This window comes from Typopeltis vanoorti, chromosome 5 (genome assembly GCF_054136105.1).
Source record: "Typopeltis vanoorti isolate ZY-2024b chromosome 5, IOZ_Tvanoo_1.0, whole genome shotgun sequence".
Classification (NCBI taxonomy): Eukaryota; Metazoa; Arthropoda; class Arachnida; order Uropygi; family Thelyphonidae; genus Typopeltis; species Typopeltis vanoorti.
In genome coordinates, this window is record NC_143553.1 from 25,429,955 (window position 1) to 26,497,346 (window position 1,067,392).

At 35.9% G+C, this 1,067,392-nt stretch overlaps 2 protein-coding genes across 8 annotated transcripts; one reads left to right on the forward strand and one right to left on the reverse strand.

Annotated features, from left to right (window-relative positions):
* Positions 1–107,486: 107,486 nt before the first annotated feature.
* On the forward strand, positions 107,487–773,320 carry LOC150106269 (cytotoxic granule associated RNA binding protein TIA1-like). Of its 4 annotated transcripts, none has more exons than XM_090392287.1 (11): positions 107,487–107,786; positions 261,945–262,058; positions 334,691–334,748; positions 575,136–575,223; positions 659,061–659,136; positions 678,689–678,797; positions 699,646–699,741; positions 714,689–714,773; positions 719,964–720,090; positions 755,703–755,836; positions 770,876–773,320. In XM_090392287.1, exons 1-11 carry the CDS (start codon positions 107,754–107,756, stop codon positions 771,033–771,035), a joined length of 1,080 nt encoding a protein of 359 aa, XP_090248413.1. In that variant the 5' UTR covers positions 107,487–107,753; the 3' UTR covers positions 771,036–773,320. The 4 variants fall into 4 exon arrangements, with proteins under 4 accessions (XP_090248413.1, XP_090248414.1, XP_090248415.1 ...); XM_090392288.1 differs by having other exon boundaries at positions 714,692–714,773; XM_090392289.1 differs by having other exon boundaries at positions 261,949–262,058.
* Positions 773,321–827,972: 54,652 nt separating this feature from the next.
* On the reverse strand, positions 827,973–1,047,394 carry LOC150106270 (mini-chromosome maintenance complex-binding protein). Of its 4 annotated transcripts, none has more exons than XM_090392291.1 (12): positions 1,047,337–1,047,394; positions 1,026,958–1,027,023; positions 1,001,476–1,001,558; positions 965,585–965,767; positions 946,110–946,215; positions 935,548–935,736; positions 928,029–928,212; positions 905,900–906,075; positions 901,574–901,815; positions 890,199–890,657; positions 844,951–845,036; positions 827,973–828,288 (listed from the first exon to the last, which is right to left on the reverse strand). In XM_090392291.1, exons 1-12 carry the CDS (start codon positions 1,047,362–1,047,364, stop codon positions 828,195–828,197), a joined length of 1,896 nt encoding a protein of 631 aa, XP_090248417.1. In that variant the 5' UTR covers positions 1,047,365–1,047,394; the 3' UTR covers positions 827,973–828,194. The 4 variants fall into 4 exon arrangements, with proteins under 4 accessions (XP_090248417.1, XP_090248418.1, XP_090248419.1 ...); XM_090392292.1 differs by lacking the exon at positions 1,047,337–1,047,394 and adding an exon at positions 1,046,750–1,046,890; XM_090392293.1 differs by lacking the exon at positions 1,047,337–1,047,394 and adding an exon at positions 1,043,910–1,043,928.
* Positions 1,047,395–1,067,392: the final 19,998 nt, after the last annotated feature.

Here is a 1,067,392-nt window from a genome sequence, read left to right on the forward strand (position 1 = left end):
TTTTCACGGGATCCTTCGAGATTAAAATTACTGCAAGCGATTATAATCTCAAACCAACGGTGAGAACACGTATGCAATTTTGTAAACACGTTCTCTCTAGACACTTGCTATCCACTGTTATCCATTTTACTCTGTTTCTATAATAACACCATAGCTAAGTGACACACCCAGTGAAATTTACCCGTGGGTAAGATTAAATGTTAAACTTGTCCGATGGCGACTCTCCCATGTAACGAAATACTTTCCATTGATATTTGAAATTTGAAGACACGGATATGTTGTCCATCTTTTACAACCATCAACGGATAGTATTTCCACTGATGGCTGTAAAGTGTCGCGGTGATTGTGTGTTTTGTTTCCGTCTTTCCATGTCAAAAGATAAGATTGTTATGGAAACACGTGCACTTGGACACGTGATGGAGTGTTATGTCGTCAATAACGAAATATGTGACCCATACTCCTATATATTCTGCAATTCCAGTCAAATTTCCAGATAGAGATTTTAAGAAAGAATGAGACAAAATTATCTCGCTACACTTCTCAAATAGACGCGCTCGATGAAGAATAGATATAAAGTTTACTTTATTCTCATAATAATGTTGCGTTTCCCGGACAGTTTGCAGTGTCCTTCAAATGGAGTGCACCGCTCTTTGAAGTGAATTCCACTCACGAAAGATTGCAATCCTACAATACATTACTACTGCTGCCGTTTGAATGTGCTAAAGATTAAGATAATGTAGTTGTCCTGCTGCGGAGAGACCAAATATAGACCATTTTTAAGCCACTTAATTTCCTTCAGATGTTGGTGGTATGGTGATGTAAACAGTGTACCACCTAAGGACTTTCCGAAACAGCTATGCCTGCAGGGGGGTTCGAACTCACGATCCACTGGTTGTAGCTGGGATGCTATCGACATCGGTAACTAGACCGGAACCGAATACCTGTTAAAATAGAATGTTTGAAACAGAAGCAATTAAATAAGTCATTTTAAAATAATATACTGAAACTACTTTAATGTGCGTTTTCAACACTGGCGATTTAAAATAAAAAAAAATTCTGAATATTTAGAAGAGTAAGGAATATGCATTTCTTAGGGAAAGTGAAATGTGTAATAGTTTACTAGTAAGTCTGCAGTAATATTCTTGTCTTTCTGGTCATAGTGTTGCAAACATCCGATATCTTATACTGCTACCCCAAGTCCGAAATATTCACAACTTCTAGAATTCTGTGGTAACTTAAACATTACTTGATTAATAGTTCATAAACGTGACAGAAGTTTTTGTTTAGAAAAGGAAATCTTCATAAATTAATCAATTCTAAAATTAATTTATAGGATTATCTCAGTAGTAATTCAAAACATTGCTGAAAGAAAAACAGAAAAATAATTTGGTGACTTCTGCAACTACCATAGTTAGATTTCTGGAGTTATAATACAAAGAACTCTCTCCTTCGATCTCATCCAATTCGCCGGTAAAAGAGATACAGCCGTTAGCAGTGCATTGAATTAAAAATTTATCCTAATATCTATCCAGGCTCATCTATCTGATAATAAAGTCTAGAAATCCATGGATTATTAAAGTAAATACCTATCACGTACACAACAAGCACAGAGTCTAAAAACATAGCTTGGGAATAGTTATACTAATCTTTTATTCGACTCGTCCTTTGTGTGTGTGTGTGTGTGTGTGTGTGCGCGCGCGCGCCAAATGATCAGACAAGAACAACGTTCAGAATACTTTTTAGTAAGCCAAGATCTAATGTACTAATGAACAGGGGGAAAAAACAAGAAAAAACCCTCTTTACAAGAAAATCCTTGAAATATTTCTTATCTGAAGCTTGCGTGTCATGAAAGTTGCCCATTACCGCTTAAGCGTTGCCTAATTAGGAGATAGTGGGCTCAAATGAAAGTTATCTGATGACAGACTCATGCTTCCTCTTCTGCATTTGGAATGTTTCGCAGAAGCAGAATAAATGACGAGACCACATTATCAGTAGCGCAATTATCATCAATGATCACCAGAAAGAAATACAAGACTGGGATTTCTTGTGTTCTAAATTTGCAGAATGTTCGTAGCATATGGCTGAAATTCTTTTTTCTTCTCTTCTTTTTTATGAGAACTTATTGGTAGAACATTAGCGTCTTTGGCTTTTTAGGATATTACATAAGCCAGTAACCTTACTCCTGAGACTAGACGTGATGCAAAAAAGAACAAGACATTTCAGATCTCCAATAAGCAGGTGTTGGTATAATGCTGAAAAAAAAGGATTAACCAACTTTTTCACAAGATCTCTTCGCAATCCTTGGCAGTAATACTTTTTTTAGTAAATCATTCTAGTTTAATTTTGAATGTCCAAATTCTGCTGATTATTAGGAAGTAGTTTTTGTTTTGTTTCTTTCAGATAATGAACTTAATTAGTAAGTAAATGTAAGATTTATTTCTATTTATATTTCAATCTCTCAAACTGTATTGATGAATAGTGTTTAAAATAAAGTATATGATTAAATATCGTAGCAGTAGCTTTCTGTACGTACAGTGTATGAAATGGTATTGCCTCATCGGAATAAATGAGAGCTATTGGTTGAAGTGTGAGATAACACAATTGATGTTGACTTTTCTCTCTGAAACTTTTGCGTTCACTAACTTTATGATTTTCAGTGGTGGTTAGTTACAAGAGAAAATAAAGTTTACCTTAAGTATTCCGTAATTTAGGGACTGTATCGTAATTCATTCATACGTTGTGTCACAATATCCTTTGTGAATAACTATATCTTATTTATCTTATGTTTTAGTTTTCAAACATATTTGCATAAAATGAATATGTAAAAATATATATATAAAAAAACTATATGGCCGACTTTCAACGTCAAATAAGCCGAATTTGAATTATGAATCTCAAGTATACGAAGAAAAAATTCCTTTCTACTGCTAAAGCTTTCTCCGGTAATATCCGGTGTCATTTTTCAGTTTCAGTAACACTGCAATCATTTTAATGGAATCATTTCTACTCACCTCACTTATAAAGACAAATAAGGAATGCCATTAGCGCTATCAAAAAACGCCTGACTTTTCAGATATACATCTGGAAAGTCAGATGTTTTTTTGATATCGACCATATTCCTAATATGATATTAAGACAGAGTTAAATTTATGAGTTTTATCACGCTTCTTTGCTTTCCAATCTAGAATATTTATAATCTTCAATCTCGAAATATATTTGTTGCTTAAAGTACATTCAAGTGTACATAAAAATTTTCTTTCCTGTTTAGTAATTTCCGCACCAGATGTCTCTTCATGGTATATATATTTTAGTAAAAAAGCGTAAATTCACAAAACGCTTTCTCTTGTAGAAATTCTTAGGCTTTATAAAGGCTTACAAATGGAGAGCAGAAGGTGTTGTTGGATGGATAAGGTGGATGGAAGACAAAGAGTTGCGAGCAGCCAGAAACGCCGCTATAAAGAAATTCCTAAGAAATCCTTTCTATTAATTTGTGAGCTTGCTCAACAGCGCATATTTAGCTAAAAGATTCCGCCTGATTTCCCCGAGAGCAACCAAATGAAGCATGAGTTCAATGCTAGTGTGAGTTCAATGCTTGTGTTCGGTTCTGTGCAAAGGAGAATGCTGTCCCGCTTTCTCTTTATTGGTCGGCGACCGGAGTATAAAAGAAATGGTACGCAGTGGGAATACATTATGCTTCTTTATCCTTTCAAATGAATCGTTGGAATTCAGTACCGAGTCCCGAGTTTTCATAGACACTCTCCCCATCTTCATTCATCGGCGCATGTCATGTTATTTTAACGTCTGCCAGCTCATTATTAGGACACTCATTCTTACCTCGGATCGTCGAACATCCATATGGGTTGTGAGGGATGTTTAGAGTCGTTGATATGCTGGTCGACTGTTGACTGTATTTTTCTCCCAATTCACCGGAGACTTGCCGCCGTTCTTGTACACCATCAGCGTCTAACTGCTAAGGGAAAATAGAATCGAATAGAATGGTCGACTCTGCTATGAGTAATTTCTTGGTAGGCAAAGCATTCGGTATTCAGCTGATGGAGGCCAAGTCTCGCTCTCCTAAGGTAGGACCATTTTAAATTTGCCCGTATGCGGGTGCATGAGTGCCGCTAATAGCGCAGCTACCCTTGTCCGTCCGATGCACGATCTCTAGCATTGGCCGTTGTCAAAGACTGAGTAAATGGAATGGAAAGAAATCGCTCCGATTTGGTATGTTTGCTTCGTTCTTCTGCACAGAGACGTAGACGCAATGCGACGGTGGAATTTCTATTATTGCAGGGAACACCAGCGAAGAGAGCAAGCGGCTGCGGTAATAGAGCAATGTTAAACACCATTCACTGGTTGCCAGAATGGTCACAGGTTGTGGGGAAGTTGACGGAGTGTGAAAACGAAAGCCGAATCCTTTGCGCCACGTCGAGCGGCGTGATTTTATAAATGCGGACATGTGGCCAATTGCGAGTAAATATTTTGTCAGCCAGTGCGACGTGAACTGTTCACGTAGTCACTAGACTAGCCACTATCCCTGGTAACTCACAGGGAACTATGGAGATAAACTACATCCGACACGGATGTAAAGGAGAGGTCGCATACGAGTTTTCCAGTTGGTATTCTGATGTCACTGTTAAATGCCTAAGCACACGAAAAGAAGAAACGACTCAGGATGAAATCGACGTTGAAATATGCTTACTCTTGAGAAGCAAACGGTTATACTCGATCTCCAGAAAAGCAGTCGTGGCGGGTGTTACTGCTTGAAGAAATATTTGAATTTCGTCTCTAAATATGGGGAAAGTTCTTTTACTATATGAAAAATGGCTTAAATGCTTATTAACAATTAAAAAAACATCCTCAATCAAAAATAAATAAATAAGAACAAGCAAACATTGCAATATACGGAGAATATTAAGAATGCTGATGGTTTTATATTTTATTAATAATTTAATCCAGCTGCAGATCTTTCATAGCTCGGTTGGTAAAGATGATCCTTTTGGATGGAAAGACCCGGATTCGAATCCCCTCTGTGATATGAAGAATGTTTATCAGATCTTTTCAGTCAAACGGTGAGTTAGCTAATCTCATACGTGGGGTGGGGTGGGGGGATATCCGGAAACTAGGTTTTTTCGTCCTTGAAAACAGAAAAATCGTCCCGTAACCACGCAGATCTACAGGTATAAATGGGAGATACCCTTAAAGGATGCAGTAGAGGAGTAGCATGCCGGCTGCATTAATCCGCCGTAATCCTTAACACCTGTGGCACGTGAAAATTAACACAGGCGAAATTATTTTCAGAGATTAATGTTATAGATTAACTTCTGACTTTCGTCTTTTATCAGAATAATTTTGGATTTTTCATTATGCTGAAAACAGGCAATAAACTTTGAAATCACTGATTTTGGGATAAACTGAGCTCTTTTTATACGTCATCTGAACTTGAACAAAAAGGTGAAACTAAAACACAAATCTGTGGAGAATGTTCTTTGAGCAACATAAAGATCCTTTAGAGCCAATAAATGAAATTATGAATCTTTTTAAGAATCTCAAAATGGAGGTTAAAGAATTCAGATCACGAAATCATTCCTGATGAGTGCCATATTGGCGGGACGATTTCAGATGACCTTTGCTACATGTGGCACTCTGGTTCGAAAAACGTACAGAACTTTTTACTTAATTTTCTTTTCTTTAAGCAACGTCATAACGCTGGAAAAGTCCTGGATTGCTGTTCACATCCTAAATGAAATGTGTGTTAATTCCAGGAAAATACTAAAATTCTTTAGTATTAGAAGATTTTGTACAGAGTTATCTAATATATACGAAACCTTGAGGATATCAGAAAAGGTGTCGTAATATTGCAGCGCACATGTAAGTTTCGGCACTATTTAACCTTCCCCCCCACACCCTATTATTTTATTTATTTATTTTATTTATTTATTTATTTTTATTTTATTTTTTTGTTAATCAGAGAAAAATGTGTTTTGTCCTTTTTCAACAAACAGTCTGGCAACTCAGAAATATTTTTGCATTTGGACAATACGCTCCCCCCCCCCAGGTTTTATAGAGAATTGTAGTTTTTGACTATGAATGTGACGCAACTTCTTTATACGTTATCTCAAGTGAGTTCCTGTGCTGAAATATTCGCTGCGGAATTCCGTTTTCCAAACTTATTTGCATTAGAAAAATGCTCTTTTTCAGTGACATCAGCACTCCTTTCTCCGTTACCAGCGTCATCAAAGACTCAACCCTCTCTGAGAGAGAGCCTATATGGAAAGCAGAAGGCGACCAAATAAAAATGACCCTTGTTCTTTTTCGAGCAGAACCGAAAAGGGCATTGACATTTTGATATGCACTAGGTAAAATCAATTGGTGACTGATTAGTAACAACCCACTGCTTACTAGGTAATCGCTAATCCTGTTCATGATATCACTGATTTTTTGAAATATATTTTAGCCTACCTGGTCACCTACTTTCACTTTCTCAAGTACATAATTCTGCAATCTAAGAGAAACTGATTTACAGTTGGTGATTTATAGAGGTATTGTTGATGTTTGCGTTTACATAGATTGATAAAGTAGGCTAGCAGACTCATTTACCGATAATTCTTCCAACAATAGACCATTCCGAATCGCTAAAATCACACTCACAGCAATAGCAGTAGAATCCTTACACTTTTACGCTTTATATGCTGTTTGCTCTACAAAGCGATATCACAGGCACGCTACTAGTTATAAATAAAGAAAAATAAGTTGTTAAACGCCATTTATTCTCAAAGGGAGTAGGAAGCGCTCCCACAGTCCTAACTTTTTTATTTGAAAATCAATGAGCAGTCGGTCTTCACCCTTCCGCCATCACCAAGAGTGAGCTCGAGCTATCAATGAATCAAGACTTTTAGGGAAGAGAGGAGGAAACTATTATGGAAGACAGGTGCCGCATCTGGTTGCCCTGAACCCTAACAGGCATATGTCTAGATATTGTAATCTCTATAGTCGATTCTTGTCTACCACGGGATTAAAAATCCGTGTTTCCGGGAGAGAAAGCCTTATTTGCCTGTGCCAAAGATTGTAATCATTTTGAGATCTGGTCGAAGACCTAGAAAAACTGACAAACTTCCTTCTAGTCTCTAATCGAATCTTTCTTGGTGGTCTAGCGTGTGGTAGCAAACATCATTTCCACAGGGCAACGCAGTCAGTACGCTGTTAATTTGGTATTAATATTAGCATAGAGTATTAAACACACGAAATACTTAAATAAGAATTCCATCCCAACTGTACAACGTTTTTTTGTTCAATTAAAAAAATTTTGCGCAACGCTTAATTTTCATATTCCATATTGAAATATTGTACAATTACATAGAATTGGGAGGCATAGTTGACTTTTTGTTGCTAAGAACAGAACTTTTTTGTTAATGCATAGGTTTGCGTTTGTACGCCTTCCAAATGTATATGCCTCATAATAACTGCTGATAGCAATCTGCACTGTTACTTCCATTAAAAACCGGCATGACTGAACGATTAATATTCAAAATAATAAACACAGAAAAAGTGAATGTGAACAGCCTCCCCTTTTCCCTACTAAACCTGACAGCGGATGATGAATGTTGTTCCCTCTCCACCAAGATAAAATACAAATAGAGTGTACGGGAGATGAGAAATAAAATGATTTATTTTTCAGACCAGTTTCCCTTAAATTCGCATTTTACTCTCGCATCAATCTCTGATGCCCGAGATTGCTTAAGTAGAAAAAAAAATTCAAAAAAAAAATAGGGGAAAAAAATCTTTCGCCTGTCTCGTTTATAATCGGCTGCCACTTACCGGACCTATTTGTAAGAGCCTGGAGTCTGGTCACTTTTAATTCTTTTGCTATTGGAAAGGTGGGATTGCGCCGCACTACGAATGAGAAAAGAATAGGTATTGTGGAAGAAAGAAGTATTTCTTAGGCTATAAATAAACAATCAATGATTGTAAAGAGAGCAAATATTTGATTTATAGAATCGACTTTAAAAAGTTTGTAATTTCTGTGATTACTGGGATATCGCCTTTCTCTTCTGTCTAATCTTAGCCTTCAATGGCATTATTTATTGAATAACTGGTTCGGTTTTATATCTATAATAAAAATTGATAGCAACGTTTTGTCAGCGCCCACTATCACGAAATCATTCTGCTCTCCTGTTGCAACTGTTGAAAAGATGAACACGAGTTAATAAAGAATTGATTTATGTCGCTGCAAAATACTGCCTGAAATGAACCAAACGCTACACAGTTGTAGTTCCGTAATATATGAACGCACTGTGTTCAGTATCTACAATTTCTTTTCATAATATTTGTTTCCGTTAAAATAAAATGTTATTATTGTTTTGTACAGAATAATCACACAGAATTATTTCTTATAAACTGGCTTATCTTAATGGTATTTTTATAACATGAACAAGTTCATTGTCCGCTTCACAGTTTTCGTGATATTAAGGAATCGTTTATTTAAACCCATTCATTTCCCACACTTAGATTTTTATGACATTCTAACTCGATTAAAATTATATCCAGTGTTAGTGTAAAGTCCTAACTCAATTTTTCTAGGAAAGGTACAAAACTACCTTATTTCCTTCATGGGATTTGAACCTTTATCTTACTATCGACATTACTAAGAGCGCCCCACTTATACCCGAGTGGTCAGTAGAGTGGACAGTGGTCAGCCTGTGAATAATACATATCGTACAACTTACAATATGTATTATTCACAGGTCATTTTCTTACTTCTTTTAAAAAAGATTGATGTGACAGAAGTATTTTGGAATCTGAATAAAATTACTTTCAAAAATTTAAATATTATTCTAATGTGGCAGTTGCTTCTGTCCAACTCTTTCGACCTTCCACCCTAAGAGAAATATGGAAACCTCGGTGTTTACAAAATTTATGATCGACATTTTAACATACAGATGTTCAAAAGTGACTTCCAAGATTAAGAGAATTATATGCACTTCATTCATGTATTTGGTACATAATCACAAATAGCTTGATACAAAATTTGATTGGTACGCTGTTTCTCGTACTGGCTTCACTCTAACATTAGAAGCAAGCATCTTCTAACGCTGTTAGAAGGAACTTGCATGTATAATCTTTTCTTTTACTCTTGGTTTACGTTTTTAATACTACTAGAAAAATGATCTGTGATGTATCTGCCAACGTATAGTCGAACTGGTTGAAGTTAGGAAATCGAGGAACTCTAGTGAATCGACATTGGTCATCCAATTTACCACATTGTGGAATATCCGTCCTATATGTAAACATAGAGCTTGGGAAGCTGGTCATTCAACCATTTTGAACGCCTATTAGAAGGAACAGCGTACCACCACAAATCTACGTTTGTGGTGGTACGATTTGTTCCTGTAATGACATTTCCTTTAGAAGTGTCAACTAGGAGGTGAGGCAGTCAAAGTTATCAACTATGCCCAAATACAAAACACTGGATTAATGTTATGAATCGGAATAGTTTTTCATGAAAAATACCTACATACAAACGAATTTGCATATGCAACCAAATTATTTCTTTTTCAACCGAATCAATGATTTTATAGCATTTTATCTGATGTGAATATTTTGCTTATTTACACTTGCTTATAATACTGATTTGTGGTATCTTAGATTCACAACATAGACTGTTGAATTTTGCTGACCCAGAACTTCACACGTACGCACGCTCACACGCACGCACACGCACGCACACACACACACAATTATCGTTTTTGTTGAAGCGGATTATAACAACATCCCATCTGAGCAAAGTTTTAGTCAATCTTATTTAGAATGCCCGCTAGAGTACCCAATCAAGTCACCTACAAAAAATCTTTTGCTGAATGCAGTTTAGAAATTTAAGTGGTATGTTTGCTCAAGAAAACTAACTTTTTCTGTGATCTTCATCTTGTGTGGAGATTTATACGAATCATCCGGTTTAACCGTTTTTTTTAACTGTATACTTTGAAAAAGCTGAAAATGTGTGCCTTTGAATAACGTTTTTTATCATACCATAATGTGATTTATTATGAAATAATCCATACTTACGTAATTTTGCAGAGGAGGAATTCTCTCCGAACAGTTTACGACTAATAGTTCTTAAAATATTGTAAAACGCTGTATCTAGTTTCAACCTTCGGTTTACCTCGATAGTGACCTAAAAGCTGAGTGTTGTGTGCGCGGGTGCGCTGACGTTTGATTGTGTTTATGTGTAAACCATTACAGTGTTTGTCCATCTTCAGTCTTAGTCAGAGCTGTTTCTATGCTGCTTATGTTTGGCTTTTAATTTACCTATTTTGTAAGATTTTTTCAGTGAACCCTTCAATATGATTTCTAATAAACCATCAAAGCAAGGAAAAATTATTACCTTAGAAGAAACGTTTGCTGTTATGAGAAGATGTAAGAAAGGAATTTAACAACGATGGATACAAAATTAGTGCCTGATCTAAGTAAATCCGCGCTTCTATTATCAGAAACATTATGCAGCAAAACGAAAGAATCGTGCAAAAATACTATGCATATTTTCGAACGCAGCTCGAGTTTATGTTATTCAACCGGAGAAAATTGAAAGATTTTTAGCTTCACGGATTGAGCATTAAAATAAAGAAGGCATTATCAAGTGATTCAAGAAAAACTCCGAATCGTTTGAGTCTTTAGAAAAGTGATGCTCTCGAGGATAAAGCATTTAACGCTAGTGCCAGATGTTTTGCAAACATCCAAAGGCCGCCATGGTTTCCACAGTTTTAAACTGAGTGGTGAAGCTCTTCAAATTTCACAAGCATATTGGAGGCTGTAATTAATGACCAAAATTATCAACTGAAGCAAGTGTTTAACGTTTAACTTAGATGAAACTAATTTATTTGGAAACGAATGTCAAGCCAATATTTGTTTCTACTGAAGAAAAAAAAGTGGTAAGATTTCATGGTTGGTAATGAACGCAAACACATGTTATGAAAAAGTTTATAGGGAGAAGGTTAGACGCCATCACTACTAAGTGTGCTCTGAAGCGTTCGTGTCAAACCTGTAGGGAAGATGAATCAATGAATGTCAGTTACTTTACTGTTTCTTTCTTGTTTGCTATATTATGTTTGTATTTAGTTCTGTTCTTTTTTTATATATAACAGGACAGGGCTGAGTTCTGCGTATGTATGTCGAAGAAAGTCAAATAAATATCTATACAACTGAACTACAACCAACATATAGGAGCTTATACCACCTTTGCTACGAGTTGCTTTGTATGCACTGCTATTTATAGAGGGGAACTCGAAGAAAAGGTGGTACAAGAGTCGTATAAGTAACACTGTTCGATAAAAAACGTCATTACAAATGTCAAGTTACTTTGCTAATCAGAATACTGTTATACAGAGCATAAAAAAGGTATAATAGATATAACGGTTCCTAAGTTATGCGAAACGACTAATTTGTAAATCGCTTTATGATAATCTCACTTAAAGAGACTGAAGGAAATGCTCTATGTGTTGCATACCACGAATAAGAAAGATATTAACGAATTTTGTAATAACTTTGAATGATTTAATCTTCTTTGCTATGCATGATTTAAAAATAGAAATCAGCAGGCAGTTAAATTACTGTTTTCTCTTTACATCAAATTTGAGCACCGGAACTAAGTAGGTCAGTGAAACACAGATCAGGTGATTGCATGAAACGAGAATTCTCCAGAAGGATGGATAATGCAATAATATTTTTCTGCAGTTATTTTTTGTACTGTAAGTAATCATTGAAACCATTTCCAAGCAATTGCGCATATTTTGGTATTTCATATCAGTTGGAATTGGCTGACGTGATTGGGTGTTCAAGGGGCATTTCTATATCTTACAAATGACAAAAATATTGTCTTTGATCCTAAAGTGGGCTGGCAACAAAAAAGGCTTACTTTTAGGCATATTATTCAAGAAAACGCTCTATGAACCAAATGGTGATTTACGAGCGTCCCTTTTAATTTACCCACCCAACTACTAAATGTCGGTGACACATTTGGATTATATATTTTAGTCTCGAACGCACACATCGTATCTGTATGAGCGATAAGATTGAAATTATCCCCTTGTAAATGAAATTGAATTCCAAATGATGGCCAAATATTTGAAATTTATCACTCGTGGATTTGGATTTTTATATTTTATAAGGAATGAAAACTAATATCTTTAGCCTATCGATTTCTTACTTCTTTATAAAGATGCATTCTGATTCAGTTAAAACTTGACAATGACGCAATATTTATAATAAATAATAAAAAAAAATTGGCAATATTTTAGCATTTATTAGCATTTTAGCATTTAGTCAAAATAATAATAATAATAATAATTTACATTTAATTTAATTTCAGATCCAAGTGGAAATTTTTAATAGTTGCACCTTCTACAGTGTTCATAGATTCCATCGAACGTTGTAGTCTTAGCAATCTTTAACTTGAAAAAAATTAAATCACTTAAATACATTTCTATTTTATGAGAAATTTTTAGATACATGAAAATTGTATGTAGATTGAAAGTAGAAAAAAATTTAAAAAACTACAACGCATTAAGCAGGCTGTCTGATATAAATACTGAAATGCTATTACTATTCTATTGGTAATTCTAAATAACAAATTAGAAGAAATATTCTGCTAAAGACGTTTTTTGCGAAATAAAAAATGAGTCAAGGCAGGTCACTATACATGATCAAAAGCTTTCAGAGCATTTATTGTGCATGCTGTTCATTATGTAGTCATTCAGACTTTCCATCGACTTTTCTATCGTTTTTGGCCAATTAAATGTTATGGTGACAAGATTAAACTTTTGATATATTCCATTGGTCTAGAGATTCTGGAGCCAGACAGCAACCAAACAGGATTTTTTTCTTTTCTGTTGACCTCTCTCTCTCTCTCTCTCTTTCTGCATTCCAAAACTTATTAAGATGCATGGAAGAGCATGCGCCTCCTGTGATTATAGTTGCTTTGTTATGCTGGCACGAGCTTTCTCTACTGCTGACAACTCAAATTATTACAACTAATAGAATTTACTGGCGAACATCACCAACAAGAAGAGCACACTACTAGGTGACGCAGTTAAATGAGGGCAGAGTAAGAAAAGAGATGTTCCTTACGCTTCCTTACACGCGTCTTCCAAAGATGCCATCACATTGTTTTAATGTTTTTTGTTTTTTTCTTAATTCTGTGAAGATGCAAATGATTGCTGGTTTTCTGTCTTTCTATTGAAGCCAAGTAATCTTTGCATGTCACGATTTTTAAGTGGTTCTGTAATCTGGCAAGAGCTCACTGTGTGTAATTAAAATCAGCCTCGCTTTACGAGTTCTGCTATTTCAGATAACGCATCGGTTAATCTCCAAAGAATCAAGTAAACGTCTTCTTCTTTGAAATTACAATATAAGCAAATAATAAAATTCACCGCACACTGATTTACATTGAAATTTCGCATTCGATTACTATTGATGAACAGTAATTCTTTTCTTTATTTTAAAAGCAACCCCACTGAAAAAGTTCAGTAGTGCTGCATGTCAATCCGGGTTTACATAAGCAAGTAATGAAATCATTGCAGAAAATCATAAGAAAGTACTTTAGCAAGAACATTCTTGCATAGTGAGACTATTCAGTATTATGATGATTGGACTTAGCTCTCTTTGGAGGGGGGGGGGAAATAGTTGGCAATTTAAAATTGCGTAATTTTGTCCTGAAAATGGTCTGGTTAACTCGACAGATTTTAATAGCGAAAATAAATACCAAATTTATAAATTCAACAAGGCTAGGAAGATTATTTACCCAAAGTTTCCGTAATATCAGTAATTACTATTATGGTTCTACATATTTTTGAGTTCAACCCCTGGTAAGGGTAAATGAGAGGGAGATTTAGATGCCAATTTCAAACCAAAACTGCTGAGAGTTATCCAAAGAAGAACTTCTATGGGGGAACAAATACCAGAAAAAGGAATAAATTAGTCAGAGAGAGAGAGAGAGGTTATTAAACAGCCTGCTTGTTTCCGACTAAAAAGAATCTAGAATTTTTAGGAAATTTTAGAAGAGACTCCGTGTATATGGACGATTGGAGCAGTATTCTTTGCAGAAGGTATTTGAAATTTAGAGAGCAAACAGTTCTGATGGAAAATAATGTCTGGAGAGGAGTAGAAACCTCAACTTTCTGGCTCCTGACCAGACACAGATGTAACTCGCTTCTGCAAGTTGGAGTGGTTATTCTAAAACAAAATAAAATAGAGAAATTTGCTATTCACTAGCATTTTGTTTGATGGTCAGAAGATTGGATCGTGTGTATGCGTGCGTGCGCGCGAAATGAAAAGGGATTAGGCTTTCAGGAAGGGATTTGACAAGGTCACTTGCATTCAATTCGATAAACGGTATGAAGATACGCACTTACGGAATTAGATATTTTGCTGTGGATGAATTTTACTTGTAACACCAAGGATTCATCTTTTGATCATCAATTGCATTTATAGAAGGCGCATGTGTAGCCATTAATTCCTTAGGTTGCAATTATTTTCCTTGCATCGCTAAAAGAAATCCATCGTTAAGCAGAATTCCGAAAGTGGCACGGAAGCGATTGATTAAATCACAGTTCTTTTGCTTTAGCCAAATCAAATTAAGATTCCTGCATTCAAGGAATCTGCTTGTCCTCTGATAAGTTGATAATAACAATGACACCCATAGCAAGCGTTTTGCTTTTTTTGCAGAAAAGGAAATTTTATTATATTTATTTTATTTTTATAACATATTAGAACTATTGGCCGTCGTGAAGCTAATAGTATGGAAACTATTAGCACATGAATATATATATATATATATATATATATATATATATATATATATATATATATATATATATATATATATATATATATATATATATATATATATATACATTCCAGTATTCTATCAAAAACTCTTCTGCAAATAACTAGAGAATCTGAGAGAATTAGTAGATATGCTTACAATATATAAAATGAATGTTTTACCTTCATCAATAATGCGTCTATTGCATATGCACCGTTGGAAATATTCTTATTCTTGTTCGAAATCAACACATATAAGTTGCTGAGATTTGATTGAATAGCATCGTACTCAAATCGAACTGAAACTCATCGCTTCCATATGTGAAGCCGAGAATTTGGTTGCAAGCGTCAACTGTAAATTTAAATGCTTTTATTTTGCATTTATCTGAATTACTTTGGATGAAAAAAAAGACAGAAATTCATAAACGCTGGAAAAGGTATCTGAGAAAATCGTATTTTAAATTAAAACTTTTTTTGTGAAAAAAAAATGAAATGTCAGCAGGTGGCACGGATGCAAGTTATTTTACAAGAACACGCTGTTTGTAAAGCTATGGTTTGCTCAAGATTGGTGGGAATCTTGCATTGTAATAAATGAACACATGCTGCATGTGACACACCAGTGATAGGAAAGTCTGTGGGAATATCGACGTGAAGGAATAGAGGCGTTGAAACAATTGGATTAAATTTTGTAACTAGAAAGGTCCAAAGGAGTTTGCCGAAACTTTATCAGATTCTTCTATAATTCAAAGTATGTGGGTAAGAAAGGAACAAGATGATCATTGAAGTAAATTAGCCTTAGGACATTTTAACACACACACACACACACACACACACACACACACACACACACACACACACACACACACACACACACACACACACACACACAGAGAGAGAGAGAGAGAGAGAGAGAGAGATTCGTAATGTATTTAAATGTTAATCGTAGTACAAGTTGAGTTAGTTTTTTTATTTGCACTGTTTAAGACTGTGTGTGTGTGTGTGTGTGTGTGTGTGTGTGTGTGTGTGTGTGTGTGTGTGTGTGTGTGTGTGTGTGTGTGTGTGTGTGTGTGTGTGTGTGTGTGTGTGTGTGTTGTTTAAAAAAAAACAGAGATCATCTTAACAAGCTAAACTAAACATATTAAAACACTTAATCTTCAAGTATATTTTTAATAGCTCTAAAAAAAGCATGTTAACACCGAACTATAGTTAGGTTTCAGAAGATGCAGTCACTCTTTACGATTTGTCAACCTAAATGAACGCACAGATTAAATAATGCAATAAAAGTTCATTTCGTTAAATATTTTGTTTCATATTTTTAAAGAATAGGAAATTTACAAACAAATAATATATTAGCACCACAAATAATACATGAACCAATTATATACTATGAAAATATTGTATATCAGGTGGAATGCTTGCAACATTAAATTATTTCTGTATGCATTGATTATTGGCTACGCAGCAGTTAGGTTCGTGGGAGTTGTAATATGCTGTAGCTGGAGGCGGCTTATTTCCAAAAGGAGCCTAATAAGAATTCGATGCTAACTATTTTAACTATTTTAAGTGAAACATGGATACTTTGTCGGTTGGGTAATAATGAACCTACATTAATATATTTTTAACAACTGGAATTTTATGTGATTTCCACCCACGAACGGTTGTAAACATTAGTATTGGTTCTGTGGGTAGGATAAGGGCTACGTAATTGAGAAGCCCTGCTCCAAAGGTTTTTGTGTGTGTGTGTGTGAAATTATGAAACTTTACGAATCACTTCAGGCCTCCAATAAATGGGATCGTATTCTCACAAAGGACGATGAAATTCATCTAACATCTAAATACATTAATCTTTGGAAATGTCAAAAACTTGGTCCACTAGATAGCTAGACAATATGGAGCGGATTTTATTATAAGGGTCAGTTAATGTGAGGCTCTTGGATTTGCTGGTACCCTCTGTTGTAATATTTGAGTATGCGAGACATGTTTCCGTCTGTCACTCGCTTCATTGAGGATGCACATACACCGACTATTTGCTTATTCTTGTGTCAGCATTATTACTAAATTGTTTCTACAATAATATTTTACTGTAGTTTCTTTCCAGCAAAAAATAAAACAAAGTTAAAAAGTGTATGAAGTCATGAGCATTTCGGTGTGCAACTAGTTTTGTAATGAATTTCAGCTACGCTCTCCCTTAAGGGAAATATACTGTATTTGTTTGCTATGTGATGTTGTACTTAAAACTCAGTTTAGTGTCCAAACAATGCTTGAAGTATTGTTATAAAAGTTGGACAATCCCGGTTTTAATGCCACGTAATGTATGAGCGATTTTTGTTGTTTAACTACAGCTGCTGTTAATCCTTCGAAATGTATATTTTTTACGAGACGGTTTTCCAGAACTGAAGTAACTTCTTGAGTAGTCCAGCTACTGGACAAAGTTTGTGAATATTTTAAGATTGTGGATAATTTTTGTTGTCTGGTTGGAGCAGATTATGAAGCGGAAGCACTCTGTAGGTCTTTTAGGCCTTTTCGAAAAAAATTGCAATGCGTTCATTAGTCTGTCCATCTTTAAACATACGGTAAACTTAGATATGGCTGGACAGTTATGAATGAATTTGGTGTTTGAGATCGACGTAGATATTTGCTCTTCCCTTCAAATTTGGTCTCTATTAAAAGATTTGCAGTCCATCCACGATACAATGCATGATGAAGGGTTAATACGCTTCAAGGGCTGGATGCAGATAAAATGAAATAAAAATTACATTAAGTGACAGTGTAATTTTTCTTATATAAAAACTTTTTTCTGATTGTTTGTATTATTTATTACTCGTGTTTTAGATTATGTTGCTATTATCACTATTTTATTTTTATCTCTGTGTTTTATTTAAGGAGCAATCTTGGGTTGAATATGTTTTGGTGCTACATGTTTGCACTATCTAAAATCAAGTTGATCCAAAGAAAAAAAATATAGTTAGAATTTCTTCTTCTTATTATTATTATTATTTAAGGGAGAGCGGACTGAAAGATTTTTACTGCTAAGATTTACATTTTTTTCCTACCTAAGATTTACTTTTTTTCGGAAAAAATCAACAAATATTTCTCTATGAACACAAAGCCCGAAGAAGGGGGAAAGGGTATGTTCAGCTAAGTATCACTTGTGAGTTAACTCGAAAAAGAAACCGATGAATCTTTAATATTCTGTCGTTTCTTCGAAGTATAAATGTTCTGAGAGAAGATTTGCAACATCCCAAGAGATTCATTACAGAAGATCTCCTCGAAATGTTATCCGTTTGCTACAAATGTCCATCAAATAAAATGGGAAGAACGCAAACAAATTGCAAGGAGAAAATATGACTGCATTCGTACATAGAACTACAAAAAAGAGAAGCGTGAATAGCTTGAATTGATACCACACACTAGACTAACAATTCTCGGGGCAGTAGTCATTGTCAGCGGACAAATCTCGGGGAATTGATAATGACAACTTTAGCTCATTCAAAAGAAATCGCCTTCAAGGAAGATTTTTTTTCTTTTTTGGACATAGTCGGAATTTGACTTCATCCTTGAGAAGTTGGAAAAATGACAAGAGAATCGTGTTTTATGTTTCTCTTTCGTGTGGTGCGTTATTATTAGGCTTCTCTAAGACCAATTCAGACTAGCATTACAAGAATTGGATATTTGCTTCCTGAGTGTATCGATTTGCCACGAGCCATTTGTAAGTATAAAGACATGAAAGTTCCCTAGACAATTAACTATTATTTCTTTGAGAAAGGAAATATCTTATAGGATAATAAATTTATTCCGAAATATATGTAACAAGAACAGAACTGAGTGAATGTGAACCGAAGGAAATTCCGAGGCGTAAGAATCACCACCACCAGCAGGAAGGTTCATTAGTTGGAAACTTGAATGCATTCAAGTTTTCCATATTTCTCTTAAGGATTGAAACGAAGCAAATTAGTGAATATCTATTGATACAAAGGTCAGTATTAAAATAGTCATTCAAAAATTTCGAATTAATTTTTTTACAAATTCAAATAATAAAAAAAGTGTTTTAAGATTTGAATTACGTTTATAGATTGATCCAAAATGCACACGAAAGATATTTTCCTGCCTGTTTTGGTTGAAAATGAGTTTTCTACCTGACTCTTTTCCACCATTTAAGTCTGTTTCTTCTGGTATTAACGTTATGATTCTATAAAGTCACAAGAAAATATCCACTCTGTTATCTTTATGCTTCCTTTAGGTTAAATAGTGAAGTTCTTGTATTCACCACGACACGTTCTGTGTTTACATATTTAAAAGATAAAATCTGTTATCTTATCTGGAGAGTGCCAATGAGCTCTTCAACCTATCTACAGATGTTTGCGGCATTACTCTGCCCTGTGGGCTAACGAAAAAAAAATTCCACATTCTACATCTTCTTATCGCATTTCGTTTCAACTAGTTTCAACTTTTATCTTTATTTTACCTTAAACAATATTTTTTCCTGTAGAGCGCGTTACTGATTTATAAACTATATGATCCAGTTATTACCTATCCTACATTAAACGAATGCAATTGGACTATTTCTACAAATACTCGTTGTTTGTTATAGTATTGTGTAAAACATAATTGAATACTGAATACATTTTTTGCCCTAAGTATTTCTGGTATTATTCTCCCTTTATACATGTTTATAAATTATAATTACTTTGTTTGGGTCTTCAGATGGACTCAGCAGATTTCAAATACAGTAATAATAAATAAATAAATAATGGTAACGACTGTAAAAAGACAGAAACTAAATTCTATGGGGAAGCATTTTACAATATGCAGTGGATTGCATCATATAAAAAATAAAATAAAATGAAAACCATCGGAATTATTTCGTTAAGTGATGCCAACACTTTTCAAGTGAATAAGCTTTTATCATATGGAGTTGATGTGCTGGTTCCTACACAAACTTCCGGTTTATTTTTCTAAACCACCGGAAAGAAAGAGAGAGCATAAGCGAGTAACAGAATAATTACCCTCGCCTCGTGGCGTTAGCTGTCCCTGAATAACACTGAGTAGCAAATCTTACAGCTAGTTGGCCCTTGAATGTAACTGATAGAACTTCATATTTTATATGGATGCCGTCTTTAACACAGTTAGTCACTTCTCTCTTTTTTTTTTATTTCTTTACCACTTTTACAGGAGAATTGGTGTTGATACAATTCTTGCAAAAATTAGTAGAAGCAAATGCAGTGAACATTTCTTATAATGTCATTTTACGACTGATCACACTGTTTTTATAACGAATTTTCGGCATACATAATTTTTCATTCTCCGATAAATGAGGACTGAAAATCAATGAACTGCAAAGAACTACCAAATATTTATTCGGTGACGTAGATGAACGAATACAAAGAAATCAACCTAACGAACATCGCAAAATATACACAACGTAATTTAGTGAACGCAGTTGGTCACAAACGGGATTGAAAGACGATTTCAGAGCGATCCAGTTATACGTTATTTTGTGTTAACTTCAACTGTAAATCAATATATTAACAATTAATCCATGATGCAGTTTTCACCAAACAAATCATCTGATAGATAAATTAATTGCTATATTATCCTTGTTATCCTTCGTAGAATTGTACCAACATCGTAATTCTCTTGTAGACAAATTGCCTCGTTTCGCTCTTGCATGACTAGTTTTATCACGAGATTGTGTAAATAAATTTAAATTTACCCTCCTTTACCGTGCTGTTCCTTCATATTGTAAACGAATGAAACGTGATTCCGGCAGTGGTCACAATTGTGATCATCTGCGATATCACTGTGATGCCGGTGGAATTAGACTTGATCAGTATTCTGAATGAGTCGCAGGAGCGGATAAGCCATGTTTCCATAACCAGTTTTACGTGATTAACGAAAGAATCAAACTTGTTTCACGAAAATATTTCTATAGCAACTACACGAAAAAACAGACATACTATATTATGCAATTGTGCAAAAACGAATGAAGGGTCACTCTTATTACGGAGGAAAAATATTCCCGTGTTTATTGCATTGCAATTGGATATAATAAAATAAAAATAAAAAAAAACTTCCCGCGAAAGTTGATTGTCATTAAACGAATCCTCTCAGCACACCAAATTACACGTTAGAAAGTTCAGTTTCTATGAATATTGCTAGCAAATTGCGTCATTTAAACTGTTCGTTATTTTTATTTACCCCCCTCCTCAGCATTCATTCGCTCTTTTATATATGAACATCTCATCATTGCTGAGATGCTCATACATCTTTGTATTATATACTGAGTCGTATATTCATCAGTTTGTCTAGATATCCCTTATTTTCCTCCCACTTACAGAGAGAGCGAAGGAGAGAGAGAGTATAATATTATTACCTACTTCGGTAATATTTTTTGCAATATGAATGATTGTGCTGCGTTTTAAATATACTGCTAAAAAGATGGAAAAATTAGACGGGGACAGAAGAAATCTGTCTAAGATGCACTGCTACACCGATATTGTTATTCATCTAAGATTCACAAGAAACCACGTATACGTTAGTAATGAAGTTGTCAAGATATGCGCTCCCTAATTTATTGTTATCATCGTTTCCGAAAAAAAAAAAGAGTATTTTTTTCTGTTATTTCATTTTTCTGTATATTGCATTCATAATTGCATATTTTCTGTTTCATTGTTATTTTCGCATCTGATCTATGACGCAATAAATACAATAAAACGTTTGATAAGAATAGAAATGAAACGTTTTATTTCTATTCTTATTGTTTTGTTTATATATCCACCTTATTATGCACACCAAGCGAATGCTTAATTATAATAGAATGTTATTTCCTGGAAATCAATTTAGAAGGCTTTATTGCTGCTGTTGCGTGGCCAAGGGAAACTGCTAAAAGGGCGAGATTGTATTTCTGTTTTTCTCCAGAAATCTTGCGTGACCCCTTCAGCAGCGGCCATTAATTTGTGTCCCGTAGACTGGGTGCGAGATTTCGAAATGCATTCTGGCGGGGTGAAAAATGACGTATGCCTAATGATTAATGCCGACATAGGAAGCGGCAGAGAACGTGAAAAATTGTGGCCCTAGTGTTTCGTGTGTCCTATTTCTGCAAAACTTCACTCGTCCTCTTAGGATGGACATTTGGTCGATCGAAACCAACCTCGCAACTGGCTCTCTTGATTAAGCTGTTTGCTCTGTGGTAGCATTATTTTCTGAAGGACTTTTCTTTTCCCCTTTTAGATTGTTTTTAGTGGATTATACTTGCGCGGCGTTTTTTTATTTCAGAATTCGCTGCGATTTTGAAAGCAAAAAACATCAGTAAAATGATATTTCCTGGCGCCATCCCCAGAATTTTCCAAGGCAGAATTGTACATTTAGGAAATAATTTGTTGTTTATTTTTTTTTTTTCTTTCCTTTTGGATGATGCATCACAAGACTTTTGCATTTAATTTTGTATCCTCATACGCAGTAGAATAATGGACGTTGCAAGCATCTGCAATGCTTTTGGTCTTGATAATTTATTTGTATGAGATTAATCTTACGCAAGAACAGAAACAACGTACGTTTACAATGTTTATTACTTTCTGGAATTTTTGTATGAATGCAATGCAAAGTATAAGTTTGAATTACAATAGAAGATGGAACATTGATTGATTCAAATATTTCGCATCATAAGTTGATGCGAAATGAGCTTGTTCATCATAGCAAAGAATATTGGAGGGAAGACTTCAGAAATGTATTACAAAGTAAAACATCCCTTTGAATATTGAATGCAATACCTACAAACATAACAGAAAATAACTTATTTTTGTTCTTAATAGAATTTCTTACACTAAAAAATAAAAAGAGGAATAATGTTAGAAAACATTTTGAAATTACATTAAAATATTAATTATTATAAATATAATAATTAATATGCTGAGAAAAGCGACGAATTCGGTTGATTATTCCTGGATTAACTTTATAAAAACAAAGCATCGAACTACAACTTGTTTTTGTAATGAGATACTTCTCATTAATTGTTTGAAATATGTTGCTGAATTAAAACCGATTTAAATCCTTGCCAGAAATTTAGAAATTTACTCCTCTGTTTGTACAATATTGCACTGAATTTCTACAGCAGTTCATGCACAAGATTAATCAAAAACTAAGATCGTGGTGGGATAGATTGCGATAACATTCAGGTTGATCGGTACAAAGAATTTAAGAGAATGTGTAAAGAGAACACAAATGGTTAATACTAATATTGTTTAGTATTAACCATTTGACGTAGTAATAATAACTAGCAATAATGACTAGTGACGTAGTAATAATATCACGAGTTTAATTGACTGGGACTTATTCTAGTCCAGTGTATATTTGGAGAAAAAGGGAGGGAGGAGTCTAATTTAAGATCGAGAACGAGATGCAATAAAATAAATGCATCACAAACAGAGTTGAATCGGAAAACTCAATTACACTAAACTTTTTTACTTCGGATAAGCTACAACAGCAATTATTTTTTATATGTCCTTATCAATATCCTTATCAATAGATAATATCAATATCCTTATCAAGAGAAATATCCTTATCAATAGATAAGGATATTTCTAATCGATAAATCATTAATGCCTGTCATAGATTTCGCGATGTCAAATCTGTTAAATATTTACTCTGAATTAAAAATTGGTTTCGCTGACAATGAGCAGCTTATGTTAAAATCTATGCTATCTTTCAATGTTTAAAATTTTTAAAAAACGGTATGTTCCAAGAGTAATTGCCTAAAGTATGATTTATTAGGATCATCGGTATTTGGTTCTCTGTCGAGCGATTTTAATTTAACCGAATTTAGGGCTGAGAACTGGATGATCATTCTTGAAAGTTCCACAAACTAGCTTATCAAAATCGTTGTGTGTCCGATTCACACACGCTGTCTTTGACGAAAAATTTCTGAGCTGTTCTCTACTAAGCATATGCTTTCCACGATTGTCATTTTAGACAGTTTTGTATAAAAATAGATTAGGACACATTCCGAGTGGGTTGAATTACCATTACTATTAGGAAGAACATTCAATCCAGCTCTGATTGCCTTTGGGATTTCTCCCATCTCTAAAAAAGATGAGAAATGTATTTCTTTGCTGTAACTATTTCACATTTTGAAGTAAAAGAGGTAGTGTAAAGCATTCCTGAGATTTAAAAATATATATATATTTATCCCCAGAACTGTCTAAGATTATACATTTTCTATTAAATCTGCTTTTCAGATGGTTAAAAGGAAGACTGATTAAACTGATTCTTGTTCAGATTTTGTTTGCCACGACACTAATGAGCCATATGTGAATGAACGAAACCAAGAAGAGGGGTGGAAAAAATTCATAATCAGGCCGCGGATCTTTCACAAAGGGCTGGTTGTCTTCTTTTGAATACATATTATTGCAGAGTAAATGCAGTCGCGGACTCCGCAGAAGCCACTGGTTCTTACTACAATGGCTATCTGGGGAAGTATCCCGAAAATGATTGCGTCCTTATTTGTGTTTCATCCGGACCAGCGTTATCACTAGAAACGGATACTTCAACGGGGCGTTCCTTACGTGCCGGAACATCATTCTCCAGAGACAAGCCACTAAACCACACCGCTATCGGAACTACTGAACTTATTCAAATTACCTTGTTACCGAAGAGCTGAAGACTCAAAACGAACTCTGGCAAATGTTCTGTTTGGATATTTTTTTTCCCTCCTTCGGCTTTCTCTAGGTAGGGGTATTATAAAATACCATTACATCGTTCTTGTGTAGGTGTTTTTGTCGGCAATCCGCTCCACTGTCGACAATGATGGATGAGTGTCTGGGCTTGTTGCCATGCGTACAACCCAAGGAGGCCACTACTCCATCCCGCTACGGGGATGCGGTGGCCGTTCATCGTACCATTCCGCGGTCCGGAGCTTTATGTAATATTCATCCTTTTCCATGAATACCGAATGGTTCTCATAATAAAAAAGCACCCTATCCTCTGTATCCGCATCTTCGGAAACATCGGCTTAATGTTCGATGTGTGCGTCATTCATCCTGACATGGACACCTCGAGCATGGCTTAGGCGCGCTCGCCGGATGACAGCCATTGTTGCCAGGGGCGCGCGACACCCGCTCGTGCTTTAGGCTTAGACGATACAGCAAAGAGACGGTTCAAGCTGCTCGCAGTTGTAAATCGTGGGCCTAAGTCTGGGTTCCCCGAGTTGGTCCAACGGCAGCAAAGATAGAAACAGCAGCATCTCGCTGTGGCTCGGGTTGTTTTGCATTCGATTTTCATATTTTATCAAGTACTCTTCGTCGCTGCCATCTTGCAGTGAATTGTTGCCTCGAGCGAAAACAGCACTCTCTGCCGACAGGGTCTTGTTTGCCGTAAATATTTCTTCAAGTGGGACGCGGACGACCTGATAGTGCGGAATGATGACAGAATCGTCAGCTTGCACCGAGCCCTTTACTCTTCAGAAACGTACGACGTGAGGGGATGCGGCTAGCAACGTAACGTCCTTTAAAAATACACATATGACACTGGAGACATTTACTTTTTCTTCTGCGCTGCAGTCGTACAGATATCGCGAAGTTTCCTGCTTCTTTGGAAAAAATATGGTTGGCTAGTAAGCCTCCGTTCTTCGAGAAAAGGATTTTTGGAAATCGCGAGTTCTTAGAATTCGGTTTAGTCATAAGCGAAAAGGAATAAGGAAAAATCTGTCTCCACAACTTCGTCTGATTTACAAAAGGCCGCTGGAAATCCCAATGTTGCTATAAATGGCCGAAGAGACTGCTGCATTTCAAGAATAAATAAAGACAAATGTATTATTAAAATGTATTCTTAAGCTTTAGTATGAAAAAAAAAAGAAAAAGAAAAGGACTTTCTTTTAAACAGAAAATAACGGAGCAGACATCTCATGATAATTTTTCGAAGATATATCGGCACTCCTTTATTTTGCTTATCAGAGTTTTCGAGTCGAGTTTAATCAGATGCGGCGCTAAAAGCTCATTAAATATAATCAGAATTCCAGCTCTTGATATCTGTAACGCTGCAAGACAGTACTTCTAGCTCTTTTTATTTCTAATCTTAACTTTTTATCAGTTTTTTTTTTCTGTGGCATTTTTAATTTAATTTTTTTCTACTTACCGTATCCTCAAGGGAAGCGCACTAGAACCCTATACAATTCCATTCGCATTACTCATATACTTTATCAAAATGAACAAGTCTCATTAGAATTGATAATACTCATTCCTCTTTCATCTGTGGGATGAATACCACAACAACGATGAATGATTTCACATCAGCAATGAATGAAACTATTTAAAACCACGGCTTAAGTTGTTATAATTTCAGAGAAGTACACGAAATTCAATTATTCTCATGATACTCGAGGATTGGTTTAGTTTCATCATCATACTGCGTACAAGACTAAGCCCGGAAATTCGAACTCAATACGTGTTTATTATTATGCTTTTTGTTTGTTTATTTATTTTATTTATTTAGTGTATGGCATAATAAAGACACATGTCATCAGATTATATAAATACATATTTGTGCAGACAATAAAAATGAAACAAGTAATGCACATATACAAATATCAGGTAAAAAAACAAAAAAAGGCTAAAATTTGAAGTCAAGTTCAGATAGCAAATCAAGAGCTGAAGGATCTGCCTCAAAAAAGTCTCTCAGGTCACCAGGGTAGGCTCTTATGCTGCATTTCTCCACAATGTGCCGGATGGTTTGATTTATGGCCCCACAGTCACATTGGGGTGTAGGTGATCTTCCCCACTTGTATAAGCTGTCTGCACAGATACCATGTCCTGTGCGTATCCTATTTAGGCTTTTCTATAGGCGACGTGGAAACTCAATCCCTTTCGGATTTTGGTTGGGAAGAATATACTTGTTTAAATCTGGTGACGATTTTCTTTCCAAGTTTCTACCATTTTGAATTAACATTGAAATTGCTATTGACTAGTTCTTCAGCCAGTATTAGTGGAGACCGTCGGGATTTAAGGGATTCATGTTTATATATGGGAGGTCTTCATGTATCGGCAACAGGGGATTGCTTTGCTGTTTATTTTTTTGTATTCTTTTACTAGAGCATTTTGTCTGCTTAAGTTCGGTGGTGCAATATTGCTCAAAGTTGGAAGCCAGTAGAGGGGGGGGGGTGGATTTGACACAACCTGTTATTGTCCTCATTGCTGCATTTGTTTGTGTGTCGATTTTCTTGACATGAAGACTGTTTAGCCATACTGGTGAACAATATTCTGCCGCAGAGTAGACTAAGGCCAACGTGGAGTATCACAGTGTAATAGCAGAAGAACCCCATGTAGGACCACACAGTTTTTGTATGATGTTATTACGGGTTCTGATCTTTAAAGAGAGATTCTCCAGATGTCTTTTGAAAGATAGTGTTTTGTACAGGGTAACACCCAGATATTTAGAGAAATCTTGGTGCTGCAGCATTGTGTTGTTAAAGCTGACCTGAAGTTTCCTATTTGCCAATTTGGTGTTTAGGTGAAAAGAGCTAACCTCGGTCTTATTGAGGTTTGGTGTTAGTCTCTGTTTATGAACGTATTCCCCAATGGTTCTAAGGTCATTTGTGAGAATATCTTCTGTTACTTCAATGCTCTTGTGTTGGATGGCGAGGGCTATGCCATCAGCATAAGCAATTTTTTTTGACCTGGTTGTCAGTAGATCAGATGTATATAAGTTGAATAAAATTGGTGCTAATACTGAGCGCTGTGAGAGTCCATTGTTCAGCTTTCTCGGTTTGCTCATTTTGTTTCCCAGTACCACATGGCAGAATCTGTCAGAAAGCATGTTACCAATAAGTCTTATGATGGATTGACATGGTATGACTTGTATCAGCTTGTATAGCATCCCCTCTTTCCATACCGTGTCGTATGCAGCAGTAAGGTCAACAAACACAACAGAGGTTTTCAAACATCTCTGGAACCCTGCTTCGATATGGGTAGTAAGGCTTGGTCCGTACAACTACGTTGAGTCCTAAAGCCTGCTTGCTCAACAGGGATAACTTCAGATATTTTTGGCCCAATTCTGTTAAGGAGGAGTCTCTCGAGGAGCTTATAACAGCAACTGAGGAACGCAATTGGGCGATATCTCTCTACTTGATTTTGAGGCTTGTTTATTTGCTTGAGAATTTAAAAAGAAAAACAAAACATTTATGAGTTGAAAGGACTTGGAGTTACACGAGTTGATAACATAATGTTTGGATAGGTGAAGGACTCTCAAAAATAATCTTAACAATGCGTATATTTCCCGAAGCACTTATGATAATTGATGCTTGAGTTCAGCAGTCTTTAATTTTTAATTTTATTTTTTATTTAATAACAGTAATTTTTTCGGTTTTTAATTTGCTGCTTATTTTTGCGCACTTTTGGATCTTAATATTTTCTTTTGTTGCTTCTTTTTACTGTCAGGATTTATTTCTAAAATTTATGCCGCTTCACTTCTAGGTCTAAGTGTATGTTGTGGCTGTAGTGTGTTCAATCACTTTCGTTTCCTTTGATTTCAATACGAAGGTTGACCTTTTACAAATTCAAAGCCTATCAGAATGTAAAAAATTCTATGTCTTGGTCTCTTTGAACTAAAACAATATCAGACTTTTAAACAATATTTTAGAAGAAAATCTGATAAACGTGGTTTTTGAGTAGAGCATTTAAAGTAACATATTCCACTGCATGTCTTTAATATGTTTGTACAGAATGATGAAATTGCGGATCAGAATAATCTTCCTTTAAATGCATTTTTAGCGACTTCCGTCATTCTTGTTGCTTTATTTTGCTTGTGCTTTTGTTTTAGCCAAGAGTCAAAACAGAACAGTGTTGCTTGATAAGCATACTGCATAAACCGCATGCTCATCTTTCGTTTGCATATTTCTATATTATTTATTTATAAAGTTTCATACAAATATAGAGTGGCATAGCCTCATTATTAATACATGTAGCACCACTTGATGCACACGCACACATTGTTATTTTCTGCTGCTATTATATTTTATTCTATTGTTTAGAAAATCATTTTATAAATAAAGAATATCGGCGTCCTTTATTTTAGAATAAAGATTTCTTCGAAGAGTAAATCAGGTCCCAAGTCATTATTTTATTATGATAATCCTTCCCCCGCAAGATTAGAATAGCGTGCTTAGTACCTTCGGTAGGCTCAGGATTAAGATAATCTAGGAACCATGTTTTGGAGATTAAACTTTTTTTCTTTTCAAGCCACCTGCGCCCACTATATAAAATGGCGGTCGCATACCAGGCAAGAAAAATCATCTACGACCTAAAGTTTGTATCTTGTAAACGAAATCGTGTATAAAACAAATATTTCCTTTTATTAGCACATTGTGAAGAAAGACGAGATCTTTCATTGGAAAGAGCTGGTTTTGTACCCCATCCAGGAAGCAAGGGATATCTGAAGGTAAATTAGGGATCCATTCTTCTTGGATATATTTACTCTCCCAAATGACTTTTTCCTCCTGCAAAATCAGACAAACCAGCCAGAGAACACAGAACAGATATAATACACCTGTATCGTGTCATCAAACAATCCAGAAAGCTGTTTTACGATCACATGCTTAGAAATGAAACCCACATGAAACGTAGATTATCTGAAGAATTCCTTTACAGAGAAATTTCCATTTTGAAGCAATCGCTATGCGTAATGGTCCTTTTACAATTAAAAGCCTTTAATTTAGTCAGTATTTTAGTTGAAGAATTTTGACGGAAACCAAAACATTCGGGGAGAGGGTTAATAAAAAAAATTTAATTAATTCTCATTTGGAAACTTTCTAAGTTGAAAAGAAACATTTAAAATATTAGCAGTGGTATGAATAATTTGAATTATACTTCATATTACGTGAAAAAAATTAAATGTTTGATTTATTGTTTTTCCTATAAGCTCGACGTTTGAAGGAACATCATGTGAGGAAACAATTCTAAATGTGTGGAATAAATAATTAAAGAAAAACGTTATCATTAAATAAAGTTTCACTTAATTGGTAAACTCAAAAATAACAATACATTTTTGCGAGACAGTTGGTTCTAAAATATCTGCAATAGTAAATAACCCCTACTTAAATACTTACTCTTTCATATCGTTACTAATATTACCACCTTCCTTCTCTCTTTATCTTGTTAGGCTCAATCACTTGTTATGGTCATTATCTTAATTCTGTAGTTAATAGGCATTTGATGCTGTTTACTTATGTTTATTAAGCATATTTTCTGTCTGGTTCGCCTGCTTTGCATATTAAAAAACTCAGGGTTTTGGATAAAACCTTGCAGCCTTTTCAGACGGGCTAACTCACTTCAGCTGTGTGGTTTCTCGAGTTCTGGATGGAATTTAGATCCAGGCCGTTCCAGACCTGGATCTAAATCCTAGGTATAATTTCGAAATAAATAAAGTTAAAACAGAAAACTTAATGAATTCCTGTTGGATAAACTTAATGCATTCTTTTTTTTCGGAATGAACTAAAGTTAGGAAGTCAATTTTTATAATTATAAATGATAAAACTTAATGTACCATACGAATAAGCAAGCGAGTGTTAATAAATTAAGCTTAGCTACAATACTTAGTTATTTAATAATTGTTAATGAACGGCACATTATTTATCAGCCAACTTGTGGTTCACTTCAATGTTAACTAATTAAAATAGAGATTCCCTCTGGCTAAGATTTATCGGAAGTACCATTTCATTTTCACTTACCAACAGGTGTTTCCTTAGTGTGAGAAGCCCTATCATATAATGACATCATCTTGAAGCCACATAGTATCAACCTTAATGTGTATCCGTCTTTCCTTCCCTGATGTCATTTTTACTTTCTTTTTTTTAGATGGGAACTCTAATTTCCCAAGTGTATGTTTTGGGAAAACGGGTCTTTACTCGGGTTAAAAAGCGGAATGTGACCAACATTTTTAACAAAAAAAGTCATGAACGGATACCACATCGTGGGAGAATCATGGAGAAAGAGAGCGAGAGAGAGACAACACACACACACACACACACACACACACACACACACACACATACACACGCCAAGAGAGAAAGAGAAACATAATCACTAATAGCTCGCAGAAAACAAATGGTTTTCTACCGTTACATTAAAGATGTGATGTCTGCAGAATTGATGACTGTGAAGTCAGGCTTCCAGAACTCTTCTGCATAACGTTTTGTTTCCCCCCCCCCGCCATCTTTCCCTCAATGTTGCCGTTGCGTGCGTGCCTTTCATATTAGCAAAGTATTAGAATTCAAGGAGATATATGCCGTTTTGTGCTTCAGATGACGTCTTCCGCTTGGATTAGTGATGAGGATTGTTGATCGGATGCTACCCCTAATGGACGAACAGAGAGGCTTGGTAATTTTCAGACACAACTGTAAAAACGCTCGGTGCGGGAATTTATTGTTATTCGGATTGGAACATAAAAATTCGAGTGGGGCGGGTCTACAACCGTCTCGCGAGGGCACTTTTAATCTACGCTCGAGTTCCTCGAAAAACAGATGACAGCTCCCTCTGTTGTGTACAACTTCGGTTTGTAAGTATTGAAAACAGCGTTTTTGTTTCTGTTTTCTTTTCCAACCTTTGGAAACTTGTTTCGAAATACAAACATCGCGTCCGTAAACGGAATGAGATATGAATTATTTATTACAAATATAACAGCATCACAAAGTGTTATATAGAATAACTTTCTACTTGGCGCAACAAACACATCTTGGAAAGACTCTTTGCACGTATACACGTATGGAATACATAGAACACATAAAGGAAAAGCATGTGTAGTTTTCTTCAATAGTTTTCGGAATTGTTTTAATTATCTCAATGATGAATTACGCATGATGACGTCGGGAAGTAGTTGTGAAAGTTGAAAATTATTATGCACACGCAACGCTTCTGATGCCTGTGAGAGCTGAAAATGCAACATATTCATGATTCGAGTTGCGCTGCACCTTTATTAGAATAATTTATTAGAATGAATTTTCTGAATAGCACCGAAATCATAATCCGTTCTGCGTAATTCTGCATACTATGGAAATGCGACCAGAACAATCACAGCTATTTAGCATAGGCAATCTTAGAAGCTTTATTAGGCAGATGTAATGTATTCCTTTCGTTTCCAAAGGGAAAATAATTTTCAGGTATTCTAAATACCAGTTGCGCTTAGCGAAGTCATGCGAATTACTGTCGCCCTGTTAATGCAACTGGCTAATTTGGCCAGGTGAATAAATTTGCTGACTTTATTAGTCTGTACAGAATCCTGGGTTCCAAATTTAGCCTTCATTATACCGTAAGCGTATTACTTTTATTATTGGAATTTTGCATTCCCAAGCGCGCTACTGATGCATTATATTCATCACTGAGGAATTGCAGTTAATGACATAAAGCCTTTTTTTTTTTAATGGTGATGTAATATTTCAATATGCCGTTAGAGTTATACGTAGATACAGTAGCATTTGAAAACGTATATAACTAACTGCGACATATAAAGGTTAGAACGACAACCGCCGTTTTGTTGGTGAGATCAACAGTCTTTTATCCCCAAAGAGTACTTTGAAATAAAGGGGGGGGGGGGAAGAAATCTAATTTGATATCCGAGGCCAAGTCTAGAAGTTAACTTATTGACGTATATAATAGACTGTTGATGCTTAACATGTCCAGTAAAACCTGAATGATGAGATGTGGAATTTCATAAAACAATGGGCGTTACTGCTTCTATAATTTAGGGCATTTGTTATTGTATAATATCGGTTGGGATTGCGCCAGCTTTGGCGTAGTAAAATTTAGAGAAATGTTAAGACAAAAAAAAAAAAGAAAGAAAAATCTGTTTTCCAATTAAAGTATAAAGAATGCTGATTCATTAATGGAAATGTTTCCAGTGCATTTTGATATTAAATTGCCGAATTACAAATTAGAAATCACTGTAGCATGATTCAGGAAAATACTTAACCATTTCCAGACTTCAAAATCGCATGACAAGCATAATTAACATTACAGATGGAAATGACAAAGCCTTCGATTGTCACTCCAAAACACCATTTTGTAAACGTATTCTTATATTAATTATCTGAGCTATTTTTTTTAAGCCTGATAAGTAATTTTTTCTATTCCGTGGCTTTTACAGTGAAAATGCAAAGTTTAATTATACCTGCCAGATAGTTTCAAATTGACAAAGTTGGGTTTATTTTCTCGTTGCCGATTTAAACTGCATCCGAGTAGAATACGCATAATCTTATTTATTTAAAAATTATAACTTTCGCAAACTTATATATATATATATATATATATATAGAACTCGAAGTATCTTGATGAGAACAGCTGAGTTGTCAGACACATACATGAGTATTCTGACCTCCGTGTGTGGTGAAAGAGAATTTTATTTTGGTAATGGGCAATTTATTCCAGAGGTATCATCCCGCAAAACAGACAAACCGGCCAGGATAATCCACTCAATTTGTAGACATAATATGCTGGCTTAATAGCTTTAGTTGCTTCAGCAATATTTCAAAATATTCAACCTGCTCTAACACTTCACTCCATACTCTACTTTTGGAATGCTTTCCACAGTCAGAAAATTAATTTCTACAGGATGTGTTTTCCCCGTTTTCATTGGGTTTTTTTTTTTTTTTTTCATATTGTGTCGTTTTTACTACTATAATTCAGAAACTGAGTTTTTGAATTATTCAAATTTGAATTCTGAGTCTAAAATGGGAAACTCCACACGGGAAGTCCTGAGAGCGGTTTAGTTAACATTGCTGTGATGGCTGGTTTTCGTTTAAAAAACGAATCTCACTGTGTCATGGATGATTGCGATGCGAAAATCTTCAAGTAATAGATGATCTTCATTGCCCGATGTGAGAACACGACTTAATTGTTTATTGATAAGTCGTTGCTTGAATAGGAATTCAGAATTATTTAGTCCGTTATGTTATTCATGGTATAATAAGCTATAAGTTCGTCCTAATCTTGCTTGATGTCATTTAATAAAATTACCCTTTCACACTCTCATAGAATAAGAAGTATCTATAACGGAGTAAAATAACATATGAGTGAATATGTTGAAACATATGGTTAATTATCTTTGCTTTATTATATGTCCCCCTCTCTCTGTGTGTAATGTGTGTCCGTGCACTGTTGCATTCTTTTTTCCAGTTTCCTTTTAGCTCATTATCTTCTTCTCCCGAAGATGTCCTTTTCTAACCGCATGCATTGTCAACTCTGAAGCTTTGTACACTTAACTCGCTTTATTGTCATTCCAAATAGTGTTCCTTCTTGCGACCTGTCATAGATGTACACTTTTTCCGTCCGACTTTCTCGGCAAATTAGTGGTGATGAGTCTATTTCCTCCCATTTTTACTTATAACAGCTCGAAAGCAATGTTATCATCTTCTTCATTAAACATGTAGGTGTAATATTACCTGGTGTTCAATAGTAGGGGCTAACATCATGCAGTCAACACGTCATCGTGTACGAAACCGATATAAATGAGGGGGGGGGGATGCAAACGATGATACTGACTAATGCGCAAGTTGTCATGCGGTAATGTGAACTGGTGAAATGCCATGCGCGCATCGGACCACATTCCCTGTTTGTTGTATGTGGCACTATAAAAATGCAGACTAATTTGTATTGTTTAAAGCGAGAGCGTCAATGTTTGTTTCATTCTCCGCGAAAAACAATGTCGAAATCCATCCTCAAAGGAATTAAGTGACATTTGCAGAAGAATGCATACTTCAACTTAAACGAGAATCTGTTTATTAGACAGACGTTGAGAAGCAAAAATAAGTAATAATAAAATTGAATAATTTTACGCACTAGCTTACTCAGGATTATGTTAAGATGCAAAAATGAACAATCTACTTCATTGGATAAAAGCCTGTCTTGTGTGAGAATTGACAGCTTGTATCATAACACAATTTAACCTTAAACACCTATAAACGTTAAAATATTTTAACTTCTTTGTTTCTGTAGTAATTTTTAATTTTCGGAAAACTTTTAATTTTCGTGAAATTTTTAAAACGGTGTAATTGGTATGAGCATAATTAGAAAGCGCGTGCCTCGAGTTTGGCATCGAAGCAAATTATAATTCCATTTCAGTATCTTTTTAATAACGTCGCTGGAGCAAACATGTAAACAAGTTAGTGATGGGAAGGGGAGAAAACCTGACTTTAAAAATTTGCCTTCGTATTATGCTGTTTACTAGCGGAAGCCAAGGGATTCGCATTCATCAGAGGAGTGGTGGCGAAATTTTTGAAAGGTAGCAAACGTGGAAATGTTAAAAATATAGTCTGAAATGCTTCAATGTTACAACACACGACACTGCTTATAGTGCTCAAATTATAAAACTAGACTAAGAGAGAGAGAGAGAGAGAGAGAGATCCGTATCACTTGGGACGGAGCGATTTCTTTTTGATTTTATTTGAAATTACAGCCAAAGCAACTAAACCTATGAAACAAGTACAATATGTTACACCTGCTTTATGGGCGGTATTTAAAATGGGAAGTAAAACCCGAGGTTTCGGGAAGAAAAACTTTACTTCTGTATGAAACCTACTAGCTTACCTTCAGATGAAGCGCCCTTATAAATGTTTTTCACATCTTAGATAGTCGAATCCTGATATTTCTTACCAAATGAAAGTGCCGATATGGGAAGAAAAGAAGGAGAAATAGCATCCCTGGATATTTTAAATATATTACATGGATATTTGAAATATATTAGGAAATCAACCGACTTTTGTATAACTAAGTTACTCAACCTTGCTATAACATTTATTGAGCTAGCTTTTCTTTTTTTTTTTTTATGACTCCCGGTTGTAGACTTATAGTACGATAGTACTCGTGGATGGGCAACGATTTTTGTTTTTACTATTTTTGTTAATTTTTATATATTCATTGTATTGTCTATTTTTATTTTTTACATAATCTGGGATCAGTGCCTTAGAGACCAATAACGGAACTTTTCCAAGCCACTTTAGACTTTCTGTAACAAGGGGTGGTGGTCTCACAACGAATGATAAAATTCATCTCCCACCTAAAGCTAATCACAAACATCCATACCCACAACCTATCTGTAATTAAAAATATGCACATTAATTTTGCAATTTTAATGCTTCTACAATTTCTAATTGTTTAGATCAGAAAAATACCGAATTTATTTGGATTAGGAAAAAAAAACTTGCACAGTTGATTAGTCCTTAATTATGATTGTATGATTTATTGAATAAATAAAACCAAATGGCAAATTCAAAACAAATAAAATAAATATTGGTCAGTTGACTATTATTTAGCCAGCTATAATCTAAATAATAATATTAAAATTATTGGTGTAATTCTTGTTGCGAATATTAAAACGATGTCTTGAATGATACCTTCAGAAAACTCTTTGTAGTGTGAAGAGATGGTGAGCTCTTATTAAAGGTGCTTCCGAACTATTGAGAATATGTCTAGTAACTTTGCGATATATAAAGAATAATAGCTAACGAGTCAAAACAAGTAAAGAAATTAGTGCAGATAATCCCCCCCCCCCAAAAAAAGTGCTTCGCAATAGACACTTCTCGTCTATAATTACATCATTCCCTCACTCAAAACTTGAACTTTGAGCTGTTTTTAGCAAATGTACTGGAAGCATAATTTTCTTGTGACTAATTTTGCCATTAAAATGGTCCACTTGAAGCAACTTGATAAATAGGAATCTTAATTTAGCAGTAATCCTAAATAACGATTTTGTTTTAATTCCATAAAGCCAAGGAGGAATTCGTGTTATATTATTATCAATTTGATTCTTTTTTACCAATAAACGATCCAGTTACAGTGGGGAGGAAGGGGAAGGAAAAAGAAAATATTATTACCATTCCAAATTTTTTACCAATGCAGTGCAAAAAGAAGTTATAATAAAAAAGCTAAAAAACTTTGTCACGTGATCTTGAATCTATGACTGCTAGTTTAACAATGAAAATTATTACGTTAATTGTTCACACACTGTACATTTCTCGTTTAAGTTTTGGATATTCAGTTTCCGATTAGCGATATTTCCACTCTATTTGCGATAACCATTATGATGATCTTTGGGACAAATCAGCGTTATCGAAAGAACTTTGAGTGCTGATACTTTTATGTCAAATTTCACACATATTGTATCAAGTCTGACACAACACTGTGTCAAATTTGCTAAAATGCGTTTAATATCCGCAACGGGACATGGTCTGGAGTACATCCGAATTCGATCTCAAATGTTATTAAATTCCTTCCAGTCAGCGCTCAGTTAGAGCAATTCAGTCGCATTCGCCCCTTTGCACCTGCAGGTGTTCAAACTGAAGTGAAAACTGAATGGCTCGACAAATTTTTTGTGTAGATCCGAAATATCAAATTCCAGTAAAACCTAATCCATCCAGAGTGCCTGGATAACTTCTGTAAGTGCAGAATTATGGACAAAAGATCTAAAATTATGCTCGTGTGCATTTGGTGAAACCAACCTTCAAACGGGAAATGTCAATCAAGTTCAGGTTTGGGAATCTGCATGAAAATATTTAAAAAAAAATGTTCTTCAACTATCAGATCTTACAAAACAGACATATACTTTCATTTCATCCACTCGTAACGAAAACAAAAATAAAATTATGAATACCCAACTAAGTTTTTCTTTCTTTCTAAATCTCAAACTCTAACTGAAAATAATACACTGCTCGACAAAATTATCAGAACAAAATACTTATTATGAACATTTTAATTTTAACAGTGTCTCCTAAGGCGAATATTTGATATAATACACCTTCTAGCCATATTTCCAGTCCCTTCGGGATGGAAAGTCATTATTGTTCACTTAATATATCACAAAGTGTCGTTTCGGCACTTACGAGAAAAGTTTGGCTAGGTCAGCCAGAACAAGCCGCTATCCGGTTCGAACAGCAAGCTTAACATCTACGATGTCCTGAGTTCACAGGTGAAAACATTTCCAACCAGACTGAATTAAGAAAGCTTAGTTCAAGTGGATTCTAAGCAATGAAACCAGGGTTTGTGTCCCCAATAACCACTGCCGAGCTCATCGAAACTAGCATCATAAACATGTAACTTGGAGGCATGGAAAATGGGATACAGTTCTATTCTCTGATCCTACTAACGAATTATCGCATCGTTTGATCTGGAAAGAACGAGGAATGCAGTGCCATTCCTTCGTCATCAGAGAAAGGAATACTTACAGTGGAGGCAATATTTTCATATGGGGGGAGGGAATAATGATGAATGGCAGCACCTCTCTTTATATTATGAATACCCAACTAAGTTTTTCTTTCTTTCTAAATCTCAAACTCTAACTGAATTATGATAGGAATATCGTAACTGCTCAAAGATACAGAGAATAGATCCCCCAAACCGTAACATGTTAATTTCTACGGGTGCAGTTTGCCCACATTTTATTTTCATGCATAACAGTGCCGCTGTCCACAGAGCTCGGGTGGTGGAGTATTATCTCGAAACTGAAGATATCCAACGACTGCTGCAACTAACACGATTACCAGATTTAAATCCGTTCGAACATGTGTGGGACGCCTTGGGCGTTGTTGCATTGCACCCCACCTTAGTCATTTGGTGAGCTGAAGGGTACTTTGCTGGAAGAATGGGATTTATTGGCACAAAATGTTATAGGTACCCTTATATCGGTCATGGCCCACCACTGTCAGTCCTTTTTAGCCAGTAGAGGGAGGGGGGGGGGAATCACTTTTGAGCATATTCTGCTGACTTCTGTAATGTGATATTTTTTGGTTATTCTTATATGCCGTATGTAATTCCATTGTACACAACATACTCAATTTTGTCGAGCATTGTAGATAAAGGTGTTTGCACAAATAAGCTTTTCCATCAAAATGCATTCTTTTATTAACAGCTATAATAATAATCTCGAGGTTTCGGGAGCCATTGCGACCATTCTCATGAGAAGATAAATATACATTAAGAAACGAAAATGTAACATTAAATGATGGACGTAAATTGTCCATTATAGTTGTGAAATGTTTGGCTGATGTTATTCTCTAATGGTCAATAGTCCATTGACTATTTATATGAAGTACAAAACCGTATCTTAGATGTTCACTCAGACTTAAAGGAGACAATTAATGATATTTACGTTAAGTCTTTCTTATGGTGCAACGTTCTAGGGGTATTTTAAAAACAGAACAAATTCGCATGATGGCTGAATCCCAGAAAATGTGCAAATTCCTAATGGCACGTACTGCCGCTTTTTTTTTTTTTTCAAGTGATCGTTTTTTATGTCTCCTTGATGTTTTCTCTTCCTTACTTCAAAATGTATGCATAGATGACCGATGAGGAATAAATTATCGCCATTCTATTCATTTCGTATACTCGTCTGGGTGCATTTCCCAATAGTATAAGGATTCTAAGAAAAGTCATGAAAACCAAATATTTGCATTTAATGGCTACCCGAAACTATTGGGTAAGCATATTGTGCTGGATGCGTTACGTTATATTAACTATCGTAACATTGACAAAACTGAAAACATGCTGAGAATATAATTTCGGAACAGACTGAATGTCGCTAAGAACGGGGTGTACAATGGATTGTCTTCGCTGCAATTCCTGGAATGCAGAAAATATAACATTCCTGCCACATCCGTCCACTATAATTCGACGCTGTTTCATCTAGAGAAAACGAGGCCTACATTACTGTGGGCCAAAATTACCAAGGGTCTTTGCCAACCCCCTAACTGCATATCCAAGTATGTCACAGGAAACTTTTAAAACTTTTTAATATTTATTCTATACGAAGCATTTTTTCTTCGGAATTTCAGAAATTTTATTTTATTTGTGTTTTTTTTAGGGGGGGGAAGTAACTAAGAACATTTTTAAAAATTTTAAATCCGAACTGCAATCAAATTGGAATTTCTCTGTTGCACTAACAGTAGCTATGTATAACTGTTTACTTTTGAACTTATTATTATGCATGATATTTATAGAATTTGTTCTTTATAAATCGCATGAATAATAATAGTATAATTATTAACATATATACACATGAAATTTATAACGATATGCAGGAATATTATTTGCAATTTTTTGTAACATTTTATTGACTTTTTAATGTGATTATTCATATGGGACTGCTCTTGTTGTTGCTTGTTTATTTACAAAAGAAAAAAAAAAGAAAGAAAGAAAGAAAAAGAAAAAAACTCTTTCAAAGAGAATTCTGAATTTCAAATATTTCTAGAAATCTTGTTCTTATGTACGTTTCTTATGCAGAATCTTTATTACAGAAAAAAAATTGATTCTGTACATCACATTTCAGCTTATAATGACATGCATACATAACCATGGAATTGTTTACTGCCTACAATTTTAGCAATCAGCGAGGAAGAAGGGTACATCCAAGTGATTATTTAATGCAAAGTGTTGCCAAGAGTTTTGTTTCCCGCTATCCTTTCATTTCTACATATTGGAATTAGTGCCATTATTTGCAGTAGGCGAACGTAACACTCTAATTTACGATTCGGTAAACATTTTGAATGAGTATCCACTCGTAAAGAAAAACAAGGTTATCAGTCGATCTCTTGAAGAGGTTTTTATTGTTCCCATTCCCCGTTAAAAGCAGAAATAAGTGCCAGAATGGCCGACAGAGACAGAGAGAACTTTAAAGAAAATTGTAAAATGGAGACATTAATCAAAATGTATTCATTGCTTCCCTTCTACTGTCTCAGTCTACCGCCCCCCCTCTTCCTTCAGTTTCTCTTTTAAAACTTTCAAATTGTACTACTCTCTTAATTTCGTCTCCTTTTCCATTCCTCATCTCTTAAGAAAACATCCCGAATCTTAAAGCTGATTAGCGAAGCCGCTATAAGAAGTGTAATGTTCCATGCAGTTTCTTGCAGAGGGGAGTTAAAGCAACTTTTATCGTCGTGACGTCACACTTCATTACCGCAGTCCTGCTGAAATGGCCTTCTGTCATATTACTGTGTCACAGGAAGAAAAGAAAGAGAAAGGGACTGAAAAAAATCACTACTGTCGTCCTTAGTTTTTATTAATAGTCGCAGAGCCCCTCTATCTATCAAAGATGGATTTGTTTGTTGAAAAACACGCTGGGATCTGGAGATTAGTGAGCTTAGCACGCAGAACATCTTAAAGTGCCTTATAATTATTTAAGGTTTGCGACGCCGATTTGGGAAGCAAATGCGAAGTGTGCAGGGTGGAAGGGAAGTGATCCAAGTATCAGTAATGACCGTTTATTTTAAAACATTCCTTTCTCTTTGGATGTCTCCCACTTTTATATATAAATACACACACCTCTTTTTATAAACACGTCATCCCTCCTCTATGGACCATCTAATGTATCACTAGTTATTTGCAAATGTTTTTTAGATGGAGTATCCATCCTTCAATATTCTTATATTCCTTCAATATAAGACCGATTTTTCTTTGCTTTTCATTTCTTTTATGAAAATATTCAGAAGTAATAAGGCTATTTAATTTCAATTCATACAGTAGATGGGAGTGTAAGGGAACGAAATATTACATTTGCAACGTCTATTACAAGAATATTAAGTTCACGATCACCAGAGAGTAACATTATCTTTGAAAGGAACTGAATTCGTTCATACTTCGAGCTCTGTAGCTGATTTCCACTTTTTTTTTTTATTCTCTGTGCACGATACTTCATTAATAAATGATATCTCAGTTGGGAATGTTATTTTTCAACAACATGCTGCATATGTGCATGCTGTCTTTCCTTAAGAAAACGCTCCATTAAAAAAACGATGATATTACTCTGAGCATAGTAAGAGCTTATTGAATGAGATACAAGTTTGATCCACACACGTCTGCTCAATACATCCTAAGTTTTTTTTTTTTTTTTTTTTTTTTTTTTTTTTGCCAGGATAGGAAAATATGCATTATAAAGTAACTCAATAATGTGTCTGACCAGCTGTAGTGTAAGGGATCGATGTGAATATTCCCTGTACTAAGTTCATGCCTTACAGATTATTGACCGTGTAATTTAATAATTAATAGTCTGTATACGATGACATTATTATTGTCAGCGTTAACTCTTTTTCAGTGTATACATCTTTATAAATATTTAATCTCCCCTGTACAAAAAAAAATCCTTAGATATCAAAATATAATTCGATATGTATCTGTTTCTATCATTTCTAGCAGTAATTGAAGAAAAAAACTCTTTTGTTTGTTTTCTTTAAAGAAAGAGGGGAAAAAACTTGTCTGATTAATACAATCGGTTTCTGCGACGAATTTCAAAGAGAGTTTCGGACACAACTGGGAATAAGTTTACTTCGTACATTCATTTGACTGAGAAGAGTACCTCATTCTGTGCGTAATATTTTTAAGCTATTTTCGTTGCACGGATAGCCCAGTCGTGCGACACGTGTAAATCTCTTCCCGTGATCGGAGTCCTACAGAACGACAAAGATAGTTCTTCCCTGCCCTCACCAAGGTGATGATTAAAGTGCGCGGCAGAAAATTCCCTGTTGACCCAGTGGTTTTATGCATCAGGACGCTGCAAAAATAATTGGTTTCACCGTAGCTAGAAGCCGTAACGACAAACATCCCACGCGGGGTGCAAGGGAAGTTTATTGCCACGTGCAGCTATGTTATTTATAATGGATACGTTCTTTCTCTAAGTAGGTTTTCCCTTCGACGTAATTAACATCGTTATTCTGTAGACCACTCTGCTCATGTCTGTCCTTGTCTCGTTCCCCCTCAAAAACTATCTCTCTCTCTCTCTCCATTTTTACATATTTATTAAGTGGTGCAGGATACGTTATTAAGATTAAAACCGGCATGTGTTTAAGAAATAAGCTGCTAATTCTGATTAATATTAAAAGCCCAATAATGCGTCTTAACAGATCGAGCTTAAATTTGCAGTATTCAGAAAGTTGCAATGAATGATCCGCAGTATGCGTATTTCTCTTCTACTTGCTGCTACCGCCCTCAGAGGATCTTCCGGGATGTAAGGAATATTTTTCTCACATCGAGTGCAATAATTGGAACGGATGCGGAATAATACTGTAGCTAAATGTATCTGTCATCGCGATATCTGTGCTTATTTTTTTATTCAATAGGAGGGAAAAAATTAAAGTTCTCCTCCGAAATTAATTTAGCATTTCATTTTTTTTTAAATTTCGATTCCATTATGCGCGCGCGGTGTGTGCACCTCTCATTACCGCTTCTACTTGCTGTTCGTACACTCTCTTCTTACGTTAGAAAGGGTCAATGTATTTTTTTTTTTTTTTAAGAAATCAAATCAGTCACAAATAGAGTTAGTATTTTAGGTAAATAAATGTGTCAGCTAATTTCCATGAATATTACCCTTTCTACAGAGGAAACAGCATGCAATCCTCCCAAAAGTTCTGGATTTCGATGATAATATGCATTTCAAACCTTACAAATGAATTTGGAACAAATAGGAAGAAATACTGTTGACGTGAATCAGTTTAGACTGCCATACTGAATGTGCATTTGATCTAGTGTACGTTTTTGAGATTATGTTTGCAGAGAATGAAGAAATAGATGACGATAATGATATTCCGTTTATGTTACTTGCCCTGCTGAGGAAGGCCTCTCCCCCACCCAAAGGGTGAAGGCTTAGGTCTATTTCTCCCACGGGGACCCACTCCATATCGGGGGAGTGTATATTATATGTATGAATGGGCGAAAGACATCGCAAGCAATAATACCCAAGACGGGATTAGAACCGCAGCCGTTTGGCTGGAGAGCAGATACTCTAACCACTCAGCCAACCAGGCTGTGAAGAAATAGATGAAATCCGTTGTTTAATACGATTTGATATCAGTTAATTGATGCACATTTGGAAGTTCATTTATTAAGAGTATTCGCTTATTTTTAGACCTTGTTAAACCGAAGCTATATTCCCGCATCTGTATTATCAACGTTTATTTGCAGCTGTATTATTATCGTTAAAAATACTCGTAGAATCAACTTTATTGTCGAATATTTTTATTAATCTTTAGAGTTTATTTAACATTATAACTCGCCGCAAAAATAATAATAAGAATTTTAAAAACGTTTCTCACCTGTGCACAGAATTGTTTACTCTGTCATATTTATTTATGTAACAAATAATAGCAAGCTAAAACACTTTTGAAGAATTATTCGACGCAAGTCCTTCAGCGAGGTGGTTAAGTGCAAGAAAATCCCGCTTGAACTTTGTGAAAAGGTAAAAGGCTGGCTCACTCTTGGGTGAAAAACTGCCTTGTGTTATTGTGCCTAAACACACAAAAGGAAACCAGAGTATTAGGTGTGTGTGTAAAATCTTCAAGATATCGACGCTCATTCTCTTGTTGGCATATCAACCGATGTGAAACAAAGGTCTCGCGGCAGACAGATCTGTGGCAAGCTGATATTGACACAGGCCGCTCGACCGAGGCCTGCTCAATTTCACCCCTAGCGACTAGACGCGGATCAAGGTTCCTGAAGGTTGTAAGGAGCTTCACTTCTTTGACGTAATAAAGCTGAATACGCAGTGACATTTCAGTAACCAAGTGCGTCGTACGCTAGACCATGTGCTCGTGAGAGGCGAATTCTTGTAGTGGATTTCTTGCAACATAACGGAGGTGGAAAAAAAAAAAAAAGAAAGAAACGAAAGATTTCGTATTTTTCTGATCTTCCAAGAATTATACGCTAAGTTTTTAAGATGGAGAATTAGTTTAAATGTTTCATATTTGAACGATAAATTTAAATATTGTGACAAAAAGTTGACCTCATCAAGAAGAAATTGTATTAAATGTGTTAAATGACATATACAAGGAAGAAATAATTACTTAGATTACTTTAACTTTTTAATAACTTATTTAAGAAAGTTTTTATATGTATTTGCAAAATATTCTGGAGAAACATGTTTTAGTTGTTGAGTATATGTAAAAAAATTACATGCCTGCTTTTATTTTCATTTCATATGATACTCAAGCATATGCAATTATACTATAGTGTACTAGAGATAACTCATGTCCGCAGCTTGGAGTTTGATGGAATCAGGTGCTTAATATTATTCATTGAGGCAAGAGTAGTAACCGGGAAGGTTTTTATTGGAATTAGAAACGAATAAGTCGTGCAGCAATGATATGAACTTGGAGAGAAAAGTTGTATGGTGTCCACGTGGTAGCTCCTGGTTTTGTACGATGAACTCCGTTGACTTTATTATAAGTTGTCCTAAGAATCCGCTGAGATATCACATTGCTGTCCAGTTAACTGATGGTATCTTTCTGAGGTTATCTATTTACTGATAGATATTCAAGTGGCATCTCTCTCTCTCTCTCTCTCTCTCTCTCGCTCGCTCGCTCGCTCTCTGATTATGCTGCTGTGATATACGCTTCCCAGAAATCGCATCATTTGTTGTATATAGATACTTAAGCCAAATCAAGATAGCGAATAATCGCCTTTTAGTTATCCAAACATGGCTATAAAAAAGAGAGCAGTAAAAATGTTGCATAAAATATCAATTCTTAGCCTTTGACAAAAAGGCTTAAATGTTTAATTGGTGAAGTGATACTCTTTAAAAGATACTAAATATACATTTTTGAGCCGAATATATTTTTCATCGAAGGCTGATAGAAGGGTTTCTATCTGGAATCATAGAATATTATTCGAAATAGTTATCAGATAATTGAAACTTTAGTCAAACAAACTAATAAATGATGAATACACGGGCATGTAGGTGGGAAGAGCCCATATTCCATATTCCGAAGTTGCATTACAAGGCAACTTCGATGCCGAAGGTTACTCTCGTAAGCTCTCCATTACTTTTGACTCATATTTCAATAAAGTTGTCTAAAGAAACTTGCACCTTCGTTCGTGGCGTATACTGGATATATATATATATATAACTGTTTTTTTTAATAATTACGAATTCTTAATTAATTCAGTGATTCGAATCCAAGCATTCCTGGAAAATATTTCATTTGATAAAATAATGCTAACTAAGAAAGCAACTGAAATATTTAATTGCAGATAATTTTCAATGGTTTCTCTCAGCAAACTTATAAAAATTATTGAGTGAATGCCCGCGTTTGTGGCCAATACCATGAAATATGAAGTGTGATCAAAAATGTTTCTGACTAATCTCTAGATGTTGCTCAGTATAAAACTCCACATAACGCCTAGGAAGAAGAGAGCAGAGGAGAATATTCTTTACTCTCCAAAGACCTCCGGTATTCGCCATTTATTTCAGTGCTTTATTCAGAAGTAATACCTTGTACAGTTGTCATAGTGTGCTATATACTTTTGTGATTTCCGCTCAGTCAAAGAATAAGTAGATAGGGAACACAGCTAACGTGCTATTCATCAAGTACTGAGTAAAACAATTAAAAAAAATTAATACAAAAATGTCACCGAAACTTCTAAGATGTCAAAACTTGATTTCGAAAGGAAAGGCGAACGCCTTTATATTTAGCATTCCTCTTTTGAGCCTTGGAAAACTGATCCACAAATATATTTAATTTGCATTGCGAATCCGTTCCAAAAAGTGAATTCGTGAGCTTCTTGTCTATTGGAAGATGTGCTATGAAAGCAATCAAAGTAATGGCGCATTCAGCATTTGATTCTCCACCCACAGTACGTCCACCAGGATAATTTCTCTGGCAAAACATTGCATAACCTCTGCACCCTTCTTTGTTATCAGATAGTCTCGCTTTCTGAGACTTTTTTTTTTCATTTCTTATAAACTGAAGTTTTACTTAATGGAAGATTTGAAGAAGAAAAGCTGCAGGTTACAACTTGATGAGTTCAAAGCACGTCTTCTCGTAGTCCTTTCAACAAGACCGGAAAGCCAAACTCACTGTATGAACCTCGTAAGGGAACTACTTCCGGTGGAAGTGACTTTAATGCATATTCTATAATCAAATGACGTGAAAATAATTCAAATTTATATTTCACTATCAAGTCAATCAATTCAGTATCAGTATCAATTCAGTTTTATCTTAGAATAAATAGGATTCTGAAGTTTTTTAATATTGTCTTGTATATCGTAAGGTTGGAGCGGTAAATTATTTACATGTGATTCAAACTATCCCAAGCGTCTGGACTGAAGTATATGTGATTCAGGTGACGCTCTGTGTAATACCTTAGAAAAAATGTAAGAGAAATATAACAACTAGAATTTTTCAGTCTTCCAAATGCACCTGAAATATATTAAGTTTTTTTTATCTAAATAATTGCACATTTTATTCCAAATTCTGTAAAGAAAAAAGTCCATCCATTCAAGCCTTTCTTCTGTTATATAAATAATTCATAACTAAATTTTTATTTTTATTTTCATAATTTCACATATGCACTAAATTTCAATCGTATACAAGATGACGATTGCTAATGCTGAAATTTAGCATATTGCAAGCATTCGGAACAGCGCATATGGAATAAATAATGCTTTTTCAGAATAAAAATAATGTAAAATCGCAATAATATTTCAGGCAAGAAATGTGGTTATCTCCAAACTTAGTTTGATGCTCCCCTCTTAAGAGAATGGCAGTAGAATATTTCCCACATCTCTGGGTATTATCAACAGAAAGGCGTGTTGAAAAGGAATATTTAAATTTGGTCAAATTTTTATCATATCAGCCTATCATTATCAAAGTAGGGAAGCTGCACTGTGATGCACAATTAACAAGACAGCTCCATGACCGGAATGCTTTGTTCACCGTATTACACGAGATTCACCTCCTACTTTATTTTTAATTTTCATTTGCAGCGCGTAGTTAATTTTAATGCATATTTTATGAGCAAATTCCGTGTGAGTAATTCACATTTATATTTCAGTATCAATATTTGTGTCCTAATCATACGCTTTTAATATGGTCCAATTTTCTCTGAGAACAGACTGGTCTCATTATTCGTGCAGCTCGATTCAAGAATACCGATTTCCTATTCTTCATAGAATTATAATTCATTTTGTAATCAAAGCGCATTCAGAAAATTCCTTAGAGACTGCATAGTATCAAGTATTTTTGTCTGTTTATAATTTATTACTAATCTGAAAAGCAAGTGATTTCTGTTTATTTGCGTGTTTTTCCCCTCATGCGGAAATAAATATGTATGATATTTAAAGAATCTTCCAACGAAGCTGAAAATTCTTAACAATGGAGATATTTGGAAATATAATTTGTGACAAGTTTCTGGTTTCTACTTATTACTAACAGCAAAGGCGGAGACGAGAAGGTAAATAGAAAAGAAAACTTTGTATATCTTACAGAACTATTAATTGGGAGTCAATATTGCGTAGATTTTATGAAATAATTATCCTCTCAAGCTTGTTAGAATGTAACCATTGAAATGATGGCATTGCTACACAATCTGTAAGGAGCCGGAAGGCAGATAATTAATATTCATTTTTACAGAGGAAATGAAAGTAGACATAAGCCTGCTCACACCTACATCCATACATGAACAGAAGAAGAGAGAGCGAGAGAGAAAGCTTTGCGGTTTTCCTAGAGCGATAACGAAGGTGACACTTATTAATATTAATATTAATAATGCCATTTTCCAAGAAACCAGAGTAAATTTACCACGTGGCGGGATGCTAGTAATAATAACACCATTTGCAGCACGAGCTTAAGGTACATACTGCTGTCTTTCATTATTTATGTTATGAGAGCTCCTGACAACAGACACTGTTAAAATTGGAATCCTGGGAAACTGCAAAGAAACATGGAAAGTATCAAATCTCGGGGCAGTAATTTTTGATATTGATTAATTGTGCGTGCAGACCAGTCGAGGAGCTTTAATAGTTATTGTACATGAATTTCTGCTTTTATAGTTTGTTTTCGGTGCTCTCGATTTTAGTAGAAATTCTTTAATTCGGAGCATTTTATCATAAACAAAGACTGGGACCGACATGCATGGAAACTTACGTTTGATAAATTAAGACAAAGAACGAAGAAGATTTTTCATAAAAATTCGTTATACTAGAAGCTAAAATTGAGAATAATGACCGATACATAAGTATTTTCTTTATTGAAGATGAAAGCTTATAAATAAATAACCGAAAAAAATCATTCCTTTTATTTCCAGTTTTCAAAGACTAAAACAAATGCACGGTCTAGTTTCCTAATACGATGGCCGTTGCGTCGAGGTAGCTAAGGTCATGAAATGAACGTAATTATGTCAGCCACTTACAAATGTGTTGTCTGGACGGGACGGCTGGTTTGTTTTGAATGAGAGGGAAAACCCTCCTACTTCCGCATGAGACTGATTAACCCTTCTTAAATTATAAAGCAGTTTTAAATGTTCTTGGCATCCTAGAGTGGATTCGAACCATTTTCTTTCTAACTAAATAGCACCTATCATTCTCCTGAATGTGCAACTGAGGCGCTGATGCAAAGATAGTAAACTGGAAGAGAGACAGTCCCCCAGCATCTATTTCTTTGTTTTACTCCATCAGGAACTGATTTACAAAACTGAAATTGCAAATAAAAAGATATCAATATCTTCTCCCCATGAAATATAAAATTTCCTTTCCTTTGTTGTACCGAGAACACTGTCGGGTTATTATCTCTTTCTACATTCGCTCAAATATATACAATGGAGCGGTCGTTATTTAATTTCCAAAGAAATCAGGCTAACTTTCCACAAGAGCTTTTGAGTTGTGAGTTCTACTGGCGACAGAGTAGTGATCACAACTCTGATTATCCGACAATTTGTGCTTCATGCTTTATCTGATATGACTAAAATTGCTGTTCAATGAATGTGAATTCAAACGTTTCTGGTGGTAGCTGTGTAGAAGTGTAGGGGGTGAGTAGCAAATCGTCTACAAAGAATCGGAATATTTATTCACTTCTATTGTGACTAGCTATGCAGAGTGAAGCATGGGATTAAGGAGCTTTGGTTTTCGTCCCTCAGCGTCAGTACCACTTTCCGAAATAAAAGAGATCTTCTAAGCGTACAAGTGAGTCCCGTTTTCGCGTTAAACAGGCCTAACTTTTCTACCGTTTGAACTGTTTAGGTGGAAGCGAATGGCAAAATAGATTGCTAATTAGTAATCAGTGTTAGCACAGACGTGCGTGTGCTCTTTCGCTTCACAGCCATTCCTTAATCGCATTCTCGAGTACTCACTTTTATAGAATTAGGGATTGCTTTTTTTAGTTTTACTCTTGGTATTTGTTCATCCTGAGCGACCGAAATAATATTCGGTAATTATTCTTCACAACAGATTGATTTTCCTTTTTTCTAAGCGGAGCTAATAATTAATGATAAAGAATATTCATTATAAAACTTTTTGACCGTTGTGATCTCTTCTTCTAATGACCTTCTTCTGTAGTTCCTCTTATCAAAGCAACGTAGGCCTTCTTTAATTCACGTCATTTTAAACTACATCCCTTTTGCTGATATTTCGCATTAATCTTAAACTACATCCCTTTTGCTGATATTTCGCATTAATCTTAAACTACATCCCTTTTGCTGATATTTCGCATTAATCTTAAACTAATCATTAGTGTAATAACTTTGCATCCGGTTATGCGATCAGTGTAATATAACCACCTTCCAATAAAATACAATAAAGGTATATGTTGTGTTCGTAATCGGACAGTTAACTATAGGTCTTAAATTTTCTGTAATTTCATTAATATTTGAGAAAGTACCATCATCATTGATAAAATACATTGTTAAAAATACAAATGATAGTAGACACTATTTCTGTTATTCAAGGAAAAATTATTACTAATATTTTAATGATTTTAACGGAAGTATTACTGTAATTTCCGAACTTTTGGTTTGGAAAATGCGTCATCTAAACTGTTAATTCTTCTTCTTCTTCTTTTTTTTTCCCCCCAACATTTGAGTGCACTGAAAGTGTGGCAAGAGTTCTTTCGCTATAGGAAGAAAGTGTTATTCGTTTAACCCATGGCATATACGACACTATATTACAATCACGTTTCATAACATAATTTTAAAATAAAATAATTGCTTGATCATAGTTATTTGATCATTTCCATTTAATCCCTCATTACAATGAATTAAAGAAAATATTCTTATTAAAACTTCTGAAAATTTTAAATGCCTTCTTTCTTTGGTTAGTTAATAATAAACTACGAAATGTTTAGTGGGCTCAAAAAAAATAATTCCTTTTCAAAAGCCAGTCTGCAGTGCTCATTATGATTGAAGCGATCCAAGCATACACTATGGAGGCTTCTGTTATGGGTCGGTTGTTTCTTCCAAATTACATCACGTTTTGTCTGTTACTAAATTAGAAATTATCTAAATTACCCAAAATGATAGTAATAAGGGCTCAGTAGTCTGTATTATGGGGTAATTCTACACCTTTGGTCTGTCCCTCCCACCCTCAACTCACATTACAAGGGCTTTCTATAATTTGCATTGCCACTCTACTTCCCCCAGTCTTCGTTCCCCGTAATAAGCGTCATATTTAACTAGTAGAATCAGTTTAAATACGGAAAGGGAACGGTGTATCAGATGAAAGCAGTGGCAGTGATGTTTTAAGTATAAATTCTCCTCGCGTGCTGGACTCCAACCTAAGTTCAGCTAATGTCCACAGCATTACGTGGTGGAGGAACAGTTGACAGTAATGGATTGGACACCAGGATAGGCCATCGCCATTCCCCGAGTATGTTGGACGATTTGACGTCAGTGTGACATGGATCATGGCATCTGCTCGCCAATTCTCGTGCATTCGTACGTGAGAGAGAGAGAGAGAGAGAGAGAGAGACAGAGAGAGAGAGAGAGAGAGAGAGAGAGGGAGGAATAGAGAGAGAGAGAGAGAGAGAGAGAGAGAGAGAGAGATATTAATTGCTGGTCCGTGTCACCGAGACTTAACAAGCCTACCCCCGTGTCTCGTCGGCCAACGAATTAATCATTTCACGCGGCTGTGACTGCACTGTCCCTCATTTATACCAATGGAGAAATTTAATTATGTGTCGTAATTTTTTAATGAACGTGGATCTCTCTCGAGGCTACCACTCTGCCTACAGATGGTGTACAAGTAGACATAATAGAAAAAAGACTGCTATTGACATAAAATTCTGCACAGAGATGTAGCGCCATCTGCTTCGTTTCAGTTGGAGGTTTTTTTGTTACTTGTTCAACGCATATGTGAAGAGTGATGCTGATGTTGACACGATCAGTTTCAGACGAAACACGTCCTTGCTCGAAGCACACAGTGTAACCCACCTTACGTTGAATACGCGTTTCCTTCTTATTCAGATTTTCTCGATTTATCCAGAGACTGCTCAGGGGTCTGTTGTTAAAGCTATGATTATCATGTGAGATCTACGAATTTCTGCCCCCTGTATTTACCACCGTATATTTGTTCTCTGGACTACATGTCACATGTATACGTGACTTTTTTTTTTACTTGACAGTAATAGGAAGAATAATCCAGCCACCTTCTTTTAAGCCAATTATGAAAGTAACAGAAGTGGTTTAATACATATCTATAAACCAAAAAATTACGTTTAATCACAGTAGAAATAAATAAATAAACAAGTAAATGCACAATTAAAAAAAATAATCTTGGTCGGTCTATGGTACTAATGTAGTATGGGTTTACAACCTTTCGTTAGTGGGATAAAAAAGATATTTACTTTCTTCAATCGCTAATCATCGTGACAAGTGCAGAGCTAATTTTCTGTGAAATGTGTAAAGCTTTGCAACAAATAAGACAGATGGAAAGTATAGTAATTACCGCTGGCTGCGGAAATAGCCGAAGTAAATTAAACCGCTTATGAATATTTTAATTTTACGAATCGTCCATCTTATTTGTAAGGGTGAAAGATTTTCCCAGTTCACATGAGGGAAGTTCATTCTATAAGTGAACAATTATTAACCAGTTAATCTTCTAAGTGTTTCCGACAAAGCGAAGGAAAAGTTAATTAAGATTCGTACCCAGAATATCTTAATAGGAATAATGAAATAATTTGTTGAGTAGGACAGAGTACGGGTTCGATAAGGAAGGACCTATTCTTATATTGGACCTATTCTTAGATTTTGGATACGGCACCGATGCGATTTATCTAGATTTTAACAGACAGTACACCTGATTTGAATATTCTGGTGAAACTTTGAATAAATTTTAGCCAGAATATCTATCTGGTTAAAATTTACCAGAAAGATATTCCCAGTGATTTAATGGGACAGTCAAGAAACTGGTCGGCAGAAGGCAAGAAATAGCGTATAGGGAGAGTTTACCAATAACTTTTCGTGGGTGGGAACCACATAAAAAAAAGAGCCATAATTAAAAAGCTGCTTGCACGATTGTATAGCGTACTGAGTACCATGAGCGGGATACATGCTGTGGATTCGAATTTCGAAATCATGTTTGGCCTGAAGAGTACGATTTACTCCCCTCATGGAACTGAATTGATGTACTGTAGGTTCACAACTTTCGAGGTTGCGATTCATATAAAAAATTAAATACGTAAGTTGGTTCAGAAGTTATGTAATTTAGTTGTGGGGTTATTCTACATCTAGCGTTTTAAGTCCAAATCATTACCGAAGGACATAACAAAAAATTAGGGAAAAGAAAAAGAAGAAACGCAACGAGTTCATTTTTTTTTTGTAAAGAATAAGTGGAAATATACACACATATAGAAAAATCATTTTGCAGTAATGACATGTAAAATTAACATAATTAGCAATATAATTTATAAAAAATTTCAAACAAGTTTTGGACCTGTTTTTCAGATTATGCTAAACTTTTGTTATTGCTTCTTTGTTTCAAATTTTCGTAGCTAATTTAGACAAATAAACCGAATTCCCAACCCATTGATGCTCTCAGAACATTTCTTCAACGAAATTCGAATATTCACGGGAATATTATGAAAATCGCTACCAGCCACGTGTCGCCTTCAGTGCTTCCACGTGCTCCGTAATATGAAAATAAACGTAGAAAAGTTCGTAACACTGAGAAACACCATTCAATCTCAAAGAAGTCTGTGTAAAGAAAAAAGTGGTCTTACGCAAACTTTGAGTAAGACTGCTTGGTTGATTTGAGTTCATTCATTTGCATTCCACATCTGAGGTTAATTTGCACGTGGAAGTGCGCACTTAAAGCAATTAAAATACTCGAACAGATTTTCGGCGCTTGATACGTTATCGCTAATGTTATCGTAAATGTCATCAGTCGCTGCGATATGAAACGGAAATAACTCTTAAAGTCTCAACTAGAACCAGGAAACGAGACACACCTACGAAAGCGTCCGTCAAGTGGTAGGGCTCGATACCGATGCTCATCCGTTGACCTATTACGGTAATTTACGGTTGACCATGTTCTCCAAGGGTGTGGCGATGGCACGCTCTCTATCGTCGGATAGATTGTATCGGCCGTAAGGAAACAGATGCTCTTGTCTTTGTATCGATCTTTTGTTCAGAAGTTCCCCTTTGACAAAAAGATACGCCTGAAGAGGATATTCGGACACGCACACGCACGCACACACACACACACACACACACACACACACACACACACACACACACACACACATTGAGAAGAGCTCGACTCCCACACAGTAAAATAAATAAAACTGCCGTAGTGCAGATTCAAAGAAAGAGCAAACTGCCTTTGCATAATCAAGTCTTTCTTAGCTGCTTTGTGTGTGCGAAATGGTCAGCAGCCACTGCGACTTGCGAAACAAATGCTCTCTGATTTCACTGTGAGAGAGATGATACAAAGCAGCTGCTGAAGCCAAACTAATAACAGTTAAGGTAGCATATGGTTGATGATTAGACCGGCGCGTGGTTTAAATCATCTTCCGGGTGTATCCATAAATCTTTTTCTTACGCAGGTAATCCATATGCAAGTTATTTTTGAAGAACACTGCTCAAAAGAATGTACCGTATATTGATTATTTCAAGATTCTCCGCCAGGGTTTTCCGTTAATCTTATAACAGAATATATTAGGCGTAGATTTCTAACCGGTATCGCAAATGCAAAATGCCTAAATCGAAAGAATTAAGTTGCTTTTTCCTCCCTTAAGAATTTCTGATATTTACCGATTTACTGATTATGCAACCTTTCCAATGAAACGAAACGCTATATATTTGGTATTCTATAGAACACTATAGAATAGTTAGTTGTATGGTTTATATCCTAAGTTTAACATACCACTATCTATTTATTAAGCATGATTCTGTATCTGAAAAAAAAAATCTTTATTTTGGCATAAAAACCAACTACTGGATATGTTGTGAATGCTACGATTGAATGCAAAGTTATGGCATCAGAAGAAACGAACCATTTTGTCGACCTGGAAATTTATTCTTTGAGCATTAATTTGTACGTTTGATAAGAAGAGATTTCCGTGGTCCACTAATTGGATCTTTCTTCTGTATCACAGAACTAAAATAACGGAATTGCATCTGGCGATAACTTGCTACTCAAGATGCGAGTCCGACATTTCTTCACTACTTTGCATATAGAAATAGGTTTTATTCTAGGTATAATAGCCCTTGAACTTCACAGAATATTTTTTAAGTTAATTTGGCCGTCTTCTTTAACAGTAAGAGCTACAAATATAACTTGATATACATTTTACAAAAATTGATGTTCTATGATTCATAGTGTGGCATTTTTCATTAAGTCATTCGTTTTATTCACCAATTCAAAAGTGTATTTCGTCTCTGACTGACAAACTTACTGCACGATACTCGCTTGGCAATGAAAGATTTCAGTGTCGTCTTAGTTAAAACATCTCGCAATCGCCGTATGATTTTGGCAAAAGGTAAACTATGCTCATTTATTTCCATGATCTATTTTGAGACTGGATAATAAATCTCACATGATGAGAATCGCTTGCATAACGTGTGTACGCTTTGGCAACGAGCTAATTCACGGTCTCCTTTTGTTGTCCGATAGATGGATGTTTGGTTCCGTCACTTCTACGCTCCACTTTACTGACAAGATGCCCACGCTGAGAACTGACAAGGTCGAGCGCTTCGGAAATTAAAGTTCTGTTCTCTTCTCGTGTCAAGAGAAGGGCGAGAACTCTCGTGGGAATGTGCCAGCGTTTCAATTTCCTTAGATGCTAAAGCACACTGAAGAAAGTCATCGAACAAGTGCATGAATAAGTGGCTGCTGGACACAAAAAAGTTCAGCAAACTTGTGGAGCCTTATTTCGGGCATGTTAATTACTTACTTTCTCAAATTATGAGACTTTTATTTTAGTAATTCTTAGCATTTATGGAAATAGTGTAATATGTAACATGTCGGTTAATCGATCTTTCGGAGCTGACTTTATAGAAACACGAACAAGTGTACAAAATGCTTATTTTAGAGTTTTATTTGAAAATTATGCAACATATTTCACTACAAATTCTTAGAAGAATGAGTAATATGTATAATGATAATGAGACTATATTTTAAAAAATATACTTCTTTTATAGACACAAAAGTTCTCAAACTAGCACTATGATTCTGAAGCGTTTTGAGAGAAGATTATGTAATGAAGGCATTATTGTATTGCTCGTATAAAACCATCCTCTTATTGCTATCCGAAAGCAATGCATTTAGCATTTCGATATCCTTTTATTTACTTCGGATTAGGAGGCTCTGTGTGTTTGCGTGTGCGTGTGTGTATGTGTGTGCAGAGTTTAGGCAAATTGGCTTTGAGACTTTATGAGCACATGATTATAACCAGGAACCAAACATTCTTCACAATGGACATCATCAAAAGGATTGTCGATACAACAATAAAAGTCCACTCGAAGGACAAGTTCATATATTTTTTTCCGTGTCAACAAGGTATCGCTCGCATGGATGCATGCCAACTAGATAAGCAGTGAAATTTATCTCCATTGTGGGTAGGGGAGGGGACTGTTTAGCAGCAGCTATTTCTAAGGTATAGTAATTGCTTATTGTGTGAAATAAATAGTAAATAATATGGATTAGTATTAAATTCACGTTTTTAAAAATGCATTATAAAGTATATGTTAAATATTGTTTACGTTTCGAATTCCAATTCAAGTCACGAGTTTCCTGTAACCAACAATAAGGCTGTTACGCGGTACTGATCAGCCTATCTCATTTTGATCCGCAAATTTTAAGATTACTTTTTTGTAATCACCATTAAATGCATTTTAAATAATATTCATATAAATTAGGAGAACAACAACTAAAACAGAATAACATAAAAATAAAATAAATGGAGTGAATATTTCGAATGAAAAATTCAGTTCCTTCTGTGAACACGGTAACACCAGCTCCAACAGGTGCTATCTTTCCATTTCCTCGGTGCAGAACAATGCTCTACGTTAGAAAGGAAACATTTCCTATTGTAGCTCGTTTCTTCAAAGGACCGGTTGTTGCTAAGGCACTACGGATTGTTGCGCATAACGGTATCCGTAGCAACAATGCTCAATATATTTTCAATTGAAGGTATCTCCGAAAATAACTGAAGAAACGCTTGCCTGAATAGCTCTCAATTCAATTCTGCGATTCCCACAAGTTTTTTTTTTCTTTTTGGAACACTGTATTGACCTACCTTATATATATTTTTCGTTTTGAGTTAAATTGCAACTTTTTAAACTGTTCGTAGAAAAGGTGTTTAGAATGTAAACATCAGTAAATTCTATAAAGTACAGAATAACTGGGTAACTTAGTTTCGATTAGTAGAACTACATTTGATACATTTTTTGCAAAGGGATAATTATATATACATATATAATCAATAAATCTCGTAAATTATATCTCATTCAACTCAACGAATACGTAGGAAAAACATCAGCTATTGATGGGTGTTCCGAAATGAATGGGTGAGGGTTTGAAAATTATAAAATTGAACTTCGAGTTTGATGCTGATCAGTAAGAATGCAAGCACCAAACAGATAACTTGAAAACCTTTTGCATATACGTTAAAAGGATATCTTGGAAGACTTTGTTAGAAGGACACTCTTCTAGTGATGACGAATAATGAGGACACTCATTATTCATCATCACTAATACTTTTAATAATTAACTTTAAAATACCAACGTTAGCAAAGTGGACATACATTTTGAAACAATCCGGTTTTTACATTGCTTCCTTTACCCTTTTAACTGAGTAAGCGATCTTTGGATATTCCTTGAAAGAAAAATGAAATATTAACCTGCAGATTCAACACGATAGATTCAATATCACATAAACCAACAATACGTTTTCCAGAAATGCTCACCAGCCTTATACTATCATGTACATCAGTTTTCGACGGCAGAGACTCCGAAGCCGTAGTCATAATTGCCTCTATGACGGGAGAGTAATCCCGTCGTCTCCAAATGGAAATTTAACCAGTGACCGACCATTCATGCTTTTCGGACTGGAGCACATAAACGTATCAAATATGCTCATTCTGTTAATAAGACAAAGCTGAAAATCAGACTGCAGTATAATCTGCTGAATGCAAAGGAAATCAGCCCAACATCATTAATGCCGTGAAAATCTTTCACTAATAAATTAGTGATTCACGGATGTGGGAATTTGAATCGTTGCCACCACATGTACTTCTCCATTGACGGTGTGTTATTAAACTAGCAAACGAGAATTGACATGCGCAATGAGAGTGTTTTATAAAAACCTAATTATGATGTTTCTGTAATATTTCCTTCAGACTATTAACAACTGTTTTCGAACCATCTTAAACTTTACACTCGGAATCATGCTCATTCGATGAGCATAAGTCTCCTGAACTTCAAATACCGCATTAATTCTGTTTTGCATTTTATCTTTCCATGAAGATAAAATTAAACACTATTTTTCAAAGAATCAGTTTCTCCTATTTTTTATACTGATTCTCCGTAGCTTAGTCAGCATCGACAATACCCTTTGGTTGGAAAGACTTCGAGTCGAATCCCGTTTATGACACAAATAATCTTTATAAGAGCTTTTCAAATGAAGGTTAGTTAGTCTGTCTCATTTGGAGGTAGTAGAATTTCTCTTTCTACGAAACAGACAAACCGGCCAGCAAAAACACGCATAATTAAACAGACAAAATACATAATTTCTTTCTTCACCAAAATCCCTTGCGAAATGTCCAAAATTATTCTTCAGACTTGCTCATCACAACCGAAAGCATAGTGTGCATAATTATTTATATAAATTAGGAGAAGAGTGTGGAATGTTATTTTCATAGCTGCATAGAAGGGTCGTGGTTTGATTACCAAACAGTCTCTTAAATGAGAAAATACCCTGCAAAATGGTTTAACTGTTGGTGACAATAAACTACAGTTTGAGTTTTATTAAAAGTTATATTTTAATTTAAAATGTTCGTTTTAAAATAATAGAAAGTTGGAATTCAAATTACTTCTTGCAGAAATAAGCAGTTTAGCACTAAACAACTTTTTTTTTATCGAAGTTCGAATTCCGATGCCTATCGGAGTTGCTTTTCTCCTGGAGATTTGTTAAAAAGAGTAAAAAAATTTTCCAAGATGACGTTTCTAGAGTCTAGAGATGCTTTAGATAAATGAAACAAATTTGTTCTTCATTTCCAAAGTGTCATCTGCTGCATCTTGTAGTTTGTTTACCGCTCACACTCCTCCTTTTCTCATAAAACTATACAATTTTTCATTGAGACAGCACAAGGGATGCGGCAACATTTGCTTTCGCTGTGATCTATGGGAACGGTCGGTATTTTGGATATTCATGAAGCACCGAAGGATCAAACCTTCACAAGTGCTACCATCACCACGAAATCATTTCTAGCCCGGAGGGGCAGAAGGAGCAGTTGTCGTCCGGAGTTTCGTGCACGAACTACTTGAATATAAGAAAAGCTTACTCTCTACCCTGCAGCCATCTTTCTCTGCCTGGAGGTGACGGCACTACCGAAAGTATGGAGCATTTTTGCACGTGATGCACGCACGACGCGTGTCAGAAAGCAGTGACGCGTTGGTAGCAAGCTGACAAACGGAGTGGCTCTTTCGTTCTACAAAGAAACCCTGCAGCGTTGCTAGTGCGGAAGGATCTGAACCTTCATCCATAGGTACGTGTCAAAAGTGCACAGAGCGAGGTTGTGGATGCTGATAAAGATGGATTTTAAAGGCTGCAGAAGTTGTCGTTAGGATCTGTTAGGAGTTCTGTAGTGTGTCACTTACCCTTCTCTCTCTCTCTCTCTCTCTCTCTCTCTCTCTCTCTCTCATTCTCACACACACATACACACGCACACACTTTGTTGAGTTATTAAAAAAAAGAAAAGTACAGTTCAAGTGGTATACAAATATTTGATTTTTAATAAAGGCATCTTTCAACACTTTGCAATCAGTTTCTCGCAATCAGTTTTTCTAAAATTCGTCATTATACAAAATACCTAATTTATCTCCTTCTTTTGAGAATGTGATACTGTATATTCAACAAGAATCTTATAATTGACATACACTTTTTCAATTGAGCTCTTAATTTTTGTGACTTTCCAGTTAAACCAGAAAATTATATAATATATCAGTATGGAAATGATCTAAGACATTTTCATTAAAGTAAAGCAATTCATTATAATAGGAAAAACTGTCAACAGTACATAAGCCAAAAAAAAAAAAAATCTATTTGAATCTTTTTTGCTCGTGTGCGCTGTTGACAGGTTTTCTTTATCATTTGTAACACATACTTTTGGATCATCTCGAATGATTTTTACCTTAGATTTACAACTTTTAGGTGATTTGATTTAAACCAAAAGTGCAAGGATCAGAGTAAATCTTAAAAGATATCCCAAATATCCCAAATTCTTGACTGGTTATCCTACCTGCTCTCCAGTTACCAAGCTGTGGGTTCGAATCCCTCCATGGATATGATTGTTTGTGACTGTCCTTAGTCAGGAGTTGAATTTCATACTTCATTGGGTTGAGCAAATTTTACTTGAGTTGGTTGGTTGTCCTTATGGTCATGTTTTGCTGAAATAGCTAATGGATTATGATTTTCCTAAGAGAAATGCCATTTATTTCAAATTAATTCTTTCTTACGATTAACAGATACGATGTTACGTAGTACTAAACAATTTTCGATAGTAAATCAAGTAACTATAACTTATATCAATATGCAGGCATATAACTGATATACCTGGTTTGGCCGAGTGGTTAGCGTTAGTCAAAAGGGTGCGGGTCCGAATTCCGCCATGGCATGGATGTTTGTAAATGTTTGTGGAAATACTAGTGGTGGTCGGCAGTAGATGGCGTTGGTGTAGTTGCGGTTAGTTGATTGAGTGGTGGAGAGGGAGAGCTGTGGAGTGGGTGCCCTCCCTTGATGAGTCTTTGGACTCCCTGGAGGTGTCATAATAATAATAATATCAAGAAATTCGGTTCAGTATATCATCATTGTCATCTTCAAATTTATGATATATATCCTCTGGGGAGACAGGATGTACATGATATGACAGTATTACATGAAATGCTTACATCAATACCAATTTCTCATTGAGAATATCATCCAGTTATTTTTTTATCTGTCAGGACTTCAATATTATCAGATCTTATATTTTAGTCTTCTAAGGCACTTCATACTGTATCAATCCACCTAAATCTTGGTTTTCCTTTTGCCATCTTGGCAAAAAAACATCTTTTGGTAACCTTTACTCTCCCATTCTGTTTAAATAATCATACCACCTCTGCTCATACGTCATCAACAGTGCATAATCAACAGCATCAATACAAATCAACATCGTCATCATCGGTATCATGTCAGTCAGCAGCGCATCAATCAGTAGCATATCAATGGCAAATGATTTGATAACAAAATCAAAATTTCATTTGTTAGCATAAAAGCATAAAAATGCCGATAATACAGATTATATATAAATAATTTGAAGGCCAATAACTTAGAGCCGTGAAAATATACATATTTCGAATCTTACACGAAATTTAAGTATAATTTAAATAACGAATTGATTTAAGAACTTATATAGATCATGTTTATTATTAAGATCATGTTCATTATTCAAGATTATATGGATTATATGGTCTACTGTTTAATATTAATACTGACTTAAATCGATAAGAAAAAAAAACACAGAGTTACCGTCTAAGCGTTGTTTCTGCCTGTTCTTGAAATGAAACTATGTTTATTGAAATCTCCCCATTAGGTGGGCAGCCACGAGGTCCAAATTACATGTGTGTAATTGCCGCTCGTATGTTTCAGGTATCTTTTCTCGTGCATCATTTTGTTAGCACACGGCTGCTGAACAAATATTGCGTCTCATAAAGACTTATCTTTCCCAAACTTAATATCTCTAATAATTAAAAACTGCAGCAGACGATGCTTAGTTAGGATCTATAAATTTATCCGTCCCCTCACATTTATCTTCTTTTATTCGTGCGGTTGTTTGTCCTAGCATGCATTACAGCGATGATGCATGCTCTCTTTCCATCCGAGTCATACAAGTTTTTATGTAAAGCATTAAGTAGAAAACTTTGTTAAGAATCAACAAAGTTTTCTTTCAAGCGAGCGAGTAGAAGTTTGCTTTCGTCTGCTAAATTTACTGCATTACTAAATCAGAGCGTCTCTTTCTCCCTTTCCTCTTCCTTCCCCATTTCCCAACGTTTGTTTCTAAGTGAGGTGGAAATCTAGGCAGATTTTCTGTAGAAGCTACCGGAAACGAGTAAATATTAGTGTCGTAATATATATGTTTGTTTGTCATAAGCTCCTTTCTGTGGCGTCGAGCTTAATTAACTCCCCCTCCCCGCACATGCGGAGAACAGCAAGATCACTGATGATCTAAGACCAAACGCTGTAATTGTTACAGACCACACACTGCCACACGACATCAATCTTTTATTGCGTTGCACTGGAAGCCTTGCTGCTTGCAAGAAGTATTGGGGAACAGGATGAGACGAATAAGATAAGTTGTCGGACTACAGATGTCATGCTGAGCGCAATGTGACTTCCTTGGGGGTATGAAATAGAAGGGAGGAGGAGGGTTGAAGTTGGGTTGTTAAGTTTTTGTCTTGCTGATAAGTGTTAATTAAATCTTGTTAGGTTTTGTGTAGTTGCATCAGAGAAGAGCAGAACGGAAGTGAATATGAGGGATGAAGATGTTGGTTAGCTTGTTAAGCTCTGCGTTATTGTTGCGGTCTCTTTTCTTTTAAACTTGTAATTATCTTATTTCGCGAAATAAGGAAAGACAAGTAGTTACCTTACTTGCTGATTAAAAGTTACAAGTGTTGAATTTTAAATAATTGCATTGAAGACTGTTTGTGTTGGTGGTTCGGAAATAATTTTTATGAGAATATTTCCTCAGAATTTACTCAGCCATTGATTCGCATAATCCTTCACATTCATTTTTAAAAGAGTCGACAAAAGATGTTTGCATGCAAATGAAAACGAATATTTGAAACAAAAAAATGCTCGCATTCTCATTCACATACTATTGTGTCAGAAAGCAAATATTAGAACACAGACTTGGTATATGATATATCATTTTGGCATCGGTTACATAATTACCAAACTTTTCCTAAAAATTGAAAGAATTCCAAACTTGCTTTCAAAATTGTAGTCGGATTCACTGTAAAGGCTGCCTTCGGCAATCACTTTAAGTAACAAACATCATATTTCAGCGAGAAAATAATAAATACATTAAGAGATAAATAATTATACTGTGTTATTTGGGGTTGTTCACAATTATGTGTGTTCAGCTGAAACCTTTCTGCTTCTAGGTGGTAGTTTTAATTTGTGCTCTCCGTGTCTTGTGATAATTCTTATGGAGTTTCTGAAGGAAGTCGTCTCAAGTTCTCCTGTAGTCGACATCATTCTTAAAAAAAAAAAACACCTTCAAGAAAACTGCAATCAAGCTGAGTGCAACGGATTAAGACCTTTCTAGTTAAAAGAGTATCCATTAATCCGAAAGAGGACTGCACGTCAATCAGAAACGCTAAGTACCTTAATCGATAGGCACAAGAAATCTGTTGGCCTCTACAGATTCCACGCCAGATCACTGATAATAATAGTCCTTTTCTTAAATGAACGGATATTTAGATAATAGAGATAAGCGGCGGCAGTCTCTCAGGCTTCATTATAAAGTTCATAAACATAGTGCCGAACATTGCTGCTGCAGGCAATTTATCTGGTCGGAAACCTGAACAAATCTGTCAGAATAGCACACACTAACTGAAGGAAACAATATAGGATAATAATGTGAATTACTGGTAGCTGAGGAAGCTTTGGAATTGTGACTGTTTACCTTCGCTCTATAAATTCCGAGAATTTACAGTCGTGCGCTTTGGAGACCTCTATCGAAGATGTTAACCATTGTCTATGATCAATAGGCTCTTCGAGTCCGCAACATCAGAACTATGTGCATTAGAGCCAGCCTATAACAGCTATTACATTGTCCAAAGCTGCCTGTTACAAAGCAAATAATAGCCGTCCCCTGTCCCTTTCCTCCACAGTTCGACACTGCTCAGGTCTCAGTCGGACGCTGGCATCTGTCAATGTAATGGACTGCCGTAATTAGGTGGCCTGGGCTCGGGGGATGTGTTTGTAGGCCATATGGGCGACAGACAGACAACGATGGCTCTCAGGTGTCTGCTTTCGTCACCATTCTCTCTATCTCTCCGTATCTGGCTTTCAGGGAAGAACATGTCTTGTTGACATGTGTGTATGAGCGCGAGATATCTCTTCGCCAATCATACCACTAAGGATATCTCTTCGCCAAGATATTCCGTCTCAAGCATTGAGTCCGGTGAAAGAGGCGTTCTAACAATACCGGGTAGGACCATCGAGGGATATTAAAGTGTATTAAACGGTATAGCTACTTTCATGAAGGCACGTGTTCAAAAATATACTACTACCGCTGCTCTCTCTGCTCGCTCTTAAGGATGAGGCATTTCAACTATTAAACTAGATACTGAGCGTGGATGCGAACAGTAACATCCCTTTTCAACTTAGACATATTCTTGTGATTCAACTTAAGCATAACTTTGTAATAATTTAAAAGCAGTTTCAGAATGAATTTTAATCATTTATTTATTTTGTTAATATGAAAATATTTTTCATATTAATTTGACATTTCATAATCGATATTAAATTTTATAAAATTCAGTTCTTTTTACCTGTCGCTATTGAAGAAGTCATACAGCTGTTGTAAAGGAAGCCGTGCAAATACTGTTTTTAATCCCAATCTTGCTTTAATGTAGTAGATTCAGTGGCTTATTATGTATAAGTAAACAGCTTGCTTTCGTCTGCTAAATTTACATAAACCTAATATTTGCTAGGTTGATCCCATCTCCATAGCAATAGAATATTCTTCTATCACATGCCTAATGCTACCCAGAAGATGGACATTCTATTAATTAGTGACTCCTCTTGCAAACTCACTAAAGCCATTGTCTCGCCTATTGTTTTCACTTTGTTTCTTTTACAAGTATTTTCATTAGCATTGACACCATTTCTCGACTCTCCCCTGAAACCCATAAGAACATGAAACTACTAGTCAATATGCATTTACTTGTCCAACTCCAAATATACTGAATCAACTTCTCGTCCTCCTCTTTTAAACCTTCTACCTCTGTGCTTCGGAATTTGTTCCCCACGCAGTGTTCCCCAAGGATTACAACTTTCATTTGTTCGAACAACATATCAAGATGTTCTTTCTTTCTTCTTGACCACATACACACTGCACTGATGTGCTGTATGTTCCCAACTTTCTGTGTGTGGGGTTGATATATATATATATATATATATATATATATATCAACCCCACACACAGAAAGTTGGCAGCATATGGGAATGGACATAGGGTTGGTGAGATGGATAGGAGGGTGGTTGACGGAGAGATATCAGAGAGTGGTTTACTCGGGAGTAGAGTCCACAAGACGGCCTGTGACTGGTGGTGTGCCACAAGGATCTGTTCTTGGACCACTGCTGTTTAATTTGTTCATAAATGATATAGGAAATGATCTGAGAGGAACAGTTCATTTGTTTGCGGATGATGCGAAGTTGGGTAGGGAAATAGTGAATGCAGATGACGTCAAAATTTTGCAGGATGATTTGGATAGATTGGAGGTCTGGGCTAAGGAGAATGGATGTCAGTTTAATGTGGCAAAATGTAAGGTTATGCATTTTGGAGTGAAAAGATTGGCGGCAGTTTACTGCATTGGTGGAACCGTGCTCCAGGAAATTGATGAGGCACGAGATTTAGGAGTGTTGGTAGATAAGGAATTGAAATTTAGGGGACACATTGCAAAAGTGACCAAAACAGCTCATCAAATCACTTGGTTGCTGAAGAATACGATGACAAGCAGAGACAAGCAGGTTATTGTTCCTCTGTATCGAGCCTTGATAAGACCCCATCTAGACTACTGTGCTCAGATTTGGTCACCTAGGTTTCTTCTTGATGGGGAGGAGGTGGAGAGGATCCAGAGGCGAGTGACCAAGATGATAGCAGGTCTGTGGAATGAACCGTATGAGAACAGGTTGAGGATTTGTGGGTTGCAAAAATTGATTGATAGGCGGAGGAGGGGAGATATGATTGAGACATTCAAATTACTGAAGGGTTTCTATAAAATTAATTCAGAAGATATTTTTGAGAACAGGGCTGGTTGTAGGAGGACTAGGGGACATCCATGGAAACTGGGCAAAAGTGTGGTCAGTAAAGGTGTTAGAGCTGGGTTCTTTACTTTTAGAGTAGTGAATGAGTGGAATGCGCTCCCTGAGTCTGTGGTGGATGCTGTGACAGTGAATGAGTTTAAGGCGAGGTATGATAGATACTGTATGAATGTCAAATAGTTGTGATGAATATGATTTGGGGCCTCCCTCGATGAGTCCAATGACTCCCTGGAGTTGCCCGTAATAATAGTAATAATAATAATAATAATAATATATATATTAACTATGGCTATGTACAAATATATACTGATTTTCTGTGTGTATGTGTAATCTCATTGAAGTTTGTCAGTTTGACAGAGGTTAAAACCTTGTTATCTCCGTATAAGCAACCACCACATATTTTCAGGTGAAAAATCCTTATAAATGCCCTTCTTGACGTCTTAAATGGCATTTAAATGTCCTACTCTACAACCAAAAGGCGCATTTGTATTAAGACTGTGCCACAAAGGAGCTCATTTATTTATTTTTATTTTTATTTTTTGGTTGACCAAACCAGTTATCTGCAACTCGATTACGGTGAAATGCCAAAAAAAGCAAATAGAAATGTAAAAAAGAAAGAAAGCTTATATTTAACGAATCACACACGAGGTCCAGTATGATAATTATGACGTAATTAAAATTTTAAAGAACGCATTTGATTTTCAGACATCTCTCTTTCCCTAATTTTCATTAGGGAGAGATATTTGAATCAGAATATCAACTCTGAGCCTCTTATTTGGAAATCTAGCCTCAGGGCAATATATTTATGAACTGCTTCCACCAACCAAAGGTTATAAATCTATAGCACATTAGTATCATGAGTGCATTAATGATTTTTATTATAATTATTTTAATTTAATTTATTTTTATGCTTTATTTTTTATATGGTTTGAATATGGAAATTTTTCAAGCCACTTCGGACCTCCAATAGCTTGTGATCTCACAGCAGGAAATGAATTCATGGATTCCAACCCTTCATAGGCTGTTAATTGGAGAGCGAGTACGTCAAAGACTCGGCCAACAGGATTTCAGCCAGTTAAGGATTTCAGCCGTTGAGGCTGATAATTGTTTCAAGAGTGTCATTCATATCATAAATCACCCTAGAATATTCTATAAGTATCAGTTTTAAATCAAACAGGCTTTTTAAATGGTTGAACTGAAGCGGATAGTGCAGTTTCATTTACAAATAATGAAAAATGAACTGCCTGTTTGTTTACATTTATTCTGAAAACTATGCAAAGGTAAATCTAGATTATCCAGCGGCATAAGTTTCGGGCAACACATCAGAGTGACGTTAAATTTGTTAACATTTGACCTTGTTTTAATTTGCTTTTTTTATGTCTATGAAAGTAATCTTACATAATATTTTAGCCCGATAAAGTGTACAAGAAAGAAAAAAAGTAAAAGAATAATAATAATTTTAATTGTAATGGATTTTTTATACGCAAGTGGGAATGTCACTGTTCTACAGACACAATATACTTACCCCTAGAGGGATCTAACAAAGGAATGGAAAGCCGGATGTATTAAGTTGCATAAAACCCCAAATTAGATCAGGGGACACAACTCGACTTGGACTGATGAGAAATGGATGGATGAACGTGTGAATGTTGCAATCCATCAAAAATATATTTCATCTTATAAGGGTGAGCAAAATAAATACGACTAATCTAATCAAAAATATATCGATGCCTATCGCTCATATGAGCAGTTGTATACCCGATAAAAATCTGAGTTACAAAAGATGCGGAAATTTTTTATGTTAATTTTCTTTAGAAGTTTAGAGTATTTTAATTTGATCGAAAGTATGATGTGTGGAATCGTTCATACAAATATATTAAACATTTATTATTGTTAATCTATAGCTTGATGAATGTTTTTTTTTAAATATGTAACTGCAATTTTTAAATAGAACTGGGTGTACAGATAAAACTAGTTTGAGGCAAAACTCTATTTGCAACTACCCAATATTTTCTTTAGTACATGGTTGTGTTTTCTGGCAGTCGATTGAGATTTATAAATTCAAAACAGCGACTAACGCTATGTAATTTCTTAGGATTTTCCTTATGGCTAATTTCTCTTCTTTAAAATATTGTAAACATTAATGGAGATGCTATCATTTCAGAATGGTTTTTTATATTAAGAAAATTACAAGTAATTCATTAATCATATCTTGCACTTTGATAAAAAATTTTTGATAATCCTAAACCTTCGTTTTCCATTTATCTAAATAAAAAATAAATAATTATATACTGTAAAATTATAATCGTTGGTTTCCGTTCGTTCTATTTACATATTTCATTTAGATAACCTTTATATAATATTAGTCACATTAGGCATATTTGCTTATTCCCCACGATTTATAACTCCAGCATTTTGTTATTCAATTTTGCTATGATTGTGCTTTATATTTCTACATGTTTCAGGAATGGATTATTTGGTGTCTGTTTCTCCTTCGATATATCTCACTGTGAGATATATTCTCTTTATTAAATGCGTTTGCTTGATTTGAAATTGCCAAATATTTACAAATTAAATCGTGGCCAGAAATAATTATATTGGTCTAATGGATGCGTAGCTGATGAGATGTTTCTGCTTCTAAATAAGCAAGGTAATCTTAATAATCATTGATAAATATATTCGAAAGTGATATTAAATACGGAGAAGAAATGAAAAAAAAAATAAATAAACCAGATAAGCTTAATTTTTTCTGAATATTATTCAATATATTCAGATAAAAGTATTCAATTATAGCAGCAAAATTTTCCAAGTAGAATTTTTCTAGAAAAATTTAACGCAATTAAAGAGCAAATTGCTTTTTTATATAAATAAGTGGGATTTAAATGAATTTTGTTCATTTTTATAGGTATTTGTAATAAAATATACTTCCCCGCATCACTTGCTTCTTTGTAGAATGATTACAATGGAAAGAAGAACCAAATGTTTTTATTAAATTTCCTCTACTTCTGGGAAACCTGTTGCTTGGAGAAGGAAGGAATACTAACCATTCCGGCAACCATACCAGCAAAATTAGATGTAGTACAATATCAGAATATAAGCTTTACTAATTAAAAATAAAAAAAGAAATTAAAGGATTAATTGTTGCACCAAGCACCTATCGCACACGCGCACAAACACACACACAAAAAAAATACTGACCGCAAGGGCAGTATTTTTTTTTTGTGTGTGTGTGTGGGGGGGTCAGTATTTCTGAAATTAATGAGGCAGAAACACATCCAACGGTTCTGTTTTAGTGTTAGATGCATCAGAATGGTTAAAAGCCATGACTTAAGTGACTTTGAGCATGATATAATTGTTGGTGCCAGACGTGCTAGTATCTCACAAACGTCTACTCTTCTAGGCTTTTCACACACGACATTATTAAGGGGTACCAGAAGTGGTGCAATAAGCAGACAACTTCAATCCAACGGCAGTCCTGTGGAAGATAAGAGCTCATTGATTCACGGTGCCAGAGAGGAATGTGACAGGAGAAACACAACCAGTAAAATCACAGCTCAGTACAACAGTGGTGGTCAGAACATAATCTCAGAGTGCACAATTCGTCTCACTCTGTTAAGGATGGGATACAGGAACAGGCGACCATCCCGCGTTCCAGCGTTGTCAATAACAACAGGAAGATGCGACAAGTGAGAACGTGATCGCCAACATTTGACAACCGAAATGGAAAAAATGTCGTCTAACCTGATGAATCCTGATTTATACTGTATAATGCTGATGGCTATGGACCCTTCCTGCCAAATAGCAACAGCTCAGACTACTGGTGGGGGTAATGAATTGGGAAATGTTTTCTATGCACATGTTAGGTCTCCTGCTGTCAATTGAACACCGCCTAGATTGAACACAGTCTATCTTAACATCGTCTCTGATCATGCTCGCCCATTTAGGGCTGCCGGTTGCACATCATTAAATGAGTACTTCCAACAAGACAATATGCCATGCCAAAGCGAGTAGCGTGTTGAAGTGTTCGAGGAATATGTCAGCGAGTTTTCTTTACTTCAGTGACCACCTCAGTCTCCAGACTTCAACCCAGTAAAGCATATCTGGGATGAGGTGGAAATAGCAGTTCGCAGCAACGCCCACCGTTCAATCTGCAACAAATAGGTGATGCCATTATGAGAGCGTGGGCAAACATCCTAGACGAACATTTTGGACACAATGCAATCAATGCCACTGAGAAAATAGCTTTTCTTGAGGAAACCGTGGGTCCCACTCGTTACTAAACGCTGTTCCTGATAAAGCGGCCACGCAGTGTATATGCACTCATGAATTTCTCGCTTTATCTTGAAATTTTAATGTGTTACTGATTCTTTGATGTCGAATATTTCCATCTTTTCCCATAGTTATTAAGTTCAGCATATACATTTAATAGATGTAAACAAGCAGTCTTTCCCAGGCCACACACGGAGTCAGCATGGTTGCCCAACTTTTAATTAACAACGCCTTTCTTTAAGTAATCCAGTTGAACGAATGCCCCTGTCGATACATGCAATAACCGATACACCTTAAGAGACTTCAACTTTGGAAAGTGATCGGAGCAAAATATTCCCATTTCAACCGTCGTTTCCCTGCGGTGACGTCATGGCCTCTCATTCAATGGTTTTATATGAGTTTTTCTCCATTTCCCCAAGTACCCAAGTTTATAGTGGTAGTTCCTTCGTTTCTCTTGGCGGCCTTATTTTATCAAACCACTATAGTTTCAACTGCACAGATCCCTCCGGTATTCTAAACTGTTAGATTAGATGAATTGTAGATTCCTCGCACGTCAGAGGAACTTGGTGCCGAAAGGAGTAATATGTTTTTACATGCGCAGCACTTGCCAGTCAAACCATGCGGATACACCTGGAGCCAACTCCCGCTGCGATGAGCGCTCTTTGTCATTACATTAAGGTACGGCGTGTGGTTAATATTGATGGCAGTCACTTCTCCTAATTAAGGAGTACGACTAACCTGTCAGCGGCGTACTGAGAGAACCTCTGCACTGCACTACAAGTGACGCAACCCTAACCCTCAATCGGAATTCAAGGAGGATTCTCTGATTCTCGGTCATACGTGAAATCTCTTGCGGCGAACTGCACAGAAGAGACGAGCAGTAGATGGGTAGGCAGCATTTTAAATATAGATGTGACGAGCGTAATAATTAGGAAACAGAATCGCACATGGAGATAAGTGGTTGATAGAAAAGTTTGTGACTATTAGTGGAACGAAACAGTTTCTTGTAATATGGTCCGCTTTTTTCATCTTTTCTCCATGCAACAGATCTTTGTGTTTCTTCCTAATGCTGTTCTGATCTTGGATGTCGCTTTTTAAGCGTAGTACTGATAGTGCTTCTGCTCACTATGGCCGAATAGATTAATCTGTTAGGCCACTATGCATTTGTAATGTCCCCATACCATGATTCGCAGGAGGAAATATGGGAAGCAAAAAACAAATGGAATTAATCTAAAGAAAGAGCCATTATCCATCTTTATACAAATCCCAGCCAGGAAAGATTGCAAAGCTAATACTTTGCATAACTACTTTTTCAACAGGCGATGAAATTCATTTACCACCAAAGACATTCACCAACTTCCACACCAACAGTGTGGGTGGAAGTTTGCAGGTTATGCCCGCAATTAACAACGTTTAACAATTAATAGAAATTAAATGTATTCGACATATAAAACATAAGAAACCAGTTAAAGTTTGATTACGTGCAGCATAACTAAAAAGTTCCAGTGATCGGAGAAATTATACTACAATATGGAGAATATTTAATTAAAATTGATAATTAGAAAAACGTAAAAGTACTGTAGGAAACGAGTTTGGCAATTTCTATTGTAATAAATTTGCAGTTTACTTCGATAACTATTAGAGAGGACTTGCAATAAGAACCGCAAGGTCAGACAGAGAATGGTGTAAAGGAAGACAATATGATGTGCCCCCACCACTTCCTCACCCACACACATACACACAAAAAAAAAAAAAATCAAACTGCAATCAAAGAGTATTTCCCATCACTTCCCTGAATGGGAATGCGCCATTTTGTGATAAACTTCACTGTTCAGATTTATGAAATAAATTTTGGTTATTAGTACAAATTGTATAAATATTAATTTAATTAAATGTCGGATGATTTGCTTTTATTTTAGTAGAAACTTATCAGAAACTGAACATATCGAATTGTGGGAAAGTCAATGGTTATGTAATGCAACAGGAATTAATTTGCTGGCTCTGTTGGCCGAGTTGTTAGCGTACCCGTTCTTCAAATTGCGGCTCCGAATCTCGGTCGTCATATTTGTGATTGTTCTCAAGTAGAAGATCATCGCCCAGTGTGAGACCGTCCCGCATTATCTAATGCACTATAGGTTTACAGAAAAAAAAAACTTTCGTGAATGCTAGTCAAATAAAAATAATTTGTAAATGAGATATTTAACTAAAATACCGTGTTGCACGAAGCTCATATAATTTTTTGCCGAGTCCGACATTAGAGCTTTGGAAAGTTTTATTGTTCAAAGAATTACGTAATTTTATTTTATGCTTTTGTGATGGAATTACGTAACTTCATCTATGCTTGTGATTAAATTTAGTAGACCTGCATTCTCATCTTTTAGAATGCGCTCTATTGCATTATAAACAAATCCGTTACGTATGCAGCGAAATGGATTAATTTTCTTTCGGAACTTTGGTCATGTAAACATATAAAAAACATCATTAAATTGCTTTTAATGAAGTTTTTTGTGTGTTTACATGATCTCGTCCATGAATGTCGGAAAACTTATAACACTAATGCTGTAGGTAGAATAAGAATGAGATAATTGGAAACCTCGGAGCCAGAGACTAAACCGAAAACTGTTTCAAGCTATTTTCAGCCTCCAATTAGCAGTGAAGTGTCTTGCACCGACCGAATATATTTTAAACAAATTATCATTTACCTATTCCCTTCGGTTGCAAATTTCGTAACACTAACTAAAATGTATGTGATTTCTGAAAACGAATGAGTCTTTACTAGAATTAAAAAAAAATAAAGCAGCTTAGTCTTTTTCTCTCTCTCTCTCTCTCTCTGTACCGTATCAGTGAAAATAAAGTGAGAAATATATAAACATTAATCTATCATAGAAATATGTTTTATAATTGTAACAGATTTTCTATTAAAATGCTAATCCTGGATCTTTATCTCTTCTTTGGGCATCGAATCAGATTTTCTCTCTTGTTCAGCAGTCATTTAGGGACCGAATGAAAACCGCAGCGCTAGAAGTCCATTCAGATATTTACTGTCTCCGAAATTTGCAGGCAGGATTCCAACACTTCCTTAATACCTAAAAAATTCCAGAAAAGAAACAAAACAAAGAAACTTTACATTGTTTATAGCTCTGGGGACTTTAAAGCGGACGTAAAATAAAAATAAAATCAGAAAAAAACCTGTGGTAAAACTCTTACGAAGAAACTGAAGAAAATTTGATTTGGTTGATGTTGGAGAGAAGATTTAGTTTTCGACTGTTTACCAAAATTTATCGATGAAGCGGTGATTTTTCCGTTTGCCTGTGTTCTTCCAGCGGCTTTAAACTACGTTATTTGTCCTCAACACTCAGTAATTCTTACATACCGGAAGTAGTTTTCAACGAGCTTCTCGTTTTTCGTTGGTCACATTCTTCTATCTCTACCTATCCACTTCGTTCCCTCCCAGTTTTATCCTCCCCTTAACTGTACGTGATTCATATTTATTCTACCAAAGTACCTGACTTGATATATAGACTTTGGGAAGGTTCTTCCATTCGCCACGACGTCCAAACACATCAGCTGATTTATAGGCTGTGGAATGTTCGAGACGAAAAATACCAAATTTCTCCTTCTTCTACAAGAACTTTGAACATAACGCCAAATTTTATTGTCACTATGAATAAATGTGCCACATGCTACGAAACAGAACATCAGAGAGATAAAAAGCCTCATATCTTTGGCTTTTCTGCAATACCTGCAAAGTTGGATTTTTTTTATATTCTGATTTTATTATATACTTTTTAAAGATGATTAAATTGCTTTGGGTTAAAATTTATGCATGCTTTTTTTTAAACAACACACTAATAAATCAATGAAGATCCATAAACCGCATTAAAAGCTAAGAGGTAAGTCCGTGCATTATAAAACCATTCGATAAAAAGAAGGTGAAATTGAGTATGCACGCTTATAAGCACGAGAGTGTCCTCGGGGTTAGCCTAGTAGCTTAGCGCTTCACAACCATATGCCTGGGAAAAGAGTGTCCTGGGTTCGATTCCCGTCGCCGACGTGAGGAGCTGAAGGATCTTTCTCAGACATAGCCAAGTTAGCCGGTCTTGAGCGTGGACAGCAGGGTTTTTCTCCCCAGTTTATCTGGGGTTTTTCATCCCGCAAGCAGGCAAACCGGCCCGGTGAACACACACGGATTACAGTCAGGAATACTTAAGCCCAGCTACTGGCCTGATTCGTCAGCTATACCGGTCCCGAGATCGGATAAAATTTGGGGGGGGGGGGAAATTGAGATGGTACTGTACTTCCCCTTAAAAAAAAGGGGTCTCACGGCCGTTACATCATCATACGAATAAATAAATAAGTACAAGAGTAAACACGGTGTTATTAGGAATCTCTTAGTTTATTCATTCAGGCTTATAATTATAACTTGTCTTGACAATCAGAAGACATTTCTTGGTAATACCAACATCACCAGACTACGTTTCAGAGTTCACAATGTACTTTAATTATATTTTAATTGGTGTTCCCACCCTTCATACATTAAATAAATCATTTTCTAAAGTTATTTCTAAGAGGGGAATTTTACTTCTCTTGGAAATGTTATTTACAAGATACATCGCATATCGACTGCTCAACGCCAAACGTTTTCAACAAACAGCATTAGAACGTTCAGGGCCACCAGTGTTTGCTGACACTCCAGCATTGCATGAGTTTTACTCCAACTTGGGCGTCGAACGTTCTGAGTTTTGTTTGGCTCAAATATCTTAAAATATGCAGTTAATTTAATGAATAATATTATGTAATGATGCTGATGTTTTCACTACTCAGAATCTGATGGGTATATCAATGTAATTAAAGTGGAATTCACTTTTTGGTATATTTTCGGGAGTCACTGAAATAAATAATTTTGCCTTCTGAGGTATCTTTAAGGCTATCAGAACTATTATTTCCATTATTAAAAGATTCTGCGTATCTAGATCCTAACTTGTGCATAAAATTACATGTTTTATTGCCCTTTATCTGAAGTTTGTATGCAATTAGTATATTTCTCTCCAAATTGATATTTCTCCAAATATCAATTTGGAGAGAAATATACTAACGTGGTCAGAAAAGCATAAGGATTTCTTGTCTTTTGACATAAGAATCCTTATGATTAACACAAGTTATTTCACTCTCAGACATAACACTATTTGTAACGTTTTTTTTTTTTCACGCTAAAATATATTGCCTCAAACATGCATTTAACATATCTAAACATTAATTTGGAAACACTGATCAATGATTTCAGATTAACTGAATAGCCTGGTCGCTAAGGCTGGGGGGGGGGATCATAGTCTCATACTTAGCCTTTTGAGAAATATCCATGACACGGCAGAATTCTTTATCCAAAAAAAGTTTGAATAAGGATATTTCTTACTTTCCTGTTTTCTTTTCGGTCAGCCAAGTAAAAATACTTAAATGAAATACGTTGCTCCGTCATCATCTCTTTTCCTAGGTCATCTTTTGATACCCTTATATTAAATATATTAAATATATAGGAAATCCGTGCATAAAGTTATGCCATCCACCTTATTATCTTTGGAAACGTAAACTTACTTTAATCGATTATGCGTTTCTAACGTTACCGATAATTCGAATACCTCAACATCAGGGAGTTCTTAGGCTTATGCCTACGAAACTCTATCTAAAAACTAAACTACTCTTCTCGATTCAAACTCTGCTTTCTTACGCATAAAACTAAGCACCATTCTCTTACCCTGTGTAAGACACTTGGTTTTCTCACGAATAGGACTATTTCAATTTACTGTCATTCAATCTTGGATTAAATTATGGAATATTTTTCTAACGGTTCGAATATCTGCAACCGCGAAACTGTAACTGATTCCATGAACTTTACTTCTGTGTTGCTTTCGTTATCTTCTTTATGACGTGCTCTAAGTTTTTTAGAATACTTCAACTGATCGTAATGTTTCAAGGTTAATGCTTTTTATCTACTCTCTAGTGAAACATAAAACTACTGCTGGTCTGGATTTAATCCTCAGAACTGAGTTTTTATAGCTGGATCATTTGGACACAGCACTCGTTTGTAGAAGAGAGTTCACCTCACAAAACACATTACCAAAGAATCAACTCAGCGAATATGCAAGAATTTTTCAAGAGAAAGCAAATCGTTGACTTCTTATTTTTTATTATGCTAATTATTAATAATAGTTTAAAGGCGTTTGTTGTTGAATTACTGACTGATTTAAAGTATGTTTTCTGTTATTTTAATGGATTCTGTTATTTTTTATAAACTACTGTATAATTCGAATCTATCATTTCTAATTAAGGCCACGTGTTATTTTTTCGGCTACACGCACACAGTAGTTGCCACATATCTTATTAACAACTGTTTGCGATTAGAATTAAAGAGCGTTATAAGTAATACCAGAAATGAAGTGTGTTTTATCGTAGTAACATTCAGTGTCATGAAAGTATTCGCAAACGCCGAAGTTCCAATTTCTTTGAATAAGTTCCATCTCTTGGTAGGATCCCACAGTTTTCAGTTTAATGCGTGCAGCAATTCAAATTTCAATAAAAAAATTATATTTTACTGAAAGAAAGAACTGTGCATACAGAGAACAGAAACGCTTTAAAACAGAATAGGGAAGTTCGGAAATACTGGAGTTATTTACTTAATTCAGAAGTATGATGTAGCAAATTTCAGCGAGCTCGTGTGAACAAGTGTGGCTGGTGAAGAGCTCTTTATGTTTCGACAGAAGAATGCCCGCATTTAAAACAAATAGGCTGCGGCGGTAACAAACATCATGAATATCATCAGGAAGTTAACTTTTTCGTTTAAAAATATTATTATTATCATCATCATCGTCATTTGAAGTAAAGAATTGTAATTTGAGCTTAATATACAGTTGGGTGTGTTTCCGATATGAAACCAAACTTTGTCATGTGACCTCCGACTATTCTAGATTAAATATATCTGCAGTTTTATTATTTATTTATTTATTTTGAATTTAACTCCTGTAGCGAAGTTGTTTGATCTTGTTAGTTGGAATTACGCCCGAACTAACTAATCTCAAAAGGGACAGTTGTTATCTACCTTGTTATAAACAGCTCTGGTTTCCATCTGGAAAATAATATTACGATGGACATCCTTGAAGATGCGGATTACGGTAATTTTCTTAGATATCAAAAAACTAGCGGATTACCTGACAGAAACTCCTAAATTCTTGCGGATTGCATTTGAGTCAGTGATTTTCGCGAATCAAGCTCAAATTTTGTATATAATAAAACAAACTGAACTTTTCGGTGAACTGTTTCCACATTGAACCCTACCGATTAGAATAAGATTAGCATTAATCCTATTCTAATCACCTAATACATACATGTATTCTAATCTTATATTCTAATCTACGCTAATACATAACAACCGTCTTCTGTTAGGATCTAGTATGTTCAGTGAAAATATTTTCATTTAACATACTAGCATCCTCTTGTTAAAATCCTGTGCACTGTATACGCGCATCTCCATAAGAAAGCGAGCTAAAAAAGGCTCCTCGATTACCTTTATTCTGTAAATATATTTTATTTCAACTCAGTATGCGGTACCATTCAGCTTTTATTATTTCAATCTGATATCTTTAAATCATTTGAATTGCTCTAAAGTGTATTTAAAAAAAAGAAAGAGAAAAAAAATTAGAATAACATTCGAAACTAATCGTCAAGCCTTTGGGCTGGTGACGATGATTGAATTGGGATATGTTTCAAGTAGTTTCACTAAAAAAAGCATGCCTTGCAATCTAAAACAAATTTCACCACAGAAATTGGTGTGTACACTCACTTCATTATATTCATTCCAAAATACAGCGGAAACGATTCAAATCGCATTCGGAAAACTCATCACTCCAACCCATGGTTTCTTGTCCGTTGTTCTTCGACCTACGAAAACAACAGTGTTCATAGTTTGGTGGGATCGCTTGACTAAACCGAGCATATAAATCACCAATATATAGTGAACGCTATAAAGCAGTAACACGTGATAGTATTAAATATAACCAACACGATTCGTTTTCCCTACGCCATTTTTCTCTCTCGTAATATAACAGGTGATAAAACGCACGCTGTATGAGGAGCTCGTGTTGATCGTCAGAACGCTACTCGATGTTTCTCGGAATTGCTATGCTCCCGAAGCTATAGGGAATTCCAGTTGGGTGCAACCATTGCGGGTGAACTATGATGTTCTCTTACTGCTGCTAGCTTTATTAGTAGTCCAGTAAGGGAGGCAATTATGTTAACATCATCTCTCTATATTCCTGTAATTTGCCCCTCCAATGGTGCTCCTCCCATCAGCTGAACGCCATGTTCAGGCTTTATGTGTTGAATACGTTTGTCAGGCTTGGGTGGGAAAGGTTCCTTTGTGATGCACACTCATCTAATGGAGATGAATTTTAAGTATAGAGGAGTAAGCCTGGCAGGCACACTTTTGTAACTCCCCTTCTATCTGCTATCTAAGTACGACCATAAATTTCTCTAATGGGCTCTGGAAACTGCACACATTCAGAGGAATGGCGAAAATGGGGGGGCAGGAAACACCGTGATGCTACGATTGACGGTCGCTTCACGATAAAGACTGATAAATTTTATTAGCGGTGGAAAATTTTAAGGCGGCATCTCCCTCTCTTCTTTCATTCTGTTACAAACGGTAGCGTAATACTAAGGTCTTATCACTAGTTACCGCACCAAAGTAAAAAAAGTTACAGACACTAGTTAGCACATAATGGCAGAAGCAGGGTATCATTGTTAGGTGCGATGTAAGCTGACCCGAAACCATTACCCTCAATCTGTGTGTGATATTTAACCGAGTCATCGAAACGATTACTTATTGTTCCCCAACATTTTGCTGTCTTCAAACCTCCCATCATCGTGTGAATTGCTTGCCACCTTTCCACCGTTCTATAGCCAGTAGCACATATTTTTCTAGTGGCATGTTTTCGTCATTATTTCTGTAACACGGTAGAATTTTTATTAGCTTATCTATATTTCTAAAAATACTTTATTTTCTATAGTTCTCTTTGGAACTGTTTATTCTTCTTTGGATTAGCTGAAATCGTGTCATTGATTCCATCACAATGCAACACTCATAGGAAATTCGTCTAATAATTTAATTACAGTTACGCTAAAAACAATAAAAATACAGTGACCTTCCCTTCATTTTAATTTCATTTTATGACACGTTTCGATATGTGTGGCCAAAGCTGTTGAATGTTGTTACTTTTATACGCAGAAAACAATGTTCACTTTTGTCATTAGATTCAGCTTACATCACATCGAATTCAAGACAAATTTCGCTTCCTGGTAGGTAATGCTACTTAACTTGATTGAAATTTAATCGATATTCTTTATGCAATGTTTGATGATTCATGGCAGGTTTCATTTCTTTGATCTTCATGGGAAAAAATCGCATGGAATCAGTGTTACAATTTGTAATTTTTTAAGATTACTCATTAAAACGCCTTTCTTCTCTCAAGATCCACTAAACACTAATTTTACAAAACATTAGTTGCTCTTTCTGGTTAAGCACTATCGAAAGCGTGGCTTCCTCGCTTGGAAATATGTTCGATGGATTTTTCGTAGCACGATAGGAAGGTTTATAAATGCTTTAAAATGAAAACGAATTAGTCGAGCAGCCCAGAAAGCAAACGTGGTTGTGCACTCATTTCATGGCCATAGATGATCCAGATTTGGCTTAGCGTGGAAACTACAACAAAGTTTTCTTGTAACCTTTTTTTTATGTGAATTCCAACAACGAAAGAATGTGTAACCTATCCTACACGTGTATCAGAACCAGAGGTAGGCTGAAGATTAGATAATAAGTGAAGCTTGCTCTACAGACCAAATCTTGAAAAATCTTTTCCAAGCGTCTAATAAGTATATTTGTTGATTTTGGTGGTGAATGAAATTCATCTACCGTCTATAACGACATTCACAAAACATCAATCACCATAGTGGGATTCGAACTCGCGCCCTTTTGGTTGGAAAACAGATACGCTTACAGGCTCGAAGATCCCGTTTTTCTCCAAAGTAGTCCCATAGATCTTGTAAAACTCCTTCAGTATAAAAACACTTGTCTGAACGATACTTTGGTCTTTCAATATTAGAATGATGCATTTTGTTAGCAGATATTGAATTTGTTAATAAAAGTTTCCATCCAGCTCTTTTGGACTACCCACAATTTTCTTATTTTTGCACACCACATCAGTAATTAACTTCAATTAGTGAATGTAGTAATCCACTTCCTCAGAGGGTGGATGACCAGAGATTAAAATGGGAAAGAAAAAAAAAAAACTGAATGACATTTCACTTGTAAAAGAATAAATCTTACGTTGGTATTCCAGTTTGGGGGGAACGCTTTTGAAAAAAATAAAGTCTCGAACTTAATTAGGAGCACCTTGAACAACTCATCAAAGCGTGTTCGCAATCTGTCAATCGTTTTTAAAATATAGTAACGCGATCTTCAAGCTTTCAATATAGCGGGAATAGTATCGTCGTATTTCTACCAACAGGCTGAGGATTAAATCGGATTATGGCAGTTCTGTTTGTGAGTCTTAGGTTGTAGATGATTTTCATCACTATTCCAGAAAATAAAATATAAAAAAAAAAAATTGAATAGATGAGTGGTATTAAAAGTTCCCTGTCTCTGTCTCGACCATAGTTGGCAACACTATCGGCGCGATTTTTTTTTTAAGTTGGTACATCTGTCATAAGCATCCACGTGAAATTGCAAGTCATTCTATCAAGTATTGTTTTATACAGCTCTCTGAAGCAAAAGTATTGTCTGTATTATCCCTTGAAATGGATAAAATTGAGTATCGTGCGGTTATAAAATTCTTTTAAAAGAAGGTTTAACGCCAAAAGAAATTCGTTCGAAGTTAATAAAAGTTTATGGGCACTCTTCTCCTTCGTTTCCGACAATTAAGAAATGGGGTGCCGAGTTTAAACGTGGCCGTACCAGCCTTGAAGATGATCCACGTGAAGGACGAAAACCAAAAAGTGTAACACCACCAGAAATCATTGATCGAGGGCACGATATGGTATTGGATGACCAGCGAGTCAAAAGTGCGTGAAATTGTTGAGACTATAGGCATTTCAAAATAATGTGTAGGATATATTTTGCATGAAGAATTGCAAATAAAAAAGCTTTTCGCAAGATGGATGCCGCGCTTGCTCACAGAAGATCAAACACGCACGCGCATAAAAATCTCTGAACAGTGCTTGCAGCGTTTTAACAAGAATAAAACAGATTTTGTGCGTCGATTTATTACTATGGATGAGACATCGATTCACCATTACACAACAGAATCCAAACAGCAGTCAAAATAGTGGACAGAAGCCAGTGTTGTTCAGCGCCAAAGAAGACAAAGTCGGTTCCATCAGCAGGAAATGTCATGGCATCGGTGTTTTGGAATGCTAAAGGCATTTTGTTTATTAATTATGTTGAAAAGGGTAAAACAATAACCGGGAAATATTATTCCGATCTTTTAATCAGAGTAGACTAAAAGATTTGTGAGAAAAGATCCGATTTGCGGAAATAAAAAATCATCTTTCATCAGGACAATTGCACAGCCCACAAAGGTGTTTGGGGAATGGGAAAATTTTATATATATATATATATATATATATATATATGTGTGTGTGTGTGTGTGTGTGTGTGTGTGAAAATTTTTTTTACCTTGGGGGTAATATATATTAAGGATACCAAGTAATTTTATAAACTTGGTTTTTTTTACTCCTTCTCCCAAGTAAGCAAAACAGTTACGTTTGCGCCTGAACATAGTTCAAGTCTAAAAGGTAGTGCAATTTTATATATATATATATATATATATATATATATATAAGCGGGTTAACTTTTACATTGACTTTTTTCCGAACACATACAAATTTTATGTATTAGGAAAAGCTTCCTCATCTACCTAAAACTCGATATGCTATTTCTCTCCCAGTTATTCCATGTTTAGAATAGAGCTCCCGAGAAATTCTTCCATAAAAATCTTTATCCTCTTCGGAACAAGTTAGTCGCTAATTGATAATCCATCTCTAAATCCCAGGTGGATTACCAATTAGCGCACTTCACTCTTTTTCCTCTGAGACCTTGTTGGTTTTTTTGAACTTTTCAATTACTTCGATGAATTTTAGTTCAGCATAAAACTGCCATCCATAATTCTCCCATTTTCTCCGGTACAATAAAACACAAGGAGCAACCGAACAACATCTGTGCAAGTTCAACGCGAAAACTATCTCTCAAATAACTCCTATTTATTCAGAATAGCCACCTTCTAATTTTTCTTGAAGACCGTGGTTCTTCAGTACTTAATTCCTACTTCCCATCCGTGACCATATTTGGAATATCTAAGAATAATTCATAAATGGCGACTAGGATAATTTCATTAACGAAATTAACTTGGCTTTGCAACTTTTGTATTCAATTTTGTTTCTTGTTCTGTGACCGACATAATAATTGCAGAAGCTGAAAGTGTAAAGATGTATTAAAATTGTGAATTTTGAGATTAGAAAGTGAGAAGTTAAATTAATGATATCGTTTCATTTGTCATATTGAACTAACTGACGGAGATTGCTGGTTAGTGGAAAAAGGGGAAAATTAATTTCTTAAATTAATTAAAGTAATTAATTTTTTTTAAATTAATTAATAAAAATTAATTAAATTAATCGCTTTGCACTAATAGCTCTTTTCTAAATCCACTGTTGATGTTGGTGAAAGCTTTTACGGTTGCGGGGAAACCCTTGTTCTAGATCTAGAACAAAAGTTGCTACATTATTTCTAACGTACCGCGTAACTAATCCTTAGCCCATCTACACAATAACGTGCAATAGGTTTAAACCCTTTGTGACTGAGATTGTCATAAAAAAGCTTCCGGTTTTTCTTGCATCTGAATTGTCATCACAAAGATTAAAAAGAGAAAAGATAAATCTGACCTTAACTTAAATAGTGTTCACCTTAAAGGTTCTTAGTTTATTTATTTTTTCTCTTTTATAAAGAGAAGTAGTTGAGATTACGATGCTGCTCAAATATTATTATTCCACACAATTCTCATAATTCGTAACATATCCCCCTCCCGTCTCACACAAATAAAAAGATCTTTTTTTTTTTAGAATTCTTTATAACAGTTGCGTTCCTGTTTTGCCAAATTGACTGGGGGGGGGGTGTAAAAGAGTCGGCAGTAAAGTGATTTTACATTCATTAAATTTACATCATTCTCTATTTGTGATATTCGTACCAGACGAAGAAGATGTTTTTGTTATATTTTGGGTTCTTCCCCGCTTACTGGAGGCCTCAAGTGGCTTGACACAAGTCCATGTTTGGTCTTCTGAGCAGGGTTTAACCCACTAATGTACTGTAACTTTGTAACCTTTCTTGAGTGTTAATCACATAAATATATAAAATATAAAACAGAACCCTTCACTAAACATTGTCATATGTTTTCTGCATAAATTGTTTATTATTCGGAAAATATTTGTTTTAATTCCATTATGCAGATGCTGCTTTCACCGAGCTGACTTCGCTTCTCTTTCAGTGAATATGAGTTTTCTTTTATGCCCAACAAATATATTTAGTGTCATGCGATTTGTTTGTTTGGTTATTTTCTGCATATACATAAAAAATATATTTCCTTACTGAATTCACCATTATCACAATGGACAGATGTTTTGTCCCACATTTCGTTTGTTTGAGTGTTTAACATTCTACGAGCTATTTTTCAAACAGTGAAAAGATGAATCTCTTCGTAAGTCAAGTATGTTAGACTTGCTTTCATCTTTCCACATAATGGCAGTGGCAAACTTTTCTTAAGCGCTAATACAAGATGAGCATACAAATATCATCATTTTCTATGGTTAAGGAAGTTGCTTTTTATTTTATTTTTAGAATCCGCTGTATTTTTGCCACATGCATTACAGTCTTTTTTGGTAAGACTAACTCCACATATGGCACCATTATATTTTCTATATTCCGTTATCTGCAAAGGTTTCTTCGTTGTTGAACAAAGTGCAACATTGGCAGTTCCCACTTCCTTATAGAGATGGTCGTTTTTTATGATGAAGGCGAATATTTTTATTACATACTTTTGCTGAGTATTTCCAGTTGTTTTTTACTATTCGATTAAAACAGTTATTCCCAGAATCCGTGAGTATAAACATTGCATAACAGATTGATAAGTTATCTCTATTTATGTAGTTATTCTAATAATAATCTTATAAATTTTATCACGTAACGTATGTGTAAAATACGGTCACTTTATTTTTATTTTTTTATTTTATTTTTTTTTTTGAAATAGAGTGAAGAATCCATTAATTTTTCCTGAATTACTGCAGGTTTCATAAATAATTTACTCTTGATTAAAGAGCAGCAGTAGAAAATTGCAATAATAACGAAATGAGTACTTTAGTCAAATTTTTTAGCTGCTTCAGCTCATGTTGTTGCTTTAGTCATTAAACATTTCTTTAAAAAAAATCATCTTATCAAGAACATGAACTAACTCCGTCTAGTTGTACGGCCCCGCTTTTGGTAAGGACATCAATGTATTAATATGGGTGCAATACATATAGATAGAAAGAGAATGTAACACCTGAAACGTCGCAGCGGAAATAAGACTAATAACCTATAAATGAGAATGTGAATATGTTTGCGAATACCATTCAAAGGAATTCTTGAACGTGACAATCTATTCAGTCTAACTGGTTAAGGAAATATGCTTTCACCGTTTTGGGAAAACAAGAAACGGCTACATTTATCTTAATTTACTTAATCTCGTATACTTACTTGCGATTAATATTTTATTTGTTACGAGCGTCATTGAAGACACACTTAATTAGAAAAATATACTTTCTATTGCTCCTTCAGAATTATCGGTATTCTAAAGAAACAGCACTGAGTCAACTTCTGACTAGAAAATTCCCTGAAATTTATACTTATTTTTTCCTTTTTTTTTTTTTTTGTAATGTCAACGTTTATTCGGATTGTATCACGTATACGCCGTATTTTACCACATCCTTGCATATGAACTGGTAGCTACAAAATTTTGTGCAAGATGAAATATGTTATACCTGGCTGCCTAATTCTACTGATCTTTAAAATCTGTAAACTAGCGACAACTGTATTATTATATTTCACATGATATTTGAGGAACATCATAAACCCATGGAAAAGCTTCCGCCAGGTGGTGCTGGTGGTTCATATATTTGTAAGACACATAGCGATCGTAAAATCGCAGGATATCTGGTTACAGATTTAATGTCGCTGTAGATTTCAGGAAAACATAAGCGGTACCCTTGGTTGAAATAGTAGCCGAAGTCGTTCGTACAGTGTGTGACGCTTAGAAGGGTAAAATCTGGTAGACATTCACGACAAAGACGGAACTTCACCAGGTGTGCCTATGCGAAAGGTTTAACTGAATAAATCGATATTTGTGTAGAAATTCTTCAAATTTCCAATTGCAAGACCCGAGCTTTCCATCCCCTACCGTGTTATCGTTTTTTTTTTTTTTTTTTGTTGTTGTTCATGTTGTTGCTGTTTTTATGTGGGAATGATCAATCCCTTCATCAGCATACGTTCGCAAACGCATTGGACTTTTGATCCTCTGCTTATCATTTTAATTTTCATTTTTAGATAGATTGATCTTGCAGCATCATATAATAATAATAATAATAATAATAATAATAATAATAATGGGATTGATCTGAATGCGACTCATTATCGTGCTATATTTGATTAAAAATGGAAAGGATTTTTGACACCCTTATAAAACCGATCCAACGGATTCCTACGACTTTCAATTACAATGAAGATCTATAAAATTGCATACCTACAATATTTGCATGACTTTAACTTGGTTTTTACGTTTCTTTAAAACAAGACTGAAAGCATTTAAGTATATTTCTGAAAAAAAAATAATAAACTTGGCAAATTTCTTCTGGTTATGGTTTGTTGTATAGGATAGATACTTGAAAATAAATATATGAAAAGATCTCTTTTTGATCAAGTCTCTCAACTTCAAACGAGGGAGAGGGATAATAAGTTCTGATAAACACCTAGGACAAAAATGATAATACAGCAACTGATATAACCACAAGATAGAACATACCAGTAGCAGAATTATGAAGGTAACTTATGTTCTTATATTGTTATATCCTTGTATGTTCTTTCTTGTAGTTATATCAGTTGCTTTAATATCTTTTTTATTCTAGGTGCTTATCAGAACGTTTCAAACCCCCCCCCCCCCCATAACAGACGATCAAGAGAAGGGTTTTTTTTTCTGTCACCCGTCTTGCGATTAATGTCATGTAAAAGTCAAGAGAAACTGAAGCGACTGCTCATAATATGTCGATGGCAGTTAATCGGATTTACCACAAAGAACTTTTCAGTAAGCACCCGTCTTATGAACTATCGGCTCACCTCTGCAAGAGAGTCGCCATACTATTTCTTTGTATGTTCACGTAATTAAAATGAGAGTTGGTTGATTTTAATCTTGCATCTTCGTCACTAATTGTAGTGAACCTCAGGGTTTTTACTTTTCTTATTTTTCTATATTATTAGTGATGTTTTTCTAGTTCACTGCTGATCCAGTCCTCAGTTTTTTTGTGGTATTATTAGATTGTATTCCTTTTTCTCATTTGCAGTCATTAAGATCGAAAGAATAACTAGTTCTACAAACATATATTTTAATCTCCAAATCATTATTTGGTGAGATTTCGGTGTGAACGTCAATGAAGAATTCAAAGCTTCGGAGAGAAATTCCATGAGTCTTATTTCTCGCACAAAAGAACCCAAACATTTCTTTTCCATTTACTTTTAATAACATCCAAATTGTAGTATAGTTTGAGTGTTATAAAAAGGGTTCCAAAGTGACTATCTAGGACGTTAAGGTTCTTTGAAAAAGCTTTTCAAATGAAGGGGAGATATTCGGTCTTCTCTTCAGTTGAGGGGAAGATGGAAGGGTTTGCCTCAACGAAATTTCGAATATGATTCAGATGAATTTTTCATTTCGCTAAACAGGCAACTCCGCTAAAGGAACGCGTGAAATTAATAGGCATCGTACAAAAACCAGTTTGAGCTCCTTCGACCCATATTCCAAACAAATCAATCAAAACTTCAGGATAAGATGAGATTTTCTTTTTTGTGATAACTAACCTGCTAAACAATCTTATTTTTATCGGTATGAACATATTACAAGTATCACGTCATGAGCATCTCAGCAATTAGTTTTATTCTGTCGCTGAGTTACTGACGTCTGATAAACTGTTAACTCTGTACAAATTACAAATTCGACTTATCGTTAAATGCTGTCCTCAAATTTAGACGGGTGTCCTTAAGAGCTTATCAGAGCACAATTTAATGACCGTCTCTCATTGAGCCTCCGTAGCTCAGTCGTTATAGACGAAGCCCTTTGGTCGGAAAGACATGGGTTCGATTCCTGTCCATAACGTGAGAACCCTTTATCTGGTCTCTTTCGACTAAAGGTGAGTTAACCGGTCACATACGGTGATAGGCCGCTCCTATGAACACCCACACACACACACACGGATCTACAGTCATAAAATACATACCTAATCCCTCATTAGGAGGGATCAACCTCCTAAGGGACGAGGAACGAAAGGGAGTACCTCATACGAAATAAATAAATAAAGTCATTACACTCTTTTTACAGAGACCTTTGGATTGCTGTTTCATGAGTTTATTTAGTTGTTTACCAATTTTTTTCTTATTCGTTTATTCCACATCTTTAAAGTTGAGCTCCAAACTAACAAGTAGTTCTTCTTCGTTTTTGTTTTAGAATGAAAATCTCGAGTTTTTGAGTGCCATTGCGTTATTTGCTGAACAACTTGTTTGTAGTCCACAAAAAAAAAAAAAAAACTTACAAAATTATTCCAAAGCCCACAAAGAGTGAATATACTGGACTATTCACACTAGACTATCCAGTAGGCCTCCAAAAAACCATTCAGCTCATATATTTTTGGACTTTCCTAATTGGATAATTGTGACCCAGCACTGATAGTCGGTATTTTAATAATTTAATTGTAATGTGTAGATGCTATTAGGCGGATATAAATAAATGTTATTTAACATATGTACTTAATCAGTAGATCGTTGGCGAAAAACTAAATGGAGGTAATTAGACTGAGTGAAAGAAATGTTTTGAAAACGTAGAATTTTCATAGTAAATAAAAGATTGCAACTGAAATTCAAAGATGAGAAAACAAATAAACCTATCTTGAGTCAAGTCGAACTGAAATCTTATAAAATAAACAATATGCTCTATCTATTCGGCAAGTATTCTTATAAAAATATATACCCGCTTAAAATTAGAAATGGCTCTGAAGGTACTTTCATTTGTTAGGATAGCGAAAACCACTGATGAGGTTTATACTTATGAATTGAACATTTCTAAGCACAGATACTCTTGAATAATGAGTGAGATGGATTTTTTCCTTTCTTTGTGCACACATACCCACCTGTTCTGTACATATACGCAGCCCTTGTCAACAAAGCGTGCTTCTCCTCCACCAAAAGATATCAGGTAAAGCGCAGGAGAAGTTTAATCCCCTTCTTAAAAAAAGAAAAAAGCACCAACGAAATTAGGTAAACAAAGAGGCTCGGAAGAAAAAAACCTTTTCTTCTTGTATTTCCATGAAAGCGCACATTTCTACATCCAATTAAACGATTCGCATCGTAGAACAGCACTTTTTTTTTACATGTAGATGGGCCATTCACGAAAGAAGAAAACAAAAACGTGAAAAACATACGAGCAACAAGAAGAATGGTTGCTTTGCAGTTAATTGAGATCACTGTATCTGTCCAGCGTTCAGAGTTTGTCACGTGGACCACTTTTCACACTCTTTAGAACAAAGCTGTCGTCACTCTAAGGAAAGAAAAAATACGGAAGCTCAGTGACGAGAACATTCAACAAGGACAATCCAAGGTGGGCTTCTTCTTAATTACTTTTTATTGGATTGTGAGCAGTTTAAGGACACAAAGAAAGCGTGATAACAACGCTCCTTTATTAAAGTAGACGGGACACAACAACGATGGCGAAGATATGGAATTATTTACAAATACTTCCTGTAGCATTGGAAATAAGATTATGAAACATTTCTGCTCTCTAGGACCACTCAACATTGCCACCTCAATCTTTATAGATATCAATGAAGTCTGCATCCTCTAACAGTAATTGACGATGACCATTGTCTTTGTTGTCCTTGGCGAAGACTGTTCATTTGAATTTAGTCTCAGAATTAAAACAAAATCCTGCTTAATTACAGCACAATATAAATAAAGCAGTCAGTCGGTGCAAAATTGCAAAATTTTAAATAATTTTCATTTGTAGCTGTTACGACTCCTAAGGTATGCAGCGCAGTATTAAAACGAACGGAAGCCTTGTGCGAACTCGTTTGTATACACGGTACACCTAAACCTGTCTTACAACAAAGAACACTTTCACACAGACTCAGTTCTGTTAGAGTTCTCACTTGCACTAACATTTCTTTGAATCTCATTTGTAATTCATTGTCTTAAGCACATACTGATTTTTTTATATTTCGTTTCAAGCAGTAACACAACGTTATTAGCAAGTAAATTTGTCTCAACGGATTCAGAGTTAAGATCAGTCCATCAATATGCAGGACAATGATTTGGAGCGAAACTAAATTATCATGTTATTAAATATTGTTACTTCTGTTCAATTAATGTTTTGTATTTTCTATGAAAACCGGACATTTATTATCGTACCCAAACTTAGAATTTACCCTAAGATGATGTTTCACTCTTTAGATCTCAAAGCACTTATCCGCTATCCTAAAATATTAAGGAACTCATGAGTGATAAACCATCTGCTTCCAGTGTGGACAGAAAGTAATCATTATCTTTATGAAAGCAGCAGTCAATGTGACTTGATTGAACTAAAGCAACCGTTAAAGATCTGAATTTATCTAAATGAGTCTAAACTGCTTTCACCTTGTTTTCAAGAACATTATTTTCAGGAAAGAAAACTTCTGTTTTGAGAAATTGTAAAGAAAATCCTATCATCATATTTTCAAAGAATGGATTTTATTACTACTAAAAAAAATAGTGCTACCCCTGTACGACACCGACTAACTCATTTTGAGTTTAAAAACCCAAATCGATAAGTTTATTTCCTTGGCCAAAATGAAATCCAGGTCTTCAAACTGAAAAGAAAATGTCTTTTCTTCCTAATTTAATTTAATTTATTACAACAATTCTCTTAATAATTTGCGTTTTTTCTAGAGCTCCCAAATAATATTGTAATATTGCGTCCATCAAACTCTTCAAAATAACAGTGTATAAGATTGGTGTACGTAGGAGACTCCATTGGTTTAACTATCACTTAAGAGGCTTGTGTGTGTGTGTGTGTCTGTGTAAACATACACATACAGTCTCTCTCTCTCTCTCTCTCTTTCTCTCTCTATTATATATATATATATATATATATATTAGCAAATCTAGAAATAGAGCTTGTACTTAATTCAATTTATTTTGTTTAGTATAAAATCTCTTCCCTATTGGCAGAGATTTTGTCCTTATCAAAATAAATCGTTTTTAAATAAATTGAAAGTAAACAAAATCTCTTTCCACTTTAATTTAAATTAAACAAAACTTCTTTTCATAGATAAAAGGCTTAGTTCTAACGTAATTTCCAGAAAGCGGAAAAAACGACGCAGCCTCATTTTGTTAAAATAAAAAAATAATAATAAGAAGAAAAAAAAGTAAAACCTGTAGAATTCCACGATAAAAGCCTACGTACACTCCCGATGTGTAATGTTTATATTTCTTTGCTAACATTAATTATTAATTATTAATCGTGCTTCCTAAAGTCAAATTGTGTCGTGTGCATTATTTCTAAATGAAAAGCATCTCGTGTTTACAATAGGTCTTTGAACTTGTACAAGAATTTCGAATCGATGGAAAGTGACATCGCGAACAAATGTAGAGATTCCAGACTTTACGAAACACGAATACTTCTTGTTCCAGTCGTTCAAAATTATGGGTTAAGTGAGAACTGTTGATGATAACATTTATATTTAGTCCATCTGCACCTAGTAAATCATATGCAAATCAATATTACAACTGATGAATCACAGCAATAACAAAACCAAATATAACGATCTGATGGGAATTAGAATTGCAATCTCAATGGGAGTCGCTAAAGTACGTTTTTGAAGTGAACTTCTATAACATGGATTTAAAAAAATTCTGCATACAATGCAAAATAATGCACTTCATTATAAATATAACAGAATACATAATTATTTAGAATATTTTACGTAATAACGGTTTAATTTAAGGAGAAAGTAAATTGGTTTAAAATTACATGATAACGGTTAATAAAAAGACAGTAAATTGCCTTTCAATGTGCTAACTAGTTTCAAAATAATTAGATGTCGATAATTAGATGATAGAGGATTGGTTTAGAGACGTCTATACAAGTTAAATTATCGTTAAAGTAGCTTGCTCAGTTCGGCGATAGATGGCAGTGAAGTAGATATCTCTTTTAGGGGAAGAGGGAGGGGGTTTCCAACCCCGACTAAAAGCATTATTCATTTCAACATTAACTATACCTGAACCATATAATCACATAATTAATCTGTCGCTTGCAGGCAGGGGATGTATAGGACTTGGCTAGCCTTCACTGAATGTTGTAAATGATAGAACGCGTGATCTACGACAACAGTAGCGTCACCATTGCCTTTACACGGTCGACTTGCTCGTTAATGGGCGGAGATCGATACACTCTGAAGGATGCTACTAAAACCTCCCTTCCTCTCTAAGATATCAGTAGATGGATTACAAAGTTATTACAGGTGACCTGGAATTTCAAGGTAAAGTGTCAGATTCCGCATTCTCTATGAAACTGTCAGGCTTTTTTCCACTGTACATCAACTGCCTTTTGTAGGGATAAAGCGTGAATCTACGTGCTTAACTCTTTTGGAGGGAGAACAGATTAGGAGCATCATCACAAATGTTGCAGATTCCAGTCGACAAAAGATCACGAAGCGTTTAGAACAGCAAAAATATTATAAATTGTTAGCATATTAGTTTTCAAACACTCTGTCACTGTTGCTTTTGTGGTTCAAATAACTTATGTATAAATTATCACATCGTTTAATATCCCCGACGCAAATGAAAAGTTAAAACATGCCTCATCTATAAATTAAATATTTTTATAGAATAATATTTTATTTCTTACATACTTTTTTAATTTTATTTACATGGAGAAATTTACCTCCCAAATTTTAGAACTACTAAATTTCATTACTGGAAAATGTTCCAAAATTCTTCTTATTTTTATTGGTATTCCACCAGGAGATTTGTCCGTAGAAACTGCATGATCTCTACGAAATACCCAAATTCATATTTATGTCAGGATGTCACACGCAAATAAAACCAAAACGTGTTTAATTAATGAGTTCGTCTGAGATTGACTAAATCAATAAAAACAGAAAAAAAGAAATAAGAAAAACAAAACAGAAGTTGAAGAATCACATAATCACCACTGTGGCCAAATCAATTCGCACATCATTAATTTTACCACAGACGTATAGTGCAAATTCGTTGTGTTTATTTTCTCAATCATTCTCAAGCTTTTTAAAATTAATTTGCCATTTTTGCACAGATATTAATACACAGCTGTAGCAATACAAATTTAGATAATCATCATACTGAAATTGTAATTAACACCTCCCCAGTCATGATAACTATCCAATTCAGTTTTAAAGTTATATAAATTTCGATTTTAAACATCTATTGATGTAGACCTTTACTGGGATTTTCTAGTCAAACAGTAAAAAAGGAACTTTGCATATTTGTTCTAGCTATTTTTATTACGTCGTCTAGTAGTATCTGGTTCGGCTAAATGAAGAAACTCCAGCAGTCCATCGTATATGTGTTCTGAATTAACTTATAAACTTCAATTAATTCTGCTGAGGATCTCCTGTTGGATAAACTCATCAGATTTCAACAAACCAACCGATTCTCATAATTATCATGATACGGTCCCTGTACACATTTAGTCAATCTTCTCTAGATGTTTTCTTCACTTTAAAACACATTCCTGTGTAAAATATTACGTTCGATCCTGACTGACGAATTGAATGATTGCGTTTACTAAATATTACGAATTGAATTAATAAAAGAACAATTGTACTTAGTTATTTTGTTTATACGTGGACCTAATTTATACAGAAAAATTGAAATGCACAATGAAAACAATAAATATTGCAAACCAAATAATAAACATAAAATAAAATAAATGACTAAGATAATTCTCTTTCCTCACTCCTTTAAATGTTGACACCCACATGCACGGTCAAAATTTCATGAAGTATATCTCTTTCTTCGTCCTCAATGACCTTTCTCCGCTTTCATATAAACATGTCACTTATATTTTTGTTAAATATTTTTCTCTCCCAGCAATAAAATGGGTTAAACACTTCTGAGTTTTAAAATTTCCAACGTCAGTTCCATCATTCAAACCGTAGAGAGGTCGAAAGAACGCCGCTCTCAATTTCCCTAGAAATATCTTGATTCAACCACTCTTTCATCCGAATGATTCTCCCGTTATTCTGCCAGTCTCTCTCTCTCTCTCTCTCTCTCTCTCTCTCTCTCAAGATATTATTCGTACGCTGAAGTCTGGTGTGTTTTTTGGATTTACGGCCGAAGCAACTCAGGCTATGATGCCACTGTACTGTGCCTGTTAACAGCGTGTGTTCTTATGGCCTATTTGTCTGTTTTTCGGGATTAAAAACCCGAGTTTCCTGGAAGGAAAACCGCGAAACCTCCATATGACAACGACTAACTCGCCTTAAGTCGAATAGTCTGAAATCTGACCTGATCTGACAACGTTTGGTGAATGCTGATTGCTTTTTTCTCTCCCAAACCTCGTCATCGTCGAACTGAACAAGTCTAAAGAACGCACTTCACCAAATAAACTGACGTCAATGTTTGGAACACAACTGTTGACATTTCCTCGCATGCAGAACTTCATTACCAACATACGTGCATGTCAAGTGTTTTGTGGGTGTAGGAAAGCTATTTCGGTTCTTTAATTTATAAAGAATTATATGATTATCGCGTTTGTGTGGCGCCTCTGTATCTTTATTCGTATGTTTATTTATTTTGTACGTTTATAATAAAAGGAATAATTTATTTATTTATTCATATGGAGTTTCCTCCCTATTTTCTCCCCCGTCCCAATTGGGGCGAGTTGAGCTCCCTCATGGGGGATTAAGTATTTATGATTGCTTTTTTCTCTCCCAAACCTCGTCATCATCCGCTTTGCGGGATGAAAAACCCCAGATAAACTGGTGAAAAAAAACCCTGCTGTCCACGCCCAAGACCGGCTAACTTGGCTATGGCTGAGGAAAATCCTTGAGCTCCTCACCTTGAGGGCAGGAATCTAACTTAGGACACTCCTTCTCCAGGCATATGGTTGCGAAGCGCAAAGCCACTAGGCTAACTGCGCGGACGAAGGAATAATATTAACTAGTTAAACCACATACACAATAAGGTTTTGTATCCATGATAAATTTATTCTGGATATATTATCGGATTGGCGTTACAAGTCGTTCACCGGATGTGTACTGAAACGAAATGACACAAATATTCTTAATTCATTACTAAATCGGAAAGATGTAGCAGTATTGCGTCCAGCTGATCAGAACAAACGGCTTTTGCCCTAGGTCTTGGATTCGAATCCCACTGCGGGCACGGATGTTTGTACATGTTTGGAGGGGTGTAGATGAATTTTATTCTACACCCTTCCAAACATGTACACAATCCCATATTACGCCACCGATTCGCATGTATACTAACTCATATGAAAAACCCCACCGACCTGCTTATTGGGAGATTGCATTAGTGCAAGGTACCAGGATAATCTCTCGTCACTCAGCTCATAGCACACAAAAATGTACGTTTGGTTTGGTGAACTTGATTCACATTCAAATATAAAATAAAAAGAAATATGATTGCATATGCATATATATATATATATATATATATATATATATATATATATATATATATATATATATATATATATATATATATAGAGAGAGAGAGAGAGAGAGAGAGAGAGAGAGAGAGAGAGAGAGAGAGAGAGAGAGAGAATTTTACAAAGTTTTTTTAAATTTTCTCATATTGAAGCGGATGTGTATCTTGGCTTATTTGGAAATTTCGGATCATGTGAATGCATTCAAAATTGCTTTACTGAGGCACACTTATCGTATGGACTGTAGGTCTTCCATAAACTTCGACTCTCGCTTCGCATTTAGCCAGCAAAATCAGATTTTTTTTAAAACAAAAGTAAAGAAAAATTATTCATCTTTTCTTTCTGTTTTGTTAAATTTGGAATTACATTTGTAAACAGCCACAAAATTCAAACATATAAATCCCATAAATTGGAGGTAATTTTCACAGAATTTCTCTTAATTTTTATTTCATATAATCGATTTCCCCCCCCCAGTGCATTATATCCAGCGTGTAATATAAAATCACAGCCAAAATCCAGCTGAATACGTGATCACGGTTATGCTAAGAATTTTAAACACCAATTCCCAACACACACACACACACACCATCTCTGCTACCAATTGCAATGAAGAAACGCTTCATGTACTGAAGGCACAACACAGAATAACTTATGCTCTACTTAAATATCTGTTCTATCGCGTTTTCAGTGAGCACTTTCGGTAAGCTTTGTCCCGTACTTCTCTCCAGGGTTATCAGCGCTGGTAATGAGTGTGCTTGTTTTTAAAAGTATCGTCATGTTTGACCTAAAATCCATATCACGTGGAGTCTAAGTAATTAAAACCTTCAGTCTGTACAAGGTTCGTCTCTCGTTATCAGCGGGAAGGTAAAAATTGGGCAAGGAAACACCCTCTGAACGCTAGTAGAATTTCAAATTATGGTGTTTATTACAGGAACGTATTGATTTTTACTACAGAAAAGTTTTGAACTTTAATGGTTTCGGGCATTCGTCCTCCCTCTTTTGAATGCACCCTTTTTAATTTTGGCATAAGCGTTCTTGTTGAATTATCCCTTAAATAGCACTCAAATACTGGTTTAGTGTTGGATATGCATTCAGTGAATAAATTATTTTGATTGAATTTAGTCTAATTTTTTTTTTCATGTGACACCCACCAAAGAAACTTTGTAAGCCTATAGTACATTAGTAACCTGAGTAGGCTGAGACTTTTTTAAAATTAATTTTGTATTAGTTATTTATTATTTTATTTTATTTTGCATAATCGGGAAACATACTTAGCAAACATCGAACTGTTTTTTCAAGCTACTTCAGGTCTTGTGCATGCGGAAGGATAATCTTACATTAAGGATAAAATTCTTCTCCCACCTAAAGACAATCAGAATCATTTATGCCTACGGCGGGATTCGGACCCGTAGCCTGTTGCCTAGAAACCGTAAACGCTAATCATTCTATCAACTAAGCCGGCTAGATATTCCATTATTGATAATTATAGCATTTATAAATACTGTTATAAATAATCCATTTAATATTTACTTGAAACGATGGACAATATTATCGCAATATCATCCAATGGTATATCGAATCACTGAAGATAGCAATAACATAAGACATTACGTAAAAAATTGCATTCCTTATCATTGTTGAGGCATTAATAAATAATTCTATTTACATATGATGTACTACCAATATGCTAAAATAACAGTAAATTAAAGAATAATCCTTTGGCTTGAGGATCAATCCTTTGACTTGAGGTGGAATAGTCCTCCTAATCATAGAGTCTCCGGTACGGAGACTCTATGATTAGGAAGTCTATTCTACACATTTAGAAACATCCATGTTGGCTGTCAGATTTTAATATCCATGGCCTGTTGACTTAAGAGTGGAATCTTTACCATTCGAGCAACCAAGGCAGCAAATAAATAAATAAAAATAATATTTTAAAAAAAAACTGCAATTCTTCTGGCACGGATCCACATTCCCCAGTTTAGGTAACTGACTCACTTGTTCATTAGGCTTATCCATTTAACCTTGAGAAGGTATATCCATAATTCTGAACTTTTGAACTCAGAAGAGAAAACAGTATATTACATAAAAAGTAATTAATGAGTAATGAATAAATTGGATCAGGAGAAGTTTTACCGATCTCCGTATCGATTCAACATAAGAAACGTTTGAAAAATAACAACTAATCTACCAATTTACAAAGAATACTATAGTGCGGGATGTCTGAAGAGCAATGAATACAGGATCTAAAACAGTGAGCTCCAATCTTTAATCCCTCTCATTAATTGCCGAAAGCTACTGGAGGATTGCAGTAATTCATAAGTAAAACATTATCATAATATAATATTACACAATGTTCTTAACCAAAAGTAGCGCTTCGGTCGCGTAGCGTAATACAACTAACGAAAGAACAGCTTTAAATACAACCACAACGATTTAGTGTCAATTATGTATAGAGACTTTGTATGCTGTTAATCGTTTATTTAAGCTTTAGGGTTTTTTCTTTTTTCTTTCTTTCATAATGTCACCTGATGAAGGCTGTTACAAGCCGAAACTAGTCGTGTTTTTATATTAAAACCTTTTTACTTAAATCTCAGTTCTAGTCATTCAATTCTTTATAAAAATATGTATCTTAACCGAGTTAATGATCATTCTTTCATATATATATATATATATATATATATATATATATATATATATATGAACGGCTTCATGCAATTATTTTTATAATTTTAGTAGTATCTCCATGTGTCCTGGAGCAAAATTTCTCTGGAACCACAACAATACCGATATCATCATTATCCAAATTAACTTCTGTTTGTAAAAATAAATAAATAATAAGAATTGCGTAATATAACGATAAAAGTGAAACTTAAAATAAATTTACTATATTCCAAGCCCCCCCCCCCCCAATTTACTTTTATTTTTCTTCTTTGCTATATATATAGTCAATTACTTTGTCAGGAAACAACATACCTAATTCAAATATCAGTTTATATAATTTCAGTATCTAGTCTTGAATACAACTTTTAAAAATGTCTTTATAGCAATACACTTATTCACGTGCTTGAATAATTTGATGGGGAAATTTTCTGGGGATGAAACCATCCAAGGGAAAAAGTACATATACAGATGAATAGCTACTAAATAGCGTAACCCTGCAATGCGATGGTGTTGAAATAATAGTTGCGGTAGAAGGAATCCAAAATTATTGTATGCCATTATAGTTGTACGTGTTAGAAATTGCACTATTCCAAATATATATATATACAGGGTGTTCGGGATAAATTTGACAGTTTCGTAAGGAAAAAGAAAATCTTCTTTGTATCTATTAAATTTAATGAATTGACAAAAAAACATTACAGGCAGAGTTAATTACAATACTATCAACAAGATTTACTCAAAATAACCACCATTAGCATCGATCACAGCTTCAATTCTGCTTCGGAACCTCGAACAAGCTGATGGTACAGTCTCCCTGGGAAGGGCCGCAAAAACTGTTTTAATTTTATCCATTAACTGGGCTTTTGTATTACTGGAAGTGCGATTGGTGTCTTTTTCAACTGCGCCCCATACAAAATAATCCATGGGGTTAAGGTCTGGGGAGTTTGGAGGCCAAACATTTGGACTGGTGAAGTCGTAGAAATTTTCAGACAACCATTTTTGACTTTTCCCAGAGGTGTGGCAAGGGGCCGAATCCTGCTGCCATACATACGGCCTACCATTGGCTACCCTTGTTATCCAGGGCTTGACTACAGTTAGCAACTCCACGAACAAAGCCCGAATTCCAATGCCAGGGTTCTTCAACACCTGTTCCTGCAGATTTGCGAGGAATTCTGCTGTACGAACGCAATCAGATCGTCTGCTAGGGATCTTTCTTCTTGCTACATCCTCGTAGTCACCATTGCAAGTCTCTAGTTCATGCCTGATTGTTTTTACTGTATTCAGGGAGCATTGGGCAGCAGTCGTAATATCCTTATTTTGATGGCGGGCACGAATCATCATGATACAAGTTATTCTCTTCCATGATTCAGGTGGGTTCCAGCTATCCATCCTTTCTGACATCTTGTATATGAATGAAGAAGGGTCAAACTTTTAAATGAAGAGAAGTGTGTGTTAATACATGTAACTTACGGAAAAATATAATTAATTATAAATATGTCAAATTTATCCCGAACACCCTGTATATATATATATATATATATATATATATAGTATTTTCTAAGAGAATTCTACTCACTGTTGTCTGAAAATCACAAGCAAAGTTTCAAGGACATCCATTAATAGGGAAAAGAATTAGAAGAAATATTTAAACTGAAAATTGTAATAGTTCCAGAAAGATAGCATCTATTTCGAAAAATACGCGCCCAATATTTGTCCCTGTTTAATTTTGCACAGGACAAATTCGCTTTAAGTCTCTCCACGAGATGGCGCTGCAAAGTCGTGTTTTTGCTGTGCGCAGACGATACTTTGCAAATTGTTGGAAATTATATATTTTGTGATTTTTAGATCATTTTATTGGATTTTTTTTTTTTTTTTTTTTTTTCACCTTTCACTTGTGATACTAGTTTAGAAGCACAAACTAAGTAATCTGGTTTGTGCAAAACTTCGGTTACCGTGGTTACAGGGTGGCGCTAAACATCCGACTGGCTATTTCCTTGGCTACTTCATCGCAGTTCAGTGCGGGATCTTCTGAGCGAACGGGTCCAAAACGGGGAATGTATGTTGACAACCGCAAGGTAAAACACACAACACACTATGTAATTTTCCCTATGCCAACTCAATTGCCGTCAGACGAGACATGTAGCAGAATTATGGACCACACACGCACACACCTCGTGTTGCGTGGGATTGGGAGAGTTGTTTGTGTTTCTGCGGAGATATGCTCGTGATGTCTCCTGTTTGCGTATACAGGGTAAACGGAGGTATTGATTGGAGCCTGTGATTAGGCCTAGGTCTCTTGCCTACGTATCTATCGATCTCGACGATGACTAGTCGGTGGGTTTGAGCGTGGCGGTGAGCGCGCGTGCGTGGAGAAAGGAAATGAAGGAGAAATAGAGAGTTGATCGGGGTGGCAATATCTCATGCGTGTTTGTAAATCATAAACAAAAGTTGGGACCAGAAGGAGAAAATAAAGTGTCAGCTTGGATTTGTACATATGATGGGCTGCTTGAGTGGCAATTTTTAATGGTATTAACATCAGCTGGTCGTACTGCCGAATTTGAATGCGTAATTTGAATATTGACATTCTGTGTAATGAACTGAAGCATGTAGTTAAAATGTGTGTCTGGAATCGGAATCAAAAATTATATAAATTGTATTAAGAATTTATTAAACTTTAAGAATCTTATAAGAATCACACATACGAAATCAAATAAAACTATAATCACAGTAAACAGAATTTAATCACAATTCACTTTAGTTACAAATGAAATGAGAGAAATATCGCTGTCAACCAAAGGCATTATTGTATTATATTATATTATGGTTTGATTAAACGAATCACAAGTATAAAATCATAAAACTCTTCTCTGCATTTGATCTTGCACATTACCGCCATCTATGCGTAATCATGATAGTCATACATGTGTGAAAGCAACGTGTCCGATACTCACTTTTCATATTTTCGTTTTCAAGATATTCTAACGTACAGCTTTGATGTATTTTTCTTGTCATAAGCAGATTAAGATATGTAACGATGTTACAAAGAAGAGTTTGAAAAACACACAAACACAAAAATGGCTTTTTTGTTGGAGATATTTTGGTGGGGAACGAAAAAAAATCTTTGCATTGATATCTAGTAATCATAGTTGTCTTCATTTAAGGTATTCATATTTTAGGTTCTTTAAAAGACTGCGTGGTATTCCCCCCCCCCCTTCATTTTTTCTCTTTCGGTTCTTTGCCAAATTTGGTATTCCAGTTATTTATCTTACCAGATTTAGGAGGAATGCAGTGACAATAAAGCAGATCATTCCTATAAACTGCTTGTTTCTGCGCGACTTATTTTAATGTACTGATAAGACGTATTTTTATTGCATTAAGTAGAGAATTCAGAAGTTGTCGTGACAGTTTCCCTGAAGTTACAACAAAAATAGAGTTAAAAATTATATTCAGGTCTGGATATTGCACGATTGGATACCTTCTCCGACTTCCACTGTGGCATGAATGGCATGCCACAATCTTCTCAGCCCATCTTCACTACTAAAATGAACTACAGGTTTCCAAACTTTTGAAAGCGACAAAAAAAAAAAAAAAAAAAAAAAAAAAGAATATGAATCTTTATTTTTGGAGCCATAGTGCAAAATAAGAATTTCAAATTAACATTATAAATTCAAAATTAAAGTGCATTATATTAATAAAAAAAAGTTTAAGGTCTATTAAATTTATCTCCACATCTCTTTCTACCCCCCCCTAGCCATCGCACTGTTTGTATATCGTCGTCAATGTGAATTCAAATTTAACTAAAAACAGGCTTAAACTCCTCGATGCGAATTAAATGTCAGCGTATTTATAAAGTTACGAACAATATTTCTAATAATAAATTCCAGCGCTTTTTTGTAGTAGAATATACTAACTAGAGAAAATAATAATAAGAAACTTTGCGTATAAAATACAAAACTCACAATCACTGAGCTTAAAGCAAGCAGCTAGTAGTGCTTACCTTGGAATTCGGAAATGAACAAGAGAGTAACTGTTTCTTCCCTCCCAGATAAAGAAAGGAAAATTATTCGTCCTCTCAGAATTGTCTCCTTCCATCACGACATGTTTCGGTGGTCACTGTCTTCTCTTCAGTAAGGAGAACTCCACTATCTGAAATGTGAAAAATCAGCAAGCACTAACAAATGCAGTTATCCTCAATCATTCCAGCGAAGCGCTGCTGGGTGTCTTAAATTGATTGCAATTTTGCATTTTTTTTATATGCAAAATTTGTTTTCCCCTTTTGCTAGAATTTGTAACCAGTGAAAAAGTTAACTTTTGATTTAAAAAAAAAATAGATTATAAGTGTAATATAAGTATCATTTATATTGTTGTTAGATAGCAGGAAGATCAGAAGCAATATAACTGTCTTATTGTTTTTCTTTTCTTTTCCTTGGATTCTGTAAGATTTATTTGAAGGTATTTCGATTCTTCAGACAATGAACTGTCTTCTTCCTGAACATCTCTCTCTCTCTAGCAGAACCTGTTAGGACGATAGAGAAGCAATGCAATTAGTCTAGACGAAATGACAAATGGAACTATCAACACCTTGCTACTTTTCGACAACAAGGCAAGGTCTGCATCGCAATGCATGCAGCTCTAATTAACATATAATAGAGAGCAGCACATCGTAAAACCGGTATTGGAACAAACTAGCTAATATTAAGTTGCAGGAAGTACATTATCGGCACGTCATAATCGCCACCCAAAATACCAACAAAAAAAACAAACAAACAACTAACGGCCGATACCATTAACCTACCGAATTATTTTTTTTTTCCCACACTTGTTTATGACCATCATTAAATCGAGGTAGCGGTTTTAGTGGTGTATCAGCCAATGCTTAAAACTGCTACACTAGATGATGCTAATACGGAATCTTTTTGTTTTGTAAACTTCTCTACCCCCCCCCATCTCCCCTTAATGTTTATGTTCTTGAAACGGATATATAATTATTTGGTAGAAAAGAAAGATGCTAAATTAAAACATTGCCACATCACCGTAGTGTTTCAAAATTGATTAACGTTTGAAAGTTAATTTAATTTCCATTAAGGTACTTCCCTTTAATCCTTCCTACATTTATGTTTAATTATCGTGGTTGTACTAGGTGGCGTTCCTTCATTTACATTTCGTTGTTGCATAACAGTATTCCTGATGGAAATTTTTTACAACAAATGAAAAGTCTAATGAGTGTGTTTTTTCTTTCTTTTTTTTTTTCCATCAGGAGTGAAGTGCTACAAAACGGGGATGTTCGTAATTAGTCAGGGTGGGAATAAGGGGTCGCGTGCAGATTATTGTACACTATCAAAATAAAACACAGAAGGCAAATTGGGGGAAAACGGATATTCGTTTTCTTTTTCATAGAGAGATTTCTGAAACAACAAATTGCTATCTTTTAGTTAAGTATGGTAATTTTCGCATTTTTATTTTATTTACTTATTTATGGTGAAGGCGATGTTGTCTCAGTCATTTCAGAATTTAAAAATAAAATAAAATACCAGCAACAACTAAGTCAATAAAGAACTGAGACTCGATGGCAAATTTAAACGATATTTTGTATAAGAAGGACGAATTTTCAATTTGGTTATCTTAGCACTTAACGTGTCTGATTCACATCCTACAGGCCAAGGGTTCGAATCCCACGATGGCATGAATGTTTGCAAAAGTCTTCAGATTATCTTCATCGCTTGCGTAAGATCACACCCTGCTTACTGGAGGCGGAAGTGGAATCGCGTGCAGAGTGTCGTGTTGGTCTCTACAGCAAAGTCCCCGTATAATCAACCTTGACTCCCTTGTGGTACAGACGTGAAAGTGGTTGGCAACTTTTCTCAGTGAGATCCATATAAGAAAGAAATAACCTTGTCATTGGTAGAACGGCCATATTCTGAAATTTTTATAAACGGCACATTGAAAGAAATATGGAAAATATGTCGGAACGACACCATATCTAAGATGTCTGATGCAGATCCTACGTAGCTCAGTCGGTCACAACGACACTCTTTTGTGGAAAGATCCTAGTTTCTAACCCTTTTAGGACGTGAAGAATCCTTGTCAGGACTTTTCAAATGAAGGTCCTGAAACTTGGGTTTTTCCTCACGCAGAACAGGAAAATTGGCAGGAGAACACGCGCAGTTATCTCACACAATAAAGTGGTCTCGTGACTTTGCTTGTTTCTGCAGTAATCCACACTAAATCAAAAGTAAATTTTAAAAATAGATGTAAAAATGTTACGCATGAAAAGTACAATCCACTCTCATTACAACAAACACGATTATAGTGAACTCACACTATCTAGCAAACTAAAGAGTTATCTCGATCAAAATTAAAAAAAAAAAAAAAACACGTAAATCACCGCAGAAAATTTTACGCTAAAATAAACCTCTTCTGATCATACAAGTTCGTTATATTGAAGATACTGTTACTTATATTTCCTCAATGAAATAAAATTTTCTCTAAAATTTGCCATGTAAAGTTTGCACGGTAAAAAATATTCACTGTATTTCCGACAATATATGCGCGAGCACGCAAAATCTTCTCATTGGAAAGCTTTTTTAAATATAACAATACAAAGCTTTAAAAACAAGCGCTGGAATAAATCTGTTTCTTAAAAATTTCTTAACTATTGTTTAAATATATCAAGGACATAAATATCCCCTAAACAAATGAATTAGATTCTAATTCATATGAAGAAAATACACACACACGTAACAAAGAGAGAGGGAAAGAGAGAGATTAAATTTATGAAATCCTCAAGCAGAAAAGAAAACGCTTATTACAATCCGCAGTTTGCCCTACCAGTTAACATAATTAATCCGCCAGTTTCCCGAACAGTTTTCTTCCTCTTACCTGTTACTTGTTCAGCAGCTGGCAATGATGAAAGTGATGTCAAAAAGCAGAGGAACCCAAATCACTCAGGTGAAGGTGATTAGTGGGCTGACACGTGCAAATAATTAGTCAAGAGGCTGCCCGCAAGAATTCCTCAACATCTGAACTTCAGAAAGAAAACAGAAGTTACTTCATTATGACGAAGACATTCATATGCACACTGGATGATCACAAATAACCCTCCGTAGGTACTTTTCAATGTGCGACTCGAACGTAATCATATGGAACTCCGTTAAACACAAACAGTGAATACGAATTCACTTCCAACTAGGCAATTAAAATTTTGTTATTCACTCTCCGATTTATACGCATCGCAGTTTTGAAGAAGCGTCTGTTTTCTTCCTGGATCAGAAACAAAATAATATTTTTTTACTTTTTTTTTTTTTTGGTATTATCTCTCGTACTGGTCGGAATACAATCCCTGACAGTGTTTCATGTTAGATGCGCCTTCAAAACGATTTCCATTAGGCAATCATGTTTCTTAATTCTTAATCCATTGGATGCTAACATCTGTGGCGTTTTGAGACTTTTGCCTTGTCTGTAAATTAAAAGAAAAAAAAATGAAACTTCGAAATAAATATTAAAACCTCAAATAATTCCTTGTAATTCTCATTAAATTGCATTACGTTTCTCGCATTCCTTCACTTTTGACTTCCTTCGATATAATTTCACAGTTTAGAAACTAAATTAAAAGAATATCAAGGCTGATTCCAGAGATTAAAAATCACATCTTCATAAAACAAAAATGCGCTGAGCTGTATTTGTTAAAGCGGATCTGATGCCAGTGTTTGAGCATGCAGCCTTAGTGTTCTGAATTTCAATTTTTTTTTTTTTTTTTTTTTTTTTTTTTGTGTTCCTAGTGATCTATCTCGGCCGCTGTGCTCTGTTCAGAAGCCGTCAGTGAGCGATGAAATATCTTTATACCCATGTATGATGCAAGAGCCCCCTTGAGAAATCTTTCTTTGGGATATATTGTTGTTCAGCAATATCACACGTTTCTACATTCTCGGTTTTTATGGCCATTTTTATCTCAGATTTAAAACATTTCAATTATCTCAACTGGTTTTTTTTCTTAATTTTTTTTACTTGATTTTCAAAGGAAAACTGCATGCCGAAGGCGGAACAAACATGTTGTTCTTTGTTTTTCCAAGGTAGCAGCTCTAGTTCGCTTTCTAATAAATCAGAAAAATTGAAATTGTATTAAGAACTTTTAGAATGAGCCGTTTGGGTGATGTATATAAATAATCTTGGAAATAATGCGATCTTCTTACCTTATACGTGGATGTGGTTGGGTAGCTGATTGAGTTGATGATGATAAACGGTTGAAACATACTCGCTGTTATCCGGAAGACAGGGATCATATACATCTCTGCTCTTTAATCAATCAATGGACTTTATCAATTAGCATACGAGAATGAAGCGAAATGATCCATTTTCAATCTCAGCATTCTCTTTATCTCCTAATTGTTTTAAAGAAGTTGCGACGTAATTCTTTTCAGGGACTGTTTTGCATAAAACTTCGTTATGTTTGGCTGTCCCCTTGTCAAATCCTTTTTTTGTCCTGTCAGGTGTCGACCAATTAATAAAGTGGAGGGGGAGGAGGAGTAAGTCTCGAAAAAAGAAGAAAAATAAATCAAACGTATGCCGAATGAAGTTTTCCGTTGCGTTCCCTTACAGCTGCCACTCATTGACCGCCACTTTCATAACGAATGAAACGTGCCAAAGAACCGCAGTAAGCTAATTACCTCTCAACTGCGGCAGATATCCGACTCCCCCGTTCTAAGCGAAAGCAGATAGGACCCGATAACGGAACAGGTTAACTTATAACATTAGCCCGCTGACAATGCGGTCATTGGTAGTATTCGTAACTCACTGACGGCTTTTAGTTTGGATACAGAGATGGACAGACAGACAGACAGATAGATAGATAGATAGTGTACGTGTGTGCGTGTGTTTTCTCCCGACAAATATCATAGCTCTAAACCCGAGGGCTGCATTCTATCATACCGCTCGTGCAATAAATAATTGATCCCCTACTTGCCGTCCGTGCATTTAGCAACCAGCCAACCACCCAGCAAACAGCTAGCGCCGGGCGTAGCGCGTGCGTGTACACTGTACAGTTCACGCGAGCTCATTGTTGCTTTGCGTTCCTAGGTGGGGGAGCCACTGCGCGAGGTAAGAGCCAGGTTCGGCAGCACCTCATCAACTTGCCGCCCGAAGAGCCACGTTTCTCGGCTGCTACTCGTACAGTCGGCCGCTCCATTTCCGCTTCCTGCAAGGTCGCCGCGTGCCGTGGGCGATGTCAGCCGTCTGACTGTGCCAAACGTCGTGGCTGTTGCTGGTGCTGCTGTTGTTGTTGTTGTTGTTATTGTTGTTGTTACTCCGGGCTGGGGAAGCCCCAGCGACCACCTGTTAGATTGTCTTTTTTGGGTCTCGAGAAGAAATCCTTTACCCTGGCTGCCCCTGGGCCTGAAGTTTGTTCCTGGCCACGTCAGGACTGCATCGACCGCCCGTCCAACGTGCGCGCGCCCCTGATCTACCCGTGGCTCCTCATGAAAATGGAGATGGCAACACAAACGCCTATCGTAAGTACAGTATGTTGCTCTTTTCTCTAGTGTAGTAGGAAGGACTTTTTTAGTTGTTGTTGGGAGGGGAGGAAGTTGTAATAGACTGCGGCGTACATGTGTATATGCTGTATGTTGTATGACGTCTACTATATACATAAATTACACTAACGGTACTGTCGTCCGCGAGTAGGGTCGATATTGTTCGCCGTGAATAAGTAATCTACCTCATTTAATTATCTCCAGTCTCTTTTAACTGCTCCGGAGCAATTTTCAAGTGGGTTAAGTCCTAGGAAAGAAGGAGGTGGGTAATACGCTGTGGCCTTACTTTGCTTGCAGGGAAAATAAGCGTCCTGAAGAGGCTAATTGGTTATCCAAATTCTTGTACCCGGAAATATCGTAAAGATATAAGGGACGTGGGATTCGGATAATCAAATCACACAGCGAAGACAAAGAAGAGTGGAAGTTTGGGGAACCTAAGAATGTCGCTTCGTTGTGATCCATGTGGTATAGTTTAATGATCTGATGGTATAACGGTCGTGTTAATTATTAAGGGGCCATCACTAATAATAGCAAATTAATGTGAGTAGATTTGAAAAGTATTTGCTGTGGAAAGTTATATGAATAATCACGCAGACTCGAGATTGTCGGAATGTATTATTATAATAAACATCGAAGTGATAACAATCAAAGCGTGCTAGTTAATTACTAATTTATATACATCTTTCGACCAAATAATCGGTCACCGGTTTTTTTCTGGCTTGTCGGTTTAACGAAAAGAATGCAAAGTAAACGCAACACTTATTGGTAATGGATGCACGGCGAACTTTTACAACGTTTTCTTTCAAATATTACAACTATATATTTCCCCGACGTCAATACGGATATCATATGAGGACATTCTGGTCAATCGTTATTACTTCTGATAGAAGCACGGCATGATGACTTGATAAAGGGTGCTTTTCAACAAAGAACTGCATCGTAAAACTGCTTATAACTCGCATTAAAAATAAAAGTTAAAGTAATAAAGGGGGAAACTGCTTATGCGAGAATATGTGGGTATTTTTTTTTCCCATATCACTTCCTGTTTGCCTTTATAGTTGCAAGATCTGTTTGCTGTCAGAAATTCTCGGAGCCACAATTTCACAAAGAGCCATGAAAAGAGAGACACAACAGTACTTAAATTCAGTTCTCAGAACTAAGTATGTATAATGACAGTATCATGAAAGTTAAAAGTTAAAATATAAATATATCTGTAATAATGGCACATATATTATGATATATTTATCTATGACATCAAAATTTAATATAATTTATTCGACACGCTTCATATTAATATCGTAAACTTGTTGAATGAGCTCTTAAGAGAACTGTTAAACCTTTTTAACTTTCACTGACTGTTCTTAAGTAGTTCGTTGTTGTTCGTACAGCGATAAATAGTTTTTCTTAATCAGAACTTAAAACTCTCATAACTTTCATATGCTGAGCCGATTTTTTTGGGAAGAGAAAAGCTATTTCGTTGTGATCTTCTTATTACAAGCCCGGCTCTAACACACTCTGTTCCTTCTATTTGTCTGAAAGTTCTACACCTGCACTTTCTTTTTTGAAAATTCGTTCAAGAAAGAAAGTAAGCACTGCACACAAAGAAAAGTGGTGTGCTTATAACACCGGATACCCAAAAAAATATCTCAGTGGGCGAAGTTTTGCTCCAATCTTCTCTTTTATATCCTGATCCAGATGAGTGCGCATAACGATATTGATTGTTTACTCGTCTCCAAGTAGTTAACTTGTTTTTATAAGTTTTTCCTTTCTTACTTTTTTATTTGTTGCAAGAGCAATTTTCTGTTCGCTTCTTTCTAGAGCATAGAAAGAATGATAATAATAATAATCATACACCCTTTGAAACGAGGTGCCAAATATTCTGTTAGCAGTCACTGGAACAGAATTGTTTGGTTAAGTTCATTAAATCGTTTTGCATAACACACACGCACACATGTATTTCTTTTCATTATTTGATAAAAAATAAATCGTGTAGCAAATTTCAAAAATATATCCATTGTCAGGACCAGCGATCAGAGACATATTAAGATTTTTTTTTTCGGTTAAACTCGGACCAATTATCCTTCCATCTATAAATTGCCATTTACAGATGGAAGGATAATTAGCCTTTGCATACGAATAAAGCAGAGTGCAGTAGTACCCAATCTGCGAAAGCTATAAGTAGCGAAAAACAATCCACATAACTGAGAATTTCATTTTTTTTTTTTCAAGATTCCCCAAAAACAACAGAATTTGTTTCTAGTCCAGTTCGTAAAGGTTTAGTATCGCTGCTTTCGTTTATCCCTGCGCGCGTAAAGTATTCACCGACAGTCATTATTGTCTCTTCTAAAGAAATGCTGGTAAAACATCCTTTGATGTTTATTTTGTGAATGGAAAAGTAATGGTGCAGCTATTCGAATTTCAAACACGTACGAAACTTCACGCATTTGGCAGAGTATAACATATAAACCTTCTTCATTTCGGGTTATGCAGTTTATATTGCGACATTAAAGCTGTCTGTTCGTGTTCGCATCGGTTTGGACTTTCGTTGAACTTTTCTTATGGGTTAAAGTTTTATTGAGTTGAAACAAGAACGTTGTTGACCCGTGGAAAAACAAAATTCAGAAATGTTTGCTCATTTACTTCGACTTCAGTATCGGTCATGTTTGCCTCCACAGATGTACGTTTTACAATGAGTTTTTCTAAACAGTGTTTTCTCGTAAAGGAATTATTGATATCTAGGGGGGAGAAATGTTTGTGGCAAGAATGAGATATTAAAATATTATCATATGTACGATATCATGCACTGTAATACTCTATCAAATATGCAAGTATAACTTATTAGAAATATCTAATAGGTTAAGTTTCAGAATGTGACTTAGATTCATCTATAAGTGACTCCAGCTAATCTGTTTGTTACCATTGGCAATGATTTTACTTGGTGAGCACTAAGATAGACTACATTGTGTTATATTGCAAAGTGCAGGGACTATATGATGCTTATCGCAGATATATATACAGTGTGGGATTGTTTGCTTCTAGCCTCTCAGTCAGTAATATTGGAGTCTTTGCAATCTGAAGAATAAATCGCATAATTAGACTCTTCCGGGAGAGAATGGGAGGTCAGAAAAGTCAGAGAAGACTTGGAATTCGGAACCATCCTCGAATTACGTCTTGAGATATAACTATCAGGAAATTAATGATTGATGGTATGAATTATACTTGGCTAAGAAGAAGGGGGTATTAGCAATGAACAGTGAAGGTATGTCACTTGCTTATTAAGTGTAATGGAATCTGTTTCAAGAGGAAACATATGCGTTTACATTTCACCTACTATAATTGGAATGTGGTAATAATTGCCTTTCCTACGTAATTAGTACCTCGCAGTACCAGCTTCTAATTACGTACGAATGATACTGGAGAGAGGCTTTGCAGACTATTGCAATCTCTCTCACACACACTCTTGTTCATAATTGCAATAAATATACCGTACAACAACAGAATATTTCTGATTAGTTCGCCTTTCTCTTATTTTGGTATACATTAACGATCATCGCAAGTGTAGTACGAATAAGGTTTGATATACTTACTTTGCTTTCTAGGTATCGTTTACGTGTCTGAGTTATTGGATGTTATGCTTTATCCTGTCCGATCAGGTTCCACATTAAATATAATAATACAAATATCCTCCTTATCACATATATTGTAGTAAATCAGTACTGACGCCTTAGACATCAAACAGCTGGGAAATGCTCCGTTTGAAATAATGGAAGGCATTGAAATTAACAAAATTACGGGAAACAGTAGTCGATTTTCTTCTGATCTACTCATCTTGTCTGTGTTTCACTTAGAGTTTTTAGCTGTACGACACTTCCCTTGAATTTCTTCTCATAGATTTTCGTTTGTATAATAAAAAGATAATTGAATTTTGTCGTGGCGCTAAACTTTATCACAAACTTTGAGACACGACACATAAATAATATTATTAAATATCCGATTCGTTTTTAGCAAAGCAAGAAAATTCCATTTTTCTGATAAGCGAAATCTGTTCTGATTAAAATAATCTTTCTTGTTACTGCGAAGTTCAGAACGTGGTATTTTCCAACTTCTCACGCTCATTCTTCAACATCCCCTCTCACCATCCACAGTACTCTCAAAACATCTGCAATTCTCTTTACATCTCCATTTATAACCATATTATATTTCATAATGTCACATAGCATTCAGGATGTTTATATTTCTACATTTCTTTTAAATATTTCCTGTTTAGAAAACTATTTTTCTTGCATGAAAATGCTCATCTAGTTTCAAATCGAGCTTTTCAACATACGCTTCTACTTCAGTCATCAAACGTAAGTTTTGGTACTGAACACAACAAGCGAGTTTTAATTCTGTCGTAGGGTTGTAGTCTATTCGTAGCATTAATATTAAGACGACTAAATCGTTTATGTTACGAATGCTTATGAATTCTTCCAAGGAAAAGCCATTAATCACGCATTTATCAGTTTACAAAAATAAAACTTTGTAAACTGATAAAACTTCGATGAGAGATTAGTTATGGATCATTGCAACTCACAGTCATCCTTCAGCAAATTACTTACAAATATAGATCGTGCATAAAAGCTGTATCTACATATTCAGGAAAAGTACCATTCCAGTGTAATCATCTGTGTCATTAGCAAGTTATGCACCGTCTATGGATATGATCTTAGAATATTTAGAGAAGATGAGTTTGCTATGTTGTTGATTTTAAGTTTTTTAACCTTAAAATACAGCCTCCGTAGTTCATTTGGTTTCGACAGGGTCCCTTTGGTTGGGAAGACCTGGGTTCAAATCCTGGCTGTGACGCGAAGAACCTCTTCTTGGGCTTTTCAATCAAAGGTGAATTAGCTAGTCTCATGCGGAGTAGAGACTCTTGGAAACTCGAGTGTTCCATCCTGCCCTCGCGAGCCCATATATCTACAGGTATAAATACTTACTAGGGCAGCTACCTTTCCTTATGGAAACAACAGGAAAGCATCTTGTTCTATAATTATAGAACAAGATGTTCTATAATTATTTTGTTTATTGACGTTACATAATCTGTCTCTTTTTCTATTTCTCGCCCTTATATAATCTAAAATATAATCTAAAAAAATTCAACTACTAAAATTCAGTTTTATGTTTTGATCTGTAATGTCTAACTTTTACACAGATAAGTAATCTAGCAGCTGGTTATATCTACACATAAATCATCTTGAACAAAACCCAACCGATATGCCAATCCTAAACAGAAAAGTCAGAAAACACCAAGTGAGAATCCTGTTTTAGCCACTTTGTCACTAATTTAATTTCTCTCTGCCAAACTTCCTCATTAATCTTCATCTAGCAGTCCTCGCATTGCATATGAAAATTTCTATTCTTGCGTGCGAGAATTGTTTTGCGAATCCTGTTATAATCCTGCTTGAACCCTTCATTCTCCAAGGTCCTCTTGTTTGCTCGTATACTTTGATTTCTTCTCCTTATTAAAATTTCAAGTAATCTTATTGTATATTTCGCAATATTCTGAAGAGGATCCAATTTATATTGTTACAAGCATATTTACTTTAGTTTCTACCGACAATTTCGTAGTTGCTTAAGAAGTACAATCCTATTGACATGCTTTTCACTTTTGCAGTGGATTCAAATTCTTTTGACATGTTAAATTTTATTTCTTTGAAGTTGATAAAATATTACTTTCAAATAACTTACTGGAATCGGGATATTAAATACTTTTAATTTAGAAAATAGTAGATCCGTTGACTCAATTGATACAAATGACTTGTTCTATTAATCTCTCTCTTTCTCTCTCTCCCTCAAAATTCGTTTTCATGCTACGTTTGTACTATACTGCTATATGGTTGAGGACAAAACTAAATATGAGGTTATTTTTATTTAAATATTTTGAGACAACAATATTTATATAAATCTGTATCATTGAGTTATGAAAAAAATAATTAATTAAAATTTAAAGAAAAAAAAGTAAAATAAAAGACAGTGTATTAGGAAAGCAAATATTCTAAACTTTTCTCTATCGAATATTCTGAAATACTTTTCTATTTATCGAGATTTTAAATTCTTAATTTGTCATCATTCGGTATAATGACAGATGTAGCACACATTGTCTTAGTATTTGTTTAGCACAGTTATCAAAAAAAAAAAAGTTTGGAAAAATAACCGAGTATATAGGAAACTCGTGGAACTTTCTGTAACAGTTTATTTGATGTCGCATCATTTAACAAGATAAGCATTTTATCAGAGCTTTGATTAAAATGATCAGAACCATTTTGAAATTTTAGTTCTACTCTGAAGAGACGTTTTGTTCTCTGAAAAGGACCACTGATTTGGTCCTTTTCGCAATTTCATTTTTATACGTATATTTTCCAGTATACAGTATTTTCTTAAACGAACCGAGAATATGAAGAAAGAAATGACTAATAAAACGACTCATCCTTACTAGTAAAAAACCAATGAAGTGACTTCATTGGTTTTTTACTAGTAAGGATGAGTAATCAAAAAAGTAAGCGCGCTCGCCTGCATATTTTCCCATAAACCATCCAGCTAACCTTTCTTCGTATGACTTTGATATTTCTATTTCATTCCATTATCACGTGATTATATTTGAAATCTGTGCTATACAACTATTTCATATTCCAGCAGATGTTACAGAAAAGTCGAGTCCACAAATCTTCATTCTTACGAAGTCGCTCTGTTTTAGTGTTTATGCCTTCTTGGAGAGAAGTAGATCAGTGGAAGTGGCATAAGAAGCCTTCGGAGAATGCACTTCATAAGGTTTAAAATTGTAGAAAGAATTCGAGCTGCCGATATCGCTTAGTGTAGAGTCCAAGTCGTCATTACAGCTGTGTTATCGGTACAATCCTGACACAGAGAGGCTCCGCACAACTAGAAATTTTGATAAGATGTCAGGTAAACTGATAAAGAAAGACACGTGTTCCGCTTTCCCGTGTCACTCTTACTGCGATTTATAGAGGTTTACCGAACTAACACCCTGCAAGACGGCTGAACGGGTGTGATAACTTGATGCACTGAGAAAGCGAGTAGTGACGAGCACAAAGAGAAAGAAAGTAGAAAGGACCGAAAAACGAGATGGAGAATCGAGAAGGGAAGGAAGAAAGAATACAGGAGATAAGATGAAAGTGAGAGGAAAGTGGTGACAGCAGCGAGAGAGAGAGAGAGAGAGAGAAATATGGATATGGATTCAGAAATCCACTGAGTGACGGATAGAAATAGCGATCAGTTGTGTTTTGAGAAGAGAATCTGAGAAAAAAATGCCATACAGGAAACAAAGAATGCAGCAAATACAAGAGCGAACGATAACTGGAATATCTGAAATTGAATAATGTGGATTGATAAAAGATTAAAATGACATTCCGATTTTTGCCGGCCATGTGAGAAACTGCTCCACCGGTGTGTTATCTGTTTGCATTACTTAACATTCTAAACTTATCACAATGGAAGCAATAACGTAATCGGTGACGGCCAGAAGACCTAACTGCCATCGCATGTTTATCTGTATATGTTTAAAGTCATAAAAGCATAACACGAAATTAAACCGGTAATTGTGAAAGCCGTGGGATTAAATAATGCACGTATTTAACACTAGAAGCATAGTTTAATGTACCGACATCTTGAAGTAATAAGCTTAACAGGGAATTATGCCTGTAGATATTCAGTGCATTAATAGCCGATTTATTGTCATGTTTGAAAAAAATAAGGTCGGAACAAAATATTAGGAAATGGTTCGGTTTCAGTTAATAATAAATAATACGCTTTCCTGTTGTTTCACATCTTGCTGTGTACCATTGGTTAATCAATACCTCGTAGCACAGCACAGTAGCAGGCGCTGACCTAGTGACCCACTCTTACCTGTTAAACCTTTAGGCTTCTGTGTTATTTAAACATAAGCAAATAAAGGAATGCCACCTATAAGTCCACACGTATTATAATTTCGCTTTCAATATTTATGGGTTTCGTACTTTTTTAAATAAGGATTACATTAGGTGTATCTTTTTTCTACAGTGTGCTCAGAATTTTTGTTTAATTTGCTGTTCGGTTAAAGTTAGGTATAAAATTATTCATTAAAGGTAAGCTATTAAGGACATCAGAGAGAGAATTATTTATCTTTATTACGAAAATGTCCTCCGCTATTCATTTAAGTAACAGTTCACTGCATGCAGAAGACGATTTTGAAATTCTGCATTATATGGTAACGTCTCCTCGAATGCTCTGCGTTTGTTTGGTAATTTACACAGGAAACCACAAAGTAGATTAACGGATTCCAACATGTTGTGCTACGGCGATTTGTACGTAGTATGGGAAATATTCTTCCACACACACACACACACACAAAAAAAAACATCTTATTTCAGTTTTCGTAACTACAGACACTCTCCCGAGAGCCTAGGGGGATGTGAAAACTCCGAGATTGTGTCTAGACAGTGTACTGTCCAACTAGCTTTCGTCACCTAATATGCAACGCAATACAATGTACGTTACTCGTAGTTGCATCTGATATTTATTCTTGAATTTATTTAAAAATTAAAATTGGTCAAATGGAAATCATTTAATTCAGTAATTGCAGATGGCTCACGAACCAGCAAGATTAAATTAACAGGGAATGAACAAGACTTGCGCTACCTTAAGTTCTGGGTTTACGTTAAGCCCAAATTCTTCCGATTTTTAATTCATCTGCGTTGTACGCGTTGAAGCGACCATCTGATGGTAGTTTCAGCATAATATTCGTGCACCTCACTCTGTATTGATATGTTTAAGCTAATATTCTCATTTCGGTTGAACAAAAATTCACATTCGCTAAATCATTCACACCTTCATAAGCAGAGTTTCCAAATTTCATAGTGTAGAACCATGAGCGTTAGCTCGCTCATGGTTCTATACTATGCACTATAGGTTACGAGTCTTTCATAGGTAGGAATAAAAATTAAAAATCAGTCAATAAATAAACAGTGATCTGAAAGTGAAAACTATTGCAAATGATTACGGCACTTTCGGTAGTAAGAACATTTCAAACTGAGTATGGCACACATTTCATCCGATCTCTTATGATACGCAAGCATCACCATCGCCGTTTATACGTTGTTTTTAATGCACTGCCTGCCGTGTATTCTTCCGTGAACGCTGTTTAACTGGATCTTAAATGCAACTCCATTATCGCAACAAGTTCTCGAATCTTTGTTTCGTTACCCTGCTACGTGATTATTCTGCGAAGATCGCGCATCGCATGACTAAGAATTTTGCAGTACTTGGGTTTAGCGTATACACACACACACACACAAGGATTCACAATGTTCCTCGTCTTATGTAATTTCCAGAAGTATCTCAAGAGAAGAAACGTTTTAAACATCCACTACAGCATCATGCAGAGACTTGTTTAAAGCAAGTTGCGCACCTCTTTTAGTGGCAGCTTATCTCCAAGTGTGTGCTCAGTTAGCTGTTTATTGGGGACTACAACCGTCTTATACTCGGTATCTCCCTCCACTTCTCGACTCCAAAGAGGACAACAATCTTGAAATAGGTTGAATTTATTGATGCATCCATAAATGGGCAGAACTCTTGTTGCATACGGAAGTGCGGACAAACGTTTGGCCCTAGCACATTTTGGTACAAATCCCATTTTCTGGCCGACGAATCTCAGATCGTAGCTTGATTCGTGAGCCATGAAAGACCGCTCTCCGTTGCCAGTTAGCCCTTGAATTATGAGTCGTTGTGGCCTCCTTGTGCGGGCACGTGGAGCATCTCCCTCGCTACCGAAGCCGTTTTCACGGCTTGCTACACCTGTTGTTTGCTGAAGATAAGTGGGATTTTACGTCCGCTCTTTAACGACACGCGGACAAAGGCATGTGCATCTGTGTTGGCGCATTTTGTCCTATAAGAAGAGTAAACCAAATGACATTAAGAGCTCGATGAGCAAATTCTGAAATATTTCATTACTGGAAGTTCATCCCAAGCAGCTACGTATGTTTACACAAGATAAATAAAACATACTCCGATGCATTGAGAAAGGAAAAGGTTGATGAAATGGAAGTCATTGTAACTGATATTATAGCGTCGAAATTTGTCTGGAACATGAATCACGTGTTTCTTCCCCTGGATACGTAATGAGTGACGTCACGACGAGGAAACTAATATTGCATTAATCTTCAGCAATTACACGGTTTTGTAGCGGAGAGGAAAGGACATCTGCACGTAATAGCGGATGTCCTAAATTCTCCGTTTGTATTTAAACAAACCATGTGTGTATGTGCAGTGAAAGCAGCTTAGTTAAACTGTACTGTCCAGATAACTGATCGTGATTCACAACCGTCTGGTTTATACTTGATTGTTTAGAGGCTCATTTAATTTGTTATAGCTTAAGTGGTCACGCGTGCCCCTCCGCTGCAAACACATAAAATTCGTTAACTACCCCTCTGCTAAGTCAGGTGCAAATTGAAGATAATGATAAAAGCTTAATTGAGAAAAGGTTTGTGTATAGGAAATTATGCAGGATGTTAGTGTCTTTTGTACACATGGTTACGGACTGTGAAACATCGCATCACTTACCAGGAATGAGGGAATAGCATTCACGGAGATAAATATCCTTAACTTAACTAATGAAAGGAAACACAATATTTCATATTTTCCAGTTTCTTTGGTTTTCGTCACTTTTGAATTGGTAGTCCTCCGTTTCCAACCTTCAAGAAATAGTTATTCGAATGTACACTATTTTAATCATTGTACATAAGAAGTATATAATGATTAAAATACTTCGGTGTATTTGGTACATCCTACAGTAACGTTCTAAAAAGTAGACGGAATAATTCCAAGTTTTTGAGAAAGACAGGTACATTAGGAAGCAAAGAAAAATTCAGACTGTAAGAAATCTGAGTATAGCAGTGAAAGAAAGTCTACTTCAGATTTTTTCCAGTAGACGATTCCAGAAAGAAAGAATCAGGGAAGTGGGAGGAAATAATCACTGTGGAAGATTTAACTCCTCTATAGAAGAAACTCAAAGAAAATCGTCTCACCTTACATAAATAATGTGCATAACCACAGAGATGGGGAGAGCGAGAGAGAAAAAAATCTCTCTCTCTTTCCGAAAACGAGATGCTTGTGTATGAATTGCAGTAGGAAAAGTTAGTATATATATCCCCTTTGAGACTATACGTTTTTCTAAAGAAGGAAACCCGCTATAACTCAAGAATAAAATAGCTGTTGTTGCCTTTCCTTTACAGTGAAAGCTCTTGCTTAATCGAAGAATAAGGATTTGATAAAAAAAAATAAATGAAACACTTAGGAAGAGAATAGTTTATTCTTTAGCAGAGACTTAATTACGTAGAATGATTCATACATTATATTACTCAGTGAATATTGCACAAAAAGATTCGGAACGAAATAATTTGCATTCATTGGATACAATAAGATTAAAAGTAATTAATTGGTATTCCATGAAGCACACACATGAAAAGTGAAGCTATTTTAATGCTAGAAAATATTTGCACAATCTCTTACGTGTTTGGGTTCAATCAGCTTGCATATGACAAAAGCATGAATAGCCCATGTGTCCGTGATCTGGTCCAATTTCCTGAAAATAACATTACATAATAACCCAAGATTTTGAAAGAGTACTTATTCCCAAACCAACGTCTGTTTGAATATGCTTTGCTCGCACGAATTTTTACTGTATTTGCGGGCTAGGGGTAACTTGCACATATCACTGATGGAGGCGCCGCAGTTAAAGGGCAATCCTATAGTTTAAAAAAATCTTCTCGTCCAATCTTAATTTTTCTTCCGCACCCCAAATCATATTGCAGCAGATCTGCTGGATGAAAAGTGGGGGGTAAACTACTCGACCTCCTTTATGGTCCACTCTGCGTGCATCTTTTTCGCTTAGTATTTGCTATCTCATTCGATGTGTCCTTCTGCGCATCTATGTCTTGATTCACTTTGGTGATCCACTTAGGCCTTCTACCCTCCCCACCACTTTTTTTTTTTCATCACTATGCGTGCGTTTCTTAGACCAGACTTTGGCAACTTTCCAACGTTTTAAACCAAAATGTTTATGGATTTGAAATTGTTAGGGTACTCTTTTTCTTTATCCCCATTACCCCCTTCTCCTACCCCACTTGTACAAGTGCTTTGTGTGTATGTGTGTAGGAGAGACTTAACTTTGATATTGTTAAAAAAGAAAAAGCCATTTTTGTTGTAAAGCACAAAGCTTTATATTCGTAAGAAAAACATGTGGCATAAGAAATCAAAACTTTCTTACTACAGAAACTAAAGGGGAAAAAAATATAAAATTAAATCAACTCTTAGTTTTTATCGTAAAATCGGATGTTTCTTGTAAATCCTGAGAAGCAAAAATAAGAAATATAGATTCATGCCCTGGGGCCCGTTTGGCTTGCTATAATTTATACACCTACGACAGCTGCCGATCCGTCAAAATATCACAAACAGCCGCGAGATTTTCAATCTGACAGTCTTATTCTAATTCACTTTCCAAACTTAGCTAAATTGTGAATGTAAAAATTTATGGTAACGTCTTTGTACATAATAATAAAGCATTTCACGCATCTCCTGTAAAATATTAATCTTAGGGTTCTCGAACACACAAGTTTCCATAATCATTTCGCTAATTTACTATCAAGATTTCTTTCCGTTTTCAAACACCTTCACTATTTATGCTACCCAGAAATTATTTCTTTAAATCACATAACAACATGTTATTCTGGTAATACATTTACATTTTATATTTCGGGTCTTTGTGACCTTTATGAGAGGTCATTATTGCAGCATGGATTTCATCAGTCTCCCTGATTTGTGGTTTATATTACAGCAGATGAAGACAGTGATAAATTATACGATTTTAAAGTGTGCTTTGTTGTAGGACGGTGAATAATTCGATTTAGCCAGCTTTGACAACTTAACCGCAAATGACTTAACAAGGAATTAACTGGGCTTCTAATACGCATATGTTTGTGTCATGTTTGTGTATCTACAAATTACCACACGTATTCATCCAGATTACTGAAGTATTATTTCTTCTTACGATTTACTACTGTGTGGATTTACACTAGAAGGAAACATTAGGCAATAAACTACAACTTGCGTCATTTGCTGATCTATCAAGTTATCACATGATCCACTGGAAATTGTGGGCGTGATGTTCATTGACTATGCATGCACGTATATAAAGGTATTTAATGATTTAGCTTATTAAACAGTTGCTGCGATGAAGCAATTCTTTATTTTCTGCACCATTCTGATCAGATTATATCATCAGTATCTTACGCTGTTGGTTATAAAACTATTATTTAAGTAAAACTCACAATGATCTTATATCCTTTCTGCGCAAAAAGAATTGATATAATTGTCGAAATGGATTAAACAAGACAGTTTTATCATCGTTTTCCGGAATCTTTGCTTTCCTTCCTTAGCAGAGTTGAGTTCATCTGACATTTAATGAGGGCAGCTACCATTCTGTTTCTATACCCTAATGAAAACTGTATCATGCCTTTAAACTCTGTGTGTTCCTAGGCTGGTGTACCTGTTCTGTGAGATAAAAATAACGAAGGTACCGAGCAGAAAATCCCTTCCGTCATCGTATGAGATCGGATAAATAACTCATCTTCATTAAAAAGTTCTTACCGGAGTTCTTTTTGTCGCGTGCTAGATGGAATTCGAAGCCAGATCTTTAAAACTTTCAAAGACTTCCCAATATTTTAGAAAGTTAGGTGCATGAGAGGGTGGGGAGAAAGATGCCTATCGAAACATCGTATTATCTATAATACGTACAGTAAGTGGTAACAACCACAAATCGAATGATAGTCCCAGTAATTCAGTTCCATTTCTGAATTCCTTTGCAAAGTGCAAGCAGTAGAAATGACGCGACCTGCTTGCAAGATAATTAGGCAGACAGATTAATATTGCTGTTCCAATAGCAGGTGATGTCTGCGTAGTGATGGTTCTCCATATAATAATCAAACGAGTGTATACAAAATGAGTCTGTGTAAATCTTGACGGTTGAAATCATATTGAGCAGAATCATTATATGGTTACTTTTGATTTTTAAATTTGTTGCTTAGTGATAAATGCTACACATAAAACCATATATTTGCATAGAGGTTTGTGGGGAATAATATCTAACACTGGACAGTAGAATCTCAGAGACTATAAAAACACAATTTAAAAGGATCTCAAAACTGTTTCTGTTTCTAGGTTACGAGCAACCATTTAGAGATTCTTATTTTGTCGAACGCTCCATCCGTAAAAGATTGCATATAAACCTATAGTACATAAGTATCTTGAGTAGGATACGTTTTTTTTTTTATTTTGTTTTTATATAAAACAGAAAATATAAATAGTTAAGCGTAGAAAAAACAAAAGTTTGATTTATAAAAATAAAATACATTTTTTCGGCTGAAGTGAGTCATTCTCTTAGGAGATAGTCGGATGTTTCATTTCAGAAACTAGGGTTCCCTTCCTTCAGCAAAGTAGACAAACTTGGCGGAGAATGAGCGCGAATAATAGCTATAATGGACACAATTTATTCACCAGAAGACCTTAAACGCCTTAGTCCAAACAACATCCCTATAAATTAATATTTCTAGTGCTTTAAGTTATAGGTTTTAATATTAATAGTTGCCTCATACAGAACAGAAATTGAAGTCGAAGGAAGAGGCAAACTAACCTCTTCCTTCCGGACTAACCAAAGGCATTACGATTTGATTCAGTAACAGAAAAATATTAAGAATTTTTTATTTGATTTGCTGAATGGCATATAAGGCCACAGTTTGATTTTATAACTTGGTTTCTGTATGTAACCATTCTTTTTTCAAACCAGTCGCATTATATTCATTTCATCACCGCACATCGATATTGGATCGCATAGTATGCGCGATATCCCATTTATTTATTTTTATCCTAGTTATCCTTTCATTCTAATTATCCTAACCATTTGAGCACTTCTGTCTGTGTATTGTAATTGAACACCGAGCTCTTTAATTGGAGCTGTTTTCCGCGTATCATGTATAAGTTTTGAATAACATTTGCGAAGATGAAGAATAATTAATTATCTTTAATAATTAACAAAGAATTGCTGTTCAACCTTTGGCAAGCACAGCTTCTGTGTTATCCAGTGCTCCTAAGAATGAATTGTACAGCCATCCAAGCATTAATTCTTACACCTGCTGCAAAATGTGCATAAGGCATTGACAAAATGCCCTTTACAATATTCTCATTATTGAATTTTTAGCTACTATGAATACCTGTGATTCTTCTAGGCGAGGTGAATAATTTATGGTCATCTACTACACCATCCACCTGGTGTTCCCTTCTTCTTCTTCTGATAATTAGCAGTAGCTTGCTAATGAAACTTCATTACGACCGAAATATTTATTCTTTCCACGTCTGTAGACAAAAGGTAAAACTCTTATTTAAACGGATGCTACAAATTAATAATAACTGTGCAGTGTGAGTCCTGCTGGGCTATTAATTTTTACTACACAAAGCAGTACAACTTAATTTTCTTGGTGGTGTGTATTTAAATTTAAGAGGCGAAATAAAATGCATGATAAGTGGCAAACAAATACCACCTGGAGCGATTTTCTCCTTTATCTATTTTTACTCCAATAACTTCCCTAATCTTACGTGTTACGAAAGAACAATGGACTAAAGGGTAATTGCTTCAAGCACTTTTCTACTCATGTATTGTCAGCTCCGTAACACTTAACAGCGTCCAAAATTGAGGGGAACACAATAGTTTATACGCGCGTGGGTGTGCATAATTTTTTAATTAGCTTCAAGACAAAAAACTTGATGTAAACTATCCTGAAGAGTCAATGTTTCAAATATGTTATTGCGCACAACTCTTCTAAAATGCAATCACTTAATTTTTTTCTTCATTTTCTTCTCTTTTTTTGTGGTCTGTAATTCAGTATAATGTGCAGTTAGTGTTGATAAAAGTGTTTCTGAAATAGGAATGCAATATTCACATTAAAGATCAAATATTTGCCACACTCACCGATCAAATAGCGCTGCATCTAAACAACGTACTGTTTTGGATGCACATGCAGAAAACTTCTATAGCTAGCAATAAGATACACGACTGATATTTATTTATTTTATCATTTTTCTCTGAGAATGAAAGGGAATGTAAATGATTTATAGGGATTTTTATTTCTCAAAATTCAAATAAATAAGTCAGAGTCTCGGGCTACGTAACAGAATCTGGAAAAATATTTACTATTTTTCAGAAGCAAGATAGCTTGGGATAGAAAAATATCTAAAGACAATATGCCACATATCAGGTGTGTGTGTGTGTTGTTTTAGGAATAATTTTACCTACGATGGTGGTTCTCAGGGATTTGAACGTCCTACTAAATGCACTTAATGCATTAGGCCTACCATTCGTAATCATTATGCATCTAAACTTACTGCCTAATTAGTCAGTGGTCCTAATGTGGGCTTGCACAACAGTAAATTATACGAGGAGTGACAGGCCACTGGGCCAGACCCCTGTTTACTATCACATCTTTGTGGGACGCGAATCCCCGAGGCTTCTGGATAGTTTTAATTATGTGCCTGTTCGGGAACGCTACACGGCAACTGAGGTAGTAATTCCTTGTAGCACAGGCACGAACGCCGTCAAGGGGTGTATAAACAAAACATGATAACGCCATTTATAACGGTAGATAACGAACTATTTGCGGAATATAGAGATGCGATCCAGCGGCTGAAATTCGGAGTCGCATCCCAGGAGGAATGTTCGCGTGGAACTGCTACACTCGAGAAGAGACATCTTCCTTATCTTGGCTGTATTTCTCCTTCATCAGTTGTTAAGGTTACCGTTTTCCTTCTTCCACTTTAAGATCTAACTATCTCCCTAAGACGGTTGATTAGAAAGTTGTTTAATCACGCACCTTTATTATCATAAATATTTTAAGCTGAAGGCTTCTGTGCCTCTTTCCTTACCTCAAGGACAAAATTTTGTCATTGGTAAATGAGTATCAACTGTTAATTGTCTAATCAACTATCGCATTATCACGTCCTGTCTGCGTACCCCAGGATTTCACAATAAACGCGAAGATTTGTTTCCTTAGTAATGTGTGTTTGGGACTAATTTTGTGTCTGCTGTTGCTAGAGAAGCTCTTGGCATTCATTAAGATGTATCGACAATTTCAACGAAATTCAGCTCAAGAAGAGTTGGGTCAAGTGGTAAATAGAAAGTGCATCGCGGACAGTTTAATAATAAAATGTGAATTCTTATTTTTAATTGAGATCAGATGATAAAGAACGCTAATTTACACTTGAATTTTGAAACTTAGAACATGTTCTAAGTAAATACTACTGTTTCGAACAAAATAGTTCTATTCTCCTGTCGTATTAATTATTTTCAATTTAAACTAAACTATTATTATTATTATTTTGAAGCACTTTAACGCAACTCTTACTGCTTATAATAGAAATATGCAAATCATCCGTAATCATTAAAACATACTCGAGTATTTATTACTTTCGTTTTGTTAAAAGTATTTATATGAGTGTTTTTGTATAACCTATCCGAGGTCGCAATTTCTTCAATTACCATTTATTTAATGAATAAGAAATGGACGAAACTGACATCTGATTAATTCAGACTACCCTTTTGATGTTCTGGCATCTTTGGGACTTGAAATGCGCTATTTTCCTTATTTTTTTTTATTAACTCGGCTAATTTTTTAATAGATCAAACAAAAAACTACATGATTTAGGATCTTTTAACTCGATTAAGTTATGTTTGCAGAATTCTTCGGTTCCTCTTTCATTTATTTCAAATTCAGTTATTATTTTTCATTCAATTACTTCTTTCTCATCAAAACAGAAAACATCCACTGCATCAGGTAACCGATGCAGCGGCGTTGTTTATTTTATAATGAACAGAATGCAAACACGGAATTACCCCCAAATAATATTGATAAATTATTAATGAATTAATTACGTTGTTTTACTTTTCAGCATTAAGTTTCTCCAGAATGCTAATTTTCATTACAGTTACTTAGAAAAGCAAAAATTATTTTCTACGATATTTGATTGCTTTCTCTTTCGATTTCTCTTTCGATTGCTATTTCATTTTTTCTCTAATCAATTCTAATTAAGTCCTCTTTAAATAATTTACAATTTGCAAACTAATATTAGAAAAAAATGTAATTATCTATGAGAAGCGTATTACTTACGAAGAACTGAGAGCATTCGAAAAAATTTTATTTATTTTGTAAATATGCTGTAACCAGGAACAACAAAATTGCATGCAGGAATTGACCCTTAAAAGTGATTTTCGTTTTGGCATTTATGCCAAATATAGTGCAGAATTGGATTAATAAAAACCCTTTAGAGTGGTAACTTTGTAGAGCTTCAAAATAAAATAATACAAAAGAATTGGAACTCATGAGGGGAAGGCTTAATATTAAATGCTATTAATAATTATTAAATAATAGCATTTAATAATTACACTGAGTGTTGGTATATTAATTAATATCAAAATATGATTAATTATTCTGTCAATCCATGAACATCGATGCAACACACAGGGTCACTACTCACAGAAAGCGGTAATAGTAAATTTTGGTTCTCTCCGACATAATTTCTTCCAACCTTTCAGTTTAGATTCGAAGGCTTGTGTTTTGCTAAAGTGTCTGATTTCATAAGATAATTCAACTCTGCTCGAGTTACTGGATCCAGTTCACAAGAACACGATGCTTCACTTTCAGGTTCGGATGACCAGTCTCGGATGGTTTAGGAACTTGTAGAGTGTTATCATAGGGTAGTGATCTCATGGCTGATGGCAAGTTTGAGTATGTGGTTACGTTTTGGACTTTGAAAAAAGGCCAGATATGTGTCTTAAGAGCACTTGACGTGGTCTCCCCTTTCATTCGGATAGCAAATGCACTGGTGAATGAATTTTAATCATCCTCGTAAACATCAAGAACAGTTTGCAAAATATATCGGAATACCCGTTTCGGTTACGATTTCCCTCTTCACATCCGAATTACACCTCAAACACTCTCGTTGTTTGAAATGGGACGAGGCAACTAAGGCATGTATTGTGTCTGTTGCTTGCGTATGTTCTTCTCGACGGTTTGCCTGTATTCTCTTAGTGAAAAACCAGAGTTCAGTGTTCAGGAGGGGAATATTCTACCATCCCGGTATGAGATAGCCAACTCATCCTCAGTTCTTTTTATACTTCGTGTTATACCGCCATTTAAAGACAAAGCAGTAGTATCGATTATCTGTAGTTAAGTCAATATCGACGAGGTCCTGAGTTTGAACAGAAATGGATTCGAATCCCGTCTAGCACGCGAATTTTTATCAGTTATATGGTTTTTCAAGTGAGGGTGTGTTAGCTGGTCTGATAAGGAAGTGGCACGGTTTGTTATTCCCGAAAAAACTTTGGGCCGGTTTTTCATTCCGCAAACCTACCTGAAGACATAGCAGACAGTGCAGATTGGATTAACTGCCTACTATAATCCCTTATCAGGTTTATAAGAAGCTAAACTACCTATCCGAGAAATTACACTGTGCCTGAAATTGAAAGATAAGATGGGTAGTATTGTCATCTGCAAGTTAAGGTCGCAAGGTTTAGTAAAGAAGGTAAATTTTTAAGCGGACATGTCTGTACTTAAAATAATTTTTGTACAACATATTATGATGATCATTTTTTTTTTCTTTGGAAATATCTGATTTCGAATTCGATCAAAAGAAACATTTATAAGAGCTACAGCCGAAGTTGAATCACATTCGGAGGTGTCGGCACCGTATGGTTCAAAAGACCTAGGTCCAATTCCGTACGAGAGCAAAACTTTTCAACTAATGGCAAGTGAGTGGGTTTCAGTCCGGATGGGGGGGGGGGGTTATTCAGCAGGCACGAAAACCAGTCAGAAAACCTACACAACGTACCGATATTTTACACTCACGCAGTTCCTTTGTCATATTTAAAATTGGTAACTCCGCTAACTCGCTTAGCTGGATTATTTATTATATCCATCTGAAAGCGAGTTAGCGGATGTTTTATCAATATGACAGGATTTTCTTCCCAGAATAGACAAAGACCAGAGGAACACACGCAGTCAACTGACGCAATGTGTTTTCCTGGGATATCCACTTCAATGTAATTCTGAATAATCAAAATTGAATCTTTAGAGAAGTTAATAAAAGTATTAAAATCGCGCTATGGAAGTGTTTCTCAACTAGACGAATATATGACAATCAACAAAGCGAACGGAGAGAGAGAGAGTCATGTACTGCCTTTTCTGGATAATTTAATGGCGGGATGGATCCATCATCTTCATGTGCCTGCGTCCTCTTGAAAAAAGTAATTCAAACTGTATTTTAGAAGAAAAAATAACTAACCGCCCAGTGGTGATCGCTTAAACATGCAGTGGAAAAAACTTCCAGCTAATTGTTGCATTCAAATGCCGACGGTAACAAAACATGAGATTTAACAGAAAGTAACGATAAGAAATCTATAAGCTGATCCTTACAACGTCCTTCTTTACAGGTTTACAGCGACGTGAGAACGTTGCACGTTCTGTTTCAGGCATACAGGGACGTTTTATACGCTCTTCTGGTGAATTTGTCTTTTGGAGAACACGTGAAGTCACGCACAACTGACGGAAGCACTTGTCCCTGATCCCTGTTGTGTGTTACTGTCTTTACCTTTTACTCTTTGTCTGATCTATGAAAGGGAGTGGAAAGGACACTAAAGGCTAACGGCAGATAACTGGATGTGAGAGGCAGAAGGAAGATAACAAGAGACAGAGGAAAAATCGGGGAGATTTAGAAAACGAAAGAAGTAAAGGAGATTGAAAGATAGCGAAGAAATATGAGCGGGAACGTTTGGAGGCTGAAATGATTCGTCCTCTGCTGTACTCTGGATGAGGTGGCTGCAATATTATTGAATTTGAAATTTTTGTTCCTTCTCGAATAAATTTTATTACTCATGAATGGATTATTTTTTCTTTCTTTCTTTTTTTCTTCTTTTTTTATCAGACTATAAAGATACAAAAAGCTATAAAAATTAAAAGTGTTCTTTATTAAATAATGCTGTTAATTTCTAGAATATATTATGACGTTATGTTACGCTCCTAACAATCGATTTTAGCATCTATTAATTTTAATTAATTTTCGCATTATTTACATTGGCATTATTAGATGCTTTATACTAATTATTAGCAAAGGAAAATATTAACTGATAACACTTTTCTATTAAACATATTAATAAAATAATCAACAACAATCTATTTTATTTTTTTTTAATCATAATACAATATGAATTGAAGGAAATTTCATATTTTTTCCAGGGTTATGAACAAAATATGAAATGTCTTTCAATTCATGCTGCATTGCATTACGATTAAAAAAAGTAAAATAGGTTATTGTTGATTTTTTAATATATTTAATAAAAAAATCCATACTCCTAAAAACTAAAATATAACTTTAAAAAATAGCACTTGGAATATCCACTTGTTTACTGCGCACTCGGAATTAAAATGAAGTCTCCAGATTAATGGTGAAGTTCTATTTTCATCTAGAACCTGATCTTAAATTCAAAAACCCCCCCAAGCTATATCTCATATTTTATGTATATAGGTTAGTAGTGTACTGAGACAAGGCAAGTTGGGAGGTTAAACTAAAGCAAATCGTTGTGAGAACATTACAATAATTAGCGATCTTATCTTACAGAACTATTGTTATGCGACAAGCATAAAACTCTCAATGCCGAACCGTTTAACTATAAATATATATCTTCTTTTTTTAATACTTCTTGTTTAGTTGAATTTATAGATAATTAAAAACCGGTTAATGTGATACTACTCCTGTGAAATCCTACTCAATAAAATTACTTAATATACTAAAATATATATTAATTGCGCTTGCTAAAATTAGGAAACGAATACATTGTGTTTAGCTGCATTCGCTGGCTAGTTTGTTTGTTTTGAAAGGGGAAATCCATGTTTTCAGGGAGGAAACCATCCAATCCGTACAAACAACCCCTAAGTAAATTCCTTTACTTGAAAAGTACTTATAAGATTTCATCATAACTTGTCAAAATCTTAATCCAGATTTTTCGACAAGTGAAAACTTGCAGTTTCTTCTTTCTCACTTTCTGATATATATTTCAATCCTTTTGCCACCTGGACAGAAAGCGTGGGGGAAAGTGATGGGAACTATGAATTACACTTTCAAATTTAGTATTCATTTAACTGAATATTTTATTTGTTACAGAACTGCGTTGGTCTGATGTTATTTCTTCACTACTTTGTTGTTTAAATAACGAACGTTTGCTGGGGATATTAATGCAACCTGTTTTCATAACAATTATTATAAATACAACAATCGCATTTACTTTTCTTTATTCGTAACCAAGACTAATAGGGGGAATCTAGTTTGAGAGTACAAATAACCTACGCAATGTAGGGTCGTCGGATAATGAGCAAAAACACATAATATCCGAACACCGTCATACTGAAGATATCGAACATGCTTAATAGTTTCCATAGTATTATTTGAGATGAGAAGATATTTATGCTTGCTTTGCCAGTGGCTTTCCCAAATGATAGATCTGACAGGGATTTGCAGTGATATTTCTATGACAGGCAAGTTGCCAAATGTGGCCTGCAGATAAAAATAGACACAGTTACGTTGAAAGTGACCCTCTTAGTAAAGGCAGTTTGTCCCCTTAGCACACCACTATCTACATATTAAAGCAGCATATCAACCTACATAACAGTGACACCCACATTTTGATGGTTGGCGTTAATGCCAACAATCTTAAGATGTTCGTGGCTGAATAAGATTGACCGTCTTACTATCATTTAAGTTTGTAAAATTGCCTGTTTTGAAAGATACAAAGCAAAACCACATCGCGAGATAGAAGACAAACACGCGCTGATGCTGTTTGGCTGCTAATTCCTCTTAGAGTTCGTTTGCCGTTAATTCCCTATACTTTCAATTATGAAATCCTATCTATGTGTTCTTATACTGAACTTGAGAATTCTTCGCACTCCTTGTGCGAAAGCAGTTTCTTTCTTTCTTTCTTTCTTGACTCATTAGAGAAAAGAATCTTTCCTGCTCTTCTAATTGCTTTCATTATTTACTCGAGTTAATTATTATAAGGGTTCTTGTTAGAGAACTGTTGCTACACTTTTATGAAGCGTGTTTTGAAAACTGTTAGGATTTTACCGCTATGTCGCGGACTGTTTCGTTATAGTTTTTTTTTTTTTAATCTAACTTGTGATATGAGTTTTCAGTTTTATGTAAAAAGTCATATTCAAATATGTAATTTAACACCTTACAAATATCTGAGTTCGAAAAATGTGCCGGTTGGTGAAGTTCCATTTTTGGTTCAAGTTCTAAATTTCAACCAGAGTTGAAATTTAAAACCTCAGAATTGATTCAAAATTGAAAAACTTAAATAATAATAATAATAATAATAATAATAATAATAATAATTCTGGAATTCTGACTGGTTCATCATAATCGGATGAAAGCTGAGAGGATTTCTATAAGTGTTTTTGTGAGTTAAGCTTGTTATAACTTGGGTAGTAATGTTGTAATTGGAGTATTAATATTTGTCGCGTTTGGAAAACATAATAAACTTCGATCTATTAAAACGATTGAAGAAAATAGCGGAAGGTTTCTCGATCACCCATCGAGATTATAGAACGTGAACACACATAATCTGAAATTAACTCATGCGACTCGTGAAATAGACACATCAGATGAAACTTAAAATATCGCTGGTTTTGGAAGAAACCAGAAATGTTTTCCTAGTTCGTGCAATTCTCTTCCTCAGAAAACAGCAAATTGATCTTTAATATCATGGGAAGGCAAATTAATTGTGAAATATTCAGATATTATTCATTCCTTGAACTTCTTTAAGACGACACGTACAATCGTTCTAATCTCTGTTCGCTCAAATGCCAAATTTAGAAATTGAACTACAAACACCTCATAAAAACATTTTTTCCAGACTTTGTTTCTGTTATTATCCGTCCCCACCCTTCATCCTTCCGATCCTTTAAACGAGTAGATAGTAAAATATCCGTTTCACAGTTTGGAAAATGCACATCTCTTAGTTGGGGAAAGGAAGATTCGAGTTCTCCTTTGGCAAATATTTTTTCAGAAGATACTTTTATTTGAAATGCAAACTTAGCTTACTTGTCTTTCTAACGTTCGCACTTTTTTCTTTCTCCTTCATTTTTTCTTTTTTTTGCGGGATATATTTTATATCTTTTATTCTTTCTGTAAATGACTGCGCTACGATATTTTTTGTTTCTTCTTATTTAACATTAGAAGCCATGTGACATATTTCTAAAAGAAAGAAAAGTGTGTCGACTTAAAATGAATGTTCAGATAGTTGCTTGGTAAATATATAAATATTTAAATATACATTCTTTTAATAAGAATTTGACGATCAGTGTGTTTCCTTTCCAAACTATATTTCATAACACTGCCAGTACATAAACTTATACAGAAGTTCAATAAGTCCCGTAGATGTATTTTGGATTCTCGCTTAAATGTTGGTTATTTGAAAATAAAGCACCGCCGTCTTTTTATTATTATTATCATTATTTTATAATTGTTAAACGAATAAAATAGATAAAATAGTTTGTGCCATTACCTTTACTTGACCAATCTTTTGGAAGCAGCGAAAAAAAATTGATAGGGAGTGCAAGTATAGGAGCGTGTGCGGCGCACTCAGCAAACAAACACATGAAAACCATATTTTCAAATCGTTTCACTTTCTAGCTGCCAATGGGCCGGTGATGTTCGCAATATCCCAGTAGCGTTTCAGGCAACAGGAGGAGTAAGAGAAGGGAACGGTAGCTTCGACGCTACGGGGGACTATATTTTGAGTGGAGTGTACTTTATTTCCCAAGCTAGCGGCCTATAACAGATAGTCTATTTGTTATCTTTATTCACAGTGGGGCTCGTTTGCTGGCCGCCAGCCGCTGCTGTTTTTGACGGCGGCCTGTTACGGCTTCTGCTGCAACGTTTTCCCCCAATTCCCCCGTGTGACGGACCGAGCATGGCCGAGGTTTTACGGCCTCTCCATACGGTCCTCAGGTTACTGCAGTTCTTAGCGCGTGTATCGGTGATTTAGCTTTTGGCACTGTCTGATATCGAGTTCCCAGCTTCCTTCACCCGAGCGCGTACACACACACACACACACACACACACACACACACACACACACACACACACACACACACACACACATCAAGCATGCATGCGTGCATACGTATATGGGCAGACGAACATACACACGTACGTCGACCACACAGGCCGTTGGGCGTCATATTCTGCTTGACGTAAAAAAACGGGGGGCGGGAAGTCAAACAAAACGGATGGAACGCTACTTTGCTTTGTAGGGTCCTCGGGGCAGCGGAGGGTATAGGGTAGTGAACGTAAAGGCGATAACAGTTCGGCACGGCATCAAGCGTTTAGTTGCAAGAACGTGGAAACTGCCACCATTTTCTCCGCTTTCGTGGCTCGAGAGTGTAAGGCTCGGCCTCTGCGTGTTCAAACTCGTGTCCAAATATTCGAACCTTATCACAATGCAAAGATACAAAACCGCAGCGGCATCACCTCTATAGAATGCCGCATTTAATATAGAAAATGTCCTATACGGGTTTTCACACACCGGGATAACAGATGGAGTGTGTTCCATAACTGAAGTATAAATTCTGGACGCAACGTCGGTCGGCTATGAATCTGCACACAATATGGTGGGCTATTTTATACACTTCCTGAACGGACGAGGACATAACTGAACCCCAGGCGAGATAGTATATTTTTAGTGGGTGTGACGGTGGCTGCTACTGTGAAGAGGTTGGACACTCGTTACTCAACCCGTAAAACCAATCATTGTTCTACTTGAAGAGGAGCCGTACGATAGCGAAAGTGCAGATCAATAGAAATCTTACAAAGTTTACTCTTGATAGCTTTAGTGCTAAATAATATTTCCCATTCTGATGATAATCCTTTGCGATGTGATTGATATAAGCATTATTTATCAGTTTGGTATTTCTTAGGGTTTCCTGTATTCATGGCAGTCGCCTAATAAGAAAAGGATTTAGACAGTAGCGCCAATATATTATCGTGGTTAAGGTATAAATGAAGCTTATTACTAAACTGAATTCGATATACTCTGATTTTATTTTCGACGAGAGAAATGGAGACTTGAATTATTTAATTCTTAATTGAACAGCGAATCCATATTCAGCAGATTCAGAAAGAAGAAATGGTAAATACAAATGATAACGATAATTTAAAATGTCCTTAGAATTACCTGTACAAAATGCATCAAACAAAATGGATCTCACTTGGCATATAAATACATCAATTTATATTTCTTTTTATTATGCAAACACCGTTAAAGGTCACTCAGTGTTATGGTTTTTCCCCTCATTAAAAAAAAGGAAAAAAAAACTCCTTAAGTCTTTATGTGCACGGCCATTCTCTTGGGTTCGAATCCCGTCTTAGGAAATGAGACATTATAAGGGCTATTCAACTGAACGTGAACTAGCCACTTTCATACTGAGTTGAAGGACATTTCTTCTGAAACTCAAGTTTTTAATCTGCAGAAACTTGTCGGAAGAACACACGATTGACACACACAGTACATTAGCCCCAAAGCTTTCGTCCATAATTACAACTTAAGCCTAAGTTTCGGATAAATTGCATTAATTCCATTTCAACACACTGTCCATCTGCGGATCTGGAAAAAAAAAAAAAAAAAATCCTGAAAACTTGATGAGCGAAACAGCTATTGTGTTCATCCAGTAAAAATGGTGACGATTTATTTACGTGGCGTAAGTAGTGTGAAAGTGTTGTAAAAGCTTCATTGTTGATTCAAATCTGTTTTACCTGGAGAAAGAGAGAGGGAGAAAGATATGGCGATACTGAAGGTTAAAACTATTTGGAAGTGGGAATACTTCAGTGTGACGAATGGTATTCCGGATTTACTTAGCTTAATAGCACCACCATTTTATTACATACATTTAGTAATAATGCATCACACTATTTAGTGTCAAATTATCTTTCGCTTCCGCATATAACAGAGTGCTTTGGGCGGACCGATCTTTATTTAATTCAGTGTTTCTGATAGTTGCCAGAATTTCTCCGACTCTTATTTTTTTTTCTATTGGACATGGTTCAATTGTCCATTTAATTATTGATAATTCATAATTAGTCAAAATAATTAAGATTTATACGTGCAAGTTTAATGAAAGTTAGGGTTCGTTTGATACAGTATGTATTAGATGAATCCTGAAACGTTAAACAATACCTGAAAGTTCTGTTGCTATGGTGAGCCATAACTTCGCTGCTATGATGCAGTGACATCACTAGAAAAACATATTAATCCGATGTTTAATGACAGTTAGAACAGATAACCAATGAGTTCATAATTATAGTCAATTGCAAATTATGTTAGCCATTCATGTGACAAACGTTTTTTACGTGTATGCATAGTTTTTTTTTTTTTTAGTATGAATATACGCTTACATACTTTTAGTATGTAAGCGTATATATTCACCAGCAAGCCCGTCTGTTCTCATATGCGTTGCATAGAATAGCGCTTCTAGTTGACAAGCGCTATTCTATGCAACTGCTCCCTTTCCCTCCCAATCTGGTTGGCAGGACAGATTTTAATGAAATTTGTTATTGAAGATTTTTCCAACCACTTCCCTGTCATTCTAAATTCGAACGATTTTGTTGAGAGAGGAATAAATAATGTTTACCTTCATAATTTTTCTCTCCATGTCTGTCAAGGACAGGGATTTAGTTAGCCTTAAGGCTTAATTGAGGCCTAAATTTTTAACCTTCCTTTCAGAACGATGTCATACTTGTTCATATTGTTGTGATGCTTAATTTCTACAGCTTTCCTTTATGGAGGAAGAATATCGATAAAGAAAACTTATACAGGGTTGAAATAAGTCATTATTCTAGTAATATAACGAATCTCTCAATGAGGGAAGGGGAGGGGGGTGATACTGCAACACCGAAAGGAAATGTGGAAATTTCCTGACGATGGAAGTACAATGTTCCTTGTGAGGAAACGAAAGTTATTTTCTTCTTAATTTTGGGTTTGTGCACTTTTGTTATTCTCTTTAAGTTGTTTTCACAGTTTTTATCGTTGAAAAACGTGAGCTTTCCTGCTTAATTTTACTGTTTTATTGAACTCATTCTACTTTAGAGTCATTTTATTCTCAAATAAGATTCATTTGAAATGGTTATTTTATTTTGGAGAGCTATGATAAAATGAAATCATTATATATATATAATCTTTTGTTCTGCTTTTACTTCTTATCGAGGGAAAATAAGAAGCAAAAACAACAACAAAAGAAAGATTATAAACAAATGACAGGAGAAAAAAAATATAAGAAAATGATATCTTACTTCCGTGATTCAGAAATATTTCTTATCCCATCATAGAAAAACCGTCACTTAAACAAGGGGATTATAATGATAGGCCATTTTTTTGATACTTCTAATCTTATTCCGATAAGAAGTTGTTAAATTATTTGCCACTCCAAATTCCGGATTGTGTAAATTGCTATTGAAACAAAATCACTAAAGCTGCCGGAATATATAAGAACATGCAGCGTCAGTAAACAGAAGTGCATAACTATTCATTTAAATAATGCAAATTTATGGAACGGGTAAAACTTTTCCTAATAGAATGCTTGATAGGGAACCAGTGCTAGCGAGAAGTTGGGATGTAATGTAGGTAAACACTAACAGTTACATTTCAGAAATTGACTCCGGAAATGTGTTGTAAGTAGACGTGTGTGTGTGTGTGTGTGTGTGTGTGTGTGTGTGTGTGTGTGTGTGTGTGTGTGTGTGTGTGTGTGTGTGTGTGTGTGTGTGTGAAATAAGAAAGTAGTTTTGGTGCGTCCTTCTTGTAATATCTCCCGCTCGTGGTTTATGTCGGTGTCATCAGTTTCCGGATCCCGCTGGTAGTACAAGGTACACCCACTGAAAGCTCCAAACAATGGAAATAAATGCACACATTGTATCCAAATTATGTTTCTGCAAATGTCACACAAACCTGACATATGTTTGTTGGAAGAACACCATCGCCCTTTTGTTACACGGTTTACATGTATATCGCTGTGATAGACAGAGAGAAGATATCAGATAAATATTTAATCCTCTGATATATATAGGAAATTGTCGGCTATCTTGAGTTTCCTAATGACATTCAAATTTTAGAAGGCGAAAATCAAGAACAGAAAGACAACAAACATTTACGTGTGAAGTCAAGTGAAAATATGTGCAAATGTAATCCTTGTTATTACTCCCATCAGTGGTTTAATGATAATGTAATATGTAAAAATATTTTCTCCCCTCAGTTACCTTTGCTGTAGGAAAGATAGATTGGAAAATAAAACAATTAAATTATTTTCTTTGTATATAAATCAGCTGAAGTCAAAGCACTTCATGAAATGCCTTTCTCTGTGGGATCATGGACACAACGCGTTCTTTTCTTGACCCAAATATGTTTCCTTGGTTTCATGATTACTGAAAATTTTCATCGAAAATAACTTTATTCATGAAAACATTCATGAAAATTCATAACTAACAAAATCATTCTATGAAAATGCTAAACGAGACATCGTAACAAATGTCTGAATGATTGTAATCTGATCAGAAAGATGAAAGTGCAACACCATTTTAGCAGTGTAGGATTTATGATTTCGAAATTATGATATAAGCCTTGGGCCTCATTAAACTGGTACACTGAAGACGGCAAACCGTACCATAACATTTACCCCTCCCCCACCAAAAAAGTCAGTTGATAACTTAAAATTCTTTTTGATTCAACTGCTTATTAAATTATTTAGTTTTACTGTTCACCTTTTCTGTTTATTATTTAACACGTTCATTGCCAAGCTGAAAATTTGAATTTTGTGTGGTGGGCAAATTTTTTTAATTTTTTTATTTAGTTAGCGACGTCCACGCGATATCGCGTGATCGACAATGAACGTGCTAAATAAATATCCATTCAATGGCACCGAACAGATTAAGTCGAGGTATAATTAAATGTTCTGTTATTATTAGTATTAATAGTAGTAGTAGTAGTAATCGTAACAAGACTGTTGTAATTCAAACATCTTACCGTGTAAAGACGAAGAAAGCATCGTAAGTAACATCGAAAATGCCAGTTTTCTCATAAATGAGGATTTCAGTTTAAATTAAGACAATGACAGCTGTTTTCTTATTTTGGATGCTTACAGTCGACATTTGCCGAAGAGCTGATGACAAACTCTCTGGACAAAATTGGTTCTGACATCTTTTGATGCGGGCTTTTGGTAATATGTCTTTAATCTCAACATCAAAATGTAATTAATCTTTATTGTTTAAATGGAAGGCACATCTTCTGGCCAACACTAACAAGTGTTGGTTCATAGCAAAAAGCTGACTGCCTGTCTTCTGAGGGCAAGCAAACTGTCACTTACCAACGACACACTTATAGAGCGACCATTTAAGAATGATCGCGGCGACATCTATATTAAAATTATTCTCTCATCCATTAAACGTTATTGTCAGTTCCCAGATGGTGTGTCTTTATCGCAAGGATCTAAAAACATATGACATCAGAAACTTGCTGAAGGAGGGGCGAAACATTAGCGTTCTGCAATTTTGTTGTCCCTCATGTGAGAGACCAGATGTATTCGTTACCAAGGTAACATGTTTTACAATTTGTACATCACATAAAGTTACTGCATTAATCCGTTATTCTGTTAGATGGAGGTTCGTCTCATTAGCTGAATGCTTAAAACTCGCAAGCCACACAAGCTGTCTCCCCAAGCAACTTTTAAAATAAGGTAGACGTGGGACTTTTTTTCTTTCTTTCTCCTCTTTTTTTCCAACCATCATGACGGACATGCACCACCACCCTATTTACATGTTAATGTAATTTCCTGTACGTAAGAAGGAAGAAAGAAAGATTAGGTTTTTCCCCATCACTATGATTAGCTCCTTTTCCAAACATCTCCACCCGCTGTTCCATTTCCCGGTCTATGTAAATTGATTACCTAACCCATCCGTAGTGACTTAGCTTGTCTTCCCCTTTTTCTTAAAACACACTGATCTTCGTCGCCACTTACAAATCAAAGTTAATAAAGGTCCTAAAATGCCTCTTTCATCTTAAAGATTGCTATTTGAAACCAGATGTCCTTTTGCTTTGCTGAGTGCTTAGTTTTATCACTCTTTTCCAGAGCGAAACTCATGGTTTGGAAATTAATTTCAGAATACCATCACTTCAGAAATTGTCACGACTGCAATTACCGATTACTGATTATTCAGATATCCGCAACTCAATTTCAGCTGTCATTTCTCTCGTACGTTATTAGTTTATTCTTTACTTGTTTCAGTAGTAGTCAGTGATTGTGCTCTTATCGTCCATAATTAATTTCTGCCTACTTCAGGATTAGAATTTTTGGTCAAAAGTACTTCCTTCCGTTGCTAATTTCAAGAAAAGTTCTTAACTTTCATGCATATGTCTGTTTTTAGATTAGCCATATTGCGATGCCATTTATAAAAAGCGAACATGAGGAACAGTCTCTTTATTAATTAATATGTTGAGGTTTTAATTAAGAAAAATGCAACTTCATTACATAAGAGCAAGTTTTGCTATAAAAATTATTAACGTTTGGGGGAAAAACATCATATTCTACATTTTCGTTACTATTTCCACATATGTCTGCTTACATTAGGATTTGCTGGATGGTTGGATATACATGATTCGTTGGTTTTATGCTCATACACGACAGGGCTTAATAAAATTTCAAGTTCTGACGTGCTAAATTCAGAATTTCTGACCAGAGGATGGCAGCCATTTAGAATTTATTGCTACATATTAAGTGGGTCACACATTTAATGCGAACAGACAAACTGCGCAGCCTCTTTAGCATCCACTAGCTAAAAGTGCAGCCAAGTTTGTTTGTTTTTTTCTTAATATAGCTAGTTTCAAACTCTGCGATACATACTACAACTTTGTGTTACAAACCACTGCACTACCGAACCATTCTTCACTATTGTACATAAAAGTGCGCCATTCTTCTTTTAACGAAACACAATGTGCCCTAAAGTTGCGTAGTCGAAGAAGGTGGTCAGCAAGACGCCATTCGCATTTAGTCTAGAACGCAGTTCTTTAACCGAGTTCTACACCTTAACATGAGTTAACTAGTCTCATAAAAAGATGACAAAATTCCTCCCTAACTTTCACAAAGCAAATCAAATTTAATAGATAATACATGTAATCCTCTTAATAAGTTTGCATTGACAAAATCATGGACTATAACATGGCAATATTCATTTACGATTATCTTTCTCTTTTCATTCCTACTAATAGTGCATTTTATTGACAGTAAATATTTTTTGAATGGAAAATATTTTTTCCAGTATGAGAGATCAATTTAACCCAAATCAAGAAGAATATTCACCCATCCATCCATCTCATCTTCTTTCACGTATTTCTTCCAGAGGCCTTTGGCGTCTACGTAATCCTATTTGGTAATCCTATCTGCATAGCTCACTATATTCGTCAATGTATGCTTTATGATTGGTTCGTCGGTTTTGCAAAGGGCAAACCTTACAATCTACGTATCCATCTCGCTAACCCTTCAGTTGAATTTTTCTTCCTCCTGTCCTATACCTAATTCGAACCCAAGTCTTTTTAACAAAGGGCGTAGCCGCTACCGACTGTGCTAAATAGAGAGACCTTCAAAAGGTTGTAAATCATTGACAATATCGATACACACCGGAAAGTATATCACAAGTTCGTGAGTTGGACCGGAGGGCGTGAAAGACGTGGGTGTGATCGAATCTTAGTAGTTTGCGTGCAGAAAGCAAAACTACGCGGCATTTGGATGAATTGGGTTTGCATTAACTACGATAGCAGAGAGAGAGAGAGAGAGACTTTCGTATGCTTGAAGGATGACGAGTAAGATGAAAATTAAAAACTTAAGTCGTTTGCTGCAGAACCAATAGCTGTTTCATCATTCCATTACGGAATAGAGAGAGAGAGAGAGAGAGAGAGAGGGAGAGCGTTCACATTAAGAAATCTTGTCCAACTAGATTGTATCTAGTGGCGAACTGATGCACAAGTGGCTAATTAATTTCTGATGAGCTAGTCGGCAAGAAAAAAGGGGACAGAGTCGAGCGGGGAGTATATTGAATTCTGGAGGTGTGTGGTAACTAGATGAAAATGTCTCCTAATAAAGAGCAGCCTGTTATCTGCGTTCAAGGAGGACATGGCGGCGGATTAAAATGCCGAGCAATTTATCTTTATGCGGTGTTAATCGATACTCTTGTCACTTGTTCCCCAACAAAAATTGCCTATTATTTCCTGCGGTTAAAGTAGCGCCACCAAACGGTCATTTCTGTTACCCTTGCACACGGCTATTGAGAACAGCTCCGCCCAAAGTTTCAGCCGCCCATCTGCTCCTGGCGTACTTGTTGTTAATACCTCCGCCTGAAATATATTTTTTACTCTACTCCTTCTGCACTCAAGACGCCCCTTGTTAGATAGTGACAAGAAAATTAAAGCGTCCACTTGATTTTGTCACTGTGGCTGTCCATGCTTAGAATACTCGCCGTAGTTGATAGCCTCTCTTCTCTCACTCATACTATCGCTCACTTATAAATCTTGTCTCTTTTCAGAAGCCTCGGTGATAAAGATTACGTAACAGGTACACTGAAAGCGTTTCTAATCACATTAGAGATCTTATTATTTAGTGACTTATACGAATAGGCGAGACTTAGGTATTAAAAGCTTAAAGAAATGCCAGAAGAGGTGCTCCGTTGAGTGTAAGAGAGAAACCTATTGCGAGCCTAGGAATTGGACTTATGCATATTAAATACTGAAAGTACAGGGTGTTTTGCTGTTTACTTATTATATTAGGTTAGCCTCGTGTTTTAATGTACAACATAATCCTCAGTTCACCAATAACCACAGCGAATTTTTATGTGTTTGCTTAGTACGTACATTTCTAATTAGTTTCAACCAGAAAAGCGTTAACTCCAATGCTAACACAATAGTGGTCATTTTGGTTGTTCGGTTATTACATAAAAAATCCACAAGGTAATTTCATGATACCAATAATAATCGAAATCTCAATGTAATTATACTCTTATAGAAGGACTAGCATTTCATCGTTTGATTTGAGACCACAAACCTACTCAGTGGATGGCTGAAGTGGAATAAAAGTATTCCATGTTTAGTTCCAGAATAAAATGTCCGGATTTTTGATATATAACTTATGTCCTGAACTTATGCGATAGGTTTCGTGGATGGAGTTGCACATAAAAATAAAATTAACGTGAGAGGATGATTTAGTCAAATTTTTCTTTCTAATAGTAGACTTACTCGAAATTTTAATTGGAGGAAATAACTTTAGTTGCTGAAAATCTATTTTTATATTTTAAGAAAATTATAAAACTAATCAAATTATTGTATTTTGGAATGAAAATTTGTTAGTTACGTATTAATTAATGAAAAGAATTACAACGGATGAATTATGATAAAAAATATTATAGACGTTCGGGCTACGTATCCAAGACAATATCCATTTTTTAATATTCTTCGGCCAATATTAATATTGGCCGAAGAATTTTAATAATAGAAATAAAGTAAAAATACCGACAAGTTTCGCCAACCTGGCTTTTTGGCTTCGTCAGGGCATATAAAAGTAATACAAAACAACTTAAACTGTTTATGAAGGAATAAACCAAATACAAATGTATTTTTTTACAAATTCAGAAGAATGCGTACATCAAACGCATGGAGCGTGTATGATATCAACTATTGTTATGCAGGTACGTTTTGTAATTAGCAGTGAAATTAAACTCTGGCGTACTTAGTGGTGATCTTATGAGGGTCTTCCAAATATCAGTTAGAATTAATCCTTCGTTCCTATTGAGGCTGTGTTTAGAACGGATGATAGCTTCTTTGATGATTAGGAAGAGGAAGTTTTCCTCTAGATAGGGCATGGAGCTTTTGTCCCGTTCGATGGTATGGTTCGTACTCGAGAAATGAAGGGCTAATCCAGAGCTGTCTTCTCTGTTGTTTACATCTCCGACGTGTTCTCTTTTCCTTATTTCCAAACTTCTTGAGGTCTGACCAATGTAGTTTAATCCACATGAACAGCGGATGTTATAGACACCGGTGTATTTGAAGAAGGCATTACTCTCTTTCGGAGATCTTAAAAAGTAGCAGATAGTCTTTATAGGTTTGAAAGTTGTGTTGGTTGGTTTGCGATAAACTGCAAGGCTGATATATCCATATATTTTTTAATATCCTTTTTTAATTAAGGTATCTATAAATGACTATTGTTTATCCTTCTTATCGCAAACCAACCAACACAGGTCGATATTTGCACTTCACATCTTCGCACCACATTTCTCAAAAACTGAGCATCGTACACATGCTCAAAAATATGGCTACTCGCATCACAACAGAAGAAAAAGATCTCAAAGATGAATTATCTTATATATCAAAAACCCTGATAGACAATGGTTATCCGAAAAATCTGATCCATAAGATACTTTTCTGCGACAGAACAACAGTCTGAAGAAACACATTACAAATCCTCCATTGCCATTCCTTATTCTGAGACAGTTTCAAAAAGATTGCTACACTCCTCAAACCATATGAAATACGAGTGACTTTCAAACCTATAAATTTATAGAAACCTTTAATGGGTTTCTATAAAGACTATCCGCCACTTTTTAAGATCTCCGAAAGACAGTAATGCCTTCTTCAAATACGCCGGTGTCTATAACATCCCCTGTTCATGTGGATTAAACTACATTGGTCAGACCTCAAGAAGTTTGGAAATAAGGAAAAGAGGACACGCCGGAGATTTAAACAGCAACAGAGAAGACAGCTCTGGGTTAGCCCTTCATTTCTCGAGTACGAACCATACCATCGAATGGGACAAACGATCCATGCTCTATCTAGAGGAAGACTTCCGCTCCCGAAACATCAAAGAAGCTATAGTAGTCATCCGTTCTAAACACATCTCAATAGAAATGAGGGATTAATTCTAACTGATATTTATTTGGAAGACCCTCATAAGATCACCACTAAGCACGCCAGAGTTTAATTTCGCTGCTAATTACAGAACGTACCTGCATAACAATAGTTGATATCATACATGTTCCATGCGTTTCATGTACTCGTTCTTCTGATTTGTAAAAAAAATACGTTTGTATTTGGTTTATTCCTTCACAAATAGTTTAAGTTGTTTTGTATCACTTTTATATGCCCTGACGAAGCCAAACAGCCAAGTTGGCGAAACTTAACGGTGTTTTTTTACTTTATTTCTCTTATTAAAATTCTTCGGCCAATATACAACCCAGTTTATGTTCATTTCTTGCATTCAGTTGATGGTCGAAAATAATATAGAATCACTATGGTGTAACTGTTTTTGACATGTGATATATGACATGTGATTTTAAAATGTAATTCTTCCTCTTACTCAGGAAGAATTACATTCTTATCTAAAGTTTGTGATTGTCTTTACTTCTAAAACAATGCTGATAATGGGTTTCTTAAAATCTATCGATAAGAGGTCTCCATAACATTTAATATTTGAAGACACAGATGCTCTATACCCCCCCCCCCCTCTAAAATGTCTTATTTGGAAAAAAATTCGTCACCACAAAAGAAGCCAGTAAGAAGAAAGCAGTGGTGCTCCAAGATATAAAGAATGTTGTAGGAAGTTTACCTTGTTGATCCATAACTACTCCACGTACTCTCCACTTTGCTACGATCTTGTGCTATCAGTAAACAAAAAACATAGCTATGGGAAGTCCTCTTTCTCTTGCACTGGCTACTTACTTTACTGGAAATTGCGAACAACTTCTTCTCCAAAACATTAAGCTTCCAAAGAATCTTTAGTAATCTAGCTACATGGAGGACACTTTTGTTATTTGGAAAGTTCTGTATCCGACCTCCAAGGCCGCCTTGCCAAGATCAATGCCATTCAACATCGAATACAGTTAACACAGAGGATAATAATCGTATTTTTTTTAATCTCTTCCTTCTTCGTTAGCCGGATGAGAACTTTCACTTTTCAGAAAGAAAACACACAACACACTCGATATTTATACTCATCCTCACCAATATTTTTGTCAAACGTCTGCCACCGTAAAGTACTCTGAATCTTCTAACTCACTCCCTTTTCTCCACCGATGCTCTGTTGAAATGAAAAATGCTGTACACCAAACTCATTTTTTATCTGATAAGATGACTATTTTATCAATAAAGTCAAAAATATGTCATTTCTCTTATCACTGGTTTCATACTTATTTGCAAAGATTGACGAATCGGCAGACATTTTTCTCTCCGACGTCAACAATCCTTCTGTCCTCAGTTCCTCCAACTCAATGAGTTCCTGAACCAGTAGAAAGCGTGCTGACACTGATAATGTCCATTCTGTCTGCCTCTCTGCAAAGCTTCACCTACTTTCCTGATTGAAACTAGAATTTTAATCTCCCCAAGCGCTACTCGTCTCGGCTTTCTCAATTACACATTCTTTGACAATTTTTCGTCTCAAAGGAGTAGCCTTTGTACATATGCTCTCTCTTATATACCATACCAACGGGTATCCAGTTTAGAATCTCTGATTTTGAACTTATTTGGCTAAAGAAATCTCTCTGCTGCACTAAGTCAGATTTATTGGTTGTGTTGATTGCTCTCCTAATGCCACCAACCATTCCGAACTTTTCAACTTCCTCTCCTCAAATGTTGATTTCCTTCAGTCCAACCATCCTTACAGTGAAGTCATCTCCTTGGAGATTTTAACGTTCATAACACCAACTGATTTTCCTCCTCCAACTGCCCATGGTAATTCAAACCACAGCTTAATGCGGACCTCTTTTCCCACGAAACAAACTCACACAACCGCTTTTAATCAAAAGTTGTCTGACATTATAAGACTGCCAAGGGATAAGATTCGTAAATTTAATTCCTCATTGTTTTCGTCCTTCTGACCTAAACATATTCACCGAAGGTGTTCTTACTAGCATGGAAACGAATATTTCTCATCCCACTCTAAATTTCAGTCCCCTTTATAAGCCTTGATTTTCTAAAGGGTATTCCAACGTTGTAAAAGAGAACTACGATATCGTAAATGCTGCATTGCAATCTCCATCTTTATTTTCTGCTTATATCAAATTCCAAAAGAGATAGCCGGAGGAAAAACTATACTATCAGCTCCTCCTCTGGTATGGAGCTCCATAATGACTTTCTATTTTATATTCTGCAGCTGAATTTCTAACCACTGCTGACATATCGCTTCCACATGCGTGTTTAAATGGCTTCAAGAATAAATCAAACTGTTGCCATCTCCACAACAATATTGTTGTAAACCATTTTTTATCGAATCAGATAGGAATGAAAATGATTATGCCTTCAAATTTAGAATAATTTCCCTTTCTCTTTAAATAATAAGAGACAGAACTGTTTCTTTATTTTTCATTTGACTCGTATTGTACCGCCAGGTCAGCGAGGTTTTACTCACCTCTCCGTTATCAGTGTTTCTCTTCCTTTCCTTAACTTGTTGTCGCTTCCCGTTATAAATTCTTCTTATGCAGCGGCACCGCCAGAACTTTGTTGCCTCCGTTAACGGAACCGTGCTATACATACGCATGTGGCAAGTGATTTATTTACACTTCGTTTTATTCTTTCTCTCTTTATTTTAACGTTTTGGGTCTTCCCACGTGGCTTTTCTCACTTATCTTTGTCTGTATTTCTAACACGCTGTATAGGTCGATTCTGGTGACTATTTCTCCCCTTCCCTCCATCCGCCTCTCTATTGAGCATGACAAAATTGCTTCTACAAGTTAGCTTACGGACATTCAGAAGCAATCGACATTAACATGTTATATCAGAAGGTTGTTTCGGAGATGCGGACACCTCAGCGAATGCTTCCTTTTGTGTAAAGCGAGCAATCATATGCCTGACTGCCCCACCGGAGAAAGAACTTTAATAGACGGGACATAAACTATGTAGCACACTACTTCGATGTCCATTAACTTTGGTGGTAGCGTTTTATCTCTATTCAGATTACACTCTCCTTTCGAATTCACCACTGTGACACTTTCCTCACCGAAGTCTTTTATATATTTTTAACATTTGTTTCCGAAAGAGTTCATTAAGCGGTTCTCTCCTCGCACAGACTCCAATTGTGTATCCTGCACAGATGGAGTCACGAGACTTGCAATATCAGGCGGTTTTTATGAAGTGTGACTGTTTATTGACTGTGAAGCTCATTTTAACTGCGATGCGCTTGATGATAACAGAGTTCAATCAATTTTCTCTTGTCGAAACAATCTGATATTATTTCAGACACGCGCCACTCTTTTAAGCCTCCATTCTTCTGATATTTCGTGCTCTGTTGAGGATACCACAATGGACGTTTATTTTATTTTTGATAGCAGAAAACAGCAATGACGAGTACGATTCCACTTGTTTACTTCCTATAACCTCCGTATCCACTAGAGGGGGAACAATATTTTATTTCAAGATAGTATAGCTTTGAACAGATGAGACATCTTTAATTATGCAGTAGAAAGAAAATCTTTAAAAAATATACATTGGATATTTCGAGAATTGACGAATCCTGCACTTTCTTGGGTTTCTGGCAATGAGGAAAATATAACTTTTTTTTTCGACTTCCGCTCATGAAAGGTTATAGCCGGAAACCTTGACCAAACATGGAATTTTTCCAAACCCCTTCATGCCTCCAATAATCAGGGCGGTTATCTCACACCGGGCGACGAAATTCATCTACCATTTAAAAACAACCATGTGCATTCAGGCCCACGGCTGGATTCGAACTTACAGCTTGTTGGTTGGAGAGTAGATACGTTAATCACTCTGCCCAACCATGCCTTCGAATTTGCTTGTATGACCTAAAATTAATATACAGGCAACACCTATAACGTTTTATTGGAAATTCAGTCCCACGAATTGTGGGAAAATCAGTTATAGTACCTTGTGGAGTCGTTTGAAATTAAAACATGTGGTTCTTGCTTTTCATTACTCCGAAATTGCAATTAATTTTAATGACAGCTTAGAGAAAGTTGAGCCCACATAATGATATGGAGAGCTGGTGACAAGACCAGAGACACTGTCAAATTTTGATATTTCACTTCGTACTCAAACGAGCTTCTAAAATTTCCCAATTGAGAAAATGTGTGTCATTGCACTACTTGAATACGGAATTCTGACTAGAAAAAGTTGCTGAATATGTCTAACCAGAATGGCTGTAGCGCTTGACTGTTTTATATTCCCAGATTACTTTACAGCATATTTGGTTATTTAGCAGCACATCGTTGCAATTCCTGGCAGCCTGATTGGCCGAATGGTTAAAGTGTCAGCTGTCCAACCATCAGACTGCGGGTTCGAATCCATCAGTAATCGTGGATATTTGTGAATGTCTTCAGGCGAAAGATTGTTTTCATCGTCCAGTGTTAGACCACCACCCTGCTTATTGGAGGTCTGCTGTGGCTTGAAAAAGTTCCATGTTTGATCTCCAGAGCAGAACTTCCTCACTATATCAGTAAAAAATAAATAAATGATTATAAAAACGTAATAAGAAATAGAAAAATCCTTGACCCACCCAGGGTACGAATGTATGCACTACAAGTTCACAAATAAACCTTGGTGGGAGCTACAAAAAAAATTAAAACCGTAAGTCAAGTTGTTTTGAGAAAGGAGTGCAATTTCTGAGAGAAAGCACCTCGGTAAGACCTTCGATGAATGTCCTCATATTTTTTATGGATGTCTAGATGGGATATGATGCTAATTTTTAACCAAAGAATACCTTTGTTTTTCCAACTGTGCCTCGTTCCATAAGGACACCAGTCTCATATGCAAATATTTCAAAATGTAGCATACATGATGACAGCTCATATTCCATAATCGAAAAACTCTGTATCAGGCATCTTTAATAAGCCACTGATGATGTTAGTAATGATAGAGCATTATAGGATATTTTTATTTTATTTAATTTTCAAGTAATAATTCAATGAAGTAGTCTTGCGTTTATTTTATTGTTTGTTTGAAACTAAAGAAAAGTATCTGTCAGAACATTTTATTGTGGGGGGGGGGAGTAGTAACGACAAACGGTATCGAAATGGAAACCACGTAGAATGTTTGGCTAAATTTCCTAATACAACCTATCCGAAAAGGTGGCAGCTTGATTCAGTGGCGAACGAGATATCTAAAGTGCAAACATATTTTCACTTCGTCGCAATTTGAAGTGGACGAAATGAAGAAGGAACATTCCTGCTGCAACTTGGTAAGACATCCACAGAAGCGTATGGAATGTTACGACAGGCATTTGAAGAAACATTGAGTCGACTGAAGGAATTTGAGTGGTGTTCCCCCTTTAAAAAAATTCGCTTCCGTCGACAGCATTCTACACAATACACATACGCACATGCTGGCCATTAAGGAGACACAAACCAAAGAAACTATTGACCGTGTAAGAATCGACGGTTGAAGATCAGAGAGAATGCTGTTGAACTCAACATTTTATTCGCCACATGCCTAGCAATGCTAGGAGCTTCGAATGATATGCGTGTCAATAAGAATTGTTTCTTAGTTTCTCCCACGCTTGCGACAAGATCCTAAGAATGACACTGCATTCTTGCCAAACATTACTATAAGGAAAGAGTCATGGGGTCTGTAGCTAATTACCCTGAGACAAAACGAATGCTGCGGAAGTGGAAGACGTGTCGTCGAGGCAAGGCCGGTCAAATGTTAAGATAATGTTGAACGCGTTCGTTAAAGGAACTGACGCATCAATAGTATTTTTTTCTTCTCTCTCTCACTTTCTCCCCCCCCCCCAAGAAGCTCGACCATGAATCAACATCAACAAAATATTATCCATCGCCTTCGAGATATATTTCGCAGAAACGACCTCGTAAATGGTGTTTCAACATTTGGCTAATGCATCGCAACAGTAGACTCCGCAACATGGTCCTGAATGACCAGGATTTTTATCCAAACACAACACATATCTCTAGTCAGCCCAATTTGATCATCAGATTTCTCCCCTTGGAACTACTTCCCTAGGCTGAAAAAACACCCTGAAAGGAAAACTATTTCAATTCTAAGAGGATATGCACTTGAATACAATCCTATAGCTTCAGACCATTGCTGACTTGGCCAAATAGAAAAGCGTTGAACGATTCGCCAGACTTATTGGATACAGTCAGGAGGATAATACTTTGAGAAATAACTCAAAGAGAGTGTTTTTAATTCTCTACAAAACTGATCTCGTATATTTTTGATCTGCTTTCCCTCGATATTGGAGATATCATATTGCCGCTTAAGAACATCTTGAGAATAGGGTTTCTAGTTTATTTAAGCCCTTGATAAATCCACGGGATATTCAGTTCTTTCTGTACACTTGGGCGTGTTTCTACAGGTGCTAGTATCAGATTTCAGTAGTTAGAAAGTAAGCAGATACTTTCTACTTAACAGGCACATAATACAACTGCTAATACGTGTTTTGTTTTATTTTGTTACTTAAAAAATCGTGAAATCTAATTTGCAACCAGTTGTTAGTTATTTATAAATGATTGAATGTCAGATTTGATATAAATTCTTACCTCGTTGTGTATGCAAGCGAAAGTTTTGTTTCCGTTTATTTTTATATACTACCTTTTATAAATCATTTAGAATTTTCTGTTGTTTTCGATAAAGTCAGGTTGGTACATTAAAATTGTCCACTCGAATCAAAAATGAATTTGCTATGGCATTCAGAGACGAGTTCTTTTCAGGTATATGATCTAGAAGGATGGAGAAATCTTATCATCACTGGTGAAATGGATACATTTTGATGTGAAAACAAAGTCTGTTTTATAGAACAAAATAGGAATGCAAAATAATCGTATTTATCTTAGAAATAGCTTCTTGCGCTAACTGTTTTTATGAATCCCATTCAAGAAAAGTTGCAAATAAATCTTGTAATATATATTGTGATAATATCTTGGGTGGACAAAGGTTTAGATAACCGAAAGACAGAACTCTGCTCTATAAGTCAAACATGGAACATTTTTAAATCCCTACAAGCCTCCAATAAGCAAGGAAAATGTACCTAAAGACTTTGATAAACATCCATGCCATAGTGAGATTCAAACTATTATTGTAGACGTGACCTGCTCGGCCAAGTAGTCCAGACAATTTGAATTCATGTACCTAAACGATCATTCACATATATTCTGCCTTAGTATCATCCGATACTGAGTCAGGATAGTTATTAAGGGCTTCAGGCCCAAGAAGTGGTTTGGCTTGAATTTGGGTTGCAGACAACTCCATGTTCCTTTTTTCTTTCCTTCAGCGACAGACCATGACCTTCATGTGGGCTTATTGCCTAGAATTACAGTGGGAAAGAAGAAGACAGCACTCACCAATTCTGGCCCACCTGTTAACGATAACCCAAGGCACAGATGTCTAATCGAGGGCCACTTTCCTTTCATCGAAATAGTTGGGGATCAGATACAAGATTACAAGATTTCCAAATAGAAGAGCAGGATTGATTTTAATGATTATGTGGGTTGGAGCAGTGAAAGTCGCGAATGTTTTAAATATATTGATAAATCTTTTCTTTTTTTTCGTGTGGTAAACTGTTTGTTGCTCAAAATTGTATTTTTATTTTATTTTATTTTTTCTTGTTCAGTAATTTTTGAATACGGTGATTATACGAAATATGTTGATTTTCTCTCAGGATGTATAAGAAAGATGGCATTGCGGCCATATTAGTCTGCAGAGTATCATTTGGTGAAAGCCGACAAAAGTAAACGAATAAGAAAAGAAAAGAATGTTTTTAACGATCTATCTGAGATACCCCTTAAACTGCTATTACTTCCACTCTTTCAAAATAAGTGTGTATTGACCTTAATCTGTTTAAGCAAACTTCAATACTCGAACGTCTCTGAAAGATGACTGCTTCAAATTAACCCCTTCGATGTATTAATATGAGGAATGTGGTTTTGACCAAATGTCGATAGATGGCGGTGGGATCTCAATTACGTGTCAAACTGCCATCTATTGTGTGCGAGTTTGTTTCAAGCGTGTGCTTTCGGAACTTATTCCAATTATTCGTATACGCGCCAAAGATTATGATTTTCAGGTTGGCTGATTTTATTTATTTCGTTAGTTATTTTTTGCTTGTATTATTAATACAGAATAGAGTGTTCGATTCATCAGATAATCCTGTTTTACTTTATTTACTGTGTATCAGACTTCCTTGTAATGGACATTAAAATCAAACATTCTTGCGTTAGTTGAGATTTAAACATTTCAGTATTTCTGGTGAGTCTGTGCCTGAAATGTATCGCGTATCAGCACGCACACAGCCTCTTATGATAATTGCCTGAACCACAACTTTTTTTTTCTTCTTTCTTCCGTCAATTCGAATAATTTTTGAATGGGATCCTCCTCCCTTCGGCGCTACACTCTCGTGTTAACTCATCCCATCCATCGTATCTTAACCATTTTCGGAATCTAATGGACGAAAATCAGAACTGCCACGAAATCATCTCCTTCAGAAAAGTGTTGGCGTGAAGAATCTGTGCTCGAATCGCGTCGTTTATGATCGAACCTTTACGGTGTCTTTTAGTAGTTCACATGCGAAACAGAAGCAATGCATGCCCGCGAAGGTGTAATCACGCCTGGTCACAGTACTCATCACGTGTCCCCAAACTGCCTCCCCCACCCTCTTACCCAATATTACAACGCGGATAGATGCCTCGTGTCGCCAGAGAACAGTAAAGCGCGTGGGGAAGGAAAAAAAAAGGATGTTCACAAGTTCTACTCTACTCTGCCTTTAAAAATCTCTGTCGGTCATGCAAACCCGCCATAAACTGGCTGTTCTGACCAGGTGAACGTGATCACTGCAGCTGCCGGCAAATCGCTTTTCCCACGCGATCTTCCTCACACCATTTCCGTATTCGCATGACGAGGGTTTTTACTGGGCCTTCAGAAGCACAGGAATCTGACGGGAAGTTTCGATTTTTCAACCTTCACGCTGCAGGGTAGTTCTCCGAGTCTTAGGCTGATATTAATGCATGCGGGGTTCCCGTGTGCTCCGAATTTTTCTAATTCCCGAAATCTCGGTGTGTCGGTTGGGCTACGTTTTCATGCCCCCCCCCTCTCCGTGTCTGTTCGATAATTCATCATCTAAACGAAACTTGCAACGTTTGATTCTGAAAATATGAGTTTGAAATAGTTGAAGCATTTGAAATCGTAAATGATGGGATGGTTGTCATTTTTGCCTTATTAGGTACACCATTTGTGTGTCATCAGAGTATCTTCCAGAAATGTAAACTTGTGGAAAATGTCAGATAGATAAAAATGAGAATGATCCAAATTTCGTCATGATTTGAAATTACGATCGAAGCATTTAGGTCTATAAGACAATCACAGCATATCCGTTAAATGCGTGTAATTTCACATGTCAGATCGCTTGTTCTGCAGGATGGAAACGTCGGCGTTCGTCGATGCCGACTGAACCACGGAAGAGATTAGCTGGTAATAGAGCTTATTATTATTATTGGAAATGAAAGCTTTGATTTCCAATAATAAGCTTTGCTTATGTTCTTTGCAGCGCCCTCTAGTGCCTGCACTAGGGGGCACTGTAATCCTGGAACTTCTAGAGAAAACTTTACGTTAAAAGAAATACAAACAAATTATCCTATCTACACTACTAATGTACTGTAGGTTTACAATTTTTCATGGATGAGAGTTGCGTAAAGATCTGTGCTAAAACACCTTGTATGTAAAGATTAATTAAGTAACCTTACCAGTCTTGATTTCATTTATATTAAGTGCACACATTAGAAGTCAAATAACTTTATAAACAGTCGCCTTTACATCATTAACTGCTACATAATCCAAAGTAAAACTGCATAACAACCTAATCCAACAGTCAATATCCGAAGGAAAGAACTGCAGATATTAGAATAAGTAGATTTTTTCCCTCAAACATTTAAAGGTTGAATTCAGACATTTATCATACAATGAAAGATCCCTCTTTCGTTATATGAGGGTCACTGTGGTTATTATGATGCTTTGACTTGGTCACTGCTTCCAGTAATGAATAAATGTCTACATGAATAGGGAACAAGTACGATCTTCTCAGATTCAGAGAGTGCATTTTTAAAAGGCTAACCATCATATAGTCATAAATGAAGCAATCACTGGAGGAAGTTCAAGATTTCACGCAGCTGAATGCATTGATTTATTTCAAATTTTCACTTTTCTTAAATAATAACTTCCATTGATAGAAGGCACTCCCCCCCCCCTCTTGACTCGGTTTGAAAGTGCTGCAGAGAATAATCAACAGACACCAACTAAAGCATCTATCAAAAAAAAAAAAAAAAAGAAAAGAAAGAAAAGAATGAATGAAAAACTTACGGTACTGCTGAGCAGTTGGCTGGAAAAAGTTGATAGTTTTTTATTTTTTTCTGCTTGGTTCTCAGAATATGTCCGCGATCTGCATCTAAAACAGAATGGAAAATGCTGAGAAAACCTCTTTCCTTCAATGTATCATAGTATGTTACGTTAGAAAAGATTGTGGGATGATGGATCTTCTTGGTGCAGATGAAATTCGATTTAATAAGGAAGAGTAAGTATCGAAAGAAAACCTGTTAATGATGGTGCTGAAAGAAGACCACTGCGTAAAAATCATTTTCCTTCTCCCACTTCTATACCGACAGATGACCTCAGTCGTTGTAAATGAAAAGTAAATGCAGTGAAGCAATTATAAAATGTTTTGAATTTTTTTGTTTGAGTGATTTGTTTAATTTCTGTATGCCGCTAGGTTTGATTTTTAAATATGTTGAGAGCGCTCATTATCCTCTCGGGTTCATGCTGTATTATCTTTTTTTTTAAAAAAAAGCATTCCCACATAGGAATTGTAATTATAAATTTGTTCGAGAAGATCATCTCACATGGATTGACAATATTGAAACGAGAGAAGTTTCTCATTTGTTAAAAGACTCTGCGCTGCTTTTATTTTACTTGATAAATATTATTCGTGCCTATTAAATAACATAAATTGTGCAAAAAGTAATCATATGCTATAATAGCAGATGAAAAAATATTTTTTTTTAAAATTTCGAAGGTATTGTTCGATAGTAGCTAATATTCTTTTCTGCGTTTCTGGGCTGAAAAATAACACAACAACATACTACGAGGGTTGATAAATGAAGTGTTTTTTTTTTCTTTCTTTTTACTCCATCGAAAATCGCTGCTTTCAACATCTTCCACTACTTAATTCCACGGTCATGCCTAATATGTCATTTGTTTTACTTTTTTTTATTGTCTTTTCAGAAGCGCAAGTTTGCATATAATCATGAGGGGGGGAAAACCCTAACCAGTTCCTGGAAAGAAGATTATTTTTGTGCATGCTATGTTTTGAAGTGCATTACTAATCTCGCTTCTCCAATACCAATATCCTTTCATGCATAGAGCTGGACGTCTAATTATAGTGTAGACCTAATGCAACCTTTTTTACAGCAGTGTGAATTTTGCAGCCATTTTTATGCGAATGGCTCTCTCTCGTAGTAGAAACTTTCAAACATTCATGTCGAATTAGAATTTTGACGTGGAGTGACAACTTGGTGCATGAATTGTAAGAATTAAAATAGCCCATCGTCGTCAGCGCTGGCTGCAAGCCAGTCGTTTTTACGACAGAAAGTACAGCAGTCTACTGTACTAAATCTGTTGGTAGCGCTGAGGGAAAAGGCCTTCTAATTGTTCAGTGCCGATGATTTGTGGATATAGCACAACTTTGTTCGGTGTATCATTAAGTTATGTTAGTTACTGCTAAAAGGGGGGGGGGGGGTTGTGTGTGTGTGTGATAGGGGAAGCTATACAGTAACGGTCGTAACTAGTAACAGGACACAGACAGATGGCAGTAGCGTTTCACCAACCACTCTAAGTAATTGTTATGCAGTAGGCGAAGCGGTTGCCGCCCCTAGCTGCGTGCACCACTTTTGATGGCAGGTGGGCAGGGCTGTCAGTGCATGGAAACCATCTCGTCGTGCACTCATTTGAAACAGCCATTTCCACTCCAGTACCCATTAAACGTGACTCCATACTGTGATGGAAGCGTGGTGTGAGAACTGGCTACACACACACACAACCCGCCCGCCGTTTGATCCGCAACATTGTAGTCAACTGGAGACATAATAATTTGGTCTGTAGGGGCCATTTGCTTATGTGTACAAAGAAGACACTCCATGGCTACGTCCCTATTACACATTCCATATATCATCTACGTTAAATTTCCGTTTGCCGTATTCTTCAGAACTGTGAGAAGCAGCTCCGTATTATTATTATTATTATACTCTTTGCATAATGAAGAGATTACAAGTGCACACAGCGATGATTTGTTTCCCTATTTATGTAGGTCATCTGTTTCTTGAACTGGAAAACATGACGCCAATTATATAGTTACATATGTAATCAATCTTTTTGATTGGAAGTAATTTCCAGACTCAGCGGGATATTCTAATGAAAGACATTTTCTGGCTTTGGAGAATTCTGCAGATTTTATTTAATGTAAAGTAGTACAACAATTCCAAAGCAGTGCTCCGCGAAATAAATTATACTACTCGTCATTTAAGAGCTGCAAACAAAAACATCCCCATAATTTTATTTGGGAAAGTGTCCAAGCCAGTTCAACGTCACCAATGGGTTTCTAACTTTATTTTTAGAAATGTTTTTTATCTGAAGATGCGGTAGGATTAAAACTAAAGCTGTTTATTTCAGATATAGTCCTCTACGTTTTAATATTAGTTGTGATTTATATCCGCAAAATCAAACTGTGAGTGAACACGAAATAGGAATATCAGTAGCCTTGCATACTATTACCGCTAAAAATAATCCAACTCGAGAACTTGTGGGTCTTTTTAAGTGAGGCGGAATTAATCGTCCTCAGACAAAGATGGCATAGATTTTTTTAAAATTCTAAAGATTGGGTTTTTCTTTCCTCAGAACAGAATTGCCTCATAGCCTAACCCAGCTACGTTGACCTAATTCGAAACAACTCGATCTAGCCATTGGATAAGACTTTAGTTTATACGATATTTGTGTGTCATAGCATCATGATAAACTGCGTCACCACCCTTCCTTATTAAAACGTTAAAGCAAAGAGCGTGTAATTTTTATGACAGAATTCTCACATTGACGATTTTCACTAACCTCTCTGATTAACCGCAAGTAAGATTACGGATGAGTCATGGCGAACATTTTTGATTGGATTGCACTACACGATACTTTCCACGTGTCATATGGATTGAGAAATCTTGATTGCCTGAGTTTAGGTGGAAGGAGTAGCTATTTGGAAACGATACACACCAATCCAAATTTACTCCAGGAAAAAAACTCCTGTTTTCTTAATTGTTTAAATTATTATTAATCTGATCCCAGTTTGGTTTCTTAATATCTTTGCAGCGTTCTCTTCTCAGTGTTCTTACGAACTGATTAGCTTGTCTAGAAACAGCCATTTTGGAAGATCTTATTATTTTTGTTTTCACTTGATTAATCTCTTCGTTGATTTGTCCAATCAAATTGAACAATTCGCATTTATGTATTTTTTTCCCTTTTTTTATTGACCATCTTTTAACGTTAAAAGAATTCTTTAAATATTTCTCCTTCTTGTCTTTGGACAAACTGCTGAAAGGAAATTAATTCTGTGATTTAATTGATGCAAACCCATTTCATGCTTTTATAATTGCAAATGTTACACATCTGTTAACATTTAGCGACTGAAAGATATGCATATGTTCTTTGTTTCTTTCAGGTTAAAAGACAAACATTACATTGCTTTAATCAATGCTGTTAGGAAATCTGTAGCTTGATTTGAATGTCTGTCCGATTTTCTATTGGGGATAAATACAGTCGGATAAAGATATTAATTTAATAATTTCATCTAGGTATAATCCATCTCAACCTTTTTTGTTGTTGTTCTTTCGGACTCCTTCTTTCATTGTAGTACATTATCAGTTTCCGTTTTCCTTACTGAATGATTTCCTATGTTAGTAATGAGATGGTGTGTTCATTAGCTTCATATAAAATGCTGAACATCATCCTTAAGCAGCATGGTCAGTAATCTCAGGTCACCAAAGAGCAGGTGTCACTTTCATCACGGCTTGTCCATCCCTACTGCCAAATGCCGCCACGAAAGGGTGAGCCAGAGTCACGTACCAAAACCATTAATCATCAGAAAGAGGTCAAGGTGAAAGGGACCCCACATACAACCATCTTGACATTAAGAGGTTTTTTTCCTTTTTTTCCCCCATTAGGTGGTGCGATAGTTTTTACTTCGTAAAGAGTTAGTGCTGGCTGGATTTTTTTTTTGCTTCCTACCTCTGGGACGTTAGGTGATTAACCTGATTGAAAGAATCCGGGTTTGGCCATCACTTGTGATAAATGACAGCTGGTTAAAAGAAAAATGCGATTTCATGGTTTGCCCTGGATTAAAGAATATCCATTTTTATTGCGGCTGCTTCCAGGATACGAATGAATATTGTAAATAGCGCCAAAAGTGACACTTTATGTCTTTGGCGCAGAGTTTTGCAGTATTTAATTTTAAACATTTAATATCGAAGTATTTACTGTTAAAAGTATCCGCCTCCTATAAACCGAAAAGTATTACATCGTAATAAATGTGTCCTGTGCTTTTTTCTGCTGTTATTTTTTCTCAGTAGGTGCTTTACAAGCAAATGGTCTCATATCGAATGCTGAATTCATAATAAACGTGTTGTCATTATGCTATTTTTTCTACTGCAACGACATATCCCTTATTACTTCTTTGCCGGCTCTTTCTTTCAGAGTCATCCATTTTTACCGAAATCATCATCTCTGGTGAAGAGAGAGCGTTGTTTGTTTTATTCTTCTCTCTCTTTAATTCCAGCTTCTATCTCGAATCATCGTGTGGAAGAATAGCAGTCATACAATTAAACTGTGCTGACGTACGGAGAAGCACCATTCTTTCTGATAGCCATGGTATGGACCCCATACATTCACTTAGTATTTGATTACCTCTTCCGTTTGATGAGCCCGTAACCTAATTTGTCCCGATCTTTGTCCATTTAGGGAGCGGTTGCCTTTCCCTAAGTGGATTGGAAGGGAGGCACGCGCTCCGGGCCTTACCCCTCCTCGGCTAGTGTCTCTTGTGTGGGAGTGTAATGTGGGTATTGCCGCATTGTTTACCTTGCTGTGAAAGCAACTGTTTCTTTTCCAAAACATTCATGTTCTGAAGAAGTTAGATTCTCCTTGCGGGAGAGGGGAAGGAAGCTATATCTTGCGGAAAACTGGTTGCCAGCGTCCTCAAGAGTTGCAAACAAATGACTGAAGCAGGCTAATTAGTGAAGAGGATAATATTTCAATCTCATTATACGATATGAGTAAACCTTTTGAGTATATTTATTCTCCCCCCTCATCCGTTATTTATAAATGAATATATGTACAATGTATGATATACATACTTTTTTTAATGGGATAACTTATATTTTTGTCATAGATGAATTGCTATCCTTCTTAAACCCTTCGGTTTCTATATGAATGTATCTCATCTCATCTTCCTCTTTAACTTGTGGTGTCGAGGGTTTATTAATCATCGGACCTCAAACCGTTCACAGGATTAGGTGGTCAGCCCTACGCCCTGGTATATCCTATGTCTACAGTGATGTTGAGTTCTCAAGGCCGGTTTGCCTGCTTTGCGGGATGAAAAATCCCAGAATAAACTGGGGGAAAAAATCCTACTGTCCACGCTTAAGACCAGCTAACTTGGCTATGGCTGAGGAAAATCCTTCAGCTTCTCACGTCACCGACGGGATCGAACCTAGGACACTCCTTCCCCAGGCATATGGTTGCGAAGCTCACAGCCACTAGGCTAAACCGCGCGGACATATGCAATGTAGTTAATCTAAATTAAAATTTAGCGTGCTTGAGTCACTATTCTTATGCCATCTATGGAGTACCGAATGAACTATACAAATATTTTTCTATCGATATTGCGACAATGGATTTTCTGACCATAGCTGTTCAGTGCACACACCAAAAAGTAGTGATTAAAAGTACTAGCTGATAGTATATTTTTCCAGGTATAAAAATGTGTCAATTAATTGGCATTGCAGTGAAATGCTATATTGAAAATCCTACATCAGAAACCTCTCCTTCTTAATAGATTAGCTATAAGCCAATAATAAGCTGTTTTTCTAACCTAAGGAAAACAGTTGAAAGACATGTTAGAAACGTATTTCGACAAAGGGTAGTTGAGTTTGAGTCGGTTGAGCATCAGCTTTATCTTGGTGCGTACTATAACGAAAAAAAATAGGCATAGTGCACTGATCAAAAGACCTCAAGGGTTCGATGTATGTTTCTGTTTCATTGGGAAAGAAATTGAAATACATGTAGTTGATGTGTCACTTGAGCGAGACGTCAACTGCAGAAATGAGAGAGATGACCTTGAAAGTAAATTCGGCTGCTGCAATATGACTGTGTTAATAATGATGAGTTCGATTATCTGTCTAAGTAGTGAGCCTCTACGACAAATATTTGGATGCAAGATTATTTAGCTTCTCCTCGATTTAGAACTTGTTCAGCGGAACTTAACTCCGATAATCACCGCGCTAGGTGGTGATTAATCAAGTCTAATCTATACAAGGCCAAGGACTGATGGACGTCGAAATGATAACTCGTTTTAATTGGTTCAGGACACAGGGTTATTTTTATATTTTATAAAACTTATATATATATGATTAATTTATAATCCTTCGTAAATTTTATAATTGCAAGAAAGTAATTTTGACGATTAAATGGTATATATGTATAATTTAAATGTTGTATCACAACTTGGAGGCATATGCAGTACATCCACGAGGATGTACTGCATATTTCTTTTATACATTCATTCCATTGCAATCAAGACAGCTTAAATTCTCGGGAATTTCAAGATCTGAACGACATTCATTTTTTTTTTAATTCAAAAATCAGAAAACTGTAAATCTCTTCCACTATTTTTAATAAAACATTTCTCAATTTTGAAGCTCCATTTCGATATTTTCCCCGTAGATTAGACAATATAAGAATGCCAATTTATATATATATATATACACACACGTATATGTCCGGAGCATTCTAAGAACTTCGTTGCTATGACATACATACATTGTGGATGAAATATTTATGCTAGATGGTATACTTTCAGTTATACCTGAAAGTTTAGTGAAGCCGCAAATGATGATACTTTAAATGTATATTAAATTCTGTTGTACGATGTGACGATTTACTTTCAGGAACTCTAATCGCATCGCAATGTTACTACTTCAAAAAATGCAATTATTGTGCAGGTGCTAAAATTGTTAAGCAACAGAACAACTTTAAGCAATCAAGTTAAACTAAATTGTGTACTGCAGCATTGCAACAACCATTTTAAAATATTTGTGTATACAGCTGAAGCTCGTCGCCTTCATTCTTAAATTCCCTCCTATAGAACGGCATGGATTTAGCATAAGGATTTTTGAACGGATAGCTTCCGCACTAATACTTCAATGCTGATGTCATAAAACAGCGATGGGCAGCTGCATCATACTCGGAAGAGCGCCACGTGGGCTTTGGGGCCAGAAAAGATCCTGGGTCGAATCCCATGCGAGGTTCGTCTATAAACACTTTTTGAGTTAGTCTCAGTAACGAAGTGTTTTCTTCCATCAAACATAAACAGTCGGATAACAAGCACTGTTAGCGTCCCCCCGTCGTCAAACAACGACTCATTAATTTGACTATTTATTGATTCCTTGGGACTAATGGAATTAAAGAGGTCATAAGAAATAAAGATTTACTTAATGGAAGATGATCTCAAGAGACATGAAAAAGTTATCAGCGAAGCATTCAATTTAAAATCATGTCTTGATTTTTGTACCACGAAGACGAAAGAATTGAAAAGAGCGAACTGGACGACGACTGTGTTTCTAGTTACTTGAAGAAATAAGTTCACAGCAACAGTTTTCTGATCACAGCTGGCCGAGGGGATTTTACCAAGTTTCGTCAGTAGGGAGTTTCATTTTTATTTTTGACTGGAAAGCAAAATATAACTGAAATTTGTTATCGCCAAACGTTTACCACAATTTCCTCAAAGCAGATTAAATATCTCTTTTTATATATGTACTGAAATTATCCAGTTCTTTATCATGCACATGTAAGGGAGGTGGGGGGGGAATTGTTGTCATCCAAATTGTTGTACATATTTTTCCTGAGCTCATTGTACAGTGCAACGCATTTAATTCTATAACTGGCTACTCATCGCATTCAATTATCGCGTGAGCAGCGCTTAGTTAATGCGAAAAAGGCCTATTGGATGAATAGGTTTAAATGTTGAATTCAAAGCTTTTTACGAAAACCCACAAACCGATCTTTTTAAAGTGCACGGAATCAGCGATGATTCCGTGCACTTTAAGTAGAGATGAAATAATTATTAGCGTTTCATCAAGGCGATGATGCTAATGTGTTTGTAAATTATGTGTGTTTTTCTGGACGGTTTGCTTATTTTGGGAGAAGAAAAACCCGAGTTTCCAGGAGGGAAAAACCATTACCAGATTTCTGTTTAATCCATGAGCATGTCCGCAACTAACAACGATAAAAGGATGTACTGTATATTTCTTTTATACATCAATTCCATTGCAATCAGGACAGCTTAAATTCTCTCTGGAAATTCAAGGTCTGAACCACATTCACATTTTGATATCCTTTCTTTGATCAATGCGGATTCAAAGAAAGACATCGGAATCAACGACATTGCGTTCAACTTTATTATGCTGCTATTCAGCGACATGTGTTATCTCACATGCAGATAACATGTGAGAGTTCAGCAATGCCAGAATGTACTGCTTGAACATATGAGTTATTTTCTTGCAAAAATGAGTTGTTTTCAGTAATTTTTGGATTTCTCTGAATCTCTTGTTCTGTTATATTACAACCTGACAGATTTCTGTGATAGGAGGACAAAACTAGTAGTCATAGATTACATTAATGGTAACAGCTAATTCATTCAATTTATATATCCATATACTGCTGAATATTATAACTATATCCAGCGAATAAGTTTTGCTGGATATGAATGATGGTTCAATGACATGCAAGACATGACAATTATGGACATGCATGTAAGAGTGGATGTGAATGACAATGTGCAATTAAGCTGCTTTTCTGAAGCTCTTAAAGGAGCTTCAGACTTTGATTCAGTACAAGACGTGTAATCATGATGAGCTGTTCATTACAGTGACAATAGATTTAGGGCAGCTATTTTCCTTCCGCAACATTTATCATCATACGACTTATTTTATCTGCTGTGCGTCGAAAACAAAAGAAAGATTAGCACGGACATTGCTCGTAAAGTTTTATTTCTGCTTCCTGAGACGGATATTCAACACCACTTCTATTTATTCCAAGCTCTCTAATAGCGCAAGCCTCGTCTGTAATTAAAAACTAACGCTGAATGAGCGCTAACAGACGAGCTGTCTCGAGTAATTTTCGACCAGACTACAACCACGGTGAAGGACGGAGGCTTCGAGAAGAAAGACACATTTAAACGTCAGTCAAATCGCCTCTAATTGTCGTAAGAGGCTGACTGTATCGAAGGTGACATCAGCGTGTCCGTGGTTCTGCATCTACACGTGGCTGGTGGGGGTTGTGGTTAATTATCTCGTCATTAGATTATTGTAAGTGTGTTACGGTTGTTGATTTGATTTGCATTATACCATTGCCGGCAGCCATAATGCGGCTTATCCGCGCGCACACACACACATGCATTCTCCTTCACCATAGCTCCATTTATTCACTTTACTGAATGTTATGATTCACAGAAGCGGTTCCACGACTGCCTTGCAATTTCGTTAAACTCACAGAAACAAGAAAACTGCAAGCGGTCGTTAATCATGGTCTATTATCGTTTAAATGGCTCTGCGTCCAATATACAATAAGTAAAGTCGTCTCCGAGCCATTTTGAATTCATGAACGTGTATGACTTATCACGTAAAGAAAACTTGCATAGCTTAGAATGTCAAAGTGAATGAAATGTAGATTAAGATGGCAATTTGAAATCCAAATTGCGATATTATACTAGCTACAGCTTCCGTTTGATAGATCCGAATCCCCTTTTTAGCTAATAAGACGGCCGGGAAGGAGTTAGTAGTTTAGTTTTGCTAAATACATTACAAAAACTGTCGCAATAAATTCTCGCTAATCCGAAGTAAACACAGTTCCATTTTTGTACTGAGTAAGGACTAATAGGAAACAAGCTTATGCAAGTTTCAAAATAATTTGTAACAACTCAATGCTTTCTACTTAAACTAAGCACTCGTCTCATTCACACTGCTAATTCTGAATGATGCTAATTTAAATATAAAATCATCCTGAGTTTTAGAATAGAATATGGTTCTTGTTTGGTTTTTAGTTCGACATGCAGCGATCTTAGTTGATTTCACAGGTCAAAAGAATTATTGACATTCGTTAACGGACGAACCGTATACTAGCTATTAGACCAAAGGTCGCATGTTTCCTAGTAATTAATCTCATTCAGTGAATATCATTCTATATAAAACTTTAACGGATTTTAGTAGCTTTATTATATTAACTAAAGGGAAGGAACATAACAACATGCTTTCCCTTCGTCGTCTACGACGTCCTGGTTTATCAATTTACTCATTGCCTGCATGGCACAGTCAGTAGTGACGAAGCCCTTCGGCTAGAAATATCCGATTCCACTCCTGTCTTGACAATTTTTTAATGACTTTACAACCTGAAGGTGAGATAGTCGATCGAATGCGGAATAGCAGTGTTATCTACCTGCAAATCACTACTAAATCGATTGAAAAGTTAAAGTAATTATTCAGACTTGTGTTGGCGTAATCCTAATAACAAATATTACTAGCCTATTAGGAAAATTCGATTCGAGCTCAAACCATTGGCGCTAGTAATTAAGAACTACCGCCATAGCCATGTCCCTTACAGTACAAATGAAATTCCTGAATAGTTCTGCGCAGCCTTGGGTATGCAATTACATTCGACCAAAAGCATTTAAAAAAAAAAATCTTTCCCTACGATTACCTTTCATCTTAAAAATACATTTCCGAAAACTTATTTTTTATTATAAATCAAACATATTTGCCATCTCTCTCTCTCACATACATTCTATAGAAGTACTGAAATATCATATTTAATTATCCATCAAAATGGCAAGACTCACTTCGCAAAGAGAAATGCATCGAGGTATGTTATTGATTATTCGTAAATCCTTACAGTAGTTGGAAGGACAACATAATAGACACCCTACAGGGGAAAAGTGTGGGTTCCATTATCTTCGTGAAGCTGAGGGAATGTTACTAGGTCTTAATGAGTATAACTTGCTGCTCCAATACCGAGATAACAATTTTTCTCCAGCGAAACAATCAGATCGGCCGGAGAACACACGCAGGTAACGGACTGAAATATTTAATGATATTGATAAGTGGCCTCTAGTGATGATTCCTAGTATTTATGGAGTTGACAAGTATAATATTAATAAGATTAATTAATAGTAATAAACATTGTTTAAACAAAGTTCTGCTTGCGTATATCAGGCAGCAGGATGGTAGGTGTATGTGTTCCTACAGTCAGTACACAATATCACCAATAAGCCATGAAGCATGCTAGGCGTACCGAAGCTTTAGTTTCATTAACACTCTCCATTTTTGATTTGCTAGTTTTAGTAACTAATTAGTAACTATCATTAGTAACTAATTAAAAGCCGCCATTTTATGACGCATGGATGAGAAACTTTCACAGTCTGTAGATATTCTCATTTTATAATTTTCGCTTTTACTCTGAAGTCCGACCAAAATGCGCATCAGATCATTTTTATTCAATTGAAATGAAGAGTGAAATTGTCATTCGGTGTGAAGAGGGCTGCCAACTTTTCTCTTATTTTGCACAAAAATCATAAAACCTGTTTTATTCACAAAGACTATCATCTCGGTTTCCCCTAATCTTCTCATCTTTTTTCTTTTCTTTTTTTTTTTTTTTGTAATGATGGTGATCCGTCTGCCTGTTCCCATGAGTAATTTCATGAAGGTAATACTTTCTAATTTAAATTTCACAAGCTCCCGAATGTCAGAACCTACTTTAATCTTTCGGCAACTCTCTGACACTCGCTGTCTTAGGAAACTTTGCTCAGAACTGCCGCGTAATTCTTCTTGGCTCGCTATAAATGGTATCCCAGTGCCTCGAATGAATCAAGAGAGTTTTAATAATTGAAAAAAATTCACTTCTTCTAAGAGACGAAGAGAAAACCACGTAGAATCCGCGTGCGGTTTGTCATGTCATTCTCTCAAGGCTGGCTAAGTACAGAACAAAGGGGAAGGAGTACTTTAGAAGTAATCTCTTGCTGCTCAGCCTGTTGCAATCCATCACCATCCCCGTATAATGTTGGCCACGGTTTTCTGTAGCTACAGGGGCATATTCATTTACCTGGAGGAAGCTGATCTGATGCCGCTCCTCACTCCACGGTGCACATCTGTCATCATTTGCAAGCGCGGCTCCTGTCGGACACTTTGGGGAACTGCTTATCGCTCATATGCCTCGTGCACTGCGCACGCCGGAATCCTGGGAAATTAAGGATGCATATTACCTGAGTATGTGTGTGGCGATGAATCGACCCGAACTGGTGCCTAGCTTTTGACCAGTCCAAGACGACAATTTGTCAATGACTCATTACGGCTTTCTGGTTGCGAGATTAAGCATCGCTGCACAGTGTTTGGGAGGCAAGCTAATAAGATAACCATCTAGTAATTCTCTATCTCCTACTTCGTAATCCTCCCTGTCCACTAGTCTAGTGCGTGGTACCTAATGTGGCTTAAAATCTATCTGCACAGCATTCTCTAAAGTAGCTGTCTACTCGTTGTGGCGTTATTCACGGCTTTGTCACGTAGTCTCTCAGCGAGGGGTAACCGGACTAGGCGTTGGAAATCACGGCTAATTTAAATCTTCAGCGTTTCATGAAACTTGTGTCCAGCAGAGTGACATAAGTGTTTCAACATCCTTTGTGGTGATTTAGCTTTATTCGCTTTTGTAGATTTAAGTGAATTAAGGGACCTGCAATAGGGGTGGGAAGAAAGGGAAAAAAGCATCCTGTTGCTTTCAGATGGATCATTTCATAAGTAAACAGAAATTTACATAATGATACGAAGTCATTTGTAAAATATCCACATCATTTAATTAATATAATTTACATGATAATCTTCGTCTTCAAGGGAGCGACCAGGGGCTATTTCAATGCCAATACTGTGTTTACTTCCGAAGTCATTTTAAACTTTCATTGAGCAGTCTGAGATTTGAAAATAATAGACAATATTTATATTTTTCTAGCCGAAAAGCTCATCAAATCAGCTTCCCAAATTTATTAAAATTACATTTCAGACAGAATGACAATTGTAAAGATATAATTTCGGTAAAATTTCTATTGTATTGAATGCATTTGTGTAACTTTATAAACGTGTTCAAGTAATATAATTTTTATTGTAGGCATTTCATTTGCTCGTTCACCTAATTCCTATATTGTTTCTAATCGCAATAATTAAAACGCATTATAATATACTGCTAATCTTTAAGACACAACAAAAAATTAAATGTTCGTAAACATTACCGTAATTTATATAAATCAAGATATTATTCAATCTACTCAATAAAAAACTTCGATAGTTATTTTATTAACATCGTATGTGAGATTACTTAATTCCGACGACGAATGATTTATCTCAACGTATAATGGGGTTTATATGCTGTAAACATTTTGGCATTCAAATGAACATGAAAATCTTAGAATTACTTTTATCGATATTAAATTAATATCGATAAAAGTAATACTTAGAGTAAATCTATGACTTTTTTTTTCAGTCAGTGTTCACTGTTTGGAATTAAGTCGAAGCAGCTAAGGGTGCAACAATAGCGTATTATGTCTGTTAAATTACGTATATTCTAGCTCGTTCTTCTTCTTAGGATAGAGAAATCTCAAAAATCCTACCAACCCCCATGAAACTGGCTAACTCGCCTTCGTTTGAAGAGTCCTTAGAAAACTTCTTGGCAGGCGGTTGCTGATTTTCAGTTAAGAAAGATCACATTCCATTCCAGAAATTCGTGAAACTACGTATTTCGTTGAAGCATCGCTCCAAACAGTCAACTTCACTTAATTCAAGTTAAGCCAACTTAAACTCCGTAGAGTAGTAGAAAAGGCCCAATTGTAGATTTGAAAAGAAGCGGATTCAAAAATTCTACCATGGACCCCTAGAAGAAGTGTCTTCCTACAGGAAATGTCCGTTTGCACTCCGCCAGAAAAAATAAAAAATAATTAAATTAAAACGTCCGAGAATATACGCTTGTGCGACAACTTTGCGTTACTTTGACTATGCATCCCTCATATTTTGTTTCTGATTATCGGATAACTGAAATCAGAGGGTTTTTTTTCTGTCTTTACGGTAGATTAAGTGAAACTGATTTAGAAAGTATGACACTGTCAAAGTTGTATAAAGGATAACTTTCTCTCTCTGTAGGATAACTTTTTATTTTTAACTTATTTTTAATGTCAAATTTTTAATTTAAAATATTTATTTTAAAATGTGTTCTTTAAATTTAATTACATTATAACGCGAAGAAATCAATGGACTGCTGCTTCCAACTTGTAAAGTCGCCATTCTGATCTAAAAGAGGGAAGATCTCGCGTTGTGATATTAGTGGGCCTTTCTATATTCTTTTTTCTTTCTTTGCATACAGAACTGAAGTGGGGAGAGACATTTTTGCGTGTTTTCTTCTCTACTGTTTACCCATCTTCTCGAAATTGCAGACTGAAATAAAAAAATATTGTCAAGCATTACATTTATTCTTCGTTTAAATTCTTGAGAGGTTCTCGAGTGAAAAGAATTTCTTCATACTTTTTCCTTGCTCATCAAAACCAATGGCATCATTTTTAACTAGTGACGTCAAATGCTGTTTCTTCGAATAAAGACACCGGCAATGAATCTACTTAATATAAATTACTGTCATCTATATTGCAGGAAAGCATGCCTTCAGGGGCATTCTCGTGTGCTTTCAGTTTTCCTTTCGGCCACACCAATCCATCAAAGCTTGTAAAAATACACTTAAGAATTATTCTAATTGGTTCGTGTAGTGAGCCGTTTCAACCGAAATGGAAATATCAGATGAATGTGCTTGGATGTGGTGCACTTTTGTTTTCACTAATGAAATCTTAAAGAAAGCGTTCACCGAGAAGTATTTGCTAGCAATGATAATGCCATTTTGGATTGTTGGAAGGCATAAATTCGAATTAAAATGGAAGCTAACGTGTATTCGCATAACAATGCTTTTCATGTTGACTACAAATAATGCATTAAAAAGGAATCTTGCTTGGACTTTTATTATTATTTTTCCCCTTTTGTGTACGCTAATGTATACATTAAATAAACAATTAATAAATAAACCAACTCTCAGATGGCATTTAAATGTGGTATATCCACAACGTATTTTTTTTTCTAAAATACTTATTAAATTGAAATGCGTGTATTGGATATTCTCTGTTATATTTTATGTTAAAATGATCTCTCCCTCCTTAGTAATGCTAAAATCCAGAGATACCATTAATTTAACGCACTAAAACAAATTCTGTTACAATGTTCCGTTCATTTAGCTATTAATCAAACAGATAAACCCAATTTATTCGATAACTCCGAAAGCCAACGGAACACATTTCCACCGAATTACTTATTGAGAAAAGAAAACGGCTAAAGGGAATCAGTGGGAGCAACACTTTTTAACCCTTTATGACGTTTATCGTAACTCGTTACTGAAAGATTGGTAAAAGACAAGAAAAATCTGAACACTTGAAGGAATAGTGAGTCGTCTGTGGAGTGGAATCACAAGTCAGTATTCACGCACCTCTTTATGTTCACACGTCCAAATGAAGTGCTTGTTAGTGGGTTGCTTCGAAACCAAACATGGTTTTTGTTTGGACTGTTGAGAAGACTTGAAATGAAACTTGAACAAGTGCATCGTATTGAAGAGAGGTGGGTCATATAAAGTACGTTGAGTGATTCGGCATCCTGCATAGTCAATTGCAATGCTTTTGTTTTTTTTATTAAGACACGTTTATCTTCAAGATGATCGACCCTTTTCCATCACACCGAGTGAATTATTTTTTACGTTTTATCTGTAATTAAATAAAGTATTAATATCGAAGGATAAATTATCTTTCCCTGCATTCTACGATTGTACAGTTACTACTCTTAGTTTGTGGATTTCAATAATATTTGCAAATTCATTCAACATTTGTTACCTAAAAATTAAAAGATTAGTTGTAATATTTAACGAAAGAGAAAGGTTAGAGTAAGCCTGCATGAGACAGCAGCTGTCACTCGATTAACAAGGCGCAAATAAGAATTAATGACCGCGGAAAGCAATTGTAACGAATCCGTTATAGCGGAGAATATGGTGCCGGGTGTTCAGGTAGCTGATGGACAGTCACTCATCGAAATTCCAAGTTTATTCAGAATTTAAACCTCGTGTAGGAAGCTGGACACTGTTTCTTAGAGTTCCACATTTTCCATTGAATTTTACTGAAGTTTCTATTAGCGCACTCTTAAACTGTATATTTTTTTAATAGGCTTTTCATCACATTTTTCATCTGATTCATATAAGATGAATGTTAAAGCCTTGTTTTCTTTGTTAAGCTCTTTGACTACTTTTTTATTTATAATCTACAGAATTAAGTGCTTATTTTAAATGTACTTTTTTTCTTCAGAATTGGGTTATTAGCATATTAATAATGACCGTTGGATAATCCCCTCTTTTATTAATCGTCTTCTCGTAAATATTGAAATAGGACTAATTAATAACCAATACATTTTTGGGAAAGATCCTTTTCTAATAAGATAATGTTTTATAACTGAGAAATATCTATTATAAATATGATCATACGGGAGAGGATAAAGGATAAGGACAGGCTCTCGAGGAAAGAAATTGCCGTCTCATGCTTAATCGATGCTTCTGTGGCCTGTTATTAATATTTTTTAATAATAACTGTGTTTACCCTTTTGAAATACTTTTATAAAGCCAATTATTTGAGTTACGAATTGTCTCTGGAAGATGAATTTCATCATCTCTAATAAGGGGGTGTGAGACAACTCCCTTATTAGAGATCTGGAGTGGCTTGAAAAGTTTCATGTTTGGTTTGTAAAGCAGGCTTCCGAATTATGTGCATAATATATAAACTTATCCTACCCATGGTACTAATGTATGTACATGCATGAATCCCACCCACGAAAAGTTGTAACCATTTCTTGAATAGTGGTAAAACTTATTTAAAAACAAAATGATTTTTTTTAGTATATATATATATAAATAGGTTATTCTGCTATTATGAAATCTGGTTTTTCCCTTAACCTAATTATTCAATAAGTATACTTGGATTCAAGAATCCTTACATCGTCAGTTCCGGTGCCTTTCTTATCTAACATATAATTATATCTTCAAGATGATCGAAAAGTAATCCTACATCTGCAGTCTACTTCTCTCTTAATTCCAGTCCTTCCACGGAAGAGTGTAAACCTATAGAAAGTATTAGTACTGAGGCTAAAAGTTAAAGGTTAAATAATCGGAAACTGTTATAGAAGCCAAATAAAATGCACATTTCCAAGTCACTCTGGCCTCCAGAAAAATTTGATGACAGTTTCTCACACTGTGCGAAGGAAATCGGATGCCGCTTAAAATGTGCCTGTGGCAAGCGTACGAAGATGAAACCATGAGTAAAACGAATTAAGGAATGGTACATTTTTACTATCTTGACAAGCAGTGCAGATTCGGAAAATTCTACTGGCCGTTCACCAATTTTCCTTTCCTCCGAACATAGCCTTCAATAGGGATCTGATTGAATTGAGTAGAGGGATTGAGTATCTTCATTTGGTCAACCGAATGAACCTTTCCTATGGCAGCTGCAGTTCACCCCGCTGTGTGTCACTTTCTTCAAAATAAAATTAAAATAATAACTCTCGTTGTCACTTACAATAGACTTTTTCTTCGCTTGGTCTTTTTTTTATTTTATGAAAAGCGAATTTGAATTTTTATTTTTTTATTGTATAGAAAATCAATGGGAATCTCTGGCTATAGTGAATGATTTTTCTATGTCAATCCTACTCACGATGGATTAAAACATGTTGTGCATTAATACAGTCACCAAACATGGTACATTTTTTGAGGCTTCCAATTAGCAAGTTGTTGGTCTCACACAAGGCGATTAACTCCGTCTGCCACATAAAGATATTCACAAACCAGCAATGTCCACAACGGGATTTGAATCGAGCTTGATGGTCGTAGAGCAAGAAAGATAACCACTCGGCCAAACTGGACCAGCATTCAATTATATTCTGATTGCTATTTTCAGTAACAGATTGATTGTTGGACTCGCTTAATCAAAAGTGGAGGCAAATCTTTCGAGAAGGGGGGGGTCATAAGTATTCCCTGTTAAGCGAGTCGAGATATTTATAAATAAATTCTCGAAACTTTTGAATTGCATTTTGCAAACGTATTTTTTCTATCAATTATGACAGCATAAGGCATATCACAAAGCAAATCCCAAGTCTTTTAATATTCTGTGACATTTAAAAAAAAAGTAACAAACTTAATGAAGTTTACGAAAAGAATTCTTGTTTTAGAATACTTTTTTGTGTGCATTTGCCTCATCATCAACATATTCTAGAAAATAAATTATATGTATACATGCAGGAAAAGCAGTGAGCTAGAAAGTGTTGTACGCGAAACTGCATCAAACAGAATTTTAAATTTTTTTGTTTAAGCAGTTGAAGAAAGCGAAAAATAAACTTAATTTTTTGCTGTGGACACAAATATGGAGAGTCGTCATACATTTTTAATGCAGCGAAGAAGAACCAGAAACTTCTTTCTCTGCAATTTGTTAATAAAATTTTCTTGGAACGAACCTTTCTTCCTCTACCAAAGACTCGGCTGTTTGTCTGAAAGCCAACTTCGTTTTAACTCGATTGCAGCTAACGATATTTCTGAGATTAATGTCTAGAGGGTGAAATATCGTTTGCATACCATATAGTGATATTTATCATTGCTACTTCGTTCTGTATGATAAAGTTTATTTCTTTGTAGATGGAATTAGTAGATTTCCATTAGCTCACTGATGTGATTAGGTGTGCATGATTTATGCCGACATTCATATCGAGTATTGCTTTGTCATTCTCATTTGTATTCACGACAGCTTATCAAAATATGGATGAGATGTGACACTTTATCAACGAATGAAGTGATAATTATTTTTGCTTCCTCAATAATATCTGTGAATTATTCATATATTCTCCTACATATATACACTACATTGTCACATACTTGAACTGCCTGTGTAGCGCATTAGGGGAAAGACCTGTAAAATTATAAAAAAGACTTTTTAATTCAGCTTCGTATGGAGATGACAGGATTTTTTTTCTTGCAATAAATAAATTGGTCATAGTGCAAATGGCATTTGCCACCAGAAATATCGGAGTATAGAACGGTCCTACTGTCCCTGTAAGTGCACTCATCGCTCACACAAGTAGGCGTTTGCCTACTGCGAGAGATTTGAATCCTAAATTCTGAAAGTAAAATCTGGATTTAGGATTCATATTCAAAGGAAGCGACGAAAGCCAGAAAACAGATTCATGGCTCCCACACTTCTCTAAGACGGAAATCAAATCAAATCTAGAACAAAGGGTGTAGCTGCACCCTCCCCTCCTCCGTTACAACAGCAGACGATCTGTTTAAATATTTTAAATTTGGTAGTTATACGCAATACAGTGATGAGGGTATGAAGCGCCTGTGGCAACTTGCGCCCCGCTAACGCAAAAATGACAAAAAAATTGAAACTTTAAATGTAATAAATTAAATTTTACTAAATGCAATATGTTAAATACTTACTGTTAACCCCATCAAAATGAGTTGCAGTGTGTTGCAGAATTTGTGTGTCTAAAGCGGTGTATTGCCAAAATTTAAAAATACAATATAAAATAGCGGACTTTTATATCTATTTATTTATTTTTATTTTTTACGTTTTGCGCCCCAAACCTAGTTGCGCCCGTGGCGAGCGCCTCTTTCGCTACGCCCTCGTTACGTCACTGGTTATACGCACGTGCACTACGAGCTCTCAGGTCTGCGTACGCTAAACTACTAGTCCCGGTGCCTGCACAAGCGCGTTCATATTCAGGTTTCTGATACTTTCTTGTTCTTAGAAAACAGCACACAATCTTATCTAATACAGACAAACTGCCCTTGAAGAAATCCCGGAACTGCGGTTACTCCTTGAAGCTGAAACGTTAAACCACAATAAATAAAAGTAGATTAAATATTAATTTCAGAATAAGTTAAGAGAACTTTATTGCTTTTAGTTCTGGTATTATTGAAAGACTTAAACGGATGTAATGCTTCAGATTATATCCGTATCTTGAAGTTCTGAGGCTTTGGATTAAAGCAAAGATTTGTTCATTCAATTTATTTTCTTTTTTTTTTTTTTCTTTTTTTTTTTTTTAATCATATAATGATTCTTTCGGGGAGGGTCACCTGTGCAAAACAGATGAGCACTACTTTTTTTGTAGGATTGCAGGATGTGAATGCTACTGCACTACTGCATTGTCTTTCTTTTTAATTTTGGTATTCTTAAACGAGTCTGTCTGTTTTAGGTTGTCCCGAATTCTCCAAAGCCTGCTTCTCCTCCTAAACAAAAGCTTCACCTCCACGAAGGCGTCTCCATTAAAATTAAGAATTGTGAGAAATTAGTCAAAACTTATTCGACTGAAATGTTAGCAACCATAATTGAAACGATGCATTTAGTAAATTCACCATATTGAGCTGCATACTAATGAAAACAAATATTTGTTCACTGAGGTCGTCTAAACATTGGTCACTTCGAAGAATAGGTCAAGTCTAGTTAGCCTTGTGCCGATTCGTGTCAGCACGTCGCTCATTAATCGTTATTCTGTTTCTATAAATAAAACAATTCCCATTAACGCAGTCATTGCTAATATTCTGTTCGGCAGTACGTGTTAAAGCCTTTCTGTAAATTGTAACGAGCAGCTCCCGCTAATAGAAATCGAAATAAATATTATCTCAATAAATATTATTCGCTTCCCGAGAAGGTCAGTGACAGATCAGTCCTTCGATTCCACAGCATTAAGACTCTTGCTTGAATGGGGATGGAACATGTCAGGAGATATGCGTCTAGTCGTCACTTTTCCTTTACCGAAGGGTGCAACCGTCCCTTTTACCCCCCCCCCCCTCACTCCGTGATAGAAAATTAATTGGTCAATAACGGGATGTGATGGCATCGAAAGCACGGCTCTTTGAGCGACAGCCAACGCAATGTGACCCCGAGGCACGAGTTCTTTGATGGCACATCTTTCTCTACCACGTGAACCGCTATCTCCTCGCCTGGAGACACTAGCGGTACCGTTTACACGGGTTCGTAACCTGTAAGGAGTGCGGGGTAACTCAGTGCCCAGGAGGGGGCATCGATGACAAAGTCGGAATGGGGGGAAACAGATGAACGATGTCACTTCTATGAGAAATATCTTTTCTTGCAGACGTTACTGTAGGAACGGAAGAAAATACTTTCGTTTTACCCTTGTACACATATCACTCCTTGGAGCATGGTGTGAGCACAACGATGTCATTAGTTACGGTCTAAACAATTGTTAAGAGCGTGCTGGCCTCTTCTTTCATTTTATTTTATTTTTTTCTCCTTCCTTCATCATTGGGCTTTTCTTGTCAGAATATTATTGCTGAATTGATTCCCACATTCTATAAAAACAAGTTTATCTAAATATGAAATAAAAACAGAGAAGACATCATTAAATATAATTAAAAATATTAAAGTTGGTTAAAATGTTTTCTAAAATTTAAAATATCAAAATCATATCATGACATTGGCTGTCTATCAAACATCAACTGCACTGGTGATTTCCCAAATAACTGACGAAATGTGCACAACAGAAAATTTTCATTTCTGACTTGGTCAGCGACATGATAAAAACGCATGAAAATCTTAAGAACTTCGAACTGCGCAGAAATTTGCTGCGAACTTCGTAATTGTAATCTCAATAACCGTATCCAATTGCAATTATTCATGATGCATTTTATGGATGCAATGAGTGAATTTTCATTTGGTATTGATTTGTGTGCAATGCACTAAGTAGGATATTCATTATTCAAGAAATTAAAGGAAATTGTACAAAATAATTTCCATTTTTTTGATGAAATTACAAAATTTTATTAAATGCAACGAGATTAATAAAAAGTAGTTTACTTTGTAATCGTTAGCCAAGAAGTAAGAATAAGCAGAATGTGTGGATGCTTGCAAAACTGTTTATTGACCTCCAGGTTTTTTCATTACTTTTTCCCCAATAAAGTCTGCGAACCGATATTTACCCATATCGCTTACGATGTGCAAAAACTTCAGTGCGTTAAGCTTTTTAAGCTTATTTCCGATAATTAGTGCCTTAAGGCCATCACCGTATAGGGATCTTTAATTGCAATATCTGTAAGGCAAATCTTACTCTTTTTAAATTTCAGACAACATAATTTGCAGAAGCAAATTGCGTTGTCTAAAAAGAAATAAGCATTATTGAAACGAAAACATTTAGCGAGCTACCCAAGATCAACCACTACAGGACAACCAGCACTACAGCTCGTAATTGCACCGGCTTGATGCTATTGGAGGGCATAATTACCTTCACTTTGTGGATTCATATTTTTATTGTGTCTCAACAGAAATAAAGACGAAGATGGGTTACACATTTACGCTTAAGTGGCATCTAGGGATGAGTTCGTTAAGGGAGTGTTAATGTGGACCCACGCACTCCAGGAGAGGAGATGTGATCAGCTTCCTCGGCTCGATTTTCCTTCTACGCACAACAACAACAACACTCCCTTTTATTTTTAATGATTGGATATGTCATTAGGACCGCTCTCTGAGCGACATGCGGCCCTGGATAGAAAATATAAAGATTCTGTGTTAAAATATGTCTTAACTAAAGTATTATGCTCATTCTATCTTAAGAAAAATACTGGCGCTTGTTATTCGTATGAGAATCCTAAATTGTTCAAGGCTATTTCATACTAGAAGCGTAAGAATCCATCTTTCAGTCTGTTTTAGCACAGCACAAACATATCATGAATAATTTTATAAGGGATCCAAGTAGATATAAAATAATGTCAAATGTCCAATAGCTTTTCCTTCCGAAGGCTTGTGTATCCTGAAGTTTTAGGATCGCATCGCAAAAATTGCAAGTACAACTCAGAGGATGATTGCGATGCTGAAACGAACATTGACATGTTAGGATATGATTCGAACGACATCCATTTTTGCCAACTTTTGAAAAAACCAAAAAACTAAGTTGATTTGTTGCCAATTTTTCATGGTTGAACCACTTCAATAATCTTTACATCTTTACCACACCTTAAATATATTTACAATCCATCACTGAAAATCTATGGTATTGTTCAAATTTAACCAGCGGATTAATTTATGGACTTTTTTCGAAAACAAAATGGTCGTGTTCCCTTTCTGTAGTTAGAAATTAAAATACGTTAGAATAATTGAAGGCGAAGAATGATTACCTAACCGTGACCATAAAGTATACACAAACCTTAATGCATTTTAATTTTTAATTAGTGTGCCTCGTTTCTAAATCGGCGATTTTTATAAATGCATTTTCTCTGTACGCTTTGTAATATGATTCTAATGCAATGAAGTTTATGAGTACAAAGATGAAAAGATGAAATTATTCTCATCAGCTGAGTTTTCGAAATTTTCTTTGCATATTTTAAGTCCTGTTTGTTTCAACAGAATATTTCCTTAAGCAAGGACTCACGCTTGACAGTTCTTTACCTATAAAATGTGAGTTGTTTCCTATCCCTTCCACCTTCTAGGATGTATTTAATAGAGTTGTTTTCATGAATAATTTATAGAAGAGTAGCTTGTCACTAAGGCAATCGAAGTACCCTTGTGTATGAACCTTAAAACTCTATTTGAAGGGAAAAAATATCATTTCGCTTTAAAGTTTTATCACTAACATTGCAGCTTGTTCAATATGCAATTATGGAGTAATTTGCTATTAATATTAATCGAATTCTTCCATTCCGAGGATTCTTATATATCATAAGAAGTGTATTTTTAACACTTGTTACTGATCTTTTTTTTTTCTTCTCTTTGATTACTTTCTCTAACAGGACTTGCGTAAACATCGTCTCCTGCCCACCTAGTGCTCGCTAGTCTAGCTTATTATTTATGAGTCTCGTGCATGCTACTGAAGCATTCATGCAAAACAAAATCTCCAGGTGAACACCATCCGAAAAATTTCAATAATTAATAGAAATTAAAGAAAACTTGTTGCATCAAAATAAGATGCACGTCTTCCGTTGCCCTTCATACAAATCGAAAATTATTCTGAGACCTGAGGGGAGGGGAAAAAATCCCTAAACAAACAGGCTTTAAACATGATTCATTTCGTGAACATTTCCACTTCCCTGAACATGCATGGTCGTATCGGTGAATTTGTTATGCGTACATTTGCATCTCATATCGCATTCATGACATTATGAATTGTATAATAAAGTGCAGAAGAGAAAAACCTTCATTCTGTTAACAGGGTAAACAGATTACAACTCTGAAAGATATCTGCCAATAAGGTATTAACGTTTCAAAGGCACTAACTGCTGATTTTTATTATGCTGTAATTGATGTATGTATCATTAATGAGAGAGGAAGGAAGGGGGTATTATGCTGCCAAATATAAAGGAAGAAATTCAATAAATGGGAAGTAATGTATGTCCGCAATTGGTTGATCAAACAGTCGAAAAATGACTTGGCCAATGAAGGTGATGTTCGTTGTTCTACGGGCTTACCTCGTTATAATTAGGCAAAGCCGTCCTATTGGATTAATTTTTGAATAAAATATTTCTCTATATCAAATTGTTTTTGAGTTACCCACAGGCAGAATAATATACAAAGGGTTGTCACAGAAATCAAAGCGAATGTACCGACGCAGTTCCGATGTTGGTTTCAGTTCAAACTTGAGTGAAATTAAAACACGAAAAAATCATCATTTAAATAAAATCTCCAGTTGTGTTCGATTAAAATGACTTATTAAAAAAGAGAGCAAATATCTTCTCCCATGCAGTCTACGAAAAATTCAGTTTGGGTTAAATCATTCAAAAATGTAGTCAAAAATTCGAAATATTTAATTGCGACATACAAATGGGCTTTGATTTAGTAACGGAATAAGCTTAGAACATTTACTTAGAAATGTATCCTTAAACAAAGAATAATTTAGTCATTTACATTGTGGAAATGTTTAACCCTCTATTGTGCAGTTACGAACTTATTATTTTTATACAAAACTTGGCTTGCTTTTATCTCCAAAATCACGCACAATTAAACCGAGTTTCAATCCTTTGTCTTACTTTTGTGCTAAAATTACTTGTTGCACTTTTTTTTCTCACTCCATATTTTTCATTTTATCTGTTGATTTTTTATCCCTGGAAGAGCATAATCATTTCCTTTTTTTTGTTCTTTAATTTACTATTTGCAAAACTATCAAGCTACGTGGACAATTTCTCGTTTTACCTTTTTTATATGAGCAACAGGACGAAGTATTTTTTTTTGTTGTTGTTGTTGTTGTTAAGGATCCTTCTTTTATTTCGATAATTGAATTTGTTTCTTGTTTCAGGTAATGCACTTCAAGATTGCAGGGACACGTTTCCTTCCAAAAAAAAAAAAAAAAAAAACCACTGAAATTCTATCCGAACTAGTCGGCATATAATTTGTTTTTCATTCATTATTCTCTGAGTTTTGAAATTAGGAAACCGACGCGTGAATCCAATTCACGTTGTCTGACTGGAACATCGATTTGCAAAACTTGTTGCTTTTATTGGTCAAATAATGATGGATGTAATTCTCGCTGCTAAATAGGTGGTGACAAGGGATGGTCGCGTTACACTGTTAATGGATAGTATAATCGAATATCGTCATGACCTTGCGGATGATTAACATACAGCACAGTTATGGCACGTGTAATGAATAACCTGAGAGTTGCATCAGTTTCGTTCTTTTTCGTTAGTTTACCAAACGCTGACCGAATAATCCATATTGGGAGATAAAATCTGACTGCTGGTAATAACTGGGTTATGTTATTAACAGCAGGTCAATAATAAGCGAAATGATGTATTCTGCTTCCTTATTAATTTATTATTGTCTTGTATATTATTTCTGGGAAGCTCCCATGTTACTCCTCTTAATAAACTATTATAATTACAGCTATTTTGCCTGCTTCAGTTTAGGAGTGCCCCTGCAGGGGCACTCCTAAACTGAAGCAGGCAAAATAGCTGTAATTATAATAATATTATTGTCTTGACTCTGAAATCATCGAAAGCTGTAAAAGTTCGAAAGGTTCGAAACATCCTTCGTAGTATGGATGTCCGTGAGAGTCTTTAAATGGCAGACGATTCTCATTGCCCAGTACGAGCCTACAACTGTGAAAGCACTGCGTTTGGTTTCCATAGAGAGATTCTCAGAATTATCTGTCCCTTAACCTCACCCACAGTAATAAATCTATTAAACAACCTTTCACGGTAATTTCAGAAAAAATCTATGAGCATAAATCAGTCCGGAGTGAATCAGTCATCGCTATTAGAATTAGAAAAGGCAAAACCTACAATTCCACAGAGCGCTCTTTAAAGAAAGAGTCGGAATTTGGGCCATACATAGTTTAACTTGGAATGGTTGCTAATCATTACAAGAAATACAATAATTTACTATCTGTTACCTTAATTGAGTAATTTAATTCCATTTATTTCTCTCTCTCTCTCTCTCTCTCACACACAAACAAACATGCAACAGCACGTACAAAACGCAGAAGGTACAAAAAACAGTATTAAAAAGAGTGGCACAGCGTTGACTTCCAGCATTTCTCAACATTAGGTTCTTGCATTTATAATGGCATCTCTATCCATAGTTCCCTTATTGTAAACCAGTAACTGATGAGTTAATCCAAGAATTATAAGAATGTGCACATAAACAAAAATGCCTCTTTTCAATTAATGTAATGGTTTCCCTGCAAGTTCACCATTATTTCGGTCTTCATTGTCCACTTAAACTAATGTTGAAGTAGTAGGATTTCCACTGGAATAATACTACCATCTAGGGTTTGATTGGAAAATAAAATTCCTGTAGAGCTGCATTTATGATTAATGATATGAAGCTTTAATGCGTTGTATTTATCATAAGTTCGATGTGCACTGCTCGCCTAATATCTACTTTCTTAAGCCTCAATTAAAAGGCTTTTCTATGCCGTTAAGTGAAAACTCGATGGAATTGTGCAATTCCTTTTCTCGTTATGCATTTTATTCCAAAGACACAGTTGTAAATGCATTAAAATTTAAAGTGTATGAAGCCGTGCCCCATTCCTTCATTTCCTCATCGGCTACAAAATGGAATATTGAAATTCGTCATAAGACACAACACTCAAGTTGATATAACGAGAATAGACTTCCATGGAAAGTAGAGCGCGAAATGCCTTCGTCCAAACAGTACCTCTAAGAATAAAGAAAGTTATATACTGTCTGTTTGCACATTATTGAAGGTGGAAATACTGTGTTCCGCATTTTGTATTTTCTGAGTGTTCGTTTTTGCCGCCAAGAATTAAGGATATTCAGTTTTAGCAATGTGTCCCTCCTTGATCTTGTCTGCTACGTAGAGCTTCTTTAATCATTTTATGCTAAGTATAAAAAAAATCATTTTGTATCACTGACACTTTACCAAAGGTATTAATTTTCGTACTATTGTGCGATAGATCTAGTTGCTGTTACCAAGTTTATCTGCAACAGCTGCAGTCAAATTTTGTTCGGATGCTGTAAACTCAACTTCGCACGTGCGTGTATTATTGCATGATGGGAAATACACAGTTGCTAGCTATAATACAATCGAAAGTTTTGGGTCAGAAATCTCCTTTTAAACATGATCTGAAACAGGCAGAAGTAACTGACGATCTTGTTTGTTTTGATTCGCTTAGCATCCGTTGTCCTGGTCTTAGTAGACTAAGACCATCTATTACAAGAGAATGTTCACAAGCAGATTGCTTCCCACTAATCCCTAAGAACTTCCTACGACTTCTAACCTACATACAAATTCCCAATATTTGCGTCGTATCGACGTGCCGGTTGGGCTGCAGTTCTGCTCTCAACCTTTCCCCCCATGCTAATTATGGCACGACACAATATCGAAGCATATGCACCCCTCCTCATCTTTCCTTCCCACCCGTCCCCCTCTCGCAAAATCCTCAGTACTCTGATTGCCCACAGTCGATGCAGATATTACCACGACACCGTGAGTACGGGCCTCGCCCACGCTACAACGACAACCCTTTCTTCCTTATCTCTTACCGCACCAGCGATTCCGTAGCGGGCCATGCACGGCTGCCTGCACCCGATCGATCGTTTCCCATTAGGGGCGGCAGCAGCGTACCGCTGTAGTTGTCGATCTCTCGGAGGACACTGCTACCATTCTGCTATTACGAGCCATTTTTCGCCTCTTTAAATACATGTCGATACCTTTGTACCGTTGTTATTTCTCTCTCTGGTCCCCAGGAAATCGGTAGTCTAGGGGACTCGGTTTCCCGCTGTTAAATAATACGGACAAACAGCATTCAAAAGTACGTTGGGAAAGTCGTTGTTCATTAAGCATTTCTAACAGAATCCCCCCCCCCCCAAGATTGGAACGCAGTGCTTCCATAGTCCTATTGTTCAGTGCCTCTGTACAAATTACAGCACCAGGACTGTACAATGTTCGCGTGGCTTTTTTTCCTCCTCCTTTGGTGATTCTTTCAGCTTCCGAAGATGGCAGCGTGTATAAAAAAAAGAAGGGGGCGCGCGATTATTGTTCAGTATCATCCCACGCTATAATTCCCTCTGGGTATTAGCAGTGTTCTGCTCGCAAATACACAAGGGTAAGCGTAACATGGTGTTTTAAAAGGGTGAATTCTCTAACAAGGGGCTTGTCGTCGTTTTCAAACAAGTTAGAACCGAATGAGAAGTGACATAATAGTCTTTGATCGCGCGCGGTGAGTCACGTAAAACTAATTAAAACGCTACACCCTCCTGGAAGGGCCCTTTGTTGCAGCTTAATCGATAACGGTTGAACAAAAAGCTAAACTTTGCCACTCTTTCCCATTAAGAGAAATAGAAATAGGTTCCACTACGCTGAATCAATAGTTTACTCTCCACTGGACTCTCTCGCTATAAAAATCCGACATTTTAATGCTCCTGTGGTGGCTAATAGTTATAAAAATGCTTTAATGTAACTGTGGAAGAACAGGAACACACAGTTCACGCTTAGCCAAGCTTTTATTATTCTTACAGGTACTAATTACGTCTCTGTCTTTGTTCAGATGTCATTGATCAAAGGAAGTGACAATGCGGTACGCGGTCGTAAAGAACTCCCACATACTGGAGGTTTTTTTAAAAAAAGTTCTTTCGTTCTTACGAGAATATTACTGAACTGCTTCTTCCGCGTTCATATGGGTGTAGAGAGGTCCAGTAATATTCACTTCGCTTGCTTTCTTCCTCTATCCAGACCAAGTGTCTTCTTTTTTAGAGGAGGGAAAAAAAAACGAAAATTTGGCAACTTAATCCCACTTGAGGAATAAACAATGATCATAAAGACATGATTTTTTAAAATAGTCTTTAAAACATCACGAGGTTCCACCATAAATTATTCCTTCCTCATTTTATATCACGAACACGCATCGATGAATCTGAATTAACTCAGGATTAGACTGAAACTCATGACAAACCACGCTCTACCGACAGTTATCAAAAGTTAAATTCTCACAAAACTGTGCAAATAAAATTTCTAAACCACTCGATATTGAAGCAAGTTAATCACGAGATGTTAAACTTGCCATTATTTCCCATTGCTTGTGGTATCCAGCATTGCCTTGGCCTGCTGGGAATGCTCGTCACCGAGATTTCTGCAGTTAAATAATATGTACGGATGTATATAGATGCGAGTTGGCAATGCTTATGCACAGATAAAATGATAATAGGCCTTTTTTATGGTAAGCTTTAATTAATAAGTGCGGAGGATGATTCCCGTAAAAAAAAATCAACCTATCTAAAGATCATTTGCATGAATTTAAGCTCTAACTGCACTGAAGGCTTTCAAATACTTCCGCGTTTCGAATTTTCAGATACGAATTGACAGAATATTTGCAGATACCGAAATGGGAATGTTACGGTCAAGTCTTATTAGTTTAAAAATTTGCACAGTGCTGAGATTTGTTTGAAATTCTATCCGGAGTTGGAGCATAAATTCGTACAGGCATGTTAGGTATTTTAAATTTTACATATTTTTTCCCCATCGTTAATAACGTTGGAATTTTATGGTACTATTAATGTTTTGTTTCGACAAGACATGTTGGTAATTATCAGATACTTTTTAGTGGTGTAATTGTTAGTGTAATTCTCTTTTTAGTTTATTTCCCCCACGTCCTCTAACGAGTCTTTGCAATATTTTCCATGATATAAGATCATCAACTTGGAGTAAATACATTTCAACTCATTGCGGATTATTTGAGTGTGATCGGGGAACCCATTCGCAGAATGGATTCGTGAATACGGTTCAGTAGCCGAAATTCTTCTTTATGGCAGAACATTCAGTAAATTCAGTAATATAATACCCATTATTGATGGATCTGCTAGAAATGAAGTATAACTCGTGAAAAAAAAATTGAGATATGGTCTTCCTGAGACGTCAACTAATTCAGTCTTTAAAAATTAAGTTGGATATATTTCCGGTTGTAGTGGCAACAGAAACGGTCCCGAGTCCTGCGCGGCCCACACTCACCTTTCTACAGCGGCGGTAAGGCACCAAGTGTGGGCAGGGGTGCTAAGAATCTCACAGATGAAAACAGGCCGCCTTATAAATCTATGAAAATGGCAATCGGTACCCTCAATACTCGAACTTTGGCAAAAGACTACAGAATAGATTTATTAATCAAAGAACTAACTAATATCAACTTGGATATCCTGCTAGTGAATGAAACAAAGAGATTGAAAGAACTGACAGCAAGATGGTACAATGGCTCACAGAGACTCCTCGGAGCATCCTCAAACAATGGCAAACAAGGCGGAGTGGGTTTCATTGTTAAATCTAAGCTCAACAAGTCGATCCTTTCTTGTAACATCATATCTGAAAGAATAGGTGTACTCGTAATTGGAATAGAGAACAATATAACAATAAAATTAATATCCTGCTATGCTCCAACATCTGTAGCTGATAATCAAGAAATGGAAAATTTTTACATGAATCGTGAACAGGCATTAAATTATAAGTCAACATACGCATTCGTTGGTGGTGACTTTAATGCCAAAATAGGATGTGGAAAAGAAGAAAAGTTTATAGGACCACATGGCCTAGGAGAAAGAAATAGAAGAGGAGAGAGATTAGCTGAATTTGCTGCAGCTGAACAACTCTTTATCATGAACACTTTTTTCAACAAACGCCTAGGAAGAAGATGGACTTGGCAATCACCGAATGGAGACACAAAAAATGAAATTGACTACATTTTAACAGACTGTAAAAGACTGGTACAAAATGTTGGTACAACAGGCGAAACATACTTCAACATAGATTGACTTCACCACAGACTCCTCAGAGCCATTATAAGAATAGACCACAAAAAAGAACAACATATCAGGGCAACATCAAACCATAAAAGACAACCCAAATAAATAGACCCAAAAGTTCAGGAAGTACATAGAAGAGACCGAATGGACTATTAAAAACTGTTACATAAATGATGACTACATTGACTTTATTAATAAATTCAACGAGTGGAAGAAAAAATCGGAAATTCCTGTGAAACAAAAAAAAAAAGAGAATGACTCTCACCTCAAACTCTAGAACTACTGAAAAAGAGAAACGAACTGAAGAAATCTGAAGAAAATTTTCTAGAATACAAAATTATCTGTAAATTACTAAGGAAAAGAATTCCAGAAGACTACAAAGCTTTCAGGATACAAAAATTAAGAGAAGCAGTGCAGGCAAAAACCAGCCTGAAAAAAATATACAAAACTTAAATTTTAAACAGTCAATTCCATCTGCTTTACAGGATCAAAATGGAGAAAAACATACTAATAGAAAAAGGATAGAAGAAATTGTGCAGAATTTTTATAATGATCTCTATGCAACGAAGTGCCAAGTTTCAGAACCTATCATTCCAAAACCCAGCAATATACCAGATGTACTTCCAGAAGAAATAGAACATGCCCTTAGGAAAATGAGTCAAGGAAAAGCCTCAGGACTTGATCATGTTAAGGCTAAAGAAATCCAACAAGGTGAACCAATTATTTTCAAAGCCTTGGCTGCCAGAGTACTTCAAAGAAAGAAAGATTCCAGAGGAATGGAAAGCCTCAAAAAACCATACTTCTATTCAAAAAAGGGAACAAGGAAGACATAAAAAACTATCGTCTAATCTGCCTACTTTCTCACATATATAAGATCGTCAACAGAGTAATACTGAACAGAATCCAAAACACTCTAGAAGACAACTCCGGCAGAGAGCAGGCAGGATTCAAAAGAGGCTTCTCCACAATAGATCATATCCAGGTCATTTCACAACTAACAGAAAAATGCAGAGAATACCGAATCCCTCTATGTTTTCTCTTTATTGATTTTAAAAAAGCATTTGATACCATAGAACACAATGCAGTCATCAGTGCCTTACTGGAAATAAATGTGGATCCTACTTATATCCACATGCTAAAAGAAATTAACAAAAATCAGACCACACAAATAACCCTATTTGATCAACCTATAAATATAGATATAAAGAGAGGGGTCCGCCAAGGCGATGTGATCTCCCCAAATCTATTTACCAGCACTTTAGAATACATTCTGAAAAAAATAGACCTAAACGGAGGAATAAGCATGGATGGTGAAAAGCTACAAATTCTTATGTTTGCCGATGATCTATGAAAAGATCATCGGCAAACATAAGAATTTATATGTGTATACTATTTCAATGAAACTTCATTGAAAAAGTATACACAAACAGCAGTAAGATTGGCTTAGAAATGAATCTAGAAGAAACAAAATGAATCAAAAACGTCTACACAAGTGACAGTCACCTATGTATTGATAACATCTCTATAGGACAAGTTGACTCATACAAGTTCTTAGGACAAACAATAAAAATGAATAACGATTTATCTGAAGAACTAGCAAAAAGAAAGAAAGCTGTATGGCTATCATTTAACAGACTAAAAGAAACACTTACTGATCCAAATCTTGACATCTCTCCGAAGGGAAAACTATTTAATAGTGATATTCTACCATCACTCACATGGATCAGAAACATGGAACACGACAAGAAAAGAAGAGACTCTCAGAATAACTCAGCGTGCAATAGAACGCAGGATTTGTAACATCAGCAGAATGGAACATGTTAGAAACACGGAACTAAGAAAGAGATCAGGCATAAAAGATGTGGTAACTGCAGTATATGAAAGCAAGATGAGATGAGCAGGTCACATAGCCAGACTCAGGGATAACAGATGGACATATAAAATACTCAACTGGCAACCAAGAATAAAGAGAAAACCAGGAAGACCACCTACAAGATGGGAAGATCCACTAGTGAAATCTATGGGTATAACATGGAAGAGAGAGGCTCAAAATCGAGATCATTGGAGGCATCTTTGTGACCTGCACTCATGGAGAAATCCTGAGTGAAACACGGGTCCATCAAGGTAATCAAGGTAATATTTCCGGTTTGTCTTCCACTTAAAGAAGCCTAAAAATAATTCTTTTAAATCAAAACCATTCGCAAACATTAAGTTACTCAAAGAAGTCTTTTCTGTTTGCCTGATTTGATTCTAATCAGCCGCTTTCTAGAGCAAATTTCCTTCAATCTGGTTTTCATGTGCATCATATGCTCTGATGGATTGCTTAAAGAAACAAAAAATAAATAAAAATAAAATAAAATAAAACCCGTAACTAAATAATGTTTGAATGTCTTGTTTTGCTGCAACCATTCAAGTGAATCAAGGTCAAGAACAATGCCGGCATCGTGCTGGTCTCAAAACGTAACTAAATATTAACTATCATGAGCAGGACAAGTAGCCTCGTTCTACATATTCGTTTGTATTGTTTTTATCATTGATTATTATTTGCAGTATTTTTCTCGCGTGGAACATTTCCAATTTATCCTCCGCAGGTACTAAAATATTTTTGGCTTTAAACACAAGTGTACAGGTGCATTTGTGCACGCGCGTCAGCCCACTTTTTGTGTACCCAACCGAACAGCGCCCTTTCGTTATTGATTTCACAGGGTGTCTGTTTGATGTGCTGTTGAGCTTCAATGATAACATTTAACAAGTATGAAGGGAGACGAGAGGAAAAGTCCATTTTGGAAATGCTGAAACAACTAATCTCGCCTCTTTGACAGAAGTATCTATCAGCGAACGGAGAATATTTCGTAAGTCCAACCAAGGCGCGCGGACTAAAGTTAGTAATATTGCGGTCTGTTTTCACGATACAAGGTTTCGGATTCATTCTGCCGTTAGTTTGTTCGTTCGTTTATGTTTCATATCGTGTAAGGTTGAAAATAAAGGTTAAGTGAACATTACATGAGTTGGCCGTAAGACACGGTTCTTTCCTAAGACTTAATCCCTTATCTCGTAACAATGTCCTTTTTCCTGATAGAGAAACTTGTTCTTGATAATCCTGCGCAGATAAAAGTTTTATCGCGAACAACACGAAAAATACCGTAAGCTACGCTCCGATATCTCTTCGCACAGTTTTCTGACGTAATATATGCCTCCAAATGCATTTCAATCGATAGCATATTCATGTGCTCCCTCTTAACGATTCATAGAAAATTTATTATAACAAATGGACAAGACGAAAGTGTTTCAAATGAGACAATACAAATGAGGAAACCTAACGAAGATGTTACGAGTGCTTCCATATAAGATTAATTAGAATTCTGAACCAGACCGTCGAATGAAATTATTCCATAAATAAAAGAAAACACGAATTAAGCGATAAACAGTCATTAGGTAAGAATCTGCAGTCACTTTTTAACGGTGTCAAAGTTTGATGCAAAAGTTACAGGTTGCAAAGTGCAGCGAGGGGGGAGGAGGAAGTGAAGCTGACTTCACTTCCCTGGAATATATATACAGTATGTGTATATATATGAGCGAAAACAGTATATGGCAGTGTATCTATTTGAAATTAAATGCATTCATCAATTCAAATAGATAAACGTAAATATTTATCTACTTAAAATATTTATCAAGTTTGTTAAAAAAAAAAGAAAAAAAAAAGCAAGAATTTTAACAAGTAAATTGCGTTTTATGGATTTAAATGGCAAGGTATTGCCACTCGTAAACGACATGCATCTGAGTCACGTGATTTTGTTTTATTGTGCCAAATAACAATTACATACAATTTGGATTTTGTGGATGATGAAAGGAAAGTAGTAAAATTCTAACAAATATGGAAAATAAAAAGAACGCAAATAGAATAAGGAAAATAATCTTAGTTTACAAGAACAGCAGGAATTAAAAGAAGCAACAAACTGAAGCGAATCGACTCGCAATGAAAAATATATAAAAAATTAGTTTTGAATGTGGAAAATTTAAATCCAGTACGCATTGTAAATAGAATGAAAGTGAAGGAAAGAAGTAAAACTATTTGCGTTGAGAGGTAAGGAAAATAGCGGTGAAAGAAAAAAAAAAATTCTGTGACAGGGAGAGCATCTTGGAAGGAAAAAAAAGAAGAGAAAAGAGAGTGGGATGGGGGAAGATCTCCGCCAACAGAGTCAGTGAAATCAAATACAAAACAGATATTGATCTACGTGTGCCAACTGTGTTTCGCCTTTCGCTCAACCTCAGGTTCGAAGTGTAGGTTCCTGAGGAAACCGTTATCGTACTGAGTACGTCGTCGGCAGGGAATGTCCGCCTGCTCGTGACAGCCCGAGTTTATCCATGACACTTATCAGTCGTCACACAGATGGCAAGGTTATGGTGAAGGACAACGGAAGGACGGAGATCAAGTTCAGAATGTAAGACTTCTCGACATGATGGTATTGACAATGAGTTTTGTTAAAATAGAATGAAAATGGGGGGGGGGACGGCGAGTGCTCTTTTAAGTGTGCTTATTTTGTGGCGATTGTGCATATGCCCAAGTGCAAAAAAGTGCAGGCACGGTCTGTCTCTGTTTGGAAAGCAGGTCAAAGATAGCTGTTTGAAGTGATTTATATGGTTAAATACCTTTCAATTGAATGATGTTTGATTAAATAAAAATGCTGAAGAATTTTGGTACATCTTACAAAAATATCTCTTTTTCTGGAACTAATAAGGGATAGCTGTGGCTCTGTTTCTGTCTATGCGTGCGTAAATAGTGCTCGAAGAATACTCTCACGTGGAGAGTAGATTTTGCCAGCTGGAAAGTAGCAACAGACTGGACAAAATATTTTTTCATTTAATAAATTTTTTTGATAAAAGTAAAATATTTTAAAGAAAACACAGATGCAACACCACTAATCACTTAATAGAACGTCTATCAATTTATGGGACATATCTTTGAAAAAAATTGGGTGGCTCTCTGAGAGTATATCTTACGTGGCAAACAGACTTTACCTATAACTGATAATTTATCAGTGCAAATAGAGAAAATATTAAATTCCAGTTTTTCAAGATATATCACTGAAGTGGAGCACTTGGCAATTTTATGATGCATTCTCAATGAAGCAATCCTGAATAAGGAAACAGCGCAGTCAACTTTTCGTCTTTCATGCGTAGAGTACGAAAGACTCGCAGAATGAAGACAGAATTCTTGGTGTCGACTCAAAACGCATTATTGCTCTTGTGTTCAAATTTTTGGATCGATCTTTTGACTTTCACTCGTGGCTGTGCTTTCTTAGTGACACGCGAAAACACAGTTCAAGTTTCGGATTCAAGTCCGCATCAAGTCACAAATATGATTTTCGCTGTAAAGACAGCAGGCTATTTGTTGACAAGACCGCGGAAAATGACCTCTGAGCGCTGTTATTTAGAACCTCAAATACGATATTCTTCTTCTTCGCTTGTTATTGTCTCAGAGACATGGGCTGCGTATTATTCGGTTGAGTTGAAGATTTCAAATAATTTAAAAACCAGAATTTCCAAAAAAAAAAAAAAATTATCATCCAAAACATCCTAAGCCATTCGCTAATAGAATGGCATCCTAAGATGTCATTCAGTTTGCTAATGTATTCATTAATCTGTATTTCTGATCCAGAATATATATATATATATATATATATATATATATATATATATATATATATATATATATATATATATATATTCTGGATCAGAAATACATATATATATATATATATATATATATATTTAATGTTTCTATATTCACTAGAGATCCTGTTCTTAAATTATTACATTGTGTTATCTGCAAGCCACTTAACTATTCCTTTCTGATAGCCAACCTTTTAGTATTTCAATGAATACTAATGACTTTCAACTCCAATAAGTTGGATTCGCTTTTCTGTTTGCGTTAGTTATATAAAGAGAAGTACACATGGAAGAAGTAAAAATTGATGAATATCGAAGTCTATATTATATAATATATAAATTGCAACTTAGAAATATTTTTCTTAGAATATAGGGTTTAAACTATTTTAGAATAAAAAAATATTATCCATCTCTTTATATGCTCTCTCTCTCTCTCTCTCTCTCTCTTTTCTTTCTTTCTACGTGTCTGTGTATGCGCGCGCATAGATATTTTGCGCGCGCAAACACAGACTTAAAATTAACTTTCTGAAATGTATCCTTTCAACCATTCTCCTCTCGTTATAGACGGTACACAACCTTTCTTCAATAAACAGTCGTAAAAGAATAAGGTTAATTAGCGTCATTACACAGGATCATTAAGTAGGAACAGTAATCTGAAGATTAAAAAATGCATTTTTTTTTTAATTTTAAGAAAATGGATGTTAGCGTTCATTAAACACGGACAAGAAAATAGGAGCTGCTAAACAAGCCTAATATACACGTCGAATGAATATAAACAAAAATAAAAAAGCAGAGGGAAGGAAAAGCGTTTTTACTAATTTAAAATATTTAAGGATAAATTAAAAAATTAAAAAAGATTTTAAGGATTTTTTTTTGCCTTTAATTAATTATATTTTGGGTGATATGCTTGGGTTATGCAGTATATTATTGCCTTTATCCAGACCGCATTGTTATTCCACAGTATTCAAATACGTACTAAGCATAATGCAATTCTTGTGCATTGGTAATATTCGTTCCTTTCTTTTCATGTTTCTGTCTCTGCTTTATTTTCTCTTTCTTTCTGCATTTGAGTGTCAAGCAAAGTGTAAAAATATTAAAAATTATTCATAGCAGACGTCTGTGATCAATTTTATTCCTGTTACCTGAGTTTCCTATTTCTTCCTAATGCTCTTCCGAAGATTGCGCGCCAGCCACTTTGCAGTGAACATTGTCCTTTCGTGTTACGTCATCCGCATCGATTGTTTGTTCGCGTATCCTGTGGTAGGATCTTCAATGGGTTAAAGAAATGAGGCAGCTTGGTAAAACTCCTGCAAGCCAAATTGAGGTAATTCATATGCGTTGCCAGTACTCAGGTAGCCCTGTATCGATCTCTCCGCCGGAGTTATCGGACCAACTACTTAACGTACTTGTTGGCGTGAGAAGAATTAACCGAGTAACGAAATAGGACTGGCTCCTTCCCGCCCGCTCTTGTAGATACCTTAGCTGTATTTAATTCAAGCGGAGATGACGAGTAATCCGAACGTAAATTGTCCCCTTTTGTTCGTTTTCTGCTCCTTCTTCCCGTTATTATGCGAACTCCACTGAGGGAAAACTTTTGATTTTTATGCAGAACAAAATTATCTTCCAGCTATATCTGTTACTTTTATTTCTGCTCAGAAATTTATTCTTTTAAAGTATTCTGCATTCATATTTTGAAACTTTTATAACATGCATCTGTCGATTTTAATGTATTATTGCACTTCAGGTTATTCCTTATATCCGTTCAGTATTACCCGAAGTAGATCAAAAGGTATATACTCACAAAACAAGTCAGTTTGAAGATGATAGATGAGAAAATTAATCACTAACTGTATTCGGGTATAATTAGGGTTTTTCTTGAGTTCATTATTCGAAAGTTTTTAACTGATGCACCGAAAGAGCATAAGCCTGTGGGAATTCCAAGAAGTGAAGCTTAAATTATATAACACTTTTTTTCAAGAATTTGAATTTTGGATATTTTTTCTGTTGTCTAGAAACGTCTTAAAACATTTTAAAATAAACATGCGCGTGTTCTCTCTATTCCTAAGAAACGTCACCGGAGACTTCAGACTTCTCTTCGCCACCCGTCACCTCTGTTAGGAACAGAATTCGCAGGTTTATTTTAAATATGAAGATACAAAAATTGATTTTTATAAATTTTTGTAACCATAATGAACATAATAATGATCACTCCGTTTTTAAAATTAGACATAAATGATTATTTTTGTTTGTTTATTTGCGCATGCATTCAGAATCACCGAAGGAATCTGAATGCGGGTGTGTAAACGTAGCCCTGTACTCACACAGACAATACACCCGATACATGATAGACTTATCTCCCACTCCCGATCCCCCTGTGCACATGAATTTTTCTCGTTTCCATTCGATAAGATGGGCAATGTCCAGATACCAGTAGCACGAGCTCGCTATTCTGGAAATAGTTCCATCGGATTGAACACATTATTACCGTGGTAACCCCCTCCTCGTGAAAGAATCCATTCCGCTGTGGTTAGGTGATGTACAAGAGCTCCAACCACCTGACCACGCCTGCCACATATGTTACAGTCGTATGTGCAGTTTTTATTTTACTATTGACAGCTGTCATTCTTCAATTTGACAAAGTTAACATGTCGGTATGCGACATCGGTTCATTGATTTTCAGATCAATGTCTCCTGACTTAGGGCGATATCTCTTTTTGCATAAGCTAGAATAAAACATTCCTATTTTATATCAAGCGTTTATAAAATTCATTATTTTTTTCTTAGTACCATTTTTCTACAGAAACTCCTTTCTTTAGAATATATTTAATTCACATGCAGTTTTCTTCTTTAAATCTTGGTTCTTTATGATAATGAAATGTTCCATTCAAAAATTCTCTCTCAGTGTGTGTGTGTGTCTTTTCGGAATTCCATTAATTTCCATTGAACCTCACTGTCAATTTCCATTTCTCTTTACTATGCAAGTCATTGTAGACCTTCTGTCATGCGCTTAATAAGAAACTTAATTAAGGAAATGTTCTGAAAGACGCCCAGATTGGAGTCTTCCTATTTTTTTTTTCCTGTAGAGGTCTCTCCCCTTTTTACATTCAGTATTAATATTTATTTTCCTAACTTCTTTTAAAGTCAGCGTAACTGCGAAGCTTAATCTTTTCGACGTAAAAATATAGATAATACCATCGACGATAATAAAATTTGCAGATTTTTGAGTGAATTAAACATCAAAAATTCATGTTTCTCATCAAGCAACGTTCAACTCCTATTGTGAAATTGTCTACTTGAAAAAAAATTGAAGTTAGGAAGAAATACTTGATTTTTTTACCCATTCCGTAAGTAATTTGAGAGTGCTTGCTCCTCATAAGTTCAATAATTTCTATTTTAACTCGCGTAATAGTACTTCGTTACGATGTTCCGTTTGTAAATGATATTGTGGAAATGTGAAAATAAAAATGTCTGTAAAATAGGATTGAGTTCTGATTCTAGATGTAGATTAAAAATATAATTCAGTTTTTGATCAAAGTCTGTTATAATTCTATTGTTTGAATCAGGAGAATTACTGAACGAATATCCATTGCAACTGTGATTTGTGTACGAAGTTATGGAACGTGTAAAAATATTAAATATATTTTTCCATCTCCAGAATTACACTAATTGATCAACTATTTGTAATAACTGTAAAATCAAAATTATTTCGCTTCCTCCGTTATCCATTGCCCGAGAACTTACATCATAGAAAGGTCAGCATTCAAACATTATCACTAACTTTCTTAGAATTCATAAAAACAACACCTGGAACCTATAAACCTAAGATAAGTCTAATAAGTAGAAGTTCCAAGATATCTTTACCGTAAGTCCCTGAAGAATTTGCCTTAAATAAAAAAAAAAAAAACTGACCACTCCCTTCTCTTGACAGGCTTCTAATCCAAGCTGAATATTGCCTATTCCTTCTAATTCTCTGATCCTTGGCCACCGCACCACATCTCACTCACTCATCGGATATTCCTCAAGAATGTTAAATCAATATTGAAACAAAATGTTCAAAATGTTAAAATCAATATTAAAGCTTAACTAGCACAGGATGATCCATAACATTACCCACGTTGACAAGCAAGCAAGCTCTACTGCCTGCACACAGTATGCGGATGGATGCTAGTCAAATGATTGAGACTCCTCAGGGTATCCTCCCTTTCATACCTATGACCATTACCACAGAATGCTAGCAAGACACTCATACGGTCAAAATACGTAAATTCAAAGTGATATAACTTTTTGAACAAAGCATGAAAAAATTTCTCATTTGAAACAATGCAGAAGTGTAAACTTTCTTTGTCGTAATCTAAAACTCAGTTGTAATATTTCATATAAAAATATCTCGAAAGCAGTAGATACGATGAAATACCATTAGGGAGATAATGATCCCGTCCGGTTTTTATGCAAGACAAAAGAAAAAAAAAATACGCTAAATGCAATCTGCAGCCAATTTCTCTTTGTACTGCGAAATGTATACGGACAGACAAAATGAATCTAATTTGTGCAAAATTTGAACCTTCATAAGCATAAGTGCAAAAAGTGATTACAACTTATATTCAAATTGTGGTCGTTTTTATTTATTTATTGGCCATACTAGCAGTTCTGAACGAATTCAGTTGCCTATGCTGACATCTGTTGTTAATGGATTACGATTCAAATAATAGACTTGCTTCCTAATTACCTGGAGATCTGGAAATTCCCAGCCACCAGCTGTCATAGAAACAACAGCATTCTAAATGTGGATCATATGCTGTGATTTCAACTGCGATTAGTGTTAACGTTTAGTTCTGTAAGATATCAATAGCTGTCTTAGAGATAAATGATTCTCTCTCTCTATATGCAGATGTTACATGAATCAGTGACTGTCCAGTTGAGCGTGAGACAAGCTTAAATTAATTAGCATCTTACCGTAGAATTCAAGTACTCTAGCAGAGGTACATAAGTTGCCATTTTGTTCTCTGAAACACTGTAAAATATTAAGTAAACTTTCTCCACTTCTTACCTTTTTCAAGTAAAGGCGTGCCTCGCTAAGTTCTGAGATGGCAATTATATCGGTGAAGCTGTGGTGCAAGGGACAGCAAGTTGATTCCTGTCACTTAAGTTTAATTAAATAGCCGGCCTACTGCCACATGACAGGATGCCAATTGCTTATGTCAGTGACTGATTACAGTCCCTTACTACTTGGATTGATAAGATTTTCAGAGGCATTAACTCCACATACCAATTAGGGTGGAGTTGTACCTTGAACGTGAATGACATCTCTAACAACAGATGTTTTTTTCCATTTTTTTCACCTTTATTTGGAAGTGTGTCGTTGGTTATAGTTTATCGGATATTAGTGAGAAATGGTAATGCAATTATATTCTTTCTCTCGTTGAAAGCGTTGCCATGTAGACGTAATAACTTGGCTACACACACAATGCTGGGAGGGACAATTTACTGCTCGAAAAACTTAATTTCATTCAATTATAACGGAACCTGATGGGAACACTCGTGACTTTTTTTTCAAATTGACGGACTGCAAAGAAAGGAAACTTGCATTCACTTCGTCTCTGTCTCTCTTACTCAGTGTACCTTGCATGCTCTGCCGTACTCTATCATGAAACAATTGTTAGAGGCACGCAACAAATACAAAGACCAGCTTGCGTGCAATTAGATTAGGGCTATCAATATATTCCCCGATGGTTAATATGAATATACGGTATAATAAATCAGGGGAGTTTTATTGGCATAAGAAAGCGGGTGGGTGAAGATAATAGCAAATCCAAAGTTCTTTCTGTTAAATACCAAGCATTTATAATACGCTCGGTGTGAGCTATGGAGACGGAGCTATTTCTTGATTGTGACACATGCGGTGTTTGGACTGATTGCTTGTGCCGGATATCTACTAAAAGTAATAAGTTCCATGTTGCTTGAATGTTTTATGTTATTCTACTTTGGTTCTATATTAATATATCTTTAGGCCGTCCCCATCACGCATACAGCACGAGTTTGACGTCCATTCATCATATTCTTCTAGACTGTTGGAATTTTATTAAGATATTGCTTTGTTGTATTGTTCCCTTTTCTACTTCTTTTTTTTATTTCCAGTTATAAGAATATCTCAATTGCAAATCGCACATTTGAGCATATCTATAAGCAATTATGATTTAGCCAGACAAAAAAGGAGGGTGGAGATATACACGTGCCTTTTCGGTATATATCTATGACCCAAATAGGCTATCAGATAACATTGTCGAACCTTCACCCTAAACAAGCGCTAATGGGCCATCAAAACTTGATTCGTTATTTGTAATACTCTTTAAAACACTTACCCTTCACTTTTGCCCTCCCCTTTAGTAAGACGCAGTGATTGGGTGACGTAACAGTCATGAACGCAGCGACTAATTACTGAACTTGTTCAACGCTCGCTAACAAACACTTGACAGTTAGCTCGTAGCTGAAAAGCTGATGCTTCATCCCGATATGAGTGCCGTAACCGAGGATGTTAAGAAGACTTAAAGGACACACATTTGATTTATAGTTTCTGTGATTAATGATACTTTCAAGAGACAAATTATTTCAGTTACTAGTCCGAATGTGTCCAGTGTCAGCGAAAATATAAAGTCACTTCGGCAAAGAGATATGACTTAACAAAACTTCTTTTAAATAAAATACCTCTCCTCCCCCCACCCCTTTCATAGAGGGATCCAGCAACCCTCTGATTATTCAGCTTCCCTGTTAGAGTGACGAATAATTAGAGCTTAGGCGGAGGAATTGTTACTTCAGAATGATTTATGCGCATATAGTGTCGCATCTACGTGTATTTCCTGATCTATAATTAACCCTCTAGCAAGCCATCTTGGAGGGAGTTCGGGACGACACTAGACTTCGATCTCGATGATTATTTCATACCACTGACTCTGGTTATTGTGAATGACAGCCACTAATAAATAGCAATTTTGCTTTTGTTTACTGTTTTTACCTACTTGACAGAATGTTTAACCACTTGTGTGCGCTGAAGCCACTGAACTTAGGTTTTCAGAGAATAAAATCTTAATTGTTGTGAATATGATTTGCGCCAGCTTTGGTAATATTACATTGTCCTCTCGCCATAAGTGATACACAATAATTGAAACCTATTGTTTGAAATGGAATCCAGTCAAATTAGAATATTAGGATGATTTAAATTGCCGAGTTATACAGTAGCACATGAAACATGTCGATACACAATACTGCACGAGAGACTTAAATAATGGTATCTTTGGGGTACACGCTTGATTAACCAGCAGTCCATGTAATCCATGTTAACTGTGAAAAAGATAAAAATGAATACATGCAAAGAACTCTTGATTATAAAGAGAAAATGCACACAATCAAATGAAAAAGAAGGAACGTCTATTTTCCTGCGACAAATACTTCGAGTATGAACACTGTCGTTCCTTACATTGAAAACCCGTATCGTTAAAGTTTCCTTGAACAAACCTTGGAGGTCGTTGTTTCCCTTTGGGATTCATTAAGAAAATTTCCTCAGAGAACTAAATTTCTAATTTTAACTGAATTATATTCCATCCATTTGTCGACCTCTGTATCCTCCCTCTAGCGTCACGACCAAACTAAACTATTAACCTCCTGGAACTCTCCTAGGAACAGGAGTTTCTGCAGTTCCCTAGTATTGTGGTTTAGACTTGTCTTGTAGGCGAAAGCTGCTTTCTGAAAGCGTATCACATCTGCTACTAAATCCCTCGTGTCCTCGGGCACTACTGCTACTCATTAGGTCCGCATCTTAAGAGCAGGTCGGAAGACTGCTGAGGCAAGACGCGAGAAACTCGGGCAATTGCTAGAGGTGCTTTAGGAGTCTTGGTAGTTGGTCACGATTTACCCCAGGATAAAGGTCACGGCACACTCTAAAAAGAGAGTCCACTAAAATAAGATTAAACATTTAAGTTTAATGAGGAGTAGTGAATAATCTAGAGTTGCAGTGTCTTAACTGCATTGTGCGCTCCATTTGGTGATTAGAAGACTTTATTTATGACAGTAGTCATAATTAATCTTAATAATGTGATAAACAAAATATAGAATCACTGACGAAGAACTGGTTTCCTAATAGTATTTATTATCGCTGTATAATAATGAAAATAAATACAATAATAATAATAATAACAGAACTTGAATATATGCATGGTCCAATTTAACCCTTCAGAACTTACTGAATTTTACAATGAAGAGCACCACGCTGGAGATCGTTACGCAAAAGATTCCTTTCAGCGCATAAGTGCGATAGAGGATGATGCGGAGAGTACGTGGATAGTCCAGTACTAGCATTCCTATTATTTTGTTTATCAAAATGAAGAGTAATAATTCTCTTCAATTATTTTAGGTGGACGATTTTAATCCCTGGTGTGAAACTGCCTTACTGTTTTCTGTGCTCCTGAGGTGGCCTTGAAGAAGTATGTTTGGCACTTCATTTCCAGATTATCTCAACTCTAGTCGACCCACGTTACTAATGCAGATACAATTTAAATTAGCGATCTTGAAATGCTACTATATTCAGCAGGATGACACAACCTTACTAGAAAAACGTGCGCACACACTTGCAAAAAGTAGTAGCACTTCACGTGCTCTGCTCCTAACCTATAGAACTCTGTTCAGCTGAACTCACAATTCAATGTTCAGTGGGTGGGGGGAGGAGGCGGGGAATATCTTTTCATCTGATGATTCTAATGCAACCTCCATAAACTTACATAAACTACGGGATCACTTTCAGGTTTTGTATCCATGTTCATGTTTTCTGGTATTCACGTCCCATCTCCAATGACTGTCTTTATTGGATGTTGGGACTTTCTGGGATCAATAATGAATGATTTGCAACTCTTTACTTAAGGTCTCAGAAATGGGATTAAAAAATAAGTATTGCACTGCAGTTTCTTAGAAAACAACATTCCAAACTCTCAATACCTGCATTAGCTAAATAGATATGTTTCGCTCCTAGCAATTTATTACATAAGATTGAAATAATGTGATAAGTATTATTGTGTTTACTCTGAACGATTAATATGCTTTGTGGAAGAAAACAACTGTTTCCAGGACGAGAGAGAAAAAAAAAAGGGGGGGGGCAGCTTCAGTTTCATATGAGAATTGCCAACGCACTTTCAATTAGTAAAGTCTCTAAATTTTCTTCGTTCCATATTTCATAGACTGGGATTCAACCTTTCTTTCGCAGCCAAAATGCATGCGCTATTTTTATCTCAACAATAACTAATTTATATTGCTGAACAACCCGCATTTTTTCCGTTTCTTTTCGTTTGTAACAAATGACTTCTCATCTATCCAGATATAATTGGCTCTAGTTCACCCTATTCATTGAGTTTTAAATACTTAAAATAGAACATTGAGAATTAAAATCGTGCTATTTATGGAATAGCACATCATGATGTCACTTTTGCTGATCAAAATTAAAAATCACGTAAAAAAAGACGACTCTGTTGAATCTTTGTTAGTATATATATTACGCAATAAGAGCCTCCGTAGCTCAGTCAGTATAGAGGCGAAGCCCTTTGGTCGGAAAGACCTGAATTCGATTCCATTCCCGTCAGTGACGTGAGAATCTTTATCTGGTCTCTTTCGACTAAAGGCGAGTTACCCGGTGTCAAACAGAGGTAGAGAGGTCCCCCCCCCCCGGAACCTCGGGTTTTTCGTCCCTCAGAACATGCAGACCGGTCCCTGAACACATGGATTATAGTCAAAAATATATACACTTAATCCCTCATCAGGAGGGCTCAACCAGCCCCCTCCCAAGGGACGGGGGCGAAAGCTAGGAACCCCATAAGAATATTATATTATTACATAACACAAAAGAACAGAATAAATTAGCCGTATTTATTTTCTATTCTCTATATTATATACTCGTGCACTTCGTTATTCTGTGTAGCTATATTTCGTCACATGCAAAAATTCTCTCTGCACGCCAAGTAGCAAGCCACAGAAAGATAATGCTTTAACAATATGCATTTAATAAATTGCCACCGAATAAAGATAATCCAGCTCGGTCTCCTGTTCAGTAAACCATAAATAATGGAAAACCATTACCAGAAAGTGCAAAACCGATAAGTTCTGAAACAAGAGACGGGAATAACGAAAAGTCTCTGCTTTTAATGTTTGTTAAGGAAATCGCCGATCTCGGAACAATTCAGCAGAAAGGCAGGGCAGGATTAATGAGCCCTTCCCAACGATGGATTTAAGCATCTTTTGCTAAGCCCCAGGTAACCTTACCAACTCCGCTAACCCACTCTTTGATGCAATTACATCTAAGTCTTTTCCTCTCTCTCCTCCTCCGGCTCGAAAATGCTCCAAACTCCCTTCAGTAAAAGAGGAAATAGCGGAGAGTACAACATCAGCTCAGTAATTACAGCCGACGGCTATCTTCATGAATACAAATGGTTTTCTGGGAGTCACCAAAAGAGGACTAAGCATAGATCTCTCAGCTGGACGCCGGAGCCCCTGGTGTTCCATCATTCATAGAAGCATGCGGGCCTCTCTGCGCTCTTAAATACTATAGGCTTGTAAGTATCTTTGACGCGGGCAAGAGCCCATAAACTCACGTGTCCAAAGAACAGACAATTTGTTTACTTCACATTGCTATCTTAAGCTGAACGTTTGTCTCTTGTCTCCATTTAGCAACTTAAATACTTCTGAAATCTGTTTACTAAGTTTCACTAAGATTAGGAGTCTTTTATTCGCTGTGATTCCAGTCATCCGTTATCTCTATTCTTTTGTGTCCCTGAATTCACTTAAAATTAATTTGCCCAAAGATTCATCGCAATGTAAGGAAATCTCACACTGGAAGACATTCAGATGAGTTCCTGTGGAAACAAAAGAAGATCATGGGTTGAACGATAAATTACTGTGTATGAGTTAATTCGTGTTTTAACTACGAACATTTTTATTGTCGTTCTTATACTATTTAAAATACACACAATCCTGTTATGTGACAGAACAGTAGTTCAGTTCTGATCAACAATGGAGTAATTTATTGGAGTTAAGTGTCTTAGAATATACAGCATGAAGCGTGCTAAAAATCTGTGTATGCAGTGCTTTAATTGATGAATATAATTAATTAAATTACCTTAGTGCTTCATTAATTAAAGCATTACATATTGGTAATATTAAAAAATAGGCAGTCAGAAACATCAGAAAATACTTGATTAGAGTTATTAAAAGGTAATTGCGTCTTCTATAAGAAAGTGAATATCAAAGTATTCACTCTGTTTTTGAAGTTAGAGTTCTAGAATTTCCAAATTTTGAAATTATACAAAATTGTATTTGTCGCATTGCAATATAGTTTTATGTTATATTGCTCTAATTGAAAGCTAATTCTTTTAATAGTGCAGTGAAAAATGATGATCAATTAACTCATGAGATCGTGTATTTGCACGATGATCTTTAAAGATCATCACTTTGCTTATTGGACACGCGAAATGGGTTGAAAATATACCGTGTGAATTCTTTAGAAGAGAGTTCTCAGATTACCTAATCCTTATCCCAAACATCGTATTAAATCTGCAATAACTTTCCAACCATTCGCGGGAGAAACGGCTATTTAAAATAAAAAAAAAAATAGTAACTATCGTTCTAAGAGATAAATAGGATGCGTACAAATGCTTCGGAACTGCAGACAATATCAGATTCACAATTACCCGATCTTATAACTTCAAAAACAAGCATGATTGGCACGTGATACATGTTGTTTTATTTTTTTTTTTTATGTGATTCTTGCGGATTGTTTCTAAATTAATGAGAGTAAGGTTATATCCCTACTGGCAACACAACCGAGCGTGCCTTTTATATGATATAATTTTAGGACCTAGTCACATGACTGTTCTTCGTTATCCGTAATAACTCTGGTCTGCATGTGTCACCAATACTTATTGAGTTGGGCAGACATAAAGCAATCCTGCGTCATGAGCAGACGCATAAAGTAACCTTACCCACAAGGCAAATACCCATTAACCCATTCAGCCCGGAAAGCCTATTAGCGGCAGGTGTTTATCGCTAGGAGATTAATGGCGTCAAAGTAGTCATTGTTCTGCTCTTGGCTGTCCCGGCCCCATCTGTTCCTAATGTCGTATTAAGTAAAATTTAGTTAGAACTCAAGTAATTTTGAGGCCTGCGGAAACACAGATATCCTTCATTACACCAACATGAAGTATATATAAGATTTCTAGGAGAAATGATAGGGATTTCTACCGTCAAATTGGTTTTAATATGCAAGGATCCTACTGCTAAGCACTCGGCTTCCAGGAAGTAAGCATCGCCAACCAAGCCATAAACAGAAGCATTAAATCATGCAGGTAAGTTGAAAACTGCGTCCTTCTCATGATTTATTCCAGTTTCAGGCTAAGACTGGGATGAGAATCAATTCATTTAGAAATCTGATTGGTATTCGTTTGTCTTTATTGTTATTTACTTCTCCGGCCTCGATTTCTGTTTTCCCAATTTACTTTGACATATCGTGTTTTGATATCTTTGTCTCGTATTATTTCATCATCCCGTTAATAGTTTTTTTTTTCATATCCCCCTCCCGTGTCTCTTTGCATCCTTTCTCCAATTATCGTTTCCGTGGCCGAAGAATACTCAATTGACAAACTGGTTTTGCCTTAGCTGCTCGAAATATTCTTCTAACAAATCCTAATCGGGCAATTATTCATGCCCTTTTTTTTTTTTTCATTTTTCCTTAGCTGGATTTTTTATTATTATTATTCTTCCTTAGCTGGATATTATTCTTAAATTATTAATTATTATATTAAAGCGAGTTTAAAATGATCTTGTTGTTTTTTTCATACTTTTGAAGCTTCAAATTCCTTATTATTATCCATTGAAACTTCTTGATTTACGAGTAGAATCTACAAAAAAAAAAAAAAAAGCAGTAATATGACTCGTTACTTGTTTTAAGGAGAAGGATGTAAGTTAGCATGCAGCGTGCATATTTAACGAAGGAAAAACCAATCTTTAACATATCACAATTCTATTTAATTGTGATATGTTAAAGATTGGTTTTTTTATATATTTAAAAATAAAAGTTTTTAATTCGTCTGTCAATCCGTATTATAACCCTATATTAGCAAGATGTCTTTGAGTATAGTCTCTTCTGAAGAGGCACTTATATATGAGGTAAGTAATTGTAAAAAAAATATAGTCAGGAATTATCTACAAAGGGAACTGCATGCAAAATTTTAGCAGCCGGAATTGATTTCGATCGAAAAAGGGAAAAAAAAAAAAAAACATTTTGCTTGTTCGCCACGCGCACCATTGCTATACTGCATGTACAAATTTGTCCTTCAGCAAAAGTACCGTGACCTCGAAGTCTTGGAATTTAGGTAAAATATCAAAGAAAAAGAAAGCGGATCCCGCGCTTCTGGTAAACGTGACTGCAGCTCTCAAATACCCTTACAGGTAACACAGTAAGGAAGGTTTGGAGTCCGAACACCAAAAGGATAGAAGATCGCTAACTTTGACGTATTACAGTCCCCCTTCCTCTCCCTCGACTTAAATCTGTCACCAGAATGCGCTCTTTGAGCAAGCGACAGGCGGCTAATTGTGCCTGTTGGCCAGCAGCCCCCTGGACCCGACGGTGGCAGATCAATTTCTCCACCGCTCGTCTAGTTCTTACGGTTTATCTGCTTAGCCGGGCACTTATTATCGTCGACCGTGATGGGCCTTTAGTAACAAGGACTAGCCTGTAGTTGCCGTCAAACCAACGCTCGGATGACGGGGGTAATGGCGGCGACACAGGGATGACAAGGACATCATCTTGTTACAGAGCCATGTGATAAATCACAGAGATAACGAGGACGGGTCCGGCTGTCTTGGAATGGCTACCCTCAACTGATTGAAAGAGTATTGAGGTAGCTCGTTCTCTCCCTAACACACACACACACAGACACACACACGAATTTTGTTGTGTAATGCCTCGATGTCAAATAGCCAAGTAGTTGCAAGTAAAAAAAAAGAGCTTCTTTCGTCTCAAATCTCGTTTAAAGCGAGTAAAACAAGCAAGGATCAAGTTGGGGCACGAGAGAGCAAGACTTTACCCTGGTTATTCGGTGTAAGGAGAAAGAAAAGAAGAAAGTTGTTCGTGTAGGGCAAAGTAAGATTTCTGGAAGAAACCGAATGAAAAGGTTCTGCAGATTTAGTTTTTGTATCCGAAAAGGCTTTTAAGGAACGCTGAGTTTGCTAACAGTCACAGGTGTATTTCTTGCCACTTTGCATCTTTAAAATTGCGAATGTTTTAAAATATCTTCAAGCGTATGCTTGTAAAGAATAATCGTGATTTATCTAGCTTACTTATATTTAGTCATTAAAATTAATTATAGCCATTAAAATATTTATAAACAATTACTGACACTAAATACTTTTAGATAAGCGAATCCAACTTATATCGGATCTGAAATAATACCGAGTCGAGTGCAATGTGATATACACTAGCATAAAAGAAAATCTCATACAATCGCTTGCGAGGCATCACAAGGCGTGTGTTAGCATGTACAAAAGGGACTTAAATATCCTAGTATGCTAGACTGGTTGCTCCGTTCTGTAAATGACTTAGCCTCAAGTGGGTGTGAGAAATTTCGAGTTCCTTCAGTTAATCTGTTTGCTAAAATCGACGAGCAATAACTAATACCCGCCATCTGTAAAGACTTTTTCTTTTTCTTCTTCTTATAAGCAGTGCATTATATTGCGCTGTCTAATATAAGACCATATTTTAAGTTGCGTGGCATATAGTTGATTATATGTATACGGTGTTGTTCTTTCTATCTTTCCCACTGTAAGCATTGCATTTCAGTTCAACTTTGAGGGTCAAGAGCAAAGCTATTTTTTTTTCTCGAATGGCTGTAGTTGAGAAGTTTCTAAAGGGAGTAGAAATCAGAGAGGTGAAGAGCCACAGGTGTTCTGTAATCGACCAAACAAAACCGAGAAAACATTCTTGAAATTCAGTGTTTGGTTTCTCAATTTCAGTGATTGACGAACGAGTGCAGCCTGCAATGTGCTTCTCGCGTCTGACAGGAGGAGATTTAAAAAAAAAACTAAGACGTCATTTTCCTATCAAACATTTTGATATCTGAAAACAAACCCAGTGGATTTTTCCATAGAGAGAAAATTCAAAGGAAGTCGTGCTTAGCAAGATTCTTAAAGTCTATAATTTCGTAATAAATGCTTCAAACATCGTATAATATCGTAGCCTGTCAAATTTTTATAAATTTCATTTTAGAATGAAATTTTATATTAAGCATTAAATGTACTTATAAATTTAAATACAAAATTCATTTGTATATATTTAAATACATTTAAAAAACTAACATTTTAAATATATTTACTTGTTAATTTTATTCTTTAACGATACTTGTGATATAATGATTATAAAATATATACACGTTTACATAAGAATAATATTTAATTTGCCAAATATTTCGGCCTGAATATTACAGACCATCTTCAGTGGCTACATAGGAATAGTTTTAAAAAAAACAAGGCGGAATACGAACAATTGATCATTCACATATAGAACGAGCCGCGTGATGTCATATCGCTAAGTATTAGAAAAGTAAACATTTTAAAGTCATAATTAAAGATATTAATTCAGAAATTCATGTAATAATCTTAAATAACATTAGACTAATATAGGAAATTTACATTAAAAAAATTAATGTGTTATCCTGATTAAACTTTCCCAAATTTTTGATATAGATATACAGTCATTACGATTCAAGTTAGGACGTTGAAGTAAGGCCTCCACACTTTCTTTAAATAAACGTTCGAATTTGTAGCGACATCTGTGTAGGAGGAGAGTCTTGGACCAAGGGATGTTGTGGTTTGTCTCTATCCCGTACTGAGCCAATCCAGACTTATCGGATTTCTTGTGCTGAATGTATGGTTGATGCTCTTGAATTCTTTTTTCTATAGAACGTAAAGTTTGTCCAAAGTAGGAAAGATTACAATTGCAAAACACTTGATGCATACCAGGTAGAGACAAGGTTGAGCGTTTAGATGAAGGAAAATGGGTGGATAATTTGTTAATAGGTGTATAATTGGTTGTTAGATCATATTTCTTTAGAATTCTCGAAATTGGTTTTCTGAAATCCCGGAAATGTAAGGAATTGGAACTCGACGTATTGAATCTTTGCTGTTTTGTGTTGGATTGTAAGAATCGAAAAGATGTTGCGTACTCTTTTCGGAGAAGCCATTTAGTTTCATGTGATGTTTGATAATCGAAAGTTCTTTCTGTAATAAATGAGAGGTTGAAGAAGAATCTGCTCATCATCCTTGTCAAAAAACGGGAATCAATTTTAATCCGACGAGCCAAAACTAATTGTTCAACTTCTCATTTATTACAGAAAGAACTTTCGACTATCAAACATCACATGAAACTAAATGGCTTCTCCGAAAAGAGTACGCAACATCTTTTCGATTCTTACAATCCAACACAAAACAGCAAAGATTCAATACGTCGAGTTCCAATTCCTTACATTTCCGGGATTTCAGAAAACCAATTTCGAGAATTCTAAAAAAATATGATCTAACAACCAATTATACACCTATTAACAAATTATCCACCCATTTTCCTTCATCTAAACGCTCAACCTTGTCTCTACCTGGTATGCATCAAGTGTTTTGCAATTGTAATCTTTCCTACTTTGGACAAACTTTACGTTCTATAGAAAAAAGAATTCAAGAGCATCAACCATACATTCAGCACAAGAAATCCGATAAGTCTGGATTGGCTCAGTACGGGATAGAGACAAACCACAACATCCCTTGGTCCAAGACTCTCCTCCTACACAGATGTCGCTACAAATTCGAACGTTTATTTAAAGAAAGTGTGGAGGCCTTACTTCAACGTCCTAACTTGAATCGTAATGACTGTATATCTATATCAAAAATTTGGGGAAAGTTTAATCCGGATAACACATTAATTTTTTTTAATGTAAATTTCCTATATTAGTCTAATGTTACTTAAGATTATTACATGAATTTCTGAATTAATATCTTTAATTATGACTTTAAAATGTTTACTCTTCTAATACTTAGCGATATGACATCACGTGGCTCGTTCTATATGTGAATGATCAATTGTTCGTATTACACCTTGTTTTTTTTTTTTGTTTGTTTTTTTTAACTATTCCTATGTAGTCACTGAAGATGGTCTGTAATATTCAGACCAAAATATTTGGCAAATTAAATATTATTCTTGTATAAACGTGTATATATTTAATAATGGTTTTTAATAATAAATAGTTTTTATAATTATGGAATACACACGACTAAAATATTACACAGATTTTTCTGGTGAGGGAAGATACTCAAGTTACAAAACTTTGGGAACTTCTGAAATAACCCAATTCCCCCCCCCTCCTTTTCTAATAAAACGCGGAAAAAAATTCAAACCAACACTCACCGCACACAGCTCTCATAGATTCTTTATTTCTTTACGTTTAACTTATCAGATTTTTTTTTTGGGGTGACTTTCGAATAAGGAATTCGATGCTCTTTCTATTATAATATTGCTTCCATAAGACTGGCTTTTTTTTTTTACGGCGTACTATCTGCAACCTAACAGAAATAATAAACGTTACTATATATTACAATCGACAGACAGCTTTAGCAGTCATTCTTTTATTCAACTACAATTGAAAATATCCATTTATTTCCTTATTCATCGTGATGACTCGTTTATCTTAACAATAAAAAAAAAAGTTTTATTTTCATATATCAAGTTTGGGAATATGTAGTTAGCATTCAGGCCGTGGATGTATTTATTTTTCCTCACTAATTTTCAGTTGAAGCCTAGCCGCTTATTTTATTTGTTAATAAATGTAAATTTGCAACACAGTGTTTGCCACACGAAATGGGTAACAAAGTTCAAATAAGGAACTGTTCCGTAGTCAAGATTATTTTCCGAACCCTTCTTAACACCAAACACTCGGTGGTCGAGATCTGAGGCACTAATGATAAGTCACCAACTCTTCCTCGCTGACATTCTATACTAGTGATAAATATTTTTTTTGGGGGGGGGGGGGGATTGTACACCCAAAGGACAGTTTCACTGTCCTTTGGGCGTACTGAAATCAACTGAAAAGCACATCTGGTATGCGAGTTTATCACAAGCGGAGGCGAATGGCGCATGCATCATTTTCGACTGTCTTGCACCATTAAAATAGGGAATTGCGTCCCATTTCTGCTGACGCTAGTGACTGATACGAATGGACCATTTCGACCGGAAAACAAGGGTAAACATTGTGAAGGGAACGGTTTCTACTTCGGCCGGCTAACAGTTTGGGAAACAAGCATAACTAATGGCTGTGTAAAATCATTGTGGTGTCTTAGCAGTTTTCCTTCTTTGTTTGCCTAGACATTTGATTCACCACATAACCTAAAATACTGGTCATTAAAACAACATTATCTTAGCACACGCTACTCCACCAATGTTAAGCCTAATGAACTATGAACTAATCCATGGGACGTAAACATCTATTCACGGAAGACAGTTTCTGAACGGTTGTCTCTCTCTCTCTTTGTGTGTGTGTTAATGTATAAGCGAATTATCAACAGGGCCACAAATGACTACAGAATGAGCTCTGCGAATATAAGGCAAAGTATTCATACTTAAGTTTGCGTCATTTGAAATCTTTCTTCCCTAAACGGAAGTGTGATAAATATTCAGTTAACTAAAAGTTAACCGAATATTTTTTTGCACTTCCTTTTATAGAATGCCCAAACGAATAAAGTTAAGATATCTAATTAGGCATAAGATGTTTATATGTTAAAAAAAGTGTCCTGGGGAATAGGTAGGCAGTCTAATTATTGGGAAAAAAAAGTTAGTTTAACTGAATCTTTAAGAATATTTATAAGACACATTGCGATATATTACTGCATCGATGGAAGTCCTGGCACTGATAGCCTTATGGTAATACTCTGCTAATAGTACATTATTACTCTCACGACTACTGATAGAACTATTTTTGTTTAAGAAACGAAATGAGAAAATTTAACAAAATCTGCATCTATCTCAGTCTGTAATAAAAAAAAGTGGTATTGTAGCTGCGTGTTTTCCTCTGTAGCAACGCGCCATTGCCAGCGAACGATATTTTGGAGTATTATGCTCCAGCTGTCTCTTAACCAAACAATTACAAAATAAAAACAGATTACTTTACATTTTTACCCCTTGGGTTCGTTCTGATTTCTGTGGGAATAGAAAAAAGCAATCTGAGTCCATAATCAAATAAAACATTCAAATGGTAATCGTATTAGTGAATGAGACGTAGCCTAAAGGAAGAAAATAAAATAAGGAGAGTTCCATACTGTCTGCTCATTAATTCCCACGTTCTTTTTTTTTTTTTTTTACTTCTCATCTCTTCTCACGATATGGAATTTAAGAATACAAAAGAAAACACGTCCTAAATCCTACATGAAAATTATCCTTTTCGGACACACACTATATTTTATGTTTTATGTTAATGTTAATTAATGTTTTATATTCAAAACTATATTAATCTTTATTATTATTATTACTTCTTCTTCTTCTCCCATAGTCCTAAATGAACCGTTAGGTCATTCATGGCTGGTAGGTGATACTCTTTGCTAGCCTCCTCCAGTCGTCCCGGTCTCTTGTTCTTGATGTCAGTTGAGAAAGGGAGGAATTTGTCCATTTTTTGATGTTATCAGTCCATTTTAATCGAGGTCGGCCCCTAACCATTGATCCCGGAACGATTCCTTCTAGGGTTTGCTTTGGAATGCCATTAGCCCTCTCTCCACATGCCCGAACCATTTCATCTGTCTTCTTCTGATGACTGTCAGAATATTTTCCCTTTTTCTCCCATCTATTGAGTCAATCAGTTTTTTGGACATTTTCATTGGTTTCGTGAGCGGTATAGGGAATTCTCAAAAGTCTTCTGTAAGTTTTCATTTCGAAAGACAGGAGTCTCCTCTCCCTTCAATAAAGTCCAGGCCTCACAATCATACAAAAGGACAGAATTCACCAAGGTGTCAATTAGTCTTAGTCTGGTTGTGATTGCTATTCTGTTATCTCCCCACAATGGTTTTAACTACTGTAGGGCCACGGTTGCCTCAGCAATTCGGTATTTAATGTCGGTTTTTGAACGACATCTTGACTCAACGTGCTTCCTAGATAAGTGAACTTCTTTACATTCTCAATTTGCTTATTGCCAATTTGTATCTTTAAGAATTCAATGTCTGATTTTGAGGTTATAATTGTTTTTGTTTTTTGTAGGTTTATGTATAATCTATATTTTTTTAATGTTCCGAAAACACGGCTGATTATCTCTTGTATTTCTTCTTCACTTTCTGCCAGAAGATCGATATCGTCAGCGAAACGTAAGTTATTTATTCTTAGTCCGCCAAACTACTATTCCAATGTCATATTCATAAAGAGCTTCATCTATGACATATTCCAGAAAACAATTAAAAAGAAGAGGGGACAAGATGCATCCCTTTCTTACCCCCCGTTCTGCCCGGAACGGTTCACTGCTGTAATTTTTAGTTTCAATTCTCATATCAGATGAGGAATAAAGAGATTTAATAATCCTAATAATTTTGTTGTCAATACCATAATGTTCTAAAATTTTCCATAATGCCTCGTGCCATATTGAGTCAAAAGCTTTTTGAAGGTCTAAGAAGTTGTGACAGATTATTTTGTTATGTTCTATGTATTTTTCGCCTAGTATGTGTTTTGTAAAAATATGGTCGATTGTACTTCTGGACTTCCGGAAACCTGTTTGTTCATCTGATAGTCTGCTTTCTATTTTCTTTTCGATTCTTGACAATAGTATTTTTAACAGGATTTTGCTTGGATGACTAATAAAGCTTATTGTTCTATAGTTGTTACATTAATTGCTGTTTCCCTTTTTAGGGAAATAGCAATTAATGTAGGACAATTAATACAAGGACAGAAGTCTGCCAATCAGAAGGCCAAGTCTTTGTGTTCCATACGTCCTGGAATAAATTTAGCAAGTTGTCTATGATGATGTCACCTCCTTCGCGTATTAGTTCCACTGTGACACCATCACTTCCCGGTGATTTTCCAATTTTTGAGGAGCTAACTGCTGCAATGACTTCTTCTTTTAATATCGGGTAATCTCCTTCCTCCTAACCTCCTGGCAAAATTCCGTCCAAAATATCATCGGTCAGTTGAGGGTCCTTTTGAAAAAGCTTGGTTGCGTAACATTTCCATCTATCAATTATTTTCTGGTTATCCGTGATAGGAGTTCCGTCTTCGTCTTCTGTGCTCCAATTAATTGCGGTAAAAGATTTGGTTAGCTTATTGATAATTTGAAAAGCACTTTTAGAAGTATTTTTATTTAAGTCCTCTTCTATATTCTTGCATTCATCCAATATCCATAAGTTTCTAGCATGTTTGATTTCGTTTTTAATAATCTTAGTAATATTTTTATACTGTTCTCTATTATCACCACTATTAATATGAGATTTCAAATATCTTCTTTCGTCGCATAGGTCCAAAATATTGTTGGTTATCCATGGTTTATTTATTTTCCTTTTGTATCCAACGATTTCTTCAGCTGTCTCAGTTATCTTTTATGAGAAGTATTTGGTTTTAGATTCGATACTATTATGTTTCTTGAAGCTTGTGTCAAAAATTTGTTTTAATTTGTATTTATATGGTGTATTTATTTGGGGATCTTTTAAATTTTCTATATTATATCTTTTACGAGTTGATTTTGTAGGTAATATTTCCCTCATTTTCATATTCACAGTTGCGATGATCATATTGTGGTCGCTGCCAATGTCGGCTCCAGGAAATGATGTGGTTCTTGTGAGGTTGATGGAGTTTTTAAATCTTGTGCTTACAAGGATAAAGTCAATTTGGTTGTGTGTTTTACCATCAGGGGAAGTCCATGTCCATCTTCTGGAAGATCTATGGGGAAATAGAGTGTTAGTAATGGTAAATTCATTTTGTGAGGCAAAATTGATCAATTCAAAACCTCTTTCGTTTGTCTCCCCATAGCCATGTGGTCCGACAAATGGGAGATACTCCTTGCCGATGTCTGTTCCAATTTTGGCATCCCAATCGCCCTGTACAATCAAAAGGTCTTTTCTATACACTCTGGTGATTGTTGCATTAAGTTGACTATAAAACTCCTCTACTTCAGAGTCCTCGTGATCTGTGGTTGGGGCATAGACCTGTATGATGGTGATATTGAGTGGTTTTCCTTTCAGGCGTACTAGAGCAATTCTGCTATTGATAGGGTTGAATTCCATGACAGAATTTCGTGATGATTTGTGTATCAATAACCCGACACCTTCCTTTCCGCTGCAGTCACATCCAGAGTAAAAAAGCAAATGTCCTTCATCTGTTGTTAGCTCTCCTGTTTTGGGCCATCGAATTTCACAAAGTCCCATAACAGTCCATTTATATATTTTTAGTTCGTGTTGTAGTAATTTGAGTTGATCTGATTGTAGTAGAGTCCTAATATTCCAAGTTCCAGTCATTAAATGGTTGCGGAGTCTGAATCTGGATCCAGTTTTTCCATTATTTTTGTCAGTGATAGTGGTAGCGCCAGTCGCTAACTTCGCATTGCCATCCCTGGAGCTGCTACCAAATGGCAACGCGGACCTTGTTGAACCGGGCAACGTCCGAGCAGGCATGGTGTGCTGTGTTAAATCCTTTGCCATGAATGTCTAATGGGCAGTAAATTAAGACAGATGGTGCCAATCTCCTCTTCTGTCTTCGCCTGCTAGCATTTAGCTGAGCATAGTGGGATGGCCTTCGCGCCTTGGGAGGCCCTACCAGGAGTAATGATACTCCCGATGTGCTTTGCCCATCCCGCCCAGGCCCTCCGCCACGGTGAGGCAGCATAGCAGAACTTGGGAGGGATTATTATTACTAACTACACAAAATAGAGTCGATTATAACATTGAGTTCAGAGCCATAGCCATACCAACTGTAGATCCTCTCAAGTGACGAACATTTTGCAGTCAACGTAGATAAAATACGCAATTTTCTTCTGAAATGGTGCTGTCAGTTAACTAAATCTGATCAAAAATTTACATGATCAGCAATGACATCACAAACTGAAAGTGTTCTGTCTGATCCTGTTCATGTTCTGATGAAAAGCTTATATGATCAGCAGTGATATCACAAACTGAACCTTTCTGTCTGATCCTGAAATGAGGACAAGGTCACCATAGGCACTAACTCTGTTTGAAGGAGGAAATATTTGGAATACAAAGAACTTTTACTCCTTATATAACCCGACACCAGTAATTAATAACCTTTGATTTAGAGACTGTTATAAAAATGGCATTTTGAAATATCGCATGAAAAATCATTTCACAGAATCCTACTCTAGAAGGCAGAACTTTCTTTTGCTATTTCAGGCCCTCATTCAGCGACTTGAATGAATCTCATAGACGATAAAAACGCCCAATGTCTAAAAATTTTCATAAACATCCATATTATAGAAGAATTCGAAGAATCTATAGCTCATTAGTCCGACAGCGGAGATTGTATCTGGTTTGCAACCGGAAAGCAGTTTGCAATTGCTTTTATGGTATTGGTCGAATATCGGATGGAGGGAATTTACATTCTTAACAATTAAACCCTACTTTAATATCAGAAGTGGTAACTTCTACTTAGGTTTCAGCCACAGCATCTCGCTTCCTCAGTACTTGTCTCACTTTCTTACATATACGGTATCATTTTTTAAGATTCAAGTAGGAAAAACAATTATTACATGACATCTCCAAGGAGTCCAAAGAATCGAAGAATAATTGGTCGAAATTATCGATGCGACCTGTTCTGTTTCGGTTACTAGGAGAATCGGCCAGAAGGATATGTGCAATAACAGACATTGGCCTCTACTTCGAGCGTAACTCCAAGCAACCCATCCCAGCTGCTCTGCCTGTATTAGACGATGAACCTTTCCACCTCTGTAAGAAACCGAGTAACCTATTTTCACTTGACCTGTAGCAATATCTGTCGCACTGTATTTTTTTCCTCTTGTATGTTGTTTCTAAATGAACCTTTTTTGATCCACTTGTGTCGATATTTGCGGACAACTTTGGATGATACTAGGAACACTCGTTTGGTCGAAATAACAGGTGAACGATGTGACGTGTAGAGGTGTCTGAAAAGGATGAAAAATAAAGAAAAAAGTTACTACTATAATGGTGGAGTACAGAGATAGTATTGTTACATTTTCTTTTTTTATGTGAAAGTTTTTTGGAACTATTGTTACATTTTCTTTTTTCCCAAGCATAATGTAATTAACACACTTCTTTATCTCCATTACGTGTGTATATAAGAAACGTTTAATGATGCGAAGTTTCGTATTCAACTTCGTAAATTGTTTACGTTCACAAGTTTTTGTTTCGGTTTAAAGCAAATTCACTTCCGGGAGCTATTCAATCATAACTATTCATTGCAGATCTTCACCAATTCAAAAAATTACGCTGAATCACAACAGCTCACTTTTAAGAATACAAAAGAATTAAAGTGCTACGAAATCTCAAAACGTGCGCGACATTTGGCCATATAACGTTTTATTCCCTTCTCACAAATCATTTCTGCGACACATCTGGCTCTTTTTCACGTCTCTTTGCAAACCACTTCAGCAGTTTATTATCAAGGAGCAGTAAAATGTCTTCCCTTAGCTTAACCACTTTTGTGGAGCTTTCTCTAATGACAGTGTTTCGCATCTGCCCATGACACACACGCGTGTTTGTAGTCTGAGTGACCTCAAACTACAAATTTGTCCGAGTCTCTGGTTCGGACAAATCCCTAAGTAATACATAAATACCAGAAAACAGCTCAAAATTTGGGAGGGTGGAGGGAAATACCGTGACTAGAGTTTAAAAAAATCTGGTCATAAGTATTACGTTAAGCTGATTCCCACTGTACATGCAGCCAGGAAACTGCACTTTTGCCTAAGACCAGTTGACTGAGCTTTAGTTTTGAAAGCACTAGAAAACGTCCCTCGTGACCTTTGACAAAATTCGAATGTGTCTCTTTCCAACCAGATTACACATGCAGTTTTCCAGGCTGCTCCATGGAGTGTTCCTTGGAGGGACTGGCAGATGGAATAACGTAATTTTTCTCACCATCTATTGGAAACAGATGACCGATTTGCCATTCTATCTTTATTTATTAAGATGTTTTTTATCTTCTAGTCAGTCTTTCGTGTGGTGCATGAAACGCAAACAATGTTTATCAGAGCTTTTTCCGAGTTCAATATTCCTTTATAAATTCAAACATTCATTATCCCAAGCTTTCAAACCTTCGTGTTATTTAGCCATGCAATTGTGTAATGTTGCAATTTATTAAGCTGCTATATAGTCATGATTTATAGATATATACAGTGCATTGTGTACGTTTGCCAAATCGTGTCCGTCATGTAGTTATCCACAGTACATTTTCTAACTAAAATTAAAAAAAAATGGGGAAATTTGTTTCTTTGGATGTGTACAAGCAATTTCTTCGGATTGTAATTGAATAGGAAGTGTTTCTTTTCTTGCCGATCACTGATTGAGAAGGTTCGATAACTTCCATACTAGACTTTTCTTCAATATCAGAAAAAATCTGGAAGTAGTTCTCTTCTTTCGTCTGCTCTCTTCTTTCTACACGTGAATGATTTTTGTCACTGCATTTAAATCTGATCCATATTTTTGCAGATGGCACTGGTACACTCTTCATTGTCGTTTCCATAGCCGTGAGCTGTACAAACCATCATGAATTGTACATATCACGGATGTACAAATTCAGATATTCACAATCAATGTTAGACCCTTCTTCCTTGGAAGAAAGATAATGTGCTTAGTTTGTCATTTGAAACTGTCTTATCATCATCGATCTTCCATTTAAAGTGGTAACGGAATAACCTCACGAACCATCCAAATTAATATTTACATCTGGAAATATCTTAATACTGGATGAGGAAGTAAAAGATAATGGGGGGACGGTGAAGGTGAGCATACCAACTAATCAGTAATATGACCAAACCTATACTCATAGCTTATCTTTTCGCTACACTTTACAGTCATTTTTTTTTTAAATACGCCAAACAAATTGCAATGTTAAAATTTCGGCATTGATAAATTAGACAATCAGTATTCAAATCTTCATTAGCCTGGTTCAACCAAGTGCATCAAAATTTTTGAATTAACTAATAAATTTCAATTATATCCGTTTCCTGTTAAATTCATCTGATTGCAAGTGACTGATTCTCATAACTTTCGTGATACTAACTTTTTCTCTCTCTCTCTCTCTCTCTCTCTCTCTCTCTACTTAATCATAATTCTCTGAATACTCTCAATTTTACTGACTCATTAAAAATTCGGTGAACAAAGTTAGGATCCTTAAACCAGTATTGACAAGAATAGAGACTTGTATAACAGTATCAAAACTTCCTTTCTCCTACAAGTAGGCTTCATTAAGAGAAGCTCCACAATCAGGCTGAACCTAATTGCCTTACTCATATGATTCTTGAACTTAAACTCCCTGTCAACCAAAATATAGAAATTTTATTATTTATTAACTTTTTCTAAAGTCTGTCCATTTAACTTCCATCTTTTTCAATATCAGTCCGAAATGCGAGAGGATTCGAAACCTATCGTGTCGCATGTCGTCAAGAAGGAATCTATTGATATACTTTTTTGAATAACTGAAGGTTGGGGTCGTCACGGAAAGCTGTGTATGGGGGAGATTATTCCGCAGTACAGAAGTATAAGATATGAAAGAAGAGACGGATGAGAAGTTAATTCGACGTGTTTGAAGCTGGGCAGCGAATGTTGCCCAGCAGCTGACAATGTGCTCTGAGGCTGAGAGAAAAATCCAGCCACTGTTTCACAGGCAGGAGTGAGTCTATGAGAGAGGAGTCATCGGCTAACCGAATAGAAATACTTTCATTTTTTAACATTTCCTTGTCCATTCTTTCATTCTTTTAAGATCTCCTCACATAAACCATTTATGAATAAATTAAACAAGGCATCTGAACCGTATACCCATGGGTACAGTATAGATCTCATATTATTTAATATATTCATAAGTATATTCACTTTGCTCTCTGAAGACTTCTTTCTTAATACTGCTTCTCCCTGTCAACTGATCTACTACTCGGCTCGCTAGATGATAACTGGGACTTATTTGACACATTTTAATCGGTAGGTTTTTACCGATATATTCAATATAATCAACAAGGTGGACTGTTAACCCTGGCATACGTTTCTTTACCACCAAATGGAATTTATCATTCCAACTGCTAATCTTATGAAGTACCTAATGATTTAAGATATCATCGAACAATTGAATTATTTTTCTTATAAAAATCTTTACTGATACACTAAAAGATTTCTCTTCTTGTAGCAAGACCTTTTAACTCTCTCCTGGCATTAATATATCACATCTGCAACTGCATGGGATGGATTGAAGAAGAAAATAATCTTCGGTGCCAAATGCATGTAATCTCATATTTCTGGAAAGGTCCTCAAATTCATATGGGTTCATGTTATGCTCCGACTTGAGTCGCCTGAGAAGCTTTTCACTCAATGCCCATTACAATGTAAAGGTCGTTATAATATAAATATAGAAAAAGCTCCGATTTGTGCAAAACAGTATAAATTATTTAATTTTGCATTGTAACAACTCTCATTCACTCAAGGGACTAGTTGAAAAATAATTATAAATTAATATCAAATACGTATTACAATCATTTTTAAATAACTTTATTTGCAATATGCACCTTTTATAGTTTTATTTCATTATTTTTCTTGATATTTAGTCATGCAATGTCTCCTTTGTCATAAACCATTATCCCCTTTATTACAAGAGTTTCTCCCATTGTTAGATCCATCCTGTCTACCTTGCATTATAAAAAATTATAAAGCTAAGTATCAAAACGTTATTATGGCTAACGTTACTCACATAATATCAGTACCCACTGGAGGCTAGTAATGCTTCGAAATAATACATTAGTTTTTTTTTTCTCGCTTGTTTTTAATTAGCTTTTCTACGAAGGGTAATAGAATAAAATCACCTTTTTTGTGACGAATAGTTTTCTTTTTTTCTCTCTTCCGTTTACTTGGAGCTCCACGCCCTGAATAAAGTCTCCACACTTTTTATGACCTCATTACACGGCATCAGAGTTATTTTTATGATGCATACAATATTCTTCCGGTAGGTCTAAAAGTGAAGTCTGAAGAACAACCCCATTCCACTACCCTCGACATGCAAAAACGACACGATTAAAAATGACATAGATGGCGCCCTATTCTGCCCTTCTTTGTATCCAAATACTTAATAGTATCATCAGCATATTTCATCGCTCGTTTCTCTGCTTTCCAGACCTCCCTTGTCCTCTTACTGCCTGTCGGTTGGGAGGCTACAATCATAGATCACTTGACCTCCAGGGAACCGTTCACTCGGTTTTGTGGGCACAAGCGGGGATGATGAACAGTGTCCTTGTAACTGTCACTACCATCCGTACTTGTCGCTGACCGCAAGGGACGCTTGATAAATATTAGACAAACAGCTGTCGCCATTTTATCACATAGCCACCCACAGGAGGGAGGGGGCATAAATATAATGGGTGCACGCACTCCAGGATCTTTATGAGAGAATAAGAAGAATAGGATAAGGAAGGCTATGTAGGGATTCCCACGCCATATGTGTATGGATTTTGGCTAGGTTAAAGTGCACGACACCATGAGACACTTGATAAACGGTATATGGAAATTTTGTCTTGAACGTCTCCCAGGAACTGGAAAAGATTTTCTTCAGTTTATCACTGCGTTCAGTGATAAACTGAGAAAAATCCAGCTTTCTACAGCAGTTCACAGAAATAAAGACAAGGCAGGAGTTGAAGGCGTTCACAATAAATTTTGTGAACTTATTAACGTGTTCTGTTTTGTTTTGATGTCCACTAAATCTTTAAAACTTCTTTCCAAAAAACACGGAACTTAACTTTAAGATATTTAACATGCTTATTTTTAAGTCATCATTGCTCAAACTTTAAAAGTATTTTATAAAAATGTTATTTTTTTTAAAGTTTACATAAACTTAAATCACTTAAATTAATTATAAAATTAATATTTTATATATACAATATATTCAATAACAAAATGTCCGATAGATAATAATCGACATCCTGCAAGCTATTTTTTTTACATGCTAGAATTCGGTACGATATTTTTCGGAAATCGAAACTGTGACCTAATGTAAGAGAAGTCCATGACGTTTGACCAGTCCTTTCAAAGCTTACATTCTCCTATTTTCAGAAAGCCTAAAGTTCAAAACGATCTTAAAATTTTCATTAAACCAGTTTCCGATATTGAAATTTTGAACTAAGAAAAGTGAACACCACTCGTCCTGGAGATTGCGTCCCTTGATGCTGAAAAATAATAAAGACGTCCTGTGAAATGCACCGTGATTTGTACACAAAAATCATAATAAATACTACAGGTCAACGGGTGATCCATTGGACGTATATGAAACTGACTAGTTATTTATTACTCATATTTGGTGACATGAGTATTAAGTCATGGTAAGTTTATAATGACCTCATGGGACATCATGTAACTGTGCCGAAGTATAGAGCAGCGTGACTGTTTATCCAAAACGTGCTTCTGCGTGTACTCTAAGAAGAGAATCGCACAAAGAGGACGACATTGTAAATAACCTCTAGAGCTTAATAATCAGCTGATAAGACTGGTACTGCTTTCCCAAATGAGGAATCTACGATTGAATAAGTGGCGTGATTGCTAACGTTTTCATTTCAGAGCAACCCACATTGCAGTTCTCTTTGTCACAATGGTTTGGCTTACTTATCTCAGCTATGAATTAGCAATAAGTTTATGAAGAGCTTAAAGTTAAACTGAAAAAAAAACTGCGCTAGGATCACTTTGAAAACTATGAAGGATTTTATGCCAAAACATACTATAACGATGACATTTTATGAGAAATCATTTATAAAGTAGCAGGTTTTGCTGGCAAACGACTCTTGTCCTTGGTATAAAATCTGGAACTAAATCATAAAACTAGCTAAAATATTGCATCCCATCAATGTTGAAATTTTATATAACTGTTCTCTTTCTAGTATCTTAAAAAGTAAAACTTTTTTTCAGACAACGATAAAAAAATATCGGACTTCAAAATCAAGTGCTGTTGCATTGTGTAAAACCATCAGGAATGTTATTACGCTTTCCTGAAATAAGTTTCTTGTCTTCGTTAAACAAAAATAATTTTCTCAATAGAAAACAAAATTTTTGAGATGCCAAAATCAATTCACTAAAGATATATTCAAAGTGTTTTTTCATTAGAATATTGAAATGCTTAAAAACACTCGTAATTTCATTCCATTTGTAAATGACTAATCTCTAACTTGCGACCATTGAATACAACAGTGTAAGATTATGATAATGCTCACGTATTTTCTGCTAGATTCTTATCTTAAATATTCGAAAATTGTTCGACCTTCTGTTGTAGTGAACATGCTGTGAAAGTTAAGTCGGTAGGAGAATATGAAAGCTTTATACATGTTGAGTCTTAGCTTGCTAGCTTTCTCTTCAGCCATTTATGTGGCGATATAATCCATTTTTCCAACATTCTCAGCTCTCAAGCCTGTGAACAAAATATTTACACATGGTAAACAGTAGGAAGGTTACACCTCTCCCCTCTCTTAAGTTTACGACCGTTCGACATCCAGGTCGTATTTCTGAGTCGTTCAGTACGGATACAGACGGCTTAAGAAGAGATGTTGTCAGTAGGGACAGATGCTCGACATTTCATGTTGACAAGGAAGATAGATGATGGATGTCATTTCTTGTATATATCGATTCTCTACCTTCTCTGGATGAATAAAGCTTTCGATTCCCCAGTTTGGCATCATCACAAAGTTTATCGATAACAGTCTCTTCTTGTTTTTCGATCCGACTGTGACAAACTGTTTTTGTTTTATTATTTCTCTCTCTTTTTTTTTTCTTTAAACGACCTCAGCGTACTACTACTGTAGAACTATCTTTAACATTCTATGCCCGGATGAAGGTTTTTGCTGCATCCACGGTGTGTAACAGAATAAAATAGAGAACGATCAAAGCCTGGCTGTTCTTGACATGTGACACTGAGGCATCCTGCTTTGTTTAAAGATCCTGAAAAATTGTTTAACATGCCATTGAAGAAGATATTATTGAAAATGGACCATTTCCATTTCGAAATCAAGGCAAGCACACAAATAAAAAAACACTCCTCCGTGGATTTTTTTTCTTAATTCTAAAGCAAGGGTATATATTAATAATTTAGTTTTAACATACTCGTAAAATCAAAAACTGTATCAGATAAAGGTTCAATAATTGTAATGAATTATTAACTCATGAAAATATACACTTACATGTCCTGATTAGCGAATATACTCATTAATAGGGAATTTTTATTCCTGTATGTATTTATTCGCTGATTGTTGCATGTCGTGGAGGGGGGAAGGGGTATCTTCGTTTAGTTTTAACTTTTAAAAGGAAACGATTGGTGTTCTACATGAAGGATTCTAATCCATTTGGCGAGTGAATTCTTACATCAAACACCAAATTAAATCAAAATAATTTATCACTAACTTCAAAACAGATTTGACCAAAAATGTTACTGACTCAACGTAAAAACTAACTAATTATAGAATCAAACGAATAAGATTAAGCAAATAGATTAAATGTAAACAGTTACAATTTATGCAGTGAGTGAGTACTTTTCTCAGTCATCACAATGATAACTATGCAAAAGGCAAAAGTCGTTGTACATAATTTTATATTTTCTTAAACATAAATACACGTTAAGGATTCTGCTTCTATTTTCTTTTTACGTTTTGTCCTCCAGAACTGTTCACGTATGAAATTATTCACTTTTCTTGCAAGGTCTTTTGCATTTTTCTCAACTATAGGACCTCTGTAGGGCAATCTGAAGAGTGACACGTAATTAGAGTGACTTGGGTTCGAATCCCTTCTTTCTTTGGAGCGACAACACACATAATTTCATATCCTCATATCCTTACTTTGCCACGATTATGAACAAGAAACCATCTCCTGAAAGCACATCTTATCGAAAAGACAAACTAGCCTGAGAACTCATGAGGTTAACAGCCATTATACACATTCATGATGCTAGTTGCTTTGCATACTTAATTATACTACTCACAATGAACATCCCATGCAAGATACACTCGAGCGTCCACTTGCACAGAGTATTTATTCTATATTAAGAAAAATTTAGTTTGCTTTTATGAAATGCGCATAATCAGCTAGGAGTAGAACGTCTTCATTTATAAGTTAAAAGTTCATACTCATTAAGTATGGAATTATTGTCACGATGAAAGCACTTCGCCCTATCTGTTTAATAACTTCCTTTCAAATATTGGGTTGTTATTATACTGCTTAACTTTGAATGCATAGCATTTATGTTTCATTCTGTATCTTTGCACTAAAATCTTAATGATTATTGTATATCGTATTTAATTACGACATATGGAAGTTTTATTTACAAAGGCTTTGAAAAAAAAGCATCTGATGACTTCGCTATTTCACTCAAAACGAATAAATTTAACCCGCGACGTAACATTTTTTGTCACAAAGAGCGATGATAGCTTCTACGCTTCCGACGATGGGATTCTGTTTCTTTCTTTTCTGTTTCTGTGTCAACCTTTTGTTACAAGTACGTTTGTAATCAAATGGAACCTTATAATTTTTCAGTATTTATTATATCATGAAGTGATATTAAGGAAGAAATTTGTGTTGTAAACAATTATATGAACTTGGGATTTTTCATCGTTATAGGCCGATTTTATGTGTAGCAATATCAAGTTGTTCTTCGAAATATCTTTCCCAACCTCAGTTTCAAATAGCCCTTAAATATAAAAATCTAGAGATAATATTAAGATTAATCAAAATGGTAACTGGATTCAAAGTCTCATCACAAGTTTCACGCTTGCCAATTTTTCAGAAAAAAAAAATCTGCATCGTTAGGAATGTACATACCAAAGAAGAGTATCCAACATCCTAAAATAAACGGAGACTTGAACACCTGACGCGTTGCACACAGTCGATTCAAGGGCTGTGAAGCATGCCACGTGTAATCCTTGTGCATCTTAACTGATTATGAAATCGTATTAATGACTGTAACTTGATACATCGGAATGCGGATACCAAAACAGCTGTTAAGCCATCGCTGCAAAGCCAACCATCCGCCTGCAGGATATTCCCAAAGTAACACGATCGTTCGGATACATTCCAGTCAATAAATGCCAGTGTGAGAGTTCACTAGTTACTGACGATTCGAGACTGCCTGAAAATGATCGAGAAACAAATTACTCTACAAATGGGTTTACACGTTGCTATATAAACATGGCGGTCTCATATGAATGCATCGCTGTGTTCCTACAGAGCAGGAACCCTCGTTTGGATGCATTTTGAATCTTTAACTTCATCATAATTAAAGTAACTTTGAAGCATCTACACGAAAAAATATAAACTTGCTAATTTATAATAAGCACCCTGTTGTTTACTTTACTGTTTACAATAATGTAAAGTTTTGGCGAATTTGTGCCATTCATCGAATGACACAATTGTCAATAGATGAATGGTCACCTAAAAACATACTAGATTAGTGTGAACCTTCAATAAACCGGAATTTCTCCCTTGTTATCCTCTACCAGGTGGACCAGGTGATGAATTCCTGCATTTTCAATAGATTTGGCAATGATATCATCTCATTCAACCACGTCTCAAAGATGTTCCCATTGGGATTGAGATTCGGTAATTGAAGTAGGGTGGAATGAAGGATAATCCAGTGTGATAAATTCACTATCATGCTCATTCAGTCAGAAAAAAGCGAAGTGCTCCTTACATGTGAGGTAAATAGTGAACATCGATAAGTGTACTTTTCTGTTGCCGTGTTTTTCAAACCGGTCCGCTGATTCTACGGATTCTTGAATGTATTGAATCAAGCCCATCACCTACCAATAGAAAACCTTCATATTTTAACGTCATGTGTTTCAGAAGTGTAAACAATGTCATGAAGAACTGTTGACAGCATACAGTGAAGCAGACTTGTAATGTTAGTTACGTTGCAAGTTATTGATCTTCTTTATATTTTGATTGCAATGAGGAAAAAAAGTTTGCTTCGCTTATTTATTCATCTTGTCAATCTTCTATATTCATCTGGAACCTATCCCATGTCCTGGAAGTAAGAACATATCCAACCCATTCCATAAAGGTGGAGAAATGCCTACATCCCAACTACCATCCAATTGCCATCACCTCAATCCTCTCTCCAAAATAATTGAAAACGTTATCGATAGTCACTACCTAGATGCTCTTCAAATAATCGGTCACCACCTGGATTCCTGAAATCGAGATCCACGGATGATCTTAGCCTACATCACCGACCACTGGACGTGCCATGAAAAGGTTAGGAGAAACATGTACCGTTGCCCTTAACATTTCCAGAGCTTTCGATCGTGTTTGGCATCAAGGCCTTCTTTGCAAACTGTCTTCCTTCGGTCTACTTGCCACCCGCTGTAACTGGATAGCTCTCTTTCTGGCCGTTCTCTACTTGTGATGATGGACGGCACCGTCTCTTTTGGGCTTTGACACCAATGCATGAACGCCTCAGTACTCCATGCTGTCACTCACCTACCATCTTATACATAAACAATCTACTCTCAGTCAATACAAATCCTATCCATAGTTTTGTCGACGATAGCACTCTCCATTTATCCTACGCCTTTGAAAAAAGCATGTAATTTCCAGACATCCCTTAAATCAAGATCATCTGCAACCAGTGCCTTTAACGCTGATCTCCATACTATCCTTCAGTAGGGTAAGGATAACCTAAGCACCTTCACTGCCCCCAAAGCGCAGTCCTGCCTTTTCTCTCGCGAAAGGGATCTCCGCTTACCTTTCCTTATCCTCCGTAGAACACATATCACCTAATAGGATGAGATCTTTCTCTCCTTGGACTGACATTTACTTCCAGCCTCGCCTGGCAACCACATCAATAGCTTCCTCAGCCTCTAAAAATTAAATATTTTTTCCGCTCAAAAAACTATTCTACATCCACCCAGCTACTAATCCTATATAAATCCTAAATCCACCCATGCTTAGAATACTGTTCACATATTTGAAGTAGTGCGCCTAAAATTTCCTTAAAAATTCTTGATGCTGTCCAGAGGAGAGCATTTCAGCTCACGGATGACCCTTCCCTCACATGCTCACTTCAACATCTCTCTCTCTTTCACACACACATACGCACGCATATGCTGGTGACTACTCCAGTAAATTGGCAGACATCATTCCTCCACATGCTGCTATGACTATCCCCACTGGGAAAGTCAGTTATTTTTCGAGGCTGCGTAATAAAATAAAAATAAAATGCCGTAGAATGCCCACGAGTAACATGTACTTGGTTCGTGGCTTTACTTAAATACAAGCCAAACTCATAAGCGTCTTCAGTGATTTAAAAAAAAAAAAAACGGCTTCTTGAACCAGTGCTAATTATATTAATACTAGTTCATGAAGCATTTTCAATACTTAATGAAGTTCTTTTTTCCACTGTGTGCAATTCTCCTCTCACCTTAGCAATAGCAAATATTATCCTAAAAGTAGTTTCGGCCATCACTCAGCGAATAATTGGAACGTCTTAAGTTCTGCTTCCAGCTTTAATGTGTGCCTTCTGGAATGTCTGAAATTCTCTGAGTGCTAGAGTGGCTCTCAATAATCGATTTAATTTAAAAGTAATCGAAGGTAATACAGTAAAAAGCAAGTGTTTTTATCTCTCTATAACATTACAGTTGCTTCGTACACCTGAATCATTCTAGCAAGGAGAGAAAGGGGGGGGGGGAAGATCGATCGCATTGTTATTCAGCAACACAGACAACAGAGCCAATTAAGTCAGGCGATTAGATGTACTAAGAGGTCTGCAATGTCAGATGAGGTACGACCGTATGCAAAATTGGCTAATGTATAGGCAATACACGTACCAACATTTAAGACGTAAATATTCTTCTTGTAAACTTTCTTTGTATTGTTTTCTGAATTTCGCAAATGGCCCCAGAGTTATCCAAGACCGTTCTGTTTGCGTTGTCTTCTCTGATACATCTTGTGTGTTTCTTAGGTTGCAAAACAGCAAGTTTTCAGAGCGTGTTTCTTTTTTTATATATAATTATTATTATTCAAAGGAAAGAAGGAGCGATAGTTTTAGATTAAGGTTACTTATTGTTCGTTACATCCACCATGATGATTTAAGTACTTTTCTTTCTCTTGAACTTTAATTTTATCCTCCCTTTTCTTGTAAGGGGTATTACGCAGGTTTGTGTTTTATTTTGTAATTTTACTGAACAATTTAAAGCACTCTGTGGTACAAACTTTGTATCTTCAGTATATTTCGTTTGATATTTTATATTTCATAATTATTAAACTAACAGTACTGTTATTTGCATTGTAATGGTAATCGAAATATAAGGAATATCCATTTTGAGTCATATTAATGAATAAATTTAGGCATAAATGTAAACGAAATTAATTACTCATTTATTTCTCGACCCTGTTTGAAAATATTTTCATCAAATTTCTTATTTTTCAGGATATCCCAATTAGCACATGCGTTTTTAAGAATACTCTATGCACCCAAAGCTATTAATCATATCTGTACATCGTATTTAATGGATGCCTGTACAAGAATCATTTTTCACACTTCATATTACCTCGGCACCAGTGATAAGGCAAAGGTGGTTGACTGATGTTACACTGTGCTCTGCTAATGTAGCGTTTATTCTGAAATATTTCGAACTTATATGTAATGAATAAATTTTCAACGGCTAGAAGTCACATGACACAGTAAATTCACGCTGTCATTCCGCGAAAGAATGCAATCTAGGTGACTCCGAACCACACGTCCACCATGAGGTTTAACAATGTCTCCGCAAGATGGGGAAGACGGACTTCAAGAAAGATCTTGCTCACAGAAAAAAATTGTGGCACAAGCAGTTTATATGAAGAAGTACATAAAAAAATTGCATTTTGCAGTTCGTGTTTTTGCGATTCCCGCTAAACAGGGAAGGCCGTCAGTGCGACACGCAATAAAGAAAATACACTGACCATGGCCTTGATAATTTGACATCGAACAGAGAAGACTGATATATTCACGTGTTTCAAAAAGTAAGGTAGCAGCCATTCAATGCGAAGCTGACTAGAGCTCTTGCATCACGTTTTCTCGTACAACTTTGAGCACCTCACAGCCACATCAGTTACAAGATGGCAGGGCGATTGGAAATAGAGACTTAGGACAATGGTGCTAGTACCAGTTTTTTATCACACCAGACCGAAATAACGAATTTCTCCTTGTTTTTACTAGGGAATGTTGACTGAACTGATCTCTTGAAAATGCGAAATCATAATAAAATAATGGGCCTGTTCAGTTACACGAAAATGATCAATAAAATTATGGACAGAAGTGGGGATAATTATACTCATCGCTTTCAAGACGAGCACATTTTCTTCCTAATAAGACTGCATAAAGAGCGGAAACATGTTCGAGATGATCCAAATAGCTCAATGCTTTATATTTTGAAGAGGTGGTTTGTTGCCGCCTATTTTGGCGATTGAAGTTCGATGCGCGATAGCTTATTTCTGACGCAGTACATTTAACTGATTAAAACATCTAAGACTTCTTGTGCAACTTTAATGCCTCGTTTCTTATTTGAAAATGCGCCTGCCTATCTGGACTGGGAACTCTTTTTCTTATACAACGCGATAAAGACGTAGTCGTCAGCCTACTTTATATGTCTGGTCGAAAATCATAGATTCTGTGAACTCCGAGCAAAGTTTTCTTTGACCATTCACAAAACGAATCCCGAATATCGCTCTCTGGCACTGCCAAAATATTTCTGTCACTGTTTCCTCGTGCAATTTATCATGTCTATTCAGATTACAGTGGTTCGCTTCATTTTCATATCTGTACCTCGTGTCAACTCACGAACCCTGCAGTTCTAGAATCTATCTGGCTTTTATCTTCTCTGCTATCACATTTTACCACCGAGTCCGCTTGTTGATGTTCTAATAGGAATAATAATGTTGCTTTTCCGAATATCGCCCCTGGCTTTGAGCATGGGTCATCACATCCGATTTACAAGAAGAACCTATCAAACAGCGTGCATTACCCTCTCTTTCCTGTATCATTTATCACGGCTGCCTAAAAAATTTAAAAAAAAAACAAGGGGAGCCTACACATGCTTTAATAGTTATGCAGAAAAGACGATAAAGCTTTAATGTCTTGCTTCGCCACAGAGAAAGCAGTAAGAAGGAGGAGGAGGGGAACATGGGTGGGGGTGGAGAGGAAGGATCCTAGGCACACACAAGAACTTTGCCATTCCAACCCTGGCACTGTGACAAATGCCTGACTTGAAAGACGTTTCATATTTTGCATATGGCTCGGATGAGTGGAATTGCTCCGCGACTGTAATGGGCTAACAGTGGACAAAGTATCTTAAACGTCGAAAGAATGCGTAATTACATTTGTAGCGATAATTCGAAGAGCACGTCGCCGTCGTTGCCCCAAGGCTAAACAATTAACGGAGTTAATAGGAAGTTGGAGTCGAGTGTATTTCATTTTCGTCTCGCGGCGACGGAGGACACATTCGAAATTTCCCAGGTCATAGCCATAACGGGCAAACATGAATTTGGTTTCTTAGACAAGGATACATAACTGCGCCTGATATGAGCACCTCCCCTGACAGCCTTACATACTCGTACATTTCAGCACGTTTTTCTCTCTTGTCACGTGCGTGCAATAACAATGGAGTAATATCACACGTGAAAGCTCTGGTGACATCATTAGGCGGAAGTGGAAAAAAAATTCCATTGTTTAGAGTGAGAGAGAAGATGCGAAAATGTACGAATAATTTCAGAAGTTTTAATTTACTTTTCTCATTTTACACAGCCATTATTTACGGTTATGATGCGACGTATAAAACTACTGCATTTTTATGTATTCTTTTTTTGTTGTTGTTCGAGGCAGTCAAAAAAAAGAGGGGGAGAGAATATTTTTGAATTTATTTTTTAACATTTCCAATTTTTTAGCATTATGTGGCTGAAAAAGATTAAAGTTTGAATAGCCGTCGACTTTCTGAAATATTATGTTATGAGAAAACGACAGCTATTCCTGTTTGAATTCCCTAGAAAATGTAAATTCATAGAATGTAGTTACTATTTAGTCGCATATTTGTTAACAAAAAAAAAAAAAAAAAGCTTAATCAAAGTTTACCTGTTTTAAGTTTGAACCTGACTTTAATAACCAAAATTTATTTTAATTCGGATGGATACAAATTACCCACGTGTAATTCACAACCGAAATTACAATTGTTCGAATGTAATTAATTCCATCTACGAAGAAGTAGATGTTCCTCCTCATTTGTCACCGAAACAGTCTTTTAGTATTCGTTTCAATTTCAATTGATTTAAGCCATCTTCTTCCATGAAACACTTCAAAATATTATATTTGGAGCTGAAAATTTTCACAAATTACCTCTCCGTATATTCAATGCGAAATGTGTCAACTGCTTATTTGGATCTCTTTTTTTTCTCAACATTATTGTTAATTTATTACGAAGTTTGGAATCCAACCAGCATAAAAATTACACACTACTCAGTGCACGCTGAAACAATGTTTGACAAGTTCTTCCACTTTAGTTTTGAAGTTTCCCACCAAGTAACAGTGAAATGTAGTTCTGCCTCTCTCTCTCTCCCTCTCTCTCTCTCTCTCTCTCTCTCTCTCTATATATATATATATATATATATATATATATATATATATATATATATATATATATATATATATATATATAATCTACAGTTTTTTTTTTTGTGTGTGTGTGAAACTGCTATATACTTGACATTCTATCTCTCCCCTCCAGCTATTTCTCTAGCAATTATTTTATTCTCTGGTCATTCTCCTTCTTCGTTTTCGTTTGCGGCTTTCTATTCCAGGACTGCAAACTCGATCGGTCTGGAAAAGATCACATATTGCACAAACTTAACGGAAACAATCCCATCCGAATGGATGACTAGTACCTTGCAGGCATCAATAAAAATGACAACATTGTTCAATATTTACCAAGTAGAAATAGGCACATAATGCGCCAGAAATGTTCTTTGATCGGAACTAGCAGCGAAACCTTTTCTTTCATGTCACTCGTGCCATTGTTCCGTGCATTAGGAAACACTCACCCCATCGAGATAAAAATACAAGCACATGGTTACAGTAACGGAGCGCATATATTCAGCGGGATATACTCATTTGTAACCAGTGTGGTAAACGGAACGTTTTCGTTTGATCCTCTTTCAAGCAAAATTGAAAATCCTCTTCAGTTATTTGATTTTTTATGAGCAGGAAGGAAAACGAAGCAAAAACCTTTTGTGGAAAAGAAATAAATAGGTTTCGAAATGCGCCTGGAAAAACCTCGGCAAGTTTCTAACTGTGAGTCATGTGGCTGGTCTTTACATACGGATCGATTTTTTCCCCTCAGAAATAAAGAAATATCTTAGTTTTGCCTAAGACACATAACGATCTTCCATCTTTAGGTGGTTCACAAAACATATAAATCATGAAATAGCACCACACAAGAAATTATCGTTCTGTTCATCATTTAAGAAAGTATCATAACAGACAACGCTGTGCACTGTCCAAAGAGAGTTGCAATATTATTTTCAGAAAGGTTAACTTATTCGCATTTAGAGCGCAAATTATATAAAAAAAAAAAAAAAACATGCAGCCGATAGCCAATGAAAAAAATTCACAAGAGATATTTTTGATTTTCCTGGATTTATAAAACAGATAAACTTTCCTGTACTAACAAAATAATGGCAAAATTACATTGATAGTAACAATAGTCATTGTTCACATTATATAATGCCACTCGCTCAGCAAGTGGTTTCATAGCAAAACATGTGCTCTATAACAAATAAGTTAATCATGATATTACATCATAATTGCATAATACAGACATCCACTGGACTGGATCTATTGTTACAACAGAATGCAGTATTCTAATTAGTATAGAATATTAACTTCATTGAGTAACGCTTCGAACTTGCCACTCATAGAGAAGAATTCAATGCGGACCTAGAGTGATGGTTACCGAATTGTTGGTTGATGACGTCATTTTATATCGCATGTGTCATAAACTATCAACCAAGCAACACATGTTATGTATTTAATATAGTAATATAAAGGGAAATTTGAGCATTTATACATAATTCAATTTGTTAAAATAAAAAAAAAATAAAAAATAAAAAATTTTAGCGATGTATTGAGACAATACATCGCTAAAAGTTTTTTTGTGTGTGTGCGTCGCATATAACAAATGAACTCAGGCTGAAAATATTTTAATGAAACATTATACGGGATATGTACTGAAATGTGTCAACTCAACAAATTAAAATTGATTTAAATCTGATAGTTTTTTAAAAAAGTAAAACTATTCGAAATCATATGCTGTAGTGTTAACGCAACCATGGTAATTAGGTTCAATAGTTTGCGGTATTCCTGTTCTGTTAGTTATTATATTGAATATATGTGGATAGTGGCCATGAGGAATTTGTATATTCGTCTATCCATCTATCCATTTGATATATAATAATTTATATAAATGTTCCGTTAATGGCGTTTGTCCTATTACATCATGTTGCAAGTTTTATAGTTTGAGTAGGTCCTCTCTAATTAGTATCTGCAGTTGAATGTTAACAAAATTACACTTCCAGGGAGTGTTTCTGGTTATCAAGAAATAAAAATATTTCTATTTCATTTGTTTAAAAAATGAGAAAACTTAGAACAAAGCACAATAAACCGTTGCGACTTCATTCCTGTAGGGTTCAGACTGCCCTGTCATTTCATTGCATGGGATTATGTCAAGTGAAATCGGTTTTTGCCCCATTCAAATGATGGTGACAGAACTATCTCAATTAAACACAGATCCCTTGCACTTTTTTCCAGAGTAGTATATAACGCTATTTACATAATTTCAACACGTCAGTTGTGTCAAAGGTAATGGTTGTCCGATACTTTGTCAGACTGGTCTCGATGACAAACAGCAGAGTAGCCACAGCGTTATTTCAGTCGAGCATCAGACGTATTACTGCTGTCGCTTATGATTTCGATGTTTGAACTGAATGGAACGACTAATCAAATAGGAGGAAAAACAGGATTTCTAGTTCTTTCGTCGTGTACAGAATTGATTATTATATTTCTTTGTCAAGGATGGGGGGGGTCACAGAATTGAAGTGTGAGCTATTTAATTGTGTATCTCGACATTTTAATGGATAATGTATTTATATACTATAACTATTCTGTTAAATTATCACTATTACTTTTTATAGAAACGAAATGAATACAGCAAATTAAAATGTTGCAATTTAAATTCCACTTTATTTTTCTAAACATTTTTTTATTTTTATTTTAGTTTAAGATAATACAAGCATGCGTTATTATGCCAAGAAATATTTCATAACTCACCAAATACCATAATTTACAAGCTCAGATTCCCAAGTGAAACGTACAAGATAGTTTTATTACAATACGTAATCTCCGAAATAAAAATCTGTATTTTTTTATTTTTTTTAATAATAATAATAAATCTCTTAAATATCTGGTGTTATTCAAATATTGAAATTCTCCAAAGGCACAAAAGCCCTTTCTTTATATTACTTACAGGATGCAGTCATCTGTTTTTATCATCTTTGTCCGTATAATTACTGCTCTCGCCAAACTCAATAAGCCTGTGTTCAGGTCCTTTGACTACTTCAACCTGATTAAGATCTATTTTGCATAGAGACAAAGAGAAGAATGCTCGCGCGTTGAAAAACTCACACAACATCACCATAGTGTTTGTTAATCTTATACTTCTCTAGTTAATAATTTTCCACGGATGCTTAACTGAATACAGAAACATGTACTTATCGAAATACGTCAACTCGGCCCTAATTATGTTTGCATTTTCTTCTTACAATAATCTCACGGCTGAGATCTATTAATATTTATACATTTACCATAAACCCGAACCGCACTTTTACTGTATAATGCCGGGCATTGTAAACCTCCAAAAATAAAGAATGCTTTTTCTAACAAGAACTGTGGCATTGTTGATCTCGCGCATGTGTGCACGAGTCTATTATTGTTTGTGCCATTGTACAGAGTATTTAAAATAGTGTCACTGCACGAGCGTAGACTAACAGTATAATCAAGAGACCTTCATCCATTTCTCGTACCCCAGTGAACGAAAAAAGGGTATGGGATGGGATGGCGGAGGAGGGAGGGAGGGATGGGGGGGTAGTGGTAAGAACCTCGTCGTTGAGAAAGCCCAAGTATTGATAATGCATCACCCGTGTCAAATGGGATCGTTTCATAAATATGTAGATCGATCTAGTCGGAGGGCCGACTACAAAACCTGAAGATATATGACCTGCGGGAGAAGACGCTGGAACGATTTAGATCGTGCGCTGTTGCCAGTCGCCATCCATACATTTATTAGACTGTATTAGTGTCGAGTAGGACCCACTCTGGAAGACGTATAAAAAGGTTGCGAATCTGAAAAGATGATGGCTATTTGGATCTGTATTTGTCCCGCTTTACGATATCGCAAAAAATATGCTTTTCTCTTTCTTGCTGACGTCGTGAGTCACGTGGCTCCCGCAGAGCATTTTTGCTTTAAAGTAGGTTGCGGGCTTTAAAGAAATATAGGATTTTAGCCTTTTTATTTTAAATTGGCAGATGCGGGTTCGTTGCTATATTGCATTAAGTTTGGCATTGAATTGCAGCCTTTTGTACTCCTCGTGAAAGTCCTGCCTGCAGACGACTGGAAGATATTTTCATTATACATGATGCATTTTTAATATAAGATTATTATAAAGAAAAATACATTAAGAAGATTATTTTTCTCGGAATGTCACGGTTATGCTGTTTCCGATGGACCTTCTTTAAGTATTCTGAGCACTCTTGGCTGCTTTCACAAAGAAAGATTTGTGTAAGCAATAAGAGGCGTTGAGTTCTTTTACATCGTGATGCTGCTTGCAGCAATGGAGTTGATGCTCTGCAGCAATGCATGCATACATACGATACTAAAAATAATGCTGATATTCGTTTATTATTTTGATAGATGCACAATGCTCATCATGCTTTGCGTGAGACTAATGTATCGCAGTCATCGGTAAATTGATTTTACAGAACGGATACTACATTTTAATATTAGCTTCTGAAATTAACACTTCACTTTTACGAATAAGATATTTCTGTTCTGTTTCTTTGTGAGGTTTTTGGCACCTTCTCAAAGCATGACCAGGGCCCGTGTCAATATTATACGCACGATTAGAAGAATTGCAATGTCCATCTCATATATTAAAATTACATATTTTATACGGAATCTTAAATTTTTATACATTAAATATAAATCTTAGATGTTTTATTACCAAAATAGGATAGATAATGTAATTTCGCAATACACTTATATTTTAATTTGATATTGATTTTATCATACGATAAACAACGAGTACTACTCTCGATTGAACAAGGATGCTGAACTACAATTTTTTTGTGTATGTATTAGATAGCTTTTTTTTTTTTTTTTTTTTGAAGAGCCCCTTCAGGGAATTCCTTATTTGAGTTGAGATATTTGCGCTGTATTCATTTAAATATATTAATAGCCTGTCAGGAGGAATGACTGAAAGAACTTCTGTCTCTTTTCTTCTCTTTAACTTCTATGAAGTGTGATATCGCAAAATAATTTTTTATTAGCAGTTATAGAAATTGAAATATTCCACAGTTTGAATGTATCCCTGTAGGATGTAATCATTTTAAGTTATTTTTTAACCTTCAGTTTCATCATAGTCACATCATGCCTATCTCTGAGTGTAACTTTGTGGCATGATAGCAATTTGTTTCGTTTTATTTCGTGCTCTATGGATATTTATGAATTTTGCATTTTAATCAGTCTATTTCTCCTTATCATCTGCTTCGTTGTAATTCATGTGTGCTTTATGAAATCAAGATCCGCTTTATGAAAATAAGATCCACCATCTCAAAACTAACATGCAGAAATCGACTGATCTTCTACTGCATTAACTCAGTATGCGACCTTATTTTCTTTTGCTGAAACAGATTCCAAAGAAATTTTTATTCATAACTGCCTCAACATTCATCTAATGACGGAGACCGATTTCAAGTTTCTTAGTATCTGCCGGCACCTAATGTTTTCTTGTTTGGAATTTGCAAGGTCAGAAAGATAAAGCTTTTCCGTCATTTGACGTTTGATCTGCCTCGTAGAAGCAAAGATACTTGTCCCACTGAAGCACGGCATCCTCTCACACTTGGCTAAGCGTCTATAAATAAATTTAACATCTGGTGACATAAGCATCCATTAGGGAGTATAAACTCTCGACATGTTATTTGAGGGGGGGGGGATACTTTAAAATTCTTACGTTAGAGCAAAGTTGGAATTAACATTGTTATATTAATATATTTTAATTAAAAATTAAAATAAAAAAACTTGTGATTACTTTGGGGGATATCTCTGGAAATAATTATGTTGATAAATATCGTAAATGCAATGGAAACAGGCAAATATAATTTTTAAAACACATAATCAATTTCCAAGTGTTAAATAAACTTTATACTGTCGGAAATTTGCACTTTATGAAAAAATTGCCTTCACTCTGAAATTATCAGCGACAACGCTAATCCCTAGTCTGACTCGTCCGAAATATATTATTTCAATATGATAGCATATCGTATCGATAAATTCGCCCATAGTTTTAGTACGATAGACCTCCAGAATATTGTAAAGTAGTTTAGAATGCCTCGTTCGCTTTTGTTTTTAAAGCAAGCTAAACACGCTTTACGTTGAAGATTTAACAACCAATCTCATTATTTAATGTCCTTTTTTATTTTAAATCCTGCCATTTATAGATTATAAACCTGCTTATGTATTTATTGAATGATAAAAATTATTTAATTTTTAATTAGGACAATGATCTTAAAATTATGTATCGGTAAAAAGCCAGTTTAGATTATTCGTTATTTTATTTTATTTATTGCTTATATAATTTCTCTTGACTCCCAAAAATAGTTTTCGCAATTTAACCTGTGAGTGATTGTACAAAGGGACAGATAATCCCAGCATTCTGCTCTAGAGACTTGACATGGTGGTTTTTTAAGCCACTTCAGAAATCTAATGAACAAAATGGTGGTGTCACACTGACCGGTGAAAATCATCTAATGATTTTCCAGAAATATATATGTCCATCTTAGGATTATCTTTATTTAGGAATCCAGAGTGGCAACTCCGAGGAAGAAATGGTTGCCATTATAAGATTGAGTCTTAATGGATAAGACGACCTAAGCAATCTCCATAGGCTTATTAAGCACAATCGCTTTCTAAACATTAACTGAATCAGAGATTATGCTAACAAATTATGAAAAATATTTATTTAAAAATAATAAATGACCTCTGGAACTAATATATACCCCTAGTTTACATTCATAGAGAAATCTCGACTATCTCATAGCATCATATGAACGGAGTTATATAACTGGTAATTACCATTGCATTGGTACTGGGAACGTATATTAATGATAGAAATTCAAAAAGATATTTCAAGAAAATTTTACTCAACAAAGGAAACATTTTCAAAAATACCATCAGAAATGAAACTCATAAATACGAAGCAATTTGATGGAATCGAAGCAGACAGAACTGTTTAATAGGCTTATAATTTTACCTCGAACACAGAAGGGAACTATCAGATTATTTTGGGAAAGGCAACAAAACAGATAACGTGATTATTGTCATTATTGGAACATTAGCTAGCACGCGTACGCACGCGCACACACCTTACAGCATCATCAGGGAAAATCGCTATTTTAAACCCAAGAGAAAGTTTCGTATAGCAGATACAACAGCGCTGACATGGGGTAGACAGATAATAACTGCCATCTTTTGTAGTCATTAAAAGGGCAGCGCGCAAAGTAAGGAGTTGTATCATCACCATTACCGAATGTTTCTCTGTGTCGCTCCCGAAAGTCATTCAATTTCGAAAATCGACTGCACCACTTCCGGAAGTGGTCAGATGAGCGCCAATTTTATCTCCGTCGATAACGGCGTTCCTTCTCCATAATAACCGACATTGTGACCGATGTTGTAATTATGGGGAGGAACCACTAAACCGCGCCATCAGGATAAACAAATGATGCTGTCGCAGACACCTGTGGATGGGATCAGAAATGTTCACTGCTGAATAAAACCCATTTGAGAGACAATGCTTACCTCGGGCGAAGTTAAATCGAGGATATTGTAACAATCATCTTATAAAATAGTGGAACGAAACGACATCCATTTTTGGATTAAAATCAACTCAAAGTACCCGAAATGAGGGAGTTGTCAGAGAATTTTGAAGACGCACCCATTTCATGAACAGAGCTAAAGTTAGAAAGGAAAACTAATCACCCCCACTGGAACTCACAAAGGCACGCTTTAAAATTGGACAACCAATCAGTTCAGAAATAATCTCGTACCTCATGAAATTTCCCTTATGAGTTTAATTCATTTAAGAAATAGGACTAAAAATAAGTTCAATAGGGATGATGATTTTTTGCTTATTTTCTGTTCACTTAACTAGAAAAAATGACCGCTTTTACAATCTCCCAGAAGATCACACTTAATTAACACAGGAGACTTAATCTTATTTGTTTCGGCTAATTTAAGAAAAAAAAAAAAACCGTTTTGAAATAGAATAGTTCACCATTGGGAAAGCTTAAAGTGAATATCGTACTTCGTATAATGGAAGCTCGTAGCTTTCCATAAAACTTTAAAAAAATATATAATAATATTTATTAATAAAAAATTTATGTTTTTAATCTATTATAGAATCTTATTTTATTTACTTATTTTTCTTATGTCTGCCCATTTCAGAATGTGTGACATATATTTTGTGGCTTTTAATCCAACAATCTGAATCCATTGACTACAGCAACTCCAGAACTGACTTGTTATTAAATAGAGGAATTCCCTCTTCTTTCTAGATCTGTATGTTTTCTTACTTTCGGAATGCTGGTGTAAATTCAGAAAATTATAATCGTGAACGTGATGTTGGAAAAATTAAGGTTACCTTGTATTGCCTCCTCCTTATATATAGCTGACAGTAATTTCGTTATAGAAAACTGGCAGTGAGCTTTCTCTAACAATTTCCAGTTGCAGAACTGACAGCGATTGTCTGTAATAATATCTTTAATTCATATTTTAGAGATTTCTAAATTTACGAGTGTGCGATACTTAGCCTCACCCTGATGAAAGCCTACTGTTTTCAAATGACCTTAACTTTGCATTTTCAAGACGTTTTGTTGGAAAGTCACATATCATACAGTTCTTGTGAGGCATTCGGAACCAACCTTGCAAATACATTTCTTTTTCTCTCGAGTGTCCTTTATATTGCAGATCTTTCACATTAATTTGCGTGTTTCTAAATTACACTCTACTGACACTTTACTGCAGCAAATCTTCCATTCTAAAATGTAGTCGTTCTATGTAGGTTCACTTTGACTGAATTTGATTTGATACTTTAAACTTCACACTGCCTTTCGTTATATTACTGCGCAATACAACATACTAGCATACGAAGTAACTGAACGTACACACAAATATTTATACAATATAGCAGACGGCGGAGTTTAAAGAATAATAGCGTCCATTTGCAGAAGAAGAGAAGATGCAAGGAAAATTGTTAAAGAAAAAAGCTCATTCAGACTAAACAAGCAGACTACATTTTAAATTTAAGAGAAATGTTTCCACAATCATGAGAATTGAAGAACAGCATCTTAATTGAGTTCTGATGATCTTAAAAAGGAATGCGATGAAATCACCACAGTAATATAATGTTTAAAACACTAAAATGTATGTTTTAAATGTTGTTTTATTTGCAGTGAGATAGAATAAAAGGATATAAAGATATATTCTAGAAGATGGTTTCAGGTTTAATCATGTTAGAGGCAAATGCGGGTCTATTTCAACTATTAGAATCAACACGAATCTTCGTCATTTTGTAAAGTAACGTTAGATTTGACGGCAAAATATAAGATACTGAATTATTTTCTTTGCGCAGTTAACATCACATTCTTTTAAATAAATTCACTGCAAGTAATTAACACTCTTTAATCAAATGGATATATACACCAATAATAAACATATACCAATCTCTAGAACGAATCATATGTTGTGATACTTTGGAATATTTTGTCTTAGGAACAACTTCGAGCGAAAGGGAAAATTAAATATGGATATAAATAATAACTTTATACGGAACAAGAGTGATATCAGCTAAATTTCCAGTCTAGCGCGATATAAGTTAGTGATTTGACATAGTGATCGGAAAACCACATGTGAGAGTTAAGCGGAAAATTGGGGAAAGAAAAGGACCACATCAATGGCAATGATATGTTTAAAATATAAGGAATGGCAGTCTGATCTTATTCATATTCAGCTATGTGTAAGTAAGAGTAACAACTACAATGCATGGTAATCTTATCCCGAGCAAACCTCAAGCACTCTGCCCTGAGTTGCCAGTTGGCTGAGGAATAGATTCTTCGCTTTCCAATCTACAAGCTGTGAATTTGAATCACACGAAGATTTCATCATCCTGCGAGAGATAATCACTCTGCTTATTGATCTGCCACGTTTCTCAAGAGTAGTGTTCTGGGATTATCTGACACCATTATCCCAAACACGGTACTAAATGCTATAGGTTGACAACCTTTCACGAGCGAGATGTCATAAGATAGATGGTGAATGGTCAAAGGGAGCAAAATAGGAGGACGAAAGAATAGTAGAACAGATTTGAATAAAACGAAAAAAAATTACATCCTGGAAGACCTGGATCTAGACGGGATTTAGTCAATTAACATTGATTAAATCTGAAAGTCAACCAAATGACGAACTGGTTGACTTTCATGTGAATTTCAAATTAAATTCAAATTCGCAAACGTAACAGGTGTGACCAATTTGAAAAAAGAGAACTGCTGATAGATAATCAATAATAAAATCTTAATATTGAACATGGCTGTCATAGTTTATCGTACACCCCTTGAGGATATATGCGACATAATGATGACGGATCTGTTTATTTTTATTAAAAATGTACTTCCATTTGTGTGAATATTATCGACAAAAATAAAATCACGGAAAACATCTGAAATCCTACCGGACGTTTATTTTGAGTGGGCGAAGAGAGCAGAGCGAGCTGAGAATTTCCAAGAGGAATCTTCCTTAAATTATTAATATTAATTGTTTTATACTAGCTTTGCTAAATAAACCTTTACCCAGCAGCAAAATGGAAACAATAAAAAAACTCGTTAGTGGTTTTCAGTTTCTTAATGTTTTTCTTCTCCTGCATCAATTACATCCGGAGAAAAGTGTCTCGTGGCAGCTCTGGTGAAAAGGATGTAGCAAAGAAAAAAAAAAGGCTCACATGACAATGATCTACACATGTGAAGACTTCCACGTGTACATATGACAGACACCGAAAGGGCGGAAAACCATTATAACATGACATAGACAGATGACATCTTTGATAACCCGATCAGCAACAGTATGGCTGGAGAAACTATGTTTTTTTTTCCCTCTCCCTAAGGGATATACTTTGTTTACCTTTGTCGAGTTTGTAAACATCACTCCAAAGTATCCAGCAGCTCTTGAATCGAGAGACTGAGAACTATTCAACAACTTCTCTAGTAAAAGATTCTAAAAGAAGGGAGTAAAATATTATTTCCTTGATCATACAACCCAGTAACAACGCATTTTTATTTCTTATCATGTTAAATTACACGTGCACGGTTGATACGAAACCTACCTGAAATACCATTACAATAGTAGGCTTAAACGATGTGATACAAAAAAAAACTTTAATAATATGGAGAATTGTTATTTTATTGAAAATGGAGAGAAATTCTGGAGTAACAAAATCGCTTTAGTAGCTGTGAAGTATCGTTACTATGACAATAGAACGATGAGTGTGCGGGAGTTTTATTGTTGTGAAAATCTTCGTTGCTTTCGTGAAATCCTTTTTGCTGTGCGTCTTCTTTTACTTTTCTTCTTTTGAAATTATATTAGATGGGAGTCCATCGCTTATTTTTAATTTTTGTTTCCCTTCTCATGTATAAAAAATGCTACACACGTGTGAGTTTTTCGTTCGGCACAAAGGCTTCATAGATCTTATGGAAATAGCGATAAAAAAACATGAGTACAACTTAATTGACTTCATTTTTTTTCTTTTTTTTACCCCGTGGGCTTGATAGAAAATTTGAAGAAACGCTATTCTTGCCATTTCTTATTCATCACTAGTGGCTAAAGTGAACCTGGAGGGATGCTTCCATTTTTTTCTCTTACCTGAATATAACAATGCCCTCTTCCAAAGGCAAAGAACTCAATGTTTCGTATGCCGCGTCTTATGCCATGTTCTTGGAATTACTGGAAAACACTTGTTTCATAGCCGAAGGGGTTTTTGAGACAAATTTTGTGAAAGGAATCGAAAGTGCAAAATCTGCATGCGTTTGTGGATCGTATTAACAAGATATATTAACGCTATGGGGAGCTAATAGTTTCCAATGAGATGGATTCATTAGCTGCTTCCGGTTAGATGCCGTTTATTACTCTGAAACGACTTCATACCTTTTTAGATGAGTTGTCGTTCTGATGAGAAAAGCAGCTATGAAATGATTGAGAAAACTTACATCAGATACTGATGGGATGGCAGCGAAAACATGCAAGTGGCAGCTAGAAATGGAGACAACCTCTTCGACGTGTAAGACTGCACTGTAGAAACAATCAGATCATGAAATCTATGCAGGGGAGAGTTGAATTTACAGAACTTGCCTAACATAATTTCACAAGAAGACTAAATTTTAGGCCAAGAGAATGAGAGAACACACACACACACACACACACACTTCATTCTCATCTACTTTCCAGCTGTTAGCCAGTAAACAGCGTCTTCGATTGAATAGATGGAGAGCGAAGAGTTCTGTGAAACTGTAAGAATCCACTAGAGTATACATATATTTATAACTTGCATTAGATGTAGTTTCCAGAACGGTTGTGTCACTTTATTATTCGTAATACCAGGTTTTCGTGGTCAACATATTTTCACGTAACCTTTTGATTGTCATAATTCCTTTCCGATTTTTTATGAAAAATTTTCATAAGGGTTCCACCATGAAAAAGAAATATTTTTAAGTAGGTTTCCACAGTCTTACACAGTATAAGAACCACTGCTCTATGCCACACGGCCATACTTTATTAACCTCGACACTTGGTCACGGACGGGATAGGAGGAATATCTGTCAAGGAGAGTGCATTTTTGTACAACCAAAGATATTCAGTTTATGGAAAAGGTTTCTTATATAATGTGAAACCTTGAATGAAAAAGAATTGTCAGTTCAAAAGGATTGTTTTGTTCCTTTGACTCGCGGGCAATACCGCTGACATCAGAAGTGATGATTCATAAGTCGATGACATCATAACTGACACGCATTTGAGGTGATTGCTGTTGTCTAGCACATGATCACTGGTGCAAATCATGAAGGACAGAATAATGAACAATAGAAATGATCAGACCGAACAATTAAAAAATAAAACACGTTTTTTTCTATTTACCACTGGAAAAAACGTACTAATCGCTCAGCTGGTTTTAAACAATAACAAAGAATACAGAAAAGGAATTATTATTTTTTTTTCAGTCAAAGTTAAATTTCGGATGACAGTCGTACTAACAAAAGTTTCCTCCCGAATTTCATTTGTTATATTGTGCTTTGTCAAAAAAATTTTTTTTTTTTAAATAATAATAAATAAACCTTGCTAGCTGGGTGACTGAGTAGATTGAAGCCTTAAAGCCAGGGAATGAATTTCATCATCCAGTGTAAGACCACCTCCATATTTATTGCAGGTAGCTCGAAAAAGCTTCATGTTGAATCCCTGGAACAGGGTTTCCTAGCAAATGTGGAAAGAAACTTCGAAATTCGATAAGAATAACTATATAAAAATAAGTTTCATTACCATTTCTTGTCCGAATAAGCCAGTAAAGATACGGCTCCGGTCTCCTTGCGATCACGTGCAAATTATGCAAGTGCTCGACGCTGATCTGCGTTCGTTCAGGGTGACTTTAGTGTTGTTGATGTCGGGTTTAACCCTAAAAAGCATTATGTGAAAGGGTTTGGCATTTCCTGTTTCCATGGAAGTACTTGATTGTTAAAAAATGTTGTATTCGTAGTGAATTTCATGTATTAAAATAATTTTTCTTTCTTCCTATCCAGAATTGTAGTGATATGAAGGCTATGGGCAACGTAAATTTCCATTCCGTTTATTTATGAGGTTTATTTAAAATAAAAATTGACTGCTTTCACTCTTTAACAACGGGACCCCTTCAATGGGCCCGATTTTTTTCTGCCATCTGTCAGTTGCGTGTATTTACGGATTGTTATGCCTGTATTTCAGGAGGGAAAAAATGTCTACCATCTGCATCTCAGACATGCGGACTTAAAACAGGTGCAATTTGAACTTTGGTGGTTCACTTTCTCACGCAAATGACTCGTGGGAAAGTGAACCACCAATGCTCTTCGTGGCGAATCATTCAGCCACGAAGAGCATCGATGTAATTCAAAGGAAAACGGTTGTTAGTAGCTGAAATCTGAATTATTAAGCAGCTAACTGCGGTAATGGGGGATCAGAGTGATTTAAGTTAGATGCGTATTGTATTAACCACTGTTCTAATATGATTCGTTAAAAATTAGCTTTCCTGAGTTGATGAATAATCTATTTTCAAATGGGATATTCTAATACGATCCATTATTTCCTTTATAAACACAGAATTTCGTTATAGAAAATTTGGGCCATTCTTAGCATTCTGGGAATACATCGAAGCAATATCAACGGTTACATTAAAATTCATCGAAAGACAATTCATCGAACGACAATTGGTCGAAAATACAATTCACCGAAAATTTTAAGTTTATCGATAATGTTATGATAAAAGTAATCAATTTAGAACAAAAACTGAGCCATGCAGACTGCTTCTTGTACTGGCAACTTCTACTAATTCCGCTAAGTCAGAGAGTTATTGTAATACATAATTTGGACACGTTATTTCTTTGTCGTCCCGAATATAGTTGAACTGAAAACTGGAACGGTTCGACATTTTCTTGTAAAAGTTTCAAATAGCGAATTTGAGTAAAATTCATCCCATAATAATTGCTGTATTTAAGTCGCATATTACTACTAGCAACAATAATAATAACGGAGACTGCGCGGTTCAGTCGGTATAAACGAAGCCGTTCCGTTTAGTTAGAAAGACCTGGGTAGTTGGAATCCTATTTACGACGCGCATAATTTTTATCAGTCCTGTTCAGCTAAAGGTAAGTTAGCAGGCATAATACACGGAGATGGCTGGGCGTTTCCTCCCGGAAACGGGAAAATCAGTCCCATGAACAGACATGAAACAGTTATCGGACAAGAAAGACTATAAGAAACCATATTGTTGTATAATTTTCCCCTATTAAAGTAGCATTGCTATCTCACTCTGCAGGGTTCAGTTTTTGTGCTAAATGGATCAATTTTCTCATAACATTTTCGAAAATTTTAATTTTTCGATGAATTACATTTTAGACGAATTGTCGTTCGATGAATTGCCTTTTCGATGAACTCTCCGGATACCATATCAACTACTCTTTCAATAGCACCAAAACAGTGAACGTGGACGTCTGCAATGAGTTCGCAAAAAGAGTTATTATTATTATTATTATTATTCGTGACACCTCCAAGGAATCCGAAGACTTATCGCGGGAGGACACCTACTATACAATTCTCCACCACTACACCGAACCTCTACTACCAATCATCTACATCAACACCATCTACTGCCCACCACCACAACCAGTATTTTTTGTCTGTAAATTGCGTGTGTTCTGAAGGGCCGATTTGTTGTCTGTATGTGGGATGAAAAACCCTGGTATCTGTATTATCTGTAGGGATCAGTTATCAGCTAAGGTTTATCATAACTGATAAACCATAGCTATACTAGGCAGAATAACCTAATATAAACAGAATGCTTTGCAGAATAACCAGCTGCAAGTGACTGCAATGCAAATAGTAATCTCACTCTTTGTGAAAGAAGAATTCTTCGGGAGGTCAACCATACGAACGATGGAACGATGGTATACTTCATGTTGCTCTTCCGTAGCAATGAAGCATGCTCAGTGAAGATACATAAATGAAACGCAAAGCATATCAGACTAGTAGAGCAAGATTTCTGCATGATGAAAAACTCAATCTTGAAAATTTTTCATATCATCCTAATTTACTACATATATTATCAAAGTTACTCAAATTATACCGTGATGAATATGTACACTTAACAATTTGTGAACACAACTGTACAGTTAGGTGTATAAATTTGCTAAAAAAAAAAGCGTTAATTTAGCATTATGAATATCCGTTAGTAGTCATCAAAATATGCATAATTAGCATTGGGTAAGCATTCGTGCTTTTCAAAACGCGAATATTGTCTCACATTATTCATTGCACCGCACACATCACAGAAAAGTGACAGCGCTATGAAGAACAACGTCATTATAAATAAAATTGGCAACATTTCAAATTATTTTTCTCAAGGAGCAAAAACACTTTCGATTTATCTGTTTACATGCAAAAATATTGTAGAGGAGCAAGGGAAAAAAAAGCGATATTTACAGTGTGTGTCTGTATTTTCGTTTTAAAACACTTCGGCTGTTAGCAAATTAGGTTTTATACATCGGTAATGATTCACTCTCAGCAATTAATTGGATTAAAAGTTAATTAACTAATGAGGATACCGCTGCTCTGGGGCAAATCTGTGCAGAAAAATTATGAAATATTAACGCACGCCAGTGAGGAGCTATTTTTCCTTTTATAAATCAATTATAACTCCATTTTACAAGAAAATCGCATTATAAAGGCTTGCGCCGAGCGTGTTTTACTGTCGGGCAACGCAAAGAAAGGTGACTACGCGATCTTAGAGCCCCCAACTACCGTCTTGGAACTAATTGCCACTATTAGGTTTTGCCCAGTTCACAAGTACACAGTGAATTATGGAAAGTTAGCGAAATTTTTCTTAGTTTTTTTCCAGGAAGTACTCATTAATTATAAAGGATGGTTAGGCGCGTTGTTGGAAGTGTTGTAGCACTGTGTCATACAACAACCCTTTTTCTGCCTCCTGGACCTCGTGTAATTTGTCTTAATGTATCGCGGAGGGCTATTAAAGACAAAAAGTGTAGGCCTATCGTACTTGCCAAGAATGATGAATCTTTCTCCTTTCGCAGACGCTGTGTCCAGAATGCACTGTGCCGTTCTTAATGGACAACAAGTCAAGCGCTCGAATAGCATCAAAATCCCCTTTCAGAAAGCTGAACAGAAAGCATATGATCTCCCAAACGTAGTCGGATAAGCTTTAAATGCGACTTAAGCTCATTTCAATACATGCAAGTAGCACAATGAAAGCTTCCGAGGAGTCATATGTCTCTAGTTACATCGGAATAAATCAGTTTCCTCTATAAAATATTTTAAAGTCGTTTCCTCTGTCTTCTACAACATTCGACTATTCATTCTTTACATCAGTTCAGCTGTTCGGCGTAGTCAAGAACCATTACTATCGTTGTTTCTTTCAGTTCCCATCGCGTGCAAGCTGATTGTTTATGTTGGAAAAATACATCTGATATTGTAAGCAAACCATAGTACAACCACTGTGAAAGCGTGCGGTGCTCTCCCTCGCGTGTTCCTTCACGTGCAATAAGGAAATGTGACAAGCCTTTCTTTGGGCTGTTCTACAGGGGAAATATATTTATTGTAGCTGCAGCGTGCCGTCCGGCCACAATAGCGCTGGAGAATACGAGATTTTCTTATCGGATGATAAGTAAGCTGTAATTTTAGACATTTATAAGGCGCGTGTCATCTGTATGTGTGCCTTCCAGCGATTTTCTTGTTATTTCCTGGGTTTTCCTTTCACTGTTTCTGTTTTCTTACTCCCATTTATCGATCCGCTGAGAATCAAATCAACCGTATTATTTCCCACGTAACAGATGTTTGCGCATTAGAATTAAACACTCTCACATTGCTTCAATCTGTGATTGAGCTGCTTATTACGAAAACATTCTGTGTGCATCAAGTATCAGAAAACTCCTTTTTTTTAACCTGGTAATAGTTTGCCACTTTTTTAATGTGTAAATCTCATCGGGCAATGTTTACATATGAAACAGGGAGCGGCCTGTAAATACCATTCTGTTGGTGAGATTCAGATGAAAGCGAAACTGAAATCCTAATGACTGCTTTTGCAATAGAACAGATGTTCAAAACACTTCCTCAAAATAAAACTTGAGATGATAAATCCAACATGAGATTAAACTTATAAAACTATAAGAAGTTATAGTTTTACTTGTTTTGTTTCATTCTATGTTTAACCAATGTTTTTATCGTGTATTGATGCTGGAATTCCCATTTTAGTGCGATTCATAAACATGAACCAAAAGGATATTTCAATCCCAATTTAAGCCTTTGAGTAAGTTAAGTGAGGAGCGATTTGCCACTGTAAATGAAACTGCGTTTTCTGAAAATTCAGATGAAACAAATTAATTGTGTGTCGTGTAAGTTAAACACTCAACCAGCTAAGCGTTCATGAACTTGCTGTCTTTTCTTTAAGAAAGCAACAAGTTATGTGGACAGTAGTTGCCTCCAATAAAGAAGTACCAGAATACATTCTTATTACAACTTCGTGCCGGTACTCATTTTTTATTTCATTTGATATCAGTTTTTATTTCTGATATCAAATGAAAAAGGAATAAAAGATTTATTTTATGACGAATTCTGCAGTTATCTGCAATTGTTATGTTTTAAACATCAGAACTAATCACGTGAGGAATTCAGAGTACTGCATTTCTTTAGATGATGGGAAAAAATGTTTCAATTTTCACTCCTGATTTCATATAATCTTTCTAAACATTAAGGAAAGTTCGAAATGAAACAGGTATTATTTTTATTATGAGTTATCTTGTTAACTTCAACAAACAGAAAAAGAGCTTTTCCGTGTAGTTTCTTTGAGGCCTTTGTATAATGTGGATATCAGTCAGAACAATTGAATGAATGCTCTTTAGGTGTTTTCACATGCTGGTTAGTTTAATTCCCAATCATTATCTCCGAATGAAAAAGAAATCTGATTCAGCATACAAATTCCGACTAATTGTTCATATCCGAATTTCATTAAGTAATTTAATTTTAAAACATTGCCTGATTAAAGTATAAAAGAGTGCAATTGGAAAGTGAACATGAAGGACTTAAGAAAACCGAAAACTTTAAGAGAAGAGAAAGAAAATAATTTGAAAAAAAACAAAAACAAAGACTGAATGAGAACGAGGTAATGCCGATCTAAAACCTTCTGTTTATCATTAATTGCCCTCTCAATTATCGCAAATTGCCAACTGAGATTCACATGCAAAGCCGATGGATTATTTTCATTCCAGACAGCCACAGAAGCATCGCTGAATTCCGAGTCGAGAAGAGAAATTTCCTTAAAGAAATTTCTTAATTACTCTCCTAAAAGAATAAACCTTCACAAGTTTACTACTGTGGAAGCGGAAACCTTTTTTTAATCCCATTTCAAGAATTTTATGAATTAACTCCAACTTCACTGATTACCCTTCAGGGTATAATTTCCTTAAGTGTTCGACTGTAATACGATATTATATTGGAAGTTGGAACCATAGAAACAGCACGGCTGTTTGGAGCGTGGCCAACCAAGTGTATAGAAATATAAGCGTATCCAGTCCTTGCTTGTGAGCGGGAAATAACCGAGTTTTATGACTAAACCTCAAGACTATTTACTTTACAAAGTTTGAACATTCGAATTTGGAAGTTTTAGTTTGTTCTCGCTCGAAACTATCCTCCGTGCATCAATACCAATAGTTTAGTTCCCTGCAGAATTAAGAAAAACAATTTTCTTCTGGAGATTCTTCCACTGTTTGAGATAGCAAATGCATTCTTCTGCTCCGAATGCATTTAGTAACTAATGAAATTAAATTTAACGTAACTGCTGATGTGCCAATCAAAACTGATATCAATCAAACAGGAGTACTGCATCGCCGCTTTCTGGTTTTTCAGATTTTACTTTAGTTTTGATTTTGCAGATAACTTACGGTCAGTGACTTCAGCAAAAAAAAAAATTAACCTTATCATTCAAGTGCGAAAGTGTTGATTTATTCAGGTGACGAGCACCTAAGGTGATTCTGCCGATCCTTTGAATGGACAGTGAAGACATCTTCAGTAAACGCGGCCGTTCTGTAAATCAGCCCTTTCGCGTTCATGTGACAAACTTTTTTTTCCCTTATAATTCAGTGAAGGGTGATTTTTCTTTTGAAGTGTTGTCGAAATAAAAATCTCATAACAAAATAAAAACCATCCTGCAGTTTCTTCTGCATGTTAAGAGTGGATTCGCATATCAGCGTTTAATTGACAGAGAAATAGTACAGTTGGTTGCTGGTCCGCTGATGGAAAGGATTACTGTGTCGCCGTTAAATTAATGTCACGGGAAACTAATTATTTTTGCATGTTGACACTTTGAGGTGATAGAATTTTTTTCCTTGTTCTTGATAGGTCGTAGTAGTAGTATCTGAAAATTTAAATGTCGCAGTTTCTGCATATTTCACAAAGCATCAGAAAGTGCATTGCTAGAAAGATGTCAGAGAGATATCCCATCAGTTATAATAAACCGAGAAAAAAATTTGCATTTTAGAATCCGAATATTCTTTTTTTAATGAGTTGCTTTAACACACTCCTCCTCCTCTTCATAACTTCGAGGAAGGATCATGTCTTGGTGATCTGCCATCAAACAGGCACTTCCCTTACAACTGCGATACTGCGATCACAAACTCTTGATTTTTTTAAAATATTGGACACCCTTCAAATGCAGACAAAAATCAAAATACTTCCTTTTCAATAAGGTGTAGACTATCTTCATCCTGTATCACGGCAAGTTGGTTTTTGCGGTTTGTTTCTAATTACCTCAAAAACAAGTAAGAGTCTGGAGCAATTTGTTTTGTGTTTAATTACACGCTACATTGTAAACTATCTGCATATTTCTAAGGTGTTTTGCGAAATTAATCTCCATTTACGAAGTAAGACTGTCTTCGTTCTGCCAGGAATTTCCTATCTATAGGCGATTCCTCGCACGATTTTCAAATTATCTCACAGATATTCAATCTGATTTAGTTCGAACTCTGAAATGGCTATTAAAGGCACATTATTATTCTCAGTCCTCTACTGTAGATTTTCGAACATGGAAGTAGCCCTCTCTTTTCACGGTTGTATTGACGGCAGTGCCACCAACTCCAGGCTCTCTTCTTCCATCCTCTGAAAACAGAACTGCGAGAAGTTCATTATTCCAAAGTCCTTGTTTATCCCAGAATCTATATTTTTCCCTTCAGTTTTATTATTATTGTACCCTTCCCTGAATATGACCTCCCTTATCAGACGTTCGTGGGTGGTAGTTAGAAGATTCTGTGGATGAAACTCTGAGCGCCATTTACATACTGGTACTCGCTCCTGAATAATTTCACTGTAGCTTTTTCTGCAAGACTTCTTACGTGTTACAGTCTTAGACTATCTTTTTTGTGAAAACTTTTCTGGGTTAAGTTCCAATGGATTTCCATTTTTGTAAGAAATGATAAACAGCACAACAGTATGGAATACTGTTGTGCTGTTTATTTCAAAAATCCATCTTATGTTCTGTTCTACAATGTGATATCCGACACCTTCCTGGCTATAAGTTAATTCCACTTCACATATCATTTCAAATTGAATTAAATAATATGTTTACTGACTTCCGTTATATTTTTATCTTCCTGGAATCCCGGGTCCTCCCCCTGGCACATCATTCGCGATCTCTATTTGCTCATGTGTACTTCTTTTGCAGATATTCCAGTAATTTTGGAGGCATAGTATGTATGTTGAATACAGTTCATCATCGTGTTGAGTAATGCTTATAAAATATTCCCAAGACGAAAATCGAAAAGGCGTGTAATCAGAGTCATCTCTGCTATAAATCTAATTTATATTCATATTACGCAAACAGTAATTACAAGTAATAGGGAAGGAGAAATAATTATCATTTCTTTTCGCAAAGTTCTAAGAAGCAACTTTATAGTAAATGAGAATTTCCTTCAATAAATTAAATTAAAATTTTTATTACTTGGATCTTTCAGAGGTACAAGACTGTAAAATTCAATAAATATTATATATTTAGTACAAAATTGAAAAATAGTACGATGCAGGTTTAGTATCCGAATATTTGATTTCCTTGGTTTTCTATTAGAATTTCTGACTTCCCAGAACACAGTGACACGAATTTGCATATCAACAGCCTCACACTTCGTATTCACATTTTAAAAAATGTAAATCTCACCTGTAAGAAGCTGTTAGCTAATTGCACATTAGCATTAGTACCATGAAGGGGGAAGTAAGGGTTAATTAATGCAGAAACCCGGTTTCAGTGACTAAACATGAAACTATTTCTGAAGCCAGTTCAGGCCTCCACTGACCGGTCTCAAATCTGGAGATGAAATTTATCGACCGCCTAAAGACCTTTTCAAGGTACAATTCGAACTTCGAGCCTGCTGATTGGAGTACGGATATTCAGCTGAAATAAATTGTTTATAGCAGCTAAAGAAGAGAATGATTTGAGATGTCACATTTCGTTTAAAAAATAAAGGCATGCTGCTAATCCCCACAAGCATAATCTTAAGCTGGCTGCAGGATAAACAATAAAATACATCTGAGAACATTTTTCAGATGTCTTTTAAGAGATCTAAGAGATCTCTTAAAACCAATCTCATACTGAAGTGTAAGATATTTTTAAAACCGTTTGCATCAGATGCTGGAAATTCGTTTTTTCATTCGTGAAAGAGGCAGACCTCCCAGTAAACATACGCGATTTGGTTAATACTATCATATCAGTGCCTTGGTCATTTGTGCATGATCCAAAACCACCCAATGTAATTTTCGTCATTTTAGGGACTTTAATGACATTAAGTTGTCATTTTCATGGGTGAGGGCATGCGATCCTGCTGTTGGACAAAATAAATATAAATTGCAGGAGTATTACGCCTCATCTATATTTTGATTCGAGTATGATAAACACCCGTTCTGAATAGCAGGAATTCACTTCCTTTAATCAAAAAAATAAATTTTAAACAATTTAATTAATTTGCTCTTGAAATGAGAAATGATGTGTGATAGCAGTGAGGACAGAAGCTCGACTTCATTGCCCATTACTCATCTTAAGGTAAAGTCACTGTTAGTGTTCAACGTGCTCCACCTTCAATTACGAATTGCGCAAAAGATATCTTTGCATAAGTATTATCATTAATAATACTTGCTCAGATACTTTGAAGTAAATCTATTAGTTATATTCTTAAAACCAAACGTATATAACTTGCCTCAGAAATAGATATTATTAATCTTTAATACAACTTTGAAAATACATTTAAAATATATCTTGATCGCATATGCATAATTCTCTAATAGCTCTATAAATAAAATACTAGTTAATTCAAAGTCTGTTTTTTTGCTTGCGATGCTGATGGAAGCAAAGTGTTGTTTAGACGATGAATGGTTTAGTACTCGGAATGAGTCTTGTATAAAACTCGCAGATAAAAAAAAAAATTTTTTTTCACAAACTTTAAAGGAACGTTAAGAGAACGCTTTTGATTTTCAGTGAAAAATGCTACTCTAAATTCAAAGCGCAACTTTCATTAAACATTAAGCGCTGCATCTGTATTTCTTCCAAAATCTCTTTGTAAAAAAAAACAAAAAAAGATGAAAACTACATAAAATAATGCTACGTATAATGAACATGGGGATATTTAATTTGCATACGTGTCCGGTATACGGTTAAGAAAACGAATACAACTTGGCAAACTATTAGACACCAGCCACTCTCACGTAACAGATCTTGAAGTCATTATACAACACCAACATACCATTCTTCTTCATTAGGTAGGTAGCAGCGCTTTTAGAACCCCAACTTCCTGGAAAGTGTATGCTTGTTTCTTGTTTGTTTTTCTTGTTTTATGAACTTTCTGCCTCTAGAGTACATGGCGGGAAATTGATCAGATCCAATGTTGACTCTCATTGCTGCAGCATCTAGAGATTTTTACTAGAAGATAACCCAGTTTTATAGTCCCCGGTTTATGGTAGAGACAGAACAGAGGAAAAACTCGAGAAGCTTGTAAATGCGGAGTAGTGAGCGCTATGGCTTCATCCTCCATGAAGTCCCCGGCCGCATTACCGCTTCGTCCCGTGAGTATTGCAAAACAGTCTGTTAAAACAAACGTCACGTGCGCTCGTTCCGGATGCTCTCTCTGTTGTTTGGTATACTACCCGGAAATAGCTTAAATAATTTTGGCTAAAGTGCGTCGTATGCTGCAATTTGTTAGGACACAAGGAACTTTTGGCTGTCAGATGGTCTCGGCTATCTCTACTGGAGAACTTTACTTCCATGTTGCATTCGCGGTGGTAACTCCTTAGCCTTTCAGTCCGCGTCTCTTCTATCTCCTTAATACTAACCTTCAAGACCAGGTCACCAAAATGTTGCCACTTTAAACTCCCCTTATGATGTTTTGATCTCTTTCTTTCTTCTCTCCCTCTCTCTCTCTCTCTCTCTGTCATGCGCGCATACCCAGGAAAGGAAACAAAGTTTCTTTATTATTATTTTTTCTTTCTTTCATCATTTGACTCGTGTATTTTTTAACTGCTCAAAGTTAGGGTCCAGGAAGGTCAAAAACAAATTCGTTGTAATAGATTAAATTTTCAAGAGTTGAATATCGAATACTGTAATAGTTTATTTCATATTAGCCTTTATATAACAACAATTAATTAAGGTAAAGAAGGTATTTATTTTATTGACAAATTACAATCGCTTCAAAAAGAATTTTGGGAAATACATGCACTTTAAACATTTTATTGCAAATATTAGAACAAATGTGGCAGGCAGAAACAAAGGATAAAAGTGAAGAATAATAGTTACTATACATATATATCCCGGTCGCTTTACCTCTACTCCATTCAATAGATAGTTATTATTATTATTATTAGTAGTAGTAGTATATGTAGGCATCTCCATAAAATCAGGGACTCAATTTTCTAGAATGACTTCATCTGGTAGCGCAGGATGAACAAAGGAAAGAATAAATAAAGACACTGTACTTTATTAAATGTGCTTGCATGCGAGTGGTTCCAGGGCTATGTAATACGTTTCGTCCACGTGAATCAGCCAACAGTTCGTGGGGGGAAAGTATTTCATAGTTTTGAACCATTTAATAAATTATTCCCATGATGTTAATTATAGTGATAATGTTACTTTAACCAATGCATACAAAACCCCTCATAATGATAATGCACTCTTTGTTATATACAGCGCTGTTTATATCGATTGCGCGATAATTTTGTGTTTAAATCTGCACGTATAATTTATCATATTCAATAATTATATTTCACAAATATTTTTCTTGTGCTTCTAATGAACGCCTATATCACTCCGGTTCATTTGTTTTATTCCTTCTCCAGTACTGGTGGATTCCATCTCGCCCGCAGCCATCCGATTAAAGGATGGTAAACTTAATATGAATAACTAACAAATACCTTTTTGCTGTTGAGCGTTTCAAGTGAAGGAAAGCTTCTTCAGAGTCATTTAACAAAGTTTATTTAGTCGGTCTTGGAGAGTTTTAGTTTTCAAAACAGACAAACAGGCTGGCGAACACTTGGCAATACCTAGACATAACGAACTTTTCTCTCACTGTCATCTTTAGTTTCTTTGAATTTATCTAAATTTGCCCTGATTTTAGAAAGAATTGTACAAAATAGTCCAAAACATTTTTAGAGTCAGTGTTCATCATGCAGGTTCCAAAAAATGGAGTCGTCTACCTAAACGCGCATCGTACATATATTTCTGTATTAGGTTACAAAACAGACGTCTGACTTTTCTAGTCTCATATATCAGTTGATGTAGAAGGTCTTCTTGATTGCTTGCCGCGTGTCTGTGTTCTTCCTCCCATAATAATAATAGTTTTTTTTTTTTTCCTTAATGTCTTATAAGAAAGGCTTTGGCTTCATCTTTGGTGCATTCGAAGATCTGTTCCTATTCGTCCAGAACGCAAGAACTTATTACGGTTCAGGCGTGGCTTTTCTGTTTATGATTTATTTGTCTGTGTGCATGAGAGATGATATGCTGAATAGGAAACAGTCATCGAATTCCACACGTTCATTTGAAACTATGTCCAAAAGGGAAATATAGTAACGATAAGTTTCTCTTTTCAATCTGCTTATCCTGCTCAGTGCAATTCCGTTGCAATGCCATGCGAAGAGTAATCCTGTGAATATGAAAAATGTGATTAGCTGGGAAAAGAACAATTAGAACAATAAATGTGTATGCTACTTTTATCTCTTTTCAAATTCTTTTCGCAATGCTCAAGGGCGTGAGAATATTTTTCCTGCAATCCTTCTCGAAATATATTTTTGCAGTTTCTGTAACACCTGTGCAGTTATCTCTTTCAAAATGACTGAAATGTAAGACGATTTATTTATCTTATTCTATAAACCAACCTTTCGCATAAACAATGAAATACATTTCATTTGTCTCTGAAACAAATTTTCCAAGTTGCTGATTTTGGAGGGATTATATGAGGTACTAAACTTCCGTAGTAATGTCATATTTTACGATTTATTTAATTTACATGGATGTAATGGTGCTATGAAGATCCTTTTCTTTGTCTAGTTGATAATATAGTAATTTAATGTTCCCATTAAAAAAGAAAATGAACACCGGAAGAACGATATAGCTCTTTCGATTTGAGTATGCAGACTGTTCTACCAAAGTTGTGTTCAAAAATATTAGAAAAATGGTGCAGTATAATGTTGTAGGCTACTTTTAGGAAACATCCATCGTTTTAGATTTAATTCCAGTTTTTACAGTTCTTCCAGTAGTAAATGAAGTTTGGTATCACTATCAAGTCCACCGCCCCCCTCTACTTCAAGCGGCATCCTTAACAAATACGTTCGGATATTTTTGGTGCACTTTGTGTAGGACGAAGCTGTACTTGCTAATGGACAATAAAATGCTCTAGGAATACAATGTTTGCCTTCATATGAAAAACTCAGTATCAAAAGACAATCATGTGGGCATGTGTGTGCGCGCGCGCGAGTAGGCCATTTACTTTTTTGTAGATCGTTTGCTATTTCTCAGCATTATTTTCATCTTATTTCTCCATAAGACGTCTTCCATAACAATGTCTCCTAAATCTGTACAGAAATGGTTGAAGGAGAAAATAAATGGCAGCCTCCTTTGACAAGATGGCAGCTATTGCCAGCAATACCACATCCGTGTTTGGGAAATTTTTATGTAGCTCCAGTTCTCGGGCACAAGGCACGCAACATTTAATCCAGTCTGGCGTTTTTTATTGGTAAATAGCGTGACTGGTTTTCTTTCCTCTCTTAGAACATTAAGGTCAGTAAAATGAAAGCCATGGCGAGTGAGGAACGATGGCCTAACAATTTGGAAACAGCCATATTTGAGTATATATATATACCGAAATTAAGATTGCTTTTCCTTAATTATTGGCAGACATATCTTGGTAGTTGGTTGTTTACTGAACCACGTAATGCTTTGTGATTCTCGAGATCGATATGTTCCAAGAGTTGGTTTCATTCGTAATGAGATAAAAAAAAAAAAAAGGCATCAGTAGTCTATGCTAACGCATGTGCTCTTTCTCTCGTTTGTTTCTTTGCTATACGCAGATTATAAGAGAGCATATAATTAAAACATTTCTTCAGCAAGGCGTGCATTTGCCGACAGCCTTTCACTACTTTTACGGATACTCCACCATTACAACTACATCGCTGCAGACTTGAACATTTTCCTATTAATGAAGACATTCAAACTGTTAATTTTAGGAATTTTATTTAATAATAAAAATGTTAAAGCAAACAGACATCAAAATCCACATAATACTTTCATCCGTTTCAATTTGCAGACGTTGAGAGAGAAGGGGGAAAAAAGAGAAAGAAAAACACCCTCCACCACCTTTACGTTGTTACTAGGATGTGCGAAATGTATATAGTATTAGGTAAATCGAATATATATATATATATAAATGGCTATCTACAGAAAGTCATCTTTTAGTGTTTTGAACTTTTGAATCCATTTCAATATATTTAAATATTCTTCATTTCACATTTGGGATATGCAGATATTAATCGATTACTCTTTCCCGACCAGAGTACGCTTTTCAGAAGTCAACTTTCATTACGCAGTCCGAAAAATTCGCAAGGCTATCCAAATATCTAGAATTATTCGTTCAATTTGTGTCCATTTTGTTTCGAAAATCATGTCTCATCGCGATTCTTCATTTTTTAGAATGTGGCCAGATGTTAAAGTAATAGACTAGTGCTGTGTACCACTGTATGCAGCTTACTCATAACTTTGAGAGACAACTTTTTTAGAAAACTTTAAGGTTTACAAGTCCGGCTATTCATGAATACATTTCCTAGATAACATGTTGGCATGCAGATTATCAGTTTCTTAGGGATATTTTGTTTATTCTACAACAGGTTATTTTCAAACTACTGTATTTACTTTTTCTACTTCGCTGCGTTGAGCCAATGTGTGTGTGTGTGTGTGTGTGTTTGCGGTCGTTTCTGTGAAGCAGGAACTCTAGAGCATATCGATGTAGCCCATACGGCAAGCAGCATGGAATATTTGTGATATGCAATTTTTAGAAAAAAAGAACTGAATATTAATATCATATAGCCTTCTTCACCAAAAAAAAAAAAAAAGAGGATAGAAGAAAACTAATAATATTGAAATTTGGAAATCATATGTTACTATAATATACGTTTCCTACTCACAAGATAATAGACTGTGTTTGCCTTTCGTCACATTTAACCCCCTCCCCCTTTATATCTACTTCGAGAGACATAATTGTTCACCCCATACACCTAAAACTACTGGCATAATATAGTGTTGTCCCATTTGACAATATTGTGAGCATGGAAATATATGGAATGCAGATGCAGTATGATGTTCTGTGCATTGAACCAATGACTACACAACAAAAACTGATAACGACTTCAAGTACATTGCTTGTAGCATAGCCATGCGGGTTTTCAGAAAGGAGTACGATACACTTTTGTCAGTATTTGCACTGCTCGGATGCCACCATAAATATCCTTACTGATGTCATCCAAACTGGTTCTGCAGCAGCAGTACCAGTGTAGATAGATGCTCTGATATCGATAGTCAATATCTCGGTTAATTCTAGAGTTCCGATGTGAGATATCTTACACGAAAGAGATGATACTCCAATCATCAGTGTATGTGAGTTCACACATTTACAGTTATACATAAAAAGATGCCTCATAAATGAAACACGTGCAACCAACACTCCCACTTTTGACAATTCGATATTAATAACCTTTCAGGTAATTACTATTAGATATTAGCGATATATGGCCGATGAATATTAGAAAATATTCAGCCGCATATATATATATATATATATATATATATATATATATATACTCTTTGATAAAAAAAAAAAACATTGCCCTGCATATTTCAGAATATTTCTCTTTTAAACTAGTTTCTAACTGCATAGTGTACTATAAATAGTCTCTCTTCAATAATTCATTTCATTAAATAAATTCGCTTTCACGTATTGCTTTGTTTTGGTAAAGGAATCGTTTTTTTTTTTATTTGATATGTCTTCAACTCATGCCTCAGACTTACTCAGCATGGCTTTATGCTTCCAACTTTAATGGCCAAGGTTTCGAATTCACTGGAGGGGGGGGGGGGGCAGCAAGGTGCCACTATTAAAACTTGTTTTTACTTTACATTTCTGACTTTCTGAATGCCACCTTGTGGTGATCCAGTGAAGGAGGGAATGAGAAAGATAAATAAGAGAGGAACATCTGGGAATCGTTGAACCTCTTTATTGGATCCATCACCTTACCCACATTAACATATTCCTATATAAGGTTAATTAATATGGAAATAAACGGGTAACACATCATAGCATGTCATTTCTAATAATCAGTATTTCATTTCTTCACTATCTGTTTCTACTTGTTGACGTTCTCCATCTGTAATGAATTTCATGTAACCAGGAAACTCTGTGGGATCAAACATTTTTAATTTTTATGACTTTTTACTCCTTCAGTGCCAGCTTATTAGATAGATTAAGGAGATAGTGTAAACAGAAGAAGCTTAGATCTCAAAAATGTATCATCTCATGCAGATCGACTTGCTAATATCAGATGAAGTTTTCATACTAGGTTATTTTTGGTAACTGCAGAAAGGGTTGTCCCACATGTCCATAGATATGTTCATCATCTGTCAATTATCCTGGTGCATTATAAGTGATTAATAAGAAGTAGCATCGTGAATAGGTTTCTGTACGACTTTGAAATGTGTAAATTATGAATTGCTCCTTCCTAAAATAAAAGAGTCGCATAATAAAAGTTTAAAACTTGCCTAAACTGATCATGTGGAAGATGAGGATGCTATAGAACCACGAAGGCTCTTCAGGCGAAAGAGAGTTAGAAAAATAACATTTTTCAGCATCAGTCCTGTTACACGATTTACTAAGGGACAAATTAACACGATTTTCAAGGGATCTCTTATAGGAAAAATTTAAATAAAACTGTTTTGGGAGTGAACATTTCTGAACTTCAGCTTCTAAATTCAAATTGAAAATACAATGGAGAATTTTCCACGTCTTGTGTTTAGAAAATTGTTACCTGACTACTCTTCATCATTAAGAGAGCAGCTATATATCATCGTAATCAACCAAGGAAGAGAAAATAAATTACTCCAATGAAAATAAAAGAATATTTAATAAACTCTTCGAAAAATATTCCAAGAAGAAATTCCCTACTTAGTTCCAAATTAAGCATTTTCAAAATACATTAATTTTACTTTTAGCATTGCCGAAAGTAAATTGGCAGTTTTTGTCACTTTAATCTTTCATTTTAAGTTCATAGCGAAGTGAAAAAACAGAAAGACAAGTGTTTGGAATGCGACTGTGATGTTTATTAGTTGTTTTTCCATCGTGATGATGGTCCCAACAATGTTAACACTTGAAAACAATGCTGTTTGTCTCCCACTTTTCTCTAATCCTTTCTCATTCCTTGCATCTCTGGATTTTTTCAGAATTAATTGCATTTCTCATCTTTTTGCTAGCAGTTAATGATTCAGTTTTATGTAAATAAAAAAAAAAAAAACGCATTTATTCTTAATTGCTTTGCGCATGAATAATTTAACTATAGTGAAATTTATAGATCCTAAACTTGGAATTAATGTTAACAGTATGCTTTTCGTAACTTACATGGAGCACATTGCACAAGTGTCAGATTTTTTTCATTCCTTTCAAGGAAGAAATGGAGAAATGTAGGGTAGGGGACTTGAATCTTGGAACCTTGGCTCCACGCGCCATGATCTTGCCAACTGAACTACCGGGAAGACAAGTTTATCTAGACGGGTTCCAGGTAAGTTACGAAAAATTTAGGGTTGCTCTTTAACCCAGTTAAAGATCTATAAATTTCACTTGCATTTTGGAATTAATTATATAAAATTTGACAATTGTATTTGCATTTTGTATAAATAATTACAACAATACATATATCTCACCATGAAAAGAATAATAGACAAAGTCTGATCCCAAAAGTTCTCAAACCAGAGTTGCAACTCTTGACATTTTTGATCTGCAGTTGAATTTCGTAAACCCATCGAAAGTATTCGTGTAGAAGCCATCCACTTAATTACCAAACTAAATATTTTCAGAAGTACATTTACATGTTTGCTATGGAAGAGTGGTGTCAATGGCTTTTTTGTTTATTTATTTATTTTTATTTATTTATCTGTGGAACTCAGTATCAAGCGAATATTTGGCAACATATTGCAACCAAATATATATATATTTGGCAACAGATTTCCCCACCCCCCCGATTTCAAGATTTCATAGCTGATTAGATGATGCGTGATCTGGTCGGTCGTCCACTCACATCGCATCTGGAGGACACAGTGTTAAAATTTTGAGAAAATTCGACCATTACTACATTTCAAGGAGGTGAAACAAGACCTCAACGGTGGCTCTGATATTGTCAAAGGATTTTAGACGATTCTGATGATGTTGCGGATCAGTAAAATTTGTTCCAAGGATTTCCACGGATGATGCGAAAGAACATATTTTATGCCAACTTCCGGAACGCTTTTCAGAGAGCTAACGATGATCCGCACTTTTTCATGCTCCCCAAGTTGAAGATCTTACGAAAGGAACGAGATTTGAAATCATTGATTCACTTAAAACACGAGGTGACGTCTGAACTTAAATGGCATCTCAAAATAAGGGTTCACCGCTTGCGGGTGAAGAGTTTCTAAGCTATAGCAAACATTAAGAGGTAAGTTAACTATGTTGCGTGTTAACTTCAGCATGAGAACTTTGGGATCAACCATTGTCTACTAAAAACAAAGAAAAAGTCAAACACGAATTTCAGTTAACGCAAAATTCCACATGCTGTTCATATTACTAGGCAGATGGAAGAAATATTAAAAAACAGAAAATAATATCATGTCTGATAGACCTAAAAGGACACCTAGACAGTGCTTACAATTGTTATTTGTTGGTCAATAAGAAAGGTTGTCATGTATAAGAATACTGATTGAAATAATTAACGGTTGGACATCAAGGTTGATGTGAAACTTGAGGTACATTGCGAGCTCTTTTTATTCATTATTACGTCATGACATGCGATTATTTTCTCGTATCGTGAGAAAATAACATAAGCAACATCTTAAATTGCTGTTTACCAGCGATCTGATATACATTTAAAAATTAAGAATTAGGAAAACTGTCATAAGAAATGAAACATCAGGGAAAGTAGAACAAAGTTACACGCTTCGGAAACACATTGCAGAAGAGATGCAGAAAAAACTCAGTTGTGTGTGTTAGGGACATCCAAGATGTTTATTATAATCAAATCATCATCACGCCACACAACCATGAACAGCAATTTGTGAAAGATGAACGAAAAACACAAACAGCAATTGGGGATCATTCTTCAATGATGATGTCGCACTCTTGGTTGTTTAGGGTGGGGGGTGCAAGGATCCGATACTTCAAAGAAACAGTATGCAATCTCTAGAATGATATCGCCTGTTGAGAGCCATGAATTAAGCCAATAATGAAATAATAAAAATAAAAAAAGAAAGAAAAACACGGAGATACAATGCGAACGTGCAGAGATTTTCCGCTGACCAAAAACATTTTTAAGGAATTCTTCTACATACCTAAGAAAATCTATTCAGATTTTTGACTTCTTTAAATATTCCTTCTCATGTTTAAGTTAAGGTGCAGAAAATAAATCAGATGGCTGGGGTATCTGAGGTTAAGTTACTTTGGGAGAAAACTGCTTACAAACAATACAAATTAAGATTTGGAAGTAAACTGCGGAGAACATTAGGAGTTAAGTTCGGTTACATCTCCATAATAAATGCAGTACAGTTGCGATGATGAAGAGAAGAAAACCTAATGAGAGGTGGTTGGATAACGGGAAATGTAGGAGGCATTTTTTTTTTTTTTTGTTACAAAATCTATTAAAGGCAGAATACCTGCATGTCGAATACAATTGTTATAAACTAAACTTAGTTTTAAACTTAAAATGTAAAAAAAAAAAAAAAAAAAAAAAATGAGAAATATCTCTTTATCAGTATATAATCCTTCAATTTTTTTTTTACTGAATAGTTTTGCCTTCAGGAAAACTTAAAAATTAAAAGAAAAAATTAAAGGGAAAAATACCATTTTCCAAAACGACATAAATTCAACATTAAGTGCCTCTGATGTTTAAAACACGCTGAAAACAAAGAAATGGCTCTTTTTTTTTTTTCGTGAGGAAAACCAGCTTATAGGACATTTGCACACAAATAATCTTCCTCTTGACAGCTTTTGGTCCTTTGAACGGCTTCTGACGCTTTCATTGGATACGTTTGATCGTTTCTTCCTCCCCAAGGAAACGATTACAAAAATCCCGAACTACCAATCGTTTGGGCGAATAATCCAACATCCAGGGAGGGGAGGTTTAGCAACATGGAAATAATTCATCTGCCAAGGTTGAAAAGGGAAAAAAAAGTTTTATTACATCTCTCCTATTTTCTTTCTCTTCTTTACTCTGCTGTATTTTGTTTGTGCTTTATTAATTTTTCGATGCTGTTTTCTCTGTGAGTAAGCAAGCCACGATGTCTTCTCTGCGAGTAACTTCAAGAAAATAAAAAAAAAAAAGAAAGAAAGAAGAGGAGCAGCTGTGACAATTGCAACTCCTCCATGATGAAAGAACTTTTCCCCGAGTCTATAATATACCTGTGAATGCCGCTACAGGTAGAATGGAGAAGAAAGCGCTATTTCCACTTTACCTGTACTCTCGTAACCATCGACCGGCAGAGTTTCCAAGAGCACTGTTAACCACCACACTCTCGGTAAGCCGCGTCCTTGGCTCCTGGCAGACATTCAGCCTCGCCCACCTAGTAACAGCAGCAGCGTGTTAGTCATAACTCATTAGCATTGACTGCTGCAAACAATTACGCTCCTATGAGAACAGTAATGGCAGAAATAATTGATTACACACACAATTATCATTCTGTACATTACCCGACTGTCTGCCCTTCATTAGGAACCGTACTGTGGCCTAGCAGTTGTCATAAAGTGGGAGAAATGGATATGAGAAATTTCATTTCTTCTCGTCTTACATTTGCACCATTTATGTTTATCATTGGCACGCTTCGCTTACATCTGTTAGTAGGCTCGCGGTAAACTAGTTAAAGACTTACAGTTAAATAAATAAATGAAAAAAACACTGCACTTAGTTATGGTCAATCAAAACTTCATCCTATATTTATACAATTCCTAGCAGGTAACAATGGAATAAAGAAACAATGGCTTGGCTTTGGTTACTAACAGGGCTACAACAACACCAGACGGCATAGTCTGTTCGAGCTGGTGACAGCTTGATTGTTGGTGATATATGTTGTGGATACCCAGCTCGATAAAATGCATGGCGTGCTGCATTGATGTGCGCGTAAATAAATTCAACAAGGCACAAAGTCCTTTTTTTAACTGTAGGATGAATTGTTTTAAAACTTTAGTTGACGTTGTTCGCGTATGCGCGCGCATCAATTTTGTCCCTCCAGGAAATGTAATGATTTGTATCGTTAAACTGTTTTGATGAATATACATACTTTGATACTCAGCTTTAACAATGATTAACCATTTCGATTTCAATCCATTTTTTTTTTCTTTTAATGAAACATTTGACGAGGGAGTGATTCATTCTAACCTATATGGCTGTGGGCCATATGAGGTAATCATACCTTAACAGATTCGAAACTTTTTTTTGTTGTTGTTCATCAGGATACACAGTGTATATTTCTATTCATTGACAAATTTGGTCTCTCCCCTTCCAAATAGCAATTGATTTTCTATCATTATCATTGTCTATTGAATGATTCAATTGCCTCTATTACTGGATTTCTTGCGTACCCATCGAATGATTTCTTTCAAGTTATCGTTTATACCTCCACTAATAGGTGCTTTGGGCTAAAAAAAAAAGCGTCAGGCTGCCCGTGATAGCTGAAGGCCATTCATAAAAAGTTCTAAAGACTGAATGCAGTTAATGTCTGTCATCATCATTAAATAAGCCACCACTTTTATGATACAAAAAATTAAATTATTACTTCTGAAGAAAATAATGAATCTTAAACTTTAATATAAGCAGAAAACCAGGCAACAGCTATCTTTTGTAGTCTTTTTCAGCATTCTCTGTTACCGGCCCATTAGTAAACAGATGCGAAATTTCGTGTGTTCACCTCCGGCTTTCATGAACTGATGCTTTGATATGGGCAGTTAATCCTATTTGGCATATTCTGCTTGGCCTGCCACCTGCATTTATTTTATCATTATTTGTATTCGTGAATCCACAAAAGGTTATAAACCTATAGTACTCACTATAGCTAAATTTATTATTATTATTATTATTATTGTTTTCTTATTCCATAGTCAAGTAACTCTGCTCTAGATATCAAATATGTAACGTCTCCACCTAAAGAAAATCCCTCGGCGGAATTCGAGCCCACACACAGCTTGCTGGTTGGAGAGTGGAAAAGTTGACCGCTAGACCAACCAGGCCAGCAAATGTGAAGCCGTATGACAGGGGTGTTCAACCGGTCGATCACGGAGCGATTTTTGGTCGTTCTCTTGTGTATTCCTCCTTACTTCAAATTTAATTAAAACTGAAAACATAATATTTTATTTATCATTATTTTGTATTATTTTTAATTCGCAATAAACAATATTGTTATTGTTTATTTATTTTTCGTTAAAATTGTCAAATCAGTAATTTTCTTATAAATCCAGGTAAATGAATTAATTTGGATCAGTGGAAGTCAAACAGCGAGCCGAGTGAATACGATTATAAGCAAAGTGTGAAAACTCGATTGTAGCTTAAATATTAAATATTCCAAAACACATTTACATCGATTTTTTACTTAGGTTAAGTCCCATGTGAATATTGTAAAAAAATAAACTTTGTTTGTCTTGGTACAGTTTGTATTAGATGTTTTTGTAAATAACTCTTTTGAAGCTAACTGTATATACTGCTTTAATAAGAATATGTTAGGGTGTTTAAAAGAAAGGCAATGTTTTTGTCTCCGAAGCTGTACATTGCGGCATTAGAAAGATTGTTATTGAAACGTGTATGTATGAGAAAGGCTTGCAGGCTCTAAGTGTAAACATCTCCGAAGTCAGTCAGAAAGAGTTCAAACAACTTTCCGATGGCCGGCAACTTACAATCAAAAGAAAGCGGAGGAGAACAAAAGGCGTGCCGAACTTGAAACTTAAGATGAAAGACTCATACCGATTCTTTGGGGGTTGCCAAACTTCATGCAAGGCAAGCAGAAGGGGTCCCGGTTCCAGAATTGCTGTCAGAGAGGAGGCTGTCCGGTCCAGAGTCGCCATCAGAGAGACTTCCCGGATCCACGTTGCTTGAGAGAGGAGTTTCCCGCTTCCAGAAAGGAGCTTCTCGGTTCGAAATGTCGCTAGAGAGAGACTACTTCTAGGCCACAGACAAGGTTTCAAATTGCCGAAAGGAAGAGTTGCAATTGTCGGAGAAAAGTTTCCAGGCCAGGTTAATGTCAGACATTCACCAGTGTGTTGCGTTTTCATTACAATTTGATGAATCTAACGACTTCACTGATATTGCTCAGTTAATGGTATTTCAAGATTATTCAAGTAAAGAAGAACGTTTGATAATTATACCATTATTGGGAAGGACTAGGGGAGAAGACATTTTAATCGACATTGGATGAATTTGTGAAACAGCACAAACTTCCGCTTTTTAAACTTGTGTCTATTACTACTGATGGTGCTCCTGTAATGATAGGTAACAAATTAGGCTTCATTTCATTATGTAAAAACGATGACAAATATCCAGATTTTTTAATGTACCACTGTATTATTCACCAATACTGTGTAGTAAAAGATTAAACACAAAAGATGTTTTGGATATTACATTTAAAATTGTAAATTCTGTTCGAGGAAAAGCCCTGCAACGGCGGTTATTTAAATTACAGGCAAATGATGATAGGAAGCGTCTGTTGTACAATAATGTTCGCTGGCTCAGCAGAAGTCAATTTTTAGAAAGATTTCTTGTATTATTAATGATATAAAATTTTTCTTGATGAAAAAGGAGATATTTATCAACATTGAGTGATAAAAGATGGTTGTTACACTTATCATTTTTAGTAGATTTCTGTAAAATTAAGCGATTTAAATTTAGAGTTACAAGGTAAAGATAAAAATTTAATTGACATGTTTAGTTCAATAAAAACTTTCCAACAATACTTACTTTTATTAAAGAAAAATATAAATGACCGCGAATTTAGACATCTCCCATATTTATTAAGATTTTTTGAACAAAATCAAGAAATTCTTCGCTATGATTTAAAAGAATTTATTCGTGAAATAGAATTAGTCGAGGAAGAAATAAATTCAAGATTTAAAGATTTTAATAAAACTTAAATGATTGTATCTTTTATTAATAATCCACTTCAAGAAAACTTGAACATCACAGAAATTTCAAATAAAATTAGTGGGCTGTTTGATATTAACCAAGCTGAAGTAGAACTTGAGATAATAAACATTCAGAATAGTTGACATTTAAAATCAATAAACAACGAAGTCATTTGGAAGTATGCACATGAAAAATTCCCAATATTGTTGGGAATTAACTGATATTGCGCGAAAAATTCTGTCGTGTTTCGGATCGACATCCTTGTCAGAATCCGCTTTTTCAAATATGACCGTCATAAAAAATCAATTAAGAAACCAAATTACAAATGATCATTTGGATGATTGTCTGCGATTGGCCACTTCTTCATATCAACTTGACTATGAAAATATTGCGAGGTCCAAACAATGCCAAATTTCACATTAACTTTAATTTTTTTAATCAACCAGCATTTCCTGTAACTTGTGAGTTTGTAATCAATCTGATGTTTTTTCGAACTTTGGTTTTCCAAAATAGAGAAATAAATATTTTATTCCAATATATTTGTTTGTTTGTTTTTGTTGTATTAAAATATTTGTTGTATTAAAATAATTAAAAGTGATAAATAAATTTTTAAATACACAAAGTTTTTAGTTGTGTATTTTTTTTAGTTGTTTATTTGTGCGTAATCAGCTATCAGGTTGGGGGAACGTGATCTATATAAGGGAGTATAAGTAAGTAGATCGCCGAATAGGTTTTAATGGAAAAGTAGCTCGCGTAGTAAAAAAAAGGTTGAACACCACTGCCGTATGAGATCGGCTTAACCCACATTCACTTGAAAAAAAAAAATAATAATTAAATTAATTAAAACAAATAATTACGATTACCATCTGAGCTACTGGTGTGTACAACTAATGTACTTTTATCTTTTTAATTCTCTCTCTCTCTCTCGTGCGTGTGTGTGTGTGGGTTTCCTAAAATTGGTTTAGCTACTAGGTGCTGTAATTTCACACGTGATAAATATGAAATTCTGGCCATGGTTTAGTCTAATAATACTGCATCTGTATATCCAATATAAAATCACATTTATGGTGTAGTATCGTTTATTTTGTGAGATAAACTTAGATAGAATAAGCTTATATAATCCAAGATAAGCTTATAATTGTAGTTTTACTTATTGCGAAGAAATTCTTCTCTCGAAACATTTCTGCAAATTTATTGAGTGGAGGGATTACCAGGAGTTTGACGACTTTCTCGAATATCGGGCGTCGAGGTATCGCTAACAAATATAAGCCTCCAGGTAATAAGGGATCCTCACATCTGATAGAATTGTTATCGCGAATGGAATGCTACAGGGGAAAAGACAAATAACTCCTTAGCAAACACTGATATACCAAACTTTTGTGCATCATTCATTGCGATATTGATTGCCTCGATGTATCTGAAAGGTGAGCACTGAGTCAATAATTGCCGCATAGACATGAATGCGTAACGACACACTTATTCACGAAAATACATTTGGGAATTGATGCGAAGACAGCATTTGTTTCCAGCAGATCCATGTCATTTCTGCTTAAATTCTCTGGCTGGAAATAGAAAGTCACCCGGTGAGAGTTGGTCTCTCTCTCTCTCTCTCTCTCTCTCTTTCTCGCCAGTTTTCCTGGATTGCAAAAGCTTATTCCGGATGTCATTCATTTAAAAATGATTTCTTCTCGAGTTACATCCAGTTAGACTGCAATCGCTCTCAACGTTGGCATACTACTGATTGTTTTGTTTTTTATGTTTATAAAAAGACCAAAATCAAGTTTCATTTCTAGATTAAAGCACGTGCTCAGAATATGACAATCCATCCCGGACTGCAATTCCCCCCCCCCCTACACACACACAAAAAAAAAAGGTGAAGTTCGATGCGTCCTTTGTCGATGACTTGGAATAAGTTCTTTTCATCAAATTTCGTTTATTTTTAAACTTTAAAAATGAAAAGTCGAACCATGTAAACCAGCTAGAAAAGACCTTTCGAAAACTTCCGAAGGCGTTTCTAAAATGCACGTGATCGTAATTTGAACAAGAGCCTATTTCCATTTACGATCTAAACCTTACTTAGACATTTCAACCGAATCCGTTTCTAGTGTTGTCGCTCCTCTCGCTTGTCCTAATTACTTACTGTGTGATTACTTCCGCTTTATCTCTGAAGCATTCACGTATGTATTCGCTCTTATATTGCGCGCTTTTGAATTTTCTCGACGGTTTTGACCTTCTTGGGCTTAAAATCTGGTTATTCCATTGAGTAAATTTTATACTTTTTATTTCTTTAGTTTTAGTTCTTTATATAATTCTTCGTGTCTGAATTTACTTTCTTCTATTTTATTAATTTCATATTTTTTATATGTTTGTATTTATTTTTTATGTAATAAACGGAAACTCTGCTCTAGAGACTGAATAGGAGATTTTTCAAGCCACTGAAGGCTTCTAGTAAGCGGTCTTCATGTTTGGGTGATTTCACACTGTAAGATGAATTCATCTAAGCTTCCATCTAAGCTTTAAAATATCGCACAGCGTAAAGTGATTTTAAATGCTTTACTTCCTTTCTTGGCAGATCAATTATTCTGCTTGTTAAAATTTCTATTCCTATCATCAGTGGGCTATTTTTTTTTTCTTTTTTATAGTATCAAGTGAGTTAAATCACTTTAGTTGAACATCTGTGGTCTGAAATGACGCCTCAGCATATCCAATATTTGTATGCAGTGCTTCATCGCAAATTGGCTGTTAACCAATAAATAAATCTGAAGGTCATTCCTTGTCGATTGTAAACGAGGAATATATAATTTAAGACCAATATTAAATAATGTAACTTTATAATATGTCAGAGCATGCTGAACTCAGTCGTAATCAATGACTGACTTTATCAGTTGTGATGGCAAATACGACATTTTGTTCTTTGGTTAAAAAGACCTGGACTCGTACCCGTCTAGAATGACATTGGGACCTTCATAGGATCTTCTCATGCTGAAGGTGTCAGCTGCTGTTTTTCGGAGATAGAGCAAAGTTTCCTACCAGAAAATGCACACAGTTAACAGATATACTGTAGCCTTAACTGTTTTGGCAGTAATTTTAATCAACCAGTGTCTAGATTAAACACTATCTTAAGACCATTCTCGCCTAATTTATGTATTCTGAAGTTCCTTAGAAAATTTTCATATGAGAAATCACATGGATGGAATATGCCTAAGAAACTGAAGCAACCGAGGTGCTAAGAAGCCAGACTGCTCGGTAGTTTGTTAAGGTATTGATTTCATCGAGTTCAGCCTAAAGCTCCAAGTAAATCTGATCACGGGAAGAGCTTCCAAGGCTCAGTCCGTATCGACGATACCCTTATTGTTGGAAAGACTTAAGTTCGAATTTTGTTTAAGATATATTTCATCATATTTTGTTTAGTAATCACTTCCTTATTGTCTTTAAAAAACAAAACAAAAAATCCGCTTACTCCCCCTGTGTATTGAGGGCTGCAAGAAAGAGAAACAAGTTTGTTTTACTTTACATCTCGCTGTCTTTTTAGAACTCGCCAGAAATGCACACCTTACACTTTACTTGACTTTATAAATCAGTAAACTATTAGATGTAAATGTTCACAAGGAAAAAAGTCCATTACTTTACTAAAAAAGATGTGCGATGGTCTGCAGTATAAACAAAGTTTCGTCTGTACTTAAATCACTTCAGCAAATGCAGACGATGTGCGAGTCTGCTAATTTCCTCGGCCAACATAGTCTCTACAGTCATTTGGTACTTGTCGTAGGGGACACCAAAACAAGTCATCTAATACACAATAACGATCGTGCAATGCTGCTGCTGTTATGAAGTCTGCAAGTGAACAGGAAATCACTCTTCTTCGCGGCTACTTAATCACGTTAATTCTTGGCGCCGCTTGCATTGTAAACGCTAATACTGAGATATTAGTTCTTTAAGAGGTGAATGCGAAGTTCCCGTGCAGTATTTAACACATTTTACAACTGAATTCGGCTCACTGGAAGTGACATCAACGCTTCACTAAGAATCGCAAGCAACGTAAAAATACACCCCAGGAATAACTTCAGAGTTAATGGACCTTCAAATGAACTCATGGATATTTGGTGTTAAAACTGATGCGCACAATGAATATTTTATGTAAGTGATGATCCTTACTCACAAACCTCAAATTGTTTATCAACACTGAATCTTCTCTGGCACTATTCTGAATATTTTCCCCATGCTCCCTTTTTTCATAGCGATATTTCAATATCTTCAAGCTACTCCGGATATGGTGAATTTTATGAGTTTATATATACATGATTAGACAGTCAATTGACTGACACGTTGTTAAATAGACAGAAAGTAAGTAAATGAGAAAATCCTCAAAACACTGAACGAACAAGGCATAGTCAGATTCAGTTAAAAGAATTTTTGGTTGTGCGTTATTTTATGGCATGTTGTCTGTTAATGACTTGTTTTTACGTGTAATCATAGTGGGAAGTTTTTACTCGTGTTAGGCGAAAGTTTTGATTGGTTCTCATTCAGTTTACTTCTCTAATTCTTTGTGCTGTCATTTCTAATTTTCATTTTATTTATTTATTTATTTATTTATTTTGAATTATCGTGTTTATTAAACCATGTATTCTCTTATGCCGAGCACTATTAAGTTAATCAAAGAGAGAGACAAGGAAAGAGGAAACACAAATAGTCCAATATACCAAAATATTTAAACATTCATTCATGAATTCCTTTTAGAAATATCAGGTGACCTTGCTTGTGAACATATGAAAAATGGTAGTATATGGAGACATTGTTAACTCTCTCCTCTCTCTCTCTCTCTCTCTCTCTCTCTCTCTCTGTGTGTTTCTGAACCTCTTTCAACAATTCAGTGTGCAGTCTAGCTGACTTCGATGCATGTTTAATGCTGCATTCTCCTATTGGATTAGACCCCAGTGAAATCAATCAACTCTCCATTAGCTGAAGGTCACGTGGTCCCATAAAGGAAGCTGAAGTTGCCGTCTTCAGACGCAGATTATTCAGACACCCCCCCCCCGTTCTACAGCTCTAATCACGCGCTAATTACGGTTTAATGCTTCTAAATCACAATGGTGCACTCACAGCAACTGCTACATCTAGAAGTCTGTAAGTTAACTGCAGACGAAGCAGACTAAGTGAGTGAGAGAGGGAGAGAAAGAAAGAAAAACAAATAGTCCAATATACCCATCCTTCCTACATTTACTCAAAGTCTATGTGCTAGAAATATTCCAACTAATAATAAGGAAAGTTTCCTCGTTGAAATTCTCACTTTAATTACGTAGGATTTCGTGCTGGTTCTGATTATATATGGAATCTTCCATTATTCATCACAATGCTAAAATTTACTTCTGTATAGATAAAAGTCTGATATTTAATTCATTTCTCTGAATGCCCTAATGTGGCACTCCAACAAATTTCTCAATGCATAAGCATCTTTTAAATTCAATGTATAACGAGATTTCCTAATAGATCTGACATCTCGCTATGTGAGCATAACAAAATTACACGTGATAATTCACCAATCACAACGCAATTTTTCTTCCTTGTGCTCTCTTCCGGCGTATATGAATAGATTTTCTATGCAAATCATTTGAAATGAAATTTTCTTGCATAAATGTCAAATAAATGAGAAGATGAATACGGCAAGTGCAGAATAGAGAAAACAGTCGCGTTTACTAAGAAGGTCTGAATAAAATCGAGCAAATATTACGCGTGAATTACAATTAGATGATCTGAGCCATCCATAAAGCACAGCCCTGATTATGTGTGTCTTGCACTCTTTTACTATTCAGAGCAGTCCATTTTTGCTTCGGTTCTAAGAGGGATTGCTAACTCTTTTATGTGGATTATTGTTACTAATCTCCTATTTGAAAAGCGCTTGCTGTTCGTATTCTGGTCAGCGACTCCAAATCAAGCTCGGTAATAACTTACTTTTGTAACCCATGAATAGCTGTTTATCTTCTCCTATTAAGCAAGATTTCGACTTTGTCAAGCAGTTCAATCTTTATCATCTGTTTCTCTTTTCGTTTGTTAACTATATTTGAAAATTAAATGCATTTCGTTCTTATAAGCAGTTTGTTAATGTTGACCGAACTGAAGAGTTGGGTCAAGATAAGTCTTCTCTGAAGGCTGGTAATTTCGATTCTGCAGCACAGATATAATTCATTGCAACCTCAAATAAATTAATTTGCATATTTTAAAAACATAAAAGTTTATCATCTCGGAATTAGGCCTAAGTTCGCGCAAAGCAGTCGCAAGAACGACGGTGCGCCTTGATTGCATAGACCTGGATTCGAATTGTTCGACTACAGGAATCTTTATGAAGACTGTTCATGTAAGAAGGTCGTATATATTTTGAACCCCCCCCCACCCCAGAAAAAAATGCTAAAAGCATAACTAGTCACATTAATACTTGCAATTAAGGGATGTAACACACTCGACTCAAAACATTACTTGCGCTGCGTAATTCATATCAATCCCCAAATCCCAAACCTGTGTGCTCGTGTAGATATCTACATTTAAAATTTTATTTATTCAAGTAGATGCGTTCTCGATATGGTTTGTCCTCTCATCCCCCAAGTAAAATCAAAATATAGTTCGCCACTGCTGGGGTCGTTCATACCGTAATTTCTAGGCTCATTAGCCTAGCGTCAGTTATTTAGAACAGTAGGGGAAACGTTTCATTTAGCTTTTAAAAAAGGGCGTAGCGAAATGTCGTTGATTGCGAGCAATTATCATTTTCTAGATTGTTTAACAACATTCCTTCAAATGAGGCCCATATTGTTATCAGTTTTATAAATGTTAGTAAATGAAATTTCAAAAATTACTTTGCGCCTCATTTCGAGAATTTCTTCATCAAGGAACGAAGATGAGAAGTACTAAGCGAATACAAAAGGATCCGTCAACACCAGTTTTAAAAAAAAAAAAAAAATGCGCGCGCAACACATAAAAAGTCACGCGATAGTTATTCAAGTATAGTGTTTGTACGTGTTCCTCGTCTTTCATTATAGTGATTATTAGTTTAGTGCCTGTAGGCGATAATGAGGAAGTGAAATTTATTTAGATGGCCATTGTTCTTTTAGTACTTAAGGATAGTATTTTTTTTTTTTTTTTTTTTTAATGTTTTCATGACAGAGGCCGTTTTTGTCGTGCTGTAATGCTTTGCGACTTCCTACGTGTCGTTTGCGTATAAGTTTACTTAATGACCTCCCCATTTTTATCAGTGTGTAATGGTTTAACGGCATCAGGCAACATTGTAACCCCGACAGTTCATTCAGTAAATGCATATAGGTCTATGCGTTTTCATGGTTCCGCCGTTCGTGTTCGTTAACGAGGGTCGTAACACAACTGCGCATAATAAGAATAATAATAACAGTAAAAGTCGTTTTTAGGAAAGAGAAAGGAAGGGGAAAAAAAACTTGGTTCGTCCTTGCGTTGCTATCTCAGGATGGACACTAAAGCTCCATAGTGACGCGCAAAGTAGACAAATTTCCATTTCGAATCGCAAACATTTTGAAGTTCATTGCAGGAAGACAAGGATGCTTATGGGTTGTTGTATAAATTCGCCTCCGGCGGGTCGTAACCGTTTTAGTTGGCACATAAGTGAACAACGAACATTATCCTCTATACGACCCGTTTCCAGATTGGATTTCTTAAATTCGAGGAGGAATATTATTTTCAAGAGGCGCTGTTACTCCGCGTGTTTCATGCCGTTCCGACGCATAAACTGAAATTACCCAAATGCATATTCTTAATTACGTGCTACTTATAAAAGAAAAATATTCCTTCAGTCACAGCAACGTGTCGGTTTTAGCATACGTGGGTTTAACACGAAACATTCTATTCAAAGCTGTACATGGGAAAGGTTCACGAAGTATTCACGGTTTTGACATTCTGCCTATTATCAAATGATTTCGCTTCTAATCTTGCATTTATTTTTATTTTAATTCCACTATATCATTACTATTTCCCTGCTGTTTGTTTATGGAACCTCGAGATAAATTCATTCACAGAATGCGGCTTATTTTTTCAAAATCTATTCTTCACGAAGGCGATTTTATGATTTGCAGAATCACACAACAAACAACGAAACGAACTTAATCACTCTTTTTATCTTCTTGATTTTCAGAGACCTGAATTGTCTTTACTTTTCTCCATCTACTCATGTTCGTGGATATGATTTTTCATAGATTATAACACGATTTTAGTTAAAATAACTAAAATTAAAGCATTATATTTCTGACATTAAATTAAAATATCAGTTAAACGTTATTACTAGAATTAGATGAATCTCTTAGCAGAAGCTAACGGATACCTCACTACACTTAATGGAACACCAAGCTAATTGATAGCATCACTATTAGCAACGAACTTTGAGAATGTGTTCAATCTTACACCATGCAATTATTTTTTCATGCTTTTTTGCTAAATTCTTATTATTATCCCCAATATGAAAACATTTCTTTGATGAGATATACTTTGAAGCTGACAGAGGATTGAAGCTAACCTTCTTAGAAGCTACACTTGAAAAAATACACAAAGAATACAGTTCCTTTAATTATTTCTGATTGTTATTCATCGCGCTTTTGTGTTTCATATTTTGTTTATTGAATAAAACTGATTGTCTCCTTCCTGCAAGATATTTGACAAATGCGATCATATAATGAGCAACCTTGTTATGATGAAGCATTTGCAATAACCATAATATTCGATTCTTTTTTACACATATTATCAAAGAACACTTTCCGAGATGCACTTTTCCTACCTCTCTTAAGAGCAACTCGAATATTGAAGTATTGAGTGTGTATGGAGTGGCCTATTGATACCATATAATGTCCTGATCGATTTTATGTCAGTATATAAATGCTAATCTAACAAAGTCTGTAATCAATCTTCAGAGTTAAAATAATGACCGTACTACCAATTCCCAACAAGACTGCAGCTTGTAAGTAATGACCTTTAATGACCGGGATAGAAGATTAGACTGTCTTCTTTCTGATGTATTAATCAGCATATCGTAAACACAATCTCAGTGTCACGGAAAGGGTTTTCATCTTAAAGTTTGAAACCTCATAGAAACGCACATCATTTCATGCTTAATATTTAATAAGCATAACTGATCTACTTATGTCAGCGTAATATGCAGTAGCAACGACTCTTCGAGCTTCCACCCACGAGCAGTGAAGGTTACAAGCTATATATGCATATATGTGTGTGTGTGTGTGTGTGTGTGTGTGTGTGTGTGTGTGTGTGTGTGTGTGTGTGTGTGTGTGTGTGTGTAATTAATTTTTTAACTTGGGGATACTGTATATTAGGGTTACCAAGTAATTTTATAAGCTTGGCTATTTTACTCCTAATCCCAAGTAAGCAAACAGTTAAGTTTGTGCCTGAAACATACTTCAAGTCTAAAGATGGTACAACACCAGGGCAACTCATTGTAAAGGTGGGTAAAGATCTGATCACTATTCTTAGTATTTCCCATAATGTAAAGCACATCTCACTAAAAGATGTATACCGCAATACATTATGGGTGGGGTCACTACCGAGACCGGTTTCAACCTTTTTTGAGGTCTCCTCAGTGAGTAGCTAGACCCTAAATACCAAGGTTTTAGTAATACAGAGCCTTATCAACTTTACCTATACAAGTTGCTACAAGGTGTTTTTATTAAAAATAAGAATCTCTGGAGGAGATATAGATCATATAGATATATACGTGTGTATATATATATATATATATATATATATATATATATTTTTATTAAAAATAAAAACACCTTGTAGCAACTTGTATAGGTAAAGTTGATAAGGCTCTGTATTACTAAAACCTTGGTATTTAGGGTCTAGCTACTCACTGAGGAGACCTCAAAAAAGGTTGAAACCGGTCTCGGTAGTGACCCCACCCATAATGTATTGCGGTATACATCTTTTAGTGAGATGTGCTTTACATTATGGGAAATACTAAGAATAGTGATCAGAGCTTTACCCACCTTTACAATGAGTTGCCTTGGTGTTGTACCATCTTTAGACTTGAACTCTGTTTCAGGCGCAAACTTAACTGTTTGCTTATTTGGGATTAGGATTTAAATAACCAAGCTTATAAAATTACTTGGTAACCCTAATATATATATATATATATATATATATATATATATATATATATATATATATATATATATATATATATATATATATATATATATATATATACTGTATATATGACTTATTACATCACTAACTGTTGCTGTAATCCAGTAATTACTTTAGGCGCCTGCTTATGAAATGAAAAGTTTGCCTGAAACAATACTGTTATTTTAAATTAATTCTCTTTTAGCTGATGATATCAATTTAAATTAAACTCAAGCACAACGAAGAATACTGGAAATGGAACGTCATAAAAATAAAATGAAAATAAAACTTCCATTGTTAACTAGTGTTGTGTTTTAGTCTTCTGCTCTGTTTCATCACTATGGAAACAACTTTCCAGTGCTTCATGCATTGATTTATAAAGATCTATCACCTTGCATTGAAAAACTCCCGTAAAAGGTTCTCCTCCTCTAGACAGGACTCGAACCCATGTTCATTGTGAAGGGCTTCGTCGATACCGAATAAGCTATAGAACACGTGTTCAGGGTTTTATCGTTTTTACAGGTTGCTAGGTAGGCGTGCATAAAACTAGCATTGCTATAATTACAGTAGAAACTTTAAAGTAAGATTTCAAATAACTGTTCTTATAGAGTAGATTCAATATTAGGAAGTTAAGATCTCGCTGTTCAAAGTCAAGCAGTAAATGTCACAAAACAACCTTATAACGACTTTTATATTTACCAGCCTACAGCATTTATTGGGCCAGAGGCATTCAAACGATATTTTGAATACGATTCCCGAAACTAATCTATCACCGAACTGATTTCTTAGAAGGAACGCATTCACGTCGTGCTGTATCGAACAAAATTTCCACTAACCTGAACAGCAACCGAATAACAGGCTCTTGTTACCCTCTATCATCAATAAATGAACTATATGACGACGGAGTTGCCATTCCTCATAGTGTGTGGCAAAGAAAAATGCGTTTATAGTGACGTTGGTCTCTACAGATGTGAGCTAATCTCACTGGACGTCAAAGTAGCCTCAGGCAAGCAGTTTCATCTTGGAGGAGCCGGCTGCAGTAATAAAAGGAAACAAAATATGACATTTATAGCCCCGTGCTACCTTTGTTCTCTCTAGTTAACCGGAAGCACCGAGTTTATGGTAGGTAAAGGAACGGTGAATCCCCAAAGGAGAAAACAGAGGGATATAGTGAGATTCTTATTTCGTCTACGAAACCAAATAATTAACATTTTCCCACAAAAGCTATCAAGTAATCATGACGTTTATTGAATGCGTCAGCAGACCATTAATGGGATCATGACAGTATAGTGGCTGCGTCAAGGGAAAAGGTATATTATATTGTCTTTATTAGTCTTTTTCTTTCCCAGTAGCCACACCAACATTCATAAATGCCGTGATTGAGGTTTTTCAGTTCTTGAATACAGCATCGCTTTCGTTGTTAAAATATTTTTAAAAAATGCATACAATTCTTCTCATAAGATAGAACTGTATGCATATTTTGCTGCTCCATACAAGGATGAAAAAAGTCTGCTCTTATGCTGCCCGCAGTGTGCTAACGATAGAGGGATACAGCAAGACTCTTATATTAAAGAATATTCATTAGCGAATATTCAAGTACATCAAACTCAGTACTTGCGAAGCATGAGTGAAATATTAGCGTCACTGCACTGCACTACAGCTTTCACTACGAAAGGACATTGCCAATCATTTTCAAATATCTGGATCCTAATTCTGTCTAGGACGCAAGTGACCTTTAGATGTGGAGGAGTTTCTCATCTAGCAAAATAGATAAACGGTTCAGAGATACAAAAATGAACAGACGTAATGTATACTGACCTCGTAGTCGTAGTTGGATTTTCGGACTAATTATTTCCATTTCCAACTAACAGCTGAATTGGGCATCCCCTGTTTTAGAGTGAAATACGAGTATACTAGTACGTACATTCCGTCGTCACATGTAGTAAACCAGATATTTTTCTCTATTTGACCATATGTAAAGTTTCAGTGACATATTAAGAAAGACTTAGAAAAGGTGAGAGTGTTATCGGAGGATGCCATATCAGTAGCCAATTCGTTTGTGACATCACTTTGCTATCACACTGTATCAGCTAGCGGTCATCATGAAGGAAGAGTGGCCAAAAATCGTGGCTCAAGTCATCACATATTGGTAGAGATCTCTACCAATATGCGCACAAGAGTGAAAGGATGTGATTAAAGTAGCTGGCGGTCTCCCAAAGGGCATTCAATTTTTTTTTTTTTTTAAATACAGCTCAATACGTGTTTCAAATGTGTACTATGGAATTTCAAAAGGATAGGACTTAAGCAATGCAGCAAGCTATTTTATCCATTTAAACATATTTGTTTTTAAAATTGTTTGTACGTATCAACACTTACTGAAGTATTTTCTTATTGTACTGATACCACTAATGCATTGACTATAAGAAGGCAAAAGATTTTTATGACTGATATGCTGGACTTTTGCGTCATCGATTTATGTACTATGATAGTTAATTAGAATGGTACGAATTGAGTGAGCATCTTTTGTAGCTGCTGTAGTATTTCGCTACTCTCGGGGACAAAATATTAGAGACATTCCCAAGGAATTGCCATTGACTCATGACATGGGGAGCTTTAGGTTTATATAATTATAAGTGGATTTGCTACTGAAAGAAGCGCATGTTTATTGATCTCTTGCCTGCTTTTCGCATCAGTCAACTCTTTCCGGCGAAATGCCCAAGTTTGCTTTTATTTTCTCTACTACTGTCGATAGCAGTCAAGCAAGGGCTTGAATGGTGTTGCCTAACCAGCCATCCTTACCAACCAGGTATATTCATTCAAGAGTTGCCATTTACTCTTCATGTGTTGGATGCGTTGAGTATCTTCATTATGTGGTGGAATGAGATGTTCGGGGCAAGAATCCAGCAAATCTGATTCGAAGTCGACGTGATTCTTCATGTCCACTTCGAATAAGATCCTGAAGCCAAAGAAACACCGCTAACGAATAAATGACCAGCCTTGGAGAAGCTGCCACAGCCTTAACAACGGAAGCTTACTTGCAAACAAAAGCAGTTTATTTCTGTATTTGGATGTAATCATGACTACAACGGTAATGTTTTCCACTGGTAGGTGTGCTAAATAAATTCTGCCCTTGTTCAGTTGTAAAAATGTAACACTTTTTTGTATTTCCTTTCATAAATATGTAGGTTTTTCGTGTAAGGATGATCGCCATTCTTCGGTTTCATTGCAGTCCACAAAGTTGATTTCTAGAAAAGATTATTTTAACCCTGTTACTGGACAGCAGCAGGAAACTCGCTATTCTTAAGAAGAAAAATAATTGATAGTTTTCTCCTCGATGTTATATTTCCTGACGAAAGAGTGGTACTGCCATAAGTGACAAGGATTTCTTCCGATGCCTTTCGTAAAGAAATTTCTTTTCAGATCTGCGTAATGACAAATAAGTTCGCATATAGTAGAATACTCACGAGCATTAAAAAAAAAGAGAGAGATTAAAAGGAACTATTCCGATGCCCGATATTTAAGAAAAACGAAGCCGAGTCACAAATTAGAAAGATAATTGTGTGTCAAGGAAAACATGAACGTCGAAGATAATAATGTAGTCGATAACGAAGGCCGTTTAAGGAAGCAAAGAACGGGAGAATCGTTAGAAATTTTCTGAACAGAGAGAAAGGCATAAAGTTAATTGAGGTGAAAAATAAAACCAGAACATTGAAATTCCAGAAGGGATAAAATTACGGAGAAAACCTAAAACAATAAAAGTAGCAAAGACATGATGAGGAGTGTCATTAAAATATAAAGAATAAGACATTTTTGTCTTGTAACAGAATGCCGATTTCCGAACCGCTTGAAGTCGCCGTCTGCATTGGGATGAGGGGAAAAGAAACGTTCGGCTTCTGAACGATTAAGACGAACATAACGTGCTTATAGAATGAATCAGAAATCAATTCCGATAAGACTCCTGGTGAGTTTTTCATGAACCTGCAAACATCTCGGAAGGTTTTATGCGCTATTTTTATTCGATACACCAAGTTTCGGTAAAGATTTCCCGTAACTTTTGCACTTTAATCTTCTTGAAAGGATTCCTTTCTACTGCCCAAGGATTTGCTTTCGCTTGTTACCACATTTCTTTCTCTCGCTTTTTCTGCTGGTAAACAACGTGTTCCTCCAGAACCACGAGGACGGAGACCTCCCTGTGTATTATTTCTCTGAATGTTGAATTATTAATGCAGCCCAGAGGTGATGGCAGGGTTCTGCCTGGTGACTTCTTATTTTCACGAGCCATTCATTTCTCGAAAGAAGCAAATAAAGTGGAGGGGAGGGGAGGGGAGGGGAGGGAAAGCAAACCCCTAACGCATCTCGCTTCAGAAGCACTAGATTTCCGGAGAGTCTCCGGAAACGCTGTACAGATGCGGAACAAATATAGCAGACCAGAATAAACTAGGGGACGCCGTCCACTGTGGTCGTCGGGAATGTTTAAACTCCGATACCGTAGGGACCGAGAATACGAAGACGGTATCTTCCGGAAATACAATGACTTTAATCTTGATTTGTCCGATGGAAGTAGTAGTGGCCCTTCACGCGCTCTGTTGTGGTGTTTCCCATCACTCTTCGCTGCATCGCTTCCATTGTCGCCCCTCCCTCGCAATCGTGAACCCCCACTTCTTGTCCCTGTCGTCCATAGGACATCAATCAAATGGCCAGCGTTCCTTCCGGCCTTCTACGCCGGACAATCTCATTGCTCTTTCCCTTCACACAGCGGTGCCTCGACTACTCTCTGCTCGTAAATTCCGGTTAACCGCCGCTTGAGAGGCGCACGCTTGAACTAGCGGCACCGCTAGCGGGCCCCTCGCCGCCTAGATAAGCCCTTTCCCGGAGGAACGCGCTTTAAAAACAGCGGCTACCCGTAAAAAGGCCGCCCGTCAATCACTTGATACACACATTCTCGGAATGGGCAGAGATGAAGAATGAAAAGCTTCGACGCGTCTTTCTGCCGTTCATGAGGTATCCAAGGAGGATGGTGAGAGGTTAGGGCTAACACGCTTATGGTGATCCGATGACTTTGGCTGCCAAGGTTACTTGTACATGGAAAGGACGACGGACATGAATCAAAGACCCGACTACCAATCCTGATCGCCGCCAGTCTAGATTTAGTACCGATAAAGCCCTTTCGATACACTTGCATGGCACATTCCCCAACAAAATCATCACGGTTCGGACTTGCTCAGATGCATACTGGTCGATAGAGTTTTGGTCACACCGACCAACTTCTTTTCAGTTGTTGGATGGAATATTTTGTTAACCATATCCTCCTCCCCACCCCGTATCCAATGGTTTCTTTTCAAAGTGCCGAGCAAACTTTTTTTTTTTTCAGAGTTTTCACCATAAGCTTTGCTCACATAAATGTTCGTGATAAACACATTTCAGACAAACATAGCAACGTCTGCGAATGTAATTCATTGCAACCGATTCACCAAAATAGAAACGAGTCCGTGCCAACGTGGAGTTCATAGAAGTGTCCACGTTTTGGTTTAATTAAAATTGAACTCGACTTAGGGGCACAAACATCCACTGATTGCGAAGTGCTTACTTTTCTGTTGTTTCTTAATACAGAATGCTTCTCGAACTTCCTGTTACTTATTAGGATTCGGCATATGCTTCCCTCCTTAGTGCTGTTCTGTCGAGATAATGAACAGAAAAATTTTAGTGCGATTTTGAAATTCCACAGAGTAATGAAATGGCAGGTGTAGCAATCACACAAGTTGTTTTTGCTCCTTGAGTAGCAATTCCCTTAAATGGGAGTGTTTATCTTACCTATGGAAAGTATTGAATCTTCCGTCAATTTGTAAAAATATTGTCTTTTTTTTCCCCTATTTAATCGACGGAAACCGAAAGAAATCTTGGCTTTACACTAATGGGAATTGTCAGAATCCGGTGAAGCTATTTTAACAGGCGAACTAAAAAAAAAAATGCACTTTGTAGCAATCGCAGCCTCATCTGCATTGCAGAAACCAGCACATATGGGATCCCCTTCGCCATTAGACAGTCGTGGTAAAAGTCACACGATTCCTAACAAGTAGAGTTGTTTAGAACTGGTGATGCGTCATCATCTCTGTATTATAAGGAGAGTTATCGTGTTTCCCATAATGAGTGGTACGGTTACGATTATAACACTCAGTATGAGAAATACCAAGACTAGCATCAATTTCCCAAAGATTTCTAGCATTACTAACTTGAGGTATTACATTACCCTGCACTGCATGAAGATACCCTGCAAAGTAAATAAGCTTTTTTTTTAATGATCAAAACAAATGCGACTCTTTTACTACTTATCAAAATATATCCGAAAATGTTTTATGTTGTACTCTCTTTGGAATTAATTTCTCATTGTTCCACTATTTACACCCTTCTAGTTGCTTTAATTCATTGATGTATATTTCAAACAAAAAGCATTCTTGTACGTTAACAATATAATTAGACAACGTGCACTTTTCTTCATTATTCCACTGGCAATTATTGTAGCTCACGTGACCACACGTATTAAAGTTGCTATGTGATGTCATTTGTATTTCCAGGATGCTGGAACAAATCGCTGCAGTTACTACTAGATTACAAGTTCAGCTGCTCGCGGAGCACATGCTGTGCGTTTACAATAACACTGAAGAGGCTGAGTGAAGTGCAACAATAAACAGCGTGACCGAGTCGCGAAACGGGTTCCTCGCGCCTGTCTTGTAAAACTGCAGCCATTCAACCTGGAAACCAGCAAAATTGAAAGCGCGCGATTTCCTTTTATGCTGTTCTCAATTTCTTGTCTTCTTAATATGTTGATTACCTCATTGCTCATATTTCGAAAAATATAAAACTATGGCCGATTTATTTGTGAAAATTCATAATTATTAACCTCTCCTTATAATGGTTGCAATTATCAACTGCTGTGGCCGCACCCTCTAACTATTTTCATTTCTTTATTAGCAGAATTTGGTTCGGTGGACATCAATTTCGTATCTTAACAATTTCGAATGGCAACTGCTCTTTCACAATCTAATTTTCTTTTATGGCAAATCTCATCAAGTCAAGGAGTATTTGCCCATTCGTTAGTCATCTCTTGATTACCCGAGGTTTGCTTTAGAAAAGATAATTACCAAAGCGTTAAAATAACATTTAAATTAAATTAAGTTGCACTTACCCTCAACATCGACCATATTTCCTTTGGTGTCTTGTATACTGATTATAAGAGTAGCATCTGCTATTTAAGAGTATTAAACAAATTTGGGCTTTTTCTCCAATCGTATGTAATTAACATTCTTGTTACAGGATTAATCAAATGTAACGTAAGACACAACCATAAATAAAAAGTTAGAGATGTAAATTAGGGCTCGCAAGTTTTCTGTGGCTAAAAAAAGATGCCGTAAATCAGTTTAGTGAATGTTTTCTTGGAATAGAAACAACGGGATAAGCTTAGTAAATAATCACTACACTCCTGAGGATTTAGATGTTGGATTATGAAAGCAGAGACATCGCGCTGATATATATCTTAACGGCTTCGCTTTGATATTATAGAGTAGGGGAAGGGCATAGAAGGGTGTTGTCAAAATACGAATCCTTTGGTGTGATACTTCAAGTGAAACCATTACGCCGAGGCTATTATGAATTGAGTTCATTACTTATCAGTGCAAGATACGTTTTTTTTTTTTAATTCTCAAGACATCCTAAAAAAAAGCAAGCACATTCGGTTATACTTAATTAAATACGTTTTCCTGGATTATTACACTAACATTTTAATTATTATAATTACAATAAAGACCTGGAAGTACAACCTATAAAACCTATGCTATTTGCATTAATTTACTTAAACTGCACAAGTTGGATAATTATTTGTTACTTGGGCCGAATTATAAAACTTACAGAAATTCTTCTAAACTTATTATCCTAAAGTTTTATTTTAAAAAAAAACCCTCTGAGCTTCCTTAGGGAACGTGCGACTAATACGTGACGTCATGAAAATAATGCGCTGAATATTAATGATTTTTGTGGATATTGGATTAGTCCTAACAGATGAAAAAAAAAAATTGGTGGCGGGAAATGAGCATAAAGACTCTTCTAAATAAATATTCCGTGCGTAATCATTTTTCATTTCGCTTCCGATAAAAACAAGGAAATGCAAATAAAACACACAAAAAGAGCAAATAAGATAGTTAAAAGTTCGAGTAAAATAAGTATTCATTTTTTGCGAATTTAAATTGAAATTATATTTACATTGCCTCTAGTGTGATGCAGTTCGTACGATAATAAAGTCAACTTCATAATCAGCAAACATCTCGATAAAATAGCTTAAAAGACATTCGTTAAAAAATCGAAAGTTGTCAAACTGATATCGCGTGTACGACACATACGTCCCGAATATTGGACTATTTCATCGAAGCTTGTTATGATTATTATTTATGAATATTGTGCATACATGTACACACACACAAAAAAAAGCTGTTAATTAAGACAAAGTTAAGTTATTTGGTCTTAACTTAACGGAACTTAAAATACATTGTTGTCTCCCTCGGAAAGTCAGGATTTTATTCCGCTAACCAGGATAACAAACCATAGAACACACACAATTGACATGTATGATATATATTCTTCTCTCAGATGTAATTATGCCAAAAAAAAAAAAAAAATCCAACTATCTCTCTCTCTCTCGTAATGGCTACGGACACGCGAATATTTTTCTCTCGTTTCAGTAATATTTTATGTACGTAAATGTATGTGCGCATTTTAGAAATTATACACAACAGGAATTAAACGAAGGCGCAACTTCCGGTTTAAATCACGTCTGGAAAAGGCAGTAAACAATCGAAGTTAGAAATGTCATAAGTGAGTGAAACAGACTCGTTTTTGATGCACACAAATCAACTGTGCTTAATGAATGTGAAAATGAGCCTAATTAGATATGCTAATGATAGTTGAATGGTTATTGATTATTTAGAGGTAACGGTAGGACAGCCGAGACCACAATATAAATGCATTAGGTTATGTCAACTGTGTTGGCCAATTGTCATCAGTCGGTTTGCATATTTTACAGTGGGTGGGACCCCTTCACCTCCTCCTGAAGCAGGAAACTCAACTTCTGTAGAAAAGATCTAAACAGAATCTTGCATTTTTCAGAGAATCCAAACCAGGCTATTACCAACTAGTAATGTTCTTACCAACAGTTTTGTTCAAGTAGCCTATCGAGGCATCGATGCAATAAAATAAGTCTAAAACAGAGTTAAAAATCTCTTTTGGTATTTGAAAAGAAAGCGATCTCTTAGTTTCATTCTAATCACTATTAGAACTCCTATTTTCCGACCCCCTCCCCGACTAAAATTGTCACTGTGACGTTTTTATACTATGCATTCACAAAATTCCCATGCAAATGTTAGAAAATAAATTGCTTGAAATGTAGCCATTTCTACGAGTGAGTTTTACGACTTATTAATAGAACGAGGTAGTCAAAATTAATCCACAATAAAGGAGGAAATAATATATACTTATTTAATGTACCGAGAAGTTTGCTATTCAGTGAGAGTTTATCCTGCAACCTCTCAAAAGCACTTCAACACCTGTGCCCATTGTTTTTGTTCAAATATTTCAACCCTTTCCAGTTTATAAATAAAAAAAAAATTAACACAAATGATTTAAAAACGATAAGAAGATTTCTTGAAGTATGACAATATTTTTCAATGACTATCAAGATAGATAATGTTTAACTAACACAGGAAGTTTAGTAGAATGGACAAATACTTAAAGCTGTATCATCCATTTATGCGAGAAAGAAGGATCTATTTTTCCTTAAATTGATCGCTTTATTTTGATGACATATGATGCCTTTATTTAATCCCGATACGACTGAAAGCTATGCATGATATAAAATTGCATCATCTTGGAACAAACTTTGTCGACAATAAAGAGGAGAATATAACGTGCCACAGTAGCGGCATCGTCTAAACTGCAGACCAGATAAACAGGTCACACTTTGACGGCAGAGCCTGTCTTTCCCAGCAAGCTACTTAGCTAGCCAGGGAGAGCAAACAATACAGCCCAGCTTTGGCATTACTTTACATAAATGATATACATGTATATAGGACCGTCAAAAAACTGGACTCGTTTATGGCATAAGAAATCAATCACTCGTTCTGTGAATGTCATGTTAGCCATTTATAGGACAGAATAAAAAAAAAAAAAAAAAAAAAAAAAACGACGGCTGAAGTACGCGGCTAAAATAAAATAATGATGAAAGAGCGAGGTCTAAACTTCTGCGAAGAAAACTGGGTACGTATAAATGGGGGGATTGGAGGGGGGGATGACATGATGACGAAAGACGGGAGTCCGCAGACATTTAAGGGGGAAGGATTTCTGAGCTTAAGTCGGCAACTAACTTTGTCCTCAACTTAGGAAAATGTCGAATGGATTACGGCGCTGAGTTCTCTCTCTCGGAGCTAGCGAACGAGCGAAAGTGTTCGTGTGTCTCGTTTTTATTCGTCCTTCCAAACTTGTTCTGTTTGCCCCCTTTGTTTTATTTTGACGATATCCATAAAAGACGACATCCTGCATTTCACAGTTTCCCATTTGGATAGGCAGTGTTTTCACCATTAGAGAAAAGAAAAGAATGAAGCGAACAAACAAAAGATACGGAACGAGCAAAACAAGCAGAATTTTCTTACGTTTCTTAAATAGTTTTCTTATGCATGACAAGAGCCGTGCCTTGAGGCGATTTGTTTGCATTTATCGTTTTTCTGCAGTCCGTTAGTTCGGATTTCCCATTTGCACATCGATTTAATGTTTCATAGAATTAATACAGTTTTCACACCATAATCATTTATGCAGTGTGTGAGTATGGCCCGAACTATAAATCACACCGGGGTGTTAGTAGGCCCTCCCTAAACGTCCGTTTTCATCAGGGGGACCGTGCAACATGCAGCGAAGAAAAGAGACAAAGTGCAACCGTAAGGACGAAATGATTGATCAACACAATCGCATTACATCGCTTACAATGTCTTCAATAAACACAGTCGTAAATAAAGGTCTCAGGGAGAGTGCATCTGTCTCAGAAAGATCTACGGCGTTTTTAGAACATTACAAAACTGTTATATCGAATCGCGATGTATTTGATGTTGCTTTATTAAATATGTGCACTTGAATGCTCGCGATCTGACAGAGCGGCAGTATACAACCATTTCTAAAATTAAAGGCGGTGGCTCTGCGATTTTTTCTCTAGAATTATTATTATTTTTTCAGGTGACAGTTTCTGTTTAATGTAAAGAAATACAGTAATATTTTTTTTTCATAGTTTTCTTGGCTCTTCACAGAGGTAACAGATTCGATACATTGTCCATCAGAAATTAGCTGGGCGATTAATAAAAGTTCTGCGATTTTCGATAGTCAAATACGCTTCACTCCATAACTAGTAAGCTGTTTCACAGATGGCAGGCGCGACTATCCTACCTCTGTTCGGTAGTTCTAAAAATTGAATTCAGAATTTAATTATTTGTTTTATTATTTTGTATTCATTTTGGTACATATAGTGTTTGATTTCGTGAGTCGTCAACACTCTTATACATTCCACATGTCATTCACATTCATCATCCTCACTGCTTGAATGCTATTAATTCTTAGATCTGCAAAGTTAATGTTTTCTTAAGATTTTCATAATTTAGGATTCGCTAATATAAGTGATTTTTTTTTAAATAATATCAATAATCATGGGACACTTAACATTAATTGGATAGTAACGTCATTTCCGACTGGATAAGTTCTCCTTCCCTCAACTAAATCAATCTTTAAATCTCTTTTTCACTGCTGTATGCTAATATTCACTGCTAATAAAGGCTTCGTCTTGCATTTTAGTGTTCATTAGAATTAGTTGAGGGAATGTCTAGATATAATATATCCATTATTTTATATTCTTTAACTGCGGGAAATAACAATGTCCGAAGATAAACTACAATAATAAAAATTCAATATTTGCATAATTCATTTAATTTCATTCAATGCGTTTGTTTACTGCTGTTGTTGAAAAAGCCAGGAACCAGATTGTCCTTTAACCTTCTTGTGGTAGCAGTGCTACTTGACTAGAGAATGATAATAGAACCACGTGGCTTCCCGTTGTGTTGTCCATATATATACAGTATATATTCTTGTCTGTAGATACGTGTGTGTTCACGAGGTCTCATTTGTTTGTTTTGAGGGACGAAAATCCCTCAAAACAGACAAATTTTCAGTTTCTAGAAGAAGAAAAAAAAATCTCCACCTTCTTACGAGGCTAGCTAATTCACCTTTGCTTGAAAAGCCCTGATAAAGGTTCTTCGCTTCATAAATGGGACTTGAATCCCAATCTTTCTAATGAAAGATCTTCTCCGAAACGGAGATAAGCCGAATCAAATGAAATATTCGGAACAAACTAAATGCTGTTTGTGCACTCTGCAGGCTTCTTAGTTCTTTCAGTACCATTCCTTCATTTTTTTTTTAATAACTGTCCATGGCATTTCTGATCCTGTATTGATCAAAACTAAATTCCAGGATTGAACGAATGATTAGATAATCCGAGAAAACATGGAATCTTTTTCAGTGACCGGGTCATTGCCGATGATAATTGTGTTGCCACGTATAGGCATTTAACATGCATCCTCGTCGCCTTCTGATTCGAATCCATAGCTTGTTGGTTGAAGAACTAAAAGACTGTCCGCTTGTTCAATCGGGTTGGAAATTATCCTTAAAAGCCATTTCCAGTTATTTAAATCACATGAAATTTTCGAAACCAAATTATTGCTATTGAAATTTTTGAGTTGGAATTAACTAATTTCGACATGAGAACGCACGAGTTTGATGCAAGTTAAAAACAGCACGTGGTACAAATATCGAAGAATTGTTATGTCTACCGTTATCGAGTGGAATCGATCTACCAATATGATAAGCTTGTAACATTTTTGTTGATGTTACAGTTATATATTGAGAATCGTAAAAAAGAAAAAATAATAACAATAATACACAAAATATGAATCAAATCATTTTTTTTTCGATACGTTTTCATGTCTTTTTTCCGCCACAATATGTTTACTTTGCATTACATACTCCAGAATCCGTTATCTTCATGTTTTCGTGATTTTTTTTTCAGCTTATAAGAGACTAAATTTCCACCTTGCTTGCTAAGAATTGCTACGTGAACAACAGCGGCATTAAACCGAGGTATTCTTAGCTAATTGCATTTAATTAGGTCAGTGATCCTCGTATCCTAACACTACTTTTCATTTAGCACTTTAGTGAAGCATCTAAAAGAAAAGCACGCATTTCTTTATTTTTTTTATTCTTTATTTTTATTTATTTTTTCTTAAATATAAGTAAACTTTTTGATCCTTCATTCCACTTTTATAAGGACCATCAGCGTGTACTATTTTTCAACCGTCGTGTTGTTTGCGTTCTTTTTTTTTTTTTTTTTGCTTCCTTTGTGGTTGCTTACCGATTTCTTATCCCTCCTTCTAAAATCACTTTCCCCTTCATCAGATGCCTTGTAGACATCTGACATGTATATTTTCTCTTTTCTGTTGCTACTCGGCTGAAGAGCAACAAGGTTCAGTGCCGCTACGACGCTCGCACAACATCTTGTGAGCACTTTATAACGGCCAGGTAATCAATCTTGCAAACGGACACCCTGTGTATGGGTCTACTTCAGAAGTGTACCATCTTCTATGAAGTGGAGGATTCTTCTCCCTGATCACTTTCATCTAACACATACCAGGTAGCCGCGTGTCTCATGCTGCACCTAATGGTAGCTGTGTCACCACTCGTTAGCTTGTAGGCAGGATGATTGGCTCCATATGGCTAGGTAGGACGATAGAAGATGGCACGCGCCACGGATAGCTACTCACTTTGCCTTAAAGTAATGGAAAATAAGTCATAGGCGACGTCTCAGACAGGACATGTTTCGTAAAGAAAAAAAAAAGTGTGTGTAAAATACGTGTGCACAGCCTGAAACAAGTTCAGGGCTCTTTCCGTTATTGCTGCTTAAAATGCTATTGTGCCTCCCAATAAACGAGGAAGCGATCTCTACTCTTCGTCCCATCATAAATATATGAATAATCTTAATCTGTTTTTTATATACAAGCATTGCAATGTTTTAACGCAAGATTTTTTCCAAATAATTTCAAAGAACAATTTAATAAAAAAAATTCCTAGATTTCAAATTTTATCACATAAATGGGAAGGTTGTATTAGGTTTTAATTTTCGGTCCTTTAAAGCTTGCAAACGGACCAAGTCAGTACGTTTCTTTATGATAACTGGAGCTTTACTTGAAGAAAAAAAAAAGGCGTTGATATACTCCGAAGGAATTAGATTATTAAGAGAACTCACAGATGACAATATTTTCTAGTCGAATTGGACTTTGATTATCGCTACTACACTTAGTCTAATCGCAACATTAACCAGCCAGATAAATATAATTTGAATCCTCTTTCCCCATCTGGATAATTCTCGTAAGTTTATTAAATATGCAGATCGAAGCTTTACGCAATTAGAAACAAAAGGAAATGTACCGATGTATTATAGAGGTTATCATGTTTGACGGGTGAATATTACGAACATTACTTCACTTCAGATATGCACTAATGTTATTATGGGGGGGGGGGGAGATTAGACGGCATCTTTGGTCATCGTAATGCATATGTTTCTTAGAATGATAGTGGAAGATGGTTTCATCACTTTTACTGCTATTAAAGGAAATCCTCTATCAAACAGCTCTAACGAGGTCGATAATTTTCTTCAAATATGCGCAAATTCAGCTTAGGAAATTGAATTTCCAATACAGTGTAGCTGTGGATAGTAAGTGTATCCATTTTGCCTTTCAGAATGACACTTTTCACCAGGTAGCGTTGAAATAGAAATCAACTTCTGCTCTAGATAGGGATATCTCTTTATTGATAAACTTCTCGACAAACGTTCAAAAACATGAAGATTTAATGACCACGTAGCGCTCTCGAAATAACGTCATCTGCCCTTATGCCTGGATTCAAATCGCGTCTGGCACGCAAGAACTATTTATAAGAATGTTTCAGTTGAAGGTGAGTTAGTTGGTCTCATGTAATAGAAGAAAAGCTTTTCTTCCTTGAATATTGGATTCTTCATTCCGCATCCCACGGAAGTAGGCCCGAGAACAAACACAATCGACAGGTTGTGATATCTTTTGCTCATAGCATCAGTTTCCGTGATGAGTGCATGTTCGTATTTTTGTTTTCAATGTTGAATGCAAACCTACTAAGGTTTCTTTCCATCATCATAATAATTAATTAGCAAAATTGTTTGTCAGCTGAACTACCTTTCAGCATTTCATGAAATGTTACGAATTTTCACGGGAATTCAGAACTCTGTAAAAAAAGTATGATGTGCAGGACATCTTCTAAAAACTTAAACTACCGTTTGGAATATTTCTTTGAATGGAAATTAAACATTGTGTTTATTTCTCCAGAAAATTATCGCACCCAAAATGGTCACCACGAATACGCATTCTCTTATGTTGTACCACGTGTTAAGCGAAGCGCGTATGGAAAATTAACATTCTTCATTTTGAACTACTCAGCTGATGCTGGTTCAACAGTGCAAGTTAGGAATGGAAGGAGTGGCTTAACCTCTACCGACATACGCTTTTTTATTTTAATTTCTATTATTTAACATCTGGTCAGCTAACAGCTATTTGTAATCGAAACCTCATTCGTTAGCAACCTAATGTACAGGCTATCCTAGGAAAATGTTGCCATTCTTCCACACGCTTCAGGAAGAACACATTACTGCCATAAAAAATTGGAAAAAAAATACACATCAACATAAACAAATAAAATAAAATCCTTAAGAATTGCTTACAAGCATAAGGTATGTAAATTTATTTATGCTTATAATAAAATGAACTAAAAACTAACTTTTAAGAACTCTTTTTCTTGAGCGTCCAGACATGCATGGCCAAGAGTTGGTATGTGAGTTTCATAAATTGAAACGGTTCGCTGCAATTAAGAATGCAAGCACTTGGCCTTAAGGTCAGGATAGAAAGTGCAGGAAATCAGAGGATTAGATACTAACTTGGCGGTTGCTTGGGGAATTACAGGCGTAGAACAGCGAAATTAGGTTAGTTGACGTCAGTGAGTTGAAGATAACAAAGTCCTGCCTAACTGGATGATACCTCATGCTGGAGCATAGAAGTAGATTAAACAATTCAGTTAATTAAGAAAGTGCTACCTGAAGTTAATTAGCTTGTGTAGTAATTTCGGTGGGCTATTTATTTTACACACGTTTTGTTCAGCTATTGCGCCATTGGTATGAAATATTTCAGGGACTACGCTCCGATAGCCTCGAAGAGCAAATGGTCATTGGCAGTGACCATATTTCCATTACACATTCCTCCTTCGTTCCTTCCACATTTCAGTTCGACAGCTAAAAGAGAGAAGCAGTTCTACCGTCAGTACATTTGCTGCTTCGGAGCCCTAAAGATGTTCAATAAAATTACATTTCGTTGTCAAATGTATTCGTTTCAAACGCATTCACTATGAGTGCCAGCAAAGCCAATCAGTGGAGTCATATAATTGAATGCCCCTCCCATTTACATTTTGAAACGTATTCGTTTCAAACTAAGTACTGATAATTGAACAACGCGGATTTCAAAGGAAGATTAAAACATTGGAGATACAAATTTCAGAATTAGGTAGCCAAAGCAAATCTTTGCTAATTTATACAGAGAAATGCAAATGCCATAAGCAAATAATGTACGAGGTGTTTGGGTATCCATATTGGATTCATATTTCGGTGTCAATCGCACGTTCATTTTATCACGGCGTAGAATGTCTGTGCCAGGTGTGGGCAAGTTAAAAGCCATTTTCGTTAAACCTCTGCGTGCCGCACCAATGATTTTCTGAAAATGGTCTATGGACTGCTGTGGGATACACCTTTTTTAGCACTCGCTGTTAATCACGCCCCAGAGCTTGAACCATTATTTAGGCGTGTCGTCTCCTCCCAAAGGTGTTTTATCTACAGTCCAGCAAATGTTTAAATCATCCGGCAAAGAGGTAAACCAGCCGAAGAACTCATGCAGTTTACAGATCTAATATGCTGTCCTCATAGCCTTAATTGTTGCTGCTATAATTCTAATCAAATCGCAAAGTAGATGTTTTGAGTAGATGATCTTTAGATGGGTGGCATTGAAAAAAGTTCTGAAAGCTTGAAAGGGGCATGGCTCTTTTTCATGCCCCTTTCAAGCTTTCAGAACTTTTACCGCATGAGTTTCGGGTCATCTAATCTGTGCCTACCCTTAGTAACAGTATCTTTGTGAATTAGGTAGAACTGACATAAAAAAGTACTCGGAATTTAATAAGTTATATACATACATAGACACAACACACAAATATTTACGGTTAAACCGGTATATACTATGAGTGCCAGCAAAGCCAATCAGTGGAACCATATAATTGAATGCCCCGCCCATTTACATTTTTAAAAATGCTGTAATGTTGTTGTTTTTTTATTATTTCGATTTACAAGAAATCCTGTCACAAAATAAACAATTATTGTTTTTTTTTTTATATAGGTGTTCCATTTTTTTTATCAAATTGAGTAATATATGTTATATCTATTGAAATTCAAATACCGCTGGCTATAGGTATTATGCACGTCTGTGGACATTTGAAACCACTTGAAACAACACTAGTAATATCTATCGGCGAATTCAAATATTTCATCACAAAAGCCAAAAATTAAATAGGCAGATAATGAAGTGGTAATTATCCTCTCCAACATTTTGTCTGTCGAAAGAGTTCTGCGCTCCTGACGATCATCAGCTCCAGTTTAGATCGAATTGATCAACGAAAGTGAAACAAGAGTTGAGATATCCGTAGACTCATGAGAATCGGTTTTAACCGAAGACGAAACGTGTTTCAGCAAAGTTGGGGAGGGGATGCTGTATTTTTGGACCAAAGACAGAACAGGAGATTATAAGAATAGCAACCTCCATATTCACCGGATTTATCCCCGTACGACATTTTTGTTTATTTGTTTGTTAAAGATTCTTAAAATAAGTTGGTAAATATTCCAACAGTAGTAGAAAAGGTAGACAGCAAATGTTGCGATAGAAAGGCGTCTTCATCTAAAGGAAACCGAACTCAAAACTTTCAACCTCATTTTTTGTAGGCAGATGTTTGGGCAGTTTTGAGTAGTCCTTAATGTATGTCCTGATGTTTGAATGATTTAACTATAAGGATAACCAGTTGGGTTGGTACTATGAAATCGTTACCGCACTATACTTGCTGCCTCTAAACTTGTTTATTCGTTGAGATGTGGAAGAGATCAAGTGTAGGAAACGTATTCAATTAAAGTTTATCTACCCTAAGCAGTCAGCTGCTTACTACCAATCGTTTTTCTTCTTTCTCACTGCTGTTGATGAATAGTAAAGAGAACGCAGCCGCTACAAGTGAACGTCGGGAATGGCAAGGAAAGATAATGGTTGCACTGGCGGGCAGCAAGAGAAAATCTAAAGTATTTAACTGGCGTGACGAGCTTTCTAGCAAGTGGGAGATTAGTCCGCTGGCTGTACTGATAGGCTTGGACATCAGAGGGCTGTGATGGACATGCTTGGTAGTAATGTGATTTCTGTCCAAGGACAATGGGAAAGATAACTGGTACAGACACGGGCCTTGTGCTTTAGCCTGGGGTGACCGTTATTGCTATAATCGCTCACGTGTCAGCAGTCAAACGTCAGACGCGCTCCTACTTCCGGCCGCAAGGATGAGCACGTAGCGAGTTCCATTATCCTTATCGTCAATGAAGGGTTGTTCTGCGGCGGCTTAGAAGTATGATTGAGTTACTGCTGGTTGTCAGACGGTCACCGGTGAATATAGCTCGGCTCGGATAAAAAAGGTATTTCATATCTCTGGCATTTCACGTTGTCGGGCAAAATGGAAGACAGTGGCAGGTGGAATGTGGAAATTATGGTAACGTAGACCACTGGGATACCGAGGCACTTTTCTAAAGAAAGAAATTCAATTATCGACTGGGAACCATTATTAGAATGTAGTCAGTTTGATCTGTTTTAGAAAGCTTCATCCTGAGGAATATCGGACACTTGACAATGTAAATAAGTTGAACAGAAATCTCAGGTGTAATCACAATACTTCACAAACATGCACGGTTTGAAAGCACCACTGAAAATTGCGTGTGATAAGAGTGTTTGTGTGTTCTGGCAGTATATTAATTAGCAAAACGTATTTAGTCAAGTCTCTTCCTCCCCACTGAGGCCATTCTTCGTACATATTCGATAAAATGTGCACTTTCCTACTCTCCATATCGAATATTCCAAGGACTCTATGTTGTATCCATTTATGTTTGCTTTTTTTTTTCTTTTATCTGTTCTTTAATGCAATGACAAAAAAAAAAGAAAAGTTGGAAATAAAATATTGTCTGAAATATTCACCCTCTGTTCTTCCCTTATATTGTACTTCGTTTTCTTTCTTATTCAGATCTGAAGTGTAATTTAAATCAAGCTCATCTTTCATATTTTCTTTTGAAGTTAGTTTCACCATCAAAACAAAGACGAGATGCTTTGTTCAAGATCAAGGGAATCGTTGGAGCTGTTCTATGCTAAGTGGAATAGCTCATTAATTCTTAAATGATGAATATTCACAGAGACAGAGCAAGAAAGATACAGAATGCTTAGAATAACTGAGAAGAAGAAAACCAGTTAACCACACTTGGAAACAGTACAAAGACGATGATGGGAAGCAAATGACCAAGAGAGAATGGAATATGTAGAAAGAGAGAGAAAGAGGGAAAAAATAGAATTTGGTTAAGTAAACAAAGAATTGATCAAACATGTTATATATATATATATATATAATGAGAGAGAGAGAGAGAGAGAGAGAGAGAGAGAGAGAGAAAGACAGAGAGAATAATGGAGAAAAGAGGATGATTTTAAAATTCGTACTTCTTCTTCGGTTGAGATATTGTTTCTTCAGAGCTCGTTTACCTCTGCGTGCAGGAGAACAGGCCTCGTGCATGAAGCAGGGGTTGGCCTGAACCAAGACTTTAGTACTTTGTATTATGAAAGCGGTGTGTCACGTAATCGGTTATAATGGTAAGACTGGGAGTTCAACCCAGTTCTCCTGGGGTCAATTAGTTGGTACGTAAAATGGTGCCATGATGTGCAGCACTGCAAAGTTTCCGTACGGCCCCAGAAAGGGGAAATAAGTCTTTTGTTGTGTTCCCCTTTGATTATCTTCCTGCGGTAGTTATCTCCGCTATTTGGGTGGATTCTAATTTTAATGAAGCCATCAAAACTTTATGGTTATACTTAAAACAAGGCTTTCAATGTAAAATATTGGACTTTCTCAGCAACTTTATATACAGAGGGTAATTTTAGTTTCTGTGAATCACTAACTTTTATTAAAGTGGAGGGAAAATTATATTCTTTATATGACATTTGCGTGTTTTTTCCTTCATTCGGTTTTTTGCATAAGTGAACAGAGTTCCAAAACTTTCACTTTTTTCTTTAATTCGCTCACGACTCTCTCTCTCCCTCTCCCTCTCTCTCTCTCTCTCTCTCACTCACTCACTCACACGAACACACACACACAATATGCTGCTATTCGTTAATCTAGTTTGAGTGGATTCTGATCAGACTGGATATTGAGAGCTTTTTTGTTGTTGTTGTTTAGGATTTAATTTTTTCCCTATTTTATACAAACATCCATGCTCACACCCTTCTGCGAATTGCTAATTCTGTATTTTACAACTTTTACTAATCAATTAAGTTCCTTTTTGCTTTGTCACCTAAACACATCATAGGAATTATCATCAAATTATTATTCCGGTGTCTGCTTGCATTTACCGAACAAGATCTGAAATAAATTACTCGAATTTGGAAAGGTTTGCATTCCAGTCCCATCATTTATAAAACTGGAAACCAAAAATCTTTATAAGAGCTTTTTAAGAAAATGTGAATTAGTGGGCTTTACTATATATATATATATATATATATATATATATATATATATATATATATATATATACAGGGTGTTCGGGATAAATTTGACAGTTTCGTAAGGAAAAAGAAAATCTTCTTTGTATCTATTAAATTTAATGAATTGACAAAACAACATTACAGGCAGAGTTAATTACAATACTATCAACAAGATTTACTCAAAATAACCACCATTAGCATCGATCACAGCTTCAATTCTGCTTCGAAACCTCGAACAAGCTGATGCTACAGTCTCCCTAGGAAGGGCCGCAAAAACTGTTTGGAAAAAGAAAATCTTCTTTGTATCTATTAAATTTAATGAATTGACAAAACAACATTACAGGCAGAGTTAATTACAATACTATCAACAAGATTTACTCAAAATAACCACCATTAGCATCGATCACAGCTTCAATTCTGCTTCGAAACCTCGAACAAGCTGATGCTACAGTCTCCCTGGGAAGGGCCGCAAAAACTGTTTTAATTTTATCCATTAACTGGGCTTTTGTATTACTGGAAGTGCGATTGGTGTCTTTTTCAACTGCGCCCCATACAAAATAATCCATGGGGTTAAGGTCTGGGGAGTTTGGAGGCCAAACATTTGGACTGGTGAAGTCGTAGAAATTTTCAGACAACCATTTTTGACTTTTCCCAGAGGTGTGGCAAGGGGCCGAATCCTGCTGCCATACATACGGCCTACCATTGGCTACCCTTGTTATCCAGAGCTTGACTACAGTTAGCAACTCCACGAACAAAGCCCGAATTCCAATGCCAGGGTTCTTCAACACCTGTTCCTGCAGATTTGCGAGGAATTCTGCTGTACGAACGCAATCAGATCGTCTGCTAGGGATCTTTCTTCTTGCTACATCCTCGTAGTCACCATTGCAAGTCTCTAGTTCATGCCTGATTGTTTTTACTGTATTCAGGGAGCATTGGGCAGCAGTCGTAATATCCTTATTTTGATGGCGGGCACGAATCATCATGATACAAGTTATTCTCTTCCATGATTCAGGTGGGTTCCAGCTATCCATCCTTTCTGACATCTTGTATATGAATGAAGAAGGGTCCAAACTTTTAAATGAAGAGAAGTGTGTGTTAATACATGTAACTTACGGAAAAATATAATTAATTATAAATATGTCAAATTTATCCCGAACACCCTGTATATATATATATATATAAACCAGCTAAGCCAGCCAGAGAACACACGCAGATAATAAACAAAATAACCTCATAATAGAGTTTTTTTTTTTATGCTGCTCCCACCCATAAAAGATATAGAGCAATCTTACCTTAGGGGAGGCTAAGGTTTTTTCCCTATTTTTATCGATTTTTATACTTTTTGTTATTTTTTACATAGACCAGAAATCCCCTTCTAGAACCGAATATGGATTTGTTTTTAAAAGCCACTCCAGGCCTGCAATATACGCGGTGGTGGTTTCACACCGGGCGATGGAATTCATCTCCCACCTAAAGACAACGACAAACATCCATGCCCACAGCGAGATTCAAACCCAAGGCTTGTTGGTTGAAGAGCGAATGCGTTAACCACTTTTCCAACCAGGCCGCAGCAGTTGCTTGTAATTCCATTCAACCCAACAGACGACTGTTCGGCCAAAGTGTGTTTATCTAACCAGACCGTATTGTTCCCGAATAACTGATGTTTTCTAGATCTGCTCATAAATCTCATTTCAAATCGCTTCCTAATAATATACGTGTACTTGGCAAAAAAAAAAAAAAAAAAATTGTGAATTCAAGTATCTTTTAATTATTGAATTGAGGAGCCTTCGATATCTTTTGTTTCTCAACCTCACTTTTATGGCTCACTCGACTGGGGGCATCAGCTGACTTCAAGTCATCCTAATCAGATTTAGTAGATTAATTTTTTCGCGAAATCTTAACCATAGAAATATTATATTAGAATAGCGAATATCTGTAGGATGCTGTTAAAATGGAGAAGCGAAATTTCTGGGTGAGCCCGAGCTACCACGGGTGTACATTATTAATGCGAGAGGTGCTAAATCTTTCAAACTGCAGCCAATTAGACAGATCGGACTAAACGTAAAACTCCAGTTGGAAGCGATTCAATTCTTCTGCATTATTTCCTTCCATCCACGTCCCACCCCACCCATTCTTACTCTCCATTATTGACCGGAATCAGAAAACAGCGGCAAAGCAAGAAGTGCTCTAAATATTTCATATCTCCACGGTAATGAGGGCTTCGCATATTCCTTTCCACGTGTGTCTGCCCCCCCCCCCTTCTTCATAGTTCCTTCCACATAACTAGAAACAGTACTTCCAAAAAAATTTAACATGCCGATAGCGTGCTCTCCCGACCGAACAAGTCCTTGTGTAGTAGTTATAAAACGGGTCTAAACTTCGCCGTACACGGCCCTTATTCAAATCACGGCCTTGGTAGCGTTTGGACAACGACAGAATAGTGTATGAGGCGGAAGTTATGAATACCTAATCAGCACAGTTTAACTTTCTCTCTCTCTTTCTCTCTGTATATAATTATTGTAAATCTGAACTAAGAGAAAGTACATTGCATTCTCCTTACTATGAAATCAGATACACTAAAGATCTCTCTCTCTCTCTCTCTCTCTCACTCACGCACGCGTAGCACTTGTTCGTTGTGCAAACGCACCAAAGGATAAAAATCAAAGTGCAATATTCATTTTCATTAAGTGAACTTCCTCAAGACATTGAGATTTAATTTACGAGCCACGCTTTTAAATCTCGACGTTAATATTGCCGAGAGCTATCTCGTGGATTGGTTTGTTATTTTCAAGGCTTTACTGGTATGTGGTGGAGGGGGGGGGGTATCAAGGCAACTTTAAAGTTTCTTCATGTTTGTTTAGACTAAAGAAGTGAAAACATCGAGTAATGAATTCATTTGCTTGTATTTTATTCAAATGTTTCTTTAATAAACCATTCCGATAAACCACAGAAATATTAAACACAAGAACTTGCATCACTTGTTCTAAATGAAAAGCCCGAAAACTGTATACGAAATAATATGAATAATTTATTTCATTTTTCTGACAAACGGAGTCTTCAGCACCAAGAATATGAACAAATTAAAACTCACTAATATCCAACCTTCGATATTTTAACAGTAAAATTCAGTTGTTTTCAGTTCTGGTTTTCTCCACTGTCTACATTATTCCATATTAATGCACTCTACTTTTACATGTAGTCACAAATGTATTACAGTTGTGTACTGAGAAATAAGTCTTCACCTGTTATAAATCTTCAACTGGAATCTTCGCGAATGCAGCGTGAAGTGTCTTCAATATTTTAAGTATTCAAACTTGAAAATGAGAAGTGCACTGTTTCAGGTAATTATCTAAAAGCAACAGGTATGAGTTTTTTCTTGAAAAATCCAATTCTAATAAATTATTTCTTTTTGTCCGGTATGTTCATTCCTTTCAGCATCAGTTTCTATCTATATGTAATCATGAATAAACTTAAACTCAAAGTTTTATTATTTGCTTATGCTGAAGTAAAACACGAATAAAAGTATATAATTTCTTGTCAAATATAATATATTATCTAACTTATGGAAAAAGCTTGCTGAATTTCTGATTTTTCAAAAGTTTAATATAATGTTTTAATACCCCATATTATGAATTGAATATGAGAAATATGATTGTATCATCGAAGATGCTTGTCGGGTGTGGATGTTGAAAGATCGATCGTGCGATGCGGCGATTAATGCCTTTGGAGGGTAATGGATGGCAATGCGGTACCAATGAAGTTTAACTGAGGTTCGGCTGTTGCTCTTATCCCCTTGGGCGATGAGTTTTTGAGTTTGCTCTCTTAAGGTTTTTGCCTTAAGGGAGCACTTTGAGTCTCCGGGGAGGGTATTCTCCGGCACAGCCCGCTGAGGGGCTTTGTCGGTGAATTATTTTCCTCGGAATTTGAGCGGTTCTGCTCAGTGGTCGGGGAGCCCGTCACTGAGTGGTACCAACGCTGAGATTAGGACGGTCTTTCGCCCACTATGGAGTGGCCTAGAGATCGTCCGTATTTTTGAGATTTCACCTTTACTTACATAGTCGGCGATTAATGCCTTTGGAGGGTAATGGATGGCAATGCGGTACCAATGAAGTTTAACTGAGGTTCGGCTGTTGCTGTTACCCTCCAGGGGCGCTGAGATTCGAGAGTTTTGAGTACGCTCTCTTAAGGTTTTTGCCTTAAGGGAGCAATTTGAGTCTCCGGAGAAGGTGCTCTCCGGCATGGCCCGCTGAGGAACTTTGTCGGTGAGTGCTTTTCTTCGGAATATGAGCGGTTCTGCTCGGTGGTGGAGTGTGGGTGGAAGGCCATCACTGAGTGGAGCCAACGCTGAATTTTTAGAGACGGCTTTACCTTTAAATATGGCGATTAATGCCCTTGGAGGGTAATGGATGGCAATGCTGTACCAATGAGATTTGGCTGTTGCTGGTTTCCCCCAGGGGAGCAGAGATTCGAGAGTTTTGAGTTCGCTCTCTTAAGGTTTTTGCCTTAAGGGGGCAATTTGAGTCTCCGGGGAAAGTGTTCTCCGGCACGGCCCGCTGAGGGGCTTTGTCGGTGAATGCTTTTCCTCGGAATCGGAATATGAGCGGTTCTGCTCGGTGGTGGGGGAGCCCGTCACTGAGTGGAACCAACGCCGAGATATGGACGGTCTTTCGGCCACTATGGAGTGGTCTAGAGATCGTCCGAATTTTTAGAGTTAGCCTTTACTTAAACATCGGTGATTAAAATTAATACCCTTGGAGGGTAATGGATGGCAATGCTGTAGCCAATGAAGTTCTAACTGAGGCTTGGCTATTGCTGTTACTTACCCTCTTGCCATGATCAGAGCTTTAATAGCTCAATAACACCTTATCCCTATATTGTCCTCTACAGATAACGGGGAAGATGAAAAGCATTCTTTCTTTGCCCCTTTAAGTCAGTCCTTATAAGGATAAGGACTTGTCAAGTATGTGTTTCATGATTTGAGTTCAAGATCTTAACGAATTAGAAGCGACTCACGGTAATGTGGAAAACAACTTATTAAGAAGTGTGCTGTTGGATATTGAGCTGCTTTCATTAAATTAGTCATTGTTGTTTGCTAAAAACTATGTTAATGTGTTAGTGGAACGGTTTTTTGAGGCTGTTAATATTATACAAATCGTAATATTTTGAACACAACTATAGACTCACTCGCGCACACATCGAAACAAGAACATGCTTCTGCTTTCCATGCAAATTATTTTTTTAAATTTTCAGATACCAGTGGACTACAATGATCACTATGTTCTTTGTTATTTCCATGGGGGGGTTAGAGCAAGAGCTTATTTTATTAAAATTGGGGAAATTCCTCCATCCGCGATGCAAGCACCGATATTACGAAAATATCATTTTTTCTCCTAAGAACTGAGAATATAATTTGCATTTTCTGATACTGGATATCTAAGAAGGAGTAGCTCTGAATAATTCTTTTCTAAAATAAAAAAAAAAAACACTTTCGTCAGTTATATAAGTGCGTCTCAGATGAATGCGAACTGCTTTTGCCAGAGTCTCGAAGCGAATCCATTAAAATAATGCCCTTGTAAAATCTTTCCTCTTTATAAGCAAAAGCTTCTCCATTCGTCTCTGTTGACAGAGGAGACGGGAACAAGTAATAATTCATCTCCTCATCTGGCTAATAAACCTTACCATTCCGTCCGTCGTAGCGTTCGACAAAAAAATAACTCCCCAGACGAGTAGGAAATGTGAAGCCCTATCTATGTCTAATTAATTATAAAAAACAGTCTAGAACCCCGTAGCCTCAGGCTCAGACCCTCTACTGCAAGACGAAGAAGAGGTCGATCTACATCGCTATAAAGCAAACGCATCCCATCTGACAATAGCATCACTCATGATTTATTCAAATAACATCAGTGAAGTTCCCGTCCTATGACAGAACATTACATTAGTCAGCCATATCTCTTACACAAAAACAACACAAGATTCAGGCAATGACTTCACACAGCGTGCTAGAGATGAAGGCGATCACGGCATCCTTATAATATCCTCAGAGTAGGTAATACAATTTTCTTTTATCTTCTTGTTCGTGTCTCTGATTGTATGTACATCAGTGGAAAAGTTTAAAAGATGGCGCTGAGAAGAATTGGTGATTGAGGATAGTCGTTTAGTTGTAGTTTTCTGCCAAAAACTATTTTCAATTCAATGCAGCATTACATGCGCGTATCAAATTACTTTCAGCCTTTTCGAAAATGGCACTTAAATATAATGACACTTGTAGATGGCAAAACGAAGGGAGCCATGATATTAACAGAATCTTTCTTCCATTATTTTTGTGTTAAAGCAACGCGTGTTGTACCCAGTTGCTTACTGCTAGAGACGGTGTTTGTTTGGGAATGGGTATTTGGTTGGAATGACAGCAGAACATTTCTGTTAACCCGACCAGAGCAGCAGCAATGGGTTCTTTGACTTAGGACAACTAAATATCTACTTTAGAGCGATGAAATACTGATTCATTTCTACATTTCGACTTACGCTTTACACTTGCTAATCAGACGAGAATATGTGTTGCTTCGAAGGATAATACTTGACCTTAGATAGCTTTATATTAGTCAGTTACTTAATACAGTGCATGCATCAGTGCAAAATTCATTGTCGATCCAAATATATCCTAGCAGCATACCGGAACAGTTCAAAAACTAGCACTTAACAAACATTTAACTGTTTGTTAAATGCCCTGCTATTTAAAACGCACAACAAATACTTAACACTCGGATGTAAAAGAAAGCTGATTTTGGAGAGTGAGGCCGATATGGATGTTTATTCATTCGGGGAAATGCTGGAATTAATGCAAGAAGATGTGTCTATTCTTATCTGAAAATATTAGTATCATAAGAAGTAAGGATAAGTGGCGTGTGGTTTATTTTGCGAGAAACAAGAAATTTCTGCTCGTTAGTTCTTATTTAAACTGATCAGATCATCAACAAAAGAGGGAGGGGTGGAAATCAATATTTAAGGTATTGGTGCCAAATGTTCTTCGATTTTTGATTACTTGCGAACTACAAGCGTTGTCAAATGTTAAAGAAGAATGGACTGTAACATATCAGCGAATATAAGAAAAGAATTTACTTACAAATAGAGAAAATATTGATGTTTAGAGGAGGGAAAGAATATCAAAACTTCTGCAATAGTACACAAGTTTAAAAAAAAAAAGGCATTTGCAACAGAGGTTACCCGAGTTTAAAAGCCTGAAGAAAGGCCACAGAAGAAATTTACAAATATTTCTCTTCAGAGTGTCCATAAATGGGTAACCTAAGCGAGGAGATCCTACTGTCAATCCAAGAGGGTTGTAATCTATAATCATTATCTCTGATTAGTCAGAACACCTTTGGGTAATAAAGACTTTGCCACTCTCGCGTTTGGAAAATATGCGATATAGACTGGCCTCTAAGCTGCATGCTAGAAGCCACGTCGAGGACGAGAAGTACCTTTATAACGGTTTTCCATCCGGAGGTGAGTTAGAATATATGATACCCTGGTTCGGCAACAACTCCCAATAGCTGAACATAATTGAGACGGAGAAGAACGTAAATTCTTGAGTACGAATTTTGACTACAACTACAGCGTGATGCACACAGGTTTTTGGTTTCCATGGTGGGCAAGATTTTTCTGAGCTGTTTCTAGCGAAAGACAAGTATTATTTTAGGTGCAATATAGGATAATTTATTTAGCACATCAATACCTTTGGAAATTAGTTTTATCATTAGTCCATAATGCATGTTGATAAAAAAAAAAAGTTTTTTGAGAAAACTCCCCGTCCTCTTTCTATGAAACTGGCTAATTCATATTCAGATGAACATCCCTATAAAGCTGTTTCGCATTCTGGATGGATTCAAACGTGTCTTTCTACCCAAGGCCATTGTCGTCACCAAGCGAAATGCAGAAGCTCCGAGGGGGACTATAAAACATGACAGCTGTTTTTGCATGACACATTTTTTTTACGAAAAGTTCCAAAATTTGATATTGAAAACGCCTGTTGTAGGTTATAATAATGACATCTAAGACACCTAGAAAATTATTTCTGGTAAGTACCAAGGTCTCAATTTTGAGACCTTGGTACTTACTAGAGAATTAGGAATTTGAGCTGGAGAATTGGGACGAAATCAAGATTTGGAGAGAAAGAACAAAAAATACGCAATATCAATGTCTTCATTCCGGACAGGATCATTTTGGTGATTCAGTCAGAGTAAGCGTTTGGATCAGGATGGGACAGTAAAATCACCAGGGTGGATGGGAGACTGATGAATAAAGGAGAGAGGATCACATATCTGACAAGGTTTTAGTATCTAAAGAAAGTAAGAGCATCAAATTTTATGCTTGATCTCATAAGTTTCATTTGCAAAAGATAAATGAAGTGCATTCTTACAGTTCATTTGTGAAATCATTTTTGCACTCGATTAACAAAATACTGACAGACCTGTTCAGCGCAGATGAATGGATCTTGTTGCCTTGCTCTGAGAACGAACTCGTAGGTGGAGTTTTAATCCAATATTTGTGTGCTTTGGAATGAAACGACATTAATGTGACCATTATTATTGAAAACAACGTGGAAGGAGTTTAATTTCAGAGATTTTCTTTTTATAATATCCGACTTACTTATTACCGCGATGTGTTTCCGCCAATGCCACCAAATCTGGATACACCATAGACCCGAATTATCTAAATTTCTTGGATATCCTCACTTGAGGTAAACACACTTTATTTACCTCCGAGTTCCTGGTGCTGCTTATCTTCGTGTGCTGTCTATCTTATGATTTACCGCGCCTTTTTATTGCAGGCAGTAGTCTTGCACATAATTTCCACGCGAAGAAGCTATACAGACTTCCATGTTACTACTTGGCAGCTTTACGGTGAAATGTCGTATAAGAGATAACAATGTTCCACCAGCTAATACGATTATGGCTTTTCGTGCTCCGTACATTGTAATAGCAATATCGAAGCGTAAACCCTTCACGTCGTTAGTCTCGATATCGGCACCGTAACCGTATTCTAGCTGACAATAAATGTTTACCGGTTCGCGCCCTATATTGGTAATCATCAAAGGTAATGTTTAAAGATAAGTCTTCTCCCCCCCCCTCAACCCGCTAACGATAAGTTTTATTGCTTTTGTTTTCTTCCGCTGCCATTTTCCAAATGCCTGTTTCATTCCGGTTACTGTTCGTAACAGATGACGTCATCAGTTTAAACTGTAGGCAAACCTTGATGAACCACTTTTGGTCGATATATTGAAATTTTTTTTATCGTTTCTCATTTTTCTTCCAGATTTTGACTGACGTTTATGGCTTCTTTGTAAGTATAAAGGAACACTTAAATGAATGACTGTTTAGTTTTAAAGTGTCGTATCTGTGTAAACAATTGCTGCTTACTTGCTATAATTGCATATACTGCTTTTAAAGTATCAAACACACGCCAAAGGCTCTAATGTGCGTGTTGCGACTCGCACCATTTCATACTCGTATACGTCTGGGCTCGTTATTTGAACACATTACTGCACCCACTCTGCAGACATTTCGGTTCTCTATAAAATTGCATACCTACGACCTGTCGTATTGGATTGTGAACTTAAGGATTATGTTAAGGATATTATGTTAACTTAAGGATATTTGATATGATAACCCGAATCGAAGTTATATTTAAATAAAATGTGTTAACCGTAAATCGTAAGAGCAAAAACGACAGACTGGATTATGCATGATACGATTCGAGGCCATCAAGGGTCGTGTTCCACACAAACATTCAACATAAGCAGAAACGTAAAAGGGAACGTTAACTAAAATTTGACGTAGAAAAATTATTTGTTTTTAAATAATTTCTTAAATAATTTGTTTTTAAATAATGCTCAATCCAATGCTAAAAGTTATTGGACTGAGCATTTGCGAATGCTTTGCAAATGTGTAGAAGACTCAGAAGGATCGTAAGTATTTCCATAATCAAATATTTTTAAACTTGATCAAATGTGTGCTCAAGCAGAACATGAGATTATACTGCGCTTTCTTCAAAAATGATATTTACTCTTTGAATTAGCTGGTTTATTGTATGCCGGTGTTTCAACGACAAATCTTACCTTTTAGCCATGGCGAGGAAATTTCAGTGCATACCATGAAATACGTCATCGAAATCAGCCATCATGAATCAGATGTCATTTTTATTTTACCCACTTCCAACCGAAGGGGGAGGGGAGGAACAATTCCGTCACATGTTTCAATTTCTGTAGAATTTTTTTCTCTTGCAAAAAAGAACTCGGCATTGAAAAGGAAGGATAATGTCCATTATTATTTTATTGCCAGTTAGTCTCCCCCCCCCGCCAAAAAAAGTTTCTGAAGTGATTGGGAATATCCCGTCCAAGGGACCGTATATCAAGGGCTCGTAGACAAGAATCTGCATCTTTAAAGTAGTGTAATGTAAACCTCCTAAGCTCCAATCACGTTCTAGCCTTCAAAATTTCCAAAGGCAACCTTTTTGGTCTGCTTGTCAATAACTAATAACGATGGATATTTATTATCCTCCATTTTCATAACTTTCAGGCATTTTCCCCCTAATCTGCATAAATTGTAGATTTCCATAAGTAAATTTAATTAGCTTTTACACTTTCTGTCATGGTAGGTGAAAATTATTATAAATGTGAATCAAACTTTGTAACCTAAAAGAAATCCAGTATCTTCCTGTGTTTTTCTTTCACGTACTGTAGATTAAACAATTGCTTTCAACATGCGTTGTTAATAATAATTAAGGGGATACAAATCCCTTGTTGTTCAACTTCCAGTAAGCAAAACTCTAAGATCGAGAACTACGAATTTCATATATACCGAAAAACTATCGGCAAATCCAAGTGTAAATGACCACTTAGTAGTACAACACCAAGCAAAGGTGGAGCAAGATCCCTCACTATCCTTGATATTTTCTCATAATGTAAAAACACAGTTCCTAGGGGATGTAATACTGTAATTACATTATGAAGAGAGGTCACTACCCAGACCGGTTTCAACCTTTTTTGAGGTCTCATCAGTGAGTAGGTAGACCTGGAATAACAAGGATTAAGTGAAAAGAACTTACATACCTTTACTATACGAATGCCATAAAGGTGTGTTTGTATATTAAACATAAATATATTTATGTTTAATAAATATATAACTCATAGATTCGTAGTTCCCGATCTTAGAGTTTTGCTTACTGTTAGTTGAACAACAAGGGATTTGTATCCCCTTAATTATTATTAAGGATGCCAGAAAAATAGCCGTTTGGCTTTCAATTTATTGTGTTGTTAATATTTACCACAAATCGAATATTCGATTGTATCTTCCGAGCAGTCAGTTGTGTGTAGTTCTTGCTGAACAGAGAAACCTTTCTTATGTTTTCCATAAGAAAACATCTAGTATTGGCTTTTTTCAGTAAATTAGCAGCATACTAAACCGGGTTACACGAAGAAAGAAGTGAGTTTTCCATCAGAAAACTGGATTTGCATCTTCCGGAGAAACAAGTGTAGAGCATAAGCAATTTACAAGTAATAGTAGAGGGGAGGGGGTGGAACTGTATGCAATTGCTAAATTATGCGATTGTATTATCTATTACATAAAGATCAGCTTTAATACAGAAAAACCTCGCCTTGAAAGTTCAAGCTCCTCAAGTGATAGGAAGGTGCTCGGTCATCCCTCCTTTGAGTTGATTTTTCACTGCCCATGTTCAATTGTTTGCACTTGTCTCGTCATACGAAGAAATCATTATTTGTTTCTCAAAAATTAAAGTACATATACTTTAATTTTGCGAGATATTCTACTGTTCCTTACATTTAAAAAAAAGCACAGTTCTAATTTATATCCGTTTACATGTGTTATTTGTGTCATTTCAAGCTAGGACATGTTTGCTATAATTTAACGTCATTCTGCTAAAACAGTTGCAAAGCCAGTGAGCACTGATACCAATAGGTTGTGGGGTTCCAATTCGAATGTTTCTAAAATCTTTTATAAAACTCTTTGCAGCTTTGAATTAAAAAAAAAAAAATTTGAGAATTAAATTTTTTTAATCATTGACCGGATATAATCACTGTAATTTTGTTTAATGAAAATTATATCTCATTGCTTATAACTTTGAAATAGCTAATAACTGATCATTATGAAAGACAGATTATATTTGCCAGTTCGTGAATTTTAGATAGACTGGAATTTTAGATAGACTTTGGAAGGTTAAATATATAAGAATTTTTTGAACACTGACATCCACAGTTGGCCAATGAACCACCATTCCGTATCTGACTTGGTCAAGCATCGTTCGGCTTGGCATTTGGATTGCAAATGAACGAATTTCATTGTATAATTTTATTTAAGCAAATGCACGGCTGGAACTCTCTGCATCATTGCATATGGTGTTCTTATGTTCAACTTTCCACTGTCTCAATCTCCAAATCGGAGCAACAATATTTCGGAAGCAGAGTGTGGCTTGAACTAACGTTTTATATTGCTAGGTGGATTTAAGTCACAAAATAAAATTCACGCAATTTTTAATTCAGTTGGCTTTATTTAATTTCCCTTTAGTCTAAAATTCAAGGTGATTTGTTTTTGAGCAGAACTTTTTTATGGTTCAATAGAAATGCACATTTAATGTGTGTTTGGACTTTTCCTTGAAGTGAGTGAAATTAAGACAAAAAATCTCATATACTCCTAGACTCTGACGTATACCTTGTGAGACTACCTATCACACAAGTCTCTAAAACTAGAGAGCTTTGGTAAGTGTAAGATGATTTATCATATCTTGATTAATCAACCGCTTCCTCCTGAGTATTATATCTACGTCACGATTCCTTGGAGGAATTAACTAGATTTATGACACCTTTGTTTTGTGTTAAAGAAGGTGATTTTTTCCTTACTAATATTAATGAGTCCTCAACCACTTTAATCATACATCATACCGCTCTTGAGGTCAATTTTGCTGTATCGAATTATATACTTAATTTTACTTGGTTATTACTGTTTTCTTTATTATAAGACCACGTAGCTTAGAATTCCTACAAATAAACAAAATGTAATTTAATGTTTCAAAAATGAATAATAGAGTAATTGAATAAAATAAATGGCATAAAATTGGATGAGTTTTTTTTTTTTTTTTTTTTTTGTTCTCCTATTGTAATTCTTTCCAATGCAATTGGAAAAAAATTCAATCCAATTCTCGTCCTGAGTTGTTCCTAATTAAAGTTTTTTTAGGCAATCTGCTGCATCCCATAAGGGGAAAGTATTTATGGCCACAGATCTCTGTGTTCACGGTGCCGATTTGAGGGACGAAAATTCCCAGTTTCCACGAGGAATACCCTCGACTTTCGTATTAGACCAGCTAATGCATCATTTGATTGAAAACACCTAATAAAGGTTTCTCACGTTGCAAATGGGATTCGAACCCAGATCTTTCTAACCAAGCTCGTCAATACCAGCTCAACTACGGATGCTCAATCAGGCGAGTTCACAGGAAGTGCTCTTTCAAGAAGTAATTTTTTCTGAGAACCACAAAAAATGTCTTATATTGTTGTTTCGAGTTTCTTTACTTTAAAAGAGTTTATTTTTATCTTACGTGGTACATTTTTCTCAGTTGTTTCCCTTTAACAGTTGCCTTGTTTGGTCACATAATCAGACCAACTGTCTCTGACATATTTCTTCGATATACTATCCTGAAAGCGTATAGACCAGAGCCGAAGGTTTCTGGTCTATCTTTCTTGCACATCCATTGACGTCTTCCAGTGACGTCAGTGGATGTGCAAGAATCAGGTTATAGATGGCTTTTGTCATTAAGGCAGCTTCAGAGAACGGACAAATATCTCTTTGAAACAGCAGTGCACCATGTGACATTGTGAGATGATTTGAATAAAATTATATGGAAAAACATGGCTGGCCTAGATTTGAACCATCCACGGTTGAAGAAGCTAGCCGCTCGGCCAACTAAACAAACAATTAGCCATAAGAGATCTGTCGGCTTAATATCTACTGTAGGCATGGATATGTGTGAATGTCTTTAGGCAGGAATGAGGTTTATCTCCCAGTGCATTGCAGTTGTGTGGTCTCTAGAACATGGTTTTTCGGATTATGCAAAAATATATAAAATATTTAGGAAAAATAAAAGAAGAGGAAAATCATTATGATACCTAAAGTACTAATGCGCTGTTCGTTTTATAGGCGTTGTTTAGTGATAGTCACATAAAAATATGGAGCGTTCAATGCATTGTAAAGTTTTAGAAAATATTTTAAATTGTTTAACATGTTGAACTGTAGAAACACGAAAAATAATTTGCATTGATAAAAAATTCAAAAGTAGTATGCAACAATCCATTTCTTCCTAAAATGCTGATCTGGTTGACCAAGTAAAGAGACACATCACGTGGCTTGAAAAAATATCGCGTTTAGTCTCTAGTGCACGGATTATCTGTAACTTTATATATATATAATCCTTTTTTCTAATGAGCATTGAACATTTTATAAAGACGAATACGTTGTTTGCTTTTTTTTTATTTATCGATCAATTTAATTAGGCACTATGCGTAAATGAAGTCTCACTTCTGAAATTGTGAGTGAATCCCATTATCACAGTTTTAAGTAAAAAAAAAAAGTGTCAAAGTACACTCAGTTTTGCTCTTAAAATTTTGAACTCTTAAAATAAACCAATAACAATGCTAAGGAATTTTTAAATTTGTTTTTTTTTTACTAAAATTAAATTTCAAAAATTGATTGTGAGCCCTTTTTTGCTAGTGTTTCGTCGTGTTACTTCGGGATATTTCTGAGGTAATTTCAAGGATTAATCGCATTTCGACATTATATTACTTATTCTTCCATTTCTTTCTTGTATGCAATTCATGCAGAGTGTCCAAATGTCTGTTGTAATATCATAAGAAGCAAATTGAAGTGTCGTGTATTTTCTCATGTATTATTCGAGAACATGGACTACTCAGTGAAACCTGATGTATCCTGTAATAAGACAGTAATCAGCTACTGACGTTTCATAAGCCAATACTGACTTTTTCAAATACGTTATAACCTTTTATTACACACTACTTTAAATAAGGTTTTAAGGAACTTCGCGTCTATTCTGAAGTTACTGATTGCTCGTTCTCTTCAGCGATCCTACTTCATCTATCCATTCCTCTTCTGTCCAAATATTCTCAGAGGTTGGAGATTAATCTTAGTTACCAGTGAACTGGGGCAGCAGAAAAAGATGAATGTTGATGAGGAAATGAATTTGAGAGTGTTAGGCTAACCCCTGAACGTCAGTCATCCACGATTAAAAATATAGGTTTATAGTTGGTAAATTAACTTTCATACTTTGAAAGGTGATTTGCATTTTGATTACCGACTTTGTTAGCAACATCAAAATGCCAATGAAAAATGTATTCAGGTGTTGCGATAGACAACTTAATTAACTTTGCTTTGCTGTTCTACACAATTAAGAGTATCGTATCTAGACAGATGACGTTCACTTCTGTTCTTAACTAACCTATCAGGTTTGTTGGTTTTTTTTTTTTTTTGGAAACGTTTCTATAATGATACACTCATATCATGTACGTGAGTAATGATCTTGCCTTACCACGTGTTGATCTTGGATGGACTCTTCCAGTAAGAGTACCTTCACTATAAAATAAAGCATTTCAATAAATATTAATGCTTTTGCGATCTCAAATACTCGAGGGATTCTGTAGATTGTATCTCTCATTTATGCTGATGAATATCTTAATTACAAAATCGCTATCTGAAACTTTTCACCATAATTTAGCTCGGTTGCTAAAGATAGCAAGTGGCTGCAATGAAGATTTGTGAATTTGTGTGCATTTAGAGAAATGCAACGCATCTGACTGCTAGATTCGAATAGTGTATGGTAGGGAATCATAGTGTAGGTTGTAATTGAAACAAAAGTAACCGATTCCTTAGAATATGCACACCCACAGAAAATCTCTGTACTAGTATAAAATAAAAAATGAAGTAAATGACAATTTGGCTTGCACTATTTGCCTACTGAAAATATGTTAGCGAGAAAAAAGAATGAAACCGATTGAGAAGGGTGCTTATAATGACACCAAACGAAACGTTTTAAACCTATAGCGGTGGATGCGATCAGGGTTGGATGCTATAACAACGAAATGCAGTACTAACAATTCGGATCTCTAATGAACAGGATCTCACAATAGGTGGTGAAAATCATCTGCTATCTAAATACTGTCTAAGGCATCCACAGTGTGATTGGAGTGCAATTTTCCAGCTGCACTTTAAGGTATCAATATGGAAAATATACTTAGAAACCTGTTTGTTAACACTTGAAATTTCACATATATGAAATTGATAGATCAGTTTAGACAATATTATTATTATATTATTATGTGTCGCATACGTAAGAAATCTCAGCGTACGATATGGAAACAAGATGTTTGTGGACTTCACGATTTCAGATTATTAGTAAGACAGTACGTAAAATTTTGTACAGTGTCGGTTTCTGCTGAAGGGCTGTGCACGTAAGCCGACCATCAACTATATGCCAATTAAAGGCGCAGACTACGATGGCGTAATTAACATTGTAAGTAGTTAGTAAAGTGTTTCAAGTCCAGATTAAGGCATTAACCATGACGTGGCCACTGCTTGGGCACAAGTCATGACCACTGATAATAGATAAAACCCGAGTGCCTTATCCCAAATTGTGAAGCTTGGTAGCCATATCACACCGAGCTGGAGATAGTTCTTCTGATACAGACTCAGACCTTAAATTTGGTGATTTAGAATGATGACGTCAACGGATGTGCAAGAATCAGGTAAAAGATGACTTTCCTCATTAAGGCAGCTTCAGAGAACGGACAGATATCTCATTGAAACAGCAGTGCATCATGTGATATTGTGAGATGATTTGAATAAAATTATATGGAAAAACATGGTTGGCCTAGACAATCCCGATCTCACTCAATGAAATACCGTTGGGAAAAGTGAAAAGTCGGGTAAGGGCCAGAACAATATATCCAACAGCAGTGCATGGACTAGTTAGCCCAGCTGAAAGAAGAGATGGCCAAAATACTTGACTTATTATCATAAACCCTAGTGGAGTGTATGCACGGATGGAAAGTTCACGTGGGAGCCAAAGGAGCACCTGACGTTATTGAAATGTGAATGTGCAACTTAAGATTCTCCGAAATTTATTCAATCTTTTTTCTAGAGGGGTAAAGTGTTAAAATTTGAGGTTATGGAGATGTTTCAATTCCTGTTTGCCATTTAAATTATACGCGAGTTACTTAAAAGTTAATGGGAAGTTTTAAAGATTCGGCAAAATGGATTTCCTGACTAAAATAAACTTTTTTTTTAATTTATTAAGAAAAATTATTAGACTTCACGCAGGTAGTGAATAATGCTTATATTTTCTGGGTTCTTATTTTCTTCGTTACTGTTCCTTATTAATTTCATTTAAATAGATTTATATTCGCTTCCTATGATAATTGAAAAACTCTACTTATTTATTTGAAAATTTCTTTAAACAATATTTCTCTGTTGTTCTGAGCATAAAAATCAGCTCAAGTGAAGCCTTACTGTTAACTGTACGTCGGTTTGTGCCTTCACTGTCACTACGTGTCTCCGACATCTAGCGTAAATCGTAAACCTCTCTCTCTCTCTCTCTTTCATTCACATTTCTGAAAAGAAAACCGTTTGGTATTTCCGTAGCTACAGTTCGTCACGTTAAATACGGGTAATGAGATACGATGCTGAAATCCGTTCCGCCCATTCTATTTACGCATGTACACCAAAAATCTGTGCTGACCTTTCAATAGAAAGCTAGCGCACTTTACGGAGGTGCCACTTTTCTCTCTTGACAGCCACCCATAGCAAAACTTCCGACTTTCAGAATCAGCCAACTTTCCACGTTCTTACTGTGCTACATGCAGCGTCGTTGTGTCGTGATTCGAGACTCGCCTTTTTCTTTTATTATTTTCTTTCCAACAACCTACTTCACGTCGATGTCGTGAAGCGGAAAGAAACTGAACAACGCTACCGGAAACTCGCTTACTCGTCCCCCTCATCGTAGCTTCTCAATAGTGCTATTTTTGTCTCGTAGCATTCCGGAAGCTGTGGATGCCTCAGCCGGAAGTGGGAAAAATGACGTGTGTTTTGGGACTAACCTGACTGCGAAGCTATGCCTCGCAAGATACACTGCTAGTTTACACGTTTATTTGCTAACAAGGGAAGCGAATGGGAGGAATCAACTGAGTTGTTCTTTCCTCTGGTAATCTGCAAATTAAGTGTTTGCATTAAACCATTGTGGGAAGAACACACAAAAGAGAATGGCTGACACATAACAGAGAAACTAGCGTTGAATGCTGCAGGAGCACACTGGACGTCGGGCACGTCAGGGTTATCTCTTTATTGGATCATTTTAAGAATACGGAAATCAGAAAATTCCTCATTCCTCTCTCTCTCTCTCTCTATATATATATATATATAGAGAGAGAGAGATCTCTATATATATATATATATATATATAGAGAGAGAGAGAGAGAAAGGTGAGAGAACAGAATATTCATTGAAATATTTCCACGACTTGTAAGACTTTCTCTCTCTTTCTAGATTATATGAAATGAAGGTATCCTCCCCTTTGGCATGTCCAGCCTTAAACCCAAAAAGTAATAAATTAAAGGTGATGTTTGTAATATACCTAACACAATGATATATAGCCCATGGGCACGCACAATCTCTTTACGTTGCCTAGAAGCGTAGTAGTTTCTAGGAAGCAACTGCAAACGGTACATACTCTAGAAGTGGAGACCTGTGATTGAGTTGTAAGGTGTATGCAGAACACGTGCCCCGGTTAATTAGCAATTATTCTGTGTTTATAAATGTTGGGGATCCAAAGACTCGATCTACAGTTAAGTTAAAATGAGTTCAGTATAATTACATCCAGTCTTCTCAGGAACCTGTTAATGAATCAGCACCAGCAGTCTATAAAACATGCCAGGGTTAAGTAAGGTGTAATTATGTGGCACTCTGGGTTCCTGCTTAGCTGTTGGTACATACTGGACAGGAAATGAACTCTGTACAGCTTGACGAGGGAAGGGGTAGGGAGGGAGAATGCCTTTATATCCCTTCCCCCTAGTCTCTCTCTCTCGCTTTCTCTTTCGTTCATTCACTGGTTCTCTTTCTCTCACTGAGACTTTCCCAACGCACATACGCAAACGTGTGAGCACGGTTTTAAATGCACACTAGAAATGAAAAAGAAATACAATATTTCTGAATTCACGCCTTTGAGTCAACTAAACTTCCCAACTAAAATAAGGGCCCACTGCTTTAGCTTCAGGCTGAAGTTATGGGCACTTATTTAGCGAAATGCTTACATGAAACAATCTGCACAAAAACAAAAGTTTATTAGAACAACTTTATAATACAGTTTTTATAAGGAATGCACTAAATGCCTTCGGACCTTGTTTTGTACGAAACTAATTCGATGAAATATAGTTTGCTTCTCCTTTGGTTGGACAGACTGGGTTTGAACCCTTCTAGAACCTTCATCAGAGCTTTTCAACTGAAGGCGAGATAGCCAGTCTCATACGGATGTGAAGGGTTTTTCGTCCTGCGACCAGGCAAACAATAAGGAGAATATTACACACACACACATACACACGCTTTTAGACATAAGACAAACCACATTATCCTAAATTTACTGTTTTTTTTTTTTTTTTTTGTAATTTAGTGGGGAAACCCACTCCGGATTGATTGTAGGTGTTGAAGGCCTGCAAACACTACGGATAATAATAATAATAATAATAATAATAATAATAATAATTATTATTATTATTATTATTATTATTATTATTATTATTATTATTATTCGCGTTCATTTTAGTTACTAATGGAAGAATTAAACACTTTTATAATGCTTTCATAGTTACTCAACGTTACTACAATCTTAACCCGGTAGTTATCATTTTATTTATTTTATTTTTTATAACCAATGTTCAAACCTCATGGGTTTTGAAACATGAAGCTTTGTCATTTTATTTGTTTCGGTTCAAACATGGTCTACGGGCTTTTTCACAGTCTTAAAAGCAAGCTATACAGAATATCGGATCCACCGATACAAACTCTTATAGCAAAGAATCCAATAAACTGTCCTTCGTCTTTATACACAAGAAGAATAGCGACACAGCGTCTGTTTTGCTTGAAGAACACCAAAACTTCAAAAACTAATTAATTTTGTGAAACATATAAAAGTAATTTCAAAAATTAATAACGAAAATAAAATAGTAAAAAATCTATAGCAGCCCATGTCTTGTTTCTGTTTGCGTAATTAACATCTGTCGTTTGTTGATGTGCCATTCTTTTAATGTCTGAAAGATTTCAATATATATAAGTCGATACATTATTACTTCTAATTATAAACTGCGCTAAACCGTTTCTAATAAGCTATTTAGTTTAACTTAACATCGTTGTTGCCATGCTAACGAAACATCATCTTTTCAAAAGTGGACTTCTGATTGCTCATTCACCTGAAACAATCGTTGTAAAAATCACGTCTTTCGCCCCTAATTAGCAATTATTATTCTGTTTATAAATGTTGTGAATCCAAAGACTCCATCTACAGTTAAATTAAAATGATTTCGGTAGAATTTTTTTCTTGGTCATATATTCTAATATGTGCAATTATTTAACACTGTACAGATTACGTTAACTACCACCTAATTATTCTCCATCTCATCTCATCTTGTAATTAATGGATTTTACAATTTATTTGAAGGCGAAGAACGAGATATTGTAGAATGCAAACTCTTGTAGCCGAAGTTCAAAGGTGTCCAAGTTCAAACATCGAGTAATTTTTTTGTATAGATTTCGACGTCAAATGTTTCATTTCCATATTGTACTAATATTTGGAAAAATCAGTCGATGATGTCTCTTTCTTACTTCTTCATTCCTTCATATTTAACTGATATACAGATAAGACTGCAGAAAGTCTTATTCTCGTGATAAAAGAAAAAAAAGTTAGTAGGAACTAAATTAAAAAAAAACACGAATTTATGTTTGTGAATATATGGCAATTCATACAATGAATCAATGCATTGAAATAATTAAATTATTATTATATTTGAATATTACAATACGTATTACAATGATTTACATGAATTCATCTATATTTTAAATAAGGATTTTATTTTAAATAATTTCATTTACAAAGTCTGCCCCATTAACCAGCATTATCCCAACATCATAATAAAGCATTTTCCCCGTGTTTTCCAAGGACATTTTATTGATTCATAGCGAAACTGTTGAGTAGTTAATCAGCATTCATCGAGACGCTTTCGAAGAAATAATTCCATCTTTACAACTGTACATATCGGACTCACTTCCTCCTTCCCTGACTTTCTCGCTAGGGAAGTGCGCGTGTTCACTAACAATACATACACTGCGGAAGTGCGTGCCGTTTTATTAATTGCCTTTGTTAACTGGTTGCTACCGCTGGAACTCGAACCTCACTCACTACAGGCTTTTATTTTATTTTATTTTATTTTTTCACTGAAAACTGCGAGCAGTCAGAGTGGGGATAAAAGACAATAACTCTGTTGTCAACACCATTCCTTATGAAATGCAATGACATTTGCATAATTATCGTCACATTGCCTTATTATTTTTAAATAACCAAATTCAGTAAGCATGCTTCCTAATTGTCATACGGGTTCCCAACTCAAACAAGAAGCTCGAGTAAGATGCTCCTAAACATGAACAAATTTTGGGTTTTTAGAGATCTTTATTTATTGTAATACCTGGTTTTTAAAACATATATCTAATACCTGAAATTTACTGACAGTTCTTGCTGTTTTCATTATCAATTACACAAGAAATATTTCGCCTTATGGGCAATTAGGGAGTGTAATAATGAACAGTATCAGATTGCATCCCTACAAGTAGACCAACGAATACCAAATATGTCATCAAGTAAAATGGGAGCCTCTTTTTACTCGAAGGGTGACAATAATACTATAGATAATAATAATATTATAATATTGTAGCTATACTAAATGATTCACATGAAGAAAAACAACAACACAAACAAACGCTGTTACAATAATTAAAACTACGTAAAAATGCTATTCATTTAAAGCGTCCACCAACTGGAAGCAAATTGGATCCATCATAACATGTTTAGCTACTTTCGACCTCTGCTACCTCAGCCTGTTATCTTTAAACTTTTCCACTCCCCGCTTGCACCCTTCGCGACTGCCTCGTATCAAGAAATAAGAAATAGTTTCCATTAGTTCGTATAACGCCCACTCTGCCAACACATACAGCAAACCACAAACGGGTCTCAAAAACGGACAGCAGTTTCAGTTTGCGTGGTCATTTGATGACGAATTTCCTGTTTCGTGTAAAGTCGACAGTGTATCCTATTTTTGCGGCTTTCTCTTTGTTCTAACAATCTCGTTCCCAGAAAATTGATTACGCCCAAACTAATGAACTGGGAAGTACGAAAGGTTTTCTTTATCGAAAGGATTTTTTTTTTTTCCGGGAGCTGCCCAAGAGTTCTTCTTAATGACCCAGTGGCCCTAAAAAGAAACGAAACCCTAAGAGTAGAAACATTCATTAACTGTTCACCTTACACTGCAGCAAGTACAGAAAATAAACATCGAACCAATGAACTCCGGAAGCAACATGAGATCCCGCCGCCAACTTGTATCGGCTTTAAATGTTATCAAGAGGAGTAAAATTATTGACTCTTTGGGTGAGTTAAAAGCTATGTCATTCAGAAACCCGCTTGCCCCTTAACGGTTACTTGATCCCTCACTCATTACGTATTTCTCCCACTGTGGCCAAGTGCATGTTTTCTTGAACCATCGGGCCCTGTATGAGAGCATCGGAATGTTTGACTGAGAATGCCTCATACCCATTTGCTGTATGTACATGCAAAGCTCTTTGATGCTATTTAATTCAGGAAAAGTAATTATTGTAATTTTTTATTTTTAAATAGTCTTTAGAAGAGTATTGGCTCGAAGTTTGTAGTTATGAGAATACATTCCATACTTATCCAATTCAGAGGCCAAGGGAATACCCCCCCCCCCACTGATTTGCAACTACAAGACTATGTTGGCTGCAATCTCACCAAGAATGAATGGTTTGGGAGCCTTGAGGCGGTAAATGAGTTCATTTCCAGATGTAATATTGTCCTGAATAATGGATACTTGAAGTGACTTAAAAAGTATCGAGTTCGATCTCTAGAACAAAGTTCTTGAATTATATTAAAGACACAAAAAGCAAGGTTTCTGAATTATAGTCTACCCATTAAGGTACCATAAGGTTCCCATAACAGAGAATGTCACATCACATTTTCATGTGTGTGTGTGTGTGTGTGTGTGTGTGTGTGTGTGTGTAATCTGTTCTCTTATCTTTATTGTCGTGCATGGAAGCCAAACGCTTATTTTTCTTAACGAAATACTACAATGTTTCTGACAATCAATTTATTTCTTAGGCTTTAGTAATAAGCCGTTTGACAAGTAGGGTTAATTTGTTCTGTTGATGCTTAGATTTTAGAAGTGATCCCCTCCAAATCCCAACCACTGTACGCATTTTTCATAATATTTGTCTTCCACCACCTAGATTAGCGGTGTAGACATCTCTCTCCGTCATTTTCGGATGACCAGGATGACTCATATTATTACATATACACTAGAGCGTTGTTCTTTATGAGAATGTCTTAGCCAAAAGCCCTCTAAATAATACTCGTGTAATATAAGTCTATATAATACCATAGAATTAGACAGAAATATGATGTTTTGAAGTGCACGTGTCTGCTTTATTGTTGTTGTTTGATATTTTTGGGGTGCTAATCTTTAGTGTTCAAACATGGATAAACGTTTTATTGTTTCAGTTTGAGTCTCGTTATTAATTGTGAAGTAACTTAGTTTTGCTGATCTGTCTCTTACAATACCTTTATTCCCTTCTTTATTTATTATTTTATTGTAATCTGATAATACCACAAATTATCGCAGAAATGATCAAACATTAAATAACTGACTTTCTTTACTATGTATATTATACAAAAGTACTAAATTAAGTCTTGTCACTTAATTTACTACTATTTTATTGGCTAATATCTTTTAAAAAGTTAAAAATTTAACTTAAATATCAGTAACACAGTCGGAAAACAGACTTTGTAGGCTGAAGATTTGTGTATTTATAAAAACTTTCAAACAGAAAGTGAGTTAGCAGGTCTCATGCTAATTGGGGAATTATTTTTTTATCTGATGGTTTTTCCTCTTGCAGTACAGACAAATGGACCGGACAATACACCTCATGATACGTGCTTCGGTATATTCTTACGTAGACACTAACTCAAGCGAACATATTAAATATAAGTAATTTCATAATAAGTTATGAAGAGACATGCCATCTTATTCAAGGTGATCCAATAAATTTTGGACATTTTCGTTTTAAATATTTTATAATTTTTAAAATGTTGAATGGCGTTTCTTCTCAGTATTTACTAATTTTATGTTCTTAGAGGAAAATTAAATAACATTCATTCATTCATTCTTTGAAGGGCCGTCTCGGATCTGCAGGTTTGCCGCCATGGCCCTCCACTTATTCCTATCTTATGCATCTCTAAAGACCTGAATAGTACTTTTACTTTTCCAGTGTTCTTCATATAGTGATGCCTTAATCTGCCTTCTTCCCTGTAGTTTTCCTGTGATGATCATATTAGTCAATCTTCTTCTCTTAGCACATATCCTAAGAAATTCATTTTGCTCTCTTCCTGATCTCATTCAGTCATCTTCATATATATATACATTTATATATATTTGGTTTGCGCTTTTAAGTACTTGGTGGTTGTTTTTAACTTTTTCTATCTAGCTTATCTGCATCATTCTTCTTAGTAACCACATCCTTTAAAGTCATCAATCTTTTTCCTCATTTCTTTTCCGATAGTCCATGTTTCTGAGATGTACAGTCATGAAGAATATACACAAGTCAACAGTCTTATTCTTGAATTGATGACTTTTCTGTTTCCTTAAGTGTTTTATGTTAAGAAAAGCTGTTTAGGCTATTTATATTCTTTTAATTTGTTCACATTTTCGTCATCAGTAATTAGACCTCCAGATATATAAATTTATCTTCTTGTTCTAAGGGGGGGGGGGAAGCCTTTTAAGGTCATGTTTAGGTTTGTATCCATTTCCTTACGTCGTGCAGGTTTTACTTTTCTGTGTGTGTTTTTGTTAATTAAAATTAATCACACCTCTGTTAGTTTATTAACTATATTCTGCAGATCATCTTCACTCTCAGTAATTAATATTATGTCGTCTGCATATCGTAGGTTATTTATGCTTCTTCTCAAGTGTGTGTGTGTTTCGATTTTTTGCCCATGACCCTTTCCGAGAATATTCCAATGGTGATAATACACAACCCTGTAGAACTTCTCTTTTTATATTTATCCATTATGAAAGGGAATTGTTTATCGTTACTGCGAATTGCTGCGTCCATGTTTAACATTACCTTGAAATTCTTTGAGTCCTATATCATGGGAGATGGTGTGAAATGCTTTTCGAAATGTACGAAGCGAGAATAGACCTGTGTGCAATTCAACTATTGTATTATGCATTCCATATTGTACAATGTACATGTGTGTCCGTGATTTAAAAAATATTTTCGACTTCAGGTACATAAAGATATCTTAATTTGTCATAAATTGTCTTATATAGGTTGTTATTCTCTACTAGAAATTCACAGTTTAATCTTCCATTCATTTTGATGGCAAAATTTCAAGATCAAGGTTTTTGTACGCTAATTCTGTTCACTTCAGCTAATTAAGCGTAATTAATTCTTTAGACTGCTATTTTAATCTCATAATTTCATCTAATTTGTTTCCCTCTTTAATAGCGTCAATTGTTCACAATCACTTAAGCGAACTCACTGCGCACGGTAAGATGCACTGTAAAAGATAAGTGATGTATGCGTAACTAAGCTGAAGAGATCGCATTCTTTCTATAGAGTCTTTCATCGGATTATGTTCGGTGGACCATCCGATATATCTCCAGTCTTTAAGGGAAATTTCAGTAGACAAAATATTAGCAGTTTTCATGATCGTCTTGATAGGATAAGAAGCATTTTGAAAAGAGAGTTATTGTATTATATCGCATTGCCGAATGTGATACTACCAAGTATTTACATAACAAAAGATTCCTAGTTCTTATCAATGATAAGTTTGAATATTTTATTATTTTTAGCACCGAAGTTCAGGTTATGACATCACATCATTCAGAATATAGGGTGTTATATATGCTAAGAGTGTGTGTATCCTTTTGTCTCGTTTATTTATAACGAAAAATCAATTTTTCGGTGTATTGTGTATTGTGTGGGGGGAAAGAGGGGAGATCACGGAATACCCTCAAAATATAATGCACTGAACTAGAAAACGACTTGCACACATAAAAATAAAATCACTGTAAATTAGAACTAGCAAGAGCATCTACATTAAAACGCAATCAGGAGAATGCGTAGTTCACATTGTTTCTCAGTCGCACTATGTTGCCACAGCAAATGGAATGCCTCCTGAAAATTATGTTTTTAACTCTCGAAAATTGAGTTAATTTCTCTCACGAAAAAGTGTGCATCGAAAAGTTCTTGATTTGTGACTAATTACAACTAACAAAACGTTTTCCTAGAGATGTCCCTTAATTAGCCTCACGTGCCAGGGGCTTCTGATGATTAGCGCATTATCAGTATTTCAGGTAAGGGGACTGTAAGATACTGTACTTAAGATGAATTGTTAATCACTTTCCCTGGCGTGACCGCTGCCAGAGGGCCATTTTGTTCTTTCATTAGTACGAGATAATTCATATAAATTTCTTTGACCGTGCTAGCTTACACACTTTGTGCACGTTCTAAAAAAAAAAAAGAAGAGTTCTTAATGATTGCACAGTCTCCATTTTTATCCCCTGTGTTGATCCCTTGTGTCATGCCACCGTGATTCCCTTAACGTCTGGAATAAATTACTAACACTCTTCTAGGAGATTGGGCAGTGGACACCGTAATTTCTCCTACTTGTCTTTCTTTTTTGTATGTGGGATTTCCATTCTCCCAGTTTTTCCCTAGGAATCCTGATTAGGTGCCATAATTAGACTACATTAGGTGTGTCCAACTTTGTATTCAGAATGACGATTTCATATCGATTGAGGAAGTTTTTGAACACGAAAACAAAATTGCTGTTTAGCATACCACCAACTGCAGTGGATAGCCAGTCGAAATTACTTTGAGACAACTAACATCCAGGAGGATGAGTTGCACATATATATTAGCTACGCCGTTCCTTTGGTGAGCTTGTTGGTTTTTCGGGGAGAAATCGGGATTTTATAGAGGATAGAATTCTTTTGTCAACAGATCAGTAAGCTAATTCAGATTCCCCTCTTCGAAAACAAACCAGCCAAAGAACACATTATCAGAAAGGATACGCTCTTGTTATTTTAGTTTTCTGACAGAGATCCTAAACAACAATAACATAATTTTAGTACGAAATGGAGAAATAACCTTTATTTCTAAATGCATTGATGTTTTAACATAAACTCCTGTAGGAGATGTTACATACGAAAGTTACTAATTCGTTTGAAAGTAATGGGAAAGACAGTCAGAGAAATGCACTTAGTGAATATCCTTCTAGAATGTGAAAAGAAGTAATTGTAATTTCTCAGCTTCATCTGAGAAATTGTGATATGCGCAGTAATCTTTCACCACCAGTTGTTCCATTTCACCCTGAACTTCTTCATGAAAATGAAATGGAAACTGAATATTCAGAACTCCCTCTGCATAACTGGCTTCAAAATCTCATAAAGGCTTGCCGAAGATCAAAGTGAACTCTGTCCTCTACTATCGTTTTGACGAAATCTTTCTAATGTTATCATTGGGATTCAATATGACACTAACAGCCATCCCTGTTATCACAGGGAAATCACAGATCTACAGAAATATGCTCTTAATGTATTTCGTCCTGTGTTATTTCGTAGTATAGGTCACCCGGCGATTTTGGTTAAAGCGTGAAGATAGAGAACATTTTCAAATAATGGCTTCGTTGATGACTTCCACTTTAGAGAGGTGTGTGTTGTCAGTGACTACCAAGAGTAAAGCACCCAAATATATGAAGTTGCGTTCACCAGAAAGAGTCCATACTGGTCATCATTTTGAAATTGCCTGTCTGTAGCACGAATTTCATGTATATCAAAACCAAAGCTCAAGTCCCTAACTGATTGCTGAGTCAGAGTATATGGGTTTATGCAGTAAAACAAAATTAATTACATTTCTAAGAACCGAAAACTGAATTAAAGTAATTACTTCCTCTATCTAACACCCACATACATTTCTGAAGAGTCTTTTTTTCTTTCGGATTATTTTTAATCTTTATAAAACTGGTCAGATGCCTATTTTCGAAGGCCCGAGCTCCTATAACGAAGGTGTGTTTTCCATTAAACTTCTTCCAAATTGTGCATGAGAACACGAAAAGCAATCTTGGATGGGACAATGGCGTAATGAATACGTGTATATTGAAGGCAGGTCGCTCTCTTACTCCACAATAAGGCTGGACCCGATGCATCCACTTTCATAAATTGAGTTAGTTTTTCTCCAAGCAGTCCTATTAAAGGTAATTGAAGGTGGCTACTGCTGTAATTAAGTTTCAGAGGAACTCATAAAACATGCTCCATTACGTCAGTGGTTCTCCGGACAGACGCTGATGGTCAGATCGGGGAGAAGGCTAAAATCACCTAACGGCTTCACTCTCGTGCTACGGGCATCTTTATTGGGGGCAGGAGGAGGCATTTATCTGTAGAAGAATGTGGTCAAATGCTCTAGCATCGTTCTCCTGCAGTGGAATGATCTTGGAGAAGATCACCATTTCCTTCATCCCATATAGTCCTGAAGAAGAAGTGTAGCTGCTCTTTTCAATGCTTTGACCCAGTTTATACCGCAGCAACACTTTATTACTTTTAGTCAACTGAATATCCAACGCAAATAACTTCGTAGACCTCAGTGAAGACAACTACTTAGGTAAAGTTCTTACTTTTATGAACGCTTTTTTATGCATATGAAGAACATCGTGGAATATCACTAGATCTTTAACTGAAGGATTTAATTAAATGCGAAAAAAATAATTGGGAAAAATCTGGGGAAGCACAATATTTTGCATGGAATTTTAAAATTTGCGGATTAGTATTATTGAAGTATGATGCAGAATATACAAGTTCTCATCGTGCTTATTTTATATGAATATTGATAAAGAGAACGAAATAGAATAATAATAAGAAAAAAATTCTCATCTTATATGCGACAGACAAAATATGCTTGAAATTAGATGGATTGTTGCAAGTCTGCTAAAGTAAACGACAGACATGTTGCGAGTAGAATAAACTGCGCTCTCGACAAAAATATTACTGGCATCTGTTTGTATTAAATAGCAATGACCTCAGAGGTAGTGTGCATTGACCAATAATGCATCATCCCAGTTACGGTGCTATCCTGTACCATTCGCGGACTAGAGCACTGAATAAGTAGTTTGAACTGCGTTATACCAATCATTGATCGCTGTGATATTCCCTTTTTTATGCTTTGAATCACTGTACACAAAGGCATTTTGTTTTTGCTTCTCGTTGACTATTCTGTCAAAGCAACCGCTTATGATGGATAATAGGAGTAGCCGCTCCAGCTTTCTAGGTGCGGTTCATTTCAGAAGTTGCAATGAAAATAAATACAAACAAAATAAATATTTAAAAACGAGTAATGATGATATACGGGTCATTTTACAGACAAAATTACACGATAACTCAACCGGATTATACATCCTTGACTTGAAGGTATAGCTGTTATTGAACATGCCTACTTAACTAGGTATAAATACGTAGTGGGCGAAAAATAATAAATGAGCAATACTGCCCGGCAACTTCTCGGACCTAAAAAATATAAGAGTACCAGGCATGGCAACAAATTCACAAAATTATGAAATTTAAAGTATTCCCGTTATAATTGTTATATTCCTATTAAATGTTTAGTCATTAAAGCATCGATAAGTTAAATATCAAAGAAATCCTTGGATGCAGTCTATTTATAAACAGAATTGAAGGATTGTTGTATAAGTATTAGATACAAAAAAGAAATAATTTCTTTAGGGCGAATTATTATTACAAGCCTTCTTAAATACAAGAAATGGAGACGAATTAATATCATAAACAGATCGGCTTCTTTTAATATTATGAAAGGCAAGTTAGGATCTCACTGACTTCAAGTTTGAATCGGAATAGTGTCAAATTATCTCTCTCTGTTTTATTCAAGTACGAAATGCGCACCACAATGGCTCCTAATTTGGTTAAAGTCTTCCGTGAATAATTGGATTGCTATCAGCTGGTTGAAATATTTTTATAAACAGTGACATTGCACATGACCGAAGACATAATCTACAGCAAGATATGTTTAAATGCCTGTGATGAATTTTCCCTATTTGCCGATGGCAGAAATAGCAATTAACTTGAAATATACCTGTTGGAACGAGGGCAGCACTCCGCCCTTTCCTTCCTTCTTGCAGCCTGTAGTGTGTTCATAACTATGTTGGTAACAAGTCATCTGTGGTTAGACGCAAATTTCTGATGAACTCCTGGGAGTGATAGGGCCTACAACTGATGCCTGGTCTAATCGTAGATACAAGTTTGGGGGACGAGGGGAAAGAGCTGATAACGTTGTGGTCTTCACACGACGAAAAGCCATTAGTAGATTAGCCAACATTAAAATAGAGCAATAAAGAGCTCGTCCTCGAGACATTATTTGTGCCATCTGCTTCATTCTAATGATAATTATAGCAGGAAAGCAACAAATTAGCAAACCTCATTGGTCTCTGCTTTAAGATGGTTCTATGGAAACCAGCCAATTGGAGTGATTAAAACTCTACTTTAAATAACGCTTTAATCTCTCTCTCTCTCTCTCTCACACACACACACACACACACACACAAAATTATATAAAATTTATGCACGGAATATTATGATTGTTCACAGTTGGTTATTTATGTGAAAAATGTTAATTTATTTTTCGTTTTTAGTTATTTATTTTGTTGCAATTTCCAGCTGAATTCATTTATTACAGAAGATGAATAATGTATACTGCTCTTGGTTCTGTTGACAGAACCAATAAAGCTATTAAAATTTGTAGCATAATGCAATTAGAAAAATTTAGCAGAAATAAAACTAGCATCTTGCTTCTGATAACAGTTCATTCCTGATATATTTTTACATTTTCCTACCTTGTTTAATTTAAGTAGTGTAACATTTGTAGGATTACATCATTTAATGGAAGGATTTCAGTTGGTTTTCCTTTTTATTCATATTAAATGAAATAAGAGTGTTACATAAAAGGCAACACAAAATTAGAACCTAGGAAAGGAATTAAGCCCGTGCTGAAGCAGAATGCGATAATGTAGCTCACAGTTGTTTGTGTATACCACTGAGATTAATGTGCAGTATGATAGGTACAAACATTGTATGCACCATCTGTTATGTGTAATACCTTGTGGTAATTGTATAGTTGCGATTGATATTGATTATTCTCAGAGAGGAACTTATTTGGTTTTTAGTTTCGCATCCATGATGCCAGAATAATAAGAAGTGAAGCAAAACTTATTTGTAGTTATAATACTCAAGATATTAGAGGCAGGCTGTACATTATAAACACTACATATCAATGGATAATGAGCAGTATGGGAGGGAGAAGAAAAAGCAACAAAGCTAATGAGAAAATTGAGTGAAAGAATCAAATTGGGAGAGCCAAGAAAGGGGAAAAAAAACTTCATCAGCTTCTACTTGTCTTATATCGAATTGATAGCAAATTTGCACTGATCGATTCAACTATACAACGAACCTGTTATTCCTGGTGTGTAATTATTATGCAAAGTAATTTCAACATTTTGTTAAAGCAAACAATCATTGAATACTGTAATCGTTTTATTAGTAACAGATACTCACTTTTTTATAGTGTGTTTCATAATGTTTAAATATTATTTATTTTTCGTATTATAAGTCATACAACATGCGATTGACCGAGGAATAAATGGATTGGTGTTTTCTTGAATAGCACAGATGTGGCGTTTCGGTGAGGGAGGAAGGGAGGGGTCCGCTGCAGCGCACTACAAACGAAGTGTTCCCACATGGCGATCACAGACCATGTGTTGAATGTCCACTGCCTTCTAAGGCGAGCAAGCTGCTGTATTAAAGATACAAGAAGTTATTACGGATAGGGTGTTCTGTAGTCGACATTTAATTACCGCTGAACTACATAAATTTTGTACATGCGGGGCTTTTAAGGAAGCTCACATTCCTTCTACATGCTTGACACATAGCGCAATGACGCACACGTTAAATATTTATGATTAACCCACTCGCTACCGCAAATTTTGCTACGAGTCATTACCCCTGTGCCTGCATTTCTAATGAGGTAAGCTTAATTTCTCTAAAAATTTATAAATCACGTGGCATAGGTAATAAATTCTCTATAACGTATACAGAACAATGTGTCGCTACTATTATTTCAGAGTAGTATTAACAAGCTTGTTAATGAATTTCTTTATATTTTCTTCTAGAAGTTTAGCGTATTTTTAATTATGCATATTCTTATTTGTTAAGACGCTTCTAGTATATGTATTTCTCCCTCTTTCTCTAATATTAGCAACATTAGTGAAAGTACTGAATAAGAAATATGTCCATTATGTTGTTTTTTTTTTTAATTAAACCGCGTTGTCTCTAGCAAAGAAAGAATTCATTCTCTTCCCCCAGCACTAAATTCAACGTAATCTAATATTTTATTAAAACATTTGAAACTATGAACATTAATTATGCTTTTATTAATAATTCATTTCAAGTCAGAGAATCTTCTTCGCCCTCTTACTTAAGGAAGTCAAACAAAGTTGGTCTTGCGACACGTTACGAAATCCATATTGCATTCAAAACACACACCTGATGAATACGCGTGTACGGTGAATCAATAAATTTGCAGACTCATTTCGTTATTTTAGTGAGTCGAGAACAATTAAATAATGGCCTGAACACAGCAGTGCATAATTACAAAAAGCAATTATGACTAAAACTTGTAAAGAGTAATACGGGTGTGTTGCATGGAGTTACATACTGTACTGTGGTTAAATTTAAGAACAAAGTCGGCATCTAAATCCCGTTGGAATTAATGCAAACTCTTTTATTTACCAACCTTTTCTGTCAGATATGTATCGTACGTTTGCCTTTCTGTGTGACATGTCAAACTTATGCATACACTTACAGATTTAATTATAAATCTAACTGCGTTGGCTTTGTATTGTGAGCAGCAAAAACGTAGCACTGAATAACTATGGTCTATAATTATATTCCCAACAGATGACGCAAGCATCATAGCAATGCTATCACCAATATTCTTGTGTGTGTATGTGTCTCATCCTCTAAACACACAATTCATGAAATTTGTTATAAGGTCCATTGTAGATTTATTTCTAGATATTTTATGCGACTGTCGAGAATAAACAGCATGGATAATCACTTCAAACATTCAGTATATATTGTTCCCAGATGTAGTTTCTCCGAATAACCTATTAGAATAAAAGGGTTTACAATGCATTGAAATTTGAATAGATTTATATTCTTTTGTTTATACAAAAGAGAGAAACTGCTTTAGAGTGAAGTGATATATCCCAAATACAGACTACAAACGATTTCCTAGGTTACTTGTTTTTCATAATGTCGGCATCATCGAAATAATTCCGAGCCCAAACTCTTCATGCTCTTCTGTTGAAATGATAACAGCTGTTAAACTCAATTTAACGTTGGATTTACCAGCGTTTATCTTCCCCATATGTCTATACCTGGCGTTCTATCGAGCTGAATCATCTTTTAAAAAACTAATAGTTCGAAATGAAATCTGAAACTGACCACATTCATGAAAGACGACTTCGACACAGAATTATAAATTATACTATAGGTTTAAATTCTCCAGGGATTCTTTAGAAAATATCTTAGGATTTGTTCAGACAGTAAATCGACTGTGTGATTTGCGTTTTGTTATTTTCGTTGAATTTTGACTAAGGAGAGTGAGTCGTATTAATTCAGCTTTGAATACTCAGCGAAGTTCAATAGAGATGACATTCTTAGCTCATCTATAATGCAAAGAATATTTTTAAGAGCTTCTGAACTGGAGATGAGCCAGTAGCATACGAAGATGGAACGATTTCCCTTTCGGAGCTCGTGTTTTTTCTCCTATGATACAACAAACTAACTTGTGAACACACCTGTATAGGCGTAATGTCTGTAAAGGCTCTTTGCTCGCATATTTCCAGTTATTTTGTCGTACTCTATATATTAACGAAAAAAAAAACTAATCAATGTTTCTTTCTCACTCAACAGCATGATATTACACTAATACTTCCTAATGTTAAAACTTATCTAGATGGAGTCTGTTAGATTTCGTTAAAGTTTTCTCCTTTGACATTTTAAACTCATTCTGGAACGTTCCCGGATTTAATGTCGCAAAAGTAACAGTTAATATTTTCGGTCTTATTTGTTCCAAGATGAATATTTTCCGAAAAAAATCGCTGGATCGTTCCAGAAATGATAGACGAGTTATTCAAGACTTTTTTGTTTTATTTCCTTTTCTTTTATGAAGCTTTACAAAACAGTGCACTTCTTAAAATATTTAGAAGTGGAATATTTATAGAATAAACTAAAATATCTGTAGTAATATTTTGAAGAAAAACTATGTATAAGAGCATGCGTTCGCTAACCTTTCTGTTTGTTTTCCTAGATTTCTATATTTAAATATGCTTTCTCTAGCTTATATATATAACATTCATAAATAATGGTTTTTCTCTATTCTGCAGGAAATGAAGGTGAACTGGGCCACATCCCCAGGCAACACCCCCAAGCAGGACACAAGCAGTGAGTTATGATTTTCGTTTCCGTTTCTAGCTTTAAACATCCCCTAGCATCAAAACTTGTGTTATCTCTTGCTTGTTTTCGCGAGTTCATACGCTGTAGCAGAACTAGCTGTAGATAGATGAAACAAAGCACAGACGTTTCACCAGAGATCTGTCGCTTCGTATGGCTTTATTTAACTACACCGCCGAGGGACTGCAAAAGTTCATTCTGCAATGCATAGAATCGCAGATACTCCATCCATCAACCTTCTTTTTACATCTCTGCTTACATAATCTCCGCTTGATTTCTGCAGCAAGTGTAACAGTCGCGTGTTTCGACTGCGAGCTGACATGCACTCATCAAAGTAGACTTAAACAGCTTACAGCGAGCGTTCCATCCTCACCCAAAAATAATAACTTCTCTCTGGGAAACCAGTGAACAAAGTAATTTCGTAAACCTAATTTGAACGCATTTCTCCATTTTGTTTTCTTTCGCACGGCAAAACTTCAATTTCTCCGACAGGGGGCACCACGCACACTCACGCGCCTCAGTAGCAAGTTGCGGCAATGAGCAAAATAATACGAAGTTCATAGAAGACTATTTTGAAATGGAATCTTAACCAGGACTTATCTGTTTCGAAAGATTTGTCTTTTTTTCCAATGCCTTTTTTTTTTTCCTCCGTTTTCCTCGTTTATAATTTATATTGTCACAATATTGTGTGTTGATGAAATGCATGAAAATTGACAAAATAGAGGACTTTGTGTAAAGAATTAGTCAAATACTTTTCCTGGTTTATTCGGCATCATATTTGCACAGTCTTTAAATAAAACGCTTGAACAATTTTGTAATGGAACCAATAATGGAAACTACTATATTTGATCAGGTAAGTTTATTATAGGAATAAGATAAGTGTCTAACTGCATTTACTGATTTTAAGAGATAAGCGAAATGGATATTCGTCACAAGCGCCAAGAAGGAAACTGTCTTCGGAAAAGTTCTGCATGCGCGCTGCTTCACCAGTGATGGACACTTATTAGTAAACACGAATCATTTGGATGTGGAAAAAGATATCAAAGCTGCAGCATGAATCTAAAAATCTAATTTTATCTTAAGAAGATTAAAATGGATTTCGAAAATGTTACTGCGAACTATGGTGGATAAATGCAGAGACCTATAAGAAGCAAAAAATTACTTCTGAATCGGCTTATGATGCAATGCTTATTACCGATTCCGATAATATGCATCATAAGCTTATTATGATGCATATTATCGATTCCGAATATTTTCTCAGCTGTAATAATATGAACAGCTTTCTGAAGAATGAGAAAAAATGTAACATATTACTTATATAAGAAAATAAGAGAGAATTAGATAATACTCCAAGATTTCAGGCATCCAGACGCGACAGATCTCCTTGTTGGTGAAACAAGATTTAACACACACACACACACACACACACACACAGGACTCAGGTTGTGAAAATACTAAGGATAATACTTCTCCTTCTTACCTCTGTCTGAAATATCAATAATGAGATATGGACCCTTGTTACGAAAAATGTGCACCTCTGTTTTATTCAGTAAAAAAAAAAGGCTTCTGATGCCTCTCCTAATTGATGCTACCACAAGTATTTGTGGTAGCATCAAAGGCATCAGAACTTTTTTTCAATCCACTTCAGACCTCCAATAAGCAGGGTGGCGGTTTCATGGTGACAAAAGTAATCTCCCACCTAAAGGCATTTACAAATGATCCAAGCCACGATAATACACGATAGTATACGTAACTTTAGACCACCGAAGGATGTACGAAGTTAAAACGGATATAATGGAGTGATGCTGAATGAGTTATGTAGTATTTACTAAAAGGGAGGGGGTAGAAAGCATGAATTCTTTCCATTTTTCAATGTAATGTATGTGATAATTCCACAAGAGATGTGTAGACTCACTTTGAATGTCAAATTACTTTAGAGGGAATATCTAGCATATTCTGTCCTTTACTATACAGATTTAATTAATCAAAAATTAATAATTATTTAGATCAGTGTTTCCCAACGTGGGACAATTTGAATATTTTGGGAGTCAATTAGAAAACGATGTTGCATTCGTCACCTCATGACTGATATACTCAAAACACTCACCATTGTCGGCGAGGGGGAGGGGACATCAAAATCTTTGAGGCGTTGAGGCGGGGAATGATCCAAAAAACGTTGGGAAATAATGATTTAGATAAATCATAAGCAGATTATTAACATAAGATAAATAGATTTTAAAGTAGTCATGAATGTGTTCTGTTGATTTTATCAAATTAGTGTGTATCCCTCTCCCCCTTTCCCAAATCAGGTTACTTGAAGTACCATCGAGCTGTTAATTATGTCTTATTTTGCTTATATTATCATTTATAAGAAACAAATTATATGAAACACCACAATTTTATATTTAGTGAATCCCTCCCTTTTTTTTTTACTCTACATATTAAACACTTTTACACATTAAACTGTTCACTGCGATTAAATTTTCCGCTTATTTCTATATTTCGCTATTCCACTCTCCCCTAATTAACCATTAATCGCACACAACCGCTGTATTGCCACGTCAACATTCACAACCCAGAACGAATTCTTGAAGAAATAATTTATTTCCGTTTTGATTCATGACTAAGATTTGATTCATGACTACTCCTCACTTAATACATTGCTTAGCTTAGCTTTCGCGATCGGCGTTCCTGGCATTAAAATATCGATTAACAGGGTGTGTGGTGCCGATAAAGGCTTTGCTGGAACAATAAAAATTCCACCAATTCCTGAAGAGTCGGTCATCAGGTGCGTGCAATTAGAACGATTTAACCATTACGTATTAACAAAATCCTATTCAAACCAGCGGCTCTTCGGAGTTATTTAAAATTGGATTAGAACTGAATTATCTTTCTAGAAGTGTTTATTTGGTTTCTCTGCACATATGAGCGGAGAAACTATGTAGAAGGAATACTTTACTGGTCACAATAGTTTCCCACATCTCGTTTGCTGCGTTACTTGTGCCGAACCATTTCTGGGCCGTTGCTGTATTACGTTTAGATTAATATTCTTTCCTTTGTGTTCATATAGTCTTACACTGATATCAATGCAATCTAATAATCACAGCACTTAAAATTGGCATTGTTCTCTAAAGATGTACCAAAAGTTTTGAAATTTCGTCATTAAAACACTTTTGGGTAATTTCAAAACCTTAAAATACATTTTCCAAAAATTGAACAGTGCATATAGTACATTAATGTTAATGTTACGCTTGGGGAGGGTTGGATAATCCATAACCCCCTGCTCTTGAAACCAAACAGAACTTTTTTTTTTCAATCCACTTCAGACCTCCAATAAGCAGGGTGGCGGTTTCATGGTGACAAAAGTAATCTCCCACCTAAAGGCATTTACAAATGATCCAAGCCACGATAATATTTAAATTAACATCCTATTATTTGAAGAGTAGAAAAGCTAACCACTCTGCCATCAAGGATTACAAGGAAGTCCCAAGTAACTTGATAAATTTTAGAGGGAGCAAAAACTGTGGGTCTAGTATTACATTTATGCAATTAAGAATGATATATATTTTTTTTTTGATCCATGTGAATGTGCTAGCTAAATGATTGAGATTCCTAACTCCTAAGACAGGTTCCAGCATCTAAAAATGTTATTGTAAAAAGGTATCACATTGCTTAATGCAATAAATGTGCATTCTTTTGATATTATCTTTCGTCGGATACAATGTTGATAGCCTTAAAGTGGTCTTCGATGCTTTATAATTAAAAAAAAAAGATTTTAATAATCGAGTAATTTTTTCGAAGATGAGTTGTTAGCATGTATGGATAAACGTAGACATCCACAATCTATTCCACCCATAAAACAGCCCTGAAAGAAAAGTTTTTTTCCCTTTACTTTAAGCAGTTGCAGGTGAAAAAATATTCGTAAATGTTTTTCACTGAACAGGAGATGTTAATTAATTTGAATAATATGAAGCCTCAGGTAACCGAGACTTCTTGCTTAACTTAAGATAATGAGTATCTTTTTGTACAGTTTTGGTGGCCTACTGAATAAAGGTATGGCGATTGATTTTTTTCCTCTCACTACATAAAAGAGTTGGTACATAATTCTGGAAATATTTTTTACAAGGAAAGATAAAATTATCCATACGTTAGAGACAAATAGGCAAACAAAGGTTTGATGCTAGTGATAACTTGAAAAGAAATTTCGAAGCACTGTAATGTGCGGATTATTTTGTCCTTCCTTGAATAAATTTTGTTGCTAAATGAAGACAGGATAATTTTCTATGATAACTTTCATTTCTTAAACAGCAAGCTTAGTTCTGATAAATCCTAGAATCTGTTCAATTTTTAGAAAGCGTATTGCCCATATTTCTGTTTCGAAAATTTTCTCGTGGTCTATTTCCAAACAGTCACTTTCTCAAAATATGGGGAGCGAGATATTTAGCTGTAATGGCAATAATAATTAGTTATGTTTTCAGAATTACTTCTTATGAAGTAGCAACTAAGAAAATATGTTTAGATAGTAAATGTTAAAAACAACTCTCAACGCTGCAGCAACCAAGTCGAAATAGTCACGTGCATTTTCCAAACTAGAGAGCACAGACCAAGGAAAAGCAGTACAGCGTTTACACAAATAGATTCTTTTATATGTGACGCAAAAAATGAAAGGCAGACTTGTGTAAACACGTTGAAATAAGGAGATCGAGTTCGCTTATCAAGCCACGAGATCCAAACTTTTAATAATAGCATGTTTACTCAAAAAATTAGCAAACAAACCATAACCTTACCATTAATCCAGTGTTGTCATGCGTAAAGATCTTTTTACGCGTTCTCAGGTCATTCATTTTATCCTACCAGCACTGTTACGTTCATTAATCCTACGGACGCAGCTTTGCAAGATTGATTAGTGACAGTAAAGGATATGGGCCGTGTAAAAAGGCCCCGCCCACAGAGTACGGCGTTAAACTTGTTGACAGAGTGTTTTTTACCGAGTCAAAACATCTTGTATGACAGTAAGAGACGAGAAGAGAGGGTGGGGACACAACAGGGCAAGGTGTGCTGGCTCTAATAAAAGTTTAAGGGATAAACGTCACTCCTCTTCATTAAAGACGGTGGGAGAGCGTCGATGCAGTACCGTGTTGGTTTGCCACACACGACGTCAGTCATCTGGAGGGCAATATTCTTGCTAATCCTTCTCTGCGATAAATAATAAACCACGGGACTTACACACTTGTATAATATATTTCGGCATTTCTGTTAAGCAAGTTACTTCCTTGCTGGTTCTTATGCTGCTGGTTTATTTGAAGCTTATTTGAAAAACTATATGCTGCTGGATGGCCGAAGGTGTTTTGAGATTTTCCTCCAACGTGTAATGAACCGATTTATGTAATATTAAATAATGTGGAACTCTCTATGCCCAACTTATTAGTTCCGATGTAATAACCTAATGAAACGCTTGCAAAAATAATATTTTTTCAAACTTTTTATCCCTCTAAGTTTAGTAAAAATCCGATTTAAAAAAAAATTAGAAAAATTCAAGGTTTTAAAATGTTACCCTATTTTCATGCAAAAATCAGCAAATGATCTATTTTGACGTTAAATTAATGATTTTAAAATGCAACAGCAAGCATATGCATAACAACATAAAATAATATTTCAATGAATTATATTGAACATTAAACCAAGTCCTTATTTAATGTTTTGAAAGCCCATACTAGTATTTTTTTTTCATATTGATTTTTTTAAAGTACTATTGATATATAAAAGCAGTTTTTCAAAGGGTAAGCATTAAATGATTTTATACAAAAACTATATGCTGCTAGATCGGTAAGACCAGTCGGCCTCGTGATGAACATATGCTTGCAGCATATTGGTAAATGGTATATTGAAATTCAGCTCATTGTTAACATCACGCAGGTTAATGACACGCACAGTACTGTTCAAATTAAAATATTGAAATTTATTTATTAATATTTAATTTATTCATCAATTACTATTTATTTATTAATTAATCTACCTTCACGATAGAATATCCTATCTCTCACTCACACACACAAGCACACAAACAAAAACTTAGTGATCGTTACCAGTAGCATCTTGTAAGGCAAACATATCTTAACAATACTGTTATACACGCCATCTGATGTGAAATGTTATGATCACCAGTTATCTTTGTGTGCTTTCTTACATCATACGTAAGATAACTAGAAAGATAGATTACTAATCGCAGTAAATATTTCTGCTAGTATGCATAACAAGATTCAAATGATCCTGTGTAGCTCCAGAATTAATAAAAGTAAAAAGTAAATAATTATCATCACGTTTTCAGAAGATATGTTTTGAATGTACGAGTTTCATTCTCTAATTCTTATAGTATTAACAAATGGGCGATTTCCTCCTACTTCAAGCTTCGTGTAATTCTGAATATCCTAGATATCATTAGCAGCTTCTGTCGGTGAAATATGATTCATGAACAACGGTTGTGTTTAACAATAACTAAATTTATAGTCTACTCATTATTAGTTGCTCGTGAGTGACCTAGAACCGAAATCTAACCTCGCTGCCTGAACGAAATAAGTGTTACAAATGTTGCTGCCAAACTCATGCAAAAAATAGGAATTTATGCTATTCTAGTTTAGAAAATTCCATTCATTCTAACGCGAAGGCCACTCTACAGTCGAATGCAGGTTTTACCGTAACCTTTTCTTAAGAAAGACCACCTTACGTCATGAGTGTGGATCAAACTGTGTTAGCCAGAAAACACATCAATCGCCGAGGGACTCAAGACGAACCTTTTGAAGTGGTAATCTTGAAGAAAGGAAATCATTCTCTGCCTTCTGTTCACTGATCTTCGCGATCTTAGCTTAAAACATTCGATCACAGAAACTGTGAAAACAGTGATGTTTAAAGGTTGCTTTAGACGTAAGTAAGTTCATTTCCTTCCTGCTGAAGTGCTTGTTGAACGGTTAGTATTACGTTACCCCCAAAGCTTTGTCGGAATAGGAAACGGGATATTTGAATTAATAAGGTCCTCCATTGTTTGTAACGAATACGGTGTCTGTTTTCACACAAATATATTTTCTTCTTCCAGTTGTAACAGCGTTTCTTTATGCAGTCCAATTGGCATACTCTCTCCCCCTCTCTCTACAATGTAAGAAACATTACTTGATTATTTATTTGTTGTTTGTTCATTTTTCTGCCTCTTTGATTTGTAGATCTATTCTTGAGTTCTTTTGTTCACTGTTGTAACGAAACACCAGGATTTTTTTTTTATTTTAATAATAACGTGATTCCCGCCTATGTTGCATTTAACTAGATCGGTGTAGTACGGCACTGTCAAATCTCGTGTACAATTTCACACTTCTGCGTTTTGGACCATGGACTTGCTCTGACTCTTTTTCTGTAGACCCTCTAAGTCAGCGTTTTCAAAATTACTTTTCTGACCATAACCCACAATAAAAAAATAGATTTTACATCTCTAACCAGCACACAGTAATATATATATATATATATATATATATATATATATATATATATATATATATATATATATATATATATATATATATATATACACACAGTCATCCCTCGACTTACGTCCGTTAGAAGATACGTCCGTGATCCCATAAGGAATAAATAACTATACTTTCGACTATACTTTCGAACAAGACGCAAGCGAGCGTAAATTAAAAAGGTTTTCATTTAGCAAACAATGCTAAATTCAGCGCATTCAGCGGCAACCTCCCTCCCTTGGCTTCAACAGTTCCTCTGTTGATTTTGTGCTTGAAAAATATGTTATTTGTGTATTTAACGTTCAATATTTTGTGATATTTTGTGCAACATGGCTCCTACACGCCCAATTAAAAAACCTAGCGAAAATTCACAGAAAAAGAAACGAGCAATTGATCTTGAAACGAAGTTGCAAGTTCATCGACAGTGACGAAACAACGACAAGGTTCTATCAGTGATTGGAAAAGCTACTTCCATCATGCATAGAGGACCTGAACCAAAATCGCATACCCCTTTGCACAATGACCATAACCGCTAAGGCACTAAGTCTCTTCAACATGTTGAAGGAAAAAGCAGGACCCGACTACGAATTCACCGTTTCTTCCGGTTGGTTCATAAGTTTCAAGCAGCGTTTTGCACTGCATAATGTGAAAATATATCTGCAAGTTCCGATGAGAAGGCTGCCAAGGAGTTTGTGGAGAAATTGGATAAAATTATTACGGAGGAAGGATATTTATTTGCCACATCAAATAATGATTATGGGTGAGACCTGATTGTTTCCGAAAAATATTGCCCTACAATTCATCCACAAAAAAAAAGCTAAAATTTTATGCCTGGTTTCAAAGCTCTTAAAGATAATGTTACGATTCGGTTAGGGGTTATGTGGCTAGATATCAACTGAAACCATTTGTGATATGGCACGGTGAGCATCCACGAGCCTTCAAATACATTAGGAAACATACTCTTCCAGTTCATTATAGGAGAAATAAGAAGCCGTGGATGACTCAAAATATGTTTGTGGATGCCTTAATCGACTGTTATGCGATGAAATGGAAAGCTATTGTGTAAAAGAAAATGTAGAGTTTATTTATTTATTTTTTAATTCTAGATAATGCTCCAGATCATCCGTCTTATATCGGTGATCTTCACCAAGTTCAAGGTCATGTTTCTCCCTCCAAACACTACTTCATTGATCCAACCGATTGATCAGGGAGTTGTAGAAGTGTTTGAGGTTTATTATCTACAGAGAACTTTTCCACAAATCATTTCTGCTAATGAAGGAAACGACCTGACTCGCATCCAATTATGGAAATCATTCAATATTTATCATGCTATTCAATATATTGCTGTAGTTTGGGACAAAGTGATCTCTCAATGTATGAGTGGCATGTGGAAAAAGACATTAAAAAGGTTTATGCACGATTTATAAGTTTTGAAAAAAAAAATGAAGACCTTTGTAAATTGCGTGAAGAAATAGTGGGCCTAGCAAACAACGTGAATCTCGAATTGAATGATAACGACATAGTTCAACTCATAGGAAGTTCCCCTGAAGAGTTGACTAACGAAGAATTGGTCGAACTGGAGGAACAACGTGTTGCAGAAGAGGAAGAACGTAAAATGGAAGAGGCAGTTAAACAATTCACTGTGAAGGGTCTTGCAGAAATGTTCTCTGCAGTTAGCGATGTTCTCAAAATGGTTAAAGACATGGACCCCAATGTTGAACGCTACTTATTAGTAGCAAGGAAAGTAGATGATTCGTTTGCTTGCTATAAACAAATTTATGATGAAAAGAAGAGGAGGAATAAGCAAAGCACATTGGACATTTTCATCAAAAAACAAAGGTTACACCAGAAGAGCCACAGGCTGATCATTCACACAGGGAAGGTAATGAAGATGTGATTGTGGAGGAAGATTTGGGTGATTATTCTCCTGTTTTATAGTGAAAGTAACACACAGTGCAGTTTTATAATAAGGTTTAAAAATTAAAATGACAGTATACCCCTATAACTCTGATGATTTAATGTATCAACTTACGTCCTATCAGATGGAACGGAACCCAGACTTAAGTCGAGGGATGACTATATATATATACACACACACACACAGCAATACATGTCCTTATTACATATAATAAAATAAACACGTAACAACGTTAATATCAAACATGAATGATCTTAACATTTATATGCAACATAGAAAAAAAAACAAATTAAAAACAAAAACAGAAATTAGGAAATAATTTATTTGATGCGAAAAGTGTTTCCCATAAACACAGAAGGTTCATTTTTATTCATATGAATAAAGAAAGTTTTTCTCATTACGCCTATTGTTCATAAAATAAATATCCACTCCCAACACGCCTGTCATACTGAAAGAAAGAAAAAAGTATCTGTATTGTATCACTAAATACAGTATAGCGATTTAGATTCTATTTATAGAAGCAATTAGTATAATTAGAGACAACTGGAATGAAAACGACCCGACTCGGCACAATAATAAAGGATTCCCCTCGTACGGGTACTATACATTAATAATTAAAATCATTAAAACAATACTCATTTTACAATTGCAACTTAATCAAAATATTCCAACTAGCATGCCGTATAGGTTTACAACTTTGAAAGACTGCGCCCGCTCAACGCGAAAGGGACATCAAGTGAGTTCCCTCATGAAGGGCGACGCAGGATCTGACACCACCCGGCGAAAACGTATTAAAACTACGAAATCTAGTGTATAATTTCGATTATATTTAAAAAAAAAAAGTTATCAACCCAATAAACTGATTCACAGCTCAGTAACGCGTCGCGACCCGCAATTTGAAAAACTGTTTAATTGAGTGGTTTAACTGAGACACTTACTTTTATTTACGATTGCTAAACCGCTGTCATTTTTGTAGATTTGCTAACAGCATATACACTCACTGACCAACAGGATGCTAGTTCGAATCCTACCGTGGATATGAATATTCGTAATTGTGTTCATGCGGGAGATAAATTTTATCGCCGCTGTGAGACCACCAACCCGTTTATTTGGAGGTCTTGAAGTGCCTTGAAAAAGTTCCATCTTTCATCTCTAGATCATGGTTTCTGGACCCAGTAAAATAATGAAAATAGAAAAAAAACAAAAACCATTAACTCACCCACAATACTCAATACTCTAGGTTTGCAACCTTTAGTGGGTAACGGTCACATAGAAAATGGGTAAAAAAAAAGTTTGGTGACCGCACAGATCGGCAAGAGCAGTTTGTCAGGAATACAAATCTCTACTTCCTGTTTTTATATTATCCAACCCATTAAATGAAATGTTTGCACCGTCAAGTAATTATAGCATTATAATCTATGAAAGTTGGCTAATTAATGGCTTTTGTGCAATGATTTCTTACTTTCAGATATAGATGGAACATTGCATTCCCACCTTATCGCAGTCATCTTTTTTCAGTAGATTTATAAAAACGCGTTATATTATGATGCTTTGTAGCTTTTCATGTGATTGTTTCCGAAATACACCTTAGCCCTAACAAACAAAGAAAGTCAACGCAAAAAAAAATAACCAGCCATTTGGAGCGGTGGGGAGGGACTGCAACTTCAATGCTCCTAAGGCTGCTAAGATGTCACCGTGGCAGATGTCCTTTATCACATGCTAAGTGTAAATTAGCTGTGGCACTGATAAGACCGGATATTTACTGCCATTCAACGCCACCAATGAATTGTGGGATACACACTATCGTTTGCTCTCCCAGTGGACGGAAACTGCAGTCAGAAATCCCCCAGCTCTGGCATCACATTACGGTAACAAAGAAAGGCTGCTAAAGGAAGCGAATAATGTGGAAAACGATGGGTACCTACATCTGGTTAGCTTTCATTAGGCTTGAATAAGAATTACGGTTAACTGCCTTACACTCGTGAGGCAGAGAAAAAAAAAGAAAGATGCGAACTGTTTTATTTGCCTTGTTCCGTCTACATCACAGCTCAGCAAAGCTTTCTTCGAGACACTGACAGAAGTGTCTCGAAGAAGTTCTTGGAAGTAAGCAGAGAAATATGAATGGAGCGAAGAGAATTAGACTGGAAGATGTAGAGAGCAGCATGCACTAGTAATAATTAGCCCAAATCAGCGTGGACGTTGATGGCATTATTAGTATTGCACTGCACCGTCCCGGCCTCCGTACTTGACACTAATGTGTACTGAATAATACGCCACCCTTCTTACATCTAATTGTTCTTAGAGGGTTTTACGAGAAGGATCAGAATACTTAGCATATCGTGACTTCAGAGGCGATTCGTAGATGCCATTAGCGTTTACATAAAAGAATATTACGTCACAAACGTCTTCTGTGCTACTTAACTGTATGCTGTCACGTTTCTGCATGATATTTAAAATAGTGTACGCCACTTAATCTTCACGTAGAGCTCCTTTAAAACTCCTCCACTAGAGATAATTAATCTAACTTATTGCCTAATGCGCACATCGGTTTCTAACCCGTTGCGGATGATGCTCTGCGATCTCGTGTGTGGCTGTTTCCTTTTCGTTTCGGTCTGGGAATAATGTCAAAGCTTCTGACGAAGACTTGATGTTTGCACCGTGATAACTTGATTAATTTACAAAAGACTTAAGATGTTAGACGAAGCATATTGTTGATTTTACATAATCAATGAGCTTTTTAAATAGTTTTTTCCATCGAATTCAAAGCAAGAGTCACCTTCTCTTGAGAGATGTATTCAACGTCGCTCTTCTTTCCTCTCCAAATACCCCAACACGAAATTTCTATTCAATATCGCTCTGAAAGAATTAAAATCTGTAAACAGAAAAATTAAAGTATTGTGCCGAACTGTTCGATCCTTAATTTTTATTTAACTTTTAAAGCAACAAATACTTTTATAAATAACAGAGTAACTATTTATACAGTTGTATTACTACATGAAGATGTCTGTCAGCTTGACATAACTCTAATATATAAAAAATAATTCAGTATTCCTTATCTAGTCATCTGTCGAAAATCTTTATAAATTCTAGTAAACAGAACTAAGGTTCTGTTTACACTCAGCAAGGAATTCATTCTGGTACTAAATGCCAATTTATTTTTTTAAGAAAGAAATACCACAAAATAACGTTCTTTTATAAAATATTAAAAATTCAGATTATTTGCATGCTCAAATAAATTCAATCTTCTAATAAATGAGAAATTATTGTACTTGAGTGTATTTTGAAAACTTTTACCAGTAGGATAGCGAACCCCACTTCTTCGAAGTACTTTTCCTTAAATGATAATGGTGTTTCTTGACTGTGAAAGATTGAATTTATATTCATTTTCATTTCATAAATTCCTGGGTTCAAATCCCGTTTGCGACCTGTAAACCACTGTTGACGTTTTAAGTGGTTATGAGTTAGGTGGTCTCATGTGAAGATGGCTTGGGGATTCTGGTTTTTGACCACCGCCCCCCCCCCTCAAAAAATAGGCAAAGAATAAAATAGGAGACAGAGCTTTGTAAATAGGATTAGCTATCGTATCGTAGATTAATTAGGTTTCAAAGAAGCTAGGTTACTTGGCCATTGAGCTTAACATGTTAAAATGAAACTTTTAGACTCTTGTATTCAATAGTTGTAATTTAAGATAAACTAAAGCTAACACTAAAATTTCACATAAACATAAGCGAAGCATAAATTAAACATAAGATAAACGGAGCTTAAGTTGAACACCACATTATTAAATACGAGAGTTAAAACAGCAGGTATCGCAAAATCTACAAGATAACAACGCAGATAGGAATTAATGAACATAAACTATTATAATTTGCATTGATTTAACTACACGATGGCAATCAGTGATCACATATGCTTGTCGGCACAGAGTTTCACCTGTAAAAGAGGGAATGAATTAGCACTCGCCATGGAAAAGACGACATCACAATAGCTTACCTAACCTACACCCAGGTGAAGAGTAAAGAGAACGCCAGGGAGTGAAACTGGTGTAATATATTCTAGGAATTAATTGAGTCAACGTTAAACCTTCGAAGTGTGCCAGAGGGCAGGACTGTCAGGGATGAAGGATAGAGTGGAGGAAAGACGAGATGGGAAGAGCACAGCTAGGAGTTTTTGAAAACTCCAGACATGTTTCCTTTAGCCCTCTAAAAACATTAGCTTCAATGGCCGTCCTCATTACATAGTAACGCTCCACTAACTAAACACGATTTCCTTTCCATGTCGCGGTTCACATCAGCGTGATGGTTGAGATAAATCTCTCTCATCCCTGGCTCAAAGCAAAAACACAAAATGAAATTCCTCTCCAAGAATAAAATTCAACTGCTCTTAACGCAAATGGTACGCTTCATCTGAGTGAAAAATCACTTGTTCTTGATAAGAGTCGATCCAATTTTTGCATTAGGATACTGATAACCAGGATGGTGATTAGTGCGGTTATTCACTAAATCCTTCGTTTCATCCGTATTACCTAATGACCATTCGATCTTCACATTCGAAACAACCGAAGAAGTTTGAAGATCGCGGTATTTCTTAAATAGTAGTGTTATTTCTTCACTTGCGCATCGGTTTTATGGCCGCCTGATATAAATTCCATTAAATTCGCTATTCAATATTCACTTCATGCCATATTTGCCCTCACGTAGTGGTTACTTAGATTTTCTTGTGATATTCTCCTTATGATAACATTCAAGAGTGAAAAAAAAGCATTCGGAGTGTGGGACAATAAAAACGCAACCGTCTGTGTATCGTCGATAAAGAGAAAGATACACGACGAGTACACAAATGCAGTATTCGGAGCTTTTACCTAATAAACTATTCTCTGTGCAATGACTATTTAAAAAAAAGTTCTATCCGGTGCGGTTCTCTCAAGAGACCCATAGATTCTCGCATTTATTAAATTAAGTGACATCTGCCATTAGGCTTTAATAAAATTACTACAGCTTACAAAATGACCCTCAGCATGCACTTGTCTTATTAAAAACGAAGCCAAACCACCTTCACCAGGCTAACATAATTTACCCGAATATAAGCCTTAATTTCATCCTCTTTCTCTTACCCACTGGTTATTTGTACCTTTGCCGTATGAAAAGTGGATGTAGTATTCTTTATTTACAATCTCGGTAATCTTGGCCATAATTTTAGAAAGGAAGAAGCAGGTAGTACATGGGCGGGAGGGTGGAAAGGGGACATAAAGATAGTTATCAACTGGCTATGTATTCTGCTGGCAAGTTTATGCTTTGTAGCCGGATTTGATTATAGCTCCCTCGCTCTCCCCCTTTGCTTCCCTACCCAATGTAATCATGAGCAAGTTGCTTGACTCTAGGTCTGCTGTATAAACTAGGTGCATTAAGCTAATAGGCTTCACCTGTATACTACGGCCTTAAGACGCATAAAGATCTTTTATATCTAGCAGGAACAAAAGTTACTGGTGAGACTAAGACGCCGTTAGGCCCGTTGCTGATGCAAAGTTGACAATAAACAGGCCACATTGCATCGTTTGTATAGTAATTTGCCATTCAACTTCGATAATTTAATTTGAAAGCGTGTTTAACATAGTATGGAAATGAGATTCTAAATTTAACGCAACAATGCTGAGCCCCGGTAACCTCCGCACTGCACGTTTACAATAGGAAGAATACTAGTAATACTTCTCGACATCTCTCTATCGCTATCTCTGCCTATCTATCTATCTATTTCAGTGTGGCCTCTTTCTGGTTCAGAATGCACTTTCATGCCATCTTGTGTTCACTTTGAGGCTTTCGGTCACATGAGGCATGCAAGTTGAATTGTTGGTTTGATAGCGAGTGCTGTCACCAAAGCAACAATATGGCTATTCACATCAGCCAGCATTCGCATCAGCTGACGGGGATACTTGAATGAGGCAAGGAAAGTTCGGAAAAAAATGTTCACTTTTTTTTTTACTTTTCAAGTTTTACAACTTTTTATAGCTCTTTGGGGGGGGAGTTTAATTAGCCAAATGCAGATCATTATATTATTACTGTTATGTTGATATAATAATAATAAATATATATTCGGAAATTAAGTATTGATTTAAGTATTACCATTTGGAAGCGCATTATATCATTAAGATAACCCACAAGCCACGTTCATCAAATTACACATTAATTTCTTCATTGTCTGCATTTCGCTAATTCGATCTCTGTATTAAACTGATTTATTTCAAGTGTCATTTACTTTAATTATTGAGAATACAAAGCGATTTGTAAAAACGTCAACTAATTGTTTATGATCACTTTCTCCTTCTCTTAACGCAGATTAGGTCTAAAAATGATAAGGGAGTCGCTGCTCTTTGCTTGAAAGATACGAGAATTGCTGCACAATGAGCTAATTTAGTTGTATAATGAAGTTACATCGCGCAACCATTGACAGTATGAAAGATTAAAGAAACCATGATGTTTGGTGTTAGCATACTTTTTAATTCTTAATTAGGTTTTCTCTTGAAGTCGTATGAAAAGCAGAAAGCGAATAAGATAAGAGGTATTCCGGTGGCTCTTCCATCCATTCATCATAGAAATTAATTTCGCTAATATTAATTAAATGTCCGTGGCTAATCTTATCTCTGGCATATCACTTAAGTTGACAAATTTGCCTTCAGAACTCCCGACACTTTAAATTAACCTATAATCAGCTTATTCCATGAAACTGTTTAAAATTAATGGATAATCAATCTATGTAACCTATAGTATATTCGGGCCACAACTTCTTGATCTTGATAATCCACACAGTTACCTTCCACGAGTGCTTTTTTATTCTTGGTTTCATTTCTAGTGAAGTGAAGTTTCATTAAAGATAGGAATAGACCACAGAAGATTGTTAAAACCACAAATGCATCATCTCGTAAGCAGGACATTAGCCGAGCTCTTTGGTGTTCGCTAAAATATTCTTAGTGCGTTCCCATCTGTCCATCGATCCAATAGCTCATTATTTAACACTGCGAGCCAATATTAATTTCCAGATATACACATACATCTTCGATCAGTGCTAGAGGATTGTTCGTACCAATCCACTTACATTAAAAAAATATGGATAGTGTAGTTTATTTATGAAACTGCATCGTGAAATAGTTCTTCACTTTCTTACTGCATTAGAATTGTATACATACCACTGAAGCGATATTTACATGTCCTTTAGAAGGAATTTGTATTTTATATATATTATTTCAGTGGTGTGTATACAATTCTAATGTATAATGAATAATCCGTCACTCCTCGCACTAATCACAGTAAAATCCCAATGTAACAAGAAGTTTTATTTTAAGATTTTTCACGTACAGTCAATATTAAACTTAGAGATCTTTTTTTTTTGGCACAGAAAGTGTAATATTTCATTATTTTCAGTAACACTAACACTGTTTCATTAATTTCGCTACAAAAATCACTTTGATATCATACTGTCAGGCTGACGGCTCCCTCCCATCCCCCCCCCTTTTTTTTTTAATAGATCGAGTTTGATCGTTTTTCCAGATAAAATGACGTCTAAATTAGACAAGTCCAGCTGTCTCTATTTGAAGAGAGATTGTCACTTTCGTTATAATCAGATTTATGTTTTACGCGACTTCTGAAATGACTGAAGAATATGCGTGATCACAAGGTCTACACTCTTATGTGACTTAGTTCACACCAGTCACAATAAGAGTCGGAGAGGAGGATATAAAGCGTCATAGTCGCGCATTACAAAACAATGAAACACGTGCTGCCCTAACTGAAAGATCTGGTTCGAATCTTGTCACGAGGATTTATTCATAAGGGCTCATCAAATGAAAGCGACTTTAGCAGGTCTCATTTGCAAGTGGCGTGATTTTCCTCGCAAAGACAGAACAAAGTGTCTGATTTACAAACGAAATTAGAGATCCCAAAACTTTGGCCTCAAGGGCTTAGTTTCTTCCTATAATCTGAAAATCGACTTGTTTGGAAACTTCTTCGGCTTGACTGTTTCCATTTGTTCATTCTGCGCTACGGGATTGTTCACAATGGATCTATTTTTCAATCCTGTATTGAAATGGGGAATTGTCTGAACGAATATTGTTATAATAACGTTTTTAATAGGGCTCTTGTTTAACGTCATGGGCTCTTGTTTAATACAGATATGAAAGCGAGAGGAGATAGCTGACAAACAATCAGCATTCGAATTGATTTGGATTTTTAATTACTAACTATTTGTGGATATACCGTTAGTTCCACGAATGAATTGAGAATTTAGAAGGAAGAGAAACCCAGTGACATAATTTTGATTTCAGGAAGAGAGAAATTTTCTCCAAAAATGCTTCGGCGTGTTTGCAGTCCAATTCGAACTGTGTGTGTGCGTGAGAGAGAGAGATCATATTAATTCACAGCAACAACAGATTGGATTGACTGGAGATAATCGATAGCAACACGGCCCCCCATCGTCCCTTCCTCGCTTTCACCAATGTAATTAGAAGCAGCCCCGAAAAAGATGAACGATCTTCTTTTGCTCTTTTCTTGTTATGCTTAAACCACTGACGTAAATAAATAAACAAATAAATAAATAAAAGTGTCGCATTTCCTAGGTCTGGAGAAAGGGACATGCATCCGCGGTACTCGCTCGCCTCTTTTCCTCCTCCTCCTCCGCTAGCTTTCTTGCGAAATGCTAGCGACGGTCTTCTACGAGTCCCTTGTGATCCGTATTTCCTTTGTCTACAAACGAAGAGTAGGAATAAGGAGCACCAATACGAGCATCACAACAAAATAAAAGTGTAATAAATAATAAATTAAGATCAGTGTGTTTCTTCTTGTAAAAGGTAAGGCTGAAACTTTCGTACTTTGTTTTTTCTTCCTTCTTTCTTTTCAATATCAGCTAGGTTACGTACCTTCGAGGAATTATTGTCAGACCTTCTAATGAAAAAAATAAAAATAAAGAAAGAAAGAAAGAAATGTTGAATGAAGCGACTTAACTGCACTCTCACGAATAAACACTAATAAAGATGGCCTCAGAAAAGAGACTTTCAGCGGAATTCCTCACTTATAAATCATGACAATTAAAGATAAAAGCGTAAAGCAACTCGATGTTCAACACGAGTTTCAAAAATTCTTTTTTAGCTTTTTCTGCGTTTTAATATGAAGTAGAAAAAGAAAACACTGAAATACACTCAGATTGCATTCAAGACAGCCTTACCCTTATTCAATACAATTATAATTTTTCCTTTATCCCCCCCCCCCGATTCAACTTTTTTTTCTTCTTAGAACGTAGTCTTTAGGTCATTACTGTTTTAACTGCACTTCGTAATTCTGAAATTCAACTATTTCACTTTCAAGGAATTGATTTTGACGAATCCGATGACAATTAATTCTTCATTTATGAATTCTTTATGAATTTTGACAATTCACTGCTGTGAAAATAAAATGCAAATATTCTGTCGACTGCATTTCACCTCCCCTCTTTTAAGAGCTGATCGTTTGATGAAACAAATGAAAAATTGGCCTCAGCTTCCCTAATCCACCGAATGAGTCCAAATAGCTCTACCTGTTCGTGACCGAGTTCTCTTCAGTAGCTATAGAACGGTTACAATAATTAATTTCTGCTCTTTGGAACGTGTCTTTCCCCTGTCCCATCTCCCTCCCTATTTCAAACATATTCCCGAGGCACGCAGGTTATCATTCTTTCCGGGGAAGGCACCTGGCTGTCGGGGTTCATTTTATTAGTACGGTTCGCTACTCATTTGCATACGTCCATTAGGAATAGCGTTGCTAACTACACGTAATGCTCACGGTATCTCCCTTGCCGAGACTAATGGATCAAATTCAATGACCTCGTGCCTAAAATAGCGCGTGAAGGTGTGGTGACACGGAGGTAAAAAATATATTACCTGCAGCTGTGAAGAATACAGGCGAACTTGCGAAAGGGGTGAATTGATACTCCTTAATCTTACGTGTTGATCATTTGTCCCATCTCTCGCTCTCTCCTTCCTTTTTGTTGTTGTTTATCTCACTAAGAACTGCACGCTTCTGACAGGTAAAATATTTCAACTATCTCCACGTTATGAATTTTGATTTCCCACGAAAGTTCTTCCTATTTCAAGCTCAAGAAGGTGATTAATTCAATCTGTATTTTGATAATTCACATTTATGAATAAAAGTATTGTGGATAGAATAATAAAAATACTTGCTGAGAGAATTGATACGTGTCTAATAGGAATTGCAATGGATTAAAATGTCTACTTCAAGCTGTGTTAGATTTATCTCAGAAAAATAATTCTGAACCAATCACTCCACGTGAGATTGCTTGAACCCAGGGTTAAAGTCTCGAACACGAGGAATAGTGTTGTGTAAATTAAAGGTTTATTTATTTGAACTTAGATTATTCCAGAATGTATGCTATATAAAACCTGCGTGTCGCTTATATGTAAGAGGACCTCTATTTACGCCGCTGTTCACAGTTTTAAATAAAACTAACATCGTAGTTTCCTTGAGGTGAAGAAATCATTTGAGAACAAGTCCCCGTGAAACGTGTTGCAGGCCGTAGATTAGCTGGGATAGAGATAGGAAGATCCGTCAACTTTGGGCCTCTTAATCAATAGCATTAGTTCAGGAGATGCTTCCCGTGTAATCTCCCAGAGGTACGCCTGGGGCAATTTAAGTTCCAAGTCTCTCGAGGATTCTTATTGTGTGGCTATTTTATTTCGCCGTAACAACATTCTTTTATTCAAGTACTATATACATCACCAGAGGGCATTGCATGCTGAATGACGTTACTTTCATCTTGCTGGACGATAAAAATACTAAGTATACATTTTACAGTCTTTCACCAGACAACTTTAGTGCCTTGCCCATCTTTTAGCAGTCCTTGTTGATCGACTAGAGAAAATAAAAGGAAGACACTCCATAAATCTTAGCACAATTCGGAGTTATCGGTTGATTGTAAGTAAGATAATGGAATCCACTAATACTATTAAGAAAATTGCAAATTAAAAAAGTCGATTTTCTGATTAAATATTCGGAGCAAATTGCAGATTTCTTACCCTTTATCTTGCTTCCAAGCCCTAACCCCCTGCTCTTCTCTTAAAAAAAAAAAAAAGTTTTGATGAGTCGGCAACACAGCTCTCCGCATACCGCTCTTAACGATATTACATGCATCTCTCTCTCTCTCTCTCTCTCTCTCTCTCTCAAGAGCAGGGAATGTGACATTGCAGATTCTCTCTGTGTATCCTTCCCCTCCCCTCCGGTTCGTTCCGTTCCATTACAATTCTTTATGGTTCACTACTGGCAGCCCGAAAAGTTTTAAAAGCCTGCGCAACATTTCAGAATATGCAGTGACATTTATTGCTATTCCGAAGTGGCGTCCGTAGCATCGAAATGACACGCCAGGCCCAAAAGAAATTTCAGCACGTCAGCGGATTGCACTCCCTCTCCCTGGCCCATTAAAATGAGCTAAAACCTTTGATTAATTCAGTGGCTCCAGTTGGCGATCTAATTCACGCTTCGTCATCCACAAAAAGCTTTCCCTCCTCCTTTCCTTTGATAACAGTGTCTCTGTAAAATGGGAACCGCTTTAAACTCGCCAAAATGCATTAGTTGAATGCTAACCAACCACCGACTTTGTTATGTGCTGCTGGATTTGTTTCTGCAGTGGTAATTTTGTGAGGACTAATCTGTACTCCATTAGCTTCTTCCGTCATAATTACACATCGAATCCATAACCTCCCGATCATCAACGGGAAGGGTCGAACGCATAACGTTACTCACTCGGCTAGCCATCTAACGTAAGAAGAAAATAAAATAGGTTACAAGAAAGAGAACTAGTTTGGCAATATGACCTTTGCTAAGTGCCTTTTACGCTGTCTTGTGATATACATCAAGGAAGAAATGAAGCACGTATTGATTCGCTAGCATCGCAGGCTGACATGAAATTCAATAATCAGCTCTGATAAAGTCATTAAATTTTCATCGGGACGGTAACTGTAGACTCTGTCACCCAGTGGAACAACAGATTTGCTATTCATTCCACTCGATGTCATAATTAATAATATTCTAGTTTTTATTCTGTTTTTTATTGCAGTACTGTAATTGTGTTTTCATGTCAAAAGTGGACATTGCACTGCATGTTTTTACGTGAAGCGATACTAAAAGAAAGACAAATTCTACTGTACTCTCCTTTATCCTACAATACCGATACATTTATTAATATCAGAAAATCATTTTGTAATGTGTGTGTTTCTGTGTGCCGCGCGCTATGTTTATCAATTCTACATGTTTTTGAAAAATGTTCTGTTTAAATATGTTTGAGATTAATGCAGTTTTCCGAAATCAAATACAACCAGAAGTTTCATCAAAGTATATCCTTTAATTAAATAAAATACGAATAATTTTATTTCTTTTTTATATAAATACTGCCCACAAAATAATCCTGGAACTTTTTTCCAAACATGGAACTTCTTCAAGCCTTGCCTATTAATACGAATTGCACCTAGCAAACGTTTTTTATCCGTAATCGAAATGAATACATGGTGTCTTATCATTAAATAACATCTTTTTAAAAGTTGTAGGGCAATAGGATAATCCAAGTTCATGCAGTGTTGTCCTTTTTAATACCCGGAAAGCTAAATATAAATTTAGTAGCATTTTAACGAAACCCTCTTATAGAGGTTGCTTCCAGCGTAGTGAGTTTACAAGAAAAAATATTGCAGAAATGTATTAATGCACATTTAATGCTATCATCAGAAGAAAGTAGTCACGTTTCCCATATGTCCTCTTTATATATATATATATATATATATAATCCTCTAAAGTTATTTAAAAATCATCTTTATTTGTCAGTATATTCTGCATTATATTGTATTGTACAGTTTATTAAAAGTACTAATATTGAAATCGAGAGATCTTTATTTGCCAGAAAATACTAATGAAGTACTAACAGTATTGTTTTAAATAAAAACGGCGAAGTCGAGAAATCATATTTAGCTTTTAAAGACATTTTGTAGTAATTTACGAGCATAGCGAAGTCTGTGAGTTTATTTATCCAACACGCAAACCGTATCCTTTATGCAGTATCCTGAGGTGCCAGATTTAGATTCAACAGGCTCACATTTCAGTTATGTTTGAGAGAAACCTTGGGAAAATGGCAGCAAAGTAGTATTTTATATTTCTGTTGCGAGTTTGCAATAGATTAAAACTCGCCTTTCAATTTAGTGCAATTTGCTCATGTCTTTGATAGATTGGAATATTATACTTAAGACTTTCTTTCAGTATTTTTCACTTAAAGTATAGGTTTTTTGTAAATTAAATATATAAATCTTATCAAATTTGTCTTTATCTTTTGATATAACCTTCCATGTGTGTTAATCGATTTAAATGAGGAAATATTTGAAAATACTTACTACAAATATGCAAACTCTTTTTCTAAATACAAAAACGATGAAACAGTTCCTATAGTTTTCAATAAACTGTTAGCATTTTTACTTATCCGACAAACGTATTCAGTTTGGGACTAAAATAATATATGGATGTTGGTCAGATGATATCTTTATTTAGCGATTTGTGAAACAAACACTACTGAACTGCTTTTTCATTATTATGTGAGGTATGCTGGAGCATTAATATTGTAAACCAAACATTCATAAAATTATTAGTGTTTCGCGGAAATTCTTATTTACTCAATGGACATAAGAAGGCTGATATTGATTCAAATTTCCCAAATATCAGCGTTAATATTTAATGATTTCCTTGCACGTTTTTGGAGATTAAATAAATCCAACAATTGACTTCAAGACCCTCTACCACTTTAGTTATATTTGCAGTAGAAAAATAGGGCAATATTATAGTTTTGTGCTTTTCATAAAATTCAAAATGGCGAATTTAATTTTATATATCCGATTATGCGTTTTTCGACTTTCATTGGATTTGAGCAAACAATACTCAGCTAGTATAGTCAAAACGTTCAACGCGCTTGCGTGCAAGAGCACGTGGCTCGTAGAAAAGGACAAAAAAAATATAATAATAACGTAACGCATATGAGAACGTTTGACTCTGTTAAACTGGCGACCGAGTGTCTCAGTATTGGCATCGAGCCAGTTCAACAATAATGTTGACAGATGGCGTTATATGCTGGCATTGTCTACGCATTTTAAAAACACAACAGATTTTTCTCCCTCTCTGTTTTTTTTCTTTCTTTCTTTCTTTTTTTTTTTGTTTTTTGCTCTAGAATGTAATTCTCGCTGCTCTACTTGTCTGATGTTCGGTAGTGTGATAAATGAATTATTTTTGCCAAGACGTTTTCCTTGTTTTAAATTGGAAAATTTTCTTATTTCCGGCTTGATTTTATTGCTTCTATCTGTCGTTGTGAATTTTCAGAGATGGAGCTATACCCGATCAAAGCTGGCATTCCATAGAGTCGTACATCCACACTGAATACAGAAGGGGGGGGGGGAGATAAGATGACTCCCATTTAGAAGGATGGACTTTTTCGAATATTAATGCCAGCATTATCGAATGCTATTGTGATTGTTATACGTTCTTCTCTGTGCCACATTAACTATATAAAAATGTGGCTTTAAACAATAGACTATTGACGTCAATCGAATAAATGCCCTCATTCGAAATTCATAAATAACAAATGGTACGATTTCGATTGCGATGAATTTGACTAAATACGAAAGGAGCCATATTTATTACCGACGGTTTAATTTTATCGAAATATGACTAAACGGAGAATAATACCAATAAATTTCACTTCCGTCAAGAGTTCAAATAAAAGAAATATATTAAAAATACGAATGCTGAAAATGAAAAGTGGAAATAGCTATTCAGGTATGAAGTTATGGTTTTTTTTTTTAATTTGGACAAGTTATCGTTTAATAAAAAAAAATACACTGCAAGATATATCTTTTAAGTATATATAAGCTCGTATCATATTTTAAATGATTGAAAGCACTGTTTTAAGCAAGTGTTAGCGTTCGTAATATGAATTGGTTACGTTGCTGAATCGCCACTCGTTTCACAGGGTGAAGCACTTTAATAATAAGAGCAGATACTCGTCGTACTCGCAATACTTTTAACATGCTATGGAACGCCGGAGTGTGAATTATAAATTAAAACAGGTAAAGAGGAAAAAATATCTTCTAAGTAATCGAAAACCTGAAAGGAAACGTAAGGAATCATATCAGATTCGTCATATTAATTTAATGAATTTGGTTCGGGAGTGGCTATGAGTATCTTTTCTTTCTTGAAAATGAGCTATTTGGTTTGAATTTGACATTGAAATTGATTTTGAATTTCATCGCTTCGTAATGAGACGAATACTGCGCATATTAAAGACCTGAAGTGGCTTGGGAAAAAAAATAACATTCCATGTGTGGCCTCCACGCCATGATTTCTGGATTAAATAGTTTTTTTTTTACTTCTCTTGGATCCTGTTTTGATAGTGATGTTTTGGCAAGTTATCCATAGCAAGAGTCCCTCTTTAGGCAGGAGGATTGGGTCTCCGCGAAGTATGAGAAATTCGGAATTGTTTTATTTTCTTGTGTTTGATGTGTTGGAACAGGTGCGATTTAAATTTTGTGTCGTCAAAATATAAAACGAACACATGAATAATTAACAGCTGTAAATCTATACAGTGTACCCCCCCCCGAATAATTTAAATTTGAAACAAAACAACTTATTATCGAGGTTTTGCTGATTCTCATAAATACTGAGGTTTCAAAAGATAAGATAAACAGTCTCAATGTCAAGAATTTTATTATACAAATATGCACGTATGGCACATAAATTAGTTCTGGTGCACATCACTTTTCTGCACTTTCTGCAGAGTTTCTAAGTTCTTCATTCATACTCACCAGAGGTAGCAAAACCGTTTTTGGGGGACATTTGTGCATTTTCGCCATTGAGATATCCGCGAATATCAGAATTTCGTGTCTCTCTCTTTCACTAGGGTATGACCTCGTCACACAATGTCTTACGCAGAACCCTCTGCAAGCACATTCAAAACCGGGATTCACAGAACAACCTTGCTGCTTCGTAAGCATCGAATCAACACTTTGCTGTGCTATCCTCCGTTAGCAAAGGCCTCACACCAAACTTGCTTCTGTGCCACGATGGTTGCTGCTTGCACTTGATCGACGCAAATAATTTCTGCCGTTGCGTTACCTTTAACCTGCATAAATTAAATCCCACCGTCCCACTTTATGCACGAAGATTTTGCTAGTCGTACTGTCATCTTGCAATAGAAGCAATAGATGCCACCTGGTGATTGTATGAGGAAATAGACGATGTATTGCTCCTCGTTATTCTATTCATCATTGCCCTTCACTCGCATTTGCTGTTATCTCGGGTGCAGTTACCTTATTTAAAAAAAAAAAAAATGTTAAAGCACTCTTGTAGTGGGATTGATAATGTTTTCTTAACAATGTCCCACGTGAAATTCCAAAAATGTAAGAAATTTTAGTACCGAGCGAAGAAATCTCCAGACCTGAAATAGTCCTTGACATGAAGACAACGTTGTGCATTCCTGCTTAGCAATTTAACAATCATTCAAGGTATGCAAGAAGCACAAACTTTAGCACTGTTCGATGTGAGGTACTAATAGTGTCTGCAACTTATAGTAAAAAAAAAAACTTTGGTTTAAGAGACTAGAGCATGAAAATCCTATGTTTTAACCTTTTAACTTTTCATATAAGGGTGAGTTGTCTGCGCGGTTAGCCTAGTGGCTTTCCGCTTCGCAACCATATGCCTAGGGAAGGAGTGTCCTAGGCTCGATTCCCGTCGACGACGTGAGCAGCTTAAGGGTTTTCCTCAGCCATAGCCAAGTTACTCGGTCTTGGGCGTGGACAGCAGAGTTTTTCCCGCCAGGTTATCCTGGGGTTTTTCATCCCGCAAGCAGGCAAACCGGACCCGTGAACACACAGGCTGCAGTCATAAAAAATAGCAAGGAAGGCAATGGGAAACCACCTTGCGTCATTATCTCCCTAGTAATCAGCTGTAACCCTCTCCAAGAGAGGAAGCCCCAGGATCAGATAAGGGTGAGTTAGTCGGTAACATACGGAAGTGGCACGATTTTTCTTTCCACAATTCTAAACAACAACAACAGCTGGCAATATAGTTTGCGAGTGATTTCTGCATTAAGAGATATTTTATCTCTCCATTTTTAGTAGTGACTGTTTCACTGTTAATGCGTTTGCTGTTATTACTTTTCCCTGAATTAGCCAACATCAATGAATATTAAAATCCGAATTTGTAACAATACGAGAAAATCATAAAAAGAGATTTAAAATACATTTACAAAAATATTAATATTCCAAATTATGAGGTACTAAGAAATTTCGTCTTCTTATCCGCATAAGAATGGCTATGTGCCATTTTTACGCGTATATAACAGCATCATCACTAGTTCTGATTCTGTCTGTGAACAATATTCCTGCCATTCAACGAGTTCTTCCTAATTTTTCCTGGTATTTTTCCTGACCGGCTGGATTAGGTGGAAAATATTTTAACTTGACTGCCGTTAAATGCGATAATATGTTACGACCAGTATTCTTGCATATCGAAGTAATTATTATCTCAGAAGCTAAACGTACATTCTTCAAAGTACTTTGAATATCTGATTAATTGTTTCGTTTTTCTATTGAAATTCTAATTCTATTCTATTTATATTTTAGGATTTTTTTGTTTGTTTCTAAACACATAGCACTATAAAAATAACTATTTTATTTTCATTGAATATTTTATTTTGTTTATGTTTTGATTAAAATAAATAGTACAATTAATTACTTATCTATCAACAAAAATATAGAAAAAATATGCATTCCCCCCCTTGGAAGCAGTGTCGTAGAAATATGCGATGGTGACTTCTCCGTCTAATTGCTGTGCTCTACAAATATGCTACAATTAAAGCGAATACTTCGTCGCTCTTACTAAATATCTCAAACTACCTTCTCTGTCCAATGGACACAAACTTCGAGGCATGCCATAGTTGGCGTTCCGCTGTGTGAAAGGAGACACCACACGGATGGTTGTCAACGAAGATGGGTGATCGTGTGAAAACGAACAGGGAGATGCCGACAGCTCAATCGCCGATCCAGTGACGGAGGGGTTCCAGTATTTTAGAGAAAATATAAATATTAAAAACATTTCATAAGGAGAAGCTCCCGTTTTTAGCTTCGCGGGCAACTAATGTATGCAGACTGTCGCCTGTGTCACAGGCTGTCTGCCGCCTCGTTTTTCTCCCCACTACTTCTGATCATCGCCGAGCGACAAAGTCGTCGAGATAGTGTCGACGATCGGTCTCAGAATTATACCGGTCACGGTAGTTAGCCCCGGTGGCCACAAATGAGAGGCGCTAACACGACAAGAGGCGGTAATGATTGGACTCTGTTGGACACGTTGTCGCATCTCGTGCTAAACGGTGGCACTAGATAAGCCTTGTTTGCACTGATCCTTGGCTTCCGTAGCGCCGTAGACTATTTCTTACGTGTCTGCTGAAGCGATCTTCTCGCTCCTGACTCCTACTTGTAAACATTGCTCGTTCATGCATACCTATTTTAATCGCTTTCAATCTTCGGTAGCGAATACCGATCCACAATCTCCAGAGTTTCACTCAAATTAACAGTCGCCTCTTCTTGCTGAAATCATATCTAAGGTGATGTCTTGAAGCCCCATCATTTATTTTAATGGACGAAATTTCTCTGCCATAATCAATAGCACACTACAGTTCACTTTCGTTTTAAATTCTCTTTCTTGTTACTTCCGTTTTCGTTCTTTCATTAGCGTAACAGTTCGGTTACTCATCTCGACTATTGTTATTATTAAAAAAGCAAACTTGTTTGTAATACATCGTTGAATAAAGAGAATACTGCGAGTTATTCTTTTAATTTATCGTATATAAATAAATGACAATGAATCATTTATTATTGAACATCATTTATAATCACTTTGAATGGGATAAGTTATATCGCTGTACACGTCGGCCACCAATACACTGGAGAGTGAACAGGAAATCCATAACTTTATTGGCCACTGTTCAAGATTTCTAACAAATGTTCCCTTGTTTTACATTTAGCATCTGCTCGACTGTTCATTTCTCTATTTCATTTCTGTTCTTCTCAAAAAACACAAACTTTATCCCTGTAAAATATATCACGACCATGTCGTCTTCCCAATGTGCGTGATCAGAATCTTTCCTTGCGTTTACAGTTCTAAAACAGGCGGAGATGCCTTTGCTTAAAGTGATGTTTGCAACGACCTCTTCAGACCAAAGGTCACTTTCTTTCTGTCAAGCAGTCATTTAATACTGCTTTATGAACGTCTCCTTTTATGTCTGCAATCGTTCAGATATCCTCTGGACAGGAGATACTTTCAGATTTTGTATTTTCATTTCTAAGGATGAAGGTTAATCGGGAATAATACAAGTTTTTTAATTTATCATAAATTTTCATCCTCAGTCTAATGAAATGAACTCTGTTCCATAAATGCACTTTAAAAATAACTATTTTCAATGTTTTATTCAAAGTTTTCTTCATTCTAATGATCTTTTGCTTCAGCTTTATTTATAAATACTCCAAACTTTATAAAGTTAGACACTTTACCTTTGTTTTCTTTTAATGATAATAATGTCTTTCTGAATAATGGAGAATTTGTAGTGAACTCGGAAGAACCGCTATGCCACGAGGACCATATAACCAACATTTCTACAAAGAATGAGTTAGTCGCCCTCATATACAATAAAACTAAATTATCTGCCCCAAAAATAGGTGTTCTCCTCGAGTAGTATATGTAGCTGAAGATATAACGCATTTCTTTCGTTGCCTTAGTTCCTTTAGCGTAATCATAACCAGTTCATCCTTCCGAAGAGCTAGAGTTGACCAACAGATGGTAATCAAGAATTTTAATGAACTTTTCAACGCATTTTTGATTCTTGTTGTGTCTGATAAAGTTAGTAAATCCTCAGGTTTGCTATCTACAGCAATCAGAGTAGAGTTATCTCTACCATTATCCATTTGTAGTAGTAGATTTCCTAAACAGTTGTTTGATTGAACACCTTAATATGGATGATAAGACTGATTTATGTAAAATTAAATTAAACCTAAAATTAAGTATAAAAATCAACAGCCTCTAACAAACAAATGTTCCAAAATGGTGATAAAATCAATCCGCTATCTGCATTCCTGTTTATACAGAATTATATTCTATGTATACCAGGATGCATTCTTCTTTACAGAATGAGTCAAGACCCATGGACTCTCTCTCTCTCTCTCGCACACATAGCATAAGCGACTGATTGTTTCCGTGTGGAGTTAACAAGTTTGGAATTAATTCCATACGAAAAGTAATCTTCAGAGAATAACCAGATTTCATAGTTGATTAGTCTCAAAATGCAGTTTGTTTCTAATGCACATAAAGCCATGTATTAAATAAATTGCATCTATGATTTGACCTAAATCTGAATCACTGCTGTGGTATCTGCAATCTACTTTTGCCACTCCCTCTATCTAACTGCTAAAGAATCGGACACATTTAAATTTTCTCCCATTGCATTTATTATCTTTTATCAGTATCCTTAAAGATTTTGAATTTTGTGTTATAGAAATATTTTTGCACGGTAAACATCTTTCCTCTCGATTGCAATTTGCTTCTTCTTTTTTCTTTTTTTTTTCTGAATTTAGGTCATTTATCGCATAACATATAGAGGGTTGTTTTACATTAGCACGATTGCTTCGACCTCTAAGTTTTGTCCTCGTTAATAAGATTGTTTTTGTTTCCTTCTGTAATGCAGTTTCTCCATCAGCAGAAGCAGCAGCATCCGACAACAGCACAGATTGCACCGTTAGGGTTAGCTAGATGACTTTGCCATATTTCTCGTTTTGCATCTGTGTCAGAGAAGAGGAAGCGCTTTGCGTTTGACTTCTGCGCAAGAATTCCGCCTCTGTTCCGCGTAAAAAAAACGAGTAGGCTGGCTCTTGCAAATGCGACCTCATATCTTTCGTCAGATCAGCTCTCTGAATTATTAATGGTCTCTGTTCCGTTGATGTTGGCTTCCACCATGTATTCCTATACAGAACCTAGGAAGTGCAGGCAATCAGCTGCGGGTCAGCAACAGAAAACCAGTAACATTATTGCTTGTATTTCCTGAGAATAATTTTGCTTGTCGCCAGCTTTTGGAGTTATTGCCCCTTTTTGTGGGACTCCACTTTTGTTCGCAGGAAAATACGATGCAAGCGAAAAAGAGAAGAACACCGAAGTGAGTCAGTCATTTGCGTCCATGGAGTGTGCAAAGGAGACAACATAAACCCAGCTTCATCTCCCACTGGTCTGCGTGGAATAACAACTTGTCATTCCCTTTGACTTGGAAACAGTTCTTAGGGGAATGGGGACAACAAATAGCAGGGAGTAACAGATCCAAAGACTTAATGAGGTTATTTTTCGCATGGAATCGAAGTAACTGATCTGTTTGTCCTTAAGCCCGTAAATAACTCACATTGGAAGTTATTGTTGGTTCAAATCTCAATTTTTTTAACAAAATCGTTTTCTTATTGATAACGCTCTTCCAACTACTCCAGTCAGATCTTATCTTAGAAAAAGCATTTGATTACAGATAAGTTCTCTTCGTGTGTGCGCAGTGACTTGTGAGTTTCTCCATTATAAGCATATCTGAATTAAAGTTGAAACTCGAATTCAATCAGTGGGAACAAGGACCACGCTCCAAAGAAATCAAATAACGAACCTCAAAACGTATTTAGCGAAGAATTTTATCCATTATTAAGAAGTCGATGATAGCAGATCATCCTTTTACACTGAAGCACATATCACGGCGAAATGCACGCACGCATCTCCGACACATGGCAATTTCTACCTAAGAACTGCAATGGGTTTGTATTTATTATTAACGAACAAGCGATTAGAGCGCGGTCCCGTTACAGGGTTCATGTGGACCTCGTCCCTCTTCTGTGTGTGACGCTGCCCGAACATTTACATGGAAGAAAGGACTTGTTTCACCAGTCGCATTAGGCCAAGAAGGGGAAAACAGTGATTATGTCTCGTATCCCATTATTAACAGTCGTTAGGGGATTCCCATATTATGCCAGGCTGTTATTAGGCGTAGGAAATAGTGAAGTCGTTTCCGTATCATATAACAACTGAATAATTAGCTAGTTAAAATAATAGCCATTGCCTGTTATTTTAACCGGCTAATACACACGACACTGCTATGCTAGTTCTGTGAACTTTAGTGAGTGAGATTGATTTTTAAAAAAGTGCCAACAATAGTAAATCGTAAGTTAGTTTTTGCTTCGCGCATAGAAACGAAAAGTTCGCATAATACATACGTACATGCATATATATATATATATATAAGAATAACTACTGCATAGAAAAATGTTAGAACTTTTATTATTGGAGCCTTTGGCAGATGTACAAAAATAGTTTAATAGAATGTTCCAACGAAAAGGCTTTAAAAACTCTAAAGTTAGCAAAATGAAATATGATAGCGTTGGTTCCAGATCCGATAGTGCACTCATGGGATTGATGGCAAGTAATATTCAGTCTGTACTTTATAATTATATATTCCATAGAGAATATAATATAGCTTTAAATGTATATTGATTCGCAAAATTATGAATAACATAACGAGCTACGGAAGTGCATCTTTATGTACATAATGTAGAATTAGGAATGCTGAAGCTGAAATGAGATCTTTATGAGTAGCTATCCTTCGGCATTATACTCAAAACGTTTTGAATAAACTGAGAAGAAAAAAAAATGAAAATGCAATATCTTAACCATGTAAGGCAAAATGAGAACAATAACTGCACACATAGGGGAACACAGCGGTAAAGTTAGTGTAAGCTACGTAGATGGCGTTGCGTGTTTATGGTAGTTTACAGACGGAGGATTGAATTGAATAATGGAGACGGTTGGTTCTGTTTGGTGAAGTGCCTTCTGCGATGCGTCCTTAGAGATGTTACGTAATAATAACAATGTTCACTGTTGCTTTTGTTTAAACTGCTAGCTCTTGTTTACCATAACAAATGGGATAATAACAGAACACGCGTGAAGCAAGTTTGAGACTAACAGCAAACCGCATATCTGTTCTCAATAGTTGAGTTAAGCACAGACAGCACTTATTGTTTTTGTTCATTTATATTTTTCTTCGAGATTTCTAACGATTTTAAGTTATCATAAATAGCGCAGTGATCATCTCATTTTTAAATGTTTGTATATCAAATCAAAATTTAACCAAATATCTGTTTTCTTTAGTACACTGCGATAACCCCCCCCCCCCACACACACACACTTGTTGACAATTATCATAGGCGCTGTATGACAATGGCCAACTGAATTTGCGCTAATTCGGCTTCTGAGCAAGTTCCTTCTTAAACTTTTACAGCAGGATTCTTTTCTACTGTGGCTAATCGTAGATCATAATTGAAATGAAAATGGCCGCTCTCTTTAGCTGTAGTCACTGAACACGAATGTCTTGGAAACACGTTCTCACCATGAATATCTTTAGCATTCTTGGGGCTCAAGTGTTTCATAATATTATATTCTTAATTTCTTTTGAACACCATCCTTTGTTAAAAATTCTGGTACATTTAACCCAACTATGTTATAAGCTATCCCGGATGCATACCTACATCGCATGCAATTCTGTTGTGTGTTTATCTGCGCATATCACGTGTCCATCGCAAGACACAAGTTAGACGATGCACAAAAACAACATTACTTATGAGGTGACCTGATTATCTATTACAACAATTTTCCTGCGTTCGGTCACACTGTATTTGTCACACTGTAATTATCAAGAATAGGTCACGATATAATGAGCTGTCTGTTCGAGCGAGCGCCGTGGTGCCCTTTATTAATTTCCTTAATATGTGACAAAGAGCTACTTTTGTGTTACTTGAATTTCGTTGGTCCGTAAAGGATTTTAATAGCTACATAACCTGAATACTAAGATCTAGCTCATAATGTTTGCTTGTTTGTTTCGTAGTGGAAAAGTAATTTGCATCAAAGTTACAGCGAATTTACATTAGCAATAAACTAGACTTTAATGAAATCCCCTACACAGTTTTATTCCTGAAAGGGAGTACATAGCGTTTTTTTTTTCTTTTTTTTTTTGCTCTAACGTTTTGGAAATCATTAACAGCTAGTTCCCACTGTTATCATGGCATCGATATCAGTGTTATCTCTAGCCAGCATTCATAGGCCAAAAGAATGCGTATAATCTCTAGCTTTGCCTCAGTCCATCCAAGAATGGACTGAGACTCCCCAGTCAGAGGTTTACAGGCATTTTAATTCGGCTGGTTTTCCCGTCCTTTGATGTATCTTCCGACAATATATTACGTAGATATTTAAGTTCAGATGATGGTTTGCCTAACTGAAGGAATAAAAATATCTTGCCTGTTTAGGACACTGGCATTCTGACCTTTAATTCAAAAGCCCTTGTAAAGATTCTTCGCTTCTTATACGGGATTTGAACCCAGACCTTTGCAAACAGAGAACAACCTCGTTAACAGCAGCAGGATTGCTAACAACAGATGTAACAACACGTCGGCTTCATAGACTTTCTTCTGCCGATCACGAAAGATGGAAATTATCACAACTTGGTTTAAACATTCCGAGTAAGGAATTAAAATATCACCCCATATTTTAGAGAATTAGATGATTACTCTAGATTTTTCTTTTCATCTATCTAGTGAATCTAATGAGTATTTTAGCTACCCCTTGCTTTATATGATGAATATCATATATATAATTTTAATGGTGTTTCGCTTTGTTAGATACCGAGAGTAAGAAAGGTATTATATATTTAATTAAAGCTAGAATACAGTTTCTCTTTCTCATAAATGCATCTAACTGGAAAAGGCTGTTTTCTTCTGCTCACTGGGAACTAATGGCGTGTGGTTATTACGAAAAGCATGCGATTGTGAAATTCTTTGTTCTTTCTTTAATGTCTGCAGTTCTGGTGTGATTCTCAACTCCCAGCTTTTTTAGTTTTTTGCAATAGCTACTGTCTTTGGAAGTATTTCTTGAAGTGTTTAGTATATAAAGAAAAGAATGAGTAGAAATCTTGACTGTGACGATTACTGCGGTTAAAGAACTCATATGTCTGAAAAACTACTTCAGCCTGTTCCGACAGTGTTGCTTATAAAGCATCTCAGAGTGTGTTGCGGCACATCACTTTTAATGCTTGCACAACGGAGATTATTGTTCATGATTAGCCAAAGTAACTTACACTACGAGAACACACTCATAATTATCAGCATCTTGTCTCGTAATGTGTGTGTGTGTGTGTGTGTGTTTCTGGTTGCATTGTTTTGTGGGGAAAGACAAGGAGTTTGCGGTAGAAAAACGAGCTATCTTCTTAATATTTTTATGATAATCCAACACTTTTGAAAGGTCATAAACTGTTTGCACGTTACTGCCATGGATAGAATGAGGGTTAAATAATCCCCTTTTGTAAGCCATTTCTGACCTCCAATAAGCAGGACAGAGGTCTCTCACAGACGATGAAAAATCTGCCATCAGGCATTTGCAACTGTCCATAATACAGGGATGCGAACCAACGGCCTATAGGAAGTAGACCGCTATCGCATGATCATCCAAACCAACAATATTAAATTCGAGGGCATAAGACATTAAGTCGCTTTTTGAAGAATACTTACACCTCTTTATGAGATAGACTGAATAACAATATGATTAGGCTGTTCATTTCATGCATTCGTTCAAAATGTTTAGTTGGAAACAAAACTGGAATTGATTTAATTTGAACACTCGGTTATAATGCAGATTTGACGTTTTTATCTGAGCGTGAAATCGTGATGTATCAATAATTTATCCTCCTGCTAGGTCTCTAGTAGCAGAAAATGTGCTTTCTTACGATATAATCCACAAATGTTGCTAAATAATTCGTGTAATATCCTCTTGTATTTCAGGCAGAGATCGTGAATGGATAATATACCAATATTCAAACAAAAAATGTTATAACTCTAACGTCAGAGTTATATATTCTTTTTCGATAAGTGTAATTTTTTTGTAAATGAAATAACTGACTATTTATCGTTTGTTTATGATTATTCATTTTATATCCAAGATTTCTACCATTTCATCGTCATTTAACAGTATTAAATTTATTTAATACGTATTATACAAATTTCGTATCTTCCTAACACATTGTTAGGAAGATTCCAGTGGGTGTTTTGTAATGAACAGGAAAAACTCCTTAGCTTATAGTGGTTTAGTGCAGTAGGTGTAAATAAACGGTGAGAAAGAAAGAGTTATTAATTTTCCAAAGGCCGGAAGTAGAGGAGGAAGAAGAAAAACGTGGAAGTTCGTGCAGTAGAAACTGCGAAGAGGAATTAATATGCGTGCAAGAGGAATTAATATGCGTGCAAGAGAAATTATGTGAAATTTGCAGTTAACTATGCAAAAGAGGTTGAGGATGTTTACAACAAATTGCGATTTTTATTACGTATATTATGTAATAAGAACATTAAAAAATTTCTCAAAGAAGAACACACAAAAAATGTGCTATAAAAAAGATGACATAATTTTCTTGAAAACAATAAACCAAACCCAGAAGAATCATAGAAAGGTGATTCATTCACATTTGCGCCTCAATATCTTGATGCTCATCCAATGTTTTTGTTGCTGTGATTGGTGTACGGTAAGAGAAAGAAATGACCGATCTTCCTTTTCTTTTCTATAAAAGCCAGTAATGTTTAACAACTGAAGTCATAAATTATTCCCAGGAGAGTATAGTACTAACGAGAAGCCTCCCAGTCCAGTAGTAATAGCGTTGTTTAAGGAGCAAATAAGACGCCGGTTACCCCACTTCTGTACATCATTAATTCTGCACAGCTTACTACTGACACAAAACACGAACACTCGACTCCTGATTGTGTCTTAATTAACAAGCATTAATGTCTTGATTGAGCTCCAAGTGGTGGCTTTTAAGACAAAGCAAAAATCTCAAACTTAATAACCTTTCTCATAAATGACAAGTCTCCTAAACTTCCCCACGGCAGCTCTTATCTTTGCCGTGTCCTTCCGGTAGCGTCAACTGGTAATCGCTCTTAGCAAGTCCGTGGAGCTCCACAGGACATTTGGGCAGATTTTTTATTTTTATTTTTATTTGCCTCTCTCTCTCTCTCTCTCTCCCTCTCTCTGTTGTGCATGTGGGTGTTCGTACGCGCGCGCACACAGGAAAAGAGAATGTCGTCATGTGCAAGCTTTGTTAAGGTCTTTCACAGTCCATACGCCACGGACAGAAAGAGAACGCGCGCGTGCGAGAATGACACTGATATCATAATCCCTCGTGACACCGCGTGGAATTAAAACATCAGAGCTATTTGTTAGAACAGAGTTATGATCGCGGATTTAAGCAAGGTTTGATGTGCTGTTCTTTAATCCTGTCTCTTGTTTCAATGACGGGATCCAAGGCAGCCAGGCGTCTCCCGCTCCTCTTAAATTATCCCTCTTCACGCTCTACACACACAACATAATCAAATGACAAATTTTACGAGAACAATAAGAAACGCGAAAGATGTGTTGAGTGTGCACAACCCTGCTACGTGTGCGTAGTTTTGTGCTCTTTCTCTCTCTCTCTCTCTCTCTCTCTCTCTCTCTCGCACGCACACACACACACACACACAGCTCCCCACCCCCCTCTTCCTGATAAAGAGTATTCAGATCTGACGAAGCAGCCTTAAGACTCTGAGGTTGAAGTAATTTTGTCTGGATTAGAGATGGTGGAACAAATGAACTCAAGATTAGCGTAAGCTGATGTTTCTTTTTCATTAAGCTTCTGCGAAGGAAAAAATGGATTTGAATAAGTTATACAGGCTTGCTAGAAATAGAAACAGATCTGTGCGGTTTATCATTTCACTAGGCAGCAAGAAATGAGTTTGATTAAGAAAGCTACTGAATTCGCAAATGCTCATTCTTATAATTTATCTGACGAGGAATTATTTAATTATATAAAGACATCCTATAGACAGCATTAATATGATGGCGTGAGTGTATTTGACTGACGTGTCTTATTTTGTTTGTCCCCTGAGTTTTCAGCTTTTATCCATGGAATTCAGTGCACGAGTTAACGACGAATATAAATACAGTAAAGAGATATTGTCTAAATCGCATTGCCAGAGGGAGCTTTATTAAACAATAGTTTGCAAAATTATGTGACACACGTTATACCTCTAACAAACAGAAACTTTACAAATTAACAATGCTGATAAAAAGATATCAAGTGTTAAACCGTTGTTTAAAACATAATAGTAGAACGAGTCAAGTATTCTAAAATGGCATTATTTTTGGCAAAATTTCACGCAAAATTTCTCATTCCATTTCATGATAAATGGAATGAGAAATCACCTAGTATTGTAAAATGTAATAAACCTCAAATTGAGATTAAATTATTGTTTCTTCTTCTATACTGACGCGACTAAATCTATTAGTTAAGGAACTCCGATACGAACACCAACTTTGACAAAGACATTATAATAACCACCTAAACTCTATATAGTTCAAATGTGTGAAATAATTTATGCTTTTTGTGTCCATGTTGTTTCAATAACAATCAAATGGATTTAAATTCGATGGACTTCCCATCTCTATGTTTATTGACGTGAAAGCACTTCAGCAGAAGGGTGGGGAGTGATACGGTGATTAAATACACTTTCTGTAAATTTCCTCTGCGTAAAATGAAGACTCTTAAACTACCAAATGCTATTAATGTACGCAGCATCATTTAGTACAATTTATTTCACAGGACTCTGAACTTATACTATGAAGTTTAGTCGTATAGCAGCGTAAAAAAAGAAGCAACCCTTATAGAAGATGAAATTTTCAGACATTTCATCCAAAATATAATAAAGCTTCATCGTAATTTATTCTTATTTTCATTTTGTATCAATAAATTACCTAAAATCTTCCTTAAGTCGACTGATTATTTTTACAGCAAATTTCAGAGACTTAAAACTGCAGACAATGTTTCTCTTCTGTAGCCATCGATTCTATCCTTTGGTATTCTAAATAATTCCACAAATTTGTTTTGTTTATCTCAGTAATTATGGAAAAATTTATCCTCATTGTGTTTCTATTGTGTGCAGCCAAGACCCCAAAGCGGATAGTTTTTGTCATCCTAATGGTCAAATAAAAGACTTTTTTTATCATTCCCGAAATGTATCTTAAAGCTTCAGAGATAATTTTCGTTCGTAAAGTTTATGCTCCTATTTTTTAATTGCTATTATATTTTTGCTTGCTCTTTTCAGTTGTTTATTTATTATTTTTTGTATTTTGTTTAATGTATTTTAATAAGATATTCTTCTCTTCAGTATAATAGCACATTCCATTCTGCGCTTACAAAGGGCAGCTTTTTTTATCTCACAGGTCTTCTCTTGTTATATTATATCGTAGATACTGCACAAGAATATGTGCACTGATATTTTGAAAGCGTTCCCCTTGTTTCTGTATCGCAAGTATTTTCAAGAGTAATTAAGAATTTCTACTGAATCTTATAGCATTTCTTACTCGATTATATTCCCTCACACCCAAACTATACGCAAAAAGCAGCACCGTTTTATTCAAATGCTGAATAAATATAAATAATACCCACATTGTACTTATATTAGTTAAGTTTAGCTGGGAATAATGGTATTGCTTCATATTGAAGACAACAATTTGTCTTCTCGGTTAACCGAGTGGTTAGCGGATCTGCTCTCCGACCAACAGGTTGCTGGTTTCGAATCCCAAAGTGAGCAAGAATGTTTCTGATTGTCTTTAAGTAGGAGATAAACTTCGTTTGCGGACTTTAGACAACGGTCTCACTTATTGCAGAATTGAATAAAAACTGCATATTTGGTATCTAGAGCAGGACTTTCGGACTAGATAAAAATGAATAAAAATATAAAATTAAAAAAAAAACCTTAGCCCATTCGCTTACTACACTATATACATTAACAATATTTCATCGGTTGGAGTCCCGTAAAAAAGTCCTTTGACGGTTGCACTATTATAACTAATTTTAAATCGGTTATTTAAAAGTATGTTTCGCCCAATTCGCGACTGTCTTCTATCAAAGCGATGGGAGCAGCAAGGTATTTTCTAATATTTAATGTATATTAGAGAATATCTTTTTCATATATATAAACGAACAATGTTGGCGAAAGAAAAACTGATGTGCGATGTTCGTCCAGAATCTTTCATTCTTTATTCATTTGCTTTTTTTCTTCACTCTTAGTCTGCAATTTGTCTGTGTTTTGAATTTGAATTTTGAGCATGGAGAGAACGTTTCAGTTTATTCTATGGTTAGTTAGCCAGTGGCAGGATTTTCCTTTCCCTGAAACACAGGTTTCCCCCTTTCTAACTGAATTGACAAACCTGCCGAAGAATGCAAATAACTAGCTTGCATAATCCATTCCCTCGTCCTCTTAACCTATCAACCAATCTAACCTTTACCGGTGGCATTAAATATTTAATTATGATGATATTACAAAAGCATTCTTCATTCCTTTCGAATTTATTTAGGCTTTATTATTCCTTAAGAATAAACCGGAAAAAACAGCTAAAAAAAAAGGCGAGAAAACAACGTGTTATTAAAATTAGATCACAAACACAAACACACACACATAGACACACACACACACACACACACACACACACACACACACACACACACACACACACACACACACACACACTAGCAGAAATAAGAGCTAAAAAGAAAAAAATCATGAACACAAATAAAAATGTAAATTCAGAAATGGAAAAGTAACTTTGAAGCAGGAAAACATATAGATAGATAGATAGACAAGGCAAGTTGGAGCCTTTAATTATGAAACTGTCAATGCAGATTTAAGTAAATACCTTTGTCCACTGGATTATAAAAATCTCTCATGAGATTAATTTATGTTTTATATTTGTGTGCTCTGGTTATGAGCGGCCTAATATATCTAGATGCATTCACTTTATAAAATTCTCTACATGCGAACAGAAAATGCATGAAAATCATTTATTCAATGCTCATTAAAAAAAAAAAAAGTTAGTGAAGCAGTAGATTCAGGCAGTCCACACTGCCGTATATTTTATAGGTTTCATAAAATCTAGCTATAGCTAATGTTCTACTATCCTCAGCATATAGTTGGACAGAAAAGATCCTTAACACACACACACACACACACACACACACACACACACACACACACACACTATATATATATATATATATATATATATATATATATATATCCAGGTCTCTGATCAAAAGGAGGTGTCATTTTTCTTGCATAGGATTCCGTAAAAATTTAATAGGGCGTGTGGAGTTTATGCTACATCATCATCCTATGGAATCCCTTACGTAGCCTTCTTTATCAACTGCTGGAATGCGGAGAGAAATAGAGCCGGTCCGTCCTGCATGAGATCATGGCATCTCGCGAGACACATTGAACTGCATCACAGTAAATTTTGTCGGCCATATGAGTGGAGTTATTCACCACGGATGGGCCCACATCAAGTTCGCGCGGCTGCTGCAAGCCTAGGCTGTCAAATATCGTCAACTTTTATCTGCATGCCGGCAAGTTTACAGTGCTTTGGACTGATTAAATGACAGATGACAAACAGGAACAGTTTTATCCTTGGCGTCGGGAGTTTATATCATGAACGACTGTAGCGACAACTAACTCTCGACTTTCTGATACTCGAGCTTCCATCTTGCATCCAGCGGATAGGAATGCTAACGAATACAAATGTAGGAACTGTTTATTTTCTTGTTACTACCAGTGTGAGAGCTAATTAAGGGTATATCAGATAGTTAAAGGTTGTCTTTAAGTGATATAGAAAGATCTCCTCTCACGGAAGAACATCGTAATATTATATCTTGAATTTTAAGGAGAATATGTTGCATTTCCCTTTTTCGTCGCTCACGGCATCGATTTGGGAGGGTAAAAATATTCAGAAACATGACTGCCTTCTTCTGCAAAAGAAATTAACTAAAATATAGCTTCGCGTTGTTAAATGCTTTAAATGGTTTATTGTATAAAACTTTTACCACGAATAAATCAAAAACTACAATAACTAATGGTATATTATAAATCGGATTTTTCAAATCGGATAATATTGGATTACTTAAAAATGTTGAATTTTTTTCCCTTTTAAATAAAAAAAAAACTAGCTCTATTCAAGTTATGTAGTCAGCATGTATTAGACGTCTGAAACAAATAAAACGCGGTTATAATCATTTTCAAAGTTTTTATTATTTTTTTAAATATTTACCCGCGTGCAAAACCATTATTCAATAATGTTCCGATTATCTTTTTGACTTAGTTCATGTTTTAATATATATGGATATATATTTTTTGTATTATTAATTAATCTTATATATGGAAAATTGTCTAAATATGCTACGTTGATTTCGCTAGATACAAAGGTTTGAGTGGAAAGACGATTAACAATTCATTTTATAGATGGTTGCTTGTTTTATTCGCTGTAGAAAGTTTTACGAAACCTCAATCTCCACTATTTAATATTTCTAAACGATATAGAAATAAATATTCTGCATTAAAATGTAGAACTTTTAAAAGTATATAATATAGATAAAAGAAAATATTTTAAAAATTAGGTTGCATTGTTATTTCAAAAAGATATATTAATTGGATTGCTAAACACGTAAAAGTAGAATGTATAGCGTCACATCAGTGTCAGAAAACGTAATGAGTAGAAGTGGATGGAGAGAGAGAGAGAGAGAGTAACAGGTAGGAGACTTCCCCTGCGCCCTCGTGAAATAGTACGAGAAAGAAAAGGTTTCAATTTTAAGAATTTGTAAATGGTAAGTTTGGCATCAGAGTTCAGTCTAAAAACATTTTGTTTCTGCACATTAAAAATATGAAGTGTTTCGCAGTAATTAAAATTTTAAATAAAGTAATTATTACGGGAAATTTGTATCCTTATAAGAATGACTTATCCAATCGAAAGAAGTAGGGATCTCCACATCCAATCGTCAGGGATCTCCACAGTCAATCAAATAAGCAAGGCGAACTTTGGTGTTAAAAGAAATAAAAATTTGAAGATCCACGTGGTAGATGAAATCAAGTATAATTAAATGCTCTCATTAAATATTTACTCATCAGCTCAGATTTCTCTCCAACTGCAAACTTAAACTCGAGGTAGTGTGGGCGACTCCTTGAGTGGATATCGTAAATGAGTGGATGATATCTTCTCCTTCGGGACATTGAAATAAAAACAAAATCTTATCAGACTGCTCATTTGCGTAACTTAGCAAATTAGTTATTTGTGTGCCTGTCACGGCCGTGTGATCGCTGAGTAGCAGAATAATCGACGTCACTGTTTTTAATGCGTCCCGAGTAATAAGCATGTTGCTACGTCCATGTGGGAGTAGTTCATAACACGCAGTTAAAGCGTACCAAAGAATGAGATGCGAATGAATTTATAATTACCAGAGACCGACCGCTGACGTACACAGTGAATGACTTCAAGGGAATCTTCTCCCTTCCCTACTTTAAAAAGGTACACTACTCTACCGAAGAACGGTGCAGCTAATATCGCAGATCATATACTGATTAGCAGTCATTTCGGCATATTTCAACACTCATAGAGTTGCAGTCTCGTAGGGTTCAAAAACGTCATATGAAGCGTTGGCATAACTGCAATTATTCATCCATACTTATTATGGCAATAAGTAGCAACTAGCTCCCATTTGTTATTAATAATAAGAGAAAATAAAGCACTTGAATTGTTATACACGGTTATACAGTGTATATATCGCTCTGCGTGTAATATTTCTTTATATATTCGCATGGGCACTCGCAGACATCTTGTAAATAAATATTTTTTTTTATTTAAAATGAAAATCAAACGAAGGAAGGATCCGCAAATGCCTCACAGAAAGCAGATATCCATCCCTTCACGATCGTCTGCATCCGGGCTTTCCATTATTGAGCTAACACAAAACACAATTTTTATTTGACCTGCTTTCTGATAGATTATACAAATGGGAGTTCGTAGGTAGACTTCAGTCTTACTTAAAGTGTGCAGTAAACATCTGTTAAAGTACGATTTTACCTAACTCCCCCACGTACAATATTTTAAACTTAATATATGGGAGACAATAATACTGTTTTGTACCGCGAAGCACTCCGGCGACCCACGAACATTGGTAGAATTTAAAATTTATGTCGTAATCGTCTTATCCGGTTTTTAGACGAACAACACTTTCATCTCAAACTGCATTTCGAACGCCCCAAATTCTCCATAAACCCGCCGTTTGTCCAAAAACTGCAGGTGTTTCGGGACGCACTTTATAACATTAAAGGCACTCCTGCCCATCTTGTCTCGATATTACCTTTATTGAAGGTAATTCCATTATTCAACAGAAGGCAAAGAAAAACCTGACAACCTGTGACCGCGTTTGTCTTCAATTTTCCAGAACCCTCTTCTTCCTTAGGGACTTATAAATAAATTCTCGAGAATATTGGAAGGATACTAGCTTTTTGTTTGAGCCTAACGAGCAAAAACGAGATCATACCAGTGCGTGCTCTTGTCTATCCCCGGCCATCTGTAACGAAAAACGTCACGAGTGATATAGAAAACACCAAGTCCGTAAATTGCTTTTAAGTGCTAACCGTACTTTAATGGAGTGTTTTTCAGCCTTGTCACAGTTCTAACTTGGTTTCTAAAGGCAATCTACAAGAAATAAATAAACTTTCTTGTATGTACGGGGTATTTGAAAAGCGGGTATGATAAATAAACATAACATACAAAATATGGCATTTCTGGTTCACTAATGCAAACACTGTTTCAGCCATCGTGTGGTTGAAGCAGTGTTTGCATTAGTGAACCAGAAATGCCGCAGTGTGGCTCTACGCACACACACACACCTTCTTAAGTAGCTCAATTATTATCCATATGCTTTCTCTTTCATTTATTATAGGTGGAATTTTAGGGTTTCTAGATGTTAGATAATTTCAAATTGGTCTTTAGGTCTTTTTTTTTTTTTCTTTTTAGGGGAATTTTTGTTGGAAGATCCTGAGGTATAATAGTATATAGGATGAGCGAGAGATTAACGTAATTCACGGATAAAAAAAAATACGTCTAATAGCCTTAGCTGCCTCGGAATGAGTGCACAAGGCGGCTAAGGCTTTTTAAGCTTTGAGATTATTAATGTCATGTTATTATGATAGATTCGGGTAAGTTCAAAGACCTAACAAATATGAATTGTAGTTTAAATAAAGCTATCTTAGCAGTATATTGTAGCACATTATGCTCTGGGAGTATCACTCCAATGACTCAATAATTTTCCAGCCAGGAATGCCGAGTACATAACGTCTTCGCTTTCCAGTCAACAGGATGTGTTTGAATACCCCCCCCCCTTTGTGAACAGGGACATTTGAGAATACCTTTTGGTGGTAGATCGATTCCACTGTGAGACTACCAACTCGCTTACTGGAGAAGTGAATGGAAACGAAAAGTTCCACGTACAATTTCCAGAATTACTGGATTATTTAACTTATAACCAAGCCTGAAACTAGCGGGGTATGGTTTTATGAATCCTGCCACCTTTATTGGATAAGATACACACTCACACACAACTGGGTATCTCTGAGTTTGGCTATTCAACATTAAGACGAGAAGAGTCATGTGGATTACATCTGTCAATCCCATGCGTTTCTTGACCAATTTTCTATTTCGTGGAAGACCAAACCGAGTTGTCCATAGGAGAAAAATTCTTTCATCGTACCAGGTGGCTAATTCATAATCAACTTGTAAATCCTTTACGAATGTTGCTCATTCTAGACGTGAATTTCGACACTTCCCAGACCACACCCAGCTATTAGGAATTGAATGTTATTACTATTATCATTATTCGATAAAAATATTTCGTGCCGGAATTAAATCTTGGTATCGGTTTGAAGAAATTTCTTAACAAATATTTCAAGTACCTCCGTCGGTAATTTTCAGCGGTGTTATATATATATATATATATAAAAAGTTAAGGTTAGTGGGAAATCATCAGAACTGGACCTTTGATTAACGTTCATACGAAATATGACGAACATCTTGGTAAGTAATCCTGCAGACGAAACACAAAGAGGAAAACTCAGAGGATGTCTGAGTTTTCCCATTCGGACAGTGGCGAATATCAAATTACGAATGTGAAGTGAGTGAGGTTTAGATTTCTAAGAAATTACTTTTCTTATATAAGTTGTAATCCCGTCTCAGAAAGTCGTTTAAGCTACTTTTTTAAGGTAAGGAATCTTAGCAGGGTCCAATTCCAGCAGAAACGTTTAAGTGGAAAAAATAATGTGGATTCCACTCTACGGTTTAATCTTCGAAACTTCTGCTTCATCCGGAGCACGTGACTGCAGTGTAGCGAGGCGTAGGCGAGGCAGACACACTTCAACTCATAATTGTTATGCAAGTGTGTCGGCTGAGCGCTGATAACAGCGGAAGTATGGATGAGACGCGACGTATCCGTTTCCGCTTACCTTACGCTGCGCCCTACTGCATCATCAAGCTCGAGGCGTTGCAAGATATGGACAGGATAACTGCACGTGATCTCGCGGAATTCACTTCGACACGGACATTGCTCGAGCGAGGACGCTTCGCCAACGTTTTACGCCTGTAACTTCATCTTCGGTGTTTTATAGTGGCACGTGTCTTCCTGGTATCGAAGTAATTGACACCGCGAGCACATTTTCTTTCTTAAGGCCGTGCGGCGTGCTCTTCAGCTTGGTTATCTGCTATTTTCAACCTGCGGAATTAAATAAATAACGCGTAACTACCGTGGAGCTCCAATCCGTAAAGAAATTGCAGGAAACACAAGTTTTAGGGTTTGCATTCAGAAAGTTAAAAGCCAAGTCATGAATGCTCCGCCGAACAATCGCTGCGCTCATTTTCATTACTCTGACCGAATAATTCCCGAACATTTCTAATCCTAATTCGTTTTGACCTCCATTTATCGCAATCTTTTTCTTTTCACTCCTCGCTAGACTTCAATTTCGATATCCTGAATGGGAAATGATGCATCACACCATCTACGTTCAAATTTAATCCGTTTAATACGCACTCACTCTGTCATTAGTACAGCTGTTTTGAGTTAACTCGTAAGTATGGAACTGATTGGAAACAATAAGTTACGTTTGTTTTCAGTTACCCCGCCAAGACAATTATGAGGCAAGTGTAAAGTTAGACTGCTTATTGGGGATGCTTTTGTGGCCAATCTGTCAGTTTTGTGGAATGAAAAACTAGAGTTTCCACGAGGGAAATAAACTCCCTTCCATCTCTGTATGAGACCGACTACCTCATCTTCAGTCCGAAAGACCTTATAAAAGTTCCTCTCGTCCTAAACAATCATAAAAAATTGTTTGAGTAGCACTAGTTTTATAGCAACAATAATCACACTGGAGCAGTTTTCGGTAAAATATGATTTCTTTGTTATCATTCAAATATAACAAAACTTTTCTTCACTACCAACTGTTTTGCTAAATTTTGCCACAAGAAATCTAAATCTCTTAACATGTATTAGCAATGATCCAATTTACCAAATTGAATAGAATCAGTCAAGGCATACCCAGGAGTAATCATTTAAAGTACCTTTGTTTAGTACAATATTCTGTTATGTTTTATTCTAATCCCATAATTTTTGCCTACTGACTATAACCCCACGGAATAATATATTGGCCTCCTCCTCCTCCCCTCCCCAGGCCCATGGTCTTATAGAAGACTTGCATTAGTTGGAAATACGGCCAAGAAATTAAGACCACGAGGCTCTATTATGTCTATGCCGCATGCGTTCCGTGAGATGAAAAACTGTAATTTTCGATTGAGAATATCCCGTCATGTCCTCGAGAGGTCAGTTAATTTACGTGCCATTGAAAAGCCCTTATGAAAGTTCTTGACGTCCCAGACAGGATGATAACTCAGCCTTTCTACCCGCAGGGCAAATGTCGCATCGTCCTCGCGACTGCGTTATTCAGAGACGATCTTATACCTTGAAGAACCCTGAAGGACTCTTGGACATGTGAAGTATTCTTTCAGACCAGCATGCGTTGTTTTGCAGGTTTTGTGCTTAGTGCTGTGCATAAGTTTGCACACTCTTGTTTTCTAAAAATAAAACGTCATACTTTTTTTTTGATAATAAATTGAAAGCGTTAGGAAGCTCGGTAGAGATGGCTGTTCTACTTTAAATTCCAGTGTAATTTCCAATCGTGATATTTTCCAGTAGTGAAATGCGCCTTGATGCATTTTTATTACATGCATTTTAATTATTTAAGATTATTCAAGAGAAGAAACCAAGACTGATCAGTTTTTTTAAATAACCTCCTTACCACTCTGTCCTGTTCACAACTGTTTAAAGGAAAGTCTTCCTTATTGCGCTCTACTTGTTTAGTTTGTTTGCGACGACTTTTTTCTGGTTGAAAAGGCAACGATTGAAGGGTTATTATTATATAAAAGTCGAATCCCTGGGAATGCTGTTATAGCAGTACGTTCATATTGTGGGCAATTAATATTCATCATTTTAACTATTTATCTCGTTCTCGTATGCATATCTGAATGGACACTGGTCATAAATAAAGTCTCCTGAAATTAAAATTAATAACTATAGTAATAACCGCACAACAAAATTCTAATCACCATCACCAGTATCGTCCCGACGTCACCTATTTAGAATTATCTGAATTATAAGCAACAAATCGACTTCAGAATTATACCGCAAGAACACTAAGATAGTGTGGAACGCTTAAATATTCATGTTTAACACGGCCAAGAATTTCTTTCTTGGGAATTTCTTTCTTTCTTTTTTTTAAAATTAAACTTCCTCTTTTTTTCATCTGATAAATGTTCATTTTTTCCAAACAGAAATTCAAGCATCATTTATATGCAACTTCTGTTTCATTTTTAGCAAATACTGTTGCGCTCTCGACAAAGTTATCTCCTGCATCGAAAATAATTAAATAAATAAACGGCCATAATACGAAACGAAGAAAACATTATCATAAAGCGATGTGCGATCACGTTTCTTTTTTTCAAGAAAACCGAAGGACTACTTCCTTTAAACTTAAACGGAAAAAATCGGACCTAGTCGAGATCACCCTGACTCAATTTGCTCTGGTGTTAAGGCACACTAATTCAGAGCTCAACTTTTATTTCATGGACGTTATTCTCAGTTAGTTCTCTATTTGCTGTCATCCAGTTTTACTGAGGCACTTAGTTTTCTTCAAATTACTGCCAGTGGGTTCTGATTCGCAATAATTCACAAAAAGAACACACCACATTGCTCATCGTGAATTTTGATTTTGTCAATAAATATCTCAGAAAAATGCTTTAATGAATTGTTGTACAAATTTTCCGCATTAATTTCAGTCAGTGTCAAAGATTTTAGAGTTTCTCTCTCTCTCTCTCTCCTCATTGCAGTTTTCAAATAATAAAATACGTGATTCATCTCAGTGTAGCGGGATATTTAAGATGCAATAGTCTGCCATCTAGTGCTAAAAACGACATAAATCATTGGAAATTCCAGAATTCAAACCTGTTTAGAATGCAATTATCCACCCATCTCTTTCTTAAGTTTATTCTCTCTCTCTCTCTCTCTCTGCATTCGAGTTAGTTGATCTTAACCCAACAGTAACAGACGTCTTTTATCCCCCGAAACTCTATCCGGGAAATCAGTCTACAACACATGTTGGCAGATACAATACTCTCTTTCCTTATACTTTTGTTTGCCGCATCTTACCAGGCAAGCTTGACTTTCAGTTCTATCTAACCGGAAGAATCGAAAATATTTCGGAGTCAAAGTAAAACTCAGAAATCAAGAAAAACGCATGCTTTTCATATGCGTATATGCGGCATTTTCTTGTTCCAGAGGCAAAATATTAATTTATGGATAAGTTTTCTCGTAAATACTCATAATATGACGCCTACTTTCTTATAGGGCTAAACATTCTTATTCAGAACCAATGTGATATTAAGCGAAAACAAACAAAACGTACGTCTGAAATTAACAAGTATACACCTTTCTGCGTTTCATTCGGCGCATATATCTCTGCAAAGGAATCTACCGACATTTCATCGCCTCTCCCATCGGGGCGTTTCGCTAGATTACTTCCTCGGGAAGGGTACGACAGCAGTCAAATTTTTGCTGTTTATGGTAATCTTTCAGTATTCGATGTTTGTGAGATATTGCCTTTTCCAATAGTAGAGAAGTATAACATAATTGTAGGAGTATGGAGAAAGATAAAACAGTCTGAACAAAAAGTCGTAGTTTATAGATTAAATGTTCTGCCCAGAACACATCAGCCATTATGTTTCCACCGGAATCTCTCTTTCTCTCTCTCTCTCGGTAGACACAGAAAAACTGTACTCAGTAAATTGCGATGTACAATTCATAAATAAATTCGTCCCTCGCAGCCGAGAAATACAGCGCACTTCCATTAGATCCTAACGCTGTCATCTACGTTTTTTACCTATTAATAACATAATATTATCCACCCCCCCTACCCGGGGTTCTTCTCTTGCTGACTGAACATCAAAATCCTTTTAATACAAACGAAGAACCTTTCTGCAAACGTCACGTTATAAATTAATCAATATTTCTAATGTCAATTTTTTCAATATTCTTTGCGAGGAGCAAAATTAAGTTGCTTACCCTGGCGAATTCAATTGTGAGGTTTAAAGCATAGTTGAGGTTGAATGAGTTTGCCGCAGACATCAACATAGGTATCTTCAAGGACGTTATTTGTTTCACTCAATCTCTGACATCCCTTACATCAGTATCAGTTATCCTTAATTTGGAAGGGATGCTGCCGCCAGTATAGGCTCGTTCAGAAACTCAGGTATTTCAGTAATCCAAGGAGAGTTACGAATGAATATATCATGAGACACATAAGCGGTCCACTTTCTTCTCCTTCCTCTCCCCCCCCCCCCTTGTGCTTGCCTTTCCTCAAATTACGTACGGGCGCAAGATGGGGACGAAACCACACAGTCGGAAACTCACGTACAGATCAGGAGACACACACGCGCGCGAGAAAGTAAAGGCAGGCATGCCTCTATAAGAGAAAGATGAAGATTCAGAGAAGCATCTTTGCGTATTACTTAGAAATTATTCAAGAAATCGGCTCCCAAAGGGGGGGGGAGGCAAATTCCAACATGTACAACACTAAAGTTATCTTCATACCTTCTGTCGATATCTACATGCGGATGACTTAAAGAAAATGTCAAATTCATTTGCGTTCTAATAAGACCACATAGAGATGCTCTTGGACAGTTGACTTTTATATTAAAGTTTAACGAAAATTGTTGAACGCCTACGATGTGCACTTTATAGTGTGTGTGTGTGTGTGTGTGTGTGTCGTTCCTTAGAAGCTGCAAGGGGAAATGAGCAGTGAGCTTCCGATTCATTACTGAAGCATGTGTTGAGCCTGAAAATGGACCCAACATACGTACCCACTGTATTATATTTCACTTCTGTAGTTTATTTCTTACGTGCGTAGCTCTGGCGTTGTCTAATATTTATGTGTCCCTCGTGCACATAAAAGTACGGAACGCTTCATTAACATGCAGACAGTTTTTGTTAGTGACAAGTTGCCGTCGCTTGCTGGAGCCTGGTACAGTTATAGAAACGAATGCATCGGGGTATGTATCGCATACCCACGTTTACCTCCAGAAACTGAAAAACAAGTTCATCGTTTCAACATACTTTATAATACTGCTGTGGATAGAATATCCTCCATAATTTCTTGTTTGCTCTCTCTCTCTCTCTCTCTCTCTCACATACACACGACATTTTTTTTATCTTATTTACTTCTTTAGTGTGTAAAGAAAGCTATTTCTCTATCTCAGAAAATTTTAATCCTTTGATTTTTTTATTTCATGTTAATACTGAAGTTGCGTTGTTTTTTTCTCTCCATTGCAATAGTGGCATTACTAGCGAACAATATCTAACTCACAGGGAATATATTTTTGAAAGTGATCATTTAAAAAAAAGCAAACACAAACCATTATTGTTGCGACTGTTAATAATATTACTGACTGTTGAATTCACACACCGTTCCGAATGAATGAGTTACTTTGAATTTTATCAGAATTGTTCAAGAGATGACGCGTATTAATATTTCGATTATTTGAATACATCTTTTTAGATATAGTTTCTCACATATTGTCTATGAAAATATAAGAATTTCCTTAGTTTTATTCATTCGTTACTGTTTTTTCAGAAGATCGTTTGATTCTGTTCCACCCGCTTCTTTTCGTAACGTCGTACAGGTCTCTTCAAAAATAGTTATTCGTTAGCGGATGATATCAGGTTGTGCTTGTTAAAATTTTATCTGGACGCCGTTCAGTCTGTCTTTGGATTCAGATATAACATGGGTTATTTATGCACTAAGATTTTAGAGGAAAATAAAAACTAAAAAATAAAATACGTAATACTGTGAACAGTACACGTTTCCTTATATTTTATCCTTTCTTGCCTATATGTTATTGTTTTTGTTATTGTTTTTTTACTAGAGATGTTGCCATTTACTCACTGTAGCAGTGGGATTTCGTTCACACTTGCAAAAATTCATTGAAATTAATCCAACCACTATGTAAATTTAAATCATTTAAATAATTATGTAAATTAATTAAATATTTATTTAAGCGAAAAAGAAATACAACTGATACGAAAATATGTACAACTGCTATTAGTGCCTTTTTAAGAATATATCTTTATTCTTTGCGAGCTCAGAGATATTTCATTGGAACGAACTTGGTTGTAATTCCGTCTGGGACGTGCAGGGTGGGTGTTCTGAATTACAGACGAAGGAACTAAGGCTATGAGGGTAGTACGATATCTTTATAAATTGCATATATTCTTCTTGGCGGTTTGTTTATTTGCCTAATGAAAAACTCGACTTCCCGGAAGTAAAAAAAAAAAAAATCCCTGTGACCTCAGAATGAGACAGGCTAACTCACTTTCACATGAAGAGAAAAAAAAAGTTCACATCCTAGACAGGATTCGAACCGAGGTGTTTCCAACCCAAGGGCATCGTTGATACTGAATAAGCCACTGTTACCCCACCTAGGACACATGCGTGAATCTTTGAAGATGAGTTAGGAGTTTGCCGATTTAGCACTGTAGGAACAGAGTTTTTCCCCCCTCAGAAACCAAACATGCAAAACCTATACGCAAATTAAAGTTATGACATACTGTACATATGCCCTTAATTTCTTCTTTCAGTCAAACCAGCATTTGATTGGATGCCTTTTCTGCTAAAATAACCGCCCTAAGTGAATCTTCATGCGTGGTTCGTTTATTAATCAGAACATTCTTACATATTATATATGTGAGTAGCGATATCAGAACAAACTTTTGGGGATCAAGCAAACAATTAGTCACTGAATAATGCATTTCAAGGGCATCATGGATTGTTTCAATCTCTGCTCAATCGCCGGTTCCATCGTAAATAGATATCATTAGCTGTCAAAACTCACCAGGAAGTTCATATACGAAGCATTAGGTGACTCTCGGTGGAGTCATGTTTCATAAAGATAAACGCAGAAGTTGCTTGGTACGCCTCATTTGAAAGAGAAGATGATTATTGTGTGCAAAATGGCTGTTACACATCACGTCCGACCTAAAAACTAAAAGCATTTGTAACGAACGGATACAGATAAATTTTTAATTGACTACACTAAAAACTGTATTTATTTTTCTCATAAGATGTTAATACAACAAATCCTCGAAGTACGTGATTAGACTACAAGTGACAACGTCCTCAGAGAAAGAGATGAACACGAAAAACAGACAAAGAATGTAAATGACCACGTGTTTTTACCGCTTCTGCAAAGTGGGACATTTTATACAAGGCTGTTCCAGTCCTCCCCTTCTCTGCTTTTGTTTTTCTTTAGTAAGAAGCAACATCATAACCGTCCACGTTTGTCGTGATACGAAAGTTGTGTGTAGCTGCAGGTAAATGTGCGGGCCTTTGCCGTTTCTTTAAAATTAATTAATAGAATGGCTGTCTTATCAGAACATTTTTAACCGAAAGTGAAATATAATTCAGACAGCGGTGGTGTGGATCTGTTTAATTATAATATTTTAGTCACGTGATATTGGTGTGTTGAGAAAAGGTTACAGAAGTTTAACCTCATTCCGCGATACTCCTTCTTTATAGTAGACTGCCTACATGTGGGGTATGCACACCTTGTACTGTCCTAAACCCTTACTTGTCCTTTTTCTGAAGTCAAGAAACACATGACGTTTTTTCCATCCTTTCCCCCGTACGATTGCCCGCTTCTAAAGATATACGCAATTACATGCTAAAAACTTACTTCTTGAATGCATTAGTTGTAGAAAAGGACTCGCACGTCATGTGGCATTCGTAAAAGATAAAGAATAAAGGCGACAACCCTCTAGATTTCCGAATAACCAATAGAGAAGTGTCGAGTAACAAGAAGAGTAATAGGTAAAGGAAATAGATGTTTTAATCTTATTGTCAAGTGTTCGGAGCAGATAAAGGAGAATGAGTAACTTCTATTACCAAAGGGAGAAACGTAGAATTCGTTGCACTCGTATATTTCTCATTTTCTCTTTCAAACAAATTAAATATATTCTCAAGAACACATTCAAGAAGTCTTTCTTACTATTCTCCTTCCATGGCTTATTTTTATTTCTTCACAAGTTTCTGACAATGCATGTTGTGTGGATATATTTTGTCTGAATGTTTCTTAGAGACAAATGATATTTTCTCTATAAAAATGGAGTATTTATAGCGTAGGATGTTTACTAATATTTGACGTGTTGTATGAAATAAAATCCGGACTCTACTAAGCGGTGCTCTTTAGTCTGGTGTATATGCGCCGAGGGTTTTGAAACATCCTCCATCCCCAATGTACGCTTTTAGAGAGATAGACTTAAGAACAGTCATATCTACATATGAAAAATAGAGAGAAGAGATTAAAATAATTAAATCTTTCCAATATCCTTGCATACTAAAAGTACAGGTAACCAATGGCGGTCGTTGCCCTAATTTATGACTCGTTTCGTGCTGGGAACCATTTTTATCCATAGTGTTACCTAACTCGTCATGTCTAACAAGAGTTGCTCCAATGATAACAAGGAAGAGTTTGTTGTTGCCCACCCTCCAGCTCTTATATCATCACCAAATCACCTCCGTCCTAATGATCCGATGTCATGCACAGCCGTGCACTTTCAAAACCCAAACCACAAATATTTTTCTCTTTTGGCAAACGTCACGCAATATTCACAGCCTTTGCTAAATAGATTGTTCCTATCATCTCGTGCCTGCCCCCCCTCAACATTTTCCCTTTCTCTTTCAAACCATCCTACATCGTTAGCTGCATAGTACCAATCTCCTCCCTTCCCAAGTATAATATATTAGCTTAAGGGCCGTCATCTTGAGCGTGTTTTCTGTTATTGGTGGAGAATTAATTTTTCGCTCTGTGCCGTGGACATGTGGTCGTTGTAAACGCAAGATATAAAGCGGTTTGGCCAACCGTAGCTCGGACGGCTCCATGCTTTTATGGTTGTCGTCTCGCTCAGTCTGTGCTGGTGTTATTTTTTCTTTACCCGCTGGCCAAAAGCCTAACACTTTCTTAAAGACATACCGTTCAGAACATAAGAAAGCAGTGTCTTAGAAAATAACTAGTGCGCTTCCTGGAGTCTAGAAGGAGGGGAGGGGTGGGGGGGGCATTTCTTTTGTAACAACAATGCGTAGCAGTCTCCAGTCAGATGATGCAGATCGACACAACAGCAGCATAAAAAGCAAGCACAGTTGGCGTAATTCATTCATCGATTAGACTAACGTTTACAAGTTAGGGTGACCTTCGGAAAGTCTAAACCTCCCATTTGTATAATAAGCATCGCTGTTAATAAGTTGTATCAAAATAATGACAATTGGCCTGAAAGCCCTTCTCTCTTATTTGTATTCATCCTCGATGCAGCAATTATATGCGGGAATTTTTGATTTAAATAAAATATTTTATTTATTTTTAGTTATTTTGAATAAAAGTATTTCCATTTTGTTCCTAAAGACACGTAACCATCAAAGAATATGTAGTCCACCCTTTAATTAGCACTTTCTACTTCAAAATAAATGAGAGAATACAAGGCACAAGAGGAGATCTTTCAGAACATCTCCATCATTCAGAAGATGTTCTAGAAGCCAATTTTTTAGCTGTTCTAAAAGATCGGTTTCTCTCTTTATTTTAGGACAGCCTCTTGTGAACAAACTAATGCGTGCAGTGCCTACTTTTATGTGGTCTCTATGGAAATATAATTCCGACAACTCGCACACACAGCACTACTTGGTAATCTTTAATAGCTGACATTTCAAGACCATTACAGATCTTGTGCGTACCCAAGGATTTCTTTATATACAGCAAAGCAATAGAAATTGATATCTGTTTTCTTTGAATTGAAATAAACAGAGAAAACCAGGAAATTACGTTGTTGTTTTTTTTTGGTTTTTTTATGAAATCCTGTATTAACAATATTATACTTGTGCAAGTTGGTTTTCATCTCGATTTGATATCGTCAATTTAAAATCTGATTTAAATATCATACTTGATATGCACATAGAGATTGAAGGGTGGTGTGTATAAGAATAGATAATTTTTCCACATTGACATTATTCACATTCGATATCTAGTTAGAGCAGTCAACTTGCCAGTTGTTCGGCTAATATACCAAAGAATACACGTGATATTATTTGAAACATCACACCGTCGACTATTCATATAAGTAGCTGAAATACTTTTCTTTCCGCGAAGAAGATTTGTTCTTCTGGTCGCACACATCTTTCTCTAAATGTGAATTCTACCCACGAAAGGATTCAACCCTATCGTACTTTCTTTAGTGTGAATGAGCAAAGGATCAAAATAATCCGGGAAACCTCACTCTAGAGACTTTGTAATGTTTTCAAGCCACTTCACGCCTCTAATAATCAACTTAATAATCTCACACAGACAGAGCGATGAAATCGTCTATTCTGTTTGCCTACCCCGTGCTCTCAAACCAATCTCGCGATCGTCATGGATTTTGTGATTATATTTAAGTACGAGACTATCGACTTGCTTATTGGAGGATTGAAGTGGCTTGAAAAAGTTCCATCTTGATCTCTAGAGCAACGCTTCCGGATTATGCAAAAAATAATAAATATATATAAAATTAATGAAATTCGAAAAATCTTTTACCCCCCCCCCCATGTCACTAAAGTGCTGTAAGTTTACAACCTTTCATGGGTGGAACTAAGTTAACCAATACCGCAGTAGGATCTCACCCAGAGCCTGCTAGACAGTAAACAGAATCATTGTCTACTCGGTCAACAAGGCTGACAAATATCTAATCTGATTCTGGTTTTCCAGATATAATACTAAGTTTAACTAAGCCTGAATTCTAGAACTGAATCGCCTCCTTAATATTGCCCCTAGTTATACGTACAGTGCAATATAGAATTTTATATTGCTTATAATGTTTCTTAGGGTAAATTTTCATAACATTCGAAATTGCATATAGATCTATCAGTAGCTCTCTCTCTCTACATTATATATATATATATATATATATATATATATATATATATATATATATATATATATATATATATATATATATATATATATATATATATATATATATTAGACGTATTAAGTGAGAAGCTGACAGGTCACGAAAGAATTTTTTTAATATTGATATTTTATGTGTTGAATTATTTTCGCTACGAAAAATGAAATTGAGGACAAAATAAATCGACCTACCCCAATACATATCCGATATAATTCACGAGCAACGATAAATATCTAAATAACTTTACTGAAAGTATTTTTTGTTCTCTCGCAGCTCCAACGTAGAACAGAATTATATGCCAGAAAAAGAATTAGGGCAAGCGTGTTGTTCCTTTTAGCGTCCTGGTTCTGTAACTAGTTTCGTTGTATGCTATTCTGTTGCGTGTTTTGCATTCGCCCGCTTATTTTTCCAACTCCACAATATGAAGCACGTTTAGTTAATTGTATGCGCAAGGTAAACGCCGAAAGAATGAACAACTACTTAAAATACAACAAACGTATCCATGACAACCGCCTCGAGAATCCAGCAACAATGCGGACGTGACCAGTATCTTATAAATATTTTCATTCGAATTAATTCAGCATATAGATCGGGCATTCGTTGTCAGTCCTTTTCTTTAGAAATTTTTAGAGGAATAATGCATTGTGGGAGAATTCAAATGCATTTGTCCCGTGTTGTATTTGTATCGTACGGAAACTAATAGAACTCTGTGTTCTTCCATTTTTCCATCTCACAGTGATGCTTTATCCATTCTGTATTAATAATAAAAGTGGCTACTGTGCTAAAAAGGAATGCACGTTGCAGGCCCGAGGTATATTATTATCAGTTATACAGGTGTTTGTTGCTGTGTGCATAAATAGCAGGGCGCCTCTTTAGGATTCATATCATAGTGTGAATGTTCAAGTAACATGCTATGTTATTAAATGACCCTTAATTGTTTCCGCACAAAGGAATACATTTCTTTTTCTTAGTGGGCAAATGATGACCGAGATACCTGTGCGGGTGACGCTAGGTCCAATATGTAGCCTGTTCAGCAAATCACTTTTTTTTTTTTTTTGCTTGTCTAATTCTGGCGAATTGTATTCGTTAAATTGGTTCTCATTTTTTCCTGAAGAGGGCGGTTATGTGCTTAAGTCAGTTAGTAGCATGCTGCCTGAACATTTCTAGCCAACAACAGTGTAGAATGGAAAAGCCTTAGATGGCTTGGCTTCAGCCAACTGTATACTGGAATCAGCCTTTCAAGTGCATTCCAATTCTTCTTTTTTTATTATTAACTTATTTTTTCCCGTATATTTAGTGATTTTCATGAGTATTCGATTCAAATCAAGTTTGTCAGCAATAAATTTCTGAGACTTGACTATCTCAGAAATGGTAAATAAAATGTCATAAAGGAGTTGAGGGTAGTGTTGATTGTGATACATCCTAAAAATATGATATTTTAATATAATCCATATCAATTCGAACTACCGGAATTTCGCTGATTTTGGCTATCATAATCGCATCATCTGGTCTTTCGTATAATTATATCCCGTGCACCTGTGTAAGGCAATCTGGAGAAAGAATCATGTTTGGTTAGAAAAAATGTCTTTGCGAAACTCATCTAAAATACCAGGAACGTTAAGATGTCTAACGACGTTTCTCACCAGTGTTGCCTCAGAGCATCATCTCAACTATGATGGTTTGGTAGCGTTAGTATAATGATCGGGGCCTGTTTGGTATGGACCCGAACGATGGATGGATGCCAAAGGACATTTTTGTAATAAAGCAGTATGTGGCAGTCGCCTGGTAAAATGTGGTGGTTTTGGGGTTTCTCACTGACTGATGAAGCAACGTGTGAATGCCAATGACTGCTTGAATATTGTCCATGCAATGCACTCATTTATGCTTACAAGTTTATCCAGTTATTTCTAGTAGAATAATACGTAATGACACAAATCGGGTCATTATGTGGGGTGGAGTGATATTACGATACTTTACTACCCTTCTCATCCCAGTGCATTTCATTTCATGCCATTCGAGATAGGGTCCACTGCTACTTAATCTAAGTGATCACTGGAGGGCTCTGGCATCGCCATCGCAACCTAGGAGAATTGATGCCGAAAAGTTGTGGTCTTATGAGGGCTAAAGGGATGTTGACTTGTACACCAAATAAAATGACGTACTCAGTATAATATGTGTAGTGCTACAATTAATGTTATAAGTCGATGCCTGTTGTTGAAAAATTTCCAGTTTCCTGAAAAGAGAAAGTTATCGTTCTCTTTTAAGAAATCCACCTGACAGGCGCAATTTGAAAAGAAAAACTCTGCGGTGATATAAAGATGACTGTCTTGTCCTTGGTGTAGTTCAAAGAAACACGGTAGAGTAGGTTTTTGCGTAACTTGTAATGAAGGAGAAATGACTTGAAGAACGTCGTAGGAAACTAAAATAAATAAAGAACAGAAATGAGGGGAAAAAGTAAGGAATTCATAGCTGGAATAAACTCACCAAAAAGGACCTTGACGACAGATTTGATATGAAAAGGAAGAAACCTGAAAAAAGTAGATAAAGAGAATTGATACTGGTATTATTATAGCACTCTTACAAAAGCTGAAAATCGGAATAGCTGCGCGAGAAATAAAAAAAAAAAGGAAAGGAAACAGACGGAAAAACACAGCGCGAAGGAATAAGAAAGATTTGCTCGTAACAGAAAGATAATGTGTGGTGCATAAAATGTGCAAGAAGATTTATCGAAATTCCCGCGTGGCTCGAGTATCCACCTGGAGAGTGATTCCTCTACTTTACTTTGTAAACTATTAGAGTATTGGTTGTGTTGCTTGAGCCAAAGCAGGCGTTCTTCTTTAGTATTTGGGAGTGTTTTTATGATTTGACAGTAACGCTGTCTTTATTATTTTAGGTTTTGTTGTTATCGTCAGCAACGTCCTTTTTATCTCTCTTAAAGAAGAATCCAACATCAAAATATGAGAATTCCTTCTTTTCCTCGAAGATTCTTTAAAAAAAATAGGCCCATGGGTCTAATAAGCTTCAATGGATTCTGTGAGTTGAATTCTACCAGATAAAATGTGCCGAACAATTATTTTAGCTGTCAAGATTGTTCCAAGCGGGGGTAGCTTTGCATAAATAACATTGCTGATTCTTACCTCAGAGATTCTTTGGATCAATACAAATTACAGAAGACTTCTAAACCCAGCTATGGCGATATGGTGGTAAATTATTTGCCTGTCACCCTGTCCCTTTTTTGACTACTTGGGCTGCTATTCTTTTACAGGTGTCAACGTGCTCCCAGCTAACAATTGATCGTGCAGGTTCAAAAATAAAAAAAGAAAGAAAACGCTTTTAGTATGGTTGATACTGGTCGAGAAAACATGACTTAGCATTAACACAGAAACCTTTATTTCCTTAAAGATTTCTCAGTGTAATATTTTTCACTTAGAAGCTACTGAGGCTTATTTACAATGAAACTAAGGAAATTAAAATCTACTTTAACTAAAATGTACTTGACATAGGATTGTCAGAGTTAGCAACATTGTCGATCTTGAATCTACTAGTGATGTTTGTTTGCATCAGACATCTTGCATCGAGGAGACGATGTTAAAAGTGAAATTAGCAGATCCTATATTTGAGTCCTTTTTTTGTAAAGTTCACTTTAGAAAATGAATGTTTTGGAACCCATGAAGGATTGAACTGGAAAAACAATACTGTTCTTGTTCTGGTACATTTTAGGCTCTTTCGGATCAACAATCATTGTTTAATTATACCAAGTGAGCAGTTCTTGTCTGGCTCCTTGACCAAACCTTACTTAACAAGTGACCCCTCTTAGCTTCTACTTTTCTTTTAGCCCTTGCTTTGGACCCACGCAAATATCCTCCTTCAACAACCAGATAGGTTTAATTTATGGTCTCATTTCTGTTTCGTAGAAAACAGACCACAAGAATCTTAACGAGTTCTAAAATCTTTCCTCATCCTGGTGATGGCTCTAATATTATGCTCCAGATATGACAAATAAAGAACGTTTTCATAAAGAACGTATTATTTTGTTAGAAATACTTAAATTTAAATCATGAAGAACAGGAAAAAAATTATTTTTCATATTTAAACGCAGCTAACTTTGCAAATATTAAAGTCGCTTTAATTCGATGGAAGTGCCGTAGTTCTTCCCCCCCCCCTCCGCTCAGAAATTGGATTTGTGTGGGGAACCTTATTTGATGGTTCTTAATATTCATAAGGAGTCTGGAAATATGGAATAAGAATATTTTATTAACTTACATATTACGTTAACGTATCCTTACTTCCTTTAGTTGTCCGTAACTCCATTTCTCAAGATGTCCGATATGCTTTCTAAATATCCTTTCTTCATATGAAAGAAATCAGAAAGCTTTTCTACCTACCGAATTCCTTAACCAATTAATGGCAATATTTTAAGTATTTTCCATCGTATTATTATGCGCAGTCGCATCAGAAGCTCCACTGGAACAGTAAATTCTCTTTCTCAGTTCTTTTAGGAATAACTTTAAATATCAGCTTTTCTTAGCGAACATACTGAAAGAATCGCCTCTGCGACATCCAGAACAATAAGTTTTTCCATTCTTTGACGTTTGATTTCACTTCCTAAATTTAAAATTAAATTGAAGATTTAAATAATTATTTAAAAGATATTCTTTGAGAAGGATGAATAATTCAATACCTGTGCAATAATAATTTGTATGAAAATATACTTCATAGATGTAGAATATTCTTCTGATAGTGAAGTTAGTCTCTAAAAAGCCGCCTAAACGTTCTTCATTCTCTACAGAGCAGAATATCGAACTCTCCCTTCTATTGATTCACAGCACTTCCTAACATTCAATGTTAAATTTATGCTTCAGAGATTTTTACACGATATTTTCACGATAGCCCTTTGTCAACTTTGGCATCAGTAATTTTCTTTACGCTTATGTAAATATGTCTTAATTTTAGAAACCTAACAGGCTTGTGATGGTTGCGAAAGCTAGCCGCCACCATTGATATCTAACTGCATAAAGAGAAGCACAGAACAAACCATCCTCCATGCACATTATCCCATACGGTTTGTCTTGGGATAATATTTATCTTTTTTTTTCTAAAAATTCTAACCTTTGTACATTGAAATCTAATAACAAGTTTAGTTTCTTCTTTCTAATCAACCTTTCAATCTCCTCATTAGTATTTTATGATTGGTATTATAACAGTTTCGCTCAATTACTATGTGCGCCACCGTACGACAGTCAAAACAGCACATTTCCTTTGATTGGAGAGATCTGCTTTCGCATCCGATCTCTGAATGGAAGAAATATTTCTAACGGCTTCTCAGATATAATTCGCCGAGTTTTTTTTTTTTTTTTCTCCATTTGGAAACCAGATTTTCCTTCTTGAAAAATGCCAGACATAATACCGCAGTCCACGGAGACTTTTTTTTTTAAAAGAATGTGTAGTTTAGAAGGTTATAACAGGACAGCTCCCCCCCCCTCTCCCGATAACATGTGGTTTACCCGACCTTCTTAAAAGACATTAAAAAAAAAAACTTTGTCTCCAGAGAAGAGTTCCCAGATTAACCATCCGATGCACATGCGAATGAATTTTGCATCTTCGCACTTCTCGCTCATTTATTCTGCAAAAGTAACCTGTTTTCTTCTTAAATGAGATCGCTCTTTAGATCCCTTTATACGTTTATAGCATACGTTATTAGTAAAAATATGTTATGGAGGAAGTATTAAAATGAGACATTGTTAGAATCTACCTGAGTGCTTCCGAGGATGAACAGCGAACACTCACTCTGGAATGGCGGAGCAGCTCGTTTCCATGCCGCACTTTATACAAAATATTTCTATGGACATTAAACAGTGCCATTTTCATGCCAAGCATACAATGATTCTGCTTCACGAGACGGATTGAAAGAAAGAGCAAGAAAAGTGTACTATAGCTCGAAGTGGTTCCTTCCCACTGTCTTTTCATGAAAGTCGGGACTATTCATTCCCTAACGTCGTCGGGAACCGCACGCCATGCAGTAAAGTTCCATAGTTGCCTAACAACTTTCGAAACGTCAGCAGAAATTGCATCCACTTTTTGATAATTATAAGAGGCGTTTTCGAGTGATACGCATTTCGAGGGATCTTCCTTTTATCATCCTTTACATCTCTTTTAGAAGATTAAGTTCCATTCAGTTGCCAACCTGTTCATCTGCAGGTGAGTGAAATGAAGCACAACCTAAAAGACCGGCCACCTTTAACTTTCTCTGGTGGAAAGAGAGAGAGGACTCTTGACTACCTGAAAGTAAATAAAACGTGGCGCATCTTCTAAGATGCGCCTTGAGATACAAACAGAAATAAGTGCGGCAGGAATTGCGCATAATTGAAGCACTTTGCTATTAAAAGGTTTGCTGGAATTAATCTTCATTCTCTGGTTCCCCTAAATAACCTTCCGGTTGAGCAGATTGAAAACCACAACTAAGTGAAAGCTGTCTTTAGTTCCGACGAACTTGACGTTTTAATATATATAATTGTTTAAATAACATTCGTGTTCTCAATTGTATATTTTAGCTGTGCCAACACAGATTACAGAATAACATCCTTCAAGTAGTGATATAAGATTTTTCTAAGGTAGTGTTGAATCGCGGACTATGATTTTCATACACAGTTGCCTTTCTTTCTATAAATCAACTATAAGTACTATTATTTATTACAATGTGCCATCAAATAGTAGCGACTAGCTGCGCGTATGCACCTATAACAGATGATGCCTGAATGAAGGGTTGCTAATGCGATCTAATACTATTGAAATTCAAATTCAGGTCAGAAAGTTTGGCTTACGGTAACCAATGCAGGTTGCCACTTTTGAAGACACTTCAGGGTATTCTGTAACATCGCATTGTCGCTTAGTAGTTGTTGCAGGAGCCAGCGAATCACATTATCTGTTACCATGTCAGCACGTGAGGCATACAAGTAAATTAGCGAGTATTAACCAAGCAGGTCCATCCTCTTTTGTTACATATTAGCTTCAGAAATTGTGTAGTTGAATTTCATATAAACTGTGACTGACGGTACAAAATGCAATTAATATTATTTTAGTAGGACAAACGCAGAAGGTATGAAACACAGAAACTTAGAGCTACGTGGTAAGCGTACTGTTTCGTAATTTGTTTGTCAATAATTTCGTTAACTTTCTGCATATTGCGTAGCATTCGGTTCCATTTAGCGTAGATTTAAATTACTCCGTATTAAATCCGCTAATTTCGTTAGTCGGTTTTAGCATGCAGGAATCCAGACATGTAATAGCTTTCAACTTAACCAGGAAGGTGTTATCGCTCCCATTTTCTGTCATCAACCAAATGACAACAGCAACCTCCATTGTAGCGTGAAATACAGCATTTTGAAGACTGAATAAGTACTAATGTTGGTTGACACTATCTAATAATCGTGTAATTAAAAACTATAGTGCTGTTAACTTGAAGGGGGATTTATCGAAGATTAATTTCGCTCACATTAAATAATTTGGTATAATCCACCTCTTGAAAGTTTGGGTTCGATGGGAAGAACTGTGGAGGCAACTAAGGTCAAGAAGTCAGAACACATTCAGTAATTGTTAGCATGAGATGTAAATTGTAAAACGCTGAGCTCTGTGTTGTATTGTTTCTGAATTATTTCTAGTGCAGACGTCGTTTTTCTTCGCTGAAGTTCAGTGCTTAAAAAAGCAAGTTCTTGCAAAATATTTCATTTTCTTTCTATTCCAGAACGGATGCGATTGTTACCTGAACTGATTATTTGAAAGTTGACTCCCTAAACATAGCAAAATGAAAGTAAATAAAATGTAACCGAGCGACGTGTGATGTTCAGAATTTTGTGAAATATTCTGTTTACAGTCATGCGTTTTTCTCTGTCTGTCAACTTCGCTTCCACACCTTCAATAGAGACTTGAGATTATCAAGAAGACACCACTGGAAAGAGAAACAGATTTATTTCTGTAACTACACACAGCAGTGATAAATTATTGCTATGGTCAGAACTTCGTGCATCCACCTTTGCATTATACGGTCAATAGATCCGTCTGCTCCTGTTATAGACGAGATCTGAGGCCTGCGGGATTTTATCCCATTTCTTGTAGCAATATCTGTTTTAGGGAGTCCCTCGAGGTGGTTGTTTCTATCCTATTCGACGGCCATAATCGAGGATGGACCTGATATTTTCTTTAAAGTTAGGTCCGGCGATTGGTTGAGCCATGGGAAAGGAGGTCTCACTGCCCTTGCACTTAACTGTTTTTTCCCTCCCTTGCACTGAAACTTCTTTCGTAGAAAAGGCTTTTCGGAAAATATATTTCTTCTTCGGGAGCTGGACTGCGCTCCAGACAAAATTGGTTCCCCTGCAGTAAGATTTCTTAGCGATAGTGTTCGAATTTGGCAATGTTCGGGTAGTAGCAATAGAAGAAAACCTGCTACTATCATAAACGTGCTTCTGTCTTCTTGGAATCTCAGAAATTTATGCATTTTAGGAAATCTGCGCAGGAAGAGAGAATAATAACAGGTAAGGAAATAATTCGACAACACTGAAAACAGACGAACAAAAAATGTGGATTTCTTAATATACTTTTGTGACGATCATTTATCTTCACAATTATTAAAATTTAGAGCCCTGTTTGAGTTATTTGTGGTAGAGAATTTATTTATTTTTATGATTAACATTTTTTTCTATCGTTTCGCTTAATTTTGACAATAAATAGTTCGATTTAAATTAAAAGTGACGCGAGCAATCAAATTCACACCCTAAATTTCATAAAAATTGTTTAGCCAGAGCAGAAGTGTTTATATGCGTTCAGGTGAAAAATGAATAAAAATACAAAAAATATAAACGTCTAAAAAAAAGAAAAAATCTTTAGCTCACCTATGGTAGTAATGTACTACAGGTGACAACCTTTCGTAGTATGAATCCTATTCAAAACGTCCAAACAGACAAGCTGACAAAACAAATTTAGCAGGTACGTTCCTATGTGTATTTTCATGGTCGCTTCCCCCTGAACCGGTCGCTATCATCATTGTCCAAGTTTTACTCTAAACTTTTAAAAACACGAGCAGCTAGTTAACATAGCTTAGCGTAGCAACAGCACTAATGTTTTATTGGGTAACAACCTTTCGTAGTGTTGAATTCACATTAACACACACGCACAATTCAGTTTCAAACTTATGGAAGCCCTTATCACTCTTATCTTTCATTCCATCTGTGTCTGTTCTCTAGAATAGCTTTTCCTACATACTGCTTTACCCAATAACTACGATATCCAGTTCTTCAAGAACCTCATTAACAGATTCTCTCTCTCTCTCTCTCTCTCTCTCTCTCTCTCTCTCTCTCTCTCTCTCTCTCTCTCTCTCTCTCTCTCCCCTAATCTCCAGTTATTATCGTACCTCTTTTGGGTTTCCAAATCTTGAGATTTCAGCAACAGCCAATCCAACAAAGAGAAACGCCTTGCCCATTAATATCATAATGTGAATACTTTTTTTTCGATGAAAGATACGTTTTTGTTTGATAGTTTGGCTCCGGTAGTCATATGTGACGGAACTTAACCTCCTCTACTACACTGTATTATTATTGTTATTATTATTATTTTGTTTGTTTTTTTCGAAAATGGGGCGATATATGCCTGGCTGAGTGGTTAGCGTATTCGCTCCCCAGCCTAAAGGCTGCGGGTTCGAATCCCGCCGTGGGCATGGATGTTTGTGATTGTCTGTGGAAATACGGGTGGTGGTCGGCGATAGATGGCGTTGGTGTAGTTGTAGTCAGCTGGTGGATTGTGAGTGGTCGAGACAGAGTTGTAGAGCAAATGCCCACCCTCGATGAGTCTTTGAACTCCCTGGAGGTGACAAATAATAATAAGAATAATAATATATGCTCAACCAATGCCAGCTAATTGGGTTAAATGAAAGAAAGAATTATTAAGTATTATTATTAATTTTAATAATGCTCATTTGCATTAAACTCGTCTTTCTGTCTCTCAACCAAAAGCACTACAAAACGGAACCGCTCCTTTGGGATTTCCGTGGCATTCAAATGCATACCCTGTTGGGGTAAAATATTCGACACCCAAGTGTTTCTCAAAATACTTTAGGCCTTAGTTACAGATGGCGCTACCTGGATAGACATTTTCACTAAATATTGATAAACAGACACAAGTATTGTGAGCCTATTTCTCCATAAAAATGGCAGTCTATTCTTTATTATTATTCTGTAGAAATTCCATAGAATAGTAATAAAGTAATGTCTGGTGTTTATTTTTCACCTTTGTAGCACGAGAGTAAAACCCAATAACTGTTTGGAGTTCCAGTGCGTGTCATGTACACGGTGACCCTACCTGGGAAAACGAACCGATTTCAGTACGTAGTGTTCTGTCACAACAACTGTAGATTTTTTTAATTCCTGCTAGAACGCCTCAAGACGTGCAGCCATTTTCAGCACTCATATTCCTTTCTGCCATTTTATACATTTCTGTTGAATACTTTTTTTTAGATTCTTTGCATACGGTTCCCTATTTTAATGACCTCCGTTACAATTTGACCTAGGATTGGTGAATTGTGCTGTCGTTACATGAACTGAGAAGTGACAGTTATCAGTCTTGAAGTGGATTCATTCACTCAAAACCATCTATTTCAATTACTACATATGCACACATTAGTCAGTCATTTCGCTTGCGGAGAGTGTGTTCGAGCTTACATATAATTCTTTTTTTATATTTTATTCAAAACAATGTTTTATGGTTCCGTATTTATAAGTAGATATAAATAAAAGTATAGCATAGTTTTCTGTTTGACCAACAGATGGCGCTGGTTTTTCGATATTACGTATTTCAGTTTTATCTCGAGAGAGGTATTTGGATATATTAAATTTCCGTAGTTGCTATAACTGTGCTTGATACTTTTTTGTTTATAGCTAGCACCGTGCATTTGACAAAATGGTGAAGCACCAATTAATAGTCGCTGTAGAACTAACTAATAATTGGGACAGCCAAATGCAATTAATAACCATCTGTATTTTCTTTTCGCGATGTGTTTCACATGGCATAATAATAAATCTTTTTAAAGGAAAGGGGTGTGTATCGCCGCACTCTGCAACATATTGCGCTACTGTCAAATGTCTAGTGTTTCATTTCTTGGTACGCTTCTTGTATTGGTGAAAGATGTCAATCGGTAGCATGTTTGCAATATCAAAAAAAAGTAAAATAATTCTCTAGTGAGCATTGAGACCCCACCAACTACTAAGTTGAGGGAAAACACACACACACACACGCTCGTACTAGAGTTTATATTAGTTTCATTATTATAATTAGGTCACTGAGCATTTGTTCCCATAAACTTTTGTATATATTACACACCAGAAAGTATTATGGGCTTTGGTAGCGGCATCGCAGTTTTGAAAAGAATCAAAACTTGTTAGCATTTCATTGTTTGGTGTAATGTCTTCTCGTGCTTGGTACCATTGAGTGCATGTTCAGGCTACAAAAATAAGATTGTGATGGTTTTACAGTTTTATACCGTCATGAGTGGAATGAAAGATTTTTATCCGAAAATAGTAACGAACAACTGCCAATAACACTGCGAGAAACCATCAAGAATCAATTTCAGATTGATGTGAAAATGTCAGCTTACTCATAGTGAAATGCAGCAACTTCGTTATTCAGATATGCATTGTATTTTCACAACAGTAACTGAATCAATATGTTCTGGAAAAGTCGATTCTCCGCACAGTCTCCACACTCAATTACTGCAGAAATGAATATGAAATGCGATTCGTGGAATGGACATCTTTTCTTTCTCCGCATCAGTGTCCGTTCAGTACGAAGATGACTCACTTTGTCGAACATTATTTCACTCTGCACTAAATAACTGAATGTCGACGCCATTTAATATTTCAGAGATCTGATAATCCGTTATGCCACTGGATAATAATATTCTCAGAGTGCTTTAACAAGAAAGCTCAAAAAGGGTTTCAGCAGGTTTAAAACGATTGTAGCTGGCCGAGCGCGTACATTATGATCCAAGTTCGTGAAATGTTTCCTTAGTAAAAATAAATAAAAATAAAATAATACATGTTCATAATATGTATAAAGTATACGGGATCTTTCGTTTCACTTTTCTAAAATGGACGTGGAATATCATTAATTTTCATTTAAAATGGGTACAGTGCAGTTGAAAAGCCAAGGGGGCAATGCATATAAACATCTCTGCCATTCTCTCTCGATTACAAATTCATTACTGTAACACACAAACAAACCGGTTGTTGTCATAAAAAGATGAAAGCATTCGGTCCATCTCACTCAAACAAACGAATCCGTTTAATTTGTTTCGCCTGAAAGAAAGAAATAAAGAAAATAGATCAGCGGTCCTTAGCTCAGTGGTAAGGTGAGCTACATTACTCTCCATACATTTTGCGTTTGAGTTCCTACTTACACCATAAACATTCTTGGGAATATTTTTATCGTAAGTTGTTCAGAGAAAGTGGAATGAAAGAACGAGATAGGCGATAGTTTGCACACGCTGAAGGAGTAGTTCCCATACAAAAGTTTCATTCCTCTCTCTCTCTCTCTCTCTCTCTCTCTCTCTCATTATAATAAAATAGTTTTAATTACGCCGTTTATGTGACAATAATGGGTTCTACTTGTGTCTAATAGATGGCAGAGTAGTCGTAAAGTTTTGTTGTTATGAACATCATCCAATGTCTTTTATTAAGTTTGTTTGATTTCCATTTGTACTCTTACATTTTGCATAAATTTTGTAATGCAATATCGTAAGCCTGCTAATATTAATTCGCCTTTGTTGAATTACCTTTCATTACCAGCGCCGAATCTCTAGTACTTAATTGATAATGAATTATAAAGTATGAGAACTCTTTATTTTAAGAGTTTATTTTGCCGTACGTGCATTTTTAGGCAAATACAGTGCTTTGAGTGCTCTTACATGTTTTTAAATAGATTTTTCACATTGTGTATAGTCAAACAGTTGATCAGCCGTGCGAATAGATGCAACACGAATTCTTATTTTCATTCTGTTGATTTTGCGTATCATTATTTTAATTTAAACAAATATTTTTGTTATTTTTAATTTTTTGTAATGTATAAAGTAATTGAAGAATATATCGCTATTCAACATATTGGTTTATTTTCTTTGAGGATCGAATTGATTCCATTGTGATACGCATTAGTTACCTAACTGCAAACACGTTTAACCATTTCGTTGCTAACCCAATAACTGATCAACAGCTGATTCACAGTTTAAGCAAACACTGCATCGAAAAAGGTTCGCACAGAACGTATCCCAAATACACGTCAACAATTTACAGTTCCATTCCATCACGCCACGAAGAAATTTAGCAATTTGGTAGGTGGCGGAAAAAGACAGCAGCAGAAAGAATAACCATTTTTATCACATTAGGCGCCTGACCGCTGATAAAATTGAAACCAAGGGCAGCGGACCATGCAAAACAAATTATGTACGGAAGTGCGTGTTTGCATCAGTTCATGTGTGTGTGTGTGTGAGAGAGAGAGAGAGAGAGAGAGGAGAGAACAGAACACAACACAAAGATGGATTATTTTGTGCAATTACTGCATTTATGAAATTTTGTTTGATTCAAACTAACATAAAATTTATTATAAACCAAATGCAATTAAAATATTTTGAAAATTAAAAGGGCAGTGTAACGAATTGAACGAAGGTCATCTGGGATGCACTTTTGCTCTCCAGTATGGCAACTGACACTCCTGAATGTAACACACACAATTTTCGCTTTTAATCAATTTTTTTCCCTTATTGATAGCAACTGGGGTGGGAATAGTTCTAATCAAGTGCTGTTAATAAGCAACTGCCATACGTCCATGCATATTCATTTTAAAGTCGGCATTTTTTTCCTCTGCCGGCTCACTTTCAGAATAGAAGCCGATCTTGTTAAGTATGAAAGGCCTGACAGTGCGATATTTCTTCCTGGTCCACAAACTACAACCAATAAGTCTAACAGCGTGTAGAAATACTCTGCTCCGTCCTTTCGCATTTATCCGAACCTACTTTACCCTTGGAGACATCCCGAGTATTGCTCGCTATAAAATGAACTTCGCTGTAGCATGATCTACAAACACCTCCTTCCAGGATGTTGGCAATTTCTGAGAAACGTCCAAGTCAGACACTCTTGGGAAATTTCTAAACTAACAACTGCTTCATTCAGTTTACTGAATGCGATGTTGTCCAAGCGAGGTTGATTGTTCTCCATCCAATGGCGAGTTCCATTTTCAAAGCTGCAGCGCGAGATACAGAAAAGTGGAGAAGTAAAATAAAGAAAGGGTGGAAAGGAATGTTTGGCGTTTGGGAATTCATTCGAGGAGTCGGCCGAACATCGAAAGCAGTTTGCATGTAAGCGTGAATTATAAAGAATAAAAATGCGGTTTGCTACAACAAAGCAACTGCGTAAAAAAGAAAACATGCGAATAGAAATTGGGATCAGACTACTCAGCACATTCACGCTTGCGAGAAATACACACACAAGATGGGGGGGGGGGGGAGAGAGAGAAAGAAACGTAAATCTTCGAACCTCGAGGTGACAACCTGCCCACTCGCCTGTTCCCTTTTCCTTCCGTCGAGTTCTGGGCGAGACAGAAACAAGAAAAGCTACATTAAGCTTCTTCATGGTGGTGGTAAATGTGTGACGAATACTCTCGAATCGACACGCCGGGGTATCGCAGTTCTCGTGGTACCTCGTGAAGAAACCGATACTCCAGCTTCGGCCGACGACTGGTACGTAACGACTGCCCTTCGTTTCTCCAAATTTTACAATTTAGCCATTTATCTCGTGCCCAGAGCCTTCGCAGTGGCAAGTGTCGGAGGTTCAAGCTTGCAGCTTACCGTCCGGGATAACGGGAAGGACGAAAGGGAGGAAGGGCCATTGACGAGCACCAGCCAATCAGAGCGAAGGCGCCAACCGCAGTGCTCGGACGGAAAGGAGCAGCGCTACACACACACACGGACACAGACACGGACACACACACTACACACACACGTACAACGCACAACCAGCATTGATATTGCCGCTCGCGGGGCCCTTTCGTGCACGTTCCGCCGTCGTTCTCACCGTGCACCGGAAGTTCACCCCCACCTGACACTAACGGAATACAGGACTGTAGCTAGCTGCGACTTGCAGAGCCGTCAGCGGAATTTTAGGATAAACGAAAGAGAAAGAGAGAGACAGACGAGCTTTTCACTGACCGGTCTGTACAGTATTCCCTTCAACTCCACTTGCGTTGCTAAGGCGACGGCGATTCCTGTTCCCATCTCCGCTCGTCTGTCGCCGTGCACCGTCCATGGTTGAGTCGTGAGTCGATCGGCTTAATAACAGCAGGTCAACGTGGCGGGTCCTGTGTACCCCTGGGATCACGTGCTTCTACAGTACGGCCGTTCCGTGCCTCGAGACATGACCACCGTTGCGCTTGTGCCTCATACCAAGCCCGAGATGAGAGCGGAACCGAAGAAGTTGGCAGGTAACGTAATGCTTTTCCCCTAATAGCTGGTTAGGGCTAACTCTTCCGTTTCTTGCAGAAGCTCGTTGCTCGAGCAGGCGTGCTACGGCACTGCCGTTCCTTTCTCAATTGAGGTACCGTTACTAAGGGTGTAGGCAGTACGATACACGTCAGCGTTCGCGCTGACTCACTTTCAAACGCCAGTTAGTGTTCTGCTCGGCTGTTCTTTGTCCGCTCTGTGGGATCATCTATCGAATATTGTCTGTCCACAACACGGCAAAATCTCAACATGGATTCTCGCTTATGGCGCAGTTCGTGACTCCTCTGTGGTGGTGGACGATTTTGCATTCAGGTATCGATTCTTAGTTTAACATTAAAGTGGTGTGCTGTGAACCTCCCCTTTTTTAAAATTGTTTTCTTTGCCACTGGCCATAGGAACACCCCCACATTCCACTCCAAAACTGTGCAGAAATCTATGATGTCAATTTGGATCCTTTTTTTTTTTTTCGGACTCAGTTGTTTCTTGCTGGATTACGAGAATCTTCAACGACTGTTTAAAAAATGAAAAACAGAAAAATGAACAAGGGAAAATACAAATCTGCTGACTCAGTACACACCTCCACCACTAAATTCTCTTTGCACAAATACAATTACATAATTAAACGGATCTTTGCAATGCATAAAGTGGAGCACTCAGTATTTCCTAAGGGATGTGAGAGATATAATTATCCTCTGGTGTAAATAATATTGTTCGTATGATCCAATTTTAATTCATTTTTTGTTTTAATATCTTCACCAGCAGAAATCAAAAAACAATAACTTAATCCTTCCAAATATTCCTAATGACCAAAAAAAGTATAAATGCATTCAAGGAGAGAAAGTATCAGCGTTTGTATTTAGTCATTCTTTCGTTCAACACAATAGAAGCTTTAGGAAAGTCAATGTTTAAGAAAAAAATAATCAAATATTCATAGAATGACTTAAACTTTCTCAAACCATTCATTTTGCGATGAAAATTCCATGTTCTATAAACTGTTTCTTATTTATTTATTTATTTATTTATTTATTGAAATGTTCACTTTACCTCACACAGCATCCTTCAGGATAAGCTTTTAAATCAAATTAATAAAATATAGAAGAATCTGCTTTGTATCATCCTTTTATTTATGATACAATGTGAGCACCCAAACCCCCTTCTCCACCCACACACCCACGTTTGTCATTAAAATCGGTAAAATAAAAGGAAATATTTAAAAAAAGCTTCGATTGGTTATCCCCAATGAATAGGTCAAAAGTTTGTGTGTATGTGTGTGTCTTGCAGCAAGCAAACAGTTTTATTTAAAACACAATATAAAAGGAAGAAAGGGCATTTGCAGATTACTTCACATCATTCAAGTGTTCACACTCATGTAATAAATGCAATTCTTTGGAAAATTTTAAAAAAAATCGCTTCTCCTTATAAAAACAAGTTACAACACTTATTTTTGAGAATATGAAGCAGTCGGTATTGTTTAACACAAAAGAAATAAGGGAGGATGCAGCTGAATTTGAATAATAAAGTGTTCTCTCTTCGTTATTTCCAAATGTTGCATTACTTTCACTGTTCACCATTAATTAGCTGTTTTCTTTTTTTCTGTTTTTCCTTTTTTATTTATTTTTTATTTTATTTTATTTAAAAAATAAATAAAATTTTACAAAAAAATGATTTTGTATTTGCAAATTTTGGCATTGCTCGTGCCTGCATTTCTTGAAATCATTTATATTTTCATTTAGTATTATTACTTTTTGATTTTTTAATATAGTTTACCGCTTTTGAGCCAGTATCAGATTACCAGTAATCAAACATGCATCACGCGGAACATATTTCCCGACAAATGCCACGGAATATTCCATAAACATATCTTTTCTCAGAAGAACGTGTTTATTGAAGACTTATTCAAAGGAACAAATATATCTTACAAATAATTGGAAAACGTGAACAAGGGAAACCCTATTAAGTGGGACTGAGTTTTGCTCCTCCATACTTCATGGTGACAGTGACGGGAAATGCTGGGCTCACGGTAATTGTAAAACTGACTATTGATCTTAATCGATTGTGAAGATGGTACATTAATGGAATAATACTTACAAGATGCAATTCATCTTCTGGTGTCACCTACTGTTAAATCTTCTCAGTGTGGCATTTTCAAGATCTCAAATAGTGTTAAAAGTGATGCACGGCAGTCTTCTTTTCTGAATCCCCCTTGTCAGCGTACCATCCGTATTCATTTTAATGAAATAAATAGAGTTTGCTTTTCGACTCACTGAAGGTCAAGAAGAATTCTTCCACTGTGGATGCAGTTTCGAGGTATCGCCCACTGTTTCATGTACACGTCTGTCTGTGTTTTTATTTTAATCTTTTGTCTCTCATTGTTCAGATTTCTCCTTCCGCCTGTATTGTTCTTTCATCGTCGAGCGATTTACATCGAATCATTTTGTTTTTATAATTATTAAAAACACTAAACACTGAGAAGATTATGTTGATTTACGTGGATATTTTCACTAGATAACACTTTCAGTGAGATAAAAAAAGTTATTGTTATTCTTCCTGCATGTATGTTATAGCTATCTTCTTTTTAAATATTTATGTATATGCATATTTTTACATTAATGTAATAAGAATATGTCCATCTCCTGGCATTCGAAGAACTTTTTATTGTTTTTGAATTAGTACATACACAAAAATGTTTTTTTTTTAAATACACATCATATGTAAATAGTAGGCATACACAACAACGATATATAATAGTAACAAAAACCTTGCTAAGATACGAACTCTTATAAATTTATAAATGTATACTCGCTATGCAAGCATCCTCTTAATAAGAAGCTAAAGAACAGTAGGAAAAATATTTCGTGTAAACATAGCTCGTGAAAGGTTTTAATTAAAAGCATGTGTGATATATTAATAATGCTTCACTGAATGTCTTTAGCAGTAGCTTTGTACTAAAACATTGAAACTTCAGAAAAAAAAAACATTATACTAGTAACGAGACACACATAATTCTTGAATAAGATTTCTTCAACAAGAAAAATAATAAGGAAATTTCACGTAGTTCATGATAAGGAAAAACACGATATTTAAGATCTGGTAATGAGAGAGGGAGATCACAATCTTGCAATAATGAATGCGTGCATTTTCTGAATATTCAAAATGGCTTCAGCCAACTTTAAAACGATAGTTCGCATGTATTCGCAGTTTTCAGTTTTAGCTGCGACATGACTTAATTTGATTCATTTCAGTAGGTGATAAACACCTGTTAGAATTATGTTTAGTTAAGCAATGTTTAGCTCTACATAAAGGTGAAAGGGAAATATACTTTTGATTTCGGATCGCTAATTTCAAAGTATGTTGTACCTCCTGTCGACTGGTCATATAGCACTGTTAAAAAATGCAAAAGCCGTTTCGTCATAGAAAAATGCGTTTAATATGCTATTCATTTTCATTGAATTCACTCCTTTATTTCCTCTAAATGGCTGAAGTATATCTGCTTTGATATGTTTAATTTCAGACCGTTGACCATAAGTCTTAAAGGAGCATATTATTCCAATTCCATGTTTAAACTACTTTGGAAAACTATAAGAGAGTAATTCATTCCTCAGTGAAAATAATGATATAACAATAAATGATGTTACAGAGGAATATTAATATTTAGGCATAAATCAACTCAAGCTTTTGTTATCCTTCGTTAAAGGCTTTCCGTTGCGAGTAACTATTCATATAGGAACAAATTTGCATCTAAAGGATTCCTCTCAATTAACTGATAAAACGCATTGTCTACGGAGATCTTTTTAACTGTTTTGCACATTTGATTATCTCCCTAGTTAATAGTCATTCCAAATATATTGTGCGCTGCTCTGAAGTGATTTCAATGGAACCCTTCTAAGAAGCGATCATCTCCTCGTATAATCACTCTATAATTGAAATAAGTACTTGCTCATCTTTTCTTCTCGTCTCCACTCCCAATCTTTTGAAGCAGTATAACCTGATGATTTGTGGAAATTAGCAGTTTCGAAATATACGTACAATAAGCAACAACGACAGATTCGTACAGCTGCTTGAAAGCCTGTCTGGAATTAAAAAACATTAGCGGATGAAAGATTTGCGTGTGGGTGAGTGGTGATATTTACTCAAATCTCACGAAGTTCATTTGTTTATTCTTTGTTATCTGCTCTCCAGGTTTTCTGCACCGGATGTCTGCATTCACTATCATATGAACAGAACAGATTAACAGGAGCATTGTTTTCTTTTAAATCATGCTTTCGACTCAGATCATGCTGTAGTAAATTTGAATAATATTGACTGCGCGAAGAAGTCTTCTTTATGGAATACTTTTGCACATACAATGATAGTTTGTACGTAAATCTAATCGAAGAAAAGCTGTAAACCTATCGTACATTCGAACGGTGGGTGACTGAAAGTTAGCAGGTGACTCGCATATTTTTATGCTTTTACATTCGTCACTTAAATCATAACCTACTACACATACAACGTCTTTAAAAAAAAACTATCATTTCTGAATTTTTAAAGTACTATAGCATTTCTTTCTGCCACAATAACATCTCTTTGTTATTATAAGTACTATAATAGCATAAGTACTATAATATCTCTTTCTTCTAGCAGGAGATGTTATAGTACCATCCAGTACTATGGCATCTCTTTCTGCCAGAGATGCTACAGTAGTGGAAACATCACAGTGTCTGATTACTACTCTCGTACATTTATCTACAGCATTAATTATAAACTATTTCATGTTTACCAGGGATTAATTGGTTTGTTTTAAAGTAATTATTATGGTTTTAAATTAATTATTAAGCATTTGTATCTTCCTTTAATAACAATAAATTCCACACAAATACTGGAACTAAGAACCTATAACAGCATACTGGGAGATAGAGCATGCGTGTGTATAACATATAATGCTCGCGAGCATTATACTGCCTATCTTATAAGTTTTCTATTGTTTTTTAAATTTCATGCGTGTTTTAAGGGTCACGATATGGGTGTTTTTAAGTATTAGCGCTCTCTGAAAAATCGAGTTCGTCTCTGATTGGAAAATAGCAGAAAACTCAGTGCTTAATGGGTTTATGCAAATTGCTTCGATTGTTTCCTTCCAGTCGATTTTGTTGTCAGCAGTGGCACCGAATGAAATTGCACGCTGACACAAGCGAACCACGGAAAGTGGACGGACGCAGGAATAGTTTGGATTTCTTTGGATCAAAAAACAGAAAATATAATGCTGAAGATTAAGAAATGATTAAGTGTATAAAAGTATTATTTAGTACTATAAATTAAGAAAAGAATCTTACTTTTTTTTTTCTCTTCAAAGAGAATTTTCTTGATTGAAACAAATTCATTATATTTTTGTGACCGCATCAAGAGAAGAAGCAATCTCCTGTTGAGGTTCTGATTGTCCTTGAAAGCATATTCATCCGAATGACAGTCTTTTCATTCTGGAAAAAAAAAAATAAATAAAATGGTGTGGCATGCAGAGAAAAATTAAAACAGGAAAAAATTTAATAAAAACGTAATTAGGATTGTTTTCTGAGCTTCATTTGTAAAATATGAACATAAAATGTAATTGAAGTAAAACAATAAACTGTGTATTTTAATAACGTATGAGAGGTTTTTAAAGGTTTTTTTAAATAAAATAATAATAAAACTCCCTGATACAATGGACATTCGTTATTATGCCTGGTACATATTCTGGGAGTAATTCTCTGAACAAAATAATGATACTATTCATTAAAATAGAGAGTGTGTGTGTAACCGAGAATGATCAAACAAGTAACGATGCCCTGTCATAAATTAATGTTTTCTATACGCTATGCTAATGAAGTAGAAAAAACAAACGATCCTTTTTCCCTACTTGTTACATGTTTTATGCAAATTAATCAGGAATATTCAGCAAAGACGTGAACAGATCGCTTGATGCTGTGTGCTTTTAACTTGAGATGTAACATGAGCCTCCATAACAGGAGGAAAAATCCATTCATATAGTTTGTGAGTATTATCATCCGGAATAGCAAACCCAATGCACCTGATAAACATAACAGAATCTCGTCATGATTTGCGTTACACATAGCTAAATACTATTTCTATTATAGATATCTTTTTTTTCTATTATTTTTATTAAAAGCATGGATATGTTAAATAAGAAACGGAATTAATATAATATTCGATGTTTTCAAGAATAGCAGCCGTTAGCGCTGCCGATATCCCCAGTATAGTACGGAAGCTGAAAGTAGCTTCAGATTTTGCATATTCCACTCATGAAATGGATACCTTAGTCTAGCAAGAGTTAAAGGAGTTTGAGCTGTCAAGCGAATCAGCTCTCTTTCCAAATGCACTGAGATGACGAAGAGATACCTCTTTAAAAATCTCACGAACGTCTAAAGGAAAATAATATTTTTTTTTATTTTTATGGAGCAATATTTTTACATGGATAAGGAACATGTAGCCATGTTTCACAAGGCGCTATGAACTTCGTTTCTGTAAAAATAGGCTCTTGTTTTAACAAAATATACAGAAATAGTTTCGTTTGAATATCCTGAGGTTTTTACATCAAATTACTAGCACCAAAGTATCATTTTTTAAGGGCTTTTTTAAGTTAAAGCGATTTAGCTGGTTTCATACGGAGATAGCAGGATTTGTTACCCACAAAAATGCATATTTGTTATTATAAAATGCATGCAGTTTAAGGATATCGACAGTCTCGTCATTACTTTGATGTATTCTAAACAATTTGTATTCTCATCTTCATGAAATATATTTGATAACAGTAAGAATTTCAATTTCTTCCGAGGCAAAGTGGACATGTGCATTGAAGTAGTGTTGTATTTTTACTACTTTTTTTTTTCATTCTAATCCAAATACAATCCCTTCACATCTATACTCTTGCAGATTCTATAGCCATGTTCCCTTAGGCCGCATGAATCGTCTCTTATATTATCCAATGAAAACTTTAATATGCAGCCTAGTGTTGATATTTTAAGAGCAGCTGCATTCTATTTCATAAGCCTAACTAATCGCACTTATGTAAAAATATCAATTTTCACTATTTATTTCTTTTCAAAATTTTACATAGTTGAATGTCATATGTTTTGTTTTTTATTATGGCGAAATGGGAAAAAACGAGTATGCTGATATTCGGAACGTAAGGATCGAACGAATAGGGATTTTTTTTATCTTTGAAAATACGTTAATTTGAAACTAGTACATAATCCTCAAAGGGAGGAGACTTGGACAGCTAACTGCTGTTAACACCTCGTTCATTTGTTAACAAAATATCATCTCTACGACACAACTGTTTACCCATAGCGACACCCGTCTGTCACTTTCATTCAGCGTACAATTTGATATGAGAAAATTCGTCCAGCAAATCATTAAAGAGGGGTGTTCCCGTCTTACAGTTTTACGACTTCTCGTGGATGTTTCTATAGTTACCGTGATTAGTGCGCATAAAGAATTCGTATCTTCATAATGAATTACATTTCCCAGGTACGACCCCAGACAAAGTACCGTTGTTTACACTGGAGGCCAAGGAAGGACGAGACGTTTACTGATTGGCTTATCTAAATAAAATGGGATGACTTTTAACAAAATATGACGTGTCTTCTCGAGCTGCGTACCTTTCTTGCGCACACCACTTCAATACACCAAGATTTCGAAATCATGTTTACGACACTTCGATGCAGTTATGCGTTTCATCAACATGGAAATGAGAATTTGAATTTGTAAGAAACTACGAAGAATTGAAATAAAAACCAAGCAATTTTTGACAAATACAAGGAATAAAATTAAAAGAAAACAAATTTAAAATACTCATTAAAATTTAAATCTACGAGATGATCATATTTCAGAAAAAGGGTTTCAACAGTTCTTCTTATATTAAAGATAGTGAGTGACAGGTGGTGATGGCTGACTCGTTTCTTTTCATTTCATTACGTAGAAAATTCCCCTGACGAAATAGAAACCTCAGCTTTCAAACCACCTTATAAACACAAAACAAGGATGTGCGTGCGTGAGAAAATTAGTTGTGCTACTGCACTATATTTCACGAAGAGAATTTGTGTCCTGATGCAGAATTTTTAACTGAAAAACTGCACACATTTGGCAGCATTTTCTTCACCATATTTTTCTTGTTGACACGACCAGCTGACTCACTTCATCAACGAAAAATAGTATGTGAAGAAGCTTTTGTTGAATATCACTGTTTTCAAAAAATGCAACAAATAATCATTAAAATCCATTAGTTTTATTAGCTCAACTATCTACATAACTCAATCTAAATAAATAGCTCAATCTAAATGGCTCAACAACAACCTCAAGAAACTTGAAGTTTTTTATTTAACCGAATGAATTTTCAACTGAATTTTTTATATAAAAAGCCTGTTAGGTGTTTTGATTTAGTTTTTCTTTGCCTCCATTCTATTGAAGAGTATTATGCACTTTAATATATTAATATTACTTTAATATATGTGGACATATATTAAAGTAATTGTATATTACTGTGGGCATTTATCATTGTAATAAGTTATATTTTAATTAAAATAATAATAATAAAATCCACAACTCCATCTGTCTGTTAAAAACTGCATGAGATTTTAGTCCTGAATTTTCTAAAAATGTAAGATTAGATTTCTAAGAGTTGAATATCTTAATGTTATCATAATCACTGCAGACTTTATTAACAACCTCTCTCTCGTCATCAACTAATGGCTGCCCTGAAACGTGCGGTGGCATGTGGTTTCCAGGTTTACTATTATCCCTAAGCCAATATACATTTACGTGCATGGGACAATTTGAATACCGCAGCTGAATCCGAATGGCTGAGCTATTTCCTTCGTATCTGATTACGGAAGTCTGAATATTCAATCTGCACCAAGATTACAAATTCACCATCCACTGCTGATGTCATAGAAAGCCAGACTGCACAGACGGTGACTTTTCGTGTAGCTGAATAGGACGGAACTGTGACGCTCGCGGAAAGCCCGAGACCTCCAGTATATGAGATGTGAGCTCTATAAAATAATTTTCCGCTTTGCATCCATTTTTCTGATGGCATCTTTATCTCTGTGTTCTATATGCGCCGGCGATTCCTTTCCTTCCATAACCTCTTTCCTTAACAGCCTCGGTATAGTAGAAAAACGTGCCTCCGAATGATCCCGGGTCTATATCTCAAAAATGACTATCCGAGACACTCACTCACTCCTTCTCTACTCTCTGAAATAATGCAGGATATCAATTCAGTTTAAACTGATCGATTTTGATCTGTATGTGTCTGAAATATAAAGTTATATTTAAAGGTTTCGGTACATCTTAAGAGAGTTCTCTGCGCAGGAGATAAGTCATGTGTGAAAATCTTTCTCAGTGCGATAATTCAAAAGTCTTGCATTCCTTCTCGCAGATTTCGTTTTCTTCTGCGATTGTTCTTACTTCCACAGAATAACATCTGAATATTTCAGTGTCTCCAGTTATATAGTGCTGGGGGGTGAGAATTTTTTTTTAAGCATAGGTACGTTTGTAGGTTTGAACATTGTAGCCTTGGAAAGGCTCCATAGCTTAGTCGGTATCGACAATAACCTTTGATTGAAAGACGAAATCCGTCATAACTCGAAGACAACACCTTGGGAAGATCTATACTGCCCATTAACTAGCTGAATGCTAGAGCATGCCCTGTATTCAATTGTATCATTAGTATGTTCGCACTAAGCGTCTCAAAAAAGTCACACACTAATATCACTATTGACGTGTGCGTGTGTATAATAGGATGCTATACACACACACACACAGTTAATAGCTAATAGGATGATGAATTTTGGATTCCTGCTAAACCTCATGGTAACGACGTTAGTGATAATCGATACGGTACCTGAGCTATCTTTGGGACAAGAAATTGAGATTTTTCATCACGACACTCGGGTTGTTAGCCCTCATCATAAGATTTAGGATTTGTAACACAAGATGCATGAAGCTGTCTGGTGCATTACGGTAGCTATCACACTAAATAATTTTTAGTGACGAATATGAAGAAAACCAGCTTCTAACCCATTACTGAAGAGTTAAGACTAACCAGCGCGGCCATTTAACAGTAAAATGTATATACGATATACCTTTTATTGTTATAGGGATTATATTGTAATGTAGCTATATCGTAATATGGATTTCGGTAATTGTTTGCGTGAATTGAATGGGAAAATATTTGTATTTCTGGTGTTTAATTACCTTGATGGACCCGTGTTTCGTCAGGATTTCTCCATGAGTGCAGGTCACAAAGATGCCTCCAATGATCTCGATCTTGAGCCTCTCTCTTCCATGTTATACCCATAGATTTCACTAGTGGATCTTCCCATCTTGTAGGTGGTCTTCCTGGTTTTCTCTTTGTTCTTGGTTGCCAGTTGAGTATTCTATATATCCATCTGTTATCCCTGAGTCTGGCTATGTGACCTGCCCATCTCATCTTGCTTTCATATACTGCAGTTACCACATCTTTTATGCCTGATCTCTTTCTTAGTTCCGTGTTTCTAACATGTTCCATTCTACTGATGTTACAAATCCTGCGTTCTATTGCACGCAGAGTTATTCTGAGAATCTCTTCTTCTTTTCTTGTCGTGTTCCATGTTTCTGATCCATATGTGAGTGATGGTAGAATATCACTATTAAATAGTTTTGCCTTCGGAGAGATGTCAAGATTTGGATCAGTAAGTGTTTCTTTTTGTCTGTTGAGTGATAACCATGCAGCTTTCTTTTTGCTAGTTCTTCAGATAAATCGTTATTCATTTTTATTGTTTGTCCTAAGAACTTGTATGAGTCAACTTGTCCTATAGGAATGTTATCAATACATCGGTGACTGTCACTTGTGTAGATGTTTTTCATCCATTTTGTTTTTTCTAGATTCATTTCTAAGCCAATCTTACTGCTGTTTGTGTATACTTTTTCACCCATTTCTTCTAGGTCTTTTGGGTTGTGGGATATCAGTACTAGATCATCGGCAAAACATAAGAATTTGTAGCTTTTCGCCAGCTATGCTTATTCCTCCGTTTAGGTCTATTTTTTTCGGAATGTATTCTAAAGTGCTGGTAAATAGATTTGAAGAGATCACATCGCCTTGGCGGACCCCTCTCTTTATATCTGTATTTATAGGTTGATCAAATAGGGTTATTTGTGTGATCTGATTTTTGTTAATTTCTTTTATCATGTGGATATAAGTAGGATCCACATTTATTTCCAGTAAGGCACTGATGACTGCATTGTGTTCTATGGTATCAAATGCTTTTTTAAATCAATAAAGAGGAAACATGGAGGGATTCGGTATTCTCTGCATTTTTCTGTTAGTTGTGAAATGACCTGGATATGATCTATTGTGGAGAAGCCTCCTCTGAATCCTGCCTGCTCTCTGCTGGAGTTGTCTTCTGCAGTGTTTTGGATTCTGTTCAGTATTACTCTGTTCACGATCTTATATATGTGAGAAAGTAGAGACAGATTGGACGATAGTTTTTTATGTCTTCCTTGTTCCCTTTTTTGAATAGAAATGTGGTTTTTGAGGGTTTTCCATTCCTCTGGAATCTTTCTTTCTTTGAAGTACTCTGGCAGCCAAGGCTTTGAAAATAATTGGTCCACCTTGTTGGATTTCTTCAGCCTTAACATGATCAAGTCCTGAGGCTTTTCCTTGATTCATTTTCTTAACGGCATGTTCTATTTCTTCTGGAAGTACATCTGGTATATTGCTGGGTTTTGGAATGATAGGTTCTGAAACTTGGCACGTAGTTGCATAGAGATCATTATAAAAATTCTGCACAATTTTTTCTATCCTTTTTCTATTAGTATGTGTTTCTCCATTTTGATCCTGTAAAGCAGATGGAATTGACTGTTTAAAATTTAAGTCTTTGTATATTTTTTTCAGGCTGGTTTTTGCCTGCACTGCTTCTCTTAATTTTTGTATCCTGAAAGCTTTGTAGTCTTCTGGAATTCTTTTCCTTAGTAATTTACAGATAATTTTGTATTCTAGAAAATTTTCTTCAGATTTCTTCATTTCGTTTCTCTTTTTCAGTAGTTCTAGAGTTTGAGGTGAGAGTCATTCTCTTTTTTTTTTGTTTCACAGGAATTTCCGATTTTTTCTTGCACTCGTTGAATTTATTAATAAAGTCAATGTAGTCATCATTTATGTAACAGTTTTTAATAGTCCATTCGGTCTCTTCTATGTACTTCCTGAACTTTTGGGTCTATTTGTTTGGGTTGTCTTTTATGGTTTGATGTTGCCCTGATATGTTGTTCTTTTTTGTGGTCTATTCTTATAATGGCTCTGAGGAGTCTGTGGTGAAGTCAATCTATGTTGAAGTATGTTTCGCCTGTTGTACCAACATTTTGTACCAGTCTTTTACCAGTCTGTTAAAATGTAGTCTATTTCATTTTTTGTGTCTCCATTCGGTGATTGCCAAGTCCATCTTCTTCCTAGGCGTTTGTTGAAAAAAGTGTTCATGATAAAGTGTTGTTCAGCTGCAGCAAATTCAGCTAATCTCTCTCCTCTTCTATTTCTTTCTCCTAGGCCATGTGGTCCTATAAACTTTTTCTCTTCTTTTCCACATCCTATTTTGGCATTAAAATCACCACCAACGAATGCGTATGTTGACTTATAATTTAATGCCTGTTCAAGATTCATGTAAAAATTTTCCATTTCTTGATTATCAGCTACAGATGTTGGAGCATAGCAGGATATTAATTTTATTGTTATATTGTTCTCTATTCCAATTACGAGTACACCTATTCTTTCAGATATGATGTTACAAGAAAGCATCGACTTGTTGAGATTAGATTTAACAAAGAAACCCACTCCGCCTTGTTTGCCATTGTTTGAGGATGCTCCGAGGAGTCTCTGTGAGCCATTGTACCATCTTGCTGTCAGTTCTTTCAATCTTTTTGTTTCATTCACTAGCAGGATATCCAAGTTGATATTAGTTAGTTCTTTGATTAATAAATCTATTCTGTAGTCTCTTGCCAAAGTTCGAGTATTGAGAGTACCGATTGCCATTTTCATAGATTTAAGAGGCGGCCTGTTTTCATCTGCGAGATTCGTAGCACCCCTGGCGTTTAATAGCATTCTTTATTGCTACTTATAATAAATGTTATTCATCTTCCTTGAGTGGTATTGAGGTGAAACATAGTCATCCCCATGACTATGTTACACCTCACTTTTTGACTACTTTTTGGGAAAATCTAAACGCTAATCTAAAGATGACTAATATCACCCTTGGATGGAACTACAATTTATATGCACCCATTTTCTAAGACATTCTAAAATATATATTAAAAACAAAACTATTTCGTTTTTTTTCCATAGCATGCCTAGAATCTGTAATCGCTGAAGTTTAAGTAAGCATCCCCTTTGGGAGAAATTGAAATTTCTCATCATGGAAACTCGGGTTGTTAGCCCTCATCACACGAGTTAGGATTTAGGATTTGTAACACAAGATGCATGAAGCTGTCTGCCACAGTCTTGTGCATTACGGTAGCTATCACTTGCGAATCCAGTTTTACCTACATAGATCGATGCTGATGGTTGGTTGGGTGGTTAACGTACCCACTTCTCAACGAAGGGGTAATGAGTTCTTACCCTACTGTGAACATAGATGTTCGCCGTCTCTTTAGGCGCAAGATTAATTTCATCGCACAGTATGAGAGCACCAATTTGTTTATTGGCGGCCTGAAGCAGCTCTAAAAAACATTATTTCCTACCCACGGTACTGGTCGCAATGGTATCCAATGATGGGCTGTTAGCCCAACATGGGATTGACATTCAAACATAACTGCATCTGGGATTGATGCAGATTTCTTCTAAATACCTGACAATAGCATAATCATAAAATAATGCAATAAATGACCTGCAAAGAATGTGTCATTCAAAAAAAGACGTTATAAAAAATTGCTTGTCTATTTCTTCCCCTGTACGTTATCGGTTTCAGTTTGTACGTTAACGTCTTGAAGCCTTTCATTGTTACCTTTGTATTTCTTCCAATTAATTTCAGCATACATTTTACAAATACAGAACACTGTTCTATTGACATAATACACAAGTATGGTAAATAAAAGCATGTAAAAGTACTTGATGAATTGCAATTAAATGTCGTGCACCTATAAGTCAGTACACATGTTATGCTGCAGTTACCATGACAACAATACGAGTGTGCATTGGTAACGGAGCTTACCATCCACGATAGCATTAGTATTTTCATAGTTATAATTCGAATTAAAAGCAGACGTTTTTTACTAAAATATTAATTTATCCCAATAAAAATATTGTGTTTAAATGAAGGGCGTATTTTCTTACTAGTACCAATGCTTGAAATAGTGTAGCCATCCCACTTCATTCTCACATAATTTAAACAGTCCTTCGACCTTTTCGTTATTTATTGTTCGTGGAAGTGGATAGTGGAACAGTTTATCTTTACTGGTGATGAGTCGTCTCACATCCATTTTAAAATATGTTTTCATTATCACACAGATATTTCAGTGTCGTTAAGCGACTTAGAATTATTCAATAATGACTTTTTTTGCAGCCATTCTTTTTCGGTCGTGAGTTGGTGAATATGCTTAGCGTAACAAAGTACTCAGTATTAATAGAGGGGTCAGCTTCATCCAGGCAAAACACAATTAACATCATCCATAAAAAAATAACTGCTATCTTCAGCACGGAACTTTAAATATGTTCACGATCGTATAACCCATTGCCTAACAGTTGTATGCCCGTTAATAAATAGTTACCTGATCTCTGGGGCCCCTCGTTCGCAAAAATGACGACAGTAAACGATCTAGACAAACACAAATTAGCTTTAAATTAACGAGAAATAGTTTAATATTATGCGGTAACACAAACTGACCATTTAGTTCCACGACCAACTTTGCGCAGTTGGAGAGGTTTTCTTCTCGTTAATTATTATCAGGTTACAAGCATTGTGCACACTTCTCATAGATTTTACGCTAAGTCGCTTCTAATTTGCAACTAATCCTTTTGGTTGTAAAGGCTGAGCAAAAGCTCTTCAGCAGTTACGGCGGCCAATCATGACAGAGAGAAGTTTCACTTAAAAAGAGAAAAAAACTATCAGGAAAAAAGAAAGAATTAAAAATTCTAAAAAAAAGAATTATTATCTTTTATTTATGTAAGAGTCCTCATTCTCCAAACCGCAACTTGCGGGAGTAGAAAAACTACGTGGAAAAGGGGCTGAAATTAAAGAAAAAGAGATGTGCCCAACTCTAAATCATATGTGAGATGCAAAAAAGTTGATATCCCTAATTACTGTGAACTTCAAAAAAACGTAAAGTAATATTAGCACATTGCTTCTAATGTTGTATTATCTAAGTTAACTATAAAAATGTTAATGTTTTCCAATCTAATAGCAGATACGGAAAAACAAATTAATATTTATTTTATTGAGACGGATAAATGAAAGATTATCCATAGGTAATATCAATGGTAACTTTCAGGGATTTATTTAGTTAGGCGATCTTTTGTGTTTTAATCAAAAAAAAAAAAAGTCAGTGAGTTCTTTAAGAATGGCTGTTAAGGCCAAATTTACTACCTGAAACATGGACTGGCTACAGCGAATAGAAATAGTTAGCTATATAAATTAGGATATCGTTAGTTTTTTTTTTTAATAATATTTTATATTATTTAAAAAATCTAACGATTGAATTGAATAATATTTTAAATTGTTATTGCCTACTCCAGAAATATAATCTCACCAAAAGATGAGAGTATATTTACTGTATTCTTGATGGAAATGAAGTTGCAACGTGTCATTATTGTTGAAATTCTACAGTATATTTGATGTTGCGCTTTACGTTCTCTTATTGTATTGGTGTTTCATATTTTACGTCACTGGGACCAATTTCAGTTCTTTGTTGATCTCTAATCAGTTTATATGGAAGAATTTATTATTATTATTCGTTCACTTTGATTATTGCAAAATTGCCAAATATGCATGTAGATTGCCGTACTTTATCACGCTTGTCGTAGGTTTATTATGCTTTTATGTCGGCGAGTAGAAAATAAGAAACATCCAGAATTTTTGTACTCTTTTCATTTTAAGCAGCAGAAATCTTTCTTGTTATCGACACGAATGTATTTCCTACCCTCAATGTCATTTTCATTCTAACGTATTCTAAAGTGTCCAATTCAGTAGTTTGTCAGTTTTTCCCCTCAATATTGTCTCTTATCATATTCGAATATTTAATTAATTAAAACAACAATAGATTATAATAGTTATATTCTCATGGTGATTGCTTAGTCCAGACCCTCTCAAAAACATTTTTCCTCACGTAGGGAGTTCTGGCCTTTGGTAGCGTTAGCAGTGCAGCCTCGTATTTTGTCAATTTCTTCAATTCAGTATGAGTGGAAATGAAAAATCAATTATTATAATATTTTTCTTTGTTTAATATTTATTGTCATTGTTTAATACCTTATAGTGGAATTCTCTGGATCAAGAAAAGAAATGGAAAAAAGTTAAAGAGAAAATAAAGAAGATTGCAGAAGAAGAAATTGGATATGTAAGAGCTAAAAGGATAAAAAAAATCTTAGATAACTAATAAGATGAATTTTCTAATGGAAGAAAGAAGAAAATGGAAAAATAAAGATACCCCAGAAGGGAAGATACAATATAGAACCCTGAATGACATATTGAGAAGGGAAGCAGAAAGAAGTGGAGAAGATTGACATAAAAAATAATGTGAAGAAATGGAAAATTATGAGAGAGTGGGAAGGTATGATCTTTTATATAAAAAAGCAAAAAGCATGAATCACAAGAGAAATGAAATTCGAGTTAGAGGCATAGAAAATAAGAGTGGAGAAATCATAAGTGAAGAAGATAAAATCCTAATGAGATGGAAGGAATACATTGAAGATCTGTATGACAAGGAAAATAGATCAAATGAGTTGCCATTAGAAGATATAAAGAAGGTAAATGAAGATGATCTAGGCCCAGAGATTTTGAAGACAGAAGTAGAATTGGCCATTAAAGAACTAAAATGTGGAAAGGCAGAAGGAATAGATGAAATACCTGCAGAATTCCTGAAACAACTTCAGAAGAAAGGAACTGAAGAAATAACCAAAATAATAAATTTAATTTTTAACAAAGGAGAATTATCAAAAGATTTTATGACCTTAATATTTATACCTATATCTAAGAAAATTAATGCAATGAACTGCAAGGATTTTAGAACAATAAGCCTCATTTCCCATATATCAAAAATACTTATGAAAATCCTAACACGAAGAATTGCATCTAAAGTGGAAGAATTTCTTGGAGAAGATCAGTTTGGTTTCAGGAAGGGAAGGGGAACAAGAGGTGCGATTGGACTCTTAAGAATATTAAGTGAAAGAAGTCTAGAATGAATAAAGAAGTTAACATCTGCTATATAGATTCTTAAAAAGCTTTTAACTTTGTAAAATGGGATAAGATGATGGAAATAATGGAAAAGATTGGTATAGATTAGAAAGATAGAAGATTAATTATTTCACTATATATGGGAAAAACTGCCATGGTGAGAGACATATGGTACAACAGGACTGGTATCATTGGACAAGGAGTAAGACAAGGCTGTTCTCCGTCACCAATTTTGCTTAACATGTATTCTGAAGCAATGTTTAAAGAAGCACTGGAGAATTAGGAAGAAGGAATAAATATTGGAGGTAGACAGATATTTGCAATAAGATACGCAGATGAGAATGCATTATTATCAAATACTGAAACAGGACTACAACACCTGTTGAACAGATTACTGGAATCCTGTATCAATTATGGAATGAAAATTAACATCTGAAAAACAAAGGTAATGAAAATAGCAAGGAAAGAGGCAAATATGGATATCAGATAAATGGGGGAAAAATTAATCAAGTAACAACATTTAAATATCTAGGAAGTGTTATTAGTAGTGATGGTAATGTAAAAGTGACATAAAAGCAAGAATAGCGATGGAAAGAGATGCTTTTAATAGAAAATGGAATTTATTCAGAAGCAAAATGGATAGAAATGTTATGTGTGGAGTGTTGCCCTCTATTCTGCTGAAACTTGGACATTGAAGAAAGAAGAAATTAAGCTTTGAGATGTGGATTTGGAGAAGGATTGAAAAAATCAAATGGACAGATAAAATAACTAATGAAGAGGTCTTAAAAAAGAGTAGAAGAAAAAAGAAGTCTATTAAGGAGGATAAAAAGAAGCAGGAGAAGCTGGATCGGACATATTCTGAGAGGGAATGGAATCATCAGAGATGCGATCGAAGGAAAAATAGATGGAAAAAGACCCAGAGGAAGAATAAAAAAAACAGTGCTAGATGACATGCTGAATGGAGACAGGTACATAACCTTGAAAGAGAAGGCTAAGAACAGAAGATAGTGGAAGGAAAGTTTCTGCTACTAAAAGAAGAACCTGTTCAATTGCAGAATACCCAAGAAGAAGAAGAAGAAGAGAAATGGAATTTACCTCACAATTCATGCAAAACGCAATTATTCCATAATATGTTTTATTTTGTGGTGCATTTTTACCTAAAAATTCGCATCTAACTGGTGTTTTGAGAGCGATAATGTATAAGCTCCAGTTTGAGCATTCCTTTTGCCCTTCGTCTGTATACGCATTTAATATCTACGCTTAAAGACGTTTTATATTTAGTATATAGGAACTTACTCAAAAATATTTACGCTATGCAATTTTGATTTTAATCGAGACCTCTTTTTTTTGTATCTGAATTAGACAAACTGTTTCTGTCTCCATAGTATTGGACACTAGACCAGTGCTGTTGCAAGATATTAATCCAGGGTGTTTGTTATTAACGGATTATTTCGCCACATAATAAATATCCAATACTTGCGACATTGCTGTAGTACGGAATAATGCATATCAAGCACACACACATTAATTGTGAGAACGGCCATGATGAATTGATATGCAGCGTCAATCGGTTTTCTGTTTTCACGACAAAAAGTAGAAGCAAGTAAGGCTACAGTTTTTAGTATTAGCACTGTGGGTAGGATTAAGGATTAGATGACTCAGAAAATCTCCTATCGAGACCAAACATGAGATTTTTCCAAACCACTTTAGGCCTCGAATAAGCGGAGTGGTGGTGGTATCACACCGACCAAAGAAAATAGTCCACCACTTCCAGATTTTTCACAGACATCCATGTCCACTGTGTCATTTATACACACGGCCTGTTAATGGGAGAGAAGGTACGTTATTCACTCCGGAATCAGGCTAGTAAGTTCGCCATACTTTATATCAAATTGTTTTCCGTCCCATTGAGAGTGTAGTGTGGTGTGGTGTGGTTTGTCTGAAGAAATTCCATATCATACATGATATTTGGTCTCCAGAGTAAGATTTCCGTATCATCTAAACCCTAGGTCACGCACGGTAACAGTTCTATAAACGTGCTACTTTTTATGGATGGGATTCACACGAAATAAAAAAGGGATGTTAACTTTGTGTTGAATCACAACATATATTACGTAATATTTGGTGCATGGTAATTCTTATTAAATAAGAAGAAACAAAGAGAGTCTCCAACATATTTGTTGGAAAAGTACTTTCGCGTAGTCTCTGGAAAGATATTACTGAATCTTCCACAGAATACATTCGTAGAACGTTGTCGTTTCCTACAATGTTGCCGTTGTTACGAAGGAAACCTACGCTTGTGGGCAGTTCTCTGCATTAACCTTTTTTTTAACCAATTTTGGCTCTCCAGCATTCGAATAACTTCTCGAACTTTCTTGTATAAATGTCTTCAGAATGTTACATTTCCAGCTGAAGTATTGCATTTCTGCGATGCTGGAGCAAGATTTGTGTCATTAACGTCAGGGACAGGGTGTACTCTTCATACTGCAATCAATAAAATTTCATGTTAAAATTTCATGGACGAACACTTTTTTGCATTATTTCCGAATGATTACATGTTCTCGCGGTAAATGGAAGATCTGTGTATTTTACTTCAGTAAGTCTTCGTGTGGAGCTCTTCATAACCGTTTCTTTGCTAGATTTCCCTTTCACGACTGCCATCTAAACAAATACGGCAACCTCTCTTACTTCTGGATTTTCTCATTCGGCGTGCAGAATTTCCAGCTAAATATAGAAACTTCCAGTCCATAGTAATGAGCTATGTGAAGTATGCAGATGTCCACCTTTAACCGCAAGCGAGTTGCGAAAAGCAGGTGTAGGGTCAATCTTCCGTACATAAGAGTTCCGTAACTCAGGTAACGCACTTAGAGCGTACGTGTTTAGATTGTGAAACTAAGAGAAAGGGGAAACAGTGGTTGTTTATGAGGTAGATTTTTATTCAGCGAACCGCATTTTTTCCCCTCTCCGATCATTTTGCATAATTTAATAACACACAAGATTTGCAACTTATGGATCTCGAAAGAAATCGATGTTGAGCATTAAGACTTATATTTCACTGTAGGATTGCTGGACGGCAATTATTTGCTTGCTCCTCTATCACAGCGTTCAAATTCTAATTATGAGTGTTCTCGTAACCATCACGCAACACTGACCAGACTAATGACATTATTCGATCGGAAGAAATGCAGTTTTCTCAACTTGGCCTCTTACAAATCCCCATTCTCCCCAGTAAAATGCGCAGTTCCATTGTTTGTTTGACCATTAATAATAATAATAATAATAATAATAATAATAATAATAAGTTGAGTCCCAGAACGATAAACCAACTTCCTCACCCTCGACTTCGGCTTTACATCATAACATGTCCACCTGGCAAAATGCATGTGCACTCCTAATCCGGGACATCCTTGTTTGGGAAAGTATGAATGATAACGATGCTGAGGTTCCATCGGGTTTCTCTTTAAATGCTAAATCACAGAGTCTTCACATGATCCGGGTAAGGAAAAAGTGGTGCAGTGTCCTTTTGGTAGCTGATGACGTCATGGAAAACATACCACGTTATCCATACTACGTCATGGAAAACGAACCGAGTACGGTCTAAAAGGCTGTTTCTTCAGGATACATGAGATCCTTCCATTTTTTTCGGCTTTTTGATATCGTGGAATTATATGTTGAAGATGCGAAGAGGGTAACAAAAACAGCAGCTAATCTCGATCACTCGATATACAATGATTGTTATAATTTCCTTTTCGTTAATGTTTCATTCGCAATTCGATTACGAAAATAATAATACTGGTAATACATTTCGAAATGAAATGCACGTGCATCATATTTTACATATTCAAAGATATATATATATATGAAATAAAAATCCATTTCAAATGTCGCATTAATACAGATTGAATTCATATTCTGCTTTGTGTACTTGGCATCAAGCATTTATAGAGCCTTATAATTTGATACATAAATTCAGATTACCGAAGCCTGTGATTACTGATTGGAATTTCGAAGTTACTTTTTTTTTCTAGAACTTGGTTCCAAGTTTTAAATTCTCTCGGGATGAAAAAAAAATAGAAGCGGCATTTTATTGCCGCTTGCTGAAAAGAAGCAAAGCTGTAGCATTAAAATATCTGATTCAATTAATGGTTTAAACATAAAATAGTAATTTCAGAACAAGCTTCCTTATCAGCGGAGACAAGTTATGGGATCATTCAAATGTCATTCATTTGAATCAATGGACAGTGACTGGTAGACGCGCTCTCTGCTAAATTCACTCAAAAATTTTACCCATGGCATAATTTTGCTTATCAGTCTGCGCAGTAACAGTGAATATTCGATCTTGTGACTTAGCTATCGATTCGTTGTACGTAATGGCGTGACTTCTGAAATTCAGTTAAGTTCTCCCTGTGAATATATATATAAACATAAGTTTACAACGATTCATTTTAATCAATTTTTGAAATTTTTTTTACGTAATTCGTAAAATCAGTTCCAAACTTCTTCAAGAAACTTGAGGCATTCAAAAATTAAAAAAAAAATACATCAATAACAAATTATAATGCTATTCGAGAGAAGATCCTTATAATAACACAAACAGTAATTTTTTAAAGTAATTTTATGTTTTTGGATGTCAAAGTAATATGTTGGGAAATATCTACATTTTTATGTTAAACATTAAATATTTTATCACTAAGAGGAGAAGGTACCATTGGAATATTATCTTAACTTCAATTTCCTAATGGTTAGCACTACTATTCATGTTTCGCTGACATTATTGTCTAGGTCTACGAAAGTATGACTTTCAAACGACCATTTGCTGGTATTTTGGCCCTCTTCCACGCAGTCAACTCTATCACGCAATTGTTAAGACATTTCACTGGTAAGGGTGAATAGATGCTCTTTTCCTTTGTGTGTGTGTGTGTGTTATGCTAGATTGGAACGTCATGACCTTCGGGTCATCCTGAAGAAAACACGCCCCATCAACCATATTTTGGTTGGAGCCCGTGTTATAAAACGCAAAGGATTCTGCGTAAAACATTTTTTACGATATAATGAAGAAAGCCATTTCCTTCTTCCATTCTTGACCTTGGCATTTGGAACTTTTTTACATAATTATTCTTCTGGGTTTCATAATAATTTTATTCTTCTCATGGATTCGGTTATTAACGTCCCGTGCCATGAATTCCTTGCTCCTCCTGCGTTTTTTTCTTTCTCCACTCATCAATAATTAATTTCGTCTATTTTTGTATAATCGTATATGATGGTCCACAGATTCATCTTTCCACATTAAACAAAGTTCACTGGTTGACCAAACAAAACAAAAGGCATTTTTTGAGGGGGGGTTATAATCTCGTGGGTATCACATAATTATGTTCCTACCATCGCATTGAAGTCACATAATAAGAATGGCCTTCCCATGGCCTTACGAAATCTGATTGCAAAATAAGAATTTAGGTAGATGATCGAGAATTTTGGCTTCTTAATTTAAATTAACAATAACAAGTTGTTAATAAATTGCTTACACAGCAAATTAATAAAAGTTACGTTTCTTTCGTTACATTACTCAATACCTCCATGTAATTTGAAGCACAGTGGTCGACAGCAGAGTGCGTGCATTAGATTCATTCTCTTAGTGGCGAATGGATCTAACCCATATGACGTATGATATCGTTGAATATACTAGAAGTGTTCCTCCCACTGTTCTATTAATGAATACAGTCCCCGTGTGTTGCGACCGGATGCCACGAGAGTTAGCCGAAAAGATTATAACAAAACAGTCGTAATTTTAAACTTTTACAGACTGCGACCAACTAGCACTTCCTATTCCTTCTGGTTTCCTACTTCATTTTACACAAGCGAACGGTAATATTTTTTAATAAGACTTTAGGTGAATACATTCACCGTCAGTAAACTCTTCAGCAGTTGCCCAAACTCCTGAGCGCCGAAAAAATTGCTGTAAGATAATGAAGGAATAGGGAGGAGATAACCGGAACAAAAATATCAGTGCCAAGAAAGTTTGGAAATCGATGTACACTATGGTTCCAGATCGGTGGTGTAAATAAGCAGCGATATTAGTGTCGCCTCTGTTCTGCAAAACGGACTCATAACATGTCTGCGGGTAGCCAACTCCGGTATTAATTTCAAAACTTCGGCACAACTTGGAGACAGTTCCACGATACCTCATAAACCTCTACTTCGCATAGCTTTTTTTTCGGCTTATAAAAGCAGGCTTTAAAACTTTTCCTGAATGCAGAGACGTTTGAAATCAATTCGATAAATAACTGCTATTCAATTGAGATTGAAGTATTGGTCTCAGGCGGAGGTGGAGCGTTATCTTTCTCTACCCCCCCCCCCCTCCAGGAACTCGGTGTTTTTCCCGTAAAACAAGCAAACCAGGCTGATGACAGACATAAAAATTCACTTCATTGTCTTAGCTAAATTAGCACTAATGAAATCCTCACTCAACGCGCACAAATGTCTTCAAGAGAAATTCAGAACCTATGAAGTAAAGACTTCAATCTACTGCTACTGTAAATGTTAATTATTCTTATTAAAATGATTTTAATTATTAACCACTGAAACTTTTTTCAGTATATAATAATAAAAACATTCCACTTTCTTAGAAATTCGTGCATGTAAAAGGCAAAAGCCATATATAACAGAGTAGTAAGAAATGCAGTTTGACTCATATAATGCATTAGTTCTATATAACTGAACCTTATTTTACTTTACGTGAATGTTAAGGAATAAAAAACAAACGAAATCAGACTGTCATGAAGATATTTCTTATGTCATTTACTGGCGTACACAGCACATTCTAAATCAACAATTAAGAAAATTATTGCACACGATGATCTCAACATGACATTTATTTTGGCATTTTGGTTGGCAACAAAATTTAATTTTTTTTCAGTGCCAAATACATTTTTGGTGGTCCAAGGAAAGTGTCCTAAGTTGTTTTTGAAAAGAATAAGAACCAGAGAGACTTAATTACTTAGCGTTTTCTTTATAAAAATTTGCTATGGTGATAAAGGGATGTTTTAGGGGCAGCTATCCCACTACAAGACAGCTGAGATAAAGCCCTATGACACCACACCCCGAAGTAAACTTCATTTCTGGCACGCGCTACACAAAACGTTCGCCATTCCCGTTCCGGGCAGATTACCTCCGCAGTATTCTCCTCCTTGAAGTCAGTGTCAGCCCGATCCATGCCAAAAAGGGGCCACTTGGCGGGCCGGTAGGAATGACAATTCTTCCTCGCCGTGTAACAGAGAGTCATTAGCATAACCATCGCCACTTGAACGCCATGCCTCGTTTACGCCCATCTTTCTCCCAATACTCGGCGAGTCTTTTTCCTTTTCCTAGCACGAGCTTTAACTGTTTCTTTCGTGCAGCACGTGCCGATTTCAAACGGATTTACACCCTACTTGCTATGTATTGCTTTCTGTTCGTCGAACTTCTGTATTCCGCCTCCGTAGGGGAGTTACGGCACGACCCAAATACAAAAGGCAAAGTGGAAGAGCAACCAGCTTTCGGGTCATTATCAAGGCATTTGGACAGGATCAGAGCGATCGGCGCTCTCAGAATGTCGTCAAAACTTTCAAAACGAATTTTGTCGGATGTAAGGCGCACGTCCTGTGTATTTATTTTTTATCTCAATAGCATCTGCTATGAAAAGTCAGGAGGTGATGAAATCGGCGATCCCTACTATGCGGAGAAGTAGCAACCCTTCGAATTTTGTTGGCAACTGGAATAGGTCTTGTGGGATTTCATTACCATAGCCAGCACACGTCCCATCTATCCTTATCTCAGGTGTGGGTGATAGCTGTTACCAAATTTTGCGAAACTTGCAGCTCCTTTGCGAATTTTTCCACTTCTGAAGTTTTCTAGAAAACTTATCCGATAAGCTAGCAAAAATCAATTGAATCGACTATTTTGATATGTGCGCCTTTCTAAAGCGATCTCTGTGTGTGTATGTCAGGTAAACCTGGGAATCCTTTCAATTGGATTTCAAGTTTATGTTAGGAACTGCGGCAAACTCTTACAATAATACTTCCATGGTTTGAAGTCATGCAAGTCTTGCATTGTTGTGCTCGAGATTCTCTCGCCACAGCTCATTTGCGTGAGCTCTGTCACATGATTCAAGAGAATCTCGACAATAGAAAGAGCATTTTTTCACTTTATTTTCTTTCTATTGTTTAATTTATTTTTACAAATAAAAGTTTAAGCTAACTTTTATGTAGGTAAGGTGTGTTAGACATTTTTATTTTTTATTCAACAAATTCTAACGAAATATGATTCAGCTAGACGCAATCAATCTATCTATTGTTTTAGAAGGTACATTTTGTATATGAAATCAAAATGATAACAAATGAAACTGAATTAATTTGCTTTGCCACCCTATTCGTAAAAACACCCTTGCTTAATAATTAATTGCAAAAGCAACTAACCATAATTAAACTAATAAATGAAATGCTAAATATTCATATACTGAATAGATGGGTTATAGAATTACCATTGAATTAATGGACGGAACTAGCTTCAGAGCGGAAACTGTTATTAATTAAGTATTTTGTGACTTGACTGCAGAACAAAGCATCAACGTCACTGTTATAACCCAAGAAAGAATATGTTCGTGTGTGCGCATGCGTGCGTAGGCCCTTAATTTGGTGTTTACATTGTAAATCGTCCCTATATGTTGTTTAGCGTTTCGATAACGTGAAAAACATCTGACTTATTGGAGATAAAATTACGCGCATAATTTCTAAAAGTGTTTAAAATGTTCCTCACAAGAAAGTCCCTCTTGTATCGTGGGAGATAAAAACGCTTGTAAGGAACTTAGTTAAATTAGCTGTACGTTATTAATATTGCTCAAGATTGATCTCCGGGGTAACTTCTTTGTGTAGTTTCGAAAAGTCAAAAGGTAGAGTTTAACTTTTTAATAAGTGGCTTATCTACATATCCACTGCGATGTTAAGATCGCGGTATATTAAAAAGTCATTTTTTGTACGAAGGTCTTAGGAAGCGAGCACCTCCTTGTATCCATTTTTACAGTGGTGAACCGTTAAAAAGGTCTGGCGATTCAGAGCACTTTGTTGTTCACAGAGCAGAAGCTTAACTGGTTACCTTTGATGAATGTTAATTAAGCTCTTATCAGAATTCATTACTAACAAAATTCATTAAACAGAAAAAGAAGGAAAAAAGAACGAATGCTGCAAGAGAAAATGAAGGTGCAGAAGGCTTACTCATGTTGTTTGTTTTGTCGCAGCAAAAGATGCCTTTTCTTATTTTACAGCCACGAGGTATCGATGGTCATCTGTATCTGGTATAAAGTAAGATAAAATACGCTTCCTCTGTTGGCGCTGATTTTCTTCGCTTTGTGCTGAAGTCACTTAAAATACAATTCTTACTAACCTCACTTTTTATAAATCTGCAACTGATTGAAAGTGGTGAATCAAAATACCACACCAAGTAGTTAAACATCTTCTGGGATTCTTTCCATAGATTTTTGAATGATTTATCTCGAATATTATAACTTGTATTGCTTTATTCAGTGGGCAGTTTAATTTTAGAGGCGGTGCGTGCAATAATCATGCTGTAATAGCGTTAAGAAAACAGAAACGGGGTGTGTTAAATTGCTGTTGATAAGATATGTGGTCAAAATATTCGACCTGGTATTAAGCCCCGCATGCCGCAAACTATTCATAAGGATATTACGGTGGTCTGCAGCGTGACACATAAGATTTAACTGAGTTATGAAACAGTCTCTTGATCGACTAAAACGTTTCCAGTTTGAAGTTTAGTACTATATCAAGTTGAAGCATTTCCTCAAAAACTGATGGCATTAAATATAATGGGACGTCTCTTCACTTTCAGCATGATGGAGGACTCGCACGTTATGTAACACTTCTCCAAGGATTGAGTTTACGGAAAAGATTACAGTGACAGTCTAATGACACCGAATGAGACCTCTAACTTGCTCATGGTCGAGATAAAATATTGAATGAACTGTCCAACATCCACTGGAGGCATCCATATCGAAGCATACTTCCTACCACCCCACTTATTGTACACTGAATGTTACCGTCCAAATGACTGGTCAGTATCCATCAGGTTTTGGTAGTTCAAATAGGATAAAACCCTTCAAAAGTATTTCTTTGAAATTTCTTTCAGAAAAAGACATCAAGGAAAGGGGAGGGAGTGTGAATTAATATTACGAAGCGTTACTTTCAGAGGTAGGAATGCCTGTAACCGCTGAAGAGAAGAATACAAACGCCTACTATTTTATTGTTTAGGGCTATAAATCAAAATATCTTCTGTGAATTTGAAATGAACTCGCATACTTCTTCCAACTGTTCCACCTAGGCACCAATTAGGGAGTAAAGCAAGTTGATGTTTCAAATATTAACGCGATAAGACATTTTGGCAAGACTCTTTAACCACAAGTGAATTTGCTAATCTACGAAGATAGCAGAGCTTCTGCAAAAGAGATAAATGACAGACATAATGCAGAGAGATGCATAGCCATGATAGAGAAAAGGATATTCGCCGCATGGCCTTATCTTTCTCGATATTACCGCTTAATAATTTAACTTCTCAACGCATCTTGTCCCTTATCAGCAGTAAGTGCAACCATCATTAGACTTCGATAGATTCTGACCGTAGATCAGTCAGAATTTGTCGAGGCTCTTTTGATTGGAAAGTCTTTGGTTCGAATCCCATCGAGCTTGCGAAGAAACGTTTCTAAGGGTTTTTCATCTGAAGGTAAGTTAGCTAGTGTCATATGGGAGGAAGGGTTTGTCATCCGGCAAAACAGACAAAAATAATAAGAACACACGCAGTGTTACATGCAATAATACACCGGCTCGTATAGCCTTAGCTGCTCCTGCATAAATTCAAACAACCAGCTTAAAACTATTTTGACAGGAGTGTAAATTAGATTAACTTTATTTATTTGTGTTTATTATTAATATTTTATTTATTTTAATTTTTATTTACTTATTTATTATTATTATTTGAGCGGATCTCCCCACCCGCTCGAAAGATTTTAAACCTATAGTACATTATCACGGTGATAATATGCTAACCTATCGTACGTTAACACCATAGATGGGCTTACGATTATATAATCCGAAAATTCTACTCTCGAGAACAGACACCGAATTTTTAAGCCATTTCAGGACTCCAGTAAGCAAAGTGATGGTGGTATCACACCTGGCGAGGATATCCATGCAGGCCCATGGGGGATTTGAATCTACAGCGACTTGGTTAGATTGGATAATCAGGCTACTATTACGTCATTTAAGATGTTCATTTACGTCATCTCTTTGAATGTACGATATTTCCTGGGGGGGGGTTGCAGAAGTTGGACATCCACATTGCGGCTACCACCCCAATATAAATTATTTGTTTGAAATAGCTAATGCAAGAAATGGATGATTATTGTATGAGACTCTCAAAGACATCATATTTTAATCTTGAGGATTCTCTTTTGAGTTCCAACATCGATGTTGTAAAAGATTTGCTTCCTTGGATCAGATTAATATTAAGAGGGGCTGAGAGTGTATGTTCTTGTGATGTTACACTTCCGAATAGAGATCACTTGAGATATAAGAAACAGCCTACTAACTATTACTATCCCAATTGTGGGGGAGAGCGGGTGTTATACGGAAAATCTTGAGTGCATTTTTCAGATAAGTCAACTCGCACGTAAGCAATAGTGTGTTACGGTAGTACCGTTTTTTCTCTCGTTTTTCTAGAGCGTGTGGAACCTCAAAAATGCTAATTTGCCCCTCTCTTTAAGTCAGTATCCGAACACCAAATCCCCAGAGTTATACCCACTCGTCTGTCTTTCTTTTCGAAACCTTCCGTTTCCAAGGTGACGATGATAAGGAAAGATCAAAAGATTTACAAAGTTTATTAGCGCACTAAAATGCGAAAATGAAGGGAAAAAATACGGGATAAAGGGAAGAGGTCTGAGCCGAGGATTGGGAAAGATTTCTGTACAAGGAATACGCAGAAGCTGCACTGGAGTAGATTAAACAATGGCCTGCATCATCAGCACAAGAAAGGCAGATATTCAGAGTGGGGATAAAAGGTTTTCACAGAAAATAGTAAGAAAGATAAAGTAGTTCTTAAAATAAGTCCGAGCAGTAGACAAAGATGGAGCGAAATTTAAAAGAAACATAAAAAAGGATGAGAACGATGAAATAAAGAAAGGACAGACAGATTTAGTGTAAAAACAAACAAAACAGAAGGGGATGGAGTTCATCCTTTCTTGGCATTTCTTAGAACCAAGTTCATGTTATTCTTCGCAGCAACCTTTGTGCTTGTCTGTAGACATTTGTCTTTTAGGCTAGTTGTACTGGCAGGTGAACAAAATCCCAAGGAGAGGAGACCAAGTTGCACCCATACATCTATTAAAGCATAAAAAATTAAAAAAAATCAGAGAAAACCCCCTCGCGTAACTGATACGGCAGTAGTTGATTCCTCGAGAATACGTATTTCCAATTTTTATTAAAAATTGAAGCGTTGGATCGTTTTGAAGCATTTGGTCAAAAATATTAAGTACGTCTGTTAATGTAGTCTGTGAGCCATCATGTTTTGTAGTTTTGTTTTAGGAAATTAAGTTGCGATAGGAAAGACGATTTCTTCTGAATCCACACTGCTAATTATATTAGTACTGTAATTTCCTTCTGATGAGCTCACAGTGAAGTTTTCTTAGTTGCTTTACTTGCTAGATTCTTCAGCACAGCATTACCCATGAAACAGGACTAGATTTATCACGCTATCGACAATGGGTTGCATTTAGATCATTCTTTCATTTCACTTAGTCATACATGAACTGTACAAATTTACAAAAGGATGACATTGCTCGAATTCTAACTATATAATAAATCTTATCAGATATATAAACATATAGCAAACCGTATTAAAATTAATTGTTTTAAAATTGGATTTTGCATTAGATGTATAATGTAAACATCATTTCAGAAAATTATTTAAAAGTATTTGATTTTCTTTTATTTGATGTTTAATTTATTATATGAAATCTTTGCTTTTCGTGATTAGGATGATATTGGTACTTACGGAACTTTGCAATTAAGCTCATTGTAGCTGAGCTCTCTCAAAACATGTTCAGTACTCCTTCAAGGGATAATCCTTGAAGAACAGTATTGAGCTAAATCTGAGCGAGTATCTTTTTGTTTTATAGAAAGTGTAATAATAATTCTAAATACCGCAACTAATATAACTCTTAGACCTAGCTGGTTGGCTTAGTGGGTAAAGTCTTACTGTCGATAACCCAAGAGGCCATGGGTTCGGATCCAACTGTGATTACGGGGATGGCAATGAAAGTCCTTAAAGAGATTAGGCGATTTTCATTCCTCTGACCCGACGTGATAAAGATTCCACGTGTTTCTCTAGAGCAGGAATAGTGGATTATCTGATCTGTAGCTCACATACACCAAAAAAAAAAATCTTATATAAGATCAGTTTGAAACCTTCTGTGGGTGGGATCGCATAAACAGTTATCGCAAAAATGGACTGATTATATAATAAAACTGTTTTAAAAACAGCTAAGTAAAATTACAATAAAATGTGATTAGTCGGTACACTTTTAATAATATATAAACTCATTAAATAATTTTAATAAAATAAAATCTTCGATCAGGTTGCATAATCAAATTTTGTTTTTACATTCAAAGCGCGATCTTTGATTAACTTGAAAGTTCATCTGACTCCATGGAACTATTTCTCGGTCTCATCAAGTGCCATTAGATGTCCGTCAGGTGCTACACCAAAGCCTATGTAGCAATAAGAATCTCAGAGAAGGAATAAATTAAAACGATCTTAATAAACTCCGTGCTGTGACTCTTTGCAAGAAACTGTACGTAACACAGAATCATATGATTAACAAAACAAACAAAGTAGAGAAGAAGAAGAAGAATTCTATGTATCATGCCAAATAGCCCCTCTATAATCCATCATTGTGATGATGAGGATGACTTTGTTGCCGTTGTTAGACCCTGAAACTCGGATTTTTTATCCCACAAAGCAGTCAAACCAGCCAGAAGACGCGTAATTCAAATTTAGTCCAACCCAGCCCTGCGATTGGAAAGATCAGAGTTCGAATCCGGACTAAGGCGCGAGAAAACCATACGACGTAACATCAGTTGTACGTTAGTCTCATACAGGGGTGATAGAGTTTTTATTCACCTAAAGAGAATATACTGCTCTGACGGTTTTCTTTGCCTTAATTCTAGTTAAACCAACCATAAACCTTTTAATCATTGCCACGTTTCTTTCCAAATCATCTCAACCCATCCTTCGTACTAATGTGACAAGATTCTATCTTCATGTGCTCGAAACGTAGAAGGATAAACTGAACAGTAATTTATGAAATGGAAATAAACGGCCTGAATATGAAGTATTTCTCTCTCTCTCTCTCTCTCTCTCTCTCCCCCAGAAAACAGAATAAATTTGCAGAATTTTTGAAATACGCATATAGAATAGTATTAAAATAATGTTTTCCATTCGGCTGTCTTCTCTTCCCTCGTTTGTTATCCAAACTTGCCAGTTATTAATTTTCTAAAGGAGAATGGAAATTTTTACGGTTTCCCAATCTGACTTTATATTAAACCGTTTAAGCCTTTAGGTATCCACATTGAACTACTTCTTTGTTTTTACTTCTGTCACCTGTTAATTTTATTCTATCTATCCATTTGTACTTTTAACTCTTACGAACAGATAGAGCGACCATCAGACTTTGTGCATAATACCGTCAAGTACATTCTAATCAACAGAAGGAGAAAAATCCATATAAGAGTAACAAGAAAATTATTCTCCACTAGAGTGCGCTTAATGCTTTCCTAAACGGTAACTAGGCAACAACCGGCATAGTCAAGTGCTGTGCTTTGTGTAACTGAGCCGTGCACAAAATGGTGGACCACTAAATCTGGAAGGGTCCACATGCATTCGCGAAATGCAGGAATAAGATAGAGAGAGAGAGAAGGAAACAATATATAATTTCTTATAAATAAGAGCCTCTTGCTCAGTACAGGCGAAGACTCATCATGGATACGATGCCGCACTGAAATAGCCGTTAACAGTCGTTTTTATCGTCAGCATGGCAGTGCGTACCTACCCACAGCAGTCTCACCTTCGTGATAACGGCTGCTTCGTACAATTTCTGCTTTTCATTGCCGTCGGAAGTTTCTCCCGCCGATCCGATCTGTCTTGCGATTCTCGGGTTACTCTGCCATCTAGGTATCGATTTCACGAGGCGCGTGCGGTTAGAAGTGCATGGCAGCACGTGAATTATCTCTGTGTCATAGTATTAAGCGCTGTTTCTAGTTGCTAAGTTTTACAATACAACTCGCCATTCTAATAACCTCCAGCCAGTGTGAACCGTTCACTGCCGTAACCTGCCCCTTCGTTAATACGTCACACCCATCATCGTGTTTTTAATAATACTCTATATTGTGACAGGTATTAGAGCAAGGAAAATAAAGGGCTCTTGTCAGACAATTTAATGACTTTTTTCCTAGGTCAAGGTTCTGTAAGATTGTTATGGATATACGGGAAGAAAGGACTATTGGCAGGTGTAATCGCCGCTATGTAATATCAACTTCACACACATACACTTAGAAGCTTGTTTATACTTAGTTCCGCTACAAGAAGGACTGTTTGTATTTATAACCCCACTTAACGTTATTCTAATTCAGCCACCAAGTACATATTCTGGTGCGCGGTGGAACATAAGGATATCTATGGCCACACCACATTAACAGGATGGTACGTAACCTGATCGTATCTCGTACGTGCAGTAGTTTAATGAGATTTACATACTACGATGTGATATGACGTCATTTGCGTGCGTAATATTGAATAACAGTCCGTTCGATTATTGAATATTACCGCGATTAGCTCGAGCGGCATTGTTTTGCATTTAGCAGTTGTAGCAGGAGTCACCACATTTGCCATTGCGGTTACATCGAGGAATAATTGCTTTAGTTTTTATATCAATGAAAATACGGTTATGATATCTGCTGCATAAAGCGAATTTCAGTATTGATAATTTTGCAAGTTAATTAGGAATGCTAATTAAATGAATAACTGCCGGTCTTTGAGGTGTGGTCTTCTGTATAAAATCACTTTAGAGCGAGGATGTTTGGAAAATCACAAACAACTGAAATGGGATTTTGAAAACAACGCACATGTGAATATGTTTATAATAGTTCATAACTGAATTATACGTAAAACTTGTTTTTGATTGATTGTTAAATAAAATGCGTCCGGTATAAAAACATCGAATCACGTGACTCATTCTCAAATAATGATGAGAGATTTTAAGGTATGCATCTTAAAATGCAGACATTCAAATTCTTCATTTTTCTAGAAGTTTTTCCTTCGATTTATTCAAAAGGAGTTTCCGTTTCGAAGGAATATGCTACATTTATCATCATACAAATGATTACTAGGCTACCTCTGATGCCGTGGGCTCCGGAATAACAAACATCGTTTGTTTCTCAAGACTTCTCTTCAAAAAAATAAAGAAAAGGAAATTGCGAATATGTGTGTGTACTTCAAAAAAATCATCTAACTCATCCAAGTGCACAAATAAACGTAGCAATTTAAATAATTATTAAATTCAAATCAGATATTTTTCTATAACAAGAATTAGTTTCGTTATTCTAAAACCACCAAAAAGCTAAGCAAAAAAAAAAGTATCGTTATCAAAACATGCGATACCTTGAATAGCACTTAAGTGCTAAATTAACACGTGTTATTCATCTTTTAAGTTGTCTCCCGCATCGTAATTTTTTGATTCGGAAAAATTCTTCCAGTCTTCTCACAAAATGATTTCATAATTAATTTCTGGCTGATGTTAGTTAAATACATTCCTATAACATTAAACAAATTGCATTTTTTAAATCAAATATTATTTTTATGGGTACCAACGGGTTGTAATTTATATATGTGAATTAGAAAACATTTCTGATCCCATCATCAGCGACGAGAGACAGAAGGCAGTAAAACCACAACAAATTCCTTCCTAATATTGAGAAAGAAGGCGACTGTTATCTTTCGGACTTTTTCAAGCCTGTCGTGGTGCTGACTAGGGATTAGTCTGCTATTAATCCGGTGCACTGTTCGTAACAGAAAACATTGCTATTTGAGGTGGATAAGGCAATTTTATTCGTGTGTTTATAAAAACAAAAGAGAGCGCATAAAAGGGCTGCTGAGTTGAAGCTGTATAAGGCGAGAAGAGGAAATAATAAACAAAATATTTGCTCACTAGAGATTAAAAGAAAAAAATTGAAACAAAAGAGAACAGCCCAGAAAAAGCTTACGATATTTTTAATATTTAGAAAGAGAGTTGCTTACACTCACCTTTGTGCTTTCTGTTTATCGCATTCAGAGAGCATCACACCAGCAACTAATCTGTTCTAGTTGCAAGCACCAGTGCGTTGCAGCAGGTGTTCGCACACATGCATGATTATTTAATAAGCATGTCCAAAAATCCCCCCCCCTCTGCTTTTTGTTACCAGAATTAACCGTAATTAAATGTACCCCACTTTTCGCATACTAGACGATTATTTGCTTTTATCATTGGCCTGGGAGTAGATTGTGCTACGAATTTTTCTAGAAGACTATATCGATTTCTTTCAACCCTCCCCTACTCCGTCACTACAGCACATAAGTTTGCATAATTCCGATCAACCAGCTCCGAGGCCTGGGCTAAAGATATACGTTCTATATTTCAAAATCCTCTCGTTTAGAGTGGCTGAGAATTCCACTGTGACTTACAGACAAATCTTGAAGCGCAAGCCATATTACTTAAACAGGTCTCAGATTAACAAAGGAGCTTCCCAATTCAATTTACAGTTGTGGAAATATTGGACCCCAGTGGGTCGTATGAAAGACAAATGCCTTCCCGTTCTTATAACAAAGATTCTCTATCGCTTTCCAGGCAACTTGGAGGATTAGGAATTCCTAATTGTAACACCTCGTTGTCATTAGAATTCTGCACATTACTGCTTCAATCGGAACCTTGTCAGATTAAAATCTGACTTCGTTGCCGTCTGGTGTGAAATATACCTCACCTGCAGGGAGTTGTTGCAACTGATAAATGACCCAGCCTGTCGGATTTAGTCTTCATAAAGCTATGTCCAGAGCGAAGCTGTTTTCACTTTCAAATAGTGCGGATAATTTAGACCGTAAGATTATTCATCCCCCCTTTCTACCCTCGGGGAGCGGTTCGTCCTTGTTTCCTGATTATGTCCAGGTTTATGTTAATTCGGTTTCCATCTGAGAAGCAGTTGTATGTTGAATTCACAAGACAGGCTGTTAATGGCTCAATTCTCTTCTTTACTATATGACCCGAGATGAAATAATAGATTGACAAGGATCGGGGAAATAGCATCCATACAGCGGCATGGATGAAAACGTGAAAGGAGATTATAAAGAAATAGATGGATTTAAGAAATCTATAAATAAGAGCACTTAACAATGATTATAGAAGAGGGACTTCAAATACTGAGTTCTCATTCGTCATTTTCCCACGTGGGGTTTAGTTTTTGTAGCATGAAAGATGCGACAGAAGGTGTTTGCCCTTAAAGGCAATATTATTGTGAGAGTTGCATCGTAATTTTCTAACATTATTGAAAAGTCATTAGCTACGTTAAATACATTTTGAAGGTATATTTTGCATGCCATCATGATTTTTTTTTCCAAATTGCCAAAGAATTTGCATATATTACAATTATTGCGACTCTCTTCTTCCAATGCTTTTGTTTGCAGTCTTACTAAAGAGCTTCATCTTCTAATTATAAAGAAATAGTGTTAATTGATGCATTTGAGCTTAACATGTTTTTAAAGATGATCAAATACATAGCTGAGATGCAGTAATTTGCTTATGTTGCAAGTAGCTATTTTGAATTGGTTGTGGTTGCTTTGGATTACGGATGACGCAACAAAGGCTGAAGCCAATGTATCGCGTCTGTCGACTGCCCGCGTTCTTCTGGCCGATTTGCCTGTTTAGAGGGTTGAAAAACCCGAGTTTCTGGGAGAAGAAACCCTTTCACTCCGGTATACGACTGGCTCTCTCACCTTTCGGTAAAAGACCAATATTTCGAGTTCTCGAAAGGGTTGGTACTGATTCAGTATCAATATATCGATACGATATCAATACGTTGAAATGATGATTTATAGAAATAATTATTTAGGAGAAATCAGTTCAGATTACTTGGATCTCACCGTATACGCCATTGATGCTACTATAGAAACCAAGAAGCAGTTGAAAGATATTCTGAAGGAAGGGATAGTCAGCTACAGATGGCCTTGTCAGGTACTCTGCTTGTTCATGCATCTATTCTTTTGAAGTTTAAATCCCTGCCAATAAAATGCCGATGTGTTTGGTTGTAGAAATAAAAGTTCCACGTTATGAGAAACCAGGAAAATTCTCTTTCATTAATTACTTTCGTTTCCATCCTGAAATATCAACCGCAAGACAAAAACGTTCTCTCATTGACCAGTCGTTGCAGCAAATTACTGCGAGATTATTTTAACATTTGAAGTTGTATTTTACACAATAGTCGCCGAAGGCGCTAAAAGATTTACGTGCGGAGCTGAACGTGGTGTTAAGTCCACTTTTCTCTCCCGTCACGTGAAAACAGGAGCGTGACATCACTTCACAAAACCTTAAACATAAATCTGACAAAAGCCCTTCAAATAAGCGCTCTTCCAAGACGTATCGCCAGTTACAAAGAACGTTTTGTAACGCAGGAAGTTAGCAAAACATGCCTGCGCTCTTAGCGAGACGCCGGTTGAAGTTGTGGATGGAAATAATTCGCGCTTTGTAAGAGCCATTGTCAGAGCCTTTAAAGTGGAGTAGCCTCGTTTAGTCGAAGGTAAAGCCAAGTGATTGAGTAGGTTTAAAGTCTCGTGGTGTATGTGAGGTTTAGGTTTTCGAACACTCCATTGATTGTGAAAGCAAAATAAGAGAATGCAGACGTGACCGACCTGTAACCGAATTATTTGACCCAACAGGACTCGAACAAGTCGCTTTTGATTGCGTAAAAAAGAGTTCATATGTTTGGCACTTTCGTTTACCTGTGCACTGAAAAAAATTTGGACTGTTAGCCACAAATTTCGATTTTTTATTACAGGCAGGGCCTGTGCACGTGGAAGATAAATCAGCGTCCATTTATCTGAGTCCCGGAGACGTCCCTTGAGTCACGAGCGAAAAATCACACAGCAATACCCACGACAAGTCCTGAAAACTATTTGAAAATCTTGCACATCGATTTTGAAGAGCCAGAAATAAGAAAAAGTTACTTGTATTTACGCCATTCATTGCTAACGGATGTTGGACATTGATTTGTAGTGGTGTTGATAAGTTCTATGGAAAACAGCGGACATTACTGCCATCTGGTTCCACATGCTGACAAATGCATGCTGTGTAAAATAAACCCAGAAAGCAACACTTCTCATAACTAAAGTGAATTTTATATTTATTTCATTCTAGTGAAATATATACTAAGGTGTATTTCTAACAGCTGATTAACTCAAAAGCTAGGTGCTAAATTTTAGGCGGTAGATGGATTTCATTATCAGATGTGAACCTACTCTTTGAAAATCTCAAGGGGACCCCTTGATAAATTACTATGTTTCGTCTTAGAGTAAGGTTCCAGTAGTCTCTTATGGGAATCAGAATCCCACCATCATATGAGACTCACCTTCAACTGAAAAGTCCTGATAAAAGATCTTCGCCTTGTAGACGACATTCGAACCCAAGTTTTTCCCACCCATAGAGCATCGTCGAATTTTGAGCCACGGAGGTTGATATTGAATACATTTTGTAAAAATCATATTTTTAATAGTTTATAATTTTATATATACATTTGGAAAAAATTGACAGAATGTCAATATAATGGATATGACAACGAAAAATAACTTTAACAATAACGAGAAATGGAAATGATTTGTTCTGGATTTAGCATTTAGTCAGCTCTGCAGTTCGGGCTTTACTAGTTGTTTATGTTGTTTATTAGAACTAAAATCAATATCATAGTGTGGATAATGGGAATCTCTACAGTATTAAAAGTGCGATATGTGGATCCTTTCCATCTCTCAGCTTTTATAGAAACGTCATTATTCAATTATGAAATCAAAATAAACTGTAATTTGGTAATCATTTTTCGAAATCGATATTTGGAAAACTGATCTTAAAGACTGAACATGGTGCTGTTGAGAGGACTTTAGACTCATAGTAGGACGACTGATGGGATCACACTGGACGATGAAAATCATTTACCACCAAAAGACAAACATTCTCTGACATATAAAAATTCAAACTTAGAGGATATTGGCAAATTAGAGACACTATCTGGCAAGCAAAATTACTAAATTAATTTATTTATTTTATCTTTTATATTTTGATTCTTAACTTATTTAAATTTTGTTTTCAAACTCGAATTACAATTTGGGTGTATTAGACAAATATTTTAAGCCATACAAATGGAGATCGGTGGGAAAGTGGGGACTTCTGTGGAAAACAGAAATCCACTGCATGCCATTCACGAGCTAATTAATCACAATGCAAATTCGGAACAGTTGCTGTTATATATCTTAATTATGGCGTGTCAGTATTTGGCAGGAAGTAATGAAACCGGAATGTAATTTTATTATTCCACTCTTATATTCGTATTCTTAGGCTGCTGCTGAAGCATCCGTTTAAAAATCTACTTAGTACATTTTAGATTATTGTGGTTGTCGTAGCTTAATGCATCAGCGGTTATATCTGGCAGCTTTAGATTTCAGACAGAAAACTGGCAAATGCTCTGCGCAAGATAACATACAAAACAGAAATAAATCAGCATTAATAACTATAAGTCACGTATTATTTAACTCTCTTCCTCCCCCTTAATGAGACGGTAATTATATAATTTATTAACGATTCGGATTCCATGGTAACAATGGTCGTATAATATTCAACGCTTTAATATAATCGAATAGCATTAATTTTTGACCTTTCTCCGTGACTTTAACGCGTCTGTTACCTTTACCTATCTCGTGCTTAACCACTGCTGTAGCATCCGTTGGATACAGCCAGTCCAAGTGGACTACAGAGGTGGTTGTCCATCTATGGACAGGTTCGTCGGATAGCAGGTCATCCTCTTATAGAGCATAATTACCACTTTTATTGAATATCCCTTTTCTTTGAAACCATATTGTATCTAACTATTTTTCGCTTAAGTGTAGGGCCACGTCGTACCACACAAGCTTTCGAAAGCTTCGGAAAGGCAATTGCGATGCCACTTCGCACTAACAGTACTGCATTATTCTGGACGTATGAATCCCCTTTAATCCGTATGGTTTTCAAATAATTGCAGAAACTGCACACAAATTATCAGATGTGATGATTCCTGTACATTGATTTTTTTTACTGAAAATAAGTGTTATTACACTCAGGCATTTGGAAAATATTACTCCCAAGTTCTTCCTCTGCAACCGAAATCTTGTAAAACAATGGAGAATGTAACGGGGTTCTAAATGGAAGTTCGCGCTGATTTGTATTTCAGATGTCTACTGATCAAACACTATTTGATATTAATCAGTTGATCTTCTAGAATTATTCTCTCTCTCTGATCACCCTTATATTCAGTATAGCGTTTTACATTGGTAAAATGCTACAGTGAAAAGCAGTCGCATGATGAGGCATTCTTAAATATTCAGACTTTCGCAGTGTCTTCTGTGCGAGTAACAAATGTCATCTTGCAGCTCTCACAAGATATTGTGAAATGTTGAGAGTCATTAAAACATAATTTAACTTCTAAATACTAAAAAAAAGCCCTTTTCACAAAATACGGACAGTCACCAACTTTTGACACCTGAAAGCAGTGTAAAAGTGAAAGAACGATACCACATAAAATCATTGTCGCTCAAGATCTGTGACATAAACCGCATATCAGTCCCCACAGTGAAAAAAGAGATTATTCCTTCCATCAAATCCAGTTGCTTTTCGTCCGTTTTTATCTCTGATGAGTTCCTTGAAATGAATGAATCTGGTCTAAAAAGAGAGAACATTTTTGTGTGCATAATTGGTTTCATAACAGAACTCATTCAAAACTGCAATTTTACGTGATTTCAACGTGATTGAGAAGTGATAACGAATATGAAAAACTGTTAGAGAAAAATTATTAGAGTTTGGTGCTAGATTAGCTGCTGTTAATTGACACGCACAAAACAACACTGCTAGAAAATAATTCTCTAATTGATGGAGAATTTTCCTATAATGGATTAATCAGTGCAACAAATTATTAATTTCCATGCACTATATTTTATTCTTGAGATCATAAATGAATACAATGATTTTGGGGACTTCCAGATCTCAGGTAAAGCGCACAAATTTCGGAAAAATTGGAATTGAGAAACAATGCGGAATTGTGGACTTCGCATTGCTTTCCATAATAATTTCCATTTTTTCCAGAACAATCAAAAATAAAATCAGATTACTTTCATTTTGAGCCGCAAGTTTTGAGTAACTAATGTAGCATGAAAGCTCTCATGCTATATGTTTCACCTAACAGTTTTACATACGAAATGAATTATCATTTCTTTCAAAAACTGAAAATTGCAACCTCAGATTGTGCTTTTAATTTGAATATCGATAAGTAAGCTGGATAAAGGGGATAATAAGGAACAGAACAAAAAAGATGTTGGATGAAAATTGTACAGGGAAAAGAACAGCTACATAATGACGATATTGAAACATGCAATAGTGCAGTTTTCTCATTTAATGAATGTCCACAGCACCACAGCGAATTAGAAAGAGTAGGCATCTGCCTACTCTTTCTAATTCTTTGAGCCAAGCTAGAAGTGATGCTGAAGCATTCGTGTTTCGTTGAAGACCAAATCAGAATTGTTGATCCGCCCATCGGAATAGCAGACAGTCCTCACAACTCGACTAACATATTTAAACATTTTTTTTTTACTAACAATGCTTCTTCCAGTCATCATATAAATAACCTCTCAGTTAATAGATGACTCCTTCTATTACTGGGTACCTCAGTAGAGGAATGGTGATGCTCTTTGGTTAGGAATAATTTGGTTCGAATCACGTTTACAGCATGAAGAAAACTTATGGTTTTAGCTTTTGAACTGAAGATGGGATCGAACCTATCTTATAATTAATTTCATTTTTTCTTTAAGACTATAACATTCTGAATATAAACATATAAGTTTATTGTTTCTGGCTGATGGAATATTTCATTCCATTTAGATGGAAAGAAATATTTCTTTTATAAATAAGAAATTTGCTTGCTTAGAAATAAAGCAGGCTTTATCCAGCTTTGTATTTAAAAAAAAGGGGGGAAAGGAAAAAAATTTCCACTTACTTTTTTATACAGTTTTCGATCTGGACACTTAAAAACAATCGATTTCTTTGGGGGTGGGGGAAGAGACTTCTTATCCTTTTCTTTTGTTGCGTCTGAATTATAAGTGCGGAAACTTCAATTGAAAGCGAAAACAATGGCATACATTTGTGGAGACCTGATTTCTCTTAAACGAAATGGAGAACAGTTGGCAGCTTAATGCTCTTTAAGTTTAAATTTAGCATTGAGAACGAGTTGGAGGAAAGAAAAGAAAAGAAAAAACGAAGACAACGGCGCATTGTGATCATTGAAGGAAATTAATGAAAATAGCTATTAACGTCTTAGCATCATAAGTGCTGATGAAATATGTTACAGAGGAAAGTTTTGTGTTTGAAAATAAATCTGGATTTAATTCAGAAACGGCATAATACTTATTTTTTGTTCTAGAAACAATACTTTTACGTATGATATGTCCGTGGAAGATCCTTTTATTCAAAGTAATCAAGTAAAAAAAAATTAAATGTGACAAATGTTACGTAATGCTTTCAAGGCTTTATTTACGTTGTTATATAGAAATTCAGAAATAGCAAATTCAAATTAATGTAGTTAAAACAGGAAGATATTTCGCTATCTGGATACCTGACTTATCAATAATCTTGCCAGTATTTTGTACTTGTCATCCTTAAGGAAGTAAGAGGTTTTCCTCCTTCAAAAAACCGGCCGAAGAGCACTCAACAGACAGGATTTACTCACTTCATGGCTTTAAGCTGCTTTAACGTTAATGCAAACAAATGGATTTTAAAGTTCAAAATTTCTCGTATTGCTGCGTAGATGTTAACTGCAGGCAACTCGCATACTACAATCAAAATGCAGAATTTGAATTTGAGTCCTTTTAAACAAGGCGAGGAACTTTATTAATATTATTATAATAAACACAAAAAAAACATAACACCTCCAAGGAGTCCAAAGACTCATCGAGGGAGGGCACCTACTCTACAACTCTCTCTCTCCGCCACTCAATCCACCAACTACAACTACCATCATCATATACTTTCTCAGATTTTTCAAGCACCGATGAATTCACTGAGGCGCAGAGTTATTTTCTCTCTTGGATCTCAGTCCAACGTTTAATATAAAGCGTCCAAAAATGGCATATGCTCTCTCAATTTAGAAATTTATTATTTTTAGCATTGAGTTCAACCATATGATGAACATATCCAGTAATATGTCTTTGATCTAAGTACAGTATTAAATCTTAATGTGCGACCTAACCCTACGCCCTTGGGCACGTGTGACTATTGTCTTAGTGCTTTGATCCTCGCCAACAAGGCATAGGAGTTTGCAAATTAATATCTTGAGCTTTGGTGATATTACTATTGGAACTGTCATTATACACCTTTCGCTATTTTGTCCGTAGCATAAAGTTTTATATTCAGACGTACAGTTAACAGTGCACGTAGTAATTAACGACCCAAGTATTTCCATCGATACTTCTCCCAAGTTGGGCGTTTTCTCCTAAACCGTGACGCTACGCCTGGGACTTGCTGGTCACCAAGCGCTGTGTACTGCTATTAGTGCCACCCAGAAACGAGAAGAGAAACAAAAACAGCTGATAACAAGATGCATAAGCTGTACAATTTATTGGAACTAGCCAGCGTTTGATTCCAGCAGTACAGGGCGGTTCTCTAATGGGCTGGGATTACAAAGATGGACAAGTAAGGGCATAATTTAGGACTTCGTTACATTTGAACACCCAAAACTTCGAAGTTATGAAGGCAAAAGGATAAACTCTCTCTCACTGTTCGTTTGAACTTATAGAGTGACCCCATTAAAACTGCTTCTTAACACTTTTCAAATGTTTATACCATCGACTCATCGCAAACTCTTTATCTGATACAAACCGATGAAGAACTGCGGATTGCATCTTGCGAGACTCGACGTCACTCATAGCTGCTGAGGAATTAACAAAGATTAAGAAATATTTTTAAATATTGGCATCTATTCACGTTTATTCAGCGGTTGAGTAACAAAATATACTGGAAAATAAATTATTATTGCTATTATTATTATGTGAGCACCTCCATAGAATCTATAGATTCAACATGGGAGGTCTAATAATATTTCACGACCACCATTCGCTCGCTAACTGTCATAGTTCACTTCGAACTTATTCGCTGATAAAGTGACAACTGACTCTGACAATCCATTCCACTCATTCAGCAAGCACTCTCCAAGAAAAGGTCGTCTTCACATCTTTGCTAACTACACCTCTTACTAAATTTCCACAACATTATATTAATGTTTTACAATAACCCAAGCAAATAATAATAGTTTTTGTTCATAATTTAACTTGTTTGTGGGATATTGAATAGTTGTCATTACCGGCAAGTCACCCCGAGGGCCTACTTTTAATGTACATTTAGAATCCAAAATATACTGAAAACACGGCCATATACTAGCATGCCTTCTACATTTAAATGACTTAAGTCTTCAAGCTATCATGTTACCACAAAGGCTTTAGCCTGAAAAGTGTCGTTCCTCGCTATAACGTAAGGCAATATGGCGTATAGCCATACTTTAAATACATTCTGGATTTCAGATAGTTGTTATAAATGCGATTTGTTTCGCAAACCCTTATCTCAAAGTTCCCAAATGATCATGCTTTTCATTAGAGTATGTGAGATCACTGCTTTCAGAATACAAAAAAAAAAAAAAAAAAATCGTGATATTTATGTGACAATCTATTATTAAGTGAGGGGGTCCACGCGGTTAGCCTAGTGGCTATGCGCTTCTCAACCATATGCCTGGGGAAGGAGTGTCCTGGGTTCGATTTCCTTCGCCGACGTGAGGAGCTTAAGGATCTTCCTCAGCCATAGCCAAATTAGCCGTTCTTGGGCGTGGACAGCAGGTTTTTCCCCCCAGTTTATCTGGGGTTTTTCATCCCGCAAGCAGGCAAACCGGCCCCCGTGAACACACGGATCTACAGCCATGAATACTTAATCATACTTAACTTAACTCCATATGAATAAATAAATAAATTAAGTGAGGGTAAATGTGGATTAAAACAAAATATAATTGCCTGTAAAGTAGTATAAATTCATAAAAATATTAGCATCAAAGTAATAGAACAGAAATCATTTGTCCTTCGAGATTTGTCACGTCTCATACGGGGAAAGCAGCTATTTCCTATCGGAATTATTTTTTTCTGTCCTAAGAAACAGAAAAACACTTCAGTTAGCGTACAATGCAATGGCTCCGTTGCTTCAGTTGCGTCTACCGTAATTCAAAGCTACAACAATTTATAACTTCTGTTTTTAATAAGATTTTGCCAACCTTCATGGGAGAATGTAATGAACAACTCACGTCAATACCAGGACCTTTATAAGGGGCTACGATATCTTAGTCTCTCTAAATATAATTATTGCCACACAGTTTCCGTCCCACGTAAAGCAGCACAAAAGTGCATGATCCCAAAGGTGATGGATGGCTTCCTATGTTCATTTTCATATTGCGAGGTAGACATGTCAAACAGAAAAATGTCATCGTCCTAAAGGTTTTCTTTCGTTCCACGCATCTAATAAGAAGGGTGTCGTTAACCTGAGAAGGAAATATTACTAATATGTCATCTCCTGTGTTTGGTATGCTATAGGCAGCGTGCAGCACTGCCAATGGATTTCCGAACACATGCTGTGTATCCTGTAGACGGCGACACAGAATTCTAGGTCGATTATGTTCACCCTTCTTGAGTTACGATATGGATGTGAATAACAGTTAGGTACTAGTTGAAGAGGCGGATGATCGCCCATTCTCCATCTTAACGTTAGCGACTGTTCATTTCAATAAATAATCTTTATTACTTAGCTGTTACGTTATAAGGTAATGTCACCGAAGGCTACAACAGTTCTCATAAATTCTTCGGGAGCTTTCTACCTTCCTCTAGAAAAACTTCACTTTATAAAATCTGAAAACATTCCACATTTCTTAAAGCATAAAGAATCCAAGAAAGTCTTAACTGTGAGAAAGCTTTAACACACATTCATGGGACAGAAGAAACCAGCGAGTATTAACAGAGAAATGAGAAGTCGCTTGAGTGGTTGCCATCACGTTGTTAAATAAGAACGAAAACAGCGAAATTATCCCGTTGGTATTACTTAATGAAAGTGTCTACATTTTTTAAATTCTGGGTTGGAAAAAATTTCCATTTTACTGCATTTTCGATAATAAAATAATTGCAAAAACAAGAAAAATATATTTCTAAACATATGCTGTCACTACTAAGATGGCATCAAATTCCACTTCGGTTCTTCTTCTAAGCCCTTTTTATAACCGTTCTTGGTTAGAGGCCTCCCTCATTTGTTTCCGTCTTTCTCTCTTGAACGCTTCTCGATGCCAACATTCTCAAACCATCTCCACTAGGTCATCATGCCATCTTTTCTCTCTGGTCGTTCACGCATTCGTGTTTCTTCACATTATTAAAAACCATTGGACCAATTGAATTCTATGAAAACAACCCTAATCACCCCTCTTCTAATATCCTGCTTTACAGTCGGACCAATGAAGATTCCATCGTGGTCCTGGGTTGCCATCATAACCCTGTTTTCCCATTCGATGATTTTTTGTAAACTTTCACTGACAGTTCTCCTAGAACTTAAATCTAAAACTTAAACGTAGTCTGAAACGATTAAGATAATACTTTAATTGCTAGAGTGGAACAAATAATGAACCCTATAGTATTTAAACTGAGATATATTCTGTTTACCTTCTTTACTGAAGAAATCCCTGAGTAATTTGGATCACAAAAATACAAAGTACTAAAAATTCTATTTAAGTATTTTTTAAACAAATATTGAAATATTACTCTCGTAGTTTTATCAAATCATCTTTAACTAACACCTTGATATCAGAATTTCGAAACGGAGGGACGATGGCAGAGCGAATGTGGCAAATTCTTTTCTAGACTTTCTGCAAGTGTAATATCTCGTTGAAGAATTCTCAAAAGAAATTCTAGCAACAAAGAAACTTCAGGACGTCCCGATTTATTTATCATTTTAGCTTATGGTATCAACAGAGCAATTTAAAATATTAATAACATTCTAAACGTCCAATTCTCTCCCAAATCAAAAATAATTTTCATAACACGATTTGATTTAACTCATTTGATTTAAGCCACTATTACGAGGTTTAACGTGTTAAACCTCGTAATAGTGGCTGTAAGACATTGTATTATTATTATACTCGAAATCCTAATAGCTAGAAACGAGGGGCAAAGACATCTTAGAAATCTGATCTGACTGTTTACAAAGATAACTTATAACTTAACAAACGGTAGAACAAAAGAAAAATAAAATATAAAATATCCTTATTTGCAATCATATACAGCACATCAAGAGATAGAGAGAGAAAGAGAGAGAATAATTTAGCGATCTGTTTAAGAGGTAATGTGTCAGGAGTACCATTGTAACTGACTTTTCAGGTGAGGGATTAATGTCTTGCTATTCGTGTTCCGTTGCCATCAACAAAGCCAAGCATTCGATCACCGCACAAATTCCATCTCACAAAGTTTCACCCTGGAAATGTTCGTTCATGTTTCCTGAGCTGTATTTATGAAAATTCTTTCGAAGAATGTCTATTACAGTTAAGAAACTACTTCCAGCTCGACAGAAAGCAGTAATAGCCTAAATAATCACAGTTTTATAGAGAGAACCGTTCGACCTCCGTCTACCTTTGATCGATCTGTTTTTTTAACGATGTGCTTCTTCTCCAATAATGGGGCTACCTATAGCGTGATAATAGCAGCTAAAATTGTAATAACCAAGTTATTTTTAGCATCCGCGGGTGTAGTATACTGTCAAGGAGACGTCTGAAGCAGTTCGCATGTCCTTAAAGGAGCATGTGATAAAATATTGTATCATCTGCATTTCGCCCATCCAGGTGATATTTAATCATCCATTTTCTTGGGGATCCCTCCCCAAGAAAATGGATGATGGGGGGGGGGCAGAAGATCTGAAATGTCAAACGGGTTCTTATAACAGCTAAGCTCACAGGATATGTATCTATACAAGGACATATGAAAAAAAGCAAATCAAAATGCCAACTAATCGTTCGTCTCCGAATGCCTTACAAAATGAATCTTTCTTTGCCTTTGGTTGTTTCTTGAAACATACCACCAGCTTATTTGCATATATAAAAATTGTATAGAGAATGCAGTGCACTCATCCAAACACGTACACGATGAGCTAGAGAAAGAGAATAAATACCATATTAAATTATATGATCAAGAGAATTCCAGCTATTGAATCAGATATTCCAATCATCCAGGTATAATTGATCTCTAGAGATTTACGAACCTTCGTAACTCTCTAGATCATCTTAGATTAAGTGTGCTTTGTTAACTCAGAATCTGATTGAAAACTTCTGAAAAAGGTTCCTCACTCGCGGGTTCAAACCTGGGTCTTTCCAATCAAAGGGCTCATCTAAACCAATTGACCTAGGAAGGCTCTGAAAAACATAAAAAAGAAACGACATAGCACGCTAATCAATAAGGTTAAACTTAAGCTATACCTTACAACATAATCAGGCTAAAGAATTAAATCAGCACACATATTTATATAATTAAATATGTATGAACCTCTGGGTTATATAAATTATATAACCCAGAAATTTCCCATTATATTAATTTATTTCAAAGGGTTGAATGTTGCTGAAATTATTGAATCCTCATGGAAACATATCCTATTAAGATAGTTCATTTTCTTTTCTTTTTTTTCTTCGTTTTTCTTCTCTTGAGTCAGCCTAACGTGTAGCGGTGTTTGTGTGTGTGTTGGCTAATTGTACTTGTACTAATTATACTATATAGTCAAGTTCAGTTAATTTGTAGCTTTACTTGAGATAAACTTATCTGAATGGAAAGTTTCAGTACCCCTTCTTAATACCTGAAAACAACTAAGCCACAGTATGAAAAAGAAGAAAAGTCGATTGCATCCTCCGACCAACTTGAGGAGAACCCCAACGAGTCATGTTTATGAGATTCCTCAACTCGTTAATTGTGCACAATGAATACCTAATGAGAATATAGGATCCCATTTCCAGAAGCCTGCTTATCAACTGATTAAATAATCAGTTGATAAGCAGTTGTATATATTATTATTTAACAGTACACATTTTAAATCATTGCAGTTATGTTTGAATCGATGACGAGGTCAAGGTTGCGTTTTTTTTTTTTTTTTTGCTAGATCTTTTCCAAGTGACCGAGAAATCTCAATGTAATTCGTCCATGCTATGAATCTGTGAAAGAAGCTAAAATTAAAATAACCAACTCTTCTAGGATAAATTTACTGCCGTTAGAAAATGTAGCTTGTCCGATTGACTAAAATGTCCGCAACTGTTGGCAAGTGATCAGATAAAATCAGCAAATGCATACTCTGATCAGTTTTATTATATAGTATTGAGTTTACAGTTTTACTAATTTGTGTGTGCTGCATATAAAGGGAGTTCAGTGTAAGAGGCGAGACAAAGGCTGGTCACTCAGAAAGTTGGAGATGGCTTCCCCCCCCCCCCCCAAAAATCTTTCTGCCATAAAGTTTAAAATAAGTAAACATCTGGACATCTCCTGCAACTCCAAACCTCAGAGGAGCCAAGAAATAGGTCTGCTAGATCTTTCCTCTTTCCCTCTCTCTGATCATGTACAGAGCTATTTTCTGGTGTCATTAAAGAAATTCTTACTTTTTCCTTTTGAGTTATCATTAATGAGGATTCTGCTGTGCTTTGAGGTGAAAATAGCCTAAGTTAGTTTCTTTCTCGTCAAAGTCAAAAATATTTTCAACTCCTATTACCTTCATCCCGTGAACGCATGGGTAGGCTTGGGCGTAGCTCGTAGCCCATGCAGCATCTAATTAATTCATAACAAGCGCTTCGACACTCTGTGGAATTATTTTCGGCCAAGACGACGTCACGCACACTTCTGTACGTCCAGCAGTGTTTTTGACCGTTGGCAAGACAGAATGCGAAGTTGTTAACTTTAAAAGGCATTGAAAGGTTATTCGTAAATTAATTATAAGTGATTCTGACTACGCCCAGATTTTCTTACGCGGAGTCAGCGATCCGGAACTTGTTATGGTTGTTAAAAGTAGGATGAAAGTGTAAATTAGAAACATGCAACGTCTATAAAAATCACGTTCGTGCCAACCATATGCCAATTTTCTCACTTGTGTCTATGCAGAAAGAGAAACCGACGCTTACACAGTTACATCGGTAACATTCCTTCGATGTGCCCCCCTCCCCTCTCTTGTTGCATGGGAACATTCTGAATTATTTATAAATATAACACTTGAATCCTCGCTAACAACGAGTGAAAGAGCGAGCACACACTCTCTCTCTCTCTCTTTCTCTCACACACCAACATTTCTGCCAAGTTCTGGCGATCAATTCATAAACCTTATCCAGTTCTGTTTTAACCATTCTTTCCCTAATCCCTTCGCTCTAACCTAACTTACCATACTTCGGTAACTTTGCTTTCAATAATTAAAAGCTTTGTTTCAAATTTGAAAGTGGTTTGCATCTTCCAGTTGCTGCTGCATCGCATCTATAATGAACATAATTTAAGAATTTGCACCAAATCACGTGCCGTACGAGATTAAGGATACTATTCGAGAAGCAGTTTATTTAAGATATTGTTTCGAAACTGCTTAATAAGATACAACATCAACTTCTACTGTTTACATAATTACAGAAGCAGACGGCTGACCACTCAGCTTTCATATACCTCTCAGTCAAAGGAGTAATTTTACAATTTAAGACGATTATATATTAATATATATCCTTTTGACAAGTTTTTTGATAGATGTGAAATACGCACACTTGAGATCATCAAAAAAAAAAAAAAGATGAATTGGCCAGCCACTTTCTTTGACCATCTTTGAATGCTATAAAGCAGTATCCTGCCGGTGGTCAATGCACTAGGATTGCTTATAGGTCTAACAAATAAATTCCACATAATCGTGATATTTTAGAATTTAGAATTTGTTACTAAATAAGAAATTAAGCAGATTCAATTACGAAGACATCTGTCATTTTGCATTGAGAAATAAATAAAAAATCCAGAATCACTGATGACCGCTATTTCCACAGCATTGACCAGGAAGAATGTTTGAGTACGCTACAGGAAGAGAGTCTTTTTCTTTTGTTGTTCCGTACGAGGCCAACAAGTGAAGTCTGTCTTAGACGACGCCCAGTGGGTAACCATCACACAAGTCACGTAAATGCACATGTCTCGAAGAAAATTGGTGCTTATGTAAATACCACTGGTTTATCGAGCAAGAAAGTGAAATAAAGGAAGGAACCCAAGTGATAAATTGCCCTTTCTTTCTCACAAAAAATGCGTGTACAGTTAGAATAACATTATTGAGCTCTTCCGACCATGGACTGTTCAATCAATCCAATATTCCCACTTCCTCTCCTGCTGTCACTCATTTCGAATCAACAGTTCGGTATTTTATGTAAATCATTTCTTTGCAACTAGGACTTTTTGTGAAGCATTTATTTATCATTCAAAAAAGCATCCGTATATAACTGCCATGACACAAAAAATTCTCTGCTCTCTGATGTACCTCATTCTTGTTCAACACTGCAGACATATCTGTATTTCAGCGGAGTTTTCTCAATATGTAGTAACAGCTGATCATTAGAGAATAGCAGGGAGGCACCTCACAAAATTTCTCTCATATAATATACCGAAATGTTACATAATGTATATTTAGAGTCTTCGCCTAATATATAGTCAGTCCTAGAACAGGAAAAGAAGAAGAAGAAGAAAGATGGCGTAATCACAAACTTCTCTCATCACATTCGCATAGCATGAGGTCTACCTAATATTAGTTTTTCACCCACCAAGTTGTGTCCATAGGAGAAGCAATATAGACTTTTATGATCATTCCTCATTATTTATTCGAAAATGCTTACAATCTTGTTATCAATATTTATTGATAATAAAATCTGTTACTGGTGGTACTGTACATGAATAATGATATATGCTGGTATCTATATGACGTTTTAATCCGCTTGATAGCTAGTTTTCAACCAACACTTTATTAGATTAGCATGTCGTAAACGCAAGTTTATGATTGCAAACAGCGAAGCATGAAGTTTCAATATGACCACATGCTTTTAAACTATTTGTCATACGAGATGCCTTTTATTGTGGATGTCGAACATTGTCAATATAAATTTCAGATTTTATTTTCAATTTAAATAAAGTTATGAAGATTCCCAAAAGTAGTTTAATATACTAATTATGTATTGTTTCGATTTAGAAAGTAAAACTAAGTTACAGATTTCATGGGCTGACATAAATAGTGAAATATTTAAATTCAGAAGATAATTTTGGGATTTTAGGATAAATCTTGTTTCGTGTACACTCGCAGAGGAGGAATTGCTGCAGAAAAAATACTCAGCAGTTTAATTTTATGAGTAGTTTTATACGGAATAATAATAATAATTCTATAGTTATTCAGATCAAATGGCGCAGCGTATCTGAAATGTATCGAGTTTAATAATCTCTTAAATGTATGGTTAGTGAAAAATTGCGTTTGGGATGCAAGCGATCACTTTTAGAATGAGACGCGTATCAAGACACATTAAAACCGTTTTTGTCATTAATGCCATATCAGCTATGAGATTTTAAGTCAGCTGAAGTTTTAAAAAAATCAGCTTGAAAATTAGAAAAGTAAGAAAACAAAACCCCATATTTAGAATAATTATTTAGAACACATTATTCTTAATTTTAAACAGTATTCAAAACAAAAGATGTTATGTGAATACCAAAAAAAAAGAGTTTTAAAACTCATTCAACATAAACACTTCAAAAAGAAAACATATTGGCAATTTTTTACCTTCTGTTTTGGTAACTAGCGGGAGGGTTTTAATTCTGAAGCTACTGAAATGAAAGAAATAATTTGATGATGAAACATATGAAATTTTAAAAAATTAAAAATTAAATTAAAATTAAAAACCATCTCTTACTGCAATGCATTCATTAGACAAAAAATATTTATATGTGATTGAAATTGTTGATCTATTTCCCTTCTTGATACTTAGAGACATGGAATAAATGTGGAATCAACATTTTTCACAAGACAAAACCTAAAAAAAACTAACGAAACGTTTCCATATACCTTCATAAGACAAACGAATCTGAAAATGTGTTACCACTAAACACGCTGGTCATAAGTCATTAAAATGCGCAACAAACTGGTCGACTTTATCAATAATTTGCAGCTGTCCCAAGTTATATTTCCAAAATAGACATTCCGCTAGGACAGTGAACGGTTTTATGTGTACTGAGAGAAAAATAGCCAACCCGCAAAGCAATAGCCAATTAGGCTTTTTTCTATGCAGATGAACACCTTTGATATAACAAATAACTACTAATCTAAATGTTCGCTTAAAGGTAATAGAACTCCCCTGCTAATAGAACTCCCCTAACAATCTTGTGGGAGGGGTTTCGATCGTTGAAGATTCTGATCAAGTCTGTTAATGACACACGCATAGAAAAATAACTTTCTTCGAGGGATTCTTACATTAGCTAAACAACGATCTCTGAATATCAGACAGAACGAGTTATAAGAAGCATTCTAAATGGGCAAAATTAGTATTAACATATGAAACCACTGCGAACTCGATTCACACGAACTGGTATGCCTCTATCTGCCTCTATATGCATCTCAAACAGACATCTCCACTCTACCTGGGCTTGGTTTGGTTGGAATTTTGACTGAAGCTAATAAAGTTATGAGACCATGATATTATATTATGTTTGCTAATTGTGTGTTCACCGACCGGTGTGCTTGTTTTGTGAGATTAATAAGAGTCAGTTTATGGGAGAAAAATTCTGTAACTTCCTTAGGAAACCATTAACACACTTTTAATTGAAAAGTTTCTTAAATTTCCTTGTGTGTCCTAGACAGACCAGTCTTTCTAATCGAAGGGCAAGTATTGCATCATCCTCGCGACTGAACTCGTGAGGCGTTTAAAATGGGTATTTGAGGTAATTAAATCCCACTCGAATTTTGGAACTTGCTTTGTTATGCACATGAGGGCGACTTATACATGTAAAATATGCCAAATTTCTGAATAATAACAATAACTAATTACACTCCGGGCAATACTATCTCGTCACTAAGAGACACACGTTTTAACAACACATACGTAAAACACTCCAGTTTATATTTGTCAGTTTGAAATGCTGTTTGTTTTGTAATGTTATGTGATAGGAACTTTCAGATGTTTTAGTTTTAAAATAGAAGGACCATTCTCCAGTTCACTGCATTTAGATCTATTATCTAAGTCATAAATCTTGTTCTTAAAGTTTAATCAAAAGCAATTGGCATTGCATTTTTTTAAAAAATCATGTAAGTGGATGATTGTACGAGGACTAGTGGTGAACTTGCAGGTTACGGCGGTGCGGTTTTGTCTGGGGGTAAGTTTGCTGTTCATTATTATTAGAGAGGAGAAGATAGGCCATAAATAAATAACTGTTTTTATCTGGAATATATCAGAACCTCTTCTTCGATATTATTGAACCACATAAAAAGTATAAAGAAAGAGCTTCTTTTTTTCTCCCCAACCTCACCCTGCATAACATGCACAGTTTACAGATCAGTCGACATTCTCCGTACAACTTTCTGCAAGGGAACTGTTTATGCATATTTGATGCTTGACAGTAGATTAGTTAGCAGTCACTTCGATTCTGAATAATTAGGACTTTTACTCGTCAGATGTGACATTTATTTCATCGTACAATACAAGTAATTGCTGAAGTACTGTAAATAATTAAGAACACTTTCGAACTACATCATTATGCACCTCCCCGAGAATAAAAGTTAACGGTATTATTGAGGTCCTGCATATCATAATCTCTACTACCCCTATGTCATCCAAAAGAAATACATTCAATTCGTAGATGAATACTTGATCTACGCTACTTAGTTATTATAATTTAAACTTTTTTTCGTATATTCAGGGTCATAGTAATAGTGATGCGCATACTAGCGTGGGTACTACTCCATTAAAAATCTTTCTTAAAGCCTAATTTTTTGTGGATATACTTCCGAAGTAAATTAGTTACTAAATATACATACTCAGCTCCAATTGAACCAGAATTCCAAGTAACAAAACTCCTGAGACCAAATTCTCGCATTAGTAGCGTAGATTAGCAGCTTATATTTCAAAGTGAACAAAATGAGGCGCTCTCTCCAGGACTCCGAGCAGTGGAGGCAAATAGCGATGCTCCAAATCCAATAAACAGGTAGAAGCCCACCTTCCTGCATTTACGAGCATATTTTTAATGTTGCGAAAATGTTTTTTGAATAAAGCTTTGTCTTAATCCCCCGACGACAAATAACCAGCTAATAAAAACCACCTCTTTCGTTATCACATTTTTTCCCCTTTCTTTACATCAAAAGGAAATTTTTATAAGCCTGTTTACACACGCTCTGAGGATAATAACGCTGTTTTAAGCGACGCCATGTTTGGTCTTACCAGAGTGTTGCATCCACTGCATATGAGATTACATTTTATCATTTATTACGGTGGCAAGTGTTAGAAGAAACACTTATGGCACTGCGCTGTTATCACCTTATTTAGGATGACAACAGGAAGACTTTGGGGGGACGATGATGCGATGGCATTTTTGTAGCCTATCAACACTTTATCGAGCTTAACAATCTATATTAAAGATTAAATAATAATTCTCCCTTTGCCTTTCCCTCTCGTAATTTTATGGAGTTTATGCAACCTTCATAAAGGTTCCAACAATTTACTGCTATCTCCATTGATTTGCGAATATTTCACGAAAATTATATCATCAAAATTAGCTGATAATCCAGAATTTTTCAGTGGGAAAAAGCTGCAGTTTGTCCACCAGCATTAAATGGTACTTTTTATCTTAATCTCACTTAGTTGCTGTTTTCTATCGAAGTTATTCAGAGTAGCATAAAACTAAAATTTTAATATTATCTCTGGAGTAGTGGCCGGATGGATAACGGATAAAAGCACCCTCCTACCCTTCGATCCGGAAAGGTTAATTTATTTTCAAATTCCATTATGATATCGGTATTTGTAAGCCTTTCCAGGTGAACCATATAGCTTTGGAAACTTATGCAGGGTCTATTTAAAAACCCTATTAAAATATTTTAAAAAATATGTTAAAGAAAGATCTAAAAGATTTAATAGGAATAATTCATTTATTTTAAGCACGTACTAACTTAAGCATTATGCTATCATTAATTCCTTGGGATAAAGCGCTTTGTCTGTCGCATCATATTACATTCAAAAGTATTAGAGGACAATGACAGTAAACATCGTGTTGGCACTCAAGAAAGGGATGGAATGAAACGTATATAGACATTTAAACAGCGTGTTCTTAATTATTGATGAAAACATTAAATTCCGCACAGTTTCTTAGTATATACACATGCGAGTATATAATTTATTGGATTTCAAAATTGGTGCTATTTTTATACAGTTAAATCCAATATTTGAGAGCGTAGAATCCTTTCTTCGGTGTTGTTTAACCAGGTATCTCATCGTAACTGAAAAGCAAGATTTTTCCCTTTAGCCTCTGCAGCCATTAGCTCCGTCATCCGAGTTTTCGTTTGATTACCAGTCCCGAATGATTGTATTGTATTCAATCAAATAAAGTAGGCTTTCCACCCATTTCCTGACTTTTCCAACCCTAAGCTCCTTAGTCCGAATCCCTCAAATAAACAGTGAGTTATTTTTATCTTCCGCTGTAATAGAAATAGTCAACATCGATACTCTTTGACCTTATCTTCATCTGATCTCTTCTAACATTTATGTATGTCTCCCTCAAATGGATTCTTTCTCTCCAAGAAAAGAAGGTTGAGACAAATTTCTTCAATAGTACCGTTCACACGGAACACAGCTTCATGTTGGAATACCGCCGAGACCTCAACGAATTAATTAAAGCGGACGAAAATATAAAGGTGATATTTTGTTTTCTACTTTCCCAGAGGACTTGGCAGCCGTTTATATTTTACATTCTCTTTACATGTAGGCGCTTTATAGTACGTGCTTGATTTATTCATAATTGTTTTTATTCTAATGCTTCATTTTAATGCTGAACAAAGATTAGGTCAATATTTGAATAAAATATTAATGCAAAAAAATAAAATCTCAAATATTATTGATTTGTAAAACAATACAATTTCTGGGAATAATTTTTATCGCGGAATTGGAGAAGGAATTTGTCTCTCTAAGGATCACATTAGGAATTGCAATTCACACTTCCTCGATCACATATAAAAGGCCCCATTGTTTAACATATTTTCATACATAACATGTACATAACTACCCCTTTATATAGATTTAAGATGATACTGCACAGTTACTTGAAATCGCCATCAAATAGTGACTTGATCTTCCACGTATTACACCGAACGCTAGTAGGGATGCGTACTTGATCGTCTTCGGGACAACTAAACAAATGCTCCCACGTTGCTTTTTTTTACTGCATTTTCTCGGTTTTATCAATGCCATTTGTGATTAATAGCTTTAAGATGCAATTAGCAAGCTGCAAAACCATCTAAATGATTTACTTTGTCCGTACGTATGCATAAAATTATTCCGCTTAGACTTGCCGGAGTTTCTTTAAATTGGATATTTCCTAGCTTTTCTAAAATTGTAACATTTCTCAAGTCATCTCATTTTTGGTTTAAATTGATAAATGATAATATTTTGATATTTTTTGATATTATATGATGATAATTTTTTGACATTTGATAATAAATAACATCGCCACATAACGTCATCTCTTCAATTAACACAACCATACTACTATTGAATGCTTTTTATTACACAAGAATGAAGAACCCCATGCTGAAATAAGTGTTAGAACAGCATTATATTAAAAAGAAACCTAAATTGTACAAACTCGAATCACATCTTTAACCCTTCTAGTCATATATTCCATCAAATTATGATAATTTGATGAAAAATTCGTGATTAGAACATATATACGACAACCACTTAGCCAAACAGGCCAGAAATGAAAGAATAGAATATTTTTATTCTATATTTTTTGGAAGTGTCGGGTTACTTAAAATTATTCTAAGAAAAACATATTTACAATCAAATTAGCGCATGTTATGATAGCATACTTATACCATTAATATTTATTATATCTCGTAAATGGGTGGGAGTTACATGATTATCTAAATTACCTCAGAAAGAGAGAGAAAAGAATGCCCATCTAAAATATTATTTTTCAAATAAATTGTTTTATTATGAATACAAAAATTGGTCTGCTCAAGGGAAATTTTGTTCTCGCCGAAAAGTTTCAAGGACGGACACGTTTTTGAGGACCACTTCAACACTGTTTACTCAGTTTGATGTCGTACTATCGAAGTAATTCTTGGAAAATCCACTTAATGATTTTGCTGTCAAGGGAATGCCTGGTTGGCGAAATTATAACGAGAGACACGAAGGGCTCGCAAACCATTATAGTTTTGAGCGATTAATATTCTACTCACATCGCAGTGTGCAGTATCCACTTAATTCTTCATATTATTGCAATTGTAGCAACACGGCTTCACCAGGTACAGTGTCAGTACTGCAGTGTATTATTGCAACGAGGGACTTGCCCGGTAAAGCAGCTTTTCCATCGTTATGAACGGCGACCCTCGTTGCTTACGAATCCGACTAATTTCAATGGTTAAAATGTTCTTATTTTTTTCCACCTGGGGTTCCTTTTAGGGATTCGTAAACCAAATTAATATATGTTCTGTAATTAGAATAGCTTAAGCGTTGTCTGACAGGCTAACGTAGCAGTGTTTGAAAAATCCTTGTCATGGTACAAAGGATTCGAACCCATTTTCTTTCACAACTGACGCGCGGCAAAACCATTATGCCATTGGCGCATCTGGAATGGCCGAATGAAAAAGAAAAGAAATAGAATCCTTCACAGGATAACCGAACTGTAATAACGCAATATCGAGTGTAAGTTCGAAATATTGACGGGGAGTAATTCTACCCACTCCTTCCCTACTACCATCCTTTAGCTGTTAATGCAAACATTCTGCATTTATTACAATAGTAAGATGGCTGAAATATTTAATTTGCCAACAAAAAATGCTCTTGGCTAGTGGGAAGAAAGCATAAATGAGTAACATCCATTTTCTCCTCGTTTTCTAGGAATTTACGATTGAATCCAGCAGAACCAGAGACGACAGTACGAAACAGCGCAGTGGACTGAGTTGGTATCCAAATTAATATTCTCGCCGCGTGCTGATTTAAATGCCCCATGAGAATATTAAACCATGCCAGATCCATAAGTTTCTTCTCCGTCTCTACCTGGCAGAAACAGCAACAAGATCGATAGGGAAGATAATAAGTCACGCAAGAAAAGGAAATTGGCTGAAAACTGGAATAAATTCTTTTAACTTCGTAGACCAATGGTGTGGCCGTCCTGGCTTAGACCAAATATCATAGGATAGTGATAGATTCTCTTTCACGATTACTGATACCTACTTTCGGTATTTTTTAACTCCAGAAGAGCATAAATTAGAGTGTTATTTTGATCAGGTTTCTAAGGAGATTGCTCTGAAAAATCCCGGTTTTCTTTTCTCACTTTACATCAACGGTTTTTTTTCACGTGAATTTTTAAAGATAATTTCTTCCTTCACACGATGCTAAAAAAATTATTTGCTTTTATGTACTCGAACTGCATGTTTCTTCTTCGTTTTAAATGTAATTTTTGACTGTTCAAAAATGCCACAATAAATAAATACAATATTAAAAAATAAATAAAATAATGATAAATAATAAAAGGCCTTAGTCTGTCCACGAGGCAAATGACGTATACGCTTACAACCTTGCGTAGGCAGGAATCGCATAAAAATCACAAAAATAGTACATATTCTTGGCATCTTTTTTTATAGAGTATCGCATTGCATCAGTCTTCTTTAGAAAGTGTTTTATTGGTACATAATACAGCAAAGGATACAATTCATAATCTACCTACGAGAATCGAGTGATGACAGTACTATGAAGGGCGAAATGCAATAGCAGAAAAAAGTAAATGTATTCTGGTTAAGGCCAAAGTATTGTCCTGACTTTTTCAGATGCATAAAATGTCTATTTTATTTTCTGGAAGTAAAAGCTGGGACACAAGCGCTTCAGGTTTAATAAGCTGGTGATGCGACAAATAGTTTCTCACAGCCAAGCCACCTGATTTTCCGAAATGAGTAAAAGGCGCGTGCCAGGCGAGTGTTGCCGCTTTTAAACGCACACATATCACAGTCAAACGAAATCCCCAACTAGATGACTTTTTTGTGAATTTTCAGGGGAGCGAGGATAACTTTAGTGGTTCCAACATTGTTTCAGTGACGTCTCATTCCTTGTAAGAAGGATCTCACTTCACTTCTCCTTAGACTTCATATTCTTAGATCTCCAGCTAGGATCGAATTTCTCTTATTGAGCTTATTTACCCACTCACTCTAGCCTCTCCTCCCACAAGGACATTACCTCCATAACTTTCTCAGATCTAAAAAAAAAAAAGGTTGTGTCCATTTTTCATCCACCATATTTCTTCTCACCTCTACAATCTGCAAATTCCAAACCTTCCCAGCATTCGACTTCCGTTCTGACATTTGGGGGTGAGGTGCACTGTCCAGAAGCCGGCAATCTGGTTAATAAATGACTCTTCTCTCACAAATCAGCTCCATTCCCTTTCCCACACACGTTGTGTTTCAGTCTTATGCCGTTTGCCAGTCTGGCGACTATCGTTCTTCTATTTCCTTTAAGGATGTCAAAACACAAAACAGCTGTTTGTCAGCATCCATTTACAATTCAGCTTCAAATGCTTAGAAAACCAATCCTTTCCACTCCCTCTTCCATTCGGTTTACGTTTTATTTCAACAGTCTTTCTTATATAGTTTCCTTATATAGTCAAAAACACGGTGTGTGTGTGTGTGTGTGTGTGTGTGTGTGTGTGTGTGTGTGTGTGTGTGTGTGTGTGTGTGTGTGTGTGTGTGTGTGTTCTGACCTGTTTTGTAGGGTGTAACAACCGAGTTTCAGAAAAATACTGCCTTCTGTAAGAATGGCCTCGAAAATACTAACGGGATAACCGTCTTATGTCTTTCCCAGTGAGGCACTGATTAATGTTGAAACATGACTTTGGTACTTTTGGGGTGCCAAAATTGCTACGAAACAGAGCGAAAATTTTTCTGTTTCGGGAGAGGGGAAGGGAATTCGCATTTATTTCTGAAACCCAAGATGCGCTAACCAGTTACCTTAGAATCCTCATTTTCATTCTGTTTTAATGTAAATTCCGCCCAAAAAAATATTAAGTCAACTGACAACAGTAAGCTAGTTAAGTGTTATATAATTCGGGAATCCTACTCCGGAGACCAAACTGAGAACATTTTCAAGTCCAAGTCACTTCAGGCTCACGATAATCAGATCTCACAGCGGGCGATGAAATTTATCCCCCACATGAAAACATTCACACACTCATAAAGTAAGGGGATTTGGATCCCACAGCCATGGACAGCGGATATGCTACGTACACTGCAACTATGGCTCACCCGTTTGGGTTAATCAATAAAAAACTTTACAATAAAGGAAGGAAATTGAATACCCTTAATGTTATGAAGATAATTCAGTAAAACATGATGACCCAAACGTATGCTAACGTTAAGAAATTATGATAATTGCTCCATGTTAGATGCTCAATTATTCCTTCTCTCAGAAAAACTAACATTCAGTTGAATTTAAAGTTTAAATTTGTAAGATGACAACGTCTCAATTTTTGCAGACTACCCCTGCTCTGCTATTTTCTTCATACAATTCTTCATCAGATCGAAGAGCGTTGATAACTTATTCATTTTAAAAGCTTTTAATGGCCAGGAAATAACCTTCGTATTTGCAAGTATCAAATGCGCGCTTATCAAACGCATAATGATTCGAAATATCCAATTCCTCTCTTTTGCCTTCCATCCGATAATCTTACACTCTTCAATGACAATAATTATCTACAAGGCTGAAAAATGTTTGACGGAAGTTAAGATGATTAACCATTTCTTTCTAGTCGATATATTTTCCCTTGGACGTGCTTTTAAGCTAATGAATACATAATTCGTGCCCTGTACGTTTCACTTCTGACATAACACTTCTCTTTCTTTCTTTCTCTCTCTCGAGAGCCAAACGTTATGTTTTCTGCGTTCATAACAAACGCTTTTTATATTAAGTTTTGAGTGTAGTAATTTATTTTACGGCATTAATGAATGGTCACGTTGAGTAGATTTCGGATTTGAAACGAACTAATCCCTCACGTGCCAAAGAACGGTAAAGAAGAAACAGAACGCTCTCTCTCTCTCTCTCTCTCTCTCTTCGCAATTAATATGGGGTAGAGTGTCCTCCGGATAAAGTAGTGTCTCATACGTTAAGATTTTAATTTCTTTTCTGCGGATATACAAAAGCTATGCAAGTCATGAAATTTAAACATTGGTGTTGGCCTAATAAATTAGGGATTAATGCGAATATTTTTTGATTATGTCGCAATGCAAAGAACTTTTTTTAACATACTTGGCTCCTAAGTATTGTTTCTTTATGTTAAATGCTTTCGTTAAGATGTATAAGTTCTCTCTTTTTTTTTAGAAAAGAATTTCCGCAGGATTTAATTAGACACATACGCGCATGAACAAAATTTGAACAAGTAATATTCATTTATTTTTTGGGATGGGTTTCTCCCTCGTGCACCTTTCTAGTAAAAGACGAATTTGTGTATCTCATCAGAATATTTTATATACATTTGTGACTTCACTTCGAACATCGAAATATTTGTCTACTATGTAACTTCAACCTTCTGTTTTTATCTTTGTCGATAAATTATTTTAACGAATTCATAACGGAATCCATATCTGTACTGAGATTTCTGATAGTATTAGTTTAAGTATCTGAAACTGACGTCACCTTTTCTGCGCGTTACCTTTGTACGCACCACGAGCTCTAATTGAACCCGTTCGTTGTATTTTGCTTGATTTTAAAATATGGCTCTTTATTTCGTTTTTCCGGATAAACTAAATACACGTACGCAGGAAGCAGCTGGAGATTAATGAGCTAAGAGAACATGGGGGGGGGGGGGCGTTCTTGCTCTGAATTATTACAGCATACACATTAAAGGTCATCCGGTAAATATGTTATTTCATATTTACTAGATAAATAAGCTTTTCCTAAGCCCAGGACACAGTAAAACACAAGAAGGATTATGTTAGTGGTTCATATTTTAATCAATATATTTCGAACATATGTTGCATATTTAATCGAAACTGGATTCTACGAAATCGATTCAGTATCCTTAAACGAGTCATCCAAGCTTTAATTGAGACTGTAAACTGAGGAGTGGACTCTGTAAGACGGTGTCTTCCGAAGGAAAGATCCTTTTTGAAAGATCTGAGTTCGCATCTCGACTAGGATGGAGATACATCAAGAAGAGCTTTGTAACTGAAGATGAATCAGTTGATATCGTTAGGGGATGAAATTCCTCCCCTTATCCAAAGAAAACTAACAAACCGGCAGAACACGTGTACGTACACACATCATTTATACTTCTCGTGGTCTTGGCTTCCTTGTTTATATTTTACAATTGAACAAGGCATTTTGCGAAAACAGTCATTTTGTTAGAAAAACATATGTTTTCACGGACTAGCGACTAAATAACGAACATGAAACACCAGTCGTCAAGTATTATTCTGGATAAACTACAAAATTTGTTTCTTTTTATGTGACGTCACCCACCAAAGGTTGTAATACTTATTGTACATTATTATTATTACCTTGGGTAGGGGTAGAATAAGGATTTTTTTAAATAGTCTTTGTTAATTTTATACGCTCTGTTGTATTTTTCACATAATCCGAAACCCCTGCTCGAGAGACTAAACAGGGAACTTTTTCAAGCCACTTCAGACCTCCAATAAGCAGGGTGGTAGTTTTACACTAGGCGATGAATTTTATCTCCCGCCTAAAGACAATCACGAACATCCATGATCGCGGGGGGATTCAAATCCGCAGTCTGCTGGTTGGAGAGTGAATACCCTAACCGCACTCGGCCAACGAAGCTGGCCTGGTTGGCCGAGAATGGAAAAGACATTTGTAAGAACATTTAATTTGTTCTGTAGGTTTTTCTTCCCTTTAATATTCGTCAACTGTTGGCTCTCATAACTCACTTTTTATTTTTATTTTTTGTGACTCCCATCCATCGAAGTCTGTCAACCTATCGTACATTAGTCCCCATGGATGCAGCTAACAGATTTTTTTTTTTTTTAATATCTGTAGTCGAATTCGAACATACGACTTATTGGTTGGAAAGTCACCACGCTGACCACTCGGCCAACCTGGCCAATTCAATTTTTTTTTTCAGGTTTTGTTATCGAAATCTCTTGGTTTCATTCATTTAGCCCCCTCTTTTTTCTCCTATACACGCCAGAGAGATTTCCACTGGCAAATACTTTGAACCCGTGTGCTGCATGTTTAGCAAAAATACGTGGTAATGATTCGAATTATAAAATAGCTTCGCAAAAGTTTTGACTGACCTAATAGATGGAAATCTGCGTGTATTAATAACTTGTGCTAGATTCTTTCAAGAACCACCGGACTCTAATTGCCACGTACTAGCCTAGAATTAAGCTGCATTTTCTCGCCGCTTTATCGTTTTCAGCACAAAACGATAATGAATCGTTAGCTGTGTGCTTTGTTATCAGCTCATTTTTATGTACGTTACACACATTCAAGCATGCATACATACATAGAAACTGGTACAAGGTCAAAAATATCAGTTCGCAAACTAATTCCTTGCCCGATGAATCGCTCGCCACCCAGAGGGAAGGAGAGAGAGCGAAGATTAAAACACCCTGTCATCACAGCCATGTAGTCGACTATATGATGAAGCTACACTAGCCTGTAATTATATTGCGCGTTTTTAATGAAATTGCTTCGAGTCTATTTCACCACGCGAACGAACAGCACGGACCAACAACCGTGATGGCGCGTGAAAACAGATATTAATATGCGCAGACAAAATGTAGCCTTACAGCTTATGCTTTTATCATTTAACAATAGACACATTTCGGTGCGTATTTACGCAGAATTTACTACGACGCGTCATTTCAGGCATATTTATATCGGCGAATTACCATACCTGAGTCCGTTACTCACCTTAATGAAACCATCAGAATGGCCGTTGTTTAGCAGCGATATTACTGTCTCCTTGATGGCCACGATGAAAATGTGTTTCCGTTTATTCTTGGGCTAATGTCCTTGCAGAAAGTTTCGACGCCACTTCCTAAAGAAAATTTATTTTCGGATGAACGAGATTTAAATAATCGAGTCTGTTGCTAATTGTTTTTTATTAATAAAATTTGTTTTCATTTTTATAAAGATGAGAGCCAGGTCACGTGAACATTCGATAATCTGTCCATCTTTAAAACACATTACTTTTTCCGTAACACTTTTTCGGCAAACGAATCCATGTCATAGACATGGGGAAGATCGTTCGAGGTGCAGAATTCAATTCCTTGGGCGTTTCCTTTAAAATTCATCATAAATGTGGAGAATGTTAGTCCTATGAGAACCAGCATTAACGCATACGGCAGTCGCTAACACTAGGTGGAACAAACTTTACTGCGTTTTTTTTATTTATTTATTTTGAAATTTTATTTCAATTGTCGTTTTGGTTTATAAAATAATAATCTCACGTGAGAGATTGCAGAGAGAAGCTGCAAAACATTAGTGCTGTGTTTGTCTGTTTACAATTTTCATCGTCGTACACATTGAAAGCCTTGAAAGCACGTGGGCATAAGATCTGCTATAAATTAAAAAAAAAACTATTAAATGTTTGTGATCTTAAACTATTCTTAGATATAAATGTAAATTAAATTAACGAAAATTTATATTAAATACATTTAAGGACTAGAATTAGTTATTTGTCTCAATGGTGAACTAGAAGTGCACGTGCAGTTGTATAGGACAATTACAAATCACAAGGACAGAAAATTGTGCCTTGCAGCATGAAACCTTTATGTCGTGGAAATGTTTATTTTTAAGATCAACATAGTAAGTTGCTTTCGTTCTCTAAATGCAATCACCGCTATTAATTTGTATAGGGTTTTACCCTCCCCGCACCAATCTGCATTACTAATTCGGCATAACGAGACTCTCTCCGTCCGACTAATAATATTATTTGTGGAACTCAATATCCTGACATATGGAAATGTTACAGTGCGAAACAGCTTCCTTATTGATTAAAATCGGCAAACACGATATTGATGACAGCCTGCTTAGAACTGTAGGATGTACATTAATGCGTCACAATTAATATTAGACCAGATTTCTGACCGACCTACTTCATTTTGATTAATAAACCGAAGGTTTGGTTTATGCCAATAAAGAGTTTATCGTTTGCTTATGTTGTTATTATTTAGAGGAAATAAATCTTGATAAATTTGGCTTTGAACAGCTGAGTTCAAAATGTTTGTGCTTTGATGTCTCTCTCTTTACACTTTATCGCATTTCTCTACGTTGAACTACCATCTGCTTAGCTTTCATCATCAGGTAATTTTCTCAAGCTTTTTATCCTCTCCAACAGTGTTTCGTGCGCATTCTTATTCGTTTCTTGTGTTCAGGTCTAAATTTCATTACACATGAATAAGAGACTGAAAAAGTTGGTGTTTAAGATGGTTGACTGTTTGGTCCATGAGTCGAATGTACTCTGGCAGAATGAGCGCGTTCAATTTTGAGAATCAAAAATCTCGTGAACCCAAAAGCCATGCCCGGTTTTTGTTTAATTATTCCACTAATCAGGGCTGTATAAGATCTAGATCGTCGGATCACTTGTCAGAAAGTAACAGGGGCAGAGTACAAACTATAGTCAAAATTCCGAATAGTATATTATAACAGCCGAAAGAATGCATCAATTTGGAGTCTCTTTTTGTGTGTTCTCCAGTTTGCTTTTTAATTATACATTTATACTTTTTGAAAATTGAAAAAATAAATTTAAGGTTTCTTGCAAACATTAAAGATTTACAGTGATCCGATGCATCGAAAGAGCAGTTTGACATGCATGCTCGCTGTAAGTTTGCAGTGGGGACCATTCAGCGAAATCTGTTTCTTTCTGAGCACAAAGGAATTTCAGAACGTACGATTCTCAAAGGGACTGAAACATTTTTATGAAATGAAAATCTAAGGCTACTTCGTAATGGCTTTCTCACACGAAACCTTAAGCACATCCCCGTATGTGCAAGCTCTTTCCTAAATTAGGACAAGTGCTAAAAAGCTTCCAGTTAGAAATTAAATATATTCCTTCGAATAAAGAAATAAGTCGCTCTTTTACCGTTCACTGACTATCCTGTGTAATTTTAATATTGTAATGCGATTTTTGGATTGAAATTCGAACTGACTTCTTAAATGGTTTCCAGACTTAGTCACTTTTACGAACATCGGAAACACCCTTTGAACACACTTGTTATTTTCAAGGTTCTTTTCCAGTATTTAGAAAAGGTAGATCGCAAACAACATTGTCAAATTCCTGCGTAGATTCTAAACAAATTGGTAATTAATTAGAATTGTATAGTTTAAAACCTCGATTCTGACAGGAAGCAAATAATACAGTAAACGGATCCGAAACCAGAGAAGAGATGGGGGAAGTCTGTGTAAGCAAGCATCAGTTCAGTGAGCCGCGTAGCGACTGGACAATAAACGTATTAGCAGGCAGGAATGAAGTGGGAACATGGAGTGGAGAATGATGAGTCTAAATAAATAATGGAGTTGAATGTATAAGTAATTATGAGAGGCCGGCAGGGAATTCAGATGGTACCAGTTGCAGAGAGAGCTTTCAATTCGCTCTGTTGTGCGAATGCTGATGTAAACCTCGTGGAGAACATAATAAACATTTTCTAGTTGTATGTGGGTGTGTGTGCGCGTGTCTAGAAACGACTACATCATATCCTAGCTTTGGCCAATATGTTTCCCTTGCCTATTACCGTTATCAGAGCGTTAGGTAATGGACAAAGAGAGCGGAGCCGTAGATCTGTGCACAGCGCTCTGGACGTCCCAAATGCACTATTAAGGAGCGAATTAGATGGTGGCCTGCCACGAACTGAATGCATGTCGGCAGACTTGATGCTAAGAAATGTCCTAGGGAGGCATAACAGCGGTCTCTACTACTCCGGTATGGCTAGCATCTCTTATGGAAGGAGTAAAGGTCATCGAATCGGTGGTTCGAAGTGGCTGTGTGTCTGGAGAAAGTATGATCATGCAAAAGTGTAACGGCATTATCTGACCAGATCTATTTCGTCCTCGAGAATCCCTGTGCGGCCACTATCATCCGGGACTGCCACATCCTAAAGTGGCCTAACTTCTACCTCCAGCTGTATCGTACATCTGCCGCTGACAGCGTTGTAATACTAGTCACGCTGGCTCGTCATTTAGTAATTTATCGGGTCATAAGTTTCGCAAATGTTTGTGTTTTTCTTTGCAGTTGTTTTCATTCTCTGCCTGCTTCTCTTTGCTACTAAATTTACGTCTGTTTAATATCGGAAGTGCAGCAATAATAAGTGGATAGTCATGTTATTACTTTTAGGAAGTTGGGGTCGCTGTTCAGTAAAAAGGAAGTATTCCTTTTTCCACCAAAAATCATACGAAAAACTGAACGAAAAGAAAAATCCAGCATGTCTACGAGTAAATGTGTTATCACATTATAGAGGTTCTAATCCCTGTAGAGGGCGTCCTTAAGTATGAGCCTATTGCTGAAAAAAATATAATTCCAATGTATAGAGTGGATGCTGTCCAGCGGTCTCTACTACTCCAATATGGCTAGCATCTTGGAACTACAATTTCAGTGTAATCCCTTTTATGTGAAGTGGATTATTATGCTCGAGCGCAATGAATGCTTCAATGGGATTTGAACGTGTGTTCTGCTTCAGATTTCTTAGTGTTATTTTAAGCAGTAGTTTAAATTCCGCACAGAATGCCGGAAATAGTATCAAAAAACTGAAGGAATCCCTACAAGATACAAACTCCAGCCATTATTTTTTTCTAATGATCAACAATAGCAAATCCAAAATCACAACTGGGTATACTGCTGTATTCTTTAGCCGTCATGCACTTTTTTGTACAAGTGATGACGAGCATGTAAACGTATAGTTTCCAATAGATAATCTCAATGTTTTTATACATTTTGATATTAAGTAAACTTACATAAATCTCCCATTTGGTGTACTAAAATTCTTCAAGATTGTATCAAATGACCGCTGTATTGCATGTCAGCCAGCTTAGTTGACAAGGTGGAGAGCGTCTCTGCTCTCAAACCAACAACTGGGTTCGAATCCCACTGTGGCATTGGTGTATGTTTTAGTGGTAGATGATTTTCATCCCACCATCCTGCATACAAGAGGCTGGAAGTTGCCTGAAAAAGCCATTTTCATATTTAGCCTCCAGAGAAAGGTTTCTGGAAGATACAGTACATTCTTAGCCAATCCACGATAGAACTATGTATGTAGTGTAGAGTTATAACCATTCGTAGCTCTACACTACATGCGCTTAGAGGATTCTGGGATAATCGAGCGCTGAAAAAGAGTTTTATTCATATGAAATATAGATAATAGATGTGTGCATGATTTGAGGGTTTGGATGCTGGTTTGTCACAGAAGTGGTCTGAATTCGATTCTCTAGTAGAATAGACTTTTTGCCTGCTTCAGTAGCTCAGTCAGTAACATCAGTTCCTGTTCTACAGAGAGGCTGGACATTGTAATCCCGCATATGGCATGGATGCGAATGTGTGAAAGCCTTTTCTAGACAAGCACATATTTTGAATTTTTGAGGTGTCTTAAAGAATGATGATATATGCTAAGAGCATGTTTCAACTCCACAACATACCAAGAAAACAATTTAAAAAATAGTTTTTAAACTTTCCCATACTTGGCAAAGCGGAAAACCCCGATCCTGGGCTGACTACGATGAAAAAAGTGCTAAATGACCAATGTTACGTTGCAGCATGTAAACGAATACAAGATGAAATCCGTCTATAAAACTCAAGAGTGCATGCAAATACATTTTCCTGTCAGAGTGCATCTATAACACACATTGGGTTTCAATGATCCAAGTTCAAATCCCGTGTAGGGTTTTGCAATTAAACTGGAGTTAGCCATCTCATTTGTACTTTTCACAGGGATCTTTTTCTTTAGTTTTAGGGATTTCTAATTGATCACATATGTGAACCATCATGTGTATCCCGACAAAACAAACTCACCGATCTTTTTAAACTAGGGAGTTTCTTTTGTTTCGCAATTAAACAAGTGTTTATGTTAAATTTATTTATTAATTTAACTACAGAGTACTACTTGCACTGAAGTTTTGCATCGCGTTCAATACTGGCTGTGTAATGACAAGTATTAACTCACAGTTCAAATTATACCGATAAATGCAAAGCTACGGAATTCTTGAGAACATGCATCGCAAGTTATTCAAAGAATGGCTCTGTGGCTCATCAAATATAGAATTCTGATGTATCTTGAACCCTGGATTTATTATGCAGGACATAGTACGCCATACTAAGTTGTACTGTTTAAATTACCTGACTGAAATTCTCAATATTTAGATTAACTTTCTTCAAGTATTCTTTTGCTGCATACTGGATGAGTAATAGTGATAAATATACTGTGTATAAATCTGGCCATCATTTTAAGAGATGCTTCCTGTCAGAGCCGTTAGCAATTCCTGTATGTTGCTTTCCTGTATATGAAATTTGTAAACCCCGTAGATGTTTATCATTCGGTACACATATGAGGAAGATGAGTTTACTTCTCATAAAATAAGTTAATTAAAATATTCTCTTGAAACAGGGAGACTCATTTACAAAGTACTACGCATGTGCATGCAATAAATGTTGTCAACAAAGGTTAAACAAAAATGTTTATCCCTTCAGAAATACAATTTCGGGAGCACAGTATTAAATAATACCGACTGCATTCACGTACATGAAAATAACGTTTGCATGGTTCAGTGTTTTGGGAAGGGGGGGGGTGTTGTTAGGAGAATCAAAGGATCATTTTTCGAGGTCGCGTCCTTTAAATTCTTAACAGCATATACTTTTGTGCGACTAAGAATTTTAAGAAATATATAATAATCCGTATACTATTTTTAGTAAACTTTGTTTTTTATACGATGCCGCATAAGGGCCGATCAGCAAACTAATCCTGAAGACGATACTCCTAGTTCATGGAAACAGTGATTTTGTATTAATCACTCGCTGTATGCTATTAAGGTAAACAACATAATAAAATCAATAGTTAATTAATGAGTTCCCGTGCATTTCTGATGAGGAAAATGAACTCATCTCTTCAGGAAGAGAAATCAAAGGCCAACATTCTTCTAGAACAATTTACTGAAGTAATTGCGATAACAATATGAAGAAATTCTAAAGTCTGATAAGTTTTCTGAAGCAATGCAGAGGTTTAGAGTCGCTAAAGGCAACGCGCTGTAATTATATTCATGTCTCCCAACGCCTGAAATTAATTTCGCAAGGGCGAGGGATAATCATCAGAACATTACGCAGTCCTCGGACTCGTTGCACTTGAAAATGATCGCCAACAAATGAAGTGAACTCTTGTGTACGAAATGTTCGGCATATTTAGCTAATGTGGCATGGAAAACAGTCGAACAACTCCACAGTTCCAATATAATCGGCCTAACGTACCTTTATTTATTATCCTCCAACAGTAAGCACATTCATTTTCTATACTTGCAACACCGCCCATACACACCATATTTAACAACGACAGACGGTTGGACATCCGGTGGTAGCACTGTATATGTTAGAACACAAATTCCCTTCCACAGATAAGACCGGATACAGCGGCCGACATTTACCCTATCTCTTCAACGATCGCTGTTCCGCTATTAATCAAGTCCCTTTCACCTGTTTGTTGTCACTTTAATCTTCTCTCCTACCACACAGAACACCAAGTTACTTACACCAGAATAACCATATAAATCAGCTCCATATCGTTCCATACATCATACGTTACATTCGGTTGAATCTCTCGATGATTCGTAGTCACGCGACCCTTGTCCTAGCTCTGCCCGCTGGTTCACGTGACTTTTAGAAGACTCCGATGGATCGAAAATTGTTGGTGTCATAACACGATTCCACACCCTTCCAATCTTCTTTTATCGAATTCTAAACATAACTAGCACGGAGACCTTACAAAGGGTATTACACCTCCTGGCATACTAACCCTGTTAAATCGCATCCGTTTTTGTTTTCTGCATTTGATGTTCATTACAGCTATGTGATTAGCCGAGTTTCGCATATTTGCTTCCACTGCACTGCTGAGGCAATACAATATCCATTATATCCGATTCATTACTGTATTTTCTCAATTTGTTGTAAACATTGTTAAAAAAACAGTATCTAATTTTGGGAGCAGTTAATTATATTACTAAGTTACCATATTAATTCAACCCTGTTATACATATACACCTATGAGATAGGTGGTTTATAAATATGTAAATAAATTAAGAACGCAGGATGGTTAGTTAAAGATAAGCAATTCTTCACTTACTACAGAACTAAATCTTCTGTTTATATCACACACAATATAGCGCCGTCGTTTTGTGTGTGTGTGTGTGTGTGTGTGTGTGTGTGTGTGTGTGTGTGTGTGTGTGTGTGTGTGTGTGTGTGTGTGTGTGGCATACAGAGAATAAAGGTGACTTCTGGTTGTTAAAACAATACACACGAAAATGAATATTGAATCTGTAGGGCTTTTAATGTCCTGGTAAAGCATGACCTTCAAATAATTGTGAACTCAACTCTATAAGTATCATTACTAACTCAAAAAATTCCAACCAATAAAAATAACGCTGGGCTACTAAAGGAAAGGCTTCACTGTACAACGGCAACAAGTTCAGGGAAGGAAAAAATAGTTTAAAAAATCCATAATATTTTAGATTCCGTTTGATATACACAGCACATTATCAGGCGTCATTTTGGAGAGAAATATATTTACCCCTTTCATGGCAGAAATAAATATTTCAATATTTATCTTCTCGCCTTCATCTGCCCCCCATGCAAGGTGCCTTTCTCTGAACTGTCAGCACATATCAGAAATATCGTTCTTTTACTATCTCCATCATATTAGAGTGTATTTATACTGAATATTTTCGTTCTGACCCTTTTGGAACTTCGATGTCATCACTCTCCCTCGAGAATGTCTTATCTCTACATTTCCCCTGAAGCCGAAAATGTACGTAGATTGTCTCCAGGGGCTTCGAGAGCTTCGCACATATTTACGATACATGGGGACGAGAAGTGGAAAATGTAAAATGAATCGGGGAAACTTTTGAACAGGAATATATCTTCCGATTTAGGCAAAACTGCTCTTTTTGTTGATATTAAATGCTACATATAGCAATGTATTTCTCAGTTTTATATGAAACTGATGTACATTTGTCAAGCTATGACTTTTCCTGGTTTTGAAGTGTGCTGTTTCCGCATTAAATGAAATGGTAATGTTTAGTTTATTTAAGTTTTAAGTGTTCTTAATGCACAGTGAACAAGATGTTAGCGAAGTAATTTGAGAAAAAAAAAAGAAATGTCAATCTTCATTAGGTAGGCAAACTAATGTATCACTAAGAAATTTCTATAGTTAAGAACTTTCGAGCTTATTAGTGTGGAATGGATATCTTATTATTGTTCTAGTTAAATCTCCTGTCATGTGTAAAAATTCTCAAAGTAAGCGCACATCAAATTATTTTGGTCACTGTCTAGCTGGAGAATGAAACTAGAAAGTTCTTTTTCACCAAAACTGTTATTTCCTCTGATACGACGAGACGTACAGGCTTATCTTTTGATTTCAAGATGTTACTAGGATGGACAATCCACCTATTAACTCTACATTTCTCACTTCAAATTTCACAATATTTTCTTGTGAGAAGTATGTACGGTGTTATATTGCAAATAACACATAGGAGTTCATTGTGTCCACCATTTCTGTGTTCATCAGAAAGGGAAGATAACATCACACTTTCTCTGCATTGTATTCTTAGGGTTGTAATTCAAAATCCACGCATCATTTTAAAGAACACTGTCATTGGAAAGACCTGGTTTCGAATCTGTTTAGAACGCAAAGGGCCTTATAAAGAATTTTTCAAATGAAGGTGACTTAGCCCGTCTCATTCGTGGGTTGTAATTTTTTATCTTCGGAAAATTTGGGTTGTTCATTCCGAAGACTATGCAGTACTTAGGCGTCAAAAGACACTGGTCTCAAGCTTTAATTGTTTCTTAATTCCAAAACAATAACTCAAAGCAGACTTCGAGGTTTACTTCAAAAAATTGAAGACATTAGGAAAGAGAGGATAGCCAATGATATGTTGTTCACTTCTTGCGTTTCTTTCAATGGATTCTTCAATTTTGAGAACATCCACTGAAAACTATTTTAGCCAATGTTGATGTCTCTCTCTCTCTCTCTTGTGACCTTCTGAGTGACATCGTGATGCGTATGTCCAATAGAATTTTTCTCCAGCCTTAACCTACTCAATGTATATAGTCGACCAGATCGTACATGTTACATTTTCTTCTAAGTTGCTCTAAAACATTTTAACTCTTGAAATTACTGCTACCCGACATCAACAATCAACGTCAGTCGTATTTTGAATATTTCGTAAGTCTGCTGTTAGTTTTGTTGGTTTTGCCAGGTCTCAACAAAATTTAAGGAATGAACTTCCACACTTTATAGTTTATATACCGAAACTCGAGCAGCAACTAAATACAATAAACCAAAGCATTTCCAAAACTTATGTAGATTAAGATGTAGATCCATAATACAGATATCGATCCATAAGACTGTCTCGCAACGTTTTTGGATTATAGAATGAATCGAAGAATTTTTGGATTACATTTCTATTCAGACTTGCAAAGTGTATTCTTTTCAAGTCTGTATAGAAATGTAATCGGTGTATTTTGATTATGCTTAAAAACACCAAAAGTTGTGATTGTTTGTGTGTGGAAGAAAGAATAAGGTGAGAGAGAGAATAAAAGCTGCCATTTCATATACTATCCGCATTGCTGTGGAGTATCTAGAACGTCCTCGTTTCCTTGATGTACTTGATTTGTAACATTTTTTTCGTGTTTTCCTGCGCAAAAGTGCTTTTTTTTTCGTTTTCGTTAAATCAAAAGGAATTGAATGTTTTCCTTTGACAAAACATACCTAAGAAGTGTAAATCTCCCATCGTAACATATCCCACATCGCTTGCAATGATCATCCGAGGGAGTCAAGTGCACCACAAGGAATAAATCTTCATTTCTTCGAGAATCTCGCGCAAGCCTTGTATTTGCAGACCCCTAGGCCCAGGGTAACACTGATATATCAAGTGCATGCACAGAGAAATCTCTTCTCGTAAAGAATGAATATTTTATTCCGTTGCTGTCCCTACACAGAACAGGCCCGCACATACAGACGACCGCAAGAACCTCCGTAAATCTCATAACAAATGGCCTCTTTTCACACATCCACCTCCTTCATCTTTCCGGCTATAATCAGGTGACGCTTGGTAACCGGGCAGCTTTTCATTTCTAAACCCAGATGAACCTGTCTGCGGAAATCTACGGTGAGAATATGCAGGTCAAACGACCTTTGGCAGACATATGTTACCTGCTTGCAAAATAAATAGCCTGTTATAGTTGCACGCACCTCTTGTTGCTGTATTTTAAAGCTATATTACGTAAAATATCGTGCTAGTTTATTTTCATTTGCCTTCCAGCATCTTGTCATCCAACACTTGTTCACCGTGATGGTTTCATCCCCGCCTCTTTCTTCGCATAGTGATGAGAGTGACGGGATGTCTTCAGTCCCAGTTCGACTCCTTCCCTTGTGAACCAGATTGACGCCTGACCAGTCATATTCATGCACTTATCACAAGTAAAAAGGGCAGGAAAGAATAAAGCTTTATGTCCGATTGAGGATCACGTTTCATTTTAAACACACTCCTCTCTCGGCCTTGCGCACAAATTCAGAGTGACTCCTTTTCCAGCAGATGCAAGAACAGCATGAAATGCCATTTAATGAAACAGTAATTTTGAACTGTAACCGAAGGAAACGCCATAAGTTTGCACCATAAATGTTTTTTGCGTGTTGAAACTTACTGAGCTGTCTTTGCGATTGAAAAGTATTTAACTATCTTTTAAAATTGCTCCTTCAATTATCGGGGATATGTGTCGCACCTAGAATAATATTCCCGCAACGACTGACCTGTGCACAGTGACGAGCGCTTTCAGCTTTTCAATATTCACACTTGGTAGGTAAATATTTATAGGAAAGCTTTGGCAGTTTAAGTGAACTTTACAACTCATCACAGAGTTTCTGCACGGAAGGAGATTTTAGCACAAATTCACAATGACGACATGCTGCATACATACACATCGGTATGCTTCGCGCATAAATAAATTTCTCCTTTTTTTGTTGTGGTTGCTGTTTTGTTTTTTAATCATCCTGACAAATTGCCTATTTAATTCATGTCGACAATCTTCATTCTTCAGAGCAAAAACTGGATTAATTCATTGGCCTCTAACGTTTTTTGACAAGAGCACCGCTTGGCTAATTGTTTTCATTTTTATTTGCCAGTTATTTACTGATATCGGGATCTTTATTTTCTCTTTATATTGTCTCTTTTGGCTTTAAAGTTAACTTCTTAGCTTTAGAAACACTTCTTTCTAAAACGGTTCAAATACATTAATAACATCAGTTCGCCATTTTCTAAAAGCGAAATGTGTACATCTTTGCCAAATGTATACATTTAAGGCATCTAATAAAGGTGTCCAAGGAAGAATCTAACAAGCTCTGAAGTTGATTCGGTGGGTGATTTACGCCAAAAAATGTCTACACATTGCTCATACATGTTGATATAAATCAACATGCGTCGATTTCTTGGATGACTTGGAGTATACAGTTATTTTAAGGTTTGCCTGCTTGTAACTAAACCGCTTCCTGATTGTATACACATCGTGTTCTGATTATGCAGTCTAGTTCTTGCAAGCAGTCTCCGAATTAATAAACAGGCATATATTGTATTTTATTGAGGTGTTTTGTAAGTATATCCCCAAAACTGCTGTTTATTGTATATAGATTTAAGAAACTAGGTGTTATGTATAATTATAGCAAGTTTAGTATAATGTGTTTCAGAATAATGCAATTCAAGAAGGTAGACATTTTGATCAACTAATTTTTTCCGGCTTGTAACCTTTCCCCACTGCTGAGGTAAAGGCTACTCCAATCGCGAGAGGGTTTGGTCTACTCCTTCCACGGTGACCCACTCCATCTTGAGAGAGTGTTTATTCACTTGTATGAATGAATGTACGAAGGTGTATCACAATCACAAGCATCCATTCGAACTCGTAGCCTCTTGGGTGGAGAGCGGATGCGCTAACCACTCGGCCAACCAGGTCGGTTGATCAACTGTTATAAGACTCATTAATAGCCATACCTTTAAATAATTGATTTCCCAACTTAACAATAGCTGTCAGATTATATAAAAGCAATGAATTAAATTTCAAAATAAAATAAGTAATAACATTTAAATTAACAAGAAGTTTTTTCTTACTTTTTATATCTTCCCAATACAGAAATCGAATACATATTAATATAAACTACTTTCTTTTAAATCAGTCGCTTAAAGAATCGAGTTTAGTAGATTGCTATTCGATCACCCTGTATTAATTATTCTCATAAGCCAAAATATTATGACCAACTACCTACTGGTGTGTTGTGGGCCTCTTTCGCCGAGATAACACTTGCACCTGTCTTGGCATTCACTCCACTAGAAGTCAACAGAAACCATAGCAAAGTGCATCGTGCCATGTAACGAGTTTCGTGTTTGGAGCCGGTATAAATTGGAGGAATATGATGCTCCCAAGTCACTGTATCCGGGTGAAATGGCTTCCAGAAGGGAAATGACGGAGTTTGAAAGAGGCGTTGTGATAGGATGCCATGTTGTAGGCCTATCTCGGCAAATTGTTGACAAATTAGATCATCCCAAGTCAATAATCAGCAGTAATATCATACTGAGGTGGACGTGAATGGAGTCAACTGCAGGTGCTGTCCGTAGTGGATGACCCACCACACTCACCAAAGGTGACTGTAGGGTGCTACATTGAATGGGGAGTTCTGGCTATCGAATGGAACACCAAACTGCACGTCCTACTATACAAAGAGCTTGTATAGTAGGACGTGAAGGCTTTGAAATCTGTGTTCTGGAGGAACGAATCATCCTACATCCTCTACCAAGTAGATGGACGGGTGTGGCGGATGCCCGGTGAACGTCTCTTACCAGAGTCCGTAACCGTAATCCTAACTATGAAGCCGGAAGGTGGCAGTGTGATTGTATGGTCCTGTTTTTTCTGACTGGTCTTCAGATCTCTGTTTGTGGTGCCACGGACATTAAACTCCGACAGGTATCTGAACATTTTGGACAACGTAATGCTTCCTACTTAGTGGCGTTTATACGGAAAACTGATCATTGTCTCTTTTGGCAAGACAATTCACTGTGTCATAAGGCTGCTGCTATAATTGCGTGATTTGTCAACATGAACGTCACCATACTTTGGCCTCCACAGAGCCCTGATCACAACCCTATTCGTGGGATGAAAACATCGGTGGGATGAACTGGAGCCTTCGAGTGAGGTCGAAGGACGTCAGCCTCCCAACAATCCAGGACCTCATTACGTACTTACAGGAAGAATAGTAAAAATTCCCATTGACTGCTATCGGGTAATACCCTTCCACGCTTATGGAAGGTATTCTCCGTAGGATTGCTGCCGTCATCGCAGCGAATTCAGTGTTTTTGGCTTCCTATGTATAGGAAGCCATGGCGCCCACCTATATATTATAAAGGTGGGCGCCATGGCTGCTTGTTCCTCACACCATAGTGTCTGTTGACTTCTTTCCAAGCAGTGTATTTAGGACATCTTCATGTTATGTATAGTAGAGTTAGCCCTTATAGAACAATGATCAGATTACTAAGCATTGATTTTCTATCCAGTAATGATGTTAGCTCCTGCAATACACCGCAGCTTATTGGAAAATGAAGCGTAACATTATTACCCATATGTCTATGATAATCAGTTATTCTTGTAAATAACGCAACAAATCCCACACTCAGGTAAGTGTAACAACTCTTTTTTTTTGTTATTTCCAGTCTTTAGATTTTGTAAACTTGCAACCTGAAAGAAAAGTTCATCTTCTGATTCATCCTACCCTTTTACTATTGTGCTGACCTCACTACGACACCTCTTGAGACAATGACTTTTAGAAGCATCTTGTCTAATATTAAACTATTTATTATATTTATCTTCATCCTGGACGAAATTCTTTTGAGCTTCTTCTCCTGTGGTAAATGTATGGGCGAATCTCCGACTATTCCTACTTTCCATAGCCTGTAGGTTTTCATTCAATATTCTTCTTTAGATGAGAATTTCCCACTTGAGCGATATTATGCCGTATTTTCAATTACAATGGTGGTATCAATTTACTTTCCTTAAATCCATGATGCTACAATTGTAATCTTTATCGTACAGCCATTAATGTCTGTCCAACTTCAAATCGGCTAACATTTCGATATCAGAGATGTGTTGTGTTAGGAGCTGGATTAGGACTCACCAATCTCACCTAACTTTCCTGTGAGTACATTTCAAATTCGTAGTTACGTAGCATCAGCTTTCACCATCTTTCAAACTTCTTTACATTGTTCATAGCCCATTAGAGTTCGAACATTGTTTTATGAACAGTGACACGTGCCATAACGTCTGGGAATTCCTTTAGCGAACAGCAGTAAATAGATATCGTTGAATGTGTCTGAAACACTCTTTCTACATTTTAGTCATCGCCTCTTCCCACTGTCATTTTATCCAGTAATTTAATTTCGACGAATAAATGCAACGAATTGTCAGGGACCTCCTCGTGTAACAGGCAAATTCCTACTAACATTGAAATTAGGGCAGATCTCTAAAGGCAGTGGATTTAAATACATAAACAAATTATTTATATGTCTGGGATTTTATCGCGTTACGTTATTTCTACAAGCAGTCGGCACAAACCATTTGTTCAAACAATAAAAACAACCGATTATATACTGCCACATACTTTCTCTGTAGTTTCATTGTATCTGAGTGACAACAAAACAGCTATTTTTATTATTTTTTAGATTTATAACTCGTCTGTTCTAAATGGTTACCATGTTTACACAAGTCGAATACTAGTATAAACAATCTTTGGCGATGGGAATGTTTATTTGCCCTGGTGTTGCTGGTTCCGAGCGATAGGAACAACTGCGTCGAAATTATTGTGCCTGCAATTTCTGGAACCAGTTAGGTGGGTGTTCAAGAATGGTTGAACTGGTCTGAGACATGTCATGGTAGCTGAAGATTTAAGAGCTATGCTAGATTACAATGCACAATTCAAAAGATAACAACACCACGCAAAGCAGCCAACTCCTATAAAAAAGGCAACTCATACTACTGTATTTCAGAAAGTTACACGATTAATGTACGGTGAAAACGTCAAACAGAAAGAATTTGGATGCATTTATTTGACATTTTTCGGAAGAAATTAAACTGCCTTCCAGTTAACAGCAGGCATTTTGCCAGTTAAATTATAAACCAGAGTTGTTAGACTTTGGATTTGAAAATGGAAAAGCTGCTTGGATAGGATGAAGAAAGCCAATTTTAGTTTTAAAAAATAATTTCGTTAAATTTAATGAGGGGAAGGTGACAAAGAAATTTTATGTTTACACTAGTTATAAAATTGGAAATAAAAGTTATCTTATACATAAATAGATAGGCTAAAGATGCTTGTTGCAAAAATAAATTAAACAATATAAATAAATAAATTTAAATAAATAACTACACACACACACACACACACACACACAGTATATGGTTGCAGTAAGATTATCTTATTTCTTTCGAAGCAAATTATACAAATGTCTTGACACAAGAATTCCTTATATTTTAAACTTTCCAATAATACTTGACGAAAAACTCATTCTTCCAATTATGAGGATTCACGTAAACATGACAGACAAAGGGTTTCGATTTAAATGCACATTTATTTATAAAACAACATTTTTTCACTTTTTAAACATAGATTATAAACATAAACAGACTTTTAAACATAAACTATTTGCAACCTACAGTAAATCGCCATTTCTTTTAATTCCTGGAAAAGGTCAGCGTTCTTCTTCGATGTTAGGTCACCAAGAAATTCTCCGATTGCAACGAAGTGATTGACAACTCCATGAACGAAAAGAATTGTGATATACCGGTGACATCGCAACTGGCATCCATTGCCACCGAAGGGAATTTTTTAAAGAAATATTTCTGGTGAGTTTAAAATGTTGTCGACGTTACAAACCAACGCACACGTCTAACCACTGTAAATCGAGACGAACTGATTTTTTCAAATAACTGTCTCCTTTTCAGGGCACACTAAAGTAGCAACACTTTCAAAACTTTTCTTTACAAATTCTCATGAAAGACGGATTTGAAGTTTTGCTGTATTTTCTCTCTCTCTCTCTCTCTCACACACACACACACACACACACACACACACACACACACACACACACACACACACACACACACACACACACACACACACACGGCATACTTAATCTTGTGAAATGGCGAATTCAGCATGGATTCTTTTAAAAAAATTCTTTTAGTCCAGTGACCTCGGTTTATCTAATTCGTATCTAAATATTTATGCATTAGAAACCATACTATTTAAAATGTATTAATATATCAAAATACCCTCATTCCATTGCACAGCAGCATACCATTCTGCACATAAATTCATATTTGTTTGGTTTCTTCTTGAATTTTGGAGAAAAATTATTACCATAATCTAAGGTTTACGATTACCAATCGTAATCATATTTCACATTTATATTTGAAAGAGGAATACGAGAGATTTTATTTGTTTGTTTTTCATCAAATGAGTTCCCTTAGGAACGTTACTTCATATTTTTTAATTCAAAATAAAATTATTTTCTCAAAAAATATATAAATAAATAAGCAAACATCACAAAGCGACAGTGAAATATGTTATTATTATTATTATTATCTAAGACCTCCAGGGAGTCAAGGGCTCATCGAGGGAGGTTGTAAATTACCCAACCCAGCTATCATACCTACCCTTGAATTCATTCACACTAAATTCACTCACTACCCCTAAGGGCAAATTATTCCACTCACTCACTGCTCTCTGGGAGAAAAACTTAGCTCTTAACCCTTTCTTGACTGAGAACAACCTTAACTTCCATGGATGCCCCCGTGTTCTCTCCACGCCTTCCATATAACGAAAAATTTCATCAGTTGAAATGCACCCATTCAAAAGTTTATAGACCTCTATCATATAGACCCCTCTTTCTCCTGTTAACAGAGTATGTAATCCACATACTCGCAATCTGTCCTCATAATCTAAATCCCATATCCGGATATAATCTTTGTAACTCTTCTTTGCACCCTTTCCACAGCTTCTTTATCCCTTTGAACCCCGGGAGACCAAATCTGTGCACAGTAATCCATGTGTGGTCTTATCAAAGCCTTATAAAGAGGCAAAATTACTTCTTTATCCTTACATGTCAAGGTTCGCTTCAACATACTAATTATCCCCTGAGTTGTATTTGTAACTTTTGCTATGTGACTTTTGAACTTTAAATTCTTATCCATCAATACACCAAGATCCCTTGCCTCTTCAGTTTCTTGTAGCATAAACCCGCTAATATAATATGCCGCTGGAACTCTAATCAAAGTTCATAACTTTACACTTACTAACATTAAACTGACAGCCAGTTTCTTTAACCCACATTTCCAGTCTATTCAAATCATTTTGTAATTTCTGAATATCAGTATCATCCCTGATTGCCCTGCCTATCTTCACATCATCAGCAAACAATTGCAAATCTGATGATAGACCCTGCTTGATGTCATTAATGTATAATTGAACAATAATGGCCCAAGGACTGAACCCTGAGGTACACCACTGGTTACCTTAAATCTGGCAGATTTATACCCACTGTATACCACTTTTTGGTATCTGTCTGTCAACCATCCCCTGATCCAAGTCAATAGATTATGTTTTAGTCCCATATTCTAAGTTTACACAGCAGACTATCGTGTGGAATCTTATCAAATGCCTTATAAAAATCCAATATTATCATAATGTATCCATTCCCTTTATCCAACTCGGCCGTAACATTGTTATGAAATATGAGAAAATTGCTAAAACATGACCTTTCTTTAGTAAACCCATGCTGTTCCCTGCATAGTATAGAATGCTTTTCTACCCATTTCTGTGTGCGAGTTCTTACCAACTTCTCTAAAATCTTCACTACCACACTAGAGATACTAATAGGTCGGTAGTTAGACACATCAGTTTTTGCACCACCATTGTGCAATGGAACTATCATACATTCCTTTCATTCCTGTGGTATCATTCTTGAACTGAGACTCAAGTTATACAAATGTGTGAAAGGCCTAGCCAATTCAGCTGAACATTCCTTTAACAAACTATTTTATCTGCTAAGTATTTCTACAAATCAATCAAAAATATCTCGCATGTGGTGAAAACCATCTTAAAGCATAAATTGGCGCTGCCTAATTACTGTAAATCTGTTCGTTCTCCAAATATACCAAAACTGGAATAAAGTTTAAGCCCTGTTACAGTGTGCTTGTTTGCTTCGCAATGAATTTTGTCTTCGAAAACATTGATCCAACTAGCTGCAGATTTAGACAAATAATCGAGTTTATTTCTTTCTATGTTCAAATCAGAATTTATTATCGTATATATTATTAAACTAGATAAGAATATCATCGCAATATCAGAAAAAAGTAGATAACTTCGCTTTCAAAATGTGATCGGTTCATCGAAAGTACAAAATGAAACCAAAGACAAACCCAGCAGAGTCTGAAATCGAATTTTCTCCCTCACAGAGAAGCAGCTAAGAAATAGCACTTTCTCCGATGTGCAAATGCATCGTATTGCTGTGCTCAGTAGCCTTCTTCGTGTGATAAGCAGATTGAAGAACAACTTCCAATCTTGAACACAGAAAAACAATAAAAGATAAAAGAAAAACAACGCAAAGTTGAAAATAGTCCTAGAATAGCTCCATATTTTTCTGTAGAGTGAAGAAAACTTTCCTGTGATTTGCAAGCGAAAAAAAAAAGTCTTAAAAAAACTTCGTCCAATTTTTCTCGTCTCTGCATCAAACGAAAGACAGTAGGAAGAATCCATATATTTCTTATTTGATGTTTTTCCGTTGAGACTAGAAACACAGGAAGTCAATACACAACTTTATGTACAGTGATGAGCTGTTCCGGATGGTAAAACTAGGCACTGTGTCAGTTTTTATCTATTAGTTTTTCCCTGAAAGTGACGTTTTACATTCGCTTTGAAGACAAAACAAAAGGAAGACGCCACAGCACTATCCGTCAAAGCTGAACTAACAAACTCAACTTTTGTGGCGGCGACAACATGCGCCAGGAAAGTTACAACTACTACGTTTCTCATTTCCTCACCTCCCTCCCCAAATTGCCGCCCTTCCGTCCTTAGAAGCAAAGGGTTACGAAGGAAAAATTACGGAGATTAAGTGAAGAAATGGTTTGACATCCGGAGAATGTTCAGCCATTCATATTCACCCTCGTGCTTCTAATAACCGTTGAAAATAGAGTGGATTTGCTTGCATCAGCAAAGCAGTTAGTTATCCCAATTATTGTCGCGATTCGGATTTAAAAATGCTTTACAGCTAAAATACTCATGATAATTACATTGTACGTACATATTTTATTAGCTCTTTAAACTATTTGTGATCTCTCTCTCTCTCTCTCTCTCTCTCTCTCTCTCTCTCTCACACACACACACACACACACACACACACACACACACACACACACACACACACACACACACACACACACCTATAGGCAATATATGCACTCTTCTCTACGACGGATGAAATATGACTTTCTAATAACCCGACTCAGTCCGTTATTACTAATGATTTATTCCTTCTTATGAGGCTAGTAGGTCATACTAACAAAGTACTGAACCAACGAATGCCAAACTATATTATAGATGGCATATTAAATTTTTCTTTTACTTCGAGACAGAAGTCGCATTTAAGGTGATTCACATCGGGTGATTCAATTCTGAGTTATAGCGAAGAAGATGAGCTGGCTATAAGTCATAGCCAATAAATCAGCTACGCTTCGTGGCAAGATGAACGAGGGTGGATTATGGCTAAGATGAGTTATATATGAGCCTCGGCTCAATCAAATATCAGTCAATGTTTGGTACGCTGGGTAGAAAGTGCAAGGTGGTGCAAGTGACTTAATACTAATAGAAAATGCTACAGAATAATGCAAAACACTAAGCTTGTTCATCAGAGTTCGCCTTAACGATACAATAAACTTCGAGAAATAAAGCTAAGTCACCTGTCTAGCGTGACTCCAATATCAAGTTAGAAGCTTTTCCAGAATTGGTATTTACAACGTGGTTTTTCATATTTTTAAAAACTTTCGTACAGCACGCATAGTTCAAGCAGTGTCATTGTAATTGATGTACTCTCTTGGTAATTCGGTCCTAAATTGAGTATCGCGAATTGGAAAGACCCTCTGGTCAACATGTGATAGTTACTTCAGAAAAATACCGCCAATGAAGAGATTATGGCATCCACAACAGTCAATAGGGGTAATGACATATAATCTCCTATAATAATAATAAATGAATGGTTCATAGCGTTTTAAAGTACAAGCCATTAGGAAAAAGAAAACCAGGACGTCCTCTTAAACGATTCAACGATGACGTCTAAGGACAGGCCTAGCATGGCCGGGACAGGCCATGCTAGGCCTAAATCCTTGATATGCATGATGATGAATCAAATTGCTCTGTTTCTCGCTAGGTACACACACACAAGCGCCAGTTGGTTGACGGAAACCTGGCGGCATGCATAACGACTCCAAATAACTTTTAGTAACTCGGTTTACTGGAAGTTTATTCCTTGTTTTGTCAGAATATTTAATTTTATATTTTATAGTTATTAGTCATCCCGACATTCACATTACCAAAATACGTTTAAAATTCAGCCTAATCACAGGATGTATGAAATGTAAGAAATCTAAAATCAGATTTTTAAGGAAATGAAATTCTTATGAAATGAAAAACATTTTTGACTGTAACATTCATGAACTGCATTCAGTCTGAATTGATTCCGAACATGCTATAAAATTCTAAGTTAAAATGATTTTGCCTATAATAATTTAAAGAGCCACTATAGCGTAATATTGACGACGCTGTTTGGTTGAAATTACCTGGGTTCGAATCCCGTCTGACGCCAAGAACCTTTATCAAAGATTACCAAATTAAGGTGACTTAGCTGAATTCGTATGAAGAGGTTCTTCCCTCAGAACACGCAAACTCACCAGAAGAACACAAAATGTGTGTGTGTGTGTGTGTGTGTGTGTGTGTGTGTGTGTGTGTGTGTGTGTGTGTGTGTGTGTGTGTGTGTGTGTGTGTGTGTGTGTTCGTGTGTGTTCTTCTGGTGATAAGATGAGACGGAGATAAGATTAACTTCCTTATCATAAGCAGCAATGCAGTTTCCAAGAAGCCAAGTGACAGGCCATTGAACCTAACACGAAAGGGAATACGAGACGATTTTTTTTTTTGCATACTCCATCTTTAAAGTATATCTTTTTAATTTTTTTTATACTTTGTTACTAAAAAAAATTGGAAAACAACTCACAAAGCTTTCTGATAAAAAGCTTTGTCAGAAAATTAAATATTCTGACAAAGCTTTTTATCTCCCGAACAGGAGAGCTTGAGTTAGACAAATACTCAGAGTTCAGTCAAGTTACGCTTTTTCCTTCTTGGACTGCATGAAGAGTGTTCTGGAAGTTTCTGCGAGTTTTTTATAGTCGTTCAGAAGAAATGCAATAATGATAATAATTCAGTGGCTTCATTTGGATTACATCATTTATGGAATAATGATTTTGCGTAAATGTTTAGCATGTAAGGTGCAGCTGCAGGAGGTTGAATGCTAGGATTTCCTTTGATCAGTATTAACACGCACGCACACACACACACACAGACACACACACACACACACACACACACACACACACACACACACACACACACACACACACACACACAATAATGGTGAACTATCGGAATATTGGTATTTGTAAATGTGAAAATCCTTACAGAATTGACACTTGAGATACTGTGCCAAGAAATTGGGTATTTATCCCTGAAAAATGTCTGTCCAACACAATTTCTTTTACCTTCACGACTGTGATTGATGACTTTAGAGTGTGCGTTCAATAATCTTGTTCTTGGCATACTTGCCCGTAATTATTGATGAGGTTTCAATGTCACAATGCGTAAATATTTAACAGACCAATTGGACTTCATCCGGTAGCCATGCTATTATTTTTGACATCCACTCTCCGCAACAGCTGAATTCTTAATCAGCGACTTCATAGTGAAATTCACCGTTTCAACATTGAAAACGTTTCGGCAACAAAATGTAATAATATTTCGACGGTTAAAGTAAGTGCCGATTTAAATTGTACGTTGATCAAATTAAAAAAAAAATTATTTTTTTCAAATTGTGTTTAAGTGCAGTAGTCATAATATTTCCAAAATAAAAATTTGAATTACCTTTTACATAAGACAGTGTAACGACGACACACTTTGATTTAAATGGATTACTCGAATCTTACGTCATATGGGACACCAGCGACATGTTCATGTGAGTCCTACTCACGAAAGATTTTAAATCCAACTTCACATCAGTACGTGAGCGGGGTAACAGTTAGAGAATATACTGCTCTAGAGATCTGACATATTAACATTTAAGCCACTTCAGTCTGCCAATAATCAAAGTGATGGCTTCACACCAAACAATGTCGGTGATACATATGGAAATCACACAATTCACCAAGCTCTTCAGTGGATTGAATCCATGCTGTAAGTTGCAAAGCGGAAATGTTGTTCACATGTTGAAAAGTTGCAAGGTTTTCCTGATCCAAAACAAGAAAACACACACACATCCTGATGGAAAAGGCAGATTACAGACTACAGAGATTGGATTATCCGTCCTATAATTACCATAATTAGGTTTACAAGGTAGAGGTAATTAATAATACCAAATTTCAGTGTCATTATTTATAATGTCGCAATCTGTTAGATTTTTATGCTTATGTTATCCATGATGTAATAATGATCTTCCTGGACACAATCAAAAACCAGGTTATAAATTAATTATCTTAAGAATAGAACGAATCATTTATTTCATCCTTTTGTTTTTCTAAAACAGCTGTTAGATTATCCTACAGTGGCTAAGAAATATTTCTTTTCCTAATGGGAATAAATTCTCCATTTTCCACGAAGCATGTCGTAATCCGAAGCGGAACATACTGCACTATTGTCGTGTATATAATCTCTCAGCTATGCATAACTAGCAAGTACTGTGCAAATTTAGTGCCATCGAGAACGCAGGTGGAGATGCGCTGGGAGCAACAGACAGGTACCCTGTCATTTTCTTCTTCCAAACGGACTCTTATGATCCATTTAAACATTAAAAAACATCAGCGGCAGATAACAGCTACGTAAATCTCCCATAAATCCTTGTTATCTGTCCTTGTGTGGTCATCTAAATACGGCACCGAGGCGATGCAGACGGTGCCGTTACTGTAGTTCCCCCTGGTGGCTTAAATTACTAAGATAATGAGCGTAACGAGTCCTTTCACCAACATATTTAATCTAAAATTAACTTATGCGTTACATACCATTACGAATGATGATGGCTAACCTAATAACTAAACAGCAAACACGACTTAAGCCTAATTCCCATTTCTCGGCTTTGCAGTCTATGTTACCACCAGAAGCTACCCGAAGAGTGTGGCTTGGCTCTCCAAGCAGAGTTTTCTGAAATGGCTGCCTATTTCCACATCAGTTGCGAAGCAGACTAAAGTGATTAGTCTTTGGTTGCATACTGGCGCTCAGGAACATTATGATTAAGTGTAACTCAGGTGTGGGCAAAATGAAAGAGGTGTTTCATCTTCCCTGGTTTCCGTGTGGGTTGTTTAACTTATAACAGCCGTAGAACAAGTGCAATTCAGTACTAAGGAAAATATTATCCAAGTTCCTTTCTCTGGGGAGCTAGCATGCTTTGATGTCCTTAAACCCCTTGTATTCGTATCTTCAAGGCAGTTCTTCCGAAGAAGCGTTTGAATGAAAATGGAACTAAATGGCGCTGAAGTGTAAGCGGGATAGTTGTGGTAGGTAGATTAGATTATTCTTTGGGCGTATATACCTACACACAAGAAATCGGCTACCACACCACGTACTAAAATGTTCGAAACAATTTGCATATTTCGATATTGCTAGCAGCGAAATGAACCAGAAACATTCGTTTCGTTATTATAAAGTGCAACAAACGAAAAATTTATGAAGTGAAGAATTATCCTGCAGAAATTTTGGATTTCAGTTCACCTAAACATTAATTAGTGATACTCCTTCATAAGTATCCGTTCTCAATACTTTTGATGCTATTTAATGGTGTACAGAAGTTTCAGCATACACAAGGGATATGAGTTTATAAAGCTTCAAGTTACAAAGCTCTACGCTTGTTACAGTTGTTCAAGACATTTCAAATAAGGAATGTGACAATGGTGAATGAATCTACATAGAAATAAGTAGCTCTTCTGTAGCCATCTGCTCACAAGATATAAATATATGGAAACCATAAGCATGAGTCTTAAGAATAATGAAATATCTTCAGCTGCTATTCTCTTACGGGGAAATTTGCAATGCTACCTCGAATGCAATATTTCAAATGACTAGATTAATGAAATCGCATCATGTATATATATATATATATATATATATATATATATACACACACACACACACAAACACACACAGAGATTCGTTACAAAGGGAAATCAAACACTGCAGTTTCTTTAAAGCACCCACAGGTAGTTTCTGCAAATCACAATCATAAAAATTTATCTTCCCCTGCAGAATGAAATGGATATTTTAAGAGGGGAGAGCTCAACTGACCGAAAGCATTTATCCCAGGAATGGAGCCTAGCAGACCCACTTGTCTTTAATGCTTCCTGGAATAAGATCCGTATTATATGAAATTTGTTAAAGGCTCATATCCATGGCTTGATGAGTAATAATAAGTTCGTCAACCTACGGCAGTTTTGTTACAACATCCCTTATTGCAGCAAAGTCAACGTGAGACTTTAGAATGTCACCAGATATCACATCGTTTCAAAATACGTAATGAAGGTCCTCATTGCCTTGAGTTCAATACGGATCTCGTCACTCCCAATCATTCATTATGCACTAAGTTTTACATGCAGCTTCACTTTGCCTACTAGCAAAATAGAGAGTTGCCGTGCCCGCCTCTAAGAATAACACACTGGCGCACTTCTATTGAGACAAAATTACCAGGCTGCAATGTAAACTCTGTTCTACTTATGTTTGTTTACAGAGTGGTTATCCAAATGGATGAGCACTTCAGAGAAACGATGTAAAATGTTTCCAGCATTCTGTATGCCAGTTATATATTTCTGCTCCCATTGAATGCATCATTCCTGTTTGCTCTTTTCTCTCCAGTAAATGACAGCATGAAAAATGAGAGGGCACCGAAACGAGATCAATATTATTTCATTCTATTAACTCGTGAAACAAATGATGTTTAAAAACGAATATATAAAATATCTTCATTATTTATTTATATACTAGCTAAGCTATTCGACGTCATCAACATTACAAGCACTTCTTAATAAATAATCATCATATGGAAGTTAAATTGCTTCGATAGGCGATAAACTGTATATATCGGCGATATCTAAATAACTGAATATGGGAAGGAAGCTCATTATGCCTTTCAGATCTTGAAAAAGCCTCTGACATGATAACATGGAATTAACTATGAAAAGTATTACTTGAAAGAGAAGTGTGAGAAAACTTGATCCAAGAGATTCAACGCATCTACCAGATTTTATCAAGACCTGCAGAGTAAAAACTAAATCGTTTCAGAGAGGTAATGGGATAAAAGTTCCATATTTGGTCTCTAGAGCTGCAAGTTAAAAATATTTAATAAAAAAATAGCATGAATAAAAAGAGCTGGAGTTACATAAGTCACTTCACGTCTGTTAGAGACGTGACTTCACACGAACTTCTGAAATGCGTTTACCACTAATGACTTCCACAATCGTCCATGCCATTTGAATCTATGTGAATTCAAATCATCAGGCTGCAAAACGAAGACAATATTTACTCCACAAAAATTATATCAGCAAATCAGTGAAGGATATGTTGAAAATCTAATTTTATATGTTAGAGAAAATTGCAGCTGCAACAACAGTTTTCTGAAAAAGAAAAAAAAAATCGGCATAAAAATGACGCAGTTGCAATTCAATCTTCAGCGTAACCTTTCTGAGGAATTTATACCCACTTAATCCGCAGTTTCCTCTAACTTGATTGCTCCAACAAAATACGCATTCACTGCCTAACACGTAAGCCAAAGGATTAATTTATAATCTTTTTCACTCCTGTATATTTGTTCTGCCTGAAAGTCAGATAGATTAATGAATTGCGGTATTATCAATGGATTATCAGCTTTAGCTCCATTTACTTGTCTTTCCTGCAAGGCATATAAAACATGATTAATAGCAGGCTATGCTGTCACTTTCTAAAGAACATATCAAGGAAGATTAAGTGACTATTCACCTCATTCTTTATACTAACCATTCATAAAATGCATTTGAAGAAGAATATAAAGATTAAGCTTAGCGCATCTTTAATTATCAAGTCAATGCTTTCTTAAGAATTTGAAGTGGATCTCGAGCATAATATCTGTAACAACATCTAAATGCGTAAAAGTTTGGGATTCAGTTCAAGAATGTGTTAATCTTGAGCGCTGTCTTTAAAATAATTTTCTATTTCTGCTGTAATTTCTTAACGATAAAAGCATGAGCGTGTTAATAATCTTCTTTTTACTATTAAGCACAAATGCTTCCGTTTTCAAAGACTGTCTTCCTCAGAACTGGTCTGTGCACTCCTTTATAGATTCTTATTTTTGTTTCTTTACTTCCAGGTGACGAATGCTGTTGGCACATCCAGATTTTCTGCTAATCTTCACTGCTTGTTCTTGTACTTCGTTTTGTGTGATCCCAGAACTATTTATTTCTATTCCTAAATGTTTAATTGTTCAATTATTCTTCCTTTAATTTGCATCATTTTATGGGTTCCTAGGCAACTGCATTATTTTAGTTGTTTTTTTCTGTTGATATTTTCATTTATTTTTATTTTCTGCTAAAGTTACTAATCTTTGTGGATCATCTTACTTTTCTGCTAATATCATCATCAGCATATCCAATTATTCTTACTTTTTTTTACTTTTAATTTGTATTCTACATTTTTCCATTTTGTTTATTTCATTTATTATTCCATCTATCGCTAAATTAAATGAAGTCGGACTTAATGAATCACCTTGTCTAATTTCTTTGGTTATTTTAATTTCTTCAGTCTATCCTAATTCCGTAACAGATTATAATTGTTATCTGTATGTATATATTCTTAATTAGTTCTAAAATTTGTTTTGGAATTTTTCTCATTTTAACGCGGTTATTATATCTTTTAACATATTCTATCAAATGCTTTTTCAAATCAATAAATCACCTAAATAGGTTTATTATATTCAACTGTATTGTTGATCTATTTTTCACAAATCCCTGTTACGCATCTGATAATTCAGTTAAAATATTTATAATATTTCCAATTATTTTTGTGCATCATTTTAATGTATTACAGAGCAGATTTATTCCTCTGCAATTCTTTGAATTTGTCTTGTCTTCTTTCTTAAAGATTGGTATTGTTAAGTCAATCATTTGGTATTTTATTTCTATAAATACCGTATTCAGAATATGATACAGTTTTTTCCTCTCCATATTTTAATAGTTCAATAATAATCAGAAGTTATTCCAGCTGTTTTCTGTTTCTAAGCGATTTAATAGATTGTTCAGTATCTTTTTCTGTTATTTCAAAAGTTACATTATCATCTGCTTCTTCGTAAACATCGTTATCATTGATTATATGACCTTTGTTCATTTCTGTGAATATATTTTGAAAATAATTTTCCATTTATCGAATCCAATATTTATTAGTTTTGCATTTTCATTTAGTACATTCTTCACGTGTGTATTATTCTCCAGATGTTTCTTTGAGTGACATAAAAATCATGTTCTAATTCTTTGGAGGTAGCTCTTCCAATATTCCTGTTTTGATTTTCTATATTTCGCATATTTTTTTATTTTCGTATTTATTTCGTATGATTTTATATTCTTCATAAATCGATGTATTTGATTTGTATTTTAGATATCTGGAAATGCGATTTTCTTTTCTTTCACTAAACTTTTCATCTCTTCTTTGAAGTATGGTGTCCATCTTTAATTACTTTTTTTTAATGTTTTTTTCCTAATGCTTCTTTTGCTGCATCATGTACAATATCTTTAAATGTTGTCAATTTTTCTTCTACTGTTTGTTTGTTTTTGTCTTGTAATGTTTCCAACTTATCTAATAATCTTCTTTCTTACAGGTATCTTATACTTTTATCCTGGAATAATTCTATCCTATATTTTGTTCTCTTCTGTATATTTTTTTGTTTTATTCTTTGATGTTTTGATACTCTCGTTTTTCCAAGAACTAACTTGTGGTCGCTTCCTATATCTGCTGCTGTTAGAACTCTCATATCAATATTTTTATGGCATGACTTCTCTATTAGTTAAAATGTAATTAATCTAATGTAATAAATCTTATTAATTATTTTCATTTATAAGAAATATATTAGTTCTTATAATTATTGCAGAGAATTAATTCTTCAATGTAAAGCATTAGAATCCAACGTCATATGAATAAGATTCAGAATTCTCGCGAGTATAGAGAAGGAATTAGTGATGTCAATAAACCGCTCATGTTCGTTGACATTTTACTCTACAATTTAAATATAGAGTAAATGTGACTTCGTCTCCATACCGAGTATAATTTGCTTCAGTTCAAAACATACTCTACAGGAAAGCCAAGTTGTCCATCTCTTCTAATTAAAATTATGAAAATATACTCCCCTAAATAAGTCTGAAATTAGAGCACTGACTTCCTTATTTATTTTTGCAATGTGTCTCGAAATACTTTAGCCAAAAATCGTATTTAATGCTTGGTGTTCTTATTATTTCGCTGTTTTTCCTAGCAGGAAGCGCGTGTCATCTCTGTGAAGAGATTTTGCTACTAGTGTCAGGCATAATTTTCCGTGCCAAACCGCTTTATACCCACGCCATCTCCTCACTGTAATCACTGGTTTTTCTTCCTCCTCCTCCCAAGGCGCGGAGGTCAACAGTTAGCAATTATCGACGCCCAGAGCGTGTCCATTATGATACATTACACACAGAGAGAGCTTCTATTTTCTTTAACTCTCAGGGGGAAGGAGACAAAAACTTGCCAGAAGTTATTAATAATACAAAACCTATATAAAAAAGCTCTTCAGTCAAATATTCGTTCCTTCTAAAGCGGGGCTGTTCCCGCACTAGTTTAATTTTTCACTGCGTGAGCCGTGGAACACTTAGTTAATTAGATTACACAGGTAGACGACCAGTAGGGCCTCCACTTTGACAGACTCCTCCTATACACCGGAAACCATCTATCATTAAGCCGTGATCATTAGTTAAACTGGCAGCAAAGCCAAAGTTGGAAGCTACAGACAATTTAAAGGAATGTGAAGAAAACAGAGTAATCGAAACAGATTAGTCTAATGACAGGTTTTTATTGCATTCCACACCAAGGCAGTAGATAGAGTCATACAAACTTCAAAATGTTCATTGTACTGCATTACTTTGTGTTTTGCTTTTAGCAAGAGTGGTTTGTGATTGGGTAAAAAAAAGCAGTTAAAGTTTGAGGTAAACTGTGTTTACTGTTGCAGTTTGTCAAACACTCGGCCATGGATCGTTAAGTCTGAGATAACTGTCCGATCATTTAACTCACCACCCTGTATACTGCAGTATACACTTTGTGTGTGTGGGGGGGGGGGAGTTGAGAGAGAGAGAATGACGTCAGTTCGTAGATTGTTAGTTATGCTGGGAATTCTTTGTCATATTTCTTTCCACTCACTGTCTTGGTCGATCAAAACGAATTTTATGTTGTTGCTTTTTTTTATTAGCAAAGGGAAAAGGAGATGTTTCAACCATGTTAATGCTGCTTGTGAATCTTAGGAAATAAAAACAGTTTTAATTCATTCGTGGCTTCACTAAGAGGCGCGGATGAAACAGAACTGACAATGATTGCTGGTCATTCATGAAAAGCGATTGCTGCAATATCTTAACCTTAAATATCCTATAGAAATAATTATGCATTTTATTTTCTGATTTGGCTACTTACGAAGGAATGTCATCTTTCAACGATAAATAATAGTAATTGTCTATAGTGATACCAACATTTTAATTTCTATTAGAGGGTAATGAGGTAATGTTTGATATGAAAATGATAACAGGAAACCTCCTCTCTTCCTAACAAGACAATATACATCGCTTTTTATTTTTTTAGCTTTGCGAATTACGTTTTTCAATAATCATTAGTGGTTATAAAAAGTATTGCATAAATTTACATTAAAAGCTGTAATTCACAGAACACTTCTTAGAATTATTAAAAAAACGTTTATTTGTTCTTCTTGGCGTATATTTAAAATGGGACGTTAAAATCAAAGATTAAATTGTTGGGTTCGTATAAAGAAAAAATCATTATTTGGAAAGCAAAATATGCTGGAAGGGGAAGTATGTGTGAGACGATATTTCTATCTACGTAATAACTAAAGCTTGAATATTATCTTTACTTATATATGAGAAAGAGAGATAGTTTAATTTCAGTTTGTCTAAATATTATGAAACTTTACTACGCGATTGGGTAACATATTTGGAACCTTAGTTTATTTTTTATTGAATTCCAATAAAACTGTTTATCCATATTATCTTAAAATACTCTCAGCTCTATAACCACTTAGAAATGAAATACTCTAGAAATTTTCAGGATACTTTATCGTGCTTGTCACAATGATCTGTTCAGCACATTACCGACCTATGGTGTCTTCTTCCCTTTGCGATACCGTTGCCAGCTTCTTGTGTGGTCCATCACTACGAGTCAGGTCAGATAGCCTCATTCCTCGAATTTTCTACCAACTGTGAAGTACCGCAGAGATCTACACTTTCATCCTCTCTCTCTCTCTCTCTCTCTCTCTCTCTCTCTCTTCCTCCATAGTGGGTAAAATGCTTTCTCAAATGGCTTTTTCTTGATGACCTGAAATCTTGTTCATTGTTTTGCTAATGGGCCATACACGCAATGTGATAGCGAAACCTGTTTTGCTATAAGTACTTCATATTCGAATGATTGTGCATATTTTGCACAATCACTCGAATCTTCAGCATCCTTCATAATCATACTTCAAACTCAGATCTCCTCGCCATTCTTCAGGAGCAAGGAGAGCCTTATGTACGGACTTATTTCTCGTAAGAAAGATCTCACTTTGCTTCATTCAGCAACACCCTAATCTCCAAATTAGCTCAGAGTTATCTTCTTGGGATGAGTTATAACTGTTTCTGGCCATACTCACTTCACAACTGTGGTCATTTTCATTTCAAGATATTGTTTCCTCGCACGTGATACTTCTAACACTACACAGATCTCGAATTCACCGAATCTTAGACTACCTTTCAAGCATTTTGTACACCAAAAACACCACGACAAATGTTTTTTGCTATCCGGAAGAGGGAAATCCAACTAATTGGATAACCTTCTCTCACAGGTAGCCTGCAATCAGTTTCTAGTCGTTCTCTTTCAGCCTTGCGTTTGTTCGGTAGGCAGATATGCCGCAGAATATCCCCTCCCTCCATCATTCTCATTTTCCTATAAGACTTAAAACATGCCACATGCTGGTCAAAATCCATTTACTGTCCACCTTCAACCCTACTGAATCAACTTAATTATATTTCACTAACGTTCATCGCCAAATTTTATTCTTTACAAATTAACAATAATTAACAACAATAATCATTAGTAATGTGTTCAATGGTAATGTGCATGTTAATCGCCATTCACAATTTTGATTGTGAATCGATTAATCATAATTAACAATACCAAACACATCTACGGTATGCTCGTTACCAGTATTTATCATTGCAACAGTGCTAATTATGAATCTTCTTCTTCTCTCTTTCATCATCTATGTGGATGATGATGAGGCCGAATGAACTCTTTCCACTTCCGTCTGTCCAGTTTGGTGTCGCTTGTTGTGATTTGGTTTTCAGGTCCTCTTTTATTTTGTCTATCCATCTAATTCTGAGCCGTCCTTTGGATCTTTTACCTTCTATCGTTGTATTCAGGGCTTTAGGTAGTAGTCTTTCTGTTCCCATTCTGGTCACATGGCCAAACCAGCGCAGTCTTCTTTCTTGGAGTTTGTCTATTATTGTTATTTCTTGTTTTAGTCGTTTCCTTATGTCTTCGTTTCTTAGTCGATCCAGCAGATTTGAATATGAATTATGAATACTATAAAATGATGAATACGATAAATTATTAATATTATTAAAATATATTCATGTCTAATTACATACACTAATTACTTGAATGTCAGTTACTATATAATCTCCCCTTCATCCATAATATTTATCTAATAAATGTTCGAATTTACTACCTTTTTTTATGACATTCAACTTATTCTTTTATATATACTTACCTATTATAAAGCATTTAATCACTTTTTTCTATTCCTCTGGTAATCTTGAGCAAAATGGAAGCATTTTATTTGTCTCAAATACTGCATAATGAGAAATAATATATATTAATTGGAAATGTACATTGCCTTATAAAAAAATGAGGTGCTTGGTTAGTACTCGAATGAAAATATCAATCAGATTTCCAAAATAAATAACTTTTGACATTAAAGTTAGCATCGCAATCTCAGAAGTAATTTACGATTTGTATGTCATCGCACAATTATTGCACATTCTCTCGCTTACCGTCTTGCTGTGATGAGGTTTGCTTCACGTAAAACACCTGCCGTTCTCACGTGAGTTAGAGAGCTGCTTTTTTCCCTTTATATCCCTGAGGAAGAACTGGTCTAGTTACCAACTGGATCGCAACGATTGTGGTCACTGTGTAAACACCAGTGATACCCAAGGAAGAGAGAATCGGTCCCTCCCTTCCTTTCATGAACATGCGGAGCACAGACAGCGGCTTTATTTCCGTCTAGTGGCCTTCATCCTTTCTGATTAAAATAGAGTAATTACTGCTGGAATGTAACAGGAGTTTTCGGGTTATGAACTCTGCGTGCAATGCTATAAGGTCATATCTCTCTCTCTCTCTCTCTGATTATATATATATATATATATATATATATATATATATATATATATATATACACACACACACACACACACACACACACAATATAGAAAATTTTTTAACTTGGGTATATTATGTACTTGGTATCTTGAATATATATATATATATATATAATATTTCTAATTTTAGTATGTATTTTTCAAGAATGACAATACATTTTATTCATTGTCGTTCACTTTCTTTTAGTTCACAATAGTGCATATTAATAAAATTTAAATTAAATTACAGATTTAAAAAACAGTATTAAAATAATAAAGCACCTAAAAGCCGACAGTTAAATCATAAGATAACGGCAGTAATGGCCATAGAAACCGAAAATGGCAGAACTGGTTATTCGAGCAATATGTGGTATTATATAATAGGTTTGTGAACAGATTACCTGAATAATATCTCTATGAGAGGGCGCTGCCATCGGTTGTATTAAAACGATTCAGATTAAGTTAAGAGCGTATTAGAGTAAACCTTTATGAATTAAATTATTGAATTTACTGCATTCCGCGATTCAAACCATTGCCGACCGAGAGTGCTGAGTAATTGTTTTGCATCCAACCGACTATGGTTCAAATCCCATTGTGTCAAGGATGGTTCGGAATGATGAGAGATAATTATAAGATCCCAGTATGGGATTACCATTCCGATTACTGGAGGCGTGAAGTGGATTAAAAGTTCCATATTTAGTCTCTAGAACGGAGATTCCGGATTATCTGATTCTTAATCCATTCTCGGTGCGAATACGCTACTGAGTTACAACCATTTGTGGGTGGAATTCGAATAAAATGATTGACGGCATTACGTTATTCAATTGTTTAGTGAGCACGTTGTAATTAATTCAAGCAGAAATAAAGTTCAAGTTTCTACTGGAACTTTATTCCTGCTACGAAATTTAACTGCAGCTTTTAACAGCCTATTCCTCTATTTCATGTGGGAGATGAATTTCACCTTCTGGTGCGAGACCGCAGTTTTTCTTATTGCAGGGATGAGGAGACTTAAAAAGTTCCATGCTCCCGACTATGCAAAATACATAAAATATTAAAGAAATTAACTGGAAATAAATAAAAAACTTACAATCCCTGCTCATCGTTAGTGAGCAGGAGTCACACAAAATTATTTAATATTTAAAATTTAAAACTGACTCAAGAAATACTTTTGAAGAGGAAATGACGGAAGTATTACCAACCAGAGGAAAATCACATCGCACATTTACTGAGTATTAGCGAAAAGCAAATCAGTAAACGAGCTGTATACTGACTAATTATTCGCCGCTATGTCGGTATCTTTTCCCACCTTAAAGCGTCTATTTAACGTGGTTTGTAAATATAAACATTCATAGCGTAGTTAACACCATTTCCTTCTTCTTTCATTATTCTGATTTTTTAAAAATATTCTATTTAATTCTTATTATTTATTGTTACATACAATAAATAAAATAGGCAAAAAAAACAATAACAACATACAAAACTTGTTTATATATATATTAATCAGCATAAAGCGTATTAGAGAGAGAGAGAGAGAGAGAGAGAGAGAGAGAGAGTGTGTGTGTGTGTGTGTGTGTGTGTGTGTGTGTGTGTGTGTGTGTGTGTGTGTGTGTGTGTGTGTGTGTGTGTCACATTTCTAAATAACAAAATGGAAACAACTACAAATTAAAATTATGTATTACTTTAAGATTGCCACTAATAGTTATGGTAATGCATGCATAAGAGGGTTGTCCTGTAATTATCATACAATTAAAATATCCGATCCCTATACTTATATACCGTAGAGTCGCTTAACTAACGCTCCGCTTCAATCAAGGCTGTTGAAGTATTGAAAAACAAACAATTTACAGCATTTTTCGCTAGAACAGAATGAGGTTGTGCAAAGAGTATTTTTCCCCATCACAATGTTCTTTAATTTCAAGTAATATCTAAGGTATTTGATTATTCGCCCACTTCCCCTAATTCATAGTTAGGCTAAACGCAACCCCCACTGTATATATTTGACAGTGTGTGTGTGTGTGTGTGTGTGTGTGTGTGTGTGTGTGTGTGTGTGTGTGTGTGTGTGTGTGTGTGTGTGTGTGTGCGCGCGCGCGCGTGCGTGTGCTCTTCGAGGTGTCCAGGACACATTTTGGGACGTAAAGCACAAAATAGAATGATAAAAATTGTATCCATCAAATGCCCGGATGATGAAGAATTTATACATTTCATCATTGCGGGTGTTTTCAGCATACATTTATGGATTCGAAAGTATTTATGAGTTGCTTAATGTCTTTTCTATAATCACAATAACTATATATTATCAGAAAAAAGTATTTCTGATTAAATAGTTTGAGTTTTGAAAAGTAAATGTCTTTCCAATAATTATGTTAATAATTAAAATCTTAATGTGAATGCTAATTCCGTGTTGTATCTGAAATTTACGAATAACAACGTAGGATCGGAAAGATTGACTTCGTTTCTTTTAGTTCTAACTGCACCTAATTTTTATGCTTTTGTTATTTTACTTATTTATGTTTATTAAAATTTAATAAACATAATACCCTTTCATCCTCATCATAGAGCATCCTCTTTTAAATCGATATTTTGAGTGAAAACATCCATATAACGTATATTCGCAAACAGCATGCAGAACTGGATGGATGTAAGTTCACTTAAAAAGTATTACCCACCGTTATTTGTTTTACAATTATGAACCTATTCGGAATATTTTAACTTTTTTTTAATCACCATTTTTGCAGTCAATGGTCGACGGATCTTCACAAAGACGGATTTGTTTCGTTATATTTGATGTTTACACTTGAGCTCGTGTTCTGATATTTCATCTCCGAATGAAAAATCGAAATAAGAAAAGGATGTTTGGACTCCTTGGAGGTGTCACGTAATAATAATGAAGAAATTATTTTAAAAAAGTTCTCTCGGTGCTTCTTCCTCCTTCACAAACAATTGGAGGAGGGGGAAGTAACCTGCTATAATTACGGCCAAATCAATCAAGGCTATGAGGCCAGCATATCTGTTAAATGCGTTTTTTAAGTAGGTTTATGTGTTCTTTTTGCCGGATGAAAGCCGAAATTTCCGAAGGGGAAACACTGCCACCTTTGTATAAGATTGGCTAATTCATCTTCTCTTAATATAAGATTGGCTAATTCATCTTCTCTTAACAGGCCCTTGTAACGGTTCTTTGATTCCAATTAATCTACATTCTGTCACAAGGATTCACTTTTTCTCTTTTTATTTCAAATGCATCATTACAATATGTCACTATGGATTCTCTCTTTCCATCTGTTGAGAACTTTAGATGTACATTGTTTGCTGTGAGTTTCGGTTCAGTTGAACTCTTGATCTCCAAAATAAAGGGAAAACGTTTATACTTTTTTATGACGTGCAGTAATATATCGGTATTCGAGGACAAATATGAAAGAGAAATTAATGTGTGGCTGATGACGGCGGAACCAACAAACCAAACTCAAATCAATGTGATGAATCGTATTTATTGCACACCTTCATATGTTCAGCGATTCATGGTGAAAAATGCCTTCGTCTGTGATATATCTTGATATATTAGAAGGCGACAAGAGACCCAGCAAGCTAAAACCACTACTGTGATAAACATCGTAAAACCAAACTCCGTTCATCGCAAACTCCGTGCAAAAATTTCCTTCAGTGTTCCTTTCAAAGAACCCTCTAGGAATTTCTTCTGTTGCTCAGTCAACACTGTTTTCTTCGGGAAAAAAAATCTAACGTGAAGAATGTCGGCATGGTTGGCCAGATGATAGACATATCCACTCTCCAACCATCAGACTACAGTTCCAAACTCGCCATAGCGGATTGTCTTTAGGCGGGAGATAATTTCATTGCTCGGCGAGAACCACCTGAAGGCTTGAAGTAGCTCCAAAAATTTCCCTGTTGAGCCTCCTGAGCGGAGTTTTCGAATTATGCAAAAATTGAATAAAGTACGAAATATAATTTTAAAATAGGAAAAACTTACCTCGCTTAGGATACTGATATATTATAGGCTTACAATCTTTCGTAAGCGGAGTCACATTTTATTATTAATTAATAATAAAATCATCATTCTCGAGTAAAAGCCACCAGGGACACCAGTTGTAATAAGTTAATACTTCTCTGGAACCTTCCCGAATTTGCTTAAGCTATCTACTGCTACAACAATTTCCTGAATATTCCTTTCTCTAAATGACTGTTTCGTTTTCCACTAGGTCTAACGTCGACAGCTGTTCTGTCAGTGTAATTCTTGAAAAAATGCAAAAATTAAAATAAAATAAAATCTGTATTTCAACTGCTTCATTACTTTACGTACTTCAGTTCATTCAGATTCCCTGTTATTCATCTTGTATTCAGGTTTGTAACACTCGGGTAATCAAACATTTTCTTTTTAAGGGCCATCACTTGATCCAGATATCACTGCTCTTCTTTATACTTTCTTCAGGAAGATTTCCTTAGCTGGGTGTCTCAAAGCTTGAATTTAGTATTTTAAATTAGCTACAACCATGTACTATACAGTGGATTAATGTAATCTTTGTATCTATTACCAAAATCCCTGAAAATTAATGAGAGTATCCCATTTGCAACTCTGGCTGACTAAACAACATTACTTAGTTGATACGTATTCGCTCATAGTTTGCAAAACTTTCTTTTCTTAAATGCTATATATGAACATATATATCTAAGCACACATCATGTGCAAGACAACACGTAACAAGAAGAAGATTGGGTGTTGTGGTACGAAATATACAGCATTACATGACCTAAAATAAGTTATTATTATTTTATTTTTTTTACTTTTTTTTTCAGCTTCCCCGCTTGGTTCGGTAGCATGCCATGTTGAACAAGAAAGTGTATCCTTGTTTTAATTCACGTTTCTACCATGTACATAGATGGGCCTAGCAATATTCTACCGATTTCTGCTTAGAATGCTACTCTCGTACACAAAGCAGGTCTTTAATTTTTGGATTAAAGCCCTTGTAAACTTTTCCTATAAGAACTCTTACAATAACGAATCCTTAAAAGAAGCAGAACGAAGCCTTACCATGACATCAGCTTACTGTGTTCCTAGGAATTACTGGCAGTTATTTATAGATATTGTCAGAGTTAAGTGAAGCAGCACGATGTTTGTGTTAATTATTTTCTTGGCGCAAAGAGCTCGTGTGTGTGTGTGTGTGTGTGTGTGTGTGTGTGTGTGTGTGTGTGTGTGTGTGTGTGTGTGTGTGTGTGTGTGTGTGTGTGTGTGTGTGTGTGTGTGTGTGTGTGTGTGTTGCGAGATTCTTTTACTTTCTAGAGCTACAACCGGAGTTACACACAGCTACTAATGATTCACACACTGAACTTCATTGACCATTCGAGGAAAAAAAATAGAATTCTATTGTGTGTGACGAAAGAAGTTCTGACGTTACGATATCCGAAAAGCCTCCTCCGTAATGTGAATATTATAAATGCAGTGCAGCGAGATTGTGTTTATGGATTTTGATAAAATACATTATCTCACAGAAGATTTGGCAGTTAGCAATATAAACAACTCGATGCATAGTGACAGAAGATCTGCTGTCTATCAGTGTACACGCTTCTAACGTATTCACAGTCCTCCTTTCTGTGGTGTTTACTGAGGAGATTGATTTGCAGTCGGAACTTCTTTGGATGTGACCTTTAAAACCAGATTTTCAATCTGTAGCAATGACAGAAATAAATAATGGTTTAATGCAGTAACTGGTTTGTTTTTTCACTGAAGCTATCAGTAGATTTCAATCTTTAGCTATCCAGAAGCAATTCATTGCTCGTAATTTGTTTATTTTTTTAAAGTATTATAAACTAAAGAAGCGATACATGTTTGTCCAGAGTAGATTTCAACATGATTTATGGAGAATTCGAACCGCATCAGTTTCAGTAAATAAGCAATGGCTTTTACCAGTGGAACTACCGAAAACTAGGATGTAATGGAAATGATCGGAGTTGTACATATTATTCAATCTAATAGCCAAAAAATTGCCAAGGACACTGCAGTATTCACTTCTACAAAAATATAAAATCTCGACCATAGAAAAAAAGAACAGAAATGATCTGAATATCGTCAGTGCATTTGATATTTGATTAACAGCAATGACCAAAGTCCTTGTTCAAGTTAAAAATTGTTCTAAAGATGAAGTGGTTGGAATATATGTTTACGTTTTCTGTTCAATTAACATTGACCACAGGAATTTTGTCTCTTTTTAATAAGATATTCTTCAACAAAAAGATAATCCTTAAAATTATTTATTCTCTAGCCTTCTAACTTCGTCCACACAATCGGCAACGCACTCCACTCGATTGCATGCTTTTAATTAAGTGGTAGCTCAAGTGCAAGAGATTCGTTTTATATTTTCATTCCTTTTCTTATATTCATTCCGTTGCTTTATTCCATATTCCACCTAGTGTTGTATTCCTATTTTCATATAAATTCTGTTTTCCAAATTAATTCGCAATGTACTGGTCTGAATTGTGTGTGTGGAGAGGGAAAAAACCTTTCTGGAATTGGTTTACAAATAATAGCAAATTCGGAGTAAGCAATCGTCCTCTAATAACTCGAAGCAAAATAATAATAATAATAATTTCAAATAAATATATGAAATTTATAAATAATATAAAAGGAATATTTAAGTGAAAAATTAAAGTAAAAAAACCTAATAGCTATTTCTGGATCTCCATCTTCAGCAATAATAATATAAAGATTGGATCCCTTATTGCTCAGGAAAAAAGTATTAACTACCAATGTCCTTGATCAAGAGATGAAACTTCGGGAGGTCAAAATCACTATATTTTAGTAATATTCAGTAATAGTTATTGCAACATATAGCGCGAGCTTCATGCTAACTTATTAATATGGGAGGTTAATAACCTAACTGAATAGCGTAAGAGAACGATAGCTGTCAGTATTGTCCTTTCAGCTGAGGCTACAGAAATATCTTCAATATCAGCTCACACCTTTCCTAGGATCTACATCGCCAATATTGCTAACAGTATATCACAAGAAGCCAGCAAAGATGAATCGCTTATTCCTAGAAGTATACAAAGAGATTCCATTTTTATCTTTCTTCTCGCACAATGAAATACCTCACTGCAATGGGTTGGTGCTAGCAACACATATCGTCTGGACCTCATTCTCTGCGTAAGGTTTCTCCCTTCTCTAGCTTCTTCCACCGTAACCTCCTGGTGAAGGAGATTAAAGTTCCTCAGGTCCGCCTCTCAATTCCAGGAACTGGTACTGTTGGGAAGCTTTTGCGGCAGCCACAAGCCAGACAGGCTAAACGTAACGGTGCAATTTTCCTAATGCATCTGGCCAGTAGCGAAGGAATGCGTTGTACAAATGTATGCGACCCTCCCATTGTTCATTTTTTCCCTCTCTCTCTATCCTCCCGCAGTCGACGTGTGCCCGTATCTACTAGCCGGAGCCGGCACACACGAACAGAAAACAGACGCCCGGTAGAGGAAACGTCAGCACACATCACCGTAGTCATCCGTCATGCCGCACTGTTCTGAAATGAGCTGCCGTAATTATCGTATGCCATGCACCGAGTTACTAGCGTTTAGTGAAAATTCCCAGCCTGTCCCATCTCATCTTTCTTTCTCCCCCCCCCTCACATCCTTCTGGTTCTCCCTGTTGGAGTACTCAGAAACAGAGTGGGTGAGGCTGCGTCACTTTTACCCCAAATCCTTCCAACTGATGCAAACCTCTTCAAAAAGAATTGAAAGCGACTTTCTGCTGTAGAAAGAGAAAAACAATATATATATATATATATATATATATATATGCGCTCCAGTTTTTTTTGTCCCATTTTCTAAAGATGCGTTCAAGGGATTTCCCTTAAGACTCGGCCACAAAGTGATAATGTGACGTGACTTCTGAAAGTAGATCTTCAAAAAATACGAAGAAACTTCTTTTATAAAAAAAGTGCTAAGAAATGTGATATTTGTAGTAATAAGGAATAACAGAATTAATAAATTTTATTGTTCGATAACATATGTTCTTAAAGAATCCCTCCCTCTTACTCTTCATATTTTCTTTATAAAAGCGCACAGTATTTAATATGAAATATGCCAAGATTATATTTTCGATTACAGATGAAAATGAAGGAAATAAATAGCGCCCTCTGTCAAGCGCGAATAATTAATTCTACTTTAATGTTTAATTCTACCAAGGCGTTGAGCATACAGTGGTTGTAAAAAGAAATTATTTATAATAATTTTTAAAATGTCCAACATTCGAGTAATAGTGTTGATTTTCTGCACTAAATATTAAAAATTTTATATTTATGAGTATTACTTTTTAAACAGAATTATGAATTCAGATGGACGAAGATTATAATATATAGCTACTTCTACACGTTCACTTATAGCGTGCGCTTGTTACAATTCTTCTTCAACCTCCAATCCTATTATTTCCGACTGCGATGTTCTTTAAATATATCCTCCCTTTGTGTGCCGATTCAAGTTGGGTGACCCTGTGTGTATTGGGATGAGCTTTAATTATGAATATGTCCTTCTCTCGAATAGTTCACAAATACCTTTGTCTATATCGTTTCTCCGGCAGTTTACACTTCCCTAATCGATAAAATTAAATGCGAACTCTTACCTTGCTTCTTATTCACCTCCATACTTCACTTCCTCGAAATTTTCTGCTCTTTAATCGACCTAATTCCTATCCCCCAAGTACAACATTAGGGTTGTACCTATTAGCCTTACAAATCCTCCAAGCCATGTCTCTCTACACAAAATTCAACTTGTTCCACACACTACAAGGAAAAGGCAGAACATTCGTGGCATAGCAAATGTGTGCAACTACAATAGCACTCCGATATACTTTGCTCACGAAATTTTTATCTCCTCCCTTGATACCTGGATTTTGCATTACTCATACATTCCTCCGTGAAGACTGTTTAAACGGTGTGTTTATTTTTCTTATCTCATTACTATTTCGATTTCTTACTGCACAATACGAAACTAACTCTCAAACCATTCTGCGCACTGATCGCTTAAATATGTTAAAGCCATATTTTTAAGAAATAGTTCTTTTTTATCTGTGACGTTCACAGCAGAAAATTATTTCTTTGTTTCTTCATATAAAGTGACACTTGGCTACTAGAAATATTTAGACGAAACAGATTTACTCGCTAATCACCACGTCGACCTCGTTGAATATTGCCTACTGGAACTGAACGGAGTGCTGTTCAGTTCCAGCAGTACTGGAATTGGAGGGGGGGGGGGTGAGCTTCCTTCTGCTATGAGAAGCATCTTTATAAGACTCAAGCACTTGACCCACAGTGACTGCCGCAGATGTAAAAACGAGCCAACGTCAAAATTACTATATTTATGTGCTTCAGTTTAGGGGATTATGAAATGAATTCATAATTCATCAATTCTATTGAATTGATTCAATAGAACTGAAAATAGAAAAACAGAATGTATGCTAATAGTACAAAGTTTTGTGACTAACGAAAACGTTTTGTCCTCATTTATTTCCTAAAAAAAATTAATCTAAGAGTTTCTCTTGATTTCTTTACTCTCAATATAGTTTTCTACAAAGTTAACAGCAACGAATTCTCCATTCTTGCTATGCTTGCTGCGCAAGCTCATTACTTGAGAAAGAAGTAATATTTATTTGTTAATAAATGCAAATATAAGCATCTGGCTTTTACTTTTGTAGACAGAAGACGTCTTAAGCTTGCACGGCAATAATTGAGCTTTGCGTTGTGTATCGAAGGCCGATGCTTGCTCGTCTAGTCAAAGCAACCTTGGCTTGCTCCGTTGTGTGAGCTTCCAGGTCCTCGCTACAGCACTGTGATTTCATGCGCGCGCATAGCCATTTCCGTTCCCTTCACGTCGTCTTAAACACAGGTCATACGCAGTGAAAGTAGCTCTAGCCAGTGAGCTTCAGCCAGCCTTTACAAGTGTGCGTGTTGCTTGGGGAAATTAAGTTACAACCAAGTTTTTATGACGATGTTATTGACCAGTTCATAAAGAAGAACCGTAGGGTAGAATTTGTATTTAAGTAGATAAATTGAAAAAGATAGAATATCGTTTGTAAAATAAATATTGTATTTGTATGATTAGATGTACATAAATTTCTAAATATATATTTTTAAATGGTCAGTAATTCATTATTCCACTAATCAGACTTCAGTCACACCTCGCACTCCCTGAATGATAAAAAGAACAAGCGTGAATTTCAAGACCAACATTCTCCCCTGAAAGTTAACAGAATTAGTCCTCATATCCAATGAGATATATGATGTCCAAACTCGATAAAATAAAATCAGCTCTTGGCTTGTTACAATGCAGTGTGCTGCAAAGTATGTTACACAAGTCATGTGATGATTAAATCAGGGGTCGCAACCATTCACGGAAACAGCTTTTTTTTGTGTGTGTGTGTGTGTGTGTGTGTGTGTGTGTGTGTGTGTGTGTGTGTGTGTGTGTGTGTGTGTGCAATAACTTACATTACTTGCAACTACGATATGGATTATTTGTTTTTTTTAACTGAAATCTGTTTTGCATTTGACAAATCATTAATTATCCATTATTAATAAAACTTCCCATACCCAATAAATAGTCTGAAAGCCACTGGTTGACCGAACTTGGGGTCTGGACGTGCTAATCCTAGATGTCTTAAAAGTATGTACTTCCCGCCCTTCGTTTGAAGGAAGGGGATTAATTACACTTAATACCGTGAATAAACATCTATTTAAATTATTTTGTCTGTCCGTTTGATCTTAATCATACAGGAACTCCACTCACCAGACTGATTTTTAATAAAATTTGCAAATCTGAATTATTCACAACTATATTATGTTAGTAACCTGGCTAAATGGTAACCATCCCTTGCTCTAACTGGCTCGAATTCCATTGTGGGGCGTGCATGTTTTGGGAATGGTAGAAGATGAGTTCCTCGTGTGTGAGAACATCATCCTACTGATTAGAGTAAAAAGTTCCGTGTTTGGTCTTCTGGAGTGGAGTTTCTAGATTATCCAACCCTTAGCTCACCAGAGGCACTGCGAATCTGTATAGATTGATGTTTATTTCCTACGTATCCGCTTTTCATCCGACCGGCTGTTATAATTACTGTGTAACTGAATTGCACTAGCCTACAAACAACACAGACGAGTATTCTGGTATCATCAATTTTGATATTATTTATTTCGGATGAAGATTCCACATGCGATTTTTTTTTTTTTTTGTCTCTTGTCACAAGAAAGAGTGCTTTATTTTATTTAATGATTGACGACAATTTGTGATGCACTTTTATACTTTATTATAAATATCTTTCTAGTGCAGTTGCATATGATTTCTCGGAAATGGCTTTCTTATATAAATCTCTCAAGAAAGGCTTTCCTTTTTAATAACTTCCGCTATTTGTTTTCGGCGTGCTTATTACTTTCTTTAAATTAAACGGTAGCGAAGTTTGTTTTTCTAGAGAGCCTTTCATGTAAACAACTCTCGTAAATTATTGTGTTGCTGCTGTATTAGATGAACTAATTCTAGCTTTAAAATACTTGTATTTCAGGTCTGTTTACTTCGATTCTGTTTACAGTATTTTTGGTTGTTTTTCGAAATCTGTTGGGAATGAAATCTAATGTGACCTCCACGTGCAGGACTTTCTTATAAGTAGATCTTAGTGCGTTTCTCACGCTATCATGGGATATATCGAAATGAAGCATTACGTTGTCATGTCCACTGGATTCCAGAAGTCGCTTCGAAATCTGCTTTTTTGTAGTAAAAATATTTTTTCGAATATGAGAATTCTAATGACACGTAGACAAATTTGAATTAAATAACTTTTCGTGGGACACTTTCTATAAGTTTACTATTGAGTTGGGTTTCAGCTACTATCCTATGTGTTTTTCCTCCAAGACCCCCCTTCCCTTTTTTATAATTTACATTTTTACAAAATTTAAGTTTTATATAATAAAATTTTTATAATGTTACAATCAAATCTGTGAATTTACTCAGTATAAAGTCCGTGTAATAGATTATGCAATATATTTGCATAAACTATCATATGATAAGATCTCCATACTATCGAATACTGTTCTCACATTTGAATTGGAACTCCTAAAAGTTCCCTAAAAATACTTGACTCAATACAGAGGAGAGCAATTAGACTGATAAATGATCCATCTCTTACCGACTCACTCCCCCCACTTTCACATAGGCGCTTAGTCTCTGCAATTTGTATATTCTACAAATATTCTCATGGAAAATGCTCATCTGAAACAACATCAATAATTTCCATTGGAACACGTACAGCCACCTCCCAACATCCTTTCACAGTACACCTTGAAACCCACAGAACAAGTTTCTTTTCCTCCTCCTCCATCCCTGTTACTGCTGTACTGTCCCCCCCCCCAAGTCTCCCCCCCCCCAAGGTATTTCCCAAGGAATATAATATACAGGCTTTCAAATCGAATGTTAACAAGTTCCTCCTTTCCCATCCCACTACCCATATACAGTACTAAAGTACTATAGGTTGACCAGCCAACCTCTCGTATATGGGCCCAGCATTTAAAATAAAATAAAAAATAAATAAAAACTCAAAATATGCTGGCCTAGCTGGCCTTGTGAATAGCGACTGCGCTCTCAACTAATACGTCAGCTCCACTGAGTTCGAATCCGACGACGAGCTGTTTGACTTGAAGTGGGAAAAGAATTTCGTCGTCTGGTTTGAGATGGCTTGTAGAAGTCGCATATTGCTTACAAGAGTATTTAATCCATAGCCCGCCCACTGTGATGTACGTGGATCGGATTCACATAAAAAAAGCGGCCTTTAAGTCTGCAGACTTAAAGTGATGATCTTGTTAAGCTTGTATTTCTGGGTATAAACTAAATATTTGAATAAAATAGCAAGGTAAAAGACAAATAAACAAATGCATGCGGATAATAATGCCCAAAATAATTTCTCTGTTTTTTATAGTTCCTTAATACTTGAAGATCAGCTTTTAAAAAGATGTACTTCAGAATTTTTGTAATTAATAACATTTCTTCAGTTTGTTGCGAAAAAAAAAGGCCATGATTTGGTCAGCTTTACAATATCTTGGTAACTCGTGCCACGAGAATTTGGCATTTTATGTTTTCGTAAATCTTTAAATCATACCAGACGACATCAGTGCAAACTAGTAACAATTCACCGAAACATTTGAATAGAATCATATTTCATAGTTAAACTTCGTGTTGACACTGCCCTCTCGCGGTCATTTTTGTGGTTTCCTGATCGATGGTTGATTCAGTGTAGTTTTATATTTATTAATTACACGTTTACATTTCATTTTCGAACAGACAGCAGTTGTACATTGTATGACAAACTAACGGTGCAGCTACAATATGGCTACATACTATGTTTATGTTTTATTCATACTGCTACTGTATACTTCTAAAAAAGGTATTATTTTTTATTCATCGGTGTAAGTTTGTTAACTGCATATTTATTTGTACTCGTCTGAATATTCATGTAGCAAGGTAATTGCATGCAGATTTTCTAAGCAGGGCATAAAAATCGATATTTACTCTAAATATTTACAAAAAATTCCATAACTCTCTCAGTAAGGGGGGAGGGAGGGAATTCCATTAATTTAGAATCCCAGTAATACTACGAGATATACTATTTAAATATCATACACACAAAAAACGAGTTTGACTGCCTTATTCCTAACAATGAATTCTATTTGCTATTCACTTCAGAGGAATTTTTTTTACTTTCACGCGTTGGAATAAAATTGACAAACTGGGAAAAGAATAACAGGAAATTTGTGGCACGTATAGTGCAGATGGCGTTGTGTATTCCAACTGTTTCTTTATTTTGAATAAATATTTTATTTTTGGTCGGAATTTTACTCTCGACTTACTGCACTTCTTAAAAACCACACACGCTGCAGTTGATGAAGTGCCGTAGCAAAAACGCATCGTTAATTAACTTCAATGAACTTCGTGTTTGTGTCAAACACGTCCATCACCATGCCCAATAGAAGTCTAATTAATTAAACAAGAAAACTGGATTTCTCAATTTCATTATTTGTAATGCTGCCTTCAAAGATTCCTGTCAATCCTCGCTCTTTACGGAGAGCACGGATTATAGAAGGAAGTTAGCAAAAATTGCACTCCATCAGTAATATATTAATTCATCTTATCAGTGTCTTGTAGTTTCTTTCAATTGGTTCAGGAAATTTACGAACTTTCCGTTTACAATCTGTGACATCGCCATTTAATTCTCACTGTCTGCACTTACTTCATTTCAATCAGATATTGAAAAGATGACATTAAATAATAACAGAACAATATTAGTGATTTATAGATTTATATTGAAGGATAACCGTTCGCTTTCCTGGTAGTTAAACTACCAGGAAACCTGTAAAAAGCAGCGTAGAGGAGTAGAGAGAATTCTCATTCATTTGAGAAACCAATTAAAATAATATTTTATGCTTAAATATACCTGTCAGCACTCGCGGAATGGGAGATTTTTTAATTTATTAAAATAAATATTAGTCATTAAAATTTCATTTTTTAATTAATTAATTTATTTTTTTAAATTTACGATGTTCACTGAAACCACAATCAGTTATCATATTTCATAAAAGAATTAAACTTCACTGCTTCTAGTTTGTTGCCGAATCAATTATTAAAAATAAAGGCAATGTAGAGCACATTCCATATATAAATTAGAACCTTATTCATATAACATTGAACTTTCAAGAAACCAGTTTTCTCGCAATCCTTTTTTGGAAAACTAGTGTGCAAGACGATGCAACATTTCCTTTAAGAAACTTGGACATGTGCAGTCCAGTGGAATTGACTTAATGGAGTTAGTTTTCCACTTAAGGAAAATCGGTTTCAACGCTGTGTTTAGTTTATATTAATATGTATGTTTTAGTCCGTATTATATTAATATTAACGATAAGATATTGGATATGAATGGCTGATATAAGCTTAGAATTGTTGGGAACCTAGTCTCTTACATATTGCTTTGACAGAGCCGCAAATCTACAGTATCCGTTGTTGTGTTTTTTGCAATTCAGCAGTGCGACAAAATTCGTTTAAATATCAACTTATATTATATCTTCATCCCCCCCCCCCATTTCGCTATCGTTCGCTATGGATTACGAAATAATCACGTGATATTATCCGGGTATTATTTTTGACATCAAAAGAATATCCCAACAATGTTTACAATAGCAACAACTGATTTGTTACTAAATTTGTTAATATTTATTTTCTTGCTTCCCACTCACGAAAAGTTGACAGTGCATTAGTAGCATGAATTGAATAAGGATTTAGTAACAACTAGCTTTGTAACTATTTAACTGATTTATTGATGATAATAGGATGTAAGAGCAAACAGCGCTGGCATAATAAAAAAAAATTAGTAAATAGCATTATAAAATGCATTTTAAATAAAAAATTAGAACTACTCGTCCAGCAAGGATTGTGGAAAGTGGTTATTAAGGCAAATTATTAAGTCACGTTTATTTGATATCCTTTCGATCTTTTCCTCGATTTATTATCATCATCTTTATTATAATAAAAATAATTCCAATAAATTTGATTCCTAGATGGTGGTGAGCTGATTGACATTTGCTTATTATATGAATGAAAATTAACTCCGTGAAGAAAAAAAAAATAAAAGGTAAATAAATATAAAATAAATAAATTCCGTCTGAAAATCAAATCGTACATTTTCCTCTTCAAGTGAATAAGCATGCAAAGCGACCGTCAGATAAATGAATAATATATATAACACCAGTGGAAACTAGTAAACAGAACTCTCCCGCCCACGCTTTTGCAACTTAATGTCACAAAAAATTACATTTACTGGAATGGTAACGCCAAATTGTTTTGCATCTAAATGACGTGCTAACCTTGTATTCAAGACACCTGTTGCATCACTTTTCTAGGGGATGGGACCATTCCGTTTCTAACGAATGAACCCTATCACACCGTCCTTCTGCTTGCCCTACGGAAGTGTGTCTCAACTCAGCTTATTAATTATTCTATTTGTCTTATATGCCATTCATAAATTAGTGATATTGCCTTAGGATGATTGCATACGCATTCGAAAACTTCCATGACATAAAATATGAGCAGAAAACCGACCTTGATACTTTCGATTTTAGATAGGCTGTGGGGACTTTCTTTTTCTAATCTAGAGCTTTTTTTCGGTCAGTTTTCAAGTCTTTAGCATGGATTTGTTTTTCTGTTTATGGCAACGTGACCACGAATATCAACATGGAACACAACCACAGCACGTGATAATAGATAAACTAGCATACCAGTTAGGATTAGGAACACCACATGTCGGCAGTTGTGCGGTATTCTCGTATCACTCTCGTCTCTTCACGTCGGCTAAAACACTGGACTTTTTTCTGAGACGAAAAAGATGGAGACTAGTCACTATTGGATTAAAAGGGAAAAAATACAGCTGGATAATACTGCCTACTTAGGGAAGAAAAAGTCATGGATTTACGTGTTTATTTGATACTGCCTTACAGACACAGAGTTACAATAAGAAAGGATAACAGCAAAAAATAAATATGATACGAATCCTGTTTGGAAAAGCAGAGCTTTTCATGAATCAGACCGGTTGCAGCCTAAGATTGTTGTTGTTTCTTCTGTAAGGAGATTTCGTTAAACCTTTCAGAGCGTTCATCGAATCCCTCGATGAACACGCTTGCAATGAACACTCTGGGGCTTTCAGACGAGTTTCACCGTACCATTTCCACAAACTTCAGGTAAAGCATTATGAAATCTCAGTTGGGGTTTTTCTACGCAAGGTTTCAATGCTGATCTCCAAACGTTGGGGACTGCGCGAGATCAGAGCCGAGTTGGAGTTTTTCTCCATTTCATTGTCTTATATCATGTCAGCCAGACTCGAAGTTTTACTCCGAGTCTGGCTTACAACTGGAGTGAAGACAGACAGGATTACGTCATTCCAGTAGCTAGGTATGTGCGTGTGAAAAACTTTTAAAATGATCCTGTAGTTAAGAAAAAAAAAGCATAGCGAGTGACGAACAAAACATTGACAAAAAATAAATAATAGTAAAAGTCTGGTACGAAATTTCTAATCCTTTGGTTAAAACAAGAAAGCGTTGGTTTTAGTGATATGCATATCTCGTCAGTTGAATATTATGCAAATTATATCTCCCAGGCAAAGAGTTGTTGATTAAGCAATGAGCGCTACCCTCAGGGGTTCATGTTCTGGTTGGAGTCACGACTTTGCATATATGGGCGTACATATTTCTCTCACGGCTTGCTGCGCCAGCATTTACAAACAGTAGTGACAATACGGGTGCTTGTGCATAATTAATCGAAAAGTTGCGCCTGGATGCATCCTGGTACTGCAGCATCTGCCCATTGTTAAAATCCATTTAGTAATCAACTGTATCCTTCTATTCCTACGTTCCACGAAGACTTAGTAAGAGCTTAGCATAAATGAAAATGGAAAAAGCAGAGGAGACCAGCTGGGAGGAACACATGCTTGTACTCTAAGAATATTTCAATTACTCAGTGGTTGGTAGTAGGAGGAGTTAATTCATCTCATCTTAATTAATAAATAAGACATCCCTTTCGGGAATCTCTTATCATATTAAAATTTCTGATGAGACTCTGCACAGCCATCGACTGTTGAATTTTTAATGAGTATTTCTAGATCGCCATGATTCCCGAAACCAAGTGTTACATTAATTAAAAGTCAACTTTTCCCGTTTATCATGACCTAGCAATGATGACTCCGGATACACCGTAATCTCTTCTTATTCTGGACTATTTTTTCCCTAGGGAAGGTTTTAAATTAGTGTAACCAGATCGATGCCAACTCTCAGTTAAATAGAGATAAGACTAAAGGGGGTAGGGAGAGACAAGAGACAGAGGACTACAGTCGAAATTTGCGTTTTAAGAATTAAAGATAGTTGACTTCGATTTTCTGTTAATTCCAACTCACTTGGAAGTGTGCATCTTGCGTCGTTCAGAAAAATTTGTTTGTTCTGCTTTTGTGATCTCAGAACGCATGTCAAAAAAGTGCGGCTTGTTCGTGGGTTACGGCATCAACGCTAAGAAACTCATTACAGCCTCTCTGAGCCAAATTGGATGTTCCAGATCTGTTTATCGGCAGTGCGTTTCTCTTCGATTTCGTGAAAGAAGCTCTTTAAAACATTCTAGGCATTTTTTTCATTCAGTATAGCAAAAAATATCGAAATTAATGCTTTTGATACCGTTTAAAACATCCTTGCAAAGTCAAGAAGCTATACAAGTTGTACGAGCATGGATTTACATCCTTTACACAGGATCGAATGCACAGCCTTTGAAGTAAACAAGGAGTGGCTTTCACTAATTAAGTTACCAATGCAAAATACAAAGTTTTTAAAAAAATATTTTTCCTGCATCTGATTTATTCACCTACTCGTGGTTTAGCACGTGTATTCCAACAGTATTCTATAAGTAAAGATTAGCAGATCTAATTCCCATCCTTTTCCCAATGAAATTTAACTTCAGTAGCGATGTCGTGAATCTTTATTTAATTATCAACATGCTCGTTACCAACTGATAAAAAGTTGAGAGCAAGTTGGGTTGGGGTGTTTTTTTAATCGTGAGGAAAGTAGCTAAGGCTGTTAAGACAATGTGTTCTTCTGGTCGGTTTGCATATTTTTAGAATGAAAAATTTTAAAGCTGAAGAAAGAGATTCCATGCTGATGTAATCGTAAAGCTCTTGAGTGTCAGATCCACCGGCTCCAAAAATTAAGGCAGTATGTTATGCATTTACGGATTGGCTTGCAAGATGAATTTTGTTTTCTCAAGAGTTAAAAAATCTAAGAGAATGGTTACTTGACCTCGCTTTAAAAAAGTCTGAAAATGTCGTGACCCAGATCGGATGTGTGAGATCTGTTTTCCAAATAGTGCGCTGTTCAAACTTCTTATGAAAAAAGAATCCTCCATCATTTGGAATTCACGTAATGGTGAAGCCTCAATCCGCCTAAAGTATTTTACTACATGACTAAGGAAGTTACGTAGTGGCGATATTGTTGACTAAACTGCAACACTTTGATCTTTAGCATTTTAAAATAAAATAAAATAAAAGTGATACCCACAGGATCGGTCACATGCACCTCCCAAATATTCGCCAACGATTAGATTTCCATATTAGTAACGTTTTCACTTCGTGGTAAATTAGAGCACAACTTAATTATATAATGTAACTATATAGTTACCAAGTGTAGCAGGTTCGGAGTGAGCTTCATCAATAATAGTATGTCGATAATTAGCCAAGTAAGTATGCAGGTTTAAAAATAAGTCTTTATGATGAGCAGTGGTAACTCCCTTTTTTAAGTAATCGTAATAAGTTAGGCAAATTTCGACGACACACCAAATATCTCTCTCTCCACCAACCAGCTACAGGGAGGGAGGAGACGAGGGGAGCAAAGTAATAAGGTATAACTGTTGTTGAAAGTTTTTAACTTGGTTATAATTGTAAATTAAAGACACCAAGAAATTATATACTTGGTTTAATCCCTTATCCAAGTGTAAGAAAACAAAGCTTGCGCCTGAAGTATCTTCAGGACTGCGGCAACTCGTGGCAGAGGTGGTAAAACTTCTCATCACTTGCCTTAGTATCCCATAATGCAAAGCACATCTCCTTGCAGACATGTATAATGCTATGCATTAAGGGAAGGATCACTACCCAGACCAGTTTCGACCTTTATTGAGGTCTCATCAGTGGGAGCCAGACCCAGAGGTGATGGCACTAAGGTGGAAGTAACGGAGAAGTCATTTCAGGCGCAAATTTTGTTTGTTTACACTTGGATAATGGATTGAACCAAGTATATAATTTCTTGGTATCTTTAATTTATAATATAACCAAGTGAAAAACTTACAACAATTGTCTACTCATCCAGAGTATTTTAATAATAAGGCATGACACCTTTTGGCAACTCATATAGTAAAATATGACTTCTCCATTACTTCCACTTTATTATAAACCGGCTCTGGAACCAAGCCCCTTGGAGGGTATAAACCGGCTTTGGAACGAAGACTCTTGGAGGGTAATGGATGGCAATGCAGTAGCCAATGAAGTTTAACTGAGGTTCGGCTGTTGCTGTTACCCCCTTGGGCGCTGAGATTCGAGAGTTATGAGTACGCTCTCTTAAGGTTTTTGCCTTAAGGGAGCAATTTGAGTCTCCGGAGAAAGTGTTCTCCGGCACGGCCCGCTGAGGGGCCTTGTCGGCGAATGATTTTCTTCGGAATTTGAGCGGTTCTGCTCGGTGGTGGCGTGTGGGTGGAAGGCTATCACTGAGTGGAGCCAACGCTGAGATGGACGGTCTTTCGCCCACGATTGAGTGACATAGGGATCGTCCGAATTTTTAGAGACGGCTTTACCTTTAAATATGGCAATGCAGTAGCCAATGAAGTTCTAACTGAGGCTTGGCTATTGCTGTTACCCTCCTGCCATGAGCAGAGCTTTAATACCTCAATAACCTTATCCCTACACAGATAATGGGGAAGATGAAAAGCATTCTTGCTTCGCCCCTTTAAGCCAGTCCTTATAAGGACTTAGTATAAACCTTGAGGATGAAAATTGATATTGAGAAGTTTCGATCCACTGTGAGATGAGGTGATTAATACCCTTGGAGGGTAATGGATGGCAATGCTGTAGCCAATGAAGTTCTCACTGAGGCTCGGCTATTGCTGTTACCCTCCTGCCATGATCAGAGCTTTAAAAGCTCAATAACACCTTATCCATACACTGTCCTCTACAAATAACGGGGAAGATTAAAAGCATTCTTGCTTCGCCCCTTTAAGCCAGTCCTTATAAGGACTTAGTATAAACCACGTCTGGGTCTGGTCTCACTGATGAAACCTCAATAAAGGTCAAAACCGATCTAGGTAGTGACACTTTCCTTAATGCATGGTATTATACATGTCAGCAAGAGACGTGCTTTGCATTATGGGATACTAAGGGGCAAGTGATGAGAACTTATACCACCTTTACCACGAGTTGCCCCAGTCCTGAAAGATACTTCAGGCGCAAACTTTGTTTGCTTACATTTGGATAATAGATTAAACCAAGTATATAATTTCTTGGTATCTTTAATTTATAAGGTATAATTGTGTTATTTGCATATGTTTTTCTGCACTCTAAATACATATTTGGACATAACTAGACTACTCATTCCCAATAATTCTGGAACTCAGGTTCCAGAGACACACCGCGTTGTCCTGCTGTAAGTGTTGCTTCGTATTTAAACTAAAACTGATTTCGATTCTTGAATTTCTGCTCATCTATGTGCTTATCTTTTATGATAGAGCTGAATAAAGCACGCATGTCGGTTTCAACCTCTCGCCTCCGCCCCTCTAAAGCCGTTCTTTGCACGCGAGAGACGGAGGGGGGGGGTAAAAGTAATAATAATCATTAGGTATAGCTGTATTATTATTATATGTTTTTCTGTACTCTTAATACATATTTATTGGAAATAAAAAGACTGTTTATTCCCAATTATCCAACCTACAAAAAGAAGTTTTTGAGTATCATTATGGTCTAAAAACAATATAAAATTCATCATCAAATTACAGATATGTATTCTCAAGGGATGTCCAGTATTTCATTATTGAAAAGTAAAGTCATGCATTTAATATCTGAGGGATGCATTTCCTCGAAACTGAGTAAAAATTATACCATTTTGCATCCTGTATTTGTGTTTGTGGTGCAGACACGTGCGATGGAAACACCAGTGCGTAGAAGAATGGCGCATTACTTAAAATAAGTGGACCCACTTTATGCAAAGTGAATGTTCTCCACAGAAACGTCCACTGCTGAAATCAAACATGCAGGATTGATTGTCTGATTCTTAGTTGTAAATTTTGCGTGTTTCTTTGTTCTAAGAACATAAACATGATGAAGAACGACTCTTCAAGACATAAAACATCCTTCCACTTCAAATGCACTTGCACCACTGAATACACAAACACCTCTGACAGGAGTGATGATCGCTTTGTGTCAATTAATTCTGCTGTCATTCTGCCCGTGAAGTTCTTCGTGACCTGTGTTCGATCATATTCAGGATGTTCACGACTCTCAATGAACTCGGAATACAGTTGGAAAGATTCTGTTCTGCCATTCTTAGTTCAGACTATGATACTTTGGGTGATATCCGCAGGATCGGTCACATATGCACCTCCCAAATATTCGCCAGCAATTAGATTTCCATATTCAGCAACGTTTTCACTTCGTGGTGAATTAGAGAACAGCTTAATTATATAATGTAACTATATAAAATATAACTATCAGTTACATGATAAAGAGAAGATTAAAGACTAACAAATAACCTTCTTTAACATCTAAAATACTTTTGTTTACGGATAACGAGATTTTTTTTTATTCTTCTTCTTTGAGATGGGAGATAATTTCTGAAATAAAAGACAAGCAGAAATTGGGATTTCCAGTTTAATTGTTCGTTTTTCATAAAAATCGTTTTGCATTTTTCTAGCGCTCTCCGAATCGAAATCAAATCATTTTCTCGGCGTGAGTTTTTGCCGTGCGCTCCCTGAGAACATCAGATCCGGAGCGGACGTAATTTTAGCAATTAAACAAGGAACTTTGAAGACAAAATGACAAACTTTTTAAAGGAATGAAGTTTCTATGAAATTTATTCGACTCATCCACTCGGAGACAGAAATAAAGAAAAGATCTTTTCATGCTATTCAATGTGGACAGAGGGTGGGGGAAGAGTCTCTTTTTCTGCTATTTTCTGTATCAGACTCGTTTTTTATGAGTTCCTAAAAAGCGCAGTGGGTTGCCTCTTTAAGTTTCCTCCCTCGATAGTTCCAGGATTGGCTTTCACTGATGACTTTAAAACATTCTATTTCACTCCCCACTTCCTCTCCCCCCCTTTAAGATGTGTCGCTAATGTACGGACGCCCGATGAGCGTTCTGTATCTTCCATTAGTCATCTACAGCTTGAAAACCTTCATCGTGAGAACAACGTGCCATACTTCCGTCACTTTCAGATACAGCGAACGAAGTAGTGACCGTTTTCAACTTCTGTAAAACCAACAACCGCCCATTTCTAGCCAATCAAAAAGATTTTCAAACGCTCCCCTCCGAGCACAGCCCACTAAACAGCCGGCTGTAACGGACAGCTTGCTACACTATGTTAACCGCCAACTCTTGGAGATATTTTTAAAGTTGCATTACAAAAAAAAAAAAAAAGAGAAAAAAAAATGGAAACCTCATACAGGACAGCAATATAATGTTTCCAATAGTGTGGAGACTAAGAGAAATGGGGTCACTAGAATGAACGCTTCGGCTCCTACTGTACGCTGCTGAGATCATGGTTGACGGAACTTGGCGACTTGATTGCCTGGGAACTGTTTCACGTACATTTCCCGTCATTCGTTGTTGCAATAAAATAAGAACGTCGGCACACATCTTTAAAAAAAATGTTGCCTGGCACTTCTATGACTTTGGTTTGGTCGGAATGGGAAGAGCTTGTCCCATTACTTGGGTAGTGTGCAGCCACGAGGCCGAAAGAAAAAAGCTTCCCTGAAACCGCATAAAACTCTATCAAACATTCGCATCTGTTTGATGGAATTTTATATGGGTTTTCGAGCTAGCTTTTAGGAGGGCAGTCCTCTGTTCTAGGGGCTTTTTTGTTGGGGTATTCTGCACTACTTGATTCTACGATTCACTGAACATAGCCGCCTTGATGACTAGCTAAAATGGAAATCCACGTTAGCTAAAGCATATGAAGACGTGCACGGTTCCTTGATTCTTTAGAGAGACAGACGGACATCTTCATTATGAGCCTTGTACGTGAATTTTGGAAATCGTAGAAATAAATAGTTTATTTAAAGCAATACCAAATATCTCAGCTTTCTTTTTTTCTTATTTTATATATGACATAACTTTCACGCGTGACAGTCAAGAAATAATTTTACATTCTCTCTTTTTAATGCAGTGTAATGAACTTTAACCGAACCGAGAGAGTACAAAGAATATCTTTTTGATACGAACAGTACCTTCATAATACGAAGTTCTTATTAGGAAGTACGTTTGAAGAAAATGTTTATGTTTGCATGTAGCACAATCCGGTAACTATCAACTATGTATCTGAAATGCGATTTAGGTTTTCTTGTAGCAGTAATGTTATTTGCAGAGTGGATAAATTCTCTCCTTTGCCACTAACAAGCTGTGGATTGAAATAGTCCAATGGCATTCATGTTTGTAAAAATCTTTTAAAAAATATATTTATTTATTTAGTAAATAAAAACGCCTTCTACTTCATTCAGATATCTGATCAATCTATTTCATTAAAAACGATCTTTTGCCTCTTTCGAGATAATCTCCTGCTCACTGATATTCGATAATAATGGCTGGAAAACAATAAATTTTATTCCATCAAAAATAACAAGGCCAGATATGCAACAGCTTTTTTTTAAAACATCACAAAAATAGGATAATCTCTCGCTGGTCGACATTACGAATGCAAATTAAGGCCATAAAGCCAACGTATCAATCCTGTGAATTGTGTTCACGGACGTGGTCCGTTTTCTCCGGTTCTGTTATGCGAGGAGGAAAAATCCTGTCATCCCATCTCTTTGGGAGCGACTAACTCACATGCAGTTGAAAATCCCTTATAAATATGCCTCGACGGGATTAGAGAATCCTGTGCTCGAATATCAGAAGTACCAGACAGGGATCCCTTAAAAAGAAATTTTAACTACGCCAATTTCTTCTCTTTAAATATAATTTTAAAATTAATTCATGAAATTGGGACTAATTTATAACTAAAACTGAAGTGTTAAAATTGAGGTATCTCCACTATCATCACTATCCAATCCAAATCTTATTTGCCAGTTTATTTCGGGTCACTTGAAATAAACATTTGGCAAAGCCTCAAACAATCCAAGTGTAAAGACCACTTTCGATAAAGCACCTTTTGTACTCTTTCTTCTATATCGAACAGTTCAACAAGATTCCAAAGCGTTTCCTAGAAGAAAAATGCCACAAATAGATAGTTTTTACATAGAGAGAGAGAGAGAGAGAGAGAGCTCTAAGAGAAATTGCCCTTCTTTCGAAGTTATGGTGTCAATGGAGCAAACAACAGCCCGTCTCCATGGAAATAATTACCTGGATAACCGTCCATCGTGTGCAGAGGCCAAGACAGAGATCAGGAAGTAGAAATATCGCCTTTTAAAACGCGAGAACGCACCATCTGAAGCATTAATTCTCGTGTCTAACAGCTGGCTAGCCTGTCGTTATAGATCCGCTAGATTCGATTTGGTCGCACTTGAAAGGGAAAAAAATGCCCCCATCAAAAGCCCGAGGCTACCTTACATTCGAGGTCTTAACAATATAACTTGGGCCAAATATAAGGTCATTTCTTAGCTGTCTTATTGGAAACCCATTCCAACTTGGACGCGTGTAATGGTGCAGCCACGCTCCTAACACCTGTGGTATCAGCTATTGATCGCCATTTTTCCCAATAAAGTCTACTTTGGGAAATTTTCCGTTAATTCCATCAATTTATTAAATGGAATGCAATTGTTAGAGAGCGGGCAAAATTATAAACCCGATAGTTTGGGACCAGGTTTTTAATCAGCAACATGGAAAATGAACGGTAATGCAGCTGCTTAAAAGAACAGGGCACTTAGAGCGAGTGATGAAGTGGATAACTCTGAAAAGAGAAAGAAAGAAAAAGAGAGAGAGTGAGGAGTGGGAAACAGTTAACCTCAGAGCGAGAAGCGTGCATTGTTTATATAGTAAAGTTTGCTTATTTGAAAGGCACTGTGTTAATGAGTAATATATTCTGTGTGCCCATTCCGATAATTTGTATTAAGCCTTGACCTTATGGAGTAAATTATAGTTATTATCATTACACTTAAGATAAGATGAATACGATTTGGCAGAATTTCATAAAAGTGACTTAGTTCTTCTATTAAAAATATCGACTTTTTTATTTATCAACCCCAAGTTAATGTGCCTTAAGACATTTCAGCGATCTTTTGAAGCATGCACTCATTACTGCTGACAGGTGCTTAGACGGTGACTGTAAACACAAGAAATCCTGCAACATTTTTATTGCCAATACTGCCGAAAGATAATAACTCACCAACTTTTGGAGATAAAGTACAAGAAGCACACATAATTACTCGCAACAAAAAGGAAAGATCCATGTGACCTGGAAGTGTGCCTGCGAAAGAGACAGGAGAATGATTACGAATTGAACAGGCGCTAATACGCAGGTGTTTAAAGGAAAAATGTTTCTTGATTCAAACTATGGCAATAAAGAATGGAAAGTACATGCTTCGCCAAACAGGGAAGAAAAAATAATAAGAAAAAAGAAAACAGATTAAGCTGCACACTCTTCTTGCAGGTAAACAAAGCTGAGGAAAATCTCAGCCCGAAAGACTTCTCCTGCAATAAATTTTGATGCAGAGCACCTCACACTTTACCTGTCGAATACTTGCGAGGGACTTAACAGTGCGAATGCCGGTTAAATCTTTTAACCTTTAATTTTTTACTCAACCTGTAATAATTCATTTTAAAATACCTACAAGGGGGGACATAACGAGTTCTCAGATACGTTTTCTTTCTTCTGGAATTCAATTAGCATAAGAAGTTAACGGAGCCCCGACACTGAAAAAAATGATGCGCAGCTCGTTCTGTTATGATCTGCACCATCATCGTCAAGTGACAACGCTTCTGTGAAACTAGATTTTTATTATATTATGAAAATATCTGTGCTTTGTAACCTACTACATTTTTTTCCTAAGGACAAAAAAAAAACATTCCACTTGGAAAGGTAGTATGTTGCACGATTGATAAATAATTTTGACACTGTTCGGAACAGCCTCAGTACTACTGTATGCAGAGAACACTTCGCCTAGAGAATGGCTAAATGAATGATGGCAACCAAGTGCTAAGCAATTCATTGAAAGTGATCGTTGGGAATACCAAACAGTCACTTTCATTACGTGAGATCTGGTAGCTGTGTTTACAAAGTAAAACTGCCGGCTTTCTCTTACAATTAATAGAAATCGTGTCCTATCTGTCTAAAAAAGCCGCTGCACCTTTGTGGAAAGTCTCTCTTGGAGAGCCAACAAAAATTCTCTGGAATTTATTCTGAAATCAAAATAGAGAACAAATTTGACAGTCGTAGTTCAGTGCCTTACTCTTTGCCAATCCAACCAATTATAACTATAAATCCGCATTATATCGCCTTTACTCCACCCTGCTTACATTTTTCAAGATGAGCTTGATATCAGCAGTGTCCTAACTATTTTAGCTACCCAGTTGTTATTCCGTATACTGTACACCCGAGGTCGAAAGAATAAGCCCATCAAGAACTGAAATATGGTTTTCTTTACCAATGAATAACTTTTATTTAGAGTGTAATGTGAAATTTACCACATTAAAATGAAAATAGAAATATAATTGCCACAGAGCTTTGACGACTTGTTAATAGAGAACTGGACATTTGCAAATGGTTGGTTGATTTGCATTTACGACCGAAGCAACTAAGGCTGTGAGCTCAAAATGTATTATGTCTGTAAAGAACGTGTGTTCTCTGGTCAGCTGCCTGCTCTGAGTCATGAAAAATCCGAGTTTCTGGATGAAATCTGCCACCCCCGTATGAGACCGATTAACTCACTTTCATTTGATATCCCTGATAAAGATTTTTCGCATTCTTCTAAATGGGATGCCTCGATACCAACTGAATGGATGATTTTGGTAGAAAATGGCGAATTAAAACCAGTGAATTAACAACTCAAATTACACATCTAATAAATAATAATAAACATCTGTTGATTATATCTTTCTGACCGCAGCAGAATATTATTATTATTACGTGACACCTCCAGGGAGTCCAAGGACTCATCGAGGGAGTGCACTTACTCTACGACTCTGTCTCCACCACTCAATCCACCACCACCACTAGTATTTCCACAAACATCCAAGCCCACAACGGGAATCGAACCCGCAGCATTTTGGCTGTAGAGGTATATCGAGAGATTATCCATTTATTAAAAGCAATACGCTGAAAATTACCCTAATGACGTTCCACTTTCGCTTCTACTGAGTAGAGTGATTTTAGATAAATGAAAAAAAAATTGAAAGAGGCCAAAAAAAAAAAAAAACGACAGAGAGATTCTGCATTTGTTATTTCATAAACGAGAACAAACAAAGCTACAACCGAATGAAACGTCTGTTTCATTCAGTTGATCTATTTAATATTAATCTACTTGAATGTTTAATTGTGTTCACCAAGTACAAAATCGTCGCATAAATGCACACTAATGCAAATGAGAAACTCACTCCTGCATTGGTTAAATTCACTGTTATTAGTATCATGTGATGTTTTCTTGTTTCGTGTACTCACTGCTGCCATTGATATGTACCTAAATATAACAAAAAGCGTTAATAAGATGAGAAATTAAATATTAGTGCATAGTTCAGGTACATTTTTATAGTGTCTTTCTACTCGCTAATCCAAAACATTCAACAGTCAGTAACAATTTTAGTTGAATACTAAAAAACAGTTCTACATGTTACTGTGTAATTTTTTTTTTAAATTTGAGGAGGCGTTGTTTTTATAATCCAGTTCTTCAATCACCCGCTGATATTTGCATTTTGTTAAGAAATAAATATATTTAAATAAAAAGAAACATACAGTTTAGAAAGTGTTACAAAAATATTGAAAGGGGTTGATTCGCAGTTATTTTGCTCCATTCCGAAGTGTTTATAGTGCAGGAAAGAGTCAAACATTTAAATAATAAACAATAAGAAAAAAGAAAAAAAATATATAAGAGGCAATGGAAGTCTATTTTTACGGTAGATCCTCCACTTTATATTCCTTACTTCCGCGCTGAAGCATAAAGCAGTGAGATTGTAACATTTGTAGCTTTAGGCTGAGTACGTCCAGTACAATCTTACTTCTTGTGCCATTCTGCGAAGCACGAGAGAAAGAGAGAGGGAGGGAGAACACACACATACGCACACACGCTGAAAATTCTGGTGATTTCGCGAACTGTTTTCCTTAGAAGGCATGAGGTAGCAGTAGCCACGCTGGGCACGTGCCCTGAAGCCAACGGTAACTTCTTGTTTAGTATTTTCTCCTTGCGCGCGAGGAATGTAAACTTTAGCATCGTTGTCACTTTTCCCTCCTCTTGTATTTCGCCCCAGTGTTGCTACTGTTCCCTCGGTTTCGTTACACGGGAAATATAAGTTGGCGAGCAGTAAGATTTAGAATTTGTCCACCAAACTACTTGTATTTCGTAAAGGGACAAGGACAAAATATTTATAGCTAAAGAAGATCGAAAAGTTTAGCGGCATAAATGTGCCAGTTCTTGTAGCAATGAATACACCCACTCCTGCTCTGGAAAATTCGAATAATTGTTGAGTGTGTCTGGAAAATATAACGCACCTCTTAAGTTGAAATCAATGAGTGATCCGATGCATTTGTTGACGCAAAAATCATAAATGCTAACGCCTCGGGACAAATCGATAGAAACTTAATCCACAGAAATTTCACTTTGAATGCGGTTGTGTACATTAGATAGCAATCTTCTAATTCACTTTCTAAGCTAATTCAATTAAGAATGAAAGAGTGTGGAAACATCAACTTCGAATGGTTTCCATAGCACCAAATAATCCCGAATGAACCCTTGTGTAAAATTAAATCTGTGACTTCACATAGAATTAGTTCTTCCACAAACATGTATGCTGGAAGAACTATTTTTCGTTGTGGTCAGGGTTTTGCTTGAGCTATCCCCAGACTAAGACATTCACTTCCACGAAATTAGTGAAAAAACACTCACAGTGTATCAGAATAAATTCATTTTGCGGCAAACATTTCCTAACTTACTGGCTTAACTTATAATGTTGCAATATTTAACTTTCAAAGTATGTAAATATTTTTGAGTTAACGGGGGACTTAATTTCCCATTGTATAGGGGTTGTAACTAATTATGCTAAAGAAAATGACTGTGAAGTCGGGAAACTGTGCATGTCAGTTGCGTGTTTACTTCATAACAGAGTATCACAGTATAAACAACAACAGATAAAATGAAAGCCACATAATATATTTCGATCTTAGCTACTTTGTTTATCAAAATTTTTCTGAGCCTCAGGAAATCGTTCGTATTATTTTTACTCTAAAATAAGTCACATAAGACATGTTAAATATTTATCTGAGCTAATCAAATAACGAACTTAATTTTACAGAAAATTACTCCTATTTGAGGATACACCTTGAATTATAACTTAATATTGCAGTTTGTGTTTTGAAAAGTTGCATTTGTGTGCATTTTAAAGCCAGGCGTCAACTTTTTAACAAAGCATAAGATCTTGATTCTCATGAGCCTCGCACGCTGATAGAACAGAACCGACTTGTCATGAAAAAAAAAAAAAATCGGAGGTCCACTAGCTTTTTACGTTTTATATTTTTTTCCTACATTTACATTGAAAATAAGAGCAAGAGCCATCCAACGATAAATAGACAGACTACGGAATGAATTCTCCGATGACTTCACTTCGACATTTTCATAAGTTAAAGTTCGGCACTTAATTCTGAGCACAAACTTGGTCTTTCTCTAACAGTTTGAATCTTGTTAACTTAGTTTACTGTTGTCGTGACTGGAAACTCTACTGAAGGTGGAAATATCGTAGACTCCCACATGCGCTGGGTTCTACGAAATCGCGTGCTGTCAGTACAGATATATTTGTCAAGATTTTAAACCGTGCAATCTTTGTGGCGTTTCCGCCTTTACCTACTCTTTAATTCTGCAACGCATGTTACGCTACTTAATTATGTATCGGCTCCTGCTTGGTACGAGTATTTCTAGCAGGATACGGTCTCGGCGGAATCACATAATAAGCTATAAAATTAAACTCCTTTTGTCTCTGGGAAAAGGGAATTTGCGACTGATTTTTTTCTCTCTTCCCTTTAAGCCTGTAGCGTACATGTTGCACACGTCTCATTCTGAGTGATATTCAGTGATTACCTTATCCTCCTCACCTTCGCTCGCGGATCTACGGTCGCACTCAATGCTACGTCCCGCTTATTAGCAACAAATATCACTGCTCGAGGCAGTAGAAGACATCAGCAATTAGTTGAAAGTACTGAATTCTTACGATAGCGTTATCACTTGTCATTTTAATGATTTCGTCATAAATAATAATAGGTATTCTGTGAAAATAGAAATAACGCTAGCTTACTTTTAATGGAATGTCTAAGAAATAAAAAGGAAGTGAAAATGTAATTATCTCTAACTAAATTAGGTCTTCAATCTCAGAAGCCGTGACGTGACTGGATGCTTGTCTTTAGGTGGTAAATGATCATTGGCACCGTGAGACCACCCGCCTGCTCACTGAAGGCCTGAAGTGGCTTAGAATGTTCAGTGTGAGATGTTTAGAACAAGATTTCGGGATTATCTTTAACCTCTTCACCACAATAATGGTTGACGTGTTAAGGGTTACATAATTAATGAAGAAGCTAATACCTCTTTCTCATCTGAGAGAATAAACGCAGTATTCCGAATCCACTGATCTGTTCTCTCCCAACAATCAATGGTAGCTCTACAAGTACTAAAAGTGTTTTGAGCAAATTACACTTAACTGACACTTTTTATATGTTTTCCCAGTTCAGTATTGTTATATATTCCAATTATGTAGAAGATTAATAAATATGAATGCAAATATTGTATTAGCTGCATATAATACCAAGGCATCCTGCTGTGTAGTTGAATGGCCGTTGTAACAAGGGGGCCACTTAAAGCTGCGTGGAATGGCACACATAGCCCCCATGAAAAATGCCATAAAAAGATATGCATGTAGGTGTATTTAAACATAAAAATGAGTTCAAGCGGGTATGTGGCAAATGAATGATGATGCAACACACTTTTAATACCCATAAATTTTAAAAGTTAGCAGTTACATTATCACGAGAATATCGATATTGTTATTTGTCGTCTGTTAAGGTCTCATGATAATGTCGAAGATTAGGCTTACCGAGAAAGTGTCCAGTTTACCTTGCCAGACGCATGCCGTATTCCATAGGTTGGAGTGTATCTGCTATTAATGAGGTCCCGTGTAGCCGGAAGCCTCTCCAGAGAGTCCCCAGTTACATTAATCAAGCGAGGTGATGCGTCACCTAGATCTTTCGACACCATGGTGCACAGGATGAACGTGACTTCGTATCTGCAACAGCACAACACGCTTTATCAAGCAAATTACTGACTTCAGCAAAACTGCGTCTATTTGAATTTGGTCGTGGGTTGCGGATATGAATATTAAAAACACAATTCGGTTATGAGGCCCAGTTTTAGCTTATTGTAATTTGCCGGCAATATGAAAGTTTCATTTGTTCAATAGATTAATAGTTTACTCAGACAAAGCCCTGTTTCGAGACTAGAGGTGTCAAGTCATCGGTGCTGCAACACCGATCGTCTGCTGCGCCTTGATGCATATTTCAGTATGCAATCAGGTATTTATGGTTGTTTCGCAATGTTTTTATGTTGTAAAGCAGGTAATAAGTATCAGCTCAAGTGTGAAACCTTCAACACAATATATCGGAATGTATATTATTAATTTAACGGTAAGCAAAATATTCAAGAAGAAGCTGTTTTAACCTTCTGCACAAACTATCGTTACTTTGCACTCCGCTTCTCAATATCGCTGCGCGCTAGTGGCCGATCTCAGAGATCACAGATGAAGCGATTAGTAAAGGCAGTCCAGGGGATGTCGGGATATAACTTGGATGGAAACATTGTTGAGCGTCCCAAATACTGTTCGATGTTGCAAGCGCATGCGCAGACCAAAATACGAAACCTACCATTTAATCAAAGTTAGATTAAGTACTAAATTTAATCAAAGAGTGATTTACTGCAAATAGATTCCTTGATGATCCTTTGTCGCCTGAAACTCGGCATCTGCGCATTACATTTGGATTTAAATGTACTGAACAGTTTAAAACTTAATAAATCATTTCAAGGTGTTGCTAAAACAGCTCGTGAATTAGTGCAGTTTTTTTTTTCTTTTAACAGCTATATCCATTAACAATAAAGCTTTGAATCAGTTGAATGCGCTAAGTTTAGTTTGTGAAGATAAATTTTGTTTGTGTTTCACACTTTTATTTACGGATGTTATTGTTTTTAATGTTCTTGTTTGAAATTAGACAAACAGCTAAAGCTATGAGAGCAGTGAATTAAGTCTGTAAACTGCATGCGTTCTTTTGGGCGGTTTGTCTGTTTTGGAAAGGGGGATAAAATCCTACCTGCTCCCAATAATAGTAGCACTAGAGAAAAAAAAAACTTTAGTTGAAGAATATTAAGATAATCTGAAAACAAAATGCATTAAACAGAAAATAAAGCAATGGTTTTAAAACTCACCCACAGTTCTGCTTTTTTTTTTTTTTTTGTAATCAAACTTCGTCGCATCATCTTTGATTATTTCACATACCAGCGTGCACTTTTATCGCATAAAAACAGCTAATTTCTGGTTCAAATCGCAAATTTTTAATAAGATCATTGTAAACTTCTTTGGCTGGTTGCCTGATGCCGTTGCGAACAGATAATCGACGGATGTTTTTATCTAAACTTTAATTAATCATCATTTCTAGCCTAAAAATCCATTTCACAGAAAACAGACAATGCCCTACTACTGATTAATGAGTCAGAAAACCCAATCTGTTATTTCATTTTTCTCCTGCGCACTGCAGCCAAAGACACGAAGAGCTGATTAAAATTTGCATAGAACTAAATTGCTACAAGAAGTATCGTAGCGATTTGACCTGGTGCCAGACGTCATAAAGATCCGCACTCTTAGGGTAAAGAGACACAAGACAAGACGACCAAGGAGGAGGAGGAGGGGGGTGGGGGGGGTGGAACACACTCTTGATGGAAATTTAGACGGTTTAATTGCTAAAAAACTAACAACAGTATCATTAGTAGCATTTGCAGCACACGCGCGCGAAAAGATCATACACGCTATTCATGCTCACGTGAACAATGCTCACGCAAGCATGGAAAACAAAAGTTCGTTGCAGTGTCATTAAGAAGTGCACGGACGTCACTCAATGGCGTATACAGTAATAGTGAAATCCGTCGGTTCTACATAATCTCGAACCGTATTAACAAGACAATAATAATCATTGTTGTCGTTATGCATTATAATAGATCGGAGAGCAGGAGGGGACGATTAATTGCTCGGCAGGCACTACCGTCTTCACCTGGTCATTTATTTCCTGTTAACGCTCCTTGCCGGTTATAAACTTTCAGGGACTTTACATACCAAATACACAGCTGCGTCTGGAAAATCGATACCCTGACAATGATCGATTTACTCACTTAGAGCAACACTATTTTTAGATCACTTCTCGGCGTTTTGGCAAGATCAAACTGTACTGTGTATTTGCGGCAGGAGGGCCGCTCACAGTTCCTAAAGGGACTTCACAGATTCTTCGCAGCGGGGAAAGAAAACAACGATACACACTCATGATATCCCAATAGATTCGCTCTCGTTTAGCGACAGGGTTATAAAATTAAGCGAGGACTTCTTTCTTCGCTCTGGCTGTGTGGTGGACAACGGGACATTAATAACCTATTTGCACAACGCGGTCGAACAGTGAGCTGGCACGATTTCCAGTTCCGCTTTTACCCTTGACAGTTGTCATTTCACGGATTCAGTTCGGCATCGATGCATTAAAGCAGTCTGCTAACGAGGCTACTTCAGGAAAATACATCGCTCATATTCCAGAAAGTATTTACTTTTGGATTAAGTTCATGATTTGTTGAGCAAACGAATAATCCTAATTTAAATTTAAACGGGGTGCTTTGTTTCGCGGATATATACTGCATCTTCAAAAAAAAAAAAAAAAACAGTGTCTGTAGCCTTTCTTAAGAGACTTATTTGAGTTATTAACTGAATTATTATTATCACATTTTACACTGGTCATTTAATCAGCGTAAAATATGAAATTTTCTGATGTGTTTGGGGTTTCTTTTTTATTATTTTCTTTATTTATTTTATTTATTTTTTTTTTAATTTCCTTTAAATCATATATTTGGAACTATCTTAAATGTAATTTTGAGACTGATAGGAGATGAAGGAAACATAACTGAAATATTACTACTTCACAAATTGGGAGAACTTTTTGTATTTAGAAAAACTGAATCAAATTAATAACATTAAAAGTAGAGGTGAATTTATACTGAAATTTTAAAAGAAAAACTCTTGATGTAGAAAAGGTGTGACATCGAGTTAAGAACCCCCCCCCCGTGAGAGAGAAACTCTGTGAAACTTGGTGACAGAAAAGGACAAAAATGTCAAGAAAAGCATGGCATTCATTTAAAGATGATGTCTTAGAGGGGACCAAGTAGAAAGGTGCACGTCGTGTGATTTAAAAGCATTCATAACACTGTTCTGAATCTGTTCCGAACGATTTAACGCACGTCGTGTAATTCTCAATTCTGATGGGTAACCATCAGAATTGAGTTAACCAACCAGAAAGTATGGCCTGGTTGGTTAACGTACCCGGTCTCAATCCAACGAGGGTTCTGCGGGTACGAATCCTGCTTTAAGCTTGAATGTTTGTAAGCATCTTTAGCAAAGAAATGATTTTCATCATCTGCTGTGATACCGTCCTCCTTATTGGAGTCCTAAAGTGGCTTGAAATGGGTGCATGTTTGGTCTCTAGAGAAGGGTTTCGGGATTATGTAAAAATATAAATTTAAAAAAAAAAAAAACCTTAAACCCACCCACGAGACTAATGTGCTATGCTTAGTGGGTGAAATCACATAAAAATGTAATCTGTGATGCCATTCGTTTAGTGTAATCTCTTGATCCGCTAATGCGTTTTTAACCAAATTTCAGTGGCTTAACTTGGTACCGAGAAGTAATACTAGACGGCGCGCAGAGTGCACGGATAACATAAAGACCATTGTCGTAATATAATTGTAATAGGGAGCATTTAAAGTTTTTTTTTTTTTTTTTACTGTTTTGTAATTTTAGAAAATACTTTAAATTATTTAAAAAATATAGATTTATACATTACATATAAAATAAAGTACATTACGATGTCACTTTCTACTCAAATTATCATTATTTTTATTTATTTATTTTTGCAGGTGCATACATAATATAGGAAACTGACATTATATATGCAATCATTTATGACATATATGAATAAATGTGGGATAGAGAACAACTAATTTTCATAAACAAATACGCTTGCCATACACGAATAAAATTGTCGATTAAAAGTTCTGTTAGGATCCTTAAAAATAAAAAATTAAATAAAAGTTTAATTTCCAACTAAAAGTATTCCGCCAAATCGTCGTCGTTTGTTAATGGCTGCAAGCGCAAGATGACGTGACTGTCTCTGCCTTTCGATAAGCTTATCACAGACAGAGAATTGTTGCTGCCCGAATCACGTTTTGCAATACACAACGTTTTTATCATTACTTTCCTCAAGATGACGCTCTGCACCAAACAGATCATCATTCCTCCTAAACAATGTAGTGTAGTGTGACTCACGCGCTGGTGCATTAAGTGGAACACATTGTTTGCTTAGAACACCACGGGTCTCAGTAGTCACGCGAAATTGTCTTACTTCGCTCTCTGATAGGCTTAAAGAGATCTGTCTGATTTTCCTCTTCACAATTGTTTTCGCTTAATTGCTTCTGTCATGTCAGCGCAAGAAATACGTCACACCGGTACGGAGAATGATATATGCATTATCTTCATTCCAATTAATGTAATATCTGACATAATTCTTTCACGCGTTCCCACGTGCAGGCTAATCTCACGCTAGATAAAGATAAAAATATGATACAAATTTGAATAGCTACAGCCTATTTAATCATTCTCCTCGTAAAGGAATAAACGAATCTGCACTGATGCACATCCTCACTGCAGTGATAAATTGTGACAATTACTCATCTGAAGCAATGGGTAAAATGTTTGTTAATAGGAAAGTACAGTAGATGGCGTGCAAATATTATTTAATTAAACGATCTTGGATTAAAAGGAAACTGTGGCGGCATACTAAAGATATTTACACGGGCTTTGATGGAAGTCTGTCACACACACACACACACACACACACACACACACACACACACACACACACACACACACACACAGTGTGTGTAACGATTCTAAATAACATGAGTTTTACTTCCCTCTCTTTCATTATTTGCGTGTTTCTGTTGGAGACAATCCAAAATAAAACCCCGAACTGAATTACTTGAAGAAGAAAAATTGCAAGTAAAAAAAAAATGAAGAATCATGCATAGTCATGAGCCTTTTATGGAGCCAGTAAAAACTGGCTGCTTTGAATATTCGTTAACTGCGAATAATGTTACCATCTGCACGTGCAAATGTTTCATACATATTGAAAGACTTTCAGCGAGGCGAAAGGCTTACGTTGTTTTCAGATAATAAAGTTTAAATTAGACTTTATTTTGTATATGCGAGAGTTTACTGAATTCCCGTGCGCTGTACAAAAAATATAATTTTCGTTTTCGTTTAGTTTTTTTCGAGAGTTCATGAATTCTTCGGATGAATAATATGTCATCCGTTCACGTGAATATTTTGAGGAAACGCCAGCAAGTAATCTTCGCTAATCGTGGGGTATATTTAAAGTGTCCTGACTGTTATCAACTTATGTTCCACTTAAGAAGGCGAAAATCGCATTTAAGTGTATCGATTGCATCTTCACTTTTATCTTTGTGTACAGAAAATTAAATGGAAGCACTAAAATCAAAAATTCCTTCCGTTTCATCCATCATACCAAGTGATCTTTTATTACGTTTTCTTCTACAAACTCTCTTTCGAGTACTTTTGTTTTTATTCACTTTTTTCTTTCCTTCTTCTTATTTTGCTTTCCCTCTAATTTCAGAACTCGCCCGATGTATTTAGTGAGTTTTTCTTCTTCCTCTTTCTTAATTTAAACATTCTCTTACATTTCATTTTAGTTAATCTCCTTTCGACCATTCTTTACGTTCCCCACCGTATGCCTTTTTTTATATTTTACTGTTAGAAATTTCCTCTTTGCTTCACCCCCTCCCCTCTTTTTTTTTCTTTCTATTTTTTGCGTCTATTTAAAAGAACTTTTTTTTTTCTTCCACTATTCCTTGTTTGTGTCATTGTACCGAAGGCTTCTAGAAATACCAGCACATCACGTGAGAGAGAGAGGGTGAATGCATGACGTAGCAGCGTTGCCATGGGAACGGGAGAACTACTGCAATGGGTGTGGTTGAATTAACCCTTTACTTCCTCTTCGCTCGTTCACTGCTCGCAGGAAACACCGTTACTATGTGTTACACACTCGTTTTTATTAATCACTTCAATAGAAGATATTAATTCTCAGACATCTATAAGGCACGCTTCGTCGTCTGCAGTGACCTCTGTTAAACAGACTGCCGAGGGTCGGGAATATTTATTAATGAAATAGTTAACAAAGGCTTAATTGGTATTGTATGGAGGACTCCTCTTTTGTCCTGTTATTATCGCGATTAAGATTTTTTCGTAGATAAAGTCAAAATTAAATACAATCTCATTAATGACTGCTGAAGTGACGAACTATCGCAGAAAGTTATATGCCAAATATAAATCACGCAGTAATTACGGATAGGAAAGGTAATGTTGGCCTTAGTGGTCGAGCGAGATTTGAATCCCAACATAGTTCAAGTTTTTCCAACTTTGGAAATTTATAACACTTGACACACACACACACACACACACACACACACACACACACACACACACACACACACACACACACACACACAAAGTAAACTTGACTTCTTTAAAGCTGATTCTGATGTGTCCCTTAAACCTGTCTCCACATTTTGTTCCTCAAACGCATTTTTAATATTTATGAAACTGCAGGGACCTCTCAGTTTAGTCCCTAATCTTTAGGTACACAAATGTGACGTTATTAACATTATTCCAGAAGAACGAGTGATAATTTTAAAGACTGCTCACGAAAGTAAACTATAAAAATATCGGATAATCGAGTACCATATTTTATATAGGGAAGAAGCAAGAATGCTGGATCATATTAAAAAAAAAAAAAAAACAGAAATGGTCAAATATGTGTATGGCTGTAATTAAGAGCTGCAAATGTCCTTTCTTCTATTTCCCCCTAAGTGCAATTTTATTTCTAATTTTAGTAGATTTGAAGCAGAAATGTGGCGTACTTCTTAGATGCAGTGGCATTCTACAAGTCAGGACGGATTCTGAGATTACCCTTATTTGTTTACTATGGAGCGAGGGGAAAAAAGTGTGTGTGTGTGGGGGGGGGTATTTTAATCGTAGTTGGTTATATCTTTGTGTTTGTAGCAATGCAATAGCAATTATCAGTAAGTTCCATTTTCATATCTATGAATTCGAGTAAAATCTCATAAAAGAAAGGGAGGTTAATTATAAAGTTAAATCCTTGTAGTTTATTTTTTATTTTTAGTTTATTTTAATCTCGTTAACTGCTAATAAGACGTAATCCTAGTAAAAGTATTCTTTTACAAAGTTGATTTTATGAAGTATTATTTTGCATATTTGATTTTCAGTAAGTTTTTGCAAAACGTACTGATTTTCATTAAATTTTAACGAAAATCAAAGGAGATAAAAAAAAAATAATAATAACAGCACCCAAACGTAGCAATGTTGTGTACCGCAATAAGAAATTGTATCTCCAATCAAAAAAAAAAAACTTACTCGTATTTAATTGTTTATATGAGCCTCCAGTGGAGGGGAATACGAAAGTCAGAGACGTTTGAAACGTTGAAGGAGATGCTTTATTTTGAAGGTTACTTCGCCTTCGGATGGTTCATTTCAGTTCTTATATCTGGATCAATACTGAAAGCTGAAGCTATAGAATTGCCTGCAGATCTTGGTCAAGAAAGGGAGGCGGATATGATGGCATTCACAAATAAGTTGAACTGTATTAATACAATTGCTTTGAATCGTCTTTACATGATGCATTCTGGGGTTGTGACAAGATTTAGCGCCTCAAACATTTAGAACGTTTACCCCACATTCTTATTAAACGGCAACATAAACGCTGTTCCTCTTTTATTTCTTCTTCTTCTTCAGAAAAAACACACGTGTACTTACTATAAAGAGCTGAATTTATACATACGAAATTCCAAAATCTCCGTTTTGCCGTAATCTCTTTTCCATATGACGCTCTACACAATGAACGATGTTTGATTTAACAATCCACTTTGTTTTTTTCTCATAAAAAATAAAACAATCAGACTTAGAACGACCTCGTACTTGCTCAGTAGACATCCATCGAATAACAGGAATACGTGCTCCCATTTAGCTCCTTCTGTTGTCCCGAGATCCCATCTGTAGGTTCCCAGTAAATGCTTACGAAACTTCTTTAATATTTTAGATTGTATTTTTAACTTCCATCCATGCATCACATATTATGTATGGGAGGAGTTCCTTTTTAACCCACTATTTTGGATTTCAATTTACCTCAGAAGGAAACCAACATGACTAAAATTCATTGCGTTCATGGGCCTACAAAACGTGTGCATGTATGGATGTGTGCGCGCGGGCGCGCGCTTTGCGTTAGTCTTCAAAATGAACAATGCCTGGTAAGCAAAATATTCGATGGCTTGGAGTTGGGCGCCCGGTATATCGATATAAACATTTAGTCCAGTTCAAAACTTTTATAGGGATCGGATCGGATCTTTTCAGTACGAAGTGCTCGAACTATAATTTTTAAGCATAGGTACAATATTGTCAATCTTTTGGTTTTAATTGAGCCAAATTAATCAATCAAAAAAGTATTCAAAATGAATGCGATTGTTAATGATTAAATATTACTCGTCCTACCGATCAATTCAAATCCGAAACTTATAACGAATCTAGTCGTATTGCCACTTTTGACAAGCAGCCTTTTCTGGATAAATATTTATTCAGAGCATTTCTCTGTTGACTTGATGGCGATATTTTCTAAAAACTTTAGAAATAGGTTTTCATTGAGTACTTTCCTGTAGTATTCGATAAATTATATTTAAGTAATATTTAACTATTTCCATCAGGTGCCTTACAAATATGAATAATTGAGTGTCAAGTATTAGTGGATTTTGGGAATTTTAATTAACCCTTGAAGTTAAGGATCTCGTGGCATATTTGATTCCCTATGAGCTCCATAATTCAAACGCAAATATATTAAGGGAAATCTTAGATCAGTGACTTTTTCTTTATTGGGACAAGTCGATCTGTATTTAGTAATCTCTCAACCAAAGTTGAGTCTCTCGACTATTGTTTTCAAGCATATACGCATTCTGTTTACACACTCATAGCTAATGTTATCAGACCTTCTCACTTTCGTGCAGAAAGACAGAAAATACACGAATTGCCAAGCGTAAGGCGCATCAAATGGTCCACACTTATGAAACAGAGCTTTCAGAGGCTTATCTCGTAACGTTGTCTATGCTGACATCAATACCAAGACAGCTCGTGGTGTTCAGGTAGTGTGAGGGCAAAGCATGTAAAATTTCACTAACAGTTGTGTGAACTGTGTTTTGCCTTAGCCTGAGAAAGAAAAAGAATAGAAAGAAGAAATCTTCATATAGATCTCACTGTTTAGGAAGAAAATCTTTGGTTTCTTTCTCTTAAGAGATATTTAAGATAATTATAAAGAATAGTTTTAAAATAAAATAAACTAATTAGGAAGGTGATGTACTTAGTCAAACCTCCTGAACTAAAAAAGAAAATGTTTTCAATAAAGGCACAAAATCCGCATGACTTCCTAGATTTCGCCACTGCGCATGCGCACTTAATTTATGAAATGATGGACGTGGAATGGTGTTGTGTGTGTATCTCACATAACTAGATGCTCCAAATCACCTTTAATGATAAATAGTTCTGAAACCTACGTTTGCAAGTAATGAGGCTCTTTCTCTTGATTTCAGTTGCCATAGTTTCCAAACTGTGGTTTACCAAATGGCTTTATCAATAAAACACTTCTTTATACGAGCCATCGTACACAGAAATGCGTAAGATGATTCCATTCTACGGCTGCTCACAGAAGTGCTACCTTGAAATCTCTCTAAGGGTGGTCAGCAAATAGATATATGGAATCTAAAAAGTCGACCTTGATATTCTGAATGATAGCGCAAAAGGGAATAATTGCTGGCATTTTTGTATTATTTGTGAATAATTCAAATATGAAGTCTATAGGAATTTTGCTTTGTGAAAGATCATCATCATCATCATCAAATTCCTGCCATGTACCCTCAAGGGGTGTACAGGATATGATAGTACTACATGAAAAATTTACATCATTACTAACTTCCTACCTACAATTTTCCTCCAAATCAGTCTGTTACTTGTCAAGACTCCAACATTACCAGTTCTTATATTTCTATCGTCTAAGGCACTTTGTACCGTATCAATTCACCTATATTTTGGTCTTCCTCTGGGTCGTTTTCCTGCCACCTTGGCAGAGAACACTTGTTTTGCTAATCTTTCCTCGCCCATTCTGTTTAAGTGACCATACCACCTGAGATTAGCTCTGCTAACGCATTCCTGGATGCTGACAATGTCAAATTCTTTCCCAATATTCTCGTTTTTAACACGTTCATTGCCAATCACGCGATATCGCGCGATGCGAGCTCTCACCAGACGGCCGATCACGCGTTATCGCGTGGATGTCGCTAACTAAATGAAAAATTTAAAAAGAATTTGCCCACCACACGAAATTCCAATTTTCAGCTTGGCAATGAAAGTGTTAATATGATATTGCCATTGATGCCATCTGTTCACACCTCTAATCTTTCTCAGGACTCTCATATCTGCGGTCTCTAGTCTTTGGTCAAGTGTTTTACTTCTGACCCAGCTCTCAGAACCATAAATTAAAACTGGTTTGAACACTGTCTTGTATACAGCTAATTTATTGTTCTAACTAATTTCTCTCTTATTCCATATGAATTTATTCAATTGACTTCCTGCCATACCAGCTTTGTTGATTCTGTTGTCTATTTCCATATTTAATTTATCATCTTCACTAAAAATCGTGCCTAAGTAGCCGAAATGTTTTACTTGTTCCACAGGTTCTCCATTCACAACACAGTTGACATTTTCAATGATTCTGCCTATTTTCATTGTCTTTGTCTTTTTATTGCTGACCTTCATACCATATCTATTACAACAGTTATTCAATTTAGTCAGAGAATCTTGCAGACTTGTAGCGGATTTATTTAGAAGTATAACATAAAGTCGTCCACATAAAGCAAAGAGCTGACATTAACATCTCCAATTTTGATATCAGGTTTAATACCACATTCCTTCATAATGTGATCCATATAGATAATGAATAACAGAGGGGATAATGTACATCCTCGTCTCACACCAGATTTAACATTAAACCTGTACTTCCTTCAATTCTAACTGCTGACTTACAACTCAAATAAAGACTAAGTATTGCTTGATATAATGTCCCATTGACACCATATAACTGTAGCGTATTGAATAGCTTCTCTCTTGGCACCTTGTTATATTCCTTTTCTAAATCGACAAAACTTAAATACAGATCTTTGTTATATTCCCATGTTATATTCCACTATTTGTCGTAAAGTGAAGATCTGATCCTGACAGCCTCTATTTGACCTGAATCCAGCTTGTTCTTCACCAAGCTTTTCTTCCACAATTCTTCTCAACCGTTTCTCGAGTATACTTGCATATATCTTACCAGGAACACTCAACGGAGATATACCTCTGTAATTCTCATATTCAGTTTTATTTCCCTTTTTATATATGGGTACTATGAGAGCTCTACTCCAATCATCGGGAATTCGTCCCTCTGTCCAGGCTTTCTGAACTATGCAGTGCAGCCACTGTAAGACTTTTATACCACCATACTTCAGCATTTCTGGTCGAATATCATCTACTCCTGCTGCTTTTCCACATTTCAAGCATTTGTGAAAGATTCTAGTTAGTAATGTTATGTCATCATAAATTCCCTGCCTTTTTTTTTAATTCCATGCTACAGAAACCCACGTTAGGCTGTTTTTTATAAACTAATTGTGAGCCATATAATTGGTGATATTATAATTAATATAATTAATTTTGTTAAATAAAAAATCCTATTAAATAAAATATTGTATGCCCAACTTTAAATTTATGAAGAAAATGCGTAGTATACTGGCCTCGTGGCCATGGTTGTTTCAAGCAAACAATCCAACCCATTTCGCCTGAACACAACTGAAGTTTAAAATTTGACTTCGGATGCATAAGTACAACTTCATCCTATATCAGGTAGTAATTAACTAGTCACTCTAATTCATAGAGAAAATTGTGATTTTATAAGTTTTGCCCAATTCAAGGTTTTGTATGAAATTGTTAGGAAATGAAGATTTTGGTATATCACCTTAAGCATCCAGTAGCTATTCTGTTCTCGCATTATTCACAACACATTTTTCAAATCCTGTTTGATTGATCATGATTTTGGGTCTATAATGACTGCTGGATATGGAAAGTTGGTCTCAGCTTGAATTTTCGATATACATGGATAGATATTGTAAGTTTAGTGAATTCCACCACTTGGTGAGTGCGTATTTTTGAATAATTGGCGATGCACTACTCAAAGGTCGTCATGCAGTAAAATAAAAAATAAACCTGTATTAACAATATGCCTTATTTTTATAATTAACCGTAGAAATGTTTTTATAGACGACACAAAATTGAAGAAGCAAAGGAAAATAATTAAGATCAACGTAATTTTTTAAAAAATGAAAAAAGGTGAACGAACTAATAGTAATTCCAAGGGCAATGTAGAGATGGTGAACCGAATCATTAAACCTTTCTGATGCTTCTACATGCAAGAAAAGTTTAAATAATAATAAACGAATGACTTTTTTTTTTGCCCTCGTGATACCTCAGTAAAATGTTTTTCATCTCTTTATACCACAGTATTTCTCTGTGCATATCATAATTTAACTCTCTTTTTACTCCTTCCAAAGACCGGCAAAATAAGGTGTAATGAATTAGATTCTCTCTCTTTATGAACACGAATAACTCTTACATCTTCTCAGTAAGAGGCTTTCTTTATGATTTATCTCCCCAGTATTTCCTTTATGTAATAAACAATAAGTTGCATCCTTCTCTCCCTGACTCAGTGGTGCACAGAGCAGACCCCACGCTTGTTACATTTTTATAAGCGCAACATTACAGCTGGCGTCCATTGATGTTTATTCCGAACTATGTGTAAGTTTATCAGTAAACATTTAGCAGGCATGCTGTGCGGTCTGTTTTAGATCGCTTGCCTGCCGGCCGGCACTCTACCACACTGATATGATACCCAGTTTGAGGAACAGTTTTAGCCTTCTGACATCCATCTAAATCTGTCTAAATGATAAATTAAAACTTCCATTCCAGGAATCCATTGTTTAGAGAAAGGATGTTTCCCAGCGGGTCCCATACATTTCGGAGAACTCCGTGTCACTGTTTGCTTGACAGTTCATGTATTCTACTGATATTCTGCCTCACTCACGGCATGTAGGTTTCCGTTATTGCTTTTTTTCCCTGTCTTTTCGTAAGATTGGCTGGGGCCGTCCTTTAATATATATATAGACATATAGTTAGAAAAATAGAAAGCTAGAATACAATCGATCTCATCGACTATCCTGTATACGACTGTCACACAGGGTAAGTTATACCCTTCAGTAGTACTATGTTCATAGCACGGCGCTAGAATGGCACTGCAATTTGTCGAGAGCGAGTGATCGGTCCTGGGATCATAACCTATACGTAATAACTGCCACTTTTTGCCAGTAATTAAAAAAAAAAAAGGATTCTAGCATTATGCAACGCTTCCCTATAAAATGAATATCGACGTTATACTTCTCTAAATAGCAGAGATGTAAAGTAATTAATATGATATTCGTTATAAATAATATTGGTTGTTTCTTTAGAAGCATTGCTAGAAATAGTCTTCAGATTCACTGCCGCTTAGACACAAAATGTGTTATGTTTAACGGGTGCTGAAGATTATCACAGAACACAAGACCAGGGAGAGAAAAAATAATAATAAATAAGTAGGTTGAGGAACCTAAGAAAAATTTGCGCTTGGATAAACGAACTCTCCAGCTTAGCTGATGGAACCTCATTTAAAATAAACTTCTACTGTTCTCGTGAAAGTGAGTAAATGTCTTTTTTCCAAGATAACGCAATCCCCAAATGTTCCCCATTTACGATGCCTAAATAACAAGGGATGAACTAAAAACTAGCAAAAACCATCTGAAATAATATAACATCCTCTCATCACATGTTTAGTATGTCCCCCTCAGGACAAACAAGCCGTTCACTTCTGCCCAGCTCCGCCAAGTCCAAACCCGGCACGGAAACTCTTGAATCCCGTACGAAGACTGCTTTTAAAGGCGGCGTGCAGCGAAGCAGTACCAGTAATTTAGATAAGGCTGGAGCTAGTGGGACAGTATGATTGATTAGATGTGTAACGGATCATTTGTCTTTGGGGCCGACTCTGTAAATGTTGAAAAATGATGAAATGCAATAGTGGTTTTGAAAGACAGCACTGTCTGTTTTAAGCTTAGCCTCCAGCACGACAGGGCTGTAGCACTTGGATCGTGTCTTTGTCGTAGGGCTGTTTTTTTTTTTAATTTTTTTTCCATGCACACTCTTGCACTGTCACCAGTGTAAGAGTGTGCATAATGTTTCTTAGCATCGCTAATCCAGAGACTGTATAATTTAGATTTTTTTCTTTATTGAGTTTCTTATATAATCCCCAGCAGCTCTTCCCAGGCCAATTCAGATTTTTTTTTTCATAATAAGTAGGACAAAGAGAACAAATGAAATTATTTTAATAAAAACGTTATATCAAGAGATAATGGCCAGTGGAATAGATAAAGACTTTAATGGTTGGTTTTAACCCTTCTTTTTTGCTTAAATATTCGTACGTGGTTTCTTTGATGGAAGCCATCAGGCTAATGTTTTATTCTATCTGCCACGATTTAATTCGTCTAAATAAGTAAGAAGAAAGAAAACTTCTGAAAGTAAAAACCACCGGAAGTTTTAATAATGTGGGAATGCTTGTTTACCTAGCAAGTCTGGCTGACCTTCTATACGAAGTATTCCGACAGACAAGACAAATGATCTGTTCAAGGTAACCTGCAGAAAGTGCTGATATGCAAAACAACATACCAGACGGCATAGGAATCGCATGATGGACGGGACCAAAAATAATCAAACTAACCGGGATTTCGTCATGTGAAAGAAGATTAATTTATCCGCAACCCTAACACAAACTGTCAGACAACGTCGTTATTCTCTCACATATATTCTTACTGAAGTATAAGCAGTGCAGCAATCGCCGAATGAGAAAGCCTCTATCTTTAAAATGATAACAGAATCGTTTCTGTGAGGAAACGGCTTTCTTCCATCAGGGGAATATTTAAGTCTCTACAAAACGCTCTAGAAACAGCATCCAGCACCAGCATGATCGTTTGATTTTTTACCATGCTTCAAATACTTTGTTAGTACATTAACAGAATCACATTAAAATCTCGATTCCTTGGGAACATCAGCTTAATTGTATAATCGCAACAAGTATAAGCCATGTATTCAAATATTTGGAGTTGTCTTATATTTTTCCTCTCAACCTCACACGAAATGATTTGTATTTTCTCCTTAAATATGCATTACTTCATTTATGAAACGCTCAGACAAAAGTAGCTATCGAAATGCCTTTTTTTTCTTTTTTGTTAACATTGTTGCAAAACATAATGTGATCTCATAATGTCTTCTTGTAATGTCTAAGTTTATATCCAAAGCACAATGAGATTAAATTAATCAGAATGAATACTGGTTTCGCAGATTTTAATGTCATTTCGCGACACAAACATAGCAAATGAATCAGCGCTGTTCATTCATACGCAGGTGAACCGTCATACGGCTGCTGCTTCAGATGGCGATCGAAATATCATACAGCCTTTCTTTGTGCAACTACAAATAAACCATCACACCAAAAATGCACTTCATAAAGTCGCTTTACACGCACAACCCATTCAGAGAAAACAAATGCTAAATCACATGGGAGGAAAACCAACATGAAACTCAGAATTAGTGCTAGCAATACATCTACTTGCACTAGCTTTATAAGGTAGTCCCCCTCATAGCGTATGATAAAGGCATTCCCTCGAACATTGACATGGTAAAATACAATCATAAGATATTCACATGTGCGGATACGTCATAATGCTCTGTATCATATTATGTATGACGTAATCCTTGCATAAGGTGTCCAGATAGTGTCAACTTTGAAGTGACTTAATGTAACCCAACGCCAACTTCTGACTAACAAATTTTCTTAAGCCAACTGTGGTGGATGGAACAGTATGGATATCATTTCTGCAATCAACACTTACAAGAACGGTATACTGTGCTCTCCTAATTTTGCTAACGACATGTACACTGAGTCATTATTATCATCCTAATTCTGTCTTCTCCAGTGATGAATTTTATTTTGAATAGGCCACGCTCTGGACTTTTAAGTAAATAAAAATATGTCTCACATGTCTATTTTACATTAAATTTATAAATAAATTGGCCCCGTTTACAGCGTCTCCACTCTTAACCAACAGGCCTTGGTTGAACCCTGCTGTGCCATGGATTCTTGCAAACATGTTTGGTCGCTAGAGTAAGATTTCCAGTCTAATCTTTTGTCCATTCACAGTATTAAGTGCATGAGAGATTTGAAGCCTATCAAATGCACTTCAAACGTTTCATTGATGGGATTCATATAAAAATATTCAGTTTTATTTGATGACAGAACAATATTAACTTACTATACTCAATCTTTAAAATGTTTCACCGAAACACTTGACAATTCACGACATATTGCATTTTAGTGAACTTTATCAGCAAAGCGATACTCAGATAAAAAATGCACTCTGATTACAAAACAAATTGCTTATTCTTATACGATATTCGTCGCATCGTACACACCAGTGTCCGTTCAGTGGTGCTAAGACTATACTGAGTAAATTAAATGACATTTTATTTAAAAAATGAGAAAAAAAATTCATTTGCGTGACAGATTTTAGACCTTTTCTATTGTCAAAAAATGGCCCGAAAACGACAACCTCCTTTCCATCAGCGTTCACTAATTCAAGGAATGAGCCCTCAATTTGCGGATTGACCTTTCAGCCCTTAGTCTTCATTGCTGGAATAAGCTGTTCACTCTGCTATTTGGATTACGTGCAGCATGCTTTGAGATGCAGCAACATCCCTGTGAAACCATCGCACTGCTTTCTGTTCGGCTACTAATTTTATAACGTTTTTTTTTTCTTTGTACTCTGGTAATTTTCCATTGGCATTTTGGACGAGCCATATAAAAAGGCTTAGGAATTACAACTGCAAAAAAAATAAAAGTTCAGATTGCTTTAAAATTGACATCCACGCTTGGAAGGGCGAATTAGAGCAACGAAAATAATTAAAGCTGTGTGAACATTTTATATTACTGACTAAGGAAAATTAGGATTATCCGAAAATATAAAAATTGTTAAATCGATTAAGCACTTTCTGTAAAAAAATATTCACTTCTGCGCAGTAGTATTTGCATTAAGTGTAAAAATAGTCCAATACAAGGTCCAAATTAACCACAGGCTTGATAAATCACCTTCTACAGAAGGTCACCAGTCAAGTATAAAAATCTACTATTTATATTCACCCAAGTTTAAAAAAAATTAACCTGCCTTTCGTGATATAAAGTTCACCTACTTTTAAGTTCCTGCGGTTATTTAATTATATGGCTATGAGAAGATAGCTTTCGAAAATGTGCTAGCGACAATTTTAAAGCCAAATTGAAGAACAAAAAAAAGTTAGATTCAGTTGTTGTTTTTTTTATATATAAGTGGATCAAGCTGTATTGAACACATGCATATGTACAGTGTTTTCACGCAGCCCTTGATTATTTTCAAAGAAAATCCACTTTTCCTTCTTTGCTAATCTTCACCTACCTCTTCATTTATTTCCTCACATTCAAATAAAAAAAAACTTCCGCATTTTTTATTCTCTCTCTCCGCCATCCTTTCTCACATATCTGTCTTTCCCTTTGGATTCCCCCCAATATTAAAACATCTCTTGTCGGTTTTCTTCTTCTTGTTTCTTATCTTGGCATTCTCAATTTCTGCGTCATTCATTAGTTCGATGTCACCACTATGACGGTGGTGACTCCCCCACTCGGAAATAGCTCGACTCATCAGGTATGCAATTTATTCGTTGTTTTAGCACGAGACTCTGAGCCGCCCCCCATGTCAGCAGAAATATTGCAGTAACAACACCGAGACGGGTTACACGGTGTCTCCTGTCATTTGCATAGGACATGATTAATACGACCAGTCCGCCGTCCATTAGCGGACGGGGGCTGCGAGTTTAAGCACCTCATCCCAGAACTGTATACGTTGTCGATACAGGCAATAAATTTTTGATGTTTGTTCCGGACGTGTCGTGATAGAATAATCGAACAGCCGTCCAACGGCCGCCCGAGTATGAACGGTAGTAAATGCGGACTTGACGCCATTAGTTATTGGCCAGTGCCACAACATCATTGTGTCTCTCTATAACCCAATTATGGCAGGTGTGGGCCATCGATACCAGAGCTTCTGATGACACAGCCTGCCCGCTAATGGTGTGCTTCTGCGGAAACTGCGCTTAGGAATTAATGGCGAACTCATCCTATGATGGTTCCTTTCTGTGGGTAGTATTTGGACGGATAGCGTTTCTCTATCTTCGTCTAACACACATACACACACACCCCATTACGAATGTTGGCATTTTTTTCTCCACCTACGAAGCAGATTAGTAACAATAATATAACTTGCCTGTGGTTTGTTGAGCTTTTCATCCTAGCCATCCTCGTTCGTGTTGACACGCATCATTTACACAGCGCTCTACTATGAGATAGCAAGTTACCAAATACAAACACTGCTTGGTATCATTCAGTCTCGTTAATTACAGCCATCAGAGCGGAAGAATTTCTATCACTGGAGAATGATGAGAGGCATTTGTAAATTGTAGTCATATCTACCGCGTTTCCTTGGAAACACAGTTTGGAAGCTTGTTGGTGCATTTATTTTACTTATAAAAGTAAAGCTTTAAAACACGCTAACAGGTGTAAATCACATTTATTTCCAATTTACACCACATGTCGACTGATCCTCTCGGGCTGTGTAATATATCCAGTTCATATTCTTTAATGTGAATGTAACAGAATGGATCGCAGATGCACTACGCTATCCTTCAGTAGAACGATTTTTTTTGTTTTGTTTTTGAGAGTGGTTAAATAATTTGAACCAAAAGCATAGTCAACATGGTAGTGGGAAAGCAGCCGATAACTATAATGTTCGCTGTTGGTTCAAAATGGTTAAAGTCAGCCTTTTCCATGTCCTGGCGCTTGTAGTGTTTTAAGTAGTATAAAGTGGCAAAAACTAGCAAAATTAGAGTGGAGGAGAGACGAAAATTAATATCTTTCTATATTAACCTATAATCAAGCTTTATATATCGCTTTAACTATTTACATCTTTATAAATATATGAAATGCTAATTTTCATACCAATGTTGTTTATCGATTATGAAATTATAACACAAATCTTTACTCACTGCAGCACCTAAATAGATTCAAACTATGTGGTTTTAAAACATAACGGAACTTATGTTCAGAATACAACTCACTCAACCACTTTGGAGTTTTAGTGGGCTTAACTTCTAAAAGTTTTTTAGCTAAGAAACAACTAAGCACTCTTACTTCTTCTTACTGATGGCTTGTAGCAAGCTTTTTTTTTTCGATTCGTTACAAAGTCAATTATTATACTTGAACAAGAAATTACATTCTTGTTTGAATTTTTTACCTAACTTAAGTGGAAAGAAGCAAAGTTTGCGCGTGATGTATATCCATGATTAACTATGCCACCTTGTATATGAAGGTAAATGACTTCGTGACCAATTGTGTTGATATCCCATAATGCACAGCACACTTCTTTTGGACGTGCATATTTCTATTCATTATGGGAAGGATCATTACCCAGACCAGTTTCAACTTTTATTAAGGTCTCATCGGGGAAAGCTAAACACGTTGAGATGCTGAAATTTAAATCAATGTTAGAACATCTTCCACCCATTGAAACAATTATCTCCAATCCAGAGTGTTTTAATCATATAGTGAAACGCAATCTTCTTACTTGTATGCCATCGATATAGCTCTTATTATCTCTACCGGTCTAACTTGACTCACGAAACTGCAATAAAGGTCGAAACCGGTCTTGGAGTCGATCCTTTTCACAATGCATGGAAACATACACTTCCAAATGAAAGGTGCTGTGCATTATGGGATACCAGGGCTATTTGATGTGAATTATATACCTACATATGAAAGGCTAGGTGCAAGAGAAGTCCAAGAAGGGAAATGATCTGATCTTGACTGTTAAGTTGATCAAAGATTGTTATCGCTTCACTGAAGGATGGTATGGAAATCAGTGTTTTGGAGATATTCTAGATAATCTTGAATCCTTACGAGTGTTTGCTCTGCAAGGTGTGCCGTACAAGTAGCAAGAGTGGAGCATACCGTCATCAGCTAAACTGTTCATTCTGTTTAAGGTCAGTAAGAGAGAGGGTCATTTATGTATATGAGGAATAGAGTGGATGAAATAACAGAGCCGTGGAGAACCTGCATTAGTCTGAGTAATGAACATCTTCCACCATTACTCGCAGTGAAACACCAGAAAGATAGAGAGAGAGAGAGAGAGAGAGAGAGAGGCAATTCAATTACAAAGAGAGGGATGCAGACCATAAGATAGCAATTTGCTAAGAATCCCATGATGCTAATCCCTATCAAACCTTTTAAATGTCAAGTGCTACGCGCATAAGTTTTTCCAAACTTTTCCATGGCATGTGTCCAGAGAGATAGGCGAAATCTGCTGTGGATCTTGATTGGCAAAACCCATATTGACGTTGTAATGCAGTGTTCCGGATAAAGAAGATGATTTACCTTCGTTGTCGGTGCAGGAATTGGTGACAAAAATGACGCTACGAGGTCAGCTTTGTCTTGAGATGATGTTATAACACTACCTTCTGGATAAGAGAAAGGTGGCAGCACAGATGTATAGTAGAAGTTACGCCAAACAGCTTTTCCGAGGGCATGATTGCCACGGCGATTTTGCTACATTTAGCCCTTTCAGAACTCTGTGGTTCTGCAAGTGTTGCAGGCATTTCACCGCAAGATATAAATGCAGCTAGAGTTTTAGGAGGAGAGCCAGTTTTTTGGAAATGGTGCCAACGTATGGAATAGTTATAGTGGTGATATATTGGGTGACTAAAACCACACAATATTAGAATGACCTTCAAGCCAATTGAAACTATTCAGAAATTTCTAAGATCACCGAAAGACTTCCATCCTTTCTACAAGTATTCTGGAATTTACAACATCCCTTGTTCCTGTGGTCTTAGTTGCATTGGTCAGACGTCTAGAAGCTTCGAAATGAGACAAAGAGAACAAATCGGTTATGTAAGAAATAACAGACAAGATATATCTGGCCTTTCTTCCAACTTCTCTACAACCGACCACATTATTGAATGGAATAAAAGTTATATGCCTTATATAGAAGAAAACTACCGTTCCAGAATCTTCAAAGAAGCAACTGCAGTCGCCCGTTCCACAAAAAATCTCAACAGGAATCAAGGTTTAATCCTACCTGATATATGGAAGACCTTAATCAGATCACTAAACACACATGAAATGAACTTCAGCGCCAATTACAAAATGTTTCTCAACAAGTAAATCATGTATCCGCGACATGTTTTGCGACACATTTCACGCTCAGTACTATTTTGTTATTGAATTAGAATTGTCAGTTAACATCTAGCTTGTAATTTACTTTGCCTACCTTATTTGTACCTTGAAGATGCCAACAGCAATAGCCGGCGAAACTAGTTGGTTATTAATAGTTTATTACCACTTGACCAATACTTCTAAATAAGAGTTAGTTATTCATTCATTCTTCCCACTTGATGTTGTGGAAGATCCAAAGAACATGAGATTGTAAGTGGCCGAGAGTAGGACATTCCACTAGATGTGAAACTTGAAAGGCATCGTCTCTAAATTAGCAAGTGCATCTGTTGCCTCAGCATTGTGTGCAGAAGGACGACATAATTTGCTTTAGATCATTACTTAGAGCAAATGCCTCAACTTCTCTTCCAGGTCAGTGGAACTGGAAAAAAAAAACGTGAGCCAGTTGAAGTTGTGAACATTAACGTAACCAAGGAAGATGACATCAATGTTAGGATAATCGAATTGCAGTAAATCAAGTTTCTTGGATAAGAAGTCAAAAGAGGTCAGAAACATTTTCAGATTTGGATAACAGACAAACGATACATAATCAAATAAGAAAATGTTAAGTCACAGAAACTCAAATAGGTGATGTTCAAGAGTAGGTATTCTCTGGCAAGTAATATGGGATCATACAAAAGTACCCTTGTGGCGGAATGCATCATACATGGGTTGTGTTTATTGAGGCAGTCAAAATTCAATTTTTGACTGAATCTCATTCAGTCAAAAACTGGATATGATGAATCGATGTCTGCAGGTGATATTATACATCGTTTAGGTTTGCGTTTATACCATGAACATTGAAATGACTGAGGAAGAAAATATTGTAAGGTTTTTGTTTATTATTTTTATTTTTGGGAGGACGTTTTGAGGGAGTTTTTTATTTTATTTTAACTGCAGTTACAATACAAGCATTTAGTTTTACTGTCGTATTAGTTTTTCGGAGGTGAAGAGAGAAAAAGTGTAGGGGGGGAACTGTGGGAGGAGATGGACTCTTAGACATATCGCCCATTCAGGAAGCATCCAAACTTCATGTCATAACGTGGCTTCGACCCCCCCCCCAATTGCACACTCCTAGATAAGCTTTCACCAGATAAGCTGACGCAAAATTTCCCTTGAGGAATCATATAGCAGTGAGATTTTGCATCAGCTTATCGGGAACCTCCTGTGCGTTACCTGGAAAATGGGGAATATTCTGGATATCCACATATTGTTAGCATACTCTTGAAGAGTCACTCACACTATCTGTTGCATAATTGGACGGGAGATAAACTTGAAACGTGGTAGAAGGGCCAAATATTAGCCACTTCAAGTCTCAATAATCAAGGTAGTGTAGTTTCACCGGGAGATGAAGGTCATCTCTCACTAGCAGATGCTGTCTGGTGAATTACACGACGCAGAGCACCACCACTGTTGTCTGTTGAGGACTTGAAACTACTATTCGATGAAAAGTCAAACAGATGAAGATGACATGCTGGGAAAAAATGGATTCTTCCAGTCTATTTCTAAAATAACTCGGTCTCATTCCCAAGCTCTGTTATCTTCATTTTCGTCTCCATTTTTATAATAAATATCGTGCACCGAACATAAACTGAACTATCAGTTTCTTCAACTACCACTTATCTCTTATCTCATTTTATATAGACGATTACTTTCTTTGAATCTTTCCATTTTAAAAAGTCATATTTCTGCATGCATTCTCCCTAATATTCCGTATCAGAAAGTGACTCATCTAAAATTTCTTATTTTTGACTTTCTTTGGCTAAAAAATCTCTATCGCATTCTACCAAATTCATTTATTGTTGTCTGTAACTCCTAACTTCTAATCATTTTTCATAAAGTGGCGACTTTCGCTACGTCAACTTTCCTAATTGGGAAATTATATCTCCTTTAGACATTTTAAGATACTTTTGTCTGGAGGAGATAATCATCTCTTTTATATCTTTTCTGTGATACATCAGGTAAAAATAGCACCAACGAGCTGCCAATTATTTACAAGTTGCAAATTATTTACAAGTCTATCCGATTGACAAACAATCCTACCAATCTCCAAACGCTCTTGAGATGTTCCTCAATAACGTACGTTCCTTCCAAGTGTATATGTGGTATAATTTATTCTCTAAATAATATTGATTTTTACTTCCATGGAGTTACTTAGATCGCTTCTCTCAAATACTTACACCGCTAATTTCACAACAGTAATATGCTTGTTAGGTGGAATAATCATTTTTCTTATTTATTTCCAAGTTGTATTGTTCTGATCTATAAATAGTAACATTGAACACATCACGAAAAATATTTTACCAGAATGTTGTTCCCTGCTCTATCGAGATGGGAGTCTGTACCATGTACTAACATGGTAATAATCAGTCATATTGTAATTGGCTTTAATCGAAATCTCCAACTGCCTTTTATGACTAGAACAAATAAATTATGGCTAATATGGATTAATTTTAAGATGCCTGAAACAGGGAACTTCCATTTTTGCTAAATGACAGAGGGACTTTTTGGCATTTTTTCAAAGCTATCTAGTATAATTTCTGCAGCCATTTTTTGTATGTGATGGTTCTGTTGCATCATTACTCAGAATTCAGCGTGATCATAAAACAGAAGGAAAATTGAGGGGAACCAGAATGTTTAGCCTTTTCTAGCCCATGAACTCTTCCTTCATTTGCTGCATTTATGATCTAATTTGATGACCTCTTTCCATTCCTAAGACTTTGTTCCATGCATCCTTTGATTATTTGTCTGAAAGAGATAAAAATCTTGTCCAATCTAAATAAGTCTCCCGTTTCTGATGGCACTTCTCTGATTGTTTTCTGAAGGTCTCCGCTGTTGGATGCTTAAGTTCTGTGTTTCATTTTCAGACTTTTATTTCACTGGTGCTTGCGGCTTAGAAATTTGACTAGAAGCGTGACACTCGTTAGTATCAACTGCCGTACTGTTGTTCAATTTAACTTTATAAAATCATTTATCATAAATGATAATTATAATCCTTTGTAATAAAGGATAATGCAGTAATAATATAATAAAGGATTTCATAAATGATTTCGAAAATAATTGAGAAACCCGTAACCATCAAATTCAGTGCTGAGCAACATTCTGTTGTTCTTTTTCACTTATTTGTAAACGAGAGCCAAAATATGCTACTTGAGAAAAGACACATATCCGTCTTCTGTTCCTGTCGATTTTTATTGGTCTGACAATTACTCTTCAATTTCTACTTAACATATATAGTGTCTGTAAACTTCCTTAACTAGACTCACAATTTTGAAAGGAAGATAATATATTTTTTTGTTTCAGGAGTGCTCATTTGATTTGTGCAAGGCCTGTGTTCCGTAAAACCAGTTCCCTGCTACCTAAACTTATTATCGATTACTTTCTTTATTATTTTTAATATAATAAAAATCTTCCGGCCTGATTGCTGAGTGAAGAGTGTACGAAGCTTTTTTAACTAATAGGATGTGAGTTAGAATATCACTGTGGTCATGGATGATTGTAAATGCCTTTGGAGTAGTATACAGTTTTCGTCGTCCAGTGTAAGACTACATTTCTGTTCACTAGAAGCCTCAAGTGGCTTAAAAAGAGTACTACGTTTCGTCTCTAGAGCAGGGAAACCGAATAATTTAACCCTATCGAGTGCTTGAAACTATATGAAAGGCTTACAGCCTTTCCAAGATGGGATTATTCACATTAAAAAGAATTGCAAATATTTTTATTACGAACGAATCGATGAAAACATGAGTCCTCAAATGTCCATTTTCTTAGATATTTTCATTAGTGTCCCTATTTCTAATCCTTGGGCAGCCCTCAAACAAAGAAGCCCTAGTTTCTGTTTTTAGTACTTGTGAAGTGATGTTATATTAAGACCAGGATGATTTACAATTTTTGTTCCTTTTAACGAACTTCAAATTTTGTTGTTGATTTATTTTAATATCATCTGCAATGATAAGTTCTTTGTTATTCGTGTTTCTTGGGTTTAAAATTCCTAATAATATTGGTTTCTTCTTTTCAATTTTACTTCGAGTGATTTATTAGCAATTTACATTTACCTAGTTTGTGCTTTATTGATCTTTATTTCAGTAAAGACGTAATATCTTGATAATATTATGTAATTCTGTATGTAAAACTACTACATCTCCGACTCAAAAAATTAGAATAATCAAAGAAAATGTGTTGAATGATTTGCAATTCTAATTTATGGCATAGAAAATAATTTTTACCAAATATGAATTAGCATCATTTAAGTCTACGTACTTTGCAGATTATATAACAATGCAAGCACATAAAACTGTAATATAAATTATACGAAAACTGTTATTTGAAAACATTCACAAAATTAGAATAATTTTAAAATAAGTTCAAACTATTAGAATATTCGAAATTTTTCCGATTGGTTTTGAGGAGAGCTTAGAAACAGCATATATATCAGTAGTTGCGGGACTGACTCGCGTGTGAAGAATCGTTAGCGAATGGATTTCATTTAATTAGTTGCTAAACATGGGTCGAACGAGTGACATATCGGAGCTAAGAAGTTTCGTATGGTGTCTCTACACAAAGAAGGCCCAACAGTTTATAGCTAAGGGACTGAAATGTTTTCAAGCAAGCGTGAGTAGAGTATTGAAAGGTAATAACTACGTTAAGTTAAGGGGATAAAAACCCCTTATTGTTTTTCAGCCAGTAAGCGAAACTAAGATCGAAAACTACGATCTGAACGTTTAATGCCGACGAACTGTCGGCGGATCCAAGCGTAAGTGACCACTTGGTAGTGCCACACCAAGGCAACTCGTTGCAAAGGTGGAGCAAGTTCCCTCACTATTCTTGATATTTTCTCATAATGTAAAAACACACAGCTCCTAGGAGTTGTAGAACTGCTTTACATTATGAGGAGAGGTCACTAGCCAGACCGGTTGCAACCTTTTTTTGAGGTCTCATCAGCGATACGCTAGACCTAGAATATAGAATATTAGAGTTCAAGTGAAAAGAACTTACATACTTTCGCTATACGATTGCCAGAAAGGTGTGTCACTATATTATATTATAACATATTATAACTATATATTAAACTCGCCAGAAAAAAATAGCGTTTGGCTTTTCATCTTAGTTATAATATGTTATAATATTATATAGTGACACACCTTTCTGGCAATCGTATAGCGAAAGTGTAAGTTCTTTTCACTTAAACTCTGATATTCTAGGTCTACCTACTCACTGATGAGACCCCAATGAGGGTGGAAACCGGTGCGGGGAGGATCTGGCTTTGAGAGGCTCCACTTGGAGGTAGGTTTTTGCCTGTCTCTGAGTGGGGCCACCGCTGAGATTATGGCTCTGCTTGGTGGTGGGGTGGCCTGACACTGGGTAGAGCCATGCTGAGAAGTTCTTCTCGGTGACGGGGTGAGCATGTCATCAAGTGGAACAACGCTGAGTTGGGCGATCTTTCCGGATCGTCTTATTTTAGAGCCCGCTTCACCTATACATAAGGGTGGAAACCGGTGCAGGGCGGATCTAGCTTTGAGAGGCTCCACTTGGAGGTAGGTTTTGCCTGTCTCTGAGTAGGGCCACCGCTGAGATTATGGCTCTGCTTGATGGTGGGGTGAGCCTGCCACTGGGTAGAGCCAATGCTGAGAAGTTCTTCTCGGTGACGGGGGTGAGCCTGTCATCGAGTGGAACAACGCTGAGTTGGGCAATCTTTCGGGATCGTCTTATTTTTAGAGCCCGCTTCACCTATACATAAGGTTGAAACCGGTCTGGGTAGTGACATCTCCTCATAATGTAAAACAGTACTACATCTCCTAAGAGCTGTGTGTTTTTACATTATGAGAAAATATCAAGAATAGTGAGGGAACTTGCTCCACCTTTGCAACGAGTTGCCTTGGTGTGGCACTACCAAGTGGTCACTTACGCTTGGATCCGCCGACAGTTCGTCGGCATTAAACGTTCAGATCGTAGTTTTCGATCTTAGTTTCGCTTACTGGTTGAAAAACAATAACTTAACAAACTCGCCAGAAAAAAATAGGCGTTTGGCTTTTCATCTTAGGTAATAACTACATCAAGAGATGAGAGGAGATTGAAGAATACCGTTAAGAAAACCGCTTCTGAAGTGTAAAGTATTTTCATAGGAGATGGAAAGAACTGGGTGTGAAGTGTCTAAATCCACAATGCTAAGATGACTTCACAAGGATTTTAAATGACGTGTGCCTAAGATGAAGCCGCTTATGACTTTCGAGCAAAAGGCAGCTAGAGTACAACGGTGTAAGCAAAGACTGTTGTGGGGTCAAGAGGACTGGGAAAAAAAAAGTACTTTTTAGCGATGAAAGTATGTTTTGTGTGTCCCATGGTCATCAAGGTATGCGTGTTTGGCGCCTTAAGAAGGAAGCATTTGACAAAGAATGCATGAAACATTCGGTGAAATTTGCAACTTCTGTCATGGTATGGGCTTATGACTGCAGAAGGTTCAGGTAGGCTGTGCAATTGTATACGAAAGAGTCAAAGAGTGATGGTGATTTCCTTTTTCTGCACGATTCAGATTCTGTCACACTTCCAAGACCACTTACTAGATGGCTCAAAGAAAGGCAAATCAATGTAATTCCTTGGCAAGCAAACTCACCAGATTTAAACCACATTAAGAATTTCTGGTAAATTATGAAGAAACGTCTTCAAGAAGTTGCCCCTAGAGACAAAAATGAACTAGTTTCTCGTCTGCAGATCATATGGGCATGTTTTGATTTAAACAAAGTCTATGAACCGTTAGTGAATAATATGCCCAACCGTTCACGAACGGTCATAAAAGCTAAGGGGATCAATAAAGTACTAATTGTCATGTTGTTTCGAAACCTTTGACTAATTTTTGTGCATTTATTTGCTCATTATTCTAATATTTAGAATAACTTTAAAATTATTCTGATTTTGTGAATGTTTTGGAGTAACAGTTTTCTTATAATTTAAATTACATTTTTATGTGTTTAGATGATGCTAATTTATCTTTCGTAATAATTATTTTCTATGCAATAAATTAGAACTGCAAATCATTCAACACGTTTCTACTACGTATTTATTTCAAGTCATTTACCTATTTGCTTTTAAGCTTTTCTTAACCCCCCCTTTTCTTAACACCCCCCGTTAAACTCTTTAATATCAATCTTCGCTATTTATTTCTTCCCTTTAGCTTTCAGTTGACTTTTTGTCGATCAAATTTGGATTCTTTTCATCATTACTCAAATTTTTTTCTTCGGTTATGTGCTTTTTCTCTTTCTCACATAAATCTAATATTTTCAGTAATATGTGAAAAATTCAAGCTTACTTAATTTATTTGTTCTTAGCTGCATCAATTTATATCCTGTTCATCTAGCTTCTCAAGTTAAAGAAGTCTAATTTTGAGTGTTGAATTATGAATTATTTTTAAATATGATTATTTCTGGATATTTACTTTAGTATCTTCTTTCTCATTTAACTTTTTTTCTTGCATTTTAATATTTTTTGTCAGTTTTACAGAGTCTTGGTCACTTCCTACATTTGTCCTTTGTTGTTCCCAACACTGATTGCTATTAAACAGTCTGCTTTGTTATGCTTTTTTTATGGTTTTTTGAACACCGTAAAAAGCATGTGGTACATCTAATTTGATGTACATAATTATGAACAATATCCTGCCAATAGTGACTAATTTTCACATGTATATCAATAATATATCTTCGTTCTTCGTTTCAAGGGAGTTTTAGTTCCCCCCCCCATATATTTATGTTTCTCACTTTCACTTCTAACTTTTGCATTTAAAAGTAAATATCTTGTTTCTCTAATTTATCCATTTTCTTGTACATCTTGTTCTATTGGTGCGTTATACAATTAAAATATTCCAAACGTTGATTTTAAAGGGTAGAAATGCATGTTTAAGTTCCCATTCCAATAAGCTATTTTTGTTCCTTTTTGCTAAATAAAATTGTCGTTCTTTCTTGATGGTCTTAATTTTAACTGTATCCGGGTAATGACCCAAATACAGTTCAACTTTCCTTAGCTAAATTTCTATCTTTTTAATTTCCTCTGCTATCTGGAACAGCCTTTCTCCTGTATTTTTCAGAGACTGTACTCATATTTATTCAAGAAAAACAAAAACAATAGAAAAAATGGGGGGGGGATCGAATTATTTTTTCTCTCTCTTTCTCTCTTTGCAACGGTACATAACTAAGTGCAACAGGTTTTGCAACCTTTCATGTGTTGGATTGTTATTTAAAGCATAATAATAATTAACTAATAATTAAATTAATCGAATCATACTCAGCATGTACCTGCTGGCTAGATTCTGGGAAATAATGTTATTTCTAATTCGCTTTTATTCCCAAAAATACATAGAATAACAATAATGCAACAAAAGATGCGTTTATTATTATTATTTTAATAAATGATATAACTTATTTCGTCTATAATGCATTTAACTTCTAAATTGTCACTTAAAGTAAGAACGCTAACAGCTTCAATATAACGACTCAACAAATCGAAATCTGATGTAATTTTAAAAAATAAATTCATAGTTCGTGTAAATCAAAACAAAGATTTTCTGTGTTATATGTCACTTAATTAAAATAGCAAACAGTGTGAAAATAAATCACTTCACTCTTGAAGAGATTTACAGAAGTGTTGTCGGTGTGTTGCTTAAACTGCCAAGCATGCATTTCTCATACGCGACAACTTAATCTTCGTCCAGCTCTTAACACAATAGTAGTTGTGTTAACACTTTTTTTTTAATTGTGAATTTTCTGGTATTTGGGAAAACAAAATATTCAGTAAAGTGCGATGCAGTGAGGCTAGTAAATAAGAAATAAATATCAATTCTCAGAATTAGTTTAATTACTTTACTATTTCCAAGTTGCACCCTTCATATATTCTTACAACTGAATGAAACCCATTTTGATTCTAACATCAACAGGAAACCTTTTTTTATTGCGTTTTCAAATATAAGTACAAATTACTAAAGTAAATCTTTGATCAACGTAAACATCTCTGGACAGAATTCAATAGTCATTTGTCTTCATACCAATTATCATGATATTGAGTATGGTGTGTGAGAGATAAACAGATTTCAAAATTTTGTGTTGATTTATTCTTCAAAGGAATTAAACGCAACACCGAAATTAGCTAAAATAGAGCTAATTTCTAAAGTGCATTTCCAAGGATTTATTGATTGTGAAAGGATCAAGAATGTTGGAAGAATCACAATATAATCGGAGAGGACAAAAATCATGGCTTTTCGAACTAACATGAGTTAAACGGTCTCATATGGAGGCGGCCTACTTTCCCTTCTCAGAAATTAAAATTTTTTTATATCCCGGAAAACACGAAAACCTTTCAGAAAAACACTCACACCTAAGCGAGAAGACATATACTTCTTCTACGTCTTAATTATTTCTGTCCTAATTCTAACGAACAACAACCTCGTTCATGTTGAGAACCAGAAGGCGAAAAATATATTTTCAAGAAACGACAGATTCTAAGTTGCATACTTAAAACCTAATCTGCAGGCACTTGCTGTTTGGTGGAATGAGTATTCGCCTAGTAAACACGCCAACCTGATTGTTCCAATCTGATCCCTTTTCCATCCAGTCCAATGGAAAATGGATAGTATTACTGCGTACAGTATATCACCAGTGTGTGATCCTACTTACTGGAAACCTGAACTAGATTGAAAATTATATCATGTTTGGTTTCCAGAACATGAGAAAACTGACTTATCTAAATCTCAGCCTACTCACGGTACAAAATGTATGATAGGTTTAAACCCTTTTTAATATTCACTACAATGTCGCTAATTTGTGCCTCATATTTCTCTGCATATGAACTGTCATGTGCGGTGCATTTTTTATATGTCTGGCAGAGATTATCAGACATTCTTTGTATGAAAGTGCTATTAAACTGTACCATACATCACATGTTTTCTTCTATGTGAACAATCAAATCATGAGATAATTGGGTCGTCACAAGGCGTCTATATGGGGCATTCAAAAGTACAATGCAATATTTTCCACCCGGTTGAAAAGACGCAGCTTAGAATCTAGTTCAAATATGGCAAAGTGAATCGTTAGTGTCAATTATAAACCAAACATACGTTGTGGAAGGTGTTTTAGAACACACAAACCGATCATAGAACACACTTGTTTATTAACGAATATTCTATCACCTTAGTTTCGTTGTCATAATTCCAATAAAATAAACCAACGTGGATCTCGGTACCCACAATAATGCAACAACCTTTGTGCAAGGTCAATACTATAAAATCACAACACTCTATATCCATTAAGAGTTGCAGTGCTGCCACATACACACATATTTCTAAATATATACACATATATTTAGAAATATGCATGTATGAATCACACACACACACACACACACACACACACACACACACACACACACACACACACACACACACACACACACACGTTTATGTGTTTGGTTCAATGATACGTTATGGCCAAGTAAATTGCTTAATGCTTTGAACTATAAAAGGACGGTTAATCCTATCTGCATAGTTTTTACTGTCACACACCTTCGTGTGAGATCTGTGTTGGTATTTGAAAATCCCTCGTGTCCAGTGGGATCTGAATCTGATTGCTTTCTTCCAGAGGCTACTATTGCTACTGATTGAGTACGAAGGAGTTCTCTCTTCTCTAGCATTCTTTTATATCAGTGGATATATAGGGTGATAGATGCTTCAAAATGTTCGAAATATAATTTTTGAAGGTTACCAGTGGCTACGTTAAGTGGCTGCTACGTGCACTATACTGTACATGTAAAGCCTAGATGGGATTAACTGGTAAGGTGGACTATATCCTTTCACAAAGTAGTTTTTTCGTCGCCAGATTTGAGAATAAATTGAAGAATAGTTGGATCACACTCGTGTTCTCTGTGAAGTTGGTAACTGGAATCAGAAGGTGATTGGTTAAAAAAGTGGGGATTAACTAGATGGGGATTAACTGGTAAGGTGGACTATATCCTTTCACAAAGTAGTTTCGTCGCCAGATTTGAGAATAAATTGAAGAATAGTTGGATCACACCCGTGTTCTCTGTGAAGTTGGTAACTGGAATCAGAAGGTGATTGGTTAAAAAAGTGGAAGAATAAAGTATATGGATTATTGTTTAAAAAGTGGTTCGAAACTGATATCGTCAGTGTTCCATATGGAGATAAAATGAGCCTCGTGTGGACTGTTGCTCCTTTCTTATTGACGGGTATTCCGTATGTAATTTATGGTTAGTGTGTCTTCATAGGGCAGTGGTGTTCAACCTTTTTTACTACGCGAGCTACTTTTCTATAAAAAGTTATTCGGCTATCTACTCTATTATATAGATCACGTTCCCCCAACCTGATATGTGATTACGCACAAATAAACAATAAAAAAAATACACAAGCAAAAACTTTATTTGTATATTTAAAAATTTATTTATCACTTTTAATTATTTTAATACCACAAATATTTTAATACAACAAAAACAAACAAACAAATATATTGGAATAAAATATTTCTTTCTCTATTTTGGAAAACCAAAGTTAGAAAAAACAACAGATTGATTACAAACTCACAAGTTACAGGAAATGCTGGGTGATTAAAAAAATTAAAGTTAATGTGAAATTTGGCATTGTTTGGACCTCGCAATATTTTCATAGTCAAGTTGATATGAAGAAGTGGCCAATCGCAGACAATCATCGAAATGATCATTTGTAATTTGGTTTCTTAATTGATTTTTTATGACGGTCATATTTGAAAAAGCGGATTCTGACAAGGATGTCGATCCGAAACACGACAGAATTTTTCGCGCAATATCAGTTAATATTGGGAATTTTTCATGTGCATACTTCCAAATGACTTCATTGTTTATTGATTTTAAATGTAAACTATTTTGAATGTTTATTATCTCGAGTTCTACTTCAGCTTAGTTTATATCAAACAGCCCACTAATTTCATTTGAAATTTCTGTGATGTTCAAGTTTTCTTGAAATGGATTATTGATAAAAGATACAATCATTTAAGTTTTATTAAAATCTTTAAATCTTGAATTTATTTCTTCCTCAACTAATTCTATTTCACGAATAAATTCTTTTAAATCATAGCGAAGCATTTCTTGATTTTGTTCAAAAAATTTTAATAAATATGGGAGATGTCTAAATTCGCGGTCATTTATATTTTTCTTTAATAAAAGTAAGTATTGTTGGAAAGTTTTTATTGAACTAAACATGTCAATTAAATTTTTATCTCTACCTTGTAACTCTAAATTTAAATTGCTTAATTTTGCAGAAATCTACTAAAAATGATAAGTGTAACAACCATCTTTTATCACTCAATGTTGATAAATATCTCCTTTTTCATCAAGAAAAAATTTTATATCATTAATTAATACAAGAAATCTTTCTAAAAATTGACTTCTGCTGAGCCAGCGAACATTATTGTACAACAGACATTCCCTATCATCATTTGCCTGTAATTTAAATAATCGCCGTTGCAGGGCTTTTCCTCGATACAATTTTAAATGTAATATCCAAAACATCTTTTGTGTTTAATCTTTTACTACTCAGTATTTGTTGGTGAATAATACAGTGGTTCGTTAAAAAATCAGGATATTTGTCATCGTTTTTACATAATGAAATGAAGCCTGATTTATTACCTATCATTGCAGGAGCATCATCAGTAGTAATAGACACAAGTTTTACAAGCGGAAGTTTGTGTTGCTTCAAAAATTCATCCAATGCCAGAAACATGTCTTCTCCCCTAGTCCTTCCCAATAATGGTATAATTTTCAAAAGTTCTTCTTTACTTGAATAATCTTGAAATACCATGCTTGAAATAAAATAAATACCATTAACTGAGCAATATCAGTGAAGTCGTTTGATTTATCAAATTGTAATGAAAATGCAACACACTGGTGAATGTCTGACATTAACCTGGCCTGGAAACTTTTCTCTGGTAATTGGAACTCTTCCTTTCGGCAATTTGAAACCTTGCCTGCGGCCTAGAAGTAGTCTCTCTCTAGCGACGTCTCGAACCGAGAAGCTCCTTTCTGGAAGCGGGAAACTCCTCTCTCAAGCAACGTGGATCTGGGCAGTCTCTTTGACGGCGACTCTGGAACGGGCAGCCTCCTCCCTGACAGGAATTCTGGAACCGGGGCCCCTTCTGCTTGGTTCAGTCCCTTTTTATTAGGCCTCCTCTGATACCTCGCATGAAGTTTGGCAACCCCCAAAGAATCGGTATGAGTCTTTCATCTTAAGTTTCAAGTTCGGCACGCCTTTTGTTCTCCTCCGCTTTCTTTTCATTGTAAGTTGCCGGCCATCGGAAAGTTGTTTGAACTCTTTCTGACTGACTTCGGAGATGTTTACACTTAGAGCCTGCAAGCCTTTCTCATACATACAAGTTTCAATAACAATCTTTCTAATGCCGCCATGTACAGCTTCGGCGACAAAAACATTGCCTTTCTTTTTAACACCCTAACATATTCTTATTAAAGCAGTATATACAGTTAGCTTCAAAAGAGTTATTTACAAAAACATCTAATACAAACTATACCGAGACAAACAAAGTTTATTTTTTTACAATATTCACATGGGACTTAACCTAAGTAAAAAAATCGATGTAATGTACTTTGGAATATTTAATATTTAAGCTACAATCGAGTTTTTACACTTTGCTTATAATCGTATTCACTCGGTTCGCTGTTTGACTTCCACTGATCCAAATTAATTCATTTACCCGGATTTATAAGAAAATTACTGATTTGGCAATTTTAATAAAAAATAAATAAACAATAGCAATATTGTTTATAGCGAATTAAAAATAATACAAAATAATGATAAATAAAATATTATGTATTATATTTACGGCTATTTGCCTGCTTCTATCCATAATATCCATAAAATATTATGTTTTCAGTTTTAATTAAATTTGTAAGTAAGGAGGAATACACAAGAGATAGACCAAAAATCGCTCCGCGATCGACGGGTTGAACACCCCTGTCATAGGGTATCATGTCAACATATGTAGTGTACATATTTAGTATGTACATATAGAATCCAGTGTGGAATATATAGACACCACCAGCTGAAATAAACGTACGTTGTCTTATTGTATTTGCAATAGTTTTACAAACATCCGTGAACCGGAACGACGCAGAATGTGGCCATTTAAAAGGTACTGATCGACAAAATTGCTTTCGACTTTATTGACCAGTAATTTATAATAACACACTGCGATTACAAAAACAAAAAATGTTTCCTTTCTAAAATGAAAAAAAAAAAAAATTTGTTTCTTACATAATCATGGATTATAGTATCAATATTCGCATTTATCCTCACCAACTATTTTTTTGCGTTTTTCTTAACAGTATATTAACAGAATGTTGTTTTGTAAATAACTATAACTGCTTTTCTCTCACCAGCTCGATTTTTAACATCCTTCGATATTTTAATGATGCTGATTCTGATTATGAGATTGATAAAGTAGTTCACCGAGCCTCCGTAGCTCAGTCAGTATAGACGAAGCCCTTTGGTCGGAAAGACCTGGGTTTGATTCCCATCCATGACTTGAGGAATCTTTATCTGGAGTCTTTCGACTAAAGATGAGTTAGCCGGTCTGATACGGAGGTAATGAGTTTTTCAACCCGGAAACTCGGGTTTTTCGTCGCCCAGAACAGGTAAACTTGCCCCCGTGAACACATACGGCTACAGTCATAAATACTTATGGAAAGGAAGGCAACGGGAAACTACCTTGCGTCATAACTCCCTAGTAATCAGCTGCAACCCTCTCAGAGAGAGGAGGCCACAGGATTAGAAAAGTAGTTTAACAATCTCACAATCAGAAATATTAGCAAAAACAAGTTTAAGCGCAGCAATACTTCACCTCTGATGTGAAATATTTTCGGATTTCTTGTCACTCGTGATATGAGTTGTAAGAAATCTTCATAAGTTGGTCTAAGGAAGACGTAAATTTAGAATTTTGACTGCATCACTGCAAGTTTTCTGAAGTCCGGAAAATTGTCCCCGTTTCTGTGAACTGTTGACAGCTAGCTTGACCATAATTTCTTGGAGAAAAGATCTGCAAATTGCATGCGAATTACTTATCAATAGAAAAACATCAGTGAATTCCGATTTGTTTGATGGAAAAATCTATTCGCGTTTTCAAACTACTTGCTAATGTGATGTGAAAAGGTGTTCCACAAATGTGTAGAATGCCCTCAATCAATAGCCTTGCCTAGGAACATTCCGCTCTGCATTTATACCCACAAATATTTCTTGTATTAACAAATGTATTATATACTATAAAACACTTGTAGTATATAAAATAACTGCATAATGATGTAAGTTACTACTTTTTATATTTTTAGCTGAATTATTTTTATCGCTATCATTTTCAGACTTCTTTTACTGATTATTTTATTTATCTAATGCTGACTATCATTATTCTTATTTTTATTTTATTTGACTCTGTATATATAGAAAATTATCTTAAAATACTCTGCATATTACCAGTATCAGAGTAGTAAATTAGCGGAATCCGAATGCAAGGTGTGTTTGTATGATTATGGCGACTTTAAAACGCCAAAATAAATAATATCTAATGTGAAAGTAGAGAGAGGGAGAGAGAGAATATAATGTTTTTATTCCTTCTCTTTCCAGAACACTACCACATATTTGTGGGAGACCTGAGTCCGGAAATTGAGACACAGCAACTTAGAGAAGCCTTTTCTCCGTTTGGAGAGATATCGTAAGTGACTCTCATAAAATCTTTGATATTATCTTATTCCGCGTTGTAATAAACATTGGTTTTACTCGAGGTTAGTGTGTTTTAAAGAATCTTATACTGCCCTGAAGAATGGGATGCAGCAAACTCCTGTTTTGTTAGATGAACTCCTTCAGCTGTATAAGTTAGTGAGGAAAGGAAAAAAAGAAGAAATACAAGAGCAGCAATGAAAGATTGGTTCGGTTCTTTTTCGACAAGAAACAGTAATTGCACGATTCCTCAAAGACCAAACTAGTTTTTGAAATGATTGAAAAAATTCTTCGCAAAGTTATACATTAAAATTACTTACGGAAAGTCGCAATTCTCTTTCCGACTATAATTCAACCTCCTACAATTTAAAATCGCGAAGAAAACTTTTGTAAGTTTTTTTCTTCTTTAAAAAACCCTGAAGCTGGTTAAAGAAAATACTTTTTTCTCCTCTTTTCATCCATTTAGTCTCTATTGGAAGTGTATCTAATTGATGAAAGTTTTCACAGATTCCTGGTTTTCTTTGAGAGCTTCCATAAAGTTTCATTTGGATGCGGTTGCGGAAACGACGTGGTCTTAAAGCCACACCGTTCTATGAATCCAATTACGGTCTAATAACTTCTCATACATGTATCGAAGTAAATGTAATGCCTGAATTACACGGTTCACTGCACGTAACTCTTTTTAATATAAAGTAATGCATCCTAGTAAAGATGAATCTGCAGTACATTTAGCCTAACCGGCAATATGTCTCACAGTTCCAGCACCATTACTGAGTATATTTCTGTTGCTGGCTACTCATTCTCCATTTCTTTCTTAACTGCGTAATTAACCATGATTATCGTGGGCAAATATATGGAACAACAGTTCTTCACTAATCTAAGTTAATATTCCTCAAAATTCCCTTCTGTAAGTTAAATATAAGCAGCTGATTTTCTTATCTCGCCTCTAACTTGCATCCCTCCCTACCCCACTCGTTTTTCTCGTTCTTCTGTGTGTGTGTGTTTCTTAGCATAATGGCAGCTTCTGAAATCATCCATTAAGTGCGTTAAACAACAGAACATTACCGCTCGAAGTTTTCTGTTGTACCTCCATGTTTTCCGGCATTCACCGCGAACTCCAACAGGTCTGTGCATTGTCAAGCAGCAGCGAAAAAATGTAATTACATTTTGACACAGTGCAGACTTGTTTGCTTAATAATTTAGACAAGTATTTGGCGCACATGTTTTGCTCCTTCGTTATCATTTCACGACCTTTTGGACGAACCGAATCGATGGAAAAATTTTTATTACGTCAGTCATGTTGTTTTTTATTATTGTTTCGTTTTCTTTTTCCTTTTTTTTTGCGTAAAACTTTAGCATAAGTCTGAATAGATAATATAAATATAAGTCTAACGTGAAGTGACACGCGCGTGCACAGAGGAAGAAAGAGCAACGGGGCGAAATTAACTTGTTAGATTTCGTGAATGTATTGTAATTACGTCCGATTGTATGATTTCCCAGGAGGAAACCGAAACAAAAAAAAAATCCAGTTAATTTCTCCTCTGCTGTCTAACAAGATAAAGGCGTTATCGTCAGGGAAAAAATACGTTTTGCTGAAATGCTAACAGACAGCTAAGGAAAATGTTGAATTTTGTAATACAAATTGCCTTCAAGACATTCCAAGCCATAATTTTATAAACATCGGACAACGGCTGCTTATTCTATTGTCTAATAATGAACAATATTCTGAGAACATTAGGCCTAGTTGGCCTATAGAGAATAACGTCATTAAGCAACATCATTAAAATAAAAGACGATGTTTGTAAAAAAAGAAAAGTAATTTACAAAAAATAAAAAAAACTGAGTATGTAAGAAAGCCAAACTATTATTAGAATAAATGCTAAATAAAGAAAAGATTGACATAAATAAATAAAATTCGAAGAGAGTCGGCAAAAGGGCATTAAACCTTCAGGAACTGGAATCGGAATCTACTACGTAGGATGAAAATAATGTACGGATGGATTCCTCACAGTAATCACATATTGAGTTTGCATAATCTTTAAAATATTATGAACAAATGTTTGTTATGTAATCGGAATACAAATAATGGGAACGTTGAAAATGAAATTATCGAATAAAGTTTTTACGAAACTACCATCAAGTCTTGGTGCAGAGCATTTTAAGAAACAGTTTATACCGCGAGGACTTTTAAAAATATCATTTGAACCAACGTTTTCTCCATTTACTTGAGATATGATATCAGCAACATGGACGACTGACTGATTATTCAAATAAGGTTGAAAAACATGAGGGAAAAATGGGGGGGAAATAAGTTAATTGAAGCTGAATATCTAACTCGCTGAAAACAAAATAATCAGATATTTAGACAGCTCTTTACTTTTTTAAAAAATATTATTTATATAATGATCAGTTAACTATTGTAACTTTACAGCTAAATCTTCTATCATAATATGCTCAACTCTGTTATTTTAACTATAATTCTTGCCACGCTGTTGGAGGGCGCTACAATCACCTTAAACATTGATAGTGTGCAATTATTGCATGAGAATTACATAATATGTATATAGTACGATAGAGAAATTATACGTTAAATGTGCCCGAAACTTCATTAGAAAGAACAGTGAATTCAAGAATTGTCCCATGATATTTACAAATGCACTTTTTAAAAGAAAATCAACATGGCTTTTATCGTGCAATACAAAAATTTCTCGAAATTAAAAATATAAAAAAATATATATAAAACACGTAAAATAATTTTATCGCAGAAAATTGAATATTTCCTATACAATAAGAGGGAAAGTTATATACTACATTTAAATTCTATAATTTATGCTCTGAATTTTTAAAAACATAAATGACATTGCAAAATTAACAAGTACACCTTATTATTATTAATTTGACTTATTTTAATGTAATGATTGTAAATCGTAATGAAGCTATATATATATATATATATATATATCACTTGTTCTCATTTATAATTCTACATTTTTAAACAGATCCTTAAGTTGGTATTATTGTTATAAACAAATTGTATTAAAGGTTAGTAACAGGCACCATGAAAATAACATCTTATTCTTACCACAAATTAGTTATTTAAAAAAAGGAAAACATTCGTTTGGCAATGATCTTAAAGTGACTGCAACGTAAGGTTTAACGTCCTCTTGGCTTGTTTCATAATCTAAGCTTAACAGTGTTCATTCTCAAACAAGGGAGAAGTAGCCTTATGAATATGGATGTAGACATGTGGCCTAACTTAATTGTAAGGATCTCTGACATTATTGTGATGGATCTAGACGAGGAGAATAGCAGAGTGTGGCTATAGTCTTGACGTCCTGCCAAATACGGGGGAACTATGTGACAAATGTCTCGTGCATCTAGCTCAGCGATTTGCTTTCCTAAACAATATTGATTCCCGAGAAGTGTCCCGATATGCTGCTGCTAACGGATGACTTTGTTAACTTCGCGAGGCGCGTGGGACGACAGAATGCGGTGTATACGGAAGGGAGAAAGGTTTTTCACTCCTCCTAGCCAAGTGGCTAGATGGCTTACAGATGGAAAATATTACTGATCTGTGGTAAAAAGGGAGTTCGTAGAGCCAAACTCCCTTGAAATGCTGCGCTACAAACTTCGCATGATGTCGGCTCTTAACGGGAGTGCTTCAACTAATATGCCCCCCCGCTCCTCCTCTCCCCTACTCTTCCAGATCAAAGTCTGGGCGTGGAGTTTTCGATCATCTCTCTCTTTCTTGAAGGGATCTAGCAGAAGAAAAATGTGAAAGTGATGCCATAATTCACCAGACGGCGCTTTAACAAATATTTCAAAATGTGTGGTCTAGATTTATGACCGACGGGGATGAAAGTTTTTGTTTTAACAGCAGATTTTCAAAGGCAATTTGACCTTCCTCTCTAACTTTGCGTGCATGACACAACCGCCAACTGCAGTAGGACCAGAGCTTTCTTAAAAAAGTGGGCATTATTTTACTGTTATGAAATAAATCATCGCACTCCACTTCTTCAGATTTTCTATAAGGGTTTCTTTTATTCAGATTGTATAAAATAGACAATACTTGGTATTTCTCGAATTGAATGCATTTCTTAAACAGATACACATTTCTTTAAGATTTACGTTTTATGATCTCATAACGTAATTTTAAGTATATTCGAAGTGCCTTGCGTTAATTAATGTTTTCAGCGAATGCAATTTAATATTTTCTGAAGAGTTACAGAAGTTTTAGGAGATATGAAATATGTATTTAGGAGACGATATGTTATTAGTTTTTAAGAGATATATAACTTTTTCAGAAAAATTTCAGGGAAATACATAATAATATATCGATGAATGCTTTCTTGAAAAGTTTAACATTCTTTTTCATATGAAAAATACGCAGATTAATTAAAGCAATTTGAACAACTTGCTTAAGAATATATTGAGCTAAAGTGATAACTCTTAGTGTAACACAACAAAACGAAGTTAAATATTTACCCTTAACAAAATCAGCTTTAATTATTCGACATGTGCCAAATAAGACCCATTAAATTAGGTTTCCCGTTTGCAACTAAAAACTGAAGTTACGCATTTTTGGTGTGAATGGTCCATCCAGCATTGTCCATCCTGTAGATTTATTCTTGGATGAATCTTGTCAATTATCCATTTTGGCAGTTTTTTCTGTTTTCATAACACTCGTTCGCGGAACAATATCACAATGCTTAGTACCGTAGCCATATGATCCTAGATTATTGACGAAAACGTCATCTATGCACGGAAAGTCAGGCAACATTGTTATTTATTTAAAGAAACTCAGATTCGAACTTTGATTTACAACTGACTTCGAAAAGTAAAACCTGCTGACTTCTTTCCACTCTTTCAATCACGAACACGAAACATTTCCCACAAGAACTGTTGGGTTCGAGGTTGCCAATGCAACGAACTTTCACAATCCCCTGGAACTGAGTTTTACTCAAATTGGATCTTATTTACCAAACGTTGGCTTAAATATTTCACCAGTCATCAAAGCCCATGACGTATCTTTTCTTTGATGAGTAATCATAATGCATTTGTTTTATCTCCAAAATAGTGCACAAATATTTTATCTGTTGAAATAATTAGAAAACAAAATCTCTACGCAATTAACACAAATAAAATGTAATCATAATATCTCGTCAGGAACATTTCTAATGTAGTTCACTCCATTTGTTTAGTGAGCTCTGCAGATTTATCAGATGCCGGAAGAGAGTAATTTGCTAGTGGATCGAAATAGCTTTGGTTTCGAAGATGTCTTGATGAAGACCAGTTCTGTAATGTTCACTTCATACGAATACAGTGACACTTCAACATCTACCTTAGGGTGATTTATTAGGGATAGTAGTGGTGATAGCACTTCCAGTAAGGAACATAAACGTTAACCACATATACGCATGACTACTGTTGAGTTCTCTTGGAACAGAGCAAGACACTTATACTCGTTGTAGAAACTTTCCAAGGAAGTAGGTTCCTCAGTAAATGAATTTGGGGAGCATCTTATTCAATTTATCGAAATAGGCACGTTGTTAAATGCTTCAGAGTCATTATCCATTCAAATAAAGTTAGTGGACTTCCGAAATGAGAAACAGCATAAATTTATTGTAACCTACAGCACGATTAAACACTGAAAGGATGCAGGTTAAGAGAAGCAGATAACAGATGATGTTTCTGGTGACATTGATTAAAGTAAGATGAATATGGACACAGCTGTTGACTCCGTCGATGTTCTGTTTTAATTTCATTTGGAAGAGCAAATGTTGTGCAGATTTATAGAACAGATATTTGGTCATAACAGCAACTGTTGACAACACAGAAATTTATCAATTTACTCTGATCGAAGACATTAGCGTTCCAATCGGAGAACAGATTTTTGCAAGTATTTTTGAGGAATTCTACAATCCTCAATGGACTCAATTAAGGCATGGCGCAGCTAATCATCGGGTCTTAGCTATGCATGATTCCAACGTCAAAAATAACCAAGCTCATTCGTCTTGAAATTTATCAGAATGATAAATATATCATCAGATTCTCTGTCTATATAATGCGTGTGCCGAACACATTTCGAAATTCTCTGCTGCCATCTCATTAATTATTGATACGAACATAATTCATCCATCTCTTCCTACACAAAAGATAAGTGGACAAATTAATAATCTATTAATTTTTAGACCTGTTTCATGCACTTTAAAAATTCTCCGGATCTAACTTTGCTACAATATTTTATCTAACACTCTTTTATTTATTATTTACTTTTTTTTTCAATTTAAGTAACCATCGAATGCTGGAAAGCAAACTCTAACATCCGGATCCTTTCCAGCCATTAGTATACATGTATTCTGGGATAAAATTGGCCGAGAACAAGCGGCGTTGTTGCTTTTTTTGTGTGTGTTGTGTATTATCGCTTCTCACTCTGTTTTACATACCTCTTCAAAATCTATCCGATCTATTTATGCATGTATATACTCCAATTATAAAACTAGCGGCAGACAGAAAAAACTTCAGCCGTTGGATACAACCTTCATTGTTATGCAAATCGTATGAATGTAGCTAATAAAAGGCAGTGCTGTGTGCAGCAACCCCCGCAGGTGCTGCTTCCCTTGTAATAATATAACATTTGTAGTAAAATATTCCGAGATATTTACATTTTTGTATCGGCGTGGAAAATGGACCTGCAGCGAGATATTATAAATGTATTTGGAAAGAAAAGCAAGCAGTTCGGGTCCATATTAACACAATGGTTATTTACAGACTACACACACACACACGTCTAATGGAAAGGATGGGTCACCATTGATGCTGCAAGAGCTCTCTTGTAACCAGACACGTAACAGATGTTTTTCACACCTTATGTAACTGAACAATTCAAAACCGTGTTTTCCAAAGCCGGGTTAATGTTTGAATTACGTAGAAGAAAACGTAACAACATCTCTTCTTGCAGGTAATAGTAGTAAACCCAATCACAACACATCCTTCGGGAACGGGTAAGTTAATTATCCTGATTAAAGGGCTGTACTTATCTTGTGTGTAGCAATAGAAAAGTGCTACCAGGAGACCGATATTTGATGCCGTTACTAATTGTAGACACGAATAGTGCATTCTTTAAATGCTGTTTGTACGCTATGCCTGTTCACACACACGTTGCTCGTTATTCGAATATAGCGACCTTGTTTCGCCTTCCACATTTTGCTTTTTAAAGCGAACAAGAAGTGCTTTATCTCGCAGTGACAATCTTATAGTATCTATAATATAAGATAATACGGAATCACTAAATATTTTACATCTAAGTACCTTTTTTGAATTAATAGAGCTGAACCAACTTTTCGTTTATTGTGGTCTACACTTTCAGCTATGAAACAAAAGTAAATGAGCACAGCACTTTGACTGTTACACCTTCTCTTAATTTTTGATTATTTTCTCTTTAGCCGTGGGTTTTAGTTCACTGTTATTTTTCTGACGCTTTCCACGTATATTTTTCAACGGCATTCCACACCTGCTGTTAAGAGGGACTTGTTATTACTGAATTGATACTTTGATTTAGATGAAGTTTCGTATTTCACTAAACAAAGAAATATGATTATCGGTGATAAGTCTCAATTTCATAATTCTTATACGTGTGTAATTCTGTCAGATGCGGTAAGGAAATAGACGCTGTCCACTCGACCACTGAAGTAATTCACTGAACTTAGTCCAATTCTAAAGACCTTGTATATAACCAGACACAAGAAATCACTCGATGTGTGTGATGTTCATTTTGGGAATAAAATCCGCTGAATTGTCATGCATTTGACAGTAGAGCTGTAAATTATTGTAACAGAATTTTCTGTAATTTATATCTTTTGCTGAATACTGAGTTAAAGAGCGTATACTAAATATAACATTTTTCTTTTGAAATGTGGTCGCAGAGACAGATGTAAGCGCGATTTTAAGTCGTACTTACCAAAAGCTTTCGTCATTGTGTGGTAAGCCTAAGAAAATGTGAAAGTCATTTTTCGAAATAATACTAATAATACCATCTAGGAATGGATGATTGCTAAAACCTTCTTTAGGTCTGTTCATTTCCCAGAAAAACAGAATAAATTTCTTTGAGAGTAAGATGAAATCGCTGTCATACATACACAATGATTCATTAGCCTTATCGAAGAATTGCAGCCAAAAAAAAATAATAATTAAAAGGGTTGTCATGATTTTCTACTCTTACAAACGGAATCGACACTCTTCTAAGAAATCATAGGGACGTCATAAGGCTACTTGCCATGTCTGGATCAAATTAGAAAAAATATGTAAGACGTATTTGATTTTTTTTGTCAATGAAAGCAAAATATGATGAACGAGTTTAATGCAATGGAGGTAATGCAAGCTAAAATTTTCCGATATTTTACCAAATGAATGCTGTGTATTCCGATAATTCAAGTTTTATGATTAATTTATTTAATCTCTTTTATAATATTTATTTCCTTTTAACTCCCGTATAGTCATTAGTAGCAAAACATTTGATTGATGGATGTGCTTTTTTAGGTTCGTAAGGAATTTATTCCCATTGTAACAAAGCTTGTCTTGGGAGAAAGAATATTCACATAGCACTAATTCATTTAAGACAAATATTTACATAAATATTTTGAGTACCCTTATAGTTTTTTTTTTGTGTGTGTGTGTGCCTTTTGTGAAAATATTCCATAGAAAGTTTCCCCAAAGTTCATTACTGCTAGTATGCTGTGGGTAACTGCGTATGTTTGTCAACTAAAGTCACAAAGTTTATTTAGATTTTTTTTTTTTTTGAAATGACATTCTTCACAGAACAAATCGTTAACGTGAAAATCTTTTTCATTTTTGTTTTTCCTTCTTTGGATTCATTTATCCGAGCTACGCTATCGAAACGGAGCATCTGTGATGATTTGACAATGGCAAATGCTGGTAATATGCGGTATAACCACCACGAGCAATAATGTACTGATGAATTATGCATTTCCTGTCTTTATATTACTGAATTATACAAATATAGATTGATTTTAAAAGCATTTTCGAGTGCAGCTTCATTCAAATTCTCATTCACTTTTGTTTCCAAATCTTACTTCCTCTTCGCTTCTTTTGACTTTCTTGTTCTCTTTCTTATCTACATATCATTTGCCTAAATAAGATTTTAAAAGGTAAGAAAGAAACAGATGAACTATTGTCGCAAACTATTGCCATTTACCTTAGCTTTTATTGAGCTTGCTTTTACGGAAATGGGAAACTTAACACTCCTTAAGATTTCCACGCCAGTTAAAGAAAAGACGCAAATTCTTATTGCTGCAGCACAAGCTCAAGTATGGACATAATATTTAGAAGAGATGTGCACTATGAATAAAAAGTCGCTAAATCCCCCAGAAGAGATTTTATTTTTTGTTAAAATATTTAATGCATCGACTAATATTCATGTATTCATCCACGACGACTTTGTTGTTTATAGCGAAAGTTAATGAATTATTATATGCACGGAACGAAATATTCTCGTGGATATTCAAGGATGATGGAAAATACTGTATAAGAATATCTGGTCTTCCGAATCATCTAAATTGATGGCTAGCATTGTGACTTTGTAATCTTTCTGATGTCGCATAAGGAATCGCTTTATGAAGTATGCTAAACATAATAAAATGATTCCAACTTTCGTATATTTGTTGAAAGCCGCTAAGAATATGCTCGTGAAAAATTGTTTCATTAATAAATTGTCTCGCTACTTTAGACACGGAAAATCCACTTTGTTTAATAGATAAACTGCATGCAACAACAAGAGAGGATAAACTGATGATCTCTGAACTGATTTGACCACCAAATAGAAACAGCTGAAGAGCCAACTTATTTCCATTGCACAAGTCTTAATATCCAAGTGTCAGAACTTGGATGACATCGTCGTTACATGCCGAGTAAGAAGGTAATTCTACCCGAGTTAGTTATTAGTTCAATTTATATTAGGGCAAAACCACTAAGCTATAAAACGAATATAAATTGCGCATATTCTCCGACCAGTTTCTCTGTTTTGAAGGAACCCAACGTTTTTTTTTTCAAAATTGGTCCACGTCCATATGAATCCAAATCGCACGTTTAGCTTTGAATCTCATATAAATATTCCTCTGATACTACATTACTGCGACGGTAATCGAACCAAAGTCTTTATCATTAGCGACAAACAATAATGAAAAGCGATATATTTATCAGTCGAACAGATACACTTCAATATATTTTCTTTACACAATATTATTCTGGGAAAAGCCTTCTTTTTATGTTTCTTTGTAGTGAATAATAAAATAAGCTTGGTCAGCTCAAAGATAAAAAGGATGTATGCATAATGTGTGCTTGCTACCTTTTCCTACATTCCCCGGTCCATAGTTCATTTAATTCGTTTCCTTGCATGTAAGCAGGCGCGCGCACGCACGCACACACACACACACACACACACACACACACACACACACATACAGACAAGTGAAAAGTTATCGTGAGAATTCCAAGCACACAAAAGATACAGAAATGAAGAGAAAAGAGCAGGCGAAGGGTGAAAGGAAAAAGAAGGTAACGCGCGAAGGCGATTGTTATGTAATGTAATATTTGGTGGCTGGTGAATTATTCATGGCTGCTGCAAAAAATCCATAAAGTAACCATAACCTTCTTTCAAATCAAGCATACTTCCTGTTTCAATGAGTCAGCTTGGAAACTATGCTAAAACAGTCTTCACCAGCACCACACTCATTTCCTCACCCTCCCAAGTCATAAGGCTCGTAACAAATCCCGATTTCTGGCCGCCAGCTCCCTGTCGGATCTTGAATTCGGTAACTCCCATTGCTACCAGCTGTTGAGGTTGATCATCTTCTTGCTCTTATTCGAAATATTTCTTTGTTCTTTATCTATTGACCGCAGCTCCAAATTATAATACTACGCATTCCTTTATCTAATGGCGCTGTGGTCTCAAATTCCTTTATATTGAGCGCAACTTACAGACAAATTCAGTCGGTAGTTTTCATTGCTTTAAGATTGTAATGGCAAAAAACACGTCAAATAGTAATGAGACGTCTACTATAGTCTCAACTTCCTTCCTATCCTCTCTCTACCTCTCCCTTATAACAGATGTTATACTTTTTGTAGAGCATAAAGTTCGCCATTAATTCGCAGAATCAAATCTTCAAATTATTATTATCCACAATATTAGAAATCCTCCGCACGAGTTATGCTAAGATGATACAGTAAGACACACTTGCCTAATTCAAATGATGTAAGTTTCAACAGATTAAAAGTACTTCACTGCTTAAAAAGTACAATATGTATATCCACATGTAATTTGCATCTGCATATAAATAACTGTGTTTGGCTATAAAATATGGATGTATCCATAATATATTTTATTTAATATCGAATAGAGACTTTTTTATTTAAATCAGTCAGCATTCATCTTCGAAAAATCAAACGAGTGTATTCTTTTAGTAATAAACCTTTTAAAGTGAGATTTATGAGAATTGTATTCTCATAAGCTCTCTTTGGCATCGACATTGCACTACTTAAAAGACACGAACTCTTCTCAGGAACCCATATGTTTGCCTTTTATTAGTGCTTCAATGAGGTTTCACTCGCTTGACAGCTGTTCCGAACTGTAGTTTCTCATGAAACCTGGCAGAAACCTTAATAGGACAAAAACCATCTGTTTTTCCATGGCAATGCTTTTTAGACACCAGTTACTTTTTTTTGAAAAGAAATAAGGTATGGTTATTTGACTTCAGCGAAGTTTCCTTAGATAACAAAAGTTGCAACAAACTGTTTAGCACACTCAATAATGGGGTTCCGTTTAATGATAGCAATATTTTTTCCGATTCAAGTTTCCAATCCAAAGGCTAATTGATATGTTCAGTACTAAAGCCAAGATTATCATAAATGACCTTCTGACTAGATTCTGTTATGGTACTTCACTGAAAATTTCTGGTAATTTGCGAACACAGCAGATTATCTTCTTCTTTTTTTTACTTCATTGTTCCACCATGCTTGCTGTTTCTGAGCGATCGGTTTGAATCCCGTCTATGACAGAAGGAGTTTTTTTAAGGGTTTTTGACTGAAAGTGAGGTAGCTAATCTCATCTGGCATTGTCAACCGACGTTTTTCCTCTGCGAAACAAAGAGAGTGTACGGAGAGAACTCGCATGTATACACACATGAGAGACAAGAATCTTCGCTGCAAAGCGTTAGCAGAATGAGCAGAAATTAAAAAAGAATTAATTTTAAAACAGCGAAGAAATTTTATCAGTCACTTTTAGTTATTTTAATTCTATTTATAACTTAATTAAATTTTATTTCAGTTTTAGTTATTTTAGAAGTAAAAAGACCAAGTTTGGTGTTTTAGTTCTAAATTTGCGAATCATAATAATGATGCTTAGCTGTTCTTCATAAAGTAAAATACACCTTTAAGGCATTCTTAAAGTATTGGCTGTTTATAAAAGCACTCTTGATTTTATACGTTCAATTATAATTTAGAAGCGATGTTCAGCTATATAAAATTGTGATGGAGGTGTGCGAGCTTTTACTTTAAAAAAATAATACCAGAAGTAGTTAAATCAGTTTCAACTAAAAGCGCAAATAACTTCATAAAAATTCCTCTTCTCTTCGATGTAGAAATATTCAGAAGTGCAGCGCCAATTGAAAAATATTCCTCATGCATTGTAAAAACATAAATTTTTATTAAAAAGTGTTCTCTCCATAAAACTGTCAAAGGGACAATTTCCTTAACCTATTTTAGTTAGCATGATTTGTTCAAAAAAGCTAAAATATAAGGTACACACACACACACACACATAAAATATTTTTCTACAGAATTAGTGCATGCGTGAAAATGGAGAGAAAAAAAGACCGATAAATGCAGGAGGCAGCAGAGAAAGACAGAGATAATGATCTTTACTTTTCCACTGTGATGTGTACAAATAAGGCATGTCGATCAGATGTCCACTCAAAATGCAGTTTTCATTGATTTTCTTTAAACAACGCTGCACTTCTGGCAAATTTAATATTCCCTTATTTATGCTCTTTATCGGGTCGTTTTATATTCCGATGTGGCGTCAGTAAACATGTTGGCTGTATTCATTCGCTGAAATGATGTTTAAGAGCAGAGATGCCAGACGTGATCTTACAATCAGTTTATTTTAATTTGAATCATAATAGTTTTGACAGATGCTACCACCTTATGATATGCGTTTGTATAACGTAATGCAGTTTCCCCCTTCCAACTGAATGGAAAATATAATCATTACGAGGAAACCATTCTACTCGATGACTTGTATATCATTAGCGCCAGCTTAGCTTCCTCGAGCATAAACAATGGTAGCTGCAAGCGTTTACAGAAAGAGAAAATGAATAGCTTGCACGAAACTACAAAAAGTTTTACTCATTTCTTTGTTAATATTACTATGAAAAAATTGAATTTCAAGAATGAAAAAATGAGTTGAATGCATCATGGTAATTTTGGTAAAGTAAGATTCCTTTCATTAAAAACTCGCAGGTGATATGGCATGTTATTGGCAGTGTACATTCGTGTTCTCAGGTTATAAAAAACATGAAAAAGATCTATTCTGTACTGCTGAATGTTACTGAAGGGCATCGACTTTGATTGCGCCTCTGTTGCCAAGTGGAAAGAACCGAGGTACCAATTAAATGGAACGTGGACGGTTCGAATCCAGTTTAGGATGCTACGGACATTTATAGTATTTTTAAATGAAAGTGCATTAATCAGTTTGATACGCTGATAGCATGTTTAGTCTTCTCGGGGAATTGGGATTTGACTCCAGTGTAAAAGAAAATGTGTCTGAAGAATACGTAATTAGCAGCCAAGATCCCATGCCTTCATCCACAGTATTCTTGAACTATATCAAGAATGAACTTTGCAAACTGTTATTTTAATTATCTCTATTTATTCACTAAGTTCTCTGAATTCTATTAAGATGTCAGACATTCATTCACCTTCTAGTATACGCTTACTGGACTGTTAAAATGGAATTCCCAAATGCCCGAATTTCTATAGCTGCATGAAGAGGGTTCACAGTAAGATGTATTGCCGTCTTTTAAAATCTTGACCGTTATTCAAAGGTAGCATCTTGCTCTTCGATTCCTAAGTGCCTTCATCGGTTTTCGGTTCTGATCCCGGGGTATTAGGAAACGAAAACAGTTTTATCAAAAGTGAGAGAGATAGCGTTTGTATTACAGATAAAAATATTTGCATCCAGATTTTATTCACGAGATGCAGAAGAGCCAAAATATTCTAAATTCTGTGTAACACTTATACACACGCAAGAAGAAAATTTCTCATTACGGTTGGAGTTTAGCCAGAATCCGAAGGCCTCCCTCTGCTTGTTAGACATGCGCGCTATCTTTACAGACAGTCCGGTTCCTAGTTAGACAAAGATGCAAAAACCTGAATTAGGAAACGAAGAATAAAGTGAGCAATTTAGAAAGATATAAATATCGACTTCACTGTGCATCGAATTGGTTTGCTACTTTACTTTTTCATTCGAACATTAGAATTGGGTATCTGCTTTTAAAAATGATAATGAACAGGACAATTTAATTTATTTTGGGGATTGTCCTGACAAAACGCAATCTCTAAACGGTTCTTCTTCGCATTAACACATTCGACTTTGGCTTAATCTTGGTAAATTATTTTCGCGCAAAATACTGAAGTCAACAGAATAAAATAGAACTACTGGAGTAAGTTCTTGTTCTATGCCGAGTTACTTGCTGTCTGTACGAAGAGACTACTCATTTTGTAACTTTTAAAACCCAAGCTTTATGACTGAGTAAATTCCACTTTATTGATTCCACTAAATTCTGCAACACGCTTTTACAATGCTTACTGCACTGAGACAAGCTTTAAATGATCTTCGGCACTTCGTGCCTACAGTCTACCCACCCAGACTGACTGGCTTTCGTAACAATAGTTTTAGGATAAGGCGGTTGTCTTATGCTTAAATATCTATGGTTGTGTGTAAATTTCATGTGTTTGCTAGTTAAGCGACGAAAAGCTCGATTTTTTTTTTTTTTTTTTGGAAGGGAATCCCTCCCTCCCCCCCTTCCTACACTTTCATATGTAACTAACTCACCTTCAACTGAAAAACTCGGACTGAAATTTCTAAACAAGATTCGAACCCAATCTTCCGACAAAGGGGATCTTTGAAACTGATTACGGAGCTTCGATGTGATCTTTCGTGGGTACGAAATTGTTCCTTACCAAGGACACTACTTTCATGCCTTGAACTGCCTTGCAGTTGGTGATTTCATAAGCATATACTAAGGTTTCGTATACACATAAGCAAATCTTGAAATAGGTATAAAAAGTTCTCATCATTGTCGACTATCATGAAACAGTTAAGAATACGAAAACGTTTCTCATGACATCAGTTCAGAATAATATTGCTTTAGAAAATTTATAGCCTCGTCAAGGAGGCTCTCTGATGAGACTTTTCATTTATTTTCGATCATTTATCCTAAAACTTCCGTTGAAATTAAATAAATTGTAAATAATAACTGAATTAAACTAAATATTTTAATTTAAAAAATTAAAATCGAAAATTTAAAACATTTTAATTTATTAATAAAAATTAAATAAGTAGGAATACAATAGTTAAGTAGAAAAGAAGTAGAAAAAAAGTTGACAAAATTCAGTTAGTTAATTTCTTACATTTCACATACTGAAAGCAAAAAAGCGATAAATACTCCTTGTACTGCTTGGAAAGTGTTTAAAAACTTACTTTTTTCGGTGAAGAGGAGGGTGAGAACTTAGAATATGCATCTGTGCATTATAATTGTCTAAATACCACACTGTATTAACCCCCGTACTTTGCATTCCTCCAAAATGTAATTGTAGTTTCTTGTGAAAATATGGGTACTGATATGGAAAATTTGCGGTGTTAAACACACGTGATCTTTTCCTATCCTCCAGTTCAGAACAAAAAAAAACGGATTATATGGTTTTATTTATCTAAACTATTACACAAAATTCAATCTGCTGTCAGACATCCATGATATTGTAATAGAAGAAATAATAAATTAAACAATAAATTATATAAAAATCTTCAGTTATCAGTCCCAGTGAGATTCACTTACCATGAGAATACGTGATTTTTAGAGAAAAATCTGTTCTGCAAACATCTGATAATATAAATATAAATATGTACAAGATTTGTGTGTGAAGAGTCAGAAAACCTCCATTTCAAAATAAGAATCTCTTTGGAAGGACCATCGCGCATGTTGGAAAAATTGAAATCTCTTTCAAGACAGCTGCATAGATATAGTTAGCATACGATGAAGGAGAAAAATGGATTAAATGAATCATTTTTTCAAAATTCCTTCTCTCTCTTTCTCTCTCTCTCTCCCCTCCCTCCCTCCTCGTCTGTTTTATGAAATAAGAATATGGTGTTTATATATATATATATAGGACGGGACGGTATCCATATCCTTAGTGCTGGATTTATAATATAGATTTCTTATGATATACTCTTTCATTTCTCATGTTTTCACTATAAAAGTTAATCAAAATCTGTGTGTGTGTGTGTGTGTGTGTGTGTGTGTGTGTGTGTGTGTGTGTGTGTGTGTGTGTGTGTGTGTGTGTGTGTGTGTGTGTGTGTGTGTGTGTGTGTGTGAGAGAGAGAGAGAGAGAGAGAGAGAGAGAGAGAGAGAGAGAGAGACCGACGATGCGCTATACACCTGTACATTACTCTCACATCGATTCCAGTGGGGAGGGAGTGGTTTTGCAATAATATTCTTCTTTAGCTGCTCCCGCCCGCGAAGTAATCGATTCCAGAAATAAAATAGGAAACTCTTTTGACGATGGAGCAGCATCTTCCCATTACTACCGATGTGAAGTAATTACCCACTGTCGAACACAACTTGGAGCAGAACCACACCCGGCAATCGATCCCACAAACTGCTACCGACTCTGTTGCATTCACGTAACATATGGAAATCAGCGCTGAAGTATTATAGCGGCTAAATCTCCATCTATTTGTGGAACGTTAAGAGAGAAGGGTTTATAAAACTTTCAACTTGGCCGTAATATTAATATTTTCCCTTCTATCACAGTATATTGCTTATTCGCTCTTCTTTTTTTTTAACTTCCGCTTTTCTAATAGAACTCAGTGTAAAACTGGTAAGGACTACTCTTTTATATAATCAGTTTTATCCTTTCGTATTTAACGTAGTGAATAAGCATATTTCATACGCTGAATAACTTTCAACCGATTAAAAGGATTGCTTGAAATTTATGTAATGTCGACTTTAGAAAATATACATAGATAAAAGCTTACGAAAACATATAGTGAGTTCCATTTTCCATGTAGGCATAAGATCAAAACAACCACTGTTCACGTGGGGTAATAGATGAAAGTTACTTAAAGTGCACCTAATACAGAAATTATTCGACACAACAACCGACGAACAGCCAGTCAAAATAAACTTTCGTTATCAATTTGACCCACCCTGTAGATCACGCTTTCCCGCATTACAAATGTTTTGTGAGGCAAAGCATCAAAAGTACAAAACTTTAAAGATAACTATCAATTCCAAATAAAACCCTGATATTTACCAAATTGAATAACATACTTCGACCACCCAAAGTAATAATAATATTTTTTAAAATATTTTATTATTTCTCAGATAAATTACATACATTATATGAACACAATTATGCATAACAAATACTTTCTCGTACATAAAGTTTTTTTAAATAATAATAATAACAATAACTGTTTACAACGTATATTATTATAATATTCATAATGATGATTATTACAGATGTTTCTTTGCAAATTTACACTCTATATATACAACATCAATGGATATAATCACTCTATATTGCATACTTTTGTTACAGTTATTACATACATTACATACATTTGATTACATATGATACATTACTTACATTTGTTTACATATGATACTTACATTACATACATTTGTTTACATATAATACATACATTGGTTTACATGTGATACGTACATTACATGAATTTGGTTATATATGATACATCTAGGATGAGAACTAATTTCTCTGCTTTCATCCTCGAAGCTTATATGTATATGATTGAGAAATTCGCACGCACACACACACACACACACACACACACACACACACACACACACACACACACACACACACACACACACACACACACACACACACACAATAACTTGGAATGTATTGATGCGTCGCTGAACTGGAAGCCTGAACGAATATATTGTGTTTCATTAAGTTTGTATGGTATTTTGGGTGCGTGTTTCTTGATGTTCTTAGAGCTCTTTTCAGGCTATTGTAGTCTGTAAGGTTTCTATATTCAAAAGATAATTTGTTTTTCATGTCTGGGATGTAGAAGTTTCGCGTGGCCTTTCTGTAGTGATTATTGTATTTATGTGTGATATAATTAGTTGTCTGTGGTCTTGTTATACGGTATGTATTTCTGACTGTCCTGTAGTTGGCATCGAAATAATGTTTGAGCAAAGCTGCAGTGACATAAATGTTTTGCTGTCAGTGTTTTGTGTTCTGCCATTGCAGTATATATAAAGTCATTATTTTCTCTTTGTTCCCAAAAGCTCAGTTTTATCATTTTGTACTGTAGCGACATTAATCTATGCACATAGGGTGCACAGAAAGCATACGTTGTTATAGCGTATCTTAGTATATTTTGGCATAGTGCTTTGTATATTAGTGTTTTTAGGCGTGTGGGAACTATGTCTTTTAACCTATAGAGTTTGCCACTTATTGTTCGGAGTTTGTTGTGTAGATGGTTTATGTGGCTATTCCAGTTCATATCTGCATCGAAGTAAATTCCAAGGTATCGTATTGTTTCAACCTGAGTGATTGTAGTGGTTTTGCTGTTCTATGTGTTTTTTATGTTGGAAAGTGGATGTTGGATGGTTATATATTTGTTATCAACTGGTCGAGTCAGTGGATTTCTGAATATCATTAATTTTGTCTTTTCTGAATTTAGGTGTATGGAGTTTTTCGTGAGCCAGTCTATGATCAGATTTGTGTCATGTTGCATATTTGTTTGGGCTATGCTTGCGTTATTATGGATGGATATTATTGCTGTATCGTCTGCGTATTGGAATATCTTACCTTTGAGTGGTAGCTGATTAATATCGTGCGTGTAAATGTTGAATACAGTTGGGTAGAGTACAGCTCCCTGTGTATAATAATAATAATAATAATAATAATAATTTATTATTATTATTATTATTATTATTATTATTATTATTATTATTATTATTATTATTATTATTATTATTATTATAAGCATATACATACAAATGCAAGTCTTACTAATACGCACAGTATTAAGAGTATTATACGGTTATATTCAATGTATTCTCCACTGAAATATGCTAATAAAGAACTAATCGATTTCTCATGACAGTAGTAAAGTTTCTCTTTAGGAATATGAAATGTAAAAACTGCATTCGTAGCGTGCATTTCTATTTACTCACAGAAAACTCTGTCGAAGTCAACTAGATCGGAGAAATTAGATTTTTCTGTGGTTTCTATTTAATTATGTAACATTTACTACGTGGAAAGCTACCCAGTGGAGAAGATGTGAACGATGCTGACGATCAATGACTGTAATTTTATCTTTACTATAATAAAAGTTAAATATTGCACTAATACGAATATGACATTTGTTACGTTTCCATGTTCAGTGGTCCAATCCTCCATGGCTTTTCTTTCTATTAAAGGTTAGATTTAGGTTAAACTCATTGGGTATATAATAAAAGAATGCAATTATTTTCAAGTCAAGCTGTTGCTTCCTAAAGTAGATATTTAACCATTACAGCGACTTAACCATTAACGATTACATGTGTTCAGTCTCAAACATATGCAATCTTGCCATTATCATGCGGTCATGTTTCCATGGTTTGAAATATTACAGAAGTGCTCCTTAATGATATAATTTGTGATGTACTTTTCTGAGATAATCATTACAAGTTCACAGCCATTAAGAATGTACTGGAAATATTCTCTTATTGTATCCAACAAAAAAGAAAATAAAAACCTCCTTTCATTCTGCAAGATTAAAATAAACCATTTTCGAATACGCGCTGTTTATTCAGAATGATCATTGTTTCCTTTGCCCCTCGCTAATAAAAAGAAAAAAATCGCAAATTGGAGACGAAAGTGAGAACTACAACTATATCCAAATAAATATTTGTTGCCTATTCGTTCGTTTTTATTCTTGTGACTTCAGAGTTTTGTCATTTTACAGCATCAGTCGGCATGCCCATACGACTTTTCATTGCATGGGGTTTTGGATACGATTTTCCCTCGTAACTAAATGAAAGTCAGATCAGAAATCGACCACCAAACCCAGAAAGATCGAATTTTTGTTGCTCTTCCTTTTCTCCTAAACTCCACTAACACCTATTCATTCGTCCCCTTTCTGTTGTCGAAATACCTCGACGGCTCTGCATTTATAATTTCGGACTGCATTTTCTCCAAGTATCCTAACTTTAACAGACTGTATCCGAAACCCAATCTTTGCCACGGTGTCCAGTTTCCATCCAGATTTGAATATTTTAGCGAATGCTGTCAGTTCTTTATTGCATCTCCAAACAGCAAAGCATGGCATAAAGGGAACAAAGACATGACTACGATGTGCCTGTCCTCATGAAGCCAGCAAGTGTACGAGTGTTGATAGACAGAAGCAGAAGCCGATGAAACTTTTAAAATTATACGCTCCAAGAGACGAAATACGTCTGCAGACGATTCGGTTGTTTGCCTTGTTACGTCTGCCTTTGAGCGACGGCTGTATTTCGGTGTCACTCTATTGTGCCGCTGTCGTGCCGTGGGACCGGAGTGCGTGGCTGCATCGTAATGAGGCGAGGAGCGCGCCACAAGCTTGGAGACCCATGGTCTGCAGCGAAGCAAGGTACGGGGAAAAAAACTTCCTTTCAGTGAAATATCGATTTTGAAGATGGCTCCTGCTTCTCTGTGTGCCACAATTATTGGTACAGTCCATGAATTATTGAATTAAACAGTCCCTTGTTGCAATCGCGGAGGGTCTTCCCCAGTAGTAGAATAAAGAGTTTTGATGAACGCTACCGCCAGACGCAGACGTGTTCACTTCTTGAATTCTCTCTCTCTCTCTCTCTGTTTCTCAAATTTCAGTGAATTGTTTCCTTTCTGTATCGAAACCCTTCACCCTTTACACCTTGTTATTGTTCTCACTTCTGCGTTCATTTGCACTATCGCACGACAAAAGCGCAGGATTAGAAAATTTACTTCAAGTGCATTTCGAGTGGTTTTTACTTCACTACCGTTCGTTCAACTATGCTTGTAGAAATGAGTGCTGTGACAGCTGGGTAAACAAAGCAGTGGCTAATTGTTGGAGAGGCTGCGCGTGAAGTAGCGGCCAAGTATTGTTGCAATCCAGGAAATGGGAGAACAACTAAATGATGTTAATACACTACAAGTGTCGTAATAGCAGTTGTAATTGTTGCCAACCTGGCGCATCACTGTAAATTTTACAGACATTTTACACGCCTTGCGCAAAGGTTAATATGTTGTAAGCCATCGCTCCAAATGTAATAGTGCGAAGTTATATTGTACTAGAATAGTAGCTAAGGGCTTTAACGACCATCCTCATTTGGCATAAAGAATTTATTACACGGTCTAGTATTCGGGTATCATCACGTTTGGGGTAACTTTAATCGCTAAAAAGCAAACTATATAAGAACGTGTTAATGCATGCATTCGCTGCCCTATTTATCCGGAAGAAAATTACACAAGAGAATGCTTCCTAAAATTGCATTCATACAAATTCTTCATAATTATTTTGGAGTATTATTGTTCATAGTGGATGACGCCTTATGGATATTTACTTTATTTGAATATTTTATTTTGGTAAACCTGGTTAAAATTTGTCAGCTTATTCGCAAAAAAGGGCTCAGATATTAAATGTTAATAATAAGTCGTTTCTCTTAGTAAAGTTAGTTTATATTTAATCTTAAAGCATTTTGAACTAGCATATTTATTAAACTTTTTTCAAAAAAAGTACCTATTTAGAATCACAATCTTCTTTCACCGTCGTGATGTGTGTGTAGGATTGTGTTTCTGCAGTTGCTATTTCGCGTCTGTCTGATTTGGTAGAGACTGACAAATCATCATTCACGTAATAACAAAAGCATCATGATCTGTGGCTGATAACTCTATTTAGTAATTTAACACAAGTCTTAGGTCGAAAATTCAAGTTTTATGCCATGCAACAACTACTCAATCTGTATCCTGTTACCATCTCTTATCAGAATCAAAACCTGCATCATTTTGTCAATTTATTCCATTATTATACAAAATTTAAATATTAAGTTGGGTATATTTGATCAGTTAGAAACAGTGCGTTGAGCTATTTTATGCCATTTACTTTCTCCAGTGTATCTCGTTAACTTTATCCTGTTTTTGTTTTCCAAACCATTATATTAGTCTGTCAATTCATTTGTCCATTTACTATTCTTTATCGGTTATTCCCTCACATAACTGGAATCTAATATATTGTCCCCTACACATCGCAATTCTTATAGGTAATACTTAACGCATAAAACTTTCGCTTTTTTTGTCCATCCCACTTTCATTTTTTTTCTTATCTTACTTTCTTAAACCTTTAGATATTTATGAGTCTTCGAGTCAAAATTAAATTCAGGTTGTTAGGTACGTGGGGGATCGCAGTAAAGCAAGGCATGTCACGGAGAACGGGGAGAGACTAACTCTCTCTCTCAGCTATTGATGCATCATCTTTCAGACGTCGGCGACTATCAAGCACAATTTAGGGGCCTTCGGAGACGCCGAATGCACGTGTACACCCAGATCGCAGATACCACTAGAGAGTAATAAGTAAATACACCGTGGAACGTAACGGCATATTTCTTTCATTTTCCATCCCTTACACTTAACTTTATGCGGAGACGAACTGACATGTTGACGCGCCAGAGTCTGTTTAAAACCTGTCCACAATTTAATGTTCCGAACATCCAGGGGATGGGGGGGATGTCTTATTCTGGTTAGCTTTCTTACCTGAATTAAGTATCTATTAGAATTCGATACTGGTTCAGGATCTATATTTTGCAACTAAGATAAGGCCACAGCGATAGATAGAGTGGAAGGATTGCTTTCTTTACTGACATGTATTTCCTTTTCAAATAGCTCACAAGAAGTGTTCTTTTAAGAGCAATGAAGACTTTTCGCCACTGTTAATGCGCACTTATTTTCCCTTTGAGTGTAAGACCTAAGTTCCGTTCCAATAATTAAATTAGTTTCATTAATTAGCTACTTTCGATTTTTAATAACTTTCCATTACAGAACTTTGCATTTTGAATTCTCAAATTTAGGCATACACACATTAAAGGAAAATAGTTTTCATTCTTAATTTTTTATTCAACATTGTTCTGGATATAAAAGTACTCCTAGAAGTAGACAACATATTCTTGTAGCTAAGATAACAGAGTCCATTTATAACAATCCGAAAAGTAGTCAAACTTTCGTCCGGGCGAAAGGATAATCCGAGTTGGCCGACTTGGATGGTGTCTCTGCTTTCCAGTGCACCTGCTGTGAGTTCGAATTCCATTGCGTCAAGGATGTCTGTGAAGAAGGCAATTTTCATTGCCCAGCGTGAAACTACGCGTTGTTGATATTCTCACACCAGAGAACCATGTTTGGTACTCTCGCAACCGAACACTTCCAAAATTATAGAGATCAAACTTTAAAAAAATATAATGTTTGGTCTGTACAGCAGCCTTTCATATTAATTTGTTGATGGTACTATCATAAATGAACGAACTTTTTTATTGCACATAATTTGACTGAAAATCGGTCTCATTAAGTTGAACAGAATATACTCTAAAAATCGTGTTCTCTCCCTTAGGAACTGTGAGCAGCTATAAAGAACTCTTTCCTGTGTAGTTTTCGAATTAAATGATTTTGACAAGATCGGAATCATTCTACTTCTGTAAGGTTTTATTTTAAAGTGAACCATTCATTCTACATTCATCTCTTCCTAACTCGTCTATAGATCCCAGCTATTTTCCTGATTCTGTTTGCATTCAGTAGGTTGAGCTGCCTTCTTTTCTGTAAATTTGTTAAATCCTTCGGTGCGAATTACTTTCATGTAGATGACAAAAAAAAACGCAAACAACCTATCAGAGCGCCCTACTATGTCATGATAATTATATTTACAAAAGTTAAGCTATCAAGACTTCTCTTTGACAGTATATATTATTAGCATAAATATTGCAATTTTGCTTTTCTCTTACAACTCGCTTGCTCAATACACATTTTTTCTATGTTAAGTCGATATTGAAGTGCAGTATCTAACTTCCTGAATGACAGGGTCCTTTCAACTGCATCAGCAGCAAGTTAATCTTTGTCTAGTGTCCATAATCATTTGCAGCCAAAAGATGGTGATTGGCGTAATAAATAATAACTATGGTAGTTGTTGAAAATTTGACAAAATTACACACTATTATGCAGCTTATCAGTGTAGTCTGTTTTGTTTTATCAGACTTCGTGCATTTATTCAGACTTCGCTGTTCGAAATAATAATGGATCCCAAATCAAATAATGCAACGAATTTGATACGTTAAGTTATGAACAAAATCAAACACACCTTTAAATGCTTATATTATGTTATTACGAGAACGTGATAAGTTCATCTGTAAGACCAAAGTAGCTTCATTGGCTTGAATATTAAACGTGTGAAAATAATTCACAATAACGCAAACCTATAACTGCTTTAATTGAGATTTTAAATATAAAATTTCATTAATTTCTTCAAACAGTAAAGGAATTATCATTTTGAATCAGTTTTGTTGAATTATTATGGTCAGACGATAGTGAAAAAAATTTGGGGGGGCAATCGGAGATACCGATTGCCCCAAATATTTTTTGTCGTTGTTATTGTTTACATTGTTTAGTTTGGAAATGTTCACGATTGATTTTCGATGTGTAGATATATTTGTGATTATCCTGTATATTGCAAAATATCGGGGACACGAATTTACAGTGTTCAAAAGGTCTCTAAAAATAAATAAATAAATATCCAACACTATAAGTTCAACTAATGAGAATGTCGACCAGGGTTTCGCTTATATACTCTAGATATGTGAGATTTCGATAGAAACCAAAACTATAAAATAGTGACCTGGTGCCTTTTCAATTCCCCCAAGGGAGCAGTAGCAGCCTGATTTCGCTAGTGGGCGTCACTGACAGTTGAGTTCATGACTATAGATGATTTGCTGGCAATAGTCTGAGTTTATGGTATATTTTTCTCGGTTGAAGAAATAAAAACCAGGGTTACTAGAATACAAAACCATATCTAACTATTATCTACTGTAACTACTATCTATGGAATTGGCTGAAAACAAACCCCGCACAATTCTCCTATTTGGCGATTACAATAGCCGTTTTTTTTTGCTTTTATCACAAGATTAAACCAGTCCTTATTCTAACGTGCGTAATTTAAAAAACTGTGCAATTAAAAATTTTATATAAAATATATTTTATATAAAATATAAAATATAAAAATATTTAATACTTTTAATTCCGGTTTTCACTTGGAGGTTTCTAAACTGGTGAAATAGGAAAAAATTTAGAATAAAATCTGGGCTAAACAGGCCACCAGATTTTAATCAATGCCAGATAGTGAAGGATCATTACTACCAATGGAAATTATTTTATGAAAACCAAAGTGTGAACTAAATTAATTCTAAACTAAATTAACTTAAATTTAAAATTTAAATTAGTAATTTGTAAATTTGTGAAAAAATTAAATTAGTAAAACTAAATTCTAAACTAAACATGTTATGAATTTTATTTTCAATCAGAGAAAAGGCCAAGTTATTGATATATGTAAGAGTAAAGTGACTGATATATAGATCAGTATCAGTACTACAACATCAAATCAGTGGATCAATACTTTGATAGTGCTAAAAAACAGTCTACTTCAGTTTGATATTCCGTTTTGTGTGTGTGTGTGTGTGTGTGTGTGTGTGTGTGTGTGTGTGTGTGTGTGTGTGTGTGTGTGTGTGTGTGTGTGTGTGTGTGTGTGTGTGTGTGTGTGTGTGTGTGTGTGTGTTGTGCAGAATTCGAAGCCTCACTAAACATTTTCACGACAGAGTAAGCTTGAATTTACAAGAGTGATCTTTGTAATATAGTGGAACCTTTGTCCCAAAATATACTAGTTACACTGTTAACAAACGTTTGGTACAGTGAAATCCTCCTCGTTATTTCCTGATCTAAACTTCCATCTCTATAAAATATTCTTCTCAGATATTTAAAGCTTTCAGTACTCTTCAAGTCTTGAAGTGCAAGCTTTTTTTGCCCATTTTGACTTAGCAGCAGAGAGAGAGAGAGAGAGAGAGATGCAGACTAACTAAAAATGAGACATCAATAGAATACAAGCAATGGAAATGAAAGTTTTAAGGACAATTTTCGCAAACACAAGGAAAGAATAGGAAATGTGGACATAAGGAATAGTTTGGGACGAAACATTGTTGAAGAAATGCTTATGAACCTCTCGCTTGAAGTTGTTTGATTATCGATTTTCATTATCGAATGAAACTGAACTTGGGAAGAATACCAAGAAGAATGTATTAAATGAAATTTGAAGGGGAAAGAGACCAAGAGGAAGACCACGGAAAATCTGGAGAGGCCAGACAAATAAGAGAAGATCTAGAAAAAAGAAGCATGAACTGGCACAGAGTTCATGAAGGAAGAATTTGGGAGGATAGAAAGAAATGGGAAGATCTGATCCGCCTGACCTGAGTTTCTGGTGGAACAGTTATTGTCAAAAGCAGTAGTTTAACATAGTAGCCATCTTTTCTCATTCTGTCAACTGCTTTCTTCTTTCTTGAGTAATACAATAAGACGAAAAAACAAGTATGGAAAAAAATTCCTGAGAATCAGAAAAAGGTGCTATTTTGCACCTGAGTTTGAAATATCACATCACCCCAGTCCGTTTCGAAATGCCAATAATCCATAACGAAACAAACAATATTCATATATAGTAAGATCATTATTTATCTCAGCAATCGAATCTAGTTCCATTTTGACCCATTTACCGTAAGCTCGCTTCATTTGTTTTTATTTGCAACTTGTAATTATGATCAAATCGGATTGTTTTTGCTTAGTTCGGGAAAAAATTGGTTCAGCCAACCGAGATCAGAATTATGAATATTCAACAAATGTTAGTAAAGATCTCAAAAACCAAGTTCAGAGTGAAGTTCTTTTATTTTTAGAGACAAACGAAATGAAACCCGCATGTGTTTGTATATTTTTACAAAACGCATCTTTAAAGAGTTGCCCATCTAGGAGCTAAATCTGATTATAGACACTACAGAGAAATGCGACCTAAACCGACCAGTTTAAAACAATGCGTAGAGATCATATCAACCCACTATTGATGTTCATGCATTTGATTTATTGACCTGCATAGGATCATGTCTAAAATGTTGCGATCTGAAATATTTACAAAGGATGATAGTCCATATGCAGTTCCAATCTATCGAGGTTTCACAATGAACAGATATCTCAGTCATAGTCTTTGTGTCTTGGCTTGTGTGATATGAAAAGGTTATTGAGGCTTAATATATAACTTTGTGTCTATCTTGGGATTATATGAAACAGGAGGTACGAATTTTCTGCTGGTTATGAGTTCCAGTATGGATTGGTGTTTATTTTTAGTATACAAGTTTTTTGCCCCCCCCCCCCCCAAAAAAAAAAGACTGTGGTGTAAATGGTTACGAACAGCCGATATGGATCACAGAATAAATCTTGATAATTTAAAAAAAAAAAATCCGAAAAGCTGCCGCCTCTATCACCTTTAGGCGTCAAAAGGTATTGCCAAAGATAAGGGAGAAAAAAAACTTTAATGCTGGATTAAATGAGAACTTTAAGATAAGCTCGTGACGTGTGTGGCCACTACCTTCGCAGGACGGTAACAGGACGAGTTAATTAAAATGGATTCTTAATAATATCGCGTTAGGTTAATACACACCCAGTGATAAATATAAGAAATAGTGGAATACCTCTTATTTTTACTTCCGACTAAAGCCGTTCTCCATTCTTATAATTGGCGGCATTAAGTGTTTTATTAGCGGTCGATTTTAATTAACATCTTCAAGTAATTTTCTCTCCTTGAGAAATTAAAAATTGTTTCAAATTGGTTATTCAGCCTAGCGATATCCCTTTTTAGGCCGCTTAATTTTTATTTCTTTCTGAATTCTTTCCGGGAATTTCGAAAAAAATGGCTGATTAAAAACATTCCTTCAAGGTCGGAAGAAATTTCCCTCAACTTGGGTTCACATAATATTGATCTTCCGAGGAAGGCAGGATTGTCACATTTCCACTTTGTTGTTAAGTTAACTCAAAGCAAATCTAAATTCAGTCTTTATCTCGAAAAGACCTTCAGAATATCACTAATATTCTACAATAATAATATTTGGTTGCAGATCAAGTGTTGATCAGTTTTATTATTAAACTGAACCAACTAGTTTCGCCATACTTTAACTGTTGGCATCTTCAGGGTACATTATAAGTTTAAACAATCTCAGAATTATGCGTAACTGCATAATTGTGAAATTGTTTAAACTTATAATGTACCCTGAAGATGCCAACAGTTAAAGTATGGCGAAACTAGTTGGTTCAGTTTAATAATAAAATTGATCAACACTTGATCTGCAACCAAATATTATTATTATACTAATTTATGATCAAGAAAATACCTTCATGATCACTAATATTCTGTTGTTATCAATGCTTAAATCTGTTTAAATGGATTTTATATTTCAGCATGTCTATATTTTCATTAGCCATACCAAACATTCCTAATATGTTTAAAAAAGTGAAATGGCACATTTCTCTTACCGAATTCTTGAACTCCTTTCTTGCTATTTTAAAAACTAATTTACCTCTGGTATAATTATTGTTATAACACAGTTATTACAGATGATCTTTACGATTGGAAACGTTTTAAATGAAACGTTTTAAAGAACTGAAGTTTATCCCGTTAAGTGATTCGGTTTCTGATGCACTCAGAGATTCATCATTCCTGCCTTCATACTGTGATCGTGCAACTTTATAGGTTGAAGAGCGACTCTACAGCAGAAGGAACTTTGTTTTGTTTAGTAGTTTAGTAATTTCATATTTTCTATTATTATTCAGAGATGGTTTCGGAGAGAGAGAGAGAGAGAGAGAGAGAGGTTAATGTTTAAGAACTAACTAAGTCTTCCATTTATTTCTTATATAAGTTCACGAAAAAAGTTTCTTAATGCAAAGATGCGAAGCCCCGTATGGCCTCTGAATCCTTAAGGGTATAAATAAATAACTTATTTCTTTGTCCTTCATTTTATTCATAATTAGTGATTCAAAGTGCAAAAGTATTCTTGTAATACTCCCCATATTTTTCCATAGTCCTTGTTATCACACAGTGATTAACAGTAATGAATTTAATGTTAATACTTCCTTTAATTTAAATACTTCCCTTATCAACTAAAATGAATATCAGTTCAATAAAATCATTCAAATTTTAGCAAATTTAAAACTTCGGTATCTTTTCATGCGGGAAAAAAATGGATGTCAAATAAAAAGCCCCTTCGGCATCTTTTAGGTTAATATCCCCTCCACTCCTCTCCCGTCTCTTTCATAGGAAGCCATTCCTTCGCTTCTTTCCTCTCCGTCCTCTAACGACGTGAAGCTATCGAGATGTAGGTCGACATCTTTAGCTAAATGCAAGGGAAATGAGTAGGATATAAAAGCTTAATTAGTCGAATTCCAACTTTTCTTAAGAGAGGAGGCAGGGAAGTGAAAAATGTCGGTTGTGTGTTTGTTCGGGAGATCAGCGCCCATACAGTTTACACTCGGTAATGGGCAAGTAATGTAGAAAATTATTTCGTTTCGGCGTAAGTACCGTTACCCGGGAAACGGCTTCAATCTCGTAATTTCATCATAAGTTATTTGAGAAATCTCATTTACTTCGGCCTTTCCAATGAATACAATTATAAAATACGTCTCTCTCTCTCTCTCTCTCTCTCTCTGACCAGACGAGAAGAAAAAAATCTCCTACTTGACTTTCATCCTTCAACTTCCTCTCATCCAATCCCTGCTTGAAGCACAAATGATTTCTATCTATAGAAAGTGTTTCATGTTTTACATTAGGCTTTTTTCTTCTACGTTTCACTGTCTCTTGGATGGATAACTCTGAAAGGGAAATTTCGAGGCAGAGGCTCGTTCAATCATAAGTACGTACGTAGCATCCCATTCACGTCTACTGAATGCTCCTCTATGGCTTATGTATTTAAAAAGAAAGAAAAAACATCGCGATAACAGCATCGTAAAGCGAATTTTTAGTACCACATAAACTTATTCAATGAATTATAATTAAAAAAGAGATAATGGACTTGCAGCGACATAAGTCTGATTTATACACAATTTCTTTGAAGCCTTGGTGGGAAAAAGAATCATTGAAACCGTGTTTTAAATTGTGATCGTTATTTTAAAAGCATCTTTTCAGAAATTTCAGCTAGAGATTTAATTTAGCCTCCAAGTTATACCATTAAACTGCAGCAAGTACATCGTTTGAAGAATACGTATGGATGTGTGTTGCGAAGCAAGAGTCTGGGCTTGCGTATAGCCGATTAAGGCTTCACAAATTCCTATGAATCAGAGGCTTGTTTTCTGAATTTTCAGGAGGATAAAAAGGTATAGTTAGCATGTTATTAGTTTCAAATTATGCAAATATGACAGACAATTGTTGTAATCCGTTTAGCTCTGAGAATACTTCTAACTTTAATTCATATCAACCATTAGTATTGTTGCTCACTTTTTCTCTGCGAGAGGTTCGTCGGACTGGGGAGAACTTTGCAAGTAAATCCGTATGAAGCAGTATCTTGTGATACGAATAAACACTTGAAGAGCCATATGAATGGAATCTCTCTGGAGAGGAAATGCTATTATCTCAATGCAAAACACTGCTGTACCTCTCTCTTCTCATATACACACCTTTTAAGAAGTTATCTGAACAAAGCAGGCTCAGCACATATTTTTTTCTCCTGTAAGCAATAGTTTATTATCTTTCAAGGAAATTAAATATACATGGAACAGATCATTATAGTTTAATGTCAAATTCGGTACTGAAGTACTGCTTATATTTTTATTTAAAAATAAAATATATATATATATATATATATATATATATAATATAGTTTGCATGAATATTGCTTTAAAATTTTAGTAAAGAATGAAATGGAGGGGGGAGTATAATAGCGAGGAAATGGAGATGATGATGAAATAGAAACTCACGTGCGAAGAAATAAATAAGAATTAAATAAGCAAATATAATACCAATAACACAACGAACGAAAAATATCGGATAATGTTTTGATATACATTGCTAATTTCCCAAATAAAACTACGCGTGCAGAGCATAAATTATCAGAATAATTACGAATACATTAACTGATGATAAATAGTTTACTTTCATGACTAGATTTTGTGATTATGAGGGATTTTCTTTCTTCTGTCAATCTACTTCCCTTGCTCTCGTTTTTCCTTTTGTTGTAAAATTAAAATAACCATTTTGATCTAATCACTTCAGTTATTATTTCTGTAAAAATGTAGACATGACGTTTGAGGTAATCGTTTTGATGCCAAATGCACAATGACATCCTGAAAAGCAAGAGTTTGAAAGTCTCCAAGGGGAAGCAGTCCAAATAATACCAAAAAAAGAAAAATGATACAACATCTGTTTCTATTTCAACTCTCAACATACTCAGTTTACGAAGAAGAAGAAAAACAAATCATTGGAAACATGAAACAGCTTCCCACGTAATGGGGAGGTAATAACGGATTAATTACGTTTGCTAATATGCTTTTTACTGAAAATTAATTCTGTTACTGAATACAATGATAAGGATGATTAGCTAGTAATTAATGAGGGTATCGATATAAGATGTGCATTGGTTACACACAAGCGATTTCGATGTAGTTCAATCACTGCCAGCGTTGAGTTGTGAGTAAATTGAAGCACTGGCGTATGAAGTGCCACCGATAGGTTGAGCGAGAAGAAACCATCTTGCATATCAAATAACCGCGTCGTATCGATTAAAAGAAGTCGAAACCTTGGTGTCATAGAAACCATAAATACACACTGTCGTTGTGCAAACGTCCTCCTCTTGATGTTTTTGTGAACATCAAGACAGTAGTAATAGACATTCGAATAGTAACTGCCTCGAAATACACATCGCAGTCTGAATGACTAATTAATGTGCTGGGCGTGACAGACACGCTACAGCCACGTTGCGTATCAACCTTGCTCTGTTCGCAGCACACTTTCTTATCTCAGCGTAACCTAAATTTCAGTGAACAATACACCATTGACTGAAGTTGGGAAGGATGCCAAATCGTGTACTACTCTAGAGAAGTGAAGGCATGTGCTCTTTACGCACAGAACAGCCCATTTGAATAAAATAGGAGTCCGTTGGTAAATAAGTTATTTCTCTGGGATAAACACACTCTCTCTCTCTCTCTCTCTCTCTCTCTCTTAATTCAACGCTTTCCTCCTCTCCTCTTTTGACGCCAAATATAATTCGTGCATATTATGTTTTCCTACAGAAGCACGCGCCTTGTGTACGTTTTCATCCCAAAGGAATAAATTCAAAAAATTCTCGGTATACATCTCCATCACGCATACAACCACGCATCACTGGATCTCCAGCATGTTATACGGCGCTACCAATAATTTTGAGCAGTTTTCCTCCCACTTTAGTTTCAACCCTTTTCCCGAACATCAAATCCAGCCAGAGCTAGAAAACAGCCCTTCTGGCCTGCAACGATTACATTGATTGTATTATCTCCTGCAGCCAGGCTCCACTGCTCCTCTCGGCCGCTTGTGGTCCGATGCATTCGCCGCCGGGAATGCGGTAGTCTGGAAGTACTATTTATTTAGATGGAGAGGACGCGGTGGTGACCTTTGTTGTCGCGTAAAACCGCAACATGTCAGCTTCGGTCTCTTCCTGGGAGATGTGGTAAAAGTTGAAGCCACAGAGCCTGAGTCCACGTAGCTAGCAATGCTGTGTATGACGCGAGATAAGTGGCTACCTGTTAGAAGTAATCCAAGCGCAACAAAATGTGCGCTGGTGAGAACGTAATGTGCTCTGCTCACACGACAGATCTCGCTCACTCCGTTTTACCAACTTTATTACCTCCAAAATTTCTAATTTCAGACGGCGTTAGATACGACAGTAAAAATACCATGAACATCCTGCATGTTGTATGTATTCTTTTTTTTTTGCTTCGTTTAACAAAAAAAATGATTAATAACAAAACCGTCTGCACTTTTGTTTTGCAAATATTTCAGGGATAAACAATATTTCAGTTCTTTCTGTTATATCGCCATCTCATCTTTGATCAACACTGCAAAAGAAAACAAAATCTAAACGTGTTCAAAACTAACTTTTATATAAATAAACTTTTATCTTCACTTTTGTAGGAATGCTATCCGAAATATTATTATTTTGAAAGCCGTGCGATTTCCGCCTTATTGATTCCATGTTTTTTTTGTTTTGTTTTTTGAATGAAAAATATACGATTTGCATGTTTCTTATATCTGCAAATACCTGAACATTAAAGTAAGAATAACGAATGATACTCATACCAGTGCCGAGGATTAGGCTTAAGTGGTCCTGTTTTGAAACTAAGCCGTATGCATCTTTTCAAAGTTTAATTTGTAGCCTCCGTTATTCAGTAACGGATTATCAGAAATGTAGGGCATCTTTCAAGTTGTTGGATCTTAAAACATTTAAAATAATAAATCAGCCCGGTCAAAGCCCGAGTGATTAGTTTTATTTGTTTATATAATTACTTTAAGAATCGTGAATAATTTTAATGATAAAAGATTTTATTACAATTTAGTTTTTATGGGAGTCGCTGCCCATCCCTCCAAGTGGATAGAATTCCCGTTCTCTAACCAGCGGGTTGTTGATTTCAAAATCGCAGTCTGGGGTTTTGTTTCTTCATAGATATATTTTGCGAAAGGGGTGGATCTAGTTTTCATAGATTTTGAAAAACAAATGCTGTAAGACTTACTTTGATTTTGTTCTGATACAGGATCTTTTGGAAAAGTAATGTGTAGGGCCAAAACGTACTTAATAAAATGACTGAAAAGATTAACAGCTTTCATTTCAACAATCGGCTTTTGATAACAAAAATACCATTTTTGTTATTTTTTTTAAATATTGACAGTTTTTGCAACTTTAGTACAGATTCTTTAAATTGAGTGTGCGTGTGGGAGAAGAAAATATTTATTATTAATTTTTTATTTTTTGAAATATAGAAATCCCTTACGTAAATGCTTAATGTCTAAAATGCGTCAAGAAAGAATTTGCCATTATTGATATTCAAGAATGTTCAAGCACAGCTAATCTAAGATTATGTGGTCCGTTAAGTGGAATGGGAGATGAAAGATTAGCAAAGCAAATGGTTACAGCAAAAATGGCTGAAAAAGGGCAAAGGATCATCATAGAAAGGGGTTGATGTAGTTATAGCTTTAGATCATGCTGATTAAATCAGAGTCCTGGCAAATCGTAACAAGCTCATTTTGAAGTAAGTTGTTGATCGAAGATCGGAGGTGAATTGTGCTCGACTTTCACAATATGCGATTTTACATCTCTTAAGGAAGTAGTAACCAGAAATTGATGATGCTGATGACGATCATGTTTAAAAAATTGTGTATCCCTAAGAGTTTTCAATTACAATTTTTTTTTTACTTCTTGCCTCAAAAGATGTCGCGACAAAGAAAAATCCAGAACAACGACAATAATAACAGCATTTTAAAACAACCAATGAATGAATTCGTTTTAAGTTGACGCATATTTAATTAATCCTATATTTCATTAAATAAAACATATTTAATTCTTAAATTTCATTAAATTAAACATTTATTACTTCAAAATGTTGATTTTAAGAGCGGAAAATAACAAATTCTTTCAAGCATTACCAAAATTAAAATGTCACATATTTGCTTAAATTCTTAAGATACGGAGACCGAATCTTAATCTCTAGTGCCAATGTCTGCACTTGTTTAGCAAATGTTAAAATAAAATCCGCAGCTTAGTCATATTTTTTATTTTATTTTCATAGCCAAAAAAACTTCGTTATAAATGAGTTTAGGTTAGAAATATATTATTTGGTTTAATATGTGTGATTTGTTACCTGCCTCGGAGATCACAGTCTTTTCGAAATTTACTGTGGACTTTAATTTGTCATGAGAATCTTAAAAATTAATTAACCATTGAGTCAAAAATAAGATGATTTATGCATATCAGGTTAGCTTTTTTACACAAAGTATTGCACTTCTTGACTGCGTTGTTGATGAGTTTCGGCTTTCATTAGACAAAAAACGGAGTTTCTTTGGTGAAATATAAGCTGTGGCATCTGCCACCACAAATCCTATTAGTAGTAATTTTCTTAAGTGGATAATAACCATGCATCTAACTTATAACATGTCTCTTTTGTAACCCAGCATGTGTCGATTCGACAGCACTTCCTTTGGAAACTAATTTCATGAACTGGGATTTACAACCCGAAGAAAACTAAATATCTGCTTTCGTTCAAATACATGCATCAATAAAGCTCTGAGGTTGGACGCATTATCGCAACCCCCGTGTTGCAAAGAAGGCGTTTTTGTCCTGTTTGGTTTAAATTCCCCGATTTATCAGCAATTTAAAAACAGCGAAACAATCTCTCTCTCTCTCTCTCGGTTCTGCTTGTAGGATTTAATAATTCAGTTTATTCAGATCGGATCACTTTTATATGGTAAAAATAGATGAAAATCCTTAATTATCTCATTAATAATTTATAAGTACAAAATCATAACTCTGTTTTTGACAGATAAACATTCGCCTAATAAGAATATAATGTGGACAGTAATGGATAGATAATGGAGTAGCAGATCTGCTCTAGAGATCGGACATGGTAATTTTTGAAGCTACTCCTGGTGCCAATATTCAGGGAGGTGGTGATGGTGGTAGTCTCTCATCAAGGGAAATAGCCTACTACCCAAAAACAAACATTCTCAGCATGGATGCCACAGTTGGGTTCAACGCTAAGGAAATGCCATCTATTCAACCAACTACGATTGTAGATTAATGCTATAATACGCAATAAATTTAATGGAATGATAATTTTTAATTATACTATCATATTTTATAAAATAGCATGATGCAACTGTGTTACATTATTTGTCTTAATTACATTGGTCAAGATGCAGTTAATCGTATTTATTCTTTACGATATTACATCGGCTATTGTTCTTGGTCTAGCGGGTGCATTGAGTGTAGACACAGAATATCGTAGTTCTAGCGTAATCTACATCACAGATAGGGTAGCTGTTTCATAAGTAGTTTTTAAACCTTCTTATTTGTTGGTGTGATAAAATCGGAATCGTTGAGATATGACTCATAATTTAATCCTCTATAAGCTTTTTATATAACGTTCATAAATTTTATACATATTTGCTTTACATGACAATAATACACGACTCTTTCTATCATATAAACATTTCTTCTAAATACGAAAAACTTTATGACTGGTTGTCGTTTGTGCACATCCTTATTAATTGTCTGTTTGGATCATAGAAATAATTTGTCTTTTCTTTCCTATTGTCATTTGTCTACTGCTATAGTGTCTTTGTCACTTACGAACAGATTAGACCTAACTTCGCTTTTTTCTGTGAATTCTAAGTAAGCGATGGCTACATGGCATGTAATGAAAGATTTACAGGACAAGATTCATTTCCCTCGCCTCGCTGTCACCGATTAGTGATGTAATGGCACCCCTTATAACTGATCAGCTGTCTACGATCTGTTTTCTAAGAGCCTAATTTCTGTGAGCAATTTGGCTTCTGGCCAGTCCACTCGGTCCTTGATTTTTTTTTATTATTATTATTATTTAAACAAAATAGACTGCTTGTTCAGTTTTAGCATCCAAAGTCCAGTCTTATTTCTTTAGGCTACTACTCTCTCGGACTCCTGGCGTCTATTTTGTAATCATGGTGTCTGGTGATGTGTTTTGTAACTATGGAAATGGTAGTTTTGTTATTCTCTTTACACTTTCAGATTTCTGTGACTGCCTGACCGAACTGTGTTGACAAAAGTAAGCACCCAACTTCCTGTGATATTTTGAGATAAAGAACTTTGTTGTCAGTCGTATGACATTGGTAAAAGAATAGTTAAAAAGGTTAGTGGACTCTAAAGGAAGAAACTTCGAATCAGATAATTTAAAATGCACTTATTTCAATCGCGGAAAGAGTAAAGGTATCTGTTGGAAGAATTTCGTTGAGTTTTCGTAAAGAAGAGATGTTGATGCTTCAGGAAGCGGTTAGTCATCAGGTGATCAACATACCTGGAGCGGAGAAGGAAAAATGGAACGACAGTAAGACGTAGAAATTACGGATAGAGTTTAGTATAAAGATAAAATCCTTCGTATTGCCAGCAAAAGTTTTAAACATGAAGAAAAATAGGCAAAGAATAAATAACGCTGTAAACAAATGACATCGAAAAGGGAGAAATAAAAATAAACCGTGATAGTAATAAAATGGAATGAAGAATAGTGCGAAGTAAATGATAAGAAGCGAACATTGTAACAGACAACAAGAAGAACAGAAATGAATAAATGATGCAAAGAACAGAAGAACCATGTTGTGGAGAATAGAATGAACACTGAAAGAGCATGAAACAGAATAAGCAGACAGAAGCAAGAGAAATAAAAAGAAGGTGACTTGTCAGCAATAAATCATGTGAGAAATTGAAGGTTTGGCTAAACCGGGGGGAAAATATGCAACTAGGACACTATGATTGAAAGGTGGACTTTGCGAAGATGGAAAAGTTGGTTGTTATTTTATGCAAAAATCTTCTGATGCGATAGATGGAGCTACAGTGTGCCCTCCAAGAATAATGAACACGTGACCCCCATGTATCAGTGAAAGTTTGCTGGTTTCGTGTTATTCAAAGGACACGTTGTTTCCGTTCCATTTCGCATTCTTATCGGAGATATTCTAAATTCTATAATGGTGCTATTTATCAAAAATGCATAAGTTGGCAATGTTCTCTCTCTCAGTATGAAATCAGACAACGCAAAGGATGCTCATTTAACTTGTTTGCACTCACCTTAAAATAATAGAGAGCTCTTCTAGTGCAAATGTTCTTATTCAACTTTCCTCGAATAACTTTTCATGAATAATCTCGCAATTCAGTAGAATTAAAGCTTTCATAGATCACTGGATAATGACGATGCTCTTTGGTTAGAAAGACCCGGGTTCAAATCCCATCTTCGACACGAGGTTTGGTCAGCTTCGTATTCAGGCGGCCCTTATATGAGGCTTCACAGCATCCAGAAGGGGATTCGGATCCATTGGAGGTATTTTAGCTACCATAAAACTAGGCAATAAGCTCTGTTATAAAACAAAATCAAGTAAAATCAACAGTAAATCGGAAATGGAATGATTCCTACCAATAATTTCTTCGGATAATTTGTACACATCGCCAACCATAATGTGTTGATGTGTACAAAAGACCAGCAAAGCAGGAACTGTTCACAGATAACAGTTTCATTGCTGATGTTCAGCAAAGAAAAATAAACTTTGTTACTGACTGATATCAGAAGTAAATATTTGATATAGCTAAATACACCACTCTCATTTATAGTTCTTATTTCATAAGAACTGTTATTTTTTCTTCTTCATTCAATATTGTAACTTTGCCTGTGCTCCTGTTCGCTTTAATTGTCTAAACACAATTATGGAAAAGTAAACTTGGTTTTGAACATTTTTCGCCTAAAATTACGACCTTATTTACCTCTGCAATATTAATCCTGTGTTGTCTCCCGTCTGTAGTGTGACGTGTCTTTCATCTGAATACATCTCTTTGGAATACTCTTCCAAACTCAAAGAATTATCGGAAAGAGTTCCTCATTGCATTGGATTTCGAGTATAACGTCGAGGTAAATTAAAATTTAAGTGTCAGGAATCTGTGCTGTTTCAGATGTGTTGTGAAAAGTGAATAAGCTGGTCACTGAGTTGCAGATAGTCTCTGGTGACACGACCCTAGCCCACATTCTGTGAAATAATTACTAAAGCGAATAAAACAGTGCGTCAGACCGAATTCAGATTCACCGGGAAATATCATCATTGATACTGATTTCTGTTTCTGAATGTATGCGGTTAATTACAGTTCGTCATGTGAATGCTCCGAGGGAGCGAGGGAATATCTTTCGAATAAATATTGTAAAGAAAGAAAACGAGATTGCTATGCTTCATGCAGAGCATAACATTTACTAAGTAAATATATATAATTCAAACAGAGTCGTAATATTTTATTTAAAACCTCGACGCTGCCTTTCACTTGTGCTGCAGTCAGTTAGGGTTTGTCCTCCCAAGTGATAGGCCGTCGAGTAAGCAGAACTCCAACCATCACGTTTTATTCCTGTTCCCCCTCCTTTGCAAGCAGCATGACAGATACACTGAGAAGCCGTTTCTGATCTGCCTCCATCTTCTCCGTGGCTGCAGGGAACGTTCTTGGCCCGTTTTGTGACGCAGCACTACTGCACGGAGGTCGCCTCCTGGGGAGGAAATTCTCGATTTCTTCCCGGGATAGAGTGACCTTTAGCGATTGTTAGGATTTCACTAGATGGAGCGTGTAATTTTTGGTGAAGCTTCAAGAGCTCACCCGGTGTCTGAGGAAGACATCAATGTCTTTCAAAAGTCATCTTTAGCGGAAGTTATCTGTCTTGAGAAGAGGAATAATATTGAGGTCTTTCTCCTCTTCTCTGTACATTATCAAAGTGAAAGGAGTTTACGAACAAACTTTTTTTTTATTGTTCTCCAGCAATGTTGGCCTACAATAAGCTGCTATTTATCGCAGTAAGAATTTCCTCTAATAAACCAGTGAAGTTTTTTTACGAAGATAAAAGGGGGGAGGGGTAAAAACAAGTGAGTGAACGAGCGAAGGACTTTAAATATGAAAACCCGAAGAAAAACGGCACACGAAACGTGTATCCTAAACAATCTATCACTCTTCTCAAATATTTGCATTCCGCTGTAACTCTAAATAACTTGCTATCACTTAATAAATATAATACAACATTTCTCTTTTACATCATCTTGCACATTTAATCATTTAACCGATTAATCCAAATGCTCTTCTACATAAATTACTTCGCATGTTAGGATTAAATTATGCTTGCTTACTTGGAGACAAGTGTGGCTATTAAAAACGAAAAAGGTACTGCACTTGAAATGTTATTTAAAAATCCCATAAAATACTCGGGCTTTTCGTTATTAGTTTTTGTTATACATCACGCACGCATAATTTCAAATTTTCTTGTCAAATTTTGTACTTAAATGACTGTTCAAACTGAAAGGTTTTGATAAATTTTACTGACCTCGAATTCCATATTTCATTGAAATCTCTTGACAGAACCGAATAGTCGAACATCGTACAAACCAAACTAAACGCAACTCATAGGCCCGCTTATGATCCGTGAAACGCGTCTAATTAGTGCTCGGACACAAAACTGTTTTCGAGAAAACAGACGGGTCGCAATCGCATACTAAAATGCTCAAAGACTGCAATTCAAACGCCGTTCCTTAAAATATAAACTTTCAAATTCTCTGCCTAAGAAAATGCCATTTAACTTTCTGCCAACGTAGGTAAAGCGCTTTGATTCAATCACCCCCTTCCGCTAAGGTTTTTTTTCTTGTTTTTTAGAAAGTATTTCAGACTTCTACAACAATTCGTGTTTCTTTCATTTGTTCAGAGAATGCACGAGCCAGAAAGAACGGTTTGAGCGCTACAATCCATTATCAGAGCAGTAAATAAAGGTTCGCAGTGTGACAAATCCAAGTGCAATTTTAAAACGAAACATGCGAACTATGAAAAGCGTATTCTGCTTCAAATAAAGTTTTAAGTGTACGTATGAAGTCTTCCATAAACAAGCTGAGAACGAAGTCACACTTTTGTGAGAAATTACGAAACAGATGAGCTCACAGTCAGAAGAAGGAGAAAGGCTGATGGAAGAAAACACACGCAAATTCTTCTCGGTGTCATTTAAAAAATTAAAATTCACAACTCTTAACGAATTCTTTCTTTTTCCCTTTTTTCTCCTTCTCTCTCTCTCTCTCTCTCTCTCTCTCTCTCTCTCTCTCTCTCTCTTTTGCTTCCATTACTTGACAGATGGATATTTTCCTTTGTATTGTGTTGCCCAACTAAAGGAAGAAAAAGGATTCTCCCAACAAAGACTGCATCAGAACTTTAATTCTCGCATATTGTAATGCTGGATTCTTTCTCTTTAATTTTCTTTGGAAGATTATTTATTCTATGGAGACCCGACCAAATTGCTTTGTTTTGTACGAACTTCTGATGACTATGCAATACCACCTTTTTTTTTTTTTAACTTTAGACTTGCTTTTTAGATAACGAAATTTTTAGATAATATTACAAAGAGGAAACCGTTGACTCACAGACATTCCGATGTTTACCGGTGTATCGATGCAATTTCACCCTGCATTCCAACTGAATTTATGTTCTCGCTTTTCTATCTACCTAATTTTTAGGTTTCAGATCTTCACATCTAATTAAATTGGTTTAATTAAATGCTATTCATTTTTCGCTTTTGTCACCTTCGATGTTTGTTACCAACTCTTAGCTATCCACGCCGTTGCAATTGATGAGAGAACATGCACGGAAAAGAGAGAGAAGAAATTAACCCAACAGACAATAAACATAGCGCCCCCGTAGGGCAGATGCACGAGGGCAACAATGCATAAACCATAATGACAGCGAATTAGAATATAAACACTGAAAAGCAAAGCAGCATTCAACTCGGAAGGCCGAACAACTGAAAGGCGCTAGCTCGAGGCAGCAAACAAGCAAGACAATAGCGTGCACGTGTAAACGCTAGTTATTCACTAGGCTATACTTTTCAGCGTACTTGTCATTTGCTAAACAATGAATATATTACGTAATGAAAGGTTGTTCCGCTGAGAATCAGCTTTTCATTACCACTCAGTATTCTTCCCTCTCAGCTTACTTCTGATCTACGGTTATTTATCTCACAGATAATGTTTTACCGATCTATCGCCTGTGTAAACCGATTGCTTATTGTTCGAAGTTAAACTACTTAGGAGCTTTGTGCTTTGAACAGGATACGATAAATATAATTATTTCGTCAAAGAAATGACACAAAACTTTATAATAAATAATAATATTAGCCTTGGAAAATAGGATTGCATATTGAATGGCAAGACTGTAATTCAAATCATAATCAGCCAATCTGGGTCGCGATATTTAACTGTATTAAGAAAGCAAAGATATACATGAAAGTAATTTTTTTTTCACTGATAATAAGAACATTTTTACTCTGATGAATGAGGGTTTAGTTGTTTTTTTTTCTAATGAGGATATAGAAGTGAAATCGCCGACAAATAAGACAAACCAGCCAAAGAACACACACAAATGGAATAAAAAATTCACTCGTTAAGTCATAGCCTTGGCTGTTTGCCTAAAATACGATTCTCAAAGATGACTTGGAACTGAACCTTGAATTCTACCACGCAGGGAGGAAATATTGATCATAAATATTTTATTTGAGAAACGTCAAACCAGAATGACTTCATCACAGCTCCAAGTGGTAGCAACCCCCCCCCCCCCTTGTTGATTATCTCCTAATAGAGGAATATCGTGACTCAGTCGCTCTACAAGTTGGTGGATTTAAAGAAAATTTATCCTAGAAAATACATCGATAGTGCTTCGAACTCTCTCATCACTATTTAATGTACAGGACAAATCCTCTAATACATTTATTAACAGACTTTAAGTTGTGTCGTTGTGCACAATTTAGAACATCAACTCATGCCAGCAACTTCCCTTCTGATGCAAATATCCTTCCGGCATTGAATGGCTGCTTATCCAGACCATTGTCGTATCTCATTCTTATTAAATAGTTCCTTCAATTTCAGTCCATAAAACTAATGGTTACCGGCGGATAGTTACTGTCCAGTTAATTCAACTGTTTATTCGCTATGACGCGCTATCGCGCTGTTCTTTTTCGAACAGAAAGAACTTAATTTCTTTCCTGCCCCCTGCGTTCAATTTCGCTTGTAATTTCTTATATGCTTGTACTATTGGAATTGTTTGTGTTTTCTTTGTTCGCGTGAGTACGTGCTTGTTCGTGCGCCACTTCTCAGTTACCCCCGAAACCATTTAATTACTGTACTGGCACTAACAGGTACGGAATCTACGCAAGCATTCTAACATTGAAGAATGTAATTCACCTGTCTCGTGGCACAGCGATCTCACAGGAATGAACATTTGTCGAGAGGATTGTTAGAACTGTCTGAAGTGCTTTACTGGGGCGCAACTTCCTTTACTGTTTATTGCAAATGATAACAGGGAAGTAATGGGGGAGTGAGGGGTTTTTTCAATGATTGTATTAAAGCTTTTAACTAAGAAAGATTTCAACGCACGTTCATTGTTTGCCTGCAAAAATAACTGCGTTGTAAATTTGGTATTCTTCTTGAATTATTAAACATTTTAATGAATTATATTGAAAACACGGCATTCACTGTCAATTGTTCGATTATTTTCTCGTGCTAACAGTCAGTGTGAAACTTTTTATCCTCAAATTCAGTGTAATCGTTTCAGGTGACTGTTGCTGTGGTGATGAGCGGGATTTTCATTTCTGCAACTGTTCTTGAAACTCTGGGAAGACCATGGAAAAGTGTTTCCCACACTTGTATCTTCAAACTCTCATGCTATATTGGCTATTCTGGAATTCAGAAATGCTCGATGAATTTGCATTACGTGAGCTGCAAGAAGCTTCTTGCAGCTCACGGTCACTACTGCCCCGTGCATTTAACCAACCTTTTTCATCAGAAAAACTTTCCGCGCTTATTCATTGAACTTCATAAAAGCTAGCCTTTTGGATCCATGTGTTCAATTTAAAAACAAAAATGCAGAGGGCGCTACTGTCTTATCTTTGCATCCTTTTTTCGTTGTTACGACTATAAGCTATCCTTATATACTAGCACTATGATAAAGCCTATTACATGAAGAGCAACTTTAACAAGGACTGGGAATTAAAATTCACACTTCAGCTGTTTGTTTGTTTTTATCACAAAATATTCTAGGTTGTATTTTCGCAATACGTAATGATATATTATACAGCATCATAACGTCATTGGTCAGTTTTAAATTCACAGATTCTTTCTTTAATGAGATGTTCGCCAGCCATGAACTGTTTACTTTGTACTTGTTATATTTCAGTACTTGTTTCTGTTGTCTGGTATTATCTTATGGTAATGGACAGTGCGTTTCGTCTGAGCAATGCATGGTAATGCTTTTAACACATTGAATAATATTTTCATCCGTAATAAAGAGAATTGTTTTCAACTTTGCATTTAATGCGTCAAGAATAGGAATACATCCTTGTCATTAAATGCAAATACAAGGATGATAAACCAAGAATTGAAGCTCAGTAATGCAAATTTTGGCTAATAATAATATGCCTATCCGTAAGCTAAATACTTTAACATCATGTCATTTGCAACTTTGCCTAAATTCAGTCCCTTTTCATTGTCCCGATAGGACCCTTTTCTTTTTTGCTTAGGCTAGTGCACAACTAGAGCATCATACGTCAACAAAGACTTGATTGAAATTATAGATTAAGATAATTTAAGCAGAAAACAAACTTAGGTAAATCCACTTTTACCAAACTGCATACCCCATCCTACATCTCTTGTCCAATCCCTTGTGGCATTCATATTTGCGTTCGGATGTGTAATTCTAACAGACGTAATTATAATTCCTGGCACGTAACTTTGAAAATAGCGTTTCTGCGGTGAGTTATCAAGTTTTGATGTTTTCTTTCCATCATGTATTCTTGGCACTAGTGAGGGCCCTTTTATGCTCTTATCAACTTCAGGCAGAGAAGAAGTCTATCGCATGACGATTGTCTTCCAAGCAATACTATATTTGCTCTAACTCAAATAAACCTTTCCTGGAAATCGAAAAAGAAAACAAACTAGTTTCCTCAAAAAAAAATCTACTTGTAAGGAAAAAAATACTTTAAAACTAAAGGAATTTTGGCAGACGTTTAACTGTCAATCCAATTAAAATATCGCGTATTAAAATATTAAAAGTTCTGGGGGCTCTCAGAAGGGTATATATGCGAAAAGAGTGAAAGGTGGAATCACTGGAATCCAAGTTCAACAAACTTTTGTTAAGCGTTACATTTACTAAATCTTAAAAACGTGTCCTTTCCCGTGCATAAGATTTCCCAGCATTCGTCGACAAATTCCATAGACCACACCACCTACGTGTGTTTCATGGTATCATATCAAAACATTTCAGAAGTAGTTGCTTTGGTAATCATAGTAGAAAATTTAGCTCCGTGTTGGTAAATAATTCTGAAGTTATTTATCTACACAACATCTTGTCCTTTTTAAATCCTTTCTTTTTAGCTGAAATTTAAAGTTCTTAGATTACCTCCTAAAAATAAATGCTCGGATTTTAACCTTCTGGCAAAGCGCCCCTCTTTCGTCGTGGAAATGATGAGGGCAGCATTCAAATCACATTGATAATTAGGAGAATGCTTACAAAAGATTATTCAAATTAAGTGGATATTGAATCCAACATTATTTCAAAGCAGAGTAAAGAAACTACAAGAGTTTCGTGCCCAATATATAGAAATTATAAACGTTTCGGCGGATCCAAGCGTAAGCAAACCTTTCATGACAGGATCAACTCGTAGTAAAGGTGGAGTAAGATCTAGTCACTATACTTAGTATTTCCCATAATGTAAAACACATCTCCTAGCAGCAGACATATATGATGTTATACATTATGGGGAGGGGCACTACCCAGATCGGTTTCGACCTTTTTTGAGGTCTCATCAGTGGGAGCCAGACCCAGATGTAAATGTAAATAATCAGGTTGAAGTGATGTAGAACTTATACTTTACCATACGAATTGCTAAAGAAGGTGTCACATCACATTACAAAAGATATTTTCTCGAGTACTAAGCATAATTTTGCGAAAATGCTGTGAATATTTTCGACTAACAAGGCACATTATCCAGGGAAATGAAAAACGAAAGTGACATTATATGTACCTAACATGATACCATTATGAATTGGCGAAGTCTTCTTAATTTTGTTCACTTATTTTATGGTAATCGTTTCTCTTGGAACTTTTCCGTGTAATATTAAGTGATGCAATTGTAAAAAAAAAAAAGGAAAAATTGCTTTGCTTTAAAGAAATGTAACAGAAACAGAAATCCCTTGGAGCAAAATAATACGATCGATGATGACTATACTGTTTCAACCTGTAACAGAAATTGCCATACACAAATATCGGTATAAGGAGGCATATCGGCATGAACAATATCTTTTGCATGTGACAATCAATATTGAGAATATTTTCCTCTTCTATCGTCACATTTTGTCTACGTCACATCAGCAATGAATATAAACCTATTCACATATGACAGATTTTCTTCTCCTTTCTCTCTCTCTCTCTCTCTCCCTCATTCCTTTTATAAACAGTTAACAGCAATGAACTAATAATGTCCTTCCAATTCACAATCCAGTTCATTTGTTTATGTTTATTATTCTTTAGCGCCTCTAAGTAGTATCATCCCTTTCCCAACTGTTTGTTGTTGGTCTTATTAATTCTTAACAACGGTGTGACCTTAAAACAAATGAACAGTCTGCGCACTTGTTGCTTCGAAAATATACGAAGCATCCTATTTACTTCACATTTTCCATTTGCGAAAACGTTCGAACTGCAGATGACACTGAGATCATTAACGATGTGCATCTAGCAATGTTACTAAATTAATGATGTGACACCGGAATCTCTATTGGAGCTCTCAAATCAAAGTACGGTAGTTCGCATTTACAAACATTTCGAGGAGCTTGTTTATTACCCGTTATATACACATCGACATTTCGTTTCGTTTCAGAATCTTCTGAAAATAGCCGTGAGACTGTTTTGATGGATTTCTTGCAAAACTTAATTGGCTCAAAAGCGCAATCACGAATTATGATCAAAGCATCGGATTTTTAAAGAAATGTAGAGTGAACATCAGAACCGTCGAAATGTTTATCAATATAAGAAGTATATTTAAAGAGCTCACAATTAATTACATCATCGAAAAGGAAATTAACTCTGTTCTTGAGTTCATGAATTCGTATAATATTCGTAAAGGGCATCTTTATTTGTGACTGTTTATGTATTTCTGTGTGCGTCGATTAATAGGCAGCTTATAGCCCATAAAATACAAAAACAAAGCATAAAGCAGATCTTAAAGAAAGTGCTTGGATGCTCTTTTGGTTCGTTAATCTTTATTTGTTGTTGTTGTTTATCGATTTCATATTTTCTTAATCCGGTTCACTAGCTTTTGCGAGTAAGAATCTTACCAGCGTTACTTGCGACCAGTTTAAAAAGGAGAGAGAGAGGGAACTACAGAGAAAAGTGTCTCTGTTCACAAGTTATTTAAATGAAAGATAGTAAAAAAATTAAGTGACATAACTTCTCACATAGCAGTAAAATTTCTTTTTATGTCATAAAGATGCCAATGCTCTGATTGTTAGTAACTAAATATTGAATCGTTAGCATACAATTATGGGAGTATTACACGTTTGATAAACACTCGGTATAAATCTTAATGTGAACAATAGGGTTATCTGTTGCAGAAATTTAAAAAAAAAAACCCGCCGTGTTTACAACAAAATCAGCAAAACCTCCGAAAAATTATAAATTTATGTCTCTGTTAATTCGATTAGACAGCCGTTTTCTCAAAACCAGTTATTGGAATAAGAATATATTCTTAATTAGCAAGATTTCTGTTTATTTCCTCATTTCTGAATTAATTTGACTGTCGTATTATACGTTGAGCTAAGAAAGCTAAATGCTGTTTTCCTTCTTTGGCATTACTTATTCGATACATTTCGAAGGAACAGAATCTAAAATGTTTAATGTGGAATCACAATTCCTGAAGCTCTGTCACTCTTTTCTTAGAAGACGGGGAAGATCTTAAATTCGTAGTATTCTCATATTCAGGCTACACTTACATTAAGCAATAGAGAAGCGAATATGCATTTATGCTAATAAGAATATGAAAGATTAAAATAATAATTTATCTGGAAGAATATTCGAAGAAAGAAAATTTGGAATGAAACTCAATGAGTTTTTCCTTGTTTGGAAACTGAGAACCAAAACATTTTTTTAAAAAAAATCTGTTGACGCCATAAATGACGTGCCAAAATCACTTTTGTGAAGTCCTTAATCAAGCTTTCTTTTTGTTGTTTTATTATGTGCATGATCATTTAAAACGATAAGGCCAGTATTGGTCGTTTCATCAAATCTATTAAGTAACTTCGGGAAATTTCCTACTAATTTGGGCCCTAATTATACACTTAGAGCCCCCATAAATAGTTAAAGATGTTAAAATTTAATAGGTCCTGGAAACTTTTTCTCGAAGGTCGGTTTCTTGTTTTACATGAATATACTACGTTCATCTATTTATAATCCATCAACCTACTTCCTGTTCTACTTTTAAACCGTAAGTGCATTAAAAACTTGTATCATTACTCAAATTTTAGCTTTAGGGAGGCGAAGTACCAAGAAATTTTACTTTCACCATCATAAAAGTGGCATTTTCTACCACAGTCGTGCCAACGATAAAATCTACCATTTAATCCATCTTTCCATAAATCCCTAGTTAGAAATTTATATGGGGATTAGCAAAATTCTTCTCTCCACTTCATCAGTCTTCCACAAAGCCCAAGGAGAAAAAAGCCTCCGAGCTCAGATCATATAATATTTAATGCATCGTAAAACCCGCTAACAGAAAGAAAATGGCTGACTTGTCTGCGATGCGATCTCCTCACTCCGACTTCGAGTACCATTCTTTTAAGTCTTGCCGGAAATGGTAAAATGACGTTCTCGTCGCTCGAAGCGATGTATATTGCCAGTTATCGCTGACCCAGATGGGATTTCTGTTGTTCTCTTTCTTTATTACCGCCACTTCGCGACCCGAGGTCAAGATCTTAAGAAATAGATGTGAGCCGCTAGTAGTGTTCGAAAAAACCCGAATACGTATCTTGTTTATGGAAAAATGTCTCCTCTCTGGTATATGGGCACTCGTACGTCGTCATGACAACGGCCGGCAAATGTCTTCTTTTTTCTAAGTGATACAGGATTTCCTGAAATAGCAATCCAGGATCACCCATTAGCCATAGCAACTTGAGAAAACACGGCTCTGACAATCATCTCTTTTTTCGAGTTTGCCGAAGTAAGACGGGGGGGATGGGGGAGTAAAAAATGCAGACAAACGAGCATGGCGACTGGCCAGAGCTGACCGAAGATTCGAGACATGATAGGTCTGTTATTCTTGGAAGTCAGAGTGATGTCGCAAGTAATGCAACTCTTAAGAAATGTTTCCTCTGATTTTTGGACGCTACATTAGACACTGAAACGCCTCCTCAAAAGTGATTGCTTCCCGAAAGTGGATTGTCGCGGATGCAGTTCGTGTTAAGTCATTTGTATGCCACACGCCCTGTACGACGGGCAGAATGTTGAAAGTTAACGAGTGACTACGCTGTTCCCAGAATATCACGTACGCCATCGTTCGCTTAATGTAATTTAATGAACGATAACCTACTTGGTTAAGTACCTTTCACCAGGTAGGTTAATATTATAACTAGCCCTAACCTGCAGCCGAACATGTCTTATCTCAAACAATCTTTTCTTTATACAAAAAATTTGCCGGACTTGGCATTGTCGGAAATATTACATAAAAACAACTTAGAATGGGAACAAAACAAAACCGGCTACTATTATTTTTACGTCTCAGACTATGCCCAGCAAATTTTAAACTCGTTATCCTATTTATTATTCTATGGAGAACAAGTTGTTTCGTGCATGACCTTCAGCATTCTATGAAAATCATAAAGACCTTCTGAAAGATATGACTTGTCATTAAGTTTTACCTAAATATCAAAAATAAGAATGCAACACTAAATTTCCATATAATTGCCATTGAAAGGAAATATTATGCGGATATTATTAATCGTCAATATAATGGCTCATTTAATAAAATTATTAAACTTTACCATATCCTTTTATTTTGTATTTTTGCAATGTAACTGCTCATCTAATACTATAGCAGTGCGCTATCGTAGAAAAACTGACATACCCATCTTAAACGAATGTTTTGCTGGGGAAAAAAATGTAACTCATACTTATTTTGACAATGTAGATTTTGCCCTTTTAATTTTAAACTCGCTTGGAAAACATGTTGTGGTTCTGACATACCATTTAATCGTTCACTGTGTAAAGCCTGCCATATATATCATAAATTTGATTATATTCCCTACAATCAACGAGTATTTAGTAAACAGAATTACTGTCCTCAGTCAAATGCAGTTCGTTTTCCACTCTGCAATACTCCAGAAGTTCTGACCTTTTAATCTACATACATTTTCAACTCACTCTTATTTTATTATTTGTTTTTGTCATTTCTTTTCCCGATTAAACCTGTCTTTGAGCCGGATGTTGTAAACATCCAGGAATGATTCTATTTTCGTTATCTCATTACTAGTGACACGTGGAATATGTCGTTTGGCTGACTAATTAATTACAAATGAGATAGGCAGTTCACTGAGTGAAAAAAAGTTCTTTTATGACTGCTACGAATAACAAGTGTTTATTTTTCCTCAGAAGCGCCAAGCAGAAACGAAACTGTATCAATGAAATGTCAAATATCCAAATTGGAAAAAAAAAATTATTCATAGAGACCGTGGCCACCTTCAGGGAAACAAATCCAGTTTTTTATAAAAGTGACATTTAAGTACAGGACTTAATGATCGTTTGTTATTTAAAACAGGTTCGTTGGAAATGAAAGCTTGATGTCACAGAATGAATGCAGCTAATATCACAACGTTAAAGAATTCAGCATGACCTGACAATACAGTCGAAATATCCGATGGTACACATGCTTATTCTAAGAGAGAGAGAGAGAGAGAGAAAGAGAGAGAGAGAGAGAGAGAGAGAGAGAGAGAGAGAGAGTGTGTGTGTGTGTGTGTGTGTGTGTGTGTGTGTGTGTGTGTGTGTGTGTGTGTGTGTGTGTGTGTGTGTGTGTGTGTGTGTGTGTGTGTGTGTGTGTGTGTGTGCGTGCGTGCGTGCGTGCGTGCGTGCGTGCTGCACGGAATTCTTTAATACACAAAATTCAACGTGTCTTATGCTTTCCTGTTTGATCCCTCCTGCTTTAAATTTTATAATATTTGACGTTTTCAAAGGATTTCTATGACAGTGTTACTGACAAAGCTGATTAATCTGCCCTTAGATCGTAATGATGAAAGCAGCTACGAAGACCAAAAACAAGACGTTGTCAAGATAAATGGAAAGTAGTTTACGATTGCAAGTAACTCTAGTTTCGATGCAAATGATGTCTCACAATGCGAACACCGTGTGCTCATAAAATAATGAAATTGTCTTTGCTAGTACCTACAGAAACTAAGCAGCACTGCCAGCCTACATTCATTTTGCAGTCTATTTTTGCAAATAATTTCACTCTAATGTTGTCCAACAAGAAACGACATCCTGCATCACTTTATCCTTTTACATACCAGAAGTTTTCCGATATAATTTCTATCTTTCTGTCTTGTCATATTCAACAGAAATGCACACTTTGATATCTCCAAAACGGAAGAAATATTGTCATCGAATTACTGTGGCAGATGCATCCTGCATTGCTAACGGTAATCACGGCTAAGTGGAACTGTCGTGTGGCAGATTGAGTTACGTAGCAACACCAGTCACCGTATTATCCGGGAATAATGAGAAAAATCCTAGATCGCTCTCGGTATCACTTAAAAATCAGTCAATGCCGGGCCATATGATTAGCATTACCATCCTTTGCGAACAGTTTTTGGTACAGTCTGTGATGAGATAGAATAATTTTATTCAATGACAGAGTATAATATATTCTCTTAGTGATAGATTAATCATGGTGGACCTCTTGCTCTGTATCTTGATATTTTAAATATCCCGATAGTAAAATTGTAGAAATAAGAAACTCGCAAGCATTACTTCTCTCATTTCTTTATATAAGATTTTAAATAACAAGAACTTTAGAAATGTTCCCTTCAAATACTTCTATTTTTTGCATTTACCGGGTGCCAAAATCAACATGTCTTTTTCATTCAAAATTGGAACCGTTCCATACATAAACGAAAAAAGCCTTTTGTGTGTCTATATCCTAAGACGCAAATAAATATCTTATAATCGAATTTGGAAGCTTTAATTTCCATAATAACCTTCATTTGAGATCCACTAAAAAGAATCTTTACAAGTTGTTGTGTTTTGTTCCTTATTAACGAAGTATTTGCAAATTTATAAAATATTACAATTTGTTTCACACAAATGTTGTAAGAAGGCTTAAAGATAATCTCATAGGAAGACTTGAGTAGGTCTGTTTATGACACATAAAATATACTTGATGCTGTTAGACAACAGAAACGTTAAGCGACATGATACGATTTCCTCAAGAAAATCTACAAGGAACACCAGTTAGTTGAAATGTGGACTTCGTTGTTTCTTAATCTTTATTTAAAATGTCATTCCAGTGGAATCTTAATATCCCTTGGGTGATATGGGAATACTTTCTGTACCAAGTTAAGAATATGTTAAGACCAAGTGGCAAAATTCCTGGTGACTTATAGCACATAAATAATTCGTCATTTGTCGAGGGAGGATTTCGCATTCAGGCAAACGTTGGCAAGACCTTAGTATTCATGTATTCGCCACGGTGATCTCACCGAGACGTCCACAGCCGCCGATCTTTCACAGGATCAAGTGAGGAGCACATTTTCCGAAATCTGTCTTTACTTTAAAATAATGCAGCAAAATACTCTGATACGTAGCTGAGAAAATAATTTCATAAAATCATTCATGTACGCGACCGACTTTCTTTCTTCGCCTTCACTTTTTTCAGTCAGATGATGTCTTTCAGCGGCATCAGGCTGCTCGGTTTATAGCGGAAAACCAAGTAGACGAAGGCCTTTAGGCACACACGTGTAAATCCTTCCAGTTTATGATGGTTTCTGAAATGTTTATTAAGAGGAAGTAAATTTTATAGCCGAAGTAAGACAGAGAATCAAGTTTAACTGCATTCATACATCACCTGTTCACTAGGAAGAAAGAGAAGGGGGAATGGTGGTGTTATGCGACAGGTTCGCTTTCACCACTCGGTGACTTTGGTTATAAGTCGACAACATCGGTAACTGGAAGGTCATATGACGAGGTCTGTTGTCAGCAGCGAGAAAATATGATGTGACAAAAACAGTTAGCGGCCTTGTTAACTGGCCAGTTTGACAGGTAATGAACCATAACCCGACCATATGGCAGTGTCATAGCGACCACTCTTGGCCAGCGAAGCCGTGGTCTCGCGGGAGTTGTCCTTTCCGACCGACATCGTGATTGAACCTTTCTGTCGACGCGGAAAGAAATAAGCTATTTGCACTATTCATCCATAAATATTTTACAGAGTCCTCCGGCCTGATCGCAGTTACGTTTGCTATACGATAGATTGCCTCGCGCTGGCAGTTCAGAGAAAAGACCTGGAGGATGGCGAACGAGGCTTTTGGAAGACATGACGTATCACCGCACGGGGAGTGAGACGCGTTGTTAGTTCAGGTGATGCTAAGAGGCTTCTCTGCTCGCTCGTTCTCGGCTCAGCATTATTCTATCTTGGCAAAACAACAGCAGCCCGTCGACTAGGGGTAGCAACGGGGCAGAAATCCTGTTGTTAAAACAGAAGCATTTCATCTCTGATTGGTACTTTTCCAATCTTCAGTTTATTTCTTTCTTCGGGGTTTTCTTCGAGAATACCCTCTGGTGTTCTGACTAAAGGGTTTTTATTGTCTCAGGTACTGTGGTGAAAATAAAACACGCCAGCAAATTTCAAGAAAAGCTTCCTGCGACGCAAGTTTGTTATCCATTCTCTGCCGAAGTCCCCGTTCTGTGCCGCGCGCCAGTCTGCTTTTATTCCTACGGAGCCTTAAAATTTGTGATTAGTTATTTCGCGTACGTCGTGCGTCCGCATACCTGTAGAGCATTCTATTACGGAAGGCTTTCTTATGGACTTCTGTTGTCGATTCTTCGATAATTTCACGTGCATAAAAATGGTGAATATTCGGAACGTTCACTGCACCGATTGAAAGTGAGGAGGTGGCAATGAGAAGATGAATAAGAAAAGAAATGAATACAGAAGAAATGCGAAAAGTTTGTAGCAACAAGGTTGTTTGGCAGAAAGAATGGAGTTGAATATGTCTGCACGAAATCAAGTATGGAGATGATGCAACGCTCGAATTGCTAATCACGAGAGATCCAACAACATTAGACAGACTACATCTAATAATCTGTGTGCTAAGAGAGAATATAAATAACAGGACATGCGAAAGTATGATGACAACAAGCCTTGCGAATAGATTTTTGCAACAGAAAGTGTTTGACTTCCTTCAATCATAAAAACAAACAAATTCACGCTTTCTATACGTTATTAAAAATTAAAGTATATTTGTATTTATTATACATTCTTTTGGAAAGGAATCTGATAAAATGACGTAGTCTCTGGGCAAATTAGAAGATTAAAAATTATTGTTGGACTTATGAAAACTATAAGACTATAAGGAAACTGAAAACTATAAGGTGGGTATTTAGTTCATCATATGCCCATGAAAGAAATCACTGCGTTAATTCACATACGAAAGTGGATTTATGAGATATATTTGGCAATAATATAAATGTTCACGCGAGTTGGAAATCAGATGAAAGAGAAAGACGCTCTGAGATAGAAAAATCAGGTGAAGAATGATGAGGAAGGGGTGGGGGTAACAGTGATATTCGTTACCGATAAGGATTCGGGACGAAAGAACAGGAACAAAAACTGCATAAGATTCCCTAGAGCTAAGAAGGATGCGAGAGATAAATATGACGTGGCAATAGATGGGTCGCTGACAGCTTATGGTTCCAAACTACTGACGGGCTTATATTGATGCGAACTGCTCGACAGACCAATTACTGGCACACAGAACTGGCACACTGTTTCCCGCAATATGAATGCGGGAAACAGTCTCCCACCACATTCATATGAGCACACCTTGTACAACACAAAGTGCTAGAAATGCTATCAGATGTTATGGAAAGTTACGTTGCATAAGGTTTGGATAGAAATCTTATTTACGACCGCCTTTTTACTTTGTATTAAAAAAAAGAAGGAATAATAAATGAAGGAATTATAATGCACAAACATGGAAAAAAAATAGGTATTATTTCTAGGAAATTCCCATGTTACTCCTCTTAAAAAACTATTATTTTCACGGCTATTTTTGCCTGTTTTCGTTTATTTAAAATACATTGGCTTTTTACTCAAGAATTCTTATAAGTGTATTTTAAAGGTAAACATATGCAGATTAATAGAGGAAGAAATTTTGCACATACCTTGTTTGGATGTTAGGATGTCTTCGTTCTCAATATTTCTGCTGTTGGTTGTTAAAAAGGGGGAGGGCGGAAAGTGGAGGTTCGGAAAAGTGGAGGGTAGTGTTTGAGGCAAGGTGGGAAGATAAATTAGAAAACTCCGGCTTTTTTTAAATAATATATATATATAATTATTATTATTATTATTATTATTATTATTATTATATTTAAGGGTGCTTTTTGTGGGAAGGAGAAGGGTTATATGGGAAACAGAGACTGGGGGAGGGTCTCTCCACCAGCCCCTGTTTCCGCCCCCACCCCCTTTTTAACAACCAACAGCAGAAGTATGGAGAACGAAGACATCCTAACATCCAAACAAGGTATGTGCAAAATTTCTTCCTCTATTAATCTGCATATGTTTACCTTTAAAATACACTTATAAGAATTCTTGAGTAAAAACCCAATGTATTTTAAATAAGGGGCACTCCTAAACGAAAACAGGCAAAAATGGAAAAAAAAATCTTAAAAGAGGACGTCAAGTAACCAATGCAAGACAATGAAAAGGGTAGAGATATGCTTGGATATGTCACAAAGATATTTCCACATTTTAAGAGCTCTTCAAACGACAAAATGTTAGCAATTAATTTCTTAGAATCTTGACTATTCTGTTTATTAGAACACCAGTCGGACGTATCAGTGACAAATAAAAACTGTTATCAGCGTTCTAGACTTATAACACTAAAGAGAAATACATGAGTGTATGAAGACTTTACAAAATTAACAAATTATTGCTTAAATAGTAATGAAATTTAAGAATTATTATTCTTATATTAAAAGTCGTAGTTACTGATACTTAAACTATACAGTGGTTGTTCCTTATAGCAGAGATATCGCATGCACTTGAAGTCATTGACATCAGTTATTTCTGGAGCAGATTGTTAACTCTTCAACGCAGTAACTCCAGCAGGTGAATTTGACCTCGAAGATTTATAATGAAAATCCGAAAGAAAACTTGCTTCTTAAAAGCCAAAAGAAACTTTAATTTGCATTTGTTCTCTAAGACAAGTACAAAAAATATTGATTTCGTCTGTTCTTTTTAGAGAGCTTAGAAAGAAAGAACATTTCTGTTGTCTCATTACGCAGTCTGAGTCGCCATGCCTCTTTTTTGTTGTCCCTATGTTTGAGAAACAGACATGCGCACACGCGTCTACCGAAAAAAATCGAATGTTTTGATTAGTATACGTAGATCACGAATCCAGAAATATACATGTTTTCAGTAATCCTTTTTTTTTTAATTTATCCCGAATAACATGTTAATATTATCCTGATATAATATTAAAATAACTTGCTTTTCCAGTCCATTATTGGCTAGTGCAGGAAGAGAAATAACCGATTACCAACTAGAGTGAATTAACATAACTTTGTGAAAACTGAGAATATAGAACTTAAGAAAAAACATAAAGATTTAAGAAAAACAAATAAAAATAATCAATAGTGCAACACACATTCACTGCACTCGATTTGTCTTGATTGAACATGATGGCAGTCACAAAATTCCTGCTATGTTTAGTTAAAGCCGTGTCTGCTACAACGCGAGTGTTTACTTGCTTTCATTATCTGCATAATGAGTATTTTTTGCTTTTTGTTTTGCAGTCAACTCACTTTTGAAGCTAAAATAAAAGTGACAATTTCAGGATGCAGTCGACACGTAGATAAATTGGTTGAAGCAACAACCAGGGTCTTACCACCACCGATACACAAATGAAGATGCAACTAATAAATTCTCCTGTGATTGGCACGTGGCACTAATGCTGAACAGGTCACGCATCTGCCGTTAAAATTTCGTATTACGTCTTCTTACCTACACAAATAATATATTTATGTAGAAAGCGCGCAATGTCTTATTTGGCTGCTCTGATACTTCCACGCTCCGTTTTTCCCCGGAGACTGGGATGCTGCAAACTGTTCTTCGCTTCTCTCCATGTTCAAACTAAAAGGCTTTTCGAAGGTACTCTATGTGGAAAGTGCTCTCTCTCTCTCTCTCTCTCTCTCTCTCCATCCCTCCCTCCCTCCCCCTCCTCCCCTCCCTTTCACCAATAACAAGCGCATAGCTGCTATCACACTGGCGGGCGTTCCCCAGACGCTGAGAAAACACGAAACACAGTAGATCCAGTATCTAAATGAACAGGATTTATCATTTGCCTCGCCTTGTTTTTCCCCAGCTCCAAGATAATAGCTTAGCAAGCTAGCAACAGCTAGGTGTTTATTAATTTATTCTCTCTTACGCTCAATCTCCTTATTGCACTCCGACTTCAAGCCGTTCGTCGGGCACTCTTGGGACCCCCAGCTATAATTGGCAGAGATCGTTCGGAGGATACAACCAGCAACATCCTTATTAGTTCAGGACCAGTGGTAAACGCTTCTAGACGACCGGATACTACAGGATTTCCCTTCAACCTGAATAGGATGGAAGAGAGAGAGAGAGAGAGATTCGTCGTTTCTCCTAATACGGAAAGCAAGATTAAATTTTGTGACGGTGTGTCGCTGCAGTTCACGAGGGTTGTTTTGGCTACAAGAACCAATGGGATAACCAGATAAAGTCCACTTGTAGTTACAAATGGCTTCTTGAAAAAGAGCGTACTTAAAGTATAACGAAATAACTTTAGCTTGGGTGGTTATTTCGATGTTTGGTAGTATTCTCTTACGAGTGTTAAGTTGGCCCTCTCTGAAGACACTGTGGTGCTTAATTGCAAGCTCTCCTCGTCTTTTTTTAAGATATTTCACCAAAATCAAATATAATATTTAAAACAAGATGTTTTTCGATTTCATTTTTAATTAATTGCACACACACACTGATTTATGTATCTTTTTATAAGGACATGCAATTTACTCTTAATTGGTTGAAATACATTGGCATATCTTCTGTGCATATGTTGGCGTAATACCAGTAAATAAACATGGCTTGTAATATTGATGAAAAATTAATTCTTCCATATTATTTTATGCAGTTCAGATAGGAAGATAACTCGTGTTTTCTAATTTTGAATTTAATTTTAACTCGATCTCTGTGAATTGTAACTTTTACTTGTGTTATAAAATCAAAAAGAACTATCGATTCATCTGCTCACATATGTTTGATTTCGTTAACCGTAAATGTTTCGTGACTCTGTCTTGTCGTAGTATTTTATTTTGCTATGGTGATTATGAACTTGATATTCAGATGAAGAATAGTATATTTTAGATTTATTTGCTTATTCTCACAAGCGAAATAATAAGTTTTTTCCCTTACTTCTACTAAGCTTTGCAATTTGAAAAATTGGTGAAGCATTTCCTAGAATTCAAAGTACGTGCATTTTGATTGGATCATGTAAGTTGGTCTTGGAAACGCTTAAAAAGGCGAATTTTATACCATTTTTAGTTCTCATAAAATTAAAGTGTGCATATAGGAAGCATTTTCATTCTTGACCTGTTTATTATCGAAATAAATGTATTCAAACCATCTATTACAAAGAAAAACTATTCATATAATACCACGTGTTATTCATTTGGACGCAAAAAATATTTTTAATCTATTTTAAAAATGTCTTGTAAGTAGGACTTTTGTTTCCATTAAATGAATACTTTTAAATAGTTCGTTAAGTTAGAAAGAAATCGAGTTGCCGTTAGATCCCGTCCTAATTTTGAAACTACGCGTGTCATCGTAAACGGCAGAAACCAGATTTGTTGCTTTTCATACACAATGAAAAGAAACGGTCTGTTCGTAGGTGTAGCTCTTGGGAAATTTTGTTTCCATTTTATAGAAATGCACATTAATTTCGAAAGTGAAGATTAAAAAAAATGATTCAAATGCACCTGAAACTTTCGTAAAAAATTCCACGTAAACTGCACAATTAATTCTCCGTCATCCTTCCTAAACCATGCTTGAGCAACAGATACTCGTATTTATATAGTCCAGTTAAAATATAAATTTTAGCTAAATTTAGGCAAAAAGATAATAAAGTTTGACGTTAGTTTATAAATGGCGTATTGTGAATGACCTGCCTACATGAGATTATTTATGACCTTGAGAACTGACATGGCTGCGACTGGATGAAAAATGAACCTCAGACACAACGATCGCATCTAACACATCAGTCAATCTAGAAGAAGAGATGAATAACACCGGTTTTTCCTAGTTAACCAGACAGCGGGTATCAAACCCGATCTACTTCGCATACTCCTGCGATTGGCTGATAATTATAAAATACATTTAAATATTTTTCAGTTCACTCACTATAGAGCAGTTTCGAAAGTTGTCCACCTATTGTGAATCCTGCAATCAAAATTTTTTTCAAAATATTTGAAATCCATATTTTGACTACGCAGTCTGTCAGATGAACTTATAGTAAATGTAAGAAACTGAAACCCTGAAAATAGCTCTGAAACCAAGCAATAAAGATATTGACGTATACTCCACCTGTCTCGTGGACTTCACAAGTTACATCCATCGAAATCCTTGCTTCTTGTTGTTGCTGTTGTAATTTAGTCCCTGTTTCACGTCTTATTGTGCCATATTGCATAATACGAATAAGTAGATGTAATGATTTTAGCATGAAACTCACCTGCCTGTGAGGAAAAAATAACCTGAACTGTATCATCATAACATTATTTAGTAATAAGTCATCCCCGTGGTGTAATTTGGTGCTGGAGAAACTGATACTGATGTTTGCTCTCGAGTTCTGCGTTCCTCTCATCTAGTGCAACCTTTTGGTTATTCCTAAATCCAAAAATATAACACAAGGTATCTATTTTAATAGCATAAGAAGGTGTGGAGAGATAATGATTTGATGTAGCGATATTGAAAACAATGGAAGAGTGGAACAAGTCAGCTTCGATGTACAGAGGTGTCAGCGGTACAAATCAGTGGACCGTTATAACGCGACGAGTGTGACTTGATTTGTCTACTTTACCTGATCTCAACTCAACTGTGGCATGAGATAGAACGTGTTTTTCGCAATAGGAATCGTGGGGACGTTTTCTGAACAGGAAATCTAAAGTTCTGGAATGAAAAAAAAAAAACAGACACATCGTCGGATCTTACTGACTTAACTAGATTGAAAAGCCTTTATCAATTCTTAGAGAAATGCTGAACAATATATTTATTTTCTTTTATTTATTACCAGCCGCATCCCAGGCAAACAAAAATCTAAATTTATCATTTAATCCATTGAAACTGTGCAGATAATCTATTCTTGAAGGCAATGTGAAAGGATGGTGTAATATTTAAATGATTCAGGCTGATATTAAAAAATGTTATTGTTAATTTGATACCTGATCCAGTGTCTACTCTGTATTTCTCTTCATTATCCGCAGATCTTCCTTCTCGTTTGCTACCGATTCTTATCCTAAACTCCTTTCTTGTTAGAGTACATCGACGATAGCCTGAACCTTAACAAACTATATAAATGATTTGTGGTGGAAAGACTCCACAGCTGTATAATTATTCTGCAGTGTAATGCAGTTTAGATATTAAAAAACTTGCAGGAAGTAATAATTTAAATTAGGTAACATTTCTTATAAAGCCTCGAGAGGATATCACGTCACACATAACCTCCTGCATAGCACAAGGCAACAATTAGATATGTTTTAGCGCAATTAGCCAAGACTTCTGTTGCCAAGGAACATAGAGATCATATGTTATACTTCGCTCAGCCATCTCACAACTATCAATTAAGTTGTCATCAGGATACCAGCACAAAGTCTTAAGTAATTTGAACATTAAATTTTCAGTTAAGGTCTGGCGGGATTATGGTAATGTACAAGGTAATGGGGAACACTTGCACAATAACACATTTCAAAAACACAGCTATTCGACGCTATAGGAGTTATTGTAGTTTCTGGGAAATACATAAGGAACGTGATGGAGTTATTTGTCAAGAAAGGATGCAAAATGTACAGCACGGTAACGAGCTTATTCGATCGATGAATATCAATCTACCTCTGGCAAAAATGCGTTCCTTGTAGGAAAAGAAATTTTTCCATAGAAACAGGAAGTGCCTCCTGAATAAAGTAGTCATTACATTTCACCACTATGGCTCTAGTTGAGAGTATAAAAAATACATGCGAGAAACACGAAATGTGCGCGATTATAGCCTGCCTGTGATGACGTCACAATGCAGATTTCAAACTCGATGACTAAGGACTAGAAAACTCTCAAAATATACCTGTCATTTATTTATCAAAAATCTAAATCATCCGAATATTCATTTGCAGTTTAATTATGAATAGCATTCACAATTATAAAGCAAGCATATAAAACAATCATCGGCAAATGTTAGTGTTTTAGATATTTTGAAGAGTTTTGCTGCTTTCTGCTCCTATAAGACACTGACACGTTTTTTTTTTATTTTAGTGCAGTCAGCCCCGGTTGTACTTTTGGTTGCGTTTGCAGATCTGTCTTCATCTAGTGATATTCCAGCAGGCTTATGATGAGCGGACTAAAGCACATATAAACACTGGCAGCTCTGCACCAGTAACACCAAGATAACTGCCAAATGAAACTAATTCGTCAGTTAAGCGCATGACTGAAATCTCTTTCGTCTTGCCTTTTTTTCATCTGGAGTAAAGCTGACGAATTCGTGGGAAGATATTTCACACCCCACCTATTCTGATTATATTCACTAGAACAGCAGTAGAGAGAAAAATAAATTATGTGAAATATTATGATAATAATCATAAACTAAAAATATGCTCCCATTCAGTATGCCACAAGTACTCTCACTCTCTCCCTTCATAACATTGGTTCCAGGTCTTATTATTTTTTTTTTGATGGATTAAGATTTTAGAAATTTTACCCATTTTCACTTAAAATCAACTTAATTGGATTTGCACAATAGAATTGTTCATTATTTAAGAACCTGGAGGTAATCAGCTTATTTTGCTTAGTGCAATTTGATAATTTGAGAAAGTTTTCTTGTCAATGCTGCACATCCAATTCGTATGGTTACCAGAACACGAGAACTGTTTGTACTGTACAGCTTCCATTACTTAGATAGGTAACAAAAGAGGTCGGTGATCTTTTCCATTACAACTAGGACTGCTTCCTTGAGATTTACCATGTATAGAATGACACACACCTCTGTTTGTCATGTACCACTGAACAACGAAACAAAACAGAAGATAGAACAGTCGCCCCCTCCCCATAGTGGTAATACGCTATAAGACTGCCGTATCATATATATATATATATATATATATATATATATACAGGGTGTTCGGGATAAATTTGACAGTTTCGTAAGGAAAAAGAAAATCTTCTTTGTATCTATTAAATTTAATGAATTGACAAAAAAACATTACAGGCAGAGTTAATTACAATACTATCAACAAGATTTACTCAAAATAACCACCATTAGCATCGATCACAGCTTCAATTCTGCCTCGGAACCTCGAACAAGCTGATGCTACAGTCTCCCTGGGAAGGGCCGCAAAAACTGTTTTAATTTTATCCATTAACTGGGCTTTTGTATTACTGGAAGTGCGATTGGTGTCTTTTTCAACTGCGCCCCATACAAAATAATCCATGGGGTTAAGGTCTGGGTAGTTTGGAGGCCAAACATTTGGACTGGTGAAGTCGTAGAAATTTTCAGACAACCATTTTTGACTTTTCCCAGAGGTGTGGCAAGGGGCCGAATCCTGCTGCCATACATACGGCCTACCATTGGCTACCCTTGTTATCCAGGGCTTGACTACAGTTAGCAACTCCACGAACAAAGCCCGAATTCCAATGCCAGGGTTCTTCAACACCTGTTCCTGCAGATTTGCGAGGAATTCTGCTGTACGAACGCAATCAGATCGTCTGCTAGGGATCTTTCTTCTTGCTACATCCTCGTAGTCACCATTGCAAGTCTCTAGTTCATGCCTGATTGTTTTTACTGTATTCAGGGAGCATTGGGCAGCAGTCGTAATATCCTTATTTTGATGGCGGGCACGAATCATCATGATACAAGTTATTCTCTTCCATGATTCAGGTGGGTTCCAGCTATCCATCCTTTCTGACATCTTGTATATGAATGAAGAAGGGTCCAAACTTTTAAATGAAGAGAAGTGTGTGTTAATACATGTAACTTACGGAAAAATATAATTAATTATAAATATGTCAAATTTATCCCGAACACCCTGTATATATATATATATATATATATATATATATATATATATATATATATATATATATATGAGCGGAAGAAATCTCCTGAAATCTCCTAAACTCACCGATATGGAGATACAACAAGCATAAGTAAAAATGAGAATGTTATCTTTATTTCAAAAGTTACAAAATTTTGTATGTAATATCGTTTTGGAACTTATTATTTGGAAAATCAATAAATCAATTATTTTAATATAAAAATATAATTATAGCCCTTACATATATCTACTGTCTTCTTGGATACACATTCCTGCGCGCGGAATAATGCATCAGTTGTGTATATCGTTGGTGCTCACTTGGAATGTAGTCTGTACATTTTTTCGATGCAGCGTGTCCCTTTTGTTAATCTTTCGCTCCTACACTAACGCTTTCATATAGTCTCAGACACAACAGACCTAAAGATATAGGTCAAGAGATCCAGCCTGCCAAGGATAAGAACTCCCTCGACTAATCCGATGGTTGGAACAGTGACAGTTCAGACAATCTGAAGCCTTTCGGCAAACAGTATAGCGTACCTCATCATAATGAATCATATATATTGTCGTATCAATAAATAAGTATTCTCCAAAATGGCCCGGCAACACCTTTCGCAGGAAATCAGGGTATGTGTTCCCAAATGAGATGATCGATGTCCACGTGTAGTCCGATAATTAGTTCCCAGCTAGTCCACATTTACCGAAACCAGGCACTGGAAGTTCATTTCAACTGTTGCATGTGGATATTTACCACATGCAACAGTTGAAATGAACGCCTATAAATGCTCGTTAAAATATCTGTGACTCCCATTTCGAGTAAGTCAATTCATCAGCAAATAAAGTGCCCAACGATAAAAATTAACTCGTTGCTCGTAATCTACCTCCTCAAGGTCCTTCACTTCTTGCAGATCGTCAGGATCTAAACACTTACTTACCCAGCACCCTCTGATTTCAAGAGCATCAAGGGAATTCGCAGAATAAATACTCATTTCAATTTTGCGTTGTTCAAAATAATGTCCTTCCAGCACATTATTTTGAACAACTTCGGTAGTTCTCAAACTTTCCACAATCTTAGCAGCTCTCGTTGCTGCTACAATAACCGTAAACCTAGTTAATAATCGTAATTCTTATTTGAAAACTTAGCATCTTTTCATTAAAATAGGCAGTTAAATGTTTAAACCAATAACTGACAATGAAATACTATTTATATGATCCTGGAACAATTGCGAGAACTACGTAACCAGACCACGATTCATGTATGCCATTCAGTTGCTTACGCGAAATAATATATCAGTGATTCAACCCTAATTTCACATATTCCAGATTACTTAGAAAGAGTGTGCGTGTGGGGGGGGGGGTATATTATATCTTTACAAGGGCTCTCAGATATCCATTTATTTCATAAAAGGTTATTTACACGAATACAAATGCCAAATTATTTAAAAGCGAAGAACATCTGAAGAGTTTCTTCATTACAGGAACTTGTTTATTATTCACACCAGCCTTGTTCAGGATTTAATGAAAACTTATACTGGAATTTGGAAGGAACAACATTTATTTATAGCAAACAAAATAATGAACTATAAAATATATGCGAATCGGGAGAGCTGAAAGGATGAAAAAATTAATAAAGATATAAGAGGTTGAATATTTGATTAAGTAAAAGAAAAAATAAAATAATATTTTCTTCGTATATTTTGAATAATATTTTATAAATGATATATAAAATGTAACTTATAGATGATATTAATAAAAGTATATGCTCCGTACGCAATAAACTTGTAACATCTACCGAAGTTTGCCGAGACAATTCATTCCAGAATGAGAGTGCATGAGGAGTGTCAGCTGGTTGTGTTTACTAGATTCTATGTTGTGGGAGAAAAAAACTTCTGTGTCTGTAAGGGAGAAAAAAACTGCCGTCTCTGTTTGAGAATACCATACTCGAATTAAATAATAGGAACTATTGAAAATATTTCTAATATGTGATATGGATTTTTTAATTCCAAAACTTTGATCTCGGACAGTGATGCTGATGATGGCTGCAAAACCAGTGGAATAGTTTCAAATGCGAGAGAGATTAGCTGTTTTAATGAACGTTTCTAAAGACATCTATTGGAAAACTTTGAAACCTCTCCGATGAAGTAATCAGATTACAAGAAATCTTTACTTAAAATTGTGACATATACATCCAATAACAATAATAATAAATATCTACAATCGCTGTTCAAATTAAGATTATTCTCAAACTTTCCACATCATTGAAGATCATCGTACAGTCATCCATTAGTTTTATTACTGCTTTGCGCCACCTGCTGGACGTGTTCAATATTATGTTACCACTTTATTCTGTAGCCAGCTTCCATACCGCAATAGATTCCTTGCCGTAAATGAAATACACTTCCCCAAGAGAAAACTCTTTCAGTGGAAATAATCCGAACTCTTTCCATTCTGTGCTCTCTTAAAGCGAATAAACTTTTCAAACGCCTCCGTATGCTCTAATCTATCAACCACTGAAACGCCAAGTAATTCCGACAATTGTCAGAGAATAACGGAGCTGAAAATAAAATCGAATGACGATACAGAGGTGGACAATTTTCTTCCGCAATGCCAATTTATTCGGGTGGTGTACGTGTGCCACAGTGCACGTTATATCACTACATAATGACGGAATCTGTAAGTAGCGCGGAGAAATCGTGTACGAAGAGTTCTTACCCTGGAGTCAATAACAGGTTAGACTAGCTCCCTTCGCTCGCCCCTCCCTTGCTCTCCTATTATGAGAGTTTGAAACGAAAAGAGATAAATATGAATCAAATAGTGTTGGTGGAGACTAAAGGGACAGTTATTCCTGGCGAATGCAGAAAGTCTCTGAAGAGGAGCCGCTGCAACAGAAAAGATAAAAGAAATAGCCAATCTTAGCAGTTTGTTAGACGTCTCGTTAGTGTCAAGGTGGTGGTAAATTGTGTTTAGAAGGACCAGTTAGTGTATAGAGCGATACATGTATCTTACCCTCGGGACTTCAGAAATAAGAAAGCGCATCTTATGTTGTCTTGAACATACTAATTTGTGACGTATTGATCAGAGTAAATGCGTTTAATAAATAGTGTTTGGTTGTGTTGAAACCGTGAAATAGTGACGGAAGTGCTATTAACAGCGCGGGAAACTTGAGTAAGTTACGTCGAACTGTAAATTTCATGTTGGAAGTTAATGATAAGTTCAGTAATCCTTATTAGTTTTCGCAGCTCATCACCTGGAAAGCATCCCGACAACAGTGCATAATCGTTTATTTTCAACATACTCTACTCCAGACATCGTCTTGATCTTAAAAGCCTTCTTAGAGCTGTTAATTGTCATCTTGTCACTCGGAAGGACTTTACAAAGTGATATCGTAATGATATTCATGTGCATCTGTCAATAAATTACGTCATTTCAAAGGATCGCTTTGTTTGCAGATCAATTATGAGTCGAAGAAAGAATGATGGGGCTTAGTTTTCATATATATATATATATATATATATATACACACACACACACACACTCGGTATTGTTTGTTTAGTGTTATTACTACCTACTCGAAACGACAAACCGATTTTTATGGCATTAATTGAATGTAGTAGAATTTTACTGCATATTAGCTGATACAACTAATTTAGAAGTTTTTTAATCAATACTTTGTCCCTTTTGTTAAACCTCACAGAGGGGAAAAAGTATCATATCTCATCTCATCTTCTTTATACCCTCTTTTACCTTGCGGTGTCGAGGGTTTATTAATCATCGGACCTCAAACCGTTCACAGGATAAGATGGTCAGCCCTACGCCCCGGTGTATCCTATGTCTTGTAGTGTTCAGTTCTCAAAGCCGGTTTGCCTGCCTTGCGGGATGAAAAACCCCAGGATAAACTGGGGAAAAACCCTACTGTCTCGCCCAAGACCGGCTAACTTGACTATGGCTGAGGAAGATCCTTCAGCTCCTCACGTCACCAATGGGAATCGAACCTAGGACACTTCTTCTCCAGGCATATGCTTGCGAAGCACACAGCCACTAGGCTAACTGGGCAGACAAAAAGTATCATATATCAAAATAAAATTTCCAGTGTGGTTGGCTGAGTGTGAGTGGTTAGTGTAATCCTTTTCAGCCAACAGGATGCGAATTCGAATCGCGCCGTGAGCGTGGATGTTGTGATTGCCTTTAGGTAGGAGATGAATTTCAGTGTCCGTGTGGGAACCTACCCCGCTTATTGGAGGCTTGACGTAAGGTCTGACCTGAGGTCTCTGGATCAGGATTAGGCAAACATATATACATAATTACTAAGTAAACAGAAAAAATCCTTATCCCATTTATGGTATATTCACATAAAAATTCGCATTATATGATCATCTATTTTTTTTTTGTCGCATTTACTATCAATCAACCCAATAAAACTACTGCAAGATCTCGGCTTAAACTTTTGTCTCCTTTTCCGTAATTCGTTTGTACATCACACATATCACTTGTACTTTGTCTTCCCAGCGGATTTATTAAAGTGCTACACATTTCCCATGCATCATAACTGAACTCTGGCTCTGTAATTTAACCGCTATAACACCTAAACTAAGGTGCAACGCATGTGAAAATTATTGCCAGTTGAAATCCTCTGCCACAGTAGCTGCATAATGTATGCCTGCCCAGTGTACAACAGGAGCAATGAATAAAGATTAGGGAGCAACACTCGGCGGCCGAGTCTGAATTATGAACATTTAGAATAATACGCACCCCATTCAGTGGCGTACCGTGCACCAGAATAAATAGGAACACGTTCATAACTAGAATGAAGGGCGCGGTCACCTAGTCAGAACGAATGAATATGGATAGGAACAGTATGAGATCTTGAACTCTTGGAAACCACTGTCTACACAATTTCGTATGCTGCACTCGCTCATTGCGAAAAAAAAAAGTGGACAAAAAAAGAGAAAAAAAAAAGAATAATATGAGAAGTAGTAATGTTATCTTTAACTAGAATATGCAAGTCATATATCTACTGGAGGGGGGAGGCGGAATGTTCCCCTTAAAATGTGTGTGAGTGTGTGTACGTGGCTGCGTGCGTGCGTGCGCGTGTGTACGTGTGTGTGTGTGTGAGAGAGAGAGAGAGAGAGAGAAGTTGGTACTAATTGAACAGTTTCCTTAACTATGACTTTTAGTAATAGGGACAATAATAGACTTTTCTTCCCAGAATCCCTGCAAAACAGATACGTTGGCTGGAGAACTAATGTGACTAACAGACATTATATTCTATCTCCTAGTTATCTGGAGTAGCAGTTAATAATCAAAGAATTAGTAAAATCATAATTTTATCATACTTTTTTGTTTCTTTCTATATCATTTATAGCTAGGTTTTACTGTCGAATATTGATAGTTGGTGAAGTGCATATTGCTAATTAATTCATGTCAAACTAGCAGTAAGATAAGTACATGACCGTTCACTGACTACAATTCTATAAAAGAAATGGCAAAAGTGAATTCTTTTTCAACACTTATAAAGCTATCATCTAGCTCTCTTACAAGTATTATCCATTTGAAGAACTAACCTTCGTCACTCAAGACAATCTCATTCTTAAATTCCTTTCAAAAACAGAAATCTTTCTTTGCACTGTGTTCTCAGGATAATGGGATGATATTTGGCCACAGAGGGGTTGCATTACCATGTGGACGTCAGGGAGAAAGGATTGAATCCCGAATTGGAATGCTTACTTTTGGAACAAAAGATAAAAACTACATCAGGGCGCGCTGAGTTATTTGTGACTTCGCATTTCAAAGTAAACTTTCCGAGGTGATCAGAGAACATACGAAAGAAATCCCTTTTCAAGTTCCTCCACGAGGCACCATTAATGCATGTGCCACGCGCCCTCCCTAAATAATTACACATTACCCATAAGGTAGGCAACGGTAAATTAAAAAGGAAAGGGGGAATGCCATGCCAAGCCGAATGTTTTTGCTAGCCTTATGTTTTCCACTTAGTGTAGCCTCTTACTCCCAACTTTTTCTGTCACCCCGAAAGTTTGAAGAAAGCGTCATTGTTCTCAATTGCACTTCACTGAAGACCACTTAGAATAAATGTTCTTCTCCCAGAACGAACGCCATCCAGAACGTCTGCCATTAAAAATCGCCAGGCTGGCTCTCTAACGAACGCTACTAAATACTTTCGGGGATAATGGGATGAATTCTGCGATCAACTTATTCCAAGCTGCTGAAAGACCCACACTTAAAATCATATCTACCCGTCTCTATGAAGACGAATGTCCCTCACTTAACAGGCCGAGAATGCACGCTCCTGCACGGCAAATAGACTCTTAAAACTTCAACAATTACTTGGAACTGAAGGAAGAAATAAGAAAATGATGGAACCTCTTTAATATTTTCATTCTTCATTCAAATAATAAAAACGTTCCTTTTTCTAATATGCAGCGCAGCTGCGAACTGTCAGAATTAGTTGTGGACTAAACGCTTGGGACCGTAGCTGAACGTAGAGAAGGAAAGAACGAATAAACATAAAAAAGAGGGACGAGAAAGAAAAGTACAGAAAGGAAGAATGAAGCGGAGAAAACGTAGCGGCCGATCTATGTCAGACGGATGCTATTTGTATACAGCTCCAATGTTTGGGGCGCCATAAAAATATCTCTAGAATGGGATACATGCAAAAGACGGGGCCTCGCGAAAAAGAAATACGCAGACTTTCCTCTCACAAGAAATGACTTAAAATTCATTGTACACCAAAATGTTCGGCGTGTCCGGGAGATTTTTCAAGCATTCCAATAGCTTGCGGAGTCAGCTGATGAAGGGAGATGTATCGCTGTGAATGTTGGCTGCACCTCTCTGCAGGGCCAGGCCATCCATCACGGAGCTCTCCCTAGCTCCGTAGCTTGTCATACCCATGCAGCCCTCCAAATGGCGCGAGGGAGGAAGTGCTGGTTCATTTCTCCCAGAGATATGCCCCTCACAATTGAAGCATAGAGAATAGTTGCTTAGAAATCTGAATGGTTGCCGACAACACATCCTTTTCAAAAGCTGCTTTGCATACAGTCGGATGGATGCTCTAATGAGAAGGTATTGTCACACTGATCACCTAACAGCGCGACATTCAAGAAGCCCGGGCGTGCTCCGTTTTTTTACGGGGTCTTGTGCGCCACAATGGTTGAATAGTTACTTTGAGTGCTCGATGGCCTACCATTAAATTTAAACAGTTCGGGGTTTAGTGCTTGCTTCCAGCTTAATCACCGTTCTAATGGCAGGCAGGGTCACCAATTCGTGTTATAATACCATCCTTTCATGCTCATTTATCTATCAGCGATAATTTCATCCTCTCTCGCCCTCTATTATCTGATAGTCAAATTATCTTACTCTGGTTTTGTTGTTCTCTTTGTCGGAAAGCAGCTGTGTTATTATGCTAATTATTACAGAGCCGTTAGCCACCGCTTCTCACAATAGATCTCCAGGCTAAAACAGGAATAATCATTAATGGCATCTCTTAGGTAATTTTTTTTCGCTCTGCTAAACACTCATCCTGACAGTCTCTGCAACCTATAGACTGATATTTGCTTTCTTTCATATTTTATTTTTTATATAAAGCAGCTGACTGCACAATATATATAAAATAATTTGCTTCTCTTATGGGATGACTTTTCTTCACATATTAATTTATTTTAACTAAAATATAAACAGTCAGATGCCAATTCGTAGTTTATGCTTTATAGACCAACTTCTTCCTAGCATTGACATCTGTTTAGTAAGTGACACTTCACTTCTCGGATCACGAGAATTTTACAAGACAAATGATGCAACTGCCTGCATGTTGAGGAAGCTATTGGAATCAGAATAATGAGCAGTTCGTTTAAGAAATTAATAAGAAGATGCTGAACTATCTAAAGCGGCATAATCGTTCCTTCAACTGATGAAGTGTCGAAAAATTAGCATTTTTAAGAAAAAAATTGTACAACTGATATTAATATGGAAACACTTTATATACCGATGTTGCACTGTAATATTTTTCCTCCGCAAAACAGCCTCTTCAGGAAACGCAAGCATTCAAAAGTTCAATTCGTCGCCTTAACTATCACACCGTGTTAGTAAACAAAACAACAAATTTAAATCAACATTAAACTTCACTATTTAGGCAAATACTGAATGTACAGTAACAGGGAACTGAATATTCAATGGGTATTTAGGATTACTTTTTCAGCATGCTTGCCGCTGAGGAATAGTGGCGTTGTATTTTTCTTACAAGAAAGTGGAAGTGCGAAGAGTGTTGAATGAAACAAACAGGTTGTTTGTCGCATGTGGCTTTACTAAACTCGGCTTTAGAATCCGAACAGGACAGAAAAAAAAGGACAGAAGAATTCACTCGATTTTATCCACCAACTAGATTAATTCTTAAATGCGCAAAAAAAAGAAAGAAAAAACCCTCCAGACTATAGCTCATCTTCATTCCTTATTGGTTTCTTCACGTGTCCTCCAAGTCCACAAGGTGCACCAAGGAGGGGGGGGGGGGGGAAAGTCGTTTATTCAAATTATGTATTCTTTCTTCCTTTCTTTTTTTTTTCCGAGCGCAAACGTGACTTAATAGAAAATTTCCGCGTGTCATTATTGTATGGAAGGTGAACATTAACATCCCCTGTCTCATAATTCCATCATAATCCCATAACCCCTTCCTTTAAAGGTCTAAATCCTTACGATAATGGAGTTTTTCTAACGGTCTGCTGCACACGGCGGTGAACACCACCGGCGTTCTTACCCGGAGGTAAGCAAGGCCTTCTATTTCAGCGGCGACAGAAAGGAGCGGAAGGTTAACCCCGAGAGTAACCCTTGAAGTAGCAGGCGGCACGATAGGGAAAAAACGCCCACTTAACAGTGTGATGCTGTGGAAGAGGCGCAATCAATAGTTCGCGTAAGTCCCAAGCGTCAGTTGCAGCAGGTTCGGTCATTCCAAGGTCATAGGGCGGGCGGCATAGTTTGGTTTCGTTCACGAGGCTGTGGTTAAGACAGAATGGAACTTGTTCTTTCTCTCAGTTTTACCAGCACACTTGATTTAACAAATTACTAAGTACCTGCTTCTCACTTAACTAAGGCATTTAAAGGACGCGCTTAGTTAAAGGCACGGGAAGAGAACTTTGAACCACGCGTTCTTCTTCTCCGTACTTCTTGGTGAGGCGTCCATTCTTAATCAGAAGTGATTAAATATAACGCATGTCTCTTTCCGGATGTGTGTGTGTGTGTGTGTGTGTGTGTGTGTGTGTGTGTGTGTGTGTGTGTGTGTGTGTGTGTGTGTGTGTGTGTGTGTGTGTGTGTGTGTGTGTGAGAGAGAGAGAGAGAGAGAGAGAGAGAGAGAGAGAGTGATGGAATGTTGCTACCCATCATTCAAAGGCATTGGGAGATTTACAAACAGCGTTTGTATAGTTATCGGGATATTCATGCGGCTATAATTCTAATAAAAGTTCGTCAGTATGTTAATCAGAATAAAATTAACTTAAAAACTTTCTCAATATCACATGCTCACTCTGTGGATGAACTTGTCATTGCGAGAAGCTTGATGTTTGCTGGTTTATTTTATTTATATCTATTCGCCCTGTGAGATAATTTAAACAAGTATGGGATTAATCCCAGAAACTCATCATGCATCATCATTCGCTTGCAAACATCCCTAACAACCTTCTTATAACACATACACATAATAATAATAATAATAATAATAATAATAATAATAATAATAATAATAATAGCAGCGTTAACCCTAATCAGACACATTAGGTTTTGTGTGGGATTCAAACATTCGATTCAGTTCGATTCAACTCCTAGTATTTTGATCAATTAAATCGGCAAACAATCAAGTAGCATTTTTATATCGCAAGTAACTGAAATTAAACATAAGTCGGTTTTGGCTATAAGCCACTTTATGATTTATAATTTCCTTCTGCAGCTAAAATATCCGATTTAATTGTAAATTGGGTGATTCGGCAAATTGTAATAACGACCCGAAAATAGTAAGTTCATTAAATCTACCACAGCGGATTGTTATACGCTTTTGCTTTCAGACAAAAACAAATGATAACGCAAAAAAAAAAAAAAAAAAAAGAAACTAACAGACGTTTGCACATCGTTACGAAATGCATCCCTAAAGGATAAAATCTTGTTCTTGCTGAATACCGAATAACTAGGAGATTTCTTTCTGACAAGAAATGTCGTAAGCAGCTTAGTAATTGTGGCTGTTGAGATGAACAGTGAAGTGTGCAGTTCACTGTTCAGCGCAATGAACAGTTCAGATTTCATCTTAACGTACGCAAGTTACGTGATTTGTGTTGTATTCCAGGCTTTAATTCATGCCTCTGAATGGACATAAAATGCTGAATCAAGTTTAGTATTTGTTTCTGGGAGGAATTTCTGCTTAATCACAGCACATTGCAATGAATGGATTCCACAATGACCGTTTCTGTTTTTTTTTAACTGAGTTCTACCTTTCTAGGATAGATACTATACTAGAGAAACTTAAATCGACTCCGCCTTATTCATCTTCTTTTTCATCTTCGTCTTCTCCTACCTTGATTCGACGTTCTTCATTTCTTCCATCTCATTCAAAATTCACTTCTGAAGTTTCTGACAATTTTCTCTTCTCCTGAAGCCTGCGGTGGGCTTTTATTATTAATTCACACTTCGATGAAAATGAAGGCTGTTTATTGATTATACCTCTCGGTGGGTAGATACAGTAGCACGTGATAAGACTAAGCAAGTTATCGATAAGTTTCGATTTTCATTTCGGCTGAAAGAAAGTCCCAACTTCGTGCGAGTGTCTTCTTGTTATTGTTAGAAGAGAGAAAGAAAGAAAAAAGTCTAAGCAAGTAAATGCACAATGTGCTCTTACTGGCTGGATGTTTTTGTCACTGCTTCTCGTCTACTGTGTTCAACAGCAATTCATTTAACCTTAAAAGAAATTCTTCTATTCTATTCTTAGCAATAGAAATAGGAATTAAATTGCCCAAGCAGACAGGAAATGCGCCTCTGAGCAATCAATCACTTCATAATACAAGAAGATCTCCCCCATCCAAATGAAACTATGCAAGCATGAGTAATTTGCTTGTTCTAATCACAGACGACTTGCAGGGGTGCACTTGGGATTTTCAGTTCGTTCCAAAAAAAAAAAAATATTTAAAGCTAACGCACAATCCAAAATATCTGTATTGATTTAAATCTGAAAAAAAAAAATAATAATAAAATTTGGAAGGCATATTCCCTATCGCGGTTTTCCTATGTTTAATGCCCAATGAACTCGCTTCTGTCAGATAAATTATATACAAACACGGTATTAGCGTAGATTTCTAAATCTACTTTGTTGGATGGAAATGCTTTATAAATACTAACAGGAAAACTTTCTTGAACCCTGAATAAGAATGCGTAAACAAAGTATATTTCACGATCAATGTGAAACCTGTGGCGATAAGTAATGTCATTACTCTTTTACGAAGACTGCACGCGCACATATTTCTAGTGATGTTCACTGAACGGCTTCCCATAATCTTGTGACGTTATTAATAAACACTGTAAGAAGGTACAAGAACCATAATTAATTGATCCATCTTTGTGAATCGCTCTTTCGATATTATCACTTTACCTCACTAGATAGCGCCACTTTACTAAACAGGTCTAGTTTCTCTGCACCACAGAAGTGTTCGATATTAAGATTCCCATTTAGTATGACCCCTTCGCCTAACTGTAAGCATATATCTCCACTTCTTTAAATGGAGTTTAGAAACACATTTTCCTAATGCTATTGATTTATTGTATATCGCAATATTCTTATACGCTTGCTCGCAAATTGGATTGTTGCTCAGTTACTTCGAGTAAATGAAAATCTTTTGCTCAGAGTTCGTTCTCTTTCCGTCAGTTTAAGGGGGTTTGGGATGTTTTTCCGAGAATGAACTTAAAGACTACAAAAACGATCATTTATGTAGCTTTTTCTCTTAAATAAGATCTAACTGCCTTAGAGCATGATATTATGCTGCTTTATAGGATACTGAACACTAGCATATAATGAATTGTCTGTGGAACTAGCTCGTGATGAAAATTTTCAAACATAATGGTAAAAACATGTTAGGATAAAGCCTAATGAATGATCCATAAGCAAACCACTTAATGTATATAAACGGCTTGCTTAATCGTTTGTTTATATTAAATAATGTCCAGATTATTTTATTCGAACTATGTCCTTTTATTAATGATTATTTTTATCATTGCAATTGATTAATAAAATGCCAGTACCGTTTTTTATCTTAACGTATGTTAAAAACAGTCTTCTTGTAGTGTAATGTAGGCGTTTTCGAGACGATTAAAATTTTAACATGGATTTCAGGATTTGTTTGATAGTATACTTCACATATTTGTGACGGAGGGAATATTTTTACTAATATAGTTGGGACAGGTGACCGATGCACTTGTGTAGAAAATGGAATCCAAGAGCTTTGTCTTTTTTTAAAGGATAATTAGATCTGTAACTGAAATGATATCTGAGTTAAAAAAGTACACGCGAATCAGTTTGGTCACAGAGCCATTTAGGATTTTTTTCGTAAATCATCTGTTAGCTCCATTAATGTCAGAAATGCAAAGCTCACTGATTAAATAGCTTTTTTGTTTATTTTCATCTTCGTTTCATTATAACTAGTCGCTTTTACCTTTCTGATACTTAATACAACTAATTAAATCATGTTAGGAAATTATGATAAAAGGTATTAGACTTCTTCCGAGTGTTTTTTACCGAGCAGTTTCTCTATTTTGAAATTCCGCGAAGACGGTGTTAAGAATAGTAGCTAACTTCAATTATCTCCATAATCTAATCCTCTAATCTCCATAACAGCCAAAATTCAATCTTTAAAAAAAATGTTCTTAATTGTTCCACCTTCAAGCTGTCAATTTAATAATTATATTAAATATTCAAATACAACCTGATGGCAGGTAGCCCACTATATTCAACAGAACACCTTTCAGATAGAGTAGTACATTCCAGACGGTTAGCTGTTCGACGCTGGCTTGCAATATGAAAAACTTCATTTGATCCGTGGAGTGTTTCATGTGGAATCCGCCATTAAAAGGTTTGATACTTACAGTGATTAGTAAGGAAAGTTTTTTTTTTACTTTTTTTCATTTTTATACAGTTTTAAAGATATTTTTTTTACATAACCTGGAAAATCCTACCCTGGTGAATAAAAATTGAACTTTTTAACCCACTTCAGGTCTCCAATAAGAAGGGTAGGGATATCGCATCGGACGATGCAATTCATCTTCCACCTAAAGATGTTCACAAACATGCACACCAATGGTGGGATTCGAAGCTACAGCCAGTTGAAGAGCGGATACGCTAGCTCACTCGACCAAACCCAGTAGTTTTGGAAGGAACTTGGGCCTTCAGTAAGCTCACACAGGCGATTAATCCAGTTACCATCTAAACCTCTGTGATCCAGAAATATACAAAATAGTAGAAAACATACATATTTTGAATTTCTGACATTTTCGTCCCTATGTGTAAATAAATGGAATGGTATATTCACATCGCAGTATTCACAGCATGATCAAAATAAGAGAATGCTATTTTATGGAGCACAAAATTAAACTCATTTAATATATTTTACAAAAAGACGTGCAAATAAAGTTCACCCAACCTTCTTCCCTGCAGTCTAATTATGTTTGATTATTTTAACTTAGGCAATCACGCATTAATCCCACTTTATCGAGTGGGATTTCTTTTACGTATAACCGAAAGTGCGTCTTTAGAACGCCTACGCGTCCTGGAGTTAAATTGAGAATATTTTGCATATTGATATGCATACCCTGCTGAATCAAGGGGAAAAAATTGCAGCATCCCGGTCTCCTTAAAAACCCACGTAAAAGCAGCAGAAAAAGCAAAACAAATAGTCCGCAGCAAATCTTTTGTTCTTGATGCCATGTTCTCAGAGATGTTAACGAAACTCGGTAAAAATAATGTAATTACATTGGTAGCTATTCCTAACTTTTAACGAGATAACCCTTGTACAGTGTTCGTCCATCAGAGACACTGAGGGTTCTGGCCAGCCATTAAAGCAGTTTACGATTATTTCCTATCTATTTAAAAAGCTCGGTTTTTTTTTTCTGCTGCCTCTTGCTGGGTTTTGCCATTCTCAAGAAAGTTGAACGGAGCAACGAAAAACGTGAAAAACTTGTCTGCATACGAGATGTACTTATGCCATCCTATAATACATGAAAAACCTTTCAGGCAAATTAACAACAAGCTCGTTAAGTTATATTTGCATATTCGATTTTTCTCCATGTTCCTATTACATTTCTGGAAGCTTTGTTGTGAACTCTCCAAGAGGCTGATTGACGTTCGGAAGACCGATGACAGGCGACCATCATTTAGACGAAATGAAGAATTATGATCAGAGTATGATATTATTGTGCTGATGTAAGTGAGCTTCTCCCGTACGAGGTTTCCGCTTAGTGTCCTGGGTATATTTTGCATTTCTCCATATCTTCTTGATGGGTTCTCTCGTCCTCTCCAAGAACTCTGGCTATAATTAAATTCCCCCCTTTGAGAAGGATTCTAATCGGAAAGGAAAATTGGGTAGATAATCACTCTGTGCCTGGGTTTTAATGTCAAGTTGTGGCCTGGATTTTAATGGAATTTTGCATTCTCTTTTAAATTAGTGAAGCAGTAAGTTTTATGGCAGCTGTTATGGCCTTCAATATCTGAGTGTGTGAAACAGAAAATTGTATACGCGAGACTTCTTTGCAATAAAGGGAGTTATCAGAAGTGGCGTCCTTTCATTGTTCTTCGTACATTAAAAGGGGATGAAGCGATTCCAGATACTTTAATTATTTGGCATTAAATTCGTGACAGTTATCCAGAGTTATGGATGTAACTTTTCTTTAATGGACGCTCGTTCTTGGGTTGAATTACCGCATTTTTACGGCGCTAAATTGGGGCAACAGCGCTCATTCAAAGCGTTCTATCGTCATTGCCCCTGTAATCGTGGCTACAACGAATTGCTACTGATAAAATCATCTCTGCCAAGATAGGCATGTTTGCTTTACCGTTCACTGACCAGGCAGTAATGCAAGGGAAACGGCTACATTCGGGAGTTTCATAGAATTCGCATTATGGAAGTACAGCAACAGCCATGACACCAAATGGATGATGATCTTCGCTACGGGCATCGAGAAATAAAACATTCTTCGACCGAAATTGTTGGAATTGTTTAATTACTTTCAACCTGAAAAGCTACTCATAAATAATGATGGCGATCATTCAACAGAAAGGCATTGCCTTCTACATTATTAAAATGCCTCAGAAACAAAATTCATACTTGTGAATTGGCGTCTCTTAGCTAGAAGCGAACTATCATAGGCAGAACCCGAATAGAGTGCTGTTTGTTTAATAATTTATATGTACCAATAACTAAATACAGTTAAGAAGGAGAATGCATTTTCTGTGTCTCGTTTGAAGTAACGAAGGAAGTGGCCAAACAAACAAGCATTAAGAATTACTGTATTAGCACAAGCACCGAGAGATACGTCCCCCCCCCCCAGTCCGCATGGGTTTAGTAATTCAGAAAAATGCAAACATTGCGCTGCATAACTTATTAAAATTGCGCAACTCACCTCTAGTCTGACACATCATCATTTCATTATCCATAGAGTGACCTTACTCTCGGTAAGACTACAGAGACGTCGTATTCCCAGCAGAGGGCGCTAGTAAATAAATAAACAACCTGTTAGGCAACGACGAGTAACAGTGAAACCTGTTTAATCGCCTACCGAAAGTCGGCGATACATTGGGGAAGTCCTACACGCCAGAAATATCTTGTTTGCCGTCAGGACGTGTTTTCTCAGCAGCAGGTCACAGTTTGGATGTCATTTAATAATAAATGGCGCGATGAACATTCTGGGAATTCTAATCAGAAAGTTTATTAAACATGTATTGCAGATTCTAATTAAGGATTTTGTATTAAGATTCCCAGATATCTATAAGAGCAAACATAGATCTAACCGAAGTCTTAGCCAACAGTTTTAGGCAAAGACAATACGCGCTGCATTTTAGTCAAACAGCCTCATTTAATTACGAAGTAATTGGAGGTTTTTTGGTTGTCATTCCTTTTCATAAACCGAATTCGGCAGTCTAATTTTCGACTAGTCTGAATCTGTTCTTCAGAACGGAATGCAAAAGCACTCACTGGCATACACTCCATTTTGATGGAAATAAATCGTTAAACTTCCTCGGATATTCTGAGTGTTTCTTTTTCAGGCACATCCTCACATTATTCTAATATTTCCAATTTCAGTTATTTATCTTAATAAGAGATTTGTAAAACAACTTGTGTAATTAAAAAGAAGCACAAACAAATCCTTTCTATAAGAGAGGGAAAGTTAACTATAACACTCGAGCTAAAAAAAGAAAGAAAATAACGACAAAAAAAAAGTATTTATTCTACTTCTCATGTTTGTGCTCTGCCATGTTAATATTCTAAATTTCGTCAACAATCAGAAGTGATATCCTTCTGATTGTTGCTACAAAATTAAAGTGTACTTTCATCAACCTTCTAGTTAATTATAGGTATAATAGGTATAATATATACCTATTATACCTATAATTTTAATACTTATAAACGAACGGACCTGCTATTTGAAGCTGCCCACAGAGGGCGCCCGTTGGAATATTAGGCTTGACAATCGTCTCTGTTTTTAATTGATAGATTAATTTTTGTTAACGATGTTTCCGTAGCAGAGAAAAAATTTATAAATTATTTAAAATAGTAAATTGATTATTTATTGGTTATTAATTTGTTTATTGATTCCTATATTTGAAATAGTGTTGACTCCATTAAACTTCCACCATGGAATTAGTTTTAAACGAATTGTATCATCGATTTTCTTCAGAATATCATACATAATCAATGCATTGCTCAGACCACGTGCAGGGTGAGTCAGATGTTGCTTATTATTCTGATGTAGATCAGCTTTATTCCGTGGACCAACAACGTGTCATTGTTCCAACCCGCTGCTGCACGATACATACGGTGATATATGACGTCATCGGCTAATTCAGGAATCGGTCTTGTCGAGGTGTTTACAAGGCAGTAGATTGCATTATTGGATCAATCAGGCCAGGAGAAAATCATTGCGTGCAGACTTATCATATTGGGGTGGGGTGGGGGCATAAAACCGGAGGTGATATAGTTGCAAACTGCCTATCTTAATCGAAACAGCGGCGCAGTTGTGATCAACAAGTGCAATTTGTCGAGTTTGCTCATTGCACTTGGCTGCTGAAACTGACGCTTGACTTGCTGGTAAATATATGATTGGAAGCTACTTAGCTCAGCGTTATTTTAATGTCAGTAAGACTATCTTCTAAGCATCACAGCGCTGCCTTTTTTTGTTCATTCAACTGCACCTGTATTGTTGGAAATGGATTTTTCTTTTCATCTTCATAAAGAATGAGCATTGATGAAAAGAAAATGTGTTTGTTATTAAAATTTTCTTAACTCATGTAATGCAAAGCCGTGTCATATTCTTATGCTCTCGCGTTCCTTTTTCATGGTAGTATCTTACCGACTAATAAAAGCCTTCACACTTTTACTTAAAACAGGTTTTTGTGCAGGGAAATATCACAGGTGTTATATTACACACAGCCTTTGTGAAAAAAATAAGTTGTGCGAACTTAAATTCAATTTACGCACATGATTTGTGAATGGACAACTGAAACTCATGCTTTTTACTGATTAAGCTTACTAATTCCAATAAATAAATATTTTTTGGGCTTACACTGCACAGGAATTGGTAAATATTCATAGCTACTGTGATAGTTCGCATGGCTCATGATTACTAGCAGAAGTTCAATTAAAACAACCCTACAAGGAAGGCAATTGAGAATTAATGCTTCCCGTCTGAGTAGAATGTACATAAAATTTTTAAAAATGATAAAATATAACAATTAAAAATTCAATTTAAATTATTCCACAAATATTTTTATATTGTTTATTTCACATAAAAAGATATTTTACTTGTCAAGCTTGGTTTATGTGCAAAGATACTATTAGATATTTTATTTGAACAGTAAAATAAGCTGCATATCAAAATGCGGCTGTTCTGGTTAAGAACAGTATTAGGGAGAAGTCTGAAATGCATATCTGTTAATTTTTAAAAAAAAGTTTCATATGCTTGTAAAATATTACTGAAGGATTGGTTTTGAGTGACTGGACTTGCTCAGAAGAAAAATTCTGTGTCAATTATATAAAGGCTGTCTTAAAATTAATGTCATTTGTAGTTAATGTGATACGCTCGGTCCATACTGAAATGTAGGGATCTGGCAAATTCAGCTCTCCTCCGGACTCGATAATTGCAATAGACCTTTGAATAGAGTTCAAACATATTTATAAATAACCATTTCTAATATTAGTGGTTATTTGCGCCTTGTCTTGTAGCAACACAAAAGAGGATTGTTATTATTTCGCGCTATCTCCTTCTAAAAATCGTAATAGCACCAGTCGTCAAGTTATCTTTCTATTTATTATGCACCGGCTATGAATTTATATAATTATATTCAAAGAGCGTGCAAATAAATAAAATCACTAATTTGCGATTTCAGTGATTAGGATGAGGAAGAATAATTGAATGTACTTTTTATTCAAAGTGACTATTAAAAAGTATGCACCAAGACGTTGAAATAACTCTGGAAAGCACAGATTTAAATAAATTCAGAGCACTAAAATTATAATTTCCACTTTACACAAAAACTATTTCCCTACATAACAAAAAAAAAACATAAAAAGAATTACTCAAAACATTTTAAAAGTTCTGGGTAATTTCATTTATGGAATGCTGGTTTGGTCTCATTCTTAAAAGAAAAAGCTTTCGTTGCTAATGAAATGCGGCCTTAAATATAACGTAAGAAAACAACTGTTTTCGAACTTGACACTCTCTTTCGTCACTGATGTTTCACATTTTGAGAAATGTGACTCACTCTTTGGTTTAAATAAAATTAATGGCAGAAGAAGTTGCTTTAAAATAGAAAGTTGCGATGGATTTCTCCTTAAAAGGGCAACTGCCCAAAGGATCCGTACATCAAAATTGTGGACAGTTCACTGATTTTGACGGATTTCCATGAATTAATTTAATTTTAAGTTGGTATTACCATTAAGGAAATTTTTAAAAAATGCAGACCTTGGGAAAATGCAAAAACACAACAGTGGTTATTGTTTTCTTGTTGAAAACTATATAAAAATATAATATTATTGGAATGCTCTACGATAGTTTTATCACCTATTAACAATCCACCAGTTATTATTTGTGGATCCCAAAGAGGGAGCGCTGTTACCATGGAAATGCTCTACTTTGTTTACTCAAATATACAAACCATGAAAGTTGTACCGTACAGGCCTTTCATTCTGAATTTGGTGCTTTAGCTCTACATTATCGAATAGCTCTAGCCTGACTGAAATTGTAAAATGTACATTAGAATAAAACACCTTAACGTGATTATGGTAATTACAAAAGCACACAACTGGACACGTTCGATGATAATTAAATGTAGAGTAACGTTATGAGTCACAAACAAAAATATTCATCCACGTGGCAAAATATAATACGCTTATAACCAGATTTATAAACAATGCCCAGCAGGAAGCAGGATGGGTATAGTAAGTATATGATTGTGATGTGGAAACACTAATATATGTCATCGAATTTTGTTCACGTGAGTAAATACGGCTTGCCCGGTGACGTATGTATTCGTGACTGTTTTCAATTAGCAAGAATGTGCGCTCTGCGACACCATTCTGTGATATGACTAACTGTCTTGCATATTGTCTTCATAATTAACATGTTTGAAATAGATTAACTAAAAAAAAACTAATGTGGTTTTGCTGTGTGTTGTGATACTTAAAAAACTAACATTTCATGTGTATTGTTATTGAAATCTTTTTGTAACCATCTTAACTTCTTTTAATAAATTCTGCATGTTGTTTTCATATTATCTAATAAACCTTTTCTTTGATACTTTCATAACCTGATTTCTTATAAAGGTTCTTCTTCCTTGCAGGGACTGTCGGGTGGTGCGAGACCCGCAGACTCTCAAGTCAAAAGGCTATGGGTTCGTTTCTTTTATTAAAAAAACGGTACGTGTTGTGAGGGATCATTGTGTATACAGTAAGTGGGATTATGGTGTGAGTGTTGAATGTTAATCACTAGGACTCTCTTTTATTAATTCTCCTTATCTCTTCTCTTAATTAATAAAATAATTATTTCAGTGTGTCAATGTAGTGCATGGAATAAAATAGGAATGATTCTGTTATGCATTGTGTGCCAGATATTGATCTTATCTGTTAAGTATATGAATGAACACGATTTATGTTTCATACTTGTATATCCATTAATGTTTATGCATGTGTTATAATTACTAATAAGTTTTGCAGCACATCCTACTTACACATTAAGATGCAGGTCTTTATACCAGAAAAAAAACTCGTTAACGAATGCTTTGCAATGTGAAATACTGTCCACTGTTTCCATATTGTAGTCTATTATTCTATTTCCATACTTGTACTAAACTGTTATCCTTCTTTTGCATGATTTTGTACATTACTTCAGCTCATTGTTGCCTATAAAATGCAAATACAAACATAATAGTTAATGAAGACACGTCTTGTAATTTAACTCTTCTTTTCAGAAGTTAACCCTTAATAAGTAAATATGTAGACTTGTCTGCTAAAGAACTCGTTATGTATCTCCTGAAAGGCTTCCTGTTATTAACTTAACATAAGTAAAGCATTTAAGTAAAAAAAGGATAATAATTCGCATTTTTAGCCAAGTGAAGGTACTACATTTTGAACTACGAAGCTGAAACGAATGCAACAGAAGAAGAAGACAGATTTAATAATTCACAATTTCTGGCAGATCTTTATTGAGTTTCCCAGCCAGAGATGGTGTAAAATGTGCTGCATGCAACCATTTTGACAGTATATTTTTGTCCTGATATTTAGTTTTACTTCTACAAAGAAATTTATTGATGTATGGAGTATTGAAGGTTCAGTAATATTTCCCATTCAAGATATTTATACCTTATCTAGGAGGAAGAAAGGAACGGTTCTTCGTAGAAACTGAAGTATCTAATGCCAAAACTGCAATTTCAAGGTGATCACTGGTACCTGCAATTAATAGCAAACAATCTGCTTAACTTCCGAAACGAGTTCCGTAAGGTATTCTGTGTTGCTGTTTAATATCTGTCGAGAATCCAAAGATATTTGAATAGGAGGTTAGCATCGGATAAGACTTCAAAATGCACGCTGTAACGAAACGTTATATTCATTTCCTGTTAAGAAGTATCGCATCTTTAAAGTTCAGTGTTGTAATGTGGAGAAAACCCTAGCCAAAAGCAGAGCAGGGTAACAAAATTTTAGGTGACAGATGAATGTCTTTGCCAGGCATCGCAATCTGCTTACTTGAAGCATAAAGTTAAGTCATTACACGTTTGTTCTCCAGAGTAGGGTTCCCGGATTAGCTATCTCTTAGCCAGTTCAGCATTGACGACTTTTAAGCCCCTTTCTTCAACAGAGAAAACTACTTTTTATTTGAATCCTAGACGAAAATGGCTGTTTCTTCAAAGCTTAGAAAAAGTGAGAACTATTATTTGACAGTGAATTTTCACAACCGCCTCCTTCCTTATCCTCTTTTCAAATGCGGAGGTCTTCTTAGTTTAGATGAATGAATACGCTTAGTGGATGATGCAAGGAGTGCGGATTGAATTTCTCAATAGGCAAATAGTTTCCTTTAGGGATTTTCACTTAGTTCGAAGTTAGTAGTACTATCAAAGAAAAGTAACGTTTTCCTTTGAAATTCCTGTTTTATTCCTTAAAAGTGATACTTTTACCCAAATTTAAAGCTCGATATGCAACATGTCCCGAGTTTCTTTGCATCTCTCAGTCTAATGACTTCTCAACATTGGAACCATTGCAGTAAAAGCAGCGTCAGTTTTTGCCAAGACATCGCACGCCTGGTCTGTCATCGGAATCGCAATATGTTGTCGCTCAAGAAGTAGGAAATGGGGACGTGAGTTTATTTTATGAAAACGCGTATGCTGTAAGTAAACATTTCTATAGTTTATCTCTCGTTTACGATTTTGTCTCTGTATATTATAAACGACTAAAAAGACCCAAATTGTAAGTTATCCATTTTTCTTTAAAGACGCCCATGTTTGATTTCTGCGTTTCTTTTTCTGATTTGCATTCATTAGCACGAATATTATACTAAAATCTGCTTAACAGTTTAATTTTAAACTTAAACTATTCATAGTCATAGAGTGACAGATATAGGGAATCAGAAAGATGCAAAACAACAGTCGAGCCATTTGGATCCAAAAATTCTATAAAATAAAGCAGTGAGCATTACCATAGTCGAAAAACCAGTGCTGCCTGAAGGACTGTTTTGCCGATTATTTTCCAGGAGATGTTGCAAAATATCTAAAAAGAAATGGTGGTTCATAGTTTGACCCAAAAGAATCAATCTATAACACAATTTGTTTTCTGAAAATAAAAAAATAATAAATGTCTAAATAATTTGCCTGCATGGATGGTAGAGTGACTGAAGTACCCGCTTCCTAACCAACTGGTCGCTGGTTCAAATCCCGGGATGTTTTTTTTATGACTGTCTTTAGGTAGGAGCTGAATATCATTGCTCGATGTGAGATCTTACTTATTAGAGGTGTAAATGACTTGAAAACGTTCCATGTTTGGTCTCTAGAGCACGGTTTCCGGATTATGAAAAAATGCAATATATATATTATATAGAGTCTTTGTCCCTCCCCTCCCCTCCCCCAATGATTCTGATGTGCCCTAGGTTTACAACCTTTCGTTGATAGGAGTCACAAAAGAGAAGAAAATATTAGCATCCCAAAGATTGGCAGGAGTTTTTCCAGATTTTAAGCAGAATTTAATGCACCACCTGCACTGTTCTTTGAAACTTGCTATAAATGGAAACTGGAGATGGAAATGACAGCTGGATTTTATCGAGTGTGTGTGCACCTACAGAAGGAAATTGTACAAACTGCAATGGGGTCATCTAGTACTTAGTCCAGATTTTTTTTTCTTTATCCATTCTAGTATTTGACCCTCCCATATTTACTGTATGGACTTAATATTTTATTTTCCCTATCCATCAGGCTGAAATTATTCCCATGTGTTTTATTGGTTCCTCAATTCATTCCACCTTTTATCGCTGTAGTGTCAGCCTGTTGTATGCGTGTATTTTTCGTTAGGAATGTGTCTTATAAAATAGCAGAAATATAATCAATAGCTGAGCTGGTGATGGAAAAATCTTTGAAAACAAGTAAAGGTCTTATAATAATAAACAAAAATAAGGAAATATTAAGAATCGAGACTGTTTGGTCGAGTGAATAGCGCTTCAGCATTACAGGCAGTGGGTTCGAATCCCATTGTGGCATGAAATTCTGCGAGTGTCTTTAGGAAGTCTACGACTTTTATCGTCTAGTATGAAATAACCACATTGTTTATTGACAGACTGAATCGGCTTGAAAGAAAAAAAGAACTGTGTTTGACCTTTAGAGCAAAGTTTCAGGATTATCTAACTCTTAAGCCACCGACGACACTAATTGTACGATGAGTTGACAAACGCTCGTGGGTGGAAGTCTCATAAAAAAATAAATAAAAGAACAATAAAAGCATGTTACGGCATACATTTGTTTCTAGCTAGCTGTTTCTAATTTAAGAATTATTATAAATCTTAACGATGTTGGTAGTGCATAGAAAAAAAAAAAAAGTCTTCGTAACTCCATAAAAGGGTAGCAGACATTTTAATTTTTCTACACTTTTCGTGTTAGAATTTAGATCATAAATACTTAATAAACTAATTCTATATTTTAGAGACATTACTACAGTTTTTATTACCTTCTTTGTACACTTATTTGCAATTAAAATTGCGATGCTTTCACACCTGTGGCTCGCCGGTTGTCGCTGCTAACGCGTGGCGTGTCTCCTGAAGCAGAGATGACTGGAACAATGAAGGCGCATTGCGTGTATTCTTTGCTAAACAGTACGCCATCCAACTTTGGCAAATTATTAATGACCTGAACATGTTTTAAATAGTTAAAAACATTATGAATAATAATAACAATAACAGAGGTAGCAGCAGGTGTGTGTGTGTGTGTGTGTGTGTGTGTGTGTGTGTGTGTGTGTGTGTGTGTGTGTGTGTGTGTGTGTGTGTGTGTGTGTGTGTGTGTGTGTGTGTGTGTGTGTGTGTGTGTGTGTAAGCAGAAAAATTAATGCACCAAAAATAATGAAGAAAACTAACAGTGATAACGTGGTTGGAGATAGCTAAAAAGGAGAGAGATAACTAAAAAAACATGACTGTCAACTCTGATGACGAAATGATGTACAACAGAATAATAAAAAAAATGGTAATGAGAAAAACAGCTGTCGATTGGGTTTCTTTAAACAGCCTTTATTTTCTGCAGTGGACTAAACATTCAGGTGTTTGCATTCCATGCAATCCTTCGTTGCGCATGCGGACCAGTGGCCTGTGAGAGATTTGTTCTTATTATTTAGATTTATGACTTAAGCAAATAAAACTATGAGGCCGCTGCATTATGTCTGTCAGCTGCGTGACCTGCTGCAGACAAGAAACTTGACTTATATAAATATAATTGTGTTTACGACAGGACAGTTAATCCTATCTCAATAGCATATTAAATTGATTACTCGTCTGGGGAGGAAAATCCTTTCGCCATCTATGAGATTGGCTAACTTGCTTGGAGTTGAAAAACCAATAGAAATGTAACTCAAGTTTTAGACGCAATTCGAGATTAGACCCAGTTCTTTCCCTAAGGTGTCTTCGCTACTGACTGCTTAATGGAGCACCTATATTAAAGTGTATTAATTAAGACTACGATTATCTGGATATGAATGTATTCCATATACAGAGAGTGCCTAAGATGAAGGCTCTGACTTATTACGTATCGAATAGTTGCTCTTTGTAGACTCGGAACGGTGACATTGACGAGTCATATTTGGTTTGCAAACCAAATGGGGATATATGTTACAATATTAAAATGAACAACCCACACTTTAAAACAGTAACATTCAATAATATAACGTACCTGAGTTGATTTTTTGCTAATAGAATTAAGTCAAGTACTTTTCCGATAAATTATTCTATTGCCTTCACCTCTCTTTCTCTCTCTCTCAGAAGGGAAAAAGTTCAAAATCGGTTATTCCTAAATCAGAAACAGCTATTCCTGTTAAGCTGTAACTCAGCTACATTTCTTGGTATATGTTTCCCCATAAGTATTAGTATCGCATTGTTAATGACGAGAGACATTCTCACTTGTTATGTGCTAATTTGTTTCATTCTGGCTATGGAAAAAATATCCACAAACAGCGAAATTTCTTATGAAGTCTACATATTAAGTCATGTTAAGTCTACATACAGTGTAGTGGAGCTTTAGATCTACACTGCTTGAAAAGAAGTCAACGGACGCCATAGTGTGAGGAATAAACAGCCATGGTGTCCACCTTAATAAGATGTAGGACCTCCCTTGTCTGCTATGATTGCAGCAATGCTACGGGCAATACTTTCCACACGCGTATGATAGCAATCAATGGGAATTTGGGGCCATTCTTCCTGCAGGTATGTAATGAGGTCCTGAACTGTTGTGGAGCGGACGTCCCTTGACCCCACTCGATGCTCCAGTCCATCCCACAGATGTTCAATAGGATTGAGATTAGAGCTCTATAGAGAACAGTCACGTGTGGTAACGTTCATGTCCACAAACCACGTAGTTACAGCAGCACCGTTATGAAATTTCTTTCTGAAAGAAGTCAGCTCGGTGGGAAGTATTGCATTGTCCAGAATGTTCAGATACCTCTTGGAGTTCAGTGTTCTTGGCACCATAAACAGACTTCCGAGGCCAAACCGGGAATATCGGGACCATATCATCACACCGCTTCCTCCGAATTTTATAGTTGGGGTTACACACTCTGGTAAGAGACGTTCACCGGGTACCTGCCACACCCACGTCTGTTCATCTGCTCGGTAGAAGGTGTAGCGTGATTCGTCGCTCCATAACAAAGCTATCCAAGATTCCACGTCCCACTGAAGATGACGCTACATGTTGGTTCGGATAATGTGTGGCTGGCATACTGCGGTCCTACCATGGAAACTGATGTTAGGAGCCTCGGTTCTGAATTATTTGTGCAGATTAGTGTTCCAGTCAATGCACAAAACTCCAGATTCAACGTGTCGGCCGACGAATGGCGGTTTTTACATATTATCCTTCGTAGCACACTACGGCCACGTTCGGTGAGTGTGGTGAGTCATCCACTGCAGGCAGCACTTGCAGTTGATTCGCTGCGCGTCCATCTCAGTATGGTATCACTGACCGTTGACCATGGGGATGGCCCAATTTGTCAACAATTTGCCGAATAAATAGGCTTGCAATATGGCATCCTATCACAACGCCTGTTTCAAACTTCGTCAGTTCCCTTCTTGCGTCTATTTCACCGGACACAGCTGCACTGATTCGGGAGCATCATACTCCTGCAATTTATACCGCTACAAACTCGTGACTCGTTACATGATACGATGCACCTTGTTTATATGGGTGTCTGTTGACTTCTTTCCAAGCAGTGTATATTCGACTACCGTTTCTGAACCTGCTTTCAACCTACGTTTAAAATAAAAAAGATGTTTCCTTTTACCTCGCTCTCCGATATTCAAAATCATCTGCCAAAAATCTGGCTCATTGTACATACTTGTATTTCCAAGTCTCTTGATTGTCATCCAAATTGTCCTTTTGGATGATTCTGTCCTGTCAGTAGTAGGAAAAATCTCCAGATTTGTGTAGTCGTGAAATTGGATTTTATCAGAGTCTAAAGAATAATTTATTACAGCGATTTAAGTGATATCACCTTTACATGATTTTGTGGTCGGAAGAATTTCCTCCGTTCTCCAGCATTTTCAAAAATATACGGACTACGAGTTTTGTGATACGCGTGCATTTATTTGGGACGCTAAAGTAAAGATTGAAATAATTTTTAGGGATTCTATGATGAGATTTTTTCCGACATGCTCTTGTAGGTAGTGTCGACTGAGTTGAATTCTGAGATTCATTACGGATGATTTTCCTTAGAGCCTACAAATAAGCTAAATTCCCATTGTAAGCAAATTAGTAAAGATACACTAAAGAAGAACAGAAGTGAAAAATGGTGAGAGAAATCGCGATCAAATAAAGTACAAGATTCCAGGACAGGACAGGACGCTTATAAGGAAAGCATTCCAGAATGCTTCCAAACAAAACAACAACAACAACAGATATTTTCTGGTATGTATATGGTGACCACACACACACCAACAGATGTCTAGCAGTTTGAGTCCTATGGAGCCTATGTGTGTGGGTGCACGTGCTCACGAATAGATATTTCTCACAAGGTGTGCTATACATTTCACATTTATGCAGTTTATATATCTTTGCTATGTGCATATAGCCGTTGGAGATCTGAAAGATATCTTAAATGATGTCTCGCACTTCTATCGTAAATACAATTTCAGCGATAAAGTTTATGTAAATATACGTGAAGGTTTTCAAAATTTCTTAATTACTTTATTTCTGTTTTTTTTTATTCTTATATTAATCACAATCGTACAGAATCACACTCTGGATTCGTGTGTTCAGAATACTATTCAACAATTTTAAACTGCTTTTAAAAATATTTAAAATATTTAAGAATAGATATTCTGAAACTGTGTTGAATTTTAATCTAAACAGTCGAGCTTTTACTCAGAAATATCTGAAGTCTCTGCAGCAACGTATCATTTAAGACATCTCCTTCCATCACATTTTCTCATCTAAAACTGTGATTTCATTTATGAATACTTCTAAGCTGCTCCAAAAAACTGCTGTCTACTTTGCTTCGTTTCGTAACAAAGCACTTTTTATGGAATCTTTATGGAAGAAAACAATAAACTTAGCATTTTTGCTTTCTGAACTACAAGATTCCGTTTGCGTCTTCTGAATATGGAGTTTGATCTAATTTCTTCAGGAGCCTCGCAGATGCTTTCGATGTGGTTAAAGCCCTTTCCAGAGCATTTTTGTGTAGCGGACTCCATCGTGCAGCTTCGTATAATTATTTATACAAAACTCCATGAAAGGCTAATATTAACCGCATAATATAATTTTTTTGAGTCAATTCCTTTTTCAATTAGCATACATAATGGCATCCTTTTGAGATATTTAAGAAATGCATTTCATTTTTTCAAACTTTTATCAGAAATATGAACCTCAAGATTTATTTTATATCATAAATTAATAATCACACACGTAGAACTAAAAAGATCACTAACTGGATTTCTTAGATTTCTGATACCTGAATAGACTAGCACACGCATCAATCATTTAAGTAAAAAATGAAAGTTACGGAAAAAAGGCCAAAATAACTTGCCTTAGTTCTCATTTATTGCCCATGGATCTTTACTGTCTAGCAGCAATCAAAAACACATGATTACGTATTCTATCTATTCGTGTATGCTTTTTTTGCATGAAAGGTTTAACAAAACAAAAAATTAAAGAATAATTTTCATGTCATGATGCAAACAGTAGTCTGTGCCTTGCACTTAGTTTAGTTTCAAAACTCACCAGTATTAAGTGTACAATTGAAACCAAACACAAAACGTATTAGCTCCAAAACGTGTTTGGCTTAATGGCCATTCCCAGCCAACTTGGTTTCACAAAAACCTAAAAATGCTCTAATCACGGAAGTTAATCATATTTACATAATCTACTACTTCCACCTTCGTATGAGACCGGCTTACTCACTTTTAATCGAAAAATCCCTGTAAATATTCTTCCCTTTCTAAATAGGCTGCGATCCCACATCTTTCAAAGAAAGAGCTGCCTTAAAGTCATGCATTTCAAAGTCCATGCAGTGGTTAATTGAGAGTGATAGGAAATATCTAACAGAGTTCAGGAGTTTATCAAAATATACGAAAAAGCATAAATCCCAAATGAAGCTGGAGGAGATGATCAGTAAAAGGGGCGCAATGGCTACCACATAACTGTGCAGACATGAAAGTCCGAAGTCTAAAGAAGGTAAATAAATCATTGATGAATAAATAAACGGTTGATAAGACGAGCATGATACAGATCAAATACGGAAATGTCGGGATCAGATTCACCTTTAAAGCTGCAGCAGTGTGTTTCATTTGCAGTGAAGACAGAAAAGGGTTTATTGAACTTTAGCGTTAAATGGTGGGAAGGTAATATTGTACTACACTTATTTTAAAACGTGGTATGAACTCTGACATCGTAATAGATCATTTAAACAGTTTATTAATCTTGTCACATGATAGCATTCTCATAAGCAACTTAAATAAATGCTGCAAAATTCTTGATATGAAATATCAATAATAAAAACACGAGAATTTAGAAAATAAGCAAGAAAACGGGAAATACAAATAGCAACTGCATTTTCAAAAAGGAAATCTTTAGAATATAAATTAAAAATATGGAAACTGAAAATGCAATTGGTGTGGTGGCGATCGTACGAAAGATAAAACAGATGCTTCAAGCAAAACTGGCAAGAGTAAAAACACTCAGAGGAATGCTATGATCTACGTAAGCCGATACATATTCCTTACACGGAAGGAATGTAAGAATATATAAAATTAGGAACTCAAGAAATTAATACGTCAATTCAGATCAAATCTGTCGAGAGGAAACTAGTGATCAATCCTGAGTTGAGTAGTTTTTGACGTGATCATTAGGGTCGAGTAACTTATGAACCAAGAAAAGCTAAACCACTTCAGTCCACACTTAAGTTGGAACTACAGCATATCTTACAACGCCTGACAATATCTTACAGAAATGGTGATGATGAAAATATCATTGAATTATATTTGCCTAAGAATATATTAAAAAATATTGTTCCTTACAAGCAAGGAGTGAGTAGTATCGTTAACATATAATTCCAACTTAAGGTTGGATTAGTGTGGTTCAATACTTCTCCGAAAATTTTGGTATATAGTTACGGGCTTGTCGAAAGAGACGCATTCATAACAGAAGACTCGCTTCATCTCATCTTCCCATATGTTATGTCAAGCTGAAAGGTTTCGCGTGGCTAGACCGGCTTTGCTTAAACCTGATTAAAACCTATGATAAGGTGGTTAGTCGTATGTATTGTGCTGACTCTGTACGCACTTTGGCTGGTTTGCCTGCTTTGAAGGATGAAAGCTTCCATTCTCAGGAAAAATTCTGAAGTGACAACTTCAGTTCAAATTTAATTGAACCTCCCCATCCTCATAAAGGCTCTCCTATTCTTATCTTTGTCTGGATTCGAATCCGAGATTCTCCAACCAAAGTAACTGTGTCTACACGCCACAGTGATGTGCTGTAGATTGTCAGTCCCACGTGCAAGCAAGTGGGACTGACAAAAAAATGAAGCAACTAGTTTGAACATGTTGTAGCAAAAATAAAGGAAGATCAAAGTAAGTTGAAAAGTCTTCCTGGCTTCCATCAACAGAACTTAACAGCTACGAACGGGAATGACTCCATCACGCCATTATAACTAAACGTAACATAATCGGGTAATATTGCTCATCTTCTTTGTAATAAAATCCTCGTTACCATTTCCTTCAACATCAAAGAGCATTATTCAGTTGAAACCGTTGGAAGTAAGTATTATCTATTTGGAGTTTTGACCACAGCTATGAGGCAAGTGCGTTATGTTTGTGTGTGTGTGTTCCTCTGGAGTTTGTCTGCTTTAGGGGATGAAAAACCAGTTTCCCGAAAGGGAGGGGGGGAGGAAAGCACCTCTGTATGAGACCGGCTAACTCACCCGTTTAATTGAAAAGCTATGGAAGGAATAACTGCAGATGAAGTGTCGTATCTGTGCAAAAGAGTCGAACCAAACTACACATCCCGATTCGTAACGAATCAAACAATGGAAGGGTTCCAAGATGGTGAACGTAGCATAACCTATCGCTTATGAAATCCTTTCGAGTTGTTTACTCGGCAGCAGAATTCTCTCTTGCCATAATCGCGTGCATTACATCTCCACAGCCCAGAGGGATACGTTTAAAGAAGAATCCTCTTTTTATTCATCGCGAAAGATAAAGAAAGTACGAATTTTGATTTATAAAAAAGATTTTGCGTGGTACGGGAAATTATATATTTAATTAGAAAAATCAGAAAGAAGAAAGGCTTGCGTGATAATCTACTATTTTTCCTTCTGTTTCTCTTAGCTTTTCGTGAGAAACTTTGCATATTTAAAATCTCCATGTAAAGCGGGCATCTGCCCTGCGCTTGCGATGAACGGCAAAATATCTTCCTCCTTAACTTCTTTCGTAATCAGCTGCCGTTTTAACGCGTTTCTGATGCGTTCTTCGACACGCAATGGCACTCCTATGAGTCTACTTCTCGCCGCAAAGTAGCGTGTAAGACCGCTGTTTAAATAAAATTATTTCACTTCGGCTTATGAACTCTTGATTTAATGTCTCCTTTGCATTGTCTCTATATATTAATAACTGTTTAACCTCTAATGGCTTGATGCGTTTCCGACACTGGCTGTGCGTGTCGTCAGGAAACTCACATCCGTAAATGATTTGTAAATGTTGAAATGTCTTTATTAAAACGTAGAAGAAACAGCACCTTTAAGTAATGGCTCGCTGTATACTCATCACGCTTAATATCTTCTGTTCTTCAAGTAATTTTGTTGCACAGATGGTTGTAAATGCCGTTGTTAGCCTAGTAATGCACTTGCACGTTACAGCAATGGCGATCCTCTTAAGGGAGTTTAAACTACTGTCACACCTGTAGGCTGTCGCAACTTTTTAACATTCTGAAAATATCACATTCTACACGCCTACAAAGATTTTCTTGTCCATTATCTCATGAATGCTAACGCATAAGAAGTACGTCACTTTGCTTAGCGAATTTCCTTGAGTCACGGGAGGATGTATTTTATATTTCCGACTGTTTAAGAAAATTCATATAGATAAATGACTTATCTTAACGACACTGCCCAACTCCCAGGACCAATTTAAAACCAGTTAATAGTCTGAACAGTCCGTAATTGCATCGTTAAAACTGATGTTTTTTAACTCCACTCGAGAACAGCATTGTAAGAGATAGATTTGTTTCTTCGGCAAGTGACATTCAATTTGGTCGCATAATTGAGTGTTGCGAACACGGTCAATAGGATTACGTTAAGCTAATAATTTAACTTCAGATTTTCATCCCATGACACAGGGAAACTTGTCAGAAGAACACACGCAGTTAATATATATATAATACACTAACATTATAACCTTAATCGTTTCGGCTGTAATTCAAGCCGAAAATAACCCTACCACAGTCGATTCCAACTCATAATCTGTTGGTCGGAGAGTTGGTGCGCTATCCACTCGGTCGAACACCAGTAGTAGAAATCAAAAAAGCGCGCAACGGCCAGGTTTAGCAATGGCCGTTGTAGATAAACAGCTCGTGACGTGGGATAGTAATGAAATCAGAGTTGAACGCTTCGTTAGTTCGAAACATATTCGTCTTTCCCTTTCCAGTCGGAAGAGAGAGAGAGAGAGAAAGAGAGAATAATGCTAAATTGTGTGCTGACAGTGGGACAGACATGAAAACAATCTTTCTGTGTAAAATTTATGAATTCTCATCAAAACAGATGAGATTGCCTTCAAACGTTTGCTAGTGAATAACAGTATTTCTCTGCAATCTTAGCTGTTGCATACATCACAAATGATTGGCGCTATAATTTGTATTTCGCAATCTAAATAACCATCAGCGATTCTTTGTTTGTATTGCCCGCTAGCCACAAGCACTACTTCTCTTCCAGTTCCAAGGTTAATTCAATTTGACTCTGGAGAATACTTCGGTGCTCGATCACCTGTATACACCTGTTGGCCGGTTGCCCTGGAAACTAGTGTTACGATCTGATTACCATTCTCTGCGAAAGCACTATCTGCTAGCAAGCCTCGCATATTTATTTATCTATTTCTTTTTAATATTAACAAAGAAGGAAATAATGTCTCTGGTAAATCCACAGGAGTATCAACCGATGCTTATGTGTGTTTGATTCATGGATTTAATGCTGGTCGAGAAAGAATTAATGTCTATTTCACTGGTAGACTCATTAAGGAACGTCAACTGTATTTGAATTCATTGCAAATACAAACAGCAAATCAAAGTCTTGTGAAACTATAACTGCTCTGTTAACAATCTTTACTCGAATAAGTCAAATATTCCCTTTCTGCTGATGAGCAAACGCAACATATCCTTATGTGATTCTTCCTTTACTAATTTGAAGAACCATGAAGATGAGATTTTTTTCATGTAAATATTGGTGAAATCAGAGTTGGACGTTTCGTTAAGTTTCGTCCACGTCGAAACTCCAAATTAGTACGCAAAATTTTCTGCAGAACTCATCATCATCCACAGAACTGTAAGATTCATGAAAGGTGTCGTATTTGGATTATGAAGGTGCCTTCCCTCAGTAATTAGAATTGTAATTTGACTGAATGCAAGAACCAACTCTGAATTGGACATTGGTTCTAAGTTACTGGAATAAAATTTCAGCAAAATAACTTTCATAGATGTACACCTTCATTTTTACCGAAAAACGATGGCCGAATATTTATTTTTTATCTGTAGAAATTGCATCCAGGTACGATGTGCCATTAATTTGTCGTAGTTCAAAGGTCATCACTTAAATTATGAGGCCAACTAATTTCTACGGTGTATGACCAGTCTCATACAGTGTTTGTGGGATTTTATCTTCCAGGAAACTCGGGATTTAATCCGACAAAACAGACAGAAAAATCAAAGAATTTGCGCAGTTAATACATATTCTAACACACTGGTCTCACAGCCTTCAGTTATGATTATAGACGAATCAAACCAAACCTGTCGCTGCCTAACAGCATTTTTCTACTAGACCACTTAACATTTCGTGCTCAGAACAGTGCTATAAAAGCACACAGTATATTTTCCAAAATTCAACATAATAATATAAAACATTTTAGCTATAATTCTGAACAGTACGTATTTTCTTATTTTAATTTCATCATATTTTGTCTCTGAATTTATACAGAAAAAAAAATTGTTTAACTATATGGACTAACACAACACTACATTTAGGTTTATTAAATTTTTTCCAAACTGAGATCTGTAGACTAATTCTTAATAGCATAAAAGTACAGTGTAAGAAATAGGAACTGAGAAAGAAGGTTAATCCACAATGAAGAGCTTCTTTAATCATAATATGAATAAATTACTGACCAATATCGTCTTAATTTCTTTGATTATTTTTTTCCTGAGCGCAACTTTATCGTTGCTTTTTTTTTTTTTTTGAATGAGCTAATTTATCATCGAGAAGAATTAGGATTATGTCATCCGAAGCAGCTTAACTTGTTTTCGCTTTGACAGTTGTGCCACTTCATATTAGTCTAATACCACTTCACAGCACTTCCGTAATCAACCCCCTCCCCTCTCCCTGCTGGCGTATGTAAGTGAGAAATCTCAAGTATCGCTACGAGATAATAAATAATTCTGAGTGTAATTCTTTGAAGACTTGAGGCCTACCTATTTCCAAGAAGCAATTTTCATTTGAGAGAGTGATAGTTTTATCTGCTTTCGCAATATTAGCTCATTTAGAAATTGATGCAAAGTATCCCGATTGCGAGCTCATCACTGACGTATCCTAACAGTGGCAATTATAATCAGAAAGCTCGAAGTGACGCTCTCTCGAGTAATGCATATCCAGAATTCCATTCCACTTTATTTCACAATGGAATTTTGAAAGGCATCAGGATTGTGCAAGCGTTAACGCGAATGCTGCGCTTTCCTAAGGGATATATTATGCACGAGTACAGTTATTGGTTTCAAAGATAATTATGAAGGACACCTCTCTATGAAGAATATAATATTCACCTTGTTCGGCTTGACGGATTCGAGCTAATTCTACTAAATGCTTGCTTGGAATTGGATACTCATCCACCAGCATCGACCATCTCCTCAGTAATGTTGTTGGGTGTTCTTAACTTTCTAAGCAAGTTACAGAAAAAGTGAGCCATGAATAACAAAACCCAAGTGACGCTGCTGATATACCCGTATCTCAGATGAGGGAAGAATCGGTTGTCCCAACGGACAGATTCCGAGCTGCTGTTCTAAGATTAACTTCACTACACAGATAACAAGAAAACGTGTTCCAGAGTGGTTTTGAAATCAAGAGATAGTACACTTGGTTAATAGAATGAACGCATTGTTTTCTTAAAAGCAAGATGATGAGGAGTCGATTATAGTCTAGGAATGTGTTCTGTGGGTCCAGCCTATCCCTTGTAATTCGAAGAGGGCTTCGGTGTTAATAGACAGTGGTCGGTATTTTATAATTTGTTCAAATATATTTCTTCATTCCACAAGTTGAATGTGGCATGGAAAGTGTTTTTGCCCTCGTGTTTCGATGTTACAACAGCACGCTCTGTTTTTCTACCCTCATTGGCACACAAGGTTCCCTGGGACGACAGCGGTAATCGGTTTATTTATCATCACCCCTAACTGTGCTGATAGCGGGATGTATCGTAAAAAGGGCTTTTAACTTCCAAAGCAGCACCTTTATTGAAGGCATAAATTTCTCTTCATCAGCAGTAATGTGCGGGTTAGTCGGCCCTTCCGTTGCGGCATAGTAGCGGAAGCTTCAATAAAGGCGACGACTCCACCTTCGGAAAGAATACCTTTATTGAAGGCATAAATTTCTCTTCATCATGTGACACTCCGACTAATCAGATCTACAGCGAGACGGTCGCCGAATTCCTGCGTAAAAGAGGAAAGAGTTTCTCTGTTGACAAAAACACGAGCCGATAACTCCTCCTAGAGGTGCTCCAATCGATTGGAGCAGATGATGTGGAGAGAGGGGGGAGAAGGTGAGTTTCACGGTCTTCCTCGGGCAGTTGTGCGCGCGGCTTTAATCATTGAGCAACAAGTTTCTGGATTATACAGCTATTTCGCCACGTTAATAGGCACTTCGCTCGTTTTCCTTTCATTTCTACGGACACCAACTCCGATTCTACTCTCTTCGAGCACCGTTTTCAGGCGAGCTCTATATCAGCAGCACGCAGACACGCTAGCCTTGGAAAGTTTCATTACGTTTCTCTGTACACTGACTCGCTTAGATTAGCCAGTGGGAAAAAATGAAATCCTAAATCATTCAAGAAAGATGTTCTAATTCATACAAACTATTTTCAGTAACAGTTCTTGATTAAAATATCAGTTTTGTTTCCAATTCATAAAATTTTAGTGTAGTTTCAATTACAACACTGTCTTCATCAACAGTGAAGTAAATAATTATTCCTCCGAGATTTTTTTTTGTTCACCTCATAGACAACAAAGCGATCCCATGAAGCTCCAATATTAGAGATCAGCATGACTGATTCCTGTTATCTTTATAGTAATTTAGTTAGCGCGCGGACTAACTAAATTACAGCATTGTACCTGTGCTGAAATCAAAATCAAGAGATCGTAAAGTTCTTTAATAGAATGAAATTCTTCTGTTAAGAAAGAGTTTCGTGTAATATGGAACATCGAAGTATAATAAATGATGAATTAATTCTACAATTACAATTATTCAACGTATACGTAGAAATGATGGTATATTTACCATCAGTATAGATTACACTCGAAGGGACAAAGAAATATTTCTCAACAAACTAAAGCATGTAGAAATCTTCTGTAGAAAATAGAAGAATAAAAAAAATTTTAACTTCGTACAAACACACAATCTGTAATATAGTAAATTCTCACTTTTGACAAGACACGGTATCGTTGTGTGAAGTTTTGTGACTTCTCATATGCGGGGTTAAATAAAAACATATATATATATATATATGCTTGCAATACAACACACACACATACACACACAGACATAGCTTGCACGAAATAGGTTTCACCAATTATTGATATCTTTTAACTTTGATACCCCGAAGTTAATCAAGCAGAACAATTTAATATAATTGGTGAAGACAGCCTCCGAAAGCAATTGAGCTGGTCCGTTCATTAATACCGCGTGGTGTTGACTTCATAGTGAGTCCCTCATTCATTCATTCGGAAATTTGACCGAGAAGTAACTTATCCTGCGTTTTCTAGGATTTCATCACACAGGTGATGCAAAGTTGGGAAGTTGTTTTGGTAAGAGGGGTACGTTCCCATGATGAAAAACTGCACAAGCGCTTCACAAGTGGAACAACAGAGTCTTGTTGGACGCCTTCACCTGACTGTCAGAAATCGAAACTACTTCTATCACATAAAAATAACAGAATCGTCACCTCACCCATCCTTCTCCAGAAGATTTGTTGATGACAGCTCTTCTAGGAAATACCTGAGATGTCATAGATGGGGAGATCTGGATTCGAATTCCGTCTGACGTTAGAAACATATATAAGAACTTTTTGAATAAAGTTTAGTGAGTTTGTGGTAGATGGATAAGAGAAGATCTTTTATCCAGAAATTTGTTCTTTTCCCACCAACAAAATATAAAAACTGGCGGAAAACACTGTAGTTAAGTTCTGGTCTTGGTTGCCTAAGCGTATGGCTAAATAACCCCCCCCCACCACCACCACCGTACAACCACTCAACAGTGGCAGCCATGGATCCGATTTTTATGGAATTTAAGAATACGTATGATCCGCCTTGGGTTTTCTCTAAACTGCTTCAGTGTTAAAATAATCTCATCAATAATGGATTCAACTTTTTTTATGGTAACCAACATAGTTTTGAAAATTCTATATCAGACAAGTATGTCGCATTTTCTTACGAGATGCATAAGCTACAATTAGATAAAATAATAAGTTTCAATAACAGTTATGAATTTTAAGTATTCGTCGACATTTATTTGATGGGAGGCACCGGTTTATTGTTTTCTTTACGCCGTCGTTCTACACGAAGAGGGAAAGAGATGGGATGGGATGAATACAGAATTGTGCTACAGAATCATTTGGAAAAATATCGAAATAATCTGAAAATAAGCTCATTTTTCAATTCTGTGTCATTTTTGTAATTAATCATTTGTTTCAGTGCAGTTTTGCTTGTAATGGCAGTTCGATTCTATTCACAACATTATTCTCTAAACTGTGTCAAATTTGTCGCAGTGTTTTGTTTTTCGGTGAAAGGCAGTCGTGTATTATTTGGCCATTTTATTATGACGCAATTTTCTTTCATTTTTGTAGTTATTGAGATGGTAGCCTGCTTTCTATAAGGGCGTAATTTTTCTACTTTATTTTGAAATCAATAGTTCATCCTACGGAAGGGGGGGGGGACGTTTGTTTACTATGCTGAACCAAGGTTTGTGCTTTCCACTGTCTGGTGTGCCCATCAACACTCTGAAAACATTACCTTCTCCTGAAACTGACTCTCTCTCTCTCTCTCTCTCTCTCTCTCTCTCTCTCTCTCTCTCTCTCTCTCTTTTCATAACTAATTTCGTCTGTGGTACGCAGCTTGTATTCCTCTATTGTATTTCTTTCCTTCTAAACAGACTGTTCTGTAAACAACAGTAAAAAAAAAAAAGAGCATGCACAATTGATTTTGTTCATTAATGAAGGAATACTTCGCTGCATTTATGTTCACACTCCGTCAATAATCAGATAGTGTAATTGCGGTTGGCAGAATCGGAGAACTTAAACATTCTCGGCGTAACTTTACCCTTTCCAATGACTGCGATGCATTTGACTAAGATTGGCATCGAATATCACACTGATGACGCAACAGAGGAATCTTAACACTAACGATCCACTCAACATGCAATAAACAGAATCGATTGCATGAAACTCCTACAAGAAGGCTCAAGTAAATTGTAAGACGTATCAGATCATCCGGAATTGATTCCACCTTATTCTCATGATAAGGCGCCACTTACTCCAGATAAGTTATTGGCAGGAATTGGAAACCTCGTTCAGTGGCGTCATCCTCAAAGTACTCGAAGTGGCGGCTGAGTTGCATCCCCGCAACTACTGAATGTTGTAGGTAGAGAGGCGATGTTGCAGGAATCTATAAATTGCAACAAGTTCTTTTGGGTTTCACACCTTAAAGTTTTCTTTCCTTTCGCAATACTGCGATTTCTTTCGGTATAAAACAGCATAAAGTTCAAAATCGAAGTTGAACTAACGATTAGTTGTCTGGTATATATAAAGCTACATGGACAGTTGATTAGCGATTATTATTGAAAATTGTTTCTAGAAATTTAAACAACTTTCATTGACAAACCCCCGTGGCTTCCTCTCCCTTATTACTGTCAATGAACGCTTTTGTAAGGACTTCTGAAACGTACCTTGCTGTGGGAAGGCAAGTTGGGCGATGTGCAATTGTGTGCAACTGCATATCTCCCAACTTGCTTACCACCTCTTCGAAATAGAAATGCAAAACAAGCCCCATAAAGGCATTTTTTTCTTTATTCCAGGCTGTGCTGTAAAAAATTAGGTGTAAACTGGACACATATATGTACGTATGTAATAAAAAGTTGAACAAAGTTACTGTGTAAAGGATATTATGGATGGCATACCATATCAACATAACCATTTCTTCGTAGTATTATTTCTTGTATTTATTACTAACTGAAGTTTCATAGAATTTATTAAATACTGCTGGACTTATTTTCACGGGTTGTTTCTCTTTTGCAGGATGCCGAAAGTGCGATAGCCACGATGAACGGGCAGTGGCTAGGGAGTAGAGCCATCCGAACCAACTGGGCCACCAGGAAACCACCCGCTAACCGCTCCCAGAACGACAGTAAGTTTTTTTTTTATTCCCGTGTTTCGATCTCTTAATATTGTACATTACTTAATGACGACTTAGGTGAATGAAAGAAATTCAACCAAAGCCATACAAGTATTCATTTCCTCTTGAGATTTTTATCCTTCAAGAGTTATTCCTCGAATCACATCGACATCCCTTCTTTTTTTATCACGTACTGTTTTTACTTAACCGGAATGGGCGTGGTCAGCTGCCTAAATGCCTTATCTGATGATTCTGGTTTATTTAAATTCAAATAATCAACACCAATTCTTGCTTATTGAAGATTTCCTTGACATTTCAGAATATTAATTGGTGAAATTGTGTCTATATATTTAGAATATTCAGTTTAGTCTTTATTCCATCTCTCTTTGTACTTTACAATAGCCCTCCTTACAATGTTTACCATAAGGACAGTGATATTTAGCTGTTCAAGAAGCACATCAACAAATCATCTCAACCACCTGTCCACACATAGCACTGTTTTATTCCAGATTTTAAAACCTTCTTGTGCATGGAATTCGTATAAAATATTTTAAAAATAATACATTTCTTTGCAATACCATCGAAATGTGATTATTACTGTACTTATAAGCATATATCTTATACAATGTGAGGAATGGGAGACTGCGTAATTGCTTATTCTGTTTTTAATAACTTAACAAAATTAAAACTAGAGAAACCGTAAACAGGAATGATGGAAATGAAAGAAAGGTGCAACTTAGAATGAAAAATAAGAAATCAACCCATTAAATAAACAATTATATAAGTTTATGAAGATAAAAATGATAAAAGCCCGAAAGAAAATCCTGTAAAATGTGGAAGATCCTATGAATAGCTAATATTTCTCAGGACATGGATGATCTTACACGTAGAAGTTAGCAGAGATGATGATAATGTATACAAATGTATAAAAAGGAGAAAAAAAAAGAATCTTCTATATCTTAATAAAAATCCTCTTTCTTCTATCTTAATGAAAATTTCTTCCACATAACGCGTTTATAGCCTGAAGAAATATAAGTGAATAAAGAGTTTTCATTACATAGCAATAATGATGGCAGTTGTCCTCACTGCCATCATTATTGCTATATATTTTTATATAATATAGCTGAAATAGTCGAGAAAAAAGAAAACACTGAGAAGACGCAACCCTTTGTTTGCTGTGACGATTTACTTATTCTCTCTCTCTCTCTCTCTCTCTCTCTCTCTCTCTCTCTCTCTCTCTCTCTCTCTCTCTCTCTCTCTCTCTCTCTCCCTCCCTCCCTCCCTCCCTCCCTCCTTTTGATCTAAATGTGTCCAAATTGTCAGCCTTAAAGAGCGAAAGTGCAATATTCCAAATTGGTCGAAATACAGTTGAACGATCTGATACGCAGAAAGCAGAAAAAGAAAAACGGCGCCTTTGGGGCATTTTGCGCGATGTACAAACAGCTTTAATTCTTCCAGTAACTGGATTTAACACTCTAAATTTGACACCGTTTCCACTGTGCTTCTATTGAATACATGACAAATCGTTAATATTCGACTTAAAACTGGAGTCACACCAGGCCGAATGTTGGCCTTGAGGATTCTTTCAATTAGAACAGCTGGCGAATGCTATAGGCCGGATGATCATGATGGGTGATTCTATATTTAAGAGAGCACTTTCAGTTTAGTAATTTTATATTCATTGTACGGAAAATATTCACTTATTTAGAGACTGCAGGATCACATTGCTGTTGTAGCAGCCAATACTGCAAGACAAAGCAGCGGTGTGATGCCGAGATACATTGCTGTAGCAGAATCATCTCTGCTAACTTCTCGCGCAGATTAATATTCCTAAATATCACATAAAAGCAAATCTGTGATTAACTAGATTAAAGATGTCTTACTTCTTTATAGTTGAGGGCCAAATTTTATATGTTGCTGTATCTGTAGACTCGGTAATAAATCATTCATTTGTGACCAAGGGCACCTCGCTTGAATGGTATAATATTTTTCAGGCACACACAGATTTCATTAAACAGAGTAACACGTAATAATAAATTTTAAAAAATACTAAATTATTAATAAAATTTTAGATAAAAATAAGTTTTTAATTGTAGCAATAAACAAACACATGGGTAACATTTTACATTTTATACTATTATTATGAAACATATATTAAATGGAAATATGTCCAATTTAAATGGCATGACCTGTGCTCCCAGTTATAAATTAAAATCCACATAATTAACAAATGTGACTGTTATCGGATCACTAATCAAGAACTATATAACAAGAATCAATGATTTCTTTGTAAATGTTCAAATCAGGTGACGTTGAGTGTACCGAAAAACAGATCAGCCGTCGTTTACTTCAGGCTTTTTCATATTCGCAACTTTGGAAAGTAGTAAAACAAATCCTCTTGAAAATGCTTAAATGGCGACCAATGCTCTCGATTATTTATAGACCTGTCTTTCGTTTGTGTGTGTGTGTGTGTGTGTGTGTGTGTGTGTGTGTGTGTGTGTGTGTGTGTGTGTGTGTGTGTGTGTGTGTGTGTGTGTGTGTGTGTGTGTGTGTGTGAGAGAGAGAGAGAGAGAGAGAGAGAGAGAGAGAGAAAAGAAAGAAAGATGCAACCCAGTAAAGCTCCAAAGAAACCTCACATGGCGATCCGCGACTTAAAAGGAAAAGTTTCATGTAGCAATGCACTAAACAAATGCTACCTTAGAGCTGCATCCATCATACGCACTACTGTAAGTATACATCACATCTGCTGCACTTTCTGCTCGCTGTTGTTCAGAAACGCTCCCAGAAAATAATTCCCTTTATTTCTATGCTAACGAAAATCGTTTGGTATTGGGAAAAATAAATAGTCTTCGGCTGAATCGTGTGCCTGTGACAATACTGCGATACTGTATAATTCTTTAGGAGGAAAAAAAAACTAAGCAATTTAAATGCACCGGGGAAAAAAGTATAATTTCTTTCCAATATACTGCACATCCACCGAAAGCAGTGACGCCACCTAGTGGTATGCAGTTGTTTGCAGCTGTTGCCACTAGGACGAGTCGTAATTTGGTGAGATGTCCGGGTATCATTATAAGTCTGTTAGTGCGCTTACGTGTCTTGTAGCAGCGCTGAAACAAAAACAGCCTCGCGCCACTTGGTTATTAATTTCCCTGCTTGACACCACACTTACGGTGACAGGAACAGTTAAGTTCTCTGTCGATGCATTAAATGGAGTGTACTGTCCTGAATTTTTCTGCGCTTACGTTGTGGGCAGAGAGTTGAAAAAAAAAAAAAAAACGCATCCCCGAGTGTAGCTTTATGCGGCATTACTTTTTCTCTGCGTTCTGTTTAGAGAAATTTTTCAGCTTGAACTGCTAAGAGGGGTACGCTGTTCATCGAGCGAAAAGACGAAAAACAATATTAAGTGAAGAAAAACACGTGCTCTGCACCTTCGAATGGTTAACCGAAAAGGCACGTGTGTCGAAAAATCACGCTCCATTAGCCAGAAGGAAAGTGTTTACCTCTTTAGAGGTCTCGTGTCTGCTCTGGAAATAAAGAAGTGCTCGATAGAAAGAAAAACTAATAATAATATGGTACGGACGAATTTATAAGTCGTCTAACAATCTCAATAAGCATTTCCCTTTGGAGAAGCAACAGACAACTTTTGACACGCACTTTTCAGAGAAAATGACGACGAAAAACGTGGCGATAACGCTGTTAAAGGATATGTGCAGACTGTGCGTGCTCTTTGTTGACTGATCGAACGATTCAATACGAGCTTTCTTTTCTTGTGAGAAAACGCAAGATTTGGTTGTCCAGAATGACGGCAAAAGCAACTGAAACCATCAGGCAAGTGTACTCAGTCTGTCAATTACGTGTGTTCTCCGGTCTGTTTGCCAGTGTTGAAAGATGAAAACCTCCAGTTTCCAGGAAAGCGAAACTGTTCGACCCACGCATGAGGTCCATTAACTGACCTCCAGCTGAAAAGTCCTTTATATAGGTTCTGGACGAGATTCGATCCAACCGAAGGGCAAACGTTAAGAGGTATTTGTGATTGCACTCTGCAAGATCTCTAAGTTTCCAGGATTTCAAGACATTATCTGAATCCGTTAACATTGTCTTTTGAAGAAAGAAGTGGGAAAAGATGACTGCTGCTCTCTCACCAGCATCTTTCTTTCTCCCTGTTCTGCATGAACTACTGCCGATTTCAATAAAAAAGTACGTATCCCCATCTCTCCCTAGAAGTATTCTTCAGTTGTAGAACAGCACCGCTTGAAATGATCATTAATATTTCCAGATTAAAACAATAAGAATAAACCAATAAATAAGTTGCATACACGACTGGTTTGTGGAATAAATAGATTTATGCATTCCTGATGTGATGAATAAAAATCATCACATCAATGATGTGATGAATGCCTAAAATTCATGTGATGAATATCACATGATTTTTAGGCTGCATTCATTTGATATAATCTGTACGGGATATCATGTAATAAATATGTGTTCGGACTTTCCTGTAGAAATAGTGCTTCCATTCTCCAATCCATAGGTTGCGGATTCCAATCCTACTCAGGAATATTGACAGTGCCTTCTAGCAGGAAATGCAATTATTCGAATTCCGTCCATGATGCGAAGAAACTTAAAATAGCTTTTTAATGAAGTTTATTTAGATGATCTCAAAGGGAGAAAACCGAATTCCCCCATCCTACAAACTCTGTTGTTGTTTTTTCATCCCAGAAAACAGGCAAACGGTATGAAGAACACACTTAGTTAACAGACATAGACTTCATAGCCTTGATTGCTTTGGTTGTATTTCAAAAGATTAAAAGTTGCATATGACCTCTACAGCAGGGATTCCGGAATCCCTTTCGTGAGTGAAGATGTGAGTGACAAATCTGAGTGACAGACACTCACCCATCTCAATGAGTGTGTGTGTCACTCACATTTTCCCAGAACTCTGCCATTTATTACTGTATTTTAACTGTATTGCTTCACATTGTATATTAGCTTTCTTCTGTCAGCGTTTTTAAGAAGCCTTAAAGTCCTACTGATCCTTTGTAGAACCCAACCATTCGTCAGTGTATGCAGGTCTCCGGTAATACTACATCTCCAAAGGGATCCTTTTCCTATCAGACTTCTTTAAATGCCAAGATTCACATCGATACGTAGATATCTGCATTCAGATACCCAGCTTTGTTCCTCTCACAATAGTGTCCTTCCACATTTTAAATAAGTTTCTGACTATAGGCTAAGGCATTCTTAATCTCCTTCTGATGGCTCCTAAACAGCAATTCTTCATATTGATGAATCCCACATACTCGAATACGCTTCCCTCCTCAATTATTTCTCTATTAAGAAACATCTATCACTAAGGACCTTCTATTTCTATTACTTCCTTCAAGAATCATAATGTTTGTATTACTGGGGTTGAGTTAAGCCCTCTGCGCTTGCTGATCTCATTAACTCTGTCAAGAGTTCATCTTAGGTCTTCCCTGTCATTCCCTGAAGTACTGCGTCATCAGAATATATCATATTGCTGACTCATCTTCCACCTACTCTGTCTTCCACCCATCACGCATGATGCCCTCAGCACATACAGGGTGTTCGGGATAAATTTGACATATTTATAATTAATTATATTTTTCCGTAAGTTACATGTATTAACACACACTTCTCTTCATTTAAAAGTTTGGACCCTTCTTCATTCATATACAAGATGTCAGAAAGGATGGATAGCTGGAACCCACCTGAATCATGGAAGAGAATAACTTGTATCATGATGATTCGTGCCCGCCATCAAAATAAGGATATTACGACTGCTGCCCAATGCTCCCTGAATACAGTAAAAACAATCAGGCATGAACTAGAGACTTGCAATGGTGACTACGAGGATGTAGCAAGAAGAAAGATCCCTAGCAGACGATCTGATTGCGTTCGTACAGCAGAATTCCTCGCAAATCTGCAGGAACAGGTGTGGAAGAACCCTGGCATTGGAATTCGGGCTTTGTTCGTGGAGTTGCTAACTGTAGTCAAGCCCTGGATAACAAGGGTAACCAATGGTAGGCCGTATGTATGGCAGCAGGATTCGGCCCCTTGCCACACCTCTGGGAAAAGTCAAAAATGGTTGTCTGAAAATTTCTACGACTTCACCAGTCCAAATGTTTGGCCTCCAAACTCCCCAGACCTTAACCCCATGGATTATTTTGTATGGGGCGCAGTTGAAAAAGACACCAATCGCACTTCCAGTAATACAAAAGCCCAGTTAATGGATAAAATTAAAACAGTTTTTGCGGCCCTTCCCAGGGAGACTGTAGCATCAGCTTGTTCGAGGTTCCGAAGCAGAATTGAAGCTGTGATCGATGCTAATGGTGGTTATTTTGAGTAAATCTTGTTGATAGTATTGTAATTAACTCTGCCTGTAATGTTTTTTTGTCAATTCATTAAATTTAATAGATACAAAGAAGATTTTCTTTTTCCTTACGAAACTGTCAAATTTATCCCGAACACCCTGTATATTGAAAAGGTGAGGATAAAGAAGACATCCTTGCTTGCCTGAAGCCTATCAGTTAATTCAGCCTGTTCTTGCTGTGGTTTCTTGTCATTGTACAAGTTAGCTATCAACCTGATAATGTGTTGTGGAAACCTCATTACTTTCGTTATCTTCCATTTTTCACAAGCTAAGCACAATCAAAAGCTTTCCATAGTCAAAGGAAGCCGAAAGTTTACTTTTATACTAATTTATTTATAACCTTATAAATCAGTCTATGAAACACTCATGATCCCTTCACTTTTGATCTTAACTCATCCTGGATAGATTCCATCTGCGTCCGAGGTGTTAATAAGCTTGACTGCTCTTTCAAGTTCATGCCTAAGTTCTAACACGATGGTTCAAAGTGGTTCTAATTTTCCTAACCCTCTCTCTCTCTCTCTCTCTCTCTGTGTGTGTGTGTGTGTGTGTGTGTGTGTGTGTGTGTGTGTGTGTGTGTGTGTGTGTGTGTGTGTGTGTGTGTGTGTGTGTGTGTGTGTGTGTGTGTGTGTGTGTGTGTGTGTGTGTGTGTGTGTGTGTGTTATACTCAGTACCGTCTACAGGGTGTAGCATAGAGGCAGCCTGCCTCACGGCGCGGCTCAATAAGGGCGCTCGTTGTTCAGCCATATTGCGGTAGGCGCCGTCGCTACGCTAACGGTTGGTCTAGCAACTATACCGATAGAGGCGAAACATACCTTATAATTTAAATTTAGAAGAGCTTATAAACAGTTTTATTGTGCGATATCCCCGTAAAGTAAACATTTAATTAATATTATTTTGTAATCGTTTTGCATTAGTGTTTCTCTTGTAATAAAAACCAAATAGCAATTGGAGATTTTCTTATATTTTTGTCTTATAATCCATCAGGGACGATATTTAATTGTTTGCCTCAGGGAGCGATCTAATCTGGCGACGGCCCTGGTTATACTATTCCTCAAAGTACTCTTTCCGTCTGTTTTTGATCTCCTGTTTTCCCAAAGTGCTATACCGTTCCTATCCTTAATAACATTCAATTTTTGATGTCCAAGTATAGGTGCGTCTTTAGTGCATCTGGAAGCAAGTGTCCTTTTAAGATTGCTTTTTTAGGGAACAAAACTTCGTCATTTTATTGATGTACGCTTGTTCATAAACAGCTATCCGTGCTCTTTGTGTCGTTTTATTATTATCATTATTTCTTTATTTATTATTTGTTTAATCTGGCATGATTATTGAATCAGACAAATATCCTAAAACACGAGATATGATAATAATCATCTTTAAGTTTCGTTCTTTATGTCTAATGTCTTGAGTTAACTTTTCAACGTGCTAAGCATAAAATACGAACACCGTTACAGCATCAACACATGTAAAAATCTTTTATTGTTTCCAACTTTTCTACATACAGCACAAAATTCTCCAGTTACAAACACCATGTTTTGACATTCCTTTATGTCTTTAGGTTAACGAATTATATTTCAGTTATCGTAATTAAAACCTCACGATATCATATGAAGTCCTTTACAAATATATCATGAATATAATATACGATTTTAAGTAGAATACAGAACACCTCAGTAACGATTTTAGGTCCTCAAATCATCGCACCCGACAATAAAGCATTGTTTTAATGTGTGGCAACTCCTTTTAGTTGTAATTGCGTTATTCGGATTGCGTCCATTATTCTCCAAACCACATTGCAAAATTCTGTGAGAGTCGAAATCTTGCAGTTTTCTGTGTTATTGTACGGCGTGCTATTCGAAGTCCACCAGTTTATTTAAATCTTAATGCGTGTTATCCGCTCATAACTGAAAGGCAGTCTAAAGCGATTTCCAGTGTAACATTTTTGGTGGAGCATTTTCCTCGACTCGTTTTCCACAATTAAGAGGCTGCACACCAAGAGAACGATCAATAAGAAAGTGTATGCAACGTTCCTGTTTTGTTAATAGTTGCGTCGAACAAGCTAACCTTTCCCATTATACAAACTAACTTTCTCGTGCATTGTGTGTAGACACTTTGCTGAACAAATACAGGAGAAGTACATTTGTCAAGTAACAAAGCCACGACCGCGTGATCTTGAGGTCAGTAGAACAAAGCGCACATAGCGGCACTGCGAGAGACATTGAGAAGGTAACTCGCCACTGGTGGTAATGTACGGAGACCGACAATGGCAACAGTAATAACAGAATTAGCGACCAAATGACCAGGCGGCTAATGAAATGTTAAGTATCTTGCCAGATGACATCTGTTCTTTTGGCGAAACCGCACTCTTTTCAGCGGGATGCCCTAGTTCAAGCCGTTTTCCAAGAGCAGCGCAGCTATTATTCAAGAAAATGGTACGGCCGAACAGTGCAATGCTGTGAAATATTTAAGAGATGTGCGGAAAATTACATTACGAACAACCAGTTTAATTAAATGTCCTCTTTTACTCGTTTGCATTAAGTTCCTTCTAGTTAATCATTTCCTTCCGTAAGGCTGTTGCTTATCTCATAAATTATTGAAGTTATGCCCGGCACGCCTGACGCTGGCCGGTTAATCTCTTGCGGGTGATCTAGAACTTATTGCTGCGGTCTCGTGTAGCAGCCTAATTATTCCCGCCCAAAATAAAGTGACTACCTCCAAGAAGTTTTCTGTAATGAAATTCGCAACCGTTGCCTTATTTTTGGGAAGAAAGAATACATTTTAATGTTCGCTTAATGCTCAGGCATTTGCATAATAGCCATACCTGAAGGAGGTGAGTCAGGTTCGAGATGGCAGAAGCTAAGAATGAAGAAGGATCCTCCTTCTTTCCAAGGATCGGAATTAAAAACAAAAAAGCAAATTTTTATCTGCCTGGTCTTTGGCACATTCTTGCATGAGGCCACTGCACTGAATTAGATAGCATGCGTAAAGGCTTTCTTGCTTTTGTGGCGATGGGAATGATTGAAGGCAGTGCTCGCATTCAGACTACTAGTCAATTAACGTTTCTGATCCAAAAAGGTGGGTAGTGATGTTAAACTACTCATTTAAAATAGTACGCAAGGAAAGAAGTCAGCTAGCTTATAAAAATGATTTGTGCATGGAGAGAGTGTTGCACTTTTCAACACTTTGATTGGTGTTTGTAAAGTGTCTGCCATGTAACTTGTCATTGCGGTGACGCAGTATGCTGGAAAAAATGCATTTCCTATAATAGTTCATTATTTTCATTTATACAAATATGAATCTTAAAACGACGGATGGATACTTTTAAAAATATCTACCAACATTACTCAGAATGGCATTTTCGAGATTCGAGGTGACCGTTCATGGTTATTACTCTCGAACTGCGGAGATACCAATCAAAATATTCTGCTGAACATCTGGTTTAATGAGGAACATCTTTCTTTCCTATCAGGACTCGCCAACAAGACAATAATGTTTCGTTGAGTTTGACTGATCAAACTTTGGTGAAATATACCTGCCTGTACTGGAATCGTGTCGCAATTTGCTGCATCCTATCATGAAAATAGTGTGCCTATACTTGTTGTTGAACATCAGTTGTATAACTGAGAATTCGCATTCAAGTCGAATTATCATCTGAGTGCGGATCTCCTGTCACATGGAGCTTACTTAGTTAATACAGCGAAAAAAGTTAATCCATTGTGATTCCCATTTCGTTAACCTGAGGGTCTTAAATTCTCATTTCAGAACAGAAAACTCACTAATCCTTGGAAAAATGACTAGGAATTATTTGAAAAAAAGTTGAACTGTTTTGAATGTCATGGAAGGATAATAAATTATAGTTTGTATACTAATAAATCTGCGGTTTCTTAAATACTCTGTTTAGGTAAACTACTAAGTACGAACCATTCCTTTTAGATACAAATTATAAGTTTCACACACTGCCTAAATTTTCTGTGTTATCTATTTAGATTTCAGCGCTGGAAACTAACGATATACATTATATATATTTTAAATATCTTAATTAAATCAAGATATTCTATGTTATTAAAAAACAAATTAGGAAAAGCATTTTTCCCACTAAGATTTTACTCCGAATTTAAATAAAAGATGAACTGCAAATTATCAACATATTATAATATAACTTTATATAATATATAAAGTTACCTATTATAATATAATGGGTAACTTTATTTCCGTTTGAGAGTCTGATTTCAGCTGAGTCATGCACAGTCTCATCTAAAATTTACAATTTCCGACAATCAGAGCCATGAGCCTTTCGAACCTTGATGGTTCAGGATGATAATCCAGTGTTTAAAAATGGCAAAAATTTTGTAAACAGAAGAAACTTTCAAGTTAACAAAGACCACTCATCTGCGAACGACATACCAATTTGTTTAATGAGTGACTCTAAGCTAAACTGTAATGGGATGCCACAAGTTATCAACCCACCATCGATTGAAGGTACTGAGAATGGCTCTGGTTGTAAAGTAAACAGTAAGGACAGGCGCATGAAAAAACATAAAAAAAATTCTCTCGACGAGCACTCTTATGTATGGTTCCACTTTACTTTATTTTGATGCATAGTGTATTCTACAGAGCGAAATAACTACCGCATTAGAGAATAGAAGAATATTATAACTATTAGATAAGCAGAAGAGTATCGTTTTAAGTCATCAAAAACTGCCATTTAAAATTAAATTACAGGTTAAATTAAAGATGTTTTCTTTAATATATTTTCCATTGGCAATGCTTATGGAAAGAATAAATTTTTTTATAAACGACCTAAATATTTCGAGGTGAGTTTTTGAAGGGTTCAGTAGATTCAATATGGATTCGTAAACCCGTTATATCTGACTACGTGTTTCCTCACTAGCATTCATAAAAGCAACCGAGATAGGGAAACAGCAAATGCAAGAAATGCCACGAGACCTCTATATTATTATAATATCTGTTAACCGTGTGTATTCTCCGACCGGTTTGTTTGTTTTATTTATAAAAAATCAGTCTTCAAGCAACGAAGAATTCTACTAACTCTGTGTGAGACCGAAAAACTTCCCATCTGATGTAGAAGTAGAACGGTGAGTCTACTTCTAGACGGAATTTGAACCATCATGTCGAATAAATCATAGTAAATTCGATGACAATTGGAGTAGGGGGGGGGAAGGTACTTAAAAATGATAAGCGAGCGCATATTATGAAACTCTTTAAGTGAACGACTAAGTTTATCACCTAGCAATGGAAATGAAACTTTTGAAGAACTCTGGAATTCATAATTTTTTATTTCTTATTTCCTAAGAAAAAACATGAATTTAGTTTACTAAAATACTAGTTCCAACGGAAAGTTGACATTGATTTTAATCTTAATTTATGCAAACATTTTTGTAAATGAAATCAAAATTAAGGTTTTCCTTTAGCTCGAAATTAGAGCAGAGTACTTTTGTGAAGCTTAAGTTCCAAATATATCAATATCCCCTTTCAGTAGGTTGTCCCTTCCACTTGCTTCCGAGTACTTATATCTGTCCGTACGCGCTATTTGTCTCTGTGTTATCGGTAGCATATCAGACGCAATAAATGAACTTACATTTGTTTTCTTTCACTATTTTGTCTTTACGTTTTCATCCCAATTTGTTAATATTTAAATTTACACTTTGTTTCACCCCTTCCTGTTTTTTTTTCTCAGTAAAATACGGCTCAATCTTTAACGCTACTAACAAGAGGACTTAAGATGATAGAACAGTCTTCGAACTCTCGCCTACCTCACTGCACACATTTACAGCAGGATCATAATTACATAGCAAAGTCTTAGCGAGGCCATCTTTCTCTAGCATTCTCTGATGCTCCTGCTGATGACTACATCTCAGCACAATCTTATCTACCTTCCCTGATCGCTCTACTGATAGCTTGTTTCCTCTTTCCTAACTTCATTATCAACTAGCCAGCTAAAAGAGATGATTAAGATGGGCTGCAGTTTTTTAATCACGCGCCAGTTCTTGCTAAGTGCTTGAAGGTGTATTTTTTAGATGAACTGTTCCCTTTAGATAAAGCCGTAGTGTCGAGTGAAATGGCCACTCCATCATTTTTCTATGCAATTTCGTGTTACGTTGTAGGTTTTTCACCTGGAAAATCCTATAGAGAGCAGCCATCTGGTCGCTACATTAGTGTAAATACAAACCATCCAAACGTTTAGATTCATATGGCAATATTACTGTACGTAACGGTATACATAATCAAAGCTGTACCTTTAGCAAAACTGAAATCTGTAATAATTCCTAATATCTTGATAGGTGCTCGCTAGTCTGTTCAAGTAGGAACAGTCGATCAAGATCTATCTTTTTATTTTAATTTTGCTTTCTTCTTCCTGTCATAGTTTTAGCAATATTATTTCATCTGGCATTATTTTATATGAAATTTTAACAGCTGAACGTATTATTACCACTGTAGGTATTGCATACACTTGTTTAATTTGTGTGTTTCACAGGCTTCCGTACAATTTTCAAAGAATTGTTTCAGTGATGTTGAGCGGTTGTTATTATTTTTGTTTTTTCAACTACTGGCACTGAACAATCTTAGATTGTCCTTGTCATTTTTCCTTATATAGTATGCGAATATTATGTGCGGAATCGTAGCGATTACTATAATTACGAATATATCCGTAAAAACGAAGTGTTCTCTTTTCTTGTGATGTTGGGTCATATCTGTAACATGCGACAGTTTACTTCAGTTGTTCCTTATTTTGATTGATAATTTTATCGGAAAAGATATTGGGTATACATATAAACAGATAGAAAAATGCATTAATTATTAAATAAGGAAAGCATGTAGATATCTGAAATAAGTAACCAAGGAAAAATTAAAAGAAAAAATATTCATGCAAATATAAAGCCTCGTAAAACAACGAAGGGGAAAAAAATGCAATAGCAGACATTAGTGTATATAGTACACAAATTCAGAATAACGTAATGATTAAAAATGCTATTTATGAATCAAAGTATACTTACAGAACGTTTTTCGTGTGAAGGATATATGGAGAAAAAATTCTCTTTATAAAGCGTTTTTTGCCATTTGAGACCTTGAGTTAGCCAATCTCATTAACTGGATTTCTATGAAAACAAGTTACTTGGCCTTCACAGCCTGTTCATCCTACCAGTTAGGGGAAGAAAAATATTGAAAGAACTAAACCATATACCATTACTAGAAAAGAAAATAATAATAATATAAAAAAGTATATAGAAATAAATGGAAAGCTTATCCGGGAATTTCATATGAAAGAACACTCAGGAACAGTGGCGCACCAGAGGGGTACCAAGTGGCTCTGCCCCCAAAGAAAAAGGAAAAAAACACTAGAAAATTTTCCAAAAATCATTTCCTAATTAATAGAATTATTATTTTTTTATTTATGTTGTGTCATGTCTTCTATTTCTATACCACTTATGAATTAGCGATCATTGAAATGCTCAGTGATCATTGAAATGCCAAGTTGAATAGACGATTTCAATTCTGAAATCGTCTATTCAACTTGGCCCCCCCCCCTCTACCCAAGATTAAACCCTGAGCGCGCTACTGCTCAGGAAGATAATTGATTACAGACCAAAAGTAATAAGAAATAGAGGTCTGCCGATTAAATATTGGATACACATTGAAACAGGTCTCCTGCTTAAAGTGGTGAAAGGAATGACCATTTTAAGAAAAAGTATTCAAAGTAATATTAGGCGTAAAGCTCTAGAAACGTAAACTAGTAAAGTTTATTCAGTTTAGGAAATAGTATAGCTCAAATCCGTCTAGGAATCGAAGCGATTTATAAAAGTTTTAATCGATGAGTTATCAGCTTTCATACTATTTTCCGCCAGTGAAAGCGATATAAGAATATAAACGGTATATATGCTCCTATATATTACTACTTTACTTCCAGTGAGCCCTCTTAACAGGGCGTACAACTACCGGCATAGATCCAGATATACAGCTGAGACTATGGTGTATATATTCCTGTCTTCTCCAGCAAAACCACACACATGCTGTCTCTGATCGTTGCCTGCTCTGCATCCCTGATAATACTTATCTGTCTTGGCTTGCAATTACGGTTATTTTCAAATATGCATTGGAAAGTTGCTACCTACCAGCTGCAACTCCGCCAAAAACACGATTCGTATCCATTCAATAAAGATCAGAGAAGAAACAGAATATGTAACTTTCTTTCAATCACCTCTAAATGCTTATATGTACAGTTACTTCCTACAATACAAGCGATTACCGCCGGTCATCGAATCTCAGCAAAACCTCACTTGGTACTTATGCAGGAAGCTGGTCAGCAGACTCCTGCGTGAATATTACGACCATACAAAGAACTTTAACTAGATTCAGAAGAAATTGTCTTTGAACGATTAAATTCTCCTTTTTCTCTTTCCATATTTTCATCCATCCATTTTTTCTTATTGAAATGTTTTTTTATTTTATATTTTAATGTGTCTCCGACCAACTATAGCTTGTAAACCTATAGTACATCAGTATATGGATGGGATAAGGATTTCTTCTCATTTTTTATTTATTTTTTCTAATCCGGAAACCCTGCTCTAGAGACCAAAATGGAACTTTTCTCAAGCCACTTCAGATCTCCAGTGAACGGTACGCGGAACTCACACTAGGCGATGAAATTCACCCCATAGGCTGCAGAATTCGAACCCGCAGCCTGTTGGTGGAGAGGAGGTCCATTAACCAAGCAGCCAACCAGTGCATTATATTAGGCTTAATAATAGAAAAACATGTACAGTTGTTCCCTTAGCTTGCTATTAATTAGTTTGTACTAATTAGGGATTAGGTAAGTGATGACTGTGAATTTAGAATGAATCTTCAGGAAATATTTTGTAAAAATTATACTCTTTTTTTTTCTTAGTAGGGCTTATAATTTACAAGAAGCGTTCTTATTTTATAGGAAAAGTAAATAATCGGTCAGTGTTCACGTATCTGGTTCTAGCGCGTAAACTGATATAAGAAGTTTCCAAGTTTAGGATCGCAGTAATACCTTATCCGATAAAAGAGCAGAATCCCTCTTCCAATTTAAAGAAAAGTAGCATGCCGTAGATAAGTGAGAACTAATGATTCTCAAGAATCTCCAGAAGACGATATTTTGTATCGGGAAATATAATTATGAACTCTGTTCAATATCCAGCTCCGAAGACTCGATATTGACCAGAGTCGAGGCCATGCCTTGATTCTAATTATGGTTCCCGAACAAACATCTTATCTCACTCGAAGTAATTTATTATTTTCCTGTGTTCACTTTTGGAAAATATTCATCGTCACCATTCGACGCTAATTAAAAGAAATAAACACTACACTAAAAATAATGCAAGTCGGCGACACGGCGAGGTCGATCCCAGAAAACTGGAAGTCAAATTTGCTCGGCGTCAGGTTTGGCGTCGAAGCATGCAGTTAAGCTTAAAAAGCCATAAAACGACAAAAGTGTTTCATTTTCTCACTCGTAATAATACTGCAAGCCGTCTGACAAATCTAATTTATTCTTGAATTATATAATTAGCGCACTAAATATTGACGTAATTATGTAAGTTAATGGGATTTGCACATTCTTGAAGGAAGTCGAAAAGATTGCAGCTCGCCTAATAACCCCTCATATTTCTTTGGCTCCCCCTCATTTTCGCGTATCCTGAGTCCTCTGAATTTCCACCTTATTAACTTAAGTTATTTGAAGCATTTCAGGAATCTGTTTTAACTATTTTATTGTCTGTATGCCAAATAGCTTGGAGTCGCCAACGTGACGTATGTGACTTTGTGCTTCACAAATTAAACCCACTTAATTCAACATGCGCTGTTTTCTACTTCATACAATGATGATTGCTTGTCCTGTGGAAACGTGTAAGCTCAACTCATACAGTTACGTTTCTTTGTGCAAGGGTCCAGCTATTCGGATTAATACCATTTCACATTAACTATTCATGTGCACCTTGGACGTACCGTCATGCTTTTAATAAATGGCTGTCTGGACTGCAATTTTTTTGGTGAGTGAGTAACGTAATTCATTTTACGCACCTCACTTAGCTTTAGTTTGTGACAAGTAATTGGTATCAGATTTTTCAGTTTCTGTAGGACACCCATTCCACTTTTTGACGGAACGACGTATATCATACTATTATTGAAAAAATCATTTCGCATCCAATATACTTGAATTCTAGTCAACCAGAAGCAATCTAAATCAATGGAGTTAGGCTGGTAGGAATCATGATAGCAGCTACTACGACCACCATGAGACTAGATATTGTGTCTGTTAATTGTACGTGTTTGTTCTCCGGTCTGTTTGCAGCGTGGCAGGATGAAAATCCCTGCCATCATATGAAATCGACTAATTCACCTTCATTTGAAAAACCGGATAAAGGTCCTGGCTTTCTAAATGGGATTCAAACTAAATCCTTTCCGACTTAGGGATGAATGTCGCGACTCCACTACAGAGGCTCTCCTTCTTTTTTATGAATTCAGTTTTCTTCTCTCGCTCCCCGACAATCGTGACTCACAAATATATCAAGTATCTCTTCACGCGCTGAGTATGTTCTGATGCTCAACCTGATTGAATCCGCGATTCCTTCCTGGAGCATATTTGGAAGCAAGTTGGATATCTCACACATTAAAGACGAGTGTTTGTCTGTCTGCTATACAAATTTGCTTCATTACACCTACCGCCACTATAATTTGCTTAGCCATTCCTATTTAACTCCAAATAGCTGATTTTTACGCCTGAAAGAAATTTTCAAACCATGCAGGTGAAATAGTCTTTCAGTCATCTCAGTTATAATTGTTTTTTTTTTTTTTTTTCGAATGCCATGAATCATTTTCAGTGAATCAAGCAATTATCGAAAGACCAGAGAAACAAATCTTTTATCCCACTGGGAAAACATTCAGATCTTTAACTGCTCTCCTATTATATGCTACATTTTACACACATCAAAAACCCAGCAACCCTAAAGAGTTTTTTTTTTCCTTTATGCTATTGACTAAATAGCAAATTACATCTTTTTTCATTTTAAAAATCCTCTTCTAAAACTCGTAGGAAAAATATATTCAACTTTTATTTATATTGAAATTAGAATGAAACTGATGTCTTGAAGATCATACTGTTGTTTATTTAAAAATAAAGTAATAAAATAAAAATAAATACAATTTATTGAGATTTTTACTGATGATTGAGTTTAGTATCCAAGTTATCAGGTTTAAGTTCTTGAGGGACTTTTGACATTTATTTTGTCACTTCAATGAAAAAATGAATGGTGGAAACGATTTTAGATCATCTTGGATAATAATATAAACTTCCAAGAAATGAAAGACAAAACAGTTCGGAATGTAAAAATAGAACAAATCAGTGAAATACTACGTTCTGAAGCAATCTATTATATGAAGTATTCCTAGATGGAATGAATGGAAAATAATTGTGAACTATACATCGACTAAAAATGACTTCTTTTCTGTGTCAAAAATTTGTACTGCTTAATAGCTTAGTACATTTGTCACTTGTGGTTTTCCTCCATTCATTAAGTGTGCTCTTGAAGCAGAACAAATCAGTTTATGTGGCATAATGCAATAGTAATTCACCAAACAAGGCTGTTTGGTGAAGTAGCATTTGGCAAACTATCCACTTGGATGGCATCCAGCATCGGTGATGTAATTGTGTAACCTTTACACAGTACTTTACTCCCTTTGCTATGCTGAAAATATCGATAATATAACAGTAGGAGGTGACCTAGTTGGCATGGCCTTTCATACCACGTCTCAAGGAGATCAATCCTCTAAAAGAACGTTAAACTCCTAAATGAAAAAGAAGACGTCTGGAAATGGTGCTAATAATTTCACGGTTATTAAGTGACTGGTGGTTAAGTAAACACGTGATGATGGTTGTGTTATCGTACAATTCTAATGGAAATGTCACGATTTCGTGTAGAAAATATTTCGGGGAATGCAATGGGATGGGGATCAGGAACTTTACTTTAGAGTGAGCTTCCTGAGTTCATCAATTCCGATGTTTTACGTATGTGCTCAAACAGGAAAGCAGGAAACACCAGCGAAACAGCAGCGAAACACAGACGAACCTTAAGATATCAAAATGCACGTGTCCAGCATCTATTAGCACGATGATGATACTTCTCCTATTGACATCATGAGTCTACTTTTGATATTCATCTTCTCCAGTAGCCTCTAAGTAGTCTGGTATCCTTAGCTATTTCGAGTGACCTCCCAGAATAGCTCGGATTACCTAGATAAGTCTTAAAGCAGTGTAAGGTAAATTGCTGTCCACAAGCCGCTCGATAACTTCACGTGATATCTCGCTTTAAGAGGTGAAAGGTAATTCAGCTCAGCTGGCGCTAATATAGCTTTAAAGCATTCTTGGTAACCCGGAGAGGTCGAACTGATTTTAAATGAACCCCGTGTTATCTGAATCTCGTAACATCGTGCGCATTTATTCAACAGTGATTGGACAGATACCTATTTATAGTGCCTGTAAGTTTATAGACTTCGCTATTCTAAAAGGAACGCAATAAGGGCTGTAGACCTCCTGCCCCGGTATGCAATAGTGTCAGTATTAATATATCAATACTGTCGTTTATTATTCTAGAATTTTCAGCATGTGTCTGTTTTTAGCCTTATGCAAATCATACTAAGATTCGATCATACTGGAGGTTGCATTTCGCCCTGTTCGGAGCCTCATGAAAATCACAATAATCCTCATTAATGACATAATGCGAGTGATACGGCATGTTGAGTCAGGAAAGGTTCTATAATATATTTACAAATACTTTCGTATGTCTCAGGCCTTTGCGACCTGCTCTCCCATAAGTCGTAGTTGTCGAAACGTAATCCATGAGTAGATATGATCATCAGGATAGAGCTCCATTTCATGAATAAAAAATTCAAAGTGGTTTTATGCCTCAAACAATATCGTGGAAGGAACTGCAGTCTAATGCCGCAATATTCTGTGCATATTGGCCTGTTTCATGAGACTGTGCGATTACGTTCAGCCATCACACGATGAGAGAAAGACAGAAATGTCATTTTAACATGTCTCAAAGTCGCAGTCATCCAGGGAAATCAAGAACTCTTTTTGCTCATTTTGCTCTCCTGTCTTCTTGTTTAGGAAAAAAAAAGCAAGAAAAAAGCCGCCACCTTGCACTTTTTAGCATACCCGAACAACTCCTTTATGACAGTTTAAAAAATGTGCCTATGTTGATTTATTTCCGTGGTGTGAGGCATTTCCTCTAACTCCCAACAGTAAAGTGGCTTTTTAATTATTCACAGCCTTAATTTTCCCATCATGAAGCACCACACGGGAAGGCAATGAGTTTGCTGCTTTTCTGTGTGCGTTTTTATTTTATGAAGCAGTACACTGACAACGCTGTCAACTTTTTCCTGTCCTATTTATTGCGACTGTAATGATATTTTCCCCTTCTTCAGCGTTGCTTTCTTATTTTAACTCACTTAGCAGTCATGTGATACCTCTTCAACCTACCTGTCTCTATTTCTTAATTATTTCTCGCTGACAGGGGCTTTTTCGTTTGTTACTTTTGGCCCTTCTTGTCGAATTATCTTGTCAATTATGGCTGCTTGCCCAACTTTTTTATATTATCAACTTCACTATCTCACAGGCCTTTGTTTAAGCTGTGTTTACTCGAATCCTCGGCAGAATGTTTTTGAGCCTCATAACTCAAGCGTCGTCTATCGGGACACTGTTTTAATGACGTCAATATATCCAATAAATCCCATCTCACCGGTTACAATAGCTGCAGGCCCGTCGGGAACTTTCCCCGGCAAAATTTAAATACCTCGGATAAATGAAAATCTTGGAAAGCAAACTTTAGGAGAGTTTTGACGTGAAGGACAAAATTTTCGATAACCTTCAATTGTTACTAAATTACCAGGATTAGGTGTGGAAAAAACTGATATTAACTTTAGAAAAAGTGCATAAATTTTTGAAACCGCTAACTTCTAGAGAGAGAGAGAGATGCAAGCTCTAGCTCTTTTGCTCTCACGTGCAGCTGTTTGTGATTTCCGATAAGCAGATAATTTATTCCGTGCAAGTTAACTCAGCCACATAAAGAAGGCAGAAAGAGGGTTGATATTTGTATCAAACATCAAAGCCGGAGATACATTTTTATGTATTTGAACACATAAGGCTCAAGTATAGTTACTAATCTCATCAAGAAAATCTTTCAAGCCAACTGAGTGAGCTTTTAATTTTCATAATATTCAAGAATATCAAACAGAAGAATCATATTGAGAAATATTTTTCACATTACGAAAAAGTCAAATAAATGTAATTTATATAGTCTGTGTGTAGTAAAGGTGTTTCCTAATATGTGTGTGTGTGTGTGCGCCAGAAGGTGATATTTAATGTATTATTAGTGCAGTTCAGACTGCGGGAACAATCAAAACTAACCCATGCCTTTGTTTCTTTCTTTTCAGCAAATGCCAAGCCTCTCACCTTCGACGAAGTGTACAATCAGTCAAGCCCAACGAACTGCACGGTCTATTGTGGAGGAATTACACAAGGGCTTTCAGGTGAGTGAGTTAATATTTATAAACTACCGTTGATAGTACGCATACGTATGCCATGGCTTCAAAGAATTTGATCACTTAAAATTGGTCTAGGAATATGTAAAACAATAAGCGAACTCGAGTTTTAAAGATGCACCAAATATTACAATCCGAACCAGTGTTGTTAGCATGATTATAAGCGGAAGACTACGTTACTGAGATGCGATGTAGTCTTCTGCTTACAATTTGCAGTCAGCCATTATTTACTATTCATGGTGCACAATCGCCATTTCCCACATGGTCTAAACATTCGCTGTTTAATATGTTATGAATTAAACTACCATTTGCTAGTTATTCTAATAGCAGCAGTAATTACTTCGTGTATAAACTGCTTTGCGTAGCAGATACCCTCTTCTTCGTAAGGGATCATTTTCATCCACAGATCAGACATTGTATCCTAACAAACTGGTATACAAATGATTTGCATTTCTTGTCTCCGTTGGCAGGTCCTTTGTTTTAGCAGGGGCTGCGAAAAAGAGTATTCTATGAATTCTCTTTTTTTAAAATGATGAGTCCGTCTCTGAAACAGAGTTTTTTTTTTTTTTCATAAAAAGTTTCATGCCTTCATAGTATTTAAGGATATGAATTATTTGATTCCTAGAATTAAACGTAATAAAACTGGATCTGCTAAGAATAATGCGATTTTTCTAGAAATAAAAGAAAAAACCGCTAAACTCCTTATAAATTTAAAAGAATGCACATCGCTACTGAATTTCAAGATTACTCAGAGCAAACGTCGATACCAACAGAATGTCTAACAGCACCTAAAGAAGGAGATATAATTAATTAAAAGTAATCCGATTAAGCTTAAATCTTACCCTACTCAATGTAGATCTACGTAAGTCTTATTGCCGATCAAATTACGCGTGTGTATCGCAGTTTTTTTACATACAATTAAACGAGGATGGTACTCTTCCAATCTCGAATATAAAAGGAGAATACAATAAAGGATGCAACAGAAGGAAAGTCGCACAGTGAGCGGAATGGCAAGTGTACTACCCCCCCCCCCTCCCCTTGTATTACAACTGCACAACACTCGGGGGAAATCACGGGACGACTGACGGTACAAATTAGCCAATCACAGAAACAAATGACGGCAATTACGACCTTGTTGGTACCCCCAAAGAATTCACATTAAAAGATCCTCCTTGTTGTCAGATGTTAAAAGTTTACAATCCGAGTTGTAATTCAAGGCAGCATATTGAAAACTGTTCGGCGCGAGATTTTTATAACGCCGCACGCAAGAAAGAGCGTTCGGAATAGTTTCGTTATTAGCAAAGATTGTTATCGTTCCCAGGTGTGTCGTATATTTCCATTTGAATCTCTGGCCAACAGGAAATAACAGGAACCATTAGAAAATTAAAACTATTTCACTGAACAGGAAATGGCGGTTCGCAACTTCCATAAAACGGATGTTATTAAGATTCACTAATACTTTTGTAATTACTCCCGTTTGTTTTCTTACGATGTTTTACAATTCTTATCAAGGGAACCTGCTTAACATTTATCAGAAAAGTAACAGTATTAGCCGACAAGAACAATACTGGCATTTGTTGCTGCTTTTTTTTGTTATTATTTTTTTACAAGTTTTTCATGCCATTTTAGCAGTCAGCAAGTTACCGTCTGTTTCATTTGCATCGTTAGACTTTGCATGGAAATGTTTCGGGAATCATTAAAAACAGCTAAGGAATGAATAATACAATGGCTTTCAACATTTATGCTCTGGCGCCTCCAATCTTCAGAACATTCTGATAACCCCATTTCTTCCCATTAAATAATTTTCACAAAAACTAACGTAAAAATGTACTTGAAAAAAAAAAGATAATCGTTATAAATATTCAGCGAGCAATAGAAGGCCAGTCAGGGGATGTCTAGCTCCTTGAAATGCTCTTCACAACTTTCCTCTGTTACGCAGGATTCGAACCCGCATCGTTTACCAACTGAGCTATCGAGGCAGACAAAAAATGCACCTGCGCAACAAAACTTGAATCTTTAATCATTACATAAAAGGTCCATCGACAGAAACTACTTCTAGAAATTAAAAAAACAATTAATTTCCAGAAACTGGTTTTCAAAGCTGGTTGCAAAACACGCAGTTAATAGGCAACAAATCGCTTCGTGTTTTAGGTTGTCTTCGTAACCCAAAGGACTACATGTGTTATATATTTCTATAAGTCTTGAAATATTTTAATATTTTAAAATATTCCGGATTAATTTATTTTATTAATGTTACTGATGTAAACTTCTATATTTTAGCAGTCATTAAACAATTCGAGAATCTCATATCGGTCTGCAAAAATTAATACAGATTATCTGCTGCTGAGAACTGCTAATTGTAGTCAGTATACGCTGACAGTACACTTATCTCGGCATCTTAAGAAATAAAAAGGCGTAAGAGGATTTATATTGTTCATGGAGTAAATTAAGCCATTCAGAAAAATATTTCTGGCAAGTTTTTCTCAAAATCTTAATCCGAGCTTGTACTGATTTCTTTTCTTCTTTTCAGTTTCGTATGTTATGGCAAGAGTTTTCAAATGCCATACGTCAAAATAAAAGAATGTGTAACTAAAATAATTATTCGATCTGGTTCTTGTTAGACAAAATTTCTCCAGTTTTGCTATAGAAATAAAAGAGAAACTGTGAAGTTGAATGTGAAGTCGAATTAACCTTTAGGACCATAAGCTAGCCCTACTTCGCATAGTCGGTTTAAAATAATTACTTTATATACAAGCTATTGAGTTCGGTTTAAATAATCCACAGTCGTTGAAACATCTGGTGGATTCGATGTTTTGTGATCACTACCGGAGACCACACATGGCACTAATGTGAGATAAGTTTTTCAGTCTTTCGTGTATGGGATTAATATTAAAACAGATCGAACGGTGTGTATTTAAACACATTTCAACACGGACTACATAAATGTAAACGGATACGTTTCTTAGCTTTCATAAGATGAAAACGACGATGATGATGACTAGATATGCTTGCATGTTAGGTTGAACTCCACAATACTATCGACATCAGTATTTGTAATTTATTATATGACCTCTTTCCACGCTGTCATAAACCTGAAATTTACTTTGGAATTTTTTATATAGATGACACCTTCCTTATTTTAACGCATAAAAGGACGAAACGTTGATTTAATAGATCTAAATTAACACATATAATTTTATCGTTAAACCTTCCGTAACACTGAAAAATTAATCAATCGGTTTGTTGGCGTAAGCAGAGCCAATGCCAAAGAGCTTCCTTCTTGAAATAAATGGTTTAAACTTGTAACACATTCTCCATATAACTCTAATCGAGTTTGACAGCACAATCTTTGCGAACAGCTGTAACATCCGTCAAAGCAGCACGATCTGCGAAGAATACCCGGTGAGTGAAACAAGGGAAAATTTCTGTAATGCCACAGAGTGCTCGAGCACTTGAGGCTGCATCTGAAATTTGCATTACATCTGTTGAGTGAGGGCCACTCCTTGAGGCTTCTCCAGAGAGCATTATATTAACTGCTCGAGTAGATCTTTTAACGCAACCCCCACTGTCCACTGCGAATAAGAAGAGGTAATAGGATAAGTTGATTCGGGGATTTGACGGCTATGCACAGAAGATGTGAAACTCTTATGTGATACAAAGAATTAGCATAGGAAATTTCTAGTTTAGTGTATTCCGCCTGCGGGTGCAGAGAGAGAGAGAGAGAGATTGATTTTTAAATATTTATACATCCGTATAGCTGTTCTCGCTCTTAGCTGGTTGTCTACAGTGCTTTATTATGACACGAGATACATTATCGCAATCTTCCCTTCCTCATCCAGATTTCTCTTACCTCTGTTTATTGGCTTAACTCCTTCCGAGATTCGGCAGTTCTCTCATCCCCTTACCTAGCTGCCTGCACGTCTTAACACCAAGCCGACTGCACCGCATGTTTCATCTGCTACGTTGCTCTCTAACCGGATTAGGGAAGAAAACTTCTTCTCCACCCAGTCGCTACAAATAAGAAGCGGCAGTTATTTTGGTTCTTTTTTTTTTTTTTTTGTCTCTCACCGAGACAAGAAAATCCCTCCAAAAATTATATTTACTGCTTCAATCACGAGAGGTTATTTTGTGTATTCTACTGCTTACACGATATGATTACTCTGCCATCAACCGACCACTTCTAGCGGCCGGTCATTTGGATGAGGAAAGGTGTCCAGCATTCTCCTCTTATTTAATTTACTCCACGCCTTGAACGTAAAGAATCTTTCTTCTCCCCCCCCCCCCCCTACCCCGCTCTCCTGTTTTCAGCGCAGCGATTACAGACTTCAGATACATCAGGAGCGATAAAACTTGATGGCATTGATGAGGCCCAACCTCTCCCATCCTTAACAAATGGCGAAAACTCCTATCTTCGTAGGCTTACGATCCCTGCCGGTTTCAGTTAATGTGAGAAAACGCGAAGACCATCTAGATGGTTATAAAGTTTGGTCACGAGAGAGAGAGAAGGGCAGTCGCGTGCCAAGAAACTATTGAGGAAGTTTACAGGGGCTCCCCCAACCTCACTATGCATTACAGACTCGCGCCAGAAGTGCATGGAAAAGTGATGGCCACACGCACTTGGCCGATGACGTCATCGCGGATTTGGTGGAAGCACATAACGATAGGTAGACGGTTCCTTAAATGAGACTATCACTGATCTCTTGCTCTTCTCCCGACAGCGGTTAAGGGAGGTTGCGTGTAGCGTCGATGAAGTTTTCATTATACACTTCAGACATTTCAGCTGGAAAGTGTGTTTTGTCTCCCGCGGAAGTTGTGGACTTCGCGCAATCATCCATCGAATGACGGAAATATTTAAATCAAGAGCGGAATGTCTTTAATGATGCGACGGGATAACGTAACAGCGCATTACACATGCAGTTGAACTTCTTGTCACCGAGGTGTAAGGCATCCATCCACGGTAAAGAGAAACAGCAGAAATGGTGCTTATTCCCCCCCCCCCACCCCCCCCCCCCCCCACCCCCCCCCCCCCCCACCCCCCCCCCCCCCCACCCCCCCCCCCCCCCACCCCCCCCCCCCCCCACCCCCCCCCCCCCCCACCCCCCCCCCCCCCCACCCCCCCCCCCCCCCACCCCCCCCCCCCCCCACCCCCCCCCCCCCCCACCCCCCCCCCCCCCCACCCCCCCCCCCCCCCACCCCCCCCCCCCCCCACCCCCCCCCCCCCCCACCCCCCCCCCCCCCCACCCCCCCCCCCCCCCACCCCCCCCCCCCCCCACCCCCCCCCCCCCCCACCCCCCCCCCCCCCCACCCCCCCCCCCCCCCACCCCCCCCCCCCCCCACCCCCCCCCCCCCCCACCCCCCCCCCCCCCCACCCCCCCCCCCCCCCACCCCCCCCCCCCCCCACCCCCCCCCCCCCCCACCCCCCCCCCCCCCCACCCCCCCCCCCCCCCACCCCCCCCCCCCCCCACCCCCCCCCCCCCCCACCCCCCCCATATGGCTATGGACAAATGAAAATTAACTAACTTTCCTATTTCAGTAGTTGCAATCATAACACAATAAAACATTAAAAGCTTCGATGTCCTTTCTGCTGACTGCCGACTAATATAATTTCTGTGTATGTAATTGGATTTTCTTCTTCACTCGAGGTGATTTATTGATATGCTACAAGGTGGAGTCTTAATTAGGAGTAATTTATTATAAATCCAGCCAATGAGTTCAAAGACATTTTCTAGGATGAAGTTTAATTACTCTTAAGCAGATTTTGTTATTTTTTCCCTTCCCAAACTTCATTTAATTTTTTATCTTTAACTTCATTTAATGACAACATGTGAAACATGATCGCCTAGGTTGCACTTTTAGTGATTTAAACAGCTCGACCCACACCGTTATAAAAGTTAGACATGTGACAGGGAACATTCTTACTAGCCATTGGCTTTTGATGCATATATCTCCAAGAAAACACGTGATAAAATCCCCCCCGTTATAAATCACAGCTTTTTTAAGATATCCAAACAGTCAAAGTATTAATACTGAGGTCCAGAGACTTGTTTAGCGAAGAATTTGTTTCTGTTTAAACTTTGGTATCATCGCCTACAACGAAGGAACTATTGAGATCCTTCATGCATTTTTATCATAGGAATATCCTTTCTTTCAGTAGGTGAAATGAGAAAAATATTAAAGTTAAAAGCCTTCTATTCATAAATTAATCAGTTGCCAACAATGACATGAATTCCAGTGAAGGTCCAATCAATAGTCCAATCAGGAAGGACTTCTCTGTGCAGATTAACGATCACCAGAAATAGTGAAACTGTGCTTATTTCTAATTAAATTTACACAGAAAACAAGTCTGCGATACAAATAACGAAAACGAACGAGTTTCTCCTAAGTGTACATTAAGCATGATTCAGAATCTCGTCTAAGAAAAAAAAATCACTTCCAGAGAAAGCCATGGCCTTGAGTTCTGAAAGTTCCAGACCTCAGTAAACTCCATTTATTCAGTAGACACATTTTTTTTCGAGCAAGCACGCTCGTTTACTGGAAAGACTTCAAAAACGAGAAAGGAAAGACAAGATTATAGCACTGCATATGAGTAATGTGCACCAGAAAAAAAAGTGCAAACACGCACTCTGATGGATGGGACATTTCTCAATGCTAACTCCACTATGGAAACTTCTTTTACTTTCCATCATTCTGAGTGGGGCGAAAGGTGCTTTAATGTGTTTGGAAAATCGCTTCCAAACACATCTGGATGGGCGTAGTCTCAGAATCTGCCAATTTGTGTAATCATCACTGGCTGTGACGTCTTCCATCGTTGTTATCCTGAGAAACAATCTATGTAAGATGGTATCATTACTCCGCACTTCTGAGAAAGAAACTTCCTTGACTAAAGTCAACAATGTCATCATCTCTTAATTCCTATTATCCCTGAAGGTTAGGGCAAGCACAAGATAAGAGTTTTAGCTCGGCGATATAGAAAGAATACATAACAAGAGTAAGCAAGAACATCATTTACAGTATTGGACGGTTGTATTTTAAGATGTTAAAATTTTAAAGCATAAAGTTAACACATCAATATAGTCATTGTGTTTCGGCATAAAATAAACATAAATGTTCTGTATGAAACATAACAAAATACGTATAACTTAACGTGTCAGTCTTAAATATTTCGATAAAAAAATCTTAAGATTCAGAAAAATACATATCCCCTGGTATATTTGGGTTGATGATTAAATGAATTTATGTACATCCCACTCAAGAAGCCTACATGATATTTCGCAACATTCTCCTAGTCTGAATTATCCTAGTCCGTTATTCTCCTAGTCTGAATTAATACGTCATCATTAAGAACAGTTATTGTTGTTTGTTTTCAAATACATTGCACATCAAAAGTGACATAAACGTTCTGAAATGCATTAAAACTAGTTATTTAGTTTTGAACCAGTCGCATATGGAGAGGATATGGTTTCTCAACCCGAAAACTTGGATTTTTCATCCCCTTAAATAGTTGAATCTGCTAGAAGAATACGAGCAAATTACAGACTCTCCTAGGGTTAGTTGCTCCGGCCATGATTCCAAACAACCACACCCGATCTACAAGAATTATTCAAAATTATGCGCAGGAAAAAATGGCCGTGCAATTAACACGAAAAGCAAACGTCATCATTAAGAAATCCATAACGATAGCTACAAAACAGCAAATAAATTCTTTCCACTAAATTAATATTTTTTTTCTCTTTACCACTTCATGAACTTCATTTTTTTCTATATTTATAGGAAGAAATAACCCAAAATAATATTTAAATATAATTCGCTCTGAAAGCATAAGAAAATTATCTTTGTTTCTGTGCTCCTTTTCTCCCTATCGTTGGTAACTATTACACTTTTCAATCACTTCAGTCAAACTCGATGTAAATTGGGCAGGCTGTTTATTTTAAATGGTACTGAAGACAAACTCTAAAGGGGGAAAAATCGATAAATACTTCCAAAAGGATGTAAGAGATAATTGAAAATAATCCCCAAACAAATATCACTTCTGGCAAAAAAAAAGAAAGAAATTGATGCATGTTCGAGATAGAAGCAGGAAAAACAATTCCCATTATCTCTAACATAGGAACCTGCGAGTGCGTACTTAAGAGTAGAAGTAAAAGTCATTTAATGAAAAAAAATTAAAAAGTGGTGATCTTGAAAAAAAAATTAATTGAAAAAGGTAGAAGAATGAATGGACTTTTTATGTGAGAGATACGCTTAAATACCAAATATAAATAGGAATGAATTAAAATGCATTAGGTTATGAAATACGAGTCCCAAAATTTCTGCATTGAAAGGCGAAACTCTGATTATTTTATTAAAATCGAATGTTTTTTTTATATTTCACAGAAAATTTAATTTATTTACATTTCCACTCTTCTAGCAAAATTTTATGAGAGAGAGAGAGAATGTGCATCCGTATATTTCCGGTCTTAAAAGAAGTCTTTCATTTGGCAAAACTGACTTCTCCGCTTATCATTTGTGCTCATGCGCATACAGTCGTCGATTAGATTTATTGTTGGTCAGATGCCACTCGCATATTACGAATACGTTGAAGTTCTATATTTGTATCGTATGTGAAATGTGACAGTGAAGTAACGAACTGGCTTTGTTCAAACATTATGGTAGTTGGCGAGGCTGCTAATAGCATAAAAACGTCATAATATTGTGGAATAAGATTATTTGAAAGAAGACATCTTAAAAGGCTTCATTTAACCATTAGAACGCAAAAGATTATAAGCATCAACTGTTATTTCATATCTAAACTAGGGGGGGGGGGGCTCTTCCCCCCTGGCGCCCAATCCCCCGAGTTCCGGGCTGGTAAGACAAAAAACGTGACATAAAAACGTTTCAAATTTCGGCTTATCTTTTTATATATATAGAGTAGATAAGTAAGCAGTTGCTTCCTTTAATACTTTAAAGGTTTCGAGAAGGATCTTGTACGAAAATACACACCTTGGGCATAAGTTTCCTTAGTACTGCATTACTTAAAAGACACGACGTCCCAAACCTATATATTTGCACTTTATTAATTATTTGTGTTTATATGTATAAACTAAAATTTCATTTTTATGCTGATCAAGCTGAAAGATTCTCCCGGTAAAGATAATCTAATCAATTTCAATTCCTGTCCTGTTTTTCAGAGGAAAATCATGCTTTACTTTTCCTTATTTTGGAAACTAAATGAAACAACACAATCTTCCTTAAAATAATACTTGATGCTATCCAAAAGAGGGAAGTCTGTTTCATAATTGACTCTTCTCTCACAAACCCCCTCCGCTTGCTTTTTTCTTTCCCCATGGGGACACCCTGTTTCTGTATTATTTTCATGAAAATGCAGGTATTTTCATGGGTGCTGCTACACCGAACTGGCTGCATCATTTTTCCACTTTCCTCTAGACAGGTAAGAATGAGCATCTGTTGATCAACCTTCACGCACAGTTCAGCTTCAGATTTACTGCAACAACTGCTCATCTTCCCCTCTCATTGTATCTACTACTGTCCTTGGAAATAACTTCCCCGTACCGATTTTTGTTTTCAATGAATACAATCACAGGAAACAATTTTAATAAATTGTCCCAGACGGTTTGTAACCTCTCGTGGGTGGGACTGATATAGCAAAAGATAAATACATAATTAAAGCAATATGTGTTTTAGTAACAGTTTGAATGTATATTCTGTAATAAGTAATGATGTATTTAATATATTATCCTGTATTTACAAATATTTTTCTGCACTCTTAAATGAGAAGTATCTGATTCAATTCTAGTAATATTTTTCTTTGCTAAATTGTCGCAAACCACTTTTTTTTTTTTTCAATTTGCGCGAAATCTGCCGCATACTGATAATGTAGACTTCTCTATCTTCGTATTGAAATACCATTGTAGGTGTGGGTACGAGACTATACAGACGACATTTAAAACAACATTTTTAAAGCTACAGTTAAAAAAAAATCCAGAAATAATGGGAAAGCCAGAGTGTTAAAAAGAATGCCTGTTGAAGAAATTCAACAGGCAGTTTCTCATTTTCCGTTTCTATTAGTAGTGAATGAATCAAAGTGAGTACATCAATAATTACCCTGAGCAACAAAATTAAAATTTTTCTTTCGTCTTAAAGCGAATGTAGATGCGTCTGATTAATTTCGACATGCTGAATTCGAATATGAGCTTAAAATTTCCGTCGCCGGTAGTTTTTAGGCATCAAAATTGCGTGTTAGCATAGTAACTGCATTTCATATGAATCCATAACATCCGTATTTGAGAGTTTCCTTACATTTTAAAAAGTTTTCCATCAACAGTGGTTTCTTTAATTAAGAACCTGCAGAAATAAGCAAAGGTATACTGGTGGTCCACTTGGCTGAATGCCGCTATCAACACAAGGATCTTTCTGATGAAACCGTTCGTCGGATTCATTGCAACACGTTCAATCTGACAGCAACAGTTCAGAAGAAAAGTTCGAATTTTATAATCCAGACTTTGTTCTGCTTTTTTATACTTTTTTTTATTTTGATAAAGCACCTTGATTACTCTAGTACTTACTGCGTAATTTATCTTATCGTTAAACTGGTCTAAGTTTACTTAAATCTTATTATTATTATTATCAGTAGAGAAACTTTAATTTTGTTCTTAAGCTTTTTCGCATTGCAAATTTTGTATGTCTAAAAAAAAAAAAAAAAAAAAAAAAAAAAGAACACGAGTTCGATTCTCGTCCAAGACGTGAAAAACTGTTATCTGGTCTCTTTTGACTAAAGGTGAGTTAGCCGGTCTCATACGGAGGTAGGGGATTTTTCGTCCCCCAAAACAGGCAAACCAGCCTCGTGAACATACACTCCTACAGTCATAAAAACTGTCCCTCCCCCCCCTCCCTCTCAAAAAAACTCCAGACTCTGCGACAAGCCGGTTGGTGTTTCCCACAGTCTCATAATCATAGCGGACCCTTCACAAAGCGGGATAAAAGCGCTATAAAAAGGAAGAAGTGGTTCGTGATACATAATGGAAGAAATCACGTGATTCTACACCAAAGGTACGAGGTTTTCTTTTAGGCTAAAGTTCTTACAGTCTCTTCGAGATAATCCTCCTTAATCCTTGCCGGCAGTAAATGAGATAACTCAGAAATTGTTGAACACCTGTCTAGCAAGAAACGACAAGATCTCCAGACTTACTTGATTTGACGAGACGCACATCGGTACATCTTTCAAAACGAATTACCTTTTAAAATATTACAACAAATTGCTGAAACCAGGTAAAGGAAACTGACCTGTCTTCTAGAGTCACTAATCCAACATAACATCATATGACACAGAATGTTCATCGGCTATAAGAAAATTACCCATACTTTTCTTCCAGAGAAGAATGAGCAGTGCCCCCCCACACACACACACAAAAAAAAACACACTTACCACCTCTCTCTAATGCTAAATTACTATTGGTTTCACTTTTGTGGATGATATTCACATAAACAGAGAGAGAGAGAGAGAGAGAGAGGTGGTACGTGTGTTTGTGTATTATTGTAGTAAATGTCCTCATACGGTAGATAAATTCAGTGTGAAGCGACTGGCCGTACTGGAGGCCTAAAATGGTTTGGAAAAAAGTTCCGCGGTGATCTCTAGGGCACTGTCGGTGGAGTTAATCAGGAAACTCTACCCTAGAGATCACTACAAAAATGCATACCCGCTGTGAGATTCGAACCCACAATGTATTGATTAGAGAATAAGTACGTTAACTACTCTACTCTGCCAAATCTGGCCGACTTGACTAACTTTTTTCAAAAGAAATCGCATTCTTCCAGAAAGAGTTGAATTCCATATCGGCGCTAAACATCACCATCTATTTAGTTAGCTCATTCCCCTTGTTTTCACTATTTTGTTGAAAGGAAACGATCCCACATGATAACAGCACTTGTCTTAAAAGCTTATCTTAATGATAGATTGAATTAAACGTACCATCCACTCTGCTTGGATATATAAGCTACTGCTATAGTAACAATACTTCGAGATGTTTTGGTATTGATAATAAATAATGTACGAGCAATGATATAACACGGTATCCTAAAACACCCTATAGTTTCTCAGTTGGTCTGATATTTGTTTTGAGGCTTTGGTGACTTTTTCCCCCATAGTGAAAAGGTGGATCAATGTGATCTTGAAAGTGGACCTCAGGATGCACATGATGCGCAATGCTGTTTGTGTGCATATCTATAAGAGTAAGTCTGACTTAATCTAACCGGAATAAACATTTTTACGAGTTTCACCAACAGCAATTCATCAACTTGTTATTGATCCATGAAGGCTTCGGTGCATATTTTCATTCGGTTTATAAACAGGACAATAGCTGCCAAACCTCATTTTCAATGTATTACTCGAGTCGATGTTAATTGAAGATCTAAAGAGATAAAAAATAAACTGGGTTTTATTTGGTTGTAAATACAAATATAACGAAACCTACTGGTTTCTACTAATACTCACGACTTCAGGGTCACAATACATAAAAATAAATCCAATAAAGGCAAACATGAGCTATGTCATTACTATAAAACTAATGCAAGGTGTAAAGGAACCACTTGGGACGAGTGGTTAGAAGTGGTACGAGTTAGCTATTGTTGAGCATTGTGTGCAGATAGTTGGGCGAAAAGTTGAAGTCTGATATATGGAAAGATCTGATAAACAATTTCCAAATATTATGCAGGATCAGTCCCTGGTTCCTATTAAGTGTGCCTTGGGAAAATATAACCAGTAGATTCTCTTTAAAGTCTTCTATGCACAGCACGGAGATCTTATTCCACTTATTGTTGGGACGTGTGTAGAAAAAACGAAAAGCCAAGCCCAGGTTGTCTTCTCTGTTGCTGCTGACGCATTTAGGCTAAATTCGGACCACAAGGAAAACGTGACCATTTCAAATCGCTCATATCCAAATTTTAATAATTCCTTAAAAACATTTTCTTGAAAGGCAGCATTAAAATAGAAAAGGATAGGAGATATTTGCACTCTTCAAAGAATAGAATTTGAAATTACTCCTGAAATATAAATTGAGATCTTATATAAATAATTATCGCTGACTTTGTACGATCATAATCATAAGAAAATAGCTTCAAATTAAGTCTTGTATGCTCAGGAAGAGGGATTAAGGTGAGGAAATTTGACCTACTCGTATTTCTGCTTGTTTCTTTCCTTGTATATCAGGTTGTGTATGGAAGGGTGTAGCTGTCAATTCAAACAAGTCTTTGTAACTTCGTGTCAATCATAAGATGTCGTTAAGGTGCATATCGATAGCAAAAACACCTTTTGAATGGAAATGTCGGGTTCGAACTCTGAAGAGGATTCCAGGAATATTTATACAAGCTTTTCAACTGAAGGTTAGTTATTTCAAAACATGACGCGGTTTCTTTGAAAACAATAAATAACCGGAGTTCTGCTTCACTTCTGTCCCCCCCCCAAAAAAAAAGAAAATAATAATTTGTGCAAAACTGCACTTCTTTTCTTTTTTTTTCCCTTTATTCCTTTCAAATTTTCATCCTCCTGTGATCATCCGCTTTATTTTTCAAAAGGGAGATGGGGGCAACTTTTGTTTTTCATATTTTTATGGAAGACAATGATTTCATTATGAAAAAAAATTCAAACTTGCGTTAAGCACCCGAAAAGCCTAACGGATATCTCAATTCACTTCAAAGTGCAGAAGTTTAAATTTCAAGCCACTCACAAATTAAGTTTTATTGGTGGCATTGCATATTCTTCTGCATGCATATCGGCCTCGTGATATAATTTAACATTCAAGAGTATTCGTAGGTGAGGTATTTCCAAAAAAAAAAAATCGCTAACTCATAATAGATCTCCCGTTATCATAGTTGTGATGCTTTTTCCATCTTAAATGTTAACACTAAAATCGTTATTTATGGTTATCAGATGATCGAAATCGTAAGATCTTTTTGTACTAAAGAGTGTATTAGGTATGTTGTTTTGTTTTCTAAAAATTGAGTGCTAAGATTTTTGTAATAACAATAATAAGCATAGGACAACAAAAATACATTAACGATGTTTCTTTTAATTTATAAATTCGAACACCTCACACTTATCAGATATTACAGTCTAGAATTAAGATTGTTATCTAAAGGAATGATAGCTACACCTTCACCAAAAAAAAAAAAAAAATCAGTAGCAACCCAATCATTCTTGGGTGTAAATATCAAGAGAAAAGAGGTCTCAGCCCAGGTGGTCGTTGGACCCAATATAATCCAAGATTTTTACAGTTGATTCTGTATCAATAATAGGATTGTTTTGTGTGCTTTGAGAGGCAGCGGAAAACCCGAGTTTCCAGGAGGAAAAATCTTAGCTGTCTCCTTATGACGCCTGCTAACTAACTCTCAGTATTTGAGGCCTTAAAACGGTTCATCGCATTCTAGAGAAGATTCCACAAAAAAAAAAAAAAGTCATTTTCCGAAATGTGCTAGAGAGGTGCTACGATCCTCCCTGTCTAGCAAATGAATAACTCTGACCTAATTTGCATAACAACAGATGTGTACATCGATAATCTTGACAGTGGGAAAAAAAGAAACCAATTATTCACACGTTACCTATAAATAAGAATAAATTACCCGCTTGATGTACGTTTCCATTTTCTGAACATAAATTTGCTATTCTATCAGATAAGCTTATTCTTCCTCTGCACACTCAGCAACATTCTCGGTCTTGTAGATCACAGTAAACCATAAATCATTTTGGATACGCGTCGAGCACTAATACATTCCAACAGTTCGGTCCATCTATTCCGTGACTTCGAAACAAAACGGAAGAGGTAAATTGCTACGTATCCTATAAAATGTTTTATTCATTTTATTAGTGTTGCATGGAGAGCGTGATATATTTGACTATGAATTGCATGTTTAGATTACAACTATGATGTTTTCTCTTTGCTTCTAGAAGAGCTGATGCAGAAGACATTTAGTCCCTTCGGTCCCATTCAAGAGATTAGAGTGTTCAAAGACAAGGGCTATGCCTTCGTTAGGTAATTATGGACTTTTTTTTAAATCGCTCAGTTAAATCTGTTATAAATTTAATTTCAAAATGCAATTATCGCTGGCATCTAAATGCTGGGCCCTTGTTTCCATTAGCATTACAGTTTCTAATCTTATAGTTTTCCTTTTATTCTTCAGAAGGAATCGTACCATCTCTCGCAGCAAACCTAAATGAAATTTTTTGTAATCAAGAACGGATCAAGCAGAAAAATAATTTGCGGGACCTCGAGAGACTTCTGTTCGATCCCTACGAAATTGCACAAATATTGATTCGTTGATGAAAACAACTCCAGTCAGATCGGCAGACGTTTTACTTTTGTGTACAATCATGGGACAAGCGCACCAATGAAAAAATCTGCTGTGAATAACATATCGCTTCTCCCACATAACGAAACCAGGAAACCACAGTGTATGTGTTCTCTTGAGGCAACAGACATCACGGTCATGAAAGCGTGGGAATTGCCAACCAACCTTATACAGGAAGCGAGCTATACAATGCAAGCAGTCGTTAACTGTAGGGGTAATGGATTTTTCAGATGTGAGTCTTCAAGTAGCATCTCCATCATGATAAATGAATCAAGTGTGCTCGCACCTTTTTCTCAGTAAGATGTCTGTTCGCACAATGAATTCAGGGATCATTTACTAGCTTCATCTGTAAAGAAAAAAAAGTGAAGAGCGTTTAGTGCTAACTTCATAATACAGTAGATGCCATGAAAACTGCAACAGCCTCTGACATTTATAAGAAGGCTTACAGAGTACTGTCTTATTAAAAATTACACAGTTCACTGCATGTGAAACTATTTCGTTGACATACTTTTCTTACCCTAATTATTCTCAGTAATATGACGTCACTTTAACTGGCTTTCTGACAACACATGTTACACAAGAGATGAAAAATGTTATAATTAAAAGTTCGAAAGATGCTGTTAAATAAGCAATATTAGAATTAAACTTACTCTTTTTTTATTATTCAAATTTACAAATTGAATACACATACTTTCACAATCCGTAGATTGCAGAAACTTTGTACTGTTTTACTAAAAATTGATGCGAAGAAGAAAAAAAATTACTAAAAAAGGATTCCATATGCCTATTTGGAAACGAAAAGGTTTAAAAAGATACATTGGAATTAGGGTGGCCAACTGTCCTGATTTACCGGGAACATTCCCGGAATCCGTATCCTTTGTCCCACATTCCGAAATATGTCTGAAAGTCCCGGATTTCATAAACGACAAGGCATTGTAATTTTAAATAATAATAAATAAATAAACCAGGAAAATTAATTACAGGTCCCGTTTTAAACTAGAACCTGTCATTAATTTCTGGTTTGAGCCATTGCTGTGACTGAGTTGTTATTAATAATGTTTAAGAATGGAGAGATGGTTCCTATGATAGTACGAGTGCCTAATTCCTTCATTTTAGATTGAACAGTTTCGTAGACTGATAGTGAGTCACGTTCACAATTCTTAGTTAAATTATACTTCATTAGAAATGTAACAGGACAGCAATTATAATTACTTATAGTACAGTTCATTTATCAATAAACGTAACTATATAATATACATTTTATTTGATTAAATAATGCTGCTAAAAGAAACGACAAAATAAATAATTCTGGATGCGAATTCTTCTGCAAAAAATTCTGATGTGTGACCTTCGCACATATAATGTTAGGGAACGTAAAAAAATAATGTTTCAGTTTATGAATTTCTGAAGTTCGGAGATTTGAAGTTCGTAAAAGTAATCTTGTTGACATATTATTGTCAACAAGATTACTTTGACAATAATATGTCAAGTTCCTGTATTTAAAATTTATCAATGCAAAGGAATATTCACCTTTTTTATCATTACACTCAAATAAATAAATTCTTTCATTGCTGTTTATAATTGCAATTAGTTCGTTACCATCAGCTTAGGATTTACTGAAATTTCAAGAAATTTGATGAAATTTAAGTAGAACTATGTTTACCTTAGGCAGCCATGAATCCGTATTCATGGAAAAAAATTGCTAACCTCATATTTTAAATTGATAGCAAGAAGTTTTTACATCCCGCATCCTTCTAACTTAGCTATGCTGCCTAGAAAAATCAAGAAGAAAAAAAAAAACAGCGCAAGTGTAACCATACAACTTAGGTTCAGTAGTTGGCAGTAGCATTAATAGCCTGAGAATAATGTTAAATATTTATTTTTTGACGTTAAAAGCTGAGTAGCAGAACTTAAATTTTGTACCTCTTTTGAGTACGAATTCCACGTCAAGCCACTTCGAAGCACAAATGGAAATGATCCCAGCAGTGTTAATACTGACTTATTTTTGCAATAAACTTCCGTGAGTGAAAAAAAAATCGATTTACTGAAGCAGTTCATTTCATGATACGAAACTAAATTGTAACGTAATATACTTGATAGAACCACCAGCAAGCGACATGTCTAATAAAGAAACATGTTCCTTTTTTTTTATGTGAATCCCACCCACGAAAGGCTGTAAACCTATCGTGCATTTAACATCACGGGCGGGATGATGGTTAAATAATACGAAAACACTGACCTACAGATCCAAACAATGCACCTTTTCAAACCATTTCAGATTTCCAATAAGGGAGGTGGTCTCACACCAGCCATCAAAAATTGTCCACCACCTAAACGAAAGTAATATACTTTGATAGAGTTTGGCTTCAGTTGACATTAGAAGCAGCCTTTCATTTTATTTTATTTATTTTCTTTTAACAACTCCCATTCCAATTTAATTATTGTAAAATTTTATTGCAAACACTCACTTTCTAATTCCAGAGGTGGGGTAATATCTGCTTTTGATTATTACTATTATTATTACCGATACCTTCGACGGGGTGTAGCATAGAGGCAGCCTACCTCACGGCGCGGATTAATAAGGGCGCTCGTTCAGCCATATTGCGGTAGGCGCCGTCGCTACGCTAACAATTTCTGTTAGCGTAGCAAGTGCGAAAAGAAGTTTTTCCAAGCTTAAACTGATTAAAAATAATTTGCGAACAAGCAATAACCCAAGAAAGAATGGTTGGTCTAACAACTATATCGAATAGCGGCGGACATCGCTTATAATTTAAATTTAGAACAGCTTGTAAACAATTTTATTGTGCGATGTCCCCGTACAGCAAACGTTTAATTAATATTATTACGAAATTGTTTTGCATTAATGTTTCTCTTGTAATAAAAAAAAATAGCAATTGGTGATTTTCTTTATTTTTGTCTTATAATCTATCAGGGCGATATTTAATTGTTTGCCTCTGGGCACGATCTAATCTGGCGACTGCCCTGATTATTACTATTATTACGTGACACCTCACTAAAAGTTCTTGGAACCCAGGGAACTGAGAAACCATATATTGAAACATTAAAACATATTTACAATAATGCAACTTCTGTAATTAAATTATATAAAAAGAGTGAAAAGTCCCCAATACAAAAAGGCATCCGGCAAGGCGACACCATCTCCCAAATTATTTACAGCTGCACTAGAGAAAGTCTTTAGAATCCTTGATTGGGAAACAAAAGGAATAAACATAAATGTAGAAAGACTGCATCATCTGAAATTTGTAGATGATATTGTCCTAATAGCAGATAATCTTGAAGATCTGGAAGAAAGACTAAATCAACTAAATGAAGCCTCCAAAGTAATTGGATTAAAAATAAATAGAGAAAAAACAAAACTAATGATGAATAAATACATAACCCATAGAACTGTCAAAGTTGAAAACCATGAAATAGAACAAGTTACTTCATATGTATATAAAAGAGATTGAACGAAGAATTCACCTTGGATGGATGGCTTATGGGAAAATGAGACACATATTCAGAAGTGACATCCCTATGAGTCTAAAAAGGAAAGTTTTCGACCAGTGCATACTTCCTCTCCTAACAGACGGAGGAGAAACATGGACTTTAACAGAAGCCCTAAACAAAAAGCTGAGAACAATACAACATCGCATGGAGAGAAGTATGCTAAAAATAACATTAAGAGATAGGAAAACAAATACCTGGATAAGATCTCAAACAGGTGTCATGGATATTGCAAAATACATTAAACAGGCAAAGTGGAGATGGGATGGCCATATTGTCAGATGCAGTGACTGGAGATGGACTAGAAAAACAACAGAGTGGAGACAAATAGTTGGAGGAAGACCGAGAAGAAGGTGGAGGGATGAACTGGAACAAATTGCAGGAGTGAGATGGATGGGAGAGGCAGAAAACCGAGTGGTCTGGAAAATCATAGGGAAGAACTTCTTCCAGCAGTAGATAGACCCAAAAGGTTGAAGAAGAAGATGAACAGCAGAACTATACTCATTGACAAAAGATTTGTCTTCCATTCTTTTCAGTTGCGAATATGAAAGTATGTTTTACAAATAATGTAAAAGGACAAATTAATATAATTAAGGTTTGGATTCCTGGATTCGACATATCAAACGCAGCAACTTTCTTCAGTTCCATCACATACTGCATTTTTTTCTTTTTCTTTTTTTTTTTTAAGAATAAGGATTTTGTTATTTGTATTCAGTCGAAAGTCAAGTTTTCTCGTCTATGAACTGCATTTTTCTGTAAAACACAAAAATCGACGTTACACAAATTACACCTACAAACGTTCATCAAGAGGACGTTACTTCCCGCTAATCTGAGGGAATTTTCCTATTGACAACCTCTAGTGGAGGTTGGCGATAAGTCGAGTATGACTGCAGTATGAGTTGATTGTAGAAAGCTTACACCACACGCACACAAGCCCTTCATGGTGCGCAGCAGTTTAAAATATTGTATATTTATTAGGTATTGTTTCTGGGAAAATTCCCATGCTACTCCTCTTAAAATTGTATATTTATTTTGTTTCAGTTCAAATAACGTTCTAACGGCTGTTTATTTCGTTCTTGACGATACAAGTGGTTGTATGAAGTTCTAGTACAATTTCTACTTCTGGAACTTCAGCTTGGCCTTGTCTCATGAATGAAACAGTCACTGCATTCTAAAATCATGTACATGAAACCAAGGTCCGTGTTAGATTTTTAATTTTAGTTTTATTGTATATGTATGTAACCTCAAGCGATGTATGGATAACACATAATGATAATAATGTACTTATTAAGAACAAAATTAAAGTGCTGTGTAAAGTATATTTATGTGGTGTGCACAGCTTATACTGTATTTTTTCTTCACGTTAGGTTTGCAACCAAAGAGGCGGCAACACATGCCATAGTTGCCACTCATAACACGGAGGTGAACGGTCAAACGGTAAAGTGTTCTTGGGGCAAGGAAGCTGGAGACCCAAACAATCAGCAGCAACAACAGGTGAGAACTATTTATTGCTGTCACAAGGATATCACCGTAAATTATTATTAGTTTTCCCACCGGCGTCAGTTTTGTATACTCAGCAAGGTAACACCAGATAGTTCCTTATTATAGCCTATTTCTTCCAAATATTCCTTAAATGCATTTCTTACTCATGCGTTGCAGAGAAAACGGATCTAAAAGTAAAGAGATAGAGGAAAGGCAGTCATTCTTTAGATGGTTAAAGAGTTTCGTATTAAATGATGCACACCCCCACAGTTGCTTGACCACAAGTGTAATAAGTATATTTAGTACAGACCGAGTATAGCACATTGTCCCTTCACTGTTATGTATAGATACAGCTAGGTTCAATTTTATCGAAATGATAGCAACATTTTGATTAAAAAATTTTGATACTAGTAACAATAGTATCAAGTCGAATGCAAACACTCTTAGGGCACAGTTGAATTTTTGCGCTTATGACCAACTGTGACAGCAGTTTTATAATAGCATTTCCTAACTACAGAGAAAAACAAACCACGGAATTCCAAACATTAAAATTTTCTGTAGTTCAGTTCAAGCTATTCACTCCCAATAGATACAATGTGCTAGTGATGAAAGAATATATCTGTATTGCATCCATTAGTTTTACAGTTGATGGATTCACTATAGATCATTTTTATTATTACATTTCGTAGATAACATTGGTTGTATTTTATTTTGAATTTTTTTAACAAAGACCATTTTTCAATAATATTACTTTGAGCAAATTGAAGCCTAACGTCCGTTAACTCCAAACGATCACATAACATAATTTTCTAAAGTACATTACAAAAACGAATCCAATTAATGGCAAATTTTACCCCTATTCTAGAAAATCAATAAAATATTCTGCTAACAATAATCGATAGACACGCTACATATCCCCATGCCATCAACTAGCCTTATTCAATAATAATAGCCTTAATAATTGTCATATATTACGTAGTGTATTTGCCGCTAACAAACTAAAAATGACGGAATGCTATTTGAATGCGAGTTAATTCGCTTAAACAAAAATTCAGTTAAGAACTAAATTTTTGTCGTGGTTTTTTTTTTTTTTTTTTTTGTTGAATAGAATATGTATGACTGAAGTTAGACTCGAACCTAGAATGTCTGGTGTAATAGCACAGAGCTTCCCCTCAACTCCCCTGCCATTGAAACATTACACCACATCAGTATATCTAATTTTATTATATATAGAGAGGGAGATATAATTGCAACATATAGAGAATATCCGAAAGTTGAATCTGCAACATACAAAAAAAAATCTGAACCATTCTTCTAATAATATTAAGTAAATCTGAGAAGGTAAAATCAAACAGACGAAACTCGATTTTTAGGACAATGTTGAGGTATTCCAAACAAGGCATCAATAATGGAATTAATTAAAGATGATATCTGTATAGAAATAAGAAGTTCAAGTGGATTCTCAGTAGATTTCTGTTAACCGAATTATCGGTTTATTTTTAAAAAAATATATAATTTTGTTAAATTAGCTAATTAATTGGATTAAACTACATTAAACTATTAGGCGAAACTACCTACATAGTACGGCAATCCCTCGATTAATGCGCCCTCCCGATTAGTGCGTCATTTTTTTTCGATACCCAAATTCGATTAGTGCGCCTCTAAAATTCGATTAGTGCGCCTATATACATCTTAAAAATAAATGTTACAGATTTTAAAAATTTTCAATCTATACATTTTTTATGGCTAACTATTTTAAAAAATCACTCACCAGGATGAAATAATTTAGTTACCGATTTGAAACATTTTAGAGAGTTATTTTTTAATGGATACTATACTATTTCCATGTACGCTATGTTCCAAATTTACCGCCAAAATTTATGTCGTCTGCTTTACATAGCATTTTGCTGATCATATCTCGTGCAATTGTTTTCCGTGCTTTTTTATTTTAAATTATTTTCCTAACCTTTAATCATGAGAAAAAGAATGAGTGAGCAAAAAACAGAAGTGTGAAAATGATTCGGAAAGTAATCTGATTGGAAGAAAAACTTGAAACAATAAAGAAAAATGAACAAGGCGAGTCCAGAGCAAAGATAGGACAAGAACACAAAAATGGGTGAATCAACTGCTGAATACAAAGAGAAAGGTAAGGCTGCTTCAAGTTCATCCTGCATGCACTTGAAATCAAAGTATTATAATGATTGAATTAGAGAGACTTCTTTTTACATGAATCGAAGATTGTAACCAAAAACGGATCCCGCTAAACTATACCTGGCCTTATTAAATCAAAAGCATTGTCTCTTTGTAACCTGGAAAGAAAGGGCTATCAATGATGGAAATGAAGTAGAATTCCACGTTAGTGCTGGATGATTTGAGGGTTTCAAAAAGAGAAATAGCCTACATAATGTTCTAATCACAGGCGAAGCTGCAAGTGCAGATAAGGAGATATCCAGAGATTTTGAAGGAAATTGTGTAAGGAGGAGACTATTATGATCAACAAATATTTAATGTCGATGAAACCGGCCTTTTTTTTTGGAAGCGAATGCTTTCCAAGACTTTTGTAGCCAAATCACAGAAATCTCAGCCTGCTTATAAAGTCGCAAAGCCGAATGAAATTACTGCTAGCAATATGCGAGCCGTTTGGTAGCACATTCTTCCACATTGTGCAAATGATTTTAGATGCTTTTCAAATTAATCTAATTAATTAAATCTCATTCTGAGAAATTGAGTGATTCGGACCTACTAAATTTAGAATCACAGCGGGAAGATTCTGAAGAATATGAAGAAAATTTAATCACTGACAAGCCCAAAGAGGTTTCACAGAAACAATTTGAAAATAGTTTTCGTACAATCGACGTTTTTAAGCAGCAATGCTTAGAAACTGACCCTGGTGAAGAGAGAACGTAAAATTTGCAGAAGAGGCAATAGGGCCATACCGTCAGTTATAAGAAAAAAAGAAACAGAATGCTCGCGAAACTACGTTAGCTCAATTCTTTGTTAAGAAGCAGAATAATAAATTTACATTCTGAATATGTTTTATTGTCTTTCAGCTTCATGGTTTTCCTTTAACTAGGCCCTGAGACATACCCTAATTCTTTTATAAAAAAAAAAATTAAGGGTCAAAAAAGAAATTTGAGGAACGAATTATACATTTTCCCATAGGTTATTATATTCGATTAGTGCGTTTTCGATTAATGCGCCTGTTTTAAAGAACGTATTAATCGAGGAATTGCTGTATTTCAGCATTACGCGGTATTGCTATGTTTTTGCACACAAAAACTAGAGGACGCTCAGTCTATAAATTAAAATATATTTTCGAATTGTACTGCATCAGGTAGCACTGTAATATTGATAATCAATGAAAACATGCGATGATTACCTGCTAAAGCGTGTACAATATACGGTTGGTTTCGTTGTAAACGACACCCCCACTTTCGATGATGAGGCATGCCGTGACGTCATCATTAGCAGCAAACTACAGATCGGATAATTTCAATGTAATATGGTGTTATCAAAAGATGAATTGAACTTATGTAATAAATATGCTTGCCTGTACAAATCGTGTTGCAGCAGTTGATCAGGACGCCCGTGTGCGTGTGTGTGTGTGTGTGTGTATTGAACAACAGGTGGTCGGAATACTCCTTATAGCTACGTTTATTGATCTTAGAGTCGAGACTAACAGGCGAAATGACTCGAACGAATGATGTAGGAAATTCGAACGTAATTGCTTTAGATAGACTTCTGGTAGTTACAAAGCTGCTCTTTTAAGACGGTCAGAGAAGAAAAAAAAGAATCAGCAGTTGTAGGAAAATTGATGAAAAACAAACAGGAAAAAAAAGTTTTAAACTTCGTAAAATTGAACGGATGAGTAATGGATTCTTGATAGGGGAGACGGGAGAAAGTAACACTCAAAGGACAAAGTGCGCGTGCACATCAGCTCTCTCCTCACGCCACACGAAATTTATGGTGGGCGCATACATACATACATGCACTCTGAACTAGACGGGGTTTTCGAGTGTGGAGGAGGGAGAGGACTAATATAATTACACCCATTAGCATGGATCATTCATGTTGTACATATTCGTGACTTTTCAAACACGTGCACATTAATGTGTTCGCTATCATTCCTTGCCAAATATATTCAAACTAAAAGAAGATGGGGATTTGATTCAGGAATTAAAGATTGTAAATTGAATCATCATTAAATTAATATAATAGACCTACATTAAGAAAGTTTGTTCCATGTTTAATTCGTACAGATCCTTCAGCTTAAGTCGAAATTACTTGTCTTATGACAAGATAGCAAACTTTTCACTAAACAGCTTTTTTTATTTAAATATAATTCTGTTTAAATCACTGATTATTCACAATTAATCATCTGAAAGACAGCGATTTTCATTCGCGAAAAATTTATACGAATGCACGACTTAATGAAAAATACCCAACTTCAAGCAAACGAAAAATATTACCTATAGCTACTAATGAAAGCAGAACTTCTGCTCCACACACTGCATATTTTCTCCTTGGCACAGTGCCAAAAGAACAGAAGAGTACAAACGTTATAACTGTAACCGTAAAAAGAATCTGTGTAAAATGGTTCATGCCAGATGAAAATTGAAAGTATCTTTCCTAAATTATTGAGCTATAAAAATAAGGGCAAATTAATTTCTCCACTGATTCCTCTGCATCATTACACTCTCTTCTTCTTGTATTAAGTATTACATATTAAGTATTAATGAGGGTTTGGCCAAAGATTTGTGAAATCTTTAGCATTTGAACTCATGATTTGGTGTAAATTTCTTTCACTTCATTCTTAAAATGAGAAAGCTTGAGTTAAGCACGCATTGAGTGCCTGTCACTTAGTTTCTTCAAATCCCTATGTTTATAAAGATCTGGGTTCGAATTCGGTTTGGGATGCAAAAAACCTTTATAAGAACTTTTTATATGAAAATGAGCCCATTATATTAAAATATACTGTTTGTTCGAGGGCGAGATTCGCATAAAAGAAAATTATTCCATCCTCTAGAAAGAGAAATCGTTTTGAATCTTTTAAGGACTGATATTTACTTATGCAATCTGTAATATAAATGTGAATCTGGAAACTCGGAGGAATAATTCAGTCTTCATGTTACTGGAAGTTGAAATAAAATAAAAAAAAAGTCGCATTCTAAAATTTCGAAGAGCACTTAAAGTCTGCTATAAAATGTGTAAGAAGTTTTAAGGAATATTTGGGGGAAAAGATAAACACTGATACGCCCTGTATTCTAGTGTAATTGCACTGTCAAAGAGATATGAGAAAAAATTCATCTTGTGCTAATTTCGTAGCTGCCTTGAATGACTCGACATCTACTACTTCCATGCCTGTGTTTTATTACATTTGAAAATCTTCAGAAAAGTGCTGCAACAGCAGCACTTTTCCCATTGAAGTGGTATTTTTATCGTGCTATACAATATACCAAGTAGCGATGTTTGTCTCTTTCGCCTTTAATTCCTCTGCCATTGAGGTCGTAACATAAAACACGAAGCAACGGAATGTGTAATTTGAGTCATGTAATTTGAATATTAAATCATCAAAAAAGGTTTGCTCTGAGAATGAATGACAGCTGCAAGTCATTCCGCGATCTCATCTTCGCATTCTTATTTATATCTTGTGGTGCGCTGAAGAAATGAGCAGCTACTTGAATATTCGATATTATCTCAATTAATCGTGTGTCTTGACAGAACCCCACGTAGAGTAAAAGTCCACCCGTATAACTCAGCTTAGTGGCGCTGATGGATAGTTTGCGATGTAAGCAATGACCAATGACTACTTTGCATATCAGAATCACAGAGAAAACATCCTCGTGGGAGACGCATTTGTCCGGATGATGGACGGTGACAATCCTTAATGACAACGCAGACTTATGAACAGCACTCTACTAGAATAACCGTTCCAGCCATCTGGTAATGCATGAAGAGGCAGCAAGTCTGCTAAGCTAAATTTTGTTTGGCTAATGTTTTAGTAATACGAGAATATTCTCGTCTTCTTCCAGTATACTGAAGAAATTGTATTTTAAACGAGGAGAAAGCGTGAATTACCAAAATTACTAAAATTCACTAAGTACGAAATTCAATAAATCGCTGAGCCAATTTCCCTAAACATACCTTTTGTATTTAGCAATACCTTATCCCACCTACCCTCTCTCAGCTGAACTATTATGGACGTTTTTGTAATCTATTCTCCTCATTGTTATTTTTTCTTCCATTCTGCTGTCTAATTGTCGTTTATCCGAACGTTGCGATGATTATACGCTGCTGTTAAAATGCACGTTGCTGTTAATGAGTTCCTACTAGGATGTATCAGATGCTAATTTTTATTAATATTATTTTGCAACTAACCAGAATTTGCGCTAATAAATTACCAATAAAAAGCATCAGCAAAAGGCCATGATCACGTTAGGCGTCGTATATTTTAAGTAGTATAATACTGAGACCACTCATTATGATATCGTATCATTATTATCCCAGATATCGAAAATATGGATAGCTTGTCCCCACCGTACATACACACAACTAAGCAAAACTCCCAATACTGAAATCTGGGTTTCTGACAATAATTTAAATAAACTATTTGTAATCTCTCAGAAGGAGATAATTTCATGAAAGTATTTGTATTTCTGTCGTACTTACTGCCTCAGGACACTCCAGACTTAAGCAAACTAATTAGATAGGACATAAAAGATTTTCTTTCCCTTTAATTAGAACTATTTCAACTAATAACTCCATTTATTTGCTACGAAAGTTATAAATAAAATAATGCGCATTTGTAAAGTAATATAATTCAAGGCCAGGAATTACGTTAATTAGTTGGGTGTGGAGAGATACATAAAGAGACCAGAAATGATGCTCATTTGAACTGTTAAGTTAGCACAGGTGGTTTAATGGTAATTTCGTTTTGCACATAGAATGGACTGGACTCACCTAATCCTGCTATTTTGCTAAAAGTATTTTACTTATTTGTCTATCACTCGTTCCCATTTCTTTCTATACTTTAATCGCTAATTTTAACATCATTACGATTATAGTTTGCTTTATTTTCATATAACTGTCAAGACATTTTTAATGTTTCCGTAGCTTGCTTTTTTGTTTTAAGATGATTGCTTTCTCGGTAACTCTCACGTCTGTTTCGTAAATGCATGTCCGCAGACGATATGCTACTCAAGTGATATCGTAAATCTACATTGTCAATCCACCCTTAGACAGGCTACACTTAACCGGTCTAAAAACATTTTTAACCACAAGACAAACGGTAGGATTAAAAGTGTGACAAATGCAAAAGCCAATGTGTTTTTGTGAAATTCCTATATTATTGCCCTTTTTTCATGCGAAAAAGAGGTGGGGGGGGGGAAGAAACGTCATTTGGCAAACCTTTATCAGTCAATGTTTACTCCATCGTTAGCGGTGGCTGAGCGAATAGACAAATGTTCCTTTTCGATAGCGTTTTTTTTTTTCTGAAGGTCCTCATTAGCTCTGCTTCTTTGGAAAAGAAAAACAAATCCTGTCACCTGCACTCAATCCCGACAGGCAACACGATAATGAACAACACACGCCAACAAACAGAGAATATTGCCTTTTCTAAGTCGACTAAAAACACAAGCACATTAAATGTCAACTGGAGCAAAAGTCGCAAAGACTAGTAACAAATGTGCACAATGTATTTTTTTCTTCTTTTTTTCCGGTTTGTTTGTTTCTCCAGCAGGCGCTTTTAATGCGAAAACTTTAAAAAGGAATCAACAATTATAGAAATCATTTTGTCCGTATGGACTTAATGGAATTTTTTAGAAGTTCTCAATAGGAGGTAAACCTTTAAAAACATCGGCATTACTTTAAACTTTGAAAGGCAGACCCATGACAAATAGCTGAACTTACAAAAAACAGACACAGGGAACGAGACAGAAAACAATTGCACAAGATACATGTGCAGAATAAGGCTAAAGAGGCTGCTATTTCTGCCTGCTGTGTGTCTGGTACTGAGCGATGCACAGGGACTATTAAACTTAAGTGATCGTTCTTTTAAAGAACTGCGGAAATGTCCGTAAATATAACCTTAACAACTGTAAATTGAGTGATCGCAGCAATAGTCGCGTGCAATAATTTCTGTCGATTGTTCTCCTGTACATTCTTGCAGTTTAAATGATGTTACAATATTAATGGAATATCTGTATCAAACGCACATACACGGAAGATTATAAAAGTTTGAAATTGGAAGGTCAGCACTCATTCCGGATACAAGCCTATTTTAAAATTCAGTAGTTTGTGTTTGCTACCTTTACTTTGTAATTGTAGATAATTAACTCTCTCTCTCTCTCTTTCCATAACCAAAAAAAAAAAAAAAAATCAGTCGGGGATGGTCCTTGCCCAAATCTGAAGTGGTCCCAGGGATCGCTTGAGAGACCACTCCAATAATGGAATAATAGAAAGCCTTGCTGAGCTCTTCCATCGAAATTGTGTTTGTTCAAGAATTATACCGATTCCCCCTACTCACTTCTGAGAGACAGAATGATTATTTAACTATTCATTTATCTTCGGAATAATTATTCGACCCCCCTTCAGAAAAGACAAAATATACGAACTGCTTAACGTTCGTCAGAATTACTATCAAGTCTTCTAGATCTGATTCTAATTTCTGATCAAGGATAAAAAATAAAATAAAATAGATTTTTTAAAACTTTAAAAACACTTCTAGGATTAGTATATTTAAGCTGCTATTGTAAATGCAGGAAAAAACTGAAATCTAACGTAGTTTAATGAGAGAACCCTAAGCTTTATCTTTATTTCCTCCATTAGAATTTCTGCAGCTTTCGTAAACAATTATTCTTCAAATGTGTGCCATTCTCTAACCTCGTTTTAAAGTTATGAGTCAATACTACAGTGCATTTGGTTTTAAGATTTTAATTCGAAAACCTAAAATGCGAGTTTCTTGGCAAGTTCCATTGTTCTTCATGATCATCACTATCAACTTGACGTATGTCACCTTAGCCAAGTCTTATAATCGAATCGGTGATCGAATTTGACACTTATGCTGCCAATTTACTGCATAAGTGTCAAATTCGATCACCGATTCGATCGCGTATTAAAAGCTTGAAAGGATAGGCAGCAAGTCTTTCTTTAACTATATCAAACGGAAAGAACCAAATCGGTAAGACTAATTTGATTCCTTCTAGGGCGCTCCAAATTCTACATATCTAGTCATATTCGCGTCTTTGTCGTCGTCCTCTCTCTCTCTCTCTCTCTCTCTCTCTCTTTGGTTTTATTTCACAAACTATATTTTCCACATCACTGTTTCAATTAATTTCTGCTGAATTACAAAGACATCTCATAACTTACAAAACTGAATTCACAAAAAAAAAAAAAATCAGCTTATGATTAACTTTAATCCCATATTGTCGATGATTTAGAGAAGCTTGATAAAATTTTCTTTATGCTTTCTGTGTTTTCTCCACAGACAGGGTTTCGATGCATACTTCAATCTGTGATCATCATAAGAAAAGTTTAAAAATTCTGATTCGCTCTGTACAACGAAAGCCTTCGCTTCTGTCTGCGTATTAAACTTTGATTTTTCGATATGCAACGAACTTTACATTTCCAATATCTTCCTAGTTCATTACAGGTCGACTGCATAATAATATATTAAGATAAAGGTTATTTCAATAAATCCTTACGATTCATTTTCTGTATTATGTTTACTGAAATCCGAATAATTTAATTAAAACAAGAAAGGGATATATAATAAAATAATAGGGAATAGCAATTGCCTATTAATATCAAATTAAGAAAAGTCGAAGCATTTTTTTTTTCATTTTATATCAGCTTCACACATAGAGTATAAACCATATAGCAGCATGTTGTGCAGTCTGCGGGTAAGTGGTTAAGAGAGACGAAACCCAGCGAACAACTGTAGGCCGTCGTCGTCAGACGTTACTGTTCTAAAAGAACAGAAATAGATGGAATAAAAGATGAGGTCGCAAAGTTGGCTCATTAAATTCGAAGATAGTCAACAGCCTTCTTTGCGCTGTTAATGCGTGTTTACAGGATGCAGTAGAGGAATGGTGGTAGCCAGTTCAAGAGAACAGTGTCCATGATGCTGTTCTGCTGAACTGACTTGGTGTCTAATACCCACAGATGTATAAAAGAGAAACAGTGTCTCTGAGAGAGAAGTACGAATTAACCAGATTTCCCTCTCGGAAAGCATCAAGCATTCATAGAGAGGTCTTTTATGCATCGCCCTCAATGAGAAAATATTATTCTAAGGAAGACTGTGAAGACATGCTTATTCCAAGAAAGGCTACAGTAGCAAGTCAATTCAAGAAGAAGGTGAATGAGGGGGGGGGGGGAGTGCGATCTTTCTTTCGCAAAATAAGACATCTCTGTCTTTTGGTAGCATTTTCCACCAGACTGAATCACCTAATTGGAGAATATCAAGAGATAAGTGTTTAAGATATCGTTATGGAAGATCTTCTAGCTTGTCAAATAAAAAAAAGGGAAATGGAATGTGCTGTCATGAGCAAAATTATGAAGAGGATTTCGTCTACCTCTTTCTCCTATCCATAAGTGAGAAAGGTCACTTATGGATAGGAGAAAAAGGTGGGCGAAGATACAGAGCTATGAGGTACTCCAGCATTGGCGAGGAAATCTAAAGAAAGAAAGTCATCCACCAGAGGAAATTTGCAACCTAATTACAAAGAGTGAAAGCTAGATTATAAGGTGGTAGTTAGATGGGTGTGCGATTGTGCTAGACCCGATCCAAATACCTTGGAAATGTCAGTGTTGTAAGCTTTTATTCTTGAAGAAAATAAACTTCTCTTACTATCTTATACGTCATTATTTTTATCTACTACTGTCTGAAATAAAATATAAGCTTTATTACTAGCCAGGTTGTTCTTTTTTTTTTCGTAAGACTAATCCAACACACACAAAAGAATATGCAGTATTTTTAAATTTCAAAACAGTAAGCGTTTCGATGTACACAAGTCAAAGATTTAAGCATATCATATTCGCCAATTACGTGACCTATTCGTCCATGAGCAATATAGTGCGTCTTTCTGATAATCCAAGGTCATTAATAATACAGTTTCTAATTTTCATATTGCATGTAATTTTACGAAAATACGCATCCGTTATTTTTCTAGTATTCTTAAAGATAACATTATTTCCCCTCCTATTCAGTTATACTAAAATGATAATTCTGTTAGGTAGCTAGAGTACGATAGAATATATAAATAAAGAAAAGGCTATCAACTCAGCACGTTCAGTCAGTGTATGCGTATGACATGTATGGAAGAAAGTTATATAATTTAACATTTAATTTTTACAACGCATTAACAGATAATAAAAGTTTTTTTTTTCTTCTGACGTAAGGTGACACTTGGATCGATTTCTTCTGTAACATAAAAATGCAGAATAACAAAATACAAAGTAAGCTATGTTGTTTCCTAAAGAATTCAAATGAAAGATATATGTTGAGTGGCATTTTGCAAAATCTTATATTGTTTAACAAAATAATGAATCACTTAATACATATTTTGTTTATTTATATAACTTTTAAGTGGCTCTATGCCTTTTGTCGAAGATGGAATTTAACATCTGTTTTGGTGTATAATACGTTAATTATCTAGTACAACTCTGATGATGTATTAACTCTTTAAAGAAAGCCACATGTTTTAATTTATAGTAATTTAACCGTCAAATTCGTACGTAAATTACTGCGAAATTTTTGCAATAAATATATAAATACTCCACCGAAATCAACGTACAGTGTTTTCCCCGAAATAAGTAAATGTAAGAAATAATGCATATAAGTAATGTAAATATAATTATCATTCGGAATGCAGTCGAAAAAAGATGGTACCGGTTTTAAAACCGCATGAAAGATAGAGCAAAATGTGTTGATTACATTACGCACAACTTTGGGACTGCTGGTGGATGAATAAAAAGCACGTCTCAGATCATGGGTAAAGCTTTCCTATCCACAAGTTTTACTTAAACTTTTATGCATTTCACTCTGATTGCTGATATGGCTAAATATAATGTGTGTCCAAATATTTACGAAATGCATAAAGTGAAAAAATCTGAAATCCTCGCGTTTGTAACTTTGAATCTCCATTACAGTTCCCATTGGAAAAGGACGCAAAAAATATTCACACCAACATCAAGCATTCTGGAGATCTCTTTGCGTGCATTAGGTATGATACCTTAAAATATATTACGAAATAAGCCATTCCGTAGTTCCTCACCGATAACGTGTTTACGACGCTCCTTAATAATGCCTGATTGAACCTGATTGGCTTCTCTTAGCAGCCTAATTAGGTAATATTTCGTGTCCACGAAAAATTGTCACGCATTATTTTCCCATGAGGTCTTATAATTGACAGCAGACGCCATTCGTCACGCCATAAATAATTATAAATAAGTGTTTAAAATCTTTCCAGTTATAACTTTTCGGAATTTCGACTACTGCCTGGGCTGCCTCCCTCCTGGCGTAGATGACGGCTCGCCGATTTCTAAGTATACTTAATAGATCGGGGCTTACTGAAATGTTTATGAACATAATAGAGTCCCAAATCTAATATCTCGCTAACGCATTACCATTCCGCCTGAATTTTGCCTAATATAATTTGGATGTACGTCGCTGACTGAAGTGATAAGTATACATTAAGACTACCGCGCGGCTTTTTACTGGTGCAACTGCATGACGAACGACCAGCAACTCGAAACTCCAAACTACTTTGAAAAACTATTAAATAACTGTTATTTGCAATGCTTTTAGAAGCCATTCGTAGCTAAACGGAAGCCAAACTTCTGCAACTTGAATATTCAGAACCTGTCTTGCCTTGCACGATTTATTTCTGCCAGAGCTACGAAGAAAATGAAGAAGCTACTGTCTTGTGAAGTGTAGTGCGTTTGGGAAAATCGTAAGAGGTTTGTCTAACACGCGATAATGATCACCGTCTTCTATCTCGGCTGGGTGGCCGAAAGAGCGTCGAAATCCCATGGATATACAGAAAGTGACAGAAATAAAGAGGAAGAAAAGGAATGCGATTTGAGTAATAAGCCTCTCACTCTGTCTTTTTTATTTCCGTCATTCATGCTAAAAATAGTTGGAATGTATTTTGTACAACGTAGCAGTCATCCGGAAAGAAGAAAAAGCAAATTGTAAGATCACTCTCATGCAAGGAGTTTAAAAATACGGTTGGTCTTGTTATGTTGATTGGTTTTTAGAAATTGGAGCAAATGGTTTAAAATATGAAATGTGGAATTCCAAGGTATGTTTTTCAAAACATCTTCTTCGTTTGTAAAGAATAAAAAAAGTATACAATCGAACTTTACGGACATCTTCAAAACTTGGAGGTCCCATTTCTTTCTCGTATGAAGGAGTTCTTGTTAGGCTTTAATATCAGATATAATCACATCAAAATAAATAACAAGATGTTATTTACGATGGATTCCTCACAGGTGTTTTTTAAAGGGATGGACTGTTATGCTTGCTTATTAAAAGTTTAATTTATGTCAATGTAAATTTTGAATAATGAACAGCCGATGGACAATTTTAAAACAAATGCACAACACTGAGGGAAAATTCAAACTAATAAAATGAAAGGATTATCGCAAAGGAAGTTACGCGTGCAGCAAGGTTCCTTCTAAATGGAAAAGGCTTTAGTCAGATTGCAGCGATAAGTCGAGGTGAAATCGGTTAATACACAGTGGATTCACTGGCAACGTCGAGCAAATAAAAGACGATGGAAAATTAAAACGGAAGTGACAAAACAAGGGAATCTCTCTCTCTCTCTCTCTCTCTCTCTCTCTCTCTCTCTCTCTCTCTCTCTCTCTCTCTCTCTCTCTCTCTCATGCTACAGCAATCAAGGTAGACTCTGCTGTTGGGCAATTTATGTTGACTGCCTAAATTCAGTGAAAGGGAGAAGCTAATAAGCAACTCATATTTTATATTTAACTAATGAGCTAAATCACGAACCTTTTCGTGTTATATCCTTATACAAGGTTTATCCTCGAATTTTCTAAATTATGTTGTTCTGTGTTCTATGTCACGGTAATTAATTATAGTATGTCAATTCTGTATACTAAATTAAAAACTGTTTCTTCGGGAAAAAATTATATGAGAATCACTTATTTTGCAAATCGAAAGCACGAAATGCTGTAAAGGAAAACTTTGCATTCAACTGGTTTAGAAAAAAAACGTTCAAAGCCAGCGACATTACTTTCGCTGACAAATCTCGTTCCGAAGTGTCCTAAGTCGAACCTGAGACACTGAAATCATGCCTTCGATGACGACCCGGTCAAAAAAAAAAAAAAAAAATTACTAGATTGTTTGCTGAATTTAGTACCCCAAGAAAAACTCTGCGACCTTACGACTACACTCGTATGTTCATCAACTTTATAAGGTCAAGGGAAACTATCGAAATATTTGCACCCGAAAGTGATACTAGACCCACTCATCATCCGGTGATATCTGTAGGAAACCGGTTACTAGTCCTCGGAAGAAAGATTTTGTTCAGTCAGAAGGGAGGTGGAGGGGGGGGGGGGTTACTTCACCAATCCAGACACACGAAATCAAGATGAAGAAGAGTAAAATAGGACTTCCAGTCTAGATAAGAAATCCTTTCGAACTAAACGAGTTACACTCAACAACTACCTTCCACCTTCCAAATAGCATATTAAGATAACTTGGCCTATCACTGCCAAGTTATCTACTTCATACAAACCAAATTAATGCTCTGACATAATGGTTAATCCTTCGTACACAGAATCTGTTATGTCTTTCACTTTCGGGTATTCTCAGGACGGCTTATTTGTTTATTTTGCGGGTTCAAAAAAAAAAAAAAAAAAACATGGAAATCATCTTTAGATGAAAAGACCTTATGAAACCCTCCTTGGCGTCCTGGATGAGATTCGATCCCAAGTGTTTCCACCCGAAGGGGTCTTTGACAGCTGCGCTACGGGAAGGCTCTCTCACTAACATTTAAAGTAATTGAACATTATTTTGAACATTATTAATCGAAAGTCGGTATGCTCCATAAAAATTTTGAGGAAATCGAGAGAGTGTCGAGTGTTTCATGGCTCCAAGAACTATGCATGAAGAGGGATCGAATTAATTCATATGGAGCGATAAATTCAAAACCATAGACAATGGCTTTTGTTGATTGATGCTTTACATCTGTCGTTTTATGAAGTGCCAAAATAAATAATTCATAATAACGCAAAAATTGATTTATTTAAATTTCTAATTAAATAAATTAATTTTAAAACAAAGTAAGTTTTGCCTGCATTATATGGTTTGTCTTAAACGTTAATAAAAATACTTCCTAACCGGCTTTATAGTACACCCTACTATACAAATAATTGCACACAAATCAACTAGCTTTTACAAAATGGTCATATGGAGAAGAAAAAAAACTTTTATGCATCCCTGATTTTTATGGCAGTCTCATTCGTGCTCTCACCACTCTATCAGGCAATTCATTCTACAATTTAGTCACCCCCCACCCAATGCAAAGAAACCACTCCTCACCCTCTTGCTCGCGACTTCCTTTCGTAAATTCCAGGGATGGCCGCCTTTCCCTTATTTCGCCAAACGTAAGAACTCCCCAGTGTCATTCCTGTAACTACCTCTCAATCAGATCACATCTCCGTCTTCTATCTACCAAACTTTGCAATCCATATCCTCAGTCTATCCTCATAACTAACGTTGTACAGTCCTGATATTATCCGCCTCTGCACTCTTTCCAAGGTTACTTTATTTATTAATTTATCCTCTTCAAATCCTGGGGACCAAATTTGAGCGCAATAGTTTAGATGTGGTCTGACTTTATGCATCTATGACATTATTTGTTTATGCCTAGAATGGGATTATAGTTATCCAAAGAAGAGAAATTCTGTTTTGTTCATACATTTAGGCATTGTCAAAAGTAACAGAAGATATAAGCTTTCTGTTGTCACAGACCATCTTCACAGCTGGGGAAATAGTATCAGTGCTCAATGCATATCAGCCAGAAGTGAGGAGTCCAAACTGCCCCTGAATGTCTATGGTAAAGGGCATCAACATTGAAACCAATGTACCACAATATGCAAAATTCGCGGTGCACTCGCTACCCTTCACAGATTGTTTTGGGTTAAAAAAAAAAGTATCTTACAAATTACCCCCAGATGCATGCAGGTGACCAATAAAAATCTCGCAGTACTACTGACCGAGGACTTCTCGTTATATTCAATAAGTATTGTGCTTCGTTAATCAACTGCAAACATAATATTCAAGTTTAATCAAAATGTTTAATGATCTGCGACAAATATGCATCAGCATATAATATACGTAGTATATTTAAAGAGAAAAAAGAATATTGATTTATGCACATACCATCGAATTTATCATACTTGATTTACCAGTTACACAAAATTTATGTTAACAACTAACAATCTTGTGGATGATTTGAACAAATTCAATACACGGAAGCTTCTCAAATAAATAAAGAATTCCGCTTACAATGTGACCCGTAGATATTAATCGGAATGATGTGAATCAGAGGGCAAAGAACAGAAGACAAGAATCAATTTTCAAAAAAAAAAAAAAAAATCGAGTTAATTTGTCACTGCTTTTCGCTTTCACAGTTATTTGTAGCGATATCCTCAGTAGTTGTATTGGCCCCACACATTGCGAATTCGTTCTAACTTATTTTACCTCAAAGCAGTACTTGGTTAGACTAAGATTAATGTTCCAACTTATGTGAAGTATATTTCATTTCATGAAATATTCATATTTTCTTGATACCTCGTTATCCTGTCGTATTCATTCTTCCACGAGCTATTTTGTTGCTTGTTGATATCTCCCAAAGTAGAATTCCTTTCTTCCTACTTTCTGTTTTTCGCAGGGACCAAACTAAACAAGTTTTGCCTGCAATAAGTGTTGGAGCTGTTCATTATTAGTTCCTGCTCTCCGTTAGGTCATTTATTATCTGAAATAGAAGCTTATTTCACTCCTGTGGAATGATCTGACCACGTCTCTTCCCCATAACTGTTATTCGGAAGAAATTTCCTGCAGGAAAATGTAATTCTTCTACAAATGCTGAACGATGGGCACTGCAAATGGCTATTGCTTCTCCTTTGAGTGCAGTTTTCTCTACTAATGGCAGTTGTTCACCACTTGGCTAGATGACCTTAAGGATTCTTTCGTTTTCCTTTTGGTGCAGATACACAGTGGGATCATCTTAACACACCTTCCGATGATGTGGTAAAAACTTCCGTACATGTGCAAGCTCCTCATACTTCCTGAAACTGTTTTAGTCGATTTTCACTCGCCATAGGTGTAATCGCTTTAATTGCCTGCTGCGCGATGCCTGCTTCGGTTATCACGTGCTTTTCTAGACAGAATCGTAATTCTTTGTTTGCATTTGGTTGGTAAATCCCATGTCGAGATATGCTCTGGGAATGGATTGCAGGATTTTTACTTTGACTAATACAGTTGTAACGTATCCAATAGTGACCATTTCCCGCCTAGCTTGTTACTCATACAGAAATTAATCTGAGGACGTCTGGCTCATTCATTATTTACCTAATTAAACAGATGTCGTGTTTTGAGTAGGTGTATCGAAATGAATACTTTTGTCATCTTTTTACACTCAAATTTCAAAAAATAAACATATGAAATATTTTATAATGAAACATTTACAGCACTTCATGCTGGCATTTGTCTTAAATTTATGCAGTTTGTACTTCTAGGAAACACTAAAGGAACAAGAATATTCTTTAAGACAAAATTAGCACAAATAAATAAAGAGAACTAATGCTGAATATGCTGAATTTGAAATTAGGAAATGTGTGGTGACCAGGTGCAGCTCTCCTTTAGCACTTTATAAGGATCGTGAAATTATAGAACACTTCTGCTGAATAGAGGCCACGGATGGTATCAGTGGAGAGGAAAAGAGTAGTCACAAAGTATATGCCATGGATAACAGAATAAGTCATTAAGAGAGGAATTATTAAAATTCCTAGCCTCTTTTGAAAGAGATGCTAGGACTTTTAATGTGGTTTCGAAGACACTTTCTGACACCTGCAAACATATTCCATAGGTAGCAAGTATTTGTCAAAGCAAATACCTGCTACCTATGGAATAGGAAAGTATATAGCAGAAGAAAACAGATGGTATCCCTGGAACCATCATTTTAAAAGTGAAGATAAAAGGAAGAAATATGACACTATTTGCATTCAATAATGTATGTGCATAGCTAATCTAAGGTGGGATTGTCACTTAAATAGAATGGGAGGGGAATGGCGTTTGCAAAGCAGGTATTTGATGCGAGGATGGCAAGAAAAAGACCCAGAAGTTAACACCTAACTGACGCAGTGAGAAGACCGAAATGATAGATGCGACCATATTGGAGTTCTGAAAAATAGCAGACGAATTTGGAAGAAAACTTTTAATAGGAAGTTAGTAATAATATAATCTTAATCATGCAGTACTATCAAAGTATCCAGTACTCCTCTTGAATATCAGGAGTTTGATTATGATTAAAATGTAAGTTCAAAATTCAGTTAGCATGCTAAGATTCAGAGTCATTAAATTAAAACTAAGATCCAATAAAACGAATCAAAGTGCCCAATTTGATCAACTATTTTACATTGACTGAAATTTGTGTATTGATCCATATTATATATAAAAAAATACTTATTTATTGTCGATGGTATTTTTACGTTTCACAGTTCCAACACAAGAGACTATATAATTTTATATATATATATATATATATATATATATAGGAAAATACAGTATTCATGGTGAAAATACGACGACATGAGCGCGCTGCAGTAACTTAATCATATAAGAAATGAAGCAAATCAGTTAAAAAAAAAAAAAAAAACGATATTCAAATAGCATTTTGATACTCTGTCCAAACCGTAAAGATGTAAATTATATTAAAATAAAATATTAAAAAAACATTTCGAATTTCGAAATAATAGGAAGAAAATTGGAGCTCTTTTCTTGGAAAAATTCTTATAGTGTAGCTTGCCAACAAAATCGTGGCCAACTGCCAAGAAAAACCATCTCAAGTAAGCAAATAACATATTGCACAAAATCGCTAAAACACAAGCCAATACTTGAATAAAGCGCTGTTCTTTCATGATTAATACGCTGATCCAAAAAAAAAATGGTTCATGATTATAACATATATCGCGGCATCTAATGATCAACTGCTAACTGATTTCTATAGAATAATTTCACGTAGTTCGACCATTTCCAAGGATAGCTGAAACTCACTGCCAATTTCATTTGTGGAATTTTTCTGTTGCTACATTTACCAGCAGCAAGAAAAATTATTCGAATAGTTATCTATTCATGAATAGTTCATACATTTAATTTATGAACATTCAGAAAAAGCAGTACTTACAATAGCTGTCGTAATAATGCATTAATTTACAACTGAATCCTCGTTAATTTTAATGAGGCACCTCGGTTCATGGTCTATCGTTGTATCGACTGCTTCATTATGCCCGCAATCATCTAAATGTAGTAATCTGCTTAATCAAACTCACTTGTCCATTGTGTGGGTCGTTATTGGTAATTAATTTTATGCTTTATGATGGCAACTGCATTTGCTAATTATTTTTTCTCTGTCATCGTGGCTATTTCGTAACCATTAATTTTTAACAACATTCATATTAACAGAAACACTGTAAGCTTGTTAGCCAGTCTACCCATCGAATTCGGTCTGTATGTTATTACTGCTATGCAGTAAATATGTAATAATAATAATAATAATACACACACGTATGTTTTGGCTGAAGAGTCCTATGAGTAACAACCATGGGTTCATATCACAACACCAAATAAAACTTTAATCCAGCTGGACTGCTTGGGCCTAATCGGACCCTGTCCTATGTGATAAAGAAAGAAATTCCAAATAAGATAAATGTAATATTAGTATAGATGGAAAATTTTGAAAGATTTTGCTGAACAACAAAACAAGAAAAATGTCTTTATAATTAATTAATTTTTTGTAAAATCATAATCAATAAATATTAATTTTTAATATTGTTTAATAGCATATGTTACTAATAACTATTATCTCAAGTTAAGAGCCCTCCAAAATGATCCCAGTTGGATTCCGAATCAGCTACGACAGGAACTATATAAACAGAAAGCCAACAAGCATATCACACTTGCTGCGCTTACAGTGCGCAAAACTATCATAACTAGAAGCGGTTCAGTGGGTGTCATATCTTGATTTGCGTTGAAGATATAAGAATGAAATGTGGCTTATTTTTTAATTTTCCTACTGGTAGACCAAAATTTTCTTGCTGAATACCAACTACAAGTGCTCGTCACTGAAAGGAGCAGAACTTAAACCATTTTGTATTTTGAACTCTTTTTTTGGTATATTTTGCATACAGTATTCCACATGCGGTTTCATATTCTGTGAGTTGGAAATACTTCAGCTTTTGTATAAGATCTTTCTTCCATCATCCAAGGCCCGAAAGCCACAAAAAAAATATACTAACGGAGTAGAAGCAAATGCTAGTCTCACTCACTCAAGAGTTGTAGGGAAGGGACGCTTCAAATACATTTGACAGCAATGTTGATAACGTGATCGAATGTGAGAAACAAATTATGCTTCAAATATAGGAAAAATAAAATCTAAGAAAGTTTATTGTGAAATATCAGATGCATCGTTCAAAAAAAAAATCATAAAATAAAATAAACGCATATCCCACCAAAAACACAGCGCAGCAACACAACAAATAAATATAATCTAAGAATTGAATAAATATGAGTTTCAAAAAAATTCAGCAGAAAAATCAGATTGCTATTGAGAAATTTGGTTCTTACTAGTGGTTGTCACATAGTAGTGATAATTTAAAGGCTTCTATCTTAGCGTTTTCTCTTTTTTCACGGTGCTTTTATTTATTTTTTTTATTTTATTTGTGTGTGTGTGTGTGTGTGTGTGTGTGTGTGTGTGTGTGTGTGTGTGTGTGTGTGTGTGTGTGTGTGTGTGTGTGTGTGTGTGTGTGTGTGTGTGTGTGTGTGTTTTCTTGTTCACGTATGGGATTTCTGCACCAAGCAGAAGTTCCTGCATTTTGACACGCTTCCAGACACCGCTATAAAAGAGCGAATATCCATTTTCACTTCCATGCATATGCAACTAACAAAAATCGAAGTTCTACCAAGTGAAACAGAAGAATATATCTTTTATTGTTCTGGAAATAATTTTATATAGTTTGTGTCAGCAGCATCTGTTAGAATGAGATAAGGAGCAGTATGATTAAATGATAATGACCGCTGAAGTATACATTTCTTCTTTTCATTGCGTATTGAATTCCTCTCGCGTTCAAGTTTTGTTCCTTTCAGTAAAGGGTACTGTGAATAAATTCAGTTCCGAACTATCACAGAAAACCGATGGAAATAAAATTTTCCTCCATGGCAAACATAAAGAACGATAGTCTACTGAGTACAGATGTTAAATATTCATAGTCAATCGTGGATATTGCTAAACATCCACTAAATGAATGTGATAATTTATTTTGTAACCTTTCGATTATATATTTTATAAATAGACGTTGTCTGTCATCTTGTATAGAATGGGGTCGTCTACCACGTGCTACTGCATGCTCGATTGAGCTCGGGCAGGCAATTTTTATTAACGAAATGCTGATGTGCCACGTATCCCGCGTGTCATAACGAGTCTGTCGTAAGATTTCATTATTTTAAATGATCTGAAGATACTTAATATTGTATTTAAATTTAGTCTAATGGCCATTTAATGTATATTTATAACATTTATGCTATCAATGAAATATAAGTAATTGGCATCTTAAAATATACATGGGAAAGCCGAAGGCTAAAGTTAGAAAATTGCTACTACGTCTATTAAACTAAAATTCTTATAACGTTTCTGATGATATATAATATGATGCAAGTTCTGTAACCAGAAGTTCGTGAAGAAAAACAGTAGACTTTTGGCAATGGTACTTCTTCACATACAAAATAAATTTTCTTCACTGACGCAAACCATTAATCAAGCTGCTTATTCCGATGAGCAGTAGAAAATTAATCAATGGCAAATAAGCATAAACACAGTTACTTCGCCTTCTTCTTGGCGATCAACATGCCATGTAGTTTCTTGACACAACCCTGCGTGACATCGAAAGTTCTTGTATTATTCAGCATCCATCAAGCGGTATAAATGCCCCTCAGTTCGAAACAAAGCGAACGTAAAAATGGCTTATAATGCAGACGATGTTTTGTTTTTGAGAAGAGGTCAAAGTCGCCTACCTGATAAGTCTTACAATAACAACGACTTGGTTAATATGCAGTACAAAACAGTTAGTCAAGAGAGATAATCTTTTCAACACTGCTTTCAGGCGAAAAAAACTTCAACAAAAAACATGCTTTTTATGTAAAAATAATCGGATGCACTATCGCCGTCTGAACTGCGTGATTTTTCATTGTCCTTATCAAGCAATTCGCTAAAGCGTCCCCTTTAGTTTCAGCCCATTAATCATCGTTGTTGAAGTCAGTTGTAATGTTGGAAAAACATTCCTTTATTTCTTGCGGTCTTTTTTTTTATTTTTTTGCATGTATCTACAAATAAAGTAATGAAAGGCGGTTTATACAGGATTTATTGCTGTAATACTTCCGAGCACCACTCAAACGCTAAAAGAAACACAAGATATATATTAATGTTGTTTTACATAAATGCATATGTATAGTCTTAGCTACTCAGCTGTCAGGTCTCGAGAATATTTGCGAACAAACCAGAATGACATTTTAGGGATATCATTTTCTTCACAATGAAACCGGAAGAGGGCGTTACAAAACGCGTTATTGTAATAAATGGATAGCGCTGGGAAATAGCACAAACCTAAAAGAGAATCAGCATAAGAGTTGGCAAGATATTACTGGAAAGGAGATACTCTTAATGGAAGTTTATGTGTATTTATATTCCCACGGAAACAATAATTCTAAAGCACTTAAAGTATCAACGACTTTTAGAAAATAGTCGTACCTTAATGTAATTTACAAGATGATCTTTGAAACTCACTATAAAAATATCTTGTTGAATGAATAAAAACTAGTAGGGAACATGAATAATTGTTAACAGATATCATCCACTTGATTGAGAACAAAAGGTGAACAACATTTATGTGGGGAATTGGGGGAGGGGGGGAGGGAAGTTACTGTTAGTGGATTTTTCTTAATTTCTTTTTGTAATCAGACGTAATGCTGAACTGATGTTTCGTGCATATTGAAGAGGTCAGCTCAAAATTACACTGATTAGAAGTGCAAATTAACTTGAATAAAGTTGCATCTCCTGAAATATTCGGCTCCTCAGAATATCAATAGCCACAATAATATCATCACAAACCATTTTATTAAATTGTAGTCTGTTGACGAGTTTCGCAATTTGACTCGGACGGCGTCAGAGTATTCATCTAATGCATTTACCTCCAACAATACTCTAGTGATTAATACGGGAACTTTTAATGAGACAAAAAGTTTCATTAAAGAATTTATTAATCAGTGTATGTGTACAAATTTGTAGCCAAATAAAAACAGTTTGTATAAAATGTGCTTTATACAGCATGTGTTATATGAATCCGTTGGCAATGTAGCAGTTCTTCACTTCCTGCCGGTAACAGATACAACAGGACCAGACGACGGGTACTTTGAAATTTCATGGCGACATCAACTAATGTTTGGTAGTATGCTCCAGTTTCATCCATGCCATGAATACTTACGAGATCTCGTAAAAAGAGAGCTACCTTTAAATAAAACTAAACATATGTCCCGGTGTGACGTCACAGTTTGCTTAATACTTCAGAAGACCAGTTTATGATCTACAGCTTCGGTTACGAGAGAATAAATAACGTTAAAAGTTGTTATTTTTTTATTTTTATGAGTGACATGCGTAAAACATTCCTCGTTCACGAAGTTAAGATTATTCCTTAACATGGATGTTTGTTAGCCAGGGATGATAACTTTTAATATCTTCTTGGTTGAGTATAAATTGCTCAGACTATTCCTCTTTGAAAGCAGTTTTCAGTGTACCTCCAAAGTATTGAAAATATAAACAGGTACTGCTCTGCATAATGTTCTATTTACCCCATAGAAAAGTTTTTTTTTTCTTGTCACTGTGCACATGTATGCTTTACCATATCTACAAAACAGAATATACAAATCCTTGAAATCATATTCCTATGATTTCTCAGTTATTTGTGGCAAAGTGAAAATCTAATCTTGACAGCCTATTTGACCTCAACCCAGATCGTTCTTCTCTAAGTTTCTCTTCCACAATTTTTCTTAGTATCTTATTAATTATACGGGTGTAAATTTTGCATGAAACACTCAGAAGATGGTTGAGATGGTATTGGTGCTTCTTTATACGCTAACAAACACCGCCAAGTTACCGATCACAGTTTACATTAACTCGGAAAGCAAACCTCTGGTCCGAGAGTACATGTCATGGCTACTAGTCTCTTTAGGAATTTACAGTGTGTGAGTGAAAACAGTTTTTTAGTACTGCTTTAAGAAGAGGAGAGTTATGCTTTTTTTTGGCTTTTTCTGTTTCTAAGATTTTTTTATTTCTTCAAAAAATACCGAGTTTTGTTTTATTTTATTTATTTTTCACCTTTAGTCGGAGGCCACTGAAATAACATTCGACCATCGGCTTTATCAATTTTCAAAATGCATATTAGGGAGGGGGGACTACTTATTTAATCGAGATATACTCCATTTTTTCCTGTCTTCTGAAGGGATGCAAATCCGACTGCATAAGATATTTAAAATCTGAATGTTCAATGAAAAAGCGAGTTTAAAACAAATTTATTCCAGAAATAAAGGTCTTATTTTATATTGATATAAATTAATAATCTTAAACGCAAGATATAACGCTTACGGCATTGGAAATTAATGTATATTCCAAGAAACATTTTAGTGCCAATCAAAATTTATTTAGTATGGTATTTGAACTCTCCAATAATGAACTGTTTAAATTATTTAAGACTGCTTGTATTTTGTTAATTCATTACACAGTTTACCAAATTAGATAAGTTAGCTGAGTACTTAAAACTGGGAGAATCGTATCACTTAAACATATCTTACGCTAGCCTGGTTGGCCGAGTGGTTAACGTATCCGCTCTCCAATCAACGAAGGCTACGGTACAGAATCTTGCTCTATGCATGGATTTTTGTGAACATGATTTTCTCTCCTGCTTACATCCTCTCCTGAGCACGTATTTACTGTTCAAAAATCTCAAACCCTCATATGTTCAAACACCATCTCCACATTTGGAATGACTATAATGCTGCTCAGAAAAACAGGGAATTCGACTAATCAACCCCTTCCCCGCCGTTTACAAACTCGTTTCTATAAACGTTTGTTTCTGCGTGATGCCATTTCTATTGGTACAGCTCAAGAGAAAATTCCTAATTCTTCCACTTTCCTATAAGACTCTAGAAATACGAGCAGGATCTAGTGATAATCCGTATGTGATCCACCTTTACACTCACTGAACGAGCTTTCTTCTTCTAGCATTCATTTCTTCTACCTTTATTCTTTGAACAGAATAACCCAAATATGTCTCTAGGTTTATAACTAAATTTCTTTTACGCCATACAAATCTAGAAATGGGGGGGAAATAATAATAAAGAAAAACAGGCCAACGGATACCATCTGATAAATATCTGAGATCCTGAAGCTGATACCAAATAAATGGGTGGCCATCTTTGATGTCATAATGCAATAACGTTTCCCAGCGTAAGGATGGCTTAGAATAAGTTAGTTTCATATGAAACAGCAGAAAATTCCGCAGTGTTTTGAAATACAAACGATGTCCTATTTAGAAAAATATGTTTTGTTTGAGTTTTCAGTTAGATCTCGTTCTTTCGTATATTTTCGTAGTTAAAAACACCAAATACCTCTATTTGGTGTTTTTTTTTTCTTATTTATGCAATTGCATAATGCTTTGCACTGCTTGGAATGCAATTTGATTTACACTGCAGCAATATATCAGATTGTGTGTGTGTGTGTGTGTGTGTGTGTGTGTGTGTGTGTGTGTGTGTGTGTGTGTGTGTGTGTGTGTGTTCTTTTGTAACTAATGATCGAGTTTCTTAAATTATTTCATGTATTAACAGAACCAAAAAAACATCGTCATTACCTCTCATAAGCGGCTTATGAGAGGTAATGACATGAGATATCTAGTAACCGAACAGAGTCCGTGAATATTTATAACTCTGTTAGATATTTCTTGTCAATGAAGAGAATTTTGTTTATTATTAATAATTGAGTAGCAATTTTTGCATTACATAACAAATGAATATGCTAGATGTTACTTTCTTCATAAACTTAGCTTGCTCAATGATCAAATTATCTTTGTCAACAACGTGCTGCCAGTTTAGACTAACTGGGCTAAAATCTACGGTGGTGTTTCTTTATGTAATAATAATAATAAAATAATAATAGAACACTCTCATATACTCAGAGAAATAGATCTTGCAAGCGCTTTACTGACTAAGATATTGTTGCTACAAATTATACAAGAGGTTGCTATTAAGAACAACTACCAGTACCGGGCAAATTGTCCAGAGCAGCGTTTCCCAAGTGGTGGGTCATGACCCGGCACCGGGTCACGAAAGCTAACTGCCGGGTCGCCTAAAAAAAACTCTCGAAAACCTACTGTAGGTGTTTCGTTTTGGGGTTTTCTTTTTTTCACGAAATTCTAAAATGCGAGTAAATAGCGTTTAATCGGTTCTAATGAATAAATAATTTAATTAATAGAGGTGAAAAACGCGCTCCGTCCGCGTCGCCATTTCACAGTCTCTTTGTTCGCGGTAAAGTTACTCTATGAAGATTCAAATCTATTTTATTTTACCTATTGTCCATAAAAATTTTAGTTGGTCACAAAACTGAAGTATTAAAATAACTGGGCCACGGAAAAAAAAGTTTGGGAAACCTTGGTTTAGAGGTAAGTGGAAATGATAGCTTAGCCCATACTGCTATCGATATGCAATGAGAAATAAGTTTATGAAACTTGGGATTGCTACCTCTCATCGATTTGTCCATTCCATTTAGCTAGCAAGAGTAACATACAACTAATCCCCCCACCCCTCCTCTCCACAGGCTTCCCGTACTACTTCTACTGATGCACAAAAATCTGATATTTTGCAATGTAACTTCTTTTTTATTATTATTATTTTTACCTCACATGTCGAGTCGCATTTGATTCGAATGAAGCCGAGCTTACTATGGAAACATATACCTTACTTTTACCGATCTTAGAAGAAAATTGGATCTACCTAACTGGGCTAAATGCCAAAATTTGTTACTTCTTACCGCAGTCCGACGGAAACGCTAAAAAATTGTTTCGCATGAGAACCCGCCGTCTGGGATTTGTGTCGTTTTCTACTTCTAAGAAACAGTTCTCATTTCCGAAGTACAAAAATTGTCAGAAAACTTAGTCTCAGGCTCGTTCATAAATTACGTAACCCTTTCTGTTGTTGTGGAGGAATCAGTCTTTTATGACAGTAACTGGAGTCTGTTATATCATATACATATATAGTCGTCACTTTGTGACAGTGGAGAAGAATCCAACCTCCCAAAAAAAAAAAAAGTTACGTAATTTACGGATGATCCCCCTTCCGGGAGAAAGCAAATCAATCTCCCAGAAGTTCCCAAGAATTCATCCGTATAGATGGATTTGTGGCAGACAGCATTAGTATTACGGGTTTAAAAATGACATGCAGCATGTTTTCCCCTTTTTATATGGCGTATACTTGCAGGCTATTCAATTCTGAGGTTTTTCTGGATATTATTGCGGACAAGAAGTCGTGGAAAACTTAGAAATTGTCAAATTGCTGATGAATTAGTAAGACCAAAGTTGGAAAAGTTTTTTTTCATATATTTTTTCACCAAGAAATGTGGCAGTGCAATATCAGTGTATTCCTTGCTAGAAAAGCAAATTTGCTACTCCGTTTTCCTACCAACTGGCTACGGGTTTGAATCTTCTTTGAGGTGGTTGAACGTATTTGAAAGTCTGTCTCTACATCGGTTTTCTGAGCTCAGTATGACTGAATCATCATCGCCTGGTTTTTTGGAATCCTAAACAGGGACAAAGCTTGTTAAATAAACCAAGAATTTTGTACTCTTGAGCTAATTGGCCCTCCCATGGTACTGATGGATTACAAATTTCCAACCTTCCGCTGTTAAATTCCCATAAACTATAAAAATAAATACATAGAGCAGAATAAACTGATTCTTTTCGAATATCTTAAAATATAATTGTGCTCTAAAATAGTATAGAAATGACATTGGTAATTATCAAAGTGGCAACTAGTTTGTTTAATTAGGTTCAGTTTGCTTGCCAGTCTATCGACAAGATTCTTAAGAGCAGTGTTATCCACAAGAATATTTACAGTAGATTTTGTTCAATATCTCTTTCAGCATGACTACATATGCCTTTTTTCCTTTCCTTTCCTACTTTTTCTCTCTGCAATTCGAGTTTTTCTTCTCATTAACCAGCCTTGGAACATATATATTGGCAAACAATAAACTGATGCCGCATGTGTCGGGATAACTAAACAACACAATCATCTAGCTTTACTTCACACTGCAAAATCAGTGTGTGTTATTTTTTTTTTCTTTTTGCCGCAGCGAAAACTTTACTAACAACGCAACGGGAATTATTATCTCTTTGTATGTAATCGAAACTAAACACAAGTCAAACCTGACTTATCAGTGCTCTCTTGACTGTCGTAAACGAAACTAACTTATAGTCGTTTCCGGAAGCCTTAATTCAGTGCATCGTCTCTCTATTAGAAGTTTACACACGAATTTTAATTAAGTAATTAGATGTGAGTATTCTTCAGGTGAAGTAATCTTAATTAGAAATATTTTAGCTTTACTTTGCAGCACTGTACAAACACGCAAGCTCAGGTGAAATATGTCTAACAGCAAACTTTATCTCGTAACTCGAAGGCAGACTTTGGATTTCTGTGTAAAAGTACTCCATATACGGCGCCCCTGCTCTGATGATATATGCCTGTTAATACTGCAATACTTTCCAAGGCATTCGCCAGAGCACTCTTTCTTAATCGAATGTCTCAGATATGTTTACATAATTATTCTTCCGCCTAAACCAGCTTATTAGACTACCTCATTTCCTGCTGTGTGTGTGTGTGTGTGTGTGTGTGTGTGTGTGTGTGTGTGTGTGTGTGTGTGTGTGTGTGTGTGTGTGTGTGTGTGCGTGCGTGCGTGCGTGCGCCAAAAGTTCATCACTTTGAAATGTTATTAGTTCTTATTACATAGTATCCACAGTTCCGTTTGTATTACTTCAAGTGAAAAATGTTCTCAGAAAAACATAACTGCATTCTGTTCGTGAGAAATCATTACATAACATTTGGTCTGTAACTTAACATTGAATGTAGTATGTAAAGGTCTTACAGAAAGTAGTCCGGAGTGCGAATTACGGTAATTGTCTGTAAAATACTACACATAAGCATGTTTGCTTGATCCAAATGAGATCTCCTAGCAAGGCGCCCTCATCGCATGATTCTAATGCATGCTCTTATCCACCCGTTTTTCTTTTCTTTTTTATTTCCAGAATTATCTTGATAAAAAAAAATAACGTAATGTAAATGAAACATAGTTTATATTTAATTTAAATTAAATTTACTCAGAGTTACTGCATAGAGATTTCATCTAATAAACGCAAAATGAAAAAGAAATTAAATATATTGCTTCATGATTGAAACAAAAAAAAAATTTTAATCATCTTATAAATTCAAATTTAGTCCTATTCTGCTGCAGCTATGAAATTCAGAGAATTACTGGGAAGTTCTTAATTGATCTCCCACGATTAATAAAAGAACCAAAAAATAAATAAAATCATTTAATCAGTTTTAAAGTGTAAATTATTGTACTGCAGAAATATGAACAAATATGCATCGCATCAACAAGTTCTTATTTTAATTCTTTACGATAGAGATTAAAAAAAGTTCAATATCTGACTCTGGATATTTCATATGGATATGACGCGGGAACTATAATAATGTCAGATATAACTTTAGTAAGTCGTAAACTACTGAGATAAATTACTGAAGCGTAATTTTTTTTCTCTAAGTTTTTGTTAATCTAAAAAATACACAGAATAACTTTCAATACTTTGACTTCATAATGAGCTGACATAATTTTTGTAAATATCGGTAATGGTTCAAAATTTTAAGTTACTAGAGTGCTACGGCTAATTTAAATGTATTCAGGTCAAATAATCTGGATCTTGAGAAAAGAAACAATTCCTGTTATTGGTGCGTCTTCAAAGAATTAAACTATGCCTTGGAAAACTGTACTCGTATTGAAAAGGTTCTTCAATGTAAAACTTAAATAATAGCTACGTCAAGGTGAAGTTGAAAGTCGAAAAACTTCAAAACTTCCATTTAAATCGACAAAGCCGAAAATAGTCTCTTCCCTCAGAATAAAGAAGATAAAATCGGATGAAAGGTGCTGCTTATCAACATCAAAAAGTGACGATGATAATAATATGAAAAATGGAATTCATCTGCACTCATTGTTGAGCTTAAAATGGAATGAAGAGAATCCACGCATATACTCTACTAAAGAGAAGGGTTAGCATCTTTCTCTTATCCCCCCTTCCCAAATACTGAAATCTGGCACCACACAGGAATCCAAACGTTTCTTAGACAACATATAAAAACGTAATTTTTACTTTCAGTTGGCATCGCTTGATGCAGCCCGAGAAATTAGAGAACACCTAGATTTATGTTAAGTGAGATGCTGGAATAAGTTTCCCATCTAATAGAATTTGGAAATCAAATTTGAGAAATTTGATTTCCAAAAATGGTTTTTGAAACAGATGCATATAATATTTTAAAAAATATATAAAATGAAAAACTCCAGTCGAACCAGGATTTAGTCAACTCCAGTTAATTTCTTTGGTATAGCATGTAGTGCGATGGTAGATGTGCTTTAATTTTAACACTGTAAAAAATACTCTATCTACATATATTTCTTTATATTTAATATAAAGAACTGCATGTTTCATAAAATAAAATCACAAGATCCTTTCTGCATTGTGTATCTCTTAATAGCATTAAAAATATAGAAAAATAGTGCGTCCCGCAATGATTTCGTACAGGATACGAATTCGATTTGGATTACAGAAGACGCTCCAATCATTTGACCAGTACATCAGATCTGTTTATTCTCTGGCCTAGTTGTTTGCTTTGCAAGAGGACAGCTTACCACATACGTATTTGGCTGACTGTCTTTCATTCAACTGAGAATTTCTTTCAAAGGCTATTCGTATCCTAGAATGCATTTTCAAACGTCGAGGGTTCTGCCTGAAGGAAACGTTGGGATCATCTTCGTAGCGGCGCTCAGGAATTGCGGCAGAATACTACTTTCTCCATATAAGGATGTACGACTCACCTTCAGTTGACGTATAAAAGTTCCTCACGCATTAGATGGATTCGAACCAGGGTCTTACCAGCGACTTCAACATTACTGACCATGCTGTCGGCCTTGGCTATCTGAAATTAACTTTTTATGATAGTGTCGCATTTAAGAAAGTCAGAACATTTTTATCTAAAGAAATTATAGGCCATTATTATGAAATGATTTTATAAGTTTAGGTTATATAATAAATTCGTATTTAGTGTTGATTGCATCAGCCAAATATTTAGCCACAACAGAAATCAGCTTCATCAAATTTGACGCTGACTTAGTATGAGCGATAAAGTCTAATGAAGGCAAAAAAAAAAAAAAAAAAAAAAATGGAGCGGAGTTATTTCGACATGTTCAATCTGTCCCTTAAGGCAAAAATATCTTCTGTTCATTTACATAATTTTGGTAATGAGTGCAAAATATTTTAGCTCTTGGAGGATCGAAATTCTTTTCAAAGTATCAATCATGGAAAGCTTTCAGTGGCTATTTTCTTTCTCATTTGTTTCTTCCTCGTTGTTATTTATCCGTTTTAGTGTATAATCTTTCTTCATCATTTCTTTCAGTTTCTTCTTTTATTTTTGTAAATGGTATAAGAAGTGCTGTAGCAAGTTGAATGATCTGACTTTCCATATTAATGAGATTTTACTGTTTGTTCCTTTAATGATATTAGAGGGGATTTTCTATTGTGAGCGCACAATAGCGGGTTTAATTTCCTTCTTCAATAAAGTAACTTAACTGTCTTTTATTTTCTAATAATGCCTTTTAATGTATCAAAATTGAAATGGAGGATTTGCATTTTGTTTATCTTGTAAATCAGGAAAGTCTCCCTTGTTTCTGATTAATAAGTTCAAATGTTTTTCTTGATCTTAAAAATAACGCTATTTGCTAATTTCTTTTAAGGTTTCAAATAAATGGCAGCGTTTGAAATTAATAAGAAACGGGATCAGATATTAGCTGTGCACTGTGCAATTACCTGTTTATTGTTTCTCTTGCTGCAATGTTGATTGAATTAATTTTTTTTTTTATCCAAAAGAGGTCTGTCAGTCTTCAGTCACATTGGGAAATGATCTCTGAATGCATCAACCATCCATTGCAGTGAACCTAACTGCTTGTATCTAATTATTGATGAGAGAATACTTCATAATTCTTAGTATTGCAGTAACAACAGTGCAGCAACTTCCAATCTGAAATAAGCGGTTTCGCTTCATTCTCAATAGCTTTAATTAAAGTAAGCTATTGAGAATGAAGCGAAACCACTTATTTTAAAGAGTGCTAAAGGTTATGAGAACTGAGTTTTATGGCCTACCTTTTCGATTAAATAAATCATAAAAAATGGTTTCAATGTATCCGTTATAAGTAGTCCTGAATACAATGGATGGCTAATTTGTGTTTGATAAGGAAAAAAAGAACAAAAAGTAATGCAATCCTCCTGAACAAAGTCCGCAACACTGCTATACGAGGGTGGTCTGACAAGTTCTCGGCCTTGACCATAGATGGCAACAATGTCGGCAAGGATTTTTTTTCTAAGTTGGTACATCTGTCATAAGAATCCATGTGAAATTGCAAGTCATTCTATTAAGTAGTTTGCTTTATACAGCTGTATGAAGCAAAAGCTCTGTCTGTATCCCTTGAAATGGATAAATTCAGTATCGTGCGGTTATAAAATTCTTTCTAAAAGAAGGTTTAACGCCAAAAGAAATTCATTCGAAGATCATAAACGTTTAGGGGCACTCTTCCCCTTCGTTTTCGACAATTAATAAATGGACTGCCGAGTTTAAACTTGGCCGTACCAGCCTTGAAGATGATCCACCTGAAGGACGTCCAAAAAGAGTAACAGCACCAGAAATCATTGATCAAGTGCACGATATGGTATTGGATGACCGGCGAATCGAAGTGCGTGAAATTGCTGAGACTATAGGCATTTCAAAAGAACGTGTAGGATATATTTTGCATGAAGAATTGCAAATGAAAAAACTTTGCACAAGATGGGTGCCGCGCTTGCTCACAGCAGATCAAAAACGCACTCGCATGAAAATATCTCTGAACAGTGCTTGGAGCGTTTTAATAAGAATAAAACTGATTTTGCACTGGTAAATAAGGAAGAATGAAGTGAGCTATAGAGGATGTAAAGTCAATAAGAGGTCATTTAGGCAAAAGAACAGAGCTTCTACATTGGAAGGAAATCTGAATCAAGCAAGTCATCCAATGTGACAGGCATTGAATGATCAGAGGGAATTGGCCAATCAGTTTCTTCTGATCTTGTATTTAATGTAAGACAGGCGATAGGTTTCTCCAAGAGCTATTACGTGCTATGCAGTGTGTTAAGTTCGTTATTTGTAACCAGTCTAGGATCACGAATGATCCATGAAAGTTCCTTTCGTTATATTCAGATCATTTATATTAACTTTTAGAAATTAATAATAATAATAATTCCTAACTTGTTTAACTGAGTGAAATTTCGAATTTGGAATCGCTGTTAAAATTTTTCGTTTGAAATGTAGCATTTAATTGCTAAAATTCAAAAGAAAATTGTCTGCGGTATTCCAAAACAGTCCTCAGTTTATTTGATGTGATAATGGTATCGGTATCACATCAAATAAACTGTTACGAAATATTTGTTTATGAATATCCGCAAGGATTTTTTTTCTTATTTCGTCTTTATATGATAAAAAATTTTCCAGATTCTTCACAATAATCTTAATTTATAACATTGTTAAATAAAATAAATAACTCTTCTGACGCCTCTTATTTCTCAGGGGTAGTAGGTGAAGCTCTTTTAGTTCTAACTTTTTTAGAAATCTGGGGGTGGGAAGACGTCTTGGCCACCCAAAGCTGAGCCCATGGTTTTCGGTGATTTTTATAGGCACTAAGGAAAGAGTTCGGCAGACAATTTCCATCTGGTAATTTACTTCCCTGAATAACCCTTAGAAATCTTACTTTCTGAATATTGAATATTTTGTCTGGAATAGAGTCACCCGTCACTCCACATTATACAAAAATGTGGTGTGCCGCTAGTCTTTAAATAATTTATTTGATTCGAACAGATCCCAAATCTAGATATTGTGTCTAGTTAGCTGAACTGCACTTTTTTGCAGGAAAAAAAATCGAAAACACGCTTTTCAAGACCATCAGAATACAGTTGGAAATTAGTCACTAAACCCAAACTGACTTGCTGAGAGGTTTAATTAATTCCACTTTTAGGACTCTATTTCGGGCACGCTTTCATGTGTGTGGTAGGTTGTTTTGTTCTTTTCATTGCACCTAACAACTAAGAATTTATATTTCTCCGCTCATAAATGAATAGCATGAATACTACTTATATCACTATTTATTTATTTTTTAATCCTAACATTGAATCACTGGGAATTCATATTTGCTAAAGATACAAAACAATGATTATAGTTAGTGACCAGCGTAACTTTTAATGCAATATGCTCTTATTGTTTATTACCTCCGTCTTGTTTCTTTACAACCTGCGTCACAAAAAGAAGAAGAAAAAAATGTTCAATACCAAAAGAAAGTTCTGCACACATCAGAGCGTTGTTTAGTCTTGAAGGAAATCCTTGCATACTAATGAAGCGTGTACAAAACGATTTCCTTGATTTACTCTTTTTTTCACTATTAATAAACTTTGCACTAAAGTAAATTCTAAATCAGGTTGCTAATCACATCACTGCCTTTCTTTGCATTTCGAGAAAGTTAAAACAGTTAAAGAAATTCTTCTTTAATTTGTCACGGGAGTTCTCTACGAAGTGGGTCATTTGGAAAAAGCTTTTTGGATCACTTAAGAAGTCAAAGATTCAGTGGCATGTGAGTGCATAAAGCATTAATATTGAGGTGATAAATAAATGCAATGGATTTCACATCTCTTTAACATGTTCATTGCCAAACACGCGATATCGCGCGATGCGAGTTCTCACCAAACGGCCGATCATGCGTTATCGCGTGGACGTCGCTAACTAAATAAAAAAATAAAAAAAAATTTGGCCACCACACGAAATTCCAATTTTCAGCTTGGCAATGAAAGTGTTAAAAGAGCTTTTAAAATTTATGTACAAATAACAACGAAATGTTTATCTCAAACAAGCAATGTTTATCTCTGTTTTCTTTCTTGCTTTTGTTTTACAGAACCTGGCAGCACAATACACGTACCCCTACCAGCAGATGAGTTACTGGTATCCACAGAGTTTCCCCCAGATTCAGGGACAATTCATACAAGGCATGCAGTACCCTTATGGACAATATTATGGGCAGGGGTTTGGGTAAGTATCTGGAATTACGTGTGATCCTCCATAATCACGCAGTAATATTTTATTCATTTGTTTTATACTGCATGTTGTTTGTTTCGACCAAGCATTAATGATCCTCTAAGTGATTAACGAAAACCCAGTCATTATTTCGATTATATAAACCCTCCTGTTGTCTTACTGCATTGGAACACCCAGTTCTTTGTGTGGTTTCATTTTTATCTCAGAAGTCCTCTTCTGGGATAAAAATGAAATGCCTTCATTTCTAATTTATAGAATCGCTGCTATTCAGTCCCCCATATGGAACAATGATGTGGTTTTTTTCGTAACAGAATTTTCGGATAAATTCTGTTCTTTTGAAAAGCTGTTTTCATCAGAATGAGTTTAACAAATATTTAATAAAGGGCTTTGTATTACACGGTTAACTCCTCAGAGGAGTTTAAAATGTGATGCTTTGCGTGGCGTAAGTTGTGTGGAACTGAATATGGACCAACAGCACAATAACGAGCATTCATTTGTTGTGCAATCTGCAAAACAATAAGCAGCTAAATTTTACAAATCGCATCATGCTAAACAACTTCCGCGTCGATGTCAGCCTTTTGTTACAAGAGAAGCGTGAATAAAATTACCATCTTTTTATATCTTTATCATAATCTTCCTGCAGTTTACTCGTCACTCAGATAACCCATCTAATAGTTGCAGATATTTTTAGAATTCGCATTCATGTATTATGTAAAGCTGTTGATTTACAAAAACGTTATTTTGCGATTCATTGAGATAGATGCCAAGCAGTAGATTACATGCATAAATATCAGTTCCCAGTATAAAAGCTAAAATGCACTGCCGTTGTCGAAAGGTTTGTCTGTGATTGTTGTTGTTACGTATTCAAAACTTACAGAAGACTATCTGCGTTATCATCAACACTCGAAAGATTGCCATCTCTCTCTCTCTCTCTCTCTCTCTCTCTCTCTCTCTCTCTCTCTCTCTCTCTCTCTCTCTCTCTCTCTCTCTCTCGCTCTGCTTCTTTCATCAGCTAAAAATTGTGAGCCTCATTGCTATTTCGTTTTTTACGTTCTTCATCCCCAGCTATTTCTTAGAGGGGCTGTTATGTGAAATTTTAAAGTTTCATCCTTTTTTACGGTAATTTCTTAGCATCTCCAGTAACGTGTCTTGGAAATGCTAGCAAGATTTTTTTTTTATTTCGTCACTTGCAATTTCTATCCACTGCTAATATTTAGGAACTGATTAATGAGGAATCGTCGTATTTATATCTTAACAATTTTTACTGCTGAGATGTTACTTGAAAAAACAATTTTTTTTTGCCTCCAGTGAGTAAACATCCATGCCTTAATCCCCAAAGATTTGATCTAGAAATTTTCTAGACTACTTTACACACGGCAAATCTAATAATAAAAAAAGAGTTTCACAATAAACCGAAATGCTCTATTCTAAATAAATTTTGCTTTTTGGTGGAGAATCGTGTGTTGACCTCTTTGGCTGAGTAGATGGTATCCAACTTATAACTTTAAATGATAACCTATGGGTTCGAAAGTGATGCTTTACCCTTTATTTTATCCTTGTATGATTTGTATTTTTCTGCCTGCAATTGTATATTATTAAAATTAACTTGCTACTGTCTTTTTGGCTCACCCTTTGATCCCATATCTCATTACTATATCAGTAAGATAAATGCTTTCTGTCGAATTTCATTTATATTCTTTTGATTGCCGTTTTCATCTTCCAAAATTATTCACAATGGTGTTCAAAATTAGTGATTACAGAAGTAATTCAGCTACTTCAAAACTAACACTAATCCACATAAAAATCCCTGAAGCAACTCTGTAACTGAATTTTATTAATTTCATTATGATGTCGTCATTGACTCAGACTGGAGTTCATTCGTTGTCTTTCGTTCCCATCTCTATGCGTAACATTTAGAAGATTTCAAATGCTTGCTTTTGTTTTCACATTCTTAATTTCGTTTTTGGTGACTTGTTTCTTCCAATATTTTCCTTTGGATGACGTTATGGTTTTTAAAGCATTTTAAAATATACCTCATATTCTTCATTGCTGTCTCTATATATATATGATAGAAAAAAATAATAATTATAATGAGTTATAATTAGAAGTTATAATTAGAAATTAGTAATGAGAAACATTTTAGAGTTTTTGAGACTGGTTTAAGGCGCCTCCGTTACATCAATCATCGTTCCTTCAATTATTACATATCTATTTGCAAATTATTTTTGTTTTTTAATCAGCGCAGTTAATTGTTTTTAACTAATTATCAATAAGTTTGATGCACTTTTTTACTCGAATTTAATTTTTAGAGTTTTCTTCATAATCTGCGCAGTTCTGCCAAGAATTTTGCCTTTTTTTTTAGTTTTCAATATGTAATCTCAATTATATTTGATTGATATCGTGTCGTTAGTAATGATGATAACAAATTTAACTAAGTAATCCTGAAAATTATGGTTACGCCAATAAAGATTAGCATGCAACGGAAGTTGCGCCACGCCCATTTCATTTTCCACAATGACAAAATTATACAAAAAATACAGAATACAAGAAATAAATGTGTAATTTAGAATACAAACTGCCGAATGAGTGCAAATGAGAATTACGTGATGCTTAAAAATATCACGAAAGGTCATACATTTACTTTAAGAGAAACAAAAATCGCAGAGTTGCGTTTTATACAGGTGAAATATTAAAATCTATCGGAAGAATAATCTTTCATTTGTCTATCTCAAAAAACCCTTCATTTATCTCAAAAACATTCCTTAAAATTAAATACAGTAATGAAATACTTTTAATTTCTTTAGTGCTCTGAAAATTTAATTTTCAGAGCACTAAAGGATTAATCTGACGATGATAGTGTTGTTCCTGTTCCACACGAATGAACGGTAAAACAATAAGTATAATAATCAGTGGCTGGTATATTTAAATCGTGACAGCGTAGAAATTCATCTTCACTTAATACACAGAAATGTATGTTACAAATTTAATTTTTGAATTATTTGAAGAAGATTGTTAAACAAAATTCTCATTAGCTGCAAAAACAATGTTTGTGTGGTTTTTGGAAAAGTGATTAATTTACAAGTTCAGCTGATGTGATCTCTAATGAAACTGTTGCGCAAAGAAAGACCTTTTCTAAGAGCTAAAATAGTTATAAAGTTAAATCGCATGAGACTTGTTCACCGATTTTCCTTGGGAGCCGCCGCTCTGTTCGCCTGATCTGACACCAGTCGTTTTCACAATTGAAATTTTGTGCATGTGCACTGAGAAAATTCTTCGACATAGTGCTATCATTGCCAGGGAAGTAGTCAGTGGCGGATTACCCAATAGGCGCACGCCTAGGGCCTCAAAAATTACATAGCAAAAAGATAATATGCCTCTTAAAAATTTAGTGAAAGCTTATATTTATTTTTTATTTATATGCCCTAGGGCCTCAAAGGAACATAATCCGCTACTAGAAGTAGTCAGTATAACGGATGGTACGGGCATTGCTACAATAATATCGGTTGTCGCATGTGAAGAACACGTGCGAACAATATTAATCATAATGGCGCTTGCAGTGGGACAATTGTAGGAAATCTCATTGTCTACAACTTTCAGATACATCAAGACGTTGGGTTCCTCAAAACCTGTGTAGTTGCAACTTCTAATGAACACTTTTCTGCTGTTGTAAAGCTGACTCTGTAAAGAGATTTGATATCTCTCTTTTCTTCCAAGGTTTACTTTACCCTTGAAAACTACTAATCCAAGGTAGGTTGTAAATCCCTCCACATCATCGAATAGTGTTATGCTCCTAAAAGCTCACTGAAAACTCTTGATTCTTTTTCATAGGTGAAGCAGAAACCTTAAATTTTGATTAGGGATTTTCACACGGAATCACTTCGCTCTCTCACACAGACATTCTGTTTCTGCCACATGAAAATTATAGAGTATTTCCATGATTGCTACTCATCAGAAATATCGATGCGATTTCTGATGAATGCACTCCTCCATATCTGTCCAGTCAAACTCACTGAAATATTTTCTGCACTTCGTTAACCTCCTATGGCGTATCAATGGGACTCATCCTTTCGCGTTTATTTCCAATTAACTACCATCTGCAGGTATTCCACTATTAATTTATTTCTTCTTCCTTCTCAAACTTCCACGATAGTAATACGCCCATTGATGAACAATCGTTATGATCTGGGATCACCGTAAAAAAGCCTGTGCCTGTCGGAATGACAGCGATGAAATCCTTCGATGAAGTATGCTAGCAAAAGAAAGAATTTTCTTGACTGTCGTCGTAAAGTAAATGAAGCTGTATGCAAATTATTCTAAACACATTCTTAAGGCTGCTGTAAAGAAAACATTTCTGAATCACAAAGTTATCACTATTCAAGAAACTTTTCTGAAATACGTATTTCGAATACATATCTTTGCGAAAAGCTCAAACCTGCCTCCAATTCTATGCAGACTGTGGATGATATTTACTTAAAGGTGAGTTAGAAAGTATCATAATGGAGTAGCAGTGTTTTTTCGCTCATCAAAATTACAAACCGATCGTAGAAGACAGCAGCTAATAGATACTATATGTTCTTCATGGGATATATAATGTGTGTGTGGAGAGAGAGAGAGAGAGAGAGAGAGAACTTCAATGGAATTATATAAGTTGTTCCTTATTTTACTTAAAAAAGTAAAACAACTTTCTTATTACTTAAAACGTAAAATAATGATAATCGTAAAAAACACCTCATCACTTTACAAGCATGTGGAATAATTACGTCTGGGCTGAGATGTGGCCCTGTACTGATAGCATTAAATTTAACCTTGCTTGTAGCTTGCGGATTCTACATTGCTTGGGAAGAAGATAAAAGACACCTTGGGAAAGGTGCATCGTGCCACATAACAGGTCACATGCTTGTAGCCGGTAAAAATTGGAGGAATACGATCTCTCAAGTCATTGCAACTGTATCCGAGTCAAATGGTTTAGAGAAGAGAGTTTGAAAGAGGATGCCATGTTGCAAGCCTATCTGTTCAGCAAAATGTTGACAAATTGGGCCATCTCAGGGTCAACAAACAATGATACCATACTGATATGGAAGCGCAGGGAGCCAACTGCAAGTGCTACCCGTAGTGGATGACTCACCGAACGTAACCGTAAGGTACTACGAATGATAATATGTGAAAATGCCATTCGTCGGCCGACACGTTGAGTTCCGGGCAACGACTGAAACACGAATCTGCACAGAAGAACATTCAGAAGCTAGACTCACAACATGGGTTTCATGGCAGGACCGCAGTATGCAAGACCCACATTACCGGAACCAACATGCAGCGTTGTCTTCAATGGTGCAAAGAGCGTGTATAGTGGGACATGGAAGCTTCGAAAGCTATGTTATGGGGCTACAAATCACACTACACCCACTACAAATTAGATGGACAGGTGTGGGCTGTGGCGGACCCGATGAACATCTCTTATCAGTGCGTAACTCCAACTATGAAATTCGGAGGTAGCTGTGTTGTCTGCCGGCCTGGTTGGCCGAGTGGTTAGCGTATCCACTCTCCAGTCAAAAGACTGTGGGTTCGAATCCCGCCATGGGAATGGATGTTTGTGATTGTCTGTGAAAATACTAGCGGTGGTGGTGGAAGGTAGATGGCGTTGGTGTAGATGATGGTAGTTGCGGGTCGTAGTAGTTGGTTGAATGAGTGGCGGAGACAGAGTTGTAGAGCAGGTGCCCTCCCTCAATGAGTCTTTGGACTCCCTGGAGGTGTCACGTAATAATAATAATAATAAAAATAGTATGGTGCTGTTTTCTTGATTTGGCCTGGGACCTCTTTTTGTGGTGCCACCAACATTCAGATACCTCTTGGATGAACTCCGAGAGGTATCTGAATATTCCTGACAATGTAATGATTCCTAGTTTGTGGCGTTTCTACGGAACTGACCATTGTCTCTTTCAGCAAGACAAGGGTGCTGTCATAAGGGTGCTGCTGTAACTGCGTGGTTTGTGGACATGAATGCCACCATACTTCACTAGCCTCCACAGAGCCCTGATCTCAGTCCTATTGAACATCTGGGGGATGAACTAGAGCGTCGGGTGAGGTCAAGGGATGTCCGCTCGACAACAGTCAGCACCTCATTACATGCCTACAAGAAGAATAGTCCAAAATTTCCATTGATCGTTATCGTACACTTGTGGGAATACATCTCATTCAGATGGGTGCCATGGTTGTTTGTTCCTCACGCTATTATTATTATTTGACACCTCCAGGGAGTCCAAAGACTCATCGAGGGAGGGCACTGCTCTTCAACTCTGTCTCGACCACTCAATCCACCAACTGACCACAACTGAACCAACGCCATCTACCGCCGACTACCACCACTAATTTTTTTCCCACAGACTATCACAAAAATCCATGCCCACAGCGGGATTCGAACCCCTGTCTTTTGGCTGGAGAGTGGATACGCTAACCACTCGGTCAGCCAGGCCGGCCGACTGGTTAGGTTCACTGACTTCTTTCCAAGCAGTGTATATCTGAATAAGCTTAGCTTATCACTGTCAGTTCTACATACAAAAACACAAGCATGGTAAGTCCAGACAATCTAATCATGATATCTGGACTATCTAAAGAATCTATTCGAACAAAATAAATGCGAACAACAACAACAAAAAATAAAAATAAAAATAAAAATTGCTTGTATGCATGCTTTTGCCGACTTTAAGTGGCTGTCCTCTCTCGAGGAAAAAAAAAAGTGACCGTAGCATACTGTGCAGGATGCGTTATTCTTAATCCCTTATTGTTTTTATTATATGCATTTAATTTCTGTATAACTTCAGATTTGAAGACGCCTGAAATATTAAGTTGTTATTAAATTAAATCATATTAAATATCGTGGTAATAATCGAAAGCAAGAATACACAGTTCACAAAACTCTATTTAAAACAAAACGTAATGTATACTCATAACGTGCATGTGTATGTTTTATATATATATATATATATATGTCAAGTTTAACAAGTCAAGTTTACACCTGAAGTATTTTCAGATCTGAGGCAACTCGTGGTAAAGGTGAAGTAAGCTCTGATCACTTTCCTTAGTATCTCCCATAATGCAAAGCACATCTCCTTGCGGACATGTCTGATGCCATGCATTAAGGGAAGGGCCACTACCCAGACCGGTTTCGACCTTTATTGAGGTCTCATCAGTGGGGACCAGACCCTGAGGTGTCAAGGTTGAAGTAATGCAGAACTTATAAATTTTACCTATAAAAGTTATGCTCATTGAGCAATAAGGTCATTCAATACTAAGTTGGGGAAAAAAATGAATACATAACAGTGGCAGTTGATGCGAGTTTGAACCATCCAACTTGGATGTAGGTGAAGGAAGGTATTAGTAATAAAGAGAAACGAGTTAAGTTGCAACCCCACTGATGAGACCTCAATAAAGGTCGAAACCGGTCTGGGTAGTGGCCCTTCCCTTAATGCATAGCATCATACATGTCCGCAAGGAGATGTGCTTTGCATTATCGGAGATACTAAGGAAAGTGATCAGATCTTACTCCACCTTTACCACGAGTTGCCTCGGACCTGAAAATACTTCAGGCTCAAACTTGACTTACTTGTTTGTTTGCTTACTTGGGAAAAAGGATTAAAACCAAGTTTATAAAATTTCTTGGTATCTTTAACGTATATCCAAGGTAAAAAAACTTTCTACATCTTTCTCTCATCCTGAGCTTTTTATTTAATAAGGTCAAAGCACCCACCTTGTGCCAACTTGTATAGGTAAAATTTATGAGTTCTGCATTACTTCAACCTTGGCATCTCAGGGTCTGGCTCCCACTGATGAGACCTCAATAAAGGTCGAAACCGGTCTGGTGCATAGCATCATACTTGTCCGCAAGGAGATGTGCTTTGTATTATGGAAGATACTAAGGAAAGTGATCAGAGCTTACTCCACCTTTACCACCAGTTGCCTCAGACCTGAAAATACTTAATGCGCAAACTTGACTTACTTGTTTGTTTGTTTAGTTGGTTTGTTCGTTTGTTTGTTGTTGTTTGGTGTTTGTTTAGTATATATATAGTTAACGTGGCAAATCATTTTAAAACATTTGAGTGATAGCACCAAATTCTTTACCTTGTGCTCCGACCTTTGGCAAACATATATTCACACTTTCAATCTGCGATCATTAAAATGCTTTTTCAGAGGACCAAAACAAACAGAATCGAAATTGTTGGGGAGGCGAAAGGTATCTCTTCGTGCTTTCATCAAAAAAACAGAAATCACTAACAGGTCTTGTAGCTTGACAGACATGTGTACACATGTAGGAGTGTAAATTACATTGCTTCCCATAAAGTCTGTGCAGTTGGCAAGTCAGAATAAACAATGCACTTATTTATTCTTACTTGCAATTCAATCCTCGTTTACTGAATATTGATATTCCGTAGTTAAGATGAAGAAGAGTTTTCAACACTTGAGATTTCTTTTAGTATTATTGGTTCTTATGTATCCTATATTTTATGTTAAGTCTTATATTCCTAACACCCCGAGGTTTAATTTCAGTTTTCGCTATAGTTTTTTTTAACTGTGATGGTTATATTACTTAGCTTTAATTAGCTAAATAGTAATAACTATATAATAATTAAATAATATTACTTTGAAATTATGCAGCACTTGCGTATGGTTACTTGGCAAATTTGGATAAAACTGCATCTTACACTATTAGGAAACCTGCTGTGTAACATTATGAATACTAAAGTATTCAAAGAATGATTTGATCACAAAACGAATCGGGATGGAAAAGAGTTTAGCAGCCACAAATACTTAGTGGAGATATTACAGCAGAGGGAAGATCCTGTAAAAGTAGGGGATAACATGTGCATAAAGAAAACGGAATAGTCGAAACTGGAGGTGAAATATCATACACGGAATATCGCAGAAATGAAGACATGAGGATGCAGATGAACATTGAAATACTGAAACAGTCTTGAAAGTTCTCTTGAGGCCGATCGTAGGAATGATGGGCCCCGCTTTCATCTGAATATGAAAGTGGGAGTGAAAAGAACTGAGGAAGACGGTGGGACGATAAATACAGGTGGTGGGCGGGAAGTATGAATATCGCTGAAAAATATGCAGGAGTCCAGATAGAAATAGTCTGCAGATCTCAGGAGGATCTTAGGATTATGCTAGCAGAAAGGAGAAGGCCTTAAACTGGAAAGTATCTTCAAGTTTACTCTTAGATCTTGAAATATATTATCGATTATATGGGAAGATGTTAAATGCACTCAAAAATATTTGCTGAAGAAAGACATTGATGTGTTATTATTTGGCTATACGTTTTCTGAGACGACTGTTCTACCGAATTAGTTGTTATGAAAAAAACAAAAGAAAGAAAAGACACTGTGTTCTTGACTTTATTTTTCTCTGAAATACATAATTCCTTTTTTCTATGTATTACTAATATAATTCACTAAATTTCTTTTTTAAAAATGTCTATCGCTTAAATGGTTCTCCTAAACTGACAAAGAATTCAAGAATTGAATATTTATAGTTATTTTTTTCTTTTTCATTAAAACTCTGAAGGGCAAAAACAAAGAACTATGAATGATTCGGGAAATAAATTTTCCTCTCTGTTACGCATTAAAGGCAGAAGTTAGTTAACCTATAAAAACAAAATTTAAAAGAAAAAATAAAGATATTTTCTGTGCTGCCTTGTGAAAGGAATAAATGTGCCAAATAAGGGTGGATGAAGCCAGAAAGCCACACTGAGAATTCTATAAACGTGGCATTTTTACGCGCGCGAAGGGAGTCCTCCGAACAGTTACTGTAGTTAATAGTGATTACAAATTATCGTATATTAACTGGCATCATAGTTCCGCACGGAAGTTCTTTCTCCGTAATTGACCGTGACAAAAGAAATTCTTCGATCTCATCAACTGAAGCAATGGTAACCCATTGAGAACAGCTGGTGAAAATGAATTGTAGCCTCCCCACACTGTTAATGTTCCTGATATTAATAAAAGCTTGCGTGCAATTTCGCCGATCATCTGCAGATGAACGTTTCCCCTCTGCGCATGGCTGCTGCCTGACCACCATGACCAAAGATGATGACATATCATTGGCATATAGATTCAACACCTCGCTAAAGTATCCTTACACGCGCTTTATTACACCACAGTCAAAAATAACTAGTGGAGAAAACTATCGGGAATTATCAGGAATAGCCCAATAGCAGCAAACTGCGATCAGGAGATAGTGGAGCGGAACCCTTTTATGATAGTGATAAATACTGACTTCATTAATAGCACGAAAATAATAAACCATCTAAGCGCTCTTGGCAGGCTGCAGATTCGCTCGGTGTCGTTTGAACACTGGAGCAGCATATTTTAAAACTACTGCATAATGGATGGAATAACGTTCGCTTTCCCACTGCCTTAATTGAGAAATTGAAAGAAACTTTGAAACACCAGAAAATTCCCCACGTGTTTAATTGAATGCAAGAATATCATCAACGGAAACTTTTCCATATTTGATGTTATTCGAGAAAAAATTTCAAACTTAAGAACAAAATCTATATTAATTAAATTTTTGTTTCCAAAAATTTCTCCATTGTGCGATGTCAAAATATTGGAGAAAAACATCGCTAATTCGGAGAAAATTCATTCCCTAAAATGACTCGAGAGTTACTAAAGTGGTTGAAAATCAAATTTGCGATAAGCTGTTATCCGTAAACATCTAATCCAATAAAATATCACATAAAATTGCAGAGGAGTGATTTTTTTCATGTCTTTATAGATTATTAATGCATAAAACACGAATGAGCCTCTGGAATTTAGGTCGTCTACTGTAAATGAAGAAAAAAAATCTTTAATCAGTGTGGAGACGCCTAAAATTTGTCACGGTAATAATATTCTAAAGCGCTGTATTTCTTAATAATAGATTTTATTCGACAAAGTAGGCATTATGTAAAGAAATAACGACGGATAACTTGCATAAAAGCCTTTGATACCTGGCGAAAATTCTACATTACATAATATTTTGTCACTAAGTTATTATTTCCATATCTCGTTTCCTACCTTATGCATTCGAACGATGTCAAATTGTATCTACGAAGATATTAGAAATATGTTTTTTTTTTAATTTCTTTTCTTTTCTTTTTATTTTGAATACCATCCGTATTATTTTATACTTAACATGTTATTTGAGTCAAACGAACAAGAATAAAATATCCATATTTCGTTATCAAGAAATACAAATTAACCTCTATGGTAATGGTAGATTTACTAATATCATATTATTATTATCATTATTATTATTATTTATACAGGTACTCCACAGAGTCAAAAGACTCATCGCGGAAGCCCCACTTTATTCATAACACAATACCTATCATACATCTCCTTAAACCTATTCACTGATGATCGCTCACAACCACTTCTGGCAATCCATTCCACTCATTCACCACTCTTTAAGTAAAGAACCTACTCCACACACCATTACTAACCACACTCTTAGACTCCTTCCAAGTGTGGCCGATTGTTTTTTCCTTGCTCCCCATGTACTGAAAAATTTCTTCTTTCTCAATCTTATAGCATCCCTTTAGTAACTTATAAGTTCCTATCATATCCCCTCTCCTCCGCCTGTCAGCTAAATCTGCAACTCACGCATCCTCAATCTATCCTCACATGGAACATTCCTCAGACCAGCTTGGTCACTCGTCAGAGATCTGTGCACAGTAGTCAACATGTGGCCGAATCATAGACTCACAAAAATGGATAATAACCTCCCTATCTTTACTTACCAATGTGTTCTTCAACATCCAAGTAGTCCTATAGGCTATTTTGCTAACTCTTGCAACATGTCCTCTGAATTTCAAATGTCTATCCACCATCATCCCCAAATGTCTAGCCTCATCAATTTTCTGTAAACTAGTACGATCAATATGACACGAAATATGTAACCGAAAAAAGGACAACCATTGTCCTTTGGACACACTGCCAATTTAAGTCATCCTGCAAGATATCTATATCATCTTTATCAACTATTGCCCTCCCCACTTTTACATCATCGGCAAACAACTGAATATCTCCACTCAAATCTTCTACTATAAGAATCGCGGTTCTAGTACAGATCCCTTGGGCACGTCACTAGGTACCCTCATTCGCCTTCATATGGGCAGTCACCATATATCATATATGCACCTTCGTATGGAACCTGCACCACGTTTACACCTTTGATTTTTGACAAGAGCTACCAAGTATCGTGAGTTTCTATCTCGCTTCTGAAGAGAACTGAAAAATCTTCCAAGTGACAGTGATCGTGGGGTTCAATGATTCTCGTCACGACAAGAGGAATCTTTGCATGAGCTTTTTGGAAATGTTACTGATATATCATATGAATGTAGCAGAGTTTTTACTCACGAAAACTCAGATTTTTCAACCCGCATACAGGCAAATCGTCTAGTGAACATACGCAATAAACTGACAAAAATATTCGTGGGTAGTAGAAAGTTGAATGAGGTGATGTTGATGGTGGATTACGTAGTGCATGCGTGGTGTGGACTAATCTCCTATGATGCGTCCTCCCTTCTATGGAAGTATCACGTGATAATATTTTTAACTATAGTAGTTTATTCCATTTCAAAGAAATTACATGTACACATAAAGAAGATGAACATAACACTACGATACAAATTTCAGTTAAGGTACTGCCTTCATTTTTGCTACAATGAGTAGCAAATTATTATTATTATTAAGTAATTAATACACAGTTACGTAATAATAATAATAGCAGTAGTAATTTACAGTTTTGGTTGAATAAAATTACAGTTTAGTCAAGTCGACAAAGACTTGACTAAGGCTTGAATGGATAATAATTTCATGAGATTTGAATCTGCCATGGATTAGAAGATATCAGTTAAGATTTTATCTGCATAATGCACCGATATCGTTGGAAAGAATGTCGAATTGTAACTTATCTTGATAATGCAGTATTCTGATGCTTGCGGGAATAAAAACACAGCACTGCTTTATTGCTTTTCTTCCTGTGGAAGAGGGAAGAAGAGGAGGGCTTTTACTATCAAGCTACTGTCATCCCGACCTCGCAGCTATCAATGGTGCGTGTAATAGCAAGGAATGATGCTCTGCTCCTGGGATTGCTTGTCGAAGATAACATCTCACAAGGGAGAAAATGAAGGAGATTAAATTCTGTGATCATTCGTTTAACAAGAAAATGTTGATAACATCAATATTTCGACAATAAATCTTTGTTTTTTGCGTTGATTCATTAAGTACCAAAACGAACGACTACTCGTCACTATTTTCAGGGGGGGGGGGGAGTGTTTGTGTACGAAGGAGCACGATGAAGAAATCTGCAGAAGAAAAATTCCCTGCACTGACAAAAACGCTCTGTTTCTTAAAGATCAATAATTCAATGCGAAGAAATTCAGTTACCTTCAGCGACCTCTTTTGTCACATTTCTTAAATAAAAACTGCGCATTATTGCAGACTTGTTAACACTTCATATACACCGCCACCTAACAAAGCAGATAACGTATAACGATGCGCTGTTCCTCTACGAAACAAGAACCCTTTTTAAAAATAGAAAATTGTAGTTCAACGGAAATACAAATAGGGAGGTGCTAAAAACAGAACGTAAACACTTATTAGGCAACCAATAATAATTAGCTCATTCTCGTTGAATAACTAATAATGCTAAAGTGCACTTTGACAATGCCCACGTAGACGAATGAGCGCAATTCAAATAATCGAAAGTTGGTGCAAAATAAGGAAATGGCCGTCATGGACGGAATGCTTACCTGACAGAAACAAAACAACGAATACTCAAATTGTATATTCAGAATTAAGAAATTTCTGAATAATAAAAATTAAAAATTCTTAACACCGCGTTAAGTGAATATCACCTTCTGTCAAACAGAAAATCGGCAGTGAAATGAAATCGTTTATTCATTTTGATTTTGTTAACAGAATAAATTAATTAGAAATCTATTAAAATGGGCTAAGAATTTTATTATTATTATTAAGGAAATTCGTGACTGCGTTCTGCGAAGTTTGCTTAAATTGGAGAATTGGTATCACACGTAATAAACTAAATGGATCTGATTTATAACACTGTAATCATTATAGTTAGCAAAGAATAATAAGCTCCTTACATTTAATTTCCTAGTAGCTGTAGTAATTAGAATCAAGCGATGGAAGGTTTATTCGGTATATCATGAAAACAAAAGGCGTGTTATTATTACAAAAGGATTAAAAAGAAATCCAGAAATCTCGTTTGGTATTTGACAAATCCGTATGATAGTATTAAACATAAATTAAATGCCAGTACTTATCCAATCTCACTACGTGAACGGAGCATAACAGCGATGAACCTTATAGATTAAAAAAAATCCGATCATCTTTATCCTGGCTAATGAATGCAGCATTCATTAGTAGGATTAAACACGACAAACTGGATGGCTATTTACGAATTAGTTCTCGACTTAGCCTGCTCCCCTGTACATCTATGGACTAATCCCTGACTTAAAGTATCAAATATTAATGGAAAATAAAAGAGGATTCAGGCTAATGAAGACTCGTGCTTAATTCGTACGTTGTTATCATTAAAAAATTCATATCTGCAGGTAATCCTTTTTTTACCTGCCGTACTGTTTTTATGGAAATATCGGTAAACAAGCCTTAGCACATATCCACTAATTCTAATCTTGGTATTTTTTGCAGCTAGTCAAATGGCGTGCTATTTAAGCAGCCAAATAAATTATTTTAATTTGCTTCAGCTTAAGACGAAGAAATGCAAAATCTTCAAAAGTAAGAAAATACCATTCCCCAAATAGAATGGTATCCTGTAAATAACTCGTTGTTAATCTCTTCTCAACAGGAATAGCGAATCTATGTATATAAATACTTTTTTATGTTTTATTTCTGATTTTTATATGAATAATTTCGAGATTAAATGCATTGTAATTTTGAAATCTTAAGAACATGTAAATAATTGATTTAATTCAATTTCTGCAAAGATCTGTTTTATTTCTTGTAGGCTGGGAATGCAGATGGCGTGGCAAGGCATACCTGGTCAGCCACAGATGGCAGCAGCAGCGGCCGCAGCAGCAGCAGCAGCACAGAGCCCTATTGCCCAGGGTCTGCAGCAGCCTGGGATGATTGGTGCCTATCCTATGCAACAATACCAGGCTCAGTAACTGTTCTGATGGCAGGTGTGCAGACAGGCCTCCCCTCTTCCCTCTCAACAGCAGGAATCAACCCGGCTACCAGAAGACAGCTTTTTTCCATTGGAGCACAGACCGGGGGCACCCCAGGCTTTGTAGACAGATTCTTCTGCACTGGTTTGTTGCTCACAGAAACCACCAGAAATGGCCCAGTCTGTCCGAAGCTTGGGGCTCAAGGCTCTTTGTGAACTTTGGTGCTCCTGCTCTTTATGAGCAACGAGCCATCGTTTGTTGGTTTGTATCACGGCTGTCGTTCTGCCAGCAGGGTATAAGGGAGGGGGAAAGTGTGGGAGGTGTTTGATCTCAACAACAGAAGCTTTAAAGAAATCTGCGGTTCTCAGGCCCCACTTGAATCATTATCGTTGTGTTTGCTGCTAGTTTAATCATGATTTTAAAATATAGAGATGACAGATCTCTTAGTCTAGATCTCTTTGACCAGCTAGTCAGTTTTTCCATTCCTCAGTGGGCCCTGTGAGCAGCAAAGGAACGCTCTGTTGTTCCGCGTGCTGTAGAAGCACTGTTCTGTTTATTACAATATGATAGTTGTTATAACTTAAGTAAAGAATATGACAATAGTATGTATGTTTTGAATGGAGGATTTTTGGACTTAACGTCAGAATATAACAGGAACATTTTAAAACATGTGTTGCAGCCAAATTTATAAGAGAAGCTTTTATGTCTTAAATATTCATGTTATGGTGTAAGTTATTTCTTTTCGTCTGAACTACTATAAAAGGAAATATGAATCCCTTTTCTCGTAGTTCAGATAAGTGATATTTATGTTTGTGTTTCACGAGAAAAAAAAAACGTTACTGTTGGCCAGTGTTGTCCACAAAAAAAAAAAAAATCTTCACTTTGTAGCATTTTCTAGAGGTGCATTCATGAAAACATTTCAGATCCAGGCTTACACAAGTCGTGTATAGAGTTATTGTTCTAATGCAGTCATACTTTATTATGTAGTTTGCTTTCACTACCAGCCAATTCATATGCTCCTCTAAACAAATGAGTATTTTTGGAGAGAGACGAAAAGAAGTTTTGTTTAACCTCTCCTTATTTTGACAGATATGGTGGTGTAGCCACCTCAAAGAGATGCCTGATATTTTCATACTGTATTTAAATGGTGCATTCAGTTGGTTGCCCTTGACACTGAGGACATTTGTGCAGAAGTGAGAGATTAGATAATTGTGACACACACACACACACTAGTATATAGTGCTGGTGTGAAAACAACATCGTATGCACAATGTACAAAAAAGTGAGCTGTCTATTTGCGTGTGCCCACTCTACCGTATCGAGTGTTTAGATAAGTAGATACTAAGTTGTAACAAGGGTGGAATCTGCCCCAAACAGTAAATTTCATAACAAACGCAGTAGTTTATAGTAGCTTAGATAGAATAAACTATGCTATCGCATCGCCCACGTAGGACCTGCCAATGCACTAGAACTCCCCTCATGTACAGTTTCCTTGTTGAACCAAAGAAAAAACCATGTATGTGCGTGTGTAAACTCCTAACTGTTGTGTCCATTGTTTGTAGTTATCCCTCTGCTACAGGAGTACACAGATGAGTATTGTAGTTTAAATATTATTGTGAAAAAAAAAACAAAAAAGGCTTCCGTAGCATGGTTAAAAGGACGGCGTGTGGGAATTATCGCCTAGCCTGTTGAGACGTTTTTCTTTTAGTCAAGAGTCTATTTGATGACACAGAAAGAGAGATAAGTATTATTATGTCACATGGGAAAAAAGGGTCGAGGTTGTATATACAAAGCTCACTGTTAGCCAGTCTGTTGGAAATTTTTTTTACTTGTTGCTGAAATGAAAACATTTCAAATTAACTTTGAGAAAGAGACACTGTGGAAGGCATGAATGTTTCAACAAGGTTTACTGATGTTCATTTTTTTACATGTTTTGATATTAAATGAATGAAGTTTTTCAAAGCTTACAAAGCTTTTGTGGGAAAAACAAAAACAATCCAAAGGTTAGCAAGTGCTGACTGATGCTTTATGTGTGAAACAAACAAACAAAAAAAACAACAACAAACAACCCTGTCTGTCCTTTGACATGTACCTTAGATTGTGGCGACCCCTGTGTTTAGACACCGCAGTCTGTAGACATAGCTCGTGCACAAAATATACCAGTGTGCGCGACCTGTGCGCCAATACTAAGTAGTTAATGCTTTAGTCTGCCCTGCCAATGCTGAAGTTTAGTGTAGTAACGCCAGATGACGCTGGAGTGTATTTATGCTAAGCTCAAACATGCAGATGCTGTGTGATTTGGGATTAGGAATGTAGAATCTGAGATAAAAGGATGAAAAATAAAAGTGATAAATTTGTAAAAACTTGTTTCATTATTGCAATAAACACACACATACACACACACAAAAAAAAAAAACTGTAATTTTTTCCTCCAGCTGATGACCATATTAAACAGCAACAGTTTATTGGTCCGTCAGGCTTTGTTTCTGACTCCTGTCTGAAGGAAATGTATTCATGAAGAAATAAAGTTAGCAACCTTAAAAAAAAGAAACATCAAATAAAATATCTGCTGACTGTTAATTTTTTTTTCATCTGTTCAATAATGATTCGCTAAAATGATTTAGGAATGAAAGACCAGACAATACAGAATGGTTTTTATATCCATGAAAAGTGACAGATACAGACATAAATGTTTACACACACACCCACACACACGTCTTTCATATATACATATAAAGATAAAGATACAGATACACAAGATGATCGTTATTATTTATCTACAACTTAAATGCCTTCAGCGTAATTATCAAATAATCTTTCCCATCAGAGGAAAGTTCCATCTGAAGAATGATGAATAGCATGTAACTGATGGTGCTCTGTTTTATTATTAGTAACCACAAAAGTCAAAGAGGTGTGTGTGATTTCTTTGTTCATTTTAATGCAATACAATTAGCAAATGCCCATGTCGCTGTTCCACATAGCTGATGCGTCGCAATTCCTCAGTGAGCAATATAATGTACTAACAGTTGATCTGGCAGAACATCAGGCCAAGCAAGAACACCCTCGCTGCCATTCAACGTGATTCGCCACTCAACGTGAAGGTGATCACCTTCACGTTAAGTGGTTATTGCCAGCGGTTTTCTTTTTTTTTTTTTTCTTCAGTCGTAGGGTTGCTTCTTTGATGGTGCTTCTCCACTTCGTAGGACCGAGTCCACGTCTTGCCTAATACAAGCAACTCCAAAGGCATTGACTTCAATGTTACTGAATAGCTTCACTTTAAATGTTATCAGAATTGGCGCTCTTCAAAATTACAGGGTCATCTGTGATGAAAAGTGTACTTTTTTTTTAACGATTTTGCATGAGTAGTGGGAGAAGAGAGAGAGGGAAGATTTCTCATTGAATATATAATTTGATTTTTTGAATAAAATATTCAAAAATCAAGTAAAAATTAGGTAGCTAGCTAAGAAATCCAAGAAAGAAAGCAGTGAAATCTGGCTAAGAGCACAAGAAACATAACCGTTTTAAGCAGAGCCGTATATACTAAATGACCACTTAAGTATCCATACATAAATAAATAGTGAGTGAGTGAAACGAACTTTACACTTGGTAATAGCTTCCGAAGAGTTACTGCATGAAATCGCATGCGGACATCTCACGTTGAAAGTCTCACGTTGACAGTTCATATCTCGGGATGAAGTGGAATTAGCCGTGCCCTGTAGCGCACGGCTCATTCCACTTTATCCCGAGATATTCAATAGACGTAAGATCTGGCGACTGGTAGGCCTCTGAAGAATGGTAAAGTCAAGTCACTGTCCTGCCCTTGGAACCATTATTTTTGAATGGTGCAGAAGTAGAGTACGATGTTCGGAGTGGTTGTATCAGGCCGTACCTTAACATATTAGATGGCAATGCTTACAATGTTGCCGTCTGGTATGACGAGTCTGTTGACTCTTGCTACTGCTGCCTACTCGTCAGCATGGAGCAATGACAACTGGAATTCGGCAAAGGTGTTTCTGTGCAGTTGTGCTCGTTGATGGTCGTTTTTAGTTGCGAGGAGTGAAACTCTGGTCTTCTACTGCTGTACGTTCTCATGTTCCTTTGCTACATGCAAGGCGTCAGCTGGTTGCGCAGTATAACAGTGGTTTGCAAAGGAGCAAATTGGAATTCATGATCGCACATTAACGAATTGGATGGTTGACAGATCATGCTCGTGCACCATAAGCATTGTCGTGAAAAATTTCAGAGGAGGAAAGTTTCGGGATACTTTTTTTTTATTTGACTCTTACGCACGAAAGGTTGTAAACCTAATCGTAAGCATTAGTACCGTGGATGGTTAAGATTTTTTCTGTTTCATTCATTTTATACATGTTGTTTTTTGTATTTATTCATTTTACCTAGTCCGAAAACCCTGCTCTAGAGACCAACATGGAACATTTTCAAGCCACTAGGTCTCCAATAAGTAGAGCGGGCTCACACCGGGAAATGAAATTCATCTCTCAACCAAAGGCAATCACAAAACATCCATGCCTATGCCTAAACCGTCAGCCTGTTGGTTGGAAAGCGGAAACGCTAACCACTCGGCCAACAAAGCCGGCAAATGTGACGCTGACTATCGTATCGCATTGTTGGTCTTATTGTTTGAACCACACACTCACGAATGTATTCACACACACACACACACACACACACACACACACACACACACACACACACACACACACACACACACACACACACACACGTGCATTCCGTTTAACTAAACAAAATAGTGAATTTCATGGATGAAACACGAAGAATTAAATTTGAATGCTGTATCTACATATCACCTTTTCTTTATTTACTTTTGTTTCCTGTTTTCTATCATTTTTCCGTTCTATACGGAATATTACTTTTATATAGGTTAACAATCCTTAGCGGTATCCACTAGTCGAAAACAGTCATTTTATTTTATTCTCTAATACGCTACTACTGTTAGATGCAATGATTTATACTTTTCATCCACAGGGTTTCACTTTTATTGTCATTTATTATGCCAGTGGTTGGGTGCAGCACCTCACTAAAGCGACAGATGCATCTGTATCAAGAAGAAGCGAAGCTGTGTTTGTCTTTCAGATCCGTTCTCGCAAGTGTTCGCCGTTTTCTACAGCCTTTGACTTTTAATATGTTTGTGTTTTCCCACATATTTTTTTACACCCAAGATATTCTTTCTGGTACGATTTGAAGTACCATCAAAATGCAAACGGACAGTAGAAGACCGGGAGAGTGTTCGAGAAGTTGGATAGTATCGACCACATCGAATACAGGCGTGTTCGTTTCATGAACGCATTATGCATTCAGAGTTTGTCTTCTATGAAGACCAAGATTATTTTCCTGAATATATAGAATTCACTATCTTTGCACGGAATATATTTCCGGAAGTAATGAGACACAAGATGAAGTTTCAACAAATGATTACGTACACAGCCTACATGCAATACTTTCCACTATTCTCTTTCAATAAAAAAAAGTCAGCCATTGCTTAAGAAGATAGAATATCTTTTAACGAAACCGGTGGAAAGTGAACGCATGTTTCACTTAAGCATGTAGGCGTAACTGAAAATCTTAAACCAACATGCAAAAGTGAAAACAGTTTTTACACGCCTCTACAACACATTCCACAGATGTTCATTTGGATTAAGATCAAACATTGGACCGGACAGTTCATCATTAAAACGCTTTTGTTTTCAAATAACTTTTGCTCACATTCACCTTTTTTCTTTCTTTCTTTCTTTTTTTTTTTTTTTTTTTGAATTGTTTTGACGATCTGTGCAAGACACTTGGCTGTGAACTTTGGTCCATGTAAACACGATGCATTTTTCTATAGCTGCAGCTTTTCCATGAAAATTCATGGCAAGCATCTTTCTCGGCTCAAGGAGTGCCGTCTTCTAATAGTCCGTATTTTAGAACTAGTGTTATATTTTGGGGTTAGTTCTGTTCAGTTTTCACGGCACGTTGCTGACTGTATGCTATGGAGTGAATGCTTAATTGTTCGATATCGCCTACATTTGCGGATGCAGGCGATATGACTTGAATGTTTGTCAATGTCGTTCATGGGAAAAAAAAAAGACATCCGACTACCATTCTGAAAAATAATAATATTAGCTCTTTCTGCACATCTTTCGACATGAATAGGGGTTCCAAGATAACGAGCGCCTCTGTATCGCAAGACTTTTTCAACCGAGGGTGAATAGCGGTTCTCCTCATACAGGTAGTAAGATTTTTTCCTCCCTCAAATCGTGTTTTGATCCCGCATATACGGGCAAATCGGCCAGAGAATACATAATGTTTACAAACAAAAATACAATTACTGGACGCTAGATAGCATTGTGCATAGAGGATTATGAACAGTGGCATTGTGTGTAGAATGAGGAATAAGTAGTGTAGACGATGTATTATGTGAAACGAAGTGCTCACCCACGACGAGTCTCTATAGGAACCGCATGATAAATAATGTGTGCGCACACATCACATTATCTTGCTAAAATCATAAGACACACGCACACCTTTGTCCAGTGATTTAAGCAAAACACACCACATACACATATAGGATAGAGGTATCGTGTATGTGTGTGATTGATCGTTATACTTTAAAGTGAGTAAGGCGATATTTTTCCGACACGAGAACTTTACTAAAGACACAGTATCATCACTTTTCATCACTTTCAAACGAGAAAGTTTTTGATTCAAAAAGCACTCCTAATCACGTGTAAACACTCGTAAAAAAAATTATAAATGAAATGTGAATAGGAAAAAAGTTCAGTCACCCGTTTGAGAATCGTTAATTTAATGTCTTAACTTCTTAGGGACTCACTTTTGTCTTAAAGAAACTGTCATTTTCATTTCACCACCGGCGATTTTTCATACGAACAACCGAACTTATGACTGAAATTAAAACTGTGCAACGAAATTAACCATCTGCAGGGATAGCACGCTGAAAGGTGTTTATTTTCCTTCAATCAAAAAAGAAGCAAATCAATAAATATATATACAAAGCATTTTAGAAAGGCCTGCTTCCAACCTTTGAACAACATTGTCGTTGAATTTTAGTGGAGTGGAGATGAGCAGAAGTGTAAAACACTTTAATGTATTTTATATTTCTGTAAAATGATTCCACAAACCAATAACTTTCAGGCCTAACATAACATTGAGTTAGCTTTGCATTAGAATCACCCACCTAATAACGCGTTGGTCCACCTCTCTGTGCAATCACGGCTCGCAGATGCAAGGTTTTGAATATCCTCCACGCGTAACTCGACCCACCGCTGCAGCAACTCCGTCAACTTGTACAACTACCAATCAGTAGTTGTACAAGCCCGATGACAAGATGTGTTGTCCTGTTGAAAGATGCCACTGTGGTTTGGATAGACCTTCTGCAGATATGGATGGAGATGGTCAGCTAACAGATCCTTGTAGAGTCCACCATTTAATGTTTATGTAATGATAACCAATGGATCTAAGACGTGCCAGGAAAAAGCTCCCCAGACCATAACTCCACCTCCACCGGCCTGTTGAACCCCAACTGTGCAACCAGGGGGGATAGGGCTTCATGCTGTTTACACTAAATGCAAACCCAGCCTTCAGCATGATGCTGCAGGAAATGCTGATTACTAGCAAATGTTTTCATACAGAGGATAGATGTATCCATTTATAGTAGCCGCGCGTGACGTTGATATCACGTGGTAATTCGTTATTGCGCCGAATATGTAAATCGGAGGGGGAGGGGAGGTTCCTATGAAAAGTTAATTTAGTGTATATTTATATTATACTAGGGGGATACGCCCCCCCCGATGCCTGCGGCGTTCAACCCCCTATGTTCCGGACTGGTAGGCCGGTTCTCTTTGAATTCTGATGACTCGAACTTTGAAGACTCGACACTCAGGGTAGCCCCTGAGTGTCGAGTCTTCAAAAGAGAGGGCACCTCCCCCGTGGCGCCCAACCCCCCAAGTTCCGGACTGGTAGAACAGTTCTCCTCGAATTTTGAAGACTCGAAAGGGGGGGTTCTGGCGCCTACGGCGCCCCCCCCCCCCCCCCCGAGTTCCGGACTGGTAGGCCGGTTCTGCTTGAATTCTGATGACTCGAATTTTGAAGACTCGAAAGGGGAGATTCCGCCCCCCCCCGGCTCCTCATGATATGATATTTTATTTTCAACAGCAATTTTTATTAGCAATCAGTCTTCCTTGTTCGGTTGGTTGGATTTGCGACTAGGCAACTAACGCCGCAAAACATTGTAATATGTAAGTCAATTGTGTTTACGTTCTAAAGTTGATTTGTCCGTTTTCTTTAGATAAATCCACCTGCCACTTTTTCTAGAAAAAGTCTCACACGGACGGATGCAAACAAAACATTTCTGAACACGGGCATGCGTCTTATTGAACTCCTTCACATGAACGTTCTTGGGATTGAAAAGATAATGCAACGCCATGTACGAATTGTGCACAGTGATTATATTAAGAAAGACGCATAAAATAGCTTCTTTATATATAGCTTCCTTGATTTTATATATAGCTTCCTTGATTTTCTTTCATCTTAAATGAGAAAATCAAGGAAGTGAATCATTAGATGATTTTAGTTCTCTTTGCACGGAATAAGAAACTACTCGTGTGAGCCATCTGCTATCATAACCGACTTACCGCTCATGGAAACTCGCCCACAATAATAATCCCGTTCTGATAACCTATCATGTTGTGAGCATCTATAATCACTCCCCCACTGGGAACGCACTGAATTGCACAACATTGCAGGTTACCTTAGAGCATTACCCAAGAGTATTCTTAGAATACCAAAAATTCGGCTATACGATCTGTGGTGTCTCTTCAGAATAAAGCAGAAGTAGAAACCCGTTTAGGAATGCTGTATTAAATATCTACACTCTTATTAAAATCTTAGTTCAGCTGTGTGAATTTCAATTTACAATAAAATAAACCTGCCGATGATATCCAATAGGCAATTGTTAATCGTACACCATCATTTCGAGGTTCGCAACAGTTCTGTCAGTTTTCAGTACAGGGTTAAAACATGTCTCGTCCATACAATTTATTGTTGCAATGCTCCTTGAAACACAAGACCGACATGGATACAAATTCTATGTTGATCTTATTGCAATGCATGAACATTACCAGTCAATATTTCGATTGAAAGAACTGTAAAGTAAATCGAAGAATCTTCTAAATTACTGTTAAAATAATTTAGCAAAAGGGTTTTTCGTAAATTTTATTTCATGTGCAGCAGCTGCGTTCTTTAAGTATCTCATCACGAACAGCACAGCAAATGCCACTCTCTTCCATGATCCCTAAAGATGCCGAAAACAACATAATCCGTAGATGTTGCAGTCAGAACGATGCTGGATATTTCCTGTAGGAAACATCTAGCGATAAGAAGACGTCCAGATGGTTCTCTCGATTCGCCATGCGTCATTTAGTTGGGAAGACTAGATTTTAAATCTTACGAATCATTTCCTCTTAGCAGAAAAGCCGACAAAGAATATAAAATACTTAGGATTGTGATCGACAGACAAAATAAAGCGGAACGTGTAGTCAAAGCCAAACAGGATCTTATTAACAGAAATAAATAAATAAAAAAGGGTGGCTCTGGGAGACTCATAAGCAAAGGTCACTAAACATAAATAAATAAATGAGAGATACCCGCAAAAATTTTCCATAGCAGATCTTACTCTTAGACCTGGGGATCAGCAACGTAGTAAGAAGACAGTGAGATGAGACGAGTTACGATAGGGATGCAAGTGGCACCATTTCTCAAGTCAGGTAAAGACATATTGACATCTTTTTTTTTTTGTTGTTGTTAATATTATTATTGTTGTTGTTGTTGTTGTTGTAGCGTACTAACTTTGGATAAAGTCTGAAGCTACTATTTGTTGACTTCACATTGCGGCATCAAAATGCAAAGAAATTCTCAGGCCTGCTTATTGAACAACTTAACCACACTCGCGCTCTCATTCGCGCTTTTTGAACAAGTTTAATACCGACCAAGAAAGAGAGAGCATTGCAACTATCATTCTAGTAGTCGTACTCTTGCTTGATGAAATCACGCCGAGTAATCTCGTGTTCCACTAGGCATTGTTAGTAAGGGAATGTAAACATCCCTCCTGAAATGCAACCGCTGCAATTTTCCACTAGGTTAATTCCTCGAGTCCATCTTAGATATTAAACAGAGAAAACATAAATTGCAAACCTATTTTGGAAAGAAAATATAAAATTAGTGACATTCAACTGGCCCAAAGAAACAAATAAAAAAAAGTAGGTCATGTGGAATGACGTTTCCAACTAAAATATATCATAAACGTAAAATACTGTACATAAAATTGCAAAGTCTTAACAACGAGAGAAAAAAAATCAGAACTTGCCAAACATTATTGAAAATGTAATTTGAGAGGGAATTTTAATTTCATTTGTAAAATGAGAGTTTTTGTCGGTGAGAGTAGGAAGGGGGGGTGAACGGATCCCGAAGGCATGATGAAATGCCTAATTTGTTTGTTTATCATACTTGTACAAAAGAGCACAAAATAATACACAGAAATCATCAATAGTTCTTCGATAAAATTCCATATTTTGCTGAAAGTCAAAATCTTATTGAGTAATCTTTCTTTAAGAAATATCGTTGCATTTAAGATTCGCTTTCCCTAAATACTCTTTCTTGTTAATTCATCTCTTTTATCTTCTTCATATTCTTTCCACTCCCTTTCTTCTTTACACACCAAAAATAATTAACTCTTCCAATTTCTCATTTTAGTTCCTCCCAATGACACTGAAAAATAATAAATTCCTCAACTCGATGGGTGAGAAACCCTTTAACATTTTTGGAAGTTCTCAGGGATTCGGACCCTTATCGATCCATTGTGTTCAGTTCCCATTAAAATGTAAATTAAGTTCAACACTAGTTTGCATGTTTATGGCAAAATCTCTCCGTGAAACTCTTAGTCTGTAAGTGAGTGAGTGAGTTCGAAGCAAGTGAGTTCGAATCCCGCTCTGGCACGGATGTTGGCACGTCTTTTGTTGATATTTTCATTCGACTTGTGTGAAACCACACCACCACCCTACTTATTGCAAGTCTGAGTGTAGTTTGAAAAACCTCTGCGTTTAGTTTTTAGAGCTGGGGTTCCCGAATTATTTACCCGTTAATCCACAATGTGATAAAAAGTTTCTAGTTTCGTGCGTGGATTGTCATTAAAATTTGTGGAGCGTTACTGTTTGAACGGTAATGAAGGTGTATGACGTTGAACATTGGCTGTGACGTCACCTTGAATGATCAAGTATTTCAATATTTCAACGATGAGTTGCGCTCAGTGATTATCAAAGGTACTTAAGAAGAGTGTCCGTTGCTTAAGTCATCAATCCAATCATTCAATAACTTTTCCATTTTTCAATATTTATGTCACGCCAATTAACAACATGGAAAATGACACGAAACAAATATAAAAATGTGCAATTCACAATCTCATTCTAGTAAAGTAACGTAATTCACTATCATATGAGTTTAAGTCAAGGTCGTTTTGCTTTTGTATGGTTTTTTGACAATTTCTTTATTATTATTTACAAAATGCCACTTTGTATTGTTTCGAATCGTCTTGCCATTAAAACTCATCCGACCGAAACCCAAATTGAAATAGCTAGAGAAATTTCGTTGAAGAACTTGCAATAAAATTCTTCAAGCAAACTGGATTTACTATATGCATGCAGACTGATGGGCAGAAGGATGAAATTCTTCGCATATGCGAACCATTCCATAAAAGGACTTATTCTTTTAATGTTGGATCCAGTTTTCTTTTCGGACGAATCAAATCGTTGATTCGTAGAAACTTCATTCATTAATGAGATTATATATCTTCTCTATTTTCGCAATCAAAAAATAAAATATCCATTAATTTGCCTTTACCTGAATTGCTTTCTCATAAATATGCCTTAATGAGCAACTGTTTCAGTTAAATCCTTTGTTTAAAAGCGCAATCTTTAATATACAAACTGGGATTCAGACAATTTTTCTCAGTGATCAGGAAAAGGAACCTTTGCCAAGAACCTTTTTTCTTGATTTAACAATATCAACACTGATAACTTAAGGGAACAAACTTGTTATTATTCAGCGTATACAACAATAACATCTGTTTTTATATTATCCACCTTTTTATATTTTTTAATTCACTATATCAACAGATCTTATATTAACATTATGATCTAATTTCTCAACTGTGTTTATACTCTCCTAGCAATTATTAGTGTCATTACACAAGAATGATTGAGAAATGCAATACTATTATTGTGTTTTTGTCAATCACGCTGCCCTTCTATGATTGTCCATCTTGGATCACGTTCATACATAATGTGAGCCTCCGTTTGGTCGAAAAGGTCTGGGTTCGATTTCCGTCGGTGATGTGAGGAACCTTCATCAGGTGTTTTCAACTAAAGGTGAGTTTGCTGGTCTCATACGGAGGTGGAGGTTTTTTCCCGGAAACCTGAGTTTCCGAGAGACCAGGATACCAATCTAATATTAATGTCCTGGATACTCCCATGCGCTAACAACATACATCATGTGATAAAATTATTTAAATTCTAGCTGTTATTTGTGTCAGCAAGATATCTTTTTAGAGATGCCAGAAGGGGGGGGGGGTACTACTCTATTCTGAAAGCGGTATTTTCTGCCCCTCTTCTCTTAATATTTTATTTAATATTTATAAAGAGCAAGGCCCCATTCTTTCGAATGTTCTATAGTCAGTTTTCCGCTTTTTGATGCGGAAAAGTCCGAATACTCAACGAAAACTCCACGCTCAGATTCTGCTGCCTGTTCTGCGTTGTAAATACTTGGAATCGTCGTACTGCAATTTTCTTACCACGTTCAAAGCATGTATTGAATGGCCCTGGCTCAGTTTCTCGTGACAACATGAGACTGATCTATTATTAGTTAGATTCCAGTTTAGTGAAAGTAATGAAGGTTCATTCGTAAACATTATTCCTTTTGATCTCAGTTAACGAAAGAGCAACTCATTTAAGGAAAGCAACTCGAATTCGTCACGCTTTCCGAATGGTTAATCATTAGAAAGTCAATTTCTTCTTTCCTTGCCATACTAGAGAAGCCGTGCATAATGTAGTAATTTCCAAATTAGAAGCTTAATGCATACAGATAAATGCCTCGGCATTGCGCTACTTTTTAAAGGTCACGATTCGGAAGGAATCGTGATTTGCGTTTTATTAGAGTTTTTATATGACAGTACTTTTCGAATGTCGCCGAATTTTCCCTTCAGAAAGCAGGTAGAAATTAGCAATGCCTGCAGTAGTTCACGTGGAAAGTTCTGCTGCACAAGTGTGTTCATTGTCAACCGAAGGGGGGAATCGTTATTTTTGAAAGAACGAATCTCAGAATAATAAAATATCCAAGTATTGAAATCAAGTCGTGACTCAAAATTAGGCACAGTATGTTATCGCTCTCAAAAATTTCAGTATCTTGGTGCAATCCATTTGCTTTCTTGGTTGGAAAGTATGGATCGTTCTAAATAATGATTTAGAAATTAAAATTATTTATCTTTATCGTGATAACGAGCTCCCAACTTTGTCAATGCAATAAAACATTGAAGACGGCCTTTCTTCACTTATAATTACAATTACAAAAGATTTACAATTAGCGGCAGCCAAGGGTGTCACAAAAATCACATTGAGACCTTAGAGTTTTGCAAAACTCACCGTCTGCTACAACAGTATGGCATAGCGCATTATCATGTTGATACTCAACTGAGCCGTTTATTTAGAAATGCTAGGGCGTAAGTAATATGGAGTGTCAGTGTAATGTTTGGTGTTCATTTTCCCGGTCATCGCATCCGAGGTCATATACCAAACTACGAGAAGCATCCACACTTCGTAGCACTATCACTCTTAGCAGATGGCACAATACACTGTGGCAAATTATTCGCTTGCCAGCAATCATACCGTGACTGTCACTACATAAGGCAGCTTTCTAAGTGTCTACTGTCCATTCACGAAGAAGTCTGCACCATGTAAACCGAATCGGGAATGGTTTGTGATGATGTCGGACTTGTACGCAGCATCCCTTTCATGCGTACTGAAAAAAGCATTTTTCAGTATGCAACGCTTTTGTACAAAGCTCTCTAGCTGTGGACGTGCAGAACTCCTGGATGAAAGAATCTAATGAATACACGACGGGAGGTACGAAAAGTTCGCAGGAAAGTGTTCATGGTCACTAGTTTATGCAATTTGCGAGAAATGATGAGTAATATGGCAGCTTATTATAAACCGATTATAATAAGAAGCTCGTCAGGTCAGTTAACTCTAATTCATACCCCACACAATCACACATTAAATACTGCGACTGTGTACAAACACAGTCATTAGAGTGTAATCCCAGCCTTTATAACTTGCAACACCACGTGGTTATTTTACTACAAGGTAGAATTCTTAACAAATGGAAGTGTTTGAATAATTTTTGCAAAGTGTACGGTAAATTACTGCAGAAAAATACCCAGTACTTATAGGAAATTTTAAAAATGTGGCTGGCAATTTTTTATGTGATTCTCAGTCCCTACTCTCAGACCTCCAACAAGCAAAATGATAATCTCATACCGGGGTATAATTTACCTATCTGTACGCTGTTTACTCAGCCAACCGTGCTGAGTGGACTTTAATAAGAGACAGCATACTCTGATAAATACTCGATTCAACTAACAGGCCTGAGTTTAATATTTATCACGCTGGTAAATACTCAACTACTTATATAATAAGCCGATAATATCTGTACTAAGAATACAGAACACGTAACAAGTACTCTCTTTGAGTACCTTTGTTATAGATACATGTGGACCTTCTGGTGCGTTGCACATTTAAATCTCCAATCTTCCGCATTGCGGAAGATTGGGAACTTTTTCAAAAACTGTGCAAAGCGCATACGGCCGTAAATTAAATTAATCTGCAGGTGCTATCAGGATGACGCGAGTCTAATATATGGATTTCGTATAACTGAACTATATTGTAAGGTTTCAAATCACGATTCCATGCACTGCACTTCGCAGTTCATAAGACTGTCGAGTGCAGTGTGTTTCATTTTTAGAGAGTCTAAGTGAACGTGGAAGCATTGCCGCGTCTTTAAAATTTCGTCGGTGATGTCCTGAACGTATTCTCAGAAGTGCATCCGTTTCATAAACTCTCTTCCAATCTGTAACTGATACCCTCTCAGCTAACCACAACACGTCTTTGCGCTTTTTACTGTAAGTTGGCCTTGTAATGATGCTAGCGCTAAAGCGGAAACAGGTGGAGTTTTAAAATGCGTTTAAACTCCCTGAGCTGCTCTCACGCAAATACGTCAGCTCGCTGAGTGCGTGTATGTAGATAACGCAAGTCAATATCGTACTCTGTTTGTCAGCTTGACTTGAAATGCAATTTTCTTGTTCTCTCTCGATATTTTCCAATCTTAAGCTGAAACTAAGAGAAATTGCTGCGGTAAACGAACGAGTTTCTGAACTGACGTAGGCCAATTCGACATACTTTGAGTATTAATTTTGGTGTTATAAACCAACAGGCACAAAAAGAAAAAAGACAGTTGTTAACATTGAGAACAAGTCTGCCTTCATTATCAGAGAAGATAAACAACGATGTCAGACCAGATCATAAAGAAGAAAAATACTTTCTGGCATCAACAAACTTTTGGTTTGATTTTGATGATCTGGTATATCTGAATATGATAATACTTTCATAACCTTTACCATTTCTAGTGTCTTTCCTGGACGGGATTTCAAATGAGAAGACCCTTTGTTTTGTTGAAAATATCCAATCTTGAACGAATTCTCAGTTCCTGACAAAAGACCAATAAGGTTGTTAGGAACCTCTTTGGAGAAGAAAAAACTTTTCTTTGGGAAAGAGAGAGTGGCACATCATTGTACAATGAAAGATAATTCCAGCATAAGGGCTATCGTGAACAGTGGGTGAAATCAGTAAAAGACTAGCAGACTTTATTATATGATTTTAGGAATAAACAAAAATTACCTTCAACTTGAAAGTAAGGTGAACGTTTTCAATCTACTCAGTCAAGTTTTACTAGTACCTCCGGTCCAGGCTGTAGCAAATGCGGGACCCAACGAGGTCCATTTGTTGTGGCCAATAATTTAAGATAATTAGGTAGTGTAAATATGCTATTAAACAATATAAAGATTAAATAATATACATTTATCGATTATACATGCCTCTGTAGTCCTGTGGAAATGACGTTCGCATCCATATCGCTTCCAAGAAAGACAATTGTAAGATAAATTCTAGTCGCTCACTAGAATTTAATAGAAGAAAATTTTTTCGCTAAGCATTTCTTCCTTTCTTCGACCGGTTCCCGAGTTATTCGATCTCTGGCACGGGCATGCCTGTATTTCCTCCTACTATAACACAAGAAAATCGACTATAAAATTTACACTGTTTCAGACAATAATATACATTACAAGGGCAAGACTGCGAAATGACGGCATTTCTTCGCCGCATTTTTTTTCCTCTCTCTCTCTCTCTCTCTCTCTCTCTCTCTCTCTCTCTCTCTCTCTCTCTATCTATCTATCTATCTATCTATCTATCTATCTATCTTTCTTTCTTTCCCCAGATGCCTATTAAAATCGTTTAATGGCCTTGACCAGCTGTGACTGGCTGAGGGTGGAAGTTGGCTTCACTTCAGTTTTCAACAGTTAGTTAAGGCTAAATCCCTGGCCCACTTCCTTCGATGAAATAAAAGGCGTTAGCGAGTTTATTTATTTTCCACCCCAATTCGATTGAGCTTAACACGTTCATTGCCAATCACGCGATGCGAGTTCTCACCAAACGGCCGATCACGCGTTATTGCGTGGACGTCGCTAACTAAATAAAAAAATTAAAAAAATGTGGCTACCACACGAAATTCCAATTTTCAGCTTGGCAATGAAAGTGTTAAGGCCGACCTGTTCACTTCCAAAACAAATCAAAAAAAGGAGGGGAATTAGATATTTGCAAATACATACATCTTCAAGGTCCACTGTTCCTATTTGCAGGGATATTTGCAAATAACCCTGCTAATCTCTTTCATGAATGAGGTTGTAGATAAAAACAGGCAAATCGAAGACAGAACACTTTGACAGCAAAGATTAATTTCTTTCATTTTATGCAACATGCAACAACCACGATGCGTGAGGTCCGTAAGCAATGCAAAACTCAAAATACGTGCATAAAAATATGCCTAGAAATACAACCAATCGTAAAGAAACCAATATATAATATCCTAGCGTTTTGCCCATCTGAAATAAATTTGGTGTAAAGTGTAATGAAAAATGCTTTGAGGAAGTTTTGTTCATTAGGTCACAAAAGCATCTGCATTTAATTCATTCATGCAGCATTGATTGAGCACTAATGTGAATTTGCTTATAGAAAAGGAGCGAATCTGAGCCTGTAAGTTTGTTATTCTCTTTCAGTTTCTTGGAATCGTTTATGGGTGAGATTCATTCAGAAAAATAGCATTTCCTTTACATTAAAAATAAATAAATAAAATAAAATAAACAAATAAATTGCGAATGACTTAATTTACCACATCAAATTTTAAAGAAACCGTTGCTTAAACATGATACATTATAGCGCATTACATTACCTTTATAACACATTGCAATGCGTCACATTATAGAAATTTATGAGGCTCGTGGCGGGTTTGTGGTTCAACCATAATATTATTAATTACGCTTTAATTGCAGCTATTTATATCTATTTTTCAGATTTCATTTCTGACACTTATATTTCAATATAGGATTAGAGCTTTAAATTGGGAGCGTAACACTATTTTAATTAGTTATATATTTATTATTCTTTATTTAGATCTAAGCTTACACACTTGTGCTTTGAGGAAATAGGATTATGGTAAGCGCATCATTTGGGATTAAAAGAGCTGTCACTATAAATTAGTTCATATCAATTATAACTGAAATGTCAAGAACCCCAAAACAATATTGTCTTAAGAAATGGTACTCGCATATCTGACGCTTTTCTTGCTGTAGTCAGGACCTACCTTAAGCCCATTGGAATGATTGACCAGTCGAGCCTGGACGCTATGTGGTGAAATGGAAATTCCCAATTGTCCTCCCCCCTCATTTGGGATACCTGGACTGACTGTAGTTGTTTTGTCATTACTTTAAATGCCCTTGCTGGCCGGGTGGATGGCATATACCCACTCACTACTTAACAGGCTATGGATTCAAATAACGCAGTCGGTGTGTGTGTGTGTGTGTGTGTGTGTGTGTGTGTGTGTGTGTGTGTGTGTGTGTGTGTGTGTCATCACTGCGCGACACTCCATCATCTGCCTCACCCATGACCTAATATTATTATAATGTATACTAGGGGGCTCCGCCCCATGACGCCTACGGCGCCCAACCCCCCGTGTTCCGGACTGGTAGGCCGGTTCTCCTTGAATTCTGATAACTTGAATTTTAAAGACTCGACACTCAGGGTAGCCCCTGAGTTTCAAAACGTTTCAAATAACTTCACAAAAATTACACAAAAACGTTACAAAAAACGTTACATAAGAACGTTACAAAAAAACGTTATAGCCTACATCCGTTTCAAGCCGACGTCACATCCGTTTCCAATTTCAGCTTATCATTTTATAGTATAGAGTAGATTTAGGTTTACCAAAAAAATGGCTATTGAAACCAAGTAAATAAGCAGCATGCTGGAACCTATTGTATGAGAGAGAGAGAGAGAGAGAGAGAGAGAGAGAGAGAGAGAGAGAGAGAGAGAGAGAGAGAGAGAGAGAGAGAGAGAGAGAGAGAGTGTGTGTGTGTGTGTGAAAAACGAACTCAAATTATTGCCCCACACGACGATACTATCTAATTAAGGTCTGAGAATACAGAAATATGACATGCAATTAAGTGAACAAGTTACAACTTACTAACAGAAAATTGCAGGTGATTCTCAATCAGGAGTTCAAGAGTACATTTACAGTATATGCGTAATGCATGTAAAAACTTTCAGATATCTTTTTGCTTAGTGAAGTATAAAATCCACTAAGAGCAACACTACTTGCAGCCGCTTTCGTAAAATATTAATATTTTCAAATCTCTAAACCAGAACTGCAGAAAACAAAGAACGTTATATATGACGTCATGAAGGATGTTATTCGTGGAAAGAGGTAAAAGAAGAAAAAAAACTGTATTTCCTTAAATCCGTGAAAACCTCTCTAGAAATTATCGGAAATATACATTTTAATTGCTTCCAATTCTCATTTATGTATAAGAACAATTCGCATTTTTAAATGAGGCTTTCCCTTCTCCCCTTTCCGGAAGTGAAAAGCAATCCTTGTTTCATAAGAAAATTCAACTGTCGCCATGAATTAAAAAATAACTACATAAATAAAATAAAATAAAATAAAACAGATCAAATGCGTCAAAATGCAAATGAGGGAGGTTTGTGGGAGAGGTGAAAAATCAACCACGGACTTTGATACATCACATCACCCTAGTTATAAGAAGTTCGTGAAAATTTTGTTAATAATTAGTTCAATGAGGAAATGTGGAAATGATTCATTCTAGCATTTCAAGACCTTCAGTACTCACGGGACAAAAGCAACTCTAACACTGGGTTTAATAGGTCTTGATAATATAAATAGTTAAGCCAACTATAAATTATAAATCTGGTGGTTTTGTAAAGCTTAGAAGACAACTTGGAGTAGTGCTATGATGCTGCAAGGGAAGGATGTTAGCGATGTATGGGAAATAATTCAAAGGTATTTGAAGGTTTGTGAGTTTCTGACTGCATACCTAGGGTAAGAAAAAGGTCGGGGTTAAATGGATAAGTGTACAATCAAGAGGATGGTTGATTTATAAGCTGAGTCGTGAGCTTGTTGGTCATAGAATGCAAAATCACATTACGAAATGAAACTGGGTGAACATTCTGAAGTGAATCCTAAAGAATTCTTTCGCTATAGCGAGTAGAGAGAATAACGATTATATAAAATCATCCTTGAATTCTGTTAGTAACAGAACAGAACAGAATAGAACCTGAAGCTGAATAATTATTGAAAGTTGAAGAAATAGTTGAATTACTGAATTTTGATTATTTTGTGAATGTTTAACATCGGGATGTAGTTGACAAACTGGAAGTGCTTGGGACAGTAAAAAATCTCAATGTGAATTCTTCCACATGATTTTGGCCAGTGTGCTGCGCGAGTGTGGGCTTTTTAAGTTAAGTCTCAGCCCTGGAGAATGAAAGCAGGGTGTGATAAAATTACAGAGCCATTACTATCTCAGGAGTGACAGTTAAAGTTTTGGAAAAGTTGATGAAAGCCATAATTCAAGATTGGGTGGATAATAATTTGATCTTTTTAGAGATCAGCATGGCTTTGTTAAGGAGTGGTCTTGCTTTAGCAATTTACTTCTATAATAAAGTAACGCTAGAGTTAGATAAGGGTAATGGCTGTACTGTGATATTGTTGGACTTTGCAAAAGCATTTGACAGAATACCGCACTCGAATCTGTTAAGTAAGCTAAAGCAAATGAGAATGGATACTGGTTTGGTGAGATGGATTCTTATCCATCTTCTTGGATGGTTGTAGACAGGCATCAGAGAGAAGTGTATGCTGAAGCGGAGTCAAAGATCAGAGAAGTGACCACTGGTGTACACAAGGCTCTGTTCTTTGTCCACTATTGTTAAATCTCGATATTAATGATATTGGAGATAATTTGATATCCAGCAGTTTGCTGATGATGCTACGTTGGGAAGAGCTATAGTAAATAAATGCGATACAGCGATCCTGCAGCGGGATTCGAACCCACAACCTACTAGAAGGGAAAACGCAATCCACTCGACCCATAGGAAGTGCAATGATCTCATTATAATGGCTTTCAGCCTATTTTTAATTATAGAGTACATTTCACTAGGTTAATTTGACAATATAATTCTGTTACATCTAATTTTACCAATATCATGTCGAGAGTATCCAGCAGAAAGAATAACTGCTGTAGCGAAGATCGATATCACACTTTCTTATCTCAGTGATTTTACAAATAAATCATACCGCCACCATGCAAATAACTTCCGCTCCCCTAGGTCTGAAGAAGAAAAATCCCATCGTGTCAGTTAGTTGTAGTCACCGATGGAAATAACTTTTTCTAGAATATGTTTTTATTTATTTATTTTTATTATTATTATTTTTTCAGTCTGTTCTTAAATTTAGGGGTGGTTAGCCCAAATATGTATACTCCCAAGCAAATTAATTGCTACTTAGGACTAGGAAACATCACCTATCATCTAGCGTGCCATGGGAGTGCACTCAACCTCGAAGATAGTGAGACATTGAGAAGGGCCGCCTACCGATTTCTATTCTAAGTAATGATGTAATAATTTACAGTTACCGAAACACAGAAGTTGGTCACTTCATAAATATTTGAATGATCGTCGTACTCAACTGTGGACAATTTCCTTTTTATAATTTTATGATATTACATATGACATCTCTTTGTTGTTATTTTTATACAGCACATAGAGGAACGATACTTAAACGTGCCATAAATGGAGGTTAAGATGGTATTTTTCTCCAGAAAACTCGGATTTTTCTTCTGTAATGCCAAAACGAATTATGGGCATATAGCTTACCTTGATAAGATGAGGACAAATGTAAATAAACTCTTTCAACGATTGACGCGTGTAATACCCCTTAAACGTTGAAGCCGGAAAAGATCTAAGCCTTTGTGAAATGGTAAATAAATAAAGAAATAAATAAACTACGTGGACGAAAAGTTTTGTTATTATCAGCTTCGCTGGCAAGCAATATAAAAAATACCTAAAACTGGGAATATCTAAGGAATATCTAAAATGTTCATTTAATTTGAAAATCCTTTTTTATTTCACAAAACATGGATCCCTGTGTGGTTTGTAATATTTCTATAAGCCATACTATTATAAAAAGCAGCGTACAGTACAATACACTTTTAGCGATGCATTTATTCTTATCAAGACATAATTTTATCGTGGCTTACGGTGCAAAATTTGAAAGACACACACAGATATATACTAGATTAAACGATAGTATTCCTAACTTCTTACAGCGCTTCTTGTTTCAGTTGAATAATAATAGTCTCCTCTTGCACAGTCAAATTTGTGAAAGGTCTGAATATTGCTTTCAGAAGTTTTGTCAAACAATATGGTTCATTTACTTTCGACGTAAAGCTTCTTCATTTGTAACGTAGTTGAAGAACTCGCACATTATTTTTATAATGCACAAAATGGATAAGGCACGCGTACACAGTACATTTCAAAAAATAAAAATACGAAAGAAAAAAAAAAGAAAAAGAAATCCGTTATTTTCACATTTTAATTAATCCTATAATAATCAGTAGTGCTAGGTGAGATTGATTGAGTCAACCACCAATCAGGTAGTTCGGAAGCATAAAAAGAGACTGTTGCAAGCCCTACTACCGTGACATAATGGAAAGTTTTATTAAATTCATAAAAACTTTTTTACTTGATTTATGTCAACTCAAAAAAGGGCTATTCTCTTAGTTTTTGCCGTCTTAAAGTGCAACATAAAGCTATAAATAATTAATTTGATGTATGTTTTTTATAAATGTATTCCCCAGTGATTTTCTCTTCTTCAAATGAGTTTGTTTAAAAATAATTAGTTTGCTGAAAAACTCTCACGAGCTACCGGCAATTTCTTCTTGTAAGTGTGGCAGAATTTTCAATTAGTCTTTGGAAAAGGCAAAAAATTGTTATACAATACTCAGCCACTAATTTTTAAGCAGATGGTTGGCATGCAAAAAGTAAATAAATAAATAAATAAAGGAGGATTTTAATTGTATCCTAGGAATGGAAGGAAAACAAAAGAAAAAAGTTTCGAAAATACAGAAATTTATAGTGGCTGAATTTCAGTTGGGAACAAAGCAATCCCCTACAGCAGAAAAAGCCTGTCAGAACACAAAAATGTTTAATTATGGAACATTACTCATTTAAGAATAGTCCTCAGAACTAATAAACAACTGTTTCATTGTTATAAAACAGAAAGAGGGGAAAAAAGGTGAGGGATAAACTACAATGCTGAATGAAACTGGCGATTATTCACGAAAGAAGTAACTCGCTGCATCCGAAATGAATTCATGCTATTATGCGAGTGATAAAATCACAGTTCTGGGGCATTTGTTTCTGACCTCTACATTTAGAACTGTACGGTCAGCTCTGCCAACTTAAGTTGGTACTGGATATTTTTTCTCTTTAAGAAAGTTAAGTCCAAAAATGCAGTAAAATAGGGATTTCAAAACTCTCTCTTATACTTGTGAAGTAATACGAATCGTTCTAGATATGGGTGCCAGGATGCCAATATTAAACATTTTTTACAGCTGTCCGAGTATTTTAATGAGATGTTTTTTAAGCGATTATGAAATTGAGTATCTGTATAATTAGTAGAAAAACGCAAGTAAGTTGAAGGAACTTATCTATTTTCGGGTTCGGTGAATAAAAGAAAAACAAATATTACTTTAAAATCAATTGACCCAAAAGCTTAAACAAGCATTTTATTATTATGTGCACGAATAGTGCACATAATACTAAATACTACATAATACAATAAGCACTATATTTGCCCACGTCTCCTGTATGCGACAGAAATTAGAGGTTTAAAACTTTTGAATGGTGAAATGTTCATAATATATACTAGCATAAAATGCAAAGTCAAGAAACTAAACAATTCTATTTTCAGTCAAAACACATAAACGTAATGATAGTAATAAAGTAATAAATAGTAATATTATATTGATATTAATCGAACAAAATCCAATAAATACTAATAGATGTAATGATTGTAATGATTAGCTTAGTAATGTACAAAATGTTACTGCATATGTGGGAAGAGCAACAAAGTAAAAACTGGACGCTTATAAAAACACAGCTATGTGTGAGCATGTTGCTGTGTTTTTATAAGTTTTTACAAATGCTGAATAGAAAAAGGAAGAAATGATGTCCGGTAATTATACCACATGCCAAATAAACACATCTGGCAAAATCATGCGGCTGTATGGGATTAAAGAAAATTGCGAAATTTAAGATGCATTGAGTTAACTTAGTTTGAACTTACGGACAGATCCTAATGACAAAATTAAGCAATTGCAAAAGTTACAAAAGTTGCCTGCAACAAAGGATTAACTGACGACACGAGTGTGTCTGAACAATCCAGGAAAGTAAAAACGAAAACGGAACATTCATGGAGATTTCAGAAGTGAGAAGTGCCATTTCTTTATGGTGATTTAAATCACCATAAACTCTTAATGCAATATTATTATTATTATTATTATTATTATTATTATTATTATTATTATTATTATTATTATTATTATTATACTGAAGATCATACTGAAGAAACTCACAGCATACACTGAGATCTTTAATATTATCCCCAAAACACAATATGGTTTTCAGAAAAATAAGGGAACAACATCTCTCTTGGAAGACTTTACAGACGTAATTAATACCGCCTTAGACAAAAACAAAATAGCCATGGTAGTCTTTATAGATCTAACCAAAGCATTCGATACACTTACACATCAAACCTTGTTAGAAAAGCTGAGGCATGTTGGAATAGACGGGCCTCTTCACAGGTGGTTTACAAACTACCTCCAAAATAGAAAGCATATCACACGTATCGGATCAAACCGAAGCAGAGAGCTACCAATAACCTGTGGAGTGCCACAGGGAGCTGTACTCTCCCCAACTCTATTCAACATCTACACTCACGATATTAATCAGTTACCACTCAAAGGTAAGATATTCCAGTACGCAGACGATACAGCAATAATATCCATCCATAATAACGCAAGCATAGCCCAAACAAATATGCAACATGATATAAATCTGATCATAGACTGGCGCACGAAAAACTCCATACACCTAAACTCAGAAAAGACAAAATTAATGATATTCAGAAATCCACTGACTCGACCAGTTGATAACAAATATATAACTATCCAACATCCACTTTCCAACACAAAAAACACACAGAACAGCAAAACCACCACAATCACTCAGGTTGAAACAATACGATACCTTGGAATTTACGTCGATGCAGATATGAACTGGAATAGCCATATAAAACATCTACACAACAAACTCCGAACAATAAGTGGCAAACTCTACAGATTAAAAGACATAGTTCCCATACACCTAAAAACACTAATATACAAAGCACTATACCAAAATATACTAAGATACGCTATAATAACGTATGCTTTCTGTGCATCCTACAAATTAAATAGATTAATGTCGCTACAGTACAAAATGACAAAACTGATCTTTTGGGAACAAAGAGAAAATCACGACCTTATAAACATTGCATTGGCAGAACACAAAATACTGACAGCAAAACATTTATGTCACTATGCAGCCTTGCTAAAACATTATTTCGATGCCAACTACAGGACAGTTAGAAATACATACCGTATAACAAGACCTCAGACTACTAATTATATCACATATAAATACAATAATCACTACGGAAAGGCCACGCGAAACTTCTACATCCCAGACATGATAAACAAATTACCTTTTGAATACAGAAACCTTACAAACTACAATAGCCTGAAAAGAGCTCTAAGGACATACTACGAACAAGAAACACGCACCCAAAATACCACACAAACTTAATGAAACACAATATATTCGCTCAGGCTTCCAGTTCAGCGACCCATCAGTACATTCCAATTTATTGTGTGTGGGGGGGGGGGGGGTGCGCGCGTGTGTGTGTGTGTGTGCGTGCGTGTGCGTGTGAGTGCGCGCGCGCGAATTTCTCAATCATAGATTCCGTAGCATCCTAACACAGAAAAAAAAAAAAAAATACATAATAACCAACTGGTGTCATCCTCAGATAAGCTTATATTTAAGCTTCGAGGATGAAAGGAAAAAAAAATTAGTTCTCATCCAAGATGTATCATATGTAACCAGATGCATGTAATGTACGTATCACAAGAAAACCAATGTATGTATTATATGTAAACCAATGTACGTAATGTAAATATCACATGTAAACAAATGTAAGTAATGTATCATATGTAAACAAATGAATGTAATGTATATAATAATTGTAACAAATGTATGTAATGTATATAATAACTGTAACAAATGTATGCAATTTAAAAAAAAAAAAAAATTATTTTAAAAGTAAATCATGAGTTTAGACCGTATGTTTATGAAAATAAGGACACATAATATTCAGATTGCATATGTGTAAATACTGTTGTATAATCACACCTTTTCAAACTTGAAAAAAAAAAAAAAAAAGTAAACCACAACATGTAATATTATACAACTTATGTAACTCTGAACAATATAATTGTAAATTATTATTATGATTGTTATATAAAAAAAATACAACTGTTATCATCATTACTATTTAAATCTCATTATATGTAGCACAAAGTGCTGAACCTTGTAAAATAATATACTGAATAGATGATCATTGTACATATGTAAATATTTGAAAGAACAATAAAAATAAAATAAAATAAAATAAAAATAAAATAAAAATTATTATTATTATTATTATTATTATTATTATTATTATTATTATTATATATCAGGGGCGAATATTCCAGGTGTGCTAGGTGTGATGTGCACACCAACGGAATAGTAATATTACACCGATATTACATTTTTGTCTTTATTCCTGTTAAAGGCTCCCCCTAATTGTTTCCAGACCGCGTGATTCCTAAAAGGAAACACAATTACCAATGCTTCATGAAGAGGACACTTTTCAACACGTAAATATTGCATCACATTCGCGTTAATAGCCCGCGTGTGGGGTCAGATTATACTGACACCTTTGAGCCCTTTAAACAGACGTGCAATGACGCAGCCTGTCAAATTCTTAGGGTTCGGTGGTTTTAAATGGCCCAGAAGGCAAGGCAAGGTGTGCGATGAGACTATAGCACCAAGAAATCATTAGAGGCTGTGATGGGTTATTGTGTGAGGCACTTCAATTGAACGTTGTCATTTATCATGAGTTGCTGTTTTTGTATTCTGAGTTTCATCTGTTTTACGCGCATGAAGTGTGAAGTGACGTGTTTATGACGCCGATATAGACAAGTTTTTAATATATATTTATAATTTCTATAAGTAATTTATAATGTTTTGCCCATATTTGCAATGGGGAAATAGTGCTGACGATGTACTGAATGTCACATTTTCTTCAGAGCTTTCGATTATTGTTTGATGTTGGAACTTGTGTATAATAAGTAAAACGAGTTATTTCAGTCTTTCGTTTGGTTCAGTCCGAAAAAAATAATAATTTTCCAAGTGATTACGTACGTTCTGCGCGTATTATATGGTTGTATTTAAAAATCATATCAATATTCTCCGTGTTTCATTCCGTATTTGCCAATGATAATCTAATCTCACCACAAAGTGTAAAACCTTTGTGCTGCTCATATAAATGGAGCGCATGAAGCACAGCTGTTGTTCATTTGATCTTTATGCTTTCCATATTTAAAATCATATTAATTGATAAATTAAATTCAAAGTTATTCAAATAAAATTATTCAAAGTTATCCTACGATTAATTGCATCGGACCAATTAAGATGAGCGCAGATGTGCTATGCACTCTTAAAATTTTCATACATCAATAAAAATGTAATCATACGGTCAAATTGACCGTATGATTACATTTACGTATACATATATCAGGGGCGTATATTCAAGGTATGCTGAGTGTATGGTGCACACCCACGGAATATCAATAACACCGATACTATATTTTTTTCATTTATTCCTGTTTACGACTCCCCGAATTGTTTCTTGGCTTCGCGTGATTCCTAAAATTAAACACAACATACTAATCCTTCATGAAGAGGACACTTCTTGACGTGTGAACATTTCATCTCATTCGCGTTTATAGCGTGGGTGCGCGGTCACAAATACGGACACCTCTGACTCCTTTGAACAAATGTACAGATGGAGAAGCGGTAAATTCTTAGCGTTCCAGTGGTTTTAAACCACCGAGAACGCGAGGCAGGGTATGCGCTGAGACAACAGCACCCAGTGGTTGTGAACTGTTATTGTGTCAATCAATCCAATTGAATATTGTCGTGAGTTGCTGTTTTTGTTTTTCTGAATTGCGTCTGTTTTGCGTTTTATATATATATATATATTATATATATATATATATATATATATATATATATATATATATATATATATATTACTTACTAGAATAAGTTTGTACACGGTGCTATATATATATATATATATATATATATTACTTACTAGAATAAGTTTGTACACGGTGCTATATATATATATATATATAGCACCGTGTACAAACTTTACACGTCAATTTGACCATATGATTGCGAAATAGATGTGTCTCATGTACTCACTTTTTGCATCTTTGTGCTTGCTCATTAAATTTAGAAGAGGAAGACGAGGCATACCTCCTTCGACTATAATAATACAATCCGCAAAAGCTTTGGCAGAAAACGGGACATTAAGTAGATCGTCAACACTTTTCCATTGCAAATATGGACGAAAAAGCTATATATTAAAACTTGTATGTATCGGAGTACTTCAAGCACGCAAAACAGATGACTCAGAAAACAAAAACAGCAACTCATGACAAATGACAACCTTCAATTGGATTGACTGACACAATAAAAGAGCAACTGATTTCTGGGTGATATTGTCTCAGAGCACACCCTTCCTCGCATTCTGGGTGGTTTAAAACAATTGGAATGCTAACAATTTGACCCATTGCACTCAGACTCAGTAGAACAAATTGGTCCTGCTTTGGTGCGCAAGGCTTTTGATAATAGCAATCTTTGTGAAGGATGATTATGTGCCTGTAAAGAATAAACAGAAATTTTAATATTACCAGCAGAATTACGTTGTATATTGAGCTGTATAAATATTCGAAAAAGGACACGGTGATTCATGAGATTCATGTTTAATAGGGTACTTGATGTGAGTATACAAGGAGTTAATTTTATCCAGAAATTGAAGCAGTTCCCTCTTCTTAGAAATCCGATCCTCTAAATGCTCCATAATCAGCCAAAGCAAGTATACAGGACTACTCATCGCAGTACCCTCGATCTACTAGAATAATTTATTACGCCAAGTAAAATAACCGGCATTGATAGTAAACTTCAATGATCACTTCTCCCTCCACTACTCAATTCCCCAACAACGTAACCACAACCAACATACAACGTCATTCACCGCCCATCTCACTTCTAATAGTGTTTATGTCTCTAACCTGATAATGAGCTAAAAGTCTAAACTTTGAAATTCGAGAAAAATAAAACTGTACTCGAAGCTAAGATGTTGTAATAAAGCAATGTTCATCTATTAACGAATTTATTTAAAAGTGAGAAAGAAGGAGGGGATGAGAAAGAGAGAGAGAGATCTATTAGCAGCCTATATTTAGCATGATGCATTCCTGCAGTCATCTGTTGTATTAGAATAACGTAAGAGGACTTCTTTTTTTAATTTTTATTTTTTCCCATTTTGCACATATTTTAGATTCCTCTCCTCCTTACTCTTATGAAAAAATACTTTCCGAGAAAAGCTTCTGTAATTTATGAACAAGAGCCCTTATAGAGATACTTTTCATAACTATAAAAATATTCTATAGGTAATAACAACACTTTTGCTTGACTAACATTTCAGTAAACGCGAAATTCCATTTTTGAGCACAAATAAACAAAAAAAAAAAAATTAACCATGTAGGCTGTCTATAAATAATTTATGCTCTGTTCACATGTCAAGTTTCCCACGTAAGCAAGTAGTAACTGCTGTCTTCCAAATCGTAAGTTAATGGGTGCCTTTGCTGCTTCGCGATGACTGGTACAGAAGGTCACATTCCCACGCACATTAATGGCTAAGCTTCTCTAAGATAGGGAAGAAATAACAATAAATAAATAAATGTGACTGCCTGCTGTAGTAATACCCTTTGAGAAATTTCTTCTTCTTTGGTGATTTATGTCTTATTAGCTAAAGCAAAAACTGTCAAGATCCTTTCTATATAATGAAAATGTGGGTCTTCAAAGATGCATTTGTAGGTCATCTCTGAGTTCTCGACCACTCTCTGGCAAAATCAGGATAAAACTTGGGTGAGAAGTGGAAGACATACATCATGGCGTTGTAATTCAAGGATGGTTTTGTGACATATATTCTCCTAATGTACAAACACTTCGCTATAAAGAAATTTTTCGCCTTTCAAATATATATATATGTATAGAAATATTGAACTATTTGAAGTACATGCTTAGAGTAATAAGATTTCATATTTCTACTGCAGGCAATCTATTCACAATTGCTGTATGTGTTGTTCGCAAGTTGTTATAGGATTTCTTTTTCTGACTGCACAAAAATTGGTTGGTACGTGAATGCATATTCTTTCTGATCGTATTATAATAAGCTAGGAATCTATTATACATTATTTTCCAAAAAGAAACCGAACTTTTCGAAAATAGAAGAAACTATTTTTTGTTGTCCAAAGCGGCAACCTTCATTAGTGTTGTGTCAACTGTTTATGACATTTGTTTCATTAGAAGACGAGTTATAGTGCCAAGAGTGACAGTGTGTTTTGACGAACGGTCGGAAATAAGTTTCAAACAAAGAGCATTCACCACCGTATGCTTCAAAAAGCATACGGTGATGAATGCTTATCCCGTACTCAACTTTACGAGTAGTTTAAGCGATTTCAAAGTCGTCGTGAGACTCTTGAGGACGACGAAAAGCCGGGCCGTCCAAAAACTGGACTGAGTGAAGTTAACATCAAAAAGTGCGTGATTTCATCAAAGAAAACCCGAAATCGTCCTTGAGATTGATTGAAGATGAATTGTGGATTCCAAAATCAACTGTGCACAACATTTTGACCAGGAGTTTGGGTCTTCGTAAATTGAATTCGCGATTCGTTCCCCACAAGTAAATGTATCGAATCGAACACTGCAAGGACCTCATTAAAACCGCTCCTAAGGACTCAAACTTCCTTGAAACGATCGTTACTGGTGAAGAAATGTGGCGTTTTGAGTATGTGCCCGAAACAGCGCCAGAGTGTTGAGTGGAGACCACCAGAAGAGGGGCATCCGATAAAGTCGCTTGGAGAAGTCAAAAGTAAAGATAATACTGATTTGTTTCTACGATTCCAAGGGCATTATCCACAAAGAATTCGTTCCGCCTGACTAAACGGTCAATGGTGAGTTTTATCTCGAAGTTTTGAAGAGAGTGATAACGAGAATTCGTCGCGTATGGCATGAATATCGTGATGCAGGCAGCTGGTCACTTTTGCACGATAATGCACCATCTCATCATTCGAACATTGTGAGACAGTTTTTGAGCAAAACCCAAGTTTGTGTTTTGGATCACTTGCCGTAGTCACCTGATTTAGCACCCTGTGACTTCTTTCTCTTCCCCCGACTTCATTTGCCGATGAAAGGAAACCGATACGACACCATGGAAAACATATAATAAATTTAGTTTAATCCTTTATCCAAGTGTGACACTTGGATAAAGGATTAAACTAAATTTATTATACTCTAACCAAGTGAAAAATAAACTTTCAACATCTTTCTCTAAATCCAGAATAATTTATTAAAAAAAGGTGGCACACCATTTGGCAACTCCTATAGGTAGAGATGACCTGCTAAAGCTTCTGCCTGGTATCTCATCTCAACTTGGGCCTGGCTCCCACTGAAGAGACCTCAATAAAGGTCGAAACTAGTCTGGGTAGTGGCCCTTCCCTTAATGCATAACATTAGACATATCCGCAAGGAGATGTGTTTTGCATTATAGGAGATACTGAGACAGGAATGTTAGTAGCTTGCTCCACCTTTGCAACGAGTTGCCCTGGTGTTGTACCACCTAACCCCAGTCCTGAAGATACTTTCAGGCGCAAACTTTGTTTGCTCACACTTGGATAAAGGATTAAACTAAATTTATTATACTCTAACCAAGTGAAAAATAAACTTTCACCATGGAAAACGTTCAAGCGGCAGTAACCACCACCCTTAACAGTATCCTAAAAACAGATATAAAAAACGCATTTAACGAATTAATCGACCATGCCAAACGCTGTATCGAAGCTGAGAGAGTATATTGATTAAAATAAATTATTTGAATAATTATAATTGGCCTGTGTTTTATTTTCTATCAAAAGTTCGGTCTCTTTTTTGAATTAGGGTGTATGCAAGACAAAGAAGTGTGCTAAAACATTACTATAATAAATTAAAAATAGGCTGTTGTATTATCAACCGACTGCTTATTTTTTTTTATTTAATTAAATATTAAGAGTCAAATTAATTAATTTAATTTAATAATATATACTAGACAAGTGTTGGCGAAGATTTTTACCCAGTTTGCCGAAATTACCCAAATGAAAATCTTTTTTATGGCTCGCTTCCTGTTAGACATATCACGGGGGCACGCAGCCGCGTACATTGTAGGACCTAGACAATTCCCTGTTTTCTTATCCGTTTCTCTGAATGAGCGATCTTCAAAAAGTTAGCCTAAAGGAGCTTCGCCTATTCCATACAAAAGGCGTTAGAGTGTTTTTTTTTTTTTTAATTCTTTGTATCTTTGCACCCGACAAAGTCCTCTGATGGAAAGGCGAAACAACTAGCGCTATTTAGAGTTAGCAGACATAATTAATTCCGTGAGTTTACTTCGTCATTATTTTGCCAATAAATCCATAATGACAGGATAAAATAAACAATAAAATATAAATATATATTAAAAAAACGAAAATCCGTATAATTTCATGCCATATGAGTGGCCTTTGTGAAGTTTGTAACAACCGCAAGCAATATTTTCTGTCTAGAGAAATATGGGGGTTACATCTCAGTCAAGAAACATACAAGAAGTTAACGAAAAGGAAACAGGTTCACAAAGGGTGGTATAGAAACCCAGCAGTCCAACCAATGAGGAAAATTGTTTAGTTCGCAGGAGTTCAGGTTAGTAGTTAGACATTACGTTGATAGTAGAAAAATCTCGGCATATAAATGAACCATCAATCATGGATAATGAATGATGTAAAGAATATCAGGTTAATCTACAGCGTTGGAAGTCTGTGTGTTTTCCAATTATCGAATCAAAATATCTAGGGAATGCATTATCTAAAGTGCATCATTCCCAACTGTGAAGGATGGCAAAGGTCTGGAACTGTTTCTCGTAGAATTTCTCGCAGGTTGTTATTCCGAAGTGATGTATATCTAGCATGATTAGTATAGCAGGGATAGTACTGCATATCCATCCCTGAAGAATGAACGACAGATATTCAGCACTTCTCAAGTGGTTCTTATGCTGTGATAGTTGGAACAAACTCATGTCTCTTTCAAATATGAAAATTGCTCGTCATACTGTAGGTGCAATTGCGACATGATATAACGGAAAACGATAGGGAAACTTAACCTCCCTACACAGAGTGTCAATCTCGATCCAAATGAAAACGTGAGAATAAAGTGGAACGCCTGTGCTGATCAGATCGGTGTATTGAAAAATGGCAAATAGACTGCTGGACATGTTGAAGGAAGAAGAGCTAGTTGGTGGGACGTCCGAAGCAACTAACGCTATGAAACCATTATATTGTTCTCTAATTGCGTATGTATTCGGGATAATTTACCTGTTTTACAGGATGAAAAATCCGAGTTTTCTGGGAGAAAAAACAATGCCATTTTCTTACAAGATTGGCTGCTTAAAGAAAAACAAATTATACGCATAAAAGCAACTTCTTTAAGTCTTCTACATTTGCTTCACAAATATACGTGGTCTTAGAAGGAATTCGAACTCAGGACTTTCCACCTAGAACACATCTGACATCTATTATTTTCGAGGATGCAGTTTAAAAACCGCATAGTGCTGCATATGGATAGAGCTAGCCGTGTTCTGGACCGAATCTAAAGGTAATGCTTTAGGAGCATTCCAAGTGAGCTTGCGAATAATCTTACTGCCACTATTCCACCAGGTATGAAGATATGAGTTTATGGGTGATGGTGCGATATGCAGTTATGCAGTGGCCATGCTTTACAATGGAGTTGGATGACATTCTCCTTATGTAGGGCCTAATAAATAATCCCTTACTGCATATTTCACTTCCCTTCCGATTTCAGTACAAGCAAAACCACAAAAAAAGGAGGCAAGTCTTCTTGAGCCTTCCAGATTTGTTTGCAAATATATGTGGTTTTAGTTCAAAAAATGTTCGTTTCTGTCTCTAATTACACACTCCAGTTACACATTTTAACTTTTTTTTCGCTGTAATTGTTTCATGTCTATATACGAGGTGGGTGGCTGAAAAGTTCTGATAAACAAAAATGATATTAAAACAACTGATATAACTACAAAAAAGAATATACTAGGAGCAGAGTTATGAAGGTAACTTATGTTCTTATATCCTGGTATGTTCTTTCTTGTGTTATATCAGTTGCTTTAATGTCATTTTTGTTGTCTATCAGAATTTTCCAGCCACCACGCGTATGTTCTCTCATTTCATTTTTTTCCCTTAAGTGTTACACGGTGATCAGCATTCATTTTATAAATTATGGACTCTACAGCCGTGTATGTTCTCTCCGGTCTGATATAACATGCCAGAGAGTTTTCGACTTAGAAGCTCCTCTCTTTTTTATTTTCTCTGAATAAAAATCTCTTTTCTCCCATTCTGGCAATTCATTTACTATCTGTATTACCTTCCTAAATGCCATCAATCAATCTGAACTTCTTGCTTTTCTTCTTTTACATATTGATTTGCTCCAGTCCAACGGCACAAATCCATTTGGTAGAAATGACAATTTGCTATCACTAGTGATCTTATTCAACTTCTTTACATCCTACAAGAATATGACATAACCTTAACCGTTTTCCAAACATTTCAGTTCTCCTCTTCATGGTGATATTTCTTTGTGCACTATGCGTATCTATTGCCATCAAGGAAATTCGTACCACACTTCAACATTGATTTATTCTTCGTGAGACAATTACCCAACCACTCTCATAATTTTTTTCTGGGACTATAAGAATGCTAAGTGGGACAATTTTATTGAACACTCGACATTCCAATGCTTCTGTTTTTCATCAGACAAACATCAAAATAATCTGCCAAACTAAATGTCAAAAAAGTCTAAACATCGTTTTTCCGACTATTCTGGAAGCTTGTGTTTCGGAGCAGAAAAACGTTCAATGTCGATTTTTTTTATTCTCTCGTATTCCACTAGTATCCGTCCTGTAGACTGTAAATTTATCGATATTCAACCGATTCTTAAGAAGAGTAACAAATGCTTACCATAAAATTACAGCCAAATTGTTTTCATTTCAATTCTTCCTAAAGTGATGGAGATAACATTCAACAACTACACTACCGAGAAACCATTCTTCAGTGGAGGTCTGATAAACTTGTTAATTTCAATGTTAGTTAAGATCTCTTTACAAGATCATATTTTTTTCTTCACTAGATAACTTTAATCTCCAATCTTTCTTTAAACAAGCAGATTACAAATATTGCCACCTTAGCTTAAAAAAAATCACCTTTCTCTCACAGTTACGTTACATGTGAACAGCAATTAACTCTATACAAATTCGTCCAACCATTCAACACCGTTCTGACATTTGGGGTGGTTTCCATAAGAGTTCCATGGCCAATTTCCTATTTTTATACACACACGTTCAGTTTATTCTGTATGAATTTCTACTCTTTGCATAGTATAATATTTCAATATTTCCTGGTACTTGTTCATCAGAATTAGTATCGAAAATTCACGCTCTCATCTAAATCAAATGAAATGCGCGCATCATCTATTCAAGCGAAATTGAAGTATGAAATTTAAATATATATATATATATATATATATATATATTCATTTTTTAATATTAACTGACTTAAAACCCGAGAATTATAACAAAATGAGATTTATTTGAAAATGCAACATGTCTCGTCAAGATTGACTTCATCAGGCGTTAAGAACATAGAAAGATATTAAAAGACACTGAAAATAATATTGAGACACTCTAAAGCTATACAATTATAAAGTTATAATATTCGACTGTGAATTAGTTATTATGAACTTAAGCTATAGTCCGTGTTAAAGTTCTATTGTTGTACACTTGTGCGTGTGTGGAACCACGCGATCTCCAGTATCTGATAGTAGAGCTGAAAGAGTCAGGCAAATTATAGCTGAGATTATTGTTCATATGAAGCGGGTCTAAGGTGATTTCTTTTGACTCCACAATGCGGCGTTCCACCTCATCATGGCAAATGTGTAGGTTAAGTTGATGCCCAATATATATATATATTTATATATATATTTATAAAAATGGAGCCTGTGTAGCTCAGTGGATGTGGCGTTTGCATACCATTGCGCTTGGCCGCACGAAGGAAGATTTGGTTTCGAGTCTAGTCGGCGACTAGAGGAAATTTTTCTAAGCCTTTTTTCGACGGGTTCCTGAGTTAGTCGATCTCTGGCACGGGCAAGCAGGTTTTTCCTCCCGGAAACTCGGGTATTTCGTCCTGTAAACTCAAGAAAATCGACCGTAGAACCCATATTATTTCAGACATTAAATATATTGTGTTAGGGTTAGGGACCACGAGATGGCGGCACATTTGAGCCGTCTCTCTTCACTGCGTACCGCTTAATTAGTGATAGCATTGGGCCATCTATCGCTGATTGGTACCAGTGGAGATTGAACTGCCCACTCAGTCTCCAAAAAGTTAGATAGGGCTAAATGGCCTCGCCTACTCCCGTATACGGGAATAAAAAGGCGTTAGCTGATTTTTTTTTTTTATTTATAAAAATAAATTTAACTGACTAGAACCCGAGAAAGTATAACAAAAACCTTTAATACATCACGACTAGTTTCATCGGTGCTCCGACTTCTTCAGGTGAGAAATAAAAAACATAAGACATAAAAATAACAAGGTAAAAAACATGGAATTTCCAGCTTAATAAAAAGTAGAATAGTAACAGTCATATTTGAATAGGTGACCGCGTGCTACCGTTGGCATGAGTTGAATGTATGCGACAGCTAATTTTATAGCGCCAGTACTGGATTACTGCGCTATGGAAATCGGGCAAATTGTAGCTTAGATTGTTGTTCAAATGCGAAGGGTCCAGAACTATTTCTTTTGATTCGATAATTCTTCTTTCGAATTCATCCTTGCATATATATAAATTAGTAGTGCGTTCTCAGTCAACTTGATGTGGCTGTTCTTCAAGGTTAGAGGTTGCCGAGAAGAGGACATGACTGGAAAGGGCGCTCGCTCGTGTTCTACTGTAAGAGATGTCACGTCTATGTTCCTCAAGACGAAGTGAAACAGATTTATCTGTCTGGCCAAAATAAGGTCGACCACAGGCGCACAAAACTTTATAAACACCAGGAAAATGCAGTTGGTTGTGTTTTGGTCGACTCAGAAAAGAACGAAGTTTTTCTAGAAGATTTTGAAGAGAAAGCTATTTCTTCAGCTACTTTAAAACCTAAACTGTGGTTACACTACGATGACGTCTTCCTTATCTGGGGACATAGTTTAGAGGAACTGCAAAACTTCCTAAACCATTTAAATAACCAACATCAGAACATTAATTTCACATCAGATCTAGAGATTAACGGCATTCTCCCTTTCTTGGATCTAAAGATCAACAGATTACCTGACTGTCTTAAATTTTCTATTTTTCGAAAAACCACCCACACTGATAGATATTTACATGGTTCTTCTCATCACTTCCCTCCTCAGAAACTGGACATCATCTCCACCCTTGCCCATCGAGCAATGTCTCACTTCCACAGAAGAAGACCTTCAAACAGAGCTTAACTTCCTGAAAAACACCTTTTTAAATAATGGATATTCGTCTCGTAACATCACTAAACGCTTGAGACCACGCTAACATCCTCGACAAGAAGATGATTCCAACCCTACTCATATACAGTTACCATTTATCAGCTCTCTTACCCCAAAACTAGCTAAGATTTTGAAGAAATTCAACATAAAGACCGACTATACTACTCTGCCAAAACTTCGTTCTTTTCTGAGTCGACCAAAACACAACCAGCTGCATTTTCCTGGTGTTTATAAAGTTTTGTGCGCCTGTGGTTGACCTTATTTTGGCCAGACAGATAAATCTGTTTCACTTCGTCTTGAGGAACATAGATGTGACATCTCTTACAGTAGAACACGAGCGAGCGCCCTTTCCAGTCATGTCCTCTTCTCAGCAAACTCTAACCTTGAAGAACAGCCACATCAAGTTGACTGGGAACGCACTACTAATTAATATATATGCAAGGATGAATTCGAAAGAATATCGAATCACAAGAAATAGTTCTCAACCCTTCACATTTGAACAACAATCTAAGCTACAATTTGCCTGATTCCCATAGCGCAGTAATCCAGTACTGGCGCTATAAAATTAGCTGTCGCATACATTCAACTCATGCCAACGGTAGCACGCGGTCACCTATTCAAATATGACTGTTACTATTCTACTTTTTATTAAGCTGGAAAGTCCATGTTTTTTACCTTGTTATTTTTATGTCTTATGTTTTTTTTATTTCTCACCTGATGAAGTCGGAGCACCGATGAAACTAGTCGTGATGTATTAAAGGTTTTTGTTATACTTTCTCGGGTTCTAGTCAGTTAAATTTATTTTTATAAATGTATACAAATAAGGCTAGACGAACAAGACATAAGACTAATAACAAATCTGTATTGGAATCAGTCAGCTACCGTTCAATTAGACAACATTACCACCAGTGATATTAACATCAAAAGAGGAGTGAGACAAGGATGTGTGCTCTCACCACTCCTGTTCAACATATATGCAGAGGTAATCTTTAAAAAAAGCATTGGAAGAATGTCCAGAGGGAATCATAATAAATGGAAAGATTGTTAGCAACCTACGATATGCAGATGACACCGTGCTAATTGCAGATAACATTATGGATCTCCAAAAACTCGTTGACAGAGTATACATATAGAAAGCCAAAGAATGGGAATAAATATAAACATCAACAAGACAAAATACATGATCATCAGCAAACATCCAGCCTCATCAATGAAACTGACACTCAATGGGAAAAATATTGATCAATTGTCAAGATATAAATATCTTGGTTGCTGGCTTAATGAACGGTGGGATCCAGAAATAGATATAAAGACAAGGATTGAAGTTGCACGGCAGTCCTTCATGAAAATGAGAACACTATTCTGCAATAAAGACCTAAACATGGAAGTCAGATGCCGAATGCTGAAATGCTACGTGTGGTCTATTCTGCTCTATGGAGTTGAAACATGGACATTGAAGGCGACAACCATCAAGAAAATCGAAGCCTTTGAGATGTGGCTATACAGAAGAATGCTAAAGATATCATGGACAGAAAAAATTACCAATGAAGATGTCTTAAAATCCATTGTCAAAGCTAAACATCTTGTACAAATAATCAAGAAACGAAAAACATCATATCTTGGACACATCATGAGAAACAGCAAATACCAACTTCTACAAACTATTTTGATAGGAAGAATTGATGGCAAAGGAACTAGAGGAAGAAAAAGAATATCAGGGTTTGACAACATCAAGACGTGGACAGGAAAGAGCAGTGCACAACTGCTCAGATTAGCACAAGAGCGCAGTTTGTTAGCCAAGATGGTCGCTGACGTTCGATAGAAGATAGCACAATAAGAAGAATACATCCCGAGTAAATCCTAATTTCAATAATATATATATATATATTAGGCTATTTTTCAGCTTCTTTTTTACCCATGTTGAAAAGAATTCCAGTTAGGTTCTACAGAGATTTTTTTTTTTTTTTTTTTTTTTTTATACATAACAATCTTATGTACAGGATTAACCGGTTTTTGGTTCTCTGCAGTCAGGCAGATAGGTTACACGCTCATACTCTTGTTCAGGTATGTTACATCGAAATATCAGTTATAAGGTGAATTACAATTTTTTTTTTTTTTTTAATTTAAGCCATTAACAGTTATTTTGACATGATACTGTATAAGAACATAAAATTGGACATGTATGTGGGAGAGCATAACAGTTGCTATAGGACAATATTATCTATTTACATGAGAGTGACAGCTGATTAATATTCGAACTATTCAGCACAAAAAAAATTTCTTCCCCCTTTCTTTGGGGGGGAGGGAAGTGATCACTTCTGTGCTGGAAAGTGGACTATGATGCAGTCGCCCTGCTCAGCCAGGAGTTGATTCCGTGGATTCAAGTCTTGGTAGAAAAGATCTAAGGTGTTGTTTTGCCTGTGCTGGTGATGCTCGTGTAGGATCCGAATTCTCACCTTTTGTTTGAAGGCTGCAAGGAGTTGATCAGCTGCCTCTCTCTGTGAAGTTGCTATGCTGTCTGGTCTTGTATGTCTGAGGTACAAGCTGTATATTACCGCTTTCGCAGTGAAGAGGTAATTGCAGAATGAATGATTATTTGACTCGCATGGACGAGATTGAAATACTCCTCTTCTGTATGAAGACTACCACAGGTGAGAGCTACCGTTTCCCTAGACAACCTGATTAATTGGGTGTTGACTGGGCATTCCAAGTAGATATGCCGGACTGTTTCTGATCGGTAGCAGAACAGGCAGTTATCTGAGACATCTGAGTTAAATTTTCGTAATATAGTTGGAGTGGGTAATACATTGTGCCACATTCTCCACTGAATATCTGCGTCGGGATTGATGGTTTTTGTGCGATATGGCAGGTCCCATTGAAATAGTGTTTGGTGGGATGATACAGGATTTTCCAATACAGTGGTTTGGTTCGACTATTGTGTTAGTGCTGTAGATTTTGTTGATGTTGCTGGTTGTAAGTTTCTCCCATTGTAAGATCTTCTGAGTTAGGAGGGCTAAGACCTTATTCCGTTATGCTATCAGGCATAACGGCTTAAAAATCGTCCTTTACAGTGTGCATCTGCTCAGCTTGATTCCCGTATTCCAGGTTTTCGAGTAGTTTTGGAAAGCGCCAGGTGATGCTCGGAGAAAGAATGTCACCCAAGATCCTCACGCTTTGCCAGCTGCATGAAGGAAAGTAAATCTCTTTCTGAGTGATCGGGTTTCTTACCATCGTGTTGTGGAAGATGGGTTCCATGAAGATTTCAGAAAGGGATGCTGTCTTCACTGTGTGCTGCAGGTTTAGCTTCTTCCATCTTCGAAGGACCTCTTTGTAGAAGTTTGTTAGATTCACTAGCACGTGCGCTGTTGTCATTCTTAAGGTTGACAACATAGAGAAAGAGAGAGAGACCTCTAGTGGCAGAAGTGAAAATATATTCAGTGGTGGTGCATTTGTGTGCTATTTCGTGTTGTAGGGTATTAAGGAGAAATCGAGTGCGGAACGTTGTTATCCTGTTGTCAATGGAGGTCAAATTTTGTCCTCCATCTTTGAGAGAAGTACATAGCTTGGAGTAGGAAAGCCAGTTTGTTTTGTTCCATATGAATCGATAGATGGATGACTTTATTTGTTCGATGAATTGCACTAGTGGCGTGAGAATCTTTAGTGTATGCCAAAGGACGCTGGTGGGTATTTGGTTAACAATTATTGTTCTCCCTCATGTGGAGGCAGAGGCTCCTATTGCTGCTCACTTTCCTAGTACTTGCTTGAAACGTTTATTTAGTGTTTCTCAGTTCTTATCCACATAAGAGGGCATGTTTCCGAGGTAATCCCTAGGTATTTGTTTCCCTCTGCGGACCCGTGACCAGACATTGGGGAATCGGTTCGGTTTGTCCATTTGCCACAACAGTCCTGTGGTTTTATATGCGTTTAGTTTGGCTCCTGAGGCTGCTTGGTATTGTTGGCATGCTGTTTGTATGTTATGGAAATCCTCCTTTTTGTGGCTATAATTGTAACATCATCAGCATCTACTGTCAGGGTTATAGCTTGGTAGGAAAGTTTAGGACGGGATGCCCTAAGCATCATACTTAATCTACACAAAATGGGCTCAATTGTGTAGATTAATTGTGTAAAGAGGACCGGAAAGTGGACAGCCCTGTTTAATACCTCTGCTTTATGGTACAGTTATGGTAAGTCTGTTGTTTATTTTCATGCAAAAGTATGTTTTGGCATACAACATCTTAATAGAATGAATGATGCCTAAGCCAAAGGCTTTCAAGCAGCTGAATAGGTATAGGTGTTCAATGCAGTCGAAAGCTTTTTCTTGGTATAGTGTTACAAGACCCATTGTTTCACTGTTGTTGTTGGATAAGCTTATGAGATCCCTTATGAGGTGTAAGTTTTCGTGGATAGATCGTCCAAGGATGGAATAGTTCTGATGCCTATTTATTATTTCGTTCAGAGCAGGTTTAAGTTTGTTGTCAATGGCTTTTGATATTATTTTGCAGTCGGTTTTATGATGGAGATGGGTCTCCAGTTCCCTAATTTCGTTGCGTCTCCTTTCTTTGGAATAAGTTTAATAACAGATATTGTCATGAGTGAGAAGCCATTGGTATTGGCGTCGACATATACTCTGTAGAGGATAGGTCCAAGCTGTTTCCAGGACTGGTAATACTCAGTGGAGAGCCCGTCAATGCCAGATTTACCTTTAGATAAGGATTTGCAGGCAGTTGTCAAATCGTGTAGCGCTATGAGGAGTTCTGTGTTAAGCCTAGTTGCTGGTGAGTCTTTTCACATCAGAGAGAATTATATTCATGGCATTCATGGCATCCATAGATGTTGAGTTTGCTTGTTATAAATGTTTAGTACTGCAAGGTATATAAGAGGATTTCATCATGATTTTCTATGATTTTTCCAATATCTGTTGTTATAGCAGATATAGTGGTGCACTCTTGGCGTTTTTCCAGTGAGAAATACTTTGTGATCTGCGAAGTTAATGTGTTTGCATCGTGCTCTTATTAGTCCTCCTCTTGCAGGGTGCTCTAGGTGTGAGCATATGGCTGTTGTTGTTGTTGTTGTTGCAGATTTTTAAGGACTGAATGCTTATTCAGATTCCTCTGGTGAGTATATTTTTGTAACTTTGGAATTAAAGAGTGACCACCACTCGAAAATTGATTGGGAAGTAGGTATATCTGTGATGAGAGTTTCGATATAGATTTTGGAGGTTCTGAGATATTCTGTATCCTGTAGTGGCTGTTATTAAATATCTAGTATGCTCCTCCTGTGTCCAGGAATACAAATGCTTAGGATGGAAACATGGTCTGATGCATGAGACAGATGATATGTGACTCTCCTTACATAGGGTATTGTGTGCATAGATGTGTAGTATCTATCGAGCCGTGCCTGGTATAGGACACTGGTAGGACCACCTTCGGCCCTCCAGGAGAACACTTTCTCATGTGGGTGCAAGTGTCTGAAGGTTTAATTTTTAATTAATCAGCTCGCAGTCATTTTTTACATCTTGGAGATGAGATAGTGAGTGCCGATGTTCTTGACATTGTTGTCTGTCCATTGCAGGATCCAGAGTGTAGTTGAACTCCCCTGCCTATGAGGTGGTCATTGACCTTGCTGAGGTGGTTTCGGACGAACTCTAGTACCAGCACTGCAAGCTGTTCGCTTTGTGGCATGTATATATTAATAATATGTACTGGTATGTATTTTGACCTTGCTGAGGTGGTTTCGGACGAACTCTAGTACCAGCACTGCAAGCTATTCGCTTTGTGGCATGTATATATTAATAATATGTACTGGTATGTATTTTCTTTCCTGTCTGAGTTGTAATGAGTGTATATATTGCACACTCAGGAAAGGTATCGATTATTCCTAATTTTAGGACCGTTTTGGTGAATTCCAATCCTGACTCCTGATCCACAAAGCTGTATTGCAGAACAGTGGTGCATGATATATGGCCAGTTCTTCCAGTGTTGATCTGAAGCTTTGCTGTTGCAATGGAAGTTAGTTTCCTTCAGCATAACTATTTCTGGCGGGTGGGCAAGGAAATGCTGCAGGACGACTGTTTCGCAGTGGTGTGGCACATCCTCTAGCATTTAGTGAGAGAAGTTTTACTCAGGTGCTCCTTATTTTATGGTTTCGTTTTTTTTGGCGCGTTAATCCTCACTTCCTTTACGGATAGTTACGCTGCCGCTGGGATTCAAGACATCAGGTAGTATATTATTTTCCTGAGTGATTGTATTTCTTCCTCTTTTTCCAGCCAGAACGGTTCTCAAGTCTTCCAGCTTGGTGATAAGGCACTGTTTGCGGTGTAGTCATATGCTGTCAGCAGTTTTTGTGAAGAGCCTCGAACTTTTTTTAAGAAAGCTCTGAAGCTGCTCATTTGTAAGTGGGCCTTCAGTGTGAGGAAGACCTGCATGTCCAGTTTCCTCTTCATCATCTGAGGACTCAAGAAGTTCGATATCTTCATCCCCCTCTACAGGCTGTTGGGAGGGTTATGGAACGTTTGGAGGCAAAGATTCCCTGTTGCAGCTGCGCTGGTTCGTCTTTGGCTGTTTTTCCGTTTTTGTTTCTTGCTCCTCTTTATTATTTTTATCTTTATCAGAGTTGGTTAGTTGTCTTTTTTTTGTTTCCTTTTCTCTAGGATTGCTTTTAATCGATGTTGGTGGAGGTTCTTCCGAAAGTTGAGTTTCGTTAGTGCCACCACTTGATTTTGTCTCCTCGGTATTTGACTAAGTTGTTTCCATGAGTCGTTTGTTATTTGTTAGGAATGCTCTGTTTTTTGGAGTTGGCTATTTGCTGCTTCTGGTTCACTGATCGGCGGTGGTCATCGTGTCCCAGTAGTAGTAGTAGTAGTAGTAATTCGCTTGGAGATATTAGCTACAATGTTGGCATAAGAGAGAGAGTACTGACCTTTGTCCGTTGTTGTCCAGGGGCTGAGACTGATGTCTTTTCTTTCTCTGGAGCTGTGGCTGGCATTTTTTCCTTGATTATCGGAATCTGCGACTTTTGGACCGATTCCTGCTGAGCTCGGGAGTGGAACGGCTGGTGGTGGTGATATACTGGGGTTTTTGCTGGCCGTTGCTTTTGCTTCGGGCCAATCCGGGGAAACTTAAGCTATCGCAATTTCCCGGCACTCGAGGGCATACCGTTGTAGCAATAACCAAAGGAACAATGACGATTTTAAAAATTTTAAATAACCCTTTAATTACAGAGTAATTAAAATAACTCTCTAATAACACATTAAAAGAAATAACAAAGAGATAGCCGAACTGTATAAATGGTTAACGACAAAGCGAAGAAAAAGTTACATGAGATATGGAACAAGGAACATTAAGAGTTTACATGGAAAAGAAAAGGAATTAATAGATGAATTTAAAAAATCAAGATTGGATCTGCTAGCAGTCACAGAAACAAAAAAAAAAAAAAGAAGAAAGGTTAAGGTTGCTAGAAAATGAAAGATGGATATATATATATACTTTTCTATTCAGGGATAAACCCAAGAGAATGGGGAAAATAAGGGGTAGTAGCATGCATAATTAAATCAGATCTTGAAGATACTACTAAATGGGAACTAATAAATGAAAAGTTGTTAACTATAGATTTTAAATCAGATAACCAAGTATTCACTGTAATTGTTGCATATGGCCCAAATGATAATGCTAATAAACAAACTAAAGATGAATTCTTTGAACTCTTAAAAAAAAAAAAAAAACTGATGAAGTTCAAGGGCATATTATACTACTAGGAGACCTTTATGGCTGGATAGGGAATCAAGCAGATGAGAAAACGAAACAAGTGTTGGGATCACAAGAGAAATAACCCGGAATAATAATAGAGAAAGAATAATAAATCTTTGCCTTATAAATAATTTAGTAATAGCGAATACTATGTTCAAGCATAAAGAAATCCATAAGTTCAACAGGGAAGAGCCCAGTAGAAATGAAAAATCTATAATTGACTACGCCATCATAAGCAGATCTTACTGGAAGTATACAAAAAAAAAAAAAAAAAAAACGCAGAGGTCCTGAAACAGGCAGTGACCACTAGTTATTAGTACTGGAAACGTTCCATAAAATAAAAGATGAAAATGTAGAAAAAGTAGCAAGGGAATAAATGTTAAGATAAAGAACTACAAACTAAAGAAAGAAGAAACAGCCTTTGAGTATAAAAGTAAAATAGAAGGGAAGATGAAAGTAGAAAAAGAGATATATGAAGACCAAGATGTAGAAAGCCTATGGTACAGGTTCAAAACACTTCTTCTATAAACAAGCAAAGAAATTTGTGGTGTATCAAAAAATAATAAACAGAAAAAACATAAAACACCTTGGTGGACTGAAGAACTAAAAGAAGAAATTAAAAAGAAGAAGCAATTGTGGAATACATATATAGCATCAAAGCTGCAGGTCGACAGAGAACTATGCAATAACCAAAGAAATAAAGTTAATAAAGTTAAAACCTTAGTGAAAGAAGAGAAAAGAAATTGCTGGGAAGACTTCGGACATACTTTAGAACAAAATTTTAAAGGAAACCAAAAATTCTTCTATAATGTTTTAAGAATGAGGTCAGAGAAAGAATGCCCTATAAAGTTTATCAAAAATAAGGATAAAAATAAGAGCTCGCAAAGCCCGAAGACATCATGGAAAGGTGGAAACAGTACTTCCAGGAATTATTGGAAGATGCAGGACACGGAAAAAATAGAACCCTAAGAGCAAGACATGCAAGCAAATTCGAAGATCAAAGTGAGGAAATTCATGCCAATGAACTGTTAGCAGCAATAAATAAAATAAAACTGGGCAAATCAGCAGGCCACGACCAAATAACACCAGAAATGGTAAAGAAAGCCATAAAATTTCTTTTGCATCTATTCGATGTTATCATATCATATCATATGGTTATCATATTGGGAAAAAAAATTATTCCCAAAGACTGGGAAGTAGCAATAATAATCCCTATATTTAAGAAAGGAGATAACCGAAATGTGAAAAACATAGAGGGATTTAGTTTTTAAGCGTTCCAGGAAAAATATGCCCATATTTTTGAAGAGACTTGGGAACCAAATAGAGGATACACTGACTGACGAAATGCAATATGGCATTTGAGAAAACAGAAGCACACAGGATCTTATCTTTAGTCTAAGACAAACATCAGAGAAAACATTGAAATATGGAAAAGAACTACATGCATGTTTAATAGATTTCGAAAAGGCCTTTGACTGAGTTCCCAGACATTTAATATAGCAAACATTAAAGAAAAACAAGGTACAAGATAACTTAATAGCAGCCATACAAAGCCTCTGCAAAAGTCATAAAAATTATGTAAGAACCTGTAATAGATCAAAAGAATTTGAAACAAATGTAGGAGTGAGGCAAGGCTGTATCCTCAGCCCTCTTCTTTTCATTATAGTAATGGATGAAATTTTAAAGGCATGCCAAACAAAAACAAAAAAGTTCCACCTAGGATACAGGAAACTGGGAAAAAAACCAGGATTGCACACATGGCTTTTGCAGATGATGTAGCGATTCTAACAAATACAGCTGAAGATTTTCAGTACAACGTTAATATTTGGTATGAAGAAACAAAGAAAAGGAATATGACCATAAATATAAAACTAAAACAATGATCATATCTAAAAACTAATCAAAACACATAATAGACAACCAACAACTGGAATAAGTTCGCTCCTTTAAATACTTGGGATCATATATACAAGAAGATGGTAGACTAGACACAGAAATCAACAACAGGATAACTGGGGGAACAAGCTATTCTATGCAATGAAAGGCCCACTTCTAGATAAGAAAGAAGTTACCCAGAATACCAAAATGGCAGTGTAATGTTCAGTGTTTGTAACAACATTAACATACAGTTGCGAGTCTTGGTGTTTAGCAACAGGAAACACAAATAAACTACAAACAATTGAAATGAAATATCTTAGGAAAGTGGCGCGAAAAACAAGACTGACTAGACCGAATAAGAAATCAAACTATAACAGACAACCTTCAAGTTGCACCTCTGAACCAATTCATAACACAAACCCAAATGAGGTGGTTTGGACATCTTATTCGAATGGAAGAATAGCAAAAACTGTATATGAAAGCCAGAAAATAGGGGGAAAAAAATATAGGCAGGCCCAAGAAAGGTTGGCAAAAGAAAATTAAAGAAAAATGGGAAAAGAAGGAAATTAACTGGAAAGAAGCAAAAGAACAAGCCTTGGATGGGACGGCATAGAAATCTCTTCGGCAAAATCTCGACGCTTAAAAGCACAAGAGTTCATAGACGAAGAAGACTGTCAAACCATCCACTTATCCAAACCAACTGTTTGTATTCCAATTCCATATTCTCAGTTTATGTGATATCCTATCAAATGCCTTAGCAAAATTTAACATTATCATAGTGTATCCATTCCCTTTATCCAACTCGGCCATAACGCTGTTATAAAATATGAGTAAATTGCTAAAGCATGAGCTTCCATTAGTTAGTTAATTAGTTTCGTATGATGATACATCGGCTGTGAGTCCCCTTTTAAGGCACCATCTCAGTTCCCCCCCCCCCCTAAAATTTTATCCAGGCTCGGAACAGACACAGCAGACGAATCAGGCCTATGGCTGGGTCAGTATTCCTGACTGTAATCCGTGTATGTTCACTGGGCCGGTTTGCCTGCTTGTGGGATGAAAACCCTCAGATAAACTGGCAGAAAAAACCATGCTGTCCTCGCCCAAGACCAGCTAACTTGGCTATGGCTGAGGAAGATCCTTAAGCTCCTCACGTCGTCGACGGGAATCGAACCTATGCTTGGGGAAGGACACATCTCCCCAGGCATATGGTTGCGAAGCGCAAACCACATGCCTGGTTTGTGGCTTAACAAACTTGGCTAACATCACGGATGCTTCCAATAGTAAACCTATGCTACTCCTTGCAGAGTATAGCTTATTTGTGTACCTATTTCTGTATGCGAGTTCTTACCAACTTCTCTCAAATCTCCACTACCACAGCAGATAGTGATAGGTTGGTAGTTAGACATATCCGTTTTTGCACCACCCTTGTACAATGGAACTATGATACATTCCTTCCATTCTTGTGGTATCATTCCTGGGCTGAGACAAGTTATACAAAAATGTGAAAGGCCTAGCCAATTCGGTTGAACATTCCTTTAGCAAACGTGCCGATAATCCATCTGTCCCTTTGGCAAATTCTTATCCAGATTATGCAACATCTCTTGAACCTCATTCTCACACCTCTTACTCTTCATCCAGTGCAGCATGTTACATACACCTGGTTGATAATTCTTAACCAAGTGAGCACTGATTAATTGAATGATCTCATTAGCTTCTTTTTGTATTCAGTAAAGTTATTTTTCCACATTCATTCTTCCTTTTTGCTTGCAGCATAAGAAAATTTCTTTTGGATTGAAAGGCTGGAAAATAACAATACTCATTTTTTTAGCCAGCGCTTTTTACATATATTTCATAATTCCTCTTATTCTCATTCACACCATATTCTATATTCTTTCTACATCATTTTCTTCTTGTGGATCTCTTGCTTAATAAGGTTGCACATCCATTTCATGATACCATGGGACCAAAGATAGCATTCCACTAAACTGATCATAACTTCAAGCTTTGTAGGTCAGCATGTAACCTATTCTAATTGGAACATCAATATAATTAGATACTTTCCAATAAAGCATGCCATGATCAATGTCACAACTAGTGATAAAACAGTCATATTCTTAACAGAGACCCCCATCTGAGGTTATGAATAAATCTAACACTCTTTGATCTCGAGTTTCTTCCTTCACATGCAGCTTGAGAAAGTTGTCTCGCAACAAGCATCACCCCCCCCCATATATTTCATCATTGGTCTTCACTTCACATCGGAAAGCCTCAAACTCACTGCTACACGGAACATTATTACCATCGTTTTCTTGGTTTCTACCCTAACTGGACTTAAGTCGTTATAGGTCAAATCACTTTTGTTTTTTTAACCAAATGAACAAAAATTGTTTCTTACATTTAAACTCCCCTGCCAATTTCTACACAGCTGGACAAAATGGAGGGATAAATTATAAAGGTAAAATGCTCAGACAACTACTGCAGATCACACCATTCGCCAGTTTTGATTGCTTTACCTACATAATCTAAAAATGACAAGATATCTTGGGCAGACAATGCACAATATATGACATCTCTAAGCAATGTCATCCCTCACCTTTCAGCAGTGTAGCCTCTTTTCACAAACTGGGCTGTGGCACTTCAGCTTCTGGGGAGCACTGTCATCTTGCATGCATGCTTTCACTAATTGCAGGAAATCCCAGGTAAAACAACTGCCCTGCTTATTGGAGGTCTGAAGTTGCTATTGCCATATTTGGTTTCCAGAGTAAAGTCTCTTTGTCTCTGGTTTCTCTTCTTTTCTCTCAATATTCAGGCATGCAGGGCACATAACACATTTCTTGGGCAAGCCCAGCACCCATTATAGGAAACCAATAACACCTCCATTTGAAGGTATTGTAATAAAGCAGTTCTGCAAGCTGGCTGCTAGATTATATGCCATGCAAAATTTTCTGGTAACACATTAGGTAACTTACTGATCAGAAAGCAAATCAAACTTTACTACTAACCCTGATATATCATGCCCGAGTTTGGAGAGTTCAAATATAGCAATATGCGAGGGACAATGTCAAGAGTATACATGGACATGAGGCTGGGTACTTCCTGTGTGGGTGTCATGTTCATGAGTCAACTCTACAATGCATTCCTCCCCCACACACTCATTAAGACATGTTCTTACAGGGACACCACAAGTGGCTCTGTTGATGAGAAAAAATTCTCTTATTAAAAAAAAAAAGTGCTTGGTAGTATGTGTAAATGATGTTCTATGTGAAGAAGTCTGTAGAATTAATTTTATGACATGAGTAAATAATTTTATATACATACATACATACAAAAAAAAAAAAAAAAAAAACAGCTAAAGTCTTTTATTCCATTATAGGAATAGGCTGCTGGCCTGATTGGCCGAGTGGTTAGCATACCCACACTCCAACCCACCAGTTGCTGTTCATATCCTGATGTGGGAAATGAATATCGTGGCCTGGTGTGAGACCACCACTCTGCTTATTGGAGTGAACATGTTTAAACATTGTTCGTGTACTAGGTAATATGCAAAACTTTTTGATGACTTTTTTTCATAAAGTAAAATCAGGGTTGCGAGTTTTACGCGAGGGCAAGTTATATTCGAGTAAATACAGTAAGCATTTCGGCAACAAGTTGAGCTTCTCCTGCTCAGCTTACGTCTGTGGTGAGTTACAATGCATAAATATTTTTCTCACTACCATATTTTTTTCCCAAACCAACATTAAAATCAATTTAATAATACAATAATCAATTTTACACTGAATAATATTATAAATTTATATATAAATAAATATTATAATATTTAAATAAGTATTTATAAAATATTATATATTATTACAAATTAATTATTAGATTTTCTATTAATTTTTATCCTACTAAAAACTGCCCGGCTCATCATCAACTCGATTTGTAAACTTTCGGCACACGCACATAAAAAGGTTCGCCACCACTGCCTTAAGGGATCACGGACATATCTTTGAATGGATGTAAGTTGAGGGGTGACTGTACTGTGAAAGAATTCATTATGAAAACTGCCAATTACGGAAGCTTTCAGACTGAGTAGTGTTTTCTAATTCTCAGGCAAAAGATTGGAAAAGAGCTCTAATCAAATAAAACAAAAAGATAATTATTCTGACTGAAAGCAACTGCCCAAGAAGAGTATAATTTTCAGAATAGAACAGAAGGGGTTTAAAATGGAAGTCAACTCCAATGCATGGATTTAAGAATAACTGAAGAGATACCATCAGAACAATATGTCTTGTTGTGACAGCATCTTTGAACTGGTACTAACGTTTTTTTTCTGACCTCTTAGTAACATTTAAAAGTCAGAAAATGGTAGTAGTAAAAGAATAGGATACTGCATTAACATATACAGGGTGTTCGGGATAAATTTGACATATTTATAATTAATTATATTTTTCCGTAAGTTACATGTATTAACACACACTTCTCTTCATTTAAAAGTTTGGACCCTTCTTCATTCATATACAAGATGTCAGAAAGGATGGATAGCTGGAACCCACCTGAATCATGGAAGAGAATAACTTGTATCATGATGATTCGTGCCCGCCATCAAAATAAGGATATTACGACTGCTGCCCAATGCTCCCTGAATACAGTAAAAACAATCAGGCATGAACTAGAGACTTGCAATGGTGACTACGAGGATGTAGCAAGAAGAAAGATCCCTAGCAGACGATCTGATTGCGTTCGTACAGCAGAATTCCTCGCAAATCTGCAGGAACAGGTGTTGAAGAACCCTGGCATTGGAATTCGGGCTTTGTTCGTGGAGTTGCTAACTGTAGTCAAGCCCTGGATAACAAGGGTAGCCAATGGTAGGCCGTATGTATGGCAGCAGGATTCGGCCCCTTGCCACACCTCTGGGAAAAGTCAAAAATGGTTGTCTGAAAATTTCTACGACTTCACCAGTCCAAATGTTTGGCCTCCAAACTCCCCAGACCTTAACCCCATGGATTATTTTGTATGGGGCGCAGTTGAAAAAGACACCAATCGCACTTCCAGTAATACAAAAGCCCAGTTAATGGATAAAATTAAAACAGTTTTTGCGGCCCTTCCCAGGGAGACTGTAGCATCAGCTTGTTCGAGGTTCCGAAGCAGAATTGAAGCTGTGATCGATGCTAATGGTGGTTATTTTGAGTAAATCTTGTTGATAGTATTGTAATTAACTCTGCCTGTAATGTTTTTTTGTCAATTCATTAAATTTAATAGATACAAAGAAGATTTTCTTTTTCCTTACGAAACTGTCAAATTTATCCCGAACACCCTGTATATATATAAATATATATGGTAAAATAAATCCTTAATCCAGCCACAATGTGAGCCTGAGCAATTTTAGCCCTATCTAACTTTTGGAGACTGAGTGGGCAGTTTAATCTCCATCACTAACCAGTCAGTTAGCTGGCCCAAGAACATCACTAATTATAAGCTGCATATGATGAAAAGAAGACTGCCGTGTCACCATATCGCTTTCACCAACCTAACATAATGTTATTGTCTGAAATAGCGTGTGCTCTACTTGCCTGTGCCAGAGATCAACTAACTTGGGAACTGATCAAAAGCTTAGAAAAAGATTTTTTTTTGTTTCTCTAGTCAGCAACTAGACTAGAACTTTTTAATGTTATTGGCTTTCAATTTGATTTGTGGTAACCAAAGATGAGACTTGTGATTGTAAATTATGTAATCTATGCTGGAAGACTGCAACTATATAAGTATAAATATAACACTTCTTATAATTGTTATAGCAGAATGTGTTCATAGTGAGGTCGAACTTCTTTTAGAAAATCGAAGAAGGCCTGCAAATTAGGATGAGAGAAATCAACGTTGAAGTCACCATTAAAATCATTGGTATTTGAAAATTTTTCTTCAACAGCTCTTCAAATTGATTGGTTGGGAGAAATATGTATGACCACATTGTGAACAATGTCCTTTAGGCAAAAAGCATTCAGCAACACAAATTTCTCCTGCCTAGAAATATTCTCATCATTTGTTGATAATATTGAGATGTGAAATAATGTGAGCATTATTCTTCTTTTGGTGTACTGCAACTCCACTGACTCATTGACAAACTTACCTCATTTGCATGACACTAATGAAATTAGGCACGCTAACATGCTCATCAGTATTTAACTGAGTTTCAGAGTGCATTAATATCTAACAATACTAAGTAACTGCATCCATGAGATCTTCCAGATGAACTGAAAATTATGAGAGAGAACAGATAAGATTTTCTATCCTTGAAAAACTAGAGTAGTCATGTATGGTTCTCAATGGTTAATAGCTAACTCCTTTTGAAGAGGTGCAATTGATTGCGCATTTCCCTATTTGTGATGAAAAGTCCTGTTGCCAGTAGGAGAACAGAAGTAGAGTCCATTTACAGGGCAGTGTGAAGCGATGACTGTTCATGGTTCTTTTCATATTCGTATCCCAGTGATTCCTAGATGACATTGCTTTCTTATTCAAAACACACTGGTCATGCAGTGCCAGATTGCAATAAGGACATCACTAGTTATGCAAAAAAGTTAGGTATGCTGGGTGCCTTGTTTCTTGTCTAGGAAGCCAACTCGCTGAGCATTCTGAAATTTAATCGTCATTTAATGTTGAATGTGCAATCTCCAAATTCAATGCCTGCCAGTTGATACAAAGCTCCATTTACTAAAATCCATCAGAAATGTCTATATTTCTGGTGATGAGATATGGTTTGCTAACAACAAGGAAGTTCATAGGGCAGACCACCAGTGCCTTAAACAGACATTTTATGTAGGCTTCTTGCTCTGCTTTTTGCATCCGATAAATGTCTTCAGACTGAAGTCACCTTATAAAAACATGATTGCTCAGGAAGTCTTATAGCATTGGGACAATGTCTATAAGCTTCTTTATTCAAGAAACACAATTCTATTTTCCTTCCAAATAATCTCCAATTTAGAGGCATGTAACTGAGCCTTGTGAGCCTTTTGCCATGGCAATCTGTGTGTTATTTTCTGTTTGCAATTTCAAAACTTTATGCTTTTCTCAATAAGAATGCTAAAAGAAAATCAATACACTTAGAATTCTTCAAAATGATTCCATTTTCACAAAATGAGGTGACACCAACTAATTGTTATATGCTGAAGCAGTACCAGGCAGAGACTAATATAAGTTTTCACAGTGAACATTTCCCTTAATTTCATTACCTGATTTTGCAACATATATGCTGAGAGTTTATTCTGTGTAAAAAATGTTTCACATAGAACATTTTACATGGGTGCGTGATGACACCTGCATATTTTTCTATTTCCTTCACAACTTTCTCTGAATGGTTGCATCCACTTTTTTTGGGGGGGGGGGAATATCAACAGATTCCTTCATTGCTTAGGCAGCACAGAAAACAGACTGTGATAATGCAGGATTATTTTTTTTTTTTTGTTAATTTTAATTCTGATCTTTTACTACTGCACTCATACAATGAACTCACTGAAACAACCCACTGATTAACACATTGCTCCCCCCCCCCCTCTTTATGGTCCCAGTGTGTCTTAACTATTAGTTGAGAACAAAAATGACTGTATTTTTGCATTTCATTTTGAGATATTTTTAACAAATCTGTTATATTAGTATTATAAATGTTATGGGAAGGGAGCTGAAAAGTTCTGATAAAAACCTAGAACAAAAATGATATTAAAAAAAGTGATACAACCACAAGAAAGAACATATCTTAAAATCTTTTAACCCCCCAAATTTCATTAAACTTTAATAATTTGCTCTTTTTCTTTTAGGATATATAAGAAGACATAGAATTAATTTTTGCTCTAGGTGTTTATCAGAACTTTTCAGCTCCTCCCCCTCATATGTGAAACTGAAATTTATAGGAAGAAAGTAAATTGTTTACATAGATGAAGGTATGCTTGCCAGTTCTGCTTTCTGTATCTCGTATCCATAGATACAGATATATCAAATTTTGTCTTCTGCCCTTTGTGACTAGGTTTCCTCTCCTCATCTTTCACTATGAGTGCAGAATACTCCAGAGTTCTGTTCTTTTGTCCATATTTTTTTCCTCCTTTGCATTAATGACCTATTCTTGCTATCAAATAGTTTTGTTGAGGAAGTATACATTCGTCTTCATTTGACACACCTTGCAGTGTTAAAATAATTCAAAATTCAAGAACTCATAACCAATGCCTTAAACATCAATCTCCTTATCATTCTCTAGCAGGGCAAGAGTAATTTAGTGAACTTTAAACTACCCAAACACAGTCATGTCTTATTTCTCATAGGAAACATCTCACTTCACTTCCCTTTACTGTTTAGTGATATTCAGATCTCTGACTTACACCTCTAACCTTTTCTGGCACAAATTACAACCACAGCCTCCATGAAACCTAGTTTCCTCTTCCATCCTTGCCTGTACAACACCTAGCACTATTTAAAATCTGCCAGAATATGCTTCCCAGATTTCAGATAGTATATGAAACACCTCCCTAAAAATGTTTGATGCTATCCAAAAGATGGACATCTGCTTAATAGATGACCCTTTCTAGATGTCTTCTCATAGATGTCTTCTCATCTTGGATACAATCTCCAATCTCCAGACAAAATGTTTCTACTTTATGTGTTTTCTATAGGTATTTTCATGAACACTATCAGGCTACCACCATTCCTTTGCTTTTCTATAAACATGCAAAAACATGAGCAGCTGCTAAGAAGCATCCATAAACAGCTTCAAACTTAATGAACCAAATGCTCATCCTCCTTCATTTCATCTACCTCCGTGTATGGGTATAGCCTAGAGCTTTTCCCAAGGATTATGACTCTTTCAACTGTTCAAGAAACCTATCAAAATTCCTTCTTCCCTGTTAACTTGCCCATGTAATGCATTATCTATATCTACGTTATAGAGATTGTGCCTTCTCCTGTGTGATAAATATAGAAAAAAGAGCCAAGTACAGAGAAGGCAGGAGATTGGTAGCTGCAATTTAGGAGCTGCTACTCAGATGAAATTATTTTAATTATAGAAAATAAATTCCCCTCTGAATTTATGCAGTACAGTAACAGTAGCAACAACTGTACCACTAATTATTACTAATAATGTCAGTAAAAATGTTTTTAAACAGCAGCTAAACTCATCTCTTCTCAGTACTTTAGCTCACTTTTTACATGAGACGGAAAAAAAAAAAAAAGCAATTTTATGATAGTGTTTATCAGATTAAAATATATAGTACATATGTGCAGAAATATTAATATTACAAAGGAAAAAGAAAAACTGAGAAAAGGATAATAAAAAAAAAATTAGACGGATTTGAAAATTTTAAGAATATGGAAAACAACTGAAATCTCGTTATTCTTGAAACTACATTTTTACAATCACTGTTTTGTAACATGGGGCATTACTGTGTTGGAAAGGTATGTTGGCACCGTTTAAGGTGTCAGCATACCCTTCTAACACAGTAGAAATGCAATATATAAATAGAAATATTTCAAACCACATAAAACATTTGCTTTAATTGAAACTTTTAACAAATCCATTAAATTTATAAACAACTTCCATAATCTGTTTGTGTTTAATAAACACAAAAATGTTTTTTCTTATTATAAGTTCAGTCTTATAGGCATCTAGCACATAAATATCGATAAATTTCTTTTTCTATTTACAACTGTAACTGACAATTACAGAAAGCAGACATTTTTCAACTTTTGCTACAGGCGACATTTTCGTTCCCTTTCAAGAAGTTTTGCCTTTTCCCAAGACTCTCTACTTAAAACCTTTTCTCCATTACTCAGAGATAATAGTCTGAAATATACGTGAACATGTAAGATTATTACTTATGTATAATGATCATATACCTATGTCATATAACCAAAACTAGCAGATATTTCATTTAGGAACAAACACTGTTTTTCAAATTTAAATAATTAGTACGAGTATTATTTTATAATTATTTGTATATTACTAAAAAGAATTATATTCCACTATAATATTCAGTGTGTATCCATTCCACTAAAAGGGATGTGCTGGAAAAAACATCTTCATAGAGGAACTGTCCTGGTGATGAATATTGTTCTGATGTTATTCTTTTTAAACCACTTCACAGTTATTGCTTGTGACACAGAGCATTACTTTGTTAAGGTATATAAGAAATGGTCCCATAAAACTGCCACACTGTAAGGAAACAATAACGAACATCAATGTACATACTGAGTCAAGATTTCCATGTTCAGTGACCAATGGATTTAATCTGTACTACAAGAAGCAACTGCATCCACATTCACAGTACAACCTCTGAATGTCATTGCTAAGACAACAATCCAAGTAAAACTTTAGGTAGACATCCTCCATACCAAACATGTTCATCAGATGGAAGGACTGTAGTGTGACTCATCACTCCACAGTTTTAAGTTCTGGGAGTCTTGGCCTGTGCCAATTAGCAAAGTGTATTCACTGTTGTTAACTACTTGAGCTGTAACTGGCTGGTAAAAATTATGTTGTACAGCTCTCTCTCTCTCTCTCTCTGTGTGTGTGCGCGCGCGCACGCACGCACGCAACTTAACACCACCTGGGTGTTGTTGAGTCTACATAAGCTGTCACATTTCTTCTGATGCAAACTGTGAACTTGGTAATGCTTACCAGCTGTGCAAGAGTATATACAAATTCTTCTTTTTTCCCCAAATAACATCCAATCATTTTCTCTTTCTGAAACAGTGTTATCTCCTTCTTGTAATTGGATGTGGCATAAAACTTCAAACTGACTTCTAAAAATGAACTGTAATCTCCTCTTATATGACACGCTTTATGCTACATAGTTACAATTCCTCCTAAAATTGGAGGTTGGGAAAGTCCCAACTTCCAATAGAAAAGAACACTATATTTAATAGCTTTTGAGATAAAATTAATTACAATGAATGGTCTGAAAGTAATGCCAGTGCATGCATGGTGTTTGTGTTGCAAAGTGGCCTTAAAGCATGTTGAGTTGTTTTATTTCTTATTTCTCAGCTGAAGTTTAACATACAGTGGTGAATGAGTGAAGAGATACTTTCCATGTTGTTGCATGTGTAACAGCACAAAAGAAATTGAATTTTTGAAGCATGAAAATGTGTGTTACCAAAATCCAATTAAAAGTTTATTATTATTATTATTATTATGGTAGAGTGATGTATATTTGAATACTATGTCAATGAGTACAAAGAACAAGAAGCGCAATGGTAGAATTGACATCAATGTTAAATTACGAAGTAGGAAATCATAAACCTCTTTAAATGAGCACAAATCATGTGATGATTTCCATAATCAAGCTGAACAGTAATCAGAGAAAATTGGCAAATAACTCAGAAATCACTAGCACTGTAATTTAAACATGGATTAGCATGATCAAATCTTTACATTGGGCTACAATAAGTGTAAAGTGAGCTGGATAGCATTAATCAACTAATGAAATGAAACAGGGAGAATGAAACTTTGCTCACAGTTGCCTAAATGTTACCAAAGAGAAGGTAATACTTTTCACTTCACAAAAAAGTGACTGGGAACAAAATCTGGGTCCATTATAACCTTGAAAGAAAATTCAGTCTATGAAGTATCATCACCCTACCTTACTGAGAGTGAAAAACATTTTTTTTTTTTAATTAAAAAAAAAATTCAAAACTCAAACTGGTGGAAAGTGCACAAGCTGTCCTTAAGAACAACAATAAATTCTCATAACTATGTGAAGAACTTGATAAAGAGGAAATGAATTGATTGTGTTTATGCCAAGTAATAGCCACTGATTTTTGCAATAGTATAATGTAAGCACACCCATTTTAATGATTACTAAAGAGACTGGATTTGAAGTTGTAGAACATCCTCCCTACAGCCCAGATTTTGCTCCATCAGACTTATTTACTAAACTGATGATATATCATGGCCATCCATTCTGAAAATGACAAAAAAGCCAAACAAAGTAAGAAAATGGTTCTGAAAATTCTATAATACAGTGGTAGACATCCTACCAAAATAAAGTAGGGACTTCATCTATTATTTTGATTTTATTATTATTTTTTATTTCACTGGCATATATCTTTTGGATGAAAAGCTATCACTTTGGAGGCATTACTTCCAGAATAGCTCATATTTATATTAAAGATAAAACTATGATCTTGACAATGTGTATAGCTTATTTGAAATGGGGAAATTACACATTATGTGGGTCTAAAATGTGCTTCAAATACAAAGGATGCACAAACACAGAGTTAAAGGGAAGGGAGAAAAAAAAATCAGAAAATCAAATTATTTTTTCCTAATCATTCCATTTCACTGAAGAACTGTGTACATGATGAAATGTTTTTACAAGCCATTTCATCATGTAAACTGTTATGAATATGAAACTGTTTAGTTGTCATTTGATAATTCAAGTACACTGAGATCAAGTAACTTGTTCCTTATTACATATTGATTTTTAAAAAATCAGAGTCCTTTAATAAAAATAAAAAATCAGAGCCCTTGAATAAATAATCATTAAAATATTTTCTTTTTCTTTTCTTATACTGTGGAGATGTTTGTTTAATAACAGCATGTTTAATAGAAGCAATTTAGACTTAATTATAAGAAAAAAATGAGAGATGGCATAAATAGATAAGTTGTTGGAACATCATCTTTATAACTGTGCATTTATTTAATTTTTTTGGAATTCTTGGGAATTTCCAAATTACATGATTCCCCCCACCCCTTCAGTATGATAAGGTAGGACTGATTTATGTGCACTTTGTTTTAAATCACTCTTTATATGTTCTTTCAAGTGATTTCTCCTCAATATCCCATTTGTTCCACATAACATGGTACCACATGAGATTGTCATGGAGATTATTATTATTATTAAAATAGGTGAGAAACAACTTTAAAGTCACACTGTTTTAATAGACTAGCTATTTTATTTGTGATTATTCTGATGAATGATAATGTGACCCACCTTTACAGTTAATGTTTTCTTGCATGTTTACAGAGACATCTATTGCTTTTTGTAGAATGTTAATAACAGTTTTCAGATTCTTGACATTCTGGTTACAACCTGAAAACTGTTAATAACATTCTCTATGAGAGGACACACTACACATCCATTCAACTCCAATCCATTCATGATATACATTTTTGTATGGTAACATGTTTTCCGGTCAGAATGTGAATCATGATGCTAATTCACAAGTTAGCTGGATATCACATGATATCCAGCTAACTCACTTTCAACTGAAAAGCCCTCAATAAAAGATTCTGATGAGAACAATCTGTTTTCTTTAAATTTTAAAAACACATCATTTAATATTAATAAAATTGATAAAATAGATATTGACCACATTTACAACAGTTTTTTTCATAAATTTCTACGATTTCTGATTTGCATTTCCAATTGAAAGTTAAAAGAATTGTTAAATATCGGCTTGTCAAAAGGCTAGGATACTGATATTTATAGTCTAAAACACTGTATCACACCAACAAATAAAAACATATATAGTAATAAAAAATAATAGCAATTCTGCTACTATTGGACTTTTAGAAAATTCACATTTAAGTGTCCTCAGGATCTTCGTGCTCCAGGAATCTTTCTCATCCCCAATATGGTATGTACAGCTATTTGGATGCTGAATAATTAATTTTTTTTTTTTAAAGGTTTTTGTAAAAAGGGCATTTGATGGTAGTGATAAAATGCAAATGAAATGTGAAGACAGTGAACAAAGCAATGATAGCAAACAGTCTGATAAAAATAACCCAAAAGTTGAAAGAGTGATTTCTGTAAGTGTCACTTCCAGAAATTACTACTGTCCAAAAATCGTTTTAAGCTAGGAGGTTTTCAAGAAGGCTACAAGAGAAAGAAGTTCATTATCACACAATTTTATACCCAACTATTTGGTTTGATAGGAAAAGATATTTTGTCACAAGGATGTAAAGAACCATGTACATTAAATAAAAGTGAAAGAAAGTCATAAAAATGTCATCTGTACTTTTAGGCAGATGAAAAAGCAGACTGAAGATTTCCTTTTCATTATTACAAATGTTCGTGTTTCCAGTTTTGTTATGCTCATTTCCAAATCTGATTTTGCTGGCCGAGTGATTAGTGTACCTACTCTCCAACCAACAGGCTGTGGATTCAAATCTCACTGTGCATGCGAATGTTTGTGAGTGTCTTTAGGTGGGAGATGAATTTCATCACCTAGTGTGAAACCACCACTCTGCTTATTGGAGGCCTGAAGTGGCTTGATAAAGTTCCCTGTTTGGTCTCTAGAGCAGGGTTTCGAGACTATGTAAAAAAATAAATTTAACATACAAAAAATAAATAAATAAAAAATAATAAAATTTATAAAACAGAAAGAAAATCCTTAGCCCATCCACGGTACAAAATGTACTACAGGTTTGCAAATAACCTTCCATGGGTGGGAGCAACACAAAAATTATTTTGTGATTGCTGCAAAAGTAAATGAAAATGGAAAGGAAATAGACAACTCATTTTAAACTGTTGCAGATGTACATAAAAAAGCAAATTTATTTATGATGTAAATGTTTAACTATACAGAACATTTTTTTAAAAAATGTCATAAGTTCTCAAGACCACAGTGATCCAGTTATGTGACTTATTTGAGATATCAGGTAAATTTAATTTAAATTTTAGTTCAGTACTTTTTTTTTAATTTTTTTATTCAGTGAAGATTAGAAATGTGTAAATAATGTTTTGCTTCACTTGTAATACTTAAAAGACAGACATTTCCTAACCTCAATATCAAAAATAAAGAAAGGTAAGGAAAGTGAGATGTTCCATTTATCTCAGATGTACTCTCCTTTTAAGTTTTCAGGAAGTTTTTTTTTTTTTCTCTCTCTCTTCTTGAATTATTTTAAAATAATTATTACAATTAATACCAACTCACAACGCCAAAAAATAAGGTAAATTTAACTGAATTAAAAAAGAAATATCCTGCTATACTGAATGGCAATAATCTATCCAAAGTTATATGCATGATGTCTAATTCTTCAACATTCATCATCAATAATGATGCAGCCTCTTATATTTCAGGAATCACAGAAATATATACCTCAGTAAACTTGATAATAACTGGATCAAGTTTTTTTTTTTTTGGAAGATAAAAATGCTTCCAAAATGAAACTAGTTCAGGTTACAGATTTTTAGCTTTCAATACAATATATCACCACGTCATAAAAATTGATAAACCATTAAGTTTCATTGTAGTTGTACCAAAATGACAGTAATACTTAATGCAGCTTTAGCTCATATTCAGTTACAATTTTTGAAAGATTCTATTATTTCAGAGAATGGTTTAATCTAAATAAATAAAGTGTGTTAATTGTATGCAATGTTTTGACATTAAGAATAAAGAGATGTAAAATAAATCAAAATTCATGTTATAGAAGTGTAACAAATGAGCAATTTGGATTTAACGAACATGAAATTATATTAGAAATAACTAACATGAAAAATGTGTTTTTTCCATGTTGAAAACATTATCAAATCTTTAATTGGTCGATTGTCCTCTTGCAGTGTGAACACCATAACTTACTAAACTACTCACTTTAAACAACAGCTTTCAAAATGAAATTAAGCAAGAAATGAATATTAGCAACTTTATTTTTTCATCATCATCAAATTCCTGACGTGTACCCTCAAGGGACAGGATATGATAGTTCTACATAAAAAATTTACATCATTACTAACTTCCTATCTACAATTTTCCTCCAAATCAGTCTGTTACTTGTCAAGACTCCAATATTATCAGATTTTATATTTCTATCGTCTAAGGCACTTTGTACCGTATCAATCCACCTATATCTTGGTCTTCCTCTGGGTCATTTTCTTGGCAGAGAACACTTGTTTTGCTAATCTTTCCTTGCCCATTCTGTTTAAGTGACCAAACCACCTGATATTAGCTCTGCTAACGCATTCCTGGATGCTGACAATGTCAAGTTCTTTCCTAATATCCTCGTTTTTAATATGATATTGCCATCGATGCCATCTGTTCATGCCTCTAATCTTTCTTAGGACTCTCATATCTGCGGTCTCCAGTCTTTGGTCAACTGTTTTACTTCTGACCCAGCTCTCAGATCCATAAGTTAAACCTGGTTTGAACACTGTCTTGTATACAGCTAATTTAGTGTTCCAACTAATTTCTCCCTTATTCCATATGAATTTATTCAATTGATTTCCCACCATACGAACTTTGTTGATTCTGTTGTCTATTTCCATCTTTAATTTACCATCTTCACTAAAAATCGTTCCTAAGTAGCTGAAATGTTTTACTTGTTCCACAGGTTTCCCATTCACAACACAGTTGACATTTTTAACAGTTCTACTTATTTTCATTGTCTTTGTCTTTTTAATGCTGACCTTCATAACATATCTATTACAACAGTTATTCAATTTAGTCAAGGAATCTTGCAAACTTGTAGCGGATTTATTTAGAAGTATAACATTGTCCGCATAAAGCAAAGAGCTGAAATTAACATCTCCAATTCTGATATCATGTTTTATACCACTTTCCTTCATAATGTGATCCATACAGATGGATCGCATTATGAAGTATTTTCTGTACTTCCTTCAACTGCTGACTTACAACACAAATACAGACTAAGTATTGCTTGATATAATGCCCCATTGACACCATATAACTGTAGCGTATTGAATAGCTTCTCTCTTGGCACCTTGTCATATGCCTTTTCCAGATTGACAAAACTTAAATACAGATCTTTGTTATATTCCCATGCTTTCTCAACTATTTGTCGTAAAGTGAAGATCTGATGCTGAAAGCCTCTATTTAGACAGAATCCAGCTTGTTCTTCACCAAGCTTTTCTTCCACAATTCTTCTCAACCGTTTCTCAAGTATACTTGCGTAGATCTTGCCTGGAACACTCAGTAGGGAAATACCTTGGTAATTCTCACATTCAGTTTTATTTCCCTTTTTATATATGGGTACTATGAGAGCTCTACTCCAATCATTGGGAATTCGTCCCTCTGTCCAGGCTTTCTGAACTATGCAGTGCAGCCACTGTAAGGCTTTTATACCACCATACTTCAGCATTTCTGGTCGAATATCATCTATTCTTGCTGCTTTTCCACATTTCAAGCCTTTGATGGCTTTTTCTACTTCAAGTATGGATATGTATTCCTGACTGTATGCCTGTTGAGTGTTTTTTACCACTGTTGAGTATTTTTTTCATTTAGCAATTTTTCGAAGTAATTACTCCATACTTCAAGAATATCTTTTTCTCCCGTTTTCATGTCACCTTTATCATCTCTAACTCCTTTTACAGCACTCTTTCCTCCATTTCTAAGCTTCTTCAACAACCTCCAGAATATCTTACCACCTTTTTGATATTTATTTTCTATGTTCTTGCCAAAGTCCTCCCATGACTTTTGTTTTACACAGTGTTTCGCTTTCTTACATTTGTCTCTGTATTCTCTAAGAGCAAAAGCTGACTTATTTGCCAGGAACTTTTGATATGCTTTCTTCATTTCCTTCACTGCCTCTTTAACGTCCTGTGTCCACCATGGAGTTCCGATTTTTTTATCCTTGCAGATTACCTCACCACATGCCTCTCTGGCTGAATCAATCAGGGTTTTCTTCAAGGCTTGCCACTGAATCGCCAAGGTTAGGTTCCTGTTCTCAAACTTCATTTTTTCTTCAATAATCTTTGTGTATTTTAGTTTACAGTTCACATCTGAGAGCTGCTCAACTTTTATTCGCTTTAAAACTTTCTTACATGTTATTCTTTTCAATATGAAATTCAATTTTATCCTGCTCAAGACTAAATAGTGATCGCTTCCAATTTCAAATCCTCTGAACACTCTGGTATCCTGCACCAGGGAGAAAACATCACTATCAACAATAACATAGTCAATGAGACTTTTCTTATTCCTAGCCTCTTCTCTCCATGTGAATTTGTGCACATTTTTATGTTGGAACATGGTGTTAGTAATAACCAGTCCATGTCCTGAGCAGAAATCCAACACGTATTTGCCATTATTATTAGCTTTGCTCTTTTCTCCAAATTTTCCCAAAATATTTTTGTATGTCTGACAATCATATCTTACTCTGTTATTTAGATCCCCAACAAGGACACCAACTGTTCCTTTTTCATTGTGTCAGTTGCCTTCTCTAAAGCCTCAAAAAATTCCTCCATTTCTACCTTAGTAGAACCTTCTGTGGGACCATAGGCACAAATAAGTCTCATGGTCCAGTTCCCCATTCTCATATTTGCCCACATCACTCTACTTGAGACTGCCTGCCATTCAAGAAGATTAGCCTCGTATTTAGTGTTGAATACCATGGCTACTCCTTCTTTTTCTTGATTGCCGTTGCCTGAATATAACATTTTGTATTTATTGCTCAGAAAGATCTCACCAGTTTTGGTCTTTTTTGTTTCAGTCACCCCTATTATGTCGATCTGGTACTTATCTAATTCCTCAGCTAGCTCCATTTCTTTGCCATTCAGGCTTCTTACGTTGATAGTACTGATCTTTAACTCTGGTGATGTTGAGTTGGGGTGTACTTTCAGATTTGTTCCAGTAGCTGACTTTTCGCTGTTCGCCCTGGTTCCCTGGCGAAAACAACGGGGGCCTTGTTTAACCGGGCGACGCCCCAGCCGGCATGAAATTTTGTCATGTTGTACCATCATTTTTTATTTTGGTTTACGCCAATAAGAATGCAATTTGGTCGGCTAAATTCCAAATTGCCAGCCCATCTTCATTCGTTCAGTATCCAGGTAGATACCCAACAGGGTGCACCACGAGAAGGTGAGGATTGGACATTAGGTCAGAAGCTCTGGTCGGTTCTCTGCATCTAATTAGTATTTATTATTAATATTTGTGTGTATTCTGTAGTTGATTTTGCAAGGTTTAAAAACCAAATTTCTTTCTTTCTGGAGAAAAGTCATGGAAATGAAGTTGCCTTCAGAAATCTCAGAGTGCATTATTGGAGGAATTTCTTGGCTTAAAAACAGTGTTGCAATTACTTTATTTTTTTACCATATTAAAACTAGACAGTGATCTTTATTTATACAATTGAAGAACATGTAAAACAATTGCAACAATTTCTTGGCTTAAAAACAGTTGTTTTTAAGCCAAGAAATTGGCTTAAAATTCTTCCAATAATGCACTCCAGGATTTCTGAAGGCAACTTCATTTCCATGACTTTTCCCCAGAAAGAGAGAAATTTGGTTTTTAAACCTTGCAAAATCAACTACAGAATACACACAAATATTAATATAGTTCGCCCACCGATTTGAGGTCCCTCAAAACTACTGCGCATGTCAGAAAAAGGAGAATCCATTCCGATAATAGGGTAATCAGTCTGTCTTCTGGGAGGTAATAATAAACAAACTGAGTTTGTTTATTATTACAGGTCGGAAAATTTAGCTTTTCTTTTACGAACATTGTTGTTTTTAAAGTGTAACTATTTTGCTTGTATAACAGTTGGAAAAATGTACGTAGAGTGTTAATACGTGCAAATACTATGTTCTACATAAAACAATGTCACTTTGCTCCATGATAAGTTTCCTTTTATTCTGGGACTTTTTAAAACAAAATCCGATTTCATGAAGTATTTTCCTTAAAGTTTCTCTTTTCCAAGGAAAATTAATTTTTTCTTTAAGCACAGGAATCAATTTCGGAACAGTTGGCACTCTTTTCTCGAATACGTAAAATTCGTGAATAGCTCTTCTTATAACGTCTACATCAAAATCATTCAAAGTTACGGTTTCGATGGTTTTACTCTGGCGCTTTTTTTTTTTTTAGGAGATTTAAATTTTGGCTTACCTTCACCTTTTGATTCCCTATGAATTCTTTTAACAGTCGACCCCGATACGCCCGCAATTGCACTTGCATGTTTTATGACTTGAGAAAGGGGAACAAGAAGACGGCCTTCTGACGATTCTTTTTCGCAGAATGTCAGCACATTATTCAATATTCTTTTGCAAGAGCTACTGAAACGTGTAACAATAGAACTTGTTGACTGTACTGGATCCATCATACAAATTAATAATAAAAAAATAATGCAAAAAGAGAACAACAAAAATCAAGCTAGTACTAGTACAGCGACAGACAAGAAAGCACGTGATTTCGCATGTTGGCGACCAATTCGTACATCCTTCATTTCTTTCTCCCCTTCAGCATGAATCGACTATTCTTGGCACAAATCCAACAAGGGATCTAGAAATGGTGGGCGAACTATAATAAATACTAATTAGGATTAGGAAATTACCTCTCATCTGGATCAGAGAAATGTACGCAAGTGAGAACGATGATGAATGGTGGAGTCTGGCTGCCTATCAATTTCAATTAGCTACTTCTGGATCACTACCAAGCAGTCTGGTTGACCAAGTGGTTAATGCATTCGCTCTCCAATCAACAAGCTGCAGGTTCTAATCCTACTGTAGGCATGGATGTTTGTGATTGCCTTTAGGTGGAAGATTAATTTTAAAGTCTGGTGTCAGGTAACTAACTCATTTACTGGGGACCTAAAATGGCTCAATAAAGTATTCTTTTTGGTCTCTACAACAAAATTTCCAGATTATGCCAAAAATAAATAAAGTAACATAAAAACATGTAACCAATATATTGGTTAAGAAGAGAGAAGAATCTAAATTTAGATTTTGTAGTTATTAGAACTCCATGAGGAAGACTATTTGTTCCAAAGGAACATGAAATGAAAGAGGAGAAGAAAGATCATCAGATTGCATAGGTGACCAGCAACTGCTTGAGTTTTTACTGGCTCCTAGAGGAAAGTGGAATAATGTTTCATTTTGATAGAGCAGCACCCATGGCAGTTCCTATATGAAAGGCATAAGGCTGCAATAGATTGTCATTTAATTAACTGAATTAGCTACTTCTGGATAGAATGAAGAATTTTTTGAAGGGTTTCTGGTGCAACAGCAATTGCTTGAGCTTTTACTGATTACTCCAAGAGGAAAGTGGAATAATGTTTCAGTCATTACTTAAGATATTGTCCAGCCCATCTCTATTTTGACATCATCAGTTTGATGATGTCAAAATAGAGATGGGCTGGACACATAGATTGCAAGATGGCATAAATTATTGACAAAATGGAGACCTATAGATGACAGTACACAAAGGGGGACACCAAGGAAGAGAAGGCAAGATGAAATTTTTAGGACTGCTGGAATGCAATGATGAGAAAGGGTGAAAACAGAATAGAATGGAAAAAACTGGGGGAAACTTTCATCCAGCAGCAGATCGATCTGGGTTGGAGAAAAAGAGCTAGTGAAAATATGAAGTCCACCAATGAGGTATAGATCTGTCAACAGATTTACCTTCCTTAAATGCAGTTAACAATGGTTTAATTCCTACATATGTGAGAATTAAAAAAACTTCTGCAAAAATTGCAGGAAAAACCAAGAGAAGACCAATATTGTGTGATAAAAGACCTTTAGAAGCAACACATCATTTATATTTCTGGTAATTGCAGGAATGCCTGACAGCTCTGTACCAGTGGTGCTTGAAAGGAAAAGCTGAGTGAAATCTGATCTGGTCATCTCATAAGTATTGTTAATCCCAAGTAAATGAAAATCATCAGTGATACCGCTACACTACTCTTTTCAAACTGGTTCGCCCATGTGCAACATAACCAACCAGTCAGGACAAAGTACAAAAACAGTCATGCTTTATGAAATAATTAGCAGTACCAAGAGTGAAAAGTTTTTAGCAAAAAAAGCCACAAAGTTATGGGTATGATGAGTTTGTATGTCATTCTGTATACCATCCCTCAAGTATTGCTGCAACGAGAACATCCTTCCTATTTCACGATATATATGTGCAGGAATTTGCATTCCTGAATCTTGTGTTGCTGCCTTAATAATGGTCAGGCAGGGATAATTTATCCCCCCCCCTCTGTGCTTTGGTATAATGATTTAATAGAAAATAAGGGATTTCTATATTCAATCATAAGAGCTCTTGTGTGATGGATTCGGTTGTTTATGAGTTATTCATGCTTCACAGTATAAACAACACCAAGAGAAAAGAATATACATTTATCGAATTTACTAATATTTTGCTGGTTTTCTACCAAGCATCTTCAGAAAACAAATCATATCATATACAACTATTACAAGTACACAGCACTTAACTAGATCACTGTTGTAAAAACAATTCAAATTATAACTGAAAAAGAACTTGTACTAACATGGCATCCTCTAAAAGCAGGATAACAATAAAGTTAATCTGGAGAAGTTAGGCTATTTGGTCTCAGAATGATGGTCTAGATCTTTAACAACAACATAAAAAAAAGTAACTCTCTCTCCTTTCTATACACAGTGCATGACTACCTAATGACTCATCATTATTATTATTAAGAGAGACCTCCACGGAGTCAAGGATTCATCGAGGAAGGCCACATACTCCATGCACCAGCTATCATACTTATTCTTGAATTAATTCACACTGATTGCACTTGCAATATCCAATGGCAATCCATTCCAACCACGCACCACCATATAAAAGAAAAATCTAGCCCTCATCCCCTGCTTAGCGGTATTCATTCTCATCTTCCAAGGATGCCCTCTTGTCCTTTCCCCACCCTCCATAAACTGAAAAATTTCATCAATGGAAATCCTGGATGACCCTTTCAGAGGTTTGTAAGTCTCAATCATATGACTCCTCTTTCTCCTGTTTGCTAGTGTCTGCAGTCTGCAAATTCTCAATTTGTCTTCATAATCAGTATTCCATAATCCTGATATCATTTTTAATACTCTCCTTTGCACCCTCTCTCTCCAATATCAGAATCACAAGAGAAACCAGGAGACCTGCACACAATAATCTAAGTGAGGTCTTATCAAGGCCTTGTAAAGAGGCAAAATGACATCCTTATCTTTACATGTGAATGTTCGTTTATTTTAATGTTAACTTTTGATTAAGTTACCAAATTGATAACTCAATCAAAAGATAATAAAGTTATCTTTTGAGTTGTATTTGCAATCTTTGCTACATGGCCCCAAGCTTCAACTTGCCATCTCCTACCACTCCAAGATCCCTAGCCTCATCAGTTTCTTCAAGCATAATCCCACACCAATATAATACAACATTGGATATCTAATCATGCTGAAATGAATAACTTTACATTTACTGACATTGAACTGACATCCATTTTCACATGTGCACAATTCCAGTATATTCAAATCTTTCTGCAAGTACTGCATATCAGCTGCATTCCAGATTACCCTACCTATCTTTGCATCATTAGCAAATGGCTGTATGTCGCTTATCAAATCCTTCCCAATATCATTAATATATAGATTGAATAACAGTGGACCAAGCACTTTATTTTATTTATTCATATGGAGATTCCTCCCTTTTCTTCCCCATCCCTATTGGGGTGAGTTGAGCCCCTCCCCCTCATGGGGGTTAGGTATTTATCGATGTAGATCCATGTGTTCACGGGGCCAGTTTGCCTGCTTGTGGGACGAAAAACCCCAGATAAACTGGGGGACAAAACCCTGCTGTCCATGCCCAAGACCAGCTAACTTGGCTATGGCTGAGGAAGATCCTGACACTCCTCACATCGGCGACGGGAATCGAACCCAGGACACTCCTTTCCCAGGCATATGGTTGCGAAGCGCATAGCCACTAGGCTAACCGTGCGGATGACCAAGCACTGATCCTTGTAGTACACCACTAGTTACCCTAGAAAGGGGTAGTAGAAAGGGGTGAGTCATAAAATACGTTATGTGAGAGATTAAGTTATTAAGTAGAATTCATAGAAAAGGTTTGAAAGGGGATTAAGTCAGGCTAGCACAAGAAAAGCAAAGCTATCGCTTAGCGCCGATCCCCGGATTGAAACATTGAGAACGGGCTTGCCGATCAAATGACGTTTGGCGGGAAAACGCCACCCTAATTGGTCGATGATTAAAAAAACAAGTAGAAGGAGGAGAAAGGAAGTAAGAAATGGTGCTGTTAGGGGAGCAGCTATAAAAGGGTTGGTAACCCCCTGGAGAGGGCTTTTTTTGGATAGTCGCTTTTGGCCTTGGAGTTTGGTTTTGGTTCCGGTGGAGTTCATGGGGTTTTCCTGAGTGGCGACAGGGATGATATCTCCTCGTCACAACACGGAAACGAAAGTGAGCGGGATTTCGATTCCCGTTTTCCCGCGTAGGAAGCAAAGGAAAAATTGCCATAGAGTCCTAGAAAAGGAGGGATCTTCTTCGTTTCGACGCTAGTGATAACTACGCAAAGCAGAAAGCTGTAAAGAGATCGATGTCCTCGTTGCTGATAGTAGAGCAAATATATGTGTGTTAAAGTATTCCAGAGTTACGAGAAGTTATACCAAAGGTTCGTTTGGAAAAGAATAAAGGCCCATACGAAAAGCTCAAGAAAGGTACTGTAAATCATAACCTATGTTAGCTAGAAATTTGTCTGTGAAAAGTATCGTGATTCCAATATAGAACTGTTGAAGTTATACTAGGACTTTAGTATATGATAGAATGTGTTATGTGTAGATTGACTAGTGTTAAAGATTTGTGAATGATTAAGAGTCCTAAGGTATTTTTGCATGTCTAATATATTGCACAAGATATTTAAATGACATAATTGTGTGTTAGTGCAAACGGTATAACGGAATAGTGTGAATTAAGTAATTACGTATCCTAAGGATTGAATGCCTAATGTAATGTATAAAATAATTGAATTGTCACAAGTATGTGTTAGCAGTGAATAACTTGTTAATCTACTTCAGTATGAAAAATCAGATAGTGTGAATTGATCTAATTTGTTCACATCAGGTGAATTTATGAATTAATGTGCATGGCGGCATAATCACAAATAGCCATATTGCTTGTAATGATTTAATGTTAGTCTATAAGTATTTTAGTTTAGTATTTGAATTGTACCATGTTTAGAAACTTAATAAACCTTTTGTTCAATGATAAAAGAGTTGTCTGATATTGCTAATCCAATGCACGCTTAAAATCATCGTACCTAATCACGCGGGAAAATTTAATGTTGAGGAAAGAGATTAAGAGTCACGACTGCATTAATATTTAAATACTAAGAGATATATTCGAGATTGACTTTCTCCCTATTTATGACAACATAAATGGTGCAGTTGATAACCACTTGAAAATATTGTACTTAGTCAAGCGGAAAATTTAAGTTGAGAATCGAGTTAAGTGTCACGACTGCAATAGTTACACTTTCAGATATATTTGAGTTCTTTCTCCTTGTTTATGTATGTAATATCCTAAACTAAATATCCCAAAAGGCGCAGTATAAATACAAATATTAGGGGTACTACGGGGAGCAATAACTTAGATATTGGTATAAGTTTTGGTAAAATCTCGGGCATAAAGGTTAGAAGAATATAGATAAAAAGGAATTTGTAAGATTAGAGTAGAAATCGTAAATTGGGACACAACAATAGCTATTCCTAAATGTTCTTATATCAAAATCTGCTGCAAACATCTATTGCAAACCATAAACACTGAAAAAAATATTCTTCATAGAAAACTATTCATATTTGCAAAATAAATTTTGCATCCGTTTACACTGAACATTTCTTTTATTTTTATGTTTTCTCCTTTTTTTTTTTTTTTAAATTTCAGAAATATTTTGTGCAAACAAAAATAAAGATTATTTTAATTTCTGGGCAGTGAACAGTGCCAAATCCTTCTTTCGATGCAATCATCCATTACAATAAAATAAAAAATTTAAATCCCACCTTTTTAAGCATAAACAGTCAATTTATTTTAATATCAATCCTGCACCCAATCCACAAGGGAAGGAAGAATCTGCTTGCTCATTAACTTATTTATTGTATTAATAACAAATAAGAACTCCACCTTTCTACTTTTCCAAATATTTTTTGGAAAAGCAAAAAATTAAGCTGATAAACTATATTATTATAAATGAAAAAGCCTCTCGATGAACTAAGGACACAGAAATATACAGAATGAGGGGCATTCCATCTGGATTACTTAAGAATTGCAACTAACACTCTTAACTTGATGGTAAAATATAAACTGATAATAAAGACTAACATGATTCAATGCTATTCTTAGTATTGATTCGTAGAAGCCTAACTGAATGACTAGAGAAACATCACAGGAGGATGAAGCTAATAAAGATGGCAAAATATTAAATCATTATCACTAAGAATCTGAACTTAAAACTGTTATTTGAAAAACTGCATAACATCAAGTTATTTTGTGTCGGTGTGTGTGTGTGTGTGTTTAGTTTCTCTAACTAGATTAATGTTTAAGTGTCCATGAGGGAAACAAACAGTTAAAATACTGCTGAAACTACAGAGCTTACTCAAAATGCAAAATTGTATGTAATTAATAAACATTAATTCCAATTAACAATTAGTAGTTAAAATGTTAAATGTATTATTCTGCATCCTCCTGTCTCTTTCTTTCTTGTGTTATAAAACAACCTTTTCAATCACAAAAAAAGTACTAGTATGATATAAAAAAAATATGCATACCTTGCTAACACTAATAATAAATGTAGATGATCTGCTGTGACAGATGAATCTTGTTTTCTCATGTCCACAAAATCATCTTGTACAATCTAGAATAAAAAGAAATCACAATGTCATTCTTTAATTAGATTCCCAATTGATCCCACTGAGGAATTTGCAGTCTCTAGAAAGCCTCTGCTCATGAAAAGCTGTAAGTTAGGAGTCATTTCTCATAAAAATTTACATAACAATCACTGATTTATTTTATTTTCTCAACTGTAGTGCTAAATTGAATTTATGGCCATTATCAGGGAAGTTTCAGCTCTATCATAAAGAAAAATTCTCAATATTTTATTGGTGGGTATTTAAAAGAAGTGCAACTTTTTCACATTCTTTAATATTACAATGGTGGTTGGTCATAATGCAAGGATATACACTGCAGATTTGGATATAACATGGGTGGTGGAACTTTCCTTCATCCTGATTAACTACATAGTGGTATGTCAGCTACTACTGCTATGCTATTACATGTGTGAATCACAACATCTTGCCTAATGATATGAGTTGCCCTAGCCGAACCTAATAGGAAAAGCACGAATGTTAAAAGCGCCCATATATTGCCTTCTGTTGGTCCATTTTGAAAGGTTTCACTAGTCTGACAGCTGTATCAAACTCATTGGTTTTCGTCAGAGATAAGGCAAAAACTCTCAGTACTAAGAAACTTGAAGTGTCGGAGAGGTGTATTTTCCTAAGAGAAACCCTCGGTTGGTGTATAAAGTATTTACTAAAATAAAGAGCCAAAGGCTTCATTTCAATGATGCAAAATTATATAAATTAAGTGGATATTAAATCCAACATCATTTCAAAGCCAAAAATGTTTGCTTTTGCACCAAATATTTGTATATTGTTTTATTTACATTAAATTATTATAACTCTGTGTGTGTGTGTGTGTGTGTGCACGCATGCATACAGTAGAATCAGGTTAATTGGGCCACTGGTTTATTGGGACAGCCATTTATTTTGAACAAAAAGAACAAATTTGGAACAACATGCCATTTAATTGAATAGGAGACTAGAGCACCTGAGATTACCCCTCTAAGGTAATCACTTATAAATGGTTGGGTTTAAGGTTTATTGGTACAAGGAGAGTAAAGATCATACTATGCCAAACCACAGCTTGTAAATAACTCATTAGCTTTGTTCTCTAACTGTTGACATTTAATGAAGAAAAGTGGCATTGGACCTGATACCAAAATTGGAGATATTCAACTTGGCTCTGTTGCAAGAATTTTAATGTTTAAGGAAACTTAAATACATATTTCACTCTCAGTGAAATACTAGTTTGCATTTTTATATCTTTTTAACTATTAACATGAAACTTCGCATAATTGGGGTAGCCGTTTAATTAGACTAAAATGGTCTAGTCCCAATTAACCAGAATCTACTGTGTGTGTGTATGGTGTATATACCCACATATAGAGAGAATGAAAACTTTGCCAATACAGGAATGATCATATATACAGGATACTACAATAGTATTACATGAAAAGTTTACATTATTCACTTCCTATTGACAATGTTTTCCTCCAAATTAGTCTGTTACTTGTCTTCCTGACTCCAATTACCTGACATTACCTAACTCCAATATTACAAAATCTTACATTATATTATAGTCTTCTAAGGCAACTTCTAACTGCATCAATCTACCTGGATCCTGGGTAGACCATATCAAAACCCTTTCTAGTAACCTTTCATCTCCCACTCTGTTTAAGTAAACAGATCACCTGAGATTCAGGTAGCATGATCACTAAAACATTCAGGCCATTTAGGAATGTGCTAACTTTATTCATAATGCCAATTAATTCCTAGTATATTTATTTTTAACATGATTCTGCCATCTGCTATTTTTTTTCTCTCAGAATTCTAATATCTGTGGTTTCCAGTCTTTGATCAAATATTTTATTTCTAAACTAGCTCACAGATTCATAAGTCTGTTTGAACATATCCTGTACAGCTACTTTAGTGTCATGATTAATTTCTCTCTTATTTCATACAAATTTATTCAATTGACTCACTCCCATAACATCTTAGCTAATTCTGTTGTCTATTTCCATATTTAATTTGCCCTTCACTAAAATTATGCCTAAATAGCTGAAATGTTTTACATGTTCTAGAACAGGGGTTCCCAACCCTATGCCCGTGGGCACCATGGCGCCCGTCAACTAATTTGTGTGTGCCCGCCGCTGTTCAACCATGTGCTGTATAGTTTGAAATAATCACGCAACAATTCATGGGATGCTATATGACACATGACGAGTATTAAACGTACAATGTAAAGTACACGCGCATTCGAAGTTGTTCATTCCAGTTTAAGAACTGGAATATCATCATATTCTCCTAATTTATGAAGCACTGGCTAATGAAATGCAATGCCAAAGATCACACTAACTTACATATATATATATTTAAATTTTTATATAATGTAAACTTTTAAGTAAGCAAACATTTAATTATAATGTAAACTTTGTATGTATTCATTTAACAAAAGAATTCAAAAAATTTGCTTGAAAAAATAGATGGTGCCTGTCGCCCTATCGGTATTTTAGAATGTGCTCTAGGAAACAAAAAGGTTGGGAACCCCTGTTCTAGAGATTCTCATTCATAATACAGCTGATGTTTTTAATGTTCCTGACTACTTTCACAGGTTTTTTAATACCTTTCAGATGCCTCTGCATCTGAGAGGTGCCTTTTCACAAAGTTTATACAGCATGTTAGTGGCAAATTTTTTGGTAGAATTTTATTTGTAAAATTAGCATTTGTGATGAACTGTCTTAATGATATTGAAAATCTCAAATGCAATTTGAACTGATTTCAAGTTTTTTATATATATATATATATCCTTATTTGCTTTATATAAATAGTTTGCTTTCTGCACTCATTGACTGCATTATAACCAGTTGTTACTACATATTATAAGCAATCGAAATTTGAAAGAACATGTTAGAACAAATGTGATTTTAGTTATATGTTTGACACTAAAATAACACTGTTTTGCTTACAGCATCATGAGAGTAAGATGAGACATGTTTTTCATTATGAAGTCATCCCAGTTGTTTCTAATTACACTAATTGCTGCTAAACATAGCACACAGACTGTAAATCTCCCTGTACTATATTTAGTGATACAATGAAACTGCTTTGTTTTTCTTGCTTCTGAGTACAATGTCTTCTGGGGATGGAAATTTTTTTTATGCTATATGAATATTTTCATATTTCAGTCTTTGGAGAAAACAGACAGACATAGTGAATAAAAATTCATTTATTCGTGACTATAAATTAATTGTATGCATTATAAGTAGACTGCATCTATTGATCGACAAAATACTGCATATGTTCTGGTGACAAAAAAAAAAAAAAAAAAAATGAAAAGGTGGATAATTTCAATGATGATTGAAATCATTACTCTATGAAAACTTTATACTGATCATCAATGGATAAAAGAAAATTCTTAGTAATCCAAGCTAAATATTAAAAAAAACAGAAATAAATACACAAAACAAGCACAACAAATTGTGCAAGATGATTTGCTCCTCAATCAACCCACATGTATTCCTGCCACGACAAGATGAAATCAGTGATCAACAATTTGTCAAGCATTTCATCTTGTATAGTCTTGGTGTTTGCAAAAAAAAAAAAAAAAAAAAAAGAACTGATTTCAAAAGGTCAACTTGTAATGCTATCTAGAAGACTTACATTTTTTTTGTTTTTATTGATACTGTAGGATTCTTCAATATAGGCATACAAGTTCATGATCATCATGGCATTGCCTTTGTCTGCTTTAACTATTACTATGTTTTGGTTAAGTTTTAAATTCTATCTCCTATTTCTTCTTGGAGAGCTTGATATCTCCTTCAACTTGTGGTAATTTTTGATGAATTCCATGTTTGCCATTATCTGAGCATATGAGATTTTTTCCCAGTGCAGCTGTAAAATTAAATCCTTTACTTAAAAATTTGGTTTAATTGTCTATAATATGACAAGTTATGGATCGCCTATATGGGACTTCAGTTGCGAAGAATATTAAGTAGTAACTAAAAAAGATTAGCATGGGGGAAAAAATATGGCATTATGTATGATTCAATTGTTGTACATGTTGTGTGCACTAATTTGCATATCTAGCTGGTCATGTCTAGGAAACATTCAGATGGATTAATGCTAGGATTTATATTCAGATGTACAAGATCTAATTATATCTCCAGAGATTCCCAGATTTTTATTTCTAGTCTTGTCATAGCAGCATGTAAGATTTTGAGATAATTTCCAATATTTTCATTGGAATTCCCTCTATCGAGGCATTGTGTGGATTAATGACGACAGAGCTGTGGTCTCACAGTTCTGTATTCCAGGTCTCTAGCATACTCTTCAGAACATTGTTCAAAACATTTCTCTGAGTATTCCAAGTATGGAGCCTTGCAGTTAGACCATAGGCAATAAAGTACTGGATATTTCAGAGGAGTCTGTCTTAGTTTAATGAATTGAAGCAGTGACTGTAGTTTGATGAAAGGAGTAAACACACTGTTTTAATTCTTTTTTCTGTGTGTGCATACATAAGTGTTTGTATACACTGTTTTATTTATATACAGATTATTACAACAATTTCTTAATTATCTCACCTTCAAATAACTAAACCCTTGAGAGATTAACATATTATTATTATTATAGTACAACCACTGACATGGAGTCTGAAGATGCAACATGGGATTAACAATTCTCACAATACTTATATCTCTCCTTAAATCCACTCGCTAATAAAGTGTTGAAAGTTAATTTTTCACTTGGTTAGAGTATAATAAAATTAGTTTAATCCTTTATCCAAGTGTGAGCAAACAAAGTTTGCACCTGAAAGTATCTTCAGGACCTGAAGGTACTTGAACTGAAGGTACTCCTGAAGATACTTTCAGGCGCAAACTTTGTTTGCTCACACTTGGATAAAGGATTAAACTAATTTTATTATCGCTAATAAAGTATTCAACTATTACTTATCATTATCCAAGCAAAAATTCTAGTCTTCATGCCCTTGCAAACCACACACTTATATGACTTGTAAGGGGTAAGTTTTTCTCTCCCTTCCTTTCATGTAAGGGAAAATTTCTTTTGCATCAATCCTACAAAATCCTCCTATCTGTTTATCAAGTAAACTTTGTAACCTTTCTTCTTCAACAACTTAATGGACCATTTAGGTCTAATGCTGCTATCACTAGATTTTTCCATCTGTCTCTGTCATAAACTACACCTGGTGTAAAGAGTTCATCCAGCTGTCTTAAGTCTTTCATTACCAAATCCATCCATCCATCCATCATGTTTGGGGTCTCTTTCTGTAAATCTTTTCTTGTCAATTCTAGTTGTGAATATTGTTTGATTAAATGTCATCTGTTCTCCAAAAGTGACCAAACCACTCAATTCTCTTATTGTTAGAATGTTCAAATGATAGGATGTGGGGTCTTTGAAACATATTCCATATTTCTCACTATGTTTCATATAGTCCAATATTTTGATTGTAAGATGGTCCAAATTTTTTTTCTCAGTACTTTTCTTTCAGCTGTGATAAGTATTCTATTATCTCCCTTTGTTGTTGTTGTTAATCATGTTTCACAACCATATGTTAATGTTGGTCATAGATAGCTTAAACAGTTTTTTTCCCCCTTGATAATATGCTAGACTTCAGGAGTTGTAAATTCGCAAAATATCCACAACTGACTTTTTGCAATTTTCTCTCCTATTTCTTGATGCATATTTACAACCAGTTGGTCCTAGATAGTTAAAATTATCCACTTGCTCAAAGATGTAATTTTCAACAACCAAGCTGGATCAGTCTTGGCAGGTCCTTGAAATGAAAATATGGTCTTTTCATGGTTTATGACAAGATCCACAGGCATCCTTTCCTTGGTTAAATTAGATGCAGCTTGTATCACATCCTGATGAGCATCTCTCCAAGGATAACAATATTGGTTTAAGTCAACAGGATATTGTTCCCACTCATTTTCATTCATTGAGGTTTTAAATAACTTTTTTCAATGAAATATCAAACAGGATTGGTAAGGGCATCTCCTTGGTGGAGTCCAAATTTTATTTCAAAACTTCATAAATGTTCCTAAATGATACATACAGGGTGTTCGGGATAAATTTGACAGTTTCGTAAGGAAAAAGAAAATCTTCTTTGTATCTATTAAATTTAATGAATTGACAAAAAAACATTACAGGCAGAGTTAATTACAATACTATCAACAAGATTTACTCAAAATAACCACCATTAGCATCGATCACAGCTTCAATTCTGCTTCGGAACCTCGAACAAGCTGATGCTACAGTCTCCCTGGGAAGGGCCGCAAAAACTGTTTTAATTTTATCCATTAACTGGGCTTTTGTATTAATGGAAGTGCGATTGGTGTCTTTTTCAACTGCGCCCCATACAAAATAATCCATGGGGTTAAGGTCTGGGGAGTTTGGAGGCCAAACATTTGGACTGGTGAAGTCGTAGAAATTTTCAGACAACCATTTTTGACTTTTCCCAGAGGTGTGGCAAGGGGCCGAATCCTGCTGCCATACATACGGCCTACCATTGGCTACCCTTGTTATCCAGGGCTTGACTACAGTTAGCAACTCCACGAACAAAGCCCGAATTCCAATGCCAGGGTTCTTCAACACCTGTTCCTGCAGATTTGCGAGGAATTCTGCTGTACGAACGCAATCAGATCGTCTGCTAGGGATCTTTCTTCTTGCTACATCCTCGTAGTCACCATTGCAAGTCTCTAGTTCATGCCTGATTGTTTTTACTGTATTCAGGGAGCATTGGGCAGCAGTCGTAATATCCTTATTTTGATGGCGGGCACGAATCATCATGATACAAGTTATTCTCTTCCATGATTCAGGTGGGTTCCAGCTATCCATCCTTTCTGACATCTTGTATATGAATGAAGAAGGGTCCAAACTTTTAAATGAAGAGAAGTGTGTGTTAATACATGTAACTTACGGAAAAATATAATTAATTATAAATATGTCAAATTTATCCCGAACACCCTGTATCTTTAATTTTGTAACCCACAAACCTTAAGTCTAGCCTCACAAGAAGCATTCCACACAGCTATCACCATCTTGGTCATTAGCCTATGGATCTTTTCCACCACTTCCTCATTCTCAAGAAATCCAGGTGACCAAATAGGTGCAGAATACTAAACATGTGGCAATGTAGCTTATAAACAATAAATTCCCTATCACTATATGCCAATATGTTCTTCGACATCCAAATCATCCCTTGAACTTTTAATGTTCAATTGGCAGTATGTCCTCTGAAGTTCAATTTCCTGAGAGTCAACTTTCTATCATCACTTCACCTGCATTTCTAGCTTGATAAAGACCTGAAGTCCAGTTCCATTAACTTAATACATAGTTTGTAATCTTTTATCCCAAAGGGCCTTGCACCTTTTCCATTAAACTTACAACCAACCTTTGTCCATAATGTTAGTCTATTTAAATCATCCTTCAGGATCTCTACATTACATTTATTAACTATTACCATCTCCAGTTTATGTATCATTAACAACTGAATCTTCCCCCTCAAATCACTCCCTATATATATTAATGTACAAAGAGCAATGGCTGAAATACAGAGCCTTGGCATACTACTGATCACTAGCATTCCTTGGATTCTGTTTCACCATATACTACTCTTGGTTGTCTATCCACCTTCCACCTTCTTATGTGTTTCACTATCTTCTATTTATCCCCATTTGCTCTCAATAGTGTTCTGTGCAGCATCATTTCAAATGCCTTGCAAAGTCTAGAAATATCATGATAGAGCAATTTCTTTTATTCAATTCAACTAATACTCTATTCAAAACAGTGAGTAAATTATTCTTAGTAATTTAACCTCCCTACTGGCCTTGATGCATACATATATACATACATCAAAATGAGGATGAAGCATACGGCAGAGTTGGAGAAACATGAATAAGATGTGCTCGCATAACACCTTATCTCTACACTGTCCTCTACAGATAACGGGAAGATGAAAAGCATACTTGCTTTGCCCCTTTAAGCCAGTCCTTATAAGGATATATAAATATAGAGAATGCTCTTCTTTATTTTTGATTCAAGATCACTTGAGTTTTATCAACAATCGCTGGAAAATTAAATGTCGTCCACTTTTTTAGGTTTATTTAGTTAATAGAATTTCTATTCTACAGAGTGTGACATGTTCCTTTATTGATTATGAAAAAGTCTTTGACAAAATTAGTAGACAAAAATTGTTTAAAATATTAACCAGTTTAAATATACCAAACCAACTTTTACAATCCATTCAAGAAATATATACAGAAATAAAATAGCAGTTAAATTAGAACACATCTCAGAATGGAAAGATATATCAAGAGGAGTACGACAAGGATGTACCCTCTCACCTCTGCTTTTCAATATATATATATACATACACAGGTAACCCTCGCATAACGCGGATGTTAGGTTCCATAGAAATGCCGCGTTATACAAGACATAGATCACATAGAAAAAGTAGGGTTAGGTTCCGAAATCGTTTTTTTTTTTAATTATATAAACAACAATGACATATCCAACAAAAACAATATTTTTATTTAATTCAGGTAATTCATATAAGTTAAGAAAACATAAACTATGACATATACTTATAAAATTCTAAAAATTACAAATTGTACATAAATTTCATTGCACATAAAGCATAAATGTTTTAGACACAATAAAATAAAGCGCATATTTTAATCGTCATCACAGTCTTCAGAAATAACATTTCGTAGATGTTCTTTAAGTGGAAAGAGGTCGTCGCCACTTCAAATCTCTTGGACATCATTTATATAATTCTCATTGCATACTTCGGCTGGTTTAGTCATGAAGTCAGTAATAAGACTTTGCTTTCCACTATGTTGCAATTTTTTATTAAGTTCATAATATGGCACTAAACAAATATCCAATTGTCTCATGAATTTTCCCGAGCGCTCCATTGAGGGATCATTATCCGTAAAATAACTTCCTAACTTTCTTGCCAAGTCCAATCCTTCTGCTAATTTCTTTAAATCGAATTCTTTAACGGATTCATCACAATCAGAATCTTCGGCAGAACTTTGCCCACCATCTATTAATTGTACCAGTACCTCCTCTTTAAAATCTGTATCTCCATCAATTAATTCACTAATTTCGTTTTCAACCATATCGCAAAAGCCCTCTCCACCAAAAATGTGTGTGCCGTTTATTATACAACGTAGCTCGGCATCCACTGGAGGTACGAAATTTTGTTCCAGAATGGCTTCAAGCCATATTTTTTTCCAGCAAGCATTCAGCATAGAGGGTTGTAATTCCTTAATGGACAGAGAAATAATTTTTACACAATTCAATATTGAAAACTCTTTCCACGCTTGAGGCAGTGTCAGGTTTGGATTAGATTCCATTTTTTCCAAAATTAATTGAAATGTTCGCTGAATATATAATATGACTTAAATGTTGATATTATTCCTTGGTCGAGTGGTTGAATAAGTGAAGTAGTATTAGGTGGCAAAAAAGTTATTTTAATATTCGGATAGCTTAAATTTGTTGGGTGGCTTGGTGCGTTATCTAAAATTAGTAGAATTTTGAAGTCCATATTCTTTTTCTTTGTGTAACTTTCTACATCGGGTACAAAACACTTGAAAAACCAATTTTCAAGCATGCTAGCTGTAACCCATGCCTTTTTGTTGGCCCGCCAATAAACAGGTAGATGGGACTTGTCGAGCCCTTTCATTGCACGAGGATTTGCAGATCAGTTAATAAACATGGGTTTTGTCATGTAATCACCTGATGCATTACTACAAAACAGTAGAGTAATTCTATCTTTGGAAACTTTGAATCCATGAGCTGATCTTTCATTTTTCGAAATATAGGGGTGTTTTGGCATTTTTTTCCAATATAACCCAGATTCATCCACACTGAACATCTGGACTGCACTGTAACCACCTTCTTTAATGATTTTTAAAAGTTCTGCTGGGTATTTCCGGGCAGCTTCAACGTCTGCTGATGCTGATTCTCCCTGGATTTTAAGATTATACAAAGAAAACCACTTTTTAAAGTTTTAGAACTAACCCTTACTGGCAGAAAATCCATGCTGAGAGATTTCGTCTGAAGAATCTTGATCAAGTTCTTTTAAATGTTTATAAACTTTGAGAGCTTTTTGCTTAATAAGTGTCCATCCAAAGGAATTTTCTTTTGAGTGCAATCTTCTATCCAAATCATTAGAGATTTCTCCATTTTTTCTATTAGAATATCACAAGCACGAGCAACGCACTTTGCACTTACCATTGACCCAGCAATAACACTTTCTTGGATTTTATGTACATTTTGTTTGATTGTTCGAATTGTTGATTCATTTAAATTCAAAGTCCTTGCAACAACTCCTGGTTTTTCTCCAATTTTCAACCGATCCAAGATTTTAATTTTTTCTTCGAGAGAAATGAATTTCCTCTTCAATGTTGATTTTTTCCCTTTCGTTGCAGTTTTAGTGGCCATTACAATAAAAATAAACTTTTACATTAAAAAAAAGCATTATATATGTATGTAACTCACCAGAAAATAAACTGCTCTGCTTGAGAATAACACACTTATGCTTTTAAATGCACTTTCCTGGCAGAAAACGAAGACAATTTTCAACAATAAACACTTTATACAGTAAACCCTAGATGGCGAACTTATGGCACTCGTGCCAGAGGTGGCATGTCTGAGAATTTTGCTGGCACGTCAACGATTTACAGGCGATATCCTTTTATACGCTTATAAATTTTTCAAGTTTTTTTTAAATTGTTACAATACATACAAACTGAATTTTGTTTTACACAAGACATCAGCTATAAAGGCATTTTGGTGCGGTATTAATAAAAGATCGCGCGACCCAAAGACAAAAGCAACCGACAAGTGTTGAGTTGAAATGTTAATTCTCTTCAATCGAATTCCATAACATCTGAAACTGTCATAACAACATTCACTATTAGTTTTAACACATTCACAACAGGGTGTCATTTATTGTTCTGATGGAACTTCTCATTACTGACTTGCTCAACTCACACAAACGTTTCAACCCTTGGTTGAATTTTATGGCTTCTTGTTTGCGTTTGAGGTGGCAGACGAACTCACACATTCATTATATGGCATGTTTCAATTCTTGGTAGTCTTTTATTTTAAGTTAGCCTTTGTGATCTGTCATAATAACATCAAGAATTTCAAATGTAATAAAAAACACTTATTTCCTAATTGAAAAATTGGACAATGGTTTTTAGTTAGATACTGTGTTTCAGTGCAACATATGGTTTTGCTTAAGTCTATACAGCGTAGTTTCTGTGAGAGGGGAGATGTGATTTATTAGTTAGCGCCATTTTTATTCTGTCTCTAATTGCACTATTTGTTGAGAATGACACAGACTGCAAAAGCCCTCTGTTCAGTACCTTATTCAGTGATACAATAAAACTAAATTTGATACTTATAACTACATGCGCGATACGGGCAGACACAAATTTAACGAAGATAAAATTTGATTTTTAAGTCCCGCGGTGAAAAATATGAAAAAAAAATTTTTTAAATAAAGGGCTACTAGAAATTGTAGATCACGTTATATCGAAACCGCATTGTATAAGTACCGCGTTATACGAGGGTTACCTGTATGTATATATATATATATATATATATACATACAGGGCTCTGACCCCTGGCGCTCTGACTCTGACAGGGGGTTCTGACCCCTGGTGCCCAACCCCCCCCATGTTCTAGACTGGTAGGCAAGTTCACACACACACACACACACACACACACACACACACACACACACACACACACACACACACACACACACAAATGATAAAGATCAACAGATGACTGAAAACGAAATATCTCACTACAGAATTGCCAAAGTATGCAACTGTCACATTCGCTACTACGTGGTTGTTATGGAATGTTACAGAATTTTTAGAAAATTTAGGTATATCCAAAACGAAATATCTCACTACAGAATTGCCAAAGTATGCAACTGTCACATTCACTACTACGTGGCTGTTATGGAATGTTACGGAATTCTTAGAAAATTTAGGTATATCCAACTCGAATTTTGAAGACTTGAAAAGGGGTTCCCACCCACCCAGGGCACCTACGGCGACCAAACCTCTGAGTTCCGGACTGGTATGCCGGTTCTCATTGAATCTGATGACTTGAATTTTGAAAACTCGAAGGGGTTTTCGAAATTCGAAACACACTGGTGAGATCTTTCTGAGCAATAAATATAAAATGTTATATTCAGGCAATAACAATTTCACGGAAAACAAGGAGTAGCCATAGTATTCAACACAAAATACGAGGCTAATCTTCTTGAATGGCAGGCAGTTCAAGTAGAGTGATGTGGGCAAATATCAGAATGGTGAACGGAGAACCTGTGGAACAAGTAAAACATTTCAGCTACTTAGGCATGATTTTTAGTGAAGATGGTAAATTAAATATGGAAATAGACAACAGAATCAACAAAGCTGGTATGGTAGGAAGTCAAATGAATAAATTCATATGGAATAAGAGAGAAATTAGTCAGAACACTAAATTAGCTGTATACAAGACAGTGTTCAAACCAGTTTTAATTTATAGATCTGAGAGGTGGATCAGAAGTAAAACACTTGACCAAAGACTGGAGACCGCAGATATGAGAGTCCTAAGAAAGATTAGAGGCATGAACAGATGGCATCAATGGCAATATCATATTAAAAACGAGGATATTAGGAAAGAACTTGACATTGTCAGCACCATACCACCTGAAATCAGCAGAGCTAATTTCAGGTGGTATGGTTACATAAACAAACTGGGCGAGGAAAGATTAGCAAAACAAGTGTTATCTGCCAGGTTGGCAGGAAAACGACCCAGAGGAAGGCCAAGAAAGAAGTGGATTGATACGGTACAAAGTGCCTTAGAGGATAGAAATATAAGATCTGATAATGTTGGAATCTTAATAAGTAACAGACTGATTTGGAGGAAAATTGTAGATAGGAAGTTAGTAATGATGTAAATTTTTCATGTAGTACTACCATATCCTGTACACCCCTTGAGGGTACATGTCAGGAAATCAATGATGATGAAATAATTTCAGCAAACAGCTGAGCAACTGATTGATATTGCAATTGATTTGTTCTTGTCTTGTTCCAACAACATTATTGCCTTATTTCTTTTGTGAATCTCAATATCATTAAGCACTGGACATTATAGGAATGATCATCCTACAAAAAATATCTGGTGCAATTTTAAGTTAAAAGCAAATGTGATCTAGTTTATTCTAAAATATCACCATATATAAATTTTTGATATAAAATTTTAAAAAAATTAAAAAGTTTGACAATCAGAAGGAATGCAATAAAATTGGTAATGGAAGTTAACATTATTTGTTGTTAAACATAATACCAGAAAAATTAATTTCTAAAACTGAGAGGATCCATATAATGGTATTTTGCAAGGAAAGAAAACAAAAATCATATTTATTTTAATAAATGTTATTTGAAGGCACTGTTATTTATAAATATTTAACATAATAAGTTTCAATGCAAGTATTTGAAAATAGTACAAAAATAATTTCCATTACTGTTATAACGAAATAATGAAAAATAACAAAAGAATATAAATTGTCTTGTTCTATTGCACTGATTTGAAGAATAAAATACAGCAAAATAAATATAAAAACAGAGGAAACTCACGTAAAAAATAAATAAATACTGTAAAATTTTCACCTAAGTGTTGTAGGCATCTTCAGTACAGGATCAGAGACTGGCAAATAAACGATATACAATTATATATAGACAATTCTAAAAAACACCACCTAAGTAGCTAATGAAACGGAGTAAAACCAGTTTTAAAATAGCTTGGTATCTTTAACATATATTATACCCAAGGTAAAAAACTCTCTACATCTATCTCTTATCCTGAGATTTTTTTTATTTAATAAGGTCAAAGCACCTTTTGGTAACTTGTTTTGGAAAAATACTTATAAGCTCTGTATTACTTAACCTTAGTATTTCTAAGCCTGGCTCCAACTGATAAGACCTCAATAAAGGTCGAAACCGGTCTGGGTAGTGGCCCCTTGCCTTCAATGCATGGCATCATACATCTCCTCAAGGAGATGGGCTTTGCACTAAGGGTAAACTTGACTTATTTGTCTGTTTGCTTACTTGGGAAACGGAGTAAAACCAGGTTTAAAATAGCTTGGTATCTTTAACATATATATATATATGTGTATGTGTGTGTGTGTGCTTTGTTTTTTTCCTCTTTTCAAATTAGGAAATTATTGACCACATTTTGTTATCTTACATTAGCTATTTCAGTGATGCTTTTTAGAACTGTCTGTTATTGTTTATTTAACATTCTATGATTGTGTACTGAAGATGCCTATGACACTTAAGCAAAAATTTTACGTGATTTTTCTCCGTTTTTATATTTATTTTGATTATGCCAATTCATGGAATTCCATTATCGAAACAAAAAAAAAAAGCAATTGATTATTACTAAAGAAATTCATTGCTGAGGTTATTTCACCACATTTCAGAATAGATTTATTTTCACATGTGTGAAATTCATTTTTTATATTTGGGAACAGACGATAACCTGTGCAGCAAAAATGTTTGAATACTGAGGGAAATTCCAAGTAACACAGTACAATTGTAGTCAAGTAACACAAAGTTGCTCTGTTACAGTTAATCCAATAATGGCTCTACAATTGCAGTTAAAGGATTGACAGTGGAGGGAGGGTAATTACATGCTTTATCATGTAATTAAAAGGCAGAATGCAACTCATGTTTTGATCCATCAAAAATCCTAAGGTGGTGAGACTATTTCACCCACTTTGATCGGTTGGGAAGTCAAAGCAAAACCCAATGTTCAAACACCCATGCTGCTAGAGCTGAGCCTAAATTAAACTGCCTGGCCTTGCCAGTTCTCAAACACATTACTGATATTCCATCCCAACCAACAGCTGAGATTCTATAATATCCTAAGCAATTCCAGTTTATTTATCTCTATTCCTTTAGATTGCTCAGCTAATTTCCTCTCATAATCTGATTTTGCCTTCTTTGCCATGCTGGTCATCTTTCTTGCCTATATTTTGTACTAAGAGCTTGCTGATTGATCATGTATCTCTTTCTATTCCCTTCACATTTATTTAAGCTCCTACTTAATTCTTCCATACCTTAACTATAGCAACTGTTATAAAGATAAGCTCATATGATTATCCTCCAGACACTGAGTGTGCAGTCTGATACTTATTCCCTTAAACATTCCTTTACTATGCCATGCAAAGGGACATCCTTCCCTCCAAGTACACTGCTGCAAGTTGAATCTGTATAACTAGTTCTATAGTTCCAAGCACATAGAAACTTCTTGACTGAAAATTCCAAGTGTTTAGATAAAATCAATTTTTTATTTTTTATTATTTTTATTTTTTTATTGGTTAAAGCTTTATGACATTAAGATTTTGTATCAGATCACAGAAGAAAAAATTATCATTAACTTTTGAAATTGAAAATGGAAGAGAATGCAAGATCATCAAAGCTTTTGGCTTTCCTACTATGATAAGGATGTACTACAAATTTGCAAATTGCAATGATATGGTTAAAGAAAAATTATTGGAGGCCTGAAGAAGTTCCATGTTAAAAAGAATGAAGAAAAAAGTCCCGTGTCCATCTTTTTAAACCCACCTGGCACCTGCCAAGTTGCATGATATGCAAATTTCATGCATTTTGTGTTTACAATGCTGCCTGGTGGTCAACTTTGGAACTACTTTTTTCTCAGATATTGCTTCTGCATGATACATAATGTATACCTGTAAAATTTTGCAGCATTCCGATGCTACTAAACTCCACAATGCCTTGAACAGGGTTGCTTTCATTTTGATCACTGTTATGCGTGAATAAAAACTAATGTGAAACATTTAACTTTAGCAGACATTATTTTTGAAAAATCGTAATTTCTATTTAAATAAAAATGGATTTTCCTAAAAGGCAAAAAAATCATGTACTGCTAAATAATTGCACATATTTTAAAAAGCCAAATATGTTTGTGAAGTATACAACATGCAATTTATATTCATCTTTCAAACTCAGTATGAAAGATGAATATAAATGTTGAAAATATTAAATAGTTTATATATTAATTTCCTGATGCTATATTAATAATATAATAACACATTATATTATACCATGTAATAACATAGTAATTTACTACCCTGTTATTCATATTATTATTAAGAGAGACCTCCAGGGAGTCAGAGACTCATCGAGGTAGGCCACATACCAGCTATCATACTTATTCTTGAATTCATTCACACTGCTTGCACTCACAGCATCCAATGGCAATCCATTCCAATCATGCACCACCCTCTGAGAGAAAAGTCTAGCCCTCACACCCTTCTTGGCGGCCTTCATTCTCGGCTTCCAATGATGCCCTCTCGTCCTTTCTCCACCCTCCATAAATTGAAATCCTGTATAACCCTGTATAATCCTGTATATTTCAGAAGTTAGTAAGTCTCAATCATATGACTCCTCTTTCTCCTGTTTGCTAGTGTCTGCAATCTACAAATCCTCAATGTCTTCATAATCAGTATTCCAGAATTTTGATATAATTTTAAACACTTTCCTTTTTACTCTCGCGCATATATATCAGAATCACAACAGGAAACCAATACACCAGACCAGCGCACATTAGTCCTAGTGAGACCTTATCAAGACCTTGTAAAGAAGCAAAATAACATCCTTATCTTTACATGTGAACGTTTGTTTCAGCATTGCAATTATCTTTTGAGTTGTATTTGCAATCTTTGCCACATGGCCCCTAAAGTTCAACTTCCTATCTATAAGGGGGACCAGAAAGTAATCAATTATTTTTAATAGGTCATTTTTAGCCGATTGTTTTTTCTTAAATAACACATAAATTATTAAATTTGATTTTTATTTAAATATTAGCATTACTTTTCTATTTTAAAAATCTGTTTTTTTTTTAATTTTAGATTATTTTTTTTAATATGGCGGACTTTAAAGTTGAAGAGCACCATTTACGTCATTGTATGCTGTTTTTGTTTCACCAAGGAAAGAATGCTACCGAGGCTACCAAAATTATTTACTCAACTTATGGAGACGTATTGAAGGTTAACAAATGTCAGCAATGGATTAGATTTGCAGAAAAAAAAATTTGATCTCTCTGATCGTCCTCAATCTGGAAGACTTCTTACTCAAGATGACGATGCTCTTAAGACTCTTGTTGAATCAGATCCAAAATAAACCATACAAGAATTAGCAGAGAAACTTAATTCATCATGGTCAACTGTCCAAGAGCACTTACATAGGAGTGGCAAGGTTCTTAAACAGGGTGTATGGGTACCGCATGAACTGTCAGAAAACAATAAAGCACAGAGATGGGCGATTTGCAATTCATTGTTGACCAGACAACAAAATGACCCCTTTTTGTTGGAATGAGTCATAACTGGTGACGAAAAATGGGTGCTGTATAAGAATAATAAATGCAAAAAACAGTGGCTCTCTCCAAATCAAACTCTAATTCCAAACCTAAAGATGGACTTCATCCACAAAAGGTTCTGTTGCGCATTTGGTTGGATATTCATGGAATTATTCATTATGAACTCATGGAACAAGTTAAGACTATCACAGCAGCCATCTACTGTGAACAATTAGAGCGATTACATCAAGCATTGTTAATCAAACGTCCTGTGCTTGTCAATCGAAAAGGGATAATTTTGCAGCAAGAAATGCAAAACCACATTCTGTAAGAATGATTCAAGAAAAAATTAGGTAGTTAGGATGGGAACTTCTACCACATCCTCCATATTCGCCAGATATTGCCCCTAGTGACTATGACGTATTCAGGTCCTTAGAACACAACATAAGAAATAAAACCTTCCGTTCGCAAGATGATGTCCAAAGGAGTTTGATATCATTTCTTGCCTCCAAAGAAAAAACTTTTTTCAAAAAAGAATTCTAAACTTAGTAGATCGTTGTGTTATATCTTCGTTTTTTTTCGTTATTGTTATTTAATATACTAACTTACTTCCTTAATAATGCCCTACTCAACTCTACCTAGGAATGCTTCCTTTTCAGAAACTAGCAAATTTATTTTTTTATTACTGCGCCAGCCAGAGTCCTATAATATGACCTTAATCAAAATTCAGGGAAATATTCCTAGGTTAACTGGCATTCATTCTAATATGCACTAAATAGATACTGGTTCTAATTGCAGTCGTGACCAATAAATCTATTACTCAAACACTCTCATTAAATTCCCTCCCACTATGGTTCTAAATTTTTGCAAGTGGTAATCTGAATTCTCGAATCAAGCACGAAACAGGCATATACAATAAAACATGTTTATTGGAACAAATTCACTTTACAACTATAATTGAAATGGGATATTAAGCTTTACAAAATCTCTTACTAAGTTAGTTACTCAATACTAATTTAAGAAAACACTCACAGATCAACTTGGCAATTACTCACACTCTATGCAACATTAAAACAAGCTAACTATGTTATTCTAAATCAAACTCTTAATTCTTGCTACATTAAAATACATTTCTCAACCCGTTACTATTCTGATATAAATCATCTACAAAATATCAAATTCACATATAATCTCAGTCACATGCAGCTAAAATTTCACTCCTGACATGCCTTTGTTTAGCAGAATTACTCTATCTCAAAATTCAAATCCTTATTATAGTCCACTATGAAATGTCCACTTAATATGATCTAACATTAAATTCTGACTCATTTAAACATACAACAATGGTCTTTACGTTACCAATCTTTTTCTTCCGAAGGACTGTTAACTGCCATGTGTATTTCTGGTCCTCCTTGTGTCGGTAGCTTCCGCAATGGGCTTACGACTATGCCGTCCATTTAACATTCTTCAGGGACTTGAAATTCTCACTGCCTCGATACAGCGCATTCTCTGCTCCTACTCGAGTGGGACATCTCTCTCGCTCGTCCCTACTCTGTTCGCTATTCAGGAATCCTCGAAGTGAAGTCAGGAACAACCAGAAAAAAGGCCCCGTATTATCGTGCGCATTCCACTTATATTTCGTCCCTTCTTTCCCACACGACCCTTCGTTTTCATGCCTTAAGGTGATCCTCAAGTCCTAGCTGCTGTTTAGGTGCTGTATTCTCGGGAATCCCGCTTACATTATCTTCCTCGTACGTTCTAGCTGGTGGCATTACGGCCGATACGTGCGTATGTAACTCGACCTTTGCACTCCTACTCTTAACTTCTTTGGCGACTTATTAAGTTTAAGACAGCTTAATGGGACAAGATTATACTACAATTTCCTTATTAAAATTTCACTAATCCTATAATCCTTCAGTTTAACTTTCAACTACAAGATTTTTTTAGTACGATTTACATGTTATTATACAAATTCCTTTGCAACACAAATTCAGAACTATGTGCTATCAACCAGGTATTATCTGAGTAAGCCAAATTCTTATGTTAAATTCTGAATAAATAATTTCTAAAAATCGTCCATTCAGGATCTAACAGTTGGAATAAGGTTATAATTAATGATGGCGATTATAGAATTGAATAATGTTAATTTGTTCTTTAATAAAATTTATATTAAAAATGTAGTTCAAAAAATTGATTACTTTCTGGTCCCCCTTATATTAACACTCCAAGATTCCTAGCCTCATCAGTTTCTTCTAGCCGAATCCCACCAATATAATACGACATTGGGTATCTAATCATGCCAAAGTGAATGACTTTACATTTACTGACATTGAACTGACACCTATTTTCCTATGCCCACAATTCCAGCCTATTCAAATCATTCTGCAAAGACTGCATATCAGCAGCATTCCTGATTACCCTACCTATCTTTGCATCATCAGCAAATAACTGTATGTCGCTTGTCAAATCCTTCCCAATATCATTAATGTAAAGATTGAATAACAGTGCACCCAGCACTGATCCTTGTGGTACATCACTTGTTACCTTAAACCTTGCAGACTCAGATCCCCCATATACCACTTTTTGATATCCGTCAGTCAACTATCCTCTTATCCATGCTAATATTGTATAACCCAAACCCATTTTCTCCAATTTATGCAGCAGTCTGAATACAGCACACATGCTGTATTCTGTCAAAGCCTCAGCAAAATCCAAAAGTGTCATGGTGTATCTATTCCCCTTGTCTAGTTCAATGCTAACGTTTTTATAGAACGTGAGAAAGTTGATAAAACATGACCTTCCCTTAGTAAACCCACGTTGCTCACTGTAGAGATCCACTGTCAACCCATTTCTGAATGTAGGCCCTAACCAAATTTTCCAAAATCTTCACCACCACTCCTGAGATACTAATTGGTTGATAGTTGGATACACTGGTCTTTGCACCACCCTTGTGCAGTGGAATTACCATACATTCCTTCCATTCCTGCAGAATCTTCCCTGTTCTGAGACTCATAATAAACATCCTGGTCAAAGAAATGGCCAGTTCAGCCTAATATTCCATCAGTCCCTATTGCTGAATTCTTATTCAGTTTGTGCAACAGCACCTCAGCCTCACACACCTGCATTTCTTCATCTAGTGAAGAGGTAACAATGAGCTCAATTTTGCATTCACCAGGTTGATAGCTTTTAACGAAATGGGCACTCATTAACTGAACAACCTCTTCTGCATCTGTAACCCTCACGCCATCTGGATTTAGAAGAGTAATTCTTCATATTCATTCTTTCTTTTACTTGAAGCATATTGATAAATTCTTGTGGGTTGTTTTTAGCATGCAGAGCCAGTTTCTTTTCATAATCAGACTTTGCTTTCCATACAACAGTTGTATGAAAAGCATCAGACTATTCTAGCCTACTGCTTATAACATTCATAATGGACGTCATCTTTATGCAAATGGTATTCCTTCCACATCGTCCTTTTCTTCCGAATCTCTTGCTTAATAAGATTACACATCCATTTGACTCCTACTCTATTTATTCTTCAAACTCTAGGGACACATTCTGATATCACATCATTTAAGTATTCTTTAAATGCTTCCCATGCACTGTTGATATTCTTTCCATGCAGCAACCGATCCCATTCCACTGAACTCGGTATACTCCTCAGTTGGTCATAATTTCCTGCTTTGTAGTTCAGCATGTAACCTTTTCTGAATGGAACATTCATAAACTTGGTCACTTCCCAAGTGAGTACCGCATGATCACTGTCACCAAATGGAGGCAGAATAGTTACGACTTTAATTGAAACAGCCTCTGACATTATAATCAAATCTAACACTCTGACCTCAAGTTCCTTCTGTGACATGCTTCTTGAGGAAGTTGTCCCGCAACAGCTCAATATATGCATTTTCATTCTTCTCATGAGATTCTACTGCTATCCAATCAATATTTGGATAATTAAAGTCTCCCATTATGATTACTCTTTTCGCGCTCACCTTTTCTATTTGGTGATGCATTTCTTCATCACCAGCAACCAATCCACTGGGTTTGTAACAACACCCCCACTATGTAATTTGTCATGTTAGATTCCACCTTACACCAGATGGCTTCAAACTCACTGCCACATGAAATATTGTTAGTATTATTACTACATTCATAGGTCTCAAATGTGGGCCCTAACCAATTTTTCCAAATTCTTCACCACCACTCCTGAGATACCAATTGGTCAATAGTTGGATACATCGGTCTTTGCATACCCTTGTGCTATGGAATTACCATACATTCCTTCCATTCCTGCAGAATCTTCCCTGTTCAGACTTATATTAAATATCCTGGTCAAAGGAACGGCCAGTTCAGCTGAACACTCTTTTAGCACAGGTGCTGATATTCCATCAGTCCCTATTCTCAGTATGAAAATTCAGTAAATGCTTAATTCACCTTCAAGCATCAATCCACTGTAAAAAATTTTGCATAATTTAAAACCAAAAAAAAAAAAAAGTGTGAAGTAATTTATATTCACCTGTAAAACTCAGTATGAAAAAACTTTAAATGCTCAAAATGTTTAAATAGTTCATATCTTAATTTCCTGAAGCTGCTATAATAATCTAGACCCCATTATTCGTATTCAATATACAAATTTGATGAGTGCTTAATGCATCTTAACCCCTTAACATACAAAGACGTCTGTGACACGTCTTTTGTTCATTGCACCAAAATTGATTTTGAATTTTGGTTTCACATATAAATACAACCGAATATAGACGCTAGACAATCTTGTGCCTATTTACTTTCAGCCAAGAAAAGTTGCCAATGCCATGTATCGGCTATTTCGTTTGCACAAATTCATCATTATTTTTCAAATAATGATGAATTTGATTTAGCAAATCACCTTCGCCCAAAAATTTGGCAGAAAAATGACCCCTTTCTGATTTTTAATTGGTACGTTAAGGGGTTAATATATCAATCCACTTCCCACACCTCAGTCATCAGTATCCAGTCTCATACAGAGGTAGAGGGCTTTTTCTCCTGCTCGGATTTTTCGTCCCTCAGATCAGGCAAACCGGTCCCGTGAACACATGCTGCTACAGTCAAAAAATACATACTTAATCCCTCATTAGGAGAGCTTAACCAGTCCTAAGTGGCAGTCAAGGATCAGGGGGAACCCCACATGAATAAATAAATAAAAAAGTCATCTGTAAAATAATGAAGATTATCAATAGTAAACTTCTAAACTACAAGGAGGCACATTGGTTTATCAATGACCACCAACATTGATTTGCCCATCTAGAGCCATCATGACAAATAACCTTGTCATGATGGCTCTAGATATCGGCTATTTCGTTTGCACAAATTCATCATTATTTTTCAAATAATGATGAATTTGATTTAGCAAATCACCTTTGATTTGCCCATCTAGAGCCATCATGACAAATAACCTAGCCTACATAATCCCCCTCTTGCTGCTCTTGACATTTCCAGAGAATTTGTTCAGGAATGCCATCCAAGTCTGCTTAACAAACTATCTTCAAACCCTATGTATCCCATGGCTTTGTACTATCGCTCTGCTATACATAAATGACCTTCTCTAACTAACCACAAATCCACTCTACAGTTCTGATAATGATGTGTTGACAGCCACTGAATGATTAATCTCATGCAATGGCCATCACATAGCTATGCAGTCTCCCAATTACAGTCAAAGATGATGCACTAACAAAGTGTTTTTGTTATAATAGTATTAATGCAGCAGTATATGCAGTAGTGTTTGTGTTTCTTTAAGTTTGACCCTGCCAAGATGTCAAAGTGTACAGTACAAAGGTCTGTGCAAGACAATCGCAATAACATTAAGAAACTTAAAACCACAGTAAGTGTGGTTTAATTATTATAGCTAAACACAGTTGAATAAAAATATGTAACTTCTGTCTAAACTGTATTTTGCATTCTATAAATTGCATTCTCTGTATAAATATGTAATTTTTAAAAAATAATTTTTGGAAGTTTATAAATGTAAAGCATGCTATGCACATTTTTTCAAAAATCACTGCCACCTGGTCCAAGGTTGTCCGGGTAAACTCAGTTGCTGCTCAGAAGACACGAATGACTTGCACATTTGCTTCCCTTGCTCAGAAGTAATGCTTGCAGTGAACAAACATTTCAAGCTTCAAGATCTTTACTAGGGATGCTTAAGGTTCAAAGCTGTAGAACTGAGAGGAGATCTCCACATAGCCTTTAAAGGAATGCAGAGAACTGACCAGGGCTTCTGATCAAATGTCCAATCCTCACCTTCTCATGGTGCACCCTGTTGGGTATCTACCTGGATACTGAACGAACGAGGATGGGCTGGCAATTTGGGATTTAGCCAACCAAATTGTATTCTTATTGGCTTAAACCAAAATAAAAAATGATGGTACAACATGACAAAATTTCATGCCGGCTGGGGCGTCGCCCGGTTAAACAAGGCCCCCGTTGTTTTCGCTAGGGAACCAGAGCGAACAGCGAAAAGTCAGCTACTGGAATAAATCTGAAAGCACACCCCCAACTCAACATCACCAGAGTTAAAGATCGCTACTATCAACATAAGAAGCCTGATTGGCAAAGAAATGAGCTAGCTGAGAAATTGGATAAATACCAGATTGACATAATGTGGTGACTGAAATAAAAAAAGGCAAAAACTGGTGAGATCTTTCTGAGCAATAAATACAAAATGTTATATTCAGGCAACAGCAATCAAGAAAAAGAAGGAGTAGCCATGGTATTCAACACTAAATACGAGGCTAATCTTCTTGAATGGCAGGCAAACTCAAGTAGAGTGATGGGCAAATATCAGAATGGGGAACTGGACAATAAGACTTATTTGTGCCTATGGTCCCACAGAAGGCTCTACTAAGGTAGAAATGGAGGAATTTTTTGAGGCTTTAGAGGAAGCAACTGACACAATGAAAAAGGAAAAGTTGGTCCTTGTTGGGAATCTAAATAGCAGAGTAGAAAATGATTGTCAGACATACAAAAATATTTTGGGAAAATTTGGAGAAAAGAGCAAAGCAAATAATAATGGCAAATACCTGTTGGATTTCTGCTCAGGACATGGACTGGTTATTACTAACACCATGTTCCAACATAAAAATGTGCACAAATTCACATGGAGAGAAGAAGCAAGGAATAAGAAAAGTCTCATTGACTATGTTATTGTTGATAGTGATGTTTTCTCTCTGGTGCAGGACACCAGAGTGTACAGAGGATTTGAAATTGGAAGTGATCATTATTTAGTCTTGAGCAGGATAAAATTGAATTTCATATTGAAAAGAATAACATGTAAGAAAGTTTTAAAGCGAATAAAAGTTGAGCAGTTCTCAGATGTGAACTGTAGACTAAAATACACAAAGATTATTGAAGAAAAAATAAAAGAGTTTGAGAACAGAAACCAAACCTTGGAGATTCAGTGGCAAGCCCTGAAGAAAACACTGATTGATTCAGCCAGAGGCATGTGGTGATGTTGTCTGCAAGGACAGAAAAATCAGAACTCCATGGTGGACACAGGAAGTTAGACGCAGTGAAGGAAAAGAAGAAAGCATATTAAAAGTTCGTGTCAAATAAGTCAGCTTGTGCTCTTAGAGAATACAGAGACAAATGTCAGAAAGCAAAACACTGTGTAGAACAAAGTCATGGGAGGACTTTGGCAAGAACACAGAAAATAAATATCAAGGAGGTGGCAAAATCTTCTGGATGTTGTTGAAGAAGCTTAGAAATGGAGGAAAGAGTGCTGTAAAAGGAGTTAGAGATGATAAAGGTGACATGAAAACAGGAGAAAAAAAGATATCCTTGAAGTATGGAGTAATTACTTCGAAAAATTGCTAAATGAAAAAAATACTCAACAATGGTAAAAAACACTCAACAGGCATACAGCCAGGAATACATATCCATACTTGAAGTAGAAAAAGCCATCAAAACTTGAAATGTGGAAAGGCAGCAAGAGTAGATGACATTCAACCAGAAATGCTGAAGTATGGTGGTATAAAAGTCTTATAGTGGCTGCACTGCATAGTTCAGAAGCACTGGACAGAGGTATGAATTCCCAATAATTGGAACAGAGCTCTCATAGTACCCATATATAAAAAGGGAAATAAAACTGAATGTGAGAATTACAGAGGTATTTCCCTACTGAGTGTTACTGGTAAGATATATGCAAGTATACTTGAGAAACGGTTGAGAAGAATTGTGGAAGAAAAGCTTGGTGAAGAACAATCTACATTCAGGTCAAATAGAGTATGTCAGGATCAGATCTTCACTTTATGACAAATAGTTGAGAAATCATGGGAATATAACAAAGATCTGTATTTAAGTTTCGTCAATCTGGAAAAGGCATATGACAAGGTGCCAAGAGAGAAGCTATTCAATACGCTACAGTTATATGGTGTCAATGGGGAATTATATCAAGTAATAATTAGTTTTTATTTGAGTTGTAAGTCAGCAGATAGAATTGAAGGAAGTACAGGAAGATAGATGGTTTAATTTTAAATCTGGTGTCAGACAAGGAATTACAGAGGGGACATTATCCCCTCTGTTATTCATTATCTATATGGATCACATTATGAAGGAAAGTGGTATTAAACCTGATATCAAAATTGGAGGTGTTAATCTCAGCTCTTTGTTTTATGTGGATGATGTTATACTTCTAAATAAATCTGCTACAAGTCTGCAAGATTCCCTGACTAAATCGAATGAATAACTGTTCTAATAGATATGGTATGAAAGTCAGCAATAAAAAGACAAAGACAATGAAAGTAGGTAGAATCGTTGAAAATGTCAACTGCACTGTGAACGGAGAACCTGTGGAACAAGTAAAACATTTCAGCTACTTAGGCACGATTATTACTGAAGAAGGTAAATTAAATATGGAAATAGACAACAGAATCAACAAAGCTGGTATTGAATAAATTCATATGGAATAAGAGAGAAATTAGTCAGAACGCTAAATTAGCTGTTTACAAGACAGTGTTCAAACCAGTTTTAACTTACGGATCTGAGAGCTGGGTCAGAAGTAAAACACTTGATCAAAGACTAGAGAGACCGCAGATATGAGAGTCCTGAGAAAGATCAGAGGCATGAACAGATGGCATCAATGGCAATATCATATTAAAAACAAGGATATTAGGAAAGAACTTGACATTATCAGCATCCACGAATGATTAGCAGAGCTTATCTCAGGTGGTATGGTCACTTAAACAGAATGGGAGAGGAAAGATTAGCAAAACAAGTGTTCTCTGCTAGGTTGCCAGGAAAACGACCCAGAGGAAGACCAAGATATAGGTGAAGGAAAATTGTAGATAGGAAGTTAGTAATGATGTAAATTTTTCATATAGTACTATCATATCCTGTACACCCCGTTGAGGGTACATGGCAGGAATTTGATAATGATGATGAGATCTTTACTACAATCAAATTGCTGAGTGAGCCTATTTGTAAAAATTCTTGTTGTGTTGATATTATGCCATTCTTCAATGAGAGGATGCAGTGGAGAGATTATGAGAACTGTAGCTATAACAGCACTTCACAAGGTTGGAATGCAGCCACGTTATTTTCAACATGCTAAAAACATTCAGGATCAGTAAGTTGTTTGTGTATTGGATTATTAACCATTATAACAATGAAGAAGACGTATCTGACCACCAAAGAATAGATCGACCAGCTGCATTAGGACACAACATCTTGTGAGGACTGTGAAGGTGTGCCTCTGCCGTAATCCAATGAGAGCACAGAAGGTGATGTCGAGAGAGATGAATGTTTTGCAGAGAATTACATCACGTGTACCAAATGATGACCCAGGGGTGAGAGCCTATCGTCGTTCTACTCTGCACTTCCTAACATCACAACTTATGCAGCAGAAGGTGATAAAATCAAAGGCACTTCTTCAGCAATATCCTCTTCACAGATGAGAATGTTTTCACCTTTGAAGAGTTGTTTAACTGCCAAAATGATTGAGTATATGCCCTGGATGGTCGCACAGCACAGGCCATAGCATCCAGGATTCAGAGAGGTCATTACTCAGCATCAGTGACATATCGGGGGTATCCAAGATGCATTTCTGCAAGAAAGTAGTTCAAAACCTTTGTATCAAGACACCCTGACAAGACACCCTGGTACAACTCTGAACAACACTTGTTTCAGGGAAGTCAGTGGATTTTCCAACCGGACTCAGTCCCTGCACACAAAGCAGGGACCACACAACAATGGTTGGAGGTGAATGTGCATGGCCACATATCACCATCTGATTGGTCATCTGGAAGTCTTGATCTGAATCTGTTGGACTTCAAATTGTGGTTGAAGCTTGAAAGAGTAGCCCGTAAGAAAACGTCACCCAGCATCACTAGCCTGAAGGTAGATCTGGAGCATGTAGTGGCAGCATTTCTGCCACTTTTGGCAGAAATGCTGCCACTGGTTTGTGTGTGCTGCCATTGATATGTGGCCTCACAGACTTCGAGCATGCATGAAGACACAAGGGAATATTCAAACATTGAGTGCTGCCACATACACATTATATATGTGGTCTGCATATGCTGAAAACTGTAAATGATTTGCTGATAGATCAAAGGTTTATGTGCTGTTGAAGTTGTAACGGTATTTATGGCTAGACTAGATACTTTCACCCATCCAGCTACTAACTCTGTACTCATAGATAGTTAGTAGATGCACAGATTAAAGTATCTCTCCAAAATGTTACAATATTGGTTTTATACACCGGTTTCCATAAATTAAGAAACACAGTGAAAAATTGCGATAACTTGGTGAAAACAGAAAAAAACATATGAAAGGAAGGTAGATTATATAAAAAGTGATGCTGAACCTAGTTACTGTATACAAATGAGTAGCGCTGTCAGCGGTATATGTAAATAAGCCACGGCATGAAAGGATATTTTGGAGTGGTTTTCCATTTCATGTCTGGAGTGAGAACAAGACATTTTGTGATGGCATTGGGGATAGGAACCGCATCATTGAACCGCTGAATTCATGTGGAAAGTCATTGCAAGACTAGAGGCAAGCCAAAGTCAGACAGAGGTAGCCAGATGGTTGTATGTGAATCATTCCATGGTTCACAGACTCTGGAATCAATTCCAACAGTCACAAATAGCATCCAGGAGATAAATGAAGGAATGTTATGAGGCTACTACTGCAGTGAGTGATCTATCAATACTTGCAATTATCTGCTTACCAAAACAGGAGTGCTACCCGAAATCAGCAATGATCTGATCTCTTGTCAGCTAAAGGAATACTAGTATATGCTTCCGCTGTGCACAAGGTTTCACGAAGGTGGTAGGTATATGCTAGGCAACTAGTAGTCTGTGTGTTCCTATCCCCAATGCCACAGGACAGAAAATTTGAAATGGTTTAAGCCCCATGTCAACTGGACTCAAACCAATGTGTGTCAGTACTATTTACAGGCAAGTCCTGATTTGCTCTACAAAGTGATACCAGAAATGCTCTGATTTGGAGAGAACCAGGGACATGTTATCATCTCTCTAATACCCATGAAAGAGATAGCATAATGGTTTGGGGAGGCATCTTGTTGGGTAAATGCACCAACTTGCGTGTACTTCCTAGAAAAATCCGAATGCTGCAACTTATAGACATGAGGTCCTGGATATCCCTTTCAATGTTCATTCACATGTGGGTGCAAGTAGGGGAGACATTTATCCTACAAGATGATAATGTTTGTTGTCATTGAGCAAAGCTCATGGACAAATATCTTCAAGAAGATAATATCATACATATGGACTGGCCAACCAGGTCTCCTGACCTTAATCTCATTGAACAAGTCTGGGATGCTCTAAGTAGATGTGTTGCTGCTCTTAACTCCCTCCCCCACCCTCCAAAAAACCCTTGATTGACTTAGGAGAGCTAAGTCAATCAAATGAGCTCTTGGATACCTTTACAAACAGTTTGAAACATTGTCGTGAGGGTTATACTAGTGTGACTGGTGACTACATTCCTCATTGAGGCACTTTGATAATCTCATTTTGACCTCTTGTTTTGGCCATTGTCTTCATGTACTCATTTGTTACTGAATTAAACTATTTATTTACAATTTTTGTGTGTGTTTCTTTCACATCGCATACATACTGCTTGTCACGAATTGCATAAAAATTCGTCATCTGGTTTTTGAGTCATCATGATTTCGCTCTTTCTTCCTTAATTTGTGAATATCAGTGTATACTGCACACTAAAAACCACCCAAAAATTTTGTACTCTATTCAAACGTGAAAAGTTTGAGTAATCAGTGATTCCCCTCTTTCACTCCAGTGTTATCTCCAAGATGGTCTAGTTCTGCCTGTCTTTCTGCAGTTACTTCTAGAAATGCTGTTCCAATGAAATGCCATCTGTGATTACTCCACTTTCAGCTAAGTCTATTCAAATGAGTGTTAGCTACTGAACAACCTTTTACAGTCCAATTGCAAACCTATAGAACTTGCTTTTCTTCTTCCTCTTTCATTCTATGCTTCTACTCTCAAAAGAAGTTGTCCTCATGATTTATTCTCCAACAACCATGCTATTCAAGAAACAAACAGAATATGAATGGGTTCCTTCCCCCCACCCCCATGAACACAAGGCACTAATATGCTATAGGTTCTACAACTTCTTATGTGCAGGAATGATATATATTACATATATACATATATTTTAGTTAAGTATTATATAGATATACTATAAGATCTCTCCAAAATTTATAGCTACCAAACTATGCCTTAAATATACAAATTCTTCTTCTTCTTTGAGTGCCATCTCCTATCGGAGGTCGGCGACCACCTTGGCAAATTTTGAGCGATTCTCAGCTATTCTGAACAGTCTCTCAGAGTTCATACCAGTCCACTGTCTGATATCTGCCAGCCAAGATTTTCTTCGTCTTCCTTGTCCTCTTCTTCCATTTATCTTCCCTTTTATAATCAATTGAAGTATCTTATATTTTTCATTACAAAGTAGTGACCAAGATATGCAGTTTTCCTTCTTTTTATGGTATCTAAAAGTTCACGTGATTTCCCCATTTGTTCCAGTACTTCCTGATTGGACGTTTTTGCGGTCCATGGGATTTTTAACATTCGTCTGTATAACCACATCTCAAAGGCTTCAAGTCTTTTTATTGATGTTGTCTTCAAGGTCCATGTTTCTGCACCGTACAGCAGTACAGACCATACATAGCATTTAACCATGCATACTCTAAGTTCTAAGTTTAAACTGCGGTTACACAGTGTTGATTTCATCAAGAGAAAATTTTTTTCTTGCCATTTCAATTCTAACTTTTATTTCCATTTCTGGATTGCAATCTTCATTTAACCAGCATCCGAGATATTTAAACTTTGCTACTCTTTCTATTTGTTTCCTATTTAAAGAAAGTGCTAAATTAAGAATTGGTTTCTTACTTATGACCACGAATTTAGTTTTGGTGATATTTATTTTTAATCCCATTTTTTCACTCTCTGCATTTATTAGTTCCAAAAGATTTTGAAGATCCTGAATATTGTCAGCCAGAAGAGCTGTATTCATCGGCATATCGGATGTTACTGATGATTTCACCATTTACACTAATGCCTTCCTTTCTTCCTTCCAAGACTTTTTGAAATATGGCTTCTGAGTAGATGTTAAAAAGAAGAGGTGACAGCACAGATCCTTGCCTTACTCCTCATTTGATGTTAATGGAGTCTGTAATAATGTCATCAACTTGAACAGATGCCTTTTGGTTCCAATATAAGTTTTCAATGATCCTGATGTCTTTACCATCTAATCCAATTCTTTTTAATAGTACAATCATTTTAGCATGATGGACTTTGTCAAATGCTTTCTCGAAGTCGATGAAGCAAATGAATATTACCTTGTTTTGGTCAATACATTTTTGAAATAAGATCTGAGAACAGAAAAGGGCCTCTCTTGTTCCCAAGCCGTTTCTAAAGCCGAATTGGGTATCACTGATGGTGTCTTCACATTTTCTGTATATTCTTTTTTGAATTATTTTCAGAAACATTTTGAGAACGTGACTCATTAGGCTGATCATTCTATAGTCATTACAAGTTTTCGCATTTACTTTTTTAGGTAGCATGAAGGTCGACTGTAACCAGTCTTGAGGGATTATGCCTGTATCGTAGATCTTATTAAATAGCTTTACTAATATGTTAATGTTGTCACCTTCTAATAACTTTACTATTTCTGCTAGTATTCTATCTGGTCCCAGGGCTTTACCATTTTTAGCTGAGTTTAATGCACATTCCACCTCTGATTTTAGAATGCATGGACCCTCCATATGTTCATAAGTATTTTCTGGGTTCTGTCTGTTATCAGTAAAGAGTTCTTCTATATATTTCACCCATTCTTGTATTTTGTCATCTTTTGGATATAATTTCTCCCTTTTTTGTTTCAAAGGATACAGAATTGTTTTTTCTTATATATACCTGAGGTCTCTTTCATCTTTTTGTGTAGATTAAAATTGTCATGTTTCTCCTGCAGAATTTCTATTTCTTTACATATTTTATTCATCCAGATTTCTTTTGCTTTTTTGATCTTGTGTTTAATAATTTTCTGAACCTCTGTATATTTTGTTGGATTATGATTTTTATATGATCTGCATTGATCTATGAGAGAAAGAATTTCATCAGTCATCCATTCTTTCTTTTTTACCGCTCTATTAGGACATAAGGTATTGGTACATTTCTCTATGAAGACAGATTTCAATTTGTCCCACGATTCATCAACCCTCATGATGTCATCATTCTTGATAAGTGCTAGCTCTTGATTCAGATCTTGACTCAATTTGCTTCCTATCTCTGTGTTTTTCAATTTTCCCAAATCAAACCTTTTTTGTTGATGTTTCTTAAGCATAGCTTTCAGTCTAAGTTGTAACTCTGCCACCAGTAGGTTATGATCAGAAGCAATATCTGCACTAGGATAGGTTTTTGTACTCTTTATAGAACTTCGAAATCGTTGATTAATTAGTAAGTAATCAATTTGGTTTCTGACTATATTCCCATTATTATCCTGTGGTGACCGCCAAGTATACAATCTTCGAGGTGGTAGCTTAAACCATGTGTATGTGATTATTAGCTCCTCTTCCTGGCAGAATTGAAAAAGACAGTCACCTCTCTCATTTCTTGTGCCCAGTCCATGTTTGCCAACTACATCTCCACTTCTACCTTTCCCAACTTTAGCATTGAAATCACCCATGACTATGTTAATATCATGCTTTCTTGTGTTTTTCATTAGTTCTTTTAATTGATCATAAAATTCTTCAATCTCGGTATCACTCTTGTCAGCAGTAGGGGCATAGACTTGTATAAGATTAACATCTAGTGGTTGTCCTTTCAGTTTTAATAACATCATCCTATCTGAGTAAGGGATGAAGCTCAACATATACAAATTAAGAACTTTTAACAGTGCTTTATACATATATGTTGATATATGAACTGTTGATTAAGTTAAGGACAAACAGAAAGTCTGGAACAGCCAGTTTAACAGAATGCTAAACTTTTACACTTTTTTCTCACCTCACCTTCCAATTATGCATTAGGCTCAATGGCCTGTCAGAGTCAAACAACTTGGCTTCTTAGCTGTTTATGACAAGGCATTTAATCCCATCTGTATTATCTGCTATGTCTATAAACTGTGAGTTCTTCTGGATGGTTTTTCTGTTTTGTGGGATGAAAAACCCTACCCCACTCCATATGAGACTGGTTAACTACCTTCAAATGAAAAGCCTTGATAAAAGTTCATCCTATTCTAGATGGGAAAACTTTCTTTTAATATCAGTAATTACAGAAGCAACTGTTTTCTTATAAATGAATGAATTACTAGCAATGAAAAAAAAAAAAATACATATATATAAATTTATATATATATATACACACATCATCACTAGGGGGGCTCTGCCCCCCGGGGCCTATGGCCCCAGGGAATATGGGATATAGGTATTCCATATTCCCTGGGGCTATATTTCAAATGTGGAATATAGCCTCATGCATTCACATAATGGTTTGAGAAAATAGCACCAATATTTTAAGGGGAGCTTAAATATCCATGTTTTATGCAACATGTTGCGATAAACTATAACTGGACACTATTAACCCTTTCAGGACCAGAAGGACTTATGAAGTAATACAAAATTTTTAAGTATTAAAATGACTTGATTAGGTATCTATTTAACATAAAACATCATTATTATGTAGGAAACAATCGTAGGTTTTATAGAATTTCATGGAACACGTGTCCCAATGGACGTAAACCAAGTATTTCTGTAGAAACAATTTAAATTGTAACTGACACTACTTAATGTTTCAGTTACAATTACTTGGTTTAGTGCTGTGTGCCTGTTTATTGTGCTCTGATGATGCTGGGTAGAAAATCAATGAAATATTAACGAGTTTAATAAATGTATTGTTTCCTCCTAGTGGTAGTTATGCTGTTAAACTTTATTATGGATATGATTAACCATGTAAAAGCATTCAAGCATAGCAATGAATCGCCCTAACGAAATTTTAATTTATTGACGTAATCATCAATAAATTAAAATTACTAACATTTATGTATTGGCTTCAACTACATTTTACTAAACATAACAGTACATAAATTAATAAAAACAACAATGGATGTAAAAAAGATAAACACTATAATCGTAAATAAATAAAAATGAGCAAATAAAGTCTTTTAGTTATGGTATTCAGCAAAGCAATTTCTGTTGTTTGTATAGCATAGGTGAATGTCACATGTAGTGCAAGTGTTATTAGTGCGATTTTCAATTTTTACTTTTAGCACAGTTTACACATCTTTTATGTGTATTCGCTTTTGCCATGGGATGTGAAGGCACGGAACGTTTCAGAAATATACGTTTTGTACTTGTCACCGTCATAGGTATGGCCCTCTTCCTCAAAGAGAATTCGCCAATCAAAGATTGAGCTATGACCTGTCTGTACTTGAGCCAGGATAGTAAAGGGCACACAGCACGTTTATTTTCATGAAACTTTGCGTAAATGATATAGGCATTATTGACAGCTATATCCAGAAGATCAAAAAATAGATGGAGGTAGTACTTTATCTTTGATTTATGATCCAATTCGTAGCACACCTTGTGCTGATCCATAAGGTCGACACAGCTCATGTTTTTGTTGTACTTTATGACAATTTCAGGGCACTTTACGTCAATCATTTCAGCAGATTTCTGCCTTTCGCCGCTTTACAGTGGACGTAAGTATAGGCGATATAAAGTTTGTCAAAAGATGTACCAACCTGCTGTCCATCCACTTTACGTATGATATAGCATAGAAACTTTCAGTATAAATATCTCCTCGATTCATATGTTTATCTGATGGTGCAGATTTCGGAAGATGCTTTCGGTTAGGGTGAACAGTCCCACATGCCTTGGTGTTTCAGTTTTTCAACTCGTATTGCAGCATGGGCGAGTTAAAAAAGTTATCGAAGTACACCTCACAACCTAAGCCTTCAATGGCTTTTGTAAGCTCCAGCACTACCAATTCGCCTAACCCATATTCAGTTTCTGATGTTTTTTCCCGTGTATAGATTGAATTCAAATAAATAGCCCGTTTTAGCATCAGTTCTGCACCACATTTTGAAATCTCATCTTATAGGTTTATTTCTGATATACTGTTTCATAATATTGTGCCCCTTGAATTTTATCATATGCTCGTCAATGGATTGTGTTTTGGTGTTATTCATCACTTTTTGAAAAGAACTGTTCAGATGATCCATTACAGGCCGGAATTTATATGCTCTGTCATTGTTAGCACTATTTCTATCTGGTTGGTTTTCATTGTTGCAAAAGTGTAAGTTTTTGCGGATATTTTCAAACCTATTTGTTGGCATTACATTTGCAATAGGGAACGCCCATATCTGGATCAATAGACCAGTAATCTCTCAATGATGGCAAAACATGATAACCTATCACCAAATTCATACCGAGATAGGCTTTCATTTCATCATCATCAACTGTGTATTGTGTTCCATTCTGCTCAGCGTACCGTATAGATTCAACTCTTATTTCTTCAAAGTTAGTAGTCAAATAAAAAATTTCAATGGCCGTCAATAACGAATCTTCATCTCTGTCTCCACAAATCTGAACTTCTCTGAAGATATAATCAACATCAGGAAAGCTATTTGGTACGTATGTATTTTTTTTCCATATGAATTTAGGGCGATTTACTTGCAGTCTATTTTCTGTTTCAGGTTCTGTTGCTGATAATTCCAACGTGTTTTGTGCCGGGTCTTCAATTTCAAACATAGAAACCCCTGCATCCACATCCTGAGTTACAAATACCTGGTCTTCCTCATCGCTATTTTCTGCTACTAAACACTGCAAAATTTTGTTATCTTTCAGTTCAAACTGCTTACACCCTTTTCTCGACATGTCTGTAATGATAAAATGACAAATAAATAAAATACAAAAGTGGGTAAAATAAATAAAAAAACACCGATGACAACAACGAGTAATTTACTTGTAAAATGTGCTCCTTTACGTCCACAGGGACAACAGTGTCCCTTTATGTTTTTACTAGTTTTTATGGAATATTATTTTAAAATTTTATTGAAAAACATAATAATACTATTATTTACTTACCATCAAATGAAAATATTACACCATAAACATATAGCAAACAATATTCTATGCAGAAACACTTATGAAAAGTTCTGAATATGCCATGCTCTGAACACGTGATTTGCCACGAAACTTTCTTTTGACAGGTGGCGCTAATGTAGGGTTTCCAGTAATAAAATTATCAAAAATACGTTCCAGATTATGCATTTGCTGGAAAAAAATATTGACATTATTTTGGTTTTCGTACACAATCAAGATTTTATGTGGGGACACATATGTCCCATGGTCGTGAAAGGGTTAATAAACAAATACTGATTCTATAATTATTCTCTATATTTAACAATTTAAAATTAAAGTTATGCTGTATTCTTTCTCTTAAGAAATGTTACTGGTAAAAATAAATTCCTTATTATCAAACTTGCAAAACGTAAAATTTTATTTTTGGTTTTTCATGTATTACATTGTTGTTATTTTTTTTAATCTTCTTCAATCTTTAAAATCAAATTTTACTGAGCGTATTATTATTATTATTATTATTGATACTGTTTTTGTGTGTTCAAAACATATTTTTGGAAAATTTTAAATTCAAAAATTTTTAAATTGAACTCAGTATGTTTAAGCTGATTCAGCACTTCGGCTAAATTGCAAACTGAATATTCAGCATTTGTTTATTTGGCCAATCATGCTTTAGCACAGCATTGGGTAACAGTGATATTTTCAAACCAGTTATAAGTGGTAAATGGGGATGAAATTCGATGTGATTGTAATACAGTTTTGGGCAGGATTAAAATGAGTATCATGCTAAAAAAAGATATGCATAAATGGTTTTACAGAAAATCAGTGGAAGAGCTTAACTATATACTAATTATTACAGGAAAAATAATTGCATATGTGTATGTTGGATCTCTAAGATTTGGTTCTTGTTTGAAAACAAGAATAAAACTTTGAAACCCAATGTCAAATACCCGAAGAAAACACTTCAGGCAAGAAGGCATATGGTGAAGATGTCGTCAAGCAAGGAAAATAAAATTAGAACTTCTGGACTTGAGAAGTTGAAGTAGCATTCAGAGAAAAGAAGAAATGTTGCTTGAAGACAGCTTCACTATATGCCTTCTACCTGAATCAGTCAGTGTTTTTGCTGCAAATAAGTTGCCATATGTTCTAGGATTCACGGAGAAAAATGTACGAAAGCTGTGTAAAAGTAGCTAAAGAAAGGTCATAAGAAGTCTATGGGAATATTACAGGCTTCCTTGAAGATTAGCAATTATGTCACAAAGATGAGAAATTACTAACCTTCTATCAGTAATTGTCTTATAAATTAATCTGTTATTTGTCAGCACTCCAATATTGATATATCTAATGTTTTGGTCTTTTGAGGTACTTCTGATGAATCCATTCACCAATATCCAGGTCTTCCTCTGGGTCTTCTACTGAAGGGACTTATACAGATATAACTACCATGAACAAGGTACTGATACACTACAGGCTAATAACCTTTATATACATCAAGGTTTCCATGAATGCAAAGTGCATATTAAAATTGCAACAGCATTTATATTATATCAAAATATCACGGATACAAAGTGCACAAGGAGTGTACTTTGTATCCATGACACATATATTTCATCCACATGGATAGTGAATGGTTGATGGGTGGGACTAAAAAAATAACAAAAAAATTTGGATCACATATGAATGAAAGTGTCTGTCAATAAACCTTATCTCAACTGGAGATATAATTCATGCAAGATATTATTTTCCTAAATAAATCCAATACAAATTTCAGTAATCTTTAACTAAACTAAATAACTGCTGTAACAAATCTAGCATGGAGATCAACAACAAAAAGACAAAATCACTAGAATAGGCAAGAACATGGAGAATATCGACTATAATCCCAATGGTAAACCCACAGAACAAGTAAAACATTTCAGTTACTTAGGTACAACTTTAGTAAAGATGGAAAATAAAAGGTGGAAAGTGATAACAGAATAAGTGCATCTAGTATGGTGTAGAAGCCACCAAATAAATGGTAATTTATACAGAATAAGAGAAATATTAGCCAAAATACTAAACTGACAGAATATGATACAGTGTTTAAACTGCTTTTAATTTATGGATACGAGAATATGGGGTTAGAAATGAAACACATTATCATTGAGTAGAGATGACAGATGTTCTGAGAACATTCTAAGTATTAAAATCATTAATTAGAAAAGAACTTGACATTATTAGCATTTAAGATATTGTGAGTACAACTTATTTAATGTGGTATAACTAATTGAAAAGAATGAGAGAGAGAGAGAGAGACAGGAAGGATTAGAAAAACAGGTGTTTGCTGCCATCTTTAGCAGAAAAAAGGCCCAGAGGAAGACCAAAATCTAGATGGGCTGATTGTTTAGAACAATCTAATGTAGTACTAGATATTGGAAAATGACAAATAGCACATTAATTTGGAAGGAATTTGTTAATAGGAAGTTAGTTCATAATCATTAGAACTAGGTAAATTTAAATTAAGGAAGAGAAGAAATATTGAAAGTTCCTGGCGAATAAGTCAGCTTTTGCTCTTGGAGAATACAGAGACAAATGTAAGAAAGCTAAACACTGCATAAAACAAGGTAAACAAAAGTCATGGGAAAGTCATGCCACCTTCCTGATATTTATTTTCTTTGGTATAGAAAATAAATATCAGGAAGGTGGCAAAATATTCTAGAGGCTGTTAAAAAAGCTTAAAAAAGGAAAGAGTGCTGTAAAAGGAATTAGACATGAAGGTGACATGAAAACTAGAGAAAAAGAAATCCTTGATGTATGGAATAATTATTGAAAAATATTGGTAAATGAAACAAGCAGTGACGATAGCACAGTGGTAAAAAACACTGACCAGGCATACAGTCAGGAATATCCATACTTGAAGTAGAAAAAGGCATCAAAAGCCTGAAATGTGGAAAGGCAGCAGGAATAGATGATTATTCGATCAGAAATGCTCAAGTGTAGAGGTATAAAATTCTTACAGTGGCTGCAATGCACAGTTCAGAAGGCCTGGACAGAGGGATGAATTCCAGATGATTGGAGTAGAACTCTCATATATAAAAAGAGAAATAAACTGAATGTGAAAATTACAGAGGTATTTCTCTACTGAGTGTTCCTGGTAATACTTATGCAAGTATACTTGAGAAACGGTTGAGAATGATTGTGGAAGGGAAGCTTGGTGAAGAACAAGCTAAATTCAGGCCAAATTGAAGCTGTCAGGATCAGATTTTCACTTTAAGGAAAATAGTTGAGAAATCATGGGAATATAACAAAGCTCTGTATTTAAGTCTTGTAGACCTGCAAAAGGCATATGACAAGATGCCTAGAGAAAAGCTACTCAAAACAAATGTAGTACTGTCACATAATATCCTGTACATCCCTTCAGGGCACATGTCAGGAATTTGATAATGATGAAATGAGGCAAATGGGGTGCTTAAGGGTCAAAGCTGTATAACTGAGAGGAGACCTCCACATAGCCTTTCAAGGAATGCGGAGAACCGACCAGGGTTTCTGACCTAATGTCCAATCCTCACCTTCTCGTGGTGCACCCTGTTGGGTATCTACTTTGATACTGAACAAACGAGGATGGGCTGGCAATTTGGGATTTAGCCGACCAAATTGTATTCTTATTGGTTAAACCAAAATAAAAAATGATGGTACAACATGACAAAATTTCATGCCGGCTGGGGCGTCACCCGGTTAAACAAGGCCCCCGTTGTTTTCGCCAGGGAGGCAGGGCGAACAGCGAAAAGTCAGCTACTGGAACAAATCTGAAAACAAACCCCAACTCAACATCACCAGAGTTAAAGATCAGTACTATCAACGTAAGAAGCCTGAATGGCAAAGAAATGGAGCTAGCTGAGGAATTAGATAAGTACCAGATCGACATAATAGGGGTGACTGAAACAAAAAAGACCAAAACTGGTGAGATCTTTCTGAGCAATAAATACAAAATGTTATATTCAGGCAATGACAATCAAGGAAAAGAAGGAGTAGCCATAGTATTCAACACAAAATACGAGGCTAATCTTCTTGAATGGCAGTCAGTCTCAAGTAGAGTAATGTGGGCAAATATGAGAATGGGGAACTGGATGACACTTAGTTGTGCCTATGGTCCCACAGAAGGTTCTACTAAGGTAGAAGTGGAGGAATTTTTTGACACTTTAGAAAAAGCAACTGACACAATGAAAAAGGAAAAGTTGGTCCTTGTTGGGGATCTAAATAGCAGAGTAAGAAATGATTGTGAGACATACAAAAATATTTTGGGAAAATTTGGAGAAAAGAGCAAAGCTAATAATAATGGAAAATACCTGTTGGATTTCTGCTCAGGACATCGACTAGTTATTACTAACACCATGTTCCAACATAAAAATGTGCACAAATTCACATGGAGAGAAGAGACAAGAAATAAGAAAAGTCTCATTGACTATGTTATTATTCTTATTGTTGATAGTGATGTTTTCTTCCTGGTGCAGGACACCAGAGTGTACAGAGGACTTGAAACTGGAAGTAATCACTATTTAGCCTTGAGCAGGATAAAATTGAATTTCATATTGAAAAGAATAACATGTAAGAAGGTTTTAAAGCGAATAAAAGTTGAGCAGCTCTCAGATGTGAACTGTAGACTAAAATACAGAAAGATTATTGAAAAGAAAATGAAAGAGTTTGAGAACAGGAATCAAACCTTGGAGATTCAGTGGCAAACTCTGAAGAAAACATTGATTGATTCTGCCAGAGAGGCATGTGGTGAGGTTGTGTGCAAGGATAAAAAAATCAGAACTGCCTGGTGGACACAGGAAGTTAAAGAGGCAGTGAAGGAAAAGAAGAAAGCATATAAATGTTCCTGGCAAATAAGTCAGCTTTTATTCTTACAGAATACAGAGACAAATGTAAGAAAGCTAAACAGTGTGTAAAACTAGCTAAACAAAAGTCATGGGAGGACTTTGGCAAGAATATAGAAAATAAATAACAAGAAGGTTGCAAAATATTCTGGCGGTTGTTGAAGAAGCTTAGGAATGGAGGAAAGAGTGCTGTAAGAGGAGTTAGAGATGATAAAGGTGACATGAAAACGGTAGAAAAAGATATCCTTGAAATATGGAGTAATTACTTTGAAAAACTGTTAAATGAAACAAGCAGTGATGACAGCACAGTGATAAAAAACACTGACCAGGCATGCAGTCAGGAATACATATCCATACTTGAAGTAGAAAAAGCCATCAAAGGCTTGAAATGTGGAAAGGCAGCAGGAGTAGATGATATTCGACCAGAAATGCTGAAGTATGGTGGTATAAAAGTCTTACAGTGGCTACACTGCATAGTTCAGAAAGCCTGGACAGAGTGACGAATTCCTGATGATTGGAGTAGAGCTCTCACAGTACCCATATATAAAAAGGGAAATAAATTGAATGTGAGAATTACAGAGGTATTTGCCTACTGAGTGTTCCTGGCAAGATCTATGCAAGTATACTTGAGAAACGGTTGAGAAGAATTGTGGAAGAAAAGATGGGTGAAGAACAAGCTGGATTCAGGCCAAATAGAGACTGTCAGGATCAGATCTTCACTTTACGACAAATAGTCGAGAAAGCATGGGAATATAAGAAAGATCTGTATTTAAGTTTTGTCGATTTGGAAAAGGCATATGACAAGGTGCCAAGAGAGAAGATATTCAATACGCTGAAGTTATATGGTGTCAATGGGGCATTATATCAAGCAATACTTAAGTCTATATTTCAGTTGTAAGTCAGCAGTTAGAATTGAAGGAAGTACAGGAAGCTGGTTTAATGTTAAATCTGGTGTGAGACAAGGATGTACATTATCCCCTCTGTTATTCATTATCTATATGGATCACATTATGAAGGAAAGTGGTATTAAACCTGATATCAAAATTGGAGATGTTAATGTCAGCTCTTTGCTTTATGCAGATGATGCTATACTTCTAAATAAATCCGCTACAAGTCTGCAAGATTCTCTGACTAAATTCAATTGCTGTTGTAATAGATATGGTATGAAGGTCAGCAATAAAAAGACTAAGACAATGAAAATAGGCAGAATCATTGAAAATGTCAACTGTGTTGTGAATGGAGAACCTGTGGAACAAGTAAAACATTTCAGCTACTTAGGCACGATTTTTAGTGAAGATGGTAAATTAAATATAGAAATAGACAACAGAATCAGCAAAGCTGGTATGGTGGGAAGTCAATTGAATAAATTCATATGGAATAAGAGAGAAATTAGTTGGAACACTAAATTAGCTGTATACAAGACAGTGTTCAAACCAGTTTTAACTTATGGATCTGAGAGCTGGGTCAGAAGTAAAACACTTGACCAAAGACTAGAGACCGCAGATATGAGAGTCCTGAGAAAGATTAGAGGCATGAACAGATGCCATCAATGGCAATATCATATTAAAAATGAGGATATTAGGAAAGAACTTGACATTGTCAGCATCCAGGAATGCGTTAGCAGAGCTAATCTCAGGTGGCATGGTCTCTTAAATAGAATGGGAGAGGAAAGATTAGCAAAACAAGTGTTCTCTGCCAGGTTGGCAGGAAAACGACCCAGAGGAAGACCAAGATATAGGTGGATTGAAACGGCACAAAGTGCCTTAGATGATAGAAATATAAGATCTGATAATGTTGGAGTCTTGACAAGTAACAGACTGATTTGGAGGAAAATTGTTGATAGGAAGTTAGTAATGATATAAGTTCTTCATGTAGTACTGTCACATAATATCCTGTATATCCCTTGTGGGTACATGTCAGGAATTTGATGATGATGATGAAATGAGGCATTATAATAAACCAATATTTAGTCTTTATTTGAATTGTAAGTCAGCAGATAGAATTGAAGGAAGTACAGGAAGATGGTTTAATGTTAAATCTGGTATCAGACAAGGATATACATTATCTATATGGATCACATTATGAAAGAAAGTGGTATTAAATCTGATATCAAAATTGGAGATGTTAATCTAAGATCTTCACTTTATGTGAATGATGTTATACTTTTAAATAAATCTAGTACAAGTCTGCAAGTTTCCCTGACTAAACTGAATGACTGTTGTAATAAATTTGGTATGAAAATCTGCAATAACAAGATAAAGACAATGAAAATAGGCAGAAAAATTAAAAATATCAACTGCATTGTGAAGAGAACCTATAGAGGAAGTAAAACATTTCAGCTACTTAGGCACAATTTTTAGTGAAGATAGTAAATTAAATATGGAAATAGACAACAGAATCAACAAAGCTGGTATGGTAGGAAGTCAACTGAATAAATTTATATGGAATAAGAGAGAAATTAGTCAAAAAATTAATTAGACGTATATAAGACAGTGTTCAAACCAATTTTAACTTATGGATCTAAGCTGGGTTAGAAATAAAACACTTGACCAAAGACTAGATCACAGATATGAGAGTACTGAGAAAGATTAGGGGTGTGAACAGATGGAAGCAATGGCAATATCATGTTAAAAACGAGGATATTAGGAAAGAACCTGACATTATTAGCATCCAGAAATGTGTTAGCAGAGCTAATCTCAAGTGGTATGGTCACTTAAACAGAATGGGAGGGGAAGGATTAACAAAAGAAGTGTTCTCTGTCAGGTTGGCAGGAAAAAAGATCCAGAGGAAGTTCAAGATATAGGTGGATTGATACATTAAAAAGTGCCTTAGAAGACAGAAATATAAGATCTGATAATGTTGGAGTCTTGACAGATAACAGACTGATTTGGTGGAAAATTGTTGATAGGAAGTTAGTAATGATATAAGTTCTTCATGTAGTACTGTCACATAATATCCTGTATATCCCTTGTGGGTACATGTCAGGAATTTGATGATGATGATGAAATTTAATTGTGTAGTATGGTATGCTCATAGCATCCTGTACAAAACTTTTTTTTGTATACTGAGATCTGTGGAGTTTCCATAATTATCAAATCACTCGTTTATCCCAGTAAAATTATTTATTGTATAAATATTATCTTATGTATCATAAGACATCACTAGATATCAACAGTGAGAAATTTGAAGAAAAGAAACAGTGTGTGCATGTGTGCTACATTAGGATCCCTCTATACATGTAGTAGCTGCCCGTTATGATAGAAACTATTAAACTGAAAATGAAATTAAAATATGGCCTGTTTAATACATTTGAGGATAACAATTTCCTAAACTATAGGGAGTAGATACATCATCCCTACAATTTAGAAATGGTTATTCTTGACTGTATTAAATAGGTTGTATGTTATTTTCAGCCTAATAGTGTTTTTAACCTAACAAACATATAAATACATGAAGAGAGGGATTCTAATATAACACATGCTTTTATTGTTTCTTATGTTGAAATTCCTCAGCAATATTATTTGCTTACCCTGATGATGCCTCACAATACATAAAACAAAATATTTGTACAATAAATAATTTTTGCTGCGGTACATATGTGATTTTATAAAAAAAAAAAAAAAAAAATACAAACCCATTGTAAGTAAATATTGATAGTAGAGATATGCTGTATTAAGATTTTTTTTTTTTTTTTTTTTTTTTTGAAATGGCTACACTAAATTGACAAACTCAAGTTATTTCAAAGTCAACACTTTTCACATCCATGAAATCTAAATAAAGACGATAAGATATTATCATCTTTTTAACTGTTCCTTGCTATTTTTTATTATTTTAGGTTATTTTTACTTATTAAAGTTATATATGAATCTCAAATATATCTTGTAATAAATGAAGATGCAGTTGAAAGAATAGAAAGCAGTAGTACTGAAGAGAAGATCAGTTAAATGGAGAAACAGACACACACACACATTAGGAGAGAGAGAGAGAGAGATGGGTATAGTTTTCATACCTGTGCTCATCTCTTTAAGTGGATGTTTCTCCATTAAGCTTGTTTCAGTATCAGTACCCATGATCAGTTCAGAAATGCAATGGCAAAAAGATAATGAAAGTGTAAAAATAATAAAGTATGTTCTTCAGGTTTAAAATGAAATTACTTTTATAACAATGCACAGCACACTGTATAAACTTATACTATAAAATAAAATAAACACTGGTATAGCATAAACCATGATTTATAAAAATCAAAAGACTATTAAATTTTACTGAGTAATAAAATAGCTAATATTAGTACTAAATTATACTCTTTTACCTACCTTTTGCAGTTCATTGGTTAAAGTATAATCAGCTACTTTCAGATAGGTCAAGTAACACCGTATTTTTTTTTTTAGAAGAGATGAATTTAAATGGGTTTCTATCAGAAAATTCTGTCTGCTTCCAACATGTGTTGCTGTGAGAGGAACATGAAAATCACTGGGAAGCATTGATTTTCCTTCAGACAGAATAAGTACAGCTACATCAGCTGAATAATCCATTTTGTGAAACATAAAATCATAATCAACTTTCTGCAAATTAATCAGACTTCCAAGTGCAAGAACATTTTGCACACCTTCACTTTCCAATTGTCCAACACTTAAAGCTGTCTCATCTAGTACTAAATGTGTATGCCTTGAAAGCTGAAAAATTCCACTAACTAAACGATTTGTTGTGTAATCCTTTTTTGGAATGAAGGCCAAGGTATTCAAGTTTTGTAGGGATAATGGAAGAAAATAACTCTGGAAAAAAATAATAAAACATATGAGCATGACACCTTTAAAGAAGCAAACTTCATACATTATTTAAGAAAGAACTTTATAAGGTCACAAGTTGGGAAAATGACAATGCTAATAACATTCAGAAACATACACTCTATATTTAAGGTAATACTACAGAATTACTAGGTCTAAGATGCTTTAAACAAAATAAGCAGAATGAACAGTGATGCTCATGACTTCAGAGCAGGCTACTCTAATCCCATTTATGTATTGAAGAACAATGACATTAAATGCTGAATCACTCCTGATCCTAGGTCCAGAAGAGGCTGAATGTGAACCGATATGGGTCGTAAATTGGCTGGTGATGCACAATATACAGTCTCTACTAGCAAATTCAATCCACCTTCCTGTAGTGTTTCCACAAATGGAACTCTGGTGATTTTGACAAGTATTACTGCTATAAGAAGCATCTAGACAGAGTGAAAAATGTTTCTCTACAACCAACTGATCTAATGGTTAGCTTTGATATATAATCTCTCTTCACTAATGTACCTTTTCTGAAAGAAGATGCAGTGTATCTACCATCAGAAGAATTTCTACAGGATATAGTGAAATTATTCAACTTTGTTATTCACTCTGGATATTTTATTTGTTGAAATAAGTTTTACAGTTAACTTGAAGAAACTGTCATGGGAAGTACACTCTCTCTCTTGCTGTTGCCAAATTTTATTTAGAACATTTAGAAGACATCCTGTTCTCATCCATACACCCTCAGGATTCATTTTGGGTTCATTACATAGATAACGTTTTTGTGATGAAGAAACATTATACTATTTTTTAAAAAAAAATCTAATATAAACAATCTACATCCACAAATTAAATTTACAAAAGAAATAGAAGAAGACAACAAACTATACTTTTTTAGATATTCTACTCCTCTGCTCAATATCAGGTGAATTAATTACTTCCTGGTTTTCATAAATATATTCAACAGCAATCTGCTCACCATCCCTCACAGAAGAATGGAATTATAAAAGCTTTAGTATGACGTGCTCACATTGAATCTTAAGCATCAAATGATATATGAAACTCAATGGCTTCTCAGAAAGGATCACACAACAGCTTTTTAATTCCTATAATCCTAAATCAAATAACAAGAAAACAGGATGTTGAATCCCAATTCCATCCATTTTTGGTATCTCAGAATCCACTTCAAGAATTTTTAAGAAATACAATTTAGTGGCTATTTTTCTTCCTATCAACAAATTGCCATCGTGTTTTCATCCTCCAAAGATAAACGTTCTCCTCTGGATCTTCCTGGTGCCTACCAAGTTCCTCGTGACTGTCATTGTTCCTGCTTTGGACAAACTGAATGCTCACTAGAAAAGAGAATACAAGAACACCAATCTTACATAAACAACAGGAAATCTGGCTTGGTTGGCACAGCACAGAATAGACATAGACCACAAATGTCCATGGTCTGAAACATACTTCATCCATGTTGCTATAAATCTGAAAGCTTTTTAAAGAAAGTGCTGAGGCCTTATTATTCTGATTTAAATCCAAATTTAAATCAGAATGACTGCCTCTTGCTATTTAAGATATGGGAAAGCCTTATTCTAATAATACATTAGCAATTTTTTTTTTTTAAATACAGTTAATAGATAATTAATAATACAATGATGACTCAGTTTTACCATTGCATTGTTTTATGTATAACATCACGTGGCTCTTACTGTTTCAAATCAATCCACTGTTTGCCATAATATTCAGACTGAAATATATGGCTTTAAATAAATATTATTACTTACTTCATGTTTTTCATGTGAATTAAAGAAACCTCTCAAGGCAACAGTATCTCTTAAAGAACAATATGTATTGAGATTTTCTTCTGGGGTGGTTCTGGTTGTTATATGGGTCTTCCACATTCTTGGAATGATTAAAGTTGAAATTTCCTCCACAGAGGGAAGAAATTTCAACTAGATTTAGTGGCATTCCACAAGGTGATGAAGAGTCATCTACCACTTAATACACATCAACTTATCTGGAATGTGGTATTATTGGAATTTTCTCCTCAACTAAAAAAGTGTCCTTTTTACAGAAGAATTCTTTCTTTTACACAGTGATTAGCATTCATAGTGAAAGATTTATGGAGACACAACAACACACATGTTAGAATAATTACTTTACTATTAGGGAAGTAACATTCGACGTTTCAAGCTCTGTATTGAGGTCATCATCAGGAAAAATACATATAAGATACAAGCCACATGACACTTCACTATACAAAAGTAAAATGAATTTAAATACTTATCAATCTAACCTCTTGTGGAAAAAAATAAATAAAATTAAAAATTAAAATACATATAAATTAAAGACGGAACTACATTAAACATTTCTAAAGTCCTCTTGTATTGAGATTTTCTTCTGGGCTGGTTCTGGTTGTTATATGGGTCTTCCACATTCTTGGAATGATTAATTCGTCATTCATGTTCAGGTTTTGACAGAAAAATATTCCCTCCTCTGGAAATGGACTAACCCACAAGATGGCAAAGTTGGCAATGAATTGGGAAAGGCCAGATATCACATCTCCCCTATTTATTAGTAGACCAAATTGAAAATTATGCAGCTTAGTGTCAGTGTAAGAAGTATCCCCAACACATACCCTTTATTTTAGCAGCCTGAAAGGAAACAGTTAAAATTCTAAATCTGACTTGAAATTATCTGAACTCTACTATCTGCAGATGTGATTGTGGCTCTCATGATCTTCATGGTAGAGCTGGAATGAAATTATTGGGAACTTAATCAGTAAAATAATATTTCAAATTTTGTTAAAACTATTAGAATATAACTTTTCATGATGTCTACTGCAAATGAAACAACCATACCTCCCTTCATTTTAGTCCAAATGGGTTAAACCTCTCACAGTCCATTTCAGACAAATTATGGAGACTACAACTGTGTTAGAAATAATTACTTTAATTTCCAATGTTTCAACCTTTATATTAAGGTCATCATCTGGAGTATACAAATATATATACAGAGACAAGCTATATTAAATTTCAAATGTGGTTGGATATTACATTTCTAACATGGCTGTAGAGTCCATAATTTGTCTGAAATGAATGCTGATCACCATGTGACACTAAAGGAAAGGATTAAACATTGTAGAGATAGTAATCATATTCCCAACTGCAAAAGCTGAAAAGAAAATTCACCTCAGCAAAGGCACTAAGAATATATAACCATATGGAGAAAGCGATGCTCAGAGAGTAGGTTCAAACTACTCGCAAAAACTTAGCACTGGCTCAAAATCAGGTTTGAAATTTAAAATCGGAACTTTCAAGTTGTTTAAATCCAGATATTTGGGATATCCTTGAGAGGATTACTGACAACTCTGCTAAACATATCCTTGAAATGTAAGTAAAAACTTGAAATGAAAGTAAGTAAAACTTATATCCAAATTTCATAGACTTAATCTAGTCAATGGACAAATTTGATGTTCTTCGCATTGAATGAAAGCAGCCAACTACAAGCCAGTGATAACAATAACAGCCAACTACTAACAAGAAAGAGAGGGGATAGCAACAACCAACCAGAATTAAGGAGCCACCAACTGCCTTCAATGAACCATGTAATCAACCTTTCTAACCAAGCCCCGAACAATGGTGAACTCTCGCTACTTAGTAAAGATTTAAACTTTGCTCTGGCACCCAAGACTATTAACAAACTAGATTTTATATATCATACTGAAAGAACCTTAAGATTTCTTGCAACCACCATAGCTGATAAAATATGATTGGAAACCTCTAACATTTTACATAATACGAAAACAATAACTAGCAACCCAACCAAATCTGAATTGGCAAGCTATGAAACCGTTAAAATCAAATCAGGACATTGTGATCACTAGAGCTGATAAAGGCAGTGCCACTATTATTTTAAATTGAACAACGTATGTGGAAAAAATGAATCAATTAGTCTCAGACAACAGCACCTATCAACTTGTTAGCTATAACCCAACTAATCGGATTAAAAAAAAGAAAAATTACTTAAATCAGTCACTTCTTGGCCCAAGGATATGGCTAAAAAACTAAACTCTGCACTATGCTCACTCTCTGAGAATTTACAGTTTACCCAAGATTCACAAGCAGAACATACCGCTCAGACCGACAGTTGAAGGCATTGACAGCCCCAATTATCAACTAGCTAAGAAACCATCAACACTCAAGGAGTTGGTAGGTCATTACCCCTTCCAATATTAAAAACACACACTTTGTAAACAAAATTAAAGATGTCACACTGGAAAAAAAGTGATTTATTAGACAGTTTTGATGGTTCTGCCATTTTTACAAATATTTCAATCAATGACACAATTCTTCTTTTACAGGACAAATTCCCACCTGATATCACAGCACTCTTTGCACATGTACTATGTTCTGGCTATTTTGTGTGACATAAACACTTTCTACCGACAAAAAGAAGGCACAGCCATGGGCTCACCATTACCCCCACCACCACCACCCCAATTGCTAACTTTTATATGGAAGCTTTTGAGCAACGTGCTCTAGATTCCTTTACTTTAAAACCTATAGATACATTGATGATGTTTTCGCTATCTGGTCCCACAGCTACCAGACATTAGACACTTTCCTCAGCCACCAAACAAACAACACAAATGCATACAATTCACAACTGAGATTGAAAGTCAGACAAGTGTATCTAGTCACACATCTTCCTTCTGGCAGTCTTTCCTTCACTGTTTACTGCACCTATCCAACTTGCCTTACATATATTGACCAATATACACATAAACTCCTACGACCACCCAAAAACTAGGTTTAACACACTAAAAAATAGGGCTTTGAAGATTTGCTCCAGTGAACAAGCACTTAAAGATGAATTAAAAGTTATAAGCAATACCTTCCTGAAAAATGGCTACAGCCAAAATACTATCAATAAAACTCTTCATTCACAAGACCTCACTTAAAAACAAAAATAAATAGATTACAATAAAACTGTAACCATTCCATACATTAAAGGGATATCAGATAAAATAAGCAGAATACTACAGAAATATAACTTTAATGCCACCTTTAAACCTCCTGAAAAATTAAAGAACTTATTCAACTCATTCAAGGATACACTTCCTCTGCATATTCATTGCACCAGTAATTTGCCCTATATAGGTGAAACAGGATGCACAATTCCTGTGAGAAAAAAAGGAACATAAACTACAAATTAAATTTAATAACTGTGGTAAATCTGGCCTTTCTAATCATGACTTGAATACTCTACATAGAACTGACTGGAAAGGTACCTGTTGTTTACATCACACGAAAACATGGTATGAACGTAAATTTAAGGAGGCCTGTGAAATTCTTATTAACCACCCTAATCTTAACAATAATGATGGTCTAAAAACCCAAGAATATGGAAGGCACATATTCTATCCATATGACCTTTTCATCCAAGAGTTAATTATAAATAGGACCGTAAGTAATCCAGGAACTTAACACTCATATAATAATTCTCATTTTAAATTAGGACACCACTTTTGCTGTAATGAAACTATCTATATGAATTTGTTCTCTGATGATGTTATAAATAGAATATAGTTTTGATGTAGTTTTTTTTCACTACAGGTAAGGAGAGTAGAATAACGGTTGATCAAGTCATTGTTTCTTTGGCATACTGTCTGAAATGTAACGATGACCTTCATATGAAGGTCGAAACATCGGGAAATTAAAGTAATTATTTCTAACACGGTTGTAGTCTCCATAATTTGTTTGTGAACTTTAGTGTTACATGGTGATGAATGCTGATCACCATGTAACACTAAAGGAAAGGACTCTCGTGGTTTCTTGAACAATTTAAAGCAAAACTATATCCAAAATGTGGTCAAAATTAGATAAATAATGCAACTTGTAGGTCTCATTGGAGGAGGAAAAGACAGAAAAGAATAAAAATGAAGCATTTTGCTATGTTCGTACTATTTTCAAATTACTTTAGTTCTTTCATTAATTGGATTAAATTTGGCAAGCTGCTGTTGAATAAAAGTATTGAATCAATAATATCCAGCTTAGAACCTGATGTTAAATTGCGAATGAAGAATTTTATGATTATTAATACTTCATTCATGATTTAACATGAACTGCATTTCCTGAGCTAAGTTTGCTCCTAAGTAAATTGTAATTTAAACACTTACTGTTATTTGTTCATTGAAATAATAATTGTAATTTTTTTTTAGTTATTTATCTTATATAAATTATTCATATTAACTTGTAAATGTATCCTAAGCGAACTGTAATATATGCATTTTATTTGTTGTTACTGAAAGTGAAAGTATTTCTAAGGGACTCAGCTAATGTGATTTGATTGACTGCTGTAAGAAAACTAAGTTATTTTGAGATAGCGCGTGCCTTAGCGTTGGAAACTACAACGATCATGTGGGAATTTTGTTGTAAACTGAAAGAGCAGGAAAAAAAACAAGTTTGGGCAGGAAAAAGAGAGAGAGGGTTTATGGGATAGAGGAAGAAGGAACCAGAAGGAAAATGGAGGGAATGTAGGAAGGGCGATGTGATCTAACCTGGGATTGTACAATGTAACAAAGATTTGGAAACTTGTTCCTATTTTAATAAATCTTATTTCGAACTCATATTTATTTATAGTTTCCTGTCACCTTATAAAGAAATTTACCGAGTGAAAGGATAATAATATGATCGAGATATATCGTAAGATAAGTTATTATCTTACAATATATAAGTTACAAGCAAGAAAATACATTTTCCTGTCTTAACAAATAAGTTATTGAACTCAGGGATACTATAAGTTTTGTGTTGCCTATAGTGGAAGATTATCATGTGCCTAGAAGTGTTGTAAAAGTTTTCCATAATGTGCAAGCTATGATGATCATACCAGGAAGAATATCTATTCTATAACTAACGTGTGATAGTGTTACTTGTGTCCGGAGAACTTGGTCAAATTTCGTATTGCTGGAGCCAGCTAGTCAAGTTTGAATGAGTGATATTATAAAACATTTCCTTGTGAAACTAATGTGAGAAACTTTCAATCATGAACTAATTCATTGAAGAATTAGTTCATGATTGAATGTGTTATCTCACAATGTATATGTAAATTCAAGACTGAGCCTTTTAAGAACTATTTTAATCCTCTGATAGATATTGATGATGCCAGCTAAGTGTTTGATAAAATTTATTGAAGTTTGTGATTATTCTATGAAACTAAAAAGAATTAATTTTTAAGTGTTTTGCTGAATATTGTTGTTGTTTAAGGTGAAACTAAGTTGAAATCCTAACGGATGAGAATTGTGAAAGCCTTATTTATCTTATATAAATTCTTATTTATCTTATATAAAAGCCTTATTCATCTTATATTTTCTAATTCTATTGATCTTTATTAGAGTTCTTGTTTCTTATGTAAGAATAATTTTGTGAGAGAATTAAATATCTTGTTTAACTTGATTCTTGTGCTTGCCTAATTTCAGTTTCATTGCACCGCTCATTAAAATACGAATCAGTAAGAAAATTTCAGCCTGTAGTAAGTTCACGTTGCTGTTGTGCTATTTGATTCTTAATTCCTTCACAATAATATGTGATTTCAAACATAGAGTATAATAAAAATTTTCTTTATGTTTGATTGTGGGGTCAACCAACAACTAGCAAATATAAGGTTGGATGAAATCAAAACCAACACTGAGTATAACAACAAATCAAATGTGAGCTCTAATGATTCTAGTAATAAGAGTGAGTCCGTGAACTTTTTTGGATTAAGACTCACTCATCTCTCCCTCTCTCTGGGCTAGTCTCATTATAGGTAAAAGGTTGGCTGGTCAACCTATAGTACGTTAGTACCGTATATGGGTGATGGGTTGTGAAAGGAGAAACTTGTTTACATTTGATTTGAATGCCTGTATATTGTATTCCTTGAGAAATACGTCAGGAGGAAGACTGTTCCACAGTACTGCAGTAGCAGGATTCCTGAATATTCAGAATCCTGTTGGATTCTGAATATATAGAGATTTAAGTATTTATTATTTGCTTCAGAATCCAACATGATCTTCCATCACATAGGCTAATCTTGTAATTATTATTTAATGTAAATCACTTGTTTAAAAATTAATATTTATATAACTACCTTTAAGTTTATTTAATCAAGGATATGTATTAATAGTGAAAAGGCTCTGTATTAAAATATTATTAAGTTTATTTTATTTAATGCTATATTAATATTATAAGAATTTGTATTCAACATTTTAACTGCGTATTAATTGAAATGTAAATATTCCTTATTTGTTCTTGTATATAGAGGTATAGCGTTGTGCAATACCTCAGTTTTATTATATTTTGTTTTGGTTGTCATGGAGACGTATGTAAGAGAGCGAGTGCGAGTTTGGAACAGTGCATGACAGAGAGAATTGAAGGGCTGGAAGAATTTTATTTGAAGAGAGCACGAGAATAATTTCGGCGGGAAGAAGGGATATATAAGCAAAGAACGCTGAAAAAATAGAGCATTCGGGGGGATCAGAGTGCGATAATAGCTAGTCACTCAAGTAGCTAATTAAAGTCTACTAGTCTAGGAGTGGTTGGCTAGTAAGTTGCAGAACAACAAATAAAGCAACGGAAGATAGCAAAGACTAGCGATAATTTTGTTGAGATTTAATTCCAGGCCGACCTTTCAAGTACGCACAGAAACTTGAAGCATAGCACAGAGTAACTAAGAGAATAAGTAGAGGCAGTAAAGTTGAATTTAAACAATAGCTGTGTTGAGAAATATAGTGCCTAAAAGATTAATTAAATGCCGGAAGTATAGGCAACTGTGTAAAAACTTCAAGTCAAAGAATTACTATGTGTTACCTTAGTTCAAGAGTTATTAGTAGAATACTGAATTGGTCAAGTGATGTCAAATGTAGTACAAGCATTTTGATCTGTGCAAGAACGTTTAACTATGTGAATTGCGATCGTTAATTTATTCAGTTATTACTAAGAAGATTTGTTTTAATGAGTGCTGTTAATTGTTTTTATGTGTATACAGTTATAAGAAATGTTTGTATATAAGTAGATGAACAAAGAAGATTACCGGTAAGAATTATCCAACTATTGATATTCCTATGTGGAGATATGTGTGTGTTACTTCCTAGAAATCCCTATATTAACAGTAACTATTGTGGAGATTAGCTGGAGTGTGGAATTAAGAGTGTATACTTGTGAAGAAGTGTTACTGCATTTTTATTGTATTTGAAACTTAAGTAACTATGAGATATTAGTGTAATTAATCACTAAGGAACTTTATGTCATTGAACTTTATTAAATAGTTAAATGAACCTTGTGAAGACTGTATTTTAGACAACAGATTAACTATTGCCTGAAATTGTATGACTTTATTACCAGATGAGCTCAAATGTTTAAAATACCTTATTCAGTGATTTAAATTAATGTATATAAATTGTAAGCCTAAATTAAATGTTTGTTTGTTGAAAATTTATTTATCACTAGGTTAGACTATAATAGATTTAGTTTAATCCTTTATCCCAGTGAGAGCAAACAAAGTTTGCGCCTGAAAATATCTTCAGGACTAAATATAGTGTTGTACTATCTTATCCAGTAAGTAGTGCAACACCAAGGCAACTCGTGGCAAAGGTGGAGCAAGCTACCAGGCACTTCTAACCAACTGTGGTAACCACCTTTGCCACGAGTTGCCTTGGTGTTGCACTACTTACTGGATAAGATAGTACAACACTATATTTAGTCCTGAAGATATTTTCAGGCGCAAACTTTGTTTGCTCTCACTGGGATAAAGGATTAAACTAAATCTATTATAGTCTAACCTAGTGATAAATAAATTTTCAACATCTTTCTCTAAATCCAGAGTAATTTTTAAAAAAGGTGATAAACCTTTTGGCAACTCCCATAGGCACAGATGACTTGCTACTGCTTCTGCCTGGTATCTCCAGCTCTGGGCCTGGCTCCCACTGAAGAGACCTCAATAAAGGTCGAAACTAGTCTGGGTAGATGGCCAATCCCTTTAATGCATAACAGTATACATATCCACATAGGAAATGTGTTTTGCATTATGGGAGATACTGGGTTAGAAGTGCCTGGTAGCTTGCTCCACCTTTGCCACGAGTTACCTTGGTGTTGCACTACTTACTGGATAAGATAGTACAACACTATATTTAGTCCTGAAGATATTTTTAGGCGCAAACTTTGTTTGCTCTCACTGGGATAAAGGATTAAACTAAATCTATTATTAAATGTTTGTTTGTTGATCAGAAGTTGTATTTTGCCTGAATCTCTTTTACTGCACCATTCATAAAATATTCCAACCAAAGCAGGTGAATTAAATAAGTTAAATAAACTCAGCCAGTATATATAATAATAACACATAAAAGGGAAATAGTTGAGAGTTGGTTTTACTCTAATTCTTGGACTAATTTAGATATAGAGTGGCGCAGTCAATAAATATAAATTTTCTCTATATTTGGATTAGAAATCAACTAGCAACTTATTTTTTATTTAAGAACATCGTAGTGACAAACATGTCGGATCCAAGGTATGGGTTAAGACGAAATAGGATCCAACAGATTTGAATGCCTGTATATTGTATTCCTTGAGAAATATGTCAGGAGGAAGACTGTTCCACAGTACTGCAGTAGCAGGGATGAATGAGGAGGAGAAGAAATTTGTTCTGTGGGTTTCGAGGTGTACTGTAAAAGGATGTTGGGAAGCAGTTGTACGTGTTCCAATGGGCTTGGTACAGGGTGGGGGAATTATTGATACAAGAATAATTTGAAAAAATTCTGTTACAAACATATTACATAATTGTGCAGTATAAATATTTTGCTTTCTCTTTTAATATGAAAAGTTGAAAGAAAGACACAAACTTAATTTTTAGAAATTTTCAGATCAGTGACTTACCATGGTAGTCAGTTCCTCAATTAGAAGATACAAGTTTTCTATATATCCATTCAAGTGAGGAATATTAGAGATGTTGAGAGAGAATTTACCAAGAGCTACAAGCTCATTCCTTGAATAAACAGATGAAATAAGGTGGCATAAGAGATATTCTGCAGCTAATCCATCTCCAAAAAGTGCTTGTGTCAAAACTGCCAACAACTCTGTACGTATTCCTTGAGAATGCAAAAGTGCTTCGTTTTGTACTGAAAACAGAGATATTTATACCACATATTTACTACATGATTATAACAGGACACCAATATGAAAAAAGTAACCTAATAATCAAGCAACCACAGTTGGTAATATCTAATTAAATTTATACCTAATTTCATAACTTATGCCACTACAAAAGAAGACAATCATACTGAACATAAAAGTTTAAAGTGCTTGAAAAAGTTTCATGTCTGGTTTCCAGATTGTGTAAAATAAATAAATATATAACAATTAACAAAAATATATATTAAGGAATAATAATAATAAAAAAACCTAATAATAAAAATAAAAAAAATGCCTTGCATCATAGTGTGAGACCAATGCCCTGCTTACTGAAGTTTAAAGTGCTTGAAAAAGATTCATGTCTGGTTTCCAGATTGTGTAAAATAAATAAATATATAACAATTAACAAAAATATATATTAAGGAATAATAATAATAATAATAATAATAAAACCCTAGCTCATCCACAGTGTTAATGTCCTAGAGGTTTACCTACTCAAGCTGGAGTTGAAGGGGGAAAAATGCTGACTGCATTCCTCTTAGGTATTTCCCACTGCTGTTTCTTTCAGTATCATTATCATCAAAAATATTTTAAAATAATTACTCCAGATATAGGGAATATTTTTATCTCAGTTCTGATCTCACCTTTGTCATCTATGATTCATTTTGTAGTAGGGTTACCCTTCCATTTCTTAAGTTTTTCATCAACCTAGATCATTTTGTAACCTTCACATGTATAATTTCACATTATTTCACAGAAATCTCCATGAAGTCTGAATATTCATCACATGAGGTCTAGTCAGGAGGTACCTCTTGAATGCATTCACTGACAAAGCATTCACAACAGACTCTGACAACCCATTCAACTCAACTTATTCACCACTCTATGTGAAAAATCAACCACAGTCTTACTCAATTTCCAAGGATAACCTCCCCTTTGCCTTTCTAGCCAAGTGCTGAAAACTTTTCTCTGTATTAATCCTATAAAACCCTTTTAACAACTCAGTTTTTATCGTATCTTCTTTCTTTCTGTCTATCAACCAACTTCTGCAATCCCAAATCCTCAATCTATCTTCTTAGGAGCCTTCCACAGACTACTCACCTTTCTAGTCACTCGTCAATGGATCAACCCCATCCTTTTCTCATCTCCAAGAAACTCAGGTAACCAGACTTGTGCACTGTAATACAAATGTGGCTATACCAAAGCTTTATAAAGGAGAATAACTTCCTTATCTCTGCTTGTTGAGGTATTCTTCAATAACCATATAATCCTATGAACTACATTAATCACTTTTTGCAATATGCCATATGAACTAAAATTTACTCTCTACCCATTCCCTTAACTTTATCTTTCTGGACACATTCTGTACACATAGTGAAAAGTCTATAGTCATTTTATTCCAAAACACCTAACTATATGCTTTTCCACATTAAACTGTCAGCCTATTTAAATCATTTCCTTGATTACCTATTACACTACCTAATTTTGCATCTTCAGTAAATAATATTTCTATTCAAATCATTTCCTTTCCTGTATCATTTATATATGAATTAAACAGAGGTGGTTGCTGAGCATAAAGTGGTGTGGTGGACCACTAGTAATGAGCTTTCTCCTACTCGTAGATTCTGCTCCATCATATACTAATCTTTGGTACCTATACATCATCCACCCTCATATTATCTATATCACTAGCTTCATATCCATTCCCAATTGCTCTAATCTGTGTAGAGTTGTTCCATGCAGTATCCTGTGAAAAGTTTTTGCAAATTCAAGCAGTATCATCACATAGACAATCATTTTATCCAACTCAACTGTCACTCTTATTATAAAAAAGTGAGTTAATTACTAAACCATTATCTATATTTCACAATTCTTAACCATTCATCCCTAAATTTTGTATCTGACAAACTTATCGAATATCTTTATTACCACCACTCTCAAGATACTACTGGTTTGCTGTCTTGGAGCCTCTTTTCTGCAATGGAACTATTTTGCCCTCCCCCAACTGCTTCGATACTTTACCAGACACATTTAAGATAATGACAGAAGAAAGCTGAAATACTTTGGACACATTGAAAGGATGGAAGGAGGACTTCTCAAAAGACTAATAGAAGGGTAAAGTTCCTGAAAAAAGAGGAAGGGGTAGACCATCAATGAGATAGGTGAATAGTGTGTCTGATCTTCAGAGTTGAAGCCTCCAGAAAAGCATAAAACACAACCATCTGGTGAGGAGTGGTGTGGCACATCATCAAAAAACAGACTGACCATGTGGCATCTGAAGGTGTCCAATGAAGAGATGGATGGAACTCTTTAGTTATACAGCCTAGTCAGAGGCAATGCTGTGATGTGCAGGCTGATATCTCATTTAATCCCATGGTCATATTTGCATTGAGATTTGGCAATATCTTACGTTCAAAGTTTATTTTTCACTTGGTCAGACTATAATAAATTTAGTTTAATCCTTTATCCAAGTGTGTGCAAACAAAGTTTGCGCTGAAAGTATCTTCAGGACTGGGGTAAAGTGGTACAACACTGGGTAACTTCTTGCAAAGGTGGAGCAAGGTACCAACACTCCTATCTCAGTATCTCCCATAATTCAAAAAAAAGTGTGGTTGTACCACTTTACCCCAGTCCTGAAGATACTTTCAGGCACAAACTTTGTTTGCACACACTTGGATAAAGGATTAAACTAAATTTATTATAGTTTGACCAAGTGAAAAATAAACTTTCAACATCTTTCTCTAAATCCAGAGTATTTTAATAAAAAGGTGGCACACCGTTTGGCAGCTCCTATAGGAGGAGATGACCTTGCTAATGCTTCTGCCTGGTATCTCCACTTGGGCCTGGCTCCCACTGAAGTGATCTCAATAAAGGTCCAAACTAGTCTGGGTAGTGGCCCTTCCCTTAATGCATAACATTATACATATCCGCAAGGAGATGTGTTTTGCATTATGGGAGATACTGAGATAGGAGTGTTGGTAGCTTGCTCCACCTTTGCAAGGAGTTGCCCGGTGTTGTACCACTTTACCCCAGTCCTGAAGATACTTTCAGGCGCAAACTTTGTTTGCACACACTTGGATAAAGGATTAAACTAAATTTATTAATATCTTAAGTACTTCCAAATCATCAACCTATATTCCCACATCAATTGCTGTCAAATCAGCCACTGCACTATTTGCACCTGAATGACAAACTTGAAAGTGGTCACTCAGTAATGCATCTATTTTGTCTGGTTCTATCACCTCCCTACCATCAGCACTCAACAAGGATATTCTATAGTCATTCTTCCTTTTGCTCACCACATCACATAGCAAAAGAACTTTTTTTTTTATTTGATTTTCTCTCATGCTCTGATTTTGCCATTACCAGTTCGACACTACTTCCTTCAGGAAGAAGTGTCAAAGATACCTCTCGAGAATTTCCCATGCATAGCTAACATCCTTCACTCACTGATTCTTATACTATGACATTGCTTTAAGCTATCAACTAAGCTGTTGATAATCACCTGTCTTGTAGTTCCACATATCCTAACTTCTTAACTGAAAATGCAATATACCTGGCAGCCCCCTCCAAGTCAAGACTGCATGATTACCTGCTTCAATCTTCTATGTCCAGTCTTCTATTTATTCTCTACATTCTTAGCTAAATCTTCTCATGACCTTTATTTACCATTTTAAAGAGACTTTAGTTTTCTAATTTCCTCCTTTTTTTTTTAGGAAATATGCATGCTTACTACTATCAGAAACCTTCAATGTGAATTCTTCCTTTTCCAGGATCTCTAACTTCTTGAATTTAAAATGAAGTTTCAGCTTTTCTGTCCTTGCAAATAACTTTAGCCTCAATAACTAAATTAATCAGCGATTTCTTGAGATTTTGCAACCGAGGCAACTTTTTTAACGGCTTTCAATTCCTTGTTAATGTTATATAGAAATATAAAAATGTCTACATTCTAAACTGGTGCACTGGCATTATCAAATGAAATACTCATAAAAATCATTTGCTTAAAAAATAAAATTTAAAAAAATATATAAATATAATACATTATTGAAATGTTTATAGCAAAATACGTACCTTTTTCATGATTATCTGATTTCAGACTTATGGGTAGATATGGATTATTGTGCTCTAAGGAATAAAAAAACACTGCATGAATACGTGGAACAAGAGAAGGAGGAGGATTATGTGCAGCTATTTCTGCAGCATCCATTAAATCTGGCTCAATAAGTGCATTCAATGGTTCATCAAGCCTGAAAATAAATTTCATGTACATTAGATATTTTAATTCTCTGAAAAATACCCATATTTTAATTTAGTTAATGAAAACATTTAAAGAGGAGCAAATGAAGAAGAAAGATTAAGATATAAAACAGTGGATAAAAGTGTAAACTGTGTGTTGCTATTACTTATTTTTATATGCCTGCTTCGTTACTGAGCCTTTGAAATATCATTATTCTAATTAGCAGTGTACGCTTTCTCTCTCATAACCTTTCTTGCTTAAACTATTGCGTACTATGTTTATCTACCTTTTGCACTACGAGTCTTATGCCTATGGATACTAGAAAATTTATTTTATTGAGACTGCACCACTAATATCTTTTAATTGGTATAAAACTCAGTAATATGGCCGGTTGATTTCTCTCTCTCTTTCTCTAACACAAATCCCTTCAGTAAAACTTTACATACACAGTCGTGGTTTATTTGCAGTTAACTACACGCTTCGGCTATCTCACATGGTTTCCCGCTCGCAAGTCCGATAATTTTTTTAGGAACAGTGCACTGTAAAATAAACAATCAGACAGCACTCTACAGACATAATTAAAACACATTTATTTACATTTAAAATAAAGTACATTAAATAAGCGATAGGGAGTTAACTCTTCTCTCTCTTTACCTATCCTTTTGGTATAGAGAAAAAACTTTCTCTTTTCAATATTAAATGACTAAACAATATATATAATTACTGTTACTTCTCTGCTTAAAAAATTAAAATGCCGAGACTAAATTACTCATAAAAAGATTAGCTAGCTATGGCAAGTTATCTCACAATTTATATTCCAGTTAACAACAACTCAGAGGACTTCAGAGATTAGCTAGTTATGGCAAGTTATCTTACAATTTATATTCCAGTTAACAGCAAATCAGGGACTCTCTTATAACTATTTTTTATCAGTCCATCTATGGCATATCTCCTAAATTACAAGAAGAATGTACATTAAAGGATGTAATGCACTTACAGAGGCTCTTTGTCACGACACCTTCCAAAAAAGTCCTGCATCAAAGACTCTATGGTTTATCTCTCATCTCAGGCCTTAGGTTGGTTTCCATCCAGAGTCTTTCTGGGGGGGGGTCAAAAAATCAGCAGGTCTCGGACTGTAATCTTCCCGGTGCTCAAAAGTTCAGGCAAGAAGTTTCAGCATTCCGGCCTGAAGATTGTTCTGCCGGCTTTTGGCTTCGGTTGAGGTTGACTTCCCGCAGCACTAGGACATTCGACCGGCACTTGGCATCGCATCGGCTGTTCTCCCAATTTTTCCTCTGGGTCCGACTGCTTCTGGTTCTCCGCCGACTGCCAATGGCTCTCTTCAGTAACAGTGCTTCGCCTCTGCTCTCTCAGAAACTGGACCTGGACTCTTCTGTGTCAGCAACTGGATCTGGAAACTCCTCTCAATGTTCAGGCTCAGTCCCCTTTTATTATGCCTTCTCTGAGACCTCGCACGAAGGGTTGTAACCCCCAAAGAATTAGGCACGACTCTTTCATCTTCTTTTAAGTTCGACCCGCTCTTTGTTCTCCTCCATGCATTCTTTTGTTTTCTTGTCTTGTCGGGCAGCGGAAACTTCTCTGAAACTAGCGGACCTCTTTGATACAAGCTTAGGTGTTCATGCACAGAGCTTACAAACAACTTTCTCACACACACTTAATCGTAAACAACTTTCTTGTGCTCTTATACGTAGCTATCATACAAAGTTCCGATGGCAAGGCATTGCCTTTGTTTTTGACATTCTAGAAACTTTAGTTAAAACGGTAAATACAATCAATTCCCATAGGGTTATTTACATTAATATTTAACATAAAATGCATAGAGATAAACAAGGTTATTTTTGTAACAGTTCTCATTAGTAAAACTTTACCTTAGTAAAAATCAATGAAAAGCACTTTGGTATTTCTAAGCTACATCGAGTTTTACAAAAGAATCAAACAGTTATGCAGAAGATGGAAAGAAAACTGGTAAATAGGCAGAGCACCGAGATAGAAGAATTACAAAATAGGAACAAAAGCAGAGAAGCATTCCAGAAAGTGAAAGAACTTAATGGAAAAGCAAAACATACACAGTCTAATAACATAGAGGACAAGGATGGAAACATAATCATTGATAAGGAATAGATAAATGGAAGATGGGTGGAGTACTTATCAGATCTCTATGATGATGATGATAATGGTAACGTGATAGATGATTCATGACACCGTAAGTCAAACGTAAAAACAGATACCACTCTACCAACAAGAAAGGAGATAGAACATGTAATTAAGAAATTACATGTTCTATCCCCTAATAATAAATCCCCTTGGTGTGATAATATCCTGGCTGAGCTGCCGAAAGTTTTGACTGGCAATAATAACTATTTAGTGGAATCCATCCAGGACATCTATAAAACAACAGAATTAATTACCTGAAGTTTTTACATTTATCTGCATACCAATTCCAAAGAAAAATAATGCACAAAATTGCGAGGATTACAGACTGTGAGCCTAATATTCCATGCATCTAAAATTATTTTAACCATTGTTAACAAACAAATTGAAAGACTTTAATCGGTGAATTGAGTGAACAACAGAAAGGCTTCAGAAGAGGAATAGGACCCATTAATGCTATACTGGAACTAAAAATACTAATAGAAAGATCACTTGAAAGAAATAGGAACATTTACATATGTTTCATAGACTTTCAGAAGGCCTTTGAGTGGGTAAAACATAATAAAATGTTCAATATATTAGATAAATTAGACATAGAAGATCATGTACTTAAGATTATAAAAATGATTTACACCAAACAGAAAATGCAGCTGTTTAACTCGGAGGCTTCTGTAGTAAAAATAAAAAGAGGAGTTAAACAAGGTTGTATCCTTTCACCAAATCTATTTAATATCTATAGTGAGACAATGATGAAAAAGATTGAAAAACAAAAAATAGGGATTAGTATCAATGGCTGATGATACCATTCTAATAGCAGAACAGTGAAATAAATTAATCAAATTACTGCAGCTACTAATTGAAGAAGGTAAAGAATTTGGATTAGATATAAATGCAAAAAAGACCAAATTTATGAAAATCTCAAAAGAAAACAGATCTGAGCAAGATATATTCATAAACAATATGAAAATTGAGACAAAGAAAAGAATAAGAACATTAATGTGGCAAGTTTTCACATATGGAAGTGAGACCCGGATATTCAAGAAGAGAGGAAGACAACAGATGTGGTGAAAAAGGAGAGCTCTGAAAATCTCATGTAGAACATGTGACAAATACAGATGTTCTACAGAGAATGAGAAAACACAGAGATCTTTATACAGGAAATGATCCAGAGAAAGATGAGATTGGTGGGATGTACTGAGAGGTTCAGCAGGACAGAGGATACTAACAGTTTTAGAAGGGAAAAATTATGGGAAAAGGATCAAGAGGCAAAAAACGAAGTATATGGCTTGAAGATATAAGTTCACAGACAGACAGACAGGATCACATGACTATGCAGAAACAAAAAGGAAAGCCACCAAGAGAGAGAACTGGAAGGACATGGTGCTGCACCCTCTCACTGAGGAGGCTACATGAAGAAGAAGAAGAATGAAAACATTTTTAAGTATTGTCAATTTAATGGAAATAATTTTCTGCAGTTAGGTGGAATGTATAACGCCACTTGGAATAATGTCCACAGATGGAAAAGTGAAAATGAAAAAAATTTACAAATATGAGGGTGGGGGGGGGGGGAGGCTGAAAGTTCTGATAAACACCTAGAACAAAAATGATTTTAAAGCAACTGATATAATCATAAGAAAGAACATATCTTCAAACCCTTCAATCCCCATGTTTCATCAAATTGTAATAATTTATTCTTTTTCTTTTAGGATATATAAGAAGCCATGTCAGAGGTTTTGAAGAAATTCGAAGACACAGAAGAGGTGTGAGCAGTCATCAAGTTTTACATGCTGTAAGAAAAGTATGCAACTGAGATTCACCAACCAAACTTTGTGTGAGACTTGAGGGGACTGTGCCCCCCAGAATATCCAACAGTTGCCAGATGGGTGGCTAAGTTTAAAACTGAGCATCCTGTAGACCAGCGCTTCCCAACCTGTGGGCCGTGGCCCCCTTGGGGGCCATAGGTTTTGTTGAGGGGGGGCCCTTGAAATAATGAAAACAAATTTAAAATGTTTTAAGAATAAGTAGATTTTTTTTTATTTTAAAAGAAACGTATTTAACTTTTATTATTTCTTTTTTTGTTATTTTTTATATTTTAATGGAAAAATTCACACATTGGTGTTGGTTCACAAACTTTGCTTCCTGCGTATTTCGGCACTTAATGAATATTAGTAAATATTGCTTATTCATATGTTTCATTTCAAAGCAGTGGTTAATTGTGTTTACTTCAAATGCTCTCCAGGGAAGCTCCAAATCTTCCTGTCCCTTTCATCACGCATTCGTAATCAGAGACTGTTGATACTGACTTTATACACATATCAAAACTCGTTTTATATTATCACTGTCATCTGAGCTAATTTTCTGTTACTAATAAAAGTTTCGCATATACTTCACACATGAAAAAAAACTTAAACATGCAAGTTATGTGGGGAAATAGTAACTCGCTTGCAGTGGTAAACAACACGCCCTCCCTAACAGCCACTATACTGCAGTGTCAATAAAAACAAGTACTTTTGTTATGCCAGTGAATAAGGTATGAGGAGTCTGTGTAATATATTTCTCAACAAATAGTGCAATTAGAGACAACTGGGATAAAAACACACTAATTAATGAATCACATGTCCCCTCATACAGAAACTATGCTGTATAGACTGAAACAAAACCATATGTTGCATGGGCAAACATAGTATCTAACTAAAAACTATTGTTATTAAATATATGTGTGTGAGTTCGAATTCCCAAGGCAGCAATAAAATTCAACTGAACGTGTTAAATTCGTAAAAGTGTTAAAACTAAGTAATATATATATATATAATGAATGTTATGGCAGTTTCACATATGGAATTCGGTTGAAGAGAGTTAGCATTTCAACTCAATTGTCAGCTATGCTTTTATCTTTCGGTTGCGCGATCTTTTGTTAATACCGCACCAATCATATGAACGTTTTAATAACCTGCCTTTGCTGTCTGTTTTGCGTTAGGCTTACTTACCTTAAAGAGAGAAAAGTCACAAAAGAGAAAAATATTCCTGGTCCGGGGATTCCCTTATTCAGGTAATATTCACTAATTTCATGTTATCAGTCTGTGGTGTGCCAGTATCGGTAAGTGGTGATATTATATGATCTATTCTACGTTAAAAAATTTAACCCTGAGATGGATAAGTGGCTGATAAAAAATAAAAAAAATTCCTGTGAACAATCAGAAGAAGCAGAAACAGACTCAAAAAAAAAGGACATTATTTCATATTTTACCAGAACAGCCCACATCGTCTTCAGAACCAAACGGTAAGAGGCAAAAAATGTAATATGTGCATTTGATTTTTGCAATATTTGCTGTGTATGTTTTGTATTGAATATAAATACAATAAATATTATAATAATATATCTCTCTATTACGATTTTTTTTCGAGGGGGGCATGAAATATTTTAATTTTTTCAAAAGGGGCCCTGACGTCTAGAAGTTTGGGAAGCACTGCTGTAGACAACAGATGCTCCCAAGTCATGAAGACCTTCCACAGCAATCGCACCTGAAAACATCGATGTAGTGCATGCCATGATCCTCAATGACACACACAAATATCAGCCAAAAAATTGCAAAGGGTCTAGGGATATCCAGTGAATGAGTTGGGGGTCATTATCCACCAACATCTGGACATGCAGAAGTTCTCAGCAAAGTGGGTCCCCATATGTTTGAATGCCAACCAAAAGAGAGAACATGTGCTGTCATCTCAAGAGATTTGGGGTCATTTCAAAAAATCAAGCAATTTTTTTTGCTCGCACTGTGACTGTTATTGAAACATGGCCTCATCACTATGACCCTGAGACCAAATAACAGTCGATGGAGTAGAGACACAAAGTTCCGCTGCCAAAGAAGTTCCAAATCCAAAAGATAGCAGGGAAGGTTCTTGCCATTGTCTTTTGGGATATGGATGGTGTCATTATTATTATTATGGGCTACTCCTCAAAGGCGGCCCTAAACATAATGTCAAGAACTATGGAACATTTGAGCAGTATCTATCATACTTTGCTTTGAACTCATTCACAGTCATGGCACTCATAACAGACTCTGGCAACCTATTCCACTCATTCACCACTCTCCAAGCAAAACACCTAGTTCTAACACCCTTGCAAACTACACTCTTACTCAGTTTCCATGGATGACCCTTAGTTCTCCCACCACCAGACATGTTCTGAAAAATTGGCTCGATAAAGAGGAACAATAACCTGCTTGTCTCTGCTCATCAAAGTATTCTTCAATAACCAAATAATGTGATGAGCTGCTTTAGCCACTTTTGCTATGTGCCCCCCCCCCCAAACTCCACTAACACTCTCAAGTCTCTGGCTTCATCAATTTCCTGAAGTACAGTTCCACCAATGTGATATACAGCTGGTAATCTTTTCATCCCAAAATGCATAACCTTACACTTTGCCACATTAAACTGACATCCATTCTCCTTTGCTCAATATGTCAATCTATCCAAATCATCCTACAAAATGTTGACATCTATATTAACTATTGCTCTACCCAACTCTGCATCATCAGCAAATAACTGAACAGTTCCTGTCAGATTCTTTCCTACATCGTTAATGTATAAATTAAACAGTAGCAGTCCTAGAACACAACCCTGCAGCACGACACTAGTCACAGGCCTTCTTGTGGACTCTACTACTGAATAAACTCTCAGATCTCTTTCTCCATCAACCACTCTCCTATCCCTCTCACTAACTCTATATCCATCCCCATGTGCAGTTTACTGATTAGAATTCCATGTGGATACTGTCAAAGGTCTTTGCAAAGTCCAGCAGTATCACTGTAAACCCATTATCCTTTATCCAACTCAGCTGCCACTATATTATAAAACATGAGCAAGTTACTGAGGCATGACCTACCCTTCACAAAATCATGCTGCACCCCCCCCCCCCCAATACAATATCCATTTCCATCTTCTATCCATTCCTGTATTTTGCTCTTGACCAACTTCTCCAATACTTTGACAACTCCTGATATGCTGATTGGTTGGTAATTCATTACATCAGTCTTGGGGCCTCTTTTATGCAATAGGACTATTTTCCCCTCTTTCTACCCCCTCGGGACTAACCCAGAGCTGAGACTTAGATTAAACAATATGGTCAAAGAAGTTCCAAACCCAAAAGATAGCAGGGAAGGTTCTTGCCATTTTCTTTTGGGATATGGATGGTGTTATTATTATTATTATTATTAGGCTACTCATCAAAGGAGGCCCTAAACATCATATCAAGAACTATAGAACATTTGAGCAGTATCAATCATACTTTGCTTTGAACTCATTCACAGTCATGGCACCCACAACAGACTCTGGCAACCTATTCCACTCATTCACCACTCTCCAAGAAAAAAACCTAGTTCTAACACCCTTGCTTCTTGCATCTAACACAATTCTCGCTTCACGTATAACTCAAACTGGTATACTCCACTCATTAAACGTTTTTTAACATGAATGGGATATGGGATTTACAGAACCATAATGTATTCACATTATGGGTCTGTAAATCTCATATCTCATTAAATGCAATGCACCTCCATTTCGGTTACCTCGGTTCCCATATAACCCTTTGGCTCACTCATTCCTGCAGTATCAGCACCTGGATGATATACTCTTGCAAGATGTTCACTTAGCAATTCTACTTTGACTGATTCCATCAGCATTCATTAAAATCATTCTGCCACATACATATTTTCTTTTACTTGCAGCATATCGAAAGAACTGTTTGGGATTATCTTTAGCCTGTATTGCTAACTTCCTTTCATGCTCTGCTTTTGCCTTTCTTACCATGCTAGTTATCCTTCTGGCCTGTACCTTATACTGTTCATTTGCCTGCAAGTCACCTTTCGCCTTAAATTTCCTCCACAATTGTTTTCTTGTTTTTTTTTGCAGCTCCAGCTTAATGATGATATTCATCCATTTAACTCCCAATTGATTTACTCTCATGACTCAAGATATGCAGTCTGCCATTACCTCCCTCAAAACACTCCTTTACCACTTCCCATGCACTATCAAAATCCAGCCCTTGCAGTTTTATATGCCATGGCACCAATCCAAGCAATCTCCTAAGCTTGCCATACTTACCAGCCCTGTAATTCCACATATACCCTATCTTAACTGAAAATTCCACACATTTAGCCACTTCCCAGGTCCATACCATATGATCACTCTCACAAATTGTTGGCAACGTGGTCATATTCGTTACAGATAAATTCTCAGATGCAATTATTAGATCAAGTACTCTCGAATCCCTAGTATATTCCATCACATGCTGTCTCAGGAAATTATCCCTTAGTAACAGCATAAAATCACTTTCTTTCATCCCATGTATCCTCTCCTCCTTCCAATTTATGTTCACATAGTTGAAATCCCCAATAATAATTACCTGTCCTCCACTCATTGAGTCTATTTGCCCATGCATACTACCTCCATCATCTTTTCCATCCCCTGGTCTATAGCAGCATCGAATTGTGTTCTGCTGGCCTCAATCTCACACCAGATAAGCCTCAAATGTGCGATTTCCACTGGCCTACAGTTGAACTTCTACTCTCTTTGGTTGGCTATCATCAATATCACTCCTCCTCCCTTTCTTTTCTCTCTATCCTCCATGAACACACTATACCCTTCACATTCTATCCCACTAACTATGTCACCTTCTGTTAGCCATTACTAACTATTACAATAATGGAATTAACTCACATCAATTATTCTTTATTCGTAGAATTTGCACCTGAGTATCACAGGCATCATCAGTACAGGTACAAGGCTAATTAAACAATAACTGTTACATTCGCAAAGCGCCACCTGAGTAGCTAAGGTTAAATTTCCTAAATTTAATTATTTACATGTTGCGCAGTGGGCGGTGGCCAGGAGACAGACCTGGAGCTGGAAGGAAATGTCATCAGGAAGGTGAGAGACTTTAGATACTTAGGTTCGACAGTGGAAGAAGATGGAGGAGGTGAGAAGGAAGTGGGATGCAGGATACAAGCAGGTTGGAGGAACTGGAGGGAGATGGCTGGAGTGTTATGTGATAAGAGGGTGCCGATCAATCTGAAAGGCAAAATTTATAGGACAGTAGTGAGGCCAGCTATGACATATGCTATAGAAACTGTGGCCCTGAGGAAAAATAACATCAGCAGGATGGAAGTAGCAGAGATGAGAATGCTTAGGTGGATGTGCGGTGTGACCAGAAAGGATCATCTGAGAAATGACTATGTCAGGGGAACAGTGAAAGTTACGAACTTAGGAGCGAAAATACAGGAGGCAAGGTTGAGATGGTTTGGTCATGTGATGAGGAGGGAGGATGAATATGTGGGAAGAAGGGTCATGCAGATGGATGTGCAAGGAAGGCGGAAGCGTGGGCGGCCAAAGAAGAGATGGAGGGAGCTGGTAGAAGAGGACTTGAAGATGAAGAACTTGGATGTGGTGACAGCCCAAGACAGGAAGGTGTGGAGGAGACTCATAACAAACAATGACCCCACTTAAGTGGGAGAAGCTGCAGAAGAAGAAGATATATATATATATATGTATTTGCTGCTTTATAAAGTACTATCTCCCACAAGGGGAGGGGGAGATGTAGACCATCGGATCTGTTTAGGTTAGGGCAGTGAAGTAAAGTTTCACGTTTCTTTGTATAGTCATCCATTAGGAACTGGCTTTTGTGAATGACTTTTGTCTTGTTCCATTTAACTCTATGTCTGGTGTGATAGCATGTTCTGCAATTCCAGACTGTTCAGGGTTCAAGGTACTGGATGTATGACTGGTGTTCTTCTAACCAGACCTGAGCAGGTCTTCCTGTTTGTCCAAAATATGATAATCCACACGAGCAGGGAATCTGGTAGACACCTGGATAGCTGAGATGTGGGAGCTTGTCCTTAGGAGACATTAGGAAGTGGAGATTTTTCTGACGGGTCGAAAAGCCACACAGATATTTAGTGGTTTTAGCACCTTAGTTATGCGTTCACTAACCCCTTGGACATAGAGGATAGGTATACGTGTAGGTTCTTCTGTACTTGAAGAGGATGCTGGAGCACGACTACTTAAAGCTCTTTTTATGAAGGACTTCTTATAGCCATTGGATATGAAGGAGGAATTAATATGCTGTAATTCTTTTTGTAAAAGTTCTTCTGAAGAACAAAAGGAGTGGGCTCTATGAAGTAGTGTTTTTATAGTACCTGCCTTTTGGCTGGGATGGTGATGTGATTCAGCGTGGATGTACTGGCCTGTATGAGTCTCTTTCCTATAGACTGTGAATTGTAGATAACCATCTGGTTGGCGAAGAATCAAGGTCTAGAAATGCTAACAGCTTATTTACTTCTAGGGTGAACTGGATCCTTGGATGAAGAGCAATTTTTGAGAGAAACAGTTGTAGTTCTTCTGAGGTGCCCTTCCATAAGGCAAAAATGTCGTTCACATATCTGAACCAAATGTTAGGCCTGGGTGTAATGTTGTCAAAGATACGCTGTTCGAAATGCTCCATGAAGTAGTTGGCAATAGCAGGAGATATTGGATTACCCATTGCTGTCCTGTCGATTTGTTGGTATAACTGGTTTTCAAAGGAAAAATAACCGGACTTTATTACAAATTCAAATAATTTGACAATGTCTGGAGGAAATTCTTGGTGTAGTAATTTTATGCTTCCGCCAACAGAACATTCGTAAATAGCGAAACAACATCTAGACTAATCATAATCTCCGAATCTTCTAGATGCAGATTGGAAATTTTATTTCTGAAGTCCACAGAATTTTTTATATATGTAACAGTTCTTCTAGTTGAAGAAGTGAATAAATTTGACAGAAATTTTGATATTTTGTAAGTGGGACAACCTATACAGTCTACAACCGGTCTTAATGGAATTCCTGGCTTATGCACTTTTGGAAGACCATATAATCTCGGTGGGTGCCCGAAAGAGGTCTTTAGTGTTTTCTTTTTATCTTCATTCCATATCGATATTTTTTCTATAAGGGCATTAAGCTTTTTTATTTGACTACTAGTAAGATCTGAAGTGAGGGGCCTATAAGCTGAATAGTCGCGGAGTAACAGTGATATTTTTCTCTCGTATTCTCTTCTGTCTTGGATGACTACAGCCTTCCCTTTGTCAGCTTTCATAATAATTAGGTTCTTGTTATTTTTTAGCGAATTCAATGCTTTTTGTCCAGCATACGATAAGTTCAGTGGCAGAGGCTTGGCATTAAAAAGAATTTTTGCACACTCAAATCTTGTTCTGTTAGCTGTTTTTTGGGGTAAGGATCGAATACCTCTGTCTATACTATGAAAAAAGTCTATTATGGGTACTTTATTCGGAGCAACAGCAAAATTATGCTCTTTTGACAGAACGAAACGTTTGCTGTCTGTCAGTGGGCAGCCTGATACATTAATCACTACTCTGTGTATCGATGACAGTATTGCTAGATTTGGGGTGGCTCACCAGTGAATCAAACTTGTGTTTCAATCTATCACGGGAAGCATTAAAAACCTTTCGGTATGACATCGATGAAATGCGTAAAACGGTGTTAAAATTTTCAGTCTCTAATACTGATTCTATAGCGTTCTTGTTATCTATTATTTCTTTGTTCAGAAGGGCAAGAGATTTCTTTGCTTCTTGTTGCTGACAATTTAACAGTGACCTACTGGATTTTAAATAAATCCGATGGGCCCATCAGCAATAACCTTTCACAAATTTTCCATCTGCCTACCAGAACACTTGATAATCTTCTCCACTCTTCCCAACACCCTTGATTTCTCATGATAAAAGTTTAATGGAGTGAAACAGTACTAGAAAAGATGAAAACTAGGTGGGGATGCCCACTTAGTTAGGAATCTAGTCTTTTGTCCACATGTTTCAGTTAGTTATGTGCTGCCCTGACAATGCCTCTGTAACTGAGATGAAATATTGGAAGCATTAAATACTATTTTTAATTGTTTCTTAGTGCAGTTTCACTCCATTAAACTTTAATCATGAGTTTTTCCCAGTACTTAAGCCTTAATGCATCCTTGATTTCTTTTTATTCAGTTCTCCTGATTAATATACCAGATGTCAGCTCTCCTCCTGGTGACTCAGATCATAATCGCCTCATAAGTTTTCTTTTCTGCTTTCTTTTGTTTTATATATATATATATATATATATATATAATATATGACCCAAACGAAAGGTCACAAGACCTACAACAGATCAGCGCTATGTGTGGGCAAGAGGATAAAAGGAAAAGAATCTGTTCATATCTTTTTGAACAACTGAAGGTTGTACTCTTCGGAAAAGGCAGAATGGGGGGGGGGGGGCCTGTTCCAAAGAACAGAAGTAGATTTGGTGAGTTTCAAGATCAACTGTAAAAGGGTGTTGGTTAGCAGCAGCTCTTGTTCTAATGATTTTGGAGGAAAGCAGAGGAATAACAATAGCCAATTCAGCAAAGCACTGTCCATGAAAAGCTGTAGCTGTAGAAGAGACACAAGGCAGAAACTGGACTGAATCTGTGAGAGGTAATGAAGTGAATATATGAGAGAGATGAAGGCCATCATTTCTGTAAGAATGATTTCTGTTCTTCGGTCTGAGCAGGTGTTTGTATAAGGAGAAATGAAGCAATATTCGTACCATGGGAAGGAGGAATAAAAGTCATGAAGATCATTCCATTTGACACCCAGTAGTGTCAAAGAACTCGAGACTGGGAACTGGTGGGTGAAGGTTCCTCTGTGGCAAAAAAAAAAAAAAAAAAAAAAAAAAAAAAAAAAAAAAATGTGGTGAGGTTGTGATTTGAATTACGAAGAGGAGACTGATATCCACAGTATATATACTTGGAAGGAGAGCTTGTTAGAAAGAGATCAAGAGACCTTGGCATCCCTGCCTGCTTGATCAGTGAAACTGGAGAAAGGAAGCTGATCTGAGTTGAAGTCCCCAAAAAGAAGAAAATGACCTAACTATTAGGGATTTTGACTGTATAAAGTTAATCTTTAGAGAGAGAGAGAGACAGTTGAAGAGATAAAGGTGATTAATAGTTTCGAGAGCGATAGAGAGAGAGAGCAGGTTGGTTTGGTAGAGAAATTTTGAGCCAAAGCAGATCAAAACATGGGAGATTTGAGGTTTTGCAATTTTTGACATCGTCCATTGGATGAATGCACAAGTGCCACCCTTGTGGCAGAAAAAATTGTGTAATGTGTAGTTTGGACAGTTGAGGTGGTTGTTGAAGCTGCCGTTAGGTTCTGATAAGAATGGTAATCTTGGTTTAAATAACTATAGGTAGTGGTGTACATCATTTATATTGCTCTTTAGGCTGGGAATGTTGGTTTGGTGATATGGAAACTTTTTTTGTGTTAAGAATGGTTTTTTTTTTTATTTATTTTTTTAATAAAGAAATGTCCTTCACTCCCAATCAGCCTTGACTGAGATGGCTGTGCACTTGTTCAACTGTGATAGTCAAGCATTGATGATGCGTGACATGTTATTTTAAGCAAATCGATACTGTAAAATAAGTTCTTCTTGGTACCATTCTAATATTTTTCACATGAGGATGGTTGCGCCAAGCTAATGATCAACACAAGAACATTTACATATATATTTAAAATGAATCTCACCCACAAAGGGTATGCTGTAAACTCAGCACACCCTAAAAAATACAGATGAATAAAACTTTCCAAAATTTGGAAAACAATAATTCCAGGTTTGCATCCTAGGCCACATACAAATTCTGAAGGGACAAACTACCTAGAGAGGACTTTAGAGCTGCCCATGTGTTTCATTGAGTATTGTGTTGTCTTTGTGTGTTACAAGTGTTATTTGTACTCCCTGAAAATATCACAGTGACTGAGACAAAGTATTGGAAGCATTAAAATTAATTTTTTTAATACTTTCTCAGTGCTGTCCATACTCCATTAAACTTCCAACATGATGTCCTCCCAGCATTAATGCCTTACCACAGAGACAATGATTAGACCTACTGTGTCTATGGCCCCACAGAAAGCTCTACTAAGGAAGAAGAAGAGGAGGAGTTTTTTTTTGAGAAAAGAGCAAAACAAATAATAATGATAAGCAGATGTTGAAATGACTACTCATGTTTAAAACATGGACTAGTCATTACTAATACTATGTTACAACATAATGATGTCAACAAATTCACACACAGAAAAATCAAAAAATAAGAACAGTCTCACTGACTTGTTAATGTTGATAGCCAGAGATAGAAAAATATGCTCATCCATGAAAAGTGAGAATTTTTAGTTGATATAAAAAGGAAGAGGCATTTCAGTTTTATTTACATAACACTGATTTTATTTTTATGTCATAATATTTTTTGTGTGTTAACCTTATGCTGCATCTATTGGGAACACTATTCATTACAAATGCCTTTTGGTGAATGTCACTACTTGTGTCACTACAATGGAATATGACCAACAAAAGAATAAGATACACATGAATCATTTTATCTTTAGAAAAAAAGCACACCGTGTATACAGAGTGAGGTAACCAGTTAATCACAACATGACAATCTAAAAAAGTAGCAATTCAGCTTATTTCTTAGTCGGTGTTGGAATAAGCAGAATTTGACCATTAATAATAGATACTAAAACTTGGAAAGTTGAGAGGGAAAAAATTATTTTCCCATATTTCATTATATTGATTCCTGAATGCTTTTTATTGTTTTCTGAGTTACTGTCATGTCATACATCACTGGCCCATCCAACTATGTTTCAGAATGAATTAGAATTCAGAAATACATTAATCTGGTTGCATGTGTTATGCATAGACCTAATGGCTTTATTTTATTGAGAGGTTTCATGATACTGAATGTTTTCACCATTTGCTTATGACAGAGAAGAAACTTTTTCAATAAAAATGATTCAAGTCACAGTTTTAGAAGCAAAAATGCAGCAAAAGAAGTATTATTAATAATAAAAAAAAGCCTTGTATCACTTATAAAATGCATGAATTTTTTCTTCACAGACTGAAAAACACATTAATAAGTAGTTAACATATTTGTTTCTTAACTGATAGTTATATAGGGTAAAAATTTAATATACCATTAGCAAGGAATAAACATAACTATTATACCAGCTTCCTCTGACACAAAATCCTGCCAACACCAACATGCACAAATTCAAGCTTATTGACTGAGATCCAGATTTACTGAAACACACCTGGGATGCTGGACCACACATATCTGACTTGCTCTGTAAATATGGCAATCATCAGATATTCCCTGGACTATATGTAATCAAAGACACAACACTCTAAATACTGCAAGCAGCTAATTCACATGGATTTCAAGAAAAACAGAATGTGCAACTACCTCTTCATTGTTGTAAAAGTCATCATTTACAGTTTCCATCTAAAACACAGAAATAACAATGATTATTCCTCACGTAGTCTACAGAAACCTTAAGTGTAGCCTATATGCAGAAAACTACACAGCAGACTATTCCTTGTGTATCACCACCACAGAAAATGAATGTCATTCTCAATTCAGTGAAGAATGAAATAAAAACTGATACCCCTTTTCAGCATCAAAGAAGATGAACATACATATACGAGAATCCATTTCAACTCCATGATGAGAAGCACAGAAAATGCCAGCATCCCTAGTGCAGCCCAAAATCTCCATTGTTCCCTTAAAAAATTAAAACGAGTTACTTTCCAATTAATTTGGTGTAGAGTTTAGAATCTGATCAGAGGTACAATTTATTAAATGTAACATGTCATTTGTGTTCTTTTTTCCACATAAAAAAAAAAGGCACCTTCATAAACAAAATTAAAAAATATAACACTCAGAAAAGATGACTTATTAGTCAATTTCTGAAGTTTTTCCACTTGGGTATACCATAAATTAAAGATGCCAAGAAATTATATTCATGTTGTACCATCATTTTGTATTTTTAAATTTGAAAACACACCCCAACTCAACATCACCAGAGTTAAAAATCGATACTATCAACATAAGAAGCCTGAATGGCAAAGAAATGGAGCTAGCGGAGGAATTAGATAAGTACCAGATCAACATAATAGGGGTGACTGAAACAAACAAGACAAAAATTGGTGAGATCTTTCTGAGCAATAAATACAAGATGTTATATTCAGGCAATGACAATCAAGGAAAAGAAGGAGTAGCCATAGTATTCAACACAAAATACAAGGATCATCATCTTGAATTGCAGGCAGTGTCAAGTAGAGTGATTTGGGCAAACATCAGAATGGAGAACTGGACAATGAGACTTATTTGTGCCTATGGTCCCACAGAAGGTTCTACTAAGGTAGAAGTGGAGAAATTTTTTGAGGCTCTAGAGAAAGCTACTGACACAATGAAAATAGAAAAGTTGGTCCTTGTTGGGGATCTAAATAGCAGAGTAGAAAGTGATTGTCAGACAAACAAAATGTTTTGGGAAAATTTGGAGAAAAGAGCAAAGCTAATAATAATGGCAAATACCTGTTGGATTTCTGCTCAGGACATGGACTGGTTATTACTAACACCATGTTCCAACATAAAAATGTGCACAAATTCATATGGAGAGAAGAGGCAAGGAATAAGAAAAGTCTCATTGACTATGTTATTGTTGATAGTGATATTTTCTCACTGGTGCAGGACCCCAGAGTGTACAGAGGATTTGAAATTGGAAGCGATCACTATTTAGTCTTGAGCAGGATAAAATTGAACTTCATATTGAAAAGAATGACATGTAAGAAAGTTTTAAAGCGAATAAAAGTTGAGCAGCTCTCAGATGTGAACTGTAGACTAAAATAAACAAAGATTATTGAAGGAAAAATGAAAGAGATTGAGAACAGGAACCAAATCTTGGAGATTCAGTGGCAAGCCTTGAAGAAAACCCTGATTGATTCAGCTAGAGAGGCATGTGGTGAAGTTGTCAGCAAGGATAGAAAAATTAGAACTAAACAAAAGTCATGGGAGAACTTTGGCAAGAACATAGAAAATAAATATCAAGAAGGTGGCAAAATATTCTGGAGGTTGTTGAAGAAGCTTAGGAATAGAGGGAAGAGCTGTAAAAGGAGTCAGAGATAATAAAGGTGACATGAAAACGGGAGAAAAAGATATCTTTGAAGTATGGAGTGATTACTTTGAAAATTTGCTAAATGAAACAAGCAGTGATGACAGCACAGTGATAAAAAACACTGACCAGGCATGCAGTCAGGAATACATATCCATACTTGAAGTAGAAAAAGCCATTAAAGGCAGCAGGAGTAGATGATATTCGACCAGAAATGCTGAAATATGGTGGTATAAAAGTCTTACAGTGGCTGCACTATGTTGTTCAGAATGCCTGGACAGAGGGACAAATTCCAGACGATTGGAGTAGAGGAGCTCTCATAGTACCCATATATAAAAAGGGAAATAAAACTGAATGTGAGAATTACAGAGGTATATTCCTACTGAGTGTTCCTGGTAAGATATATGCAAGTATACTTGAGAAACGGTTGAGAAGAATTGTGGAAGAAAAGCTTGGTGAAGAACAAGCTGGATTCAGGTCAAATAGAGGCTGTCAGGATCAGATCTTCACTTTACGACAAATAGTGGAGAAATCATGGAAATATAACAAAGATCTGTATTTAAGTTTTGTCGATTTGGAAAAGGCATATGACAAGGTGCCAAGAGAGAAGCTATTGAATACGCTACAGTTATATGGTGTCAATGGGGCATTATATCAAGTAATACTTTGTCTTTATTTAAGTTGTAAGTCAGCAGTTAGAAATGAAGGAAGTACAGGAAGATGGTTTAATGTTAAATCTGGTGTGAGACAAGGATGTATTTATCCCCACTGTTATTCATTATCTATATGGATCACATTATGAAGGAAAGTGGTATTAAACATGATATCAAAATTGGAGATGTTAATGTCAGCTCTTTGCTTTATGCGGACGATATTATACTTCTAAATAAATCCGCTACAAGTCTGCAAGATTCTCTGACTAAATTGAATAACTGTTGTAATAGATATGGTATGAAGGTCAGCAATAAAAAGACAAAGACAATGAAAATAGGCAGAATCGTGAAAATGTCAACTGTGTTGTGAATGGAGAACCTGTGGAACAAGTAAACCATTTCAGCTACTTAGGCACATTTTTAGTGAAGATGGTAAATTAAATATGGAAATAGACAACAGAATCAACAAAGCTGGTATGGTAGGAAGTCAATTGAATAAATTCATATGGAATAAGAGAGAAATTAGTCGGAACACTAAATTAGCTGTATACAAGACAGTGTTCAAACCGGTTTTAACTTATGGATCTGAGAGCTGGGTCAGTAGTAAAACATTTGACCAAAGACTAGAGTCTGTAGATATGAGAGTCCTGAGAAAGATTAGAGGTGTGAACAGATGGCATTAATGGCAATATCATATTAAAAACGATTATATTAGGAAAGAACTTGACATTGTCAGCATCCAGGAATGCATTAACAGAGCTAATCTCAGGTGGTATGGTTACTTAAACAGAATGGGTGAGGAAAGATTAGCAAAACAAGTGTTTTCTGCCAAGTTGGCAGAAAAAACGACCCAGAAGAAGACCAAGATATAGGTGGATTGATACGGTACAAAGTGCCTTAGAATAGAAATATAAGATCTGTAAATGTAGGAGTATTGACAAGTAACAGACTGATTTGGAGGAAAATTGTAGATAGGAAGTTAGTAATGATGTAAATTTTTCATGTAGTACTATCATATCCTGTACATGCCTTGAGGGTACATGGCAGTAATTTGATGACGATAAAATGAGAAATTATATTCTTGGTTTCTTTATCCAAATGGAAGCAAACAAAGTTTGCAGATGAAGTAACTTTACACCACTTGCCTTAGTATCCCATAATGCAAAGCACATATCCTTAACGACATGTATAATGCTATATATTATGGGAAGGGTCGCTACCCAGGCCAGTTTCGACCTTTACCACTCCCATCAGTGGGAGCCGGAACCAGAAGTGATACCAAGTTGAAGTAATATTTCCACATACAAGTAGCCAAAAGGTATCAGGTATCACACCTTATTACTAAAATACTCTGGATTAGAGACAGATGTTGAAAGTTTTTCTACTTGGTTATACGATAACTTAAAGATGCCAAGAAAATATATTCTTGGTGTAATCCTTTATCCAAGTATCAGCAAACAAAGTTTGCACGTGAAGTAACTTCACATGCAAACTTGTACTAAGGCAAGTGATGAAGTTATTAGCCTTTATATACAAGTTTTAATAAAGTTCAAAACCGGTCTGGGTAGTGACGCTTCCCACAATGCACATACATCCTTATGTCCATAAGGATGTATGTGCTTTGCATTGTGGGATACTAAGGCAAGCGATGTGAAATTATTAGTCTCTATATAAGTTGCCTAGTCGCGAAGTTACTTCACATACATACAAACTTTGTTTGCTTATACTTGGATAAAGGATTAAACCAAGAACATAATTTCTTGCCATCTTTGATTTATTAGTCAGTTTTAATGTTTTTGTCTTTTATCCATCATTTGAGAGGGTTTAGTCTAATTCTTCCTTGCTGACCGGGCTTCATTTCATTTAACTAACTACTTAGTTAAATGAAATATCTGAGAGAGGAGGCAGACTCCCACAGCAACGAAGAAGTTCAAAGTATGACAGTAAGGATACACCACTAGCCCTTGGGGGGGGGGGGGAGAAGAAAACAAAAGGAGAGTGAAAGAAGAGGACGGACTAGTCTACAGATAATATAACAGATGTATACTATGTAAAGTAAAGCTTAGTCCAGCATCAGGCACCTTGGGTTCACCACTCTAGTGCTCACTAGAAATAAATAAGTCTCTGAGGCAACCTTCAATATTACTCTAATCCATTCCAACCTAATAAGCTCTAATTAGTTACTTTTGGCCTATACTGTGTGGGTGAACTGAAACTGATGTCAGCAAGTTGCAAAGGCATATCCATTTAGAGCATCTACTATCTAGATGGTACAGTCTGTAAGAATGTTTGAATTCATGCAAACAGTGGTGATTGCAGATGACTTATAGAAATACAGGTAACCCTCATATAACGCAGATGTTAGGTTCCACAGAAATGCCGCATTATATAAATCGCGTTATGCGAGACTCAGATCACACAGAAAAAATAGAATTATATTCCAAAATCTTTTTTTTTTAATTATATAAACAACGACATATCCAACAAAAAAAAATTTTATTTAATTCATATAAGTTAAGAAAACATATAAACTATGAAACAAATACATAGTATAAACTTATCTTGGACATCATTTGTATAATTAATTCTCAGTGCATACTTCGGCTGGTTTAGTTATCAAGAAATCAGTAATAAGACCTTGCTTACCACTATGCTGAAATTTTTTATCAAGTTCATAATACGGAGCTAAACAAATATCCAATTGTCTCGTGAATTTTTCAGAGCGCTCCATTGAGGGATCATAATCCGTAAAATAACATCCTAACTTTCTTGCTAAGTCTAATCCTGCTAATTTCTTTAAACTGAATTCTTTAACGGTCATCACAATCAGAATCTTTGGTAGAACTTTCCCTGCCTTTTGGTTCAATGTCATCTATTAATTGTACCGGTTTCTCCTCATTTAAATCGCATCAGTTTTCGCTAATTTCGTTTTCAATCATATCACAAAAGCCCTCTAAAGTGGCAATTACTATAAAAATAAAATTTTTACATAAAAAAGCATAACATATTGTATGTAACTCACCAGAAAATAAAATGCTCAGTTTCAGATTAACACACTTCATGTTATGGACATCCTTTCTTTCATAGCTACATGGTGATCAGCATTTGCTATAATAAAATTACAGAGAAATCTACTATATTTTTAATGCGCTTTCCTGGCAGAAAACAAACACAATTTTCAACGATAAACACTTTATACATTTTTTTGATGTACATGCGTGCTAAAGGGTATTTCCCCTAATATAAATGCACTACTTATAACTACATGCGCAATATGGGCAGACGCAAATTCAACAAAGATAAAATTTGATTTTTAATTCATGGGGTGAAAAATATATGAAAAAAATAAAGGGTTACTACAATTTGTAGAATGTGTTTTTATCGAAACCACGTTGTATAAGTACTGCAGTCTACAATTTGTAGACCGCGTTATATCGAAATCGTGTTGTATAAGTACCGCCTTGTACGAGGATGTATTTAGCATGCAATGTGTATGATCTTTTAGCATAGATGTTACCAATTTTAGGCGATGGAATATTGAATGGAAAAGAATTTGTTCCTTACATCATACTATAACTTGATATGAATGCAAATTTAAGGAAGTTTGTGAAATTTCAATCAATCAAAAGTCCCAAAACTGTGGATGGCACACATTCAGTCCACATAACTTCTGTTTTAAGTTCTCCAACAAACCCTCACTTCAGGACTCAAGGCAATAATTTCAGCTGTTACTTCATATATTGGTCACCATCAATACTGTTTCAATTTATCTGCTAGTAGTCTTTGGTATATAGTATACGTATACTCCCAATGACCTTGATATGAAGGTCAAAACATCAAGTAATTATTTTAGTTTAAATTGAAGTTATTACTCTAACATAGCAGATGTCTCCGTAATTTTATTATAGCAAATGCTGATCACCATGTAGCTATGAAAGAAAGGATGTCCATAACATGATTCCTTTCAAATGCAGATAGTCTATCTTGCTATACATAATCCAAGTATACATTTTAACCAAGTTGAAATTAAAGAAGTATTTAGTCTATAGTTAACCTGGCCTTTCATGTGCTTGATCATTTTGTATTTTCAATAAGTAAATTATTAAAAAAATAATAAAATAAAATATGACCTACTCTGTCATGTTTTCCCTTTCAGTAATATGGGCTAACTGAGGATCAACCGAGAGTATTCCAATAAATTCAACCATATCATTTACTTTAAGACCATCACATGATCCATACACCTTCACTAGGCATGCTTTTCCAACAGTATTTGGAAGTGGGAAGTTTAAATCAAGGCTAATTCCAGTTGTATTTCCTAAAGTTGATAATGAGAAATAATATACAAGACAGTTAAATTATTCTGCTTCAAACTTATTAGATTATTTTATTGTAGACATGCAAAACAGCAACAAATACAAATCCTTTTATTCATACCAACTTTCTGATTATTCTCCTATCGACATCATTGCTGGAATGATATTCTCGACAGGTATGCATAAATTATGGAAGTATATTTTTATGATGCAATTAATTTCATTTCATATCTGTGTTTTCTTTTGATATCGTCTATTTTTATTAATTCTTATTTTTCGGCCTTGCAAAGGAGTTGAAAACAATATCTCTTCCTCTATATATACATATACCCAGTGAATTTTTTTTTTTTTTTTTTTTTTGTAAAAAATAGGTGCTGGTACTCATTCTTTGCTAGTAGGAAAAACTGAATGAAAATTAGAATGATAAGAAAGAAAGGAAAGCTAAAAAATGATTTACTGATACTGTTGCTTCACAGTGTGATAATGTTTTTAGAATAAGAACCACAAATTAAGATGACACAGTTTATCAAGCATAAATTTATTGTACAAGTATATAAAAATAAATAATACGTATATAATAAATTTTATAAAAAATTTCAAATTTTTATTAAGTTATCTTGCACAGTATGCAGACTTCTTTCCTTACCATTTGTGTCTATTGCTAAATATGTTTCCTAAGCAGTCAACTGAATCAACATATTTTGCTGGATATAAGAATTGTGTTGTGAAGAAATTCTTTTTGTCATCAATGAAGCTCTTGAGCTGAGGATCAGATTCATTTGTGAAAATCCTCATTCATATTCACTTGTTAGCCTCGGTAGCTCAGTCAGTATAGACGAAGCCCTTTGGTCAAAAAGACTTGGGTTCAATTCCAGTCAGTGGATGTGAGGAATCTTTATATGGTCTCTTTCGATGAAAGGCGAGTTAGTCGGTCTCATACAGAGGTAAGGGATTTTTTCACCTGAAAACTTGGGTTTTTCATCCCCCAGAACAGGCAAACTGGCCCCCCTGAACACAAAGCACACCGGAAGGCATAGGGCTAACCACTTTATCCTTGAGTTATGGTTGCGAAGTCCAAGAATACTTGGAAGGGTCGTGGGTGCTTAAGTACCTGTTAGGACCACTGATAGGATATTCACTTATTAAATTTGGTATTATATTCAGAACATTCATCAAATGCTTCAGTTTTTTTGAAACAGTCTGTTCAGTTAGGTATTTTCAAAATACATGAACTGTATCTCTTTCATTTAACTTAAGTCTAATTGAGAATTCTCTAACTTCACTCTCACCATGTCACGTGAGAGTTAATATCTTCAGGGAAGTGTTTCTTATCAAGTACTCAAGCCAAGGCTGCCAAATCAGCATTTTTACTATCCAACAGCCTGTTTTCTATTGATTGTTCCAAAGTTCTGTGGAAAGTTTTCAGATCGACTGGAGAAAAAAAAAATTTGTCCCACGAAGTAATACTGATTGAAATCATAGATTTTCGGCAGATCTGGAAGCATTTTCGTAACATCATACTAGAACTGTTTGTCTTTCATGAAAAAGTTGCACAACTTTCATATATTTTTAATTTTTTTATTTGCACTATAGAAATCTGTGTCGCATTCCAATTTCAAACTTAGGTCTGAGAATTCTTGAAGAGCATCACACATTAAACCTAAGTCTGCATTTATAATTTTTTTTCTGTAGTCCTTCGTGTGTATATTTTTCTTTTTGGTCTTGATTTCAATCATTTTTTGCTTCTTGAAAGTGGTGAACTAATACTTCATAGTCATTCCAAAGAGCTGACAGACTGGAAACTCAATTTTACCCATCATGTGCTTAATTCTTCCAATTTTTAATAATTGAATATCAAGTGAGTTTGCACACACACTTTCAATTCTCTGGCATTTTTTGGCAATGAGCTATACATGACAAAGTCTGTTAATAAATGTTTTAAATATATCAATACCTGCAACAGATTTCACAGTATCGCTAACTGATAGTTCTAATCGATGATTGACACAATGCTACTATTTCCAAAGGACTTGCTCTCAGCTTTTCAAGCAGCTTTATGATTTCCTGTTTACTTATAACTGAAAATTTTCTTTCTTAAAGACAGTAGCTGTTGCTGTCCACTCTTGCCAAAATAGGTAACTTCATTGTCTGACCATCCTTTAGAATTCTTCATGCCCTTCTTTTTTTCATTCCAAGACTACTAATTTGCTTACATAATGCACATTCAAGTCTCTTATTTTGACAATATAGTCACTTTTACTTTGCCAAAATCAATCAATTTTTTTTGATCATCAATATTTGATGCAGATACTATGAAGAACAAAAACAGTCATTGACACGGCCTCCAGTTAATTCTTCACTTGCTTTTAATCTTAACTGTGAAAAGAGAAAAGAAATTAGTAATTCTTTTCATTTTTTACTCTACAGTTCAAGATAACTTGTATATTACTTCTTAGATGAACAGAATGTTTGTGAAAGTCGGATAAAACTAGTAAAATGATTTAACATTTGCAATGGCAATAGTCACATGCCGTACTTGACCTTGTGGCAGGACATAAGAATCTACCACAGGCTTTGTGTTGGCATATCCAATATATATACTGGTAGCTTAGTATTGGAATAAATATGATCCTGAAAAACAGCCACCTCTAGACACCTAACAACAATAGTGAATTTTAAATTATTATTATTATTATTATGTGACACCTCCAGGGAGTCCAAAGACTCATCGAGGGAGAATGTGCTAACACCATCAAATGATTGGTCTCTCCATGTTGTTCGGAAACAAATTGACGCCACACGCTTTCTCTTAGCTGAATTAACAAAGCTATTCGTGCACTTGAAGAAGAGCTTGTATGCACTTTAAATCACGAGCTTTGGTCAATTTTACATGACATCTCGTGTACCACAGCAAACAAAGAATTTGAGAAAATATGGGATTGATATATCAGAAAATTAAAAAAGAACTCTACCGTTAATCCAAACCTTCCTACCAGCACTGTAATCAACCTGTCTTCAGTCACCCTGAAGCACTCAATGCACTTTCATGTGGCCACAACTTCACCATTGCTCCCAGAAAAATACCTAGTGAGGATATTATGATCCAGATCGAACGCGGAATCCACCACCTTCCGATTCAAATCGGCAACAGTATAAGACTGGATGTAGCTTGTGTCCTCTCCAAAGCAAGACCACCAAAAACCAACATATCCAATAAAGAATATAAAGCTCTGCAGGAAATGAGGAATAATAAAGAAATAGTTATCACCAAAGCGGATAAGGGAAATGCAACTGTAGTACTTAAACAAACGGACTACACAGGGAAGCTTCATGCTATTCTATTAGATCGAGCTACTTACCTCCCTATCGAATACAATCCCACCAACTCACAAATCAGAAAACTTCACAGGTTCCTTAAGAAGGTCACTTCTTGGCCTGTAGAAGTTACTAACAGATTAAAACTATTTAACTCTATACCCTCCCCCCATATTTATGGACTCCCAAAAATACACAAAGAAAATGTGCCATTACATCCCATAGTGGATGGCATTAATTCCCCCACATACAAATTTGCTAAACATTTGGCCAAAGCGCTCACACACTATCACACATAAAAAACTCAGCCCACTTCAAGGAAAGCATAGAAAACCTTACACTCCAACATACTGACATAATGGTCAGCTTTAACGTCTCCTCCTTATTCACAAATGTCCCACTCAAGGAAACTTTAGAGCTAATCCAAGCTAAATTTCCTCCCGATATCTCAGCCCTATTTCAGTTCACGATGAACTCAGGATATTTCATTTGGAAGGGAAAATTCTACAAACAAATAGAGGGGACAGCCATGGGTTCACCACTCTCGGCCAATTTCTTTATGGAGACCTTTGAAGAAAAAGCCTTAGCCTCTGCCCCACAAAAACCAACCATATGGCTTCGCTATGTTGATGATGTATTCTCTATTTGGCCACATGGCTCTGATACACTCCTCTCCTTCTTAACACACTTAAACAACCAACACCCCAGAATCAAGTTCACCCTGGAAAAAGAGGGGAACAACAGCCTCCCTTTCCTAGACACACAAGTCACCCGCCAGCCTGATGGAACCTTGGTTTTCTCAGTTTATAGAAAACCCACCCACACAGGCAGGTACATTCACCAACAATCCCACCCCTCACAACAATATGGAGTGATGAAAACACTATACAACAGGGCTAAACTAATCTGTTCAAACGACAAGGCCCTAAACACTGAACTAATTCACATCCTCAACACTTTCTCAGCCAATGGCTACCCCCCCCCATAAAATCCAAAAAATATTGAAACCAACAAACCACAACGCCCCCCCCCCCTTCATAACAAGGATTACTCTAAATCCATCACCACTCCCGAAATCCGAGGCACCTCGGAAAAAATTATCAAAAATTTAAAAAAAACATGACTTGACCTCCTGTTACAGACCATACAGAAAATTGGCATCCCTAATCCGTTCCACTAAAGACCAATCACTTCCCCTAGACCTACCTGGTGTATACCAGGTCCCTTAGAGCTGTAAACTGTCTTACTGTGGCCAAACAGGCAGGAAAGCGAATATCACAATTTCAGAACACAAGGACTACATCCGGTTTCACAAGTACAGCCACTCGGGTCTTGCAGACCATGCTCAGGATACACGCCACAGAATATGGTGGAAGAAAGTTACAATAATAACCGTAGCAAGTTCAAATTCGAAAAGACTATTCATGGAATCAGCCTCAGCCCTAAGAAACTCTTCAAACCTCAACAAATTTGGTTGCATGAGACTGCCACAAATTTGGGAGACTTACATCAGCAGACCTTCAGCCCAACGGCAAAGAACACCTACATAGCCCGCTAGGTGGAACCATTAGGCCTTTTAGGAGAACAATAGCTTCCTCACTTCATTCTCAGTTACTGTGTTGTAGTGCCTACGTGCCTTTTTTGTAAGTTCCTTTTGAAGATGGCAATGTGATGTTGCCAAAATATCGGAAATATTTATTTAAGTATAATTTAATTTATATTCTTATGTATGTTGTCAATTCCTTGAGTGATTTAGTAATGCATAATCAACGTATAAGCTTGTCTACAAGAATTATGGTTATTCTATAAATTAAAGATGCCAAGAAATTACATTATTGGTTTCATTCCTTAAGCATAAGCAAACAAAGTTTGCACTTGAAGTAACTTCATGACTGAGCTACTTATATGAGAGTCTAATGACTTCACATCAATTGCCTTAGTATCCCATAATGCAAGGCACATAACCTTACAGACATGTATATACTGCTATGCATTATGGGAAAGGCCACTACCCAGACCAGTTTCAACCTTTATTGATGTCTCACCAATAGGAGGCAGAACCAGAAGTAACACTAAGATTGAAGTAATGCAGAAGTCATATTTCCATATACAAATAGCAAAAAGATGTCACACCTTATTACTAAAATACTCTGGATTAGAGATGGTTGTTAAAGTTTTTTTCACTCGTTTATACTACAAGTTAAAGATGCCAAGAAATTATATTCTTGATTTCATCCCTTATCCAAATGTAACTAAACAAAGTTTGCACATGAAGTAACTTCTCAACTAGGCCACTTGTACACTCAATGGACAAAATATCAGAGAGAGGAGTGAAAGGAAGTTGACACTGGCATTCCCCGCACAGAGTGAAACATACTGAAACTGAATGCACACAAAGTAGACATCGGGGATTTCCGACAGTGTATTGAAATCGAATCAAATAGTACATGTTTACTTGAAGGGAGTGTGGATAATAATACTTGCCACAACCACTGATGTAGATGATAAATTTTACAAGGAATCATGTCAAACAAAGACAGAAAAAAAACAATACAAGCAGTATTATAAAATTCAAAACACACTAACATCAAATTCATCAGTTCATTCATTCTTATCATTACTGATAAAAATTCAAATTCTTATGTAATAATCATTACATCATTATTATACCATTAAATACTTTCTCCATACTGCACAAGAGCAATTAGCATGATTTTTGTACTTCTTATAACAATACATATACAATTTATTTCTGTAGTTGCTAAAGGACTGATTTTAGAAAAATAAATGTGTTTAAGTTAAGGGATATTACATCCCATATAGTTTCTTAGCCGAATAAGAAACTCAAAGAGTTTCATGCCGAATATAGTAGAAACTGTATAAAGTTCGGCGATTCCAAGCGTAATACCTGGATACTGCAGCACTGATCCCAAAGGGTAGTGCAAGCTGGGGCAACTCGTGGTAGAAGTGGAGCAAGCTCCAATCACTATTCTTGATATTTGCCCATAATGTGAACTTAGCTCCTAGGAACTGTATTTTTGTTCACATTATGAGAGAAGGTCACTACCCAGACCGGTTTCGACCTTTATTGAGGTCTCATCAGTGAGTAGCCAGACCTAGTTGATATCAAGTTTGTAGCGAACAGAACTTGTCCCCCTTCTACGAGTATTGCCGTAAGGTGCTCTAAATTATTAGATATGTGAAGAGCCAAAGGCTTCAATTCGGCGACATATAACTTGTTTAAGTTAAGGGTGGCTTTTAAGCATTACAGATGATGCAAAATACAATCAACTCACAATACAATAATACTTTATTACAGTAGGTCATTTACTACAATTTCTTTTAGCACATATGAAGCTGTAGTCTATTTTTCAGCAGTACTATTGGCTGTAATCTTTTGATATACTCAATTTCAAAAACTTTAACTGTACATGTGCAAGTATATGTTTCTTTATGATTACTATGAACATAAATCTTAAACTTATAATTCAGCTTCCCTCTGCCTAGTCAGCACTAGTGAAAATAATAAAATAAAAAATACCATAAAGATCTGAAAGTTGGCAGCTTTTTTTTTTTTTTAAATTTGAATCCTACCTCATATTCATAACTTGAAAATTCATGATAAATGAATTTTTGACATTCGAAAACATTTACCTAATAACGTATATATTCTTGAAAAGAGGGGGAAAAAAAAAAAAAAAAGAATTCTCTCTGTATAGTGATTACGGATCACATGCAGATCCTATTTTTGCAGATGATATCAGGAGAGAAAAAAAAAAAGTTCTTCAAAACAACAGAAAACTTTTTCTTATTTAAACATACTTTTAGACTTTCAGACCCACTCACCTTCACTCTTGGTCAAGTGCCATATCACCAAACAGCCTCTCCCCAAAAGTACTATGCAATTTATGAATGACATCTATTCAGATGTCAAATCTTGTAATGTGTCTTTATTATTTTAGAATATCTAGTTCAGTAATTTAAAAATACTTATCAAACATTTTAAAAAGATTGCGATTTACCTTCTCTTGTTTCCACATGACATGATCTGGAACAGTTCCGTTTTGACTGATTATATAAACTTTTTCTATCTTCCATACAATGAAGTTCATTTTCCTCATTACTACTTTGACTTTCATCTAGCAAACGTTTAGCCTTAGAGCAAGCAGAGATATTAACAGATGTACCAACATTAATGGAATTCAGGGAGTATATGTAGAAGCATGTTAAGTCAAATAGCAAAATTCTCATATATAATAATGCCATATGATACAGCATATGTTAATGGATAATCATGTAGCCTATTATTTTTTGGAATATTGGTGAATAGAAATACACTTTTTGTTTTAGATGACCCATAAACTTCACATACTAAACACACCAGTTCTGAGGGAGAAAAACTTTTATTACACCAGAACACACACAGTTTTTTTTGAAACAGACAGACTATTCCTCTCACAATGGTGGTGCTGTGTCCCTTAACAACAACAGTCGGTAGAATCTCTGAAGCAAAGATGTTTTATTTTTTTGGAATAATTTTGAAGGATTATATGCATTTCACCAAAATTTATTTAATTAGTGAAACTGAGACTGCAAGCATAATAATTATCAAGGTTGCTATGTTTTGTATAGAACTTTGTGGATAACAGTTAACGATGGAAAAAAGTGGTGGTAAGAATGACCAAGTGCACTAAGTGAAAACTGAGTTTGTTGAGTGGTGTGGATTTTACTAAACAGTATTCATTGTCAGGAGTGTAATATGTATGCGTGAGGTGAATGTTGCAGGTGTGTGTATTTGTTGAGAGATTAAACAAGAGAAGTGAGATAGCGAAGATCATCAGAATGTGTAGTGCAGTGATCTAAATGAAAGTCATAAATGGGAAGTGAACACCAGACGAAAGGCAAAAGAAAGATGGGTGTAAGACTGAGAATGATAGAAGAGCGAATGTGAGAATATGAGTGTAGAGAATGTGATAGAGAATATGGATATGATTGAAAACGGGAAAGTGAGCATAAAGGTGGAAACAGAAGTTCGCCCAACTGATGATGATGCAAGAATGGAAGAAAGCCCAACTAACAAAGCAATAGTGGAAATGATTACAGGAATGCACGAAATGAAGATTGATATTATTAAGATGAGAAATGAGATGAGGTGTATGCAAAAATGAAATTAGACATATATGTGAGGGAGTTAGTGGTTGTGTTTGGAACCAATGATTTGGTTGGACAGAGTGAATAAAAGCAGATTACTGAGGAAAGTGAAAAGGAGGAAGAGTAATTTGTGTGTTTCTCAGGCAATGATGACAATGATGAGTTGCAGTTGAGAGCAAAGATCTTGAATCGAATGTTAGTGAAAATGTGTGAAAAGAAATGAGTGCAGCTTGTGAATGTGTGGGGGAGTTTGAGGGACAAATGGAACCATATTAAAGTGATGGACTGCATGTGAATTGTTTTGAAGTGAGTCACCTGGGAAGGATATTACTGTAAAGAAGTGTAATCAGTTATGCAAACAAGTTATTCATAGAAGTCAGAGCTCATGTAAATGAGAAGGAGAGTGGACATGGAGAGACCAATGTGAATGCAAGTTGAACAGTTTAAAGACAGCAAAAGTGCAGTACGAGAAGAAATTAGACAATCAATCTAAGAAAAATCTCAGTCAGTTCATTTATTATGTGGGAAGTAGAAGAAAAAAATGACTATGAAAGAATGATGACAGTTGATGACATTGGCAGATTAGTAATTGATGCATAGGATATGGTTTAAGTATTCAATGAGCAGTTTATCAGTGTATTTCATTCTCATGGTAGCAACATTGTGGGAAGCTGAAATGTAGAGGACATATGGAGGAGTGACTGATGGTGAATGAACAGGAGGTACAAGAGGAGAGGAATTAAGTAAACCTGATGTTAATAAGGTAGTAGAAGTTGACAACATGTCACTGCATGTCTTGAAGGAATGCTAGAGGGAATAACGGCACCTTTGGTACATTGTTTTGGGAGTTGCCCTTTTGTAAAACTAATGACAAACATGAGTCCTGCAATAGGGTGAGTCCCAAAGGAATGGAAGGTAGGAAAAATTGTTCCACTTCACAAAGGAGAAATAAGACCGAAGCTACAAGTTATTAGCCAATCACTGTGTCTAGAGTTTCAAAGATGTTAGAGCCTAGTTGATGAAGAATAGAATTCAGAAATGGGTTGATAATAGCAGTATTTTTTTATTATGATCAGCATGGCATTGTTGGGGGGGGGGGGTCATGTTTCAGCAAGGTGACTAATTCACTAGATAAAGGAGATGCATATGCAGGGATTTTTCAAAGGCCTTTGATAGACTGCCACGTGACATGCTGATAGATGACCTGAAACAGATGGGATTAGATAACAGACTGGTGAGATGGATAGTTGACAACTTGCTGATACCTGACTGTCTGTCAGGTATCAGCAGGTTATGTATGGAGTGGGATTCCAAAAGATAAAAGTCACTAGTGAAGTGCCACACGATCTGTTTCAGGACCATTATTGTTTAACTTCTAAGTTAATGACACAACTGACTTAACTGGAGATGTGCAGCTGTTTGCCAATGATGCAAACTTGGGAAGAAGAACCATGAGAAGTAGAGCAAATGTTGCAGCCTTGCAGGAGGATCTCAGTAGACTATGTGAGTAGGCAAGAGCTATCAGATTAATGTTTAAAAGTACAACATCTTGAAATATGGTAGGCAAGGATGAGATGCAGAGTATAAAAATAATGGGTAAAATTTTGAAGGAGGTGGAAGATATGAGAAATTTGGGAGTGACAAGTGAAGTTTAAGGGGTCATGTTGCTATAATTGAAAAAATATAACATATTATGGCAATAATGAAGAGGACACTGACATGCAGAAGCAAAGAGGTTATGGTTCCCCTTATAAAAAGCTTTGATCAAGCCACATATGGATTACTGTGCACAGATTTGGTCTGCTGGTTTTCAAAGGGCTGAGGATATATTGGAGAGGGTCCAGAGAAGGCTTACTAAATTCAATGTCAGGTCTACAGTCTGATGTCAGTGTCAGGAATATAACAGTCTGATGGCAGGGTGTGAGTGTGGAGGCAGCCTGGTGAACGCTTATTACCTCAGTGTGTTGTACGTACCAACAGTATAAAGTTTGGTGGTGGAGGAGTAATGGTGTGGGGTGCATTCAGGCTGGTTTGGAGTGGGACCACTGGTTAGGTACCTTGATATTCTGGATAATCAGGTGCTGCCTACACTGTGGAGTTTTTATGGAAAGGACCCATGTTACTATCAAGACGACAATGCCCCATGCTACAAAGCTGCAGCTGTTATGGAATGGTATGAATAGATGGGTGTTGAACAACTGCCCTGGCCTGCACAGTCCTGACCTCAACCCCATCGAATACCTGTGGGACAAATTGGAAAGGCGATTGAGGTTTGGAGCAGCATGTCCTTGCTCTGTCACAAAACTCAATGCTCCTTTGATGGAAGAATGGAGACAAATTCCACACATTGGCAGAAAGCCTCCCTCAAACAGTGCAGGAGGTGATCAAAGCCAAAGGTGGACAATACCCAATATTAGGGTTCACCTGCTGGTATCAATTGTAAATTGCTAATATTGGGTATGTCCACCTTTGGCGCTGATATATAAACATATGTCAGCGGCGAATATTCCAGTTGTGATAGGTGTGCTGTGCACACCCATGGCATAGCAATATCACCGATATTATTTTTTGCATTTATTCCTGTTAAAAACTCCCCTAATTGTTTCCTGGCTTCGTGTGAGTCCTAAAATTAAAGACAATATATTAATGATTCAAGAAGAGGACACTTTTCAGTGCATAAACATTGCATTACGGGTGCGCAATCAAAAATACTCACACCTTTGAGGTGTAACAAACGATTACATGGCGAGTGAAATCATTTTGCAGGAATAGAACATTTCACAGAATAATTTTTTAGATGCACTCTCCTGTGCAAAGGTGCAGCTTCACAAACTCATTGCTAGAAAGTGGATAACATGCCAATATAGGATCAGAAAATTTATAGATGCTTAAGATCATTAAAGACACCATCAGGATGTGCAAAACTGCATCACATTAGATTCACCACCACATTACTGAGAAGAAAAAAAATGGAACAAGTACATTTATCCTAAACCTCCATTAATTTTTATGGCTATTTTGCCTATTTTTCTTTAGGAGTACCCCTTGTATAATGTCATTGGTTTTTTACTCAATTTTTTAAAACATTATTAGAGTATACAATCCTTCTCCTTTCCCCTAAAAGTATTCTATCTTTCACCTTCTTCCCAAAGAATTTACAGACCATCCTTGTAAACTTGATTTTTAATCCACATACATACATTTTTCTATTGCCACATTTCCATCCCCCTCCCCCACTTCCTCTCTGTCATACATAAATGTTTATCGTTATATGCCTGATGCTGCTCCAAAAGAAGAACATCCTACAAAGGTATGTCCAAAATTATTTCTTCCTTGTGTTTTTCATATTCTACATCTCTAAAATATCAATAATTATTATTATTATTATTCCTGACACCTCCAAGGAGTCCGAAGACTCATCGCGGGAGGACACCTACAACTGTCTCATCACTACACCAAACCTCTACTACGAATCATCTCCATCAACGCCATCATGTTTTAATGTTTTAAAAAATCGAGTAAAAAGCCAATGACATTTTACAAGAGGTACTCCTAAAGAAAAATAGGCAAAAATAGCCATAAAAATTAATATTAATTTAGAGGAATAGCATGGAAAATTTTCTAGAAATAATATTTATTAAACCTCCATCTTCAGTGCTAACACAATGAAAGGGATGTGTTCCTATATTGTATCATAATGAATGATGAAACCTGGACATGGTCCTACAAACCCAAACTAAAACAATAACTGAATAAATAACATGTTACACCAATTGTGGCTTATAATAGTAATAGTGTTGTTATTTGCTATTTGGTTCCAGAGGGTTAAAATGTCAATGCAGAATCCTACTGACAGTTTCTGGAGGATCATCTGAATCCAGTGTGATGCAATAAGAGTGTCTATGATTCATTGCTGGTACTCCAAACCTATAATGCATGACTATGCCTACTGCTGTATTACTTTATCAAGTAATACAGCAGTCAATTGAAATGTATAGGGGCTTCCCACAATGAGTGTTGGGACTCTATGGAAATGTCATGTAATAATAATAAAAAAAATATATTAATGAGAACTGACCTAGTGATGGAATTCATTGACAACCAAATGATTAGGAAGTGTTGATTAGGTGTTGCATAGGAAGTGACTATACTGAAATGAAACTTGTCTTGAAAACATGATGCTACTACTTTCCATTCGTAATCTGTATATAAATATACACTGCTTGAAAAGAAGTCAACAGACACCATAGTCTGAGGAACAAACAGCAATGGCACCCACCTTAATAAGATGTAGGACCTCCTTTCACTGCCATGATTGCAGCAGTCCAACAGGGTATACTTTCCAAAAAAGGTACGATAGCGATCAATGGAAATTTTGGGCTATTCTTCCTGTAGGCATGCAATGAGATCTTGGACTGTTGTGAGACAGACATCAATTAACCTCACTGGATGCTCCAGTTCATCCCACAGACGTTCAATAGGATTCAGATCAGGACTCTGTGGAGGTCAGTCAAGTGTGGTGACATTCATGTCCACAACCACACAGTTACAGCAGCAGCTTTATGACATGGTACATTATCTTGATGAAAGAGACAATGGTCCGTTCCATAGAAATGCCACATAGCAGGAAGCATTGCATTGAGCAGAATGTTCAGATACTTCTCGGAGTACAATGATTGTGAAACCACAAACAGAGGCCAAGGTCAAACCAGGACCATACCATCACACTGCCACCTCGAATTTCATAGTTGAGGTTATGCACTCTGGTAAAAGACATTCGCTGGGCATCTGCGGCACTTTACTCATCCATCTGCTTGATAGAGTATGTATCATGATTCAACACTCTAACTCAGCTTTCCAAGCTTCCACATCCCACTGTTCATGTTCTTTGTACCACGAAAGACAACACTGCATGCTGGTTCAGGTAATGTGAGGCTTGCATATTGTGATCCCACCATGGAAATCCATGTTGTGAGCCTTGGTTCTGATTGTTTTTGTGTATATTCATGTTCCAGTTGATACTCAGAACTCCGCAGAAGTCCAACCGCCACACTCACGTTTGGTGAGTGTGGTGGGTCATCCACTGTGGGTAACACTTGCAATTGACTCCTGTGCTTCCATCTCAGCATGGTATCACTGATTATTGACCTGAGATTGCCTAATTTGTCAACAATTTGCTGAACAAATAGGTCTGAAATATATTGAAATATATCACAATGTCTCTTTCAAATACAGAAGTCCAACCACAACACTCACGTTTGGTGAGTGTGGTGGGTCATTCACTGTGGGTAGCACTTGCAATTGACTCCTGGCTTCCATCTCAGCATGGTATCACTGATTATTGACCTGAGATTGCCTAATTTGTTAACAATTTGCTGAACAAATAGGTCTGAAATATATCGCATCCTATCACAATGTCTCTTTCAAAAATGCTGCCAGTTCCCTTCTTGCACCCATTTCACCCGGACACAGTTGCACTGACTTGGGAGCATCATATTCCTCCAATTGATACTGGCTATAAACACGACTCATTAGAAGGCATGATGCAACTTGTCCATGGGAGGGGGGGGTCCCCGTTCACTTCTTTTCAAGCAGTGTATATATATATTCCTTTCATATATCTGCTAAAAAAAATAAAAATCCACTAATGTCATTTTATTTCCCTATACAGGGAGCAGACAAGGCCATTTCAGTATAGCAAATCAAAGACAGCTGGCCCAAAAGTATTAGTTATTATACACAGCATCTGGCAAAGAGAGGTGGTTGACAACTGCTGCCATGTCGTGGTCCCTGATCCTAAAACTATATTTTCTGAAATAGTGTGGGTTCTACAATCGATATTCTTGAGTTTACAGGATGAAAAACCCAGGTTTCGGGAAGAAAAAACCCACTTGCCAGTGCCAGAGATCAACTAACTCGGGAACTAGTTGAAGAAAGGCTTAGCAAAAGTTCCTCTAGTCAGTTACTAGAATGAAACCTAGGTCTTAATGGTATCTCCAGCTGGATGTAGGCATGCACACACCAATGATCTCCAGAGCTATGCCAGCAGCAGCTAAGTACTGGCAGGGCCTCCCTACCTTGACCTGTCCAGCTAGGGAGGCCCTAGCTGGACAGGTCAGAGTATTGTAAAGGGGAACGGCCCCAGAGAACTAGTTTACAGATAATCTTAGAAGGCACTAGAGTGATAATAATAGATAAAATAACAGAAAGTAACGACGTAACAATGGGAAGGGTCACTACCCAGACCGGTTTCAACCTTTATTGAGGTCTGAGTAGTGACCCTTTCCGTAATGCATAGCATTATACATGTCTGTAAAGATGTGCTTTGCATTATGGGATACAAAGGTGATGAGAAGTCATTAGTCTCTATATACGAGTTGTCCAGTCCTGAAAATACTTCAGACGCAAACTTTATATACTTCTTAAGTATTCTGCAAATGAGCAGGTTCTTCTCTTAGTAGCAAAAACTTTCTTTCCACCCTCTTCTGTTCTGAGCCTCCTCTTTCAAGGTGGTTGTGTACCTGTCTCCATTCAGCATGTCATCTAGCATTGTTTTCCTTACTCTTCCTCTGGGTCTTTTTCTGTCTATTTTTCCTTCGATGGCATCTCTGATGATTCCATTTCCTCTCAGAATATGTCCGATCCAGTTTCCCTTTCTTCTTTTTATCCTCTTTAACAGACTTCTTTCTTCTTCTACTCTTTTTAGACCCTTTTCATTAGTTATTTTATCTGTCCACTTGATTTTTTCCATCCTTCTCCAAATCCACATCCAACTATATTATGAGAAAGCATTCCATAAAATAGAGAAAAACTAAGTATAACAATAATAAATATCCATTGCATTTAGTACAAACTATACAAAGTTTATATAAACTTTGTTTAATCAAAAATAGTCATAAAAGATAAAATTGCATAACAGGTGACCCAGTTTAATTATTTAGGTTGATAATAACATATCTAAAAGACAAAGATATAAATGAAAAAAAAAAAATAAAGAAATCTCCAGAAATCTGTGGAACAATTAAAAGGACACTAAATAAAAAAAGATAAGAAACACAACTTAAATTTAAGTTGGGTTTCTTAATTATATGGTTCAGAAATATGGACTGTTACAAAAGAGATCAAAGTAAAATACAGGTAGCAGAAATGAGATTTCAGGAACATTCAAAAGATGCACAAAATTAGACCATATAAAAAATGAAGACATCAGAAGAGAGGTAAGTATTTATCTGACCTCCATGAAGACAAAGACTTGTCAGAGGAGATAGAAGGGTGATCTGAAAAGTTCTCGGCCTAACAATGAAAAATGAATTTATAATTTCAAAATTATTTTTACTTTTCAGCATTATCTCCCTTAAGACTAATACATTTATTCCAACGATACTCCAGCACCATTATCCCATCTCTGTAGTGATTCTCAGTAAGATCTGCAAAATATCACTCTACAGCTGCAATCAATTCTTGATTCGAAGAAAAAAGCTGATCAGCGAGGAAGAGTTTTAGTTGTGGGAAGAGATAGAAGTCAGAGGGAGCCAAATCTGGGGAATAGGGTGGATGTTCCAACAATTCATAGTGCAGATCCCTTAATTTTCCCATTGCCAAAACACCTTTGTAGGCAAGTGCATTGTCCTGATGAAGATGATTTTTTTTATTCTGCAAACTGGGTCTTTTCTCATGAATTTTTCATCTAGTCTGGTTAAAAGATCAGAATAATATTCCCAGTTATTGTTTTACCCTTTTCAAGATAATTAATAAACAAAATGCTTTTAGCATCCTAAAACACCGACGCCATGATCTTTTCTGCTGATGGAACCGACTTTGTCTTATTTCGTGCTGTTTTGACTGCTGTTTGGATTCTGGTGTGTAATGGTGAATCCAAGTCTCATCCATAGTAATAAATCAATGCACAAAATCAGTTTTATTCTTGTTTGCACTGTTCAGAGATTTTCGTGTGAGTGCGTTTTTGATCTCCACGGCACCCATCTTGCGCAAAGCTTTTTCATTTGCAAATCTTCATGCAAAATATATCCTACACGTTCTTTTGAAATGTCCTATAGTCTCAGCAATTTCATGCACTTTGACTCGCCAGTTATCCAGTACCATATTGTGCACTTGATCAATGATTTCTGGTGTTGTTACACTTTTTGGACGTCCTTCACATGGATTATCTTGAAGGCTGTTACAGCCATGTTTAAACTCAGTAGCCCATTTCTTAATTGTTGAAAACGAAGAAGAAGAGTACCCATAAACTTTCATGAACTTTGAATGAATTTCTTTTGGCTTTAAACTGCTTTTACAAAGAATTTTATAACCATATGATATTCTATTTTATCCATTTCAAGAGATACAGATAACACTTTGGTTCCAACAGCTGTATAAAAAAAAATACTTGATACAATGACCTGCAATTTCACATGGATGCTTATGACAGATGTACAAATTTAGAAAAAAAACATCTTGCTGATGGTGTTGCCATTTATGGTCGAGGCCGAGAACTTTTCAGACCACCCTCGTACACACTATCACACACAAATTTCATCCAACCGTGCAACTTACCAACCACTCTCCATGCAAAGAACCTTCCCTCAATCCATTGCTCACACCCTCCTATAAGGATACAGTTTCCAGGGATGGCCTCTTCATTTCTTCTACTCCCCTCTCCCATTGTATAAAAAATTTCTATGTCAACCTGATAACAACCCCTGACTAAATTATGTCTCAATAAATCATATCCCCCCACCAACACTCTTCCTCCTCCTATTTGCAAGGCTTTGAAAATTCTATTCTTTAACAACCAAAGCCTCTAGCAGATGTCCACAAAGGGTACTCCAAATAGTTAGTACTGCAGTCCTATTTCTATTGAATTTCATTTAATTTTGTGTGGAGACGTGCATTACATTTATATCCTACTCCCAGAAACTTCTGGGAGTAGGATATAACTGAAATGAAATAATGGAAGAACTGAATGTTGGTTTTACTCCAAAGCAAAACAATATGGTTAAGCTGAAATATCATCAATCTAGACAATTAAATCAACTGACATTTCTTGAAAGATGTAGGGATATGTTACTAAATTATTTATCATAATTTGGTTAAAAAAAAAAACCATCCATATTCACATATGTGGGAGTTTTGTTTTGTTGCAAGAACAGATTACTGCAACTCACAGAACCCAGCCCTCAGCAGTACTCAAGCTGGAAGAACTACAAGAAACCAGACCAAAATAAATAAAAAAATTAAAATCCTTTGTCAATAAAACTTGGAGATGTGACATGTTTCAGGCAACACTATACATCATACTCCACTCCACTTCATTTTTTTTTTTTTTTAATTATGGTTTGAAGTTATGAAAGTAATTTAGTAACATCATATATTTAATAAATGCGACTTTTTTCCTTCCATATATCTAAAAATGAAAGAGCATTATTAAAGGATATTTCTTGCACCCATGCATTTTCTCCAGGTATCGTTATGCAGTAGAAAGTTTGCCTATCCATTGTGACATTTCTGGGAGACTGAAAGTCAATTTCTTCAAAGGTCTGAAATGAGAATTAGTTAACTATTAAGTAAAACATGCCAAGTGGATAAACTGCTTAATGAAAGTTCATCATTTATTTAAATTTCATTCTATAATAAAATATAATAAAAACAAGTTTATATATCTCTCAGGCTTCTGTAGTTTGAATTCATGCAAACTAAAAACACTTAGCTCTAGAGGGGTTGCTGTCCTTATCTGATAAATCATAAGAAGTAAACACATAAACGAAGATGTTCAAATCAGAGCCATCTACAAAATTCATACAGATTAAAACAAACAATTAAGCAGTTATATGCAGATAACAATTATCATTTGTGTGCAGTACTGCTGAGATAAAAGGTATAATGTTCATCTCCTGCCTCCTAGGGGTTTCAGGTTGAAGATCAAACGAGGTTTAATATGAGTATGTGATTTTTACTGCAATGGTATGGAGGGCATAGCATTTCAGAAACTTCCTTGAATTTCTGGAAACAGCTACTGCAAAAACCATACTGCTAAAATGCAAACCATTTTAGTTTGTAGCCACATATTTGATGACCTTCATTTAGGAAGTGGAAAGAAGATGTAATGTTACCTCTCTGCTTCATTTTGGAGAACTTTTCTTTGATTCTCAAAATATATGACTTGTCTTGCAATAAAGACTGATCCACAGTAGCCTGCTCTTACATAGCAGATATCATGAACAGCGGATTCTGTAAATAAACTTGTAATTTTTAAGGTGGAATATGGCACCTTAAGTGAATGTAAAAATATGGAGAGTTTATGTGGTGATGTGGGAAGGAGAAGGGAAGATCAAGGCTATCTTTATTTCACACTGATTCAATATCACATTTCCGTGAGTTGAATACATGGTAGAATTAAAGACCCCCCCCCCCCTATATTCCCAGTCATCCTGATTAAGACTTCCTTGGGAAGCTGTTGAGGAATGTTTTTATTGTTTTACATTTAAAATCATTTTATAATATGATTACACTGAGAAGCTATGGATAACGTAAAGCTGATTCAGCTTTGCATGAAACAAAATCCACCCTTCCATAATACCTCAAAAGCAGAGTTAATAACTCTGAGAAGACAAAGAAAAACTCCACAGCAATTACTGACATTATGTATATTAATTAAAAATGAAAGACTTACTTATTACACAGATGCATACCTGATGACCTACGATTAACCAATAATCTGGTAAAAGGCGTCTGCAAATGTTCCAAGGAAACTACTGATTAAATGGTTTCAAACACTCATTTATAGCATACTTAAAGTAAACAATGCTAACATTCCTTAATGCTCTATTATTGATGCCAAGGACCCACCAATCCCTAATTAGCCCAACTATTTATCAAGGTTACTAGTCGCACATTTTACACAAAATGAGTCTTATGTGAGAAATTCCTTGTTTCACTGAGAAGACAAAGGAGTGGAATGCAACAGAAACCATCTAAGCATGTTTCAATATCATTAATTTGTTCATAAACATTCTCAGGGATGAGACCTTAAATCTTATACAAGAGTTCCTCCTTTCTGATGCTATTCAACTACTAAAACAATGGCTAGACAGAATTTTTTTTTTTTTTTTTATATAATACTGACCTATAACATGACAGTGCCATGAGTGGGTGAGAAATTAGAAAGAAGAAAGGAATTTATTGAATGTGTTTCTTGAAGATCAGAGAGCTATAATCTGGGGAAAATAGTATGAAGAAAACTGCTCCAAACAGTTGAGATATGAGAGGTGTGCAAATGAAGGAGAATGAAGGAGAAAGATGAGAAGTTTATTCAATAAGTTTGGAACTGAAAAGTATACTGGTGTATACTTTTCAGTTCCAAAAAGACCAGTATACTTGATACATTTCAGATACATTTGAGATGCACCATCACAAATATAGGAACAGTACTGAGGTCAGGCAAATTTGAGCATTATAAAGTGTCAGGAGTTGAGTTGAGCAGGAATACCAAGTTTTTTTGGAAGCTGAAGAGACCTGATGTGCTTGTACCAGGATAGGCTACATCTGAGTCAAATCAATAACAGAAAATTGACCATAGTTGGTGAGCAGAATATTGTCAAAAGTGAGAGAGAAAGGGGCATGGTCTACCTTCCAGGAAATGACACAAGAATGCATTTTGGTGGCATTAAAAATTCACAGAGTTATTCTCACCCCATTTGCAAATGGTAAGGAGATCAGTGTTTAAGGCATTGGTTAAAGATGATCTTTAAACAGCTTGAGCATCACAAGGTTCTTAAAATTGAAAAGAGGAGCAGAGAGTACTATCGTCAGCAAAGCCATGAATAGGTTTGGATCTCAGAAAGAATGGATCACTGATGTAAAAGAGGAAGAATGTAGTTGAAAACATAGGAGCCTCGGGTACCAGCATTCTTGAAAAATCTGATGAAAGTAAACCATTCACTATGATCAACAATAAACTATCAGAGAGAAAGCTGGTAAACCATTCGCAAGGAGAAGTCACATAAGGTAGTTTGGTGAGACCCACAATGCCAGACTCATTCAAATGCCCTGGAAATATCCAAATATCTCAACTCTTTACTCTATACAGGTGATATTATACTTGTAAATAAATCTGCTACAAGTCTGCAAGATTCCCTGACTAAATTGAATAACTCTTGTAATAGATTTGGTATGAAGGTCAGCAATAACAAGTCAAAGACAATGAAAATAGGCAGAAGCAATGAAAATATCAACTGCATTTTGAAAGGAGAACCCACAGAACAAGTAAAACATTTCAGCTACTTAGGCACGATTTTTAGTGAAGATAGTAAATTAAATATGGAAATAGACAACAGAATCAACAAAGCTGGAATGGTAGGAAGTCAACTAAATAAATTTATATCAAATAAGAGAGAAATTAGAAAAAAACACTAAATTAGCTATGGATCTGAGAGTTGGGTTAGAAATAAAACACTTGACCAAAGGCTAGAGACCACAGATATGAGAGTCTTGAGAAAGATTAGAGGCGTGAACAGGTGGCATCAGTGGCAATGTCATATTAAAAACGAGGATATTAGAAAAGAAGTTAATATTGTTAGCATCCAGGAATGTGTTAGCAGAGCTAAACAAGTATTAGCAAAACAAGTGTTCTTTGCCAGGTTGGCAGGAAAAAGATCCAGAGGTGGATTGATACAGTAAAAAAAAGTGCCTTAGAAGATAGAAGTATAAGATCAGATAATATTGAAGTCATGACAGGTAACAGATTGATTTGGAGGAAAATTGTAGACAGGAAGTTAGTAATAGTGTAAGTTTTTCATGCAGTACTATCACATCCTTTACATCCCTTGAGGGTACATATCAGGAATTTGATGATGATATCCAGACTGATAACTTGAGTTTCTCCCAGCATTTTTCATGGCTTCAACCACCTTTGGATTCAGGCCATGTAGAATACATATTGGCAACAATCATGAAGTAACTGGTGAGTCTTCAAATAGTTAGCAGTTGATTACTTTTTCATTATTTCTGAAAGTACATTTACTTCCTTTTTTTTTTTTTTTGAAGAAAGTGTGCAGGTGGAGGGGAACAAGCTGGATTACTTCCAAGCTTTAGAAAACCGTAATGAACAATGAAAGGAAAAGTCCTAAGTAGTGACACCATCTATTGTTGGATAGAGAGAGAGAGAGGGAGAGAGAAGAAAAAAAAAAGTATTCATTTGATTTTAAAATGACCGTTCCCTGTCATTTTAAGACCAAAATGACTAGGACACAGTAATTTTAAGATCAAATTAATGCTGTTTTATCTCTCTCTTTATCCAACAACAGATGCACTAATTAGGACTATAGTTCCTTGTGTTGTACATTAACAATTATTTTAAACTAGTCCACTTGTTGCAGTTTCTTGTACTGTGACAAACTGTGTGTTCTGAAGATGTTGGATAACACCAGCGAAATATTAGCCAAATAAGTGAAATAATTATTTTCTTATATGCTGCTTACAATAGTTACATATAGAAATTCAAGAATGCTTCTGAAATGTTATGCATCCCTACTCATTGCAATAAAACTCAAGGACCTATATTAAACCAGGTTTGGTCCTCTCTCATCAACGACTGGATTTGCTTAAAATTAGGATAAAATGAAAATTATACCTTTCACCTCAATAATACCACATACACACACGTGGATGATACTGATACATGCTTAATAGCCAAACTATGTAACTTTTATTTTGTTATCATTGTGTACTTTGATAACAAAACTGAAGAAGGGAGGCAAAACCTGGTTAATAAAATCTGGTTTTGAAACTAAGAACACAAAACTTAAAGTTAACAGTAGTTTTCCTTATTTTTATCTGACTAATTTAGCAATGGAATTATTGTTTTCCAATGAGAGACAAAGGAGAACCTCACTCTTTGACATGAAGATATTTTTGATGAAGATCTAAGGAAGCAGAAAAATTTACAGCCTACACACCCTTTAACACAAAAGTAAGTTTGTATATATTAAGATTCGGATGATACATATCACTGAAAAAATCACACGGTAATCCTTGTTAAATAAATAATGAATTAAAATGTGCAAATGCTTTTCTTCTTTGCTAAATTTAGATGCTATACTCCCAAAAGGAATTAGCTATATGCTTATATAATAAAGTATAAAGGTGGTTTTAATATTCAGGTTAACAACCTGAATATTAAAACATATTTCTGTGGGTATCATTCCTCTCAAAATTCTAAAATACATCAAAAATAATTTATTTATATATATGTGGGGAAGGGGGGGGGCTGAAAAGTTCTGATAAACAGCTAGAACAAAAATGATATTAAAGCAACTGATATAACCACAAGAAAGAACATATCTTAAAACCCTTTAACCCACATGTTTTGTTAAATTATAATAATTTGTTCTTTTTCTTTTAGGATATATAAGAAGACATGTCAATTCCTTCATGGTGATTATCACAACTTTCCAGTGCACCCTCATGTATATATATATAGTGTTTATGAAGATCAAGATGTGTTTCTGAAAAGTTAGCAATCTTTTTTCTTACTTTACATGACCACTTACAAGTGATGTATTCTATTAACAGGATGCCATCTAGATAATCTTGGCATGTTTAGCTAGATAAAATTTATAATACACACAAGAAAATGTCTGTGTGGTTAAATATTACAACCAAGCCATTCTTATTGGCAAAACAATTCAAAATGATATTAATAATTTCATACCAGTTGCATGGAATTAAATCAAATCTGGTATTTAGTAAATTTATTTAGTCATTTCAGTTTTGGTTTCAATCAGGTAGAATGCATAAACCAAAAATGGATTGGAGTTCTTTAGATAATGGGTCTTTATGATAAATGCAGGGGGGGCGGGGACTTCAATCATCTTGGCAGCTGATTAACTTCCCTACCAACTCAGATATACGTGTACGTCCAGCAAACCCTGAATATGATACACGATACCTGTTGAAAAAAACATGGATAAGAAGTGCAATTTGGCTGTCATGTCCATAAGAAGTTGCGATAATCCACACATGGAGGAGAACACTTAACCAGATTACCTCACATATATAGCTAAGTTCAGTTACATATATCAAGAAACGTATTTGCCATTTGCTCATAACTGGAATTAGCTAATGAAAATCCAAATTAACTGTTTGACAGAAATAATTATCTTGAATTAAGTTCTGGGAGAATAATGTATTGGTGACCAAGATAATTAGCAAAAAAATCTGATAATGATATTTGTCTTCCAAGATGATGCAATATTTAAGTGGAGAAAGCATGAAAGAATATCTTATTTTGCACCATCTTGGAAGACAAATATCATTATCAGATTTTTTAAGATTTGGATTTTCATTAATAAATTAATGAAAATCCAAATCTTAAAAAAAAAATACAGCCTCATTTGTTCCAAATTAAATTTTCTTTAGTTTTCTATTCATAATCTTAGTTTGACGATTAGTTCACAGATTGTATGAAGGTTCGAACTTTCACGATTTTGCTTTATAGAAAACTATACATAAATCTTCAATAATATCGTGTAATGTATAATCTTTAATGTAATCTGTAGTTCTTTATACTTCAACTTTCTTGGTTTCCCCAAATCGTTCATTACAAATTGAACTAAATGACTGTTATGAAATAAGCTGTTATGTACATATTTTCTGCTATTTTAGATATTATGCAGCAGTTTTGAAGTAGCGATACATCAAAAGTGAAATTTCATTTCTAAATTTTTCATAATAAAATTAAAATTACATTTCACCTTTGATAGCTAACCCCCCAACAAAAAAAAAAAAAAAAAAAACTATCTCACACACATAAAACTGCTAAGTAACTTTCGTTTTTTGTTTGAATTCGTTATTTTTCCAAAGTAATTGTGTACCAGAAAACTTTTAATTTTTCAATATTGAAATTAAATTGTGATTATTATAAATTAACAAATTTCGTATATTTTCTCATTTATATTATTTTCTGATTATTATAAATGAAGGCATTATGTGATATTGGGTAATTGCAGAAATTAATGTTTAAAAATAGTGTCATCCTACAATAGAAATATCAGAATAAATTGCTATTAATAATGGCAAATACCTGTTGGATTTCTGCTCAAGACATGGACTGGTTATTACTAACATAATGTTCCAACATAAAAACATGCACAAATTCACATAGATAGAAGAGGCAAGGAATAAGAAAAGTCTCATTGACTATGTCATTGTTGATAGTGATGTTTTCTCACTGGTGCAGGACACCAGAGTGTACAGAGGATTTGAAATTGGAAGTGATTACTATTTAGTCTTGAGCAGGATAAAATTGAATTTCATATTGAAAAGAAGAACATGTAAGAAAGTTTTAAAGCAAATAAAAGTTGTGCAGCTCTCAGATGTGAACTGTAGACTAAAATACACAAATATTATTCAAGAAAAAATGCAAGGGTTTTGAGAACAGGAACCAAACCTTGGAGATTTAGTGGCAAGCCCTGAAGACTGATTGATTCAGCCAGAGAGGCATGTGGTGAGGCTGTGTGCAAGGATATCAAAATCAGAACTCCATGGTGGACACAGAAAGTTCAAGATGCAGTGAAGGAAAAGAAGAAAGCATATCAAAAGTTCCTGGCAAATAAGTCAGCTTGTGCTCTTAGAGCATACAGAGACAAATGTAAGCAAGCTAAACACTGTGTAAAACTGGTTAAAAAAAAGTCATGGAAGGACTTTGGCAAGAACATAGAAAATAAATATAAAGAAGGTGACAAGATATTCTGGAGGTTGTTGAAGAAGCTCAGAAATGGAGGAAAGAGTGCAAAAGGAATTAGAAATGATAAAGGTGACATGAAAACAGGAGAAAAAGATATCCTTGAAGTATGGAGTGATTACTTTGAAAAAAACTGCTAAATGAAACAAGCAGTGATGACAGCACAGTGGTAAAAAACACTGACCAGGCATGCAGTCAGGAATACATATCCATGCTTGAAGTAGAAAAAGCCATCAAAAGCCTGAAATGTGGAAAGGCAGCAGGAGTAGATGATATTCGACCAGAAATGCTCAAGTATGGAGGTATAAAAGTCTTACAGTGGCTGCACTGCATAGTTCAGAAGATCTGGACAGAGGGACAAATTCCAGATGATTGGAGTAGAGCTCTCATAGTACCCATATATGAAAAGGAAAATAAAACTGAATGTGAGAATTACAGAGGCATTTCTTTATTAAGTGTTCCTGGTAAGTATACCTGAGAAACGGTTGAGAAGGATTGTGGAAGAGAAGCTTGGTGAAGAACAAGCTGGATTCAGGCCAAATAGAGGCTATCAGGATCAGATTTTCACTTTACGACAAATAGTTGAGAAATCATGGGAATATAACAAAGATCTGTATTTAAGTTTTGTAGAAAAGGCATATGACAAGGTGCCAAGAGAGAAGCTATTCCAAATGCTACAGTTATATGGTGTCAATGGAGCATTATATCAAGCAATACTTAGTCTTTATTTAAGTTGTAAGTCAGTAGCTAGAATTGAAGGAAGTACAGAAAGATGGTTTAATGTTAAATCTGGTGTCAGACAAGGATGTATATTATCCCCTCTCTTATTCATTATCTATACTGATCACATTATGAAGGAAAGTGGTATTAAACATGATATCAAAATTGGAGATGGTAATTTCTGCTCTTTGCTTTATGCGGATGATGTTATACTTCTAAATAAATCCGCTACAAGTCTGCAAGATTCCCTGACTAAATTGAATAACTGTTCTAATAGATATGGTAGGTCAGCATTAAAAAGCCAATGACAACGAAAATAGGTAGAAACATTGAAAATATCAACTGCATTGTGAATGGAGAACTTATAGAACAAGTAAAGCATTTCAACTACTTAAGCATGATTTTTAGTGAAGATGGTAAGTTAAATATGGAAATAGATAACAGAATCAACAAAGCTGGTATGGTAGGAAGTCAACTGAATAAATTTATATGGAATAAGAGAGAAATTATCCAAAACACTAAATTAGCTGCATACAAGACAGTGTTTAAACCAATTTTAACTTATTGATCTGAGAGCTGGGTTAGAAGTAAAACACTTGACCAAAGACCGTATAGAGACCGTAGATATGAGAGTCCTGAGAAAGATTAGGGGCATGAACAGATGGCATCAATGGCAATATCATATTAAAAATGAGGATATTAGGAAAGAACGTGATAGTCAGCATCCAGATATTATATAATTATTATATTATATAATATATTATAATATAAATTATTATATAATATATAAGACCTGATAATAATAATTTGGAAACTCATCTTTCGATTATAGATTACGATAAAGCATTTGACAAAGTAAAAAGATATATACTGTTTGATATATTACAAAGAATAAATATACCTAATATTTTACTACATGCAATATTGAATATATAAAAAGATAATGAAATAAAAATAAAAATAAATGAAAAGTTGTCCGAAAAACAATCTATAAACCAAGGAGTAAGATAGGGATGCCATCTGTCTCCAACACTTTTCAATATTTACATTAATGAAATATTAATACAGTGGAACACCTTAAAATACATATGGGCAACCGCCAGCCTGCGGGCCGGATATGGCCCTAATCTATTTCAGCGAAGTTTGTCTGATTCATGGTGGGAAAAACATGGTGTGTTCTACTAACTCACATTAAGCTGATATCATATGACTTGCACAAAACACACTGTTTTCTCCAACCAAGATCTCTTTCTCACTTTGACTAGCAGCGTGTGTGTGAACATGTTACAACGTGTCAGTTTGGTACTTGCATTGATGTTGTGCTTTGTTCGGTGCCTACATTGATGTTGTATTCTGTTCAGTGCCTGATGTGTAGAAGACAGTTTTGTTTGACAGTTCTGAATATCGCTTATAAATTTGGGACAATGTCAGGGGTTATTGCAAAAAAAAAAGTAGATGCAGAGAATCGTCAATTTCAAGACAGCTGGAAGGAGGATTATTATTTTATTCTGAATAAAGGTTTGCTTGTATGTTTGCTGTGCAACGAATCCGTATCCGTGAACAAAGAATACAACTTGAAGAGACACTTTACTTCGAGACATGCGGATCACCCAAAAATTGATGGACAACTACGAAAAGATGAAATACAGAAGTTGAAGAAGAACTTGGATACCCAGCAGCAAATGTTCAACAAGCAAAGAATGCAGCACCACAGCATTGTCAAAGCCAGCTTTGTGGTAAGCGAAAAAATCACTAAGCATTCTAAGTCATTTGGTGAAGGAGAATTTATCAAAGAATGCCTGAAAAGAAAAAAGACTTCGAGAATATTTGTTTGTCGAGATGTACTATTATCTGACGGACTATTATATGGCTGATGATATCAAAAAAAGTTTAAAAGAGAAGATTGCTAGATTGGAAGCATTTTCAATTGCTTTGGATGACAGCACCGATGCCTCCAATACAGCACAACTAGCAATATTTATTCGAGGAGTTGATGCAGATTTCAACATCACAGAAGAATTACTGGCGCTTCGGCCATTAAAAGGAACAACTACCAGTGAAGATATATTTGAAACAGTCAACACAGTCTTCGAGAGATTTGGGCTTAAATGGAGTTCACTATCTGGCATATGCACTGATGGAGCCCCTGCAATGGTTGGTGCACAGAAGGGATTTATTGGAATAGTTCATGAAAGAGCAATAGAACTACAAATCCATCAGGAAAATTTAACAAATTTTCACTGCATTATCTACCAACAAAATCTGTATGAAAAATCGATTAAATTCACAAATGTTATGGAAGTTGTAGTAGCCAGTATTAACTTTATTAGGTCACATGCACTTAATCACCGCCAATTTAAGGAGTATTTGGCAGACCTATTTTCGGATTATGAAGATGTGTCTTATTATTGTGAAGTGCGGTGGTTGAGTAAAAGTAAAATGTTAAAATGATTTTATGATCTGAGACAAGACATTGCAGATTTTATGGACATAAAAGGAAACACAATTAACCAAGTAAAAGATGATGAGTGGGTGTGTGATTTAGCATTCCTTGTAGATGTCGCCGGATACCTAAACGAACTGAATCTTAAATTGCAAAAACAAGGACAATTAGTTCATGAACTGCATGGACATGTCAAAGCTTTTTGTAATAAACTAAGATTGTTGGAAAGTCAGATAAGAGTTAAAAATTGTTATCATTTTCCTACTCTAGCAACTCATAAAAATATCCCTTATAATTGTTATGGAGATGAACTGAAGGCACTAATAGTGCAATTTGATACAAGGTTTGCTGACTTCAAAAACAAAGACTCCACATTCGCTATATTTGCTCGTCCGATGGATGCTGATGTAAATAATGTGCCAGAAAACTTATAGATGGAATTTATTGAGCTTCAGGCAGATTTAGTGCTAAAATCACAAGTTAACAACATTGCTTTGACGAATTTTTATAAATTTTATTTGGTGGAAGAAAAATATACAAATTTACACGCCTTTTCAAGAAAAATCATTTGTCTTTTCGGCAGCACATATATGTGTGAACAGTTTTTTTCCAGGATGAAATACAATAAATCGAAAATTCGGACAAGAATAACGGATGAAAACCTTGAAAATTCTAAGCGATTATCCTTAAGTAATATTAACGTCAATATTGATAGTCTTGTAGTTGAAGTACAAAGCCAATCTTCACATTAAATTGTTATGTCGTTCATTATATTATAAAATTTATGTAGAGCTTCATACCAAAGCATTATATTATAAATAAATGAAATATGAAGTAGCAAGTTGTTTTAATTCATTTAATATTAATTTATTTTATTTAATAATTTGATCCGGCCCTTGACTTGGAGACAGAATGATAATTTGGCCCCCGAACTAGGAATGGTACAGTCCACATTCTCACAGTATACTTTGGAGTCCAATAGATATCAACATGCTATTTACATTTATAGCGCCTATGATTGTGCAAGGTATCGTGAAAAAGCACACACTCAAAATGTATTGGCCTACAGAATGGATTCTGAACACGGCAATGTTTCCTGATGTTATGACTGAAAAACAATTCAGTCTCATCGTAAAGTATTTGCATTTTCAGAATAATGAGGAATATGATTAGGCAACATATCCTTACCTAGACCTCAACAATATTAATGATTTTCTTATGAAAAATTGTTGGAAAATATATCACTATATATTCCTGAGAGAGTGAGTATCAATGAAAGCTTTATGTCATTCAAAGACAGATTGAAATGTAAACAGTATATTCTCCAAAAGTATAGGGTAAATTTATGCTTTGAGAAGCGAAAAGTGGATATCTTTCGGATTTCAAACCTTATATAGGAAAGCAGACTGTACTCGAGCAAGATAAATATTCAGATCTTCCCCTGTTGATGCATGTAGCCATAGAGTTACTAGCCCCCCTTACTGGGGAAAAGATAATGAGTTACAATGGATAACTACTGTACATGTCCTGAAATTGCTAATTTGCTTTTACAACATTTTACAATTAATTATTGTACCGTAAATGAAAAAATGTGAGACATGCCTCGAGATCTGGCATCAAGTAAATTATTAGAGGGGTGAATCTGAGTTTATCACCGATGGAAAGTCTTTGCAATATGTTGGAAATACAAGAAAGATGTTTTTCTGCTATCCACCCTGAACAATCCATCAATGGAATCTGCAAAGAAGAATGGTTTCAAGAAAGACAAATCCATTGCTGTATGTGCATACAACGACACTATGGGTTGAGTCTACAGATGTGATCAGTAGCTATCATTTTACTCTGTAATGAGCAATAACATGAGAAAAATTACAAAAAAGTGTTTGGACATATATTGGATTTTATTATTTGTGAGAGAGTTTTATTTTATTATTCCTGAGAGAGAGAGTGAGTATGAATGAAAGCCTTATGCCATTCAAAGACAGATTGAAATGTAAACAGTAGTTTCCTCTTGACCAGCAAAAATGTATGTCTGCCATAAAATATCTAGATTACAGAGTGGAAATTGCATAAGCACTGCAACAAGTTTAGTTGAAATGTAAACAGTAGTTTCCTCTTGACCAGCAAAAATGTATGTCTGCCATAAAATATCTAGATTACAGAGTGGAAATTGCATAAGCACTGCAATAAGTTTAGTAAGAAGAGAGAGCAAGAAGGAAAACAGGATATCCATCCAGATTTCTGTAGTTGAGCGCTGCTAACTCTAACCATATCCTGGAAACTTTACCACCAACAGCTTAAAAAAATAAAAAGCACTTGTTGAAAGTTTTTCACTTGGTTATATTATAAATTAAAGATACCAAGAAATTATATACTTGGTTTAATCCATTATCCAAGTATAAGCAAACAAAGTCTGCACCTGAAGTATCTTTCAGGATTGGGGCAACTCATGGCAAAAGTGGTATTGACTTCACATAACTTGCTTTAGTCATAATGGAAAGCACATCTCTTTGCGGACATGTATAATGCTATGCATTATGGGAAGGGTCACTACCCAGACCAGTTTCGACCTTTATTGAGGTCTCATCAATGGGAGCCAGACCCGGAGGTGAGATACTAAGGTTGAAGTAATGCAGAAGTCATATTTTCCTATATGAGTTGCCAAAAGGTGTCACACCTTATTATTAAAATACTCTGGATTGGAGATAGATAGTTGTTGAAAGTTTTTTTTTTCACTTGGTTATATTATAAAGGTGCAACCTTTGTTTGCTTACACCTGGATAATGGATTAAACCAAGTATATAATTTCTTGGTATCTTTAATTTATAATATAATCAAGTGAAAAACTTTCAACAACTATCTATCTCCAAATCCAGAGTATTTTAATAATAAGGTGTGACACCTTTTGGCAACTCATATAGGAAAATATGACTTCTGAATTACTTCAACCTTGGTATCTCACCTCCGGGTCTGGCTCCAACTGATGAGACTTTAATAAATCTCACCTCTGGGTCTGGCTCCCACTGATGAGACTTTAATAAAGGTCGAAACTGGTCTGGGCAGTGACCCTTCCCATAATGCATAGCATTATACATGTCCGCAAGAAGATATGCTTTGCATTATGAGATACTGGCAAATGATGTGAAGTCACAAGTTGACCCAGTCCTGAAAGATGCTTCAGGTGCAAACTTTGTTTGCTTACACTTGGATAATGGATTAAACCAAGTATATAATTTCTTGGTATCTTTAATTTAAAATAAAAGGTATGTAAATGTTATTTGCTTTAAAAAAAAATCAGAAAGGAGACAATAATTTGGAATCCTGAATGTAAAACTGTTCAAGATATGAAGTAGGTTCCAAAGGTTTCAGGCCTGATATACAAATTTCATACCAATTTTAAAACACCGTGTGTGACAGATGGCACCATCTATGGGGAGGTTAGTGTACCAGTTTCAACTCTACCTGTGTCATTCAGTTGGAGGCACTCATTTCACTAATTTGTGGTACACTAAGTGGCTGTAATGTTAAAAATTGAGTACAACGATGTGAAACAAGTGCCTCCAAAGTTTTTCACCAAAGAAAGGCTTTCTCCAAGTGCTATCAAACACTGATTGGATGGTGTTTGTGGGGAAGCTTCTCCATCATATTCCACCATGAAATAATGAGCTAAACAGTTTTGCCTAGGAAGAGAAAGCGTCAAAGATGGTCCTCGTTATGGTCGGACTGAGGAAGTGATGACTGAGGAAAATGTCTCTCTTGTTGAGGAGGAACTGCTCGATGACAGATGGTTGAAGCTCAAAGAAATCTCAGCAAGGTTGGGGCATTCTATAACAACTGTCTTTCACATCATTAACAAGAAGCTTCACATGACGAAGGTCAGCGCAAGGTGGGGTACCCCCACTTCTCCTCTATTCAGAAAGAGCATCATGTGACCTGTTCCTGTAAGTATTTTTAGAGATTTACCAAGGAAATCAGAGAGAAGTGCACTGAAATCCATTGTCACCAGGAAATGAATACCACCGTGAATGCAGAATATTATGCTTCACTCCTACACAAACTGCGCAACGCCATATGGCTACTGTTGTGAAGGACTGTGACTTCCAGGAGATTGACCACCCACCCAACAGCCCAGAATCTTGCACTCAGTGACTAGTACCTCTTCTCGAAACTGAAGCAAGACCTTTAAGGAAGAAAATTTGCAGATGACAACGAGGTGAAAGAATCAGTTTTAGGCCATTTTGCAAACAAAAGTACAGGATATTTTTTCAAGAGCATAGAAATGTTAATTCAAAGATGTGAAAAGAGTGTTAAAGTAAAGGGAGATTATGTCGAAAAGTGACATGGTTATTTTCTTTCTATCACCTCTAAGAGTTAGTCAGGCCTGAAACTTATGGAACCACCCTCATATATAAATTTTGAACAGTACGAAAAAAAAATGTTCCCTTTCAGGACCACAGTCCCTTCTTGAATTACAAATATTGAGAGAGGGAAGCCTGACAATGTACTGATTCCAATTCCTCTTGAAAAGGAATTTAAGTCATTTTTAAAACAGAATAATATATCATTCTTTTCGAAATGGCTAATAATACTTTTTTTTGAGGGAATAATTATGGTGCACAAATCTTCAGGAGAAATAAAGGAATACTGCAAGGAGACTTTTTTTGGTATCTAATTTGAATAGGATTTTTCTGATCACTTTCTGGTGAAAGGTCTGAAGCATTGATTGTTGGGTGAGGAAAAGTATGATGTCAGGAGAATGACTTTCTCTGTGGGTGATGATGCAATATGGGGGGGGGGGGTGAAAAGTTGATAAACACCTAGAACAAAAATTATATTTAAAATATCATTTTAAGTGTTGTAAATGAAAAAAATATAACAGTGTTGTTATTTTTTTTTTGTTTTTGGCCACAATCGAGCATGCACCATTGACACAATGAGGTTATGGAGCTGGCTGGTATTAGTGATGGATGATTTTTCATCTAAATGATAAATCATGGATCTCTTGTAGCTTGGCTTCAATTATTTGAATTTTGTGGGAGAAGGTTTGGTCAATAATAGTGAGGCATTGCTCCAAACTTTCAATGCATTTTTCCAATTTTAGGAACTGTTTCACAGAAGGGAGGCATAGTGGACAGAAGAAAGGTTGGTTCAAGTTCACAAGAAGTTTGCATGTCGATTTTCATGCACTGAACATGTGCTCATTGGTGACAGAAATCACATAAAAGGCCTTTTTTTGGTTTCTGTGACATTAGTAGTCTACAGTTGTGACACTTGATAGCATCAGTGGTGTTTTATTGGTGGTGGATGGCCACACAGCATTGGATATGCCCAACGTACCATTGTTGGACTTTACTGCCACCATCTTTGCTCTTTTATAGTAGGCATTAGTGGATGCTTGCATGTGGCTGATATTTGAATTCAGATAATAAATTAATTACTAAAGAAGAGCTATACGACTTCATTTCGTAATTCAGAATTGCATCGAAGTTGCCTTAGCTTGCACTACTAAAAAGACATGAGCGCTGCCCAAGCATTCATATATTCACCTTTTATTAGGAAATCAAATGGCAGTTTGAATTAGAGTTTTTGCTCTCTTAAGGTTTCTGCCTGGTCTCTGAAGAGATACCAACCAGTTTAAAACAGCTGTCAGGCCAGTGAAACCTTAAAAAATGCACTAATAAAAGCCGAATATACGGATGCTTGGGCAGCACTCATGTCTTTTAAGTAGCGCAAGCTAAGGCAACTCCAATGCCATGGATTGTATTTTCGAAAGCTCTCGGGTCAATTTTACGAAACTTTCATCATTTCTACAATTGCTCTGATATCAACTTTGCTCAGATAATAAATTATTAATCATCATGCTTATAAAAGTTAGTGAGCATGATGGAAGAACAAAGAGTAAAAAAGCTCTTTGTTCTTCCTCCTTCTCACACAACATCTCAGAATAACAATTATTAGGAATTCAAGTTAGGTTTTGGTTTGCAAGTTCCAAAAAGATCCTCAAAATTCCTGATATGCACACTCAAGGGATGTGTATACTATGCTAACTCTACATGAAAAATTTACAATTACAAACTCTTTTTTGCATCAATACACCTAGATCTTGGTCTTCCTCTGGGTCTTTTTTCTCCTACCATCCTTACATCGAACATTTGTTTTGCTAACATTTCATCTCCTATTCTGTTTAAGCAACCATACCTGCTTCTGCCTGAGATTAGCTTTGCTCACAATTTTTAGATATGAATGTACTAGCGATCGGCATCTGTTTACTCCCCTCATTTTTCTCACAACTCTCATTTCTGTGAGAGTTGTGAGAAACAACTGTTTCATTTCTAATCGAACTCTCAGATACATAAGATGAAATTATTTTGAATGTTGTTTTGTATACTGCAGTTTACTGTTCTTATTCCATGTAAATTTATTTAGCTGATTCCATACTATACCAGTTTTTCTAATTCTATTATTTTATAAATTTAATTCCAAAAAGATTCTACTGAGAAATTCCTTTATAGAAACATCTTTAGAAAACAAATCACACACCAGTATAAGAACTCTGTAGAAGAGAAAAAAGAAAGTATAATAAATTTAGTTTAATCCATTATCCAAGTGTGAGCAAACAAAGATTGCGCCTGAAAATATCTTCAGGACTGTAGCAACGAATTGCCAGAACTACTTCAGCCACAAACTTTGTTTGCCTACACTTGGGTAAAGGATTAAACTAAATTTATTATAGTCTAACCAAGTGCAAAATAAACTTCCAACATCTTTCTCTAAGGTGGTACACCGGTTGGCAACTCATAGGGGTAGATATGACCTCTCTATTGCTTCTGCCTTAGTGTCACCACCTCTGGGCCTGCCTCCCACTGACGAGGCCTTTAATAAAGGTCGAAACCGTAATGGGTAGTGGCCCTTCCCTCAATGCATAGCATTATACATGTCTGCAAGGACATGTGCTTTGCATGTTGGGAGATACTAAGACAAGGAGTGATGAGAGCTTGGTCCACCTTTGCTCTGAGTTGCCAACAGTTGCACCACCTTGCTACAGTCCTGAAGATATTTTCAGGTGCAAACTTTGTTTGTTCACACTTGGATAAAGGATTAAACTAAATTTATTATAATCTAACCCAGTGCAAAATAAACTTCCAACCAAAAAACAAAGGAAGACATATTCTAAATAAAAAATAAATAAAAATTGCATTTGGAATATATCTTTAGATTTGCACATTTGCTGTTCAACATAAGTAGTTGATCGATGTGCTGACTAAACTGTTCTCTTTAACACTGGGTCCTAGACCTACTGGGTCTTAAAGAACCCTGTGTCCTGACCATTTTTAGCTTTATTTAAAAAACTGCTGTGCAGTATTTCTATGGAATATCCAAATAATTATTTTTGTCTTTTAGTTAGCATCTTTGACAATTAATCAGAACAAAAACTTTAGTTATGCATGTGGTAAGGGCTCCAGAAACGGATTGCAAGAAATCAAGGTTTTTGAAAAAAATAAGAAGTTAATTTTTTATTAGTTTCTATTTATATTTACTTCTTTATTGTTCAAAATTCAACAAATTCGATCAAAATATTGCTTAGCTGTTAGATAAATAATGAAAATTATAAATAAAATTTATGTGTGTTATTATTATTATTATTATGAAAATATCATTTTATATAGAGGTGTACATCACTATTAATTATCTACTATTGGCCAAAAAAGTCAAAACGGTAAATTATTGAATTAGGCCATTCGGTTTTTGAAATGCCAGGACCTTGCGTGCGATCGCAAACACAACTCGCCGGACGACCTTTAATTTGGTCACCGCTTGTTCGAAGTTCTGTGTCACTGTCACTTGAATCGGAGCTCACATTTGTGGGGAGATCTGCTTCCTTTTGTTCTAGATCACTGTCTGCCCAATCATCTAATTCAGATCCTTTGTTATTGAGTATTTCCTCGAGCATTTGTTCTAATTCACGTTCACTCAAGAACCATTTTATTCTTTGGGTCCTGGTCTGTTCATGGTGACAGAGAAATTCAAACTGATCTCTCATGTCACAAGAAGTCGCGAATCCCTTATGTATAAATATAAACATGTGCAATCATGCATGACGCAGCTAATGGGCAGGCGTTATGATATACTAATATAAATTCCCTTTTTTATTGATAAAAGTCAACCATCCTCATGGATAACGAAGCTGAAGATTCAAATTTAACTATAGTACAGTCTGATAATGAATTTCAAGCATATATTATTATTTTCAGAATTTTTAATATTATTACATAACACCTCCAGGTAGTCCAAAGACTAATCGAGAGAGGGCACGTGCTCTACAACTCTCCATCTCCACCAATCCATCACCCGCAACTATCTTCATCATATACACCAACGCTATCTACTTCTGATCACCACCACTATTATTTTCACAGACAATCACAAACATCCATGCTCACGGCGGGATTCGAACCCACCCTTCAGTTGGAGGGCGGATACGCTAACCACTCGGCCAACCAGGCCAGCTTGTAGAGATTAAAGAAATAATTTATTATAGTTAGATTTACCATAGTATTTATTTGAGAACAGCATTAATGTTATGGGGTACTGGTGATCTAAACATCGATAGGATTCTGGGTTCACGCGCAATCGACGTATCTTTATATATCAATAGGACTCAAAATGTTAATCTCATTAATCTCTCAATACAGTCAACTTGCAATATAACAAACTTGTAGAGATTAAAGAAATAATTTATTATAGTTAAAGACTTACCATAGTATTTATTTTAGAATAGCATTCATGTTATGGGGGCTAGGACTTTTAGAGCAATCTGCTCATGTAAAGAAGTGTTATAATGGTATTCACTAAGTGAAAGTTAATTGTGTGCAGCTGTTTATCAGCTGATTATGATGAACATTTTCCCCCCCAACTGCCTCCAATTTCTGTATCACAAAACTCAAGTTTCATATATATATATATATATATAAAATGTGTTATTATTAGCCACTGAGATCCTTACCCCACAACTTGCAAGATCTTTATAAAATCCACATTGCAGAGTTCTCTGTTGAGTAGCAGTATCAAGAATATCACAGGCACTTAGAAAAAACTCTGGATCAAACATATCTTGAATCATGCACCGAAACCTTACCAGAGAATTAGATTTTAAGGTGTAAAGTTCTGAATTATTTAAAGATGGAATCTGAAAATATAATCAATTTTAATATCACATAATATTATCCTGCTAAAATGCAAGTAATAAAGATTAAATGGAATTCTTTACTTAATCACAGGTATATAATTAATCTCTAACTGGATCTCATATTTAAGAGGCAATTAAAATTTCAATACCAGTGAATGTATTTTATATGCCTCCCTATTAAGTCTAAATACAAACTGCAGTTTGCATTTAAAAAAAAAAAAAAGTGGCCTGATTCTACTTTGCCCTTTTTCTCCTGAGGGCCTGTGATTTGTTAGACATTAATTTATCTTACTATACAGAAATCAAAAAGAGCAAGTATAAAATATTCTGTTTGTTTACTTGCATATTTTGTATAGGGGTAAGGGATAATTTCTTTATTGGGAATTATTCCAGAGTAAAGATATGCGCAATACATCTCTAATACAGAGACTTAGCCTCTTCTTTACAAAGACCGTACTGTGTGGCGAAGAGTCGCATCCTTCCAGAGGTGCCCCCCGTTTTCACAGAACAGTGCAGTTCTAGACTGGAAAGTCAAAAAATATTCAGAGGAAGGCAATGAGAAACCATCTCTGTACCTTGCCAAGAACATTCTATGAACATGCCAAAAATGAGAAAGTACAATATGGTGCTGGATAGTAAGACCACTGGGCCTGAAGGTATCCAACATGCAACTGGGGAAGAACAGAGGGCTTCCACAAGTAGAACTAGTTTTTATGATGTGCCCAGGTCAAACCTGGAAGGAAGTATGGTCACGGATGTTGCTGGTTGGAAAAGGGAGGCTCCCTGTTTCACAAGAAACCACAGGATTGGAACTTGGAATGTTAGAAGTATGAATCAAGGTAAGCTGGAAATAATAAAGATGGAAATAAAGTGCAAGAAGCTGGATATATTGGGAATAAGTGAACTTAGATGGACAGGAATGGGCCATTTTCAGTGAGGGAACTATATGGTGTATTACTCAGGACATGAGACAAGTCGTAAAAATGGAGCATCTTTCTTATCAGGAAAAAGATGGCTAGGTATGTATTAGGTTATAATCCAGTGAGTGACAGAATAATTTCTCTCAGAGTGAGTGGACATCCAATGAATATGACCATCATTCAGGTTTATGCATCCACTACAGAGACAACAGAAGAAGACACTGAAGAATTTTATAGCAAGTTACAAGAAGTGAGAGATGCAACACCAAAGCGAGATTTATGGCTACTTATTGGAGATTGGAATGCAAAAGTGAGAGAGAATGAGGAACAGGGAACTACAGGTTGTTTTGGTTCAAGCATTCGTAACACTGCAGGGAAGAGACTAGTTGAGCTTTGTGCAGAGAATTCTTTGTTTGTTGCTAACGCCTGCTTTAAATAGCATAAAAGAAGATTATACACATGGGTATCACCTGATGGGCAATACAGAAATCAAATTGACTATATACTTGGACAAAGAAGATAGAGAAGTGCAATTCGGTCTGTCAAGACTTTTTCGGGTGCAGACTGTGGAACAGATTATGAGTTATTAGTGGCTACAATACATGTGAAATTACAGAAACTGAAAACAACACAAATGTCAATCAGATATGATCTTGGAAACATACGACTGAATACAATATTAGTATACAGAAGAGATTCAACACACCCAATTTGTGTGAAAGAGAACCAGATGAACTATGGGAAGAGATTAAAGATATAATTAAAACAGAAGCAAAGAAGAATATTCCAACAGTTTGTAAGAAGTTTAAATGGATGTCAGAAGATGCCATCAAAACTGCTACGGAAAGGAGGAAAATGAAGGCCACAGGAAATTTGCAGAAAGTACAGCATTTGAACGCAGAGTTTCAACGACGAGCCAGAAGAGACAAGGAAATATACTTTAACCAGGAATGCCAACAAATAGAAGACCAAAGCAAGAAAGGAAAAACAAGAGATCTTTTCAAAAACATCAGATAACTAACAGGGAAGTTTAGTGCCATGGTGATAATATTGAAAAGTAAACATAAAGGATATCTTACAGAAGCAGCAGTAGACATCAAAAAAGATGGAAAGAGTATACTGTTGAAAGTTTATTTTTCACCTGGTTAGACTATAATAAATTTAGTTTAATCCTTTATCCAAGTGTGAGCAAACAAAGTTTGCGCCTGAAAGTATCTTCAGGACTGGGGTAAGGTGGTACAACACCGGGCAACACGTTGCAAAGGTGGAGCAAGCTAACATCACTCCTATCTCAGTATCTCCCATAATGCACAACACATCTCCTTGCGGATATGTATAATGTTATGCATTAAGAAAAGAGCCACTACTATAATAAATTTAGTTTAATAGGAGTGATGTTAGCTTGCTCCACCTTTGCAACGAGTTGCCTGGTGTTGTACTACCTTACCCCAGTCCTGAAGATACTTTCAGGTGCAAACTTTGTTTGCTTACACTTGGATAAAGGATTAAACTAAATTTATTATAGTCTAACCAAGTGAAAAATAAACTTTCAACACCTTTCTCTAAATCCAGAGTAATTTAATAAAAAGGTGGCACACCGTTTGGCAACTCCTATAGGTAGAAATGACCTTGCTAATGCTTCTGCCTGGTATCTCCACTTGGGCCTGGCTCCCGCTGAAGAGACCTCAATAAAGGTTGAAACTAGTCTGGGTAGTGGCCCTTCCCTTAATGCATAACATTATACATATCCGCAAGGAGATGTGTTGTGCGTTATGAGAGATACTGAGATAGGAGTGATGTTAGCTTGCTCCACCTTTGCAACGAGTTGCCCGGTGTTGTACCACCCTACCCCGGTCCTGAAGATACTTTCAGATGCAAACTTTGTTTGCTCACACTTGGATAAAGGATTAAACTAAATTTATTATGATAAGAGTATACAGAAGCCTTTTACAGAAAGGACTCCAAAATTACTGAGAAATTTGAAGAGCAAGATTATACACAGGAGCCAGTACACCACTGGAGAGTGAAGTGAGGTGGGCACTGCAACAGCTATCCGGTAAGAAAGCACCAGGAGTAGATGGAATACCTATTGAGCTGCTGAAAGGCCCTGGGAGAAGAGGCAGATAAATTTTTAACAGCTCTATGTCAGCAAATTTGGATCACAACTATATGGCCTAGGGAATGGAAAAAATCAGTTTATATACCTTTATTGAAAACAAGCGATGCAAGAGAGTGCAAAAATTAAAGAACTATAGCACTGATTTCTCATGCAAGTAAAGTCTTACTTAAGATCATTCAGAAAAGACTGGAACCATTCTTGAAGAGAGAAATGCCAAATGAACAAGCAGGATTTCGAAAAGGCAGAAGAACAAGAGATCAAATCGCCAATGTGAGATGGATAATAGAAAGAGCACATAAATATCAAAAGAATGTGTACCTTTGTTTCCTTTACTATAGCAAGGCTTTTGACTCTGTAGATCATGTGAAACTGTGGAATGTGTTAAGAACAATGGGAGTATCAGAGCATTTCATTATCCTTCTGAGGAATCTTTATTATGAACAGGAAGCTACTGTCTAAACAGATCTTGGAGAAACTGAGTACTTCACAATAGGTAAAGGGGTGTGACAAGGATGTATTTTATCTCCATACCTGTTTTACTTGTACAGCGAATACATTTTAAGAATGGCGGGGCTGGAGGAGTCTTCAGTTGGAATTAAAATTGGTGGAAGAAATATTAATAATTTGAGGTATGCAGATGATACCACCTTGCTAGCAGAATGCAAAGAAAATTTCGAGGAACTTATTATGAAAGTTAAAGAAGAAAATGCTAAATATGGTCTTAAATTTAACCTCAAAAAGACAAAAGTTATGTCAACATGTGAACTTAATGATTTTGAAGTAGATGGGCAGAAAATGGAAGCAGTTAACAATTTTGTGCTCCTAGGATCCCAAATTGATAAAGTTGGTTATTGTACTGAAGAAGTTAGAAGAATATTACTCAGAAAGAAAGCAATGACAAATTTAAGCAAGATCTTTAAAGATATTTATTGGTCTCGCAACAAAAAAAATCAGAATTGTGAAAGCAATGGTATTCCCTGTGGTACTGTATGGATGTGAAAGTTGGACCCTAAGAAAGAGTGAAAGAAGGAAGATAGATGCATTTGAATTATGGGTTTGGAGACGCTTACTAAGAATACCATGGACTGCAAAACAAACCAATAAATCACTGATAGAGAGAATAAAGCCAGATTTCTCCCTCGAAGCTATGATCATCAAATATTATAAGCGCATTTAAACAATGGAAGGGAAATGTAGTGTGAAAGAATAAGTGTCAAAAGATAATCTTCAGGAACAGACTCTAGACTTTGTATATAGGAAAGATAATTTCTTATACTAATTGTAAAAGAAATATAAAAACAAAATAATCCCATCCTTTGGGAATAATCTTTGGATGGTATGTAATTATCCTTTCTTGTAGGCTTACACGGTGATCTGAATACATTTTGGAAAATTATGGAGACAACTACCGTGTTTGAGTAAAACTTAGTTTAATATAAACCAAAATCCACATTCGACATTTCGACCTTTATATCAAGGTCATCTTCTGGAGCATACATACTATATACAGAGAAACAAGCTGCACTACAATCTACATGGTATGTTAAAGTTACTGACCAACCGATACAACAATTATTGGCCTGACCTGTGATGAAAAAAAAAACCTTACATCAACGCTAGTCCTATTATTATTATTATCTATTGGTTGTAAAATTACATTGAGAGCAACAAGTCTATATATATATATATATATATATATATATATATATTAACACCGAGATTATACATATAAATTCCAACCAGTTGGTATAGAATGGTTTCCAATACTAGCTGAAGGTTGCCTAGAGTCCTGAAGTATGCTGGATACTAAATATTAGGTAGGCTGAACTGAATGTGTGCCATCCAGATTCTTGGAATGTTCATGTCACTATTATTGTTGATATTTGGGTGGTTTATCAGAATTTCGCAGGCTTCCTTAAATTTTCTTTCATACCATGTTTTTGCATGGTGTAAAGAGCGGGTACTTTTCCAGTCGATTTGATGTAACGTGTTGAGAGCGTGATCTGAGAGGCCTGCTTAACCATTATGGTTATATTTAATGTATCATATGTGTTCTTTCTTACATACAGGGACTGTACGTCTGTTTTACCAATGTACGGTAAGTTACAGGTGCAGTGGATGCAATAAACTCCAGGATGTGTCAATGGGAGGAGAGGATCCTTAGGGGAGTTGAATATGTTTTTAAGTTTTGTAGGTGGTTTAAAGGTGGCATTGAGATTATAACGGTGTAGGATTCTGTTGATTTTTTCTGATAACCCTTTAATGTATGGGATGGCTATGGTTTTACTATAATCTAGATTCTTTTTTGATGATGTTTTATGAAGTAGTACTTTATTAATAGTATTTTTGTTATAGCCATTATTTATAAATGTCTCTCTGATGATTTTTAGTTCCTGTTTCAGAGCTTGCTGGTTAGAGCAAATTGTTATAGCTCTGTTTTTAAGGGTGTTAATGAATCCATATTTTTGTGATGGGTGGTGGTATGAAGTATCATGTATGTATTGGCCAGTGTGTGTTGGTTTTCAGTAGACCGTGAAGGATAGACTGCCTGAAGGAGGACGTGTGACCAGTGTATCCAGGAACAGGAGCGAGTTCTGATTTTCAATTTCGATAGTAAATTGCATGCGTTCATGTTGTTTGTTCAGGTGACTAAGGAATGTGTTTAGCATTTGTCACCCATGTGGCCAGATAACGAACACATCATCAACGTATATCTAAGCCACACTTAGATATTAGAGTGGAGGAATCAAGCACTTTGCTCAAAAGTTTCCATATAGAAGTTAGTGACTGGGGGGGGGGATAGTGGTGAGTCCATGGCTGTACCTTCTTTTTGTAAGTAAAATTTATTTTGCCACATGAAGTAACCGGAACATAGTATGTGGACAAAGAGGGCCGTAATGTCGGACAGAAATTTGTTCTGTAGGAGAAGAATTGTGTCACTGATTGGGACATTTGTGAAAAGGGCAGAAACATCGAAACTGACTAATAAGTCATCTTTATCGAGTGTTATGTTTTTAATTTTGTTTATAAAGTGTGTGTTCTTATGCAGGAGGGGGAATGACCTACCAACTCCTTGAGTGTTCACACTAATTTCTTGGCTAAGTGATAATTAGGGCTATCTATTCCTTCCACAATAGGTCGAAGCAGCACATTTTGTTTGTGTACTTTTGGGACACCATATATTCTGGGTGAGTAGGCGTAATGGGATATAAGTTTTTTTTACCTGTGCCTGATGGCCATGAAGTGACAGGCTTAAGTAATTTCTCTGTTTTATTCTTTATCCGATAAAGTAAACCAGCAAATACTCCTAAATTGTCTAACTAATATCGGCATAGATTTGAGGGATAGGAAAATAATTTATCACATTTACAAAAATCAAAATGCACGGATTAAAATCAATGATAAGGAGAAAATAATAAATATAAGGAGTGGAGTAAGACAAGGATGTATACTTTCACCACTTTTATTTAATTTATATATTGAAAAGGCCATTCAGGAAACTAAAGATAAAATAAATAGCGGCATAAAGATAAATGGTGAGCAAGTCATGTGTATAAGATTTGCTGATGACATAGCCCTCGTAGCAGAAAACAGAAGAACGTTAAAAACAATGCTAGAATTACTAAATAATAGCCTTGAAAAATATAAAATGAAAATCAACACAGATATGACTAAAATCATTGTTACAGGCAAAATCCCTATCAATATAGAGCATATAGACATCAGCAGGAAACAAATAAAACAAGTGAAAAGCTTTAAATATTTAGGAAGCCTAATAACAGAAGATGGCAGAACAAGAGAAGACATAAGATCAAGAATAAACAACACAAAAGCCCAATTCTCTAATATGAAAAGCATTTTAACAGGAAAACTCAACCTACAATTGGTTGATATGGAGCATTGCACTGTATGGATGTGAAACCTGGATTCTAGGCAGAGAAGATGTAAGAAGATTGGAGGCTTTTGAAATGTGGTGCTGGCACCTCATGAACAAAATAAAATGGACAGAAAAAAAATCAAACCAACAAGTCCTGAGAGAGATAAACGAAACAAGAACTCTAATTAAATCGATCAAAATTAGAAGGGATAGGTGGTTTGGACATATACTTCGACATGATGGACTTGTGAAAAGAATAACTGAAGGCAAAATAGAGGGGAAAAGAAGAAGAGGCAGACCAAGGAAAAGCTTTCTTGACCAAGAGACACAGCACGGGTTTGAGAAGTTACCAGGAGGTTAAGAAGAAAGCCAATGACAGAGTGGAATGGAGGAAATTGCTGCTGAGCTACCAGTCCCAAGACTGATGCAACTGATGAATGAATGAATTCTTTATCCTGTTTGTTGGGTTATAGTTTACCATCTGATAGGTGCTGTTATCGGAGACTAGTTGATTCATCTGATGGATGGATGTTGACCTGTCAAGGACGACAGTGGCATTGCCTTTATCCAATTTCATTATAATTATGTCTTGATTGGCTTTCAATGACTTGATTGCTGCTAGTTCCGTTTTTGTAAGATTGTTATGTATGGTTTTCTTATTGTTCAGAACATTGCTGGTTTCTAATTGTATTTTGTCGGCTATATTGTTGGGCAGGGATCTAATGCCTCTTTCTATGTGGTAAATAAAATCCAATTTATTAACCGATTTAGGTGCTATTGCGTAGTTAAGGCCTTTACCAAGTAGCACAAGTTGGCTGCTATTTAAGGTGTGGCTTGATAAGTTGATCACACGGTTCTTGCTTGCAGGTGGTTGGTCGCTCTTTGTCTCCCTTGTTTGTTGTTCACTGATGGAGCTGTTTACCAGGGAGGATATCTCCTGATTGGTTGGATGATTCGTATTATTGGCAGCCATATTTTGCCGTTGTTTCAAAATGTGAAATTTGGCCTTGAGTTTTTTCTTTATTATTTTCTAGGATATATTTGGCCGAATTGTCAGTAATTCTTTCAAGTTCTTGTAGAATATCTGGATTTATATAACTCGATAGTTCAGATTGCAATTTTGAAATCTGATTTGGAGTTATTGCTAGGTTTCTGTGGGCTGTTTGGATTTGCTCTCTAAGTATTGCTTTCTCTGTGCGGTCATATATATGAAGTGCTTGAGCGGACGCAAATTTCTTTTTCAGCTTGATGCAGATAGGAATAAGGTTACTGTCTCTGTATCTCTTTAAAAAGGCCAGCTGATTGATCAGGAGGGAAATGCGTATCTTTAACTTACTGTACCGATTGTAACGCTTGTGAGTATCATTTCCATGGATGATAAGAATCCTTTCTTTTTGGCCAACCTTAGTAATACTAAAGATTCAGTTCTTTACTGGATCTGTACTAATACTAAAAATCTAACTCTTTTATGCTGTGTAAACATTATTACAAAATAGAAAGATATATGAAATCCAAGTAAAAAAACAATATTTTATACTTGCTGTTTTGATTTTTTATAGTAAAATAAATTAATGCCTAACAAATCACTCAGTCCTTGCCAGCTCAAGTCAAAGTAGAAAAGTTTCAATAAAATAAAATAGTTTGCTCATTACAAAACCAAGACAACTAATAAAATGACCTACAAATGTAGCTGAACATCACAAATATTTTGTTAGATTTAGAATTCTCTCATCAGGTTAATAGTGAAAAACCAGCATGATTATTCACAGAATAACAAGAAGCAAAATCATGTAGCACATAAGTGGTTTATATATCCTGACTGATTAGCAATGTTTTTGTGTTACTTTTACTATATCTTAATAACTCAATGTAATTAATAATTTGGGAGATTGGGGTCCAATGTAATTTGGGAGAGGCTAAAACATATTTATTCTGATTATGAATCATGATACATACTGATGCAATTGAGAGCACTTTTGAATTGGGGACAAAGAACCCCACAGGACCATGCAAAAGAGGCAGTAGTTTATTCCAAGTTTGTAGTTGTCTTTAGACAAGTAACAAGTAGCAACCACTTAGTATGAAACACTAAGGAATAATTTCTAATTTATTTAACTAAGAGAGAGAGGTTTTTTATGTATTTTTTTAAACAAATTTATTACATACATTTATTCTCTATAAGCATCTAATGATATTGATAAAGTAAATGGGTGGACTGAAAACCAATGACAACTAACTAGAAGTTGCAGTTTCTCTCAGTCAAAAGAGATGTGGTGTTATCCTCAATCTGAAAAACTTTTAAGACTAACTAGTTTATTAACTAATAAAGCATTTCTGGTATTAGATCTGATAAAAAGTTGTCAAGTGGATGTAAGCAAAACCAATTAATAGGTTAGCTGGATATCATGTGACTTCATATTATGTGAATTTAACTAAATGTATTTACTCTTAAAATGATTATTTAATCTCCTAAGATACTACCACGAATCTCAGAGGTCTACATCAATTCTTCATTCAACATGCTTTCTCATTTTTTTTCATGCATTTACCACCGAAGAAAGTATATTATATATATAATAATACATAGAAAACCTATAGTACATGTGTACTATGTGGGTGGGCTAAGATTTTTTTTTATATCAATTATATATATGTGTGTGTGTGTGTGTGTGTGTGTGTGTGTGTGTGTGTGTGTGTGTGTGTGTGTGTGTGTGTGTGTGTGTGTGTAAGTTTTTAAATATATTTTTCTGTGGTCTGGAAATCTTGCTTTAGAGACCAAATATGGAACTTTTTCAAGCCGCTTCACCCTCCAATAAGCAGCACAGCAGTCTCACACCAGGTAATGAAATTCATCTCCCACTTAAAGAGAATTACAAATATCTACACCAATAGCAGGATTTGAACTGCCAACCTGTTGGTTAGAGAGCAAGTACGATAACCACTTGGCCAACCAGACAGCAATTTAATATTTAATTCTATTTAGCAGTGGCTCAATTATTTGGAGGTTGCCATCACCTCCCTCTCAAACAGATTGCCAGACCTATAATACATAAGAGAACCTCTGTTCTTTTATGTATTAGAGGTCTGGGATCTCTAATACATAAAATACATTCTTTTATGTATTAGAGATATTAGATCTAGGATGTGAAGAACCTTTTGAAAAAGGTTTCACATCCTAATGAAGATGAGTTTGATGGTCTTACAGGGAGGTGCTGGGTTTTTCTTCCAGGAAACTCGGATATTTCATCCTGCAAAACAGGCAAACTGACCAAAAGAACAAATGCAACTGACAGCTTTAATATGAAGTGTGACAATTTAATTCCCGAAATGCACTTGTAAAAAACCTACATTCGGAACTATAAATTAGTGGCTACTATCGCCTTTGAAGTAGTCCCTTGTGCATTTATACACTGGCTTAGACGGTGTTCCATTTTTGAAACAGGCCTGGAACTCTTTTTCTGGAATACTCTTGAGTTCCTTTATCACATTATGTTGGATATCAGGAAATCAGCGATTTCAGAAAATCTTCATCCTTTTAGTGCAGTCTTCAATTTTGAAAATAGCTAGAAATCACAGAGAGCTAAGTCAGGTGAATAAGCAGGATGATCTAATTCAGTAATCTATTTTTTGGCCAGAAACTCTCTCACTATGAGTACGTAATAGCTTAGCACATTGTCGTGATGAATGATCCACTTGTTAGGTCACAATTCAGGTCATTTTCTACGAACAGAATCTCGTAATCTTTTCAACACCTCTAAATAGCATTGCTGGTAGACCATTTGCCCTTTTCAATGAATTCATAGTGGACTATCTTTTTGTGATCAAAGAAACACACTACAGCATGGTCTTGAACTGCAAACATACATGCATGCTTTTTTTTTGGACGTAGCGAACTCAGGTTTTCCACCATGCTCTGCAGTTTTTGTTTTGAGATTGTACTGGAAACACCAGATTTCATCACCCATAATCACTCTCGGAAACATACACTTATTTGCAGAAAGATCAGTCACAACTTGAAGCCGCTACTTCTGTTCGTCCACCAAGATCTGAGGCACAAACTTCGCAGAAATCTTTTGCATACCCAATTCTTCAGTTTATAATTACCCTGACTGTTTCTCGATTCATTTGCAATTCACCAGCCATTAATTGAAAACTTAATCATCTGTTAGATGATTAAGTTTGCCAAATCTCACACACTGTTCACATTTGCATCTGTCATTTTTGTTTTTGGCTTCCCACTTCTGGGATCATTCACATCTTCTCACCCACCTTTGAATCTCTTATGCCACTCAAAGACATTTGACTTTTTCAGAGCATCCACACCATATGCAACTTTCAACAGCTCCAACGTTTCAGTAGCAGTTTTGCCAATTTTCACACAAAATTTGATGTTAACATGCTGCTCCAAATTTCGATCACACATTTTTAAGTCAAAGTCACCCAGAATGTAATTTTTTGCAATAGTCAACTAGAAAATGGCTCTACTGACTTGAGGTTTACACACGGATTAGTTAAAACATGTACCAACACGATTACTCACATGACTCCAACCAAATCACCACATGGGCGACACTGCGTAGCTTTTCAGGGAATTAAATTGTCACACTTCATGCACTATGCAGATAGGATTAACTACTCTATCAAAATATTAACATGGTTTGAAAGAAGCCAGGCTACCTGGCCACGACAAGCTAGTGAGCCTAACATGCAAGCAAAAATGGCATGGGTACACCCACACATTCCTGATGATGGAGGGAAAAACTCTGCTAATTCATATTTCCAATTTTTTTTGCACCCAGCTTTCAATTAATTTTGTTCTTTTTTTTAATTTTTATTTTGTTTAAATATCCAGCCATTCTCAAATAATCAGAACCGCACATAACTGGGGACTGAATGAGTTCACATGTCAGATAACTGCTGGGGCATCACTTTAATACCCACTTGAAAAGTCCAAAAGAATCATTTATGAACTTTTTTTTAAAACAGCATTCTTGCTATGGTGCTTTGGCTAGGACTTCTTGATAATGTTATGACTAGCTCTGCTATTATGGTACTTGCTATAATGAATGTAGCATGCATGCACACACACACACACATATTATATATATATCACCTAATCTGAGTGCATTCATTGCACCGAGGTTTGTGACAAAGACACCAAAAATCCATCATAGCTGCATAGTGGCATGTCTTAAGCTAATTGTAGATTCGAATTCCAGCATGTAATGAGTATCTGAAGGCATTTTGTCTCACAAACAAATATGAGGGCTGTTCAATAAGTCCGTGCAAAGTCTAAGAGATGGCGCCACCAGTATGTATCAAGGTTATTTTTAGTTGTTGGCAACTGTTGGAGGATCGCACACTAATTTTCAGTCAGATAGGTCTATTACTCTGTGTCTGGCGTTCATTTGAATCGATCAAGTACCGTGATTTGTGAAAAATGGATGAGAAAGAATTTCGTGTAATGATTAAACATTACTTTTTGAAAGGCAAAACGGCTCAGGAAACCAAAGCTAAGCTTGATAAACATCATAGTGAGTCTGCACCTTCGATTAGAATGGTTTATAAGTGGTATAGTAGCTTTCGAAGTGGCCATATGAGCACAAGTGACGCTAAATGTTCTGGACACCCTGTTGAGGTCACTACTCCAGAAATTATTGAAAAAATCCATGACACGGTGATGGATGATAGAAGAGTGAAGGTGCGTGAAATTGCTAAGCTTGATAAACATCATGGTGAGTCTGTGCCTTCAATTAGAATGGTTTATAAGTGGTATAGTAACTTTCGAAGTGGCCATATGAGCACAAGTGACGCTAAATGTTCTGGACGCCCTGTTGAGGTCACTACTCGAGAAATTATTGAAAAAATCCATGACACGGTGATGGCTGATAGAAGAGTGAAGGTGCGTGAAATTGCTAAGGCTGTGGGCATCTCAAATGACCATATACATAATATTTTACGTGAACATTTACATATGAGAAAACTATCCACAAGATGGGTGCTGTGTTTGCTCACACTGGATCAAAAGCGTCACCATGTGAACTGTTGCAAGGACAGCTTGAAGCTGTTTCAACAGAATCCAGAGGAATTTTTGCATCATTTCATAACAGTGGATGAAATATGGATTCATCACTACCAACCTGAGACCAAGGAACAGTCAAACCAATGGGTTGCAAGCAGGGAATCTGCACCAAAGAAAGCGAAAACCGTTCCTTCAGCAGGAAAGGTTATGGTCACCGTCTTCTGGGATGCTCATGGCATAATCTTCATAGACTTCTTGGAAAAGGGCAACCAAAAACAATTACCAGAGTGTATTATGCGTCTTTGCTGGATCATTTAAATAATGAAATAAAGGAAAAATGACCACACTTGGTGAAAAATAAGATTTTTTTCACCACGACAATGCACCCGCTCACTCTTCTGCAATTGTGACTGCAAAATTGTTCGATTTATGCTACGAAGTCCTTTCACATCTCCCCTACTCTTCAGATTTAGCTCCCTCGGACTACTATCTGTTTCCAAACATGAAAAAAATGGCTGGCAGGAAAGAGATTTTTCATCAAACGATGAGGCAATTGCCGAAATAACTGCCTATTTTGAAGAGTTGGACAAATGATACTATACGGATGGGATCAAAAACTCGAGCATCGTTGGACTAAGTGTATAGACCTCAAAGGAGACTATGTTGAAAAATAAAAAATGTTTGTCTCAAAAAAATTATGTTTTCTTCATTTTTGCATGGACTTATCGAACAACCCTTGTATATCACCGAATTTGAGATGAATTCATTGCAACTGGGTTTGCTACAAAGACACCAAAAATTCATCATGGCTGTTATATGCTAACAGCAGATTCAAATTCCACTATGGCATGGATGTTTGCGAGGCTATTTGTCTCAAACCACACGATTTTTATCACCTGCTATGAGATCAGTATCATGCTTACTAGTAAGGTGAACTATTTGAAAAAATATGAAGTGTGGTGGTGAGAGTTCTGGTAATGTACTTAGGTTCCCACTAAATTATCATGAGACAACCTTGCTTTCACCTGTGAAGTGTAGTGTTAAGCTTAATTTATATAACATACAAACAATCATGTGATTTATCATTAGCTTAATTATTAATAAGTTAATAAACTTTGTACCAAGGAAATGTCAATAGATTTGCATCATATAATTCAGTGCATAACTGAATGAAATTGACAAAGTACAAAAGCAATTTATTTCATAAAAAAAAAAAAAATTACTGCCAATTCTCACTACAAAAAACTTATAGGCATCAAGTTCCCAAGGTATGCTACAGAGCATTTTCTTTAGAATACGCACTGTGGGTGTAATTGGGACTCATATGCTATACAGTTTATACTATAAACTGTATAGCATATTTTGATAATATGCTATACAATTTACTTTCACCACAGCATTTGCTATAGTGAGAGTAAACTAGTGTGTGTGTGTGCATACGTGCGTGTATGTGTAGAAAGTTTTTTATTTTGGGTTTTATTATACATTAAAGATACCAAGAAATTTTATACTTGGTTTTAATCCTTTTCCAAGGAAGCAAAACAATGTTTTGCACACAAAATATATTCCTGTCTGAGCTACTTGTATATAGAGGCAAATGACTTCATATCACTTGCCTTAGTATGTATCCTATAATGCAAAGCACACCCCCTTTTCAGATGTGTATGATGCGATACACAATGGGAAGGGCCACTACACAGACCGGTTTCGACCTTTATTAAGGTTTCATCAGTGGGAGAAGACCTTGGAGAGATACCAAGATTGAAGTGATGCAGAAGTCACATATAACTCATATACAAGTAGCCAAAAGGTGCATGACCTTATTAATAAAAAACCTCTGGATGAGAGAATGATGTAGAAAGTTTTTTACCTTGTGTTTTATTATACGTTAAAGATGCCAAGAAATTTTATACTTGGTTTTAATCCTTTTCCCAAGGAAGCAAACAATTAAAAAAATAAAAACAAAAGGGATGAATATTTTATTACTGTATGAATTTATTTTAAATTCCAAATTGTTGTCAATCAGTAAAACTTACAATAAATATATAATTTGTTGCCCGCTAGAGGGCCAGACGGATGGTTGTGTTTTCAGAGAGCTCCTGAAAGCTAAGTACAATTTTGAGTAAAAATTAGAATATAGGTTAAAATCATAACGTAATATTGCCTAATTTTGGTAGCTTGTTGTGTCTGTGGGATTTTGGTGTGAATTACGTTATTTAATTTAGTATATAACGTTACGTTTCATAGATTTGAATATGGCGCCAATGCGACGTAAGATAATGGCGTCCAAAAATACGACGCCATCGTACAAAAACTATAATGTGAAAGAGTTTGTCCAATGTGATGTGTGTGGGATGTATGCATTCCCGAATGAGGCTGGAATTTGGATTGAAAGTGGTGATAGTGGTGGGAGAATGTGCAGAAAGTGTAAGCAAAGTGAGGAGTTGAAGTATGTGTCAGGTAGTGAGATAGTTATGGTTGAAGAAAGCCAGAATTGCCAGAATGTGAGTGAAAATAGTGGCTTGATAGAGAATTGCGATGTACAAGATGGCAATGAGAGCGGTGATCTAAGAAAGAGTGAAAGCAACCATACTGAGAGAGAAAATGGTTTAAATGATAAAAATAATGAGGAATTATTTGTAGGAAGTGAGATCGCTAGGTTGCGCGCAGTGATACAAAATGCGCAGCGGCAATTAGAGCACCTGCAAAACTCTTTCCAGAGTGATTCGGCTAACGTAAAAAAACAGTGCAAGAATGAGAGAGTTTCTGAAATGAAGGAAAGAGTGTTGTATGGTGACTCGTTATTAAGAGGGGTGATAGATGGCAGTGTAACTAAATCGTACTTACCGGGTGCGAAATTTAAGGATGTAAGTGAGAGTATTAGAGTGCAAAAACAGAGGGTGAAAGAATTAATAATTGTGGTGGGTACGAATGAATTGAAAGGTGATAAATTTTTTATGAGAGTGGACTTGAAAGTATTGTTAAAGGTAGCGAAAGAAAAGAGTGACAGAGTTAGAATGGTTAGTCTGTTGCCACGGTATGACAGGGAGGAGTTTAGGAGGAGGGCCATAATCGCAAATGATATTATGCGTAGGTTATGCAGACGGTGTGGTGTGGAATTCGTGGACGTGTGGAATGAGTTTGAAGGGCGAAAGGACTTATACAAGATGGATGGCCTGCATTTGAATGGACTTGGTGTGCGGAGACTGGAAAGAGTGTTGCTGAATGAAGTGAAAATGGATGTGCAAAACCAGGGAAACTAGAACTACCAAGGAGGGGGGGGGGGGAATGGATATGCAGACATCAGTGAGACAGATGAGTGTAAGAATGTATATAATGTACCCGAGCCAGCACTAAGGACAAAAAATGGGAATGGGTCATTTAGAATAACGTATCAATATAGGGGTGGGACTAAGGGATCACTGCATTTCATGTATACTAATGCCAGGAGTATTAGGAACAAGAAGGAAGAATTTTTGGCCTTGATTGGCTCTTCCTGGCCACAGGTTATTGGCATTAGTGAAACATGGCTGACGGAAGAAGATATAGTTAGTGGGATAGATTGGAAGGAGGAGAGGACACATGTGAGGAAGGAAAAGGATTTTATTCAATTATTAAGGGATAACTATCTGAGACAGCATGTAATTGAAAATACTAGGGGTGTGAGAGTGCTTGACCTGGTAATAGCATCTGAGAATTTGACTGTAATGAATATGACCATGTTGCCACCTATTGGTGAGAGTGATCATAAGGTCTTGACCTGGGAGGTGGCTAAAGGTGTGGAATTTTCGATTAAGACAGGGCATATGTGGAATTACCGTGCTGGCAAGCATGACAAACTTAGGAGACTGCTTGGATCAGTGCCATAGCATGTACAACTGCAAGGGCTGGACGTCGATAGAGCATGGGAAGTGGTCAAGGAGCATTTACAGGAGGTAATGGCTGATTGTATACCTAGGGTCCGAATAGTAAAACAAGTAGGAGTTAAATGGATGAATAACACCATTAAGCTTGAGCTGCAAAAAAAGAAACAACCGTGGAGGGAATTTAAAGAAAGGGGTGACCTGCAGGCACACGAACGGTATAAAGTGCAGGCCAGAAAGGTAACGAGTGTGGTAAAAAAGCAAAAGCGGATTATGATAGGAAACTAGCTTTGCAAGCAAAAGAGAATCCAAAACAGTTCTTTCAATATGCTGCAAGCAAGAAAAAAACTGCACAAGCAAAATGATTTTAAGGAATGACGATGGTAAGGAGGTCACTGAATCAGTCAATATAGTGGAGTTACTGAGCGCGCACTTTGCAAAAGCATATCATCCAGGTGGTGACATTGAAAAAATGAAGGAACCATTAGTTTATACGGGAATAGTGATGAATGAAGTGGAGGTGACTAGTCTATTACAGAACCTTAATGCGAACACATCTGTGGGATTGGATGGTATACCGGCACGGGTCTTGCGTGAAGTGGCTAAAGAATTATCAGTGCCCTTGACCATGTTGTTTAATCTGAGTCTCAGGTCTGGCTTAGTCCCGAAGGTGTGGAAAGAGGGGAAAATAGTTTCACTGCATAAAGGAGGATCCAAGACTACGGTTGCAAATTACCGACCGATCAGCATATCAGGAGTCGTCAAGGTCTTAGAGAAAGTAGTCAAGGGAAAAATAGAGGAATGGATTGATGAAAACGAGATAGTGTACAGGAGACAGCATGGCTTTGTGAAGGGTAGATCATGCTTCAGTAACTTGCTCAAGTTTTATAACAAGGTGACGGCTGAACTGGATAAGGGAAATGGGTTTACAGTGATACTGCTGGACCTGGCAAAGGCGTTTGACAGGATACCACATGGAATACTAATCCATAAACTACAACATATGGGAATGAATATAGGGTTGGTGAGATGGATAGGTAGGTGGTTGATGGAGAGATATCAAAGAGTGGTTTAGTGGTCTTTTGGACTCCAGGAGTGGAGTCCAAAAGATGGCCTATGACTAGTGGGATGCCGCAGGGTTCTGTTCTTGGACCACTGTTATTTAATCTGTTCATTAACAATATAGGGAAGGGAATAAATTACACAAAGATAACAGTATAGTTATCACCCAAGCTGATAAGAAAGCACTACTCTTATCCTTAATGCAAGTGAAATTATTTCAACAAGCAACATATGGATAGTTTAATTTCAAAAATTCCTGCCAATTGCATACACTGCCTGAAATTCAAGTTACAGGATGCGTGCTAAGACTGCAACTCTTCTCCCTCCCCCCAACATTAGTTACAATGTCGCTTGTGTCTTGTTCGAAAGTATAGCCGAAAATGTTATATATTCCCTTAAGGCATAGATGACAAACCTATGACACGCGTGCCAGAGGTGGCACGTCAACGATTTACAGGTGATATTCTTTTATACGCTTATAAATTAATCCTTTTTTTTTTTAATTATTACAATTGGTACAAATTAAATTTTATTTTACACGAGAGAGCAGCTATGAAGACGTGCATATGATTGGTGCAGTATTAACAAAAGATCACGCGACCCAAAGACATAGACAACCGACAAGTGTTGAGTTGAAATGCTAATTCTCTTCAATCGAATTCCATAACATCTAAAGCTGTCATAACAACATTCACTATATATTTCCTAGTTTTAACACATTCACAAAGGGTGTCGTTTATCGTTCTGACGGAACTTCTCATTACCAGCAGGCTCAACTCACACAAAGTTTCAACCCTTAGTTGAATTTTCTTCCTGCTTGTTTGGGTTGAGCTGGCAGGCGAACTCTCACGCGCAATTATATGTACAGTGACCATATTTTTTGAGGAAAATAAACGACAAATCAGAAATTGTTTCACAATAAAAAAAAAATAAGTTGCGTTTATTTGTTTCACTAAAACTAAAAGGTTTTATAACGTTTATTGTAAAATATAAGCATATACATAGCATTTTAAAGAATCATATTATTACTTTAAAAAAGTTAATTTTGATACTTTACACATGGATGAACTTTTTTTTTAACAAATCAGGTTTGTGATTTAAAAATTCATAAAACTGTATTCAATTCATGTCAAAGTTCCATTTGGTATAAATGCATGCTTTCAATGTTACGATTTTTAATTGGGTTTTTTCGCTGGTCCACATATTGTTTACTAATGAAAACACTCGTTCAGTGGGGGCATTAGATCCACGGAGGCATAAGCAAAATTCAACGATTTTTAAAATGTTTCTAAACGATACATGTTTATCTGCGAAATATTTAAAATATTCAACCCTATTATGTCATTTTTATTATTACATCACACCTCCAGGGAGTTCAAAGACTCATCGAGGGAGGGTATCTATTCTACAACTCTTCGTCATACTACTCCATCAATCTTCATCATCTAACACCAACGCCATCTACTGTCGCCAACTAACGCCACTAGTACTTTCACAGACAATCACAAACATCCATGCCCACGGCAGGATTCGAACCCGCAGCCTTTTGGCTGGAGAGTGGATACGCTAACTACTCGGCCAACCACGCCGGCAATTTTATCGTCATTCTTCGATCTTTCCACTGGTGACATAACTTTTAATACACGAAACTTCATCAAATAATTCGCCGTCGTTTATATTTAACTTCCAGTGACTGGAAATGAACAAAACACTTTCCTCTTCGATCTTTTCTCGTTATTTTTTACGGGATTTCTCGTAGTAGGACCCATTCAAATACTTCCATTTCCACGAAACAGCTGTCCCAGTTATTTAAATAATCAATTCAAGTTTGGTAAAATTTATGAATTGCATCTTTAAATATGGTGGCACTAATATTCAATTTGCAATTTCAATTCACAAAATAAAGGACAAAATAGCCAATTTAGAAAAAAAAATTCTAAAGGACAGAGCAGCGAAATAAAGGACTGTCCTCTTAAATAAAGGACGTATGGTCACCGTAATTATATGGCATGTTTTAACTCAGCATGCTTTACTTGTTAAGTTGTTTTACCTTAAACAGTGCAATGCTGCAGCGGCCCTTCGGGAATTTAGAAGGCTTCATAACCTGCGTACAGGTCCTATGTCAGCTGTAGCACTGAGAGCTATGATTAAGAAGTTTGAAGAAACTGGATCACTAGCAGTTAGACCTGGCAGAGGACGGAAAACAGTGCAAGAAGAGACAGTAACAGATGTTGCTACTGCGGTGTTTGACGATACAGGGACCTGTGCTGGTCCAAGCGCTCGTGCCATAGCTTGCTAACTTGTTACGGCTTATAGTACAGTCTGGAAAATCTTACAAAAAATGCTTCACTTCTATCCGTATAAGTTCAGTCGTGTGCAAGCACTAACTACCACAGATTATGATAAGCGCATGACCTTTGCGCTAACGTTTCTTGCCCGAAAGGAGGTCGACAATGACTGGCCTTGGAGTGATGAGGCTCATTTTTATCTGAATGGGCCGGTCAACACTCACAACTGCAGAATTTGGGCATCTGAACATCCCCAAGCGATCCAGCAAGCACCACTGCATTCTCCAAAAGTAACCGTATGGTGTGGCTTCACAGCCGATTTCATAATAGGACCGTATTTTTTTGAGCATATTACCCCTATAGGTTCCTGTAACCTGCTCCATTACTGGAGAGATTTATCGACGAATGCTGGAAAATTTTGTCATTCCTGCATTGCAGCAAAGACAATGTTTGGATTCCATAATTTTTACGCAGGATGGAGGCACGACCAAACATTGAACGTTCAGTACAGCGCCTTTTACGCCATTATTTCAGTAATGAGAGCGTTTTCAGTCAATTCTTTCTGACGGCATGGCCACCTCGATCCCTGGACATCATTCCATGTGACTTTTGGCTGTGGGGGTATTTGAAATCCGTTGTGTATGTTGGTGGCGTTCCCAACTTGCATGTCTTGAAAGAGAACATAAAACGGGCTGTTATGAACATCCAATCCAACTCTTTACGCTCAGCTGTAGAGCATGTCGTCCACCAGATACAATTTGTTGTACACAAGAAAGGTCAGCACATTGAAAATCGTGTATGTGGTCCAGGGGACACTGATTCTGATGAATAAAACATTATTTCCTGTGAGTTCAATCACTACATTAATTTCTGTCTCTCGCAAGTTGTTCTTTTAGTTTAATTATTATTATTCTTATTATCATTGTAACCCGCCACATATCCAGCTGGAATGAGTGACACGGCTGTTGTGTACACCGTCGAAATGTTATTATTCCATTTTATCTGCCTTTAATGTAATTACCAGCTTGTTTTCGGCTCCGCCAGTGCCAAAACTTCCCCTAATGACGACTTTTGGTACTAAATGTTTTTTTTTTTTTTTTTTTTTTTTTTTCGCTGAAATCATCTCCCGATGCCTTCAAATGTCTCAATATAAAATTTGGTCTCATTCCGTTTAATGGTTTTAGCTACAGATGCCTCCAAAGAGGAAAGTTATTTTATGGCCACCCTGTATATTAAACAGACTGCAAAAGCCTACAGATACAGGTACAGATACAATAAAACTACACTTGTTTTTCTAGCATCTACAGTATAATAGCTTTGGGGCAGGCATGTTTTTAACCTAGGGGAAGGGGGAGTGAGTTACTATCGACTTGAAGTGAACATGTTTAAACATTTTTCGTGTACTAGGTAATATGCAAAACTTTTTGATGACTTTTTTTCATAAAGTAAAATCAGGGTTGCGAGTTTTACGCGAGGGCAAGTTATATTCGAGTAAATACAGTAAGCATTTCGGCAACAAGTTGAGCTTCTCCTGCTCAGCTTACGTCTGTGGTGAGTTACAATGCATAAATATTTTTCTCACTACCATATTTTTTTTTTTCCCAAACCAACATTAAAATCAATTTAATAATACAATAATCAATTTTACACTGAATAATATTATAAATTTATATATAAATAAATATTATAATATTTAAATAAGTATTTAATTAAATAATTTATTTATAAAGTAAATAATTACTTTATAAATAAAGTAAATAATTACTTTATAAATAAAATAAAATATTATTTATAAAGTTATAAATAATTATTTATAAAATATTATATATTATTACAAATTAATTATTAGATTTTCTATTAATTTTTATCCTACTAAAAACTGCCCAGCTCATCATCAACTCGATTTGTAAACTTTCGGCACACGCACATAAAAAGGTTCGCCACCACTGCCTTAAGGGATCACGGACATATCTTTGAATGGATGTAAGTTGAGGGGTGACTGTACTGTGAAAGAATTCATTATGATAACTGCCAATTATGGAAGCTTTCAGACTGAGTAGTGTTTTCTAATTTTCAGGCAAAAGATTGGAAAAGAGCTCTAATCAAATAAAACAAAAAGATAATTATTCTGACTGAAAGCAACTGCCCAAGAAGAGTATAATTTTCAGAATAGAACAGAAGGGGTTTAAAATGGAAGTCAACTCCAATGCATGGATTTAAGAATAACTGAAGAGATACCATCAGAACAATATGTCTTGTTGTGACAGCATCTTTGAACTGGTACTAACGTTTTTTTTCTGACCTCTTAGTAACATTTAAAAGTCAGAAAATGGTAGTAGTAAAAGAATAGGATACTGCATTAACATATACAGGGTGTTCGGGATAAATTTGACATATTTATAATTAATTATATTTTTCCGTAAGTTACATGTATTAACACACACTTCTCTTCATTTAAAAGTTTGGACCCTTCTTCATTCATATACAAGATGTCAGAAAGGATGGATAGCTGGAACCCACCTGAATCGTGGAAGAGAATAACTTGTATCATGATGATTCGTGCCCGCCATCAAAATAAGGATATTACGACTGCTGCCCAATGCTCCCTGAATACAGTAAAAACAATCAGGCATGAACTAGAGACTTGCAATGGTGACTACGAGGATGTAGCAAGAAGAAAGATCCCTAGCAGACGATCTGATTGCGTTCGTACAGCAGAATTCCTCGCAAATCTGCAGGAACAGGTGTTGAAGAACCCTGGCATTGGAATTCGGGCTTTGTTCGTGGAGTTGCTAACTGTAGTCAAGCCCTGGATAACAAGGGTAGCCAATGGTAGGCCGTATGTATGGCAGCAGGATTCGGCCCCTTGCCACACCTCTGGGAAAAGTCAAAAATGGTTGTCTGAAAATTTCTACGACTTCACCAGTCCAAATGTTTGGCCTCCAAACTCCCCAGACCTTAACCCCATGGATTATTTTGTATGGGGCGCAGTTGAAAAAGACACCAATCGCACTTCCAGTAATACAAAAGCCCAGTTAATGGATAAAATTAAAACAGTTTTTGTGGCCCTTCCCAGGGAGACTGTAGCATCAGCTTGTTCAAGGTTCCGAAGCAGAATTGAAGCTGTGATCGATGCTAATGGTGGTTATTTTGAGTAAATCTTGTTGATAGTATTGTAATTAACTCTGCCTGTAATGTTTTTTTGTCATCATCATCATCAAATTCCTGCCATGTACCCTCAAGGGGTGTACAGGATATGACAGTACTACATGAAAAAATTACATCATTACTAACTTCCTATCTACAATTTTCCTCCAAATCAGTCTGTTACTTGTCAAGACTCCAACATTATCAGATCTTATATTTCTGTCGTCTAAGGCACTTTGTACCGTATCAATCCACCTATATCTTGGTCTTCCTCTGGGTCGTTTTCCTGCCAACCTGGCAGAGAATACTTGTTTTGCTAATCTTTCCTCTCCCATTCTATTTAAGTGACCATACCACCTGAGATTAGCTCTGCTAACGCATTCCTGGATGCTGACAATGTCAAGTTCTTTCCTAATATCCTCATTTTTAATATGATATTGCCATTGATGCCATCTGTTCACACCTCTAATCTTTCTCAGGACTCTCATATCTGCAGTCTCTAGTCTTTGGTCAAGTGTTTTACTTCTGACCCAGCTCTCAGATCCATAAGTTAAAATTGGTTTGAACAGTCTTGTATACAGCTAATTTAGTGTTACGACTAATTTCTTTCTTATTCCATATGAATTTATTCAATTGACTTCCCATGATACCAGCTTTGCTGATTCTGTTGTCTATTTCTATATTTAGTTTACCATCTTCAGTAAAAATTGTGCCTAAGTAGCTGAAATGTTTTACTTGTTCCACAGGTTCTCCATTCACAACACAGTTGACATTTTCAATGATTCTGCCTATTTTCATTGTCTTTGTCTTTTTATTGCTGACCTTCATACCATATCTATTACAACAGCTATTCAATTTAGTCAGAGAATCTTGTAGACTTGTAGCGGATTTATTTAGAAGTATAACATCATCCGCATAAAGCAAAGAGCTGACATTAACATCTCCAATTTTGATATCAGGTTTAATACCACATTCCTTCATAATGTGATCCATATAGATAATGAATAACAGAGGGGATAATGTACATCCTTGTCTCACACCAGATTTAACATTAAACCATCTTCCTGTACTTCCTTCAATTCTAACTGTTGACTCACAACTCAAATAAAGACTAAGTATTGCTTGATATAATGTCCCATTGACACCATATAACTGCAGCGTATTGAATAGCTTCTCTCTTGGCACCTTGTCATATGCCTTTTCCAAATCGACAAAACTTAAATACAGATCTTTGTTATATTCCCATGCTTTCTCGACTATTTGTCGTAAAGTGAAGATCTCATCCTGACAGCCTCTATTTGGCCTGAATCCAGCTTGTTCTTCACCAAGCTTTTCTTCCACAATTCTTCTCAACCGTTTCTCAAGTATACTTGCATAGATCTTGCCAGGAACACTCAGTAGGGAAATACCTCTGTAATTCTCACATTCAGTTTTATTTCCATTTTTATATATGGGTACTATAAGAGCTCTACTCCAATCATCGGGAATTCGTCCCTCTGTCCAGGCTTTCTGAACTATGCAGTGCAGCCACTGTAAGACTCTTATACCACCATGCTTCAGCATTTCTGGTCGAATATCATCTACTCCTGCTGCCTTTCCACATTTCAAGCCTTTAATGACTTTTTCTACTTCAAGTATGGATATGTATTCCTGATTGCATGCCTGGTCAGTGTTTTTTATCACTGTGCTGTCATCACTGCTTGTTTCATTTAGCAGTTTTTCAAAGTAATTACTCCATACTTCAAGGATATCTTTTTCTCCTGTTTTCATTTCACCTTTATCATCTCTAATTCCTTTCACAGCACTCTTTCCTCCATTCCTAAGCTTCTTCAACAACCTCCAGAATAATTTGCCACCTTCTTGATATTTATTTTCTATATTCTTGCCAAAGTCCTCCCATGACTTTTGTTTAGCTAGTTTTACACACTGTTTAGCTTTCTTACATTTGTCTCTGTATTCTGTAAGAGTAAAAGCTGACTTATTTGCCAGGAACTTTTGATATGCTTTCTTCTTTTCCTTCACTGCCTCTTTAACTTCCTGTGTCCACCAGGGAGTTCTGATTTTTTTATCCTTGCACACAACCTCACCACATGCCTCTCTGGCAGAATCAATCAATGTTTCCTTCAGAGTTTGCCATTGAATCTCCAAGGTTTGATTCCTGTTCTCAAATTCTTTCATTTTCTTTTCAATAATATTTCTGTATTTTAGTCTACAGTTCACATCTGAGAGCTGCTCAACTTTTATTCGTTTTAAAACTTTGTTACATGTTATTCTTTTCAATATGAAATTCAATTTTATCCTGCTCAAGACTAAATAGTGATCACTTTCAATTTCAAATCCTCTGTACACTCTGGTGTCCTGCACCAGGGAGAAAACATCACTATCAACAATAACATAGTCAATGAGACTTTTCTTATTCCTAGCCTCTTCTCTCCATGTGAATTTGTGCACATTTTTATGTTGGAACATGGTGTTAATAATAACCAGTCCATGTCCTGAGCAGAAATCCAACAGATATTTGCCATTATTATTAGCTTTGCTCTTTTCTCCAAATTTTCCCAAAATATTTTTGTATGTCTCACAATCATTTCCTACTCTACTATTTAGATCCCCAACAAGGACCAACTTTTCCTTTTTCATTGTGTCAGTTGCTTTTTCTAAAGCCTCAAAAAATTCCTCCACTTCTACCCTAGTAGAACCTTCTGTGGGACCATAGGCACAAATAAGTCTCATTGTCCAGTTCCCCATTCTCATATTTGCCCACATTACTCTACTTGAGACTGACTGCCATTCAAGAAGATTAGCCTCGTATTTTGTGTTGAATACTATGGCTACTCCTTCTTTTCCTTGATTGTCATTGCCTGAATATAACATTTTGTATTTATTGCTCAGAGAGATCTCACCAGTTTTGGTCTTTTTTGTTTCAGTCACCCCTATTATGTCGATCTGGTACTTATCTAATTCCTCAGCTAGCTCCATTTCTTTGCCATTCAGGCTTCTTACGTTGATAGTACCGATCTTTAACTCTGGTGATGTTGAGTTGGGGTTTGTTTTCAGATTTGTTCCAGTAGCTGACTTTTCGCTGTTTGCCCTGGTTCCCTGGCGAAAACAACGGGGGCCTTGTTTAACCGGGCGACGCCCCAGCCGGCATGAAATTTTGTCATGTTGTACCATCATTTTTTTATTTTGGTTTAACCAATAAGAATACAATTTGGTCGGCTAAATCCCAAACTGCCAGCCCATCCTCGTTCGTTCAGTATCAAAGTAGATACCCAACAGGGTGCACCACGAGAAGGTGAGGATTGGACATTAGGTCAGAAGCCCTGGTCGGTTCTCCGCATTCCTTTAAAGGCTATGTGGAGGTCTCCTCTCAGTTATACAGCTTTGACCGTTATGTTTTTTTGTCAATTCATTAAATTTAATAGATACAAAGAAGATTTTCTTTTTCCTTACGAAACTGTCAAATTTATCCCGAACACCCTGTATGTATGGCACAATTGGATTTTACTTCATTCATGGTTAAAGGAGTTTAAGGCAGAATGATATTAGAAATCAGGTGGTGATTTGGAGATTGGCAGGCCCATAAGGATGTTGAGGGAAGAAGGGGAATAGACAGAAGAGGTGATTAAATGAATTAAAAGATTCAATAAGAAACAAGACTACAGTTAGGACATGAGACAAGTTTTCCCTTTTTGGTCTTATTTGAAACAAACTAACTCATCGATTATCGCATGCATTACAAAACCAACACACAATATAGCATTTCTTAATGTTTACAAGATATACGTATAAACATAGAGGGAAGCCAGATTTCTGTTTTTTGGTCATTACTCCAAATTGTCTCGGTATACTTTGTTAGAGAATCATCCTTCAGAATTCCAAATGAGAGGTACTCACGTTAAAAAAAATAATAAACATAATAAAAAAAATAATAATAATCAATTTCCACAACAAATGGTGAGATCAGAATGACTAAATGCAATATCCAGACATACAAAAGAATGAAAAACATTATACAAAGATTTTATCCACGTGATGCTGTTATAAATACCAAATAACATAATGATTCAAAATTGGCATAAGATATATATTATTATTATCATTATCAAGGGAGTCAGTGACTCATTATGGAAGGAGGCCACCTACTACACATACCAGCTATCATACTTATTCATTTTTGAAATTATGGATTCTACAACTGTGTTAAAATAACTCTTTTTATTATCCCAACGTTTCGATCTTCATATCAAGATCATCATCTGGAACATACACAAATATACAAGACAAGCTGCGTTACATTACAAACCGTAAGTTAGAGAAACAATGAATTGATCACATGTTATTGTACTGGCATGACCTCTAATGGAAAAAAAAAAAAAATTACATCAAGCTAGATTTAATTTGATTACATGAATAAACATTCTTTTTCACAGACAGTTTTCCTTCCAGTAACAGTAATGTCCTATTTTTTTATTATTACAGTTGTTATTTTTAATTTAAAAAAAAATATATATATATAATATTTATAAATTACGACAAGAATAAACATTCTTTCTTACAGATTTTTTCCTTAACAGTGATGTCCTATTTTTTAGTATTACAATTGTTATTTTTGATTTCGGATCCTGGATTTTCTACAGTCCTGTTTATAGTTGTTCTTAGAGAGGAAGGATTTGTGGGACGAATATATGCTTTCCATATGTATGGGATTTTTAGACCATCATTATTGTTCAGATTGGGGTGGTTGATAATGATAATGATCTCACATGCTTCCTTAAATTTGCATTCATACCATGTTTTGGTGTGATGTAGACAACTAGTGCTTTTCCAGTCAATTCTATGATCAGAAAGGTGCCTCATCATAATTATTATATTTGATGTGTCATTTATGTTCTATTTGTCTGATAGGCATTATTTCTCCTATGTATGGTATATGGGGTATACCGCATTTATTGCACCTGCAATAAATGCGGTATACTCCAGGGTGGACCAGCGGACGGAGTGGGTCTTTGGATGAGTTGAGTAAGCTTTTTAATTTTGCAGGAGATTTAAAGGTGGCTTGGAGGTTGTATTTTTGTAGTACTCTGTTTAGATAATACAACCTCAAAGATACAAAAAAATACAACCTCAAAGCCACCTTTAAACCTCCTGCAAAATTAAAAAGCTTACTCAACTCATCCAAAGACCCACTCCCTCCGCTGGCCCACCCTGGAGTATACCACATTTATTGCACCTGCAACATACCATACATAGGAGAAACAGGATGCACAATTCCTATCAGACAAAAAGAACATAAACGACATATCAAATATAATAATTATGGTGAAGCTGGCCTTTCTGATCATGCCCTGAACACCTTACATAGAATTGACTGGAAAAGCACTAGTTGTCTACATCACACCAAAACATGGTATGAATGCAAATTTAAGGAAGCCTTTCATATGTATGGTCTAAAAATCCCATACATATGAAAGGCATATATTCGTCCCACGAATCCTTCCTCTTTAAGAACAACTATAAACAAGACTGTAGAAAATCCAGGATCCGAAATCAAAAATAACAATTGTAATACTAAAAAATTGGACATCACTGTTAAGGAAAAAATCTGTAAGAAAGAATGTTTATTCTTGTTGTAATTTATAAATTTTTTTCTTCTTTCTTTCTTTTTTTTTTTTAAATCAAAAATGACAATTGTAATAATAAAAAACAGGACACCACTGTTACTGTAAGGAAAACTATCTGCAAGTAAGAATGTTTATTCATGTAAACATAAATTAAATCTAGCTTGATGTAATTTTTTATTTATTTATTTTTTTTATTTTTTCACTAGAGATCATGCCAGTACAATAACATGTGATCAATTCAATTCACTAGCTTACGGTTTGTAATGTAATGCAGCTTGTCTTGTATATTTGTGTATGCTCCAGATGATGATCTTGATATGAAGATCGAAATGTTGGGATAATAAAGAGTTATTTTAACACGGTTGTAGAATCCATAATTTCAAAAATGAATGCCGATCACCGTGTAATACTAAAAGAAAGGATTATCATACTTATTCTTGAATTCATTCACACTGCTTGCACTCACAACATCCAATGGCAATCCATTCCAATCACACACCGCTCTATGAGAGAAAAATCTAGCCTCTCACCCCTTCTAAGCAGTATTCATTCTCAGCTTCCAAGGATGCCCTCTGGTCCTTTCTCTATCCTCCATAAATTGAAATCCTGTATGACCCTTTCAGAAGTTCGTAAATCTCAATCATATCACCCCCTCTTTTTTCCTGTTTGCTAGTGCCTGCAGCTCACAAATTCTCAGTCTATCTTCATAATCAGTATTCCATAATCCTGAAATCATTTTTTAACACTCTCCTTGCACTCTTTCTCCAAATATATCAGAATCGCAACGAAAATCAGAAGACGAGAGCTGCGCACAAAAGTCCAAGTGAGGCCCTGTAAAGAGGCAAAATGTCATCCTTATCTTTAGATGTGAACATTAATTTCAGCATTGCAATTATCTTTTTTGTATGTGCAATCTTTGCTACCTAGGCCCCTGAACTTCAACTTCCTATCTACTAACACTCCAAGATTCCTGGCCTCGTCAGTTTCTTCAAGCATAATCCCACCAATATAATACAACATTGGAAATCTAATCACGCCGAAGTGAATGACTTTACATTTAATGACATTGAACTGACATCCATTTTCCCATGCCCACAATTACAGCCTATTTCAAATCATTCTGCAAGTACTGCATATCAGCAGCATTCCTGATTACCCTACCTATCTTTGCATTATCAGCAAATAGCTGTATGTCACTAGTCAAATCCTTTTCAATATCATTAATGTACAGATTGAATAACAGTGGACCAAGCACTGTCCTTGTGGTACACCTATGGTTATCTTAAATCTTGCACACTCACATCTCCCATATACCACTTTTTGATATCTGTCAGTCAGTCATCCTCTTATCCATGCTAATATTCTATAATCCAAACACATATTCTCCAATTTGATTCTCGTAGACAGGCTTATACGTTGGTTATGCATTTCTAAATAACTTAGGGAATTGAAACAACGTAGATCCGAATATAAATTAAATTATATTTTAATAGATATTTCGACAATGTCACATTGCCATTTTCTAAAGGAACTTACAAAAAAGGCAGGTGCACACAAGGCAATAACAATACAGTAACTGAGAATGAAGATTTGAAGCTATCGTTCTCCTAGAAGTCCTGATGGTGCCCCACAAAAACCAACCATATGGCTTCGCTACGTTGATGATGTGTTCGCTATTTGGCCACATGGCTCTGAAACACTCATCTCCTTCCTTACACACTTAAACAACCAACACGCCAGAATCAAGTTCACCCTGGAAAAAGAGGAAAACAACTGCCTCCCTTTCCTAGACACACTAGTCACCCGCCAGCCTGATGGAACTTTGGTTTTCTCAGTTTACAGAAAACCCACCCATACAGGCAGATACATCCACCAACAATCCCACCCCCACCCCCTCACAACAATATGGAGTGGTAAAAACACTATACAACAGGGCTAAACTAATCTGTTCTAACGACATAGCCCTTAACACTGAACTAAATCACATCCTCAACACTTTCTCAGCCAATGGCTACCCCCCCCAAAAAAATCCAAGAAATATTAAAACCTACAAACCACAGCCCCCCCCCCCCTCCTCCCCCTTCCACAAAAAGATTACTCTAAATCCATCACCATTCCCTACATCCGAGGCACCTCAGAAAAAATTACCAAAATTCTAAAAAAACATGACCTCACCTCCTGTTACAGGCCTTACAGAAAATTGGCATCCCTTATCCGCTCTACCTAAGACCAACCACTTCCCCTAGACCTACCTGGTGTATACCAGGTCCCTTGCAGTTGTAAACTGTCGTACTTTGGCCAAACAGGCAGGACAGCGAATATCAGAATTTCTGAACACAAGGACTACATCCGGTTTTACAAGTATAGCCATTCTGGTCTTGCAGACCATGCTCTGGATACTCGCCACAGAATACGGTGGAAGAAAGCAACAATTATACACCGGAGCAAATATAAATTCGAAAGATTATTTATGGAATCAGCCTCTGCCCTAAGAAACTCTCCAAACCTCAACAAATTTGGTTGTATGCGACTGCCCCAAATTTGGGAGGCATACATCAGCAGACCTTCAGCCCAACAGCCAAGAACGCCTACTTAGCCCGCCAGAGGGCACCATCAGGACTTCTAGGAGAACGATAGCTTCAAATCTTCATTCTCAGTTACTGTATTGTTATTGCCTTGTGTGCACCTGCCTTTTTGTAAGTTCCTTTAGAAAATGGCAATGTGACATTGCCGAAATATCGGAAATATCTATTAAAGTATAATTTAATTTATATTCGGATCTACGTTGTTTCAATTCCCTAAGTTATTTAGAGAAAAAAAAAAAAAAAAAAAAAAAAAAATTCTCCAATTTATGCAACAGTTTACCATGTTGTAATCCTCAAAAGCCTTAGCAAAATCCAAAAGTATCATGGTGTATCCATTCCCTTCTCTAGTTCAATGGTAACATTGTTACAGAATGTGAGCAAGTTGCTAAAACATGACCTTCCCTTAGTAAACCCACGTTGCTCACTGTAGAGATTCACTGTCAACCCATTTCTGAATGTGAGCCCTAACCAAATTTTCCAAAATATTCACCACCACTCCTGAGATACTAATTGGTCAATAGTTGGATACCTTGGTCTTTGCACCACCCTTGTGCAATGGAATTACCATACATTCTTTCCATTTCTGTAGAAACTTCCCTGTTCTGAGACTCATATTAAACAGACTGTTCAAATGAATAGCCAGTTTAGCTGAACACTCTTTTAGCACATGTGCTGATATCCCATCAGTCCCTATTATTGAATTCTTATTCAGGTTGTGCAACAGCTCTAAAACCTCGTTCTCATACACCTGAGTTGCTTCCTCCAATGAAGAGGTAGCAGTGAGCTCAATGTCGCATACACCAGGTTGATAGCTTTTAACAAAATGGGCACTCATTAATTGAACAACCTCTTCTGCATCTGTAACCCTCATGCCATCTGCATTTAAAAGAGTTATTCTTTCATATTCATTCTTTCTTTTACTTGCAGCATATCGACAGAATTCTTGATAGAATTTAGCACGCAGAGCCAGTTTCTTTTCATACTCAGACTTTGCTTTTCGTAACAATAGTTGTGATTATTCTAGCCTACTGCTTATGATTTTCATAATGCACATCGTCCTTATGCACACAGTACTCCTTCCACATCACCCTTTTCTTACGAATCTCTTGCTTAATAAAATTAAACAACCATTTGACTTCTACCCTATTTATTCTTTCAACTCTCGGGACACACTCTGATATCACATCATTTAAGTATTGTTTAAATGCTCCCCATACACTGTTGATATTCTTCCCATCCATCAACCAATCCCATTCCACTGAACTTAGTATACTCCTCAGTTGGTCATAATTTCCTGCTTTGCAGTTCAGCACGTAACCTTTTCTGAATGGAACATTCATAAACCTAATCACTTCCCAGTAAGTACCGCATGATCACTGTCGCGAACCAGAGGCAGAATAGTTGCATCTTTAACTGAAACACCCTCTGACACTATAATCAAATCTAACACTCTTTGACCTCGCGTTCCTTCTGTCACATGCTGCTTGAGTTGTCCTGCAACAGCTCAATAAATGTATTTTCATTCTTCTCATGAGATTCTACTACTAACAATCAATATCTGGATAATTAAAGTCTCCCATTATGATTACTCTTTTTGAGCTCATCTTTTCTATTTGGTGATGCATTTCTTCATCACCAGATCCACAAGGTCTGTAACAACACCTCACTATGTAATTGATCTTTTTAGATTCTACCTCACACCAGATGGCTTTTACCGTTAGTAGTACAACAATCATATGACTCAACTCTAACTGGATTCAAGTCGTTCGATATCATTAGCAGCATGCCCCTCCTCTCCTATCCTCTCTACCCTTCCCCTTTACATTCTGATAGCCCGGTCTCACTAATGCCTACAATCTGAGGTCCCAACATATTGACTAAGGCAACAAACTCTACCCCTTTGTTTCTGATAATCCTAGCATTCGTGTACAGACATAATATTCTACTTGCATTTTGTTTTGTATACTCTTGTGTGTAGTCTGCATGACAGTTGGACAACTTGCAGATCTCTATTCTTCTCTAGTCCCTTATACATATAGACATCTTTGCATTTGTTTGATGGGTACAAACTGGCCAAACACAAAGTCAAAATCGTTCTCTCCTCATCAGTATTTCCATGACAAAGCCCATTCTCATCATTAACACAGTCATTTAACATTGTTCACTCTTAGACTCACATTCTCATCATTCCTCCTTTATAATTTAGTTTCCCTGACTCTCTGTGTTAGGTCTCATACTTATTAGTTTTTCTAAACTCCTGATACCAAATGCATTCAGGTGTAGGACATCCCTCTTATACAAATCAAATCTTCCCTCAAACTCGCACCACACATCCAAAAACTCACATCTATTCCTTCTACACATTGAATTGTTTGTCATCATAGCCCTTCTTAATTAATTTATATCATATTGAGGCAAAATACTAATGATTTTCACTTTCTCCAACAACCCTTTCATACTGAACTTTGTTGTATAATGAAACCTGTGGAGCATTCATGACTAAACATACACACGTAACCACAGTGATAAGATTTTTTAATAAATAAATATTTCATCCTAAGTATCATAGGACATCTTCAGTACAGTTAATTCAAACAATACTAGGAATCACATACAGTTAGAAAGAGATTCTGGCACGTAGGGTAAGCTACTTACTAGGCAAACTACAATTGAAACAGGGTAAGCTGCATGCCAGAATCTCTTTGAGGGATTCCATTGTAAGCATGTGCCCTAACTGTACGTGATTCCTAGTATTGTTTGAATTAATTGCACTGAAGATGTCTTATGATACTTAGGATGAAATATTTACTTATTAAAAAACCTGATTACTGTGGTTACGTGTGTATGTTTAGTCATATGAACTTATCGCTAGTTAAGTCGTTAGTACCTATTACAATTACAATTTTGTTTACTTTTGTTTTTGAATTGCTTCCTTTATATTCTTAATTTTCAAAACTCCAGGAAAACTAGAAGTTATAACTCGCTCATCAATAGCATGTTTTATTCTAGGGTCACATACCAAATAATTTCTTTCTTTTTACTAACAACGGCACTTACCTGTTTCTGTGCTTATATTTTATAGCGACTTTTTTTTTGCAGAAATTTATACTAAGTTATGATCAGAAATGCATATATAAGAAGTAACATAAATATTACTTGGATAGCTAGTAGTAAAAAAAAAAAAAAGTTAAAAAAGTAAAATTAAGAATTTTAATGAAAGAACATGAATTAACTATTTAAAAATAATCATTGCTGATATTAAATCTTTCAGCATCTCTCCTTAAACTCATTACTGTAAGGACAGGAGTGGAGAAAGGGAACCATTATAATATCCAAGATCAAAACCAATGAGGGGATAAAACTGCTATTCAGGAACTTGAATTATAGAAATCAGAATATTTGAGGAAAGAATGGACAGAATGAAACATGGAAATGCTGAATTTAAGACAAAATTGGTAGATTTCCATGTTATATGATCACTGCAAAGTTACACCTGAGAAGAGCACACAAATACATTAAGACAGAAAGGAATGCATAAAAAATTAGTGGAAATGGGAAGATAAGTTGGTGATAAGGACGCTAATGGTTCAATTACTAACAAGAATTAATCTCATTGAAAGGATGAAAAAAAAAAAAAACTTCACTAATGCTGGAATTTAAGTTGTGTAGCTATTGAAATGTAGCTAATATTTTGGTAACATTCATTTTATAATCACACATTCACAAATCCACTGAACCATTCATACTGCTCACACATCTGGAGTGGTGATTCTGTCACATCTGTCCAAATATGTGCAGGAACCAATCAACATCCTCTCACAGTTGAACTCCAAACCCATAGAACAAATTTCTCCTCCTCTTCATTTATCCTTTCCACTTCTGTTCTCTGGAACAGTCTCCCACCACATGTTCTCCAAGAAATACAATCCAAAGTTTTCAAGTCAAATCTTATCAAGTTCCTTATTGCTCACTCAGAATACTAGCTTACTATAGGTTGACCTACCTCTCATAGATGGATTATCCATAAAAAAAAAAACACAGAAAACCTTATATAGGCAAAGATTATCATTTCTGATTTTCTTAAAAAAAATGCTTCTTAAGTGAAATTCATCTTTAAAAAAAAGTGTGTTTTTTTTTTTTTACCATGCAGAGTATAAAATTAATAACTTTAAAATAACTATATATAAACAAATATACACACCATATTAATTGCACCATTCTGCTGGAGTTTCTTGTGAAAATATTCTGTAACCTTCTTTTGACAATTTGATGTACCAAATTGTTCTAAAAATACAATTTATAAAAAGACGTAAAATGAAATACAACTGTAGTACATAGAATTAGTACAAATGAATTTGATAAAGAAAAGATTACAGAAGTGAAACTTACACTATTAAGAAGAACAGCAACTCTAAGTTCTATTTGCAGTTGTTCAATATGAGATTTTTAATCTGAGTTCTATCCACCATCTGTTTATATAAGATGTTTATCTCTGCAACACCTGACCTGTCTCCAAATTGCTCATACCAGAAATAAATGGAAGGTGACCATAGAGTGGCACATATTCTGGGATAGTGCATAACTTAGAATGTCAGGAACAGATAAGTAATGGCATGGATAAATGGATTATATCTGACGTATGAGAAATGATACAAAAAGTAAAAGAGATGACAATGCTTGTTGAAACCAATGATTTAAGTAGTGATAAATACAGTGTAAGAGAGGATATGAAAGGCTTGATGGAAGAAGCAAGAAAGAAAACTCAGAAATTAAAAAGTAGTTCATTACTGAGATATGACAGTAGGAAAGCTACGATAGCAACTGATTCAATGCACAGGAAATGTAGAAAAATGGGTGTGAGCTTTTGGATGTGTTGATGGTGCATTTTATAATAGAAATGATGTGTATAAAAAGGATAGCCTACACTAGAATTGATTTAGCATCAGGTGTCTAGAGAAATTATTTATTAGAATAAGATTTGATGTAGAAATTAAGGGAAACTTAGCAATCTTGGGAGAAATGCTGAATATGCATATATAAGGTCAGCTAGGGTGTGCAGATGTAATAGTCAGAGAAGTGAGGAATTTTGGCACCTATGGAAAAGAAAATTGCGCCGTTCTAAAAAAAAAAAACTCAGATATTTTTATACTTTTTATTTCAATACAATAACACATTTTTACAATAATTTTATTTTCCGGGCTTTTATTTGAGCAAAATTATCAATTACATTGTCGAAATTTGCTTCACAAAACATTTCGGATTCTATTGATAAAATACTTAAATTGGTCAGATGTTCCTAACTCATTTTTGTTCTTAAATAATTTTTTATAATTTTTAATTTACTAAAACTCCATTCTCCTGAAGAAATTGTTACCAGTAAAGTAAATATTAAACGTAATAATATTACTATGTTAGGGTAAGATTCACATAATTCGTAATTTACAATGCCCTGCAAAATTTCAAAGTGATATATATTTTCCAAATCAGTAAATAAAACTTGTACTTGATTTTTAAAACACTCTAACTCATTTATTAAGCATAAAGAATCTAATTCATCATATTTAACGCAATAATCTTTGGCAGCTTTTGTCAAGTCTTCTAAAGTTAATGATTCATTAACTTTGGAAGATTTTATTAATGAAAGTAAGCCTTTTCCTGTTATGAAAGAAAAGAGCAACGATATTGTATGAATGCTCTCAAAGCGGTCGGTAAGTTGCAAAATAATTATGTCGACAACTTCTAAAAATAACTGATTTAGTTCTTGTTCAGCGGTAATAATCATATTCAAATTACTTGATTCACCTGATGACAATTTTAACTTCTTTTTCCGTTTTTCAGTCATTTTAGGTTCAATATGTAGTTCTTGACACTTTTGCTGGCACTCCATGCTAATCGCTTGAAAACCATTGTTTCTGAAATCTTTAAAATAATTTACTAATCTGTTCAAAAGAATGGATGTTCGACAAATATCTTGGTCTCTTGTTTGCAGTTGTAAATTTACTGTATTTATCTGTATCAATATTTTTTCCCACATAAACAGCATAAAAACAAATTTATAAGACTTAAGATGAAACAAAAGTCCTTTTGTACCACTAATACTATCTGCACCAAAAGATGGATCGTATGATATATCAGTAATAATATTTAATACCTCTTTAAATTGTTTTTAGTGCAGATACACAATTTAATTTAGAACACCATCGTGTGTCACTATGAGATTTTAAAGTTATTTTTAATGTAGATGTTATTTTTTCTCATTTTCGAGTTGAAAAAACAAAAAAATTAAATACTTTTTGAATTATTCCAAAAAAATTTATCATTTCTAAGTTATTATTTGCAGCTTGAACTCCAACAAGATTAAGCGAATGTGCAGCACACGGTACAAATGTAGCTAGATTATTAACTTTCATTATGAATGCCTGCATACCATTGTATGCAGGCTTTATTATTTGGTATAATTAACAGTTATATAATACAACTAATAAAACTATAATGACATATATTATTATATTAAAAAATAACTTACCTGAATGTAAAAATTCACCAACAAAAAAAAAAGTCACAAACAAAATAGTAATATTATTTTTAAAACACACTCTTCACTATTTCACGATTGAGTAACAAGCAATAACAACTGAATTTAAGGGAGGGTTAATCGCGACATTATATAATAGCGACAAATTAAAAAACTATTGATAGTTATTGACAATAAACAACAGAGTCATTTCCAAAAATTTTTATTTTATATTTAAATAATGAAATGAGGGTTTTTCAAAAGAAAACACTCAGTGTTTGTTCCACTAAATTTATTTATTGTCTGATATATTTCGGTTGCTAGGCCATTGTCAAAGACTGTACAAGAATGGTGTATTCACAATTCGCATCTATTTAAACTAATTCTCAGGTAAACACAGATGTTGAGAAACTAGCGGATTAGGAATTACCAGTTACGGTAACTGGTAATTCCAGGAAAAGCTCCAGGAATGGATGGAATTATGGCAGAATATCTAAAGGCTTTATATGATAAGGCTATAAGATCACTGACTGATGTAAAATTGCAGGTAACTGAGTTACCAGCAATTTTACCAGCAAAATAATAGCTAATTTTCGTTGAGGACTGTTTCTGACGGAAATTTGCTATTGAATTGCATTTTGTATTTCAAAGGCTTCTAAGAAATGCAATTTTACTGGATTATTATCTACATGCAGTATTTTTATTTTTTTTATTTCAATGGAAACAATTTTAATCGATTAAAAAATAATATACATTTTTCAACTTAACATAAAAATTATTGTAAAAAAACTAATGAAGCATTATTTTGAATTTATCACTTGACTATCAGCGTAGTGGGAGAAGCGGGGTATCGTTACCATCGTTACTTGAAATAAAATTTGTCGCAAGATACACGGAAAGGTGGGAGGTGTTTTACAAAGATATTTTACACACGAATATTAGATGATTAATTATTGCCGCATTTTTGCAAATTATCAAAAATATAAAAATATGTCAAAAATATTTTTTATGTCTCTATCATTTTCAATTTTTTTAAAAATGTTTTTTAATAATATATTTCGCAGTTAAAAATTTCAATTTTTGCACCTATGTAAAATTAGCGTCTATGGCCATATCCTCACTATATCTCTGGTAATAGTGATACAAATACCTAATGAATACAGTCATGAATCAACTACACTTTGGGTTTGGGTATACTGAGTGTGTCTGGTAACAGAAAAGAGACAGATGCCCAACTGAGCCTAGCAAGACTGCATATGTAAGTATATGAAAAAGCAAGGCAGTAACTTATTATGCACAAATGCCGGCAGCATAAGAAACAAAGCAGTTAAATTTAGTGCTTTGGCGAATACACTGTAGCCTAAAATTGTTGGCATTAGTGAAACGTGGGTCTCAGAGGCCAGTGTGGTAACTAGAAACCAGTTTAGAGTGTAGAATTTTTATGAATGATAGAAGAGATAGGAGACAATGGGGAGTACTACTAATGATATTAGATGACTCTGAATCTAGTTGAGAGTAGAAACTCATGAAAGCTATATGGTAATAATGTAGCAGTGAGTGATATATGATGTGAAGTGTTGCCACCTAGTGTTCAATTGCTGGGGATGAAGAAATGTATCACCAAATTATCCTGATGGATACTAAATGAGTAATTATTATGGGTGACTTAAATTATCCAAGTATTGACTGGATAGGAAAGAAAAATCATGATAAGAACAAATAATTTATTGTGCTGTTGTGAGACAACCTTTTCAAGCTGCATGTGAAAGAAGCAACTTGAGGCCAAAGAATGTTGGATTTGATCATAACATCAGAAGAAGCCTCAGTTAAAAACATGACTGTTTTCCACAAGCTGGTGAGAGTGATTGTGCTATACTTACCTGGGAAGTAACCAACTATATGGACATTCGAATCAAGAAAGCTGTAAATTATGACAAAATTTGTTCTAACGGCAAATTCAGACTTCATCTTCCCATACCCTGTTGATATCGAAGGATATAATTCCATAGAATTCAAAGAACAAACAGAATGGAAGTGAAATGGATGTGCAATCTTAATTAAGCAAGCGATCTATAAGAAGATGATGATGACATGGAAGGCATATCGTGAAAATAACAGTGAGAAGAGCTATGAAATATATAAAGTGCAGGCCAGAAAAGTTACAAGTATTGTACAGAAAGCTAAGATGAAGTATGAAAGGAAACTGGACAGGATAAAGAGAACCCAATTTTATGGTTATGCTGCAACTAAAGGAAAGACTGAATGTGGAAGAATAACTTAACTGAATTGCAGACAATAGGCATCCTTGAGTCAGAAGCAGGTGCAATAGTTCAAATAATGAGTGCTCACTCTGTCAAGGTTTATCAACTTGGTGTATGTAACATAGTACACAGTGCTACCTCTACACTGGATGAAGAAATAAAAGTGCATGAGAAGGAGGTTCTAGAGATGTTGCATAATATGGATAAGAGTTCAGCAAATAGGGACAGATGGGATATCAGCATGTATGCTAAAGGAATGTTCAGTCAGGCCCTCGACATGTTTGTATGATTTGAGTCATACTTCAGGAAAGATCCCACGGGAATGGAAAGAATGTGTCATAATCCCATTGCACAAGGATGGTGCAAAAATTGATGTAACTATTGACCTATCAGTATCTCAGCAGTGAGTCTGAAGATTTTAAAGATGACAAGAACTTGCACACAGAAATTAGTAGACAAACAAGCAATAATTTACAAGGAACAGCATGAGTTTACTAAAGAGTGGTCATGTCTGAGCAATTTGCTTATATTTTATAATGATGTTACTGCTGAGTTGGATAAAAGGGGATGCACCATGATGCTGTTGAACTTTGTTAAGGCATTTGATAGGATACCATGTGAAAGGCTGTTGCATAAACTGGAGAATACGGGATTGTAACATAGGAAAACGGCTTAGATAAGTGGGTGGCTGATGGACAAGTATCATAGTGTGGTATATAGGAAACATGAATCTGCAAGATTTAAGGTGACCTGTGGTGTCACGGGGACCACTATTGATTAACCTGTATATTAATGATACTGGGAAGAGACTGACAGAAATCTGCAATTGTTTGCTGCTGATGCAAAGATAGGCAAGGCAATCAGAGATATTACTGATCTAGAACATTTACAGGGTAATTTGAATAGGCTGGAATTATGGTCAAATGATAATGGCTCTCAATTCAATGTTAGTAAGGGTAAAGTTATCCACTTTGATATGGTAAGATATCCAACAGCATATTATATTAGCGAAAGTAAGCCTGGAGAGACTGACGATGCTAGAGATCTTGGAGTTATGGTGAATAGGAAGCTGAAGTTCAAAGGACTCACAGCAACAGTTGCAAATACAACTTAGAGAATAATTGCAATACTAAACATTGACATGTAAGGATATTGAGGTCATTTTGCCTCTTTATGAGGCTTTGATAAATAGTGCGTGCAGATTTAGTCTCCTTGGGTTGCAAAGGGAAAAGCTGTGGAAAGGGTACAAAGAAGAGTAACAAAGATGATATTGAGATTATAAAATGCAAATTATGAGGAAAGATAATGTAAACTTCAGACACAGGCAGACAGAAGAGAGGTTATGTAATAAAGGTCTATAAACTTCTGAACAGGACCTATAGGATATCAGTTGACAAAATTTGTAATTATATTTAAAGTGGAGAGACAAGAGGGCATCCGTGGCAGTTAAGCTTGTGTGAGGTTCAGAAAGGGGTGAGGGCTAGATTTTTCTCTCATAGGGTGATGCATGACTGAAATGGATTGCCATTGGATATTGTGAGTGCAAGCAGTGTAAAATGAATTCAAGAATAAGTATGAGAGCTGGTGAAGGTAGTATGTGGCCTCCCTCAATGAGTCTCTGACTCCCTGGAGCTCTTAATAATAATAAATATGTATATTATAAGAAAGAATATATTGGGTTTAATTGGCCATAATATCATCATGTAGCTTCCTCAATGCAAGGGTTCAGCACCATGTCCTTCAAGTTCTCTCTGTTGGCAGCTTTCTTGTTGTTTCAGTGTAGTCACATGATCCTGTCCACGATCTTATATCATCAAACCATGTCCTTTTTTTTACCTCTTGATTCTCTTCTCATAATCTTTCCTTCTAAAACTGTTAGTTTCCTCTATCCTGCTGATACCTTCAATACATGTCCTGCAGTCTCACCTTTCTCTGAATCATTTCCTGCAATAAAGATTTCTGTGTTTTCTTTCTCTGTAGTACCTCTGCATTTGTCATGTGCTCTGTCCACGAGATTTTCAGAGCTCTTCTGTAGCACCGCATTTCAAAGGCCTCTATCTGTTGTCTTATTCTCTTCTTGAATACCCAGGTCTCACTTCCATATGTGAAAACTGGCCAAACTAATGTTCTTATCCTCTTCTTTGTCTCTATACCCACAGAACTTCTAAGCAGAGCTGTATTTTTCCAGAAGGCATCTTTAGCTATGGCAGTTCTTATTTTTATTTCTTTATCTTGTTTTCCATCTGTAGTCAAGTAGGTACCTAAATATTTGTATTCTGTTGTATGCTCAATTTTTATATTGTTTATGAATATTTCTGGTTCGAATCTATTTTCTGTTGAAACTCTCATAAATTTGGTCTTTTTTGCATTTAAATATAGGCCAAAATCTTTACCTTCTTCAATTAGTAGGTGCAGTAATTTGATTAATTTGTTTGTTGTCTGCAATTAGAATGGTATCATCAGCATATCTAAGATTGTTGTATTTTATACCATTGATACCGATTCATATATTTTGTTTTTCAATCTTTTTCAACACTGTCTTATTGTAGATATTAAATAGATTTGGTGAAAGGATGCAGCCCTGTCTAACTTCTCTTTTTATTTTCACTTCATAAGTCTCAGAAAGATTTATCCAAAATCTTTTTTGGATAAATCTTTTTTTATAACTTTCTGTACATGATCTTCTAAGTCAAATTTTTCTGGAATATTAAACAGTTCATTGTGTTTTACTTGATCGAAGGCTTTCTGAAAGTCTATGAAGCATATGTCCTGTTCCTTTCTAGTGATATTTTTAGTTCCAAGGTAGCATTAATGGTTCCCATTCCTCTTCTGAAGCCTTTGTTGTTCACTTAGTTTGCCAGTTAAGGCTCTTTCAATTCTTTGTTAACAGTGGTTAAAATGATTTTTGATGCATGAGAGATTAGGCTCACAATTCTATAATCCTCACAATTTTGGGCATTATTTTTTCTTTGAAATTGGTATGCAGAGCGATGTTGTAAAAGATTCAGATAATTCTATTGTTTTACAGATGTGCTGAATGTTTTACAGATGTGGTGTCCACTAAGTAGGTGTTATTGTAACCAGTCAAAACTTTCAGCAGTTCAGGGATGCTATCACACCCAAGTGATTTATTATTAAGAAGATTCTTGATTATGTGTTGTATCTCATTTCTTGAAGGTAGAGTGGTATCTATTGCTGCACATAACCTAAGTAAATCGTCGATCATGTTCTCTTTATCATCATAGAGATTTGATAAATATTCCACCCATCTCTCATTTATCTTTTCATTATGAACAATTATGTTTCCACCTTTGTCCTTGATGTTGTTAGAATGTGTTTGTTTTGCTTTTCGATTAAGTTTTTTCACTTTCAGGAATGCTTCTCTGGTTTTGTTCTTTTTTTGTAACACTTCTATCTCAGTGCACTGGTTATTTAACGAATGAATAGAATTTTATAGAATGAATTTCAGAGCAAGTATGGCAGCTGATGGAGTGATGTATAGGCTCCCTTGATGAGTCACTGACTCCCTGGAGGTTTAATAATAATAATATGGTGAAGTGTATGCAGAAATAGTCAATGAGAATGCGAGTATGTGGGTTTATTTGGCCATATTAATGCAATTAAATTATTATTAACATCTGATCTCCATGGAATCAGAGACTCATCATTGAAGGTGCACACTATCACACACAAAGCTCATCCAACCATGCCTTAAACTGATTCAGTGTGTCTACATTCACAACACACTCTCAGACAAAGCATTCACTCACCAACCACTCTCCATGCAAAGAACTTTCTCCTTGCTACCTGCTTGCACCCTCCTTATACTACAATTTCCAGGGATGGCTTCTTCTACCCCCATCTCCAATTCTATGGAAAATTTCTATGCCAACCTGATAACAATCCATGACTAATTTCTGTCTCAATCATATCCCCCCCTCCCCTCTTCACAAGGCTGTGCAATTTACATTCTTACAATTTGTCTTCATACTCCATTCCAAAAACCACTAATCACCTTTGTGAATCTTCTCTGGACCTTTCTAACTTTGTTAGAAAGGTCAAGAGAAGATTCACAAAGTTCCTTGTTACTATGGTTCCTTGTTACTATGGAAAAACAGTGTCCAAATCTCTGCACAATAATCCATATTATACAATGGAATCATAATGTCTTTATTATTACACATCAGGATCTTCCAAATCCATTATCTGATGCAATGCCTTCACAAATTGTGCACTGTGGCCCTTGAATTTCAGGTCCAGGTTTATCACCACTCCCAAATTTCTCATCTCCTCTACCTCCTTTAAAGTTTCTCACTGAGTGTATACTTTGCACATTGTTGCTTACCAAATTGCAAAACCTTACACTTTGCAACATTCAACTGACAGTTCATTACCTGCCCATTCATACAAATTACTCAAGTTCTCCTGTAATGCCATAATATCTGCTTGGCTCTGTATTGGTCTCCCAAATTTTGCATTCAGTTTTTCTTCTACCTGCCATGTATCTGAAAAAGTCGGCAGTTTTTTTTTTTGGCCTGATTTGCTAATTTCTGCTTATACTGCAGTTTTGCTGTTTTACTGAATCTCCTTCCTGGCCTGCTCTATATACTCCTCATGCAACTGATTGCTACTATTATTCATTTTGTGCTACCTCCACAGTATCCTCTTCTTCCAAATTTCATGCTTAATCCCTTTATTCATCCATTTGACACTTACTTTATTCAATCTTTTGACCTTCAGAATACATTCACACAATGACATTAAATATCTTTTGGCCAGTTCCCATTCAGCATTTATCTTTCTCCCATTTAATACCTAATTCCATGCTATAGCTCCAAGCTGTCTCCTAAGCTTTTCATAATCACAAGCCTTGTAATTCCACATATATACTTTTCTCACAGAAGTCTTCATAAGGCTAGTCACAACCCATGTGATCACTTCATGATCACTCTCACCAACTGAAGGGAAGTACAAAACCCCCACTCACAATCACATCCTCTGATGAAATGATCAGATCTAATCTCTCGGTCCTCATGAGCCCTCACTTACATACTGCCTGAGACAGTTGTCTCTCAAGAACTCAAGAAATTCACTTTCCTTATTGCCAAATGTTATCCCTTCATGAAATGAAAATGACTAGTTTTGCAGCATATACTTGTAGTTTCTTCTGAGTTAGGATTAGGATGAACAAAAAATTATAATAAAGAGATAATATGAACCATAACATCGTTAAAATACTGAAACATATAGGAACCGTTAAAATAAGTTAAAAACAGAATACGTGGAGTGCAATGTTCGGCTATTATTCAGTGGTGTGCACAACAGTTGGCTGAAAAGTTAAAGTATGACATATAAACAGATCTAATGAATGATTTCCAAATATCACAGTGTGCCTTATGAGCAGATGATCAAAACAGATTATTTTTTCTTACAAGCAGTGAAGTTATTGTCTATGTAAAGCATGGAGCTGTTATCCCATTCAATGTTATGACATGTGGGAGGAATGAAAAGCTAGGCCCAAGTTGTTTTTTTGTTGTTATTGAAGTCTCCAATATGCTCTTTTTTGTGTCTGATTTTCAAACCTCTAGATGTCTGCCCTATGAAAGAAAGGCCACAAGAACATGGAATATTATAAACCTTTTCTTGAGCATCATTCTTACAGATCATTCTTCTTCATTTATTAAAAATTCCACTCATTTCAAATCCTTAATCTAAAATTTAGTTTTAGACAATAACAATATCATGATAAGCTTCGATATCACCTCTCTTTTTACCAATATCCCACTATTTGAAACTTTAAATTTACTAAAGTTTTACTAAAAAAAAAAAAACTGAAGGAAGAATTACATTCTTTATTCCAACTATTTGTGAGTAACGGATATTCTAAGAAAATGGTACAAAGAATATTATTCTCCACTACTGTTCCATAACAAAATTCCAACATTCTCTACAGAAGTTCTGTTTCCATCCCTTATACTGATAGACTTTCAAGATTGGCCAGCTTCCTCAAATCTCATGACATAAGAGTGGCTTTCAAGCCCATTTGGACTATACGAGATTTATTAGATTCACCTAAAGAACACAATCCCTTCAATAAAAATCCTGCGGTTTACAGCAATTCCTCAATTAATGTGCCTAATGCATTCTTTAAAACAGCCACATTAATTGAAAATGCACTAATCGAATATAATAACTTATGGGAAAAAGTTATGAAAGAAATTGTTCCTCAAATTTCTTTTTCGACCCTTAATATTTTTCATAAAAGAATTAGGGTATATCTCAGGGCCTAGTTAAATGAAGCTGAAAGACAATAAAACATATTCAGAATATAAATTTATTATTCTACTTCTTAACAAAGAAATGAGCTACCATAGTTTGGTGAGCATTCTGTTTCTTATTTTTCATACAATTGACAGCATGGCCCAATTACCTCTTCTACTACTTTTGCAAATTTTACTGCTTCTCTCTTCATCAGGGTCAATCTCTAAGCATCGCTGCTTAAAAACTTCGATTGTACGAAAAATATTTTCAAATTATATTTACTAAAATAGAGCCAAAAGGCTTCAGTTCGGCGATGCAAAAATTATAAAAATTAAAACCAGCATTATCTAAAAGCCGAATGTAGAAACTATGAGAGTTTCATAAAAATAAGTTGACAAGAGAGCCTACAAGAATAGTAGCTTAGTATTGAAAGAAAATTTTTGCTCTCTTAAGGTTTCTGCCTCGTCTCTGATGAACCAACCAGTTTTGAAACAGCTGTCAGGCTAGTGAAACCTAAAAATTTGACCAAATTAGAAAGCGAATATATGGACGCCTAGGCAGCGTGCATGTTTTCTAAAGTGGTCCGTGCTAGGGTGACTCATAAATGCCGGCAGGCGTATTCCCGTAAGCTCTCTGGTCAACTTATTTTTTACAGAACTTTCATAGTTTCTACATTCGGCATTGAAATAATGTTGGATCTAATATCCACTTCATTTTCATAATTTGCAAATTGCTTCTGTGAAATCTCTTTGGGAATGTCAGTGATTAAATTTTCTTATTATTCTACAGCATAGGTTCCCAAACTTTTTCAGGCCACCGCCCACTTTGCAAGACAAATTTTGTAACACCCCCTATTATACACATTGAATAGAAAATTGACATCTATTTCTATCTGACATGGTAAATTTTCAAATGATTAAATAATTGAAATAGAAAATTGATAAAAAAATTGATCGTGTAAGACAGGCATAAGATGAATTAAAATGCAATATTTAAATTTTAAATGATTATCTAATTGCAAAATCACGAAAATAATTAATTTTTAAATATATATTATTAATTTCTTCTATAAAGAGCCACCGACCCCTAGACCGCCTGAATGCCCCCAAATGCTTCTGATCTCACTATAGTCCCCCTAGAAGGCTTCAGCGCCCACTGAGGGGGGGGGGGGTACCACCCACTTTGGGAACCTATGTTCTACAGGATCTTCCTGCTGTGCATCCAAATTTATCAAGTCAGAATCACTCAATTGCTCAGAATGAGATTTAATTAACTTAAATTCATTTGCACAATGTGGAAGAATGTGCTTCCAAATGGCTTGCATATTGATAGCAGTAATTTCATTTGACTTTGCGACTTCATAACCAGGCTGAGATTTCTTTGATTTGGCCAGAAAAATCTTGGAAGGCATTCGCTTCCAAAAAAAAAAAAGGCCAGTTTCATTGACATTAAATAATTGTTGGTCACAATAACCCCCTTCTTCCACAATTTTCTTCAAAATCTCTTGATAATTTGCAGTCAACTCCTTGTCTGCAAGTGCAGATGAGTTGAAATTCTTCCTCAAGGTGTCACTCAAGCCACCCAGCACTAGCATGGAATTTTTTCTTCTTTTCCATCATTGATAGATTTTTCTTTCAAGATTGCAAAGAGGCTTAATGCTTTTGATTTAATAAGGTCAGTGTTTAGCGGGATCTGTTTTTGGTTACAGTCTTCGATCCATGTAGAAAGAAGTCTTTCTAATTCAATCATTATAATACTTTGATTTTGAGTGTATGCATGATGAACTTGAAGCAGCCTTATCTTTCTCTTTGTATTCAGCAGCTTTGCTTAAAATTGCTCTTATAGTTGATTCACCCATTTTTGTGTTCTTGTCCTATCTTTGCTCTGGACTTGCCTTGTTCATTTTCTTTATTATTTCAAGTTTTTCTTCCAATGAGATTACTTTTCGAATCATTTTCACACATCCATTTTTTTGCTCATTAATTCTTTTACTCATGATGAAAAGTCAGGAAAATACTTTAAAATAAAATAAAAAGTAAGGAAAATGATCATAAAGGAGGCACGAGATATGATCGTCAAAATGCTATGTAATTAGCAGACAACATAAATTTTGGTGGTAAATTTGGAAAATAGTGTACATGGAAATAGTGTAGCATGCCATTAAAAAATAACTTTGTAAAATGTTTTAAATCAGTAATTAAATTATTTCATCCTGGTGAGTGAGTTTTTAAAATAGTTAGCCATAAAAAATGTATAGACAGAAAATTTTTAAAATCTGTAACATTTTATTTTTAAGATATACATAGGCGCACTAATCGAATTTGGGTAAAGAAAAAAAATGATGCACTAATCAAAAACAACTAATCAGAGACGCATTAATTGAGGGATTGCTATATAACATCAACGTGTCATTTTTTTCTTCTTCTTCTTCTTCTGCAGCTTTTCCCACTTAAGTAGGGTCGCTGTTTGTAGTGATTCTCCTCCACAACATCCTGTCTTGGGCTGTGGCCACATTCAAGTTCTTTATCCTCCACCACCATCTCCCTCCATCTCTTCTTTGGCTGCCAGCACTTCCTCCTCCCCTGCACATCCATCTGCATGACCTTTCTTCCCACATACTCTTCCTCCCTCCTCATCACATGACCAAACCATCTCACAACCTTGCCTCCTGTATCTTTGTGCCTAAGTTCGTAACTTTCACCGTTCCCCTTACACAGTCATTTCTCAGACGATCCTTTCTGGTCACACACTGCACATCCACCCAAGCATTCTCATCTCCGCTACCTCCATCCTGCTGATGATATTTTCCTCAGGGCCACAGTTTCCATAGCATACATCATAACTTGTCTCACTACTGTCCTGTAGATTTTGGCTTTTAGATTAATCGTCACCCTCTTATCGCAAAGCACTCCAGTCATCTCTCTCCAGTTCCTCCATCCTGCATACCACTTCCTTCTCAGCCTCACCATCCTCTTTCATTGTTGAACCTAAGTATCTAAAGTCAATGACCTTCCTGATGACATTTCCTTCCAGCTCCAGATCTGTCTCATGGCTGCCATCAACTTTGCAACACATATACTCTGTCTTACTTCTGCTCAGTCTCATACCTCTCTCTTCCAGTACTTTTCTCCAGCTTTCCAGTTTAGTTCACGCTTCTTCTCTTGATTCTGCACACAGCACGATGTCACCTGTGCATAACATAGTCCAAGGCGCATCTTCTCTCACCTCCTCCATCACCACCTCCATCACAATAGTAAACAGGAACGGACTTAATGCTGACCCTTGATGCAAGCCAACTGTCACTGGAAAACTTTCTGTCTCTCCCAGGCAGGTCTCTTGTCTTCACATTTCTGTACATCTCCTGCACCAGCCTGACATATTTCTCAGGTACCTTCTTCTCCCTCAGGCACCTCCAGACTTCTTGCCTTGGCACCCTATCATATAGTTTCTCCAGATCAATTAATACCAGATGCAGCTCCCGTTGTTTCTCTTGAAACTTTTCCATCATCTGCCTTCACATTTCTGTACATCTCCTGCACCAGCCTGACATATTTCTCAGGTACCTTCTTCTCCCTCAGGCACCTCCAGACTTCTTGCCTTGGCACCCTATCATATAATTTCTCCAGATCAATTAATACCAGATGCAGCTCCCGTTGTTTTTCTTGAAACTTTTCCATCATCTGCCGTAACCCAAAGATAGCATCTGTCATCGATCGACCAGGCATGAAGCCAAATTGCTCCTTTGCAATCTCCACCTCCTTCCCCAGTCTTCCATCAAGAACCCTCTCTAGGATTTTCATTGTGTGGGACATCAACTTTATTCCTCTGTAATTTTTACAGTCTTGTGCATCCCCTTTACTCTTGTAGATGGGGGTACTAGAGTAGTTACTCTCCATTCCTCTGGTATATTTTCCTGTTGACAAACTTTTATTAACAGGTCCCACAGCAGGTCAATTCCCTCTTCCCCCAGTGCCTTCCATGCCTCCACTGGGATCCTGTCACGGCCCACCGATTTTCCATTCTTCATCCTCTTTATGGCCTCCTTCACTTCCACTCTACTAATTTCTGCACTATCCCCTCATAAGGCTCCCCATTTTCTCTGAGTCCTTGCATTTTCTTCATTCACAAGCCCTTCAAAGTATATTCTCCATCTGTTTCTTAAATCCACATCCCTCCTTAATACCCTTCATCCAGAGTCTTTGATCTGCCTCACATGTACGATGTCCTTTGATGCCTTATTTCTACATTTTGCCAATTGATAAATCTTTCTCTGTCCTTTCTTTGTTTTTAATTGATCATAAAGGTCTTGATATGCCATGGCCTTCGCCTGTGCAACAACTCTCTTGGCTTCTTGCTTTTTCTCTCTGTAAATGTTACAGATTTTTTTTTTAAATTTTGTTTTTTTTGTTGGAAAGATAATACTATTTATAAACAAATTGGGGGTACAGTCATGGGCTTTCCCTGCCCTCTAGCCAATTATTATATGGAGCATTTTAAAAAACATGCCCTTGATACTGCTCTTCTCAAACCTTCTATCTCGCTAAGATACACTGATGATGTGTTCTCTAATTTGGCTGCATGGCTCCAACACATTAGACTCCTTCCTCCTCCATCTCAACAGACAGCATCCCAGAATCCAGTTCACTATAGAAAAATAAAATAATAATAACCTGTCTTTTCTAGATGCTCTAATTCCCAATGGCACCATTTCTTTCTCAGTTTAAGGAATCCCCTTGCCACAGGCAGATACATAAACAAACATCATCCCCCCCCCACCACCACCACCAATATGATGTTATCAAAACCCTTGTTAACCCTTTAGCTGCTGATTTTATATTCTACTGACATTGTCCCATGTGCTGAATTAATTTTGCAAAAAATTTATAAATAAAATCAATTAAAATTCTTACTGAAGTAAGAAGTCTGGACAGCATCATACATTCTTGATATTATTATTATTATTATTATTATTATTACGGGCAACTCCAGGGAGTCATTAGACTCATCGAGGGAGCCCCCAAATCATTTTCATCACAACTATTCGACATTCATACAGTATCTATCATACCTCGCCTTAAACTCATTCACTGTCACAGCATCCACCACAGACTCAGGGAGCGCATTCCACTCATTCACTACTCTAAAAGTAAAGAACCCAGCTCTAACACCTTTACTAACCACACTTTTGCCCAGTTTCCATGGATGTCCCCTAGTCCTCCCACAACCAGCCCTGTTCTCAAAAATATCTTCTGAATTAATTTTATAGAAACCCTTCAGTAATTTGAATGTCTCAATCATATCTCCCCTCCTCTGCCTATCAACCAATTTTTGCAACCCACAAATCCTCAACCTGTTCTCATACGGTTCATTCCACAGACCTGCTATCATCTTGGTCACTCGCCTCTGGATCCTCTCCACCTCCTCCCCATCAAGAAGAAACCTAGGTGACCAAATCTGAGCACAGTAGTCGAGATGAGGTCTTATCAAGGCTCGATACAGAGGAACAATAACCTGCTTGTCTCTGCTTGTCAACGTATTCTTCAGCAATCAAGTGATTTGATGAGCTGATTTGGCCACTTTTGCAATGTGTCCCCTAAATTTCAATTCCTTATCCACCAACACTCCTAAATCTCGTGCCTCATCAATTTCCTGGAGCACGGTTCCACCAATGCAGTAAACTGCCTCCCATCTTTTCACCCCAAAATGCATAACCTTACATTTTGCCACATTAAATTGACATCCATTCTCCCTAGCCCAGACCTCCAATCTATCCAAATCATCCTGCAAAATTTTGACGTCATCTGCATTCACTATTGCCCTACCCAACTTTGCATCATCCGCAAACAAATGAACTGTTCCTCTCAGATCCTTTCCTATATCGTTTATGAACAAATTAAACAGCAGTGGTCCAAGAACAGATCCTTGTGGTACACCACTAGTCACAGGCCGTCTTGTGGACTCTACTCCTGAGTAAACCACTCTCTGATATCTCTCCGTCAACCACCCTCCTATCCATCTCACCAACCCTATGTCCATTCCCATATGCTGCAATTTACTGATTAGAATTCCATGTGGTATCCTGTCAAAGGCCTTAGCAAGGTCCAGCAGAATCACTGTAAACCCATTACCCTTATCCAGTTCAGCCGTCACTGTGTTATAATACGTGAGCAAGTTACTGAGGCATGACCTACCCTTCACAAAACCATGCCGTCCCCGATACAGTATCCCATTTTCTTCTATCCAATCTTGTATTTTCCTCTTGACTATTTTCTCTAAGACCTTGATAATGATTCCTGTTATGCTGATTGGCCGGTAATTTTCAACAGCAGCCTTGGAACCACCTTTGTGCAGTGAACTATTTTCCCCTCTTTCCACCCCCTTGGGACTGACCCAGTCCTGAGGCTCAAATTAAACATAATGGTCAAGGGCACTGACAATTCTTTTGCCGCTTCACGTACGACACGAGCTGGTATACCATCCAATCCTACAGATGTATTGACATTGAGGTTCTGTAACAGACTAGTTACCTCTACCTCATTCATCACAATTCCAGTATAAGCTGTTGGTTCCTCCATTTCCGCAAGGCCACCACCTGGATATACACTTGTTCACTCACAAAAATGGCAATAATAGTGTTTTATAAAATTTGCATAATCAAGGAGTGTCCACTTGATTAAGCAAATTACACACATTAATTTATGTAGAATCACCAGGATCTTCTTCATCTGAAGTACACAATTCACGCCATCTACCACCCTCCACCACAGCTAGTATTTTCTGTCTGTAAATTGCGTGTGTTCTGAAGGGCCAATTTCTCTGTATGTGGGATGAAAAACCCAAGTTTCCAGGAGAAAAAACCCTGCTACCTCCATATGAGATCAGTTAACTCACCTTCGATTGAAAAAGTCCATATATAAAGATTCCTCCTGTCACGACGAGAATCGAACTTAGGCCTTTTCCAATCAAAGGGCACAACGTACCATCTTTCTACTGATTGCACTACGGAGGTGTTTAATATATGCACCTCCATAGTGTATTAATATATATATATATATATATTAATGCACTACGGAGGTGTTTAATATATGCACCTCCATAGTGTATTAATATATATATATATTAATATCTTCTTAATATATTAATACATGACATTCAAACCTTATCTATTAGTTGCACAAATTCAAATTTTTCTCTTTAGACGTCATACAAGGACAGAAACCCAAGTCAAATAAACTTCGATCGAGTTAACTCGATCGTAGCAAGGTCGCCATTTTTTTCCGCACTCGAGTTAACTCAACCGTAGCAGTTAAAGGATTAATAGAGCCTCCGAACTCTGTTCTAATGAGGGATCTTAATGCTGAACTCTCCTTTATTCACCAGACATTCCTGTTCAATGTCTACAATGGCAAAAAAAATCAAATTAATTGTTCCTCATATCCCCTTGCATCCTCTCAACTTGCTGACTTCAGTAATGCTATTATTGATACTTACATCTGGGGCACCACAGAAAAAAGATAACCAGAACACTAAAAAAAAGTACAACCTCTACATGACATTCAAACCTTATCTAAAGCTAGCTACTCTCATCTGCTCTCTCCCAAGGATCCTCTACCTCCACTATCAGTTCCAGGTGTTTACAAAGCTTCACATCCCTGCAACTTATCTTATTACTGTCAAATTGGGAGATCTGCTAAATCCACCTAGAACATAAAAAAAAAAAAAAAAAAAACATCGTTCTTGCTTGTTGACTGTGCCTTGGATACCTTGCATAGAATCAAATAGCACAAAAAAACTACTATATTTCAACAAAAAAACAAATTTGAAAAACTTTTTTTGGAATCAGCAGCAGAATTAAAACACTGACCTAATCTTAATAAATATGGCTGTATTAAACTTCCCACACAACACAGCTAAGGCTAGCCAACAGCATCCATAGAGAGCTTTCAGTCTAATCATTTCCACTTATGGTTTATGCAATTTTAATATTGTTTCCCTGACAATATCTCAATGACCGAGATGAAATATAGGAAGCATTAAACATGTTGTTAAATTATTTATATGTGCTGTATCTATTCCATTAAACCCCACAATGAGTTTAAACCAGCATGTAAGTTTAAACAATCGATTGTTACATTGAAAGTTGGATCATCCATAAATAAAGTAACTTGGATAGCTGACTGACAGATTTCCTATCAAAGTAGCAAAATTCCCAGACCTCACCAGAAGTATAATAGTTCCCACTGTTAAGAAAGATTCCACAGTGTATGTATGTGTGTGTGTGTGAGAGAGAGAGAGAGAAAGAGAATTATACAGGATTCAGCTTACTGTCTATTTTTGGCAAGACTCTTCATTAATACTCAATAGGATAAAGGACTCTGGTTGACAAGCAATTTAATGGTGAGATTTTGATAACAGGTTTAATACCACTTTCCTTCATAATGGGATCCATACAGATAATGAATAACAGAGGGGATAATGTACATCCTTGTCTGACACCAGATTTAACATTAAACCACCTTCCTGTACTTCCTTCAATTCTAACTGCTGACTTACAACTCAAATAAAGACTAAGTATTGATCGATACAATCCCCATTGACACCATATAACTGTAGCGTATTGAATAGCTTCTCTCTTGGCACCTTGTCATATGCCTTTACCAGATCTACAAAACTTAAATACGAGATCTTTGTTATATTCCCAGGGTGCTTAAGGGTCAAAGCTATATAAATGAGAGGAGACCACCACATAGCCTTTAAAGGAATGCAGAGAACAAATCAGGGCTTCTGACTTAATGTCCAACCCTCACCTTCTCTTGGTGCACCATGTTAGGTATCTGGATACCTGGATACAGAACGAACGATGATGGGCTGGCAATTTGGGATTAGCAGACCAAATTGCATTCTTATTGGCTTAAACCAAAATAAAAAAATTATGCAACAACATGACAGAATTTCATGCGGGCTGTGGAATCGCTCGGTTAAACAAGGCCCCCCATTGTTTTCATCAGGGAACCAGGGCAAACAGCGAAAAGTCAGCTACTGGAACAAATCCTAAAACGCACCCCCAACTCAATATCACTAGAGTTCAAGAACGATACTATCACCGTAAGAGGCCTGAATGGCAAAGAAAGGGAGCTAGCTGAGGAATTGAATATATACCAGATCGATATAATAGGGATGACTGAAACAAAAAAGGCAAAAACTGGTGAGATCTTTCTGATCAATAAATACAAAATGTCATATTCAAGCAATGACAATCAAGGAAAAGAAGGAGTAGCCATAGTATATAGTAGCCATCACTCTACTTGATATTGCCTGCAATTCAATATACGAGGCTAATCTTCTTGAATTGCAGGCAATATCAAGTAGAGTGATGTGGGCAAATATCAGAATGAGAAACTGGACAGTAAGATTTATTTGTGCCTATGGTCCCACAGAAGGTTCCACTAAGGTAGAAGTGGAGGAATTTTTTTGAGGCTTTAGAGAAAGCAACTGACAAATGAAAAAGGAAAAGTTGGTCCTTGTTGGGAATCTAAATAGCAGAGTAGGAATGGATTGTCAAACATACAAAAATATTTTGGGAAAATTTGGAGAAAGAACCAAAGCTAATAATAATGGCAAATACCTGCTGGATTTCTGCTCAGGACATTGACTGGTTATTACTAACACAATGTACCAACATAAAAATGTGCACAAATTCTTATGGAGAGAAGAGACAAGGAATAAGAAGTCTCATTGACTATGTTATTGTTGGCAGTGATTTTTTTCTCACTGGTGCAGGACACTAGAGTGTACAGAGAATTTGAAATTGGAAGGGATCACTATTTAGTCTTGAGCTGGATAAAATTGAATTTCATATTGAAAAGAATAACATGTAAGAAAGTTTTAAAACAAATAAAAGTTGACCAGCTCTCATATGTAGACTATAATACACAAAGATTATTGAAGAAAAAATGAAAGAGTTTGAGAACAGGAACCAAAACTTGGAGATTCAGTGCAACCCTGAAGAAAACACTGATTGATTCAGCCAGAGAGGCATGTGGTGAGGTTGTCTGCAAGGATAGAAAAATCAGAACTCCATGGTGGACACAAAAAGTTAAAGAGGCAGTGAAGGAAAAGAAGAAAGCATATCAAAAGTTCCTGTCAAATAAGTCAGCTTGTGCTCTTAGAGAATACAGAAACAAATGCAAGAATGCTAAACACAGTGTAAAACTAGCTAAACAAAAGTCATGGGAGGACTTTGGTAAGAACATTGAAAATAAATATCGAGGTGTCAAAATATTCTGAAGATGTTGAAGAAGCTCAGAAATGAAGGACAGTGTGCTGTAAAAGGAATTAGAGATGATAAAGGTGACATAAAAACAGGAGGAAAAGATATCCTTGTAGTATGGAGTAATTACTTTGAAAAACTGCTAAATGAAAAAAACAGTGATGACAGCACAGTGGTAAAAAACACTGACCAGGCATGCAGTCAAGAATACATATCCATACTTGAAGTAGAAAAAAGCCATCAAAAGCCTGAAATGTAGAAAGGCAGCAGGAATAGATGATATTAGACAAGAAATGTTCACGTATGGAGGTATAAAAGTCATACAGTGGCTGCACTACATAGTTCAGAAGGCCTGGACAGAGAGACACATTCCAGATAATTGGAGTAGAGCTCTCATGGTACCCATATATAAAAAAGGGAAATTAGAGGCATTTCATTACTGGATGTTCCTGGTAAGATATATGGAAGTATTACTTGAAAAACGGTTGAGAAGGATTGTGGAAGAGAAGCTTGGTGAAGAGCAAGCTGGATTCAGCCCAAATTGAGGCTGTCAGGATCAGATTTTCACTTTATGACAAATAGTTGAGAAATCATGGGAATATAACATCATCATCATCAAATTCCTGATATATATATATATATATATCAGGGAAGCTGACCTGGTGTGGTGTGTCAATTACATTTTGCTGTTATAACCAAAAATCTGTCTTCATGCTCCATGGTAGAATGAGGATCACCTCTTGGCGAACATCTGGAACACATTCCATTGGTTTGAAATATGCCCACAGCCTGTATAAAACACTATTTGAGATTCCAAACTCTCTGACAATGTAATAATTCTGTGGTCTTCAAGCTTGTAAAACTTGAAGGCTGCAGAATTAATGATATGCTGTGAATTTATTCTGCAAAATTATAAAGCTTGAAGGCCTTCGAGCTTTATAATTTTTCCCTGTGTGAAATCACCAGATGATGTCTTTAAGACATTACAAGATATCCAAAGTTTGCAACTTTATTCCTTCACGAAAAGAGCTTCCTTCAAATGCCATTCACTCAGCGTAGTCCTCATCTTGTTGAGTGCTACCACATGACCACCTTTGTGCTTGATTCGAAAATTTTAATGTGTATCCACTTGCTACTCGAAACAGTCAGTCATACAAATTGTGACAAGCTGATTTGTCTGAATTTTCAGTTGTAATCTTCAGAAATAGTGTTCGTCCTTAGGTTTTGGACACCAGTGTAATTCTTCAGATAGGCTTGTGAAATTGTGAGATTCTGATATTGCCAGAAACTTTCTGGCAATATCAGTAATTCTGCAGCCTTCTACAAGCTTTCCTATAATTCTTACCTGTGAAAACATCTACATGATGTCTTTGAGACATTACATGACATCCAAGTTTGCAACTTTATTTCTTCACAAAAAGAACTTCCTTCAAACACAATTCGTTTATTGTAGCCTTTTGCCTTTTATCCTGTTGAGTGCTACCACATGATCCCTTTATGTGCAATTCAAAAATGTGAACTGTGTACCCACTTTCTACTCATAATTGTCAATTATACAAATTACCACAAGCCGATATTTCTCAATTTGCAGTTGTAATCTTCAAAAATAGTGTTCACCCTTAGGTTTTGGACATCAGTGTATATGTACACACACACAGAATAGGTATATGCAATAACTATAGAATAACACGAGCTGATAACTTATCAACTCAATACTACCTATAAATGCATCAACCAAATTCACAAATTGCTACCTTCTCCAAAAAAAAACTCTCACCAATGATGCTACCAGGAGTATATGAAGTACCATGTTCATGTAACCTGTCTTACTATGGACAAACAAGATCTATATATAAATGTATCTCTGAACATTAAGACCACATCCAGCTTATCAAACCTCACAAATCTGGCCTTGAATTGATGTAGCACCACTAATGACTTTTGACTTACTAAGACATATCATTAAGCAAATGAGAGGATCTTAGGCAAGTACATTTTTTTTGCATGATGAGTAGGATTTCGCATAATTTGTCAAGCAATGCTATTTTTATGTACTTGCTATGTTTTTCTGTCTGACCCAGATCACATACATGTCACCCTGTATTAACACCCCCCACCCTCCAAAGAGAACACATTCCTGAATTCTGTACACCTTGCAGTAATACTGAAAATTTTTGGAAAAATAGGGAACTGTGTAGATTTAGCAGCAGCATCATATCACACAGCCATGATTAGTGAAGAGAAGAAAGGGGTCTGCTGATTTGTAAACTACAGAAGGCATCACTCTTTCTTTTAAGGTTACACAGTGATCAGCATTCATATTTATGAATTTAGGGACACAAAACACATGTGTTGAAAAGATTATTTTACTGATTAATAATAAAATAATAACTTGACTTTTCGACCCGTGTGCAACAGCATGTAGCTTGGTTCTTATACACATGTATCCTTCTGATGATGACCTCAATACAGGGGTCGAAATGTCAAGTTATTATTTTATTATTAATCAGTAAAATAATCTTTTCAGCACGTGTTTTGTGTCCCTAAATTCATAAATATGAATACAGAAGGCATCACAATTATCTCTCAGAAACTTTTCTAGATTACCATTTATAGTATCTGTGAAAGTTCAAGCAGGTGTGGTTTACTGTTTTGCTTTGTCAATGCTGCTGGCTCTCAAAAATACAAATTTCTTATAACTGCAGAAAGCTATTTTTGCCAAGCACTTTTAAGAATAATGTCTTTTCCTATCATCTACATGACCAGAAAAATGCTTAAAGTTGAGTTATTCCAGAAATGGTTCATTCATCATTTGACATCAGAAGTAAAGGAGCACGAGTGAAAGCACTGAACTTTCAATAAACAATGCCATAATTTTATTACAGTATAATCAACTTTGCATATGATATAACTTCATGATCAAGCTATTGAATATATACAGGCATTTGATTTGGGTTCTCCTAGTGCTCTAAGTATGTCTTGTCACAAAGATATTTCACATGTCCAAGATGGGATTCGCATTTGATTTGGGCTGTCCTAGTGCTCTAAGTATGTCCTGTCACAAAGATATTTCACATGTCCAAGATGGGATTCAAACCTGCAGCCTGCTGGTTTGAGAACAGGTAATACATTTGACTACATATTAGTTCTCTCTTGTTAAACATTATTCAAGTTGCCATTTAATGTGCAAAGTGGGTAAAAGTGATAGTTTCACCTAATTTTCTCATTTAATACAGCAACATTTGTAGATATAACTAGTCACTACATTTTTTTCTCATTGTAAACAAACATCACCTTATCATATTAAACTGAGTCAGGTCTTTGATTCGACTGATATTTTAAAATATACGAACCAAATTGGTGAATCTAAGAATAAGTTAAGATCAATCTCATTTAGGAAAAGACTGTTTATTGTAGTTGCACATTACTAAATGAAGAGACTAAAATTCAAATCAAATTGAATTAGGATAAATAAAAACAGTTTATTACTATTATGAACATGCCTCCATGAAGGTATCACATAATAATTATAGGTATTATGTTGTACCTTAAACTCATTCACCCACTCAGCATTTACAAAACGATATGACAATATCTTGCTTGGCATATCCCATTCATCATTCTCAATGTAAAAGAATACAGGGACAGCCTCCTCTTCTCTTACCCTGAGGGTAAGAGAAGAAGGGACATTCTCTATGCATAATCACCTGCATAGTAATCCACTAAAATCTTCTTATCCAGTTAAATCTCTATTATGTCAGCTCATTTCTGTATATCCATATTCAGAAATTTATATTTTCTCAAATTCTTTAATCAATGTTCCAGTGTTGATATCGCCTTAAATTACCCATCTCTAGAACCTAGCTCACTCATCTATCAAGCTAAAAGTCTATTTATACTTGCTTAGAACTATACCTTTGTAACACTATGTTATCAATCAATTCATAGTATAATAATGTTCAAATAAAATCATGTGATATACCTGTAATTAAATATTATTTATTGATCAAATTTTAATAATTAAATTTTATGTGACTCCCACCTATGAGAGGTTGTAAGCTAGTAGTACCTAAGTACCATGGGTAGGCTGAGAATTTTTTTCATTTTTATTAATTTTTTTTGTATGTGTGTGTCTTTCATTTATTTTTTACATAACCCTGCTATAGAAACCAAACAAGGAATTTCAAGTCACTTCAGACCTCCAATAAGCAGAGTGGTGGTCTCACACCAGGCAATAAAATTCATCTCCTATCTGGAGACAATCACAAACATCCATGCCTACACTACCCATTCAGCCAATTAGGATAAGATAAGATCATTAAAAAGACATTCTATCAAGTTAAAGAGCAGGAAGTGAAAAAAAAAAAAAAGTTATACCAAATAAACGATGAACAACATCCAGTGGTTGGTTGATCCAGTCTTCAATTCCAGGCATTTTTGAATCTGAAAAGAGAATGCACTTAGATAATAAAATAACATATTTTTGCTCTTATTTAGATATATAATTTTCATCTGAGTTTTATTATACACAGCATATTTGCAGCAAAAACTTCATAGAACTGCAACAATATCACTTAATTTTCATTCTTAAAGCAGTCTTAGGTTCATTTTGGATACTACAGGCAGCAAATGAACTGAAGAAACAGCAAATTAACTCTTAAGTTTATAGTATATTGTTTACTTAATTTCATTTATTTCTCATTTGTGTGTATGTGAGAGAGAGATTGTTTTGTACTTAAAGTTATGAAATGTTTTTAAAAAAAAAAAAAGTTAAGAAATAAAAAAAATTAAAAGAACTATATACACTAATTATGTATATATATGTACCTACAGTGTATATGATATCAATGACCATTTCTGATCTGCATAATATGGAGTGATCTTATTTATTACAAACTTGCGCATGCACCATAGCACGTTATAAGCCAAATTCATTATAAAGGAACTTCATTCCCAGAGCATCTGTTAAATGAGAAACCCTATTTTGGAATGCTTATTGAAAGGAAAACTTTCTTCTCAAATTATGAGGATGAACAAGTTTTTTTTATTTTTTCCCCCTCCTTGAGATGAAATGACTTCAGATATAGACATTACACAAAAAAATGAAAATCGCAAAAAGTAAAAAAACGTTTGAGTGATGATAACAATGAGTAAACTACAGAACATCCAAGTAAACATCGAATTAAACTACACAAGTTGTAAAATATGCAAGTGAACGTTAAATATATGCATAGCATATGTAAGAATAAGACTGAGATGACAAGTAGTTTAATTTCTACCTAGAAAGCTTAAAATCTTATTAAAAAATAAAAAATAAAATAATTTTTAAATCTAAATTATTAAGAAGACCAATGTTTGGATTCCATTAGGGTGTGTGCTGGCTTTTTCTGAAAATAAGAAACAAAAGTTATTCTCTTGAGAATGTTGTAGCCCTATATAAAAAGCATAATATCAATAAATAATTTTGATTGGTTGAAAAGACAGGAAAGTACTTGATAATTTCATCTGGCACCTCCAAAGCTTTTACAGCATTAACAAGGCCCACAAGGCCATCCCTGCAACATTCCATCTGTGCAATTCTAGTTTTCCTGTCCCAACACTCACTTGCCCAGAAAACAACAGTCTCTCCAAATGCCTGTGCCCTTCTATATTCAAATGCAATCCATCTCTTGCATACAGCTCCCTTCCATCTTCAATATCTTCCATTCACATATTCCAGACTCCTTTTCCTATGCATTCTCGCTATCATCTCATTCAGCATCACCGCTCTTCTCCTCCACTCCATATTATCATAGTGAGGCACTACACTCACTATCTTTCTTCAGACATGTTTCTGCTGCACTGTCTAACATCAACCTCCAATCTTGTGCTACATTGTTCACATTACCTCTCAGGTTATTCATTCCAACCACTGCCATCATCTCCTCCACACTTTCACCCCTCTTCACTGCCACACTCTCTATCATTCCACAGGTAAGCACTCCTCTGGTACTCTACTCTGCACCCTGAAGCATGGAGTGTCATGTATGGAGAATCACTGAATCTCCATACATGACACTCCAAACAGATTCATTCATCCTTCTCTCTCTCTCTCTCTCTCTCTCTCTCTGGCATCCCTGACTCTTACAGTGTGCAATCTTTCTTCTTCCTCTCCCACTCTCCCTCTCTATCCCTTGCTTCCACACTCTCTAGTCTTTCTGAAATTTCCTATCTCCCATTCTCTCGCCTTCCTCTCTCCCTTGCCCTCTGGTGCTGTTCTCTTACACCTACTCTTGGTCCTCTGACACTAGCCAACCTCTCTATCCTTCCAAGAATTTCATTCACATTCCTCAACTCAGTCTTCATTCCTTCCATCTCCTTTCTCAGCAGTTCTATTTCTCTCTCCACATATTCTGCTTTCAATTGCCATTCATACACATACAACCATGGCCATCAAACAATCTCCATCTGCTGAACTACCAAGGCTAAATCTATATGTAGGTCTTTAGCATTGTCTACATCCTCCAACACACTAGACATCTACAAACTGAAAATCACCTGAAAATTCCAAAGCACTATCTCTGCCACTACTAAATCCCAAGATCAAGACATTCATGTCTCCCAACACCTCCCACTGCTTGCATTTCATGCCCACATACACATTCCCACCCGGCACCTGCCACATTCTTAAACAACAGAATACGTGCATGCCGCATGCATAGCAAGCTACAAAATCTTCAACTAGATTACAAATTATTGTAATCTAGTTGAAGATTACAATATGGGGAGGGCTAGGGTTGTTATTTGAAAGTGGCAACCACCATGTTGAATATAATCGCTACATGTGGAGACAATACTGAGATCGTAAAATCTTAACTAAATACCAAACAAATACCACAATTATACAAAAAATTGTCTGTTCAAACAGCACACTGTTAAATACCAGTATTGTCACAAAATAAACAGTATCTTTCCTTACTACTAATAATTCTTTTTTAACAGCTCATGTCACTTGTCGTATCAGCCTTTGCACATTATTTACATTACATTTTAATGATAGATGTACTAGATAAAGATGATGCATATAAGTGCTGTAAGTAAGTAGGTTTTGAAAAGGCCTTTAACAGACTGTCATATAACAATCTGGTATCTAAAGTGAGAAAGACAGGTTGGAATAAGAGATTAGCAAATCAGATAGGAAACTGGATGGCTAAGTTGATAAACTTCAGTAGGTTGTGTATGAAAAAAAGGTATCCAAGAAACAGATGGCTACCAATGGTATGCTGTAAGAGAGAAGTCTCTGTTTAAATAGACACGAGTATTGTATAGATAATACAACACTGTGGAGAACTGACAAACAAAATTAATTCTAACTGGGAAAATGATAATAAAACATCTGTGTGCAGATACCAATTTCATGTTGTAAAGGGCAACTGTTTGAAATTTGGAAGGCCAGGACTGAACTGAGCGAAGTGTCGAGATCATTAACGAAGGTTTATGCACTGAAGTAAGAAAAGGTAAGAGACTGGAGGATAATGGTGGCCAGAACCTGAAATTGAGGGATATTTCAAAAATCATTAAAACAGCACAACAATGATGAAGAGAACACTGACATTGACAAATAAAGAGATCATTTCTACTGCAGAAGATTTAATAAGGCTACTGTAGACTATTGCACTCAAATCTGGTCACTTATTCTCAAGGAGTTGAGAAATTTTGAAAGGTTCTAGAGAGTGAGTAACACAGTATCAGGAGTCCACAGAGTCAAGACTCATCATGTAAGGCAGATGAGACAGTCTACTGCGAAAGAGAAGACAACAGTAAAAAATATAGTTAGTTGAATCTGCAGCCTGTGGATTCAGAGGAAGATGTACCATGCATCAGAAGATAAGTACGATGAGTGCAGGCCAAGCAATTACGGGGTAAGGAAAGGGTGCATGACAAGAGGTAAATGAAAATATACAGTTACAAAGTGATAATTATCTGAAACAGCACATGTTGGAGGGGACTTGGGATTTGAGAGTGCTGGATCTGGTAAAAGCATTAGATGTATCCATAATCAAAGTAGCCATTCTGCCTCCAATCAGGGAAGTGACCACTTTATAGTTCCACATATATCTTTTCTTAACTGAGTACTGTTTGTTTAGCAACCTCTTGAGATTAATTTTCAGAAGGTAGACTAGAATTATGCCATAGCATAAGAAGCTATAAGAGAAAAATGTCAACAGTGCATGAGAAATGGTCAAAGACTGTTTGAAGGAAGCAGTATCAGACTACAAACCTAGGTCTGGAATATAAACCAAGTGAGAATTAAATGGATGAGTGGCATGATAAAACAGGAGGTGCAAAATAAATAAATAAATAAACAAATAAATAATAATAATTAAATAAAATAAAACAATCTTAAGAGAATATATTAAAAAAAGGGTGATCAGTACCCATGAGCAATATAAAGCACAGGCAAAAAGGGTAACAAGCATGGTAAGAAGGGCTATTACGATAAGAGAAAATCTTCAGTTTTTCTCTAAAGGAATAAATAAGAGGAAGAATAATTATGGAAGGATAACTCTAATCATGCTGATGGGAGGAAAGTGACAGAAGAATTAGAAATAGCTGAGATACTAAGTGATTATTTTAGAAAGGTGTATCATACAGGTGGAGATAATGCAGTTGCCAAGGTGGCAGAGGCTGATGTGAAAATAGACAAACTGAAGGTGCTCAGCATACTAAGAAATATCAATGCAAATATAGCAGTGGAAATAGATGACATGTTGACCCATGCATTGTAAGAATGTGCAAGAGAACAGGAGATGCCTCTGATCAAGGTGTTTAATCAAAGTCTCAGCTTTGACAAGGTTCTAAGGGAGTATAATGAGAGAAGTGGTCAATTTATATTGAAAAAGTTGGTTAAAGGTAGAAATTAGGAATGGGTGGATAAGAATATATACTCTAGGGCAGCGCTTCCGAAACTGTGGGCCGCAGCCCCCTTGGGGGCCGTAGGTTTTGTTGAGGGGGGGGCCGTGAAATAATGAAAACAAATTTAAAATGTTTTAAGACTAAGTAGATTTTTTTTTTATTTTAAAAGAAACGTATTTAACTTTTATTATTTCTTTTTTGTTATTTTTTATATTTTAATGCAAAAATTGACACATTGGTGTTGGTTCACAAACTTTGCTTCCTGCGTATTTCGGCGCTTAATGAATATTAGTAAATATTGTTTCTTCATATGTTTCATTTCAAAGCAGTGGCTAATTGTATTTACTTCGAATGCTCTCCAGGGAAGCTCCAAATTTTCCTGTCCTCCCTTTCATCACACGTTCGTAATCAGGGACTGTTGATATTGACTTTATATACATATCAAAACTCATTTTATATTATCAGTCATCCGAGCTAGTTTTCTGTAACCAATAAAAGTTTCGCATATACTTCACACGTGAAAAAAAGCTTAAACAAGTTCATGTGGGGAGATAGTAACTCGCTTGCAGTGGCAAGCGAGTTATACTGCAGAGGCAATAAAAACAAGTACTTTTATTATGCCAGTGAATAAAGCATGAACGGTATGTATGAAAGGTATGGTAGTAACTCGCTTGCAGTGGTAAACAACACCCCATCCCCAACAACCACTATACTGCAGAGGCAATAAAAACAAGTACTTTTATTATGCCAGTGAATAAGGTATGAGGAGTCTGTGTAATATATTTCTCAACAAATAGTGCAATTAGAGACAACTGGAATAAAAACACACTAATTAATGAATCACATGTCCCCTCATACAGAAACTATGCTGTATAGATTGAAACAAAACCATATGTTGCATGGGCAAACACAGTATCTAACTAAAATCTATTGTTATTAATTAGACATGTGTGAGTTCGATTTCCCAAGGCAGCAATAAAATTCAACCGAACGTGTTAAAATTTGTAAAAGTGTTAAAACTAAGTAATATATATATCTATATATAATGAATGCTATGGCAGTTTCACATATGGAATTCGGTTGAAGAGAGTTAGCATTTCAACTCAATTGTCAGCTATGCTTTTATCTTTCGGTTGCGCGATCTTTTGTTAATACCGCACCAACCATATGCACGTTTTAATAACCTGCCTTTGCTGTCTGTTTCACGTTAGGATTAATTACCTTAAAGGGAGAAAAGTCACAAAAGAGAAAAATGTTTCTGGTCCGGGGATTTCCTTATTCAGGTAATATTCACTAATTTCATATTATTAGTCTCTGGTGTGCCAGTTTCGGTAAGTGGTGATATTATTTGATCTATTCTACATTAAAAAATTTAACCCTGAGATGGAGAAGTGGCTGATAAAAAATAAAAAAAAATTCCCGTGAACAATCAGAAGAAGAAGCAGAAACAGACTCAAAAAAAGGACAGTATTTCATATTTTACCAGAACAGCCCGCATTGTCTTCAGAACCATAAGAGGCAAAAAATTTAATACATGCATTTGATTTTTGCAATATTCGCTGTGTATGTTTTGTATTGAATATAAATACAATAAATATTATAATAATATATCTCTCTATTATGATTTTTTTCGAGGGGGGCCGTGAAATATTTTAATTTTTGCAAAGGGGGCCTGACATCCAGAAGTTTGGAAAGCACTGCTCTAGGGTGAACAGTATGGCTTTATGAGAGGTAAGACCTTAGTAATTTACCTCACATTTCATAATTGTGTGACAACTGAGTTGCATAAAGGAAATGATTACACCATGATAGTGCTGAATTTGGTAAAGGCATCTAACAGAATACTGCAAAGAAAATTACTGTATAAGTTGGAGCAAATGGGAATGGATATAAGGCTGGCAGCATTGATAAAGGAAGGCTGACCAACAGACACCAGAGAGTACTATATGGAAGAGAAGAATTTAGAAGAATGAAGGTGACATGGAATGCCTCAGGGCTCAGTACTAGAGCCACTGTTGCTGTTTGTGTATTATTATTATTATTGTTATAATTATACAGTGGTACCTCGACTTACGAACTGCTCGACATATGAACTTTTTGAGATACGAACTTTTTTTCATATCCCATTTTGACCTCGAGATACGAACCATGATGCTTTTCTTTTCAAATGAACCAAAGCCTGTTTTACATTACACTTTTTTTTTAACTTTTTTTATGCACGTTTAGCTGAGCATGCGCTGAACCGTCTAGTGTAATGATTGTTGTTACTACGTCGTATTTATCTGAAATACAATGAATGCTGCACGTATTTGCTTTTTTGTGTATGATATTTGTGAAAATTACACTTCGTGAAGATTTTTTTAGGTTTGTATTTATTATGTGTACAGTATGTATTTCTTTTTTATAAGTGACGTGCTTTATTGTAGCTTCACGTTTATTTTCTGAATAATCCAACAGATAAGCGTCATTTCACTGATCAGCATATTATTTTCAACATGGGGCCAAAGAAAACTAAGAAAGAGAAGAAGAAAAACACAATAGAAATTAAGAAAGAGATTGTGGAAAAATATGAGAAAGGAGTCAGGCAAAGTGATGTGTGCAAACAGTATGACTTGTCCAAATCCACCATAGCTACAATTGTTAAGAAAGCAGATTTTTATAAGGAATTGGATGTGGCCAAAGGAGTATCTACCGTGTCATCTCAAAGAAATAAAGTTATGGAAGAAATGGAGACTTTACTAGTCGTCTGGATTAATGACATGCAACTGAAAGCAGATAGTGTATCCCAAAACATGATCTCTTTACAGGCTGAAACTATTTACAAAGATCTTTCACAGAACTTGCCATCCACTAGCAAAGACATCGCTGAAGAGTTTAAAGCTAGCACAAAGGATGGTTTGAGAAATTCAAGAATAGAACCGGTATCTATGGCGTTGTTAGACATGGGGAAGGTGCTAGTGCTGACAAAGAAGTTGCTGAAAGGTTCATGAAGAAATTCAGAAAATGATGGAGTCAGAAGGTTACAGACCAGAACAAGATTTCAATTGCGATGAAACTGGGCTTTTCTGGAAGAAAATGCCTAAGAGAAGGTTCATCAGTAAGGAGGAAATGGCACTGCCAGGACATAAGCCAATGAAAGACAGACTAACTTTGCATTTTTGAGCCAATGCCAGTGGTGACCTGAAGATAAAACCTCTGTTGGTTTACCACTCTGAAAATCCTATAGTCTTTAAAAATCAGAAAGTTAACAGGCACAAACAGTGTTATGTAGAGAGGTGCCATCCACTCACAGAAGAATTGCATGGGTAACCAGGCAATTCTTCTGTGAGTGGATGGCAGAGGTCTTTGCTCCCAGTTAAATGGTATCTACAAGAAAAGGGTCTGCCTGAGAAAGTTCCTCTTATAATGGATAATGCTCCAACACATCCACCACAGTTGGAAGAATATTTGGATGAAGAGTTTAATTTCATCAAAATTAAGTTCTTGCCTCCTAATACCACACCACTCCTACAACCAATGGATCAATATGTTATTTTCAACTTCAAAAATCTTTATATCAATGCTCTTTTCCAAATGTGTTTTGAAGTTATCACTGACACAGAATTAACCCTCAGGGAATTCTGGAAGAATCACTTCAATATTCTTCATTGTTTGCGTCTCATTAGTCAGGCACGGGAAGATGTTTCTGTGAGACCTCTAAAATCAGCCTGGAAAAAGTTATGGCCCAACTGTGTCCAAGGAACTGCATTGGAAGGACCTGAAAGCAAAATTGACATTGTAGATACAGTTGTCTCCCTGGGCAAGACCATGCATTTCGAATTTGATGAAGCAGACATAGAGGAGCACAACGTTGAGCTGACCACTGAAGAGCTACAGGAGTTAAGAAGTGAGCAGGTAAAAGAAAGGGATGAGGAGGAAAAGCAAATGTCTTCAGAGGACAAAGAAGACAGCAACAAAAAGGGAGCAATTCCAACCAGTGATATAAAAAAAATCTTGCAGCACTGGGGCAAATTGCAAGAATTGGTTAACAAGTGGCATCCAAATCAAGGTGTTGTTTCTAGAGCCACCAATATCTTCAATGACAATGTCATTAATCACTTTTTAGAAGGGTGTTAAGAAAACGACAGTTTCAGTCAACGTTGGATAGATTTTTAAAACTTCCCTCACTTAAGAGGCAAAAAAAAAGCAACTGATGACAACAAATCGAAAACTCCTGAACTACAAAACAGGTCACAAGAAAATTGATTTTTTTTTACAATTTAATGGAAGATGATTTTCATATTAATCATGTAAAACCAAAGATTTCATAAATAAAAATTAACATGGTATACAAAATGCATATTTATAGTGTAAAAATGATCCTTCTCCATTTCTTTGCATTTTCTTCATTTAGTTGAGAATAGTTTTTTTATTTTTTGAATCTGGGAACGAATTAATTGATTTCCCATAAGATATAATGGAAAACTGGGTTTCGAGATACGAACTGCAGTCAGGAACGATAAGCACATAAGTCGAGGTACTACTGTATTTGTTTATTATAATTATTATATTATATTATTATTATTTGTCTCTTTATAAGGCTTTGATAAGATCAAACCTGGATTACTGTGTGCAGATTTGGTCTCCCAGGTTCCAAGGGAATAAAAAACTATGGAAAGGGTGCAAAGAAGAGTTACAAAGGTTATATCCGGATTATGGGTTTTAGATTATAAGGACAGATTGCGAGTATGTGGATTGCAGACTCTAGTTAACAGGAGAAAGAAGGGTGATATGATACAGGTCTATAAACTTTTGAATCGGTGTTATAGCATTTCAAATGATGAAATTTTTCGTTATATGGAAGGTGGGGAGAGAATATGGAGGCATCCATGGAAGTTAAGGTTGTTCTCAGTCAAGAAAGGGGTGAGAGCTAGGTTTTTCTCCCAGAGAGCAGTGAATGAGTGGAATAATTTGCCCTTAGGGGTAGTGAGTGCATCTAGCATAAATGAATTTAATGGAAGGTATGATAGGTGGGTTGGGTAATTTACAGCCTCCCTCGATTAGTCCTTGACTCCCTGGAGGTCTCAGATAATAATAATTATTATTATTATTATTATTACATAACACCTCCAAGGAGTCCAAAGACTCATTGAGGGAGGACACCTACTCTACAACTCTCTGTCCCCCACTATTCAATCCACCAACTACAGTGAACCGCATAATCTACACCAATGCCATCTACTGCCCACCACCATCACTACTAGTAATTTCACAGACAATCATAAACATCTATGCCCAGGGCAGGATATATGGCAGGGGGACTAGGACTTTAAGGGAATGTGCTATGGAACTGCCTGTGTCGTTAACTTGGCTGTTTAATGAAAGTCTTGCAATGGCACAGGTTCCTGGAGAGTGGCATGAGGGTAAGACAGCTCCACTGCATAAAGGTGGTGGTAGAATGAAAGTATCAAACTATAGGCATGTTTGTATTTCTTCTGTAGTTAAAATTTTGCCAAAATTGGTAAGAGCTCATATACAGGATTGGACAGATGAGAACAATATTATTTATGTGGGCCAGCATGGATTTGTTAGAGGGTGCACTTGTTTTAGTAATCTGGTTATACCTTTTATAATAGAATAACAAGAGCAGTGAATGAGGGTAAAACATACACAGTCATTTTTTTGGATTTTTCAAAGGCATTTGATAGGTCAACATGACAAGTTGATATTTAAGTTGCAAAATATGTACAGGTTTGGATATCAGGTTAGTGGATTGGACTGGTGATTAAAACTAGCAAATATCAGAGAGTTGTATGTGGGAGAGAAGTATCAAGAAGTAGGAAGATTACAAGTGAAGTTCCACAGTGTTCAGTACTGGGAACATTACTGTTAACTCTTTATGTCAATGATATTGTCACAGGATTACAGGAAGATGTTCAGTTGTTTTACAGGTGATGTAAAGCTTGAGAGGTTTATTAGTAATAGTGCTAAGGTTTTTAATAAACCTTAGCACTATTACTAAGGGGGTTTGAATAAGCTGAAAAGGTGGGCAAATGAATGGGGATTTCAATTTAATGCAACTAAATATAAGGTTTTAAAATTTGGGATCCACAGATGGGATGATTCATACTTAGCTAGTGGAGTTGAAGCAGAAGCAAGGGATCTTGGGATGATTGTGGATAGAGATTTGAAGTTTCAAGGACATACTGCAAAGGTTGTAAAGACATTTCAGAGAATTGCTACAATATTGACCACAAGAAATAAAAGTGATGGACCCACTGTATAAAGCTTTGATCAGACCACATCTGGATTTCTATACTCAGATCTGGTCATTGGGCTTTGAAAGATCAGGACTATACAATGTTGATTATGAGGATAGATTGAGGGCATGCAGACTGCAGAGTTTGATGGATAGAAGGCAAAGGGAGATATGATCGAGACATTTGAGTTGTTGAAGGGTTATCAACATGCTAACACTGAGGAGATTTTTCATATGATAGAACGAAGGGAAGGAGCATGGACAAGTCGCCATCCCTAGAATCTGCAAAAAATAAGTAGTGAGTAAAAGGGAAAGAAGTAAGTTTTTTGCATGGAGAGTATAGGAGAATGCAATGCATTGCTTGATAAGGATGGCGAATGTGCAGACAGTGGATGAGTTTAAGGAGTGGTATAATAAACTTCATGCTGATTAGTGTTGATCTCCAACAGTAAGTCTGCTGACTCCATGGAAATCAAGAAAATAATAATAATGCATCGCATGGTTGGTAAAACTTGAAAACAAGCAGCATGCAAGGAGGGTGTGGAAGTGGACATAATTTTTGTGTTCCTTCTGCACTCTTGACTCTGGATATCCCAATAATCTGGTAAATAATAAGCAAGCCCTGGAAGATCTAAGAGTTGGAAATAATCATATTGAAAAGTGAATAAGGGATGCTAATTTTCTAAGTGTTCTAAAGGTGCGCCTTTCCTTACAACTTTTGTTACCTTTTCAGATGTTCAAGCATATGCAACAGTTATCAACTTTCTGCAGTCAGAGGGCCAGAGGGTTGGGTGTATAAATATGTTAGTAATTTATTAATTATGTGAGGATTGTAGCCATTAGCTAAGAAGGGGTTACATATTTGAATGAGATCAGTAGTGAGGGTCTTATCATCACAGCAGATAATTTTTGCCCTTGCACTGTTTGCTAAGCAATGGTATTATAAGAATGCTGTATCCCCACTAATATCAAATGTTACTGTTGGGGATGTTCATTCGAAACAAAACCTGAGCAAATCTCAAATCTTAATTTATTAGCAATTTCTTCTAGAATCTCTCTCAATATTTATCATAGTCATAAATGGGAATATGTTTGGTAGTAAACACATTTTTTGATGTCATCAGTAGTAAGAGGTAATCAGATATATTAATTATTTACTTATTAAGAATATCAGACAAGATATATATACTGGCCCTATTCATATGCTAGCCACTCAACTGGCCAGCATCCTCACTCTCCAACCAACATGATGAGAATTAGAATCCCACCAGGTGTGCCAATGTTTAATTGTGACTTTCATCACCCAATATAAGACCACCATGCACTACGGTGCATGAGTGATTATTACAGGCAATTTTAATTATGGCAATACAGACTGGGATGATGAGGTAGCAACTGGAAATAGACAAAATGAATTTCTCAAGTTTTGGAGGGACAACTAACCTCAAGCAGTATGTAACAAGCAGCATGCAAGGATCAAGGGTCTTGAATTTGATCATCTCATTTAAGGATGTAATTATAAAATGGTGATTATGTGGGACTTAGAAGATAGCTTGCAGTTGTAGCATGAAATAAGGAGTTGGGTGGAAAGGGGATCAATGCTGCTTGGGTGCTATTCAAGAACTATCTAGTAAAAGCAATGTCTAAATGTCAGAAGGTTAAATAAAGTGGGCGTGAAATGGATGAATGAAGACATTAAACATGCAATGGAAGAAGGCATTGTGGAAGCAACATAAGATAAGTGGTAATAGTCAGTTCTATGAGGAATAGAAAAACAGCAAGGATGGTGACTCAAATGATAAGGATAGTATAAGCAGCTAACTGCTGTGCAGTACAAGCAGCAGTTAGAGAAAAAAAAAAAAAAAAACCTAGGGAGTTATTTCAATATGTAAGATACCTGCTGTACAGGACAGTTGAGATGTTAAATGAGCAATTCATAAGGGTATTTCATCCTTGTGAATGTGACAACATGCAGATTTTGAGAGCAAAGAAAAGGGATAAGGACAGACTGACTGTGAGTGAACAAGAGATATATGTGGAATTGAGTAAACTTGATGTTAATAAGGCTGTGGGACTGGATAATATATCACCACATATTCTGAAGGAATGTGACAGGGAGTTCACATCTGACTTCACATATTTTTTAAATATGAGTCTAGCACTGGATTGAGTTCCAAAGGAGTGGAAGGAAAGCAAGACTGTAACACTCCATAAGGGAAGCGACAGAGCTCAAGCTTAAAATTATAGGTCAATCTTTGTGTCGTGTTGTGGTTAAAGTGTCTGAGAGATAAGTGAGAACAAGGATCCAAAATTTGAGATGATGATGAGAGTGATATTCTCTTTGATGAAAAGCACAGATCTGCTAAAGGGAGGTCATGTTTCAGTAATCTACTTACTTATTACAATAAGGTGACAGCTTCCTTGGACAGAGGAGAGGAATACACAGTACTATACTTAGATTTCGCAGAGGCTTTTGATAGATTACCGCATGATAAGTTGACGGTCAAACTAGAGTGGATGGGGTTGGATATTAGATTAGTGCACTGGATTGGAGACTAGCTATCTGATGGCATCAGCAAGTTGTGTATGACGAAGCAATATCTCAGAAGAGGAAATTCAATAGTGGTGTGCATCAGGGGTCTGTTTTAGAGCCATTGCTGTTTAACCTGTATGTTAATAATACTGGGAAAAATTTAATTGGGGATATTCAGCTGCTTGCAGATGAATATCCCCAATTAAGACAAGTGGGAAGCACTATGTGGAATAGAGCAAATGTTTACAAGCCTCATCAGTCAACAGGACTTGACTAGACTGAGTGAATGGACATGGGGGATGCCAGTTCAATGTTGTAATGTTTTAACATTTGAGAAACAAAGATGGAATGTAGAGTTCACAATTGGAGGGATATACTGGAAGAGGAGAAAATAAGATATCTGGGGATGATGATGGATAGAGATCTAAAATTTACGGGAGACATTGCCAAAATTGTGAGGACAACACAACGAATTCTGGCAATGATGCCTTTCACTTGTAGAAGCAAGGAGATTCTGGTTCCATTTTTCAATTTCTTGATTTCATCACCTGGTTTTCAAAAGGATGAAGAAATACTGGAAAGGATCCAGTATGATTTCTGGAATGCTGAGTATGAAGAAAGTTTGGGAAGATGCAATTTAGTCTAGTGGATAGGAAGAGTAGGAGTGATATAATAAAGATGTATAAGTTGGTAAGGGATTCTTTATCAGTTTAATGCTGGAGAGGTTTTTTCATAGAACAGTGGGAGATGGGTAGAACAAGGATGTGAGCAAAAAAGGGAGAAGCAGGTTTTCTGCATGGAGAGTGATGAATGATCGGAATGCATTGCCTGAGAATGTGGTGTGTGCAGAGAATTTGAATATACTTAGAGCACAATATGACAGAGGAAGCTCCCATGATGGGTCTGAGTTCATAGAGGTCTGAAGATAATGATAATTAAGAGATTTTTGACTCTCGAGACATATTCCAGAATTACATGATCTTTAGCTCGCCAATAATAAAATAATGTATAATAGGTGAGATTGATATACACACGCAGACACACATAAACCATTCCCCCCCCCCTCATAAGAGGTTATCAATTTTTCTTTACTATTTGACCAATGAATGGCTACTTGATTATATAGTGTAAACAATATCTAACAGTTATTCATTAAAACTATTTTGTGCATTTATTTGCTTAACATATCATTTACTTATATCTCAAAACAAAAAAAAATTATTCCACTTCTTTTTATTCAGTTAGCTTACATCTGTTCCAAAAACAAAATACATCCCTTTCCTTTTCCTGATGTTTATAGAACTCCTTTCTTGTGTGATCTTAATTAATAAAGGCAAACTGATCAGTCTTTTGAAGGATGAAAAGCAAGTATGTATTTGAGAAAATGAAATGTTAGGGTTACTTGACTATGACTTAACCACTGACTACCATATAAATGGCAGGAAATGATTGTTCATTCATTCTTTAAATTTGAAAATAAAATTTTCAAATTTAAAGAATGCTGTGTAGCCTTTCTGAACTACCATAAACTGAACCAGAACGATTCTGTCAATTCTTCTCATACCTGGGAAATAGTTATCTGAAAAATAAACATCTGAACTAATTAATTGTGTTTTCATTATTAGAAATTTTGAATTCTCATAATTCTATAGATATAGGAAGGCCTCATAAAATGAGGCCTTCCTGTATCTATAGAATTTACAAGGGGTTAGGTTCAGCAGCCCACTGTACATGAAGTGAATTGTTCATAAATTTAGGCAAAATTTATTACAAATAAATTTTACAAAAAATATATATACATATTAATAATAAATACATTTAAATAAGTTAGTTACTTCAGTACAAAAACTGGCTCCTACAAGTTAACAATTTTTATATATAGAATTATAGTTATTTTATAATTATTTTACATAAATAAGGTTCATAAATAACACAAGACTTATAACAATGTTATAAATTAAGCGCAATTGGAAGAACGATGGTACATTGCGCCCTTCGATTGGAATAGGCCTAAGTTCGATTCTCGTCGCGACAGGAGGAATCTTTATCTGGTCGATTTCAATCGATGGTGAGTTAGCCAATCTCATACGGAGGTAGCAGGGTTTTTTCTCCCGAAAACTCGGGTGTTTCATCCCGCATACATACAAATCGGCCCTTCAGAACACGCAATTTACAGACAAAAATTACTAGTTGTGGTGGTGTTGGAGGTGGGCGGTAGATGGCGTTGATTGGTAGTAGAGGTAAGGTGTAGAGACAGTTGAAGATGTCCTCCCGCGATGAGTCTTCGGACTCCTTGGAGGTATCAGGAATAATAATAATAATGGTATAATTATAATTATAAAATGGTATAATTGCACTCTGCAGTGCAATTGGAAGAACAGCGGAACATTGCACCCGTCAATTGGAAAAGACCTGGGTTCGATTCTCATCATCAGATAGGCCTGGTTGAGAGTCATCTGGGTTGAGGCTTCTTGTCCTTCTTGGCTAAGAACGAGGGGAATCCTTACAGGACTTTTTCAACTGAAGGTGAGTCAGCCGATCTCATATGAAGGTAGAGAAGTTTTTCATTCTGCGCACAGACAAATCGGCCATCAGAACACATGCAATTTACAGACAAAAACACTGTTCTTGGAGATGATCGGCGGTAGATGGCACTGATGATAGTAGTGTTGTAGTAGTAGGAGAATTAAGTAGTAGTGGAGAGGGTGAGATGTATTTGGCGAGGTAGAGTTGAGTGTCCTCCCATAATGAGTCCTTGGACTCCATGGAGGTGTCAAGTACTACTAATAATAATAACAATGGAGAAGGCTTAATGAGATGGGCCTGGCTGAGAGTCATCTGGGTTGAGGCTCAGCCAGGCCCATCTCATTAAGCCTTCTCCATTGTTATTATTAGTAGTAGTACTTGACACCTCCATGGAGTCCAAGGACTCATTATGGGAGGACATATTATACCATTGTTATACCATTTGCCAATGGTATAACATGTTGGAGGAAAGGAGGAAAAAGGCCCAGTAGATATCCTTGTTGCAGCATTGTTTCAGAACCTTTGTTACAGCTCTTTGGATGGAAGACCCATGTTCCCGGTCAGGATCTTTATACAAAGAGATCATATTAATTCAGCTAGATACTCATTTGCTGTAGAAACATCAGTACTAGTTGCTTAACCGAAATTTTAACACAGTGAATTTTTATCCAATTTCTGAATCAGAAAAACCAACCCCTGCTTGCCACAAATGACTCTTTGCCATTCTCTTCATTAATTTCACAAAATAAGGACTTTGCCTTGTCCATGATTACTGCCTGAGTTACAAGAATACTGCTTTGATTCATATCATCAATCCACAGTATTAATAGTTTTTTGATTACTTCACTTCTTAAATATGATGTTCTTGACAATTTTGCATTAATAATTCCTGCATGCTTTATCTTGTCTGCATTGGTTACTACTGTGAAACTGTAAAAGGAATAAACTTTAATGATTTACATACATCAGAATATTGCTCACCTAATTCAATGCATCAAATCACTTTCGTTTTTTCTCAATGGAAAGTGATTTTCAGCTTTTTTTTTTTTTAAAGCTGAGGAAGAAATCAAATCAGCTCTACATTTAGATGTCATTTTTAATTTATTGTTTAAACACTAATATTAGTAAAACACTCACTTCGTTTTGTCAGTCCTTACAGTACAATATGGTTCATGGTAGACCAAAACATAAGCAAACTGTTTTGCAATCTCTATCCATAATGCCATGTGAGACTTGGAACCTAAAGAAGTCAGATAAGAAAAGGATAGCTGCTTTGGGGATGTGATGTTATATGATATCCTCAACAGAAGGCTGTTGAGGATATCATATACTGAAAGGATGAATGGGTGTTAGAAAAGATCAGTAGAACTTTAACACTCCTTGAGGATATTGACAGAAGAAAGTTAAAATATTTTGGACACATTGAAAGGATGGAAGGAGGACTTCTCAGAACAGTAATAGAAGGTAAAGTTCCTAGAGAAAGAGAATAGGGTAGACCGTCAATGAGATGGATGGTGTGTATGGAGTGAATGATCTTCAGAGAGTTGAAGCCTCCAGAAAAGCACACAGCAGAACTACATGGTGAGGCACATCACCGAGCATTGGAGTGACCATATGGCATCTGTGGATGCCCAGTGAACATATATGATGATCCATAATGCCACTGAATATAAAACAAAAGACAACTGCGAATGCTGCATTTATGCTTTTGTTTATGTTTTTGTGCTGATGATTTTGAAATGTTCCTCATAAACACAGGGGGCCTCATACAATGAGGCCCTCTGGTATATATTTCTTGAGGGTCTGCTTAACATTTCCAGAATAATTTATATGCTTGACTTGCTTGTTGCTTAATGTTTCAACAGTCCATGTGTTAGCTCTGAAGAAATTACCATTATACTAGGGAATTTTGGGTTTGTAGAGATACAGAAGTGGGTCCACGTAGTTAGCCTAGTAGCTTTGTGTTTCACAACCATATGCCTGGGTAAGGAGTGTCGCAGGTTCAATTCTCATCGAAGACGTGAGGAACTTGAGAATCATCCTCAGGCATAGCCAAGTTAGCCGGTCTTGGGCGTGGGTCCAAGACCGGCTAACTTGGCTTTTTTTCTGCCAGTTTATCTGGCATTTTTCATCCTGCAAGCAGGCAAATCGGCCCCATGAACATACGCTTCTACAGTCAAAAATATATCCCCACCCCAGTGGCAGACTAGGCGACATGTCAGGTGGGAGTGGTACTAACAAGTAGTCGCATCTAAGTAACACGTGGACCCTGCATAGAAAGCGGGAATAACGTGTAGTGAAAGAAGAAGAAGAGATACAGAAGTGGAGTAAAACAGTATAGGTGAGGTAGCTGTGAATAGACTGGGATAAGTCTTATTTAGAGAAGTATGAGATGGCAATTAAACAAAAAGCAATGAATAAACATGACTTATGCAACTTCTGATTTATTAAATGTCCCTCAAGCAGTGAACACACCAAAAAGAGTACTGTGTGTGTGGAGGGGGGTATAATAAAACTGTTTTATTGACATAATTCTTTTCATTATTCAAAATTACTGATATTTTCTTTTGATCCTGATTTTTTCCCTCCCTCTAGAAAATTTCTGTGCTCTACCAGGCTACAGCAGAGGTAACAGGTTTTTGGCACCCTTTGCAAATCTGTAGCTAGCAACTTTTATGGTGTGACAATTTCGATAACTGTTAAAATATACAGTCACCAGCACCCTTCACTATCCTTGGCAACTACTCCAATACCAATGCATTCCATGTCACTACTAACAGGTACTATCAGTTAAGTATGTAATAGTTACCTCTTGCTTATAATTTTAACTAGTCCTGTGATCGTCCTGCTCAAATAATTATAAACGGATTTCAAACCACCATTGTTCAATGTATCAGCTCTCATCTTATATCTACATCAAGCACACATACTGTCAGGGGCGAATTCTCCATGCTTGCTGTGCAAGCTCATTAATTGAGAAAGAAGTAATATTTATTTGTTAATAAATGCATGCATTTATAAGCATTCCATTTAGGCTTATATTTTTGTAGACAGATGACGTCTTAAGCTTGCGTGGCAATAATTGAGCTTTGATTTGTGTATCGAAGGCTGATGCTTGCTCATCTAGTCAAAGCTATTGCACCCTGACTTGCTCGGTTGTAGGAGCTTCCAGGTCCTCATAGCAGCACTGTGATTTCATGTGCGTGCATAGCCATTTCACGTTGTCTCACTCTGTTGCTTAAACACAGGCCATACGCTGTCAATGTAGCTCTAGCCAGTGAGCTTCAGCCAGCCTTTACAAGTGTGCGAAACACAGGTCATACGCTGTCAACATAGCTCTAGCCAGTGAGCTTCAGCCAGCCTTTACAAGTGTGCGAAACACAGGTCATACGCTGTCAACATAGCTCTAGCCAGTGAGCTTCAGCCAGCCTTTACCAGTGTGTGTGTTGCTTGGGAAAAGTAAGTTACAACCAACTTTTAATGACGATGTTATTGACCAGTTCATAAAGGTAGAATTTGTATTCAAGTAGCTAAACTGAAAAAGATAGAATATCATTTGTAAAATAAATGTTGTATTTGTATAATTAAATGTACATAAATTTCTAAATATATAGTTTTAAATGGTCAGCAATTCATTATTCCGCTAATCACACTTCTCATTCCCTGGATTCGCCCCTGCATACTGTCAACTCATGGAGAAAAACAAACTGCAGGAGAAGGGGGGGGGCTGCTTTTTTTTTTTTTTCATGTTAATTAAGATTTGCATAATTGATATGAACAATGAAATTCAGACTAAGAAATTTTAGATTAATATACGTCAGGGTATTAATTTAAAATTAGCGTCTGATTTTCTTCTACTTCACTGGAATAAAAAAAGTAAATAATTAATTATGAAATCGTCAATACATATAACTCACTCCCTTAATACTCCAAATAATCTCAAATAAAAATAAATAACAAAATAAATCTTTGTTTACCAACAGCTCACCATAACTTTGTGTTCTTTTAACTATTCCAAACCGAAAGTACGGCGGGAAATTAATGCCACCTATAACACAAACATGGAAAGAATAATAGAAAACTGTAAAGACTAAATATGCAACAAGGAAATATACAATGTGGCGTAGAAGTAACAAGGCAGTTCAGATAATCCACATTAAAGCAAAAAAAAAAAAAAAAATGTATAGCAGAATATAATACATATACAAGACAATACGTGTGTAGAACATAATATTTAGACTAACAACGAAACAGAAGAAAGTCGCAAAAAGTGTTTAATGTACAGTCCATGAAAATTATTTTTTTTTTCGATTGGTAGGGCCTCTGCTACTAATGGCTCGCAAAAAGTAAAGCAAGTTTGAGCGTGGTTAGTAGTTGGAAGATATAAATCGTTCGGTGCTGTTGGCACACTCTCTCTCTCGATGAGTCTTTGGACTCCCTGGAGGTGTCATATAATAATAATAATAATAATAATAATAATAATAATAATAATAATAATCTACACGGAACCAAAGACATCGCCAGAGACCTGTACTGATCATTATTCATGCAATGCATGACATACCTATTCTCATATCACGACGAGCTTTCATAACCTCATCGAACAATCCATTTCATTTTTCACCGACGCCCAAAATTTAAAAATGTCTAACTATTATTATTATTATTATTATTATTATTATTATTATTATTATTATTATTATTATTATTATTATTATCTGAGACCTCTAGGGAGTCAAGGACTCATTGATGGAGGCTATAAATCATCCAAACCAGCTATCATAGCTTCCCTTAAAATCGTTTACACTAGATGCGTTTACTGTCCCAAAGGGCAAATTATTCCACTCACTCACTGCTCGCTGTGAGAAATACTTAGCTCTCACCCCTTTCTTGACTGTGAACAATCTTAACTTCCATGAATGCCTCCGTATTCAATCCCCGCCTTCCATATAACGAAAAATTTCATCATTTGAAATGCTATAACACCCATTCAAAAGTTTTTTTTAGACATCTATCATATCACACCTCTTTCTCCTGTTAACCAGAGTCTGCAATCCACATACTCACAATCTGTCCTCATAATCAAAATCCCATAATCCGGATATAATCGTTGTGAGTCTTCTTTGCACCCTTTCCACAGCTTCTTACATGTCAAAAAAAAACCAAATCTGTACACAGTAATCCACGTGTGGTCTTATCAAAGCTTTATGAAAAGGCAAAATTACTTCCTTATCCTTACATGTCAAGGTTTTCTTCAACTTAGCAATTATCCTCTGAGTTGTATTTGTAACTTTAGCTATGTAACCTTTGAACTTTAAATTCTTATCTACCAATACACTAAGATCCCTTGCCTCTTCAGTATCATGTAGCATAACCCAGCCAATATAATATGCCGCTGGAACCTAATTACGCCAAAGTGCATACTTTTGCACTTAGTAACATTCAACTGACAGCCATTTTCGTTTTCCCAGATTTCCAGTCAATTCAAATCATTTTGTAATTGCTGAATATCACTAGCATCCTTGATTGCCCTGCCTATCTTCGCATCATCAGCAAATAATTGCACATCTCATGATAGACCCTGCTTGATGTCATTAATGTATAAATTAAACAATAATGACTCAAGGACTGAACCCTGAGGGACACCACTAGTTACCTTAAATCTGGCATATTCACACCCACTGTGTACCACTTTTTGATATCTGTCTGTCAACCATCCCCTGATCCAAGTCAATAGATTATATTCCAATCCCATATTCTCCAGTTAACCCAAGAGCCTTTCGTGTGGTACCCTATCAAATGCCTTAGAAAAATCCGACATTATCATAGTGTACCCATTCCCTTTATCCAACTCGGCCATAACATTGTTATAAAATATGAACGAATTACTAAAACATGACCTTCCTTTAGTAAACCCAGACGGTTCCCTGCAGAGTATAGAATTCTTGTCTACCAATTTCTGTATGCCAGTTCTTACCAACTTCTCTAAAATCTTCACTACCACACCAGAGATACCAATAGGTCAGTAGTTAGACACATCAGTTTTTGCACCATCCTTGTGCAATGGAGCTATCATACATTCCTATCATTCCTGAGCTGAGATTCAAGTTATACAAATGTATGAAAGGCATAGCAAATTCAGCATTCCATTAGCAAACTGGCTGATATTCCGTCTGTCCCTATTGACGACAACTTCTTATCCATGTTATTAAAGAGCTCTTCAACCTCAATCTCATGAACCTTTAACTCTTCATTCAATGTAACAATAGCACTGTGCACCATGCTACATAACCTGCTTGATACATATAAGCAAAGTGAGCACTCATTAACTGAACAATCTCCTTAGCTTCCGACACTCGAATACTATCTGCATTCAATAAAGTTATTCTTCCACATTCATTCTTTCTTTTATTTGTGGCATAACGATAAAATTCTTTTGGATTGCCTTTATCTTGCATGACTAATTTTTTTCATACTCCGTTTAGCTTTCCTCGCAATACTCGTTACCTTTTTGGCCTGAGTTTTATACATTTCATAACTCCTCTCACTCTTATTCTCACGATTTTCTTTCCACATCATCTTCTTCTTGAGGATCTCTTGCTTAATAAGCTTGCACATCCATTTCACTCCCAGCCTATTTGTTCTTCGAACAATAAGGATACATTGAGATATCGCCTCATTGAAGCACTTTTTCAAAGATTCCTATGCATTGCTAACATTTTTTTCATTCAGTAACGGATACCATGGGACCAAAGATAGTATTCTTCTAAGATGATCATAATTTCCAGCTTTGTAGTTCAGCATGTAACCTGTTTTAATCGGAGCTTTAATACAAGTGGATACTTCCCAAGAAAGAACAGTATAATCACTCTCAATAATTGATGGTATAATAGACATATTCTTGACAGAGATCCCTTCTGAAGCTACGAGCAAATCCAACCCTCTTTGGCCTCAAGTTCCTTCTTTCACATGCCGCTTGAGAAAGTTGTCTCGCAACAATTCAATTAATTCCTGTTCTTTCTTATCATGAGATTTCTCTTCTACCCAATCAATGTTTGGAAATTTAAAGTCCCCATAATGGTCATTTCGTTTTGTACCCATAAGGCTAATTTGGCGATACAGTTCTTCGTACCTTACAACTGTGCAGCTTGGTCTGTAGCAATCCCGACCTAGGGGCGCGCCAGTAGTGTCTGGCGCCTGTGTGCAAAACTTTAGTTGGCGCCCCTATACCCAGTAGCACGCCACTAGTGACCAGTGTCTGTGTGAAAAACTTTAGTTGGTGCCCCTACCCCCCCTCCAATAAAAAATCACTTTAAAAAACATTTTTTTTTAATATTTCCTCCTCTTTGGACCTTTACTATCCTGGCGCCTGTGTGCGTCGCACACATTGCACATATATCTGGCGCGCCCCTTCCCCACCATATATTTCATTCTGTTAACCTCCACTTCACATCAGATGGACTCAAACTCATCGCTTCATGGGACATTGTTACCATCATTGTTTTCTTGTATTTCTACCCTAACTGGACTTAAGTCATCTGATATCATTAGTAGCACTCTTCCTCCTTCTCTCCTATCTCTTCTGTCATTCCTAAAAATAGTATATCCGTTACACTCGATCCCACTTACCATATCTGATTCTGAGGGCCAGGTTTCACTAATACCAACAATCTTAGGCCACATCGTATTCAATAAAACAACAAACTCAACCCCTTTGTTTCTAATTCTCCTGGAATTTGTGTACATACATAATAAAGTATGACCTAGTCTATTCTTATAATTCATCATCATCATACGTATCAAGGATTTAGGCCTAGCATGGCCTGTTCCGGCCTTAGAAGTCATCGTTGAATTGTTTAAGAGGACGTCCTGGTTTTCTTTTCCCTAATGGCTTGTACTTTAAGGCTTGTTTTGGTAATCTTTTTGTTTTCATTCTTTGAACGTATTCCATCCATTTATGTTCATATTTTTTAATTTTTTCTATTACTGGTTCTTGATTTAATTCTTTCATAATATCTTCGTTTCTTTTGTGATCAAATAGGGTATACTTTGCAGTTTTTCTCATAAACTTCATTTCTGCTGTTGTTAATCTTTGTCTGTCTTTTTGTTTTATTGTCCAGATTTCGCGTTCATACATTAAGACCGGTAAGGCTAATGTATTGTATACTTTTAGCCTATATTGTATACTTTTGTTTTTGAACTAGGTTTGGTTTAAATATAGAGTTAATTACACCTGTTATTTTTAAATATTTTGCAATTTTTACGTTTATATCTTTTTCATTTTCATATGTGATCATACATCCTAGGTAGTTAAATGAATTCACCTGTTCTAAGATCTTGTTATCTAATACTATTTTAGTTCTTGTCGGATCTTGTCCTTTAAAGGCCATAGTTTTTGATTTTTCCGTTGATATTATCATACCATAATCTTTGGATATCTCATTTAGATTTAAAATAGCTTTCTGTAAATTATCTTCAAAATTTGTAATTATTATTTGGTCGTCTGCAAAGAGGAGAGTGCTTAAGTTAACTGTAGGTGAAAGTTTAATTCCTTGATGTAAATTTTTACTCCATTTTATTATTATTTCATTTAAGTAGATATTAAAAACAGTTGCTGAGAGGGGACATCCCTGTCGGACCTCTTGGTTTATCTCTCTTGTATATGATAGCTCGTATATGATAGAAAACAACAAACTCAACCCCCTTGTTTCTAATTCTCCTGGAATTTGTGTACATACATAATAAATTATGACCTAGCCTATTCTTATAATTAGATATGCAATCTATTTGATCTTGTTCTAGAATTTTCTCTTTTTCCTCCCCATGCATACTTAAAAGGTCCGTACCCAAAGTATATTTTTCCACTCCTTCAACACATACATAATCTTGTTCAAAGGCATTCATATCTCTATCACGTTTCATATCGTAGCTGAACTTTCACACACATTTTTCCCATTCCTCCCTCGACTATCTAGTTTCCCTGACTCTCTGCATTAGGTCTCATACCGAGAAGTAAAATCTCCAGGTTTCTGATGCCAAATAAATTCAAAGGCAGGCCATCATTCATGTACATTACTTTTTATTCACTACTTCAACCTCTCCTCATAAAAGACCATTCCATACAGAGCCCGACTTAATGTTGCTTTGACTTCTAAAATATAACTTTTAAAATGACCCTCTACTAAGTAAATTTAAAATTTACTTAGTAGAAATTCATCTGCTAAGTTATGGCCTACTACTGCAGAGATAAGGCCCTCAGCTTGCTGGCTGAAGAGTAGATAAACTAACCCCTCTGCCAACCAGGAAAAGTTTGTTTGCTAAAAAAAAATCATTAGTAGTATAGAAATAGAAGACACGACACAACATAGATAAAAAATGAATTTGAATTAGGAAAAGATTTTTGGAAATTTTTCTAGTGTTTGTTTCCTTTGCCTTTGGGGGGACAGGGACCCTTTCCCCCCTCTGGATGCACCACTGGTTTCATCCTATGCACATTTATTCGAAAAATTTCGCAAAATACTAATCGCTAATCTAGTACTTCTTCACTTACAGCATAGAGCCAATGATGAAATGGGTTCAAGTGCAGCTCGTGAAGCGTCCTCTGAACAGATATTCTTGATATTCCAGTATTTCCCTTATAGACTATCTTTGGATTTTTGCTAAGATATGACAGTTGTTCAACCGTACGTTGACCCCTCGGTAATATCACTAATCTGAGTAGCCATTTAGCCCTAATTTATAAATACGGCTAGCCTCTACCTTAGCTATTCTGTGATTGGCTAAGGTAGAGGCTAGCCGTATTTATAAATTAGGGTTAAATGGCTACTCAGTTTGGATAAAAAAAGGTGAACAAAAATCATGTCCCCTTATTTTCACCTACAAGCTAGTCTTTAATCTATGAGGATAGATTGTAGAGAGTATGAATATTTCATCGACCTGCCATAAAATTAGTCACTCATCTTCATCACTACTGAATCCATGTGACTAGATCTCTGAATAGTAGTCCTGATCAGCAACGGGAGAATTATTAAGAACACATCCCCTTTCACCCGAGGCAAACTGGACAAAGAGGCAAAAGGACAAGGACAACAGATGACCATTTAGTTTGTAATCTTTAAATTATGATTCAGAAACCAACTTCAACATAGCAAACACTCCTTAATTAATGTTCTTCAAAATGTTTTAGGCAAGAAGAACGCATATATACGAGACTTCCTCAACTCATGACTAAAAAACACACGTAATAACCAGTAATAAGTTTTAATAAATATTTCATCCTAAGTATCATAGGACATTGTCAGTACAGTTAATTCAAACAATACCAGAAATAACATACAGTTAGGGCACATGATTACAATGGAATCCCAATAATTCTGCAGTAGCGTATTATAGAATTAAATTAAAATATATTTGGAGAAAAAAAAAATAGATTACATTAAAATAAGGTAACATATATAAAAATTATTTTACACCATTTTGTATGACAATTTCCCATACTTTAGGAATAGCAAGAACTTCATTAAGGTTTACATTTGGGTCTGTGAAGTAGGGCTTCAGCACTTTCTTTATTAAACGTTCATGTTTATATAAAGATCTATGTAGAAGTTTGTATAAAGAAAAAGCACTTTCTTTGTAGAAGCTCTATGTAGAAGTTTGCATAAAGAAAAAGCACCTTCTGTCTTTCTTCAGCACTTTCTTTATATAAAGAAAGTGCTGAAGCCCTACTTCACAGAACAAATCTAAACCGTAATGACGTTCTTGCGATATAAAAATAATTTTTATATATGTTATCTTATTTTAATGTAATGTTTTTTTCTCTCCAGATATATTTTAATTTAATTCTATAACACGCTACTGCACGCATATTGGGATTCCATTGTAATCATGCGCCCTAACTGTATGTTATTCCTAGTATTGTTTGAATTAACTATACTGAAGATGCTCTGATACTTAGGATGAAATATTTACTTATTAAACTTATTACTATGGTTATTACGTGTGTTTGATTAGTCGTGAATTCTCCACAGGTTTCATTTTACAATAAATTTCTCAACTTAGCAGTTGAGGAAGTCTTGTAAGAGCTAATAAAAATAGTGTTAATGTGATACAGTCTAATCATCTCAGCCATTCGAATCAAGTCAAGAATTCAACTCTTTAAAATTGCAGTACGAAATTTTAAATCAACGACAATTTAATGAAGATATTATAATAGACACCCTCCTTGAAATCACACCAGCAGAAAACTTAAGGAATGCAGTTCTAAAGTTAGGTCACGCCAGTGGCTAACCACTGCAGCTAAACAATATTAAGTCCGTAAATTGGCTACCCAAGAAATAAGAAAAAAAGCCTCGCAAGAACAGCTCCTATCATTGTTTGCCTAACAAGTAATCCACAAGCGAAAATCATATTAAAGCCAACACACTGAAAAGACCTTTTGCCAAAGATTTGATGTATACCAAGAAAATGCTTCAACTTCTTGAACGGCAATAATATTGTTCTACCAAAATCGCCTGAAGAGTAAAATAAAAAAAAAAATTATTCAGAGACATAAAACTATTCATGAGAAAGTAGTAACACTCAAATGCAATAATAAGCTCCGATGACATAAATGGATTACCACAGCGAGAGGAAATTACTTTTAACCATATCAAAAGACAGAACGGCTACATATAACCAAAATGAACATAGACTATAAAGCAGAGTTAATCACACCAGAATACAAAAGATGTCATATTCTTTCTTTATTTATTCACTGGATGGAAGCAAAGCATTGACAAAGTGAAGCATTTGAAAATAGCGGTTTATTCGACAAGCCTATCTGAAGAATTACACTGGTATCCAAAACCTAAGAACGAAAACTATTTCTGAAGATTACAACCACGAATTCAGACGGATCAGCTTTTCGCAATTTGTATGACTGACGATTTCGAGTAGAAAGCGGGTGCACATTCAAATTTTCGAATCGTGCACAAAGGGATTACGTGGTAGCACTCAACAGGATAAAAGGCTGCTCTAAGCGAATTCCGTTTGAAGAAAGCTTTTTTCGTGAAGGAATAAAATTGCAAATTCGGATATCTTGAAATGTCTCAAATATATCATCTAGATGATTTCACGCAGGGAAAAATTATTGTAAAGCTTGAAGACCGCAGAATTATTGATATTGCCAGAGAGTTTGGAATCTCAAATAGCGCTATATCCAGGCACTGGGCAGCGTTTCAAACTAATGGAATGTGTTTCAGGCTTGCTAAAAGGCCATCCTCACTCTACTGTGAAGAACTAACATTTTTGGTTATAACAGCAAAACGTAATGGAAGCACCGCGGCAGGTTAGATTGCAAGTTGGCTCCATTCAAGCACAGTTAAATGGATTTCTCTACAAAAATGGCAAGACCTCTGTGACCCGTAGAGGCCTATATGCCCGAAGGCTTGTGGTGTGTGTGTGTGTGTGTGTGTGTGTGTGTGTGTGTGTGTGTGTGTGTGTGTGTGTGTGTGTGTGTGTGTGTGTGTGTGTGTGTGTGTGTGTGTGTGTGTGTGTGTGTGCGTGTGTGTGCGTGTGTGTGTGTGTGTGCGTGCGTGTGTGCGTGCGTGCGTGCTGCGTGTGTGTGTGTGTGTGTGTGTGTGTGTGTGTGTGTGTGTGTGTGTGTGTGTGTGTGTGTGTGTGTGTGTGTGTGTGTGTGTGTGTGTGTGTGTGTGTGTGTGTGTGTGTGTGTGTGTGTGTGTGTGTGTGTCTTGATCCACAGCTCATTGTAGAGTACGTTTTCAATGCTCTCCATATCCAGAAAAATTGGCCTAGACACCAATGGGCTAATGTACTCTTTACAGATGGGAGTCGTTTTATTCTTTCCTCTGTTTCTAGACCCCACTTGATCTGTCGTGAAAGTGGTACTGCTTTCACAACAGATCAAGTGGCGTAAACATTCTCGCTTACCATCGCGAGAATGTTCTTGAAAGGAATAGATATGACGATGCTTGGAGCATGGTTCACGAGGCATTATGCTTAATGGATGCACCAAGCTACAAGTGCTGGTAAAAATGACAGTAATAGTGAAAGATATTGCAACTAAGATCTTCAATGTTATGTTCGATTGTTCCATGGTGATGTAGCCGAAGAATTCATTGTAAACACTGTACATTAATTCCTTAACTACGTCCTTAGGAGATTTGTAATTTTTCCCGAAAACGTATTCAATTTAATTTTTATGAAATTTATAATTCATTTTTTGGGTAATGTAATTTATTTGCATGCCTTCAAGAAATCTATTATTATTATTATTATGTGACACTTCCAGGGAGTCCAAAGACTCATCAAGGGAGAGTATGCCAATAGCAGCGAACGAAAAACCCTTCCAACTACTAACCGCGCTTTTGCGTGAGCCATTAGTAGCAGGGTCTCTATCAATCGACCAACCTATGTTGAATATTTTTTTTCATATGACGGAGCAACTATTTACTAAAGCGCCTCCCGGCACAATTAGAATGACTGCAGAACATTGAGCACTACAGTTGGAAAAGACGTGAGTCCACTGTCTTCGTTACGAGAGGAATCTTTATGTGGCTTTTTTCAACTGAAGGTGAATTAGCAGAAATCACACGAAGGTAGTAGGGTTTTCCCTTCCCGAAAATACCGTTATTTATCAATGTCGACAAATAAAGCAAGAAGTTGGAACAATAATATTGACTAAACAAAATTGAGAGTGAAAGAATTAACCTTGAAAATGTCGTGTAATAATAATAATAAATCCCAAACTGCTGACTGGCGGACTAATATTCACAAAACAAAATTTAGAGTGAAAGAAATTAACTGTAACTTGAAACATACAAAAAAAAAAATAATAAACTGCATTGAAATAATACATGGAATGTATTATTTCAATGCAGTTTATTATTTTTTTTACATGGAAACAATACATGGAATGTATTATTTCATATAGCACCTCATAATAAATGCTGCTTATATGCCTCGAAACGTAACACGTTAGAATTTCTACATTATTCAGCAGTACCGTAATCAGGGTAGGAAGCGCCTGTGGCAAGTGTCTAACTTGCGCCCCCCCCCCAACCCAAAAATGACAAAAAGTTTGAAAATTTTAAATATAACAACTTAAATTTTACTAAATGCAATATGTTAGATACTTACTATTAATCCCATCAAAATGAGTTGCCTGTAAATCCAATTATGTATTTGTATAAATAAATAATCTATTGAATAAGAACAAATTTTTATTCATATTCAATGACAAATAAATTAAAGAAATACACGATATAGGTATAATATAAAATAATATAATAAAAATATAAATAAATTCAGTGTATTTTATAAAGAAACTTTTCTAGCTTTTTTATTTGCAATCACATCTATTATATCGTCATAATTTAATGTTTTTGCAATATCTTTTTTCAATTGATATTATGGACGTGTTTGTCAATCGCTCTTGTCCAATAGAAGAACGAAGGTACGATTTTACAATTTTCAATTTGCTAAACGAACATTTGCAGGAAGCTGTTGTTATAGGCATTGTTATGAAAATCCTTAATGCTATGTCTAGATTTGGAGAGACGCTTTGTAATGAGAGTTCGTAATTTTTTTGCAAGATTTCAAAAGCGTTCATATCGTCTAAATTTTCAAAAACTTCCATCACTTGATATTTGAAACTCTCAAATTTCACATACAAATTCTGTAGCATCTAAGTCGTTATTATATTTCAATGCTAGGTCAGCTGCGCATCGTTTGAGATCATCTAGCTGCATAATTTTTAAAGCGTGTCCATTTAAAAAACTGAAGTCGTTTGCGACCTCTTGTAAAGCAGTAAATCTATCATTAACTTCTATGAGTATTAGACCTAAAACTTCACATATTTTTTTTTTTTTAGTAATGCAGTTTCATTCATGGCAAACGAATCAACCGTAGCATTCTCACCAGGCATATTTTTATTTTGCGCCGTCTCTTTTCTGGAATGTAAGTTTCAATATTTATTGTTTCGGCTAAACTTTTTGCCAAATTGTGAAGTGAATCGAAAAAATCATATCGGTACTGTTTATTTTCATTTTTTAGAGCTTTTATCATTTTCGCAGCATTTTCGACTGTGTTTTTTTTTTTTTCCTTGTAAAAGTAAATGTACTTTATTTATCTTTCCTAATATTGTATCCCAAAATATTAATAGTGTAACAAAATTAAATTTTCTTAATAATTTTAACAACATTCGAGCATTTGTTACAGAGTCGGCTGTACCTTGTCTTTGTCCATTACACATTTCATTAAGAAGTTGTATTATTAAAGGCATTTGATTTCGTAAGGCTTTTACCGCGTTAGCTTTCGCGGACCACCTTGTGTCACTTAAACCTTTAAGACGACAGATAATTTTTCCTTTAAAAGATTCACATCTACTAGTAGAATTTACAAAAAAGTTAAACAATTGTTGAATTGTTCCAAAACATGATTTCATTTGAACAGATGTTTGTGCAGCACGAACGTCTATTAAATTAAAGCTGTGAGCAGTGCATGGAACAAACCTCGCATATTGTTTAAACGTAATATCCTGGCTTGTACCCCCTTGTATTCACCTGCAATATTCGCTCCGTTATCATATGACTGTCCTCTTATATTTCTAATATTTAATCCGTCTGATATTAATTTTTTTTCGATGTCATTCGCAAGTGCTTCGCCAGATTTTTCATGTGTCACAATAAAATATATGAAGGTTTCTTCAATGCTAAATTTATTTGTGTTAGGATTAATGTTAACATAGCGCAAAATTTGAGTTATCTTTTCCTGGTGTGAAGTGTCAGGTGTGCTATCAAATAAAATAGAAAAATATTTTGCTTTTTGTATATTTGAAATAATATGCTGTCTAATTTCAGAAGCAACTATATTAATTATATCATTTTGTATTATAGGAGAAAAATAATTAACTTGATTTTTTCTTATGACTATATGTTACGCAATAATAGGATCGTAATGACTAATTAATTCTATCGTGTTCAAAAATTTTCCGCATTCGTAATGACCAATTTTTCTACCAGTTCCTCTCAAAGCGTCATTATTTTTTATGCAGTGCAGAATGACATCCAAAATAACTTTTAAAATATGCTTCCACTTTTATTTTTCTTTTAAAATTGTTTCTTGTAATTGATCGTCTATAAAACCACCTTTCTTAATTTTTGTTTCGAAAGTTTTCCATTCGACGTAATTTTTTTTCTGATATAATGAATTTTCATGACGTGTGACATAGGATTCAAATGCCCATCTCGAAACCCCGCAGTGGTCCATACATTCTGATTCCAAAAAGAATACATGGAAAACAGAACAGTGCATCTTTTCGCTTGCAATATTATTATTATTATTATTCCTGACACCTCCCAGGAGTCCGAAGACTCATCGCGGGTGGACACCTACAACTGTCTCAACTGATACAACTGTCTCAACCACTACACCGAACCTCTATTACGAATCATCTCCATCAACGCCATCTACCGCCCACAACCACCACAGCAAGTATTCTATGTCTGTAAATTGCGTGTGTTCTGAAGGGCCGATTTGTCTGTATGCGGGATGAAAAACCTGAGTTTCCGAGAGAAAAAACCCTGATAGCCCCGTATGAGATCGGCTAACTCACCTTCGATTAAAATCGTCCAGATAAAGATTCCTCCAGTCACGACGAGAATCGAACTTAGGCCTATTCCAATCTAAGGGCGCAATGTACTGTCGTTCTTTATATCAACCAATATCTGAGTACTTCTTCTTCGTTTGACATGGGTTTTACAAACCATTTTTTTTAATCAAAATGCCGATTTTCTGTATCACGATAAACACTTATATTATCGCACAACTCGGGTCCATGTTGAACAAATATTTGTATGTTACTATTGGTTATGTGCCATGTTGTGGATCATTAAAACCTATTATTTTTGAATTATCAATATTTTCTAATTTAACATTTATATAATCCTTGACCATATAATTATCATTAATACATTGCTTCTCGATTTCCTGGTTTTGGTGTTCATTTGTACTTTTCTCTTCTGCTTCAATTTCACATGAAACATGACTACTTTAGAAGGCAGATTTAATTCAGTTTTTCAGCTTGAATGAACTAGGGATGTAGATGACTATTTAATAAAAATATCAATTGGAGTTATATTTTTCTTTAAATTTTCAATCTTCTGTCTTCTTATTTTTTTAAACTGTGCACTGGAAGGTTTTTTTGGTGGCATATTACCATAGAAGTGTTTTTTTACTTTAAATTTGTGTTTTTATTAATATAATTATTTATAGTTCTTACTCAATATGCCAGTATGTTGTATATAAACATTATCTATCTTTTCCAGTATGTTTTGTTCCACAAAAAAGCGAAAATATCTAACAATAATTACGACACAGCAACAACACAACTGATCTTATGAATGACAACAAGATTACTAATAATTATATGAGTTTTGAAATTCTCTTATCGACAAAAAGTAGAGACGAACGGAAATATTGAGGGTGGGAAGATTGTGATTTTCATTGGATCCTGGGATTGATGGGTATAAATAAGGGCTGGTGAATAATTTTTGTGGGTGGGTCATGAAACGAGGGAATCTGGTAGATGGAATGATTTCGAAGGATGTCATAAAGGGTTTAAAATTATAATATGGAAGGTAATAAACTTGGGATGGACAGTAGACACATCAGGAGGATAACAGAAGAATGTATTAGATAATCTATACAAATGTTTAGGATTAGACGGGAATTTGGAGATTCAAAATTCTACAAAACTATAAAATGGGAAAATACATCATTAAATAGTTAATGGTGCGACAGAACAATTTACTTGAGAAAAAAACGAGAATAATTGCAAAGGAATATTATGTTCAAGTGGTTCAAGTCGTGATATTAGGCGCTATCGTTGCCATGTAACTCGAGACGAATTGTAACCCACCGGTGTTACCAAATGTAGCGGAATTCCGCTGAGTTGCAGAATTTGTATGTCTAAAGCGGCGTATTGCAGAAATTTAAAAATACAATATTAAATAGCGGAATTTTATATCTATTTATATATTTTTATTTTTTACATTTTGTGCGTTTTGCGCCCCAAAACCTAGTTACCCTAGAGGCGTTGCGCGCGTGGCGGGCGCCTCTTTCGCCCCGCCCTCGTTATTACGGCACTGCGCATGATAACAACATTAGTGATTATATTGTTTTGTAGAACTTTGTCATCCCGAACAACTGAAGAAGAAATATTTCACACTCTCAATAATTACATGATACACAAAGGGATCCAGTGGGAAATATATATGGGCTTCTGTTCGGATGGAGCTCGCACCCTTACAGGCAGGCATAGTGGGGTTGTTCTTAAGGTTAAGAAAGTAGCTCCGGATATGAATTGGGTGCATTGTTTCATATATACGGAAGTGTTAGCCTCCAAAGGAATGCCACCAGAATTTAAAACAGTGCTATAGAACGCTGTGAAGCTAGTTAATTTTATTAAGGCTCGACCATTAAATAGCAGGTTATTTTCAGTATTCTGCGATGAAATGGGCAGTAAATATATAAAACTTTTGCTTCATTCTGAAATTTGGCTTTCCAGGGGCAAAGTACTAACAAGATCATTTCAATTAAGGCACGAAGTTTTATTGTTTGTAAATGAACGTTATTCTGATTTTGCATCACTTCTTGTTGACGAAGAATGGTTATCAACACTGTTCTATCTTTCAGACACTTTTTCGAAATTAAATGAACTAAATGAATCCCTTCCTTCAGGGAAATCCTTTAACGGTTCTTGATGTGTACGACAAAATAGGCATTCGAGCAAAAACTGGTGTTATGGATTAATTATGTAAAAGACAAACTATTGCACCTTTTTCAACATTGGAATCCTTTTTAATGGAATATGATATTTTTATTATTTCTGATTTTCTGGAAAGGGCAGTGGTTAAATTCAGCCGGGACCCTTACCCAGAACTTTTTCTGTTTTATTACTTTTCTACCTTTACGGTAATTAAGCCTAACGCGAAACAGACAGCAATGGAAGGTTATTAAGACGTGCATATGATTGGTGCGGTATTAACAAAAGATCGGGAGATGGAAAGACAAAAGCAAGCAGACAACTGAGTTGAAATGCTAACTCTCTTCATCCGAATTCCAATAATATGTGAAACTGCCACAACAACATTCATTATATATATATATTTCTTAGTTTTAACACGTTCAGGAATTTTAACACGTTCGGTTGAAAGCTATTGCTGCTTTGCGGCGAGCGAACTCACACATCTGAGTAATACAGGGTGTCCCAAAATTCACGCAAGAAGTAATTTTGATAGAAAACACAGGTTTTTAATTAAAAATTGTAATTTCTTATTGATTCATAAAGTATACAGTATAGGGTTATGCATGGAATAGCATATCGGGTAAATGGCCTCCACGGTTTTGATGGCACATACGCACTTTTTGTCGAAATTTTCCATGACCGTTTTGCATAAATGTGGCTGAATTTCGTTGATACAGCGCTCAATTTCCTCCTTCAAGGCGTGGGTGGTCGTGGGCTTGTGGGCATAAACCTTAGACTTCAAAAAAAAAAAAAAACCCAAAGAAAAAAAGTCCAACGGCATTAAATCACATGATCTGGGCGGCCAATTCTGATCACGAAAATGGGAAATTACACGATGAGGAAATGATTCATGCAGTAATTGAATTGTTTCTCGGGCTGTATGCATGTGGCACCGTCTTGTTGAAAACCCATGTCGTCCACATCCATATCTTGCAATTTAGGCACAAAAAACTGGATTATCATGTCGCGATAGCGAGCACCATTAACTGTTATTGCCTTACCAGCCGCATTTTCGAAGAAGAATGGACCGATGATGCCTCCAGCCCAAAATCCGCACCAAACAGTGACACGCTGTAGATGCATTTGTTTCTCAACAATCACGCGTGGATTTTCTGAACCCCAAATGCGACAATTTTGTCGATTAACGGAGATCAAGATGAAAATGAGCCTCATCGCTGAAGATGATTTTGTTCGAAAAATGAGCATCCACTTATTGTTGTTCCATAATCCATTCAAAGAACTCTCTTCGCTGTGTGTGGTCAGTAGGCTTCAGTTCTTGAGTCAATTGAACTTTGTAAGCATAAAGATGCAAATCTTTCGTGAGAATTCGCTGTAGAGAGCTTCTCAAAATGCCCAATTCAAGACCACGGTGCCCAATTGATGTTCCTGGTCTCTCAGCAACACTCTCACGAACTGCTTCGATGTTATCTGTTGAACGACGGCCAGAGTGTATAAGATCACTAATTGATCCAGTTTCCTTGAATTTTTTAATTAATTTTTTCACAGTTGATGAAGTTAAATCACTATTCCGACCATATTTTGTACGAAGATTGCGAACTGTAGCTGCCAAACCTTCATTATTTTTAAAATATTGCTCAACAATAAAAATGCGTTGTTCTTTCGTGTAGCGCTCCATTTTTAATAACCCTGAACTGTCAGCTGTCACGCTGTCTTTTTTTTTCTCGTTCGCAACACTTTACCGCACAAATGGCGCTAAATTTAAATCTTGCGTGAATTTTGGGACACCCTGTAACAATAGTTTTTAATTAAATACTGTGTTTGCCTGTGAAACGTATGGTTTTGCTTGAGTCTATACAGCAGTTGTGTATGAGGAGACGTGATTCATTAATTAGTGTCGTTTTTATCCCAGTTGTCTCTAATTGCACTATTTGTTGAGAAATATATTACAGACTGCTCATACCTTATTAACTGACATGATAACAGTACTTGTTTTTCTTGCCTCTGTAATATAGTGGCTATTGGGGGGAACGTGTTGTTTACCGCGGGAGCAAGCTACTTTCGCCCCGCTGTGAACGTGTTTCAGCTTTTTTTCATTTGCGAGGTATATACGAGACTTTTTAATTTCTTTTTTCGAAAAGTAAAATCCGGGGTGCAAGTTATATTCGAGTAAGTACGGTATTTGAATTATGGATGAGTACATTGGTACCTTCTTCAAACGGAAAAATAGAACGGATGACAGTGATAATACAAAACGAGTAATTGTAATGAGAGTTTGTGTTGGTTCTGAAGAGAAAGAGGTCTGTAACGAATCCACAGAAACACAGAATTCCCCTCAGTTGCAATGCGATAATATTAATACGCTGAACAAAAGGGAAGAGATGCTGGACACTCGACAAGTGGATCGTATTCAAAGGTAAATACAATTGGTTATTTTCTAAGAACATTTTCTGTTTTGTGACTTCTCTCTCTTAACAGTAATTATGTCTACATTACTATGTTATTAGTCAACAACTGTTTACAGTTTTGAATGTGTATATAAAGTCAATATCAACGGGTGCCTGATTACGAACGCGTGACGAAAGGGACGAGGAGGTTTGGAGCTTTTCCGGATAGTATTCAAAGGTAAATACAATTGGTACAGGGTCCCGGAACTTATTCGTTTAGAATTTAACCACTGGGAAAGAGTTTTATCCAATTAACTGTTCTTTTATCGAAAACAGAACAGTTAATTGAGCTTTCAAGTGACAGTGGGTTTAAAATGCAATTCCATTATCCTGGTTTGGCTCGATTCTGGATCTCGCCTTCAGTGAGAAGTGCATTTCCCGAATTATCTGAAGAAACATCGAAAATCGTCATGCAGTTTTCTGCAATCTATCTTTGCGAGAAAGGATTTTTATCGCTCCTTCAAATAAAAACAAAATACAGAAATCCTCTTTTTGTGTGCCGATCTTCGACTGAAGTTGACCAATATTGAGCCAGATATCCAGCAACTCTTCAAGGCCAAGAAGCTCATCCATCTCATTAAAAGTAAAGAGTAACATAATTATATCATACTATTTATTTATTTAATAAAAATTAAAACTTTGTTCAATGATGATACACTTTTAATCGTTTACTTCCAATTTAATTATGTTTCCATATATATTCAAAACATGCTTTTAGATTTATTATGTTATAAATGGCTCCCGCGCGGTTAGCCGAGTGGCTATGTGTTCGCACCCATATGCCAGGAAAGGAATGTCCTAAGTTGAATTCTCGTCGCCGACGTGAGGAGCTTAGGGATCTTTCTCAGCCATAGCCAAGTTAGCCGGCCTTGGGCGTGCAGGGTTTTTCTCTCGAGTTTATCTGGGGTTTTTCATCCCCAAGCAGGCAAATCAGCCAAGTGAACACACAGGTTACAGTCATAGGACACACCGTGAGGCACAGGACTAGCCACCTTATCCTCGGGACGGGTACGGTTTAGAAGAGCTAAGGATAGCTCCGTAACATCCCACTAGGCCTAATACGTGATGGAAAGAAGAAGAAGAAGAAGAAGAAGAGGTATAAGAAGATAAATGGCACAGTTTGTCCCAAATGTTGGTAATCCTCACATACGTTTATTTTTAAAAAAAAATTACATAACTTAGTGGCCCATAGAATTATTTTAGGCATTTTACTGGTCCTTGGGCTTAGAAAGGGTGAGAAACTGTGAAGCTGTGAACGCAAGGCGAACGAAGTGCTCGGGACCAGAGAGGATCACAGGTATTATGTATTGCCGAATCATTGCAGATGCTCAGTCATAGGTCCTATGCGATACGCTCTTATTCTGTGCTATTTTGCATTGAATTTGTTGAATAGCATATCCTGAACCTGAAACTTAGCTTTCCATCTCTGAAGAGTAAACTTTACCATACGTAAATTCTTCAATAACATTTTAAAGTTAAATTTGTAAAAGATTTTATTTTGTTTTTTTTTTGGATTTTGTGTTTCAAATTATGGCTGAAAAACGTACTCAGAGAATTTTATTGAACTATTTCAAAAAAATCAAAAAAGGAAGATTTAAATGTTCAATGTGGACGCTATTAATATTGTCAATACCGATTTGTGTATATTATGCAATGTGGACGCTATTAATATTGTCAATACCGATTTGGATTCGGTTTTCCCAGTCGTAGGTCAGACAAAAACCATCGAATTATCCAGAAGAAAGTACTTCCTTAGTTATTAATAATTCTCACGACATCTCATTATTGAAAGAACAAACATTTAATTCTGACGGTAATTTAGATACTGTGAAAAAGTTGTGGAAACCAGAACCAAATTTTCCTGCAACCTGTGCTGCAATTCACAATCGAAGTTTTGAATTCACATAGTTTGAAAAATTTTACGTGGCTTGTGTATTCTCAAGTTGAGAATAGTGCGTACTATAAATATTGTGTGTTTTTTGCACCTGCCAATATTGGAAAATCTAAATCTGAAATAGCTGGGCAGTTAGTTATGCAAGGTTATAATAATTTGAAGAAAGTCATTGAGAAATTTAATAATCATCAATAAACAAAATATCATATAACGGCTGTTATGACTTGCGAAAGGCTACACAATATTCGAGATGGAAATGAACGTAGATAGTGCATCAGAAGCTGCAGTTAATCGGAAACGATTAGAACCGAATTATAAAAATAGTAATTTTATGTAGTCCGCAAAATATACCCTTGAGAGGACATCGTGATTATGGAAAATTTTCATTTCAACAGGAGCCAATCGCCAAAGAAGGTAATTTTCGAGCTTTGTTAAGAACGAAAATCGATACGGGCGATGAAAACTTTGGCTGAACATTTTAAACATTCTGCCAAAAATGCTACCTACATTGCTGGAACATACAAAATCAAATTATAAATGCATGTAACGAAATCATTTTGAACCGTTTGGTAAAAAAAAAAATTAATTCGCCTAGATGTTTTTCAATTTTTGCCGATGAAACGTGTGACATTTCTACAGCTGAACATCTTTTCTTGTGTGCCAGGTATATAGACGAAGAAAATGACAACAAAGTTTGTGAACAATTTTTACAATTCGTTTCTGTAACAAGCACTATAGGAAAAAACTTCTCCGACAAAATATTAGAAAGCTTTAATGATTATGGCATCGATTTGTCATATTTACCTGGGCAAGGTTACGACGGTACCACATCAATTAGCGGAGAGTTTAATGGTGTCCAATCTCATAAATCAGCTATATATCCACAAGCTTTATATGTTCATTGTGCATCACATAGTTTGAATTTTGCAATTGGAAATGCTGTATCTGTGACTGAAATAAGAAATTGCATTGGCATAATTGAAAAGGTACACAATTTCTTCAATACCCCTAAAAGACAGGATGTCCTTGTTGACCAAATTGATAAACATACGCCAGATACTAAGAGACAGAAACTATGCCAAGATTGCCAGACAAGGTGGGTGGAACGGCATGAAGCCATGATGACCATGGTGGAATTATGTGATGCAGTGATTCATATTCTTGAAAACAATTATTTCTTGAGAAGACAGAGACTCGTCCTCTAACACAAAACTTTTATTATTATTATTATTATTATTATTATTATTATTCCTGATACCTCCAAGGAGTCCGAAGACTCATCGTGGGAGGACATCTACAACTGTCTCTGCACCTAACCTCTACTACGAATCATCATCTCTATCAACGCCATCTGCCGCCCACCTCCAACACCACCACAACTAGTAATTTTTGTCTGTAAATTGCGTGTGTTCTGAAGGGCCGATTTGTATGTATGCGGGATGAAAAACCCGAGTTTCCGGGAGAAAAAACCCTGCTACCTCCGTATGAGATCGGCTAACTCATCTTCGATTGAAAT

What these genes read in the sequence shown, in the direction of transcription:
- LOC150106269 (XM_090392287.1), top strand. Translation starts at nt 107,754, where the DNA reads ATGAAAATGGAGATGGCAACACAAACGCCTATC. An exon ending in TGGCAACACAAACGCCTATC is followed by an intron (nt 107,787 to 261,944) that starts GTAAGTACAGTA and finishes ATTCCTTTCAAG; the next exon opens with GAAGAAATGGAGAAATGTAG. An exon ending in TTTATCTAGACGGGTTCCAG is followed by an intron (nt 262,059 to 334,690) that starts GTAAGTTACGAA and finishes TCTATTCTGCAG; the next exon opens with GAAATGAAGGTGAACTGGGC.
- LOC150106270 (XM_090392291.1), bottom strand. Translation starts at nt 1,047,364, where the DNA reads ATGAAAGCTCGTCGTGATATGAGAATAG. An exon ending in TGTTGTTCATCGTTTATTTG is followed by an intron (nt 1,001,559 to 1,026,957) that starts GTATAACTTTTT and finishes TTGTATTTTTAG; the next exon opens with AACAATTTGGTACATCAAAT. An exon ending in ATCAGATAATCATGAAAAAG is followed by an intron (nt 901,816 to 905,899) that starts GTACGTATTTTG and finishes CTCTGTTTTCAG; the next exon opens with TACAAAACGAAGCACTTTTG.